At 45.6% G+C, this 1153433-nt stretch overlaps 2 protein-coding genes and 1 long non-coding RNA gene across 5 annotated transcripts in view; 2 read left to right on the forward strand and 1 right to left on the reverse strand.

Moving 5' to 3' along the window:
* The first annotated feature begins 87153 nt into the window (after positions 1–87153).
* Positions 87154–892143, forward strand: LOC147676778 (uncharacterized). Its single transcript, XM_086945211.1, has 8 exons — positions 87154–87354; positions 261526–261646; positions 270489–270599; positions 475120–475233; positions 636039–636149; positions 815378–815458; positions 833563–833658; positions 891077–892143. The coding sequence occupies exons 1-8, from the start codon at positions 87331–87333 to the stop codon at positions 891652–891654; spliced, it is 1236 nt and encodes a 411-aa protein (XP_086801337.1). The 5' UTR covers positions 87154–87330; the 3' UTR covers positions 891655–892143.
* Positions 639945–738254, reverse strand: LOC147676779 (uncharacterized). Its single transcript, XR_015302443.1, has 2 exons — positions 738083–738254; positions 639945–641459 (listed from the first exon to the last, which is right to left on the reverse strand). It is a non-coding gene; the product is annotated as an uncharacterized LOC147676779 (long non-coding RNA).
* Positions 892144–1055866: 163723 nt separating the features above from the next.
* The window catches only part of LOC147676780 (butyrophilin subfamily 2 member A1-like), a 1092512-nt gene continuing 994945 nt past the window's right edge, over positions 1055867–1153433 (forward strand). For 2 of the 3 annotated variants that reach the window (XM_086945213.1, XM_086945214.1), the window contains exons 1-2: positions 1055884–1056123; positions 1149468–1149594. In XM_086945213.1, coding sequence (XP_086801339.1) covers positions 1056070–1056123; positions 1149468–1149594 — 181 coding nt within the window. In that variant the 5' untranslated portion in view covers positions 1055884–1056069. Of the gene's footprint in view, positions 1056124–1149467; positions 1149595–1153433 lie in introns of all 3 variants that reach the window. The other variant, XM_086945212.1, reaches the window with a different exon arrangement.

The following is a 1153433-nucleotide window of genomic DNA, read 5'->3' on the forward strand; positions in this document are numbered from 1 at the left end:
TTTGAAAGTGATCTCTCTGGATTGTCTTATGCAGTGAACCACATCTTGTAAAGTGGTGTACAACTGCGAAATATCTCGGCAAGGGACTTTATGGATAAAGTCAATGTGCAAGACAGTATTTTGGATTCTCACCTGATTAATCTCATGGCTTGTCAGCGTGGTACTAATGAGTATTGGTACCGCCATCATGGTGACTTACAATGTATGCTGAGGAACTTAGGAACTCCCACATGGTTCCTCACTCTCAGCTGTGTTGAGTATGGCTGGGAAGACTTACTTGAATTTCTACGAGAGGCAAATGGAAACATTGAAAATATCGAATTCAAGACACCGGGAGAACTGTGCTCTTTGGATCCAGTGAATGTATGCAGATACTTCAATCATAGATTTGAAGCTATGATGTCTTTCATCATGAACAAGAAAAATCCACCTCTTGGAGAGGTGTTGGATTTCTTCTGGAGAAAGGAGTATCAAGCAAGAGGTGCTCCTCATATACATATGCTACTATGGATCAAAGATGCACCCAAATTTGGAACAGATCCGGATGACTTAGTGATGAGTTTCATAGAACAGTATGCTACATGTGCTGTTCCAAAGACAAACGAAGATAAAAGTCTAAGAGAACAAGTTTTACGGTTTCAAAGCCATCGTTGTGGAAAGTACTGTCGTCGTAAATTCAGAAACAAGGACAAGTACTACACCAAATGTCGTTTTGCATTTCCACGGTCGGTGATATCAAAAGGAAGAGTTAACAATTTGATGTCTTCGCTGCGACATAATGTGACGAGGAAATCACCCAAAAACACATACAATTTGAAAAGAAACGAAGAGTCCAAGTACATTAACGACTACAACCCAGTGATTTTGTCCATGTGGAATGCTAACATGGATATACAGTTTGTGGCTGACAACTGTATGGCTGTGGCTCGGTATGTGACGTCTTACATCACCAAAAAAGAAAAGACAGAACTGAAGGATATGTGGGAGGATATTTCCCATGAAAAGAGCCTCAGTAAGAAGTTGTACAGTTTCAGTCTGAAGATGTTGTCGCATCGAGAAATCGGAGCTTACGAATGTTCTGACCGGTTATCTTCAGCAAGTCTCTATGCCAAATCTAGGAGTATCATTTGGGCGAGTCTTGGTCTTGCTGCAACGCGTAATCGAGTTCTGAAACCTGAACGGGAAATTGAGTATTTGGCTGAGAAGGAGCCAAGCAGTACAGATATTTTGAAGACCAACATGTTGGATACATATTATCCAAATAGAAGCAGTCACCTGGAGAATGTTTGTCTGTATGATGTTCTACAAAATTACATTTTCAAGAGGAACATCAAAGAAGATATTGATAAAGGAGTGTATGCTGTAATTGGAAGTGAGGGATGTCTGGTCAAGCAAAGAAAATGTCATTTGGTAAATCATCGAAAATTGAATTGCGAATCTCCAGAAAGAAAAGAGTTTTTCTATTTAGCTCTTTTGCAACTTTTCAAGCCTTGGCGTGCAGAAGAGGAACTGCTTGGAGATTTCCTCTGTTATGAAGACTCTTTTAATGCAGCCAAGGAGTCCATAGAATGTCCTGTTTTTCCAAAATATCTAGAAATGTTGAATGCAGAAATCGAGCAGGAAGCAACAATTGCAGCTGCGATTGCTAGAGACAGTTCTCAGGACAGTCAGAGTTCTGTTTCATTGAGTCAGGATCCACTAGGAGAACCAGTTATCGAAAATGAAGCTGCCACTGCTATGATTGAAGTGGAAAGAGCCATGGCACATGCTCAGAAGGATGCGGTTAACGTAGAAGATTTGGAACGACAACTCAACGTTGAGCAGAGGAAAATATATGACGAAGTTACCAACCAAATTGAGCATGGATTAAGTCATGAGAAGAAAGAGTGCTCATGTACGTCGTTGAAGCCTGTCCGACTGTACGTGAGTGGAGAAGCAGGAACTGGAAAAAGTTTCCTCATTAAAGCAATTTCATGTTATCTGCAGAAAAGGACTGAGTCATCGCTGTCTTGTGTTGTCACTGCTCCAACTGGACTGGCAGCACATAACATTAAAGGGATTACTTTGCATCGGCTACTGATGCTGCCAGTGGAGCATGATAACAAATTACAATACCACAAGTTATCTGGGGATGCTTGTTGTGAAGTATCTAGAGTCTTGAAGAAGATGAAACTTCTTATCATTGACGAAGTAAGCATGGTTTCCAATGTCATGCTTGCCTTTGTGCATTTGAGAATGCAGGAAGTTCTAAAAACAGAGTATGATGTGTTATTCGGTGGCAAACACATCATTGTTTTCGGTGATCTTCTGCAGCTGACACCAGTGAAAGGACAACCAGTGTTTAAACTGCTTACGCATGAAGATACCAGGAAGTGCCTAGGGAACATTGGCAACGTTAACATATGGTTAAACTTCAATTATGCTGAGCTGCGTGAAAATATACGTCAGGCGAAGGACGAAGATTACAAGAATATTCTACAAGATGTTAGAATCGGGAAAGTGACTGAGCGTGGGAAAGAAGCTTTACATGCACGATTACTGTCAAATTTGTATCCAGAAGAAGACGTTCTGCCAGAGGATATTTTTCAGAAAATTACTGAGAAAACATCTGGAATATGTTTAATGCCAACTCTTGCAGAATGTTCCATCTTCAACAACAAAATGTTGAATAGAGAAAACCAAGAGATTGTGAAACTGGAAGCTATTGACAGAATAGAGCATATGGGTACAACAATTGTTTTGTCTGAGAATTTGAAATCTAAATTGGATTCATTAGAGAAGACTATATCTAAAACTGCAGGTTTTGAAAAGACTCTGAATGTGTGCTTAAATTGCCGTATCATTTTGAGAAGGAATTTACATGTTGAAAGAGGTCTGGTAAATGGATCAATGGGTAATGTTGTTGATTTTGAGAAATACAGAAGTAGAGATGGAATTGAATTTTTAAAAATTAAATTTGATGGCATTGAGGAAGTACAGCTAATTGGTCGTTGCACAGCTAGGTTTTTGCTTGTAAAAGACTTATATGTTCGCCGTAAGCAGTTTCCTTTTTGCTTGGCATATGCGGTGACAATTCATAAATCGCAAGGTTTAAGTGTAGACACTGCTTTAGTGAATATTGGCAGTTCTGTGTTCAAAGAGGGTATGGCTTATGTAGCATTGTCATGAGTTAGAACTTTATCGGGATTGTACTTGATTGACTGTGATGTCACAAACATTTGTGCGGATCTAGATTGTGTTAAGGAATACAATAGGTTAAGAAGAGAGTATGCGCCACATTTGCCTCAATATCCTTTGTTTGAGAAACGTGTGGTAGGCCGGAAACGAAGAAATATTAGTAATAGTAGGGAGGTTGAAGCAAATAGACCAAAAGTCGATGAACCAAAAATTGTAAGCAGGAATAAAATGAATTCTGTTGAAAATGTTGTTGGTTTTAAATTTGAAAATAGTTCTGGTGTCAACTGCTATGCTAATTTTTTTTTTTTAAGACCAATGGTCCCAAATTTTATTTAGTTTCACAGATAAGAAGGCAAGTATTCATACAATGACATAAAAAGGAAAAATTACTACAAACGGTACCCAGCAAGTAGCACATTTTGACATGTCAATTATACATGAGTGAAAATAAACAGTAGCCAGGGGAGATGCATTAGTCCGTAAGTGGCAGTGCCAGGAAATGTCTCGGGCCGTAGTGCTCGTGGCCCGCAGCGCCGCAGAAGGACCAAGGTGGTCATGTAATCCAGCAACCAATTGTCTTGGGTCGCGTACCCTGGTTGGCACATTAGCAGTCAAAGGCAGGATCATATCCCACATGGCCATACGGGTCGCTGGGTTTCAGTCTCTTGCTCCCGGCAGTGACCAACAGGCATTGTGTGTAAAGTAAACGGGGAGGGGAAATCTAGTATCATCTTGAGTACAGCAGAAACATTCTCTTTGCCACCCAAGAGACATAACTGGGAATTAAAAGAAGGGGGGGGGGAGGGAGAAACATTTCAACAACTGTTGGACTAGTGTATGCGTGTACAATAGTGTATCTGGGGTCCTAGCTGTGTATGACGCACCCTATGTGGGCCGTGTGGGAGTGTGGACGGCTGTGGATGTAGTGTCGCCGCGGCTGCAGGCCGGGGAGGGGGGGAAACAGGGGCGGGGGGGGGCAACAGGGGACACCTCCCGTTGGGCAAGACCCCGTCTGTCGGGGGAGGGGGAGGGGGTGGGGGCGGAGGAGAGGGGGAGCTCGCGCCACGCCTGGACAGTAGTCTACTGGGCCCCCACTATTCCGTGTCGGGGCGGTCACGCTATACCGGCCTTGGTGCACGCCCGGTGGAACGAGGTTAGGGTGGCGTCCCAGTCTTGGGCGATCGGGTACATCCGTAGGCCCGCGGTCTCCTCCCTGTGTAGAGACACACTCTCCGCGCAAGCCCAGTTGCCAAGAGAACGACGCCAGTCTGCAGGGCGTGGTGGGGTGGCACTCTTCCATCGTTTCGTGATGAGACGCTTGGCCGTAATGAGGCCTAAGTCCCAAAAACGCGCCCGTAGCTTGGTCTGTTTGGTCCTCTTGTAGAGTCCCAGCAGGCATGCTTCCCACGTCTTGGGGAGGGTGTCGCCTGTGGCCGCCGTCAATGTGTCTGTGACCGCCGACCAGTACATGGTGAGGTGGGCGCAACTCCAGAGTGCGTGTAGGAGGTCTGAATCCAGGAGACCACATCTGGGACACGCCGACGATGCAAGTCCAAAGTAGCGATTCAGCTTGTCTGGGGACAAATACGCGCTGGTCAACTGCTATGCTAATGTAGTTGTTAATGTTCTCTTTTCACTAGAAACTTTAAAAGAACAGATTGTGATCAATTCGGAACAAAGTTTATGCTGTTTGCTGAATTCTGTGTTAGAGAAATGTAGCGCTGATACAACAAGAGTAGAAAGTGTGTCTGAAATTCGTTATCTGTTAGACGAATGTTCAGGTCAAACACAATTCTCTGAAAATATTCAGCAGGATTGTCAGGAGTTTTTAATGTATATGCTTGATGTATTGCAAGATGAAGGTGTAGATGTAGATTATCTGTTTGGCCTTTCTTATCAATGGCAGCATGACTGCGAGAACTGTAGGCTATCAAGTACTACTAGTGTAGACTCAGAAAGATTTATATATTTAACTTTGCCTGACAGTAAATCAGTATCCTTCAATAAGCTAGTAAAGGCAGCTGATCAAAACATGGAGTGTAGCCAATGTAAGTCTGCAATGCTGGCCACGTTAATTATACGAAGTTATGGCCAGTATGTCATTTTAATGTTCCAACGATGTAGGCCTGATGGAACTAAATTGACAACTTTAATTAATAATTTTGTGGCTTCGCAGTTGTCAATATCAGGAAGGACTTTTGTAACTAAAGCAATTATATATCATGACGGTCCTTCAACTACTTCAGGACATTACACAGCTTATGTAAAATCTGGAAACGGCTGGTCATTCTGCAATGATTCTGTTTTAACTTTCAAAAAAAGATTGCCTTTCCACCTTCAAAATTCTTACCTGGTGTTCTTACAACCAACATTTTAGGAAAGGAATCTTGGGATTTGTTCTGAGGAATTTGAAGAGGTTCTAATGGCTCCTACTCTATATGGCCTTGTGGATAAGTGTAGTACAGAGCGAAAACTGTTTGTCTTTATAAGCTAATTCAAGCAGCAGATCAAAATAAGGAGTAGAGGAAATGTAAGTCTGCAATGCTGTCCATTTACAATTTCAACTTCATAAACTGGATGAAAATAAGTTGTTAAGTACAATTAAAAATGTTTTGGCTACACAGTCATCGATTTCAGGAAGAACATTTGCAACTGCAGCTCTTATATTTTAAGATGGTCCTTTGACAACATCAGGATATTACACAGCTTATTTGAAATAAAAAAAAGGCTAGTCTTTCAGCAAACATTACCAATTGAGTATGAAGCAATGTTGCCTTTTGACTTGTTTTCTGAAGTGAGAATTTAGGGTAGGTAACTGGACTATAATGATTCTAAGTGTTGCTGTAATTTAGTGTGCTGTTTTAAATTGCTTTGTATGTCTCATTTTTCTTAAATCGATGGAGTTTATCTTTCAGAAAGTGGCGGGCAGAAAATAGTAACAGCACAACAGAGTATAAGCTGTTCATAGGACATCCTTTGACGTCATAGAATGTAAGTTACTTTTGAGGAGTTCTGATTTCTGATTAGTTATATTATTTGGGTTTTTTAAACACAATCATTTTGATTGTGTTTTTTTTCCCCGCTGTTATATGATGAATACCTTCAACTCACTGTTTTCAGTGAAATTTGATATATTTTGAGAACAGCAAAAATAAACCATTAAATATGTATAATTAATTTTGTACTTTGAATTGTGATTTATAATATGTATTCATCTTGTCTCATGCTCACTCTTTTTTTACTACCTTCTATTAATTGAACATTTTTTGTTCTTTCTTACACAGATTAAAAGTATAAAAATGACAATTGACTACGTTTACGACAATTATAAGGTAAGTGTTTAGTACTCTTTACGTTACATCTCTATCAAATTTAACTTTTATTAGTTCCACTGCTTCATTTCTTTACCCTTCAGTTTCCTGCCTTTGCTACTACTCTCATTTTTTTTTCTATTACTTACTTATACTACTCTTTCCACTCCTTTTCTCAGTTCCTCTTTCAACAGTGTCTGTGTGTTACTCCCTCTATTTGTCTTTCTTTTAACATTACTCTCTGTTTACTTACTCTTGTTTTTAAAAAAAAAAATTTTTTAGTTCGCTTCCGGTTCGCGTACCGGTGAGCGAACCGGGAAGCGAATCAAAAGAAATAGAGGTTGCTAGAGTGCTAAACATTCTAGCAATTTTTCATAAAGGGAAGGTAGTTCTGAAAAGAACTTTTTTTTATTATTTTTGTTGTTTTTTATTTTTTTTATTTTTTTTCTGAACATTTTTATACTTTTTTTGTATTTTTTGAACGTTTTTTTTGTGTTTTTTTCAGGGGGAAGAACGAAAAACAGGCATTCGAAATGGCTCAACAGGAGCAACAAAAAAAAAATCACTTTCTGGGGCGTTTTGAGCACTTGTGATTTTCAAATGCTCTGTTCATTAATGTAAAGCTCATTTCGCCGTAACAAAGCAAACCCCCACAATAAATGCACACCAGCTTTATATGTTGAAAATTAGTTTGAATAGCGGAGACCATCTCCCTCGCCTCTGGTCCCGAAAGACTTTCATGGGATGAGGTGGTGGCCACAAGAGTTGGTGGATTTTCACGTAGGTTACGCACCTCCGCCATACTATAATTTATTGGATGCCACCTTTGCATGTGGCGATGCATTGTATAGTTTCCAAAGCTATACTTTTTATCCGTGCCTCGAGACAGAGGTTCTTTACATATCAGGCATGTAACATATGGTGCATTCACCTTTTTTTGGACTGCAGGAATTGAAAAAAACTGCCAAATAAAATTGGCCTTGCGGTGTGATTTCCGGGGCTCTTCAGGGAAAAATTTTATTTGATGTACATCTTGTTCTTCTTCTTCCTCCTCTTCTTCAGGGTTGGGAATAAACTGGGGAGGTGGTCCATCCTTCCTAGGAGGTTGTGGTGGTGGTGGGGGTCCACCAGCTGCAGCTACAATTGAAGCCATCTTCCAATAATGAAAATAGTTCTTCCTCTCACAAAGTTGAAAGTCAGAGTGAGAACAATAGGAGGGGGCTTTCATCATTTTGGAAAAAAAATGTTCTAAACCAATGAAAAGTGTACTTTTTAGGTCACATGACCTAGCTTTACATCATTCAGAAATAAAAAATGAAATCAACCAATAAAAAGTGTTATTTTCAAGTCACATGACCTGTTATGCTTACGTTACGCGTCCCGTAACGCGAACCGGATCGCTTCCGAGTAGCTGCGCTTCGCGCCTTGGTTCGCGTTTCAGAACATTTCCGGGTGCGCTAACGCGGCGCGTCATAAGACGTATTACGCGGTAACGCAATACGTCGCGCTTACGCGACGCGTCACGATGTCATTTTCTAACGCGGTTTGCGCTAATGGAACGTTTACCGGTTTGCGGACCGGGTTGCGGAACCTTATTAAACTAACAAATAAATATAAAAATAATATTACAAAAATATAAAATATATTTTTGAATTAGAATAAGAATACATTTTACAGCTTTTGATATTTGCTATTAAAAAACCATTGAAATTCACTGAAAAAACCATAGGTTATAGACCATATATAGTTAGGAATTAGCATTTACAAAACCTTGAAAATTCCCTGAAAAAACCATAGGTTATAGACCATATATAGTTAGGGATTAGCATTCACAAAACCTTATTTTACTCGCACAAAACCATTGAAATTCGCATATATAGTTAGTTGCACTAACTATATATCGCGCACCCGCCATCCACTGCTGATGATGTCACATATTACATCATTCATGACATGGTCAGTGACATCACTGATGACATCACTGATGACATCTCAAATGACATCACTGATGACAACACTGATGACATCTCAAATGACATCACTGATGACATCACTGATGACATCTCAAATGAATTCACTGATGACATCACTGATGACATCTCATTTGACATTACTGAACACATCAATGATGACATCATTCATGTGATAATACGATGAACCTCTTCAGACTCTAATATAACCTTAGATACAATCAGTGTAAACAGACACTCACAGACTGTCACTCATCCATGGAGTTACTCACACACCTAGTCATTCATGCAAAAAATTAATCACACGTCCATTTCCTCAACTATACAGTTATACACACCTTACTTATTCAAACATATACTAACACATATTTACTCTCTTATACAATCCCTGATACAAGTTTACAATGATCCATACAGACACTCACACATTCACTGGCTCTTATGCACAGTTATTTATATATGTCAACTCTCACATGTACTGTGTTTTACATATGTACTTACTTTGACATGTAGCACTGAGATATCCATTCACTCACAAATACACTCATGCACACAGTCAACCGCCCATACAGCTGATTCCACATGCACTTTTGAACCCATACAGCTAGTGAATCAACTGCTCACACATCTATGCACAGAGTTACACACCTCCCAGCCACCCACACACACACACTCAGTCTCCCATACAAATACTTGGGCAACCAATCAATAACCCATATAGTTACTCATATAGCTACTGATCAACACATGCAGCAGCTTACAGAACAACAGACATAATGATGCACAAATTAAGACAGTTTAGTCACTAACCCATGCACTCAGTGAGACACATTTAATCACTCACTCATACAGTCAGTCATGCACCTACTAAATCCTTCATCCAGACACTTATACATCCACTCATTCTTCAATATGTAAGACATATTTTAACTTTACAGAAACATACAGTCACCGGATGTTGTTATCAGTGATGTCATCAGTGATGTCACTGACCATGTCATGAATGATGTAATATGTGACATCATCAGCAGTGGATTGCGGGTGCGCGATATATAGTTAGTGCAACTAACTATATATGCGAATTTCAATGGTTTTGTGCGAGTAAAATAAGGTTTTGTGAATGCTAATCCCTAACTATATATGGTCTATAACCTATGGTTTTTTCAGTGAATATTGCATATATATAAAACTCCAACGACGTTCTCCGCATTTCCAGTCCGGCAATCAAAGACTCAAACCCAGTAATGTGAGGCAGATGTTATTTTATTGAAACCCTGAAGCCTGACGCGTTTCAGGTCAGTTTGCCTTTCGTTCACCAGTTTTTACATATGTTTGTGCTTTTTTGCTACTACCACATGATTAGTAGACATGAGAGAAAAACTGGCACCTCTTTTCTCTTGCAACAAAATAGTCTGTTTTTCAAACATGTTAGATCTGCACAATAGACCTGCCGTAAATTCTCTGGCAAAGATATATAATATAACGGCATTATGATTCATTTCAATTGAACCTCCCATTTAACTAAAAACTTCAATAATTAAGAAGTTAAATAATTACGAAGTTAAAAATGTAATTTAAACGTATATTTGTTTGGGCAAGGCTCATCACGGTTGAATAAATATTTCACGCTTAATATAAATATTCATAAATAGCAAAATTACATATATTTAAAATATTATAAAAAATATATATTAAACTGTGCAAAGATCGCATATTTTCTAAAAAACATCTTATAATACAGAGTTCTACTTATAAAGACACTTCTCATATTTCAACAAATATCTGCTTAAATGCGTCGAGGAGAGACTAAAGTGCCTAATACCAACAAGCAGACACTGCACTAAAAGTGCCAGGTGCCTTTTAAAGTGCCATTCTAATTTCAAAATTTACCAAAAATGTAAAGTGTAAGTGCAACTATATATATATATATATATATATATATATATATATATATATATATATATATATATATATATATATATATATATATATGTATATATGTATATATATATATATATATATATATATATATATATATATATATATATATATATATATATATCCAAAAGAAACCCTTACTCCACGTGGAAAGGAGCACAAAGAGCACACATTCGAAGAATGCAGGGTAAGGAGGCATTTATTGTCCCATAGGGTCTCTTCTGACCCGACAAATAAAAGACGCTTTTCGGCTGTTGCAGCAGACTTTTTCAATCTTTAAATTTTTTCATGTTTTATTAGAACATTGGAATGTTGGGAGCTCCATTAAAGACAAAGGACTGCTGCATTCTTTTACGGGCTGGTAAAGGCCCGCAAAGCAACATTCCAATGTTGTTTTCAAAGGCCTCTCGGAGCCTAAGGGAATTTAAACCCCTCAAACTCTGGGAGACCTTTGTTTTACTTGTTGGAACATTCTGCCCTCTAGTGGCAGAATGTTCTAATAGCCTTAATACCCTTCGTAGCTGGGCTATACCGTCTATGTTACATATTTTTATATAGCGCTCAGCTGCCCCAGCTAAGGGGCGTCCCGGCGCTTTTCAGACAGTAGGAAGAGAACTGCCTCTAGCACAGTGCGGCAGGCCCTAACATAACAGTGACAGGAGTTCTAGTCTAAGGGGAAAAGATGAGTCTTAATGGCTTTCCTGAAAGTCAGGAGATCATTTAGGCCACGCAGCTGGAACGGTAAGGCATTCCACAGCTTCGCAGCCAGATAGCAGAATGAGCGGCCGCCCATACGAGAGCGTTTTACCCGAGGGACCGCTACCAGGTGCTGGCCTTCCGAACGCAAGGATCGTCGGGGGACATATGGGGTCAGGAGAGAGCAGAGCATAGGTGGAGTCGCGCACTTCAGGATCTTAAATGAAAGACAAAGAACCTTGAATTGGATCCGTTTGGCCACAGGCAGCCAATGGAGTTTCGTCAGAGTGTCTGCAACCGGATGGAAGCGGGCGAGGCCGATCAGGGTTCTGGCTGACGCATTTTGCACCCGCTGCAATCTTCCAACCTCTGCCTGCTTGACCCCTAGAAGCAAGGAGCTTGCATAGTCCAAGCGAGAGAGGATGGTCGATTGCACCATGAGCTGGCGAGTAGAAGGGTCGAAAAATGTTAGGATAGGTTTGAGATTCCGTAGGATCCCAAAACTGGTGGCTGCCACTTTCTTGGTGTGATTAATAAAACTAAGGAAGGAATCTATCCAGACTCCAAGGCATTTTTACTTCAGGTTTTGGGTTGGGAAGGTATCCTAGAATCTCAGGCCACCATTTTTCTCCCCATGCAGAAGCTTTTTTTCCCACAAATAAGACCTCCGTCTTACTGGCATTAAGCTGTAGGTAATTTGAGGTCATCCAGTTAGCCACAGCCGTTAGGCCACTCTTAAACTTAGATGAGCTCAAAACGGAGTCGTCACTCAGAGCCACAACTAACTAAGTATCGTCCGCGTATGAGACCATTGAAAGCTCCCACCATTTGGCGACCTCAGCCAGTGGTTGGACGTAAAGATTAAATAACGTAGGGCTGAGTGCCGAGCTCTGGGGGACTCCTTGCTCAATAGGTCGTTCCTTAGACAGAAACGGGGGTGTGGAGACCCAAAAAGATCTTCCTGTTAGAAAAGCCCTGAACCATTCCAGCGCCAGTCCGCCAACACCGGCCGCCTCCAGTCGATGCAGCAAAACCGCATGTGAGACCGTGTCAAAGGCGGCACTCAGGTCCAGCAGGATCAGTGCTGCCGTCTGACCTGCGTCCAAGATGGTCAAGAGGTGTTCCGTCATGCTCAAAAGTGCTGTTTCGGTACTGTGACCTGCTCGGAAACCATGTTGTGAGGCATCCAGAATTTTATTAGAGCAGAGAAAGCTCGTCAGAGTATTATTGACGTGTGATTCTGCCACCTTGGCCGGCCAGGGGAGCAAGGAAATAGGCCTAAAGTTCTCAGGCTTGGCAGGGTCTAACACGGCTTTTTTGATAATGGGGTTGATACCCAAGACTGTTTCCATCTTGCCGGTATTACGGCTGATTCAAAGGAAGAATTAATTATCTGGTGGAGGGGGTTAAGTACAAGCGCGGATGCTTCTCTAAATTGGGCAGGTTTTAAGGGATCCGCAGGGGAGCCAGATTTGATTTCCCAACATAGCCTAAGAAATTCATCCTGGGATATTTCAGGAATTGTCGTAAGTGTGTTGATCGACTCAGGACTAGAAGGGGTGGAACAAGGTGCAGATAAAAAGTATCCATAGATCATCTGCACTTTATCTACAAAAAAGGAGGCCAATTTTTAACAGTGTGTTTCGGAGACAGTTACCGATTTTGATGCTTTTTTGGCACTGAGATCCTTCAGAATCTTAAAAATAGATTTCAAGGGATTCGGGCTAAGCCTGATCTCGTTGGCATAGTAAGCAGCTCGAGTCTTACATATTGTTCTGTGGTAGTTTTTTGTGCGGCAATGTATTGGCCCTTTATTTCTGGATCATACGATTTCCTCCATTTGTGTTAGATTTTTTTGCAAATTTTTCTTAGGGTAGTTAGAGACTCATTATACCATGGGTTAGATTTTTGGGAGCGGGCCTTGATCCAGCTGTCCGGGATCAAGAGTCCAGAGCCTGGGTTAGCCAGGTACAGAACAGCTCGTATCCCAGCTCTGTGTTGTCACAGACTTCAGGAGGATCTACTCTAAGCAGGGCATAGAAGTTGTCAAGGCGTAGTTTTTGCCAAGGACGTTTGTATACAGGTTGAGTATTGCTCATGCCTGACAGATCTTTTAAAGGCAAGGACATGATGACCAACATATGGTCGGACCAAGGGACCGGAATAGGTGCATCTACCACCGCCTCTTCCACATTAGAGAAGATGGGGTCTAATAGGTGTCCCCTTCTATGAGTGGGGCTCATGACCAGTTGACAAAATTGGAATGCTGCAAGGTCAGCTAACAGGCCGTTTATCTTTTTGTCCGAAGTAAGGTCAAAATGGAGATTCAGGTCTCCAAAAATGTTGAAATTAGCAGTCCCTACAGCCAATGAGCCTACTGTTTCCAAGAGAGCCTTAGTAAAGCTGCCATCTTGTCCGGGGGGCCTGTATATCAGAACGCTAGATAGGGTCAGATGAGGGTTAATCAGAATGCTAAAGTGGGCACATTCGCATCCTTCAATATCCACTTTAATGAAGAGGCAGGGATAGTGGGATTTGACCATCACAGCAATGCCTCCACCCCTATTTTGCCTATTTAAAGTGTCTATTGAATACCCAGGTGGTACAGCCATGTTAAGAACTGTAGTCATGTCGTCCTGTAGCCAGGTCTCAGTGAGAAACAAGACGTCCAGTAAATTGTCCTCAATGAGATTGTGTACTTCGACATAGTGTTTAGCTAAATATCTAATGTTTAGCTGAGCAATTAACAGACGTTGTTGAGGGCAGGTGGTTGTGGGGGGCGTGACTGCCGTTGGTTTTGGTAGGGAGAATCCACAAGCACACTGAAAAGGGCCCCTCAGATTGTGTAATGGGGTCCTAGTACAAGAGATTGCTGACGTGTTAAGGCCTAGGATGGTTTCCCTGGCATAGGTGTGACTGACCAGCTTGTCGCAACCAGGATTCCTGGCGAGAGGCGGCGTACTGGCGTGGACAGGCGCAGATGGGCTTGCCTTTGGCGCGTCTTCGGCGCACCGTCCCGTTCCCTTGTTAAAGTCCCTGGCCTTTGCCTTGGGCCTCTAACGCTAGAGCGGGCCTTTAATAGTCGGTATCGTCTGCTACGGCGGGCTATAAGGCTATATTATACAAGTCATAAAACATTAACGCCCCCACCCAAAGGAAAAGAAAACTTAACCCAAACACTATGTAAAACCTTACCTACACCTAACACTAAACTAAACCTACTCTAAAACTACACTTACTACATAATATTCTACAGTAACAAAAGAGATAACATTTAGCACCAAGGAAATGGGGGACTGTACAAAGGGGACTTCAAAATTAGTTTTGGCGCAGAAATGGACCTCCAGGGCACCCTTTATTTCCTGGGTCATCATTTCCAAAATGTCCCATGCCACAGATGCCATGCAAACATTAAGGTTCAAAAGTAGCCTTCTGTCCTCGTTGCTCTACCCGATTACCTATCTTGGTTGTGCCGGTGCTGCTGCAGGTGCAGCCGGTTGAGCTGCTGTGCTTGGCGGGGCAGGTTGTGATCGGGCAGCCGGTAGATGAGTCAATATTGTTTGGCAGGTGGGGCAGGTGCAGTATTTTGGGGAGCAGCAGACAGGAATGAAATGTGCCTCCACATCATACACTGGAAGGGCCTGGAATATTGTTATTGTCTCTCTGCTGCACTGAAGAGGCAGGCAGCACACCACTCTGGTTTCCACTTTTCTTGGCACCCTCCGGAATGGACTTCCACCGCCCGGCCACACTATCCTCACAGTACCTGCTCTCCATGGCATGGTACCCCTTAGCCACTCTGCGTATGTGCTTATAGCGGTCTTCCACAGACTGTCCACCCTGGTTGCCTCAGGTGACATGTTGTCTGTAATGAAATACACACATGATAAGATGTAAGAACCAAGACAAATAACAAGGTTCACCATGTATCTCTCAAACACAAGTGTACAAAAACATGTACTTTAACTGTTTGCTACTTCTATAATGACCTGACAAGTTCAGTGGGAAGAAACTCTTATCACAACCGCATAGTGATACTGACATGGTAATTTATAGCCTGGGACATATCAATGGCAAAGTGGAGGAACAACAGTGGACGATTAGCTAAGTTTAATGATGATGCTAATACAAACTCAGACTGAGTCTACCAGGAGAATTACCTCAAGGAGACAGCTTTACAGGCCAATCGTAGAGCCAGGCGATACCAAAGGGGATGATGTACGGAGCGTTTGAGCAAATCTAACACTCACCCCCAGTCAACTGATCTGGGTGTAACCCATCTTCATTCTTTAGCTCACGCCACCACCCCAGTTCAGACATGGCCATATGCAAATCAGTCTGACCCTGTGCCTCATGGGAACAGTCCAGCCCGAACTGCCAAGCCATGTCTTCCCTGGACTGGAAACAAGCATCCTGGGACCGTTTTTTTGGCTAATCAGCCAGGCTAGCTTGAATCCATTGGCAAAGTGAGCAAGGGACCCACTTCTGGGCATACCCTGCCAACATAGGGTGAACAAAGCAAACACAAAGAGATGATGGACTGGATACACCATCTCCATCTTATAGAGGAATTGCATTGTACCTCCCTATAGTCAAGAGGTACCCCTCAGCCAAACTTGGCTATCAGTACGCAGTGTCTGCACTTGTCATCTGTGGGAGCCCCTGAAATACTGCTTTTAGCACACTTCACAAAAGTAAACACAAGGAGATGATGGACGTAGCGCCAAAACTTTTCAGATACTCACCCCCAGGCACAGACCTGGGTTGGATCCATCATCGTTCTGTAGTTCACTGTGCCACTCCAGTTCAGACACAGCTATATGTAAATCAATCTTGACCCTGTGCCTCATGGGAACAATCCATACCAAACTGACAAGCCATGTCTTCCCTGGACCAGAAACAAGCATCCTGTGACCAGTTTTGGGGTAACAGCCCTCATCAGCCAGGCTAGCTTGAATCTAGTGGCAAAGTGAGCAAGGGACCCACGTCCGGGCATTTCCTGCCAACTTAAGGTGAACAAAGCAAACACAAGGAGATGATGGACGAAGAGTCAAAACTTTTCGGACACTCACCCCCAGTCACAGATCTGGGTTGAATCCATTATCGTTCTTTAGCTCACTTTGCCACCCCAGTTCAGACACAGCTAAATGCAAATCAGTCTTGACTTTGCGCCTCATGGGAACAGTCTAGACCGAACTGCCAAGCCATGTCTGCCCTGGTCCGGAAACACGCATCCTGGGACCGGTTTCAGGCTAACAGCCCTCATCAGCCAGGCTAGCTTGAATCCAGTGGCAAAGTGAGCAAGGGACCCACGTCTGAGCATACCCTGCCAACTTAGGGCGAAAAAAGCAAACACAAGGAGATGATGGACTGGCTACGCCATCTCCATCTTAAAGAGGAATTGCATTGTACCTCTCTATAGTCACAAGGTACCCCTCAGCCAAACTTGGCTATTAGTACGCTGTGTCCGCACTTGGCATCTGCGTAAGCCACTGAAATACTGCTTTGGGCACACTTCACAAAACCCTTTTTTCTAGCCAAAAACGAGGGTTGCATTCCCTTTCCCAACACAGTTTTAAACCTTAAAGCAGATTCAGCAATCTTACAAAAACTCTCAGTTTAGACGGTGAGGGTGTAGTCTGCCTTTTCTACTTAAAAATACAAAACAAAAGGAGGGGTGGGGGTATTCTCCGCATGCCTAAGCACAGTACAGTGGACCAGAGATTAGATTCAAACAGTCATGGGTAGGAAAACACATCACTTTTAAAGATCAAAACATAGCACAAGGCTGATGGTTACTACGTTCTCTCTCCTTTGTTCACTGAACTCTGTAGGGCACAGTGAGGCTGGGGCTACAAGATGTAGGTGGCTGGCTTGGGGTGCCCTGCATACACTTTAAGGGATACTGCAGGTGGGAGAGGGCTAAGGGTTGCTTGGGAGCTAGAGTGAATCAGGAAGGTCCTGGCTGATGGCCAGGGGACAGTGAACTGCTCCTGAAGAACATAATCTATTTGGATATATACAGGCTCAATCCACACTTTTCTTGTCATACTTATGTTCACTGATGTTCACAGCACAGTGTTGGAATAATTGTTTTGAACTTCTTGCACCAAAAGGGTGCCCAGAATTGTAATGCAAATTACATTACACTGCAGCTTTCTCCAGGGTAAGTGAAAGTGGAAAATTATTTATTGTATAGTTAGTTAAAACCATTACAATATTCCGAAACATAAAATACATTGCCTTTGCATACTAAAATCAGTTAGGTGTAAACTATTAGTATCACGTATTAAAAAACATTGTTTAAAACCAAGCGGAGTTTGCTGAAATGTGAATGTGGCCTATATTATCGTTTCAATGAGTTCTCAAAGTAGGTTACAAATTTGAATATTTGACAAATGAATTGTGGGTCAGCTTTGTCCATAGTTTTTAGTATTGCTGAGCGACAGGTGCGAATGCCATTTTCATTGAATTTCCGCCTCAGTAAATTCTGGCGTTGGCACTCTAGCACCGGGCAGATACATATCAAGTGCTTAAAGTCTTGAACTTGCTGAACCACACAATTTACAATCGTTTTGGCCCAGGGTCCTCCAGTCAGGTTGATCGTCATTTGTTGGCAATTGCCCCATACGAAGCTTCATGTACTTTGAATTTAAATTTTTAAGCGAGGCCTAAGTAAACTGCTGGTTTCAGCCTTGTATAGGATTGCAAAACCATTCAAGCGTGTGCGCGTCTTCGTAAAGTTGTTTTATCATCAATCAATGAGTGCAAGTTGCCCGCTTTTTTCACGATCTGCTTGAATGATGCTACTGGTAGTTTCTTTTGCCAAATATCTGTTAGCTTTGTAATTTTCAGAGAGGAATTGAAATACTTTGCATTAGGGTGAATTAGGGTCGTTTTGTATGGCTGACCAGAGTGCCGAATTAATTTCTAAATCACAGTTGAGCCATATGTTGTACCAGAATTTAATTGACTCATTCCTTTTGTGTTGAATGTGGTGCTGTAATCCAAACTCGAGAAGTACCTGAGCTGGAGAGGAGTCACCCGGTAGACAAAATACTTGCTTGTACACTCGCATTTGAATTTTGTCTAGTATTGGAGCACTTCTTCCATGATGGACCACACTTCCATAGGCTATCGTTGGAAGTAATTTGGCCTTGATAACTGCCAGTAGAGGGGTGAACAGAGGGCCTTTCAGATGTTTTGATATACTGCGAAATGCATGCAATAAAGCCGCCCCCTTCTTTTCAAGTGTTTCCGAGTGCCTGGTGAACGAAAACCTTTGATCCAGCTGTATCCCCAGATATTTGTAGTTATCAACTACTTCCAACTTAATGTCGTCAATTGTGAATTTCAGCTGTTTGGGGCGACAATGTGTTATATTCATGACCTTTGTTTTTTTAATATTTATTTCCAGAAGGCTCACCTTGGAGAAGTCAGCTAGCTCTCCAGAGTATTAAGCACTATGTAAATACAAGAGAGCCAAACAGCCACATCAGTGTTTCTCTTCTATAGCCATCACCAGTGATGCAGTATAGATGAGGATCTTTTGGTAGCAGCAATGTTGTAGCACCTGGCTCTAACCAATGCTGAATGTCCCATTAGCATGTGAGGATTGTAGAGGTTAGACAAGTTCGGCATGAGCATTAGGGAGTGTCTCTGTGTTCTGTGATCTAAAAGTGAGTTTATTCAGTGGTGTGGTTAATTTTTTGCACCTGAGACAAAGGCACAAAGACTAAGTTGTGAGAGAATGTCAGTCTGCTCTGCACTGCCTGTACTTCATTTAACAGATGAAAGACACGAAAACTGAAAGTGCACTTCGCACGTTAAGCACAGTGAAACATGAAACCGAGACAAGTGCAGTAAAACACTATAAAAACCTGCTTTGAATTGCAAGAAGAAGAAAACATACTGGCAAACTAATACTAATACATAGAAACGAGTTGAATTAATGAAAATTACCTATGAATATAATGTTCATTAACATATAATGAGGAAGATTTGTTAATAATAAAGTGGGCCAGTATTTCTATTGCTTTTTATTGAATGCACCATTTAGAAAAGTAGTTGCAAAAATGTGTAAAAACTAGATAAAAGCTTCAAAATTTCGCATAATAATACCAGAGATTCTATAGTTAATGAAAGGTGAAAAACCCATTGTATGGTGTGAATTTAGAAAAATTTATATTGATAATAATTTTGAGAAAAAGAGGGTTAGTAGGGTATTTCTAACGTTAACTAAATCCTTGTAATAATAGTTGGTGAAAGTGCTACATAAACCGTATTTGAATTGATTTTATTCACACTTTATTTGATGTTGATTTAAGAGTTTATTTCATTTAAAATGTGTAATGCAAATTTAAAGGCCTTTTCAACAAAAAAGATTCTATAATGCGGACCTTTCCCCCGACCTAATACACTGCTTCATTTGCACAAGTGAAATGTTGATTTATTTGTCCTGTACATGTACAATTCTTGACATTCCTGAATGTTCTTCAACGTTCACCGTGAAATGTTCTTGTGGGAACAGGATTTCAGCTGTTGCTTTAGATGGATACCTTGCCAATTTGTTTCACCAATGTTAGGCCTATGTGAACTTTCAAATCTCTTATTTCTCATGGCTAGCATGGGAAAGCATCTCACCCTAGTTAAAATATAGCTTTATTCGATTAAAACAATAAATCATAAAAGCACATGGTACAAATTTCTTCATAAGAACATGCTCTCTGCTGAAAAAACGGGACTTTTTCTATCTCCAATCCCTGTGACTCACAGCCTTACCTGCTGCCGCCTGCTCGGCTTGTTTCGTCGCCACCTCCTGCTACTTGTCTCCCCCCGCCGCCGCAGCCTCTGCCATCGCGGCGCGGCCGCTGAGAGGGGGCGACTACGACTCCCAGGGAGCTTTGCGGCAGGAAGCCGGTCCATCTGATTTCCGCGCCTGAAGGCGCTTAAAAGTGGAACACCAGCCTCGGGGGAGCGGGCTCTCTGCTCGAAAAACAGGACTTTTTCTATCTCCAATCCCTGTGACTCACAGCCTTACCTGCTGCCGCCTGCTCGGCTTTTTTCCTCGCCACCTCGTGCCACCTCCTGCTACTTGTCTCCCCCCGCCGCCGCAGCCACTGCCATCCCGGCGCGGCCGTTGAGAGGGGGAAGACTACGACTCCCAGGGAGCTTTGCGGCAGGAAGCCGCTCCATCCGATTTCCGCACCTGGAGGTTCTTAAAAGTGAACACCAGCCTCGGGGGAGCAGGCTCTCTGCTGAAAAAACTGGACTTTTTCTATCTCCAATCCCTGTGACTCACAGCCTTACCTGCTGCCGCCTGCTCGGCTTGTTTCGCTGCCACCTCCTGCTACTTGTCTCCCCCCGCCGCCGCAGCCTCTGCCATCCCGGCGCGGCTGCTGAGAGGGGGAGACTACGGCTCCCAGGGAGCTTTGCGGCAGGAAGCTGCTCCATCTGATTTCCGCGCCTGGAGGCGCTTAAAAGTGAACACCAGCCTCGGGGAGCGGGCTCTCTGCTGAAAAAAGGGGACTTTTTCTATCTCCAATCCCTGTGACTCACAGCCTTACCTGCTGCCGCCTGCTCGGCTTGTTTCGCCGCCACCTCCTGCCACCTCCAGCTACTTGTCTCCCCCAGCCGCCGCAGCCTCTGCCATCCCGGCGCGGCCGCTGGGGCGCGCGCGGGACCAGCCGGGCTAAGCCCCGGCAAAGGGCGGGCCGTCTGAGGCCGTCCGAGGATGATCGAGGCCGGGCTGGGCCAAGCCCCTTTTAAACATTGGTATTTGTGAATTGCCCTAATACTTAATATCTATCCTTGCAATTGGGTGGAAGCAAAGGACTATATTGTTGTGCCATACGTTACGTTTTTTTGTACAGGGAAATTTAATTGCTGTTTTTCTTAAGTGCTACCTGTTTATATATTAGCTGGTGCAACGAGTAGGGAAGGGAAACAACATTACCCTTTCGTCTAATGGCGGGTTAGTTACTGCGACCCTTGATAATTTTATCAGACGGGCATCAGTAATTCTGGAAAAAGAAATAGCCCTCACAGAGAAACGCTTGTCCTTAGACCTTATAACTGGGAAGCGTTCTTCTCTGGGTACTATTGGGACAGCGGCCACTCCGGAACAATGCAGAACTTCAAATCCTCTGATCGCTCCACGTGTGAGCCCTTGTGTACTATTGGAGGGGCCTGATGATGATTTGGCTGCTTGTTCCATTGTAAGCCTTACCTCAAATAGTATAGACTCAAGCACGACAAGTAGTATAGTTTCTAATTCTTTATTATCACAGAGATCCCCTCCAAAACCTCAAGACCAGGCATTAGGTCCAAGTAAAAAACCTGTACCAGTACTGATAAATATTAAAAGGAAAAGAGGGGGGGGTTCATCGGAAGGGTGGTTGTGCTAAAATATTAAAAACACAAAATGTGAATATAGCCCCACCTACTGCAGCTCAATCACCTAGCCTGACTAAGCTATCCCTTGCTGCCTCCACTCCATTACCAACGCAATATAGTGTAAATGAGGAGTTACTGGGTGAAGTAGGAAAACTCGTCAAGCCACTGATGTTACCCTTACTGGAAAGATCGAAAGCAATCTATTTAAAACTTGATCGACTGGAAAAGTTAGTAAGCGCAAATTCTTCTATGTTACACAAACATACGAAGGGCTTGGAAACAGAGGGCGCAAAAGCTCCGGTTTCTCAATCCCTATCCACCAGTAAACCCTCTAAATTAAGCAGGCCTGCCCATTCATCTACCACTGTAAGTTCTAAAAAATCAAATTCTCAACCATGTGCAGAGATAAAGCGGATAGAGAGTAATCCACCATGCACTAATAGTGATGCAGCGGTTGGCAGGACGGCTATTTTGCAGCCGGTACTGCTTGCAAAACCAGAGGGAAGACAGTTAAAGGGACGAGAACTATCGGGCAAGGATGATTTTGCACAACAGATGCCCTGTGTAAATCTCCCCCCTGAATGGTGTACCGGGTCTTAGGGAAAACCAACTAGAATCATATAGGGAGCTGAAAAATAAGGTCATTTTTTGGATGAATAAAAATAGAACGCTCCCTCCCCATTCTAACACAGAGATTTTAAATGATAGAAGAGTGAGCTGGTTGTGCTGTAATAAAAAGGTTCTTGAGGGTGATTGCGTTATAGTTAATTTTAGGGACCCCTGGGTAGTGGACTATATTTGCCAAGAACCAAGGTTTGGCAGAGTGGGTGATATCCAATCCTTTGGTCCAAGTTATTTTTATCCCTATGTAAATTATGGAACGTTCGGTGCAACATATAATCAGTACAGAGGCAGATCATACGGTGAGAACCGTTTTGATTGGGCAGCTCAGAACCTCCCTCTGAGAAAAAGTTTTGAGCCTCTTAGAGGCCTAGAGGGGGTGGACTGACTTGAAAATGGCCTTGACGGGGATATTGTGGTAAAGAAAGATGAGGAGGTTCCCTTGGGAAGCGTAACCATAATGCCAGTGGAAAGTCCAGCAGCTGTAGAAATGCATGTGAGTAGTGTCACGGATTTAAGTATGGAAAATATGTGTCCTGCTTCACCAAGCAATCGATTAGACGGGTGTACTTTCCGTCTAATCACATGGAACATAGCTGGCCTTTCTAGTAGGTTACAGGATGAGGCATGGTCCAAATATATAGCAAGTTTCGACATTATCTGCTTCCAAGAAACTTGGAGCATACATGATCGGGACCTGGATGGATACCAATCCTTTAATGTCCATGCTGAACCTTCACAGGCTGGTAGGGCAAGGGGTGGCTTAATGATTGCAATTTCCGTAAAATATAATACTATAAAAATTTTAAAACTAGTGGACTCTCCATTGTATCAGTTGCTTTTGATTACAAACCTGTTCCCAACTCCTTTGCTTCTGAGTAATTGGTATTTTAACATCTTTGACTCTAACTCAACATTTGTTATTGATATGTTACAAGAGGAGATAACTATGGTCACGAATAGCTTATCTTCGCTGTGCATCATGTGGGTAGGGGATTTTAACTGCTCTCTGTGCAAATTTAGTAGGACAAGGGCTTGTGGCTTGGCGGACATGAATGAGCAACCACTAGCGCATTTTAGGCATACGCCACAAGGAGAGGCATTGAATAACATTATTATTATAAACGATCTTTGTATTTTGGATATGCCAACCACTGGTGATCTATTGCCATTACCAACTTTTCAAGGGAGTGGGGGGGTCGAACGAGCATAATCGATTTTGCATTGGTTTCCAGCAAGTATACTCATTTTGTGAATGATTTTAAAATAGAAGTAAATCCTGCTAGCGACCATAACCCCCTCGTTTTGAATTTGTGCCCTGTGATTGAGAGAAGCAAGCCCATTGAGCAGCCAACTAAATATAGTTTAAATCAAGGCTTAACTTTGAAATGGGACAAGGTTGATGATAGAAAGCTAGAGGAAACTATTTTTAAGGCAAATAATTCAGAGATAGTTATCTGTTTAACGTCTACATCTGAACCAGAAACTATAATTCAGAATTTTGAAGCTCTATGCGAAAATGTGGCCACTCACCTTATTAAACCAATAGGAAAGGGAGTTTCAACGGAACATAAATGGTTTGATGCCGAGTGTTCAGCAGCACAAACATTTCTAAAAAGGGTGTTATCCCAGGTACCGCGGAACATGGAGTTGGTAAAAAACGCAAGGAAATCTTATAAGGACACCATCACGAAATGTAAATTGGAACTAAAAAAGAAGGCTTGGGATGATTTGGAGAAAGCCTCAGATTTAAGGGATAGTAGGCTATTTTGGGAAATAGTGAATCGCCCTCTCCTTAATGGTGATGAAAAAGGCAGTATGGTTACCCATTTACCAGGAGAAACTTGGGAAGTTCATTATACTAAAATTTTTAATCCAAAAGGTGTCTGTTTGGTTACTAATGGGGAGGGGATTATTGATTCTCATCATGAAACAGCGTTAGCACTTAGCCTCTCACTTTCTCTCCCTGAAGTCGAGGTGGCTTTAAGGAAAGGCATTTTATTTAAAGCCCCGGGCCCTGATGCAGTGCCGTTAGATTTATTTAAAAGTAACCCTGATGTGTGGGCTCCACTATTACTTAATGTTTTTAGGGCGGCTGTGGTCGGGCGTATTCCATCGTCATGGAAATAGGCGGTGTTTGTACCGATTTTTAAAAAAGGAGACAAACGCGACCCATGCTGTTACAGGCCAATATCATTAATTGACGCATCCTGTATGTTGATGGGGAGAGTTATATTAGCCCGTTTGGAGACATGGGCAGACTCTTCAGGGCCTTATTGTAGATTCCCAGTATAGGTTCAGGAGAGGCAAAGGGACAACAGAACAATGTCTTAATCTTGCCCTAGTGATGGGTAAGTACATGAAGGCCAGGGGTGTTTCTATACACCTGGCATTCATGGACTTATCCAGTGCCTTCGACACTGTATGTAGAGACAAGCTATGGCGGAGGATGGATGCTATGGGTTTGAGAAGCCTTTGGTTACCTTGCTTCATAGATTACACGCTGCCACCACTGTGTCGATTAGATATGGCCTGGGTGGGGAAAAGACAAAATCAATCCCATCGACTGAAGGTGTATGTCAGGGCTGTATTTTGGCCCCTTTTTTGTTTTTAGTATAAATATATTGTTTGGAAAAGTTTTTGTTAGAGAATTGTTCAGACTTTCCTAAAGTAAATGGTAGACAGTTACCATTGTTATCCTATGCTGACAACACTGTATTAATGACTCTAACTGCTAGTAGTATGCAACAGTGTTTGAATGCATTTAATGACTTTATGGAGGATTTAGACCTTAGGGTCAATTTCACGAAGTCTTTTTTTATGGTATGTGGACCTAGAGGGGTTAAAAACCCATAGGTTTGTCGTAGACAACCTGACTATTGATAAAGTTGTGAATTTTAATTATCTAGGCAATTTATTCAATAGAAACTTGAGCTGGGACCCACTAATAATGGCCCGTGTTCAAAAAGCCACACGATCTATAGAGGCTCTTTTTTGTTTCGCGAGCAAATTGGGCCAAAAAACAATTGCGGAATTAAAGACCTTATATAAAGCCAAATGTCTGCCTATCGCTACTTATGGGGCGAGAGTGTGGGGGACACATAAATCTACCCAAATACAAGAGATGGAGAACAATTTTTTTTTTTTTGTGAACCTTTATTAGTAATACAGGCATTTACAAGTATGGGCCTACAACCATCCCGGCCAGCAAGCAATACCAAAAGTTATAGCAGTTCGAAGTCCGGGGTCATAAAAATACTAAGACAGATCTTGTAAGCAGATGCACATACTGGAATCAGGATTTGAGAGGTTCATTTTCAAATAAGGAACTGAAAAAGGTGTTGCACAGTCACACACAGTCCTACAATACTGCGCGCGAATCAGGATATCGACAAACAGTACTGATACAAAGGAAATATCAGGGGTAAGATACACAAAGCAGGAGAAATGCAGGCACAACCCCGGCGAGTAGCGAATCTAAACCCCACCCCTCAAAACTAAACATATTGCAGAGACCATGAACGACAACGACACTAAAAAGAGAAGAAAGACTACAGGGCCATAGAAACAAATACCGAACGAACACCCACCCCCAAACCCCCCACCCTGCACACCCGCAGAAGGCCATGGCCTACCCCCCCCCCCCCCCCCCCCCGAAGCGTGCCTGTCGCCCTAATAGAGAGCCGAAATATAGAAAATAGAGAAAAGAGAGAGAAAAGGGGATAAGTGGAGGAGGGCCCTCGGTCCTGTCGCTCGACCCCGCCCTTCACGCCTACTCCCAGGAAAATCCCAGAAACGAAGTAGTACAGTAATGAAGAACAGCAAGTCCCGGCCACAACAGCGATGAAATCCCGGTCAAACATACCCACTGCACCGTCTGTCAACAATAAAGCCAATAAACTGTGAACCACATCACCCCTGACCCTGTCTGGCAATGTTACCGCCAGAAGTCCACTCGTCAATCGGTGTACAGAACAGCCCGGAAGGTCCAAACGATCTGGGCGGGTCAGGTCGGAGCGTAGCCATAGGAAAGTACAACAATCCAAACCCATCCAAGTATCGACAGCGGAGATCTGGTAATATCGACGTTGACCCCAGGTGCTGCCCAGAGTTCACACACAGTAGTACCATCCAGGAAAGAAGAGTCACACAGTCCGGCAAGCGCCACGACATAGCTGGGACAGTCCAATAAGGAAAATAGCGTTTCATCCGCCAGCCGCCATTTGAACATGCGTCCCAAAGAGACACCCACATGTAGAGCCATGTCGGCCCGATCGGTCACGGGAACCGGGCCTTTCAGCGGCTCTCGGTACCTAGGCGTAGCTGGGACTCCCTCCGTGGACATAGCTGCGGGTTCGTCGACAGTCCCTTGGGATCGGACCGTGGCCGCTAGAGACGGCGAGACAGCAATGGCGGCCATTCTTCTACCCAGGTCCCGAGCATGACAAATCAGGGTCTCGTGCAAAACCGTTAGGGCAGCCAATACATCCTTGGGTGTGGACTCCTGCATACGCTGCAAGCATCCCGGCCCCATCCGTGTGACAGCCGTCCGACATGGACATGGACCGTAGAGGAGGGCACCAGCCGCCATCTTAGTCAATTTGGCCCCGTCCCTCTTCACCTCACACAGGGACCAGGCCCCAATGCGGGGCGCCACCGGGTGCACCACCGGGGCTCAAAACAGTGAGGCGGGCTCCCCGGGGGAGAGTCACCAAAAGGCTAAAATCCCTGCCGCACCCCGGGAGTCGCCCGCCTATATCGGGGGCAATCCTTGGTTATGCGAGTTTGGGGAGGGGGCAGGAGTCATGCGCCCCCTCCGATCCTGTTTCGCCACATTGCCCCTCAAGGGTGACCGCCAAGTGGACGGGCCGTCACCGCTATCAGCGGCCCTTCAAGTCAACGGCACCCTCCGGCTGGCTCCTCACCGCTGCCAACGGCCGTTGTTGTTGCAGTCGCGGCCGGATGCACGTCCAGGTCAACGCCCCGGTCTCATCACCACGTAGGCCGCAGAGCAGTCGGGGACAGTTCTCAGGGCCCGCCGCATGCAGGAGCCTCAGGAGCAGACGGTAAGTGCTCGTTCTCCTTCTCCTATTAAAGCATGCCTTCTTGGCTCAGGGTAAACACCAGGATATACGTGTGGGGAGAAAGGGCTCACGGAGCCGAGCGACTATGCGGCCATTTCGAATGCCTGCTTGGCTCCTCCTCGAGAACAAATTTTTAAAGCGGCTTTTATCGCTTCCAACTAGTTCACCAAATGATTTCTCCCATATGGGGTTGGGTATTGATTTTGTGGGTGACACTATTCATCTCTCCCCCTTACTCCTGTGGGGGAAAATCTGGTTATCTGAGGACTTGCAGCTCACGAAAGACATTTTGAAAGATTGCCTAATGTTGGATCGCACTATGCGGATCCCTTGGTTGTCATATGTAAAGGAAACTTTTCATAAAATTGGCCTAGGTCATATTTATGAATTCCCAGAATCTATTCAGCAGGACACAAAGACTGTAATTAGGAATGCCTATTGTGATACTTTGGGTCACTTAAAACACAATGAACAACCACTATATCAAAAGGGTAAATTGCAGCACCAATTTTATCTATCTTTTACTATACATACGCAATGGCGTTTTTATCTGACACAAAACCGATTAAATATATTGCATTTTCTTTTTGCTTTTCTGAAACAAGGGGGTTGGTGTGAGAGGCTACCCCCTTGTCCATGCGATAATAAGGCGCAACAATGCACATTGCACTTTGTTCTCTTTTGCACTTTATATAAAAATCCAAGAAACCGGTTTATTAAACCAATATTAATCGATATTCGTCCTTGTAAATATAAAGAAGGCTATGAGTTTTTAAGATCGTTGCATACCGCTGCTATTTGTAGTGCTATGCTCAGCTTCATTAAATTGTAATTTTCCTTTAGGAACCGTTACTGAAATTATTGAAATGAGCAAACATTTTGATACTCTAGTAGGAACATTGAACAAATACCCGATGTAATGATTGCAAGAATAAGTAGATTGCACTTTAATATTGCATATTCGTGACTTGATATTTTTTATGATGTATTTAAAATTTTTAGGGACTGTAATTGTTTCTGGTGACCTGATGAAATATGGTTAAGAAATGTATTGTATATCAATAATTTTGATCTTGTAGACTAAAAAACCATTTGCAAAATTTGTATTATGAAAATGTATACTTTTATGATTCCTTGGTTGAATCGAAAATAAAGTTTTATGATGATGATGACATGTTTAAATACATTTCACAGGAGTAATAGCAAAATTCATCACTGTAGTAGGATAAAATTAGTACCACCCTCATTAAATCAATGTAAGATGGCTCTGAAGTGATGATCATGGCGGTGAAGGAATAACCAGCCTCCAGCTCAAACAGTCTGCTGACACCCAAGACTTCAGCCTTTGTGAGCCATCGATTGGGCCACCCTCCCCTTCTGCAGATCATTGCTGTGCCTTAGGGACATAAACAGGACAATTCCCACTCCAATCCAGAGTATTCTCCTAATCGTGACTCTCCCACCAAGCTGACTATCATTACCATCAGACTTCTCAAGGTCACCTGCGGGCTCCCCCACCAAGGCACCATACTCATAATCAGTCATATACACTTTACCCAATTTCTCAAGAGCCTCAGAATGAGGCAGTTTGTTTTTCCAGTTTTCATCTTGACTTTGTGCTTATCGATTCACAGTTTTTTGGTGAGCGAGTCTGGAGAGAGCCGGCAGGACAGAGCAGAGCAGTGCCGATCGGTACACCGGCGGCAGCAAGGAAGCAGCGAACTCCCTCTGAAAACTTGCCTGGTGCCTTCTGTACCTACTGGTACTAGAGTCCTTGTTGTTCCCGTAGTGCTCCTGGTGGGGTGGATTGCCTCGCTTTGACCTCTTTGAGAGCACCTTTATTGTGGTCCGCCTGCCGGCTCACCGCGTTTCCACTGCTTTGGGCCCCAGTTCGTTAGCTGCGTTTGGCTGCCCGGAACCACAGCGGGAGCCTCAAAGTAGCGTGCATTAGCCGGCGCCTGCCTAGCTGCACCGTTTATTCTTCTGCCTGCTGCTAGACTATAAGGGGGGGGGGCAGAGTTCATGCGTGCCTCGTAATCCCATGCCTGTGCAGTCTGAATTTTCTCTCCGTTTCTGTAATGCAACAGCAAGCAGTGAATTTAAGTTTCCCATGCAAGAGTCAGATAAGTGCTTGGAGCATGTGTTTGGTGCGCCTGATTCTAATTTAATTTACACTACGTATATTCTAGTACTTTTTGTTTGGGTTGTATACAATTTTGTGAAGGGGAGCTCACAAATTTGACAACTGACAGTATCCGCATCCGTTGAATGTGTGGAAAAGGCAGCTTTTTTGGAACAGGTGCGCATCACATATTAAATATGCCTGGGCAAAAAGCCTTCCAAAACTAAACCTCACTAAATACGTAAAATCCCTGGCCCCGCCCCGCCCCCTCCCCTAAATTTTTGTGACCCCGCTCCCACCCAACCAATACAACATTATCAACATTACAAAACATTACATCAACATCATCATATCAAACATTAAAACCTATCAAAGCAACCCCTCCGTTAACCAACTCCCATGCCTGCCCCGTAACATCTGTCAGTCCCCCAAAACATATAGCCTAACCAAAAATGACCATCCTTTAAAAAACCTTTATTCACTTACAATGTATTTTACACGGCGTGTTGCCTACAACCATGGGGCCGGCAGCAAGTGTTTGACATGTTATCTGCATAGTGCGGGTACATTGTAAACAGCCATTCAGCCGGCATCCCGGAGGCCCGGCAGCATTTAGTTATGATGTAAGGCGGGAGCCTCCAGTCTCACAGTCTGTACCAAGTAATTATATGAGTCGCGAGCACCCTAGACAAATGCGTACTTCCACACACATATAATTATCATGCCAGGCCCAGTAAGCCGTGTACAGGAAGCATTTCCTTATACAATACAATCCTAAAACCCTACCCCAACAACCCCCCCACCCACATCACGCCAGCCGATGCACTCCAAAGTTAAATACCTAGTAGTTGTCTATCAGCAACCCCTCCTTCAACCCACTAGGGAGAAAGGTTGTCCCATATCCGGGCTCTAATCTTTAGTGTCATGAATGTAGAGATGATCAGTACTCTCCTCCGTTAAATTCCCCCACCAATTTCGTAGGGAAGTTAAGTATTCCCAGCCTCTATCTCCCCCCCAATTGGCACTACATCCCTCCCAATACTACAGTACTCAGTACAGTCTCTTCGTTTGGTAGGGACCCCCGCTAATAATGCTCAGCTTGTTCCTCAAGAGTTTCAAGTGTATCTATCGCCTCAGTCTGTTCTGTCTCCTCCTCTTCCCCTGAGCGTACATATGTCTGATACAGACCCCAGAAATTTTCAGGCTGACTCTTGGATTGAAAGCAATTCACTATATATTTCCGACTGAGTGCAACAATATAACATGTCTTTAGCCCATCTCTTCTTGGTTGGCAATGGACCTCTCGTCCAACAAATAGCTACAACCCTCCTGGCCATTAGCAAAGCTATATCTGCAAATCGTCGTTGTGCAACCGGCAGTGGCTTGGAGTATCCCAGAAGAGCCAGTGCCGGGTCGGCTGGTATCTCTGAGTCCAGTATTAGACTAGGTTCCGAAAAAATCTCCTTCCAGAACAGGACAGTTCCATGCCATATGGATAAAATCTGCAACTTGTACATGACAACGTTCACACTTCGCTGATTGTCTAAGCCCGTACCTATGTAGTCTCTCTGGAGTATAGTAAACACGTTGCATAAATTTAAAATGAACTAATCTGTGCCTTCCATTGAGAGACAGTTTCCTAGTGCTAGTGCAGCAATATTTCCACATCTCGTCATTAATTTGTATTTGCAGATCACTCTGCCATTCTGTCCTAGCTTTGGAGTATTGGAACTGTTTATGTTGGGCTCCTAGTTTATTGAGATTGGTGACTAGTTTGCGAGATGACGTCGACTTAATCACATACGTAAATTCCGGAACATCCGGCGGCTGCGCCATGTCCGGGCCTAAGAGGTCTAGCATCGCACTTCGAACCCTGTGAAACTGGAGACGTAATAGGAGCGAAGCCTCTGTCTGCATGGGGGGAATCTGCTCCCAGGATTTAACCACCCCGTCTATGAATAGGTCTTCCATCTTTGTGATTCCCAGTTCATGCAATGCTCTTGTGACTCCTTTCTCCTTCAGCGGCGCCAGCCATACCGCCCAGTCTATCTGCATAAGTGGGGAATACAGTAGTTCACAGCCCTGCGCCTGTACCAACGCGTGCCAAGCGTGATTCGTAGCTTTGATTGAGTCTAGTTTACCAATGCTACGGTCAACTGGAAAGCAAACAGTGGCCGGTAAGGGGGAGGAGTCCGCGAACAATTGTTCAAGAATTACATGGGGGATATCATGGTCTCCATGAATCCATGTATGCAGGTGAGCTGCTTGCGCCACTCTGTAGTATCTTTCCATGTCCGGAGCACCCAGTCCTCCCATTTCATAGGGAAGCATTAAGACCTTCCACCGAACTCTGGGTTGTTTGCCTCCCCAGGCCAGCTTAATGAGCACCTGAGTCAGTTGTTTAAAGAAAGCCTTGGATAGTACCACGGGGATGTTATTAAACAGGAAGAGGAATCTTGGTAAGACCACCATCTTCATAATGGCAATCCTGCCCATTAGGGACAGTGGGAGCTTACACCACACTTCAACATCCTCCACTAGCTTTGTGTATGCGACCCCATCATTTTCGCTAACCAGTATATCTGGGTCCGTGTGGAGTTGTATCCCTAAGTACCTGACCGAGTCGGTAGACCACTGCAATGGGTATTCCATCTCAAACGGCAGGGTTACAGGTGTCAATGGGAATGCGACTGATTTGGTCCAATTCACTTTCAGCCCTGAGAGGGCCCCAAATCGGACTACTTCTCTTAAAACTGATGAGAGGTTAGTTTCCGGGTCACGAACATACAGCAGGGTGTCATCAGCATACGTAGAGATTCCAATTTTGTACGTTGGAAAGCTGATACCCTCCAGGCTATGGTATTCCCTGATCGCGCATACCAGAGGTTCCGCGACCAGTGCGTATAGGAGGGGTGAGAGGGGACACCCTTGTCTAGTTCCCCTACTTATTTCAAAGGCGTCCGTGACTCTATCCCCCATTCTTAGCCTCGCTGTGGGTTTGTAATACAAAGCCCCCAACATCTGTAGAAAAGGTTCTCCCAGTCCCAGCTTCCGTAAAACCCTGAGCATGAATGGCCACTCCACGGAGTCAAAGGCTTTCTCCATGTCAAGAAAAATTGCCAACGCTTTATTTTCTTGACGCATGTGTTGCATGGTACCTAGAACCGTACAAATATTGTACGTAAGGTTTCTATCGGGGACGAATCCGGCCTGCTCCGGTGCCACCAGCTCCGGCACTAGCAGTGCCAGGCGTGTAGCCAGCACCTTAGCATACAATTTGGCATCGACATTTAACAGGGAGAGTGGTCTAAAAGAACTACATGCATCAGGAGGTTTCCCCGGTTTTAAAATGGTAACAAGCAATGCTTCCCTCATAGAAGCAGGCATTCTGCCCTCCTCGCAGATGTCGTCAAAAAGAGTTATCAGGTGTGGGACCAGTTTGTCTTTAAATGTTTTATAGAAGCCCACAGTCAGCCCATCTGCCCCAGGGGCACTGCCAGATCGCATCCCCTCCAGCGCCTCTAAGATCTCATCTTCCTGTATGGGCGCCATCAAGAATTCCCTCTGTGAGTTGGGCAAGAAGGGCATTTTAATGTAGCTAAGGTAATCATCTATTTCCCCCTCTGGACTTGTAGAGACCAGCATAATACTTTTTAAACTCTTGGAGGATCTCCACCTTGTCAGTAAGCACCTCGCCTGCGGATGTTATCAGTTCGTCAATTACCAGAGGTCGTCTGTCGCTTCGCATCATTCTTGCCAACAGAGAGCCAAGGCTCTCCTCCTCTCCGTACGTGCGCGCCGTGGCATACTTGCCCATATGTTGCACTTCCCTGTCCGCCTCCTCATGATACTAGGCAAGTAACCTTTTGATTTGCGATGTAGTGTCAGCATCGGGGTTGCTCTGTAAGCGTCCCTCCAGGTCCGACAGTTGGGCCTCTAGCTGCCTCAATCTGCGTCATATAGTTTTAAGAACACTCGAATGTTTGGACATAGCCATTCCCCTAATATATGCCTTAAATGTGTCCCATGCTGTCTGAAAGCTATCAACAGACCCCAAATTCGTCTCAAAGAAAGTGGCTATGTCCTCAGCCAATTCTCCCCTGAACACATCATCTAATAGGGAATAAGGAGGGAACCGCCATGTAAACGGGGGGATTCTCTTTGCCGGCACCGTAAGCACCAGGAGTAGAGGGGAGTGGTCCGAGAGGGTGCGTGGTAGTATCGCACACCTCTTTATACTATTGAGCATTGCCTGAGATGCCAGCCAGTAGTCTATTCTATTGTGGACATCATGATAGGCCGAGTAATGTGTGTAACCGCCTTTTGTGGGGTGTTTACGTCTCCAGATGTCAACAAGGTAAAACCTAACCAATTCCGCCTGCATATGTAATGCCGAGGCCGCTGGTCGACGTGCCAGACCCGCCGATCTATTAAGGTCCGAGTCAAACACAAAATTGAAATCACCCCCCTCCCCCCACAACATCCTAGAGTGAACATGCGATCTGCAATTCGTTGCCAGGGCAGCATAAAACTCGGGGTTGTCATAGTTAGGCCCATAAACATTCACCACTATAAGATTGTGCCCTTTGCCAACACATCTGGCAATTAAGTAGCGGCCTTCCGGGTCAGCCATAAGCTGTGCTAACTTTAGTTTTGATTTAGGATTGACCCATGTGACCACTCCTCTGGAGTGTGTAGTGAACCCAGCCGCAACACTATTCCCCCCTAACCCCTTAGTTGTTAGCATTTTACTTGTAAGTGGAAGGTGGGTTTCTTGGAGAAGAGCGAGGTCAATGTGGTGCCTGTTTAGATAATTTAACACCTTCCTGAGCTTGCGATAATCGTTAAGCCCTCTCACATTCCACGACAGAGCATTCAAAATATCCGAGTCACATATTGTATTCACATCACTTATATCAACCATCCCAGAAGGGAGATTGATAGGCAACCGACGGAGTACCACCGGTTCTGCAAACTATTCTCTGTAGAGCCGTATCTATCAAGGGCCGTCTACAATAGGCAAAACTGGGCAACACAGTACTTGGCGTCCCCTTAAACATCCCTCTCCCAGAACCAGACCCCAACCACCCACCCCACTCCAAACCTTCCCTGAAATAGCCATCAGACGGAGTTCTCCCAGCTCTGCGCACTATCCGCAGCGGGGCCATAATTGTTGTTAGCAGTCTGCAACAGGTAAAATCGGGCAACACATTGCTTGGCGTCACTTTCAACTCCCTCTCCCCATATTCAAAAGTCTCCCACAACCATAACCCCCCACTCCCACAACTGACCACCCCCAACCTGGCCAGACAGCCCCACCCACAGCCGACCACCCCAACCTGGTCAGACAGTACCCAGTCCCTCCCCCCAACCTCCCTTCACAGTAAACTCTCTTAACAATCCCCAAACTGGCCCCCTTAGGGACCTTTTGAGCCAATAGCGCTAGGGCAGAGGTTACCAGAAAAAGCAAATAACCACAGATCAACATCCTGCATTACGAGCTTGCCCCCGTACCATTGTCCCCATAATGTCCGTCAGCGTGAGCCACTATCTTTGCTCTGCAGTTGTCCAATGGGCGACTCCCCACTTTGCTGTTATCCGCTCTGCACTCTCAAAGGTCAATTACTATTTGCCTTATAATACATTTGTGGAGACTACCACTACTTACGACCAACTCTACATGCTAGCAACTGATTCAAAAGTAAGGAGCAAAAAAAAGTCTCTCCCAGTGATACCCATATCAATAGCTAGATACAACATGAGCCAGCCATAGTGAATACTCTGCAATCATCAATGTAGCAAGAAAACCATTAATACTGTTGCTGCTTAACATATATATAACGGGAAGATCTCACCCAGTGGCATCTTCACAGTTTTCTCGTGGGGCCTTACAGTCCGCTGGTGTCGGCGAATCCCGACACTCCGGTACCATTGGAGAAGCATGTCCCACTCTAAGCCCTACAATCGTTCTCAGGCCCTGTAACAGTTAGGAGGGCCGGGCCTCCGCAGACCGACTATTCCTGCTCATCCAAATGTGTAGCATCGTCCAGATCTCCAGTTCGGCTTCTTGGGCTGTTTCTTTGTTCCTTGGACCATTCCTTCAAAGATTTCTGCAGTTCCCTTGGGTCGGTGAAGAAATGTGAGTGGCCCTGCCTGTTGATCCGGAGTTTCGCCGGGTACAGCATCGCGTAGTCCAGGCCTAGGTCACGAAGTTGCTTCTTGTATGGAGCGAAATGCCGTCTTTCCTCTTGAACTTTCGCAGTGAAGTCCGGGTATAGAGATATATCCATTCCTTCAAATTGCAGCTTCCCTTTTTCTCTTGCCACCCGCAGAGCCGTGACTCTGTCCCTGTAGTTCAATAGCTTTGCTATTATTGGCCTCGCGGGCTAACCCGGTTTTGGACGAGGCCCCAGTGTACAGTGAGCTCTTTCCACAATGAACATCGGAGGGTAAGTAAGAGTTTTTCTACAAATAGCTCCATCCTGCCGGTTTGCGTTGTCTCTGCCACACCCGTTATACGAATGTTCGAGCGCCTCGAGCGAGCTTTCAAGTCCTCTGACTTGTCCTGAATGACCTGTAGGAGTCTACTGAATTGTTTGCGGTCTTTATCCCACTCCGTTTGCGCTTCTTCAGCTTCCGTGAGTCTCCTCTCTGACATGTCAAGGCGCTCCGCATGCTTATCCACGCGTTCCGACATGCGATCCATGCGGTACGTGAGTGCGTCGATTTTGGTACCAATTGATGCCATACTGTCTTGCAGGCCTTTTTCCATGGACACCAGCATTTCTCTAATATCTGCGCACATTGAGCTCTCAGGTGTAGCACGACGCGGGGATGCTTCTGGTGCCTGAGTGTCAGGCCCCTTCGCTCTTCATTGATCGAATGTCAGTTTGGTCTGAGTCTTGTCGCCTTTACCCATGGCGGATCTGCTGGACATTAATTGCGCTAGTCTCACCGTAGCAGAGCCGTATCAGATTCCAATCGGACACTCCGACTGTCAGGCCTGTGATCTTCTGCTCGCTCGTACCAACGTGGGCTCCACTCTACTGTGCCCTCCTGATAGTTTTATTAGGAGGTTCAGTGTTACCCACTTTGCCGGGTATCATGTATCCTCGGCTTCCAGATAGCACACCGTTGCACAGACCAAGGGGGGAACGTTTTATTTGTTGCACCTGTCCGGTCAGCTACAGCTGCTTTTCATCCGATCCTCCACAAGTATGGTCGACGGCCAATCTACACGAGGCAAGGGCGCAGCCCACTCCTTCGATACCTGTCGCCCTGCAGATGCTGTCGGGGAGGCAGAGTCGCCGGGCCGATCTCCGTCTGATTCAGATCAGGGCCTTCGCCAGCAAGGTTGGTGCAAGTGTTGTGATGAACCAGGTATGTCCGCGTTGGAGCTCCGAACCGCCCCACTCGACAGTGCACCTGCCGCCCCCAGGGGGTATATTTATTATAATGTTCGCAGCGGTCTCGGACTCACCTAACGTCCCAGCCACCTCACTAAACGTGGCTGTGCCCTCTCGGGATCGTGCCGTACCTGGGTGCACCTCCTAACCCAGTACCAGGTCAGGGCTGTATCAGTCGCGATCCAAAAGGCTGCACCGCAGTCGAGCACGGAATGGCGGCTGGCCTACCGCCTAGATACTGTTCCTCAAGATGGCGGCAGTGGGGGGAGGGGCAGTTGCCAACCGAGAAGGCCCGGTCACCCCACTTTCACTCTGCTCCAGGATCTCACCACTGTGTCCTCTCAAGGGCTTGCCCCCACACCAGGCCTCTCACACCCGCACAGTCGTTAACTCAAGCTGTTGTGCAAGTGTATCGCAATCAGGCCCCTGCGGTGAAAAAGGCCCCCTCCACTGTGGACATTCGGCGTGTGACCAGTACTGTGCCCTAGGTTTCAGGGCAGGTCCCCAGCTCGACGCTCCCTGCTCGACTCTGCCTCCCCTTACAATGCCGGTTGCAGGTGGTCCGTGAGCCCCGGGCTGCCAGGTCAGTGGAGCAATGCATGTCCGGCCTATCTCGCCGTCCCTGCCAGGCCCTTAGTAATGCTGCCAACTTTTATGAGACCTACGGCGCTGTCTCTCCCTACCGCCTTACAGGACACAGATTGCGTCCGCCCCCCCCCCTTCCCCTCCCCCCCCCCCCGGGGGTTACCGGTGGCCGTACCTTGCCGTCGAGACCCTGCCTCAGTGTTGAGTCTGCATGGTCGGGCTGCCCTTAGTTGGTCTCGCCGCACGTAGAGCGACGCACCCTGGGGAGCGTCCCAGGATAGCCCGGGGATGTCGGCCTGGTCCGCTAGAGTTCCACTCCTCGCCGCTACTATGTTTGCGGTCCCCGTGTCGGACCGGAGGACTCTGCAAACGACACCGCCGGGTTCAGTAGGGGAACGCCCCTTCTGCTGTCTGTTAGGCTCCGCCGTGGAGGATTATATTCAGGATTTTAACGGGGCAATGGTGGAGAGCTCAGCTCCCAGACGTCTTCCATCGACGCCGGCAAGCTCCGCCCCCCACGAACGTCCTTCACCTTTTGTTTTGACAGCATAGTAGCCAGTAAATCCAACATTTTCAGTTTCTTGTCATCAGCCAAGCGAGCCCGCATTGCCCTGAATCAATCTCCACACCCAAAAAGGATAAAACTGTAGCAGGACCCATTGTTTTCTCAGGAGCCAAAGGCACCCCCAAATCTTCCGTAAGCTCATGAAAAGTGTCCAGAGCTGTCTGGCACTCCGCGGAGCCCGGAGAACCAACAAAGAAAAAGTCATCTAGATGTGTCACTAACACATATCCTGAGTGTTGCGTGAAATGCCACTGCAAAAAGGTGCTGAAACATTCAAATAAGGCACATGACATGGAACAACCCATTGGAAAGGCTTTGTCCACATACCAGTTACCCTCAAATTGAATGCCAAAAAGGTTCCAATCATCCTGATGCACTGGTAGCAGCCTGAATGCAGACTTAATATCACACTTAGCCCTCTCTGCAGTTGCGCCCGCGGTCACTAAAAGTGACATGGCCACGTCAACTGAGGAATATGATACCGAGACAGTCTCCTCATCAATAAAATCATTTACTGAAGACCCCTCAGGCCATGACAAGTGCTGAATTAATCTGTATTGCCCTTGCTCTTTTTTGGGCACCACTCCAATAGGTGATATGATCAGATTATGGATCGGCCAGTCTTCAAAAGGGCCTGCCATCCTTCCTTCTCGCATCTCTTTGCTCAGTTTTTCCCGTACAACTTCTCTGTGTTCAGACGCTGACTTCAAATTATCAGCCCACCGTCTTTGCCTAGGTCCCTGATAACTCAAATGAAAGCCCTGCTGAAAACTCTCCAAAAGTTTCTTTTTTAACCCCACATCCACATAACCTTGAAGAGCCTGTTCTAGTTTCTCCCATCTAACTGGCGTAGGAGCCCTTTGGCCCAGATCCTTGCGCCCCTCTACCTCCCCATCTCCCTTGAAACTGCTGCGTGCTGCCAGATGTACCTGCCCCTGAATGAACCCCCTGCTGACTACCTGGTGGCTTTGGCCCCCAACATTTAACAAGGGGGTGGCGCCTGCCGCAATTGGAGCATTTGTGTCTGTACTTGCAATACTCCCTAGTACATAGCTCCTTGTTAAAGTCCCAGCAAGCTCCGGTTCCTGCTTGTGTAGCCGATCCGCTTCCCACCCCACCCCGGGTGGGCTTACCCTGAAAGGGCCGATAAATTAACGGCAAACCACGGATGTATGTCATTACAACGCATACTTTTACAATGCATACCTTTACAACGCATTTTTTACACCGCAACATCCATTACAACGCATTCCATTACAACGCATGCCATTACAACGAATTCTTTGGAACTACCTTTACAACACATTCCACTACAACGCATACTACATTTACAACGCATACCATTACAACGCATACCATTACATTGCATGTATGGTAAGTATTGGATAGAGTAGGGGTAAAAATTACTATTCTAACTCCAGGGGGTGCAGCAGTAGGGTAAGTGTTGGATAGTGTAGGGGTAAAAATTACTATTCTAACTCTAGGGGGTGCAACAGTAGGGTAAGTATTGGATAGTGTAGGGGTAAAAATTACTATTCTAACTCCAGGGGGTGCAACAGTAGGGTAAGTGTTGGATAGTGTAGGTATGCGTTGTAATGGTATGCGAAGTAATGACTGCGTTGTAATGACATGTGTTGTAGTGGTATGCGTTGTAGTGACATGCGTTGTAATGGTTGCGTTGTAATGGTATGTGTTGTAATGGATGTTGCGTTGTAAAAGTTTTGTTGTAAAGGTAGTGCGTTGTAAAAGTTGCGTTGTAAGTGTTGTTTCCCGCAAACCACTAGCCGTAAAAATAGTTTTGCCGCCCGCAGCTGCTCCCATCGTATGCTGCCAAAGATCCGTATCTAACTCCCCCCAATTTGCTTCGGGATCACACGCCATCCGGGCCCTAAACTCTTCATCCTATTGGGCTCAATCATAACCTCCCCCCGTAAGCTGAGCTTTCCGAATTACATTTATATATTTAAATATAGATACGCTGCGCTCCGGAAACTTCTCGCAATAATCACTTGCATATATTAAAAACGCTGCCGTACAGTTTTCAATAGTCAATGGCACTTTAGGGCGCTTTGCCAACTCATACTCTTCCTCCTTAGAACCTTCTTTTGACCTAACTTCCCGATGAAGGAGCTTCAAAATCTCTGACTTCTCACCTGGCTCTAGAGAAACTGCTCTCGCAGACTCCGCCCTTGGAGCTGAAACATCCAACATAGGCTTTCCTCAAGGAGCCCTTACTGGTGGGCCGCGCTCTCGCCTCTCCCTTGACGGCCGTGCCACTGTAGAAACCTGTAAAATACTATGTGACAAATGAGAGGGCTCCCCCCCTCAACTTCTCGCAATTCCCCTTCTTCAGGGCTATCGTCATCATAATCCAACAACACTGGCTCCATCACCTGAAGCCCAGCAGTATCAAGCTCAACACCTCGGGTCTTACCCAACCCTTTAGTAGCAACACTACACTTGAACTGATTAGAATGTCCTCCTGGTGGGGGAGCCGACTGTACCCCCCGGTACACCCCCGAACGCTGACTCTGTAGCTCCATAGCCGACGGTAAAGTGGACCACCTAGACCTGCTATTCGTTGGGGCCAGCGAGGTCGGACCAGACCTTCGTGTGCTGACCTCGACGGGCTCCCTCGGTGGTACGGAAAGCGGCGCGCTAGGCTCTATCCTCACTTCACCTCGGCGAAATTGGGCTGAACCATGCTCTACCGAGTCTGGACCGCCGCGCCGCTCCGATGCCTGAAAAGAAAAAGTTTGGACTGGTGTGCTGGGGTCCCTACTACAAACACCCGCCCCAAACCCTGACCGCTGAGAAACAACTGGACCAGCGGACCGCCTTTGCAACCTATCCAGCGACAAAACCCTGCCTGAACTCCTCACGGGTGGACCCCTCACAGGTGAATCACCCACCACCTCCTCATCACCATTCCAATCCAACCTCGCTGCCGCCCCTGCCGAGGAAGAACGCCTAACCACAACCTTCTCTGCCCCCCCCCCCTCTCCTCTACCTCCCTTTGTACTCTACCCTCATTCATACACAAGCTCCCAAAGCGCTCCCAACCTGAAGGCCGAAAATCCAAACCTCAGCCCCTCACACCCTCTGACCAAGAGAAAACATTATCCGAAGTCCCCCCCACTTGAACACTACCTACATGCCCCAAATCCCTACCATACTGTGGAAAGCCAGAAGGAACAAAATGACCCACCCCACAATCAGGTACATTCAACCAAGCCTCAGCTGACAAACCTACAGCTGACCCTCCAGCCCCTGTCTGCGCATCAACCACCTCAGAAAAAAAACCCTTACTAACACCCCCCTCCCCCACCTGAGCCCACTCCCCTTCCCCCCTTGAACTTCCTAAAACAGACAAAACCTCTTCATGCTCAGAAGGTGGCCCAGAAAACAATAAAGGGCTACCTAAAAATCTTTCACCTCCATAAGTACCCTCCACTAACTCCATCTCAGCACCAACATAAGCATTTTGACCAACCGAGGATTCCGCCTCACAAAATCCTCTCGATTCCAAAATACCCTCGGAGATCACCCCCCCAACCAGATGCTCCGAAATCACTGGCCCGGGAGCTTCCCTCGAAAAGGAATGAACCTCCCCGCCCGCTTCCCAGTCACCCCTCCCCTCTCCCAATGCAATGGAGCCTCTACGCGACACACGCAGTGAGGCGCCTGCTCCCTGCCCCTCGTGACGCTCAAGCGCCGTGAGAGAATCGGTGCGCTTCTTGGTTTTCTTCCAACTTCCGCGACCCCCAGCGGCCGCAGGGGAATTTACAACACTGCCCAGATGCTCTAACAAACGGGCGCCTTTAGACGCCCGCCCGACCAACGGCGAAAGCACCGCTACCTCCGCCCCTACACACGGAGCGTCAGACAAAGCACCAGCCGTGTCACCCCCCCCTACACGCGCTTTATCAGACGGGGCTGGTTTCCGAGTACGTGAACGGCCCGCTCACTTACCCCTTGCGCTCGACGCTTCCGAGGGGGAAGAACAAGCCGCCACAGCCGCGGCAGCTCCCGCAGAGGCCTGGCGCGAAGGACATGCCGGCCCCCCACCGATCACAAGATCCATACTGCAGCCTCGACAAAAGACGTAGCGCCTCCAGTACACGATGATCCTCCATAACTACCGGTAATTGAAAGAAAGAAATACACCAACACTAGTATAGACTAGTACTAAATGTACTCACTAATATCTCCACAAAATAATTCTACCTAAGCTCCCAGCCACCAGGTCACCAAACCTAAAATGGTGGCTGAGAGCAGGAGCCCAAAGCATTTATTCTTGGGCTCCTTTTGGGCTACTACCAAAAGTAACCAAAAGTAAGCCCAAAACCTAAAATGGCGGTCCGCCTGCATTGACCCCCCCCCCCACTACCCCTCCCAAATCGCCCGGGGGGAGGGACCTCCCTTCGGTCGGCTGTCCCCCCCCCCAAGCCCCCCTGAGGCAGCGGTCCTGACGGCACAACAGACACTACGGACCACAGGCTGCGGATTAGAGGGCTGGTCTTTGTTATTCCTGACATCGCCTGAGCTTCACAGGCGGTAGGAGGTTTGGAATTAAGTTATTTTTTTTGGAAGAGCATTCCCGGCTAGCCCGGTGTCCGGGTTAGCCCAGCAGGGGTCCTCCGTATTACACCCAGAGTCTGCTTGATAAGAGTAAGCAGATGCCCTCCAGGAGCTTGCGTTCAGGGTGTTCAGGACAACGTACTGCTTCTTCCGGACTCCTGTAGGATCTTTAGGGGCTCAACAAGGCCCAGCTAGTCGCCCCTCTGGTTACAGTAGTCCCCTAAAGTTACTTAAGACCATCAGGCCAAGGAATATTTGCGGACATCTCTCTCACCTGAAATCTTACCCTTCTGTGATGTCGATGTTCACAAAGGGTGTGAGGAGTTCACTAAGGAGGAAAGCGGCAAATGGCAAGACCCTGGGAGACCCTCTGTCTCTTTGTATAGTTAGTGAAGACAAGGCGGGCGCTTCATTACCTCTGAAGTTTTCTCATCAGAACACTGGTGCAACTATAATCTCCCTGTTAACCCCGGTCGGCGATGGAAGTGCTCTCCTGGTAGTGGTGGTGGAAGATATTGAGATGGAGATGGTCATGCCTGTGGACATACCAGTGGAAAACAGTGAGGTCCAACTCCCTGGGAGTGGTTTGTCCTTGCCGGAAGAGTTGGTATCCTTGGATGGTAAACTTAACCTTTCGAGTAACACCGAGTGTTGCCTTGGTCATCTTTTCTCCAAAATGAAAATAACTCAGCAAAGGCCAAAGACTGTAGACTGTAGCCTTGAATTAGGGGACTTGGAACACTATACCTTGTCAGATATTGCCATCGTGTTAGAAAAAAACTTTTGGCTACCAAGTTGAAAACACCAGATTCCAGGGAGCAGGACCTGGGACTCCCATCAGTCACCCATACTAGTTGTTCCTGTATGCCAATCCTGTACAGTAGCAACCCCTTGAGCGTGTCTTGTGTGCATTCTCTAGATTTGTCTAATCTGGAGGCACCAGATGTGCCGCAAGATAGAGGGGTTCATGAAGCTATACATGAATTAAATGTGGCAGATAACGGTCGGGTGGGGAGGGGGTATCTTTAGATTTGTTATGGGCTAGAGAGGATTCTTTTGTTGATACTATCTTTGATGGAGAAAACCACTATGAACTCTGATCATATTCTGGATATCCTCTCACCAATCCTAAAAGGGGTCCAGAAGCTTAATTCTGTTGATTTTAGCTTAAGTAAGCTTGGAAAGGGCATGGAAGTAAAATCCCAGGCATGCCGGGCACACTTAGAGGTATCTAGCGTGGGAACTCAGACCAAGGTTCAGGGAGATTGGGGGGTTCCTGATGATCCACTGACTAGAGGTAGTCCTCCGCTATGTCCCCCAGTATGCAGGATTCCTGAAAAACAAAGTATAGTGGACCCGTTATTTACTAGTCTTGGAGATAGCGCAAATGTAACTGCACAGCACCTTTGAATCAATTACACTTGTACCCCATCTTCATAAAAAGGAAAACAAACATACCACTTACTTCTGAACCATTGACCGATTGTCCCCTCACTAATCTGCCCACTGATAGCTCAGTTGCTGTTCCCCCCGGGGAGGTCGCCCCTCCTAAAGAAGGTAACGGACCCAAAGGTCGGAGGGGAAGAAGAATAGGATTCAGCGTATTACAAAACAGAAGCTAAAAAGGTTGCGATTTCCCACGGCACTTGAGGAGCCAAGTATCTCAAACATGCCTCAAAGTGTCAAGGATACCAAGTTTCCAGCATTTAATGATGGCCAAAACCTGGGGTGTATAGATATAAATCCTCCCACCCCTTGCCCCACAGTAGTTGACCCCCACTGGAAGGAATTGGGGGTACAAGAAGGGCAGGAAGATAGAGGGACTCAAATCTAAAGTGGGGGAAGTAGAAAATGTATGGGAGAATTTCAAAATTCATACTGATTCGGACATGGTGTACCAAGGTACTGGGAAAGATTATAACTTAAGTAATGTTGGAAAAGGATAATTTACTATTCCAACTCCAGTCTGTGCGGACAATAGGTAAGGTGTTGGATTTTAAATCCAACACCTCCCCCCCCCCCTCCCTCCGCAAGTCGTTGTTCCGACTTGCGGAGTAATGGTATGCAGAATCACAACAAGGTCATTGTAACCACCTTGTTGTAATTCCCTGCGGGAAGAAAGATTCACGGTAAACGTTGTTTACCCTAGAGTCATATTCAGTTCAGGGATAACTGCAATGCTAGTATTGGCTAATGCTGACTACTTCAGGAAAAGAGGGATAGATGTGTTTCCTTTTGTAGACCCTCTGCTGTCCCAATTTGAATCTAATAGGACTAAACATCAGGAACAAGGTAGTAGGTTTCACAACACAAAGGGTGCCATGAATCCGAAAGACATCAAGATATTGGTGAATAGTACCTTAGGAAAAAGGGAGATTAATATTAAAGGACCAGAGGTTATAAGTGCCATTAAACTCATAGGAGATGATGATACGGTGCAGTGGAGCTGGGTTGCTGGCTCTCTGAATGTATGAAAGGAAAAGGCAAATTTGCCCATGCTGCGTAGGTAACTCACTCGGTAAAATCCTGTCCTGGAACATACCGGGTGTAGAAAATTCTAGTCTTAAGCTAAAGTCTCTATCAGCACATGACTCTCAAATAATTTGTCTCCAGGAAACATAGAGCTGCGTGGACTTCCACTTTGAAAACTTCTTTGTATTAGCGCAGCAAAGCCTTCAGTTAAAGGTCACGCTAGTGGTGGCTTAGCCATCTTACTAAATTGCATTGTAAACTGGTGTGTGTTTTCTTCCATCCCTCTAAGCTCTGTATGGGTGTAAATATCAGGTTAAGTAAAGGTATAAGAGGTCAGACCGTATCATTACTTTTGGCTAACGTATACATTCCTCCTGGGAGAGCTTCAGACTCACTGTTTGAAACAATCTTCTCCTTTGTGCACAAGAATAGTATTTCTGAAAAATGCACCTTTATTCTGATGGTGGGTGATTATAATGCTAGGATCTCGATCTTTTCAGCTATGGCTTTCCCCAATTCTGAGCTGGAGGATGTATGGTCTATCCCGGAATCCTTATTACCTAACCATATTAGGTCAGAAAGGCGGGGTCTGTCTCTACTGCATAATCTGAGAATGTGTGATCTTGTGCTGTTGAATGGTAGATTTTCAGATGATTCCCCTACATCTTTTACCTTTCGAGGTGCACAAGGACACTCATTGATCAATTATATGGTGGCCTCCTACCAATTGTTTGGGCATGCACGCAATTTAATGTATTGCCTACAAATCTGAGTGATCATGGAGTTCTATTAGTAGATGTTAACATGGAACTTGAGCCACTGGAACTCTGGAATCAAAGGGGTGATAGCATACTATATAATCGATCTAATGGGCGCACCTTTTGGTCGAATAAAAACCTCCCATGTTTTAGGAGAATTTGTGAAAGTGTGTACCTGGCTTTGGCCAGGAAGACCCCATTTCCATATTCGAGAGGTTATTGGGCCTAATTAGGTTGTTTGGAAGTAAAAAGCAACCCTGCAGCATTAAACCTTTAGTGCAGATACCCTGAGAGATCAAAAAAATGACCCGTGAGATTAATACCCTGATAAAGGAACAATTTAAGCAGTCGTTATTGGCTAGGCAAAGGGAAATCAGTAGACTAAACCAGGTAAGAAAAAGAAAACTGATATCTGTGCGAAGAGGGGTTGAAGATGCTAACTGGATAGAACTAGAACTAAGAGGTTGCACAGACAGGAGATACACGCAAGTATTGGGCATTAGTAACCAAGTTCTGTGATGGCAGAACTAAGGCAAACCCAATCTTGATATCAGATGAAGAATGGACTGTATATATCTCCCAGTTATATGCCAAAAACTCCTCGGTTGGGTGGAATTTAGACTTGGTCATTGACTCCTCGTGGGGAGCAAATATGGCGCCCCCTCATGCAAAGAACTGAGGGTTACAATAAAGGGGCAAGGCATTCAGGCGCGATGGGTCCTGACAATGTACCAATAGCCATAATTAAACAGGACAGTGCTGCATGGGCACAATTTTTGTGTCTGTTTTTTTCTTATTGTTATACTTATGGGACCATTCAACTGTCTTGGAAGTGGTAGCATAGTGGTCCCATTATATAAAAAGGGACAAAAAAAATTCCCAGCAAGTTTTAGGCAAATCGCATTGCTGGATGCGACCTGAAAATTGTTCGCTAAGAGCATACTCATCCATCTTCAAGATTGGGCTATTAGAAACGGTTTGTTCCAGTAGAGCAAGCTGGGTTCCACAAGCATAGCGGTATCCTTGACAATATTACAGCTCGGCAAACGTTAACCGCTTCCGTGTGGCGCAGATTCATCCCCGGTGCTGGACATTCCAGAACAGGGTGTGGTCATGACGGAACCATTCCGTCATCAGCACAGCTCAACCGTGACTGATGACGGAATGGTTCCGTCACCAGCATCGAAGGGGTTAATAGAAAAATATCATACGAAGAAGGGTATGTCCTTATTTGCGGCCTGCATAGATTTCTCCACGGCTTTCGACCGGGGGACGCAATGGAGAAAATCGACCATTATGGGAATACCAGTGAATCTCCTTAGATTCATTATCGCATTACATTCCTCTACTTGGACCCAGGTCCTAATGGGTGGAACTCAGGGGTTGTCAAGAAAAATAGAGACCCAGAATGGGCTAAAGCAAGGGTGCTTATTGCCCCCTCTCCTATTTTCCCTGTAGATCAAGGATTTGCCGAGCAGGGTAGGGTCTTGTAAAGGAGATCCCCCAAAACTAGGAACCATGAAGCTGAGTTGCCTGCTTTAGAGAAACGTTTATTAAAAATAAATATTTTAAAAAGTAAAATGATAGTTTATAGAGACCGGGGATGCCAAGTCAGGAATCAAATGCAGAGGTTTCTGGGGAAGGATAAACTAGCTGTGGTTAAGCTGTATCCATACTTGGGGAGAATTTTCTCAAGCATGTGTTCTAGTAGTGATCATGTTGATCAGTGCAGAAGCAAGGCAATTTCACAGGCCTCTGCAATCAGTAGACTTAATAAACAATGCGGGAAAAGACACTTTGTGCATGTTTTATCTGTTTACAAAATCAAAATACCTCCAGCGTTGAGTTATGCCTGTGAAACAATAGACAAACAGTCAAAAAGGATTGGTGGTAGTGTTCCCCTAGCGGAGGGAAAGCATCCGCACATACAGTATTATTCTTCTCAAAATAATTTTATAGGACGTATATGAAGAAAAGAAAAATGAAGATTCAATTGTATTGTTTGAAGAAGGGTGCTCTTGTGGCTTGATATACACCCACCACCAGGGATGTCAGCAAGACACAAATATCTCAATCACAAGAAAAGAAGATAGCAAGCCACTATAGCACTCCTATTTATATTAAGTTAGTATATGCCATAAAGATTCATCAGGCTATATTTAGGGTCCAAGATCTGTTATTTTCTATAAATCTATAAATTACATCCATAACCATAGTTGATACAATGTCCATATCTCTATTCATACAACTCCAAATTCCGAGATCCAAATCAAGGTGATTTCTTCCAAGAATTCTTTTATTTAACACCAATAGTTTATAACAACTTCACAGCTCACACCGCCGACACGTGTTTCGTCTCACAGAGACTTTTTCAAGGCTGGAAGCATCAAAATAAAAAACAATCAAATTTCAGTATACTATTTTGTTCCTAATATATACATTTAAAAAGAAAAACAGTATACGATTATCTCACTGAGACATGGAAAAACCACAAACATGTTATGTATTATATACAAGTTAAAAAATAACATACAAACATAAAATCATTTCATTGTTGAGTATCCTATATACATCCATATCAATTCATACACTCTAGGAGTCATGTGATGCAGAGCATTTCATAGATGGTATCTTATTTATTGCATCTCTGGCTTGCACTGTACCTAGAGTACCAAGTTTGTTATTATGCTTATGGTGCTGGGAAAAACACCATCTATTAAACTACAAGGCAATCAGATCATAACCCTTAATTGTAGTGCTAGCACAATTATTAAGCCAAATCAATGATTTAGCACTGGTACCTACCCAAGAAGAGTAATTACGCGGACACCTGCATGTAAACGATATTACCCGTTGATGTCTCCTTATATACAGTAGCTTTCCATCCTAAAGTCAACGGAATGGACAACGGTCACAACTATAAAATGACTACGTTTTAACACCCAAATTAGAGTCACATACAGATTTCAAGGAATGTCCCAGATGGTATCGCGGACTTTCATGGTCTAATTATTTCCAACCCTCGGACCTCATTTAATTCTCACCATTTTAGAAAAAAGGGGCGGTATGAACAATAAAAAAAAGTGGGAACTCACCTATCGGTGAGAATATGGCCGTTCATTACGTATTCATTGATGATGACAAACAGTACTGGGAAACCTTTGAGATGGTTGAGGGGCATACTTGGTGTCAAATATGTCATGTAAATCGTGCCGCACCTATAGCAGCGATTCGGCTTGATTTTGGGTTTCTCTCCACTTATGTGTTCTCAATGACTGCGTGCCTAAAATGGGCTAATACATTATTGAACAGTCTTGAGAACCCTCTACGGGGAGCAATGTGTGAAGAAATGTTTAATAACTTAAAGGGAAAGAGCGTCCTTTTTAGGAATTACCACAAAGCAGTAAAGTTATTTGATCTCGAAAGTGTCTGTTCAGGTGCTGTTCCCAAACAAGTCTTGAAAATCAGAATTAAGAACATAATCTATGGTGTATCCCAAAAAAGAGATTCAGCATTGTGTGCAGGGCATCCAAATAATGATCTCATACTGGGGAGAAGTATTTATAAACAACCACAACCTTACGTCTTTCGGAATCTTCAACACGGAGTACGTAGAGTAATTTTGTTACTCCGACTGAATTTACTCCCTTTAAGAATTGTACCATGCTCTTGGGAGGGTCTCCCAAGGCAGGAAAGACTTTTTCACTTATGCTGTATATGTGTACAGGACTTTTATTTATTTATTTATTTATTTATTTAATGAAATTTGATAAAGCGCGAACAATGGCCCGAAGGCGTCTCGGCGCTGTGAACAACTGCATCATATTCTCCCCTGGTTGTGCGTGAACTAGAGAATTACTGATTAAACAGCCAAGTTTTTAACTGTTTACGAAAGGCCCAAAGGGAAGTACAGGTCCGAATTGACTGAGGCAGGGTGTTCCACAGTTTCGGGGCTGACACCAGGAACCGCCGATCTCCCCAAGAGACAGTCCTAGTGCGAGGCTGTCCTGTATTACAACCATTACGACGTAGATATATGAGACCTTTTTTTCTAAAGTACAATATCGTCACAGATGAGGAGGCACGTAAATGTCTTTCGGCCCCTCCCTCTAAAATTGTTTGTTTTAAACAATTCTTGAATACATTTTAGAGAAGTGCTTGGTTATTCCGCTTATTTTCAATAGGCTGGATGGGCACCATTAGTATTGTACTTAATGGATTTTAAATGAATATTCTTGGGTAGTAATATTGGCAGGTTGTAACCACAAAAATTGTATAGTACTGTTTATGCTTGTTTCTATCTACGCTATAGTCGCATTCTAAGAAGGTCTTTTGATGCCGACGCTATAGCTCTGTATCTGAACCTTCCTCCCCTCAAATGCTGCTACGATTGCTATTTTTCACAACTCATTATGTATTACCCTAAGATGTTGATAATTGAGCATTTGCACTTTATTTGTTTGTTTTCTCTGTGTTAAGCAGGGTCTGCTGCTAGTTATTTGATATATATTATGGATTTCTAGAATTTTATAATAACCTGTATTGGTGCTTTTGCCTCCCCACATGCTGCTATGAATTCTGTTTGCACAACCGATCATTTACTATCCTAAGATACTTGAGCATTTGCACTTTACTCCTTTTCTTTATTGTTGCTAGTTATAACATATATACTACGTTTTTTAAAATGTATAGCAATCTCTTTATAATCGAATTTCAGCAAATGCACAGTTGAAGTCGTCTAAAAACCTAAGTGTTTAATTTGATCTGTTTAGCCCCGAAATCTTCGCATTTGAACAGATCTTGAAATTATTCTTTGTTCATACTGTTCCACTCTGTGTAATTATCATGTACTGTCGAACAGACCTTTATATGAAATTAGAATTTTCACCTTTTAAGTGATGGGTAAATTGATAAACTGGATAAACTGGACTTTGCGCTTAGTGGCCTCAGGATCCTTAAATTGAACAATGGGGTTTGTCACTGAAAGATCAATGGGCACGTGTTGTACATCATTTTTTTGCTGTCTGGTGAAGGGTCACAGTGCCACAGCTAGAGCTCCATTTACAGATTGTTGTACTGAATTATCTAATGCCTCCACCAGACCCTCCTCCATACAATATTCTGCATATTCACGTGTAGCCAAGGGCTCAGACTCCAGTATACTGGCACTACAATAAACATAAAGGGGTGATTTGTTATGGAGAAATGTACACAAGCACTTGAGAGAGGAGCAACCCCAAATACATCTATTGTTCAATGAATGAGGTCTATGACTCAAAGGCCTTACCTTCTCAGACAAGCCTGAATTCAATAATTCTTACTGCCTTAGGTCACCTATGTAAATAGTGCTGGGAGACATGTGTGCTCATATGACTATTGACCATGGTATAGCAGTTTCAAGGAAAGGCGTAATTTTATTAACGTAATGTATTTACCCCTATTATAAATATTCTGCTGAGAAGCTGCATCTATTTCAACATGGAGAATGTATTCCTCGATTTCAGGTAGTTATCTTCCTATCCTTTCCACACTGTGTATTCAGCATATAATTGATATTTTGTAAACAATGTTCTGAAACACAATATCATTCTCTCATGTATAATATGACACTTCGTTTTCAGACTTTGTTTTCATGCTGTGTTAGCATAGTGAATGATTTCCCAAGGCCTCACTTATTGGATACCACAATGGGATTCTCAAAAGAATTCGTACTAGCGATAAGGTGTGACAGGATCACCGGAGATAGGAACTACATTGTATTCATCTGTGGGACAATGCAGACAAATGTGATTTTAACTGCATCGTTATTTCTTTAACATTATTTGGTGGTATTTCTAAGACTTTGCTGCACATTCACACCAAATGTATGAACCCTATTGTAATTTACCCTAAAAAGTTTGTCTTAACCAGAGGTTGTTGGGATAACTCTTATGTGATCTTTAGAAACCCACACTCTATCAGTCTGAACTATGATTTATGACTTATTTATTTGAGCTGGATTATACTTTGTTTTGCTCTTTTAACAATTGCATTTTATTATGAGCTTTGTACTTTTATATAATAAAATGACCAAGTGACTCCTTGCCATTTATTTTGCTTTCTGTAATGGCCTTAGCTTTCAATAAACCTTCATAGTTTTCACTATAGTACCTGTCAGTCTTTATTTTGAAGTCTAATGTGCTTTACATTTAATTCTGAAACGTTATTTGATATTGAATGTATATGCTGACTATATCCAGATAGGAGCAACAAAATCCTAAGGGGACTCCTAGTTCATCAAAAGTGCTTTAGGTGACGAAGATGTGAGAAGTTGGCCTGATATGTGATGTCCACTATTCTAGTCCAAAGAACCCTTATGGTGATGGTTGTAAAGTCAACCTTATAGACCAGCTATCCTAGTGGTAGAATGGACAAAGCAGTCTTCGGATAATATGTCAGAGAGCATGTGAAGCCAATTGTTTTACCAATAATAACCCCTTGAATACCAAATGAAAGGACACCACACAAGGTATATATCAAATATATATGTATTTATTACAAACACAACCCCTCTGCACTCTTTAGGAGGTCAAAGTTCGAGATACAGCACAAGTGACTCAACAAGCATACTATAAGTTGCACAAATACAATTCTGCCCTAACCATATACTAAGTAAGTAATATAAGAACCACTTCAGAACAGGTGACTAGGCCTAGGACCTAGGGAATCGCTGGGGCTACACTGGACAACCAAAGTTTAGGAAGTCGGAGACCCACAGGAGGCGTGTGCAGTGTCTAAACACACACGCGAGTTACCATAGAGATATAATGGGAACGTAAAAGTTACAAACTAGTTGATTTGGGACACTTCCGGATGGACTAGGATAAAACCCCTTTAAACTAGGACACTTGGATAGTTAACACCCACAGGAGCACCAGAGTACTCGCGTTACCTCACCCAGGGAAGCTGGGTGCATAGGTGTCTTTTCATGTCGGGGTTCTGTGTTGAATCCTATGGAAAGCTGCAAAGAAATGCTGCAAGCGACCAGGAGGGAAGTGTCCGGTTGGATCCAAGGTTGGATCCAAGGGTGGATCGAGGATGAAGAGTACCTGAAAGCAGAGGGGACAGAGTCTGGGTCACTAGCCAGTGACCGGGAAGGAACCAGGCGATGTCGAGCTGCAAACAGGTGAAGAAGTGAAGCTTGTCTCTGCAGCCACGTGGACCAGGAGGCGTCGATGACGACCAGTAGCTGGATACGGACTGTCCCATGAAAGATCTCGCTGTTGGCGGTGTCGGCTTTCGGATTGGAGTCAACAAGCATTGGCAAAGGCAACCCACGCAGGAAGGGAAGATCGGCTTCTGTTCATACCAGCAAGGTCTGGGGAGCTTCCCCTTTACAGGAAAGCAGGAGCAAGCCCGGAGCAACCAGGCAAGCGGTGTTGTTTCATAAAGATGTCTTCAGGAGGGCCACTAGCCAGCGGGCTAGCAACCGCGAAGACGCATCAAGGAGAAATGCAAGAGCAGGCACTCGTGGAGTGTGGAGGGCTGCGCTTCGGTGCACTTACGGCTCGGGGTTGGGGCTTCTCAAGTTCCAATGCACAACTTCGAGGACCCCTCAGAAGCTGCACCGTTAGCAGAAATCAGGTACTGCAGGTAGTCCAGTCCCACGTCTCTCGTGTCCGCCACGGGTCTCAGCTTTGCTGTGGATGTGGGTTGGGGTCAGAGAAGTCTGGAAGTCCAGAGGCTGCATCGCTAAGTCTTCGGGCTCCGACGGGAGCATCAACAAAGCAAACCGGCAAGTCACTAATGGTGCCTGTTTGCACAGGGTGGTCACTCCTTGACCACAAGGGAGATTCTTCAGTCTTCTAGTTGCATTAGAATGTCGAAGGTCCAGAGTTTCGTTTCAGAGTTTCAGTTCAGGATAATCTAAAGTCTCTAGACTCAGCTCCTAGCTTTATACCAATCTGAGGGGCTGAATTACCTGCTAGGTCCCTCCTATGGGCGGTACCTGGGAAGGGGGTGGTTACACCCCTTTCCATTAGTCCAGTTTCGTGCCAGAACTGGGGCTGGAGTGCCCCAGCAACTGGTTTGAACCAGGCTATGCATGGAGCACCTTGTGTGCCCCAGGCAGTGTCTCATTTCATCCAACCCACCCTGCCCCAATACACTATAGCCTGTCTGGGGAGGTGCTAGCACCTCCCAAGGCTGGAATTCTATTGTCCATGCCTCCCTTGCTGGAAGGGCTCCAAACTGCAGGAGGTCAGACTTGTGTCTGTGGCAGCAGCATCCATTTTGTGATGCTGAGGCTCTGTTTAACTTTAACCGGGTAAAGCTACAACTACATTTATTCTCCCTCTAGAAGGGTGGAATGCTACCCCTGTCGCCAGAACTGGCGAGGGGGTAGTATTCCAAAGCGTATGACACCTTACACGACATGTTTCGATAAAGCCAAACCAAAGTTAGCATTAACCACAAGGATTATAATGCACTTAAGAGTATATGGTATGGCTATATCATAGAACAGCTATAAGGACATGGTTCCGAAAGCTGTAGACAGGCTCAGCTCATGCTAGAGCACCATCTCACATAATACCAAGCACTCTGCATTCAGGATTGTCAAGGCCTGCCATAGGAGTGACTAATAGGTATATATGTGTCTATATGCAATGGTAAATATAGGGATACTATACCTAAGCAAGGGGTGATTACACAACCTTGCCCCAGCTGAGTGATCAGCCAGTTGTGTCAGGTTTGTCAGCAGAGGAGCATACGACAAACTAAAATGTCTAGACAACGTAAAAACCATTGCAGGTGTATCCACTTTTCTGAGGGCGATCGTCAGATCTAAAAACACGATGTAATTTCTTTCGGATTTGGAACGGGCATAGCATGAACTACGAAAATCATTACCATGAATGTCCCCACGGACTTGTCGTAAAGCACTTGGTCTCCCCAGACCTTTTAGATTTTTTATCTTTTTATAATGTATTTCGTATTTTTTAAAACTGTCTTTTTAATGCACTCATTGACTATGTACTGGAATCAACTTTTAAACGTATTACTGTCTGTATGCTTTTATGATTTTGTTCTTCTACAAATCGAATAAAGCTTTTCAAAAGAAAAAAAATGTGTCAATTTGGATGGCCAGCCAGGGATGGCATAATACATGTGGCAGCCCCTGGTAGGCCTTGGATGCACCTATGCCCTGGGTACCTATGGTACACTGTACAGGTGCTCACAAGGGTGATCCAATATCCAATTAAGTATGTACCTAAAGTACATGGAGTCCATTTTACAATGAAAGCAGATAGCCTGGGTCCCTGAATAGCAGGATCCCAGGCCAACTAAGTCAAAAATGAGCTAAACACTAGGCAAAAAGATGGGGGTAACCATAGTCAGATATCCACCTTCCTACACAACCCCCCTCCCAAACAAAAGGAGATAAGGCTATCCTTGACCAGGTAAGCCTATATTGCCTAAGTGGCCATATAAGGAAGTACCTGCACTAGCATGGGTACCCCCTGTCTCATGGTCCACTAAGCAATACCACACCCTAAGGGTATCAGAGGGTCTCCACCATAGGGAATCTCTACATGTGGTGTGTTTTGGCAAAGTAAAAGGCTGGTGTTGGGATGGAGCACTGAAGTGAGGCTCCACTAATGTAAGGCTCAGCTTCCTCCAATCACTTTCCACCATGTATGCCTTCCTTTCCAGGACTGAGTTGCACTAGGCTCTCAGGGTCAACCTCTGGCTGCCTACAGCTGGAGGATGGGTCCCTTTTGTTGGACTACTGGAGGGACAGGTCAGGTTTGGGGCCACTGGGTCCCAGGTTTGCCTGTGCCCACCAGAGCTTATCTGGGGGAGTGTCCTTCCCAAGGGTAAGGGGGATCCCTCAGAGGGTTGAGGAATTTTCACCTGGCTAGGGCTGCTTGACTGGGTGCCCCTAATCTGCTGATGGGGGTGTTCCTTTTGACAGGGGGCCCTTTGGGGTCCACTGGTTTCCCTGATCTCTGCAGCCCTGGGCTGACAGAGGCAGGGTAGAGAGGGGCAGGTTGCCTGCTCCAGACTGGGTCTCACCTTGGAAGGATCCACTGACATCAGGTGCTCTGCCAGGCTAGGCCTGACTACCTCTGGGGCAGTGCCTTCACAAGGGGTAGAGTCAGTTCCCTGAGGAGGCTGACCCTCACCTACTGTCTGGGGGTAGGGAGACTTTTCTTCCTCCCTATTGCTCTCTGTCTGAGTGGAGGGATCCATAGTTTCAGTCTTCACAACACTAAAATCTGTTTGAGTTTAGCGGGCCCAAACTTAATCCCCTTGCTGGACATACTTTGTGCAAAACTGCTACCATCGATAACTAACGGCAGCGAATGCATGAGAGGGAGAGATGAGGGCATCTTAGACAACGTGGTCAGCAAAACACTGCGAATACTCTTCACACTCCCTCCGTACACCTCCCCAGCACAGCTAAGGCTGGAGTTCGGCTTACAAAAGCAGCAAATTGCACGTAAGGGCGCATACGCAAAATGCTGGCATAAAGTAAGGAACGCTGAAACAGACTCCCTAAATGCCCACCTTTGGAAAGAGCTGGAGACAAACAAGGGCTCGCCTACAATGGTCTACCTTCAAGCAGTTATAAAGTCCCTTGTGCTAAAAGATCTTTGGGACTCGAGCTGTTCACACAAATGCTTTAAGCGCCTTGTCAACAAATCTGTGAAAATAATTTCCCTGGAAGAAGACAAAGCAACACTAACCAGGAGGTCCCATGGGTGGTTCGTGATCCAAGGCGACACCAGCGCCTTACCACAGTCATACCTCAGCACCGGCTTCTCAAGGAAGACGAAGGAAGATTTTCTGCGGTTGAGGATGGGGGTAATTCCATCAAAAGAACATCTTCGCCCGTGGAAACGCCTGGAGTCCAACCCTAAGTGTAGGCTCTGTGACAACGTTCTGCACTTGTTATATAGCTGCAAAGCTTTAGATAGAGCCCAAAGGGGTCAACTAACACAGCTCTGGAACCAAAGTGGTGTGTGAACCCGCAGACAAGCTCTGCTGATTAGCTTTAAGGGAGAAGACGTCCAACTAGCCTGCAGACTAGTGCGCTTCATGAAAACAGTTAACACGACCTTAAACCCAGCGGCCAGTGATTGAACTTGATATATCAAGATCTGCTTTTGCACTTTAAAAAAAATTCTCTTTTGATAACTAAAGACTCAGTAAACCCTGAAAGGTTTTTTATACAAATGCACTGTACTGTATCAGTTTGCACGTTTTTTTCTCTTTCATTCTTAACTTTTGTACTGCTTTTACCCGTTTTTGCAAAACTCTTCATTATGTACTTCCTTCTTTCTTACAGAGTAATTGCAAAGATTTTTATTAATCGTGCAATAAAGTTCATTATTATTATTATTGAGTTTGGGCTGTGATCATCACAGCCCTGCCAACTGTTTCAGGGAAGAAATCTGCTTGAGCTGGGGCTGTGTCTACCACAGCCCCACTACCTTTTTTAGGAAGGCCTACCATTTTGGAATGGGTTTCTCTTTCTACCTCTTCCCAGGCTAAGATCTCTAGATTATTGCCCAGTAAGCAATCTACAGGCAAGTTTGTAGACACTGAAAATAACATAAAGGGAGAGAGAGAGTAATCGTCTGGATTCGTTTTCCCTAACTGGATGTAAATAAACAAAAAGAATCCACCTGTGGGTAAAGAGTGTTCCCTACAGTGGTGGGGAGTACACAGTGTTTTTAAAATACCCCTCACACACCAAAAAGACCCTTGGTGTCATGCTTCATCATTGGGGTCTTCGCACCCCTCTACGGGATGCGGCGTACTACTACCTACGACTACGTGGGAGCTCTGGTTTTAATGAGTATGCGTTGTGCGTGTGAGGGTTCTTGTAAATGTGAGTGAGTGGTGGGGTTATAAAGTGAGTGATAAATTAAAAAGTGCCTGGCTCGTGGGGTAGACTAAAAAAAAAAATTAAATGGGCCCCCGGGCTGGGCTGGTACTGTTAAAAAGGTGAGTTTTGAAGTGCTTATGTAATGCAATGTACATCACCTCCTGTGTGCGTCGACATGTTTCGGAGTAGAACTCCTTCTTCAGGGCGGTGTTGCACAAAATCCCCACCTTACTCACGTTTCTCTATTCAAAATCCGTAATTTTCCACAGAAAAGTGAAATGTGATGCAGGCTAAAATGTACCTACAGCAAAAGTTTCGAGGGTTTCTGCAAATTGCAAATTCTGAGGAAAAGAGGGGGAAAAATCAATGATATTGCATTCTGCTCCTTGTCTCTTTCATGGTACAGTGACCTAAGAAAAAAAAAATTATATATATATATATATATATAGTGAGGGCTGCGATCACTAGACAATTGCTGTCATTCTACTTTTGATGGTGCACCCTGTAATAAAAAGAACGAGGACAAGACATACAAACATCAAACATAAAGCACACGCTCCATTTGTTAGTACTTCTGTGACTTTGAGACATAATGTTGTGAGGAGGTTAATCAGAGTCGTTTAAACGCATACTTGTTTTCTCAATCTTATGAGCCTCCTAACGTTGGGGACTCTCGTGCCGTTCTGCTACCTGTAAGTAATGCACAGTTTCAGGGTCTTGTTTACTTACAGAGTTAAGGTTGATCTTCTGCTTGTCTGCTAACTTAATACTCACGATTCCTAGGAGAGGATTTTTCCTTTTTGTCCCATACACAGCTCCACTGTGAATGCGGGTTTGCATTGGGAGCTGCGGTATTTATATCCGTTTTTTTTGGTCAATTAGGTTTCAATTAGGATTTAATGACCTTTTAGACCGGATGGCGTTCCTTGCCCATGTTTGGGTATTCCGGCGCTTGTGGTGGTATTGGTTGCCGTCCTTCAGTTGTAGTGAGGCGTGATGTTACTGCGCATGAGCCCTCACTGTATGCGGAGTCATCCTTGCGCATGCGCTGTCGCGAGATGCTGGAGTCTCGCTTTTGCGCATGCGCATATGCAATGTTGCCGGGTGCGTCTCTTGCGCTTTTCAACAGACCGGGTACTCGTACTCGGACTCTCCACCTTGTGAAGTAATACATTAGAATTAACCTCGAAAAAACTGCAGAGTGCTAAACAAACACTCAAAATACACAAGTATGCTCAAGGTCTGTTTTATGTCCACTGTGTCTTATGTTTTTATTGGGAAACAACAAAGGTAAATGCTCCTTCTCAAGTAATGCCTTCATGGGTACGAGTATTGAACCCTTGAGGGGTTGTATTTATATTCATTCATATTTCTTGACTAATACCTAAGCCCCGGAGACTAGGGACTTGACAAGCATGTTATGCAAAGGTTGGACCTGCTCAGAGTGTTGAGTATGGTCGGGGCAAGACGCGTGTGGGGGGAAGGGAGATCTGTCACTCCTGTCTCTGTTAGTTCAATTGCCCCCACGGTATCTCATCATTTAGGCTGGTGATGTGGGTTCCTAGACGGAACACCCATCGTTGCTCCTTTTGAAACAGGCCGGTATCTGACTGTAGCTGTTCTATCACAGTCCATTTGAGGTGGTTTACACAGTGTTGTGCGTTCAAGAAATGGGTAGCCATCTTAGTAGTGCTTTTCTTGCAGCTCACATTAATTTTGTGCTCACTCATTTGTATTTTTACTGCTCTTGTCGTCATCCCGACGTACTCGAGGCCGCATGGACAGGTGATCATATAGACCACGTTTTTACTGTTACAGTTAGTCAGTTTCCTTTGGTCTCATGTCGTCCCGTTTCTGAATGTTAGCTGCTTGTTTTTTTTTGTGAGGTGACAACTGCTGCAGTTCCCACAGGAAAAATACCTTGTATGCCATGTAGTAATGGTGTGAGCTGTTGATTGTTTTTCGGATGGGTATGGGCTAGAATGTCCTTAAGGTTTTTCCCTGTCTATGTGCGAACAGAGGTTTCTCAAAATCTAGTTCTCCACACGTTAGAATTCGCCAGTGTTTATTGACGATCTTTGAGACCTCATTTGAGTGTGTACTATATGTGGTTACACAAATTGGTCTTTTTTGGTTTGTGTTTGTTTGGACCTTATCTTCCAGAAGAGCCTCTCTATTGTTGTTTCTAGCTCGTTTCATTGCCGAATTGATTATCAAGTATGGGTATTATCTCTGCTGTAATTTGGTTTTTAGGTAAATTGCCTGTGATTTGTATTTGTCAACATCTGTGCAATTCCCCCGTAGGCACAGGAACTGGCGATACGGAAGATTTTCCCGGAGGTGCCCGGGGTGGAAGCTATCAAATCTCAAAAGACAGTTCCTGGTGGTGGGCTTGAAGTGAGTAGTAATTTTTAGTGTTCCTACTTCTGGATAGATATTGAGGTCTAGGAAATCCAAGGATTCATTAGAGACCGAGCTCTTGAATTTCATGTAAGTCTTCTGGGTATTCAGCCATGCCATGAAATGTGTCACTGATTGCAGGTCTGCCTGCCAGATGACAAAAAATCATCTATGTACCTTTTCCAGATACAAATGTTGTTTCTAAAAGGATTGTCTGCATTAAGGATTTTGTTGGTTTCTAGGTGATGAACATACAGACCAGCTAGGCTCGGAGCAAATGTACTGCCCATGCTGGTCCCATGGCGTTGGAGATAGATGGTTGTGTTATACTCGAAGACGTTTTTGGTGAGTGCTGTTGAAATGAATTCTAACACCACACCTCTGGGTGTCTGATATTTCCATGGAGTGGTGAATAGTAGTTCCTCGATTATGGAGAGTGTCTCATCGTGGGGCAGGCTCTTGTACAGACTCTCCACATCGAGGCTGAACAGTAATTGAGATCCTGGGTCAAAAGGCAGCTCCTTTTGCAATTGAAGAACTGCCTTGGTGTCCTTGAGATACATGGCTGTAGCCTGTACAGGTGGACGGAGGAAAGCATCTGCAAACCTTGACAAAGGTTCGAGAATGGAACCGATCCCCGAGACACTGGGTCTCCCTGGTGGTTTCTCCAGATTTTTGTGTATCTTTGGGATACTGTAAAAATATGGAATCCTTGGTGTTTTCTGGATTAAGAATTCTGCTTCTTTTTTTGAAAGCCAATCATGGGCTACTGCCTCTTCCACCATACCCCCAATAGTGATCCATAGAGACTCAGTAGGGTCCTCTTGTTGGATTGTGTAATTTCTCCTGTCAGACAATAGTCTCAAACATTCCTGTTCATAGGCGGTTGTGGTTTGCACTACCTCTGTTGTTTCCCAATAAAAACATAAGACACAGTGGACATAAAACAGACCTTGAGCATACTTGTGTATTTTGAGCTTTTGTTTAGCACTCTGCAGTTTTTTCGAGGTTTATTCTAATGTATTCCTTCAAACTGTGGAGAGTCCGAGCACGAGTACCCGGTCTGTTGAAAAGCACAAGAGACGCACTCAGCAACATTGCATATGCGCATGCACAAAAGCGAGACTCCAGTATCTCGCGACTGCGCATGCGTAACGATGACTCAGCATACAGTGAGGGCGCATGCGCAGTAACATCACGCCTCACTCCAACTGAAGGACGCCAACCAATACCACCACAAGCGCCGGAATACCCAAACATGGGCAAGGAACGCCATCCGGTCTAAAAGGTCATTAATTCCTAATTGAAACCTAATTGACCAAAAAACCAGATATAAATAGCGCAGCTCCCAACGCAAACCCGCATTCACAGCGGAGCCGCGTATGGGGCAAGAAAGAGAAATCCTCTCCTAGGAATTGTGAGTATTCAGTTAGCAGACAAGCGGAAGATCAACCTTAACTCTGTAAGTAAACAAGACCCTGAAACTGTGCATTACTTACAGGTAGCAGAACGGCACGAGAGTCCCCAACGTTAGGAGGCTCATGAGGCTCATAAGATTGAGAAAACAAATATGCCTTTAAACGACTCTGATTAACCTCCTCACAACATTATGTCCCAAAGTCACAGAAGTACTAACAAATAGAGCGTGTACTTTATGTTTGATGTTTGTATGTCTTGTCCTCGTTCTTTTTATTACAGGGTGCACCATCAGAAGTAGAATGACAGCAATTGTCTAGTGATCGCAGCCCTCACTATATATATATATATATATATATATATAAATATTTATTTTTTCCTTAGGTCACTGTACCATGAAAAAGACAAGGAGCGGAATACAAAATAATTGATTTTTTCCCCCTTTTTTCCTCAGGTTTTACAATTTGCAGAAACCCTCGAAACTTTTGCTGTAGGTACATTTTAGCCTGCGTCACATTTCATTTTTCTGTAGAAAATTACGGATTTTGAATAGAGAAAAGTGAGTAAGGTGGGGATTTTGTGCAACCCCGTCCTGAAGAAGGAGTTCTACTCCGAAACATGTCGACGCACACAGGAGGTGATGTACATTGCATTACAAAAGCACCTTAAAACTCACCTTTTTAACAGTACCTGCCCGGGGGCCCATTAAATATTTTCTTTTAGTCTACCCCACGAGCCAGGCACTTTTTAATTTATCACTCACTTTATAACCCCACCACTCACTCACATTTACAAGAACCCTCACAGGCACCACGCATAGTCATTAAAACTAGTGCTCCCACGTAGTCGTAGGTAGTAGCACACTGCATCCCGTAGAGGGGTGCGAAGACCCCAATGATGAAGCATGACACCAACGGTCCTTTTGGTGTGTTAGGGGTATTTTAAAAACACTGTGTGCTCCCCACCACTGCAGGGAGCACTCTTTAGCCACAGGTGGATTCTTTTTGTTTATTTACAAGTTTGTAGACACTGCCACTCTCTATGGGCCAGTGACACCTCCTCAGCTGAGATTGACTACTGCCATGGAATGATCTTTCTGCACTCCATCAATATTGATCAACTGGTATGTGAACCCAGGTAAAAGCTGTCCTGAGGGGACTAGTCTTTCAGTCACCATAGTGATGCTAGCCCCTGTGTCTCTATAGGCTTCAGCTTTCTGACCATTGATGGGCTCCTGTCTATATTTGCCCAACATATTGGGACAATCAGTGAAGTTGGAAAACCCCACACCATCCTCATATACTAGAGTCTCTGTATTAGGGGACCTGATTAGGCTAGAGTCCACCTGAGTTCCCCAAGTAGATCCAGCCACAGTTTTGTGGGCACTCCCACCACCTGGGGGTTTACTACTAATAGTAACAGGAGGTTTGGGAGTATTACTTGGAGGAATGTTTTCCTTATTGGGGGCCTTGGGGCAACTGCTGTCAGGTTTCAGGTTCAAAAACTGTATTCGATTCAAACAAAGAATCATAAAAGTATACATTTTAAATTACAAAACAGGATTACAATTTTAAAATGAACCATCTATAATTACACATTAAGAAAATTAAAACATAAGTTGATACATTCCACAGATCATTTGTCAGGATAAAAACATACAGACAATAGGACCCATACTAATCCCCCTAAGTCAGCAAGTATTATTACACACAATAATTATAATTGAGTGGCCATCATACAGCAACAAGTAAATACAGGTTCCCACAACAATGTACAGGTCTAAGGCCAAGTTAGCCATACCGTTTCCTAATCTGGAGTGACACTCGTATAAAGTTTAACATGGCGCAACATACTCCAGAAGATGATAACGATAACAAGTAGTCATAACCTTCTTTATAATTACATGGTTGCCGCCCCTTCAGAATGGGCTTGATGAATCTGGTCCTTGGTTCCTGATATAAAGAACAAAAGAGGACAACATGTATGGTGCTCTGACTAACTCTGTTATTGCAGGGGCAAGGGGGCAGCCTCTCACACCAACCCCCTTGTTTAGGAAAGGCGAAAAGAAAATGAAGAATGTTTAGCCTGAACCTTGTGAGATAAAACCGACATTGCACATGGGTTGTAAAAGTTAAATAAAACTGGTGCTGTAGTTTATCCACACAACCTGTTGGCCTAACCAAACATAGTGTGTGTGAAGATTTCCGGTAACTTGTTTTAATTTGGGCTTTAATGTCTCCCTGGATATTTTCAGGATTGTCATAAACATGACCCAGACCTATTTTATGTAACATATCACTGACATATGACACCCAAGGGATCTGCTTTGCATTATCAAGACTCTTACAGTCTTGGAGAATATCTCTGGAAAGCTGGAGGTCCTCAGATAGCCATATTTTACCCCATAGTAATAAAGGCGAGAGACTAATGATATCAGTCACATAACTCATTCCCATTTCATCATGACAGAAACTATTTGATGAACCCGATGGAATTAATAATACGCGCTTTAAAAATTGTTTTCCATGACCTGTATCGTGGCAGGGCTTTCAATCCCCTGCCCCATAAGTGGCCACAGACAGACATTTAGATCTATACAGGGTTTTTAGGTGTGAAACCGGTTTTTGACCCAGCTTACCACAAAAGCGGAACAGGCCCTCTATGGAACGACTGGCACTCTGAACTCGAGCCTTCATTAATGGGGCCCAGCTCAGTTTGCTATTAAAAAGATTTCCCAGGTAATTAAAATTGTCTACCTTTTCAATGGTAAAATTGTTTACCATGAACTTCCTGGATTTTGCCCCTTTTGGACCACAGACCATTGCAAAAGATTTTGCAAAGTTTACCTTCAGATCCAGGTCCAGCATGAAGGTATTAAAAGCGTCAAGACAAATCTGCATACTATTTCCTGTAAGGGTCATTAGTAATGTGTCGTCGGCGTAAGAAAGCATGGGGATACTCCTACTATTTACCTTTGGAAAGTCCAGCAGTGATCCAACAAGTACTTCTCCAGGCCGTTTGTATATACTAGGAACAAGAAAGGCGCCAAAATGCAACCTTGTCGCACACCCTCGGTTGAGGGAATAGATTTTGTTTTTTCTCCCCCTGGTCCGAACCTTATAGCCACAGTTGTTGCTTCATGCAATCTGCGGAGCAATGTAACTAAGGGTTCCTCAAAACCCATATCATCCATCATTTGCCAGAGCTTGCTTCTACAAACAGTGTCAAAAGCACTTGACAGGTCCATGAAGGCAAGGTGGATGGAGAAATTCTTTGCCTTCGTGTACTTGCCTATAATTAGTGCCAAATTCAGACACTGTTCGACCGTCCCCTTTCCTCTTCTGAACCCATATTGGGAGTTCACGATAAGGCCCACCGAGTCTGCCCATGTTTCCAGTCTGGCCAGGATAACCCTTCCCAGCAATTTGCATGATGCATCGATTAATGATATAGGGCGATAGCATCGGGGATCACACCTATCACCCTTCTTAAAAATCGGCACCACCACTGCCTCCTTCCATGATGCAGGGATACGGCCAATAACAGCTGCCCTAAACACATTCAGTAACAATGGTGCCCATACATCAATATTATGCCTAAAAAAGTCCAGAGGCACAGCATCGGGACCATGAGCTTTTAATAGTATACCTTTCCTCAAGGCCTCCTCCACCTCTTGCAATGTAAGCGAGGAACTCAGAGACAAAGCTGTTGGTGAGGCCACCAAATCCCTAGTGTCATCCAGCAAGCCCAGAGGTGATATTACATTTGGGTTAAAGATTTTTCCAAAATGGGCTTCCCACGATTCACCAGTAATCTGCATCACTATATTATCTTTACCATCGCTCGTAAAAAGGGGGCAATTTACTACTTCCCAGAAAAGCCTACTATCTTTTAGCTCTGAGGCCTTCTCTAGACACATGGGGAGCATATAAAAAAAGGTGGAAAGGCATGGAATGGAGTAGAGGTATTCAGGGTAATGTGTAGCAGCAGGCTACGTTCACTAGCGGGAAAACGTTAGTTTATGAAACAGCTCAGTTTTGATATTTATGTCATTAGAACTTAAGATGCAATGTCACCGCATGTAACATAGAGTTAATTATGTATTTTGCATTTTTAGATAACCCCTGACGAAGGGCCAAATATAAAGGCCCAAAATGCATTGGGTATATGAATTTTATGGACATGAACAAAACTTACATGTGCTATCGTGGCGCAGAAGAAGGCTTGGATTAGCATTTCTGCCTCATTTAGAATAAAGCTAAACTGTAAGCGTTCCCGCTTGTGACAGAGCGAAAAGATGTAAAAGTAAGAAGAATGAAACAAGATGTGGATTATTGTGATTAAAATAAAGAAGAAGAAAACAAAAGACTTATTGTGTGGCATATTTTGTGATGCCTGGAACATTCAAAGCAGTGCACCCGGCGAGGAGTGGAATCACTCCTCCTTTCAGTGCGTTATATTCTAATAGCGTGGCTGGGCTGTCCGCGTTTTTCGGGGAAGCACGCAACAGAAGATAACAAAAATGATTAAAACGACAACATTGGAAACAAAGAAGGTGTGCACCGGGACACCCATACAGTGCAGTTCGACATTTTTCAGCCCAAAGACCTCGGAGCACCCATCGCAGATATTAGACAAAATTTGATGAAGGACTAAAAATGTCACAAGCAGGACGATGGTTTTACCAGGTGTTCATAACAGCTTCCATTTGGTTCATGAATTGAGCATGGTACACAGAGAACGTTATATGTTTCATCAGTGTTATTGCAATTAGAATTTGTAAAATTTGGGGGACGAATAACAAACACCTCACACATCAAGACGTAAACTAACGTTAGTTAACATCTACGGGAGGGCGGGGTAATTATGTTGAATACATTGTGAATTGGTAAACTTCGGAGTGTTGTAGTGAGGATTAAGGTATGCCGGACATTTAGTATGCAATACGAACTGCACCATGGGTCCTGTAGGCGGTAATCAAGAGGGGAGGGTGTAACAGCAGCGCGAGAGAAAGAAAAATAACGGACTAATCACGTACAGGTGTAACAGAGGGGCGGGGATAACTTTAGGCTCAAGAAGGCGGGTGCACATCATAGAGTGTAAGAGTTTAACGGAGGTATGACGAGACAGCAGACGCGAGCACGAGAACTCGGGCATTTTGTAAAAAGGTACGCATATGCAATGATGGTAAACAAGAACGGGGGAATGTGCATTAAGCAAGAATATATCAGTATGTGGTAAGAGGCGCATATAGGAAGGTGTAATTTGGAGGAGGGAGAAGGGTAGATAGATGGCGTGGAAGGTTTTGGGACACATGGGGAGCATATAAAAAAAGGTGGAAAGGCATGGAATGGAGTAGAGGTATTCAGGGTAATGTGTAGCAGCAGGCTACGTTCACTAGCGGGAAAACGTTAGTTTATGAAACAGCTCAGTTTTGATATTTATGTCATTAGAACTTAAGATGCAATGTCACCGCATGTAACATAGAGTTAATTATGTATTTTGCATTTTTAGATAACCCCTGACGAAGGGCCAAATATAAAGGCCCGAAATGCATTGGGTATATGAATTTTATGGACATGAACAAAACTTACATGTGCTATCGTGGCGCAGAAGAAGGCTTGGATTAGCATTTCTGCCTCATTTAGAATAAAGCTAAACTGTAAGCGTTCCCGCTTGTGACAGAGCGAAAAGATGTAAAAGTAAGAAGAATGAAACAAGATGTGGATTATTGTGATTAAAATAAAGAAGAAGAAAACAAAAGACTTATTGTGTGGCATATTTTGTGATGCCTGGAACATTCAAAGCAGTGCACCCGGCGAGGAGTGGAATCACTCCTCCTTTCAGTGCGTTATCTTCTCTAGATCTTCCCATGCAAGGTTTTTTAAGTCCTGCTTCCTTTTTCTAATAGCCTCTTTATAGGCCATTCTAGTCATTCTTACCAACTCTTTATTCCTTGGTTTTTGTTGTAGTGCCATTTTTAGGGATTTGTGCGATGCAGAGCACACGGCATCAAACCATCTAAAACCCTTTGTTTTGTTTTTCCCAATTGTTTTTTTAAGATGCTCGGCCACATGCCCACATAAAATTTAAAAATTCCTAATGACCTTTTCAGGATTAGCTGTTGGCGATAAACATGACTCAATTTCAGAGCTGTGAGCGTTTAAGATCTCTGCCTCTAGGCCCACAGCATCTATTTTCCCCCACTTCAAGATGACACCTTGGTTCCTGTTATATTTTATGGGTTGCTCCCAAACTGGATGTTTTACGGTAACATGAGAACACAAGGATAACATTAGGGGGTTGTGATCACTTGCAGCATTTGCAATTACCTCAAGCTTGTCAACATAATGGAAGTAGCTACTAGACACAATGGCAAAATCAATGACACTCATCGACCCTCTAGTTCCCTGAAAGGTTGGTATAGGTGATAAATTAGGGGCAACCCAGGGCTCCACTATGCATAGATCATTTAAAACAATGATGTTATTTAATGCATCCCCCTGGGTTGTATGCTTAAAATGTATCAGTTTTCCAATGGCCAGGCTGCTTACAGACATGGCAATAAGGTTTCTTAATTTCAGAGGAAAGAGTTTGGGACCCACCCCCCTCAGAGGATTTTTGGGGCTCTGTAGTGGGTTTGTCTTTAGATTTATCCCCACCCTTCTCTTGAGGCTTGGTAGAATATTTCTTCTGGTCACCACGCTGATTTCTAGGCCTAATCCTGGTTCTGACCCATTTGTCTGCCTTCTTACCCAATTCTTGGGGAGAGGTAGATCAGAGTCCACCAGGTGCTGGTGTAGAAGCTGGTTTTGACAATTACTAAGGATCTGCTCCCTCATAATCAAATTATACAATCCTGTATAGTCATGTACTTTGCTGCCCAATAACCAGTCCCCCAGAGCCTTAGTAGCACAATCTACAAAATCAGTTCAGTCCTGAGTCTGTGTCTTCTGGGTATCCCTGAACAGCAACCTATACTGCTCGGTGGTTAAGCCAAACCCATCAATCAGAGCACTCTTCAGGACAGTGTAGTTGTTAGCAACCTCATCATTAACTGTGAGGAGCTTATCTCTACCTTTTACTGAAAAGGAGAGCCGTAGTATAGCTGCCCACTGGCTCTGGGGGACCTGTTGTACTTTACAGGCCCTCTCTAAAGCAGTTATCCACTTGTTGATGTCATCCCTAACTTTATAGGGAGGGACAATTTTACTTAGGTTTTTATGGTCATGAGACCTTTCCCTATCTTTAGGGGTATTGCTGCCACCAGTGGACTCTAGTCCACATAATTTCTGCTCTCTTTCTCTTTGGCCAAGGCAAGTTCTTGCCTCTCAATCCTCAGATTAACTTCATTCATTCCGGCCTGATGTTCTTTCTTCTGAGGGGAAGTTATTCTCCTCTGGACAGAGGCATTAGAACCTATTGAGACATTAGAGTGGCGAGATTCCCTGGACAGGGATCTCCTCCTTCTGTGCTCAAGGTTAAGCCTGCTTGAGGGTGGCCTAGTTTAGGACACCCCCGCACCGCACGGCCACCAGCTGCTGCGTGTGCTTCCTGCCTGCCTCGCTGTCCCGGCCGCCTCCGTGTGACCACGCCCCCTTCCACCGAGCGGCGTGGCCTCGCTGTGCTCGCCTAACCTGCTGCCGTTGTTCTCTGTGTCCCCCCTGCTTGAAGTGGTATTTGGCCCTTTTGTATTGCTTTGACATTGTGTAATTGTCTATTTGTTTTACTGTTTTGCCGCCTGACTCTCGCTCCCCGCTTCCCGCCACCTCCGCTGACCACGCCCCTTTTTCTTCTGTACCCTCCCCGCTCCCGCCTCCCAGCTGCTCCGCCCTCCCTCGCACTTGGCCATATATGGCGACCGTGCGACGCAGGTGAGTGTGACCTAGTTTAGGACACCCCCGCGCCGCACGGCCACCAGCTTCTGCGTGTGCTTCCTGCCTGCCTGCCTCGCTGTCCCGGCCGCCTCCGTGTGACCACGCCCCCTTCCACCGAGCGGCGTGGCCTCACTGTGCTCGCCTAACCTGCTGCCGTTGTTCTCTGTGTCCCCCCTGCTTGAAGTGGTATTTGGCCCTTTTGTATTGCTTTGACATTGTGTAATTGTATATTTGTTTTACTGTTTTGCCGCCTGACTCTCGCTCCCCGCCACCTCCGCTGACCACGCCCCTTTTTCTTCTGTACCCTCCCTGCTCCCGCCTCCCAGCTGCCCCGCCCTCCCCCGCACTTCGCCATATATGGCGACCGTGCGAACGCGCAGCGGGCGCGCCGATTGTGCACCGAAGGCGCGCCAAAGGTAAGCCCGTCTGCGCCCGTCCGCGACTGGACCGCGCCCAGCGCCAGGACCCCTGGCCCCCACCGACGGAAGACGACCCGCCGGACCTACGACGCCGCAACACTCATCGCACTCAACACCGGTGGGATCCCTGAATGCTACCGAGCCACTCCGAAGCACACCCACGGACCCTTCAGCTGCCTCGCCTGCAAGTTCACCTGCATCCGGACCTGCCTCGCACCAGCACCCGCCAAGCCGAACACCAGCAGCAACCACCTCAAGTGCATCCTGCTCAACACCCGCTCCGTCCACAGACACGCCATCAAACTCTGGAACCTCCTCGACACCACAGCTCCTGACGTTGCCTTCCTCACGGAAACCTGGATGAACCACTCCTCAGCGCCCGACATCGCCATCGCCATCCCAGAGGGCTACAAGATCACCCGGAGGGACCGCACCGCCAACCAGATGGGAGGAGGCATCGCCATCATCCACAGGGACACCATCCACATCTCGACCAACACCGACGACACCCTGACAACCGCCGAACACCTGCACTTCCAGATCCACATCAACCCGAACACCACCCTCAGAGGCACCCTGATCTACCGACCCCCGGGACCACGCACACAATTCAGCGAGGACATCGCCGACTTCGTCAGCCCGCATGCCCTCCCCTCCGCTGACTACATCCTCCTGGGAGACCTCAACTTCCACCTGGAGAACAACAACGACCGCAACACCACCACCCTGCTCGACAACCTCGCCAACCTCGGACTCAAGCAGCTGGTGTCCACCCCCACCCACCTCGCAGGACACACACTCGACGCCGTCTTCTCGTCCAGCAAACACATCGCCTTCGGCCACGCCACTGGACTCCATTGGACGGACCACAGCTGCGTCCACTTCACCTTCAGAAAAACGACGATCCACCACCACCAGCAACAGGCTGCTGGAAGAAGCTGGAACAAGATCACAGCCGACCAGCTCACCGCTTCCCGGAGCCAGCTCCCTCCCGCCAGCTCAGCGAACCCCAGCCAGGCCGCCGACAACCTCACGAAGTGGATCAGCAGCTGCGTGGACGAACTCGCCCCACTAAGAACCCCGCCCAGCAGACCCGGCAGCAAGAAGGCCCCTTGGTTCACCGACAAACTCAAGAGCTCCAAGAACTGCCGAGCCCTCAAGAAAGCCTGGAGAAGGGAACCAACACCAGACAACATGACCACCCTCAAGCTTGCCACCCGGAAGCACCACCAACTGATCCGCGCCACCAAGAAAACTGCATTTAAGGACCGGCTGGACAACAACGCACACAACTGCAAGGAACTCTTCAACATCGTGAAAGAGCTCTCCAACCCCAACCCCAACGCCGGAAACAACGACATCACCCCATCGCAAGACCTCTGCAACTCCCTCGCCTCCTACTTCCACAACAAGATCGCGGACATACACAACAGCTTCAGCACGCAACCGACGCCAGCCACGACCGAACCACCGCCCCCCACCACCACCATCCGCGCCTGGACTCCGATCAGCACCGAAGACACCGTCCGCACGATGAACTCCATCCACTCCGGATCTCCAACCGTCCCCTGCCCTCGCCACGTCTTCAACAAGGCCGACGCTATCATCGCACCCCACCTCCGGGACATCATCAACACCTCCTTCGACACCGCTACCTTCCCGGAGAGCTGGAAGCACGCAGAACTCAGCGCCCTGCTAAAGAAACCTACAGCGGACCCCACCGAACTCAAGAATTACCGCCCCATCTCGCTCCTCCCGTTCCCAGCCAAAGTCATCGAGAAGACCGTCAACAAACAGCTGGCCGCCTTCCTCGAGACGAATGGATCCCTCGACCCCTCACAGTCTGGCTTCCGAGCCAACCACAGCACCGAGACCGCCCTCATCGCTGCCACCGATGACATCCGAGCCCTGATGGACAACGGAGAAACAGCGGCCCTCATCCTCCTAGACCTCTCCGCGGCATTCGACACTGTCTGCCACCGCAACCTAGTACAGCGCCTCAGCAACGTCGGAATCCAGGAGAAGGCTCTGAATGGATCATCTCCTTCCTCGCTGGAAGAACACAGAGAGTCCGCCTACCACCGTACAAGTCAGAGGCCACCGAAGTCATCTGCGGCGTCCCTCAAGGTTCGTCGCTGAGCCCCACCCTCTTCAACGTCTACATGAGCCCCCTCGCGGCCATCGCACGCCAACACAATGTTAATGTTAATGTTAATGTTAATGTTAGTTGGGATTTATTGAGCGCTCGTACGCCCGAAGGCTTCATGGCGCTATAGGAAGAACCAGGCAGGGCAGTCAAGAAACAGAGTGGTGCTGTCAGTAGTAAGCTTGAGAAAACAGCCAGGTTTTCAGAGATCGTCTAAAGCTGAGGATGTTATCATTCTGCTTTATATGAAGAGGAAAAGAATTCCAAAGAGCAGCAGCTTGATGGTCGAAGCAGCTGCCTCCGAGGCGTTTCCTTTTGATTGAAGGTACAGTCAGAAGTGATTTATAGGTGGATCGAAGGTGACGCGAGGGGCAGTATTTTTTTAATAGATCTCTGACAAAAGAAGGGCCAGAGTCATTCAGGGACCTGAACAGAATGCACCCAGCCTTAAAGGCCACACGTTGCTCAACTGGCAACCAGTGTAGCTGCTTGAGGCCAGGTCTGATTGATTGCCTCCTGGATATGTTCAGGAGGAGCCTAGCGGCTTGGTTCTGGACAAGCTGGAGACGTTTAAGCTCACCGATTTGGAGACCAAGGTAAAGGCTGTTAGAGAAGTCCAGCCTGGACAGAACCAAGGAGAGGACGATCTGAGTGAGCGCTGCTGAAGAAAAGAAACGAGCAATTTTTCTTATTTTCTTCAATTGAAAGATGCTGGAAGATACCACCGCTCCAACCTGTCTTTTTAGCGAGAGATCCTCGCTGATGAGAATGCCTAGGCTTTTAACCACGGGGGACTTAGTAGGAGGCGCTCCCATGTTGGTGGGCCAGAAGTTGGAATTCCAACTAAGTGGGCTCTGTCCAGGCAGGACCAGCTCAGTCTTGCCCGGGTTGAGCTTCAGATGATTGCAGCTCATCCAACTCAGTATGTGGGACATAGTTCTTTGGAATTCGCCCACTGAGTCCATGGTGTTGAGAGGGAAGATGAGCTGCAAATCATCCGCGTAGTTAAAGATGGTGACATTAGCGTTCCGCAGGGAGTGCAGGAGAGGGCGAAGGTAGACATTAAAGAGGAGGGGAGATAATGAGGAACCCTGTGGCACCCCGCAGGTGGTAGGTATAGTGGGAGCAGAAAATGAACCTAGTCTGACCGATTGTGTGCGGCCCGAGATGAAAGAGCGGATCCAGCTCAATGCGGGGCCCCTGAGACCTGCCTGCTCGACACGGTCGACCAAGATGGTGTGGTCGACCGTGTCGAACGCAGCAGAAAGGTCCAGTAGAACGAGCGCCTGATGGATTCCTGCATCTGCATTGCGCCTCAAAGTATTTAGCACCGAGAGGATAACCGCCTCGGTGGAATGGCAAGGACGGAACCCTGCTTGATTCGGTGCCAGATACTCAGATTTTTCCAGGAAGCTGGAGATAGTTTCACAGACATGTGACTCCAGCAGTTTGGCACAGTATGGCAACAGCGATATGGGTCTGTAGTTGATGGGATCTAGCGGGTTAGCTCCTGCCTTTTTTATAAGGGGAACGAGAAGAGCTTTTTTCAGGTTGCATGGGACTTTGCCCTGTACAAGTGATCCATTCAAAAAAGAAAGTAAGCATCCAGGAAGATTGGTGCCCACTTCTTTCAGGATGTGAGGGGGGCAAATGTCATCAGGGGAGCCAGTTTTAACTTTGGTTAATAATTTGAGTAGCTTGATATTATCTATGAGGGGGTAGGAATCTAAAGTGACAGGATTGTAACAAGTGTCAGCAAACAAAAGAGGGGGTTGAGTAGTGAGAATACTTTGTTTGATCTTACAAATTTTATCAAAGAAAAAAGAGTTAAGTGTGTTGCAGAGCTCTTGGGTAGGTACAATAGGAAGAGAAGTTCTGTCGCTAGAGCTGAGATTTTCCACAATGTTGAACAGCTCTTTTGACTTATTTTGAGCCTTGAGAATTTTATCAGAAAAATAATCAGTTTTGCTTGTAAGGAGGAGATTTTGGTATTCCCTGCGGGCTTTGCGAAAGTTGGCTCTGTCATGTTCTGAATAGGCTACGCGCCATTTGCGCTCCATTTGGCGGACTTTAAGTTTAAGGGCTTTTAGGTGAGGTGTAAACCACCTGTGAGCATCGTTGGGGCGAGAGCGGGAGAAGTTAACACAGGGGGCATGGACTTCAGCTGCCTGAAGTAACCATTCGGTGAAGACCTCTTCTGATTTCTCAATGTCTAGATCGAGTATAGGGCAAGTAGAGGTCAGCAGTTGGAGAAAGGCCGGAATGTCAACCTTCTTCCACATTCTTGCCTTCCCACCTAGTTGGGGCGAAGATTTGCTATTTTTTGCAATGGTCATGGAGAAATTAATCAATGAATGGTCCGACCAAATGCAAGGCAGAATAGAATTAACTACCAAAGAGATGTTTTGAGACCAAATTTGGTCAAGGCTATGACCTTTCTCATGTGTAGGAAGGTGAATGTGTTGGATGAGATTAAGATCAGAGAGAGCGTCCTTCAGTGTGGCTGCTTGAGAGTCAGATTCCACCGAGTCCAGCCAGAGATTGAAATCACCCAGCAGTACAATTTTGTCATGAGATATGATAAGGGGGGCAAGTTGTTCCGATAGGGATGCAGCGAATGTAGGCATATTTTGAGGGGGGCGATAGATGAGGATCACGAGAAAAGATCCAGTGTCCACATCCATTTTAAAAATCACATTATCTGATCCTGTCAGATCAAAAGAAGGCAGGAGAGAAACTTTAAGGTTTTTGCGAATAATTGCAGCGACCCCTCCGCCCCTCTTACCAACCTCAACATCATCTCCTACGCTGACGATACCCAGCTGATCCTCTCCCTGACCAACGACCCCGCCGCCGCCAGAGCCAACCTTCACGAAGGGAGGAAAGACGTAGCCGAGCGGATGACGACCAGCCGCCTGAAACTGAACTCAGACAAGACGGAAGTCCTCATCCTTGGTTCCTCGCCCTCCGCCTGGGACGACTCCTGGTGGCCCCCCGCCCTGGGCACCGCACCCAAACCGACAGACCACGCACACAACCTGGGCTTCATCCTGGACTCCTCCCTCTCCATGACCAGACAAGTCAACGCCGTCTCCTCGTCATGCTTCAACATCCTGCGCATGCTACGGAAGATCTTCCGGTGGATCCCCACCGAGACCAGGAAGACGGTCACCCAGGCCCTCGTCACCAGCCGACTGGACTACGGCAACGCCCTCTACGCCGGAACCACCGCGAAGCTCCAGAAGAGACTCCAGCGGATCCAGAACGCCTCAGCCAGACTCATCCTCGACATCCCACGACACAGCCACATCTCCGGACATCTGAGAGACCTGCATTGGCTCCCCGTCAACAAGAGAATCACCTTCCGTCTCCTCACCCACGCACACAAAGCCCTACACGATCAAGGCCCGAGCTACCTCAACAACCGCGTCAACTTCTACGCTCCCAAACGCCAACTCCGATCAGCCAGTCACGCCCTCGCCGCCGTCCCCCGCATCCAAAGAACGACAACAGGAGGAAGGTCCTTCTCCTACCTGGCCGCCAAGACCTGGAACTCCCTCCCTCCCGACCTGCGCCTGACCCAAGACCACCTCTCCTTCAGGAAGAAGCTCAAGACCTGGCTCTTCGAGCAGTAGCAGCACAACCCCCCCCCCCCCCCCCCCAAGCCTTGAGACCCTCCGGGTAAGTAGTGCGCTCTATAAATATCTCTGATTGATTGATTGATTGAATGGTACTAGGCCCTCTCCAGTCCCATGTAGGCTTAAGTTGGCCTGGCTAGGTACTCTCACTTGGACTTGGCTGTCAGCATCAAACTCAGAGTCCTCCTCTTCTACTTCATCTTCATCAATTAGATTCTGATCAGGGGAATCTTCTTCTGAGGGCTGTCCCTCTTCTGCGCTACCTGACAGACCTGTATTAGAGGCTTTCTGAGCATCATATTCTTCCATGAGCTCTATCAGGTGCTTGAGGATAGGGTTGGAACATTGTTTTAACTTTCTTGATGTGCACAAGTACCTCAAATCAAGGAAAGTTAGGGTATCATATCTGGAAGGTATCCTTAAAGGATCTACCTCCACTGGGAGAGAACTACTGAGTTCTGCTCTCAGAGATGTGATCTAGTGAGCTGTGGTGTGTGCACCTACCTACACTAAATGTTACCTACTAGAACCTCTCTTTGAGTTGTAGTCAGGGTGTGCTAGGCCCTTTGCTCTACAACAACTAAGTTCAGTAGAACTCAAGTAGTTTAAGATTTGTATGATATGTACCTCAAGGTACCTTAAGGTGATCTTTCAAATGATATCTCAAGATATTATGGTAAAACAATCAGCAAGCTCATATCCCAACCGCTGCACACCAATGTGAGAAGTTGACCTGATATGTGATGTCCACTATTCTAGTGGGCACCCTGTATCAGTCCAAACATCCCTTATGGTGATGGTTGTAGAGTCAACCTTATAGACCAACTATCCTAGTGGTAGCATAGACAAAGCAGTCTTAGGCTAATACTTCAGAGAGCATGTGAAGCCAATTGTTTTACCAATAATAACCCCTTGAATACCAAATGAAAGGACACCACACAAGGTATATATCAAATATATATGTACCCCTTCAAACTAGGATACTTGGATAGTTAACACCCACAGGAGCACCGGAGTACTTGCGATACCTCACCCAGGGAGGGCGGGTGCATAGGTGTCTTTTCGTGTCGGGTTTCTGTGTTGCATCCTATGGAAAGCTGCAAAGAAAGGCTGCAAGCGACCAGGAGAGAAATGTCCGGTTGGATCCAAGGGTGGATCGAGGATGAAGAGTACCTGAAAGCAGAGGGGACAGAGTCTGGGTCACTAGCCAGTGGCCGGGAAGGAACCAGGAAGGAACCAGGCGATGTCGAGCTGAAAACAGGTAAAGAAGTGAAGCTTGTCTCTGCAGCCCCGTGGACCAGGAGGCGTCGACGACGACCAGTAGCTGGATATGGACTGTCCCACGAAGAATCTCGCTGTTGGCGGTGTCGGCTTCCGGATTGGAGTCAACAAGCCTTGGCAAAATCAACCCACTAGTAGGAAGGGAAGATCGGCTTCTGTTCAGATCAGCAAGGTCTGGGGAGCTTCCCCTTTACAGGAAAGCAGGAGCAAGCCCGGAGCAACCAGGCAAGCAGTGTTGTTTCGTAAAGATGTCTTCAGGAGGGCCACTAGCCAGCGGGCTAGCAACCGGGAAGACGCGTCGAGGAGAAATGCAAGAGCAGGCGCCACGCGGCACTCGTGGAGTGTGGAGGGCTGAGCTTCAGTGCACTTACGGCTCGGGGTGGGGGCTTCTCAAGTCCTAATGCACAACTTCGAGGACGCCTCAGAAGCTGCACAGTTAGCAAAAAGCAGGTACTGCAGGTAGTCCGGTCCCACGTCTCTCGTGTCCGTCACAGGTCTCAGCTTTGCTGTGGATGTGAGTTGGGGTCAGAGAAGTCTGGAAGTCCAGAGGCTGCGTCGCTAAGTCTTCGGGCTCCGGCGGGAGCGTCGACAGAGCAAACCGGCAAGTTACTGATGGTGCCTGTTTGCACAGGGTGGTCACTCCTTGACCACAAGGGAGATTCTTCAGTCTTCTAGTTGCAGTAGAATGTCGAAGGTCCAGAGTTTCGTTTCAGAGTTTCAGTTCAGGATAATCTAAAGTCTCTAGACTCAGCTCTTAGCTTTATACCAATCTAAGGGGCTGTATTACCTGCTAGGTCCCTCCAATGGGTGGAACTTGGGAAGGGGGTGGTTATACCCCTTTCCCTTTGCCCATTTTTGCGCCGCCAGAGCTGGGGCCGGAGTGCCCCAGCAACTGGTTTGAACCGGGCTATGCATGGAGCACCTTGTGTGCCCCAGGCAGTGTCTCATTTCATTCAACCCACTGTTATATCCTGTTATTATTAAGTGCCTATATTATTTATGCTTGTACCTCTTTAACTGCATGAGCCATGCTGTGTTTCCTTTTAACTCTGCATTCTTAACAGAGCTTTGCTCATACAGCATTCTCCACTGTTAGTCAGTTGTAACCTGTGTCCTGCTGTGTCAGGACTGGATGCTGTGCTGCTCAATAAATCATCTTAACTACAACTGCTTCCTTGGATCTTTACAAAATTGGCGACGAGGACAACCTTACTCCAGCCATCTACAGCACAGGAGCGGAGTTTGAACCCATTTTTGGATATATTTACTTATTTTTACAAAATTCTACTGATCTGCCTGCTTTGAAAATACCCAAGACATCCTGCACTACCTACTGGCTTCTACCAACGTCTCTACCAACGTTTCCCTGCAATTTGGATGTTTTTGTGGCATTTATTTTCCTTTTCTGACCTTTAAATGTCTTTTGGCATCTTTCAAGCTGGTACTTTATAGCGCGATCGCTTCACGAGCGTTTCTGCTGCCTTGACAACGCGACTTCTTCACGAGTGTTCCTGCTGCCTTGACAACATTCACTCGTCATTGCCTCATTCCTTGACAACGCTTTGGTTGCCAGCGCACACGTCATCGCCTTGGTTAATTAGCGATGACGCTTTGAACATCGTCGGAGTCATTTCAGCTTTCTACGCGCTCCTTAGCAACCAGCTACAATTGGGCCGTAACTTCCAGCAACGCCTCCGCGTCATCACCCTGCGTTACCAGCCACGCTATCATTGGTCTGGATCTGCTAACAACGTCTTCGCGTCATCACGCACGCATTGTTTGGACGTCTACACGCACGCTACATCACGTGCCTCCATTTTGTTTCTTGGTTGCCTAGCAACTTCACACGGCGATCAACTTTCACGAAGGAACCTTTTCCAGTCATCGTTTTGCTTCGTTTCTTTTTGATTTTATCTAGTTTTTAGCCCTTTTTACTAGCGTTTCTCTTAATTACAGTTCACACTGTTTATTTACCTCGCCAAGCGCTCCACAACCATTATTAAAACCACAGCTTCGCCTCTTCTCCACTGACAAGCTACTGACCACGCTGACTTCAATTGGCATAAGTACTGTTACATTTTACCTTTTACCTTTTCTGCATATTTACATTTTGTGTTTTTTTTTTGTATTTTATCATTTTATTCGTTTGTTCAATTTATTATTCTATTTTACTATTAACAACATGCAGTTTGATCCTCCTGCAAAATTTTTACAAGTCAAGGGCGATCCACCGTTGCCTTGGTCAAGGTGGAAAGAGGAGTTTTTCAATTATATGAAAGCTATTGATGGAGAGCGTATGGGTTCAGAAAGAAAAAAAAGTATTTTGTTACATTGTTTAGGCTCTGAGGGTCAGGAAATCTTTAGGACCTTGCCTCCATTTGCTGCGCCTAGTGGTAGTGGTGACTCTATGAATGTTTACACTGAAGCTCTTGGTAGGTTGGAAAAACGCTTTAAGCCTACCGCTAACATTGCGTTGAATCGTTTTAAATTTTATACTAGAGCACAAAAACAAGAGGAATCCTTTGATGATTTTCTTACTTCTCTAAGAGCATTAACCTTACATTGCAATTTTGGTGCCATGGCAGATGAAATGATTCGCGATCAGATCATTGTCCATGTCAAAAACAAAAAAATTCAAGATAAGCTTTGGTGTATAGGTGATCCTAATCTGGAAGAAACTATAGCTATTGCTAAGTCTACAGAAATGTCAGAGAAATGGATGAATATTGTTGTGAAACAAACATCTAATTCTCACTCTGTTAAATCCAACACTGAAGAAGAAGTGTGTATTGTTAAATCCAAAGTTGATGAAAAAAATGTTGTTCCTTTCCAATCTAAATTTAAAAATACTGTGGGTATTGGTAATAGAAGATTTGATTCTAATAGTTCATCACTTTTATGCTACAGATGTGGGAGTAAATCACATATAGCCTCTTTTCAGGGCTGTCCTGCCATAAACAGAACTTGTAATATTTGTAACAAGGTAGGACATTTCAGCAACGTATGTAGAGAAAGGAGGTACAATTCTCAACCTCGTTCTGGACGATCTGTCACTCCCTCTTCCTCAAAGGTATCTTCTGTTGGGGTGGTTGAAGTACAACATGAAGTTGAATGTGGCTATGTTGTTTCTATTCTTGGATCAACCACTAAGAAATCTCCCAAATGTACTTTTCATGTCTCAGGTATTGCTATTGAACTTATGGTAGATTCAGGATCTCCATGGACAATTATTACCAAAGAATATTTTAACGAAAAGTTAACAAGTGTTTGCAATATTTCTGATTTACAACCTTCAGACATTTTAGCTGAAAGTTTCAATGGAAATACTATCGATATTGAAGGTTTCTTTGATGTTCTTTTATGTTTCAGAGGTAGATCAGCTCAAATCAAGCTTTATATAGCTATCAAAGGAGTCAATGTTCTGGGTTGGCATGATCAATGGGAACTTGGCATCACGTTGAATCCACGTGCCAAGGATCCCATCTCTCTTTGTAGTGAACAAGATATGATCAACTCTGTTTCTGATGTTAATGGAAAGGATGATGTAATTATTTCATGGTCTGAAAAGTTCAATAAAGTTTTCTGTGACCGTTTAGGAAGATTGGAAAATTTTGCACACAAAATTGTTCTCAAGGAGGGTGCTGTCCCAGTCAAACAAAAGCTTAGGGGAGTTCCTTTAAATGTTAGGGATGAGCTAAAAGAAATGTTGGATGACCTACTCAAGGACAGTATTATAGAGCCCATTGAATCTTCAGAGTGGGTTTCGCCCATCGTTTTGGTGCGCAAACCTGACCAGAAATTGAGGGTCTGCATTGATTTGAGGGCTTTAAACTCTAATATTGTTATAGACTGTCATCCACTCCCCAATATTAATGAGCTGGTTTCCTTGTTTGATGGTGCGCAGATCTTTTCCACCTTGGACCTTAGATCTGCGTATCATCAAATTGAGCTTACTGAAGATTCCAAGAAATATACAGCCTTCATTACCCCTATGGGACTATTTCAATATAGAAGGATGCCGTTTGGATTAGCATCCGCTGCCTCCGTTTTCCAACGTATTATGTTTCAAATCTTTAGGGACCTTGATAAATTCGTAAAATGCTTTCAGGATGACATCTTAATTTTCTCAAAAAATGAGGCCGAACATAGTTCACATTTGAGTATTGTATGCAAAAGATTAGAAAAATCTGGCCTTACCCTCAAAGCACACAAGTGCAAACTTTTTAGGAAGTCGGTGGAATACTTAGGTCACACCTTGTCGGGGGAAGGTCTTGTTCCTAAAAAATCTAATGTTGAGGCCATCCTCTGTGCTCCAGCCCCAAAGAATAAGGAACAACTTCTCTCTTTCTCCGGGATGTGTGAATACTATAGTAAATTTGTTGTGAATTTTGCCACCAAGATGGAACCTTTAAGAAAACTGTTAAGACAGTGCAACGATTTTGTATGGGAAACTGAACAGGAAAAAGCTTTTACAGATATCAAACATGATATTGTTAATTCCCCGACTTTGAAACCATTTAGAATTGGGAAAAAATGCATCATCACCACTGATGCAAGTTTGTACGGTCTTGGGTGTGTGCTATCTCAAACTGATGATGTTGCAGAATGGAACGTAGCTTTCTCCTCCAGAACTTTGAGTGAAACTGAACGCAGATATGCGGTTATTGAACGTGAGTTGCTTGCTTGTGTGTGGGCCATTGAACACTATAGGATTTACATTTGGGGCAGTGAGTTTATTCTAAGAACGGACCACAAACCTTTGGTGCATATCCTATCAGCCGGGGGTGGTTGGAATTCGACAGCTAGGATTGCACGTCTTTCATCCAAGCTACAGGAGTACAATTTTAAGGTTGAATATATTCCAGGGAAGAAAAATGTCACTGCTGACTGTTTGTCACGTCTTCCGTGTGAAAGTAAAGTAGACAATGTGAATAGTCTTTCTGAAGTTGATTTTGTGTTAGGATTGACAGATTTAGTATCTCCCCAGTATCAAGATATTTCTGAACAGTTTTGGTTAGAATGCCAGAATAAGGATGAGAAATTTGTTAAGCTGAAGAAATACCTTCTAGAAGGTTGGCCCAGCAAGAATAACGTTGAATATGATCTGCTACCATTTTACAACATAGCAGAAGAGTTATGGTGTGAAGGGGATTTGTTCTTCAAATCTGAAAAATGTATTCCACCAAGTGGGGTGCAAGAACTTATTCTCAAATTAGCACACAAGACCCATCCGGGAATCTCGGCCATGAAGCGTATTATAAGGTTACATTTCTGGTGGCCTGGAATGGATAGATTCATAGACCGTACTGTCAGAGAATGCAATGAGTGCTGTAACAGCGACAAGATGTTAAAATTACATGTTCCACCTCTTAAGACAGTGAAATGGCCAGAATTTCCGTGGAGCAAGATAGCATTTGATATTTCAGGACCCTTCCAAGTGTTGCCAGAAAGTTCACGTTTTGCATTGGTCATTGTGGATTACCACTCTAAGTGGCCAGAAGTGAAATTTGTAGCCAAAATCACTTCTGAAGTTGTCATTTCTTTTTTTAAAGAAGTTTTTGCTAGGGAAGGCTGTCCTTCGGTATTGGTTTCTGATAATGGGGTGCAGTTAGTCTCCGCTGAAATGAAATTGTTCTTACAATCCTGCAACATCAAACACATGTGTACATCTCTTTACGAGCCACATGAGAACGGGCAGGTTGAGCGTTTCAACCGTGTTTTAAAGGGTTTTGTCTCTGATGCCATCAAAGAGAAAGGGGATTGGTTAAACCGTATCAGACAGAAACTTTGGACTTATCGTATAACTCCCCATAGCACTACTGAGATTAGTCCGTTCAAACTACTCAAAGGTAGGGATCCTGCGTCAGACACGTGCCCTTGGTGGTTCAAGGAAAAATGTGAAGCTCTGGTACAAAATAATGTAGATGTCAAGGAAGTTGCAAAGAGAGTAAGTGGGAAACAAAGTAAATCTGAAGTTTGGTACAATAAGAAGTGGAAAACAAGAGAGCATGAATTGTGTGTTGGGGATTGGGTAAGAATCTTAAAACCTTTCTTAGTCACCAAAGGTACGAGTAAGTTTGGCAGACCTATTCAAATCAAAAGAGTTTTCAGTAACTCAGTTGTTACTCAGGATGGCAAGGTTTGGAACTCAAGCAGGGTTGCTAAATGTCCTACTCAAGATGTGTCTAAATTCCAACCTCACGCTGTTACTGATAGAGGTTACATTTCTGATGGTGGGTCTGATTCATTTTCTGATTCTGTAGCTTCAAGGATCAAAGACGATAGGCGAATCAGAAGAAGACCAGTTTCTTTGCAAGATTTTGTATAGCTGTTTTTTCTCTTTCCTTTGTTTGGTCTGTAGCCCTCCCAGCCTTACTCCTTTTATTTTCATTTAATGAGGGAGGTGTGTTATATCCTGTTATTATTAAGTGCCTATATTATTTATGCTTGTACCTCTTTAACTGCATGAGCCATGCTGTGTTTCCTTTTAACTCTGCATTCTTAACAGAGCTTTGCTCATACAGCATTCTCCACTGTTAGTCAGTTGTAACCTGTGTCCTGCTGTGTCAGGACTGGATGCTGTGCTGCTCAATAAATCATCTTAACTACAACTGCTTCCTTGGATCTTTACACCCACCCTGCCCCAATACACTATAGCCTGTCTGGGGAGGTGCTAGCACCTCCCAAGGCAGGAAATCTATTGTCCAGGCCTCCCTCGCTGGAAGGGCTCCCAGCTGCAGGAGGTCAGACTTGTGTCTGTGGCAGCAGCATCCATTTTGTGATGCTGAGGCTCTGTTTAACTTTAACCGGGTAAAGCTACAACTACATGTCTTCTCCCTCTAGAAGGGTGGAATGCTACCCCCTCGCCAGAACTGGCGAGGGGGTAGTATTCTAAAACATATGACACCTTACACGACATGTTTCGATAAAGCCAAACCAAAGTTAGCATTAACCACAAGGATTATAATGCACTTAAGAGTATATGGTATGGCTATATCATAGAACAGCTATAAGGACATGGTTCCGAAAGCTGCAGACAGGCTCAGCTCATGCTAGAGCACCATCTCACATAAAACCAAGCACTCTGCCTTCAGGATTGTCAAGGTCTACCATAGGAGTGACTTATAGGTATATATGTGTCTATATGTAATGGTAGGTATAGGGATACTATACCTAAGCAAGGGGTGATTACACGACCTCGCCCCAGCTGAGTGATCAGCCAGTTGTGTCAATGTGGATGGCCAGCCAGGGGTGGCATAATACATGCTGGTAGGCCTTGGATACACCTATGCCCTGGGTACCTATGGTACACTGTAAAGGGGCTCACAAGGGTGATCCAATATCCAATTAAGTGCGTACCTAAAGTACATGGAGTCCATTTTACAATGAGAGCAGATAGCCTGGCGCCCTGAATAGCAGGATCCCAGGCCAACTAAGTCAAAAACCAGCTAAACACTAGGCAAAAAGTTGGGGGTAACCATAGTCAGATATCCACCTTCCTACAGAAGAAATACAAAGAAAAGAAAAGAACCGAACCTAAAGAATAACCATTACTGTACCGACTCCCTAATGTAGCTGGAAGAGCAATAAAACAATTCATTTAATCAACAGTTAAGATTAGCCATATATCATACAGTAACAGTGACAATGGGAAGCGTGTATCTTGGCTGCAGCAAGCAAGAAAGAGGCAGTAAGATGGTACTAATGAACTTAAGAAATCCAAGAAGATCTGCCGCACCCTCGAGAAAGCCTGGAGAAAAAACCCAACCACTGAAAACCTAGCCACCTTCAAGAACGCCACCCGCAAACACCACCATCTGATCCGATCCACCAAGAATGCAACTTTCAAGGATCGACTCGACAACAACGCCCACAGCAGCAAGGAACTGTTCAACATCGTCAAAGAATTCACCAACCCCACAGCCGGCACCAACGACATCACTCCCTCCCAAGACCTCTGCGACTCCCTAGCCTCAATCTTCCACAACAAAATCGCTGACATACATAACAGCTTCGAAAACCAGTCCGGAGACCAGTGAACCCCACCCACCTCCGAACTAAACCCCCCCCAACAACCTCTGCGCCTGGAAACTAGTCACCACTGAAGACACCATCCGCCTGATGAACTCCATCCATTCAGGATCGCCAACCGACCCATGTCCCCACCACATTTTCAACAAAGCAGACTCCATTATCGCACCCCATCTTCGAGACGTCATCAACTGCTCCCTCAACTCCGCTACCTTCCCGGAAAGCTGGAAACACGCCGAACTCAGCGCCCTCTTGAAGAAACCCACAGCAGACCCCACTGTAATAAGAACTACCGCCCCATCTCGCTCCTCCCATTCCCTGCCAAAGTCATTGAGAAAGCCGTCAACAGTCAGCTCGCCGCCTTCCTCGAATCCAACAAATCCCTCGACCCATCACAATCCGGGTTCCGAGCCAAGCACAGCACAGAGACCGCCCTCATCGCAGCAACAGACAACATTCGAACACTACTAGACAACGGAGAAACAACTGCCCTCATCCTACTTTACCTCTCTGCAGCTTTCGACACAGTCTGTCATAGCACCCTTATACAACGCCTCAGCAACGCCGGAATACAAGGAAAAGCATTGGACTGGATCATCACGTTCCTCCCCGAAAGAACCCAAAGAGCCCGCCTCCCCCCTTTCAGATCAGAGTCCACCAAAGTCATCTGCGGCGTTCCACAAGGTTCATCACTCAGTCCCACCCTCTTCAACGTCTACATGAGTCCCCTCGCATCCATCGCGCGCCAACACAACATCAACATCATCTCCTACGCAGACGATACCCAGCTGATCCTCTCCCTCACCAAAGACCCAAACACCGCCAAAACCAACCTACACGAAGGGATGAAAGAAGTAGCCGAGTGGATGAAGAACAGCCGTCTAAAACTGAACTCAGACAAAACGGAAGTCCTCATCTTAGGATCATCCCCCTCCGCTTGGGATGACTCATGGTGGCCCCCGGCCCTGGGAAACGCTCCCACACCTACGGACCACGCACGTAACCTGGGCTTCATCCTGGACTCCTCCCTCTCGATGACCAGACAAGTCAACGCCGTCTCATCATCATTCTTCAACATCCTACGTATGCTCAAAAAAATCTTCCGTTGGATCCCCACCGAAACAAGAAAGACGGTCACCCACGCACTAGTCACAAGCGACTGGATTACGGAAACACCCTTTACGCCGGAACCACAGCCAAACTACAGAAAAAACTCCAACGCATCCAAAACGCCTCAGCCAGACTCATTCTAGACGTCCCCCGCCAAGCTCACATTTCCGGTCACCTGAAAGACCTCCACTGGCTCCCCGTCAACAAGAGAATAACGTTCCGTCTCCTCACCCACGCACACAAAGCCCTCTACGACCTAGGACCCGAATGCCTCAACACGCGCCTGTCCTTTTACACCCCCACCCGCCAACTTCGATCGTCCAATCAAGCCCTCGCCGCAATTCCACGCATCCACAGATCCACCATGGGGGGAAGATCCTTCTCCTACTTAGCGGCCAAAACCTGGAATTCTCTCCCCACCGACCTCCGCCTTACTCAGAACAACCTCTCCTTCAGAAAACAACTAAAAACCTGGATATTCGATGAGTAAGTACCCCCCTCCCTCAAGCGCCTTGAGCCCCTCTGGGTGAGTAGTGCGCTATATAAATGATGATGATGATGATGATGAGTTTGGACGGTGGAGTAAATGGTGATTGGGGGACTGGACAGTATATATGTTGTGTTATCATGGAAAATGTAATTTTTGTGTTGTTTAATATTTTAATTGGCTGCTGTGAAAGTTGCAGTAAGGAAAAGAGAGGCATATTCGGAGCCTTTGTCCTGACATAAAATTAGACTGACCTCATGTTTTCCCCTTTCTGCCCAGACCCAAAAATGTCTAGGGCCAACCCTGAACAGATTACAAAACGCGTACTACTAATGGTAAACGTATTAATATATAGAGGTAATCATCTGCTATAAAGTGTTTCTCAAACATAATTTTGGAAAGCCATTTCCTATATATCAGAATAATACACAGGTTTATTTCAGAGCTATCCGAATTCCAATCAGGAATGATTCATTAAGTTTAGAATCATTTGTCTTTGCATTCGGGTACATCGAATTCCGGAATTCAAGAACAACAGCCGACATTGGCGAGTTACTCACGTACGTATAATTGGGGAGATACATACATTCAAAAAATCTGCGTGCTTCTGGCTGTACAGGCAAAGGAGAGGATTATTGTTCCAACAGGCGCTGTGATTTTGCACAACCCAAAAGATACGACAATTTTCACGAAGCCACGATAAAGCTATGTGGCGTTTTCTTACGGTCTATATCCGCCCGAGTAGTATTTTTCTCTGTGGTTATATCCGGGTCAGTTAGTAGTGTCTCTGCTGTGTCTCCTTCTGAGCAAGCGTGGATGAGTAGTATCTTGTGTTCGAGGCCAGTGCAGTGGAACCTTTGGTGCTCCTGGAGGAAGCTTTGTTTCCATCACATATTTCTGCGGTCGTCGTTTATTACACAAAGCTGAACCATTTTTACATTGGAACGTTGCCTCAAATAAAAGGGAAACATGCACGGGCATGGTTCAGACGAGGTGAGTCATGCTTTCACCAAGCCACGCATTCTCCAAAGTCTGCTTTTTGTTAAAAAGGGGGGTGCTCCCAAACCCACCTATACACAGGACCACACAAATCTTGCCAGTAAGCATCGGACGCTCAGGATCTGCGGTTCGTCTGTTCCTTGACCTCAAAGCCCCATAATGTTATGGTTAATCTAGCAAACCGCTCTTGGTGGCATGAACTGCATGCCTGAATGGTACAACCTTATGCCGCCTAAAACTAATCCACGAGAACGCTTTACACCACCCTACACATCGCAGACATGTTCAACATGATGCTTCATACGCCCCGTTTAGGCACTCACACTGACCTGGCATTGGACCCGCGCACCCACCCACTGCAGAATGATTCGCCGTCACGATGCTGTTTTAACGATCGTGACAGACCCCCATTCCCTACGTAATGCACTGCAGCGATTCACTGTTACACACCATAGGAGTCTGCTCCTCCCACTCGACCAAGTGCACGTCATTCCAGCGTTCGAAGCGATCCTGAGCACAAATGGCCCGAATGTGCCCTATTTACAAGATATGGCGCATTTCCTCACCTGTGCCAAACAGCAGCCAGTGCGCCAGCGCAGACACCCTTGCGAAAAGTTGCAAGGGTGCCTGCATTACAAGGATGGTTGTTTTTGAACAGGGAAACCTTTCTGCACAAAAGCAATCATTGATGGCAATTTCATTTTTCTATACTGTAGTATGCATATAAAAACTAGGAGAAATAAAAGTTTTTCTCGTTGTTGCCCCACTCCTACGCTTTGGGGAGGCTTATCTGACGCATTCCCAGATTTACAAAACATTGTAAATATGGGAATGTATCAGGTTCCTTGGATGTTGCGTGGGACGCACACTGCAACACCCATAAAGCGCCCCTTTCACGCAGAGTAATGGTGGTGGTAGTATTTGTGGTGGTGGTATTGGTAGTGGTGGTGGTATTGGTGGAAGTTGTATTGGTGGTGGCGGTATTGGTGGTGGTGTTGGTGGTATTGGCAGATGTATTGGTGGTGGTGGCATTAGTGGTGGTATTGGTGGTGGTGTTGGTAGTGGTGCTTGGTCGTAGTGGTGGTATTAGTGGTTGTGGTGGTATTGGTAGTGGTATTTGTAGTGGTGGTATTGGCGGTGGTGTTGGTGGTATTAATGGTGGTGTTATTGGTGGTGGTGGTATTAGTGGTGGTGGTGTTGGTGGAATTGGTTTTGGCAGTGGTATTGGTGGTGGTATTGTCAGTTTTGGTATTGATGGTGGTGGTATTGGTGGTGGTGGTATGGGTGGAGGTGGTGCTATTGATGGTGGTGATATTTGTGGTGGTAGTGGTGTTGTTAATAAAACAGGCTTTTCAAAACAACCCGTCAGGTAGCTTTAATTCAGATGATATGTAACATATATATGCTGTTGTCTGCTTCAGCCCATTAGCACAATAAATAAGTGCTACCTGGAATTCGCATGAATTAATTTTTCTAATCATTTCAAAATCCATTTTACTTGGGAGGGGGGGATGTTTAAAACATACACAAGAAAATGCCAGGTTAAAGTGATTGAAAGCAGGCGCACCATCTTGGAATGGTTACAGGGAAACTGTCAAATGTGTTTACGAATATTCACTCCAAAGTAACTATACAAACAGTTGCTTAAGCTTATAATGTGAAACTTGCATAAAAAGAAGACCTGAATTCACAAAAGGCAACAAATCACTTAACGCTATAGTGATGACTATGCACCATCTTAGAGTCTGCTCAATTGGACTCAGTCAATCAACCATATGAGGTTGTATCATACAATACAGTTCAAACCAGAAGTGACTAAATCTGATTTGTTAGAATGAACAAGAACTCCAAAGTTGAGAATCCCAAGTATTAAACATACCCCAAGTAGATTTCTCTGTTTGTTAGAACCTTACTGACGATAGCGTACTGTGTCCACCCTCTTGGAATGGTTACGCTGAAAACATCAAATATGAGTATGAATATTCACTGTAGGGTAACCATTTAAACAGTTGTCCTAGCTTATATTGTGAATAAGACACACATAAAACTTACATAAAAGGAAGACCTGAGCACATAGAAAAACAACAGTAAATGATGATTATACGCTATTGGGGAGTCTGCCGTTTTGAACTACTTTGATCAACCATATGAAGACTGTATCAGTCAATGAATCAGTTTTGTTAAAGCACGACAAATCACCTGAGGGTCTCAAGATGCCAGAGTTGCTGTGAGAAGTTGGCCTGATATGTGATGTTTCCAATTCTGGAACCACCTTGTATCAGTCCAAACAATCCCTTATGGTGTCTGGTTGTAAGTCAACCTTATTAGACAAGCTATCCTAGTGGTAGCATGGACTAAGCAGCCTTAAAGGCTAAACTCAAGAGGTCTTGTTAAGCGAGCTGTTTTATCAATCACAATACTTCAATACCAAATGAAAGGACACCACACAAGTATATATTATAAAAATATATGTATTTATTCACTAAAATAATCCCCAGTACTCTTTATGAGCAAAGGGGCACAAGCGTTAAACAAAAGCACAGTTAAACATATAAAAGTTGCACAATTATGGATGAGGGCGGGTGGCCACTCAAACCATATATTAAGAAAGTGGTATAAGAGATACCAATCGAACAGTGGTTTGGCCTAGGGCCTAGGGAATCGCTGGGAGCAGTCTGGACAAGCAATGCTGAAGTCGGGAAAAGCCCGCGGGATTCGGGTGCAGCACTTAAAGCACAGGCATGCACCAATGCAAAGTCAATGGTGCGTAAAAGTTACACAAATAGAGTTTAAGGATACTTCCGCTGAACCTAGAAGGACAAAACTTTAGACACAGACCCTAGAGGTGTGTACCAGTGTGGGAACACCGGCGTTGCTGAGTTATCTCACCCACAGGAAGCGGGTGCATAGGGTCGAAGTGGCGTCGGGTTTCGTCACGCAGGTTGTTGGTGCATGAAGCTGAAGATGCTGCAGGCGATGTGAAGGAGAAGTGTCCGGTGTGATCCAAGGGTGGATCAGAGTTGTAGAGTACCTGAAAGCAGAGGGGACAGAGTCTGGGTCTCTCAGCAGTGACCAGGGTGGAACCAGGACGGAACCAGGCAATGTCGGGCGCAATCAGGTGGTTGTCGAGGAGCTTCTCTCCGCTGCCACGTGGGCTCTGGGGCATCTGCGACGTCCAGGAGCGGGTCACGAGCTGTCCCACGCAGGCTCTCACCGTCGGTGCTGTCGGCTTCAAGATCGGAGCAAACAACACTTGGCAAGAGCAATCCACGCAGGACTGGAAGATTGCTTCTCACTCGGACCAGGAGGGTCAGAGCGGGTGCTCCTTTTCAGAGGAGTGGGTGCAAGTCTGGAGCAACCAGAATCACAAGTCGTATTTCAAGTTTCGTCGGCACAGGGGCCACAAGCCAGCTGGCAAGTGACCGGGCCAACGCGTTGAGCCAAAGAAAGCAGAAGGGCCCCACGCAGCACCCGTCGAGTGTAGAGGGGTGAGCTTCAGTGCAAAAGTGGCTCAGGGCTGGGGCTTCTCAAACCCCGGTGTACAGCTTCGAGGGTCACTCGTGGGCTGCACGGTCAGCGTCTCGTGGTCTTTTCAAGATGGCGTGCCGCACGCTTCCGGTCGCCTCCACGGGTCTCAGCTCTGCAGGGACTGTGGATCGGGCTGTAAGAAGGCAGGCAAGCTTGATCTCGTCGATCTCTGTCGCTCGAGTTCCGGCGGGAACTGCAACAAAGCAGACGTCGAGGTGCTGGATGGTGCCTGTTTGCACAGGGTGGTCACTCCTTGACCACAAGGGAGATTCTTCAGTCTTCTACATCGAGTAGGATGTCGAAGGGTCCAGAGTTTCGTTTCAAATGTTTCATCAGGATAATCTGAGTGCGTTGGCACTGCTCCCATTCTTATACCAATCTAGGGGGCTGGATTACCTGCTAGGTCCCCTCCTATGGGTGGGACCCAGGAAGGGGGTGGATACACCCCTTTCCCTTTGATCCAGGCCGCGCTGGGACTGGGGCTGGTGTGCCCCAGAACCGGTTTGGCCAGATTATGCAAGGGGAAGCCTTGTGCTCCCCAGGCAGTGTCAGGTTTCTTTCAAACCTCCCTGCTACAATCCACTATCTCCTGTCTGGGGTGGTGTAACACCTCCCTGCAACAGGAAAGCCTTTGTCCAGGCCTCCTCGGCTGAGTTTCGGCGGCGTCCTCGAACAGAGCGAGGCTTGGCTGCATTACGTGGCTCGAAAAACCGGCAGAAAGAAATCTGATCCGAGGAATAGGCACCCCTACTATATGCATTGAAAAACACGCGCATATAAGCTACCTGATTGATCAACTGGAGCTATCTAGAATCTAATGAAAAAATCTCCAAGGTAATAACTTACCATGGTGCTTGCATGAAGCATTGTATCCCTACCAAGATGTGGTGAGGATGGAATCCACAAAATAAGGAATATTATAAGGAAAGTTGGAATTCAGGACCACTTCCTCTTGCTCTTGTACTATTGAAGGGGTTAATATTATCCCTTGGTTGCCTACGTTTTATTTCTCCAGTCCTGATGAAGACTCGCAATCCCCAGGTTTAAATCACCGGTCGGGCATAAGACGAGTCGAAACGTCGACGGTATTTTCTAATCACCCTTGGACCAACTAAAAAAGAACTTTATATAGTGCAAATTAGTTTCCAGATATATGTCTATTCAAAAAGTGTTCTGATTAAAAAACCAAAAAAGGTTGGCCAGGGTCTCAATACGGCTAAGCATAAGTCCGGTATTGTTCTGCAAATAATGTGAATAATAATTTCTCTATCCACTAATTTGTTTTCTTTTCCGTTCACTTGTTTTCACACCCTTGATCACCCGCTTTTTGCACAATTCCTCTCTTGGGCAACCTCTGTTTTTATTAATTTGGAAATGATATGTTGTGTATAAAATGAATTGTTAAAATACAAAAAAACAAAAAAGATAATGAATAAGTTAATAAATTAAAAGTAATCTCGTTTTGGTGGTTTAGGTTTATTTTGTGGTACAAAAGTTTTTTCAGTACAATAGAGCAGACGAATTGTGGTTGCTCTACTCACAAAATATTGCGGATATTATTGATTTAAGTCATTTTGTATAATTAATAGGTCTAGGACCATTGTTTTTTTGATACCGAGTTTCGGTCAGCAGCAGGAGGTCAGACTTGTGTCTGTGGCAGAAGCATCCATTTTGTGGATCTGCGGCTCTTTTAAAAATCAACCGCGTTTCAGTAAAGTAACATGTCTTCTCCCTCTAGAGGGGTGGAATGCTACCCCCTTTGGTACCGCTTTTGGCCGCCATAAGTGTGGCAGGGTATGCTCAGATGTGAGTCCCTTGCTCACTTTGCCACTGGATTCAAGCAAGCCGGGCTGAAGACGGCTGGAATGCCAGAAACCGGTCCTCGGAAGCTTGTTTCCGGTCCAGGGAAGACATGGCTTGGCAGTTCGGGCTGGACTGTTCCCATGAGGCACAGGGTCAGACTGATTTGCATACAGCCATGTCTGAACTGGGGTGGCAGAGTGGGCCAAAGAACGGTGATGGATTAAACCCAGATCCTTTGACTGGGTGTGAGTGCTTGATTGATTCAGATGCTCCGTCCATCACCACCCCCTTTTGTACCCCTTAAAAAAAATTGCAGCAATATTTTTTTCTTTTTTTTTTTGGAGTTCAAATCTGCTTTATTGTGTAATTGGAGACATGTCACACAGCTTGTTGTGCCCACAACCCGGAGGCCGGCAGCAAAAAGAAATGGAAATGAACACAGCCTTGTTGCCGGCATCCCGGAGGCCCGGCGGCAATGCATGGGGAAAAGAAGTGGGGTAGCGCCACTGATGTTGCACGGTAAGGGAGGATGAACAGCAGTAGAACAGCGTTTTCCATTGGAGAAAAAAGAAAGCTCTTCCCTCTCCATTTTTGGTGTCTAAAACAACTTAACAAAACAACCCAACAATGCAGTAACTAAGAGGCAAGTCATGACTACATGGTAAGTTAAGCGGCAGTGAGTTGGTGTGGCACACTATGTGAGGGGAGGTGTGCATAAGAATGTGTGCAAGTCATAGTCGTCCCAGCAAGAGGGCCGCTATAAGCCAGAAGCTAGGTCAGGTACGGAGCCCCAGAGAGACAGCCATCAGTGTGTGCTGTGACATATGCCAGGTAGGGCACAGATAGACTGCGTGCAAGTAAGAAAGGGTAGTGGTAATCTAAGGGAGTAGAGCCATGGTGCGGGTGTCGCATGGGGTCCGGGGGGGGGGGGAGGTCAGCGAGTGTACAGTGGTCGAAACTAGGGGGGGCCCGCCTAGATAGCACAAGGAGGAGGCATGCGCGCAGAAACAGGATCCCCAGCCAGGTCCAGTATTGGAGCAGTGTGCTAATCTATGATGGGTTGATCATCTGTCGGGTCTACATCATCTGAACGTGCGAGCAGATATCGCACCAGTGGATCCCAAATGTCGCCGGGGCGACTCGAAATGGGCAATAGTTCAGCAAATGTCGCATGTTGGTCTTGGCAGTAAGTTAAGTCACCCAGCCAGTCCTTAAATTTGGGCGCTCTGCCCCTCCCCACCGGCACGCCACGCGTCTCTTGGCCAGAAGAAGCGCAGTGTCAACGAATTTCCGGCAGGATCTGGGAAACAGTACAGAGTCCCCGAGTAGGGCCACCAGTGGGTCAAAGGGCACGGTCTCCTCAACCTTCTCCGCAAGGTCGTCCAACACTTGTTGCCAGTAGTTCGCCACCTGAGGGCATGCCCACGCCAAGTGAAGAAAGTCGGCACCAGCGACATGGCAACGTTCACAGCGATCATCGTCCGACAGGCCGAATCGCCGCTTCCTCACCGGCGTGTAATACACTCGCTGCAAGAATTTATAATGAATGATCTTCAGCCTGCTGCTGGCAGAGATGCGAGAGGTGAGCGCGCAGCAGCGATGCCACTGCTCATCTGATATGTCAATAGCGAGTTCGGTAGACCAGCGCAGCCGCGCATTGGATTCTGGTATCGGGGCAGCTCCCCTGAGTTGACGGTAAAGGCCAGAGACCAGATGGGACCCATCCTGTGAGCTCAATAAAAAGTGTAGCGGTGGTAGGGTGTCGGGCTCGCTGGGAAAGTCTGGCAGGATGTCTCTCATCCCCGCCCGCAGCCGCACATAGCAGAAGAGGTCAAGGGGAGTGCGGTCATGTTCAGCAAAGAACAGATCCGCTGACTTGAAGGTGCCATTGGAGAATAGGTCTCCCCAGCAAGAAACTCGTAGCCTTGCACAGAGGTTGCGGAAGCCCAGTTCCCCCAAAAGGGTAAGATTAGGGTGATGTATGAGCGGTAACTTGGGCGAGTAGAGAAGTTTACAAGCCAAGCTCTTGGTGATGCGGCGCCATGCGTCTAATGTGCAGGAGACCGACGTATTTGGTGTAGTAATGGCAGATTCAGGACAGTGAAGTAAGCCATTGAGCGGGAGACGATGTACGATCCAATCCTCCACTGCTACATGCGGCATAAAGGGAGTAGGAGCCATCCAGTGGTAAGCGAAATGCGCCTGTGCACACTGATAATAGGCCTCGAAATCAGAAACATCGAAACCTCCCTTTTCGTAGGAGAGGGTAAGCGTGGACCACTTGAGTCGGGGATTCCTGCCGCCCCAAAAGAGCCGTTGCAGCTCCAACCGCAGCGTTCGGAAGAAATTAGCGCCAGGGAAGTAAGGAATATTGAGAAAAAGGTAAAGAAAGCCGGGTAGCACCACCATTTTTATGAGCGACGCTCTCCCGGCCATGGATAGCTGCAGGGTGATCCAGCGGTCCACTGAAGCAATCAGTTTGGTTATCGCTACCCCGTAGTTGGACCGCAGCGTCTCGTCCCTGTCTCGCGAAATGCAGATCCCAAGATAGCGGAGATCAGACCGACACCACTCGAGTGGGTAATCGAGGGGGAAATCAGTCACCGCATCGGTCAGGGGGAAGAGTTGCGACTTGGACCAGTTGATATGGACACCAGACATCCCGCCAAACAGTACAAACTCTCTGAGTAACGGATTAAGATATATTTCGGGATGTTTGACATACAGTGTGATGTCATCCGCGTAGAGGGACACATCAATCTGGCGCTGCAAGCATTGCACTGCGCCGCCGCGATGTAGTGTGCGCAACCGACAGGCAAGAGGCTCGACAGCTATGGCGAACAATAGGGGGGAGAGAGGGCACCCCTGTCTTGTACCCCTGGTCAGTGCGATGGGCTGAGATAAGTGGCCATTGATCAGTACTCTTGCCATAGGGCGAGTATACAGCAGGTGGACCCAGGATATAAACAATTTGGGAAATCCCATACTAGCTAGCACCGAGAACAGGTATGGCCATTCGACAGAGTCGAATGCCTTGGCCGCGTCAAGGAATATGGCCGCCACGGGTGTGTCAGGGTGCACTGTGCGGAGCAGGGAGAAGAGCGTGCGAAGGTTGTGGGAGGTAGACCTACCCGCCACAAAGCCTGATTGGTCGGGCAGTACAAGTCTGGTCATTAACAGCGACAGCCGGGTGGCCAAGACCTTGGCAAGTATCTTGACGTCACAATTTAGGAGGGAGAGCGGGCGATAAGAGTTACAGGATTTGGGGTCTTTATCGGGTTTAAGGAGGGATGTAATCACCACTTCGCGCATGGAACAGGGGAGCACCCCATCGCACAGGGATTCCGAGAGAACCTCGCTGAGTACCGGGGCCATAATGTCGATGTAAGCTTTGTAGAATTCGGCTGGTATGCCATCGAGTCCTGGGGCTTTGCCATTCTTGAGGGACATAATGGCCTCACGCACCTCGTCTAGCTCAAACGGTGCCGCAAGGAACGCCCTATCGTCGTCACTAAGCCAACATAGTGCGACGTCGCTGAGGTAGTCAGTATAGGACACATCGGGCCCCACCGTGGAAGTGTAGAGTGAATGGTAATGCGCCACGAAAGTAGCGAGGATCGCATCTGAGTCCCTAATAGCAGTGCCAGAGGTGTCGGTGAGTTTTAATATAGTGTTATGAGCTCGCGGTGGTTGTGTAATCACAGCAAGTGCCTTCCCGGGTCTGTCCCCTTCGCAATATTTGCGGGCCGGCCAGTGTTTGCCCCTAAACTTTGCTTCTCGCGCAGCCGCCTCCTCATATCGTGACAGCTTCTCCCTAAATGTGGCCTGCAGGTCGGGGCTGTGGTTGGATACCATCCTTAGTTCTAAATCCCGCAATTCTTTCTCCAATGTGCTGATGGATGCGAGGATATCGCGTAGTACACCATGGCCTTTGGAAATGCAATACCCCCTGATCGTGACCTTGAATGCCACTCATATATGCTCAACAGAGTCTACCGACCCCTTATTCCTAGTGAAAAAATCTGCAATCTCTTCCCCTAGTTCAGTGTGAAACAGGTTATCGAGGAGGATATCAGGGCGAAGTCTCCATTGCGGTCAAGGGCTGTCCCAACCTGGTGTACAAAAGTGAAGCAAGACAGGGCTGTGATCAGAGTATGTCCGCGGTAGGTGACGAACCATCACAAGTTCCACAGCAACATCCCTTGTGATGAGAAAATAGTCTAAACGTGCCCAGGTCCCGGTATATGATGTAAAGTGTGTGCCCTCCCGTCCCAGGGGGTGCAAGCGCCGCCAGGCGTCCAACAGTCCGCCTTCTTCAACGATGCCCTCCAGCGCCTCCCGTGCCCTGGACTTGTAGGCACAGACCCCATCCGCTCTATCCAGCTGAGGCTGCATCGCCAGATTAAAGTCCCCCCCCCCAAACTACATGTCTTGATGCAATAGAGAGGATTTTGCCCCAAAGAGTAGTGAAAAAAGCTGGAGTGTCAACATTAGGCGCGTACATGGTTACAAATGTGAAGGTGTCGCGGCCTATCCTGCCTCATAGCAGCGCATATCTGCCTTCCCCGTCAAGTAGGTCCCCATACTTCTGAAATGGGATCTTGCGGGCAATGAGGATAGCGACTCCCCTCGAATAGGTGGAATAGGAGGAGAAAACACGTTCTCCGGCCCACCTACTCGCGAATGATGTCCCGCCCTGTGGTGACAGATGCGTTTCCTGCAACATAGCGACCTGCACGTGATGTCTATCAAGATAGGCAATGACATTACGACACTTTCTGGCATTATTCAACCCCCTTATATTCCAGGATAAACAAGTTAATTGTGTGTTAACTGCTGGAGTGGCCATGGACAGCACAACAAGAGCCATAACAGTGCCGGCATAGGCAGCATGAATAAACCACCTCCGCACCACCAGCATCGGTGCTCACACCAAGGTAGAGTCCAAGCATACAGTCCAAGAAATGATTGCCTCGAAAAACAGCCCTCCCCACCACCCACCCCAGCATCCCAATCATGCCAGCAGCCAAGCATTCCCACCCAGCAACCCACCCCCCTCCCCCCTTCCCCAACTTAAGCAACATGTACAGCTGAAACGCCAGCAAGTCAAAGGGGATCTCCCAGTGGGGGTAAGACATAGAGTACCCACAGCCACTTCCTAGACCCCAGCCCCGTATCTGTGCCGCCCTCGGTGGAGACTAGGGCCAGGAAAGTGGTCCTTGGTTTACATTACCACAGGGATGAAGAGTCCATGCAGGGTCACTGTCCATTCGGTCTCACGTGTCTGTGCGCCAATGCTCGGGAAAACCACAAACTGACGCAGGCAAGGTGCGCAGTGTAGCGGATGTCAGCAGTCAGTCTTCGTGTGGCGCCGGGGATAAGTCTGCATTGTCACGATCCTCCTCCGCGTCCCGGTCCTCCCTGCGCGCTCTCCGGAGCGATTTGAGAAAGTCTTCTACTTTCTGTGGATTGGTGAAGAACCGTTGCTTGCCCTGGTGGGTGATTCGCAGCTTCGCAGGGTATAGCAGCGCATAATCGATCTGATCCTCTCGTAGCTTTTTCTTCACCGGTAGGAACTTGCGCCGTTCCTCCTGCACCATTGGCGTGAAGTCTGGGTAGATGGAGAAGGTGACTCCATTATATTGCAGCGATCTTTGAGACCGGGCTGCTCGGAGTGCAGTGTCCCGGTCGCGGTAGTTCAGCAGCCGAGCAATTATGGGGCGCGGTGGTAGGCCAGGTTTGGGCATAGGTGCCAAGGAGCGGTGCGCCCTCTCGACGATGAACTGAGGCGAAAAAGCGTCCTCACCGATGGAACCCTTGAGCAGTTTCTCAACGTATAGCTCCATTCTGCCCGTATCTGTGGATTCCGGCACATTGGTGACCCGTATGTTGTTTCGGCGACTACGGGCTTCCAAATCCTCATTTTTTGCCGCTATGATCCGGAGGAGGTTGTCCATCCTGGACAGTTGAGTGGTGTGAGACGAGGCAACATCCGAGGTGTCGGAGATACGTTGCTCCGCAGCCGTGATGCGCTCCTCATGACGGTCTACCTTGTGTACCAGTGCGTCCAGCCGAGCGGTGACACCATCAACTTTCTCTACAACAGTGGCGAAGCCCTGTCTCATCTCCTGTATCAGGCTGGCCAGGTCGGCGTCCTTAGCTGAAGAGACGGTGGCCTTCGGGGACGACGTGCTAGGGTCCGGGTCCAGCTGCGTCGACTTCGCGCCTTTCCTCGCGGCATCGAAGCTGAGCTTGGTTTGGCGGTTCTCTGGTCGCACCATGATGGCGCCGGGGCACGACACCCTAGGATCGAGAGGTGCAGAAGCACCACGGGCCGTCAGGCAAGGACACTATCACCAGGATGCAGGGCCACAGCGGGAGCAAGGCAGGGCAGCGTCTTAACAGTACAGCAAGGATCCAGGTGTTGAAGGCGCGGGTCCTGGTGAGTCCGTGCAGGCCCTGCGCGGCCTGGCGGCTGGGAGGGGGGGGCTAAGCCCAAGTAGCGATGGTGGCGAGGCCCAGCCTTTTATCCCTGCTGTGTAGGGTGGTGGCGCGACAGGCCCAGACGAGTGTGAAAGGTAGGGCAGCCGAGCCTCAACAGGGGTGTGCCACGCAGGTGTGGTGGTCGACCTGGGGTAATCGCAGCAAATCCGCCCAGCACAGCATAGCCAGCAGAGAGAGGAGTAATGCCAGGTGAATGGGTGGGGCGCGAGGAGGGTCCTAGCCTTCTCCGCATGGAAGGTGCAGCCGTTCAGCAGCAAGGGACAGCGTCCCGATGTCAGGCACAATGTAGATGACCAGGGCCGGCCAAGGCTCGAAACAGTAGCGGCAGCAAGCTCGAGGGCCCAGGCCCGACAGTCAGCTCTCCCGCCGGGCAGTTCACCAACCCGCGCCGCCTCTCACCAAGCAGGCCCAGGCACCTCCCGGGGATCAAGCAGGCAGCGCGGCGTCCGCCCCCGGCAGCCCGCAACACAGGAGGATAGCAGTCAGCAGCAGTGCCACGAACGAGGGCAGCGAGGACAGGGGGGGGGCGGGGTTCCCCACACCACCGGGCAGGCCGCTTCTCACCTCCGCCGCGGGTCCGCCGGCGATGGCCTGTCCAGGGGTCCGCCAGCCCGTAGGGGAGAGGCCTAGTCCCTCGTGGCCATCCCCGGCCTGACGTAGCTCGTCACAGCCGGCCGCATGCACTCCTCCGCACCAAGTCAGTTGTCGGCAAAACTTCAATGAGGCACAGCTCCGGACCCGAGTCTCTCAGCGTCACCAAACTTGGACCGAGTGTAGGGACAGGTGCCCTGCTGCAAATCGCCAGGAATTCAGGCAGATATGAATCCTGTGGCAGAGGATACTGGAAGGATAATGTTCCAAGGAGCGGGAGCTGCGAGATTAAGCAGCCATTCCGCTTGTGCGCCCTCTAGCGCCCCCCAAAAAAATTGCAGCAATATTCGTGAATATTGCAGTGAATGCTTTTTCGCCCTGCTGGGGTCCCTTTGAGACCACAGAACCAAGGCTAGGGGGTTAGGGTATTCATTCCCGGACCCCCTTTTTCTTTGCACTTTTTTGTGGGACTCGGCTAAAGCGGAGTCTCAAATGGCTGCCAACACTTCCTGGTTGAAGTATTTCCAGCCAATCAGAGCTCTGCAGATCTCTGCACAAGCTCCTTATCATTCGCAAAGGCTTTGTGACCCTAGATATACAAATGTGGATTTACACCAAATAGCAAAGAGCGTAATCTGCGAATCAAAAGCTACCTTTCTGCCAAATTCAGTGTAATTCCATCCAGTGGTTCGAGCTGCAGGCGCATCTAAAGATTCTGAGAATTAACATGGGAAACACACTTTTTTCGACCTCCCTTTTTCTCAGTCCACGCTTGACGGATCACCCCAAAACTGTCCATGCACAACTAGAATCACCAGGGCACTTTTTGGGGAACATTTTGTGAAGATTCTTCCAACGGTGCCAAAGAGATAAGCAAGTCAATAAATGATTTAATATGGAAGCATGGTCCTAACTATAACTACCTACTGGCGACCAGTAGTAGTGTATGTATATATATATATATATTCACTGAAAAAACCATAGGTTTGACACCAGTTATAGTTAGCTGGAAATTTTACTGACATAAAACCAATGAAATTCCACGTTATAGTTAGTTGGACTCACTATAACTTGCGCGTGTAATGCACTGCTGATGACATCACATATTACATTACTCATGACATGGTCAGTGACGTCACTAATGAGATCACTGATGATACCATCCTTGTGACAGAGAGACTAACGTACTTGCACTCTAAAGTAACCCTTAAAACACATTTTGAAAAAAAAAACTAACATATAAAAAAAAGTGGACATACCTATACCAGTTACATCAACCAATTCAGTAATTCCAACATTTATATACACATCCAATAATTCACTAACAGTTCTATATAGTCACTCGTATATATACTCACTGATTATATATAGTGATACAGCTATACATCCTGTTATATACCGACAGACATCCAAAAGTAAATCACACACATATTCACACTTGCAAATAAACTAATAAACATCCATTTATTTACATAGACAGATATACACACACTAGCACCTTACTTCTAAGTAAACTTACACTTACTTACTCTTTTAAACAATCACTTATAGAAACACATACTTATTTAAACAGGAACTCTTTCAATCTCTCACTGTCACATATACTCAGTTATATATATCAATACTTACATAAACTAGATTAAAACATATGTCGTTACTGATAAACACACTAGTGAGGCAGGCATTCACTCACTAACACACACATATACACACTCAGCCATCCATACAGTCCTCCACATCCATTAAGACACTTATTTAAACATTTATTTTTCCATCGACCTCTACATATACATATATATAACATATTTATTTTTTAAAAAGACAGACATTCACTAGATGGTGTTATCAGTGATCTCATGAGTGATGTAATATGTGATGTCATCAGCAGTGCATTACACGCGCAAGTTATAGTGAGTCCAACTAACTATAACGTGGAATTTCATTGGTTTTATGTCAGTAAAATTTCCAGCTAACTATAACTGGTGTCAAACCTATGGTTTTTTCAGTGAATTTCATAGGTTTTTCAAATGCTATATTCTAACTATAACGTGTGTAAAACCTAGGGTTTTTTCAGTGAATTTCATAGGTTTTTCAAATGCTAGTTCCTAACTATAACGTGTGTAAAACCCTTGGTTTTTTCAGTGAATTTCATAGGTTTTTTGAATGCTAGTTCCTAACTTTGAAAGATATACCTGAAATAAATATCGACATAGCAAACTTACGTGCACAACCGAGTGCACGCACCCACCTATTTATTTCATGAAAGCTTTCCAATTTAAACCTAATGAATTTCTTCATAGACCAATGAAAGAACTTATAGTACGTTAAGACACTGAACCTAGGCTTTTTTTTTGTCATATAAACCTTTTAATTAAATGGAGCCGAATTTTTTTTAATCGTTCGGGCGTGACTGGTTGTACACACCTTAATATTTTTTTTGAAAAATATAACAGGTTTTATAATTTATTAATTGTATACTTAAATCGAGCTCTAAAAATATGTGAAATCCGTATGTGTTTGAATTCACTTCTTTTCACGTTTTTAAACTTCAGTAAAGAACATCGCTACTTCCAAATCACGTTCGTAACTAGATAATGTCACCGCCTACACGTCCTGAGAAGCGCATGTAAAGTCATGTGACTTGAAAACAAGACTTCCAATTGGTTCTTAGTAGTTTCTGTTCTGGAATTTACACGAAGCACTCCACCCACTTTCCTCACAATCTTTTCTACTCTCAAGAGACAACAACGTCGAGCATCTTCCGGAAAACTTTGCTGAAATGGCTGCCCTTCCGCATTCATCTTCCGAATCTGAAGGAAATGAGCGACCACCGTTAAGAAGAAAAAAGGAATCTTTCATTTGGCAATTTTTTACTTATCCTGAATGTTGGACTTGGCTCTTATGGCAGGTTCACCCCTAAACTTTTTGCTTTTAAAGGTGACCAGGTGATGGTGATTTTTGGGGTTCTGCGCACTTTCACTGTGTCCCAGTGGAAAGTGCGTGCGCACTCTGAGTGCATGTGATGAGATAGGCCTGCCCTCCCATAGGAATGCATGGGGAATGTATGTGTCCCTGGTAGTTCCTGATGCGTGGGGTGTACAGGTTCGAATCTGATATGTGCGAACTCGTGAGAGTGAATGCTTCGCAATGGTGTGTGTTGCATGAGTGTGTCATATGTAGAAGTGCCACTTCTAGGAGTTGGCATATTAATATAAAATGTGTCTGGCGTGTGATTGGCTGGAGCAGGCTGGTGAGCCTGGCTCCAGGAAGGCTGGATGGGTCTGCCCGGTGGTGAGTGGGAGATTAGCATGCTGATGGCTGGGGAGGAGTGTACCTGTGGCCTGAATGAGGCTGGGGTTTCCCCAGACAATGCTGGCTCCGCCCCCTGTGGTGTGACTGATGTCCCTAGCCCTGCCAGTGAAAGAAAGGGGTGGTTGGGCCATCAAGGATACTCAAGAACCAGCTGCGACTGGCTCCGCCCCCACCCTGCACCTTCAGACAAAGGAATGTACTGTATAAAAATGGGGCTGTGTCCCCACAGAAGTTGTTCTCTTCCAGGATCCTGAGGGGGCTGTTGCTGCTGTCGCTGGGCCAGAGGACCGCCACTTGGAAAGTCTCCCTGCCTGGAGACCCAGTGTGCTGGCTCTGGGCCCAGCCTTGCCCCCCTGCCTGCCTACAGGGACTTTGTTGCTGAACTGAGTGCCCTCTAGCGCTTGAGAGCGCTTTTCCTTTGCTTATAGCGCTGGGAGCGCTTTATTGAGGCCCCTGGCGCTTGGGAGCGTGTGGTCTGCTGGAGGCCGGTGCCCACCCGGCATTTGCCTGTTCATTTGTCGATCGCGCTTTCCCGCCCCGCATTTTGCGTGGGGAAAGCAGGGGCCGCCCTGCGTGTTGCCGCCGGTTCGCGGCTGCCCTCGCCGCACCTGTGGCTGTGGTTATTGCCTTTTTGGGCTGTGCCCCTTTATTTGAATCTACGAGTGCCCACCTCGTTTATTGTCACTTTAAAGGCACCGGTGCCCACCCGGCATTGCCCGCTAGATTGTCCCCGCTGTTGCCGCCCGGCCGCGACCAGGAAGTCAGGCAGGCCAGGGGCGGGACTGCGGGACATCACGTGACCTTCCCCGGGCCGCGCTCTGATTGGCTGCCGGCCCGGGACAGGAAGGAGGAAGCCGGAAGCTGCCGGGAGCCGACCCCGGGATCCGGTGCACGAAGAGGGAGAGCGGCGCCTGTCTACTCAGGGCTCCCGGGACCAAGGGAGAGCCCAAGAGCCGCTGCAGCACGACCGGGAGCAGAGTGGAGCACCCCGGTGTGGAGAGAGCCCCAGCACCTTCCTGCAGATAGCCGGTGAGTGGGACCGGGAGAGCAAGTGCAGGGAGCACACGAGCCTGAGAGAGGCTCTCGGGGGCATTCCTGTTTGTGAGCCTTGCGAGGCTCACCACCCATGAGTGATTTACGAGCCAGAAAAGCTCGTGGGGCCTTCCCCCTTGTCCCGAGTCCCCCGTGAGGGACTCCAACGAGTGCCAGTTGTCCTTCGAGCCCCTGAGAGGGGCTCACGGCGCCACAGTGGTTTGGATAGCCAGAGAGGCTCAGGCGCCCCAGTTGTTTGGAGCCCAGAGAGGCTCCGGGAGTGCCACCTTCATTTCAGAGCCCAGAGAGGTTCTTGCGCCCACAGCTGCTTTGCGAGCCCCGAGAGGCTCAGGGTGCCAGTTCGTTGTTTTAGAGCCCAGAGAGGCTCATCAGTGCCACAGTGGTGGTTCTTGAGCCAGAGAGGCTCCAACGTTGCCCTAACTTTCCCTGCACCAGTTGCCCAGCACTTTGTGGGCAACTGCTCCGTTTAGGCCCCCCTGACATTGGACACAGGGCGTCCTAGCCCCAACAAGGCCAGAGGGCCTAGGGACAGTCACAGGTGGTGACTTATCTAAGTTTTGCGCAACTGTGTTTTTCCTTACACCTCTGAATGAATGTTATGCATTGCATCATGTGTTATGTTCTTACACCCCTACAGGTAGTGTGATATGTAGGTGGTTGTTTCCTTCTTGCTAGTACACGTGGTGCTAGCAGAGCCCAGGTTCCCTAGTGTAATCTCCTAAGATAGTGAGGGTTGCATAGGTGGTGCTCACCTGGTACCAGTAGTGACTGGTTGTATGTTATTTTTGCGCTACAGTAATAATTCTATGATCTAAAAAGTGCTATTTCTGAAAGTGTTACTTCTGATTCCTGACAGTGGTCCAGGTGGCCCTGTCTTGTAAATATCCCCTGTAAAATCTGCCCGTGCCTCTGGCACATTGTAAAGTGTGTGTTTTATCTAATGTGTTTTGGTGTAATACAAAGGCTATTTTTAAATATAACCTTGTGTGGAGTTTCCTTTGTGGTGGGCCTTGGGTGTTGTTGCTGGGGTGCGTGCGCAAATACTTAACTCATATCGCCTCCAAGTTTAGCCTTGCTGCTCGCGCCACGTTACCTAGAGGGCGAGTAGGGGTTATCTTGGCGTGTAACTCCCTTGCCCTGACCTTAGGAATGGTGATCCCTGACTGACCTTGACGCGAGTCTTGGCCAGCCAGGGTCCCATTTCTAACATTGGACGCAGCGGTGAGGATGAGAATTTGTGTTTGCGTTGTACCACAGTGGCGACAGGCCACACTACAAAACTCTGCATTTTAGATGACCACATTTTAGGGGATTATTGTTTTTGAAGTTCCATTATTTTCTTCTCCAAAAGGTATCATTGTGCAATTGTGTCCAGTACATTTGTTCCCCTGCCCCGCGCCCAGAGTTTGGTACCTGTGTCACGTGTGGTCAGGTTGAGGAATCAGGGGTGGTAGAAACTGCCTTACCAGTCCGAGGGGGGGGGTTGTTTGTGAATGAATGGTGTGTGGCACTAGGCAAGTGAGTGTGAGTTCTCTGGGAGAGAGAGCTTGCTGAACCTTTGTGAATTGTGTACTCCTGTGTTAAGCTCAGACCCCTAGGTTCCCTGTGTAATCTCTTCTCTAGAATGTCCGCCAGAATGGAGCCTGCTTTTGATTTCTGTGATCTGTTTGGATACAGTATGGGAGAGTTGGTAAGGTTCTGTGGAGAGAGAGGCATAGGAGTGGATGAGTCAGATACTCAGTCTGAACTTAGGAGCAGCCTGATCCTATGGCAAAAGGGTCAGTGGGATCTTGCGCGCAGTGAGGAAAGGGCCCGGGTCTCACACCATGAGGGTGGTGGGTCTGTGGGAAGCCCTGAAGATTCAGAAGAGGAGGAAGAAAATGATAGCTCGGGGACGCCAGCAGATAGTGAGTACCCCACAGATAGGGAGTCCCTTGCTGGGTCCAGCATAGGAGGCAGCGCCTCATCCCTTTGCCTGTCCCCAGAGGAGTGGGTAGATAGGAGGGAAGAGAGGGAGCACCAGCTGGCTATGGAGAAGCTTAGGTTAGAGCATGCCAGAGAGATAGCGCAGCTGGGTGTTCAGGAGAGGATGGCGGAGGCTGAGAGGGCCTTTGCCAGAGAGAGATTAGCTCAGGAGGATAGATTGTCCCTTAAGGGCAGTTTTAATTGTCTGGATTCCCCAGGGAAGGTTGAGTCCAGTGGTGGCAGCTATCTAGACTTCAGTGCAGGAAGTCCCAGTCCACGTCCCCAACGTAAGGTACCTTGTTCCCAAGAGGAGGAGAACAGGTTGAAGTTCAGGAACCTTAGGAAACCACCCCACCAGGAGTGGAAGTATTTTGTGGATGACTTGTACTGTACAAAGGGGTTTTTAGAAAATTCGGACTCCGGGGGCGCGCTGCCTAGGTTTGAACGTTACAGTGTGTGAAAAAAACATGAAATATCGTTGTGTAGTGCGTGAAGAGCAGACGGCAAACACCCTTAACCGTCCAAACAAGTCAAAAGACAAAGCAAATGAACAAAGCTGAGCTCTCGCAACTACATGTGTGGTAACAAAACAGGGTACAATGACCAAATTAGAAAAAGAAGCGCAGAAGCAGGTTCTTTGGTGTATATCTTCTTGTCACAGCAAGATGTAGTTTTATTTCCTCCAGACTTGAGAAATGTAACATTCGCCGACACGTGTTTCGTCGTGTACGGTTGAGTCAACACGACTCCTCAGGGCTGGTGATACAAAATAACGTAAGCATGTCATTCTGCGTTCATGTTCATCTAAGAAAACTGCATATGGTGACAAGAGGTGCATCCAACATGCAGTAGTGACGTGCGTGTTCATTCGCACACGGTGGGTGAGATTGATGATGATGCTGGCATACTGGGGCAAGTGATTGGTCTATAGTGCTAATGTGCACGTAGTGAGTGAAATGAAAATTAAAAGACCTGTGTGTGGTCGTTATTCACTCGTACACAGTGGTCCTAAAATTAGAGGGTTTCTGTGGTGGTGGGGCGTATACAGTGAAATGTAAAGAATATTTGATAAAAAATATGTGGGTGAAAAGGTATCTATGTGGCCTCATAGCGTGGTAGAGATAAAGGTGCCTATTGAAGGTAAAGATCCAGACAGCACAGTCCATACATAAATCTATTATTCTGTGGATAAGTGGTATTACCTTCAACTCCATTTCCAATTGTAAGGTTGGAGTAAGTCTGGGTCTTGTAATCTCTGTTCTGGCTACGTAGGGTAAGGAAGAAAAAGGGGAAAAGAAACTCATAAGGAGGCTTCAAAAACAAGGGAAATGTACATAGGACCTTTGGTTACCCAAGGTAAGGATGCTGGGCAGAAAGTCAATATTTTTCTTACCACTAAGTAATCTGTATGACTAAGTTATAGTCAATACTATAGAGAATGAACCAGTAGGAATATAAGGGTGGTGAGTCTCTCGTTTGTTGGATGATCACTTCCCACTGGTGGTGATGAGTCTCGAGTTAGGCGCTACATAGAGATGAAAGAATCATAAGTTTTTGCGTCGATGCGCTATATTTTGTTTCTACAAACAGTATTGCAGTTGATGTGGTCCGTGAGATATAACTGCCCAGTCACGGGTTAAAAAGTTAAAAAGCAAGGAATTACCTGGGTCACGCTTTGGTGTCAAGCGGAAAGCCGGGAGGGGATTCTACTGATGTGCCACAAGACGGAAACGGGTGCGTCTCCTCTACGGCGGTATGCTGATGAGCCAAAAAAGATTCCAATTAGAAAGGTGTCCATCAGGACACGCGCCCAGAGCCCTGGGCACCCGACGCTTAATCTAGAGAACGCGGGCCTGTAGTCTAAGAAAAAGCGGTGGGAAAAGTAACACTCACCCGCTGTAGGCAATCCCTCCTCTGTTGGTTCCCGGCGGTCGTCTCTCGTGTACGAACACGTGACCCCGGGAGAGGAGGGATTATAACAGATTCGGTAGACATCGATGACGTCCTCCTATTGGTTGTGTTAACATGGGCGCCATTTCTAAGAGGGGAAATATAGATGAAGAAAGGCACGTTTGTGTCTTTCTTTCCCGCTATGTCTATAGTTCACCTTATTATAGTACGTTATCTAAGTTAGGAAAAGGAGCAAATGTAATTCAATATGATAAGAGTAGGTAGAATAATGGGACACTGCTCGGTAATTGAAAGTTATTACACAATTCCTGCGTGTGGTTGGGGAGTGGAGGATTCACAAGGGAATCAGTTATCTATTTCCTTTTAAATTTGTTAGAAATAATATGCAAAGTTCGAGAAAAATGTGAAGGTGTGACGTTGCGCATGCAAGGACGTGCCGAGTATGGCCGGATAATATGTGTATTAAGTTGAGGGGTGAAGAAAGGGGACACACCATACCCCCGATGATATAAGTGCTATATATCTATGAGTATATCTATATTAGCCCAGAGTCTCTATTTTCATAAGTGGGCAATAGGAGTGTATACATTTCAACAAAAACTCACGAATTATAAACATTTACATGTACCCGCTCACAATTATGATAGAGACATCTAGTTCCATTGCATAGTATATTATACATAATTTTTGTGGTGCAGTCTAAAAACAGACATTGATTACATTTAACTCCTAGAGATAGAAACTTTCTTATGTTATCGTTTACTTCTCATTATCTAAAAATTTAATGTCATTACAGAGAAACTCAGTCCTTGTGTGCACCAAGGATCCCCCCGGTGAGACTCTAATCGCCAAGGAAATATTGGAGCTCAGGATCGTAGTTAAGCCCATGTTCTACGCTCTGTAAGCGCATGATCCATGTGGCCTCCCTACGCCTGAGCGTCAATTCACGGTTGCCCCCTCTGATGTTGAGGGGAATCAGATCAATCCCAAAAACACGTACTTTGATGTCGTCCTCTAGGGGTTGACATTCCGCAATAGGAAGGGCTACCGGGTATCTGGGATCCCTCCTTTGTATGGCTCTCATGTGCTCAGCTATCCTCTCTTTGAGAGCCCTGATAGTACTCCCTACATAAATCTTGCCACAATGGCATTCAATTATATACACTACAAATTTGCTGAGGCAAGTAATGTTGTATTTAATCTGATAGACCATTCCATCATGTCCTTCAAAATTTCTGGTGCCGTGTTTACCCCATATACACATGGAACAGAAACCACATCTGTGGAATCCAAGGCCCCGTGTGGATAGCCAGTCCTGTGCTGTGGTGTTAGGGGGAACGGTAGGGCGTAGTTTGTTTCTCAAAGTGAAACCCTTCTTGTAAGTGATGGAAGGTCTCTCAGGAATGAATTCCTTAAGTGTAGGGTCATCTTTTAGAAGTTTCCAATGCCTATTCAAACTCTTTTTGGTGAAGTGGTTCAAAGCATTAAACTCAGTTATGAATCTGATGTGTTGATCAGGGGATTCCATCTCCGTACGTGTTCTCAGACAATCAGGTCTTGGAATGGCCCTAGTTTTCAATTCTGCTTTCTTGAGGGATGTTTTTGAATACCCTCTCTTCTGAAATCTATTTTTCATGTTGGCAATACAGTTATCAAGTTCACAAGCTTCACTACAGTTCCGTTTGGCCCTTAGAAATTCCCCATAGGGGATGGATCGTATCTGATGTTCAGGATGACAACTGGAAGCATGTAGTATGGAGTTGCACGAGGTGGGTTTTCTAAAAAGTTTTGAATGTAACTGATTGTTTTTCACATAGAATTCTAAGTCTAGAAACTCAATGCTGGTTAAGCTATGTTGCATGGTGAAGCTGATTTCCCATGTGTTAGTATTCAGGTATTCGAGAAAAGATAGAAGAAGTTCTTCAGATCCTGACCACAAGAGAAAGCAGTCATCTATGTATCGACCCCAAAAGACTATGGAGTCGGTGTATTGTGTCCCTTTGGTGCCCCAAATAAGGTCAGCCTCCAATGCCCCCATGAAGAGATTAGCAAAGGAGGGTGAAAATTTGGAGCCCATGGCTACTCCTTTCTTCTGGCGGTACCATTTCCGATCAAACATAAAGAAATTATTCTCCAGGATGATCTTCATCATGTGTATTAACATGTTTGTGTGTGCCCATAGTGAAGCCGGTCTGTTGGATAGAACTTTAGTAATGGCAGCAATTCCTAGGTCTAAGTTGATGCTGGTGTAAAGGGACACCACATCCATGGTTACTAGTATGGTGTCTTTCTGCCAATCAATATCTGCCATGATGTTTAGTATATGTTTGGAGTCTTGTATAAATGAAGGAAGGTTTTTCACTAAGGGTCCCAGAAAAAGGTCCACGTATTCAGCGATTCTTTCCTTGGGGCCCCCAATCCCCGACACTATAGGTCTGCCAGGTGGGAATGGTAAGTCCTTGTGGACTTTAGATAGGGTGTACAGCCATGGATGTGTGGGTCTGTGGACTTTGAGATATAGGTATTCATTATCATCTAAAAGACCTGATTGTTTCCAGTGTAACAATTGTTCATTCACTAGTTTTGTTAATGGACCCATGGGGTTATAATTGAGTAATTCGTAGCATGAGCCATCGCTCAATTGGCCTAGGATCTCATTGTTGTAGTCAATTAGATCCATGACCACTACATTACCCCCTTTGTCAGCCTCCCTAATGATGATATTGGGGTTCTTGCTGAGAGTCGAAAGTGCCGAGCGTTCTCCTCTAGTTAAATTGTCTTTATATTTAAACTTCATGTTTAGGTTCCTGATGTTAGTTCTGTTCAGATCTTCCAGAACATGTTTGTGAAAGTTATCAATAGTGTTACCACCTGATAGTGTAGGTGTCCATTTAGATTTGCATTTAAGACCACTCGTTATGCTATAGTCAGTTTCCACATCAAGTTCTTCAAGTAATTGTTCCATTTCTAGTGGACTATCTTCCCTGTCTGTCAAAGAAAGAAGCAGGTGTGTTGCTTGTACATCTTTAATAGTCAAAGGTGCATCGTCAAATACATTCGGAATAAGTGTAGGCTGTCTTTGTGTCTGTTGTGATCCCGCAAAATGTTTCTTAAGTTTCAGGTTACGTATAAACTTAAAAAGGTCAATTTTAGTCTGACATAGGTCACCCGTGGCATAGGGGTTGAAGTTAAGGCCTTTACTGAGTAGGGAAATCATTTCTGGTGTTAGTGAAATTGAAGAAAGATTGATGACTTGTACATTGTCCACTAGTGCGGTTAGTTCCTCTGTGTCCCTGACCTCAGTTTTCTGCGATATTCCTCGCTTGTTCCTGCGCATGCCCCTATGGGGTTTGGGTCTACAGCGACCTTTGGTGGCTGGGTTCTGTTGCCCTTCCTCACCCGTTCCACTTCTAAAAAAAAGTTCGAATTGTTAGGTTCTGCGTTGGCTAAGATTTCGTTCTCAATATCACTGAGTCCTGTGGAGCTCAGGGAGGTGGTGCTAGAGTGAGCGGAATTGGAAGTGGTGGGTCTCCCGGGTTGGGAATTAGCTTTAGGTTTGGGGATCAAAGAATCATATTTGCGATCAAAGGTGTAGACCCTACCATTCTTGTAGTCTGCCTCATCCCTCTTGATTTGGCGTGCCTTTCTATTTTTGATCTCTGTTTGATGTTTAAGCAGAATTTCATCCAGTAGGGTGTAATTCTTTACGGTGGCCTCGTGTTTGTTCAGATCTTTGATCTCTTGTTCTATAGTAGAGATTTCTGTCTGTAGTTTAGCGGTTTTGCGTGTCCTGATGGACACCTTTCTAATTGGAATCTTTTTTGGCTCATCAGCATACCGCCGTAGAGGAGACGCACCCGTTTCCGTCTTGTGGCACATCAGTAGAATCCCCTCTCGGCTTTCCGCTTGACACCAAAGCGTAACCCAGGTAATTCCTTGCTTTTTAACTTTTTAACCCGTGACTGGGCAGTTATATCTCACGGACCACATCAACTGCAATACTGTTTGTAGAAACAAATATGAGTTTCTTTTCCCCTTTTTCTTCCTTACCCTACGTAGCCAGAACAGAGATTACAAGACCCAGACTTACTCCAACCTTACAATTGGAAATGGAGTTGAAGGTAATACCACTTATCCATAGAATAATAGATTTATGCATGGACTGTGCTGTCTGGATCTTTACCTTCAATAGGCACCTTTATCTCTACCACGCTATGAGGCCACATAGATACCTTTTCACCCACATATTTTTTATCAAATATTCTTTACATTTCACTGTATACGCCCCACCACCACAGAAACCCTCTAATTTTAGGACCACTGTGTACGAGTGAATAACGACCACACACAGGTCTTTTAATTTTCATTTCACTCACTACGTGCACATTAGCACTATAGACCAATCACTTGCCCCAGTATGCCAGCATCATCATCAATCTCACCCACCGTGTGCGAATGAACACGCACGTCACTACTGCATGTTGGATGCACCTCTTGTCACCATATGCAGTTTTCTTAGATGAACCTGAACGCAGAATGACATGCTTACGTTATTTTGTATCACCAGCCCTGAGGAGTCGTGTTGACTCAACCGTACACGACGAAACACGTGTCGGCGAATGTTACATTTCTCAAGTCTGGAGGAAATAAAACTACATCTTGCTGTGACAAGAAGATATACACCAAAGAACCTGCTTCTGCGCTTCTTTTTCTAATTTGGTCATTGTACCCTGTTTTGTTACCACACATGTAGTTGAGAGAGCTCAGCTTTGTTTATTTTGTGGATGACTGTTCTGATGCAATGTGGGAGTGGCTGGAGGCTAGCTCGGATGAGGAGAGGGACGGAGTACTGAATATGTTCCTCAAAGAGCAGTTGCTCAGTGTTGTTTGTCCAGAGTTGCGCCAGCACCTGTTGAAGTCTGAGCACTTTAGTCCTTGGGCGCTTGCAGAGGAAGCAGCGCGCTGGGAAAGTGCTAAAGGACCTGTAGAGTCATTGGAGAGTGAGTCCAACAGTAGTGGTATAGGTATCTTCCAGCCCAGCGTGGTGGAAGAGGCTCAGTGTAGCCCAGCTAGGTCCCAGTATAGTGAGAGAGGTGGAGGGGCTGACTACCTGGCTCAGTGGAGCAGGAGTCAGTGGGAGGCTGAGAGTCCCAAGAGGCCCGAAGCCCTATCTCAGAACCTGGGTGGTTTCTTGAGGGAACACCAGGTTAGGGACCTAGGCTGTCCTGTTAGTACACTTGAGGAGGATCTCCTAGTGTCTAGGGAACCTGGAGCATCTGTAACTAGAGCTCCAGGGGTTCCAGTGTCCGGCAGTGCTACTCCAGGAGGGAGTGCACAGAAGTCCGAAGTGAGGAGTGATTGGGGGATGAGTTTCCCAGTGGATGCACCAGTGGACCAGAGACTAGCCAGTTGGGCTAGATCTTCTTGGGGGGACCCGGGTGGCGCTACTTCTGTGCTGGGGGATCTTTGCGCACTGTCAGGTGGACAGGAGGCGGGGGATCTGCGCCAGGCAGACAGTCACACGACACATGGGTCATGTGTCAGCCTCAGGGGGATTGCGTGTGAGTCCCCAGAAGTCCTGGAGTGCCAGGCAATTGTTCCACCAAAGGTTTTAGACCGGAGGTTGGGAGGCCAAGGTTCAGGTTCAGCCTGACCTGAAGGGTAGGACGACTGTAACCAGTGTCCTGACCGGTTCTTCTTCCAGAGGAACTTCTCCAGTTGGGAGAGGGCAGACCTCTGGAAGGGGGTGCAGAGGGTGGGAGAGCCCACCTCTGACCCCGGTGCAACCTGAGGGGTTAAACCCTGGGTTGGAATGGCGTGCTAGGTGTACCCCTCGCCGGAGGAGGAGGAACCCTAGGAGAAGAGGTAGGGGGAGGAGAGCCTTCCCAGAGACTCCTGGTCCGCCTGAGGTTGTAGACCAAAGGCTGGTGAACCAGTGGCAGTCTAGTCCTGTCTTGCAGACAGGGAGAGTGGAGAATGGCTACTATGTGCCAGGGGTTACTACCCCCCGCTCTGCGAATTGGCAAGGACCGGTGGCACCTGGGTGGCCCAGGGCCTGGTCCTGGCCGCGGACAGCTCGGGAGTACCAGTGGGGTAGCCCAGTTGGTCCAGACAGTGGTTTGAGAAGGAATCCCATGGGTTCACCGTGGCGTAGAACAGGAGGGTGTCCCTGCAGTTGCGGGCCCGCGTCCGTGTTCTATCGCCCCAAGCAGGGAAGTCCATCATGGTGGTGATTGATCTACCCTGCGTTTTGGCTGGAAGGGGGTTGTGTTGGACTTGGCCCTCATGGCAGGTTCACCCCTAAACTTTTTGCTTTTAAAGGTGACCGGGTGATGGTGATTTTTGGGGTTCTGCGCACTTTCACTGTGTCCCAGTGGAAAGTGCGTGCGCACTCTGAGTGCATGTGATGAGATAGGCCTGCCCTCCCATAGGACTGCATGGGGAATGTATGTGTCCCTGGTAGTTCCTGATGCGTGGGGTGTACAGGTTCGAATCTGATATGTGCGAACTTGTGAGAGTGAATGCTTCGCAATGGTGTGTGTTGCATGAGTGTGTCATATGTAGAAGTGCCACTTCTAGGAGTTGGCATATTAATATAAAATGTGTCTGGCATGTGATTGGCTGGAGCAGCTCCAGGAAGGCTGGATGGGTCTGCCCGGTGGTGAGTGGGAGATTAGCATGCTGATGGCTGGGGAGGAGTGTACCTGTGGCCTGAATGAGGCTGGGGTTTCCCCAGACAATGCTGGCTCCGCCCCCCTGTGGTGTGACTGATGTCCCTAGCCCTGCCAGTGAAAGAAAGGGGTGGTTGGGCCATCAAGGGTACTCAAGAACCAGCTGCGACTGGCTCCGCCCCCACCCTGCACCTTCAGACAAAGGAATGTACTGTATAAAAATGGGGCTGTGTCCCCACAGAAGTTGTTCTCTTCCAGGATCCTGAGGGGGCTGTTGCTGCTGTCGCTGGGCCAGAGGACTGCCACTTGGAGAGTCTCCCTGCCTGGAGACCCAGTGTGCTGGCTCTGGGCCCAGCATTGCCCCCCTGCCTGCCTACAGGGACTTTGTTGCTGAACTGAGTGCCCTCTAGCGCTTGAGAGCGCTTTTCCTTTGCTTATAGCGCTGGGAGCGCTTTATTGAGGCCCCTGGCGCTTGGGAGCGCGTGGTCTGCTGGAGGCCGGTGCCCACCCGGCATTTGCCTGTTCATTTGTCGATCGCGCTTCCCCGCCCCGCATTTTGCGTGGGGAAAGCAGGGGCCGCCCTGCGTGTTGCCGCCGGTTCGCGGCTGCCCTCGCCGCACCTGTGGCTGTGGTTATTGCCTTTTTGGGCTGTGCCCCTTTATTTGAATCTACGAGTGCCCACCTAGTTTATTGTCACTTTAAAGGCGCCGGTGCCCACCCGGCATTGCCCGCTAGATTGTCCCCGCTGTTGCCGCCCGGCCGCGACCAGGAAGTCAGGCAGGCCAGGGGCGGGACTGCGGGACATCACGTGACCTTCCCCGGGCCGCGCTCTGATTGGCTGCCGGCCCGGGACAGGAAGGAGGAAGCCGGAAGCTGCCGGGAGCCGACCCCGGGATCCGGTGCACGAAGAGGGAGAGCGGCGCCTGTCTACTCAGGGCTCCCGGGACCAAGGGAGAGCCCAAGAGCCGCTGCAGCACGACCGGGAGCAGAGTGGAGCTCTCCGGTGTGGAGAGAACCCCAGCACCTTCCTGCAGACAGCCGGTGAGTGGGACCGGGAGAGCAAGTGCAGGGAGCACACGAGCCTGAGAGAGGCTCTCGGGGGCATTCCTGTTTGTGAGCCTTGCGAGGCTCACCACCCACGAGTGATTTACGAGCCAGAAAAGCTCGTGGGGCCTTCCCCCTTGTCCCGAGTCCCCCGTGAGGGACTCCAACGAGTGCCAGTTGTCCTTCGAGCCCCTGAGAGGGGCTCACGGCACCACAGTGGTTTGGATAGCCAGAGAGGCTCAGGCGCCCCAGTTGTTTGGAGCCCAGAGAGGCTCCGGGAGTGCCACCTTCATTTCAGAGCCCAGAGAGGTTCTTGCGCCCACAGCTGCTTTGCGAGCCCCGAGAGGCTCAGGGTGCCAGTTCGTTGTTTTAGAGCCCAGAGAGGCTCATCAGTGCCACAGTGGTGGTTCTTGAGCCAGAGAGGCTCCAACGTTGCCCTAACTTTCCCTGCACCAGTTGCCCAGCACTTTGTGGGCAACTGCTCCGTTTAGGCCCCCCTGACATTGGACATAGGGCGTCCTAGCCCCAACAAGGCCAGAGGGCCTAGGGACAGTCACAGGTGGTGACTTATCTAAGTTTTGCGCAACTGGGTTTTTCCTTACACCTCTGAATGAATGTTATGCATTGCATCATGTGTTATGTTCTTACACCCCTACAGGTAGTGTGATATGTAGGTGGTTGTTTCCTTCTTGCTAGTACAGGTGGTGCTAGCAGAGCCCAGGTTCCCTAGTGTAATCTCCTAAGATAGTGAGGGTTGCATAGGTGGTGCTCACCTGGTACCAGTAGTGACTGGTTGTATGTTATTTTTGCGCTACAGTAATAATTCTATGATCTAAAAAGTGCTATTTCTGAAAGTGTTACTTCTGATTCCTGACAGTGGTCCAGGTGGCCCTGTCTTGTAAATATCCCCTGTAAAATCTGCCCGTGCCTCTGGCACATTGTAAAGTGTGTGTTTTATCTAATACAAAGGCTATTTTTATATATAACCTTGTGTGGAGTTTCCTTTGTGGTGGGCCTTGGGTGTTGTTGCTGGGGTGCGTGCGCAAATACTTAACTCATATCGCCTCCAAGTTTAGCCTTGCTGCTCGCGCCACGTTACCTAGAGGGCGAGTAGGGGTTATCTTGGCGTGTAACTCCCTTGCCCTGACCTTAGGAATGGTGATCCCTGACTGACCTTGACGCGAGTCTTGGCCAGCCAGGGTCCCATTTCTAACACTGAAAATCAAAAGAAAGTGAATGCGCCAAAAGTAACCTGCACAATATGCAATTCGGAGCCCTCAAGGGGAAATCCAAATAGAAAATATTCCTTTTCTATACACACCATGCTGCGGCATGTTAAACAAAGACACCCTGAGCATTATGCAAAAGCATCGACAAGAGCCCTGGCAACGCTATTACCATCAGAGGTGGCCAGCACATCTTCTGGTGGAGGACCTGTATCTCCATCGAGTGCTGAGATGGACTTGAGACCATATCTTGCGAAGGTGCACATGAAATGCAACGAGTGTGGAGACATTCTTTTGTATGGAGAGCAGAGCCTCGTTCTTATTAAACTCAAAATTGAAAGTCATAAATGCCCCAAGAAAAGATAAATTTCTTCACTTCATTTTCATAGTATTACATACTGAAAAATGTAGTAGCAAGAAATCGAAAGCATCATAACACTTGTTTTCAAAAAAAAAAAAAGTTATTTTCAGAACTAACTCTTTGTACCAAAACGAGCTCCAAGAGCATATTAGCTGATATTTTCTCGCCGCTTTCATTTAGTGCGCGACCGGGTACGCGCACCCACCTATCGCGTACAGGCGTCGAGACACGCATGTGCAGTCATGTGACTTAAAAACAACACTTCCAATTGGTTCTTACTAGTTTCTATTCTGCAATTTACACGGAACACTCCACCCACTTCCCTAGAAAACCAGTTTATCAAAAAACTTTTAAAGCCTCCCCTTATGAAACATTCGACATCGTTCACATAGCAGTGTAGTAAATAGCACTAGATACACTCCGTCCCTTAATTATAAGAGACTTATTGCTATGTGAGAAAAACTTTTGTTTTCACGTGATAATGTGAAATGCTGAGCCTGTTACAGAATTTTCTTTCACATATATGTTACTATTCTCCTTCGACCACTAACACCGTAGAAAATACCACCAATAGCGGTGATATTTTTTACACCGACAACGGGCGATTTGTATCGCTTAGAGCCCTTGCTACTATAAAGTTTTATTTCCTAAGTCTCTGATCTCCAACTGTGCAACGTGACTCCCCTGTGTGTCGTAATGAGGTGCTAAGAGCACCACGTACACTATACTGTGACTAAGCATCCATAAATTCCGCGGACATTTCTACCCTGCTATCTGCAATTATAAACATCAAAAGGAGCTACGCTGCGCCCCTTGGAGAGCCCTCACTCCCACTGCTACAAAGGCTTGGCAGTCGCCAAGATGCACAAAAACAGCGTCTCGGATCCATTGAACTTCTGTGACGGTCTCAATGAAAATAAGCACTAAACAATATTCAAGTATGTAGCAGTCCTTCTACTTGGTTAGAGACTAAACATTTACCGCAGCGCTGCAGCGATTTCTTCCACAAATAAACCTTGGTATTAATGAGGTTTAACGCAAATGAGGTAAAAATCGTTGCAAAGCATAAGTATCACAGAAAAATAAGTATTATTCATGCATAGCGACCTAATGCTATTAGCCATGTTATCCACCTCCCATTGGATAACATGGCTAAGAACTGCTCAGGGCAAGTGTTAGCTTTTAGAAATATTCCCGCTTAGCGCAAATATCTCCAAAAGCTAGTAATAAGAGATAGCGATGTTAAAGACTATTTTCAGTCGCTAACATCTTGGCACGCCCACTTTGCATCTCATTAGATATAAATGCAACTGACATGCAAAGTGCGGCCCAAAATGTTCACTATCTTCTACTAAGTGTTGCTAACTGGTGTTAGCAGCAGCTAGGTAATAGAGAGATAATTTTATCTCTGCTTTCTTGACGTTTAAAGCAAAAAAAACACAGATAAACACCCTTCATAATATACCTCTATATTCAAATTGAAGTAGGCGTAGGTCTTGACGCAGCAATCACATGCACAGTTTTGAAAGAATATGGCCCAGAAACTCACTGAGTAAAAACTCATAAATTACAGTCAACCACTTTCAATACGTATTACTTCAGAAGAACACTTCTTTATGATACAGGGCTCTAGAATGACACACATATCTCGTCTTTATAGAAACCCTTCAGCTGTTAAATGCTTCCATACTCATCACAAAGCTGCTCCATCATGAGCATTGCCTCATCTGTCCTCAGGACGGACAACATTTGTGATGAACTTGCCGCTGTGCATGCAGAACACTAACATTGTGCTTCCTTAACACGTTCTATTCACTAAGCAGAACCATGACGGAACCACTCTATCATAAACACACCTGAACCATGCCTCATAAAAGGAGTAGCTCAATCATGACCATACAAGTCCCACTAAGCCCCCCAGCCCCCTAATCTTGAGGCAGAATTGGAACTGCAACACAGGATTTAAAGTCCTGCAAAGAACACCATGTAACATTTAATATCATATACACCATTGTTTTCATATATCACTTTTGCTAAACTCACTCAGTGAAATGTCGCTCATTTTATTAAATAACTTTTAAAGCATACCTTCTAACAATGCACCCAATCCTATGTGGAAGTGTTCAATATAAAAGATGACATTGCTTTAAGAAGGATAGAGAAATAAATAACACAATGTTGTAAAAATTTCTTTATTATATATACTTACCTAATAAAAAGAAAAAAAAAAGTAAATTTCTTATTAAAACGTAGCAGCTGTGGAAAAAAATTAAAAATAAGATTATAAAGTATATTATTTAAAGAAAAAACAATAGGAAACAATAAGAGAGATGCAAAGAAAACTGTCAGATATTATTAATTAAACTTACCTTATACATATAATATCTGTGGAGGAGAGTAAAAAAAAATCTATTATAATACATATTTCTAAATGCAATGTAACAAAATAAGTAAACAACATATTAAATGATTTATTTTTGCTGTTCTCAGAATACATTGATTTTCACTATCAAGAGTGATTTCAATATTAATCATCATATAACAGCGGGGGAAAAAAAACACAATCAAAATGATTGTGTTTAAAAAACCCATACAAAATCTGCATACATATTATAAATACCTGAAAAAAACATGTCTTAAATGTTTTCCTCAAATTCGCAATTTCTTGAGTAAGCACACTACATCTTCCACAGTTACAACCTAATTAAAGTATACCACTTATTTTTCAAGATATCTCAACAAAGCCCCGTGCAGCAATCTCCTTTAAAAATATGTATTTGAAAGACACAGTTTCATCTCTCATACCTTTCCGCGTGGCCAAATTGTATAAGGTAACTCATTATCTTTTAAATACCTCTCCCAAACACTTGCGTCCATATAAGTTTCTAAATAATTCTCAAAAGTACTCATTTTCTTCTCTCATATTTTTCCACGTGGCCAAATACTATGAGTTAAGTAGTTTTTTTCTGAAATTTTTTAATCTTAGTCTTATCTATTGTTTTCTGTACTTTCACAATCAAAATTTGTACCATATTTTATACCATCAAACATTAAGTAAATTTGTACCTGATGTTATCACTATGCAAAACACAAATTTCATTTATAGATTTGTACACCCTCATTTACATAATATTTATAAACTAGTAAGTTTCAGATCTTTATAGTATACATATTCCTACAGCAAACCATTCTACTGAAATTTGGGTTCCAAAAATAACAAATAACAGTTACTTAAGGCAAGAGGCAAACGTTTTTTAAAAGTCAATTGGCTATCATTGCAAAGTGTCCAGCCACTAGCACACTTCAAATAAGCTGTATAATGTCCTGATGATGTAGAATGCCCTTCATGATAAATAATGGCTACAGTTACAAATGTTCTTCTAGAAATAGAAACTTGAGAAGCCACAACATTTTTAATTAAAGTGGATAATTTACTCCCATCAGCTCTGCATCGTTGAAACATTAAAATTACATATTGTCCGTATCTATGGATAAATAAAGTTGATAACATTTCAGACTTGCATGGAGAACAGACCATGTTTTGATGCGCATCTTTAACTAGTTTATGAAAAGGCACTTCTTTGCAGTCTGGTAATGTCAAATATAAAAATCTTTCACTGGGTATCTCAGTACTACTTAAAAATGAGCAATTATCACACTTATGTTCCCATTTATAAGAAAGCCCAAAAAGACTATCAATATCTACACCTTCATCTTCCAAAGCTGTAAACATATACATAATAAATTCCTGACAATCTTGCTGAATATTCTGAGAAAACTGATTTACTCCTGCACATATGTCTAAAACATTCCTTAATTCCGAAACACTTCCTACTTCACTATCACCACTACTACACGTTTCAAATATAGAATTTAAAGAATGACAAAAGGTATGCTCCTGATTTTCTATAATCTGTTCCTTAACATTTTTCAGAAAGAAAACAACATTAACTACTACATTTGCATAGCAGTTGACACCACACCTATTTTCCAACTTAAATCCAACAATCTCTTCAATACTAACAGTTTTGCTAGAGCTACCAACAACAGCTACATCTTTTTTTAGTAGTTTCTGGACTACTTCAGCACATTTGTCCTCATTTTTCTTTTTCTGACCAACTATACGCCTTTCAATTAAAGGATATTGAGGTAAACTTTGAGCATATTCTCTTCTTAACCTATTATACTCCTTCACACAATTTAAATCTGCACTAATCTTTGTCTCATCATAATCAATTAGATAAAGTCCACATAAAGTTCTAACACGCGATAGAGCAACATACGCCATGCCCTCTTTGAATACAGTGCTTCCAATATTTACCAAAGCACAATCTACACTTAAACCTTGAGATTTATGTATAGTCACTGCATATGCTAAACAAATTGGAAATTGCTTACGACGGAGATATAAGTCTTTCACAAGCAAAAAACGAGTTGAACATCGACTAATTTGTTGAACTTCCTCAATCCCATCAAATTTTATCCTCAAAAATTCAATCTCATCTCTATTGGTATAATTGACAAAACCAACAACATTACCCATTGCTCCATTTACCAATCCTCTTTCTACATGTAAATTTCTTCTTAAAATTATCCGACAATTTAAACATACATACAGATTTTTCTCTAAACCAGCAGTTTTAGATATAGTTTTTTGAAGAGAATCCAATTTCAATTTCAACTTTTCAGACAAAACAATAGTACTACCTTCATGCTCTATTCTATCTTTAGCTTCCAGTTTCTTAATTTCTTGATTTTCTAAATTCAACATTTTCTCATTAAAAACTGAACATTCTTTCAGAGTTGGCATCAAGCATATCACTGACTTATCTACTACCTCTTTACTATATATTCTCTCAGGAACATTATCTTCATTAGGAAACAGCTTGGAAAGTAATCGAGTTCGTAGAGTCTGTTTCGCATCTTCAGTTAATTTTCCAATCCTAATATCTTGAAGAATACTTCCATATTTAGTATCCTTTGCCTGTCGCATATTTTGAATCAGTTCAGTATATTTGAAATGTGACCATATATTTACATTTCCAATACTGCCCAGGCACTTTCTGGTCTCCTCATGTGTAACAGTTTCAAATACAGGTTGTCCTTTCACAGGAGTCAGCTGCAGTAGATCTCCAAAAACTATGACATGTTTACCTCCAAATAACACATCATACTCTGTCTTAAGTGTCTGTTGCATTCTTAAATGCACAAAAGCAAGCATTAAATTGGAGACCATGCTTACTTCATCAATAATATGAAGTTTCATTTTTTTAAGGACTCTAGAAACTTCAAAACAAGCTTCTCCAGATAGCTTCTGATATTATAATTTATTTTCATGTTCAACTGGCAGCATCAGCAAACGATGTAAAGTAACACCTTTTATATTATGTGCTGCCAATCCAGTTGGAGCAGTAACAACACATGACAGTGTTGACTGAGTTGTTTGCTGTAAATATGTAGTAATTCCTTTAATTAGGAAACTTTTACCAGTCCCAGCTTCTCCACTTACATATAATCGAATAGGCTCAAATGACATACATGAGCAATCTTTTCTCTCATGACGAAAGCCATGCTCAATGTGCTCTGTCACTTCATCATATATCTGTCTTTGCTCAACATTAAACATTTCTTTAATTCTTCTAAGTCGATTACTTCCTCTTGACCTTGCTGCATTGCGCTTTCCTCCTCATCCATGGCGGTGGCTGCTTCATTTTAAATAATTGGTTGTCCCAGTGGATCTTGACTTAATGATGCCGAACTTTGACTACCTTGTGAACTATCTCTAGCAATCTCTGCTGCAATTGTTGCTTCTTGCTCTATTTCTTCATTCAACATTTGGAGATAATTGCTGAAAACAGGACATTCAATACTACTTTTAGATGCGTTGAATGAATCTTCATAACTATCAAAGTCTCCAAGTAGTTCCTCTTCTCTACGCCATGGTTTAAAGAGTTGCAAAAGAGCAAAATAGTAAAATTCTCTTTTATCAGGTGTTTCGCAACTCAGTTTCCGATGATTTATCAAGTGTCCTTTTCTTTGTTTTACCAGACATCCTTCATGTCCAATTACAGCATGTACACCTTTATCAATATTCTCGGTAACATTTCTCTTAAAAGTATAATTTTGAAGTATTTCATACAGACAAATGTTTTCAAGCACAGTACTTCTATTTGGATAGTATGTATCCAACATATTTGTTTTCAAAATGTCTGTACTGTTTGGTTCTTTCTGGGCTAAGTACTCAATTTCTTGCACAGGTTTCAGAACACGGTTTCGTGTTTCTGCTAGGCCCAAACTCACCCAGAGAATAGTCCTTGACTTCGCATAAAGACTTGCTGATGATAATCTATCACAACATTCATATGCTCCAATTTCTCGATAAGACAGCATCTTCAAACTGTACGTATATAATTTCTTGCTCAGGCTCTTTTCATGAGAAATGTCTTCCCACATCTCCTTCAGTTCCGTCTTTTCAGATTTCGTGATGTAAGACGTTACATATCGAGCCACAGCAATAGAGTTGTCTGCAACATATTGTATGTCCATGTTAGCATTCCACATGGACAAAATGACTGGGTTATAGTCATTAATATATTTCGATTCTTCACCTCTTCTTAAATTGTACGTATTTTTAGGTGACCTCCTTCTGATATTATGTCGCAAACATGACATCAAATTGTTGACTCTTCCTTTTGAAAGTACCGGTCGTGCAAATCCAAAGCGACATTTGGTATAAAATTTGCTCTTTGATTTGAATTTTCGCCGACAATATTTTCCACAGCGATGACTTTGAAAACGTAACACTTTTCCTCTTAAGTCCTTATCAGTGGTACTATTAGGTATGTCACAAGTGGCATACTGTTCAATAAAAGACAGTACAGTCTCATCCGAGTCTATTCCAAATTTAGGAGCATCCTTGATCCATAGCAGCATATGAATATGAGGAGCACCTCTTGCTTGATATTCTTTTCTCCAAAAGAAATCCAGTACTTCACCAAGAGGCGGATTTTTCTTGTTAGTAATGAAAGACATCATAGCTTCAAATCTATGATTAAAATACCTGCAAACATTAACTGGATCTAATGAACACAGTTCTCCAGGTGTCTTGTAGTTTATATTTTCTATATTTGCATTCGCCTCCCGAAGAAATTCAATTAAATCTTCCCAAGCATACTCTGCACAGCTTAGAGTTAAAAACCATGTTGGTGCTCCTAAGTTTCTAAGCATGCACTTCAAATCTCCATGACGACGGTACCAATACTCATTAGTACCCCGCTGACAAGCCATTAAATTAATTAAATGAGAATACAAAACACTATCTTTCTGATGCACTCTATCCATAAATTCCTTTGCTGAAATATTTTGCAGATGTACACCACTTTTTAAGATATGATTTACTGCATAAGACAGACCAGATAAGTCACTCTCAAACAGAAGATGAAACAGATATGGACTGCATTGGTGAAACCTTGGATCTTCTGCATATAATCTAGTTGTCCGGTACTCAGATGCAGGAATCTGCATAGGTCGATCATCATATCGTGTACCTTCACCTGTAGGAAATAACTGTGGAAAACAACGACCTTCCAAACTTTCTTCCCAGACACTAATAGGATTTCCTTTCGCCTTTTTCATCTGAAATAATTCAATAGCATTCCCTATTGCTTCTTTGGAATGCAGTGGATGAACACTGTAATGTTCATAAATTTCTTCAGATATAGATACATCAACTTTTTCAATTTGTCCACTACACAAATCACTATCCTCTTCTTCACTTACATCTTCTTGTTCTACGTATACATCTTTGTAATACTTATTATTTTGCACTAAATACAACGTTGCCTTTTTCACTTTCCTAACATCCACTAAATCTTGCCAGATTTTCTTACTCTTTGTAGGTACACCATTCACTAGAATAACTAGAGGTTCCTCTTCTACATTTTCAACACCAATTGTTTCCATATTTTTTTTAAGATCAAGAGGCAAATACACAACTTTACCCTTTAATCCTCTTAGTAAGTCTGAAGGATTTAATTTACCAGTCTTAGGCTCCATTCGAACAATAGCCTGAAAAGGATGTACACATTGAATCAGAATCGTCTCATAAGTATTTAAATTCATCAATTCAGATGGAATATTTACCAACTCTAAATTATTGTGAACAGCTCTAGCAGGCATTTTATTTTCATCTAATTTATTATAACAATATTTACAAACACGTTGCTCAAAACCCAAATCAAAATAGTTTTCCACCAACAAATAAGTTGCAAAATCTTTCCATTGACCATTACTTTCATCTTCACTTTTTAAATATAAATCAACTAACCTCGTTTGACTTTTGTAATGAATTCGTCGGCAACAGACACAAGAAAAATTTGGTTTCTCACCTGCAATTACCTTAAACTTTATTATTTCTTGTTCAAAGTTTTCAATATTTACATTCCCAACATTTTCTAACACATTTCCTTCTATAATTATATCACCTTCTGCATTATCTTCCTCGGGACCAAAATAACTTACCTCAATTTCTGCACAAATCTTCTTAACATCTAATTCACATCCATACAAAAGAGCACTATTTAACTGTTTAAGTTTAAGTGCTGGACTTTTTGCATAGTACAACTTTCTCACTTATTTTCTCATTTTAGTGTGATGCACTGCTAACATCCGGAAGTGATGAAACACACTCTGGCATATTTTTTTAGAGAGACAAGCCAGAGAATGGCCTTGCAGACCTATTTTCTCGCGCACTCTGCATTCATCTAATTCTTGCAACATTTTAATTTTTTTCTTTAGACTTTCTTTAGTGTACTTACGTAAGAAATTGCGAAAGAAATCAATTGAATCCTGTCGTACACTACAAATGCTACTACAATTCCAACTGTAAACAGGAGCATTAGGACGTCCCTCTAAAGCTTCTCTAGCCATAACATCTTCTGCATTTCTAACCACAATTTTCTCTTTCTCAATAACACAACCATCCTTCATCTCATACGCTCGACCAGTGGTGTCAACTGCATGCAACAGATCGTTACTTTGAAAGTAACTCTCTTCATTAAAAAATGGCTCAGAAGTTGAAGTATGCATCGACTTCCCAGAAAACACTTTACAAAAATTACTCCTATTTATATGTCTCTTCCATTTACTTTTACTTTTGAAAACTTGAATCGCCTTATTTAAAATATTTATTCTATTAAGTATTAAAATAAATAACTTTCGTTTGGTCTCAAATGCGCGCTCAACAAAAGCCTCTATATATAGTTTTTTTTTAAGAAAAACAGATCTTTTTTTAGAAACTTTTTCCTTTTGTAATAAATTCGCAACGACTCTGTTGTAAAACATACGCTTCCTGATTTGGCTAAATTGATTGGTCCGGGTTTTACTGTACTGACTTTCATCTTTCCTAATTCCAGTAATAGTAGTTTGTTTAACTCCAGATCTCCTTTTAGATGATGAAATCGTTTTCTCCTTCTGAACTTCAATATTTACATTTTTCCTTCCCAAAATGCTTTTAAAAAACTTTTTAGTTTGCTTACCAGGAGTACTCTTCTTTGTATCCGTCCTCTCAGTCTTTGAAAATAATTCTGTACTTTTCTTCTTTAAACTGTACGTCCGTTTGTAGAGTTTCTTTTTTTCAATTCTGGTCGGCATCTTAATTTAAAATTTTGATGAGATTGTGAACCTGTAAGACACAAAAATAACAAATATTATAGTTCAGTACTACCATATACCGTACAAATTAAAACCACACATTCATTTTTTAATAAAATACACATAATAACAGAAAATCTCTGAACAAAGTAGTAAATCCTGTAGTGAATTTTCCTTGTAAATTTATCACACTGTATATTTCTTTAAACTTCATAGACAATTTTTTAAAAATGTTTTAAAAGCATACAAACAGTACACTTTTTTCAAAAACTATCGGTCATCATAAGTGTTTTAATCTTTTTCTCTACAATCTCTTTTGCACTTCATGAGAACATATCTTATCACTCTCATGAAGCACTTCATCGACGAATATATCAAGAAAACTATCATCACGAATGGTTTGCTATCACTTTTTTTTATTTATTTAAAAGTTCATAATTGAAAAGAACTTCTAACATCAGTTCATCAGAGACTTCCTCAAGTCCATTGTCCTCCTCTTCTATCAGCTCTAAATATGCTGAATCTAATGAAATGTCCATAAAATAGTCATTTTCATCTTCTTCCTCTCCAACAACCGCGTCTAATATTTCCTCCCATCAGTTCATTTATAATTTCAAAATGCACTTCATTTTCTTCCAAAAAAATTTCCATTGTATTTTTTTCTATAAATTCTTCTTTTTCCTTTTAAAAAAATATAAAGACTAAATTATATCTTTGTCCATAAGTGTATAATTGAAAACTACCTTTACTAATTTTTAAACTACAGATAATTTTATAATCTCTAACTTATTAACTCTATAATTTGTAAGATACCACATTCCTCTTGTTTTGAAAAAGAAATTGGCAATATAACTCTAAACATTGACACTGTGTTTTTTTTCAAATTAAATAATTACTGTTGATAAAAGACATTTCACTGTAAAATTTATTTTTAGATTTTCTACATATTTGAAATATTTATTACCTGTATAATAATTTTTAGAGACCCATTTCATTTATTTCATCACTACAAAGTGCAATATAAATATATGCAATCTAAAGAAAAGGATCACACTATACAAACCATTTAATTCACTTTACAGATTACTACTTCCCACAGAGACAGTTCCATTTATATTACAACAGTATACTCACCATGTCAATGTCTTAGCATATGCAAAATGTCATACTTACCATGAACAACCACCTCATAATAAAACTCTACATTAATATTTAAAAAAGTGCCTATACATAGTATATTCACAGATATGCAGGAAAATGAGCATTACATTTAGATCCATATCATAATACCTCTCTGTAATTAAAAATGGAACACTGCCAAACATAATACAACAAGATTTTAAAAATAATGAGCACTTCACAAGTATTATTAAAACAAACCTGAAAGAATTATACTCCAATCATTTCTAAATCTCAACTCCTTGCAAAAGATCACATATCACAAGCTCATTAAAACATAATTTGAACTGTCAATGGAGAACATCTCAAAAAACATATGTACTATAAGCAGATAGAACCACATCTGAAAAATTTGAGATAAAATCATGTTCAAAACATTTACAAATTATTCTTTATTATTTTCATCACCACCCACAGAAATTGCCAAAGCATAAAAAGAAACTCACCTGAAAAAAAGAATATATACTCTCAATATATAACTTTAACAGGTTAATCCGTTCAGGCACCAAACACTCTAAAAATGGAAAAAATAAAATTTTATTAACTTATAACAAACGTATTTCCTACACAATATACAATCATTATAGCATTGAACAAGCATAAGTAATAAGATTCCCAAAATACTCTCCATTAAAAATAAATACAAAATTTCTCATTTATAAAAGCATTGTGCCACAGATATGTCACTTTTCCCCATATTAAAATTCATGCACCTACAACAGTAGGCTTTCAAAAGTAAAAGGCCAAGTCACAAAACAAAAAAAGCCTTATTAATGAAACATTGCGCCGCCACTGCGTCACTTTTACCATGGGAAAAGTGACGCACAGGTGACGCAAAGCCGTCATAAATAAGGCCCCATGTCCATAGAGAAAAACTACAGGACCAGCTTTATACACATGCAAGCAGTACACTTGCACAGAACCACAAAACACCAAGAGCCACCATGTTAATATATATCCTTAATATAATAAACTTCTGAAAATGGATACATATTTCCGTGGCAAACTCCTTAGCAATATATAAGTGACTAGACTCCTAGAAAATTTATCAAGTCATTATGCTCCTCTCCACTGCATAGCCGGCGACCTAATTCTGTGGAGTTCCTATACGACCGGCAGTACTGCGCCGTTTCCTTTACCACCTTGGTAAATTCAAAATGGATGTCCCTCCTGCCTTCGCAAACGAGCCGGACCACATACAACTATTTCGACAGAGAATGCTTCTGTACTACGGCACCTTAACACTCTCAACTTTGAATACTTCATATCGATTATCATTTCGATATTCGTATTTCACTTGTGTGCAGCCTGTATTTCATTGCTTCAGCTGTGATTTCACGTGGGCCCTGGATTTATGTCTCTGCAATTTGGTTCCTCCTGAAGCGAATTACAATCACCTCATGAATCCGTTAATTGATCATGAACAGCTTTGTTCAGACGAAGAGATTATGGCCTTTGCAGCGATACAAGGAGTTCTGGGTCATTGGAATATATTCGCAGCGGCGCAATATTTCCTAACACAGAGCTACATCGAAAACCCACCGAGCTGCCCTATGATGGTAAAAGACGCTCCAATAATGACAGATCATGAATGCTCCTTTCATCTTCTCAATTGGATGGCTGACATGTTTTCAGATAATAAAAGTGATTTCTTGTTACAAGCACTTGCTGCCTATTTTGCCTACACAATGGACGGTTAACTCTTTCCTAACAGAGAACTACATCGAAAACCCACCGAGCTGCCCTCTGAAAATAAAAGAGGCTCCGATTTTAACAGATCATGAGTACTGCTTTACTCTTTTCCATTGGATAGCTGACATACTTTCAAATGATAAAAGTGATTTCCTGTTAGAAGCAGAAGCTACCTATTTTGCCTAAACAATGCTTCAATAACTCTTATATAAGCCATTGACGTCCTCATTTCCTTTTGCTTCCCTATATTCTTCACGTTCTTTTCCATATTTTCACTTGAAGAACAGACCTATTGGCTTTACTAACAGTGGACATTATGATTTCGTGCTGGCTAAATTTTGGTCTTTTATATGAACTACATTTGTTTCTTCAGCTACTCAATTTTCAACTTTATTTTTTTACAGTGTAATCTCAATAATTCTATTGCATATCTTATCTAAGGTTATTTCAAACATACTCGATGCAAAACTCGCTAATATATGCTACATGTGCCCTAATTAATGTGTACATTTTAAACAAGTTTTTTATAACTGTAAACGCCATTTCGCATCTCAACTGCTTATTTCCGCCTCACACGCCTCTGCTCCTTTAATTTTCTATAACATTATTAATTTAAAATACTTTACAGAAAAATATGTTCTTTCAACAATATTTCCATTGTTACTTGTACTGTATTTCAAATGCTGCAACCTTCAAAAGATATCTCAATACAGTAGTTCTCCTCAATAGTGATTTGTGCAGCATCCAACAGATTACATACATGCACCTCTCGCCATTTTGTCACTTTTGGCGCCTTTTTTTCCCCGTACACAGTAACATAACACAAACTTGATAGTGCTTCGCATGTAGACAGCTGATTGATAAAGTAATGATGTATAACCACTTGCATTTTCATATATCGTTCCTAAACTGAAAGGCCAGAGACCTTCTTCCATTTATTAAAATATAATATACTTCCTTATAAGAGTGTACAATGTTTTTTTCCAACTATATTCATTTTTCTTCAACTATAGCGTTTGTATTCCATGTACTACTGACAATACCAATTACTGTGTTTTTTGCAATTTCTGTACTCATATTACATAATGATTTGCCTTTAAAACAGTACATTTCTAAATAAGCATTTAAAATATTCACGGTTTCTCTTTTAATCCATAATCTCAACTGAAATGATTTCATATTGAAAAACTATTCATGGGTTCCACATAACCTTAACTGTAGACACTGAGGACCTTATTTATGAAGACCTTCCGCCGCCGGTGCCTCATTTTTTAAAATGAGAAAAAGTGACGCACCGGTGGCGCAAGGCCTTCATAAATAAAGTCCTGAATGTTTTCTTTTCTCGACCTCACTTACTGATACTTGAACCTGCAAGCCAATTACGGCCCGTGAACTCTTTCTTAGTAGGTCGCACACCGTACAGACAATAATACCACTGTTAAATTTTTTTTTTTACTGTTACCAAGCACCGCCACAGTTCCGCTTCACTCAGACTTAATCACTGCTCCCACGCTTCTACAGGCCAGACGCTATGTCGTATTTCTCTCCTTATCACCCTTTCATCTCTACAATAACAAACAGTTCTCCGCCAGCCACCAGAGAACAGACTCAGATGCAGAGGCACCAAAGAGTGAAATACGACATACCCTCTGCTCTGAGAAAGCAACCAAGTGGTAATTGTGAAAGAAAACATTCAGTAGCGCTTTAAAAATACAAATGCAATTATATAATTATTTTTTTGAAAACGTTCCAATCACTTTGATAGGACTATCTGTGTGTGCCTCCACAGCAAACTGCCTCAGCCCGGATTGAAGGCAAACACACAGACAATAAGATAACACAGGGCAACGGAGATGCAAAACAGAAGGGACATGAAGATGCAGTCAAACAGCAGAACTGAGAGAGATATTTTTATGCTCCGTTTCCAACCTCAATGTACGAACACATTTACTACACAAATCTCTATACAACCTCATGGTCAAAACTTTTCATTTTATTTCACTCGACCACCTCCCTCACCCCACCAGTGCAAACGACGACCAGAAACCGCACTATAATTTTGACGTCTAACAGAAACTTTGTGAATACCTTAATCATTACCACTTTAGCCCCCTTCCCCGTCCCTCTTGCCCCACCCCCACCAGTGCAGGCCACGGCCACCAACCAGCCTGAAATTTTGTCGACTGGCAAAAAGTTTACAAATTCATTAACCATTACCATTTTTTCACAACGGTATCACTAGTAATTTACCATTTCTCTCTCTTTCTGCATTATCTGTGTCTCTGCTAATATCATTTCTTCATTTCCTCAACAACTTCTCTCATTATATATAAACGCTTCAAAATTTCAAAAATAATTACTCTATATTAAAAATATTTTTTACTGCGTATTCAACATTTAAATGGAAGAAATTACTTTTAGAAATACAACACATTATGACAGCCATAAATTAGTTTTTACATGGAAAATCAATCATTGTTTCTGATTAAACTATATTATACGGTACATGACAAAACAAACAGTTACGCACTTACCTTTACCAATGCTTTGAACGATGTAGAACAGTGAAAGTCACAAAACAGATATTCGTTAGCGGAACTCTGAATATTGCTTCTATCACTGCAACCAAAATTCAATGGCACAGATATCCAGTCAATACACACTCATATAACTCTCTTCAACCAATCACATTTCCTCACGCAAAATTGTAAAATCAAAATTTACATTTCAATTGGTTGTCCTTCACAATATTTTCAGACTCACGTGAGAGACACCCATCACCAACTGCCATCTCCGGCTGTTTCCATGGTAACACCTCATTCTGCACCTTACTGAAGGCACAGGTCAAAAGTTCATGTCTCAACGTTCTACAGCAAACTAAGAAGACTGTTTTCCCTCCAGAAACACCTGCCAATCCACAACTCTGTTACATGTCTTTTTTTTCACACCCAATAGTACTTTTCGTTTAACATAAACATTAACATGCAACGTACTCTTCAATCTCCACTTATTATAATCAACCAATCATTTTTATTTTATTAACCACACCCAGCTTCTTCCTTTTTTTTAATTTAGAATTTCAACTTCTAACTACCATTCCACTTCCAGAACCGATCGGAGGACGACTACAAATCCCTTGAAAATGAAGGTCTGGCTAATAGGACACAGTTATATTCACTGGAGTGAAAAATATGCAGTAAGCAGACGAATTTGCAACCTTGGTTTACCAAATGTACACATAATGTGGATTGGGAAAGGAGGATTGAAATGTCACCAATTGATTCCATTGGTGAAAACTTTTATGCATCTCCCAGAACCAGACCTTATAATTGTGCACTGTGGTGGGAACGATCTAGGCACAATCACTGGGGTAGGTCTGGAAATGCTTCTAAAAGACACCTTTCGACAATTGATGACACTTTTTCCTCGAACTGCCTTGGTATATTCCAATATATGCCAAAGACAGAAATGGAATTGGTCCAATCAACATTGTGCACAAATTGAGAAAGCAAGGAGACATGTAAATAAATCTGTTTCTGCTTTCCTCAGAGATTATAGCATGGGTTCTATTTACCACAACAACTTGCGTTACCACATGCAAGACGTCTATATGAGAGACGGTGTTCATTTCACGAATGAGGGAAACAGAATCTTCCTCTGCAACATCAGGCTCTGCATCGGTACTTACTTATAAATGCAGAAAACACTCAATTAACACAAGGGCTCTTTTCAGAGCCACCTTATATCTAAGCACTCAAACTTCTGATTTATCTCCATTTTCACACTCTTGTAAATAGGTGTGCGCGACCGGGTGCGTGCACCCCGTATTTTTTTTCGGAAAAAAATTATATCTTTTTGCGTTTAAGGGCCTTACTGCACACCCCGAGAAAACCTACGCAGCAAGACAATCTCTACCTTCTCCCCTTTCCATGTTTCAACGCTTTGAAATGAACAATATATTTATTCGCAGTGACAAAATGGCGGACAAAACTTCCTGATTTCCTTCGAATCAAACTTTAACAGACGTCACGCAGCAAAAAAAATTCCGCTCACGCGCAGCCGCTTGGGTGCGCGCACATGTGCGCGCCTATAGATATATAATTGACTTTAACTTTAATTTTCTCAACAACTACTGAACGGATTTACACCATTCCAAAAAAAGCGTAATCTGCGAACAGGACTCTACAGTTTTGCCAAATTTCTTATAAATCCATTCAGCCGTTCGACCTGTAGCCGAGTCTAAAGGTCCTATGGAAAATAACATGGAGAAAACACGTTTTGGGACCCCCCTTATATCTCAGCCCCCACTTGACCAATCCCCCCCAAACTTTCAGGAAAGGAGCGCAGCGGACCGAGCCATCTTCTTTGAGAAATTCACAAAGATTCATCCACCAGGGCCAAAGTTATTCCAAATAGAATGTTGAGGATTTCCTATGGAAAACAATCCTAACTATAACTACCTACTGGCGACCGCCAGTAGGTAATATATATATATATATATATATATATATATATATATATTTTTTTTTTTTTTTTTTTTTTTTTTTTTTTTTTGCGGTCTTTGCCGAAGGTTCACAAAATGAAATGTGCCTACTTCCTTTAAAAACAAAGTAAGTCCGTTTTGATTCATGAACATAGTGAAAATACTGGGTTACACACAATAACACGTTTGCATTTCTTTAAAGCTGAAATCCATGGTTTTTGAAAACCACATAATTTGAAAAAGAACATCAATCCAAAATATAATATGTATACATATTACTGAGATCATCTCAATATTTAGAAATAAATAAGAGAAAGAGATACATTTGTGTTTCTGCATAATCGAAATTCGCAATCGGACAAATGAACAAACCTTACTCTAGGAGTGAACGTCCATCATCTGTCTGATAGTTCATGGGTAGATACATTATTGACAGTTAGATTTTTCTTACCCATCATTTATTCTTCTTTGCCTGTAGTGTATTTCTCCCATGTGATATGTTGTTTTTTCTTCCTGACTGACTCCTCCTCTTCTGGTTTTCCTTTCACATGGTCTCCTCCTCTTCTTCTTGACGGTTCGCTGCTTTGTCCCTGATTTGGCTGTAAAAACGGTATCCCTCTAGTGCGAAAAAAGGCAAGGCATTCTGATTATCAGAGAAATTATCCGAGCTGGATTCCAAGGTCGCCAACTCTTGTAGCTTCCATGCATTTGTGTGTCTGAACTCTTTTCTTGCCACATTAAATTTCCTCCCAAAGGTGAGGGGAAACAACCTTTACAACGCAACCATTACATCGCACTACACTTACAACGCAGGTATTACATCGCAACATCCTTTACAACGCATGACACTACAACGCAGGCATTACAACGCATACCATTACCATGCATGACACTACATCACATGTCACTACAACGCAGGCATTACAACACATACCATTACAACGCATACCATTAGAGTTAAAATAGTAATTTTGAACCACCACATTATCCAACACTTACCCTACTGTTGCACCCCCTGGAGTTAGAATAGTAATTTTTACCCCTATACTATCCGATACTTTCCTTAAAAGCAATGTAATGGTATGCGTTGTAATAGTATGCTTTGTAAAGGTAGTATGCGATGTAATGGAATGCGTTGTAGTGGATGTTGCGATGTAAAAACTGCGTTGTAAGTGCATGCGTTGTACCCTGCATGTGGCATAATCTATCTTGTACCTGAAGAACTTCCTTTTTTTCTTGACTTTGAGCTCTTCTTCATACTCACTTAACCTTAAATCCATTCCTTTGAAGGAGGTTTTAATTTTATCCTGGGAAGTATGTTTCTCCAAAACATCCTTAAGTTTTTTAACCCTACTTGTTCAAGCTCCATTGCTGCATATTTTGAAAAAAAGACCCAACATATTCTTAAAAGTGCCTGCCATCAAAAATGACCATTTCTCCAATAATTTGAGATGGGGATTTTGAAAAGTTGGAGTAATCAAAATGCGGAATTCACATGGTACTCTTCCAACCTCTACGTAGGAATCTAGCAAAATTACTTTCCAACTGGGGTTTCTTTCCTGCTGAGACGCTCATATTGCACCAGATTCCTTAAGTGTCTATATGTTACTCTGCAAAGGTCCAAACAACACCGATATATGAATTTGAGATTTGAATATTAGGCCCAGTGCATAATGCCACTTGGCTATTCTCTGCAATTATGGTCAGTTTTTTGACTACATGTGATTACTTAGTCACTTGACTGAATTTAGGATTTAAATTTTTAAATGTATGTTTTTATCTCTAAATATTGAGATGATCACAGTAATATGTGTATATATTGATTGATTGATTGATTGATTGAAGGCTTTATTTCGATATATAAAATATCATAAAAGCTTTGTACAGTAAATTTAAAATGCGACATTTAAAACAAGCACATTCTATTTACACAGATAAAACATTCCATTACAGTTAAAACAAGCATTAAATGGACAAAGAAAGCCTTTTTGAGCGAATTAGCCAAGACCATTTTAAAAACTTGGACACACCGCAAACGAACATAGTGCGTGTATCAGACATTAAAATACGTAGCGCCATTTTATGCTGCCGGGTGCCTAATAGTCTGCATAAAGGCTTGAGCCAGCGCCGCCCCGGCGCTAATTAAGCCGGGCATTCGAAGAAAATGTGGGCAACCGACTCTACTCGTGTTAGGCATATCGCACAAAAGGGAGAGGACTGATGGGAAGATTTCCAGCGAGCAGTCAGTTCGCTTATGGGTAAGATCCCTACTCTAAATTTAAAATACAAGGCCCGATCTATGGGGTTAGAAATAGTGTCAAGATACAATTCATAAGCCACCACATCATTAATCCTCACAAAGTCAGCAGTAGATTTACAATGTTTCGACTCTGTGGAGATTTTGCAAGAGATCCAGTTCCAATACATCTTCTTTAGGACAGCTTTAAGGGGGGCTGTCCTGGATTCCCATGCATCTCCAAGGCCTAGATCCCCTAACAGCCGTTTCACATCCCTCAACCACTTGATCTTAGACCAGCCCTCCATTAACATAACCTCTAGCAAAGCCTCTGCATATGAGGCCAGCTCGGGCACACGCCACAACGCGCCCAAAGTAGGAGGGGGCGGAGTTGGGCTTAATCCTTAATTGATCTACATCCCAAATCCATTAGCACAGGAACTGTTGGAGTGCTCTGAGGAAGAGCCATCAGGTCCTTCAGAAATTTGCTCTCTGATCTGGCTAGTACTTCAAGATTGCACGTGCCCCACAGCTCCGCCCAATACAAAGCAGCACTGACCCCTCTTGCTTTATAAATCTCTATGACTGGGGAAATAGGCTTAGTTGTGGAGGAGCGTTGCTCCTTGAGAAGGGCACCGCCCAACCTTTTATGACTAAGTAGCATCTTTTGGATGTGCGAGTTCCAGTGCATTGAGTACGTAAGACGAATGCCTAAGTAGTCAAATTCGGCCACCCTCTCCAGAGGGCACGGAGTTCAGCACCGAGGGACGGCCCAATTTTTTGGGCGGGTTCAGGACCAGATACTTAGTTTTATTGGTGTTAATTATCAAACCCCTATGTGAGCAGAACTCCTGAAATCTATTCAGGAGGCTCTGCAAACCCATGGGGGTCTTTGAAATAAGGAGGGTATCATCAGCGAAAAGCAATGTGGGGATGCGCTTGCCCGCCAGGGATGGTGCATCTGCAGGATTTGTTAGCAGATGCTCTACCACTCCATTCACATAGAGGGAGAACAGAGTGGGAGCGAGCACACATCCCTGGCGGATGCCCCTTTCCACTGGGATCCTCTCAGTTTTCTCACCATGCTTACCCCACCGGACCTGCGCAGAGTTGTCAGCATGGAGCCTCACTAGTAGGGACAAGATGTAAGGGGGCAACCCCATCTCAGACAAGACCTTCCACAGCCCCTCCCGAGGTACTAGGTCAAAGGCAGTCTTCAGATCTATAAAGGCCAGATAAAGACTGCCCTTGCCCAGCACCACCACCTTCCAATAAAGAAGGACCAATCTGAAAGCCTGTTCTATGGTCCCTGTTCCGGACCGAAAGCCAGCTTGGTAGTCGATAGAATGTAATTATCGCCTACCCACTGGAGCACCCTCCCTAGGATCACTTTCCCCGCCACCTTTTGAGTTGAATCAATAAGGCTTATGGGCCTGTAATTGGCGGGGTCGTCCCTACACCCCTTTTTAAATATCGGGACGACCTCCGCCCCTTTCCAGGATTCAGGGGCAGGTGCGCCATTGTTAAGAGCGTTTAACAGGGTTGAGACCAACTTCCCCCACTCTTTAGGGTTAGCCCGTAGCAGATCACCCGGTATCCCGTCAGGCCCAGCTGCTTTGAGGGGCACCAAGGATTTTATTACGCTTTCGGCTTCTCGAGGGGTAAAGGGATCACCCATTATGTACCCCAGGGATTCAAGTGGGAGAGGACTACTGTTGGGGAGTGTCTAAGTATACACCTCATTGGAGGTGTAGAGGGAGAAAAAGTGGTTGTACCAATTTTGGGCTGGGATGTTGCACGTAATTAAAGTGCTATCTGGTCTGTTCCTTGTCCTTATTAGATTCCAGAACCCTCTAGAGTCTCTGCCCGCACTTGCTTCCTTGAGGTCAGACCAATACCTGTCCTCCCACTCTTTCTTAGCTGCATTAATGGTCTGGGTGTACTCTTTCCTGGCAAGCCTGATCTCCACCGGGGATTTGCCTTTGATGGCGGTAATCAAGGCAGATTTTTTCACCCTGCATTTTTTAGTAAACCAACCTGGTTGGTTCTTAGATCTCTTGACTTTCCCCACCGGAGGGTCCCTACTTGGGAGAAGGTAGAGATTACCCAGAGCCTTGATTGTATTACAGAAGAAAGCTGTCACTTCGCTAATTATCTTGAAGGACGAGTCCAAATTGGACTGACCTTTGCTAAGAGGGCCCCTATAGCGGACTTTTTCCCCTCATCCATAGCGACCCTACACCACTTCAGACGCCTCCCACAATTGGAGGGGCGTATTGCCGAAGTTGAAACTGATTTTAGGGGCGTGGGCGCACCATGGACCCCGAGCCACAAGGGGAGCAAAGTCAAAGAGAGGGGGTTGTGATCGCTATCGACTGTGGGAAGAACCTCCATATCCCGCACAAAGCTCCAGATCCTGATGTCGAGGAGGATATAATCTATCCTCAACGTGTGGTTTGCCCTATTGTGGGTGTGAGCTCCCGATTGATCCGAAGTCGTCCTCCCATTTGCTGCTCTCAGACCAAATTCCAGGGTCAGAGAGTTGAGTTGTATATCCCGTTGGGACCACCTCCTAATAGGTGGGATGGTTAACTTGGTTATTCCTCTCCTAGCATCTTCGTCGGCAGTGCCCAGGATGTCCTCCGTCGCAATGGGCTCAAACGTGCAATTGAAGTCCCCTGCGACCAGGACATGTTATCTATCCGGGCACTGCCTAAGAAGATCCTCCAAGCCTGAGACTATGGGTGACGGAGAACCTCCTTTCGTGCCCCTAGCATAGATATTTATAATGTCCAGGGTGAACCCTCTCCGAGGCCCCTTTGAAGGTCAGGGTAACTAGTCATGTGCTGCACGATTTGGCACCCCAGCGAGACATCAACCCATATGAGGAGGCCTCCTGAGGGGCGACCCTTCCCTGAGGAGGGGGGGAACTGCTGGTACGAAAAACGATGAGTACCCCACCTTTTGGCAAGGCTCCCTGCTCCAGGTTCCTTGAAAGATGCAGATTGAATAAGCCTCCACTAGGGTATTCCAATCGGGTAGATCCAGCTTTCTTGAGATACCCGTTCCAGCTGAGAATCCTAAGGACTGGATCCGCCACAGCCGGCTCACTGCAGGACCTGGACCTAGATGGACCCACCCACCCAGAGACAGCTAGTGGTGAGCCCTCGCTCCCAGACCTCCCAATGTTGGTAACAGCAAGGCTAGGTACTAGGTCTAATTACTGCCTGGGGCTTGAAGAACTGGAGTTGGGGGGACTGCCAAGGTCGGGCTGTGGTGAGGGGTTGGCTCTGGATGATCCCAGAACATAGGTCGTGGGAACAGCTACTGTTCACAAGCACATGAATGAGTCCCAGGAGCAAGTATCATTTTAGTAGCCAAACGCCCACCTGTGGTTTCCTGACCGTACAATCGGTAGATGGGATAAAAAATTGTAATGATTCTCCGGGAAAAAGGAGTCTTGCCTCCCTCCCCACCCTTGGTGGCTGGCGTTTGATGTGCCTAATGGTCTAACATAGAAATATCTCAGGTCTACTACTCCAATTCCCACACCTCCGCAACCTGGCTGCTGGTTGCAAATGAATTGGGCAACCCTGGCAACCTTAAAGTTCACCACCACACAGTCCCCCTGGAATTACTTATGTCCGTTGCCTTCCCACCCTACTCTTCTAGCATTAAGTATCTGGCCATCCAACTCGCTAGGGAGAGGTCTATTCTCTCTTAACCAGTGCATAGATTTATTTTTAAGCACCTGGTAAGATTCATACTGGTCAGCCTTCAAGGACGGGACATTGGTAAGTACAACAACATAGGGCTGACAGTCCGGCGGAAGATTTAAGGGGGGGAGTCTGGGAGCCTCGTTGGGTGGCTGCAGGGCCTGCTGGGTGATAGGTACAGAATTAGGGCTGTTTCTACTAGGTTGGTCAGGAAGGCCTTTAGGGTCCTTCCTAGGATGTGGTGCTTTCGACCGCGTATTATTAGGGCCCTTTGGGAATGAAGCCTGGGAAACAGAGCTGGCTGGCTGTTGCTCCGTTACCTTCGGGGTACTGGTGCTGGGCGACAGCATACCAGTGGCAAAGCCAGCCGGTAATGCAGCCTGCTGCACAGACCCGGAAGTGCAAGCTGTTACAGGGGTAGGCTGAGCCCGTACAACATCAGGGGCGGAAGCTTCCCCGTGGGTTCTAACCTGCTCAAGGTGTTCTTAGCCTGTAGTTTCAACAAAGATTTGAGAGAAAAGAAGTTATCCAAAGTTGACTGCTCAAATCTGTCTATTCTCTCTGCAATGTCCTTAACCCTTTGTAACACAGGGAGGATCAGGGACCTTACCAACTCCTCGATCTGCTCTATTAGGGGAAAGGACGAGGGGAGACCAGTAGCAGGAGTGCGCGCTACTGGACCCTCCAGTTGTTGTTTGGCTGAATTGGTCTGATCAGGGGTTACGCTGTTTCCTACAAGTAGATTCGGCGGATGTTCCCTCCCCGACGCCACAGGTCCCTCACTACCACTGATGTATTTTGCTTTGAACTTTTTAGAGGGTTTGACATGTCCACCCCTTACTCTATTGGAAAGTCTTTTCCTTTTGAGGACGGGATTTCTGGGACCCCCACCACCCGATATCTTCCCATTTGAGTGGATGGTACTGACGGTATTAGGGTTATGGAGGTGGTTAGTAACAGCCGTGGAAACCACGAGCGGCACAGAGGGGAGAGGAGGCTCTGGTGACTCAGAGGGAACAGGAGACTCTAGCCTAGAGATAACTACCCCATTCAGCCTGTCCAGGCTGGCCCTGATGGCACCTATGCTATCGCGATCAGGGGCCGAGGGCGCTCCTACTCCATGCGCAGTGTTGTTTACTGGTGATGTTACTAGTGCTAGGGCCCCTAGAGAGGAACGCTTATGAAGGAGAGGTTCGAGTGACAGTCTGCGTTCTGTAGAAGCAATTTCCTTGTGGACTTGGGGAACGTACGGACCGGAATAACAGGCGGGGAGGCCGAATATAGTGAGCTATGTCTGTGGTATTTATTCAACAGATGAATGGAAATACAAAGTCACAATGCAGGTAGGGATGGTTGACTTGGCTGATGACCCGGCTCGGTGAGGTGGATTCTGGATCAAGGGCTGCTTCCCGCTTTCACCAGTAGTCTCCTCGGTATGGTACTGGGGCTCCACGGAGGCTTGAAGAAAGGGAGAGAAGCGTAAGGGCTTTAGTCCGAGCAACACAGTCGGAATGCTTCCACCTACACCCGGGTGTGAGAGGTTATGAAAGAGGATGGTGAGGGAGGGACGGTAAGGGGGTTGGAAGAGGCAAGGAAGAGGTGGGAGGGAAGAGAGGTGCCAGGTGCTGGGCAGTGATCGGGCTCTATACAGTGTGCGTGCAAAAAGGGGATTTAATATACAGTGTCTCGGTGCTCGTGAATCCTAGTATATTTACAACTCTATATCTACAACTCTATGTACAGGGGCACTGAGAAAGGGTGACGTGTACTCACGTGCCCCGCCGCAACTCTCGTCCGAGTTGCGGCCGCTCTCCAGCCTCCTCCTGAGGACGCCACCAGTCCTCCGTCCAGACGTCCTCGTCCTCTTCCTCGCTTCGGTCTAGCCGTGCTGCGCCGCTCTCTGTCGGGGGTTCGTCGCTCTCCGCTGCCTCCTGCCACGAGTCGGTTGCTCCGAACGTCTCTCCTTTCCCCTCGGGGCTTTTTCTATCTTCCGGCTTGTTGATAGCCCGACCACTTCCGGGGTCAGGGGCGGGTGCTTCCGGGTTGATAGAGGTCGTCCTGTTTCCGCTTCCGGGATGGCTGGCGAGTGTTTCCGGTTCTCCGCGTTCAGGGGTCGACACCTGCAGGGGACGAGAAAGAGAGGGTGTCCTGGGTGACCGGGACGTTAACTGACCGAGCGTGGGGGACAGGATCCCCGCGCTCGGACACCGCTGTAAAGAGGTAGGTGCAGCGTCCGTTCCACATTCCTTTTCTAGCACAGAGAAGGCTCGAGTTATAAAATTGTCCAGGGTCCCATTTACACTCCCCCCCCCCCGCCTTCCCACCCTTTCCAGATCTTGTTGCCATTGGCATGAGCAGAGAGACAACCTAAGTAAAACAACCACCCACCAACAGAAACAGTGGGCTAAGATAAAAATAGGCAGTACTTGCAAACCAAAAAGGAAGGTCAGGAAGTCAAAATGTTATGGGGGTGGCCCAGCCCGGCCTGCTCCGGCCTTGAACGGTCCCGCCCTTGTCCCGGACTTCTCCCGGGACGCTCCCACGCAGCGGTAGCCTATGTCCAATATGTAGAGCGTGCAGGGGCCAGTGGGCGGGGCTCGCAGGGAACGCAGGACCAGGTGTTGTTGATCAGGCAGGGACTCTTGGGAGATTGAGTCCCTGCTGCGTTGCTCTTCGCCCTTCCAAAGACTCGCAGGCGTTGTTACTGGCACCACAATCCACCCAATACCGCCGACCCTGGTAAGGCGATGATTTCGTTGTTTGAAAGGGGGCAGCGGCACCCGCGAAGCGGGTGCGGCAAGTTGTAGTGCTGATGCGCTAATCCAATCCTCACGGGCAGAAGGCTCCTCTTGGCAAAGCAGTTTCACAGAGTTTACCATTGACTGAGAGAAAGCAGGGGGATTTAATCCATGCAGGGGCCAGTGGGCGGGGCTCGCAGGGAACGCAGGACCAGGTGTTGTGGATCACGCAGGGACTCTTGGGAGATTGAGTCCCTGCTGCGTTGCTCTTCGCCCTTCCAAAGACTCGCAGGCGTGGTTACTGGCACCACAATCCACCCGATACCGCCGACCCCGGTAAGGCGATGATTCCGTTGTTTTAAAGGGCGCAGCGGCACCCGTGAAGCGGGTGCGGCAAGTTATAGCGCTGATGCCCTAATCCAATCCTCACGGGCAGAGGGCTCCTCTTGGCAAAGCAGTTTCACGGAGTTATGTGTATATATATCCAACAAAAGTTGCCTGCCAAATGAGAGGCCCACACAGGTAAGTCGATCCTGTACTTATTTAATGAAGATTTGCACAGGGAAACAGTTTCGTGCATCGCAACAATCAAATTGTCCTCCCCAACGCGTTTCATGCCCTGATAGCACTTCCTCATGGGGATCTGGACTTTCAGGCAGGTACACGGCAGTTTGGCGCCGGCACAACTTTAAAAGTTATAACACCCTGCCCGGATGGGCATGGTCACCCGCGTGGCCTATTGGTTTTTGTAGTGCCGCCGCTTTTACTTCAGTGAGTTGTCGTGACTTTCTTGAAACATTAACAATGAATAAATCCCATGTGGGTTTTGCGAATCACAGTTCGGCCATCATTAGGAAACTTTTCTTTATTATCAGCAGGACACGACAACTTACTTGAGTAAGAATATTAACACTACGACTACCAAGAGGCCACGCAGGTGGCCACGCCCCTTTGGGGTGGGGTGTCAGGATATTTGAAAAAGTTGTTGATTGAAACTGCCGCTGTTCTTACCTGAAAGCCCAAAAGCCCATGAGGAAGTGCTGCTGTCACAAAACGTGTCGGGCTGGACTTTTTAACGATGCGAAGCACCATGCTGTTTCCTGTGCTTTCCTTCAAAATGCTGGAATTGACGTACTCGTGTGGGCTCCCCTATCTGCAGGCAACATTTGTTGGGATATATATATATATACTAGCAGCCCGTCCCGACGTTGTCCGGGTATAAATTGCTGCCGGCCAGTTGTATATTGTTTTGTAGGCCTTTTTCAAACTGCTGACAACCAGAGACTTCGTTGCACCTGTGAGCCCCTGAAGAAATGCTCTTAGGCATGAAACGCGTCGGGCGGAACTACAGGACTGAATATCAGCGTGGCCCCTCAGCGCTTTGCTCCTCTGCAGAAAAGTTCATTAAATGGTGGTTTACGTGCACTCACCTGTGTGGGCTCTCTCATTCCCAGGCAACTCCAGTGTTGGATATATATATATATATATATATATATATATATATATATATATATTCAATCGAACCTCCTGCACAGCACAGCAACGTGAAGGAATCACAAGCCACTCCAGCCGGGTAGATTTTCAGGTATTTATTAATGGGCACAAAGAAGACGCGTTTCGAGCACACAGGCTCTTGGTCACATTAGAAGACACGTTTCGAGCACACAGGCTCTTGGTCACATATATATATATATATCCCGTCCCGACGTTGTCCGGGTATAAATTGCTGCCGGCCAGTTGTATATTGTTTTGTACGATTTAGTTTTGATAGCATTTCTTATCTGTGACAGGTCTGTGAAATGCTCCGATTCACAGTGCACTGCTGATGCACTTAAGAGTGCGCATTCAGTAGTGTGTGAACTCGAGTTTCCCTACTTTATTTTTCCTTGCAATATTATATAGCGCGAACTCGACAACATGGCATGAGCACAATTTACATTACAGAACACCACATTCATTTGTGGTAGGCCCGGGGAGGCAAAGCAATTTGCCTGGAATCACAGGATGTTGACCTGATGCCGAGATTCGAACGTAGCTCCCCAGCTCTAAAGTTCGCAATTCTAGAACTTTTGGCGGGAGGTGTGTCTAAAAGTGTATGTCGGTGTTGGCCATCAATGAGAGAGACCTGTGCATTTTTCAAATGGGTGGTGAAAGTATGTTGCTGGAGATGTGGGCCGCCGTGCCACCAATGTACTTACCGGAGGAGGGTAAACATCAATTATTCCGCAACTTTCTTTCCGCATACCATCACTCCGCATACTTTCATTACGAAAGTACCATGACTCCGCAATGCCATTATAACGCATGGCATTACACTTTATATGCTTTTACCACGCATACATTTACAACAAAATTTGTTGTAAATGCATGAATGGTAAAAGCATGTTTTTTTATGTTTGGGTAAGGTAAGTATGGGTATAGGGGTATATGTTTTGGGGTACTGAGGTATATGTTTTGGGGGGTTTAGGTATTTTAAGGGTTCAGATATAGTTTTGGGTTATGGGGTACAGGGGTAGTTTTAGGGTTTAGGGATAGGTATGGGTTTTGGGTTACAGGGGTATTTTTAGGGTTCAGGGCTAGGTTTGGGTTTTGGGATGTAGGGGTATTTTTAGGGTTCAGGGGTAGGTTTTGGTTTTGGGGTGCAGGGGTATTTTAAGGGTTTAGGGATAGGTTTGGGTTTTGGGGTACAGGGTATATTTGTAGGGTTAAGATGGGTTAGTGTTTAAGGGTGATGGGGTATTTTACGGAGTACGGGTGGGTTATGATTATGAGGTGCAGGGGTATTTAAAGGGAGCAGGGTGGGATTAGCACACGATATGAGACATGGCATAAAGGGCGGAACGTACCACACGCCCCCAGCGTTTGTCACGCCCCCAGCACAACGCAGACACGCCCACAAGGGACTACTTTGCTGGCACGGTTCTTTTACCTTTTAAATGTATATGGTGGGCGTCTGTATAGCCTATGTCCTTCTGCTGCAACTGCCCTTTCCAACGCTGTATTGGGTGTTGTGATTGGTGCTGTGGTTCCTGAGATTACCCGCCTCAAAGGTTTGGAATGGAAGAAGCCGCAAGGTAGGTATATTACTTCACCACATTTGTTGCTGGCAGCTGCATACAGGGAACAGCAGCGTAGTAGTCATCAAATCAATAGCCAACCAGACCGGTTTCGGGAGTCCGATCGCTCCCTTTCTCAATGGCATTCTGCTGACTCGAGACATTCTTCTTCGCGCACTTTGGTCTTCAAGATCCTCCCTGTGTGGGCGTGGCCGTACCAACGGCCTTCTGGGTCTTGTAGTGACACAAAATATTTATCTCCAGTGAGTCTATCTCGTAACTTCAGCAGTGAGTGAAAAGCATTTAAAAACCCATGTGGGCTGATGAACAGTCCCTCTGAAGGTGCCTGATGTCTCTCTCAGCTGCCAGCGTGAAACCTCCTCTCGTTTCACTAATGGCACCAAAGTGGCGTCACAACGAGTCTGCACTTCCGCAGTAGGCTTCTCCCGCGGCTGGGCTCAGCCGCGTATATCCAAAACTACAGGTTGCCCCAATGGAAGAAGCCGCAAGGTAGGTATATTACATATATATATATATATATATATATATATATATATATATATTGATCAACAAAAGTCCGCCAGTCTCCCAGCCACAAACGGCGGCGGGCTCGAGTGAGGAGGCGACCCTCGTACTATTCCCACACAACAACTTTACCTTCGGAAAGGAGTTGACTCAAGCCCAGATCCTTTTAGCGTGAAGTTTTATTCAGCACACAGAATGTCAAGCAACACCCGACGCGTTTCGGTGCAGCCGCACCTTGGTCACGGGTAACTGTGTTTTCTCCCATCACAAGTTTTAAAGTAAAGTTAAGTCAAAACAACATAAAGGTAGGACTACTCGTCCTCACACAAGTGTTTGTTTTACCACAATTTGGCAGCCATATTTGAATGTGTTTTTAAACACAAGTATCCTATACATCACGTATATACAAAAGTTCTATGAGCAACTCGACTCTTGAGAACTGCAAACATAATTTTGTAAATATAATTACAATTTAAAGAATTATTATGTTTTTACACCAAAACATTCATTCTGATTGCCCAAGTGTCTAATTATTCAGTTTTGCCCAAGTGGGCAAATATACCTGGCTCAGATATTTGTTTTTCACATTGCAGTTCAGCCCCAGTGGGCAAATCTTTTTCATGATGATATCTTTTGGTTAATTCACTACGGAACATGTAGCCCCAGTGGGCATATCAACTTCCAAATAGTTCTCTTATAGTGTCCTTAGACTCAAAGAATTTTTGTTTTCATAAGTAAAGTAGATGCATTTTCATGTGTTGATCCAATTAAATCAGCAGCAGCCAGTGGTTTCACATCCTCACTGTGCGGCGACATATATGTCTCCTACAAACATAAAAAAGTATCATCACTTTAAAGTATACACAAATATTTAAAAACAACTACAAAGACAGCTTCAAGTCAATGATTTATAAGGGATTCGTTTTTCGGAGTATCTCAACGAGGTGAATGTGTTAATTGGGCTCCTAGGCTAAGTGGACAGATAACTCCTCATCTTTATTCAACCCAAGAGGCTGTACAGTATTATATTTAATTATGAGCCTAGACTCAAGTTGTCGTAGTTGTCTGAGTCTGTCACCACCTCGTTCCGATAGTGGAATCCTGTCCAGAGCACAGAATTTTAATGAGCTTAGATTTTTCCCATGGAAGTCTTTAAAATGTTTTGCAATGGGATAATTTTTATCCTCATTTGTTATGGCCCTCATGTGTTCTAGTACACGTTTTTTGATGGATGTTTTGTGCTTCCTATATATGTCAAGGGGCATGGGCATTGCAGTGCATATACACAGTGATCAGATTTACAAGTCAGATGTTTTTGAATGCTGAAAGGTCTGTTATTTTTAGATAAGATGAGTTCTTTCCTATTGACACTGTTTTTGCAGGCTTTGCACGAGCGACAGGTAAAGAAACCCTTTAGTACTTTGGTATCTTTTTTGTCGTTTACCATGTTGCTGCAAAGCACATCTTTCAGAGCTGGACACTTCCTGAAGGTAATCATAGGTTGATTCCCTACAGCACTTTTTAATGTCTCGTCTAGTTGGAGTACATGCCAAAAATTTTTAAGACTTTTTTCTGACCTGCCAAGTCTGGTCAGAGTACGTGGTAATAAATCTAATTGGTCCTTCTTCACTGTCACCTGATGGTTTAGGGATGAGAAGATCATTCCTATTTATGTTTCTGACCTTGTTACAGGCTTGTTCGACCACTTTGGCCGGATAGCCCCTTTCCCTGAATCTCTCTTTCATTACACTCATTTCCTTGTCAAAGTCTGCATTCGTTACACAGTTCCTTTTTGCACACAACAATTCGCCAAACGATATACTGCAAATAAAGTTTTTCGGATGGCAGCTCGACGTATGTAGTAGGCTGTTGCCTGCCGTTGGCTTGCGATACAGTCTACTAATGAGTCGTCCTTTGTCCACTGACACCAAAACATCCAGAAATTCAATAGACTGTTTGTCTATAGTACTGGTAAATTGTAGATTGCACTCATTTTGGTTTAACTCAATGACAAATTGTATAGCTGCTTCTTTACTGCCTCTCCATAGACAAAACACGTCGTCTATGTACCTGGCCCAGAGGACTACGTTCTGGGTAAAGGCCAAGATGTTACTGGCCACCTGCTCCTCTCACCAGCCCAGGTACAAACCTGCGTAACTGGGGGCGAAGCAGGTTCCCATCGCAGTCCCCCTAGCCTGGCAATAGACAACATGGTTGAACAAGAAGTAATCACTTGAGAGACAGGCACGCATCATTTTCACAAGCATATTCGTATGCATGAGATACTTTACATCTCGTTTCTTCAGAAAGTGTTGGTTCGCCTCCACACCTAGATTATGGGGTATACATGTATAGAGGCTATTGACATCCAATGTCATGAGCCACATGTTATCCTCCCACTGTATGGGTTCGATAATTCTCAAAAAGTCTCGTGTATCTTGAAGATACGATGGTAGTTGTTCCACATAAGGTCTTAAAAAGTGGTCTATATATTTGGATGTATTTTCATATGTGCTGCCAATAGCGGAAACAATGGGTCTCCCCGGGGGTACTGTTGTGTTCTTATGTAACTTAGGTAAAAGGTATAGAACCGCAAGTTTCGGGTGGTCACATTTTAAAAATTTGTACTCATCATCTGATATTAAATTATCATGCTTCCACTCATGCAATTGTTTCTGATAATCTAGATTATTCTTCTCATAAGAAATTCTAGAGCTAATTGCATAGTTGTCCCTGTCATCAAGCTGTCTTTTGCCCTCTGCAAGGTACATCTCTGTAGGCCATACAACAACATTGCCGCCTTTATCAGACATTTTTATTACAATGTTGCTATTGTTTTTAAGTTCAGCCATGGCCCTTCTTTGTTGTCTTGTTAGGTTATCATGAACAGCTTTATGAGTTCTGTTTATCTTTTTAAACTCAGTAGTGACACCCTTTTCAAACACGTCAATAATGTCACAGCGAATTTGTGGTAAAAACCTCGACTTTGACTTAAATCCGCTGCCACTCGGACAGTCATAAGTTAATTCTTTGTCAGATAAGCATTCAAGAGTACTTGGAATCACATCAGTGTCAGAGCCTAGGCAGTTCATAGTTTTTAAAAGGCTAATGTAACCAATAGCAACTCCTGTGCTCTCACCAGAGGTGGCCCCTCCCGCAGATTTTTTGTTGTAAAACCACTTTTTTAATTTCAACTTTCGTACAAAATGAAATAAATCAATTCTTCCATCAGTATAGTTAAAATGACTGGAAGGGCAAAATGTCAATCCCAATGCTAGGACTTCAGTTTGGTCAAAGGTTAAAATCAAATTAGATAGATTTACCACTGTGTGGGTGGTCTTCATTTCTTGGCCATCTTGCCTCTTGTTGTTTTGTGGTAAAACAAACACTTGTGTGAGGACGAGTAGTACTACCTTTGTGTTGTTTTGACTTAACTTTACTTTAAAACTTGTGATGGGAGAAAACACTGTTACCCGTGACCAAGGTGCGGCTGCACCGAAACGCGTCGGGTGTTGCTTGACATTCTGTGTGCTGAATAAAACTTCACGCTAAAAGGATCTGGGCTCGAGTCAACTCCTTTCCGAAGGTAAAGTTGTTGTGTGGGAATATATATATATATATATATATATATATATATATATATATATATATATATATATATATATATATATATATATATATATATATATATATATATATATATATATATCCCCAATCAAACAGGTAAGCACATTAGGAGGAAACCACTCGAAGTATCTTGCACTTTGGTTTATTTCATGTTTTGCCAGCAGATAATGAAAAGCTTCAGTTCTCAGACAGTTTCTTATGGCCATACGCGTTTCAGGACAAACCAAATCCCTTCTTCAGTGGCCGGTGTATCGGAGTTTCTGAAAGCACTGTTTCCGTTGTGTGCTTCAATGCAGTTCTATATGATTTAGTGGGCGCGGTCTCACAAGGACACCTGGTCATTGTAGTTCAGCAACACATCTTTTTTCCCAAGTGGGCCGGCTTTGCATTTTCTCCATACCAAAAATAAATTTCAAGTGAATTCGAGGCGCTGTACTTTCCATTACGTGCCTCGCTTTGTAAACATGAAACAGTGCTTTCAGAAACTCCGATACACCGGCCACTGAAGAAGGGATTTGGTTTGTCCTGAAACGCGTATGGCCATAAGAAACTGTCTGAGAACTGAAGCTTTTCATTATCTGCTGGCAAAACATGAAATAAACCAAAGTGCAAGATACTTCGAGTGGTCTCCTCCTAATGTGCTTACCTGTTTGATTGGATATATATATATATATATAGATATATAGATATATAGATATATAGATATATAGATAGATATATAGATGCAGGAAAACCCTTCTTCACACGAAAGAAAGCAGAAGCCACAAGAGGGGAACACCAAGGAAACTGCTTTATTCACAAGCTGTGGCGAATGCATTTCGGCATATTGATGCCTTCTTCAGCGCCCAAACAGTCACAATCTAGTCCTTTGCGCATATGCACGTCCTGACATTTATTTAGGTAATCCCAACAAAGATGTTTGCACACCTGATGCGAGTCCGTGATCTTCTGTGGACTGCAGGACCCAGAATGCACGATGAGGCTCCCAGGTAAGATGTGGGTGGGGGAAATTATGCCTAATGGTGGCACTTGAGGCAGGACATAACGCAAAGTTGAAGAAAAAATGTTCCTGCTTGACATACCAGTGAAAACAGCATCCTCGGGTCCCCAACTGCTCCAACCTTGATGCTCGGGAATCTTTTTCAGTGGGGGCAGCCAGGCAATGCTCGCCGCCCAGCATGAGGTGGAATGCCTCAAAACCACCTGCTTCTACTCCCAGCACCCGGGCGTGCCCAGACTGTCCGATCACTCGGTGAACAAAGAACTGCCAAGAGCAGGATGCCAGTGATAGATACAGATATAGATAGATATATATATATATAGATATATCGAACTCCACAGTCCTGAGGCACAAGAGCACAGAAGCACACGCGAAAACAGGTACAGACCACAAACGAAGGATGGTGCAAATTAGAGTGCTTTTATTCCAAAAATGGGCAGCAGCATGACGCGTTTCGTTCGGGAAACCCGGACTTGATCACAATGCATGCCCAGAGAGACCGTGATTTAAATACTGTGAACATCCATTCTGCCCCCACCTTCTTTACGCCATAGACATAAAGGACATACTACATATCTTTACACAGTATTAGAGATAGGTGAAACAGTCAGACAATATTTACATAATCTATAGCAAAAGAAACAGTACACATAATATACAGTTTCAAATAGATTATTCTTATTAACTTTACTAACCTATTCTCCACCGTGAGAGAAAACATCAAGCTCCGAGATTTGTGTATTTAACAAAGGGGGACATGGTAAGTAAATCCAAGAATAATAAAGACAGCAACAATAAAGTGCCCTAATAAAAAAGTCTGGCTAAATTCATTCCTAATACACTCATCTCTAAAATTTGGTAAACGGCCACATAGGTATATAACACAGTACATAAGAACAATACATGAAAAAAGTGCAGAATAGTGCAATAATTAAAATCATGTAAATATGAAGAGAGCATAAACACCTGAGCAATACCAGGCATAAACAGCATGCGCTTTCAAATTAAATTAAAGTGCAAAAAAGTGCAAGAATGTGTCAAAACCGGATAAAGATATATATACAGATATATAATTATAATTGTGGCGGGGTCGAAGTAAGGGACCAGAAACCAGGTCGGGGTAAATAGGGTTTTATTTTTCTTAAAGGTTTTCTTATTCCGAGTGGTCAGTCTGTCCCGGTTATACACCGAAGGATCCGTTGTTGTAGGTGACCTCAGGGCGCTGTCTCTTCAACTTGGCTCCCCTCCTTCTGTGGTTTTGGTACCACTGCCGGGTTTCCTCACCGCGGGTTATATGTGTAGGGAGAGACACAGAGCTTCAGGTCAAATTTTCTTTCTATACGAATGCTCGTGGGACCAGGGAGTGTGGGAATCACCGCTGACTTGGTGTATAATACGACACCTTTCACTTGGGGGTGTGCGATAAGTATTGGTGAGGAGGGGGTGATCGAGGAGGAGGAAAGAGGGTGTGGAACGAGTATTTACAAAGGGGAGGTAGGGGCAGGATCGTAGGCTGAGGTACGCTAGTAGGACGAGTCTCACCGCCTCCCAACCCAGCCAGACAGTCTCTGCCGTACCTGCTGAAGCCACGCTCCTCCTGGAACATTGCTCGGCAATCGCTCCCTCGGTCGCTATTCTTTCTCGTCTCGGTCCTCTGCTTCACGTCCTCGCTCCTTGCCTCTAAACACCGTTCGACTTCGTCTCCACGCAAACAACTCCTCTTCGGTGACGTCAGTCACTGTAGTTTGTACTTCATCTATTTTATCCAACCCTGCCGCATGGACGTCAGATGGGGGCGTGTATTCTTCATACTCGAAAGCCCAGTTAAAGGAGCCTTCACCTTGTTCTTCCTCTTGAGTTGACCACAGCGGGTGTCTGTCACTGCTCCACTCGTTCTGAAGGGGAGGGAGAGAGGGTGACAATGTAGAATCAGCAGCCCACCATTCCCTGTTAGGGAAGCCCTGGTCATCCAGCCGAGTCTCTCGGTCACACACCACCCCCCCTGGTTCCTCCTGTTCGGGGAGGGGGAAGGAACAGGATAAGTAGTCTGCATTGCCATTCTCGCTACCCTTCCGGTGTTTTGCCTCGAATTTAAAAGGTTGCAGAAACAAAAACCAGTGGAGGACTCTGGGGTTCTGGGCCTTGTTTCTGTACATCCACAGGGGGGGGCGTGATCGGTATAAAGAACAAACGACTGACCTTCCAGGTAATACTTGAGCTTCTCAATGGCCCATCTAATAGCTAGGTATTCCCTCTCTATTGTGGGGTATTTACATTCCCTGGGGTGTAGTTTCCTACTGATAAACAAAATAGGATGTTCCAACCCATCGTCCCCTATTTGTGACAATACCGCGCCCAACCCAGTGTTGGAGACGTCTGTGGCTAACGAACATGTCCTAGTGAAATTCGGGGATACTAAGACTGGACTGGTGGTAATAGATGTCTTTAGTTTGTGGAAGGCCTGTTTTGCCTCTTCAGGAGGTGTGTGTAGTTGTGGGGTTCTGATGTTTTATTTTAGTAGTTTTGTGAAGGGATTGGCCATGTCAGCAAAATTCGGAACAAACCGTCTATAATATCCTATCAACCCCAAAAAAGGCCCGTAAGTCTCGTTTGGAGGAAGGGAAAGGTGTATCGACTATAACTTTGACTTTCTCAGCTTGAGGTGCAATCACTCAGTCTCCCAGAATGTAGCCCAGGTATTTGACTCGAGAGGAGGCTGCCCATGATTTTTTTGCATTAATATGCAACCCTGCTAGTTTCAAAGCCCGTAGGACCATCTGTAGATGTTCCAGGTGTTCCGCCCAGGTGGCGCTGAAGATGACTATATCGTCTAAGTATACCGAACAGTAGGAAGCGTATGGCTGGAGGATATGATTCATGAGGCGCTGGAACGTGGCGGGGGCTCCATTCAGGCCAAAAGGAAGGACATTGAATTCGAACAGTCCTTCATCTGTGGCGAATGCTGCCTTGCGCTTGTCTTCCTCCCGAAGGGGCACTTGCCAATAGCCCTTGGTTAAATCGAGCGTGGTGATGAATCAGGCTTCTCACATACACTCAATCAATTCATCCACTCGAGGAATAGGGTATGCATCACAGGAAGATATTGCGTTGAGGGCGCGAAAGTCCATGCAAAATCTTGTTGTCCCATCAGGCTTAGGGATCATCACAATAGGCGACGACCAGTTGCTTCTGGAAGGGCGTATCACGCCGAGTCGAAGCATGCCTTGTACCTCTCTTTTTACATCTTTTCTCCTCGCTGCCGATATACGGTAGGGTCTTTGTTTTATGTATTTCTCCTCCATGGTTTCAATACAATGCTCAGTGAGAGTTGTTCTTCCCGGTGCATCTGAAAATATCTCAGAGAATGGGAGCAGGGTCTCATGGAGCTCTCTCTTCATGTCCTGTGAGAGGTCTCCGTTCACGGGTAGTTGGTCTACTGTGGTGATATTCGTTGAGGTTGGTAGTCCGAATTGAGAGGTCTTTGGAAGCGGCCCGCCATTTTTTTTGTAAATTGATATGAAAGCATTGCCGTCTAGTGGAGATATTTGTACCCTGTATGTGGTTTGTCCGAGCGTTTCTATAACGGGGTAAGGCCCCAACCACTCACTCTGGAACTTCCGCGTGGATGATGGTAATAACACCAGTACCAAATCTCCTATGAACAGCTTCCTCCATCTCTTTCCCCGGTCGTACTGCTTCTTCTGTTTGGTCTTATTTTTTTCCAAATTTGAGTATGCCAAGTCTCTCAACTTCCCAAGTTTGGATTTTAACTGCTGGGTATATTCTAATAGAGACTTCTGTTCATTCTCGTCTTCCTTCTCCCAAGCTTCCCTGGTGATTTCGAGTAGGGATCTTGGCTGTCTTCCGTATAACAATTCAAACGCCGAGCAGCCGAGGCTACTTTGGACTTGAGTCCTTAGTACATACAGGGCCAGGGGGAGTAGGCGATCCCAGTTCTGTCCTCCACCGTTAACATCTACTTTAAGGTGGTTTTTAAGGTCCTGTTGTAGCGCTCTACCAGACCATCGGTGTGGGGATGGTAGGCCGATGTTCGTATGTGGTGTAAGTCAAGCATTCGACAGACCTCCCTCATGAGACAGGATACAAAGGGAGTCCCCTTGTCCGTTAGTATCTCCTTGGGGAACCCTACTCGCGAAAAGAGTTCAAGTAGTTTCTCTGCTATGGTCTTGGAAGTGGGGGCTCTGAGCGCGAAGGCCTCGGGGAAGCGGGTGGCATAGTCCACTATAACCAGTGCATATGCGTTTCCTCTTGATGTTCGGGGCAGAGGCCCTATGATGTCCATTCCTATCCTCTCGAAAGGATATCCTATAATTGGTAGAGGTTGCAGTGGTACTGCCAGTGGTTTTTGTGAGTTCCCTTTTTGGCAAATTTCGCATGTTTTACAATAGTCCTGGGACTCCTTGTAAAAGCCAGGCCAGAAAAAGTGTCTTACAATGTTTTGCGTCGTTTTCTCCGCCCTGGCGTGCCCTGCTGTCAATGAGTATGTGCGTAGAAGAGAATCTGTTCCCTAAAGACCTGAGGTACCAGCAATTGGCGTGGTTCATTGGGCCTTCCCTCCCGGTATAGCAACTTATTCTCGATTAGAAGCCGGGGATTTGTGTTGGTTGGGGATGTCAGGGAAATATGAGCCACCTCCCATGCATTAAAAAGGGTTGAATCATTGGCCTGGGCGAACCGGAAACTACGGCCCAACAGTCAGGGTTCTGTGGTAATCAGGGCGGGGCATGGGTCTTTTTGGATCAGTTTTACCCCCTTTAGTTCTGCCTGGAACATGGTCAAAAAGTCTGGGTTGTCTATCCCTATTATAAGGTCCTCAGGGAGTGATTCCACCGCCCCCACCCGCACTGTGCATGGTGACCTTCCATTTGGATGGATCGTTATCAAGGCCATGGGGTAGGATTTTACGTCCCTGTGTACACATCTTATGTGTACTAAGGTGTCAGGAATTATCTAATGGGGTTGTTCTAGGCCCTTTTGGATTACAGATTGCCTACACCCCGAGTCTAACAAATCTCTTATGGTCTTACTGTTAACCTGGACATGTACGTAAAAAGAGGGGCCCAACTCTGCAGTGTACATCACAGCTTTTGGGATGTACCCAACCTCCATCGGTTCCTCCACTGGTTTTCGTCTAAGGCACAACCTGGCAATGTGGCCCCATTCCCCACACTCAAAGCATTGTGGGCCTTTAAACGGAGGGAGTTCTGGTCTGAGGGGTTTTGTTTTCAAAAAGTCTACCCCAGTCTTGAGTTTTCTTTCCGGTTTGACCTGGGGTGTATTCTTGTTATTTTTATCATTGTCCCAAGGAAGAGTCTGAGTTTGAGCACTAGAATAATAAGCCGCCATTTCAATAGCTTGTGCGGTGGAGAGGCCTGAATGTTGCTTCAGCTATCAGTGGGTCCCATAAGGTAAAGCTTCCATAAACTGCTCCAAATATATTCTATTCATTATCTCTTCTTTGCTACTACTAGCGGGTCTCAGCCACTTATCTGTGGCCATTTTTAACCTAAAGAACAAAGTCTTAGGTTTCTCCCCGGGTATTCCCTTTTCTTTCCGGAACCTGACTCTATAGGCTTCTGCATCAAGCCCAAGGTGATCGAGGATTATATCCTTTATTTCTGGGTAGGGTGTTCCCTGTAGCGTTGGCAACCTGGTAGGTTTGTCTGTGCCTCTCCAGTCAAAAGTGGTGCCAGGAAGAAGGGCCATTTCTCCTCTGGCCATCCACATGCTTGGGCTGCCCTTTCAAAGTTAGTCAAAAAGGCATCTGGGTCATCCCCTGTAACGTATTTTTGTGGGGGGACCCCCGAGGGGTGGGGAAGTGGACCCCGTCTTTCTGCTATCGTGGGGGTTCCTGGATCATGGATGACTTTCTGGTGACTTTCAATTTGTGCTGAGATGGTATTCTTGAATACCTCGCGATCAGCTTGGGCCAACGTCATTTGCCTTTCTATGACCAATTCTAATTTTTTCTGTCCCTTGATGAGTTGTTGAATTACTTGGTCCATCACTGGTTGTTGGACGGAAGTGGAGGATCCCACTTCTGACACCCTTTGTGGCGGGGTCGAAGTAAGGGACTGGAGACCAGGTCGGGGGAAATAGGGTTTTATTTTCTTAAACATTTTCTTATTCCTAGTGGTCAGTCTGTCCCGATTATACACCGAAGGATCCGTTGTTGTAGGTGACCTCAGGGCGCTGTCTCTTCGGCTTGTCTCCTCTCCTTCCGTGGTCTTGGTACCACTGCCAGGTTTTCTCACCGTGTGTTATATGTGGAGGGAGAGACACAGAGCTTCAGGTCAAATGTTCTTTCTATACAAATGCCTGGAGGACCAGGGAGTGTGGAGATCACCGCTGACTTGGTGTATAATACAACACGTTTCACTCTGTGTGTGTGAGGTAAGTATTGGTGAGGAGGGGGTGATCAAGGAGGGGGGAAGAGGGTGTGGAACGAGTATTTACAAAGGGGAGGTAGGGGCAGGATTGTAGGCTGAGTTATGCTAGTAGGACGAGTCTCCCCACCTCCCAACCCAGCCCGACACTCTCTGCCGTACCTGCTGAAGCCACGCTCCTCCTGGAACGTGGCTCGGCGAATCGCTGGGTTGTTGGCTTCCAGGCTCTGCCGCGGCTCCCTCTGTCACTATTCTCCTCTCGGTCCTCTGCTTCACGTCCTCGCTCCTCGCCTCCAAACGCCGTTTGACTTCCTCTCAACGCAAACAACTCACCTCCCGTGACGTCACACACCGTAGTCTGTACTTCCTTTATTTTATCCAATCCTGCCGCGTGGACGTCAGATGGGGGTGTGTTTTCTTCGTACTCGAACGCCCACTTAAAGGAGCCTTCACCTTGTTCTTCCTCTTGAGTTGACCACAGCGGGTGTCTGTCGCTGCTCCACTCGTTCTGAAGGGGAGGGAGAGAGGGTGTCAATGTAGAATCAGCAGCCCACCATTCCCTGTTAGGGGAGTGTAGGAAGGTGGATATCTGACTATGTGGTTACCCCAACTTTTTGCCTAGTGTTTAGCTAGTTTTCGACTTAGCCTGGGGCCCTGAATAGCAGGATCACAGGCCAACTATCTGCTCTCACTGTAAAATGGACTCCATGTACTTTAGGTACATACCAGATTGGATATTGGGTCACCCTTGTGAGCCCCTGTATAGTGTACCATAGGTACCCAGGGCATAGGTGCATCCAAGGCCTACCAGGGGCTGCAGCATATATTATGCCACCCCTGGCTGGCCATCTAAACTGACACCACTGGCTGATCACTCAGCTGGGGTAAGGGGGTATAATCACTCCTTACTTAGATATAGTATATCTATATCTACCTTATATATAGACACATATTAACCTATAAGCCACTCCTATGGCAGGCCTTAACAATCCTGGAGGCAGAGTGCTTGGTTTTATGTGAGAGGGTGCTCTAGCATGAGCTGAACCCTTCTGCAGCTTTCGGAACCATGTCCTTATAGCTGTTCTATGATATAGCCATACCATATACTTTTAAGTGCATTATAATCCTCGCGGTTAATGCTAACTTTAGTTTGGCTTTATCAAAACATGTAAGGTGTCAAACACTTTGGAATACTACCCCCTCACCAGTTCTGGCGGCTGGGGTAGCATTCCACCCTTCTAGAGCGAGAAGACATGTAGTTACTGCTAATCCCGGTTAAAGTTAAACAGAACCTCAGCATCACAAAATGGATGCTGCTGCCACAGACACGAGTCTGACCTCCTGTTGCTGGGTGAAACTCCAGCAAGGGAACCCTGGACAATAGGTTTCCTGTCGAGGTAGGTGCTGGCACCTCCCCAGACAGCCTGTAGTGTATTGGGGCAGGGTGGGCTGAATGGAAAACTGCAATTCCAGACACTGCCTGGGGCACACAAGGTGCTCCATGCATAGCCCGGTTCAAACCAGTTCAAACCAGTTGCTGGGGCTGCTAGCCCGTTGACTAGTGAGCCCCCTGAAGGCGATCCTTTGAATTTACACGGGTGGCCTGGTTGCTCCAGGCTTGCCCCAGCTTCCCTGCACAGGAGCAGCTCCCCAGACCTTGCTGGTCTGACCCGAGGCCAATCTTCACTTCCTGCGTGGGTTGCGTTTGCCAAGGCTTGTTGGGTCCAATCCAGATACCGACACCGCAGTCAACTAGATCCTTCGTGGAACAGCTCGAATCCAGCTCTTGGTCGTCGTCGACGCCTCCTGGTCCTCGTGGCTGCAGAGACAAGCTTCCCATCTTCACCTGAAATCACTCGACATCGCCTGGTTCCTTCCGGGTTTCTTCCTGGTTCCTTCCTGGTCACTGGCTAGTGACCCAGACTCTGTCCCCTCTGCTTTCAGCGACTCCTCATCCTCGATCCACCCTTGGATCCAACCGGACTCTTCTCTCCTGGTCGCCTGCAGCATTTCTTTGCAGCTTCCCATAGGATACAGCGACGAAACCCGACACGAAAAGACACCTATGCACCCGGCTTCCCTGGGTGAGGTAATGCGAGTACTCCAGTGCCCCAGTGGGTATTGACTATCCAAGTGTCCTAGTTTAAAGGAGTTTTATCCTAGTCCATCTGGAAGTGTCCCAAATCAACTACTTTGTAACTTTTACGTTCCCATTATAACTCTATGCTAACTCGCGTGTGTGTTTAGACACTGCACACGCTTCCCATGGGCCTCCTACTTCCTAACCTTTGGTTGTTCAGTGTAGCCCCAGCGATTCCCTAGGCCCGAGGCCTATTCACTATTTCTGAAGTGGTTCTTATACCACTTACTTAGTATATGGTTTGTGAGGCCCCTAGGGCATTACTGTATTTTGTGCAACTTATAGTATGCTAATTGAATAACTTGTTATGTACTTCGACCTCTGACCTCATAAAGAGTCCAGAGGGGTTATGTTAGTAATAAATACATATATATTTTATATATACCTTGTGTGGTGTCCTTTCATTTGGTATTCAAGGGGTTACATGTGGTAAAACCGCTGGCTTCACATGCTCTCTGGTTAAAGCTTAAGACTGCTTTGTCCATGCTACCACTAGGATAGCTGGTCTATAAGGTTGACTTTACAACCATCACCATAAGGGTTGTTTGGACTGGTGCAAGGTGCCCACTAGAATAGTGCCAGTGCTGATATTAATGGATTTCGTGCAACAAATGACCAAAGCCGAACTTGAAGAAATCAAGCACGGGAGTAACTACTTAATAGTTTTTTTATTTTATTATTATTATAATAAAATATATATTTTATAATATAATTTTTATTATAATCAGGAGCGTTGCGTGAGGGAGACCAAAGGGTCACGTAAGACCAGACATAAGAAATATGTAAGGAATTCGGCAAGACATTTAGCGGAACACGTTGTCAACGCGTACAACGCGGAAGATGTACACAAAAATTAATTTTATACAAAAATGTAGGCAAGACATTTAAAGAGGAACGCTACCGGCGCGTTCAACATAGAGCCAACAACGAGGGGGCGAAACTTAACTCTTAGGACAGTCACTGCAAATCTGTCACTCAACTTGGTAAACTAACCTAGTAATCGCTACATATGTGTTATAACAGAAGGTTATAAAAACCTTTTGGGGCTCCTATCCGCCTGGTGTTTTGAATGTTTGTGATATGCCTGGAATATTGTATGATTGATGAACAACAATCACGTCCTTAAGTTTCATGTGTCCTTTTGTAAATATGTCCCCTTGTAAAAAATGAGAAAAAATATATAAGCTTTCTTTTTTCCAAATAATGCTAAAATAAAAAAAACTATTAAGTAGTTACTCCCGTGCTTGATTTCTTCAAGTTCTGCTTTAGTCATTTGTTGCACGAAATCCATTAATATCAGCACTGGCACCTTCTTTTGTTCATTGTTACTTTGGCTCAGCCTTGCTGATCAGAGCCATCCCGTAGTTGTTTTCCACCACACTAGAATAGTGGGCATCATATACCAGGCCAACTTCTCACAGGGAGCCCTTGTCGACCAGCCGAGTCTCTCGGTCACAATCATATTTTGGAAAGATATTCTTTTTCAAATTACGTGTTTTTCAAAAACCATGAATGTCAGCATTGTAGTACCTTGTATGTGCGACTCGGATCTCGAAGGGGGTGAGCAATCTGGTTGGTCCCTGTTTGTATTTTGAGAGAGCAGCAAATGCCAAAGTTGATAGTATTGTAGCCTGGATGAGTCTGGGACCTGAAAGGTTTTCTTAAATTGCTCAAAGGTTTTAAAGGCATCTCCCTCAAAGAGACCCTAATTCTGCGGCATTCTCCCTTGCCCCATGATGAGCGTGAGTGTGGCTGCAGGGCTGGAGGGAAGGTAGTGCAAATGTGTTACTGTTTTTGTGTTGGGTCTATTTATTGGAGTTTAGAAAAAAAGAATAAACAGTTGTCATCATACAGAGCATACGGTATTGAGGCGTTAAGGCTGTTAGGCCTCATACATTAGCAAGATATGAACGTTGAACACAACCGATGTAATTCAAGGCATACATGAATTGGAGACCCATTATCTTGAGGGGTATACAAGCTCATCAATAGCGATAAGAAGCGGTGAGCTCTCAATGGGGACCAAGTAACACAACTGGGGAAACAGAGTAGAAACGGAGGAGAAGACTTCGATAGATAAGCCCTGGATAGTGTTGGCTTAAACGGCATGTATGGACTGGGGGAGGTGGGGTTCCTTGCCGGACCTCCAGAGCATGGGCCTAGCCTGTGGAATCTCTCTGTCGTATTGCTTGATTTCGTCTTTGAAGAGTTAGAGAGCTTGTAATATAGGGGGAGTATAACGGGAGTGCTGTAGTATGGAGAAATGGTTAATTAGAGGATGCCAAGTGTGTGCACATTTGTTATCGGTGTGCATGATCCTAGCCAATAGCTCAAGTGCCATGATGTACCAGAGGCATAGGAACCATGCCGAGATGGGTGGGATGGAGGGCTTCTTCCAATGTAGGGCAATGGTCTGTTTATCTGCCCCAAGCATAAGTACAATGAGGCGCCAATCAGAGTGGGTCATGGTTGCAAGTTGGTGTGGTCAGATGCTCAAAAGGGCCACTGTGGGAGAGCTTGTTATCAAAAAACCCACAGTATCTCTAATGTGGCTCAAGACTTCCTTCCAAAACACTCTCAGTTCTGGGCAGGACCACCAGATCTGAATAAAGTGCCCCACCACCGTCTGGCATCATCAACAGAGGAGGGAGACGGCCACAAGCATTTTCTGTAGACGCACTGGGGTATAATGCCAACGCGTCATCAGTTTGTAGGCCGATTTGTTCTGGGGGATGCTCATGTAGAGTTTGGGTATGTCATGCCATAGTTGTTCCCAACTTTCTGGTGGGATCTCCTCCCCCAAGTCGGCTGGCTATTGTCTCTGGTATGTGCTTGTCGGTGGGTGGGAGGTGAGCATTGTAATACCTTGTATGTGCAACTCGGGTCTCGAAGGGGGTGAGCAATCTGATTGGTCCCTCTATGTATTTTGAGAGAGCAGCCAGTGCCGAAGTTGATAGTATTGTAGCCTGGGTGAATCTGTGACCTGAAAGGTTTTCTTACATTGTTCAAAGGTTTTAAAGGCATCTCCCTCAAAGAGACCCTAATTCTGCAGCATTCACCCTTGCCCCATAATGAGCGTAAGTGTGGCTGCAGGGCTGGAGGGAAGGTTGTATTAAGAGCCAATGTGGTGTTGGAGGAAGGAAAGGATGTGAGGCCACTGGGGATTGCTATTTTATCCCAGATGTCAAAGAGTGTTTACGTGGGGATGGATATATATGCGCTACAGGGTCGGGCGGTTCTGGGGAGCCAGGCCAAGTCCCAGAGAGGCCCACAGGCAACTGCACGCTAAATATGGAACCAGTGTTTTTCGCTTTCGCAGACAACCCATTCTGATATGTAGCAGAGGTGGGATGCCCAGTAGTATTCCAAAAGGTTGGGGCAGGATAGACCCCTGCATTCTCGGGGAAGCATAAGCAGTTTATTGGAAAAGCAAATTAAGCAGACCCCCCAGGATATAGCGGCATGGATTGGCAAATTTAGCGGCACAAAAATGAAAATTTAGCGGCACAAAAATGGAAATTTAGCGGCATTTAGCGGCATTTTATTTTGGGTTTTTTGCAACACCAAACAAAGATATCTTACTGTTTGAGTTATTTGACAACATGGAGCTATGTACATTTTGTTTATTTTCAAATTAATCAATGACTACTGCATACATATATATATTTTTAAACTAAAACACCCCAAGCCCTGCAGATATTTGAAGGCCATGAAGACAAAGTACTTGTGTAGCTTATTTAAATGCAACCCTTTGCATGGCAGGGTGAGCAAAAAAACACACCACCATAACGCATGTCTGGAGAGCAGAATGATTTTCGACAACCATCAAACGTTCCCTCCAAAACACACGTGCTGTATTCTCACATCTGAGTAATCTATGACTAAAAGTAGGATTATTACAGATTATTTGCCATCCTGCTGGCTGCTGCCCCACCCCCTGATTGACCTATAAAACCATAGTAAGACAGGGGGCTAGTAAACTACATAATGACAATGGTAGATGTCAACACTGATTGCTAAAATGAGCTTTACTGACAACGAATACAATTCTATCACTTCATATATTATTTTCTCAAAAATGTTTTCATGTTTTTGGGGAGATCAAAATGTCCAATGCAAACGCTTAATCGTTTGTATTTCCAACCTCTTATATGGCCCACAAGAACCTCAATGCCTTGGGAGAGTACCTCGGTAGTGGACCAGGCCACTTCCTAAATAAAGCGTCTCTTCAAGAAGAAACTGCAAAAGAAATAACAAACCCACTGCATTCCCTATGAAAAGGTGTGACTGCCAAAAAGGCATAAATCATTTTTTCGTACGTGTGGAAAATAATCTGCCAACCTCGGCACTCCTACTGACCTGCAGGCTGGAAAGGAGAACTGCCAGGCCCAGAAGAAGGAAGAACTGGCCCCACCTGTATCGGGAACAAGAAAGGACACCACCCAGCCCCCACTACCGCTTTACTCTCATGCCACCGCACACACCCAAAGCAAATTACAAGCACGGCGGAGAGCGTGAGAAAGTGCTGGGCACGTGCGAGACAAACTTGGGCACTTTTAAAAGATTCACATATCGACACCCCTAGGAGGGCAACAGGGAGTGGTGTCCCAAAATCTAGAACTATGCATGGGAGTGTTAGGAGAAACGTGCCAGGTAATTGACTAAAAAAGATAAGGGTAAAACGTAAACATGACCGGAATGAAAATGATTTACAGGCCCTCACCAGCGTGAAGGACAGACGTACCTCCTCTCCTGTCTGTGTTCGCCCGCCCGGCTGTTCTCCTGCTCCGAGTCCGCTTTCCTGGTCTCTGGAGAAGAGGAAGAGTCTTCGTGTGTGTCTTCGTGCTCTCTCCCCCTCTTGCGGTGCTGGTCTTCTCCCTCTCTCGCCCGTCGTGGTCTTCTCACTCTCTCGGCCGCCGTTCTCGAACTCCTCGCTCCTTCTCGCCGCAAAATCCTGGGGGGGGAATGGGAAAATGGGTGCGCACGGGGCTGGATTTAAGGAGGAAGCGGCGGAAACGGCAAATTTTGCTGGGTTTTGCCCAAATATCGCGGTATTTCCACAGATCGCCCGATTTCGCGATTTTTTTGCAAATCGCGAAATCGCGATAAGCTGGAGGGTCTGATTAAGGAATTTGTCGCATTAGAGCCTTTGGATGTCTGTTTGGAGGATAGGCGTAGGCAAGATTTGGAATAGATACATTAGTTTTAGTAGAATGGACATTTTAACTGTGTTGAAGCGGCCAAGCCACGAGATTGGAAGTTTTTTCCAGCACCAAAGGTCTTCCAGGACATCCTGCCTGCAGGATGGTCAGTTAGCCTGGGGCCACTAAGACAGAGAGGGAGTTTAGGCCAAATTATCTGATTGAGTGGGTGGCCCAATCCAGCAGGACAAGGGCTCGGAGGTGTTGCACCTCAGGAGGAGAGAGAGTTAGATCCTAGGACTTGGCCATGTTGATTTTGAAGTCCGAAGCCTTCTCAAAGGAATGGAGGAGAGAGGCCAGCACCAGTAGGGATGCGCTATGGGCGGTTAATGAGACTAGGAGATCATCTGCGAATAAGACTACTTTGTGCTCATCGCCTCCAAAGGGGATACCCGTGATTTCCGCAGACTGGCGTATCACAATGGCGAGTGATTCCACCTCCAAGGCAAAGAGCAGAGGAGGGAGTAGGCACTCCTGCCTGGTTCCCCTGTCCATAGGGATGGATGGAGAGAGATGAACGTTAAAGCAGATCTGCGCTGTGGGGAATACATAGGATGCCATGAGCCTAGAAATCATGACCGGGCCAAACCTATTTTTTGTAAGACTGCTCGCAGGAAGTGCCAATGGACGTGATCAAAGGCTTTCTCTGCGTCCAGGGATAACAAGCAGGCTGAGGTGTCCTGGCGCTGGGCCTTCTCGACAAGATGTGCCACCCTTCAGACGTTATCTGCACCCTGGCTGTGTCATATGAATCCAACCTGGTCCGGGTCTATCGACCCGAGGAGGTACACCTCAAGATGGTTCACCTCTATCTTGGTATAGACCTTGGCGTCCGTGTTCAGTAGGGCGATAGGTCAGTACGATGCGCATAGATGAGGATCTTTTCCCAGTTTGGGGATGCGGACCACCTCTGCCATCGTGGGGATAAGGCCCGAGGTTTTAGAGAATGTGTTAAAGAGGTGGAGGAGGTGGTCCTGAAGCTGGTGGAGCAAGATGAGAAAGAATGAGTTAGGGAGGCCGTCTGGCCCGGGAGCTTTTTCATAGGGTAGGTGTCTTAACGCCCTGTGTAGCTCATCTATCGTGATTGGGTCATTGGGGAGTTCGGCGTGGTGGCAGGCAATGGTGTCTCAGGGACATGCAGTGAGAAAGGTGGATATATCCTTCGCGGCGTGGAAGGTTTCAGTGTAGAGGTCTGCATAGAAGGTGCAAAATGCCTGTTCTTTGTCGTGGTCAGATATGGCCCAGGTGCCTTACGCTTTTTTTACCATAGAGATATTGGCCCTAGTTGCATGGGTGCAGCGTCGGTGAGTTAGGTATGTTCCCACTTTGTCTTCCTCTTGTAGAATTTCTGTTTTAGTGCAATAAGTGATCATTCTGATAGGCCTTACAGGATAGATAGTAAGTAAGTAAGTATTTTATTTTCACAATTAATTAAAATCGTTGCAATACATGTAAAACACAATTAAAACTCAGTCCATATTATGCTTTTTTTTTATTTTTTAAAGGTGGTAATGAGAGCAAGGTAGCTCATATCTAGTAGGGCAAGAGTTCTTAGTGAGCGTCTTCGGTTAGTAGGAGATTAATCTCAGTCATGAATTTTACAAAACGAGCGGCCATCTGAGCTGAGTCGGCCCTGATACACTCTTTTAAAGCTTCTTGGCTTGTTCGGACGTTCAGGGCCTGCCAAATTAGACGCAACAAAAAGGTTCGTAAAGGGAGTAGAGTCCTGCAGATTCACACGGCACTGTGTGGACACATCCTCCTTGAATCTCCGGCCATACTTATACGCCCTCAGCGGGATTAGGCCAAAACGTAATTTCATTAAATGTTGTTTCACTTGTGGTTTCATGGATGACGACAAGTAGTATGGTGGAGTTTTAGGGCCATATAGTTTTGAGGCCCAAGTGCCATGGGAGAGATTATTCACGTTTAGGGCTTCGTGTTTAAATGACAAGTTGTTTGCTTGTCCATATGTTTTGGACCTCTAGTGCATCCAAGCAGAGGTTCCAAAGAGTGCTGGGATTGTTTAATAGTGACCATATGCAGCTTTTTAGTGTAAGCTCACAAGCCTTTTTGGCTTTTAAGCAATAGGCAATGAATCTTGCTTTCATTACCCAGTGTTGAGATGACAAAGAGAACTCCATGCGAATTTGAGCATGAGAGGTCGAGTTGGGTAGGTGGTAGACTCTGGGAAAGCACATTGACTGGGCTCTGTCAAGCCAGGTAAGCATTTTGTCTTTGAAAGTTATGGCGCCAAATGCTATTGTCGGCAGAAATTTGGCGCCTATCACCCAAATTAGCGGTGAAAAATCTGGGGAGTGAAGGGCTTTCTTGGTTCTTACAAAAGCCCCCTCCAAACTGCGGGCAACTCCTTGCATTGCCAAAATATGTTGCGCTGGTCTCCCTTTGTGGTCTACCCAAATTCCCAGATACTTGTATTCGGTCACTATCTCTATTGGCTTCCCTGCAATGTACCAGGAGTGCTTTCCGGCTCGGGAGCGCAAAACTATCATTGTCTTAGTTTTGCTGATGTTGATCTCCAGAGCGTTAGTTTTACAATACTGTACCAGAGAATCGAAAAGTCTTTGAAGTCCCACTAGTGTTTGATCGAGGAGGATTGTGTCGTCAGCATATTGCATTGATTGAATTTTAGTAGAATCAATTTGTGGTGGGAATGCTCGGGAAAGGGCCAAACAATCGGACAGGTCTGCTAAATATAGATTGAAAAGTAAAGGTGCCAATATGCATCCCTGCTTTAATCCTTTATTATTCATAATTTTATTGGTGGTTGACCATCTTGAGGAAACTCTTATTTTTACCCAGGTGTCGGTATATAGGGCTATGAGAGCTTTCTGGAGGGGCTGCGGGATGCCCCATTTTGTTAACTTTTCCCAAAGTTTGGGGCAAACTACACTATCAACGGCTTTTTGGAAATCAATGAAACCCAGATATAACGATTTTCCTTTGGTAGCGAGTGTGCTTTCAATCATGTGAACTAGACAGATCAAATTGTCTTCAATGTGGCAGCCCTTTTGGAATCCGGTTTGTGTAAAAGGTATTAATTTATGATCTTCCACCCAGGTTGTCAGTTCTTGAAGTAGGACACTTGAGTATGCCTTTCCTTCCATGTCAAGAAGGGCTATTATCCGATAATTGTTGGAATCAGCCCGTGAGCCTTTTTTGTGGATGGGGACGAGAAGCGATCCTCGCCAAGAATCCGGAATGAGCCCACCCATTCTGGTTGCCTTGAATAGGGTGGCCAGCAGAGTGGCCCACTTTTGTGCGGATACTTTGTATATCTGTGTTGGTATGCCATTTGGGCCTGGTGCTCCTCCTGGGTGCATTTTCTTTATTATAAGTGGCACTTGGTTTGAGGTTATCTTAATGGTGGGTTCTGCTTCAAGATTGGAATTTGTGTGACTGAGACTAAGGGGGTTTGGCCATTTGGAACTTGCTGGTTCTACATAGAGTGCTTCAATGTAGGCCTCCCATTTAACAGGAGTTATATTAGTCACTGTGGGGGGGTTGGACAGAACTGACACCTTTGTTTACCCAGCTCCAGAATCGTCTTTGGTCCTTTGATTTTTATGATTTCGTAGGCTTTTGCCCAGTGACGTTCTTCTTTCATTCTCTGAGAAATGAACCTTGCTTTCCTATATTCCTTTCGAGTGATCGAAATTTTATTTCAGGAATTTGTAATCTGTGTCATTATAGGCACGCCTGCGCAGCAGGTTATTTAATATGCGCTTAATACTTGTTGTAAGTTGCTTATGTTCAGAGATACAAGGTGTGATTGGAGCGCCATTATTTGGTCTTTGGATTATTTTCGTGGATAGCTTTTCTCTGAGGTCCAACACTGCTGTTTCCCACGACAATGCGGTCAATTGATCACTATGCTCCTGATTCAATTTGACCAAAAAATCGTCCACCTTCTCTTCCATTGTTTCCTGATTGTCCACTGTCCACCGTAGCTTTCTTACAATCGCGAGATTGTCTTCTTTCCCGAGCAGATTATGTGTTGGGTGATGGTAGTGCCGGGACGAAAGTTTGCACATTAAAATGGCGTGATAGCTTTCCGTTGAGGGAATTACCTAAAATTCCTGGACAAGATGGAAGTGGGCAACTGAAATCCATATATAATCCAAAGTGGCCATTCTAGCGAAAGACACATGGGTGTATGCAGCGGGCAAGTCTGTATTGAGTCTTCCGTTTAGGATGCGGAGACCTAATTCGTTTAAGTGCGCGGCCTTTGTCCCTTGACTCTCCTTGGGTTGGTACTGAGACCTTATCTCCGGAATGGACCACAATTGATTGTCCATTGTGAACTGAAGGGAGAGATCTGAGCCTGCCTCCATTAAGTTGGCATTAAAATCACCCGTTATTAGCCATATATCGTTTGGATAATGGGAGGAGAGGTCTCTCATGGCTGGAAGCATTTTACTCTGTGTAGCCTCTCGCTTGATTTTAGAGGGATGCAGGTAGACACAACCAAGGATCATTATTCGTTGTCTCAATTTGTTCTTTTCCAAGCACTGGGTCAGAATTTTAACAAAGATATAATCTCCTTGCCCTTCACACAGTCGGGAGGATTTTACGACCAGCTTGTTCTGTACGGCGATCAACACTCCTCCCGAGGCATGGCCACTTATTAAAGATGGTGTTCCATGGGATTCAAACACGGTGAAGTCCTCCCAGGTGATTTCCTCCAGGGACCATGTTTCTTGCAAGGCAATGATATCCTGATTCTTCATAAAATGAGTGGTTGGGCGTTCTGTTTTTTCCTTTGTTAGCCCACGGATGTTCCAGGAACAAATTCTAAGATGGTGTGTGACATCCATGTTGGGCTTCTGTTCGACCGGGATGCTCTGTGTTTTACCCTAAGGCCTGGGATAGCCAGGACCAGTCTTGGGAGTTCTGTCGTTTGAGAGCGTATTGACGAGGACCACCCACTCTGGATGTCGTTAATTGCAACGGGTTCTCTTTCCAGGATGCTGTTAAGGTTCCTGCTAGGGAGCCACACAAAACTGAAACAGGTTGCTGAGTAATTATGTTGTTGTCGGACGAATTTTTATTGTTATGAGCCATTGAAGGATTGACTGCTATGTCCTTTAAGAAAGCTGGGTATTTGGGTTTGGTGACAAAGCTAATCTGGATGTCCTAGGCGTTCAATTGAGTTATGTTGTTCATTAATGCCAAGGCCATGTCTTTATTTTGTAAGGTCACAACTGTTGCTTCGTTCGTCTGGCCCTGTTCTGGGGCGACAAAAGCCACACTTTCGATGTCAGTGGTTTTTATATTTTATTATCCGGGGATGTTCTGACACAGCTTTAGAATGTTTCTTCTATTGAGGATGTCCCATTTCCCTTGAGATACATACTCTGAGTGAAGTAATAATTTAGTGCTTACTTGGGTCAACATGGTTACTTCTCCAGTGTTAAAGGAGATTTTATTCTGCCGTTGGTTAACATTTACCATTAGGGTTTCGCAGGGCATCTTTTCCTTGGGCGGTTGATTTAAACCTTCGGATCTATTTTCCTTGGGTGGTTGGTTTAAGCTTTCTAATTTATTTACTTTAGAGATGTGTAGGCGGGCATTAAAGGAAAGATCTTCCCCTCTTGCGCTGTCTTGTTCAGGCTACAGCCTATGTACGGTTGTCATGGGGGCGGACGAGGCCTTCCCGTTTTGACTTTTTTCCAAGTCGTCCCTCAGGTTGATTTGTTTTGCTCTCTCCTCTGGGTTTGTTTTTGGTTTAATACCTTCCTCCTTGGATTCGGGTGGTTGTACTAGGTCGTGATTACATGTGAGTTTGATCGTGGAACCCCGGCCCAAAGGCTTTTCTACACCTTTTTTAAGTAAAGGACAATTGCTGAAAGGTTTTATTGATTTATCTGGGGTGTTAAAAGATTTTCCACTGCGTTTTTTGGTTTCTGTTTTTTCCATTCGGTTTCTCAAGGATCTCCACCTGATCTTGCACTGTGAATTGGTCGATGTCGACCTTAATTTGGCCCTCACCTTGTGTTTCAATGGTATCTTCCTGAGAATAAATGGTTAGAGTTCCTTTTCCATGGATGTTGGCGCTAGGCACATTGGTTGAGTTGGCTGTTTCACTGTCTTCAGTTTTAAGCCAGCGTAATAACATGCTGCCCTTTTTCCTGGCTTTATTTAGCTTCTTTAATTTCTTCTTATTTTTCCTGGACAGGAGTTGTCCTTCTGTGGATGGTAAGCTGATCATATTTGTTGGCACTATGGAGTTCATCACGTCGCCTATGTCTTTTGTGGGATTAGATTGGATGGTGTTATCTAAGTCTCTTATTATTTGTGGTTTGTTAAAAGCCAATATGTGATCATGGTTAGCGGCACCTTTCGAGGTTTGGCTAAATGCTCTTGTGTAATGGTGGGCTACTGCTCGTGAGCATCAAAGAGTTTACAATCTTGCATCTGGTGGCTAGACCTATTATCGGTTGCGTTGTCTCTTGTGTGACTTTGAAATAATGGCGGAGAGATGGTTTCCGTCTTTGTGCCTCACTCTTCAGATCTTCGATTAATGAGGACATTACTTCCAGGAGTGTTTGCTAATTTTTTTAGTATCGGGTTACAGGTACATCCAGTGTTGCATTGGTTTTGACTTTGATTTCTGTTTGTTTCTACATTATTTTGGGCTCTGCGTATCAGTGCATTTAGTTGGTCAAGTTTTGTATCAATTCTGATTATTGATTCCTCTATCAGATGTAAAATGTTTATCTGAGCATCTAATTTATCTGCATGCATGTGAGCAGCACTGGCCATTGAGTTCAAGGCTTGATTAGTAGCTGAAAGCAGTGCCTCAACCTTGTACGTGGCTGAAGTGTCGAGTGGCTCCTTAGGTCAAGGTTCTGTTTTTGAGAGGTTGTTGTCCTGAGTCTGAGGATGTGATAGAGGTGAGATTGCATCTGAATGGTTGCTAATTGACAAGGATCGTTTCTTTTGAAGACTTTTGTTCAGGTCTTTTTGTGAGTTAGGAGCTTTATTGCTGGCATGGCTGTTGTCAGTGTCCGTCACAGGGGCATTAACTTTTGCCTCAAGCTGGTGTGGGTCCTTGAGACAAGTGTGGCTAAAGAACGTTTGAGGGGCGAGAAATGGAGTAGAGGCAAGCGAAGGAAAGTAAAATGTCAGCATTTGAGTATGAGACTCCAGTGCTCCTTTTAATTGATTTACTTCTGATTCAGTTGACAGCGGACTTCGTAGGTGCAATAGTTGCAGTGCTGGGCTCCCTGAACTAGCAGACGAGATCCATATTGTTCATTCTGGCAAATTGTGGCCGGAGTTCTGGGGTAGAACAGCGTCTTTGCCTTCCTTAGGATCCTTAGCTTTCAACCACTGTGGTGACTCTTGGTGGGCCTTGCCGGGCTTCACGCTACTGAAGTGGCTGGTTATGGCCTGGTTAGTATTTTTGTCCTGTAAAGCATCCGGGCTACTGCTTGGTGGTAATTCTTGGGAGGGAAATAGGGCTAATTGTGAGGAAGATGGTTCTGTAGTGGAAGGGTCCCTTCCAAGGATGATTATCTCAGGGTAAAGAGGAGCCGGTTGAGGTGTGCTTGTTGGATTTTCCTCGGTATCCTTAAGTTGGTTATGGTAGCTTAGACTCTTGTGGCTCATGGAGTGGACTACTTCCTCGTGCGTTTTTTGAGTTGGCCGATTAAGATAATCTCTGATGTCGCTACATTTCCTTTTGACTAACGACAGAGTGCAATCTGATTGGGGTTCCTCCTGAGCTTCTTGCCTACTTTTGACCGGGGGTGTCCGGCAACTACTTTGGCTGTCCAGTTCACTCCCCTTGTGCATTTCCAGGGTTCCTTCAGGATGACTACCCTTGATTCTGGGGGATATCTGACTCCCCCGCGTTCCCGGATATGGGTACAGCATCTTGGCCTTCTGTCGTTTAGCAGTCTTGTGAGGGCGATGGGAGCTTTGCAGCTGTGTGGAGTTCCTTGTTCGCATTTTGCTCTCTTGGTTGTGAGCAAGGGCGGTTTACTTTCTCTTTCGCAGCTGGTGCTTATATTTGTTTAGTTGATTTTAATTGTTTTTTTTATTAATTTTTAATTAATTCATTTTCCCTGCTCCACTTTCTTCCACCTTGTTCCTCTTTCACCCAATTAGGGGGATAGCTAAGTTCGGATTAGGTGCTTTTAGATAGGCGCACGATGAGCAAGGTCTCTGATGTTAATACAGGGGGGGCAGGAGGGGCAGAGGGTAGGAGGCAGAAGGGTAGGAGGCAGGAGGGCAGGAGGATGAAAGCTGAGTGCAAGTGCTCCAAGCTGTCCACAAATCCAAACAGGCTATGCCACATCAACCACTGCTTCTACCCCTGCGGGCTTCAGAGCGCAACGCAGCAGCCCTGGACTCACCGGGCTATCTCCATGTCTCAGGAATCCTGCTCCACGTCCCCCGCCAACAACAGTCCCAGCAACAGTCCCCCTGCGGCAAAGACAAAAAAGGAGTTATCTTTTTCCTTTGCGGCTCCTGACTCGCAGCAGCTGACTCGTGGCTCCTATGAGTCAGCTGTTTTCTCGGCAATTATCCTTCTCCAGCCGTGTTAGGCAAGGACAAGGACTTGCGGTGCCTGCCGCTCACAGGCAACCTGGCAGGCACCCGAATGAGAGCCAGCAAGCAAGGCAGGCCACCGCAGCCCACCGCGGGTCTCAGCGTTTTCACCCGATTTCGCCCCCGGATTCAAAAGCACGGGCGAGATTCGGTGCTGCGGCCGTCCGAGTTTCGCTCTGCTTCGCTGTTCCTGCGAGTTGCCTGCCTTCCTCCAGCCTCCAACCTCGTTCGCCTGACTTCCGTCACAGAGTAACAAGGGGGTAATACAGGATATACCAGGAGGGCTTCTTGGCCCCTCCAGAGCCAAGGGGACTTTATTCCCCAACTAGCATCGTACCAGAATGCACATTTACAGAGTGGTGAAGAAATTGGGCGATGGCCTCTGTTGACCAGGACACTCTTGGGGGCCAACTACCCCTCCTGTTACTTCCAGTAGGTCCCACACAGCAGGACTGCAGAGTGCTGATAACAGGCCAGGCCCCCTTTCACCACCCCTCTGCAAATGGGCCTTCTGGTTGGGGGATGAAGTCACCTTCACTGGTGAGGGCCCTTAGGGTCCAACAAGCCCACCTGTTACCTCCATTAAACCCCACACAGTGGGATTGCTGAGAGGTTATCAGAGGCCATGCCCCCTTTCTCCATCACTCGGCAAACGTGCCTTCTGGCACACTACTGTTTTGAGGATGAAGTCCCCTTGCGGGTCCCTGGGGGCCTACTAGCCCTCCTGTTACCTCCAGTAGGCCCCACACAGCTGGATTGCCAAGGGGTGGTCAGAGGCCACACACCCTTTATCTTCCACTCTGCAAACGTGCCTCCTGGCGTCCTGCTGCTTGGGGGATGAAGTCCACTTTAGTCCTAAGGCCTGCAGAGTGGTAGAAAAAGGGGCATGGTCTCTGACCACCTCTTAGCAATCCCACGTTGTGGGGTTTACTGGAGGTAACAGGTGGGCTAGTTGGCCACTAAGGGCCCTCAGGAGGGAATGGGACTTCCTCACCACACCACGAGCATGCCAGGAGACGCGTTTGCAGAGTAGTGGTGAAAGGGGGCGGGGCCTGTGGCAAATTGCAGCTTAATTTTGGTGTTGTTATTTTAGGAAGGGGTCTTTGTGGCCCCCCTTCCTTGACCCTTTTGGGCCCTTCGGCCCCATCCTCCAGGGCCTCACCCATTTTGGAGGGTTTCTGCGTGGCCCCCCATCCCGAGGCTGATACCTGCCCTAGTGACCCCATCCTTCAGGGCTGGGCGTTTGTATTTTTTAAATGGAAAGCTGCTCTTGTGTCCAAAAACCAAAGCAGAATTTCTTTTGCACAAGGATAGCTGCATGTCACCAGCTCCCCATGTGCAAAAGCAGGAGACCGGGAGCCGGCGGGACCTTGGGCATTAGGGCTCCGCCCACAGTCCTCAATGGTGAGTCCAGGCCCCGGGGGAAGGGGTCCCTGTGGTCAGAAGTGGCCAGTGGAGGGGGGGCCAAGTGGCCCCCTCCAAATAATTAATGACATTAAAAAAAAGACTGGCCATCCCCCGGAGGATGGGGTCCCCGGGGCCCGAATTGACCTCGGGAGGGGGGCCACGCAGTCTCCTTCCCGTTGAAATTTTTTTTTATAAAAAGGGGTCAGGCCCCGGGGATGGGGTTCCCGGTGCCCCAAAAATGTAAAAGAAGGGGGACCACACAGCCCCCCTTCAAATTTAAAAAAAAAAAAAACTAACATCTCACCAGAGGCCACGCCCCCTTTCTCCACCACTCTGCAAATGCGCCTCCTGGCGCGTTGTAATTTGGGGAGTTAATTTACCTTGAATACTGAGGGTCACTGGGGGCCAACTAACCCACCAGGTACCTCCAGTACAACCACCTTTGAATAACTGCTGCTACTGCTTTTTAATTGTGTTTTATAGAGTGTGAGCTTGACTGAACCACCGCACAGGCATGCTCACTACGCTGTTTCACATTGGTTTTAGTTCACTTGCGATTAGCGCTACACTTGGAATGTACAAGGTCACCCTGGTCAAGAGTTTCATACCTGTTGCACTGCTTTCTTTTTTCCCCATCCAGGTAGATGACGCGCAGCACAGGTATAGACATTGCACAACACTCAGTTTAATTGTTTAAATAGTCACGGAACAATAGATCCTAGAACAGATCTTACTAACGTAGACAGTAACTCCAAAAGAATATTTTTCTTGATATTCTGGGTCCTGAAGAATCGCCAGTCACTAGACATAGGCGAGAAACATGTTGACCAACCAGAGCACATACTAAACCTAGACTCGAGACAGGAAACATAATATTCCAGCGAGTACCGGTTAGTTATTCGTTTTTAATTAGAGCAGGGGACCCCCAGAATAAACCTGATCCTGGTACTCCTAGCCCTATTTTAAACTCACAGACCAAGTCTACGTTATTCTGGCCCCACACCCCCACTTCATCATACGGCAGTTGGACAAAAGATCTCTGCCAAAGTGCCACTCTTTGAGGTGTTGCCCGTTGGGTATTGCACCGCCGACTGAACGAGGAGCAGCCCAGATGATGAAGCATGACACCTGCAAGGGTGTGTGAGGGCATTACATCCAACACTATGGATGCTCAACTGTAGGTCCCATTGAGATTCTACAACATCCTCACTTGCCAGCACGACTAGTACATTCCTTTTGTTCTGAGGAACAGCTCAGCTATTTTTGGTATCACCTCCAGTAAGTGCCACAAAGCTGGATTGCAGAGAGGTGGTCCGAGGCCATGCCCCCTTTTACACCACTCTGCAAACGCACCTTTTGGCGCTCTGCTGGTGGGGTGATAAGGTTCTCTTGTGTCATGAGGACCTCAGGACACAAGTGGACTTCATCCTCCAAGCAGCAGTTTGCCAGGAGCCGCGTTTGCAGAGTGGTGTAAAAAGGGGCGTGGCCTCGGACCACCTCTCTGGCATCCAGCTCTGTGGCGCTTATTGGAGGTACCTGGTGGGCTAGCTGGCCCCCAGGGACCCTCAGTATTCAAGGGGAATAAATTCCCGAACTTAAAACGCGCCAGGGGGTGCGTTTGCTGAGTGGAGGAGAAAGGGGACATGGCCTGATATGAGAAGTTAGCAATCCTGCTGTGTGGGACTTACTGGAGGTAATAGGAGGGATAGTTGGCTCCCAAGGTTGATGTTTGGGGCTAACTACCCATCCTGTTACCTCCAGTAAATCCCACACAGTGGGATTGCTAAGAGGTGTTCGGAGGCCATTCTCACCTTTCTCCACCACTTTGCAAACGCGACTGCTATGTTGTAGTTAGAAATTAGCATTTTAAAAACCTTGGAAATTCACTGAAAAAAACATAGGTTTTAGGGATGTTATTGTTAGAAATTAGGATTTAAAAAACCTTAGAAATTCACTGAATAAAACCATAGGTTTCTGGGACGTTATAGTTAGAAATTACCATTTTAAAAACCTTAGAAATTCACTGAAAAATCATAGGATTCAGGGCCGTTTTAGTTAGTTGGACATTTCAGTTGTACAAAACCAGACAATTTGGCTATTATAGTTAGTAGAGCTAACTATAACTTGCGCCCCCACAAAGCACTGCTGATGACGTCACGCATTACATCACTCATTATATGCTCAGTGACATCACTGATGACATCTCAAATGACATTACTGATCATCCAAATAATCTGATGCACCTCCTCACACACTAATAAAACCTTTCATACACCCATTCTAAAATACAGACTACCAATATCTAAACCATAAACACCAATAGCAGTTAGTACATACCCACTCAGTGATTCATACGTCTACACACACATCCACCCACTAACCCATACAGTCACTCATACACGCAGTCATTCATCAATACAGCCACTGATATATCACTAATATTCCCATATAAACACTCACACACTGCCACTCACCCACAGAGTTACTCAAAAACCTAGTCAGTGACCCAAAGAATTAATTACACTGCCATTTACTCACCTGTACAGTTAGACACATACCACGTCACTTATTCATACAGATGCGTACTGTCTTAAACAATTACCGGCATAAGCACACACTTATCCATGCAGCCACTGTTATAATCACTCACTGTCACATATACTCACTTACATACTCCAACACTCACAAATACTGCCTTTCACATATGTGTAGACATATACCACTAACATATCCATTCACTCACCAACACAGCTATACGTACACTCACTCACCCATACACTCCCTAACACACACACACTCCTAAATGCATAAATCTAGTGAATCACCCACTAACACATCCATGCAGGGAGTCACCCCCCCCCCCCCTCACACAGATACTCAGGCACACACACAGGTTCTCAGATAACCAATCATTCTTAAATATACCTTGGCATATATAGATATAACATTCATGACATTTTTAGAAACACTCAGTCACTGGATGATGTCATCAGTGATGTCATTTGAGATGTCATCAGTGATGTCATCAGAGATGTCACTGAGCATGTCATGAGAGATGTAATATGTGACGTCATCAGCAGTGCACTGCAGGGGCACGAGTTATAGTTAGCTCTACTAACTATAACAGCCACATTTATCTGGTTTTATATGGCTGAAATGTCCATCTACCTATAACGTCCCTGAAACCTATGTTTTTTTAGTGAATTTATACGTTTTTTTATGCTAATTTCTAACTATAACGTCCCTGAAACCTATGTTTTTTTCAGTGAATATGTGTGTGTATATATATATTTATATATATTATAACCTACTGGCGGTCGCCAGTAGGTAGTTATACTTAGGACCTATTATCCATAGGAAAACCGCAACATTCTATTGGCAATAACTTTGGCGTCAATGGTGAATCTTCTTGAAATTTTCCAAACTTTTGGCCAGCTCAGTTCCGCTTCTTCCCTGAAAGTTTGGGGGCGATTGGTAAATGGGGTGCCGAGGAAAAAAGGGGGATCCCAAAACATGTTTTCCCCATGCAATTTCTCATAGGACCTTTAGCCACTGCTACAACCCGACCAGCTGTACAGAATTACACCAAATTTGGTAAAGAGGTAGTCCTCAGTTCTGACTTGTGCCTTTTGCTCATCTGGTGTCTATCCGGAGTAGTTCCTGAGAAAATTACGGTTAAAGTCATGTATATATCTATGGGTGCGGTGGATCCGCGGATTATGTGAGGATTGGCATCGTAGGATAAGTGCACCGTCCCGATCACGCGCTCAATGCTAATTGGTTGTCAAGCGGTTGTAAACATACGAAACCAGGAACTGTTGGCAGCCATTTTGTGCCTCAGTAGAAGTGAGGGTGAAGAAGTCTGTGAAATATGTGTGCAACCTCGAAAAGGGGGCAGGGTAGACACACCCTGACCCCCTTGCCTGCTCAGGGGGTCGCACAAGGACCTCTAGGGCAAAACATATATATTTTTTAAAAATCGCGGGATGCATGTAGGATCTGCGCATTTTGCCACCGAAAGAAAAAAACGAAGCGCGGTCTCCCGCGGCTTAAAGGGTAGTAGTCCCCGGGGCGGCCAAATCTCAGGGGCATTTAAAAAAAAATAGTGTGGGGGGTTCCAATCCCACACACACTGTCCCGGGGACCAACACCCCCCAGGGGCTCTAAGTTAATATATCCGGGGGGTTCACTGCCCCCCCCCCCCGGGGATTGCCACTCCCTGGGGCTTGTTGAAAAGGGTAGGGGGGGGTCTTAGGACCCACCCAGCCCCGGGGATCGCCACCCCCCAGGGCTTCTTTAATGTGTGGAGGGGGCCGCGTGGCACTTTGCAATGACAGGGTGGGAACAAATGGCAGTGTCCTGGGGTGGGCACCACAGGACACTTCATGAGCCGGCCGTCAGGCGTGGCGGTCTCCATGGCTCTTGAGGGCAGCAGGTGGGAGGCCACGCAGTCTGCCTCCCACAATACACAAATTTCCGGGGGTGGTGGTTCCCGGGGTTTGAGGGGGGTCGTTGAGGCCCACACATTTCTAATTTTGTAGGGGGGGCCTGGATGCAAAAGTGGTGCAAGGGGTTTGTAAATCTGGTACACAGTGTTTTGTTTTACTTTGCTTTCCTTTTTGTCTTGTGGAGAATTCAGGGTTAATATAATATAATGTTTTTTTTTTTGTACAGCCAGTACCTTTCAACCCTACCCCCAAACGGCTTTCTGCCTGTTACCAAAGTAACAGTTCATGGAACACTTAAATGAGCACAGAGGTTAGAAGTTCACCACACTATGTTGGTAATGTAAAAAAGTTAATGTGCTGGAGTTTTTAAACTTTTCCATAGGAACCGTTAGTCGTAGGTATAAACTCTGGTAAAGATCTGGTAAAGAGTTAGCCTCAGAATTTTACTTCAAATTATAAATATCATTTCTATTGGGGATCGCTACCCCCCCCCCCCCCCCCCCCCCCCAAAAGCTGTATATACTTTTTTTTAATTAACTTTTATTAAAAAAATATTTAAATGGAAACTTAACTTAAAGATAATACAATAAATAACTAGAAAGATAACTTTAACAAAACAATATAATAAACAAAACATTATATGGACTCCAATAGAAATACGGTAGGTAATCTGCAAAACAAAAAAGAAAATTAGTGTTTAAAATTAGATCGATGTGACTAAATGAGGTGAAGCATTACAAGTTAAATTAACACGAAGATATTTTCCTATTTTAACTTGTGCAGTGTGCCTGATACATTTCACTTGTCTTATAGGCTTGCGTTCAAACGGTGTCTGTATGAAAATGCCTACTGCGTCAGATTTACATTACTGATCAACAGGTCTTTAAAATGATTCAGACATGAGACAGAATTAGGTAAGAGATCAAGTTATTATACAGGACAATATTCTTTAGGGCTTATTTACAAGACTCTTCCGCCACGTTTGTGTTATTTTTCCTATGTTGAAAGTGACGTAAAAGTGGCGCAAGGGGCTTGTAAATAAGCACTTTTATTTCTAATGCATTTAATCGGAGGCATTGTATATCTAGGCCGCTCTGCTTACCTTGTGTAAACACTGTGACCAGCAGAGTTCACAACTTGAACTCAGCTTTGGTTCTACACGGTAGTGTGGACAGGAGCGTCCATTACTTTTAAAAGAGAAAGAGAAATGATGTGAGAGTGAGTGAGAGAGAGAGAATGAGAGAAAAACAATATTAAAACTGAGAGAGAGAAAGCTATAGATGGAGCATTTAATAGTGGACAAAATACTCGTAGCTCACCTTTTGCCTTGGTTGTGTGTCCAATCACGTGCTGGTTCATAGTGCACCCTCCAGTTTAGTGATCTGAAATATAGTAGATAGAGTTAGTCATAGTATAGTATATACAAAAGTGGCACAAGGGGCTTGTAGATTTACCTCTCAGACTGTTGTAATCTATCAATTGTCACTGCTCGGAGGTAATTGTACATTCCTACGCAGTGAAGCTGCTGTACCCTACCCACTCTCTCCTTTCACAGATTACTTGTCGTTGTTTCGGAAACCAGCTTTTTTGCTCACCTTGTGCCACTGGCATGATTCAAAGAGGGTGCACCATGTGTTGTAGCAGCCTTCTCAAACGTTGTTACGATGGCCACGTATTATCGCAGAATCCTCGAACGTTAAGTTTTAGAGGGGTTGGTGGGGGAACGCCAATTTGTGAAACACAACCTGTAAGATAAAAAGGAAATATCTTACTATACTATGTTCAAGTTAAGCTGTGCCTTTTTATAAAAAACATTCAAAGACAAAACAAAGTACCAAGTAATCCGAAGTTTATGACACCACTAGGGTATTATACATTTTCTATCATGAAATGTTAAAGTCAAACCTGATAACTCCATTAGGTCCATTGCAATTTTCGGCTGATAGCATATGGAGAGCAGTCAGTGGATCTGGTGTGTCAAGCTGTTGACCACCACCTGGGATAGTGCATGGGCAGGAATAAACAGCTTGTGGCGACCATTACGTCCCATGTTTGACACATCTGTATAATGAGCTAGAACAGGGGCAAATCAAATTTAACGTTATTAAAAAACATGGGGAGCGTGCTTGCGTGCTAAAATACAACAATGGCCAATCGATTACATGTGCAGTGCATGGGGAGGAAGCAACATGTGGCACACTACTTAAATAATGAAAGGCGCCGGGATGAACTGATTTGCCCAAAAACAAGGGCTATCAAGGCAAGTTATTCGACATAGAAGAGCTGGAAACCGTGCTAAAATCCACTATTAACGAAATCATTACTTTTGCAATGCATGGGGCACATGACGCACTACTTACATGATTAAAACGACATCACATTAACTTCAACAGAACGTAGCACACTGCTGCGGGAGTGGCCTCGTGGCGCGTGGCAAATTAAAGAAACGCAGCAGGATTAAGTGATTTTCACAAAACAAAGGATAGCAAATCAAGTTTAACGTTATTAAAAACATGGAGAGCATGCTAAAATACAACATTGGCCAATCGATTACATGTGTAATGCATGGGGAGGAAGCAACATGTGGCGCACTACTTAAATAGTGAAAGGCGGCAGGATTAACTGATTTGTCCAAAAATAACGGCTATCAAGGCAAGTTATTCGACATAAAAGAGCTGGAAAATGTGCTAAAATACACTATTGCCGAAAACATTACTTTTGCAATGCATGGGGCACGTGACGCACTACTTACACGAGAAAAACTACATCGCATTATCTTGAATAGCACTTACCACACTGCTGCGGGAGCGGCCACGTGACTCTTGGCAATTTAAACAAACGCAGCAGGATTAAGTGTTTTGCATAGAAACAAAGGTTACAAAGTCAACTTTAACGATATAAAAAAGCAGGAAAGCGTGCTTAAAAACAGCATTGCCAGATCAAAGAAACATTTGCATTTACTCAGTACTTAAAGATCGTTCAGATTAATTATCTTAATTACCTAAATGCTCACCTAGGAAGAAGTGGATACGAACACTATCAATGGCTGTGACTGCGGAATAGGAAAAGTCTGAGAAGGTTGGAAGGTTATAAATGCTTTGCAGAACGATGATTGGTTGAGCATGATGTCACTGGGTGTGAGAGCTGTGATTGGGCATGTTGTAATTGAGCATGCGCAAATAAAATGAAATACGTTAGGGGTACACGGCCAGATGGTGGGACGTATTGTGCGCATGCGCAACATTAACACGCATGCGCTACCACAAACACGCATGCGGAAAGTGTAGGCTACGCCTAGGGGGTAGACACACAGATGGGGTTCGGATATAATGTCTAAGTGTCAACTTTTAAAATACAATAATATTCCTTACAAATCACTACTGTAAGCAAAACGCTTTTACTCCACTGTTTACAGGAGATGTCCCAGGATGTCGCGTAATACGTACATCTTACGTATGCGCCAGAAGTCATGCGGAAGTCGCATAGCAACCACTTTGGAGTCGTATCCGTTGCACACCCTACGCGGATCCTAGACAGCGACCTTAAAATTAAAAATTAAAATAATAAAAATAAAAAATAATAATAATTTAAGTACATCATAAACAATATAAAACTAATAAAAATAATACATTTTTATGTAAAATATAACTTGCGCGCCCGCAATCCACTGCTGATGATGTCACATATTACATAATTCATGACATGGTCAGTGACATCACTGATGCCATCTCAAATGACATCACTGATGACATCACTGATGACATCATCCATGTGACAAACTGATATACCTCATCATACAGTAGCATAACCTTTTAACACTCATTATAAAGTATGGAGTATCATGTTTGAATCCATTGACACAGTAGTACAAGTTTCTAAAAAACTTACTTAGTAATTCCTACATTTACACACACATCTAAACACATATAGATTCAGTCATAAATGCTAACAAAGATCAATAGAATACTATTAAATATACTTATACACCTACATCAATATTACACACCTGCACACATCCTATTTACTTATGCAGACATTCTACTCAGTTATGCAAACAATTGATCATACTTATATTTACTAAGCTACACACTTACACAAACACCACTTTATTTATTCCTATAGATAGTAAGTTAAACTTGGTGTGTTATAAAATCAATATTACAAGTATACAGTTATCCATACGTCACTCATACAATCACTGAGTCTTATGTATACTTATTTATATACAACTGTCACATACACCCATAAATAGATTCACTCACCCAAACAACTGTTTCCACATACATTCTAAACCTCATATACCTACTAAATTAACTATTTACACATCTTTGGACAGTCACTCACCTCCCACCCAACCACACACATTCATTCACTATCCCATACAAATACTCCCTTGACTAATTAATAACTAATATAGACTTTCACATAGCTTGCAACCAACTTATGTAGTAGTTTACACAACAAGAGATAGAGTGATACAGGTATTCACACAGTTTAATCACTATCTCATATATTTAGTGAGACACTAGTAATTTAGACGGTCAATCCCAGTGCTACTAAATCCTCCATCCAGACACTTATTCATCCACAAATTCTTCAATGCAGATTAGTATATATAGAATACATGTTTAAATAACAATCCAAACCAAACCACATTCACTGGATGCTGTCATCAGTGACGTCATCGGTGATGTCACTGACCATGTCATGAATGATATAATATGTGACATTATCAGCAGTGGATTGCGGGCGCGCGAGTTATAGTTAGTACAACTAACTAAAACAGGGGAATTTCAATCTTTTTCTTCGAGTGAAATGTCCAACTAAGTATAACACCCCTGAAACCTATGTTTTTTCCAGTGAATATATATATCTCTCTATCTGTTGGAGACACCTTTATTCCAGCCAAGAAGAACCCTCGTATGTGGCGAATGCATTTTGGCGTCTGTGTCGCCTTCCTCAGCGCCAGGGGTATGCTCAGGACTCAGGCACCAATTGCAATTTAAATATCTTGCCTGATCCTGATGCTGGACAACAGGCTCTACCCCCAAGGTAATTGTCAATCAAATCCATTCCTGCTGGCTGCCTGTAGAGCGATGCCTGCAAGTCCCAGAATGCAATGTTCCTGGCAGGTTTGGTGTGGCGGGAGTGGGTCGGGTATCTGTATCTGTCGGGTATATGTAATATATATATTACAGTACGCTGTGTGTAACGTTCCACACAGAATGAAACTCACAATAGAGGGATTGTAGTCATCGGCAGAATTTAATCAAAGGCTGACGCTTTTTGACCTTCGCTGTCTTTTTCACAAGGCTAGTAAAAAAACGCGAAGGTCGAAACGCAAATCTTTTCATTGACTGGTGGGAGAAGCATGCGTCCTGGGCAGAAGGAAACACACAATGGGTGGAGAAAGTGGCCCTTTGGACCAGGTATATCAATTACCTTGTTATTGCCTGGCATGGTACTCAGTCACAAGCAGCGGATTACATCAGGATCTTGAATGAGAATGATCTCAATTTGAAATTCACGAGTAACATCAGTAAGACAGAGGTATCATTTTTAGACCTACTTGTGTTTGTTGCTGACAATAAATTGTGCACCAAACTGTATAGAAAACCAACGGCAGGGAACACAGTGTTACACGCACAGAGTCAACACCCATGTAATCTGATTACCAGTTTGCCTTTGGTGAGCTCTTGAGAACTAAACATAACTGCTCACGTTTCAAAGATTATTCTGATGCAGAAAGAGATTCCCTAAACAGGTTTAGTGAAAGGGGTTACACAATGAAAATGTTCAAAGGGGCAACTAATAAAGTGCATTAAACGGAGAGAGAAAAGTTGCTTGTTTGTAAACAGAGAAATTCAGAAGGAAAAGGAAATTCCAAAGTCAGGCTGCTACTCTGCTTTTCTGTCAAGCCTCAACTGATTCGGAAATGAATCCAAAGGAATTGGAGTATTCTCCAAACAGATGGTGAGGTGGGGAAAACTCTACCCAACAGACCTGATAACACATACAGAAAAAGTGCCTCTTTAAAATATGTTCTGGTCCAGAGTAATTTATAGATAGGCAATGAGTACGATGGAAATGACTAGCTTTTTTCGTTGCACAAAGTACAAAGCCTTTAAAAACAGCGCTAAAGTTAAAGACTACCAGAGTCCAGGTAGGAAGCAAAGAAGGAGCATAAACAAGCTATTGAATTGTCTCTCCAATTTTGCAATTTACTGCCTTATATACCCCTGCGGCCTCCATTATATAGGAAGCACAATACATCGGCTAAAAAAACATGTGCTTGCCCACACTTTAGCCATCACAAACCAAGACAGCACATATCTATTAGCCAGACATTTTGAAGATGCACATGAAAGCAGAAGCAACAAGCTATGTTTCTTTGGCATCAACCAGGTAACCAACAAGGAAAGAGATGGGGATCGAGTAAAATTCCTCAGACAATTGTTGTTACAATACATTGTGGTATTAAAAACCTGCACGCCATGGGGTCTGAGCAATGAGGATGGATAGTGGTCGCACATAGGATAGTGGGGGGTTCTATCTCATATAGGTCCATCACGGATCATAGTTATAATTTAGGTGTGTCAAACAGGGGAATCGCTATGCAAATTTAGTAGAATCGGCATCAATCATTGAACCAGGTATCATAGCTTGGAAGATTGTATTTAATAATCATGGCGGTCAATCAATTGTTATATATGAAAGAATGTATCTATTGATTGTGGGCCAATTTAGGGCATGATAAGAATTATCAATTTTGGTCGCCTGTATATTGTAATGTAATTGGATTAATTATTGTATCAATGCAGTCCAGGCTAAATATTGTTTTCATTTTAATGTTTTGTGTGAAATCGTATGCCCATACAGGGCGTTATTGAATATGATAAGTTTCAGGTACTAGCTTAGGGGCCAATTATGATGGCGGATGGATTGCCTCCGCAGGGCTGGCGGGGGCAATCCGTCCGCCATTCTCCCTGCAATGACCCCCCGCCACATTAGGATGGCTGGGGGGTCCGCGGCGGACGGCAAGACCGTCCGCCGCTTTTCCGCCGGTCGCCTTCGCGACCAGCGGAACAAGTATTTGCAATGCAATAGGTCTCGCATTAGGAAATTTTGAGCTATTGGTCTTGTAAATGACAATTATTTTATTTATGTGTTGGTTTTGAAAATAGCTAAATTATTAGCTTTGTCATTTACAATGCCAATAGTTATAACTTTCGCAAATGTGACACCTATAGCATTTGCAATGCAACATGTTTTGTATTTACGTGACTTAGATGTATTGATATTACAAATAACAATGGCTTTTAATTTTTTTAAATAATTAATACTTAAATAAAAGTGATTGTAATTTATAATGGCAATAGCTTAAACTTTTGTAAATAACTTTTGTGAAGATTATGTTCAGTGTATTTTATTGTGACGAAATCCAAGAACAAAAGTGAAATATTAACATTTTTTGTGACATTTGTAATAAAGCTTGAAACATTGAGAGAACATATTTGAACCAGTGATGCTGTGGTGGTGCTGAGTGATGCTGTGGTTGCACAGAGTGATGCTGTGGTTGCGCTGAGTGATGCTGTGGTTGCGCTGAGTGATGCTATGGTTGCGCTAAGTGGTGCTGTGGTGGTGCTTAGTGGTGCTGAGTGATGCTGTGGTGGTGCTGAGTGGTGCTGTGGTGGTGCTGAGTGGTGCTGTGGTGGTGCTGAGTGGTGCTGTGGTGGTGCTGAGTGGTGGTGCTGAGTGGTGCTAAGTGGTGCTGTGGTGGTGCTTAGTGGTGCTGTGGTGGTGCTGAGTGGTGCTGTGTGGTGCTGAGTGGTGCTGTGGTGGTGCTGAGAGGTGCTGTGGTTGTGCTGACGGATGTTGTGGTGGTGCTGAGTGGTGCTGTGGTGGTGGTGCTGTGGTGGTGCTGAGTGATAATGTGGTGGTGCTGAATGATAATGTGGTGGTGCCGAGTGGTGCTGTGGTGGTGCTGAGTGATGCTGGTGTAGCGCTGAGTGATGATGTGGTGATGCAGAGGGCAGAAGGGCACAAACACGAGTCTAACAGGGGGCAGAAAGGCACAAAAAAACAACTCTAACAGAGGGCAGAAGGGCACAAAAAACGAGTCTAACAAAAGGCAATAGGGCAGAAAAACATGGGAAAAACGAGTCTAAGAGGGCAGAAAGGCACAAAACAAGATCAGTTGTATGCCAGTCTAAACTAGTAAGCATAATGTGTAATATATGTAGTTAGCTTGGTCACATTTTATAGAGAACCAAGCATTCAAGCTGTACTGAACTATGGAGGGAGCAGTATGGATAACATTTCTCAAATTAAATGGGCCAAAAAGTTGCAGGATGCGGTGGTTGGCTAGGTAATGTAGGTTTGAAATATGTCAAAGGACCGGTCATACCCTATCTTCTAGTGAAAAGGATGCTAGAGGGTATTGTGGACTCACTGTAGCTATCTGTGCGCAGTCCCACTGGAGTGTAGATGGCATCAACCGAGAGGAAAAATGGGTATTGAGGGTCTCCCGTCAGATGTCGATAAGGATCTTGCTCAAGAAAGGCAAAAGAGGTGGAATTAATATATGGAATCAGAGAGCAAGGACGGACCTAATTCATTGTATAAGCGCTTTAATTACCTTGGTTAGAGAAATGTTATAGAGCGCTGGATTCGAAGTAATCGCAGTGTCTGTTTGTGGGAGGAGTGGACCTGCCTAAAGTTCCCGCGTCAGTGAATAGTGCGGTGAAGAGGCTGCAGAGGTGAGAAACACAACGGAATTAAACTTTAGTTATGACAAAAACAGGAGGCTTTAAAAAGGCAGATAAGCGGATGGACATTTTGCGAACCAAGAGGATGGAGAGGGTTTAGAAATTACCTTATTCAGGAGATACTGTGGTCTGTCAGGATCAAAATGTGCGCAGGCTCCGGTGGAGTGAAGAGAAAATGAACCTCATCCACTGACATCCATGGGTACTGCGACGGAATAACTACAAAGATGGAGAGCGAAATGGAAGGGGTTAGTAAAAGTGAAAGAGTCAGGAGACTTCAAGGGGGTAGTTTGAATGGGTATTGTCGCGCAGCTGGCGATGGACAGTTCGAATAATGTACTTACTGGGAGGAACTGTGAGTGGTACTCGGGAACAGCAGATGGGTCAGTCAATAGTTTCAACAAGGAATATACTCGGTGATTTATTAACAGGTGATGCAAGGCTACAGCAAACTTGTGCTGTAAAAATATAAGGGAAGCATGAACAGCGGGGTACAGTCTTTAAATATGCTAGTAGCTCGCAATGGATGAGCTAAGGCAATACGGGGCAAGGGATAACGAGACACGGCCGCTAGTAAATAATTAGGGGGGAGGTGAAATGCGAGACACGGCCTAGCGGCCGTGAAAAGTGTGAAGCAGGGGGCGGGGGAGCGGATCCCTTTGAAGTGAAGCTAAGCTTCACTTCAAAGGCAGGAGGCAGGCAGAAGGCTCGGGCAAGCTCGTGCACGAGCACATGCACTTCTGGAAATCCGCTTTTTTGAGAGCTTAGTTTAGCCCCTATAGTCTCGCCTATTAATCCCTGCAGGATATAATAGGCGAGCCCTAAAAAGTGCTCACATATGGTGGCGGTGTCTGCGAGACACCGCCAACCATATTATGATGCTGGCGGTCCAATGCCTTTCCACGGCGGCATTGCCGCGGGATATAATAGGCGAGCCCTAAAAAGTGCTCACATATGGTGGCGGTGTCTGCGAGACACCGCCAACCATATTATGATGCTGGCGGTCCAATGCCTTTCCACGGCGGCATTGCCGCCGTGGAAAGGCATACGGTCTTTTCTTTGGGGGCCCGTTGTGGGCCCCCAGGGTGAAGGGGGGGTGCACATGGGGGGTACCTATGGTATCCCCCTGCAGTTGCAAGCACAATGCGGCAGGCTCCCCGCTGTGCCTGCCGCTTTGTGCATGCAAATGCACAGCATGCATTTTTTTAACTTTGCGGTGGGTGCTGCTTAAAGAAGCACCCGCTGCAATGTTAAATATACGGGAGGTGACCGCCAGGTTGGCGGTCACATCCTAATTCCAACGAAGGGAACGCCGCTGCCCCTGCAGACGGTCCCTCCACCTCGGGGGTGGCGGACGGACGTAGGTCCGTCCGCCATCATAATCGACCCCTTAATCTGGCTAAATATCAGGGTTCAATGATTATAGGAATTCCAAATGTATTAGAATTGCATTTTCTTGAATATGCTGATTAACTTTTCTCTTTTGTATATAGTAATTTTCATGAGGCTCACGCATTGTAATTAGACATGGCAATGTTTTTCTAATGTTACAAAATGGCCACCAAGTTCAGCAAGAATTATCAGACTTGTTTCCATTAGTCTTTCTTTGATGTTTCAATCAATCAATCAATCAATTAGGAGTTTGTTAAAGCGCAACTACTCACCCGTAAGGGTCTCAAGGCGCTAGGGGTGGGGGGTGCAGGTTCCATTCCATCAAGGAGGGGGTCTGTCGAAGAGCCAGGTTTTGAGGTTTCTTGCGAAGATGGGGAGCGATGTTGTCTGTCTGAGGTGGAGCGGAAGGGTGTTCCATGCTTTGGCCGCGAGGAAGGAGAAGGAGCGGCCTCCCGATCTGGTCTTTCTGGTGCGGGGGACCTCGGCGTAGGAGAGCTGGGCTGATTGTAGGGTCCTTTGGGGGGTGTGGAATTTGAGCCGGCTGTTCAGGTATGCTGGTCCAGTGCCGTGGAGGGCCTTGTGTGCGTGGATGAGCGTCTTAAAGGTGATTCTCACCTCGACGGGGAGCCAGTGGAGTGTGCGCAGGTGCTGGGAGATGTGGCAGTGTTTTGGCAGGTTGAGGACCAGTCTTGCGGCGGCGTTCTGGATGTTGTGTAGCTTGCGGATGAGGTTTTTGTTTATTCCGGCATAGAGTGCGTTGCCATAGTCGAGTCTGCTGGTGACCAGGGCGTGAGTGACTGTCTTTCGGTGTTCGAGGGGGATCCATTTGAAGGTCTTACGAAGGAGGCGGAGGGTGTGGAAGCAGGAAGATGAGACAGAGTTGATCTGGCGGCCCATTTTGAGCTCAGAGTCCAGGATGATTCCCAGGTTGCGTGCGTGGTCTGTGGGGGTTGGCGGGTTTCCGAGGGCGGTGGGCCACCAGATGTCGCTCCAGGCGTCGGGGTTTGGGCCCATGATGAGTACTTCTGTTTTGTTGGTGTTTAGTTGTAGGCAGCTGTTTTTCATCCATTTGGCGACGGCTTCCATGCCTTCTCGAAAGTTGCGTCTGGAGGTGTTGGGCTCGTTGTATAGGGAGAGGATGAGCTGGGTGTAGTCTGCGTATGACACGATGTTGAGTCCAAAGGTTCTGACGATGGGGGCAAGTGGAGCCATGTAGACGTTGAAGAGCGTCGGGCTGAGGGAGGAGCCCTGGGGGACTCCGCAGGTGGTAGGTGTGGGGTCTGAGAGGAAAGGGGGGAGTCTGACCCGTTGCGTCCTGCCGGAGAGGAAGGAGCAGATCCAGTCGAGGGCCTTGTCCTGGATTCCTGCGTCGTAGAGTCTGCGTATTAGGGTGCGGTGGGAGACTGTGTCGAACGCCGCTGATAGGTCTAGGAGGATGAGGGCTACTGTTTCTCCTTTGTCCAGTAGGGTGCGGATGTTGTCTGTTGCGGCGAGGAGGGCGGTTTCCGTACTGTGTTTTTTTCTGAAGCCGGATTGGGAGGAGTCGAGGATGTTGTGTTCTTCAATGAATGTGGCGAGTTGGCTGTTGATGGCTTTCTCGATGTCTTTCGCTGGGAAAGGGAGCAGGGAGATGGGTGTGTAGTTTTTGAGGTTGGTGGGGTCCGCTGAGGGTTTCTTCAGGAGGGGGTTGACCTCGGTGTGTTTCCAGTCGTCGGGGAACGAGGCGGTCACCAGGGAGCGGTTGATGGTGTGGCAGAGCATGGGTGCAATGGTGTCAGCGGCTCTGTTGAAGATGTGGTGGGGGCAGGGGTCCGTGGGGGCCCCTGAGTGGATTGACTTCATTGTCTTCAGTGTGTCTTTGGTGGTGAGGGCTGTCCAGTCATCAATCGCTGGTTTCCTGGTGTCGGGGGTGGTTGGTGAGGGTTCAGTGTGTTGGTTGTCTTCGTCGAAGTTGTCGTAGATGCTCTTGATTTTGTGGTGGAAAAAGGTGCTGAGTTTGTCGCAGAGGTCTTGTGAGGGAGGAATGTCGGTAGACTCGCTGGTGGGTTGGGCGAACTCCTTGATGATGCTGAAGAGTTCCTTGCTGTTGTGTGCGTGGGTGGAGATTCTGTCTTCAATCGCTTTTTTCCTCGTTTCTCTGATGAGTTGATGGTGAGCGTTGGTGGCGGCTCTGAAGTTGTTGTGGGCTTCTGTGGATTTGGTGTTTCTCCAGGCCTTTTCGAGGCGGCAGCATGTGCGCCTGGACTCTCGAAGTTCGGTGGTAAACCATCTGGCTTTCTTGGCACGGGTATTGTTGTTTTTCTTGAGGGGAGCTATGGTGTTGGTGCTGTCCGAGATCCATCTATGCAGGGTTCGGGCTGCGGTGTTGGGGTCGTCGTTTTCCGCGATGGTTGGGGTGGAGTTGTTGAGTGAGGAGATGAGCTGGTCGTTGGTGATTTTGGTCCAGTTTCTTTGTGGAAGCAGGTGCTGGTGTCTGTGGATGGTGGGTGTTCTGAAGGTGAAGTGGACGCAACAATGGTCGGTCCATGGGAGTTCAGTGGTGTGGCTGAAGGTGATGGAGTTTCCTGTAGTGAAGAGGGGGTCGAGTGTGTGTCCTGCTGAGTGCGTGGGCTCGGTCACGATCTGGCAGAGTCCAATGTTGTGGAGGATGTCCAGGAGGCATGTGGTGTTGGGGTCCAGTTGATTGTCGAGGTGGAAGTTGAGGTCTCCCAGCAGGGTGTAGTTGGTGGATGGGATGGCCTGCGGGGAGATAATGTCCGTGATGGAGTTGGCGAAGGGTCCGCGGGGTCCAGGGGGTCGGTAGATGAGGGTTCCTCGGAGGGCGGCAGTGGGGCTGGCCAGTATCTCGAAGTGAAGGTGTTCCATCAGTTCTGTGGACTCGTCAGGGAGTGTGCTCAGGCAGAGGCTGGATTTGTGGACGATGGCGATTCCTCCTCCTGGGTGGGTGGGGCGGTCCTTCCAGTAGATCTTGTATCCTTGGGGGATGGCGATGGCGATGTCCGGTCCTGAGGTGGCGTTGGTCCAGGTTTTGTTGAAGAATGCTACGTCCGGGGTGGTGCTGTCGAGGAGGTCCCAGATTTCGGTGGCGTGTTTGTGGAGGGATCGGACGTTGAGGAGGATGCATTGCAGGGTCTTCGGTTCGGTTGTGTTCTTGTGGGCGGGTTGTGCTGGATCCGTGTTCTTGGCGGTGCTGCAGGTGTGCCGGCAGCGGTGACAGCTGAAGGGTCCATGGGTGTCGGCTGGTGATGCTAGCTTGCAGTTGTTGTTGCAGCCTGGGTTGAGTGCGTGGAGTGCTGCTGGGTCGTAGCGTTGGCGGGGCGGAGGTCCAGGGTTCCTGGTGCTGGTCGCGGACGGGTCGCGGACGGGTGCAGATGTGCTTGCCTTTGACGCGCCTTCGGTGCACCAGTGGCCGCCATTAGGTAGGGAACGGGGAGGGCTGGACAGCTGGGAGGCGGGAGCGGGGAGAGGAGCTGGATTGGGCCGGTCACGCTGGGGGGGGAGGGGCCGCGGGTGCAGCAGCAGCGGGGAAAGGTAAAGGGAGGAAAGAAGGGATCAAGAAAAAAGGGAAAATAAGCAGAAATAAGGCACAAAAGAGCAGAGATGCAGAAAAGTGCAGAAAGGTGAAAGATGGAAAGGGTAGAACAACGAGTGAAAACGAGTGAAGGAGCAGAGGGAGAGAAAGGGAAAATGGGCAGAAATAAGGCACAAAAGAGCAGAGGTGCAGAAAGGTGAAAGATAGAAAGGGTAGAAAAACGAGTGAAGGAGCAGAGGGAGAGAAAGGGAAAATGGGCAGAAATAAGGCACAAAAGAGCAGAGATGCAGAAAGGTGCAGGAAGGTGAAAGATAGAAAGGGTAGAAAAACGAGTGAAGGAGCAGAGTGAGAGAAAGGAGACAGAGGTCCACTGGACCACCAGGGATGAGGCGCAGGGAAACCTGCGGGTGGAAGAGGGCCTCAATCACTAACACTGAAGAGTGCAGGGGCAGGGGCACCTCACTTAATGGTGGAGCTGCGAGGGTGGGAGAGAAATTTCACTGACAATGAGTCAGTGGTCTTGCTCGCCTGTCCCCGCAGTGGCCGTCATTAAGTAGGGGTCGGGGAGGGCTGGACAGCTGGGAGGCGGGAGCGGGGAGAGGAGCTGGATTGGGCCGGTCGCGCTGGGTGGAGGGAGGGGACGCGGGGGCAGCAGCGGTGGGGAAAGGTGAAGGGAGGAAAGAAGGGATAAGGGAAAATAAGCAGAAATAAGGCACAAAAGAGCAGAGATGCAGAAAAGGGCAGAAAGGTGAAAGATGGAAAGGGTAGAACAACGAGTGAAAACGAGTGAAGGGGCAGAGAAAGGGAAAATGGGCAGAAATAAGGCACAAAGAGCAGAGATGCAGAAAGGTGAAAGATAGAAAGGGTAGAAAAACGAGTGAAGGAGCAGAGTGAGAGAAAGGAGACAGAGGTCCACTGGACCACCAGGGATGAGACGCAGGGAAACCTGCGGGTGGAGGAGGGCCTCGATCACTAACACTCAAGAGTGCAGGGGCAGGGGCACCTCACTTAATGGTGGAGCTGCAAGTGTGGGAGAGCAATTTCACTGACAATGAGTCAGTGGTCTTGCTGTTTCAGAAGACCTAGCTGCCTAATGAAATGTATTTTTCTTATAAGGTGTTTTTATACATGGGACAAACTGACATTGACAAAGGCCAGGAGGCCGAATCGTGTTTGTCAGTTAGATGTAGGTTGCATGAAAATAAAATTAAATAATTACTGAATTCAACAGCCATAGAGTGCACAGCATTAACTTTTGACATTTTTGGTATGTAAATGCAAGTCCACCCTTGCGAGCTCCAGCACCTCCTGCGTTGAGAGCGGCAGCCCTGGCAGAGAACGTTACAGAATATATATATATATATATATATATATATATATATATATATATATATATATATATATATATATATATATATATATATATATATATATATATATATATATATATATATATATATATATATATATATATATATATATATATATATATATATATATATATATATATATATATATATATATATATATATATATATATATATATATATATATATATATATATATATATATATATATATATATATATATATATATATATATATATATATATATATATATATATATATATATATATATATATATATATATATATATATATATATATATATATATATATATATATATATATATATACACACAGCCAAAACGATAGGCCTCGGACGGGAAAATATTCCAACAAAATACTCTCCCCGTGTAGAAAAGAAATCCGGGCCACTTTCAGTATGCAAAGCGTGTTTTATTTCACAACGGCTTTTCTCGACGAGGGCTGGAAAGACACGCATTGAAACACCACTCATTTCCGGTATTTATTTCATTTGCCTAATTGGCTTTTACTTCGTGCTTCATAACTGTTGCATTATGGATGTTAAAGTCCAATGAAAGGAGTGTCACTTTAACATTCCTGTAGTAGGCTCAATGTCCGATTAAAAGCTTGTATTTTACCTTGGTAGGTTTGACACATTCCAGGCAGGCACAATTGAATGCTGGAACACGGTGCTGCACAGAAACAAACATTGGGAGGGAGGGGTGAGGGGGGGTGAGCAGACACCAGACCAAATTGAGAGTGTGCAAAAGGCCGCTTTTATTGAAACAGGTGCATATTTACAACAATACAAACCTGGCAACCGCCTCACAAAACTAGTCCTCACTAAATAAGATGTTACCTTACAACCCCAAACGTCAGGCCCGCCCCTAACACGTCACAAACCCCGCCCCCACCCAGCACAACATAATTACAATTCAAACAATACCAAAACCTGATAATCATTTAAATATCATCCCAACCCACCGCATAACATCACATTCCAAAAATTACCCACCAACAACTTACATTACCCAAAACCTTGTAACCACCCCACGAAACAACTATTTAAACTTTTCCAGCCATAGCCCAACTTTAGCAAAAACCCAACAACCTTCATGTCCCTGATGACCAAGAACGCCCAATTTTCGCACGGCACCTGTTCCAAGCGACAATGAACAAAAGTTTGTTACCCCATATCCACCTGTTCCGACAAAAAGACCCGAAAATTATGGAAGCATAAACTAAATAAATAAATAAATGAATTTAAATAAATAAATAAAAGACCCGGGGAAAAAAGGAAACAGAGCTAACCGAGAATAGGGGGGGAGGGAGGGAAAATTTTCAAATTAATCTAATGAGCTCCTGGCCACCAGGTCATTCAGCCTAAAATGGTGGCCGGGAGGAGGAGCCAAAGGAATATATAACTGGGCTCCCTCAGTAGGAACCGAGGGAGCCCAAAACAAGCCCAAAAGCAGCCCAAGGCTGGCGCTCCGAGGACAACCCCCCCCCCCCACTAGCCCCTCCCAATCAGCCCGGGGGTGGGGACCTCCCTACGGTCGGCTTCCCCCCCCCCCCCCAAGCCCCCCTTGGGAGGGAGGGGTGAGGGGGGGTGAGCAGACACCAGACAAAATTGAGAGTGTGCAAAAGGCCGCTTTTATTGAAACAGGTGCATATTTACAACAATACAAACCTGGCAACCGCCTCACAAAACTAGTCCTCACTAAATAAGATGTTACCTTACAACCCCAAACGTCAGGCCCGCCCCTAACACGTCACAAACCCCGCCCCCACCCAGCACAACATAATTACAATTCAAACAATACCAAAACCTGATAATCATTTAAATATCATCCCAACCCACCGCATAACATCACATTCCAAAAATTACCCACCAACAACTTACATTACCCAAAACCTTGTAACCACCCCACGAAACAACTATTTAAACTTTTCCAGCCATAGCCCAACTTTAGCAAAAACCCAACAACCTTCATGTCCCTGATGACCAAGAACGCCCAATTTCCGCCACCCAGAAAAGAGGGGGAAAGGAATTACCCTCCTCTCTTTCTGCCCCCCAAAACTAACCAACCAAGGAACCAGAACACCTCAACCAAAAAAAATTTGAATCTTCAAGCACCTGGAGAGCACCTCCCGCAATTCTAATAAATATAGATCCATCCCTATACGAGACAAATGAACACCATCGCTGCGAAAAAACTCCATAGTGTCATAACGGATGTCCTTATGGGACACCCGCCCAAAACCCAGATCTCTACAAAAACGGGAAACCTCCAAATTCAACTTCCTTCGCGCCTTATCAACCGCCCTAGGCTTGATCGCACCCCTCCAGGTTCTTCTAGGGACCAACTCCGTCCATAAAACATGGCAGCCCGCCCATTGTTGACGAATAAGGGAAAGATCCTTCTTCATCGCTCTCAATAAAACCATCCCTTTCACCCCACAAAGGTCATTCTCACCAAGGTGCAAGAGCAATACATCAGGACAAATACCCCCCACCAACCAAGAATTCAAGGCCGGGATAAGCTCCCTCCAGATCATACCTCCCTTCCCCTTCCATACAACATTAAACAGACGAGAATTAAAACCAAGCGAGGGACCAAAATAGCTTCTTATAGCTTGATCTGCCGCGCGCCTAATGAAGGAATGTCCCACTATCCAGATCGTCATGACAGAAGAACGGGGGCCGGCCACAGAACCTGAAAAAGAAAAGCAGCATCAAACTCAAGAAAAATTATCATCCGCAGGCGCCAAAACAGGATCAGTACGCACATAGCGCCTAAAACAGTTGGAGGACCAACGCCCTAAAGACATAATGTCCTGCTGCGACCAACCCCTGTTATGAGCTTCTGTTGCTGCCCCAATCCTGAAAGAATGCGTACCATACTGTGTCTCATCCAATCCCATGAAGCGCAGCGCTTTACGCAAAACCATGCGCAGTTGATACTCAGTCACCCTGGAGCCATCCATATGTCTAAAAACAGGGCCCTCAAAGGCGGCCCCCGAACAGTCCCGCAAACGCCTGGCCCACCTCAAAGGACACGTCTCAGAAGGGGAAGAAGCTTCCAGCCAAATGCCCCTCCCCTTGCTGTGTTGATCAGTTTTTGCCCGAGCCAACCAGACGTGCAACCCTGTGTCCAAAAATCGAACATTCCCCCACCCCACCCTAAAAGTAACTTTCGACCCCAGTAACTCAGAAACTCTGAAAGCACCAAAAAACATCCAAACCATAAGAGTAGAAAACTGACAAACTTCAAACTCATTCAAACAAACTGAGGGCAAAACCTGCACAACTCGGGCCAATGTCTGCCAAGACAAAGGTTGGCGAACCATGTGTTCCCTACCCCTCTCCCTAGACCAACCTTCCAGCATGCGCTTACCCACCTCCCCTGCTGAAGGAGAATAGCCCCACAGTAATTTGCCCATGAACGCAATACCAGCCAATTTTCCAGCAATCGTCACACGTGTCAGACCCCTGTCCATTAAGTGAAGAATGAACTGTACCACATCTTCAGATCGTCTCCAGCCCGGAGCGCGCCAGCCGGCCCCAGATTCCAAAAACTCCTTCCAGGCCAATTCATACGCTGCCCTAGTGGAAACTGCGAGCGAACCTACCACCAACTGCAAAACCCTGTCTCGCCTACAGTCCACAGATGTTCTGGCATGCGGGTCGGCGTCCTGTCCGCCTCCGAGGCTAGCCCATGGAATCTCTCCCACTGTGAACGAGACAAAGCATCCGCAATGTCATTGTCCACCCCAGGAATGTGTAAGGCCTTAAAACTGATGTCATACGTCAAGCACCCCAACACAAAGACTCGCAAGAGCTTCAAGATGTGAGCATCCCTGGCCGACTGCCGATTGATAATGTCCACCACAGCCTTATTATCTATTCGAAACAGCACTTTTTTGTGAGCAAGCTCCTGACCCCACAAAGTCAACGCCACCACCACAGGGAAAAGCTCAAGGAAGGCAATACTCCTGCCTCCGTTCTTCCACGCAGCAGGCCACTGTTCAGCGCACCATCTGCCCTGCCAGTAAAGACCGAAACCATCACTGCCTGCAGCATCTGAAAAAATCTGGACGTCCCAAATCCAATTCTCTTCTCTGTACAGAGGAATGCCATTGAAAGAGTGTAAAAATGCTACCCACATCCGCAGATCCTCCTTAACACCTGCTGACAAGCGGACGTGATGGTGAGGTAAAAACTGACCAGACAGAGCTCTACCCAGACACCTGCAAAAAGTTCTACCTGCACCGACCACCCTACAAGCAAAATTAAGATGGCCCAGCAGCACCTGAACTTCCTTCACTGTCACCTTTGCCTTGTTCAACATAACATGTAAGAGGTCCAACATTTTTGCTTTTTTATCCACTGGTAAGCGTGCCTCCATAACATTAGAATCAATTTCGATCCCCAAAAAAGACATGGTCGCGCAGGGGCCCATTGTCTTTTCTGGTGCCAACGGCACACCTAAAAAGTCCATCAGAGTTTGGAATGTTCGCAAAGCATTCTGGCATGCTGAGGAATTGGGAGCGCCTACAAAAAAGAAATCATCCAGGTAGTGAGTCACAAGCTGGTGTCCTGACGTGTCGGTGAAAAACCATTGTAGAAATGTGCTAAAGGTCTCAAATAACGCACAGGATATGGAACAACCCATTGGTAGAGCCTTATCAACATACTACTTCCCTTGAAATTGAATCCCCAAAAGATCCCAATCCCCAGGATGTACTGGCAATAAACGGAATGCAGATTTGATGTCACATTTTGCCATTGACGCACCAGTGCCGGCAGAAACAACCAGGGCCATGGCCACATCCACTGAAGAATAAGACACTGAAGCAGCCTCACCATCAATGAAATCGTTAACTGATGAGCCCTCCGGCCATGACAAATGTTGAATCAAACGAAATTGCCCAGGCTCTTTTTTAGGTACCACACCAATTGGGGAGACATTAAGATTTTCCAAGGGCCAATCATCAAAAGGACCCGCCATCCTTCCCTCACGCACTTCCTTGTCCAATTTGTCTTGCACCACCTCTGGATGTTCATTGGCTGACAAAAGATTCTTTGACCACCGCCGCAACCGCGGCCCTGTGTAACCAATTCGAAAACCTTCCTGAAAACCATCCTACAATAACTTAGCAGCCTCGACATTCCCATAACCCCTCAGAGCCACCGCCAAGTGAAAAGGATTAACTGGCGTATGAGCCTTTGGGCCCAGTTCCAGAAGTGTTTTTCCCCCCCGTTAGGTTGAGGCTGCTGTGCAGGAGCAGGGGCATTGGCCGTCTGCTGTGACCACTGTCTGCCCCCTGTAACCCGAGGCCCCCAACACCTGGACAATGGGTGCGTTCTACCACATTGGGAGCATTCGTGTCTAAATTTGCAATACTCTCTCGGGCAATATCCTCTGTTAAAATCCCAACAGGTCCCATTGGCAGATTGGACTGACGCAGCTGCACCCACCCCTCCCCGAGTGGGCTTACCCTGAAAGGGCCGCGAAGGTAATGGATACCCACTAGCTGTGAAAATCATCTTACCACCCGCCGATGCTCCCATAGTGTGTTGCCACAAGTCATTATCCAACTCCCCCCATTTCGCTTCAGGATCCCAAGCCATCCGAGCCCGGAATTCCTCATTGTACTGTGACCAGGCATAACCACTGCCAGTAATCTGCGCCTTTCTGATCACATCCATATACTTAAAAAGGGCCACACAGCGCTCAGGGAATTTCTCACAGTACACGCTAGCATATATAAGAAATGCCGCTGTCCAATTTTCGATTGTCAAAGGAACCTTTGGGCGCTTGGCCAACTCGTACTCTTCCTCCTTAGACCCCTCCTTAGACCTCACTTCCCTATGTATGAGCTTCAATAATTCCACGTACTCCCCTTTCCAAATCCTTTCCTTAGTGGACAGCATTAAATGAGCGCCCAACGGTTTTGTGACGCCCATGTAAGGCAATTTCTTTATTTTAAGCTCCTTGCTGTGTGGGGGATCCTTACCTACCTCCATGGGCTCCGTAACAGTCCCAGAATCCACCTTAGAACCCACACCCCCGTCACCCGTACCCACTCCTTGATCCTTAACATAACGACCTTTGTGGAGCTTAAGATCCACACCCTCTGAAGGAGGATCCCCCCCCGTTCCAACAGAAACCATCAATGGCTTGTCCCGCGGCCCAGCAAGCTCACCTGGATTCAATAAAGGAAGTTGGGCCGGCCTCGCTCTCCATGCCATCTGTTCAACATCGTCGCCTGACCGAGGAACCCTCACTCCGGGGCCGCTCTCCTGAGTTGGTCTGGAAACTGTAGTTCTCGGACGCACCACCACCGGTGCCTGTAAAACATCATCAGAAGCGTGAAAAAGCCCCCCCCCCCTTGCACCCTCAGCACGTATCTCGCCCTCCTCAGGGCTCTCCTCATCGTAATCTAAAACCAAAGATTCCTCCAACCTAGGAGGGGCCAACACCTTTGACGGACTTCTGAAACCAACCTGGGCCTTACCAGCCCGTACTGACACCTGAGGCGGGGGAGCCGACTGGACCCGTCTGTACTCCCCCGAACGTTTACCAGTTTTGTACACCTTAACCAACGATGAATCCCTTTATTGATGAGAAGAAACATTTGGGGCCAGCGAGGACGCGCCGGTCCTGCTTCTGCCAACCCCGCCGATATCCAGAGAACCTGACAATGGGGCCAGCGAGGACGCGCCGGGTCCGCTTCTGCCAACCCCGCCGATACCTGTAGAAAGAGAAGTTGGGGCCAGCGAGGACGCGCCCGACCTGCTTCTGCTGACCGCGCCGAGATCCTGAAAGGAAGACGTTGGGGCCAACGAGGTCGCGCCTGACCTGCTTACGTTGACCGCGCCGGGGTCCCTCGCCGGTACGGGGTATGCCGCACCAGGCTCCACCCTCCCTTCTCCTCGGTGTAACTGGGCCGCACTCCACCCTACCAAGTCTGCCTCTCCACGACGCTCTCTGACCTGCAAAGAAAAAGGCTGAACTGATGTGCCGGGACCCTTACTACCAGAACGGCCAAAACTATCAACACCACTAGCCATACAAAAACTAGAATCCTTAAACTGCACTTGACCAACCTCCTGAGAAACAGACCCCTTAGATCGAACCGACAACCCCCGCCGAGGAGGGGAAGGCTCCACTTCCTCACCACCACTACTCCAGTTCAACAGCTCCTGAACAATCTTAGACGCAGGTCCCGATGCCAGTCCACCCTGCCCTTTCTGCTGGATATCAGAGCGGGGCTGCTCCATCCTCCCAAGCGATCTGCCCCCAACAGGCAAACCTGGAAAACTCAAAGTGCCCCCAAAACCACTCAGCATATCAGTGCCCTGGATGGGTGTAGCCCTGCCTGCATCACAAACCCCTTCTGCCCAGGAAGGAAAAACATCCAAACCCTCCCAAGATCTAGCACCCACCTGCCTATCGCCACTCTCCTGCAAAGGAAAATTGACAGCACCACCCACAGAAGGCTCAACGAACCCCTTGCCAGCCCCAGAAACATCCTGTGGATCACACAACAAAACACGACCAGACTGCTGACCCAGCAAACCTGCCCCTGCCCTCCTTTCCACCTGCGCCCACTCCCCCTCCCCCACAGAACCACTGAGCACAGAAAGTACCTCCCACCGGGTTGAGGCAGGGGGGGAAAACAACAGGGGGCTATATGGCACAAAAGCAGACTGTACTGCACCACCGGCAACATCACTAGCATGCAAAACCTCCCCAGAAAAACGGGCCGGCGTCGAAAAGCGATCACCACCAGCCCCTGCGCATACAAGCGGAGTTACAGCCTGTCCATTCCCTCGAGCCCCCAAATCCGTTAGATCCATAACTGTCTGTTAGGCCCAACAGCCGGCAACACACCCTCACCGCCAGCGCGAGGCCCGGGGATTCCAGCGCGCGCATGCGCACCAACCGCCAGCTCCTCACTCAATAGCTCTGCGTCATGCGACACGGAGGCAGAAGCCGAGCGCTTCCTGCCTCCGCGCTTACCGGCCCGCTTGCCTCTGGCAGCGGGAACCGAAAGCGACCGCACCGGCAGCCCCACGGACACAAGGGGAGCCGACGCCTCACCCTCCCACAACCCCGCCTCGCGCGGCGGAACCGTTTCCTCCTCCGCATGCGTCACTACCAGGGGCCGCTCTCCTAGAGCGCGGGCGGCCCCTTTCACTTACCGCCTCCCTACGCGACTTCTTCGGCGAACTACACGCCGCGACCACCGCCGCAACACGCGCCGAGGCCTGCCGCCGAGGACGCGACGTTCCAGGCACGTCACCCAAAACCAGGTCCAGGCGTCCCGCTTCGCTAAGAAGGCGGATCGCCTCAAGAACTCGGTAATCCTCGTGAGACATGTCGAATTAGAAAAATCACCACACAAAATTTTCAAATTAATCTAATGAGCTCCCGGCCACCAGGTCATTCAGCCTAAAATGGTGGCCGGGAGGAGGAGCCAAAGGAATATATAACTGGGCTCCCTCAGTAGGAACCGAGGGAGCCCAAAACAAGCCCAAAAGCAGCCCAAGGCTGGCGCTCCGAGGATAACCCCCCTCACTAGCCCCTCCCAATCAGCCCGGGGGTGGGGATCTCCCTACGGTCGGCTGCCCCCTCCAAGCCCCCCGTCTGTTCTTCAGCCTTTCACATTCATGAAATGGTGCTCAATTTCCACGACGAGCCGCCGTGTTGAAATGTTGAATTTCGAAGATGCTCTCAGCTTTGAAAGAGCACACGACCGTGCCCCCACCATCAGGCATTAGACACCTCGCTGCAGCCTGCCTTTCACATATCAAGGTTTCCTTCATGTCCCGACGCATTTCGAGACCAACGCCTCTTCATCATGGGCTGGAAAGACACGCATTGAAACACCACCCATTTCCGGTATTTATTTCATTTGCCTAATTGGCTTTTACTTCGTGCTTCATAACTGTTGCATTATGGATGTTAAAGTCCCGTGAAAGGAGTGTCACTTTAAAATTCCTGTAGTCGTGTCCGATTAAAAGCTTGTATTTTACCTTGGTAGTTTTGACACATTCCAGGCAGGTACAATTGAATGCTGGAACACGGCGAAAGGTTAAATAACGGATGAAATGCGACCTTCATACGAAAATAAATGGTGTTAACCTACCTGCTGTGAGAGCTTCTTCGTAGCAGAGCAATTTGTGGGGAAAAAATACACGACGGCATCGGTCGTGGACGGAGCACCGCCCGGTGAAGGATGAGGGAGCCGCTGGAGAAAGGGGGCCATCGAGGCAGGAATTTCTTGTCAAAATGACGGCGCAGCAGAGCGCTTTACTAATGAAGGTGAACTTTCATACCGGGGCACATTGGAGTGCTTAAATATCACAGTGAACTCACACTAATCACTGTGACCTTTTTAATAATATAATGCAAGTTTGCGGAACCCACTTTGGGTGAAAGTGTTGGCAGAATGAGACCACACGTCCCGCAATGCACTAATCAGAAAAGTTAGCTACTACTACGCAAGAACACCTGAAGTCATGCCTACTAAAGACACATGAGTAATGGGACAGTGTCAGCCGGAAAATACTGCAAACAACCATTAAGCCCTAGAAGAAAGAGCAGACAGCTCTGAAACGCGTTGGCGAAAGGTTAAATAACGGATGAAATGCGACCTTCGTACGAAAATAAATGGTGTTAACCTACCTGCTGTGAGTGCTTCTTCGTAGCAGAGCAATTTGTGGGGAAAAAAAATATATATATCGCCACACGTTACCTCTTGCCTCAGAGGTTTTGCGAAAAACACACTCACTCAGGACCTGTGATTAAAGGTGCTTTATTGCCTATAAGCAGCCGTAGCCATGCCCAACGTGTTTCGGTTTGCGCCTCGAACCTTGATCACGGGTAATTAATTATATGTACGCAGCTATCAACAGGCGGTCTGAGTTCGGGCTACTAGGGGGCCCAAATTTACATATCAAATCCTCCACTATTGGCAGAAAGTACTCGGAAACTCCGGCATGCTTAATAAAGTTTAATGACTTCGAACAACGAGTTTCGGCTTGCATATATATATATTCCACTAATTTGGCTTCACTCCTAGTGCACTTCACTAGGTAGCTGCTGCTGGTGTTTCGTGGTGGAACCGTGCCCCGCAATTATTGTCCGGCCAAAGATTTTTACACTACACTCCAGGAATTTAAATATGAGATGTTTATTCAGTGGCTATCCATTGCCACACAGTACACCATCACCACTGTGTTTCGACTAACAAGTCTTGATCATTGTTAAGTGAGTCCCTCTTTTGTTTCTCTATACATGATTCCCACTTGGCTCGTTATGGAGCATTGTGGGGTATATAGTTCCAGAGAAAATGAAAATTAAAAAACATATTTTACAGATTAAACAATGTATACAACTGTTTACACTTGCTTGATTTCCTGAATACAGATGGTGTGGAATGTCCTAAGACCCAATTTTCTATCAGTATTTCTTTCCCTCTCTTTCCTGATAAATATGTTACAGGTTATTTTAGACTATATGTCATCATGATCAGGTATCCAAGTAAATACCTTCTCCATAATGTCCTTTCTTTGCAGGGTATTTTTATCTCCATAATGTTCTTTCTTTCCAGTGTATTTGTTTTAACACAATTTGCTCCTTACTCGCTCATAAAAGGTTATGTGGTGGAATTGTGCTCATATTAGGCTAAGTGCCCTTATCCCTCTTTGCCACTACATTGTTGGAGGATTGTAGGATCTATAGAATCTATTTACTTTTCTGAATTTATATATCCTCTTCTTTATGGGTGCAGTGCCCCCATCCCATTCTTTCCTCCCTCATCCATGATTTCTTGTTGGAGCAGGTTCAAGTTATCTTACTCAAAAACATCCTCTTTATTTGTGTTAAACTTTTGTGAGGTTAGTTTTCTCCTTTTTCGATTTTCTTATGTGGTTATACAGTGTCATGTGTATAGGGGTGAGTGCCCCTTCCTATTCTACCATTGTTAACCTGAATCTTTAGGAGATCTCTCCATGTTCTCACAAACCTGTTAGTTATAACGGTTTGCACACCATCCATGTCTGGCTTATGTGTTTGCAGCAGCTCCTGTAAATTCCATTTCCTATTTACAAATAGAATTGCCCAAAGGCAGATTTTAGTTCCATCTTCTCTAGATTCATAGTTTTATATGTAATTCTCCATCCCCATTAAGTCCATATGGATGTTTAGTCCTGAATCTTACATTGAGATGAGATTCCAGTCATCTTAGTCTCAAAGTCCTGTATTCCCTCTTTCATTACTGGGGATTCTGGCTATTCCATAATATCCCCTTTGTTGCCAGTCATACCCAGGGTGTGTTTCCAGAGGTTTTGTCATTGCATAGTTCATGTCCTTCTTTTGCACCGCTCAAATGTGTTCCAGTATTCTCCTCTTTAAGGGGCATATAGTGTAATCTATGTACTTTAGTCCTCATTGGCATTCAATTATATAAACCATGTAGTTTGTTCTGAATGTAATCCTTTCATCAATGGTGAATATGTTTGCTTTGAAGCTAAGAATCTCCCAAGTGTTTATGCCTATGTGGCATTCTTTGCAACTCTCGCCTCCTGTAAAACCCATTTGATGTTTTTCTAACCAGGATTAAGGTTTTTTCATCTCAAAGTGGTTTCTTACTAGTTTATCTTTCAGTGATGGGGCTTTTTTGTAAGATATATCTGGTCTGTTTCCACGTTTTTCTTCAATGTCCTGATCCTTTTTGAGTATATTCCAATGTTTATTCAGTATGTGGCTACTTTGTTGGTTTTCTTTGCTATAACTCAATACCATTTATATGTTCTGATCTTCTTTTTCTTAGATGTTTCCTAATTTTTTTGTTTACGAAAGTCTGTGCCTATGTCAAGGACTCTGCCCTTTTCCTTCCTACTTTGATGCCAGGTGGTTTGATTCCCCTTTGTCCCCTTTGTCGGAATTTTTGTTCTGTTTCTTTTAATTTTACTTCCTGTTCATTCCTGTCTGAACCTTACTTTTCATTCTAATGAACTCTCCATACAGAATGCATTTTTTTAGGGAGTTCGGGTGGAAGCTGGACCCATTCAATATGCTATTTGTCGATGTTGGTTTCCGACAGACAGTTGTTTGTATTTTGATTTTCTTCAATGTAGATCTTCAGGTACAGGAATTGAACTGCTTTCATACTTGTGTTTCAAGTGAATGCCAGCCCTACATCATTCAGAGTTTATTTCTTTAAATATTCCATGAATTCTTTGTTTGTGCCATTCCAGGTATTAAATAATTCATCTATGAATCATAGCCATTGGGCTATTTTATCTGTATATTGGTCGTTTTCTTATCTCCATACTATGGTTTTCTCCCACCATCCCATGGTGAGATTCGCATAGCTTGTAGAGAAGGAAACTCCCATGGCTTTCCCACAGATATGAGAGTACATCTGGTAGTTGAACAAGAAGATGTTGTTTCAGAGGCATAGCTCTATCTTTTCCAGGATCATTTGTGAGTGCTTTAAGTTCTGAAATTTTCTTTGATGAAGAAAGTATTTCACTGATTTTAATCTCAATTCATGGCTGATAGATGTGTATAAAGACACAACATCAATTATAACCAGCAGAAGACCTACTTGCCATCCTGTGTCTGCAAGGATCCTCAAGACGTTCCCTGTATCTTTTATCTAAGAACTTAATTATGTCACCAATGGGGCTAGGAAGTGATCGCCATATGTGGATACATTTTCATAAAGGGATTCACAACTTAATATAATGGGTCTCCCTGGATGATTGTCCAATGTTTTGTGTACTTTTGGGAGGAAGTATATTGTTGGAATGATTGGACTATCATTCTTTAAGAATATTGCTTCATTTTCATTCAGCAAGTCCTCTGCTTTCCATTTTTTAGTTTGTCATTGAGGGTCATTGTGAGATCATTTATGGGGTTCTGTCTCAATCTCATATAGTTGGTGGCCGTATTCAGTTGTCTCATTGCCTCCTTCATGTATTGTTCTTTTTCCGTGATTACTATATTTTCCCCTTTTTCTGCTGGTTTAATTTCGATCATTTCTTTGTCCATTTGATCCTGCAGTGCTTTTTCTTTTTTGTTTTTATGGATGATGTTCCTTAGTATTTCTAAATCTGATACTACAAGGTCATGGTAGATGGTTTTAAATTTTGTGTACTTGTACTCAACTGTTTCCATTCCTAGTTCATCCAATATCTGTGTTTCCGTCATGACATCTTCCTCTAGATGAAGCATCAGATCATATGCAGTCTTCAAATCTGGTATTTGTTTAATATGTTGATTGGTGTTTGGAGTGGCTAAGTTTGAATACATCGTTGGAATTGCATTCTTTTTTGGGATAAACCACTAATTTCCGCTTACGTATAACTTTTTAAAAATCAATCCTGGGCTCTACATAATCATAATGTTTTTCAGGATGAAAGGTAAGATCCTTGTTCAGGAGATTGATTTGATTTTTATTCAGTATAAACCTGGAGAGGTTGACAATGAGGTTGCTTTCCATGTTGCTTTGGGATGAGTCTATTCCTTCTTTTGATGGTTGCGCCGGGGGACTTGTTTGTTCTTTCTAGATTCCCTCCTCCTTTTTCTCCTCTTGATCAACTTGGTTACCGTCCTCTTCCTCGTCCCTGCCCACGGTCTCTCCCCCTTCCTCTTCCTGCTCTTTTATCTATGTACAAGAATTTGATCGCCTAAAAAAGTTGTTCTATGAGATAAATTTGAGGTCTCTTCTCCCTCACATCAGATTTGCTATTGGTAGCATCAGATTCATTTGCAAATCTTTGCTGAGTAGGTAGCTGTTTGTCACATAAAATCTTTTAGCAAATGTGCAGATGGTTCCAATTTCATAATTTCTTTCATTGCATCTGAATTTTCTTTGTTTTTGTTCTTCTATCTCATTCTCGTGTTTCTTTAGCCTAGATTCCATTTCTTTTCTCAGTTGCTTAGCTTCTTCATCTTGCTTTAGTAATTTGATCTGGGTTCCAATTGCACATATGGGTTTTTGGATGTCCTCAACATCTTATTTTGCATTTTAATGATTATCAATATATATTTTACCACTGTGTGTTATTTCTACTCCAATCTTCCAACATTTCATGCCTTGTGTCAGGATGTTTGGGTAGTGTAAATATTCTCATCCCTATTGGAACTCTCCCAACCTCAACACATTTTTCCATCATGATTATCTCCCAACTTTTTGTTATTTCTTTCCTCAAGAGTCACTCTAGTTCTGTATACAGCTGCTTCATATTGTTTTACCTGGTGTTTTTGTTGATGCAATGTTTGTATTTTTTCGTGATTATCCTTCCTTTCCATTTGTAAATAGTGTTTATGCTTTCTCAAGCGTTTTGCCGCTCTTGCCTCCATTTTGTATGATTAAGTCCCAGTCTCCTCTGGGTCAACCTCAGAGGCCAATCAGGAGGCTATCCAGGCTTCCTGCCATCTACTAGCACAGAAGGTAGAGGAGGTCTCACAGAGAACGAATGCTCTTGAGGCTGAGATCCCTAAAATTAAGGAGGCTCTATGCTCTTCTTCTGTCACGATGAACAAGTTGGTCCAGCAAAATCAAGATTTGAAAGACGACATTGAGCGCCTGGAAAGCCACTCCAGGAAAAACTTGAAAATCTTAAATGTCCCGGAAGATCTGGAAGGGAGTGATATTAAGAACTTTGTCGTCTCTCTCTTGAAAGCAACTATTTTGAAAGATTCCCCCGGATGTGGATTTGGACTTGATTGCCAATATCCAAAGGGTCCACTGTGAGCCATTCAGAAGAACCCCCAGAAAGGAGCATCCTAGGAAAATTTTGGTGAATTTTCTCACTTATACCATCAAGGAGAGAATTCTATCTTCAGCCCTTAAGTGTAGCTCGTTCACCAGCCCATTCTCTTTTTCCATTCGTTCTGACGTTTCTCATATCACTGCTGTAAAGCAGTGGGAACTCGTCAAAAGGATGACAATTTTGAATACATTAGGAGCTAAGACCCAACTAAGATTCCCTGCATCCCTGCGGATCATGTGGAATAACCACATGTACAACTTGCGCCAACTAGATGAAGTTGACTCTTTAATAGATAAGATCAGAAATGGAGGCAGAGGTGGAAGTGGAGGTGTTAGTAAGGTGTAACCTCTAAGGGCGTGTATGATACTTAAATGAACGTAACTATAAAGGTTACAATAAAGTAATATCTTAATCGGAAAAAAAAGTAACAACAGGGCGGAATGAATAGAATAGAGATGTACCGTTGCCACTGGGCAAGGTCAGTCTATTAGCCTTAACTGTGTAATTATTACTTCGCAGCCACACATTGAGGGGGGTTTCTTACCAAGGCCGTATGCCCAGAAGAAAAGGTAGGGTTCCCCAGGGGTGCAGGGGGCTGATGAGGTCACGTGGGGAGGGGATGGGGGGTGGGAGAGAGGGTGCATGGGTGGGGTTGCAGTGGGAGAAAATATAAATAACGTCCTCTTTCTCCATTTTCTTTTGAAGACTAAGTTGTTTTTAGCAAGCCTGGCCAAGGTGAGGGAGGGAGGAAGACCTGGTAAAAAATCACGCCCATAAAGATAAAGTTTATTTCATGGAGTGTCAACGGGCTCCGTTGTACCCGAAGACAAAGGCTGATTAGGAAATTCTTGGAACAATCTTCAGCCCAGGTCTGTCTCTTACAAGAGACTCACTTAAGTCACCTCGAGTCTAGAACTGTTTTTGGTAAATATCGGTGGGTTGAACATTTCTGCTGTTCTGAGCAGACGGTACGCAACAAGGGGGTTGTGGTTTTGATTAGATCTGGTGTAGGTGGTACCATTAAGTCCATGTTAACTGATTAATCTGGCAGGTGGATCTTGGTACAGGTGGTCATAGGGGGGACCGAGCTCTCCATGGTATCTTACTACGGCCGCAATGTTGATGACCCTGCCTGCCTTTTTTAGAGTACAGACCAAACTTGTAGAAGTCACCGTTCCGATAATGATCGGGAATGACTTCAATGTTCTCCTTAATCATGGCCGACATGTGGCCGCACCTCGCACACGTCGGGCGATGATTAATATGATCCACGAGCTTGGGTTGGTAGACGCTTGGAGGGCTAAAAGGGACAAATAACCAGGTTTTACATTTTTTAGTAAAAAACATGGCCACTTCTCGAGAATAGATTATATTCTTACTGATAGACAGGGTTTGGAGAACCTAGTGGATATTCCCATCCTTCCAAGCATCTTATCAGATCATGCCCCTATAACCTTTTCATATTTCTGTAGTAAACCTAAACATCCCCCCAGGTGGACACTAAAAAGGGCTATGTTATCTAACCAGGAGATAATTAGTGTTATTAAAACATCAACCGTCGAGTATTTTACTGAAAATATAGGCTCAACATCTCTAGATTACGCATGGGACGCATTAAAGGCCCATATTCGTGGCGTGCTACGTAGCTTGATATGTTCTAAAAACAAGGAAGAGGCGTTAGAATTCCAAAAGGTGGAAAGTGAGCTATCCAGGCTGGAAAAAGCCAGGCCGAGTTTCAGAACCCCAGTACATGTCGCGACAACGACAGACTCTGAAGGAGCCTTAAGTACTATTAAATGCTCTTGGACTGTCCTCAATCGGAATTGGCGCACTAAGATGGCCGCCGATTCCGATCACTCTGATTAGTGGTCTAGTCCTGAAAAGCGCTGCTGTGGAATGTCCAGGTGAGGCGCGAGCGCTGAGTAAACTGCGCACTTCACCGAGACGTCGACCGGAGCAGCAGCCTTCGTTTTAGCTCACGAACCCAAAGTGTATATTTAGAAGGAAAATCTAATTTAAAGTTAATGCAGCAGTAAACGTTTCTTGGGTAACATTAATCATAGATTATAGAGCCCAGAGGTACGAAGGATTTAGAGAACTTACCGGCAGTCTTTGCAGACAAGGTCCTCGACGCTCATAGAAGAAGCCTTCTTCAGCCCGGTGTATCTGAGGAGAAAAAAGACATAAAAGAAGACCAAGCTAAGTGAAAATAAACTAACTGTTTGGTTAAAGAAATTAATTATAACAAAATTAAGACTATGACAGGAATACCTGAAATGCCAAAGCCCATCTAGTTGTAGAGAAGGTTAATCTGTAAGGAAGAGAAAAAAGGACATAGACCAAATAAGGATTTATCGGCAGTATTTCTAAATAGACACAATTCATGGCAGAAGAGAAGTCAATACAACGCAAGATAAATTACATAGAAGTAAGTAGGATAAAAAGAAAAGAGAATTCTACATAGGTAGTTAGGAATAGAGAAAGAAGAAACTAATAAATATTCTTGTGTCATAGAAACTAAAGAAATTCCAGAATTAGTGACAGAGAATCATCTAGTGAAAAAAGAATAGAAGCTAACTACGTCCTATAGTGAGTAAGTAGAGAAGTGTCATAGTGAATAGAGGAAAAAGACAGAAACAGCGAATCACAGAAAGACTAAGTGCACTGTAATTTTCACTTGCAGATACAACTAAGGACCTAGAGTAAATAATAGATGAGAACTAATTTCTGGGAAGAATAGAAGAGAAGCGAATTCCTGAAGTTAAAAGGGTATGTGAAAATAACTAGGAAGGGCTTCTTCGGAAGAGGAGGCCTAGGGCTGGTTAATTATTGTGCATTCCTTTCTAAGTTCCAATTCAATTGAAACTGGTCTCTACAGAGCAGAACAGGAACCGAAGGAACCAATCAGGATCTGTCTCATCTTGTTCTTTATTATTTTATCCGATTCCCCTTCCCCCAGGGTAGTGGCTTAGAGTTTCTTTTAAAAGTAGAACTCTGAATCATTGCATCGTGGGATTCGGAACCTAGCATCTCTGCTCCCGTGCAAGTCAAGAGGTAAGCCATATTGGTATAATAAAGTCTTAGAGTCTGACAGAGTGAAGTGCCCAAGTTGCACTTTGTACCCGAGCAGAGATGACAGAAGGAATAAATCTACAGAACTTAGGGGCTATTTTGGATACAATACAAAAAGAGTTAGTCGCTGTTAGAGAGGAAAATCAAAATCTTAGACAAGAAATGATAAACTCTAGGTGCCTTTTGGATTTTCCCTTCGCGTGTGAGGAGAGAGATAGACTTTCATTGCCTCCAGCCCTGCTAACTCTGCTACCTTTCGCGACACCCGCTTCGCGGGTGCCGCTCATCTGCCCTGTGACCCACTGCTCCCTGGTGTGAGCGGCTCCACAGTCGGTGGAGAGCTAACGCACTCCCAGGTCGAGTCACCTTACAAGTGCACAGTGCGTGGAGCCTACCGGGGGACTGCGAGGACCAGCAGCCCCAGCTCTTCACAGCTGCTGCCTCTTCCCCCGGCGGCCACGCCCCCAGCCTTCAGCCTTATCAACGCCTGGGTCTGTCTGCTGAGTGGGTGCCTTTTGGATTTTCCCTTTGCGTGTGAGGAGAGAGATAGACTTTCATTGCCTCCAGCCCTGCTAACTCTGCTACCTTTCGCGACACCCGCTTCGCGGGTGCCGCTCATCTGCCCTGTGACCCACTGCTCCCTGGTGTGAGCGGCTCCACAGCCGGTGGAGAGCTAACGCGCTCCCAGGTCGAGTCACCTTACAAGTGCACAGTGCGTGGAGCCTACCGGGGGACTGGGAGGACCAGCAGCCCCAGCTCTTCACAGCTGCTGCCTCTTCCCCCGGCGGCCACGCCCCCAGCCTTCAGCCTTATCAACGCCTGGGTCTGTCTGCTGAGTGGGTGCCTTTTGGATTTACCCTTCGCGTGTGAGGAGAGAGATAGACTTTCATTGCCTCCAGCCCTGCTAACTCTGCTACCTTTCGCGACACCCGCTTCGCGGGTGCCGCTCATCTGCCCTGTGACCCACTGCCCCCTGGTGTGAGCGGCTCCACAGCCGGTGGAGAGCTAACGCGCTCCCAGGTCGAGTCACCTTACAAGTGCACAGTGCGTGGAGCCTACCGGGGGACTGCGAGGACCAGCAGCCCCAGCTCTTCACAGCTGCTGCCTCTTCCCCCGGCGGCCACGCCCCTAATCTTCTCGTACTTTATCGGCCTCAGCTCCACCGCGACGCGGGACGCGCGCGGGACGGAGCACGGGGCGAAGACCGGGCAAAGAGCGGGCCGTTTGAGGCCGTTCGAGTACGTGAGAGTCCGGTCCGGGCTCCCCCTCTTTGCCTGTATACAAAGGTCTTTGATCCATTAGTAAAATGTGTACAAGGGAAACCAGGAGCAAAACTTCTTCACTAGCTGCAGCCGGGGCTGTTAAAGGCCCTATTGACACTTACTTTGCTGAAGCTGGCTCCCTTTTGATTGAGGAAATCGAGGTTCTGGAGCGCAGAATCTCACAAGAAATAGACTGGGTAAGGAGATCTTCAATGGGCCCTATGGCCCAAGCTAGAACCCCAGAAAACAGATCTGGTCTTCCAAACAGCCATAGCACAGACCAGGCAACATGTCCACTTCCAGTCACTAATCCCACCAACCCCGAGCTCACTATTGAGGTCCGGAGTGACTTTGAGGACATGAGCCTTATGGCCCTACCTAACACCCAAATTTCCCAGCCTATAACCACAGAGAACATTGAGACAGCCAAAGTTGTAGAAACCAACTTAGATAGCAATAGGGGTACTAGGGAAGGGGCTATTCCAAAAAAGAAGCAGGGGCCTCAAAACAATGAAGATCAGAGGACCAAAACTCCGAAATCCAAGCAAGTCAGAGGCAAAAGGGAGAAAGGTGCTTCCTCTGCCCTTATGGTGGATATACCAGGACCGCCATCTCCCCCTAGAATGATCAATTCAACCTCACTACTCAGCAGCAACGCTCCATTAGACACTACCTCAGACGACATCACTTTAGAGGATATAGGCACACTTTTTAGGTTTCTGCTGAGCCCCCTTGAGGCAAGACTTATCAAGATCGAAGCTAGACTAGTTAGCATCGAAAAGGCAACTGTGCAACTTGCCGACTCAAGGAAAATTGTTAACAGTGGGACCAAAATAACAAGAGAGGGACTAGGACCAAAACCCACCAAAGGCAATGGTCCTCCCACAACAATAATTAGTAAGCCCCCACAAACTAATCCCAAACCCTCGCAACCCGTACAAATCAACGCTCCTGAATCACTAGCTGTAAACAAGGCCCCTATCCCTACCCAACAAACGGCAACTGCTACCCCAAAACCAACCCTTCCACTGAAAGATAATATTCCGCCTCCGGCTAAAGCTAAGAGAGATCCTCCTATTACTGGAGAGAAACCCAATACTACTCCCAAACCTAAATCTATAAACCTCCCCCCAGAAGCAGCACCCTATACTCTAGTTCTGGCGGGGGTTCCTGAACTAAATTCCATCACATTTGAATCCACCACTTCACTCAAAAACAAAGTAATCAACTGGCTCTCCGTAAACAGACCGCTACCGAGAGGAACTACTAGCGATATATCCATGGCTAGGAGGGCAACGTGGGTGGGCTACACTAAGAAATCCATTAGAGGTGACTGTATCTTGGTCACCTTCAGAGATCCGAACACAGCCGCATATATCTGTACCTGTGCTGCTGATGAGGATTTTGCTAGCACCATCCAACCATTACCCCTCTCATTCTTTTACCCCTCAAATTTGTATAATCTTGAGGACCACAGGTGGAGGTACCACCAGGAGCTGCTGGAGGGTTGGGAAAACTGTCACAGGGAGAATAACAACTATCCGTCACACAGGGAAAGACCTACAGAGCAGTTCCCTACATATGATGAGACCGGCTGGGAAACTGTCACGAGAAGGAGGGGGGGGAGGTGGTGGGCACAGGAGGGGAATTTCAGGGCCACATAGAATACACTACCCCGCCTATTTATCTACCCAAAACCGATACAGCAGTCTCGAAATGGTAGACTGACATGCGGTTGATGAGGGGAGTGCTACCCAAATATCTCCCACAAACGAGCCCAAATCTGTCACAGCTGCTGATACTTATCTTGTAGCATCTGGCACAGTTGATCCCAGACAGGTCCCAAGCGTTACGCCTTCCTCTCCTTCCCCTGACAACAGACCCATGGGTACGTTCCTCGTCCCCACAAATCCACGGCTGCCCCACGAGTGTACTCCTACCAACTCTGTTTCTATGGGCACGGCCTCCACCAAACCACCAGAAATAATAGTGATTTCTTGGAATGTGGCAGGCCTTGCTAGCAAAATAGACTGCACAGAATGGGGTACATACATCAGATCTAAAAATATAATTCTTTTACAAGAAACTTGGGCGCGCGAGGAAATAGTATTCCCGGGTTTTGCCTCCTTCTTTAAAGCAGCCAAATGGGGGGGAAGGGGTAGGCCATCTGGGGGATTAACTACATGGGTAGCCACGGACTTAGGTTGTCAAGCTACCTACTTAGAGACCGCTTCTGATGATCTATTGGCTGTCTCACTTGAGTGGCCAGACTCATCGAAGTTGCTAGTAATTAATATCTACTCAAGGCCGGTTCCAATGCACAAAGAATCTGGCACAGTGGATGAGCTAGCTAAGCTCTTAGAAGGAATTCCAAGCGAACTTGCTTGCCTGGTAGGAGGCGATTTCAATGCTCACTACGAACCACTGCCTGGACTACGTGATGGTCCTTCCCTGGAGGAAGATTCATGTTGGCTTATACCTGAGACGGTGGCACCACCCCCACGGGCCTGGACTCCTTTAGCCCTACAGATAACTGCCCTCACCCTCAACCTTGGTTTAAGGGCATGCAATGGTCGTACCAAATCAGATACACCAAGTACCCATACTTTTAATAAACCCGGCAGCGAATCCAGATTGGATTATATTATGGTCAAACTGTTTATGTGGCCAGCAATAGTCGACTTTAAAGTCACCCCAAGATTAGACAGTGACCACAATTCCCTGGAACTGACTTATTCCCTGCCTGGGAAAGAGGCAAAAACTAATGGGTCGGACAAAGATAAAACGGGCCTCCTACTTGAAAACAATCGTAGGAAGGTCAAGTGGGAGAAACTGGCCAGCAACCCAGAAAGAATATCCCGGCTATATGAAAGGATAATCCCATTACTGGAGAATGCCTTTCAGCTAGGAACTAGGGTCTTAGAAGATGCTACTAGAGGAGAGCTTGCACAAATACATGCAGGCATCATCACCTCCCTAGAGCAGGACCTATTCTCATCTGCAAGGCAAAGGGATGGTCCTAAGCCGAAGACATCTTGGTACAATGCCGCTTGCAGGGAAGCCAAGGCCCACTTGCTACTTGCTATAAAGGAACACCATAACAAAGATGAAATCCGCGCCAGGAGAAGATCGTATAAAATCCTCCTGGAAAACGCAAGGGCAGAATGGGACCACGATTACTGGGAAAATCTCACTAACGCATTAACAACTAGAGATTCCCGTAAATTTTGGCGCATAGTGGCGAACGGCACGGAGGATTTATCCTCCGCAATAGAGCCCAATATAGCCCCTACGGTATGGCAGACCCACTTTGAGGCCCTGTACGCAGAGGGTGGGGGGGAACAGAACAGAGATGGTCCCACAATTTCATCCTGTCCCACTAGGGTTGTTTTCACTGAAAAAGAAGTGAAGGACGCCATTAAAGGCCTAGCTGCCGGAAAAGCCCCAGGACTCGATGGGGTGCCCGGGGACCTGTTTAAGCAGGAACCCGAGATATGGGCACCCTATCTTACATTAATATTCAATGCCATCGCGGGGGGACTGGAGGTGCCCGACACTTGGAGGGGAGCAGAGGTGGTCCCAATTTACAAAAAGGGATCCCCCCTGCTCCCTTCCAACTATCGTCCTATCAGTCTAATCGACATATCCCATAAATTGTTCGGTAGACTGATTCTGAACCGATTGCAGGCCTGGACCGAAGAAATGGAAATTTTGTCCCCTTACCAGGCAGGATTCAGGGAGGGTGTATCAACCATAGACCAAATCTTCAGGTTAAATCTCCTCTATTGGAGAACAGCTGTAATCGAGGGCGGCAGTCTATACACCATCTTTGTAGACCTATGTGCCGCCTTTGATTTGGTTCCCAGAGCGAGGCTATGGAGAGTCATGGAAGAGTTGAATGTCCCTACTGACATCCTGACAATCCTGATGAGACTCCACCACAACAACTACGCTCGCGTAAGGTGTGCCAAAGGTGGCAAACTAACCGAAAGGTTCCCCGTTCGCAGAGGTGTGAGACAGGGTTGCGTGCTCGCACCGACCCTGTTCTGCATCTTTGTGAACGGGGTTGTTGCCCACCTAAACAGGATCCCCAACTCCGATGCCCCAAAATTGACCGGCAGCAGGGTGCCTGCAATCATGTTTGCAGATGACACCCTGCTGCTGTCTAAATCCCCCATGGGGATTCAGCGCATTTTGGACGGTTTTCTAGACTTTTGTTCTGACCGGGGATTGGAAATCAACCCCCAAAAAACTAAGTTCATGATTCTGAATCCCAACCCCCAGAATCGAGCCCCACCCAGGCTAGGCACAACACAACTGGAACGCGTGCACAATATTGAATATTTGGGGATCACGTTAAATGAACATCTATCGTGGACGTCTCATCAGGCCAAAGTGACCATCAAACTGGCACAGTTGGCGGGTGGCACTATGCGCCTGGCGAACAAATCCTTTTATCGTCCACTAACCCCAATCATTCACATATATAAAACTCAAGCACGGGCGGGTGTCACATATGGGGGTGAGCTCTGGGGTCACACTCATCTCCCAAAGTTACAGTCTACCGAAAATAAATTCCTGAGACAGGTCACTGCCCTCCCCCAGAGCACTCCATTACTCCCCCTCAGATTAGATCTGGGGGTAAGACCAATAACAGAGGAGCTAGGTCTTAAACCCCTAACCTTTTGGAGGCGTTTGTGGTGCAGCCCCGATCTCTTAAATAACAGAGAGGAACTCCAGGAATTCTTGCAGCTGCGGAATGCCATGAGGATCCCGTGGCTGACCTATGTCAAGGGAAGGCTCGAGGATTTGGGCTACCCGGAATTATGGACGGATCCTACCAACTCCTGTACAAAGATTTCAAAGAAGGTACTCGCGAGAGCATACTACGAACTGATGCTCACAAGAGCTATCAACGACAGCCGTGAAGGATCCCTGACACACCTATTCTTGAAAGCGAAAGACTCTTACTGTCTCGAAAGTACTCTTGATGCGATCTCCCCTCTGCTAACGAGGAAACTATTCCTTCAATGGAGATACGGATGCCTCCCTCTAGCATTTTTTACAGCGTCTTTGTCTCCTTGCTCCACCGTAGCAACCTGCCCTGTCTGTGCTCATCCGAAGGAGGATGAAGTTCACGCTGTTTTCTTCTGCAAGGGCTACGAGAGGAGCAGGAAATGTTGGTTAGTCCCGTTACTCAGGAACTTGGGTTTCAGATCCTTCCAACCTGCATATAGAGTCTTAAAGACAGATCTTTCTCCTATTGTAGTCTTTGCACTTTCAAAATGTTTAACCTCCCTGTGGTTTACTTGTAGTCGCGCGCTGAAAAGACTTGTATAACAGACCCCCTGAAAGACTTTAGTACATCACACCGTACCCTCTGTTCTCCTTTTAACGTATTTTAATGTTTTAACGATTGGATCACATCATGTTTAATACGTTTTTAACTGTGTATATATTGTCATGTATCTTTTATGATCTGTGATCGAAATAAAGATTTTTGAAACGAAACGATAAACTCTAGAAAAGAGACGGCAGAGCTAGCACAGAGGTTGAGACAGCTGTTACCCTTGGGAAGAGAAAGTGCAGACTCACCCTTAGAGGTTACAAATAGAATGACCACACAAGTAATCCATTCTCTATCCCCAGTCGTTCCACTAGCTTCCCCAGAACGATTTAGTGGAGACCCACAAAAGACACAAGTATTCTTAACACAGTGCTCACTGCATTTCATGTGCCGTCCTTCGATCTTCCCTGATGCGCAATCCAGAGTGGCCTTTGTGTTGTCATATCTAAGTGGAGATGCGGCAGCCTGGTCAATGCCCATGGTGGCCAGAGATGACCCTCTACTGAGAAATTATGAAGAATTTAAACAAGAATTTCTTTGCATATTTGATCGACGGAGAATTTCACAGGCCGTCGACAACGAACTATTGGATTTACGGCAAGGAAACCGCGACTTAGTGTCTTATTTGGCTCAGTTTAACAAACTGGTAGTAGAAACAGATTGGCCAGAAAGTAAAAGGGCAGCAGTATTCTATCGCGGATTGAAGGACGAACTTAAAGATGTATTGGCTCAAATACAAAACAGACCAACAGAAGTTTCAGCCTTAGTGGACTTGGTGTTGGAAATAGATTTCCGTCAAAGTGAAAGAAGAGGCCAAAAGAAGAAAGATTTTAAAACACTCGTTCCGCGATTCGACAGAGTTCGATCGGAGGGTAATAGAAGTACAGAGACTCAACTAGGGGTTGAACCAATGCAAATAGGAACAATCAGAGGACCACTGTCGAAGGAAGAGAAGGAGAAGAGAAAGTCGAGTAACCGATGCATGTATTGTGGTTCTTGAGGGCATTTTGTCAGAAACTGTCCAAAGAGACCGAAAACAGTTTATAAGCCAAAGGAAAACGAATTGCTCCACCTGTGGGCGGAGTTGAACAGGTGGGTGCGAATCTACAGACAACTCCTGAAGCTCATCAAGTGGCTAATACTTTACAATCCTCAGCTCCACATCTAATCTTGTCCATGAAGATAACATTTCGACACATAATTGTAACCAAAGTTTCTGTAATGATAGATTCGGGAGCCACAGGGAATTTCTGCGATTTAAAATTTGCAGATGAGGTTGGAATTCAAGCCATAAAGAAATCAAAAAGTGAACACGTTCGGGCGGTAGATGGAACAAACCTCTCCTCCGGACCCATTGTGAGTCACACTGAGCTGATACAACTAATCTCAAAAGAGGGACGTCAAGAGGAGATTCAATTTAATTTAATTGACGCTCCTCAGTTTCAATTGATACTTGGTCTTCCATGGCTCACAGAACATAAACCTACCATCAATTGGAGTTCTAGAACCATAGTAATGGATTCAAACTATTGTCAAGAGAATTTCTTTGAAGAAAAAGAGAAGAATCAAAAATAGAATCCTGCACATCCCTTGTGTTCAACAGGAGCCTCAGCGTGTGTTATTGATGTACAAGAAATCCCTGAAGAGTACGGAGACTTCGAAGATGTGTTTAATGAAATCGAGGCTGAACAACTTCCTCCCCATCGTGTATACGATTGTAAAATCGAAATAGAACACTTACACCCAGAAAATTGCGGTGGTCCTTATACTTTGCCGATTATGATTTTGTGATCACGTATCGACCGGGGGCACAGAACGGAAAAGCTGATGCGCTATCAAGGATTGACATAGAAAATGTGAAGAGCCATATTGAGAAACAAACCATTATTCCGAGTTCAAAGATCATTGGAACTACTTCCTCAATCAATCTGGAAACGCAAATTTCTAAAGTTATGAGTCCAGAGGCTATGCAAGGTTGGGTTGAGGAAAAAGAAGATAGGGAAATTATCCATCAGCTACCCTATTACAAAGGAGCATTATATGTCCCTACGGAAGAGCTGCAGCGACAAGTTATGCGAGAATGTCACGATGATAAGTTGGCCGGGCAAAAAAAAGGCGAAGCGAAAACTGAAGAGCTCATCAAACGACATTATTGGTGGCCAAATATGACCAAGGATATTGAACAGTACGTGAAGGCTTGCGAGGTTTGCGCACAGGGAAAATCGGGGAGACAAGCTCCAAAAGGGTTACTTCAACCGTTACCCACTCCCCCTTATCCATGGCATACAGTCACACTAGACCTCATCACAGACTTACCTCTTAGCCAGGGGTTTAATACTATTCTAGTAGTAGTTGACTCCTTTACTAGGATGGCACATTTCACAGCCTTAAAAGGGGTTCCAGCAGCCAAACAACTAGCAACTCAGTTTAGCACACAAATAGTTAAAATCCATGGAATTCCTAAAATTATCATTTCGGACAGGGATCACAATTTATATCCCATTTTTGGAAGGTCTTTACGGGAGGATTAGGGACTGAAGTTAGATTCTCCACAAGCTACCGCCCAGAAACCGACGGGCAGACAGAGAGGGTGAACCAGGAACTAGAACAATATTTTCGATTATTCCTCCTAAAGCAGGAAGGAAATTGGTCAGAATATCTGTGGGCGGCAGAATTCGCCCATAACAATGCAAAAAATTTATCCACTGGATACTCCCCTTTCTATCTGAATTATGGTAGGCACCCAAATTCAACCATCAGGCAAACCGAAATAACAGTTCCCGCAGTCAAAGAAATTGTTTTGCACTTAGAACAAGTCCAACAGAGTGCTGCAGAAAACTTAGAGTTAGCCAAGAAAAGATATAAGAGCTATGTGGATAAAGGTAGACGGGAGGGTCCACCACTAGTACAGGGAGATTGTGTTTGGATCAGCACAAGGAATTTAAGATTAAAAGGGAATAGGAAGTTCCAACCCAGGTTCATTGGTCCTTATCAGATTGAAGAAAGAGTAAACCAAGTCACATACCGAATAAAGCTGCCCACTAAACTGAAAATCCATCCTGTTTTCCACATCTCTTTACTAAAAAAGGCCCCTGCTGGGTTGCGAATAAATGTACCTCCAAAACCCACCCAACTGGAGACAGGAATGGAATTTGAAGTCAAAGAAATTTTGGATTCTAAGAGATCGCAAGGGAAACTATACTATTTCATTGACTGGAAGGGATATGGTCCTGATGAAAGATCTTGGGAGCTGGAAGAGGATGTTCATGCTCCAAGGTTGATTAAGTCCTTCCATTAACGATTCCCCATGAAACCACGAGGGAAGGAATCTCCCTTGTTGGAGGGTACTGTCAGAACCCCAGTACAAGTCGCGACAACGACAGACTCTGAAAGAGCCTTAAGTACTATTAAATGCTCTAGGACTGTCCTCAATCGAAATTGGTGCACTACGATGGCCGCCGATTCCGATCACTCTGATTAGCGATCTAGTCTTGAAAAGCGCCGCTGTGGAATGGCCAGGTGAGGCGCGAGCGCTGAGTAAACTGCGCACTTCACCGCGACTTCGACCGGAGCAGCAGCCTTCGTTTTAGCTCACGAACTCGAAGTGTATATTTTGAAGGAAAATCTAATTTAAAGTTAATGCAGCAGTAAAAGTTTCTTGGGTAACATTAATCATAGATTATAGAGCACAGAGGTACGAAGGATTTAGGGAACTTACCGGCAGTCTTAGCAGACAAGGTCCTCGACGCTCATAGAAGAAGCCTTCTTCAGCCCGGTGTATCTGAGGAGAAAAAGGACATAAAAGAAGACCAAGTTAAGTGAAAATAAACTAACTGTTTGGTTAAAGAAATGAATTATAACAAAATTAAGACTATGACAGTAATACCTGAAACGCCAAAGCCCATCTAGTTGTAGAGAAGGTTAATCTGTAAGGAAGAGAAAAAAGGACATAGACCAAATAAGGATTTATCGGCAGTATTTCTAAATAGACGCAATTCAAGATAGAAGAGAAGTCAATACAATGCAAGATAAATTACATAGAAGTAAGTAGGATAAAAAGAAAAGAGAATTCTACATAGGTAGTTAGCAATAGAGAAAGAAGGAACTAATACATATTCTTGTGTCATAGAAACTAAAGAAATTCCAGAATTAGTGACGGATAATCATCTAGTGAAAAAAGAATAGAAGCTAACTACGTCCTATAGTGAGTAAGTAGAGAAGTGTCATAGTGTATAGAGGAAAAAGACAGAAACAGCGAATCACAGAAAGACTAAGTGCACTTTAATTTTCACTTGCAGATACAACTAAGGACCTAGAGTAAATAATAGATGAGAACTAATTTCTGGAAAGAATAGAAGAGAAGCGAATTCCTGAAGTTAAAAGGGTATGTGAAAATAACTAGGAAGGGTTTTTTTCGGAAGAGGAGGCCTAGGGCTGGTTAATTAATGTGCATTCCTTTCATTCCCAGTCATGCTGTACTACACTTCTTGAAACGCTTGCGCCCTACGTCTTATATGCGGATAACTTTTTCATAGTGGGGGACTTTAATTTCCATTTTGATGTTACCTCAAACTGGGACACTGAAGAACTTATTGCCACCATGGATATACTGGATCTATCACCCAGGATTTTTGAACCTACACATAGAGCAGGACATACCTTAGACAACATTTTCACGAATATGCCAAATTAAAAAACAGCCTCCCCCCAGGCAGTAACCTGGTCTGATCACATGATGCTAAGTTTTTCTTTCCAGGCACATGGAACGCCTGGGCAGGTTCAAGGACTTAAAGTCACCTGTAGACAATGGAGGAAAATAACTCCGGCCACTTTTATATCTATCTTTGTTCCTCTATCTTTTGAGGAGGACATGGACGTCAATGAAGCCGTCAATAGGTTTGAAACTGAATTGAATAGAACCTTTGACATCATTGCCCCCATGAAATTGACAACCATCTATAGGAGACCGTCCCCTGCACTGTGGTATTCTGACAGTTTAAAGTCAGAAAAAGCGGCATGTAGAGGTAAGGAACGTAAATGGCGGAAGACAAAATCTAAGGAAGACAGCCTGAATTATACCATCTCACATAGGACCTATCTCAAAAACTGTAATATAGCCAGGCGTTGTCATTTAGCCACTCAGATAGAGGGAGCCAAGGGCTCCTCGAAAGAACTTTTTAAAGTTCTAAAAGAATTTACCTCCCCTAGCGTGAGCATCACCACTTGTTCATCCTCGCAAGAGTTCTGTGAGGAACTTGCCCTACATTTTACCAGTGAAATAGACAAGAACTATAATTCCTTCTCCTTAAACGATGAATATGGAGCAGAAATATCTGCTCAAGGCAACCCTATATCATCTAAACTGGAGCACTTCTCTCCTGTAAAAAGTGAGCAAGTGCTATCACTCCTAAAACAAAGTAAGTCTGGCTCGCCAACTGATGTAGCACCCCCCCACATTATGTCTACTCTAGGGTCAGAAGTTGTAAACCCAATTACGGAAATTTGTAATCTATCCCTATCCTCTGCCTCTTTTCCTTTGAAATGGAAGAAGGCTTTTATTAAGCCTTTGCAAAAAAAACCCTCGGCTGATCATCAAGACATGCAAAATTATAGGCCAATTTCTCTCCTTCCTCTGTGTTCCAAAATCATTGAGTCCACGGCTAAGCATCAACTTTCAGATTATCTGGAACAGCACAACCTTCTTGACCCTTCACAATCAGGCTTCCGTGCTGGGTTCAGCATGGAGTCCGCACTAATGGAAGTGTCAGACACAATCAGATTCTAGATCTATCTGCGGCCTTTGACACCATCTCCCACAGGATCCTACTGGGAAAACTGCTGGAGATTGGTGTCATGGGGAAGGCCTTGGACTGGATGCAGAGTTTCCTCACAGAGAGATCTCAATGTGTTCAACTTGATACGTGGGTGTCTGGGGCAAAAATTGTGGACAAGGGAGTCCCGCAGGGCTCTGTATTAAGTCCCACATTATTTAATATTTACGTGTCGTCATTGGCTTCCCTGATTAAATCCTGCGGGTTTCAGACTATCTCATACGCCGATGACACGCAGATAATTGTCCCAATTGAGAAGGATCAAGAGGGGACGAGAGACAGATTTATGCTGTGCATGATAAGGATAGCAGCGTGGATGAAGTCACATTTCCTACAGTTGAACTCAACTAAAACCGAGATTATACTGTTTGGGAAAGCCGAACAGATATGGACCAATGAGTGGGGAACACCAGGAGCTTGCACAGCAGCGCAAGACGCCATCGGGCGGTGCCGTGAGGGGAACGGCTTGTCACACAGAGCAGACGGAGGTGGACCGGCAGACCAGCTTACCGGACCACACTCCCCAGCAGCCTCTGGGGCAGCGCGCCCGTGACGCGCCAGGAGCGCCAGGAGGCGCTTGAAAAAGGCTGACACCCCACTCGCCCCGCGAGTCGCGCGCGGGAGCGACCGGGAGAAGCCCGGGACAAGGGATGGGCCGTCTGTGGCCGTCAGGGGCCAGAAGAGGACGGGCCGGGCCACCCCCCTTGGCACGACAAATGGGTAAGCGAAAATTTCTGGGTCCTGAGGGACAGGGGGCTAAAGATGCTAAAGTTCCTCGTAAGGCGGATACTATTATTTCTTACCTCACATCGGCAGTAGGAGCCATTAATCAAAAAATCGCTAATGCTGAGAAAGAATTGGAATTGGGTAAAGTTTCTAACTCCACTGACACTGAACATTCTCAACATCCCACAGTGGTGATTCCATTGGCTGAGGAGTTGCCAGCCAACAATCCTAACACAATAAACTTATTAGAGCAACACACTGAGAATGGGGAGTTGGGTCGGTCAACGTCTCCTAACAGTCCTAACAGTCCTAGAAAGAAAGCTAAGAAAAATGGAAAGAAAGGTGCCCCAATTACCAACCACCAGGACCTTGTTAAAGACATTTGTTTAATAATGGGGGATAAACTGGAAGACTTGGTTACTGCTCGCCTTGAGCCAATATTGGAAGAAATTGGCAAAGACATTGTGGACTGCCTGAACAGTTGTCAGGCAGGACTGTTAAAAAGGTGTGAGAGAATTGACACATTTATAAATGACTTTCGGGCTAAAGAGCAGCTGTCAAAAGATATTACTAAGTCTAAGTCTTATGTTACCAACTCTGTGGAGCTAATGGAATGCACTACAACTAAAATTATTCCATCCAATACACAATCTCAACATATAGTGGACCCACCAACTCATTTGCCAACCACACTTAGTGTGCCTAGTTGTGGTGTTACCACTCAGTCTACCACACATGGAAACACTCTGACAGGCCATAATAGCTTGCCCAACCATAGTCCAACTAATACTGCTAGACTGCATCTACCTCCTCAAGCAGCTCCGTATGTAGCAGTGATATGCGGAGTTCCACCACTGCCCCATAAGGAGAGAGAGTCTACAATAGACCTCTTAGATAAATCTAAAGGATGGTGCAAGCAATATTCGAGTGGCGAACTAGACATTACCCCCTACATCATTATGGCCAGAAGGGTGGGATGGGTTGGCCACGGAAATAAGAATATTATGGGAGACTGTATAGTTGTTAACTTCTCAGATAAAGGAGTGGCTGATAAACTATTCTGGGATGGATCACCCACAATTAACAATGATATTAGACCGCTACCTCTGGGCTACTTTTATCCACCGAGGGGGGCCCAAAAAACTAATTTACCCACACAAAAGTTAGTCGGGGGAAAATATAGCTCAACCCTAGGACCATGTGATTTTGCAATGCAATCTAAGGCTAGGCCCCCAGCACCCATCAATCAGCATGTCTCTCGACCCATGACAGTGACATTGCAACTGAATAATGAACATATAGAAGGTGTCCCTCTGTCTAACCGTTATTCCCCACTTTTGCCAACGGAAAATCTGGTTTGACTAGAGAAGACAAATGTCACCAATCAGACTCGTAGTGTGCTTAACGGGAAGACCTGTAGGATCCTTAGCTGGAATATTGCAGGACTAAGATCCAAGGCTAAGGATGAAAATTGGCTGAGTTTTATCTCATCTTTTGATATCATTACACTACAGGAAACATGGGACACTGATAACAAATTTGAGCTAGATGGATTCATGCATTTTAATATTTTGGCTACGCCGAGTGTTTTGGGTAGAGCAAAAGGTGGCTTATCCACTTTTATTTCACTTAACTTGAAAGGGAAAGCCAAACAGTTACAGTCTTGCTCCCCACATTTCTTGGTTGTAGAGTTATCAATGTCAAATTCACTTACTATTTTGTTGATCAATTTTTATAATTCTCCTGAATTTGTTAGTAATAACCAAGTTTTGATGTTACTTGATGAATTTTTTGAAAACTACAAATTAAGTAAACATGGTTATGAGATTATTTTGTCGGGAGATTTCAATATTCACCCTTGCAGTATGAATTGTATGGTCAATGATAAGGATGGCCCATCCCATGCACTCCCAGCGCATTTTGAACACACAAAAGGAGGGGAGGGTTTGGAGAATTTCTTGGCCACCCATAATTTATATGAATCCACCTGTTGCCCGCTAGGACCAAGACCATCAACATACAAAGGGAAAGACACAGGCTTAATCATAGATTTTATTTTCATTTCGTCCTTTATTTTGCTTTTTATTTTAAGCTATAGAGTTGTGGACTCTATTTTTAGCGACCACAACCCCGTGGTATTAGAGGTTTCACAAGATGGACTGATCGATTTTAAAGACTGTAAAGAACCAGGTGTACAAACAGTGATACATTTAACGTCCACAGATAAGGGGAGAAGGTTAAAATGGTCTAATGTAACACCAATTAGCTTCTTACAAGAAGTTCTAATAAAAGTTGAAAAGGAAGTTGGTATTTGCCTAAACCCCCTCTCGATCAATACCACCATTGTACAGGCCTTTAATAGACTATGCCAACAAGTCAATAAGGATTTAACCCTGAAAACAAAAAGGGGGGGACAGAATGTTAGACGGTGGTTTGACTCTAACTGTTCAAGGGCTCATTCTGCCCTGTTAAATGCATTAAAAGAGTCACCAAGAAATAAACCCGTAATAATTCAACTAAGGAAGGAGTACAAACAGGCCATTTGGAAAAGGAAGAAGGACATTAAGGAACAAGCATGGCTGGACCTTCAATCACCAGAGGTCCTTCGGGATAGCTCCAAATTCTGGGAAGTCATTAATCACTCGTACTTCTCGGGAGCAGATAGCCACTCAGTAGAGTGTGTCATGCCCGATGACCTGTGGTTATCCCACTTTGGTAACATCTATAAACATACCCCAACTAATCAATCACAGGATAAGTCGGCCCATCTTAACGCTGATCTAATTGAGGCCTTTCAAACAGAGGAAATTGAAGATGCAATAAACAAGACATCTAAAAATAAGGCCCCGGGACCTGATGGGGTCCCGGCAGATTTGTACAAAGCAGCACCTACATTTTGGGCAAAGATCTTGACAAACGTGTTTAATGCCGCCAGAACAGGTACGATCCCACAGTCTTGGGCTACATCTATCATCATACCCATTTTTAAAAAAGGCCTAAAGAGTGACCCTGCCTGTTACAGACCTATCTCCCTAATTGACTCTGCTGTTAAAATCTTGGGCAGAGTCATTTTGGGGAGATTAACATCTTGGCTGGAGGGCAGGGGAATTCTATCTAATGCCCAATACGGTTTTAGGGCTAAAAGAAGTACATTGGATCAGTGTCTCAACTTATACCTGATAACTAGTAAATACACCGTAGTTAAAAAAGGGGCCTTATATATGGCTTTTATGGATCTCTCCTCAGCCTTTGACCTGGTCAACAGGTCAAGGCTGTGGGGGGGTCCTCTTGGACATAGGTATTGAAAAGTCATTAGTAGGCTTTTTGGCTGATTTGCATCTGGGTTTGGAGGCTTCAGTTAGAGTCACTAGGGATGGCAGATGCACCAAACCTTTTAGCTCCGAGAGAGGAGTGAGGCAAGGATGTATCCTTGCCCCTCTCCTCTTCACTCTGTACATAAACACACTGGAGCCGGTGCTCTCCGCCCTGGGGGCCGACGTTCCGCGTGCAGGAGAGACTAATATTCCGGTCCTCCTGTACGCGGACGATGCGGTACTCTTGGCGAGAACAGGTGTTGCCCTTAACAAACTTCTGGCCTCTTTTGGGGATTTCATGACCTCTCTAGATTTAAAAATAAATACGCAAAAATCTTGCGTCATGATCATGGGACTCAAAGGTAAAAGGAGGAAACCCATAACCCTGGTTTGCACGGGAAAGGAGGTACAGAGGGTCCCTTCTTTCACCTATTTGGGTGTCCTATTTGATGATAAAGGCACTTGGGGTGCCCAACATAAGGCCAAATCAAATGCAGTGAGTAGATCGGCAGGAGCCATCTTGAATTTTGCAAGAAAATTGGGGTCAAGACCGACGAGCGCGATCCTCAAAGTATACAATGCTAAGAGTATTGCGATCGCCAACTATGGGGCTTCAATCTGGGGATACACAAATCCTGTCCTTATTCAAAGGGCAGAGAACAGGTTTTTAAGATCATTACTTTCTGTTCCCCAGTCTACCCCCACTTTTACTATTCATTCAGAATTGGGGGTTGGGTATGTCTCAGACGTCATAAAATCCGCCCCTGTCATTTCCTGGTTAAAAACCTGGCTAAATGAAGAGATTTCTTTAAATCACAAAATTCTGGAAGATTGTTTAAATATGGATGGAGTACTTAAGATCCCATGGATGTTGTATGTGAAAAATATGCTAGCGCAGGTGGGACGTATCGACCTTTTCAATTCCCCCGAGAGCATACGGAAGGAGGATGTTAAAACAATCAAGGAATCACTGATGAACCTTTTTATAACAGAGCGAGAGGAAATTGAACTCAAGAAATTGACAGTGAGAAGGAACTTTACACTTAAAACTGTCCCAGGTCCAGAACCTTACCTGGTATTTGTAAATAATCCATTCCACCGCTTTCTTTTAATTAGATTTCGTTTGAATTTAATACATTTTTTATTGGGCACATACTATAGATGGGATACTCCTGATAATAACAAACCTTGTGATTGTGACAACTTCTCACCCCAGGACACTTTACATTTTATTATGTTCTGTGATCACTATGACAAAATCAGAAGAAAATATCTCTTCCCATCCTTAGAGAGGCCTGCTTTTTACAAGTTAGGCCTGTACTCTTATTCCTGCAACTTTTGCACAATGCACATGTCACTTTTCACGTTGCTAATTTTTTAGTAGCAGGAGTACGCATTAATAAGAAGCGCAGCAAAAGCAATAATGGATTGATTATAAACAAAATTTCTTAAGTGTAACCTCAATAGACTATAGATATATTGATGTTTTAAATGTTTTAACTGTATCTTTTTAACCTTTTTGATTGTATACATTAATTGTTTATGCACATGTCACTTTACATCACCCTGATGATATGGCTTATGAATTATTATGTATATATATTATGTAAATATTTCTTGCGATTATTTTACTTTTTGTGTGTAATCTTTGAAATGTATCCTGTGTCTTTTTATGATTTTTTAAAAATCGAATAAAAGTGATTGACTGACTGACTGAGTGGTGGCCAGAGGAATTGGGAGAAGCTCCAAACCCCAAAAATTGGGTAAGAAATATGGGTGTGCTAATCGATTCCAAATTATCCATGGATGAGCATGTGAAAATTCTAGCTGGAAAATGCTTTGGACTAATTCGCATGCTAAAAAAGATCTTCCCATGGATCCCTCTTTCCTCCAGAAAAGTTCTGTTACAGGCACTTGTGGTCAGTAGACTTGATTATGGAAATGCCTTGCTGGTAGGAATGAGGGAAGAACTATTCTCTAAACTGCAAGTCGTGCAAAACACGGCGGCCCGTCTTGCTCTTAAGAAACCACCACGCACACCTTCTCTTCCCTTATTGAATGAATTACATGGGTCACCAATAAGGAAAAGAGCGATCTTTAAGCTCCTCTGCTTAGTTTTCAAAGCCTTGTTTGGAAGGGGACCGGAATACTTAACGAAGAAATAATTCTGGTATACCCCGACTCGCCACCTACGATCGAGGGGACATAAGCTTTTCCAAATTCCTAGAATTAAGAAGTCCAGGATGGGGGGACGTGCGTTCTCCCATGTTGCCCCAAGACACTGGAATGCATTACCAGAAGAGGTCCGGAGTTGTTCCACATATACAGCCTTTAAAAAGAAGTTAAAAACCTGGCTGTCTGAGCACTCGGACTTAGTATATGGCAATCTGCATCCTTGGCGCCGAGAGATCCCTCTGGGGATGATTTGTGCGCCAGATACAAATAATAAATAATAATAGGTTCCAATTCAATTGAAACTGGACTCTGCAGAGCAGAACAGGAACGAAAGGAACCAATCAAGATCTGTCTCTTCTTCTTGTTTATTATTGTATCCAATTCCCCTTCCCCAGGGTAGTGGCTTAGAGTTTCTTTTAAAAGTAGAACTCTGAATCATTGCCTGGTGGGATTCGGAACCTAGCATCTCTGCTCCCGTGCAAGTCAAGAGGTAAGCCATATTGGTATAATAAAGTCTTAGAGTCTGACACTGAGTTGCCAATCTGACAATTTGTCACAAGTCCTTAGGGACTTTGAGCGCCTGCGTTCGGACTATAGAGGTAAACTAGACCAAAAAGTTAGCGCTCAATGGGCAGCCCATAAAATGGAAAATTATTAATATGGGGGGAAAAGCCCACTTTGGCATGGAAGGTAAAGGCTGACAGAGAAAACAATAATATTAACTAATTTAATTATAGACAAGACTGGTGCGACCTCATGCAATCAGGAGGATATGCAGAGGTGCCTTCTTTCCTTATTCTCTAGGCTTTACAAAGAGGAGACAGTGCCAAGTACTGACTCAATTCAAGAATGGTTAAAAACTAAAGCCCTACCAACATTGCCAAGAGATAGCCGGGACATGCTAGACGGCCCCATTTCAGAAGAAGAAATTAAGTTCCATATAAAAAGGATTAAGAATAACAAAGCTGCAGGGACAGATGCTCTCCCGGGTGAAGTTTATAAGACCCTGGAAGATGCGATAGTGCCTAGATTATGTGAGCTGTTTAATTAAATCTATAGCCCTGAAGGTATGATCCCCCCGTCATGGAAGGAAGCAACAATAGTGCTAATCCTGAAGCCCGGAAAGGACCCGCTTAAAGCGGACTCTTATAGACCAATCTCCCTACTGAATGCAGACTATAAGATCTTTACTAACATTTTGGCAGGGAGGTTGGTCAGGGTTGCCTCCCAGCTGATCAATGTAGATCAAAAGGGCTTCATTCCGGGAAGATCTATTCAAGAACCAACTTTACAACTAATTGGCTGCATCGATCTGGCAGTGGCACAGTCAGAACCCTTGGCGGTGGCTGCTTACGACGCCACCAAGGCATTCGATCGTGTCAATTAGATCTACCTCTGGGAGACTTTAAAAGCGATGGGTTTTGGTCCATCATTTGTAGAAACCCTTATCAGGTGTTACGAGGGGGCCTCTGCTGTCAGCCTCCTAAATGGCTCATTGACATCAAGTTTCAGTATACAAAGGGGAACACTACAAGGGTGTCCTATTTCACCCTTGTTGTTCAACATCTATATTGAACCTCTCGCTCAAGCCCTGAGACTCGATATACAAATGAATCCTTTCCAGGTCTCAGATTATAGCTCTAAGCTGGCCATATATGAAGATGATCTGCTGGTTTATACTAATAATCCTTGCGGAGGTGCTTCCCAGGGTAGAAAATACCCTGAAGGAATTTGGTCTGCACTCTGGGTACTCAGTCAACTAACCCTGGGCGAAGAACTACGCTCCGTTCGCGGAGTTTGCGGAGTTTCGGCAACTCCGCGCTCCGCGGAGAACGCGAAGTTGTCGAATACTCTGCAAACTGCTGCGTAGCGTAGTTCTCGCGCGCTCAATAGCATTTTCGTGTGCGCGAGGATGCTTGTCGGTAAGATAGAGTTGCCGAACACGCAGAAACTGCAATCTGGCACAGAATAACTCGCGAACACGTTAGTAGTGACCGGAAATAAGGGGACGCTAGCGGGCGGGACAAACCTCATGGGTAACTTCGCGCGCTACACATCCCGAGCATGCAGGCAATCAATCAATCAATCAATCAGGATATTTGTATAGCGCGCTACTCACCCAGAGGGTCTCAAGGCGTTTGGGGGGGGGGTCCGCTACTGCTCGAACAGCCATGTCTTGAGTTGCTTACTGAAGCAGAGGTGGTCTTGGGTCAGGCGGAGGTGGATGGGGAGGGAGTTCCAAGTCTTGGCTGCCAGGTAGGAGAAGGATCTTCCTCCCATAGTGGATCTTCGGATGCGTGGCACGCATGCGAGGTCGTGGCTGGTCGATCGTAGCTGGCGGGAAGGAGTGTAGAAGGTCAGGCGGTTGTTGAGGTACCTGGGGCCCAGGTCATTGAGGGCCTTGTGTGCGTGGTTGAGGAGTTGGAACGTGATTCTCTTGCTGACGGGGAGCCAGTGAAGGTCTCTCAGGTGTCCGGAGATGTGGCTGTGTCGGGGGATGTCCAAGATGAGTCGTGCGGAGGCGTTCTGGATGCGTTGGAGTCTTTTCTCGAGTTTGGCTGTGGTTCCGGTATAGAGGGTGTTCCGAAGTCCAGTAGGCTGGTAACGAGTGCCTGTGTGACCATCTTCCTTGGTTTCGGTGGGGAGCCATCGGAAGATCTTTCGGAGCATGCGTCGGATGTTGAAGCATGATGATGAGACGGCGTTGACTTGTCTGGTCATCGAAAGGGAGGAGACCAGGATGAAGCCCAGGTTGCGTGCGTGGTCCGTTGGTTTCGGTGCGCTGCCCAGGGCAGGGGGCCACCAGGAGTCGTCCCAGGCGGACGGTGATGATCCAAGGATGAGGACTTCCGTTCCGTCTTGTCTGAGTTCAGTTTCAGGCGGCTGTTCCTCATCCACTCGGCTACGTCTTTCATCCCTTCGTGTAGGTTGGTTCTGGCGGTGGCTGGGTCATTGGTGAGGGAGAGGATCAGCTGGGTGTGGTCGGCGTAGGAGATGATGTTGAGGTTGTGTTGGCGTACGATGGCTGCGAGGGGGCTCATGTCGACGTTGAAGAGGGTGGGGCTGAGTGATGATCCTTGTGGTACGCCGCAGATGACTTTGGTGGCCTTGGATCTGTACGGGGGAGACGGACTCCCTGGGTTCTTCCGGTGAGGAACGAGATGATCCACTCCAGTGCCTTCTCTTGGATTCCGATGTTGCTGAGGCGCTGCACTAGGGTGCGGTTGCAGACAGTATCGAATGCTGCGGAGAGGTCCAGGAGGATGAGGGCCGCTGTTTCCCCGTTGTCGAGCAGGGCTCGGATGTCGTCAGTGGCTGCTATGAGGGCAGTCTCGGTGCTGTGGTGGGCGCGGATGCTGGACTGCGAGTGGTCGAGGGATCCGTTCGTCTCGAGGAAGGCAGCAAGCTGTCTGTTGACGGTCTTCTCGATGACTTTGGCAGGAAAGGGGAGAAGCGAGATGGGGCGGTAGTTCTTGAGGTCGGCGGGGTCCGCTGATGGTTTCTTCAGGAGGGCGCTGAGTTCGGCATGCTTCCAGCTCTCCGGGAAGGTGGCGGTGCTGAAGGAGCAGTTGATGATGTCCCGGAGTCGGGGTGCGATGACGGAGTCGGCCTTGTTGAAGACGTGGTGGGGGCATGGGTCGGTTGGTGATCCGGAGTGGATGGTGTTCATCGTGTGGATGGTGTCTTCGGTGCTGACCGGGGTCCAGTCGCGGAGGGTGGTCGTGGGGGGTGCCGGTTCGGTGGTCTTGCGAGGGAGTGATGTCGTTGTTTCCGGCGCTGGGGTTGGAGAGCTCTTTGACGATGCTGAAGAGTTCCTTGCTGTTGTGTGCGTTGTTGTCGAGACGTTCCTTGAATGCTGTCTTCTTGGTGGTGTGGATCAGCTGGTGGTGTTAGCGGGTGGCGTGCTTGAGGGCGGTCATGTTGTCTGTAGTTAGGTTTTTTCGCCAGGCTTTCTCGAGGGTATGGCAGTTCTTGGAGTTCTTGAGGTCGTCATTGAACCAGGAGGCTTTCTTGCTGCCGGGCCTGCTGGAATGGTTATTCAGAAGTGCAAGGTCGTCAGCGCAGTTGGTGATCCACTGTGTGAGGTTGTTGGCTGTTTGGTTGGGGTCCGTTGAGCTGGCGGGAGGGTTCTGGCTCAGTGAAGTGGTGAGCTGGTCGGTGGTGATCTTGTTCCAGCTCCTGCTGGGAACCTGTTGCGGGTGGTGGTGAGTCGTGGTCTTTCTGAAGCTGAAGTGGACGCAGCTGTGGTCTGTCCAGTGGAGTCCGGTGGAGTGGCTGAAGGAGATGTACTTGCTGGAGGAGAAGACTGGGTCAAGCGTGTGTCCGACGTAGTGGGTGGGGGTGTTCCCCAGTTGCTTGAGTCCGTGGTTGGCGAGGTTGTCCAGCAGGGTGGTGCTGTTGTTGTCGTTGTTGTTCTCCAGGTGGAAGTTGAGGTCCCCTAGGAGGATGTAGTCAGCGGAGGCGAGGGCGTGCGGGCTGATGAAGTCTGCGATGTCTTCGCTGAATTGTGTACGAGGTCCTGGGGGTCTGTAGATGAGGGTGCCTCTGAGTGTGGTCTTGGGGTCAGTGTGTATCTGGAAGTGAAGATGTTCGGCGGCTGTGAGGGTGTCGTCTGAGTTGGTCGTGATGCGGATGGTGTTCTTGTGGACGATGGCGATGCCTCCTCCTGTCTGGTTGACGCGGTCTCTCCGGGTGATCTTGTATCCGTCCGGGATGGCGACGGCGATGTCGGGCGCTGAGGAGGCATTCATCCATGTTTCCATGAGGAAGGCGACGTCTGGAGATGTGGTGTCGAGCAGGTTCCAGAGTTCCACAGCGCTCCGGAAGACGAAAAACGGCTCGCGAATGGGTCAAGCAAGCTACTACGCATGTTCGCGGAGTTATGCGTAGTTCGCGGAGTGCAAGTGCATCTTCGCGTAGCTCCGCGGAGTGCGGCTACGCGAACTACGCCCAGGCTTATGGTCAACCCCTCCAAGACTGAGGTAATGCGCTGGGGCATCGATGGCTGGGCCGGGAGATGCTGTGGGGAGTTTAGGTATCTGGGGATCACCATAGCACCAGATCTAGCGGATATTCCCCTGATCAATTTTAGGAAAGTGTCTAAGGAAATCGACCACCTTTTCTTGAGATCGCAGAATGTACCCCTCACTATTTATGGCTGGGTAAACCTTGTCAAAATGGTTATCCTACCTAAATTGACGTACCTATTTGGTACCATCCCCCTAGGCTTCCCTGGTAAACTTTTGGGTAAAATCCAAAGCAAAATAGGGAGTTTCATCTGGGCCAACAAAAACTCTAGGTTATCCTGGAAGAAGCTAAAATGGCGATTACTAAAGGGATGTCTTGCTCTTCCAGATGTGTTTTGGTACTCCCTTGCCTTCCAGTTTAAAAATATTCACTGTTTACTCTCTAGTCCCGCTGAAACCAACTGGGGGAGGATCCTGAGTGTCATGGCCAACTTTGAGGTAGGGGGCACTGGATTCCTCTATAAGTTTGGGGCGCCTAGGTTTTTCAAGAAGGTCCGCCTAAAAGTAATAAGATCTGCATTCAATGTCTGGCATAATGTTAAAGCGAGATGGGGGATAAGATACTACTCCGGCTTTGCTCCAATCTGGGACTCCCCGGGTCTCCCTGCTTGTCTAAAAGATAACTTAGCCACCCCTATCAAGAGGGCGGGTATCTCGATCTGGTCCGATTTAATATCTTCGGATGGTGTCCACCCTTGGAGGGTTTTATGGGCTAAAATAGGAGACTCTTTTTCCCGATTTAAATATTTGCAATTATGCTCCTGGTTTTCAGCCGAGAAGGAACATACAGGCTGAGACTGTGAGGTCGAATATATATTCCAAAACGTAAATCCTAGAAAGAAGGAGGTTGGGCTTTGGTACAGGAGTCTACTTGACGCGGAGGACGCAGAGCTTCCTCCCTCCCATTTAGTATGGAATTCATCTGTCTTGGGAGATATATCTGTTAACCTTTACGTTCTGTCTCCCCAAAACCTAAAAAAGTTGTCAAGCCAGCTTCTTTAAAAAAGAACCATTTTTACGTTATTAATAGGCTGTATTACACGCCTATAAAAATAGCTACATTTGTTCAAAGTCCATCTCCCAAGTGTCCAAGATGTGGTTTGATGGAGGCGGATGATTTACACATGTTTTTTGAATGTGTCCATCTAAGAGTCTTTTGGCAGAATGTGGAGTGTGCACTGGAGGGAATCTTTAAACTGAAGTTGAACCTTAACCTCGTCCTAGTTATATTTGGTATGGATAATGACCTTACACGTTGACTCCCTACTATGCAAATGGGTTTATTTCTCTGTCTGTTTTTAATAGCCCGTAGGGAGATCAGTAAATTGTGGAAAAACCCCAGATACCCGCTTTATGAGAACTGGCTGGGTGCGACATTGGGCATGGCGAGATTGGACCATAATGAGGAAAACATCTGGTCACCATTAATGTCTTGGGGTACGGAAATGAGTCTGTTCTAAGGTCTCAATGGTTCAAGGATTACAACAAGCCTCGCACAAAAGAAGCTGGCCTGGTCGGCCTAAAGCGAATGCAAAAACATAGACCCAGGGCGCCCAGGTTGGAAGGGGTTTATATTGTGAAAATTGCAGATGCTTACGGTGAAATGAAGACTTAAAAAAAAGAAAAAAAAAGAAGCCATCGATTCAGCCCAGCCAAGACGTTTCAACCCAGTGAGACTGCAACTTGATCAATATCTCTATGTTGTCATCCACCCAGTTTTGGCTTCCGTTGTTATCTCATAAATCCTCATAGATACAATTTTGTACCATTACATTGCGTGTCATGCTTCCATCCTTTCTTCATCCTTTCTGTTTCCTGGTTCGAATGTCCTATGAGTTCACGCCAGCTTACCGCCTTTACCTCCCTGGAATTGTAAAGGTTAATGCACAGGTTGTGGGCTGGCGCAGGATGCCAGACTCCAGATTTCGGCTGATGCAGCCTGTCGAGGTGCTGTTTGTAGGTATTCCCCTACTCTAGAATAGAGATTCAGGTGATTGGATGCAATTAGAGGCTGTTTTGAGGCAGGTGGAGGCCCTTGTGGCCAGTGTGCTGCACCAGTGTACTGCAGAGACAAGATGGGCTGGCTGAGCTGCCAGTCAAAAGTGGGGTCGCAGACAAGACCCTCACGGCCCCCAGCCAGCCTTGCAGTGCACCCTGCCCCTGCACCATGCTGCAGCTGAGGATGGCTCAGAGTTGTGGAATGCGAGAGGGCAGAAGCACACTGCAAAAACCAGGCCACTGGCACTCAGGGCACTTGGCTCAGTGGCTCATTTTATTTTGCTGCACTCATTGCTTCCAAGGCCTCGGGGTGCGGTTGCGGGCCCTCCACGCGACCAAGCCACATCGAGCTAATGCCGGCCACCTCTGCACCCGCTCAGAGTGAGCCCACGCCTCTGAACCACACCTGCACCCTGCTCATCCCACAGCGTCCTGTCTCTTTGCTGAGTCTTGCCACTGCAGTCTTTTCGTGGTTGTGGCCCTTTGCGGGTCGCCACTACACGGGTCTCCAGCAGGGAAAGACCTTTCTGCTGAGATTGGATCTGACCGGGCACCGACGGCTTACACCTCATGGAGAGCTCAGACATATGGTGTGTGACGTCGGCGCTACGACCGAGCAAAGGATACTTCACTTTGAAAGTGAAGGAGGAAATATAAAGAAAATAACGAGAAACTGCCCCGTCCATTGATGTACTCACATGTCCATAAATTGATTCATGTAACCATCCATGCACCCAACCACTTACCATTTGTCATATTCAATCATCCATCTGTTCATCTACCCACCAACTCATTCTGACATTCACCTACTCACCAATCCCAGAAGCCGACATTCAAAGCCGACATTCAAAGCCACCAATCAACAAAAAATCACTTCTTTGTTTTATAAAAGCCAGGTCTGCAAGTTTTTAGGTCGAACCTAGACAGCGCACATGTGTTGTCTATCGACACATGCTGTATTCTCTCTTTGGCTTTAAGCCTGCCCATAGGCTTGCAATTCAGGTACCATTGTCACTCTCATAATCTTTCTTTCCATTTGTTTATGGCATGTATTTGTGATGACTCCTTTCGTGTTTATCCATCCCTGAGCGCAGTGATGAAGTGCAATATCCTTCCACTGGTTAGCATTTTGTGTGTTTTTTTTTAATTTTTTTATTTAAACAAATTTTATTGACAGATCGCACACAAGGCGCAGTACTCCGGAGACATCCGCAAATGAGATGCAATCCATACATTATATAAAACAGAAAATGTACCCCCCCCCCCACTGCCAACTAACCTCCTGCACAATTTCATTGTGTGTCTTTTTTCAACTTCTTGTTCTGTGTTTGCAAAGGGATCAGCACGGCATGCTGTGTTACATCTTTAAGCATGGTTCTATTAGGGGGATGAGAACTGGTATGGGAGAGCCTTTGAAAACCAGCAGCAAACACCACAAGCAGCACTTTCTCGCCACATCCTCCTATAGTCTATTGATTTTTCCCAGGATCCTTTCTCACCTCTGCTCCAAAACACTTCCCCTTGTTAGTGGATTGCTGTAAAATCTTGTCTTTAGGGGGAAAACATGCACAGTGTCCAGAAACCCTCACAAAGTGAGTGCCATCCCCACGCATATCGTTATTTAAAAAAAAAAAATCCAACCGCATTGCACAAATCATTGAGGAATATTGCTGCTCCCCCTCAACTTTACAGATGCATGCATGCTCATAAAATGCACAAAACAAACATTTGTACCCATCAAGTAGAACAATAACTGAAGCCGCCATTTCCTGTAAATAAAGATATTGGTGCAGGGAAAACCCCTTGGTTATTCTGCATAAAAACCACAAGGGCACAGGTTGGCGAGATTGCGTCTGGAAAGGAAAAAATGTACATTACTGTAAAGCACAAGCTTATAAGGCAAGAACTGGTGTATTTGCAGGGCCTCTTACCTCCGACCCTATATGCGTTAGCTGCCATGTTTGCTGTGCTGGGACCTTTATGGCCCTGACCCCCAAGCCTCCTTCCTCCTGCTCCAGGATTCCTGCTTCCTTCCTTCCCTATCCTTTCCTCTTTTTAGGGCTCGCCCCTTTCCTTTTCCGCAGGAATAGGAAAAGAGCCCTAATGCAGCTAAACCAAACTTCAGGCCAAGGGGATTTTGGACAGTTCACGTGAATCTCAATCACGTCACCTGCTCTCATGCACAAGCCTTCCCCCTGCTTCACGGCCATCTGTTCCCCAGCACCTCCCTTCTCGCTCCCCTAATTATTCGCTGCATGGCCGGCCGGCACATCAAAGGCTGCTGCTCCCCATGCGTCTCGTTTATTTTTTTTGTCCCCTTTTGTTTTTTGTTGACTCAATGTGCCGTCCACACCACCTCCTGCTGCGTTTTTTGCTAGTCGGCGCCCGTTGCAGCTCGTAATTATTTTCTAAAAATCACCAGGCAGTGTGTGTGCCATGTTTGAACTGCAAACTCCCAGTTCCGTCTGCCCCTGCTACGTCACCTCCCCCCCCTTTGCAGGCGATGCACCCCCTCCCCCGTTCGCTGCCTTTTGCTCTCTGTAATGGCCCAGGGTGGCCAGATGTGCCCCTTCCTCCATTGCTATAGGTATACCATTGAGCCGTGAAGACTTGTCTTCCCTTTTGTTTTCTGCATCCGTAGCCCTCCCTGCATGTCCCTTTAATCTGTTACTCCTCAGGTTGTCTCTCTACCTCTTTGTCCCACCCACTCCTTCAAATACACATTTTCCTCTCTCTTTCTCTCTCTCTCTCTCTCTCTCTCTCTCTCTCTCTCTCTCTTTCTCTCTCTCTCTCTCTCTTTCTCTCTCTCTCTCTCTCTCTCTCTCTCTCTCTCCCTCTCTCGCTCGCTCTCGCTCTCTCTCGCTCGCTCTCTCTCCTGCTCCTCACTGAGCGCCACTACTGTTCCCCTCTCGTTTGCTGCCACGCATTAGTGCTCCTCTGACCTATTTTTCAAGGTATTCAAGATGACATGCACACCCATTACACACATACATAGCACTAAACACATGACGTACCTTCCAGCAGCTGGTCATCTGCCAGGGGTGAGATGTAGTTAGGGGCAGGGCACCTAGATGATGTGAAGGTTTTGTTTGTTTTTTTAAAGTATAGATTCGAGGAGACTTTCAAGTCAAGTCTGATCTATGACAGTTTGTGCAACAATGAACTTGGGCTTTTATTTTAAACTAATTGTGCTTGTTAATATAGAACTATTGTGCAAGATAGGTTAGTTTATTAATGCATGCAAGCGCTTCGGCGCCTCGTCAGTCCGCTATAGTAAGCTTTATTTAAATGCAATTAAAATACAACAATGTGTTTCAGGCGCTTGTGCAGTCTCGATGTCCCGGGTTGTCTCCCAAGCAGGGCTGAGTTTGCTTTACAACATTCCAATGCCGGTAAAATGGTTACCTTTCAACTTATAAATAGCAGTGTAAGAGCGTGACGCCGTGGAGTATTCTGCACGCTAAAGCCAGCTGTGGTGCCGATAAAACGTTTTAAAAAGTCTATTTTCTTGCGGGTCAGAGGTCATGAGGTTTTATAAGCAGAAAAATGCCTTCCTTTCAAAGTTTTTTTCGTAGTTGTACTCCCTTGTGGTTTTACCTTCCTCCGACCTTGCTTCCCCCACTTTGGCTATGTGAAAACCAATGTTTATATTGGGCGTCCTGGTTTGTACATTCCCAAAATAGTCAAGCGCTGTTGCAGTAAACACTTGAAAAAAGCTTCGGTGTTGGCTCTTTCATAACAAAGCCCACCCTTTACTACATTTTACAGCACACCTGTGTGGTTTCTGTGAAAGAGTTAGTGATATTCCAACTTTGTCACCACCTGTCCCTATCAGTTGTAAATAAAATGTGTTGATCATATCGAAATAGGACTCGGTTTACCGACCTCAGAAATATGTTAGTTTGAGTTGGTCTTATCAGAATTTAAGCTTGTGATCTGCAGGTGGCATCTGAAAGTTTTTACCTAAGTGAGCCATTTGAGAGGAAAACAGTTAGTGTGTATTTATAAGGAAGACGTGCAGAGCTTAATTTGAGCCCGTGGTTTTCGAGCACTTAATTGTCAGCACCAATGGTTGTGACATTCGGCCCCCTTGCTCCTCCGCACCACCGTCCCCCAACCACTCTACCGCCCTCACTCTACAGCTCTCACTCTACCGCCCTCATCTACCAATCTACTGCCCCCACTCTACCGCCCTCACGCCTTCACTCTACCGCAGTCACTCTACCACTCTACCGCGCTCATTCTACCACCCTCACACCCTCACTCTACCGCACTCACTCTACCACCCTCACTCTACCACCCTCACAACCTCACTCTAACGCCCTCACTCTACCACTCTACTGCCCTCACGCTACCGCCCTCTCTCTACCTCTCTACCGCCCTCACACTACCACTCTACCGCCATCACGCCCTCACTCTACCGCCCTCACTCTACCACTCTACCGCTCTCACTCTACCGCTCTACTGCCCACACTCTACCACTCTACTGCCCTCACACCCTCCTTCTACCGCCCTCACGCTCCCCCTCTACCACCCTAACTCTACCGCCCTCACTCTACCACTCTACCGCACTCACTCACTCTATCGCCCTCCCTCTCCCTATCGCCCACCCTCCCTCTATTTATCGCCCTCCCTCACTCTATCTATCGCCCTCCCTCACTCTATCTATCGCCCTCCCTCACTCGGTTTTGGCTCTTTAATAACAAAGCCCACCCTTTACTACATTTTACAGCACACCTGTGTGGTTTCTGTGAAAGAGGTAGTGATATTCCAACTTTGTCACCACCTGTCCCTATCAGTTGTAAATAAAATGTGTTGATCATATCGAAATAGGACTCGGTTTACCGACCTCAGAAAAATGTTAGTTTGAGTTGGTCTTATCAGAATTTAAGCTTGTGACCTGCAGGTGGCATCTGAAAGTTTTTACCTAAGTGAGCCATTTGAGAGGAAAACAGTTAGTGTGTATTTATGAGGAAGACGTCCAGAGCTTAATTTGAGCCTGTGGTTTTCGAGCACTTAATTGTCAGCACCAATGGTTGTGACATTCGTCCCCCTTGCTCCTGCGCACCGCCGTCCCCCAACCACTCTACCGCCCTCACTCTACAGCTCTCACTCTATCGCCCTCATCTACCACTCTACTGCCCCCACTCTACCGCCCTCACTCTACCACTCTACTGCCCTCACACCCTCACTCTACTGCCCTCACGCCACCGCCCTCACTCTACCACTCTACCGCCCTCACGCCTTCACTCTACCGCACTCACTCTACCACTCTACCGCTCTCATTCTACCACCCTCACTCTACCGCACTCACTCTACCACCCTCACTCTACCACCCTCACAACCTCACTCTAACGCCCTAACTCTACCACTCTACAGCCCTCACGCTACCGCCCTCTCTCTACCTCTCTACCGCCCTCACTCTAGCACTCTACCGCCATCACGCCCTCACTCTACCGCCCTCACTCTACCACTCTACCGCTCTCACTCTACCACTCTACTGCCCACACTCTACTACTCTACTGCCCTCACACCCTCACTCTACCGCCCTCACGCTCCCCCTCTACCACCCTCACTCTACCGCCCTCACTCTACCACCCTCACTCTACCACCCTCACTCTACCACTCTACCACACTCACTCACTCTATCGCCCTCCCTCTCTCTATCGCCCACCCTCCCTCTATCTATTGCCCTCCCTCACTCTATCTATCGCCCTCCCTCACTCGGTTTTGGCTCTTTAATAACAAAGCCCACCCTTTACTACATTTTACAGCACACCTGTGTGGTTTCTGTGAAAGAGTTAGTGATATTCCAACTTTGTCACCACCTGTCCCTATCAGTTGTAAATAAACTGTGTTGATCATATGGAAATAGGACTCGGTTTACCAACCTCAGAAAAATGTTAGTTTGAGTTGGTCTTATCAGAATTTAAGCTTGTGATCTGCAGGTGGCATCTGAAAGTTTTTACCTAAGTGAGCCATTTGAGAGGAAAACAGTTAGTGTGTATTTATGAGGAAGACGTGCAGAGCTTAATTTGAGCCCGTGGTTTTCGAGCACTTAATTGTCAGCACCAATGGTTGTGACATTTGGCCCCCTTGCTCCTGCGCACCGCCGTCCCCCAACCACTCTACCGCCCTCACTCTACAGCTCTCACTCTACCGCCGTCATCTACCACTCTACAGCCCCCACTCTACCGCCCTCACTCTACTACTCTACTGCCCTCAAACTCTCACTCTACTTCCCTCACGCCCTCACTCTACCGCCCTCACTCTACCACTCTAACTCCCTCACTCTACCGCCCTCACGCCTTCACTCTACCGCACTCACTCTACCACTCTACCGCTCTCATTCTACCGCCCTCACACCCTCACTCTACCGCACTCACTCTACCACCCTCACTCTACCACCCTCACAACCTCACTCTAACGCCCTCACTCTACCACTCTACCGCCCTCACGCTACCGCCCTCTCTCTACCTCTCTACCGCCCACACTCTACCACTCTACTGCCCTCACACCCTCACTCTACCGCCCTCACGCTCCCCCTCTACCACCCTCACTCTACCACCCTCACTCTACCACTCTACCGCACTCACTCACTCTATCGCCCTCCCTCTCTCTATCGCCCACCCTCACTCTATCTATCGCCCTCTCTCACTCTTATCTATCTATCGCCCTCCCTCACTCTATCGCCCTCCCTCTATCTATCGCCCTCCCTCTATCTATCGCCCTCCCTCTGTCTATCTATGACCCTCCTTCTATCTATCGCCCTTCCTCTATCTATTGCCCTCCCTCTATCTATCGCCCTCACTAAATCGCCCTCCCTCTATCGATCACCCTCCCTCTCTTCCACCCACCTCAGTTTTCTAACTCCCTGTTCTCTTCTCTTCTCCAGTGCTGATCTGCTGCTCTCTTCCACCCCCCTCCTTTTTAACTCCCTGTTCTCTTCTCCTGTGCTGATCTGCTGCTCTGTTCCACCCCACCTCCTTCTTTAACTCCCTGCTCTCTTCTCCTATGCTGATCTGCTGCTCTCTTCCACCCACCTCCTTCTTTAACTCCATGTTCTCTTCTGCTGTGCTGTTATGCTGCTCTCTTCCACCCAGTTTCTTCTCCAACTCCCTTTTCTCCTATCTTCTCCCGAGCTGATCTGCTGCTCTCTTCCACCCGCCTTCTTCTCTAGCTCCCTGTTCTCTTCTCTTCTCCTGTGCTGATCTGCTGCTCTCTTCCACCCGCCTCCTTTTTTAACTCCCTGTTCTCTTTTGCTGTGCTGATCTGCTGCTCTCTTCCATGCCGCCTCTTTCAACTCCCTGTTCTCTTCTCCTGTGAGAATCTGCTGCTCTCTTCCACCCACCTCCTTCTTTAATTCCCTGGTCTCTTCTCCTGTGCTGATCTGCTGCTCTCATCCACCCCACCTCCTTCTTTAACTCCCTGGTCTCTTCTCTTCTCTTCTCTTCTCCTGTGCTGAACTGCTGTTCTCTTCCACCCGCCTCCTTCTTTAACTCCCTGTTATCTTCTCCTGTGCTGATCTGCTACTCTCGTCCACCCCAACTCCTTTAACTCTCTGTTCACTTCTCCTCTCCTGTGCTGATCTGCTGTCCTCTTTCACCCCGCCTCCTTCTCTAACTCCCTGTTCTATTCTCCTGTGCTAATATGTTGTTCTCTTCCACCCGCTTCCTTCATTAACTCCTGTTGGAAGGGGCAGTCCCAGAGGCCAGGTTATGTCTACCCGACTCCTCCATGACCCACCTCTCTCGCCAATAATGCCGAGCCTTAACGAGAGATCCCCACCGGGGGAGACCAAGTATTGAATCGTACACACGAGGACCACACCACACTTATGAACAGACACCACACCGTGGGATTTCGATATCAACTTCTTTATAATTACGAAAAAGAATGGCACTCTTATATACAACGATCAAAGGAATCGCAAAAGTCTTGAGGCTTCAGGAAGGGGGGTAGCGGGACAGTCTCAGTCTCATAGGCCAGTACGTAGCGTACCCTGCGCTCAGCTCTCAATCCTCGAGCTGGGAGTTACGGGAGATGGTCACCGCACTGGTAATCCTACTCAATTGAGGATGACTCACTCGTGGTGGTATTGTCGATAGTCCAGCCGGACTAGAGTACTCCTCGAGCCGCGACGAAGTCAGCAGGGCTCGATCCGGAGGGTAGTTCGTGAGGAGCCGCGACCACGTCAGCAGGGCTCGAGAGGTTCGGTGTAGATCTTCAGGGTTCAGGCTTGAGCCGCGACGAGGTCAGCAGGGCTCCGATGTTCCAGTTCCGAGGATGAGCCGCGACAGCTTCAGCAGGGCTCGAAGAGTTTACGAGGTTCAGTTCAGCCGCGATCAGATCAGCAGGGCTTCCTTGTCCAAGATACAACTGCCCGCTAGTTCAGGGGCGGGCCTTGATATAGTCCAGTGGCCCTTTGATGTCCGGACCCTCGCAGGCGGAGGTCCAGGGCTTTGGGGGCGGCCCGTGGGTGAGGTCCGGCGGTTGGTCCTTTGATCCCTTTGAGGATGCGTCCGGGAATTCCCAGACGCCCAGCAGGTCTGGAGCCAGTGCTCGGGGAGGCCAGAGGTGCCATCGAAACTGGCCCCCAGGGGGAGGCCAGAGGTGCCATCGAAACTCCTTGTCTTCTCTCACTAGGGTAGCCCTCACCCTCCCAACGGGGGCTGGCGCATCTGGAGTCTAAGCTGCGCTGGGGCTGGGGTCATGCTAGGCCCATGGAGTCAGGGACCACGGGAAGGGAAAATGGCTGCCGGTGGGCCTATGGGGCCTTGCGGGCTTGGGGCGCGCGGACTGGGAAGGTGGTCGGGAACAGGCCGATGCTGGCTGTGGGCATTTGGTCGGACATGGGCAGGGCAGCTAGGGGTTTCTAAGTATGGAGCTGGGCTAACGGGGGGGGGAACCACGCCACGAGGCCAGGTCCAACACGCGTCCCCCCCCAGCTGAAAGGCGGAGAGAACTACCCATCCCCTTGGGGGTTCTCTTCACTGAGGCGGAAGAATCGGGACAGGCCGTCAACACCCGGCCGGTGCTCAACAGTGAAATCCATCCCCTGGAGGGAGATGGACCATCGCAACAACTTAGGATTCTCCCCTCTCATTTGCATTAGCCACCGGAGGGGTCGGTGGTCGGTTTGGACCCGGAAGTGAGTCCGAATCAGCTTCTTCAGGGCCCAAACCACTGCGAAGGCTTCCCGCTCGATGGTGCTCCACCGTTGTTCTCGAGGGAGTAACCTCCGGCTAATGAAGGCCACTGGCTGATCCAGGCCTTTCTCGTTTAATTGGGACAGGACGGCCCGATGCCATGCTCCGAGGTGTCCGTTTGGACCACAAACTCTATGGAGTAGTCGGGGGCCTGTAACACAGGGGCAGTACACATAGCGTGTTTCAATGCTTCGAACGCCTCTTGGCAGGCGGGGGTCCAGCTAGCCTTCTTCGGCTGGTTTTTGGAGGTCAATTCCGTGAGGGGCACTACGATGCTGCCATACTCCTTTATGAATCTTCGGTAGTACCCCGTGAGCCCCAGGAACGCTCGCACCTCCGTTTGGGGGGAGGGGGCCTCCCAGGCCACGGTCGCATCGATCTTAGGTTGGAGAGGTGCTACGAGGCCGCTGCCGACCTGGTGCCCCAGATAGACCACGGACCCCTGTCCGATTTGACACTTGCTGGCCTTGATGGTGAGACCCGCCCTCTGTAGGGCTAACAAGACCTCCCGGAGGTGCAGGAGATGCTCGGTCCAGTGGGAGCTGAACACCGCAATATCGTCCAGATACGCAGCACTGAATTCTTCCAACCCGGCCAGTACCTGGTTCGCCAGTCTCTGGAAGGTGGCGGGGGCGTTTTTCATCCCGAAGGGCATCACCCAGAAATGGTAGTGACCATCCGGGGTGGAAAAGGCGGATCTCTCTCTGGCCCCTTCTTTCAGGGCGATCTGCCAGTATCCACTGGTCAGGTCGAAGGTGCTGAGGTAACGAGCAGACCCTAGGCGGTCAATGAGCTCGTCGGCTCGGGGAATGGGGTGGGCGTCGGTTCTGGTGACTGCGTTGAGCCCTCGGTAGTCCACACAGAACCTCAGCTCGGGGACAGCGCCAGGGGCGGCGGCCTTGGGAACCAGTACCACGGGGCTGGCCCATGGGCTGTCGGAGGCTTCGACCACTCCCAGGGCTAGCACCGTGGAGACTTCGGCCTTGATGCAGGCTCCCACTCGGTATGGAACGCCGTAGGCCCTGTGCCGTACCGGAGGAATGTCCCCGGTGTCCACATCGTGAACGGACCAACTGGTGACTCCGGGGACGAGGGAGAAAAGGTCAGAGAACTGTCCCAATAACTGCTCGGGGGTAAGGGAGGGAGCAAGACTCACTCCCTCGACGGAGCCCTCTTTTTCCTTCGTACACAAGAGATCGGGGAGCGGATCCGTCTCTTCTTCGGCTCCGTCGTCGGTGGCGAGGAGTAAACTCAACTCGGACCGCACAAAGTAGGGTTTGAGGCGCTTCACATGAAGAACCCGCAAGGGGTTCCTCGGAGACTGTACATCTATGAGGTAGGTAACCTGGCTCTTTCGTTCCACCACTTTGAAGGGACCTGTCCACTTGTCCTGCAGGGCACAGGGTTCCACAGGGGCCATCACCCAGACCTATTGTCCGGGCTGAAACTCGACCAGAGTGGCATTCTGGTCATACCACCTTTTCATTTCTTCTTGACTGGCCTCGAGGTTTGCCTCGGCCAGTTCTCGGAACTTCCGAGTCTGGTTTCTAAGAGCCAGAATGTATCGAAACACATCTGGGGGAGGTTCCAAGGATGTCGTCTCCCACCCTTCCTTGACCAGGCTGAGAGGTCCTCGGACGGGGTGCCCGTAGAGCAGCTCGAAGTGGCTAAACCCCAGGGACTTCTGGGGGACTTCGCGGTACGCGAACAGGAGGCATGGGAGGAGGACGTCCCACTTGCGCCTCAGGGATTCCTTGAGACCCATGATCATCCCTTTGAAGGTGCGGTTGAACCGCTCGACCAGGCCGTTACCTTGGGGGTGGTATGGGGTGGTGAACTTGTACGTCACCCCGCACTGTTGCCAGAGAGACTTCATATACTTCGAAATTAAGTTCGTTCCTCTGTCGCTTACTACTTCTCGCAGGAATCCCACCCGGGAGAAGATCCCCATGAGGGCCCGCCCCACCACGGGGGCCGTCACCGTTTGGAGGGGGATGGCCTCGGGATATCGGGTCGGGTGGCGTGGTCCACCAGGACTAGAATGAACCGGTGTTCTAAGGACGTTCGGGGGTCAAGTGGCCCCACGATATCGATTTCCACCCGCTCAAAGGGGGTACTGACCACGGGGAAGGGTTGGAGGGGGGCCTTGCGCCTTCCTCCGCTCTTTCGGCTGGCCTGACACGTGGGGCAGGATCTGCAGTGGGCCTCCACATCAGAGCACATGTGAGGCCAGTAGAAATGGGTGACCAAACGGTGGTACGTTTTGTCTTGACCCAAGTGTCCCGCCAAGAGCACATCGTGGGCCAGGTTCAGTAGAAAGCCGCGGAATCGTAGGGGTACCACCAGCACGCGGGCTGACCCTAGTTCGGCGGACTTTTGTTCACTATATAACAGGCCATTTTCCCAATAGACGTGGTGGGAGCCGGACTGGTCACCAGCGCCTGGGCGGTGGCCTGCTGCCGCGGCCCCACTAGAGAGGGACAGGAAGTCTGCTCCAGGTGGAACTCCTCTCGGGAGGGCCCCCCTTCCTGGTGCCACTGGGCCAACTTGGGGAGATCGTCCGTGCTCTGGGCTGGTTCACCAGCTGGGTCCAGGGGACCGGGGTCGGGGTCGCTGCTCTCGCCGGGAAAGAGGTCAAGGCCGTCTGTCTGCCCGTTGCCCTCCGGCTCGGCGGAGACGGGGCGAGGATTTTCGGGTATCACCTCCTCGGCGGGGGGGGGACACCCGGGCCGTCATGGATCGGGTGGTCACACAGGCCCACTCGGGTAGGCCCACCATCTCGAGGTGAGTCCTTCGCTCTACTTGCTTCCACGGGGAGCTCTCTAGATCGTTACCGAGAAGACAGTCCACGGGCATGTCAGTGCGGACTGCTACTCGTAACTCTCCGGTGACGCCCTCCCACTCGAATGGGACCTGAGCTATTCTACAGGTGCGGACGGAGTTGTCAGCGGAGATCACTCTGCAGGAGGCATGGGGGACTATCTGGTCCGGAGTGACTAGGTGCTCCTTCACAGCAGTGATACTGGCCCCGGTATCTCGGAGGGCCCCTATGCGGTGCCCGTTGACAGTCACCTGCTGTCGGTATTTCTCTGTGTTGTCTGGCAGGAAGGTTCCGGGGACCATTTCTCTATCCCCCAGGGAGACTAAGGTCATGGCTGCTGGTTCCCACCCCTCAGGGTCCTCTATCTCCTCTTCTTCTTCTAGGGCTACATTGGCGAGGTGGCGCGCAGGGGGACTTGCAGCAGGGGTTTTCTTGAGCAGGGGGCAGTTGGGGTCATTGGCATAGTGCCCTGTTTGATTACATCGGTAGCAGGCTGTGCTTATTCTGGGTCCTGTTCTAACGGGAGGGAATCCGACCTTTGCTTCTGGCGGGGGGGTCCCTGGTTGGTTCCTAGGGGGGCTGCGGGGAGGTCCTGCCTGGGAACCCGTCTGTCTACTCTGATTCCCTCCGCCTCTCTGACGTGGATATCCTTGTTCTTTTCGGCCATAGTCGCCCACGGGACCTCGTGGGACTCTTGTGTTTACCCATCGATCAGCCTCGACAGCCAACTTCCGGGGGTCGCCAACTTACTATCCAGAAGGGGCTGTCTCAGTTCCACAAAGCAATTGTTGGATAGGTGCTGATAGGCGATGAGGTCTATAAGTCCTTCGAAGGTGGTCACCTTGCTGCCCTTGATCCACCCTTCCAAGGCCCGGCTGTAGAAATTTACATATTTTACCCTTGTGGTTCCGGGGATCTTTTTGCAGTCTCTAAATCTCTGCCGGTACATCTCCGGGGTGAGCCCATATTGAGTCATGAGGGCATCCTTCATATGGAGTGGAGTGGAGGGGCTAACTGGTTGGAGGCGGCAGACCCGTAAGCAGAGAACAGCCGGGACCAGGGTTCAATCCCCGACACGGCAGGTCGTGGACCAGGGTCAAACGGACTTGATAATTCTCGCCTCGGTGCCTACTCTAACCAGGGAACACACTCGGCAACTCTGGGCATTAAGCTTGCTTTATCTCTACAACGGCCCCCCACAGACGCCGGGGATGCCTGGTTTCACCTTGGAGATACCCAGAAAGGGACCATCTCACAGGGAAAACCAGGACGGGTTCCCCAGCGGTCTTCAGCGCCAGGATACTCCTTGGAGTCACAGTGTGCTTTACAAGTACACCCACATTTACATTTACATTTACATATGGGTGTAGGAGTTCAGGTCAGAGGAGGGCAGATCCAGCAGGGTGTCTCGTCCCTCGCTGAGGAAGCGGCCCCATAATCCGGCCCCCCAATCCTTCTCAGGTACTCGGTGGGCGGTCATGGCGACCTCGTACGCTTTGAACCACTGCTGGATGTCGTCATTTTTATAATATTCTTTCACTACATCCTTGGGGATGTGTACTTTTGGTTCGACCGGGGGAGCAGGGTCTCTGTTCCCCAGGGGTCGGGCTTTATTCTCGAGTTCTTTCAATCTGCGCTCGTGTTCGAGTTGGAGCTTCTTCCCTTCGTGCTCCCGCTGGAGCTTCTTTTCTTCTAGCTCCCGCTGGAGCTTCTTTTCTTCCAGCTCCCGCTAGAGCTTCTTTTCTTCCAATTCTCCTTGCAGCTGTAATTGCTCTACGGCTAGTTTCTTTTCCGCCAGCTTTAGTTCTCCGTCGATTTTGAGTCGGGCCAGTTCCAGCTCGTGGTTTCGGTTGCTCTCTCGGTCTGCCATTTCTTCTATCGACAGACCTCTTTCCGTGCTGGCATTCCGTGATAGGGAGTCGGCTCCCTCTTCCCTCAGGTCGTGGTTTTCGGTCGGCGGCTCCTCCTCTCCACCATTTCTTTCTGTCGTTTGGAGGGGGGCCCCGGTTTCCACCCAGGCTGTCAGGGCTTTCTGGAAATCGTCTTTGGTGCTCAACCCAGTGGTAGCGATGTGGAAATCCTTACAGAATTGCTTTAATCCTTTGTGGGTATAATCTTCCAGGTTTTCTTTCTGAAATGTGGTCTTTTCGCTGGTTCCGGTGATACTCATGGTTGCCTTTGTTCGGGTGGTGTGTCAGTCGCTTTACTGTACGATTCTTAGACGTAGGCTCTTATCCCGTCGCTGGCCACCAATGTTGGAAGGGGCAGTCCCAGAGGCCAGGTTATGTCTACCCGACTCCTCCGTGACCCACCTCTCCCGCCAATAATGCCGAGCCTTAACGAGAGATCCCCACCGGGGGAGACCTCAAGTATTGAATCGTACACACGAGGACCACACCACACTTATGAACAGACACCACAACGTGGGATTTCGATATCAACTTCTTTATAATTACGAAAAGGAATGGCACTCTTATATACAACGATCAAAGGATCGCAAAAGTCTCGAGGCTTCAGGAAGGGGGGTAGCGGGACAGTCTCAGTCTCATAGGCCAGTACGTAGCGTACCCTGCTCACAGCTCTCAATCCTCGAGCTGGGGGGTTACGGGAGATGGTGACTGCACTGGTAATCCTACTCACTTGAGGATGACTCGTGGTGGTATTGTCGATAGTCCAGCCGGACTAGAGTACTCCTCGAGCTGCGACAAAGTCAGCAGGGCTCGATCCGGAGGGTAGTTCGTGAGGACCGCGACCACGTCAGCAGGGCTCAAGAGGTTCGGTGTAGATCTTCAGGGTTCAGGCTTGAGCCGCGACGAGGTCAGCAGGGCTCCGATGTTCCAGTTCCGAGGATGAGCCGTGACAGCGTCAGCAGGGCTCGAAGAGTTTACGAGGTTCAGTTCAGCCGCGATCAGATCAGCAGGGCTTCCTTGTCCAAGATACAACTGCCCGCTAGTTCAGGGGCGGGCCTTGATATAGTCCAGTGGCCCTTTGATGTCCGGACCCTCGCAGGCGGAGGTCCGGGGCTTTGGGGGCGGCTCGTGGGTGAGGTCCGGCGGTTGGTCCTTTGATCCCTTTGAGGATGCGTCCGGGAATTCCCAGACGCCCAGCAGGTCTGGAGCCAGTGCTCGGGGAGGCCAGAGGTGCAATCGAAACTGGCCCCCAGGGGAAGACCAGAGGTGTGATAGAAACCAGTCTCTCAGGGGAGGCCGGAGGTGTCATCGAAACTCCTTGTCTTGTCTCACTAGGGTAGCCCTCACCCTCCCAACGGGGGCTGGCGCGTCTGGAGTCTAAGCTGCGCTGGGGCTGGGGTCATGCTAGGCCCACGGAGTCAGGGAGCACGGGAAGGGAAAATGGCTGCCGGTGGGCCTATGGGGCCTTGCGGGCTTGGGGTGCGCGGACTGGGAAGGTGGCCGGGAACAGGCCGATGCAGGCTGTGGGCATTTGGTCGGACATGGGCAGGGCAGCTAGTGGTTTCTAAGTATGGAGCTGGGCTAACGGGGAGCTGTGTAGCGGGGGGAACCACGCCACGAGGCCAGGTCCAACACCTCCATGCTCTCTTCACCTGTGCTGATCTGCTGCCCTTTCCACCCGCCTCCTTCCTTACCTCCCTGTTCTCTTCTCCTGCGCTGATCTGCTGCTCTCTTCCACCCGCCTCCTTCTTTAACTCTATTTTTTTTCTCCTGTGCTGATCTGCTGTTCCCTTCCACCACCTCAGTCTCTAACTCCATGTTCTCTTCTCCCATGCTGATCTGCTGTTCTCTTCCTCCAGCCTCATTCTCTAACTCCCTGTTCTCTTCTCCTGTGATGATCTTTCTGCTATCTTCCATCTGCCTCCTTCTCTAACTCCCTGTTCTCTTCTCCCATGCTGATCTGCTGTTCTCTTACTCTCGCCTCATTCTCTAAATCCCAGTTCTCTTCTCCTGTGATGATCTTTCTGCTATCTTCCATCCGCCTCCTTCTCTAACTCCCTGTTCTCTTCTCCTGTGCTGATCTGCTGCTCTCTTCCACACCACCTCCTTCTTTAACTTCATGTTCTCCTCACCTGTGCTGATCTGCTGCTCTCTTCCACCACGCCTCCTTCTTTAACTCTGTTCTTTTCTCCTGTGCTGATCTGCTGTTCTCTTCTACCCACCTCCTTCTTTAACTCCCTGTTCTCTTCTCCTATGCTGATCTGCTCTTAGCTTCCACCCGCCTCATTCTCTAACTCCTTGTTGCCTTCTCCTGTGATGATCTTTTTGCTCACTTCCATCCGCCTCCTTCTCTAACTCCCTTTTCTCTTCTCCGGTGCTGCTCTGCTGTTCTCTTTCACCCCGCCTTCTTCTCTGACTCCCTGATCTCTTCTCCTGTACTGAGCTGCTGTTCTTTTCCACCACCTCCTTCTGTGACTGTCGGTTCTCTTCTCCTGTGCCGATATGCTGTTCTCTTCCACCCCGCCTCCTTCTTTAACTCCCTGTTCTCTTCTCATGTGCTGATCTGCTGTTCTCATCCACCCACCTCCTTCTTATACCACCTGTTCTCTTCTCTCATGCTGATCTGCTGTTCTCTTCCACCCAACCTCCTTCTCTACCTCCCTGTTCTCTTCTCCCGTGCTGTTCTGCTGCTCTTTTCCACCCCACCTCCTTCTTTAACTCCCTGTTCTCTTCTGCTGTGCTAATCTGCTGCTCTCTTCCACCTCACCTCCTTCTCTAACTTCCTGTTCTCTTCTCCTGTGATGATCTTTCTGCTATCTTCCATCTGCCTCCTTCTCTAACTCCCTGTTCTCTTCTCCCATGCTGATCTGCTGTTCTCTTACTCTCGCCTCATTCTCTAAATCCCAGTTCTCTTCTCCTGTGATGATCTTTCTGCTATCTTCCATCCGCCTCCTTCTCTAACTCCCTGTTCTCTTCTCCTGTGCTGATCTGCTGCTCTCTTCCACACCACCTCCTTCTTTAACTTCATGTTCTCTTCACCTGTGCTGATCTGCTGCTCTCTTCCACCACACCTCCTTCTTTAACTCTGTTCTTTTCTCCTGTGCTAATCTGCTGTTCTCTTCTACCCACCTCCTTCTTTAACTCCCTGTTCTCTTCTCCTGTGCTGATCTGCGCTTAGCTTCCACCCGCCTCATTCTCTAACTCCCTGTTCTCTTCTCCTGTGATGATCTTTCTGCTATCTTCCATCCGCCTCCTTCTCTAACTCCCTGTTCTCTTCTCCCATGCTGATCTGCTGTTCTCTTACTCTCGCCTCATTCTCTAAATCCCAGTTCTCTTCTCCTGTGATGATCTTTCTGCTATCTTCCATCCGCCTCCTTCTCTAACTCCCTGTTCTCTTATCCTGTGCTGATCTGCTCTTAGCTTCCACCCGCCTCATTCTCTAACTCCTTGTTGCCTTCTCCTGTGATGATCTTTTTGCTCACTTCCATCCGCCTCCTTCTCTAACTCCCTTTTCTCTTCTCCGGTGCTTCTCTGCTGTTCTCTTTCACCCCGCCTTCTTCTCTGACTCCCTGATCTCCTGTACTGATCTGCTGTTCTTTTCCACCACCTCCTTCTGTGACTGTCGGTTCTCTTCTCCTGTGCCGATATGCTGTTCTCTTCCACCCCGCCTCCTTCTTTAACTCCCTGTTCTCTTCTGCTGTGCTAATCTGCTGCTCTCTTCCACCTCACCTCCTTCTCTAACTTCCTGTTCTCTTCTCTTCTCCTGTGCTGATCTGTTGCTCTCTTCCACCCCGCCTCCTTCTTTAACTCCCTGTTAACTTCTGCTGATCTGCTGTTCTCTTCCACCCCACCTCCTTCTCTACCTGCCTGTTCTCTTCTCCCGTGCTGTTCTGCTGCTCTTTTCCACCCCACCTCCTTCTTTAACTCCCTGTTCTCTTCTGCTGTGCTGATCTGTTCCTCTCTTCCACCCACCTCCTTCTCTAACTCCCTGCCCTCACTCTATCTATCTATCTTCCTCACTCTATCTATCTGTCGCCCTCACTCTATCTATCTATCTATCTATCTATCTATCTATCTATCTATCTATCTATCTATCTATCTATCTATCTATCACCCTCACTCTCTATTTATCAATCTATCTATCTGCCTCACTCTATCTGTCTATCTATCTATCTATCTATCGCCCTCACTCTATCTATCTATCTATCTATCTATCTATCTATCTATCTATCTATCTATCTATCTATCTATCTATCGCCCTCACTCTATTTATCTATCTATCTATCTATCTATCTATCTATCTATCTATCTATCTATCTATCTATCTGTCTATCTATCTTTCGCCCTCACTCTATCTTTTGCCCTCCCTCTAGCTATCTATCGCCCTCAGTATGTCTGTCTATCGCACCACCACAGCATCACTCAGGGGGCACCACATCATCACTCAGGGGCACCACAACAGCAATCTGTACAACTATTCAACAACAACTGGTTCAAATATGTTCTCTCAATGTTTCAAGCTTTATTAGAAATATCACAAAAAGATGTTAATATTTCACTTCTGTTCTTGGATTTTCGCCACAATAAAACACACTGAACATAATCTTCACAAAAGTTATTTACTAAAGTTTAAGCTATTGCCATTATAAATTACAATAACTTTTATTTAAGTATTAATTACTTAAAAAAATGAAAAACCATTGTTGTTTGTAATATCAATACATCTAAGTCACGTAAATACAAAACATGTTGCATTACAAATGCTATAGGTTTCACATTTGCAAAACTTAAAAGTATTGGCTTTGTAAATGACAAAGCTATTAATTTCACTATTTTAAAAACCAACGCATAAATAAAAAATATGTAATTTACAAGACCAATACCTCAAACGTTCCTAATGCGAGACCTATTGCATTGCAAAGGCTTGTTGTAGCTTTTTTTTGTCCTCTAGGTTACACAAACAAGGTGGTGGGGGAGGGGGGGGGGGCACTCCGGGTCTTTTGATTTTGGGTTGAAATGAAATATTTTCAGTCGATAGCAAGGAGGAGGAGAAATGCATTTAAAGGTGCTGTGCCGCCTGCAGCGTGCTTTTTTTTGGAGGAAGATAAATATTAGGAGGGAGAAACAGCATGGAAATTGAAACAGAGGTGGGGACTGTAGGCAAAAAAAGAAAAGGAAGAAAGAGGGGAAAAGATCACCTTGGCATGGGCTCTCCCACACATCCCTGCCTCTTTCTTCCTCCTCCCCCTTGCCTCTTGAAATGAGCTGGGAAGGAAGGGACAGGGGAGGAGATGAGGGGTGACAAATAAGCAATCCAATAAACCTGATTTAGAGGAGCGGACTCTGCAGGGATGAGAAAATAACATTCTAATTAAATTCCTTCTTTCACTGAAATGAGAAGTAGTGACTTTTTTGGTACTATGTTTTATAGACGCTTGGTCAAGGTTAATAAGCACTATACATAATAAAAAGCAATTTCAATGCATTTATGCCTATATTTTGTAACCCAACTTTTCAAATAATGCAAATAAAGACTAGATTATTTTTGTTTCCTTATATGTGCCTATATTTGAAAGTACTGAATCAGCCGACACAAGGTTTTATATCCCTTAAAAGAAAACTAAGATTTTAGGTTTTGGTATTGTATTGTATTGGCTTTTACTTAGTGCCTACAAACGTTGAAGTGTTTTAAGACAAGTAACAATCTATTCTAGAAACCAGTGTTAGGGGTTAATTCAGTGGTATTGATTTTCAGGCAGAACCTACCAGACAATGCAAGGTGTCTGGTTGCAAAAGTCAGCTTAACAAGAATTTACCAGTGGGCCTAAAGCCTGCCCATTGCTTTCTATTGGTTGGATTTATTGTCACTCTCATTTGCTTGCTTCTTATTCAATGGCTTACCTTGTCCATCTAGTGTTTGTCTCTCACTGGAGCATATGCTCTTTATTTGTGTCCTTCACGTTCATTGAATTACTTTTTCTTTTTGCTTAAGCACTACATAGGAGTGCATGTGTTTTCCAGCTATCTCCCTTGTGTACTCTCACCTGTGCTCTCGCTCATCTGCTTCTCTCCCCCATGCACTCCATGTAACCCCCTCGTCCTCATACTTTTCTCCCCATCTAGCTCAGTGTGGCTCTCTCTTGCTCGTATGCTTCTCTCTCACTGCACTCCATATAGCTGTCTCCCTCATGTGCTTCTCCTCTGCACCAATTGATGCTCTCTTCTTCGAGCCCCGCCAAGCCCCATTGCTTTCCCCAACCCTCTCCTTCACTACTACCCCACCTCCTTTGTTCTTTTTTTAATTTCATTTTTTGGAGTGCCGGGCAGCAAATTGCTGCCGTCCCGCTGCAAAAGCACTTTGGCACACCTACAAATTCTTTTATTTTGTTAAAGAGTGCCCACTATCGTAGAACTGGTGGAGGCCGTCAATGGTGCTTGCGTCCTGTGTCTGTCATGACACCACCACAAGCCCCTGTTTCTCCTCAAACTGGCCTAGTTGACGGGCCACCCCTGTAAAAGAACCCAGCACCAAAAGGTACTTTAAACCCGCTCAGTTCCGGAAGGAAATGGTGGTTAAATCTGCATCTCATGCTTGGGGAAATCCGAGCTCTGGCTAAGGCACATAAGGAAGCCAAAAGTATGTTGGGTGCATACACATGAAGTAGGGGGCGTCTGTGGCAACCAGGGGAACACATAGGTTAGGTTGCTCAAAATAAATAAATGTTACAAAGATGATATCCATCATTAGGCTAGCTTCCGGAACCACAGGTGTCAGTGCTACAGGTTGACAAGAGGGATGCAAAATCCTGCTACAGGGAATAGAGTAAATCTGCAGTAGCCTGAGGCCGGTGGTGTAGCAAGGGTGCCATGTGTCCGAATGCGAGCAAGAAAAGAAACAGATGGGGTTTGGCGGTCACTGAAAACCCTGGGCTTTTGGGCCAGCGTCCTTGCAGTTAAGCATGCAGCTGCTGCTTTAGATAGGTCACAGTTCACCCGTTTCTTTATAGAGTTTAGCAGTCCATCCAATTAAAGTTGCAAGTTTACAGCCTATTTTTAGCAGGTATATTTTCCGTAGCATTCCGTAGCGGCGTTTAACCAAAACTGGAGTGGGTGAACCAGCAAACAGCAGTGATGGCGGAATGTGGGTAAAATATGTGACACTATAAAAGTCATTGATTAAATCGTATCACAAATTTATGCTCATTTAAATAATGGAAAATAACATGCAAAAACTGAAATGGCATAATCGGCTACATTTTCTTCTCTTCCATCCCACGCCAAACCTGCAGGTTTCTCGACTAACCAGGAAAACTTTGTAAAAGCAAGAAAACTAACTTCTGACTTGTTCGGTTAATTTACCCACTCGACAAGCACATTCAATGTTTAAGAGGTGCATGGTTACAAATAAAAAATAAAAACGACTTTATGTGAAGCCCATTGAAATGCAATCTAATTAGGAATGGTTACGTTAGACAATCATTGGTAGACTAGCTGCTCGTGAAGTAGAAATTCTGTGTAAAACAAACATGGGGATCCCGGGAGCTCCTCTGGCTCAGGGGATTAGTGCACAATGTAAATACTTTGGCTTCAGTGAATGATAGCAATGAGACGAGGCCGGCGAAGGATTACGTCAGTATGCACATTAACAGATTTAGCTGTCGGTAATCGAGAAAGTCCTGGTGTGGAAGGCCACAGCAGGCAAGACCTCAGGTGGGAGAGGCTGACGCTGAAGGGAGCTGGGAGACCTGCCCTAATGGAGCGGAAAGCCTAACGAGCAGAGGCTTGGAAGGTTTTCCCCGGGCTGAGCAAGCATCCATTTGTTCCACTCCCCGAGAAACGGCGGGCTATGCACCTCGAGAGATGCTTGCAGGGCGGTGCGGCGGCCAGCAGAGCTGGCAGCCTTCCTCCTCGGCCGGGCACTTGGTGCGGGGATGGGCTGTTCGCTAGAGTGTGCCAGTGACTAACACATGGCTGGAGAGCAGTCAATGGCTGTCGGGTGTGCTTAACCGACTCGAATTGTAAGTGTACTTGTTTGGTACAGTGTAAGATTAAGGGGCATTTAACAAACAAATGATTCGCTGTTCATGTCAGACAGCGTTTCCTGGTAATACCAATGCTAAACAAGCATTGGCGCCGCACGGCAATAAAAATAAAACGTGTGCGTGCCTTCAAGTGAAGCTGACATCACAGTAAATAAAAACAAGGCACGGCCTGCAGCCGTGAATAAGTGACGGCGGGGGGCGGGCCAGCTGAAGCCTTTGATGTGGCAAATGCTGCTGGCAGGGGAAAGCCTGTGGGGAAATGCGAGGCGCGGCCGTGAATAAGTGACGGCGGGGGGCGGGGCAGCTGAAGCCTTTGATGTGGCAAATGCTGCTGGCAGGGGGAAGCCTGTGGGGAAATGCAAGCTCGTGCACGAAGGAGCTGTGGTCACGTGATTTTACGTGAACTGTTGAGAATCCTCCTCATAAAAAGTCAGCTTTTGGATGGACAGCAATAGGTTCGAGTAAACTCGACCTAAAAAGCATTGATTTTTACCACTTCAGTGTCACCAAAAAGCATGAGCAAAGCCTGCCAGTCCAAAAGGAGACATCTATTGGCTTTCCAATGCTTGTTATAATGCTTGCTTGGTTTGTGACCATTGAGATACAAAAGGTTGCCAAAGGATTTGTGTTATTAGCCAGTCCAAGTATGATGCAGCAATGCTCTTTATACATTTACAATGCCAGGCGAGTCTGCCAGAGAATAAGTGAAAAAGTTCTGAGTTTAGATGTTAGGAATGCTACAGAAAGGTTAGCATGTGCTGGGATGAAAAATGAAAATAATGCAGATGAACTGTAAGTAATCCAACCAAAGCACTCACACCCCTGTTGGTTTTGGATCAGGTATTGAGATTTCTGTTCAAAATGTGAATGTGTGAATGAGCAAGGAATGTAATTGGCATAAGATATAATACTCGGGCCATTTAAGTTCAGTGGGGGCTCTCCCGCAATGGCGGAGTAGCAACGCCCCCTCCTTGCCAGCACCTTCAAAAACATGAAAAACAAAACAAAAATAACATGGGTTTAAAACTCATTTCCTTCTTGTTTATTTTTCTTCTGTGTGCAAAGTCTTAGAGGTGGGGCCTGGGGGTAACAGTACTGAAGAGAGAGTGGTGGGCACTGCGGTTTAGATACCGTCTTAGGCCGGCAAAACCGTCATGCCCACTGAAGCTTACCCCAACCCAAGCTGTGTTGCCGGGTTGGAGAGAGCAGGCACAGGCTCCCAGTCTGTTTGATAGTGCAAATTCACAGAGCTCAGTCCAATCCTGAAGCTGCTCTCATGCATAAGAGCAGCTTCAGGATTGGCTGCAGGGCAGTCTGGGAGCTTGTGCCTGCCTGCAGTAGAGCCAAAAGATCGCGACACTGGAGGGCGGCAGGTAAGTTATTTTTCTTTTTTTTCATTTTTCTCTGTCGCCCCTATCAAAAAACCCTGAACCCCCAGCCCGCCTCTTTTCCCTGATACAAGCCGCTCCTGTTTAAATTGCAACATTACTTATGTAAACTTTGCTGTTTGAATCACAGGTTGCATTCTTCGATGTTTCTACTTATTTCTCTGCTGATGATTGGAAGCTTTTGCAAGAATGGCAGCAGGATCTTTATCGGAATGTGATGAAAGAAATTCATCAAGCGTTAATCTCACTAGGTAATGTGGCACTTTCTACTTTTTTCTGTTCATTTTGTACTAAGAAATGTTACCTCACCGAAATAAGATTTTCACCTCCTAAAGACAGTTTTTTTTGTGGTTGGTGCCTGTTTTACACATTTTCATTATCACAATTTACTTTTGCGATTTTCATGCTATATTTTGCTATGTCTTAAATAGATGTGGAAAAATATCTTTTTTGTTTCGCAGAGCAATATCTGAGCCCAGTTGCATTCCAACCATTTTACATTATAGGGTAAATGCAGGCGCTCAACCTTAACTTTTTTGCAGAACCTTGGAGACGTGAGACAAGCACTGCGCTATTGCACTAGTCTTTCACAGATACTGGACATCTTTGAAGGCTCACTTTCTTGTTCTATGTATATGTAGTACATCACTGAAAGTGGTTTAACATGTCACCAGAAAAAAAATCTCTGCTGTCCTGGTCTTTGATGAGAGATGTATAACCTGCATGCTACTGACAGTGAAGTTGCTAAGAATTGTCTGGCCCATACCAACAATGTCACCATGCAAAGTCGATCCCCTTACATGGTCATGACCTTTCAGGATGAAAGATTGGATTCTTGCCTTTATATAAGACAAAAATCAACAACTTAGTCTTAGACCTATAGAAGCCGAAATGATAAGGGTTATTGAATTTGGCAATATTAACACACCTTCTTTACAGTTATTACATCCTAGCCAATTACCAACATATCTCTATGCTTTCTCTCCCCTCTGAAATCATTGAGAGCTCCATCGACTCTAAATTTAAACGTAAGATATTTGATTCTGCTCTAGGTTGGTTTCCAGCCCTGATCTAGCATACGTCTCTGATTACAGTTACCCTTGACAATACTAGACTGCCTCTTGATGAAGGGGACAGCAGTTTTAATCTTGTTGGATCTTTCCCTGCCTGTGAAAATGACTTTCATCCTATTATCTTCAACCACCTCCCTGGGATTTGTGTTAGGGGCAGTGCCATAGCTGGGCTGCCTTCTTTTTTGCCTTTTCCTCCCTTTCTAGTGGCAGTGCTGTATCCATTCCAGGTTGAACTAACTTGTCCATTGAGGAGCAGAAAAAATTAAATCAGGATTTTCGCCACAAGTAGCAGGACAAGTGGGAGCCCTCCTCCAAAAACGCTTCCCAACACGGAGTGTATGAAAGATGGTATAAGTCCAAAAAATCGTCTCAAAGAAACGAACCAGAACAGAGCTGATACACTTGAAAAAGTGCACTATTCCCTTTGTATCAGACATGTTAACAATACGGTGGACCAGCTCCCCAAAATGCAGCGGGAAGTTAGTGTGGAGTAGTGTCTGTATCTCAGACGAGGACCTTGCAACCTGGAGAACAAACATCTCTCTGGTTGAAGTTAAGGCCACATCCTTTTTTGGATTGGATCGGATTTAGTTTTTGTATAGCGCGATAGCTACCTGCAGGCGTCCTAGCGCTGAAGAGAAAACAAGTGCGTGTGGCAGGGGCTGAGTTATCTACTGAAGAGAAGGGTTTTTAGTTTTTTCCAGAAAAGCAGAATGTTAGGTTCTGATCGGAGAGAGATTGGAAGAGAGTTCCAGAGTTTTGCCGCATTTACTGAAAACATTCTGCCACCGCTCCTTTCTCTTTTGATCTTAGGATTGATGACTTGGAAGGTATGGGCCGACCTGAGCTGTCTGTTGGGATGGTAGGGGGTGATCAGGGTGTGATTCAGAATTGCTCCTTTCCTCCAGTAGGCACGGTGGGCAAAGCACATGCTTTTAAAATCGATTCTTTCCCTCACTGGCAACCAGTGGAGATCTTTTAGTTCAGATCTCACGGATTGGCGGCGGTGGATGCGCAAGAGAGTACGGGCAGCGCAATTTTGGATTACCTGGAATTATCTCCTAGATAGAGGGCATTCCCGAAGTCCAGCCGGGAGAGGATTAGGCCCTGGACCATGATCTGTCTGGCCTTGAATGGGAGGAGCGGAAGGATCTTCCGGATGAGTCTCAGAATGCCCATGCAGGTGGCAGATAGTTTGGTTGCCTGGTAGCTGAGTGTCAGTGTATTGTCCATCCAGATTCCTAGGCTCTTAATGGTGTCCTTGGCTAAGGGTGCCGGGCCCAGTGCTGGTGGCCACAAGGAGTCAATAGATTTCTGTGGGGGTTACCCAGTACCCTTAGCTCTGTCTATCTCCGTTTAGTTTTAGGTAAGACTGGGTCATCCAGGTGCATACTGCTTCCATACAGCCCCTTAGATCACTTGGATGAGAGGAGGGGTGATTCAGAGTTACCACCAGCTGGGTGTCATCCGCGCAAGACACAATTTGAACGCCAAAAGGGCGAATTATTTCAGCAAGGGGGCGCATGTATATGTTAAACAGTGTGGGGCTCAGGGAGGAGCCCTGAGGAACCCTGAGAAACCCCACAACTGAGTGGTTTACTGGGCGAGGTGACATTGCCCTCACATACTCGGAATGAGCGCTCTGATAGGAATGATTGGAGCAAGGCCGCTGCTTTAGAGGTGATTCCTAGTTCTGAGATTCTGTGCAGCAAGATATCATGATTTACGGTGTCGAACGCGGCACTGAGGTCCAATAAGATGATGGCCGCAGTGCCGCCCTGATCCACAATCATTCTAGCTCCTTCCATCACAGCAAGGAGCGCGGTTTCTGTTCCGTGCATGGGGTGGAACCAAGTCTGTGATGCATCCAGTAAGTTGTTCGGTTCCAGGAATTCTGTGAGGGAGTGGTTTACATGTTTTTCCGCAATTTTGCTTATCCATGGCAACAGGGAGATCGGGCGGTAGTTCCCCGGGTTCTTTTGATCAAGATTGGCCTTTTTCAGAAGAGCCCTAACTGTCGCCTGTTTCCACCTCAGTGGTACGCTTCCTGAGGATAGAGAGTTGTTGATCAGGTCTAGGATGGTGGGCAGAATAATGGGAGTAGTTGTCCTGAGAGACTGAGCTGGGGCTGGGTCACTGGGAGATCCAGATTTTACCTGGAGTATTATAGTTTCCAGGGTGGTAGGCTCCAGTGGTGGGAAGGTTTCCAGGGTGGCAGGAGGGGGCGGGCTTGTTTCCTTGTGACCTGTTTGGATGTGAGGGGATTGAGGGAAGGAAGAGTAGATCATGGCTATTTTATTGTGGAAATATTCGGCCTGCTCATTGCAGCGAGTCTGAGCACTCAGAGGATCTGGTAAATTGTCCGAAAGTTTGAGCAGGGTTTTTGCAATTTGATATATCTCCCTAGGTTTAGACGCTGCTTCGTTTATGTTGTTTTCGAAAAAAATGGTTTTGACATTTTTTATGCCATTTTTATAGTGTTTTATGGCAGTCCGGTATGCATCTTTGCTAGCTTGTGAGTAGTCAATGCACCATTTTCTATCTAGTTTTTTGCATTCCTTCTTCAAACTACGTAGGTCCTGGGAATACCACGGTGCGTTTCTTGGTCTTTGTTTAAGTTTAATGTCTTTGATTGGAATAATGCACTCTAAATAATTGGTGATCCATTTATTGAAGTTGTCATTACTGACAACCAGGTCGGGGTTGCTTTCTGGGACTGAGGCTTCCAAAGTGGATGCCCACTGGTTAGAATTAAGTTGTGACCAGTTGTGGTCTCTCCTGGGACTAGGGGGTGGTTTGGGGCGTGAACCTGACGGTGACCAGGTGAATAGGATCAGGGAGTGGTCGGACCATGGGAGAGGAATGGGTGAGCTAACTGTAAGGTGGATGCAGTTGCTGAAGATTGGATCCAAGAGGTGTCCCTTGGAGTGGGTGGGTTCCAGCACTCGCTGGGAGAGTTCTTGTGAATGTATGACATTGTTCTGCATTCTGTCCATCACCTGTGGTTTTTGCATAAGTCGACAAACACAGCAGATCCACAAGTCGGAACTTCATCCGCAAGTTCTTCATCCGTTCTTTCAAATGTGGGGACAACCTCAGATAGACCTCTTTGCCACCCACGAAAACGCAAAATGCCCAAGCTTTGCCGCCAGATACCCACACCCATTGTCCAAAGGCAATGCGATATGGCTGAACTAGTCAAAACTATTTGCGTACGCTTTTCCTCCTCTCCCACTACTTCCGCTAGTGGTACGCAAACTACAACAACATTCCCTGACGCTCATTCTAGTCGCTCCAACTTGGGCCAGACAATCGTGGTACACCACGCTGTTGCAGATGTCTGTAGTACCACACCCAAAACTAAACCTATCTCCACGCCTATTAACCCAGAACCATGGAGAGATCAGACACCCGGACCCAGCTCAGCTCAACCTAGCGATCTGGCTCCTGAGGTCATAGAGTTTGGTTACCTCAACCTTCCTCCAGAATGTATGAACATTATCAAAGAAGCTAGACGTCCCACTACTAGAGCATGTTATGCTTCTAAGTGGAAATGCTTTGTCATATACTGCCAAAACAACCACCTAAATCCCTTAGACGTGTCTATTCAACACATCATAGGATGTCTATTACACCTTCAAAAGTGTAATTTAGCCTATACGTCTATCAGACTACACCTTGCTGCCATTGCAGCATACTTACAAAATAGACAACATCTATCTCTTTTTAGAGTACCAGCTATAAAAGCTTTCATGGAAGGACTCAAAAGAATAATTCCTCCCAGAACGCCACCTGCACCAGTGTGGAACTTAAACTTTGTTCTTACAAGATTAATGGGTCCTCCCTTTGAACCATTACATAAATGTGAATTGCAATTCCTAACCTGGAAAGTAGCTTTCCTAGTAGCAATTACTTCTCTCAGAAGGGTTAGTGAACTACAAGCATTTACCAGTCAAGAACCTTTTCTGTAAATGCATCATAACAAAGTGGTTCTTCGTACTAATCCTAAATTCCTTCCTAAAGTCATTTCACCATTCCATCTAAATCAATCAGTTGAGCTGCCCGTATTTTTCTCGCAGCCTCAAACAGGCGCAGAAAGAGCTCTACACACCTTAGATGTCAAAAGAGCATTACTGTACTATATCGAAAGGACACAAACTTTTTGCAAAATAACTTTTTGTGTCTTTTTCAACGCCACATAAAGGCAACCCCATATCAAAATCAAGGATCGCTAGGTGGATTGTTAAATGCATACAAATGTTACCAGAAAGCCAAACGTATGTTAACAATTCCTCCAAAAGCCCATTCAACAAGGAAGATAGGGGTTTCAATGGCATTCTTGGGGAACATTCCCCTAGATGATATATGCAGAGCAGCTTCATGGCTTACACCGCACACATTCACAAAGCATTACTGTGTAGATGTGCAAACTAAACAACAAGCCATTGTGAGCCAGACTGTACTAAAAACACTGTTTCAAACAACTGCAACAGATACTGGTGGTCGCCGCTAGGTGTGGGTACTGCTATACATTCTATGCATAGTGTGTAATCTGCAGCTCATATGCCTCGAACGGAAAATGCTACTTACCAGTATGCATCTGTTCTTGGCATGTAGAGCTGCAGAGTTACACACGCCCACCCGTCTCCCCGGCTACCTTTATCTGTTCCTGTATTATCTTAATTAGATACTAATCACATGGACATCACGACCTCTTGTTCAGCTCCATCACTTCCCTAATGGCGAAAAACAATCTGGGGATGGAGCCGATGCCCATGCGCAGGAGGAGTCACCTATCCCGTGACTTCCAAAGACTTTTCTACAACAAAACAAACTGCAAACATCCGGGCCCAACACTAGGTGGCCATCTATGCATAGTGTGCAACTCTGCAGCTCTACATGCCAAGAACAGATGCATACTGGTAAGTAGCATTTTCCTTCAGAATTGGGGATCTGGTCAAAGTTCGTCTTGAAAGGAAAGTCAAGAAGGGAGAAAGCAGATTCACCGCCCCCCATTCGCATCAGCAAACTGTACACCAATGCTTCCCGACTCAGTGACGGCAAAGTATGGCATATGAACAGGTTGGCCAAATGTCATTCAATAGGAAAAGTGTTTAGGATTAGCCCACACTACTCTCATAATGAAGATATGTCTAGTCAGTGCCAGCCCAGTAGAGCCAATAATGATTTGAGGGTTGATTACGATGAACCTGTATGTGGTCACAGTTCCAGGGCTTCTAATACCAGAATGTATTCAAGAAATGTTGACGTTCAAGATAGTGGTCCTCCACCCACCGCTGAGTCCACTGATTGGCGCTCACCGGACAAGAATGATGAAGTTATTCCTCACGCTCCCATGCCTTATCGGAGCGATGAAGGAGATTCACTTTCTGATACTAAAGCCATGAACGACAATCGCGGTCTCAGGGAAAGGTTTGGTAGAACCATTAGCGATCCACATTCTGATACTGAGGTTATGTCCGACAATCTTGGTCTCAGGGGAAGGTTTGGTAGAACCATCAACAAACCAAAACGTTTTGATGACTTTGTTTGTGAATAACCATTTTGTTGTTAAACACTCAAGAGAGGAAGATGTGTTGTAATTACTGTTACGGTCACGCGCCAGGCTCTGAAGCGTGACAACATTTGTTTCATAGTTCTCCTGCGTGAGAGCACCCACTGTCACCCTGCCGTCCCATTGGTCCCCAACGTTCCACGTTCCCTTTCCCCTTCACTGGTCCTCCAACGGTTCCAACAGCAGTGGCGAGCTGATTCCTGAACCGCACCATTGGTAGGGGGCTGTTGTGGAATAAACGTACTTGAACCCCTACATTCGCCTCCGCCTCTTTTTTATAGTGCTTAAGTAGCACTACTTCCAAAGCTTGTATTTAAAATTTTTTTAATTAAAGGGGTGTGCACATCACCGCAATGCGCACAAAATGTAGAAACATGTTAATTTTCCAGGTGTCCGCATCACAGTGATGTGTGCAACGTACATGTTACGTCCAAAATGCAAGAAAATAGCGCTATTTTTAAAACATTTTCACTTAATGTAGAAGTGGAATGCAAGCAGTAAATAAAAACACTGCATTCAAGATGGTGGCACGTCGATGTCTCCCATAGTGGTACCACATAATGCTTAGAGGACTACTAGACTGATAGATAATTGATATTATCGCAAAATGGTGATACGTTGGCAATGACCGCTTTACATGTAACAACAAACGTATACTAGGCTGTAAACATCATAACTCGGGTGGAACAGCAACGATATTGTCAATATAACGTCATACGCCACAACAGCCTTTCCATCTGATGAATATTGAGAATGCACACTGGCCATTTCTATGACTCTCCTAATATTTTCTTGCGGGATACTTGCGAAAAGATTTGTTTTCAATTTCAGAAGATACACTCTCTGATGTGAGCACAATCAGGGTGGATGCTTCCATATCAGATCATAGTGCGGTAGACAGTGGTTGATGGCTTAAATCTGGGTTCTGCAGTCTCTTAACAGTTTGTCGCCGAATTAGTTGTAGTAATTACGCTGTTCAAGTACTAGAAGTACTAAAAGACCACGATTGTCGGGTCCTGGAAGCAGCAGGCAGGGCTTCGCACCAAAATTCTGCAGCAGGTTTTCTGTTCTCAGGTCTGCAGCTCTACCTTTGTCTGTATCTTCTTTGTGTCCATCGAATCTCAAGTTTAGGGTCAGGGATGCCACCTATATTCTAAATTCTGGGGGTGTTACAGTGGGAGACAGGTAGTAGCCAATGGGCTACCTACTTTTAGGGTGTCTACACCCTCTAAGTGACCACTTCTTGTTGGAAGGGGCACTACCCTAATCCTAATTGGCTAATTCCCTCTCAAACCAAGATAGAGGGAAATGGAAAGTGGGCTCCACATCACCTGCGTCACCTCCTAATTTAGCAAATGTTCCCTCCTGTCCTCCTGCAAAATGTGGAGCAGGACAGGGGGATAGACATCCTCCACTAGCTAGAGTGGCCTGGATCGCATTCCAAAGATGACATTGCCTTTGAAGCGTCCCTCCTTGGAAGGCCATCCTGACCCGGGGGAGGTGTTAAGCACCTCCGCCCAGAGCAGGCTTTCTTCCTAGCCTCTGAGAGCAGTGGCTCTTACCTCATGAGGTCAGAAACATGTCTGGTGGTGGCAGGCTGGCTAAGACTAGTCAGAGACCACAGCAGTGCTTGGTATGGTTTCAGGGACCCTCTAAGGTGTCTCCTGTGTGCATGTATTAATAATTCCAACACTGAAATTGGTGAGGCTTTATTAAGATGAGATGTTTGGTACCAAACATCTCAGGGTACGGTGACGCCAGTATCCAACCTATGTACTCTCTATGGCTTCCCTGTGCCCTAACAATATCCAAGAATGGACTAAGATATTATTGGGTCAAATCTTCTCATAAAGATATGTCCACACATGTGATCTAGTGCACCCTGCCTTATGGCTGGAAGGCCTGTAGTAGGGGTGACATACCTATACCTCATGCAGTAAATGGGGGCATGGCGACTCGTTGGTTTTCTCTGCACAAAGACACGCAGCCTGCAATAGCAGATTGCATGGTCTTGGCGAGGGGTCTCTGGAGTGGCACAATTTGGGATGCAGCCCCAGTGGTCCTTCTTCAGTCCCAATGCCCTAGGTACCAGGGGTTCCATTTACTAGAAAGGAGTTGCTGAAGGTGTGCCCACTGTTGTACAGTTTTAGGGAAAGAACACTGGTACTGGGAACCTGGTTAGTAGGGATTCAATACACCTCAGTCGAAGTTAAATAAAAAAACAGGTAAAAGTGGGGTCGGGGTATGCAACATGAACCCAGCTTCCCACATAGTGACTTTGTGAATTCAGACTATTGGTATACAATTATAGTTTAAGCATACACCTTCCATTTCTAGGCAGTTCTTCAGTTGAGTTGTCATTGTTTATTACACCATGTCTTGTTAAGAGGGTGTCGTTTCATTGCATCAAGAGTTGTTGCTAATTTATGTCTACTTTAATTTCAGGTCCTCTTATTGCCACCACTGTGTTTTCATTAAGAGCCAAAGAGCAGGCTGAGTCTACCAGAAAGGGTAACCAGGAGTCCAAGAGAAGACAAGGCATGGATTATTCTTTCAGTAAGTGTGATGTAGATATGATGTGAGAGGCTGCCTTCCACACAGTCACCATGCGATCAGCAGATACTCCATTTGGTACATCTGTAGCAGAAATACACATTCTTATACATACATTTTTTTTCTTCCTGCCTGATGAAGTCAGACACCAAGCAAGGAGGTTGCATTTTCTGCACATTTTAAGATATACAGGCTGCTTCTATTCTAATTTACTACATGATCCTATTAAAGAAGAGGGTTGTATCCAATTTCCATTCACCTGTCCAACTTCAAATATATCCGTGTCCTTAGTCATAGGAGAAGTAACTGTTGGAAACCTTTCCAGATTTTCTTGACCTTATAAATAGAGCAGCAGTCAGAGGAGTGTGACAAGCCTCTGGTTTAGCTTTCTGGCATCAGCCTCTGAAGTATTACTCAACATGCGCTTCACCCTTACAACTTCATTACAAGTATTAGACTTTTGACAAATTTGCTTTGGAGTTTTCCTCAGTTTGCTTTAACTCTGCACATGAGAATAAGGGCCTAATTTAGAGTTTGACGGATGTGGTTACTCCATCACAAATGTGACAGATATCCTGTCTTCCACATTTCAAGTTTCTTTAGGACATAATGGAATTGTAATACAGCGGATTGGATATCCTTCACATTTGTGATGGAGTAACTTGTCTTCCAAACTCTAAATCAGGCCTCTAGTCAAAGAATTTTCAGCATCAGACATTTTCTCTTTGCCACACTATAGGAAGAAGGATGGAGGAAGACATTAGTTAGCTGACTCCTTGTTACTGGAAAACACAAACTGGTAATACATACTGACTTCCTCAAGTTAAATGTAAGTAATTAAGAAAGTAATTTATTATTATGCAACGATTAATTAAAACTGTTGCATACATTAAATAATCAAGTTAAATGGGTTCCTGAATGTACATTTTCTTTAAAACAGTTACAATTTCCTTTAAGTCGTTGTTCAAAACTAAATGAGGATAGTAAAAACTGCCATAAAAGTGCATTGATGATTCTCATACATGATAAAATACAATTCAAATAAAATATAATTGATAAAAACCCTTCATAAACCAGCTCAGTAATACATCACATAAAATAAATAAACAACGATATGCACTATACAATTTCTTACACAATACATTTCCTGAAATAAATAGCTTTCGGAATAAAAAGGCAACATTAAAAAATACAAAATGATAATTTAGTGCAGGCAGAACCATCAGTACATTTTTATGATTTCTTATATTCTGTGCGATAAAAAGGGGTTTCAAATTTTGGCATCGCAATTCCTTATAGAACTTGCAAACTAAGAATAAAGTGATGTGTGCATTGTTTACTCGTCCCATCGCATTGGCAAGGAACCTTATCAAGGAGGCATTAATTCATTTTCCGAAATGCAACCAAATGGTTAGCTATCTCACATCTAAATCTAGATAGAAGAAACTAATATTGAAAGATATTGATATATATCAAATACTCCTGGCAGCTCTCCCTATCTATCAAAGACATGTAAAGGGAAACTGTCATTTTTCGCATCTCATCACATAAGCTATGTTCAGACCTATGTTGTAGAAAAGTGACCTTGATGAGATTCTTAGTTAGTGATAAGATCTGGGATAGCTCCACCCCTACTGGCAAATTAAATATAGAACTAAACATAGGGACTTTATGAGCCAACCATGGAATACGAGAAACATAATCCAATTTTAAACAATCAAGTATAATCAATTTTGTAAAGCTAATTTCTTCTTTCAACCATGTTGAGATCCAAAGAAACAATGGTTTCATTAAAAGAAGGTCCTTGGCATCAGGGAGCTGCTGAAATGCGCACTGCAGTGAGTGCGGACAATTAAACATAAACAAAACTAATGAATAACTACACAAAAGAAAGAAAGATGCGGACTAACGACGCCCAGAAACCAGGGGGTTAACAAAGAGACCCCAATGTGCGTGAGATTGTCTCCGACTCCAACAGCCCCACCCCCAACCACGGGTCCCAACCGTACCCGGCCGGCTTCACCACAGCCCCACCGGCCCTGTATAAAGTGGTCTAGCATGTCACTGATCCCTTCCCCGACTCTCTCCGCCCCAGCCCTACCTGCCTTTCACAAACAAGGTAGCTTATATGACTCCCCATAGCCCGACCGACCTAGCCTGTATACCACAGCTTTCCAAACTTTTCATGTTAGTGACACACTTTTTGGAGATGCATCATTTTGGGACACAGTAAGGCAGTGTAGACATTGTGGTTTGTGGCTGAGGGCCGCACCAGTGGGGGCGGGGTCAGTGGGGAAGGGGCAGGGCTAGAACATAAAAAACTGTAGCCATGAGGTTGAACACAGGCCCCTGCAGTGGATGCCTTCCTCCACTGAGCCACCAGACCAGGCATATACACTTCTTTCTCTGTCTCTCTCTCTCTCTCTCTCTCTCTCTCTTCTCTCTCTCTCTCTCTCTCTCTCTCTCTCTCTCTGTTCCTCCCTCTCTCTCTTTATCTCTCCCTTCCTCTCTCTGTCCCCCTCTCACTCTCTCCCCTCTCTTTCTCTCCCCTCTCCCTCTCTCTCCCCATCTCTCTCTCTCCTCTCCTCTCTCTCTCTCCCTCCCTCTCCCTCTCTCTCTCTCCCCCTCTGTCTTTCTCTCTCTCTGGCACCCACCCTCTCTTCCTCTCTCTCTCTACCTCCCTCCCCCTCCCTCCCTCTCTCTCCCTCCTTCTCTGTCACTGTCTCCCTCTCTCTGTCTCCCTCTCTCTCTTTATATCTCCCTTCCTCTCTGTCTCCCTCTCTCTCTTTATCTCTCCCTTCCTCTCTGCCCCTCTCCCTCTCTCTCTCCCTCTCCCTATCCCCCTCCCTATCTCCCTCTCCCTCCCTCCCCTATCTCTCTCCGTCCCTCCCTCCCCCTATCTCTCTCCCTCCCTCCCTCCCCCTATCTCTCTCCCTCCCTCCCCCTCCCTATCTCTCTCCCTCCCCCTCTCTCCCCCTCTCTCCCTCCCTCTCTCTCCCTATATCTCTCCCCCTCCCTATCTCTCTCCCTCCCTATCTCTCTCCCTCCCTATCTCTCACCCTCCCTCTCTCTCCTTCCCCCTCCCTCCCCCTCCCTATCTCTCTCCCTCCCCCTCCCTATCTCTCTCCCTCCCCCTCCCTATCTCTCTCCCTCTCTATCTCTCTCCCTATCTCTCTCCCTCCCTCTCTCTCTCCCTCCCTATCGCCCTCCCTATCCCTCTCTCCCCCCCTATCCCCTCTCCCTCCCTATCCCTCTCCCTCCCCATCCCTATCTCTCTCCCTCCCTATCTCTCTCCCTCCCTATCTCTATCCCTCCCCTCCCCCCCTCTCCCTCCCCCTCCCTCCCTAACTCTCTCCCTCCCCCTCCCTATCTCCCTCCCTATCTCTCTCCCTCCCTCTATCTCTCGCCCTCCCTCTCTCTCCCTCCCTCTCCCTATCTCTCCCTATCTCTCTCTCTCCCTCCCTCTCCCTCTCCCTCCCTCTCCCCATCTCTCTCTCTCCTTCTCTCGCTCCCTCCCTCTCTCTCTCCCTCTCTCTCTCCCTCCCTATCCCTCTACCTCCCTATCCCTATCTCTCTCTCCCTCCCTCTCCCTATCTCGCCCTTTCTCTGTCCGCTCATCAATGCAGTGAAAAGTGAAAGTCAACTGCAACCGAGCTGAGTGAAAAGAATTCAAAAACGCAGTTAAAAAACAGAGTGAGAACCTGGAGACTGCGACATAATTGTTGACAGAGTACCGAAAATACAGTGTCTATGTGCCGTGTCTTTCTAAATTCAAAGCCGACAGTGAGGCAGGTACTATGGTCAAAGATGTCTGGGCTCAAGGTGCTCTAAAGCGTCAATCAACCTTAAACAGCATGTGGTACCATCTCGATAAGAAACCAGTAAAGTAAAAAGTTAACCAAATGTCGGAAGGCGTTCATTAGCCTGCAGCAGCATGTGTGATTGTAAGTTGGCGAGGCCCTGTTATCTTGGTGCAGGGGGCAAAGGTAGTGTTATTCTAACAAATAGAAAGTGTATAATGTAGCTGTATAAACGCGTTGTTAGAACTGCCACAGAAAAGAAACAGAAGGCTGCGTAGGGGCCATATATGCGACTAGCGCCAATTATATGAAGCTCACAAATTAAAAGAAGCTCACATTGCTATGTAGACCTGCCACAATAAAGAAACCTAAAGCTCCGTGTGGGCCATGGCTCCAGCTAGTGCAACAAATTATTTAAAGCCGACTCAAGTTGCTCTATACTCTTGTTGGTAAAACTTCCACAACAGAGAAGAACCATAAAGCTGCCAGCCAGCGCACCTGATTAATCTTACAATTTCAAAGTGGCTTAAGTAGCTCTTAATTAGCAGCAGTTATGTGCTAAGAGCTGGTGTCATCCCGCGACACACCCACCACTTGCAGGCTACACAGTACTATGTCAGGACACACAGTTTGGAAAGCTCTGCTGTATACAGTAGCCTGGAGTGTAACTGATCCTAATTCTCGCACTGAGTCAGCCCCAGCCCTGCAGCCCATTCATTGAGAACTCACTGACATGGGACAGACTTCTGCCCAGCCCTACTGGCCTTAGCGAAAAGAGACAGAAAAAACGCCTGTCTCTTCCCCCGCCCGACCCCCTTTAAGAGGCAAGCTCACAGTGTGAGGTGTCCCTGAATTCATGATTCCTCCTTCATGGGCAATGGATGTGATTAAAGGAACTTTGCAAGGCCCGGCCTGAGACATTAACATTAGAGGCCAGGCCTGAGACATTAACATTAGAGGCCAGGCCTGAGACATTAATATTACAAGTCCTGCCTGTGACATTATCATTACAGGCCCGGCCTGAGACATTAACATTACAGGCCCGGCCTGAGACATTAGCGATAGAGGCCCGGCCTGAGACATGCTGTGGATGCGCTGGGATTCGAACAGAGACTTAGGAAAGGGCGCCCCCTGCTGGAGGAAACAGCAGCCGTGTTTAAATATTAAACTCTGCAGTGTACACATACTTCATGTCCTGCTGGAGATGTCAGTCAATACAAATCCAGGATTCTGTCTTGGATCGAGGCATCTGTGGCACCGCCCTTGCTGGTAGAACAGTTTGTGTACAATCTGTGCAATGACTGAGCATGCAAGCCCCGCCCCTTCTTGTAATAAAGAAATAATACTTGTGTCAGTTTCTTTCCGTGTTCGCACTTCTGTGTTCAGACGAGTCTTCGGGCCCAGTTTCATCCTGTGATCACACAATGGTGTCCCTCGAAGCCCCTCTTAGCGCCAAGAAGCCGCTCCAGTAACAGCTCTGCATGCGTCACAGGAGGAGCTTTAGGAATCATGACGCCAGACCTTATGTCCTCGCGCCATAAAATCTAGATATAATCAGACGCAGTGCAATTGCTTTCCTTCTACACTCTGACGCCTTGATTCACACGCACACAGACCAGCGGGGCTGGGGTTACTGCCCGAGCGCACGCCCTTCGCACATTAGTGTGAGGCGCAGAGGGGTCTGTGGTCCTGAAGTAGTCCCTCACTTAGACCCCTGCAAGCCCGCACAACCAGGACTCACTGTGTGATCTTTGACACTGACGGCATCAAAGTCAAGCACTTAAGGCTCACTGTGAGAGGTGAACCAGGACTGACTGTGTGATCTTTGACTCTGAGGAAGCAGCAGGAAAACATCTATTTCTTTCATGTTGGTTAATCACGGCACCTGCGCATTACTTTTAAAATGTTATAAGTAAAGCGCGGGTGCCGCGATTATACCAAAATGAAAGAAATAGATGTTTTCTATTTCTTTAATTTTAGTATAATCGCGGCACCCGCGCTTTACTTAATAACATTTTAAAAGTAATGCGCGGGTGCCGCGATCATACTAAAATAAAATACATTTCTCTTTTAGCCCCGTGCTTTTCAGACGGGCTCGGCAAAACTTACTGCTGTGGTAAAAGGTTCCTTATCTTCTTTATGGGGCGAAACAGATGCCCATAAAGAAGATAAGAAACCTTTTACCACAGCAGTAAGTCAAGGAGCTCAGTCTGAAAAGGACGGGGCTAAAAGAGAAAGAAGAAAGTCACTAGGACCTCTTCTCCAATGGCTCGCCACCGTTTAGCATGAACGGTGACACCAGCCAATGGAAAAGAGGGGCTGGGCTTAACCTCGCTATTGAAAAAATACCCTAGATCATTAAATCTCGCCAGCTCGACTGCACATGTGCGCAGTCTTTCGCAGGCCGAGACCTAAAAGTATAGGACAAAAGTTATCAAACATGTTGGTTAGGAATGGGATAAGTTCAACCACACCCTTCTTCTTACGAACATGGCATTGCCCTTGTATAACATGTGCAAGAATGGAAACCAAACTTTTAGCTTCCCTTCTGCTCTTCCTCCGTCCCAATGCTTCATCTTCTGACTCCTCAGCCTGTGGTCCTCAACTGCTTCTGAAGCACCAAGGGGAAACTTTCCAGGACGCAGCTGCACACTGATACCAGCTTGTGGTCCATGGGAAATCTGATAGGGAATCCTCCATGCCAACTGGGCACAAGGACCTTTCCAAGACATGCAGACTACACAAGAAAGACACTGCCTTCCACTGCGCTGGTGCAATATCAGACCATGCTGCCAAGGAACGAGAACTTGTTGTATCTTTACCTTTAATTGAGTACATTCCTTGCTGAGAATGTAGCTAGGTCATTATTAGAATGTAATGTATTAAGGTAGGGTTGCTGGTTCTAAGCTTGATCCTTTGTGGCTGTCTGTTAAGGATAGAGGCTGTGTGATCAAAGATTCTAGGTTGCAAAACTATCAAGATAAGTACAAGAGCAGGATTGACGTTCTAACGGGGGTGAAGAGTTCTTCTTGGAAAGTGGGTGATTTTGTATTTATTAAAAAAGCTGTTTGGTCCCCTAAGGGTGAGTCAAAGTATTTTGGGCCTAGACGCATTATAAAGGTCATGAAGAATGTGGTTATGCTTGCTGGGAGAGATGTTTGGAGTATGTTGCGGTTGTCAAGGTGTGTGGAGGGGGATGATGGTGTTGTGAAACCTGGTCCTGGTAAATGTGTTGTGGAACCTGCTTCTGAGAAATGCTCGAATCAACCACCTCAGAATGAGCATGTTTCTTCTCGCAGCACTATCATTAGAACTAGGAGACCTCCATTGTATCTTCAAGATTACTTTCCTGGGTGACTTATCTCTTTTGCTTGATCTTTGTTTTCCTGACTGTTCCTTTTTTTTTCTTGTTCTCTTTTTACCTTTTGCACTTTTATCCTTTCCCTCCCTCTTTTTCCTTTCCTGTTTTTATTTCTCTTTCGTTTTGTTATTATAATAAGGGAGATGTGTTGTATCTTTACCTTTAATTAAGTACATTCCTTGCTGAGAATGTAGCTAGGTCATTATTAGAATGTAATGTATTAAAGAGTGTCAGTTGTTACATGGTCTATGAAGAGAACGACTTGCCTCCCTGTTGGGCTTAATAAACTACGTTCTACACAATTTATGAAGAGCTCATCTTTACATTAGAACTGCCCTCTGGTGAGCTTGTTCAGCAGTAGTGACAGTGTGACACGTTGGTGCACAGTCTTCTAACTCAAATAGAGGGCAGCAAGGGAATGCTCCTTCCTTCACAAGTCAAATCATGGATGGGGTGAAAGCTTAGCTAACCCTGCCTAATCATCTTTACCCGCTGTGGAAATTTAAAGAGTGGTAGGTGCTCTCATGGGTGGGGGACCATTATTTGTGTCGTCACAGGTCCCAGATGAAGGAAGGGCTCTCCTTCATTTTTTGGTCTGCAGACTTTATTGCTCATGGGAAAAAAGAAGCATCTCGGTGAGGCAGAACCTTCAGAATTGGTGGTAGACATAACACCTTCTAGCCCTGCGTTGTGAAGATGCAGGTGTACATGCTGGGATGAACGCTACTTTAAACACACTTTTGATACTTAAGTGGAATATTCCATAGAGCTTTGAGGAATTGAACATAGACACTCCTTAAAACATTGAATTGGTATTGTGTAAAATTTATATTTTTTCAGAAAAGTCTGTACATGTTTCCAAGGAGCTGTAAAAGATGTTGCATTGGAAAAACAGCCGACACAAAAAACAAAGGAGGGCTTTAAAAATGTAAGGTGCAGAAAGAAAAAAAGCAGTGAAGCAAAACAATTAAGAAGGAAGGAGCTTAGATATGCAGTGAAAAAAGGTTGGATCAAGTAAGTGATAAAGGAAGAAGGATGTAAGAAAGGCAGAGAATAAATAATGCATGCAAATGGTTGAGAAAAGATTTGTACAGCCTGTGAGGAAATGCCCTTTTTGTAGGATATCCCCAACGTTTTGCTAGATGTAGTGCTGGTTTACAGACTCTGAAGTGCAATGAGTCCTGCTGATCAGGCCTGAGTGCACATGGCTTTTACCCCTCAATTTGATGTACAATTGGCTAATATCTGATTGACATATTTAACTTACCTGTAAGTCCCTATTATGTGGTACTCAGTGTACCTAGGGCTTGTAAGTTTAATGGGGAGAGGAGTTGGCCTAACGGCTAGGGCGTTCGACCTCGAGTCTGGAGACCTGGTTTCGAGTCTCGCAATGACGCCTAACATTCTCTGTTTCTGGGAAAATCACTTAATCTCCCCCTGCCTAACAAAAATGAATGGGTCCTCATGTAATGCAACTGGTGCAATGTAAAGCGCTCTGAAACCTGATTCGGGTCAATTTCGCGCTATGTAAACTCTGTTAAAAAAAAAAAAATTCACCCACCCCGTGTGCCACCACTGCTGCGACAGTGAACACATTGATCTAGGTGTGCCTCCTGCAGGCTTGTAGCTTTTAAAATACTAACTCCACATGGCAAAATAGCCCTTTATGCCAAGTCCAAACCTTCCTTTTTAGGTCTCGCCTAAGCCATTGCGTCAGCGATGCTTTGGCGAGATATTAAGTAAGGGGACTTTCAAAAGTGCTCCCAAAGTGCGGATCGGGTACAGTGCATTTGTGCCGGGCGCGCGCACCATTCGTTCGCCTGCTGATCACTTTCGCGGCCGCTTTGATGTTCTCAGTGAGCATCGCGGCCACTGAGAACATCAAAGCGGCCGCAAAAGTGATCACCATTTGCCATCCAAAGTCCTCACTTTACTGCTTTGCTTGTTTTTTTTAATTCAGCACTTCGTGGGAGACCATTTGTTTTCTTGCTCCCTCGTTTGTATACCGCTTCCCACTCATTTAACCGCTCTCCACTCTTGCGTTATGTACCGTTACCTTACACTGTCTACAACATTTCTTCTCAAAATATTATTGCAGCTCAACAAATATATAAATCTTTTGGATACCCCTCCTAATCGCTGCTTCGCACCACTCTTCTCTGCTGTGGATGCATATATGAGGGACTTAGTGTATCTGCCATATGACTACGCTAAAGGGGAGCTGTTATTTTCGGCCTCTGTTGCTGTACTGTAGTGCAGAATAACCTTGCCCATCCCTTTTTATTATCCCTGTGAGTGGTGCTGCTGCGCACTTTATCCCGTGCAGTAATTTCTGTCACGTACTTCTCATGGCTCTGGCAGTAACCTTTAACTATCAGTGTGCCAAGCATTCTTTTTTGCACCAAAATCGCCCCTTGTTGTGATGACCTTACCTCAGTGTACCAAAATAGCCTTCCTTTTAGGGAGCATTAATTTGCTTTTCCTTAGCAAAGTGAGCACGGCACAGATTACGTGGCTTTACAGCCGGGAACGAGTGGCACACATTCCTAAAAGCGGTAATATTGCCATGGGAAGTTTGTCTTTTATACAAAATCAGGGCGTAGCTTCCTTTGGTGAAGTGTCAAAGGGACCCAGAGATGTCGCAGGCCCATTCAACCCTGAATATCGCTTGCTTTTACAATTCAAACAGTGACTAGGGACGCTCTGCTCCTTCCTCACACTAGGGCCTATGATACATTGCTAAACTTTAAACATGCTCAAATATTCCATAAAGCAGCAGTAGCTACTATTAGGCCATACATGGCGGTGCACATGGTCACAATCAGGAGTCTAGGACTGTGCACCCCCCCCCCCATTTCAGGCCTCTATCACATATTAAATTAGATAGGGGCTGAATTAGAATCGTGCCCCATCTCAGCCAACCCCCAACTTCTCCTGTTCTTACTTGGACCATTCAATCTCCCCCCCCCCCCCCCCCCTCCATCTCAACTCATTACACCGGACTGCTCTCTGCTGGGAACATAGTGGGTGCAGTGCTCCCTAAGAAGAACCTTAAGACCCCCAGGTTTCCTTGAAGAGCAGCTTTGGTGTCGTAAATCCTGAAGGGCTCGTGTTCCACTGACAGTAGCTCTACTTCAGCAGCACCGGCAAAACCACATCGCCTCTCATCCTTCCAAGGCGTATAGTAGGAACACCGCTGTTTAAAAGCAACATCTATAATGAATACCAAATAAATATGTATAGTTATTGCTGATTTGTCACACTTATTTTATTTTTGCAGTTCTATGTAATGCGAACTCGGCCTAAGGGCATTGACGCGCTTTATATGAGCACATGTTACACTACACAAAGTGAGATTTGTTTTTTTGCTTTTAGCCCATCGGAAGATAAGGTGTTTTGTCAGAATCACAGGAAATTGAGTCGACCCCAGGACTCAGAGGCTCCACAGTTCTAAAGTTGGCAGCTCAAGCAGTAACGTCACATCCTCCCCAGGATACCTTATGGCTAGTTATTACTTTATGTACACGTGGAATGCCAGTGCATTCTGTCTGCTTTTTTTAAACAAGCATTTACAATGCAACGGTCTCGCCTTTGCAAAAGTTTGAGCTATTGGCATTGTAAATGCCAAAACTTTTATTTATGTGTTGGTTTTGAAAACCGATAAATAAATGGCATTGTCATTTACAATGCCAATAGCTTAATCTCTTGCAAATGCGAGACCTATTTACGCGAGTTTGAGCTATTGACATTAGTAATTGATTAGTAGATAGAGTGGATAGGACAGAGTAGTAGAGAGTGAGTAGAGCATAGTTGAGAGTAGTAGAGAGTGAGTAGTAGAGTAGTAGAAAGTAGTAGAGAGTGAGTAGTAAAGAGAATTAGAGTAGTAGAGAGTGAGTAAAGAGTATTGGAGAGTAGTAGAGAGTGAGTAGTAGAGAGTGAGTTGTAGAGTGAGTTGTAGAGAGTGAGTAGTAGAGAGAAGTAGAGAGTGAGTAGTAGAGAATGAGTAGTAGAGAGTAGTAGAGCGTGAGTAGTAGAGCGTGAGTAGTAGAGAGTGAGTAGTAGAGCGTGAGTAGTAGAGAGTGAATAGTAGAGTGAGTAGTAGAGAGTGACTAGAGAGTGAGTAGTAGAGAGTAGTATACACGTACGAGCTGCTGCAACTCGCGCCCCTGGAGGTCTGGTGGCTGTGGGGACTATTGCGTCCACTGCAGGGACCTGTGTGCCACATAATGGTCACATGTTCAAATCCCAACAGACCCTCTCAGCCTTTCATCCTTCTGGAGGTCGATAAAATGAGTACCACTGAGGGGGGGGAACAAACATCCATTATTTAGCACCCATGTGTGAATGTGCGCTTTACAAAGACTCGTTATGTTATCTCCGAGCGCTACACGGTCTGTAACCGACAGGTCTGTCATAAGGGTCCCTCTGCAGTATGGTGGTATGTAAGCTTCTCAAGGATATATATGTACATCACGTTTTACCCATTGGTAACCCCCTGACAGAGCAGATTTTGCGCACCAGACCGTTTAACCCTGCAGAAACTACAGGATTTATTAAAGACGGGGTGGGTGTGTTGAAATGAGAACGCGGCGGGGGCTGACCTTTTCATTTCCGTGCAGCACGCGGGTGTCCCGTGTTTTAATTCCCCGCTTTGGCGAAGAAGGAATGCAGGGCTGGTCTGTTCAATCTGGAACCCCGTTTGTGGGGGGTCCAACTCCTCTGGACCCCCCAAATCACACACCTCTGGAGAGACCCGGCTGCGGGATAGAAATCCACTATTCTAGCTTTTAATAAAGTCAGGTGTGGGGGAGGAGTACTTAATCACAGACACAGCTGGCGGCCCGCCACCCCCTTTCCGAACTGTGCCAGACCTCTCCGCTAGGGACCTCTAAAGAAATATATCGAAAGTTTACAATACGCATTTGTACTCTACTGTTCTTCCTTGATTTCAGCTTGATTTTCCGCCCTGTGAACTGAACCCAGCAGATCCAACACATCTTGCTTTTTCCGCAGCTCAAGCAGACCCCACACAGGAAGGTTCGCTCGATGATTGCTAGAAGTGGCCTGATCGACGGTTGGATATTTGACACTGGTATAAAACCATCGCTTCTGGATCCTGTTAATGGGAATGCTGAGTGTGGTTGGTGTCCACGCCTGGTACAAGAGTCTCACAAGTTCAGCAGCTCTGTTACCTTCCAATAGTTAATCATCATCTCAACAGGAGCTCTCTTTAATTATTATTATTATTATTGGGACATTTGTAGAGCGCTGCGTTACGCACACCGGCGTGTCCACGCGCCGGTGTGCGTAACGCGTCCAATTTGCCTTTAAACCAAATTCTTCAAGTTTGAGTAGAAATACCTATCTTGTCCCATCCTTTCACTGTGCCTAAATATATTACATTAAAACCTTTAAAAGCTAATGCTAGATATATAGTGGTATGTTATTTTTTTTTAAACATAACATATCATTTAATTGTTGTTTAAAGGTACAATCAAGCCTGCAATAAACTACTGTTAGGTATGTTATGTATTTAGCATAATATGCCAGACACGCTATTTGTAGAAACGTGAATGTTGCCTCCAGATTTCAGGTTCAAGTCTTGACGAAAACCACTTCGCCATTCATCCTTCCGAGGTCGGTAAAAGAGTACCGTTTACATGAGGCAGCAACTCTTGTTGAGACATTGCAAGGGAGTGCCAGTGACGCCATACATGAATGATTTACTTATTTACACATTCACCAGGCTCCCCGGTTTTGTCGAGATAAACTCAGGAAGTGTCAGTAAATTAAGCAGAAACTATGCTTTTTCGAGAGTGCCGACTGGACTCAAAAGGAGGCCAGTGTTTATGTGATCCATTGGAGGATTAGTTGGCATCCATCATCAGGAAGTCATTTAATTAACAAAGATGATTGTGTTTGGAATAGATTGTATTTTTTGGGCGGGGGTGGGGGAGAGTTTTATATAGCGCTAACTCGACCGTAGGTATCAGAGCGCTTTACATGAGCACCAGTTGGGTTACAGATGTGTTAGATTGAAAAGTTGTATTCAATTCAAATATTTCACAAAAATATTCACATGTTTCACCCAGACTCCGCCGCAGCCGCACGGACCCACCAAGCTACCTGCCACGCTGGTGCACGCGCTCGACTCTACTTGAAATGAATCGCATTTCCGCTCAGATCTGTGCTGGGGCCAGCTCTTGAACAGATTTCTGTTTTGAGTCTTGACGAAAACCACTTCGCCATTCATCCTTCCGAGGTCGGTAAAAGAGTACTCTTTACATGAGGCAGCAACTCTTGTTGAGACATTGCAAGAGAGTGCCAAGTGACGCCATACATGAATGATTTACTTATTTACACATTCACCAGGCGCCCTGGTTTGTCGCGACAAACTCAGGAAGTGTCAGTAAATTAAGCAGAAACTATGCTTTTTCGAGAGTGCCGACTGGACTCAAAAGGAGGCCAGTGTTTATGTGATCCATTGGAGGATTAGTTGGCATCCATTATCAGGAAGTCATTTAATTAACAAAGATGATTGTGTTTGGAATAGGGGCGAGCTGGGCGGAGGAGGCACCGACTTACCCAGGGGGGCAGCTCCGCTGTGGAGATGCAGAGCTTCACCGACTTCTCCTCATCCTCCAGGAAGGCCAGGGCCACGAGAGCCGGGAGCCCTTAGCCAGCTTGTTCTTCGGGCGCCATCTTCGGAGGAATGCCAAAAACCAGCCTTGTCAAAAAAAAAAAATAACACCCGCCCACCGCCGCAATGACGTTAACAAAGGGGCGGAGACCGAAAAAATCGCCGGAACGCCCACGTATCTGCTCCATCAATGACGGACAGATCTCTCTTCCAATGGCTAGCTTCCATTTATGGAGCTAGCCAATGGAAGAGAGAGGTGGGACAAAGCCACATACTGTTGAAACATAAGATTTCGCCTGCGCGAATGCTGCTGCCCAGCGGACGCCAGGCGAAACCTAAAAATAATGTCTTTTATTGTCCGGCAACATAAACAATGACTACTGTAATTATAAAATGTAGGTGTTTAATAGTGACGAGTGAATTGTTTACCATTAACCAGCATGCGTTATGACGTAGGTCATGTGTGAACTCTACACAGCTGGGCTCCCCTTGATAGAATGTTGATTTCATCTTTGTTTCATTTTATTTGGGAAGCTGCACCCTTTTCTTTGACCACAGGGCGCCTCCAAAACGGCTGTGATGCTTTATGTTCCAGTATGGCAGACGTGACTAACTTTCCGTTTACAAATACTGTGCACGCTTCCAGGGCGTGTTTTTCAAATGTTTATTTAAACGCTAATTGCTTTTCCCGTCAACTAGTGTTTAATACCACAACTGGCCCGTCATCAGGGTCTCACAAGATCACAGCAAGTGGATAAACAGGTAAATATATACATTCCTCTGTCATTTAAATAGTTCAAAGGGCCTGCTTTACACAAGAACTAGATAACGGTCATGGTTAGTATGCTTTAGAAAGTGTCTAATTATTAAAGAGTCCAGACTAATTGTTAAATGGAATAACATCTTTCCCCATTTGCACATCAAGCTCCAAAATTAGAGAACATTTAAACGGCGTGGTAACATGGAGAGAGGATGTGGCCTTAGGGCAGAGGTCTTCAAACTGTGGGGCGCGCCCCCCTGGGGGGGGGCGCCGATGGGTTCCCAGGGGGGCGCAGATGCCTCTGCAAGTATATGTAAATGAAGATGGCCTGGAAGTGCAGCGATGTTTATTTGGTGCATTTCCAGGCTATCTTCATTTACTTGGAGCCAAGAAGTGTGAATGGCGATCAGTGGCGTGGGGCGGGGGTCAGTGAGGGTGCTGGCAGGGTCAAGAGGTTGCTATAAAAAAAGCCCTATCTAGCCTCCAAGCTGTAGCAGTGTAGGCTATTTTTGTATTGATACGCTCTGAAAAAGGTAGAATGTTAGCTGCGTGCTTTATTTTTTTTCGATTGTAGTGTAATGTGGTAGTTAAAAGGGGTCTGAGATTCCAAGGTGTCAGAGGTGAAGTCTGTTTAGTGGGTGCAATCCAAACAAGCTATTTAGCGCCTAATAATCTTCATAGGTGCCCCTTAATGTGGTGCAGCTGTTTAGAGCAGATTCATACCCTGCATGTCGTGAGAGGAGCACTCACCAGGGAGTCCAAGGCCTCATCTGCATGTTCTGTCTCACTCCAGAGGGCCATCACTGGAGGGCGTGAGCAGGCCCACAGTCAGTGGTTGCATGTGAAAAACACATTTTGAACTTCTGGAAAACAGTGTGTTTCTTTCAGCAAATGAGTCTGGAACATTGTTATTCCATAAGAAGAATATTCTAGACACTGCGTTTTGTTTGGGACCTCATTGCCCTAATTTGTGAGCATTATTTTGGGCTCTTCAAAATGAAAGAAATATTTTCATTTTTGATTATTGGCAAAAATAATTAACTGTGTGCCAGAGGTTTTCCATTCGTGACAGAAAACATTTGACCCATGGAATAATTGGAGTGTGATTAAACTAACCATAAAATTACTGACTTGAGTAAACTGAGCTGCAATCACCATACGAATTTGCTGGTAGAAAACGAATATTACATATTTACCGGCTTTCTTCATACGCCAAAGCTTCCACCTTATTTATTTATTTATTTATAAAGTTTCATATAGCGCTTGCTGATTGTATCACCAGTGTCTGTACCATGTCAAATGTTTTCTTTTTTTTTGTTTGACCGAAACAGTAATATTATATTGAATGTTCTGTAAAATTAAATACCACCTTCTATAGGTGCTCTTCTACAACTGTAATCAACTCTAGGCCTTTTTCAGTGCTCCACATCTGAACTAAGCAAGTGTGAATTTTCCATGGTTTTACCACACTCAACTGGGTATGTCATTGGAAGTGGCAGAGTTGGCGCACATTGGGTGCACACCGGGGTAACTTCTGCTTGTTTCCTGCCACGAGGAAGCTAGCAAGGGGTGGGTGGGTGGGGGGGGGGGGTGACTGGGGAGCGGTGGATTGTGTGGGGAGAACCGGTGGATTTAGAAATATGTAAAATGCAAATTGCTCCCTCCGGAAAGCAATGCTGGGTCTGGTGGCTTGGTGGACTAGTGCGTTCTCTGCGAGGGCATGTGTTTGCCCTCTTCCCCCTCCACCTCCCTTTTACTCATACCTAGCCTCCTACTGCTATGAGCTCCAAAACAAAAAAACAAAAACAAAAAATTCAATCCTTCCATCTTCTATCCCTCCACTATCCTTTTCAATCCAAATAACAGAGTAACATGTCTACCACTCAAATTAATTTCATATTTCACTATACTAATTCACCAGTAATCCTTTATAGCTTGCAGGGTAATGTGCTACTGCCGAAAAAGCACTACAACACCTCATGAGGTGTAGCAAGCGCTATATAATTGCAAACCTTTTTCCCTCTTCTACCCCTTCGCTATCCTTCTCAATCCAAATCACTGACTAACAGCCCACCACTCAAATTACTTTCATATTTCATTATACTAATTCACCACTAATGCTGTATGGGTTCCAGAGTAGCGTACTAGTCGATGAAAAAAACACTTCAACACCCCACCAGGGGTAGCAAACGCTATGTAAATGCAATTACAATACAAAGGTTTTTATGTTTTCACAGTCATTTAAGTGAGCATAAAATAATGTAATAATAGCTTAATAATTATGTGGAAAACGCTACTGCTGCAGAAACCCATAGTTCCTGTTGCCCTGACTTTAAGGGACTTCATCAATTAATGGCTGGTAAGAAGGTTGGTTTCTTCATTAACTTTCTGCACTACCACCACACCTTTCACTTTCAGGCAGAGTCTCCTCAAAGTCAGCATCAACCATTCAGGGGCAGTTTTTTTGTGAAAGCGGAGTCCATGGGTGGCAGGTAGAAGGCCAGCAGGGTTGCATTCAGATGCAGAGCCATACTCTTCTCAATACGTGGGGCCTCACAGTAATGGTCTATGAGACAGAGGAAAGGATTGAGATACTAGATATTGTCAAAGAGAATGCCCAGAATAGGGCGCACTGTATGGGGGCTCATTTTTATGTTTCCAAATGGGCAGAGACAGCTTCTTCAGAGAGATACTCCAAAGAAGGGGACAATATAAGTGGTCTCTTTTTTTGTTTTAAAGGGCCATTCATTAGTGAAGCTGGAACTGCTGCCAGGTGTGTAAGTGGCCACTGCTGGTTATCATTAAAGAAGCAATTGAGGCCGGACTGGGGTCCAGAAGTTTCAGGGGCCCACTGCATCATAATTAAGACTGTGTACCTTTGAAAAAAAGGGCATGGTAGCTTATTTTCCTTTCTAGCATTAGGACCGAAGTGATGGTCCATCATGGTGGGGAAGAGGTAAAAGATTCAGAGGCTATTGCCTGCTACTCAGGACTGCATTTATGATTAGTGCAGCAGGTGTGGTTGCATTGGGGTTTCAAGAGAGTGAGGGGCTTATAACACCCCAATTATGGGGATAAGTATGTTTGGGATAAAACATGTTTTTGTTTGATGCATTTGCTTTTTATAAATCTCATAGTTAGTGCGGTTTATAAGCTATAGAAAAAGTACTCCTGAAAGTATGTCATAAGCCCCGACCCCTGCACGCAGCCATGACCCTCCTGGTACCCCAATCCTTGCCATAAATTGTGAGGGGGGCCCCGACCTCAAAATATTTAACTTAGGGGGGCTCTGAGCAAAAAAGTTTGAAGACCTCTGCCTTAGGGCCAGAGCGGTCGACTTTGAAGTTGGGGAAGCAGGTTTGAGCCTCGGCGTCGGGTCAGCTTCCTGTGATTCTGTGGAAATCACTTAATCTCCCTGTGCGTAGCAAAAATTAATGTTTCCTTGTGTGTAACGTAACTGGTGCTCATTTAAAGCGCTTCAATACCTTCGAGTCGAGTTTGCGTTATATACTTCTACAAGAAAACAAATAGGGCACGGGTTGCTTTAAGGTTTTTAGTTCAATTTAAAGTTGTAATATGAGCGCTCTCTCTTGACCATTGATCAAAATAATACGTTTAATATTGTTAACCAACATATTTGTAAAAATTCCAGTTTCCGTCGAACATTGTTCAATTATTTAAAAAATACAATAGACCCTTTAGAAAAATAGCTTTATTTGGTTTTTGAGACTCGACCAATAAATCCAGCATTCATTGCCTCCTGCCTTCATACCAAGTCGCAGTCAAACTGAAAGCAAATTATTCCTGTCACCATTTCTGTTCCTATGCGTATTTACTGTTTTTAAAGAAAATGTGTGAAACGCATCTCTTAGCGAGTTGTCATAGGAGAGTCGGGCTTCCTTATCGCTGGAATGACTGATTACAGAATACCACTTTCCTACGACGAGCCAACAGCGCGCTTAGGCCATCCAGGGCAAAGCATCTCTCACCCACACATCTACCCATCCTCTTACCCACTCATCTAACCACCCTCTTACTCACTCATATCACCATCCTCTCATCCATTTATCCATCCTTTCACCCACTTATTCAACCATCCTCTCACTCATTCATTATTCTATTCACCCAACCATCCATCTTTCACCCACCGACACATGTATCCTTCTAGCCACCAATTCATCTTTCACCCACTCAGTGTTCATCCTTTCACCCATTCATCCATCCATCTTTTCATCCACTCATACACCCATCCTCTCACAAATGTATCCATGATTTTATGCACCCACTCATCCATATATTCTTTTATCAACCCATTCTTTCACCAGCTCATCCATCCATTCTTTTTCCCCTTTTCTACTACTAGCCCATCTTTTTTCTTCTTTATTGCGTTAATGTTGCCCGTTTATCTGCCAAGTTGCAGACAGAAGAGGTACATATAGAGCCCCACCCCGCTCTAGCTGCTAAAGTGGGGGGTTCACAATGTCAACGCAATAGATCTATGATCTGTGGCTCGGAAGCTGGGTTGTGGCATTTGGGAATGCTGCCCACCGGTTATTCGCAGCTGTCTCTCCCGTCTCCTTGTAACCCTGCCCCTCCTTTCACCAGAGGCTCTCTGTTTCTAACCCGGTCACTTATTTCATCTCAACCTTTCAGTCAATCCTTGTCGTACTCCCCACCACCACTCTAGGCTGTCTCTGCGCTCTCCTAGTCACTTTTCCTTCACTAGAGTCGCTGTTTCTTACCGGTCTCCTCCATTCACTTCACTCCTTCAGTCTCTCCTAATTGCCCTCCCACGAGTTGTCTCTCCTCTCCGAGTCACTCCGTTCCTCCTTTCACCAGAAGCTCTCGGCTTCTTAGTGGACTCCTCCTGCCACTGTCTTCTAGTGGCACTGCCATCCTGTACTACACAGGCTATCTCTCCCCTCATCATTCTGTCCCTCCTTTCAGCAGAGGCTGTCCTTTTCTCAACCAGTCACTCATTTCATCTCAGTCTTTCAGTCTCTCATGGTGAGGATGGGGATGGAAGAAAGACTGGAGGGGACACCAGGGAGGAATAAAGTGATAACATTTGTGAACCTACATCATTCCAGTGCAGAGAAGCAAGGGGACTGGCCGCCTTTACCAGCTGGCATCTCATCGTGCCAGTGCAACGAGGCAGGGTGACTGGCTGCCTTCAGCAAATGGCATCTCATCGTGCCAGTGCAGTGAAGCAGAGTGACTAGCTGCCTTCAGCAGCTGGTGCAGGGTGGCTGACTGCCTCACACACACATACCCACACACACAACCACACACACACACAACCACAACCACACACACAACCACACACACACAACCACAAACGCAACACACACAACCACCACTACAAACACAACCACACACACACAAAACCCCAACCACACACACACACACACACACAACCACAAACAACCACACTCACCCACAAACAACCACACACACAACCACACACACGCAACCACACACATAACCAAACACACAACCGCACACACACACCCAACCACACACACACAACCACACACACACACACACAAACACACACAACCACACACACACACAACCACACACACAACCACATACACACACACATAACCACCCACACACACAACCACACACACAACCACACATACAACCACAACCACACACACAACCACACACACACACAACCACAAACACAACACCCACAACCACACACACAACCACACACACACAACCCCACTCACACAACCACACACACAATCACACTCACAACCACACACAACCACAAACACAACACACACAACCACAACCACACACACAACCACACACAACCACACACACACACAACCACACACACAACCCCACACAACCACAACCACACACAACCACACACACACAACCACACACACAACCACAAACGTTTGCTTTTGTAATTTGTTCTCATGTAATTTTCTCCTCATGTATCATTACTGTTCCTATTGTGAAGCGCTCTGACACATTCGGGTAAAGTCAGCACTATATAAAAATGCATAAAATAAATAAACACAGAACCACACACAGAACCACACACACCCACAACCACACACACAACTACAACACACACAACCAACCACACACACACAACCACACACACAACCACACACACAACCACACACACATAACCACGCACACAACCACACACACAACCACGCACACACACAACCACACACACAACCACACACACAACCACACACAGCCACACACACAACCACACACAGCCACACACACAACCACACACAACCAAACACACACAACCACACAACCACACACACAACCACACTTAATGATTGCTTTTGTAATTTGTTCTCATGTAATTTTCTCCTCATGTATCATTACTGTTCCTATTGTGAAGTGCTCTGACACCGTCGTGTAAAGTCAGAGCTATATAAAAGCGCATAAAATAAAATAAATAAATAAACACAGAGCCACACACACACAACCACAACCACACACAACCACAACACACACAACCAACCACACATACAGCCAACCACACACACACACAACCACCCACACACAACCACACACAAAACCACACACACACACAACCTCACACACAACTACACACACACAGCCACACACACCCACACACACTACCACACACACAACCACACACACACAACCACACACACACACAATCACACACAACCACACACACTCAACCTCACACAACCACAAGCACACACACACAACCACACACACACAACCCCACACACAACCACACACACCCACACACAACCACACACACCCACACACAACCACACACAAAACCACACACACACACAACCTCACACACAACTACACACACACAGCCACACACACCCACACACACTACCACACACACAACCACACACACAACCACACACAACCACACACACTCAACCTCACACAACCACAAGCACACACACAACCATACACACAACCACACACACACACACAACCACACACACAACCGCAAACACCACACACACAACCACAACCCCACACACACAATCACAACCAGACACAAAACTACAACCACACAACCAGACACTCAACCAAACACACAACCACACACACACTACCACAACCACACACACACACTACCACAACCACACACACACACAACACGCACACACATATAACCACAAACACAACCGCACACACACCCAACCACACCCAACCACACACAACCACACACACACAACCACACACACACACAACCACACACACGCACACAAACACACACACAACCACACACACACAAACACACACACGCAACCACATACACACACATAACCACCCACACACACAACCACACACACAACCACACATACAACCACACACACACAACCACAAACACAACACCCACAACCACACACACAACCACACCCCCCCACTCACACAACCACACACACAACCACACTCACAACCACACACACAACCACAAACACAACACACACAACCACACCACACACACAACCACACACAAGCACACACACACACAACCACACACACAACCCCACACAACCACAACCACACACACAACCACAACCACACACAACCACACACACAACCACACACACACAACCACACACACAACCACAAACGTTTGCTTTTGTAATTTGTTCTCATGTAATTTTCTCCTCATGTATCATTACTGTTCCTAATGTGAAGCGCTCTGACACATTCGGGTAAAGTCAGCACTATATAAAAACGCATAAAATAAAATAAAAAAAATAAATAACACAGAACCACACACACAACCACACACACAACTACAACACACACAACCAACCACACACACACAACCACACACACAACCACACACACACAACCACACACACACACACAACCACACACACACACAACAACGCACACACACAACCACACACAGCCACACACACAACCACACACACACAACCAAACACACACACAACCACACACACAACCACACTTAACGTTTGCTTTTGTAATTTGTTCTCATGTAATTTTCTCCTCATGTATCATTACTGTTCCGATTGTGAAGCGCTCTGACACCGTCGGGTAAAGTCAGAGCTATATAAAAGCGCATAAAATAAAATAAATAAATAAACTCAGAACCACACACACAACCACAACCACACACAACCACAACACACACAACCAACCACACACACACACAACCACACACAACCAACCACACACACACACAACCACCCACACACAACCAGCCACACAACCACACACACACACACAACCTCACACACAACTACACACACACAACCACACACAACCACACACACTACCATACACACAACCACACACACACACAACCACACACACACACAATCACACTCAACCACACACACACTCAACCACACACAAGCACACACACAACCACACACACAACCACACACACAACCACACACACAACTGCGAACACCACACACACAACCACAACCCCACACACACAATCACAAGCAGACACAAAACTACAACCACACAACCAGACACACAACCAGACACACAACCAGACACACAACCACACACACACTACCACAACCACACACACACTACCACAACCACACACACACAACCACACACGACACATACAACCACACACACACAACCACACAACCACACACACACACAACCACACACACAACAACCACACACACAACCACACACACACAACCACACACACAACCACACTTAACGTTTGCTTTTGTAATTTGTTCTCATGTAATTTTCTCCTCATGTATCATTACTGTTCCGATTGTGAAGCGCTCTGACACCGTCGGGTAAAGTCAGAGCTATATAAAAGCGCATAAAATAAAATAAATAAATAAACTCAGAACCACACACACAACCACAACCACACACAACCACAACACACACAACCAACCACACACACACACAACCACACACAACCAACCACACACACACACAACCACCCACACACAACCAGCCACACAACCACACACACACACAAAACCACACACACACACAACCTCACACACAACTACACACACACAACCACACACAACCACACACACTACCATACACACAACCACACACACACACAACCACACACACACACAATCACACTCAACCACACACACACTCAACCACACACAAGCACACACACAACCACACACACAACCACACACACAACCACACACACAACCACATACACAACCACACACACAACTGCGAACACCACACACACAACCACAACCCCACACACACAATCACAAGCAGACACAAAACTACAACCACACAACCAGACACACAACCAGACACACAACCACACACACACTACCACAACCACACACACACTACCACAACCACACACACACAACCACACACAACGACACATACAACCACACACACACAACCACACAACCACACAACCACACACACACACAACCACACACACAACAACCACAACCACACACACAACCACATATACAACCACACACACAACAACACACACAACCACACACACAACCACACCATCAGTGCACACTTTCACCAGGCACAGATACTATCAGTCATCAGTGAACGCTTTCAATGGGCACAAACACCACCAGCCGTCAGCGCACGCTTTCACCGGGCACAAACACCACCAGCCGTCAGTGCACACTTCCACCAGGCACACACCACCAGACGTCAGTGCACGTTTTCACCAGGCACACACACACCACCAGCCGTCCGTGCACGCTTTCACCAGGCACACACACACCACCAGCAGTCAGTGCACGCTTTCACCAGGCACACACACACACACTCACCACCAGCCATCAGTGCACGCTCTCACCAGGCACACACCACCAGCCATCTGTGCATGCTTTCCACCAGGCACGCACACCACCAGCCGTCAGTGCACGCTTCCACCAGGCACACACACCACCAGCCGGCAGTGCGCACTTCCATTAGGCACACACACCACCAGCCATCAGTGCACAATTTCTACAGGCACACACACCACCAGCCATCAGTGCATACATCAATTGTTAATGCATCCACAATTAACTATTGTAGCAATCACAGTATGACGCGCTTTACTTTTAAACATATTACTCTAAAGCGCAGCATGCCACCATTGCTAAAAAAATAAATACAAATTTTTTTGGGCCTACAATTTATAGACTTTTGTTGCAATTGGTGTTGCAATATTTAGCAACGCCAATAGCTCAAAATTATTTAATGCGAGACCTATTGCATTGCAAATGCTTGTTAATATTTATAAGCCACCCTTAGAGATGCCCATTAGGCAGGGTCCTAAATGTTAAAAAGAGGGACATGATTATTTTTTGTTTTACAACTCGCGATTGTCGTTTTCACTGTAGCAGGGCTAGTAGTCCAATGATTGGCTAACATGGGGTTACTATAGCCCAAATGATAAGAGCTGACTACATTTTGGGATGACGAAATATAGTACTTCGAAGTAACAAATTCATTGTTACATTGAACCTGACATAGTGCTGAAGTGGGATTTAAGGTAACTGCTAATGTATACATGAATTTAGAACGTCACCACTTTCTTGCCCCAAAGTTCTATGCAGTTATCACCTGAGACAGCCTGTTACTCTTCTGCCAGTAGGTGTGAACTTTTCCCAGGAGCAAAGAACAAAAGTCCCCTTGGTGGGAGGAGGTTTGACCTCCTCCTGACAGGATGTCCACAGGATTGTGGCCACAGATGACCTAGCTTCGAAGGGACAGCTACCTCTAATAAGCAAATGTGAGTCACACTGTAGACTGCTCTTTCTTTTGTTGTGGTAGACAGGCTAGCATCTCCCCCAGAAAAGGAAAACACATTACAAAATATGTTTTCCAGGAGTTGTTCATTAAACTGGACACACCTCAGGGGTGTTCCTACAACTCTGACCCAAGGTAGAAGGGTTCTTATTCTTGGATTTGGACAGAGAGATTCACTGTGGGATTGTTTATTGCCACTCCCACACTAATTGATGCAATAGCATCTAAAGTTGCCCATGGGATTTTTTTCCCCATTGGCTAGGGAGTCCTCCTCATCCACAAACTCAATATTGCCCCAAAAGTGGCACCCTTAGTTATCAGCCTCAGAACACTACTAGACTCAAAAAGGACAAAAGAAGGACTTCACATGCTGAACCTGTGAACTTCAATGGCCGATTTGGAGCTTTGCACCAATTTTAAGAAATCATATATTATGACTTGCGGCCCAAAAAAACATTACATTAATTTTTATAACTTCTGGTAGGGAATCCCTAACACGCACAAGGACTTTTCCCCACTTGGGCCTAGGTTTCTCAGAGACAGGATCCTGGCACGCTCATTTGGCCCATAGCAGAAGTAAATTCTCAAAATTGATCAATTCTATTTTGAGCTTCCGGCAGCCAAAACAAGCAGAGGTGGTCTTACCCATAACGAAGATTTACAAACTGCAATGTATTCCAACGGCCACATATGGAGCGGAAGTTTGGGGATTTACAAACTGCAGCGGGATCCAATTGGAAGAAAATAGATTTTGTAGAAAAAGTTTGGGGTTCTTCCCCAACTTACGTATGTCATAGGGAACTGAATTTGTGCTATGTAGAGGATTTCATCAGGTCCTGTCCAGCAATATTCTGGCAAAAAATATGGCAGAACCCTGCAGCAATTTTAACAAGAGAGATAATTGTAGATTGCCTTAAGTGCGACAAGGGCGGCGCCATACCTTGGCTTTCTGCGGTCAGGAAAAGCCTAGCTAGTGTGAAGCTGGAACACATTTTCTCACATCCCTTAGACCTAGAGGGTACAAGCAAAACATTACTCAGTGGGCACTGTATGATCTGTATAACAAAAAGAGATACGCTAAGGAATGCTTAAAACCATCGGTTGCTAGATACATGCCCCTTTTGGAGGCTCTGGGCATCCAACATCATATGCCATGCAAATACCTCTTGAAGAGTACTGGGCGATGGAAAAGGATTGTTCGAGGCATATGGGCTGCAGATGGTACATTATGAATAGGTCGCCATCTGGTGTTGGGCTTGGATGATTGCACTTGTTTTTCTCTTGGAGAAGTCTTTTGCCGTCACGAGACTGGTGACTCCTCCTTTGGGTGCTAGTGCGCATGGGCATCGGCTCCATCCTTAGATCGTTTTTTTCCGCCATCGGGTTTGGATGAGGATCGAAGCGCTTCAGATCGACTTTGAGAAAAAGTGATATTTCGGCGCGTATTCCCTTTCCAATACGACGGTATTGTTATCGAACGCGATTTCATTTCCATTTCGACGCGTTTCGACTCCAACAATAAACATTTTCTTCTACGTCGACGAGACCGGGAGGCCTTTCTCGACGTAGTCCAGCCCGGAGTCCATGGAAAGGACTCCATTTAAGAGATGGCCAACGTGTGGTGCTAAGTTCCCACACAAGGACCTACACGAGGTGTGCAATCTCTGCCTATCGCCTGAACACGAATCCAGGGACTGCGAAGCCTGCGCAGCGTTCTCCTCCAAGTCGACGATTAGAAACCGTCGAGCCCGAAGACACGAGGTTTCAAGAATGCAGTCGGAGGCAATCCCGGAGCTGTTCGAAGACCAGCACCTCGAAGAAGAAGAGGAACATGAAGACGAGTCGGGGTTGGAAGGGGACGAATCTGATGTCGAGGAAATCGACGTCCAACAAACCGTGAGTGAAGACGTCCCCTTACCAAAAAACCGACCCCGTGTGGTACCGACCCCGCCTTCGAGCCCGGTCAGACCACCGAAGAAAGTTTCCGACGCCCCGCCTTCGGGCCCGGCAACGAAACCGAAACAGAAACCGAAACTCTCGGCCTCCCACCATGTCGGATCCGAGAAACGGTCGACATCGACACCGACACCGAAGCTACATACAAAAGAAAGCTCGGCATCGAAACATTCCATGTCGAAACCGAAACATGCTTTGACGTCGAAGACTTACTCGACACCGAAGAAATCGGAATCGAGCAAATTCTCGGTGCCGAAAACACAGAACATTGACGGTCAGAAGCAAAGGCACCTTTCGGAACCAAAAACTTCGGTACCGACACAGAAGCAGCAAACAGATCCAAAACAAAAGACTTTGTTTATCGAACCGCAAACTGGCAAAGTGGTGACAAAATCACCGAAAAAGAGGAAGAATGAACTAGATGACAAAGCTCTTCCTCCTAAAAAGAGAACAATGGGGACAAATACAACTCCTCCCCGTTCTCCTTAGCCTAGAGACTCACCCTCTTCTCCTATTCCTCACAATAGGCCAACTATTCCTCCACCTTCTACACCAAGACCATCTACACCTCAAACAGATGTAGACAGTGATGCAGGGGAGGGAGAACCTCATGGAGATGACGACACTATCCCAGATGAGGAAGACCCATGGGAAAATTATGATGCAGGGTCAGACGATGATAACGACCCACAATTATACCCCTCAAAACCTTCACCACCTGATGATAATACAGGTTTTGTGCAGTTGATTAATAGGGCAGCTAAATACCATAAGGTAGATTTACATACAGAACCTCAAATAGAGGATTTCCTTTTAGAAACGCTACCTGCTGCACAAAGAACATCAGGCACACTGCCTATGCTAAAGGGTCTTCTCAATCACACAGCAGACATATTCAAAGACCCTGTGAGGGCTAGAGTATTAAATCCAAGAATTAATAAAAAATATAAGGCAGCCCCAAAGGACCCAATATTTATCAAAGGACAAGTACCTCTGGACTCGCTTGTAGTTACAAACACTCGTAAAAGAGCAAATTCATTATCTACAGGAGAAGCTCCTCCTCCTGATAAGGAGTCCAAGCTAATAGATGCATCAGGCAAAAGGGTAGCATCCCAAGCAGCAAACAGCTGGTGCATAGCTAATACACAAGCGCTACTGGCACGTTATGATAGAGCGCATTATGACGAGTTAGAAAAACTCATCACACATCTTCCCAAGGAACAGCAAAAAAGGGCAGACCAGTTTATACAGGAAGGAAAGATAATAACTAACACTTCCATTAAATGCGCTTTAGACGCAGCAGACACTGCAGCAAGATCCATCAACACTAGTATCATGCTAAGAAGACATGCATGGCTTAGGGTCTCAGGGTTCAAACAAGAAGTACAAACATCTTTATTGAACCAACCTTTTGACCAAAAAACACTTTTCGGCTCAGGAACAGATGAGACTTTAGAAAAGATGAAAAAAGACACAGAAACGGCTAAATCAATGGGAGCATTACAACAGCCAACTCAAAGAGGTTCCTTTAGTAGGTCCACCTATAGAGGGGGGTCAAAAAATACAGGCACAAGCCAGCAATCTACCTCTTTTACACCAACATCACCCAGAGGTAATTCAAGAGGCAGTTACAGAGGTAACAACAACAAGGGTAGAGGTCGCGGAAATAATAACAACCGCAACTCCCCAACCCCAAAACAGTGACTTAATACAACTCCCCCCAGACCATATAACACCGGTCGGGGAACGTCTATCACAGTTCCTACCTGTCTGGGAAAACATCACATCAGACAGGTGGGTGAGACAGATTATCCAACATGGTTATTGCCTGGAACTCACAGCTACCCCACCAAACATCCCCCCCAGACAGCGTCCAATGAGTCAAGATCATTTAACATTGTTAAAACAAGAAGTACTATCACTGGTACAAAAGCATGCTATAGAGAAGGTTCCAAAACATCAGCAAGGGACAGGAGTATACTCTCTATACTTCCTAATCCCCAAAAAAGACGGGTCTCTAAGACCAATCTTAGACCTCAGACCTCTCAATGCATACATAAACTCTGAACATTTCCACATGGTCACGCTCCAACAAGTACTTCCTTTACTGAAGAAAGGGGACTTTCTTTCTACACTGGATCTAAAAGACGCTTACTTTCACATCCCAATTCACAAAGCCCACAGAAAATACCTCAGGTTTGTAGTAGAAGGACAACATTATCAGTTCAAAGTCCTTCCATTTGGGGTCACAACAGCACCAAGGGTGTTCACAAAATGCCTAGCAGTAGTTGCAGCACACCTAAGAAGACCAGAAATACTTCCCTTACTTGGACGATTGGCTAATAAAAGCCAAGTCACAGGAAGAATGTCTTCAAAACACACAAAAGACCATTCAATTGCTGCACCAGCTAGGGTTTACGGTGAACTACACAAAGTCCCACCTACAACCAAACAAGATTCAACAATACCTAGGGGCTACTATAGACACAGAAAAAGCCAAAGTATACCCCAATCCAGTCAGGATCCAAACAATGGTCACGTTGATCCAAAAATTTCAACCACAACAATCACTAACAGTTCGAGTGTTCATGCAGCTGTTAGGGATGATGTCCTCCTGCATACTGCTCATACCATATGCCAGACTACAAATGCGTCCGCTGCAAGAATGTCTAGCAACACAGTGGAATCAGGCTCAAGGTCAGATTACAGATCTGGTGTTGGTAGACGACCGCACACATCACTCTCTGAAGTGGTGGAACACAACAAACATTTCCAAGGGACGGTCGTTCCTAGAACCGATTCCAAAAGTGATACTGACAGTGGATGCATCGCTCTCCGGATGGGGAGCGCATATGGAGAAATATACAGTACAAGGAAAATGGAGTGTTCAGCAAAAAAGACTGCACATCAATTATCTAGAACTACTAGCAGTGTTTCTAGCATTAAAAGCTTTCCAAATGCAAATCCTCAACAAAGCAGTCCTGATCAGAACAGACAACATGACTGCAATGTATTATATTAAAAAACAGGGGGGGATACACTCTCTCCAACTATCCAGACTAGCACAGAACATTTGGAGATGGGCCATTCCTCAGAAGATCTATCTGTTAGCCGAACACTTACCAGGAGTTCAAAATCAGATAGCAGACATCCTAAGCAGAGAGTCAGAACAAATACACAAATAGGAACTGCACAACCAAATACTGCAGCCATTCTTCCAAAGATGGGGACAACCAGAGATAGATCTCTTTGCCACTCATCAGAACGCAAAATGCCAAAACTTCGCAAGCAGATACCCACACCACCTGTCCCAGGGTAATGCGCTATGGATAAATTGGTCCAACAAATTTGCTTACAGCACCATTAGTGGTTCGGAAACTGCAACAACATTCAATGACAATGATACTAGTAGCACCTACGTGGGCAAGACATCCGTGGTTCACCAGCTATCGCAACTCTCACAGGTGCCACATCAAAAGCTGAGATTATTACCCATGCACCTTACACAGAACCATGGAGAAATAATGCACCCAGATCCCAAACAATTGAACCTAGCGATCTGGCTCCTGAGGTCATAGAATTTGGATACTTGAATTTACCTCCAGACTGTATGGAAATCATTAAGCAAGCAAGACGTCCTACCACCAGAGCATGCTATGCAGCAAAGTGGAAAAGGTTTGCTGTATACTGTAACAGTAACAACATCAATCCTCTGGACGCATCCACTAAACAGATTATTTGCTATTTACTGCATTTGCAGCAATGTAACCTTGCCTACACCTCTATTAGAGTACATCTTGCAGCTATTTCGGCGTACCTACAAAACAGACAACATCTTTACCTGTTTAAAGTACCAGCAATAAAAGCTTTCATGGAAGGCCTCAAAAGAGTCATTCCACCAAGACTACCGCCTGCCCCAGTCTGGAATCTCAACATAGTACTTACCAGACTAATGGGACCACCTTTCGAACCTATGCATAGGTGCGAAATACAATTCCTCACATGGAAGGTAGCCTTTCTTATAGCAATTACCTCACTCAGAAGAGTAAGTGAGTTGCAAACATTTACAATACAAGAACCATTTATGCAGCTACACCAAAATAAAGTGGTTCTTAGAACAAACCCAAAATTCTTGCCTAAAGTAATTTCAGCATTCCACATCAATCAGCCAGTGGAACTACCAGTCTTCTTTCCAAAACCACAGACGGTAGCAGAAAGAGCCCTACATACATTAGATGTCAGAAGGGCAATATTGTACTACATAGAAAGAACACAAACTTTCAGAAAGACAAAACAGCTATTTGTAGCGTTTTCTCCTACACATAAGGGCAATCCTATCTCTAAAGCAGGCATTGCCAGGTGGATTGTAAAATGTATACAAATATGCTACTTAAAAGCAAAGAGGACATTAACTGTTCCTCCTAGAGCTCACTCTACACGTAAACTAGGAGCATCTATGGCATTCTTAGGAAACATTCCCCTAGATGACATATGCAAAGCAGCTACCTGGGTTACACCGCATACCTTCACAAAACACTACTGTGTAGATGTGCAGACAACACAACAGGCTAGAGTGGGACAAGCTGTACTAAAGACTTTATTTCAGACTGTTGCAACAGACACTGGTGACCACCGCTAGGGAGATAACTGCTGTATAGTCTATTCATAATGTACCATCTGCAGCCCATATGCCTTGAACGGAATATGCTACTTACCAGTATGCATCTGTTCTTGGCATAGAGGGCTGCAGAGTGGTACATGCCCTCCCAGCCTCCCCGGAAACCTGTGTCTGTTCCAACACTATCGTATTTAGATACTCTTACATGGGCATTTCTATCTGTATTCTATCATACTACTCCATCTAACCCTACTATGGCAAAACAATCTAAGGATGGAGCCGATGCCCATGCGCACTAGCACCCAAAGGAGGAGTCACCAGTCTTGTGACGGCAAAAGACTTCTCCAAGAGAAAAACAAGTGCAATCATCCGAGCCCAACACCAGATGGCGATCTATTCATAATGTACCACTCTGCAGCCCTCTATGCCAAGAACAGATGCATACTGGTAAGTAGCATATTCCTTACTCTTCCGCCTTAGGGATGGCAGTATAAAATATTTACTTTGTTTCCCTTTGGGATTTAATGATAACCTTGAGCAGATGTGTTGCCTGTGCGGCATTGGTAGCAAACAAACAGTGATACACTTTTTACTCTTTGTAGGTTTTATGTAAAGTACACCAAACAGTACTTAATTCCGTATTTTAAAGCATCGGCCATTCTTGATTTTAAATCAGCACACCTTGAAATTTTGCAGCTTGGAAGTGATGACTTGATTTGCCGTGTAAGCACGTTCTTACAAGCAGCAGTACGCTCACGTGCCTCCATGAGCGACTTCTAAACGTGATAAATGCACTTAATAATGCTGAGTGAAACATATTTATTATCGCCTTTTGATGAACATGATCCAAGACATAACTTCTTCAGGTGTATGAGCTAGATATAATTAATTAAATTTGTGATATGCTCTGGTTACTGTTTACAACTTTTGACATCTTTACAAATTTTGACATGACTTTTGAGTGGGGAGGTGTGGCTCACTGGAGTGGGGAGGTGTGGCTCACTGGTTAGAGGCGGCAGACCCGAGAGCAGAGAACGGCCCAGGACCAGGGTTCGATTCCCGACGCGGCAGGGTCTTGGACCAGGATCAGCGGACTGATAATTCTCGCATCGGTGCCTACTCCGACCAGGGATCACACTCGGCAACTCTGGGCATTAGCTTGCCTCATCTCCACAACGGCCCCACACAAACGCCGGGGATGCCTGGTTTCACCTTGGAGACCCCCAGGAGGGACTATCTCACAGGGAAAGCCAGGACGGGTTCCCCAGCGGTCTATAGCGCTACGAGGCCTGCGGTGCGGGTAGCAGTGCGCTTTACAAGACACAATTTTTTTATTTTTACATCAAATTTCCACATGATGTTACTGTCAAAAGTCTGATTATTTTTTTCTTTTGTTTATTGTCTATAGGGATGACAGTTGACACATAAACTAATCCTACTTCCATGCTGCTAACACTGTCCATAAACAAAGCACTTTATTTAACTATGCTGCTGTTACTATTGGCATGCCCAGGAAAGGGCGGCTATAATCAACTATATTTGCACTTTGCTGTTAATGTTGCTACACTTATTGCACTTTATTTACAATACTTTGCTGATTCTGTATGCCCGTCTAATTGTTTTTTAAATGTCATTTTTTACCTCATTTGTGATACTGCCTATAAACAAAGCACTTTATTTCATTATGCTGCTGTTACCAATGACTTGGTCAGGAATGGGCGGCTATAATCAATTATATTTGCACTATGCTGATAATGCTGCTATATTTATTGCACTTTATTAACAATACGTTGCTGATTTTGCACGCCCGTTCAATTGTTTTTAAATGTTATTTTAGCTATTTTTTATTATTTTATTTGTAAACTTATTGCTGTAGCACAGTATTTGCATTGGATTTTAATGTGGCTTTATATGTTCTTTAATTCGTACTGTATTTTTCCTGTTGGTGGTGATGAATTGTGCTTTTATGGATACTTGTATCCGAATAAAGATTATTTGAATCTGAATTGTGAACCTCAAAAAGAAAGGCAGCACCCAAAAACACTACACTTGCTGAACCAAGACAGGACTATAGAGAGAGATGGGCTGCTCCTAATGTTGACCTTGTGGAGAGAGTGACCCCTAGGGCTTGACCTGCTCCCACTTGTACCAAGGACCAGTGGGTGGACTCTGTGAGAAGTTGGCCCGATAAGCAACGTTCGCTATTCTAGCGACCGCTATGTATCGTTCCAACGACCCTTATGGTGTTTGGTTGTAAGTCAACCTATAGACCAGCTATCCTAGTAGCGTGGATACGAGCAGTCTAAGGCTAAAGACTCGAGAGGGCGCGTTAAGCCAGCTGTTTACCACACATGTACCCCTTGAACACCCAGTGAAAGGACACCACACAAGTGTTATGAAAATAAACAGTATATTTATTAAGAATCACAACAGCCCTGTACTCTTTATGAGGACAGGGTACTAAGCACAAACCAAATCTCTTTAGCAAATACTTCAAGTGCACAATTAAAACAAGTGTCCGAGGACACGGAAAGATTAAGGTCTCGGGCGGACCCGATAAGGCAAGTCGGAAGCGAGGGACTCAGGACCCTAGAGTAAGGAGGCTATGCAGGCACCGAAATGCCGAGTTACCTAGCCACGAGGGCTGCGGCTGCACAAGTCTTACAGGCGTCGGGGTCTTCGCTGACGAGCCAGGAGCCGGAAGAAAAGGAGTTGCTGGCCGGCGACCAGTGCTGAATAGTTCGTAGAGATCCAAGCCTGGATCGGAGATTGATGAAACCTGAAAGCAGAGGGGACCAAGTTCGTACTACTAGCCAGTAGTCAGAGGGTACCAGGAAGGCACCGGTTGGCCGTCACCTCGACCAGGTGAGTGGGCGACGCTAGGCTCGGCAGTCTCACGGACCAGGAGGCGTTGTCGGCGACCACGGTGGAGGTGCGAGCTGTCCCACGAAGGATGATGCTGTCGGCGTCGCTGGGCCCAGGATGGGGCAAGAAGCCTTGGCAGATCTCAGGGCCACGTGGTGGGCCTAAGATGGCGTCTTGAGTGGACCCGGAGGGTCCGGGGTGCTTCTCGCAAAGATGGAAGCAAGGGCCAGTCTGGAGCAACCAGACCAGCAGTGATGATTCTCGGATGTCGTCACAGAAGGGCACAAGCCAGCGGCTAGTGACCAGACAACGTGCTGAGCAGCGAGCAGAAGGGCCCCACGCAGATCGTGGAGATGCTGGGAGACTGCACTTCGGTGCTGGAGCGGCTCAGGGTCGGGGCTTCTCGGACCCCAGAGCACTCACCAGAGAGTTACCTCGATGGTCGTGCTGGTTTTAAGAGCGTGCAGGTTCTGATGATGGCCGGTCCCTCGAGGTCTCGTCGCACCCACAGATCACAGCTGAGCTGATGACGTGGGTAGAGGTCAGAGGTGCCAGGGAAGCCGGTTCTCGTCGAGCTGGGCCGTCGGATTCCTTGAGGAAGGACTTACAGCAAACCGCAGAGTTCTTAGTTGGTGCCCGCTGATGCAGGGTGACTACTCCTTAGTCACAAGGGAGAAATCTTGAGAAGAGTCTTGAATGTCCTTTCGTAGAAAGTAGTTCTTGAATCAAAGATGATCTAATTTGGAAGGGTCCCCGCTCCGGTCTTTATTCTAAAGAAAGGGGTGGGTACATGACTAGGTCCTGCCCTAAGGGTGGGACCAGGAAGGGGGGTAGTTACACCCCTCTCCCCTGCCGGACTTTCCCCAGGCCAGGGCTGTCGCCCCTGGAACTGGTTCTAACCAGCAGATGCGTAGTGAGCACCGGGGTGCCACTCCGCAGTCACCTTCTCGCCAAAGCCCTACCTACCCAGAATACACAAACCCTGTCTGGGACGGTGCGAACACCGCCCTCGACAGGAAACCCTTTGTCCAAGTGCTCCTCGCTGGAAGGACTCCCAGCAGCAGGAGGCCAGACTCGTGTCTGTGGTGGCAGCATCCATTTTGTGGAGCTGAGGCTTCAGTTAACTTTAACCGGGGTTCACAGTTACGTACATGTCGTGTCCCTCTAGAAGGGTGGGATGCTAACCTCATCGCCAGAATTGGTGAGAGGGCAGCACCCCGATTCGTATGACACCTTACTCGACATGCCTTGATAACGCGACACCGGAGTTACCGATATGGTACGCGTTATCATGGAACAGCTATTGGGTCTTGATTCCGCAAGCTGCAACCGGGCTCGGCTCGGGCCTGAACCTAGCTCACACGAGCCCACGCACTCTGCCTTCAGGATCGTTAAGGCCTGCCATAGGAGTGACTGATAGGAACTCGGGTGTCCATTGTATGGTTAGATATAGAGCTACTATACCTAAAGCGAAGGGTGGTTACACGTCTTCGCCCCAGCTGTCGTGCAGCCAGTTGTGTCAAATTTAGGAGGCCAGCCAGGGGTGGCATAATACATGCTTCAGCCCCTGGCGGCCCTGGGTACACCTATGCCCTGCGTTACGGGGTCTGATAAGGTGGCCCAGTACCAATTGGTAAATGCACCTAGGGTACATATCGTAATTTAGAAAGAGAACAGCCAGGCTGTGGGTCTGATTAGCAGGCCCACAGCCAGAGAAAGTCGTAAACCAGTGAACCAAAAGCAAAAAATCTGGGTGATCATAGGATTGCAGACCCTACTCTCCTACAGACTCCAAGGTGGCTAGCCTTCTGTTAAGTTTCAGAGACAAAAAAGCTAATGAAATTCTGCACCTACAAAGTGCCCTGCTGACCAGTTTTCACTGGACTTGCCCTGGACTCCGCTGGTGTAGCTCATGAGATTGAGTCCTTGGACCTAAGATGTCCCCTCTAGATTCTAGACCATTGACTGGTGCCAGAGTGTACTCCTTTCCCCACAGACCTACAACTTGTGAGCCAAAAGCATGGTCTCAGAAGCTCATACACTACCACTACTTTACTGGCTCGTAGGTAGCCTTGAACAACTGTCAAGACCTATGGCTGTGCTGGACTTTGCCTGTCCATCGACGTTAAACCCAACACCAGACTCAACACCGGAGAAAGCTGGCAAAGGGAATGTAATTAGTTCCAGGAAAATTTACCAAGGTTTTTGTAGTTTGGTTGCCTGCTGGTATATAAGCTAGGATGCATTGTGTGAGTTTCAGAGTTACTCAGTTGAGAGCTGGTCTCTAAGAAGACAGGAGTAGCTGCTCATGGGCCCTTTTAGTCGAACAGCTATGCAGGGCTTTGAATGTCTGAAACTGCATGGACCCTCAGAGTCCCAAGCCTTCATCAGAAGGAAAGACTCAGTATTAGGCTTCTTTATTTGACCGAAGCCAGCAGTCCAGCCACAGAGCTGCAGAGAGATCAGAGTACGCAGGGACTTGGCCACCACCACTTATTTCGTAGGAAGTGGATGAAAAAAGAAAATTCATCTTTGGTCAACATGTACTTGCTTCCATTGTGCATCTATGTACCTCCATGTACTTGGATCTGTGTATGTTACTTTTCTCCTTGAAAAAGATATCCAATGTATTGCCCTATTTCTCATCCTGTACCTCTATCAATATCTTTAATCTACATATACTTACCTCCTTTAGGCATCTATTTACTTTCAATGTACTTATGGATCTATATATTTATCACTTTCTTCTAATTTGGCATTTCCACTGCACTACCCTATTTCTCAGCCTATACTTCTCTCAATGTATCTTCTAGCCCAACTTTCTGACTCATCTCAAACTTCTTTCTACTACTCTTTCCAATGCACTGCCCTATCTCTCACCCTATACATCTATCAATATATCCTAGACATCCACTCTCTCATTTATCCCAAACCCCATACCACTAAAACGATCCCCATAATAAGCCTTTCTAGACTCTCTCCTACTCTACTCCTCCTTGCATCATCTGACACTTCTTTTACTATGCTGATTCCTCAAAACAAACCTTTCTAAACTCTTCCCTCTGACTCTTCCCTCCAAAAACCCTTTTACTCATCCAAAAGCCTCCTCCTAGTGCCATGAACTAAAAAATAAATTTAAAAAAATTAGAAATCCATCACTTTTCTATCCCTCCACTATCCTTTTCAATCAAAATAACAGACTAACATGTTCACTTCTCAAATTCCATATTCCACTATACTAATTCACCACTAATCCTTTATGGGTTCTAGAGTAGCGTGCTACTCGCCAATGAAGCATTTCAACACCCCATCAGGGTTACAAGCACTAAATAAATGCAAACCTTTTTCCTTTTTCTATCCCTCCCCAACCCTTCTCAATCCAAATAACTGACTAACATATCCACCGCTCAAATTAATTTAATGTTTCACCATACTAATTCAACACTAATCCTTATGGGTTCCAGAGTAGCGTGCTACTCGGCAAAAATGCGCCTTAAAACCCCATCAGGGGTAGCAAGAGCTAAATAAATACAAACCTCTTTCCCTCTTCTATCCCGCCACCTACCCTTCTCTATCCAAATAACTAAATAACATATCCACCACTCAAATGATTTAATATTTCACTATACTAATTTTCAACACTAATCCTTTATGGGTTCCGTAGAAGGGTGCTACTCGCCAGAAAAGTGGTTCAATACCCATCAGGAGGAACAGGTGCTATATGAATGCAAACCTTTCTTCCCCTTCTATCTCTCCGCTATCCTTCTCACGCCAAATAACTGACTAATATCCATCACTGAAATTACTTTCATATTTCACCATACTAATTCGCCACTAATCCTTTATGGGTTTCCAGAGTAGCATGCTTCAACACCTCATCAGAGGTAACAAGTGCTATATAGATACAAACATTTTTTTCCTCTTCTATCCGTCTGCTAACCTTCCAAATCCAAATAACTGACTAACCTGTCCAGCACTTAAAATTTACTTGCATGTTTCACTATACTAATTCAACACTAATCCTCTATGGGTCCCGGAGTAGCGTGCTACTCGCCGAAAAAGTGCTTTGACGCCTTCTCAGGGGTAGTAAGCGCTATACAAATGCAATTACAATACAATTCAATGCATTGAGCCACCCTTAAGGAGATCCTACCTTGTAGTAAGTTCAGATCACTAGTGCCTAGTTCACCACAATGGAGGGTGGACAGGTCAATCTCTTTACTTTTGTCCACAGCCAGTTGCTCAGGGCTCTCACATTACAACCAGAAATTTAAGGCATAACTTATCACTTAGAGGGACCTGAAAGGCACTTGAGGGAATTCTCCTCATACCTGCTGGTATGCACCAGTTGACATCTTACCATTTATTGTTCTCCTACGTCAGAATAGCTGTTTGGACCTTATTAGTATAGCATACTAGGGAGGAATTAGTTCTTCGGCCCAAGATAGAAAAGAAAGGAAAGGATATTACACCAAAAATATGTGAGTCTCACAGTTTGGAGTGTCTCAATATGTTGTTGACCTGAATGACCACTGTAGGAAAGTGGAATATTATGCAGTAATACTAGATAGGCTTCACTGTGTAATATTTGTCCAGTGCCCAAATAAAGATCCTTTGGATTCACACTAAAAAATCCCAAGCTTGTTCCTGAGCAGTCCGGCTTTACTATAGGAATAAGTGTTAAGCATTTCAGTGTCCCAACATGGACAATAAGTAATTGATTCGACTTAAAAGAAATATGATATCAATTTACAAAAATAAGGAAGATTTTGCTATAAATTTAGACACCAAAATGAAGGCAATCTGATGAGTGTAACCAGAGGTATGGATTTTCGAAAGAAAAATAAATCAGTGCAATTCGATACTGAAGAATTTTAACATTGTGGTCAATGGTAAAAAGCACTAGTGACTGTCGGCCACTTGCAATTGAAGTTGCTTGGAACTAACTGGGGGGAGGGGGGTCAGGTGATGTGGGTCCCATGATCAGGCCACGACATTCAGTTGAATTTTACCTGGCTCATAGGGCCCGAGTGCAGAGTTGCTCTGGCTGTCGCTGGTGCTGAAGCAGGAGCTGAGGATTAGCTGATTTTACAGCTTAGACGGTGCTGGTGAAATTTGTTGGAGGGCCACCTGCCTTTGGGTGGTCCCTTGGAATGTCTGATTTTTTTGACTTCAGGAGCGAGCTTTTACCTATGGGCTGCAGGGGACTAGTGCCACTAGTCTAAGGGAGCCAGGAGTTATGTTTGGCTCTCAAAGATGGCCCCTCTGTCAGGGAGAACCAGTCTTTGGTATGGGATGAAATCACAGTTGTGTATTTTCAGGGTGGCTGCCACAAGTGCAGAGTATTGCGCCTTTGTTTTGTGCAGGTCCTGAAGTTGCAGACTCCGGTCTCTTCTTTTTTTTTTTTTTTGGAGTTCAAATCTGCTTTATTGGATAGGTTGAAACATGGTACACAGCTTATTGCGCCTACAACCCGGAGGCCGGCAGCGGAAAGTAGTTGAAATTGACACAGCCTCACAGCCGGCATCCCGGAGGCCCGGCGGCAATGCATGGAGGTAGGGAAGTAGGGTATCGCAACCGATGTTGCTAGGCAAGGTAGGATGAGCAGCAGTAGAACAGTGTTTTTTCTGAAAAAAAAGTTCGTTTTTCTCCTTTTTGGTGTCCAGAACAGTTGAACAAAAAACCCCAACAAGGCGGTAACTAAGAAGCAATCAATGACTACATGGCAGAATACGTGGTGGTGATCTGGTGTGGTATAGTATGGGAGCAGAGGCGTGCAGAACAATGTGTGCGTGTCATGGGCGTCCTAGCAAGAGGGTCGTAGTGAGCCAGAAGCAATGCCGGGAATGGAGCCCCGAAGTAATATCTATCAGAGGGTATTGTGACACATGTCGGGTAGAGCACGGGGTGAGAGCGTGAGAGTAAGGAGGATCAGCAGATTATCCAAGGGGGCAGAGCCACGACGCAGATGTTGCATGAATTTCGGGGGGGGTAAGTGGGAACACCGCGGTTGGCAGCAGGGAGAGCACCATCTGGATAGTACAATGAGGAGGTGTGCGCACAGAAGCAGGGTCTCCGGTCAGGCTCGGAATGGGAACAGTACACTAATCTATAATAGGTTGGTCGCCTTTCGGGTCCACGTCATTTGACCGTGCGAGCAGATATCGCACCAGTGGATCCCAGATGTCGCTGAGTCGACTCGAAACGGGAAGTAGCTCAGCAAAAGTCGCATGTTGATCTTGGCAGTGAGTTAGGTCAGCTAGCCAGTCCTTGAATTTGGGCGCTCTGCCCCTGCCCCACCGGCATGCCAAGCGTCTCTTGGCCAGTAGTAGTGCGGTATCAACGAATTTCCGGCAAGACCTAGGAAGCTGCATTGTGCCCCCGAGCAGGGTCACCAGTGGGTCCAAGGGTACACTCTCCTCGACCATCTCCGCGAGAGCATCCACCACTTGTTGCCAGTAGTATGCCACCTGGGGGCATGCCCACGCCAAGTGGAGAAAGTCGGCACCATCGGCGCGGCAACGTTCACAGCGATCATCTTCCGTCAGGCCAAATCGCCGCTTCCTCACCGGCGTGTAGTACACCCGCTGCAGGAATTTATAATGGATGATCTTCAATCTGCTGCTGGCAGAGATGCAGGAGGTAAGCGCACAACAATGGCGCCACTGCTCATCCGATATATCAACAGCAAGTTCAGCAGACCAGCGCAGCCTCGCACTGGATTCCGGCATCGGGGCGGCCCCCCTGAGTTGGCGGTAAAGGCCGGAGACCAAGTGGGTCCCATCCTGTGAACACAATAGGAAGTGTAACGGTGGCAGAGTGTCAGGCTCACTGGGAAATTCGGGCAGGATGTCTCTCATCCCTGCTCGTAGCCGCATATAGTAAAAGAGCTCGAGAGGAGTGCGTTCATGTTCAGCAAAGAATAGGTCCGCCGATTTAAAGGAACCATCGGAGAACAAGTCTCCCCAGCAGGAAACTCGTACCTTAGCACAGAGTTTGCGAAAACCCGGTTCTCCCAGGAGGGTGAGATCAGGGTGATGTGTAAGTGGCAATTTGGGCGAGTAGAGTAGTTTACAGTGCAAGCTCTTGGTCATGCGCCGCCACGCATCTAATCTGCAGGAGACCGACGTATTGGGTGTAGTGATGGAAGATTCAGGGCAGTGGAGCAAACCATTGAGCGGGAGAGGATGTACTATCCAATCCTCCACTGCTATATGCGGCATGTAGGGAGTAGGAGCCATCCAGTGGTAGGCAAAGTGTGCCTGTGCACACTGATAGTAGGCCTCAAAATCAGGGACATCAAAACCCCCCTTATCATAGGGGAGGGTGAGCGTGGACCACTTAAGCCAGGGACTCCTGCCTCCCCAAAAGAGCCGTCGCAACTCCGTCCGCAGGGTTCGGAAGAAGTGAGCTCCAGGGAAGTAAGGTATATTGAAAAAAAGTTAGAGGAATCGGGGGAGTACCACCATTTTTATGAGCGACGCTCTCCCAGCCATGAACAGCGGCAGAGTAATCCAGCGGTCCACTGAGGCGATCAGTTTGGTTACCGCTACCCCGTAATTGGATCGCAGTGTCTTGTCCCTGTCGCGTGAGATGCAGATCCCAAGATAGCGGAGGTCAGATCGACACCACTCTAGTGGGTAATCAAGAGGAAAAGTAGTCACCGCCTCGGTCAAAGGGAAAAGTTGCGACTTGGACCAGTTGATGTGAACACCGGAAATCCAGCCAAACAGTACACATTCTCTGAGTAGGGGATTAAGATATATTTCGGGGTGCTTGACATACAGCGTGATGTCATCCGCATAAAGGGACACATCAATCTGGCGCTGCAAACATTGCACTGCACCGCCACGATGTAGTTGACGCAATCGACAGGCAAGAGGCTCGACTGCTATGGCGAATAATAGGGGGGAGAGAGGGCACCCCTGACTCGTGCCCCTGGTTAGTGCGATAGGCTGTGATAAGTGGCCATTGATCAGTATTCTCGTCGTGGGGCGAGTGTAGAGCAGGTGGATCCAGGATATAAATAATTTGGGAAACCCCATACTGGCCAGCACCGAGAACAGGTATGGCTACTCGACGGAGTCGAAGGCCTTGGTCGCGTCAAGGAATATAGCCGCTACAGGCGTGTCGGGGTGCACCGTGCGAAGCAAGGAGAAGAGCGTGCGAAGGTTATGGGATGTAGATCTACCCGCCACAAAGCCTGATTGATCGGGCAGTACAAGTCTAGTCATCAATAGCGACAGCTGGTTGGCCAAGACTTTGGCAAGTATTTTAACGTCACAATTCAGGAGGGAAAGCGGGCGATAAGAGTTACAGGATTTGGGGTCTTTATCAGGTTTAAGGAGTGACGTGATCACCACTTCGCGCATGGAACAGGGGAGCACCCCATCGCATAGGGACTCGGAGAAGACCTCGCTGAGCACCGGGGCCATGATGTCGATGTAAGTTTTATAGAACTCGGCCGGTATGCCATCGAGTCCAGGGGCCTTGCCATTCTTGAGGGACATAATGGCCTCACGCATCTCATCCTGCTCAACCGGTGCCGCCAGGAATGCCCTATCCCCATCGCTAAGCCAGCATAGTGCCACATCATTGAGGTAGTCAGAATAGGACACATCGGGCCCCGCTGTGGAAGTATAGAGTGAGTGGTAATGCGCCACAAATGTAGCAAGGATCGTATCCGAGTCCCTGATAGCAGTGCCAGAGGTGTCTGTGATTTCTAATATGGTGTTATGTGCTCGAGGAGGTTGTGTGATCATAGCGAGCGCCTTCCCGGGCCTGTACCCCTCGCAGTATTTGCGGGCCTGCCAGTGCTTGCCCCTGAACTTGGCTTCCCGCGCAGCTTCCTCTTCATACCGTAACAGCGTCTCTCTAAAGGTGGCCTGTAGGTCGGGGCTACTGTCAGACACCATGCGAAGTTCTAAATCCCTCAGTTCCTTCTCCAATGTGCTGATGGATGTAAGGATAGTCGTAGTACACCGTGGCTTTTCGAGATGCAGTATCCCCTAATGGTAACCTTGAATGCTTCCCATATGTGCTCAACCGAGTCCACCGACCCCTTATTCCTAGTGAAAAAATCCGCTATCTCTTCCCCCAGTTAAGTGTGAAACAGGGCGTCAAGGAGAATATCAGGGCGAAGTCTCCACTGCGGTCGTGGACTGTCCCACCCCGGTGTGTGAAAGTGTAGCAAGACAGGACTGTGATCAGAGTATGTCCTCGGCAGGTGACGAGCCCCCACCAGTTCCACAGCCACATCTCTTGTAAGGAAGAAATAGTCTAGACGCGCCCAGGTCCCAGTATGTGATGTAAAGTGTGTGCCTTCTCTTCCAAGGGGGTGCAGGTGCCGCCAGGCGTCCAGCAGTCAGCCTTCTTCAATGATGCCCTCCAGCGCCTCACGTGCCCTGGGCTTGTAGGAGCAGACTCCATCCGCTCTATCCAACTGAGGCAGCAACGCCAGGTTGAAGTCCCCTCCCCAGACTATGTGTCATGATGCAACAGAAAGAATCTTGCCCCATAGAATAGTGAAAAAGGCGGGTGTGTCAACATTAGGTGCATATGTGGTTACAAACGTGTACGTGTCTCGGCCTATCCTGCCCCATAGCAACGCATATCTGCCTTCCTTGTCGAGCAGTTCCCCATACCTCTGAAACGGGATCTTGCGGGCAATGAGAATAGCGACTCCCCTCGAATAGGTGGAATATGAGGAGAAGGCACGTTCTCCGGCCCACCTACTCGCGAAAGAAGTCCTGCCCTGTGGTGATAGATGCGTTTCCTGCAGCATAGCTACCTGTACACGATGTCTATCAAGATAGGCAATAACATTGCAACACTTTTTGGCATCATTCAACCCTCTAATATTCCAGGACATACAGGTCAATTGGGTGTTCACTGCTGAAGCAGCCATTGACAGCACAACAAGTAACATATCAGTGCCAATATAGACAGCATGAAAAGACCACCTCCGCACCACCAGTACCGGTGCTTACACCAAGACAAAGTCCAAGCATAAAGTCCATTAGATGATTGCCTCATGAAACATCCCCCCCTCCACCCACCCCAGCATCCCAATCATGCCAGCAGCCAAGCAATCCCACCCAGCTTCCCAACCCCCTCCCCCCCCCAACTTAAGCAACCTCAACAGCTGAAACGTCAGCAAGTCATAGGGGATCACCCAGTAGGGGTAAGACATAGATCGCGTACAGCCACTTCTCGGACCCCAGCCTCGCTCCTGTGCCGCCCTCGGTGGAGACTAGGGCCAAGAGAGTGGTCCTTGGTTTACGTTACCACAGGGATGTAGAGTCCGTGCAGGGCCATCGTCCATTTGGTCCCCCACGCCTGTGCACCAAATTGTAGGACGACCATAATCCAACGTAGTCGATGTGTGCAGTGCAGCGCGTGTAAACATTTAGTCTTCGTGTGGCGCAGGGGATAAATCGGCATCGACACGGTCCTCCGCAGCGTCACGGTCGTCCCTGCGCGCTCTCCGGAGCGACTTGATGAAGTCTTCTACTTTCTGCAGATTGGTGAAGAACCGTTGCTTGCCCTGGTGGGTGACTCGCAGTTTCGCAGGGTATAATAGTGCATAGTCTATCTGAGCCTCTTGGAACTTTTTCTTTACCAGTAGGAATTTGCGCCGCTCCTCCTGAACCATTGGCGTAAAGTCTGGGTAGATGGAGAAGGTGACACCATTATATTGCAGCGACCTTTGAGTCCGGGCCGCCCGGAGTGCAGTGTCTCGGTCACGGTAGTTCAGCAGCCGGGCAATTATGGGACGAGGTGGTAAGCCAGGTTTGGGCATAGGTGCCAAGGAGCGATGAGCCCTTTCGACGATGAACTGAGGTGAGAACTCACCAATGGAGCCCTTGCGCAATTTCTCAATGTACAGTTCCATTCTGCCCGTGTCCGTGGATTCCGGCACATTGGTGACCCGTATGTTGTTTCGACGGCTACGGGCTTCCAAATCCTCATTTTTTGCCGCTATGATCCTGAGTAGGTTGTCCATCCTGGACAATTGAGTGGTGTGTGATGTGGCGACATCCGAGGTGTCAGAGATACGCTGCTCCGCAGCCGTAATGTGTTCTTCATGGCGGTCGACCTTGTGTACCAGTGCTTCGAGACGGGCAGTGACACCATCGACTTTCTCAACAACAGTGGCGAAGCACTGCCTCATCTCCTGTATCAGGCTAGTCAGGTCAGTGTCTTTAGCAGGAGAGGCGGTGGCCTTTGGGGACGACGTGCGAGGGTCCGGGTCCAGCTGCGTAGATTTCGCGCCCTTCCTCGCGGCGTCGAAACTGAGTTTGGTTTGGCGTTTTTCAGGTCGCACCATGGTGGCGATGGGGTTCAGCGTCCTAGAACCGCGGGAGGCAGCAGCCCCACAGGCCGTCGATCAGGGTCGTTACCGCCAGGGAGCAGGGCCACAGCAGGTGCCAGACAGGAGAGCACCCCAGCGGATCAGCAGGGGCCTCTGCGGAGGCTATGCGGGGTCCTGATGAGGCAGGGCAAGCCCCGTGTGGTCCGTTGGCAGGGGGGGCGGCCGTGCCCAAGTAGCGGTGGTGCCAGAGCCCAACTTCTTGTTCCCGCTATGCACGCTGGCGGCTCGACAGGCCCAGTCGTGAGGGGTGTAGGATTGGCCGAGCCTCTGTTGGGGATCACAACCCAGGTGTGGTGTTTGACCCGGGGGCGCGGTTTCAGGCCCTCCACACGCAGCGCAGCCAGCCAAAGGTAGGATCAATGCAGATCAACTTGAGGAGGAGTGGAGGGGGGGACTCAGATTTCGCAGCAGGCAGGATCCGGCAGTGCGGCAACATGCAATTGCGTCCTGACGGCAGAAGTAGTGTGAATGTCCAGGGCCGACCAAGGCCCGATGTGGCAGCTCCGGTAGCCTCAAGGGCTCAGGCCCGACATTTGGCCCCCCCGCGGGCAACACACAAAGCAACGCCGCCTCCTGAGGGCTCCAGGCAGGTACAGGCCCCTTCGGGGGTTCGGGGGACGCCGCGTCCGTCCCAAGGCGGTCTCCAACGCGGGAGCACAGCGGCCGCCCGCTGTGCAATCAGCAAGGATGGTAGCGGCAGGGGGGGAGCAAGGGGGGCCCCCGTGCCGGCAGGCAGGCCGCCTCTTACCTCCGCCGCAAGTGCGCCGATGGTGAGAGTCTGTCCAAGATTCCGCCAGCCGCGCTGCAGTGCGGCCTAACCCCTCGTGGTCATCCCCAGCCCAGCGTAGCCTGCTGTAGCCGGTCGCTTGCACACCTCCGTTCCAAGGCACCAGCCGGCAAATCTTCAAGTGGGCGCAGCTCCGGCTCCGAGCCCCACAGCGCCTCCAAACTCGGGTCGAGTGTGGGGATAGGTGTCCTGCAGCAAATCAGCGAGTAATTAATTGTCCATGTTTCCTGTGGCAGAGGATAAATGCTGGATTAGGATCCAAGGAGCGGGAGCTGCGAGCCTAGGCAGCCATTCCGCTTGCGCGCCCTCTAGCGCCCCATGACTCCGGTCTCTCTTTTGTTATTTGTTGCAAATCAAATCAAATCTGGGGTTCTGGTGCCAGGGTCCCCCTTAAATTCTAGATTTAGGGGTGTGGCTGTGTCGTGTAGTTCCTAGGAGTCCCCCAGAACCTACACGTTTTGGGTGACCTAAACTGAGTGCTTGGTGTCACAACTGCTTCTGGACACCCCCACTGGATATGTCAGCTTTTAGATCAGCTAGCTCTACAGTGCCACTACCACCTCCTGTATCCTACAGTGGTGTAGGTTGTCTCTGGCAACCACTGAACATGACAGCCCTAATTTCTCAGGGATCGTGGAAAACAGTACAGTACGTTTCGCTCAGACACTCGTAGTTGCTTTCTTTCAGAGAAGACACAGGATTGCAACTAGGACATTCCAATAAGAATGTATTGGTCCAGGGACAGCCTTGTGTAAAACAAATGTGCTGCAACAATCAGGAGACAGAAGCATACAAAAGAGATTGCTATTACCAATATAGTGAATAGTAGATATTCCTACCACAGTGCTAATAAGATGAACAGAAACAGTTCAGATAAAAACAGTAGCACTTGCATATTCCAAACATGCGCCAGGAGTAATTTGCTAAAATGTACCTAGCCTAACCTGGATGTGTAGGTGTATGTATGAGCAGCCAAGAACCCCCTAGGGATGAACCAGCCCCTCACCTGATGTTTTAGAACGAATGACCCCGTCTCTGCGTCGTGGATGACAGCCTGCAAGGGATGTCAGACCGCTGCATGACTGAGATTCGGCATGCAGGACCCCAGTCTCAGCTTCTAAGGAATTCTCCTCAAATTTTAGGGGGGTGTGAGGGTCGTTTTTTACTTAAGTGGTCACCAGGGTTTTCTCTAGAATCAATATGTTTTTAAAAACACCATGGATGTTTTGAAAACAATCATACATGTTTTGAAAACAATAACTAATGCTTTTCTAAACAAGTGTGATGATGCACAGCTGGCTGTTGGCCAAGGATGTAAAAAGTGGTGACCCTTATACAGAATAAAGCTGTCGTGTCTGGGGAAATGTTAATGTACGTCAGGTACTGGGATTCAGGTAGAAGATTGAGAGCCTGATGTCGAAGAGACAGGAGCAAGCTATTAAGTAAAATGTCACCTTTTTAGAATCGTTATAGTCATGTGGATGGGATGATGTAAGTAAAATGTATACATGGCAGGACTATCCTAAATGACATGACACCCACTCCTCATCAAAAGGTCAACAAGGTCAGCTATGTAAAGATACAGCTACGCCATAAAAAGGCATAAAATCATTTACAATAAAACATACTAAAAATCTCTTAAAAAGCCTGAAAGATGTCCATAATAGAAAAATTATTTTATCCTAAAAAAGCATTCAAAAAGGTCCTCTAAACGTAAACTATGTATTGTTGTTGTTGCACTGAGCACCTTGAAAGCCATGAAGCTCAGTTACAACCGAGAAAAAAATAAACAAAGTCAGTTTCGACCTTCAATTTTAGTAAATGTTTAAAAAGTAGCCAAATGATTCCCAGCACAGGAGAGGCCAGATTGTTTTAGGAATCCTGCACTGAAGACTCAACATTGCTGAATATCGTATCCGCAGATGGCAGTCCCTCAAGAACTTCCACTTTCATATCCAATGACCAAAGATGGTCATCTCTGGTTCCTATGGCAGCTGCCGGGGAAGAGTTAGATGCCTGCATTCCTGATGTCGATGCCTGTACTTCTGGGACAGAGCCGATTTCCCTTCAAATAGGAGAGGAAGCATCCCTTTGAGGATCTAGAAATGCTGTCATCAACATGGGAATACGCTGTGGATAACTCCACGTGTAGGCCTGCAAAGGTGCCATTAGCATTTCTATGTCCGGCGGTGTAACCAATGGAAATGTCAGACACAGGTCCGACACTCAGCCTAATCCGCAGAAGAGGCAACGGAACACAGGAAGGACACAGTCTAGCCAGACCAGTCTGAAAGACATGAACCAATGCTCACTCAGCTCTCGAAGCTGAGGCGTAGTCCGGTAGAACCCCATGCGCTCACAGCAACATTGTTCCAGCAGTGTTCTCTCCATTTTGTGAGGGATTGCGACGTCCATTGCGAAGCAAGAGTATTGCAATCAGGATGCCTGCTATCGAAAGCAGGACCGAAGGAAGCCCGCCAAAAACGCTTCCAAGTATGGAGTGTATGAAGGCTGTAATTACTCCGAAGATGGTCTGAAAGGTGTTCAAGAGACCTGATCCAAGTTCCTTAAATAAGTGTACGATCCCACTTGTATCAGACATGTTAAAGATACAATGAGCCATTTCTCTGAATGGAAATGGATCGGGAAGTTTGTACAGACCAGGGCCTGTATCTCTGATGAAGACCTTGGAACCTGGAGATCAAAAGTCTCTCGAACTGAAGCTAATGCCTTATTTTGTTGAAACAACATGACTTTCAGTCTGCTCAGCAAATCAAACTGTATACTGGAAACAGTCAATGAAGGCCAAAGTGGTGCCTCCCTAACATTGCGAGCCGGGGGAAACAATACTTGCTTACAGCAAACAACCCTGACAAGCCTTGATCATTCAGCACTAAATAACTTCCATTTGAAAGTAATTAAAAAACCGGATGAATCACAGCAGCTGGGGACCCCTTCAAGAAGAAAGATAAGTTTGCTTTGGATGCACTACACGTTCCATGAAGCAACACTTCTTTGCACACTAAAGACCCAATTAAAGCCTACCACAGTCTTTACCACTTAAGAAAACGTCAGTGTCCTTATTTCTGCATTTATATCTATATGGTAATTCCCAGGTTTCCTGTATGAACCCTTCGCCCAATGCTTCATATCTGCCTGCTTGGATGTAGCTAAGGCAGTATTGGAACTGAAATTTTGTGATTGGCAGTGTGATATAGCCATGATTTAACCAGTCCGTAGATGGTGACTCTGTTACAGTGAAAGGCAACTTCTCCAATTTCTCAATGAGCAGCATGGTGTACTTTGCATCTCTGCATGCCATAGTCAATTGTCTGTCGGTCAGATTGTAAGCCAAAAACAAACTTGTGCTGTTAATGTATTTCCGTGCCACGGGGCCTTAACGCAATGTTTCCAGCTACCAGCTTAAAGGCATACTGCAGCACAATTGAGATTGCCCATGTTGTAAATAGACACATCTTGTTGCATTATGTTGATTGCTGAGGACACAATGTTGCCCAATGAATAAATACGTGAGGAAAGTGTGGTCATACCATTGTCTACCACAACCAGGGCCTTTTCAACGTTAATTCTTTCAATTTCACATAATCTCTCAGCAGCATCCTGTTCGGAAACTTTCCATAGTTCATTGTAGATGGCATACAAGAAGTGTTACTTACACAGTTTCTTGGGACCTAACAATAAATCCCTAAGATCCATGTTGTCTGATAAATGGACAAGAGTTGTGTCACCTGTTGTAGTGCTGAGGATTTTAGCCATCCCAGGCACAACCTCCCAACACTATAAGAAGTAACTACTCCTGGGTCATCTGTCTGTACATAGCGTGGGTCAGTAGCGAGATTGATGGGACCCCCTCGAAACTAAAGCAGATCAGGGAATGAAGAAACACAAGAAAAACACATTTCCCTCAGAGACCACAATAATTTGGTAAAGACATACTTCTTATTTAGTGTTAAACATTCCTTAGATCATGGGTGATAAACACACAAAATTCCTATTACTTTTTTGTATAAAGTTTTATTCATTTTTTTCCACAAAGTATTCTCTTTTATTTCTTTTCATATATACTTTGTAAAAGTTTATACTAACTTGTCACTATGTTCATACACTGTACATAAATCTTGGACATAAAAATTCATTATAATTTCATACAAAAGATTAACATTTAAATATACGCATGATAAAAAACACCAATGTACCAAAATAACATGTAATAAACAATTTTACCCTTTTTATCACCACTCTACCACAAACTATCTCATACAGTCATACCCTCACTACATTCATTCCAACAAAATCTGTAAAAGGGCTGGATCTAGTTGGCAAAGAAAACTCTGCCAGTAGATAAATCTCAAACCACAGTATGAGATTTCGCACTAGGTCATAGCGTGGGTCAGGCCTAGGGATATTAAATCCTTTGGTGTTACGCTTGAATCTCGCTTGACACCCTTTCGTCGATGGGCCAAACCAACCATCCCTTCGAATTGGGAGCTGAAGAATTGTATATACCATTCAGTATCATTGCACCCAGCATTCCCTCACTTATCAGTGTGTCATTCGATATACCTGCAATTGGTATGCGTAAGGGGATGCATGGTGTTTTCAGGTCTTTAATTTTTGCAAACCCGTAGCAGATTGTTTGTTGCACTGTTCTGTTCAGGAATATTATCTGTACCAGTATGAGGCAAGCTCTAAATAAAGCCTCTTTTCCCTGAACCTGCCAATCTTTCGTACCCCAGATGGATTTTGTGTCTATTGTGTCCCTCCAATTGTCAAAACCTTGTATAGACAATTGGGAGATGAAAGGTGCAGAATATATGACTTTGCTATTTGTCAGCATCATTTTGTTTGCAGTTGCATTAGCCTATACTAACTTATAGTAGTATGACATTGGGTCTAATGTATTGAACCCTAAAAGTATGCAAATTTCTGTGCAAATGTGGCAGAACTACCTTTCGGTGGTGTTGGGCAATGTTCCCATTGATGGTAAGGGTTTACAGGGCGTGGAACGCTAGCTTTGTGCAAAAAGTGGTGACCATAATGCTGGTAACAAAACATGCTATCATAGTCAAGTGTATCTTCATACAAGTTCCTGCAAGAAAATGTAGCAGATTGTTCTAAATCTGAAAGCATAGAATTTACAGTCTCAATGTCCCAATCATTGGACAGTTTACTCGGGGTAATGAAGTCATTCATTGAAATTTTGAACACGTGGGGAATTTTAAATGTTCGGTGGGGCCAAATACATCAAATAAAACCCTATACCATCCGGTACTGGAACTGCTGAAATGTTCACTAGGGACAAGTCTCTTTGTTCACGGTGTGATGATGTATGTGGTTTCAAGACCCAGTTTGCAGGTTGTACTGCAGAGCATTGTGGGAGGTAATGTCCATTCAGTAGTTGGAAAAAAAGTTACTATACTAATCCAAATTAACAGAAAAAGGATCCTTAATGTTAACCAAAGATGCGACCAAGGGTACACTAAGTAAGTCTTTTTCAGCCAGTGATAGAAGTGTTGAAATTGTTCTTTCTTGGAAATGGGTGACGTTTGCTCAGGTTCACTTGGATCTGAAGAAAAGTAATCGAAGATGATAAAGTAGCCAGACACAGTTCGTTCTATCTTTGGGAGCTCAGCAGTGTTTGCAGTACATGCAGTTGGTTCTTGTGAAGACACGTCGATGTAAGGTTCGTTGTTGGGCCGGATCGCATATTGCGTTTCAGTAGTATTTTGGCGTGGTTCTGTTGCAACATGTGTAATTCGTATTCAGTTATTGGCTATTCCAATATCTTGTGCACAGGGGAGTCTTGAAACGTTATTAGTCTTTCCATCTGAACTTCCTGTATAGTAGCGAGAGGACATCTGCGGCTACTCAGGACTCCATGCAGCCTGTTGTTGAGAATCAGCCACATAGTGTGGTTTGATCTGATCAATGGAGACAAATCTTTTTTATTTTCAGCCAGCAAGAGGCTGAAGGAGAACTGTTCTTTTTCCTTGAACCGCCTGGACAGGTACAGTTGTTCTGTAAGATAACCCAAACTCCTCCTTGTCTACAATCTTTTCTCTGACCAGGTCCCCAACCTTTGGACCTAAATAGGTCTTGCCGGTACCGGTTTTGCTTCCCCAGTGGCGGTGCATTTCACTTGGACATTGCTTTGTAATGCACGGAATTCATTGAGTTCCTGTAAAACAGCCAAAGATCATTCAATTCAAATGGTTTTAAATCCACCACTGTGCTGACACAATCGAGGTCAGGTAACCATATTCTTGTCCCAAACAGGATCTCATAGGGGGTATGTCCTCCCAAGGATTTTCTTGGCATATTAATCAGTGCCCTTTGGACCACGTATAGGTGATTGACCCAACTACCCCCCCCCCACCTATACCCTTGCTTTTAAGGATTGCTTTACGTCCCAGTTTTTCCTCTCTACCACCGAATTTCCCTTTAGATGTTAGAGGGAGGAGTACTGCAAGGCCAGGCCCATACTTTCCATGGCTTCCTTATAAGCACGAGAGTTCAATGCAGGGCTACGTCCGAATGTCCGAAAGCCGTTTGGAATAGGAGAGCCGTTCTTTGAGGCTTTGACAGCTATCAGTATGTCTCTGTCTATCTTTGTGCTGGAACAAGTGATTGCAGCAACAGCAGCAGTTCTCACTGCCACCCTGGTGGCTTCATCGGCCAGTACATTCCCTTCAATGTGTATACCAACACGCTGGTGACTCAAGGTGTGAATACCTTGAGCCAGTGGCAGGCATGCTTTCAACTTTGCCACTTGTTCCCCTAACAATTTATGCTTAACTGTGCAACCCTTATACTCTCTAAACCCATTCTGGCCTCAGTAATGAAGATATTCATTGTAAGACTGCACAGAGTAAAACGAATTGCACACTATCTGTGTGGGAAATTCCCGATCCATTTGCTGTAGTGCCAATATCAGGGCTTTCAGCTCTGCCAAGTGTGCTGTACAATCTCTTAGAGATTGCGTAGTCTTATAACTGGGATGGAACTTGCCATCTGGCATACGTCCCTTCACTATAGCACATGCAGTGCTATATTGCTGTTTACTTCTTATGGCAGGCTGAGCAGATACATCAGTGTAAATGATGTATTCATATTTCTCTAGAGGCAAGATGTCATTCGGGAGAGGGTATTCTTGTACGTACTGCAGGAACGCTTGCGTTTTTAATGTAGAATCATATCTGTAATCTACATCTGTTGCAGTGAGAGAATTAGCCCATTGTATCCCTCGCAGATGTAGTGCTTTCACATTTGGAATGCTTGCTTTGGTAACAGCTTCTAAAGTTGGTACTGGCGTTACAACGATAATGTGTTTCCCCTGTGAAAGTGTTCTTCCTCTCATTACAGCAGCCTGTACTGCGGTCAATAATTTCTCTGTGGCAGCAAATCGCATTTCAGCGTTTGTGTATAAATATGATTTGTATGCAATTGGAACTGTCTCACCTTCATTGAAAGTGAGGTATGTATATCCTGATATTCCAGGGACGACCCAGATAACCAAGTTTGTAGAATTTACACATTTGTGCAAGTGTTGAGATGCTATCATGTTAGCCTGAACTGAACGAAGAGTATCTATGTTTCTGTTTCCACTGATGTGGTGTCAAATCAGGTTTGATTAAGTTGTAGAAAGGTTTTACTCTTTCTATGTAATCTAGAATGTATGTTCTGCCAAAATTTAGAAATCCTAAAATGGATTGTGCACCTTTTAGGTTTTTGGGCGGTTGGAGCTGCGAACATTGTTTTAAAAAAGTTGGCTGCCAGGCTCTTGCCTTCAATTTATAACTCATATTCCAAAAACAGGACAATGAGATGGGCAATTTTAGATTTCTTGAAATTAAATTTGTAGCCCAAATTGACGAATCACACAATTATCTTGTTCACCCTGCTCAAGTCTTCAAGTAATTCATCGTCTGTTAGATAGATAAAAGACACAGCCTCCTGATCGCAAGTTTGTAATATTTCTGGCACTGATGCCGAGAATATCCCCGGGCTGTTCTTATACCCTTGAGGCAAACAGAAAAAAATTGCTGAGTGCTGAGCTTGGAAAATGCTGTTAAATATCTGCTTACTGGAGCAATATTTTGGCAGAAGAATCCATTTGAGATACCAAATGTAATTTTGTATTTTTTCTGCAAAATGTTATTTCTTAATGCAGCACAGTGTGCATTTTGAACTCCAAATGTTCACGTGCATGTGTTTAAATGTCGGTAATCTAAAACTGGAGGATATGTATTGTCAGGTTTCATTACTGGAAACAAAGGATTTTTTCATCAGGGAGGTGCAAGTCTCAATCACACCTTGGTATTCAAGTTGGGCTAAGATTTCTTTGACCTGTCTTTTTGCATCATTTTTTATTGGGTACTGTCTTTGTGGATTTGGAGTAGACTTTAATGGGATTTCGTGTTGAGTAGACTTCACGCCCCACCCTACATGGTTGTAGTATAATGCCGGAGCTAGCGCTAGCGCCCACTCCTGCGCTTATGAATGTTTTAACCCCTTTGCTGCTAAGTCTTTTCCCCCCATGTGCTAAGCTTTTTTTTTGGCTATTTGGGGTATTTTGAGCTTAGGCCCCTGTAACGTTTTGACCACATAAGACATCCATGCCAAATTTGCATACTTTTATTCCATCATCATGGGGATTGTAAAGGTACCCAGTGTTTGTGGATTCCCCTTGAGGAGACCCAGAAATTAGCCAAAATATAGCTAATTTTTTTTCTTTAAAACTATGGGGAAAAGGGCTACAGATAAACATGTCTTTTTTTCCCTGCTAATGGTATCAACAAAGGGGATGTGGGGCTGAAATAACCATTTTCCAGGGACAAGCAGACCTTTGTCAGAAAACCAACATTTTGTACACAGCTTCTGCATTTTTCTGGGACATAGCCTAATTGTGTTATTTTTTGTGCTTTCAACCTCCTTCCAGTTAATGATAGAAATGGGTATGAAAGCAATAATGGGCCCTGGAAAGCTATACATTTCAGAAAAGTAGACAAAATTCTGAATTCAGCAAGGGGTCATTTGTGTAGATCCTTCAAGGTTTCTTTATAGAAACTAACAGTTGAATATAGGAAAAATTGAAAATTAATTGAAAAAAACAGCCATTTGTGTCAACGTTTTCACCTGTAACTTCTCCTAATTATTACAGATGTTTAAAAGCAATATACTGTTACATCTGCTGGACCTTTCTGGTTGAGGGGATATATAGCACTTGTAGGTTCACCAAGAACTCGCTGAACCCAGATCCAATAACTGAGCAGTGGTTTTTTGGTCTCGCGACTAGCCTTGCAGTATGGGATTCTGAAAGCTGACCACATGCTCTTACAGGGGTGTGGGATTTATTAAAATATCTACTTGTCCATGGGGCAGGTTGCTTTATAAATCTACTTGTCCTGTAACAAAGTCCACTTGTCTCTTAGGTGCCGTGTTGTGCGGCGACAAATTATGGCAGCAATCTCATTATAAAAGAGCTCTTATATAGCCTCTCTGATTATGCCAGGGCTCATACCATAGTAGTGTTTGAATACTAGTAATCCCTTTAAGTTGCTACGTTTCCGCAGATCTACATACTGGGACTGAAGGTAGGGGTAAACAATAGTTCCAGGGTTGGAATGTCCTTTTGAGTCTGTGCAAACCTACTAACTTGCATGTTTTAAGGGTTTTCAACAACTCTTCTCTAATCTTTTCCAATACTGAGAAATGTTGGAAATTTACTCCTGACAATGGTAGACGTAAACCTTCTTCGAGAGTTGGGAAAAAGAGGTTGGAGGGAAAATAAACTTGTAAACACTCAGGTTTTCGCATGAGCAAATCTACACATTCACATTTACTCATGCTAATATGCAGTTCACAAATATTTTCTAGGAGTACTATTTCTTGCCCTACTGCTGTAAATTCTTGTGAATTCACGAAAGCCAAATAGCTGCCCTTAATGCAAGGACATAAACCAAGTGTGCACTTTTGAGACTTTCTTTAATAATTTGGCCCCTTATTTGGTCTGGTGTTAACCATGACCTTTAGTGTTTATTAAAATTATCTCTCTGTATCGGCTGGCTTCACGTGAGTGACAGCATTCTGCTCTTTCATAAGGAGCATATCGGCACACAAAGTAGTTTGGTTCAGTGCCAGTAACTAACGTGGCAGTGTGTGCTTTTTTGAGACCAAATTTTTTTTTTGCTTTTGCCAATGTTTGTTATATTGGGGAGGGTCTGGCAGCTCTCACATCAATAAGGTATTACAAAAACCATGCCACAACAAGTCACGCATTGCCAAAACTAGAAAGCTGACCACCATTTCAGACCTACTGGCTTTGCCAAAGCTTGTTTATTTTTATATTTCCCAAAATCTTATTGAAACTGGTTACACTGATTTTCTAATATGAATATTTTGGGGAAATACTAGCATGCATCAACCCATTTACTAAATGATGCTGCAAAGAAATGGTACCTGAAATGTTACAGTAGTTTAGCAAAAAAAATGTTTTTTCTACTTTCATTTTTTAGGTACATTTTATATTGAAAGCAAAGAATCATTAATCTTGCATTAATATTTGCATCTAATCAGAGAGCATCCTGGGAGCATTATGCATAGACTCATATTGCTAAACTTTGAAACCCTGTGTCCATATTTTTATACTGGAACCACTGTCAGTAGTGCAGTCAGAACTTACATTTACTGAGAGCGCTCAGCCTTATAATAAAGGCTCTCAATTAATGAACCATAAATACAAGTTTGAACAGCATTAACATATGCACACAAATATTAACTTAACTGCAGGCAGTGCCCTTCCTTGATCCTTAATGTGGTACTGCAAACTGGCAGCCAAAGGGTCTGTGCTTTAGGGGGTTGGGCCTGCTTGAACGAAGGAGAAAATGCACATTAAAACTTGTTGCCCTTGACCCCAAACAATATGTCCTGGGCGTCGGGCTATAGGAATTCCACATCCCTGCTCGTACCTGTGGTTTTGCTTTCGCCGGCTGCCATTGGCAATTGGGCAAAGGCGGGAGCATGTCCTGCCTTTGCTCCTCCCAGGCCTGTTAGTGTCTGTTAAGCGCACCAGCGCGGCACAGACGACAGGCTCCACTGTGGTGCGCGCTCACCACTGGTTTAAAACATGTGTTTTGCCAATGCACTTATTTCTTTTATGGGAGTTGAAGTTTTTCTTTTGTTTGAACTCAAAATGGTACTCCAATCAGAGCAATGTGCTTAACATCAAATGTGCAGGAAAGCGAATGGGCTACTTTTCTTTCATCAAAATTCAAAGAAAATACATTAAATTCTTTAGGGGACCTACTTACTCCGCAACTTCATCATAATAGGATAAATGTGGTATCAGTTGCAAAGCTCAGAGCTTACACTGCGGAGGAGATAACAAAAGTAATTAAAAAGGGTAAAAGCAACGGGCCCCGGGACCAAATGGTATCCCGCAAGCTGTTTTCAAACACGCACCAGAATATTGGAGCATACCTCTTTTCAGATGTACAAACTTACAATCAAGTGCCATAAAGCTGGAAGGGCTCTATAATAATGCCTATATATAAAGGTGGCGATAGATCTAGTCCACTTAACTACCGACTAATTGCACTGCAGGACGTGGAAGCAAAATACTTTGCATCTCTGCTCTTAAAAGATCCAGTAATTTGGTCTGGAGAAAGAGAACTGATCCCAATCAACCAAACAGGGTTTAGAGAGTGGATCAGCATGATTTCAAATATTTGATCCATCACCATGATTGCTGAAAAATGTCAGCGCACAAAACAAGAGCTGAACTTATGCTTTATAGATTTGCAAGCCGCATTTGACAGTGTGGATCGGGACCTATTATGGGCAAAACTGAGAGCGTGGGCTACTCCGGTGAGCATATTGCGGGGCCTGCTACTCTTTTACTCAGATACATAGACACAGGTAAAATTAGGCGATGGTTCCCGTTTATCAAGGAAAGTGCTTACAAGATCTGGCTTAAAACAAGGCTGCGTCTTGGCTCCACGTCTATTCAACTTATTTCTCTCGGATCTTTCCGGCAAATTAAACATCTGTAACGCTCAACCACCAAAATTAGGCAATATGCAGCTTAGTCACCTTGCATATGCTGATGACATTGTCCTTATGAGCCTAACAAAAGTTGGTATGTCTAGATTGCTAACCGTACTCTCTGCTTTCCTGACCGTAAATAAATTGTCTCTGAATTTATCCAAGACCAAAACAATGCTAATCACCAATCGACGCTCAATCGATTGCAACATCTGTTTTGAACGAAAAAGGCTGGAAAGAGTATCAAATTATAAATATCTGGGATACTTCATTGATAAAAAAACTAGTGTTAAAAGACCAGAAAAACTATTTGACACATAGAGCCGGAGCCTTAATCTTTGCACTCCGCATCCTGTCAAAAAAATTGGAGGGTCCATCTTTTAAACCATTACTCTCCGTAATTGCCAGCAAAGCACTTCCCACTTTAGCTTATGCAAGTGTTGCAATGCATGGTAAGGATTCCGCTCTTTTAAACAATTTAATCACCAAAATTTACAAGAGGGTCTTCCAATTTCCTAATTCTGCTTCACCAGCGCAAGTGTGCTTAGAATTTGGTCTTATGAATGAGACAGTGGGTAGACTGTATACATGTATTAAGGTTTGGTACCGGATTAAGATGAATGCCATCGACAATAGTTTAAATACATTTCTATGGCAGGAATTTGAAATACAAAAAAAATCTGAAGCAAGTAAATTTGTGACCAGCGCATTGAAATTAACTTGTACTGCAGAGCTTTGGGATAAAAATGTGCCATTTACCTCATTCGAACATGCAATAAATAAAGCTGTCAAGTTCCATTCATTGATAACTGATAAGGAAATCTTTTCCCATCGCTCCCACGCTTGGGCCGTGATTAACAGTTATAAATCACTTACTCCGTCGTCTTATTTGGTTTCTACTTATTCAGTCTTTATTAAAAAAAGGTTGATGGCACTAAGATTTGGTAAATATCCAACGTTGGCAGACGAGAATGCCTGGAAACTATTACCATCCGTTGCCTGCCGGCTCTGCGGTCATTTCAAGGAAGACCTAATTCATATTACATGTCATTGTAAGAAGTTGAATCAAGAGCGAACGCACTTTTTAAAGAACTGCTTTCTGGTTAAGAGACTGCGTACATGCAGGTCAGCAGTCATTTGTTGTCTGGATTCAATGGACCCACAAATAAATTGCAAAATGATAAAGTTCCTGCTTGTCTTTGAAAAACGCCTGAAAGCAATTTAAGATTTTAAAATGTATTATGTTTCAGGTTTCTGTATTCTTCGACATCTAAAGTTTTATATTTTTCTGTTTTCTTTGGATTTTATTTTTGCTGCAATTTAATTTTTGAAAATTTCTTTTTTATGCAATCTTATTTTTAAACAGTGGTTGTAAAATGAATAGGAAACTTGTTATGGTTTTAATTAACTAAACAATAAAGATTAAATTCAAATGCACTTGACCCCGAGCAATCCTGAAGCGGAGGGGGGAGAATTGACCGATCTGACTTGCTGTGGGACTCGCACTCACTCACGTCATTACGGCTCTCTGGCGCCATCTCTTTAATAATAGGAGCACGCCTGCTTACTTGACCGCGGCGCTTACAACAGTGTATATATATTTTTATCGTTAACATGTAAACGACGAAGTAGACAATAGAACTGTTCTTCTCTCCATCTCATAATTGAAGCCCAGCCCTCATATCCAAACTAGACTAGCTTGGAAGGATAAACGAAGGACTGAGAGAGGCCAGCGCCTGAGAGAGAGACAGCGAGAGAAGAGGCAACAGGAGAAGAGACAGCAGATTCCACATCTGACATCAGTAGGAGGTAACTCGGTATTCTAGACAGTCGAGTAGGTCTTCCCTTAGAAACATCAGTATTCACTCATCTCACAACGTGACTCCGTTTAACTTAGTTGTACTGTAAAGAGCGCTGCTAGTTCGGCCCTCAGATTTGCCCTCGCTGTGTCCCTTTAAGCATCGAGACGCCCGCTCGATAAAGTCACCCAAGCTTGTCACCCCTGCCCCGCCCTGCAATCTGCAGGACCAAAAGCTGTTTACAAAACGCCACTTTTACTGGATTTTCAGAGGCGAGAATAATTATTCCAGTCAAAAGCACCTGCACAAGTTGGAATCCTGGCTTATAAACAGAGCCAGGCTGAGCAAACAGCGCCGGGGCCCTGGGCAGCTGGTGGAAACGCACCCTAGATACACACATTCTCTCGGCGTCCCCTCGGGATCTGTGCAGTCACGTTTCTTCTCTCTCAACCGATGACCTTGCACCAGGGGCGGATTGGCACTGCGGGCATTCGGGAATCGGCCGAAGGGCCGCTGTTTCAGTGCCCTCTGTGGGCCGTTTTTTTTCTCCCCTTTCCCAGTCCACAGAGAGTGCTCTCTGCTGTCTGCTCTCTGTCGACTGGGAAATGGGAGAAAAAAAACGGCCCACAGCAGGGAGACAGAGAAAGAAATGAAAGCGCTTCACTGTGCAGGCCATACAGCGATTATCAGCTGTGGCCTCTACTGCACCCCCTGCCCTGCAAAGCAATCATGCTGAGGGTGGCTGGAGAGGGGGTGATTGTTTACAAGAATCGGCCTCCCTGGGAGCCAGGTGTTTCTCAGGCCTTTTGAGCCATTTTCACCATGGCCCCCCTGGGGCCTACGGCGCTGGGGAAACAGTGATAGTCTTAACACCTCGCCCACGGCCCCTCACATTCAGGGCACAGTGGGCGAGGAAGAATGGGTCTGGCTGTGGGGGCCAGGTGATGTTTTGAAAGCGCACAATCTTCACCTTAGCGCCCCCCCCGTGCAACAAGTTTTTAAAACAAGCATTTGCAATGCAATGGTCTCGGCATCATTAAAGGTAGAGCTATTGGCATTGCTCATGACATTTTTTTTTCTTTAAATCAAAAATAAATGGCATTGTCATTAACATTGCCAATACACAGCACTCTGCACTCAACAGCACACAATGCTCTGCACACTCACTCTGCACTCACTGCTCTGCACACTCACTCTGCACTCACTGCTCTGCACACTCACTCTGCACTCACTGCTCTGCACACTCACTCTGCACTCACTACTCTGCACACTCTCTCTGCACTCACTACTCTGCACAATCTCTCTGCACTCACTACTCTGCACACTCACTACTCTGCACTCACTACTCTGCACTCACTACTCACTACTCTGCACTCACTACTCTGCACTCAGCACTCACTACTCACTACTCACTACTCTGCACTCACTACTCTGCACTCACTACTCTGCACTCAGCACTCTGCACTCAGCACTCTGCACTCACTACTCTGCACTCAGCACTCTGCACTCAGCACTCTGCACTCACTACTCTGCACTCACTACTCTGCACTCACTACTCTGCACTCACTACTCACTACTCTGCACTCACTACTCACTACTCTGCACTCACTACTCACTACTCTGCACTCACTACTCACTACTCTGCACTCACTACTCTGCACTCACCACTCTGCACTCACTACTCACTACTCTGCACTCACTACTCTGCACTCACTACTCTGCACTCACTACTCACTACTCTGCACTCACTACTCACTACTCTGCACTCACTACTCTGCACTCACTACTCTGCACTCACTACTCACTACTCTGCACTCACCACTCACTACTCTGCACTCACCACTCACTACTCTGCGCTCACTACTCACTACTCTGCACTCACTACTCTGCACTCACTACTCTGCCCTCACTACTCAGCACTCACTACTCTGCACTCACTACTCAGCACTCACTACTCTGCACTCACTACTCACTACTCTGCATTACTACTCTGCACTCACTATGCACTCACTACTCTGCACTCACTACTCTGCACTCACTACTCTGCACTCACTACTCTGCACTCACTACTCACTACTCTGCACTCACTACTCTGCACTCAGCACTCAGTACTCTGCACTCAGTACTCTGCACTCAGCACTCACTACTCACTACTCTGCATTACTAATCTGCACTCAGCACTCACTACTCTGCATTACTACTCTGCACTCACTACTCTGCACTCACTACTCTGCACTCACTACTCTGCACTCACTACTCACTACTCTGCATTACTACTCTGCACTCACTACTCTGCACTCACTACTCTGCACTCACTACTCTGCACTCACTACTCTGCACTCACTACTCTGCACTCAGCACTCTGCACTCAGCACTCTGCACTCAGCACTCTGCACTCTGCACAATATTGTGGGATACAAAAGCTCATTTAGTTCTTGGCTAATATACGTACTCAACAAACAAAATGTATTTCTTTGCACTAATTCCATCGACTGTTTATAAGGTGGATATGAGCTTGATTAAGGGTTTAAAGTGCATAGAGCGTAATAAAGGGCAGAAAGTCCATAAATGCATGACTCAGTATCACAGTTCGATTCGTGAATCATGTATCAGTGTATTCCTAACTTGATAAAAGGCAGCATTTGTATTCCTCAATCGATATAGAAACTATGCTGAACCAAGAAGCTGTTTATTAACAATTTTATCAGAAATAACAACTTCACTTGGATAATCATGAGATGCAATATACATATTTAAAAATAAGCATTCTTTGATAGTGTAGAACGCAAAGTTGAAAATAATTATAGGGAACCATTTGAATCAGTCATATCGTAAATTGCTTGGAAAACGAAATAACCAAAAGAGCACATCGGTTTTAAATCGATAGATTTAAAGACATTAGGCCCTCGAGGAAATTCGACGTGTAAAAACTAAAACAGTAATGCTCAAATTCCGCAATTCCGTGTTGGACGTTGTTTCAGTTTCGCTTCGTGTGATCTCTGTGGCAGGGCATCCATTAGGTCGAACGGGTCGAATGTCTTTCGCACTATGCAGGCGATGTCAAAACACATCACTTGCACTTTCAACACGTGAGATTGCAGCTAATAACGTGGGAAGGGTTGACAATGCCCCCGGAATCCCGCCGCGGCCGCCCCGGAAGTCAGGCACGGTCGCCTGTGACGGGGGCGGGGCCACGTCCAGACCGGAAGAGGAGGCAGGCGGAGTCAAATGCGTCTCGCGCCCGGGGCTCCTCTGAGCGGTGTGGAGCCCCGAGGCCGCGCCAGCAGGAGGTTGGGCGCCGCGTGCTGAGAGCAGAATCCCCTACATTGGCCAGGTAAGTTCCAAAAGGCTGGGGGGGCTTGGTGCACTTGTGTGTGTGCGTGTATGCTCGTGTGTGTATGTATGTGTGCGACGGCGGGGGAGGGAGGGAGGGAGGGGGGCCTCGGTGCACTTGTGTGTGTGCGCGTGTGTGTGTATGTGTCAGGTGGGGTGTCTCTGTATGTATGTATGTGCGTGCGTGCATGGGCGCTTGTGTGTGTGTATGCGCATGCGTGTGTGGTGCTTGAGCTTCCCAGGAGACAGCGCCTGGCCACAGCGCGCGTTCCCGTTTCAAATCGGCTCCAAGGATGCGCGCGGCCGGAACTGTCTCCTGGGAAGCACACTCGCTAACAATAGTTCTCGGCGAGACGCGCTTCCGCGCGTTTAGCCGAGACCTAAAAAGGGTTATAGTTCTTTCTCGGTGTCATCATTTTAGAACTGATGCATTTTCAATATTACATTCAAGGAAGTCATGGTTGCAGCTTTTCTATTTTATGCAACTAACAACCATTGACAAAACCTATAGTTCTGGCTTGTTGTAGGTGTAACATTGCTTGCTGTTTTATATATCTGAACGCAATGACAGAAGCAGCAAAATACCAGTCGGGCGGCACACTATGCTAAGCACAGATTTGTAGCTTAGGTGTTTTAAGCTACGCCCATAATTTTTGTCATCCCACTTAAAGCTCTGGAAACAACACCATGTCACAGACACCTCAGGGCCTGGCACTGTGCATCATGCATGACTCATGACTTCCAAGGTTTCAGATTGACTATGTGCAGGGGCATCTTGAACGCCTCCCTTTGCTTTAGGAACTACAGCGAGGGGTGAGTTCCTGATGAGTCTCTTCTGACTGCAACTCTGCGTACAAAGGCTCAGCTCACAATTATTGTGAAAAGGTGGGTGAGAGAGTAAGTGAAGGGATGGCTGGATGGATCAGTGAAAGGGTGAATGGATGAATGAAAGGGTGAATGGATGGATGATGAGAGAGAATGGGTGGATGGATCAGTGAAATGATGGATGGATTGATTAATTGATAAGTGAAAGTGTGAATGGATGAACAGATGTTTGAAAGGGTGGCCGTAAGGATGGATGAGTGAGTGAAAGGGAGGGTACATGGGCAAAAGATTGGATAGATGAGTGAAGGAGTGAAAGGATGGATGAGAGAAAAAATGGATGGATGATTGAAAGGATGGATGAGTGATAGGGTCAATGGATGGATGCATGAGTGGATGAGTAGATGGATAGTTGGGTGGATGGAAGGAAGGATGGATGGCTAAGTGAAAGGGTCGATGGAGAGAGAAAGGGAGAATGGATGGCTGAAAGGAGGAATAGGTGGAAGGATGAGTGACTGGGTGGATTGATAAGAAAGTGAAAGGATGGGTGAGAGGGCAAATGGCTAGATGGATGAGTGAAGAGATGGATTGGGTGAAAGGGTGGATGGAGAGAAAAAGTGAGGATGGATGTGTGGATGACTGAAAGGGAGAATGTGTTTAAGGGTGAGTGACTGGGTGGATGGATGGATGAGTAAGTGAAAGGGTGGCTGGATGGGTGAAAGGGTAAATGGATGGATGAGTGAATGGATGGATGGGTGGAAGAGGGGATGAATGAGTGGATAATGGGTGGATGAGTAAAAGGGTGGATGGAGGGATGGATGAGTGAAATGATGGATGGAAGAATATATGATGGATAGGTTTGCAAATGGTTGAATATGTTTGGATCTGGATTAGCGGCATCTTATGTTTGCCACTTTACATCTCACAATGACTATCCAAGCAGATCTTCCCAACCATTTTTCTCACCCTGCCTGCTCAGAATCATGAATTGTAAACAAAATATCAGACTGGACAACCCAGTGCTGTAACCATATATATAGATTATTATCATATGAAATATCACAAAAAGACCTGCACAGTTGATCAAAGCTGCGTGCATACTGAAAAACCGTGAAGTACGCGATTGGTTCAACCGGATATAAACTTATTTTGACTAGTGCTTAAATGGTTGTCTATTTACTTACTTACATAATAATGCGCAACCTCCTCTGATGGGTCTGTAAAACGTACCTTTTGTCCAGAAGGTTTGTTCTGAATTTTAACCCTTTGTCCTGAATTTTTACACTCCCCATCCTGAATTTGCACCCATGCCAGTTGGTCACCCTAGTCCTGACACTCCCATACAGAACTACAGAGTGTTCACCCTGCCTTTTCTATTTGGTTACTCTTGTAACCAGATGCACCACACTGCCAAGCTCTAAATCAAGAGGGGCCATCTAATCCCCTTGGCATCCCACTCTCCACAGGGCTGACCAAAGTAGGCTGAGTAAGCAGTACTCAAAAATACATCGAGTGTGCCTCAATTGTCATCCCACCGAATCCAGAAAATACTGCACTAGACTCAGTGCAGTAGGTCTTCCTCAAAGGTTTACTTGACTTGCCACATCCAGCACCCAGAAATGCAATGTGATGCTATCCGATCCCTTCCTCTGAAGCAAGAAGGAACCGGTAGGAACCATTTTGTTTACCATTTCTTTGCACAATTTACTGATTCATTTGTGTGCCAGTTAATAATGTAACTTTATTTTAAAGACCTCATCCAAAATGCAGACAAGGGGCATATTTCTCTATGTGCCAAACATATTAATTAGTAAGTTTTGGTTAGTTTTTGTTTGTAGTGTGTAGGTCTGACTGCACCTTATTTTAGGTCCTAGGCCAGAATGTGGCAACATGTTTGTGTGTTGATTTCAGGACATGTCTAAGACTTTGTATAATGTGATTTCTCAAAAGACAGCTGTTTAGACTCATTGTATGCTAGGCCTTGTTCGAGGCCTAAGCAAAATTTGCAAACTTGGCACTTCTTTCTCTGTACAGAAGAGTTAACTTTTTTAGCATGTTCAGGTTAGAATTCCTTTTTGCAGATTTTATATCATTTTCATGGTTAATTGAGTAATCCTCAGTCTCCTCATGGCCCAGACTTGAAGGCAGCAACTGATGTGAATAAAACTGTGTGTTTTGTATATAGACATCACTTGCTGGCTGTGAAATAAATGTATGACTAGATTGTACAGATAAATTTTTTCAGCATTCTTTACACCCCAGTCTGCCTTTTCCTCATATGTGAATTCTTACTTTTGTTATTACATGTTCTGTTCCCAGAGATTCCAGTCTTACTCTTTCTCCTTGACTTTGTACTAGATTTCTGATTTATGTGATGATTAGCTGGTTGGGAAAGAGTATCTAACAACCTTGTGCAGGGCGTTAAGACTGCATGTAAGTATTCAGTTATCAGACCTGCAGTGCTCCTAGTCTTTACCAATGTTACTTGCTCTGTAAGCTTTAAAAGGCTTAATTTACTAAATATTTCTCTACGAATTAGACCTCAAAGAGTAACCAAATAGTGTTTAATGAAAGGGCACGCCCCTTGAATGTGGGCCACGCCCCTTAAATGTATGCCACGCCCCTTGAACGTGGGCCACTTTTCTCGTCAGTGCCCGGGCCAAATTGTGATCCCAATCCGACCCTGCCTTGCACCAAGGCTTTTCACGTTTTCTGCCACTCTTCCCCCAGTGCCCGCCATTGCTATTCCTAAAAGGCACCTAAAAGGGAGAGGCTTGGGACTGACAGGACTCCAATCTTGCTGACGTCCCAGAGACATTAAACTGGAAAAAAGCACAAGGCCTGGTTCTCTTAACAATCCTGTAGTACAGGCTGGTACATTCCTCCCGAATCCATCTAGTACAGCATGCATGCGTGCTTACAAGTGACGTAACGATGAAAGGGGCGTGTGGCTATGCATTTGGGTGTGGGAAGGCACTGGTGGAATGGTCAGTCAAGTCGTGTAAAAAGGGACCCATATAAGCTGAGGGCTTCCCTTTATATGTGCTATATGATCAGTTTTTGTGGGTTATTTTTCATTAAAGCCGGATGCACAAAGCCCCTGTGTGCACAGGCATATTTGCGTTTGGCTCCAATTGCTCATTTTCAATGGTATCTCAGTTCCTATGGGCACGTTTACAGAAAGATAAATCTCTAGTTTGTTCTTATGTTAATGAAACACACCTCTCTTCAGCGCATACTCTCACCCCAGCTCTCAGGAGGACCCTCGTCGTAAGAACAGACTCGACAGGAGGCGGATGGAAATTGCCCAATCGTTGGCAAGTGCAAGGTGAAGCAGGCTTGTAGCTCTGATGGTCTCAGAAAACCGGCCTAACTGGTTGATGTTTGCTAAGAGAACGAAAATAACGCCATGCATCAGAGAGCTATTTGTTAGCTACACAGCTCGAATCAAAAACGATCCAGCGCTTTCCAATGAAAACGGAGATACCAGAACATACGCTTCATTGTTTGTTCCTTCAAGTTGTGTAAGTCGTGCTGGAGGACGCGTTATAACTCTTGCAGAGACCATGTTTGAATCTGTGCGTTCCCTTTACAAAAACAGAACGAATACCTTTCATAGCACAAGTGCTCTGTGGCATCAATGAAATAACACCGAATGTAAGTCTCCCCAGCTCAGCAGGATCAGCTTTAAATATATTTTGACACAAACTCACTTCCTCCAAACTAAAAAGTTTAATTGTCTGAGAAACACAATCTGTGTCACAAAGTACAGTTTTCATACAGATAAATACTTGCAATCTAATCAAGTACCCATATTTACTGCTCCCTCAATTAACACATTGTCTCCCACAAGCATAGGTATTATCATCAAATGCCAGAGGTGGCCACCGTAATGCCAAGGACACCACCATAGGTCAATAATGGATACCATTTAGGGAATGCTATCTTTGTGGTAGGTCTGGTTTTAATTATCCTGTAAGCGCGTTGGGTTTCACTTTCATCCCCGCTTGCACAGCGTCACCTGAGTGCGAGCATTGTGCGTTCGGTTTACTTTCACTGCTGCTAGCGCAGTTTACCTGCGTGCGAGCATTGAGTGAGCGGGTATCCGTGGGAGGATCCAGCTCTCCTGCCCCCCACCCCCAGGACTCTGCCTGGGCGAGCAGCTGAGACTGAAGTCCCCCTTATTCCTTTTCGCTTCACTAAATTGAACGTTACTTCTATAGGGTAGATGAGTATTTAAAGAACTTTTTCGTCCCTGCTGTTTCCGTCTTGTAAAATGACTTCAGCCTTCGTCCGATTGGTCCTGGCGTGATGATTGTAAGGTGAGCAAGAGGGGTGGGTCTGCGTGACTTCTGACGCCGGGGCATGTGTCTGCGTTATCGGGTCTGCCACCACGCGACTGGCATGGCTGGCATCTTTAGTTCAGGAAGCCGTACACATGCTCTGTGCTGTACACCGAAGCATTAAGTAAAGGCATCAAACAGCACTTTAAGAAGTGCAGTTAACGTCAATGCAGGCAGTGAGACTCCCAGCACTTTGAGGCATAATATGTAGAGGAAATATGTTTAGGAGCAGTGGGTCTCCGTTTAGCCCCGACTGGCAATCACTTTCTGGGCCCCAAAGGTGGCAAAAAATGCTCAGCTACACAGTGAATTAACTCTTTTTTTAAATAGATCTTTGGTGTAATTAATTTTTAGTGTAGCGTAAAACCCTTTGAGATTGGTCCCCCTGGTCAGTACAAGTAGTGGCGGCTCTCCGGAGCTCCATGGATCACAGTTTGGCCCGTCCTTTGATTTTCGCTCATCTTTGACTCTAGCAGTGTTTATACCCATATTTATTGCTGCATTTACATAGCACTTTAAAGCTCTATTCCGGGCACTGAAGCACATTTCCTGCCGCATGAGGGGTGCATGGTTGTCGCGCAAGTGTTGTGATCCTTGGCCATAAGTGCTTAGGTGTAGGGCCTGAATGACCAGAGAGTTGCTTTCATTTTGTCTTGGGGCAGGGCCTAGCAGTGTAATGGAAGAGGTGTGAGAGAGGCACATATTATACACAGGGACGCCTATTCATTGCCCGCCTATTACTTTTAATTTATAAGATTTTTTAATATTCAACCTATGGGTGTCCTAGAGGTGGGAGGATGCCCACAGGTTAAGAAGGAGAAAGAATTGGAGTGTATGAGTGACAATATAAAGTCCGATCTCAGCAACGTCTGGCAGCGTCTGCGAATGTGACATTACACAGTTTCATCCCCGATCTGTCAGTGCTCCGAGGCCACTCTAGTAGCCTATGCTGGGATTTACCAAACAAGAATTTGCAATGCAATAGGTCTCACATTTACGCGAGTTTAAGCTATTGGCATTGGAAATAACAATCCCTTTTATTTATTTGTTTTACAAACCAAAACATAAATAAAAGGCATTGTCATTTACAATGCCAATAGCTTAAACTCGCGTAAATGTGAGACCTATTGCATTGCAAATGCTTGTTTATTATGTACTGGGTATATGGCATTTAATTTGGGAAAATATATACATGGACAAATCAGTATGAAAGACACCTATGTAAGTCTGAAATTGGAACAAAATATAGAGTTTAGAAACAGTAGATATTTGCACATTTCCGAAATTGTGAGTACCCATACTAGCATGAGAATTATAGGTCATGTTTCAAAATGACTTCTTTTTTACACATTGTCTTTCATTTGGAAGGCAGAAATGCATCGAAGGTCAATAGGTAATAACAGTTGCTCTACAATTAAGTGTTACATAAGTCTCCCGATAAAAATGGTACCTCACTTGTGTGGGTAGGCCTCGTGCCCGCCACAGGAAACGGCTCAAAATGCAACGTGGACACACTTTATTTTTACAGTGAAAACTGACCCTTTTTTTGCAAAGTGCCTAGCTGTAGATTTTGAATCCCAGCTCTGCTGGCACCTAGGGACACCTAGCAAACCAATACAGTTTTGAGAACTAGACACCCAGGGAAATCCACGATGGGGTGACCTGACTGGCTCTCACCAGGTTCTGTTACCCGGAATCCCTTGCAAACCTAAAACTTTGTCCCAGAAAACACATTTTCCTCACATTTCTTTGGTGGAAAGTTCTGGAATCTGCGTGTATCCACAAAATTCCAACTATCCCGGGTTCCACAAAGTCTTCCGAGAAAAATGGTACCTCACTTGTGTGGGTAGGCCGTGCTCGCGACATGAAGCGTCCCAAAAAGCAACATGGACACACCACATTTTCACTGTGAAAACTGACCCTTTTTTTGCAAAGTGCCTAGCTGTGGATTTTGACCCCTAGCTCTGCTGGCACATAGGGAAACCAGGCAAACCTATACATTTTTGAAAACGAGACAACCAGGGGAATCCAGGATGGGGTGACTTGTCTGGCTCTCAACAGGTTCTGTTACCCAGAATTGTTGATAGAACCTGGTGAGAGACAGACAAATCACCCCATCCTGGATTCCCCTTGGTGTCTAGTTTTCAAAAATGTACAGGTTTGCTAGGTTTCTATATGTGCCAGCTGCGCTAGGGCCCAAAATCCACAGGTGGCCATATTGCTGAAAAAAGGCTGTGCCTAGTGGGCTTTCTGCCGCCCTAGGGGGTATCGGGAGGGTTTGCCCAGATATGCCCCTGGGGGGGGCAGAAAGACTGTGGCTATTTTTGTGGGGATGGGGGCATTGGTATACCCATTCTGGGAAGCTCCCACCCCACGCATAAAAGAAGTCAGCGTAATCGCTTGCGCCTAGTGGGTTTCCCCCCGCCCCCCCCCCCCCCACCGGGGGGTCTGAAAAACTGGAATTTCTATGGAGGTGGTGGGGGTATTGTCATGCCCATTTTGGGCAGCCCCCACCCCTACACAAATAAAAAAAATGATTAGGTGCTACTGCCCCCATATGCCCTCCAGGGGGGCAGAAAGGCTGTAATTTTTGTGGGGGTTGGGGGTATTCGTATGCCCGTTTTGGGCAGCCCCCGCCCCTAATTGGCCCAAAAAATCCCTGGTTTCTAGTGGGCTTTCTGCCCCCGGTGGGCAGATTGGGGGCTACAGCTCCCATCTGCCTCCCTGGGGGGCAGAAAGACTGTAATTTGTGGGGGGGCATTGGCATGCCTGTTTTGCCCACCCCCCACCCTAATTAAAATTACCCTAAAAAAATCCCTGTTTTCTAGTGGGGTTTCTGGCCCCCGGGAGGGCAGATTGGGGGCTACGGCCCTATCTACTCACCGGGGGGGGGGGGGGGCAGAAAGACTGTAATTGTTGCAGGGGCATTGGAATGCCCTTTTTGGGCACCCCCTACCCTAATTCAAATTGCCCCCCAAAAAATACCTAGCATCCAGTTGGCTTTTTCTCCCCCAGGGTGCTGATTGTGGGCTATAATTGTAGCAGGGAGGGGGCATTGTGCAGCCCCCACCCTAAAAGAAAATGACTTAAAAACAAATCCCTGGCGTCTAGTTGGCTTTCTGCCCCCCTCCCCAGAGCAGATTGGGGGCTACTGCCCCCCTCTGCTGCCCTGGGGGGGGGGGGCGAAAAACTGAATTTGGACATTTTTTTTGGGGGGGGGGGGAGCAAAGGCCCTTGCCCAAGGGGCCGCTCCCCCCTCCCTGGTGTCTAGTGGGTGGATCCGTGCTTAGGGATCGCCCTCGTGGGGCAATCCCCAAGCAGGGATTCATTGCAAAGGGGAAGATTCTCCCCTTTCCTATGACACCTGTCCCGTCTTTCTACATGGTCAGGGGGCTGAGATAGTCCCCTGAGCACTCTTCCCAACATGGCAGAGCCCGGCCTGACCAACACGGGGGACAATTACTATACCTTTACCTATCCTCCTAAGCTCTCCAAATACGCCTCTAAATCCCTTAAACACTCCATCCTAAAAAGACATCCTGAGACCTTGATATCTGACCATTGCCTCTGCATGAACCTGGGCACTGTCATAAAAGACCTCATCTTCTATTCTAGGAAAACGTCCCTCTGGCGCACTACCCGTTTGAGCCTCCTCAAAGTACAGAAAACCAGGAACATCCTGCATGGGAAAAAACTATCAATCACTCCATCGGCAATCTTACGTGCTGACCTTACCATCACATTATACAATAGCAGCATGATCCTAATTCAAGGGCCTCCCAAAAACCTCATCAAATTTGCTGACCTCTTCTCCCTCCTTAAAAAACATGTTCACAACCCGTCTCAGTCCACGCTCCCGCCGATCGAATTCTCTCGCCAATCCGCCTAGTATGCCTTGACATGCACTTAACACTCCTGCCAATGACCTCATCCTTGAACGTCCCGGCCCTGACACCATATCACCAACGCATGCCAACCACTACGCGCCCACTCCACCGAACCTAGACCTTCAAGGTCCGTTGGCCTCCAAAGCTCCTCCTAGGGACCTCCTCAGCACATACCCCCAGAAGCTTGTCTAAACCCTCAACCTGCTGTCCGCGGAATCTTCCTGCACTCAGGGCTACGCAAACTCCTATTAGGGCCCACCACTCTGGTATTGAAACACCCAATAGGGCACAGATGCTTGGTCGAGTTAGCCCCTTCACTAGGCCACACTCCCAGTCAGACAAAATCGCTGCCCCCTGCTCGGCCCCCTGCCCACCAGATTCTCCATCTCACAATGACACCAATAGACCTAGCCCCCCTCACTCAGTCCAAATAGCACGTTGGCAGCCGGCCCTCGGCCTGCCCAAACCCACCTCCAGGCTACCAGCACACTCTATCAGGACCTCCCCCAGCTACTGGCCCCCTGCCTGCCGGATCCTACCTCCTTTAGACACATTGATGACCTTCACCGCAGAGCAACAGAATTAACCCTGGATATCCACAAGTCCATTCTGGACCTAAAGCACCTTCTTCACATCACCGATTTCTCCTTCTCCAAGTTTTGGCTCTCACAGAACGTGACCCATATCCCCACCACAAAGCCCCTCCTTCACCCCCAACCTCTTTCCATCAGACACCTGCGCTCCCGCAAGCAACCCTGCCCCCTCTCGGAGGAGGAAATTCTTGCTCTTCTCCACTCCTACAATCCCACCCCTGACTTGCCTAATCCCTCAGAACTCTCGGAGGAAGAAGTGGCCGACACCCTCAGTGATAGCGACTCAGCCTTAACCACCCCCCATCCCCATCTGACCTGAGGGAAGTACTCCCTATCAACACAATTGTATCCAACCCTAATAGACCTGCTACCCTCTGTACCAGAGGGGTGGTAAAAAGTAACCTGGCCAGAGTTTCCGTCTCTGATCCTATCCCTGACACTCACTCCGGCCCGTCCCTAGCCTGCCTCCTAATAAATTGCCGGTCAGCTGTAAAACATGCATCTGATGTAGCCGACCTCATCTTGAGACGCAAATCGGACCTAGCAATCCTGACTGAATCTTGGCTCAAGGAATCCTCATCGCCATACCTAGACCTCTTTGTCCCACCCAATTATAACATCGTAAGGATGGACAGGCCCTCAAAGAAAAAAGGAGGTGACATTGCCTGCATCTACCACTCCAACCTCCTAGTTACGGAACTGCCGGTGGACCCTACAGACTCCTGCGAATACCTCGCACTCGCTATATCCAACAACACCTCACAGCTGTGTGAACTACACATCTTTTACCATCCACCAGGCAAGAATGACACCTTTACGGACCTCCTCATGGAAATCATCACATCCAAGATTTTCCCAAACTCCAATGACATCTTCCTTGGTGACTTCAACTTGCATTGGAACGACCCTAAGGATCCTCAGGCCATTGCCATTAGAGACTTCTTGGCTGATCAAGCTCTTATCCAAGCCTGCTCCCTCCCCACACATTCGAAAGGTGCCACCCTAGACTGGATCATTGCTAAAGAAGCAGCGATCAAACTTATCTCTATTGACCCTTGTGATTGGTCTGACCACCACGCCATTACCTTCCTCCTGCCCAGCACCCATAAGACTTGGACACCTCAACCTGTGATTCCTAAAAGATGGGTTAGAGACACCAAGAACCTTGATCTCGAGAAACTGGCAGCGCTTTGTGAGACTCTTCTACCATATCCAACATTCTTGACGACCTGGCACCACTAAAACTAAAAAGAACCCAGATCAAAGACCGAAAGCCATGGTTTAGCAGATTCCCTCAACAAGGAGAGGAGATCCCTTCGACAGACTTAACGTAACTGGAAACAATATCCTTCAGCAGCACATCTAAAACTTCTCCGCCAGGCCAGAAATACCTACAATAAGAAAATCCTCAACTCAAAATAAGAATTCTTCAGAACGGAACTGGAGAACGCCAAAAATAGACCTCGCAAGCTGTTCGACTTGGTCAAACACCAATTCAACAAACTAGCGAAAATCTCCAAAGAAATACCTAATCCCCTAAAAACAAATGAGGAATTCTCTTCCTTCTTCTGCGACAAAATCTCTGCTCTAGATATCGAACTCAAATCCGCAACTCAACGCCAAAATCAAAATCTGCCCACTCTACGACTTCTCCCCGTGTTGTCCTCCCAAACCTCACCTAAAAACTTAGAGCACTGGTCCAATTTTATAACCTATGACGAACACTCTATCTTGAAAATTCTTGCCACTTTAAACCCGAACAATCACTTCAACGATCCTCTTCCTTCTAACTGCCTAGCTGCAGCCTCTCAAGCCATCATCCCTTCCTGGACTGCAATAATCAACGCCTCCCTCCTCCAAGGCTCAATTCCGGACCCGCTCAAGGCTGGCCAAGTTGTCCCCATCCTAAAAAAACACTCTGGACCCTGCTTCCGCTGAGAACTATAGACCCATTTCTAACATCCCACTCCTAGCCAAAATTCTGGAAAAATGTGTACAACAGCAACTGAGCCTACACATCAACAAATATCACTTGTTAGATGACTTCCAATCCGGGTTCAGATCAGGCCACAGCACGGAAACCGCCCTCCTCCACATTGTAGATGACGCTCTCCAAGCCCTCGACCAAGGCAAAACCTGTCTCCTAATCCTCCTAGACCTTTCCTCTGCCTTCGACACGGTAAACCAACAATTTCTCCTGGAACGCCTCAAACTCAGGATGGAGTTGGAGGGCTCCTTCCTTGAATGGTTTAGATCAGGGGTCTCCAACAGGTCGATCGCGAGCTACAGGTAGCTCGCCGACCCTCTGAGAGTAGCTCGCGCTGCTATTTAATTATTAAGACGTCATTAACAATTTTATTTTGTATCCCGTCGTTTTCTTTCAGACCTATCAGCCCTTTTTCACAATTAATCCGTCCTTGCCCGCCCGTATACAAACCATCTGCTCTGATTGGCTGTAGTGAGCTTAGCTGGGGCGGGGCAGGCTGAAGAACGTGACGTTTTTCCTTCTAGTTACGCGCCACCTGCCTTTTCCAGGCTGGCATCACACCTCGCATCATCCTCCACTGACTTGGGCCTCCCGGAGCAGCTGTGAGGTAAGAGGGGCCCCTGACCCTGAATGAGCCGTGTTGCCGGCTAAAAAGCACTCAATGCTTGCAAGGCCTTTTGATTTTAGCGTCTGCCACTGCACTTTACATCTGCCTTCAATAATAATGCGCAGTAGAAACCAACGCTAAAATTAAAAGTCCCTTCAGGCACTGGGCCGATATCACGGTGGCAGTGAATAAATATTTAGCGTAGTGTAGTAATCAGTGAAAGCCTTTCACTGATTTCTACACTGCACTATATATTTGCCATTGCATGACTGTGAAAGCAGTTCAGAGCATGCAAGGATCTTGGATTCTAACGTTGCCTGCTACCGTGCTTTACATCCTCATTCAATAGTAAAGCGCGGTGGCAGCCGAGCTTAAAATCAAAGGGCCTCACATGCACTGGTCTCCAATTTTGTAATTAAAATGAGGTGCACTTTGAAAATGAAGGTCAAACTGGTGCCAACTAGAACAGTACTCGCACCTTCAGCATTACTGAAAGTACATGTTTTTGAAAAATGTAGGTCTGTGCCTCTTCCTTTGCAAATGTTTCATCTGCTACACATCTCAACAGGCAGAAGCAGGGCATTGTCACAATTCAAAGAAGGAAATGTCTTGATTTTGAAGCTATTAATTATAAGGTTTTGAAGCGTCTTCATGACACAAATCCAAAGTCATTACTTTCAGTGTTTCTAGACGGGAACTCTTAAGTATTTTGTTCAAACCACAGTATGGGCTCTGAAGAAATTAGGCTTAAAATCAATTAAATTGGGCGTGGGGGGGGGGTCTCCCGGAAAAATGTGCGAGTTGCTTGGCGTTTAGTAGCTCATGACGATTTTCACTGACCAGAAGTAGCTCTCACTACACAAAAGGTTGGAGACCCCTGGTTTAGATCCTTCCTCCAAAACCGCACACAGAGTCCTCATCAACAGTAATCTATCCACCCCATCTCCGGTCACAGTTGAGTTCCCCAAGGATCTACCCTCTCACCTACCCTCTTCAACCTTTACCTGGAACCTCTCACCGAGGTTCTACGTGCCGCTAGCATCTGCTACCATATGTATGCTGACGATACTCAAATCTACATAAAAATCTCTTCCCCTGAGGACATTTTCTCCCTGAATGAGGCCTTGAAGCTAACAGTCCACTGGCTCACCGCCAACCAGCTTAAACTCAACGCAAATAAAACTGAATTCCTCCTGATTTCTCCTCCCAAACCCAACCCAGACATCCAAGGTTGGATCGAGGCCATCTCAGCACTAAACTGCCTTCCTACCACTGTTAACTGGGCGAAATCCCTTGGAATAACCCTGGACGGCAGCCTGAACATGTGTGGCCATATAAACTCGATGGCCAAAACGGCTAGATTCCACCTGAACTACTTAAGAAACCTGAAACCCTTCCTCGATGTGTCCGACCTTAAAACAGCAGTACAGGCACTAGTCATCTCTAGATACGAATATGGATACTCTACCCTTGCAGGGCTACCCAAAATATCTCTGGCCCCATTGAAAGCCTGCCTCAACACCGCTGCCAGACTACTAACTGGCTCAAAGAAATTCAACCACATCTCTCCCCACCTTAAAGCGATGAACTGGCTTCCCCTAGAGGCCAGAATACAATTTAAACTAGTCTGCATTACTCACAAAGCTCTTTATAACAACTCCCCTCCATTCCTAGCACAAAAACTCGTGGTATCAAGTGGACCCAGAAACTCCAGCTCTGCCAAAGACTTATTGCTGCAACCTGCTCACTTCCGGATAAAGAAAACTAACAACCGGGTCGTCACTGGGGCTGCGCCTAGGATTTGGAACTCTCTCCCACCCGCCATCCGAAGACTTCCGTCCTTGGCAAATTTTAAGAAGGAGACAAAAACCTTCTTAATTGGTAAATACCTCGCCTAACGAACACGTGTCATGATTATCCTTCTACTGACATTGAGCAAGAGTTGAGACTAGGTACTTTCCTATACAACGTATCTATCTGTTGCAATTTCCTTCCCACCTGTAGGTGGTACGTTTGCTACTTGTTTCCCTGCATTATGTATCCCTTTTTTTACCCAATGTCCCTTCCCACATGTAGCTGGCACGTTGACTACTTGTTTACTTGCATTATGTATTCCCTCTTTTACCCAATGTTCCCTCCCCTCCCTGTGCTCTGGACACCTCCCTTAATACTATAAAGCGCTCTGATAGCCTCACGGGTCTGGTTCGCGCTCTATAAAACTTTAAATAAAATAAAATAAATAAAATACTTAGAAAGTGAAACTGAAATGAGCCTAAAGGCTAATTTCAGTTTTGATTTCTATGAAATGACGTCAGCGCGACATGCGCACTGATCTTCATTTCACAGAAACGGGGGTCCTCGGAAGCTCTTCCCAGCTCCTGAGGCTTTAGGGAAGAAAAAGAAATCCCTCTGGTGCCTGCACCGGAGGGATTTCCAGTGCCATGTGCCAACACAGCCGGGAGCCATCCTGTGCACATGAGCACTGTTGCGCACGACGGCTCCCGGCTGTTGTTCGCACAGAAGGGGTTAAAGATTCTGGAATGAGGTCGGAGAAAGCAAGAAAAATTGTGCTTTCCCCCTTTGGGCAATCCACCACAAACTCAGGCGGCCAATCACTTTCTGCTAGCAGTATGTCATATCTATATGTTAAGGTCTCCCAAAAGAGACATTTAACTCTTCTTGAGATGTGACCTTCTATGCAGGACAGTAACTCTCCTATCTGGTGTTTCCACTGTAATGTGTCTATTCAATACTGCTGTCACCAGAAAATCCTTCAGGTTCTGGCGAGCTAATGTTACTTGTGCCGCGCTGTCTAGCATCGTCAGAGCCCATTCCCCATTCAGAAGCTGAGTCCTTAGTAACCTGGGCATTTCTAATTTTTAAGCCAGCTACTTTCTTCTTTTTGAATTGAGGTTTTGCTTTATTTTGCTCTCCTTGTTTGATAATGTAATGTGAAGTGCGATGTGTTTCCTTATCTTTGGTCGATCTTCAGTCTTTTGTTCTGATTGCCCGTCTTTCTCCGAGTTTTTTGATAAACCCTGGAAAGAACTAAAAGAACGTGTATCACTGTCCCGATTCCTATCAGGTTTTCTAATGTAATCACAATTACTAAGGTTGTACCTCTTTTCAGAGGACTCCCGTCGGGGAGACCCACCACTTTGTTGTGAATTCTTTTCTGAATTGTTATTTTTATAATTTTTGTTTTCCCATTTCTTTTTAGAAGAATTGGTAGCTTGCTTTGTGTTGTCTTTGTCGGGACTACCCACCATTTGTGGCTTCCCTGCTTTGGTTCCCAAATTCGCTTCCTATTTCTAGGTGCTATTTCCCTTAGGCGGCTGTGTGTGGCCATCGCTGCTGCCTCCCCCTTTATATTGCTCAGCATGATTGTAGAAACTTGGGTAAAATTACCCATCAGTTTCATTTCAAAGTCCAGGACAGGTCCTGCCCCGAACTCATTCTGTATTTGTTTCAAAACTTCTGGAAGAACTGCTAAGGAAGGAGTACCGTGTATTCTGACGTAAACGGCACCAAAGATTGTTTGCCAAGTGATACAATCCTCGATCGAGAAAACCATCCCCATTGGCAAGCAAATGGTTAGCATTCTATGTTTTTCCTGCTGACCCTTATGGGGAAAAACTGCTTCCAGCTGTGCAATTTTTTGTGCTATCCAGAACGGAATTTGCTCCAGTTTGGAACGAATTGTCCCCAATACTCATTTCAATGTCTGTGAGTTAAATATAGACGTGGTCTGATGTGGACTGGCTGAGCATTTCTCGCAAGTTGGACTGTCAATGTTCGCATGACAGACTGGACAATGTGTCTGTATAGCCTCACTATGTCTTTGTATATTTTACGTACTTCATCCACTGGTAGTTTATCTATCTCGGAATATGGAGTGTATGTCGCTAAGACCGACCAGGTCAGCCCTTTTATGCTGAGCGGACTGAGTCTCACGACAGATGTTGTGTGTTGGAGGCTGCCTTTAAACCAACTTTTATTCTGCTGGTACGTTAACGGGACTTCAATGTCTTTGTATGGAATGTATTCATCTTGTGGTTCAACTACAATGTATGCGTAAAACAATTCAGGCACCGGATCGGCAGGCGTGAACTGAACCCAGGAACAGAATATCTCTGATCCCACACACCTTGAGTACCTCGATCATGAAGGTAACACATGCATCTGTTACAGGTACGCCGTGTTCTAACAATTTCATAGTAACTGCATGTCTGCAGTCATCTGTAATGTTAAAAGCGTTTGCAACTTCGTCTTCCCCAGCCCAAACCACTTGCGTTGTCAAGCATTCTAAAAGGGAGAAGAGTACGTTTTGAGTTAGGGTTTTGCACAATATGTGGAACCGTTTATCCTTTACAGCTTCACGCCTACAACCTGCGGCTGCAGGCTGGCAGCTACCAATTGGAGGGTCCTGGTAATGATTAGACGGTTAGGCATTAAAACATTTTTTGACACAGCATGCCGCCTACAACCCTGCTGGGCCGGCCGCGATGTAAAGTTGAAATAACCTGTTGAAGTGTGCATTATAATGCCAGTAAGGAAGCAACGTGTAAGCAAGCAGTATACATCTGAGGTTTCTTTTATCATTTTTTAACAAACTGCAAAAAACCAACAGAGACTATTCCCTCCCATGATATACCACCATACACAGTATGTGGATCAAAGGACCCTGAGGGGAGGAGCCATAGAGTGGTAACAAGTAGATAGAGAATCAACCTTCGTCGGGTTGAGTGTAGTTCCGCACCCGCTGAATACTTCTGGCTGACATGGGAGGGGGGGACAGGGGGGGCAGGAATGGGAGGCAGGGGGCGTTCCACAATCAAATCAGTGAGGGTAATATCGTGCAAAGGCCATGGATGTAGGGATACTTATAACATATATATGAATTGAATAAGCAGTCCGGTATTGGGTACACGTCACATATCAGTCATACTCTGGGCATCGTAAGCTGGCGAGATATATGGTCAAGTCTCCAACTGGTGCAGAGGGTAGGGCAATGTCTTGGGTGGATCGCCATAGGACACCGTATGTTGTCTAGCCTAAATATAGGATGACACCTGGGGGGGGGGGGGGGAGGGCAGAGACGCGACTGGCAGGGCATCAGGGCCAGGTTTGAGTAAGGGGGAGGGGTTGGTATAGGGCAGTCCAACTTAATTTCACGTTTCCGAAGGATCCTCACCCTGTTTACGAAGGAGATATGCAGTGAGGGGGCCCCAGAGTTCCTTGGGACGTGATTTGTGCGGTAAGAGTTCGGCATAATTATGGAGTTGATCTTGCCAAGTAGACATCGTGTTTAGCCGCATCTTAAATTTAGGCGCCCGGCCCCTACCCCATCTACATGCCACTTGGAGTTTAGCTAATAGGAGGCCCAGTGCGAAAAATTTCCTATGTCATTTCAGCGCTGGGGCCATATGGCCCAGCAACGCAACCTTAGGACAGGGAGCGATGTCCACCCCGACCATGTCGGACACAGCTCTAAATATCTCATGCCAATATTCCGCTACAGCAGGGCATGCCCATGCCAGGTGGAAGAAGTCAGCACCCTCGCCCTTGCATCTGAGGCATTTGTCGTTGTCACGTAGACCGAAACTGAACAATTTGGAAGGGGTATAGTAAAGTTGGTGCAAAAATTTGAAATGGATCAGTCTAAGACGGGCGTTACCGGTCACTGCATTGGTGTGCGAGCAGCTGTCCTCCCATTGTTCGTCCGATAGTGGGGCGTCTAGGTCGCTATCCCAGTCGCCGCGTGCTTTTAGCGGTGGGGACGACGGGTCAGGCTGTGCATGTTTGTATAGCATAGACACAACATGTTTTGGGGTGTCCGTTTGTAACAGGTTGTGTAGGGGCGCCAGGGTATCTGGCTCGTCAGGGAAGGCGGGAGTGACCGCTATAACGTTCTGCCGAAGCCAAACATAAAGGAACGTATCCATAACTGAGGGGGTGTACTCCCCAAAGAATTGAGCCGATGTACGAAATTGCCCTTGGAGGTACAGATCGCCCCACGTATGCATCGCCAATTTCGTGAGTAGTTTACAGCCGATCTCTTCACAGGAGACGCGCAATCTTGGGTCATGCGCTAGAGGCATACATGGAGAATATAGAAACTCGACCTCCATGTGGTCTGCCAGGCGCTTCCATGCCTGAACAGTGCAGTCCACTGTGGTCGGGTCCCGGTCTGTGATACGCGAAGTAGTGTATAAATAACCCGACGGTTGTACAGGCCTCATATATCCGTCTTCCACCGCAAGATGGGCCATGAAGGGAGGAGGGTGAAACCAGTACGTGGCGAAGTGGTCCTGGGCACAGTCGTAATAGCGTTGAAAGTTTGGGACATCAAATCCGCCTTGATGATATGGTAACATGAGGGTCTTTAGGCTAATCCTGGCTTGTTTGCCACCCCATATTAGTTGCGACAATTGGGAATTGAGGGCGCGGAAGAAGTGGGATCCAGGGCTGTATGGTATGTTAGTGAAGAGATATAGCAGCTTGGGAAGGACCACTATCTTGATCAGGGAGACCAACCCGCCATTGAAAGTGGGAGATGGATCCACTTAGTGATGGTATCGGTCAATTTATCCAGGACGGTGCCATAATTAGCCCTAATGAGAGCCTCTCGGTTTCTGGACACAATGATGCCGAGATATTTTATTTCCTCAGTTTCCCATATTAGGGGGTAGTCCAGGGGGAAATGCACGGTCTTATCCGTTACGGGGAATAGAGCAGACTTCGACCAATTAATTTGTATACCAGATATGGCACCAAATTTAGTGATTTCACGTAGTAGGGGATTGAGGTTTTCTCTCGGCTCGTGCACATACAAAGTCATGTCGTCAGCATACAGTGCGACGAGTAGCTGGCGCTCCGGGTATATTAGAGAGCGGTGATTATGATGTTGTCGGAGCTTAGCCGCCAACGGCTCAATCGCGATCGCAAAGAGGACAGGGGAAAGCGGGCACCCCGGTCTGGTACCTCTATGGATCTCAAAGGGATCCGACCTAGCGCCATTATGCAGGACTGAAGCTCTAGGGTTGCAATAGAGTAATTTTATCCAATCTAGAAAGCTATATGGGATCCCCATCCGTTCAAGAAGGGCCAGAAGGTAATCCCACTCAATGGAATTGAACGCTTTGGTAGCGTCTAGGAAAACTGCAGCAGCTTCACAGCGAGGATTAACATCCTGCAGTACGGCTTGAAGGGTGCGCAAATTATGTGACGTCGCCCTGTTGGGAACAAAACCTGCTTGGTCAGGCAAGACTAAACGTTCCATCAACAGGTTAAGACGTGACACGAGTACCTTTGCTAAGATTTTTACATCAGTGTTGAGCAAGGAGAGGGGCCTGTAGGAGTCACAGTGGTCCGGCGGCTTGCCTGGTTTCAAAAGGGACATTATAAGGGCTTCGCGCATAGTGGGTGGCAGAGTACCCTCTTCTAGGGCCGAATAGTAAACTTGCTGCAGTATTGGGGCTAGTATATGGATATAGGCCTTGTAAAAGTCAATCGGCAACCCGTCAGAACCAGGTGATTTGCCCGACTTCATGGACATGATAGCGTCTTTTATTTCATCCACCTCAAGAATATGGTGCAGGAATTTTTGCTGAGATGGGCCAAGCCACGCATTGGCTGTGTCCTCCAGATATGGATGCAGGTTGATAGGTGCCGATCTTTGAGAGGTATAGAGAGTGGAATAATGATTGGTGAGGATGCGGAGTTGTTCTGTGAGGTCTCGCTGTGGAAGTTGATGATCGTCCAGTAAGGTCGAGTAAGGTCGAGACATAGTTATTATATCTAGGGGCTCGGACAGCAGAGGCGAGTGCCCTACCGGGCCTGTCCCCCTCACCGAAGATGCGTGCGGTATACTGTTTTCCGAGGAACTTGCACTCCCTAGCAGCCGCTTCCGTGTACTCGTTCAGCTTGTCCCTGAGTAGGGCATTAGAAGTGTGTCCCTGAGCGTCGCGAGTTCTACTCTGTTCCAGTTCTCGAAGCTCGGATTCTAGCTTTCGCAGCTCATCGCGCAGTGATTTGAGGACGCCTCCCCCTTTAGCGATGCACCATCCCCGTACCGTGACCTTAAAGGCCTCCCTGACCGTCGTGAGATTCGACACCGACCCCATATTACGCTCGAAGAAGTCTTGTATGTCCTGTTCGAGTTCCGCCCTAAAGGCAGAATCCGTGAGATGTGCAGGGTTGAGGCGCCAGCTTAGGTAAGGGGAGGCCTCAGTGGGTATGCGTAGCGATATTAGGACCGGGGAATGGTCTGAGAAAGTCCTAGCGAGGTGTAGGGCGTTAACTAACCAGGGAGTGAGGCCTGCCGATAGGAGCACGTAGTCTAGACGTGCCCACGTGGAATGTACAGCAGAGTGGTGAGTGCCCTGTTTGAGGGACAGGTGTAGGTGTCTCCAGGCGTCGATGTAGTGGTGTTCAGCAACAATAGAGGACAACGTGCGTTGGGTGTGGGAGTAGTGTGAGGGCTGGGGTATAGATCTGTCAAGGCGTGGTTCCAAAGCGGTATTAAAGTCACCTCCCAATATGACATGGCCTATGCCCAATGTTTGAATCTTACCCCACATTGTGAGAAACGAGGTAGTGTCGTCGGTATTGGGGCCATAGTAGCAGGCGAAAAGGACAGTATGCGAGTGTAGTTTCCCCCAGACCATGCAGTATCTGCCGCATGAATCTACCTCCGTCCCAGCAGGTGTAAACCTCACCCCTCTTCTGACCAAGATCGTGACCCCCTGGCATAGTTGGAGTACGAAGAGAAAACCTTGCATGAGGCCCATCTGGACGCTAATAGGGGAGAGCTAACAGGCAGTAGATGTGTTTCCTGAAGCATGGCAATTGATACGCCCTGCCTATCAAGGTATCCCAGAATTTGTCTCTTTTTCCTGGGATTGTTCAGCCCTCGGATGTTCCAGGAGACCAGTTGAAACTGTTGTGACGGTTGTGTACCCTCTAAGTCACCCATTCAGACATATAACGAATCATGTAGCATGTAATCTCGTGATCCAAGACCAAAGCACAGTTGATGGTATAGAAATGACAGTTACCTCCCAAAATCCCCCCGCAGAGCCCACCCAAAAGAAACGTGACAAACATTACAATATCATCAGCATTAGTTCGGAGGTCCTTCCCACCCACACCGGCAACCCCAACTGGCCGGGTATACAACCCCCACCCACCTTCCCAGAAACAAAACGAAACAAAAACCATACAAGATACTACACATGCCCCTACCCTGAGGAGGGATGGGGTGTTTAGGGGCTCGCCCATTGGGGGACAGAGACTAGTGGCACCAAACCTGCCAACCACCTCCCTACTTGCACCCACAGGCTCCGGGCTTACCCCGGACGCCCAGCGTGGGACGGAGGTGGGTGACCGAGCACTCAATTATACTAAAGACCGGTGAGATTTGTACAGCTCAAGCATCTCAACTGAATTTATAAGAATCAGGCTCCGCATAGGCAAAGGGCAGAGACTGCTGTACTAATCGGTTCAATATCACAGTACGTCATTTCAGTCCTGTTGTGACATTGGTGATTGAGACCTGGATCGCCTGCAAGCCGCTTCTTCACTGTTCTGGTCTTTCATATGTGGTTTAAGAAAGTCTTCCACCTGTTGTGGGCTTTGAAAAAATTGATGCCTGCCTTGAAGTGAGATTTTCAATTTTGCTGGGCACAGCATGGCGTACAGGATCTTCTGCGCTTGGAGTTTCTTTTTTACCCCTGCAAATTTGTGTCTGGCCTCTTGGACTGAGGGTGTAAAGTCGGGGAAAAAAGAGAGAGTCGTGTTGCAATCGTTCACAGTCCCCAGTTCTCTCGAGCGTCTTAACACCGCATCGCGGTCTCTGTAATTTAGAAAACGCACGATGACGGGACAAGGTTGGGCTCCGGGAGGCGGGCGAGCTGCCAAGGACCTGTGGGCCCTCTCAACAATGAAGAGTGAGGAGAAAGATTCTTTCCCAAACAGTTCCGTGACAAGATTCTCTACTAAGGTCTCCATTTTACCTGTGTTGGTGGACTCCGCAAGGCCTAAAATACGGACATTGTTACGGCGGGACCTCGCTTCCAAATCTTCATTCTTGTCTGCTATTAGTTTGAGCAGCCTGTCCATTTGAGTGACCTGCCTGCTTGTCGAGGCGGCGCTATCTTCCAGAACCGAAATCCTGTCTTCTGACTCCTTGATGCGGGTGTCGTGTTGCTCCAGCTTGGTCACAACACTGTCCATGCGTGTGTTTATGGAATCAATTTTGGAGTCTATTGTGGAAAGGCTTTGCTTCATGCCCAGCAAAAGTGTTTTCCAGTCTTCCTCCTGCGGGGCCGAGGCAGTAGGACGGCCCTCCGTCTCCGGCGCCGTTTTGGACGTTTTTTTGGTTTTAAATGGGATTTTGGACTGACGTGCATTATTGCGGCCCATGTCTCGTCTGGGTGTCTGCAATGCTGTAGGAGGGGTGTACGCCAGATCGCAAGAGGGTCAAGGCAGAAAAGGGGGATGGACCACCCCTGGCTAGGCCTGTGGAGCGGATATTGGTAGAACGCAGCTGTAGCAGTAGGCTCCAGATGAGGGGGGTTCCAGGCAGGTTAGGCAGCATAAGGTGCAGTTCTAGGGAAGCGGCTGTATTGCGGACCGACGTCCCACGCAATGACCGCAGGTAGTTCAGGCCTCGTGCTGAGCAGTGTCGTCGCCTCCACACCAGGCTGGGTCAGCGGGAAGAGGATGATATATCGTATGGCCCCCCACACAGGGGGGGGAGGGGAAGCCCGTCTGCTCAGTCCGCCTCCGGAGGGATGGCAGGATATGGCGTGTCCGGTAGTTTGTGAAGGAGGCAGATAATGGCGGCGTGGTCTTGCTGTCGGTGTGGTTAAGAGGGTGCGTCGGGACCGCAAAGGCCCCGGAGGTGCTTCACAGTAGAGAGCAAGCAAGTAGCAGCGTCAATGTTACCGCAACGGCAAATGCGGCGGCAGCAGCAGGATCGGCCTAGGCACAGCAGGCCTCGAGTTTGCATGGGGTGCCAGCCATGAGGTCAGGGGTTGGGGGTGCCTCCGGGCGATGTGGCGAAGGGCAGGTAGCAGCGCCGGCAAGACAGGTGGCCACAACACCAGAGATGGTAGTGAAGGTGTTTAGTGCCGTAAGGCCAGGCACAAGGCGTTCCAGCCTCTGGGGAGTATGGCCTAAGATGGCGGATGGCGGCCAGGCCCATGAAATGGTAAACACGGTCAGGAGCGGTCACAGCGCCTTGGGGGAATGGCGGGGGATGGATGCAGGCTGCAAGCAGCGCTCACCTGGAATGACAGCTGGGGCCCCCGCGGGCATGGCGGCGTGCTCTGGGCGTCCAGTGCTCAGGCTCCTTCCAGCGGACAAGGTTCTTCCGGCAGCGCCGGGCAGGCCTCAAAGCCGTGGTCTTTCCTGGCGGGGTGGGCCGGCGCGCGCGAGCACTCCTCCCAGCGCAGCAGCCCGCTCAGGTTTCTCCGACCTCTGTCCACGCGCCGGATGGGATTTTCCGGGCAAGTGAGACACTGCTGTGATCCGCAAGGTGTGGCGGAGGCAAAGAGGCGATGCTTGACCCGATCCGCCTGGTCAGGATAACTTCAGAATCAAGAGAAGTGCTCGGTCCGGCGGGAGCCTCACGCCAGTGAGGCCATCTTGGTCTGGCACCACCTAGCGCCCCCCGTGGAACCGTTTATCCTTAAAAGCTTGCTAAACCTTCAGCCAAAACACAGAGTATATCTGCCTAGCTGAGGCGGATTTCCCTTTCCCATTTCAGACGTCTCTGAAAAGGTGTGAGTAGAGCTTTCTGAGAAAGCAAAACTGAATTACTTCGATTTTTACTGTTTATATAAGAATCAAACCAACATTGGTGGAGCCATGTCGTGTAGTTCCTAGGAATCCCCAGTACCTGCACTTTTTGGATAACCTAAACTGAGGGCTTGGTGTCCGAACTGCTTCTGGACACCTCCACAGAATATGTCAGCCGTTCGACCATCTAGCTCTACAGTGCCACTACCACCCCCCTGTATCCTACAGTGGTGTAGGTAGTCTCTGCCAACCACTGAACATGACAAGCCTGATTCCTCAGGGATCGTGGAAAACAATACAGTACGTTTCGCTCAAACATTCATGCTTGCATTCTCTCAGAGAACGCGCAGGATGGCAACTAGGACGTTTCAATAATAATTTATTGGTCCAGCAATAGCCTTGTGTAAAACAAATGTGCTGCAACAATCAGGAGACAAAAGCATACAAAAGAGATTGCTAGTACCAATGTGGTGAATAGTAGATACATTTCTGCCTTAGTGCTAATAGGATGAACCGAAACAGTTCAGATAAAAACAGTAGCACCCCGTCTCTGCGTCGAGGATGACAACCCACAAGGGATGTCAGACTGCTGCTTGTCGGAGATTCGGCATTCAGGACTCCAGTCTCAGCTTGGAATGAATTTTCATCTAATTTGTAGGGGGAAGTGAGGGTCTTTTATACTAAAGTGGTCACTCCAGGATTTTTTTTAGAATCAATATGTTTTTAAAACAACCATGGATGTTTTGAAAACAATCATAAATGTTTTGAAAACAATCACCAATGCTTTTCTAAACAAGTGTGATCATGCACAGCTGGCTGTTGGCCAAGGATGAAAAAAGTGGTGACCCTTATACAGAATAAATCTTTTGTGCCTGGGGACATGTTTATGTACGTCCGGTTCAGGGATTCAGATAGAAGATTGAGAGCCTGGTGTCGAACAGACAGGAGCAAGCCATTAAGTAAAAGGTCACCTGTTTAGAAGTGTTATAGTTGTGTGGATGGGATGATGTATGTAAAATGAAGTATACATGACAGGGCTATCCTAAAGGACATGAACACTGCAAGTAGCCAATGGGCTTCCAGCTCCAGCAACTAATCTGCCCCTGATGTGACCACATCCATGGATGTGTGCCACCTTTGCTACGCAGAACCCACTAGTCTGCCAGTGTTAAACATGGCAGAAACCTTCCTTGGCTGTAATGACCAGGTAGCCCACCCTAGGGGCGTGCTTCTAGAGGTGTTCCCCTCCTGACTACATTATGTTCCCACCTGGCCAGGTACCATGTGCCTGGAGGCAGAGGGGTTGCTGTTTCCTACTTTGGGAGGCAGCCTGGATGCATATCAGAGGCGGTGTAAGCTTTGAAGCTCACCGCCTTATTGGGCCACTTCACAAGCCATCCTGTCAGTGAGGGAATGTTACCTCCTTCCAGGCAGACTTTTGTTTCTGATTCCTGAGAGGGTTCATACCTCCTGGCAGGTGGTCAGTTCTGTCTTGGCAGTAGCTGCTGTAGACTGTCAGCCAGGTCAGAGGAAAGGCTGGGGCAACCAGGTGGGCAACCTCTAAGGTAGCCACCTAGGAACATGTCACATCAATCCTGACGTGGGTATAATGTCAGGGGCGATGAGACAAGTTGTTTGATACCAAACATGACTATTTTCAGTGGGACCATAATGGAGCTGGAAACCTCAGGGGTGCCTGGGTGCCAGCCAATGTTATCCTATGGCCCATGAATGCTTATAGTAACCCTTAATGGAAAGAGGCTACTACTGGGATATATAGGCTTGCACTTATATGTCAATACCTTTAATATAATGCGTGCTGCCTCCTGGCCTCAGGAGGCCTCCCTTAGAAGTTAATGGCATATTTTAAAAATAGTGCTTTGACCTTGCTACACATGGTGAAGACAAAGTTGAGTTTGATCAGTTTGCACTGCTCATGCAGTCTCCAATGGCAGGCTGCTGCCATCTGTTTACTTGTGTCACTAAGGATGGCATAATCAGTGCTTTAGGCCCTGATGACCCCTATAACTCCCATGCCATGGATACCTCAGTGAAAATTGAATTTAGTCCTTACATTCCTGATGTACAAGAGTTTTGAGCCTTTAGGCAGTTGTCCATTGCGGCTCCCCACTTTCAAGCTGGATTTGAAGCTTCTAGAGATCTGTTAAGATCTGTTACGACCTTTTCCCTCCTGAGGTGGAAGCCGGGAGGTCTCTCTCTTTCCTTGCAGTTTTTATATTGTGTGTTTGACTTTTAAACGCTGTGCTTGTTAAACGCTGTGCTTGTTGTGCTCTGCGCTTGATTAATAAGCGCCACAGCTTAGAGACTTCCTAGCGCTTCTTGGTGCTTCGCTGCTCCTTCACCCCTCCTCGACCTTCAGACCGCCCTCGGCCGAGCATTGACGCCGAAGGCTGGGATCTGACTCTGGCGGCCATATTGGGTGTAGGCCAGGCCGTTCACGCGCTCTAGCAGCGCTATAAAAAGGACGTACTCCTCTCCGCGCAGCGGACGCGCTCAGCGGACGCGCCGGACCTGCGCCGTCCCGGAGGCGTACGGTGTGGCTGATTGGCTCTTTCCCTACATACATTTGCCTTAGCGCTACTATGAGACGCTACTCGTCCCTGGAGCTGCGCTCATTCCAAAAGCCTTCTTGTGCCTGTCATGTGGTTTTCCCTTGCCGCTATAGGGGCAAGCACAAATGTCCCGGTTGTAGTTGGTATCTCGCCAGTGTCCCGCCTCCTATATCCAGCAGGGAGGTGGGGAACGTTAAGCATCTTTGCTTACTCCTCAACACCAGATCTGTTCACAGACATGCCCAGGAAATCTTTGATCTCCTGGCTACCGAAAAACCTGTATGCCTGATGCTGACAGAGACATGGTTAGGTGAGTCATCACATCCCGACATTGTTACTGCGATCCCCCCTGAATATAACATCTTCAGGCAAGACAGAGCGATAGGAAGAGGGGGGGGTGTGGCTCTCGTGGTGCAAAAATCCTTTACGTGCTCTATCATCCACACGGAGGCCATCACGGGCGCTGAATCCCTTGCTTTCTCCATATCCCTGTCATCCCAACAATCTTTAAAGGGGCTCGTAGTCTATAGACCTCCTGGCCCGGCAGGATCCTTTTTTGAGGAACTTCAGCCGTTAATTTTGACGTTAAGAGCGGAGCACTGTGTCCTGGCCGGAGATTTTAATTTCCATATGGAAGACAGCTCCGACCCGGATACTTCCAAAATGATCGATATCACGGCCTCTCTAGGCCTTTTCCCCCATCTTTCTGGACCAACCCACGATAAAGGCCACACTCTAGATCAGGTTTTCTCTACTTCCCCGGTAGAGGTGACAGCAGTGCTGCCGGTCTTATGGTCTGACCATCGGCTAGCCTATTTTTATATACTAGGCACAAAGAAACCAGCATCCACTGCCATGAGACATCAGGGAACAGCTTCAAGGGCGTATCATTGGGTGACCCCGGAGATGCTGGCCCAGGCCTTACAGGACCATCCCGTCTCCTTTACCGGTGATCTAGATAAAGATCTTGAAACCCTGCAGATGTGGTTTGTAGATAGGTTGAATGATCTAGCCCCTGTGACTCCCCCCCGTACCACCTTGAAACGGGTTTCGGCCCCTTGGTTCACCGAAGTGCTGGCGCACTCCCGTAGGCAGTGTAAAGTTGCCGAAAGGGTGTGGCGGTCTCAGTACTATGCCGAGGCTTACCTACAGGTCAATGATCAAAGCCTACCATAGGGAAGTTCTCCAGGAAAAAATATGCTATTTTGCTAGGAGAATCGAGGATGCTGCTAACTCTTGTAAGGAGATTTTCTCGATTGTTAGGGAATTTACGACCTTGCGCCCTGACTCAGCCCAGGCTGCCCCCTCTGAGACATGGGCGGCCACCCTGGCCAACTGTTTCACCACTAAAATCAGGTTGATACAGGACTCCTTTCCTACTAGGCCGGTTGATGGTTATTCGAGCCTCCTGGAGGGGTCAGTCCTTCCTATTACATCAGGCCCAGTCCTGGCAGTTTTCCCATCACTCTCGATACCCTCGTCCCTGACACTCATGACGAATCTTAAATCTGGCTCACCCCTTGATCCTTGCCCGGCCAAATTCCTAGCTAAAATGGCAGTTATTGTCAATCCTCTGGCCAACCCACTTTTGAACTTTTCCCTGAGTCAGGGGGTAATTCCGCAGACATGGAAGCAGGCTATGGTCATCCCCCTTCTCAATAAGCCGAGCCTTGTCCCAGAGGTCCCCGCCAATTACAGGCCCATCTCGCTTCTTCCTGCATTGGCTAAGATCCTTGAGAAGCATGTACATGGTGTGCTCTCCAATTTTTTGGAGTCTCACAAACTATTGCATGCCTCTAATTCTGGCTTCCGCCCCAATTTAAGCACCGAGACGGCGCTGTTGGAGGTATCGGAGGCCATCAAGGAGGCGCTGGATTCAGGAGGCAGGGCTATGCTGGTCATGCTTGATCTGTCGGCGGCCTTCGACACCGTCCCCCATGAGGGTCTCCTCGCAAGACTCCATGAAATCGGTCTGAGGGGGACGGTGTTCAGCTGGTTTCGTTCATTTCTAGCCGACTGCCGACAAACGGTCTGGGCCTCCCCTGGCTCCGCTGAGATGTCGCTACTGGGAGTCGGAGTTCCCCAGGGCTCCGTGTTGAGCCCGACCCTATTTAACATCTTCATGACCCCATTGGCGACACTGGTGGAGTCTTTCGGGGCCCAGATCGTATCCTATGCCGATGATACCCAGCTTCTCTTCACCTGCCGGAAGGTAGAAGACTTCGATGGAGAGAGGATCCGTGAGTGCCTTGGGGCTGTTTTTAAATGGTGGTTCCAGCTAAACAGCCTCAAGTGCAACTCAGATAAATCTGAGATACTCTTCTTCGGATGTCCATCTGATCCGGATTGGCACGGGTGGTGGCCTGCCGACATGTTCCCCCCAGCTCATTCGTCCCAGTCAGCCAAGAACTTGGGAATTAAAATCGATAACGGGCTGACGCTTAAATCCCAGGTCCTGGCCCTCACAGGAACGTGCTTTGGCATCCTCAGGATGCTCCGGAAGTTCTTCCCTTTACTCTTTGAGGAACATAGGAGGACGACAGTTCAGGCCTTAATCGGATCAAGATTGGATTACTCGAACATCCTATATCTTGGCCTGCCGGAGTACCTTTTACAACGCCTGCAGGTGGCCCAGAACGCGGCCGCACGAGCCATCTTCGGCCTCCACAGGCGGGCCTGTGCCTCTAGCCTATTGCAATCGCTACATTGGCTACCTATCCGGAAGCGGATAGCTTTCAAAGCCATGACATTGGCCCAAAAGGCTTTGCATGCTTCGGGAGCTCAATATTTGCAAAGGAGGCTTGCCTTTTACCATCCTGCACGATTCCTGAGATCGGAGTCCCTCTTCTTGGCTGTGGTGCCCCGAGTAAAAAAAGCCTGCATTGGAGGGCGCTCTTTCAGGCTGCTAGCTCCGCAGCTGTGGAACTCCCTACCTTTGACCCTGCGCTCGACATCTAATTTGCTCGCGTTTAGGAAGGGCCTAAAGACATGGCTCTTTGCCCGCTAGGGTTTTCTTGTTTTATTTCTGAACCTTGTGAGCCTTCCTTCTCAATCAATGCTGTTATGTTTGTCTGTTTCTTTCTAGGTTATGTAATATAAAGCGCCGGGACACTCCTTTGGAGTAGCCGTGCGCTATAAAAGACCTATCTAACATATCTAACATTTCTGTATTGGCATAGGCATAACATCAGAGCAGTGTGTGAATGAGCTGCAAGCTCTCTCTGTCAACCCACTATGTACTACATTTTAGTTGGGCAAGCTGGTCTTAAGGATGCAGGCTTCTTCTCTACAAAAACTTCTTATCTACAAAAAGTGGTGACTCCTTTTCATGCCGGCAAACGATTATGCACCCTGCATCCTTCGCCACTCCTCACACTTATAAGGAGGAAGAGAGACTATGTTGGCTTGATCCCAAAAGAGCCCTATGTTTCTACATTGATTGTATGGGAGTGCAGAAAGGGACCGTATGCCAATGGATTGTTCTCTGAATTAAAATGTGCTATGCCTTGGCTAAGTAGTAGCCCCCAGAAGGCTTGCAGACTCACTCCACTAGCTCCACCGCTGCTACTATTGCATTGGCACTGGGAGTGCCCCTTCTGGACATTTGCCATGCAGCTATGTACGTGTCAGGTAATTTGTTCTCAAAGCACTATTGCCTGCATAAACAGATCCATTAAAGCAGGCACGTTGCCAGCTTGACCCTGCAGGATTTGTATGAGTCAGTTCGCAGTCATGCAACCTGGATGGCACGCCATTGTTATCTATTGACAATTTGAGCAATCTGCGCTTAGAAGTATTCATCAGAAGAACAAGTTACTTACCTTTGGGAATGTTCTGTCTGGTGGACTGATTCCTCACTGACTCTCCCACAATCCTGTTCTGTGAACTGGACTTTTTTTCCCATTTTGAAAAGGACCCAAGTTTAGAGAGCTACATATTGGTCTACCCAATGTGCTGCTGTGTTCTAAGCCTGGGGACACAGATTGGTGCTTATATGTGGCTCTCCATGTCAGTTCCAGAGTAGAACAACATCATAATGGAGCCCTAGGATACCACCTATTGGTGAACAGAGGTACTGCTGAAAGGTTTCTGGATCCAGTCTGACGCCTGGAGAATATTCATAAAATGAGCAATCTATGGTTAGATAGAATATCCACCAGGAAGAGCTTCACCAAAGGTAAGTTACTTGTTCATTTTACCCACTAGAAGCAGATAAGATTTCAGTGAACTTTCCCATGTAGAACATAAAAGGCATATTGATTATTAGGTTTGTGGAAGTGGATTATTAATAATCCACTGGTGCAGGGTCACCCTTTAGTCCACTGATTCTTACCAAGTAAGGAGGAATCAACACTGGAGTGAAGTACAAACCATGGATCAGTTATTTAGCATTCATGAATGGGGGCACATCCCACAAGCACCATAGGGATACTCTGGGAGAAGCAAACCACACTGAACAATGGGTTACATGGGTTTTTATAGCAAACTATCACAAACAAGGGGCACCCAGAGGCAAATAGAGCTTTTGGAAAAACACACAAATGAGGTAACGGCAAGAATCGACAGTCTCGGGGTCTTGTGCAATTGTTACGCTCTAAGGCTGAACAACAAGATATGCTATCTGAGTAAACTTTACTTGAGGATTAACCATTGTCTGAAAACCCTTCGAGCAGACGCCAGCTGTTCTTTTGAGCTGACTCTGCATGTGTACACAGCCTACAATGCTCCAATCTAGATTCTTTACTCATGTTTATACAGATGCAGTGTCAAGGATAGAGCTGGGCTGGAAGCAGGGCAAGGGTGAAAAATGGATGAGACATAGCTTTATCAAAAAACGAGAGAATCAGATTTTACATTTTAACTGTCCTTCCTTTTCAGCCTATGCTGAATCCATTTTAAAAGTACATGTATTAATCTCTGATATCAATATTCACAAGTTCGTAAATTTCATTTTGCATCATCATTTCTCGATTTGATTCATGAACATTAATCGGGGGAGGTTTAATATTATTACAAGTAGCTATACAAGATGTACATATCATATGGGCACATTGAATGCAACAACAGCAGGTGAGAAAGATGATTCCTATGGTAGCTATTCCCATTAATAATTTCCAGCCCCATGTAGAAATAATTCCCCATAACTACTCAGACCAAGTCCATGTTCCTTGGTCTTGATGTACTTCCACAGCTATTTTTTGCAATTTAGAAATGGTGTAATAAACAGATGGGGAGTGGGCAGGGATGAATACACAGCAACTACTCCCGATAATGCGACATTCTCCACCAAGATCAGCTAATACTATGTCTAAGAACATTTTGTTTTGTAACGTCACATTTCTCGTCATTTGAAGCTCTTCCGTAATATTTCCAAGAGCCATTGCTGTTTGATTAGTTACTGCTTCTACCACCCGGGTCAGACGTCTAATCTTCCTACTATTTGGGACTGCCCCAACAAAGAAAAAGATTCCCAAGTTAAAATCAACGTACTGCTGTAATGCTGTATCAGTTTGATATACTTCATTATTCTTTAGAGTTCTTTTAAGTCTATTCAAAGAAATGTCATTAAACAGTCTCTGGTCTTTGTGATAAGATGCAGGTGCTAAGAATACAGGAGGAAGCAAAAAGGAGCCAAATAAGTGACCTCAGATTGACAATATTGCAACTTAGACATCTTATATCCCTTAGTAGCAAGATGATGCAATAGGGAAAGAGTGGCCTCTTTACATTGCTCAACTGTATCTGCTGCGAGCAAAATGTCACCAACATATTGCACAAGTGTAACTCCTGATGGCAAAAGAAGTTCATCCAACTGTCATTTAAGTGCCTGACTGTAAATACTAGGACTTTCTGTATAACCTTGTGGAGCTCTACAAAATCTGAATGAGCGGCCCCTTAATAAGAAGCCAAACAAGTATCTACTATCCTTATGTCTAGGAATAGAGAAAAAAGTGTTTTTGAGATCGATAACAGAAAATACAGTGGCTGTAGGTGGGATTAATGACAACAAGGTCGTAATATCAGAGACGACAGGATTTTGAGGAATCACTATTTTGTTTTCTTTTCTTAAATCAATCACAAATCGGTAAATCTTGTCCCCTGTTCTATCACCCCGTTTTAGGATGGGGAGTATGGGGCTATTACATACATTAGAGGAAACTTCCTCAACAACTCCTTTACAAATCATGTCGTCAATGATAAATATTAGCACAGCCTCACCCTTACAAACGTGTATAGGGAAATGTCAATTTTTCCCACATCTGTGTCAGCAGTAGCCCAAACACATGGAGGAACAGAATCATGATCCGAACATACAGAGAAATTATATTGTTTACGCAATGTCCTTTTCCCAAAAATGACATGTATTCCAGATGGGGAACAATGTATAGTAGCATTGAAATATTTCAGAAGATCAAGACCCATCAAATTATCAGGAGGGTGTGGAGGAAGTAAAAAGGGGGCTGAAGCAATAAAATTCTCAACCTGCCTAGGTAATTTTTGAGACACAGGGCTAGGAGTTGGTGTTCCATCAAACCCTATCGATGTGATCACTTGGCCAGACAAGAGTGTCCCAAGGACCAGTTTCTGAGATATTGCACTGCGTGTCGCCCTGTATCCACTAAACATTTCTGATCCTGCCCAAGTTTGGTGGCTGTTATATAGGGTCCTGACTGGTCTACAGGTATCTCAACTGGGCCTCCTTTTCCTACGGTGTCCTAGTCAAAATGCGTTCCCATTGTTTCTTCTGATTCCCAGTCCTCCATAGAATATTGATTATTCCGTTGATCAAAATAATTTTCTGACCTATTTTTCTCTGGAGCTTGTTGTAGCTGCTGTCGGGGAACTGGAGTCCCCCGGCTACCTTACAGTTGTCCCCTGCCTCTGCCACTCGCAGCTTAAATAGGACATTCGGAACGCCAATGTCCTTTCTCCTTACAATAAGCACATTGATCCGGCCCTAGTGGAGTTTGTCTACGTGGTGGCCCTACTGGAGGTGTCAGTCTAAAATTCTGACCATAGGTTTGACCGCAACCTCGACCTAGTGGTCCATAGACCTGGACAATCATTACCTTAGTTTTCAATTCTTTAGTTTTCCTTCTTTCCGTTCTTGCTCAGTGGTCACTCGATTCTGATAATACTGAGCCATATCTAATATAGCTTTCAGGGTTACCGAAGCCCATGTACTCTCAGAATTTTTTAAACGAACAGAGATCTCAGAAAGTAAATTTCCTACAAATCTATGTACAAACAGATGCGCACCCGTAGGTGTAGAAGTGTCTTGCCCACTAAAATCATGGAACAATTCCTCAAAGCAACTAAAGAAATCAGGGATGGCCTCTCCGTGTTTTTGTTTACAGTCAGTGAGAAGTGGCCAATCTATTTTCCTTGCAGGTACCATAACTTTTGTATAAGTAAGTTACCAGGCAGGACCAGTATGAGCTGACTAGGGGCCAGATGTAGGTAAATGTCATTTACCGATTTTTAAATACCGAATTTTACCGATTCGGTATTAAAAAATCGGTAAATGACATATAGGGAAAAATTCGGTATTTTTTACCGAATCTTACACCGAATCGGTAAGATTCGGTATTTACCGATTCGGTAAATACCGAATCGGTATTTGCTATTGAATCCAATGGGCCTTGAAGCCCATAGGATTCAATAGCAAATACCGAATTGCTAAGGGGGACAGGGTGTCACTTTGACACCCTGTTGCACCCCTGTAACTGGCTTTTGCGCCATGTGGCACACAGACATGCCCTTAGGGCATGTCTGTGTGCCACATGGCACAGGTGTACATGCACAGATGTGCATGTACACATGAATTCGTAATTTACCATGCAATTGTATTGCATGGTAAATACCGAATTCTTAATGCCCTGTAGCACTGTTAGACATGCTACCTACATCTCAAATTACATATTCAGTATTTTTACCGAATGGTAAATTTACCGAATCGGTAAAATTTACAGAATCGGTAAATTTACCGATTCTGTAATTTTACCGATTCGGTAAAAATACCGATTCGGTAAAATTGCCGAATATGTCCATTTTTGGTGCCCCTACATCTCCATAGCCCTTTACTGGTCGGAAACAGCCGAAAATTGGTATTTTCAGACGATTCCGATCGGTAAAGGGCTACCTACATCTGGCCCTAGGTTTCTGGCCAGGTTTCCTATCTGTGTTGGCTGCTATGATGGCAGCCCAATCTCCACCTAAATCAGCAGCATGATCCAGTTTCCGAGTAAGTCACCACATATGCGGTGGCACTATCATACCAAAAAACATATAATTATCAGGTCATAACACAGGAATCAATGGCTGCCTGTACATCATCATAAAATCCTCTAGGATTTCTCCGTATGTCTGGTAAGGAGGCTTTTAAAGTAAATACATCCATCCTTTTCCAGGGCATATATATCCAATTATACAAAAAAATGGGCTCTAGCATTGGGATAATTAGGGTCATCATTATCTGCATTTCCTCTTCCAGGAATGAACTGTGGCGTGGCTTCCCTCATAGGTCTTATTCAAGGAGAGGAAGAAAGTTCATTACGATATGCAATTATTGCTGCTATAGCATTATTAACTCTACTTACAGGGAAGGCTCCTATCTGACTCTGTCGATTAATAGCTCTAACTTCATTGGGACTGTTCTGTCCTATAGTCATCTCCCACTGAACTATAAGTTGATGAGAAAGCTTATTTATCAGACACATAATTTCGCCCTCTGAAAAACCCTGCATCTGATCTATCATTTCTTCTACTTCCATTTCTAAATCACTTAACCACTTCAATACTATCAACATTATTGCGTCCTGATGAAACTGAGGTACAGTAGAATGAAGAATTTGAAGAGTTGAGACAGATACAGGAATTACGTAATCATCAGTCATTTCAGGTGCAGGGGCCTGGGATGGGGGTGCAGTGGCCTGGGATGGGGGGGGGGGGGGTAAGGGATGTACCGGTACTGATTGGAAAATAGGGAGCTGAACAACTGTGGGTAAAGGTGGTGGTGCCGGAGGTACAGGGGGAACGACGTTTGGCGGTCCAGGGAGAAGAGGTGTCCAAGGTCCATATGGGGGTGGGGGTCATTCAATCAATAATCCGTCATGGTCTGAATCCACATCTTCTTGGTGGATTGGTGCTGCTACTGTCGGTCTGACAACATATTCCTTAGATATTAGTAATCTATGCTCTTGATCTAAACATTCCTTCTTCTCCTGAACTTCCTTATCCTTCAATTCCTTATACTTTCGATACTCTGTTTTCCTTTGTAATCTCTCCGCCTTGAGCTGCCGCTCCTTTACTTCCTTCCTTCACATACGCAAACTGTCAAACATAGCTGGCCTAACTTTCTTTAAAAACAATAGTTTCTCTAAATACTCAAGTTTGTGAGGGTCCATTGTCCCCTCTAATGGCCACTGTAACTGAGGATCCCCTTTTGTATATTTGTTCCACAATGCATTATACATGATGGGAAAAATACGATATTTGATGTAAATCTCAAAATTCGGCGTACCTTCTGGTGGCGCCGGTTGACTTGCTTCTAAAATGCTCTGCTTAACGCAGCAACAAAACTTCCAAAGTGTGCTAAATACAGGCATGTTATATAAGATAAAAAATAACGTATAAACAGAGAGAAATGAAAAAATATTCTCACATTACCTGTAAGAAAAAATGGTAATCAATACCAAATAGCAAGTTCCAAAGAAGGTTCAAAACAAATTCCAAACAGATTCCAAACAATTCCAAAAAAATTCCAAATGACCAAAAAAACTGGTTCAATGCAAATCTACCTTATTCGTAGTCCTCAACTACCACCTGTTGATCCTCCCTGATCCATAAGAATGACCATCCTAGAGCCCCAGTCAAGGCTAGCAGCCGCCAGGAAGATCAGAGTCAGAGAGCTGAAAAATCACCTTGGACACGAGAACTAGTCTTTTCAGGTGGTGCGCCCCTCAGCGAAGTTTGTCTTACCGATACGATCTCCCCCAGTCCGACAGCAAGCCTTTGATGGGGCCCTACGTTGGGCACCAATTTGTGACAGTGGATTATTAATAATCCACTGTTGCAGGGTCACCCTTTAGTCCACGGGCTCTTAACAAATAAGGAGGAATGGACTCTGGAGTGAAGTACAAACCATGGATAATTTATTTAGCATTTATGAATTGGGGCCCATCCCACAATCACCATAGAGATACTCTGGGAGAAGCACACTGAATGATGGGTTACATGGGTTTTTATAGCAAAAAATCACAAACAAGGGACGCCCAGAGGCAAATAGAGCTTTGGGAAAAACACACAAATGAGGTAACGACAAGAATCGACAGCCTTGGGGTCTTGTGAAATTGCTACGCCCTAAGGCTGAACAACAAGATATGCCTTCTGAGTAAACTTAACTTGAGGATTAACCATTGTCCGAAAACCCTCGAGCAGACGCCAGCTGTTCTTTTGCGCTGACTCTAGATTCTTTTCTCATGTTTATACAGATGCGGTGTCAAGGATAAAGCCATTCTTTACTCATGTTTATACAGATGCGGTGTCAAGGATAGCGCCGGGCTGGAAGCAGGGCAAGGGTGGAAAAGGGATGAGGCATAGTTTAAAAAACAAGAGAATCAGATTCTACATTTTAACAGGTTGACAAGGATAAAAGTCTTGAATTTTCAGATGGAAGTGATGATTTTTTCGGAGTCAAATCAAGAGGCTGTTAAGCTTTATAAAGATAAACCCCTGAAATGGCAAATGTAAAATTGGGAAGAAGCAACTGGAGACCTCATCCAAAACATAAGATACTGGTATACTGATGGTAATTGAGCATGGCATGCTGCATCTGTGAGTACAAGGATCATTTTGAAACATTTGAAGCAGGCTTTGTTATTCAAATAACATTTTGCTATGGTGATCCTTCGCTGGCTTATATACACATATTGATAAGCCTGGAAAGGTATATGATTCAAGAGCGGTGCTGGCCACAGTTATCTGTGGTATATAGGCTGTTATACTTTGTACAGTCATTAATATTGTCATTTTTGTATATATATATTTATTTCTCTGCTTTCAGTTACAGTCAATTGGTATTGGAAATCCTGCTTAGACTAGCAAGATATTGTAACACTAGATTGAAGCTTCAAAAGGCTGATACATCAGTGTGGAGTTTAACAGGAATCATTTGGTGTCTCCTTGGTTGAGTTTAAAGAACTGATGGCAGAGATGGGCTGACAGACATGTGGAGAGAACTTCACTCTGAAGAGATAGATTATACATTTTACTCCCATATGCTTTACACATTCTAAGGTAGACTGTGTTTCTCATCTCTGGAATGCTAAAATGGACTAGAGGTGGATCTAGATACTGTTTGTTTCTCTGACCACATACTGCTAATAATCACGGTTGCAGAATTATGGAGGACCTCCCTGATAGAAAGTGGAAATTGGGCAGATGCATGTTGCAGAATGACACCAACAGAGTAGCAATTTTAAAAGTTATGTCCTAATACCTTTAGCTTAATGATGTTCCCAAACTACTTTGAACAATACTGTGAAGTGCCCTTATGACCACCCTAAGGCGCTGAATATTAACAGTGGCAGCTGGAGGCTAATAGGGAGAGGGAACTAATACAAACTAAATTTGAAACGCAAATGAGGACTCCAGAGGACAAACATAAACTGACTTCATCAACAGAAGATTTGAGAGGGGTCACTTCTCCCATGGGAAGAGTCAGAAAGTTCACCTCTGCACTGGAAAGAATCCCGGCGAATATGCTGGTGCCCTACAGCAGCAACCTGGGACGCCATGCATATGCAGTTGAAGGAACTAGCTGAAGAGGTTCCCCCTTACTCACCATCCCAAATTTCACAACCCCTGCTCTCTTTCTCCCTCCGGGGGCCTATAATGACCCTGGCCTTCATCTCAGCACTGCCCTATACCTCCCTGATAGAAAGTGGAAATTGGGCAGATGCATGTTGCAGAATGACACCAACAGAGTAGCAATTTTAAAAGTTATGTCCTAATAACTTTAGCTTAATGATGTCCCCAAACTACTTTGAACAATACTGTGAAGTGCCCTCATGACCACCCTAAGGCGCTGAATATTAACAGTGACAGCTGGAGGCTAATAGGGAGAGGGAACTAATACAAACTGAATTTGAAACGCAAATGAGGACTCCAGAGGACAAACATAAACTGACTTCATCAACAGAAGATTTGAAAGGGGTCACTTCTCCCATGGGAAGAGTCAGAAAGTTCACCTCTGCACTGGAAAGAATCCCGGCGAATATGCTGGTGCCCTACAGCAGCAACCTGGGACACCATGCATATGCAGTTGAAGGAACTAGCTGAAGAGGTTCCCCCTTACTCACCATCCCAAATTTCACAACCCCTGCTCTCTTTCTCCCTCCGGGACCCTATAATGACCCTGGCCTTCATCTCAGCACTGCCCTATACCTTCTTGGGTGTTAACTCAACTTCCCCCCTAATGCCCTAACATTAACCTCTTCCCCCTGGTCACATTGAAACATAGCAGAAGTCGTACCTCCCTGGTGACTGTTCCCAGGCCTGGCACCCCCGCACCCGTGCGGAGCCCCTCCCCCCCCCCCCCCCCCCCCCCCCCGGCCCGCACACTCTCTAATTTTGTTTTGCTTGATTCTACCAACATAACTTGTTACACCCGTTACTCCTTCCTGATTCTTAAACCTATCTCTATTCTCAACCTTCTACACCATTTGACTGTCGCTCTATATGTTATCATTTATTGGGCCCCCTCATCCTACAAGAACATGCAGGGAAACATTAAGCTACAGCAACGCTTTATGCTCAGCAAGCAGCTGAAGGATTCTGACATTTACAAGCTATTACGAGCCAGTATATTCTTTTTTCAGCCTACAGACTGATGCACACGCTGAAATTGACATGCTTATGATACTTATTTCCCTTTCATATTGTCTGTACAGTTACCAACTCTTGTATTTTTGTGCTTCTTGTACAGCAATGGTAATGTATTTGATATATGTTGCCTGTTCCTATCCTTATACTGCTATATCTACTGATGTCAAAAAGCAGTAAAACACAATCGAAATTGCTTTTTTTAGGAAAAATTATAGATTTGAAAGAATCCCAAAGTGTTATGGCCAGTGTAGAATGATACAGATTAATAAACCTTTGCTCTTCTCTCACTCAAGCAAAGTGTATAAAACTGGGGGCAAGGTTTACCGAATCCTATCAGGACCGAAAGCAAGGTGAAAAGGGCCTTTCCACGAGATGAGAGACAAAAGGAGGAAGAGTTTTGGGGGAGAACAAACAGAGAAGCCACGCTCTTATGCAATTGCTATAAAGTATTGTATACAAAGAAGAAGAAAGGGTGAGCCAGCCTGAGTTTCTGGACGGTGTCTGACTCCCAAAACTCTTGCAAGCACAGCAGTAAGTGCTAGTGGCTCCGATGGAGACTGATGAGATATTAGAAGAAGCAATTAAAAGCATTAAGGGCCAGATGTAGGTAAATCATATTTACCGACTCTTAAATACCGAATTTTACCGATTCGGTATTTAAGAGTCGGTAAATATGAAGGGGGGAGATGTAGGTAATTCCAAATTGAGAATTACCGAATCGGTAGGATTCGGTATTTACTGATTCGGTAAATACCGAATCGGTATTGCCCATTGATTCCTATGGGCCATGAAGCCCATAGGAATCAATGGGCAATACCGATTCGGTATTTACCGAATCAGTAAATACCGAATCCTGCAAGGGTGCAGGGGGTGTCACTTTGACACCCTCTAGCACCCCAATTCCGGACTTGTGTGCCATGTGGCACACAGACATGCCCTAAGAGCATGTCTGTGTGTCACATTGCACAGTTGTGCAATGCCAACCACTGCCAATACCACCACCCCAATACCACCAATACCACCACCACCAATACCACAACCAATACCACCAGCACCAATACAAATACCACCAACATCACCACCAATACCAATACCACCAAAATCACCACCACCAATACCACCACCAATACACCCACCACAACCAAAACCACCACCACCAATACCCCCACATATACTGATACCACCACCATTACCACCACCAATACCACCACCACCAATTCCACTGCCACCTATACCACCACCACCAATATCACCACCAACAATACCAACACAAACACCACCACCACCAATACCACCGCCACCTATATCACCACCACCAATACCACCACCCCCAGTACCACCACCAATACCACCACTAATACAGCCACCACCACCAATAGCAATACCACCAACAGCACCACTACAATACCAACATCACCACGACCAATACCACCACCATCAATACTACCACGAATACCACAACCAATACCACTACCACCAATACCAATACCACCACCACCAATACCACCACCACCATTTACACCACCAATACCACCACCACCAATACAACTACCACCACCAATACTAACACCACCACAATACCAATACCACCTCAACCAATACCAGTACTACCAATACCACCACTACAACTAATCCCACCACCACCAATACCACCAGGACCAATACCACCAAAATCACCACCACCACCAATACACTCACCACCACCAATACCACCACATATACCAATACCACCACCACCACCAATGCCAGCACCCCACCACCAAATATACCACCAACAATACTACCACCAACAATACCAACACCAATAGCACAACCAAATCCACCAATACTAATACCACTACCACCAATTCCACCACCACCAATACTACCACCACCAATAGTACCAATACCACAACCAATACTGATACCACCACCACCAATACCACCACCAATAGAAATACCAACAAACCACCACCACAATACCAACACCACCACCAATACCACCAATACCAATATCACCATCACCAATATCAAAACCTCCAATACCACCACTACCAATACTACAATACCAACACCACCACAAGTACAACCACCACCAATACCAATACCTCCACCGCCAATGCCACCACCATGAACAGTACCACCAGTACCACCAATACCACCACCAGTACCTATACCACCACCAATACCACCAACAACAATATCACTACCAATACCTCCAATACCACCAATACCACCACCACCATCAATACCACCAACACCACCACCATCACCACCAATGCCACTACCACCAATACCACTACTACCATCAATACCACCACCACCACCAATACCCATACCACCACCAAAACTAATACCACCACCACCAAAACCAATACCACCACCAAAACCAATACCACCCCCCCTAATACCAACACCACCAATTCCACCACCACTAATATAACTGCCACCACCAATACCAATACCACAACAAATACTGATACCACCACCAATACCACCACCACTAGCAATACCACCAACACCACCACCACAATACCAACACCACTACCATCAATACCACCACCACCACCACGAATACCACAACACATACCACTACTACCACCAATACCACTACCACCAATACCAATACCACCACCAATACCACCATTACCAATACCACCATCGCCGATACCACCACCACCATTTACACCAACAATACCACCAAATCCACCACCACCAATACTAGCACTACCACCAATACCACCACCACAATACCAATACCACCTCAACCAATACCAATACTACCACCACCAATACTGCAGCCAATCCCACCATCACCAATATCACCACCACCAAAATCACCACCAGCAATACCAATATCACCACCACCAATACACCTACCACCACCAATATCACCAAACTACCACCACCGATACCAATACAAATACCACTGCCAATACCAAGACCACCACATATACCAATACCACCACCCCCAATACCACCACTACCACCAATAGCACCACCACCAATTCCACCACCACTAATGCCACCACCAATAGTACTAATGCCACAACCACTACTGTTACCACCAATACCACCACCAATAGCAATACCACCAACACCACCACAGCAATACCAACACCACCACCTCCAATACCACAACCAGTACCACCAATACCACCACCAATACCACATATCACCAATATCAATACCACATATCACCAATATCAAAACTACCCATACAACCACCAATACCACCACCACCATCAATAACACGACAGATACCACCAAAACCACCCCACCAATTCCCCCACCACCAATACCACCATACCACCACCATTACAACCACCACCAATACCAATACCTCCACCACCACCAACAATACCACTAGTACAACCACCACCACCAAAAATCCCACCACCAATCCCACCACCACCAATCTCACCACCAGCAATACGACCACCAATACCAAAACCACCACCAGTAAGTAAGTAAAAGTACGTTTATTAGACCATTGGTCTCTAAACAATATGCTACATATTACAATAAATAGTATAAAACATATACAAAACAACAACAAAATATACTTTAAAAAGGTGGTACCTTCACGGACAATTCCTTCCTACCTCCCTCCCACAGCTTAAAAATGTCATATAACAATACTCCTAAATTTGCAACAAGCAACAGTCACGCTAACATAAGGATAGTATTTCCACCTAAACGCAATTTACTTTGAGCGTGTCCCACTATATTTCCATGCCAATTTCTATCCAATCATATTTGGTTCCAACAGAGTCCTTTTCACCGCCTTCATATATTTTGCTATGGCAATTGCGATGTCAAGGTTTGGCTTGTCAGTAAGTAGCTTAATTGCTAGCGGGCGCTCAAATATACCATATTTTAGAAACATAGGTCGTAAAAACATTTTCCGCTGTGACACAAATTTTTGGCAGTCTAGTAAAATATGTAAATTGTCACACTTGGTACATAACCCAGAGCAACATTTACCGTCAGGCTGTACCAATTCTGCTTTTCTATTTCCATGAGATGCCCAATGGTTAACCACCCCTATTCTCCATCTGAGCACTTCAGCTCTTAATCCAGCATTCGGTAGTGTATCCAAATAGGGGTACCACATATCATTCTCCCAGCTATTCATCAAATAATTGAATGATACTTTCTTTCTCAGGTATATCATGTCATTTTGCCTGGATACTTCTCTTCCTGCTGTTCTAAGCACCACCAGTACCTATACCACCACCAATACCACCACCTCCAATACCACCACCACCACCACCACCATCAATACCACCACCACCATCAATACCACCACCACCACCAATACCACCCCCAATACCACCACTACCACCAATACCACCAACAATACAACCAATACCACCACCACCAATACCACCACTGCCGAAACCTATACAACCACCAATACCAATACCACCACCAATACCAATATCGCCACCAATACCACCAATGCCATCACCCGCCAATAACAGCACCACAATACCCCCACCACCAATACCACCACCACCAATGCCACCAATACCACCACCACTGTTAGACGGACCGGGAGGGTCGGCCGAGGATAAGGGGAGAGGTCTCCGGGGAGAGCCGTCTCCGACGATCGTACAGACAAGTAACTTCCCCCCCACAGACGGACACCACACAAGGGTAAAGTTCAACGATACTTTATAGGCAATTCTTTAAGTACGGTGAATGGTACAAGGAGGTCTGGACTCAGGGGTCCCCTCGGTTCTGGTCTCTGGTTTGGGAAAAGGGTAGCGGGACAGTCTTGTTACCAAAAAGATGGGAATAGCTCTCAATCCTCGAGCTCGGCGTTCTAGATGATCGGGCCGCGGCGGAGCCAGCCGGTCCCGAGGTGGACGAAGGAAGCGACGGTCCGCGGCGGAGCCAGCAGGTCCCGATGAAGATGGTAGTTACAAACGGTCCGCGGCCACGCCAGCAGGTCCCGACGACGATGAAGGTTTACGAAGGTTACGAAGGTTGCGGCAGCGCCAGCAGGCAGGACGATGATGCGCAAGGCAGAGCTACGGCAGCGCCAGTAGTCCGTCAAGGATGAGTTCTTCTCTGCGTCTCTCGACTCCAGGATACAACTGCTTTCCTGCTCTGGAGCTGCCCCAGTTATAGGGCTGGTGCCCTTTGATGTCCGGACCCTCGCACTTGGAGGTCGGGAGGTCCGGGATGAGAGAGTCCAGACACCCAGCAGGGGGGTGGAGCCAGCGCCCGGGGAGGCGATTGGCGAGCGGCACCTGGCGGGGGAGAGCCATCGACGCCTCTTTCTCCCATTGACTTGCCAAGTAGCCCGCTTACCTCCTGGGTGGATGGTGGTGCCGGGATGTCTGAGGCCTGGCTAGGCCCAGGGTTGAGGTCGATCGGGGGCCAGGCGGCCTCGTGGTGGAGTGTCCAAGATGGCGCCCAGGCTGGGCGCGCGGGCCAGTAGTGGGTCGGGCCCACGAGGTCGATATGTTCGGGGGCCGGGGTCCCGGAGGGGACGGGAGACGAGCAGTGGTGGTGTGTGGCACTTGTGTGACCGGGCTCGGGCCTGGTCGGGCCGAGGGGGGAGCGGCCCTTCATGTGGCCTGTCCAACATGCGTCCCCCCCAGCTGAAGGCGGGGAGAGTCACCCATCCTCTTGGGGACTCTCCTCGTCGAGGCGGAAGAACCGGGACAGGCCATCCGCGTTGGCGTGATCTGGCCCAGGCCGGTGCTCCACAGTGAAGTCCATCCCTTGGAGGGAGATGGACCAACGTAGTAGTTTCGGGTTTTCCCCCCGCATCTGCATCAGCCACTGCAGGGGTCGATGGTCGGTCTGCACCCGAAAGTGCGTGCCAAAGAGGTAGGGCCGGAGCTTTTTGAGGGCCCATACCACAGCGAAGGCCTCCCTCTCTATGGTGCTCCAGCGTTGTTCTCGGGGTAGGAGTCGCCTGCTGATGAAGGCCACTGGCTGATCAAGGCCTTCGGTGTTCACTTGAGACAGGACTGCCCCAATGCCATGGTCGGAGGCATCCGTCTGGACGACGAACTCCCGGCTGTAGTCGGGGGCCTGGAGCACAGGGGCGGAGCACATGGCGGCCTTCAATTGTTCGAAGGCTGTTTGACAATCCGGGGTCCAGTTGACTTTCTTGGGTTGATTTTTGGACGTGAGTTCTGTGAGGGGCCCCACTATGGTACCATAGTCTTTCACGAACCTTCGGTAATAGCCCGTGAGGCCCAGGAAGGCGCGTACCTCGGTCTGGGTGATGGGGGGCTGCCAGGACTGGATGGCGGCAATCTTGAGCTGCAGAGGGGCCACCAGACCGCTTCCCACCTGGTGTCCGAGGTAGGTTACGGACCCCTGACCAATTTGGCATTTACTGGCCTTAATCGTGAGGCCAGCCCGCTGGAGGGCCTGTAGCACCGCTTGGAGTTGGTGGAGGTGCTCGGGCCAATGGTGGCTGTATACAGCGATGTCGTCTAAGTAGGCGGCGCTGAATCCTTCGAGCCCTGCCAGGACCTGGTTGACGAGCCGCTGAAATGTTGCTGGAGCATTCTTCATGCCAAAGGGCATGACCTTGAAATGGTAATGGCCATCAGGGGTGGAAAAGGCAGAGCGTTCTTGGGCCCGGGGTGTGAGGCCGATCTGCCAGTAGCCCGCCGTCAGGTCGAAAATACTGAGGTAGCGGGCAGCTCCCATGCGGTCGATTAGTTCGTCTGCCCGGGGGATGGGATGTGCGTCTGTTCGGGTGACCGCATTCAAGCCCCGGTAGTCGACGCAGAACCGGAGTTCTGGTGTGGTGCCGGGAGCGGCTGCTTTGGGGACCAGGACTACAGGGCTGGCCCAGGGGCTGTCTGAGGGCTCGATGACCCCGAGCGTGAGCATTTTGGTTACTTCTTCCTGGATGCAGGCCCGTACCCGATCTGGCACGCGGTAGGCCCGGTGGCGGATAGGGGGGTTGTCCCCCGTGTCCACGTCGTGCACACACCAGGAAGTGACACCTGGGGTGAGGGAAAACAGGCTGGCGAACTGCAACAGAAGGTCTCGGCACTCCTGGCGTTGCTCCCGGGTGAGGGCCTCCGAGAGTCGGACCCCATCCACGGAGCCGTCTTTCTCCCGAGTCCGTAGGAGGTCAGGGAGGGGCTCGGAGTCTTCTTCGGCCCCATTGTCTGTGGCCATCAGGAGGCTGAGTTCTGAACGCACAAAGTGGGGTTTCAGTCTATTAGTGTGGAGGACCCGGAGGGGGTTCCGGGCAGATTCCATGTCGATGAGATAGGTGGCAGGGCCCTTGCGCTCGACTACTTTGAAGGGCCCCGTCCATTTGTCTTGCAGGGCGCAGGGTTCGGTGGGGGACATCACCCATACCTGTTGCCCAGGTTCAAATTCGATGGAGGAGGCATTCCGGTCATACCACTTTTTCATGTCCTCTTGACTGGCCTCTAGGTTGGCTTTTGCCAGCTCTCGGAACCGCCGGGTCTGGTTGCGGAGGGTTAGGAGGTATCGGAAAACATCTGGGGGGTTCTTTAGAGGGGGCATCTCCCAGCCTTCCTTGACTAGGCTGAGTGGTCCCCGTACTGGATGTCCATACAGCAGTTCAAACGGGCTGAAGCCGAGGGACTTCTGGGGGACCTCCCGATATGCGAAGAGGAGGCACGGCAGCAGCACATCCCACTGGCGACGGAGGGGCTCTTCCAACCCCCCAATCATCCCTTTGAGCGTGCGGTTGAACCGCTCAACGAGTCCGTTTCCTTGAGGGTGATAGGGGGTCGTGAATCGGTAGGTAACCCCACATTGTTGCCAGAGGGACTTCATATATTTGGAAATAAAGTTCGTGCCTCTGTCGCTGACGACTTCTCGGGGGAAGCCCACACGGGAGAAGATTCCCATCAGAGCCCGGCCGACTACCGGGGCTGTCACAGTCCGCAGGGGAACAGCCTCGGGGTAGCGGGTGGCGTGGTCCACTAGCACCAGGATGAACCGATGGCCTTGCTTTGTACGCGGGTCCAGGGGGCCCACAATGTCTATTCCGACCCTCTCGAACGGGGTGGTGACCACGGGAAAAGGTTGCAGGGGGGCTTTTAGTTTGCGGCCGCTCTTTCCACTGGCTTGGCACGTGGGGCAAGATCGGCAATGCTGGTGTACATCGTCCCTCATTTTGGGCCAGAAGAAGTGGGTCACCAGGCGGCTGTAGGTTTTATCTTGACCCAGGTGTCCAGCCAGGGGGACATCGTGGGCCAGGTTGAGCAGAAAGCCTCTAAAGCGGAGGGGCACCACTAGCACTCGGCTGGCCCCCAACTCCGCGATTCTTTGTTCACTGTATAGCAGTTCATTGTCCCAGTAGATCCAATGTGTTCCGGAGGTATCCCCTGCGCTTTGGGCGAGGGCTTGTTGGCGGAGTCCCTCGAGGGAGGGACAGGTCTTCTGTTCTTGGCGAAACTGTTCTTGCGTGGGCCCCCCCTCTTGAGGCCACTGGTCGAGGTTAGCGAGGTCTGGAGGTTGAGCTGGTTCTGGGGGGACGTCACGGTCGGTGGTTTCGGCTGGTGCGACCGGAGGCGGAGGCGCCGGCCATTCGGGTTCCTCGGGTCGGGGTTTGGCACGGGCGGCCATGGACCGGGTGGTGACGCATGCCCAGTCCGGGATGCCCAACATCCCCAGGTGTTCTCGTCGTTCTACGGCTGCCCACGGAGAGCTTTCAAGGTCATTCCCCAGGAGGCAGTCTACGGGGGCATCGTCTCGGACCGTTACTTTCAACATGCCGGAGACCCCTCCCCATTCGAAAGGGACGCAGGCCATCCGACACAGACTCTCTGAGTTATCGGCTGAACGGACAGGGCAGAGAATGTTTGGTAGGAACTGTTCTGGGGCCACCAGGTGACAGCGGACGGCTGTCACACTGGCCCCGGTGTCACGGAGGGCTTCGGCCCGGCGTCCATTGATGCTCACCCATTGGCTGTACTTCTGGGTGTTAGCGGGTAGGGGGACCCGCGGGACCATGTCTTTCCCCCCTAAGCAGGCTAGAGCCATGGCGGCTGGCTCCCATTCTTGATGCTCTTGCTCATATTCTTCTTGTTCCTCTGAGATCTGTTCTTCCCCCAGAGCAGCAGCGGCTACTTGGCGGGGTCTTGGGCTCTGATACTGGGGGCAGTTTGGGTCGTTTGCATAGTGGCCGACTCGTTGGCATCGATGGCACGTAACATTGGCTCGATATCCCGGTCGCGCCGGGGTGCTGCCCCGGTTGGCCGGGGGGGTGGTGCTGGTAGCGGGGGCGACCGGAGCGTTGTCTCTTCCACGTCCTTGGCCTCCTCCCCCTCCTCGGGGACGGTGCTGACCGTTGTTGTTCCGGCTCTGTTCATAGGACCCATTCCGGCCCACTCTGGTGATTTCCCACCGGTCAGCTTCGGCTGCGAGCTGCCGGGGATCGGTCAATTTGCTGTCGAGGAGGTGCTGGCGGAGCTCAATGAAGCAATTGTTCGACAGATGCTCCCATACCATGAGATTGAAGAGTTGTTCGTAAGTTGTGACCTTGCTTCCTTTGATCCAGCCCTCGAAGGCTCGGCTAAAATAGTTTACGTAGTCCACCCAAGTTGTACCCGGGATGCGGGTGCAGTCTCGGAAGCTCTGACGGTACATCTCGGGTGTGAGGCCATAGCGGGTGAGGAGTGCAGCTTTCATATGGTCATAGGAGGTCATCTGGTGGTCCGGGAGCTGTAGCAGGGCGTCGCGGCCCTCGTTGAGGAATCTCCCCCATAGACCGGCTCCCCAGTCGCTTCTATCGATCCGGTGGGCGGTCATGGCGATTTCGTAGGCCTTAAACCATTGCTGGATGTCGTCCTCTCGGAAGTACTCTCGAACGACATCCTTGGGGATGTGTACCTTTTTCTCTGTTGCCCCTGGGGTGTGGGGTTGCTCGGGCACCCCTACTTCTTTATTCTGCTTGCGTAGGTCGATCTCCGCTAATTTTCGCTCGTGTTCATATGCCAATTTCTTCTCCTCGAGCTCTCTTTGTCTCTGTTTTTCCTCTCTTTCTTCTCGGAGACGCAGGTGCTCTAAGTTTATTTTTTGTTCGGCCAACTTAAGTTCAACATCCATCCAATACCACCACCACCAATACCCTTACCACCAAAACCAATACCACCACCACCAATACAACCAATACCACCACCACCACCACTACCACCACCACCAATTCCACCGCTACCAATACCACCACTAATACAACTACCATCACCAATACCAATACCACAACCAATACTGACTGATACCACCATCACTAGCAATACCACCAACACCTCCACCACAATACCAACACCACCACCATCAATACCACCACCACGAAAACCACAACCAATACCACTACTACCACCAATATCACCAATACCACAACCACCAATACCACCATTACCACTACCACCAATACCACCACCACCATTTACACCAGCAATACCACCAAATCCACCACCACCAATACTAACACCACCACCAATACCACCTCTACCAATACTACCAATACCACCACCACCAATACCACAACCAATACCACCATCACCAATACCACCACCACCAAAATCACCACCACCAATACCAATATCACCATCACTGATACACCTACCACCTCCAATATCACCAAACCACCAGCACCAACACCACCACCAATACAAATACCACTGCTAATATCAAGACCACCACATATACCAATACCACCACCCCAATACCAATACCACCAATACCACCACCAGCAATACCAACACCAATACCACCACCAATAACACCACCACCAATTCCACCACCACCAATGCCACCACCACTAATAGCACCACCAATATTACGAATACCACAACCACTACTGATACCACCAATACCACCCCCAATAGCAATACCACCACCACCACAATACCAACACCACCACCACCACCAATACCACAACCAATACCAATACCAACCCAACCAATACCACCACCAATACCACCACATATCACCAATATCAATACCACATATCACCAATATCAAAACTACCCATACAACCACCAAAAACACCACAGATCCCACCAGAACCACCCCCACCAATACCACCACTAAAATACCACCACCAGTACAACCCCCACCAATACCAATATCTCCACCATCACCACAATACCACCACCAGTACAACCCCCACCAATACCTCCACCAAGAATACCACTAGTACAACCACCACCAAAAATCCCACCACCACCAATCTCACCACCAGCAATACGACCACCAATACCAAAACCACCACCTCCAATACCACCACCACTACCAATACCACCACCACCAATACCATCACCACCATCAATACCACCACCACCACCAATACCACCAATACCACTGCCACCACCACCACCAATACCACCACCAATGCAACCAATACCACCACCACTAATACAACCGAAACCTATACAACCACCAATACCAATACCACCACCACCAATACCAATATCACCACCAATACCTCCACCCATACCACCAATGCCATCACACCCGCCAATACCACCATCAATAACAGCACCACAATACCCCCACCACCAATACCACCACCACCAATGCCACCAATACCACCAACACACCACCAAAACCACCACAACCAATACTAATACCACCATGACCAGTACCACCAACTCAGCACCTCTCACTCACTAGTATTAGCAGAGGCACTGTACGAGGCTGGAGCTGCAGCCGAGACCCTCCCTCCCTGCCTCAATGCCTGCCATAAAGCACAGCCCACCCTGTACCAGGAGGTGAAGCCAGGGTCCTACTACAGCTGGAGTGTTTTTTTATTAGGCCAAAGTTAGCAATGACATTACACAATGCTACACTGCACACTCAAATCACGGAGAGGGCAGGAAATAGCGCTCCCCCCTCCCACTCTTCCTCCTGTGCTGTGACAGTGTAATCATAGGGCAAAAGGTGTTGGAGCTCTTTGTTAATGTTTATAGCTCAGATCATATGTAACTCTTTCTTCACACTTTGTGTCTGAGTAATTTACAACACTTACACATCTTCTTCATGGCATTATTTATCATTACTTTGAAGACTTCGTAGGTTTGTGTCTTCCTCTGATATTTACAATTTAACAAGTGGTAGAGAAGGCCCTTTATTGCGATGCAATAAGTCTTGCATTTGCGAATGTTTAAGCTATTAGTATTGTAAGTGACAATGCCTTTTATTTATGTTTTAAAACCCAAAACATAAATAAAAGACATTGTCATTTACAATGCCAATAGCTCAAACTCGTGTGAATGCAAGACCTATTGGGTTGAAAATGCTTGTTTAGGCCGAGCCTAGCAGCAGCGCGCACCCGCTGCTCCCTCTGCGAGACGGCTGTAGTAGAGAATATGAGAGAAGCTGTGCCCTCTCTTCACCCATATTTTTCATTGGCTTTGGATTTGTTAATAGGCTTGTTAGTCCCTCCTTAGTACAGCCTTGTCTTCATTTGTAACCTCCCATGGCTACTGGCCCTTTTACTTTGGTTGTTGCAGGGGACCTATTATTTAGTCTGTAAGCACTATTTACTTTATTGAGTTTCTCTTACTGCAGGCCTGACATGCGCGGCTTAAGCTGAACCTGCATGTTTTTTTTAAGCAGCACAGCAGCCCCGTAACACGGGAGCCCGCTTTCAATTACTTTAACCAGGCATTCTCTTGTGTCTTTTTCAACCCCACCAGTAAAATGGATATAGCAATGATTTGCGATTTAGGTCATGTGAATTCCAGGTAGCACATAATCCTGTGCTAATGGGCTGAAGTTGACAACAGCACATCTGTGTTACATGTCATCGGTACTAAAGCCACCTGAAGGGTTGTTTCCAAAAGCCTGTTTTATTACCACTACTACCATCGCCAATACCACCACCACTAATACCACAACCAACACCAATACCACCACCACTACCACAATACCACCACGACCAATACCATTACCGTCTCCGCCAATACCACCACCACCATCACTACCAATACTACCCTGCCAATACCAATACCAACACCACCACCAATCCCAATACCACCACCACCAATACTACCTGACGGGTTGTTTCCAAAAGCCTGTTTTATTAACATCACCACCAATACCACCAACACCACCAATATCACCACCACTAATCAGACCCCCCAGGATATAGCGGCATGGATTAGCAAATTTAGAGGCACAAAAATGGAAATTTAGCGGCACAAATATGGAAATTTAGCGGCAATTTTGCGGCATTTTATGTGGCCATTTTTCCTACAACAAACACAGATATCTTAGTTTTTTTAGTTATTTAACAACATGAAGCTATGTATATTTGGTTTCTTTACAATGTAGACACTTTGGGGCAGATTTACAAGCCCCTTGCGCTGCTTTTACGCCGCTGTTGCGTCACTTTTGTGACGCAGAGGCGGCGCAAAAGATGCACCATGGTGCGGGGTATTTACTACGTGACGCATCTCCCAGATGCGTCACGTTGCAAAGCCCTGCGCCAGAAGAGGCGTACCATTGCAGGTCAGTTTGTGTCTTGCAATAGCCTTGGAGCTTGGTGCCACTGTACCTGCTGCACTAATGATGGCTATACCTATCGCCCCTTTTATTAGTAAGCACGTTAAATAGTACAGTGTATTTTGAACACGACCTGATATCCCACCGGATGCCCGTTCGACAGACCTAATCACTAGAGAAAGAGCAGTCAAAACCCCCAAGTGGTCCCTTGTTAAACAGTAGCGAACTGCATGTTGGTACTTGTAGTTTCGTTGCAAAATGTCAGCCTGCAAATCGTCTCCGATTTAAAAGCGGGAACTGGTTGAAGTTGACACCCATGACATGGGGCCACTTGACGCCCATGTTAAATTTCTCGCCTCTAGGATTTTTCCCATGGCTCACTCCCAGGGGGAAATGGTCTGCAATAGGTGAGCTCAACCCTCTGACTTCATCCCTTGTCCAGCGCGTCTCTGCAGATACCCCGTCCCGTGTGCGCCTCAGCTCTCTCGGCTGAGTGGTTCTGTCTGTTTATCGTGAGGGACAGACATCTCTGCACGGCGCTCCGTCTCCAAGCCAGCCAATAGGGTGACCAACTGGCATTGGTGCAAATTCAGGACGGTGAGTGTAAAAATTCAGGACAAAGGGTCAAAATTCAGGACACAAATTCAGGACAGGAGCTCAAAATTCAGGACAAAACTTCAGGATAATAGGTACGTTTTACAGACAAATCAGAGGTCGCGCAATAGTATATAAGTAAGCCCAGCCATTTCCAAACATATTCAACCGTTTGCAAACCTATCCATCATGTATCCTTCCATCTATCATTTCACTCATCCATCCCTTCATCCATCCCCTCATCCATCCTTTCACTCATCTCCATTATCCATCCACCCTTTCACCCTATCCATCTGTACACTTATCCATTCACTCTTCATCCCATCCATCCATTCTCTCATCCATTCAGCCATTTACTATTTTACCAATCCAGCCATCCTTTCACTTACTAATCCTTCCACCCATCCACTATTTTAGTCATCCATCCATCCTCCCTTTCTCTCTCCATCGACCCTTTCACTTAGCCATCCTTCCTTCCATCCATCCATCCATCTGTCCTTCCCCTCATCATCCATCCTTCCCCTCATCACCCATCCATCCTTTTCGCTCATCATCCATCCATCCATCCATCCTTTTCCCTCATCATCCATCCATCCATCTACCCACCCACTCTTCATCCATCCATCCTTCCCCTCATCATCCATCCATCCTTTTCACCCGCCCCCTCATCATCCATCCATTCCCTCATCATCCATCCATCCACCCTTTCCCTCATCATCCATCCTTTCACCCACCCCCTCATCAACCATCCATCCATCCATCCCCTCATCATCCATCCATCCTTTCACCCACCCATCCATCCTTCCCCTCTATCCATCCCCTCATCCATCCATCCATCCTCTCATCCATCCTTCCCCTCATCCATCCATCCTTCCCCTCATCCATCCATCCTTCCCCTCATCCATCCTTCCTTCCCCTCATCCATCCTTCCTTTCATCCATCATCCATCCTTCCCCTCACCCATCCATCCATCCATCCTTCTCCTCATCCACCCATCCTTCCCCTCCATCCATCCATCCATCCCCTCATCCATCTATCCTTCCACTCCATCCATCCATCCATCTCCTCATCCATCATCCTTCCCCTCATCCATCTTTCCCCTCATCCATCATCCAGCTACCCTTCCACCCATACATCCAGCTATTTACATTTTTTTCTCTCCATCCTTCCCCTCTCATCAATCCATCCATCCTCTCTCATTATCCATTTATTCAATCTTTCATTCATCCATTCACCCTTTCACTAATTCATCCAGCCATTCACCCATCCCTTCACTTACTTACTCGCCGACCTTTCCATATTAATTTTGAGCTGAGCCCTTTTGAGAAGAGGCCCATCAAGAACTTCACCCTCGCTGCAGGGGCCGTTCCAGGACTGGGACAGAAGCCACCCAGGGCGGAGACAGGATCCACCACAGGGGGGGACAAGAGCCATCACAGGTGGAGGTGGACTGGAGCCACAACATGGGGGGATAGGAGCCATCACAGGCGGGGGGTGGACTGGAGCCGCCACATGGGGGGACAGGAGCCATCACTGAGGGGAGGGCAGGAGCCATCACAGGAGAGGTAACAGGATCCACCAGGGTGGGCACAGGGGTGGGCATGCAGTATTCTAGTATCATCTTGGGCTCCTCGCCCCCTCCTGCACAAGACAACGAGAAGACAGGCTCTCTGTCCAAAATGCCATCCCCCACTGTGATGTACAGTACTTACAGGAGATACTCTAAGAGAACTTATTGAACTGATTGTCCTCCATACTCTGTTAATCAGTGTGGGTGCGATTGTGCCATTTCTGTATTTTCTTAAATTATAGACTGCATGTTTGAAGAACCGAGGTTTGCTTACAATTTAGTGACAGTAATTACGCTCTGTGAAGAGAACCACGTGCTGCCTCGGTGTTATCAGGGGTGTAATCTGGCCGAGTCTCGGATGTTTGGGGCCCTGGGTAGAAATGGAATGTGTGAGCCCCCCCTCTAAATAGCAGAGACATGACACATTCAGGGCTGTTTGCATGTGAATAGATGTCGCAGCTCCTGAACCTGCAGCCCCTCCCTCTCAGTCACCTTCAAAGCACCTCTTAACAGTTCATCAAGGGCTGGAGGTGTGAGGTTTGCCATCCCGCTGTGACGCTTCAATGCTGCTGAGTATCTGAGGAGCTTTGGTGCAGCATCGGAGTGAAGAAGGGAGGTGGGTGCAAACAGTGCCGGCTTTAGGGTGGGGCAACCGGTGCCCTGTTAAAATGACGGACAAATGGCGTCCGTTAGCAAACACTTCCTTGTTCGAATGCTCCATGAATGGTGTGGGCAGACAAGCATGGCAGTGAAGGCTGGGCGTGGCGTAAAACTCAGCACTGGATGTCTTTGGCTGCTAGCCCAATTCACAGGCGATAGCCACATAAAGCAGACCCCCCCAGGATATAGCGTAAAATGCCGCGATTTCTACAAAAATGCCGATTTCGCGGGCATTTTTGTAAAAATCGCGGCATTTTTTAAAAAGTGCCGATTTCTCGGCAAATTGCGAAATCGCGATATCCTGGAGGGTCTGACTAATACACAACCACCACCAATACCAATACCACCGCCAATACCACCACCAATACCACCACCACCACCACTACCACAATGCCACCACCACCAATACCACTTACGCCAATACAACCGAATCACTGACAGAATATCGAGGAGCAAAATATCGACCTGCCAAAATATCGAGGAAAAAAGATAGAATGCCAGAATATCGAATTCCTATCTACAAACAGGTAAGTACAAAATATTGAATCCAAATTATTGTTGTCAAAAATATAGTCAAAATATCAAATTTTTTAAATGTCTTAAAAGTAATGTAAAATTAATGAAATAATAAATATAATTAGCTAAAACATACTTAAAATACTTAAATAACCTTAATATTAATAAATAATCAATGTAAGTAAAAAAAAATAAACATGCATTTTTATTTTTAATACATATATATATATTAACGTAATAGTAAAACAAAATGCTCAATATTTTTAGCGTAGGATTGCGGGAGGGTAAAATGTACTATTCCCACTACAGTGAGTGCAACAGTAGGGAAAGCGTTGGATCGCGGGAGGGGAGAAATTACTATTCTCACTCCAGTGAGTGCAACAGTAGGGAAAGCGTTGGATAGCGTAGGGGTAAAAATTACTATTCCCACTCCAGAGAGTGCAACAGTAGGGAAATCGTTGGATAGCGTAGGGGTAAAAATTACTATTCCCACTCCAGAGAGTGCAACAGTAGGGAAAGCGTTGGATAGCGTAGGGGTAAAAATTACTATTCCCACTCCAGTGAGTGCAACAGTAGGGAAAGTGCTGGATAGCAGGAGGGTAAACATTACTATTCCCACTCCAGAGAATGCAACAGTAGGGAAAGCAATGGATGGTGTAGGGTAAAAATTACTATTCCCAACCCAGTGAGTGCAACAGTAGGGAAAGTAATGATTTAATATAAAAAAAAGAATAATGATCAAGACCAACCAAAAATTTATTAAAATGTATTACCAATTACAACATATTTAATAATTAATTATTATAAATACCAATAAACAATATTTATTAAACATTAATTACCCATTAATAATTAACAACAAATTAATTTTCAATACCAAAAATGTATAAGTAATAAAAAATACCAATTAATAATTAACAGTAAATTAATCAATATACAAAAGTAATTAAAATAATTACTTAATTACAATAAAATTACTTCCCACCCTATTCCCCTATAAACCCACAACCCGCTATGAATAATAAACGAATACAATGAATCTAATTATCAATTGATCAATTAATAAACATAAATTACTAATTAATAAAAACATAATTACCAATTAATAAAATTAACAATTAATAACTAATTGACAATACATTAATTATCAAAACCAATAAATAAAAATAAATAATTACTTAAAAATGAAATTACTTCCAACCCTACTCCCCTATATTCACACAACCGGCTTCAGAAATGAAATGCAAAATTACATTAAAAATAATTAATTCCTGAAAAATAATATTTAATTTACTGTAATTAAATTGCTTCCCACCCTATTCCCCTATGAACCCACAACGGAATTAAATTACGCAAAAATTAAATGACATAAAATTCATTACTGGACCCACCACCACTGCATACACTTCACCTTCATGAAGCCCACCACCCACCAACGCACCCAACAGATGCCTCAACGCTGCTGTGGCAAGGTCACAGAAGACCAGCTAACAACCACCCTTGCCCAGAGCCCACCCAACGACCCCTGCGACCCCGACACCGCCGCCCACAACCTCATAGAATGGATCAACAACTGCGCCAACACCCTCGCCCGCTCCCTCCAACAGCCACACCAACAAGAAAGCCACCTGGTTCACCGAAGACCTCCAGGCCTCTAAATGAACATGCCGAAAACTGGAGAAGAACTGGCTCCGCGAACGAACTCCGGCCAGCTACACAGCCCACAAGAACACCACCCGAAGACCCCATCAACTCATCAGAACCACCAAGAGGGCCTCATTCAAAGACCCCCTGGAAAACAACACATACAACAGCAAAGAGCTCTTCAACATCGTGAAGGAACTCTCCAACCCCAACTCCAACACCAACGACATTCCACCTTCGCAAGACCTGTGCGTCCCACTGGCCACCTTCTTCCACCGAAAGATTGCTTTCATCACGACCGCTTCAACACCACGATCGACCCAACAACCATTGCCCCCACGACCACCACCTGCACCAACCGCCTGCTCTCATGGACCAGCATCAACGACGAGGACACCAGCGAGATCATGAACACCATCCACTCTGGATCATCGCTAGACCCATGCCCTCACCACATCTTCAACAAAGCCAGCACAGCCATGGCACCCCACCTCTGGAAAGTAATCAACGTCTCCTTTGAGACAGCAACCTTCCCAGAAAGCTGGAAGCACGCTGAGATCAAAGCCTTACTCAAGAAACCCAACTTCGGACCTATCTCCCTGCTCCCGTTCCTTGTGAAGGTCACCGAGAAAATCATCAACAAACAGCTGACCCACTTTCTCAAGGAGAACAGCATCCTGGACCCGTCTCAGTCCGGGTTCCACAGCAACCACAGAACCAAAACCGCCCTCCTCGCCGCCACCGATAACATCAGGACCCTGCTTGACAATGGAGAAACAGCGGCCCTTATCCTCCTGGACCCGTCAGCCGCCTACAACACGTTCTGCCACCGCACACTACGAACACGCCTACACTATGCCGGGAACCAAGAGAAGGCCCTGGACTGGACCACATCCTTCCTCTCCGGCAGAACTCAGAGCATCCGCCTCCCCCCTTCTGCTCCACTGCCACCGAAATCATCTGTGGCGTATCCCAGGGCTCCTCCCTCAGCCCAACGCTGTTTAACATCTACATGGCACCGCTCTCCCACGACGTCCAACATCACAACCTCAACATCACCTCCTACGCCGATGACACCCAGCTGATCCTCTCCCTTACCAAAGACCCTCACACTGCCAAAACCAACCTCCACGAAGGAATGAAGGACGTCGCCGAATGGATGAGGAACAGCCTTCTGAAGCTTAACTCAGACAAAATGGAGGTCCTCATCCTCGGCGCCACCCCCTCAGCCTGGGACAACTCCTGGTGGCCGACAACACTAGGAACAGCCCGACACCCACCGACTACACACGCAACCTGGGGGTCATCCTCGACTCCACCCTATCCATGACGAAGCAGGTCAACACCGTCTCCTCATCCTGCTTCAACACCCTCCGAAAGCTCTGCAGGATCTTCAAGTGGAGCCCCACCGAGACGAGAAGAACAGTCACCCAGGCCCTCGTCACCAGCAGGCTGGACTATGGAAACGCCCTCTACGCAGGAACGCCGGCCAAGCTCCTGAGACGATTGCAACGCATCCAGAATGCCTCGGCACGTCTGATCCTCGACATCCCCAGCCGCAGCCACATCACACCCCACCAGTGAGACCTGCACTGGCTCCCCGTCAACAAGAGGATGACCTTCAAACCCCCCCTTCCACACACTCAAGGCTCTCCACAGGACCGGCCCAGCATACCTCAACAGACGACTCAACTTCTACTCCCCCACCTGCCAGCTCTGCTCTGCCAGCCTCGCCACACTCCCCCGTATCAGAACAACGACCGCCGGCGGCAGATCCTTCTCCCACCTCGCCGCTAAGACCTGAAACACCATCCCCACCAACCTACGGCAGACCCAAGGCCTACCGGCCTTCAGAGGATCCTCAAGGCCTGGCTCTTCGATCACTAGCAGAACCCCCCTAGCGCCTTGAGACCCTCACGGGTATGTAGTGCGCTTTATAAATGGCATGATTGATTGATTGATTGGCATGATTGATTGATGGCATGGATTGATTTAAAAAAAATTCAACCATAAATTACAAAAATAATACATACTTTTAATACATATACTAACACTTAAAACACTATTAAAAAATCCGTATTTTTAACAACTATATTATGACTTTCGATATTGTACCTGTTGATAACTTTATTTCGGTCAACACAGACCATAAAAGTGCAGATAAAATAGGTACATAAAAGCACAAGATATAAAAAAAATAAATTACATATACAGTAAAACTTGAGCCTAAAATTAGATTAAACTTGATAGTTATCACACTATACAGTACAATTAATAGATGAAAACAGGTATTATAGAAAACTTCTCAGTCTGCGCCACATACCAAACAAAGACTGTGATACAGCAAAGATGATAGGAGGGTGGGTATCATATCTTAGAACCCTACAGGCTTGGGCACATTGGCTAAAACCTAAGTTCTTACAGAGTGGAATCAACCAACATTTCCTTATTGTCTGGTAGGCTGGCCAAAAAAACAGAACATGGCATACATCTTCTTGTAATTACATGCCGGTCATACACTATTCTCTGTGTTAGCCCATTTAGATGTAAATGCCCTGAGCGGAAGGCTGCCAATCCTAAGCTGCATGTAGAGATTCCTTGCAAGGGAAGGATACATTAAATCCAAAAAATCCTCCATTCTGGGTTCAATTTTTACTTGAAGGAAATCCACCGTCAATCTTCCCAGAGTGGTGCATCTCTGGAGAGATATTTAATTCTGGTTCCTAGCATAGCGCAGCAGCTCAGCTTTGGTAATCCCTGGGCAACTATCTACAGGGTTCTCCCACAACTCATGTAAACCAGTTTGCCCAAAGAGTTCCCTAATGTGTAGGAGCCACAGAATGTTCTTGGTTTTTAAAGCGGCCCACACCTCTGTGAATTCTTCTTTATAGGAAACTAATTCAGGCACGGACCAAGGCCTCTTCCAGTACATCAGCGGCCGTGCTGCTGCTACCTCCTCTATAGGTTCTAGCCCCAAGTCCATACGCAGGGTAATAAGTGGTGTGCTCGCTGGTAGGCCCAGTAAATTCCTCATAAAGGCATGTTCTACCCTCGTGAGGCTGGTTATACGTTTGTGTCCCCATAATTCTGCTCCGTACATACAAGCTGCTCTGGCCTGAAGTTTATAGATTTCTACGACTGGTGCTGCAGGCTAAAAATCTGAAGTTCTTTGCACTTTACTGATTCCCCCCACCACTTGGGATAGCCTAAGGGCCACCTTTGCTGTCTGAGGGCCCCAATCATAGTTTTCCATTAAGGTAATACCCAAGTACTCAAAAGTCCTTACTCTTTCCAAATACGTACCATTTAAAAGGGGATTAGGGCGAGTCTCTTTTGGGGGATTGAAGATCATAAACTTGGCCTTGTCCAAGTTTATCTCTAGCCCGCGCGGTGTGCAGAAAGCTGCGAAGCCGTCCAGGGTGCGCTGAATGCCCGTTGAGGTTTTAGACAACTACAGAGTGTCGTCTGCGAACATCAAAGCGGGCACCCGCCCGGTCACCAGCCTTGGGGCATCATTGTCTTTTACTCTCAGCAGATGGTCTACTAGCCCATTTATATAAAGACAGAATAAGGTTGGGGCCAGGACACACCCCTGGCGTACCCCCTTCTTCACAGGGAAACAAGCCAACAGTTCCCCGTGCCTCCCACACCTGACTTGAGCGTAGTTATTCGTGTGGAGTCTATTCAGAATGTCCAACTTATAGGTGGGTAGGCCCATACCTAGCAATACACCCCACAACTTTTCCCTAGGAATAAATCAAATGCCGCCCGCAGATCCACAAAGATGAGGTAGAGGCTGCCAGTCTCCACACACACCGTTTGCCAAAATAGTACCTGCAGCCTAAAAATGTGGTCTATTGTGGAAATGCCCGTCCTAAACCCAGCTTGGAATATAGTCAGAATCTTGTTTTCCTCTATCCACCCCTGAATTCTGTCTAAGATGATTCTGCCCATCAGCTTTTGTGTGGTGTCTATCAAGCTGATGGGCCTATAATTAGACAGGGTTAGCGAACAGCTTTTTTTATGGATAGGGACGATCTCTGCTCCGAGCCAGGTATCTGGCGGGTCATTCCCCTTGAGTATTGCGTTAAATAAAACAACCAAATATGGTGCCCAGATTTTAGGTTGTGCTCGGAACAAATCCCCAGGAAGCTTATCCAAGCCTGGGGCCTTGTTAGGTAGAAGTTTGGCTATTGCGGTCTCAACCTCCGTAATCTTAATGTCCAGGCGCCCACCCAAACAATACTCACACAGGGGGGCCACTATCCCCTCGCCCCGCTCAGTATCCAAGGGCCCCACCAATCAATGCTCATGGAGGGGTCCTGGGGTAAGGAGCGGGGAAACCTCTTCCACATCTCCCATCACAGGTACCGTCAGCCCCTCCAATCTACGTTCATGGGGGGGTCCAAGGGTAGGGGACAAGGATAACTCTTCAGCAGGGTTAGCATATAGTGCCCCAAAATGGGCTTCCCAAACTACAGGTGCTATATTCGCTATAGGAGGTGGTCCACCCCCACGCGTCCCGGTACTAACAATGGCCCAGAACGACTTGGAGTCTTTGCTCAGGAGTGCTAATCTTAGTTTTTCCCATCTATTCACCTCCCAGTTTTTCTTTTCCATGTTGACAACCTGCTTATACCTGAGCCGACACTGCTTTATACTAATTCTATCCTTATCTTTTATTGCGATTAAGAGGTCTTTCTTTGCTTTCCGACAGGATGCGTCATACCAGGGGTGAGTTTGGGCTGGAGTAACCTTCGTTCTTCCACAAGGGTAGAACACGTCCAATAGTTTAGCAATCAACTGCTTGTGGATTTCTACAGTCCTAATCTGAGCCTCTCAGTCAGGAACATTTTCTCCCACCTCCCCCATTTCTATCAGCTGCGGTAGTGCCAGCTGATATATTCCTGCAAGTTTAGTCAGAGAGTCCTGAAGTTTGGACCACTTAATTCACCGCCTATTGTTAGATAGCAGGAAAGGCGGTTGAGCAGAATTAGGCTCTGGGGCCGGGCTAGACAGACCAAAACTCCCGGGTTTCAATGTCAGAACCAGGGCATTATGGTCACTATCGCTCCGCGAGTGGACCTTAAAATTCAGGACCCTGTCCCAATGTCTGGCTTCAACCATTATGTAATCAATGATGGAGTTTTGCCCTAATCTGCTGAAGGTGGATAAGCCCGGTCTATCTGGTTCCACCACCCATTACATGCCCGCAGAGACGCTGTAAGGGATAATGATTTGATTTGAAGTACCAGGGGAGTCCAGGCTCTAACGGGGGCTATCCACGGCTCAGGGATGCGCCAGTACTGATACTCATCATCTAATTCACCCATGTCAAGACTGGCAAGAGGTTCGAACTGGCAGTTAAAATCTCCTCCAACTGTCGATATTACTAACTTCGATATTATGGAAATCAATATTTCTTATCTGAATTTCGATATTCTGTACCACTTTACCAATACCACTACCACCACCCTCAATACCACCACCCCCAATACCACCCCCACCCCCAACAATACCACCACCAATATCACCACCACCACCAATACCACCACCTCCACCAATACCACCACCATCACCAATACCACCACCACTAATACCACCACCACCAATACCACCACCACCAATACCACACAACAAATACCATCACCACACATACCACCACCACCAAAACCACCACCAATACCTATACCACCACCAAAACCACCACCAATACCAATACCAATACCACCACCACCAATACCTCAATACCACCACCACCAATATCAATACCTCCACCACCAATGCCACACCACCATCACCAATGCCACACCACCACCAATACCACCAATACCAGTACCACCACCAGTACTGATACTACTACCACCACCAATACCTCCACCAATACCACCACCACCAATACCACTACAACCAATGCCAATACCAATACCACCACCACCAGTACCACCACCAATACCACCACCAGTACCCTCACTACCAATTCCACCACCACCAATAGCACCACCACTACTAATACCACCAATATCAATACCCCCGCCACCACCACCAGTACCACCACCACCAATGCCACCACTACCAATGCCACCACAAATACCACCACCAATACCACCACAAATACCACCACCAATACCATCACAAATACCACCAATACTACCACCACCACTATGACCACTACCACTACCAATACCAATACCAATACCACCACCACCAATACCACCACCAGCAATACCACCTCCAGTAGTACCAATACCACCACTAATACCAATACCACCACCACCAATACCACCACCAATACTGCCACACAAATACCAATACCACCACCAATACCACCACCACCACCACCAATACCACCACCACTAATACCACCAATACCACCACCACTAATACTACCAATACCAATACCACCACCACCAATATCACCAATACCAATACCACCACCTCAGTGCCTCTTGCTCACTAGTAATAACACAGGCACTATACAAGGTTGGAGCTGCAGCCGAGACCATACCTCTCTCCCTCCATGCCTGCCATAAAGTACAGCCAACCATGTACCAGAAGTTGACGCCAGGGCCCTACTACTGCTTGAGTATTTTTTATCAGGTCAAAGATAGCAATGACATTGCGCAATGTCATTATGCACACACAAATCACGGAGAGAACAGGAAATAGCCCCTGCTCTTCCTCCTGAGCTGCAAAACTGTAATCATAGTGCAAAAGGTGTTGGAGCACTTTGTTAGTGTTTATATCTCGGATACTCTCACTTTACACTTTGGGGCCGATTCCGATCCTGGAAAAAAAACGTCTGTACGATTTGTATCCGGAGCCCTCTCCGTACGAATCGTACCCGTCCGTCCGAGTCGCGTAGTACGATCCGTAGTTCGTCAATCCGTCTGAATCGTCGCGATCCGTACGTATTGCAAGGCTAAAACCGTGAACCGTACGACTCGCACACATGCCGTACGACCCGACGAGTACGATCCGGACCGGGGTATGAGGACGCGATTCGTACGGTCCACGTCAGGTAAGGGAGATTCGTATGGAAAAGCACACAATTACATACACACCGTACGGTGGGTACACCCCATGATCGCAGTGGTACGGTGCGTACCCCTGCGATCATGGGGTGTACGCACCGTACCCCGCGATCGCAGGGTGTACGCACCGTTCACCCAGCGAACATGGGGTACGGTGCGTACACCTCATGATTGCGGGGTACGGTGCGTACACCCCATGATCGCAGGGATACACACCGTACCCCTGCGATCATGGGGTGTACGCACCGTACCCAGGGGGGGCGTTCCGTACCCGTTTCGAGGCGAACTCTGCTTCTCCGGATGTTTTCGGCTCCCGTAGAAAAAGCGTTGTACGGTGCGTACCCCACACGAAATGTACTTGCCGGGTCAGAAAAAGCAGCCGCAAACCATACGGATGTCGCGTACAGCGGGTTCCGAGGGAGATTCGTACGGGGATTTGATTCGTACGGTCTCTGTACGATTCGTACGGAGTCCAGCTCCTGGTACGAATTGGACTTCGTTGTACGTACGGGGGACGCTGAAGGGTACTATTCGTATGGGAAAAACGCTCCGTACAGCTATTTGGAGCGTTTTTTCCCGAATCAGAATCGGCCACTGTAGGAAGGTGGCTACCTGACTGTGGTTACCCCAGATTTTTTGCCTTGTGTTTAGCTGGTTTTCGACTTAGTTGGCCTGGTTCCCTGCTAATCAGGGCTCCAGGCTAGCTGCTCTCTCTGTAAAATGGATTCCATGTACCCTAGGTGCATAACTAGATTGGGTTGGGTCACCTTATCAGCCCCTGTACAGAGCACTATAGGTGCCCAGGGCATAGGTGCATCCAAGGCCTACCAGGGGCTGCAGCATAACTTTTGCCACCCCTGGCTGGCTATCTAAAATTGACACAACTGGCTGATCACTCAGCTGGGGCAAGGTGGTGTAATCACCCCTTGCTTATATATAGTATGCCTATATCTAAACCTATCTGGACACATATATACCTATCAGTCACTCCTATGGCAGGCCTTAACAATCCTGGAGGCAGAGTGCTTTGTTTTATGTGAGATGGTGCTCTAGCATGAACTGAGCCTGTCTGCAGCTGTCGGGACCAATTCCCTAAGCTGTTCCGGGATAATGCCATACCATATACTATTAAGTGCATTATAATCCTCGCGGTTATATGTCAACTTTGGTTTGGCTTTATCAAAACATGTCGTGTAAGGTGTCATACGATTTGGAATACTATCCCCTCGACAGTCCTGTCGACAGGGATAGCATTCCACCCCTCTAGAGGGAGACGACATGCTACTTTGCTAAAACACGGTTGATTTTAAAAGAGCCTCAGATCCACAAAATGGATGCTTCTGCCACAGACATGAGTCTGACCACCTGCTGCTGACCGAAACTCAGCCGAGGAGGCCTGGACAAAGGCTTTCCTGTCGCAGGGAGGTGTCACACCACCCCAGACAGGAGATAGTGGATTGTAGCAGGAAGGTTTGAAAGAAACCAGACACTGCCTGGGGAGCCAAGGCTTCCCCTTGCATAATCCGGCCATACCGATTCTGGGGCAGACCAGCCCCAGTCCCAGTGCGGCCTGGACAAAGGGAAAGGGGTGAATCCACCCCCTTCCTGGGTCCCACCCATAGGAGGGGGCCTAGCAGGTAATCAAACCCCCTAGATTGGTATAAGAATGGGAGCAGTGCCAACGCACTCAGATTATCCTGATGAAACATTTGAAATGAAACTCTGGACCCTTCGACATCCTACTCGACGTAGAAGAGTGAAGAATCTCCCGTGTGGTCAAGGAGTGACCACCCTGTGCAAACAGGCACCATCCAGCACCTCGACGTTTGCTTTGTTGCAGTTCCCGCCAGAACTCGAGCGACAGAGATCGACAAGATCAAGCTTGCCTGCCTTCTAACAGCCCGATCCACAGTCCCTGCAGAGCTGAGACCCGTGGAGGCGACCGGAAGCGTGGGGCCCGCCATCTTGGAAAGACCACGAGACGCTGACCGTGCAGCCCACGAGTGACCCTCGAAGCTGTACATCGGGGTTTGAGAAGCCCCAGCCCTGAACCACTTTGGCACCGAAGCTCACCCCTCTACACTCACCGAGTGCTGCGTAGGGCCCTTCTCTTCTTTTGGCTCAACGCGTTGGCCCGTTCACTTGCCCGCTGGCTTGTGGCCCCTGTGCCGGCGAACTACGAAATCTAACTTGTGATTCTGGTTTCACCAGACTTGCACCCGCTCCTCTGAAAAGGAGCACCCGCTCTGACCCTCCTGGTCCGAGTGAGAAGCAATCTTCCAGTCCTGCGTGGATTGCTCTTGCCAAGTGTTGTTTGCTCCAATCTTAAAGCAGACAGCGCCGACGGTGAGAGCCTTCGTGGGACAGCTCGTGACCCGCTCCTGGACGTCGCAGATGCCCCAGAGCCCACGTGGCAGCGGAGAGAAGCTCCTCGACAACCACCTGATTGCGCCCGACATTGCCTGGTTCCGTCCTGGTTCCACCCTGGTCACTGCTGAGTGACCCAGACTCTGTCCCCTCTGCTTTCAGGTACTCTACGACTCTGATCCACCCTTGGATCACACCGGACACTTCTCCTTCACATCGCCTGCAGCATCTTCAGCTTCAAGCACCAACAACCTGCATGACGAAACCCGACACAACTTCGACCCTATGCACCCGCTTCCTGTGGGTGAGGTAACTCAACAACGCTGGTGTTCCAACACTGGTACACACCTCTAGTGTATGTGTCTTAAGTTTCATCCTTCTAGGTAAAGCGGAAGTCTCCTTAAACAGTAACTTTATAACTTTTACGCACCATTGACTTTACATTGGTGCATGCATGTGCTCTAAGCGCTGCACCCGAATCCCGCAGGCTTTTCCCGACTTCAGCATTGCTAGTCCCGACTGCTCCCAGCGATTCCCTAGGCCCTAGGCCTAACCACTGTTCGATTGGTATCTCTTATACCACTTTCTTAATCTATGGTTTGAGTGGCCACCCGCCCTCATCCATAATTGTGCAACTTTCATATGTTTAACTGTGCTTTTGTTTTAACGCGTGTGCCCCTTTGCTCATAAAGAGTACTGGGGATTATTCTAGTAATAAATACATATATTTTTATAATATATACTTGTGTGGTGTCCTTTCATTTGATATTACAGGATTGTGATTGGTAAAACAGCTCGCTTAACACGACCTCTTGAGTTTAGCCTTTCAGGCTGCTTAGTCCATGCTACCCCTAGGATAGCTTGTCTATAAGGTTGACTTACAACCAGACACCATAAGGGATTGTTTGGACTGATACAAGGTGGTTCCAGAATTGGAAACATCATATATCAGGCCTACTTCTCACAGCCACAATAGATGCCTCTTGTTGCTAAGAAACAAATTATTGTATCATGATCACCATTTTTTCAAATCTATCCAAGTAATTTTTATTTTGTAATGCAAAAGGCAGGAGTTTATCCTTTGTCAGAAAGTGGTTTTATGAACTGTGTTACAAACATTTCCAAAAAGGGTGTTTGAACACTTGATGTTTCCGATGCTGATGATAAGGCAACCAACTGCAAACTTATGCAACACACACAGCTTCACTTATTTTAATAAACTGTCTGTTTTGTTTACTTTAGCTTTAAATAATTGGTTTATATCCTTGCAATATGATGACACCAACGGCAGAATAAAAAAAGAAACATCTCGAAAATTGAAAAATTAAGGCACATGAAAGAAATGGGCAGACTTACGTGATATTAAAACAAGGTATGTAACGGTGAGATCCGGACAATCACTGTTAACTGGCAGAGACACTCGGAGAAGAAACTAGTTGAAAACTATCTGCTTTTGTCGGAAAAAGTAGTAAGAGACCATTAAAGAAAGTGCCCCGAAGTTTTAGAATGCACAAAGGATGAATAATCGTAGAGCAAAGATACATTTTCATGTGATTAAGGAAAAGTAAACCCCAGATTAAAAACAACCATTAGCAAAGCTATTAGGTCTTGGCAATGCCCGAGCTATTGACCTTGTCAGTGTGAATGTGTTTGTATTTGCTTTACTGCATTGCTCAAAGTTATTAAAAATAGCGCTATGATGCAGCAGAGCATGCCAAATATGTGTGCTTTTTTCCTTGGAGGAGGATTCATCTGAAAAGTAATCATTTGGGAAAAGAATGAGGATATAATAGGTTGTTGGAAAGAAAATGAAGTTCTAAGAACATTTTCCTCTCCCTGAACTAGATTGCAATGTGAATGTAAACTAGCAAAACACTGTGTCATATTTACAGTGGCGGTGCACGAGTGTTCTGAACGTCATTATGGTACCCTGCCAGGATACCTGTATTATTTTCATTGTATTAGATATTCTGTTATCCTATTCGTTTTTTTATTTAAAATTGAGATTCTAGTTTAGATTATTTTTAAAACATCCTTTTTTAAAAAAAAACCTTTATTTCTGTATGCGCGATACACAGCGTCTGCCTACAACCCATCGGGCCGGCCGCTATGACAGTCAGTAATATAACAGTGCACATCGGTGTTTCCATCTTGTATGCAGGTCAACCAAGTCTCAGTATATCAGTGCGCGCAACGCAATATCAGAAAAAGGACGGAATAGGTTTCATTTTAAAATTTTGATGAATGAACATACAACAAACACATCACAACAAACACATGGCAAAGTACAATTGCAGGGACTCCAGAGGAGAGGGCAAGGGAACCAATTTTCATAGGATAATGAGACAAATGACGGGACAGAGGGTGGGGAGTAGCTCGAGATATACAGATTATGACAAACAAACGTCCGGAACGTCAGTTAAGGGGACAGCGAAACATCAATGGTGTAGTCCAGTGGGGGGGTGCAGAAATTCCCACGGTAAGCATTCCATTGGGACCAAACCCTGTCCCATTTCTTAGGTCGGCCCGAGCCACATAGACCGTCTTTTCCCTCAACATACACCAGTCCATGTTCTCCTTCCAAGCAGTTATAGTGGGTGGCCTATGGGAACCCCAGAGTTGAGCAATATCCCTCTTGGCAACCATGTTACCAAGAGTCGCCCAAAAAGTCTGAGCCGTGGTATAGTCCGTCGGTTCCCAGACATTTAGAAGGCATCGTCGGGCCTCAGGCAATAGAGAAACCCCGGTGACTCTTTCCATTGTCGTATGCACTCTAGACCAGAAGGCAGACACCTCAGGGCACTCCCAAATGATATGCATGAAGGTACCACTCATACCGCAACCGCGCTTGCACAATCCATCAAGGGAGTAACCCATTCTCACCAGACGCGTACTAGTCATATATACTCGATGGAGGATCTTCAACTGTACGAAACTGAGGCGAGCTGGTATGGCCACCTCCTTAGGGGAGGAGACGGCCATTTGCCAATCCTCGTCATCGAGTTCCAAGCCGTCTGCGGTCCACGAAGCCCTGAGTCGCACAAGGAGATCAACCCGGTTATTAATGAGTTTTTTATAGATCAGGGATATAGTACTGTCCGGCACGTGACCATCAAGGATACGATCCTCTAGCGGCGAGGACTGGGGAATCTCCGTCCCCGGGGGGAAAACGGAGTCAAGGCATGCCGCACCTGGAGGTACCTAAAGTGCTCCCTGTCACCAAGTTCCTATTCTATTTTAAGCGCCTCAAAAGACTTAACATTACCTTCGGACCAGAGATCCTCCACCTTGCTAATACCAATTGTATCCCATTTATCGAATCCTTTCATTCTCCACAAATTACCCAACCTATCAGAATCATACAACGGCGTCATTCGTGTCAACCTGTCGCTCCATCCCATAGCAGCATTCGCATCCCGCCACACTCGTACAGCACTTTTCGTAGGACCAGTCAGGGCGCGAAATGGCTCCTTAGAATACAGTGCCCTGTTAAAGTTCCCACCCGGCAGGAGAAGTTTGTCCATCGCAAAAGCGGGAGCAGGACCAGGGGAGTAGGTTACATGATTGACCGCACACAGCTGCGAGGCCCAGTAGTAGCGCATGATATCGGGGAGGGCAATGCCACCATCGTACCACGGCAAAGTGAGTTTGGGTAAGGAGATACGAGCCCGCCCGTCCCAAATCAATTGTCTCTCGACCTCACGGAAATACTCGGAGGGTATGGGATCGAAAAAATTTTGAAATGCATACAAGAACCTAGGGAGCGACATCATCTTAAAAAGAGTCGCGCGCCCCAATGGGGATAGGGGCAAGCGACATCATCGCAAAACATCGAGCTTAAGTCGCCGGAGAGGAGCATGCAGATTAAGGTCATAACGGACGGTGGGATCCAAGGAGACATGAACCCCCAGGTACTTAAAGCCAGTCTCGACCACTTGAATCGGGAATCTACGAGGCAACGGATGGAGATCCCCAGCCAGAACATAAACACAGGATTTGGTCCAGTTAATAACGAGACCCGAGTTCTTTCCGAAGGAGGTGAGGACATCAAAAAGTACATTAAGAGACTTCCGGGGTGAGGTGAGATAAAGAAGAATGTCATCAGCATACAGCGAGACACGATCTTCAAAATCTGGGGCCCACTGGATGCCCCTGATCGAGGGCTCCCAACGAAGCCACTCGGCCAACGGCTCCAGTGCTCGGGCAAAAAGCAATGGAGACAGCGGACAACCCTGTCAGGTGGCACGCCCAAGTGCGAACGAACCAGACACCCTGCCATTCATCACCACCTGGGCCAGTGGTTGTTCGTAAAGGAGTTTGACCCAGGCAATAAAATTAGAGCCGAAGCCGAACTTCGAGAGAGCTGCCCAGAGATAAGGTCATTCGATGGTATCAAAGCCATAGTGGCGTCAAGAGAAGCCAAAATGGCAGGTTCAGTCAGAGTTTCAGCTCTCGCGAGAACTCCATGAAGCCTCCGAAGGTTAAGGGAGGTGTTCCGATGCGGAATAAAACCGGATTGATCTGGATGGATCAGGTCGCCGATGACCGTAAGCAGACGAGTAGCAAGCAATTTGGCCAGTATCTTGGGTTCAGCGTTAAGCAAGGAAATGGGTTCATAGGAAGCACATCTGTCACGAGGTTTACCGTCCTTGTGGATGACAACGATAGTGGCCAAGCGCTGATCAAGAGGAAGGAGGCCAGTTTCGAAGGCCTCAGTAAACATATTACGCAAATACGCCGCCATTTTGTCAGGCCGCAACTTGTAAAGCTCGATGGGCAATCCATTGGGCCCCATAGCCTTACCGGATCGGAGGGCACGAATGGCACCAGCGACCTCGTCCACCGTTATGGGGGCATCCATAAAGGTTTAATCCTCATCAGAGAGGCAGGGTAGCGCAATATCACGCAGGAGCAAACGGGAATCGCACTCATCCCTATCACTCACCGATCGATATACCGTCTGAAAGTGGTCCACACAGCAGTCTACGATCCCAATCGGGTCAGACACACAATCCCCATTCAACTTTTCAATCACCGGTACAACTCGATTCGTTCTCTCAGACTTGTCCAGCCACGCAATGAGCTTGCTCGCCTTATCACCCACATCATAGAGTCTGCCCAGCTGGTTTCGATTCGCAACTTTGGCCACGTCAGTCACCAGGGCTCTATAGTCTGCCTGTTTCAAAGTCAGGGAATGTAAAATGGCAGGAGTATCATTACCACCCAATTCACTTTCAAGGACAGTTATTTCATCCTCGAGGTGCAATAATTCCTCCTGCTTAGCCTTCTTAGTAGCAGCAATCAATGACAATGCAGAACCACGTATAACAGTTTTAAAAGCCTCCCACAAGGAAACAGACCCCACATTTTCATCAAAATAGCAATCAATGGCCTTGATAAGCTCAGAGCGCGTCTTGGGATTTCGCAAGTGCCAAGGATTAATAGGGGCGACTCTGCCATCGCTACATAAACCCACCGTGACCCTGAGCAACAAGGCAGAGTGATCCGAAATGCCTCTAGGGAGGTGACGGACCTCCCGCACAGAAGGAGAGTGGGCAGACAGCATCAGGAAATAATCGATTCTAGAAAGGCTGCCATGGGCTCCAGAATGGAACGTATATTGCAAGTGCGAGGGGTATAGCAGCCTCCAAACATCCACCAGTCCAAAGGTCTCCAGCAATTCAGAGAGCCACAACTGGGTATTTGGTAAGACTCTGGGGGGGTATCGATCAAAGTCACCAGAGACCACAGAGTTAAAATCCCCTCCAAGAATAAGGAGACCATCGGGGAGCCCAAGCAAAATCCGTCCAATGTCATCATAGGTAGTAGCCTGGAGACCCGGGGGGACGTACAAATTAAGGATTAAGAGCACCTTTCCCTCCCACCTCCCCGAAATAACAGCATATCGACCCATATCATCAAGGATGACATCATCTATTTCAAGGGGCAGGGAGGATCTAATCAGTATGCCCACTCCTCTGGAACCAGATGTAAATCCAGCATGAGCGACTAGTCTATAACCACGTCTATCCAGGGCCCTGCACGCATTCCCTATCAGATGTGTCTCTTGTAACAAAACGATGTCAGGGGAGTGGCGTCGGAGAAACTGGAGAACTACGCCACGCTTCACCTTATCCCCCAGACCAGTGGTTCCCAAACTTTTTTGACCCGTGGCTCCCTTGACCTAATTGGCAGTTGGCCGTGGCTCCCCACAATTGTTTTTGCCGGTGGGAGGGAGGGGGGATCACGGGGGCGCGGTACACACTTTGGGAACCACTGGTCTATATCATCCCATATATACAAAGGCAACTCCTCTAATGATGTACTGAAGGATACGTCCTGTCAATCAACTGGCATGCCACTATGTTTATCATGTTTTGAGGTAATGTTCTAATTGAAGCTTTTTTTAATGGGCAGGTCCTGTCTGATACTGGCTACCTGCAATTCTTTGCTTTAGTAGGGAGATTTCTGGCACTTCTCAGCACCTTTGCAACAGTAGCATTTCATGATTTCCATGCACTGGTACATATCAGAAATGTCAGGAAATCATTTCTGCACATTTTGTACAAGAATAAGTGACTATTTGATTTTATGTTTTAGCACTTCCATCCTTCTGTGACTCGTTTCACTTTCCAAAATATGTTAGCTTTCGGAACTTTAAATACATCTGCACACCATGCCTGAGCTTCTCTGATATTAAAATATAGACCAGTGTTCCCTCTAATTATTTTTGTCTCTGTGTGGCAGTGACCTGTTTGTGTGCACACATTTCTTGTTTGTATGAGCAACTGAATGATATTAGCAAAATTGTCTAACAAGGATTGACAATGTCTGCACCCTACACTTATACAAGTATACCCCTCATCCTGCACACACAATACAGCTAAAAACGTACACTCAGGCAAATACTCACCCTGCACTCATACAGCACACTCCTCATCCTAGACTTCTGAAGACTCATCGCTTACCCTGCACTCACACAGACACATTGCTCCCCCTACATTCAGGCACTTTGCTTACCCAATTATCAGATACACTTATAAACGCACATAAATTCTGCATTCAAGCACATTATTCACTGTACACACACTGACATACTGCTTATTTCACCCTTACACAGACACGAGTCACAATATATTCACACAGACAAACCACTCAGTCTACACTCTGCAAGCAATCCTTTCACCTTGATCTTCCTATGCACATCACTCACTCTGCCCTCACATTACTCACTGCACTCATTTAGGCAAACAACTCATTGTATAGTCATAAAGCCACACCCAAACACTGCACTCACAATACACACTATTCAACCTGCACTCAAAACATGCTTTGCTCACCCTGCACAGAATGAACACTTCCTCATTCTCACACAGGCACACTGCTGACCCTACATTCACACAATTCACCTTGCACTTATCCAATCACTTCACTATGCACTTCTGATGACTCTCACTCCTTCCAGCGTGTACTATGCCCATTACTAACCCTGCTCTCACTGTAAATTCACAAAGTTGCATCCCTCCCCCTACACTGAAACTGGTACACTGCTCATCTTCCCCTCAAAATGCACACTGCTCAGTTGTACCAGATAGCCTAAAAATATAAGTAGGGAAATGTGTTTCCTAGAGGTGGAGAACAGCATGTATGAGAGGCAGATTATTTTATGGAAGTAATTTTCAACCGGCCTAATTTTTTTCCCAGCTTGGTATTTCTCTACATCCCTAATTAAAGGTTGAACATGACACTATTTTCTTGGAACGGCCGAGACTTTTTTTTAGCAGCAACATCTTTTAAATACAAGCATCAAGTAAAAGATTATGCTTTTATTATAAAAATGGTAGTACCCACACAAAAATGCTTGCAACATGTTTTAATCTTGTCTGCTATTGCCGTCTCAAAAACAGTTTGTCACTTGATTTTCTTCGGAGAATGGCGATGGTGGGGCAGGGGAGTCGCACCTTCAGGAGAAAAACATCACACTTACTAATTAGCAGGCCATCGAGAGCGCTTCTCCTGTCAGCAGGAGATTCCTTTGTTTTGTGCGCTCCTTAAGGCCCCCTGCGCGGTGATTATTACAGTGGCGGCTGCCCAGGTTAGAGGGAACATAGACTATGGCCTAATCAAGACACTCAGGGTGCACCGTCCACACTTCACAGGGGAAGAGATGTAACATTTCTTAGGCTGCAGTTTCCACATCCTGCGCGGCGGCGCCCCTGGCTTCTCATCACGGCGCACCGGGGCGCCGCGGCGCACACTTTGGGAACCACTGCCCCAGACCATTAACGTTCCAAGACAGCAATTTCAACTCACCACCCCCCATCCCGGTAAAGGACCGCAACCCTCCCACCCCGGAGCTCAACCACAGTAGGATAAAAGCAAAGCATACAGTGCCATGTGAAAAAAACAAATACAATAACAAAAACAAACCCTCCCCCCACCCCCCAACAGCGTCCCGTTACAACACCCCCCACCCTGCACCCCTGCGTACGACTAAAAAGCCACCCCAATTTGCAGTGTGCCTGTCGCCCTCTCGTAACTACACTACACAAAGAACCCCGGAGGAGGAAAAGAGTCAACCCACACCCGAACCACCCTCGGGCCCAACCCCGTCAAGAGGGAAGCAAGTGGCATAACTCAGCTGACAAATATTAACAAGAAACCAGGTGTCGAGAATCACAATGTCACTCCTGTGCCGATGCACCCCCTTCTGCTCCACCGGGGCTTCCGCTCAGATCGTCTCTTTTCGGCAGTGAATCAAGCCAGTCGTTGGCACAGTCTGGTCGATCAAAGAAAAAGGTCCGCTCCTGATATTCAATGCGCAGTCTAGCTGGAAACAACATCGCTGTAGCCGCGGGGCCAGGAAAGGGCAAGAGACGTGTCTTGGTTTTACTCTGCTTTATTTTCTCCAGTAAACTATCTGTACAGGTCTTTCTCGCCGCTCCTCTTCTTGGTGATCGACTGCGTTCTTGCCGGGTTTTCCGGAGTACTTCCTCCTCCCTTCTCCGGACGGGACTCCTCCTTCTGCTGGGCTCCGGAGGCTCCGTTATGTCCCACGCTCATCCGACACTGGGGGAAACAGAAGAGAGGCACTTATCAGTACACCAGTGTATGTTTTATCTGTATTCAGGGGGGTGGGGGGGAGTGAGGGAAACCACAAGTGCAAGACTGGGCAGGTCGTGAGGGGGGGGGGGTTGTGCAGGGATCCCGGGGCGATAAGGGTTATCACTCTTAGCTAGGTCAGGCGTCTGCCTTTCTTTCTAAACCAACCCAGGAAGCGTTTACGCACCTCGGATAGCCGTACCCCTCCTGGTGTACGGCTGGGCGGCTCGTGGTGTTGGCCTCCTGGCTTCTCCAACTCTTCGGCTTTCCTCCCGTCGTTTCCTCCCGACTGCTCCTCCATCCCAGCTGGTTCTCGGGAGATAGGGGCTTCACTCGGTTCCCGGGCCTCCGGCCGCTCCGTCTCGGCTACGCTCTCCTCGCTGATCCAACTCTCTCCTCTGCTCCACTCCTCCTCGCTGCTTCCCGCCTCTCCGCTCTGCTTCACTCTGTCCCCTCCTCCTGTGTAGTAACACCCCTGTGGGTTATCAACACCGCCTCTTATCTGATTACGTGGCTCCTCCTCCTCCATTGGACCTTCAGTCCATTTAAAGGGTCCGCACTCTTCCTCCTCATCGCAGCTATATCTCTCCTCTCCGGTCCATCCTGGAAGTTGCGGAGGCTGTGGAGATAAGAGGAGGGGGGTCACAAATGATCAGTTCGCGCCCTGCAACGGGGCGCTGCGGAGGGTCCTGGTTACAATCGCATACTTGAGTCCCAAGTCCCGCAAGCGCCTTTTCACTCCCTGAAACCCCATCCTTTGTCGCTGGACTTGAGGAGTAAAATCCGGGTAGATGGTAACAGAACTGTTTTCGAACTTCAATGGGCCATGACCACGAGAAGCCTGGAGGATAGCGCCCCGATCCCGAAAATGGAAAAGCCTAGTAATAATAGGCCTCGGGGGCCCCCGGTTTATTCTGCCCACCTGGGAAGCGATACGCACGCTCAACCGCAAAGAATTTGCTGAGTCCGGCGGGAGCAAGATGATTGAGGATCAGATCCTCCACAAGAAGGTCGACAGTGGTGGCATCGTGGTTTTCAGGAACTCCCACCAAGCAAATGTTGTTCCGCCAGGCCCTATTTTCATATTCGTCCAGTCGTCTGGCCATCATGTCATGTGCTGATCGCAAGTTACCGATCTCCGACTGTGCGTCCGCCATATCAGTGACGAGACTGGAGGCTTTCAAATCCAGAGCCTTGACCCTCTTGTTAGTCTTGGCCAGGTCCGCTCTAATAAGTGTGACATCAACAGCCACGGTATCAATCTTGGAGACAATAGCTTCATATTGTAGCCCCATATCAGCCTTCATCCCAGTGATGGCACTCATTAGGTCCTGAAGCGAATCCTCCGATGGCGTTGTAGAGTCCGTCCTGGGGTCCGCAAGAGTACGGCCGGTACCACCGGGGGAACCCTTCAGTTGCGTGTAACGATCCTTAACATTAGTCTGGATAGGTCCCCCACTGGTCGGCGTCTTCGTCTTGCGCCTCTCGAACTCAGGTTTGGAAGCCATATTGGAAGCCGCGCCCCGAAGGGGCCCTCTGGACCTGGTGAAAATAGCCGATGTTATTGAGATACCAATGTCATGTGCTTATCTAGGTTCCTGATCGATACTGTGACCTTATGCCCCTATTCGGCTATAAAGCCCCTTTTTCCCTATATTGGCATAACCGTTCAAGTACGATTTTCTGTAAAGTCATCTCTGGCCTCACACGAGCAGAGCCACAGAGCCACATTCCAGCATGACTCTCTGCTACTTCCTTTGCGACCAATTAGTGCAATGACAGAGCAGCAGTCACTATCTGATATTCCTAGATAACACTCCGAGTTCTTCAACAAGATAAAAACTTAGCAAACCTGGAAATCCCCGCTTGCTATGTTTTGATTAGTAATAGAACTCTAATGAGCAACTGATAGCTGCCACTTCCTAGTGACATCTTTAATTGACGTCTTATGTCCAGCAAACTTGCGTCAAACCCGGCACCTGTCAGGTATAAATATTACCAACGTTGCCTTAAGCAATGAGCGAACATGTTGCTGATGCCAGCTGCCTGCATGACCCCGTGTTGGTAACAACTAGCACTCTGTCGCTGCAGCCTGCTATCCTGTGGTGGTGAAGCTACTGATTACCATTATCGCCGCTACAGCGCGACCTATGGTGCAGTACGCTTGAGGAGCCGTGCAGCCGTCCTCTGCGAAGACATCCATCCCAGCTGCCCGCGGACGCTGTCACCCCTCCTTCCTCGACGCGCTGAGAGAAGCCGCTGCCTTTCTCGTGCAGAGAAATCCAGTCCCGGCGCTTCCAGTTTACCCTCGCAGGTGACTGGGATATCGAGAGAGACCCCTGAAGGAGATACCAATCCTCCATCATTCTATTCAGAGGTATGGTGTTGACTAAACCCTTAGAAGAGAATTCTTGAAACAAACCTTGGCAAAACCAACTTAACTTAAGCTACTTACTTACTCCCCCTTCTCACGTGTTAGGCCTAGGTCAGGCACACTGGGGTAGGCTTAGTTAGAAGCACCAGTTGAGTATGTTAGCCTAATGTATATATGACTGTATAAATGTTTTATTACTTTTAAACCATTGTATGGCTAAGAAACCATATCAATGCTTTTACAGTTCTATTTCGCTATTCTTATCTTACTGTACGTACTTTTCATAATAACAGTTATTGCAATTGTGGCAATACATTTCTCTTGTATGAGAAGAAAGACTGTTCAATAAATGTTAACCTTTATTGATACACGCCCGTCTCTCTATTCTCTACATACTGTGAAAGTAAACTGCACTAGACTGACTGAGTGAAATCTATGTCTATTGTTTCACACGACCCTAGAGATCGACTCTTGATCTGAGGAGCAAAGTTGTCATGTTGCACGGTTGTTGGAAAGCTGAATCCCTTCTTGTCTGTGCCAAGGAAGCTGATCACTTCCTATGCAGAGAAGAAAGTTTCCAGTGACCTCTGAGCTAGTTGGTAACACAACCCAATTAAGTTTAGCATAGTCAGTAGAGGCCTGGAATATAGCCAGTTCCACGTCGATACTACTGTTTATGTTATTCCAATGCGCAGGGCCTAGTGGGAAACTAGGAACTACACTACATGGCGCCCAACGTGGGGCAAGGCGATAAACTAACGCAAGACTTGTAGAGTAACTCAGTCGTGCATATTTCACACCCCTTTCTCCCTTAAATACTCCAATAGACGTCTGGAGTGGGTGAAAGGTTAAAATCCGCCCGACCTTAGTAGGAAGAGATTCCTATGTAAAGCTCTGGGTTATTCAACGTTGAAGGATACAGTGTTCCAAAATATTGTGCATCTAATCTTTGTCTCCTTGGAGACCTACTCTGCAAAAACTGCATTTATACAATGTCAGTAGAAAACAACGGCACCACTGGGGCCGCAGTAGATGCGACTCAGCAAGGTCCCGAATACACAGATCCGGATGCTATTATCATCCCGGTCCACTTAAGAAGATCTATAACTTTAAAACTTATAGAACACGGACTGACACCTCAAGGTGGTACAGTAATTTTCGTGATAGAGGCTCACGAGTATCGGCAGACAGAGGTATTCTATTCATGGATAAACTTTCCAGCGGTAAACGCTATAACACAAGAGTTTCACTATTACAAAATAGAGGAACCTCCGGATGAGTACGCCCCTTTCGAGGAGGTTGAAATTCCACTTAAATTTCAAGAGCACCTGCTCTGGTTTAATGGCGCCCTAAAACACAATGATCACATAACCAGGCTCGGTCCACTAGGTAGACCAGGAGCCACGTGGCCGGTTCTAGCCAGCTACACACCACATCCAGACATTGTAAAAATGTCTAGAGAAGAGCTGTTAGCACAGCTAAACACATTAATAAAAATACATAGGCAATTAGTCCAATATGTACTGCGGACTGCAACAGTCCAGCCAGCTGTTAATTCACACCAGCTGACCCCTCATCAGGGGAACACAAATAAAATTACACCACAGAACATACAGTCATGTCTTGGTAAAACACCCGTAAAACGGGAACAAATTCCTTTCTGGTTAGCCCAGAAAATCACTCAAATAGAGGCAGTATTTCCTGATACTACCCCTATTGAGAAACACAGAATCTTGACCATCTGCCTTCCTATGGGAATCGCACCACACGTGGAGGACTGCGACACTTGGGGTACAGTCTTTGCTTCCATTTACACAAAAACACACGGTGTTCCGTCTATGGCGGTAATACCAGACGTGCTAAAACAGATTCAAAATGAATTCGGTCCAGAGCCCGCTTTAAATCTAGGTATGAAATTACTGAAAGATTTCAAGCAGGTCACGGCTATATTATTAGCCAACGTAAAGGGAGAAGCAGCATCTGTGGCGATTCGCCAGAAGTTGAGGGAAACAGATATAAAAGATCCTGTTGAGCTTGCAAAAATCATAGAAAAATGCTATGAAGAATTAGGTAGAGACAGCTTGGGTGGAAAATAAGTTATGCCCCAGCTGCTCGAAAATCCTGAAAAATTATTTATTAAAAATAATTTAAACACTCCTAAAAAGAGCTGGGGTGGAAATAAACAATCCACTCCCAAGGAAAAAGTTTTCCAGTCCAGAGGAAGGTCTCCTCGACGGAGGGAAAGAACTCCGACTCGAGAACGCCAGTCTCCCCAACGGGAGCCCTCTGAGAAAAGATATAACCTTAGAAATAGGGATAATATAAAAAGACCTGATAGATATCAAAGTATTGATACACGTCCCTCTCGATCTTTTCCACAGAATTCGGAAAGAAGAGGACGGTCAGACCCAGGAGAGCACACCAAGTCCAAAGACAAGGAACATGCTCAAAATAAGAAATCTCAATTTCCTAAAAAGAAGGTAGCCAGTATTAGAGTAATCAACCATGCCAAGAATACTGAGGACACAGTTGAAAAACGGGGAGTGGGCATTGACAATGTTGGACAGTGCAGCAGAAATCAGTATAGCGCGCAAGAACTTGATGAGTCATCTGGAGACAGTGGACACGAATGAATACATTCAGGTTGAAACTGCCGACACCAGACTTAGCGAGCCCCATAAAATATACGAAATAACATTGCGTATAGAGGGTGATAAGACTAGGAAAATTAAGGGTCTATTTTGGGATAAGCTCTCAAAAGGCTATGATATTCTGTTAGCTGAAAAAGATTGGCCCCCGGAGTTTGTCAGGGAGTGCCCTCGTGGCGAAGAGGTAATTATGCCTGCCTTCTCGAATCACATTCCGATTCACAAAAAATACACATATGCAAGGAAATGGGCAGTAGCCCAGGCACCTGCATTGTATAAAAATCATGTAGGATGGGATGAGGATTCAACGCCTCACAAAATCCAACTAAAAAGTGAACCAACTGCCCAACGGCAGTATCCCATAAAGCAAGAAGCTAAAAAACAAGTCAGGGAGATCTTAGATCAACTTGAGTACCAGGGGGTGATTGAAACATGCACCTCTCAAATGAACAATCCTTTGTTTCCTGTCTCCAAGCCAGACAATTCATATCGTCTAGTTTTGGACTACAGACACCTTAATACATGTTGCAAAACTTTTGCAGTACAAAACTCGCATAGTGCAGCCCTAATGAATAACATAGTTAGGAAAAAATACAAAACGACATTAGACATTTCTAATGGTTTCTTTTGTCAAAACATTGCACCAGAAAGCAGATACTTGACCGCTTTCTCCGCATTTGGATCACAGAAAAAATTCTGTCGACTCCCACAGGGGTTCAAGAACAGCCCAGGACTATTCTCAGCTAGGGTAACAGAGTTACTACAAATCTATGATGATGAAGCATTATCTTACGTAGATGATATTTATCTCACAGACGACGACTTGGATACTCACTTGAAAAGAGTGAACACCATTATACTTGGGTTCGCAGCAGAGGGTTACAAATTCAACTTTAAAAAGTCCCGAATTGCCCATCTGACAGTACTGTTTTTAGGGTACGAATTATCAAGTGAAGGAAAAAGCCTAGCGGACAACTTCTTAGAGAAGTGCGCTGTACTCCAAGCTCCAAAAACGCTGAAGAATTTACAATCAATACTAGGTTTTCTGAATTTCGGAAGAACTTACATCCTAAATTACGCAGAGAGGGTGAAACCTCTCTACGAACTAATAAAACCTGATTTAAAACAAATCAATTGGACTCAAAAACACACAGAAATTTTGAGATCACTGCAAACAGACATGTTAGCAAAAACAAAATTAGATACACGTGACAACACGATCGATCTTGTAATCCGAGTCATCCCAGGAAGATGCGGATTCACGTACCTAACCTCTAATGAGGGAGAAAAGGTACCAATTTCAATTAAATCTCACTTGTACACACAAGCAGAAAAAACATTCAGTCGCACAGAAAGAACTGTGAACGCAGTGCAAATCGCATTAGCAAATGAAAGAGAACTAGCACACGGCAAACGGATTAATATCCTTACAGCGGAATCCGCCTTCGAGGCGCTATTCAGCCCAGTAAACCTGCCTACAGTGTCACTGGATCCAAAATGGATACAGTGCATAGATTCTCTAGGAGCGGAAGACGTGAAATACTATTTCGCCCCGCAATACAAAGAACTGAATGATTTAGAATATGAAGAAGAATATCCTCTGCCAATCGAAATCCTGCCTCTCCCACAATACGCATGTATAATCTATACAGATAGCTTTGTACAGCATTTCAACGTAGAGAGAAAATCCTACGATGCAGCATGTGCGATTATTAAAGGTCGTTGGCTGTGCGGTAAATTCAGACCGAAAGTAACAAAAACTGAATCTGTAAGAAACTGTTCGGTTCAGAGAACTGAAATCAGATCTTTAAAGATGGCGCTCGAAAATGCAGAACGCGAATTCCCCACACTTATCGTGTGCGATTCTCATTTTTGCGTCAACTCTTACAACAATAAACTGCAGAGTTGGATCGAAAACGACTACAAAGATGACACAGGTGCCACAATAAAGCATAAATTGCTTTGGGAACAAGTAGCTCTTTTACACAAAGAACTACAAAAGACTCACGTGATTCACGCACAGAGTCTTCGACGTGATGGCGTTCACGTTGCAGGGAATTCATTGGCTAATACAGCCACCACGGAAGCAACTAACCCGGCTTCCGTAGCCACAGAAAAGCGTACAGATAAGTATATAGACGGGGAAACCATGCTAGCAGTAAAAACAACCGTAAAAGGCGACTGTGCAGCACTACCCGTAAACTATCCACTCAATTATGCATACATAATCGATGCAAACTCCGTTCCTTTTGCTCGAATCCCTGGAGTGGGGGATAGAGTAATTCCAAACATGAACAGGAGAATATTTTCAATAGCAGACGCACACATGGGTTTGGGTCTTAGGCACAGAAAGATCAAGGAATCACTGACTGAATTACAATCAGTATTCTGGTGGCCGGGAATGAGTGTAGAACACCAAATATATGCAAACAACTGTGAAAACTGCAATAGGGATCGCAGTAGCGAACCTTGCTACCGGCTACCAATCAGAAAGAGCGTAACGCTGCCTACACCCCGTCCTGCGTCCTATTAATAGTTAAGACGAAATGCACTTAAAATAATGAGGCCACCAGCGCTCGGCTGACGCTAGAACGGTTATAAAAGATTTGCGAGTCCATATCGGCACATACGCAATTACCACGTTCCATTCTGACCAGTGTCCTGCTTTCAGCTCTCGAGCTTATGAGGAGGCCATGGCTAGCATGGGAATTGGGTTGCGGTATTCTTGTCCGTCGCACAAGTGTGGTAGAAAGAAAAAACCGGGACATAAAGCAATCTATAACAGCGAAGGTATTAGGTTCAGGCGCTGGGTGGGTCAAACATTTAATAAGTGTCCAGACTAGTCTTAACAACATGCCAAGAAATTCTCTGAAAGGTTTCAGCCCATACGAACTATTGTTCGGAATAAGAATGCGCGTTCAGGACCTCGATAGTCAGATGTCAGTGGTACAAGAAGAAACAAAGCAGTTTGAAGTAAAAGACCGTTTGGCTGTTTTACAGGAACTGAATGAAACAAGAAAATCATTAAGCAACATAAAGTTAAAGCAACAGCCAAGTACCACTGACGAGGCACCACCCGCAACAGCCCCAGCAAGGCCTGTCTGGATTCCAAAGATTGGGGATCTAGTCAGAGAAAAGATCGCGGTTAAGAAGGAATTTGGGCCTTCTTACAGAAAAGCAGTACCTGTCTTAGCAGTCACCGGAACAAGATCAGTTGTGCTACCGCCCCTTGCTGGTAAAAAGGAGAACAGAGTCGTGTCCATCGATCTGGTAAAACCACAAGCATGTGGCCTATAATCAACAGTAGGCCCAGTGGACTCCCAAGAAACAACAGAATACCCAAACTTGCAACAATCCAAGAGGTTCAAACTGAAAGACTCATCACATTCGATCAGCCTGCAGTGCACAATGAAGGACTATGCAATAATGTCATGGAACTCGTGCCTCTTGAAACACAGATTGAAACAGTTCGTCAAGAAACAACACCAGTCTACACTAATGTGGCATCAGAAAGTGCTACCGAAAGACAGATTGAAAGAACAATCCCATCAATTGACAGAACTGCCTCTGGTTATTTCATCAACTTCGACAACTTCTCTGAAGATTTAAACGACCCCGAAGTGATGCCAGAAACAAAAAAGTATTCTAAAGAAAATACAACAGGACTCCTTCAACAAATCAAAGAACTATATCTGGATTCACCGTTGATTGAGCATTGGATCATCTCAGGGGTATTCATACTCCTACTATGCCTAATTTTAGTTTTAATTTTAGGAAAGTTCATTACAATTGAATGGACACAGCAAGTCAGAACATCAACCTAGTCCTGAAACCACACAGATCATCCCACGTGAAGAAAAGAGAACTGTCAACAGTAAATGTCACAGCAATTCCAATACCTGGTGGGGTAGTATGGGAGAAAACAGACTATGAGATCTATGGTCCGGTCGAAATCCTGAAGTATCCTCATCAACTAAAGGTTTCCTTAAGTGACTTTGTGACACCAAGTACATTCTCTGATGATTGGGACTTTAACAGTATTAATGACATGATGTCTGATTTAGTAATGTCAGCTAGATTCACAGATCATGATTATTTACAAGGTTCATCTAGTTATGAGCAGTTATTCTGTTACACCCACTATGGGGATCATTACTTGCATAAATCTGCACAGCCTAGAAATGTTTTTATGTATAATCAATGGGAACATTGTTCTACACCACCTAAAAGCAGTTCTAAAGCATTTTTTGAGAAATTCAAATATTTTTCAGGGTTTAACACCAGTGATGCAGAAACGTTTTATTATAAACTGTTAGATAAAACAGGAATGAAAACAATGCTGACAAATTCTAAATTGATATATTCAGAAGCATTTTATGACAAAATGATTACATTTGGTTTTGATTATTGGAAAGATAATATTGAAACGAAAACAATTTGGGGTACAAAAGATTGGCAGGTGCAAGGCATAGAAGCACTATTTAGAACCTGCATGATACCAGAACAAATGTTATTTTTAAATGACACTGTACACCAAACATCTTGTCTTGGCCTAGCAAAAAACAAAGAAATGAAAACACCGTCTATACCAAAGCCAATAGCTGAGAATGCAACTGCAGATAATGAATTAGACGTGTCACACATTTTACATTTCAACAGAACACATCCTGATTGGAAAAAATGGTTAATCTGGCCTACAGACACAAATAGCTGTCAAGATAGGTTCCTGAACAAAACACAGGGTTTAAAAATGACCAGATTAGACTCAAGATATTCCCAGAGACAACATCCAGGAATTATAACCACATACAGTGTAGGCAAACTATGCCTAGAATGGCTAACTACATCCACACTGGCTGAAATTAAGCAACACTTGTCTTTGTTAAAAGATGGTGCTGATTTGCGCGATTTCATTCTTGGACCACGCAAACAGCGTCAAAAGCGTTTCATAGCGACCAGCATCTATGCTGCTTACAACGAGGCTTGGAAAGTAAAGCAAATTGAAACTGCTGAAAAAATACGAGAAATTGATCGTATTAATTTGGAAAAATCACTTTCTGTAGTAGACAATGGGTTAATGACTCTGTCTTCCAGAATATATTCTTTGGACAATATTGTATCCTCTGCCTTTGATGTGATAGACAGAGATTTGCTAATGTTACAACATGGCCAGTCTCAATTACGCTCTATTATAGAACTAGGCTGGACGCTGCAAAATCTTCGTTCAGGCTATGTGCCTTGGCGTCTGATAAACACAACGTCCTTATTTTCCATTTTTAACCTTACTGATAAACAGATCAGTTTGGCACAGAAAGGAGCAGACTATACAATCTTGAGCATCGAGAAACTCGAGAGATTACCATTGACAATGTCAGAGAGCCCTGTCATTGAATGGATAATACACGGAATTATCACAATTCCGATAACAACTTTCCGCTTTAAAAAGTGCCTTGAATACATACCTGCTGGCCAGTATGAACAATTGGGTAAGGGATATGTTAAATCCGAATGGAAATTACCATACACTCATTCTTGCTATAGTGACAGCGACAAAAATGTATTTCTTAGTGGTGACAACTGTAAACACTCACTAAGCGGTATACTTTTGTGTCAGGGTATTAATTTACACGGAGCATGTGATGGCAATTCAAACAACCTTTCATGCCACCAGCTAGTCACACCTGCAACTCAGATAGAGCCCTTCTTTATGCAACTCGCAAACGGGAGTTACATTCTAAGAACGGATCACAGGTGCTGTGGCCTCGCGCCCGGACTAAGTTATCTAGTAGAAGTTACGTCCATGGTCAAATGCTGTATGCAAGCATTGTTTCCGAGCGGGCCTCCAGACACAGTGACTCCCCTCTGGCCTCGTCTGAATCTCTATTCTATACGAATTGATACATTAAGCAAAATGAAATCTGTGCTTTTACAGACAACAGTGCCTATAACGTCATCTAAAGAGACGTATGATCTTCTAGTCGCAAGGACGGCTACTGAGGTCCATGACCTTTTATCAACAAATTGCCCCGTGCATTTCGTACAAATACTAGACCAACTCCTTAACATGTCTAGTGCTACAAGCATCCCAGGCATATTTAAGACAGTCTTTACGGGACTGCTAACACCCTTCCAGGCAATTTTGGGAATCTTTCCTAATTTTGTGCACTCCATCTTTGGTGGTATTCCACTATTTTTTGGACTCATCGCAGGGATTCTATTTTTGACCCTCCTGCTACGTTATGGCAAACCTCGGCTCAGACATAGCTCCCATGGGAATGGAAGAAACAATCCTAGCAATGCGCTACAGGGACAGGATAACTAACGTCCTCGGATTGGCCAGGCTGAGAGATCTAAACATGACCTGGTTCCTTTCATTCAGACCGATATGGCAAAATTGCATTTTACCTGTGCTACGGTGTATGCTTTGCGGCGAGGAATGCGTGTTGGACATCTGTCTTTCACTTCCATCAGCAGTACCAATGGACGTCGATACTTTGCTAAGTCCAATAACGGCTCACGCATTGTGTTGTCCCCAGCGGCTACCAATCCTGATGACGGCATTCGTGGAGACTCCTGTACTACAGCCAAGTGGTAACAGTGGAGCGAGTGACAAAAGCAACATCATCCAGGTACAACGTTCTGTGAGCATTGCTGATCCTGCCTTCGATGACAGCAATCATTCTCACACCTGCCAAGTTTCAGCGCTATCTAATTTGGTTGAACTATCACCTGATTTTGTAGACCAATTCTTTGCGAGCCTGTCTGATACGATGTTCTCACCCACAGAGAAACAATAACTTTTGAGAAGCTTTCCGACACACAGCGTTCCCATGAACTCTGAATTCGGCCTTCAGTTTTGATCAACAAAAAACTGCCAGGAGCTTTGGTAAACTGATTTTTCTTTGAATTGGACAATTTTTTAATATTGACCTTTCCTTTTTGGCACGAACAATTCTTTGCTTAACGTAAAAACTATTCTTAGAGAACAGAAGCTTCACACTTCTATTTCTAAACACTTCTAGAGACATAACAACATAACACCAGCCTCTAGCACACATATTATTACAATGCATTTTTATGTGATGATTTATCTCGCATTTCTTCTGTCAGAGATACTTCATGTGTAATTCTTTTTGCATAATCGTTCATTGATTTCATATGCAATACCTTTTGAATGATTACTATGCTTTAAAAAACGTACAGTACCTAAATTCCATGTATTACAAGTACGCCTATTTCGAATGCATTTATGTATTTTGGGGTGGGCTATGTTACACAATGTTACACATGCATCTAATTGCTTAGTTTTAGTAATTTTGATGGACATGAATTCGTGGAGTGGGTGTCATGTGCTTATCTAGGTTCCTGATCGATACTGTGACCTTATGCCCCTATTCGGCTATAAAGCCCCTTTTTCCCTATATTGGCATAACCGTTCAAGTACGATTTTCTGTAAAGTCATCTCTGGCCTCACACGAGCAGAGCCACAGAGCCACATTCCAGCATGACTCTCTGCTACTTCCTTTGCGACCAATTAGTGCAATGACAGAGCAGCAGTCACTATCTGATATTCCTAGATAACACTCCGAGTTCTTCAACAAGATAAAAACTTAGCAAACCTGGAAATCCCCGCTTGCTATGTTTTGATTAGTAATAGAACTCTAATGAGCAACTGATAGCTGCCACTTCCTAGTGACATCTTTAATTGACGTCTTATGTCCAGCAAACTTGCGTCAAACCCGGCACCTGTCAGGTATAAATATTACCAACGTTGCCTTAAGCAATGAGCGAACATGTTGCTGATGCCAGCTGCCTGCATGACCCCGTGTTGGTAACAACTAGCACTCTGTCGCTGCAGCCTGCTATCCTGTGGTGGTGAAGCTACTGATTACCATTATCGCCGCTACAGCGCGACCTATGGTGCAGTACGCTTGAGGAGCCGTGCAGCCGTCCTCTGCGAAGACATCCAGCCCAGCTGCCCGCGGACGCTGTCACCCCTCCTTCCTCGACGCGCTGAGAGAAGCCGCTGCCTTTCTCGTGCAGAGAAATCCAGTCCCGGCGCTTCCAGTTTACCCTCGCAGGTGACTGGGATATCGAGAGAGACCCCTGAAGGAGATACCAATCCTCCATCATTCTATTCAGAGGTATGGTGTTGACTAAACCCTTAGAAGAGAATTCTTGAAACAAACCTTGGCAAAACCAACTTAACTTAAGCTACTTACTTACTCCCCCTTCTCACGTGTTAGGCCTAGGTCAGGCACACTGGGGTAGGCTTAGTTAGAAGCACCAGTTGAGTATGTTAGCCTAATGTATATATGACTGTATAAATGTTTTATTACTTTTAAACCATTGTATGGCTAAGAAACCATATCAATGCTTTTACAGTTCTATTTCGCTATTCTTATCTTACTGTACGTACTTTTCATAATAACAGTTATTGCAATTGTGGCAATACATTTCTCTTGTATGAGAAGAAAGACTGTTCAATAAATGTTAACCTTTATTGATACACGCCCGTCTCTCTATTCTCTACATACTGTGAAAGTAAACTGCACTAGACTGACTGAGTGAAATCTATGTCTATTGTTTCACACGACCCTAGAGATCGACTCTTGATCTGAGGAGCAAAGTTGTCATGTTGCACGGTTGTTGGAAAGCTGAATCCCTTCTTGTCTGTGCCAAGGAAGCTGATCACTTCCTATGCAGAGAAGAAAGTTTCCAGTGACCTCTGAGCTAGTTGGTAACACAACCCAATTAAGTTTAGCATAGTCAGTAGAGGCCTGGAATATAGCCAGTTCCACGTCGATACTACTGTTTATGTTATTCCAATGCGCAGGGCCTAGTGGGAAACTAGGAACTACACTACACCAAAGCAGAATTTGTAGAATGCGAGACGAGGGATATGGCAGGACAGCACAGCGGGTCGAAGCCACACCAACTTGAGAGCCGAATCGCACTTAAAACAGTCAATCGAGGGGACGAGGAGAAATCGAAACTGAAAGCGACCATGCCGCCGGCTGGGAGGATGTCCCCAAAGCCGTTGTTGTTGACTTACTCCTCGGCCCACAAGAGCAGCAGAGTCCCCGGTCCCGATCGGGGGCAGGCCAGAACGTTGGAGTTGATGCAAAATCGGTTCCCGACATCCGATTGCAATTTTTGAAAGAACATTGAATTCAGCAAGAGTAGATCTTCATAAGCCCATAATAAAAACCGGGATATTTCAAGGATAGTTGCAGGAGGGCGGCGCGGGTCCCCGGAGCCCTCTGCTCATGCGACCATCTTGGATGCCCGCGTAGCTCCTCCCTTTTAAAACATCCTTAAATAAACTAATGAGAATAAACAACTTGGTAATGCATAGAAAAAATAAAGGAAAAAACCAAGAGAATACTACATTTTACAAACAAGTACACATTGACCCCTTCCATGCTGATGACGGCCGGGAGCCGTCATGGCACACAGTGCTTGTGTGCTGATGACGGCTCCCGGCCCACGATCGGAATGTGCCGCACAGGCCCAGAATCGCGGCCGCGCCCAAGGGGTTAATGGCCTTATTTGGATGTCGGTCGGAAAGATCAACAACCATGTTTTAAACTCCGACCACCTTTTTAAAAAGAAGGGGATCAGAGTTTAAATTGGCCGGTCAAACCGACTGGCTCCCAAGGGGCTCAAGGAGCCAGTCGGCCAGTTGTAAAACACACATAATCCCGGACAGATAGCGTTTCCGCCTTTGGGATTATGATGTTGGTTTCAGACAGGGTTTCCATGTCGGGCTTTCCAATATGCAAAGCCTTTCGGAAAGCAACTTTGGAAGGCCCTAGCAGGGTTCCCTTCCCTCTGCAGCCTCTGGTTGAGGTCCTTGGGTGCCCCCTGAAAATGCCTGCCACATGGTGCAGGGATTTACACAAAGTCCCCTTTGTCTGTGGGAGCTTGTGCGGCGTGTGGTTTCCGCCGGCACCACAAGCTCTATAGGGAAATGGGAGTTTACGACCCCACCATGTGGGGTCGCATCCTAATTGCGGTTTCGGACCGCTGACCAAAGGTCGGTCGCTTCTGAAACAGCATAGATGTCAGTCGGAGGAAACTCCGAACAACATCATATTCGGGCTTAGAATAACTATTACTCCTGTCTTAAAAGCTGAACCATGTTAGCTACTGTTTTTGATATTACAAGTACTATGAAGATTCTCTCTAATTAAAATTGCATGGCTGCAACAGTGCACGAATAGAAATAGCCAGCAGCATTCTGGAAATGATTATCATACTCGAGATGTTAGGTGTTGAATGTTCATAAAGGTTGTTGTGGTATTAGTCACGTCAATCGCACATTAAGTAACAGAAATACATTACCTTTGCTTAGTCCCATATTAGTTACTGGCTATATCTGAGCTGTCCTAATATTAATTGGGCAGATGGCATGTTATTTATGTGACATTAAAAAAAAACTGGTCAAGACAAAGGATAGACTCCATGGCCACACACTTTCTTGTTAGCATCCCTTGCACACTATTAGCCTATACAACAGTTGCAAGATGAGATGCACATCTTAAACTGGAACATTGTAATCCAAGTAGCATCTGCGCCAGACAGGTGACAAAAGGCAAGTGTTATCCCCCAAAAAAACGACTACTGATCCCAATGTCCTCTGCACTGTGGATCAAGGCTTATTCGCCCAGACCTACCACGCCTCGCAGTCATTGGTCAAAACATACTACATTAGCCACTCATCTAGCCTGTACATCCATCAATCACATCATTTTACTGCACCATTAAACAGGCGCTGAAGAATATTGTATAGTTTGCACCATGATGTATTGTTCTTAAGTGTTAAAACCTTTGTGATGACGTCCGGCATTTGCAAAACTGAAATATGTAGTCCTGAACCAAATCATACTGAAACACACATATGTGCAATGATGTCACAAGTGGAGAAAAAGGCTTCACTGGTTTCTGAAAACAACAATATGGCAGCCTATGCAGAGTGCAGCGAATGACATCTTTACATTATTGTCGATGTTATTACTGATCTGTGTACGTGTTCACCGAAACAAAGTGACTGCTCGTCAAGTCCGTGGTAATGGTTTGAGGGTGGGTGGCACCATTCGTTAAGTCAGATCTCTCAATTTATGCACTACCGCCACCAGATGCAAGGCTCACAGCACACCACCTGCTGCTTAAAAAAACACACACATTGCTTGCCGTACTGAAATCAGATAGTGAGAAGCAGACGCTTCCAGCCAACCCACCTTTGCAGCGCACACAAATTGGGGGAACAGCATCAGCCATATTTTTACAAAACCCCACATTCCTGCCCTCTCCTTAAGGTGAGGTGAGTTTTGGAGGCATTTCGCAACAATTTTTGAAATAAAAGTACCCCAAAAAGAGTACTCACGGGCGTCACTCACCCCAACTATCACCAGCACGGGCATAAGCAATGTGGCTTATTACATAGGAATTAAAAAAACATTTATAAGACAGTCGAAGCTCGGAAACACGAGCGCTTTCTAAGAGAATGGTTAAAGCCGGGTCGGAGGAGGGATTTAGCGTGGCAAGCAGCGACAGATGAGAGGTGGTGGTGGAGGGATGGCTAGGGGTGATTAAGGAAGATGCAATAACATGCAAGCAGCGAAGTGCAGAAGGTGGTCAGGGGATGGCAAGGGGAGATGTAGTGATTTACAGAATATGATTAAAAATAAATATTTCTGCAAGCAGGCAGAGGAGAAGGGTGACAATAATCTTGGAGGAGAAAATAACAAAGCCTCCAGCTCAAAAAGTGCTTGAACTCACTAGGAATAAGTAGTCCCTGAAACAGTTCCTGAAATGGGGACACATTTAAGGCTACAAGTGATAGGGAGGTGCTCGATGGGAGGGAACAAAACACGAAAAGGAGGGACATATAGGAAAGATTAACCACTGGCAAACAAGGCTTTTTAAAGGATACTCAAAGAAACAAATGAAAAGCAATGGGTGGGCTGTCTAACCGAGATCTATTAAATATAATTGGAATAAAGCTAAGCCTGTGCACCACCTTGTTCTTCAATGATTCAGAGGTTTCACTTACTCCCGGTTTCAGAGCAGGAACATTAACCAGGACAGTCACATAAGGGCAACAGTCTGGGGGCAGATTAATCATTACAGGATCCCTATGTGTCCTTTGGACATTAGAGCCAACATGGTTTGCTACTGAGCGCTGTGGCTGGGTACTGAAAGAAAGCAGTTCTTTGGATGGAAAAAACTGTGGAGGGTTTCAGCCCAGGAGACCCTAGGGCAGTCCCCTGCTCACACACTGTCAATTCAATTCAATTCTTACTTTATTCGGTTATTAAAACAAAACAACCATAAAAGTTCAGATAAAATCACAGTTAAGTAAGTAATTCTTTATTGTTTGGTTAATTAAAACCATTACAATGTATAGTATTTCACAATAGTTAAAACAAACTTTTAGTGCTACAATAAAAGAGAAGAAAGTATCAAATCTGTGTGACTGAGAGTCTGTCGTGAATTTCAGTAAACGTGTTCGGAGCACAAGATTGTCTTTAATAACTGAGTTCTTAAGTCAAGATGAAGGTCGGGCCTATGACAATAGGCCTCGTTTTTTCACAAAACTGTCCAGGAATTTAACTGATCTGCAAATCAGTTGTGGATCCGCTGTGCATAAGATTTGGACTATCGCAGTCCTGCAGGTGCGTACTCCTTGCTCATTGAGCTTGTCTTTTAACCAATACCGCCGACCTTGGTACATAGCTGGACAGATGCAAACTATATGAATAATGTCTTGTTTGCTGCACCACAAAGGTCGCATTCTGTTGTTTCTTGTGGTCTCCATTTTGCTTGGTCCAGTCTTGTAGGAAGATTGCCCAGCCTTAAGTGGAGAAATTTACGTTTAATGAAGAGCGAGAATGCAATGTCTAAATAAGCTGCTGGTGTGAGCTTTGTGTATGATTTGATAGTCATCCAAGCGTGGGTTCGGGCGCTGAAGGTTATTTTGTCGTTGAGGAATGAATGCTTCTTGGCGATTCTCTTAACCACCTGTTTAAATGAAGAAACCGGCAATTTTGTTTCCCACAATGATCCCAGCTCAGTTGTGTCTAGTGAGAGTTTTAGGTACTTTGCATACTCGGAGTTCGGGCTTGTGTCAATTGCTTCCCACAATGCCCCGTTTATTTTGTTCTCCTTATTCCTCCAAACGTTGTACCAGAATTTGATGCCCTCATATTTTTTCAATAGTACTTGAGATTGTAGCCCGAATTAAAGTCTTACTTGCGCTGGTGAAGAACTGTTCGGTAAGGAGAAAACCCATTTGTAGACTTTGGTTTGTATTTTGTCTATGAGAGTTGCCCTTTTCCCATGTTGTAGTACACTCCCATATGCTATTGTGGGTAATAGTTTTGCTTTCATTGCGGTTAGCAAAGGGGAGACAAGAGGACCTTTAGCTCAGTTGCCAAACTAGTAAAGGCATGCAGTAAAGTAGACCCCTTTTTTCCATGTCCTTAAAGTGCACTTGGAAGTTAAGGCGCTTGTCTAGATATACCCCCAAGTATTTATAGCTATATACCGTTTCCAACTGGTCATTGTTTATTCGGAAGGTTGGTGGAGTTTTGTGTCGTTGTGTTATGATCATTGTCTTTGTTTTCCTGATGTTTATTGTTAGCAAATTCTTTTTTGTATAACCGGTCATGTCGTGCAATAGGCGTTGAAGGCCAATTTTTATCTGGCTCAGCAGTACCACGTCGTCCGCATACGATAGATGCGTTACGCGGAGGATACCTAACCGAGGAGGATGTGCATTGACCTTGTCCAAGCTTTCTGCTAGATCACCCATAAATAGATTAAATAAGTGTGGGGCCAAAACACAGCCTTGCTTTAGACCGTCGGCAGTGTTGATCTTCCGGGTCAAGCGATGCCCATTATCGTTTTTTTTTTTTTTTTGTAAAATTTTTTATTTTGCAAAACACAGAAAGGAAAAAAAGAGTGAACAAAAGGTACCGCCTCGGGAGCACAGATGGTCCCACACAGTGGGAAAGCAATAAATCAAGACGAGGCAATAATGCAATGCGAAAGAAGTAACAAATAATAGGCTCCATCATCCGCAATGCGGCGTACTCGTAGCCCCAAGGCGGGGTACTCTGTTAGTTCAGCCAGCAGAAAGTCCAGTGTCACAGAGCCGTCGAACTAAGCCTCGCCCCAGCAGCACAGATGTCCCGATAGCAGTACCCAAACTCAACTTCCCGTATCCCACCCCCCCCCCCCCTCCCGTGACGGTGCCTCATTCATTCCCCACTCATCCTCACACATACTTAGAGCTGAAATAGATGTAAGGCCCTCAGAGATGCTGGGCACACTGCCGAGGGTAAACCAGTAGAGAGAAAGGACACCGGGGGGCCCCATATATGTTTAAAGTGTTTGTAGTTGCCTAGGAAGATGTCCGCCATTCTCTCAAGACTCAGGAGCCTCCACAGTCTAGCGTGCCAAAGTGAGATCGCCGGCGCCTCTTTCCGCTTCCAGGCTGACGCCAGCGTGAGCTTGGCAGCGCCTAGGCAGAGCCATAGAATCTTCTTGTCTGCGCGTGTCTGGTGCTCAAGACCAGGATCTCTCAAGCCCAAGAGCACGAACGCTAAAGAGTTATCGATAGGATATTGCAAGATATCTTTAATATGGGATAGGATCTCGTCCCAGAAGGGTTTGATGATCGGACAATCCCACCAAATGTGGCGGAAGTCCCCCAGTAGGCCACAACCCCTCCAACATCTGTCCGAGACAGCCGGGTAGATACGGTGAAGCCGGGCCGGGACCATATACCACTGTGTAAGAGTTTTTAAATGCGCCTCCCTCAGGAGGATTGAGTGGTTAAATTGCGTCATGTCCCTCCACAACGCCGACCATTCTCCATCAGTGATATCCCTCCCCACCATCTCCTCCCATTGCTCCATGTAGCGCGGTATAGGGGAAAGGGCAGATCGAAGCAGCAGTTGGTACAGAAAGGAGATGGCTCCCTTCATGGAAGACGTTTTTATCAGGAAGGCCTCAAATTCGGAGGGAGGCCTCGTGGCTGCCTCCCGCACTCCTGGAGATGTGGCCCAGTGAAGCAGTTGTAAATGTCTGTATTTTTCAGTCGGCTGCACCTGGTAGTCCTGCATGCAATTCTCAAATGTCAGGGGGTCAGTGCCGTGGAACAGATGGAGCAGCGCTCGACATCCTCCCTCTCTCCAGGTATCAAAGGGACCCTCGGCGAGTGCCGGCGGGAACGCCGGGTTGAAATGCAATGGGGTGAACGGAGACGGGAAAGTCGTCCATCGCTCATCCCCCGCCAAGGTATCCCATACTTTCAGTGTAGTCCCTGTGGGCGTACTGACGTACGCATTCCTCGGGCGGTCACGCTTTGGTTTCCAGGCTAGATCCCAGACGGACCGGCCAGCCACGCTCCGGTCCATATGCAACCAGTGTTTTTCGGAAAATTGCTGTGACCATTCCACCATGACTCTTAGTTGGGCAGCTTTATAATAGAGGTGTAGATCCGGGAGGCCGACCCCCCCCGTCAGCTCGTAACCGTCGCAGGAGTGCGAACGAAAGTCGTGCCCGACCTCCCTGCCAAACAAATTTTAGAATCAATGTTTTGAGCTGGCCAAAAAAGGAAGTGCTTAGTGGAATCGGTAAGGCCTGAAAAAGATATAAGTACTTGGGGAGAAGGACCATTTTAATGGCATGCACCCGACCTAGCCAGGACAGGAATTTGGGCTTTCACTTCTCCAGTTCGGCTCGTGTCTTGGCCAGTAGGGGCGGGAAGTTGGCTGCAAATAAGCCACCCACCGTAGGAGTGAGGTGGACTCCTAAGTAAAGTATCGAGCCTGAGGCCCAGGCTAGCGGTGTTGTCGCTCTCACCTGAGCGACTTCGGCCTGCGATAAGGTTAAATTCAGGACATAAGACTTGCCGTAATTAACCTTGAAGCCAGCTACTCCCTCGAAGTCCAGCAAGATATCCCGAACGCATGGGAGACAGTTAGCGGGATCGGCCACCGACAGCAGGACATCGTCCGCAAAGAGAGAAATTTTGTGCTGCTCTCCTGTGAATGGTATGCCCTTCACCCCCTCATGCTCCCGGATCGCCATCGCCAAGGGCTCAATGCTGAGCGCGAACAGCAAGGGAGAGAGGGGGCACCCTTGTCTGGTGCCTCGCGAGTGCTGGAAGAAGGCCGACAGGTGGCCGTTCACCGCCACCCTCGAGCGTGGGCTACAGAAGTTTGCCCTCACCATGGTGATGAATCTGTCGGAGAAACCAAACGCCTGCAACGTGTGGAATAGAAAGTTCCAGTCCACGCGATCGAAGGCCTTCTCCGCATCCAGGCCCACCAACACCGCTGGGATGCGGAATCTGTCCGCCTTCTCAATGAGATGAATAACCCTACGTGTATTGTCGTGTGTCTGGCGGCCTTTGATGAAGCCGGACTGATCCGGATGAACAATCGCCGGTAGCAGGTCCTGAAGGCGTCGCGCTAGTATCGCCGAGTACAGCTTCGCGTCAATATTGAGTAAGGCTATGGGACGGAATGAAGTACAGTGCTCCGGATCCTTCCCCGGCTTCGGCAGGACCGTAATCACCGCCTCCGCCAGGGTCCCGGTATTCACTCCGGACGTAGCCATGTCATTAAAGAGGGCGACCAGGAAGTCGCACACCTCAGTCGCGTAGGTCTGATAGAAGACTGCAGTGTACCCGTCCGGGCCGGGGGCTTTATGTAATTTCAAGGCTTTAATGGCGGAGAGGACTTCCTCCCTCGAGATCGAAGCCTCTAAAAGGTCGTTCCACGCACTAGAGACCTGCGGGAGGGGCAAGCGGTGCAGGAACACCCGCTGCGCTGCAGCATCCAGCTCCTCGCCCGTATATAAATCGGCATAGAAGCGGCCAAATATGTCCGCCTTCTCCCCGTCACTATGGTGGAGTACTCCTGCGGGGTCTCTGATCCCCCCTACGTATTCTCGTTCCCTCTTGTCCCGCAGTTGCCGGGCTAAATGTTTGCCAATCTTATTACCACTGGAGTATGATTGCCGCCCCAACCGCAGGAGAGTGAGCTCGGCCCTGTTTGCATAGTGTGCCTTCAGTTTGCCCCTAACCGCCGTCAGTGGACGCAGGGTGACCCTTGAGGGGTTGATCTTATGAGCCCTCTCGAGCTCAAGCACCTCGGCTTCCAGCGCATCCCGTTCCTTCCTACGCAGAGTGTTAAGTTGCGAATTGAGGCCCAAGCACGTCCCTCTGATCGTCGCCTTGAAGGCGTCCCACGTGGTGGTCAGAGAAGTGTCCGACGGGGGATTGCAATCGAAAAAATCACGGATGGCCAGGCGTAAGGCTCGGTCGGAGACTTCATCTCTAACCACCGACGGCAGGAAGTGCCACTTTCGGCTCGCGGTGTCGGGCGGCGACCAACGAAGAGTGAGCACCAAGAGGCTATGATCCGACACCGAGATAGGGAGAATGGCGGCATCTAGAATGTTCCCTCTGAGGGATTGACTAAGGAAGATGTGGTCCAAGCGAGAGTAGGAGTGGTGTACATGTGAAAAGAATGTGTAGTCTTTCACGGCAGGGTGAAAAAATCGCCATCCATCTACGAAACCCAACTCCCCCACCCCTTGCTGCGTGGAATCAGAAAAGACCCCTGTGTCCGCTCTGCGACCCCCCGAGCTGTCCAAATCCCTGTCCCACACCAAATTGAAATCGCCCAGCATAAACAAGAGCCCCACCGCAAATTCCCCCACCTTCACCAGCAATTCCTGTAGATACTTGTTCTGACCGGCATTGGGCAGATACACCACCACAAATGTACACAACCTACCCTGAATGTGCCCCTTAACCATCAGCCAGCGACCCTCCCTGTCGTTGCGGACCTCCACTGGTTGAAAATGCAACGTAGCCCTGAACATAATTGCCACCCCTCGGTGCTTCGTGACAGCAGAGGACCTGTAGATAATGGGGTATGCCTTATGGCGGAGCCTCAACTCATCCTTCCGTGCCAAGTGCGTCTCTTGCAAGCCAACTACATCAAGGTGATGATCCATCACATACTTCAGAACCCTCTGCCGCTTCTGAGGCGAATTCATGCCCTTAACATTCCACGTCCCTATGCTAAGCGGCATAGCAGATACAAACCCCAGAACCCGCTCTCCGCATGCCAAGTGTCATCCACCCCGTATCCAGCCCCTCCCCCAAGCAGTAGACAACTAGTTGCTTCCAGAACATCCATGGCACGACATCACCAACAGTAAAGTGCGCAGTCATCATCAGGCACACAACAAACATCCCCTTTGGCCCTCCGTCACGGGTCCCCCCCCACTGTCCCCAACAACCCCCATCCCAACCCCATCCCAAAAGATATGCAAACCAAACAAAGTGCAAAGTCCAAAACAAAAGTGCAAAAACAATACTCATCAAGACCAGTAGGCCGAAGTCCGTAGGAAGCCTCCCACTCAAGAAGCAGGCCGGGGGAACAAAGACACTATTCCCCATGGCCATAGTCGAGGGCGTCTCCTCCAAGAGTACTTTCAGCTCCCTCAACCAGATGGCCCGGGCCCTTCCGGCGCCGATCCGCCATTTCCCGGGGATCACGCCGCCCCAGAGCTATGCTGTGTGTCGGTCACCGTGACTGACGCCACCGAAGCGACTGCCGCATCCCGTTCTTGCAGGCTGGTAGAGAGATCCGGCCGTTGTCTGATGGGTGACCCCCCCACCCGTTGCCATGAAGACGAACGACGTCGCCTTCGGGACGGGGAAGCCGTCGCGGCTTGCGAAGGCGGTACATCCTCCAGGCCCAGAAGTTCTTTCGCTGCCTGAAGCGTGCAGACTTGAGCGAGGCGATTCTGCCACCTGAAAATGATCCTGAAAGGGTGCCCCCAGGAGTAGGCGATGCCCCTCTCTTTCACCCCGTCGCTTCTGCAGGGTAGACGCCGCCAGGTCTTGGTATAGCTGAGGCCGATGCTCCCGGAACTGTAGCGACTCGATGGCCCTGGCCTTGCGTAGTATCCGTTCCTTAAGCTGGAAATCGTGTACGCACACTAGGATGTCGGGGGGGGGCCCCCCCCCGCGCCGTGGCAGGCCTACCCTGTGTACTCTGTCCATCCGAATCTCCTTCGTGTCTTCCTCGTCCAGCACCTGGAGGAACAGCTCCTGGACATACCCCCGCAGGTCCCCAGCCTCACCGTCCCACGGCACCGCCCGTATTCTGATGTTATTTCTACGGGAGCGGTTTTCTAAGTCCTCCGTGTGCAATTGTAGGTCCAGATTTTGCTCGGTGAGGCGAATGATGTCTTGCTGCAGTAGGTGAACGTCGGTAGCTACGCTCAAGTCTCGGTCCTCCAGGGTCGCCACCCTCTCTCATATACCGTTCACATCTCTTCGCACCTCCCTCAGATCGGAGGCTAGCTGCGCCCTGAGTTCGGAGATGTCCTCCTTGATGGAGGCAAACAGCTCGGTCATAAAAGCTTTCGTCGCCGGGGCCTCATCGTCCGATTGTTTCGAGGACCCACTCGCTCCAGGGGAAGCCGGTTGCTGAGAAGATTTCGGGGCATTGTCTTTCCCTTGGCCCCGTTTGCGTGGCACAGTAGACATGGCGGCTCACAGTGCTCCGGCCCGGCGCCACGTGGCTCAGGATAGTGGCGGGCCCCTCAGGCAGTCCAAACGCACTACAAGGCGCGCTCTGTAGCTTCCAATGTGCCCAGCCCCACGCACACAGCAACTCGATCCGTGGGCCCCACCGGAGCCCAGGCAAGGCAAAGCCCAAGTGCCGGGCCCTGCTTTCCAACGCCCTCCGGGCCCTCGTGCGACGCAAGATGCGCCGGTAACCGCTGGCCAGCTCCGCGGCTTCACTCCACAGTAGACTCGGCGGCCCACAGTGCGCAGGTTCCGTGCCTCGTGGCCAAGTTCAACGGCGGGCCTCGCCGTTCAGTTCAAACGCTTGCCTTCACTTGCTCCGTAGACGCCGGCTGTGTCCAGCCTCACACGTGCGGTGGTGGGTGGTGCTGACCGCGGATGCCTCCGACCTCCATGCGCCTCAGTCGGAGCTGGAAACCGGTGCAGCAATACCCCAAGGGCAAGGGGGATCGAGCTGGGTCTGTCGCCAGGTCCACCTGTCGCCGGAATGCAGCTACTCTCCGCTTTCCGTCTGCTCCGACTTCCTCAGGGCAGCTCCAGGGCCCCGCCCATCAACCACGCCGGGCCTCGATGTCAGGAGAGCCCGGGGTCTCACAGGCCGTGGGGCGCGTTCGATCTCAGGAGCGAACTCGGGATCACACCGCCTCGGCGACCACACCAAGGCCAACCGCTCCGTCAGGCGGACTTCCCCGCCGCTTTTGGGGCGGGTGGGGTCCCACAGAGTCGTGCTATTAGAAGCTTTGTAGGATCAGCGCCGGAGCGGCACGAAAAGGCGTCCTACTCCGCCGCCATCTTGGCCACGCCCCCCCATTATCGATTTTTACCTGCATCCAGGTGTCAGTGTACAGGTCAATGATGGGCAAGAGAATTGATTCCGGTAGGCCCTGGTGTTTTAGTTTTGCCCATAGAATTTGCCTGTTGACACGGTCAAACGCCGCCTTAAAGTCCACAAAACAGGTGTAAAGCTCCTTGCGGTTCTGTAGACTTTTCTCTGCGATCAGGCATAGGGCCATTACATTCGTCATTGTTCCCATGCCACGGCGAAACCCAGACTGATTCAGTGGTATTTTGCTGTTCGCTTCTGACCATTGAGCCAGGTCTGCTAATATCATTGACGCATAGTATTTTGCTTCGGCGTCAATAAGGGCGGTCAGACGGCAGTTATTTGGATCTTTACGGTCTCCGCCTTTGTAAATTGGAGTTATGATCGCCCCCCTCCAGCTCTCTGGGATACCACCTGTGTTGCTTACTGTTCGAAACAGTAAATTGAATTTGCTGGCCCAGTACTGTGGGTCCTCCTTGTAGATGGCTTGCGGAACGCCGTTTGGACCAGGGGCGCTGTCTTGCGTACTTTTCTTTATTATTTTGAGTATGCTTTGTTCGTTGTCTTGTCTGGGGCTTGTTACCCTGCTTTCGCGGACTTTTGGTGGACTTGGGCGATATCTTCCCACTCTGATTTATCTGTTACTTTGCTTGCCAAAGTTGTAGTTGTCTTCAAATTGTTTTTAGAAAATAAGTCCATAATGTGTTGGGGCCATTCTGATTTGGTTATACAGGTCATACTTATTGGTTGAGATGTCCGATTTACGGAGTTATCTTGTAACCAGAAGGCCCTTGAATCTGCTCTCTTTATATTATGCAGTAGTTTAGACCAGAATTCATTTACAAGATTTTGCTTTTCAGTCCATATTAATTTCTTTTATTGTTTCATGGCCTTACGTACTGCTACCCAGACGCTGGGATTTTGGGTTTGACCATGTGCTCGATGCGTTAGTTTTTTCAAGTGCCTCCTTAATGCTCGAGCTGATCTGTCGAATCTGATGTTAAATTTGAGAGGAGTTCTTATTTTGCTATTTGAACTGGTCCTCAGGAGTTGTTTCAAATAGTCACTCCAAATTTCTGTGCTCAGAGCGTTCTCTATAAGGAGCGCTTGTAGTAAGTTCTTAGCATCGTTAGCTATTTGAGGGAGAGATTCGCTCGTCCACTTAAGCCGCTTCAGGTTAATGGTTGTGGTGTTGCCTGTTAACATGGGCGCTGATGCGTGTTTAGTTATGTCCATTCTAATCTCAAAGTGTTGCATCGAGTGGTCGGTGTCCAAAGAACAAATTATGTGGAAGTCTTGTACTTGGCTTAGCAGGGGTAATGTGACTAACGTGTAGTCTAAGATGGAGCTTGCCTTGGGGCCTGTATAGGTCATGGAGGGAGGGTTGTCTTGGTTAAGTCTCCCATTTAGTACCCTTAGGCCAAGATTTTCAAGATCCCACATAAATTGTTTGCCGTCCTTATCGTTCTTCCTAACCTGAGGAATCGCCTGCGGCAAGACATTCCAAATTTCGTTTGCTGCGTTGATGTTGACTTCATCTTCTGGTTCTTGTAGCAGATTAGAGTTAAAATCACCAGTGAGAATTATCTCCCAGTTAGGATGTTCCAAACGGATGTTTGAGACCACTATGATAATGCGCTGAAAGAGTGCTTTTTTGAGAGGTTTTTTTTTTTGGATTAGCATATGTATTTATTAAATTTAAAGTTCTGGTTATGGCCTTTATTGTGCTTTTCAATTTTAGAATTTGCATGTCCGCCGTCGTTGCAGCCAGCTGTGTAACTTTGATCTTTAAGGCTGTAGAAATATAGACGGATAGGCCCCCACTTGCTCGCCCGAAGCGCTGTAGGCGGGTCGCACTTACATGATAACATAAGCGGCCTGGTACACCAATTGGTTCGGTTAGCCACGTTTCCTGTAGGGCTATTATTGCGTATGGGTCCCAGGTGGCAGCTTTACCGTTTTTGTTTACAATGTCTTTTGCGCCTGCAGTATTCCAAGAGAGTATTTTTATGACATGTCTTTCAATGTTAGTTGACTTGCGGGAGGTTCAATTAGGGGATGACGATTACGGCCGTAGGTGCTCCTACTCAGCTGCTTCGGCTCCCCGAGCACCTTGAAGGACCGAGCACGTTGGTCGATTCATCCGAACTTGATTTGTACTCTTGTTGTTCCTTCTAAGGAGCGGGGACGGGTACGCTGCCTTAGCCACTTCCTTCAAAAGGATACCCCATTACTTAAATTTGGGCGTCTCAGAGAGAATGTGGGCCACTATTCCGGCCTCCCTCCATGTAGTAAGTGTGCATTCTTTTTTCGCCTCATTGTTCGCTGTTGTAAATTCAACCGACAGAAGTTCTGCTGAAGTAAGGTGGCCAAGGCTTGGGATTGCTGATGTTAAATGAAGTATATTCCCTCGATTTAGGTGGTCTTGCGAGCCTTGTAGCTCATATTCGGGGATAAAGAGAAGTTTCCCTGAGTTGGTGGTTTCCTCTTTTGCCATTTGTGAATTGTCACAAATTTTGACAATTTGACGTTGATTCATTTGCTTGCGACTTTCAATGTCTATTTTGTTAACGGTGTGGTAGTTTTCGAGTGGGTAATATGCACCATTCTGGAGTCGTTTTTGTGACATGGTTAATGTTTTTACTTCTTGTTCTATGCTTGTTGTGTACCTCATTTCTGCTAAGCTCTCATTTGCGTCAACCTGATTCTCAGAGCGATATCTTCCCCCTACCTTACTTACAGCGTTAACTACCTTTATGTCGGTTGGGAAGGTGACTTTGATGAGTTCAAGATTTTTTCTGTTCTCATTTGTTACCAGTTGCCTATCAGTTTCTGTGTCCGCACTTGAGGTGGTGATAAAAATTGGGGGTGCTATATCATTATTAGTTGTTTTTTTGGTGACCTGACTATAAGGCCTGTCTTTACCACACTTGCCATTGTTTGGGTCTTTCTCAATTATTATGAGCTGCCTTTTTGTGCTCTGCATAGAAGCAGGTTCAGGTTTTCCCGATTTGGGTTGGTAAATCGTTAGTGACATGCTGGACTGACCATCAAAACTGGCTCCTTGATCAATGGTAAAGTTTGACCCTGTAGAATCACATTGCCCTGTGGGTGGGAGGTTCCCTATACCCGTAACTTTTGGGGGGTTGGCTACTACTGCTTGTGGGAATCTGTTTGGCAAGTTTTCCTGTGCTTGTTTGTTAAGAGATTCAAACCTACAATCAGGAACTTCAATTATTGCGGTTGTCTTCTGGCCCTTGTATTTTCTGTCTTTCGCTATTGTCGACTGAGGTAAGTCATTTTTGATGACACTTCTACTTTTAGCTTTTGTTTTGGCTTGATCGAAAATGGGGAAGTTTGTTATCGTCTGCTTGTTTTCAGATTCACATCTAAGATGTTGATTTCTGTTTTTTTCTAGCCCTTTTTTTCTGACGTTTGGTAAGTCTTATCCCACTGTCAACTCTTGGAAATTGATCGCTTATGAGAGGTTTGATACTGCTCGGTTGATCGATCAAGGAAGTGTTGGGTTTTACATTTGACTTATCTGTTCTTTCATCTTTTGTTATACTTGAGTTGTTTTGTTTGTCATTTCCTTCTGCCAACTGTTGTAGGGGGGCCACTAAGTCGGCTGCCTCTATAAAATCACAGTTGTTAAAAGTAAAGAAAAAAAACCCAATACATATCAAATTCATCCAATGCACCAAAGTCGACTCATCACATTTCAGAATATAATAGATTTCCGAGATTTAAAAATTTTTTTTGAAACGAAGAAATCGATAGAACGGTTAAAATAATATCAAATTTCTGTACAGCTAAAAAGGCAGGGCGACAGCGATTTATTTACATGGTCTTCAATAAGGGAACAACCCATCTTCGTCTAGGAATTGAATAAAATTTACAGAAAAAAAGGATGTGTATAGCTGATTGTTCTGACAAATCATCGCATGGACATTTATTTAGATGTTTCGACCAATCATTCATGTTGGGGAAGCTGAGTGACCTGAATAACAAATTAAATCTAAAACGAGTTAATATGAACATCTCATAGTCACTCATTTGTAATTTAACATACGGCTGCATTTTACTAGTAATCACAATTTGCTCGTGCGCAATCACCGTTTTTTTCATCATTTCTGTGGTGGTCCTGCGCTCATACAGGTAACTCATGCACTTTTCCTTCAGGGCTTTCCTGGGGATATTACACAAAGAGGATGGTTCATCATAATAATTTGCCAAACCTAAGTCCGGGAGAAACTTCTTTACATAACATAGCCATCCGATCTTGCCACCATTATCCAAACTAGTCACGTTGTTCACAATGGAACAGTTTAATACACATTCCTCTGTGGTCCAGACCCTATGCCATAGCAGTACCGGGGCCACCTTTATGATGTCTTCTAAATACGGTTCCCCGAGTTCTGCATGGCAAACATATGTGGAAACACTTTCTGGAAAGGCTAGGAGGTATTTCATGAAGACGTTTTCCACCACCTGTAGTGATTTTACATTTGCATATCCCCACAGTCCTGCGCCATATGTAGCAATTGCTACACAAGTAGCTTTATACACTATTAGCATCTCCCCAATAGGTTTTCTGCCCATCTTTTTGCAAAAAAATTTTAAGGCCATTATTGATTTGCAGAACAATAGCTTTCTGGTCTTGATTGTATTATTCCATAGACCCGTATGGTCGAACAAGACTCTTAAATAAGAAAAAGTTGGGGTAAAATCAACTGGGCAAGAACCGATAAAAATTGCCTTTCTCTTTTTATGTGCTCCCGAGCCACAGGTCATGGTAAAGGTCTTTGAACAGTTTATCCTTAGGTCCAAACCTGTCATGAAATCTGCAAAGGAGGTGACTATACTTTGCATGCCCAATGGAGATCTGGCCATCAAGACTGCGTCGTCGGCATACAACAGTGCTGGGACTGATCTTTTCCCCACCATCGGCATATCCTTACACTCCCTTAACAATATAATCTCCACATCAATAATATAGAGCGTGAAGAGAAACGGAGCCAAGACGCAGCCTTGTCGTACACCCCTAGCAATACCAAATGATTCTGTGCATTCACCATTTTTCCCGTGTCTAACTCTGGCGGATGCACCTAGGTAAAGTTCCCGGAGAAAATTAATAATTGATGTTTCTACCCCTAATTGTTCCATAATCAGCCAAAGTTTGCTGTGTGTGACGCAATCAAAGGCAGACGATAAGTCTACAAAAGTTAAAAAAACATGCGACCATCCTTGGCTTTTGTATATTTTTCTATTAGGATATGCAAATTCAGACATTGGTCAATGGTACTGAGCCCTTTCCTAAAACCATATTGCAAATCACTGATTATTGTATTTGTCAGCCCACGTTTGAAGCCTGTTTAAAATCACTCGACCAAAAACCTTAATGGTGGAGTCCAGAAGCGATATTGGGCGATAGCAATGGCAGCTTGCTCTGTCCCCCTTTTTAAATATTGGTACTATGACCGATTCACACCAGGAGGATAGGAGGCCATTCCGAGATGTGGCATTAAAAAGTCGGGTGAGGATCGGGCCCCAGAGACCAACATTATTTTTGTATAAATCCACCGGGACCCCATCGGGACCGGGTGCCTTGCATTAATACTGGCATTTACCTCCGCTAGGGAGATACCCTGAACCAAAGTGTTCTTTGAGTGACAGTAATCTCCATTTATATTATCCTGTGCTGAGCAATCTTCCTCTTGACTCTCGACAGACTATAGTTCTGAATAATGCTTCACCCACTCTTTCTCGGTTATGGCTACTTCTATTCTGGCTGAGACATTATAATTTAAAAAAGGGGCATTAACAGCTTTCCAAAAAGCTGCAGAGTCTCGGCTTGAAGATGCTTCGCACAAAGTGTCCCATGCTTCTTTTTTTAAGATATCTTTTCTCTTTTTTAAAGTCTGCTTATAAACATTTCTAAGGACTTTAATTAAAGTGCTATCTTTAACGGCGGCATTTAGACCATGTTTAAGGTTCCAGTATGCCTTAGTACATGCCGTGTCAAACCAGCCTGTTTTGTTCTTTTTAACGCCTTTTATGCCAACCCTTAGGCACTTCTTAATTTGTGAGGCAATTAGTAGGACATTTTTCATAATATCAGTGTCTTCAGTATTCACATCCGTACAGGCATAGAATTGGGACTCACAACTCTTTACTAGTTTTTGAAGTAAATCTTCGCGCACAACATTAGTTCACTTTAACGAGTAACCATTTTTTCTGACCATAGAGATGTTATCTACTCGCGGTCTAAGAGTGTTGTTTCTGCGTTGTTCTTTAGGTCTACCCCGGATAACTAAACTAAGGGGAAAGTGATCACTCAGTGGATTATCCAGGGTGTTAAATGCCTGAATCATGCCCCCATGTCTAGCCGTCATAACTATGTAATCAATTGTTGAATTTACCCCTCTGCCATTAAAGGTGGGGGAAAAAGGGAATCTCAGGGCTAGCCAATCTATTCGCAAATCCCATATCATACCCAAAAATGGTTTCGTTTAGGTGGTCCCCACACTTGGTGTGCTCAAAATGGCTCAGACTTGTATCATTATCCAGCATGACACCACCGGTTCCTCTCTCTCCTCTCTCGCATAAAGAACAGTTAAAATCCCCTACCCATATAACGCAGACATCTTTGCGGCTTCCTTCCACCATAGGTATTATATTGTCGCCTAAAGACTTAAAAATATTGTCCACGTCCTCTGCCGGGACATTATTATAAAAGTTTACCAATACCAAGGAAAACACTTTATCTATGACAATTCTGATAATATGATAATGCATGTTATTAAAAACAATCTCTGCCTATGTGCATTGTAACATATTAGACACATATGTGCATAAACCCCCTATGGCCCTACCGTGCACGGAACTAATGGCTGGGGAGAAAAAAGTTTTAAAACCGCAGACATGATGAGGTGTCGTTGTCCAGGTTTCTTGAAGGCTCACAATATAATAGTTGTTCACTAGGTTAACCCAATTTTCATTACCCAGCTTTGCCCTTTACAAAAAGGGGGTGGTGATGAACAGAGTGTCTGAGTTAAACAGACCACTCTTACCCAGTCCAAAGATCAGGGCTTGATCCATCACCGTTATTTATCTCACTGCCCCATCCCAGCTCAGAACCTGGCTATATGCAAATCAGTCTGTCCCTGGCCCAGTGCATCATGGGAACAGGGCAGACTAAACTACCAAGCCAATTCTTCACCAGAAAGGAGACAAGCTACCGGGGACCGGTTTCTGGCATTTCAGCCTTCTTCGGCCCGGCTTGCTTGAATCCTGATGGAGCAGTGAGAAAGGGACTCATGTCTGAGTATACCCTGCCACACCTATAGTGGCCAAAAACGATTTACAAAAAGGGGGTGGTGATGGACAGAGTTTCTGAATTAAGCAGAATACTCTCACCCTTGCTCATTGCACCATCAGGATTCAAGCAAACCGGGCCGAAGACGGCTGTAATGCCAGAAACCGGTCCCCGGGAGCTTGTTTCATTCACTGCTTCAAAAAAGGTAAAGCTTCTCTTGGCCAAATAGGACTCAAAAGTTTGGATTCATTTGTTCTGTGTTGGTTCACCTAGGGTGCAATCTCCCGGATTTTCTCTTGGGTGGTTGTGTTGGGTTTGCTGGTCCTCTCCATTTCCCTTGGCATGGGACAGGAAATGTTTAAGAAATTAACTTTGTACTTTTTGCCCAACTGGCTAATTCTTTGGTTAACCTCTTGCTGTCCCTCAATAGATGGACTGGTCAGTCTTTCCAAACCTAAATTTCACAGGCAGAGATGCACTTCATATTGTCACCTGCCCGCAGACATGTCTTGAAGCAGCTAGACTGCCAAGAACTTTTCTTCTAGATCCCTGATTGTCATCGGCACCGAAAGTGACTCTTGTGGTAAAATAGTCTTTCCGTTTAAGTCTATTGAAAGGATATTTGCATACTTGACCACTCAACTGAATTCAGTTGACTGTATTCCTGATTTTTGTCAATACTAGTTTATGGCTGTGGTGTCTTTCTCAGACTTACAGCCGACTTTTGTGTAACATTTGAAATCAGCCAGATTGCTGACAACAGTTCCACCTGGGAGCATACCTTGACTGTTGCCGTCACATTGTGCGTGTACCCTTGGGACAGAGGGTCAAGTTAAGAGCCTGTGTGTTGATCACTAGTTTCTGTTCTCTGTGGCAATTGTCCCCTTTAATCTAGTGCTTGGTGCTTAACACCCCACTTGCAGAAAAGTGCTAAGCCTTTCTCATATCTGAGGAAGTTAGTTCTTTTACCACCATCTCATATTTTCATTTCTGTGACCCCTTTACCCCAAAGGCCAACTTCCGCAGGTGCATGACGAGCGTCACCGACTGGATGAAAGGTGTCTACCAAAATACAACACAGATTAAATGGGAGTGCTCATCTTCGGGGGCTCCTCCTCCCCGTGGAGCGCCGTTTGGTGGCCATCCGAACTAGAACCCTCACCCATTCCGACAGACCACGCCCCCAACCTTGTCATTCTCCTGGACCGCAAGCTCACCATGAAAACAATATCAATGCAATCTCCTCCACCTGTTTCCTCACTCTTCTCATGGTTTGTGCGATCGTCAAATGGCTCCACTTCAACACTAAATGAACTGTCACTCAAGCCCTAGTCACCAGTTAGCTGGACTACGGCAGCGCACTCTATGTAGGACTCACCTTGCACCTCCTGAAGAGACTGCAAACCATACAGAATTCAGCAGCCAGGCTCATCCTCCACCTCCCTAAGCGAACCCGCATCACCCCTGCCCCCACCTCAAGAAGCTCCACAGGATCCCCAATCAAAAGAGATGTCAATTCAAGATTCAGATCTGAGCTACAAAGCCCTCCACAACCAGTTCAACCACCGCCTGAACTTCCATCAACTCTCCAGAATATAGATGCATTTCATTATATGTTGGAGATTTCAAATCAAAATTTACCAGATTTGGGGCAAAGTAGTAGGTGGTGGGCCAGGCGGCCAGAAGGAGGGGCCCCACTCAGTGTGCTTTGCAGGGGGGCCCCCTCAAGTTTGGTTACGCCACTGATCGGAGACACGTGTCATGTACCTTTAGGTTTAAAGTATTTTATTGAAGCAGGGTGGGATAGGACACAGAGGGGTGAGAAACAGGTGACCCACAAGATCCGCGCACCAGTGCGCATCATACAGCCAATACAATAATACAGTTACAATTTTGCAAGAGGCTCCGTCCGACTCGGGAGCATAGCTTCAGCACCTGTGGGCACGGACAAACGACGAGGGGAGGGGAGGGGGGGGGGGGGAAGGGGAGGGGAGGGGAGGGATGAGGAGAGGAAAAAAAACAGGAGGGAAGGAACAAAAGAAAGAACGCATGGGGAAGCAAAAAAGAAAAAAAGGGGGGGGGGGTGAAGGGAGGAGAAACAACCCCGCTCCAAAAAACCTACCCAACCAAACTGAACCCCCAACTACCATACCCCGACCCACCCCCTGTACTGTGCCAGCATCTACAGTCCCCGCCTCTGTGAACTCTCCATGAATCACTACTATGCAACACCAACCCCACCCACTCAGGCAGGCGGGTCCGGCGGTGGCGTCAGCCTCAACAACCGCAGATATCTAGGGCAGGTAATCTCTCGAAACTCAGAACATAACAGGCTGTGAAAGGGCTCCCACAATTCCTCAAAGGTATCAGTATCCCCCAGGGCCACTAAGGACATCTTTTCCATTCCAAGAACATGCCACAATCTGTGCAGCCAACCAACTACAGAGGGAAGTGTTGTAGTGCGCCAGTGTATGAGAATATTCTGCACCGCTGACCCCAGCGCAATTGCGATCTGTCTACCCCTCTTGGACCTAAGGGGATACATCAACCCATTCGGCAACCCCAACAGGACATAGGCCGGGAACCTAGGCAGTTCTATCCCAAAGCATTTGTCAACCTCGCTCAGGACCTCTTCCCAGTACGGAGCCAGCAGGGGGCAATCCCACAGTATGTGTGTCAGTGTACCAGTGTTGCCACAGTTGCGCCAGCACGTCCCCGGTATCGCCCTATCCATCTCGTGCAGTTTCTCCGGAGTGCGGTACCAGTAGGTCGAGATTTTAGTAAAGGTCTCCGTAAGACCCGTGTGGTAGGCCGAGTGGCGCGCACGGTAGGAGATGTGGTCCCATTCTTTATGACTCAGCTCGCGCCCAAGCTCTCGCTCCCATCGTTCCCGACCAGGGTTGTGAATGTGAAATGAGGGGGGCTGCAGCATTCTATACAGGTCCGAGATCAGTTTGGCGTCCGACGTGCGAGTAATTAACCAACGCTCATACTCCGTGATTTCCCTGTGTGCCGCGTCGCGCACTTGGGGTTGTAATGCCCAGTGGCGCGCCTGCATGTATCGCATGCGTTCCGTCTCAGGGAGGCCATAGTCCCTCTGCAAGTCCTGGAAGGAGACAACTCCCTTGGGGGAGTACAAGTGGTACAGAGTGCAGCAGCGGGCCACCCGCCAGCGTTCATAGGCTCCCTGTTCCAGCCCCGGGCCGAAGTCCGGGTTGCCAATGAGCGGCGTGAAGGGAGAGGGGAAGGTAGTCAACTCGCATCTGGCAGCCACCGAGTCCCACGTCTGGAGCGGGACCCGCGTCACCAAAGACGCGTAAAGATTGGGGGGTCGATGGGCTCGCCTCAGGAATGGTACTTCCTGCAGCGTCCTACCCGCCACCGCCTGATCTTGGAACAACCAGTGTTTATCAGATTCCCACCGGCTCCATTCCACGAGGTATCGGAGCTGAGCGGCCTGAAAATATTTCCGTAAATCCGGTATCCCCAGCCCTCCGGATTCCGGCGAGAGCATAGCGATGCCCCTCTTGATCCTCGGCCTACGGCCCTGCCACACGAATCGCGAAATGGCAGTCTGAGTCTCCGCGAGCCACCCCGCAGGAGGGTGGAGCGGCAATGCTCTGAAGAGGTAAAGCACCTGAGGCAGAAGGGTCATCTTCACCGCGGCCACCCTACCCAGTAGCGACAGCGTGCCTTTATCCCACCGGCCCAATTCCTCCTTGATTTTAGTGCCTAGAGCTGCGTAATTGGCCTTAACCATCTCCGGGAGGGAGGGCGCCAGCAGGATCCCCAAATACGGGATCTGGTCCTTGGACCAGCTCAGAGGGTAAAGCCTCTGCAGTTCCACTCTAGTGGCAGCAGATAGCGAGATGTCCAGGGCGGCCGACTTACCCAGGTTCACCTTAAAGCCCGCCACATCAGCGAATAAGTTCAGTTCCTCCACACAGGCCGGTAGCGATCTCCGCGGGTCATCCAGCGTCAGAATGACATCGTCCGCGTACAGGCTAATCGCGTGGCGAAACCCGCCCATCTGGACACCGATAATGTCAGGGTTCTGCCTAACCCTCTGGGCAAATGGCTCCATGTACAAGGCAAAGAGCAAAGGGGAGAGCGGGCATCCCTGTCTCGTGCCCCGTTCAATGGGGAAGGGTCGAGAGCTGCCGCCGTTCACCCGGACCACCGCAGATGGGAACCGGTAGCAGTGAAAGATCAGGTGACGAAACTTCTCCCCTATCCCAAATTTGTTCAGGACTTTCTCAAGGTAGGGCCAGTGCACCCTGTCAAAAGCTTTCTCCGCGTCAATGGACAGGAGCATCCTCTCTCCAGGGATCCTAGAAGCCTTCTCGAGAATGTGCGTCACCCTCTTCGTATTATCTACCGTTTGCCTACCGGGCACGAAGCCCGCTTGGTCCGAGTCAACCATACCGGGGAGATGCAACGCCAAGCGTGCCGCTAAGATACTGGTGAACACCTTCAAATCGGTGTTCAGCAGCGAAATGGGACGATAGGACCCACAGGCGGTCCTGTCCTTGCCCGGGTTAGGGATCACTGAGACCGTGGCCTGGAGAAATTCGGAGGGGATGGCTCCCGGCTCTGCGAAGGAGTTAAAAAGGCGAGTCAGCAGAGGCGCCAGCTCCTGACAGAAGGTTTTGTAAAACAGCGGGATGAAGCCATCCGGACCCGGGGCCTTGCCCAGTTTGAGCCGGGATATCGCCGTAACCACCTCCTCAATGCGTATGTCACGCTCCAGATACTGAGCCTGATCCTGAGTCAGCGACGGAAGCGGAACCGAGTCCAGGTAGTCCCCCTCAGCCTGGGCCGAAGGTGGCTCCCCGGAGTAGAGGTCCGCATAAAAGCCGCGGAAGACATCCGCTATGTGTTCATCGGTCGTGACTCTGCCTCCGGCCGGGTCCAGCAGTTCCTTCACTCGGTGCTGCTGGTGCTGCACCCTGAGTTTGTTAGCCAGGAGCCGCCCACACCGATCGCCCCCTGTGTAATATTTGTGCTTCAGGCGGAGCACTGCGTACTCCGCCCGATCCGTGTCTAGGGCTGCCAGGAGCTTCCGCGCCGCCTTCAGCTGCCTCCACACCCTGGGGGCCCCTGTCCTGTGATGAACCTGTTCCAGCTCCCTCACCCGCTGGGTGAGCTCATCTCTCTTAAGTTGCCGGTCCCTATTCTCGGCAGCGGAAATCGCGATAAATTCGCCTCGGAGCACGGCCTTTAGGGCCGCCCACTGTGTCGCACGGGAAGTGTCCCCATTGTCGTTCACGGTCTGAAAAGCCAAAATGGCCGCCCTGATCTGATCCACCACCGACCGCCTATGCAAAAGCGTATCTCGGAGCCTCCAAACCCCCCTCGACCGAGCCACCGGCGGAAGAGTGAAAGTGCCCTCAACTGGGGCGTGATCGGAAAGAGAAAGGACCCCCATGTCTGCATTCGAAGCCAAAAGAAGCAGCGGGCCCGACACTAGGAGGTGGTCTAAGCGTGCATAAGATCTATGGGCGTGTGAGAAATAAGAGTATGCGCGGGTGGTGGGGTGGAGGCAGCGCCACATGTCATGCAGGTCCAGCTCCGCAAGTCGAGTTCGAATCGAGCCCGAAAGCTCACCCAACTGCTGGCGCCGCTGCACAGACCTATCCAGCGCCGCGTCAAAAACCAGATTCAAATCACCCCCCAACACTATGTGCCTATCAGAGGTGAATGCAACGTCGTCCAAGGCCCTGTGTAAGAATTGGTCCTGATGATCATTGGGGCAGTAAACGGAGCCTACAGTCAGTGCTAAGCCCCCCACCTTGATTCTATATACCAGGAGTCTTCCTTTCTGCTCCGCCACCTTGCTCACAACCTCGCCCCCGAACCTTCTAGAAAACAAAATGGCCACCCCTGCCGTCTTGGAAGTGCTAGAGGAAAATAGCTGTATGGGGAACTTGGGGGTTCGCATCCGCGAGCAGTCCTTAGCCAGCAAGTGGGTCTCCTGCAGCAGGCAGATATCCGCTTGTGAGTTTTCCAACAGGGATAACACTGCCCGCCGCTTAACCGGATTATTCAGCCCTTTCACATTGAGAGTAAGCACCTTAAGAGCCATCAAAGAGAGAGTTCAGGGAGCACATATCAAAAGGCAAAGCCCCGTCAGCAAACACAGAAGGCACCCTCCGAGACCTCAAAACAGAGCAACGTTGAATCAACCATTGGCACAGTACAGTGCCCGAACCCCAACACCCCACGACCAAAAACCCCCCCCCGCCCCTACACCAGCAAATCCACACCACCCCCCGCTACTGGCCCCCCCTCCAGGTCCCAAAATCAAAACAGCTGCCCGCCCGCCCCAACCCCTTCCCCCGCTTCTCAAACTTCTCAAAAAAGACATTGTCCCAGTCCGGCCCAAAACGGGCAAGGCCGTGGAAAGTCAACCTAGTGGACGTCCAGCCACCACCTTCAGCACTCGCCCTTCCTCCCGTGCCACCCCCCGAAACCCCGCACCTGCAATAAGAGTGTGCTAAAGTAGACTCCCCCCGGAGTGAGTTCAGGCCGTCAAGGCCACTTCGCCATTCGCCGCCACTCTGGAGGCCTCCTGGATGGCAGCCGCCATGTCAGCCCGGATTGCAGGCGAGCCCGGGCGCTCCGCCGGGGGAGAGGCCCCCCCCTCAGCTCGTTGCCAGCCGTTACGATTGCCGCGCCTCCGTCGCGGGGCCGGGGTATCCGTGTCTGTTGCAGTGAGGCCCAGCACCTCGCAAACATCTTGAAGGGACCGAAGTTGATGTAAGACACCGTTCCACCTGAAGATCAGGCGGAAGGGGTGCCCCCAGGAGTACTGCGTTTCATGCTCCCGAAGGAAGTCCGTAGCGATCTTGAAGGATTTCCTCTTCTGTAACGTGACTGTGGATAAGTCCTGAAACAGTGTCACAGGATGGTCCCGGAATCGAAAAGGCTGCTGCCCTCGTGCCTCACGGAGGATCCGCTCCTTCAAAGGAAAGTTCGGGAGGAAGGCCAAAATGTCCGGGGCGGGCGCCGTGGCCCTGCGGGGGCGACCCACCCGGTGCGCCCGGTCAATGCGAATCCGAAAGTCCTCCGGCTCTCCCAGGATCGCTCGGAAGAGGGCCACCAGATATGCCGTCACGTCTTCACCCTCCTCACCAGACGGCACTCCGCGGACCCGAATGTTGTTCCGCCTGGACCGATTTTCAAGGTCCTCGGCGTGGGCCTGTAGCTCAATCTGTTGCTCCCGGAGCCGCAGGACCTCCTGCTGCAGATGGGTGATCTCCTCATCCCTGGAGTGGCCCGCTTCCTCCACCGTGTTCACCCGATCCCCCAGGGAGTCCATCTCTCTCCTCACTTCGCGGACCTCCCCGGCCACTTCATTCTTGAGTGCTTGGAAGTCTTCCCTCAGGGAGCTAAACAGGGACTCGAGAAAGGACCTCGTCACCGGGGGCTCTCCACCTTCTGCCCCCCTGGCTGGTGCCGGGGAGGTCGCGGCCGGTTGAGCACCTCCGCTGCGTAGGGCGCCCCGTCCCAGCATCTCCGGCAAGGTCCGGTCGCTTCTTCGCTGTCCCCTGGCATTCGACATTGTAGAGCGAGAACGGACACTGAGGCTCGCTGAACAGCAGAGAAAGCGGCTATATGCCAGCCGGGAGTGGTCGCAAAGAGCGCCAGGAGGGATGAGCTGCCCGGCCGAACTCCACAAAATGGCCGCTCAGTAGTGTTGTGGGGACAACGCCCAAGATGGAGACCCTTTGTCCTTCTCCGACCCAAGAACCAGAAATCCGGCCAGGGGGCTAGGTCACAACGCAACAGCCACCGGGGTCCGCTGCTTCAGGGAGAGATCAGTCTCGGGAGACTCGGTCCCCAGTTCCGCACAGATAACCAGCCGAGGCGACCTCCTCCAGCAGGCCTCGTCAAGCCACGGGCTGGCGTAGCGAGGTGGCACCGACTCCGCTACCGCTCTGCACCTCCGCTCCGTACTGCCGCTGCTGGACAGCTCCCGGCTGCACGCGGAGCCGTCGCCGAATCCCACTCCAACAGCACATGCACCACAGCGGGCTTCACACCTCAGAGGCCGATCGCCCCGTCGCGCTCCGAGGGTCGGGAGACTCGCGGCTTCCAGCTCTCACTCGGGTCGTACAGCGGGGTCCGATCTGGGCTACACCGGCCAGAATCTCGTCCCCGACGGCGCCAACCAGGCTCAGCAGGCTCTCCACACCTCCACCGCAAGCACCAGGCTCGGTGGCCGCGTGATCCGGGGGGGAATCAGCGGTTCCGAGCGGTGCAGGAATTCAGGGGTCCGGGAGCCCTCGGCAAGTGCGACCGCTCAGCCCGCCATCTTGGCCACGCCCCCCGTCATGTACCTTTAACAGCAAGACCGTGGTTACAATCTCACTTACCAATAAAGAAAAATTCAGCGCTCGCAAGTGCCTCTGGGTCTGTCCTGGCGTAGAAAGGCCAGTTCTTGAAAAGTCCAGTCTCTGCTCCTCGGCTCTGAACCTCTCCACACTCACGCCTGATACTTCCGTGGGGATCTGGGCACGCACGTCATACTTGGGGATGTTTGTTTCCCCCCTCTTTCCCTTGAATGAACCACAGTCAGGCCGAGTGCTGAGGTTTCAAGTGGGCGCTGTGCGGGGAAATTCTGAAACTTGTGGAGCACAGCACTAGCCCACAGCAGAAACACTGCTAACTGCTCGCCACACCGGTGCTGTCGAAGCCAGCGCTGTCCATCTCCTGAGAGAACCAGGACGAGACAGCCAGCTGGAAAGAAAGGAATGTTTTCAACCTTAAGGGTAGCTGGCGCAGAAGTGGAGAACTGCGCGCCACAAACCATTTAATTTAAAAAGAGACCATGGCGAGGTGCAATGACGGGGACACGTAACGTAAGTTACGTAACCTATCACATCCAAGCAGAAGTGATGTGTTGTGCCTGCTGGCTTCAGAGGGGCCCCCTGGACAGAGGGGCCCCCTGGAGCGCATGGCCCCCCAGAACTGCGCGCCACAAACCATTTAATTTAAAAAGAGACCATGGCGAGGTGCAAAGACGGGGAAACGTAACGTAAGCTACGTAACCTATAACATACAAGCAGAAGTGATGTGTTGTGCTTGCTGGCTTCAGAGGGGCCCCCAGGAGCGCAGGGCCCCCCGCAACGCGGGGGCTGCGGGGGCCTCTGTTACGCCCCTGGGATGGGTTTTGTCCCTAAAACTAGTAGGGCTGGTGAGGGGGCTTAGGTTAACAACTAACGCCTTTCGGCTCTTCCTTTCACATTTAGCTACAGGAGAATGGGCTAAGGAGGAAGAAGCCATAATGGAGGCAACTACTCCAGTTACACAATGGAAATGCTGATTAGTAGAAACATCTAAACCTTATTAATGCTAGTACTATTTCTCTTTCCTACCTCCTGGTCCTTGTCCTTAACCAGTCTAGGTAAGTCACCAGCTGCCACGTGGACACTTTGCCCAGCCATAACGAGGGACAGATGTTGTTCCACCAAATCTATTTCTTTGATAGAACACCCACAGTGCATGTAAGGAATGAGTCAATAGTTGTCCGATTCGTGTCAGCTACTGGCTTAGTGGATCCAATCTTCCACTTACCCATATTGGCCGTTAAATCCAGTAAATCTGGTAAGCCTTTACAATAGGAGAATATAGGCCCCAACGACGGAGGCCCCCTGCTTTGCTACTATGCTGCAAAAAATGGAAATAGCAGCTAAGTACCACTTACTTCCAGTTCGAGAAAAGGTCCAAACAATTATAAGTAACATTGCGGGGAGGACCAGATGCCAAACTCAATAATTGCCAGCAGAAACTAAAAGCCAGGAAACCAAAGCTACGGGGACCGACCCAGCCAGCCTTGTCTGGGTGCGAACAGGTGCAGATGTGCCACCCCCTGGCCCAGGCTTTGCCCAGGCGTGGCCCTGGCACGCTGACATGTGTCCCATGCTGTGGGAGTGACTTGTCACTTTTCTGGCATTGGAACGCCTCACCTTCTGCATCGTAGGACATGCTATGGGACCAAGTCCCAGCAAAGCAACAGGAGACAGGGAGCCGGTGCAAGCCTCAGAGAGCCCAGTTTGATGTATCCTGCGCTGCAGGATTGATATGACGCTTTTCAGGCGGTATTCAGACAAAATAGCAAAATTAAAATATTGTCCTACCAAGATATCGTGTCCAAAATATTGTGATATGGAAATATCACCTGCAAGATTATCTTTGTCAAGAATATGGATTTTAAAGTAAGTAATATTGATTTTTAAAATATCAAAGTCATTAATATCGTTTACAAAAATATAGTTGTTTATAATATCGTTTTTCAATTATTCTTATGTATTTTAAAATGCATATTAGGTTCATTTTTTGTATAATGAGTGGTTGTTTTTTAATATGGTTGCTAAATTTCTAGTAGTTATTACATTTAATTTAATTAAGTTTTGTGATTTTTAGTGCCGTAGAGGGTTGTGGGTTTATAAGGGTACTGGATGGGAAGTAATTTAATTATAATAATTAATAATTCGTTTTTAAATAATAATATTTAGTTAATTGATAATTATTTTAACTGTACAATTAATTAATGTTATTAATTTAAAATGTAGGTGCAGGTTTTGAGGTTTATAGGGGTACAGGGTGAGAAGTAATTTAATTTCAATTAATTAATAAGTAGTTGTTAATTTATATTTATTTTAGTGATAATTATGTTAATTGTGTAAATAATTATTTTTTAATTGTAGGTGTGGTTTGTGGGGTTAATTATGTTAATTACGCAATTCCATTTTTAAGTCATATTTTAGGCCCAGGTAAAGGGCTTTGTGGCAGTATAGGGTGGGAAGAAAATGTATTTTAATTTAATAATAATTAATGTTGTAATTGATATTAAAAAAATATTAAGTTAAATGTGTAATTAATGCTTTGTTAAGTTACATTTTGAGAGCCTGTTGTGTGTTTTGTAGGGTATATTGTGGGAAGTAAATTCATTATAATTAAGTAATAATTCATTTGTAATTAATGAGAATTAGTTTATTGATAAATGTGTGTTAATAGTGTAAATGATGTTTTTTTAAAGTTTAATTTTAGGTATGGGTTGTGAGTCCTCTAGGGATATAGGATTGGGAGTAACTAAAATAAAATTGATTAATAAATATTGTTTTGATAATAGATAATTTTTAAATGAAATGTATTTAAAAGAAAAAACATTTTTGTATATTACTTATACTAATATTCGTTGTTATTCATGCTTTGTACTCAACATTGCAATATGTATTTTATTTTATTTTCAATATAACATCTATTTGTATTTCTTTTTTTTACATTTTTATATTTGTTTAGTATGTTTTTGAAACTATTTTATTGTGTTGAAGAGAATTTGTTTGTTTCTAATGTTGCACTGGCTGGAGTGAGAATAGTAACTTTTCCCCCTCCACACAATCTAACACTATCCCTACTGGTGCACAAATTGGAGAGGAACTTTTGTTGCTCTTGTTAGAGTTGGAATAGTAAATTTTACCCCTCTGAAATCCGACACTTTTGTTACTGTTGTACTTACTGGAGTGGGAATAGTAAATTTTACCCCTCCGCAAGCCAACACTTTCTCTACTGTTGCATTCATTGGAGTGGGAATAGTACATTTTACTCATCCGCAATCCAACTCTTTCATAATGTTGCACTGACTGGAGTTCAAATAGTAAATTCTACCACTGACTGGAGTGGGAATAGTACATTTTGCCCCTCCGCAATCTGACACTTTCCCTACTGTTACACTGACTGGAGTTGCAGTCTGATTCTTTAATGTAGGACTGACTGGAGTGGGAATAGTACATTTTACCCCTCCTCAATCCAACACTTTAACTACAATTGCACTGACTGAAGTGGAAATAGGAAATGTTACCCCTCCGCAATCCAACACTTTCCCTACTGCTCCACAGACTGGAGTGGGATAGTAAATTTTACCCCTCCGTAATCCAATATTTTCCCTACTGTTGAATTTATTGGAATTAGAACAGTAAATTGTATCCCTCTGCAATAAACACTTTCCCTTCTGTTGCACTGACTGGAGTAGAAATAGTACATTTTTCCCCGCCACAATCAAACACTTTCCCTACTGGTGCATTGATTGGAGTGGGAGTAGTACATTTTGCCCCTGTGTGATGTAACAGTTTTGCTACTGTTGCGTTGCCTGAAGTGGGGGTAGTACATTTTGTACATCCTTAGTACAACACTTTGCTCTCTATTATATGACCGCATTCGAACCCATTCCTTTTTTAAGAGGTGAGTCTCTTATAAGAGACATATGTTGCAGCGGGCGGTCTTGAGTTGGGACAGTAGTGCCATTCTCTTAGTTGATGAGTTCAGGCCCCTCACATTGAGGCTAATTATCTGCACCATATAGCAGTATAATGACTGACAGCTACCTGGATTTTGGTTAGAGCAGACAATGTCCCTTCCCCCTTCATGTGTGTTGAGATGAGACAGTGTGTCAGAATGTAGAGAATGGTGATGTATAACAACTGTGTGAACATTAAAACAAGACAAACAAGTACTGGCATTGCCAATAGGTCTCGCATTAGGAAAGTTAGAGCTATTACAATTGCAAATAACAATGCCTTTTATTTATTTTTTCATTTTAAAAACATAAAGGGCTTTATCATTTACAAAACCAATAGCTCCAACTTTCCTACTGCGAGACCTATTGGCAACGCCAGTGCTTGTTGTTAGCAGAGTGCCTTGCAATAAACGCCTCCTGGGAGTTTTCCTTGCAGTGCGCTCTGCCTGTCAGCCGGGCCACAAAGCTGTAGGTCGTGTTTGGGGCTGGGCCTGAAATGCGGGCCGCACCTCACGCAGTGAGGGAAGGTGGTTTCCAGGCGGGACTGTCAGTGTTTGCTGCCTGCAGTGTTCAGAGAGAAAAGATGCTGTTGCTAGGCAGGATCAGAGTTCATGTTTGCCTGCATTGTCGAAAAGTTTGCCCGCAATGCCAGTGAAATGGCACAGCTGTTGGGGTGGGGAATACTGCACAAATGTAACTTTGTACAGGGGATATAACATTTTTAAAGTGTCCGTTTGGAACCAGTGACTTCCTGAGGTTGTGTATGGCAAGTTCCAGAATAAATAACACGTTAGGCTGCAGGCTTCCTACAATGCCCTCGGCTTAACCCTCAGGCGCTGAAGTGCGTGATCAGACTGCTTCTAGGTATTATGAATGATTTCACCTGAACTCCGTGTCTTTCACCTAAAGAATGCAACGTATGGAGCAGAGACAGTGGGTGTCAGATGTATTGTACCCCTTTGATAAACACATTTGTTCTTCTTAAATCTATGTGTGTCTGTTATTTAGGTGGTATTAAAATAAGCACCCTGGGTTATAGGCAATAACTGTGGAATATGTCGCTATTAACCACAAGGAAGAGGGCAGTTCCAAATCTCCATGAGATAGCAGATGCATTTTCATAGGCGGACAGCCCTGCGCCAGTTCCAGATGCCAGTTTACAAATGGTTTCCATTTGTTGACTTGTTTGTATTTGGGCCTCTAATGCACGTTTACGAGTAAAAATGTAGTTGTCAGCGACAATTGTTTATTGTTGGCGTTTTATTGTGTTTGTTGGTTTCAGATGGTGTTTTCATCTGGCCTCTATGATTGATACCTCTTTGAGTCATTCCTCGACGTGGGACTTACCTCTGTGTGTCAGGCGTTTGTCTGTCGATAAATTGATTAGGCGTACAGGCCTGGATCAGAACTTCCTTGTGGGCATGCAGTGTGGTGTCCCCTTCTGTAGATATTTTGGCCCTTTACCTCCGTTGGGTCTATGCACAGTGACGTGGACTTTGAACGTGTTGATTACACCCACTGGAAGCCTTAAAGTGACTTTAGGGCCTGTTTGACGTGTTTCAAAGTCTGCGTGTTTTGGCTGCACTTGGGAAGTACACCAAAAATGAAGGGTTTCACGAAGTATGTGTCTGGCTGCACTAACGAGGGGCACGGGTGGTGCAGGGTTTTTATTCTGTGCCTGACTGCACTAAGCATGATGCATAGTATTGTCTTTACAGAATGCCTGTCTAACTCCGCAAGCGCACGACTAAAACAGTACAGTCTTTAGATGATGGGTACTGCGTGCAGTAAGCGCTTAAAGAACCTGATACATTCTCGCTTTAGTGAGCAGCCGAGCAACTATCGGGGGCCAGGTGCAAATGCAATGCACGAGGCGTCTTGTGACGGAAGCCGGATGGGGGCGGGAGAGCCTGGGGCGGGATTCCGAGTGAGGGGAGGCAGGCGGATTAGGAGGGAAGCTGTATGGGGGCGGGAGAGCCTGGTGGGGGGGCGTGAATAAACAAGCGTTGCCGGGAAACTGAAAGTACGGCCGGCCTGCGGCCGGCCATGATTCAATTAGGGGAGGAGAAGCCGCAGAGCGCACGCTGGGCGAAGCCCTTTGATGTGCTCTGCGGCCGTGAATGCGCGTGCTTGTTTGGTCACGTGATTCACTTGAACTCAATGAAAACCGCAGCGCAAGAAGCCCTTGGTTGCACGAGGATTTTCGAGACATGAATTCTCGCTCCGCTCAATGCGCTTGCGCGCATTGATAGGTTGCGAGACCTAAAAAGCACCAGTTGGTGATAAACTAGTAATAAAGTAGTAGGGGTCCATTTTGTTGGTCCTTTGTGACAGTTCTCGAGTACGTGGAAAGAATACAGGAGCCTCTGCCGCTGCCAGTGGTTTATCATCTAGTTGACGGCAGACCTGGGTAGCACTCCTCACCATTCCCGGCACCGGCCCCAGCCCTGTACACCTAGCCAGATGTAAAACTTGATTTAAGGCAGCCAATTTGTCTTGTGGAGAAAACACATAATCAGTCAATAATTTACAGATGTGTTGTAAGGGCTCTGTAATCCCAAAATGTACCCACAGAAAAGGCCAAGCATAGCCAATGGAACATAGTTCCTAAAAATACATTGGACACCGTGGAACTATATTCAAAATGGAGGACACTCACCTGCAAGTATCAGGCAGAGTACCCCAGCTGTCCTTAGCATGAATGCTTAAGGTGCATATGCCTCTCCAACCTATGTAGTGAAATTTGGGCCATTAATAATATCTAGGTATAAAAGGGTTTCCATATGCGAAACAAACAAGCATGATAAAAACCAGAGACCATATTGACTCCAATGTGTATAACATGGAAATACGGTTTGCATTGTTGTCATGGATGGAAGGGTATGCCTAGGTGTGAAAAGCTGGCCTGGTATATGATGTCCATTTATGTAAGTGGTCACCTTGCACCAGTCCAGACAACCCTTATGGTGACTTAAGAGGCCTTAGACAACCTTAGAAAACTCTCTAAGTGGTAACTGTGGAGAGCAGCCTACAGGCTGAGTCGAGCAGGAGTGTAAAGCAGTTTGTTTTTACCAGAATACAATCTTATAGCATAGATTAAGTGAAGAAGAACCACACAAGGTATTTATAAAAATATGTATTTATTATATAAAACTCTCTAACACATAGACATATCTCCTACCCGGAGATATGCACAATGCACACAATACTTTAGCAAAGAAACACAGTAAATAGCACGAAATACATAGTGGACCCCAGGGGGGACCAAACCATATAATAAGAAAGTGGTATAGAACCACAACTTGGATCAAGACAGGGTCGAGAGGACGTAGAAGTGATGGGGACCCAAGAAACCACCCAAGGTGAGTAGATAGGGACCCCAGGAAGAGTGTGTACAGTGTGTAAACAGGACTCCGTGCTTCGTACAACTCTACGTCTAAGTTGCGGTTGGATTTTTTTAAGGATTAAGGACCCTTCCCAGTGCACCCTGAAGAAACCCCATGGAAGACAGAAGGTTGGAGAGCCACCCAACATACGTGTGAAGTGTGTCGGAGACCGCTGTCGAACCCAATAGAGGACTTTGGCAAATTGCCACTGCTGACAAAGGAGAAAGTGACTGTGGAATCTGAAGGTGAATTCAAGATGAGAGGTACCTGCAATGAGAGGGGACAAAGTCTTTGTCACTTCGGAGTGACCAGGAGACTTGGAAGACGAATGCCATCCAATGTCGGGTGTTGCAGGATGGGTGACGATGACCTTGACTCTGTGGCTGTGAGGACCAGGTGATGCTGAGGAGGACTAGGAGCCATGCATCAGCTGTCCCACAAAGGATGTAGAGTGCTGAGGGTTTGATGTCTGGCAGAAGCACCAACAAGCCTTGGCAAATGCATTCAATGCAAGAAGTGAAGAAGGAGCAAGATCGGGACCAGCAAGGTCCAGGGGACTCACAACAAGCAGGGGAGTTGGGTAGGCCCAGAGGAATCGGGGGAGCCCAGAAGAAACAATGGTGACCCTCAAGTGGACCCACAGGCTGGAGGCACTGGAATCGCAGGAGGACCTCAAGCAGCTCACCAAAAGATGCAGGCCAAGATGCACAGGATATGGTGTGGCTGAAAATTCTGATCACTAGAGGTGCTCAAGGTTGGGGCTACTTGGAGTCCGAAGATCTTCTTGAAAAGAAGTCAACAAGCCTTTGCAACTGCAAGTTGACACAATGCACACAGGTTTGGTTATTTCAACCCCCACTGGCCTCAAGTATGGTGAGAGGTCAGGGCATGCCTCGGGAGCTGTGGAAAACTGCCATCTATGTTGCTGAGCCTTTGCAGTCCATAGGAGCTCCGGATCAGCAGACCGGTCGACTTAGTTGCGGTGGCTGCGAATGCAGGGGAGTGACTTCTTCACTCCAAGAAAGATTCCTTCAAGTGTCTTTGATGCTTCACAGGCCTTGGAAGGTCTCTATATGATGCACAGGCACAGATGATGCAGCAGACTGGAAGGGAGATGAAGTCAGGCCCAAACAAAGTCCAGCGAAGTCCAGAGTGCCCAGACAATAGAAGAAGAAGTGGTGTCTGATCTGAATCTTATCCCACAACAAATCTAGGGACATACACCTAGGTAAGCCCTAAGTACCCCTGGGAAATGGTTGGGTATATTCGGGGGCAGGGGGGAGGCTACTGCCATGTCCTTTGTCCAGTTTCTTGCCAGAGCAGGAGCCAATGGCTCCCAGGACTGGTTTGAACTGGACTATGCACCGGGACACCAGATGTGCCCCACTTGCAGACTATGAGGTGCTGCAAGTGCACCCACCCCATCCCAATACACTAAATCCTGTCTGGGAGGTGGTCACACCTCCCGGTGACAGGATGCCTATTGTTCTACCTTCCCCTGCTCGAGTTTGGCTCAGCAGCATGAGGGCAGAATTGTGTATCTGGTTGGCAGCAACCATTTTGTGCTGTCCAGGTCAAGAAGGCTGGTACCAGGAACACCTAGAGCCTAACAGTGGGCTCTTCCTGTACTTTGAATCATACCTCCAACACCGTTTATGGCCACCATATGTACCGCTTTTGGCCGCCATAAGTGTGGCAGGGTATGCTCAGACGTGAGTCCCTTGCTCACTTTGCCACTGGATTCAAGCAAGCTAAGCTGAAGACGGCTGGAATGCCAGAAACCCGTCCTCTGAAGCTTGTTTCCGGTCCAGGGAAGACCTGGCTTGGCAGTTCAGGCTGGACTGTTCCCATGAGGCACAGGGTCAGACTGATTTGCATATAGCCATGTCTGAACTGGGGTGGCAGAGTGGGCTAAAGAACGGTGATGGATTAAACCCAGATCTTTTGACTGGGTGTGAGTGTTTGATTGATTCACATGCTCCGTCCATCACCACCCCCTTTTGTACCACTTTTGGCCACCATAAGTGTGACAGGGTATGCTCAGACGTGAGTCCCTTGCTCACTGTGCCACTGGATTCAAGCAAGCCGGGCTGAAGACGCCTGGAATGCCAGAAACCGGTCTTCGGAAGCTTGTTTCCGGTCCAGGGAAGACATGGCTTGGCAGTTCGGGCTGGACTATTCCCATGAGGCACAGGGTCAGACTGATTTGCATATAGCCATGTCTGAACTGGGGTGGCAGAGTGGGCTAAAGAACGGTGATGGATTAAACCCAGATCTTTTGGCTGGGTGTGAGTGTTTGATTGATTCAGATGCTCCGTCCATCACCACCCCCTTTTGTACCTCTTTTGGCCGCCATAAGTGTGGCAGGGGATGCTCAGACATGAGTCCCTTGCTCACTTTGCCGCTGGATTCATGCAAGCCAGGCTGAAGACGGCTGGAATGCCAGAAACCGGTCCTCGGAAGCTTGTTTCCGGTCCAGGGAAGACATGGCTTGGCAGTTCGGGCTGGACTGTTCCCAAGAAGCACAGGGTCAGACTGATTAGCATATAGCCATGTCTGAACTGGGGTGGCAGAGTGGGCTAAAGAACGGTGATGGATTAAACCCAGATCTTTTGACTGGGTGTGAGTGTTTGATTGATTCAGATGCTCCGTCCATCACCACTCCCTTTTGTACCGCTAGATAAACATGCGGAGCGCCCTAGACATGGCGGCGCGACGGATCTCCGAGGCCGAAGACTCTCAGACGTAAGTTGAAACGAGGCAAACCAGGATGGAGAAACAACTGGTGATGATGGCATCTAAGACAGAGGATTTGGAGGCCAGGTCCAGGAGGAGTAACATCCGCCTGATGGGTGTTTCTGAGCCAACCAACACAGGCCCAATGGAACGCTATGTAGAGAACCTACTCCTCTCCATGCTTGGCCGGGACACCTTCTCAGAAGTGTTCATCGTAGAAAGGGCGCATAGGACATTGGCGCCAAACCCACCAACTGGATCTAGGCCGCGACCCATTATAGCTAAAATACTCAATTATAGAGGCCGTGATGCAGCGCTACTGAAAGCCAGAGAACTAGGTGCGCTCATCCATGAAGGAATGAACATTTCCATATATCCGGACTTCACCTCTGCGGTGCAGGAGACATGGAAGAAGTTCATGGACGCAAAGCAGTAACTTCGTGAGTTTCAAATACCCTACGCGATGTTATACCCTGCACGGCTCAAAATCACAATTGAGGGTAAAACGAGAATATTTAACTACGCAGAGGAGGTGCAGACATTCTTGAAGCAAAAGGAGAAGCAAAGTGTGAGGAGAAGATCACCAAGAAGCATACTTGGGGAACCCCCCGCACTGTCCGATGTGGAATAGTTTGTATTTGTGTTGCGTAGGGTCTGTGGGGTGGCGGTGGGCTGACGGCGTGACACAAGAGCCCGTAGAAACTGGACACTAGCACCAGCACAATGGGACTGCAGCGGCCAACGTATCCAGATAAGTGACTATTTACTATATCTTTCCTGTGCTGGGACTGCTGCATATAAAAATGGTGGGACTGAAGTAGGCACTGCTCTGCCATTCTATGCTGTTGCCCTGCGGCTTTTGATAAAATGTCCGGAAACAGTGGGGGAGGAGGAGTTGATACTGCGACGCAGGGGGCTCGGACTCATGTAACGTTGGTTACAGGAAATGGGTAGGCAGCTCTGACCCACGCACGTGTATGGCACAGTTTTTTTGATTTCTGTATTTTCTTGTTCTTTCCTATGAAGTTGGTTGTGGGACAAGATGAAGAACGTTTTGAGGGATGTCTCCACTGGTTTTGGGGCGGTGGAGTGGGAGGGGGTGGGGGGGGGGGGGGGGGGGGAACCAAAAACTCTGACTGGCAGATTGAAGGCTGACACATCTGAGACTAACATGCTCCGACGGCGAACACATGGAGAGTTTACACTATACTGGACTGCACAGGATGGGTGGCCCCTCTAAAGATCGCAGGCTTCTGAACCTCCTCACGTGGAACGTCCGGGGCCTGCATAACCCACAGAAAATACGCAGGTGATAGCATATTTAGACAGGCACAAAATAGATGTAGCCTGCCTGCAGGAAACGCACCTCACCGACACTCGGGAACAACATATCGGTAAATGGTGGACCTCGTTTAGACTGGCATCCTCGTATTCGTCTTATGCCAGGGGGGGTTCTCATATGGGTAAAACGCACTATCCCCTTCACTCACCTCATATCACTTCTGAACGATCAGGGGCGCTTTGTCATTTTACAGGGTAACTACGGGGGCTCTGTATTGACCATAGTGAATGTATATGGCTTGAACATAGACGACCCTGACTTTTATACTAAACTCTGGTCGACTTTGAGGGAGATGCAACCAGGCACCATAATCTGGGTGGGGACTTTAACACTTGTCTAGATCCAACACTAGAATGATCGACTGGCCTGGACAGATACGGCAAACGCTCGGCAAGAGTGCTGCGGAGGGGATGTCTGAATGGAATATGCTGGATGTGTGGAGGCAGAGGAATCTGGATAAACTAGAGGGAACATGTTTTTCGTCCACACACCTCACATGGTCCAGACTCGACTACTGGTTAGTAACTCAAGACGCTAGCACTTGGACTACAGAGGTGGCCCACATGCCTTAGACATTGTCAGATCACGCACCGGTCATACTCAAACTAGACCTACCAATGCACACACCAAGACAGTTCACCTGGAGTCTGAAACACACCGCACTACAGGATCAGGTGTTCAGAGAGGGGCTGAGACAGGCTATAATGAGCTTCTTCGAACACAACACGGGCTCTGTCCAGAGCGCGAAAACTCTGTGGGAAGCATTTAAGGTGACCATACAAGGCTATTGCATTAGCACCCATGTGGAGATATTGAGGGACATCCAGAACCAACTGGGAAAAATCGAAAGCGACATAAAGGTATTGGAGCGAAGGTTCGAGGAGAGTCCAGCAGACTCTATCCTAGCCGAGATAAGACAACACATTGATAGATACAACGAATTTGCTGCAGACAAAATAAAATGCCTCTCACGCAAGTACGTGGCGTGAAATTATGGTGAGGGAGGTAGGCCTGGAAGGGCCTTATCCTTCAAAATTAAGCCTTCACTAAACATGCCACACATCACAGAATTAAAAACTGCGCAGAATACACATGTATATGACACACCGTCTATATTGACTAGTTTCACTGAATTTTATGCACAGTTATACACGGCACGAGCAACATCCCCAACCTCGGACGTTTGTCAATACCTAGACAATATCGGGCTAGCCTGGCTGTCCGACAAACACAGAAAATATTTCTGTCTCCCGATATCCAAAGAGTGAATAATTGAGGCTTTCAACTCACTGCTCAATAACAAGGCCCCTGCCCTGGACGGACTCCCGGGCGAGTTTTATAAAGAATACCGGGACATACTGGTCCCGCACTTTGCAGAAATGCTCGAAGATGCGTACGATGAAGGCACATTACCGGACACTCTTATGGAAGCGCTACTAGTATCGCTTCCGAAACCGGGCAAAGACCACCTGATATGTGAATTCTATAGACCCCTATCCTTAATTAACATGGACGCAAAAATCCTGGCAAAAATAATAGCAAATAGAATACACCCACTCCTTTGTAACCTGATTTTGCTGGATCAGGCAGGCTTCATGCCAACGCGGTCCACGGCTCAAAATCTCCGTACGATTTTTTCCCTCTATCACCAGCTGGACCCGGAAGTGCCAGCGGCGGCGGCCCTCTTGGACGCCGCAAAGGCATTTGACTCCATGGAATAGAGTTTTATGTTCGTGACCCTGCGCAAAATGGGGTTTCCTGAACCTTTTCTGCAATGGATTTCCCTGCTGTACACGACACCAAAGGCACAAATACGTATTAATGGTCTAACTTAGGCTCCCATATCAATCACTAGAGGCACGAGGCAGGGATGCCCGCTGTCCCCCATGCTCTTTGCTCTGATACTTGAGCCACTGGCCTGCAAGATTCGCCAGAAGCACTCTGACACTGCTTTGCAATTCACTCTGCGACCGATTAGCATCTCATTGTATGCAGACGACCTAGTCCTTTACACCACACACCCGAACAGGAACATGAACCCGCTCATCAGAGAGTATGTCCAGTATGAACAAAACGCTGGCCTCAGTATCAACTGAGATAAGTCGGTGGTGATTCCACTCACCATCACCACTACGGAACCAGAGTTAGACTATCCCTTAAAATTGTGCACTGACCCGGTCAAGTACCTGGGGATATGGATCCACAGAGACCCAGATATAGTCATTAGGGAAAACTATGGAACGGCACTGACTAGATTAGGGGAGCAAGTGGATAGGTGGATTAAACTGCCCCTCTCCATGGCAGACAGAATAGCTCTTCAGCAGATGATTATCCTACCTAGATTCCTGTTTCTGTTCTGGAACGTCCCCATTTGGCTGTCGAACGCATTCTTTGATAAATTGTGCTCAGTGCTCCAAAAGCTGACATGGGCCGGACGACACGCCAGAGTGAGTTGGAAGGTCCTGACACAGCCATATCACCTGGGCGGATTTGAGGCACCTGACCTGAAACTATATTATATTTGCGCACAAGCTCAACACGCACACTATTGGACACAGCCCCATGCTTACATACCACACGTTGCAGTAGAACAGGACAGCGTCACCCCAGGATCGCTGTTGCCGTTACTGGCCGAGCCCATACGTTATGCCCCAAAAGACACGATACACACGGCGAAGAACACCTTGAGAGCGTGGCATGCACTGGCGCGAAGAGCGGATAAATTACCGATATACGCGCGGGCCCTCCCAACAGCACAACACCCTAAGCTAACAGTGACGCAAGAACCCAACATTTAGACACTATTAGAGGAAATGGACTTCCGAACCATGGGTCATGCGTTCCCACATAACACATTTCTAAATTGGTCAGACCCCGCCCTATGTGCACATCAGACTCCGCTGAAACATTTTGCATACCTGCGCTTTCGTGCGGCCATGAGAGCGCTATACAGCACATTCTCCGAGGAACCGGAGCAACTGGCGATTTTGCAGGCACTGCTTATAGCCCCATCACGAACTCACTTGGTAACGCAACTATATACCACGGCCCAACGAGGGCAGGCAGGGGAGATTACGGCACCGAAAGATAGATGGGAAAGACTGCTAGGCACGCCAATAGATGAACAAAACTGGCAATATAGCTGCACGCAGCTCACACTCCTAACGTCTAATTGGAATCTACGCTTAATACACTTTAAGGTCCTTCACCAGGCCTACTACACGCCTGCAAAACTACACCAATTGGGACTCAGGGACACTGACTCCTGCCGCCGCTGCGGCACAGCTGGTGCAGATTTTTTGCACGTGGCGTGGTCTTGCCGAAACCCACAAGCCTATTGGCACACTGTCACTGATGGGTTACAGACCATACTTGCGGAACATATCCCGAACACGCCTAAGACGTGCCTACTGGGACTTCAAAAGCTTAAACACGCTAGACGAAGAAAGTTCCTGGCAGTGGCGCTGCTGCTGGCGAAACGTAGAATAGCGATTAGATGGGGCAGTAAGAGGCCACCCAGATTCAAGGACTGGATCATAGATATGACATACTGCAAAACAACACTGGAGGTCTATGCAGAGGAGATACCACTGGCTTCCAGACCCAGAGACTTCTGGGAGCCATTGACGATATACTTACAAAACACACACGCAAACACGTAGTGGCTGACTTTTATCCGGCCATCCCGCTGATGCGGAACCTCCAATGTGAATAACTGATTGTATATTCCTGTGGCAGTTAAGAATATTTGGATACACAAGACGGTGGGAGGCAAGGACGGATGATCTGTGATAAATGCCTGTATAACCCTGTACAATGTTCGCAATGTCGGTTTATATGAATACTACAATGATTTCCTAATGTGTCAACTGGATAAAATGATAATTGTAATATGACAATGTATGATGTGTATCTGGTGGTCAGATTGAAAAAAATATATAAAAAATAAAAATAAAAAAATAAACATTTCTAAGTTATGATAACACAAGGTTGTCCTGAATCAGTGATTTAACAAACCCTGCTTCAATTTAACACCTAAGCTTGGCCAGCATCTAGCTACCTTTTATGTAGATCTTGAAGGAGCAGCCAGGATGCTGCATATTTTTCACAGAATAACAGCATGGGTCCGAGGTACTTTTTTAAATTTTTATTTATATTTTTTATTAACATTTTGTCAAGACTTACAATGTCCAAAAACATATTGTCAACATATATATTACAGTTTATCTTGGAACTGGCTATTTCTGGTTGGCTAAGGCTGACGCCAAAGCTAGGCAGAAACCACCATTCTAGTCAGGGCAAGGGAGTCACACGCCAAGATAACCCCTGCTCACCCCCTTGGTAGCTTGGCACGAGCAGACAGGCCTATCCCGGAGGCAATGTGTAAAACATTTGCGCCAGCACACAACAGCAACAACATCCTAGGCACACCACAAAAGGAACTCCACACAAGGTTATATAAAAATAACTTCTGTATTGTCAAAACACATCAGATAGAATCACACATGTACATTGTGCCAACTGGCACGGGCAATATTCACAAGGGATTATTTACACAGGACAGGGCCACGTGGGCGCCTGTCAGAATCAGCACTTAGTAGAAAATAGAATATAGGATATAAAATCACTGTAGCACAAATTAGCAAATATAAATCACAACCAGTAACTACTGGTAACAGGTAAGTACCACCTACGCAACCCTAAACACCTTAGGAGAATGTCACGCAGGGAACCAGGACCTCACTAGGACCACCTGTACTAAAAAGAGCAACCACCTAAGTATCACAATACAATTAGGGGTATAGGCATGAACACATTACACATGACGCATCACAACATTCAGAGGTGTAGGGAAGGAAAACACATGATGCATAAAACATACATTCAGCGGTGTCATAACAAGGCACATGATAAAACAAAAACACATTCAGAGGTGTAAAATCAAGGAAGACACATGATGCATAAAAACATTCAGAGGTGCAGAACATAACTCAATAGCTCGAAAACACATGATGCCTAAAAACATTCAGAGGTGTAAGATCAAGGTGCGTAATCATATTAAATGCATTACATTTCCTAGCACCACATCACATTGCGCAAAACTCACATTAGGCAATTACCATCACATAGATAATCACATTGCGCCTAAATAAAATCACATACCAGCCCCCATCTAATAAAGGGAGTAAAGAACCCTGTGTCCAGAAGGTCAGGGCGCGCTGCCAATGCAGCGCCAGTCAGGGGTGCGCCACCGGCGCAAAACCTAAACATTGCAGGTGCCCACTAATTGCTGGGCACCTGGGAACAATCACAAGACCTAAACGGTGCAGCTGCCCACTAATTGCTGGGCAGCTGGGAAAACTGCAACAGGGTCCTCACTGACCGTAGAACAGAACTGCGCCCAATCGTTTTAGCCACACAGGCTCTGACACAACACTGCGCAGAACGTTGGAGCCACACAGGCTCTGAAAACACTTGTGTCCCCACAGAGCCTCACTGGGCTCTAAACATCATGTGGGCGGTGAGCCCTTCTGGACTCCAAATATAAAATGCCCTCCAGAGCCTCACTGGGCTCCAAATAAAGTACATGCGGCCACGAGCCTCGCTGGGCACTAAAACTAGGTAATTGCGGCCACGAGCCTCTCAGGGCTCTGAACAAATGCGGCACCGCGAGCCTCTCTGGGCTACTAATTACAAATGCGGGCGGGGAGCCTCTCTGGCTCACAATCAAGAAAATGCCCCACTCGTTGGAGTCCTGCTCGGGGGACTCTAAATGTGGAAATGCCCAACTCGTGGGAGCGGCCCTCTTACAACCGGGGCCGCTCTAAGGACAAAGCAGAACTGTCCCGCACTCACCGGCTCTGCTGCGGGGAGGCTCCATCGTCGCGCCGTTTCTCGGCGGCGTCCCCCCCTGCTGCCGGCACTCCTCCGCACTCGGGCTGCGGGCCGGGGCTCTGCCCGCACACAGGGCTCTTCACTCGAGCTCCGGCCACGCTACCTCTCGGCTCTTCTTCTCTCGGGGCTCCCTCTCGGTCACGGGAGCCCCACAGCGGCCGCCGCCATCTTCTTCTCCGGTCCCTCTCTGGGCACGGGAGACCGGCAACACAGGCAATGGCTTCCCCCAGGCAGGGGGAAGCGGAAAATACGTCCTCCCGTCCCCGCCCACAACCAGGCAGCGGGCCGGACCTCTTCTTCCGGTGTTTCATCCGGGCTGCGGCGGTGATTCCGAGGGGCACAAAGAGGGGTGGGCACCCTCGGTTGCAAAAATAAAAGTAGAAACGGGGTGAGCACCCGTTAGACAATCAAATAAATGGGGTGGCACCCGTGATATAAAAATATATCGGAATTCGGGCTAAATGCAGGGTGGGCACCTGCGAGGCACAAAGAGCAGGACAGGGAGCAGCTCCATGCTGCAGAGCCCCAATAAAGCGCTCACATCGCGCTGGGGGCACGGACAGCCCCACAAGTCCTCAGAAGTAACCCCTGCATCAAGAAGGGTCACAGGCAGCTCAGGATTCAAGGACAAGGTCCTGGGCAGCCACTACTAGCAAGCAAAAAGGTCCCAGCAGTCCTGGAGGAGTAAAAGTGGAGCAAAACAGCTCCCTGCAAAGAAGAGTCCTCCAGCATCCAGGGGCTGGGCAGGGCCCAGGGAGGCAAACCTTTCCCCTGGGCCCCAGCAGCAGCACGCCCCTGGTCGTTTCAAGTCCAGAAACAAGAACATTTTGGAAGGGGACACAGCCCCTTTTTATACAGAGAAATCCTTTGTCTAGCAGGGTGCAGGCAGTGTGAGAACCAGCTAGAACTGGTTATAGGGAATTCCCTTCACTGGCCAGGCTAGGGACATCAGACGCACCCCAGGGGGTGGAGCCAGCATTGTGTGGGGAAAACCCAGCCTCACTCAGGACCCTCAAACCAGACAGTCAATCCAAAAGCAGGCCCAGGCTCACTCCTCCCCTCACATCAGCATGCTAAACACTCCATTCACCACCGGGGCAGACCCTCCCAGACTCTTGGAGCCAGGCTCACCAGCCAGCCTCAGCCAATCTCACGCCAGACACAAATTACACAAATATGCCAACTTCTAGAAGTGGCACTTCTAACTAGACACAATCATGCCGCATAACCATTGCGCATCATTCAATCTCACGAGTTTGCACATACCAAACTCGACCCTGCACTCCCCACACATCAGGAACTACCATGGGCATACATATTCCCCATTCATTCCTATGGGAGGGCAGGTCACTCACCACACATACACAGAGAGCTCACGCACGTTACACTGTACCACAGTGAAAAAGTGCGCAGACGCCTAAAATCACAACCACCAGGTTCCAGAAACAGGCTAGGAAAAAGCAAAAAGTCTCGGGGTGAACCTGCCAAAAGGGCCGGGTCCAACAGTATAGTTATGTTCATCATCCAGTATATTGCAGAACAATCAGTATCACCTTTGAACATGAAATTACATTTTACATCTCAATGCATATTTAGGCAGTTTGATTTACTTGTAGATAGGTAACCAGGTATATCCAATAATCTCTTGGTTTCGAACCCGTGGGCAGCTTCTCCTCATACGTCTGTAAAGTGTCTTTACAGTAGACCATATCTTTGAGCCATTGTTTGATTCTTGGGGCTTCCCAACTTCCCCAACACAGTGAAACCCTCTGCTTGGCCAGGAGTAATGCTATCATGCAAAATTTGCGCTTGGTAGCTCGTACATTGTTGATGAGACCCAGCAGGCAGGTGCGAATCATGCATCCAATCTGAACACCCACTATTTCACGTAGCATCCGCACAACCTCTCCCCAGTATCTACTAACCAACTCACATTCCCAGGCAAGATGTATAAAATTGGCATCCTCTGCCCTACAGTGTTTACACCGTGCGTCCGAACGGAGACCATATTTATAAAGTCTGGCAGGGCTATGATACGTTTGATGCAGGTATTTGTAGTGTAACATGCGCAGGTTGCCTGTAGGTGTGAGCATGCTGGTTATGGTGCCACAGATCGCCCATTCGTCCTCCGTTTGGTGGTTCTCAAGCGTGTTATTCCATCTCTCTAATGCTTTGTGTGTGTTGTTATTAATGTCTGCCTGTAATTTAATGTATAGTTTTGAAACCATTTGTGTATTTCGAGGTTCGTGAGTAGCAGTTGTAATATGGATAGTTGTGTTGTTTCATTAGGGTAAGAAGGGTAGATTTTCTTGAAGGTCCTCTGTAGTCTATAATATGTGAACTGGAAGAGTAAGGTCTGATTGTTGATATAGGACAGTTCTTTAGGTTCTACAAAAGTGCCATACAAATTCCCCATTGTATCGATACCTACTTGTCTCAACAGCCCTATTCCCACTTTTTCCTGAGTTACTGATAGTTCTAAATGATGTTGCAGTGGCAATGCAGGTGCATAGAGCGGCAATTTGCGTGCCAGTTTGCCCATCTTCCGCCATGCGGCATTAGTAGTGCCAACTGTATTAATGTCGTGAGAGTGAAGTGGGCCGATGATGTGGTAATATAGCATTTAGCGGAATGGGGTGCGCATCCCCTTCTTCAACCGCTACATGTGATAGGTAGGGAACATGGTGGTACCAATGATGCGCATACTGCGCTTGAGCACACAAAAAGTAGAGTAGAAAATCTGGGACCTTAAAACCTCCCCTGGAGAAAGGTAGTGTAAGTGCACGCAGCTCGATGCAGGCTTGTTTACCTGCCCATATTAGTTGAGTTACTATGGTGTTTATCCTTTTAAATACAGTTGTTGGTGGTGTGACGAGAATATTATTAAAAGGTATAATAATTTAGGTAAAATGCCCATCTTGACAAAGGCCAATCGATCCGTCAATGTTAATGGGAGATGGATCCAGTGCTCTATTTTATCCTCAATGTTACTGATTGCCCTCCCATAGTTTGTGCGAATTACTATGTCTGGATCACGATGATACCAGATCCCGAGATATTTGATGGGATCAGTTCGCCATTCAAGCGGGAATTCCGCTGGGTGAGGGTATGTGTCATCTGTTAATGGAAGGATGATAGATTTACACCAGTTAATTTGGAGTCCAGAGTGATGGCCAAATTTAATGTATTCTCTCAAAAGTGGAGACAGGTTTGTATCAGAGTCACAGACGTATAGCACCATATCATCTGCATAAAGCGAGATATATAATGGTCATTGTGGGAATTGGAGCGCAGCATATTTATGACCTTGTTGAATTTTGCGTGCCAGTGGTTCAAGGGCTATCACGAAGAGCAGGGGGGACAATGGGCACCCCTGCCTTGTGCCTCTTGCTATTGGTATAGCATCAGAGACATATTTGTTAACTCTAATTCGCGCCGTAGGTGGTTTATATAATACCCGTACCCATTGTATGTAGATTGGGGGGATTCCCATTTGTTGCTGTATAGTGTGGAGGTAGGGCCATTCGATTGAAGCAAAGGCTTTAGCTGCATCCAAAAGGACTGCAGCGACCTTTGTTTTTAGGGTAAGGTAATGTGATAGCACAAACAGTGTCCTGGTGTTTTGAGCGGTCGATCGCCCGGGTATAAACCCTGATCGATCCAGGATTACAAGATTAGCCATTAATGGCTGCAGTAGTTTTGCGAGGATCTTGGCCAAGATTTTAGTATCAGTATTTATTAAGTACAGCGGCCTATAGGATTCACACTGCTCAGGGTCCTTATTTGGTTTTAATAAAGCAATAATCATGGCTTCCTTTAATGTGGGTGGTAATATCTGTTGATCATGAGCGTCCCTATACATTTCCACAAGATGGGATGCTAGTTGTTCAATAAAAGCCTTATAAAATTCACTGGTGAAGCCGTCTGGGCCTGGTGCCTTACCATTCGGGAGTGATTTAACTACTTCAATAACTTATTCCACTGTTACCGGCAGTGAGAGCTATTCTCTTTGTGTATCCGACAACCATGCTATCGACACATCTTCCAGATAGGTCAATATTTCAGCCAGTTCTGGCGTATCACGTGACGTGTACAGGTCCCCATATGTTTCCATGAATGCACTCAATATGTGTTTCGTATCGTAGTGGGGCTTACCTTTATCGTCCCGTATGGAAAGGTTCGTTTGCAGCGTAAAGCCAGAGCATATTTTGTTCGCTAAAGTTTGACCTGGCCTACCCCCCTCATCGTAGGACCGTGCATTTTGGCGTTTCGTTAGATATTTAAGCTCGTCATCTGCAAATGTCTGATACTCCGATACAACCTTTCTAATAAACTCCAATGTAGCCGCATTTTGCGTTCTTTCGTATTCACGCTCCAGAGCACGTAATGTGGCATCCCGTGTTGTGAGTTGGTTACGAATGACCTTCAATATGCCAGCATTGGTGCTAATACAGATTCCCCATAGTAGTCTTTAAAAGCCTCCCATAGTAAACATGGGTCATCAGTAGATAATTGATTCAACACAAAGTAGTCCGCACTGGCCTGGCTAATGGTGTCAGTATATGTGGAGTCTAGTAGTGCTTTCGCATTAAATCTCCACATATATGATGGAGGTGTGTAATGGGTGAGGTCTAATGTTAATAGTACCGGGTTGTGATCCGAGAAGGTTTTGGGCAGGTGTCGTATATTTCCTGTCCAGGTGGCTATCTCTTCTGTCCCCAGCCAATAGTATATCCAAGACCAACTGTTATGGATCACAGAAGTATGTGTGGCCTCCATACTCTGGGGATTGCGCAGCCTCCAAAGATCAACTAAGTGACATTCGGTTAAGATAGCTCGCATCACCCCCACCACCCGTTTATGAGGTACCCTTGAAACGCCCGACCTGTCCAGTCTATCATGTAAGGAGAGATTCAAATCCCCACCCCACAGTAGAGTCATTTCAGTTAGTTCGATAATTTTACGCCTAATAAGTTTATAAAAGTCAGGGTCATCCACATTTGGACCTTAAGTGTTAACCAAGGCCAGTCGTTGTCTTCTAATATGTCCTGTTACAATCACATAACGACCTAGATCATCCGTAATGGTGCTATCAATATGAAATTGTGTCCCTTTCTTTACTAAGATTAACACGCCTCTTGAATAAGAAAGAGTATGAAGAGCTCAACACTGTCTCTGCCCATCTTTTGCCTATATTACTTTTATGTGTAGGGGCTAAATGGGATTCTTGGAGGAGGGCAATATCGACGTGTAGCCTATCTAGGTAAGCAAAACCTGGCGTATTTTGGGTCCGAGGTACTTAGTTGTGTTTACTGTATCACTAAATATTGCTGTAGTATACAGTCATTCTTAGGAATTTTATATTTTAAGCATTACATACCACAAATATATTGAAAGAGAAGATGTGTTGAATTAAATTGGAAATTAAAGACGGGGTACTAGACTGAAGGTAAATGCTAAATAATTTCATGCCATTCTGTGAATTGTGAATTTCTGTCTGCTTTTCCAACAGGTGATAGGATTGCTCATCCTGAAGTGCTGTCCAGGCTTAATAGAGAGGGACATCAATATCAAATGAATTCTCTGGACAGCCAAGAACGAGAAATAAATGACTGTTTTAACACAGGTAAGAAAGATTCATTTTATTAATAAGGTGTTGCCACAGTTAGGATTTCACCTTCAAGATAGACATGTCAGGGAGCTTGTTGACAAATGCAAGGTGTGGGTCCTATACCAATGAAAAGTGAGGATAGTCCCAGGTAAAGTCTGCTTACAGGCTATGGGTGTCTTATGATAGTTTTGTATTCTATAGGAGGTATATAGAGAAGGACTTGAAAAAGCATAACCAAGGAATTTAAAAAACGTGCTCCCAGAGCTCTCACTCTTTTTCACCTGTGCTCCTTTCCTTTTTAGGTCATGTGGCGATTACCGTGCGAAAGCGTGGTCTCGCCAGAGACCTATAGTCACCGGCTCAGCTTCCCAGGAGACAAGAGATGGCCACGCGCATGAATCGGATCGTAGCGGGCCACGCGAGCGTGTGCACATCTCCTGTCTCCTGGGAAGCTCCAACACACACAGCCACACCTCCCCCTGCTTTCGCACACGCATGCGCACACAGAAACACACACACACGAGCACACATGCACGCACACATGCAGACACACACACCACCACCCCGCCGCCGCACACACACGAGCGCACAGAAACACCCCCCGCGGCCCCCCTCCCCCTCCGAAGCTTCTTGTTTCTGTCAGTTGCGTTGCACTTCTTTTATTAGCTATAGAAGTGTTCTTGTTTGGTGACGCAGTAAATCACAGGCCTGTTCGTTGGCTGTGTGGCATACTCAGGATGAGCTTGTCATGGCAGCTGCGGAGAGGCACCCTGGCACAGCTAGGAGATCTGGGGCGGGGACACGCCCATCCCGTGTCCTACGGCGGTTCACTTTACACAAAGTGCACTATATAAACGTACCCTCTCGTCATGTGCCCACAACGGAATCAGGAGAGGCTGCCACAGCTGTCCCTGCCTGGCGGGTGCGAGGCATCACCTGTCTTAGGGAATGCTGCCCACGGCAAGTGCGCAAACAGTTCCAGGCCCGAAAAGGCCTTTCTGTTGATTCCAGACGGGGCATGCGGCTTTGCCGGCGCGGCTCGGGGGCGTGGGGTTCTTGTTGGCAGCATCAGTAACAAGTGGTGTTTATTTTTTTACCATTAAGGCTTGCTCGCACTTGCTTTTCAGGTTTCATCTGTTTAAACGTCTTTCAGTCTACTACCCCCGTGTATATAATTTAATACACAGCCTGTGATGTTGTGTATTAAAGCAAGGATAGCTGTAGGAGATGGTTCCTCAGGGTGCTGTTTAATGTTCTGGTGCTGGGCGAACATAAATGTGTTCTGGTGGGTTGCAGGCTTTCACGTGCTTTCCCTGGCTAAGATAAAATGTATTTCATTATAAGTCGTCTAATTGGCATACTGATAACATCTCTGGAATTTACATCAACCTTTCCCCCGATGACGACATAATCCGAAATTACGCTACGTGCAGTGGGCCCCAGATCAGAGAAAAGGCCCAATGGCCTCTGGCCTAAATGGCATCATGATAACAAAATGCAGTAACATAAATGCTCCATGTATATACTCAGTGCTTTAAATGGAAAAAAAATAAGTGCAGGTACTCACACATTTGTAAACCGGAGTTAGGGCCAGAGCTGACAACGTCTGTACTGGGGAACCAGGTGCCAATCTCCAAATTTTTGATTGGTCTTAAGGTCTGTCCAAGGTCGATGAAATAGGAATCAGCGAGTGTGGAAGTGGAATTGTGCAAGAAAGCAATTCAGATGCGTGGCGACTGTAAAAGCCTTCCCATACGTTCTTTTGTTATGTCCTGAATAGTGCCTCCCACCGCCACCCATTAGATTTTACAGCCCCACTGTGAAAGATCTTTGGATAAGCAAATGACTCAGCAGACACACCCCTGCTCTGATTTACAAAGCAGCTCACGCTGGGTCCTGGTGACGAGCTCCATTGATTGATTCTGTGCAGTGCTTGAAAGGTGCTGCCGAAGTATAACTTGAGGGATAAAGAGAGCGCGCTGCCTCGGTTAAAGTCAGATCCCCATGAGTACCGGTACTCTTTTTCTTCTAGAAAAAAGTGCCGGTACTCAAGGGGAGAAAATGAAGAAGTGCCGGTACTCAGTACCGGTGAGTACCGGCCCATTTAAAGCACTGTATATACTGTGTACAGAGGTGAGTGGGCAAGGCTCTGGCTCGCTGTTGGTACAATGAGACTGGCAAACCAAAACAGAGCCTAGCCAAGCATATCAGACAGTGACCGCTTTCCTCTAAAATAGTTTTGGAAGAAAAAGACAACAAACTGCTAACTATTTTTATGCTTCAACTTTTAATGTAATTAAACAACAGGGGGTGGTGATGGACAGAGTTTCTGAATTAAGCAGAATACTCTCACCCAGTCAAGAGATCAGGGCTTGATCCAACACCGTTTTTTAGCTCACTGCACCATCCCAGCTCAGAACCTGGCTATATGCAAATTAGTCTATCCCTGGCCCAGTGCATCATGGGAACAGGGCAGACCAAACTACCAAGCCAATTCTTTCACTGGGAAGGAAACAAGCTTCCGGGGACCGGTTTCTGGCATTACAGCCTTCTTCGGCCCGGCTTGCTTGAATTCTGATGGTGCAATGAGCAAGGGACTCACGTCTGAGTATACCCTTCCACTCTTATGGTGGACAAAATAATTAAACAACAGGGGGTGGTGATGGACAGAGTTTCTGAATTAAGCAGAATACTCTCACCCAGTCAAGAGATCAGGGCTTGATCCAACACTGTTTTTTAGCTCACTGAACCATCCCAGCTCAGAACCTGGCTATATGCAAATTAGTCTATCTTTGGCCCAGTGCATCATGGGAACAGGGCAGACCAAACTACCAAGCCAATTCTTTCACTGGGAAGGAAACAAGCTTCCGGGGACCGGTTTCTGGCGTAACAGCCTTCTTCGGCCCGGCTTGCTTGAATTCTGATGGTGCAATGAGCAAGGGACTCACGTCTGAGTATACCCTTCCACGCTTATGGTGGACAAAATAATTAAACAACAGGGGGTGGTGATGGACAGAGTTTCTGAATTAAGCAGAATACTCTCACCCAGTCAAGAGATCAGGGCTTGATCCAACACAGGGCTTGATCAACTTTTAATGTGTCACTCATTTAAGAAAAAAAAAGCTAATGTAATAAATTGAAACAAAAAGTTGAAAAACAACTTTAATTTGAAATTAAGACAGATACTGTAGAGTAGATTGTAGGTAGTTTATTCGCAAGAAGAGGCAGGTACAACCACCTCAGACCTCAGCCAGCATACAACTGACTCTAGTATAACATTCCAGAACCCAGTGGCATCTGATTACTTAGAGACAGGTAACCTAGATACCACATCCTCCTCCTTTAATAAACAAATAAATGAAAACAAAAGCAACTCGTAATAAAACATATGTAGTAAGAACATAGTAAAGCAAATAACAAGACTAAGCAGGAATACTACAATTATGGTTGGTTGGTTGATTGCTTTATTTCGATATGCATATACAATTATAAGAGACCACCATTTCCTCCTTAAGAAATGATAAAAACGACATACATCACAAAATCATTAAATTTCTTAGGCAGTGTCACTTGTCACTTCCTTGAAGAAGAAGCAATTTGTTGTAGATTAGAATCATTACTAACATTCAAAGAAGTCGTACCTTCCAGAGTTTTAGAATTTGTAACTATATCCCATAACCAATTGGTTGTAGAACCAATTGCAACTTCATCATGTTTGCTCCAGTTCAAGATCTCATTACACTTAGACATTCTGCTGAAATGCCAAATCTTTCCATCACTAAGTTTTGCAGATTTGTTATACACTTCCAGAACCTTAAGAGGTTTCGAAAATTTGCTGCAACCTTTTTTTGCTTTCTGTGCAAATTTTACTTTAACAAGATCACCTTTTTGTAAAGAAACATCTTTAGCACCATGAGCACGATCATAATAGGTCTTATAATTCTCTTGAAGTTTTTTGAGATTAGCCCTAACTACTGCAGGAGACCATTCACTACACATTTTCTTATGATTCCAAGTGACATTGTCCCTTGTAAAGGGTTTCCTGCCCCTCAGTATTCTAAACGGGCTATAACCAGTTCCCGTGGGAGTATTCCTGAATGCCCATATCGTTTAAACAATTCTTTCCTCCAGTCCTTGTTTATACTAATGGCACTCTGAATGCTCCCCATGACAACCCTGTTGAAACGTTCAGCTATACTATTCCCGGCAGGATGATATATAGGGGTATTCCTTCCTTTAATACCATTCCTGGTCAAGAAACTATTGAACTTCCCTGCACAAAACGGAGTACCATTGTCAGTTAGTATAACTCTCGGAATACCTTCCCTCAAAAATATGTTCTCCAAATTCAACAATGGTATTCCTTTCCGTGTTATCTATTAAGATTACTTCAGGCCATTTAGAGAAGCTATCAACAATGACAAGAAGAAACCAAGGCTTACCTTCCAAATCAGACACCGGACCCAGTAAATCCACACTTAACTCCTCCCAGGGACCATAAGGAATAGTCCTTTCTCCTAGAGAAGGTCTAAGTAACACTAGGGATTTGTCAGAATTTGAACAAGCGACACATGATTTAACTACACCTTCTATATCTTTGTCAATGTTAGGCCACCAATACCAAAGCTTTACTCTCTTCTTCAATTTCACAATACCAAGATGCCCACAATGGCATATCTCTAGAATTCTTTTCCTTAATAACTCCGGAACTACAGACTTCTCTCCTCTCTTAATATCCCACAACACCCACGACCGGCCTTTGTACACATCCTGTATGAATGCAGCGTGGTTTTCACTTCTATGCTCGTTCAGTGGTGTGATGTTGGCGGGTTGTGTGACTTGTGCTCCTTGGAAGTGTGTTTCATTTTGGCCATTGTTTGTCTACACTTGTGCTGTACTTAATTGTGCATGTGTGTCATTGTTCCCATATCTATCCCGTCCCCCCACTCCCTGCTTCTTCCTCTTCCTGGTGCTGTTGTGTCTATAATTTTATTGCTCCACACATAAATACATGAAATGAACAAATTAGATTTCAAAACTTCTCTCTTTTGGTTTCTTTATAATTTTCCATATAAACAGTTTTTTAAATATTCAAGGACACATAGCAGTCAGAAGTGCAACGTATCAGCACGCTTTCTAAAACATTCAACAACACTTGCAGGTTAAAAGTTCATCAATTATTTTAAACCTAACGATATTTTTTTGCAACATTTTCTTGAACATTTAACGGCACGTGCAGGTTAAAAGTTCAGGATTGTTTTAAGGTAGAACAGTGCCTTCCAAATGCAAATATCAGGTGTGGTTGAGTTGAACAGATTTTATCCTATATGTACGTTGAAACTGCTTTTTCTTAACCAATCACAAAGATGCTTTTCCACAAAACGAATGTGCACCCTACTTTTAGAAAACAATGCTTTTCATCTCATAATCAGGTAACGTTTTGTATGGCAAAAAAAAAGTAGTTCCCCATCTTTAAACATATCTCTTATTCTACGAAGGAACTGCATGAGCTACAGACATCTTTCCATACCTTCCAGCCAAACCTTCAAAATGCTAGTGTGGATCTTAGGACATAGCTATATTTTCTGCTGCAAGATGTCTGCAGAACACAGACGTATTGACTTAGACCTAGGTTTTCAAAATGTGGACATCTAATGGTTTGGACAGAGAGGATTGAAGTGTACCAAATTGCTACCTTTGGTTAAAACCTCTTTGCATCTTCCACACCCTGACCTCATGATTGTGCAATGTGGTGGAAATGACCTAGGCACATTGACTGGAATAGGTTTGGAAATGCTTATGAAGGACACCTTTGGACAATTGATGTTACTTTTGCCTCAAATTGTCTTTGTATATTCCAATATATGCCAAAGACAGAAGTGGAAATGGTCAAAACTATGTTGTCCTCAGATTGAAAAATCTAGGAAGAATGTCAACAAAGCTGTGTCTGCATACCTCAGAGACCATAGAATGGGGTCAATCTTCAACAACAACATACATTTGGATTTGGCTGATATCTACAGAAGTGATGGAGTACACTTCAATGATCAAGTAAACCAAGTTTTTCTGAATAACCTGAAGTTGTGCATCCGCACCTACATGTAGCTCCAACTAATGAACATAAGGGCTCTTTTTAGAGCCACCCTATAACTGACAACTTAGGGCTGCTATTTTAGGGCCAGGTAACGGCAACTCCCGGACCCTCGCCAAAATGTATTCTCCACACAGCTGTGGCGCAGCAGCCAGATACTCTAACTTTGCAGCACAGACCTCTCGCTTTGATCACCGGCTCTAGCGACAACTCAGGATACCACCATGTTACTCTGGGCAATAGCTCACTTAATTTCCACGCCGGCCCCAGTGCCTGCAGACCCGTACGAGTGAGTAGTTTGCAGTTTACAAATATCGGATTGATTTGAAACGGGAGAATTGAACTTCACACTCCCTCTGTAGCACCCACTAATCACCCTATAGACACGGTTTAAAGCAAAAGTTCCTCCTACTACGTATGTACACATGCTGACACTACTTGGACAGGTGTGCCGCAGCGGCCAGAAAACATGAGTTCAGAGCACAGGGCTCACAATTTAATCCCCTGCTCTGGGAGCACCTCAGCTCAGCACCATGTGACGCTGGGCAATAGCTCACTTAATAGCTCACATAATTTCCACGCCGGTCTCGAGGGCCTTCAGACCCATAGAGGTGCGTAGTATGCGTTTTACAATTACTGTATTGATTTACCTTCGCACTCCCTATATAACACCACCTAAGCACAATATACAAGTTGGACAGGTGTGGGACAGCAACCAGAACACATGACTTCACAGCATAGGACACACAGTTTGGGCTCACGGTTTCATCCCCGAGTCCAGCAGCAGCTCAATTTAGCAGCATGACACTCTAGGCAATACCTCACTTAATTTCCATACCCAGCACTTTCAGACCAGTAGGGGTCAGTAGTTCAGCGGCTTTGTCCCCTACTCTGGCAGCAGTGCCAGTTGATCAGATCCGTAGGAGTGAGTAGTTAGCACTTTACAAATACCGAATTGATGATACGCGTGAATTTACCTTTGCACTCCCTGTATAACGCCCCCTAAGCACCATACACAAGTTACAATTTTCGAAACAAAAGTTCCTCTGAGTAGGTATGACTACATGCTGACACTACTTGGACAGATGTGGCACAGCAGGAGGACATGACTTCACAGCATATGACACACAGTTTGGGCTCACGCTTTCATCCACGAGTCCAGCAGCAGCTCAGCTTAACAGCATGAGACACTAGACAATTCCTCACTACCTTTCCGTAGCCCAGCACTTTCAGACCGGTAGGTATGAGTAGTTTGCATTGCACCCCTTGTATAGCACACCCTAAACACCCCACTGAGGTTACAGTTCTCCTACCCTCCTCTTTCCTACTTTTTTTGCCCTTTTTTCCCCTTACTTTCTTCAATGGAATCACAAAATGGCTGCCAACACTTCCTAGTTGCAATGGCTTGCACCACTCGCAGCCAATAAGCAGCAAGCTTGTGCTCATAACGCCTCAGCCAATCAGATGGCAGAATTCCCAAATATCAATATCTGTAAATTTCGATATTTCTTTAAAACTACTGAACGGATTTGCACCAAATGAACAAAAGCGTGCTTTCTTGACTAAGACCCTTCTCCTTGCCAAATTTGGGGTAATTCCGTTCACCTTTTTGACCTGTAGCCTTGTCTAAAGTTTCCTGTGGAAATTGCATGGAGAAAACACATTTGGGACCCCCTTATTTCTCGGCCCCCCTTGATGAATCACCCCCAAACATTTAATATAGGAGCTGATATGAACAAAGAATTAGTTCTGAAAATGTCATGAAGATTCATCAAACGACGCCAGTTATAAGCAAAATAAAATATGCTCTTCCTATGGAAACTTGGTCCTGATCCTAACTACAACTACCTACTGGATATATATATATATATATATATATATATATATATATATATATATATATATATATATATATATATATATATATATATATATATATATATATATATATATATATATATATATATATATATATATATATATATTCACTGAAAAAAACATAGGTTATAAACCATATATAGTTAGGAATTAGCATTTACAAAACCTTGAAAATTCACTGAAAAAACCATAGGTTATAGACCATATATAGTTAGGGATATTAGCATTTACTAAACCTTATTTTACTCACACAAAACCATTGAAATTTGCATATATAGTTAGTTGCACTAACTATATATCGCGCACCCGCAATACACTGCTAATGATGTCACATATTACATCATTCATGACATGGTCAGTGACATCTCAAATGACATCACTGATGACATCACTGATGACAACACCCAGTGACTGTATGTTTCTGTAAAGTTAAAATATGTCTTACATATTGAAGAATGAGTGGATGTATAAGTGTCTGGATGAAGGATTTAGTAGGTGCATGACTGACTGTATGAGTGAGTGATTATATGTATCTCACTGAGTGCATGGGTTAGTGACTAAACTGTCTTAATTTGTGCATCATTATGTCTGTTGTTCTGTAAACTGCTGCATGTGTTGATCAGTAGCTATATGAGTAACTATATGGGTTATTGATTGGTTGCCCAGGTATTTGTATGGGAGACTGAGTGTGTGTGTGTGGGTGGCTGGGAGGTGTATGACTCTGTGCATTGATGTGTGAGCAGTTGATTCACTAGATGTATGGGTTCAAAAGTGCATGTGGAAACAGCTGTATGAGCGGTTGACTGTGTGCATGAGTGTATTGGTGAGTGAATGGATATCTCAGTGCTACATGTCAAAGTAAGTACATATGTAAAACACAGTACATGTGAGAGTTGACTTATATAAATAACTGTGCATAAGAGCCAGTGAATGTGTGAGTGGCTGTATGGATCATTGTGAACTTGTATCAGGGATTGTATAAGAGAGTAAATATGTGTTAGTATATGTTTGAATAAGTAAGGTGTGTATAACTGTATAGTTGAGGAAATGGAGGTGTGATTGATTCTTTGCATGACTGACTAGGTGTGTGAGTAACTCCATGGATGAGTGACAGTCTGTTTACACTGATTGTATCTAAGGTTATATTAGAGTCTGAAGAGGTTCATCGTATTATCACATGAATGATATCATCAGTGATGTGATCAGTAATGTCACATGAGATGTCATCAGTGATGTCATCAGTGATGTCATTTGAGATGTCATCAGTGATGTCATCCGTGATGTCATTTGAGATGTCATCAGTGATGTCATGTGAGATGTCATCAGTGATGTCATTTGAGATGTCATCAGTGATGTCATCAGTGATGTCACTGACCATGTCATGAATGATGTAATACGTGACATCATCAGCAGTGGATTGCGGGTGCGCGATATATAGTTAGTGCAACTAACTATATATGCGAATTTCAATGGTTTTGTGTGAGTAAAATAAGGTTTAGTAAATGCTAATCCCTAACTATATATGGTCTATAACCTATGGTTTTTTCAGTGAATTTTCAAGGTTTTGTAAATGCTAATTCCTAACTATATATGGTCTATAACCTATGGTTTTTTCAGTGAATTTCAATGGTTTTTTAATAGTAAATATAAAAAGCTGTAAAATGTATTCTTATTCTAATTCAAAAATATATTTTTTATATTTTTGTATTATATTTTTTTAATTTAAATTATTTTTTATTGTTTCGCTGCCGGTCCGCAAACCGGTAAACGTTCCGTTAGCGCAAGTACCGCGTTAGAAAGCAACATCGTGACGCGTCGCGTAATCGCAACGTATCGCGTTACTTCGTAATGCGTCTTATGACGCGCCGCGTTAGCGCACCCGGAAGCGCTCTGGAACGCCAACCAAGGCGCGAAACGCAGAGCCCCGGAAACGATCCGAGGCGCGGCGCGGAGCGCGTAACGTAAGCATAACAGGTCATGTGACTAGTTTATAAAACTTTTCATTGGTTCATTTTACTTTTAGTTTCCTAATGATGGAAGGCTTGGTCATATGACTTAAAATTAACACTTTTCATTGGTTTAGAACATTTTTTTTCCCAAATGATGAAAGTCCCACCTTTTTTCCTCACTCTGACTTTCATTTTTATGAGAGAAAGACCTGTTTCTGCTTGTTCAGTCATGGCATCTGTAGTAGCTGCAGCTGGTGGACCCCCAGCACCACCACCACCTCCAAGGAAGAGAGGACCACCTCCTCAGGTCATCCTCCAACAAGAGGAGGAAGAAGAGAAAGTGGAGCAAGGGACAAGGGTTTTTTTAAAAGAACAGCCAAGGAGGTTTTATTTGGCAATTTTTTTCATTTCCTCCACATCAAAAAAAGGTAAATGCCCGGTACGTTACCTGCCTCATCTGCCACAATGAACTGTCCAGAGGAACCGTAAAAAAATATAGTTATGGTAATTATACCATGCATCGCCATATGGAGAGGTGGCACCCGATAAATTACAGTGCTGCCCAAATACGTGATTTGGTGGATAACCCCCGACCTGCCAGTGCATCCACCAATGAAGTGGCAGTGACGGAATCAGAGGCAAGGGAAACGGTCCCAAATCTACAGAAGAACTTTGGCCAAATGAAATTAACATGTTTAACTTGCGGCAAATTAATTTCCTGTGGAGAGAGGAGTGTAACTCTAATCAATAGAGCTTATGAACATCATCAATGTACAAAACGTCCCAGAAACTAAATTTTCTTTTTTTTTTGTTGCTCCTGTTGAGCCCTTTCTAATGAATCATTTTTGTTTCCCCCCCCAAAAAAACACAACAAAAAATATAAAACAACAAAAATAATTAAAAAAAGTTCTTTTCAGAACTACCTACCCTTTATGAAAAATTGCTAGAATGTTTAGCACTCTAGCAACCTCTATTTCTTTTCTTTTCATTGTTCTCTTTACCAGCAAAGTAACAGAACTCAATTTCTTGACAAATATTCTTCACATCTACTTCAGAACCATGCAAAAGAGCACTGCTTAATTGTTTAAGCATAATTGCTGGACCCTTAGCATAATACAACATTCTAACTAATATCCTCACTTTATTATGATGCACTGCTAGCATCCTGAAATGATGAAAAACACTCTGGCATACTCTCCTGGAAAGACAAGCCAGTGAATGACCATGCAAACCTGTCACTTGTCTCACTCTACAAGGATCTAATTCTTGCAACAACTTTATTTTTTGTTTTAAACTTTTCTTATTAAATGTCCGTACAAAATCACAAAGCAAATTGATGGAATCCTGTCGCACACTGCAAATAGAACTACACTTCCAGATGTACACTGGTCCCTTAGGATGTCTCCCTAAAACCTCATCACTTAACACCTCTTCTGCATCTGCAGACACAAGTTTTTCTTTTTCAACCGGACGACCATCTTTTACCTCATATGCTCGACCATTGCTGTCAACTGCATGCACCAAATCATTGTCCTGAAAATAACTCTCCTCATTAAAAAATGCCTCACTATTTGAACTATGCATCCATTCTCCTGAGAAAACTTCACAAAAATTACTTTGATTAACTACTCTCTTCCATCTACTATTTGATTTGAAAACATAAATTACCTTGTTTAGTTTCCTAATTCTATTAATTACCAAAATAAATAACTTTCGCTTAATTTCGAAAGCCTGATCAATAATTTTCTCTACATTTTTCTTTTTCTTATAAAATGCCACTTTCTGTTGGCCTTTCTTAAATAGTTTTAGCAAATTGACAATTACCCTGTTGCGGAACATTCGCCTACGAATGTCCCTGAATGTATTTTCCCTTCTACTGCCATGCACAGAGTTATCTCCTGCTCTAGCAGAAACTTTTTTGACGGGCCTTTCCTTTCCATTTAAATTGGCTCTCTTTTTCTGGACTAAAACTTGTTCTGTAGTTATACTTTTGTTTCTACAAATGTTTCTAAGGAATGATTTTGTTCTCTTACCCGGAGCTTTCTTCGTGCGTTGACGTGATTTTAATGTAGAGGACTGCTGCAAGCATTTAGTAATCTGCTGTCTTTGACGTTTCGTAGCCTTTCGGATTCTATCCTTAGACGGCATTGTCTAATTTCTAAATAATCTGCAGTTGAATCTGTGGTAAAATATAATAAAAAATGTTATTAACCACTATTACCAAACAGTAAATCAATAACAGTAAGGATTTGATTCAGCAATGCCATAAAGATGATTCAGTGAAATCTTCGTAATTTTACTGTGATAGTTTTACAGGGCTTTCATGCAAATGACTGCTCACCCTGCAACAAAAAGCCCCCATGAAACTTGACGCACATTAAATTGTGTACTTACCTGCAATAATCCATATGCCAGTGTTTAGGTCCCTCCACCCTGCCCCTCCCTGCCTCCCTGCCCCACCGTAACTCCCTCCACGACCCGGGGCTGCTATGTGGCAACATGGTGCATCTTGAAAATCTCTCCTGCATTATAAAAGTGACGCAACAGCAGCACAAAATAGGCGCACAGCCATCATAAATCTGCCCCTAACACTTTAAATGATTGATTCAGGATGACGATAAGGTGTGGACTATCTAGAAGTTTGTTTGAGGTGAGACCTACTCAGGGTTGCAGATGAAATTTAGGCTTGTAGAAGAGTACAGAGGTGATAATACATGTGCAGGCCTACCAATGAAGTGAATCATGTCCACTGCACTCTTGAACAAAGGCCAGACCTCCTCTATCTCCCTGAACACGCCTAAACCCAGAGGCGCAACTAGAGCCACATTTCGGGGGGGCTAAGAAATTTTTTTTTGGGGGGGGGCTGAACTTTAATCAGTAGGCAGAGTGGAGCGCACATTTAACAATCACATCACCTGTATTTCTTCAGCTTAGTTATCTCATTGTGCAGATGTAGTCTACGTCCTATGTAGAAGCACACCCTATCAATACTTAAATTACCCAAGCACACATGGGAGCGTATTTACAAAGACCTTGCTCCAGGGGAAATGTCTTAAATTAAAATTGGAAAAATTACATCAAAGGGACTCAAAGGCCTTGTAAATATGCCCCAAACAACCTATGAAACACTAGCAGTACATATCAAGAAACCTAATTGATTTCAAAAAACGTTTTTAAACCTTTTATGTAAAACAATTATATACCTACATTCATGGGGAACTGACTTAAAATGCCCTAATACACATGAAAACGTTTTTTTAAGGTCCTTGCACCTTTTTTTCCATCACTTTTAACATGGCTATGTAACTCAAACAATCAAAATCAAAATTTGCCAAGCACACATGGGGGCGTATGTACAAGGACCTTGCACCACGGGGAAAGTGACTACAAATGACCAAACACACATGGGGACGTATTTACAAGGCCCTTGAACCAGGGGTAAGTGACTTGAAATGGCTAAGCACACATAGGGGTGTATTTACAAGGCCCTTGCACCACTTATGCATCACTTTTAACATGTACACTGTGGAGCACCATGGGGCAATAACAACACAGATGCATCATGCATCTGTTCCGCAAAAGCGACGCATTGCAGGAGTCACATCGCAAGTAAATAAATTCTCATAAATTTTAAAAGCATTCCTTTTCCTTAAAAACGATTTTCTGATCATAATTTGAAAACACAGCACAGCTCCTATGTACAACCACACCTTGTCAGTACTAATACTTTACATTATCTGCAATTACAATTGGTAAAAGAATGCAAAATCTTCTTTGAAAACATAATGCAAACACTTGACTCAACACATCATTTTAAATGCACAGCTGGCTTTCTTATTTTCTCAAAAAAGCATACTAGTCTCTATCTAAAATAAAGAAACGATAACTCACCTTAACAAATGCTTTTTGAATTTCAAAACAGTCTCAGAAACACACCAATTTTTCTTTAGCAGAACAAAAGGTATGCACTCCAGAGGCTGGAACCAACAAAGGCACTGAAATGCTGATATTCATCACACATATCTCTCATGTCAGCAATCAAAACTCTTCCCTCACTTTTTTCAAATCAACACCCTTCCCCCCTCTGCCCTTTCTGCCCTTTTTCCTTAGCAACTACCGCCTGCCAGACCTCTCATGTTTACAAGTTCACACAACAATGTTTCAAATGAACTCTGAACTCTCAGTACACCTGCTAATCCACTGCAATCTTTCATAACATCATTTTTTATTAACCATTCAAATTACATCTTTCAAAGAACACATCCATGCACCCTAACTTTCTGTTTTCAGCAATGGAAACCCACCAATCACTGCTAATGAATCATTAGCACTCAAACTCCATAGTTTTTTTTCTTTACAAACTCCACTGTTTCAACTGCCATTTCATTCCCACACTTCATCTGACTGCAGCAGAACCTCCTCTCGCCATGTTTTCTGTCTGGATTCTAGGACATAGCTACATCCACTGGGCTCACAGGTATGCTGATAACAGAAATTTACACAACCTCAATTTACAAAATGTGGAAATCAAATGGATTGGCCAAAGAGGATTGAAATGTCACCAATTGATACCATTGGTGAAAACCTTTTTACATTTGCCAAACCCTGACCTCATAATAGTGCACTGTGGAGGAAATGATTTGGGCACTTTGACTGATGTAGGTCTGGAAATGCTCTTAAAAGACACCTTTGAGCAATTGATGGCACTTTTTCCTCAAACTGCCTTGGTATATTCCAATATATGCCAAAGACAAAAATGGAGGTGGTCCAATCAATTTTGTCCACAAATTGAGAAATCGAGGAAGCATATAAATAAGTCTGTTTCAGCTTACATGAGAGACCATGGAATGGGCTGCATCTACAACAATAACTTGCGTTACTACATGCAAGATATCTACAGAGGAGATGGCGTGCACTTCTCAGATGAGGGGAACAGAGTTTTCATACAAGATTTAAGACTGTGTATTGGCACCTACTTATAAGTACCTAGAACTTACACAGAACCCAAAAGCTCTTTTCAGAGCTACCTTAACTTTAATTACTCTTTTGAAATTTCGAATGTACCTTTTTTCACTAATTTTCACTTATGTTCGCTTCCCGGTTCGCTACCCGGTTCGCGTACCGGCAGCTAACCGCACGAAAAATTCAAATTTTTTTTCCGACATATATGAGCCTCCTAAGCCACCCTCAGAAAACCTAGGGGGTCAGGATACGTCTACCGTGCCCCCTTCTACCCATTCTGAACATTATTTACCCTCCATCTTGTATCTCAATTCTACCGAAACACAAAATGGAGGACTCCCGTAACGCTGCAGGTTCGCGTACCGGGACACGCACTGACAAGCACTCGCTCAAAAAAGGTGGGAAAGTAATTTACAGAAAAACCACTGGAGACACTTTCACCAAATATACATTAGCTCATACTACATACCAATCCCTACCATTTTCACAAATTTGGTTGGAATTCCATTTAGCCATTTAGCATGTAGACCTCTCTAAATTCCCTGAGGTAAATTACTTCACAAAACACATATGAAGTGTTGGAATTGACAACCAATTAAAATGTTACTTTCATTTTCTACTATTATATCATGACATTTGATTGGTTATGTACCTGAATATATATAAAGAAAGAGAGAGAAACACAGCCATTTTGACTACTACTTCCTGAAGTACATTTGAAGAGCATTTTCACTGACAAATTAAACTTCTTTTTGAAAGGTAAGAAGTTATTTTTAAAATTTGAAATGAGAACTATGTTATGGTAATTTGTGAAAACGTTTTCAGATAGTTATATACTGTCCCTCTGTAAGAGTTAGAGATTGAGATAGGCTTCTCTGTTATAATTATGGATTGAGTTAGGCTTCTATGGTATAATTATGAATTTACTTAGTCTTCATCACAGGCACTTTGTAATAGTTCTACTTCCTGCCTGAATCCATACAGTGCCCAAAGATAACTTCACTGTTAAAAACTCACAAGTACCTGCCTGAACTTTAACCCAACAGTAACCTATCTCTACTGATATATTTTTATTTTTTATGCAATTTACAGCAAGAAAATGGAAGCACAACAGAAAGAAAATAATATTTCCTTTCAAATAAATATTGAAAACAATCCAAATGAAGAAAAGGATGAAAATGACTTTTTGGATGACACATTAGACGAAGAATTAATTGAATGTGTAGAAGAATATGAATCATGGAATGAAAAGAAGGACATACCTGATGAATTGATGTTACAAATTCTTTTAGATTTTGAAAAATCTGAACAATAATTTTAAATTTTAAAATTAAAAATTGTTTGAGACATTATTTTTTTTATATGTAAATTATGAAATTGTACCAAAATAGATATAATATAAAGTGAGACTTAAAATATACTGTACAACTTTTTTGTGTTACATAGTAAGTTTGCTCATAGTTACTTCCTTTCTCCAACTATATTATCTCCAATGTGTATGTAACGTCTCTTTATCATCTCCTGCCTCCATATTGTTTCGGCTTTCCAGACAGACTATGGTATGAATTCCATATATGAGGTAATTGAAATTTTTATGGTCAAGTAATGTCCCCTAACGTGTACCCCAACGTCTCCATGTATGTGCTTACAAGTACATGTAATTTCCCTCCATGACCGAATATGAAGACGCAAATACATTTACGTCCAACGTTAACATGTCCTCTTTCAGATCCACCATGAATGGATCGATAATTCAGTTCCTAACCATACCATGCCAACGTCTTTACATGGTACACTTTTACGTTTTTCCTGGCTCTGCCGAGCTAGGCCCTGATTTCTGTCTCCGAGCCCTTTCTGCCTCCTGCCTCTGAAAGCTGCAGCATGGACACGTATCCCTGACCTCTGCCTTACTTCCTGCCAAGCAAAGCGGTGCCTGGCTCAACTTGGCCTGCCTGCCAAGACAGTATTTTGCCTTCAAGTTATCTGTTCAGCCTCCTCGAAAATGCATTCCTGTCTAGTGATTTAGGTAAACATCTCCCCGGCTGCAGAGCAAAGAGCAAGCCTTCCTGTTTCCATGCAAGTAATTTACAGTTCCCGTTGCCATAGTAGGCCCATGGCCCTGCACGTAGACACGTAGACACATATGCACGCACTAGCATTCAGTATAGAAACCCTTCTGCCCGAGAGACCTTTTACTCCAGATAATACATCCTCCAAACATAAGATACTAGATATGTTATAGGTCCAGGTCGCTCTGACATCCCAGACTTCTGTCTCCTCTACTAGTGTTAAAGTTCTCCCCAGTTACACGTCTATGTCACGTCATGCTAGCTGCGCGCGCATCCGCACTTTCTGCTGATCCTGCAACTTTCTCTATGCATCCACCCACATGTGACGATTCTTGTGACGTTTCTCTGACGTGTACAGTGCACGCCTCCGTGTACGCCTATTACACGCCTTCTTTCACGCCTCCTCTTACGCACATGTGCTCTTATCTTCTCTTTTTCACCTGTTACGCCTACTGTATTGGATTCAATTATGTTACTTTACTATATATAATGTGTAATGTTAATAAAACGTTGACTGTCCCTTCCCGAACCCTAGTGGTGACGGAACATGATCTCCAACCTCGAGGTTTTCCATTAAAACCCGTATGACTCAGATACCACGGACTCTGCCTCTCATTTGAATGAGCTGTCTTGTAATGATAATTATATGGAAAAACTGACTAGGTAAATTTATTTACCACATAATTTGGCGCCCGAATAGGGACCCCTCCCCCACCCCACGCGCCGGCTATGCGTCGCAGGCCTTGCCCCCTGCCACAGCCGTGACGGACACCTATGCGCATCTGCAGGTTTTCCTGTATCTCCCTCAGGCCTACGGAGGTGACGGAGACTGCGGTCGACATCCAGACGAGGCGGTGAGGAGTGCGGAGGATCCCGACCAGAGCCCAGCCGAGAGTAGCAGTGTCCGAGGTATCCAGAGGCCCACCTATTCCGAAGTGTCGAGGCGCATGCGCAGTAGCAGTACCAGTAGAAGTCCAGTCCAGTCCGAGGCCTTCAAGTTCAAGTTCAAGTATTGCTCCCGGTGAGTACCGTTGCTAGGGACGCATCTAGACGGGTGCATTAGTTTGTGTCCGGTCAAGACAGGTCTGGGTACACAGTCCTGGTCCGTACGTGTTCACTTAGGTGAACGCGGTATGACGTGTCTCTTTATGGGACCGGTCTGTACTGTTTAGCAGTGCATCTAGTAATTCAGTAATTCAGTGATTCAGTATTCAAGTCTTCTAGCATTATTCTCACGTGATTCCAAGCATTGTGCTTTATGTACTAGACAGTATCTATTCGAAATGTTTTAATGTGTTTTATGTCGTGGTATGAATGACTGTTTGCTTTTCATTACTGTGTTTATTGTGTTCGAGTTAAAGTAAAAAATGCCACTGTTCCCGAAGTTACGTCAGTTAGGAACTAGGAAAGGGATACTCGAAGAAGCAGTTCCTGTCCCGCCTAGGGACACTCCAGGATATTTTATGTACCACAAGCATGGCTTAGACGCTGTGTTGTATTTAGATTTATGGGTGGACTATACTAAGAATCTGGAAGAGAAGTTTAGATGGCCTGTCTCAGGGACATGGGATGCCGAGTGCATCATGAGAGTAGAAGAAGCATTATGGAAAAAGAAAGCCAGACAATCTCAGGAAGACGCCATAGAATTGTGGCGTAAAGAATCGCATAGAAGAATAGAAAAAGAATTCAGGAAAGCAGAGAGAAGTAGAGAAGAATCCGAAAAAGCCAAAGAAAAAGAGTTACTAGAAGAAGGAGAACAGGTCAGATCAGAACAATTAGACCGCCAAAGAAATGCACTCATTACAGGCATGTATCCGGTTCTTGCCGAGGGCCTGCCTAAGGCCAACCCGGAAGTATCCAGTAACTTGCCACCACCATTGGTTCCGACTAAAGTACGTCACCATAAGACCGCAGCAGATATTTTCCTTTCTTCCTATTTAGATGATGTAGCTCCTGCATATACCAATGTACCCGTACATCCTGCTAATAATAATCTGCCACAGCATATTCCTGCTGATCAAGCTACGACCCCTCCACGTCCAGGATTACTTCCCGCACCTGTTGTCACTTCCCCTACTGGTCCCCCTACTTCTGGTCCTCTTAACCCTTTTGCTACAGATATGACTCAATCGTCCCCGTTAAATGTGTCTTTCCCACACGCAATGACGTCAAGTCATGCTCATGCTTCCGCTTCGGGAGGTGCCGTAGGAGGCTACCACCGAACCCCGCCACAATTACATCGAGTGACACTGAGAGAGTTAGCTACGCAGCGTACACCAAAAGCGAGCACATCTGAAAAACTTAAACAAGCACTTGGAGATTGTAGATATGATCCCGTACCTGGCAAGCAAGGAGACATGGTGTTAGCATCGTTACGTCTAAGACGTGTTACAGATTATTTGATGACATTACCAGAAATGCCAGACCATCTAGACAAAATATATCACTTTATTCGAACGGGGGAGGGTCCAGAATGTGTTCGTGAGGCCATGGCATATCAGAAAGTCGAGACTCAAGGGTTAATAATGCGATTTCTGATTAATTGTTTGATAAGGGAACAAGATCAGCCAGGTTTTGCGCAAGAAGAGATGGAGGGATTGGCAAAATGGAGTCAGAATATTGCAGATTGTAAACATGATAAACAGAATTGTATAGATGCCATGACCAGAAAGATCCGTAAAGAAATAGTAGCCATACATGCCCGACGCAAGGCTGATAGGACAGCCGAGTCAGACGAAAAAGACTCCTCAGAGGAGGAAGAGCCAGAGAATGCAGTAGCGACTCAAGACACGATAGCGTATGTAGGTAGAGCGAAACCTCCTAAACAGTATCCTTTAAATAGTCCTTTTGACAGACCCATTCGTCTAGAAAGCAAGAAACGATACCTTTCCCCGATACCAGAGCAATGTTCTCTTGAACATATATTCCAAGTTACTTATAAGATCCTGAAAGAAAGAATAGGTTATCATGAACTCACTACCTTACGTGATCAGGAACTAGCCCGGTCAGCAGTCCAGTGGGCCGGGGATGACAGTATATATAAAGATGATCTAGTAGTGCAAACGTTTTTAAGTCTTACTCCAGAAGAACAGCGATTAGCTGGTATATACATGACCCAACATCTCATTACACAGTATGAAAACCAACAATCTGATCCAGGTCCATTGTATAATCTATTGCAAGACTTACTCCTGAGAAGATGGAGAGGTCTAGGTACCGATTTAATTGACATCATTTTAGAACAACGTCATAAATATAGTACGTTCCTGACTCCACGTCTTGTTTCCGTTCCACCCCCAGTTAGACAGCCATATCACCTAGACAGACAGAATCCCTTACGAGAAGTACATCCAATCCGGAAGCCAGATGATCCGCTTGAACGAGTATTTGTATACACTCCTTTGACTAAAATGGAATTATTGGAAATTAAGAAAATTGTACCTTGTCACGATAAAGATCCTGCAGGTTTTCACCGTGAATTGAAAGATATGTTACTGATGGGTGATTACACGTATTCCGACATTCTTAAAATGTTAAAAGTATTATTGCCAGCAGGGATTTACGAGAAACTGAAAGAGAAGGATTGGGAGGTGGGAGATAAAAAGATTAATTGGACCGAATTAGAAGATGAAGAAAAGGGACGTACCCCAGGTTTAGGTCTTGGGGACAAAACTAAAGCGTTACCAGGATTGTTAGTACAAGTTTTGCCTAGATTATTGACAGTTAAAAAGGAAGATTGGGATGCAATTTCAGCCTGCAAACAGAAACCAGACGAAGACACTAGTGATTTTTATTCTAGATTCGAGAAATGTTTTATTATTAATAGTGGCTTGAAAACAAGTAGCGAGTCATTCCCACACCTTTTCGTGACCAAATTAGTTGAGAATTCCTTACCCCAGGTTAAGAACAGAGTATTGAAAGTCGAAAGTACATGGCAAGCTAATACGCCTTCCCAAATGTTACAAATGTTACAGTACCACCAGAATAGAATCCGAGAGGAACACGATCATGAACAGAGACGCATGAAAGACACTAAAATGAAAGTATTAGTTGCCCAGTCTGTTCCAGCAGATGGTCAGAAGAGGGGTAACATGCAGACTACACAGACTAGTCGTCCTACAGGTCCTGTTAAAGGAAATTGCAATTATTGCAAGCAGCCAGGTCACTTTATAAGTGATTGTGCCGTTCTGAAACACCATATTGCTACAGGCAAAACGAAAGAAAGACCACGTCAGCCTAGGCCAGAATATGTTCAACAGAATATTCAACAGAATCCGCAACCTGCTCCACAACATGCACAGCAACAGACCGTAGCGGTACCACAGCCCCAGCCCATTGCCGCAACACAACACGTCACACAGCAGATGTATCAGTATGCACAGTCAGAGTATCCCGATTACCAACAGTATTCATGAAACAGCCTAGAGAGGGAAGTAGGTTTGCCTCTCATCGAGATTCCTGTAGATCAAGAGGGTCCTTATGTACATAGTCAGGTATTAGGAAAAGACAGAAAATGTTTGATTGACACAGGGGCAAGCAGAACTACTATTAGTCATGACGAGGTTCCAGGGGCACCCCTCTCAGGCTCACAGAATGTTTCCCTTGGATTTTCAGGAAAACCTATTGTTAATGAAGTATCGAAACCAGTTCCCCTTGCAGTTGGTCCATTGTCCCGTACTACAGATTTATTGCTTACGAAGTCATGTCCAGAAAACCTGCTTGGTAGTAAAACGCTGAAAGCTCTAGGAGCTGTAATTTGTTGTTCTCCGGAAGGAGTGAGATTGTTTTTACGTGACTTCAAGGGTCACTATGTGTTGAGAGATTTTGATCCCCGATTACAGAATGTATCACAGCATTTATGGGCACAAGGTCCGACTGATGTAGGTTGTATGCATATCACTCCCTATCGTGTTACACTCAAGCAAGGTGTTGTTCTGCCCAGAATCCGACAATACAAATTGCCACCTGAGGCTGTAGCAGCCTTATTGAAAATCATTGACGAGCTTATTGCTCAAAGAGTAGTTGTAGAAACTGACTCCAATATTTGTAATTCTCCAATCATTCCGATTCTTAAACGTACTGATCCAAATGCACCTCCTGTATATCGTCTAGTGATTGACCTTAGCGAGCTTAACAAATGTATCATACCTCAGTTTCCAGTGGTCCCAGATATTTCATCCCTATTGACTGCAATTGATTCCGAAGTGGTGTTCTTTACTGTAATCGATCTCAAGAATGCCTTCTTTAGTGTTCCCATTGATCCGGAAAGCCAGTACCTTTTCGGATTCAGTTTAAATGGCCGAAGCTTTAAATTTGCACGTGCACCTCAAGGGTTCACGGAAAGTCCGAGTATCTATAGCCAAGCATTGAAAAGACAACTTGACAGTATCCACATGCCTGCTAACACTGCCCTGCTACAGTACGTCGATGATCTATTGATCACCGCCCGAAGTGAACAAGAATGTGAACAAGCATCTGACAGTCCTATATTTTCTGGCCGACAAGGGACACAAGGTGTCTCCTTCGAAGCTGCAATTCTGTGTTCAGCAAGTTGTGTACCTTGGTCACTTGCTGTCCAAGAGGGGGAGACAGCTTACACCTGACCGCATCCAGTTAATTGTACATATGCCACAGCCCAAGACACAAAAAGAAGTACGGGCCTTTATAGGCCTCACCTCTTACTGTAGACAATGGATCCCTCAGTACGCATATCTAGCCAAGCCCCTTATACAGTTGACAACCCAGGAGGCAGCGTCATCGACTGTCCTCCCGTGGACCCAGGAACATACACAAGCTTTTGACGACTTGAAGAAAGCCCTATGTCAAGCTCCAGTTTTAGCGACACCATGTTACAGCAAGCCTTTTACACTTTTTGTCACAGAACGCGAAGGCACTGCATTGTCAGTACTCACCCAAGATCAAGCTGGTTCCCACAAACCATGTGCTTATTTTTCCAGTACATTAGACCCAGTAGCCCAGGCTCTGCCTGCATGTTTGAAATCAGTTGCAGCAACAGCTCTAGCAATTAGACAAAGTGATTCCATAGTATTAGGACACAAATTGACAGTACAAGTTCCACATTCCGTGGAAGTTCTTTTAAAATGTACACAGACTCAGCACTTGACTATAGCACGATTGACAGGTTATGAATTGACATTATTCCAGCCACACATAGAAATCAGACGCTGCAACACACTGAATCCTGCTACACTTTTACCGTTAAGTACAACAGATCCTATGTCACATGACTGTGTGGAAGTCATTAACACTATGACGAAACCCAGACAAGACTTGACAGATATCGCATTACCAGATCCAGACCTGACACTTTATGTGGCTGGTTCATGTATGAGAACAAGTACAGGAGAGTTAGTGGCCGCGTATGCAGTGACCACTGAAACTGAAGTCATAGAAACACATCGTATTGACACCCTGTCTGCTCAAGCAGCAGAGCTCATTGCTCTGACACAAGCCTGTATTCGAGCCAAGAACCTGAAAGTTAACATATACACAGATTCCCGTTATGCATTCGGAGTTGTACACGACTTCGGAGTCCTTTGGCAAGAGAGAGGTTTTTTAACTTCCCACGGTGCCAAGATACAGCACGGTCCCCTCATTCAAGCTCTGTTAGAAGCAATACATTTGCCTACAGCCATAGCCATCATGAAGTGTAAAGCACATACGAAAGTCACAGATACCATTTCCCAGGGTAACGACCTGGCAGATCGAACAGCCAAGCATACAGCACAGACTCATACTTATACGACTGATATGACAAAGACAATAGTTCCGACACATTGTATGACAGTTAGGGATCCCGCACTAGATGTAATTGACATACAGACACATGCTACTCCAGACGAAATCAAGAAATGGACAGAACTAGGAGGGATCCAGACAGAACAGGGATGGATGACGAAGGGAAAAGCCACATGGTTTCTCCCCGACTCTATGGTTCAAGTTATCATTAACACAGCACATAGTCCTGCACATTTAGGAGAGAAAGCTATGTTAGACAGTATTCAAAACCTTTGGTTCAATAAGCATTTACGAGCAGCAGCAACACAGAAAGTGCGTACTTGCATGATCTGTTGTCAGTTCAACCCAGGTAAAGGCATTCCCGTAGAGCAAGGTGGATTTCATCCTCCTGATCACCCTTTTGAAGTCCTCCAGATGGATTATATCCAGATGGACCGTTGTCGAGGATTCAAGTACGTCCTCGTAGTTGTATGTGCACTTTCCCGATGGACAGAAGCATATCCAGTCCCAGATTACACTGCCGTGACCACTGCCAAGCAGTTGGTTCGCGAATTTTTCCCGAGGTTTGGTTTGCCTCGTGTCGTGTATTCAGATAACGGACAGCCATTCTCGTCCGAGCTCATGAAGCAAGTTTCCCTTTTGTTAGGTTACCAATGGAAGTTCCACTGTGTTCGGCATCCCGAAGCAGCTGGATTAGTAGAGAGACACAATCAGACTCTGAAAACTCGTCTTGCCAAGGTCTGTGCAGAAAAAGGAGTAGACTGGATAGTAGCCCTCCCAGTTGCTCTCTTCTATATGCGAATGGTAGCCCATTCTAGGACAGGGCTATCCCCGTATGAGGTGGTTTTTGGCCGGCCACCGAATATGTGGGGGACGCCTCTGCCCCGTAAATTAACCGATGTTGACAGTAATATGCTGACAGATTACCTTGCTTCCTTGATGTCTGCACTACAATCATGTCGTTCACAGGTCGCAGCAGCCTTTCCAGACAACACCGAGGTGAAGCCACACAAGATCGTCCCTGGTGATTACGTGTACGTCCATAATTTTGACCGGTCAAGCCCTCTGGAGCCCCGCTGGAAGGAACCTAAGATCGTTTCGATGACCACAAGGACTGCCGTGAAACTCGAAGGAAGAAAAAATTGGCTCCACTCGAGCCACGTCAAGAAATGCTATGGACTTCCGCCAAAGACTGTTTCCCAGGACTGCCGCATTCCAATCATTGATACTAAACTCCCCCTGGTAGAGAAAACTCCGTCCCAGGAGTACAGATTAAAGTTGAGGTCTAGTAAGTCAGACAGTTTAATTGTTTAAGTCCCCCCCTGGATGAAGCGGTTAGACAGGTTCCTGACATGTACAAGCTAGACCCACATAGTGAGAGAGATAGACAGGAGATCAAGAAACAGAAATATTGCAAGAATCTTCGAAGCAGGTGTATTGTTACCAAATTGTTAGGTTTTTTCTGAGTCTTACGATTATATGCCTACGCTATGTTTTACATGTATATTTTCCTATACAAGCACATTCTTCTTTCAATGACACTGCAGACCACACCTTTAGTGACCTGCCCCGCACAAACTTTCTTATCGACTTGCACTGCGCAACAATTCTTTCATCCGTATGTTACATCATTCTCACCAGACCAGCAATGCCACTAATTGCTGGGTATGTAAATGTAAATGTAAATGTATAGGCATTTATATAGCGCACTACTTACCCGATGGGTCCCAAGGCGCTTCGACCGCTGCGAAACCCTTCCTGGCTTCCCTGAGAGATGGTCCCTTAATGGGTATCTCCAGGGTGAGACCAGGCATCCCCGGCGGTCTGGTGGGGCCGTTAGTGAAGATGAGGCAAGCTAATGCCCAGAGTTGCCGAGTGTGATCGCTGATCAGAGTGGGCACCGAGGCGAGAGAATTATCGAGTCCGCTGACCCTGGTCCAGAAACCTGCTGCGCCGGGAATCGAACCCTGGTCCCGGGCCGTCCTCTGCTCTCGGGTCTGCCGCCTCTAACCAGTGAGCCACACTACTTGTGGCCGACTCCCTCCCTACCAGAAAATGACGGGAGCCTTGCCTCTTTTTCCTTACCCGTTTACACATAATGGTTCATGTGGTGCATGGTTTACATTAATGTCCTCGTTAGATAGTAAGTCCAAAGTTTCCCAAGGTAATTGGATTTGGGGAGACCTGAATACAGTTATGAATAAGGCATGTTTCCCTGACAAGGAGGGTCTTCCCCAAATGACAGGTACCGATCTAGAAAACAAAGTATATGGATTAGGTAATTTTACACTTAGCCTCATGATTTTGAATGTCCAGTCAGAAACTAGTTCGAACTTACCCTCAATATCAGTTTTACCAGTGAAGGGTGACCTATGCGTTAGAAAGAGTGGTTCAGTACATCTAGGACACAGCGATTGTAATACAGTTATTGAATTCAGTGATAAAGGCAAGTCTACATTCAAAGCTTCCCGACATTCCTATTTCATTTGTGGCCATACAGCTTATATACGTTTACCTCTAGACTGGGATGGTACTTGTTACATTGCATTCCTACTGCCACCTGTTTTTCTAGCCCCACCTGACTACCATAGAAATTCTCATCTCATTCATGTTAGACCCAAGAGAGATCTCCCGATTGTCGATTACACTGAAACAACATGGGAACAATACACAGATTTCAATAAAGGATTCTTTCCTTATTTAGGCACTGTCTCAAATAGTAAACTGATACGTAAATTGACCAGAACCCTTGAAGCAGTAGTAAATGAAACTACTTTTGCCCTAGGTAACTTAACAGAAGAGCAGTCTGCTATGAGACTTGTCGTTCTTCAAAATCGTCTCGTCCTTGACGTCATCCTGGCAGATAGGGGCGGGGCTTGTAGAGTCATCGGATCCAGTTGTTGTGTTTTCATTCCAAATAACGCACCGTCAGTATATAGAGCCATAACTCGGCTCCACAAGATTGCAAGTCAGATACACCAGAATCCAGGCACCTGGACTTGGTCCGGTTGGCTCTGGAGTGTGATATCAGCCTGGGGATGGAAAGTCCTATCATTCCTTGGAATAGCCCTACTCATAGTATTCAGTTGTTGCCTATGTCTACAATGTGGGCCAGCGATTTGCGGCTTGTGCGCCACATCATGTATTCCCCATCCAAGTCCACGTTCTCGTGCCCGAATGAAAAAAGATGAGCAAATGATGTTATATGAACAGATAGATGGACTCATGAAGATTGATATATCCTGAAGGGAACGTAGGGGACAAGGAGGGAATGAGGTAATTGAAATTTTTATGGTCAAGTAATGTCCCCTAACGTGTACCCCAACGTACAAGTACATGTAATTTCCCTCCATGACCGAATATGAAGACGCAAATACATTTGCGTCCAACGTTAACATGTCCTCTTTCAGATCCACCATGAATGGATCGATAATTCAGTTCCTAACCATACCATGCCAACGTCTTTACATAGTACACTTTTACGTTTTTCCTGGCTCTGCCGAGCTAGGCCCTGATTTCTGTCTCCGAGCCCTTTCTGCCTCCTGCCTCTGAAAGCTGCAGCATGGACACGTATCCCTGACCTCTGCCTTACTTCCTGCCAAGCGAAGCGGTGCCTGGCTCAACTTGGCCTGCCTGCCAAGACAGTATTTTGCCTTCAAGTTATCTGTTCAGCCTCCTCGAAAATGCATTCCTGTCTAGTGATTTAGGTAAACATCTCCCCGGCTGCAGAGCAAAGAGCAAGCCTTCCTGTTTCCATGCAAGTAATTTACAGTTCCCTTTGCCATAGTAGGCCCATGGCCCTGCACGTACACACGTAGACACATATGCACGCACTAGCATTCAGTATAGAATAGCCTCTGCCCGAGAGACCTTTTACTACAGATAATACATCCTCCAAACATAAGATACCAGATATGTTATAGGTCCAGGTCGCTCTGACATCCCAGACTTCTGTCTCCTCTACTAGTGTTAAAGTTCTCCCCAGTTACACGTCTATGTCACGTCATGCTAGCTGCGCGCGCATCCGCACTTTCTGCTGATCCTGCAACTTTCTCTATGCATCCACCCACATGTGACGATTCTTGTGACGTTTCTCTGACGTGTACAGTGCACGCCTCCGTGTACGCCTATTACACGCCTTCTTTCACGCCTCCTCTTACGCACATGTGTTCTTATCTTCTCTTTTTCACCTGTTACGCCTACTGTATTGGATTCAATTATGTTACTTTACTATATATAATGTGTAATGTTAATAAAACGTTGACTGTCCCTTCCCGAACCCTAGTGGTGACGGAACATGATCTCCAACCTCGAGGTTTTCCATTAAAACCCGTATGACTCAGATACCACGGACTCTGCCTCTCATTTGAATGAGCTGTCTTGTAATGATAATTATATGGAAAAACTGACTAGGTAAATTTATTTACCACATATACCACAATAACTTCTGAAACAACTTGCAAGATATCTACAAAGGAGACGGCGTTTATTTATTTTTAGACTCTGCATTGGTACCTACATGTTGCTACGTAATAAGAAAAAAACAAAAAAAACAACAAAACGAACAATCAATAAACATACAATATTTAAAAAGTCTATCATTCTTGTTTCCTTATAGTACGCTCCCTGGACCGCTTTCCGGTGCGCGTACCGGACGCACCCCACGCAAAAAAACGTGCCCTTTTAAAGCCTCCACATCAAACCTAGGGGGTCAGGGAGGAGCTACTATGCCCCCTTATGGTCATTTGCCCCTTCGTTTTGGCCTCCTCTTGTCTCTCGATCCTACCGAGAGACAAGATGGCGGCCGCTCCGGACTGTTTAGAATGTTGACAGACACCGGAGAGCCAATCAGCTTCGCTTCGCAAAGTTCTGTTACGCGAAAAGTACGCGAACCGGAGCGCTACCCGGGATGCTGTCACAGATATATCTGTTTTTTAAAACGTTAATTTCTCAAAATCCACTGGAGCACATATATTGGGACCCAGCAAAGGCACATCGGGCTAACAGTCCCTACAATTTTGCCAAGTTTCGTGCAAATCCATTCAGCCGTTCGAGCTAAAAGTGAGGCCAAACGCCCTATGGAAAAATGAATGGGAAAAACGCGTTTTGGGACCCCCCTTTTTTCTCGGCCCCCCCTTGACGAAACCCCCCCAAATTTTCAGGGGCTGCTCAGAAACAAAATGTGCCATTTTCCTGAAAATTTCAGCCGATTCCGTCCACAAACGCCAAAGTTATTAGACATAGAATTTTCAAAAGTCCCATAGAGAAAAAATCCTAACTATATATACCTACTGGCGACCGCCAGTAGGTAATATATATATATATATATATATATATATATATATATATATATATATATATATATATTCACTGAAAAAACCATAGGTTATAGACCATATATAGTTAGGAATTAGCATTTACAAAACCTTGAAAATTCACTGAAAAAACCATAGGTTATAGACCATATATAGTTAGGGATTAGCATTTACAAAACCTTAATTTACTCGCACAAAACCATTGAAATTCGCATATATAGTTAGTTGCACTAACTATATATCGCGCACCCGCAATCCACTGCTGATGATGTCACATATTACATCATTCATGACATGGTCAGTGACATCACTGATGACATCACTGATGACATCTCAAATGACATCACTGATGACATCACTGATGACATCTCAAATGACATCACTGATGACATCACTGATGACATCTCATTTGACATTACTGATCACATCACTGATGATATCATTCATGTGATAATACGATGAACCTCTTCCGACTCTAATATAACCTTAGATACAATCAGTGTAAACAGACACTCACAGACTGTCACTTATCCATGGAGTTACTCACACACCTAGTCAGTCATGCAAAGAATCAATCACACCTCCATTTCCTCATCTATACAGTTATACACACCTTACTTATTCAAACATATACTAAAACAAATGTTTTACTCTTATACAATCCCTGATACAAGTTCTCAATGATCCATACAGCCACTCACACATTCACTGGCTCTTATGCACAGTTATTTATATATGTCAACTCTCACATGTACTGTGTTTTACATATGTACTTACTTTGACATGTAGCACTGAGATATCCATTCACTCACCAATACACTCATGCAGACAGTCAACCGCCCATACAGCTGTTTCCACATGCACTTCTGAACCCATACATATAGTGAATCAACTACTCACACATCTATGCACAGAGTTACACACCTCCCAGCCACCCACACACACACTCAGTCTCCCATACAAATACTTGGGCAACTAATCAATAACCCATATAGTTACTCATATAGCTACTGATCAACACATGCAGCAGTTTACAGAACAACAGACATAATGATGCACAAATTAAGATAGTTTAGTCACTAACCCATGCACTCAGTGAGACACATTTAATCACTCACTCATACAGTCAGTCATGCACCTACTAAATCCTTCATCCAGACACTTATACATCCACTCATTCTTCAATATGTAAGACATATTTTAACTTTACAGAAACATACAGTCACTGGATGTTATCGGTGATGTCATCAGTGATGTCATTTGAGATGTCATCAGTGATGTCATCAGTGATGTCACTGACCATGTCATGAATGATGTAATATGTGACATCATCAGCAGTGGATTGTGGGTGCGCGATATATAGTTAGTGCAACTAACTATATATGCGAATTTTATGGTCTATAACCTATGGTTTTTTCAGTGAATTTCAATGGTTTTTTAATAGCAAATATCAAAAGCTGTAAAATGTCAAGTACGTGGTAGGTAAAAACATTTTCGTATTTATGCACGCTGATGTGCTTTGAACGCTGCCCCCCCCCCTCTTTTCTTTTAGGAGTATTCTCTCTTTGCAGATAGTGAAGGGTAGGTAACACAGGCCTTTGCCCCTGTTGTAATCCGTCGTGCCTGCTTCCCTCTCCATTTGATTGATTGTTATCCTAGCATTTATTGTTTTGGAATTGGTTCTCTTTGGTTCATTCTCTATTTACAAACAAGCACAGAGTCGCAATACTCTGTTTAGTCTTTGCAGATAGTGAAAAATCGTTAAAAAACAAAAGGAATCAAGCAAAATCAGTAGGCCACTAATGGGATCTCTTTTTGACCTCGCTAAAATAGAAACATTATGAACAACCCCTCATGACAAATACGAAACTAGTGAGAGGAACTGAGCTCAACACCATGATGGCTGCAAGACAGCTCGGCTCCGCCGCCCACCCCTCCCATAATAACGACAAACACTATGCAAATATTATAAATATATACAACACACCAGCAAAGTAGCAGGGTAAAACGTTTTATTAAATAACTATTTACATGGCAGCCTGCTGCAACATCGATCCAAAGAAGCCTTTGTATTTGGGACTCAAAAAAAACAATCAATAGTAAGATTTTCATAGGTGAGTGTAGGTTCATGGTTTTCCATCCACAGACTAAAAGCCTGGAGTGGGAGTGAGAGAACAATAAATAGGTAAGAAGGAAAGCAGGGGCTGTGGGAAGGACTCTGGATATGGTATGTTGCTTGGTCCCTGAGATGCTTCGATGTCACTGCCTTGCACAAATGGCATAAGTCCTGGATGTTGGGTGCCATAGTTGAGGGTTCGGAGCAGCGCTTGTAACACTGTCTGAAGCTTATTTGCACCTGCTGCAGCTTCACTAGTCTCAAAGTAAGTGGGGGCTGTTTGTGGACCTGACTGCATTGGAAAACAATGTGATGCGGTGCCTCCCTGAACCGCTTGACGGAGGCCCCCGAGATAATTGCGCCTGCTCCACACCTTGTCCCACAATCCGTTTGACCTGAAGACACGTCCTGCGGTGCCCTGGTCCGACCATCACATATACCTGCGCCAGGAGACGGCGTGGGGTGCAGTAGAAGGGAGAGGCGGCGAGAACGAGCCTCCCCCACCTCCCCAGGTGGAGGTTTCTCAGCTACACCCCAGCGCTTCACTCGACCAGCTGACTTGCGCCCGCTCTTGCGACACAGTGCCTCGCTCGGCCCGCTGAATTGCGCCTGTTCTTGCTATTACAACGTCTCACCCACCATCCAACGGAATTGCACCCAATCTTGCGGTACAGCGACAGGCGGCTGCTACGGAGCTCACGAAATGGCGGTCGACTCCACAGACTTGGACCTGGCCTGCAAAGATGGCTCTGGGCAACCGTGGAACTCGGACGCTTGACTGCTAGGGCATGGGCCCCATTCCCAAAAGAGTCCCCTCAGCCTTGAAGATTCTACAACAGTCACCGGGACCCCCGACTCCCGTAAACTTCCGGTGGGGAGCGACTGCCATGATTGCTCGCGGAATGGCCACAACATAGCCACGAGATGGTGGTGCTCTCATGCTGATGCCAGCTTCAGTCTGAAACATCCAGAAACACTGTAGACTACCAATTCGATCAGTTCCGGTGGAGCCCCAACGTGACCCGGTAGAGAAGAACTTGCCCTCCCCTCTTTGATTGATGGTTCTTGTTGCCTGTCCCTTCTCTTGTCATTTAACAGAACTTTTTGGACTGCTGAAAGGGGTTGTGTTCCGACCGCTGGTTGGTGGAGACATTTTGACTATATTCTGGACCTGCGTTGTCGCGTAATGCGTCATATGACGCGCCGCGTTAGCGCACCCGGAAGTGGTCCGGTGCGCGAGGCGCAGCTTCCCGGAAACGATCCAGAGTGCGGCGCGTAACGTAAGCATAATAGGTCATGTGACTTGTTAATAAAACTTTTCATTGGTTCATTTTACTTTTGTTATTCTAATGATGAAAGGATTGGACATATGACCTAAAAATAACTTTTCATTGCTTTCGAATATTTTTTTTTCCCAAATGATGAAAGCCCCACCTTTTTTTTTCTCACTCTGACTTGTAAAGCAAAGGACCCAGATGCATTTACAGTTTATCACTAACAATGTTCCAGGCTAATGTATTTTCCCGGGAAATTTACAACTGTCCTGCAAGTAAAATATTCCTATTTCGAGAAAAAGGGCGTTTCTTCGTCCCATGAGGGAGCCGTTGAACAAAAGAGGCTCGGCCTGCTGTCTTAGTCACTGATAGGCATGAATATCGGATTCTTATCGATCACTTTGTTGCAGGAGTGGAAAACACAACAGCCCTTGACCATTTATCCTTACTGCGTTCCTGCGTATTATACCTTTTAACCGTCATGTAATTGGACTGCTTTATTTCACTTGCCTTTTACTGATTCGAAAACAGTGGCTATTATTCAAAACTTTACCAATGTAGGTACTACTACCATGTTTTGTTTTAAAAACCTTTATTGTGAAAATGTCAGTGTACAAATACGGGCCTATAACCACGTGGGCCGGCCACGGAGCAAACTGGAATCGTATATGATGAGGGGACATTTACACTGTAGAAGAACGTAACGGGCGACCCATTAGGTTGCAAGTACTAAGGTGTCTAACATTTGCGGAATCGGTGAACGTACATTTTATAATTAAAGTACGACAGGGCCAGTTACAATAAAATTATCTAGATATACATTTGCGGGCAAGTACCATGGGTGACGTTAATTAGAACTTTCAATAGTACAGTAATCAATAACACATCAGAACTCAATATCAATAGGGATGTCCAAATGTTCAATCAATTCTCGTCCCCGCCCGCCATGTGCTTCAAAACTGCATACGTATCTCGTGATATCAAGGTTGGGCAACCAGTACACAACAAGGAGTTACGAGTCCCATTTATACCGGCGCCATTTTGGGCGAGGCCGGGCAGGTCCAAGATATAGTCAAAATGTCTCCACCAACCAGCGGTCGGACCAGAACCCCTTTCGGCAGTCCAAAAAGGTTCCGTTAAATGACAACAGAAGAAATAGGCAACAAGAACAATCAGTCAAAAGAGGGGACGCTTTCGTGAATGGGGCCCATGCCCTAGCAGGCAAGCGTCCGAGTTCCAAGGTGTCCCAGGGCCATTTTAGTGGACCAGGCCCAAATCCAAAGAGCTGGCCACCATTTTGAGAGTCCTGTTGCAGCCGGCTATCGCTGCACCACAAGAGTAGCCGCAATTCAGCTGGATGGCGGGTGAGTCACTGTACCCAAGAGCGGGCGGAACTCAGCTGGAAGGCGAGTGAAACGCTAAGAGGCGCCCCACTGCAGATGAGGTGCCTCCACCTGGGGAGGAGGGAGAGGCCCGTTTGCGCTGCCTCCCAACCCCCCCCCGGGCACCCCACACCGTCTTTCGGCACAGCATTGTAGGATGGCCACACCAGCGAAACTTGCTGGACACCACCTCGGAGCCATCCGGATCTCGGCGTGTTCGAGTCACTGTACCGCAAGAGCGGGAGAAACTCAGCTGGATGGCGGGCGAGACGCTGTACCGCAAGAGCGGGCGGAACTCAGCTGGATGGCGAGTGAAACGGTAAGGGGCGCCGCACTGCACATCAGGTGCCTCCATCTGGGGAGGCGAGAGAGGCCAGTTCGCGCCGCCTCCCCCAATGTCCGAGTTCAAATGTGTCCCAGGGCCATTTTAGTGGACCAGGCCCAAATCCGAAGAGCCGGCCGCCATTTTAAGAGTCCTGTGGCAGCCGCCTATCGCTGCACCGCAAGAGTGGGCGCAACTCAGCTGAATGGCGGATGAGGCACAGTGCCGCAAAAGCGGGCGCTAAACAACTGGATGGCGAGTGAAACGCCAAAGGGGCGCCCCACTGCAGCAGAGGAGCATCCACCTGGGGAGGCCCGTTCACACCGCCTCCCCCCCCACGGGGCGCCCCACGCCATTTTTTCGGCACAGCATTGTAGGATACCAAGACCAGTGCGGCAAGTAAAGGACATCACCTGGGTGCCGTCCAGATCTCAGCGCGTTGTGCTGCCTTCGGGCTATTCGCACAACAGACCGCTACTGACGAGGCACAGTGCAGCAAAAGCGGGCGGAAAACCGCTGAATGGCAAATGAAACGCTAAAGGAGCGTCCCACTGCAGCAGAGGAGCATCCACCTGGGGAGGCCCGTTCACGCCGCCTCCCCCCCCCCACGGGGCGCCCCACGCCGTTTTTCGGCGCAGCATTGTAGGATGCCAAGACCAGTGCGGCAAGTAAAGGACATCACCTGGGTGCCGTCCAGATCTCAGCGCGTTGTGCTGCCTTCGGACTATTCGCACAACAGACCGCTACTGACGCCAAAAACAGCAACCCATTGTTGCTTTGTTTAAAACATTTTTTTTTAACGTGTTTACTGTTTTTGGTGCGTTGTATATATTTATAAGTTATTAAAGTGTTATAATCCTACTACTTTGTTGGAGTGCTATATATTTTTAATGTGACACATAATTGTGAAGGCTTTGATGTACAAAAAGGCATCCCTGGAATCTTCCACTTCAGGCTCGGTCCCACACACCCTCACAGTGAGAATCCCCTCCCCAATCACAATACAGGATCGTTATCAGATAGTAGGAACGCGTGTGGTGTGACGGATCTCATGGGGTGGGGGCCTTGATCTACTGTAACTCCTTTGATGAGGGGTGATTCTTTACAGTTGAGGCCATAAACTACATCCGCAAGGCTAGGTGATAGCCTGGGACCAGCCTGGACAATCGGACACAGAGGAAGAAGAGTGTCAGAGGGTGCAGTAGTGAATAGGGTGAAAGGGAGGTGTCGGGCGGGCACGGGGTGTGATTCTCAGGGAAGAGCAGCGCAGATGGGGGAGGTTTATGGCCCATGCATGAGAGAGAGAGCGGGGGTGACCAGTGCGTGGGGGAGATGCTTGCGAGGGTGGGGAGCCATGCTTAGGATCGGCGGCGTGCAGAGAGTGGGTCTGGTCAAGGCATCTAAAATGGCTGCCGTGCACGACAAAAGTGTGGCATTGGAAAAAAAGCAAGATGGCGCAGACAATGTTTATCAATACGGATTAATTTATAACAATTATTTTTAACAATATATTTACTCGCAGTGTCAAAATGGCGGTCAATACTTCCTGATTTCCTTCGAATCGAACGTTAACAGACGTCACGCAGCAAAAAAAAAAAAAAACGCTCACGCGCAGCCACTGGAAGACAAGTATCAACATATATGGGCATCCTCAGCCACCCTCAGAAAACATAGGGGGTCAGGATACGTCTCCCGTACCCCCTTATACCCATTTCTCACATTGTTTTTCCTCCATCTTGTAATTTAATTAAAACGAAACACAAAATGGCGAATTCCCGTTTCGCGTCCCGGTTCGCGAACCGGAAAGCGCTTCTACCGCAAAAAATCAAATTTTTTTTATTTGCCCCACGGGACCCTTTAATAACCCCAACATCATTCCTAGGGGGTCAAGAAGGGTCTACCTTGCCCCCTTTCATTAAATACCCCCTTCGTTTTTCTCCTCCTCTTGTCTCTCGATCCTACCGAGAGACAAGATGGCGGCCGTTCCGGACTGTTTAGAATGTTGACAGACACCGGAGAGCCAATCAGCTTCGCTTCGCAAAGTTCCGTTACGCGAAAAGTTCGCGAACCGGAGCGCTACCCGGGACGCTGTCACAGATATATCTGTTTTTTAAAACGTTAATTTCTCAAAATCCACTGGAGCACATATCTTGAGACCTAGCAAAGGCACATCGGGCTAACAGTCCCTACAATTTTGCCAAGTTTCGTGCAAATCCATTCAGCCGTTCGAGCTAAAAGTGAGGCCAAACGCCCTATGGAAAAATGAATGGGAAAAACGCGTTTTGGGACCCCCCTTTTTTCTCGGCCCCCCCTTGACAAAACCCCCCAAATTTTCAGGGGCTGCTCAGAAACAAAATGTGCCATTTTCCTGAAAATTTCAGCCGATTCCGTCCACAAACGCCAAAGTTATTAGACATAGAATTTTCAAAAGTCCCATAGAGAAAAAATCCTAACTATATATACCTACTGGCTATCGCCAGTAGGTAATATATATATATATTTATATATATATATATTTGAGCTGTCAACAGGCGGTCCTGCGTAGCCACCAGCCGGCTAATATATTTGCTCCAACAATCTCCTCGGTAAAGAAGAACACAGGACACCCAGAGCTTCTGTTCAGGAATTTATTCTGGCAGATGAAAAAGTCTCCACGACGCGTTTCGCCAATAAGGCTTGGTCACGCTCGTCAAGTTTGTGCTGACAGCCATTTTTAAAACCACACAACACCCTCGTGCACAGATAGTAATACGAAAAGCGGCGGACATCTTGTAATAGACATATATTACTGGCATTGTATTAATGTACAACCATCGCGCAACATATTAGTGCACCCGATGTCTTAGTAACATGTTCTCTAATACTGTATTCTATTCGTCATTGTTGCGACGTATTTGGTATTATCGTTTCAAATATTAAAAAAGTTACACAATTAATGCCACAGAGTGTATCTAATGTATTACATGTCATAGCGGAACATACATTGTAAGCAAGACCATGTCATACTGCATTATATAAGGTTCACTGAAAAAACCATAGGTTTCACACCAGTTATCGTTAGCTGAACATTTTACTCATACAAAACCATTGAAATTCCCACGTTATAGTTAGTTGGACTCACTATAACTCGCGTGCCCGCAATCCACTGCTGATGATGTCACATATTACATCATTCATGACATGGTCAGTGACATCACTGATGACATCTCAAATGACATCACTGATGACATCATCCAGTGAATGTGTGTTTCTATAAAGTTAAAATATCTTTTACATATTGAAGAATGAGTGTATGTATGAGTGTGTGGATGAAGGATTTAGTAGGTGTGTGACTGACTGAGTGAGTGATTAAATGTGTCTTACTGAATGCATAGGTTAGTGACTAAACTGTCTGAATGTGTGCATCATTATGTCTGTTGTTGTGTAAGCTGCTGCATGTGTTGATTAGTAGCTATATGAGTGGTTATATGGGTTATTGATTGGTTGCCCAAGTATTTGTATATGAGGGTGAGTGTGTGTGGGGGTAGCTGGGAGGTGTGTGACTCTGTGGATAGATGTGTGAGCAGTTCATTCACTTGGTGTATGGGTTCAAGAGTGCCTGTGAAAACAGCTGTATGGGCGGTTGACTGTGTGCATGGGTGTGTTGGTGAGTGAATGGATATCTCAGTGCTACATGTCCAAGTAAGTACATATGTAAAACACAGTGCATGTGAGAGTTGGCATATATTAATTGTAGGAGAGTAGGGTCTGCAATCCTATGATCACCCAGATTTTTTGCTTTTGTTTCACTGGTTTACGACTTTCTCCGGCTGTGGGCCTGCCAATCAGACCCACAGCCCGGCTGTTCTCTTTCTAAATTACGAGATGTACCCTAGGTGCATTTACCAATTGGTACTGGGCCACCTTATCAGACCCTGTAACTCAGGGCATAGGTGTACCCAGGGCCACCAGGGGCTGCAGCATGTATTATGCCACCCCTGGCTGGCCTCCTAAATTTGACACAACTGGCTGCATGACAGCTGGGGCGAAGTCGTGTAATCACCCTTTGCTTTAGGTATAGTAGTTCTATATCTAACCCTACAATGGACACCCGAGTTCCTATCAGTCACTCCTATGGCAGGCCTTGACAATCCTGAAGGCAGAGTGCATGGGCTCGTGTGAACTGTGTTCTGGCACGAGCCGAGCCGGTTGCAGCTTGCGGAGAAAAGACCCAATGGCTGTTCCATGATAACGCGTACCACATCGGTAACTTCGGTGTCGCGTTATCAAGACATGTCGAGTAAGGTGTCATACGAATCGGGGTGCTGCCCTCTCACCAACCCTGGCGACGAGGTTAGCATTCCGCCCTTCTAGAGGGACACGACATGTACGTAACTGTGAACCCCGGTTAAAGTTAACGAAAGCCTCAGCTCCACAAAATGGATGCTGCCACCACAGACACGAGTCTGACCTCCTGCTGCTGGGAGTCCTTCCAGCGAGGAGCGCTTGGACAAAGGGTTTCCTGTCGAGGGCGGTGTTCGCACCGTCCCAGACAGGGTTTGTGTATTCTGGGTAGGTAGGGCTTTTGCGAGAAGGTGACTGCGGAGTGGCACCCCGGTGCTCACTACGCATCTGCCGGTTAGAACCAGTTCCAGGGGCGACAGCCCTGGCCTGGGGAAAGTCCGGCAGGGGAGAGGGGTGTAACTACCCCCCTTCCTGGTCCCACCCTTAGGGCAGGACCTAGTCATGTACCCACCCCTTTCTTTAGTATAAAGGCCGGAGCGGGGACCCTTCCAAATTAGATCCTCTTTGAATCAAGAATACTTTCTACGAAAGGACTTCAAGACTCTTCTCAAGATTTCTCCCTTGTGGCTAAGGAGTAGTCACCCTGCATCAGCGGGCACCATCTAAGAACTCTGCGGTTTGCTGTAAGTCCTTCCTCAAGGAATCCGACGGCCCAGCTCGACGAGAACCGGCTTCCCTGGCACCTCTGACCTCTACCCACGTCACCAGCTCAGCTGTGATCTGTGGGTGCGACGAGACCTCGAGGGACCGGCCATCATCAGAACCTGCACGCTCTTAAAACCAGCACGACCATCGAGGTAACTCTCTGGTGAGTGCTCTGGGGTCCGAGAAGCCCCGACCCTGAGCCGCTCCAGCACCGAAGTGCAGTCTCCCAGCATCTCCACGATCTGCGTGGGGCCCTTCTGCTCGCTGCTCAGCACGTTGTCCGGTCACTAGCCGCTGGCTTGTGTCCTTCTGTGACGACATCCGAGAATCATCACTGCCGGTCTGGTTGCTCCAGACTGGCCCTTGCTTCCATCGTTTCGAGAAGCACCCCGGACCCTCCTGGTCCACCCAAGACGCCGACAGCGCCATCCTTCGTGAGACAGCTCGCACCTCCACCGTGGTCGCCGACAACGCCTCCTGGTCCGTGAGACTGCAGAGCCTAGCGTCGCCCACTCACCTAGTCGAGGTGACGGCCAACCGGTGCCTTCCTGGTACCCTCTGACTACTGGCTAGTAGTACGAACTTGGTCCCCTCTGCTTTCAGGTTTCATCAATCTCCGATCCAGGCTTGGATCTCTACGAACTATTCATCACTGGTCGCCGGCCAGCAACTCCTTTTCTTCCGGCTCCTGGCTCGTCAGCGAAGACCCCGACGCCTGTAAGACTTGTGCAGCCGCAGCCCTCGTGGCTAGGTAACTCGGCATTTCGGTGCCTGCATAGCCTCCTTACTCTAGGGTCCCGAGTCCCTCGCTTCCGACTTGCCTTAACCTTTCCGTGTCCTTGGACACTTGTTTAAACGTGCACTTGAAGTATTTGCTAAAGAGATTTGGTTTGTGCTTAGTACCCTGTCCTCATAAAGAGTACAGGGCTGTTGTGATTCTTAATAAATACTGTTTATTTTCATAACACTTGTGTGGTGTCCTTTCACTGGGTGTTCAAGGGGTACATGTGTGGTAAACAGCTGGCTTAACGCGCCCTCTCGAGTCTTTAGCCTTAGACTGCTCGTATCCACGCTACTAGGATAGCTGGTCTATAGGTTGACTTACAACCAAACACCATAAGGGTCGTTGGAACGATACATAGCGGTCGCTAGAATAGCGAACGTTGCATATCGGGCCAACTTCTCACATTAATGACTATACATGAGAGCCTGTGATTGCGTAAGTGACTGTATAGATCAAAGTGTACTTGTATCAGAGATTGTAATAGAGAGTAAGTATGTGTTAGTATATGTTTGAATAAGTAAGGTTATGTGTGTATAACTGTATAGATGAGGAAATGGGAGTGTGATTGATTCTTTGCATGAGTGACTAGGTGTGTGAGTAACTCCATGGATGAGTGGCAATGTGTGAGTATCTCTATAGGTGTATGAGTGCATATGATAGTGTTGTATTGATGAGTGACTGTATGTATGAGTGATTGTATGGGTGAATGAGTGGATGTGTGTGTAGACTCAGGAATCAGTGAGTGTGTATGTAGTAACTGGTATTGGTGTGTCAATGGTTTCTGGAATGGTAGTCTGTATTTAACACTGGATATATCAAAAGTTAGATTAGCGTGTGAGGAGGTGCATCGTATTATCACATGAATGATGTCATCAGTGATGTCATCAGTGATGTCATTTGAGATGTCATCAGTGATGTCATTTGAGATGTCATCAGTGATGTCATCAGTGATGTCACAGACCATGTCATGAATGATGTAATATGTGACATCATCAGCAGTGGATTGCGGGCGCGCGAGTTATAGTGAGTCCAACTAACTATAACGTGGGAATTTCAGTGGTTTTGTATGAGTAAAATGTTCAGCTAACTATAACTGGTGTGAAACCTATGATTTTTTCAGTGAATTTCAAAGGTTTTTTAAATGCTAATTCCTAACTATAACAATTGTGAAACTTATGTTTTTTTCAGTGAATTTCAAAGGTTTTTTAAAAGCTAATTCCTTACTATATCGAGCTTGAGCTTACCCGAGTCCCGTGTGCGAGAAAAAAAAAGTTTGTATTTAAAGTAAAAATAATGCAAGACATTTAGTGGCATACTTATAAAAGTAGTATTTTTGATTTTAAATACCCATATTTTAACTTTAAACGCATTTCCGAAAAGCTAGCAAAACGTCATTTAGGCGCACCGCGTAAGCGCTTCCGGAAGCGCCTACGTTCGTGCCGCGTAAGCGCCTCCGGAAGCGCCTACGTTCATGCCGCGTAAGCGCCCCCGGAAGCTCTCCGGTGCGCGCAGCGTAAGCTCAAGTCATGTGATATTAATATAACACTTTTCATTGGTTCCTTACAGCTTTTTTTACAACTAATGAAAACCCCACCCACTTCCTTCACTACCTCTTTCACTTTGGAGAGAGCAAGACCTGTTCCCTGTTTCTCTTCATTGCTTCAGAAAGAATGGCTGCAAGACCACCTAGCAGCAGTGAGCACTCTGATGGGTTTATCCAGGAGGAAACTCCTCAGCCAAAGGTAAAGGAGCACTTTATCTGGAAATTTTTTACTATTCCACCAGGAGAGAAAAAGGTTAATGCTGCAAAAGTGGAGTGCAAAATTTGCCAAACTGTTCTTTCACGGGCTGACCCTAGAAGAAAATATAGTTTTGGCAACTCAACAATGATCAGGCATGTTCAAAGGAGGCACCCTCAGAACTATGCCCGGGAGAGTGTCAGGGACCTGGCACTTAATCCCCCGAGAGATCACCGGAGGACAAACATCATCGGGGAGAGGAAGATCAGTGGAGCTGATTCCCAACATTCAGCCTGTTTTCAGCGACATCAACATTCGTTGTAAGCAGTGTAATGAACTGCTTTGTGTTGGAGAGCAGAGTATCCTCCTGATTGTTCGCAAAAGGGAAGAACACCGCTGCCCTCCCCAGCCCTAATTTTTCCCCTTTTTTTTGCTCCTGTTGAGCAGTTTGGCATTCCCTATTTTTGTTTTTGTTCTGATAAAAATACCAAAAAAAATTAAAAACGTTCGTAAAAAGAAAAAAAAAACTAAAAAGGAAGAAAAAAACCTGTTCTTTTTAGAACTACCTCCAATTCTCCAAAAAGAGCTATATTCTTTATATATTGTAAAGGAGTGAGTGAAGTGGTGAGCTCAGGGTGCGCGTACCGGTGAGCGTACATGGGAACGCACCCAGCTCTTACCCCTTGAAAATTGCACAAAAAAAAAGGTATTTTACCCTTCTAGGCCCCCCTCAGAAAACCTAGGGGGTCAGAGGGTGTGTACCCTTCCCCCTTTTAAACATTTCCCCCTTTTTATTTTCTCCTCTTGTGTTTCAAATCTACCAAGACACAAGATGGCAGACTCTCCGGACTGTTTAGAATATTGACAGACATCCGACAGCCAATCAGCTTTCCGCTTGGGCGCTCCCGTAGCGCGCCGGGTGCGCTCCCCGGTACGCGTACCGCTGAGCGCTTGGAGCGCGCCTATAGATATATATGTGTTTTTGAAGTTAATTTTAAAAAAAAACACCGGAGCAAATTTCACCAAATATAGCAAAGGCACATCTCCGTACCAGTCCCTACAATTTTGCAAAGTTTGGCGTAATTCCGTTCAGCGGTTCGGGCTGTAGCCGTGTCAGAACGTCCTATGGAAAATTGCATGGGGAAAACAGGTTTTGGGACCCCCCTTTTTTCTCAGCCCCCACTTCACGAATCCCCCCGAAACTTTTCAGGGAAGGAGCGGAGCGGAGCTGGCCAAAATTTTGGAAAATTACACGCAAATTCCTCAACCGGCGCCAAAGTTATTCCCAATAGAATGTTGTGGATTTCCTAGGGTAGCTAGGTCCTAACTATAACTACCTACTGGCGACCGCCAGTAGGTAATATATATATATATATATATTTTTTTTTTTTTGTTGTTGTAACCGTGACCAAGATCTAGTGATCGAAACGCGTAGGTTGTTATGCTGTGTGCGCTGTGGTGGCACCATGATAAAATAAAACCTGCTAATCTAACATTCCTGGACGAGTGCGAGTATAATTGTTTGGAGGCGAATTAACTTCAGGGAAAGCCCGTCCCTGTGAACTCGCACCGGCTGTGCAACAGTGTGCCCTTGGTAACGGGATTACTTTGGTGTGCAATATATATATATATATATATATATATATATATATATATATATATATATATATATATATATATATATTACCTACTGGCGGTCGCCAGTAGGTATATATAGTTAGGATTTTTTTGAATAGGGATTTCTGAGAATTCTATGTTGAATAACTTTGGCGTTGAAGGACGGAATTGGCTGAAATTTTCAGGAAAATGGCACATTTTGTTTCTGAGCGTCCCCTGAAAGTTTGGAGGGGTTTCGTGAAGTGGGGGGTGAGAAAAAAGGGGGGTCCCACAACATGTTTTTAACATTGAGTTTTCCATAGGGCGGTTGGACTCACTTTTAGCTCGAACGGCTGAATGGATTTCTATGAAACTTGACAAAATTGTAGGGACTGGTAGCCCGATGTGCCTTTGCTAGGTCTCAAGATATGTGCTCCAGTGGATTTTGAGAAATTAACGTTCAAAAAAATATATATATCTGTGACTGCGTCCCGGTTAGCGCCCCGGTTCGCGTGCCTGACGCGTAACGGAACTTCGCGAGGAGAAGCGGATTGGCTCCCGGGTGACTGTGAATATTCTAAACAGTCCGGAGCGGCCGCCATCTTGTGTCTCGGTAGGATCGAGACACAAGAGGTGGCAAAAACAAAGGGGTAAATGAGCATAAGGGGGCAGAGTCCATCCTCCCTGACCCCCTAGGTTTGATGAGGGGGCTTTAAAAGGGCCCCGCGGGGCAAAATAAAATAATTTTTATTATCGTTTCTTTTGCGGGGGGAGCGCCCGGTACGCGCACCGGGAAGCGGTCCGGGAAGCGTAATATAGGGAAAAAAGAATAAAAGAATTTTCAAATATTGTATGTTTATTGATTCTTCTTTTTGTTATATTTTTTTTATTTTTTTTTATTTAAGTACCAACATGTAGGTACCAATGCAGAGTCTAAAAATAAATATACACCGTCTCCTTTGTAGATATCTTGCATGTTGTTTCAGAAGTTATTGTGGTATATGGAATTCATCGCATAGTCTGTCAGGAAAGCAGAAAGAACATGGAGACAGGAGATGATAAAGAGATGTCAAATACACATTGGAGATAATATAGTGGGAGAAAGGAAGTAACTATGAGCAAACTTACTATGTAACACAAAAAAGTTGCACAGTATATTTTAAGTCTCACTTTATATTTTATCTTTTTGGGTACTATTTCATAATTTTCATATTAAAAAGAATAATGTCTCAAACAATTTTAACTTTTAAAATTTTAATTTATTGTTCTGATTTTTCAAAATCTAAGAGAATTTGTAACATTAAATCATCAGGTATGTCCTCCTTTTCATTCCAAGAATCACATTCTTCAGCACATTTTATAAATTCTTGGTCTAGTGTTTCATCCATAAAGTCTACTTCTTCTATTTCATCGTTAGGATTGTTTTCAATCTTAATTTGAAATGAAATTGTATTTTCTTTTTGCTGTGCTTCCATTTTCTTGCTGTAAATTGCATACAAAATAAATATATCAGTGGAGATAGGGCACTGTTGGGTTTAAGTTCAGACAGGTACTTGTGAGTTTTTAACAGTGAAGTTATCTTTGGGCAGTGCATGGTTTCAGGCAGGAAGTAGAACTATTAACAAGTGCCTGTGATGAAGCCTAAGTAAATTCATAATTATACCACAGAAGCCTAACTCAATCAATAATTTAAATATTTAAGTCTTTCTCAATGACTAACTCTTATAGAGGGACAGTATGTAACTATCTGAAAACGTTTTCCTAAATTAATTTAAAGTGCATAACATAGTTCTCCTTTCAATTTTTTTAAATTGTATCTTACCTTTGAAAAAGAAGTTAAAGTTGTCAGTGAAAATGCTCTTGAAATGTACTTCAGGAAGTAGTAGTCAAAATGGCTGTGTTTCTCTCTCTTTCTTTATATATATTCAGGTACATAACCAATCAAATGTCTTGAAATAATAGTAGAAAATGAAAGTAACATTTTAATTGGTTGTCAATTCTAACACTTCATATGTGTTTTTGTCATGTAATTTACCTCAGGATATTTAGTGAGGCCTACAGCATAATTTTCTCAATGGAATTCCATCAAATTTGGGTAACTGGTAGGGACTGCTATGTAGTAGGGCCTATTCTATATTTGATGAAAGTGTCTCCAGTAGTTTTTCTGTAAATTACTTTCCCACCTTTTTATAGCGAGCGCTCACCGGTGCGCGCCCCGGTACGCGCACCGGCAGCGTTACGGGAGTCCTCCATTTTGTGTTTCGGTAGAATTGAGACACAAGATGGAGGGCAAACAATGTTCGGAATGGGTAGAAGGGGGCAGGGAAGACACTTCCTGACCCTCTAGGTTTTCTGAGGGGGGCTTAGGACGCTCATATAGGCAAAAAAAAAAAATGAAGAAAAAGAATTTGCGTGGGGAGCGCCCAGTACGCGCACCGGTAAGCGAACCGGGGAGCGTACTTTGGTGAAAAAAGTTAGAAAAAGAAAAACGTTTTGAATGATCAGAGGTAGGGTAGCTCTGAAAAGAGCTATTGGGTTCTGTGGCTAATTTAGGTACCTACAAGTAGGTTCCAATGCACAGTTTTAAATTCAGGAGGAATATTCTATTCCCCTCATCAGAGAAGTGCACACCATCTCCTCTGTAGATGTCTTGCATGTTGTAACGCAAGTTATTGTTGTATATTAAACCCATTCTAAAATCTCTCATGTAAGCAGAAACAGATTTATTCACATGTTTCCATGCTTTCTCAAATTGTGGACAAAATTGGTTGGACCAGTTCCATTTCTGTCTTTGGCATATATTGGAATATACCAAGGCAGTTTGGGGAAAAAGTGTCATCAATTGATGAAAGGTGTTCTTTAAAAGCATTTCCAGACCAACCCCAGTCAAAGTGCCCAAATCATTTCCACCACAGTGCACTATTAAGAGGTCAGGGTTTGGCAGATGCATAAAAAAATTATATTAAAAAGATATAAAATATATTTTTCCTTTAAAAGAAGAATACATTTTACAGCTTTTGATATTTGCTATTAAAAAACCATTGAAATTCACTGAAAAAACCATAGGTTATAGACCATATATAGTTAGGAATTAGCATTTAAAAAACCTTATTTTACTCACACAAAACCATTGAAATTCGCATATATAGTTAGTTGCACTAACTATATATCGCGCACCCGCAATCCACTGCTGATGATGTCAAATATTACATCATTCATGACATGGTCAGTGACATCACTGATGACATCACTGTTGACAACTCAAATGACATCACTGACAACATCACTGATGACATCATTCATGTGATAATACGATGAACCTCTTCAGACTCTAATATAACCTTAGATACACTCAGTGTAAACAGACACTCACAGATTGTCACTCATCCATGGAGTTACTCATACACCTAGTCAGTCATGCAAAGAATCAATCACACCTCCATTTCCTCAACTATACAGTTATACACACCTTACTAATTCAAACATATTCTAACATATATTTACTCTCTTATACAATCACTGATACAAATTTTCCATGATCCATGCAGCCACTCACATATTCACTGGCTCTTATACACAGTAATTTATATATGTCAACTCTCACATGTACTGTGTTTTACAAATATACTTACTTTGACATGTAGCACTGAGATATCCATTCACTCACCAATACACTCATGCACACAGTCAACCACCCATACAGCTGTTTCCACATGCAGTTTTGAACCAATACATCTAGTGAATCAACTGTTCACACATCTATGCAGAGTCACACACCTCCCAGCCACCCACACACACACACTCACTCTCCCATACAAATACTTGGGCAACCAATCAATAAGCCATATAGTTACTCATATAGCTACTGATCAACACATTTAGCAGTTTACAGAACAACAGATATAATGATGCACAAATTAAAACAGTTTAGTCAGTAACCCATGCACTTAGTGAAACACATTTAATCACTATCTCATACAGTCAGTCATGCACCTACTAAATCCTTCATCCACACACATATACATCCACTCATTGTTCAATATGTAAGACATATTTTAACTTTACAGAAACTTACAGTCACTGGATGATGCCATCAGTGATGTCATCAGTGATGTCACTGACCATGTCATGAATGATGTAATATGTGACATCATCAGCAGTGGATTGCGGGGGCGCGATATATAGTTAGTGCAACTAACTATATATGCGAATTTCAATGGTTTTGTGTGAGTAAAATAAGGTTTTGTAAATGCTAATCCCTAACTATATATGATCTATAACCTATGGTTTTTTCAGTGAATTTTCAAGGTTTTTTTAAATGCTACTTCCTAACTATATATGGTCTATAACCTATGGTTTTTTCAGTGAATATATATATATATATATATATATGTCCAAGAAAAGCTGCTTTCAAAAGCAAAAACACGCACTCGGAAAGGTGCAGCTAGAAAGGGTTTATTCACGAGGTAACGCTACGCGTTTCAGCACAAGGGTGCCTTGATCACACGATCTAACGTGTGATCAAGGCACCCTTGTGCTGAAACGCGTAGCGTTACCTCGTGAATAAACCCTTTCTAGCTGCACCTTTCCGAGTGCGTGTTTTTGCTTTTGAAAGCAGCTTTTCTTGGACATTGTCATTACTCGGCGGTGGGATTGGCCGAGTGCAACACCCCACCTGACTATGGGATATGGATCCCGGCAACTAATCCTCTGCTCAAGCAATTGGATATATATATATATATATATATATATATATATATATATATATATATATATATATATATATATATATATATATTCAATGAAAAAACCATTGGTTTTAGGCCATATATAGTTAGGAATTAGCATTTACAAAACCTTATTTTACTCGCATAAAACCATTGAAATTCCATATATAGTTAGAAGCGCTAACTATATATCGCGCACCCGCAATCCACTGCTGATGATGTCACATATTACATCATTCATGACATGGTCAGTGACATCACTGATGACATCACTGATGACATCTCAAATGACATCACTGATGACATCACTGATCACAACATCCAGTGATTGTATGTGTCTGTAAAGTTTAAATATGTTTCACATATTGAAGAATGAGTGGATGTATAAGTGTCTGGCTGAAGAATTTAGTAGGTGCATGACTGACTGTATGAGTGAGTGATTAAATGTGTCTCACTGAGTGCATGGGTTAGTGACTAAACTGTCTTAATTTGTGCATCAGTATGTTTGTTGTTGTGTAAGCTGCTGCATGTGTTGATCAGTAGCTATAAGAGTGGCCATATGGGTTATTGATTGGTTGCCCAAGTATTTGAATGGGAGGCTGAGTGTGTGTGTGGGTGGCTGGGAGGTGCGTGACTCTGTGCATAGATGTGTAAGCAGTTGATTCACTAGGAGTATGAGTTCAAGAGTGCATGTGGAAACAGCTATATGGGCGGTTGACTATGCATGGGTGTGTTGGTGAGTGAATGGATTTCTCATTGCTACATGTGCAAGTAAGTACGTATGTAAAACACAATACATGTGAGAGTTGAGATATATAAATAACTGAACATAAGAGCCAGTGAATGTGTGAGTGGCTGTATCGATCACTGTGAGCTTGTATCAGGGATTATATAAGAGAATAAATATGTGTTATTATATGTTTGAATAAGTAAGATGTGTATAACTTTATAGTTGAGGAAATGGAGGTGTGATTGATTCTTTGCATGACTGACTAGGTGTGTGAGTAACTCCATGGATGAGTGACAGTCTGTGAGTGTCTGTTTATACTGAGTGTATGTAAGGTTATATTAGAGTCTGAAGAGGTTCATTGTATTATCACATGAGTGATGTGATCAGTGATGACAAATGAGATGTCATCAGTGATGTCATTTGAGTTGTCATCAGTGATGTCATCAGTGATGTCATTTGAGATGTCATCAGTGATGTCATTTGAGTTGTCATCAGTGATGTCATTTGAGATGTCATCAGTGATGTCATCAGTGATGTCACTGACCATGTCATGAATGATGTAATATGTGACATCATCAGCAGTGGATTGCGGGTGCGCGATATATAGTTAGCGCTTCTAACTATATATGGAATTTCAATGGTTTTATGCGAGTAAAATAAGGTTTTGTAAATGCTAATTCCTAACTATATATGGCCTAAAACCAATGGTTTTTTCATTGAATTTTCAAGGTTTTGTAAATGCAAATTCCTAACTATATATCCACTATAACCTATGGTTTTTTCTGTGAATTTCATTGGTTTTTTAATAGCAAATATGAAAAGCTTTAAAATGTCAAGTACGTGATAGATAAAAACATTTTCGTATTTATGCACGCTGATGTGCTTTGAACGCTGCACCCCCCCCCTCCCCTCTTTTGTCTTAGTAGTACTCTCTCTTTGCAGATACTGAAGGGTAGTTAACGCAGGCCTTTACCCCCGTTGTAATCCGTCGTGCCTCCTTGTCTCTCCATTTGATTGATTGTTGTCCAAGCATTTACTGTTTTAGAATTGGTTCTCTTTGGATCATTCTCTATTTACAAACAAGCACAAAGTCGCAATACTCTGTTTAGTCTTTGCAGATAGTGAAAAATCGTGTAAAAAAATAAAAGTAATCGAGCAAAATCAGTAGACCACTAATTCGATCTCTTTTTAACCTCGGTAAAATACAAACATTAGGAATAACCCTTCATGAGAAATACGAAAATAGTGAGATGAACTGAGCTCCACACCATGAGGGCTGCAAGACAGCTCGGCTCCATCACCCATCCCGCACAAAATAACGACAAACCCTATGCAAATATTAAAAATATAGACAACACACCAGCAAAGAAACAGGGTAAAACATTTTATTAAAAAACTATTTACATAACGTTGGTTTATAAGATGATGTCAGTAGTGGACCGATGTGTGAATAGATCGAAAACAGCACAAGGCTCCAAGATCCGGATGGCAAGCTCCTGGATGTTGGGTGCCATAGTTTAGAGTTCTGAATTTCAGCCTTTTTCAATGCCTGTGCTTTGTTGAATCAAAATGGCGGCTTGACACAAAGCTGACTCAAGCGTTGCTACTGATGCTATGCAGACCAAAACTGGTTTTCAGTTTGTACATTTTTCTAGATTTTTCAATCCAAGTTTGGTTGACTTTGTAGAACGATGGCTTCAGATTTTCAACATACGGTGTGGTGGCGCTGACTGGGAGGGGGCGCTTCGCTCCTGCCCCCTCCCCAAGTAAGATTTTCATACGTGAAAGTACGTTAATGGTTTTGGTCCCTGAGATGCTTCGATGTCACTACCATTCTCAAATAGCATAAGTTCTGGATGTTGGGTGCCATAGTTAAGAGTTCTGAGCAGTGCTTGTAACACTGTCTGAAGCTTATTTCCACCTACTGCAGCTTCACTATTCTCAAAGTAAGTGAGTGTCGTTTGTGGACCTGACTGCATTAGAAAACAATGTGATATGTTACCTTCCTAAACAGCTTGACGGAGGCCCCTGAGGGGCGGTGTGATGGCCATGGACTCGGAGAAGACGCTTGGCTCCGACACCCTCCCCAAGTCTTATAGCACTGGTGTAGCCTGAGATCGCCCCCGACATAGGCGGCCGGCTCCCGGGGTCCGGCGGAACTTTTTGCCTTTTGATGACTCTTCAATTCTGGACCTTGTCCCACAATCCGTTTGACCTGAAGACAAGCTGTAGTGGGGCGCCCCTTTATCGTTTTAGTTGCCATTCCGCCCGCTTTAGCTACACTGTGCCTCTTCCGCCATTCAGCTGTTTACCGCCCGCTCTTGCGACTACAGCGTCTCGCTCACCATGTAGTTGAGATGCGCCCGCTCTTGCGGTGCAGCGATAGGCGGCTGCCACAGGACTCTCAAAATGGCGGCCGGCTCTTCGGTTTTGGGCCTGGTCCACTAAAATGGCCCTGGGACACCTTGGAACTCGGACGCTTGTCTGCTAGGGCTTGGGTCCCATTCTCGAAAAGCGTCCCCTCAGCCGTGAAGATTCTACAAAAGTCTTGGGGGCCTCCGACTCCCGCAGGCTTCTGGTGGGGAGCGGCTGCCATGATTGCTCGTGGAATGGCCACGACGGAGCTACGAGATGGTAGTGGTCTCATGCTGACGCCTGCTTTAGTCTGAAACATCCAGAAACACTATAGACTACCAATTCGATCAGTTCCGGTAGCGCCCCAACATGACCCGGAAGAGAAGAACTTGCCCTCCCCTCTTTGACTGATGGTTCTTGTTGCCTGTCCCCTCTGTTGTCATTTAACAGAACTTTTTGGACTGCTGAAAGGGGTTGTGTTCTGAACGCTGGTTGGTGGAGACATTTAGACTATATTCTTGACCTACGTTGTCGCGTAATGCGTTTTATGACACGCCGCGTTAGCGCACCCGGAAGTGATCCGAGGCGCGGCGCGCAGCGCGTAACGTAAGCATAACAGGTCATGTGACTTGTTAATAAAACTTTTCATTGGTTCATTTTACTTTTGTTAATTTAATGATGAAAAGCTTGGTCATATGACCTAAAAATTACGCTTTTTATTATTTTCGAACAATATTTTTTTTTCAAACATATGTTATAATATTCCAGGCTAATGTACTTTCCCGGAAAATTTACAACTGTCTTGCAAGTAAAATATATTCCTTTTTCGAGAAAAAGGGCGTTTCTTCCTTCCATGACGGAGCCGTTGAGTAAAAGAGATTCGGCCTGCTGTCTTAGTCGCCGATACGCCTGATTATCAGATTCTTATCGATCACTTTATGTTGCAGACATGAAAAACACAACTGCCCTTGACCATTTATCTTTACTGCGTTCCTACATATTATACCTTTTATCCGTCATGTAATTGGACTGCTTTATTTCACTTGCCTTTTACTGATTCGAAAACAGTCACTAAAAGTAAAAACTTTACAAATGTAAATACTACTACCGTGTTTTGTTTTAAAAACCTTTATTGTGAAAATGTCAGTATACAAATACGGGCCTATAACCACGTGGGCCGGCCACGGAGCAAACTGAAATCGTATATGATGAGGAGACATTTACACTGTAGAAGAACGTAACGAGCGGGCCATTAGGTGACAAGAACAAAGGTGTCTAACAGTTGCGGAATCGGTGGACGTACATTTTGTAATTAAAATACGACAGGGCCACTTACAATAACATTTTCTAGATATACATTTGCGGGCAAGGAGTTACGAGTCCCATTTATACCGGCGCCATTTTGGGCGAGGCCGGGCAGGTCCAAGATATAGTCAAAATGTCTCCACCAACCATCGGCCAGACCAGAACCCCTTTCGGCCCTTTATGCTACAAGATGGTGTCTTCCATTCAGAAAATATTGGTGGCAGCATTTTGAAAGGAAACAGAAACAGCCGTTCTCCTAGTGAGTTTCACATTGTTACATTTAGGAAGAATGTTGAAGAGTAGTATGTGGAAAATCTGAAGCCATTTTTCTACAAACTCTCAATCAGACTTGGATGGAAAAAAAAAACCTGAAGAATGTACAAACTGAAAACCAATTTTTGTCTGTATAGCACCAACAGTAACGCTTGAGTCAGCTTTGTGTCAAGCCGCCATTTTCATTCAATCAATAGCGTCCCCCTGCACACATTCAGGGACCTGGTCGTGTCTTCAGATGAAACGCATTGTAGGAAAAGAAGCAGAAAGGAAAAGGAAAAAAGTTCCGCCGGACCTAGTGAAGCTGCAGCAGGTGCAAATAAGCTTCAGACAGTCTTACAAGCACTGCTCAGAACTCTCAACTGAGGCACTCAACATCCAGGACTTGCCATTCGGATCTTGGTGCCTTGTGCTGGTTCCGACCTATTCACACATCGGTCCACTACTGACATCACCTCATAAGCCAACGGGGCACCCCACGCCGACTTTCGGCGCAGCATTGTAGGATGGCCACACCAGTGCGGCAACTTGCTGGACACAACATCGGGGCCATCCAGATCTCGGCGCGTTCGACTCACTGTACCGCAACAGTGACCGCAACTCAGCTGGACACGCCGTCTTTCGGCGCAGCATTGTAGGATGGCCACACCAGTGCGGCAATTTGCTGGACACCACCTCGGTGCCATCCGGATCTCGGCGCGTTCGAGTCACTGTACCGCAACAGTGACCGCAATTCAGCTGGACACGCCGTCTTTCGGCGCAGCATTGTAGGATGGCCACACCAGTGCGGCAATTTGCTGGACACCACCTCGGTGCCATCCGGATCTCGGCGCGTTCGAGTCACTGTACCGCAACAGTGACCGCAATTCAGCTGGACACGCCGTCTTTCGGCGCAGCATTGTAGGATGGCCACACCAGTGCGGCAATTTGCTGGACACCACCTCGGTGCCATCCGGATCTCGGCGCGTTCGAGTCACTGTACCGCAACAGTGACCGCAACTCAGCTGGACACGCCGTCTTTCGGCGCAGCATTGTAGGATGGCCACACCAGTGCGGCAATTTGCTGGACACCACCTCGGTACCATCCGGATCTCGGCCCGTTGTGCTGCCTTCGGCCTATTCGCACATCGGTCCGCTACTGACGCCACCTCACGTGCCAACGGATTTTCTACGCTTTTTGTAGCCCTATGCCGCATAACAGGTCATGTGACTTGTTTATAAAACTTTTCATTGGTTCATTTTACTTTTGGTTTCCTAAAGATGGAAGGCTTGGTCATATGACCTAAAAATAACACTTTTCATTGGTTTCGAACATTTTTTTTTCCCAAACGATGAAAGCCCCACCTTGTTTCTGGATCATTCAGACTGAAGCTGGCGTCAGCATGAGAGCACCACCATCTCGTGGCTCCGTCGTGGTCATTCCGCGAGCAATCATGGCAGCCGCTCCCCACCGGAAGCCTGCGGGAGTCGGGGGCCCCCAAGACTTTTATACAATCTTCACGGCTGAGGGGACGCTTTTCGAGAATGGAGCCCAAGCCCTAGCAGGCAAGCGTCCGAGTTCCAAAGTGTCCCAGGGCCATTTCAGTGGACCAGGCCTAAAACCGAGGAGCTGTCCGCCATTTTAAGAGCCATGTGGCAGCCGCCTATCGCTGCACTGCAAGAGTGGGAGCAACTCAACAACATGGTGAGCGAGACGCTGTGGCCGCAAGAGCGAGCGCAACTCAGCTAGATGGCCGCCACCTGGGGAGGCCCGTTCACGCCGGCTCCCCCACGCCCCCCCCCGGGCCGCCGCACGCCAATTTTCGGAGCAGCATTGTAGGATACCAAAACCAGTGCGGCAGTTTACTGGACATCACCTGGGTGCCTGTCGTACATGTTGTGTCAGCCATGTGACACTGGACACAGACCGCTACTGACGAGGCCTCCCCCCGCACCACCCGGGACGCCCCACGCTGTTTTTCTGTGCTGCATTGTAGGATCCCTAAACCAGTGCGGCACCCAGGCGACATCACCTGGGTGCCGTCCAGAACTCTGCACGTTGTGCTGCCTTGGGACTATTCGCACAACAGACCGCTACTGACGAGGCCTCCCCCCGCCCCACCCGGGACGCCCCACGCCAATTTTCGGAGCAGCATTGTAGGATCCCTAAATCAGTGCGGCACCCAGGCGACATCACCTGGGTGCCGTCCAGAACTCTGCACGTTGTGCTGCCTTGGGACTATTCGCACAAAAGACAGCTTCTAACCATTGTTGCTTTTTGTGTTGAGAAATGTTTAAATGTTTTTAGTTTTTGTTCCGTTCGTTAAAGTTAGTAGTTAATAAAGTTTTATAACCTTACTTTGTTGGAGTGTTATCTATTTTTTTTAAAACGGGTGAATGGGGCCTTGAATCGGGTTATTGTCATGTGTGGGCTTTGGAAGTGTGCTGCTGCAGGATCGGACATTTCAAACTCAAATGCACGTTCTTTTTCTTACCTTTCCGAAGCATGGAGCGCAATAGCAGGCAGAGAAAGGGTGATGCACGTGTTGAACACTACCTGACCTGGCAAGTTGCTGGCAGTGCCCCCCCGCCCGCTCCTGAAAGAGGGCACACACACACCGCCGCCCCGAGTACTTCACAAATCTTTAAAAGACCATGCGCTTGTTCATGAGGCTTAAATGGTTTATCACCTCTTCTAGAACCCCTGCATCGACCCTCTGACGTTTCATGGAAAAATTACCATGTAACACAATACCAAGCCCTGTCAGCTGAAACCCCCAAGGAATCGTGGGGCATATTATCAAGGGGGTTTATCTCCGCTTTTTTGGCTTTAAAAGCCATGAAAGCGGAGATAAAATTATTTCCCTATTACCAAGCTGTCGCTAACACCTGTTAGTGACAGCTAAAAGGAGATAGCGACCATCTTGGGCCCCGCTTTGCATGTCAGTGATACTTATCACTAATGACATGCAAAGTGGCGTGCCAAGATGTTAGCGACTGGAAACAGTCCCTAACATCGCTACCTTCTATTACCAACTTTTGGAGATATTCGCGCTAAGCGCGAATATCTCCAAAATCTAACACCTGCCCTGAGCAGTTCTTAGCCATGTTATCCAATGGGAGGTGGATAACATGGCTAAGAGCATTAGGTCGATAATACATGAATATCGCTGACTTTTCTGCGATAATAGCAAGGTTTATCTGCGATAAAAATCGCCGATGTGCGGCGATAATTTTTGTCTCTAAACAAGTTAGAGACAAAAATTATCGCTAGTTGTTCGTAATATGCCCCCGGGTTTTTGCTTGCAGAAATCGGGAGGCGGGAGACTAGCACTGAAATCAGTAGTCACACGCCTGAATCAGGAGGATTGGCATGTCTGAATTCTCTACAGCTGGGGCCATAAACTACATCCGCAGGGTTAGGTGATAGCCTGGGACCAGCCTGGCATCTAAAATGGCTGCCGTGCACGACAAAATTGTGGCATTCGAAAAAAGGCAAGATGGCGCAGCCGCTGGAAGAGATGTATCAACATATATCAGCCTCCTCAGCCACCCTCAGGAAACATAGGGGATTAGGATACGTCTCCCGCACCCCCTTATACCTAGTACTTTAATTAACGAAGCACAAAATGGCGAATTCCCGTTTCGCTACCAGTTTGCGGCCCAGTTCGCGGCCCGTGAAGCGCTTCTACCGTGAAAAATCATTTTTTTTTATTTTCCCCACGGGACCCTTTAATAACCCCAACAACATTCCTAGGGGGTCAAGAGGGGGATACCTTGCCCCCTTTCATTAAATTCCCCCTTAGTTTTTCACCTTTTCTTCTCTCTCGATCCTACCGAGAGACAAGATGGCGGCCGCTCCGGACTGTCACGCAGCAAAAAAAAAAAAAAGCTCACGCACAGCCGCTGGAAGAGATGTATCAACATATATCAGCCTCCTCAGCCACCCTCAGGAAACATAGGGGATTAGGATACGTCTCCCGCACCCACTTATAACTAGTAATTTAATTAACGAAGCACAAAATGGCGAATTCCCGTTTCGCTACCAGTTCGCGGCCGCGCTTCTACCGTGAAAAATCATTTTTTTTTTATTTTCCCCACGGGACCCTTTAATAACCCCAACAACATTCCTAGGGGGTCAAGAGGGGGATACCTTGCCCCCTTTCATTAAATTCCCCCTTCGTTTTCCACCTCTTCTTCTCTCTCGATCCTACCGAGAGACAAGATGGCGTCCGCTCCGGACTGTTTAGAATGTTGACAGACACCGGAGAGCCAATCAGCTTTCTGCGCGCAAAGTTCCGATAAGCGAAAAGTAAGCGGACCGGATCGCTGCCCAGAGCGCTGTTACAGATATATATCTTGGTTTGAACGTTAATTTCTCAAAAACTACTGGAGCACATATATTGAGACCTAGCAAAGGCACATCGGGCTAACAGTCCCTACAATTTTGCCAAGTTTCGTGCAAATCCATTCAGCCGTTCGAGCTAAAAGTGAGTCCAACCGCCCTATGGAAAAATGAATGGAAAAAACGCGTTTTGGGACCCCCCTTTTTTCTCAGCCCCCCCTTGACGAAACTCCACCAAATTTTCAGGGGCTGCTCAGAAACAAAATGTGCCATTTTCCTGAAAATTTCAGCCGATTCCGTCCACAAACGCCAAAGTTATTAGACATAGAATTTTCAAAAGTCCCATAGAGAAAAAATTCTAACTATATATACCTACTGGCTATCGCCAGTAGGTAATATATATATATATATATATCCAGTAGGTAGTTATAGTTAGGACCTACTTTCCATAGGAAATCCACAGCATTCTATTTGGAATAACTTTGGCGCCGGTGGACGAATCTTCGTGAATTTCTCCAAGAAAATGGCCTGCTCGGTTCCGATCCTTCCCTGGAAGTTTGGGGGTGATTTGGCAAGCGGGGGCCGAGAAAAAAGGGGGGTCCCAAAACGTGTTTTCCCCATGCTTGCTCAGTGGGTCGTACATGGATGTTTCGGCTCTATTTTTTATTTTTATTTTTTAAAGGAAAATCGAGGCGTACGCGTTTGGAAAGATGTACAATTACGAGCAAGAGCTGCATGCTGATTGGTTTTCAATACTCCAAAATAGGAAATGTTGGCGGCCATCTTGTTTGTCGCGAGAGCCGAGTCACAAAAAAACAGTAAAACAAAGTTGAGATATAAGGATAGGGGGCAGGGTAGAAACATTCTGACCCTATAGTCTTGGTCAGGGGGGTGGTACATGGATCTTTAGGCTCAATTTTTATTTTAAAAAAAATAAAAAATGGCGGGGTACTCGTGCAGTACTTGTACGCGGTGGAAAAGGTAAAAAAAAACTAGAAGTCTGTTTTGTTTATTAGGTCCTGGGGGGGAATTACGGGGGTAATTTTTAGAGCTATGTTTCTATGACAGTATGTAAAACTTTGCGTTTTTTTTTGCAGCATCAGTTGTACTGTCTACGCATGCGCAGCCTTGTTTGCAAGTGCACTTTTTTTCTTTTTCCTCAAGTTCGCCAAGCAAACCTTTCCTGATTTTAGGTATTACATTTGCCGCTTTGTTTTCCCGGGTCATGTGTGTTATCCGGTGCTATACTTTTGTAATATATTAATAAACATATTGTATGTATATTTATTTGAAATGTAGTGTCGAGGCACCAAACGTTGATTACATACTCCGTCCAACCGCCATTTTAGTAGTTTTCCTTCATTATTTTTATTATACCTGTTACTTTCATTTTACCCTGCGTATATTTTCTCTGTGATCGATGAGATTTGGTTCCACAGATACCACGGTGTTTGTCCTTGGCCTCTGATCTTATGAGAGTTGGTCACACGTATACCTAGAAACTAATTTGAAGGACGTAAGGCACAGGCATTACAACACGTGTTGGTCAACAAAAAACATTCTTAAGATTATGCATTTATCATGTGTGGTAAATGCATACTAGTTGTAAAAGCATGTGTGGAAAAGCGATATGCGTGCTAATGGTTTTGTGGTGACGATCACGCGTGCTTATGAACCGGGTTTGGGCATGGTGGAGTCTAGGGTACCAGGCGGAGGGGCACGCAGCTGGACTCATACAATATAGAGGTAATATAGGATTTTTAAAACTTACAAAAAAATTATTCCATAATTATCGTAGATTAAGTCTTCCTTTAGTATGTTCATTAACTACATGAATATATGTTTTAAAACAATTAAAAACATTCGCGTCTTTTTGTACGGGGCGCCATACATGACGTCACACGGAGGCTTTTCATGCGACGCGTAACCTCGAAGCGTATTCGTAGCGTATGCTGAGAATGATTAGCAGTACAAACTATGGTGTGAGCACTCTCTGTCAAATCAGAGCACAGGGCGCGCTATGAGAATGGTTAGAAGTGGTCAGTCATTGGAGATCCAATTCAGGTGTGTGGCTTATCCACAGTATAATAACGTTATTTTTTAACCTGGTTAAGTTTGAGGTTTGCATGAAATACTATGCTATAGGCAGATATGGATGATTTGGCAGCGCTTATGTCCATGAAGCTTGGTTATTACCATTTCCATATAGGTGTCTGAGGGAGGGAAAAGAAGTCTATGTGAATGGCGAGGATTGCGCAATAGTACCAAATCACTCCTTAATTTGCAGACACATACAATTGCATGGCTCTAGTATACAAGATGCGCCTGATTTGGACTGAGTTTTGAAAGGTAGTCCGACACCTGCTATCATAACAACGTTCCGTTTACTGGAAACGGGAGTTATTTACTTTGAAATAATGGAGATTGTTGTTCAATGTTAGCAGGCATCGCATACATGATTACGGTAACTGATCGTGAAAGTTGTGTTAACTCCTCTGCATGACTGATTGACTGAAATATTTTTTTAAAGCGCTCGATTGCCGAGGCGTCTTGGCGCTATAGAACAGAATAACAGGAAGAGCAAGTTAGGTCATGGAGAAGAGCAAAGTTTTTAGTGTCTTCCTAAAGCTCAGTTTAGACTTGTCAAACCGCAATGCAAGAGGCAGGGAGTTCCATAATTTCGAAGCTTGGTGAGAGAAGGACTTCCGCCCCACCGGGTTCTCCGTATTTTAGGCAGGCACACCAGATCTAGACTGGCTGATCTTAATGTGCGCTGCGGAGTATAGCGGCGGAAGAGTTCAACTAAATCTTCTGGTCCTTTCCCATACTGCGATTTATGGACTAGGCAAAGGGCCTTGATTTGGATTCTGCGTCTAACTGGGAGCCAGTGCAGTTTGCGTATGGCTTTGGGTGTGGGATGACGTTTTGGCAAATTCAACAAGACTCTGGCTGCCGCATTTTGAATTGCCTGCAGCTTAGTCAGTTGTCTTTCTCCAGTGCCCAAATTGAGTGAGTTGCAGTAGTCCACTCGAGACATTATGAGGGCTCCCATCACCGTCTTTCGTAAAGTGGGTGGAATGTACGGTAGAATATTTCTGAGCACCTTAATGGTGTAGAAGCAGGCCGACGTGACCTGGTTAATTTGTGCAGTACAGGAGAGGTCTTTGTCAAGCAGGAAACCAAGATTCCTGACCTTATCCGCTGGAACAGGACAGGAGCCAGCCTCCGGGGGCCACCAAAGCTGGCTCCAGACAGATGGCTTCTGACCGAACTCTATTACTTCGGTCTTCTCGGTGTTCAGTTTTAAAAAATTGTGGCTCATCCAGCATTTTATGTCTAGGAGGCAGTTCCTGAAACATTCTGCTGTAGCCTCTATCGATTGGGAGAGAGACACCACAATTTGTGTGTCGTCGGCGTACGACACTAGATGCAAGCCATGGGATTTTATTAGCGCAGCCAGTGGCGTGACATACAGATTGAACAACGTCAGTGTTAGGGCCGAGCCCTGAGGTACACCACCTGGGAGGGAAAATTTGTCAGATTGAAAGCCTCCCCAATGTACTTGTTGAATACGACCATCAAGAAAGGATGTTAATAGGGCTAGGGCAGTGTCTGTAATTCCTAGGGCTCTCAATCTGCTCAGTAGGACCCTATGGTTCACGGTATCGAACGCCGCGGTCAGATCTAGTAAGATCAAGGCCGTTCTTCCACCCTCATCCATTGTTTTGCGGATATCCTCCATTGCCATGATAAGAGCAGGTTCTGTCGAATGACCGGGCTGGAACCCATGTTGTGAGGGATCGAGTAATTGTTTTGATCTACATACTTCATTAGTTCTAGGTTCATAGCTTTTTCCAGAATCTTAGCCGGTAGCGGAAGGCAAGATATCGGCCGGTAGTGTTTCGGTTCCATCGGATCCAGGGTGTCTTTTTTTGAGGATCGGCCTGATGCAGGCTTTCTTCCATCTGCGTGGAAATTCACCCGATCTAATTACCTCGTTCAGCAGTGGAGTCAAAGCTGAGGTTATTGTCTCTGGAATCATATGCATTACATACGGAGGGCATGGGTCGAGGGGAGATCCTGATTTCATCTGGGTAAGTAGATTGCTAACCTGTGTCTCCTTTAAGAGTGGGAAGTGAGAGTAGTTGGTGGCCCCTGGGGTTGTGTGTTCAGAAAGGGCAGCAGAAGTGCCTGCTGCTAGGGTGTGAAGGTCGTCATAAACTGCCTGCACCTTTTGTTGAAAGAAGATGGCTATGTTCTCAACAAAGTTCTGATCCGGTACAAAGATGGTGTCACGAGGACTCTTTGCCAGGGAGGTGATTGTTTTAAAAAGTTCCCTAGGAGTATTGGGGGCTTCTTGAATTTGTTTGGTAAAAAACGCTGATTTAGCATAAGCTATCACTGTCTTGTATTCCTGTAGGGCTTTAGTGTATTCTAATCTGTTGTGCTGACTATAGTCCGTGCGCCAGATTCGCTAATAGCGCCGGCATTTAAGCTTTATTAGTTTCACATCTGCAGTGTACCATTGAGCAGTGGCTGAATGAATGAATGAATGAATGAATGAAATGTAATTTGTAAGGCGCAGTGCATATAGATACATTCATACAAAATAAAGAAGCTCAGGGTGTCCTGTGTTCTTCTTTACCGAGGAGATTGTTGGAGCGCATATATATTCACGGGAAAAAAACATAGGTTTCACACCAGTTATCGTTAGCTGAACATTTTACTCATACAAAACCATTGAAATTCCAACGTTATAGTTAGTTGGACTCACTATAACTCGCACGCCCGCAATCCACTGCTGATGATGTCACATATTACATCATTCATGACATGGTCCGTGACATCACTGATGACATCTCAAATGACATCACTGATGACATCATCCAGTGAATGTGTGTTTCTATAAAGTTAAAATATGTTTTAAATATTGAAGAATGAGTGTATGTATGAGTGTGTGGATGAAGGATTTAGTAGGTGTGTGACTGAGTGAGTGATTAGATGTGTCTTACTGAATGCATAGGTTAGTGACTAAACTGTCTGAACGTGTGCATCATTATGTCTGTTGTTGTGTAAGCTGCTGCATGTGTTGATTAGTAGCTATATGAGTGGCTATATGGGTTATTGATTGGTTGCCCAAGTATTTGTATATGAGGGTGAGTGTGTGTGGGGGTAGCTGGGAGGTGTGTGGCTCTGTGGATAGATGTGTGAGCAGTTCATTCACTTGGTGTATGGGTTCAAGAGTGCCTGTGGAAACAGCTGTATGGGCGGTTGACTGTGTGCATGGGTGTGTTGGTGAGTGAATGGATATCTCAGTGCTACATGTCCAAGTAAGTACATATGTAAAACACAGTGCATGTGAGAGTTGGCATATATTAATGACTATACATGAGAGCCTGTGATTGCGTAAGTGACTGTATAGATCAATGTGTACTTGTATCAGAGATTGTAAAAGAGAGTAAGTATGTGTTAGTATATGTTTGAATAAGTAAGGTTATGTGTGTATAACTGTATAGATGAGGAAATGGGAGTGTGATTGATTCTTTGCATGAGTGACTAGGTGTGTGAGTAACTCCATGGATGAGTGGCAGTGTGTGAGTATCGCTATAGGTGTATGAGTGCATATGATAGTGTTGTATTGATGAGTGACTGTATGTATGAGTGATTGTATGGGTGAATGAGTGGATGTGTGTGTAGACTCAGGAATCAGTGAGTGCGTATGTAGTAACTGGTATTGGTGTGTCAATGGTTTCTGGAATGGTAGTCTGTATTTAACACTGGATATATCAAAAGTTAGATTAGAGTGTGAGGAGGTGCATCGTATTATCACATGAATGATGTCATCAGTGATGTCATTTGAGATGTCATCAGTGAGGTTTTTTTTGTTGCAATTTTCGCAGGGTAAGCGCTGGGTGCGTTCCCATGTACGCTCACCGGTACGCGCACCCTGAGCTCACCACTTCACTCACTCCTTTACAATATATAAAGAATATAGCTCTTTTTGGAGAATTGGAGGTAGTTCTAAAAAGAACAGGTTTTTTTCTTCCTTTTTAGTTATTTTTTTTCTTTTTACAAACGTTTTTAAATTTTTTTGGTATTTTTATCAGAACAAAAACAAAAATAGGGAATGCCAAACTGCTCAACAGGAGCAAAAAAAAGGGGGAAAATTAGGGCTGGGGAGGGCAGCGGTGTTCTTCCCTTTTGCGAACAATCAGGAGGATACTCTGCTCTCCAACACAAAGCAGTTCATTACACTGCTTACAACGAATGTTGATGTCGCTGAAAACAGGCTGAATGTTGGGAATCAGCTCCACTGATCTTCCTCTCCCCAATGATGTTTGTCCTCCGGTGGAAGTTGAGGCGCCATCTCTCGGGGGATTACGTGCCAGGTCCCTGACACTCTCCCGGTCATAGTTCTGAGGGTGCCTCCTTTGAACATGGCTCATCATTGTTGAGTTGCCAAAACTATATTTTCTTCTATGGTCAGCCCGTGAAAGAACAGTTTGGCAAATTTTGCACTCCACTTTTGCAGCATTAACCTTTTTCTCTCCTGGTGGAATAGTAAAAAATTTCCAGATAAAGTGCTCCTTCACCTTTGGCTGAGGAGTTTCCTCCTGGATAAACCCATCATAGTCCTCACTGCTGCTAGGTGGTCTTGCAGCCATTCTTTCTAAAGCAATGAAGAGAAACAGGGAACAGGTCTTGCTCTCTCCAAAGTGAAAAAGGTAGTGAAGGAAATGGGTGGGGTTTTCATTAGTTGTAAAAAAAGCTGTAAAGAACCAATGAAAAGTGTTATATTAATATCACATGACTTGACGAGCTTACGCTGCGCGCACCGGAGCGCTTCCGGGGGCGCTTACGCGGCACGAACATAGGCGCTTCCGGAAGCGCTTACGCGGTGCGCCTAAATGACGTTTTGCTAGCTTTTCGGAAATGCGTTTAAAGTTAAAATACAGGTATTTAAAATCAAAAATACTACTTTTATAAGTATGCCACTAAATGTCTTGCATTATTTTTTTTCTCGCACACGGGACTCGGGTAAGCTCAAACTTGATATAGTAAGGAATTAGCTTTTAAAAAACCTTTGAAATTCACTGAAAAAAACATAGGTTTCACAATTGTTATAGTTAGGAATTAGCATTTAAAAAACCATTGAAATTCACTGAAAAAACCATAGGTTTCACACCAGTTATAGTTAGCTGAACATTTTACTCATACAAAACCACTGAAATTCCCACGTTATAGTTAGTTGGACTCACTATAACTCGCGCTCCCGCAATCCACTGCTGATGATGTCACATATTACATCATTCATGACATGGTCTGTGACATCACTGATGACATCACTGTTGACAACTCAAATGACATCACTGACAACATCACTGATGGCATCATTCATGTGATAATGCGATAAACCTCTTCAGACTCTAATATAACCTTAGATACACTCAGTGTAAACAGACACTCACAGATTGTCACTCATCCATGGAGTTACTCATACACCTAGTCAGTCATGCAAAGAATCAATCACACCTCCATTTCCTCAACTATACAGTTATACACACCTTACTAATTCAAACATATTCTAACATATATTTACTCTCTTATACAATCACTGATACAAGTTTTCAATGATCCATGCAGCCACTCACATATTCACTGGCTCTTATACACAGTAATTTATATATGTCAACTCTCACATGTACTGTGTTTTACAAATATACTTACTTTGACATGTAGCACTGAGATATCCATTCACTCACCAATACACTCATGCACACAGTCAACCACCCATACAGCTGTTTCCACATGCAGTTTTGAACCAATACATCTAGTGAATCAACTGTTCACACATCTATGCAGAGTCACACACCTCCCAGCCACCCACACACACACACTCACTCTCCCATACAAATACTTGGGCAACCAATCAATAACCCATATAGTTACTCATATAGCTACTGATCAACACATGCAGCAGTTTACAGAACAACAGATATAATGATGCACAAATTAAAACAGTTTAGTCACTAACCCATGCACTTAGTGAGACACATTTAATCACTCTCTCATACAGTCAGTCATGCACCTACTAAATCCTTCATCCACACACTTATACATCCACTCATTGTTCAATATGTAAGACATATTTTAACTTTACAGAAACTTACAGTCACTGGATGATGTCATCAGTGATGTCATCAGTGATGTCACTGACCATGTCATGAATGATGTAATATGTGACATCATCAGCAGTGGATTGCGGGTGCGCGATATATAGTTAGTGCAACTAACTATATATGCGAATTTCAATGGTTTTGTGTGAGTAAAATAAGGTTTTGTAAATGCTAATCCCTAACTATATATGGTCTATAACCTATTGTTTTTTCAGTGAATTTTCAAGGTTTTTTAAATGCTAATTCCTAACTATATATGGTCTATAACCTATGTTTTTTTCAGTGAATATATATATATATATATATATATATATATATCCAGTAGGTAGTTATAGTTAGGACCTACTTTCCATAGGAAATCCACAACATTCTATTTGGAATAACTTTGGCGCCGGTGGACGAATCTTCGTGAATTTCTCCAAGAAAATGGCCTGCTTGGTTCCGCTCCTTCCCTGGAAGTTTGGGGGTGATTTGGCAAGCGGGGGCCGAGAAACAAGGGGGGTCCCAAAACGTGTTTTCCCCATGCTTGCTCAGGGGGTCGTACATGGATATTTCGGCTCTATTTTTTATTTTTATTTTTTTAAAGGAAAATCGAGGCGTACGCGTTTGGAAAGATGTACAATTACGAGCAAGAGCTGCATGCTGATTGGTTGTCAATACTCCAAAATAGGAAATGTTGGCAGCCATCTTGTTTGTCGCGAGAGCCGAGTCACAAGAAAACAGTAAAACAAAGTTTGAGATATAAGGATAGGGGGCAGGGTCAGGGGGGTGGTACATGGATCTTTAGGCTCAATTTTTATTTAAAAAAAAATAATAAATGTCGGGGTACTCGTGCAGTACTTCTACGCGGTGGAAAAGGTAAAAAAAAACTAAAGTCTGTTTTGTTTATTAGGTCCTGGGGGGGAATTACAGGGGTAATTTTTAGAGCTATATTTCTATGACAGTATGTAAAACTTTGCGTTTTTTTTTTTTTTTGCAGCATCAGTTGTACTGTCTACGCATGCGCAGCCTTGTTTGCAAGTGCACTTTTTTCTTTTTCCTCAAGTTCGCCAAGCAAACCTTTCCTGATTTTAGGTATTACATTTGCCGCTTTGATTTCCCCGGTCATGTGTGTTATCCGGTGCTATACTTTTGTAATATATTAATAAACATATTGTATGTATATTTATTTGAAATGTAGTGTTGAGGCGCCAAACGTTGATTAAATACTCCGTCCAACCGCCATTTTAGTAGTTTTCCTTCATTATTTTTGTTATACCTGTTACTTTCATTTTACCCTGCGTATATTTTCTCTGTGATCAATGAGATTTGGTGCCACAGATACCACGGTGTTTGTCCTTGGCCTCTGATCTTATGAGAGTTGGTCACACGTATACCTAGAAACTAATTTGAAGGACGTAAGGCACAGGCATTACAACACGTGTTGGTCAACAAAAAACATTCTTAAGATTATGCATTTATCATGTGTGGTAAATGCATACTAGTTGTAAAAGCATGTGTGGAAAAGCGATATGCGTGCTAATGGTTTTGTGGTGACGATCACGCGTGCTTATGAACCGGGTTTGGGCATGGTGGAGTCTAGGGTACTAGGCGGAGGGGCACGCAGCTGGACTCATACAATATAGAGGTAATATAGGATTTTTAAAACTTACAAAAAAATGATTCCATAATTATCGTAGATTAAGTCTTCCTTTAGTATGTTCATTAACTACATGAATATATGTTTCAAAACAATTAAAAACATTCGCGTCTTTTTGTACGGGGCGCCGTACATGACGTCACACGGAGGCTTTTCATGCGACGCGTAACCTCGAAGCGTATTCGTAGCGTATGCTGAGAATGATTAGCAGTACAAACTATGGTGTGAGCACTCTCTGACTGTCAAATCAGAGCACAGGGCGCGCTATGAGAATGGTTAGAAGTGGTCAGTCATTGGAGATCGAATTCAGGTGTGTGGCTTATCCACAGTATACCTGGTTAAGTTTTAGGTTTGCATGAAATTCTATGCTATAGGCAAATATGGATGTTTTGGCAGCGCTTATGTCCATGAAGCTTGGTTATTACCATTTCCATATAGGTGTCTGAGGGAGGGAAAAGAAGTCTATGTGAATGGCGAGGATTGCACAATAGTACCAAATCACTCCTTAATTTGCAGGCGCATACAATTGTATGGCTCTTGTATACAAGATGTGCCTGGTTTGGACTGAGTTTTGAAAGGTAGTCCGACACCTGCTATCATAACAACGTTCCGTTTACTGGAAACTGGAGTTATTTACTTTGAAATAATGGAGATTGTTGTTCAATGTTAGCAGGCATCGCATACATGATTACGGTAACTGATCGTGAAAGTTGTGAAAACTCCTCTGCATGACTGAAATATTTTTTTAAAGCGCTTGATTGCCGAGGCGTCTTGGTGCTATAGAACAGAATAACAGGAAGAGCAAGTTAGGTCATGAAGAAGAGCAAAGTTTTTAGTGTCTTCCTAAAGCTCAGTTTAGACTTGTCAGACCGCAATGCAAGAGGCAGCGAGTTCCATAATTTCGAAGCTTGGTGAGAGAAGGACTTCCGCCCCACCCGGTTCTCCGTATTTTAGGCAGGCACACCAGATCTAGACTGGCTGATCTTAATGTGCGCTGCGGAGTATAGCGGCGGAAGAGTTCAGATAAATCTTCTGGTCCTTTCCCATACTGCGATTTATGGACTAGGCAAAGGGCCTTGATTTGGATTCTACGTCTAACTGGGAGCCAGTGCAGTTTGCGTATGGCTTTGGGTGTGGGATGACGTTTTGGCAAATTCAACAAGACTCTGGCTGCCGCATTTTGAATTGCCTGCAGCTTAGTCAGTTGTCTTTCTCCAGTGCCCAAATTGAGTGAGTTGCAGTAGTCCACTCGAGACATTATGAGGGCTCCCATCACCGTCTTTCGTAAAGTGGGTGGAATGTACAGTAGAATCTTTCTGAGCACCTTAATGGTGTAGAAGCAGGCCGACGTGACCTGGTTAATTTGTGCAGTACAGGAGAGGTCTTTGTCAAGCAGGAATCCAAGATTCCTGACCTTATCTGCTGGAACAGGACAGGAGCCAGCCTCCGGGGGCCACCAAAGCTGGCTCCAGACAGATGGCTTCTGACCGAACTCTATTACTTCGGTCTTCTCGGTGTTCAGTTTTAAAAAATTGTGGCTCATCCAGCATTTTATGTCTAGGAGGCAGTTCCTGAAACATTTTGCTGTAGCTTCTATCGATTGGGAGAGAGACACCACAATTTGTGTGTCGTCGCCGTACGACACTAGATGCAAGCCATGGGATTTTATTAGCGCAGCCAGTGGCGCTACATACAGATTGAACAACGTCAGTGTTAGGGCCGAGCCCTGAGGTACACCACCTGGGAGGGAAAATTTGTCAGATTGAAAGCCTCCCCAATGTACTTGTTGAATACGACCATCAAGAAAGGATGTTAATAGGGCTAGGGCAGTGTCTGTAATTCCTAGGGCTCTCAATCTGCTCAGTAGGACCCTATGGTTCACGGTATCGAACGCCGCGGTCAGATCTAATAAGATCAAGGCCGTTCTTCCACCCTCATCCATTGTTTTGCGGATATCCTCCGTTGCCATGATAAGAGCAGGTTCTGTCGAATGACCGGGCTGGAACCCATGTTGTGAGGGATCGAGTAAGTTGTTTTGATCTACATACTTCATTAGTTCTAGGTTCATAGCTTTTTCCAGAATCTTAGCCGGTAGCGGAAGGCAAGATATCGGCCGGTAGTGTTTCGGTTCCATCGGATCCAGGGTGTCTTTTTTTGAGGATCGGCCTGATGCAGGCTTTCTTCCATCTGCGTGGAAATTCACCCGATCTAATTACCTCGTTCAGCAGTGGAGTCAAAGCTGAGGTTATTGTCTCTGGAATCATATGCATTACATACGGAGGGCATGGGTCGAGGGGAGATCCTGATTTCATCTGGGTAAGTAGATTGCTAACCTGTGTCTCCTTTAAGAGTGGGAAGTGAGAGTAGTTGGTGGCCCCTGGGGTTGTGTGTTCAGAAAGGGCAGCAGAAGTGCCTGCTGCTAGGGTGTGAAGGTCGTCATAAACTGCCTGCACCTTTTGTTGAAAGAAGATGGCTATGTTCTCAACAAAGTTCTGATCCGGTACAAAGATGGTGTCACGAGGACTCTTTGCCAGGGAGGTGATTGTTTTAAAAAGTTCCCTAGGAGTATTGGGGGCTTCTTGAATTTTTTTGGTAAAAAAGGCTGATTTAGCATAAGCTATCACTGTCTTGTATTCCTGTAGGGCTTTAGTGTATTCTAATCTGTTGTGCTGACTATAGTCCGTGCGCCAGATTCGCTAATAGCGCCGGCATTTAAGCTTTATTAGTTTCACATCTGCAGTGTACCATTGAGCAGTGGCTGAATGAATGAATGAAATGTAATTTGTAATGCGCGAACTTAGCCCAACGGGCATCAAGGCGCAGTGCATATAGATACATTCATACAAAATAAAAATGAATTCAGTGATAGGCCTGAGAGAAAAGCCAAGTATTCAAAAGTTTAGGAAATGTAGCCAGAGAGGGCTGGCCAGAGAGTTCGGGAGGGAGGCTATTCCACAATTTGGGAGCCAGGACGGAAAAAGCTTGTCCACCCCATCTAGCCTTCTTGAATCTGGGAATAACAAGCAGATTTCGCGAGGATGACCGCAAAGATCTATTAGGGGAATAAGGACTAACATGAGTCCTTATACCTTCGGGGGCAGATCCAAACACAGCCCTGTGGATCAGACAGATAAGTTTGAAGGAAATCCTGGCATGCATTGGAAGCCAATGGAGATCCTTTCTGGCTTGTGTTGCCGATGAAAGCCTAGGCAGCATTAGGGCCATCCTAGCTGCAGAATTTTGGACCATCTGGAGACGATGTAGGGATTTCTTATTTATGCCCCCGTATAGCGCCTTACAGTAGTCAAGCCTGAAGGATACCAGGGCGACTGTAGCCTGCTTACGGCGTTAGATGACAAGAAGGGGGCAATTTTTTTCAGCATGCGGATGGTATTGCAGCAGGTGGATACAGTTTTGTTGACATGAAGGTCGAAGGAGAGGGCCGAGTCAATGAGGACACCCAGGTTTCTAGCCGAGTTGGAAGGTTTAGGGCAGTCACCTAGGGAAGGGGGCTACCAGTCTTTGGACCAGATGTCATGGTTATCTCCAAAGACTAGGACCTCCGTTTTCTCCCCATTGAGCTTTAGGTAGTTACGCACCATCCATTGCGACATTGCCTCCATACAAGATCGAAATTTGGAGGCAGCCGCTGAGGCCTGTGAGGTGGTGGAAATGATAATCTGGGTATCATCTGCATAAGACAGTATATGATATCCAAAAGATCTTATTACCTCGGCAAGTGGGGTTACATAGATGTTGAATAACAGGGGACTCAGGGAAGAGCCCTGAGGAACCCCACATTGCATGGCCTGGGAGGGGGAGAGAAAACTACCAAGCTGGACCCTCTGTTGTCTCTGAGAGAGAAAAGAAGACAGGAGGCTCAGAGCAGTTCCCTCTACTCCTATCCCCTTCAAACGATCAACCAAAATGGAAGGGGATAGCGTGTCAAATGCTGATGTGAGATCAAGTAGCACCAATAGTGCGGTCTGCCCTCTGTCCACTTCGGAGCGGATGTTGTTAGCTACGACAATGAGGGCAGACTCTGTGCTATGAGCAGCACGAAACCCGTGCTGGGAAATATCAAGAAGGCCCATCGTCTCCAGATGGGTGGTTAGATGGAAATTGAGGTGAGCCTCAAGTATCTTTGCTGGGGCCGGAAGCAAAGATATTGGCCGGAATTTTTTTAGGTTTTGAGGGTTTAAGGAGAGTTTCTTTAAAAGGGGCTTGACAACCGCTGATTTCCAAGGGGTAGGGAAGGACCCTTCATCTATAGCCATGTTCATAACTTGCAGAAGAGAAGGAAGAACCGTCTCTCTACATGACTTCATTATCGAGGAAATTTGGAAAAGTTAGACGGGGGATCAAAATCGGGGATTTCATTGTGTGAAGAAGGAGAGGGAAGAGGCAGGAGTGCACTATTAGCATCTAATTCAGTATTGAGAGAAGTTAAGGAGACATGGATATCAGAAATTATGGTGAGGAAGAAGCTTGCGATGTTGTTGCAAAGCTCCTGGGATTCGTTGACTGACTCAATGGCTTTAGGTACTGAGAGTAAATTAATGACTTTGAAAAGCTATCCAGATGATTTAAGTGAGGTGGTAACCTTGCTGTAGTAGGTCTTTTTTTCTTCAGCTATGGCCTTTTTATAGTCTCTCAGGGCAGATTTATGTAGACTTTTCCCTAGAGAGTCAGGACATGCACACCAGGCTCTCTCCATCTGTCTGCATTTCTGCCGTAGTGATCTGGCTGAGCGTCTTCTAGGTTTTTTATGTTCTACTGGGGCCAGCTCATCCACTGCATGGCTAATCCAGTTGTGGAACCTGGTCGCCCCCGTATCGCTATTATAGGTTTCGGGTAGTGGAGGATCCCTCGAAAGTGTATTGGCTAATTGATGAGGGTCCAACTTCTTCCAGGGGCGCGTTTTCTCAGGAAGTGAGAGGCCTCTTCGACAGCTAGTCAGAGGATTTAATTGCAGGTTGAAGAGGATGGCTGCATGATCGGACCAGGGAACAGGCAAAATAGATGTTACACTTATGTGGACATTATTTGTAAAAATCCCATCAAGAGTGTGTCCTGCAACATGTGTGGGTTTGGAAATTAGTTGATGCATCCCAAAGCTGAGGAAATTATCAATTAGCATAGTTGTTTCAGAGTCATTATTGTCTTCTAGGTGAAAATTGAAATCACCCAGTATTGTGTAGGTGGCTGAATCTGAGGTCGATTCCAAGTATGTGTGGAGTGCTTTAGAGAAAGGGGCTCTGGGCCCAGGAGACCTGTACACAAGCAGGCCAGAGAACACTAGTTGGTTTCTATCTTTAACGATAAAGCTCAAGGCCTCGGCCTCCAGGTCCAGTTGGGGAAGAGTAAATACTTTAAAATGGGATTTGTAAATTATCGCGATTCCACCTCCTATTGAGCCAGATCTATTAACATATGCTACAGAGTAGCCTTCGGGAACTGCTGTATTCCAGTCTGGGCTGGAGGTTTCGGATGCCCATGTCTCTGTGAGGAATACTAAATCAGCGGCATAGTCCGTGATAAGTGCTTCAATTTCGTATTTGTGTTTAACCATAGATCTAGTATTTATAAGAATGTTTTTTAGGGTTCTTTTCCTGCCTTGCGTGTGGTCAGCCGTACGTGTGTGGTTATTATTCGTGAAAGTGCAGTTATTTGAGGTATTGTGCTCACTCCCAGCTTCGCGCGAGTCCTGCAAGTTATGAGGAGAGGGAAGGGGATCTCTAAGCGCCCGATACCCAGAGGAGAGGCAGCTTGAGGACGTAACGGTGCCCTTGTCAAGTAGCATGTAGGATGTATACAGCTTATTGGGTTCAGACTAAGTAAATCCTCTCTAGAGTATTGTATGATGGAAAAATGGGCATAGGTTTGGGCGCTGAGCGCGGGCCCTGCGCAGACAGGCTTGCCTTAGGCGCGCCCGCTGCACTCGTCCGCTGCGCTTCCGGAAGAGCATAGGGCTATGTAGGCTCGGGTCCCGAAAGTCGCGCCTGCTAGAGCGCGTCCCTGCAGTCCCACCACCCCGAAGATGGCGGCTATGAGTGCTAATAGATTATGGACAGCCCGGTTCTCCTTCCGCTTCTAACAGGACTTCCCGCGGCGGATAGGGTGTCGGGTGAGCAGAGAAACAATTATTAGTCACTTTGCAGGTCGATTTCTAATAAGCAAGCGTGCTAAGCAAATACAATTTTTTAAATCAATTGTCTTTGAAACAAAATTTTAAATCAATTGTTCGAAGATGCAAGAATAAAAACAAAACCTTTCTTAAAAACGTAGTAATCACGATTAAAAGAAGCTGTTTGGTTCTGGTAACAGATTTGAGCGTATCTAAGTAAGCGCTAATCGCTCCGCTGTATTCTGTTCTAGTGCCAGGCCTCCGGCCGAGTCCAGTCTATGTAGGCTCGGGTCCCAGAAGTCGCGCCTGCTAGAGCGCGTCCCTGCAGTCCCACCACCCCTAAGATGGCAGCTATGGGTGCTAATAGATTATGGACAGCCCGGTTCTCCTTCCGCTTCTAACAGGACTTCCCGTGGCGGATAGGGTGTCGGGTGAGCAGAGAAACAATTATTAGTCACTTTGCAGGTCGATTTCTAATAAGCAAGCGTGCTAAGCAAATACAAAATTTTAAATCAATTGTTCGAAGATGCAAGAATAAAAACAAAACTTTTCTTAAAAACGTAGTAATCACGATTAAAAGAAGCTGTTTGGTTCTGGTAACAGATTTGAGCGTATCTAAGTAAGCGCTAACCGCTCCGCTGTATTCTGTTCTAGTGCCAGGCCTCCGGCCGAGTCCAGTCTATGTAGGCTCGGGTCCCGGAAGTCGCGCCTGCTAGAGCGCGTCCCTGCAGTCCCACCACCCCTAAGATGGCGGCTATGGGTGCTAATAGATTATGGAAAGCCCGGTTCTCCTTCCGCTTCTAACAGGACTTCCCGTGGCGGATAGGGTGTCGGGTGAGCAGAGAAACAATTATTAGTCACTTTGCAGGTCGATTTCTAATAAGCAAGCGTGCTAAGCAAATACAATTTTTTAAATCAATTGTCTTTGAAATTTTTTTTTAAATCAGTTGTTCGAAGATGCAAGAATAAAAACGAAACTTTTCTTAAAAACGTAGTAATCGTGATTAAAAGAAGCTGTTTGGGAAGCTGGATGTTTCCATCTGGCGGGATATTTCGACCTTGAAAGCAAAGTCAACCAAATGAGTCATATAAGAGCGCTATTGTCTCAAAAAGAGGTCGCTCTTATATCTGGTACAGAAACATTTGTCCTTTATGTAGCAAACACCCGCACAGAAGTGCATGATTTATTAAATACAGACGTGCTCTTGAATTTTGGGGAGTTAATTTAGAGTATCTTTAATGTGTCCTTGACTACGGGGTTACCTTACTTTTTTAAAGTTAGAAGCAGTGGCCTTGTGACTTCTGTAGAAAGTATATTTGGTGTCTTTTTGGGATTTTTTCATTCGATTTTTTTCCAGCATCTTTGGTGGATTGCGCTTAATACTCGCATCAGTTGCTGGTGTGCTTTTATTAATTTGTTTACATAAATATGGATGCACATCTGGCAGCGGACGATAATATGTCTCGCCTGTTGCTGCTCCGCAACCGAATGCTTAGTTACTATGGAGCGCTGCCTCTTGCAACGTTGAGTGCAGCTTATGGATTATCGTTTCGATTCTCCTTTTTCACATGCGTTCAACCTGTGTTCCATTGCCTGAGCTGCGATTTCGACTGGGCCCTGGATTTGCGTCTGCATTACGGTGTCTCCCAACGCGGATTATGACCAGTTGATGAGCCCCATATTGGTTGCTCTGTTCTGGCAGCAGGATTATGGCTTTAGCAGCGACACATGGAATAATGGGGCGTTGGAATGTTTTTGCAGCGGCGCTTGAGTTCTTGGCACGCAGTTACATTGAAGATGACCCGAGTTTTCCTCCGATAGCAATAGAGGCTCCGGTGGTTGAGGAACATGTATGTTCATTCCCACTATTGAATTGGATGGCTGAAATGTTTTCAGATGAGAACAATGACTTCCCGTTGGAGGCTGTTGCTACATACTGTGCTTACGCTGTTGGATTAAGACTCTTTGATTTTTATACGTATTCTTTATTATTTAGTTACTGCTTTCTATCAAAGAGCGAATAACTTTTTTTTGGAAATGTGAACTTGACTCTGCTTTTTAGGCTTGGACTCTGTGTTCCTAATTCGCCCACATTTATATCACGTGCTTTGATCAAGAAAGGGTGTCGTGGGGCTGAGCGATGCACTCACACCCTGTTAAGTTAGTATGGGTTTATTAGAAGCTTACACGCTATTTTTGCTTTCCTGCTCTGCTTTGCACACGACACGTACTTGTGATATTGTTTAGAGAAGGCTGAGTATTTTGCTTTATCTGAGAATAATTTGGTATGCTAGATTTGTAAACTGCCTCGCTAGTTTTGTGTGCATAGTGAGAGCACGGAACATCAAGGTTATCTTGAATACTGTGTCTGTTATTCAGAATGATCCTTGCACGTTCGAGCCATAATACATATGGAGCTGTGGCCACCTCTGATACTGGCGCGTTTCAGAATCCATTGTGGAGGCAAAGTTACACACAGTTGGAGAACATTTGTATCCTGACCGTTTGTGCAAAACTCAATGTGATCCAATACTGTTGAGTACCAGAGGTATGGGTCTGCCCATGTAATCCTATGAGACCTTCTGTAGTTATAAACTAATCTGCTAGGTAGGGAGGGTGAAATGTAGGTATATTTTAAATGTGTTTACCTTTAGCATTATAGGATGCTTTTCCCGTTTGTATTTCATAGAATAGTAACAATGCTGCCAAACTTGTTTCTGATAATATTTTAGGTGGTATTTTCTAAGGTACTGTGGATGAGAATATGGCGTTAGAAGTAAACATTTAAAAGTTGCATGTGTCTTTATTTACATCTTGTTTTTGACTGGTGTAAGAGTATATTGAAAGAGTGTTTTTTTTATCCACTTTACTTCATGTAATCTAAGTCGCATGTTCTGGGTTCACTGGTCATTGGTGTTTTTGCTCTAGGGCGAAGAACCAATGAGTCACTGATTGCTAGTTTGGTAGGGGGTTTTGGTACACCGTAATTGACTGAGGTCCTAAGTCTTTATGCACAGTTCTGTGTATGAGCAGAATTCCTGGAACAGTAGTTACAACAAAAATGCTCGATAAAGGGCTTGCACTTTGAATATGATTGTAAAATAGAAGAATAGTTGATAATCACAGCTAAGGAATGCAATAATTATATGTGTGGATGATGTGTAGATTGAGTGGAAGATAAAAAACGTGAAAAATAAGAAAGGTTGGAGAGATGCAAACTACCCACTACATTGTCAGTGAAGTGGATCTTTGGATTTCCAGGTCATTACACAGATAGGGTGTTTGATTCCGCAGTGGGAGCAAGAGAAACTAGTAAAACAACTAAGGAAGAAAGCTAGTGCATAAAGTACACACAGGTGGGCAGATTTACAAGGTTGTGGGAAAAAGTATGCAAAAGTGGCGCAAGGGGTTTGTAAACCTGCCGCAGTGTGTGGTAGAAAAGACACAAGAAAGGACAGAAGTGTGCAAATTACCCACTGCTATTCATGGGTAGTAGTTACCAAGAAGGCTGAATAAAGGGCCTGCACTTTGAATTTGAATTAAAGAAGAATAATTGATAAGCTTAGGCAAGAATGGTAGCACGTAGGTGCGTGTATTTGTGGTTGTTGTGTTGATTGTGTGGAAGATGACTAAGGTGAAAAATTAGAGAGGTTGCAGAGATGCAAACTTTCCATTTCTTTGTAAAGGAAATTCACTGAAAAAACCATAGGTCTCAGCCACGTTATAATTAGGAATTAGCATTTAAAAAACCTTATTTTTGAATGTGTGTATTAAAGGTTTTATTACGCTGAGAGGAGGTCTGCCACTCTTTCACAAGGATGATGTCATCAGTGATGTCATTTGAGATGTCATCAGTGATGTCATGAGTGATGTCATGAGTGATGCCACTGACCATGTCATGAGTGATGTAATATGTGACTTCATCAGCAGTGCATTGCGGGTGCGCGAGTTATAGTTAGCTGAACTAACTATAACAGGGGAATTTTCAATGGTTTTGTATGAGCGAAATGTCCAGCTAACTATAACATGGGTGAAACCTATGGTTTTTTCAGTGAATTTTTAAGGTTTTTTAAATGCTAATTCCTAACTATAACGTGGCTAAAACCTATGGTTTTTTCATTGAATATATATAATTATGGGACGCATTGTGGAAAATTCTTAAGCGGGAACAATTGCGATGGTGGGAGGCGGCTGCCCTCACGAAATATTTGGAATGTAACAGAATACCGCGTGGTTTAAGAATCTTTATCATACCAACTTTCCAAAACCCTGACTCTGAACTTATCAGTGATTGGATGGACAATAACCATACATGTTCTCTTAACAAGTTGAAAATGCTTATCAAAAATGCTGAGAGAGTGTGCACAACTAAATGCAGAGGGTGAAGCAATAATTACGAAACTAAAAATGAAGTATACTGAAAGCGAGTTTGCCACAGAGATGGGAAAGATTGACAAACGCCTAGATAAAATAGAGGAGGAAATAAAAGAGAAAAAACAAAGGAAATTTCATTGTGACGAAATTGACTATAGTAAAGGCCAAATCTTGACCTTTGCCAAAAGATTTGATGCCATTAGAGATGCAGCTAAGAAAGCTAAATCACATACAACACCGGGAATGAAAAAACATTTGCCCAATCAAAATGAAACAATTCAGGGTGAATCAGTAACCCTGGAGGAAGATAACGAATCAGTTGAAAGTGATATTTCAGAACCAACGGAACCTATTCCAGTAAAAGATTTAATTTTAAAGGAGGTAGCCCTGATCACCAAGGGACGCCAAACAGGTACCCCGTCAAAAGGGCGTGGAAGAGGCGGCAGAGGCGGACAAGGAAGAGGAAACAAATCATTCGAGGCAGTACCAAGTCCGGTGGGAGTCGTAACAAGAGGCAAGGCGGCAAAGAAGTAAACACCATGACTGTGGTAAATTTATCAAAACGTATTTTAACACCGCTACAACTTGAAGTGTTATCTAGAGGGCTATCATTCTGTCCAACATCTAAATTTAACTTTACCAATGCCCGCATTGATTTATTTTGTTTTACGCGCAAACTTAAATTAAAGAAATGGTTTGCAACAAAACCACGTTTGAAAAAAGACCTAACTGTTGATAAACCCAGTGCTCTAAATGTAAATGACGCTGAACTTTTGCAAGCAGTTCAACTATTAGCAGGTTGTGACAATGTCAGTGATAATCCACTACTTAACATGGTAGACACTGAGAATTCATTTGAAATGAGCAGCAACAGTGGTTTTAAACCCAAATCGGTTTTTGTACCGCAAATCACAAATAGCTATATTGATAGCTTTGAACAGGGCATGATTGACGAAATGAAAAGGATGGACAGAATGAAACCCAAACTGAACTGGAATTTAAACAAACAGTTTCTTGCATTGAAGGAGATGGAGAGTTGGGTTGATGTAGTCATTAAAAACATTGACAAGGGCGGGAATCTTGTAGTCTGGCCGCTTGATATGTATTTAAAGGAAGGTTTGATGCAATTGGCTGATGAGAGCAACTATGTAAAAGCTACCAATGAAGAGTACAATGTAATGAAACAGGCATATTGGAACAAATTGAGTGATTGGAAGGCAAGGGGGATAATAGAGGATGATGAGTACAATTACCTCCACATAAAATATCAAAAAATTCCTGCATTGTATTTATTGCCGAAATTGCACAAAGACCTCCAGACACCTCCTGGCAGGCCGATTGTCTCATCTGTGGGGAGTCTCTATGAGAACACCTCCAGATATATAGACTACTTCCTGCAACCCTTTGTCATTAGTTTGCCCTCATATGTGAGGGACTCATCAGATTTCCGGAGAATCATCAAAGACATCACATGGAGCTCGGAATATTGGTTGGTGAGCTTTGACGTCACCAGCCTATATACCAGTATTCCCCAAGATCTAGGCGTAGAGGCCTGTAAACACTATTTGAAGGAGAGATCGATTTCTCATTTATCACATACCAACATGCTTCTAGATATGATGTGGGAATGTCTGACCAACAATTTCTTCATCTTTGACAAACAAATGTTCAAACAAACCAGGGGGGTGGCGATGGGTACTTGCTTTGCCCCCAGCCTGGCCAGTCTCTATCTAGGCTGGTGGGAGGAGCTAGTGGTGAATAAGCTCTCCCACTTTAGTACCCACGTCATCCTCTGGAGAAGATATATTGACGACATCTTCTGTATTCGGAATGGCACCCTTGACCAAGTACAAGAATTTGAATCCATCCTGAACCAGAATTCCCTCAATTTGAAGTTTACCAGTGTCATTAACAAAGAACAGTTGGAGTTTTTGGATATAAGACTTGAGGTCAATCAGGGAACTTTGAATAGCTCCTTATTCCGTAAATCCACCGCAGGGAATAGTCTCCTCCATGCAGGTAGTTGCCATCCTCCGAGCCTAATACGCAGTATACCAGTAGGCGAGTTAATTAGAGCTAAAAGAACTGCAGTTCTGTTGAAAGTTTCTCCAGAGAGAGTAAGATAATGGTGGATCGATTCTCAGAGAGGGGCTACAGTCAGTAGGTGATCTGGCAGGCAGTAGCAAGAGTAGACACAATGGATCGAAATGCTCTGCTGATCCCTAAACAACGTGAAAAAGTTGACAGAATACGATTCATCACAAATTATGATTGCCATCATGGAGGTTGCGAAAAGGTTTGGGCAAATATTGGGATACATTAAGGTTGGACAAGGATCTAAAAGAATTCATTCATGATACTCCTTCATTGACCTTCAGGAAAGCCAAATCTCTAAAAGATGTATTGAGTCCTACACTGATAAAAGAGACCCACAAGTCCAACACTATACAAGGATGTTTTCCCTGTCGCAGGTGTAAGGCCTGTAGATACAGCAATAATTGCAAAACACTACAGTTGTCTAAAGACCGCAGTGCACATAAGATAACTAAACATCTCAGTTGCAATACTGAATATGTTATTTATGCACTGCAATGTCCGTGCAATAAATTCTATATAGGCTGCACCCCTAAGCAAGCAAAATTGAGAATTTTGGAACATCAAAGGGCTATCAGGAATGTGAATCAGCAATACCCTGTAGCCAGGCATTTTTCCGAAGAACATAACAAGAACCCCAATTTGATGAAATTCTATGTACTGGACAGTGTTGAGAACAGTGAGAGAGGAGGGAACAGGTGGTTGGAACTAAGGAAATTGGAATCAAAATACATTATAATGTACAACACAATGCAGCCCGTGGGACACAATCTGGGGGAGGAGTTAGCAATTCACCTCCAGAACTAAAATGAGTCATGTATGGTGTGTAGAGTAGCTGTTGCTTGCTATGTAACTGAATTCTAGAATTTTAAGATGTTTTTAATTGGAAACACGGATCTGTTAAGGAATAATTTTTATAAGTTGCAATGTCCTCCCTTTTTTTCAGGAATTGGAAGAAAGTCTTGATCTAGCCCACTGGGGCCGAATTTTGGAGTTACCGCTACGGCGTTATCAAGTTATGTAATACAAGCCCACTAGGGCGGTATTTGAAATCAAGGACTGTATAGAACTGCTGTGCGTGTGCCTCAACACTCATTAGCAATGCAAGCCCATGGGGCCTTATGAACTTTGTTGAATAAGCAGTCCCACTAGGACGGCATCGTGAAACTTTATTTTGTTGCAACGAGCACTTTTGAACATAATTATGCCTTGAGTTCATTTTCACTTTGCAAAATTGTTGCCATTGGAAATGTAACTTCCAGTTTATCTTTTCATTTCCTGTAAAATAACATGACACTAATGTTTAAAGGAAATTTCAATTGAATTTAACATCGCAAAGGACATTGCATTAACAGAATAACTTCTTTATGTCTATAGATCACGTGTGCAAATGTAAACACGGCATGTAACTTTAAAAGAATGAAGGTACTGGTAAGCTCCATCCGTGAGCAAGAGATAGGCTGATCTCGAAAAGCGTTGGGTTGTTATTTCTTGCCGAAAATAAATCTGCAGCACCGTTTACTACATTGGGGCTCCGACTCTGGTTTTTTCACGAAAGAGGAATGTAAACCAGGAGTGTGTTATATATATATATATATATATATATATATATATATATATATATATATATATATATATATATATATATATATATATATATATATATTACCTACTGGCGGTCGCCAGTAGGTAGTTATAGTTAGGATTTTTTTCAATGTTAAATCTCAAAATTCTATTTGGAATAACTTTGGCGCCGGTTGACGAATCTGCCTCACAATTTCATCAAAATGGCCTCGCGGCGTTCCAGTCCTTCCCTGAAAGTTTGGGGGGGATTCGTCAAGCGGGGGCCGAGATAAAAGGGGGTCCCAAAACGCGTTTTCCCCATGTTAATTTCCATAGGGCGGTCGATTTCACTTTTAGCCCGAGCGGCTGAATGGATTTCCACCAAACTTGGCAAAATTGTAGGGACTGGTAGCCCGATGTGCCTTTGCTATGTCTCAAGATATGTGCTCCAGTGGATTTTGAGTAATTAAGGTTCAAAAAAATATATATATCTATAGCCACGCTCTGGTACGTGCACCGGTACGCGCACCGGGCGCGCCACGCGAGGTGCGCACGGAAAGCTGATTGGCTCTCGGGTGTCTGTAAACATTCGAAACAGTCTGGAGCGGCCGCCATCTTGTGTCTCGGTAGGATCGAGACACGAGAGGTGGCCAAAACAAAGAGGGAAATGACCATAAGGGGGCAGAGTAGACCCCCCCTTGACCCCCTAGGTTTGATGTGGGGGCTATAAAAGGGCCCCGCGGGGCATTTAAAATATTTTTTTTTTCGTTTTGCGCGGGGGAAGCGCCCAGTACGCGCACCGGGGAGCGGCCCGGGGAGCGTACTATGAGGAAAAAAGATGACAGAATTTTTTTAAAATGAAGCCTTTATTTAGAAATTGGAGGTAGTTCTAAAAAGAACTTTTTTTTTCTTCTTTTTGTTTTATATTTTTTTGTGTTTTTTGAACATTTTGTACTTTTTTTGGCTTTTCAAAACAGTTTTATATTTTTTTTGTATTTTTTTAGGGGGAGAAACAAAAAAAGGGAATTGAAACTGGCTCAACTGGAGCAAAAAACAAAAAACCCAAAACATTACTTCTTTTTGGGGCACTTGTAATTATCACCTGCAAGGACGATGAGCTTTACGCTTTTTTCACCATAGGCGATAAGCTTGCCACATGCAGAACAAGTGATTTTAAAATCAGCAAATCTTGGCTGAATACAAGGCATCATCTCTGATGTTTCTGGTCCCGATGAAGTGGGTTGGTTTCTTTGGGAGGTGGTCCTTGACGACTGGGGGAGGTTACTGGCCAGTTCCCTGAGCTCTGCACGAGAGTAGTTGTTTGGGTGCTTTCGGGTCATATGACGAATCATGGTATAGTTACCAAATGAATATTTTTTGTTTGGGTTGCCCCGTGAGAGTTCTTCATTGCAGATTAGGCAAGTTACCTTGGCCGCATTCACTTTTTTCTTGCCCTCTGGGATTGAAAAAAACTCCCATACTATGTGTGGCTTGGGTTTGTATGGGGTATTTTCTTCAGGCAGCCATCTTCTCCTCCCCTCCTCCTCTTCCTCTTCCTCCTCCTCCTCTTCTTGACCACCAATATAATCTGGAGCTGGTCCTGTTGGTGGTGGTGGTGGTGGTGGTGGGGCAGATGCACCAGCTGCTGCTGCTACTGAAGCCATTATTAAGATCAAAAAGGTACAGAGATGTACAAACAGGTCTTCCTCAGTCAAAGGACAAAGTCAGAATAAGGAAAAAAGGTGGGGTCTTTCATCATTTGGAAAAAAAACTGTCCTGAACCAATGAGAAGTGTTATTTTCAGGTCACAAGACCAGGGGCTTCATCATTATGAAACTAAAACTGTTATGAACCAATGAAAAGTGTTATTTTCAGGTCACATGACCCGACGCGCTTACGCTACGCACCCCCGGGCGCGCCCGGGGGCGCGCTGCGGGTCGCGTAGCGTAAGCGCGTCGGATGTTTACGTTGCGCGATCGTATTCGCTCGAGTACTTCCGGGTGCACTTACGCCGTGCGTATCACGCGGACGCGGCTACGCGATACGTCACGATCATGTTTTCGTTCGCGATATTGGCGCTTACGGGACGCTCCCCGGAGCGCGCCCCGGGGCGCTTTATAAAAGTACGCTTTTCGGGGCGCTCCCCGGGGAGCGCACCGGCAGCGCTCCAAAGCAAAAAAAAAATTTTTTAAATTGGGAAAAATTGTAGGGACTGGTAGCCCTATTCTTAAGTGGTTTTTACGAAAATTAACTTTGAAAAAATATATATTGTGCTACATTGGGCTATATATATGCCAAAATGTAGCCCAAATGTAGCCCAATGTAGCCCAATGTAGCCCAAAGATGGCCACCAGAGACCAAAAAATCCAAATGTAGCCCAAATATCAGCTAGATGTAGCCCAACTGTAGCCCAATGACAGAATGTACCAGAGTGTTCTAAAGAACAACTAGAGTGCTAACAGTCTTATTTATAAAGTGAGACTTATAGTTAGGAATTAGAATTTAAAAAACGTTTGAAAATCACTGAAAAAAACATAGGTTTCACACCAGTTATAGTTAGGAATTAGCATCTAAAAAACCAATGAAATTCACTGAAAAAACCATAGGTTTCACACCAGTTATAGTTAGGAATTAGCATTTAAAAAACCTATTAAATTCACTAAAAAAACCATAGGTTTCACATCAGTTATAGTTAGCTGGAAATTTTACTGACATAAAACCAATGAAATTCCACGTTATAGTTAGTTGGACTCACTATAACTTGCTCGCCTGCAATGCACTGCTGATGACGTCACATATTACATCACTCGTGACATGGTCAGTGACATCACTCATGACATCACTGATGACACCATCCTTGTGACAGACTGATAGACCTCCTTTCAGTGTAATGTAACCATTGAAACACATATTCAAACAATAGAAACTAACATTTTCAAAAAAAATGGAGATACCCATACCAGTTACAATAACCAATTCAGTAATTCCACCATCTATATACACATCCACTCATACACCAACAGTTCTATATAGTCACTCATACATATTCTCACTCATCATATATAGTGATACACATATACATCCTGTTACACACCGACAGTCTTACAAAAGTTACTCACACACATACTCACACATGCAAATAAACTATTGAACATCCATTTATTTGCATATACAGCTATACATACATTAGCACATTACTTCTAAGGAAACTTACACATACTTACTCTCCTAAACAATCACTTATAGAAACACATACTTATTTAAACAGGAACTCTTTCAATCTCTCACTCTCACATATACTGACTTATATACATCAATGCTCATATATACAAGATTAAAACATATGTAGTTACTCATAAAGACACTAGTGAGACAGGCATTCACTCACTAACACACACATATACACACTCATCCACCCATACAGTCCTGCACATATGCTGTCTTCAAAACACATACAAACAGTGATTCAGTCACCAACCCATGCAGCCACTTATACACAAAGTGAAACACTGATACATATATTTAAATATTTAAAAATTACTCGTTAATATATGTATTCATTAAGATACACTTAATAAGGCAGTTAACCAATCAATTCTTTAAAAAAAAACATCCATTTACACACTTATTTAACCATTTATTCTTCCATCGTCCTTTACAAATACAAATATAAAACATATTTATTTTTCATAAAGACACACATTCACTGGATGGTGTCATCAGTGATGTCATGAGTGATGTCACTGACCATGTCATGAGTGATGTAATATGTGACGTCATCAGCAGTGCATTGCAGGCACGCAAGTTATAGTGAGTCCAACTAACTATAACGTGGAATTTCATTGGTTTTATGTCAGTAAAATTTCCAGCTAACTATAACTGATGTGAAACCTATGGTTTTTTTAGTGAATTTAATAGGTTTTTTAAATGCTAATTTCTAACTATAACTGGTGTGAAACCTATGGTTTTTTCAGTGAATATATATATATATGATGTGATCAAGGCTGCCGTGTTGCAGCCGAAACGCGTCATGCTGGGGACAGAAGAGCAATAAACCACCCTTGAACTAAAACTTATCGCAGTGTTTGTGGTCTGTACCTACGTCGAGGACTCTGCACTTTTGCCGAGAGTAGGAGTTGGAACAGATATATATATATATATATATATATATATGTACCACGTTACTCCTCTGAATCTCTCGGTGTTTCCAGCCCCAGCTCCAGCTTAGCACACCAGCAAACAGAAGGGAGACGGACCACAGATCTTCAGCAAAACGATTTATTCGGTATACAAAAAGCAGCTACGCGTTTCTGGCAAGTTCTGCCCTTGATCACGCTGAAAAGCGTTGGGTTGTTTTTTCTTGCCGAAAATAAATCTGCAGCGCCGTTTACTACATTGGGGCTCCGACTCTGTTTTTTTCACGAAAGAGGAATGTAAACCAGGAGTGTGTATATGTATATATATATATATGTATATATATATATATATATATATAATATGAAAAAAGCAGTCCTTGTTCCGTCTATGGACGGCGGAACCCAATAGGTCTGAACCTCCGAAGACTCTCAGTACAGCGAAAATACAGCCAAGAAACAGTAACTCCTCAAGTGAGTTTGCAGGAAGACGATTTATTCAATGAAGGATGACGCAATTCACTCCACTAGGGAGCTTGTTCACATATACATATATATTTCCTTGGGAGAGATGAGGCAGGCGTGCCCCCTGCAAGGAGTGTGATGATAGAGATGAGGGCAAGGTATACGTGGAGGGGAAAGAACGACGCTGAGAGCAGTCCCTTTCATGGCGGGGACATTCAATCCTTTGCGACAAGCCCAGGCCTCACCCTAGAAGTTCACCGTTATTTGGAGGTGGGCACCATGGAAGGCACTGGTCGAGCGAGGGGAACATGAGACCTTGGATTTTGGTATGGGGTTGAGCCATACTGGACACTGGAACTGAAGTTTACTTTAAGCAGTGCAGTTTCTGAGCTCACTCTGGTATGAAGCTTAATCATAGGACTCTGAGATCGGAGTCCGATTACAACAGGAACTAAAGGGCAGAGTGTGACAGGAGCACAGAGATGAGTATGATAAACTGCACCATTATGTTTTAATAATTTTAAGTCGTTCTGAGTGTTTGATAGATAATGGTTTAAGTATCTGCAACTTTGGTTTGCATTTTTTACGATCCATAGATTTCTAACCCCTTGGGCCTGGCCGGAATTTCGCCGCAGTGCGCCAAAATTTTGTGCGTGCACAGTGAGGACGGCTCTCAGCTGTCCAACACACACGCCCACAGCGGCATCGGACAGCCGCGGGCTGCCCGACGCATGCAAGGGGTTAAACAGCAGTACAGGATATATTCCAGTCCAGCATTTGATGCGTGCCAGCAAGATGCAGTATGGGATTCAGTGGCACTGGCTTTGATATTTGGTAGTAAACTCATTTTGAGTATAATTTTTGTGAATATTTACACTGAGTAGCCACATGTTTTAAAGTGTTAATAATATGAATGGCGAACTACGTTCACATTTTGACTACTTTCCTGCTGCTTGGAGAAACACAGTATTTTGTTTACGTCTGTTATCTTTAAACATTTAAATGGAGCACCCACAGAACGCGATTAAGATTGATAAACGCAGGTTAACTGCTGAAACGCGTCTCTCTTGTTTTTGGTGGCGGTAGCGCTGTTTTCAAAACAGCGCAACCGCCAGTGTCTAATATCCAAAATAATTTCCAAACTCCATTAAGAATGAAGAACCGACACTGAAAATCATGCGAAATTAAATCTGTTTACTGAGTTAGGATATCTAGATAGATAGATAGATAGATAGATAGATAGATAGATAGATAGATAGATAGATAGATATCAAAATTCGGTTTCCATTGTGGCAAAAGAGATAGACCCAGGGGAGGCCTAGGCCCAATTGTAGTGTAGATCCTATATTCCCAATAGGCTCTGCGCATTGGAATAATATATCCTATAGAATTGACGTAGGACTTAAGTCAGCTAGGTCTCTATCGAATATACTAAAATTAATAGTGAGTGCCAGCTAGCTCAGCGGTCACTAGAAACTTTCTTGTTTCCCCCGTTTTTTGTGACCTTTTCTGCCCTTTCTTGTGACCTTTGTGCCCTCAGTGCTACTCTTTTCCCCCCGTTTTTTGTGACCTTTTCTGCCCTGTCTTGGGACCTTTCTGCCTCTGTGCCACTCGTTTCCCCCCGTTTTTGTGACCTTTTCTGACGTTTCTTGGGACCTTTCTTCCTCTGTGCCACTCATTTCCCCCCGTTTTTTGTGACGTTTTCTGCTCTTTCTTGTAACCTTTGTGCCTCTGTGCCACTCACCCCCCGTTTTTTGTGACCTTTTCTGCCCTTTCTTGGGACCTTTCTGCCTCTGTACCACTCGTTTCCCCCCATTTGCTGCCCCCACCTCCCGTCTCCCAGCTACTCCTCTCTCCCACCTCCCTATACAGGCCGGCCACTGCGCGGTGAGGAGAGCCACCCTTGACCCTTCCAGGTAGGTCGCTCCCCCTCCGCACAGTACCGCTTGTGCCCGTTCTCTCCCTCGCTGCCCCCGTGTCTCTCTGCCCGGTTTCCCTTCTGCTCCCCTCGCTGCCCCGTGTCTCTCTGCCCGGTTTTTCCTTCTGCTCCCCTCGCGGCCCCCGTGTCTCTCTGACCGTTTTTGCCTTCTGTTGCTTAGCTTCCCTTGCATTTCTGTGACCTTTCTGCCTTCTGTGCCACTCATTTCCCCCCATTTTTGTGACCTTTCTGCCCTTTCTTGTGACCTTTTGCCCTCTGTGCCACTAATTTCCCCCGTTTTCTGACCTTTTGCCCTTCCTGTGACCTTTTTGCCTTCTGTGCCACTCGTTTCCCCCTGTATTCTTGTGACCTTTTTGCCCTTTTTGTGACCCTTCTGCCCTCTGTGCCACTCGTTTCCCCCTCAATTGTTGTGCCCTTTTGCCTTCTGTTTCCTTAGTTGCCCCTCACCGCCCCCGCAACTGCGTCCCCTGACTGCCCATTCGCTGCCCCGCCTCCCAGCTGCTCCTCACTCCCACCTCCCCACACATGCCGGCCGCTTCGCGGTCACGCCGCTGGCATGCGGCAAGCCCGTCTGCGCCCGCTTGCGCTTGGACTGCTCCCAGCACCAGAACGTATGGCCCCTGCACCCGCCACCACTACGACGCCAGCACTCTGCACGCTCTCAACCCTGGGCGGACCCATAATTGCTTCAAGGCCGCCCCGAAATGCAAAAACGGTCCCTTCACCTGCCGAAACTGCAGCTACACCAGCCACAGAGTCGACAAACCACCCGCCAAGAAAGACCTCAACCACCTCCGATGCATACTACTGAACACCCGCTCCGCACGCAAACACGCCGTCGAGCTCTGGGACCTGCTCAACATAACCTCCCCAGACGTCGCCTTCCTGACAGAGACCTAGTTGAACAACTCCTCTGCACCCGACATCGCCATAGCCATCCCAGACGGTTACAAGATCACCCGCAGAGACCTCAACAACTGAGTCGGAGGAGGAATCGCCCTCGTCCACAAACAGCATCAGGGTCTCGACTAGCACCAATGACGCGCTCAGCACCGCAGAACACTTGCATTTCCAGATCCACACAGACCCTAACTCTACCCTCAGAGGCACCCTCGTCTACCGACCCCCCGGACCCCGACCCCAGTTCAGCGACTCCATCGCCGACTTCATCAGCACACACGCCCTGACCTCCACCAACTACATCCTCTTTGAAGACCTGAACTTTCACCTTGAGAGCAACAACAACAACAACTCTACAACCCTGATCGATAACCTCGCCGACCTCGGACTGAGACAACTCATCAAAACGCCCACCCACTCCGCCGGCCACACGCTCGACCCGTCTTCTCCTCAAGCCTGCACGTCTCCGTCAGCCACACCACCGAACTCCTCTGGACCGACCACCGCTGCATCCACTTCAGCTTCCAGAAACCCACCACACACCACCGCACCCAACAGATCCCCCACAGCTGCTGGAGCAAAATCACCGAAGACCAACTACATGCAAACATTGCTCGCAGCCCACCCACCGAACCCTCCAACACCAACGTCGCTGCCTACACCCTCAGACGCTAGATCGTGGACTGCGCCAACACCCTTGCCCCGCTGAAGAAACCCCCCAAAGAGGCACCAGCAAGAGGGCCAGCTGGTTCACACAAGAACTCCTAGATTCCAAGCAAGCCTGCCGGAAACTAAAGAAGAAATGGCACAGTGAACAAACCCTGGACAGCCACGCAGCACACAAGGACGCCTTCCGCAACCACCACCACCTCATCAGGGCTGCCAAGAAGACCTCCTTCAAAGACCGCCTCGACAAAAACGCACACAACAAGGAGCTCTTCAACATCGTGAAGGAACTCTCGAACCCCAGCTCCAACACCAACGACATCCCACCGTCACAAGCCCTGTGCATCTTCCTCGCCACCTTCTTCCACCGCAAGATAGCAGACATCCACGACAGCTTCAACACCCATACAGCCCCAACAGACAGCAGCACAACAGAACCTCCGCACACCATCGACCACATCCCCTTGCTAGCTTGGACCAGCGTGAGCGTTGATGACACCATCAAGACCATGAGAACAATCCAATCCACTCCGGCTCACCGTCAGACCCATTCCCGCACCGTGTCTTCAACAAAGCAAGCAGCTCCATCGCACCCCACCTACGCAACGTCATCAATCTCTTCTTGAGACCGCGACCTTCCCAGAGAGCTGGAAACATGCCGAGATCAACCCCCTACTCAAAAAAACCAAGGCAGACCCAAGAAACCTGAATAACTTCCCACCCATCTCTCTGCTCCCCTTCCCGGCCAAGATCATCGAGAAAATTGTTAACAGACAGCTAACTCGATACCTCGAAGAATCCTGGACCCTTCCGCAGCAACCACAGCACTGAGACCGCCCTCATGGCCGCCACCGACGACATCAGGACCCTGCAAAACACCGGGGAGACTGAAGCACTCATCCTCCTAGACCTCTCCGCCTCCTTCGACACCGTCTCCCACCCCACACTACGTGCACACCTCCATGCCGCAGGGATCCGAGACAAGGCTCTGGAACGGACCACCTCCTTCCTCTCCGGCAGAACCCAGAGCGTCGGCCTCCCTCCGTTCCGTTCCGAAGCCTCCAAGATCATCTGAGGCATACCTTTAAGGATCCTCCATCAGCCCGACACTGTTCAGCATTTACATGGCCCTGCTCGCACACGTCGCCCGACAGCATGACCTCAACATAATCTACGCCGACGACACTCAACTGATCCTCTCCCTCACCAAGGATCCCATCACCGCCAAAGCCAACCTCCATGAAGGAATGAAGGCCGTTGCCGACTGGATGAAGATCGGCCGTCTGAAGCTGAACTCAGACAAAAAGGAGGTCCTCATCCTCGGCTCCAACCCGTCAGCCTGGGATGACTTCTGGTGGCCAACAGCACTGGGGGAAGCCCCGACCCCCATGGACCACGCACGCAACCTGGGAATCATCCTCGATTCAATGCTCTCAATGACCAAGCAAGTCAACACCGTCTCCTCCTCCTGCTTCAACACCCTCCGCATGCTCCACAAGATCTACAGATGGATCCCGACAGATACAAGAAAGACAGCCACCCAGGCCCTTGTCAGCAGCAGACTCGACTACGGAAACTCCCTTTATGCGGGAGCCCCGACCAAGCTCTTCAATCGACTACAACGCATCCAAAACTCCTCGGCATGACTGATCCTCGATGTACCACGACACAGCCACATCACCCCCCACCTGAGAAACCTACACTGGCTCCCCGTCAACAAGAGGATATCCTTCAAGCTCCTCATCCATGCACACAAGGCACTCCACAAGACCGGCCCAGCCTACCTCAACAGACGGCTCTCCTTCTACACCCCCAACCGCCAGCTACGCTCCGCCGACCTCTCACTCGCCACCGTCCCGGGCATCCGAAGAACAACCACTGGCGGGAGATCCTTCTCCCACCTCTCCGCCAAGACATGGAACACCCTCCCACTGAGCCTACGACAGACCCAAGACCTGCTGACCTTCAGGAGGATTCTAAAGACCTGGCTGTTCGATCAGTAGCGGCCCCCACCTCCCCCCGAGCGCCTTGAGACCCTCGTGGGTACGTAGTGCGCTTAACAAATGACTGATCAATTGATTGATTGATTAGTTTCTGACAACAGCATAAACATGACAACTTTGTTTCCCAAGAATAAAACGTATCTTCAGAGAGGTGGAAACAATAGATATATATTTAACTCAGTCAATCGTGCATGCTTCGTTTCACCAGAGGTGCAGAGAAATAGAGAGACGGGTGTTTTCAATAAAAGTATTTATTGAACAGTCTTCTTTCTCATGCAGAAGAAATTAACTACTACAATCGTAATACTGGCTGCAAAGTATAATACGTACAGCAAAAAGAGTATTATAAAGTAATACTGTAAAAGCATGGTATGGTTTCTAAGCCATAAAGTACATACATAAATAAATAAAGACTAAAAATTCTCAACTGGTGCTTCTAAAATACGCGTACCCCAATGTACCTAACCGAAGTCTAGTACGAGGGAAGAAGTAAGTATGGTGTAGCATAGGTATAGTATTCTTTGCCAAGAATCTATCCAAGATTTCTCTTAGGGTCTTATCAGCTCCGTACCTTGGTTTAGAATGAAGGAGGTCTGGTATCTCTGTCTCGGGACTCGATTTCCCAACACCCCGCAAGGGGAGCTTGGAAACACTAGAGCTGGATTTCTCGGCAAGAGAAAATACAGCGTCTCTCTCAGTGTGTCAGCTGGAGGGTCGGCTTCCTTCGGCACTTGCTGTAGCGAGCTGCATCGGGCAAGTAGATAGTCGAACTGCTACAAACCACTGTGTGTTTGCTAGGGCAAGTGTCGGCATATTTATAACTTGAAGGTGCCGAGTTTGACGTAAGGTTGGACATAATAACGCCATCAAAGAATGGCAGTTCTTTGAAAACTCCATGAGTTCTTGGACAAATCAATATTCAAGCAAGGGGAAGTCCCTGACTGCTGAAGCCAAGTTTTCCAAGAAATCGTTGTGACTTTTCGGAACTAGTGGAAGTGTTCATGCCTGTATTTGGACGGCATGGGCTATGTCTAAATATGGTTATGATTTCTATGCCTATATTAGGGCAAGGTGATTTGTACCTCTATTAGGGCATGAATCGGGAAAATTACCCTAGGGTCCTAAAATACTATACAACACCCACTCCACTTTATTATGTTCGACATTACTAAATTCTAAGCATTTAAAACATATCTAAAGCATGTGTTTACAATCCTACCCAAAATACAAAAAATGCATTCAAAATGGTTGTACACGAAAATGAGCATTTGTGCTGTATGTATAAAGCAATTGTTTCATTCAAAGCATATAGTATGACATTGGAAATGCTATCCGAATGAATCACAAAATTACATTTTTTGAAATGGCTCTTAATTACAGAATAAAAAGGACGAGACCATTCCATAGCAGAGTATATAAACTGTTTTGGTTGTGGACACGGTCAAAAATTGTCTCTAGGAAGTATTCAAAGAATTCTTGTTCTCTAAGAATAGCTCTACTTTAAGCAGATTACTTTGTGCCAAAAGAAAGTTCAATTTTGGAAAAAGTCAAATCAAATTGTAGAAAAATAGTCAGAAGTTTTTGTTTTGAAAAGCGAAGGTCGAATCCAAAGTTCATAGAACGCTGTGTGCTAATTTCAAAAGTTATTCTCGTTGTCAGGAGAAAACATTAAATCGTCTAAGCTTGCAAAGAAATCATCTACTACAGTAGGTGAAAGTTGGACTACTTCATTAAGTAGATCAATTGTACACAGATGAGATGCATCGCCGTCAGCGTCATCCACATTAGCATTGTTCGCAGTAGATGGTACCTATGGGCCTATCAGTCCACGTATCTCACCGTCAGCAGATTGCGTCTGTGAGACCTCAATGAATGCCGTCATCAGGATTGGTAGCCGCTGGGGACAACACAATGCATGAGCCATTACCGAACCAAGCAAAGTATCAACATTCGTTGGCAGTGCTGATGGAAGTATTAGACAGATATCCAACACGCATTCTTCTCCGCATAGCAGGCATCGTAGAACAGGTAAGATGCAATCTTGCCAGATTGGTCTGAATGATAGGAACCACGTGGTATTCAGATCTCTCAAACGAGCCAAGCCAAGAATCTGTGTCATGCGTTCACGACATTACATTGCCAGAAGAGTGTTCTCCATGGCAATCTGGGTGTCGCTGGTGACTGGAGTTGCCATATCGGAGCAGAAGGAATAAGAATAGTATTCCTGCTATGAGTCCCAAAATGAGAGGCAGGCCGCCCAACACAGAATGCACAAAGTTTGGAAAAATGCCTAGGACTGCTTCAAAGGGTACTAACAGTCCCGAAAAAATCGTCTTAAATATATGTACAATACCACTGACATCAGACATATTTAAGATATGACCTAACATTTCTACGAAATGTATGAGGCAGTTTGTTGATAATAGGGCATGTATCTCCGCAGAGGACCTTGCAACTTGCAGATCATACGTCTCTTTGGACAAGGTCAGTGGCACAGTTTTTTGTACAAGAATGGCTTTCATTCTGATTAAAGTATCAATCCGTATAAAGAGATGTTCAGTGAAGGCCATAACGGCGACTCCCCGCCTGTCTTAGTTTTAGGAAACAATACTTGCATACAACAAGTGACCCTGGCTGACACAGTTACGAGATAGGCTATTCCTGGCATCATTCCACAACAGCTGGGGTCATTCAATATTATGTAGCTTCCATTGGAAAGCTGCCTAAAAATTGGATCTATCACTGCTGCCGTAGAACCTTGCAGGTGGCAGGATAAGTTGTTCGAAGAACCATCGCAGGCTCCTTGTAAATTAATACCCTGACATAAAAGTGTACCGCTTAGTGCGCTTTTGCAAGTTTTACCACTAAGAAATACCTCCTTTCCCCCACTCCAACATTTGTGTGTGTATGGTAAATCCCAGGTCGACTTTATGTATTCTTTACCCAACCTTTCATACAGGCCCGTGTGTTAAGCAATACTGAAACTGGAAAATCGTCACAGGCAAGCGAATGGTGCATGTATTATCCATTCTATTGCTAGTTTCTCGGAAACGGTTAATGGTAATCTTTCCAGTTTTTCTATGCTCGGCACTGTATAGTCTGCTCCCGTCTGTGCCAAAGATATTTGTTTATCTGTAAGGTTAAATCCAGAGAACAATGACGTGGTGTTAATTAGACGCCAAGGCACGTAGCCTGAATGAAGATTTTGTAACGTCCAGCCTAGCAGCATTATAGAACCTAATTGAGACTGTTTATGCTGTAGCATTAGCAACTCCTGTTCCATTATGTCTATGGCAGAGGATACAATACTGTCCAAAGACTAAATTCTGGATGACAGAGTCGTTAACCCATTGTCAACTACAGAGAGAGCTTTCTCTAAATGAATACAATCAATTTCTCGTATTCGTTCTGCAGTTTCCATTTGCGTGATTTTCCATGCTTCATTATAAGCAGCGTATATACCGGCGTATATGAAACGTTTATGACGTGGTTTACGAGGCCCTTGTAAGAAGTCTCTCAAATCAACGCCATCTTTAAGTAAAGTTAAATGTTGTTTGATATCTTGAATTGTGGATTTCTGTAGCCACTCAAAGCATAGTTTTCCTACACTGTATGTTGTTACTATCCCTGGACATATCTTGGATCTGGCCTAGTTAATGTAAACCCTTGTGTCTTGTTCAGGAATCTATCTTGACAGTTATTCGTATCTGTGGGCCAGATTAACCATTTTTTCCAATCAGGATCAGTTCTGTTTTGTTGTGAAATATATTTTAAGTCTACCTCCTCATCTGTAGCGTCATCACTATCAGGTGTGGGTTTAGGTATGGACGGCTTGTTTAAATCTTTTATCTTAGCTAAGCCAAGACAAGATGTCTGTTGAACAGTGTCATTTAAAAACATTATTTGTTCTGGTATGATGCAGGCTCTGAATAAAGCTTCTAATCCCTGCACCTGCCAGTCTTTTGTGCCAGTTTTTGTCTCCATGTTGTCTTTCCAAAAGTCAAAACCTAATGTAGACAGCTGAGCATAAAAGGCCGCAGAATAAATGTGCTTAGTGTTAGTCAACATACTTTTCATTCCTGTGTTATTAACATTTTTAAAGTAAAATGTTTCTGGATTTGTGACATTAAAACCTGAAAAGTATGGAAGTTTTTCATAGAATGTTTTTGAGCTACCCTTTGGTGGCATTGGACAATGTTCTCATTGATTATAAGTATAAACATTTCTAGGGTTTGCAGATTTGTGCAAGTAATGTTTTTAAATTTTGCTGACATTTCCAAGTCTGCCATCATATTATTAACAGTCTCAAAGTCCCAATCATCAGAAAATGTGCTGGGTGAAACAAAGTCACTCAAGGAAACCTTAAATTGATGTGGAATCTTCAACAGCTATACAGGACCATTAATGTCATAATCAGTTCTGTCCCATTCTATACCACTAGGTATAGGAACAGCTGTGATGTTTACTGATGACAAGTCTCTCTGTTCACGATGAGATGATTTGTGTGACTTCAGCTGCAAGTTTATGTTCTTACTTGCTGTGTCCATTTTACTATATTTCCCATTTATCAGTGTTCCCAAACTTAATACAAGGATTAGCCAAAGTAGGAGAAAAAGTACGCCTAACACAATCCAAAGTTCAACCCATGGTGATACCAGATATGTATTTTCAAGCTGATGAAAAAGTTCTGTTACTTGCTCCTTGAAGGTTTTATTTGCTGGCGTTGTTTCGGGCTCACTAGGATCCTCAGAAAATATATCAAAGTTGATGAAATAGCCAGAGGCAGTTCTGTCAATTGTTGGTATTGCATCCGGATTACTTGAAATCGCTGGAGCTGCTTGATCCCTTGTCATAGTAGTATAGTCAGATGCTATATCATTGTAGACAGGATTGTCTTGACGAACTGTTATTTGGGTCTCAAGAAGCACAAGTTTCATGGCTTTATTACATAGTCCTTCTTTTCTCACTGCATGTTCTTCAAAGGTGATGAGTCTCTCAGTTTGAACCTCTTGGATAGTAGCAAGATTTGGTCGTCTGCTACATCTTTGGAGTCCACTGGGCCTACTACTTATTATCGGCCACATGATGTGGTTTTACCAGGTCGATAGATACGCACCGGTTCTCCTTTCTTCCAGCAAGGGGCGGCAGTATCACTGTTCTTGATTTGTGGATTGCTAGGACAGGTACTGGTTTTCTGTAAGAAGGCCCAAATTCCTTCTTGTCCGTGATCTATTCTCTGACTAGATCCCTAATCTTTGGAATCCTGACAGGCCTTGCTGTGACAGGTGGTTTTTCTTCAGTGGTCGTTGGCTTCTGTATTGTGTTGCTTAGACTTCTTGTTTCATTTAAGTACTGCAAAACAGCCAAACGGTCTTTGATATCAAAGGGTTTTTGTTCTACCACTGAAGTATGGCGATTGAGATCTTCGACAATCATTCTAGTACCAAAAAGGATTTCATATGGAGTAATTCCACCCAGAGATTTTCTTGGCAGATTATTTAAACTACGTTGGACACTTATTAGATGTTTGACCCACCCGTCACCCGAGCCTAATACCCTAGCTGTTATAGATTGCTTTATGTATCGTTTCTTTCTTTCCACTACAAAATTTCCCTCAGGATGGAATGGACTTGAGTACCGCAATGCAACGCCCAGACTGGCCATTGCCTCTTTGCTAGCTCGAGAGCTAAACGCAGGACCCTGGTCAGAATGTAGCGTGCCGATTGTTATGTGCCAATAAAGACTCGCAAATCTTTTATAACAGTTCGGGCATCAGCCGAGCGCTGAGGCCTCATCCAAATGAATCTTGAGCATGATTCCACTGAGACCATGATATATTTATAGTTGCCATCCCTTTGTAAGGGACCACAGTGATCCAGGTAAACGCACGCTAGTGGTTTATCGGAGATAAGAAGGGGTGTCTGCGCTGGACGTTTCACTGTTGAAACCTTTATTTTTTGGCAGATTTCACATTCTAGAACATAATTTCTAGTTTGTTTCCTCATGCGTTACCACCAGTATCTTTGTTTTAATAACGACACTGTGGCGGAAACACCTGCGTGAGCAGAGGCGAGTCCTTCATGTGCTGCTAAGATTAGTCCTAATCTATGTTCCTTGTTTGGAATTACCCTATCCCCCACTCCAGGGATTCGAGCAAAAGGAACATTATTTGCATCAGTTTTATAGGAGTACTTGAGTGGAAAGCCTTTTGGGAGTGTTTTACAACGGTCTTTTACTGAAGCAGTGACAGCTTACATTATTTCGCTATCTATTTTTGATTTTGAACGAGTGATTGCAGCTACGGAAGCCATTTGTACAGCTGCCTTCACGGCTTCATCAGCCAATGAATTCCCTGCAACTCGAACGCCATCACGCTGATGACTCAGTGTATGAATCACATGAGTCTTTTGTAGTTCTTGCTGTAATAGAACCACTTGTTCCCAAAGCAACTTATGCTTTATTGTGCCACCTTTTGCATCTTTAAAACCGTTTTGAACCCAGTTCTGCAAGTATTCATTGTAAGATTGAACGCAGTAATACAAATCGCACACTAGGAGTGTGGGGAATCCGCGATCGGTATTTTCAAGTGCCATCTTGAATGCTTGGAGTTCAGCTTGCTGAGCTGTACAATCTCCGAGAGATTGCGTTTTTGTGACCATAGGTCGGAATTTACCATCGCACCAGCGACCTTTAACAATCGCACACACAGCACTATAAGCTTGTTTGCCCCCAATTGCGAGCTGTGCTGATCCGTCTGTATAAATTATACACTCGTACTGTTCTAGAGGCAGAATCTCAGTGGGTAGAAATTCTTCTGTTTTCAAGTACGGGTCAAAAACGTATTCAACGTCTGTTGCAGCAAGAGAATTAACCCATTGTATCCATCTCGGATGCAAAGCCTTTGCATTTGGAATGCTTGCTTTTGTCACTGCCTCTAGGGCAGGTACAGGGTAATGACCATTATGCGTTTTCCCTGCGCAAGGGCTCTCTCTTTTGCTACTGCAGTTTGAACCGCTGTCAAACTTTTTTCTGTAGAAGTGAATTTCATATCCGCTTGTGTGTAACAAGTGTGATTTATAAGCTATTGGTACTTTTTCACCTTCATTAAAAGTTAAGTACGTAAATCCGCATCTTCCTGGAATGATTCGGATTACAAGGTTGCGTACGTTTACGCGAGTTTGTAAATGTGTTGTTGCTAACATGTCTGTTTGCACCAAACGCAAAATTTCTTTGTGTTTTTGAGCCCAATTAGTTGTTTTAAAATCAGGTTTGATTAGTTCGTAGAGAGATTTTACCCTTTCTGCAAAATTTAGAATGTCAGTTCTTCCAAAATTCAGGAAACCTTGACTGTAAGTTTTTCAGCGTTTTTGGAGGTTGGAGCAGCGCACCTTTTTCTAAAAAGATGGCTGCCAGGCTCTTGCCTTCACTTGAAAGTTCGTATCCTAAGAATAGGACATTGAGGTGGGCAATTCGTGATTTCTTAAAATTGAATTTGTACCCTTCAGATGCGAAGCCAAGTATTATGGTATTCACTCTGTTCAAGTGCCTGTCCAAGTCATGGTCTGTTAGATAGATGTCATCGACATAAGATAATGCCTCATCATCATACGTTTGTAGTAACTCTGTTACTCTGGCTGAAAATAACCCTGGACTGTTCTTGAATCCCTGGGGGAGACGACAAAAGTGACGCTGTGTCCCCATGATTGAGAAAGCGGTCAAGTACCTGCTTTCTGGTGCAATATTTTGACAGAGGAAACCATTGAATGTGTTTTTATATTTATTACGCACAATGTTATTCATTAGTGCTGCACTGTGTGCATTTTGTATTGCAAAAGTTTTGCAACAAGAGTTTAAATGTCTGTAGTCCAAAACTAGACGATATGTATTGTCTGGTTTGGAGACAGGAAACAAAGGATTGTTCATGGACTTCAATCACCCCTTGGTATTCAAGTTGATCTAAGATCTCCCTGACCTGTTTTTTAGCTTCTTGCTTAACTGGATATTGCCTCTGAGCAGTTGGTTGATTTTTAACTGGATTTTATGATGAGGAGAATCCTCATCCCATCCCACATGATTTTTATATAATGCTGGAGCTTGGGCTGCTGCCCATTTTCTGGCATAGGTGTATTTTTTATGAATTGGAATATGATTTGAGAAGGCTGGCATAATGATGTCTTCGCCATGTGGGCACTCCATGACAAATTCAGGTGGCCAGTCCTGTTCAGCTAGAAGAATGTCCTAACCCTTAGAGAGCTTCTCCCAAAAGAGTGCTCTTATTTTTCTAGTTATGTCCCCCTCCATCGAGATCGTTACTTCATATAACTTATGGGGTACACTGACCCTGGTATCTGCAGTTTCAACTTGAATGTATTCATTCAAGTCCACTGTCACCAGATGATCCTTCAGGATCTTGCGAGCTACGGTAACCTCTGCTGCGCTGTCCAGCATTGTCTGAGCCCTCTCCCCATTCTTGAGTTGTGTCCTCAAGATCCTCGGCATGTCTGATTTTTAGACCTGCTACCTTCTTCTTGGTGTATTGGGGTTTCTTATTCTTTGGAATGTGTTGATCGTCTTTGGACTAAACATGTTCTTCACTTTGTTCTGACCTTCCTCTTCTTTCCGATTTCTGTGAGGAAGTCTGAAAAGGTACGAAAGGAAGGTGTATCAGTATCTTGATATCTATCAGGTTTTCTCAAATTATCCCTATTCCTGAGGTTATACCTGTTTCTGGGTTCTCCTTTTGAGGAGACTTACCTCTGGACTGAGAACGCTTCTTTCTTGGAAGTGTCTGTTCAGTGTTTTCCCACTTCTTTTTAGGAGTAGTGAGAGTGTTTTTAACAAAACCTATTTCAGGGTTTTACTGGTTTCCCACCCAAACTATCTCTACCTAGTTCTTCACATGATTTTTCAATAATTCTAGCCAGTTCATATGGTTGCTCAGTTACATCAAGTTCTTTTAGTTTTTGCCGGATTGCGACAGATGCTGCTTCACCTTTATTATTAGCTAATATTATAGCTGAGACCTGTTTGAAATGTTTAAGCAATTTCATACCGAGATGTAAAGCAGGCTCTGCCCCGTATTCATTTTGAATCTGTTTCCGGACGTCTGGTATTACCGCCATACACGGAACACCATGTCTTTTTGTGTAGATTGCAGCAAAGACTGTACCCCAAGTGTCACAGTCCTCCAGGTGTGGTGTGATCCCCATTGGTAAACAGATTGTTAGAAATCTGTGTTTCTCATGAGGTGTACTATCAGGAAATACTGCCTCTATTTGAGTAATTTTTTGAGCTAACGAGAATGGAATTTGTTCCCTTTTTGTGGGTAATTTACCAATGACTGATTGTATAGTCTGTGGTGTAATTTTATTTGTGTTCCCCTGATGAGGGGTGTGCTGTGGAATCCTTATAGCAGGTTGGACTGTTAAAGTCTGCATGACATATTGAACCAATTGTCTATGTATTTTGATTAATTGTTTTAGTTGAACCAATAGTTCTCGACCGGTCATTCCTTCAATGGCAGGATGTGGTGTATAGCTGGCTAGTACCGGCCATGTTGCTCCTGGTCTACCTAGTGGACCGAGCCTAGTAATGTGATTTTGATGTTATAGGGCGCCTTTAAACCAGAGCGCATGCTCTTGGTATGTTAATGTAATTTCAACATCCTCAAAAGGAGTGTATTCCGCTGGAGGTTCCTCTACTTTGTAGAAGTGGAACTCATGTGTTACTGGATTTGTGTTTGCGGGAAGACAATCCATGAATAGAATACCTGTCTGCCGATATTTGTGTGCCTCTATAACAAAAATTACCCTACCACCTCTCGATGATACGCCATTTGTTCTAAGCTTTATAGTGATGGTTTTCCTTACATTTACCGGGTTGATTATGGCATCCGGGTCGGTTTCGTTAAAACCTGTAACGTCTAAACCTGGTTGGTCTGCTGCTGCAGCTCCACAGGTTGCATTATTTCTTGTCGGTCTACCGGACTCGTTATTGCTATCCAACATTTTGTTTACTGAAAGTTTGCAGAGCAAGTTTCAAGGAAACAAACATAAGGTGCGCAATATTTTGGAACACTGTATCCTTCAATGTTGAACTACCCCAAAAACTAATACATAGGATTTTTCATCCTACTCAGTTATGGCAGATATTTTCCTTTTACCCACTCCAGACGTCTATTGGAGTATTTTACAGGAAAAAGGGGTCTCTGTGAAAAGCACAGCTGAGTTACTCTAGTATCTAGCGTTAAATTAGTGCCTTACCAAGCGTTGGGCGCCATGTAGTGTAGTTCCTATATTCCCAGTAGGCTCTGCGCATTGGAATAATATATCCTATAGAATTGACGTAGGACTTAGGTCGACTAGGTCTCTATCGAATATACTAAACTTAATAGTGAGTGCCAGCTAGCTCAGAGGTCACTAGAAACTTTCTCGAATAAACAAGAAGGGATTCGTTTCTGACAGCCGCATAAACTTGACAACTTTGTTTCCTTAGGGTCTAATCAGCTCTGTACCTTGGTTTAGAATGAAGGAGGTCTGGTATCTCTGTCTCGGGACTCGATTTCCCAACACCCCGCAAGGGGAGCTTGGAAACACTGGAACTGGATTTCTCGGCTAGAGAAAAGACAGCGTCTCTATCAGTGAGTCAGCTGGAGGGTCGGCTTCCTTCGGCACTTGCTGTAGCGAGCTGCGTCGGGCAAGTAGATAGTCGAACTGCTCCAAACCACTGTGTGTTTGCTAGGGCAAGTGTGGGCATATTTATACCTTGAAGCTGCTGAGTTTGACGTAAGGTTGGACATAATAACGTCATCAAAGAATGGCAGTTCTTTGAAAACTACATGAGTTCTTGGACAAATCAATATTCAAGCAAGGGGAAGTCCCTGACTGCTGAAGCCAAGTTTTCCAAGAAATCGTTGTGAGTTTTCGGAACTTGTGGAAATGTTCATGCCTGTATTTGGACTGCATGGGCTATGTCTAAATATGGTTATGCTTTCTATGCCTATAATGGGGCAAGGTGATTAGTACCTATATAAGGGCATAAATCGGGAAAATTACACTAGGGTCCTAAAATGCAATACAACACAATAGTGGTCAAAATCAATTGGGCTCGAGCACTCATTTTGTTTACTTAAAGGCTCTTAAATCAATGATTTGGACATTGCTTCAGATTATGTCCCTCAGTACACGATGACTGAAAGTTTGTTTCAAGGACTAAAAAATCACTGGCTTCTTCATCAGCACACTGAATTTGTTCATTAGTCATATTTTTTTTTATTTATCTTTATTTATTTCGTTACGCATGGACAAATATTACTTTTAGGTGTGTAAAGTCGCTGTATCAATAATGCAGCTAATTTGAGGCAAACCTACTATTTTGTGACATGTTTATATTATTAGATACAAATTAAAATGATTAAGAAATGTGTAGATAGCAAAAACGACAACTGGTAAGGTGGCCTGCTACAGATTTGGAAGATCCTTTGGATGAGGCTGCACTAGCAGTATATTTTATGAAAGCATAAATCCTGGTAAGAGGACAATCATCAATAGTCATTAAGGAGGTTTGAGCTTGCCTACAATTTTTCTGGAACATTTCAAGGCTAAATCAAGAGAGATTAATTCAGTCTACTAAATCTAATAAAACAGTTGAGCATGCTACATAACCCTTTTGTTATATTTGGGGCTTCTCTACTATCAATATCATTGTATGGTAATGGAAGCATTTCTCAGCCCACTGATTCCCTCTCTGTACTGAACTGTTTCAGCCCACCCAACATCTGTGTTCGAGGCATGTGGGCTGCTGAATTCATATCTGTGCATACTGGTTTTCTGTAAGAAGGCCCAAATTCCTTCTTGTCCGTGATCTATTCTCTGACTAGATCCCTAATCTTTGGAATCCTGACAGGCCTTGCTGTGACAGGTGGTTTTTCTTCAGTGGTCGTTGGCTTCTGTATTGTGTTGCTTAGACTTCTTGTTTCATTTAAGTACTGCAAAACAGCCAAACGGTCTTTGATATCAAAGGGTTTTTGTTCTACCACTGAAGTATGGCGATTGAGATCTTCGACAATCATTCTAGTACCAAAAAGGATTTCATATGGAGTAATTCCACCCAGAGATTTTCTTGGCAGATTATTTAAACTACGTTGGACACTTATTAGATGTTTGACCCACCCGTCACCCGAGCCTAATACCCTAGCTGTTATAGATTGCTTTATGTATCGTTTCTTTCTTTCCACTACAAAATTTCCCTCAGGATGGAATGGACTTGAGTACCGCAATGCAACGCCCAGACTGGCCATTGCCTCTTTGCTAGCTCGAGAGCTAAACGCAGGACCCTGGTCAGAATGTAGCGTGCCGATTGTTATGTGCCAATAAAGACTCGCAAATCTTTTATAACAGTTCGGGCATCAGCCGAGCGCTGAGGCCTCATCCAAATGAATCTTGAGCATGATTCCACTGAGACCATGATATATTTATAGTTGCCATCCCTTTGTAAGGGACCACAGTGATCCAGGTAAACGCACGCTAGTGGTTTATCGGAGATAAGAAGGGGTGTCTGCGCTGGACGTTTCACTGTTGAAACCTTTATTTTTTGGCAGATTTCACATTCTAGAACATAATTTCTAGTTTGTTTCCTCATGCGTTGCCACCAGTATCTTTGTTTTAATAACGACACTGTGGCGGAAACACCTGCGTGAGCAGAGGCGAGTCCTTCATGTGCTGCTAAGATTAGTCCTAATCTATGTTCCTTGTTTGGAATTACCCTATCCCCCACTCCAGGGATTCGAGCAAAAGGAACATTATTTGCATCAGTTTTATAGGAGTACTTGAGTGGAAAGCCTTTTGGGAGTGTTTTACAACGGTCTTTTACTGAAGCAGTGACAGCTTACATTATTTCGCTATCTATTTTTGATTTTGAACGAGTGATTGCAGCTACGGAAGCCATTTGTACAGCTGCCTTCACGGCTTCATCAGCCAATGAATTCCCTGCAACTCGAACGCCATCACGCTGATGACTCAGTGTATGAATCACATGAGTCTTTTGTAGTTCTTGCTGTAATAGAACCACTTGTTCCCAAAGCAACTTATGCTTTATTGTGCCACCTTTTGCATCTTTAAAACCGTTTTGAACCCAGTTCTGCAAGTATTCATTGTAAGATTGAACGCAGTAATACAAATCGCACACTAGGAGTGTGGGGAATCCGCGATCGGTATTTTCAAGTGCCATCTTGAATGCTTGGAGTTCAGCTTGCTGAGCTGTACAATCTCCGAGAGATTGCGTTTTTGTGACCATAGGTCGGAATTTACCATCGCACCAGCGACCTTTAACAATCGCACACACAGCACTATAAGCTTGTTTGCCCCCAATTGCGAGCTGTGCTGATCCGTCTGTATAAATTATACACTCGTACTGTTCTAGAGGCAGAATCTCAGTGGGTAGAAATTCTTCTGTTTTCAAGTACGGGTCAAAAACGTATTCAACGTCTGTTGCAGCAAGAGAATTAACCCATTGTATCCATCTCGGATGCAAAGCCTTTGCATTTGGAATGCTTGCTTTTGTCACTGCCTCTAGGGCAGGTACAGGGTAATGACCATTATGCGTTTTCCCTGCGCAAGGGCTCTCTCTTTTGCTACTGCAGTTTGAACCGCTGTCAAACTTTTTTCTGTAGAAGTGAATTTCATATCCGCTTGTGTGTAACAAGTGTGATTTATAAGCTATTGGTACTTTTTCACCTTCATTAAAAGTTAAGTACGTAAATCCGCATCTTCCTGGAATGATTCGGATTACAAGGTTGCGTACGTTTACGCGAGTTTGTAAATGTGTTGTTGCTAACATGTCTGTTTGCACTAAACGCAAAATTTCTTTGTGTTTTTGAGCCCAATTAGTTGTTTTAAAATCAGGTTTGATTAGTTCGTAGAGAGATTTTACCCTTTCTGCAAAATTTAGAATGTCAGTTCTTCCAAAATTCAGGAAACCTTGACTGTAAGTTTTTCAGCGTTTTTGGAGGTTGGAGCAGCGCACCTTTTTCTAAAAAGATGGCTGCGAGGCTCTTGCCTTCACTTGAAAGTTCGTATCCTAAGAATAGGACATTGAGGTGGGCAATTCGTGATTTCTTAAAATTGAATTTGTACCCTTCAGATGCGAAGCCAAGTATTATGGTATTCACTCTGTTCAAGTGCCTGTCCAAGTCATCGTCTGTTAGATAGATGTCATCGACATAAGATAATGCCTCATCATCATACGTTTGTAGTAACTCTGTTACTCTGGCTGAAAATAACCCTGGACTGTTCTTGAATCCCTGGGGGAGACGACAAAAGTGACGCTGTGTCCCCATGATTGAGAAAGCGGTCAAGTACCTGCTTTCTGGTGCAATATTTTGACAGAGGAAACCATTGAATGTGTTTTTATATTTATTACGCACAATGTTATTCATTAGTGCTGCACTGTGTGCATTTTGTATTGCAAAAGTTTTGCAACAAGAGTTTAAATGTCTGTAGTCCAAAACTAGACGATATGTATTGTCTGGTTTGGAGACAGGAAACAAAGGATTGTTCTTGGACTTCAATCACCCCTTGGTATTCAAGTTGATCTAAGATCTCCCTGACCTGTTTTTTAGCTTCTTGCTTAACTGGATATTGCCTCTGAGCAGTTGGTTGATTTTTAACTGGATTTTATGATGAGGAGAATCCTCATCCCATCCCACATGATTTTTATATAATGCTGGAGCTTGGGCTGCTGCCCATTTTCTGGCATAGGTGTATTTTTTATGAATTGGAATATGATTTGAGAAGGCTGGCATAATGATGTCTTCGCCATGTGGGCACTCCATGACAAATTCAGGTGGCCAGTCCTGTTCAGCTAGAAGAATGTCCTAACCCTTAGAGAGCTTCTCCCAAAAGAGTGCTCTTATTTTTCTAGTTATGTCCCCCTCCATCGAGATTGTTACTTCATATAACTTATGGGGTACACTGACCCTGGTATCTGCAGTTTCAACTTGAATGTATTCATTCAAGTCCACTGTCACCAGATGATCCTTCAGGATCTTGCGAGCTACGGTAACCTCTGCTGCGCTGTCCAGCATTGTCTGAGCCCACTCCCCATTCTTGAGTTGTGTCCTCAAGATCCTCGGCATGTCTGATTTTTAGACCTGCTACCTTCTTCTTGGTGTATTGGGGTTTCTTATTCTTTGGAATGTGTTGATCGTCTTTGGACTAAACATGTTCTTCACTTTGTTCTGACCTTCCTCTTCTTTCCGATTTCTGTGAGGAAGTCTGAAAAGGTACGAAAGGAAGGTGTATCAGTATCTTGATATCTATCAGGTTTTCTCAAATTATCCCTATTCCTGAGGTTATACCTGTTTCTGGGTTCTCCTTTTGAGGAGACTTACCTCTGGACTGAGAACGCTTCTTTCTTGGAAGTGTCTGTTCAGTGTTTTCCCACTTCTTTTTAGGAGTAGTGAGAGTGTTTTTAACAAAACCTTTTTCAGGGTTTTACTGGTTTCCCACCCAAACTATCTCTACCTAGTTCTTCACATGATTTTTCAATAATTCTAGCCAGTTCATATGGTTGCTCAGTTACATCAAGTTCTTTTAGTTTTTGCCGGATTGCGACAGATGCTGCTTCACCTTTATTATTAGCTAATATTATAGCTGAGACCTGTTTGAAATGTTTAAGCAATTTCATACCGAGATGTAAAGCAGGCTCTGCCCCATATTCATTTTGAATCTGTTTCCGGACGTCTGGTATTACCGCCATACACGGAACACCATGTCTTTTTGTGTAGATTGCAGCAAAGACTGTACCCCAAGTGTCACAGTCCTCCAGGTGTGGTGTGATCCCCATTGGTAAACAGATTGTTAGAAATCTGTGTTTCTCATGAGGTGTACTATCAGGAAATACTGCCTCTATTTGAGTAATTTTTTGAGCTAACGAGAATGGAATTTGTTCCCTTTTTGTGGGTAATTTACCAATGACTGATTGTATAGTCTGTGGTGTAATTTTATTTGTGTTCCCCTGATGAGGGGTGTGCTGTGGAATCCTTATAGCAGGTTGGACTGTTAAAGTCTGCATGACATATTGAACCAATTGTCTATGTATTTTGATTAATTGTTTTAGTTGAACCAATAGTTCTCGACCGGTCATTCCTTCAATGGCAGGATGTGGTGTATAGCTGGCTAGTACCGGCCATGTTGCTCCTGGTCTACCTAGTGGACCGAGCCTAGTAATGTGATTTTGATGTTATAGGGCGCCTTTAAACCAGAGCGCATGCTCTTGGTATGTTAATGTAATTTCAACATCCTCAAAAGGAGTGTATTGCGCTGGAGGTTCCTCTACTTTGTAGAAGTGGAACTCATGTGTTACTGGATTTGTGTTTGCGGGAAGACAATCCATGAATAGAATACCTGTCTGCCGATATTTGTGTGCCTCTATAACGAAAATTACCCTACCACCTCTCGATGATACGCCATTTGTTCTAAGCTTTATAGTGATGGTTTTCCTTACATTTACCGGGTTGATTATGGCATCCGGGTCGGTTTCGTTAAAACCTGTAACGTCTAAACCTGGTTGGTCTGCTGCTGCAGCTCCACAGGTTGCATTATTTCTTGTCGGTCTACCGGACTCGTTATTGCTATCCAACATTTTGTTTACTGAAAGTTTGCAGAGCAAGTTTCAAGGAAACAAACATAAGGTGCGCAATATTTTGGAACACTGTATCCTTCAATGTTGAACTACCCCAAAAACTAATACATAGGATTTTTCATCCTACTCAGTTATGGCAGATATTTTCCTTTTACCCACTCCAGACGTCTATTGGAGTATTTTACAGGAAAAAGGGGTCTCTGTGAAAAGCACAGCTGAGTTACTCTAGTATCTAGCGTTAAATTAGTGCCTTACCAAGCGTTGGGCGCCATGTAGTGTAGTTCCTATATTCCCAGTAGGCTCTGCGCATTGGAATAATATATCCTATAGAATTGACGTAGGACTTAGGTCGACTAGGTCTCTATCGAATATACTAAACTTAATAGTGAGTGCCAGCTAGCTCAGAGGTCACTAGAAACTTTCTCGAATAAACAAGAAGGGATTCGTTTCTGACAGCCGCATAAACTTGACAACTTTGTTTCCTTAGGGTCTAATCAGCTCTGTACCTTGGTTTAGAATGAAGGAGGTCTGGTATCTCTGTCTCGGGACTCGATTTCCCAACACCCCGCAAGGGGAGCTTGGAAACACTGGAACTGGATTTCTCTGCTAGAGAAAAGACAGCGTCTCTATCAGTGAGTCAGCTGGAGGGTCGGCTTCCTTCGGCACTTGCTGTAGCGAGCTGCGTCGGGCAAGTAGATAGTCGAACTGCTCCAAACCACTGTGTGTTTGCTAGGGCAAGTGTGGGCATATTTATACCTTGAAGCTGCTGAGTTTGACGTAAGGTTGGACATAATAACGTCATCAAAGAATGGCAGTTCTTTGAAAACTACATGAGTTCTTGGACAAATCAATATTCAAGCAAGGGGAAGTCCCTGACTGCTGAAGCCAAGTTTTCCAAGAAATCGTTGTGAGTTTTCGGAACTTGTGGAAATGTTCATGCCTGTATTTGGACTGCATGGGCTATGTCTAAATATGGTTATGCTTTCTATGCCTATAATGGGGCAAGGTGATTAGTACCTATATAAGGGCATAAATCGGGAAAATTACACTAGGGTCCTAAAATGCAATACAACACAATAGTGGTCAAAATCGATGGGCTCGAGCACTCATTTTGTTTACTTAAAGGCTCTTAAATCAATGATTTGGACATTGCTTCAGATTATGTCCCTCAGTACACGATGACTGAAAGTTTGTTTCAAGGACTAAAAAATCACTGGCTTCTTCATCAGCACACTGAATTTGTTCATTAGTCATATTTTTTTTTATTTATCTTTATTTATTTCGTTACGCATGGACAAATATTACTTTTAGGTGTGTAAAGTCGCTGTATCAATAATGCAGCTAATTTGAGGCAAACCTACTATTTTGTGACATGTTTATATTATTAGATACAAATTAAAATGATTAAGAAATGTGTAGATAGCAAAAACGACAACTGGTAAGGTGGCCTGCTACAGATTTGGAAGATCCTTTGGATGAGGCTGCACTAGCAGTATATTTTATGAAAGCATAAATCCTGGTAAGAGGACAATCATCAATAGTCATTAAGGAGGTTTGAGCTTGCCTACAATTTTTCTGGAACATTTCAAGCCTAAATCAAGAGAGATTAATTCAGTCTACTAAATCTAATAAAACAGTTGAGCATGCTACATAACCCTTTTGTTATATTTGGGGCTTCTCTACTATCAATATCATTGTATGGTAATGGAAGCATTTCTCAGCCCACTGATTCCCTCTCTGTACTGAACTGTTTCAGCCCACCCAACATCTGTGTTCGAGGCATGTGGGCTGCTGAATTCATATCTGTGCATAGATCGCCACCTAGTGTTGGGTCCGGATGATTGCACATTGTTGTCCTGGAAGAGTCTTCGAAGTATCACGAGATAGGTGGCTCCTCCCCTGGACTACAGTGCGCATGGGCATCGCCTCCATCCCCAGATTGTTTTTTTCCGCCATTGGGTTCGGATGTGTTTCGGTTCCCTCTGTCGGAGCCGATAGTTGTTCAACTTCTATCGAGACCAAAAGGTCTCTAGGCTGGGCGTCGGTATAGTTGCGTGCGAGTTTCTTTTCTGACTCTCAGCTCCGATCTCTTGCTGCCCTTCCACGTGCTTTCGGCGCGGACGGGCCTACACCACACTTTTGCTATGGAGCGAACTCCGTTTAAGAAGTGCCCGGTGTGTAACTCCAAATATTCACACCTCGACGTGCACCCTGTGTGCAATACATGCTTGTCACCGGATCACCACGAAGACAGCTGCATGGCGTGTTCGAAATTCCGGTGCAAGAAGACTTTGAAGATTCGTCGGGCCCATAGGCTCCAGGCTAAGTTATCGACGGCGGCGCCCCCACCAGACGACATATTCCAGGAATCTGTCGAGGTAGAAGACGACGGGCAAGGTTCGGGCTCTAGTCCCGCGTCCGAGGGGGAGACCTACGACGCGGGTGAGGAGAACTTTGACGAAGTCACCGACGAGGTAGGGGACGACGATCAGGCTTTTGCCACTATGGGAGATAGCTCGGAGGAGGAGCATCCCCAACCAGACTCGGGGGTTATTCCCCTTCATACGGCCCAGGTCGAGGGATCGCCTTCGGGCCTTACCCAAGATCTAATTATGAGTCCTACGTCCCCGCCTCCGGGCCCGGTCACGGACATTTATGAGACGCCACTTACGTTGAAGAAAACAAAAGTGAAGGTAACTGGTCACGCACCCTCGGATGCGAAACCAAAAGTGAAAGTAGCGCTGGTGCAGAAGGTTCTGGAGGCGTCAACTTCCAAGAAAACCAAAATGGCCGACTCGAAGAGCCACGCCAAGATGGCCGACCCGAAGCCCTCGGGGTCGGGGCCGAAGACGAAATCGTCCGACGCGGCTGCGTCGGCTCCGAAAAAGGTTGTGGACCCGAAGACGGCTCCGAAGAAGCGTCAGGGCGACGACGCTCATGACCATGGGACGTCGGCCCCGAAGAAGGTGCCTGCGGGTGATCAGGCTCTCGATGCTGAGTCGCTCGAGCCGGTCAAGCCCTCTCAGGTCTGGACGAAGAAGGTGACGGAATCCCTGCAGCGGATTCGGAAGGTCAGTCTGGTTCCCGCTTCGGGCACTGTGACGCCTAAGCTCACGCCTAAGCCTGCAAAGGAGCAAACGCCTATCCGTTTCACCTTTCCTCCCAAGTCGGCACCGAAGGCCTTCGCGCCGAAACAGGGCGGACCCTCGAAGGAGGTATTGGCACCGAAAGCTGCCTTGGTGGTGTCGAAACTTCGGCTCCAACCGCTTGCTGAAGAGGAACGTCGTGAGGTAATCATCGACGCCAACACCGGGAAACTGTCTCTCCTCAAGAGGAAGATCACGACGGAGCCGGCGTTGGAACATTTTAAGATCCCTCTCAAAAACAAACGGGACTCTGCGGACTCTTCGGCGCTGGTGGAACCTGTGTCCCCACAAGCCCTAGGACACTCGCCAACGCATTCCGCCGCAGGCGATGCGGACGACGAAAACGCCGAGTACAACTATCCGGCGTACTCGGATCCGGAGGAGGAGCACGAACCTTGGTCAGCCGGAGGCGACCCAGAGGACCCGCAGTCGGGCCAGGACGCGCAACTTTTTGCGGCGAAAACGTCCCCGACTGAGGACTCAGCGGCCTTTAACGCTCTGATCGAGAGAGCTGCGGCTAACCACGACGTCGAGCTGCACTCGGACCCCGTGGATGTGGACTTCCTGTTCGACACTTTCTCTGTAGCTGAAAAGTCAGTCAAGACGCTGCCGATGCTTAAGGGGGTGCTTAAACATGCAACGGAGGTCTTCAAGGAGCCCACCCAGGCGCGTGTGGTCAACCCTCGCATCGACAGGAAATATAAGGCAGCGCCCACGGATCCTACATATATCAAGGGACACTTGCCATTGGACTCCTTGGTTGTTTCCAACGCTCGGAAGAGGGCGAACTCTCAAACTACTGGTGACGCTCCTCCCCCGGACAAAGAGTCCAAGATCTTTGAGGCCTCAGGCAAACGGATTGCTGCACAGGCAGCTAATATCTGGAGAATATCTAACACACAAGCCCTACTTGCACGTTATGATAGGGCCCATTATGACACCTTAGAGGCCATACTGCAACACTTGCCTGACCAATACAAAGAGGCAGGAGAGATGCTGATTCAGGAAGGAAAACTCATTACGAATGCATCCATCAAATGTGCACTGGATGTGGCAGAAACAGCCTCCAGGGCTATCAATACCAGTGTGTTGCTTAGACGCCATGCCTGGCTTAGAATTTCAGGGTTCAAACCCGACATCCAAACTACAATTCTGAATCAAACAGTGAATCCTGACCACTTGTTTGGCCCTGAGGTGGATGCCACCCTGGAGAAAATTAAAAAAGATACGGAAACTGCCAAGTCTATGGGCGCTTTACAAAGTCAGCAGTTTCGGAGTGGTTCCTTTCGCCGCTCAACTTCCAGAGGCACCTCGAGGGGACAGGCAGCACAGTCCACACAATATTACAAGAGTAACACCCAAACCTCGTACAACAACAAGGGTAGAGGTGGTTACAGAGGCAATAACGTCAAGGGCAGGGGACGTGGAAACAATAGCTCCAGGTCCACCACCACCAACAAACAGGGACGTCTTGTCACTGCCCCCCGACCATACAACACAGGTCGGGGGGAGACTCCAGCAGTTCCTGCCGGCGTGGAAGTCCATCACCACGGACAGGTGGGTGAGGTCTCTTATCCAGTACGGGTACTGTCTAGAGCTTACGTCCATTCCACCGGACATACCCCCAAGGAGCCGTCCTATGTCAGGCGAGCACTTGACCTTGTTGCAGCAAGAAGTTCTAGTCATGCTGCAAAAAGGGGCGATAGAGCTCGTTCCATTGCAAGAGCGGGGAACAGGGGTTTACTCCCTGTATTTTCTGATCCCCAAAAAGGACGGATCCCTCAGGCCAATCCTGGACCTCAGGCCCCTAAACTGGTACATCCTCTCGGAGCACTTCCATATGCTCACGTTGCAGCAGGTGCTTCCCCTGCTTCGGCAGGGGGACTTCCTGGCTACGCTGGATCTGAAAGATGCCTATTTTCATATCCCCCTGCATCCTTCCCACAGGAAGTATCTCAGATTCACGATTTTGGACCAGCATTACCAGTTCAGGGTTCTGCCGTTCGGGGTCACCACGGCACCAAGGGTATTTACAAAGTGCCTAGCGACTGTGGCGGTGCACCTCCGTCGCCAGAACGTCCACGTCTTTCCCTACCTGGACGACTGGCTCATTCAGGCAAGGACAGAACGCCAGTGCGTCGACCATGTGTTGCGCACCATTCATCTCCTGCACGATCTGGGATTCTCTCTGAACTATCCAAAGTCCCATCTCCAGCCCGCCCACGTGCGACAGTATCTGGGCGCGACAATAAACACTCTGGCAGCCACTGCGCAGCCAAATTCAGTGAGAATCGCCAGTATCCAGGCGCTGATCCAGCGGTTCAGACCCCAACACTCGCTTCCAGCGAAGGTGTTCATGCAGTTGATAGGCATGATGGCCTCCTGCATCTCCATTGTCCCGCACGCGAGACTACATATGCGTCCGCTTCAGGAGTGCCTTGCACGTCAGTGGACTCAGGCTCATGGGCAACTAACAGACCTAGTGTTGGTGAGCGGTCGGGCATTCAGCTCTCTGCATTGGTGGAACCCACACAACCTTCGCAAGGGCCGACCATTCCAAGAGCCTGTGCCACAGATTATCCTGACGACGGACGCCTCTCTCCAGGGTTGGGGAGCGCATGTACTCCAGTACACGGTGCAGGGACTCTGGACACTACAGCAAAGGAAGATGCACATCAATGTGTTGGAACTGATGGCGATCTTCATGGCCTTGAAGGCGTTCAAAGTACATCTGTGCAACAAGGTCGTGTTGATCCGGACGGACAACATGACAGCCATGTACTACATTCAGAAGCAGGGAGGCACACACTCTCCACAGCTGTCTCATCTGGCTCAGAGCATGTGGAAGTGGGCCATTCAGAGGAACATCTTCCTCATGGCAGAGCATCTCCCGGGCAAGGACAATCAAATGGCGGATCTGCTCAGCAGGCACAGCCATCAAATGCACGAGTGGGAGATACATCCATCAGTACTCCAACCGTACTTCCAAAGGTGGGGTCATCCAGAGATAGACCTGTTCGCCACAAAGGAGAACGCAAAATGCCAAAGCTTCGCCGCCAGGTTCCCACACCCGCAATCACAGGGCAATGCGATGTGGATGAACTGGTCAGGCAGATTTGCGTACGCTTTTCCCCCAGCACCTCTGATACCGCTGGTGGCACGCAAGCTCAGGCAGCACTCGATGACTCTCATCCTGGTTGCTCCAACGTGGGCTCGCCAACCATGGTACACCACGTTTCTAGAACTGTCCGTGGTGCCGCATCAAAGGCTTCATCTCACTCCCAGCCTTCTGACGCAGAGCCATGGCGACATTCAGCACCCAGATCCGCAACAGCTCAACCTGGCGATCTGGCTCCTGAAGTCCTAGAGTTTGGCTACCTCAATTTTCCTCCCGATTGCATGAACATCATTCGGGAGGCAAGGAAGCCCACTACTAGAGCTTGTTATGCGGCTAAATGGAAGAGGTTTGTCATCTACTGTGCTAACCACAATATTGACCCGCTAGATGCTTCCATTCAAAACATCATTTGTTACCTTTTCCATCTGTATCAATGCAATCTAGCGTACTCTTCCATCCGCATTCACCTGTCTGCTATGGCAGCATACCTCCAGAATAGGCAGCACCTGTCACTCTTTAAGATCCCTGCTATCAAGGCCTTTCTGGAAGGACTCAAAAGGGTCATTCCACCAAGGACCCCACCAGCTCCAGAATGGAACCTCAATGTGGTTCTTACAAGGCTGATGGGTCCTCCCTTTGAGCCACTGCACTCTTGTGAGCTTCAGTTCCTGACTTGGAAGGTTGCGTTCTTAGTAGCAATCACATCACTACGGAGGGTTAGCGAGCTGCAGGCGCTCACCATCCAAGAACCTTTCTTCCAGGTACATGCTAACAGGGTGGTGCTCCGCACTAACCCTAAATTCCTACCCAAAGTGGTATCACAATTCCACATAAACCAAACAATTGAATTGCCGGTGTTTTCCAAAACCCAGAGACGCTGGCGGAGCGCATGCTCCACACCCTTGATGTTAAGAGGGCCTTGATGTACTATGTAGACAGGACAAAAGATTTCCGCAAAACCAAGCAGCTTTTTGTTGCTTTTGCCACACAACACAAGGGAAACGCTATCTCCAAAGCGGGGATCGCTAGGTGGATAGTAAAGTGCATTCAGATCTGTTACGCTAAAGCTAAGCGCACCCTCACTATCCCACCGAGGGCCCACTCCACCAGGAAGTTGGGGGCCTCTATGGCTTTCCTAGGTAACATTCCCTTAGAAGATATCTGTAGAGCAGCCACATGGTCTACCACACATACTTTCACTAAGCACTACTGTGTAGACGTGCATTCCAAACAGCAGGCAGCTGTTGGTCAGGCTGTTCTAAAAACACTTTTTCAGACTGCTGCAGCTGGCACGGGCGGCCGCCGCTAATGGAGGGACTGCTATGTATTCTATGCACAGATATAAATTCAGCAGCCCACATGCCTCGAACTGCAAATGCTACTTACCAGTATGCATCTGTTCTTGGCATGTAGGGCTGCTGACATTCATATCGCCCACCCTCCTCCCCGGCGCCTGTAGCAGCTGCAGTAATCATTCATATATATACATATGCTCATAGCATGGTCATCACTCACATTCTTCACTCCATCTCTGCCAATGGCTAAAAACAATCTGGGGATGGAGGCGATGCCCATGCACACTGTAGTCCAGGGGAGGAGCCACCTATCTCGTGATACTTCGAAGACTCTTCCAGGACAACAATGTGCAATCATCCGGACCCAACACTAGGTGGCGATCTATGCACAGATATGAATGTCAGCAGCCCTACATGCCAAGAACAGATGCATACTGGTAAGTAGCATTTGCATTCCCCCACTTAGCCATCGAGAAGGGTGTAGTAGAGTTTTCAATCACCATAATAGCCCTCCGTACGAGGAGCAAGGTTAAAACCAAAAAATGTATCTTCTTTTGTGTGTTTTCAAGTGTCTAAAAAGTCCCAGGATACATCTCCCTATATTTTATAGGTCTTTCCTGCCAGTTCTAATTGTTATTGTGTTTGCAACTCCCAGTCAATATCCAGTAATCTCCGAACAGTCTCACTTCATATGATTTAATTCAGCTTGTATCTCATAACATCCCTCATCTATCAATTTTGCTTGGTATTAAGTAGATCCTATGTAGGAGATTAAATTAAATGAACTAAAATCTGGCATTGTAGAACACTTTATGCAGGTAGGATAGACCTTGCTCCTACTCCCAGTCATAGAATGCTCTCCCAGTTTCTGCCTCCCATTTTTCTCTCAGATAAGTCAGAGGTATTCCTGCATGGGCCAGTATTGCCTTACCTGACCAGCCTCCTACCATCTCCCATGGTGTGTAAAGCTTAGACTATATTAGGAGTCAGAGGTTTGCAGTCCTTGATTTCCCAATGTATTTGAAGGACCCTACCCAATCTGCAGTGGATGAGGAATTGTCCCCTGTGTACCTCATATTGTTCAACTAACATCTCAAAGGTGGCTAGCTGGGCCTTTTGGAACAAATCTCTTAACATCAAAATACTCCAGATGGCCAGTTCTCTCTTTGTGAAACAACTTTAATGTTTTGGAATACCTAATATTGGTATCACTGGGGCATACTGTGTAATGTGCCTTGTGATCGGTAAACACTGCTTGAAACAACCTATTGCTACCTGCTGCAGCCATGACACTCCACGACAAGCTTGTGTATGAGAGAGGAATAGCTTATTCAGCTATTCTTTGAGAATGTCAGGGTAGTTTCAAGTCGAGTACTCTGGGAACTGGGCTGCAAAATAATAAAGCTTCTTGGAGCTCTAGACTAAGTCAATCAACAGCATTTCCACTTCCTCAAAGGACTTTCTGGGCAGTTGCAATGGATGATTTGCACACAAAACAAAAACAGTGGGGGAGTATGACAATATGTCCATTGCAATTCTCTCTCTTACTGCTATTTTCTAAAATACTACCTGAGACCTCCGGGCACAAATAGCCTTTCTCATGTTTCTATCTAGATAAATCAGCTTGGAAGTGGTAAGGTGGCATACCTTCCCCCCAAATAACAAAAGATTGTTTGTTTCAATTCAGTTTCTCCACACCAGATCTACTACTGTCTGAACAGGCATATTGGTGTGGATGGGGAGCAATCACAGTTTTTACTATTTGACAGTTCTACTCTTTCCAGCCTAATCTGGCCACCATCGGCTCCATTGCTAAGGCGAACAGCAAAGGGCATACAGTGGGTACTCCTGCACATTTGATACAACGCGGAGCTATAAATGAAGTAAATTTGTAGAGTGCCAAAAGGTGTGCTAGAAAATATAAAAATTGGTAGAGGATTTACTCATACTTTTTCTGAGGTGCGTAGATGACTTTCAGGGCCAGATGTAGGTGGCTAAATACCGATCGGTAACGCTGAAATTCGGTAAATTTCAGCGTTACCGACCAGTATTTAGCTATTTCTAATGTAGGTAAGGAATCGGTAAATAAGGAATCGGTAAATACTGATTCCTTATTGCTCTTGCATTTAAGGAATCGGTAATACCGATTCCTTAAATGCAATGTAGGAAGCACATTAAAGAGTGCTTTTGAGCCTTAAGAAATTGGTAATTACCACCAACTTAAAGTTGGTGGTAATTACTGATTTCCTTTAAAAAATAACTTTTTTGTTAAGTGCCATGTGGTGCACATTCATGCCCTTAGGGCATGTATGTGCACCACATTGGCACACAGGCACATTTCAGAGGTGCAACAGGGTGTCCTTTTGACACCCTGGCACCCTTGAAAATGCTCCCGCTATTAGCAATTTGGTGATAGCGAATCGCTAATAGTGAATGTCTTCACATTCATTCCTATATGCCTCCAAGCTCATAAACATTAATGGGTAGGTATTCCTTATTACCGGATCTCAATTACTGATTCGGTAATAAGGAATATTAGGGATTCAGTATTTTTTACCGAATCTTTACCTACATAGGAAATACCGATTTCTTAATAGCGAATCGGTAAAATTCGCTATTAAGAAATCTGTATTTCAGATTTACCTACATCTGGCCCTCAGTTCTTAAAAAGAAAATGACAACAAATTCTACACAGAAGGACGTGGAAGAGAAAGTGCTCTTCCACCCAACCTTGCATTTTTGATGCACAGCACAACCATAATCAAGACCTTAGTAGATCTAAGAGAGTAGGAAGGTGTTTACCACATGAGTATAGATTGAAGAAATGTGGGACCCATGCGGTAAGGCTTGATGATAAAGACAGAGGGGCATATTTGCAAGCCACTATTGCCACAGGAACGTCACTTTTAAGGACGTTCCTGTGGCGATAGGAGCTTTGCCTTCATTTACAAGGCTGTGTTACGCCACATAGCGTGGCTTATTGCCCACCTTGCAAATAATAGTATACGGTAATGGTGCCCACAAGGGAGTTTTTTTCATTTACAAAGTTATTAGATAGTTTGAAACAAATTATGAGAGTCCTTGTTTTTGGCCTCTTGCAAATAAGGTACCCTTTCACCCTATACTTAGCATGAAAGGGGTTGGCAATGAGTGTTGCTGTGGTTATTTCGACGCAACACCCATTGATTTTGACGTTGCCCCCTATTTACAAGGGTGGGTTAAATAGGAGGCAGCACCAAAATTAAGACGAGAGAAAACCTGGTCTTAGCATAGCAAAACAAGAAGAAATAGTTTATTTCTGATCGTTTTTGCTGTTTCAATGTGTGCTGCATAGTTTAGGAAACACATAGAAAGAACAAAACGCCATGAATGATTTTTTTATGTGCAGGAAGGTGTCCTAAGCAATCATTAGAAAATGATGATTTGCAACTTCTATGTGCACGGCACAATGCAGCACACATAGAAGTTACAAATCACCATTTGTGATTGTTTATGTTAAGGAAGGGGCACCTTCATGCACATAAACAATCATTCCCTCAACACAGACACCCTTTCACTATGGTCGAAGGGTGCCTGCGTTGGAGCTAGGCTGCTTAATTTTGCGCCAGCGATAAGGAAGATGCTGGGAAGTGCGGTATCTTTGTAAATACGGCTCATCCCTGCATTTTCAGAATGGCGGAGCGTGGCGTTAGCATTTTATGCTTAGTGCCACGCTCCACTATTCCCTTCTACATATTCCCCAAAGTTCGTTGGATTGAATGCGTAAGTGAAAGTAACAAGTGCAAAAAAATAAGATAAAGAGGGATGGAGCAAAAAAAGAGGCATATTCAAATGGACTCTTTCAGCATTTTGAATCTGCTGCAGAAGTAAGATTGATTTTATTGGAAGGCCAACAAAGAGCACATCACAAACACACATTACACAGACAATCAACTTACTTGCTGATTCTAGAAGTAAGGAGAGTGGCTTACTCAGTAGACGCAAATAATGAAAGAAGACCTTATTGAATGAATGTGGCTCACTGACAAAGCAGCAAGATGTGACCAATATCACCCCCAGATTTTACCCACGTCCTTTGGGGATGGGGACGGGGCCTTAATCGCCATGCCGCCATTCGCTGAGCCAAAGCATTGAGTTGTCATCGAAAAGGTGCATTTAAGTCACCATTATGTTTAAGAGAGGAACTCTGAATTCAATAATCTCCAGTTCCAGATGTACAATTCAGAAGTTTAATCTTAGGAGCAACTTTGTTCGTGGTAAAGTAAATAGCAATCTGTGTTTTATTAGCGCAAGACCTAATTGCAAAGCCATTACTTCAGATCAGTTTAACAATGTGAGTTTAAGGCTTGGAACTTAATCTAAATAGCTTGAGATATACTGCCTGGGTTTGATTGCTCAGAATTTTTTTAGGTCCACTACGCCAACACTTCTAAGCTGATTGATGAGAATAGCATGAGAGATGGTATCAGAAACAGAGCTATGGTCCATCAATATAAGAGTAGCATTGCCCTGGGGAGTGGCCACACTGGTGACAAAGATGACTGCTCAGCAGTGAAGCTCCTGCCTCAATAGCCCTCCATTTTTGGTTACAGGTCTGAATCCTCATCCATACCCATTGGCATCACCAGAACCCATCTCCGTGCCCCCTACCCCCTGCGGCGTGCAATGATGCCACTTTTACCATGATGTGAGATCTGTAGATGGTATAACTGTGTGCGGACAAGATTGTCATGGCATATCCTCAGATGGCCCACCATGACAGGGGCGGCGGGTGAGCATGAGGACCAGACTACCAAGCCCTGCTGAGCCCCCTCAAGTCATTGGCTGCTCTCTGCCAACTGCAGACATCGGTGACCACTCCTGTGTCTGGGATCAGGCCACAGCCAGCTACAGCTGTGGAATAGGGGTGTAGCCCAGGCTGCTCGCTTATGCTGTGGGCTGAGCTGTGGTGCAGGCCTGAATCACTGCTACTCCAGTGAGGCCTGGGATGCCTCTCCACCTACCTTTAAGACGCCTCAAGAGGCACAGCATCTGCTGACTGTGAATCCCCCTGATGGCCCTGTGGTGGCTGCTCCAGCCTAGTGGCTCGATGGCTGGGATTGGATCACTGTGAGGTATTTCCTGCTTGTTCCTGCCTGTATGACATAGCCACAATCCTGATCTCCACTCTAATACAACTGCAATTTCAACCTCCATGTGGTTGAGAATACTCGGGCCTTGAGACCTGCGAAGTGTTGCGACACCCTGCGTCCTGCTGTGTTGTTCCCGTCTGGTTGTTGCCTTTCTTACTACATGATCCTGCATTCTTACACCTGTACCATGTTGGGGCCCATTTTTGGTCTGCTTCCTATACCTACCATCAGCTACCTCACCATCATGCTATTATCTTCCTGCCACTCGACTGCTGGGTGACTGCCCACTCATGTTCATACCTAAACAATGGCTTAAACTAGACCGCTGGCTGTGCTATACCGCGACCATCTCACACAGTGAGCCTAGCCCACAAAATACCCATAAACACAGCACCTGCAGACTTGTACGCCGCCATCGAGAGAGGAGATCCCAAACAACATAACTTCCCTTTTGAACGGGCTAAACAATCCAGGAGGCCTGACTCCATGTTGGACACAGAGGACAAGGGTTCCTATCCTGACCCAAAAAGAACAGCTGGACGGTGTGAGCGAAGGCATCACGGAGCTGAGGGCTGAATTCCACTCTATGAACGCGAGGTTTGACTCACTAATGAGTCACCTGGATCGAACGGGTGAAAGAATTGATCGCCAGGGCGTCAGACTGGATGGCGCAGAAGATGGCTTCTCAGCCTTGGAAAATGTCACTGCATCGCTTACCAAATGTTTGAAAAAATGGAACAACTCTTTAAGGCAGTCGCCATTAAAAATGAAGACCTTGAAGCAAGATCACACATGAATAATATATGCATCGTCTGGATTGCAGAAACCACAAATATGGGACCTCCAAACCCATTTGTAGAGCAGTTCCCTATGGATATCTTTGACCACCAAATCCTCACAGCCATGTTTATAGATGAATGAGCCCATAGATCTTTGGGACCCGTCTACCTCCTGGAACTGTTCCTTGTCCCATCATTGCATCTTTATTTTACTTTATTTAACTTCAGAGACGGGGAAACAACACTCTGACTGGCACTTTGCTGCACTGTGTGGAAGGGGGATGGAGGTAAACTGTTTGACTGGGGACTGTTATTGGGTTTTTTCATTTTTGCTCTTTCTCATGGTCAATCCCTTGGATAGGGTTGCAAATGTTTCTCAAATTGCCATGTATAACATACAATCCCTTTCATGTCTGAGACAATGAGTGGACAGGCACAGGTAGCAGAGGATACTTTTCACACTTGGAACATTCAAGGCTTAAATAACCCTCAAGAGTTCAGGCAAATGCTAGCATACTTCAGTAGACAAGGAGTAAAGGTTCTTTCTTGCAGGAAGCACCTCTTCTGCTTCAAGACTTTCCCAACTTTGCAAAAATGTGGGGCTCCCACAGATATTTTTCTAGCTACAGCACATATTCTCGAGGGGTATGTACATTTATTCACAAAAGTATCCCATTCCATCTTACAACTACTTTCTTCGATAAAGACGGCCGCTTTGTCTTCCTTGCAGTCCGACTGGTAGATCAGAAAGTACTACTTGTGAACATATATGCACTTAATGTTGACTCCTCTACTTTTTTCATGAGCGCTCCTCCCATATGGAATGTACTGACGCAAACACTCTTATACTCGGGGGAGATCTCTTTATGGTACAGAATCCAAAGGCTGACTCTACAGGTATCACCACTATAAGTAAACCACATGCTATGTGGATCTTCAAAGACATCAGTGACACATACTCCCTGATGGATGTATGGCCTCACAAACACAGTACCACACCTACATACACCTTTTTCTCTTCTCCCCATGGTATATGGAAATGCATTGACTACTGGCTCATGTCGGCCAATGCAGCTGTCTGGCTAACTGACACATGACACTTGCCGCATACATTGTCGGATCACTCTCCCGTGAGGATGGTACTATGCATTCCATATACTGACGGCCTAGAAAAGAAATGGCGCTTTCCTGGTACTGCCCTTTGGAGTAAGTGCTCCCACTGATCTCTGTGACGCCCTAGTGAAATATTTTGAGATAAAGGCTGGTTCTGTAACCTGCCAGGCTAATTTGTGAGACGCTTTTAAGGCATATATCTGGTTGTATTTCAAAACATGCTGGGGTCCTCAGAGATATTTGAAATAGCAACAAAAATCTAGAAGCAGAACTTAAAGACACAGACCGGTTTGACACACAACAGCAGAATGGGACCCAGCTGCACCGTCGTGCAATGTTTTTGGATGAGTTTCGCTCTCTCGGCGCATGGGAGGCTGCATACTAAAGCAAATATACATGCGTTCACCAGTACGGAGAGGATGAGTATCCTGGATGTACATTGGCCCGTCTCCTCCAGCCCAACCGTGGTCCGGATTTTATATCCAAGCTCCAACTGAGTACCAACATACAGGTCATTGATAACGCTGCCATTATTCAAGCACTCCTCCATTACTATGAACAGTTGTACTCAACCAGGCTAGAGGGGGTGATACCTCCCGGACGGAATACCTGGCTGAAATGACGATGGTGTGCATCAGTGATGCACAGTGTCAGTTCTTAAGTGAGCCAATATCCTTGGAGGAGATCACACAGGCCATTGATGCATTGGACGGTTGAAGAACACTTTCTTGTCCCTTATCTTTTGGATATGTATGCCAAAGCCCTACAGGAGGGAACATTGCCACCCTCTCTGAGTGAGGCAGTGATAACTCCATTGCTGAAATGCGGCAAGGATGCCCAACTCAGTAACTTCTACCAACCCCTTTCCTTACTAAATTTTGATCATAAAATCCTTGCCAAAGCCATTTCCACCAGAAACGTGCTGCTGATGAACCAGATCATCTCACCAGGCCAGACTGGGGTTGTACCCCATAGGTCTACCTCCCTCAACCTCTGCCCTGTGTTGTAATACTTAATAGGGTGTCGCCGGAGATTCCAGAGGCCCTTGCCCTACTTGATGCAGTGAAAGTATTTGATTCTTGGAAATGGCCCGTTCTCCCCCCAAAACTGCAAAAACGTGGACTTCCATGTGTCTTCACTACCCTGATTATCCTCTTTTACTTTCAACCAGTGGCACAGCTTCAGGTGAACTGCTACCTTACAGGTCAGTTTACAGTTGCTAGAGGAACGCTGCAAGGTCGCCCCCTATTGCCCCTTCATTTTATAATTAATATGGATCCCCTAGTTCTCAGCTACAAGAGAAACACATGCAGCATGGTCTATGTTTTTGCCCCGGCCCCCTGCTCATTTCCATGTATACAGATGACATTTTGCTGTTTATTTGCCAACCCTTGTAAAATCCTGCCCCATTGGTTCGTAAGATTATCCAATTTGGGAGGTTCCTGGGTTACATATTAATTGGGCGAAGTCAGAATTATTCCCCCTTACAGATGCCACTTCGCCACAGACCTGCACATATCCACTTAAATAGTATGATGACTCCACAAAATACTTGTGTATCATAGTCCATAAAGATAAGGAGCAGGTACTGCACTTGAACTGCGGCCCTGCTTTCAAAAGGCTAACCGTCCAAATTGAGATATGGCTTTGTCTCCCTCTCTCTATGGCTGGCTGCATAGCCATTGTCAAGATAGTGGCCCTGCCTCAATTTCTATTTTTTTTATACATCCCAATTCCCCTGACTAATTATTTCTTCCTCATCCTTCGAGACTTTTTGCTTCAACTCATTTAGGCTGGCCACAAGCCTAGAATTAGCTGGAATACACTACACGCTTCCCTAAGATAGAGGCGGGGTTGATGCTCTGATTTTCAGTTGTACTATCTAGTGGCATAGTGCCAGTTTGCTTTTCACTGGTCCATGCTGATGCACATCTTCCATGTGCTGTCCCGGAACATGAGCAAGTGGAAGACGCCCCACTTTCATCGATTCTACTGCATGGAATTAAGTTAGACCAAACTGATATTCAAACTCTATTGAATATGAGCTGAACATGAAAGAAGCATAGTCGCTTCTTGGGGGGGGGGGGGGGGGGGGTGTCCTCTGTACTCACTATAACTTCCACATGCAAGCAGAGGAGTTGGCCTAATGGCTAGGGTGCTCAACCTCGGACCTGGGGAACTGGGTTCGAGTCTCGGTAATGACGCTAAAACATCCTGTGATTCTGGGCAAATCACTTAATCTCCCCGTGCCTAACAAAAATGAATGTGTGTCCTCATGTAACATAACTGGTGCTAAGTAAAGAACTCTGATACCCGATTCGGGTCAAGTTTGCTCTATATAAAACTCTGCAAAAAAAAGCAACCTGTGGACACCCTCCCTCCCCCCCCCCCCCCTAGTCAGGAGAGAGCAGTGCAATGTACACCTACCAAATTCAAACTACATACAATGGGAGACATGTTTCCCAACGGCCATGCCATGCCCTTACACATGCTGATGATACCAGATTTACACATGCTACACCTATGGACCACTTCTTGCTGCATCGACTACATGATGCATTGCACACCTGCATTCTGTCATACCTCATTGCTCCTGATGATTACCCCTTGTTGACATTCCAAATCTCTGATACTGAAGGTGTGAGACTGATATCCAAGCTTTATAAGGCCAGTATAACCATGAATACCACACTTGATGGAAGAACCAGAGAGAAATGTGGGGCTGATTTGGGCTGAACCCTCTCAGATAAGGAGTGGGCTTACTGCAGCACACAGACTAAATTTGTGACCCCAAATCATCAACACAAACCGCTCTACTTTAAATTTCTACATAGGGCATATACAACCCCTACCTCATTGGCTGGAATAGATTCCTTCCGATTGCCCAACTGCACAAAATGTCACTCACCAACCACAGACTTTGTGCACCTGACCTGGACATGCCCCATTGTTAATTCATATTGGGGCAACATATTTGAGTGTCTCTCCCAGATGGTGGAGTCTGTGTTGATGCCAGACTCCCTTATGGTGTTCTTTGGCTAAGTGGCGGATTTCCCAGATTCCATCCATAGAATCACTGGAATTTCCTTGTTTTTTGACACGAGAGAACTAGCGTTACGATGGGGTAGCAATATTCACCCCACTGCTAAGACCTGATTAAAAATATGATTCATTGTGACACCACAAGCAAAATGAATGCAATGTTGCTACCACCCACCTCCGGGCTGAGGGATATCTGACAACCCCTCCAAGACTATCTATTAATATTAGATTCAGATACCCCTAATAAATTACCCCTGCACCCCCAAATATGTCTAGTAACCTTCAGATATGTAACCTTAACTGCTGAGATTGGCCTCACTACACAGTTACACACTACACACTACACATCTCCATTAGTCCTGTGAATTATTTGTCTGTATCTGCATGCACTGTATATGCTTATGACCTGTCCAGACCATTCATGTTTTTTTTGTAATAAGGTGTGGCCCAGCTTCGGGCCTGTTGTTTTTTGCTTTTTTTTTCCGGAAAATAATAAATAAAGTTATATTTAAAAAAAATAGAATAGCATTGCCCCTGCTGTCGGACTTCATATAGATATTATCTTTGATATGATTGCATGCTATCACTCTGGTCAATGATTTTGCACATAGCAGTTTTAACCACTGAATGAGATTTCTACCAAAGCCAAATAATTGGACTGACATTTTTTAAGTGTCAAAGGCCTTTTCACAGTCAAGCAATACGTGTGCCAAATAGGCCTGGTGGAGGGGTGCAACATCTAGTATTTACAATAAACTTCAGATGTTTAAAGAGTTGCTCCTTCTTGAGATATATCCATTTTGATCTGAGTGGTTCAGTTCTGGTGTTCCTGCTATAGGAAATTTTCCCCTTTTGCAGGATCACGCTGGATTTTTGCCTTTTGCTGTTCCCTATATTCTTGCTGGCTGTAAAACTCGCTGCACTTTACCTGTCGTAGTGATTGCATTTAGTCTTCATTTTAGCTTTCCTTTTTAACTTGGCATCTTTTTCTAATGGTGGTTTGAGCAAGTTTTTCCTAATTCGAGAGTGCCACACCCCAATTATTCCTGGTAAGCATTGTCACCTTTTAGTCTGCACAAATAGCTCCAGGGTCATACATAATAGAACGATATGCCCTTGTTTTATTCAGCTGATAGGAGACAACTCTTTCTTCACAAAAGATGTTGTTCTGTACCTCTGGTGCAGTACAATTAGCCTGTTGTGGATTATTGCATCCATGCTGAAGTCGGTGAGAGGTACTTTACACTGGAGTTATCATGGAAATTGCTGTGAGCTGTGACTGAGATGCAGCATTGGCCTTCCTGCTGAGACAATCCCTGACACAATGTACAAATGTATGGGGGTTAGATCATTCCAACAGGTCTGGCAGAAGGGTGCTCCCTCTGTGCTCTTGCCAGTATAGAGGTATTAGTGATAGATAGGAGTAATGTTAGGAACAATTAATATGGTTGAATTGGTTGTCTTTTTTCACTTTTCTAATAATGCTCATTACAATGATGCCATCTTCTTAATAATTGTAGCTCATTTTTTAAGTTCCAAGGATCAGATGTTTTTTGTGACACGTTGGGCATGCAAAAGTGACAACAGAAAGTGTTAGATATACTTTCATGAGTTCCTTGCGAATCCGAGTCGTCATGCTCGAGGATACTGACAACATTTATAACTCTGTAGAGCTAGAGATTTAAAAGCCGTACTGTGAGCTAGCCAAACCAACATATGCTCAGTCTTGTATTTTGAAGTTTTGTTGACCTCATTCACAGTCCTACTAAATTTGTAGGAACCATATAACAGCACCAACATTTTAGGTTTGGTACCTATTTCACGAGTCTCCTGAGTAGTTTTCTTGTGTGTGCCCAAGGCTCCTTTATTACCTTCATATGAAGATGTCCAAGTTGGTAAGAGTTTATCCTCCTCAGCTTTAATAGGAAGCACCTGTTTATTGTCTGTATGTTGAACAAGATTGCTCTTTTAAAACAATTACCCCCAAATTGTTTTCTTTTCTTTGAATACCATTAAATAAATATGGCGCAACCACTAATTATTGCTGTTAATTGTAGAGAAGCTGTCACTAATCATTTGTCTAGATATGGGCTTGCCAATAGTGGTAGAGAGGTTACCATTATGGCAGGGGCACATGAATAGTATAAATGTGAAGTTTTTTTATTCCAGAGTACATTTTCCAGCAGACCATGCCAATTGACACACATTTCACACATACACTGAGGCTGCAGTCCCAGATGCATATAGACCTTATGAATATTTAGAAATACCATTAAGTTACCAGGAACATCATAATTGGTTCCTAGGTACCCCCCACATACACTTCAAAATGTAAGACGGGCCATCTCAGTATTGAAGGGGCAACCTGGTCAGTCTTAGGCAGGTTAGGCGCATGCAAATGCATTAAACCAACCAGAAACACTTGCTCTCTTGAATCATTTGGTTAGGCTGTATCAACGTCTGATGCAGTATATTATGCGTACATTAAATATTGCCCCACCAAGGGTTCCTCAAGCTGGCCCGGCTCAGATAACTGTTCCTGCAGTTAGTTCAGTTTCCATTAATATCATTATGGATAAAATCCCTACTAAATTTGATGAAATTCTGTTTTGGATTACACAAATAACAAATCGCATTTATGTTGTGTTTCCCCTTATGGGACCCCATGATAAATTTAGAACGCTCACTATGTGTCTTCTACGTAGTATGGTTCCCCATATTCAGGAGTGTACTACCTAGGGTACTGTGTTTGATGCCATTTAAATAATTACTCATGGTACTCCTTCAATTGCTATTTTTCTTGAAGTCTTTAGGCAGATTCAGGCTGAAAACAGAACAGCCCCTACTCTAGATTTGTGGATGATACTTATTAGTAACTTTGCATTGTGCCCTCAATTTCTTTAAGTAATGTCATAGAGAGGCAGCTTCTTTGGAGATACGCCAATGGCTTGCTTTATTTAACCTTGAAGACCAGGAACGCTAGTTACCTAAAATCATTTTTTAAACCTATGCATCTATAGGTCATGATAGTTTGGGAACCAGACATAACAAGCCACAATTTAAAGGCAAATTTAATGCTGATACTGCAAAGACACCTGAGTCTTCTACAAAGCTCTGGGATAAAAATAAAGGCAGGGTTAAAACTAAAACACGGATTGGATCACCACAGCCATAGTTTTCCCAAAAACATGACAATCTACGTAAGCGTGATACACTTAAACAGCCTGATAGGTATCAGCATTCTGATACAAATTCTTCTCATTCTTTGCAGGCTTCTTCAGAAAAACGGTCAGACAGAGGGGAATGAGGCAACCGCCGACAGGAAAAGTTTATGAAACCAAAAAAGGACTCACAGTGCTCCTTTGCTGCCCTCATAAAAAAGGAAGAGAAACTTCCACAACAAAAAGCATGATTTAAAAAGAAGAAAGTGGGGGGCGTGGCTAGGACGGCGATGTGAGCGGGCGCATCTCGAGTGTGCTCCTTCGTCCCGCTGCCTAAATAAGCTTGCAAAAGCGAAATTCGGGGGGCTCTCTGGGGGGGCCCCAACCCCTGCCTGCGTTCCGGAAGAGACAGCGACCCTCGGAGCAACTGTTCCGGTGCGGGCGGCTATGCTGGGGGCGACCAGGGACCTGAAAGTGCTGGGGCCGGTTCGTCGCCGCCATTTCCTCGCCACGTCTGGCGGCCGGCGACTGGGCTTCGCCTACCCTGGGAGAGGCACACAGCGCTGAGGGGATGACCGACACTACGAGGGTGACCCCCGGCTGCGGACTGCGTGTTGCGGATCCGGCGACCAGAGTGGACGGAGCTACCGGCGCCGAGGCGGCCCCTAGACAGGAGTGTGGTGCATGCCCGGCTGCTGGCCCCGGGAGAGGACCCGGCTTCGGCGGGAACGCAGGGCCGCAATTGGCGCGGGGGTGCCGCCGGCTGGCCCCCTGTCTGAGGACCTTGCTGTGGGACCGGGGGCTGCCGCGGGGGCGCCCAACGAAATGCCCCTCATCGGAGCCCTTCCTCCCCCTGCCTACAGACTGGTGTGCCGCCGATGCCCGGAGCCGCTGGGCCGCGGCTGGGCCTACTGCATACACCATCCGCCATCTTGGCTCCTCTGGATCGGGTCCTGCCCGCCATCTTGGTCCCTCCGGCCGGCACCTCCGGGCGCGCCTGCTAACCCTGCCTGGACCCGCGCTGATCTTCGTCCGCTGCACCCCCCAGGCCGGACCTTGCAGAGGGGGGCGCTGCCCAGAAGGCTGCAGGGGTGGCTGGGGCGCCTCGCTCCGCGCTGGTGGAACGGGCTGGTCCTCCGTGCTTGACGGGCGCTACGGGGGGTGTGTGAACCAGCCACACCCACCTTGGGAAGACTTCGCCATTGACTGGCCGGGCGATCTGCAACACCAACTGACATCTGCTCCCCCGGGACCAGGCTAGCTGACCTGGAGCGAGGGGAAGGAGCTACGGCAGGCACGTGAGTACCCCTGCGTTGACTGTGGGGCCCCGGGGTGACCAGCGCCACTCTTGAGCAGCGACGCCATTTCCTGGGGGGCGAGCGGTGTGACACCCAGGGCTCGAGGAGGGGGCCGGCCTGCATAGCGGATCCTCCGCCCACTAGCGGCATCTAGAGGGCCCAGGCCTGAACCCCGTCCTGTGGACCGAGCGAGTTTGAGCGCAGGAAGGTGCTTGAGCGGGGAGTGGAAGACTGGTGGCGTTCCGCACTATCCCCACGCCCCGGCAACGCCATCGAGGAATCGTGCCCGCGGCGACGGGCACATACCAGGTGACTGACACCGCGCTCTAGGCTGACAATGACCCGAGGCAGAGGGGGGGGGGCCGGACGGACCCGGCGACGACGTCCAAGGGCACATCGGTGGTCGCCATGTGGGGCAAAGCAGGAGCGCCAGCGCCAACTGAAGAAGCGCCGCCGCCCATTACTGACTCCCCCCCCGGTGACCCAGGCCTTCATGTCCTCTTTCATGGCGGACTTGAAATCGGAGATAGGCTCCCTGCGGTCGGAGGTGCATACATGCGTCAAAGAGATGCGCAAAGAAGTCACAGAACTGGGAGACAGGGTCGATGGACTTGAGAAAATTGTCGACACGCGCACTGAAGATATTGAGCAGCTGTGGCAGAGGGTGGCGGCTCTGGAGGAGCAAAACATCGAGCTCCAGGTCAAGCAGGAGGACCTTGAAAATAGGGGGCGCCGCAACAACCTCCGTATCTGCGGCGTACCACTCGGGGAGGAAGGAACTGACATCATGGCGTATGCGGCCCAACTCCTGCATGAGGTGCGAGGCAGCGAAGGGGCCTCCCTGACGCTCCTGGACCGCGCACATCGAATCTTCAGCGCGGGAGGCAAGACGGGCCTTCTCCCGGACATAATAACCCGAGTGCACTATTTCACGGAGAAGGAGGCCATACTAAAAGCAGCAAGGGACAAGCAGGACCTACGATTCGGGGGGCACAAGATTCAAATCTTCCAAGATCTGGCACCCAACACGCTGCATAGAAGGAGAGTCTTTCGCCCTGTGACGGAAAAACTACGGGCTCTCGATGTCCCCTACCAGTGGGGGCACCCTTTTGCCCTCATCTTTCGCTGGGGTGACAAGCGCAGAGCCATCCACTCCTACAACGAGGCAGCGCAGTTGATTGGACTCTCGGAATCCCCTGAGCGCAGCCCATCCCGCTCCAAGCGCCAGGAGAGACCCCCGGCTCGACCGGACTGGACCACGGTGTCTCGACGTAGCCGAACCCCCCCAATGGATGACTGCTCCACATCTCAGGCCAAGCAAAACATCATAGACCACATTCGCTCTCTTGAGAATAATCGCGAGGAGCACCCCTCGGAACCCCATACTCCATGACCTGCAATTGACCAGCTCCCGACCTTAGGTGATCAACGGTTGGCGAGGGAAACGTCGCTGCAAACCCCGATGCAGGGATGGAAGCCTCCGCGGCCGTGCGCCCCCTGAAGGGTGATAAGACGACACCTACACTTCCGCAGCCCGCATGCATTCACGCACCCCGGCGAAGCGGGGGAAGCACACGCCTGGAACTGAGCCCGCCGCCTCCATGCAGGGGGGCAACTGAACAAAGGAGGCGGCCCAGTCGGGCCGATGGTTGAAGCCACTGCCCCTCAGGAGGTGATGGGGGCCGGTCCCGGCGGCCCTGCGGCTTAGGTGTGGACCCCACGCCGCTGGGACCCAGTTCCTCTGAGCCGGCGGTTACGACGCACCTATCTTTGAGATGAACTTGCACTACTTACCCCCCGAATCCGCCCCGGGCAGCGGGGCAGACGGGCCTCGAGATAATTGAGACCCACACCTCTTGCAATACGCCCCCCAACTTGTCCCAAAGGAAGTGACATTCCTGAGACCATCCAAACCCTAGGGTAGCGGATGCCCGGAACCTGGGACACTCTACTACGGCCCTGTTGGCCTGTTGTGGTTATTTACCTTCTGTGTACTTTCTGTTTTCCTACTTGTTCTATTCCTCTTCCTTCTCATCTGAGCTTTCCTCCCACTTGGCCCCTTCTCTCTTTGCGCAATGCGGTGACCCGGAAACTGCTACAGGTGCCTGCGCGACTGCGGTGGGTGGGGAAGGCCAATCCCTTTTGTCCCGCGGGGTGGAAGATACAGGGCATGGTACTAAGGGCTTACCCCCTTAGTACCATGGCGGCAAATGTCCCTGCACCCCTAAAGGTCCTGACACTTAATGTCAAAGGACTTAACTCCCCCAACAAGCGGAACCAGGTATGGCGCTATCTTCTTCACCATTCCCCTGACATCATCTTTCTTCAGGAGACACATCTCTTGCGGGGGGACACTAGACGTATGGCGCACCCCTGGTACCCCACACAATTCTGGGCATCGGCTGACACAAAAACCGCGGGGTGGCGATTTTGTGCAGAGCTGGCTTCAGGCGGGGATCCACAAAACCCTACAAGAGTGGATACGGACGCTTCCTTCGGGCCACGGTGCAGGTGGGAGGCATGCAGTTCACCACTGGCAATGTATATGCACCTAACCAGTCGCAAGATAAATATCTACAGTCGCTCCTACGGGAACATTTTCAGACCTGCGGACCGCTCACAATACTGGGAGGGGATTTCAATTTAGTATGGGACCCAGATGTAGACCGCGGGGATGGCGCGTTTAGCGGCACAGGCACGATGTCGGCCGCGTTAAGAGGGCAGATCACGGACCTGGGGCTCGTAGATGCATGGCGCTACCATAACCCGGGAATCCGAGACTACACTTTCTACTCACACTCCCACCGAACTTACTCGCGTATCGACCACCTCTTCACCTCTCTTGACCTGACCCGTGACACGCTGAAGGTTACCATATCGGACATCTCGCTATCGGACCACGCGCATGTGGAGATGCTACAGCAAGATCCGCTAGCGCACGCCCCTCGGGAACGGCGATGGACCCTCCCTCCGAGCATCCTTCGGGATCCGGAGGATGTTAATAGCATCCGGGAAACCATAGACTCGTACTTCACCATCAACGATATCCCGGAGACTCCATTCCCGACAGTATGGGATGCCTTCAAGGCCACCATACGAGGTCACATCACCTCGCTGGCGATAGCGAGACGACGGGCAGCTCACAAACTGGAGGCCGACTTGGCAGGAGAGATCAAGCAGGCGGAAGAACAGGATAGAGACCGGCCCTCCCTGGCGTCCAGGAGGAAGCTGGCGAACCTTAGGGGACAACTCCGCCTCCTACGCACTAACAAGGCGGAACACTCCCTGCTGGCACTAAAACAGAAATATTACGAGGGGGGGGACAAAGTGGGACGCCTTCTGGCAGGACGGCTGAGGGCGAGAACAGCCAGAGCCCATATCGCAAAGATACAACGCCAGGATGGCACTTACGCCGTCACAGAAAGAGCTAAGCTAGATACCTTTGCAGCCTATTATACCTCCCTATACGCGGAGGAACCTACGTCAGCGGAGGCTCGGCAGGCTGTCCTTGCTGACTATGAGGGGACTCCGCTACCACCAGCGTGCGCGCTGGAGCTGGAAGGGCCCATATTGGAGGACGAGATCTCTGCAGCTCTGAAGGACCTCCCCGCGGGGAAAACTCCAGGGCCAGATGGCTTACCACTGGCCTTCTACCGAATCTTCCAGACCCAACTCCGTCCCCACCTGTTGAGACTGTTCCAATCCTTCTCTGACACGTCCGGTCCGTCCCCAGATATGGGACTGGCGAAGGTTGCCTTGATACCGAAACCAGGGAAGGATCCAGCGCAATGTGCCTCTTACCACCCAATCGCCCTCCTGAACACTGACCTGAAGATCTATACCAAAATACTGGCTAAGCGACTCGACCCTCACATGCCAGGATTGGTGAACCCGGACCAGGTGGGGTTCATCCGCGGTCGACAGGGTGCTGACAATGTGCGCAGACTGGCACACCCGGTGGGTAAGGTGGGGCACTGGGACATCCCGGCCTGTCTTCTCTCACTAGATGCGGAGAAGGCCTTTGATCGGGTGGACTGGGTCTTCTTGAGGGAGGTCCTCCAGAAACTAGGTCTGGGCCCCAAAATGGTAGCGCGGATCATGGCCCCGTACCTGGGGCTGCAAGCCAGAATCAGGGTAAATGGCCAACTAACACCGCCGCTGACGATACACAGAGGCACGAGCCAGGGATGCCCGCTCTCGCCGCTCCTGTTCGCCCTCGCAGTAGAACCACTTGCGGCGCTGATAAGGCACGACCCAAGAATACAAGGCATACCACACGGGGGGAGGGATAACAGGGTGGCGCTGTTTGCGGATGACCTGATCCTCACCCTCACGCATCCTCGCGAATCCCTACCGGCGGTCCATGAGGTGCTCAGCTTATATGAGCAGGCCTCGGGCCTGAAAATAAATCACACTAAATCTTGGGTGCTTAACCTCACTGTACCTACCGAGGAACTCCCATCCCTGAAGAAGGCTGTGCCCTACCGATGGGCGGAGAACCACATTCGGTACTTGGGCCTTGACCTCACTCCCCACTTAGGCTCCTGGCCCTCGATAAACTGGACGGAGTGCCGGAAAGCGGTGTTGGAGGATCTTCGGAAGTGGAGACCCCTGATGGTCTCCTGGCTGGGACGCCTCAACGCGGTGAAGATGTCGATCCTCCCTAGAATCCTATATGTATTCCAATGCTAACCAACCCCTATCCCGCTTCACTGCATTCGGAGCCAATTGTTGGGAAATTGGATGCTAGAGGCAGCGGAGCCAGCGCTGACCCTGCACTCTGATTGACAACACTCCTCGCGCCACGAGCCGAGGCCACGCCCCTTTTGTAGGCCACGCCCCCTGCCGTCACCTACTTATGGATGCCGAGTTAAGGGCTCTAAGTAGAAGCTTGAGACACACTCCTGAGGCGGAAGCCGGGAGCGATTCACTTTTAAATATTCTTAAAACTGTCACAAATTTAACGTGTGTATTGTTGATTTAAAAACTTACTTGTTGGGAAATTGGATGCTAGAGGCAGCGGAGCCAGGCTTGACCCTGCACTCTGATTGATAACACTCCTCGCGCCACGAGCCGAGGCCACGCCCCTTTTTTAGGCCACGCCCCTACGGTCCCCACCCATCGAATCAGTATAAATAATGTGCATTTTCCGGTCGCGCAGCGGGCGCGACGTTTGCGCACCGAAGGCGCGCCTAAGGCAAGCCCGTCTGCGCCCGTCCGCGACCGGCCGGGGCCAGGGGCCACCCCCCTGCCCAACTATCATGCCAGACCATCACCTATCACCCGCAATCCCTTCATCAATTAAACCAGACAGTTGGGCCATCCTGTCTACACACATGGGATCCCTCTACCCAACACTCCGTCTGCAACCATTGTGGCTTTCACCTTTCTCATGGTATAAAGAATCCCACTTCATTCTCCATGTTGTTGCTTAACTGCCGTTCGCTCCCTAAACACTCCGCAGAAATCTCTCTACTATTAGAGGAAATAAGTCCTGACGTATTTTTCGCTACCGAGACCTGGTTACAGGAACATTCTGAACCTGACCTAGTACAAGCACTTCCCCCTGGCTATCAAATATTCCGCCTCGACCGGAAAAAAGGCATCGGCGGTGGTCTGGCTATAATTCACAAATCAAATTACACTGTCACCAGCACCCCCGTAGACTTCCCAGACTGCGAATGCCTCCCATTCTTCATAAAATTAAGTGCCACACATACCTTTTCGGGTATGCTTATATATCGTCCCCCTGGACCACAAAGGCAATTTCTTTCAGACCTCACCTCGATAGCGGCAAGTCTCGCAGTCAGCACTGCTAATTTCACAATTCTGGGTGGCCTTAACATCCACCTGGATGACCCAAACGACTCTATAGCAAGGGATCTGTCTTTGGGCCTAAGTGCCCTTGAATTGCACCAACGTGTCACCGGGCCTACTCATCAAAAGGGTCATCTCCTGGACCCCGTTTTCAGCAACTGTAATAGCCTCCAAATTGGAAATTCCTCTCCCCTCCCCTGGTCAGACCACTTCCTTATCCCGTTCACCTGGACCCTGCCCGATCACTCCCCCCCCCCAACCCCCGTTGGCGCAACGCTCACGTAACTGGTCTAAACTCCACCTAGCTGAGTGGAAGGAACTCCTACTAGGCACTAAACCCACCAATACATCTATCCCCACTCAAGACAATGACAACTTCAACCTGTGGATCACCAGTTCCCTGGATACAGTTTTGCCACTAAAAAATTCCCACCCTAAACGGGGCAATCCTACAGCCCCGTGGTACTCAAACGAGCTATGAGAGGCAAAACGTGTATGTAAGCGACTGGAGAGGAAATGGCGCCTCAGCTACCTCCCTTCAGATAAATCATGCTATAGAACAGCAATCAAAAACTACAAAACGGAAATTCACCAGGCCCAGGCTAAATACTTCGAACTCAAGATTGAAAACGCAGCGTCCAAACCCAAAGAAATCTATCGAATAGCCAAAACCCTTCTACAACTTCCGGAACCACCGAAGAACCACAACAATACTCAGGCCCATTGCAAGGAAATAGCTGAGTTTTTCCACCAGAAAATTGAAACGATCAACTCCTCTTTCCCCCTCCTCGTCACTCCACCCACAGATTTCGTCAACACAGGTAGCCCACCAGTCCCTCCCCAGGATCTGAACAGCTTTCCTCCTTTAGAACTTACTAATTTGGAGAGACTTATGGGACAGGTCAAATCTGGATCACCGCGGACCCTGCTCCCCCAGTACCCTCACACAGATCACACCTTTGATCCCGCCTATTATTCTAGACCTGCACAATTCCTCACTCCGTACTGGGATCGTCCCTTCCCTATGGAAAATAGCAATGGTCAAAGCCCTTCTAAAAAAAAACAATCTCGACCCATCTAACCCCGCCAACTACCGTCCCATCTCCCTCCTGCCATGGCTCAGTAAACTCCTCGAGAAGCATGTCAACTCCGTTCTCACGAACTTCTTAGAAGTCAATAACATCCTCGACTCTTCTCAGACCGGCTTTAGGCCCCGTCACGGAACGGAGACGGCATTGATTGCAGTGACGGAGGAGGCACGAAGGATCCTGGACGATGGCGGTTCTACGGCCATCGTCCTACTCGACCTAAGTGCCGCCTTCGACACTGTCAATCATAACATCCTACTCCATCGTCTCGGAGAAATAGGAGTGACCGGGACCGCCCTCAGTTGGATGAGTTCCTTTCTGACTGACAGATCCTTCAAGGTTTTTGAGAGAGACTTCTCCTCTGCCAGTAGACCACTTAATTGTGGAGTGCCTCAGGGCTCGTCCCTGAGTCCCACCCTTTTTAATGTCTACCTGCGCCCCCTAGCTGATGTCGTCCGCTCATTTGGCGTAAAGATCGTCTCCTATGCGGACGACACGCAGCTAGTGGTATCTCTGGACCCCCCCTAAACTCTCAACACAGCCTACACAAATGTCTGGAAGCAGTCGCCACCTGGATGTCCAGCTCTTGTCCTAGGCTTAATGGGGAAAAACTGAGATAATGCTCCTGGGTAATAACATCGCCAAAACCATCGACCCCATCTGGCCCTCCTGCTTAGGCAACCCCCCTCAACCCAAGGAGCACATCAAGAGCCTGGGCATCTGGCTTGACCACACTCTGTCCTTCAACCATCAGGCCACTAAGCTAGCTGCGACCTGTTTTGGCCTGATGAGACTGCTCCGCAAAATTCTCCCTTTGCTTCCATTCCACTCGAGACGAATCGTGGTTCAAGTACTGATCCTCTCCCGCCTCGACTGTGGAAATGCCTTATATCTTGGAGCACCCCAATCCACAATCAACAGACTCCAGGTTATTCAAAATTGCGCAGCAAGAATTCTTCTGGATATCCCCCGCCGAACGTCAGTAAGAGCCAGACTGTGAGATCTAGAATCGAGTTTAAGAGCATGTGCATTGCACACCGCTCTTACTGGGGAACAGGCCCCCCCATTAACTCTCCCCTTGTGAAAACCTACCAGCCCACTCGTTCTCTCAGATCTGCGACCTCCTACCTCGTCTCAGTACCACGCATCAGGAAGGCCAGATGTGGTGGTCGTTCGCTCTCCTACAACCTGGCCAAGATCTGGAACTCCCTCCCTCTCAATCTCAGATCCGAACCCAACCTCCTCACCTTCCGAAAAACTCTCAAAACCTGGTTATTCAGCAAAACCTCTGTTTAAAACCAAACCTAGCCTCCCTCTTCCTACCCCTCCGGATTAGCTCAAGTTCCCTACAGCGCTGGGACGCCCCTGGGTAGCCATCGCGCTCTACAAATCCTCATTCCATTCCATTCCATTCCAGCGCGAGATCACGTCCTTCATCTAGGGTGGGAAACGCCCCCGATTTTCGCAGAAGGTCCTTATGGAACCAAGGGATAGAGGCGGACTGGCATGTCCCAACCTGGTACATTACTACTGGGCAGCACACCTCCGCTTCGTGGTGGAATGGGGCTTGCGCGAAAGCGACAAGCACTGGTTCCAAATGGACCGGGCAGTCACTGGACGCACCATATGGGACTTGCCCTGGCTCCCGCGAACAGCACGCTCCAAAAGTGCGTACCTTGCGGTTCCCACAAAAACGGTCCTGGACATCTGGGATAGAGTAGCTGTGTCTAGGGGTCTTACCACGTTCCCATCCCCACACACCCCGATTGCCGGGAACCCACAGTTCCCCCCGGCCCATCGGACCCGGGCGTTCGACAAGTGGATACAAGGGGACTGCAGAGTGACTGGGGACCTCTTTATAGGGGGTTCACCCAAAACATGGAAGGACTGTAGGGAGGAATTTAGGGTACCGCCGACGGCTGCCTTACAGCACACCCAGCTACGCCATTGGACTGCGGGGGAGGACATGCATCGAGCGGCCACCCGGGCATACACGCCCTTTGAGAAGCTGGCACGCTCCCTAGGGGGCCTGAGGAGGCTGATTTCGCAAATATACCACATATTGCAGCACCCTGCGTTGACGCCTGCACATCCCTACCAACGACAATGGCAATTAGCGACAGGAACCAACATAGACCTCTCCCACTGGAACAGGTTGTGGAGGGACATACCCAAGATATATCGCAGTATCCCACAGAGGGAAAACGCCTACAAACTGCTCACCCAATGGTACTACACCCCTCTGCGCCTTAGTAAGATGTTCCCCAACACCTCGCCGAAGTGCTGGAGGTGTGACTCTGCGACTTGTGACTTCGTGCATATATGGTGGTCTTGCCCGACCCTGGCTGTTTTCTGGAAGGAGGTGCTCAGTCACATCAAAGGGGTGCTGGGTTTCCCTTTGCCTGAGGCAGTTAGCACAATTCTACTCGGTATCCGCCCTACCACACTCAAAGCACTCACCTGCAGCGACTGGATCCTCACACTTCAAATGCTGGGGGCAGCCAAACAACTCATAGCCCTATACTGGAAACGAACGGAGGCGCCGCCCGTAACTTCCTGGTTTGTACGCCTCTGGCAGGTCCTGGCGATGGAGCATCTCACGGCGAGGTTACAGGCGCGAGACACACGCTTCAAGGCGGTTTGAGAACCCTTAGTGAGACACCTCTGTTCAACAGAATATGCGCGCCATATGCCCACTAGACTCCGCGCTTTGCACCTCTTTGACGATGCGCTCGTCCCTGTGGACCCAACTAGGCTGTGTACCTGACCACCACGGGCACCACTGATGATCCTGCTCCTACACGCGCCCCTCTGCACTTTCCCTACCAGCACGCTGCGCGTATTCATCACCTCTTATTCTTCCCTCTGCCTTCTCTCTGGCCTCTCTGTCTTTCCTACTTTCTTTCTTCCCACTTGCCACTCTGGCCCTCGCCTCTCAGCGAGGCAGTTGCGCCCTGTTGCGCAGTTTGCCACAGTTGGGCTAGTTGCCCACCACACACCCTACCACAAAAATGGACACACGCCCGCGTGCAGTGAATCCCTGCACAACTCACACGTAAGCCACGCGGCCAGCCCCCTCCTGGAGGGTTGTAGGCATGGCACTGTGTTAAAACTTCTTCCCTATCCAAGCTGGCGCCGAACCAAAGAAATCGACTCATACGCGGCCGGCCTCGACACGAGGTTGTAGGCTTAACGCTGTGTCCACAATAAACAGATGTGAACAAAAAAAGAAGAAAGTGGTTAGGAAGTACCGCTAAATATGCTACAACAGCTCAGAACTCTTCTTTGGAAAAAGACGTGGGTGAGAACTCTATTTGATAGTGCAGAAGATAGCACAATAGTACACCAGACTCTTCAAGAGTTTCTTGTGGTAAGACCGAGTAATGGCTAGGTACAAGTTGAAACTCCAGATCAGCGGCTAAGCCCTCCTGATAGACTTAATGATTTGGACATAAAATGTGAGGGCCACATACTGCTTACTATTAAAGTAATATTCAGGCACAATTTGACTTATAATATGATATTCTCTTGGCTGAGGTAGATTGGCAGCCAGAGTTTGTTAAAAAAAAGTACCACTAGGGGAGGATATAATACTACCTTCATTTTCTGTTCTTGTTCCCATGGAAATTAAAGCAGCATATGCTGCAGAATGGGCTCTTGAGCGAGTCCCACATTATATTGCAATCAGGTGGGTTTGGCTAAAAAGTCCCTTTATCATATTGTACCTCTATTGTTCAGCACGTAGGTATACGCAAAATACCTTATGAAATATAAAGGTAAATGCTCTGTCAGGGAGATTCTATCACAATAAAAATATCAAAGTGTGGTTGAACCTTGTGTCTCTCCTATCAATAAAACATTATTTCCTGTGATTAAACCTGGCCATTCCTATTATATAGTCTTAAACTATAGACATTTAAATAGTCTCACACACAGTTTCGCTTTACAAAATTCCAACAGCACAGGCTTGATAAATAACATAGTTCATAAACAATGCAAAATTACCTTGGACATTTCCTATCGCTTTTTCTGCCAAAATATAGCACCTGAAAGCCACAATTTGACTGCATTTTCAGTGATAAGAGCTAAATGAAGATTCTGTAGGCTCCCACAAGGATATAAGAATAGTCAAGATCTGTTTGCTGCCCGAGTAACATAAATTTTACAAGAAATTGCCTCAGAAACATTGTCCTGTGTTGATGGCATTTACATCACAGCCAATGATTTAAACAATCATTTGACCAGAGTGGATCATATTATTCTGGGACTCTCTAACCATGGCTATATATTCAGTTTTCCAAACCCTAAAATTGCCTTTCTAAGTGTCCTATTTTAGGGATATGAATTATCAAATTAAGGTAGAGGTCCAGCATCATATTATTTGGCTAAATGTGCTCTCCTACAACCTGCAAATACCTTAAATAAGCTTTAATTGCTTTTGGGCTTTCTGAATTTGGGAGAACATGCATACCAGAGTATGCACAATGGTTTAAGCCGTTGTACGATTTAATTTGTCCAGATTTTTCCAAATAAACTTTGGCCTACTGAACATACTAATATTCTCAGAAACTTGCAAACAGACAATCTGGAGTATAAACCCTTAAATACAGGTGTTAACACTACTAAGTTAAGGACCGGCATAATTGCAGGTTCCATTGGTTACACCATCATCATCAGAAATCTTTATTCAGGAGGAGGAGCTACACGGGCATCCAAGATGGTCGCGTGATACACTTCTCAGGGCTGAGATCGGACTTCGGGAACCATTTCTACATCGTCATTTACTTTCTGGCCAAACCCCGGACGGGACCGGGGTCTCTGCTGCTCAGACTGGCCGAGACGTAATTCAACAACAGCGGTCGCCGGGCATCTGCTCCACCGGTTTCATTGTCAATTTCACTTTCGGTTTCCCTTCTACCTCCTAATTGACTGCTCTGGATGTACTTCTCATCTCGGACCACGGTAACCTGACCCGCTGTGCGTTCTGGCCACAACCCTGATCTCGCGGGCTACAATTTTGGGCAGAAGTGTTGATTTGGCGACCTACAGATCACTACCATTTACACCAGGTCCAGAAAGGCCCTTCGGGGCGCGGCTTCCAATATGGCGACTAAGACCGATCTTGAAAAGCGCAAGACAAAAGTGCCGACTCGTGGGGGTTCGGTTCAGTCCAATGTTATGGACCGCTACACACAACCGAAGGGTTCCCCCAGTGCTGCTGGCCGTAGTCTTGAGGACCGGAAGACGGACCTGGCAGCGACGTCGGAGGTGTCCCTCCATGATTTCATGACCGCCATCGCTGGGATCAAGACGGACATGGGGCATCAATATGAGGTTATCGTCTCGAAGATAGACACGGTGGCGGTTGATGTCACCCTCACAAGAGCGGACTTGGCTAAGACCAATGAGAGGGTCAAAACCTTGGATCTTAAGGCCTCCAGTCTTGTCACCGATATGGCGGACGCACAGTCGGAGATCGGCAACCTGCGGTCATCGCATGATTTGATGGCCAGACGTCTGGAGGAGTATGAAAATAGGGCCCGACAGAACAACATTCGCTTAGTCGGGGTACCTGAGAACAGTGGTGATACTACCGTGGATCTACTGGTGGAGGACCTAATTGTGACTCATCTTGCTCCTGCAGGCCTTAGTAAGTTTTTTGCGGTCGAGCGTGCGTACCGCTTCCCGGGTGGACAAACCAAGCCGGGGGCTCCCCCGAGGCCTATCATCGCTAGGCTATTCCACTTTCGGGATCGGGACGCTATCCTCCAGGCCTCTCGTAGACATGGTCCACTGAAATATGAGAACTGCTCCATTTCTATCTACCCTGATTTCACTCCTCAAGTGCAGCGGCAGCGGACAGGATTCCAGGGAGTGAAACGTCGATTGCGGGACTTGGGACTTAAGTATGAGATGCTGTTTCCAGCTCGACTTCGCATCGAGTACCGAGAACGCACTTTCTTTTTTGACCGACCGGACAGTGTCGGCGACTGGCTGGACTCGTTGCCTAAGGAGGACACTGGGAGTGGAGGCACCGGAGGTGCGGACGGAGGTGCATCGGCACAGGAGTGACATTTTGGTTCTAGATCTCCGGTTCTGGGTTGCATTTATCGGCAGAGTTTTGTTTTTATTTATTTCATTATTGCTTAGGCCCGGGGTGGGGCGGGGTGGGACTGTCCCTCTTTTCCTCCTCAGGGATTCTTTGTGTAGAGTTTTATGAAGGGGCGACAGGCACACTGCAGTTTGGGGTGGCTTCTTAGTCAGCAGGGGTGCAGGGTGGGGGGTGTTGCAACGGGTTGTTGGTTGGGGGTGGAGGGAGGGGTTGTTTTTGTTTTTGTGTATGTTTTTCTCACATGGTACAATCTCATTTGCTTTTCTCCTTTTGTTCTTGGGTTTCGAGAGGGGGAGGTTCGGGGGCTCTGCTGGGATGGGGGGGTGATTTGAAATTGTTGTCTTGGAACGTTAATGGTCTGGGTGACAGGATCAAACGTGGTGTTGTACTTCAATTCGTTAGACGTCATTCCCCTGATATAGTTCTGCTACAGGAGACCCATTTGATAAGGAACGCTTGTAAGGCTCTTGATAGACGAGGCTATCGGTTGGTAGCGCACGCCGGGTTCACATCGGGCTCTAGGGGGGTCGGCATAATGGTTAAATCCTCCCTACCCCTTGAAATCGATGAAGTCGCCCTCGATGATCGGGCCGATATGCTGCTGTCTCTGGGCGGTGGGAGGGGAAGCTGCTTACAATTTTTACTGTTAATATTCCCCCGGGACTCCAGGCTACCACCTACGCCGATCTTGGAAAGACTCTCCTAGGACTTCCGTATGGTATCCTTATACTGGGTGGAGATTTCAATTCGGTGGTTTCGGGTGAGTGTGACCGGCTACCCCCCAGGGTTCTGCCGGCGTCTCAGCTGTGGCTGCCTGAGTTGCTTGAGACTTTCGGGTTTGTGGATGTCTGGCGAATGTTGAACCCCACGCAAACTCAATACACTTTCTACTCTGGTGCACACGGCAGCCTCTCGAGGATTGATTACTTTCTGATGTTAACCGCTCATACCCCCTTGGTGCGTGGGGTTCGTCATCTTCCCTGGGGCATCTCTGATCATTCCCCCTTGATGCTTGAGGTTTCTGTGGGTTATGTTGGTGGGAGTAGGGTCCCCCCCCCCTCCATCCATGGCACTTCAGGAACCCCAGGCTCCGTTCGGAACTCATCAAGGCCATTGAATGTTATTTTGATGAGAACGAGGGGTCCGTCTCTTCCTCTATTTCCTTGTGGGAGGCCTTCAAGACTGTAATACGGGGCTCTGCACTGTCCTTCATTGCCGCTGACAAGAAGGCCAAGAGGGAAAACTTGTTAGCCCTTGAGGCCGAAATCACCTCGCTTGAAAGTGACTTGGGTGGTGGTGATGCCCCTGCAATCCTGCACTCCTTAGCGCTGAAACAGGCTGATTATAGGGCCCTGGTGACCGATGCTGCTAAGGTAATGCACAAGAATCAACTGGGCAGGCTCTATGATGTGGGAGATAAGGCTAGTAAGCTACTAGCATGGTTGGATAAGTCTGAGAGAATGAACCGTGTGGTGCCGGAGATCACCCGTGTGACTGGGGAGTGCGTGTCTGAGCCAGGGGAGATTGTTGAATGCTTTGTGGACCATTTCCAAACAGTATATAGATCGGTGAGTGATAGAGACAAATCTGATTCCTGCTTGCTTCTGCGTGATAATTGCGCTGCCCTGTGTGTCGGAGGAGGATAGGTCCGCTTTGGAAGCGCCCATCACGGTAGATGAGGTTGCAATCGCCATACGGTCCTTGTGTTCGGGTAAAGCTATGGGCCGAATGGGCTACCCATCGAGCTCTATAAGCTTCGGCCTGATAAGATGGCAACCCATCTGCGCAATATGTTCCTTGATGCCTTCGAGGCTGGTTCCCTTCCCCTTGATCAGTGTTTGGCCACTATAGTCGTCATCTACAAGGAAGGTAAACCTCGTGATCATTGCACTTCTTATCGCCCTATTTCGCTGCTCAACGCTGAGCCTAAGATCCTTGCTAAAGTCCTTGCGAATCGCTTGTTAACCGTCATCTGTGACTTGATCCATCCGGATCAGTCTGGTTTCATTCCTCATCGGAATATGGCACTCAATCTTCGCAGACTTTATGGTGTTCTCGCGAGAGCTGGGACGCTTACTGAACCCGCCATCTTGGCCTCACTGGATGCCACGATGGCCTTCGATACCATCGAGTGGCCTTATTTGTGGGCGGCCCTCTCGAAGTTTGGTTTTGGCCCTAACTTTATCGCGTGGGTACAGCTCCTGTATGAACGTCCGTTGGCTCAGGTTTTTGTTAATGGCAGAGTCTCTGGATCGTTCCCGCTGGGGCGCGGCACCCGACAGGGTTGCCCGCTCTCCCCCCTCCTCTTTGCTTTGGCATTGGAGCCGTTGGCAGCGTGGCTTCAGTGGGAGCCTTCGATTAAAGGGATCCGATGGACCCCGGACCTTGAGGATCGTATCTCTCTCTACGCGGATGATATTCTTCTTTATTTCACTTCCCCTCAGAAGTCCCTTAATGTGCTCTTTGACGTCCTCACCTCATTTGGGAAGAACTCGGGGCTTGTTATTAACTGGACTAAATCGTGTATATACGTTATAGCGGGGGTGCTGCCTCCGCTACCCCGTAGATTCCCGATTCAAGTGGCAGAGAATGGGATAAAGTATTTGGGAATTTTTATTTCCCTGGATACCTCTGTACGATACGATCGCAACCTATATGTTCCTCTTCGGCGCCTTAAACGGGACGTCCAACGGTGGCGCGGCTTGCCTCTGTCCCCACTGGGACGCGCGGCCCTTTTCAAAATGATGTCCCTCCCTAGATTTTTGTATGCCTTGCAGAATTTCTTTGACCCTGTTCCCTCTAGCTACTTTCGTGAGGTTGAGGGGCTTCAGAGGCAATTGATTTGGGGCGCGGTCAACCATGTGACGTATTCCCCGGGTCCCGCCCCTGCCTTTGCTATGGACAAATTACTGTTGCCGGGTGGCAATTTTAACAGGGCTTTGTATTCTAAGGAACCATTCCGACTTCTGACTGGACCTACAAAATGTGCTGTGCGTGCATGGAGAGATGCGACTGTGGCTACGGGCTGGGTTGGTAGGATGACACGGCTGACTCCATTGTATGACTCTGAGCGGTTGGGCAGCCTGTGGCGAACAAAAGGGTTTGACAGATGGGATATGATTGGTATTAGCAAGGTGGAGGATCTTTGGTCTAAAGGCACAGTTAAGTCCTTTGAGGCCCTTAAGGTGGAGTACCAGCTGGACGACAAGGAGTATTTTCGATACCTTCAGGTGCGTCATGCCCTGGTCTCAGTGTTCCCCCCTGGGACGTTGATCCCCCAGTCGTCGCCGCTCGAGAATCGTATTCTGGACGGCCATGTGCGGACAGTACGATTTCCTTGATTTATAAAAAGCTCATTAATACCAGAGCTGATCTTCTGGTGCAGCTTCGAGCCTCCTGGGTTGCGGACGGTCTCGAACTAGACGACGAGGATTGGCAGATAGCGATCGCTTCCCCTAAAGAGGTGGCCATTCCAGCTCGCCTCCGTTTTGTGCAATTGAAGATCCTCCATCGAGTTTACATGACTGGTACGCGTCTGGTCCGTATGGGATACTCGATTGACGGGATGTGTAAGCGTGGCTGTGGCATGAGTGGCACCTTTCTCCACATCATTTGGGAATGTCCGGAGATCTCCGCTTTCTGGTCCAGAGTGTATGATATCATGGGGCGGGTCACCGGGGTCTCTCTACTACCTGAGGCGCGTTGTTGCCTGCTTAACGTCTGGGAGCCTACGGATTGTACGGCCGCGCAGACTTTTTGGGTAACTCTCGGCAACATGGTTGCCAAGAGGGATATAGCGCAGCATTGGGGTTCTCACAGACCGCCTGGGATAACTGCCTGTAAGGAAAACATGGACTGGTGCATGTTTCGGGAAAAGACGGTCTATGAGGCTCGGGGCCGTCCCAAGAAGTGGGGCAGGATTTGGTCACAGTGGAATGAGTATTGTGGAGATATCTGCGCCCCTCCACTCGATTACACTGCTGATGTTCCCTTGTCCCCGTAATTGACGTTCCTACTGTCTACCAATAAAAAAATTTGTGATCCTTTTCACCAACCCCCCGCCCCTCGATAGTAGTCGCTATACTCGTAGATATTGCCTCCCTCCTCCTCTCCACCTCACACCCCAGATATTGCTCCTACCATGTGAGTGTTTGTGTTGTTTGTTCTTGTTTTTCATCAAAATTATAAAAATGAAACCTGATCGATCCTTTCTCTATGATGTTTGATGCCAGTGCATCAATATGTTGCGAGTTAGGGCTTTAACGCTATGGTGTGTTATCTGGTATCCAGACTTTTTGTCATAGCGGCCGGCCCTATTGGGTTGTAGGCAGACGCTGTGTACTGTGCAATCCGTAAATAAAGGTTTAAAAAAAATAGAAAAAAATAAAAAATCTTTATTCAGCTATATTCCAAGCCATATAAGAATGCAACATGCAAAACTACAAAAATTTCTGAATGAAGCCATCATAAAATTAATATAGACATAAAAACTCTTAAAATTCTTAAAATATGCATCACTAATCTACATGAAACAATATTTGAATTAATGATAATAGTGGAGGCAAAAGACAATCTTTGTACACTAGGCTTAAAGATGGCAATTTAAATGACATTATCGCCAGAAACATGACCTCATTTTCCAACAATGTTCCGGAGTCAAACTGCAGAGGAGATATATTTATAGACCATTGAACAAGTAAATTCATCCTATAAAAGCTAAAGGTGATACAATGCAGCCTGACATTTCCTTATATTTATGAATTTTAAAAGTGGGATTAAAAAGGCACGCCTAGGGTTAATATAAAGTTTGCAGAAGAACATAAAGTGCAACGTGCTATGCTTTGATTGCGAATCACATGGGCATACATCCAGGCTAACGTCAGAAAATGCAGTTCTTGGGTATGAGAACAATAAGTGTGAGATTCCAAACCTAAACTTTATGAAATAATATAATTTGGAATGACTACAATAAAAGGAGAGGTAAGGTTTAGTGCCTGGGGAAGAGACTAAAGACGAATGTTCAGTGACTCTTTTTTTCCCCTTGTCCTGCTTATCTCTTTTTGGATATGAAAATGACCAAAAATTCTTCTTCAGCTTTACCCTTGACATTTTAAGAATGTTTCCTGGATTGTGAAGACAATCTAATAATCCCAAATCCCTCAACTGGGCTCTAATATAAGCAATCCACAGGATTTTGTTTACCCATTCTAGCTTTAGACAGTCTGTGATAACAACACGATTCAGGACTGCTCCTCTTTTGCGGACACATAAAACAATTTTTCACTGCCTATAAAGCAAGTCTTCACAAGTGTTTGCCCACCACCATAACATGGGATTTAGCCATGTTGGTCTTGAAGCCAAGGTCATTCATAAAATTATTAAAACTTGTTAAATGTCGTTGCAATCCCACCCCTGTTCGAGACATTAAAACACAGTTGTCTGCATTTAATAGGCCGGTAACGGCCTTTGGCCAATCTGTGGAGCACCCACATGCCTGTTTCTAATAGCGGTTTATAAGTCATTTATATACAGACAAAATAGAAAAGGGGCAAGCACACAACCAGGGCGAACCCCACAGCCCTTTTTAATTTGTGTTGTGAGTTCCCCACCTGCTCCATAGCGGACCCTCCCGGTGACATCCCGATGCATAGCTGCTATGAAATGGACTATCGCTGAATCAATGCCCATCTTCAACATCTTCTTCCAGAGCTTTCCTCTCTGCACCCAGTGAAAGGCATACAGCAGGTGCATGAACCCTAGATATAGGGATCCCGGCCTGGCTAAAGTATATTTGCCTATGACTAGGTGTAGGTTTATGTACTGTTCTACAGTGCCCAACCCTCTCCTAAAGCCATATGAGATAACCGAGAACTTGCCGGTCTCTGTTACCCAGGCCTCCAACCTTTCTAAAATTACTCTGCCCATGATCTTACAAGTTCAGTCGATCAAGGATATAGGCCGATAACATTTAGGATCTGCCCTGTCTCCCTTTTTAAAAAAATGGGAATTATTATCACTGTTCTCCAGGAACCAGGAGGTCCTTGGGCTGTATAGCAGCTTAAAATGCTTGTTAAAAGCGGAAGCCACAGGGGTATATTGGCAAGGAATAAGTCCGCTGGGACGCCATCTGGGCCAGAGGTCTTGTTCCTCACGGTCTGATTTAGGGCCCTGTCTACCTCATCTAGTGTCGGCGGTGCCAAGGTAGTTGCCCCATAATTAATATTAAAACCAAATACAGGGTCCCTATCTGTTTGATAAAGACCCGAGAAGTGTTCGACCCAGGTCTCCGGCATAATGGCTGCGTCAATTTTACCATTTTTAGACTCGTTAAAATAATCCTGATTAACAATTTGCCAGAACAATTTGGAATCTCAGCTCTGACCGGCTATGTGCAGTTGTTCCCATGCTTCCTGCCTAATTTCAAGCTTGAGTTTCGGTAGCGCATGCCTGTATTTAGAGCGTAACTGTTTTACCTCTCTTAAATTTCGGCATTTTATTTTCAGTGCCTTAACTAGATGATTATGGCAAGAGGAGTAGTCATCATTAAACCACCCTTTGGCACTTGGGGCACTAGAACTTACATTTTTGTGTAATATGGGGTTAACAGTCTCTATTATTCCCTCAAAAGAGGTTACCATAGCTGAGGGGGTTTATGTTTTCTTACAAGCAATCTAAGGTTTGAATCAAATTAGTTCTTAGAATTTGATGTAAGACCCGGTCAGAATTTATTGTAGATCACTCCTTTATTTTTATCGTAAATTAGTGGGCCTGTAGTGACTGAGACCGGTTAGACATCAGTTTCTGTCACCATCTCTAAGGAAATAGGATAGTGATCGCTATAAAGAATTTTGTGCATGTTAAAAACCGGAGTGGGGTTTAAAATACTCTGAAAGAGCAATAAAAACAATTAAAGTTCCTTGGTCTCTCCCAGTGTATGTTACCATATCAGAACCTGCTAAATTGATAAGATCCACAGTGAGAAAAAGTGAGAATTTTGACAAAACTGAATGACAAATATTCCCACAGGGATTATGAATAAAATGACAACTGTCATCTCTATCTCCGGCTTTCAGAAGATAAGCACCCTGTCTTAGTGGTCATAATTTTTGGGGTAGTGAGCCCGTCCACTATGGAAGACATAGGTGAGGAAGGAACGACTTTAGGGCTCATATCATTTTGTGCCACAGGGGATTCCAACTTTCAATGTAGCGAAACGTTCCGTAGTGATGCAATACTCTCTGATAATATGTGTGAGGTGAAACTAACTAAGTTTGAACTCGCAGGGAAAGCAGAGTTATCTACACTGCATGCATGAGCATTATGCGTTGTGACATAAGTCCTAGGATTCGAGGGAGCTAAGTGGTCGGCACTGTTTAACATGGTCATATTCAATGATAATGACTTGACCTTCCCTTGATCCTTAGTATTTAACGAAATGTGGGATAACCCATAAGTAGCCCAACTGGAGCTCCTAGCTGGGGGATGCAGTCAATCTACATATTCTAAGGGAGAAAAATAATTAAAAGTTGGGATAGCAAAAACAGGAGGGATGTTAACAGCTGTTAATTGGGGACCTAGGCCTCTTTTTAAATCCGGTTTATAAAAATACCCAAGTGGGACTGCCGCAATGGAGCCACTTGTGTTGCCACCCCAGGAAAACCCATCTATGGGACAATGGGCTCGAAACCTATCCTTAAAATTGATAACAATACAATCCTCTAAATCTGTTTTGACTTGCGGACCTACCCATGACACCCGCTCAACATTGTTTATGTTATACTGCAATTCACTAGTACTTTGCCAGACCGTGGCTTTTGCCAACCAATGAACAGTCTTATTCTTAAGCTGTTTCCCGTCCTCCTCTTTGTCTGATGGCAAAGGTGGAACATTTTTAAGAATGATGACATAAGGTGTCACATCCGGGGGGAGATGAAGTGTTCTTTGGGCATTCTTCCAATTGCCACTTGAAAGAGCATTACAGTGTCCATCTATAGAGTTAGAGGGTCCAGGCATCCTACGCTTAGGTATTGGGCTTGGCCTGGCATAGTCCGGTATTTGCAAATCAGCCACCTGCGGACTCGCTAGATGCGAAACCTTCTGTGGGATGTTAATAGGACAGACTTTAGCTGGGGCTGCCGACCGAGGAGGTATTTCTTGTAATGTATTCTGATTCAGATTAGGTGGTAAGTCAAACACATTACCAGGAGTGGAAATTAACTTAGAGGCACTAAAACCAATTCATATTTTTAACAAAGTGTTGATACTGTTCAGCACCCCAATTAATGGTTGTAACAATAATTTAATAGAAGCCTCCAATGTGCTGAATGAGAGCTGTCAGTGGGACGGATCCCCCTGTAGGCTCAGTATTTTTAGTGGCTGGACCAGTATCTAGGATTTTTGCCCTTTCTCCTACCCTTGGGTTGAGCACCAAAGGTCTCTTTCTTGTTACGGGGGGAGTACGTCTTTCTTGACCTTTGCACATACCTTGGGTTTTTTGAATGGCGGCGGGCATAGAGTGTCTAATAAATCCCCCTGATGCATAGCACTATTATTTGCCATGGTCCTGGATGTGTCCAAGTCAGCTCTGACTGACCCCACCACAGCTTGTTCACTGTCCAATAAAATCTCATCAGCCGTGATTCAGTCCAAAGAGTGATCTTGTTCAGAGGCTATCTCAGACAGTTAATCGTCATTTAATGCTCTTTGTGTGACCCCTAGCCTCTCCTCCACAGACTCTATCTCGCTTGCAATCACACCCATAGCTATGGTCAGGAAGCTAGTAATTGTTGAATTAGTTGCACGATCCTTAGCAGATGCCATGACAGTTTTGCGTTTCCCCATTGCTCCTTACCTTGGGGTTAAATTGCTTCACCGATATAATGTCCCAATTCTTTTGTCTTTATAGGGCCAAGAGACCTGGCCTAGCCCAGGCGTGTCGAGCCGCGGACGGGCGCAGATTGGCCCGCCTTTGCACGCGCTTCGCACGGCACGCTTCCCGCGAGTGTTTTTGTACGCCTCTGGGCGCACACAGCAGCATTGGCGCCTCCTGGCGCATGAGGCAGGGCTTGCTGGGGGTTGGAGTCCCCTCTGAATACCGGCAGAAAAGTAACAAACGGCTCCCCACATATGTTTTATTTAATGAAGGAGAAACAGAGCTGATTGTTTATAAATCGCTTCTATATTCCAATGTGGAAATGCGTTTCGCTTCCACTGACATTTTGTGACTGCTTTACACCAGGAATGTGAATTGACTCAGGGGAAAATCATAATTGTGATGTCTCCTGTTCCTGCCTTAGAGGCTAGCCCCAAGGCTAATGTACCTAAAGCAAAAGCTGTATATCCAAGATGGATCCAGTGGGCAAGCATCCTAGGACCGGTTTCGGGGTTTCAACCCTCTTCAGCCAGGATAGCTTGATTCCAGTGGCACAGTGAGCTCAGGATTCAAGCTAGCCTGGCTGATGACGGCTGATTAGCTGGAAACTGATCCCGGGATGCTCGTTTCCAGTCCAGGGAAGGCATGGCTTGGTAGTTCGGGCTAGACTGTTCCCAAGAGGCACAGGGTCAGACTGATTTGCATATGGCCATGTCTGAACTGGGGTGGGGGAAAGCGCTAAAGAATGATGATGGATGAAACCCAGATCAGTTGACTGGGGGTGAGTGCTTGCAATGTTCAACACTCCGTCCATCATCACCTTTGGTTTTGATTTGTTAGCCCTAAGTTGGCAGGGTATGGCCAGACGTGGGTCCTTTGCTCACTTTGCCACTGGATTCAAGCTAGCCTGGCTGATTAGCCGGAAACCGGTCCCAGGATGCTTGTGTCCCATCCAGGGAAGACATGGCTTGGCAGTTCGGGCTGGACTGTTCCTATGAGGCACAGGGTCAGATTGATTTGCATATGGCCATGCCTGAACTGGGGTGGCAGAGTGAGCTAAAGAATGATGATGGGTTAAACCCAGTTCAGTTGACTGGGGGTGAGTGCTTGCTATGTTCAATACTCCGTCCATCATCCCCTTTGGTTTTGCAATGCCAGACAGGCACCCACAAGGGGACTCTTTACTGGAGAACTTTTTGGTACTCCCTTAGTTTTATAAGAAGCCTAGGTGTGAGGCTACAGAAGTGTAGATTGGTGTGAGTAATCAAAATGTGTATCAAGAAGGTGCAGGTTAAAAATAGGTCAGGAGGACGTGTCTGGTGTGTCATCTACTTAGTAATCGTAGCTCATGTTTTAGTTACAAGGATCAGATCCTTTCAAAAAAATATTTTAAAATGTCTTCTCGTATATTCTGCGTGGCATTCCTTGAATCATGGATTCCCATGATCACCAAATTGGACTTCCCACACGGCCTTGAATTGGATAGGGCGCACAGGATCCCCACCTTCGCTACCAAGAGCTCCAATGGCCCCAGACCACTGATCTGCAAACCGCTCAGATTTCAGCACGTTGAGATGATCCTCCAATTCGCAAGAAGAAACCACTCCATCTCATGGGAAGGCCATAGAATCATCTTCACACAAGACTATTAAAGAGATACGGTGGCAATCCGCAAAGGTTTCCTGGAGCTCAGAGACAAGCTAAGATCCAAAAGCATTCCTTTCTCCTTTGCTGGTCCAGCGAAATTCAGGGTTGTAATCAACGGCCACCCGAGACACTTCACAGACCCCAAAATCCTTGCTGATCTTCTGGAGGACCGTCGCGAACAAGAAATGGACCTAGCGTCCGGCCTCTCGAACAAGAGGAAGACATGATTTCACTCGCAATCTGGCTCATTCTCAAGTGTCACTGTCATTCTAGCTTCAATTCTACCTTTAATATCCTAATTCCATAATTGATGCCCTGCGCCTCAATGTTCGCCCTCCTGCGTAATATGCCTAGTTGTTCTTAGTAGTGGGCCATTGTTTCCTTTGCTGGACACTTCCTTGCGGATGCAGGTACCCACATCTGTACTGTGAGTAGGCCTTGAGCCCCAATATATTGATGTTCTTTCGTGTACTATTTACGCATGATGTATGCTCCACCATATATAGTCAATGTTTCTTTCCTTAAAGTTTGCCTATCTGCGGTGAGTGTAGCTGCAGCTTTAATGCAAATAGATCTGTGCCCTGATACAGCGTTGTAATATTGTTGTAATATTGTTGATCTTTATTGCTCTGTATTGCTCTTTATTGCTCGCCGACACAGATAGTTATATGTGCTATAGTTATATCCATTTCGCATTACTGCGTAATGCCTTTGCTCTCTAATCACCGCCCATGTTCACTGTTATATTTAATGGGTCTCTCCTTTCAACGTCACGGCAGTTTGTACTGGTTAAAATATGTAAAATTACCGAGGTTATTAATACCATTACCTTATCTTAGTCTAGGGGAGCTTTGAGTTACCATCTATGTATCCCTGATTTCCGCCTTGCACGGGACTGCCGTCGCACTCCCGATGTACGTATATGGGGGGAGGGGGGGTGGGACAGGGGGAGGGGGTTGCGGCAGGGGGGGGCAGGGAGGGGAGAAAATGGAGCTAAAAGAGTTTAAAGAGCCTTAGTCTTTCTTTATGTTCTGTACTGTTTTGTTCTTATGTTTACCTATTTCACATATGTCAGATGTATTTTGTTGCAGCCCACTGTACCTTCACACAATGGCCCTCACGTTGTCCGCGCTGAGCAGCTTGGGGAGCTACCCATTGTCTCCCTTAGATCACAGCGCACTTTCTCAGCGATGCTCCTCAACCCCAATGGCTAAGACAAATTCACTAGCCGATGATCTCACGATAGTCTCTCCTAATGTTAAGGGCCTCAACCATCCGGTAAAAAGGAGGAAAGTTCTCGAGTATATTACCAAATCCAAGGGGGACATTATTTTACTGCAAGAAACCAAACTGTCCGAGGATGATCTACGCTTCTTGAACATCCATTGGACGTCACACATCCTGTCTTCACCAGCATCTCACAAAAAAGGAGGGGTTATCACCCTCTTAGCGAAAAAAGCTAACCTTACTCTAGTCTCACACTCCCACGACGAAGTAGGCAGACTATCCATTACTAATCTTCTAAGGGAAGACGACCCCATTCATGTACTAAATATCTACGGCCCAAACGCAGACGACCCGGAATTCTGGGACTCTGTCTCCCGCTCATTAGAACCTATCCCTAGGGATGACCTGTTGATAGTGGGAGGTGACTTTAATCTCCCCCTTGACCCAATTCTCGATAGGCAATCCAAGTGTGCCTTCCACCCCTCCCGCTCGCATGACGCCCTCCTTCGCCTCTTTGACAGATACCACCTGAAAGACTCATGGCGCCTACAAAATCCAGACGGTAGGGATTACACATTTTACTCTGCACCACACAATTCCTATTCATGTATCAACTTCATTTTGGTCTCAAGCCCCTTCACACATCTTATAGAGGAGACAGAAATAGCCCCCAAATTAATCTCTGATCACGCCTGTATCCGCACCAAACTGGCTGGTTCCAGATCGATTCTCCCACCGAAGAGATGGCGCTTTAATGATGAGACACTTTCAGACCCCACGAACAAATTAATAATATCGAACGCCATTGAGGAATATCTTTCCATAAACGACACCCCCGACATTACACCTACTATCCTGTGGGATGCTCTGAAAGCCACAATTCGCTGGGTCATCATCACCATTAGGGCCAGGACAAACAAGGCGCTTAATAAAGAACTAGAGTCTCTGGAACACCAGATTGGCACACTGGAAGCCCAACACAAATCCAACCCGCTTGATTCTATAGTTTTAGATACGTTAACCAAGAAAAAATACGAATACAACACCATCACCAGCAAACGGGCGGGAGTATGGATTAATCGCTTCAAGGCCCTAAAACTATGCGAGGGCAACAGAGCTGGGAAACTGTTGGCCTCCTACCTCAAACATAAACAGAAACTGACTACCATATCGTCCATTAAAGATACCAGCAACGTCACACACACTAAACAGTCTAACATCCTTGACACTTTCAAAACATTCTACGAAGATCTTTACAAAAATGACAAAATATTAGACGAATCGGCCTGCGCGGACTACCTCAATTCACTCCACCTTCCAAAACTTTCTGAATCTGACAGATCTCATCTGGGCTCCCCAATCTCTAGTTCAGAAATCAAAGCAGCAATTAACACCCTGAAGAATAATAAGGCCCCAGGTCCAGACGGCTTCACTGCACCCTTCTATAAACCCTTTGCAGACCAAATGAGTCCCCCGCTCCTTAAGCTTTATAACTCTACTGCAGCCAGTGGCGGTGTTTCCCCTTCAATGAGTGAGGCCACGATTATAGTACTACCCAAAGAAGGGAAGGACCCACTACTCACTAAAAATTACCGTCCCATATCCTTGATAAATCTTGATTGCAAGATATATGCTAAAATCTTAGCGACCAGACTAAATTCCATCCTCCACAAATTAATTAGCCCCTCGCAGGTTGGCTTCCTAAAAAAACGGATGTCTAATGACAACACAAGACTATTATGTCATATTCTAGAAAAGGCAAAGTCCTCTCCCGTGCCAATGGTGGCGATAACCTTGGACGCGGAAAAGGCCTTTGACAAGGTCTCGTGGTCCTTTCTACGTCAGTGTATGCACTCTTTCAACCTTGGCGATCCTTTTACCAGGATGGTGATGGCCCTCTACTCTGCCCCTTCTGTCAGGATAGCTATAAACGGCACCCTCTCGGACCCTTTCCGCCTATACCAAGGAACCAGACAGGGTTGCCCTCTCTCACCAGCTCTCTTTCTACTAGCCCTTGAGCCCCTCCTTACAGATATCAAAAATAACGGGGACATTGCGGGTATTTCTTTTGGGGACACGCGAGTCAAGTTAGCAGTGTATGCAGACGTCATCCTGATCGCGACCGAAAACCCTGCTAACTCCATTGCTGCTCTAATGACCTCAATAGACAAATACTTCTCCCTTTCCGGCTACAAATTGAATAGAGATAAATCCGAAGTAAAACCTCTTAATGTCCACACTTCGAGAGAAGTGCTGGACGATTCCGGCCTATTCTGGCAAACAGGCGTGATTAAATATTTGGGGATTGAGTTCACAGATGAGCTATTGAGTACCGTTAAACATAATGAAAACAAAACCCTGGACAAAATCAAAAGTCTGTTAGACGGATGGTCACCCCGTTTCATCACCTGGTGGGGCCGTATTGAAACCATAAAAATGATGATATCCCCCCTGGTTAACTACCTCGTCACGATGCTCTCACTCTTCCTCTCCAAAGAATTCCATACCAAATTGGATAAAATCATCTCGGCATTTCTTTGGAAGGGCAAAAAAGCCAGAATCAGTTTAAAAAAACTTCGATTAGATAAAAAACTAGCAGGAGTCAACCTGACGGATTACAAAATTTACCAAATCGCCTTTTATGCAAAACAGGGGTCGCACTGGATATCCTCCCAGCCTGATTATAACCCAGTGTGGCTCTCTGTGGAAAAGTCAATACTGAAGGGTCTCAACCCCTGCGCCCTACTCAACGTCAAACCCCGTCCCAGCCTAGGTCCGGGCCCTATCTTCAAGAACAATAAATTGGCTCTTCTAAAAGTTAGTAATCAGTTCTTTGTTTCTCAAATTGCACTAGTACTGATCAGCTTGCACCGTTGTAGCACCTCTTATGACGCGGCCGGCCCAGTTGGGTTGTAGGCGGCTTGCTGTGTTAACAGATGATGTACCCGCTGGCCTCGTGATGGGTGTCAGAGGGGTCGCTGACTTAGGCCTCCCTGGAGTGGTGACGGCCCCTACAGATGTCTCAGAGGTGCATTTCCTTGCCTATGCTCAATAAAAGATTTAATACATAAAAGTTAGTAATTACCTGCCACAACAATTCCGACACTCGTATTGGGAGTCATTATGGCACAATGCCGCCATTACATACAAAGGGAAACCTCTAAACTACCCCTCCTGGATAGACAGTGGTATCATATTCCCCCACCAACTCGTCAAAAACTCGCTTCCACTAACCTTTAAGGAAATTCAGGATAAGTTCCGACTCCATAATGTTGAATTCTATAACTTCTTACACATTAAAGTAGCACTAGCGAAGGCTAACCTGAAGGCTGTCACTCCCTCCCTCCCAGGCTTAATCACCTCCCTTAACAAATTGGGGCACCAAGTCTCTAGACTGTACAAACTAATGCGGCCACAACCTAAATGCACCTCTCCAACGGTACTGGGATTCATTCTCCTCCACACCTAACTCAGACACAATCTGGGCCAGTACTTGGGAGTCCACCACTCGCCACAAAATTTGCCCTACACTATCACAGACCAAGTTCTGGCTTCTACACAAGGCCTTCTGGACACCTAGGAGGTTGTTTCTGCATAAAATCAAGTCCGACGACACGTGTTGGAATTGTACAGGTGAGGGAGGAGATCTGGAACACCTAATCTTCAAATGCCCCTGTGTTACCTCCTATTGGGACAGAATCTTTGGTTTTATAAATAAAGTCCTCCATATCACCCTACCAAGGAAATTTTCAACGCTTGTTCTAGGTTTTGCCAAAGCCGTCACACTCAATGATGATGACAAAGCCCTACTGGACCTGTTGCTGACGGCTGGGGTTAAAATCATACTTAATAACTGGAAAAGCACGAACAAAGCCTCTTTTCCCCACTGGTTGAACTGGGTCTCTCACTTAAGAGGTGCTGACAACATATCCTTAACTTCTACCCCATGGAGACCGCCACTCAGGAAAATTTGGTCCTCACTAGACGATCACTTTGACTCATACAAACCTCCTTGAAATTTGGTTACTTGGCACTCAGAGCGTTTCATACCGTAGGGTTCACTGCCTTTGCCCCTGTACGGCTGGCATTCTAAGCTTTGTACACTCATTGTCACAGTTTGATATTTCCATCTTTCCTATGTATTATAGGTTTGGTTTACGCAAATGTATAACTCATGATGCTTCTGCTCTTGTGTGGTGGTGCCAATTTCTCTCCAGGTCATGTTATACAAGCCGTCGTGTAACCTTGGACGCAACTCTCCTCTATCTGCCTGGTGGACATTATATGTGGAACCTTGTTTGTTTTACTGGACTCGATTTGTTTTGCTAGTACCAAATTTTATATTTCCTAATCTTATGATTTTCTTACTGTACTGTACTTAATTTTATTGAAATTGATTATTCTTGTACTGATGTATCTCTTTGTAGCTCCTAATAAAAATCTTTGAACACAAAAAAAAAAATATTTTAAAATGTCTTCTCGTATATTTTTCTATGTGGAACCTTGAGCATGCAAAAGTGACTAACGAAAGCGTTAGATCGGTTTCCTCAAATTCCTTAGGAATCGGATCGGTCATGTACAAGGTTAACAACAACATCTATAACTCTGTAAGGTTAGGGGTTTTGATGCGGTACTGTGAACTAGCCAAACCAACATTTACAGATGATTTTACCTAATATACAGTCTTACTAAATTAATAGGAACAGTGTAACATACCCCTGCTACCCAGTGATAAATTGCCTGTAAGCCCCCTTTCAGGATGGAGAATTTAATGTAAGTTAGATGTCACTAGTGGGCTGTAGCACCCATTGTGGCACGCACTACAGTGATAGTGCAAACATGACTGCAGGACTGATTTTTGCAGTTTTAAACTGCGAGTGGCAATGCGCAATTTAATGTATATATTTAATATTTATTGATGTTTTGATGATTGCTTTTATAGTATTTTATGGTTGCAAAAATTAATAAAGAATATTTGATGATGAAGCAGCAAATTAGCTTGTCAATATTACCCCGTTGGCCGGGTCAAAACTTTTCTTTTACATATTTATAAGTCACTCCTATGCAGGCCTTATTGCTCATAAAGACAGAGATTATGGCATTTAAAAGTAAGAATTTAATGACGGAATTCAATGTTAAACCTGTCCTTACAGTGACAAAGCCCTAACAGCTAGTCTCACTGAAGCAAGACATCACATTTCCCAATAAATTATGTTACACCTCAGTTCCGCAGAAATTCCCATAAATAGACATACAGCATTGGAGATGCCATGCAAATTCCCCAACCTAGGAAATACTGAAGTGTAATTGTTTTCTACTCCTATGCATCTATCTAATTATTTCTGCATATGGAGGAAAAGAGAATGCAGCATACCTTTTTATGAAGTTGTTTAAACCCAAATCCCCCACGTTACCCACATATGCCCACTGCACTTGGGTTATATCAAGAAGGAGAGTTGAGCACCAAGTTAAGACTCTTATTAGGTGGGTCACACTCACAATCTTTTCAACCAGAAAACCTCAGTAGAAACATATCTCTCAAGAACAAGCATTGACTGAGACAGTCGGTCTAGGTTTAAATGCTAGCACAGTTTTAAAAAAAAGGTATACACATGCATGGATATGTGCTTTCGGTAGCAATGAGTAGCTGATGGAGGAAGAGACAGGGAGAACTCAACTAGTCCATCATGCACTACAACATATGCACTCCATTGGAGGCAGATGCAACCATCCAGTAGCATTAAGTTAGAGACTAATACTCCTCTGGGCTGAGTCAGGATTTATTAAACAAAGTTGCAAGCCTGTTGTGGCTGACTAACTGAGACCTAACTAAAAAGATGGCAATACCTCAATTAGTGTATTGCCTTCATGCAACTAAAGTCAACATGCTGGTGAGTTACTGTCTTTGCTTGCCTTATAAAGGAGGATGAGTATTAAGGTAGCCAGGGGGTGCCACGGTTTTCATATAAACCTTTGTATATTATGTATTGTCAGACTCCATACCCCACGTGTATCAAAATTCTATTTTGGGTTCAAGGTTTTGTTTGTGGTGATGTGAACAACTTACATCAATTTTGAAACCTAAATCAAAACATTTTCCTGTTCGATTTACATATTAATTCTGCAATGACCTATCTAGGTATTCAGTGAGGGTTGCACTAATGCACATATGGCTGGTTTGGCAAAGATTTCTCGATAAATAGTTGGAAAGCTCATTTATATTAGTTGTAAAATGTTGAAAAACCATACTTTGAATCACAAGCACACCAACAGACACACGTGTGCTTACCCTATCAAACTCCTCTGTCACTCTCTCCATCTATTGTTTCAAGTAAATCTCATTTAACACAAAATATTTTGCTTGTTCTGTAGGATATACTTTTTTGGACATAGACATTTCTTCTGGAAAAGAAGAGCCAACCCCTATTCTCATTGATCATTTTGGTGTAGAAGTCCATGAAAGCAACACGGGTACTAACCTAGGTAAGTTTCAAATGTTCCTTTGCTTAGAATTGTATTTAAATAGCGATCACTTAACACTCAAATCCATTTTAGATTGACTTATTCTCTGTAGCATAATTTTTATTTCAAATCATTTTTATTGAGTTTCAAGAAATAAACAACTAATTAAACGAATGATAATAGTGACAAATTAGATCATAACAATACAAGTAAGAAGTATACACATTGCAGTAAAGTAAGGAAAGTTAAGCCACCACATTACTAAGGACGAATTTAGAGATGCAATAAATTCCCAACCCAACAACAAAGCACCCGGGGTGGACGGACTTCCAGGCGAATTTTATAAGACATACCAAGACCTCTTGCTGCCACACCTGGTGGCAATGTATGAGGAATCCTATTAGACGGGTAGACTCCCTACTTCACCCAGGGAAGCACTGTTAATAGCGCTCCCTAAACCTGATAAGGGCCCAGCGAATTGTGACTCTTACCGTCCCCTATCCCTAATTAATATAGATGTGAAAATTATGGCTAAAGTAATAGCTACTAGAATACAGCTCCTACAAGAAACATTGATACTACCTTACCAAGCAGGATTCGTCCCAAACAGATCCACTACTCAAAACATAAGGGCCATTTTTGCACTTTATCACCATTTGGAACCAGAGCTGCCGGCAGCGGCAGCACTGCTAGACGCTGCAAAGGCCTTTGACTCGGTGGAATGGGAATACATGTTTGTGGTGCTACGTAGGATGGGTTTCCCGGAGGGTTTTGTAAGATGGATAAACATCCTGTATACAGACCGGACTGCTAGGATTAGAGTCAATGGACAGACCTCTGACCCTATACGCATAGGTAGATGAACGAGACAAGGCTGCCCACTATCACCAATACTATTCACATTGATATTATAGCCCCTAGCCTGTAGGATTCACCAACACCATTCGGAAGCCGTCCTACAGCTGGGACTGCGACTTCTTAATATATCTCTGTACGCGGATGATATGGTACTGTTCATGCGCTATCCCAATACATAGTGACATGATCCGGGAATATATTCGCTTTGAACTTTATGCTGGTCTGCGTATAAACTGGGATAAATCGGTGTTAATTCCTCTAATGCTGAGCACCACACAACCAACACTGAACTATCCTTTAAAATGGCAAACTGACCCGGTCAAGTACCTGGGTGTTTGGATACACAGGGACCCAGACCAAGTACTGAAAGAAAAATATGGCAAGGCGCTAACAAAACTCGATGAGCAGATTACAAGATGGACTAAACTACCTCTGTCGCAAGCAGATAGGATTGCGCTGCAAAAGATGATCGTACTTCCTAAATTTCTATATCTCTTTAGTAATATCCCAATCTGGCTGACACAAGCTTTTTTCTCTACACTGCGATCTTTGTTACAACGACTCACATGGGTGGGAAAAAAGGCTAGAGTAAGCTGGAAAGTGTTAACAAAACCTTACCACCAGGGAGGGTTTGGCGCACCGGACATGCAATTGTACTTTTACTGCGCGCAGGCGCAGCATGCGCATTATTGGATAACACATCATGCGTACATTCCGCATGTGGCGGTAGAAACGGATAGCGTACATCCCACTCCACTAATGGCTTTTTTATCCAACCCTACATCTTATTTGCACACAGTCATGATCCATCCTGTGCGCTGTACCTCAAAAGCATGGCACACATTAGCGAGCAGAGCGGACAAACTACCTATTTACGCCCGGAATTACCCATAGTTAATCACCTGAGACTGTCAGTGACGCAAGAGAAACAAATGACATCACTATTAGAGGACATGAAGTTGAACACAATGAAAGATATTTTCCCACATTGTAGGTTCATACAACGAAATGACCCATCGCTAAGCATACACAACACCCCCAATGAAAATATTTGCTCACATGCGCCTACAAACAGCAATCAAGGACATGTACACTACTTACCCGGAGGAACCACAGGCACTACTCGCATTACAATCATTATTGAAAGCGCCTATACGACGGAAGTTAATAACACGCCTATACACGACCTCGCAATCAGAGGAAACAGAAACTAGCAACAAATCACTTATTAGATGGGAGTCATTGCTGGGTGAAACTATTGCGGAGCAGGATTGGGAATACAGTTGTACGCAACTACGGCTACTAACGTCAAACTGCAACTTGCGCATTATTCATTTAACATTTTTGCACCAATTTTATTATTCTCCTACTCAACTACATGGATATGGGCTCAAACCACATGACATATGTCAAAGATGCGACGCTGAACATGCCGATTTTTTGCACATAGCATGAGCATGCCTGCAGCTACACAAGTATTGGCAGGAAATAATCACTGCACTTTCAAAGATGCTAGCCAAACCAATACCGAATGCCCCCTTGGTATGCCTGCTAGGGATACATAAATTAAAGTCAGCAAAGAGAAGGAAGTTTCTTGCAGTGTCTCTGCTGCTAGCAAAAAGGAGAGTGGCTATTAGATGGGGCAGCAAGCGTCCCCCAAGATTTAAGGACTGGCTTGTTGACATGTCATTCTGTAGGGAAACTATGGAGGTATATGCAGAGGAGCTGCTGCAAGCATCGAGACCCAAAGAGTTTTGGGAACCGCTAAAACAATATCTCTTAAGCATAGAAAGTGAAGATTAATAAAAGGGTACAACAGGCAGTAGCGATTGGGGGGAGTTGACCGGGATGGGCGCGTTCAGTAAAATGAGCTGAATGTATATGTAACTACCATTTTTACCTATGTCTCTGTATGCATGCTAAATCTAAGTGGGTAACAGCAGGAATATGCAACGTATTGGACCCTAACGTACATTAATGATTGTTATAGTACAAATATTTGATCCTATATGCCCATCGAGAAGTTTCTAACGTACAATGTAAAACTCGAGATCCTATCTCTGTATCACATGATGTAAACCTTTCAAATGTCAATATGTAATAACATGTCACCGGACAAAATAAATACAATTTAAAGTAAAGGAAAGTAAAATAAAGTACTAGAAAAAAATAATAAATACATTTTACCACAAATGACTATTTTGTTTTCCGTTACTGTGGAGATCACTCAATCCTTTGGAATACAAGCTCTCTATGAACCTCCTATGTACCAGTGTCCAAAGTATCTGAGGTCTAATTGGGCTAGGATGCATTTGGTTGCTTAAAAAAATACTAAATTTTCTTTTATTCATTTCATTTAATCTTTATTTCGGCTCATTCGGCCATAAAAGATGCATATGCAACAACAATACATTTTGCACAGTGGATACAACATACCAATGGGAAGCAGAAAATATACAATTCAACAATTAATACAGTAAAATCATACAAATTAAGATAGGCATAATAGCTATAAAACGAATATTTTTACAAATACCATCATCAGCCTAAGTCAGGGCAACCTAACCTGCGTGTAATGTGCACACATTTAATGTCTACAGATCAAGAGCCAGGTTTTTACGGGTATAAATAACACTCAATAGGAATCTGCTGACACAAAACACTGTAAGGCGTCCAGTGTCTGTTTTGACAATCCTATATGCTTCCATGTATGATTGTATGCCTAAGGCTTTACACAGGGGTTTAATCCATCTTCTCCTGGCTAGGTCGTAGACAGTACAGAAGAACAATATGTGGCTGTCATCTTCTCTTAGATTTAATTGACAACATGTACAGTTTGCACTTTTTGATTGCCCTGTAGACTTATCCCATCTAGCTAGTACTGATTTAGTTTTAAGTATACCATATCTAAATTTTAAGTACAGGCTTTTTGCTAGGGGTGGTTGTATCTCAAACTTCTTTAGATAGCTCCCCAATTTTTTAGTAAGATCAACTTCACCAGATAGTTCTTCATCAGGTTGATGGTAAAATCAGTTTACAAGGCTGTTAAATAAAGCTAGATTTAGCTACATGAGAATTTGGTATCACAAATAAAATGGAGGCCTTACAGACATATAAAGATTATTACACAAAGCCTTTGGATGGAGAGAAGCAAAATAGAAAGAACATTTAAATCTTTGAGAATGTCTTAAATAAATACTTTTGTATTTGTTGTTGTGCCTCTGATCCAGCGCGGCTCTCTAACAACCTTTAATACCTGTTTTACTCGACTCCGATGCAACTACCATCTACTCATCGGTGGGGCCCATAACACTGCGAGTTACACACACTCACACACATACACATCACATCTGAATCAGTGACAACGAGGTAGAGCTGCTGGTTAGTGGGGTACCTAAGTTTAAATTTTATACATTATATACATTAGCTTTTATTTATTATATGCCAACATTTTACCTGGAAAACCCTACACCAAGATACTCCACTATTTGGTCAATAGATCATTTAGTAGAAGTTAGTTGATGGAGACTAAGACCAGCTTAATCATAGTAATCCAAATAAAACATTAACATTTATCTTGTCATGACTTTATTTAAATGAAACACAACTCGTGTTTACATTTTAAAAGAATTTTATCTCATAATATATGTATGTTTTCTATTTATAAATTTCAATAAAAAATTGAAACACAAAAAAAAAATTGTATCTATTCATTTAAGAAACAGAACTTTAGTTTATTCAAATGAATGAAGGTTTAGCCATTTATTTAATACATGTTAGAAGGAAAAATGAAATTAGAAATCATATTATCTAACTCTGTTGTAAGAGAATAACAGAGTTGCACAAGTCTCAATCTGCCTCTCTATTCTTCTTAACGCCTCAAAATAAAATCTCTGCATTCGGTCATCGTCATTGCTCCAAGAAAATTAAAGTCCAATAATATTTCAAAGTACCTAGCACCATGAAAATCAATCAAACCGACAGCATGTCGTGGTGCAAAAATAAAAATCAGGAGCAAGCTTTTTTACCCTTTTCAGACAAGATCGTTTATACCCTTTTCCACTAACTATCTGACTAAAATTGAAGTTTTTAGAGTCCATAGTTTATTCTGATTGGTCCAGCAATGGGGTGACAACGATCCTCTCATCCATCCTTGGCAGAACTGGTTTTCCAAAATGCACAGTCATTTCACTTTTTCCCATAGATGTCATCTCCGTATTTTATTTTGTCATTCAATTCAGTCGATACATTGGTCTTCCGTTCCCAGGTTTTCAGATGCACAACAATTCTTGGCACTCTCTTACACTCTTGGGTCAGACTGGCCTTGACATCGTTCGCTCAGTGTACCAGGCACATCGCTGATCCAACCATTTCTTCTGTGCGCATGCGTAAAGACTCTTTCTTTCAGGCCACTGTCAAGATTGCAGTTAGCAGCCATCTTTAGTGCCCAGGCCACGTAGACCTCAAAAAGACCTAGTGCAAAAACAAACACAAATAAATTATTAACTATTATTATTTTCACTGTTAACCTCCCACTTTTCTAATATTCCCATTAGTAAATAAGGCTTCATACAAACGCGGTTATTTTCTTTTAGCCAAGATAAGACACATGTTTACATAAGCAAAACACACATGCGGTTTGCGTATTATAGCACTACATAGTAGGACTCGTTCTCAATTGTTAATAAATTAGTTATTTTGCAAATAGCAGTTAGTACCCTCGTGTAATGTTGATGTCTAAATGCACTATTGTTGATTAATTATTCATGCTTCAAACGATTAGATTGATTATAGTTATGCAAGTGTAACTTCACAAGAGGGACACAAAAATGTTTGTCTCACCCCTGCTCCATCACCTCCTTCCTCCTTAACTTTTGGCATCTGTGACCCTGAATGGTTGAAGTCATCGTACACTGACAGAGCCTACTAAAGGTGCAGAAAAACAGATAATCTCTTTTGTGGAGCCATGATCTATACTTGTTTCAGTAGGTGACTCCTTGAATGCAGAAGTTAGAGTTAGAGACTTGTGACACAGTGATTGTCTAAAAATCACTTGTCTCTTGGCATGGCTATGAAAGATGGTGGTCGTTCTGTTTTGAGCTCCAGCTGCCCGGACCACATCCATCAGAATCCACAGTGATTTGTCATTCCAGTTGTTAGTGCTGCGGCCATCATGAGGGGACAGCAGCTGCCCTTTTTTGACCCTGGGCAGACCACGGGACAGCCCGCGAGGCAGGCACATGCTCCTGCACCCTTGCTGATGCTGGGTGTGGCCACTAGGGCATTGACTCGTCCCAGGGTTCAGTCTCTGTTCCCCTGTTAGCAGTGGCTGGTGGACTTGTCCCTTCTCTTGCCTTCTGGTGTCCGTGCTGTAGCTGCCGGGCAAGAGGGCGGTTGAGCTCAGTGAATCGCTGCTGGCATTGTTGTGCAGCTGGGCACTGATGTGGATCCTAGACCAATTGAGCCACAAAGTGTCCCAACTGCGGGGTAGAGGCCTGCACCTGGCATTGGTATCTGGATTGGTAAGTCCTTCTGCAGCCCCCTGTTTGCCTCAGGGTGTTCCCAAGCCTGCAGCATACACTCATGATGTCTTCCCCTCCCCCGGGTCTTCCCTTCATTTGGCCAGGAAACCGGAGCAGAGTCAGGCCGTGGGCCATGCTCTAGCTGAAGACCTGCAGGGGATGAGGCTCCTTTCTTGGTGGGCCGGTCTGCCCTAGCTGTGAGGCAGGAGATCCTGTCTACGTTTGCCGACTGCTTTGCCTTCCAGCCTGAGCTCAGCGGCTGTGCCGGGCCATGGGGCATGATCTGGGATGCTTTTCCAACCTCTCCTGTCCATGGGGGTCAATCAGTCATTGCTGATTGTGTCTGGTAACAAATGATGCCCTATTCTCTTGTGGGGGTCTCCCTCTAGAGCAGTAACGCTTCTGGGTCTTAGTTTGGGCCGGGTGCTGGTGTGTGCTCGGCAGCCATTTTTGGACCACCGCATGTTGGACATTTCCTGCTCACTTTTTGAACCCGTTTGGCTGCACGGGGGTTGGCTGTGCACCTTCCTTTCCCCCATGGTCTGCGGATCGCTGCCCAGTGTACACCGGCGGCTTGTGCCCTATTTGACAGAAACAGTGGATAGACTCTGAGGTGAAGGCCTTCAGCGGCACAGATTTTTCTATCTTTTTTATTACCCGGTCTTCATTGTGGGAGCACCCAGTGCCAGATGTAGGTCGGTCGGTAACGGCCGAAAATCGGTATTTTCGGCCGTTACTGACCGGTTTACAAGATTTGGCATGTAGGGGGCAATATTTTACCGAATCGGTAAAATTACCGAATCGGTAATTTTACCGATTCGGTAAAATAAAACATCGGTAAATTTACCGATTTGAAGCCACCCATATGTAGGTGGGACTCTTCAGAGTCCCAGGAGCCTTAACGAATCGGTATTTTACCATCAAAACCAATTTGATGGTAAAATACCGATTCCGGTGTGCATGCACATGTGTGCATGCACACCTATGTCATGTGACAGGCAGACCTGCCCTTAGGGCAGGTATGCCTGCCCCATGGCACCAGTGCCTGTTTTGGGGGTGCCAGAGGGTGTCAAAGTGACACCCCTTGCACCATTGTGAATTCATTAATTACCGATTCCGTAAATACCGAATCGGTAATGCCTAATCATTCCTATGGGCTTCAAAGCCCATAGGAATGAATGGGCATTACCGATTCGGTATTTACCGAATCGGTAATTAATGAATTGTTAAGGATTCGGTAACAAATCCAGATGTTGGGACCTACATCCCATTTACCGATTTTGAAATACCGAATCGGTAAAATTCGGTATTTCAAATTCGGTAAATGGGATTTACCTACATCAAGCCCCCAGGTACATTGCTGAGTGGTGGGTCTGTCGTAGCTGAAGGAGGCTCCCTAGCTTGTGTTGTACTTCCTTGACACTCCTGGGAGTGGAGCCACCCTCCTCCTATGTTCTTTTTGATCGAAAGGATAAGCTGCCCCAGCCCTCCTTACAGGGGAGGACTGACAAATATACAAATTTATGATCCCCCAGAGCCCTCGCCGGCCTCCATGTACGTTGAAGGAGCTGCCCCTCCAGCTTTGGAAGCCTCCCTCATCCTGCAAGCAATCCTGGAACTTCACACATCTGTCAAAGGAAGGAAAGATTGGGGAACTCCAATTTGATCTCTTTCTTATTCGCCAAGAATTACACAATACAGCAGACAAGGTTGCGGACCATGAAACTAGGTTATTTGTGGAGGAGTGTTCCCTGACAAATTGCCAACCCGAGGTGACAACTTTGCGGTGCCTTGTGGCTGTTCTAGAGGTGAGGGGAGGATGCGGAGGGGTGCTCCTGGTGGAACAGCATTCGAGTGGTGGGCAAAACATAGGGGGCGCAAGGTTCGAATACAACTGCTTTTGTTACTACTTGACTCCAGTCTCGGGTGCTGCCTGATGCTGTATCACAGTGTTTCATTGTGGGACGTGCCCACATATCTCTAGCAGACAAATCCCACCACAGCCCATAATATCCTGTGTGTTGGAGTACGCTGACTGTGATGCTATCTTGAAGTTCTCTCATACCCGAGAGTCGGTGCATTGTGACTCTGCCTAGGTGATGGTGTTCCCCGATTATACCCAGGCGTCCAGTAGCAGGGTTGCTCTTTCCAGGGGTTAAAACGAAAACTCAAGGCCCCGGGTGTTCAATGTCTACTGCTCTTTCCTATGCACCCAAAAGTGCTCTTTGAGGGTCAAGTCACTATTTTGACACTCCAGAGATGGCCTGGGAGTGGGCAGAGGAGAGACCTTTTCTGGACCGAGGAGCAATGTCACCAAGAGGCGGGGTTGGTCTGGTGCCGGGCACTACTTTAGAGGGACACAGACTGCCGCCCTACATCAGAGGCCTCAATGCTGGCGAGATTCCCATTGCTCTGAGATGGTGCCTTCTTCTGATCGCCAGGATGCCATTGAAGAGGAAGAACATCTTCCTTCAACCATTTACGTAGAACTTGAATTAGCCCTTCCTGCTGCGACAAACATACCCTCTGACGCAGCTTCTTCATGTTTATCTTCCTATTGTCATGTTGGTCACTGAGGCTTGCATTTTGTCTGATGTGATGTGCTTTGCTTTTTTCTTCTATGCTGCTTCCGTCATGATTCGTTCACTTTTCTGTTTTGTATTTATGTTTTTGCCACTGCACATGCTCTGTTACCCTTACAGTTCTGTATCCTGGGTGCGGGGGAGGGCATTGCCTCTGACCTATCTATTCATGTCTCCCGGTTTATGGGTGGGGTTTCAGTTGGGGTGAGTTTTGTATGACAGTCCGAGAGAGAGGCTTGCTCCCTAGCGCACCTGGTTGGCGCCACCCTGCTGTTCGTACTCCTACAGTTACTTCATGTTCTCAAACTATGGAAGTATGGAGGTAGTTGGGGTTGGTTTTTGTTTGTCTTATTTTTTATTTCATTTACATCACACTGCAGATATGCACACCACTGTTCCTGCTCTTTTACTGCATACCTTCTCCACACCCTAAGCTTGGCTTGGTGGCTGTCCTCCATGGCCGTTGACCTTTCTCTAGATGACAGGCCTTGATCCTTGTGGCTGCTTACATGGAATGTCAGTGGATTTCTGGACACGATCAAACGGGGCACGGTCTTGCAGGCTGCCCGTAGGTCGGTTGCGGATTTCCTGCCTTTACGGGAAACTCACTTAGTGGGGAACAAATGCTCTTTTTTGGACTGGACTGGGATTTGAACAGATGTTTCATTATGTGTTTCATAGAGGGTCAAGGGGTGTGGCTACACTCACTTGGCGCTTAACTCGTTCCATCGCATTCGAACTAGACACCATGTCCAGGACTGGTATGTTGCAATTTCTGGCCCGCTCTGGTGCACCCCCTTTTCTCTTCTCGATGTGTATGCACTCCTCCTTGTCAAGCGTTTTTGCACACCATTCATGCCATTGTTTTACAGTTTCCCATGGGGATCTGGCTGCTTGGTAGAGACATGAATTGTGTAGTTTCCACGCAGCTGGACTGGTCTTTTATAAGCCTGTGAGCTTCTTCACTGTAGATGCCCCTCGCCCAGTTCATTGATGCAATGGGATTGTCGGAAGCCTGGCACTTTTCTCATCCCTTGTATAGGGAGTATACCTTCTTCTTCAAGGGACTTCAGATAGGCATGGGTTCGTGATCTGGAACCCCTGGAGGATGAGGACTGGCTTCTCTTTGTGAGGCAGCCATCTGCTCCCAGTACCACCTTATTCAGCTGTGCGATTTACACAGAATCTCTTATACCAGGGAGAGGTTGTGGCAAAGAGGCCAACTTGCATCTGTCAATCCCTTGAGGTGTCAGACTGAAATGGGGGACTTTGTTCATACTGTCTGAGCCTGTGCTGTTCTGACTCCTTTCTGGAATGGAGGCTTACATTGTTTAGAGGATTTACTGGGCCTTTCCTTGCCCCACTCGCCACAGTGTGCATTACTGCGCATGTCGGATGATGTGGATGGTAGGAATATAGTCGTTTACATCGCATGTGTTTACAACACATGCAATTACAATGCCGTTGTTACAACAACCTTGTTGTTACATCGCATAGCCATTACAACGCAAGTCGTTACGACGACTTGCTCTAGGGGGCGCGCTGACTTAGGAATAGTATAATTAACTATACCAACTCCAGTGTGTGCAACAGTAGAGAAGGTGTTTGAATAGCAAATTATACTATTCCTCAGTGTAGAGCGCCCCTAGAGCAAGTTGTTTTAACAACTTGTGTTGTAATGGTACTGCGATGTAACAACGCGGTCGTCGTAACTATCCCGCGTTGTAATCGCATGCTTTGTAACCCATGCAATGTGATAGCTGTTTCCCAGGTAGTATATACCATCAGGCCCTATTGTGGTTGTGGCTCACTGTTGACAAACACGACATAGCGAAGTCTTGGAAGGGGGCTTTGGCTTCTTTGTTGGAGGTTTGAAGGTGTTATGTTAAAGTTAAGGGTATTTCTAAAGCGCAAACGGTTACCCAAGGGTGTCTTGGCGCTAATTGCTTTCCTCTGGACCTTGAGGTGGAGGCACAATTAAAGGTTAAAGAACCCGGTTTTAAGTTGTTTCCTGAATGTCAGGAGATTGGTGGAGTTTCTTAAGTGGAAGGGGAGATCATTCCAGGCCCTTGCGGCACCAGCAATGAAGCTTCTCCCACCCCATGAAACTCTTTTTATAGGCGTTACTGACACCAACTTAGCCCTCAATGAGCGAAGTATTGTTTTGGGCTGGTACCACTGCAGCTGCTGCTTGAGGTAGTCTGGGTCGGTACCCTGCAGTGACTTGTACACATTGCACAGAGCTTTAAAACATACCCTTTTCCTCACAGGCAGCCAGTGGAGCTTTTTGATTTCCTTAGCAATAGACTTAAATTTTGGTGTGTCGGTGACCAATCTAGCTGCTGCATTTTGCAACATTTAAAGCTTGTTCATAAAGCGTTCTTGAATGTTTAGGTAGAGACCATTACAGTAACAGACATAATAAGTGCCGTGACAACTTTCCACCTACTGTCTACCGGCAAGAAGTGTCGTATTTTCCTAATCATTTTGAGTGTATAGAAGGTGATTGACGCTACAGCATTTATCTGGTCACCAAAGTTGAGGTGGGAACTGAACTGTTGCTTAGAACTTGAGTATACTGTTTACATTGCATCGGGTTGTCCTCAGAAGTATTAAAAAATCTGGAAGTGCTGGCAAGTTAGCGCCCAAGGATTGTTAAAAATAGGGTATTAAGCCAAAAATCTCAGCTTATAGCTTGAACCCTCGAAACCCAATGGCACTTGAAAGGTCAGATGGACCTTTGCCACTGTGTTGCGAATTGAGAAAGGAAAATAAATACAAGTCATAAATAGCATCAACTGTCAGATTCTATATTTTCGATCAATGATGAGAAGGTGTAGAAGTTTTCAAAACCTTTATTATATCTTCAAAGGATTAGTGGATATATTCCAGTTAGTCCAGATTACAAAAATATCGAATAAAATATATATATTTTTTAATATAACAATTTTATCGAGTTAAAGCAATGCAGAGTCATCAATACAATAATACAATGGCATTCAAGGATCACAAAATACATATTGTTAATGCTAGCATATAATGGGTGTCAACCAGTCAGGGGGTCTACGAGCCGGGTTCTTTCCATTGCCATATCCTCTGTCGGGAACTACAGATTTCACCTCTTTTGGTGTTCCATCCTCCCCACATCTTGTCCCATTTCTTAGGGCAGTCTCTAAGTTTGTAGACCTCTTTCTCTGCAATAATGCATTTGTCCATTTCTACCACCCACCTAATTGTTAATGGTTTTATACAGGATACCCAATGCATCGCAATTGTCCGTTTCACCAGCAGGTATCCCAATGCTACCCATTGCTGCTCTATATCTGTTAAGTCTGTGGCCTCCCAAATGTTCAAGAACCCCAACCGAGGTGATAGTGAAATATGTTTACCCAGTGTATCCGTCATCTTTTTGGTTGCCCTATCCCATGGGGCAGAATATGTGGACAATCTCACAGGATGTAGTAAAAGGTACCTGTCTGGCCACATCCTCTCAGGCACAGTTCATCAGGACGTCTACCTAACTTTTCCAGGAGGATTCCAGACATGTAGGATCTATGTAATATTTTTAACTGTATCAGGCGAAAGCAGTGGTTTATCGCCGTCTCCCTGGGGGACATCAACACAGTGTGCCAGTCCTCATCTCCCAGCTGTCCTATGTCAGATTGCCAATGTTCTTGTAGGGCTTGAAAAGAGTCAGGCAGATTGTTGCACAATTTACGATATGTGCAAGATATGGCGTTCGTCAGGAGTGGCTCAGAGAGCAGTCTGTCCTCCAGGGCAGGTAAATCTGGGAGGGAAGAAAGGTCTGGCACTTGTGTAAAAATAGCATGTCTGATCTGTAAATAGCGAAAGATCTCACCCTGTGTGAGAGCATATTTCTGTTGTAGGTCTAAAAAGGTGAGAGGTTTCCCTGTGCTAACTAAATCCCCCAATGTAGTTATGCCAATGATGTCCCACTTGTCAAATCCCACGCTAAGCAAAGAGAACCCAACCTCTGTGAGGACCACAGCGGTGTGGCTTTTTTGAATTTGTCGGCCCACCCCAGACGTTTATTAGCTCTGTTCCATATGGCTACCGTCTGTGCCATTGGACCTAGGTAGCTGTTTTCCCGGGTCTTGCTGTAAAGTGCGCCCAAATACCCCTCTCGACCCGTCTGATAGTGCTCAAGGTGGAAGACCGGGTTGGTAGGGGATCCATAGAGCCATTGATTTGTGGCCACCAGCTGTGAGGCCCAGTAGTAGAGACGCAGACCTGGAAGGGCAATGCCCCCGTCATACCACCCTTTTGTGAGTTTTTGGAGAGCAATACGTGGTGCCTTCCCATCCCAGAGCAAGAGACGAAGTTCCCCTTCTAGGGTGTTAAAATAGGAGTATGCAATTGGGAAGGGGCAATTTTGGAGGACGTATAGGAATCTAGGAAGGGCTAGCATTTTAAATAAGGCCGCTCTGCCTAGGAGGGACAGGAGCAATGACCGCCAGTGCGTAACATCTTCTTGTGGTCTTTTAAGAGGCCCCAAAAGATTGTGTTCATAGAACAATTTAGGATCTGGTGTGATAAAGATGCCAAGGTATTTAAATCCGTCTGAGGCCAGTTTGATGGTGTAGCCACGGGGCAGGCGGGGTGGGGGACCATGTAACACATATAAGACCGATTTGGGCCAGTTAATAGAGTAGCCAGAATATTTACCAAAGTTAGTAATGACATTGAGCAAGCTGTTGATGGAGGCTCGAGGGGAAGCTGAATAAATAAGGATGTCGTCCGCATATAGCGAGATTTTGTCCTCCTTATCTTCGCTCCACTTTAATCCTCGAATTCAGGCGTCTCGGCGTATCCAGTGGGCCAATGGTTTCAAGGTCAGCGCAAACAATAATGGGGACAGGGGGCAGCCTTGCCTCGAATAAAATATTGATTAGTGACAGCATAAATCAAACAGAGTGTTCCTTAAAGAAGATTTTCACTAAACTAGCTAAAGAGCCTAACCTACCCTAAATAGGGAACCTATGAAGAGTTCTTTTTAGAAAAGAGCATGGTTCTTATAGCATAGATAAGGTCTTGAACTTCCTATAAAGAGGCATTTTCGAAACCCAGACGAATTCCCTACAGCTGCAGTAGCAACTGTTGAAATATCAGTGGCAGAGGATTGATAATTTCAGAAGCATTGATCAAGCAGAATCAGGGCGAAGGAAAGTATAGTCACTGTCAGCAGTAGCTTCTGGCATCTAGGAGCAAGGTGAGGACTAAGGACAGAACTTCAACTCTCTAACTAGTAACATTCAAATATAGTAAATAATCATACAATAATGTAATAAAAATTAGTAGCTACACAATGCTCTCATTCAATGAAAAACACTCATCCGATGGTGTCGTCAACATCCATTTCTTCTCCTTCCGATTTCCACGGTTAACATTCATGCCAGTACATAATTGAACAAATGTAGTGAATTTTGAAACATGAAGAAAAGTTCTCATGAGAATTTTCTTACCTAAGGTATTAGCAATTAGCTGCGTTCAATCTCCCGTTGTGAATACAAAGGGTAGTCAAATGCAATGAAACAAATATATCAAAAATATCCTGGTTAAGCATACATAAAATATCTAAATTATTATTCATTCTGACAGTCTATTAAGTTTGAATCCTCAGCAAGTTCATTGTTAATGAAGATGACCTAATATGTATGATGAAGCAAAAGAACATCATCTTGAAATCATTACATTCTTTACCAGGATGCTGGTGCTAGGCAAAACTCTGAATAAATGTCTATTGAGCTGTGAGCAACACTCAAAAGAAAGCATGGCTTGGGCCTAGTTACAGAGGCACGTTTAGAATGATTGCCTTCTACATTTTTTCCCACATTTTTTCCTATTCGTTTAAAGCAAGCACATTTTCTAAAGTGATTCTTCACACACTGAAAGTAGGCACATTTTCCCTATGTTTTTTTCCTATGCAAATTCATTCCTGCAAAGGTTTTAGCGCATTCCAAGATACAATTCTAATATGGTGTGCAGGTCAAAATTTGCTTCTTGACGTTGATTTCTTACAATGTTTTTTTAAATTGGCACACAAATTTGTTTCACATGCAAATTCAATTTAGAAAGTACTTTCATCCTCAAATGTGTTTAGTCTTTTTCTCTTTATTCCCCTACTAACTTTTAGTGACTTCATGTAGTCGTCATTCATAATGCCATAATTCCATGTCCCTTTGGGAAAAAACATTCCAAAACTTTTCCTGTCATTTGCGCATGAAACCTTTACAGCTCAGAAATAGGACATAAAGGAATATTAGACAAAGCCTTACTATTACTATCAGCATTAATATTGCTTTCAATATACCTTTCCCAGCTGTTGAAAACCAATTTCCAATGGTCCTTAGTCCTTTCCCAAAGTTCTTATACAAACGTGGTGTTTCCAATTCATGTAATTCGGGTTCTAACCCTGAAATGATCTTTGCATAACCTTCTATTTCCTTGCTTTCCTTTGGTATGTATACACAGCAGTGTGTTAATTACAGCATGTGGCAGACTCCTCCCATCTCTGCACATAATATGTCTGAAGCAAGACGGTCTTGCAAAACCATGGACCTTATTGCAATTAGTTCAGTTTTAATCAAAAGCTCCATAAGTGCTGGTTTCCATTTTGTCAACTACTGTTGCTAACTTTCTGATCTTTCCCTCATTCAAAATGACTCCTATAGGTGGTATCACTGATCCAAATATATCCCCCATTAAACTAAGTCCATTCCTTGTACTACATTTCTATCTGTGTGCTGGTGTTAAAGTCAATGCATCCAAGCTTTGTAACATGGTACATCTTCGGGATTAGTATGCCTAAATAGCAAGTTCCCTCCCAATCAGCAGGTAATAAGAAATAAGCTTTTTGTCCACAAATGTAATAAATCCCTGGAGTTGCATTTTCGTCTCTCTGCAGTATTTGCCATGTTCCCTCTGTCAGTCAAATGTGTGTTCGCAACTACTGACCCCTACATGTCTTGTTCTTTTTGGCATTCTTCTTTTGTAAAAAGAAACATTCCCTTTCTGTCAGCTGTCTAGTCTGAGTTTTGGATAAATCACCTTTCTTCTAAATTAATTTTCTTCCATCTTCCACACTTTCTTTAAAACGTCTCCCTTGCTGTCTGTAGCTGTTGTCATGTTCATGTATATTTTTGCGAAAGCCTTTATGTATGCCATTTCTACAGGTCACATTAAGCAAGTTAGATTGTTTTCGTAAGCTTTTACACTATCTACAGGTGTATGCGGGAATAAATAATACCAAGCTGTATCCATCATCTTTGCTTGCTGGTGTAAATTCATGCTTTTCATTAAAGGCACCCTATATAAAACTAAATCATAATTAAATAACAATATTCGAAATTTCCTCAACTATAAACTGGTGAAGGCAAAAGACTACAGGAAACTGCGTAAGACAAAGGTATGTGATAATATGTAACTTCCTCAGAGACGGAAGTGGGTAACTGTGCACAGACATAGCAATGTTTAGTATCCATAGCATTAGTGTATTCCTGAACAAGCCTAGAATATACATTAGTAGAATAATCATTTTTCTTGTAACTCACAAATGCTTTAGTGAACAAGTTATCCCTACTATTGTGTGTATGTGTATTAGTGCCAGTCATGCTTGGCGGCTCTGAGTCAGGCGTTAGATAAAATCCTATTAGTAGGGGGCGTGGCTACGGCGGCGATGTGAGCAGACGTGTCTCACTTGAGCTCCGCCGCCCCGCTGCTTAATTCGCCTGCTTCAGCATAGTCCTCAGGGGGGTGATCACTCCGGGGGACCCCCACTCATCAAGGTCCCTGCTGGTGCCCCTCGTAGACGGAGAGACGCGGCCGCGGAAGCCCCCGCAGCCACACCGCCAGCCGGCGGGACTTGCACCAACGGTCGCTGACCGCCATCTTGCCCTGGGGCTGCTGCTGTGGTGCCGGGACGAGCCCCTGGGGAGGGGACCGACACTGCGGCCCGGAGGGGACACCGGAGCACTCCTGGCCTCACCTGTGGCCGTGCGGGAGCAGCGGACCCAGCCTACCGCCGGCGGAGCCGCGCCGGAGCTGCTTGAGCCGGACTGCCGGGCTGCCACCAGCGAGAGGCGCAGCGGCGGCCCGGACGCCGCTCCTACCTGAGCCCCCGGTCTCGGCGGGAACACTAGGCCCGGACCAGTAGAACTGCCGGCGGCCCCCGAGTCTTGGTCGGGACTCCATCGCCCGTCCTGGGCCCAGACGGTGAGCTGAACGCGCTGCCCCCCCTACCTGCCATCTCCCGAGGGGGCCCGACGCTTGCTCTCCCCGCCACTCCCCACCTCTGACGGTGGGTTGACCTCCGCACACCGACGGACCCAGCCTGGCCCAGGCCTGTGGAACTGCCGGCGGCCCACGAGTCCTGGTCGGGACTCCATCGCCCGTCCTGGGCCCAGACGGTGAGCTGCACGCGCTGCCCCCCCTGCCTGCCATCCCCCGAGGGGGCCCGACGCTTACTCTCCCCGCCACTCCCCACCTCTGACGGTGGGTCGACCCCCACGCGCCGACGGACCCAGCCTGAGCGCCCCCAGCCGCCCTGGACACGTGGACTGCGACTGGCGCGCTGCTGACCACGGTGCATTAACGACCCTTGAGCCCTGGTGGGCCCCGGCCTTGCAGCAACCGACCCCTGGCCACCTTGCCGCCAAGACCCGACCCTACCGCGCCTGGCGGACCCCGGACTGGGTGACCCTGCTGCCGGCTGCGGTGGGACCGGCTGGGCACGACGCTGAGAGGAGGCCCTGACCAGGGCGGCGCCGGGGTACTGAGCCACACCACGAGACTGCGAGAGGCCGCCCGCCTGCGGACGCCGGCCCGGCCTGCTGTGGCCCTTCTACAGTCCTCACCTCTCCGCTACCTCTCCTGCCTCCGCGCTGCCCCACCTTCTCGGGTGCGCTGCCCACCCTAGCTCCGGCGGCCCCTCCAAGGCCTGGCCCTCCCCTACTTGAGTGCGGCCCACGTGGACCATGACCCGCGGCAAAGGGAATAAACCAGACCCCACACCCACGACGACCAGAGGGGCGTCGGTAGCCTCTATGTGGGGTAAGGCGGGCTCGCCATCACCCTCCGGTGGATCATCGACATCGTCAGGGGGGAAGCCCCCACCGCCACCCGACTCCCCACCGGTGACACAGGCCTTCATGACCTCCTTTATGGCCGATCTGAAGACTGAAATTGGGTCCCTCAGGACGGAGGTCCACACCTGCGTCAAAGAAATGCGCAAGGAAGTCACCGACCTTGGCGAACGCGTCGACGGTCTGGAAAGAACGGTCGACTCCCGCACGGAGGACCTAGAACAGATTTGGCGGAGAGTGGCGACCCTCGAGGAACAACATATCCAGCTCCAGATCAAGCAGGAAGATTTGGAAAACAGGGGACGCCGCAACAACCTCCGCATACGGGGTGTGCCACTCGGAGAAGAGGGGACTAATACCATGGCCTATGTGGCTCTACTCTTGCAAGCGGTGTGGGGCGAAGAGGATGCCCCCCCACCGCGCCTGGACCGCGCACACCGTGTCTTCGGAGCGGGGGGAAAAGCGGGTCTCCTGCCCGACATCGTCACCAGGCTCCACTACTTCACCGAGAAGGAGGCCATCTTGAAGGCGGCTAGGGATAACCCGGACCTGCGCTACGAGGGCCACAGGATTCAGATCTTCCAGGACCTGGCCCCCACCACACTCCACAGACGGCGAGTCTTCCGCCCGATCACAGAGAAGCTCCGGACCCTCAACATCTCTTACCAGTGGGGGCATCCCTTTGCACTCATCTTCAGGTGGGAAGGCAAGCGCAGATCACTTAGATCCTACCGAGAGGCGGCACAACTGCTGGACATGCCGGAGTCACCAGATCATAGCCCGACGCGTCCTCCCCCCTCGGAGAAGGCTCCTCCACGCTCTGAATGGTCCACTGTGCGCAGACGACGGCGTTCCCCCCCGGTGGACGCACTCTCTACCTCGCAAACTAAGCAGGACATCATTGCCCACATCCGCTCCCTCGAGGGCGACCGCGAGGAGCGAGCCTCCCAGCCCCCTGCTTCAGGATCTGAGGGTGGGGATCGCCCCTCGACTCCGGATGCCCACTGAGCGTTGCCACTGTGACTCCAGCTGCCCCGTACACACGCTCACCTTCTAGACACTTCAGCGTGTCTCCCTGCTCCATGAAGGCCTGTCCCCAATGTTCGTGGTGAAGGCGACGCCCTTTGCCTCCCTCAGGTCATGGACTTCACCGCAGAGCCCCTGCGCCCCACTGGCGCCTAAACGGACCGAGTGGCCCTGCAGCCTGACACACCCCCGGACTACCTCTGAGCAGCGGGGTGGACGGGCTCTGAGACGATTTAATTCCACTCTACTTGCCCAGATCTCCACTTCCTCCCCTTGTCCTGTAGGAAGTGACATTCCTGGATTCATCCAAACCCTCGGGTAGAGGATGTTCGGTACCTGGGACATTGTATGCTGGCCCTGTTGGCCTGTTTTGGTTCAACCTCTTTTTTGTGCCTTTCTTCTTTTTTCTCGCCTTTCTCTTCCTACTTCACTTTTATACTACCCCTTTCGCGCCTGCGGTGGGGTGGAGGGGTGGGTTCTGCGGGGGCTACCGCGCTGGGGGCGAGAAGCGGCTGCCGCTGTATTGTCGACGGGAGGGTCTGCTACACTGGGTTATGCGCGACTTCACTCCCCCTTAATGCTATGACAGCGAACATCCCTACACCCTTGAAAGTCCTATCTCTTAACGTCAAAGGGCTCAACTCCCCCAACAAGCGGCAGCAGGTATGGCGCTACCTCCTACATCACGCCCCTTACATTATCCTCCTTCAGGAGACGCATCTTCTCAGGGGAGACACCAAACGCATGGCCCACCCTAGATACCCTACACAATTCTGGGCATCCTCTGACACCAAGACAGCGGGGGTGGCAATCCTATGCAGGGCTGGCATTAGGCGGGGATCCGTGAAACCTTTCAAAAGTGCTGACGGGCGCTTCCTCCGAGCCACGGTGCAGCTGGGCCGTGCGCAGTTCACGCTTGGGTGTGTCTATGCTCCCAACCAGTCGCAGGACAAATACCTCCAGACACTCCTGCGGGAGCAGTTTCCGTCGGGCGATAGTAATGTGATCCTGGGCGGCGACTTCAATCTTGTTTGGGACCCCGAGCTAGATCGGGCGGGAGCCCCCTTTAATGGAGCGGGTGCAATGTCTTCCACTCTTAAATCACAGCTAAAGGACCTGGGACTTGTGGATGTGTGGCGCTACCACAATCCGGGGACCCGGGACTACTCCTTCTACTCGCACTCTCATAGGACATACTCCCGAATCGACTATCTCTTCGCCTCCCTTGAGGTGGCCCGAGACTCCTTGGCTTCTGCTATCTCCGACATCTCCCTGTCAGACCACGCTCACGTGGAGCTCCTACTGCAGGACCCCTTGTCCCAAGCCGTTCGTGAACGCCGTTGGACGCTCCCCCCGAGGATCCTTCGGGACCCGGACGACGTCGCCAGCATCCGTGACGCCATAGACTCGTATTTCGCCGTTAACGACACCCCCGAACTGCCGTTTCAGACGGTCTGGGACGCCTTCAAGGCCACCATTCGGGGTCACATCACCTCCCTGGCGGCGGCGCGGAGGAGGGCGGAGTCCAAGATGGAAACCGACCTGGCTAGCGAAATCAAGCTTGCGGAGGCCCGGGACCGGACTTCCCCCTCGCGGGCGTCGAAGAGAGCTCTAGCTAACCTACGGGGGCAACTCCGCACCCTGCGCACCAACAAGGCGGAACACTCCCTGCTAGCACTCAAGCAACGGTACTACGAGGGTGGGGACAAGGTTGGCCGCCTACCGGCCGGCAGGCTGCGGGCACGCACCGCTAGAGCCCACATCGCCAACGTCAAGCAGCAGGACGGCACTTGCGCCACCTCTGAGAAGGCCAAGCAGGCCGCCTTTGTTGCTTACTACTCCTCCCTATATGCCGAGGAACCCACCTCCCCGGAGGCCCGTGAGGCCGTCCTCGCAGACTACGGGGGGTCTACCCTGTCCCCGGCGTGTGCGGCCTCGCTGGAGAGCCCCTTACAGGAGGAGGAAATAACGGAGGCTGTTAAGGATCTCCCCGTGGGGAAAACCCCGGGGCCAGACGGCCTACCGTTGGCCTTCTATCGTCTGTTCTTGACCCAACTCCGCCCGCATCTGCTGCGACTATACAGCTCCTTTTCTGACACCGTCGGCCCCTCCCCTGACATGGGTCTGGCGGAAATAGCCCTGATCCCCAAACCTGGGAAAGACCCGGACCTGTGCGCCTCCTACCGCCCCATCGCCTTCCTTAACACTGATCTAAAGATTTATACCAAGGTTTTGGCCAAACGTCTTGACCCACACATGCCGGGCCTGGTGAACCCGGACCAGGTGGGATTTATCCGAGACCGCCAGGGAGCTGACAATGTCCGCAGGCTGGCGCACTTGGTGGGAAAGGTGCACCATTGGAAAATACCGGCCTGTCTCCTCTCGCTGGACGCAGAAAAAGCCTTCGACCGGATCGATTGGACCTTCCTCCGGGCGGTCCTCAAGAGACTAGGTCTTGGCCCTATTATGATCTCCAGGTGCATGGCCCCCTACCTGGGACCGCATGCCCGGATTCGGGTCAATGGCCAATTGACATCGCCACTTTCGGTCCACAGGGGTACGAGACAGGGGTGCCCACTGTCGCCGCTCTTGTTCGCCCTTGCGGTGGAGCCACTGGCGGAGCTGATTAGGCGTACCCCCGATATTCATGGTGTCCCCCATGGAGGGCGCATGAATAAGGTAGCGCTCTTCGCCGACGACCTGATTCTTACTCTTACGAACCCTCGGGTCTCCTTCCCAGCGGTGCACGAAGCCCTCTCCCTGTTTGAACAAGCGTCCGGCCTTAAAATCAATCATGCTAAGTCTTGGGCACTTAACCTTACCATCCCCGGCGAGGAGATCTCTTTCCTGCAGGGGGTCACGCCCTATCGCTGGGCAGACAGCCACATTCAATACCTGGGCCTGGATCTCGCGCCCCATCTTGACTCGTGGTCCTCGAGGAATTGGGCCTCTTGCCGCAAGGAAGTCCTGGCTAACCTGCGGAAATGGAAACCCTTGATGGTCTCCTGGCTGGGGCGGCTCAACGCTGTCAAGATGTCCGTCCTTCCCCGCATTCTGTATGTCTTCCAGTGCCTTCCCACCCCGATCCCGATCCACTGCATCAGAAACCTTCAACGCGACCTCACGTCCTTCATATGGGGGGGCAAAAAACCCCGGTTCTCGCAGAAAGTCCTGATGGAACCGAGAGACAGGGGCGGTCTTGCCTGCCCGAATCTCCTCCACTACTATTGGGCGTCACACCTCCGGTACGTGATCGAATGGGGTGCACGCGAAAGCGACAAGCACTGGTTCCACATGGACCGATCGGTCACGGGGCGCACCATATGGGACCTGCCTTGGCTCCCGCGAGTGGCGCGCTCTAGAAGTGCATATCTTGCGGTCCCCACGAGGACGGTTCTTGAGGTATGGGACAGGGTGGCAGTAGCCAAGGGTCTCACTACGTTTCCCTCTCCGCATACTCCCATTGCGGGTAACCCACACTTCCCCCCAGCCGCCCGGACCCGAGCTTTTGAGAGCTGGACGCAAGGCGACTGCAGAGTTGCGGGAGACCTTTTTCTTGGCGGATCGCCTAAAACATGGCTAGACTGCAGGGAGGAATTTAGGCTCCCCCCCACCGCCCACTTACAATACACACAGCTGCGCCACTGGACCTCGGGGGAGGACATGTACCAAGCTGCTACTAGGCCATATACCCCCTTTGAGAACCTGGCACGATCCCTCGGGGGGCTGAAACGGCTCATCTCCCAGATATACAACATCTTGCAACACCCCACCGCCCCACCTGCACACCCCTATCAGAAACAGTGGCAATCGGCGACGGGCGCTGACATCACGCCCTCTCAATGGACTCGGCTTTGGAACGACATCCCCAAAACCTACCGCAGCATCCCGCAAAGGGAAAACGCTTACAAAATGCTGACGCAATGGTACTACACCCCCCTGCGACTCAGCAAAATGTTCCCCGCTTCCTCGCCGTTGTGCTGGAGGTGTGGCACTGCGACTGGCGACTTCATACACATCTGGTGGTCCTGCCCTGCCCTCGCTGTCTTTTGGAAGGAAGTCCTCAGTCACATCAAGAAGGTCTTGGGTTTCCCCCTCCCTGAAGAGATTTGCACACTCCTACTGGGCATCCGACCCCCCACACTTAGGGCCCTCACGCGCAGCGACTGGATCCTCACCCTTCACATGTTAGGTGCTGCCAAACAGCTCATTGCCCTATACTGGAAGCGAGTAGAGGCGCCGCCGATAGCATCCTGGTTTGTGCGCCTCTGGCAGGTCCTGACTATGGAACTACTCACAGCGCGGATACAATTCAGGGGGGTGCGCTTCAAGGCAGTGTGGGAACCCCTGGTGCGCCTCTTGTGCTCGGTTAGCTATGCCCGCCACATGCCTCCCAGACTCCGCGCTCTGCAATTGTTCGAGGACGCCCTCATCCCTGCCGACCCCAGCAGACTAGACTTTTGACCGCTAGTCCCAGCGCCGCTTTGTGCTTTGCACTCCTTGTTTGTGACCACGGGTGCGCCCCCTTTACCTCCTCTTCATCTTGTCACTGCTAGCTCCTTTCCTGACTTTACTTCCTTCCTACTTGCCACTCTGGCTTCCACCCCTCTTTGGGGCAGTTAGGTCCCTGTTGGGCCTGTTGAAAATGTGACACCATTGCTGTTCCTCACATGCGTGCCTACCCCACGCAACGACGCATTGCCAGCTTATGTCCGCCTCTTGCTATGCTCCCCCCTAAGCCACGCGGCCGGCCCCCCCCCCCGGGGGTTGTAGGCAGGGCGCTGTGTTAATGACTCCATCTCCCCTGTCTAGTTCTACCTACTGGCTCTTCTATGCGCGGCCGGCTCCGGAAAGGGGTTGTAGGCTTATCGCTGTGTTCACAATAAAAACAGATTTGAACAAAATCCTATTAGTAGTATTTTGATCATTATAACTGTTATTATGAAAACCATGCCCATGATACATTTACACTTATTTCTAATTCAACACATTGTTCTGAGTCAGTATTTGACTAGCTTGCTGTAGAGGATTAGTAAATGATCTTCTTTTAAGTTGCTGGTAAGTTTTTATTTTTTTCATAGTTGCTGAGTTCCCTAATAGCCAATCCTTAACCCTACTCCGTTTTCTTTCAAAATGTCATCCCTATTATTCTGTAACTTTCTTCTCGGACCTACGTTGGTCTTCTGTAAAACAATTGACTAAAATAACAAACATCTAAAATGCACAATTCACAATATTTATTTGTTGAGCTTTGAGTTTGTTTTTATTTTCCAAAGTGATTTCTCCAGTTTAATGTCTCTTTACTTCAAGGGGGTGCTAACATTTCAGGACTCACGTTGTACAGATCTTCCAAAGTAACATTCAGAGCTGCACTTACATAATAAGACCATTCAGGTGCTTAATATCTTCTGCAAGGTGCTCGAGTCCTCTTGGATCTCCTTAGGACTTGGTGATTTGGATCAAGATCACCTTTGTCTTTTGTTTCACTTTCCTCATGCTATGTTTATGGAATTTGTGCTGTCAATGAGCTTCTCCTTTAGTCTCTCTTTTCTAAGACTTCTTGGCCACTGTGCTTGTCGGCAAACACTTATTGTTTCAGAGCTTGATCCTCCTCAGGGTCTTGTTTGTTTCCTTCCACTGTTTCACAGATGCTTTCAGCATGTAGTTCAGTCTCTGCCTGGTCATTGTCAGAGATGTCCATGCCACTTTGTGTTACTTCAGTCACTTGTACTTGTCCCTCAGTTTGCAAATCTTTACCCCTTTCTTCTCCTAGTTCCTTTCTCTGAAGGAACTAGGTGCTGCAGGTCTAGGTGGTCTCTTGTCTGGTGGTGCGACCACTAATGGTCTTCTTTGAGGTTAATAGACCAAATGCACACATTCTAGATTGCTCACCTTCTTGGTGTGTGAGGCATGTATCCAGTTCGGGATGACTGCACATTTTATAGCGGAGTTTGTAGTCAGTATGACTTATAAGGTGCCTTTCCATCTGGGTTCTAGACAAGTCTTGATCATGACCCAGTCACCAGGATTGAGGTTGGGGCACTGGTCTTTGGTGAGGTTCTTGTATAGCAGCCGGTACCTGATGAGAGACAGAACTACGCCAGCCATTGTCTTGCAGTAGTCCAATATCATATAATCTGTGATATTCACAAGCACTTGCAGGCACGGCAGGCAGTCTCATAGCCCTTCCCATCCCTTGGTCTTACCTTATCTGGTCCATGATCACTGTGAATGACTGTTAGTCACTTCACCGCTTATTGTCCGGATAGAGCGGATGAGATCACATGCCTCGGATAGTTCCAGGGAATTCCTTCATCTGGGTCTGCTGAGAACCAAGTCCAATCTGGCATGCATGCTCTAAACCAGCAGGAATTCACTGGTCCTTGACTGTGGTATCTTTTACCTGCTGGATCCTCTATCAGTCTATCCGAGTCACAGCACCATTTGTGAAAGCACAACTTATCCGCAAAGAAATAACCAGTCAATACACAGTCATGGAAATAACAAAGAGAAAAGTTTATTGCATAAGTTACAGCAGAAGCACACTTGCAGTGCCCAACTGCCAAGTATTCCGCCTTAACTGGGTAACATTGAGTGTTACACAGGTGAAGTCACTTATAGAAATACATGATAAGAGCTAAATCATCTACTTTCTGCAACTGCAAGGCCGCTCTTATTAAGAACTTAAAAGCATCAGTTTCAAAGACTAGCATTTTGGCAGTAAATATGTGGCCAGTAACTAAATATTTTCTTAGTTTCAAGACAAATGGCCCCCTAATTGTGCAAAGTGGAGCGAAGGCAGCTTTTACATGTCTGTCTGTAAATTCTTTCAATTTGTGAAAGGCAGTGGAAACATCTTTCAGTTAAGTGGGCATACCCTACGTCTTGCACCTGCACGCTAAAAATTGCGAGGAAAAATTGATAGCTCACAAGGTTCTGCCTAAGCAAACAAATTGGAAAAACAACCCCCAAGCAGCTGCGGACTATTTCCTCGTTGTTTCCCCAGAAGGGGAGAGGTTGTGCCTGGTTGTGGACTCTGCAGGGGGGGACTATACTTCTTATCACCCCCCTGCTCTGGAGAGCACTCTTAAGCATGACACCTACCCACAGCCTCCGTAGCTGCTGACAGTTTCCTCATTGTTTCCCCAGAAAGGGAGAGGTCGCGCCTGGTTGTGGACTCTGCAGGAGGGAACTGCACTTTTAGTCACCCTTCTGCGCCTGGAGAGCGCTCTTAAGCACAATGTCTGCCCGCAGCCTCTGTAGCTGCTGACAACGTCCTCATTGTTTCCCCAGGAGGTGCGAGGTCGCTCCTGGTTGTGTACTCTGCAGGGGGGACAATGCTTCCCAACCCCCTGCTCTTGGAGGCGCTCTTAAGTGCGACGCCAGCCCACAGCCTCTGTAGCTACTGACAACTTCCTCATTGTTTCCCTAGGAGGGAAGAGGTCACTCCTGGTTGTGGACTTTGCAGGGAGGACTACACTTCCCGTCAGCGCCTGGAGATAGTTTTCAAGGGCAGCCCCTGCCCGCAGCCTATATAGCTGCTAGCAACGTTCTAATTTTTTCCCCAGGAGGGGAGCGGTCACGCCTGATTGTGGACTCTTCAGGAGGGCACTTAGCTTCCCTTCACCCCCTGTGCTGGGAGAGAGCTCTTAAGCACAATACCTGCCTGCAGCCTCTGTAGCTGCTGACAGCTTTCTTGTTGTTTCCCCAGGAGGAGAGGTGTTGTGACGGGTTGTGGACTCATTCAGGGGGGCACTACGATTCCCATCACCCCCTGCACCTGGAGAGCGCTCTTAAGTGCAACACCTGCCCGCAGCATAGGTAGCTGCTGAAAACATCGTCATTGTTTCCCCAGGAGGGGAGAGGTCGTGCCTGGTTGTGGACTCTGCAGAGGGCTAAGCTTCCCATCAACCCCTGCCCCTGGAGAGCGTTCTTAAATATGACACCTGCCCGTGGCACGGACGCACTCGGGCCAAGGGCTGACCCGTCCATGCCCATTGGAGCACTGAGGAGGCTGGACTTGTCCCCGCCCTAATGTGGTCACCCCAATTGTTTAAAGCAACATGGGCAGGAAAAAGGCGATTCAAGTAACTACGGACGAGGTAATTACTACATCATTGTATACATTTCTGATCAAGGCAATCACAGCCCTGGAAAAGGAGATCGCCTTTACTGAAAGGAGTCAGTTGAAAAACACTTTATTGTTTGATAAAATTAAATCTTTACATTAGAAAAACACTTTAAGAAGAGTAAACAAAAATATTTTTAAAAGCCAATTATATGAAAGTTAAAATCTTTGACTTTACAATAGTGCAAAGGGTCAAAAATCCAAGATTTAAGTTTACGCAATTTTCCAATGACATGCGTTATCTATAAAAAGATGTATGCCGAGTGGTGCAGAAGCTTCCTTACTAAAAAGGGAACATTAAAACATAGTAAGAAAGACATACATGGCACAAGTCCCAAGGAGTCCAACTGTTCAATGGGGTCTCTGCAGTCACCAAGAAACTCAAAGCACTGCGATGAGGTGAGAATGCCAATAGACCACACAGTGCAAATAACGGGTTGAGTCGGGTTACTGGCACTCCCGCTGCGTTAAAGTTTTTACTGCTCTTGTGACTAACTTGGTGAACCGGATGTTAAGCATCAGGTTTTCCGTATTCATGGCCGCTATAATGGCTTGGCGGCAGGAGTGAACACCGTGATTTTTCCATTTGCCCCGTAGCAACATCCTTCGATTGTTAAGTAAGGTGGGACAAACACATCCCACATGCTCGATTGACTCCGAGGTGCACCCGCACCACACTGTATTGTCATTTCAATGGTGCCAATCTGGTAGGTGATGCAAGAAAAGCCATTCACCCATCCTGAGTGCCAAGAATCATTTTTACCATGCTGCTGCATAGGTGCATGATAGATATGGCACCCCAACACCGGCCTTGAAGCCTAATAAAACCGTCCAGGCATGTTGCTGTTTTGCCAGTTGCGCCCTGCCATACTGTAAAGACCAAGAACAGACTCTTTTTGAATGTACGTTTTTAGGGCCTGCTGGGGTGGGTTAATTCCCCAGTATTCAGTTGTATTGAGTATTTTCAATGAGTGTTCTAGATAACAGCGATGTTTTTATCCCACTTGGCTCGACGATATTTCTTGCCACAGCAGGGCCTCCAGGCTTCCTTCACTTGAGGAGCGCAATTTGTTACACAGCTAAATGAAGGCACCAGCCCCCACACCTCAATTGTCTAGGAGGCCGAACTCCAGTCTTAACTGAGCTGGAGATGAAGATTTCGGTTGATGCCATACTCCCTTGGAAATTCTTGTTATTGTCTTGTTCACAATATGGGAGTCTTTTCCCATCATAATCTCCTGGCCATACAATAAGTAATTGGATGTTTTGGCTTTCATATCAGTTAAGAGCGGAGTCAGACTTGGGCCTGATAGTTGCCTTGCGAGCTTCATTAATGCTGCCTCCATTGACAGAGCCTTGGCTCCGACCACTTCCTTCTGTTTGGAAATAGTGCCCCTTGAGTCCATGTCAACTCCCAAATATTTGTAAAAGGCTGTGTTTTTGATACTTTTGCCGTTAAATTGCCACCCCCCATTTAGTGGGTTCCTTTTCCCAAAAGGTAATTATCTTTGTCCTTGATAGGTTCAGTTCCAGCTCGTTGCTAATTGTATAGGGAAGGAGCTGATCAAGAAACCTCTTCAGGCCGACCTTTCTGTGGCAAATTGCTTACGCGGGTACCACTGAGTTTTGGAGAGTGGGAATTAACATTGTCAAATAGCTGTAATAAATCTGAGATAAAAAGGTTAAAAAGAAGGGGAGCCAGCATGCATCCTTGTTTTACACCACAGAATGTTTGTGTTTTTTGCTAGAGACGTAAGATCCATCCCCCAACTTTATGAGGATCCAGGTATTGGAATGAAGCTGGATTATGACCTTTAGGAGAGCAGGAGGGATTCCCCATTTCTGCAGTTCAAGCAATAGAAGGCCCCTGGGCACGCGGTCGAAGGTCACTTTGAAGTCGACAAAACAACAGTGGAGTGACATTCTTGAGGCTGATGCTTTCTCCATCAGTACAGATAGTGCAAACAGATTTGTTGTGGTTCCTGATTTTGCCACAAGACCAATCTGATTGAAGGGTAAGAGATAGTTATTGTGTGCACAAGACGACAGCTCTTCGAGCAACAGGCTTGCATAGTATTTGGAATCAACGTCCAGGAGGGCTATCATCCTATAGTTTTTGGGGTCAGCTTTCCTACCCCCTTTATAAATTGGATGGATGATGGCTCCATTCCAGGTCTCTGGTATGTGCTGACTGAACCAACAATAGGAGAATAGGAGTGCCAGGTGTTCAGACTTGATGTCTGCTTTATGCAAAGCCTGAGGAAAACCGTTTGGGCCAGGAGCCCAATCCGACTGGCCATTGCTTATAAATCATGCTATTTTGGATCTCAGTACTTCAGGTACCTTTGATGCCTGACACAGAGGCTCATCTTGCTGGTTTGAGATTTTGGTGATGTTTGCGACTTGTGTCTGGGTAGCCATACCTGTTAGTTGCTCTTGCCTTTAGGTACATTTTGTTCCCAGGGAGAGCTGCGAATAGTTGGAGATGAACGAGGAGGCAGATGATATGGGTTTAGCAGATCATCCCTCCTCAATTTTGGACGTTTTGAGGTGATCTGTTAAAAATGATACTCATTTGACTTCACCTATGTTACCACTGCTTTGCCCTCTAGAGCCTTGTCTCCTCCTGTTCACAAGAGACCAGAATAACTTTGGGTTAGGGTTTTTGCAAGCTTGTACTCATTTTAACTTGAATTAGTCAAAGCTTTTTTGTTTGTGTCAGTGTATTGCTTGCCTGAATGCTTTTTGGGCTTGCCTATAGATGCTGAATAACTGAGAATCCCCCGGGCACTTCCGGGCATGTCTTATAGCTGAATTACGTATGGTTTTTAATTTTTGGGTCTCTGCAGAAGTGAGTAGTAGATTTCCCGTTGAAGATTTTCGTAGAGTGGACAGGAATTTGCTGAACAATTGATTTGAGAAGGACTCCCATGCTGCAGTCGGTGCAGTGTCAACAGTGCTCCTTGCACCTAGAAGAACTCTACATTTTGTCATTATAGTGGTAATGGAAAAGTCTGACTATTTTAACCTTTTAAGGTTCTCTGTATAGATTCCATTTGTTGTATGACTTGTTGCCTCATGCTGGGCGACGCTGAAAGACAAACTGATTACTTAGGGGCGACAGTCGCTCTGTCCCTGTGATGTGATGGAGTAATTTTCTATCAAGGAGAGCATTTAATTGTTGCATAGTGTGTAATCTAAATAGGATTGAGTATGTCTGTTTGTTCTAGTCCAGTTTGAAGGTATGTCCTGGGGGCAACGGCCATTCAGTATTGTGTAACCCAAACTACTAAATTGTAGGACCGTATATTCTCCTAGTTAACAGGGCCAGGTACTGGTGGGCTTTATTTGATCCATAAGATGTTGAGTCTCCCCTAGGTACATATCATCAAGCTCTTCTGGGGTATTTTGGAAGAATGTTTTATTTAGATAGACTGAAATTAGACAGGGTGTACTCCTGTATTCAATTATTTGATAGCACATAGTCCAGATCAGGGGTTCCAGTTTAGCCTTTTTCTCTTTGGCATTTGGTGGAATATATACGCTGATCAAGAGCAATTGTTTGATGAAGTTAGGGCATCTGACGGTCTCCGTACATGTTCTGGGAACCAGCTGAACATCCTGAAGAATCAATGGACAACTGTAAATTGCATACATTGTTGTAGATAAAGTTGAAAATATGGGTGAGAAATAAAGCTTGGGACAACAAATTAATGGGCGGGAACTGAAAACAATGAATTAAAGAAAATTATTAAAACATTGCATGATTTCATGATCATCCCCTAAGCCTGTCCAAACAGAAATAGGAGTATAATTGAGGTAGTTAGTTAGAATAGTTAGGCAGTCGCATTAAGAAACGCTGAGAGACCGAGATGCTGTCCGAATGCTGATTGAATATTTGAAGAAGCAGATCTAGAATTCTAAAGCCAAACTTATTAGAAGAAGATCGCGGAAGAATCAAGGAGGTAAATTATTAGAAGAAGATCGGGGAAGAATCGAGGAGGAAGTTAATGTCAGAGAGGGGTGAGAAGCAGGCATCGAATCCAGAAGAGATCATCTATCTTATCCTGAAGTACCTGTCACCTGTTCTTTCCCAGAGGACCCATTAAACTCTTTGCCAGAGGGGTCTGTTTTTCACACTATCCTAGGTAAATATATCTTTGTGTATTGTGTCAATGTACTTCTCACTCTCTATCCTCTTTTTCCTGAGGTACTGTTGTTGTGATAATCTCATTGAAATAGAATATTACATTTTGGTAAAGATCTTACTTTCTCAGAAAGATGGAGTTAACACCTTAATTTTTTTGCGCATATGATATAATTAGATAAAACATTTAAACTTTCTTGAGTCTGTGGTTATTTAATAAATAGCAGGTAAATGAACCTATTTCATATCACCAATTACTATTCCAACTAAATAGGTCCATTGACTAAAGAAAGGCTTTATGATCAGTGAAAGATTAGAAAAAGTATAGGTAACTGATCTAAATGAAAGCAGTTATAAACATTGACCCTCAGTGGTGTTAACCAGCCTATATGAGTGAATGTGTATATGGGCCCAGATGAATGTATGGTGATAGATTTTCGCAGGTTAGTGGATCGCTGGATCAGTTTGCTGGTAGCAGAGATATGGTTTTTATTGATTAGTTTAGTGATTATTGGTTATCGATTTATGCTTTAACAAACATGTTTGCATATTGTTTTATGTAGTCTGGAAATTCCCAGGAAGTGTATAGCGGGTGGTGAATGGAAGCCACACTGCAGTGAAGTTACTCGTCTGTTTTTTTAAATAGTTTTGTGAATAAGTGAGAGTGATTATTGGCAAAGAGTTCGCTGGTGAAACTTTGGGGGTATATCACCTAGAAAGAGTAACACTAGTGGAGTTGCAGGTTCTTCTGAGCATGGGTGAAGAGTAAGCAGAAAGGTTTTACTCGCAGTGTATGAAGAGTAAGCGGAAGGTTTTACTCGTAGCAAAAGAAATCAACCATTCTTTAGTTTAATGAAACAGACAGAGTAGCAAATGTTTTTATGTTGTTATAAATGAAAAAAGGTTAAAAGAAAATACGTTTTCGTATTACCTTGTGAAGGGAGGGTCAGCTGTCGGAGTTGCGCTGATGTCACAGAGTGCCACGCTGAGATTGGTTGAAACAGCGGGTGTATGATTTACGGGGGTTTGTAAAGGAGGGGTCAGTAGTAAGGAGTGATACTGACGTCACAATAGAGCTGCGCTAGTATTGGCTGAGTAAATTTTGTAAATTTGAGCTACGTTGGTGTTGTAATGTAACGTGTCTTGTTCATCCTCCTTATGGTTTCCCCTGCTGCACTGCTTGGCCCTTGATGATGTCATTGGAATGTTGGGTGGCTTAAACAGTAAGGAGATGTCAGTTGGCGTAAAGGGCTGAGCAGTGGGACTGCTCCTGGTGGGGTCTCTTGATTGTCTCATGACTATCTCTACACTATCTCAAGATCTGAAGATGTAATAAAGTTATGATCCTAAATATACCTACAGACTATGGATCTTTCTTCATTGTAACACTGGCCACGTTTTAAAAGAACCTGCGTGCTACTTCTATGGATTTGGACTTTGTGCTTTCAAGAAACAAAAGGATTTGATTTGGATTTGTCTTTAAAGAAACCTGGCACCGCAAAGACCCCACCAGTGACCACGTCATCGGTCGCCCTATTCATGTAAGTGCCAGTTTCAATGTCTTTTGCAGTACTGGTTTGCTGTAACTTACTACCAACTGTTTGGAGAGAGAGTACTGTATTCAAGGCTGAGAGTTTGCTCCCTGCTGCTCAAGGAAAAAGGGAATGACTTGGAAATTTGAGCTCTTGTACTCTTTTAAAAAAAAAAGATGTGTGGTTTTCTTTTCTGGCCTGCCTCACTATTTTTGATCTGCAAGCTGTTATGTCTTACATTCAATGCCACAGCGAGGGGTGGCTGGTGAGATCGATTTTTTGTTTTGTTTTAAAATCTACGCAGAGACTTGGGGCCTGTGGTGTTTCTAACTGCTAAATGGATCTGGCAGACTTGTCAGCGGTTACATCGTTTTGAATGTAAGAATCAAGAGTGTATTTGCAGATCTGGTGTTTTCTGCCATCTACTGGTCTCTTGTGTGTATTATACAATCCAACAATTTGACTACGTGATTTTTGTGAACTTCATGCCCCGGAGTTTAAGTTTACACGAACATGTGTTTAATTTGGAAGAATTGCACCTCTGTCGACAGTTTTTATTTGACTCTATGGTGAGAGAGCAACACGCATTTAGCAGCAGGTAATATCGAATTAGATGATTACTTTGGAGTACGCTGCACTTCACCAACTCTAGTGGAAAAGTGTGACAAGTTAAGAAATACAATGGGAATTTGTTAATGTTTATTCTTTGCCTGATAACATTTACTTTTCTACGATGTAAGGCCTGATCTGTTTAACTGTCACATGCTGTTTAAAAATATGCACGAGCTTGGCAATGCGCGCGGAACTCACCGCCTGTCACTGCCATCATCAGATGTTCTGTGACGATGATGGAGGTTTTTGTTGCTGCTGCGTGACGTTTTACAGCAGAGGCGTGCTGTAAACCATCCGGCCCCACATCAATCAGCGTGCCACCATTTTTTTGGTTTGGATTCATGTGGAGATGCATTGGGGCTATGATACTCTCCGTGACATCTTCTTTATCTTAAATCTGTCGGTGGCATCTTATCAGCTGATTTATCATCGGAAATAGCGATCTTCAGCTTATTTTATGTATATTGGTTATAGCGAACTGCAGCACACTTCAAGAGAGGTACTTCAAGTGAACTTGTGTACTGTTTACTTTAAATACTCGACGTTTTGGTGAATGGCTCGGGAGCAAAGATCGAGCTCTGGTGTTTGTCTATTTAGGAGCCAAGGTGGTCAAGACTGGTGAAGGAAGAATGTTCATAATTTTAGAAAATGCTTAAATTATATTGTTATGTTGATCTTGTGATGAAACCAATCTTTTACAGTCTTTTAGATATTTTTCATGGGGGTGTAACGCTTCTCAATCGTTCCAATTTGTTGTGTGGTGATGACTGTGTATTTACTCTGGTTTGAGGGTACCTTTTGTATTGTTGTATTTTGCAAGAGGGCTAGCAGCACATGTTGCACTCATGGAGTTGGTGGTATGTTATGCTGTTATTGTTTGTGTATGAAAAAGGTAGTGTGTGAGAGTGGTATCAGTGGTGTATGCAGAAGTGGTAGTACACTGTTTTACTAGTCTAGTTTTTGTATGCTGTATGTGGTTGTGTGGTTAGCGTTGGACTGTGCGTGACGGGTACGCACAAGAGAAGTTGATTCTTTTTGTAGCTTCTCTTATTTGCTTCTGGTTTTACCCTTTGGATTTGGTTTCTACCTCCTATGAGGTGTGGTATTTAAGGTTTTGCTTGAGAGACTGGGAGTTTCTTGCTCTCATTTGGGTTGTGAGTAACTTAGTTGGTTACTCCATAGGCTATGTGCAGTTTTCTTGGTTGTGGGTCACATAAGTCTGTCTCCCCATTAGTATTTCTAGGTTTTTGGGAGGTGTTTTCCCCAATAGGGTGGTTATTTGCCCTATACTACTGATTTTTGTGTCTTTGGGAGGCGTTTTTCCCAATAGGGTGGTTATTTGCCCTATACTACTGGTTTTTGTGTCTTTGGGAGATGTTTTTCCCAATAGGGAGGTGATTTGCCCTTTATCTTATATTTCTGTGTTTTTGGGATGTATGTTTTCCGAATAGGGTGGTGATTTGCCCTTTACAGTATGTTTCTAGGTTTTGGGGAGGTGTTTCCCCTATTTTTTTTTGTATTTTCCTTTGGGAAGGAAGTGAAGTGAGGATGGTTTGCCTCCGTTGTTGTGTCTGTAAAATCTAGACCCTGTTTTTATTTAAATGTGTTTGGAGTGTTGGAAGATTTAGTGCTTTGTTGCTGAATCGCTGTGTTATTTGGCTCTTTGTTTCTTAATCTTCTTAACATTCTCTTTGTGCTTTTCATCTTTGCACTTTTACTTCTGTATGAATTATTTTGCATGTGTGCTTATAATTCATTTGTTGATTTTGATAAAAGGGGGATGTGTTGTAATGTAACATGTCTTGTTCATCCTCCTTATGCTTTCCCCTGCTGCACTGCTTGGCCCTTGATGATGTCATTGGAATGTTGGGTGGCTTAAACAGTAAGGAGATGGCAGTTGGCGTGAAGGGCTGAGCAGTGGGACTGCTCCTGGTGGGGTCTCTTGATTGTCTCATGACTATCTCTACACTATCTCAAGATCTGAAGATGTAATAAAGTTATGATCCTAAATATACCTACAGACTATGGATCTTTCTTCATTATAACAGTTGGATAAAAGAATAAAAGCTGCAACAGGATTGGAGAAACCTGAGTGTAAACAAAAGGACTAATTGGTTAATAAAATAGAAGCAGTAAAAATAATAGACAGTGGAATTTGTATGTGGAAACACGACCCAACATTAATAGGAAATCGCCCAGAAAGATAAACCCATCAAAACTAGAGAGGGCATTCTTATTTCCCCACTTAAGACTCCTGCCTCATTTATGATGATGGAAAGAGGCTATCATACCTGTGTGTGGATAGAAAATTGGATTGAGTATACTAAAAGTGACGGAATAATAGCTTTCCCAGAAAATGGCACGTTCAATGGGAGAATTCTTGAGAATTTAAGGACAACGGTGAATGAATTAGATGCCAGACCCAGGAAAACACAGTATGAAGCTCTAGAAAAATGGGAAACAGAGGCATTTGAACGAGACAGATCTAGAAGTACTAGGAGTTATAGAGGATTCCATCCTAAAAGAGTGTGTGAATCTCGTGAAGATCAAACAAAACAATGGAGACAGGCAATGGTTACAGAAGGACTGTATCCTGTATTAATGTTAGAGTAACAGTCGGGAGGCAAGTGTACCAGAAAAACTAAGCATTTAACAATGTCAGGCTGTGGGGAATCAGAAGCTGAGTTTATGGAAGATATCTTAACAAAGAATCATCCGCCATACCAGGAGGACCCGAGTAGAACAACTCCAAGTGCCCCCGCTTTAGAAACACCATTGGTTCCTCAGATTATGCATGACTCAATAAATGGAAGGATACTCCAGGAAAAAGAAAGAGAAGCAATAAACAAAAATAGAGAAGAATTAATACAAAAAATAACCTAATTAAGTGCACACCCTGAAGCTTTAACTATACCAGTGACTATAGGTCCCGTTGTTCCATTGTATGGAGCTAACGGATGTTGTCCAAAACCACCAGTTAGGGCCACTCTTATAATAGAACCTACAAAAGGAAAACATAAAAATTGAAGATCAAGTCAGTGAATGCGAATCAGTAATATCTCTAACGGATTTACCGATAAGAGAACACGCAAGTGAAACGCCAAAAAGAGTTGTTCCCAGTTGTTCAAAAGAAGTAATATTAGAAACATCTACCGGAACTAAACGTGCTACAATAGTATCACCAGAAGAATTAGAAAGGTGGGGACAGGAAATAGACAAACCGAATCAACAGAATATTGGTCATCTTTAAATTAAAAGTAGAACTGGAAGAGATGATAGCTGGAAATATTGCAATAGACAGGCTAAATACGTACAGTGAAGAAGAATTGTTCTTCATATGCAGGAGTATATCTGGAAATGTAAAATTATTTCATGAAAAATTGATGGAGCTTGCTTCTGAGATGGGAATTGAAATAGGGAGATCGAAGGTAATACAGAAAACATACATAGCAGATTTTACTGACAAAGACTTGGAAAATATTAATATGTCCGGAAAAAAAATTAAGATTAAGGAATTAATGATAATTTTACAGAAATGGGGAGAATTGGACAGGTGGAAAACTAGGTGGGCAAAGAAAAAGGAAGAATCACAGGCAAATAGGACTGCATCCGAATATTTGTTAAGAGAATCTAAAAAGACTGAAAGATTATGCCCAATGAGAGAGGTACCAGGAGGAGGATATGCACATGTCCCATGGACTCGACAAGATATTTTGTCATTTACTAATGACTTCCCGAAATTAAGAGAAAAGCCAGTTGAATGGTATAGACAGGTTGACAAGTTTGTGAAAGTTTCTAAGGTTTTGTTGAAGGATTTAGATGGTCTGTTTGATATAGTAGTGCCTACAGATTTGTGGACTGAATGTAAAATTACAGTCGATTGGCCTAGTGATGAATACCAAAGAGATGAGAAAACGGGAGCACCTTCTTAGGAGATAATGAAGAAATATCACCACGTGATCACTTTCTTGAAAGGGAACATTCCGCCAAAGGAAACAGATTGGATAAAAATAGACATAACAACTCAAGAAATAAATGAGACTGTACATGCCTATTATGAATGCCTGCTACAGGTGTTCAAGCAGTATAGTGGATTTGAGAATATCGGAAATAAAGGTATGGAACCTTTTGTGTATCGTTTTGTATCTGGACTGTGACCTGAAGTTTCACAGATGATTCAGCAGCACGTGTTGTGTTGGCAGGGAAAACCAATAGATGAAATACTTAAATATGCAAAGAATTGTGGAGATGACATTGAAAATAGATGCAAAAAGTTGGAAGAAAAAGTAATGTGGGCACAAGTAAAATTGGCAGAACAACAAGAGATTAAATTAAATAGTCAGACTAATGGTCAAGCAAAAGGATATGGACAAAATGAAAATAATGTGGGAAAACCAAAAGGGAAAATGAGTAGAGAGGAAGCAAAGAAGAAAGGTCCTTGTCATGGGTGTGGAAAATTTGGGCATTCGAAAAACGAGTGTAAAAATATTCAAAATAATAATGGTCCAAATCAAAATTTAAATCCACAGACGCAGAATGAGGTGATAATGAGTCAACCGCAACAGGTTGTTAGTCAACAGAGTCAGTTACCCCCTGCCCCTATGCTGAATTTTATGAACAGAGCAAAGTACAGTGCAGACGCCGGATTCCCAGGTGAAAGTGGTAAGATAAATTCTGTAACTTCATTATTTCTTTTGCAGAACAGTTGTTCTTTTAAAGATGATCAATGACGGTGCCTGAGGGGGAGGAAGAGGAGTGCGTACTTGGTGCTTCCTTACCTGTAGATCAATCAGGTCCATGTATTGATGGGAAGATAGAAGGAAAAGATATTACCTTTTTATTGGATACTGGTGCTACCCGCTCAACTGTGAGAACGGCAGACATCCCAAACCTACCCCTCTCGGGAGAAGCCATTGAAGTAGTAGGTGTTTCAAATAAACAGATTACTACTCCAATCGCAAAACCCATGGAGGTACGCATTGGTAATTTTAGAGAGATGCACAAATTTGTAGTGTGCAATTATAGTCCAGTAAATTTGCTAGGAAGAGACTTATTATGCAAGATGAATTGTACAATTTATTGCACATCGGATGGTGTTGCGATTGAGACCCCTGATGAAGATGGTATTTACAAAATAATGCTAGCAAAACAAGCTACAGAAGTAGATGAGATGTATTCAATGATGACAACAGATGACTTACCTGTTGAATTGAAATTTAAAAGTAAATCTAGAAGTGTGGGACTTCACTGGAAAAGAAGTAGGGTTAATGACGGATGTAGATCCAGTAAAAGTGACTGTAAAGGAAGGTGCTGTCTACCCAAACACGAGAAAATACAAAATGAGCACCTAAATGAAACCAGGTGTTGTGGCAGAAATAAAATGAATGATTGAACAGGGCATTTTAAAAGAAATAACGAGCATTCCTTGTAATTCACCTATAATTGGCATTAAGAAACCTAACGGGAAATATCAGATATTGCAAGATTCAAAAACAATTTTATAAAATTGTGATGCCTTGTTGTTCTGTAGTGCAGAACCCAGCAGTAATCCTGTATCAAATACCATGGAATGCAGGATGGTTTACTGTAATTGATTTATGTCATGCATTTTTCTCCATCCCATTACACCCAGACAGCCAGTAACTTTTTTCATTCAAATTTGAAAATCGTTTTTCTGTGTGGAATCGGGTTCCTCAAGAGTGCACAGACAGGCTTAGATATTAAATCCGATTTCGAAAAAGTGTTTAGAAACACTAGAAATGCCAAGGAATTCCGTTTTTGTGCAATATATTGACAATTTGCTCATTGCATCAAAGTCACCAGATGATTGTGTCATCGACTCCATTGCTTTATTAAATCATTTGGCTGATGGAGGACACAAGGTGTCACCAGAGAAATTACAATTTTGTCAGACTAGAGTTAAATATTTGGGACATCAATTAGAAAGAGGAGTAAGAAGAGTGACACCTGAAAGAATACAAATAATAAAACAAATGCAGTTACCACAAACCCAGAGAGAAATCAGAATGTTTCTTGGTGTGGTAGGGTATTGTAGACAATGGATTGTAGGTTTTTGTTTACTGGCCAAACCACTTATACAAATGACAAGAAAGCAAGCAAAGGACCCAATAGTCTGGGATGATAAAAGCATGGAGGCTTTCGTGAAATTACGAAATTGTTTATGTGAAGCTCCTGCCCTAGGTATGCCAGACTATACAAAAGAATTTGCATTATTTTGTTGTGAACGAGAAAATTGTGCTTTATCAGTATTAACTCAGCGACATGGTCTGATGCGGCGTCTGGTAGCATATTTCTCTGCTACTTTGGACCCTGAAGCTTCAGCATTACCTGGCTGCTTAAAAGCAGTAGCTGCTGCGTGCATGAGTCTTGAACAAAGTGAGCCCATTGTAATGGGACACCCCGTAAAGGTTTATGTCCCACATTCAGTGGAAATTCTTTTAACTAGAACACAAACTCAGTACCTTACTCCAAATCAAATGACTAAGTACGAAAGAACCATTTTGGGAGCAGAAAATGTGACAGTGATCAGGTAGACTATCAAAAACCCTGCTACTCTATTGCCTGATGTACATGGGGAAGAAGTGAGAGTTGACGTTGAGCATGATTGTCTAGATGTTACTAAATACTGTACCAAACATCAACGACACATACAGGAAGAGCCCCTGAAGGAATGCGAAAACGAGCTATTTGTAGATGGCTCGTGCATGAGGAATCAGGAAGGGGGATTAAGTGCTGCTTATGCTGTCTGTACATTGACTGGGATAGTTGAAGCATCCTATTTACCAGGAGTCAAGTCTGCACAAATAGCCGAATTAATAGCTTTGATTAAAGCATGTAAAATTGGGAAAAATTGGAGAGTAACCATTTATACTGATTGTCAGTATGGTTACGGGGTTGTGCACGACTTTGGCCAACTTTGGATGCAGACGGATTTCATGACTTCTTCAGGAACCCCTATCAAAATTGGGAATTTGCGAAAGGGCTTTTAGAGGCAATACAATTGCCAAAAGCAGTGGCCAAGTGTGCTGCACATCAGTCTGGAGATGACAATGTGACTGCTGGTAATCGATACGCTGACCAAGTTGCTCAGTACTGTGCCAAAACCAAAATGGCAGTAAACAAGAACATTTAAACAAATAGAATCAGATGCCAACTTGTGCTAATCTCAGCATTAGAAACATGGGATGAATTAAGACAGTTACAGGATGAGGTGGAAGTGAGTGAAAAGAAAGGTTGGATAAAAACGGGATGTCAAAGGAGAGCAGAAGATAATGTCTGGATTTATCCTGATGGTAAACCAGTTATGCCAGACTGCTTGCTCTCACAAATGATCAGAATGTACCATAGAGATACACATAAAGGGAGAGATGCCATGATCAGACTCTTTAGACAAAATTGGTACAATCTGAGGTTTAGAACTGTTGCAGAGAGTCTTTGCCAGAGATGTTTAATTTGTCAACAGAATAACCCAGGCAGGAAAACAGTGGTCAGTTGTGGAAACATTGGAAAGGGAGAGGGACCATTTGTGAGGTTGCAGATTGATTTTATTTAGTTACCACCATGTAGAGGATTGAAGTACATTCTTGTCATAGTATGTTTGTTCTCACGATGGGTGGAAGCATATCCTACTAGAAGAAATGACAGCAGTTGCCAAATTACTGTTAAGAGAACTGATTCCACGTTTCGGTTTTCCAGTAACTGTGGAATCAGATAAATGATCGCACTTTAATAATGAAATAAATAATTTCATCTGTGAAGCATTTAAAATTGATCACAAATTGCACTGTGCTTACCGTCCAGAGGCTTCTGGGGTGGTAGAACAATTGAATGGCACACTAAAATCAAGATTGGCAAAGGTGTGCACATCTACATCACTGTGTTGGCCAGATGCATTACTTCTTGTTCTGATGGGACTCAGAAACAATCCTGACAGAAACACAGGATTGAGTCCCCATGAAATACTCATGGGAAGAACAATGAGATTAGCCTTTATACCAGGACTTAAACTGTTAAGTATAACTGATGATCTGGTATTAGACTATTTTAAAAGATTGGCTGACCTGGTGCATTCTGTCTCTCATCAGGTTGGAGAAGGCGCAGTTGCCAGGCAGTTAGATCAAGCACTAAATCCTGGAGACTGGATGGTGGTGAAGAATCACACCCGAGAGATGTGCCTAGCACCCAGGTGGGATTCACCAAGACAGGCCATACTGGTTACAACAATAACAGTGAAATGTGCAGGTTTGCCTAACTGGATGCACACCAGTCATACCAAGATAGTACTAGCTCCTGAGGAAGAAAATTCACAACTGATATCAGCAGTTGAGGGTGCTGAAGGTTGTGCAACTGAAGAGTCTAGAATAACAGACTCTGAAGTAGCTGATCAAGTACAACAGAGCACAAGTCAGGAGGATTGGATACCAGGGGTTGACATACCTGATGTGAAAATCTAAACAAGAAATAGAACAAGATTAGAAAAGCAAGAAACTAGAGAGGACCAGACAGGTATAGAAGAACAAGCTCGGGAAATTGAATTTGAGATTGTTGGAGACCCTGAACAGCAACAGATAAGGAAAGAAAAATATACCCTGACAGAGGTAAAGGTGGCGGCTGATAATTGGGGGTGTTGGGCCATCTCGGAGCTTAAGATCGGGCATAACAGGTTTACCCTTTGCAATGTCTATGGGCCTAATGTGGATGATGCTGAACTTTTTAATTTCTTGAATTTAGAATTAGCGCAGTGGACAATGCCAGTATTGATGTGTGGAGATTGTAACATTAATATTGACGCAGGAGTGAATATTAGATCTAATCAGGCTTACATGGGGAGAAAGAGGCTCGTCTTCTCGGCTTTACGGGCTATAATCTTGGATCATGGTCTTTATGATTTATGGAATTCAAAATATTCAAATGATCCTGGTTTTACTTTTTTTTCTGCCCCTCACGTAAAGTTTGTACGATTGGATTACTTTTTTATCACTGCTGCATTCTTAGTTAAGGCCCAAATTAAGATTTATCCTAAGCTGGTGTCTGACCACAATCCGGTAGTATTAGAGCTGGGACACTTCCTCCGGAGGTAGCCGTTCGCGCTTTATAAGATTCAGTATTATTATTATTAGGCTCGGATGTAAAAACAGAGCCGCTACTGTGGTCGTTTGATAGGAAACTATTACTTGATGATGAGGAGTATTGCCAGCATATGACTAAAATAATTCAGGAATTTGTTTATATCAATAAAGGAACGGCCTCCCAGGAGATAGTTTGGGATACCTTTAAATTCGGTAGTACGGGGAGGGAAACACTCAGCTTTTCCAAATTCAAACGCAAGAAGATTTGGCTTAAACATCAGCAAGATTTTGATCAGGTCTTGACGGCTGAGTCAAATCTGGCAGAGAAAATTAGGCAGGGAGCAGAAGCTGAGGTAGTACGTGTAGCTCAAAGAGATCTTATTATTAAAAGGACTAGTGCATATGCGAACATTGCCGATCAAATAGCGGAAAAGTATGTGCAGCATAAAGAAGAGGCGTACGAGTTTGGGGAGAAAACGGGGAGAGTCTTGGCAAAAAGGGCAAGGAAGAAAGCGGTTTACAGCGATATTCCGAAAATTAAAGATCTACAGGGGGCCTGACAGGAGACTAAGGAAGGGGTCTTAACTGCATTTCAGGGGTTCTATCAATCTCTATATAGTGATGATATAGGAGACATAGGAGAAGTAGAAGTGGAAGAATATTTGACTGATTTGATCCCTGCAACATTATCAGAAAGTCATATAACTATATTGAAGGCTCCTCCCGATTGGGGAGAAATTGAATTAGCAATATTAGGTTTAACGCAGGGCAAGGCCATGGGTCCTGACTGCATTCCCTTGGAATTTTATCGGACTTCTAAGAACTTGATGATAAGGGAATTCATAGAAATTTGCTACCAAGCCTTTTTGGGGAAGGCCCGCTTTCATGGTCTGCTGCCACGATTGTAGTATTTAAAAAGAAGGGTAAAAATGACACAGAATTAGGGTCTTATAGGCCGATTTCTCTATTGAATTCGGACACTAAAATGTATTCTAAACTTTTGGCCAATAGATTAAATGACTTGATGTCTGGGTTAGTCTCTCCGAGACAACATGGTTTTATACAGCGTAGAAATACTACAGATCATATAAGGCGGATTATATCGCTGCTGGATTGGGCACAGGGGACACATTTGCCGGTAGGTGTGGCCCTGTTGGACGCTGAGAAAGCGTTCCACAGGGTCTCATGGGGATTTATGTGGTCTGTTATGGCGAGAAAGGGGTTCCCGGTGGAATTTATTAGGGCAATTCAGACTATGTACATTCATCCGTCTGCAGTTATCCGAATTTCTGGGAAAACCTCAGGAAAGGTGCTTATCGCAAGGAGGACTAGACAGGGTTGCCCCTGTTCCCCCTTGCTGTTCGACCCCTTTATCGTCTCCCTGGAGAAAAAATACTGCAATCAAACCTGTGCAGGTAAATAATAAGGATTTTAAAGTCTGCGCGTACGCAGATGATATTGTGGTTCTCACAGCGGATAGGCTACCGCTTTACCTAACGGCAATTGCAAAAACAACAAGTGATGGACTGAATGTGGATCAATGTCACACACTCCCCCAGTCAGAGATCTGGGCCCAAATCCATCGTTTTTTTGCACTCCACACCACCCTGGGTTAGACAATGGCGATATGCAAATCAGCTCTGACCCTGTTGCCCCATGGGAACAGTCCAGTCCGAACTACAAAAGCCATGTCCTTCCCAGAACGGAATCAAGCATCCGAGGACCGGACCGGTTTCGAGGTAACACCTCTCATCAGCCCGGCTAGCTTGACTCCAAGTGGTGTGGAGTGCCTGGGACCCACGTCTGGGCATCCCCAGCGCACTTAGGGCGGCAATTGCAAAAACAACAAGTGATGGACTGAATGTGGATCAATGTCACACACTCCCCCAGTCAGAGATCTGGGCCCAAATCCATCGTTTTTTTGCACTCCACACCACCCTGGGTTAGACAATGGCGATATGCAAATCAGCTCTGACCCTGTTGCCCCATGGGAACAGTCCAGTCCGAACTACAAAAGCCATGTCCTTCCCAGAACGGAATCAAGCATCCAAGGACCGGACCGGTTTCGAGGTAACACCTCTCATCAGCCCGGCTAGCTTGACTCCAAGTGGTGTGGAGTGCCTGGGACCCACGTCTGGGCATCCCCAGCGCACTTAGGGCGGCAATTGCAAAAACAACAAGTGATGGACTGAATGTGGATCAATGTCACACACTCCCCCAGTCAGAGATCTGGGCCCAAATCCATCATTTTTTTGCACTCCACATCACCCTGGGTTAGACAATGGCGATATGCAAATCAGCTCTGACTCTGTTGCCCCATGGGAACATTCCAGTCCGAACTACAAAAGCCATGTCCTTCCCAGAACGGAATCAAGCATCCGAGGACCGGACCGGTTTCGAGGTAACACCTCTCATCAGCCCGGCTAGCTTGACTCCAAGTGGTGTGGAGTGCCTGGGACCCACGTCTGGGCATCCCCAGCGCACTTAGGGGGGCAATTGCAAAAACAACAAGTGATGGACTGAATGTGGATCAATGTCACACACTCCCCCAGTCAGAGATCTGGGCCCAAATCCATCGTTTTTTTGCACTCCACACCACCCTGGGTTAGACAATGGCGATATGCAAATCAGCTCTGACCCTGTTGCCCCATGGGAACAGTCCAGTCTGAACTACAAAAGCCATGTCCTTCCCAGAACGGAATCAAGCATCCGAGGACCGGACCGGTTTCGAGGTAACACCTCTCATCAGCCCGGCTAGCTTGACTCCAAGTGGTGTGGAGTGCCTGGGACCCACGTCTGGGCATCCCCAGCGCACTTAGGGCGGCAATTGCAAAAACAACAAGTGATGGACTGAATGTGGATCAATGTCACACACTCCCCCAGTCAGAGATCTGGGCCCAAATCCATCGTTTTTTTGCACTCCACACCACCCTGGGTTAGACAATGGCGATATGCAAATCAGCTCTGACCCTGTTGCCCCATGGGAACAGTCCAGTCCGAACTACAAAAGCCATGTCCTTCCCAGAACGGAATCAAGCATCCGAGGACCGGACCGGTTTCGAGGTAACACCTCTCATCAGCCCGGCTAGCTTGACTCCAAGTGGTGTGGAGTGCCTGGTACCCACGTCTGGGCATCCCCAGCGCACTTAGGGCGGCAATTGCAAAAACAACAAGTGATGGACTGAATGTGGATCAATGTCACACACTCCCCCAGTCAGAGATCTGGGCCCAAATCCATCGTTTTTTTGCACTCCACACCACCCTGGGTTAGACAAAGGCAATATGCAAATCAGCTCTGACCCTGTTGCCCCATGGGAACAGTCCAGTCCGAACTACAAAAGCCATGTCCTTCCCAGAACGGAATCAAGCATCCGAGGACCGGACCGGTTTCGAGGTAACACCTCTCATCAGCCCGGCTAGCTTGACTCCAAGTGGTGTGGATTGCCTGGGACCCACGTCTGGGCATCCCCAGCGCACTTAGGGCGGCAATTGCAAAAACAACAAGTGATGGACTGAATGTGGATCAATGTCACACACTCCTCCAGTCAGAGATCTGGGCCCAAATCCATCGTTTTTTTGCACTCCACACCATCCTGGGTTAGACAATGATGATATGCAAATCAGCTCTGACCCTGTTGCCCCATGGGAACAGTCCAGTCCGAACTACAAAAGCCATGTCCTTCCTAGAACGGAATCAAGCATCCGAGGACCGGACCGGTTTCGAGGTAACACCTCTCATCAGCCCGGCTAGCTTGACTCCAAGTGGTGTAGAGTGCCTGGGACCCACGTCTGGGCATCCCCAGCGCACTTAGGGCGGCAATTGCAAAAACAACAAGTGATGGACTGAATGTGGATCAATGTCACACACTCCCCCAGTCAGAGATCTGGGCCCAAATACATCGTTTTTTTGCACTCCACACCACCCTGGGTTAGACAATGGCGATATGCAAATCAGCTCTGACTCTGTTGCCCCATGGCAACAGTCCAGTCCGAACTACAAAAGCCATGTCCTTCCCAGAACGGAATCAAGCATCCGAGGACCGGACCGGTTTCGAGGTAACACCTCTCATCAGCCCGGCTAGCTTGACTCCAAGTGGTGTGGAGTGCCTGGGACCCACGTCTGGGCATCCCCAGCGCACTTAGGGCGGCAATTGCAAAAACAACAAGTGATGGACTGAATGTGGATCAATGTCACACACTCCCCCAGTCAGAGATCTGGGCCCAAATCCATCGTTTTTTTGCACTCCACACCACCCTGGGTTAGACAATGGCGATATGCAAATCAGCTCCGACCCTGTTGCCCCATGGGAACAGTCCAGTCCGAACTACAAAAGCCATGTCCTTCCCAGAACGGAATCAAGCATCCGAGGACCGGACCGGTTTCGAGGTAACACCTCATCAGCCCGGCTAGCTTGACTCCAAGTGGTGTGGAGTGCCTGGGACCCACGTCTGGGCATCCCCAGCGCACTTAGGGCGGCAATTGCAAAAACAACAAGTGATGGACTGAATGTGGATCAATGTCACACACTCCCCCAGTCAGAGATCTGGGCCCAAATCCATCGTTTTTTTGCACTCCACACCACCCTGGGTTAGACAATGGCGATATGCAAATCAGCTCTGACCCTGTTGCCCAATGGGAACAGTCCAGTCCGAACTACAAAAGCCATGTCCTTCCCAGAACGGAATCAAGCATCCGAGGACCGGACCGGTTTCGAGGTAACACCTCTCATCAGCCCGGCTAGCTTGACTCCAAGTGGTGTGGAGTGCCTGGGACCCACGTCCGTGTGACATTGATCCACATTCAGTCCATCACTTGTTGTTTTTGCAATTGCCGCCCTAAGTGCGCTGGGGATGCCCAGACGTGGGTCCCAGGCACTCCACACCACTTGGAGTCAAGCTAGCCGGGCTGATGAGAGGTGTTACCTCGAAACCGGTCCGGTCCTCGGATGCTTGATTCCGTTCTGGGAAGGACATGGCTTTTGTAGTTCGGACTGGACTGTTCCCATGGGGCAACAGGGTCAGAGCTGATTTGCATATCGCCATTGTCTAACCCAGGGTGGTGTGGAGTGCAAAAAAACGATGGATTTGGGCCCAGATCTTTTGACTGGGGGAGTGTGTGACATTAATCCACATTCAGTCCATCACTTGTTGTTTTTGCAATTGCCGCCCTAAGTGCGCTGTGGATGCCCAGACGTGGGTCCCAGGCACTCCACACCACTTGGAGTCAAGCTAGCCGGGCAAATGAGAGGTGTTACCTCGAAACCGGTCCGGTCCTCGGATGCTTGATTCCGTTCTGGGAAGGACATGGCTTTTGTAGTTCGGACTGGACTGTTCCCATGGGGCAACAGGGTCAGAGCTGATTTGCATATCGCCATTGTCTAACCCAGGGTGGTGTGGAGTGCAAAAAAACGATGGATTTGGGCCCAGATCTTTTGACTGGGGGAGTGTGTGACATTGATCCACATTCAGTCCATCACTTGTTGTTTTTGCAATTGCCGCCCTAAGTGCGCTGGGGATGCCCAGACGTGGGTCCCAGGCACTCCACACCACTTGGAGTCAAGCTAGCCGGGCTGATGAGAGGTGTTACCTCGAAACCGGTCCGGTCTTCGGATGCTTGATTCCGTTCTGGGAAGGACATGGCTTTTGTAGTTCGGACTGGACTGTTCCCATGGGGCAACAGGGTCAGAGCTGATTTGCATATCGCCATTGTCTAACCCAGGGTGGTGTGGAGTGCAAAAAAACGATGGATTTGGGCCCAGATCTTTTGACTGGGGGAGTGTGTGACATTGATCCACATTCAGTCCATCACTTGTTGTTTTTGCAATTGCCGCCCTAAGTGCGCTGGGGATGCCCAGACGTGGGTCCCAGGCACTCCACACCACTTGGAGTCAAGCTAGCCGGGCTGATGAGAGGTGTTACCTCGAAACCGGTCCGGTCCTCTGATGCTTGATTCCGTTCTGGGAAGGACATGGCTTTTGTAGTTCGGACTGGACTGTTCCCATGGGGCAACAGGGTCAGAGCTGATTTGCATATCGCCATTGTCTAACCCAGGGTGGTGTGGAGTGCAAAAAAACGATGGATTTGGGCCCAGATCTTTTGACTGGGGGAGTGTGTGACATTGATCCACATTCAGTCCATCACTTGTTGTTTTTGCAATTGCCGCCCTAAGTGTGCTGGGGATGCCCAGACGTGGGTCCCAGGCACTCCACACCACTTGGAGTCAAGCTAGCTGTGCTGATGAGAGGTGTTACCTCGAAACCGGTCCGGTCCTCGGATGCTTGATTCCGTTCTGGGAAGGACATGGCTTTTGTAGTTCGGACTGGACTGTTCCCATGGGGCAACAGGGTCAGAGCTGATTTGCATATCGCCATTGTCTAACCCAGGGTGGTGTGGAGTGCAAAAAAACGATGGATTTGGGCCCAGATCTTTTGACTGGGGGAGTGTGTGACATTGATCCACATTCAGTCCATCACTTGTTGTTTTTGCAATTGCCGCCCTAAGTGCGCTGGGGATGCCCAGACGTGGGTCCCAGGCACTCCACACCACTTGGAGTCAAGCTAGCCGGGCTGATGAGAGGTGTTACCTCGAAACCGGTCCGGTCCTCGGATGCTTGATTCCGTTCTGGGAAGGACATGGCTTTTGTAGTTCGGACTGGACTGTTCCCATGGGGCAACAGGGTCAGAGCTGATTTGCATATCGCCATTGTCTAACCCAGGGTGGTGTGGAGTGCAAAAAAACGATGGATTTGGGCCCAGATCTTTTGACTGGGGGAGTGTGTGACATTGATCCACATTCAGTCCATCACTTGTTGTTTTTGCAACCGCTTTACCTAACATCATAGAGGGCGCTGAGGCTTTTGGCCGGCTGTCAGGGTATAAACTAAATGTGGGGAAAACACAGCTTGTCCATTCAGAGGCCGGTCGTCCGCAGCAAATTAAGTTTGAAAAGGAGGCAACATATTTAGGTCTTAAGATTACAGCTAAGGTAGAGGACATCATTTCTATCAACTTGGACCCAGTTATAGCATCTTCCAATAGGATATTAGAAAGATTAAATAATTTAAAGCTCTCACTATTTAGGCGTAGTAATTTTTTTAAAATGCTTATTTTTCCTAAGTTTTTGTATTTATTTCGGGCTATTCCTTTTGTTATACCTGCCCACTTCTATTCCCGTACAGATCGAATGTGCGCTAGATTTCTCTGGGGTTATCATCGAGCACGAAGGACACTCAAAAAGTGTACGTTGCCCAGAGAAAGAGGAGGGTGGGCTATTCCAAATTTTCAGGTTTATCACTGGATAGGTATTTTACAACATATGGGCGTTTTAATTCTACCGGAAGATCCAACCGAGGATTTTTCCGCTCCATCTATTTATGAGATGCTTGTGGGTATTGAGGCTAAGCAATGTTTGAATCGCATTGTGGAGCCAAGTTACTATAAGAAAACCAGATTTAAGACTGTCTATACCGCTTACGTTATTTGGAGGACAATAAAGAAGAGATTGGGAATTGGTCCTAATTTAAACTTATATACACCTCTTCAAAAATGATCTCTCCTTACAGAGATATTCAATGATCAGGTGATGCTGAGATGGCATAATTTGGGGATTTGTAAGCTTGGGGATTTGTTTTTGGGGAATCATTTTGTTTCTTTTGACTATTTAAGGGACAAATATAAGCTGCACCGTACCGATTTTTTTAAATACCTGCAGGTACGTAGTTTTTGTGAACAAAAAGTATCAAAGAATCTAATATTACTGTGGAAAATTGCGATTTTTGAAGCAATTAAAGATGGGTACAAAATGGGCCCTTTATATCAGATACTTCTGGATAAGGTAGAAGATGATTTAGAGTCTCGGGCAGCCATATGGCAAAATAAATTGAATATAGAAAGAGTCAACTTGGAGAGAAGTATAAATCTGGCTAATAATGTTTTGCTGAATGGCTCTCTGATTAGTCAACACTTCATGGCAGTTTTTGAATTATATTATACGCCAAGCAAATTGGCTAAATGGAATTCTCGGCGGGGGACTAACTGCAATAGGTGCGGCTTATATGCAGGAGATGCTGCTCACATGTGTGTTATGTGTATATACAAGTGAATAGAAACTAGATTATAATACAACTGCAAAATGGCATTCAATATTGAACATCCGCGGAGGATGCGAGGACTGCTCGTGGACTTATGGAAGTTCCATGTACCCCTCTTCCAGACCGGCTCATGGGGCACTGACTCCAATTTATTCCAGCCCACGACTCAGAAATACTGACAGGGCTATAACTGTTCAATATTGAATGCCATTTTGCAGTTGTATTATAATCTATTTTCTATTCACTTGTATATACACATAGCACACATTGTTGCCACTCATAGTGAGTGATAGAGGGATCTGACCCCGTCCTGATGAAGAGGCCGTCAGCCTCGGAACATGTTGACAACACCAGGAGAACCAGCCCATTGTTAAGCTAGATTGTCTCTGCCACACTATTTTTAACGGTACCAGCCTATGACTAATAAATAATTTTTTGCTTTCATAAGGCCAGGTATTCTTTTAAATCTCACTTTTCCATATCACTCCTGACCCTACTCACACTCACTCAATACACTTCACATAGCACTCACAATATCTAAGTGCTCCAGCGTAGTCGCTTGTCGTAGCACGCCCCGTCCCGCAGCGGGGCGGGAAGACCCAGATGATGAAGCATGACACCAAGGGCCCTTTTGGTGTGTGAGGGGTATTTTAACAAATACTGTGTATGCCCAATATACTCTGGCTCACAGAATACCTTCTAGAGGTGGACCTTGTTGTTTATTTATATCTCTAAAGACCTACACACATGCTAGGTACACTTAGGTACATTTAGTTAGGCATCATAGAGGTATAGGCTTTATCTTAATGCATTCTGTATTTCACTTATGTGTTTATTACTATTGCAAAATGGTATAACAATGCCTTTTTATTTAACTGCACTGCTGGCCATAATTCTCTGCTACTGTCCAACAGTTGTCGCAGCACATATAACCAGTACTAGAATAACAACTGTGCAATACATGTTATTGTAAACACACCCGACTGTTTCTTCTATGTACTTCTCTGAGATGAGTGACTGAATGAAAAGTAGTATATTGTTTCCATGATCCTGAGGGATCAGGGTTTTATGTTATGTGGTTGCCAGAGGCTATTCCCTTCAAGAAGTTTCTAGTGGCCTCTGAGCTAGCTGGTACACAGTAATTAAGTTCAATATACATACTAGGGGCATACTGACCTCAGTCCTATGCCAAGCCTATTGTGTATGTTATTCAAATGCACAGAACCTATAAGGGAAATAGGAACTACACTACATGGCGCCCAACCGTGATTGCGGCACTTATTTAACAGTAGAATCTGAGTAATTCAGTCATGCTTATTCTCAGAGAACCTACTCACAAAACGCCAGAGACGTCTGGAGTGGTTAGGCACAAAATTCCGCCACAGCTGAGTAGGCAAACATCCTATGTATTGGCTGTTGGTTAATCAAGCCTGAAGGAAAAAGTTCCTGAACAATTGTGCCTTTTTAAAACCTTATCTGAAAACCCTTTTTTAGGACATTTTGTTTTCACAACACAATGTCTGCCGAGGCAGCTGCTTCTGTCACTGGGACACAGGTCTCAAACGATGAAGAGGAAGCAAATGCAATACATTTTGCACCCAAAATCAGGCATGCACTCACGCAAAAACACCTCAGACATGGTTTAACAGACCGAGGAGGTACAGTGATAATTATAGAGGCACACAAAGATTATCAAACAGATGTGTTCTATTCTTGGGTTACATTCCCAGCAGTAAATGCAACAACTCAGACTTTTTATTCTTACATACATGAAAAAGTCCCAGCGGTCTACACTTCTTTTGAGGAGATTAAGATTCCGCTCACTAACCCGGATCACAATTTCTGGTTTAATGGCGCCCTACAAACAAATAAATAAAACAAGGCTCGGTCCACTAGGTAGACCAGGAGCTTCATGGCTGACATTAACCGGCTACACACCACATCTTGACATTGATATAATGCCACAAGATGCACTGCTCTTACAACACAAAGAGTTGGTAGAACTCTTAGAGACATGACACAACTCGTCATGAGGCACTCACGCAAAAACACCTCAGACATGGTTTAACAGACCGAGGAGGTACAGTGATAATTATAGAGGCACACAAAGATTATCAAACAGATGTGTTCTATTCTTGGGTTACATTCCCAGCAGTAAATGCAACAACTCAGACTTTTTATTCTTACATACATGAAAAAGTCCCAGCGGTCTACACTTCTTTTGAGGAGATTAAGATTCCGCTCACTAACCCGGATCACAATTTCTGGTTTAATGGCGCCCTACAAACAAATAAATAAAACAAGGCTCGGTCCACTAGGTAGACCAGGAGCTTCATGGCTGACATTAACCGGCTACACACCACATCTTGACATTGATATAATGCCACAAGATGCACTGCTCTTACAACACAAAGAGTTGGTAGAACTCTTAGAGACATGACACAACTCGTCATGAGGACACTTGGTGTCCAGCGCACGGTAGCTACAAATACAGCTCCTACACAGAGCACCGCTACTAAAATCACTTCACAAAACTTACACACAGTAATGGGTAAACTGCCCACGAAACGTGAACAGAATCCTTTCTGGGTAACTCCGAAAATCACCCAGTTAGAAGCAGTATTTCTAAATACCACACCATTTGAAAGCATATATTGCTAACACTCTGCTTTCCCATGGAGATCACACCACAGTTCGAGGACTGCACCAATTGGGGTACAGTCTTTGCTGCCATATATACCAGAACTCATGGTATTCCTTCCTTAGCAGTAATCCCAGATGTCTTACGACAGATACAGATCAAGTATGGTGCTGAACCATCTCTGAGCTTAGGTATGAAATTACTAGGTAATTATGACCAGGTATCAACAATACTTGCTAACATTAAAGGGGAAGCAGCTTCAGTGGCGATCCGCCAATACCTAAGAGAGGTCAGTCTTATAGACCCACCACAAGAACTTCCCAAAACAATTACAACGGCATATGCAGAATGTAAATGTAAATGTAAATGTGTAAATGTGTTGTATTTGTATAGCGCGAACAGTAACCCGTAAGCATCCCGGCGCTTGTATTCCTACCACAAGGGAACCCCTCCTGGCTTGTCCTTGTGAGGTGTCCACTCCTGGGCATCCCATGGTGAAACCAGGCATCCCTTGTGTATCGGGGGCCGTTAGGGAGACTAAGCAAGCTATTGCCCAGAGTTGCAGCGTGGGGCCCATGCTTAGATTCAGCACTGAGGCGAGAATATCCGGTCAGAGGAATTTAAGCCCGATCCCGCCGAGGGGGGAATCGAACCCTGGTCCCTGGCCAGCGCTCTGCATCAAGGTCTGCCGCTCTAACCATTGAGCCACACTTCTCCACTGGGAAGGGACGGTTTGGGTGGGAAAGCTTTTTAAAACAACAGCTATTGGGCAGTCCTGAGAAGGACACTTCTAAGCAGACACCTACTTCTTCTAAAAAGAAGTGGGAAAATAAACTTTTTCAGAAAAGATTCTCAGTCCCGAGGTAGGTCTCCTCAACAGGAGCCCTCTGCAAAGAGGTATAACCTTTGGAATAGGGATAATATTAGGAAACCTCTGTGCTTAATTTATAAAACACATAGTACCGGGGCTGTCAACAGGAGGACACTAGAGCTTGCACCATCCATTGCCCCTGGCAGCACTGCCAATGACAACACCAACACAGTACTAATCATCACACTCTTAAAAGTGTGACAAATCATACTATAACAGGCCCCCAAAGCTATAAGAATGGCTTTGGAGGCAAATACTACTAAATTGCAAATATAAATGTAAATATTGAACAGAAGTTGGTGAGCTCGTACCTAAATTGGCAGACATCACTACTGTGTGGCAGACAGTCATAATCCCCGGCACAAATTAAGCACTGGAAACATGACAGGTATCAGGATACTGATACACATTCCTCCCGATAAGAGAGAAGAAAAGTCAGCACACAAAGAAGAGCGCAAGCAGTCCAGGGACAAGCACGCTTACGACTCTTCTAAAACAGAAGACAAGTCACACCTCAATTTAAAAAATAAAAAAAATAAAAGAAGAAAGTTGCAGGTCTCAAAGTTAGACTTGCACAGAATCCTAAGTACTCAACTTCTGAACGGGGATTGGGCTCATACAATGCTAAGACAGAGGGGCAGAAGTAACAATAGTTCACCAGAACCTGAAGGAATTTCTGGACAGCAAAATTGAATGATTACATCACGATGGAAACACCAGACAAAAGGGTGAGTGTCCCACACAAGTTATATGAAATAATACTCCGCATGGAGGAGGATGAACACAGGAAAGTAAAAGGTCTCCTTGTGAAGAACCTATAGTCTGGTTTTGACATCCTGTTAGCAGAATAAGATTAGCCGCCAGCATTCGTCAGGGAGCGCCCAAAGGGAGAAAGTATATTGTTCCTGCATTTTCCAACCATGTTCCTGTTCACCTTATAATCACATATGCACAGGAGTGGGCAGTAGCCCAAGCTCCAGCATTGTATAAAAATCACGCTGGATGGGATGAGGACTCAACCCACCATGTCATCATGTTAATAGTTTCACCACATGCTCAAAGACAATATCGTATTAAGCAAGAAGCTAAAACACAGGTCACTTAGATCTTAGATCAACTTGATACCAGGAGATCATTTGAAATGTACTTCACAAATGAACAATACATTGCATCACTTATCAAAAACTGATAATACATTTAGTCTAGTTTTCATTTACAGACACTTGAACACTTGCACAAAGGCACATGCTGTCCAACATGCAGATAGTGCCGCATTAATGAATAACATTATGCGGGAGAAAATACAAATCAACACTTGTTATCTCAAATGGATGTTTCTGTTAAACTATAGCACCTGAAAACAGGTACCTAACAGCATTAAGTATATTAGAGTCCCAGCGACAATTCTTTGTAATCTCCCCCGTGGGTATAAGAACAGCTCAGGGGTATTTTCTGAAAGAATTACTGAATTGCTAAAACACTTTGATGAAGAAGTGTTGTCCTATATTCTGTGATATTTATCTAAACGGACAACCTTTTGGGGAAACACTTGACCAGGTTGAGCATCATTATTATGGGATTGCCCTCTGGGGGCTACAAATTTAATTTTGAGAAAATCAGAAATTGCCCACCTCAGTATTCTATTTTTTGGGATATGAGCTTTCAAGTGAAGGCAAAAGCCTGGCAGCCAACTTTTTAGAAAAATGTGCGCTGCTCCAGCCTCCAAATACATTAAACAACTTCCAATCAGTACTGGGATTCCTAGATTTTGGCAGAACATACATTTTTTCAGTCAAACACTGGACATAAGAACACACCAATATTCTTTGTTCACTCCAGGAAGATATTATTGCTTCCAAACACATGCACACACGTGTAAACTTGCACCACATGATACTCAGTATCATTTTGGGTCAATGTGGGTACACTTTTTTTCCATTAAATAAAGGTAAAACTGTACCAATCATATACGATTCTCATCTGTACACAAACACAGAAATGAGTTTTAATTCAACAGAAAAAAAAAATTCTGACAACCATTCAGGCTGTAGCAAAAGAAAGAGCACTGGCTCATGGGAAGAGACATTATTGTCGTCACCCCTGTACTGGGGCTAGCATTCCTAAATGCCAAAGCCTTACATCCAGAATGGATACAAATGGCTATCTCTTTTGCTGCATCAGACCTTGAATACAGATTTGATTCAAGTTAAAAAAACACAGGCATTCCTGCAATATGAAAAAGAACACCATCTACCAAATGAAATCTTGCCCCTAGATCAGTATGAATTTTAAAAAATCTACACTGATGGGTCTGCCCCACCGGCCACTTTTGTTAAAGATCAGATGCTTGATGGCAAGTTCCGTCCTCATTTCACCACAAAACTACCTCTAGGTAATAGCACGGCTTGGTTGGCAGCTTTAAAAGCCCTGATACTTGCACTTGGAGAAGTGTGAAGAAGTGTGGCTCAATGATTAGAGCGGCAGACCCCGATGCAGAGGTCTAGCCCGGGACCAGGGTTCAATTCCCCGCCTCGGCGGGTCTTGGGCTCAAAATTCCACGGACCTGATAATTCTCGCCTCGGTGCCTATTCCAATCATAGAGTCCCACTCTGCAACTCTGGGCAATAGCTTGCTTAATCTCCACAATGACCCCCCACAACGCTAAGGATGCCTGGCCTCCACCTTAGGGGTGCCCAGGAGTGGACACCTCACAGGGAAAGCCAGGATGGGGTCCACAGCGGTATTCGTACAAGCGCCTTGAGACCCTTGCGGGTGAGTAGTGCGCTATACAAGTATCCATTTACATTTACTTGTAAACACGGATCGAGAATTCCCAACACTCATTGTGTTTGATTCCTTTTACTGTGTGCAAGGCTATAATAAATATTTAAACTATTGGGAACAAAATGGGTTTAAGAATGAAACAAGATTGCATAATTAAAATACAAAATTATGGGAACAGGTAGTGAAGTTTAAAAACGACCTACCAAAAGCTCACATGATTAACACACTGAGTCATCAACGTGATGGCATGCACGTTGAAGGGAATTCATTGGCTGTTGAAGCCACATGGGGGGCTGTTCACACAGCTTCCATAGCTGCGCACACTCGTCCAACAACGAGAAAAGACGGTTAGAATATGGTGGCTGTAATTGCTTCATGCAAAAGCAGCACAGCAGTGGCTAAGAAATTTCCACTCAAATACTCCTACAAGTTAGATGCAAACAACATTCCATATGCTCAGATTCCTGGAGTGGGGGATAGAGTATTTCCAAATATGGATAGTAGGCAGGAATTAATCATTTAAAACACACAAGGGCTTGGGCCCCGCGCATTCAGGGGTAATAGCTACTATTTCTTCATTGCAACAGTGCTATTGGTGGCCTGGGATCAGAAGTCAGACTATTGGCTTTGTCTTGAACTGCAACATCTGCAAACGAATGCCAGGCTACATCATCACAAAACCCGCGCAGGTCCTATTGCTAGACAATTTTGAGGTGGCTTAAAAATATATCTTAGTTGCAGTGGGTCCTTGCTCAAGTTTCCTAAAAGTATGGCGTCAATGCTTGGCTGATGCTCAAAACTGTTATAAAAAGATTTGCGAGTCCACAACAGGAGATACGCAATCAATGCTACAACCGGACTGTGGCCCCACACTTGGCTCTCGAGCCTTCTGAGAGGCCATGGAAGGGATGGACGTAGTATTGCAGTACTTCTCTCCAACGCCATCCTGAGGGAATTAAGGTAGAGGAGAGGAAGGACTGGGGCATAGAGCAATCCTTAACAGCTAGGGTATTAGGCGGGCATTAGTGGGGGGGTTATATGGATTCAGGGGGCAATACACACTCAGCCAAGAAGCTCTCTAGGAGGTGTCACCCCATTTACAAATGTGGAAACCTGATCATACATGTGAAGGCACAGTGGCGGATGAAAACCATTCTGTATCTATGATCGTTTGGCTGTTTTACAGGAACTAAAGGAAACAAACAAACAAACAAAGATTCTGTCAAAGTGAAACAGGCCGCCACTGGGAAGTCGAGGTAATCACAGCAAGTCCTGTCTAAATCCAAAAGTCGTGGATCTGGGCTGAGAGAGAAAAAGATCGCGGACACAAAGGAATTTGGGCCCTCATACAGAAATACATGTGTCAGTCTTTAAAGTAAAAGGAACAAGAACTGTACTTTTGCCGCATCCTGCTGTGATAAAAGAACCAAGTGGCCAATACTGAGCAGTAGGCCTCGTGAATTCCACAATAGTAGACGTCCCTCTCACTACTATTCAAACTGAAAGGCTCATCGGGTTTCAGAAATCAAATCCATGGAGAGGGGACTATGCAACAATGCAATGAAACCAGTTCTCCTTGAACCAACCTTTCAAATTTAAAATAAAAGTCAAGACAACACTCAAGTTGCAATTTGGCCAAAAACAAATGTGTACACCAACGTTTTTTCAACAAAAGCATCTAATAATAAAAGCTTCTACGTTTTTTCAACAAAAACATCAAATAAAAAATGCTTCAACGTTTTTCAACAAAAGCATCAAATAATAAAAGCTTTGAAGTTTTTCAACAAAAACAGCAGAAATAACTTCAACTAAATACGATGCAATTTCAACAATTGATCTTACAGCTACTGGCTATTCCATTAACTGTGATAGGTTTTCCATGGCTCCACGTGAACAGGAAGCGACAGCCAGCCCAAAAACAAACATCCAAGTACAAACCTTTTGAACCTTTTCCTTTCCAAAAGATACAGACCTGGCTTCACCATGAGTAGAACTAGGAGGTATGTCTGGGTTCATCTTTTTCTGTTCTGGCTTTGCTTATAGCTTGCTTTTAGTATGACTCTTAGTGGACACTTTCTACAACACAGGATCAACATAAAACTGAAGCCACGTCCATTTTCAATTCAAATGCAAAAGAGACTTATAAATGTATTCGACCTAAAACCTTTATATTTTAAATGATGTACTTAATCATCCAGTTTTTAATTCTGATTAATGTATTTTGAACGTTCATTCATTTTCATTTATTTTTATCATGCATTCAGTGATGTCATTACCTTCAGTACATTTTTCTGAAAATTGGGTAACGGATACAGTGTATAATATGCTGTCTATTTTAGGAATAATTGCTACATTTTCAGATCATGAAATGTTAGAGATTTATTCATATTGCAACACTTTATACCTGTTACCTTCATTAAGGTTATCAACTCCTACCAAATTGAAATGCATCTAGAAATGTGGTTGTTTAAACACCAGTAGGAGCGTTGCCAAACACCACCAAACACCATTGCATGGGGTGGGATAGTGACACATCAGCAGAGGCAACATTAGATGCCATTTACAACACAGCAGGACAGACCCAGGTAGGAAAGTATGGGTGGTTTGGCTTTTTGACACAAATACCTGTCACAAAAATGATTCCTGAACGTCACCAAGGGACTCAGTATACATAGGCCAGACCTGCGTTATGTACAGAAAACATCCAGAGGTAGTGAAATCCTACAGTGTAGGGAAGCTGTGCCCTTTCTAAAAAAAAAAAAAAATCCCCAACACAGACAGTAGAGAAACAAAAGTTTCCTTTGTAAAATTCAAATGCTTAAGGCTATCTGAAAACCGTGCTTGTGCAGCACTTTTTTTTCATTTTACATCAGCTAAAGAAATATTTTTCTTTTCTGAAAAATAGCACTCTTAAATACAGACTGCCAGTCTTTTCTTTTTGAATTCCTCGAACAGGAACTATGCTTCTCATGGTTTCTAATATTTAAAAGACCAGTCTGAAAAGACTGCAACGTACCTGTTCTTTGATGCCTGTTTTTTGTAATGAAGAATGCGTGGTCATCATCTGTCTGACACTTCCAAAGGGAACGCCAGTGGCATTTAACAGCTGGGTCTGCTGAAGTCCCATGCTTGGTTGTGTCCCAAGCGTATTCCCATCAAACCAAAGCATTCCTTGTAAATCGTGGGTGCCTTTTGCTTCCTTTAAGAAGCACCAAGGTATGGATTACACACCGGCTGCCTCAGAATCAGCGAATGGCAGCACTATTCTTTCTGTGCTCCCACAACGATTATGCGAGGTATTAAAAAGGTCTGTTCACTGCAGCAGTTAGCAACGAGAATGTTGTGACTGCCAGCCAGCACTTTTTATCTCTTATTTATGCAAAACATGTCCTGAAACACATTTTTTCTCTTATTGTTTCAACTTTCACCGAGTGCTTGGAAGCTTTCCCTCTAAATTGACTTTTTTTTCTTTTTCTAAAGAAAGCATGGTCTTCAGGAAAAGCATATGAGAGATTTATTTTATAAACAGAAACTTTTATAAGTAACTACTGACTCTAAAAGAGTATATATATATATTTTTAATGACACTATAGATTTTTCCTGTCTCCACAGAGTTTATAGTAATTTTACATATTTTAACAGCTGCTATTTTTTCAGCTCATAAACCACTCTGATGCAACTACCTGCCAATTATATGCAAATGCCTATTTTAGTCACGTAGTTTGCTTTTAATGGGTTATTCACGATTGTCCATAGATTGGAGTGGGTGTTATAAACGAAATTGAGGCCTTAACATAGGTACTCTGTCTCAGAGGCACAAATCCTTCGTGTCACAGAGACAGGCAGGCCCTTTCACACAGGCAGGCCCTTTGACCTAGATTAGCCCTCCCTTCACAATAACGAGCCACAGAGAGGCTGTCCTTATCTGATCAGTGTGCTCTGTGCACAGAAGACGGTCCATCCTAAATACATAATCTCCATGTCCAACAGTGACTAACCTACGTCACAACAAATTCTTGGAAACAGGCCCTTTCTCCAAGAACACAAATTCTTGGAAACAGACCCTTTCTCCAAGAACTCATCTTCCTCTGACCAACCCTGCGTCAATCCAAGGCACCTATCCGGTATAAGTATACCTCCCTTTGCCCATTCAACAGGACGAAAATTCCTGGATGCAAATCCTACTGTGGTTCTTTTCCATCAGCATATTGCAAGAGAACAGCTCCCAGACCATACTCATACTCAGAGGCATCAACGATGATAATTGTTTGTTTTCCTTCTACAAATGCTTGCAGAGCGGGGGCTTGGACTATATGGTCCTTGATGGATTGGAAACCTTTTTGGCACTCCTCGGACCATACATAGGTTGCTCCTTTCTTTAGTAGCGCCCTGAAACACTCTGTGGTCTTGGCAAAGTCTTTCGTAAACTTTGAATAGAATTCACTGAGGCCAAGAAAGAACATGAGTGGTCCTTGGTTTGGTGAGGAGGTGCGTTAACTATGCTCTTTATAAGACCTGGTCTTGGATTTATACCGTGTTCAGAGATGACGTGGCCTAAGTACTCGATCTCCTTCACTTTGAAGGTACACTTGCTTTTTTGTAAGGGGACACCTCTGTTTGCTAGAACGTTGAATACTTGATCAATGACAGAATCCTGCTCGACTTAAGTTTTGGTGAAAACGAGAATGTTGTCTTGGAAAACAACAACATGGGGATTGTGATGGAAGAAGTCAGTCATTAATCTTTGGCATACGGCAGCAGCCCAGGTGAGACCTTAGGGGAGACGACAAAATTGAAATACACCATCCGGATTGACGAAAGCTGTGAGATGTCAGGACTGAGAATGTAGTTCAACTTGATGGTAGGCAGCCTTAAGATCGAGTTTAGTGTGCCATAAGGAGGAACCCACTTTGGCGATGAGATCTTCAATGCGCAGAAGGGCAAATCTGTCAACCCAAATGGCTTTGTTAAGGCTCCTCAAGTCGACACACATCCTCAGGTCCCCAGACCTCTTCTTGGCCAAAACAATGGGTGAAAGCTAGAGAGTGGACTCACCTTTTTTGATTATGGCTTGGTCACATAGTGATTGTAAATGCTTGGTAAGATCACCTCTAATGCTCAAAGGGACATTGCACAGTCTATGCTTGATGGGCACATGTTGATGTTCGAAGTTTGTGATCTTGCCTAGACGGTCTTCAAAAATGTTACTGTACTTGTGTTCCCAAGGAGTGGCCAATTGAGTGCTGAACAGAGAGCTAATGTCTTTAGTGGCGGTAAAGTGATTATGGTTGAATTGATGATCAATAAAAACTGGGTTGGGTAGGCCAGGTTTGATAGTGAGGCCAAACTCAGCCTGATGAATTAGACCGAGAACATTGATCCCATGTTTAGCCACATACACTTTACCATTCATAACTACTCCTAGAACACTTATTTTAGCCCAGAAATAGCCTAGCAAATTAATCCTACTGCTTTCAAAGGCTTCTGTTAGTACGTCGGTGTAGGAAACTTTTGGTAGACCAAAACTTCAGATACCTGTCTTGAGATACAATGGTGATGCGCGCTCCTGTGTCAACAAGGAGCTGAATGTGATCAGTCTCAATAATAACATTGATTTCGGGATCAGGAATATGTTGCGTAATGCATTTGTCTGAGCAATTTTCGACTACTACAACATACTCTTGATTAGTGACAAGCTGCTAGATGCATCAACGTTCGATTTTGCAAGTCCTTAATTGCGAAGTTTAAGGATTCGCATTTAGGGACTCGCAAAATCAGAAGCATGTAGGATTTGCTAAAATATTAGCAATTCCTAAATATTCCTTATCTGCGACTCGCAGAGTGCGATTCGCAAATAAGGAATGACATCTCATTGATTCCTATGGGCCAAGAGGCCCATAGGAATTAATGAGGTGGAATTCTCAATTTGCGATTAGCAATTAGCTAATCGCAATTTGAGAATGCAATCTCAAGGGTGACGGGTGTCCAAAGGACACCCTGTTGCACCCTTTAAATTGACCTGGACACTGGTATTGTGCACACACATGTCCCAAGGACATGTGTGTGTGTAACATACAACTATGAAAGATGCACTTTAGTGCATTTTTCACAGTTTTCGCTATTTACCATGAAGTTTGATTTCACGGTAAATAGCGACCCCTATCAGCGAAATCGCTAGCTATTTTACATTCATGCATTGCATTTAAGGAATCTCAATTTGAGATTCCTTAACTGCAATCGCAAATAGCGAATTATGCATTTGGGATGATGAATCCCAAATGCATTAATACCGGTCACAGAGGGGCAGATTCTGAGAATCTGCCCCTTTGCGAACGGTATTTCGCTTGATGCATCTAGCTGATTGTCATCAAATTGGTCATCAGAATCGTTGAGTACACATCTTACACTTCTTCTTCCCACCTGACAAACTTTTGCAAAATGACCCATTTTACCACATTGGTCACATTGTTGATTAATAGCAGGACAGTTTTTGAAAGAAGAAACATGCATAGATGACCCACACCTCTAAACTTATTGTGTAGTTAAACTGTCTGCTAGGTGTAAACGTTTTTCCACCTCTAATTAGTGTGAAGTTTCTTCCACCCCTAAATATGGTAGATCCTCTGGAGATATTTGGGAGAGAAGGGGAAGAAAAAGGAGGATTAGCAGTGATGGCACCGGAAATGGTAGAATTGGATAAAGCGGATTCAAGTTGCTTTGCACCATCCATGGATCCATGGAGCTTTCAATGCTCTTGGCAATGTCTACAGCTTCATCTAGGGTGGGGTCTTTGCAAGTAAATAATCTTTCTTGGACCTTTTTACAATAACATCTTGCAACAGGTTGATCCCTTACGAGTTGGGATGTAAAGTTCTCAAATTGGCATTTTGAAGCTAGTACTTTTAAAGCAGTAATGAAGGTGTTTGTACTTTCATTGGGTTTTTGTGTTCTTGTGAAAAATTTGTATCTGTGTACCACTATGTTTTTCGTACTTGTCCAATTGCATTACCGCTGTATCAAACTCATCGGAATCTTCACCTTCAGGTGGTTCACAGGAGGTAGGTAGGCGAAAACATTTTGACCCTCAACTCCTAAATGATCGTGCATAAGATTCTTCCTTTTCTCAGGTCTGTATCTTTGACCATCGATTGCACCTAAGTATGCTTTAAAGGATCTAATCCATAACTTCCATTCAAGTTGAGGTGCTCTGGGTTCCTGTAAAAAAGGTACAGGGGCTGTAACACACTGCATGTCAGTAAAGAATAAGAAGAATGTAGAAAGAGAACCAGGAAGAAGAGAAGAAGAAAAAGAAAAGGAAACAATAGAGCTAGTAAGAAGAATGGCAAAGAAGAAGGCAATTGAAAGGAATATGATGTAAAAAAAATACAAATCCACCAGTGGAGTGATATAAAAATGAATGAGTGTGTGTCACAGAAATAACACACTAAAGAAATGTACTGAATACTAATGGAACAATATAAATATGAGTGTGTGTGTCACAGAGGTAACACACTGAAGAAATTCCACGTGAAAGCTGGTTGTTTGCGCAAAATGTGAGCTTAAGTGCGAAATTGCAAAAAATTATAAGGTTTGAGAGCTTGGTCACAATGTAGCCACAAGATGGCAGTGTTGCGTTAAGGTTCAGTTGTGAGATGGGCAACTTGAAAGAGATCCACTAATGTTCTGGTATTAGATCGGTGAGGAAGTTATCGGAGACAACTGCTGTTGTCGTAACTGTGTGTGTCAGTGTAAGGGCATAAGTAATCTGACACACGTTGAGAAAGACAGCAATAAAAATGCAGGCTTTAACCCTGCTTGGATGCTGTGCGTGTCAGTGAGGTCTCAAACAATGGGTAAATTGGCACACAAAGGCTGAGCATGTCAGCCCAGAATGCCAGGCATCGGAACTGGAACAAGCATAAGCATTCTTCAAAGAGATGTGCGCATCAGCTTGCAAACGGAGGCAACAAAGCGCGTTGTCAAGGGAACAGAACAACTGCGCGTAGACGCTGCATCCCACGACGTGATTACAGGAGAGCCTGCGTGTCAGTGAGATGGCCGAGCAAGAAGTCACAGGAGCCAAGGTGGGGGGAATCGCGTTTGAAAGTGAACAAACGGCAGGTTTAGAATTACGCATGTTTAGAAATAGCTCACGTTTGAATGCTCCGGATTCTCCCAAAATCGTAAAGTAAGGCCCTTTAAACAGTCAATGTGGAATACATTCAGAGTAGGAAGCAACAAATGTCAATTAAACAAGTTCTTGAAATAAAGCAACTAGCGGTAAAAGAGACAGTAGCACAATGCGGGGCAGGCGCCGAAACAAGCAAGGGTACGGCTCTTGTGTACCTGTTGAAGCAGAGGTGCCTTGTGTGAAGCAGGGTTGCCTTGTGAAGCTTTAAAAAAAATTACTCACAGTTGAGCCGTAAGGCATAGGTAGGCAATACCTCTATACCTCTAAGACGATTCGTATCCCATCCTCTGTCACCACTGAAGAGAGGTATGATAGACACATAAAATATGTTTCCAGTTGAAGGTTTATTGAGGGAGTACAGAGACCCGTCCCAGCTGGTACAGCCAAGGCACTGTCGTATTCTTATCTAGGACCCTAATTCGATATTCACGAATTATGCCCTTGTGAGGTTATAATCAATAATGTCCTGACAAAGGCATAAGAATCAGATTCATATTCAGTAATAGCCCATGCAATCCAAAGCACAGCACGGCTACTCCTATTGACTCCTAGAAAGCACAACGCGTTCTTTAAACAAACCAAGCCTCCAGCAGCCCGGGAAAACCCCCCCTGCTTTTGTTTTGATTTGAACAAGAACTCCTGAAGTCCTGCAAGAACTGTTAGTTCTTGGTGACGTCTTATGTCCAACCTTACGTCAAACCCGGCACCTTTCAGGTATAAAATACCAACAGTTGCCTTAAGCAAAGACACAGTGGTTTGGAGCAGAGCGGCCAAGTACTTGCCCGAGAGCCCAGATGATGCGAGTGCCCGCGGAAGCCGCCCCTCCTGTTTGACGCACTGAGAGAGACGCTGTCTTTTTCTCCAGCCGAGAAAATCCAGCTCCGGTGTTTCCAGCCTACCCTTGCGGGTTGCTGGAATATCGAGTCCTGAGGAAAGAGATACCAGACCTCCCACATTCTATTTCCAAGGTACGGAGCTGACTAAACCCTTAGGAGAATTCTTGATGCAGATTCTTGGCAAAATTATCTTAACCAACTTAACTTAACATCGCTACTTACTTGTCCATTCCCACGTATTAGGCTTAGGTCAGGTGCACCGGGGTAGGCGTAGTTAGAAGCACCAGTTGAGCCTTTTAGTCAATGTATTTATGTATGTATATATTTTATCCATTTTAAAGTATCATATGGCTAAGAAACCGTATCAATGCTTTTACAGTATTATTTCATAATACTACTTTTACTGTACGCACTCTACTTTACTTTAAGTATTGCAATTGTGGCAATTCATTTCTCTTGCATGAGAAAGAAGACTGCTCAATAAATAACACCTTTTTATTGAAAACGCCCGTCTCTCTATTTCTCTGCACTCTGGTGAAACTAAGTATGCACTGCTGACTGAGTGAAATATCTGTCTATTGTTTTCACACGATTCTAGAGATATACTCTTATTCTGAGGAAGCAAAGTTGCCATGTTTATGCGGTTGTCGGAAACTGAATCCCTTCTTGTCTGAGCCAGGGAAGGTTATCCTTCCCTATTCATTCAAGAAAGTTTATAGTGACCTCTGAGCTAGTTGGCGCAAACCTAAATTAAGTTTAACATAGTCAGTAGAGACCTAGATGACCTCAGTCCTACGTCTACACTGCTGTTTGTTATTCCAATGCGCAGAGCCTATTGGGAAAATAGGAACTACACTACATGGCGCCCAACGTTTGGTAAGGCGATAATCTAACGCAAGACAATAGAGTAACTCAGTTGTGCTTTTTCACACAGAACCCTTTTCCAGTAAAAACTCCAATAGACGTCCGGAGTGAGTGAAAGGTTAATATCCGCCGGAACTTAGTAGGATGAGAATCCTATGTATTAGTTTCTGGTTTTGATCAACGTTGAAGGATACAGTGTTCCAGAATATTGTGCACCTAATCTTTGTTTCCTTAAAACTCGATCTGCAACAGAAAACTTTCAGTCAGTTAAATGGCAGAAAGTGACGAAGAGAGGGAGCGAGCAAGAATAGCAGCTCGACTCTTAGAGGAAGACACAAGTCTTCATGAAACCAAACCAAATGCTATACTCATTCCGGTCAATCTAAGAAGAACTATAACTCTAAAACTTATAGAAAATGGCCTGACACCGCGAGGTGGTACAGTCATATTCGTGATAGAGGCACACGAATATCGGCAGACAGAGGTATTCTATTCATGGATACACTTTCCGGCAGCACACGCTACGACAAAAGACTACCACTATTACAAAATAGAGGAACCTCCGGATGAATACACTCCTTTCGAGGAGATTGAAATTCCACTAAAATACCAAGAGCTCCTGCTCTGGTTTAAAGGCGCCCTAAAACATAATGATCATATCACCAGGCTCGGTCCACTAGGTAGACCAGGAGCAACGTGGCTGGTTCTAGCCAGCTACACACCACATCCAGACATTGATAAAATGTCAGTTCCTGAACTTTTAGCTCAGCTAAAACTCTTAATTAAAATACATAGACAATTAGTCCAATATGTCATGCGGATTTCAATAGTCCAACCGACATTTAACATTCCACAGCAGACCCCTCACCAGGGGAACATAAATAAAATCACACCACAGAACATAGAATCATGTCTTGGTAAAGTACCCATAAAACGGGAACAAATCCCATTCTGGTTAGCACAGAAAATTACTCAAATAGAGGCAGTATTCCCGGATACTACTCCTACTGAGAAACACAGAATTCTGACTATCTGCCTCCCGTTGGGGATCGCACCACATGTGGAGGATTGTGACACTTGGGGCACAGCCTTTGCTTCCATCTGCACAAAAACACACGGTGTTCCGTCTCTGGCGGTCATACCAGATGTATTAACCCCTTCCATGCTGATGACGGCCCCCATCCGTCATGCATTACAGTGCTCGTGTGCTCATGACGGCTGGGGGCCGTCATAAAGCCATTGATTCTTCAATAAGCCTAGCACACGAGAAAAATCGGCCCAGCATGGAAGGGGTTAAGACAGATTCAAAATGAATACGGTCCAGAACCAGCTTTAACTCTGGGTATGAAATTACTAAAAGACTTCAAGCTGGTCTCGGCTATATTATTAGCCAACATAAAAGGTGAAGCAGCATCTGTGGCGATCCGCCAGAAACTGAAGGAAACAGATATAGCAGCCCAACCATTGGAACTTGCCAGAATTATAGAAAAATCCTATGAAGAGCTAGGAAGAGATAGTTTGGGTGGGAAACCGATAAATCCCCAACTAACTGAAAATCCTGAAAAAACATTTATTAAAAATAATTTAAAAACTCCAAAAAAGAGTTGGGAAGGTAATAAACAAACCATTCCCAGGGAAAAACGTGAAGACAAGTCTCCCCAAAGGGAACCCTCAGAAAAAAGATACAACCTTAGAAATAGGGATAAAATAAGAAAACCAGACAGATATCAAGATGTTGATACACGTCCCTCTAGGTCATTCTCACTGAATCCTTCTCGATCTTCCTCACAGAAATCGGAAAGAAGAGGATGGTCAGAACACAGGGAAGAGCACGCCAAGTCCAAAGACAAGGAACCTGCTCATCAAAGTAAAAAATTACAATTTCCCAGAAAGAAGGCAGCAAGTATTAAGATTAAACATGCCGAGGATACTGAGGACACAGCTGAAAAACGGAGAGTGGGCACAGACAATGCTAGACAGCGGAGAAGAAGTGACCATAGCTCTCAAGACCCTGATGGATCTTTTGGAGACAGTGGACACGAATGAATACATTCAAGTGGAAACTGCAGACACACGAGTTAGTGTGCCCCATAAGCTATATGAAATAACATTACGTATAGAGGGAGATAAAACCAGGAAAATAAAAAGTCTCGTTTGGGAAAAACTTTCAAAAGGCTATCACATTCTGTTAGCTGAAAAAGACTGGCCACCAGAGTTTGTCAGGGAGTGCCCTCATGGCGAAGAAATGATTATGCCTGCCTTCTCAAATCATATTCCGATTCATAAAAAATATACTTATGCAAGAAAATGGGCAGTAGCCCAAGCTCCTGCTTTGTACAAAAATCATGTAGGATGGGATGAGGACTCACCTCACCACAAGATCCAGTTAAAAAATCAGCCCACTGCACAAAGGCAGTACCCAGTTAAACAAGAAGCTAAAAAACAAGTCAGGGAGATCTTAGATCAACTTGAATATCAAGGGGTGATCGAAACATGCACCTCTCAAATGAACAATCCTTTGTTTCCTGTCTCCAAGCCAGACGATTCATATTGTCTAGTTTTGGACTACAGACACCTTAACTCCTGTTGTAAAACATTTACAGTACAAAACTCACATAGTGCAGCATCTTTTGCAGACCTTCCTCAAACGCCGGGGGGTCATTGTTGCTGCCGCTACTGGTGCCGCTGGGTTCCTAACGCTGACAGCTCCTCCCGCCGCCGGTGCTCATTACCTGCACGGCCGCTGTGGGGAGGAACTGCAGCTCCCAGCAGGCAATGCGACGCCCAGACCAGCCGCTTCCCGTCACCACGCGCCTGGAGGCGCTGTAAAAGGAGGAGGCTCTCTCCGCATCGCGGACGCGCGCGGACGGCGCCGGGCGGAGCCCGGGCAGAGGGCGGGCCGTCTAAGGCGTCCAAGGACGATCAGGGACGGGCCACGTCCCTTTGACCATGGGTAAGCGAAAGTTACCAACGTCTGCGATGGGGGAAGTGAAAGCTAAAGTTCCAAAATATACTACCAGTATTATAACATTTATGACCACGAAAGTGGATGAACTCTCTTCTCAGATTGCGGTCACTGAGCGGGAGCTGGGCCTTGAAGGTACTCAAGAGGGCCTAGGCACAACTAATACTTCTCCCATCAACTGTATCCCGTTGGAACCGAGGGTCATTATTGAGACATGTAGACCAACCATGCCGCAGACCCCTACTGTACTTCCTATCCCGGAACTGCCAGAAACGGTGATACCTCCCACACCTACTGTTTCTGGTGTTAAGCAGAGTACATCAAGGAAAGCACTTACTAAACCATCTAAAAAATATGGAAAGGGGCCAGCCAAGTAACCCATTTTGCATGATACGTCTGGCCAGATTGGGGGTCATCCTGCCGCTTACATCACAGAGGAGGGCATTTCATCATTACTAGAAAAACTTTTTTCTGACAGACTGGAATCCGCTCTAATTGAGATTGCCAAAGACATAACTGAGACTTTGAAGGACTGTGTTAAGGGCCTTTTGGCAAAATGTGATCGTATAAATGACTTTTTAATTTCACAGGTCCCTATGCCCCCCATACAAACTGTGATGTGTACACCAACTTTACAGGTACCCGCACCTAAGGCTGGCGGTCCCTTGGCTAACACGGTCACTGGTAACCTTGCGCCTAATAAAGGAAAAGTTGATAAGGGTATACCCACACCTATTTTGCAAACTATGCCTAGTTCCACATCATCAGAAAGGGCCCAAGGCTTACAGGGGGGGGCGGTCGGGTACGGTACCCCCAGTTAATTTACCACCAGAGGCAACACCTTTTGTAGCAATACTGGTAAATGTGCCTAAGTTAGCTGACGGGGAGGTAGAATCACATGAAACCTTGCTTAGTAACATAAAAAAATGGTGTAATGCTAACTCTTCGGGCGAAGGTAATATTGCAGATAATATACTGACGGGCAGAAGGGTTAATTGGGTGGGTCATACAAAGAAATGTGTGATAGGCGACTTAGTAATAGTCAATTTTAAATCACGCAATACAACCAGCAGCCTCTTCTGGGATGCCTCCCCCCTAGACCCAGTAGGTAGGGGCGTTCGCGCCATGCCCCTGGGATTTTTTTATCCGCCTGTACACATGTTATTTGGTGCCGAGAAAACTAGGCTGTCTCATAATAAAAACTCATGGGAAGAAGGTAGGGCAAATCCCCCTCTACAAACTTATCAATGGGTTACCCAGCAATGTAGGGGTGGAGGCGGTATAGTTAATACTCCTAGGTTCATGCCCAGAGATGACTTAATTCTGTCTAATAGATTTGCGGCACTCGCTAATCAAGCAGACACGGACTGACTAGTGCATGCTAAAATGAGACAAAAAGTTCATGACCACGATAATGCTATTACTTTGTCACCTTCTAACATATCATCTATAGTTTGTGATGGCCCAACAGAAATTGTCCAGGAAAACGTTAAGCTATTGTCCTGGAATATTACGGGCTTACGTTCGAAGCAGGAAGACCCTATTTGGTTAAAAACGCTTAAAGAGTACGATATAGTGGCCTTACAAGAAACTTGGTCCAGGGACAATACTTTTTGGCTGGATGGCTACACATCATTCTTTGTTAAAGCCCAGAGTTCCCTGGTGGGAAGGGATAAAGGGGGTCTGTTGATCCTAGTGTCTGTAAATGTAGCTGGTAGTGTTAAGGAAATCCCCAGCTCTTCACACTATTTTCAATTGTTGGAAATCCTCCTACCAGATAAAAACAAGATGGTAATTATAAATTGTTATAACTCAATGCAGGGGGGTGCTCCAAATTTTGTTCTAGAAGGGTTATCTTCCTTTTTAATTGATTATGTGTCAAAGCAAACCACTTTTGTACAATTCATATTAATGGGAGATTTTAATGTTCATTTGTGTGGGTTAAATTGCCAGATTGAGGATGTTGATTGTCCTGATCACACGACTCTGCCACATTTTGAGCACAGTATAAAGGGTTCAGCTATGGAAGATTTGTTATCCTCCAATGATTTATACAAAGCAGGGTTTTCTGACCCAAGTGAGCGTGTGGTCACATATAATGCAAGGGGAAGTGAGTCCATCATTGATTTTATATTTATGTCCCCAGGTCTTCTTCATTATGTAAATTTTTACAGTGCCATATTAAGTGGGTTTGGTGATCATAACCCGGTGACGCTTGTTTTGGATGGGTCTCTTTGTCTCCTCAAGAGTCCCTTATTGGGCACTTTTGTGAAGGATGTTAAGAGCAAAGATCAAGGGAGGCGACTAAAATGGTGTAGAGTGTGCCCTGAGGACTTTCTAGGTTTGATTGAACAAGAATTGGCAGTAGAACTTGATACATGCAGGGATCCAGACATGGGGGGGGGGAGGTAGTTGCCGCCTTTGAGGCTATCTGTTCTAGAGTGGCTGACGAGCTTACAGTTAGCCCAAGGAGGGGACCGGCCCCAGTCCATGGTTGGTTTGATCATGCATGTTCCAAAGCTCATTCTGCATTGCTGAGAGCGCTCAAACACATTCCTAGAGACAAGTCACTGGTTGTCCAACTTAGGAAGAACTATGCTGAGGTGGTGAAATTACGGAAAAAGGTTATAAAAGAGGAAGCCTGGGACTCATTAATGGAATCTGCCACTCTCAAACAAAGTTCTAAATTCTGGTCAATAATTAATAACCCTTTATTTGCCCAAACACGAAATACAGATCTTGAAGTAAATATCCCTGAAGCAGACTGGCTTAAACACTTTTCTGTTATCTATGGGAGTAATGAGGTATTTGAGAAATGTCATATGCCTTGCCTCACTGACATGCTACCCAAAATAGAGTTTAGTGTATCTGAAGTTGAGATAGCGATAAATGGTTCTGCTGGGAATAAAGCCCTGGGTCCAGATGGGGTGCCACTGGATCTTTATAAATCAAATTCAAAGATGTGGGCAATAATACTTGTGAATGTTTTTAATTGTGTACTTGTATGGGGTTTCCCTAAAACCTGGCTATGCTCAATCATTGTGCCTATCTTTAAAAAAGGGCAAAGGTGTGACCCCAAATGCTACCGCCCTATATCCTTGTTGGATTCTTCTATGAAGGTCCTGGGCAAAGTGCTGCTTGCTAGAATTAATAAGTGGACGCTGGACAATGATATCTTGTCCAATGCCCAGTATGGGTTTCGATCAGGAAGAGGCACGGAGGATCAATGTTTAAATTTACACTTGATTATTTCGAAATATAGAAGGGCCTCAAAGGGGTCAATTTTTGTGGCCTTCATGGACCTATCTACAGCGTTTGACCTGGTTAACAGGTCTCGGCTATGGTCCATGCTGTTAAAATGGGGCCTTGACCCACCTCTTGTCCATTTTCTAGCTGAACTCCACAAAGATCTAAAGGCATCTATTAGAATGAATCAAGAAGGTAATCGAACAACATGGTTTAAATCTGGCAGGGGCGTGCGCCAAGGCTGCATCCTTGCCCCCATGCTGTTCACTTTATATATGTAAATTCTCTGGAGAAAAAACTTTTAACTGCATCCTTGGACATCCCGCGTACAGGAGATACTCCTATTCCTGTTCTCCTGTATGCGGACGACGCTGCATTAATAGCCCGGACACATTTAGGTCTCCAAAGACTATTAAACACATTGAGTGATTTTATGTCCTCACTTGACCTAGTGGTGAATAACTCAAAATCACACGTTATGACAATTGGGGCTGTTAAAAATAATACTAAACCCTTTTTTTGTAACGGTAAAGCAATCACTAACGTCAAAGTTTTTACATATCTTGGAGTAATATTTGATAACAAGGGGAGTTGGACTCCACAAATAATAGCCAAAACTAAAGCAGTGAGGAGCTCGGCAAATGCAAATTTAAGCTTTGCGAGGAGACTTGGAGGGAAAACGAGTTGTGCATTAATAGCCTTGTATAAGGCAAAAACACTTGCAATAGAAAGGTATGGAGCGGGCCTGTGGGGTTATGCTAAAAGTGATACCATACAAAGGGAGGAAAATAAGTTCCTCCGGTCTATGTTAGGGCTTCCTCAATCGACAGACACTTTTTCAGTCCATCAGGAGCTTGGATTGGGGTACATTACTGATATCCTGTCCATGGCACCTATTCTTTTATGGATTAGGGTTTGGATTAATAATAACCTAAGCCTGAACCATAAAATATTGATGGATTGTTTAAAACTTGATAAATTTAAAGATATCGACTGGCTGTCATATATTAACAAGTGCTCAATAGAACTAGGGCACCCTGATATATTTTCATGCCCCTCTGGACTAAAAAAAGTAGATCTAGATTGGGTCAAGCATAACTTCCCTAATCTGAAGGGTTTGGATCAGGAGTCAAACCAACTAATCAAGCCCTCGGTCAGAGCCCATTACATGACCATCACCTGTTTAGCTATTCAACCGTACCTTGCTGTAGTAAACATCCCTTTTCACAGGTGGCTCCTGGTTAAATTTTGATTTAACCAAATTTACACGGTCCTCTGGGATAGAAATGGTTGGTATAAGCCTGAGGATGCACCTGTGTGCAAATGTGATAATTTTTCATTACAAGACAATATGCACCTTACGTTGTTTTGTCCATTTTACAATTCTCCAAGAACGAAGTATTTGGTCCCTTTGCTTAAAGATAAAGCTTTTTTACAGGCAAAACCAGCTCTTTTGTATCTTCAAATGCTAGAATCTCCCTTGGTGATGTTTAGTGTGGCTAATTACTTTGTTGCAGCTGTCAGGATTAGGAGGAGGAGATTGAAAATGTAGCATTGGGATCTGTGTGGGCGATAAACTGTTTTTTAGATATGATTAATTCCTTTTATTAATATTTATATGTTTTTTAATCTTTATACAAATCATGACATTTTATTGTATAAATTTTTTATGTAACTGAAATGCCCTTTTTGATTGTAGCATGCTTTTATGATTTTAAAAAAAATCGAATAAAGTGTTTTTTTTTTGACTCACATAGTGCAGCACTAATGAATAACATTGTGCACAAAAAATATAAAACGACATTAGACATCTCTAATAGATTCTTCTGTCAAAACATTGCACCAGAAAGCAGGTATTTGACCGCTTTCTGAATATTTGGGTCGCAAAAACAATTTTGCCGACTCCCACAGGGATTCAAGAATAGCCCGGGATTATTCTCAGCAAGGATAACAGAGTTACTACAAATATATGATGATGAAGTATTATCATATGTCAATGACATCTATCTCACAGACGATGACTAGGAGACTCACTTAAAAAGGGTGAACACCATAATACTTGGACTCGCCTCAGAGGGTTACAAATTCAACTTTAAAAAGTCACGAATTGCCCATCTAACTGTCCTATTTTTAGGTTATGAATTATCGAGTGAAGGCAAAAGCCTGGCAAACAATTTCTTAGAGAAATGTGCTATACTCCAAGCTCCAAAAACGCTGAAAAATTTACAATCACTACTAGGTTTCCTGACTTTCGAAAGAGCATACATTCTAAATTATGCTGAGAGGGTTAAACCTCTCTATGAATTAATAAAACCAGATTTCAAACAAACCAATTGGACTCAGAAACACACAGAAATGTTGAGATCACTACAAACAGACATGTTAACTAAAACAAAATTACAAATACGTGAGAACACACGCAATCTTGTAATCCGAGTCATCCCAGGAAGATGCGGATTCACATAACTAACCTGTAATGAGGGAGAAACGGTACCTATAGCTTACAAATCACATTTGTACACTGAGGCTGAAATAAAATTCAGTTCTACAGAAAAAATTCTAACTGCGGTTCAAACTGCTGTAGCAAAAGAAAGATCCCTAGCCCAAGGCAGAAGAATAGCTGTTTTTTCAGCAGAATCAGCCCTTGAGGCATTGACAAGTCCTCGTAATCTGGTTAAAGGGGTATTAGATCCAAAATAGATAGAATGGGAAAATTAATTTGCTACAGAAGACGTGAAATACTATTTTGACCCAAAACTGAAAAAACTAGATGATCTAGTATATGAACGCGAATATCCTCTGCCAGCTGAAATTCTGCCTCTAGAAAAATATACCTGCGTAATCTATATGGACAGATTCGCACAACACTATGATGTTGAAAATAAATCCTATGATGCAGTGTGCGCAATTGTTAAAGGTCGCTTGCGCTCTGGTAAATTCAAACCAATGATTACCAAAACTGAATCACTCAGGAAGTGTTCAGCTCAGCGAGCTGAAATAAGAACTTTAAAGATGGCGCTTGAAAATGCTGATCGCGAATTCCCCACACTAATAGTGTGCGATTCGTATTTCTGCGTCAAATCCTATAACAGTGACATGCAGACATGGATCAAAAACGGTTACATAGATGACACAGGTGCTACAATAAAGCATAAAAGGCTTTGGGAACAAGTAGTTCTTTTACAGAAAGAACTACGAAAGACTCACATGATACACGCATTGAGTCATCGACGTGATGGTGTTCACGTTGCAGGGAATTCATTGGCTAACACAGCCATAGCGGAAGCGGCTCGCCCGGCTTCCGTAGCCACTGAAAAGCGTTCAGAAAAACATATAGATGGGGAAACCATGCTAGCGGTAATAACCTCATTAAAAGGCGATTATTCAGCATTACCTCTCAACTATCCACTCAGTAATACATACATAATTGATGCAAACTCCGTTCCGTTTGCTCGAATCCCTGGAGTGGAGGATAGGGTAATTCCAAACCCGAACCGGAGAATCTTCTTACTACAAGAAGCACATATGGGGTTGGGTCTGAGGCACCAAGAGATCCTGAAATCTCTGGTGGAACTACAATCGGAGTACTGGTGGCCATGGAATGAGCGTAGATATCTACTACTTTGCAAAGAATTACAAGGACTGCAACAGAGATCGCAGTTGTGAACCGGCCCAGCCTGTAGCCCAGATACCACTATTAGATAGCATCAGGCTATCTATATCGCAGAAATCCAGTCGGAGAAATGCGTCCCCATAATAATTAAGACTGAATTCACTTAAAAATGTAGACCCCAGCACTCGGCTGACGCCAGAACTGTTATAAAAGATTTGCCAGTCTTTATCGGCACATACGCAATTGGCATGCTACATTCTGATCAGGGTCCTGCGTTTAGCTCTCGAGCTTACAAAGAGGCCGTGAACAGTATGGGCATCGCATTGCGGTATTCTTCTCCCTTCCATCCTGAGGGAAATGCGGTTGTGGAAAGAAAAAAACGGGACATAAAGCAATCTATAACGGCGAGGGTATTAGGTTCAGGTGATGGGTGGGTCAAACATTTAACAAGTGTCCAACGTAGTCTTAATAATCTGCCAAGAAACTCTCAAAAGGTCTCACTCCATACAAACTATTGTTCGGAACTAGAATGCTTATTCGGGACATAGATAGTCACACTTCAGTGGTAGAATAAAAAAGCTTTGATATCAAAGACCGTTTGGCTGTTTTACAGGATCTAAATGAAAAAAGAAAAAACCAGAGTAACATGAAGTTGAAACAACAGTCGACATCCACTGAAGAAAAACCACCTGTCCCAGCAAGACCTGTCTGGATTCCAAAGATTGGGGATCTGGTCAGAGAAAAGATCACGGTAAAGAAGGAATTTGGGCCTTCATACAGAAAAGCAGTACCTGTCTTAGCTATCAACGGAACAATATCAGTAGTACTACCGCCCCTTGCTGGTAAAAAGGAGAACCGAGTTGTATCCATCGACCTGGTAAAACCACAATCATGTGGCCAATAATAAGTAGTAGTCCCAGTGGACTCCCAAGAAATAGCAGAATACCAAAGTTTGCTACAATCCAAGAGGCTCATGCTGAGAGACTAATCAAATTGGAGAAATCAGCAATGAATAAAAAAGGACTGTGCAATAATGCCATGGAACTGGTGCCTCTTGAAACCCAAATAATAACAGTTCGTCAAGAAACACCAATCTACAATGATGTAGCCTCAGACTATTCTAATGAAACAAAGAAAAATGCAAAGCAAATGAAAGTCCGGAAGCAATTCCAACAATTGACAGAACTGCATCAGGCTACTTCATCAACTTCGACAATTTCTCTGAAGACCCAAGCGAACATCAAGAAACACCTCCAACACAAAGTTTTAAAAACAAAGTAATTGAACTCTTCCAACAACTGAAAAAAACTTACCTAATTTCACCATGGATCGAATTTTGGATTATGTTAGGTGTACTTTTCCTCCTGCTTTGGCTCATCATGGTTATATGTTTGGGAAGATTCATTGAAGGAAAATATAGTACAATGGACACAGCAAGTCAGAACATCAACTTGGTCCTAAAGCCACACACATCTTCTCACATCGAGAAAAGAGAACTGTCATCAGTAAACATCACAGCCATTCCAATACCCGGTGGGGTAGCATGGGACAGAACTGATTATGACATTTTGGGCCCGGTCGAGCTTTTAAAGTATCCCCACCAGCTCAAGATTTCATTAAGTGATTTTGTAACACCTAGTACCTTCTCTGATGACTGGGACTTTGAAAACATTAATAATATGATGTCAGATTTAGTAATGTCAGCAAAAGTTACAGAACAAGATTACTTGCAGGGTTCGTCCAATTATGAAGATCTTTACTGCTACAACCATTATGGTGATCACTATTTGCATAAAAGTGCTCAGCCTAGAAATGTTTTATCTTTTAACCAGTGGGAACACTGTCCTACTCCACCAAAAGGCAGTTCAAAATAGTTTTCTGATAAATTCCAATACTTCTCAGGACTTAATAACAGTGACCCAAGAATGTTTTATTTTGAAATGTCAAATAGAACAGGAATAAAAACAATGTTGGCAAATACTAAATTGATTTATTCAGAAAAATGTTATGACAAAATGTTTACATTAGGTTTCGAAATTTGGAAAAACACCATGGAAACAAAAACAATCTGGTGTTCCAAAGATTGGCAAGTGCAAGGCCTAGAAGCACTGTTTAGGGCCTGCATGATCCCAGAACAAATTATTTTCTTGAATGACACAATTCAACAAACTACTTGTCTTGGCCTTGCTAAGATAAAAGACATGAACACACCGTCTATTCCAAAATCCATGCCTGATAGTGACAGCACTACTGATGTGGAGATAGACATTTCTAATATTTTATACCAAAACAGAGCACATACTGATTGGAAAAAGTGGTTGATCTGGCCAACAGACACGAATAACTGTCAAGATAGATTCCTGAACAAAACACAGGGGTTCAAAATGACCAGACCAGACCCTAGATATTCCCAGAGACAACATCCAGGGATAGTTACAACATACAGTGTAGGGAAACTATGCCTTGAGTGGCTACAGAAATCCACACTGGCTGAAATTAAGCAACACTTGACTTTACTTAAAGACAGTGCTGACATGCGTGATTTCTTAATGGGACCACGCAAACAGCGTCAAAAAACGTTTCATAGCGGCCGGTATATACGCTGCATACAACGAAGCATGGAAAGTAATGCAAATTGAGACAGCAGAAAAAAATACGAGAAATTGGGCGTATTAATTTGGAAAAATCACTTTCTGTTGTGGACAATGGGTTAACGACTCTGTCTTCCAGATTATATTCACTGGACAGTATTGTATCGTCTGCCTTTGATATAATAGAGCAGGACTTACTAATGCTACAACATGGTCAGTCTCAATTACGTTCTATTGTACAGCTTGGATGGACGTTGCAAAATCTGCGTTCAGGCTACGTACCATGGTGTTTAATCAACACAACGTCATTATTCGGTCTCTTTAACCTTACTGATAAACAAATCAGTTTGGCACAAAAAGGAGCAGATTATACAATCCTGAGCATTGAAAAACTCGAGAGATTACCATTGACAATGTCAGAAAGACCTGTCATTGAATGGATAATACATGGAACGATTACAGTTCCGATAACAACTTTCCAGTTTAACTACTGTCAAGAGTATATACCAGCAGGCCAGTATGAAAGGTTGGGTAAAGAATACATCAAATCAACCTGGGATATACCTTATACACACAGATGTTATATTGAAGGAAACAAAGAGGTATTTCTTAGTGGTAAAAATTGTAAAAAATCACTAAGCGGTACACTTCTGCGTCAAGGAATTAATTTGCATAGAGCCTGCGAAGGGTCTTCAAATAACCTTTCATGTCACCTGCATGGCAAGCCTGCAAAACAGATCGAGCCATTTTTTAGACCACTTTCTAATGGTAGTTACATTTTAATAAGTGACCACAGCTGTTGTGGCATGCTGCCAGGAAAAGCCTATCTAACAACTGTAACTTCCAGGGCCGTTTGCTGTATGCAAGTATTGTATCCACACAGCAATCCAGATATGGGGGCTGCGTTATGGCCTCGGTTGAATATCTCTTCTATTCGAATTGATACTTTAAGCAGAATGAAGTCTATTCTTTTACAAACAACTGTGCCTCTAACGTCATCAAAAGAAACATATGATCCGCAAGTTGCAAGGACAACAGCAGAGATACATACCCTTTTATCAACAAATTGCCCCGTACATTTCGTAAAAGTATTAAGCCAAATCTTAAACATGTCTGATACCAGTGGCATCGCACATGTATTTAAGCCAATTTGTTTGGGACTGTTAACGCCCTTTGAAACAGTTCTGGGCATCTTCCCGAATTTTGTCCATTCTGTCTTTGGCGGCCTACCCTTAATCTTGGGACTTGTGGCAGGAATTTTATTTTTGCTTCTTCTGCACCAATATGGCAAGCCAATCCACACGCAAGACTCCAGCAACGATGGACGAAACGATCCTAGCAATACGATACCGAGACCGTATGACTAAGGTCCTCGGATTGGCTAAGAGATCTAAGTACAACCTGGTTTCTTTCATTCAGACCGATCTGGCAAGATTGCATCATACCTGTGCTTCTATGTCTGCTATGCGGAGAAGAATGCGTGTTGGACATCTGTCTTACACTACAATCAGCAGTACCAATGGATATCGATACTTTGCTAGGTCCGATAACGACTCATTCATCGTGTTGTCCCCAGCGGCTACCAATTCTGATGACGGCATTCATTGATACTTCACCACTACGAGTATGTGGCGGTGAGGTATGAGAGGAAAGCAGCACCAAACAGGTACAGCCTTCTGTGAGCATTGCTGATCCAACCATCGATGATAGCACTCACGCAGAGAACTGCACAGTTGCAGCATTTTCATATTTGGTCGAACTTTCACCTGATGTGGTAGACCAATTTTTTGCGGGCATGTCTGGGATAATGTTCTCTCAAGTCAACGAGAATAACTCTTAATAAAAACAATGAGCACACAGCGTTCCCTGAACTCTGAATTTGGCCTTCAGTTTTTGATAAACAAAGCTACAGAAAATATTTGGAACTTTTCCCCTGAAAGCGAAATTATTTTTGCCCATATTTTCAAAATATTTACTTTTTTGGCACATGGTACTCTGCTTAAAGTAGAACTATTCTTAGAGAACAGAGCTTCTATTTTAGGATACTAGAGACAATATTTTACCTCAGCCTCTAGCACATATACAGAAATTTGTATAAATGTGATGAAATGGTCTCGACCTTCTTTTCTGTATTTAGAGCCTTTTCATGTGTAATTTTTGCAATTCGTTCAGCTGATATATATATGCATTTCTCTGAATGATAACACTGCTTGAAAAGCGTACAGTACAAATACTCATTTTCGTGTATTTACCGTATACCATTTCAAATGCAAAATATGTATTTTGGGGTGGGTCGGAAAAAAAACACATGCACCTTTGAATATTTATTATTGCTTAGTTTTATTAATGATGGACATCAATTCGTGGAGTGGGTGTCGTGTTCTTATCTAGGACCCTAATTCGATATTCCCGATTTATGTCCTTGTGAGGTTATAATCAATAATGTCCTGACAAAGGCATAAGAATCAGATTCATATTCAGTAATAGCCCATGCAATCCAAAGCACAGCACGGCTACTCCCATCGACTCCTAGAAAGCACAACGCGTTCATTAAACAAACCAAGCCTCAAGCAGCCCGGGAAAACCCCCCCCTGCTTTTGTTTTGATTTGAACAAGAACTCCTGAAGTCCTGCAAGAACTGTTAGTTCTTGGTGACGTCTTATGTCCAACCTTACGTCAAACCCGGCACCTTTCAGGTATAAAATACCAACAGTTGCCTTAAGCAAAGACACAGTGGTTTGGAGCAGAGCGGCCATCTACTTGCCCGAGAGCTCAGCTGATGCGAGTGCCCGCGGAAGCCGCCCCTCCTGTTTGACGCACTGAGAGAGACGCTGTCTTTTTCTCCATTCGAGAAAATCCAGCTCCGGTGTTTCCAGCCTACCCTTGCGGGTTGCTGTAATATCGAGTCTTGAGGAAAGAGATACCAGACCTCCCACATTCTATTACCAAGGTACGGAGCTGACTAAACCCTTAGGAGAATTCTTGATGCAGATTCTTGGCAAAATTATCTTAACAAACTTAACTTAACATCGCTACTTACTTGTCCCTTCCCACATATTAGGCTTAGGTCAGGTACACCGGGGTAGGCGTAGTTAGAAGCACCAGTTGAGCCTTTTAGTCAATGTATTTATTTATGTATATATTTTATTCATTTTAAAGTATCATATGGCTAAGAAACTGTATCAATGCTTTTACAGTATTATTTCATAATACTACTTTTACTGTACGCACTCTACTTTACTTTAAGTATTGCAATTGTGGCAATTCATTTCTCTTGCATGAGAAAGAAGACTGCTCAATAAATAACACCTTTTTATTGAAAACGCCCATCTCTCTATTTCTCTGCACTCTGGTGAAACTAGGTATGCACTGCTGACTGAGTGAAATATCTGTCTATTGTTTTCACACGACTCTAGAGATATACTCTTATTCTGAGGGAGCAAAGTTGTCATGGTTATGCAGTTGTCGGAAACTGAATCCCTTCTTGTCTGAGCCAGGGAAGGTTATCCATCCCTCTTCATTCAAGAAAGTTTCCAGTGACCTCTGAGCTAGCTGGCGCAAACCTAAATAAGGTTTAACATAGTCAGTAGAGACCTAGATGACCTCAGTCCCACGTCTACACTTCTGTTTATGTTATTCCAATGCGCAGAGCCTATTGGGAAAATAGGAACTACACTACAGCACAGACAGCAACTGCCACTGACAGAACATTCAGGGCAGGGTGTCTGCCAACACTCTAAATGACATCATGGAATACTCACAGGCCTGTAGCATCACATCACCACACAGTCGTATTGGGAAATGCTGAGAAACCGAGATGCTCTCCGAATGCTGATGGAATATTTGAAGAAGCAGATTTAGAAATCTAAAGCCAAATTTATTAGAAGATGATCACGGAAGAATCGAGGAGGTAAATTATTAGGAGAAGATCGCGTAAGAATCGAGGAGGAAGTTAGTGTCAGAGAGGGGTGAGACGCAGGCGTCAAATCCAGAAGATATCATCTATCCTGTCCTGAATCCTGTCCTGAAGTCCCTGTAACCTGTTCTTTCCCAGAGGACCCATTAAACTCTTTGCCAGTTTTCACACCATCCTAGGTAAATATATCTCAGTTTATTGTGTTAAAGTACTTCTCATTCTCTATCCTCTTTTTCCTGAGGTACTGTTGTTGTGATAATCTCATTGAAATAGAAAACTACATTTTGGTAAAGATCTTACTTCCTCGGAAAGATGGAGTTAACACTGTAATTTGTTTGCTCATATGATATAATTAGATAAAACATTTAAACTTTCTCGAGTCTTTGGTTGTTTAATAAATAGGAGGTAAATGAACCTATGTCATATCACTGATTACTATTCCAACTAAATAGGTCCATTGACTAAAGAAAGGCTTTATGATCAGTGAAAGATTAGAGAAATGATAGGTAACTGATCTAAATTAAAGCATTTATAAACATTGACCCCCAGCGGTGTTAACCAGCCTATATGAGTGAATGTGTATATGGGCCCAGATGAATGTATGGTGATAGATTTTTGCAGGTTGGTGGCTCGCTGGATCACCTTCTATTGTAATGCTTGCTTCCGACCATGTTTCCTGAAGGAATTTGATCGAAATGTTTTTTATAAACTTTAACGTGTCAGGAGATTGGGATTTCGCAATGAAACCGTTAATGTTCCAAGAGCATATTGTGAAGCTGCAATGGGAGCTATTTCAATCATGGGAACCCCCAGACAGGGCAGCTGACAGCCAAGTCCATTGTGGCATCGTAATAGCTGGATTCTTGGTTACCAGTTGATCATTTTCATTGAAGGCTTCACATTGAGCAAATTCTAGTTTTGAGAAAGGTAGATTACCAGAGTTATGAGGGGGAACCGGAGATTTTGCAATTACCGACGGGTCTTGTGGTCCAATTGATATAGATATCTTAATGCCCCAGCTATTGAATTGGTCGGCCTTTGATAGGACCAGTTCCTTTATTGCCTCTGATGCTAATGTAATTAATGTTATTTCTGTAATTTGATTGCCTTCACTGGGTATGAATTTAATATATATTATGTCATTGGATTCCATATTTCATAATTTCTGAATAAATGGAAAGAGTTTGAGGATATTCCCGCTGTTTAAAGTGTCATGCGGGCCTCAAGAGTTATACTCTGGAGTAAATAATAATTTAGAGTGGAGGCTTTTTATGGCCGGGACATGTCCTGTGGCGATAGGAATGCTCTTGGCCTTTTTTTGTGTTTGATCTAATCTCTGTTGCACGATGATTGGTCGTTGCAGGGATCCTACGGGTTTGCCATCAAGATAGGGGACCGCCTTGTTGAAGACAGTTTTACACAAGTTTGTTGAATCTTTGTTAGTGTTATCCGAAGTCTTTCCTTTCCTCCTGGATTTGAATTGTCAGTGAGTTGTTCGGTGACTACCATTCTCTGTTTTGACTTGGTCTTTCTTACTGGTATCAGGGGGGATGTTCAAACTTCGAGTCCTCATGCTAGGGGATTCTGGGCAGACACTTGTTTGAGATCTATGTATTGCACTGCAGGAGACTGATATTGTAAATTCTTTGGTACTGCTTCCTGTTTTTTCCCAGATGGTTGTCTGGGCTCGTTATGAGGATGTCTTACAGGGAGCAAGTTGCTTGTCGGGACAACTGCTGGTTTTGGAGATAGTTGTTGTAGCAGAGAGAGACTGCTGATGGTGCTTGGTGTACTTAACGAGCCAGATCGTTTACTCATTTTATGTTTTGAAAAATAATTGCTAATTATATTTTGAGTCTCTCCAGTGTGCTTGTTACACTTTTTTCGTAATCTTTTTGTCTCCCTTATGCTCAGCATATGCTCTTGTGGTGAGTTATTTGTTGTACCATTTTCTGGTCTGGTGCACACTGAGTCCCCATTGCCCAATGAAAATGTTAACTTTGGCATGGCCTGCTGGCCAATCCCTGATATCATCAGGTCCCCATTGACTAGTTTATCTTAATAATTAGAACTACTCTTCAATGTGGCAGATCGATTATCGGGCATTGGATTGTCTGCTGGAATAACTATTTGCGGGGCAGATGTAATTGCATCAGAATACATATTGCATATGTTAAGACCTTGTTTCACATTATGCTGTTTGGGGACTATCGGCGCTGCTGAGTCTGTTGAACAGGAGTGCTGTTGCTGAGTTCGGTCCTGTGGTCCTGTGTAGATGGTGGTAATTTCTGTTAGGGAAGTAGTAAGAAACTGAGAAAGAGAGCACAGACTGTCTATTATTGGGGAACAGCAACATACTGCTTGTACTAGTTTGGCATTGGATTGTGCTTTTGTGATCAGCTTGTTGAGGGCTTCCAGTTTATGAACAATCCCTGCAGTATACACGGCAAGTGTGTTTAGGTGGTCAACTTGTAGATATAGTTTGTCTAAGTGATAGTTTAGTGCAAATACTGTACATTGAAGAGTTTACAAAGGAACGGAAAGGAGTCTGTTGCTGGGGGAGAATCTTTCAATCCCATTTTGCCTCTGGGGGTGCACAATACATCTGATCGAACGTTTATAATTGAATATCCTCAACCCTATCCGATTCCCCTACAGACCCAATCTGCGACCTCTAGTGCTACAGGGGATCCATCATTGCCGGTGTAAACTGTGTTAAACGACAAAAAGAAAAGAGGACTTGTCAAGTCAACTACTGTTTGTCCCGCCAAAACAAACAAAAATACTTCTACCCCCCAGGGCCTATTATCCAGCATTAGATCTCCTTAGGATTCTGTATTGTTACCTACAAATTAGCTTGAATTCCAAGATAATTTTAAACAGTTATTGGAACCAATCTTGCCGCGTTTAGATGCCATTGATCATGCACTCGATGTGTTAATATCTAACAAAATATTGCAACATCCACTAGAGGATGTAAAGTGCAATTCAGATAATACCTCTCCTGTATCTCAACCAATTTATAATCCACCTCCTCCTTGTGTTTCTAATAAGTACAACACATGACAGAGTTGTAAAAGCACATCAGATGTAGTCTTGTCCCACAAAGGAATAACAAGTATACCAAACATTCAGAGTACATCAAATTCCACAAATCCACCAGTGACCATTCCAGTCGGTACCCCAGCCCCTGTATTAAAACGAAGCTCAATTCAGGTGCACAAGCCAGTCAATATAGGCAGGGAATGTACTCTCCCAAATAAGAACACATGTATCCCTTACCCTACCTCTTCCTTACTTGAAAATAACCATCAGTTTATGAAGTTACCTCCTGCAGCAAGTCCCTTTGTACTTATTTTGGTTAATGTTCTACCACTCATGGAAAACCAAAGAGAGTCAGTATCCCAGTTAATGGCTAAAGCCCGGCACTGGATTTTGCAAGCATCAAATGTAGGGCATCTTCTACAAAACCCTTTAATTATGGCTAGAAGAACACCTTGGATTGGGTTGGACTCTAATGCAATTGACAATGATTGTGTTGTTCTTCATTTTGATAACCAATGGTTGGTTAAAGATTTGCTAAGCAACTTACCACTTCACTCCTTCATTTCAGTCACAGATTTACACTGTTCCTCTATGTTTCTTTTATAAGCCACCAGTTTTGTACAGTTTAAATACACATGGTCTGAACCACCTGTTAGATAGAAATGTGGCCATTCCTTGTCAGCAATCTAACAGTTTTCTTCCTACATCTAATAAGTTTGCCTCTCTGGAGGACATGAACTCCTGGATTAACTTTCTATTTCTCCCATCTTTCCACAGGCTCTAATCAAGCGGGAGAAAAGAAGTTCAAACCCATTATACTTTGCAATTAACGCAGGGGTTTAGACTTAAGACCATGAATTGCAAGGTCTAGATAGCCTGCATAATCTCCCTAGTAAACTATCTGTAGGACATCAAGGGTAGTATTCCTCCTAGGGGAGTCATGAGGAGGTCAATTTTCTTTCATGGAACATAGCAGGTTTTGACAATAAGAAGGATAATCTGGAATAGCGTAAGGCGCTGCGGAATCCGGATATTATCTGTTTCCAGGAAACCTGGAAAAAGAATCCTATATTCGTAAATTGTTATTGTTTCTTTCTTACTCCAGCTCTGCCCTCAAAGTCAGGCAGCTAACGGGGGATTATTAACAGTCTTTGCAAATACCATCTCTTTTGAAAAGATCTCTTACCTGAATACCTCACCTTATTTTAATATTATTGTAGCTATTGGGCGTAGGAAGATAGACCTTTAGTTGATATATTTTTCCAATAATAATTTTGCTAACCACACATTAGGGGCTTAAGACCTGGGGAGAACCCTTGAGGATTTGTTATATCAACCCCCGAGACTGTTATTTATTGTTTGGGCTGGAGATTTCAATATATCCATATGTAGTAGAACTGACCAGCGAATATGTGGGTTAATCAACTCAAATGAGTCCCAGAACCGTCATTTTAATCATCAAAGTTATGGTAATGTTTTAAACAGCCTTTTGCTGACATGGGATTTAGTTATAATAAACCCACTAAACCCCTCCATGGGACATATGCTCCCAACTTTCCAGTGGGTGGGAACTACCTCAACTACTGATTTTATAATCATCCCTTCTAATTTTAAGAGTTTTTACAAGAATCTGATGGTGCAGTTGATCGAATATAGCACCACGCTTTAATTTTGTCATCTTTTTTATGGGCCTCCTCTAAGAAATGTAGTCATCATCGTGTCCCCAAACCATGTTAATCTAGAAAAAAATGCTATATTCTAAAGTAGGATAAAATTGATTCATATTCTTTATTGCCTAAAGTCATATCGCCATTGTTACAGGAGATTCATTTATATCTGGATCCACAAACCACCAGCACGCCAGATGCCTTGGCTTTTACCCAAATTTTTATTATCCATTAGTACTGAATTCTTTTGTCCAGTAACACAAAATAGGCCTACACCTACAAAGTGGTTTGAGAAAAACTGCCCTAAAGAGTCCAGTAGTCCACGGAAAGCCCTCAAAACGCATCCTAGAATCAAAATTCTCATAAAACATTTGAGGGCGATCTACAAATCAGCAATGGAGGAGAGGAAGAGACAGCTACGTGAGGAAGAGTGTGGAAATTTGAGATAAGCCTCACAGAGGAAAGATAGTAGGGCCTTCTGGAAAGCGGCTAATGCCCTCTTTCTTCAGGAGGAGGGTGGTCTATCTTTAGATCTCCATAAAGATTAGTCCACATGATTATCCCATTTCCAAAATATATTTCATAATGAGGTGGATTGTAGCGAATTGAATATGGAGCACTGTCTTCCCGCCTTACCGGCATTAGAGTTCTAGAGGAAGTAGTGCTTGCCTTCGCCCAATCACCGGCTCTGAAAGCAGCAGACCCGGATGGTCTCCTGCTGGACATATTTCTTGATAATAAACATTTGTGGGCTCAACTCCTGACTTTAGCCTTTAGTGCTATAGCCAAAGAGGGTTGTGTGCCATCGTGGAAACAATCCCTGATTATTCCAATTTGTAAGAAGGGAGACCCTTCGAACCCTGCTAATTATCGGCTAATCTCCCCGTTGGACAGTGCATATAAGCTAATTGGGAGATTGCTACGTGTATAGACTGGAGGAGTGGCTGCTGAGAATAATGTCTTGGTAGGAATTCAATATGGATTCAGAAAGGGCATGGGAACAGTAGACCAGTGTCTAAATCTATCCCTAATTGCAGCTAAATATGCTGCTGCTACAAAGGGCAGTTGTATATGGCCTTTATGGACCCAGATCTCTGTACTGGGGTGAATGTATGCCATTGTTCTGCATTCTGTCCATCAATTGTTGATTTATGCCCAGATCTCTGTACTGGAGTGAATGTATGACATTGTTCTGCATTCTGTCAATCAATTGTTGATTTAGGCCCAGATCTCTGTACTGGGGTGTATGTATGACATTGTTCTGCATTCTGTCCATCAATTGTTGATTTAGGCCCAGATCTCTGTACTGGGGTGTATGTATGACATTGTTCTGCATTCTGTCCATCAATTGTTGATTTAGGGCCAGATCTCTGTACTGGGATGTATTATATGACTTTGTTCTGCATTCTGTCAATCAATTGTTCTTTTTGCCTTTATGGACTTGTCAGCGGCCGTCGACTGTGTGTCACAGTAAATTGTGGGCCATTTTGGAATCGGCGGGTGTACACAACTCCATAATCCATTTTATTAGGGAACTTCATAGAGACTTAGGGACAGTAGTTCGGTATGGAAAAAGGACGAATCTCAACTCCATTTAGGAGTGAAACAACGCTGTATCCTTGCTCCACTCCTTTTCTCTTTACTCACCAACAAACTAAGTGAAGCCCTTAGTCTCAAATGTAAGGATGTCCCAGCCATTGGAGCATTATCCGGATGATGCGGTTTTAATGGCTTGAACCTCAATGGACCCACAGCGCTCCAAAGGCATATATTCGGACTATATTCTGTATTTTTGTAAATAAATCTAAGACATTCGTAATGGCGGTTGGCACCGGAAAGAGAAAATTCATGACCTTACATATAGAGGGTTGAATCTTTGAACGAGTGGCGAACTTAATGCATTTGGGGATTCTTTTTATGCCAAATTAAATTGGTCCACAATGATGTCCAATAAGACGAATCTTATGAGCATTGCAGCACTATAGACATTTGCCTCAAATCTAGGAAAGAAACTGAGCAATGACATGGCGGAAATATATTTTGGCTAAATCGGTATCTCTAGCAACCTATGGCACTGCAATCTGGGGTATAGCCCAAGTGGGCACTTTGCAAGTTATCAAAGATACGTTTTTAGAAAGATTACTGTCAATCCTAGCTCCTTGTCCGAATATTATTGATGATAAAAATGAGGTCTCCCCTATATAAGTTATACCATTAAAATGGCTCTGATCATATATGGTTAACACTTTGGAAAAATAATTCTGTTAAATTAAATCGAATGTTGCTTGAGGACATTGTCACTCTTGACTCTGTATTCCCTGGTTAGCATATGTGAAGCAGTCGCTCAATAATCTGGGCCTGTCATCTCAGTATGATTTTCCATCTCATTGTGTGACCTTTCCCAAATCTAGTTTAAATAAACTCTTCCTTGACTAGTGTGTTCATGATAGATGGCAGTAAAACATTTCTAAATCCTTAGTGCTAACTTATTAGGCACTGCCCCTGGTGGCATTTGGACATGCCTCACATTTACCTTTTGTATCTAATAATATCCACCGCTTTTTGCTTTTAATGTTCATGTTCAGATTGAATATTTTTCCCCTAAAGGTACCTGTCCCAAGTATATTCGCTTAACCAGCTGTCTTTATTCCCCTTGACAAGCGATCTGCTCAATCTATTTCTCATATTCTTTTTTTGTGCTCATTTTATAAAGATATGAGGAAAAAATGAATTATCCCACTTTTGAGAAGATTGAGTTTGCGCTTGCATTCACAAGCTCTTGTAGCAATTCAATCATTTGAAACTCATTTCTTATGCTTTATGACAGTGAGCTTCCTGCACTTAGTCATATTGATTATAAAGAGGTCTTCCTTGGCCAATGGATGTCTGTGCTTTGTAAGCCATAAGTGTTAGTGTTTGTCATTTTTTCTTTTATCTGTGAGCTTACACAACACAGATAGGTCATTGTAATCTTCCAATGAAATTTTAAAGCTATATATCTTTTTATATGGATAGTTATCTATATGTCGGCATTTTATCATGCTATATATCTTTTCTTGTCTTATGTACTTTTATGCATTTATCAAATGCAAATAATGTTAATTGATTTGAAACCCCCAAGCAGATAATGAATGAAGGGTCAGTCCTAAGAGTTCAAACAAATGATTCACTTATACTTTCAACACTCTTATCTTAGTCTCGAAGATCCTAGTAATGCAAAATCACAATTTCTAAGAAAAGCTGCAGATCTGAGCTGATCCCACACCTGGCACACATACAAGGCTCTACCAGGAGAGTATTTCTCAAAACATAGGCATATTGCAAAAACACTCTTCAAGCAGACAAAAAATTGAGAAATACCTGCAAGGTGGATGGACGATTCTTCATATATATTTTATGCTTGGACATCCTTTATTCCTCTAGTTTGTAACTACAAGAGAACTTTTGTTCTACTTGAAGGGCTACATACAGCATCTTCCTAAACTCATCCCTGCAATGGGTTCCACAATCTTACTCCAGAGAAACTGGTAGTCCGAACCTGGGAATCAATTCCCTCAACAACAGTTTGCCCACAGTGCGGTTATTATTTTTTGTAGTCTGATATGCTTCACCCCAATAAGAAAAGAGAAAGACTAGTACCAGGATAAAGCTGAGTCCAATGCAAATGAGCATTTTCATGAAGTCAAGCTGCATGCAATTGAAAAAGACCACCTGACCTTCCAATGTGACTCACTATTTAGAGTTTGGTGTACTGAATACTGCATCACAAATGTGAATTAATGCATCTGTGGGACAGGTTTACTGCAGTGAAAAAGAAGTGGAAGTTGAACCAATAGGTTTTGAAGAGATGAACTGCAGCATCTAGCCATGTATGAGTGGGATTCCAGAAATGCATTGTCATGTGTGAGAAGTCAGCCTGGTATATGCCTTCCACTAATTAAAGTGGGCACCATGTACCAGTCCAAACAACCCTTATGGTAATTTAAGAGGTCAAAGATAACCTTAGAAAGCTATCCAAGTGGTAGCTGTGGAGAGCAGCCTTCAGGCTTAGTCTTGAAGGAATGTTAAGCAGCTTGTTTCACCAGAATGCAACCTCATTGTATTGCCTAAATGAAAGGAGAAACACAAGTATTTATAAAAATATGTATTTATTGTTATAACACACTCTAAATACCTCACATTATCTGCTACATGCAGATAAACACAAAGCACACAATAGTGTAGCACAGAAACAATCGTAAGTAGCAATAATACACAGTTGGCTCCAGGGGGAGACCAAACCATAAACTAAAATAGTGGTATAAGAATCACGACTCGAGTCCAAACAGTGTCTAGAGGATGTAGAATCACTGGGACACCAAGAAACCACCCACGGTGATGAGCAAGTAGGGACCCCACAGAGGACGGGTGCAGTGTGGAAACATAACAGCGTGCGCCGTACAATTCTATGGGAGAGTCGCAGTTGTAGTTTTAAAGTTTAAGGACCCTTCCCAGTGGATTATGAGGAGGCACCTTGAATCATAGGAGTTTGAAGAGCCACCCCACCTGTGGATACCGTGTTATCAGAGTTACCTATCCCAAGGAAGCCGGGTGCATAGGGCTGAAATGGTGTCGAAAACCGCTGTCAATCTCAATGGAACACTTCAAGGAAATGCCACTGCCGGGAAGAAGAAAAGTGTCTGATGGAAACCAAGGGTGGATTCTAGATGAAGAGTACCTGAAAGGAGAGGGGACAGAGTCTGGGTCACTAAGGAGTGACCAGGGTCCAGGTAGATGAATGCCAATAGATGTTAGGTGCTTCAGGTACGTTGAGGGGGTTCTTGAATCTGCAGCCACCGGGACCAGGAGACATCAAGGATGACCAGGAGCTAGATACGAGCTGTCCCACAAAGGATGTCGAGTGCTGAGGGGGTCAGTGTCCGGCTGGAGCACTAAAAAAATAGCCATGGCAGCGGCAAAGCACAAAGATGGTCAAGAAAGGTTACAGTTCGGACCAGCAAGATCCAGGAAACTCACAAACACAGGGGAGTTGGGGCAAGCCTGGAGCAACCAGGGAAACCAAGAAAAGGAGTGTTGACCCTCAAGAGGACCCACAGGCCGGAGGTACAGGAGTTGCAAGGGGACCTCGAGCTTACAAAGCAACAGCCCACGGAGCACTCAGTGCGAAGAGGACAATGTTCTTTGGTGTAAATGATGCCAGAGGTTGGGGCTACTCAGAGCCCAGTGCACTTGTTTTGGGAACGTCAACAAGTATATGCACTTGCAAAAGTACGTGTCCAGAAGGGTACGGGAAATGCAGGACCCACAAGGGATTTTGACCTCAAACTTAGTGAGAGGGCTGCCAGACCTTGAGAGACTTGGAACCCACTGCCTGTGTTGCTGGAGCTTTCAGAGTCGGTAGGAGCTCAGGAGTAGCAGACGAGTCATTTGAGATCTGATGACTGTGGTTCCAGGGGAGTGACTCCTTCACTCCAAGGGACATATCTTTAGTTGTCCTTGATGCTCCACAGGTCCTGCACAGAGCCTGTATGGTGCAGGGGCACAGACGATGCTTCGGACTGAGGTTGAGACGAAGTCAGGCCCAAACGAAGTCCAGAGTGTCCAGACTGTCGAAGATCAGTGGTTTCTTGATCAGAATCTTGTCCACATTGAATCTAGGGTCCTACAGCCCATTAAGCCTGGACAGTGAAGATGTTACTTCAGTGTCCTTTGTCTAGTTGCACGCCAGAGCAGGAGCCAACGGCTCCCAGGACTGGTTTGAACGGGACTATGCACAGGGACACCAAATGTGCCCCTCATGCAGATTTTCAGTGGCTGGCAAGCACACCCACTTAGGCCTAATACACTAAATCCTTTCTGGAAGGTGGTCACACAAAGCTTGGTTCTGAGAGGTGGAATCATACCTACCACACCGATTACCGGTGTGGTGGTATGATTCCACAATTTTTGATATCAAACACAATAGGGTTACTTTCAGCCTTTTTAGAGTTGGTCCTCACGTGGGCGCATAATGCCACTCTATATGTCGTAACTGGCTGTAGCACTAACAACCCGGGAAAATGGACTCCATAGGCTGCAGGGGTGTCCTGCTCATGCAGTGGCACCCTTTCACTTAGAACCAAGCACCCTGCCTTCAGGATTGTCAAGGACTGCTATAGGGATGTCCTATAGGTTTTAAGTGTAGTGACCCTTAGATATAGTAAACCTATACCTTTAGTAAATGGTGCATGCACCAAATTACACAGGCAGCAATGGCAGGCCTTTAGATCCATTTTGCATAGCCTCTCATGGGTGGCATGATACATGCTTCAGCCCATGGGAGGCCTCGAGGGTACCTATGCCCTGGGTACATAGGTACCATATACTATGGACTGATAAGGGTACCTCAGTATCCAATCTGGAATGTACCTAAGCACATGACGTAATAGTTTAGGGAAAAAGCAGATACACTGGGGTCCTGATTAGCAGGATCCCAGTCCGGCTATTCAGAAACAGTGTAACATAAAGCAAAAAGTGGGGGTAACTATAAGAAGCAGATTCTACTTTCCTACACCATGGTAGATAACACAGTTTTGACAAAGACTGGTCTCCCATCTGTCGAAACCCAGATCTCATCCTAATTCTTTACACACCCTGCTCTAACCCACTTCTCATGCTCTCATTCTGGGGCTTCTTCTTGAATACTTTTTATTTCCTTCCAGGTATCAGCAACAGTCAATAACATGTTTGAAACAGCGTCACATGAATGGTCTCCATTGAATATACAGGACTTAAGAGCGCAGTATCTTGCCTTCTTGTCTGCGTAGTGGTTTCCAGCAGTTACAAAATCTCATCCACTCTTATGCGCGCAACATTTAACTACAGCTATTTCTGTAGACAATTACAATACATCAACCAAATCCATCATATTATTTCCAGTCCTAATTGGGAAACCCAAAGAATTCAGGAAACCATGGACCATGACAAACCCATACTGTCTGTCCGTATAGATGATAACTCTCAAATTGTTAGAGGCATAGCCTGCTCAAATAAGAGCAATCAGTTCAGCTACCCATGTGGATGTTACATTGCACAAATAGAACACTTCCATTACACCTTCTAAGGTGCGTACAGCATAAGGCACTCTCACAATTCCATGTCCAACTCTCAGGCATGACCTGTCCAAGAAAAAGGTAAAATTGGGCTCTTTCATAGGGATGTCTCGAATATCAGGCCTTGGTTTGATAAATAATTCTGTCACATTAACATAGTCAGGATCAACCCCATCATCATCGTTATCAGACACAGGCAAAGGCATAAGTGTGTCAACAACAGGAGGGGAACCATAAGCGGACGATATTTAATGGGGTCCAGTGTACGTGTCCGAAGGACTAGTAATAAAAAAGGAGTACAAAGTTCCCCAAAGTGGAAGGAAAAGGGAAAGTGTGAGTGGAGAGCGTAGTAGTAGGAATAAAAAAATTAAAAAAAGGGGGAAATTCCCTTTTTGGAACTAAAACCCTCACACACCTAGCAAGCTAGGTGGCATGCTTCATCATATGGGTTCTGCTCCTCGTCAGACTGGCGCTGCAATGTCTGACGGGCACCCGTGAAGGGGCTCTTTATCGGAGATCTTTTGTTCCAGCCATATGGTGCATGTGGGTAAGAGGGTCAGAAAAAAGTGTAGTCGTGAGGAAGTGGTGAGATAAAAAAGGTGGGTTAGTCCACAATGAGCTTTATTGGCGTGGCTGATGCCCTTGATTAGAAAGTGGGAGGGGAGATATATGCTAAGAATGTGCAGAGCAAGATACCTACAACCCCCTGGTCAGGTCAACATGGTACTTGCCTCAATGGCAATTCGTCAGGACTCAGGTGTTTAGTACTACACAGTGAAAAGAAAAAAGTGTATTTACAACCTTAATCCAAGAGGTTGTATAAGGGCAGGCTAACAGGTCCTGCCAATTTGAAGCGACCTAAAGGAAAATACATAACACGGAGATAAATTCAGTAATGTGTTTGTTAGAATGCAAAATATATACAAACTACGCTCAAAGGGACACTAGTGATTAAAACAAACAACCAACTGAAGGATAGACACATGTATATCTTCACTAGCAGCCAGCCCCAGCGTTGCCTGGAGCAGAAGGGGGCTGGGGGCAGCATTTCAGGCTTGCGTGCACTCCCGCCCCGGCCCCCGCCCGCCACGACATTGTCTGTGTCCCCGACAATGTCGTGGCGGCGGGGGCTGGGGCGGTAGTGCACGCAAGCCTGAAATGCTGCCCCCAGACCATGAGCCTTACCGCAGTTGCTTCGGCCCAACCTCCCGCACCGGCTCCCTCCCGTCCCGTGTCCCAGAGCCTTACCTGAGCTGCCGCTCCTCCCCGAGCTCCTCACTTCACCGCCGCTCCTCCTCGCAAGCCTAAAATGCTGCCCCCAGACCCTGAGCCTTACCGCAGTTGTTCCGGGCCAACCTTCCGCACCGGCTCTCTCCCGTCCCGTGTCCCAGAGCCTTACCTGAGCCGCCGCTCCTCCCCGAGCTCCTCACTTCACCGCCGCTCCTCCTCGTCATCACGTACATTGCGGCCAGCTCTACGTCGTGGCCGTCAGCGTCGTGGCCGGCGCTACTTTCAGGGCACTACTTTTTAAGTTATATTTTTAAATTTACGTTTTTTTTTTAAATTTTCTATAGCCTATGTCCATCTGCACACCCTGAGGATTACAACAATGTATTGGGTGTGTGGATTGGCGCTGTGGTTCCCGAGTTTACCTTGCCAAAAGGTTTGTGTTCTCTCTTTAGAATAGTAGTATAGATTAGGATATCAGCTGAGTGAGTTTAAAAAGATAAAAGATAAAGGACGCTGAGACTGAGGGAAATGAAGAGGATCAATGACGAGCACATGGTGTAAGACCTTACCCTAAGTGTGATCCTAAGGCGCCCGCAGTCTGCTCCAGTGGGACCTGCACGTATGGGTCAGGTACCTGAGAGAAGGATGAGAGCGTGGGGGTAGGTAATTGGCAAATACTCATGGGACTAGTATGAGAAGATTAAGTATCTTCATAGGTCATGGCTCATGAAAGGGAGGTTGCTCAGGGGGAGGCCGCAAGGGAGGACACGCATTTGAGCGCCCGTGTGGCCTCGTCGAACATGTACTCCTGCAGCAGCACGTATACCAAAATGAGACACCAGCTTAACGAACTAGCACGACCTATCCATGCATACCCAAGCGATGATCGCTGGGGAGTTAGGACCAGTCGAAGCCAAATCCGCAACTAGAAGCCATCACAGGGGCACTTTGGCTGCAACAACAGAGAATGTGCCCGTGTATGAAGACCGGCATAGACAACTGCGATCGGCAGATGGTGGCCAGCCCCATAGGTAAAACGTACCCAGCGTTGAGTAAGAGCCGACTAGGAGGAACAACGGAAGGTGCGACGGTCACCAAGAGAACTTACCCGATCGGAGTGCGGTCAGAGCCGCAAACACCTACCCCCACCATCTGGTCAGGACAGAGCAACTGGTAACGGACCCGGCATCTGTGTAAACTTTATGTAGCTCCTACCTCGCCAAGTTCGTGTGGGGGCCAGGCTTCTGCGGGACTCCGCTGCGCATGCGTCAGAGTGCTCCACTCGGTAAACTCAGCCGCACAGTTTCGTCAATGCATCCCGTGGCATATTGTAGTGGCCATCTTGGGTGTAGAGCGGGGACGTGGGGCAATAGTCAGCCGGTGGAAAGAACGTCAGAACATTGAAGTCCAAGTCCGGTAGGGACGGGTATACAATGAACCTGAACCGGCAGCAGAGGAAAGGGGCCTCAGTATATGAGCTACTGTTACCAAGGGCGGGAGAGAGGGAGGATGAGTTGGGGAGTTTAAATAGTGTGGGACACGTCAGTGGAAGTTTAAAGGAACATATCCACTTGTCAGGCTGGTGATTGCTGGAGCGCAAACGGCGTCTGTACTATTAGGGTGTTACTAGAGAGGGAAAGATAAACTAAATCAGAAGGCAGTGTAAAGGTGGGCACTGCATGGGACAGAGGAAGACCTTGTCCTGAGAGAGTATTTGTGGGAACAATTTGATCAATTTGACAATGATAACGGTAAGGAAAAGGAAACACCCGGGACAGTTCTAGCCTGAGTGTGTCGCCCATGGTACAGAGTAATTCAGGCTAGTAGTATCTAGTCGAAGGCGGTGAACCCATCTCTGTTCGATTCTGAACAAGGCATGTTGAGTAATGGTGGGATGGGATTCCAAAACCAACCAGCGTATGCTGTCTGCCTAATGCCCTTGCTGTGTGTAGTGGTCGTAGAGCCTGGTGTGTGTCTTAAGGCATCTAATGTTACTTTTGTGCTCCATGATACGGAGTTTCACTTGTCTCATGGTCATCCCAATGTAGTGTTTGTTACACGGACAGTTAAGCATATAGATGCACCTGGTACTGTTGCAGTTAGTATGCTTATGTAACTGCCAGGTGAAGGTGTCCGTGAGTGCAATCTCTTTGATCTGTTGAGTTTGAGGACAAACAACACAACCCCCACATGGAAAGTGACCTGTTACTGGTGGGAGACCCCACAAGGTACTTTGGCTGTTGGCATTGAGTTTCTTGGGTCGTGTATGAATGAGTGCGTCCTTTAGGTTGGCTGTCCGTTTGAAAGCAAAACGGGGCCGTGGGATATTAAGACCACCGGAATTAATGATGTTCCAATGTTTGTTTATGGTGTTCTTGATGTAAGCTGAGTTTTTAGTAAAGCAGCGGACACATGTGATTAAATCATCAGATTCTTTGGGGAGTGTCTCCAGTAGTGCTTCTCTAGGGTTGTTCAGTTCTCGTTTACATGAGTTATACACCAGTCTAGCCGGGTACCCTCTGTCCTGTAGTTTATGTTGGAGGATACTAGCTTCATGGTTGAAATCTGCCTTGTCTGTGCAGTTTCTGCGTACCCTGAGGAACTGTCTAAAGGGGAGATTATCCCTCAGGGCTCTCGGGTGGTAACTCCCATGGAGGAGAAGACTGTTTCTGTTGGTGTTTTTCCGGTAGAGTGTAGTCTTTAACCCATCCGGGTTAAGACTGATACTTAAATCTAGAAAGGGGATAGCCGTCTCTGAGATAGTGCCAGTGAACTTGAGGAAGGGATTTTGCAGATTTATCCATGTACAGAAGGACTCGCAGGTAGCCCGATCTCCTTTCCATAGCACGAGGATATCGTCTATGTACCTTCCCCAGAGTGTTAGGTTGTTGCTGAAGGGGTTGGTAGTGGCCCTAATAACATTTTCTTCAAAGGTAGACATGTAGATGCAGGCTAGACTGGGGGCAAAAGTAGAACCCATAGAAGTTCCCCTGATTTGATGGTATAGCTGGGTCCCATACTGGAAAAAATTCTCCGTGAGGGCTATGGTTGCACACACGAGTATAAATGAAATAGGGGTAGGTGAACACCATTCTTCCTGTAGAAGGGTTGTTTCGACAGCTTCTAGGGTTGCTTGTTGAGAGATGTTGGTGTTAAGTGCTTCAACGTCTAATGAAAGAAGGAGGTCCACATTCTCCCTCCCCTCGATGTTCTCTATCAGACGGAGCACATCCCTGGTGTCTTGTAAAAAGGAGGGTATTTTCCTAACCACTGGTTGTAAAAAAAAGTCGCAAAATTTGGAAAGCGGCTCAAGTAAAGAACCGATCCCTGAGACTATAGGCCTGCCAGGGACTGGGCTTTGCCCTTTATGGATCTTGGGGAGGGTGTAGAAGTAGGGGATCACCGGGTCGGTGGTCAGTAAGAAGGAAGCTTCATTTTTAGTGATCCACTCGTTTGTTTCCCCTTCCATAATTAGGCTAGTGATGGTGGTGGTAAGTCTTCTAGTAGGATCAGTAGTCAAAGGTCTGTAGTGGCTGGTATTCGCCAACTGGCGTTTGCATTCTGTATCATAGTCACTGCTGTTCTGAATCACAGTGGCACCCCCTTATCTGCCTGTTTGATGACGATACCTCATCAAACCCATACGTGCAGGTCCCACTGGAGCAGACTGCGGGGCGCCTTAGGATCACACTTAGGGTAAGCTCTTACACCATGTGCCCGTCATTGATCCTCTTCATTTCCCTCAGTCTCAGCATCCTTTATCTTTTATCTTTTTAAACTAACTCAGCTGATATCCTAATGAAGATATACATGTGTCTATCCTTCAGTTGGTTGTTTGTTTTAATCACTAGTGTCCCTTTGAGCGTAGTTTGTATATATTTTGCATTCTAACAAACACATTACTGAATTTATCTCCGTGCTATGTATTTTCCTTTAGGTCGCTTCAAATTGGCAGGACCTGTTAGCCTGCCCTTATACGACCTCTTGGATTAAGGTTGTAAATACACTTTTTCCTTTTCACTGTGTAGTACTAAACACCTGGGTCCTGACGAATTGCCATTGAGGCAAGAAACATGTTGACCTGACCAGGGGGTTGTAGGTATCTTGCTCTGCACATTCTTAGCATATATCTCCCCTCCCACTTTTTAATCAAGGGCGTCAGCCACGCCAATAAAGCTCATTGTGGACTGACCCACCTTTTTTATCTCACCACTTCCTCACGATTACACTTTTTTCTGACCCTCTTACCCACATGCACCATATGGCTGGAACAAAAGATCTCCGATAAAGAGCCCCTTCACGGGTGCCCGTCAGACATTGCAGCGCCAGTCTGACGAGGAGCAGAACCCATATGATGAAGCATGACACCTAGCTTGCTAGGTGTGTGAGGGTTTTAGTTCCAAAAAGGGAATTTCCCCCCATTTTTTTTTCCTACTACTACGCTCTCTACTCACACTTTCCCTTTTCCTTCCACTTTGGGGAACTTTGTACTCCTTTTGTATTAAAAGGCATAAGTGTAGCAGGGTTCAGGGTGTGGCACCTCCGCAGAGTGACATTCTCAGCTACTAGAATAACGTATCTATTGGGTCTGCTGTTTGTCGTGTGTTGTGTTTAAGTTAACAAACTATTGTCTGTGTATGGGACCATTAGAGTAAGTGAGTATCCCATCATGATTTCGTTACACTGCTGAATGCAGCCACCATCTTAAGACATCCAATGCTACGATTACCTGGTCAAGGGTAGCCGAGAAATAGGCAACTTGTCATTTAGCTTCATTGCGGGCCTCTGTCAACACAGACAAGGTGCATCATCTGTGTTGATAATCATAGCAGGCAAATATTTTTCATTCTTTGGCATTTCTAGAACCGGGGCACAGCAGAGACTTTCTCTCAGCTTATGGGAGTCGTCATGTATTTGGTGTCCCAGGGTAGTGGATCAGAAACATTGTTGAGTGCAAGACTCTTTAGGGGGGTTTGCCAATAGGAAAAAGTTGGGAACCAACTAATGGCAGTAGTCCACCATGTTCAGAAACATCCTGACTTCTCTCTGTATCATGGGGGGTCATTATCAGGGTTGTAAAGATTGTCTCTTGCGACACTTACCTATCTCCTTACTCAATATGATGTCATAGATACAGACCTCCCTCTGGCAGTACTGCGATTTTGTAGGTACACCTTGTGACCCCACTCCGCTAAATGGTTCAACATTGCAATGGTGTTGATATATTGCACCCAAGCAGATTTACGGAGGATGGGATAAAATAAAAGGATCTCAACACTCATCATCATTTTTTTTTCTCTTCATGAACTTTCTGAAGCTATCTGGACTCCTAAGGATTTCAAGGTACTGTTATTATTGCGTTTTTGAAAACAAGTAGTCACTGATTTCTTAAGGAGCTACCAGTACATTTTTGGGATTTCTCGTCTATTTAAACTCAATGCGAGATAACATTTGTTGAGAGGCATTGTTTTTTCATGGCATTTGGACTTTGGTGTATTTTGGAATTACTGAAGTAGAATGCTATTTGTGTAACAGAACAAGAGCTGTTTGCTTTTTCTTGAACTTTGATGCTGTAGAGTTACTTCTTTGTATTTTACTCTGTTTTGATGAAATTAGAGCGGACTGTCTAGTGTGAATGCACCTCTTTAACTGAATTGCCCCACTTATTTCTACATCCTGTGTACTTTTAACTGAGGGCGAATACTGAAGGGGCTTACCGTCTTCAATTTGTTGTATTGGAAAAGGCATTTTTTAAACCGGGTCGCACGGCTGGAGCTCGAGCGCTTCGTCCGCACTTGTTTTAATTAATAACAAGGAACGTCAGCGGATTCCGAAAGCGCATTCTCGGAGATCTTCGGAATAGTCTTGGAATCGGCTCCAGCAGTGTATGCACGTCACAGTGCCCAAAGGATTCTGGGTAATTCGACGTGACGCGCCATATTGGGTGTATTTCTTTCACATTGTTCGGCAGCATTGCGTGTGTTATCAGTGACACGCACACTCAAACGATAATATCATTTTACGAGGAACACTTTATTAGCGTGTCATGGCACACATCAGTGACATGCACACTCGAGGTGGCAAAGTTTCAAGCATTGATGATTAGCGTATCACAACGTACATCAGTGACGCGCACACTTGAGAAAACGAACGGGACTTCATTTTAAAGCACTTTTTCTTTGCGTGTTACAACAGTGACACGCACACTAGTAAGTACAATTATCCTGAAGGAATTGAGCTCTTTCTTTTCGTATCATTGCTGTGATACGCACAGTAAAAGTTTACAATTCCAAAAAAAGGAGGTAAACTGTGACAATGTTTTAACCTAAACTGTGACAATGTTTCAACCTATTTCTTTCTGTGTTTCAATCCTTATTTTAAAGCGCTTTCATTCTGCAATAAGGATCTAAGGTGTCAACTATCATTTCCAAATTTTTTTTTTCATAAGGAACCTAATTTTACTCATTGTACCTAAACTTTTTGAGAGTTTCAGTGTATAAAACTGTCATATAAAAAAAAGAAGAGGTGGTTGTGGTGTCGGGCCTAAGGCCCACATGACGCTGCAATGAGGGACACGGACACAGGTTCGTAGGTGAGTAAACTGGCCACGAGCACGTGCACCCGGGCCCTTTTTTTAGCGGGGTCACGTGACTCGTCGCACCCGTGATGGATGGGTGAGGGGGTGTAGTGTGCCCAGCCCTCGAGGGAGTGGCTGGCTTACAGGAAATGGAAAAACACTAGAACGTGTCCTGCAGGACACTACATTCCTCCCCAACTTTATTGAGGAACAAATAAATTGCTAGTCCAAACCTGTGGGAATAAAACAAAGTTAACTAGTTACCACAGGGTCCATCAGTCTCTAGAGTCAGGTGGCAGGACGACAGCAGACCTGGATTGGTGACTTGGTTTGCGGAGGAACCTTCTCGGCGGGCACCCATAGTTTAACCTGAGGGCCTCAGGACACGACTGCTGGCTGGGAGATGTCCTCTGCATGCTGACAGCTCGTTGATGGTGAAGTGCCTTGCTGCTTTGCCTGGTCTCCACTTGGCTGACGTCCGTGATGGTCCGTGGTGGTTTCTGACAGTTCATGGTAGGGAGCTGCGTCACAAAAATGGATGGAGTCCAACAGGAGAGTTCACAGAGGTGTGGCTGAGCCGACGGTCCTTGTTGAACGGCTGGGCTGTGACCGGATACCTGTCGGTGGGGCAAAGTCTCTGCTCGCTCTCCCGCCTGGGGAGGCCCGTTGTTGGGGTTGCTGCGGGACTGTGGGAGGGCTGCACTGAGGGCTGCTTGTGTGCCAGCTGGTGGCAGCTGCAGGAGCCGTTGCTTGGTCGACCGCCCAACGACCGCGGGTGCATGAGTCGTGGACTAGACTTGCCTTTGCTGCTTCGGTTCCGGCGTATGCCAGGTTCACAGGGGCCTCTGGTTTCTATTGTCTGTTGGTGTGGTGACTGTGCAGAACTCCAGGCGCCGATCTTCTGGGAGTGGTAATGTTTGACGCAGGTGATGACGGCTGGCGTGATGGCAGTTGCCAGCCATGTGGTGACTTGGGATGACAGGTGGTGGTGGTGACTTGCTGGGAGTGTTGGATGTCCAGGTGGACTTGGCAGCCGTGTGCCTCTGCCTTGCTGAGCTGGAGTGTCCATGGCGGCTTGACCCATAGGGTGAGGGGATCCTCCTTTGCCTGGCTTGGGCCACTGCCGACTCCATCTTGAGGCGGTGGGAGGACGGACACCCTGGGCTGATCTCCACCCTTGATACCGAAGGACAGGAGCATGGATGCTGGTCGACTCAGACTGCTGACGCTCGGGGATGGACGGTCACCTGGGAAAACGTTGGGACAAAACGTGGGCTGCGCTCGCTGCGGCTCATGCTTGGTCTATCCGTGGCGTTGCATCCTGGGACGTCGGTCTGCGGGGACGGACGGTCGCCTGGGAAACGTTGGGATGAGACGTGGGCTGCGCTCGCTGCGGCTCGTGCTTGGTCTATCCGTGGCGTTGTATCCTGGGACGTCGGTCTGCGGGGACGGACGTCGCCTGGGAAAACGTTGGGATGAGACGTGGGCTGCGTTCGCTGCGGCTCATGCTTGGTCTATCCGTGGCGTTGCATCCTGGGACGTCGGTCTGCGGGGACGGACGGTCGCCTGGGAAAACGTTGGGATGAGACGTGGGCTGCGCCCGCTGCGGCTTATGCTTGGTCTGTCCGTGGCGCTGCGTCCTGGGACATCGGTCTGCCTTGGTGGCTGTCTGGCGTGTCAGGGTGTGCTTCTTGGCTGGCTGTGAGTCCTCGGTCTTCTCCCTTTCGTGGTCCTGTGCAGCCCACCTGTGCTGGTCCGGTCTTCGGGTGACAGAGCTGTCACTCTTCTTCTTTTCCTTTTGTTTTTTTCGAGGGATTTGCGTGTGGACCTCGAGGCGGCGCAGTCGTGGCGCCGGCTTCCGCCTTTGCTCTGGCGCGCTTGTTTGGACTAGTCACTTGGTGACGTGTTTCTTGCTTGCTGGGCGACGTGACGTCCGGTCTTGTGTCGCTGTTTGTTGGAGCACTTGGTGCTGTGGCGGCCTGACACGTGGGGTGTGCGACTCCTCTCTTGCCTGTCGTGGGTCACTGCCGACTCCATCTGGAGGCAGTGCGAGGGAGGACACTGTTGGTGGTCTTCGGCCTGTTGTAGGGTTTCACTGTGGCAGTGGAGATGTGTGTGCTCTCCGGCCTGCGTTCAGCAGTGTTTCTGTGTGGAGAGGTTTCCTGGGTGCTGACTGTGCCGTCAGGTTCACAGGTGCGACCTCCTGCGTGCTTCTGGCATTGTAAGGTCCTTTGAGCGCCTCGTCTCGTTTGTGGACGTTCTCTTCTGGCCATGAGGTGCTTGCGTTGTAGCCTGTAGTTGTCCACCAGTAGGGTGGGTGACGGCGACCTCTTCACTGGTGGTGGCAGTGGGTGGCCACGTGTGGTGCGTGCTCTGCACCTGTCTTTCTTGCACTGTCGACTGGGACAGGTCCTTAGAGGGGATGCCGTTTATGGCTGGCCTTCTTCTTGTGAGGATGAGGTTTGTGTTGCAGCCTCCTCAGTATTGATGCTTCAGTTCCTTGCAGGGTTTATCTCTTTCTCCTGCGGGCTTTGCAGATGTGGCAGGCGGTGCTGTTGCCTACATGAGGCTGGTGTGGTTGGGGGCCCTTTGGGGCTCTTGGATGTGGCGGCTGCCTGTAGACTGCTGTCCTCGAGGGCGTCCTGGCTGTGGCTCGGAGCTTGACTGGTCGAGAGTCTATTACTTAGGTTGGACTTCACGGGGCTAGGCAGCTTAGGGCCCTTTCTGTGGAGTCATTGGTCTCTTCCCTTTGTCGTACAGTAGGGCTGTTCCAACGGAGACGTTGCAGCCTGTGATTTCCTTGGCTTTGCCCAGTGCAGCCGAGGCTTTCACGCTGTGTGAGTGTTCCTTCAGGGCTGACCTCTGAACTGTGGTTTCTTTTACCCTTTTGTTGTGTTTGCCTTGCTGTTACACTGAATGTTGCCAGTAGTAGGGAAGTGGCTCTGTAGTTACTGTGTAACCGTGTCAGGACAGGTCTCAGGTTGTTGGCCTTTCGCATTGGAAAGTGTTCTATTTCTCCCTAGTGCAATAGTTAGAGATGGCCACTAGGTGGCACTGTCGTGCAATTATGTGTTCCGATCATTTCAGGCGTCTTGACTGAGATTGAAAATTGTCCTTAAGTGGAGATGCAGGTGCGGGGTGCCTGCAGGGCTAGGGCGACTCCCATCGGCCCCCAGATGCTCCGCATGCTCAGGGCCGTCTCATAGTGCTGGCTGTTTCTCAGTCCCTACCGGCCATGACTACTTTATTAGGGGGCAGTGACCTACTGTCAGAGTTGTCTTTGCTGTGTCCTCGGGCCCTCGCAGTGCAGGGGCTGTGTAAAGTTCATCGGGCTGCCCTTGACTTCGGGAAAGCCCGGCTGTATGGAAGAGTGTTTTCTTCTTTGACTGAGGTGGCAGTCTCTCAGCTGGACCTGTGGTGCGGTGCTGCATTCGACCGCTAGATGGCGCGGCCGGAGCTTGTGCCGTGTACTGCAGCAGCTCCCCCCTTTGACGGTAGGCCACCCGGGCTGGAGCCGCTGGCCGGATCCACCAATGGGCCACTTTTGAAACTCACGGAGTTTGTCACGGCTCTCTCTTGCTGCTGGAGCCTGGGGCCGTCCGGTGGTGGCATTCGGCGCTGGGTCTAGGCGCTTGCTGGCAGGCCGGAACCTATGGCCGCGCGCCTACCTCTGGACCACTTTGAGGAAGGTAGGAGGGGCCCAGCAGGGATGGTGCACGTGGGCTGATTAGCTCGCTGGGGGTGACGGAGGTGCTTTAAGTGTGGGCCACGCAGCATGTGTACCTTTGCGTCCGGCTCACAGGAGTGTAGGCTTCGCATCGGGCAACAGCAGCCTTTATTTCATCCCTCACGGTCTGTACGTGCCTCAGACTGGCTTGAATGCGACTATGGGGGTTTCGCAGTATTGCTAGGTGGCACGGAGTTTGCTGGGCCCACGATCAACGTCAGCTCCGCTGCCCGTGTGTTGAGTTGCACTGGAGCGGGCGCAGAGAAGGGCTGAAGGCTTGGCAGGCATAGCTCCTCGCTCACTGTCCGTTGCAGGGTGGGCGTCCTGACAGCATGGGGTTGCGGCGGAGGTTGAGGGGTGGCCTCTCTTACCCTTGAGCGGCTGTCTGGCTCCCTTTAGACTGGGCTGTTGAGCGACAGTCCTCTCACCGGTTGCGGCGGTCCGTCTTGTATTCGCGGGCTTTGTGGTGTGCTGCGAGCTTGGCAGTGGATGCGTAGTTGGCATCGGGGGCACTCGCCTGTACTGGGGTCACATGTCCTCTCCTTCACCCTTAACGCTGGTGGGCGTGAGACATGCCAGACCTTCGGTCGTTACTTTCTGGACGTGGAGATTGCCTCAACCACCCTCAACCACTGTGGATGGCTCAGTGGAGGTGCCGCTTGCCGGGACGTATTTCCTCCCCCAGGAAGGATGACGATGCGCAGAGCAGCGGGCACGCGTGGCCGTCTATCCCACCTTCGTCGCCAATGTGGTGTCGGGCCTAAGGCCCACATGACGCTGCAATGAGGGACACGGACACAGGTTCGTAGGTGAGTAAACTGGCCACGAGCACGTGCACCCGGGCCCTTTTATTAGCGGGGTCACGTGACTCGTCACACCCGTGATGGATGGGTGAGGGGGTGTAGTGTGCCCAGCCCTCGAGGGAGTGGCTGGCTTACAGGAAATGGAAAAACACTAGAACGTGTCCTGCAGGACACTACAGTGGTATTCAAGATGCAAAATGTAACAGCACCTCCGTTTTTTTTGTCCTCCCTTGGGGATCCCCCCATCAGATGGCAAAAATGGCGCAAGGTCTTTGAGAGATATGCAAGGGTTTGCGGTTCTAGTGTAAGTGCGGAAAGGAAAACTGCGTTGCTGCTACACTGTTTGGGTTCAGAGGGTCAGGAAGGGTTCGGCCATCTTCCCGATCTAGATCATAGTACTCTTAATTTTTTTTTTTTTTTTTGTAAGACGTTTATTAGTATTCAATAGAGCAGTACATATAGCGAAGCCTACAACCCTGTGGGCCGGCTGCAACATCACGGTATATCGTGAGAGTAGAAACATATGGAGGAAGGTGTACATTTCCTCCGATTACAACCTTAGGTAATAAGTCTTTAATTGCATCCTTCGTACCATGCGTGCTCATTATTCAGTTATGCCTTCAAATGACGTCTTGTTTTATCTTTTTTTTATAAGTAAACATTTTAACTCTGCAAACAGAACAGATCTCATCGGTGTGTCCCAATCTTTGGCTGTGTCGTCGCGTATCGTTCCGGTATCCACAGTACTGAAACCCATAAGTTTTACTGTCAGATCTTGGAAACACGACAATGGGATAGGGGTCAGCAATGTACGTGTTCGGTCCGTCTTTGCCGTTGTGCACGCCAGCCGTTCAGAGCGGCAGGGCCCCACGGGCTGTCGGTGGAGTGTGTGATGCGTCATTCGGATAAATGTTATAGTCATCTTGTGTGTTGAGGAGACGCCACCTGCGTCTGGCCTCGTGGCCGGTCATGTGTCCAAGACGCTGAGACTGAGAGAAATGAAGAGGATCAATGACGAGCACATGGTGTAAGAGCTTACCCTAAGTGTGATCCTAAGGCGCCCGCAGTCTGCTCCAGTGGGACCTGCACGTATGGGTCAGGTACCTGAGAGAAGGATGAGACCGTGGGGGTAGGTAATTGGCAAATACTCATGGGACTAGTATGAGAAGATTAAGTATCTTCATAGGTCATGGCTCATGGAAGGGAGGTTGCTCAGGGGGAGGCCTCAAGTGAGGACACGCATTTGAGCGCCCGTGTGGCCTCGTCGAACATGTACTCCTGCAGCAGCACGTATACCAAGATGAGACTCCAGCTTAACGAACTAGCACAACCTATCTCTGCATACCCAAGCGATGATCGCTGGGGAGTTAGGACCAGTCGAAGCCAAATCCGCAACTAGAAGCCATCACAGGGGCACTTTGGCTGCAACAACAGAGACTGTGCCCGTGTATGAAGACCGGCATAGACAACTGCGATCGGCAGATGGTGGCCAGCCCTATAGGCAAAACGTACCCAGCGTTGAGTGAGAGCCGACTAGGAGGAACAACGGAAGGTGCGACGGTCACCAAGAGAACTTACCCGATCAGAGTGCGGTCAGAGCCGCAAACACCTACCCCCACCATCTGGTCAGGACAGAGCAACTGGTAACGGACCCAGCATCTGTGTAAACTTTATGTAGCTCCTGCCTCGCCAAGTTCGCGTGGGGGCCAGGCTTCTGCGGGACTCCGCTGCGCATGTGTCAGAGTGCTCCACTCGGTAAACTCAGCCGCACAGTTTCGTCAATACATCCCGTGGCATATTGTAGTGGCCATCTTGGGTGTAGAGCGGGGACGTGGGGCAATAGTCAGCCGGTGGAAAGAACGTCAGAACATTGAAGTCCAAGTCCGGTAGGGACGGGTATACAATGAACGTGAACCGGCAGCAGAGGAAAGGGGCCTCAGTATATGAGCTACTGTTACCAAGGGAGGGAGAGAGGGAGGATGAGTTGGGGAGTTTAAATAGTGTGGGACACGTCAGTGGAAGTTTAAAGGAACATATCCACTTGTCAGGCTGGTGATTGCAGGAGCGCAAACGGCGTCTGTACTATTAGGGTGTTTCTAGAGAGGGAAAGATAAACTAAATCAGAAGGCAGTGTAAAAGTGGTCACTGCATGGGACAGAGGAAGACCTTGTCCTGAGAGAGTATTTGTGGGAACAATTTGATCAATTTGACAATGATAAAGGTAAGGAAAAGGAAACACCAGGGACAGTTCTAGCCTGAGAGTGTCGCCCATGGTACAGAGTCATTCAGGCCAGTAGTATCTAATCGAAGGCGGTGAACCCATCTCTGTTCGATTCTGAACAAGGCATGTTGAGTAATGGTGGGATGGGATTCCAAAACCAACCAGCGTATGCTGTCTGCCTAATGCCCTTGCTGTCTGTAGTGGTCGTAGAGCCTGGTGTGTGTCTTAAGGCATCTAATGTTACTTTTGTGCTCCATGATACGGAGTTTCACTTGTCTCATGGTCATCCCAATGTAGTGTTTGTTACACGGACAGGTAAGCATATAGATGCACCTGGTACTGTTGCAGTTAGTATGCTTACGTAACTGCCAGGTGAAGGTGTCCTTGAGTGCAATCTCCTTGATCTGTTGAGTTTGAGGACAAACAAAACAACCCCCACATGGAAAGTGACCTGTTACTGGTGGGAGACCCCACAAGGTACTTTGGCTGTTGGCATTGAGTTTCTTGGGTCATGTATGAATGAGTGCGTCCTTTAGGTTGGCTGTCCGTTTGAAAGCAAAACGGGGCCGTGGGATATTCAGACCACCGGAATTAATGATGTTCCAATGTTTGTTTATGGTGTTCTTGATGTAAGCTGAGTTTTTAGTAAAGCAGCGGACACATGTGATTAAATCATCAGATTCTTTGGGAAGTGTCTCCAGTAGTGCTTCTCTAGGGTTGTTCAGTGCTCGTTTACATGAGTTATACACCAGTCTAGCCGGGTACCCTCTGTCCTGTAGTTTATGTTGGAGGATACTAGCTTCATGGTTGAAATCTGCCTTGTCTGTGCAGTTTCTGAGTACCCTGAGGAACTGTCTAAAGGGGTGATTATCCCTCAGGGATCTCGGGTGGTAACTCCCATAGAGGAGAAGACTGTTTCTGTCTGTGTTTTTCCGGTAGAGTGTAGTCTTTAACCCATCCGGGTTAAGACTGATACTTAAATCTAGAAAGGGGATAGCCGTCTCTGAGATAGTGCCAGTGAACTTGAGGAAGGGATTTTGCAGATTTATCCATGTACAGAAGGACTCACAGGTAGCCCGATCTCCTTTCCATAGCACGAGGATATCGTCTAAGTACCTTCGCCAGAGTGTTAGGTTGTTGCTGAAGGGGTTGGTAGTGGCCCTAATAACATTTTCTTCAAAGGTAGACATGTAGATGCAGGCTAGACTGGGGGCAAAAGTAGAACCCATAGAAGTTCCCCTGATTTGATGGTATAGCTGGGTCCCATACTGGAAAAAATTCTCCGTGAGGGCTATGGTTGCACACACAAGTATAAATGAAATAGGGGTAGGTGAACACCATTCTTCCTGTAGAAGGGTTGTTTCGACAGCTTCTAGGGTTGCTTGTTGAGAGATGTTGGTGTTAAGTGCTTCAACGTCTAATGAAAGAAGGAGGTCCACATTCTCCCTCCCCTCGATGTTATCTATCAGACGGAGCACATCCCTGGTGTCTTGTAAAAAGGAGGGTATTTTCCTAACCACTGGTTGTAAAAAAGAGTCGCAAAATTTGGAAAGCGGCTCAAGTAAAGAACCGATCCCTGAGACTATAGGCCTGCCAGGGACTGGGCTTTGCCCTTTATGGATCTTGGGGAGGGTGTAGAAGTGGGGGATCACCGGGTCGGTGGTCAGTAAGAAGGAAGCTTCATTTTTAGTGATCCACTCGTTTGTTTCCCCTTCCATAATTAGGCTAGTGATGGTGGTGGTAAGTCTTCTAGTAGGATCAGTAGTCAAAGGTCTGTAGTGGCTGGTATTCGCCAACTTGCGTTTGCATTCTGTATCATAGTCACTGCTGTTCTGAATCACAGTGGCACCCCCTTATCCGCCTGTTTGATGACGATACCTCATCAAACCCATACGTGCAGGTCCCACTGGAGCAGACTGCGGGGCGCCTTAGGATCACACTTAGGGTAAGCTCTTACACCATGTGCCCGTCATTGATCCTCTTCATTTCCCTCAGTCTCAGCGTCCTTTATCTTTTATCTTTTTAAACTCACTCAGCTGATATCCTAATGAAGATATACATGTGTCTATCCTTCAGTTGGTTGTTTGTTTTAATCACTAGTGTCCCTTCGAGCGTAGTTTGTATATATTTTGCATTCTAACAAACACATTACTGAATGTATCTCCGTGCTATGTATTTTCCTTTAGGTCGCTTCAAATTGGCAGGACCTGTTAGCCTGCCCTTATACGACCTCTTGGATTAAGGTTGTAAATACACTTTTTTCTTTTCACTGTGTAGTACTGAACACCTGGGTCCTGACGAATTGCCATTGAGGCAAGAAACATGTTGACATGACCAGGGGGTTGTAGGTATCTTGCTCTGCACATTCTTAGCATATATCTCCCCTCCCACTTTTTAATCAAGGGCGTCAGCCATGCCAATAAAGCTCATTGTGGACTGACCCACCTTTTTTATCTCACCACTTCCTCACGATTACACTTTTTTCTGACCCTCTTACCCACATGCACCATATGGCTGGAACAAAAGATCTCCGATAAAGAGCCCCTTCACGGGTGCCCGTCAGACATTGCAGCGCCAGTCTGACGAGGAGCAGAACCCATATGATGAAGCATGACACCTAGCTTGCTAGGTGTGTGAGGGTTTTAGTTCCAAAAAGGGAATTTCCCCCCATTTTTTTTTTTTCCTACTACTACGCTCTCTACTCACACTTTCCCTTTTCCTTCCACTTTGGGGAACTTTGTACTCCTTTTGTATTAAAAGGCATAAGTGTAGCAGGGTTCAGGGTGTGGCACCTCCGCAGAGTGACATTCTCAGCTACTAGAATAACGTATCTATTGGGTCTGCTGTTTGTCGTGTGTTGTGTTTAAGTTAACAAACTATTGTCTGTGTATGGGACCATTAGAGTAAGTGAGTATCCCATCACGATTTCGTTACACTGTTGAATGCAGCCACCATCTTAAGACATCCAATGCTACGATTACCTGGTCAAGGGTGGCCGAGAAATAGGCAACTTGTCATTTAGCTTCATTGCGGGCCTCTGTCAACACAGACAAGGTGCATCATCTGTGTTGATAATCATAGCAGGCAAATATTTTTCATTCTTTGGCATTTCTAGAACCGGGGCACAGCAGAGACTTTCTCTCAGCTTATGGGAGTCGTCATGTATTTGGTGTCCCAGGGTAGTGGGTCAGAAACATTGTTGAGTGCAAGACTCTTTAGGGGGGTTTGCCAATAGGAAAAAGTTGGGAACCAACTAATGGCAGTAGTCCACCATGTTCAGAAACATCCTGACTTCTCTCTGTGTCATGGGGGGTCATTATCAGGGTTGTAAAGATTGTCTCTTGCGACACTTACCTATCTCCTTACTCAATATGATGTCATAGATACAGACCTCCCTCTGACAGTACTGCGATTTTGTAGGTACACCTTGTGACCCCTCTCCGCTAAATGGTTCAACATTGCAATGGTGTTGATATATTGCACCCAAGCAGATTTACGGAGGATGGGATAAAAGAAAAGGATCTCAACACTCATCATAATTTTTTTTTTCTCTTCATGAACTTTCTGAAGCTATCTGGACTCCTAAGGATTTCAAGGTACTGTTATTATTGCGTTTTTGAAAACAAGTAGTCACTGATTTCTTAAGGAGCTACCAGTACATTTTTGGGATTTCTCGTCTATTTAAACTCAATGCGAGATAACGTTTGTTGAGAGGCATTGTTTTTTCATGGCATTTGGACTTTGGTGTATTTTGGAATTACTGAAGTAGAATGCTATTTGTGTAACAGAACAAGAACAGAACAAGAACAGAACAAGAGCTGTTTGCTTTTTCTTGAACTTTGATGCTGCAGAGTTACTTCTTTGTATTTTACTCTGTTTTGATGAAATTAGAGCGGACTGTCTAGTGTGAATGCACCTCTTTAACTGAATTGCCCCACTTATTTCTACATCCTGTGTACTTTGAACTGAGGGCGAATACTGAAGGGGCTTACCGTCTTCAATTTGTTGTATTGGAAAAGGCATTTTTTAAACCGGGTCGCACGGCTGGAGCTCGAGCGCTTCATCCGCACTTGTTTTAATTAATAACAAGGAACGTCAGCGGATTCCGAAAGCGCATTCTCGGAGATCTTCGGAGTAGTCTTGGAATCGGCTCCAGCAGCGTATGCCACGTCACAGTGCCCAAAGGATTCTGGGTAATTCGACGTGACGCACCATATTGGGTGTATTTCTTTCACATTGTTCGGCAGCATTGCGTGTGGTATCAGTGACACGCACACTCAAACGCTAATATCGTTTTATGAGGAACACTTTATTAGCGTGTCATGGCACACATCAGTGACATGCACACTCGAGGTGGCAAAGTTTCAAGCATTGATGATTAGCGTATCACAACGTACATCAGTGACGCGCACACTTGAGAAAACGAACGGGACTTCATTTTAAAGCACTTTTTCTTTGCGTGTTACAACAGTGACACGCACACTAGTAAGTACAATTATCCTGAAGGAATTGAGCTCTTTCTTTTCGTATCATTGCTGTGATACGCACAGTAAAAGTTTACAATTCCAAAAAAAGGAGGTAAACTGTGACAATGTTTTAACCTAAACTGTAACAATTTTTTAACCTATTTCTTTCTGTGTTTCAATCCTTAATTTAAAGCGCTTTCATTCTGAAATAAGGATCTAAGGTGTCAACTATCATTTCCAATTATTTTTTTTTCATAAGGAACCTAATTTTACTCATTGTACCTAAACGTTTTGAGAGTTTCAGTGTATAATTTTAAACTGTCATATAAAAAAAAAGAAGAGGTGGTATTCAAGATGCAAAATGTAACAGCACCTCTGTTTTTTTTGTCCTCCCCTGGGGATCCCCCCATCAGATGGCAAAAATGGCGCAAGGTCTTTGAGAGATATACAAGGGTTTGCGGTTCTAGTGTAAGTGCGGAAAGGAAAACTGCGTTGCTGCTACACTGTCTGAGTTCAGAGGGTCAGGAAGTGTTCGACCATCTTCCCGATCTAGATGATAGTACTCTTAATTTTTTTTTTTTTTTGTAAGACGTTTATTAGTATTCAATAGAGCAGTACATATAGCGAAGCCTACAACCCTGTGGGCCGGCTGCAACATCACGGTATATCGTGAGAGTAGAAACATATGGAGGAAGGTGTACATTTCCTCCGATTACAACCTTAGGTAATAAGTCTTTAATTTCATCCTTCGTACCATGCGTGCTCATTATTCAGTTATGCCTTCAAATGACGTCTTGTTTTATCTTCTTTTATAAGTAAACATTTTAACTCTGCAAACAGAACAGATCTCATCGGTGTGTCCCAATCTTTGGCTGTGTCGTCGCGTATCGTTCCGGTATCCACAGTACTGAAACCCATAAGTTTTACTGTCAGATCTTGGAAACGCGACAATGGGATAGGGGTCAGCAATGTACGTGTTCGGTCCGTCTTTGCCGTTGTGTACGCCAGCCGTTCAGAGCGGCAGGGCCCCAGGGGCTGTTGGTGGAGTGTGTGATGCGTCATGCGGATAAATGTTATAGTCATATTGTGTGTTGAGGAGACGTCACCTGCGTCTGGCCTCGTGGCCGGTCATGTGTCCAAGTACGCCTTCCGGGTGGGGCGTTTAAGGAAGAAAGGGCTATATGTGGGAGACAAGAGTCCGAGATAATGAACATGGGGGTGCGTGTGGGAGGGGGAGCGGGGGGGAGAGTGTACTTGCGGGAGCGACGCCATGAAAAGGGGCTAGGAGGATGTTTTAAGATGTCGTGGATTAGTGGTCCTTCGTGTGAGTGTCTGTCCTGGTCCACAGCCAGCGTGTCCGACGTATGGTACAGCCGCTGCTCAGGGCGTCTGGGGTAGAGGCAGGCTTCCTGCAGGCCACAAGCTCCATGTCTCCAGCGCTCCGAGTAGGCGAGTGTCTTGAGGGGAGGATGCAACCTGCGTCCTTGGCTTCGCCACAGTTACCCCAGCAGTGTTGCCCCATTTGCGGCGATCCCTATATGAACCCTCTGGCCGTGCCCTCCCCCTGGTGGGATCTCATGATGTCATCCCAGAGTTGTGCAATCAGGAATTGCCTTAAGCCCACTATCTCCTCCCTGTGTAGTGCCGTGCTCTCTGCTCTAGCCGAGTTGGTGAAGGATGCATACCAGTATTTGGGGATTGGCGGTTCTCTCCGTTTCCAGTGTTTGGTGAGCAGCCGCTTGGCTGTGATAAGGCCTAGATCCCAGAACCTAGCTTGTGTCTTATTGAGTTTGGTTCTTTTGTATAGTCCAAGAATCCAAGCCTCCCATGTGTGTGGCAGCCCCGGACCCGCACTACGCGTCAGGAGAGATGTCCCCTCCCCCCAATATGTGGCTAGAGAGGGGCAGTGCCAGAGCATGTGCAAAATGTCCGCGCCTAGCAGGTCGCATCTGGGACAGGTGGCGGTGTTGATCATGAAGTACCTGTTGATTCTGTCTGGTGAGAAATATGCCTGGTGTAGTATGTATAACTGAATGGTCCGGAAGCTGGAGTTGCGTGGGATATTCACTGGGCTAGCTAGAACCAGGTTCCATTCCTTATCCGTCCAATCCCTCCCTCGGTGGGCCGCTTGTTTGTCCCGAATCGATTGTGTGGATCTTTGTGTGTGCAGGAGGAGGGCCTGCGCCAGCCAGCGGATGATATGGGAGCCATTGCCCATGACGTGTAGGTATTGCATCAGGTGGTGTATCAGCGGCTCTTCCTGAATATCTCCCCAGGACTCCGTGTATGCCCGCAGTATAGACGCGTGGAGCAGGAATTGCCCCGCTGGTAGACCCGTGCCCTCCGTCAGTTCCTCAAATGGGAGCATGGCTCCATCAGCATAGAGGTCGCCCATAGTCTCCACCCCAGCCGCAGTCCAGCTCTCTAGAATGCGTGGTGTCACTGTTCCTCCCCTCCGGGGGGTGCCCATCGTGGGAGTGCAGGGGCATATGGCCTGACTTCCTGGGTCAATTTTAGGCTACGGATGAAGCATTTACGGGCCACGGCTACGTGTAGGGGTAGAGGGCGGGGTCCCTTAGTCAGGGGATGGAACAGAGTGCATATTTGCGTGTGGGTCCATTGGTAGGCAGCGGTAGCCGTGTCGTCTAGGTGCGAGCCGCTGAGTCAGTGTGTCACCCATTGTAGCTGTGCAGCCAAGCAATACAGCTCCATGTTAGGGACTGCCAGCCCTCCCTCAGCAGTCGGGGAGTAGAGTTTCGCCGGGGCCACGCGGGGGCGCCCGGTGTTCCAGATCAGTTTACGGATCATTGATTCCAGGTCACGGAATATTTTGGTGGGGCCATACAGTGGGATGTTTGCGAAATGATATAGTAGCCTGGGCAAAGCTATCATTTTGGATAGTGCAATCCTGCTGGGCACATTCAGTGGCAGAGTCTTCCAGAAGGCCATCTGGGCTCGCAACGAGGAGATGGCGCGCACCAGGTTACCCTCCAGTATGTTCTGCGTGTCTCTGTATATATGCATTCCGAGGTACTTAAAGGTGGTAGGATACCATGTGAGTCGAACACCTCCGAGGTTCACGTCACATTCCTGCAAATCCGGATGGAACGAATAAACTCCGGACTTTGTCCAGTTGACCTTAAGACCCGATACTTCTTCGAATGTCTGGAAGATTTCTGACAGTGCGCCCGGTACGGCGGTAAGGTCTCGTATATACAGCAGCAGGTCATCCGTGTAAAGCGAAACTATATGCACCCCGTCAGCTAGCGGGATCCCCCATCCTGCTCCCCTTTCCCGTAACAGCCCCGCCAGGGGCTCAATGGCCAAAGAGAAGAGAAGGGGTGACAGGGGGCAGCCCTGTCGGGTGCCTCTACGCACCTGCACCGCCTCCGAGAGCAGCCTGCCCGTCCGCACTCGCACACTGGGCCGCTGGTAAAGTAGTCCGACCATGTCCGCGTAGGCATCGCCCACGCCAAATCTGGCCAGCACCGCCCCCAGATAGGGCCACTCTACGGAGTCAAAGGCCTTCTCAAGGTCTAAGACTAGACACCCCGATCTCGGCCAATGCAACGTGGCGGCTTCCTGAACTCGGAAGAGGCGACGTATATTGCGCCTTGAGACCCTCCGGGTGAGTAGTGCGCTATACAATTGCGATGATTGATTGATTGATTGCGGGAAGTGCTCCTTGCTGGCATAAAACCATTCTGGTCATCATGGACTAGGTTTGAGACCTCCAAGGCTAAGCGTTGGGCCAATAAAGAGGTGAAAATGTTATAGTCAGTGTTCAACATGGCTAATGGCCTGTAGGACCCCATGCATGTTCCTTCCCTGCCGGGTTTCAAAAGCGAAACCAGGTTGGCTTCATTAAGCGTGTCCGGGAGCGCCGAGTCCTCGATTGCGGCGTTATAGACTTTGAGCAGCTCCGGGATCAGCGCATTCGAACATGCTTTAAAAAATTCGGCAGTTAAGCCATCCGGGCCAGGGGATTTGCCATTGGATAGGGCGAAAATGGCCTCGCGCATTTCCTCCTGCGTGAATGGTGCCCCTAGGTCCCCCTGCTGCGTGTCCGTAAGGGAAGGCAGTTGTACATTTGCAAGGTAATCTATTATGGACGCCGATGGGACCCTCAGCTGTGACCTGTATAGGGCCTGGTAGTGACGCACAAAGGCTTGGTGTATTTTACTCTGTGTGTACACTACCTCTCCCTCGGCCGTTCGGATGGCGGACACTGGCTCTGTGCGGTTCTCTTGTCTGACTAGCCAGGCCAGCAGCCTCCCGGGCTTGAAGCTGTGTTGGTGTACGCACGCCGAGTGAGCCGCATAATTGATGTGTCTCAGTCGTTCCAGTAATGTGGTGTGTTTCGCTCGGGCCTCGTTGAGTTGGTCGCCCGTCCCTGCCACCGCTTCCTGCTCCCAGCGGAGCAAGTCCGCCTCCACCCTGCGCAGGTCAGCTTCTAGTGTTTTCTGCATGTTCCCCTGCGTGCCCAGGCAGTGTCCCCGTATCACCACCTTGAAGGCGTCCCATTCGACCTGTGGGGAGGACGCTGTGCCTGAGTTGTCTGTGAAGTATTGTGCTACGCAAACCTGCAGGGAGTCTCGAAAGGGGGCATCTAGCAGTAGGGCCGGTTGTAAACGCCATGTGGGGATGGGCGGATGTGGGCGTTCCCAAGCCATTTGCAGCGTGTGTGGATTGTGATCCGAGTGTGTTCGGCCAAGGTATTGAGAATCTGTGATGTGTGGCAGCAGGTCCGGTGACACCATGTACCTGTCTAGGCGGACGTGTAACGCGTGCGCACCTGAGTAGTAAGAGTATATTTTGGTGTTAGGGTTGTGGGCGCGCCATGCATCTTGTAAATTCCACTGTGCCGCCCACTGTGTGAGTGCTCTCATGGCTCCCAGAGATGTTGCATCCGGCCTGGGTGGGGCCGAGCGGTCCAGCATGGGATCCAGCACTGTGTTGTAATCCCCCCCCAGTATCCAGGGGACACCATGCCAGGGCGCCAGCTTCTCTGAAATGCGCGCTAGGAAGCCCCCCCTGGTCTGTGTTCGGAGAGTAGAAGGACGCCAGAACTACAGGTTGCCCATCCATGCGGCCTTTCACCAACACATACCTCCCCTCCAGATCTGTGAGGACATCTGTCATTGTGAAGGGAGTACCCGGTTTCACCCACAGTAGCGCCCCACGGGCAAACGAGGAGTACTCTGTGGCATACAGTTGCCCCCTCCATCTACGACGCAGTGCGGCCACCTCCGCCCCGTTCAAGTGTGTTTCTTGCAGGAGTGCAATGTGTACCTGGTGCCTTTTCAAGTAGGAATATATTTAATAACGGCGCGCTGGTGTGTGCATGCCTCCAATATTCCAGGTGCATATTGTTATCGTAGACATTCTAGCAGTGTAAACTCCCCCCCACCATAGCCACGAACCGCAGCCCAACGCAGGCCCATTGCATCCCCCTTTCCAGCTCTCCCACGACCCTCCCCAGTACACTCAGCAATGTTCAGGAAGACATTAAGGAGGGGAAAAACAAAGAACAACAATAACCAACTGTGGGTGAACCCCACTAGAATACCAAAAGGGCAGTGGCGAAACGGGCCACCGTCCATACTCTCAATTGAGAGGGACAACCTTTCAAGTCTAGGGGGTATTGTGCGCTAAGCACAGTCCTGGCGGTTCAGATGATCAGTCAATGAAGGAGATCAAGATCCTTCCCCGAGCCATATCGGATAGGTAACTTGCAGCCAATGTCAGTGCTCCGGGATGTGGCAACATTCGTCCCGTGGGGGGCCCCGTTCCAGCCAGTCATAGCAAGGGAGGGAGAAAAGGGGGTGGGGTACATTTCCCGGGCCCCTGGCGAGAATGGCTCCCCATTGTTTGGGGCCTGCGGTCAGAGGGGGCGTAAGAGGAGCACGGGCCAAAAGACAACCCCACCACCACCATACTCTGCTTGCATCAGCACCATTGGTGCAGTACTCACTGTGCCAGTTATCCACCGTCCAGCTAGCAGGCAGGGGGGGGGAGAAGATTTCCCCGGTAGCATCGGGCATCGGCCGCGCCTCAGCGTCCAGTCAGCTCCCGCCGCCATCCCCCCGCCATGGCGGGTACCTCACAGATGACTCGTACGGTGTCAATGAAACAGGTCAGCTGTCTGCGGTGTGATGTCCGGTAGGTCCACCGAGATCTGAGCGTCTGGAATCCCATGTACAGCTTCATCATCATCGCTAGGGACTGTCTGTTGGCCAACATCCAGGACAGCTTCCGGGGATGGCGAGTTGCTCAATTGGGAGACTCCCCGGAGTGCGTCCTGTTGTTCCTGAAGCATTTGGTCCGTCGGCGGAGAGTGTCGTGACACTTCCTCCGGGCGTTGGGTCTGCTGTGCTCTGTTTCTGCGGCGGTGCCGCAGCCCGCGTGATCGCGGCCTCGCTTCACTGCCCTGTGCCTGTCTGGGTGCCGTGTCCGTGCCCCCGTCCAGCCACTCACTGACCTCCTCGGGAGTGTTGAAGAAGTAGGTCTTGTCTCGTACCACCACTCTCAGTTTTGCAGGAAAGAGTAGGGAATATTTAAGGCCTGCGGTGCGGAGTCGTCGCTTCACTTCCATGAAGTTGTGCCTTTGACGTTGCACTTGGACAGTGTAGTCCGGGAAGAACATTATTGTTACATTGTCTATTCGAATTTCGCCTAGGCGTCTGGTTTCTCGCAGCACCGTGTCCCGGTCCCTATAATTCAGTATCTTGAAGAGCAGCCGCCTCGGATTAGCGCCGGTAGTGTGAGGCCTCGTTGGCACTCGGTGTGCCCGTTCCACTACGAAGTAGGGCAAAAGCGTGCCTTCGGGTAACAGGTTCCAGAGCCAGTCTTCAACATGTTGGGCAGGTTGGTTCCCTTCCCATTTTTCCGGGACCCCCACGAGCCTGATGTTGTTGCGTCTCGCCCTCCCTTCCGCATCCTCAGCCCGGTCCTCCAGGAACTCCACTCTGTTCAGGAGATCCTGCACTTGCCTGTCCGCCTGGGTGACCTTGGGTTCGATCTCCTTCACAGCACCCTCCAGAGTCTTGGTCCGATCGGACAGTTTCCTGTGGTCGTCCCTTAGGTGGGTCAGATCTACGGCGAATCGGTCTATTTTGGACTCCAAGGAAGTTCTGGTCAGTTGGAGCGACTGTTCCATGCGCTCCATAGCTGCTAGCACGCTGTCCAGCCTCGCGGTCACTTGGTCGGCGGCCATTTTGATTAGCAACTTGTCTGTTTTTCCCTTCGGCGGGGCACCTCCAGTCCCGGTGCGGGTCCGCACCCCTCCGGACATGGGCGAGATCGCCCGGCCAGCAGCTCCCCCACCTGGGTCACGCCAGCAGCACCTCCGGGATCACACCACCGCCAGGCGGGAGGTCCGTCAGCCAGCAGCCGCTCCTTCGGACTGGGCCGTCGCGGCGGGGGAGGTCCGTCAAGCGGGTCCTCACCTCCTTCCAATGTAGATTCTCCATGCTGTCCCAGGTGCAGCGGGGGACCGGGGGGCCAAGGCGGAGCGCGGGCCCACAGGGTCCGAGTTCTGTGAGCAGGAAGGCAGGGCAAGTCCGGCCGCCAGGTCCGGGCAAAGGCCGCGGCCCCTCGCGTACCCCCCCGCCCATCGGGCGGCTACTATCCCCGCGGGGGGCCCGCAAGCGAGTCCAATGCAGAGCGTATTATCGTGGGCCTCTGCCTCAGGAAGGCGGCCAGGCCGCCGAAGACGGCGGTGTGGCGGTCAAGATGAGGAGCCGGGCAGCTTCTCCACCAGCAGAGATTGCACGACGCAAGTTCCAGGAGGCTTCTTTGCGTGGGTCCCGCTATGCAGGCAGGCGCGGGAGGGACTCACCGGGCGACTCCGGTCTCTCCGCAACATCCCGAAGAGGAGTCTCGTCGGCTGGTTCCGCTACCCCACCGGTGCCCCGCTGGTGATGTCCCCTGAGTCGTGCTCGCGCCGGGCGTACCGCCAAGCAGCCAGGCGGGCTCGCCCCACGCACGGAGCACCAGGTGCGCGGCGGCCACGATGTTAGGGCCGGGTGTCCGCTCCTCTCTCAGTCCGGGCCCCCCGCAGACGTCCAGCAGCAGGGTGAGGCGAAGTTAGGGCTGCCAGAGGGTGTTCACAGCTTGGCGGCAGCCGGCTGGGGGGTCGCATTCAGTGGAGCGGGATTCGCTAGTTGGGGCCTGGGCGCTGGGCCCGAGCCGCGTCCTCTCCTGGTTTCTCCGCCGGCCGGGAAGCAGCAGGCCCCACAGAAGGGTCGCAGGATAGGCCGGTGCCGACCGTGTCGGAGCTCCGACTTCAAAGTCGGCCAGAGTGCCGAAAAGTGTCCCAGGGAGGTCCGCCTGCAGTTTCGGGCGGCTGCGATGAATTTTGGCGGAGAATCGGCTCAGGGAAGGGGAGCTTAACACGGAGCTCTACCCTATTGCGACCTCCGCCATTGCGTGCTTAGCCACGCCCCCCATGATAGTTCTCTTAATGAGTATGAGATTTGCTTAACTAAATTTGACAAGCATTATCTCCCAAAGGTTAGCACCATATTAGAAAGGTATCATTTTGGTCGCAGAGCCCAATTAGAAGAAGAAAGCATTGGAAATTATATTACATCTCTACGGAAACCTGCTTCCACCTGCAAATTTGGTGCGTCTGTTGATGAACGTATAAGGGATCAGTTTATGCTTGGCTGTAACATTGAACGGGTCAGGGAAGAATTGTGGCAAAAAGATGAACCTTGTTTAGACAATGTTATCACTATTGCAAAGAAGATAGAGCACTCCATTAAATGTTTTGAGGTTATTAAGAAAAATGGGGAAAGTAAAGGAAAAGACTTAGGGGCCTATTAGGATGGCGGACGGACCTGCGTCCGTCCGCCACCCCAGAGGAGGAGGGACCGTCCGCAGGGGCTGCGATGGTCCCTCCATGCAAATTAGGATGTGACCGCCACCCTGGCGGTCACATCCTGTATGTTTAACATTGCGGCGGGTGCTGCTTTAAGCAGCACCCGTTGCAATGTTAAAAATGCAAGCAGTGCATTTGCATGCACAAAGCGGCAGGCATCCTAATCTGGCGGGGGGTCTTTTTTCAGTCCGCGGTTGATCCGCATCCTCCGGGTCGGCGGTGGCTTCCGCCGGCCCGGAGGATGCGGATTAACCACAATCATAATCGGCCCCTATATTCATTGTGTTAAGACAACACTTAAAGGTGAGAGTTCACAAAAGGGTGTTAAAGGTGAAACTCCATCTAACAGAGTTTTAAACAGAAAACTGCAAAGTAAATGTGAGAAGTTGGCCTGGTATATGATGCTCACTAGTTCTAGTGATCACCTTGTACCATGCCAAGCAACCCTTATGATGATTGGTTGTAAGTCAACCTTATAGACCAGCTATCCTAGTGGTAGCGTGGACAAAGCAGTCTTAGGCTAAACTCTGAAAGGCATGTGAAGCAAGCTGTTTTACCATATACAACCCCCTTGAATACCAAATGAAAGGACACCACACAGATATATTTTGAAAATATATATATATTTATTAACTACAAATACCCCCATACTCTTTATGAGCACAGAAGCACAAGCGTTAAAACAAAACACAGTTGAAATAAACAAAAGTTGCACAATATGGATTAGGGCGGGTGGCCACTCAAACCATATATTAAGAAAGTGGTATAAGAGATACCAATCGAAAAGGAAATAGGCCTAGGGCCTTGGGAATCGCTGGAGCTGATCGGGACTAGCAGTGACTAAGTCGGGAAAGGCCCGCGGGACTCGGGTGCAGTGTTTAAAGTGCACGCATTCACCAATGCATTGTCTATGGTGCGTAAAAGTTACAAAGTTAGTGTTTTAGGAACCTTCCGAGTGACCTATAAGGATGAAACTTTAGACACAGGCACTAGAGGTGTATACCAGTGTAGGAACACCGGCGTTGCTGAGTTACCTCACCCACAGGAAGCACGTGCACAGGTGCGAAGTAGTGTCGGGTTTTGTCACGCAGATCGATGGTGCTTGGAGCTGAAGATGCTGCAGGCGGCTCGATGTGAAGAGTTCCGGTGGATCCAAGGGTGGATCTGAAGTGGTGAAGACCTGAAAGCCGAGGGGACAATGTTCAAAGTCACTAGCCAGTGACTACCATGGAACCAGATTGGAACCAGGCGATGTCGGGTGCAAACAGGCGATGAGGTGTAGCTTCTCTCAGCAGCCACGTGGACACGAAGAGGTCGAGGACGTCCAGGAGTCGATCACGAGCTGTCCCACGAAGGCTCTAGCTGATGGCGGTGTCGGCAACTTGATCGGAGCAAACAGGCCTTGGCTAATGCAAGCCACGCAGGAATCGAAAAAGGCTTATCACTCGGACCAGCAAGGTCAGAGCGGGTGCTCCTTTTTACAGGAGCGAGGGCAAGTCTGGAGCAACCAGACCCGCAGTGTAGGTTGTAGGTTTCATCGCCAAGATGGTCGCTGACCACGTGGCAAGTGGCCGGGATGGCGCGTCGAGTGGCACGATGCAAAAAGGCCCCACGCAGATCGTGGAGATGCTGGGGGGCTGATCTTCGGTGCAAGGGCTGCTCGGTTGTAGGGCTTCTCAATCCCCAAAGCACAGCGTCGAGGATGCCTCGGGTGCTGCGCAGTCAGCTTCTCGGGGTCTTTCGAGATGTCCGGTCCCACGTCTCTCGGTGCCTCCACGGGTCCCTTCTTTGCAGGGACTGTGGATCGGGCTGTGAGAAGTCTGGGAGTCTGGGTCTCATCAGGCTCTGGGCTCGGCCTCCAGCAGGAGGCGGCAGCAAAGCAGACTTCGAGTTGCTGGATGGTGCCTGTGTTCACAGGGTGGCCACTCCTAGGCCACAAGGGAGATGCTCTTCAGTCTTCTGTGCAGCAGAATGTCGAAGTCCGGCGTCTTCTTAGTTTTAAGTTGATTTCAGGATGATCTGAGGTGCTATGGCACTGCTCCCACTCTTATTCCCAATCTGAGGGGTGGATCACCTGCTAGGTCCCTCCTCTGGGTGGGACCAGGAAGGGGGGCGGTTACACCCCCTTTCCTTTGTCCAGCTCCTCGCCAGGCCTGGGTCTGGAAAGTCCCAGGACCGGTTTGGACTGGCTTATGCACGGGGACACCTTGTGTGCCCCGGGTATGTCTGATTCTATTCAGCCCAGCAGCAGGAGGTCAGACTTGTGTCTGTGGTGGCAGCATCCATTTTGTGATGCTGAGGCTCTGGTTAACTTTAACCGGGGTTAAGGCTATGTACATGCCATGTCCCTCTAGAAGGGTGGAATGCTATCCCCGTCGACAGAACTTTCGAGGGGATAGTATTCCAAATCGTATGACACCTTACTCGACATGTTTTGATAAAGCCAAACCAAAGTTAGCATATAACCGCGAGGATTATAATGCACTTAAGAGTATATGGTATGGCAATATCCCGGACCAGCTAAGGGAGTTGTTCCCGACAGCTGCAGACAGGCTCAGCTCATGCCAGAGCACCATCTCACATGAAACCACACACTCTGCCCCCAGGATTGCAGGGTCCTTCCATAGGAATGGCTTATAGGTTAACATGTGTCCAGTTAAGGTTAGATATAGGGATACTATATCTAAGCAAGAGGTGATTACACCAACTTACCCCAGCTGAGTGATCAGCCAGTTGTGTCAAATATGGAGGCCAGGCCAGGGGTCCAAGGCCCCTGGTAGGCCTTGGATGCACCTATGCCCTGGGTACATATGGTACACTGGTACAGGGGCCTATAAGGTGAACCAGTATCCAATTCGTAATGCACCTAGAGTGCATTGGCATTAATTTAGAGAGAGAACAGCAGGCTGTGGGTCTTATTAGCAGGCCTACAGCCACATTAAGTCATAAACCAGTGAAGCAAAAAGCAAAAATTTGGGGTGACCATAGGATAGCAGACCCTACTCTCCTACAGTAAACTTGATTTTTCACAAGTCAAATGTTTTTGGTGCGGAAAGATGGGACATTTCGCTAATGATAGACAGTGTCCAGGTTGGAAAGCATCCTATAGTAAGTGTAAAAGAAAAGGACATTTTTCTCTTGCTTGTAAAGGTAAAAACTATAAGGGGAAGGTTAATGAAATATTCTATGAATTTGATGAGCAAACTGATAATGTTGATGAAGTGGATTGTGGTCAGATTTTAGTACAAGCTGTACACAATCAACAAAGTGGAAACTGTCCTTCTGATGAAATTCTAGTGGATGGTCATTCGACTAAGGTATTGTTTGATTCAGGTGCGAAAATTACCATTGTTGCAAAAGAGTTTTATCTTTAAAAATTAAAAGATAGAACTAAATTGTTTCGCCCTGATATCAGACCATTTGCTTATGGGGGTGAGCCCATCAAGCTACTGGGCTATTTTGTGGGGCTTAACAATTACAAAGAGAGATTGACCAGCACTAAAATGTATGTGTCACAAAAGGGGGACAGCATTATAAGCTGGTTTGCTCAAAGGGATCTAGGAGTTATGCTTGACCCAAATTCGTCTCCTCCCATCATCTTGAAAGAACCTTTTGTGTCTGAATATAAATCTGTTTCTACTGTACGTCAAGACTTTAGCAGTAGTTTGAAAATGACATTTCCAAAGGTCTTTTCTGAGAAGTTAGGATGTTTGAAAGATTACTGTCATCATATAAATTTGAAAGATGACGCGGTACCTGTTTGTTGCAAAGTACGGAACGTGCCTGTTGCTGTTAGAGACCAAGTAAAAAATGAGCTAGAAAAACTTGTTAAGGATGGAATTATAGAAGCAGTCGAAGGAACTGAGTGGGTCGCTCCGATTGTCGCAGCGAAGAAATTGGACGGTTCTCTTCGCCTCTGTGTTGATCTAAGAGAATTAAATAAAAGTGTAGTGGTGGACCGCTATCCTCTGCCCAAAATAGCAGACATGTTGATGTTGTTGAAGGGGGCCGGTGTTTTTAGCACGGTCGATTTAAGATCCGCTTACCACCAGATCAAGCTTGATAAAATTTCGAAGGATCTAAAATCTTTTGTAACGCCGTATGGCACTTTTCGTTTTGTGAGGCTACCATTTCGTTTGGTGTCAGCTGCTTCCGTTTTTCAAAGAGCTTTGGAAAATGTTCTGAAGCGTTTAGAAGGCATCAGAGTGTATCAAGATGACATTCTAATTTTTGGGTCTGATGATGAACAGCATGATAATAGACTGTCAGACGTCTTAAAACGATTAAGTGAGTCAGGACTAACAGTTAAAATTGAGAAGTGCAAGTTTAAGAAAGATTTCATTGATTACCTTGGTCACACTATTGCAAAAGGGGGAATCTTACCAAAGGAGAGTCTAATCACTACAATTTCAAGAATGTCTTCTCCAACTAACAAGGAGGAATTAATGAGTTTTTTGGGTATTGCCGAATACTATAGCAAGTTCATAAAGGGTTTTGCTTCCATGTGCGTGAATATGAGGTCTTTATTGAAGAAAGGATGTGAATTTATTTGGAATGACAAGTGCGAAGAAGAATTTTGTCTTGTTAAAGAGAAGTTGAATTGTGCCCCGAAATTAAACAGTTTTGATCCAAGCGAAAAGTCAATCTTAATAACTGACGCAAGTCTGAAAGGTTAAGGGGTGGTGCTTGTTCAAAAAGTTGGTGGTCGTGAAGAGGTAATCTTATTTTTGTCAAGGAGTTTAAGAGGCGCAGAGTCGCGCTACTCTGTGGTTGAAAGAGAAGCTCTGGCTGTGTATTGGTCGGTAAGGAAACTTAAAATTTGGTTGTGGGGTAGTACTTTTGAAATAAGGACTGATCATAAGCCACTCTGTGAGATTTTGAAAAAGAAAGGAATCAATGCGGTGTCAGGCAGAATCACAAGGTGGGTCGTAGGATTACAAGACTATAATTTTGAGGTGAAGTATCTCCCAGGAATTGAAAACAAGGTCGCTGACGCGTTGTCTTGTGCCGAATGATGAGTCTTGTATGGAGGATAATTTTGAGGAGGAGGATGAATTAGTTTGTGCCATAGAAGAGAATGTGGTTGACAGAGATAAATGGTGAAGGCATTAGAGGAAGGCTCAGTTCTTGTGGAAGTTTTGAGGCTCATAAATGCAGGATGGAAAATTAAACCTAAAAATATTGAGAATCTTGAAACATTTTGGCATGTTAAGGATCAACTTTCAGAACAAGATGGCTTACTTTTTGGAGGTACAAGATTGATTACACCCCTGTCTGTTAGAGATGAACTCATGTCATTGGCACAAATTGGTCACCTAGAAATTTCGAACACTAAGGAAAGTTTAAGGAGATCTTATTGATGGCCAAGCATGGATTTGGAAGTTGAGCGGAAAATTAGAGATTGCATGGATTGTGCTTTAAGTGAGAGAGTAGCAAAACTGAAAGTTCAACCAATGGTTAATAGCGATCGTCCAGATGGACCGTGGAAAGAAGTAGGTTTAGACATTTTAGGGCCGGTATTCTCTTCTGGTTGTGAGTGGTATGTTCTTGTTTTAGTGGACTTCTTTTCAAGATGGCCGGAGATTGCCATCACTCGTGGTATGAAGCAAAACATGTGATAGCGTTCCTGGAAAAACTTTTTGCTAGGGAAGGTTTTACTAATACAATTCTAATAGACAATGGTCGCCAACTAGTATCCAAACATGATGTGAGACATAAAAAGTCATCATTGTACCACCCAGAAACCATTGGCATGGTTGAGAGGTTCAACCGGGTACTTAAGGAGACCATTTGGATGGCAAAATGTTTAGGGTCTGATTGAAGAAGTGAGATCTTAAAAAAGGTTAAGGTTTATAGACTTTCTCTACATGCCATCACAAGCAAAACACCCTTTGAACTTTTTAGGTCAAGGAATGCCAATACCTTGGTTGCATCAGCTTGGGTTTATGATTTACAGCCTAGGTTGGATTCTGCCAATGAAGGTGGTGATTGGAGATTACGCGAATCTCTGAAAATTGAAAATAGGAAGAAATTTCATGATTTGAGAAAGAATGTAAAAAAAAGTGTGTAAAAGTGGGTGATTATGTACTTATAAAAAATCCGTGTAAGAAAAACAAAATGCTTTCTGCGATGTTTTTGAAGCCTATTAAGGTCTTCAATAACGCTATCAAGACAGCAGATCATCGGATTTGGATCATGAACAGAGTTGTGGTGGTCAGGGAAGACTTTGTATCTAAATCTCGGGATACTGATGATTCAGATTCCTCAAAGGTTTCTCCCCAAGGAATGCCATCATTTAATGTTCGGAAGTCATCGAGAGTTTCTCGTACACCTACTTATCTAAAAGACTATGTTAATTGAGACTTACACCTACTTATCCAAAAGACTTTGTTTATTGAGATTTACTTATTTGTTTTGTGTGTTTAGTAAGAAGGGAGATGTGTGGCATCCTGATGCCGTTGCTAGGAGCCTTAGAATGTTATGTGCGCCAGCTGGGAATGTTATGATTAGAAAGGATTCAGTTAAAGCCTGCTGGATGCACTGATGACAGCTTGCCTGTGGATGGGATCCTTTTAATTGGAATAAATTAATCTTATCTTTATTACCTTGTCCTGCACTTCTTTACATTAACCTTCCTTGACTTGGGAGAAATGGCGGCCCTGATTCTCCTCAACATTTCAGCAGCATTCAACACTGTATCCCACCACCCCTTATCAAGAGGCTTCATTACATTGGAATCTAAGGAAATGCCCTCAAATGGATTGCCTCCTTTTTCACCGAAAGTACCCAGAGACTTTGCCTACCACCATTTACCTTCAGACCAAAGAACATCTTCTATGGCATCCCTCAAGGCTCATCCCTCAGCCCTACACTGTTCACAACCTATATAGCCCCCTTGGCCGACATCGTCAGAACCCATGGAATAAGCATCATAAGCTTTGCAGACAATACCCAGCTCATCCTCTCGCTATCAGAAGACCCCTCCACCACAGGTACCAACTTCCACAGGTGCATGATTAGCGTTGCCTACTGGGTAAAAAATAACTGCCTTAAACTCAACACATATAAACTGGAAGTGCTGATCTTCAAGAACAATACCTCCCCATGGATGACTCCTGGTTGCCTCTTGTACTAGGACATCACCCACTCCGACAGACAATGGCCACAACCGGAACATTATCCTGGACAACGAGCTCATAGAATGCTGGAATAATGCAGTCTCTGTTGCCTGCTTCCTCACTCTCCGCATGGTTCGTAAAATCTTCCAATTATTCCCCGTCAGTACCAGACAATTTGACACTCAAGCCCTAGTCACCAGCCCACTGGACTACAGGTAACGCACTTAACATAGGAATCTCCACTCACCTCCTGAAGAGACTGCAGATTATACAGAACTCAGCATCCAGACTCATCCTCGACCTCCCCAAGCGGACCTATATCACCCCTTAGCCCCAGAAGCTCTCTTGGCTCCTCATTTACAAGGGATGTCAACTCAGGATGCTGACATACACCTGTTTTCCTGTCTCCCTCGTACACGCACCCCGGGTCTGCCGAAGCAATAGAGGAAGATGCTCCATTTCCTACCTCCCTGCAAAGCCCTGGAGCGACATACCCTTCACCTCCAGACCTCACTGTCTATTCTGGAATTGAGAAAGGGACTCAGGACTTGGCTGTTGAACTGATCCCTTCCTAAGCAGAAAGGTTACCAGTGACTGGCTACCCTTGCAGGTAATTGGCTGCACTTTATAAATCCTCTTTGAAAGATTGATTTGACACAGATGATTGTCCTTATCTTTCCAAGAACTGTGAAAGTGCCCAGTCATTTACGTATAGGCATCAACATAATAATACCTAATGCAACTTCAGTCTGGTGCCTTATCATCTCAATTTCAAGGTCAAACAAAGAACAATAGTCAAAATAGTGTAGTTTGAATTTTCATGCTTTTACCTTATATGTTTAAAGAAATGCGTCTTAGACTAGCATTTTGATGCTTAATGATCCAATCAAACATTCCTAAGGTGACATTGAAAATTCCATCTCAGGTAAGATACAGTAACTAAGGACTTCCTCTTGCCCACCTGTTAAGAGAGGTCCTTTGCCCAAGTTTGTCATGAGCAAGATACTGCCAGTCCAGAAGACGATCCTGCTTGCTAGAGAGGTGTCTGCCTTAGCACACTCTCTACTGAAAAATGATACTAAGCCCAAGACCAGGAGGTGTTGATGCTAAACGCGTGTTTGCTTTTCACAGGAGACCCAGCCTTCCTGATTCCTGATAATTGTAACGATTTGCTATAAGTAAGGTATGCAGTGCGCTCATCTTCCCTCTGAAAAGCTATTGGCAAATTATTCTACTTTCCATGCTCGCCTGGCCTAGTGCAAAGAAGTAGGTTTTAGGGTGTTAGGTTTTTAGATTACTTTGTAACCATGTCAGAAATGTTAATTTTATTCTCATTGCTCGCAACATGCATTTGTGCTGTTTTAATCGAATATACGATGTTACATCGCGGTGTTCACATCACGATACCTTTACAAAGCAGGCATTACAATGCAAGTCGTTACAACAACTTGCGCTGGAGAGAGCAGGACTTAAGAATAGTATGATTTACTATTCCAACTGCAGCATACGTTACAGTAGGGAAGGTGTTGGAATAGTAAATCATTATATTCCTTAGCTTAGAGCGCCATCCAGCGCAAGTCATTGTAATGACTTCCGTTGTAATGCCCGCGTTGTAAAGGTATTGTGGTGTGAACACTGCGATGTAACCAATGTTTCCCTTTTTAATCATATTCTGTGTGATTATTTAAGCTATGTTAAGCAACAAGGTAGGCAGCTTGTCTTGGAATGTAGATTGTTGCATGCAGGCAGGAGAATCCATTTACACAGCAAGGGGCTCCCCCCAGAAATTTAACAAGATCTGGGATCACTGGCGGAAATACAGGGCGATGGTATGAAGGCTCCCAAGGGTGTGAGAGTACGTAGAATCAGAAACTGGTGTCACTACGGAGAGGAGATCAAGAAGTATCAGAAACACATAATCTGCTGCCAGAAGAAGTCAGATTGCCCTTTTCTATACGTTTTCTGCTGTCAAAAGGAAGACTAAATTGCCCTTTCAAGCTTTTATAAATCCAGTTTTCTTTGTAATATGTGTACCCAGAGCAAGCCATATTGCATGGCTGGTTTAGTCAGCATATGCACTTATATGTTCTTGTTTGTACAAATAAAAAAGATTTATGTTAAAAAAAGCCTCTCTAGTGCGTTCGTTGAGCTGCCACAACTTCTTGATCCTACACATCAAGCTGCACTTGTAACTGCTGCAGCATTGTGTTCAATTTCACTTCTTAGATATCAAGTTACAGGGATAACAAGATAACTCAATCATCCCATGCGCTTCAGTCTCTTCAACATTGGATAGGCATTAAGAACTCTTTGTGATGGTTCGCATTAGCATCAGTGTCCCAGCATGTAACCCCACTACGCATGCTTCAGTCAATGGTTGGGAAGCTCATACAATCTTTTAGTGTAGGGCCTTTTGTCCCCTCTGGAGATCATGTACCATATACACATTTTGGACTTCAGAGCCAAAATGCCAGCTCATCCACTATTCCTTTGAGTGCTGCAAGGGTGGTGACACTGGTACACTCATAGACACACAGCCGTCAAGGACTGCACACTGTGAGGATCTATCAAGTCTCCCTTTTGACTGCCGGACTAAAGGATGTCTCTTCTCTGTAGCCTGGAGACTACCATGCCGTTAATAAACACCTGAAAAGTGTCAAGCATCTCTCTAAGAGAGTCCTTTTGAAGAGGAAAACGACACTAAGGAGAGAACTTGGTAGATCTTGATTCAAAACGATGAATTTATGTGGGTGTTGAAAAGCAAGGCTCCAAAACTACCCTTAACAACAGATGAGAAAGAACACAGAACAGATCTTTCATGACTAAAAGCAAGGCAGGAATCCATCTGCTAAGTAGAGCAAAATTGATAGCAAATAGGTGGTGAATGAGTTGAAGAAATAAGGGAAAAAATGTATTGCCTTCTCTCAACTGCAGCTCATTGCCTTGGGTAAGTTCCTGTCACAGATGTAACAACAAGGTTGTAATGTTTTATGTGGCAACGTTCAGGAAAGCCCAACAAGTTGGCTTTGGGTGATTCACCACAGCGTGCTACAAGATACCTTATTACAAATAGCCCTCCGGGTGTGTGATGGGCTTGCCTACCTGCTTTTTGCACCACCGGGGCACTATAGTATTACATAAAGGGCCGCAGACATTTGTGCAGACCCCTCTGTAACACTAATAGAGCTACGTTCAGAGGGTGTTCCCTCATTTGCATGAGGGTGTAGTATCATGCAAATGATTCAATTACTTTGCCCCTGTGCCATATTATGGGCACAAAGGTAAATAGGCCCTTAGGAGGTGCGCTGACAATGTGCCATAAAAATGTGGTGTAATGTCAGCCCACCCCCTGAGGGTCTTATGTACCCCCAGTAATTCCCCTGTGGCAGGTGCAGTCACCCACCGCACCTGCCTGGTACTTGATCTCTCTGCTAGGGCATTTCTCTCCCTCCTCGCTTTAAAGTGTAGGCGGCATGCCACCTGCAATTTGAAACATAAAGCGCTTGTAAACAGCTGCTCCATATCTCACCGAATGCGCTGCCCCCAAGGTAAGAGTATGTTCGTTGTTGCCCTGAGTACAGTGCTTTAACTGTTAAAAGTTCCTGTTTATGCCCGGCGCAGTCTGTTGAAGGTGCTCTGTGGTGCAAACAAGCACAGATCACTCTCTATGTAATGCGAGCCCAGGTATGTACCACCACCAGCGACTTCTCAAGAAAGCAGAAATGTCAATTGCTGCCAGTTGCTATTTATTTCCTCTTCTAAATTAATTTGCTGACGAAAAGAAAAAGAAATGTCATCTTTAATCATCCAGGCAACCAGGTCCTGGTGTTTGGGAAATGGGTTGTTTATATAATATTTCAGATCATGATATTAATGTATTTATTTAATCATGTTTTGCGCCTTGTAAGGCACTGCACACAACAAAAGCACCATCATGGGGTCAAGGGTAGAGAGTAGCAAGAGAATGAGCCATGAAAATGGTACAGTAATCAAAGTCTTTGAAAGAAAGCCAGGTATAATCCAAGGATGGATTCCAGAGATGACTTGAACATGAAAGCTATCTTGCAATAGTTCATTTGGTGTGAATGCTACATCATTAATGCTGAATTGTCTTCAGTGTCTGAACAATAAGGTAGAATAGAAAAAGGGATCTTTAACCTCTTTGACGTGGCGCAAATTTTGCTGTGGTGCGGTGGAATTTGACGCGTGCGCAGTTTGAATGGCCCCCGGCTGTCCGACGCACACGAGCACCGTGACGACGGACGGCCCGCATTGAAGAGGTTAACCATGACTTGAGCTTTTTGTAATCTGATGTGGATTAGGCTGGATTAAGGTAGTACAAAAGATTTAGGTTTTCAGGTTTTGAGATTTTTTCTAAATCTAAGGTTGTCCTCTTTGAGTGTACGTGAAGGTGCAGCGATCTAGAGGGTTAGATCCTGTACATACAATTTTTTTTCTATCAGATCTCTGGGCCTTATAGGAAATTTTATATGATTGGTGGATGCTAATTTCAGGCTCTTGTAAGGATGGTTGCCAGTACATGGGCTGGTGCTTTGGTCCAGGAAAGAAATGATTGCTGCAAGAATGAGTGCATTTCTTTGGGGTAAACATACCACAGACATGGCAGAAATTCAAATTTGGTAATGGCATTCACGTGGTGGGAGAAGGTACGGTCTGTATCAAAGAAGACTCATAAATTTCGGATGTTTATGGAAGGTCTAGGTAGGAACCCATGGATTGAAGCTAGACAAGAGAGAGCTAAAATGGATTAAGGTTACGCAGGAAAACTGGTTTCTGTGTTTTATTGTTGAAGCAGGACAATTCTGTAGCACTCAGGACTAGATGTGTTGGAGGCAGTATGCTTGTTGTGTAATGTTTTTATCTTCCAATTTGAGATAAATTTGGGAGTCATTGGCATGTATTTGGTATCCAGCACTGTTGGTGCGTAATAAATTAAATAAGTGCACCATATAAATACTAGAAAGTCTTGACCACAGAGTGGATATGTGTTGAACGCCACAAGGTATGGTCAGAAGGTTTAGTAAGAAAGTGCTCCATTTGCATGAGCCTTTTACAATATTTCATTGAGAAAGAGAGATGATTAGATCACATACTACTTTCTTAAATTATAAAACATTCAGGATTTTCACACTAACCCCATCCTTTACCTTATCACTTACTTCCAGCACACAATGACCCCTGTGGAAAGCACTCTCTTTAATTTGGAAGTGGGAATGGCAGTGGCATACTAAATTAATGGGATTTCATATAAAGTAGACTGGTTTTGATCTCTTGTGCTTATGGTAAGCCAGCCGTTAATAAGCCAATTTCTATGTGGATTGTGGGGTGCATTCAGCTATGTTTCAAGAAGGCATGATGTCTAATAGAGGAGTTCTGGAATGTGCATAAAAGCTTGCATTTCCAGAGGGAAGGAGCAATAGGTTCTCATTTTTTTTAATGGTCCTCTTTTTTTCTTCTCAGCAAATGAATGAATTAATGGATGACCTGTACTTATAGAGTGCACAGCTACTCCAACTGGAGTGTCCCGGCGCTAACAGTTCATATATGGCTGTCTTACTAGGAGGCATAGTTCTTAAAAAGCAATATTTTGAACTGTTTTTTGAAGTGGGAGAGAACTATTGATGCTCTCAAGCTGCCAACAGTTTGTTCCAAATGTGGGCTCCTAAGAAGCCGAAGGACCTACCACGTCTGCGCACCAGACATGTTTTGGGGATGCAGGCCAGATCGGCAGAGGTTGAGTGCCCTAGTAGGTGTGTATCGGCTAGCTCGTTTTCTATGGTAGGCGGTGCCCATGCCATAGAAGGTTTTAAAGAAAATAACCATGGCCTTGAATTGTATCTGTTCCCTTCCTGGGAGCCAGTGTAAGGACTTAAGATGGGTGGTCATATGCGACCAGGGTTTCAGTTTGAGAATCGCCCTGGCTGCTGAATTTTGCACTACCTGAAGGTGCTGGAGAAGATAGTCTGGTATTCCCAGACATAGGACATTGGCATAGTCTAATCTGGACGTGATCAACATCTGCACCACTGTCTTCTGAAATCCAGGGGGAGAAGCCGGAGGAATTTCTTCAGCATCCGTAGTAAGCCAAAACAGGGTCCTACTAGGGCCTGAACCTGGGACTGCATCGAGAGCTTATTATCAACGTAGATACCCAGGTATTTGACTGTAGATTGGGCAGTACTGAGAGGGCAGAGAACGGAGGGCCATCACTGGCTCCAATTGCTCACAGCGGGTTGGCCAAAGAAGACATTCTCAGTTTTGTCGGGATTGCACTTGCACTGGTTATCGTTCAGCCATCTAAAAACTTTAGGGAGGCAGGATCTAATTGCATCCCTATTGTAGTCGGTGCCTTTGTTGCATTTAAAAATCAGGTGTGTATCATCAACATGATGGCATTTTTGGCACCCTGTGCCTCTACCAATGATGCTAGGGGTGACTTGTATAGATTAAACAGAGTTGGACTTAATGAGAAACCCTGCAGGACTCCAAACTGAATTCTGGGCATAGAGACTGAAACGGGGGGCCAGATGAACTGTTCTCTGTCCACCAAAAAGGATGTAATCCAGGCTAATGCTTTTCCTTCAATGCCCATGTTCCTCAATATGTTAAGGAGCCTCCCATGGGGAACCGTGTGAAATGCCACCGACAGATCGAGTAAAATAAACATTGCTTTGCCCCCATGATCCAGCTTGTCTCTAAGATGTTCCGTCACTTCCAGCAGGGCTTACTCTGTGCTATAATTGGCCCTAAAGCCGGATTGCGTGGGCTACAGGAGAGTGCGATTCTCTGAATACCACATGAGTACTTTGTTAATATGTTTCTCCAATACTTTGGAGAAAGTCAGGAGGAGGGAGATGGGTCTGTAGTTTGTCGGAATGTTGGGGTCCGCATTCGTTTTTTTCAGGAGAGGCAACATTTTAGCCTGCTTCCAGAGTGGCGGCGCAATGTCAGTTTCAAGCGAAGAGTTGAGTTCATTGACAGGTGCATTTAACGTAGCTGCAAGAGCCGGTATCAGTTTAGCTGGGCACGCATCTGTTGATGAGCCTGACTTGAGGCCTGAGAGATAAGTGAGTGAGTCCTTAAGTTCGATGGCAGGGATCTGCACCAGAGGTGGCCATTGTGAAAGAGCCATGGGGGGGTTTGAGTGATGCTTCCCTCCTGGGTGTGAGGAGAGGAGCTATCCTCCTCGGCCTCCATGGAGAAGGACTTCTGGATCGTCATTATCTTTTCATGGAAGGAACGGGCCACCTGGTTCGTCCAATCTGCTGATAGCCGTGCTTCTTTGTTCACTGCCTTAGGGGCAGTAAATTATTTTTCGATATTGAAAATGTCCTTGCCCCTGTTGTTGGTTTTTGCAATCCTACTCTCCAGATAGTTTACTTTGGCAATTCTCGCCAATTTGCAGTGTGATTTGAGTGCTGCCTTATAAATATTTCTGTCCTCTGAAAGATATTGCCTACGCCATTTTCTTTCCAGGTCTTTGCATTTGCTTTTGCTGGCTCTCGGAGATTCATTGAATGAATGCGCTGAAAGGCCAGTCCCCCTGGAGTTGTGCGCGGTCTGGGTGGTGACTGCATCGATATTTGTTCTCAGCCATGCTTCTAGAGTGTGAGCGTCTGCTACGGGACTGCCCACAAAAAAGGGGGCTGAGGAGTCAAGAGCAGGCAGAGATACTTTATGGAGATCTCTGGATATGTCTTCTGCCTTTTCCTCCCCTGCTGGGATATGCTTCCTCATGACTGGTATCCGAAAGTTAACAAGGAAGTGGTTTGTCCATATTAGAGGTATTGGAGGATCCACCTCCACATGCAAATCGCAAAAAATTGGTCTGAAGTGTGTCCAAGCTTGTGTCTTTTTGAGCTCAGCAAAGAAGCATTCATTCAAAAATGAGTCAATATTTTTAATTCTCATGTTATGTTATGTTATGTTACATTAGTGAATTGTGATGTGTGGCTGTAGTCCTTTATGGTGCACTGGTGGTGAAAAGACATGCCACTTGAAGGAACTTACTGTTTTAGGAAGAGCAGAGTCTTTAAGGTTTTCCTAAAGCTCGGGTGGTTGGATTCCTGCCTAGGTGCGCTCCATGACTTGGATAGCATTGATATAGTTTGCTACACAATGATGAAAGGAGTGACATATGACTCACCCAGCTGTAAACAATATTCTTTTCTCAGTCGGTGGCAACTCAGCTGTGTCTGGAAAGAGGAATCGGGTATCAGGTACTTATCCAGTAAACCTAAATCACGCATATGTCCCAATTCTGAAGTTTCTGCATTTTGGATATCAGCTGTTTTAGAGAGTTACATAAAACTAATTTACAGCTATTAAACGGCACGAAAGGACAGCTTTTCTTGAGCATCTTTATTTAATAAAACAGTAGGATGTGACGTTGTTATTTTGGAATATAAAGGTCTATGAATTTTCAAGAATAACCACAGAATGAACCCATGGTTTCTGATTGATAGAATAGGAGTGCCTAGATCTAAGGCCCCCCAATCGTTTTGGGGACCACCAAGGATAAGGGCTATGGAAGAGAGACCGTTTTCTAATTGTTCTGTGTCATAGCTGGAAGGGTCATGTAAACGGTGATCAATTGTGTATCAGTCGCAAAGGTCATAAACTTAAAACCATAAGACTGAATCAAATGTCGATATTAAACAGAGTCGTACTTAATGAATTTCTGTTAAAAAGACAACATTCTCCCTGTTCAGATTCTGTCATTCTAGAAGAAGACAAAGCAGTTCAGGGTGTTGTTCTTCATCCCCATTTCACTAAACAGGATCGGCAAGCTATTGGAGGAGATGGCATTGAACATGATTGACCTATTTCATCGAATAGCCAAGGCAGCTCATCCACAACAGAGACAACGGTTAAATCTGTGAAATTTAGAGGTCTGAAACTCAATTGGGCTAGGTTATATGCTGTATTCTGATGCAAAGAAATTGCTTGTTGATACGTTTGTCTAGTATTTTGATGGGATCAGGAAGTAGTGAGGAAGTGGGATGATTGCCCCCCATGGCACTAGAATCTGTTGATTTTGTTTTCAGTATAGGAGTTACAACAGCTTGTTTGCTTGTGGCTAACACATAGGAAATAGAGATAGTTTCTTCACAGAGATTGGCTGTTATAACAGACTTATCCCGTCCCCAAGTGTAGAATCCCCGCTGGGGGTATTTCCCAGGAATACCCCGATCTAAAAAAAATAGGTCCACAGCTTTTGCAGTCTCTGGAGTAATACGATCAAATTTAATGGTCAACGAAAGTGTTAAATTTTTCCAATTGGTAAGTAGTGATGTATAACTGAAAAATGTCAGTGACGTAGAAGCTGGAATAGATCTTCGTTATTTTGTTCAGAAATAAATCAGTCGGGGACTTACATACATCACTGGCATTTAAAACGGGAATGTTAATGCTTGTGAAGTTCTGTTTTAAAACTTTCCTTTGAAGTATTAGATGAAGAGGAAATGCTTTGTACACAGAATTAACCTCAGGCATCTTTCAAGGATCTTTTCCATTTAAGAAAGAGTAGCCAGATAGACCTATCATAAAATCGTCTCCACCTCCTTTCATGTTTTCATACTGTCTCTCAGTGAGGAGTAAACTATGCCAAAGGTTGAGAACATAGAGGAGAAATCGACATGAACAACGCTATAGAATCCAGAGTTGTTTAACCAGTTCTCCATGCGTGAGTTCAAATGTAATACTTAATCTATTGACACCACAAAAGTTGAGTCCAATGCTTGGCATGGAGACTGTTGTGAAACATTGTGGCAGGTCCTGCGCTAAGCAAAGCTCTTCAATGATTTCTTCACCTGATGTCCCCCTGACTTCCAGTCGAATTGATCCCCATAGGTATTGGGGAATACCTCTGTGAGCTTGACATTGCTTAGGCAAGAGAAAATTAAGTTAAATATGCGATCCTTTTTCATGAGTCGTAGAGTTAAGAAATTGGACCAGTCCTAAAGATGGACAAGAATTAGTTGTATATGTCCAGGTGCTGTGGTCAGCGCAACTGCTAAAGTCACCCAAAATTAGAAGGTTAGTGTCCATCAACATGAGGGGATATAAAAGATCTAGAAGAATGGAAGGGAAACTCTAATGATATACTAGGTGGTAGTAAATTGAAATACAAATAAACATATTCCATGCTGATTGTTTGGATGTGGAAGTTAAAGTAGATGCTCAGGTTATTTAGAAATCTCTGTGCCACATCAAACCTTCCAATGCTATCTGCATACATTGATGTAAATCAACCTTAACCCCTTGCGTGCTGCGGACGGCCCCGTGGCCGTCTGACATCACATTAGGCGTGTGCGGAGGATGGCCGGGGGCCGTCCGAACCCCGCCCACTCTTTATTTCGCGCGCAGCGCGCAATGGGTTAACATTATCAATTTGGGGAGGGGCTTTCGAGTGATACAAATTTGCTCACCTAAATAATTGTTGTGAAGTGAAGGATATTCAAACCAGTATCTATATCAATATATTTGCTCAACTAAATCAATAGATCTCAAGTGAGGGCTATACATACTAATAACTCCTATTATAGGAGGTTTTACAGCATTACTGTTACTGAAAAGGAAGATTTAGGAAACGTGGCACAACACCTTAAGTCTCATAACTAAACTAATAAAAGAGATTGAATCCAAGAAGGTGTAACAGGTAGTGTTTACTTGTGATGAGACTTGGTTCAGCAAACATGTGTTTTGTTCCTACAGATTGACGAGAAGCTTTTTCAAGGCTCCAATGTCAATACTAACATGTAATAAATGTCCGAACTTTTGGTTAGTGTCACATAAATTGCTTCAGAAGGTCATAAAATGGGTAATCTCTTTGTAATATTGGCCACTATAGGTTATGTGCTATGCCATCTCACATTTCAGGTGCTGGTGTCTGCTAAAAAGGGAACTGAGGTAAGATGAAGTCCTGGGTGCTTATGTCTCTGTTCTGAAGTAAGCTCTTCTCACTGTACAAAAAAGTCTTAAAAAGAGAGCCACCAATTGTGGCCACAGTGGGTCTATTATTTTTGGGATTTCATATTTGAGATAGCTATTGAAATGAATAGAAGATATACAAATATGTTTTGTATTAGAAAATAGAAATAAAATATTTGTTTTTATTTCTATGATCCTGCCTGGAGGGAGGAATCCCAAAAATGCAACTTGGAATTTTAACTTCCCCTACAGTCCTTTACTCTTCGATGCAGAAATAAACAGCGGAATGGAAGTTAACAAAACCTTCCACACAGTTAGAACTTTACTCAAAGATTGTGTTTTGTTGGTTTGGTATAAATCCATTCAATTGTTTTCTAGAAGTTACAGTTTAAATAGGTGCTTGGTTCGTCATGAAGAGATATCTTGACAGTTTTGAAGCTGCATTTTTTATTTGCCTATTACATTAGTGCTGTTTGATGAATGTACATGACATTTTGCAGATGTTTAGCTTACTTTTTGGAACTTTTAAATTTGTGCAGATTCATTAAATAGACATTTTTAAAGGGGGATCATATAGCATGTTTAATCTTCTGTAAATGTGGCAGGCTTTGAGCGGTTCCATCGGCAGGGGGTAATGTTGAAAAGCAGGCAAACCAATCTTATTGTGCTTATAACTTTGGTGGTCTGAAATGAATCTGCATCAAACTTGACAGGCATTTAGCATGGTAACCCCATATCAACTTTTCATGCAAATACAAGAAGAGAAGATGTTTGACTTGGCCCTTTCTGCACTGTCATCCTCAAAATTCTTTCCTTCACCGTCCTGTTTTCTGAACCCGTTTTTGTTGGCATTTATGACCCTGCACACTTTACCACTGCTAACCAGTGCTAAAATACTTATGCTCTCTCCTTTAAACATGGTAGAATTGGCTTATAACTAATTTACGTATTTAATGTAACTGTAAATACCTGGTAAAGTACCACTACCTGTGCCCAGGGCCTGTTAATTAAATGCTACTGGTGGGCCTGGAACGCTGATTGTGCCACCCACGTAAGTTGCACTTTAAACATGGCTCAGGCTTGGCAGTGCAGCCTCTGTTTGCAGTTCTTAACTTCCATTTCGATCTGGCAAAATAAACCTTTGGTCAGGCCAAAACCATTTTTTAAAATATATATTAGTCACCCCTACGGTAGGCCCCAGACAGCCCAGCAGGCAGTGTGTAGTATATTTAAAAAATTGAACATAAATGTTTTCGTTTTACATGTCCTGATAGTGAAAAACTCTTACATGTTTGGGCGCCATGATTAGCGAGCGCTCTAGTGCGCAGAAGCTACTGTGGGATGCCTACTTAAGGCGAGCTGTGTCAGGGTTCGCCCTGACAAGGCATTACATCACTGCTTAGCGCTTCGCGCTCATCCTGCTGAATTGCTATTTTTTAAAAACAACCTGTTTACTATTTGCTTTTCTTTTATGTTATTATCCCTGGTTTTTAAAATTGCCCTCTCACCTGCACTATAATCGGAACGCACCGCTGCTTGAGCGGGTCCGGTTCCACTGGGTGGGCTCACTTTGTAGCCGCCATCTTGGAGTGGGGTAGTTGTTTGGGCGCCATCATTAGCGTGCGCTCTAGTGCGCAGAAGCTACTGTGGGACGCCTACTTAATGCTCCCTGCCTAGCGCAGCGGTATCGCGCAGCGGGCGCGCCTTCGCTTAGCCTGAGTCATGCCAGAGTCCTGCCCGTCTGCGCCCGTCCGCGTACGGCCGCGTTGGACGGGTTAGGACTCTGTCCGGTGGATCTGCATTGTATACGATCCCCGGCTATTCAAGGGACGCCCTTGTGTCCATCGGCCGGCGTTTGCTAACATGCAATATGTCTCGGGTGAGTCCGATGAGTGGCCCCACCAGTGTGCCTGTGGCAGGTGGTCGCTTGATGCCCCCGCCCTCCCGCGCTGTTTTGGTGAGGTCTCTGTTCCTGGCAGTAAACGTTCCCTGCAGGACCTTATTATCTGGAACCTGAATGTGAGGTCGTTGGTAAAACATCACCAGGACATAGCTGACCTTATTGAAAAGGAGCTACCTGATATTTTCTGTCTGACGGAGACCTGGCTTCAGGAAACAGACATGGCTATTCTTAATCTGGCCTTCCCGTCTGGGTATTCGGTCTATACGCTTAATCGCTCCTCTAGAGGAGGGGGTATAGCGCTTGCTGTCAAATCCTGTTACCCCTGTGATTGGAGAGGTCAAAAAATTGCTGGCTGCGAAAGTGCCTCGTTTAAGATCTCTATCACCCCCCATTTTACCTTCTCAGGTTTGCTAATATATCGCCCCCCGGGCAGCGATGTGGCATTTAGGGAGGCACTCCCTGATGCCAATAGCTCGCTGGCTGTAGGATGTGCCAATTTTTCTATTTTAGGGGATTTGAATCTCCATTTTGACACTTTGACTCTGCCTGCTGTGAGTAGTACCGTGGCTGATCTTGAGGCTTTTCAACTGTTCCAATTGGTCTCGCATCCCACCCATGTAGGTGGACATATTCTGGACCCCTTCTTTTCAAATCTAGCAGAGGTAAGGGTCTCTTCCCCTTCTCCTTTGGCCTGGACGGATCACTTCTTGGTGACAATCCAGTGTTCATTGTTTGAGTCTCCTTTTAAGTCCACGACGCGCGTTGTCCTCAGACGTCATTGAAATAAATTAAAACTGGAGGATTTCCATCGTCTTCTATCTGAGGACCCGTTGGGCCCGGTGGATAATGTGGAATCTGGTTACGACCGTTTCTGCTAATAGGTTACCAGAGCCCTTGATTCTCTTATTCCGATGACCTTTAGCAACTGTGGACTACGGGACCCTAGTCCTTGGTACGATGGATCTTTGCGTGCGTTGAAAAGCTCATGTAGACGTGCGGAGAGAGAATGGCGGAAAACTTAAGACATCAGTTAAAAAGCCATGTATTTGGCTACCGTCAAATCTTATCATCGCGCTGTTTGCAGAGCTCGGGCATTTTTAAAGCCCTTAAGGACCTTGTGGCTAAAAAGGCCTCTGCGAATGTCATTGGTTCCAATGCAAATTGTGAAACTCTGGCGGCTTTCTTTCTGGAAAAGGTCCAAACCATCTATAGAGCCTTTCCTACAGCCATGCCCTCTGGTGAAGGGTCTTATAGCCCTCCAAGGCAGGATGTTTTAGACTCTTTTCCCTGCCTTACACCGGAAAGTTTTAAGATACTGGCCCATCAAGTTAAGTCGGGGTCTCCGGCAGACCCGTTAAAGCCGGCGTTGTTTAGAGACTCGGCATCTTCCAACCTTTTGCCAGTCTGCTCTCTGATTAACATCTCGCTTACATCTGGTTTGGTTCCCCTCAAGTGGAAACAGGCAGTGGTTATGCCCATTTTGAAGAAGCCGTCTTTGGACATCAGCAAACCGGAGAATTATCGGCCGATATCGCTCCTTCCTTGGCCGGCTAAAGTCGCGGAGGCGCATGTCAATATTGCCCTCACAGACCATCTCACGCGCACTAACAGCCTGGATGCCACGCAGAATGGATTCCGAGCCGGGCACAGCACGGAGACAGCCCTCCTATTCATGGTGGAGCATCTGCGCGCTGTGCTTGATGCGGGTCAAACGGCGGCGCTTGTTTTATTAGATCTGAGCGCCGCCTTTGACACCGTCTCACACGGGATTCTTCTGCAGCGCCTGGAGGAAACGGGCATGGTCGGCTCCGCTCTTCAGTGGTTCCGTTCTTTTCTTGCTGACCGATCTTTCTGCGTGGCCGTTCTGCCCCATCAGTCCAAATCACATCCTCTGGACCTTGGGGTCCCTCAAGGATCCTCGCTGAGTCCCACGTTGTTCAATCTTTACGTGAGGCCGCTGGCTGAGGTCGTCAAGCAGTGGGGTATGACCATGGTGTCATACGCTGACGACACTCAGCTGGCGGTCACGATCAGCGGGGATTCAGGGCTGGAGGCCCCAAGATTCCAGGATGGACTACGGGCGGTTGCCAGCTGGATGACCTCCAACTGTCTCCAGTTGAACGCAAAAAAGACGGAAATTATGGTCTTCGGCAAACAAGCGGATGTCTGGGGCGATGTGTGGTGGCCCTCAGAGCTAGGACCCACTCCTACTCTGGTTTCGGAGATAAAAAACTTAGGGGTGTGGTTAGATCCTACCCTTAGCTTTGTCTGCCACACTAAACGTACTGCTGCCTGCTGCTTTGGCATCCTGCGCAGCATGAGACCTGTGCTTACATTTTTTGACGCCTCGACTAGGCAGCTCGTGGTACAGGCGACGGTGATTTCTCGGCTTGATTATGCCAGCTCCCTCTTGGTAGGGATAAATCAGGCCGAACTCACTCGCCTCCAACGCGTGCAAAATGCGGCCGCCAGAGCAGTCGTAGGCTTACCCAGGTTCTGTTCTGTCTCCAATACCTTGCGCTCTCTTCACTGGCTACCGATTAAGCAGAGGATCCAATTCAAAGTGCTTTGTATATCCCACAAGATCCTTAAGGGTTCCTCTGCTCAGATTCTTCAGAATCTTCTGTCTCCCTACGTTCCATGCCGCTCTCTACGCTCATCGGACCTTGAATTGGCAGTAGTTCCACGGTTCAAGCGTAGTCGGGCTGGTGGGCGTTTATTTCGTGTACGTGCTGCAGTCCTGTGGAATGCCCTCCCATAGGAAATACGTACCCTTGCTGATTTGCTCTCATTTCGCAGGGCTGTCAAGACTGTTTTGTTTCCTTAGATCTATCTTTCTCATCAGTCCACTCTTTTAAGCTTGTGTTATGTTGTTCCCTTGTCAGGCGCCGGGACGCTCCTTCGCTGGAGCAGCTGTGCACGTAATAAATGTTCATAACATAACATAACATAACATTAATTTTTCACTCTTGCAAGGCTTACCTCTCCCATAGGACGACAGTGGAGTCACTTATTACCTTTAAAAAAAATGCAATTTCCAAATGGGAGCAGGTAACCAGTTCATGTTTGATGTCTTTGGAATTGTAATGACAAATCCTTACTTATGGTGAAGACGAATTTTAAATGAAAATTTTAAAAATTCAGTTTTTTAATGAAATAGCTGTCTCTTTTAATAATAATTTGTAGTTTAATATAGCTATTTCTTCCAAATTAGCAAAAACTTTAATCCCCAGGTCGATAGCGGCTTTACATACTCCTTGTACCGGAGTCCGTGGTTTATAATTCATTACTACTTGAGTCTTATTTGTATTCAGTCTATAGCCGGAAACAGCTCCAAATCTCTCAGCCTCCATTATAATCCCTTTCATTGCTTCTACTACGTCGACTGAGTAAACCGCGATGTCGTCTGCATATACCGTTATTTTAAGAGTATTCAGACCTGAAGCAAATGGTATTATGCATGGCTGGGTTTGTAATACCACTAAAAAAGGTTCCATAGATAAGGCAAATACTAAAGGTGAAAGAGGCCACCCTTGACGGGTACCCCGAGATATAGAGAATTACATGGATTGCATCCCTGCATAGCAGACTTTAGCACAAGAGTTATCATACAAGGCCTGTATCCACTGTAAGTACTGGCCTTTAATCTCAAATATTTCCAATACAGCCCAGAGATAGTCCCACCCCACTCGGTCAAATGCATTCTCAGCATCTTATAGTATCATACCGAGTGGGGTTGACTTGACCCTGGCAACATCAAATGCTATGAAGGCCGTGTTTATGTGAGTTGTAGTATCCCTGCCCGGGATAAACCAGTGTTGTAATGGGGATACCAAGCCAGATATATTATCAGAGCTAGACGATTTGCCAATATTTTGGTGAATATTTTCGCATTGGTATTTATAAGAGAAATAGATCTATATGACCCACATTCATCCGCTGTTTTGTTTTTAAAAATAAAATATATAATCTGCGTAAGATTCCATGATTCAGGGGCTTTTCCTCCCAATCCAATATATCCAACTACCATGTTAAGTAGTGGGGCTAGTTCCTCAATACATTTTTTATACAGCTCGAGAGGAATTGAATCTTCCCCAGGCGCTTTGCCTGATGGTAGAGGAAAAACTGCCAGTCTGATTTCAGTCAATGTAACATCATTGTTCAGTGTACCTAATTGTTCATCCTCGATACAGCTCACAGAGTTAGTTTGTAGATATACATAAATGTCACTTAACACCAGTCTACTTTCAGGGGTGTATAGATCCTTATAGTAATTAGCAAATTGCTCGAGTATCTGCTGAGGATTATTATACGTTACAATATTAGGCCCTTTGACAGACTTGACTAGAGTTTTTGCTTTATCATCTGCCACTTTATATGCTAGTATTTTTCCTATTTTTCCCCGCCCTCATACTGAGATAGATGGTTTTTTATTCATTTTGATGAGGCTTTTTTCCCTCAGTATGTTCTTCAAAGCCAATTTAAGATCAACAAAAATATAGCCCAATGCTACTACTTCAGCTGAGCCCTGCAGGAGTGCTTCAGCCATCTGTCTTTCTGCTTAGAGTATTCTAGCAATAGTTTATTCGGTCCTTTTTTTACATTCATCATTTTGTCTGAATATATACTGTTGAGCGAAGCCCCTAATGCTGGCTTTACAGGAATCCCAAACCACATTAGCTGAGCCAATGTTAATTCCAAGAAATTCTTTTAGATGTGCTTAAAGTTTTAATATAAAATCCTCATTCAACAAAAGATGCCTAGGGAATGAAAAAGGCCCGGAACTCTGCTTCCTTGTCTTAATTTTAAAAGAGAGAAGGATGGGGTTATGGTCAGAAGTGACCTTTGGGCATATCTCCATGTTGCTTGTCTCCAAAATTCTATCAGACACCCAGGCCATGTCTATACGAGAGCACAATTTATGCGCAGCTGAGTAATAGGTGTAACCAGCAATATCAGGATGTAATACTCACCAAGCATCTTTTATATCATGTAATCGACCTATTTCTCTAATTGCAGCCCGTGTTTTACGCATCCTTTTAAATGCCCCCGTCTAGTAGTGTCTATATCATAGTTCATAATGCAGTTAAAATCTCCCATTACCACCCGCTCACCCTCCCAACCAAGCAACTCCATGTTAACCTTATCAATAACAGTAGGATCATCTGTATTTGAGCCATACACCACACAAAACGTATATTTACTGCCCTCAACAAAAAACTGAGCTATAGCACATCTACCATTTTTAACTGACTAAGTCTTAATAATCTCAGCTTTGAATTATTTATGCTGTAAAATTGCAGTGCCTCGAATTGAAGCATTTAATTCAGAACTGACAGCTACATCATAGTCTAGCTGTTTTAATAAATGGCTGTCTTTATAAGAGATATGTGTTTCCGAGAGTAGGACTATGTGTGGATTATACATCTTTAGCTCTTCGAAAACCAACCTTCGTTTGTTCCTGCTATTCAGTCCGGCGACATTCCAAGCTAAACTTCTTATTCTATCCATTTCAAATATTCCCCCCCCCCTTGCTCCCTGACCTTTCTTCTCCCTTGTGCATAAAAAAAATAAAAAAAGGAAAAGGATAACTAAACCAGGTCTTGCCACTTATTTTCTCTCTATACATTTCCCTCGTGTCGTTTTTACTGGTTTTTACCCCCCCATAAACCCCCTCACCTCAACCATCACCCCACACCCCCTTCCCACACACCACCCCTTCTCCATAGAGGAGGATCCCTCTGTTTTACCAGCTGCCGTTGGTTTAGGCAGCCAAAAGAGACACAGCCATGGTGGCCCCTCTCCTCCTAACTCTCATCCTATCAGTGCCTTAAATAACGCTATACATACAGGCATCTATATTATGATTCTACTATTTCTCTGTAGCTTCTCCACGCCATTTGACTAGCATCTTTTCAACTTCCTGATCATCCGTGAAGAAGTATGTATGACCATTCTTAAGTACTTTTTGCCGCGCTGGTTCTTGAAGAAATGCTTGCCCCCGAGAGCCTTGATTGGATTAATACACTGTCGCAACTTCCAAAGTTTCTCCATAGTAATTTTGCTAAGATCAGACCTGACAAAGAAAGTTACAGATTCTGTTGTGACTGGGTTATTAAGACGAGCCTTCAATGATACTGCCTGTCTTAGCAGAAAATTCCCCATATAAATCAGCAACGGCCAAGGATATTGGCTACCCTTATTTCGCTGTACTAATGGTAATCTGGGGACCCTTTACAGTTGTGAGTGCCAGTCCCAATCAGAGAGTTCCGGAAACGCTTTTTGAAAAAGTTGAACCATGTACGCTCTTGGGTCTCCCCTCTCAGCCCCTTCTGGAATGCCAAAAAGTCAAGGGTTTTGTCTTCGTTGTCGATTCTCCATATCCTCTACCTTTGCTTGTAGGCTTGCAATCTGGGCTTCATGTTTGTTCACACAGACCTCTGTGCGAGAGGATAGTTCTTCAGTATCAACCACCCTTTGTTGTAGCTCTGACATCTCTTGCGTCAGGCCTCCTAGTTTGCCTGCCAGCTCATTTAAGGAACGTTGCATTTTGTCATTATTTTTGCGTACCTGTAAATAGTGTTGCTGTGACTCATGTCTCTGCTCGCTGAGAAGCTGAACTATCAGGCGAGTGATACATCCTCTTTGCTGGTCCCATTCTCAGCCCTCGTTTGAGTGGCCGATTGACTCAGACTCCCATTCTGACTATCCATAATATGGGCCGTACCGTTGGCAGGAGATGTTGCTAGGGGTATAATTTGGTCTGGCAAGTCCATCTTGGGGCTATCAGATGCCATTGTTATTGCTGTATGAGATTTCGTGGAGCCCCCCTCCGATGGTCTGGTGCCTGACAGCCGAAGTGCCATTGTCTTTACGCCTCCTTTTGCTTGCACCCATTTCCGCAAAGGACTGTTATCTGCGATAGCTTTAGCTTATACAGCGGATTGCACATTGACTGGATTTTTGGTTTTATTCTTAAATTTCCCTCTGCCTTTCTTCCCTGCAGAGCCTTTTCCAGTGAGGTTCCTAGTTGCAGTGTCTTCCAACTCTTCAAATTCATCATTAGAGCCAGAGTCCACACATACACCTGTATTTTCAGTCATGCTGTCTATAGCAGCACACATCTTTGCGCCCAGCTCTATGATCGGGTCCCCACCTACATTAGGGGAGAGCATCCCGAGGTTTAAAGAGTCCAGCATGCTCGGTAATGTATCTGGCAGATCCAAGTTATTAGCTGCATCAACCACGCGGGAGGAGTCAACTGGGTTTATGTGCTCTTTACCCATGAGTTCTGCTGCCAATACCAGTGTATCCTTATCATAAATTGCCCTCGAGTCCTCGGTCAGCGTTTCATTTGTCTCTTCTATTCCCTCAGCTGGAGCTGGAACTGAAACCCCATTATGGCAGGAATCATTGTTGCCTTGTACTGAGACTATGTTGCCCAGCTGTGTTGCTATAATTTGTGTCATGGCAACAGTGTTACTATTAGTTGCCTTCTGCTCTTTCTCTTTTCCATGTTTACCACCAGTATTCTCAGACCCTCCCTTTAGGAGCTGTGGAGTACGAGTAGGAAGATTGTTAGAGGCCTGACCTGTTCTCTCATGCGTTGCACCTTCAGCTCCAATAGTATTAGTTTCACCGATAACAGTGATCTTGCCAGCACGCGTGGACCTTGCCGGGTTCTTAGGCGCCATCTCTCGTAGTAACAAAGCCTGGGTTCCAACCTCCGTCGGGCTCTGTAGTATGGCGGGAATAACAGAAACCAGCAGACGTGGCCAATCGAGCACCGGTTGGCCTGAGATTTTCACTGTAGGCATCCGTGCAGCTCGTAGCAGCCACCAAATGCGAACCCTGCTTGGCCGCCACAGCCACCTTTTCACCCGGTATGATTTACCACTTTCACCTTTTCACCCGGTCTGGGCCAAAATCTTTTTCAACCGATGTCCGCAGGTAAGAGAGCGCTTGCTTCTAACAGGATACAGCTCGTAGCAGCCAATAAGTGTGAGCACCGCTTGGCGGTCACATCCACCTTTTCACCCGTCTGACCCGAGATCTATTCATGCGCCGTTTCCTCCTCCTTTTCAGCCGCAACAACAGCTCTCACTCCTGCTAATGTTTTCGATGTCCGCAAGTAAAAGAGCACTTGTTTCTGACAGGATATAAACAAAACTAAAATTGCACTATCTTTCTTCAGCCATTTTCATGCTGGCGAGAGAGGGACCTCCACTGCTGTTCTCTGTGGCAGCTTCAGTCCGCCATCTTGCTCCTCTCCACAAGGCACAAGGTTCCTCTTAGTATAATTGGGCGGATACATTTAATTAAAATGAAGATTCTCCCTAAATGTATTTATTTATTCCGGTCGATTTCCTTATGTATGAATAACACTTTTTTTTAAACATCTAGAGGGTGTATTAAGTAGTTTTATTTGGAGTTATAAAAAAGTGTGTCACGCAATAGAGACACTGAAACTCTCATTTAGCCAAGGGGGCCTCGACTTCCCAGATTTCAAAGGGTGTTTTTTGGTTAGCTTTTCTAGGACGCATTCGCAGTTTAATAAATACCAGCAATAACCCCTTTTTCTATTATGTATTTGCGCTGTGAGCAGAATCTAAAATGTTTTTGTACCGCATCAATGACCCGAATTACTTTAAGCGGATCAAATTTAAGGCAGCAATGGACATAGCATTTATCTGGAGGGCTATCATCAATAAATATAAAATACTGATGTATCATCCCAAATTTCCCTTATGGGATAACCCAGCTCTTCCAGGTATTTTTCATGAGGGGGGTGGGAGACAGTGGGTTAATTTGGGTATAAAAAGCTTAGGGGATTTATATGACTCTACCTGTTTCTCAACGTTTGATAGACTGAAACTCCTTTATAGTGTTACAGAGAGCATGCAGTTAAAATATTATCAAATCCGAGACTATTTCATACGTAGCATGAAGCATGTAAAACTGTCAGATTCCGACATATGGGACTGTACATATGTAGCTAAAGATAGATCATTGATTAGTGTTGGATATAAAGGTTTTAACTCCCATAAAGAAGATGACTGTGGGAGATTAGCTGCACGGTGGAGTCAGAAAATGGGGTTTAGTATCAATGCTAACACTATTTCATATGCACTTAGCAGTATCTGTAAGTCAGTACCTTCCTCTAACTTGAGGCTACAATCATTAGAACTATTTGCTCACTGTATTACACCCCTGAACTATAGCGAAATGGTCACAAGGCAATTCTACTAGTGATAGGACTAGACGTCCAAAAATGCGCTCTAATTGCAGCTGACCTGCTACATATGTTCTTCCAATGCCGTCACTAAGAAAGTTCTGGCGAGGAGTCGAAACAACTAAATCTCATAAGCTTGGAAGATCTATCTCATTTTCAGTATCAGCGTCGTTACTGGGTTTACAGACAGGAGACTCTAGTCAGAGAGATCTTATAAACATCCTACTGGCTTGCGCTAGGCTATCTATAGCTCAGGCTTGGATTGCACGGTGCCCACCAGTGACGGTGGAATGGTGGGGTATTGTCAAAGATATATATAACATGGAGCTCGCGCTAGCTAAAACCAGTGGGACCAGGTTGTTGCATAAACTCGAAAAAATCTGGGGAGAATTTGTGTAAATGTAAAGATAAAATCTCAATCTCTTAAATACTCTTATGAATTTTTCATAACTCCTCTTATTCTTTCTGAGTTTGAAGGTAAATTGTATATATACCTACCTTTCTTTTCTACTTTGGGTAGTATGGAGTTATGAAAATATTTTCTTTATGATTTGTATATTGTTGTTTTGCTATTATGACCTCATGTTATCAATAAAAAGATTTTAAAAGAAAGAAAAAGAAAATTTTAAAAATGCCACTTTTAGAAAGTTGATTAATCAGCTGGTGTCCCAATGGTGCATCGGCTCAAGATGCACAGCCATAACAACATCGCTCCTATTTTCACATATTTCTCATTTTTATTGCACTTTATCATAGTCTTCATGTAAGTCCAATCAAAACAAAGCTTTCCAGATCTTCCGTATTTCATTCACAAATAGTAAAAGTCATACACACAGTCGCTTCAGGCTTATTTCTACAACGTGTGACGATATAAATGTCATTCATCATAGCATTGGCTCCAAGCATTTGGTAAGATTCCCTTCTTCAGTTCTTCAGGAGTAACTATGATACAAGATGTTAAAAGAAACCCTGTTGGCACCCAAAATGAGCAATGTTAATCTAACAAAAATTCATAATAACACAATCCTTATCCATTTGGTGCCGGCTGCCTGTCTCTGGGTCACATGACTTGGTGTAGTTGACAGTTAGGCTTTGTGTATTCCTCCTAGACAGCCACACACAATAGGAAGCTTAGGTGTGCCTGGGTGGTTCATCATTGGCAGGATGGGAGGGAGGAGCTGGGCACAGACCCTCTTACACTTGAATAGACTCTGTGTCCTCGCTCCACCCAATGGGATGCATACTCCCTGTAGTTAGGCTGGAGCCAGGGACAGAAAGGCAGGCAACTGTGTACTTCAAAGGATTGCCTCTAGAATCTTCTCCCCACTTCAAAGGCGCAACTGGGTATTAAATACAAGAGCTCGGACACCAACTTTTGACTACTCCTCTGTACCTGTAGATCATCTGCCTGGAAGAAGGACTGCTGTCCTGCTGAAAGGACTTGACCTGCATCTCTTGAACCCAAAAACCCAGAGTGACTCCATGGACTAGTTGGCTGGGCTCCTGATCTGAAGCCTCAGGGACATAACAGGCTTCCAATAACCTTGATCCTACACTTAGACACTCCCATCTGTGAGTATACCCTGCCAAGTGGTGCCACAATAGTACTGGACCCTTGGAAGTGGGCCTAAGGTGTTCTACTAACCGCTGCGGTGCCTGTGGAACAGGCACATATCCTCTGCGGCACATTCCAACCCCAAGCAGAACTGACACACCTGCGCTTCTGTGTAGTTTAGACCCTTCGCAAAGTTGCATCGCCCCTGCAGCTTGCACCCTCTTCAGAACCGCTGCTGCATGACGCATCCTTGACACAGACCCTTGCGCCCGAGCCGAGCGCGTCCACTCGGCGAAATCCCTTTTGAGAGGGAGTGGGCGAGACCGTGCAGCAGTGTGTGGAACAGTGACCCCGCGTTCCACACAGGAAGTGAGGACAGCCTTGGTGTTTCCAGATGGTGTATGGCCCCTCCGTGCAATCGGCACAAGCCGCGACGGACCAGGGGGACACCAGGACACGCAAGGTAAGTAGGAGGATAGTGATGTGCAAAGCAGCAGAAAACGATTTTTTTTAAACTGACCTCAATCGCAGTGATTTTAGAGCAGATACCTGTCTGACTTTCCAAAAACAAACTTTTAAAAACTGACCTCAATCGCAGTGATTAAAAACAAATACCTGTCTGACTTTACAAAATACGTTATTGTTAAAACACGGAGGACCTAAAAACGAGTCTTACCAGTTTCCTTTCACGCACTTACTAGCCTTCAAAGTCAAACCACTCTCTCTCAACTTTTCACAAACACAACGTAAATGTACAAGATGTTCTTCATTATTGCCAGAAAAAACACTTCACAAAGTGATCTACATCTCTAAAAATATTATACATGACTCTTTGAAATACTGAAGCAGCCGAAGCCAAGCCAAATGGCATCCTTGTGTACTGAAAAAGACCTTGAGGGGTAATAAAAGCTGTGAGGCATTTCGAATCATCAGTGAGGGTAATTTGGTGATAAGCCGATCTTAAATCTAAAGTGGAAAACACTTTTGCACCTTCTAGCATTGAAACAACCTCATTAATATTGGGCAGAAGATGACAATCCACAATTATATCACCATCTATAGCTTTCATGTAGTTGAAAAATTCTTCTTTCCACCGTGTCCAAGGAATTGGAGGATCCCCCTTGCTTTGTAAAAAAATTTCAGGTGGATCAAACTGCATGTCTTAACTTTAAAGCAGAAAATATGTCAAAATAGTCAGAATTCCCACAGTATTACTCTGTAGATTGTGAATATACACCTGTTAAAAAAAATTCCAGAACTCTGTAATAAAATGACTCAATGTATATGTTTTTAAAAAGAAATAAAAAATTGAGTTTTCCTTCCAGATAATGTACCAGTATTCAGTAAAGAAATACCTCCTTCTATGTTTCTTTTTTAGAAATACAATAAATAAGTACCTCTTTCAATGTTTTCCCTTCAGAAATGCTCAAAACTAATAGAGCATCGAAATCACCGATCCGCGGTGAAATGTTGCCATGGAAACCAAAACAAAACACACGAAATGGCCGCCACGCTATTTCAAATAGCGTAATTGCATCATTGCGCTGAGCGTGTTCGAGAGATCGTCACGCTGTTTCCTTCCGTGAGCGTGTTCGAGTGATCGTCACGCTGTTTCCCTTCGTGACGCTTGGATGGAACAGCAAGGAGGAGCAGAGTTCTTTACTTTTGTGACGTTTAGAAACAAAGCAATGACGGACGTCAGCCTCGCGTTGAATCTCGCGTCTTGATCACACTGCACAAGCCAGTATCCTTATTTCAAAGGTAAACACTTCGTAAAATATTAAGATTTACATGAAAATCGCTCATTCCATGTTGGCAGGAGTCTTCTGAACGGGAATTTCTTCTTCCATAAACAAATTTCTTCTTGAAAGCTTTAAAATTGTAGTAGAAAAGGTCCAATCTTCCAAAACTGAAACCTGGCTCCACGACTCATCCTCACCTGATATCTCAGTTGCTCTGCCGTTGGACTACAGGATATTCAGACTGGACTGAGCCGGGAAAAGAGGGGGGGGCATCGCAATTATCCATAGGATAATCTTCTCACTACATGTTATTGATACCTTCCTGGCTAGCTGGGGCGAACTATCTATCGTCGCCCTGGGGACAGGAAATAAGGAGCCATGGAAAGTCGCCCTTCTCTACAGGCCCCCTTGCTCCAAAACCAATTTTGTCAACAATCTCATGGAGACAATAGCCCCGCATATCCTAGCCTCTAGCAATTTTATCCTGGCAGGAGACATTAACTATCATGCGCATTAACTCTAGACCCCAACACCCGTGACCTTGTCTCCAGTATCAACTCTTTAGGCTTAAACTTGTTATCTAGTGGCCTCACTCACACGGCGGGCCACACTTTAGACCTTATATTCACAAACTCACCCAAAGTGGTGATTGACCAATCTTTCCCCGTCCTTTGGTCAGATCACTTTGTCATAAGGTTCCACATCTCCACAAAGGTATCACAGCTGGACAAGCCCTATGTGAAATGGAGCAGGCCATGGAATAAGATCAACTACGATTCTTTTACCGCTCATTTCTCTCCCCCACACATTTCAGAGTGTAGCGACCCTAAAGAGGTAGCATCGGCCCTTGAAAAAGCGATCACCTCCACGTTAGACGTAATCGCCCCAAAAAAAAAATATCTAGAGGCCCTAACAAACTCTCCCCCTGGTTCACCCCCAAACCTAGATATAACCAAACAGTTGGCTAGGACTGCCGAACGTAAATGGCGACATACGAAGGACCCATCTGACAGACATCTGCAAAGCTGCACATGGGCTGTATATGAATGAGATTGCTCTAGCGAAAAGAACCTATCTGGGGAACAGGATAATCTTGGCTACTAACTCACATAAAGAGTTATATAAAATAGTCAAAGAGTTCACAAACCCACAGCCATGTCAACCCCCTCATATTGAGTCCCAGGACTGGGTTAACACCCTCTCATCTTATTTCCAGGACAAAATCAATACTATTCATGTATCCTTCCCCAAACCAACCCAACACCACGACTCCTTGCTTATCTCCCAATCAGGCTGTCTTATCCCCTCACCCGCCTGTGGCAGTCCTTAGAGAATTCCTACCTTTTTCAGAATCCGAAGTAGCCCATTCATTGAATAAAATTAAATCCGGATCACCCACAGATCCAGTCTCCTCTCATATTCTCGCAAAAATTGCGCCTGCATTGATCCCCGCGCTCACTAAAACCCTTAACCTCTCACTATCCAATTCCTCTGTACCTTCCCACTGGAAACAGGCGATCATAAGACCGATCCTTAAAAAGCCCTCAGCTGACCCCAAACTACTCCCCAACTATCGCCCGATTTCCCTCCTACCGATATTTGGGAAAGTTATGGAATCTCTCATCACGAAGCAACTATGCAATCACCTAGAGGCTAACCAGCTGCTTGATCCGTCTCAGTCAGGCTTTAGGGCCCACCATGGCACGGAAACAGCTCTGCTAGAGATTGTAGATAACATCAGGCTGACACTCGACTCGGGACAATCTGCCATTCTGGTCCTGCTTGATCTGTCGGCGGCCTTCGACACCATCTCCCACAGCATTCTCCTGGAGCGTTTGCTGGAGATGGGTGTCGAGGGCCCTGCTCGACTCTGGATTAAGAGCTACCTAACCGAACGGCCATCCAAGGTGCAAATTGGGTCATTTACCTCTAACAGCCAAGATAAGGACAAAGGAGTATCTCAGGGATCAATTTTGAGCCCCACTCTATTTAATCTTTATGTTTCCCCCCTTGCACGAGTAATCAGGGCGCACAGCTTTCATACTGTGTCCTACGCTGACGACACGCAGCTACTGATCACCCTAGGCCCCGACCCTAATGACACCAAACTTAGATTCCAAAAATGCATGATCTCAATCAAGGATTGGATGACCAACAATTTCTTGTTACTTAACGCTGGTAAAACAGAGATCGTGTGTTACATTTCTCTTTTAGTGTTTTCATACTGTTCCTTTAAGACTTTGTTGTTTTTCATTAAGTGTTCTTTAGAACACTACTGGCTTCTCACATCAGGTCAGTTGCACTGTTCCTGTTGTCCACGAAGCTGCTCTCCCTGTTGCTGTGCTGCTCATTAAACCTACTTGAAACCTCAAGCTGTTCCAGTGAAGTTTATAACAAAATTTGGCGACGAGGGTGACCATCTTCATTTTGTAGCAGCACAGGTGTGGAGTCATTTTCAAAAATGTTCGATTTTTAGGGAAATGCTTTGATTTGGAAGATTGGACCTTTTCTACTACAATTTTAAAGCTTTCAAGAAGAAATTTGTTTATGGAAGAAGAAATTCCCGTTCAGAAGACTCCTGCCAACATGGAATGAGCGATTTTCATGTAAATCTTAATATTTTACGAAGTGTTTACCTTTGAAATAAGGATACTGGCTTGTGCAGTGTGATCAAGACGCGAGATTCAACGCGAGGCTGACGTCCGTCATTGCTTTGTTTCTAAACGTCACCAAAGTAAAGAACTCTGCTCCTCCTTGCTGTTCCATCCAAGCGTCACGAAGGGAAACAGCGAGACGATCACTCGAACACGCTCACGGAAGGAAACAGCGTGACGATCTCTCGAACACGCTCAGCGCAATGATGCAATTACGCTATTTGAAATAGCGTGGCGGCCATTTCGTGTGTTTTGTTTTGGTTTCCATGGCAACATTTCACCGCGGATCGGTGATTTCGATGCTCTATTAGTTTTGAGCATTTCTGAAGGGAAAACATTGAAAGAGGTACTTATTTATTGTATTTCTAAAAAAGAAACATAGAAGGAGGTATTTCTTTACTGAATACTGGTACATTATCTGGAAGGAAAACTCAATGTTTTATTTCTTTTTAAAAACATATACATTGAGTCATTTTATTACAGAGTTCTGGAATTTTTTTTAACAGGTGTATATTCACAATCTACAGAGTAATACTGTGGGAATTCTGACTATTTTGACATATTTTCTGCTTTAAAGTTAAGACATGCAGTTTGATCCACCTGAAATTTTTTTACAAAGCAAGGGGGATCCTTCAATTCCTTGGACACGGTGGAAAGAAGAATTTTTCAACTACATGAAAGCTATAGATGGTGATATTATTGTGGATTGTCATCCTCTGCCCAATATTAATGAGGTTGTTTCAATGCTAGAAGGTGCAAAAGTGTTTTCCACTTTAGATTTAAGATCGGCTTATCACCAAATTACCCTCACTGATGATTCGAAATGCCTCACAGCTTTTATTACCTCTCAAGGTCTTTTTCAGTACACAAGGATGCCATTTGGTTTGGCTTCGGCTGCTTCAGTATTTCAAAGAGTCATGTATAATATTTTTAGAGATGTAGGTCACTTTGTGAAGTGTTTTCAAGATGATATTTTAATTTTTTCTTGCAATAATGAAGAACATCTTGTACATTTACGTTGTGTTTGTGAAATGTTGAGAGAGAGTGGTTTGACTTTGAAGGCTAGTAAGTGCAAATTGTTTCAATCTTCAGTTGAATATCTAGGTCACACTTTATCAGGGGATGGTGTAGTACCTAAAAAATCTAATGTGGATGGCATTAGTAAAGCTCCTCCTCCTGTTAATAGAGACCAATTACTATCCTTTGCAGGTATGTGCGAATATTATAGCAAGTTTGTCAACAATTTTGCTACTAAGATGGAGCCCCTTAGGAAGCTTTTGAGACATCGCAATGCCTTTGTGTGGGATAAAGAGCAACAAGTAGCATTTGATCTAATCAAATCAGAAATTTTGCATGCACTCACCCTTAGACCACTTCTGCCGCCGGACTACAGGATATTCAGACTGGACCGAGCCGGGAAAAGAGGGGGGGCATCGCAATTATCCATAGGATAAACTTCTCACTACATGTTATTGATACCTTCCTGGCTAGCTGGGGCGAACTATCTATCGTCGCCCTGGGGACAGGAAATAAGGAGCAATGGAAAGTCGCCCTTCTCTACAGGCCCCCTTGCTCCAAAACCAATTTTGTCAACAATCTCATGGAGACAATAGCCCCGCATATTCTAGCCTCTAGCAATTTTATCCTGGCAGGAGACATTAACTATCATGCGGCATTAACTCTAGACCCCAACACCCGTGACCTTGTCTCCAGTATCAACTCTTTAGGCTTAAACTTGTTATCTAGTGGCCTCACTCACAAGGCGGGCCACACTTTAGACCTTATATTCACAAACTCACCCAAAGTGGTGATTGACCAATCTTTCCCCGTCCTTTGGTCAGATCACTTTGTCATAAGGTTCCACATCTCCACAAAGGTATCACAGCTGGACAAGCCCTATGTGAAATGGAGCAGGCCATGTAATAAGATCAACTACGATTCTTTTACCGCTCATTTCTCTCCCCAACACATTTCAGAGTGTAGCGACCCTAACGAGGTAGCTTGAAAAAGCGATCACCTCCACGTTAGACGTAATCGCCCCAAAAAAAAAATATCTAGAGGCCCTAACAAACTCTCCCCCTGGTTCACCCCCAAACCTAGATATAACCAAACAGTTGGCTAGGACTGCCGAACGTAAATGGCGACATACGAAGGACCCATCTGACAGACATCTGCAAAGCTGCACATGGGCTGTATATGAATGAGATTGCTCTAGCGAAAAGAACCTATCTGGGGAACAGGATAATCTTGGCTACTAACTCACATAAAGAGTTATATAAAATAGTCAAAGAGTTCTCAAACCCACAGCCATGTCAACCCCCTCCTATTGAGTCCCAGGACTGGGTTAACACCCTCTCATCTTATTTCCAGGACAAAATCAATACTATTCATGTATCCTTCCCCAAACCAACCAACACCACGACTCCTTGCTTGTCTCCCAATCAGGCTGTCTTTTCCCCTCACCCGCCTGTGGCAGTCCTTAGAGAATTCCTACCTTTTTCAGAATCCGAAGTAGCCCATTCATTGAATAAAATTAAATCCGGATCACCCACAGATCCAGCCTCCTCTCATATTCTCGCAAAAATTGCGCCTGCATTGATCCCCGCTCTCACTAAAACCCTTAACCTCTCACTATCCAATTCCTCTGTACCTTCCCACTGGAAACAGGCGATCATAAGACCGATCCTTAAAAAGCCCTCAGCTGACCCCAAACTACTCCCCAACTATCGCCCGATTTCCCTCCTACCGATATTTGGGAAAGTTATGGAATCTCTCATCACGAAGCAACTATGCAATCACCTAGAGGCTAACCAGCTGCTTGATCCGTCTCAGTCAGGCTTTAGGGCCCACCATGGCAAGGAAACAGCTCTGCTAGAGATTGTAGATAACATCAGGCTGACACTCGACGCGGGACAATCTGCCATTCTGGTCCTGCTTGATCTGTCGGCGGCCTTCAACACCATCTCCCACAGCATTCTCCTGGAGCGTTTGCTGGAGATGGGTGTCGAGGGCCCTGCTCGACTCTGGATTAAGAGCTACCTAACCGAACGGCGCTCCAAGGTGCAAATTGGGTCATTGGCGCGCATAAGGCAAGCTCGTCTGCGCTCGTCCGCGCCGAGGACGGGCCAACGGCCACTCCCCATGCAGGCTCAACAGCATGGCCACCCTCTGACACGATGAGATTGACCTATTCTGCTGTCAACCTACTAAAACTGAGGCACACAGCCAACCAACCCCACGTACCACCGATCCTAGCCTATTCTAATCACAGCTTCGGCCCACTTCGCTGTCCCACATGCAACAAACCTAGTGCAAACTTATCCACTAACTGCCCTCTATTGATCCAAGCAGCGCTTATAAACGCCAGATCTCTCCCCAAACATAAATTAGAAATAGCCGACTTTATTGACGCACACAAACTGGACCTCCTGTTCATTACCGAGACTTGGGGAGATGATGCCTCGGGACCCGACTTTACAGAAGCCACCCCCACCAACTACAATGTATGCAGACTAGATAGGCCAAAAAAAAGAGGCGGTGGCATTGCCATAATTTATAAAGACCTCTTTAAACTTACTACGAAAACATTTACCTGCCCAGAATACGAGTCCATGATTTTTACACTTGGCCTCTCGGCTAAATCTTCTTTTAAGGGCTTGCTGATCTACCGCCCTCTGGGGTCAAGAGCAAAGTTTTTAGCAAATATAGGCAGTCTAATTGAAGCGGCTGCAGACACCCCGCATTTTACCCTACTAGGTGACTTCAATTTTCATCTAGAGACTCTGAACAACAATGATACTATACAACTTCTCACAGACCTTTCAGCCGCAGGCCTAAAACAACTAATAACCTCCCCCACGCACCAGGCAGGTCATACATTAGACGGTATTTTCACCAACAGTCCCCTTGTAAATGTTACTCAAATAATCCCACTCATCTGGACTGACCACTCAGCCATCTGCTTCACAGTTCATACAAACCCTGTTAAACTAAACTCCACCTCACCACCTCCTTCATCTTACAGAGATTGGAAAAATATCAATCTAACCTTACTAGCCGAGATAATGCAGGATAACCATATTCCCAACGAGCAAGATCCTATCAAAGCATCCTCCAACTACCTGATAAACTTAGACATGGCATGCAATAAGCTAGCTCCGACTAAAAGTTCACACCGGAAAAGGAAAACACCTTCAGCCCCATGGTTCACTGAAGCCCTACGCATGCAAAAACAACACTGTAGGAACCTTGAAAGGCACTGGCGCCGCAATTATAGTACGGTAGACAAACTGAACTACAAAAATGCACTCTCTACCTATAAAAGACTGTTAACTACTGAGAAAAGTAACTATTTCACTACTCAAATCGATCAGGCAAAAAATTCAACAGGACAATTATTCCGGGTAGTTAATACTCTATCTAATCCCCCCACGCCTCGCATAGAAGGCACTCAGTTACTGGCAGATGCCTTGGCCAGTTTCTTCAAGGAAAAAGTCAGCTCCATTTTTGATACTTTTTCCCATTCCGCCCCCCCCTGCCACTCCACTGGCATTTCACATGGATATTCGGCCTACCTTATCATCTTTCACTCCTGTAGATCAAAATCTCATTCAACGCCTGGCAGCTAGTACTAAATCAGGATCCCCTCTTGATCCCTGCCCTCCCTCCGTTCTGAATCTCATCCCTGAAGCAATCTCCCCTGCACTGTCTACCATTTGCAATGCCATGTTCTCAACAGGCATATACCCTGCAGTTTGGAAAGAAGCCATAATTAAGCCCCTACTGAAAAAACCTACTCTGGACCCTCTCCTCCCTGCAAGCTATAGACCCATCGCCTGCCTTCCATTCCCAGCTAAGATTTTCGAGAAGTCTATGAATATCCAACTCTCGAAATTCATTAATGACAACAACTTGCTGGATGACACCCAGTTTGGTTTTAGACAAGGACATGGGACGGAAACAGCTCTTCTAAAAGCTGCAGACGAAATCAGAACAACTATGGACAAGGGAGGGGCAGCTGTTCTGATACTCCTAGATCTCTCTGCCGCATTTGACACGGTCGATCATGTCACTCTGATCGACCGTGTCTCGGCACTGGGCATAGGAGGCACAGCTTAAAGATCTAATTGCCTCATTCCTTGCCGACCGTCCGCAGACTGTCAGGGTAGGGAATTTCACTTCTCAGACCTTCTCTCTTCCCTGCGGTGTTCCTCAGGGCTCCTCGCTAAGTCCGACGCTTTTTAATATCTACGTATCGGACTTAGCGAGAGTAATAAAAACCTACGGAATAGCCCTTACCACGTACGCCGATGACACGCAACTAGTGCTATCGGTGCACAACAACGGAGCCAGTGTCGCATCCAACTTTCAGGAAGGAATGAAGGCGATAAGCTCCTGGATGTCATCAAATTGCCTCAAACTTAACTCCGATAAAACGGAGGTGATGACATTCGGGAGCTTGCAGCCAGCATGGTCCCCTCAGTGGTGGCCACCTGAGTTGGGCTCCCCTCCCCAACCAGTGGTAAAAGTCCGGAACCTGGGAGTCATCTTCGACAATAAGCTGACTTTTCACCATCATGCTAATGCTGTTGTATCTTCCGCCTTCTTTACCCTCAAAAAAATCGAAAAGCTTCTGCCATACCTACCTCAATCAGCCGGCAAAACCCTCATCAGCACACTAGTCTTTTCAAGAACAGACTACTGCAACTCACTCCTTCTGAATGCGCAGGAAGGGGTTCTCAACAAGTTGCAGACCATGCAAAACGCGGCGGCTAGAACATTACTTTCCATTCCTAAATTCACTCCTACTTCCAACCACATCAAAAGGCTCCACTGGCTTCCAATCAGGAGCAGAATCAAATTCAAGGCCCTATGTATAGCCTATAAAACCTTAAACCACTCAGGGCCCCAGTATCTAAAAGAAGCTCTTCGTCCAGTGGAGCAACGCAGGACGCTACGATCTTCCGCAGCCCTTTTGCTGAATGTACCTCGTACAAGAAAGGCCACCTGGGGAGATAGATGTTTCACCACAGCTACTGCTAAACTGTGGAACACTCTCCCACTTCATATCAAATCTGCCCCTACGCTTCTTAAATTTCGAAAAAGCATCAAAACATGGCTTTTCTCTACCTCCTAACCCTTCCGTCTTCAGTAGTGAGTTTTGAGTTCTTCAGCGCCGAGACACCCGTATGGGTATTTGTTGCGCTTTAAAAATTGCAAAATAAAATAAATTTACCTCTAACAGCCAAGATAACGACAAAGGAGTACCTCAGGGATCAATTTTGAGCCCCACTCTATTTAATCTTTATGTTTCCCCCCTTGCACGAGTAATCAGGGCGCACAGCTTTCATACTGTGTCCTACGCTGACGACACGCAGCTACTGATCACCCTAGGCCCGACCCTAATGACACCAAACTTAGATTCCAAAAATGCATGATCTCAATCAAGGATTGGATGACCAACAATTTCTTGTTACTTAACGCTGGTAAAACAGAGATCGTGTGTTACATTTCTCTTTTAGTGTTTTCATACTGTTCCTTTAAGACTTTGTTGTTTTTCATTAAGTGTTCTTTAGAACACTACTGGCTTCTCACATCAGGTCAGTTGCACTGTTCCTGTTGTCCACGAAGCTGCTCTCCCTGTTGCTGTGCTGCTCATTAAACCTACTTGAAACCTCAAGCTGTTCCAGTGAAGTTTATAACAAAATTTGGCGACGAGGGTGACCATCTTCATTTTGAAGCAGCACAGGTGTGGAGTCATTTTCAAAAATGTTCGATTTTTAGGGAAATGCTTTGATTTGGAAGATTGGACCTTTTCTACTACAATTTTAAAGCTTTCAAGAAGAAATTTGTTTATGGAAGAAGAAATTCCCGTTCAGAAGACTCCTGCCAACATGGAATGAGCGATTTTCATGTAAATCTTAATATTTTACGAAGTGTTTACCTTTGAAATAAGGATACTAGCTTGTGCAGTGTGATCAAGACGCGAGATTCAACGCGAGGCTGACGTCCGTCATTGCTTTGTTTCTAAACGTCACCAAAGTAAAGAACTCTGCTCCTCCTTGCTGTTCCATCCAAGCGTCACGAAGAGAAACAGCGTGACGATCACTCGAACACGCTCACGGAAGGAAACAGCGTGACGATCTCTCGAACACGCTCAGCGCAATGATGCAATTAGGCTATTTGAAATAGCGAGGCGGCCATTTCGTGTGTTTTGTTTTGGTTTCCATGGCAACATTTCACCGCGGATCCGTGATTTCGATGCTCTATTAGTTTTGAGCATTTCTGAAGGGAAAACATTGAAAGACGTACTTATTTATTGTATTTCTAAAAAAGAAACATAGAAGGAGGTATTTCTTTACTGAATACTGGTACATTATCTGGAAGGAAAACTCAATTTTTTATTTCTTTTTAAAAACATATACATTGAGTCATTTTATTACAGAGTTCTGGAATGTTTTTTTTAACAGGTGTATATTCACAATCTACAGAGTAATACTGTGGGAATTCTGACTATTTTGACATATTTTCTGCTTTAAAGTTAAGACATGCAGTTTGATCCACCTGAATTTTTTTTACAAAGCAAGGGGGATCCTCCAATTCCTTGGACACGGTGGAAAGAAGAATTTTTCAACTACATGAAAGCTATAGATGGTGATATAATTGTGGATTGTCATCCTCTGCCCAATATTAATGAGGTTGTTTCAATGCTAGAAGGTGCAAAAGTGTTTTCCACTTTAGATTTAAGATCGGCTTATCACCAAATTACCCTCACTGATGATTTGAAATGCCTCACAGCTTTTATTACCCCTCAAGGTCTTTTTCAGTACACAAGGATGCCATTTGGCTTGGCTTCGGCTGCTTCAGTATTTCAAAGAGTCATGTATAATATTTTTAGAGATGTAGATCACTTTGTGAAGTGTTTTCAAGATGATATTTTATTTTTTTCTGGCAATAATGAAGAACATCTTGTACATTTACGTTGTGTTTGTGAAAAGTTGAGAGAGAGTGGTTTGACTTTGAAGGCTAGTAAGTGCAAATTGTTTCAATCTTCAGTTGAATATCTAGGTCACACTTTATCAGGGGATGGTGTAGTACCTAAAAAATCTAATGTGGATGGCATTAGTAAAGCTCCTCCTCCTGTTAATAGAGACCAATTACTATCCTTTGCAGGTATGTGCGAATATTATAGCAATTTTGTCAACAATTTTGCTACTAAGATGGAGCCCCTTAGGAAGCTTTTGAGACATCGCAATGCCTTTGTGTGGGATAAAGAGCAACAAGTAGCATTTGATCTCATCAAATCAGAAATTTTGCATGCACCCACCCTTAGACCATTCTGTTTGAATAAGATGTGTATCATCAAGGTTGATGCCAGTATGTATGGTGTTGGTTCAGTGTTGTCCCAAAAGTCAGGCAAAGAAGAGTGGAATGTATGTTTTGCATCTCGCACACTGAATGAAACTGAGCGCAGATATGCTGTCATAGAGAAGGAGCTTATGGCTTGTGTTTGGGCGATTGAACACTTCAGGAATTTAATTTGGGGAAGTAAGTTTGTGTTGAGAACGGATCATAAGCTGTTAGTTAATATTCTTTCGCCTGGTGGTGGCTGGAATACCACGGCACGCATTTCCAGGTTAACTTCTAGACTTCAAGAATATTCTTTCACTCCAGAGTATGTTCCAGGAAAGAAAAATGTTGTTGCAGACTTTGTCTCGTCACCCATGTGTAATTTCAAATGACACTCATATGGGCGACACTGAAGTTGTTACTTGTTTACAGGATGTTTTGTCAACTTCTTTTGGTGAAATCTATGAGGAAATGTGGGAAACCTCTGATAACCAAGATCTTACTTTACAGTCTATCAAGAAGTATATTGTAGAAGGATGGCCTGAAAAGAAACTTTTAAAAGAGGATTTTATGCCATTTTTCAATGTTTCCAGTGATTTGGAAATAGAGAACAATTTAGTTTTCAAGTCTGGTAAGTGTGTACCACCCTTTACCATACAAAATTTGATTTTGGATGTTGCACATAAATCTCATCCAGGTATGTCAGCCATGAAAAGGCTGATAAGGAACTATTCCTGGTGGCCGGCTTTGGATCGCTTGGTTGAGCACAAAGTAAGAGAGTGTACTGTGTGCATGGGAAATGATAAAATGTTAAAGGTCAATGTTCCTCCTTTGAAGACAACCATTTGGCCTACTTCTCCTTGTAAAAAAATAGCTTTCGATATATCTGGTGCATTTATGTGTCTTCCATCTGATTCTCGTTATGCTTTTGTACTTGTAGACTACCATTCAAAATGGCCAGAGGTCAAGTTTGTTTCATCTGCCTCTACCAAGATGGTGGTAGAATTTTTCAAAGAAGTATTTTCCAGAGAAGGTTGTCCTTCCATCTTAGTCACTGATAATGGGGTTCAACTTACCTCATTAGAAATGGAAAATTTCCTTAAGTTACATTCCATTAAACATCATACTGTTTCCTTTTATGACCCACACGGAAATGGATTAGTCGAAAGCTTTAATAGGGTTTTGAAGGGGTTCATTGCTGATGTGTCCAAGTCTGGTTCTGACTGGAAAACCCTTTTGAGAGAAAAACTTTGGCTTTATAGAATTACTCCCCATTCAACTACAGAGGTTAGTCCGTTCCGTTTGCTCAAGGGACGTGATCCTGCTTCAACCATTTGTCCTTGGTGGTTCAGAGAGAGATGTTCTAATAAATCTTTTTCAAAGGAATTGGTTGAACAAGCTGCTCAGAAAGTTGAGAATAAGCAAGGCAAAACAAAGCTATGGTATGACAATAAGTGGAATGTCAAAACTCCTAATTTTGCTGTGGGAGATGTTGTTAGGATTAAAAGACCTGGGGCCAGATGTAGGAGCCCTAATACCGGTCGGAAACGGCCGATTTCGGCCGTTTCCGACCGGTATTAGGGTTTTCAGATGTAGGGGGCTGAAAAATACAGAATCGGTATATTTACCGATTCGGTAAAATTACTGATTCGGTAAATTACCGAATCGGTAAATATACCGATTCTGTAATTACAAATGTAGGCGGCACAGTTTACAGTGCCACAGGCCCTTAAGAGTCGGTATTTTACCACACAATCCTATTGTGTGGTAAAATACCGAATTCATGTGTGCATGCACATCTGTGCATGCACACCTGTGCAATGTGACACACAGACATGCCCTTAGGGCATGTATGTGTGCCACATTGCACACAAGCCTGCACTTGGGGTGCTAGAGGGTGTCAAAGTGACACCCCCTGCACCCTTGCAGGATTCGGTATTTACCGATTTTGTAAATACAGAATCGGTATTTCTCATTGATTCCTATGGGCTTCAAAGCCCATAGGAATCAATGGGAAATACCGATTCTGTATTTACAGAATCGGTAAATACCGAATTTTACAGATTCGGTAATTCAGATTTCAAAATTACCTACATCTACCCCCTTCCCATTTACAGACGCTTAAATACCGAATCGGTAAAATTCGGTATTTAAGAGTCTGTAAATGGGAATTACCTACATCTAGCCCCTGGTCTTGTTTCAAAATGTTCTGATAAGTTTGGTAAACCTATGAGAGTCGTGAAAGTGTTTAGTAATAGTGTTATCACACAAGATGGCAGGTTGTGGAACATGAAACATGTTGCTAAATGTCGCATTGTTCAGCAATCCTTATTTCCTTGTACTCAACAAGCAACAAATGGTTCTATTTCCTCAAGAGTCAAGTCTTCTGTTCGTCCAAGATTGTTTCCCAGGAAATTTGATGATTATGTTTCATAATCTATATTGTTCTTTCTTTTTTTTCTTTGAAGGGAGATGTTACATTTCTCTTTTAGTGTTTTCATACTGTTCCTTCAAGACTTTGGTGTTTTTCATTGTGTTCTTTAGAACACTACTGGCTTCTCACATCAGGTCAGTTGCACTGTTCCTGTTGTCCAAGAAGCTGCTTTCCCTGTTGCTGTGCTGCTCATTAAACCTACTTGAAACCTCAAGCTGTTCCAGTGAAGTTTATAACATCGTGCTTTTTGGAAATGCCCTCAAACCCTGGAATGACGAATGGTGGCCACCATCACTGAGGACCTGTCCCCCTCCCAAATCTGCGGTCCGAAACCTTTCGGTGACAAGTGACGACACGCTGTCCATGGCCAGCCATGTCAACAAGATAGTGCACACAAGTTTCGGGCTGATGCGCAACCTCAGGAAACATTTTTAATGGATTCCCCTCTCCTCGCGTACGCCCCCAGTCCAAGGCCTCATCATCAGCCGGATGGATTATGGCAACTCTCTATTTGCCTCCATCAACGAGAGCCTCCTGGCCTAACTCCAGGTCCTACAGATTACGGCAGCCAGGATGGTCCTTGATCTACCCCCCCCCCCGCTCCCCATCTATACCTAACCTTAGAACCCTCCACTGGCTTCCCATTAGGAAACGCATAAACTTCAAAGTGTGCTGTCTAGTCCATAAAACCATCAATGGACAAGGCCCCAAATATTTAGAGAAGAAGCTTGTCAACTACTGTCCGGTCAGAACTCTCCGGTCCGCCAACAAGTCCCTCCTAACCATTCCCAAAGTTCGTACTGTCAGGAATGGTGACAGATCCTTCTCTAAACTAGCCCCTGTTGCCTGGAATGCCCTTCCACTTAACATCAGAGCCGAACCCAACCATATGAGATTCCGCAGACTCCTAAAAACGTGGCTCTTCTAGCTATCAGACTTCCGGCAACTCTTTCATGCATGTGCTAGCACTCTGAGACCTTCGGGTGATTTATGCGCTATATAAATGTAATTACAATTGCATCCCTCATCACTGTCAGCCTAAAGAATGATGCCGGACTCCGCATCGCTGCCTCACAGCTCCTCTGAATTAACTCATCGCACCGACTGCGCAACACATGCATGATGCCAACTTTTCATCACAAGCCCTAATCAACAGGATCCTCGATAATTACGCAGGACCTTGCATCGCAGCCGGGCAACACCTTGGAACTGACTCATCGATTCGACTGTGTGATGCATGAATTCAATTCAATATTCTTTATTCGGATACAAATATCCATAAAAGCACAGTACAAACACCATCAACAGTAATACAATTCTTGTTGGAAAAGCACGGAGCATAGAAGCTTTAGTTAAAAGGAACTTTCGATAAAAAGATTCCAATTGTGTACAACATTAAAAAGGGCATAATATACGACAACTATATATTTTAAAATTTTCAAGTTGATAAGCAGATAACAGCGTTAAAATGTTAGCACATTAAAAGGGTTGGACAGACATGTAGCTGCAACATCATGTTGAAATAAAGTGCAATTGGTTATTAACAATATTAGCAGCGCAGGTGGTGAACGACTGGGTGTACACGGATAGGTCTGAGCCGGCCTATAGAGTGGATCGCTCAGTGATGCCTGGCGGAAATTGCGAGTCCCTGCTGTACACCAGGAAGAACGCACTGCTTGGCCCTTTCATACCGGCGTGGTGGTCCAATGTTGGAAAGAAGCGAATCGATTTCTAGGGTGGACGGGGACCCTGACGGGTCGGACTCCCTTGTGGATTGGGGAGCAGCTGATTGAGGTGGCCAGACTACAGGGCTTCCGGGGTTGGCGGCTCATTGGCATTGACTATTTGGGGGATGTGTGGAAAGGGGACGCCCCACGCTCGTTTGCATATTTACAGAAGGAATATGACTTGCGGGACTCGCAGCGCTATCATTAAATGCATCTCGTACGCGCGCTGCATTCCCATATTCGCGGGGGCGCCTCCATCCAGGAATATTTCCCCATAGAGGATCGATTACTGCTTGATCCCATTCTGGACAGGCCAATGTCCACGATTTACCGCAAGTTAATTAACAATATGCCAGACCCGTTGGTGTCATTAAGGGCGACCTGGGAGAGGGATTTGGGCCCCCTGGAAGATGACGATTGGCAGGACGCCCTGCAGAGCCCACGGGAAATCACTATCAGGGTCCGGTTCCGATTGGTGCAACTTAGAATTCTGCACCGGGTGTATTACCCCCGCACTTGTTTGTACACCTAGGGGAGATGCCAGTCCGCTCTGTGTGCACGGGGATGTGGAGGGGAAGGGTCCTTCTACCACATACTTTGGGAATGTCCGGAGATTGTCCCGTTTTGGACCAGGGTCACAGACATAATGACTGAGGTGGTGGGCCCCAAAAAATGGAAGAAGATCTGGGGGCCTTGGAGAAGGTACAGGGGAATGGGGGGAGGCCTAGGGTAATGAGTTATATTGTGATTGTCCTGTTGCTGGCTAAATGTGATTATTCTTCATGCTGTAGGCTGCCTGTTTATCTGATGCACTGTGACCAATGGATGGATATGTCAACCAGATTAAGCACTTAAAAGAGAGAATGCGGCCGACCAGAAGCCCAGCACCTCAGTTCCTTAAATCAACCAATTTTTATAATGTCCGTGCAAACACATCCGGAGTATGCCACACTTATACTCCACTGGAAGCCAGATAAACGTATTAAGAGAATGTAGACGGTTCACCAGGATGAAGTCAAAGGATTCCGTATTTATTCCAATATAAATTCTTTATTTAATTTCAAGTAAAAACATGGACATCAGCCAACGCGTTTCGTTCCAGACGGAAATTCGTCAGGGCATAGATAATCAGCACATTTGTAATCCCCGTTTTCAGATAAAGGTAGAGAATCCAAAGTGTCCTTCAAATAACTTTGATATCTATAATGCATATAATTACTATATGTAAAGATGAAATACAAGGGCCACAATCACAGCCAATGTTCCTCATGTATCTCAAATCGCGCGTTCTACACAGAGGTCCCTCATTCGGACTCCCTGCTAGGATTGAGCACTGTTAATAAAACGAGTTTAAAAATATATATATATATTAGCAGCATAGTATAAGTGCAATTACATTTTAGGCTTTTAAGATTTTTCGGCCTACAAATAGCGCTTTAATTGGTGTTCAACTAAGAAAATAGAAGTAACTGCGTGCAAAAGAACAATATTATGTGTTCGAGTGCCCTTAACACATTAAAGATTGCTCATAGAAATACGTGAGCGGACTGTCGCACTCAGATACGAGCTGACACAGAAAATCAGATCGTCACTTTCAAGTCTAAGAATCTCAAGGTGCGCTGTTCTGTAATCAATATTAGCAAATGCCTTAAAATACAGAATCAAGTATTGTTTTGTGTACTTTCCGTAAAAGTTACAGAAGAATAAACAAGCATTTACAATGCAACGGTCTCGCCTTTGCAAAAGTTAGAGCTATTGGCATTGTAAATGACAATATTTTTTATTTATGTGTTGGTTTTGAAAACAGATAAATAAATGGCATTGTCATTTACAAAGCCAATAGCTTAATCTGTCGCAAATGCGAGACCTATTGCATTTGCACCCACACACACACACAGAGCCCCCCGCCACACACAGCCCCACACACACACACACAGAGCCCCACACACACACACACACACACACACACACACACAGAGCCCCACACACACAGAGCCACACACACACACAGAGCCACACACACACACACACAGCCACACACACAGAGCCACACACACACACAGAGCCACACACACACACACAGAGCCACACACACACACACACAGAGCCACACACACAGAGCCACACACACACACAGAGCCACACACACACACACAGAGCCACACACACAGAGCCACACACACACACACACACACACACACTCGGAGCCACACACACAGAGCCACACACACTCACACAGAACCACACACACACACACACAGCCACACACACACACACAGAGCCACACACACAGAGCCACACACACACAGAGCCACACACACAGAACAACACACACAGAGCCACACATACACACACACACACACAGAGCCATGCACGCACACAGAGCCATACACACACACACACACACACCCACACACACACAGACACACACACAGCCACACACAGAGCCACACACTAGGCTCAACAGGGGCACCTCGGCCTAACACTACCACACCTACATAAACGTACACAGCACTCCAACGCAACATATGCTCTTCTGGTAGAGAGGAAGACCGAGAGGGACTGGTACTAACCGGTCTGCACTGCAAACAGAGACATCGATTACTTGGATCTGGAACAAGTTGAGAAGCTAACTGACGGAGGTGGCACCGTCACCGATACACACTGTAGGACAAGAGGAGGAGATGCACCGAGGGCCTGCGGGTCACAACAAACCACAGGAAGAGGGGTCGCAAGACTCAGGAGGCTCCCTCGCCAATATACACTGCAGGACAACCGAAATACAATCTATTGCGGAATTCTGTGGGGCGGGAGGCATCGCCGGGATCTTATAGGACAAAGAAGCCATTGATAACAGACCAGAGGATTAATCACAAGACCACGGTGAGAAACTTAAAGAACAAGCTGCTAACATATGCAAAGAGACTCCGCAAACGATCTACTAAGATCGCGGCCTAGGAGTCTCGCCAACACCATGAGAAGTTAAAGGAGAGGAAAAGCGGCACCACTGCTAACAAGCACTGAACTAAGAACTGAATATAGGGCCATGAACATGAGGTTTATTGCAGGACAAAGAGGCCATTGCTAAAACCACTCACCAGGAGCCCTTCATAAGTGAAAGCTTTTGGTGAACAAGGTTTCACTAACGCACCATAAACAAAGGAGCATCACCCCCACTACAGCCAAGGAGAGACTCGGAGCAGATGACACAATACAGTCTGCAGGGCTGGGAGTAGCCACAGTTTACACACTACAGAAGCCGGTGCCATTCCTACGACAGTGGTGCTGGAGAGGCCGACACACTGCAGGCAATTGTAAGGTGTAGTCCATATTGCAACCCTAGGAAGAAACCCAAGTCTTAAGCGCTTGCACAGCAAGCTCTTAAGCCCCATGACTGATCCATCACAACTGCAAGGTCACGGCAGAAGATGGATTTTAGCCAAATACTGCAGCAAAGTCGTGTGAAGATATGCACCCCAATCCGCAGCTCTGCGTCAAACACATGAACAAGCGCACTCAAGAATATGGACCGCGGTCGTAAGTAAAGCAAAACAGCTGCTTTAGAAAGAAAAAAAGTTACACCGCCTCCCCAAAAAAACCTGCCACTGGTAGAATGAAGGAGAAAAGAAATATAAAAAGATGTAGCCAAACTAACAAATGCTGCCACTTAGCTTGCGAGTCCTGATGGTTAAAAATTCAGACTCCGATGACAAAACCTGGGGTTGAATTGGCGCTAGCCCAGTTAGCCACCTTGTTTCAGCCTGGGTAAGCTAGTTTTAGATGATGACAATTGTTTAATTTTTAACTTGAGAGCAGTTGATGTGAGTGACAGGGGCCAGACAGTGAACTATAAGAAAATGTATATATTAGGTGGGCTCCCGTATGGAGTATTATAGACCATCGTCTGGCGCAAACCAAAAGTGTAATTAACAGCAGGTAACGGTAAAATTGTACAACTTTATAGCGTTACGCACAAGTGCTTATTGACAGCGCGCTCCGGGCCAGCATTCCCCCTTGACACCACTGGAGGGAAGGGGAATACATGCATGCCCGGGCCCAAGCTGCGGTGAGCCCTCACCACCCGAGTCGGGTATGCCCACATTAAAAAGAAGTGGTACGACGACAGGCGCGAGTTAACGAGACTTTGAACAGCCACTGTCGAGCAGCTGGGTTCTGGCGGTCGTGAGTGCAACAGAACATAAAGTGTCAACTTTTTCACATTTTATGGGGCCGTACAGGGGAAAGGACATCTTTCAGAATCACATTTATGATTCCTGCTTTGTGCCCCCTCCCTCATCGCTGCCAGGTTTATTCGCTGCGTCACCCCAGTGACAGGCAGGCCCCAGAGTACACACACTGATCGCCTCCCCTGCGCATCTCCGCCTCTTCCCCCGCCGCCCGCCATCATCCTTAAGACCGGGACCAAGCAGCAGCTGCTATGCACAGGGCGGCCACCATTTTGTTGAGGTCACCGAGGCAGCAGCAGCCGCCTTTGTGCCATCTGTTCGGATGCTGTTCCTTCTCCCTCCTCAGTGGGCAAACAAAGCCTGCGCGTGAGCATCTGGGCGCGTTCTTGATGTACCTCAAGGTTCATGTTTAGGATTCAGACATACGAGCATCCCATGCCACATGACTCATTCATGGCCCCTTAAATGCATTACACCACTTTGCCAAATAGGATGAAGTCAAATATTTGTATACTAAAGCGGGTCACTGATGGGTGTGCCTGGTTTAAAAATCTAGGCACGGCAGATCTTGCGGGGGGGCTCCAGGGTCGCGGTGCCACGCTCACCAGCGCTCAGCTGGCCCGCAGACCCCTCTGCTCACGGGGAACGGAGTCTGGTGGCCTCACGCCCGGCAACACAAAGGGGCATGTATTGGAGTCTGCAGGGCTCTCCCTACTCAGGGGAGCCCCTCCTCGCCAGGGCCCCATTTCACCCGGTCCCCCATCTCGGGACTGGGACTTAGTGTGGAGCCAGCGAGGCTCCCAGCTGCCATCTCCTGCACTTCCGGATGGATTTCAGGCCCCGCCCACGTCACGGGCAGGAGGTGCCTGACGTCCGGTTTGGACAAATTGGCCACGGCGGTGAGTCTCGAAGCAAACGAGGGGTAGGCTCCCTCTAATCTATACTACTATAATAAAGAGAGAACTGGGAACCTTTGAGGCGGGTAAACTCAGGAACCACAGCGCCAATCAAAACACCCAATACAGCGTTGGAAAGGGCAGGGTAAGCAGATGGACATAGGCTATATAGCAGCAAAAAATATACGTTAGAAGGGCAATCTACGTTCTTTGCCAAAGTAGTCCCATGGAAGTAGCGCCATCTCGGATGTGGGCGTGTGCGTTAAGGACGTACAATGCAGTAGGCGTGCTGACATCACTGGCCGGCTATTTTGGTAAAGCAAACAGGTCTGGCCGGCCAGGAGCGCGGAACCGACACCCTGCGGAGTCCGACATGCCCAACAAACGTCCAGGAGCGTGGAACCGACACCCTGCCAAGTCACACATGCCCAACAAACGCCAGACGCACAACTTAGGCGGCGCGGAGTGCCCGTGTCCAGGGTGTGCGATGCTGGTAAGTAAAGTTGGCGGCACGGTCCTCGGGCCCGCTCGCTCCCCCCGCCTCTCAGCCGCGCTACCTCCTCCGCCCCTTCAGTACGCTCCTTCCCCGGCTCTGCTGCTGCCGTGGCTGGCCGCTCTGCTGTGTGTCTCTGCACACAGTTTTGCCCTGGACAACGTCGAGGCGGGCTGCTAGTTCAAAATATAAAGTGGGGTGGGCACCCGTAATTAAAATAACAAAAATAGGCGGCCATAACGCGGGGTGGGCACCAGCTAGGAATTAAAAATATAAATGCGAAAATAAGAAAAATAGGCGGCAATTAAACAGCAGGTTTTACAGCGAGGTAGCAGGCACAGATGGAAGTTTCTCTTTTAGCCTCGTCACTTTCAGACTGGTGCCGCAACTTGCTGCTCGGGTAAAAGGTTCCTTATCTTCTTTATGGGGCCATTTGGACCCATAAAGAAGATAAGGAACCTTTCACTTCAGCAGTAAGTCAAGGAACCCAATCTGAAAAGGACGGGCTTAGGTAGAAATAAGAACGTCACTAGCACCTCTTCTCCAATGGCTGGCCACCGTTTAGGAGGCTAGCCAATGGAGAAGAGGAGCAGGGCTTAACCTTGCCAGTGATGTTCTCTCTATCTCATTAAATCTCGCCAGCGAGACTGCGCATGTGTGCAGCCTATGCTAGCCGAGACCTAAAAATGTACTACCGTTTGGTTGCTGCCGGTGCCACACGGGCAGGGCATTTGCTCAAGATTAATGTTAAATCCCAGAGGGAAGCAAAGTGAGTATTTTAAAGTGCAATCCCTAAGGCGAAAAAGCAGGCTCCTCCCCCCAACGTCCAATACTCTTCAGAAGGTATTTAGATGGAATATGCGTTTGAGGGCTATTTAACTCCAATAGGGACATATACCTAGCGAAGGAAGGTTTTAGACGCTCTGGGGCGTGTCTTTCGTTGTTATAAGATTCATACAATGCACCCACGAGGACTCTTTTATTCATACCCTCTAGTGCTAATGGTTTTAAGAAGATATGTTCAAGGTTCACGCTGGTTAGGTTTTTTCTAACAGCGAAAAGCCAGGGTATGGATCCTCCCTTGTCGCAGTTAAGGCAGTCTACAATGATCTCCCTTGTTAAAGTTGTTGCTGGGTTTAGCCAGATTTTTAGCCAAAATGTAGCTGGGCGTGACCTGATAAAATCTTCTATATAATACAATTTTAGTTCCTTATGACATACATAATTCGGGGAGGAAATGTGCGCCCCTAGAAGTTTCTGCAAAATCTATTCTCCTTTCTTTGGATCCCACTACAATTTATAAAGCCCTAGACTTCATCGCCAAATGTGGCGGTGGGGATACACTGCGATTTATAGATCTTCATTAAGGGTAAAACTACCTCTGCCTGTTTTGGTTAAGGGTAGACTTAGAATAGAGTTAGTTGCTTTTAAAAACGTACTTCTACTATGGGCAGCATGGGCTGCCCAAGATCCATTGTCAGAAAATACTAAACCCAAATAGGGAAAAGTGCGGGTGTCTAGTAGGCGTTCATGACCTGAGGTTATTGAATTGATACATATTTTTTTCATGGCCACAAGTCATTATAAAGGATTTCTTAAAATTGGTGCAGAGGTCTAGTTCTGCCTTAAAGGACACAAATCCCCCAACTAAAGTGCGTAGTGCATTCGGAGTGCGGCACATAAGGACCGCATCATCTGCATAAAAGAGCGCAGGAAGTACATTTCCATAAATTTTTGGTACGTCATTCGTGAGTTCTGACAGGGCATTATGTAATTTGTTTATGTAAAGAATGAATAGGAGAGGGGCCAGTACACATCCCTGTCAGACCCCTCTACCAATAACGATGTCTCCTGAGACCTCCCCATCATTACTGATCCTTACCCACTCCTTCAAGTTCCTGTGCAAATGTGCCAAAAAGTGAATTAAAGCCTTGTCCAACCCATAGTTTAAAAGGACCGACCACAAGCGTAACCTGTTGACAAAATTGAATGCCGAGGTAAGGTCCATGAAGGTCAAATAAATAGGTGACTTCTGTGCTATTGTCTACTTGGCAATAATAAGATTTAAATTAAGACACAGTTCGATTGTTCCCAGTTTGCTTCTAAAACCCAGCTGGCACCGATTTAAAATTTGTTTCTTTTCGGCCCATGTCCTAATTTTGTTAAACACGACCCTCCCTAGGATTTTTAAGTTGTTATCAATTAGAAAGATCAGTCTATAACAGCTCTGATTTGATCGATCTCCTTTTTTAAAAATAGGTACGATAATGCTGATAGACCAGGTGCTTGGAATAAAGGTGTTTATTTAGTTGTTAAAAACATTGCATAAAAGGGGTGCCCAGAAGTCCGGTTCGTGTTTATTAAGATCAATAGAAAGCCCATCCCGCCCTGGGGCTTTGTTGCCTTCGCTTTGGTGTATGGCATCCTCAACTTCTGACACCAATATAAAGACCCTAGTGACAGAAGGACTAATTGACGTGTTCATAGTCTCGGGTGGGGCTGTGTAAAAGGTGTTTGTTAAGTTGGTCTTGTTTTATTAATGAAAGCTCTATATTTCTAACTTGGTATATGATCCTTTTTGTGTGGTGTTTTCACTTCATTACTGTTCGAAGTGTTGTACAAATACTTTCCTCATTGCCTCCAAGTTAAGCCTGATGCTCTGAGGGGGTTGCTGGCAGGTTAATTTGGGGTTGGTTTGTGCCTCACCCTAACAGAGATTGTGTCTAAGCACATAAAAATACTTATGTTTTTTATGTGCAGAAACTCTGCACTCATTAAGATACTACTCGTAAATAAATCCATTGTGAATCGCAAATAATCGTAAACTTATAGGTAAGAGTAAGTTTACCTTTGTGAACCATGTCCTGAGACCCTTACGGACTACATAAGCTCTCTAAAACCACTTAACCTTAACGGATACATTACTGGAATATCACTTTTTAATGCATGCTAGATCAAAATAGGTGTATTGATATAACTTGAACCGTGAGTGCCTCTCCTCTTGAATTTTACCATTTTCTGCAGAAAAGCAATCTCTTGAAAAATGATTATTTCTTTATGTTGTGTCATAATGAACTTTCTTTTATTTCAGCCCGTATAAAAGAAGAGGAAGAAACCTTTTGCATCGACTCGAAGAACAATAGGAGAGTTGACCGTATCTGCGGCCCCAAAGGTGAATACTTAGCATTTATTTTATTTTTCGCAACCACACAGTGATCCACCACAAGTACCTTAGGTAGCTTGTGAACTGAAAAGTAATACGCTTATAAGTTTCCACTGCCATAAACATGATGCAGCAGTTTTGATGTGCTATATGTCATATAAACACATTCCAATCCAACCTGAGTTGCTGTTCGCATTATCATGTATTGTATAATAATCCATTTCTATTTTAGGTGCTCAATTGTCTGGAGGATTCCTTTAAAATGAACTAGGTGAATGACCTTTCAACAAACCAAAAACAAAATATCTAGAAATGCAATATCGGCCTTAGCCCTAAGGTTGTACGTCTTTGCGCAGGGCTACATGCTTGGCTACTTGTTATTCGTAAAGCATATATAATACCAGACGTCTTGCTTCAAGAGGCAGCAAACAAGAAGACTTGCAGATAAACTAACGAAGCCAGATCTGAGGGGATACTCGCACGGAATAGAATGTCGCAATCAACAGAGGGATGAATAAAGAAATCAGGCCTAATTTTAACCTTCTGCGACCTATGCACAGCACCAAGTATTGCTTGCAATGAACACTTGTCATTGTTTTCTTTATTGGTTCATTACCACAATGGTGTTTTTCTAGTCTTTGTACTTTAATTGTTATTGGTGGACTGTCACATGTTAGATTCTGCTGCAACAGAACATGGATAGCTCAATGATGCGGTGTTTCAAAGGGGCACGTACACAGTTTGTTACGATAGCCGAGTGTAGAAATAATATAAATTGTCCACTGTGATGTTGTACAAGAATTATGACACAAGTACAGTGGGTTAGTACGAAGTCCTGTTTTTTCTTTTGTTTGTGAAATTCCACCATCAACGATGCGAACTGCAATTCCAGGAACTGATACTCAATCTGGCAGTTCACAACCCATCATTTACCATGGTCTAGTCCTCCTCATACTCTGTTGTAGAATGGTCTCCGCTGGCTTTCTAGCCCCCCTCTCGTACATCCTGCCGTGAGTGTAGGGGCCCTGAGACTCATCATGTATTCTCCGCTCTGTTTCGAACCCTTGCCTGCTCTCTCATATTCCTGCTATCCTGCTTGTGCTAGGTACTTGGATTTGCCTTTTAAAAACGAAATAGGCCTACACACCACTTCTTGAAGCATTCTGCTGTTAAAGCAGTCTTGTGAGAGGCTGTGACTACAGGTCCCAACAGGCCGTTCGTGTAGTCTGACCTCGTTTGCCTGAACACTTTCGCCACATACCTTGTCATTTTTAAACAGATTAAGGTCCATTGAGGCGCATGTTGACTCTGCAAAAGCCCGGGAAGAGTCTTAGACTGTCTGTGATTGTCTATGAAATCTGCATGAGTACAAAACCAACTCCTTGCAGCTCCTGTCTAGTTTTCCACTTTGGAAAAAAATACTTCCCTCTGGATCCCCAACAGCACGAATGTTATCTTTCCAAGGGACATTTAATTCTTTTTAAACCTATTCCTTTAAGGCCTACTGGCGGGTAACTTCTTTAGTTGGCATATTCATTTTAAATTAGCCTCAACACAGCGAGCCTTGTTTCCATAAGCTGGATCTGGAGTGGCAGCGCTTTAGTGAAGAGAAAAGCACCAAATGTCTGCAAGAAAATTTGGCTCAAACTCCCTCCCCCATAATTTAAAGGCTCCCTTCCATGTTCAATTCTAGTCATTAAGGGTGGTATTGGTTGTCCATCTATAAAGCAATTAGTATGGAGACAAGTCTTGAGTATTGAGTTTATAGACAATGACATTGTAAATAGTCGAAATTGGTTGTCCAATTATCCAATTACTGGCTACTTTGGAATGTTTTGTTGGAAGATTTAAAGTGTATAATATTTATAAAAACCAGTGAACCAACAAATTATAATGGAGATAAGTACACCTATTCATTTTTAGGTCGAGTTTACTCGAACCTATTACTGCTAAACCAAAGTCTCTCAAACCAAACAGCCGGATTTCCGACAATTCCAGTTAATTGTTCATCCGTGACTTCTCGAGCGCACGCTTGGCCCGTTCCCTCCCACTCGCTGGCATCTCGCCCCCCCCCCACCAGGCTCACACTTCTCCAGTGGCCGAAAGCTTCACTTCAAAGGGATCCGCTCTCGCGTCCCCTTCTTCACACTTCACTCCTCTTTGTATATACTTGTCTGCTAATCGACAACATTTGCACTCTGAGGCTGGAATAGCAACTGCTGCGCCATTAACATCTACGTTCACCTCCATTTTGTTTGTGTTTTTTAACTGAATTATCTAAATCCCTATTGCAGCCCCAGAGATTTGCACCGAAAGGCTTTAATTTCGATAGGCCATGTCGCATTTCTCCTCCCCCCTCCCCACAGCAATGCCAATTCTCTCGTTTTCAGCCTCTCCCCCCCTCCCCACCTCCTTCCCCACCCCCTTCATCCTTCCTCTTTCAAACAAGCCTGCATTTTATTCCACAGCTACAAAGTACCCTACATTACTTGTGGAATACTTCGATCTGTACGGTAAACTCCAAGCTGGGACGTCTGTCTCATAGTCCCACTCACACCAACACTTTATTTTTGGGCAGCTGTTTATAGTCGGTACTCGGCACGAAGGTATTAGCGCGTTTTACATGAGCACCAGTTACACTATTCAATTGCCCAGAGTCACAGCATTTTGAGTTGACACTGAAACTCGAAAGCCGTTCCTCAGATCCAAAGGCAGGTGCTCTTGCGCCACACCCTCTCCCCTTCTCCAGGGTGCTACTTTTCCAATCCCCTCCCGCCCAGCATTTCTCCGTGTTGGGGTCCCCGTTTCCCCATCTTTCCACGTTTGTTTATCTGAGCAGTTCAATACCTCAAGCGTTCTGTTATGCCACATCGCTCAGCTTACAAATCCCTTTGCTCTTTCTTTTCCTCTCCACGTTTCTGCCTCTTTAACTCTCTCTTCCAACTCTCTCCCTCCCTCTACATTTACTTACACAAATCTTGCAGATACCCCGAGCAGCAGTACCCGCACTACAGAGCGTTCTGTTATGCCACATCTCTCAGCTTACAGATCCCTTCGCTCTCTTTTCCTCTCCACGTTTCTGCCTCTTTAACTTTCTCTTCCAACTCTCTCCCTCCCTCTAAAATTACTTACACAAATCTCGCCGATACCCGAACAGCAGTGCCCGCACTACCAAGCGTTCTGTTATGCCACATCTCTCAGCTTACAGATTTCTTCGCTCTTTCTTTTACTCTCCACATTTCTGCCTCTTTAACTCTCTCTTCCAACTCTCTCCCTCCCTCTCCAATTACTCACACAAATCTCGCCGATACCCCGAGCAGCAGTGCCCACAATACCGAGCGTTCTGTTATGCCACATCTCTCAGCTTACAGATACCTTCGCTCTTTCTTTTCCTCTCAACGTTTCTGCCTCTTTCACTCTCTCTTCCAACTCTCTCCCTCCCTCTCCATTTACTTACACAAATCTCGCCGATACCCCGAGCAGCAGTGCCCGCACTAGCGAGCGTTCTGTTATGCCACATCTCTCAACTTACAGATCCCTTCGCTCTTTCTTTTAGTATACACGTTTCTGCCTCTTTCACTCTCTCTTACAACTCTCTCCCTCCCGCTCCATTTACTTACACAAATCTCGCCGATACCCCGAGCAGCAGTGCCCACAATACTGAGCGTTCTATTATGCCACATCTCTCAGCTTACAGATACCTTCGCTCTTTCTTTTCCTCTCAACGTTTCTGCCTCTTTCACTCTCTCTCCCAACTCTCTCCCTCCCTCTCCATTTACTTACACAAATCTCGCATATACCCCGAGCAGCAGTGCCCACACTATGAAGCGTTCTGTTATGCCACATCTCTCAGCTTACAGATCCCTTCGCTCTTTCTTTTACTCTCCACGTTTCTGCCTCTTTCACTCTCTCTGCCAACTCTCTCCCTCCCTCTCCATTTACTTACACAAATCTCGGCGATACCCCGAGCAGCAGTGCTCGCACTACCGAGCGTTCTGTTATGCCACATCTCTCAGGTTACAGATCCCTTCGCTCTCTCTATTCCTCTCCACGTTTCTGCAAATTTCACTCTCTCTTCCAACTCTCTCCCTCCCTCTCCAATTACTTACACAAATCTCGCCGATACCCCGAGCAGCAGTGCCCACAATACCGAGCGTTCTGTTATGCCACATCTCTCAACTTAGAGAACCCTTCGCTCTTTCTTTTACTATACACGTTTCTGCCTCTTTCACTCTCTCTTCCAACTCTCTCCCTCCCTCTCCATTTACTTACACGAATCTCGGCGATACCCCGAGCAGCAGTGCCCGCACTACCGAGCGTTCTGTTATGCCACATCTCTCAGGTTACAGATCCCTTCGCTCTTTCTATTCCTCTCCACGTTTCTGCAAATTTCACTCTCTCTTCCAACTCTCTCCCTCCCTCTCAAATTACTTACACAAATCTCGCCGATACCCTGAGCAGCAGTGCCCGCACTAGCGAGCGTTCTGTTATGCCACATCTCTCAACTTACAGATCCCTTCGCTCTTTCTTTTACTCTCCACGTTTCTGCCTCTTTCACTCTCTCTTCCAACTCTCTCCCTCCCTCTCCAATTACTTTCACAAATCTCGCCGATACCCCGAGCAGCAGTGCCCGCAATACCGAGCGTTCTGTTATGCCACATCTCTCAGCTTACAGATACCTTCGCTCTTTCTTTTCCTCTTAACGTTTCTGCCTCTTTCACTCTCTCTTCCAACTCTCTCCCTCCATCTCCATTTACTTACACAAATCTCGGCGATACCCCAAGCAGCAGTGCCCGCAATACCGAGCGTTCTGCTATGCCACATCTCTCAACTTACAGATCCCTTCGCTCTTTCTTTTCCTCTCCACGTTTCTTCAAATTTCACTCGCTCTTCCAACTCTCTTCCTCCCTCTACATTTACTTACACAAAGCTCGCAGATACCCCAAGCAGCAGTGCCCGCAATACTGAGCGTTCTGCTCAGCTTACAGATCCCTTCGCACTTTCTTTTCATCTCCACGTTTCTGCCTCTTTCACTCTCTCTTCCAACTCTCTCCCTCCCTCTCCATTTACTTACACAAATCTCGCCGATACCCCGAGCAGCAGTGCCCGCACTAACAACACCACAGCACCAACACCGCATCGCTCTGCGCCACCACATTATCACTAGGCAGCAACACATTAACACTCAGCGCAACACCAGCAACACCACAGCACCACTCTACACCACTACAACACAAATCAGCACCACCACAGCAACACTCAAAGCAAAGACCAAAGCCATTGATATTTGTAATATCAATACATGTAAGTTAGGGGAAAACTAAACATGTAGCTTTACTAATGCTATAGGTGTAACATTAGCTAATTTTATAACTATTGGCATTTCAAAGAACAATATTAATAGTTTTAATATTTTAAAAACATAAAAAGGACTTAAGAAGGATTTATATTTACAATACCAATAGCTCCAACTTTTCTAATGCAAGACCTATTGCATTTCCAATGCTTGTTCCTACAGTGGACATGATTTCTTGTAACAGCCTGCAGGGCGGTGAATGGGGGTCTTGCCTGGAAGCTATTTTTAGATTCAGTAAAAAGCTAGGCTCACATCCTGTAAATGCAATAATAGAGATTTATAAAGCTCGCACATGCGCTGCCGCTTTATATGGCGCAGGAGTCTGGGGCTCCTGTAAGACTTTAGGTCTTCAGCGAGCGGAAAACTCGTTTTTGAAATGCCTACTGACCCTTCCACGGAGCACCCCTGCTACCATGTGCCATAGCGAACTTGGTGTGATCCCCCTATCCTTTCGAATGCAACTAGCACCGCTCTTATTGTGGCACAATATCTGGGCAAAAGAAGAAACAGTCCTGGATCGTGCCATCATTGTAGATTGTTTAAAACTAGAGTGGGTAAGCAAAATCCCTTGGCTCTCCTATGTCAAAGCCCAACTGAGGAAGCTGGGTTTGTCAGATTGTTTCGACAACCCAGCAAATACTGCTGAAATTCCAAGGGCCAAGCTAAAGAAAGAATACATGGCGTATCTGTACTTGGAAAGAGATATGCAGGAGATGGGCAAAAGAAGGGATCTGAAAGAAACAGGTTAGTGTTAGATTCCTTACCTTAGAATATCCTCATGCGTCAGGCTGGATCCGGCAAGTTTTCGTCAGCAGTACCCTTGCGAGTCGGGCGGCGTCGTCTGCGGCTCCGCGAGCATCATCAGCGCCGTGTTCGCCGGATCTGGGAAGAGCGTACTCTAGTCAATTTTTGACTACTTTTTTTAGCCTATTTTGGCTATTCTTTTCGAGTTGATATTGACTCCTGGTGCTGTTTGGGATGCCTGGATTCAAACTGTGCAACGCCCACCACCGGTGTCTCTACTGCCTCGGGCCGACCACGACGACAAGTCGTACCCCGACTGCCGGGCCTTAACGTCGAAGGCTAGGCGGGAACGCTCCCGCAAGCTCCGCGAGATCTGGCAGTCGGCTCCGCGCCGCTCAAGGTCCCGGTCGAGGAGGAAGTCGAGGGGCCGGTCGCAGAGCCGGAGCCCACACCATTCGTCGGGCTCTAAGTCCTCGCATTCAGGTAGGTCGAGGCACTCTAAAAAGAAGTCGAAAAAGCGACATCGCTCTTCTGACTCCCCTCGCCGGTCGCGCGACTCGGCCGAGGGTGCAGGTGACACTGCCAGCGAGGCTCCGCCGGAGCCGCAGGCATCGCATCCGGTCACAAACCCTCCGGTCCCTGGACTGCGTGCAAAGCCGGAGGAGATTTGTGATTTTCCTCATTGCCATGAGGACTCACTTCCCTCCGTTGATGCCTGCTGGCGCGCCTTCGGGTCCCGTAGACCCAACTGGGGGTCCTAGTGAGCCGGCGGCTTCGGCCCCGGCGCTGTCATCGACTTCGGTCCCGACGCCGCAGGCCCACTTCAGTCCCGACACCTGGATCCCGGTCGATGCCAGTTGACCTCACGACTCCTCTGCTGGCGCCGACCCCTCTGGTGTCGCTCCCGGTGCTGTATGTGGACAACGCCATATCCGGTTTCAGCCCCAGTCCGGCGTCGGAGCGGCGCCGCTCGGTGCTGTCTCCGGCGTCAGTGGGTGAGCAATTCACCTATGACTTGGCTATGTCATTTCTGCCTGTTTATCAAGACCTGGATGAAGGGGAGGACTGGGAAGGGTCTGAGGACCCTCTGGCACAACAGTGCCAGTTATCTCAGGACTGGGCAGATGAGCTGGGGGTGGGGCCAGTGGTCTTGACACATCGCCTGACACTGGCTTTATCTTTCTTCCTTCCGTGGCTATGGAGGAGGGTGCTACTTATGGTGTGGTGTTGCGCAGGGCAGCCAAGGCCTTGGCAGTTGAGCTCCCTGCTGCGGCCGTGAGGACTAATCTCCTCACCGAGGTGCTTCAGCCTCCAGTAAGCTCTTCGGAGCCTCTGCCGCCATTTAATAAGGCCCCCACGGACGTTCTGATGGGTACTTGGTGCAAGCCCTCCACAGTGCCCTCTGTGGATCGGAACGTGGCCCGACATCCGGGCAACCCCTGCTTTCTGTCTGTACACCCTACCCCGAGAGTCTGGTCATCCAGGCCTCTACGTCCCAGACCGCATTCCGGACTGCTCCTCCAGATCAGGAATCCAAAAGGTTTGACCAGTTTGGGAAGAAACTGTTCTCTTAAGAAGGTTAGTTTTTGTCATCTCCTGAGGCGGAAGCCGGGAGACCGTAGCTCGTTACTTTTAAAATAAAATTTTCGTGGTTTTTAAACTCTTTTGCACCCCTCCCTGCACGCAGTGCTCCGAACGGAATCCGTCCGACTTCCTAGACCAATTTAGGTGCTGGGGGGGGATCGGAGGGACACGCACGCGCCACTGACAAAAGCAGGAAGCCAGCTTTGGGGGACAGCGCGGTTAGCGCTCTAGTCTTCGCCCAAAAGGAGGGATATAAGAGGCCTGATTGGTGGGCGCTGTAAGAAGGTTAGTTTTTTGTCATCTCCTGAGGCGGAAGCCGGGAGACCGTAGCTCGTTACTTTTAAAATAAAATTTTCGTGGTTTTTAAACTCTTTTGCACCCCTACCTGCATGCACTGCTCCAGACAAAATCCGGACGACTTCCCAGCCGATTTAGGTGCTGGGGGGGATCGGAGGGACACGCACGCGCCACTGACAAAAGCAGGCAGCCAGCTTTGGGGAATAGCGCGGTTAGCGCTCTAGTCTTCACCCAAAAGGAGGGATATGAGATGAGGCCAATTAGGACGCGCAGCGGGCGCGCCCAACGGTGCGCCGAGGGCACGCCAAAGGCAAGCCCGTCTGCACCCGTCCGGGCCTGACCGGGGCCAGGGGCCAAGACCCCTGGCCCCGGCTCCGGTATGGCTCAGAAGATCTACGGAGTCTGGCCTATAACACTGTGCCTCTCAATGCTTCTACTGTTGATATACTCAGATCCCACAAATTATTCAAAGCCCAAAGGGGAACTATTGCACACAGGCCCAATGTTCGTCCTCCCAAGTCACCCTAAATTCCTGCACCATGGGGAACAAGGGTAGCCTCCCTCAACACCCGCTCTTTACAAAAACACAATCTTGAGGGTTTCTCCCTCCTGCAGGATAACACCTTGGACCTCCTTGGCATTACGGAAACCTGGCTTGAGGAGTCCTCTACTCCTGATATTGTTGCTTCCCTGCCTCCCAACTATGCTGTTGTCTATCACAACAGACCGGGCAGCACCAGGGGGGGAGGAGTAGCAATTTTATACAAAAAGGAGTTGAAGGCCGAAATAATTTGTGCTGAAAGCATTGAGGGGGCAGATGTGTTGGGGGCGAAATTCTGCTCTCCAACTTCCTGCCTAGCCATTCTTATAATATATCGACCCCCACATACACCCCCCAAGTTCGTGGAGGCTTTTATTGAACTTGTCTGTGATATTCGTACACGCTACCAATGTCTATTAATATTGGGAGACTTTAACTTCCACTGGGATCAGAGTCCCATGGATAGTCAGACCTTCCAACTCGACGAAGCACTGACCTCTCTGGAACTTAAGCAGGTGGTACATGTTCCCACACATTAAAACGGTCAAACCTTCGATTTAGTTTGGACTTCGCACCCGTTTGTTCATCCAATAGGCGTTAGTCCCTGTGCCTGGTCAGACCACTATCTAATTAGTGGCCAGCTACCATCTACTAAGCGTGTAGCTAACACTGCTCCCAAGTGGAAAGAACTGTGTAACTGGAAGAAAATCCAAACAGTTGATCTGGTTAACACCTTAAAAAATACAGCTCCTTCAAAGTTTAATGGTGGACATCCCGATGCTGCCAGCACTGCCCTGTCAACTAGGTCGAAGCAGGCCTTAGACTTAGTTGCCCCCATGCAGAGAGTCATAATTAGGGACAAAGGCAAAGGGGCTCCATGGTTCAATTATTCCCTAAGAGCCCTGAAGCAACGTCTCCGCCAACAGAAGAGAGCATGGCGGAAATCGTATAATGTAGATTCCCACAGGGAGTACCTGCTAGCGCTTGGAGCCTAAAAAAAAGCCATCCTCACTAGGAAAGCAGAATTTGATGAACATAGGATTACTTCAGCTCAGGATATTCAAAAATAAACTTTTCGGGTACTCTCTGAGTTAAGGCAAACAGAGACTATGAGGCTGGTGCATAGTCCAGAGGACTGCAACTTGTTGCAATCCTTTTTCCTTGACAAGGTCAAGGATTTACTAAATGTAATTACCACCACCTCTACTTACCCTGTGCTTTGGCACCTGTTCCCTTGGCACCTCTGATTGCGACACCGCTTACTGTCTTTCCGACTCTGACTGCTGACTCTCTGTTCCACCTAATAGGACGGGTTAAGTCTGGCTCTCCCGCAGACCCATGCCCACCTACTATTTTTAAGATGGCGCTACCCGGGATTGAGGATGAGATGCTTTCACTTCTTAACCAATCCCTGGCACATGGCACTGTTACAGCTAACTTTAAAGAAGCACGGGTCATCCCACTTCTGAAGAAGCCAGGAGCGGATGTGAAGAATTAAAACATTTTTAGACCTATTTCCCAACTCCCTTTCTTGGCAAAGGTGTTGGAGCAACCCATGCTGATATCTCTCTCTCACCATCTTGAAAGAAATAACCTTCTGCAGCACAACCAGGCAGGTTTCAGGGCACAATACTGAAATGGTTATGCTTGCAGTGCTGGATGATCTCAGGCTCCAAGTTGCCAAAAAAAGGCTGTGTGCCCTGGTCGTATGGGATCTGTCTGCGGCATTTGACACGGATAATCATAACCTTCTTTTGTCGCGGATACATGATCTTGGCATCCAAGACACAGCCCTTAAATGGTACACATCTTTTCTTGGCGGCCGGACACAGAGAGTACAGTTGTCATCTCATATGTCTGTTTCGGGTAGTCTCTCTTGTGGAGTCCCGCAGGGATCGGCTTTGTCCCCTCTTCTCTTTAATGCCTACCTGCAGCCCTTGATAGGCGCGTTAAACACCATGGATTGCCAGATCTATAATTATGCGGATGATACCCAACTTATCATCCAGATCGACAATTCCTCAGTCTCCCATGTTAAGACACGGAACATTCTTAAATTTATCACCAACTGGATGACAGCCAACTCTTTAAAAATCAATCCGGATAAGACGGAGGTTCTGTCCGTTACCACTGTCTCTAATCCGTGGAGTAACCTCTTCTGGCCTCAGGAACTGGGCGCTGACCCAGTCCCGGCTACGGTTGTGAAGAGCCTGGGAATTAAGGTAGATGTTGACCTGTCCATTACTCAAAAGGTGTCTGCAGTAGTGGGAGCCTGTGCCAGCCTGATGAGACAGCTTTGCAAGCTCTTTGAGCCTCTCTGATCTCAGACTGATTGTGTCGGCAATGATAATTTCTCGCCTTGACTATGGCAATGCCCTTTACATTGGCCTTCCAGAGAAGTTACTTGCCAGACTTCAGGTTACTATGAACTATGCTGCCAGGTTGATTTTCAAATTGACCAGAGGAGCCCATGCCACCCCTCTCCTCCAACACCTGCACTGGCTTCCAGTAAAACAGAGAGCCAAGTTCAAGTGCCTCTGCATTACGCACAAGGCCATTTATGGTCAAGCCCCCTTGTATGTTAAAAATCGCCTAGCACTTTACACTCCGAATCGGGCTCTTCAGTCCTCAGAGGCCTGTTTATTGAAGTGTCATCGTTTCAGGCTTGTCACCAAAGGGGGTAGAGCCTTTTCCATAGCCATCCCCCCTTTGTGGAATAAACTACCAGAGACAGTGCGTAAAGCGCACGCCCTTCTTCCTTTCAGGAAGAAGTTGAAAACGGTTCTTTGCAGAGAGGCCTGGGGTTCTTGTTCATATCTGCCCCTTTGTGCCTGTAGGCTAGTCCGTGTCTCTTTCTTTCTAATAGCGCTTAGAGTCCTGTTGGTGATAATTGCGCTCTATAAATGAAAATACAAATACTTAGTTTGGGGTTGCGGTCTATCAACACCGCTTGCCTTTTGGCCAGTTACACCCACTCCCTGTGGGGTACAGTTGCAGACGTGCTGACCCAGTGTCCGGAGGAGGCCCAGGCACGGCTCGCCCAAGCTCTTGCTGAGGGGCGGGATGCAGCATGTTATTCCATCTGATGTGGACTTGATACCACGGACTCACTGGGCAGAGCGATTTCCACGACGGTGGCGATCCATCCCCATGCCTGGCTGAGGTCCACCAAATTTTCGGGGGATGTCTAGTCCACGCTCATGGACATGCCCTTCGATGGCTGTCGCCTTTTTGGCTATAAAGCAGACCGTGCGCTTGAGCGTTTCAAGGACTCCAGGGCTACGGCCAAGTTCTTGGGCGTGTCGGGCCAGCGCTATCAGACCTCTGCTTTTCGCCCCTTTCTTGGCCAAGGAAGGGGCGCCTCCACACGTTTGTCCAGCCTCAGGCCGCAGAACCAACCTCAACGCGGTCGCGGACGTGGGAACCGCTGTGGCGGAGCAAGGGGGAAAAGGCCGGGTCAGTCCACATCCACTCCCGCAGCATCTGCCTCAAAGCCTTCCTAGTCCGAGCTTTCAGGCCCTTTCGACGCCAGTGTGGGGCAGGGTGTTCCATCACCTTCTCCACTGGCGCACCATCACTTCGGACAGGTGGGTGCTGCAAATCATCCGAAGGGGCTACTCCCTCCCCTTCGAGTCGACCCCTCCAGCCCTGCCACCGCAGTACCACCGTATGTTGGTGGATCAACTTCTGCAGGAGGAAGTTATGGCACTCTTGGCCACGGGGGCACAGAGCGCGTTCCTGGGCCAGAAGTAGGACGTGGTTGCTACTCCCACTACTTTCTGGTACCCAAGAAGGGCAAAGGAGGCCTACGTCCTATCTTGAACCTCGGGAGCGTCAACAGCTTCCTCCGGAAGGAGAAGTTCAAGATGCTGACTTTAGCTCAGGTCCTGGCTGCCCAAGACCCTGGAGTCTGGATGGTAGTGTTGGACTTGCAGGACGCATATTTCCATATCCCTGTCCTGCCGGCCCACCTCCGGTTCACCGTAGGCCTCAAGCACTTTCAGTTTACTGTGCTCCCCTTCGGCCTCACCAGTGCCTCTCGGGTGTTCATGAAAGTGATGGCGGTGGTCGCAGCTCATCTGCGCAGATCAGGGGTTCCAGTCTTCCCCTATCTCGACGACTGGTTGTTGAAGGCGGGCTCGCCACCGACAGTCGTCTCCCACCTCCATACTACGGCCAATCTCCTGCACTCGTTGGGGTTCTCCATCAACATGCCCCTCTCAGAAGCTCCTTTTCATCGGAGCGGTTCTGGACTCGGCGCAGTTTCGGGCTTATCCTCCCGAGCAGCGGGTTTGGGATATTCAGGCTCTGATTCCGATCTTTCAGCCCTTATCCTGAGTTTCGGTCAGGTTGACGTTGCGGCTCCTGGGGCTGATGGCCTCATGCATCCTATTGGTGCATCACCCCAGGTGGCGGATGCGGGCTCTGTAGTGGAACATGAAGTTCAGTGGGCACAGCATCAGAGCAACCTGTCAGACCACGTCCTGATCTCGGAGGGCACTGCGAGACAGTTGCATTGGTGGCTCCCTTCCCCAACCGGAGCACACAGTGGTGACGGATGCGTCCTTCCTGGGATGGGGGGGGCCACATGGGATAGGCAGAGATCAGAGGCCTCTGGTCTCCGGAGGAGTCCCGGCTCCATATCAACCTTCTGGAGCTGCAGGCGATCCGGCTTGCACTGAAGGCATTCCTTCCCTCTGTAAGGGGAAGTGTAGTGCAGGTGTTCACGGACAACACCACCGCCATGTGGTACTGCAACAAACGGGGTGGGGTCGTGGACCCTTTGTCAGGAGGCTCTGCGCCTCTGGACATGGCTGGAACACCAGGGCATCACCCTGGTGGTTCAACACCTGGCAGGTTCCCTGAACGCCAGTGCGGACAAACTCAGCTGCCCGTGCATGATGGATCACGAATGGCGTCTAAACTCAGACGGTGCGCAAGGTCTCTTTCAGCAGTGGGGAGAGCCTTGGTTAGATCTATTCGCCACCGAAGAGAACGCGCAATGTCATCAATTCTGCACGTTGGAATTTCCAAGGCGGCACTTGCTCAAAGAAGATCAGGCATGACCGGGCCCAAGCCATCCTTGTGGCTCCGGACGAGGCACAAAGATACTGGTATCCCGAGCTACTCAGCATGTCAGTCGATCTTCCGATTCGTCTGCCTCTTCAGGAGGACCTTCTGTCGCAGCAACAGTGGACGGTCCTCCACCCGAACCTGTCCAGTCTCCACCTACATGCGTGGAGATTGAGCGGCGACAGTTAAGGCCGGTTGACTTGCCTCCTGAAGTCTATGATGTGATTCTGGCAGCCAGGCGTCCCTCCACAAAAACAGTATACGCCCGCAGGTGGAACAAATTTGTGGCATGGTGCACAGCAAAGGCTGTGGATAAACTTTCTGCCCCCCTTTCAGAGGTTCTCCTCTTCCTTCTTTCTCTGCTCTGGGCACTATCAAAGGCGATCTCTCGGCCATTTCAGCCTTTTTCAGGCTTCCTGATCAGCCTTCTCTTTTCAAGTCCCCGGTTGGCAATAGATTCTTGAAGGGCATCACACACGTTTCCTCCTGTTCCCTTCGTGATGCCTCAGTGGGACTTGAACCTTGTACTAACTTATCTTATGTGCGCTCCCTTTGAGCCACTTCATAACTGTCCTCTTTGTCTTCTGACTCTTAAAACTGCATTCCTGGTTGCCATCAGCTATGCCAGGAGAGTGAGTGAGCTCCAGGCTCTGTCTTCTAAGCCTCTTTTCCTCTCTGTCCATCTGGACAAAGTTGTTCTGAGAACTCGTCCTTCTTTTCTGCCCAAGGTGGTTACGGCCTTTCACATCGGGCAGTCCATCACCTTGCCCACCTTCTTTCCGCCTCCGCGTCCCTCGAAAGAGGAAGAGAGGCTCCACCGTCTGGACCCAAAACTTGCGCTCTCCTTTTATCTAGACCGCACACGCCAGTTCCAGGTGGACGACCAGCTCTTTGTTGGTTACGTGGGCGCTAAGAAGGGACGGGCGGTGCACATGTGGACCATCTCTCGGTGGGTCATTTTGTGCATCAAGGTCTGTTATTACTTGGCGAAAAAGGAGCCTCCTGTGGGGTTTTGCGCCCATTCCACTTGGGCCACGGCGGCTACTACTGCCCTGGGTCGGGGAGTCCCTTTGCAGGACATCTGTCAGGCAGCTACGTAGGCCTCTCTGCACATGTTTGCTAAGCAGTACTGCCTGGACAGCCAAGTCCAGAGAGATGGCTTTGTCGGCCTTTCCGTTCTCCAGGACTTTCTGGTGTGATCTTGGTTCGCAGTCCCACCACCGGGGTTGGTATTGCTGGGGTATCTATTCTATGGTAAGGAATCTAACACTAACCTGTTTCTTTCAGATGCACAAGTTACTTACCTTCGGTAAAGATATATCTGTAAGAAACAATAGTTAGTGTTAGATTCCTTCCCGCCCCACCCATCCTCCCCGTTCTGCGAACCGATATCTAAGGTGAAGGTCATCCCTTTCAGGACCCTAGTTTTATGGCACCAGTGTCGGTTTCTATCATGGCTCAGCGTTCCTGGCGCAGAAAGCTATCTACAGAACTGACGTCAGCGCGCGAGGGCGGCGTCCAAGTACTCCGATGACGTCATCCCGGCAAACACACCGGACGTGGAGCCGCAGACGACGCCTACCGACGCGCAAGGGTACTGCTGACGAAAGCTTTCCGGATTCAGCCTGACGCCTGGGGGTATTCTAAGGTAAGGAATCTAACACTAACTACTGTTTCTTACAGATATATCGTTACCGAAGGTAAGTAACTTGTGCTTTTTGACCACTCACTTTTGGTTTTCTCAACAGGGACCGAGCCGTACCTTTCTTTTTACTTTAGTCATGACAAATTATATTATCTTATAAGGTTTAGGTTTGGAAGCTCACATCTATTGGTCTCATATCCACGAAATGCTTATACAGATGCTGGACTGAATGTCTGCCCATGTGATTCAAAATCGAAGCAGAGCACGTTGCACTTTGTTTTTTTGCAATCGTTATATTACTCCAAGGCGCTCTTTTTTAATACCACTTTTAAAACATTTGAAAATAAGAAGATGCCAGGCAGCTTTGCACTATCTCCAGCTTTTAAAGGATGAATGTATCTGTCTGATGGTTTATAGATATATCTCCTCTTCAGTCCAATTTTGCAATATTGTTGGGAAATGAGCTTATATTGTATTTTATCATTGTACTATATACATACTGATGCTTTAAAATGTTGCCATATGGCACTAGGAATGTAGATTCCTTTCTGTCTCAGTATAAATTATTCCTTTTAAAAAGGCTTTGAAAACCTATTTGTTTCCAAGAACCTGTTAAAGCTCTCTCTCTGTAATGACATGCAACTGCCTAAACTCTGTGATTGTGCCATCCAAGTCGAAGCGCCAGAATACCCGATGGGTGACAGTCATTGCGCTATATAAAAGCATCAATACATACATACATACATAATTATTGCTGTGTATAGGGCAGTGATATGAATTGTCTCTTTTTTCTTTTTAAGAAATATTGTTTATACTATCTATTTTTCTAAATCAGAAATCCTTTGTTTTTATGCATTCTTTTATGGCTTGGAATATAGCCGAATAAATATTTCCGAAATAAAAATAACAGCCTGCAGGGCGGTGAATGGGGCGTCTTGCCAATCATTTCCCAACTAGTATCACATACCGAAAAGGTGCAAGATGGCCTTATCGATGAAATATTCTTTGAGTGTGATCATTGGTAGTTACTAACTTACAAATAAAAATAAAAATGGAAAGGGAACTCAATACCCTTCTTTTATTGTGGAAGTTGCCTTGGTCCTCTGATTTCGAACAGTTAGTTGAGCTAAGTACCCAAAGCAGATCCGAGCCGCAAGGGATCAGAGGCATTTCTAAGCTCCTCGTGAGGTCGAGCCAACCAGACAGTGCACGCCGTCTGGTTGCAAAAGTCCTTTTGTGGCCTTACCAAGAACTTACAATGGATTTACATCCAGCCCACTGCTTACCATTCTCTAGCCTTTTTGTCACTATCATGTGCTTGCAGCTTATTCAATGGCTGCCCTTCTTCCAGTCTATTCTTTCTGTGTCTGTCCCTCTCCTAGGAACTCGTTTACCATCTCTGTGATCGACTGGATCCTATTCTTCTGCTGCTCACTTTTAGAGAACTATATTTTTCTTTTTGCCTAAGCACACCATGAGCGTGCATATGTTTTCCAGCTCTCTTCTGTATGTAATTGTAATTGTAATTGCATTTATATAGCACTTACTACCCTTGACGAGGCATTGAAGCACTTTTTCGGCAAGTAGCACGCTACTCTGGAACCCTTATAGGTTCTGACCTTCGAGGATCAACTTTGGAGAACGGTGCTCTACAGCATGGCCAAAGGGCATTGGCAAATCCAATAGGTCCCAAAGGCTTTGCCAATGCTTATTTTCCAAAAACAGTTTGTCCTGTACATTGGAATTCCACCCCCTGTAATAATGTTTGTCCAAAATTTACTACATTATCTGGGTAGGGGGTAGCATTTGTATTACCTGCACGATATCAAATATGGTGCTCAAATTGTGTTCTATCAGTAATTGAAAAACAAAAAAATAAACAAAGATGTTTAAAAGAAAAATTAATTATTTCTAGTGCAAATCACAATTTATTTCAATATAGTTCTATACCTACTGCTACCTTTCTCATGAAAAATGTTTTCAGAATCACCTTCAAAACGTATTTAGCATCTTTAATATATCAGCATATGTGTTTGTTTTTTAATACGGTTAATGTTCAATTTTAACTAACATACCAGGATTTACATACAACTAACTTCCTTGGTATTAAATAAAAGCCAGATGTATCACTATCATGCTGAAGATCTCTTTTAGTTCTATTTGATTCAGGAACTTTTTTAGAATTTTTTTTTACAAATCAATAAAATAAAAGTACCTGCAAGCCCTCCCAAAAGTCTATAGTTGATAATGCAACGGTAGTCTGTAGGCAGGTTTTTTTTAATGGTTGTTTGGTAGTGACAATACTCAAAAATAAAAGAGTTGTTAAATTCCCAAATTATAATAAATATTTGGTTGTGCAGGATCAGGTGGTATTCACAATTGAAGCTAAAGGGTGTGATAGCCTTCTCATTTAATTGGGCGGAAGCCCAAAGGCTTAAAGAAATACAGATAAAGATGGATGACCTTATTAAATTACAGGACACGCCTTACACATTCAGCGTGCACAACCATAACTGTATGGCTACCGCATTCCTACATAAAACTCTGCAGTCTAGCACTGCCAAGACTGAACAAAGAGTTGTAATTCAATCGCCTGATAGCTCAAAATACTTTGCGATGTTAAAAATTAACAGGCAAACTAATAAACCTTATAATTGTGTAATATACCTACGCTTTGATTTTACAGTATTGACTTTTGGATTGGTGCAATTCCAAATATCTGGACTATAATTGGTGTATATGCTAGAGATACTCTGTTAGTGTCCAGATTTTCTAGAATTTAAAAATGTAACTCATATTAATGTTTTATAACAATGCAACTAGTCTTTTACTTATTACTTCACACAATAATATGTGCTATTTCTTTTGTCCAGGTTCTCCTGTATTTGCATCTGTGTTTTCTCAAAGTATGAAACATGCGCAACAAACACACCCTCAGAAGGAGCTAAAGTCTGAAGACAAATGTGTTGGTGAGTGAAAACCATAACAATTGGGGTAAGAAATGGGATCTAGGTGAGAACTGGGTGGTGTTACACAGCTGAGGGAAATCATCTTCACCTTCCATAGTGCTTTAAGAGCTTGCGGCCCTTGAATGAAGGCTTGCTTGCAGCTGGATAGTTGGATGATCTAAAAATGGTACATTAGTCCCAGCTGCCTATTTTGTTACTACCTTAGAAACCAGTTTGACTTGATTGTGATACTGGGAACCGGGGGAATTTAAAGTAGCTTTACTCTTCGATACTTCATGAGTATAAAAGATGGAAACACTGCGATTAAAGTAAAATGACATAAGGTTTTTGGTCTTCTCAGAAGCAAAAGTTACCATGTGCAGAGAAAAAATTGCCTCACATACATCGCCTCTTGCATACTTTTCTTACCTGTCTTATGCAAGTGATTTGAAAACTGGTCTATCTTTAGCTTTTTAATCAGTGTGCCTTAGAAAACACTGTGACTGCATTAATGTTTGGGGATGGATATTTCAAACATGTGAACGTTGCTCCCATAGCACATTTCCTAAGTCAGCATTTACAAGTTCTAGCTTTATTATAAGGTAGTAAAAGGAATTCCAGTGGTTCACTCTCCAGAGATGATGTGGCGTTATGGCCAGAGCTGCCAACTTTGGTGCTGGGGAACCAGGTTTGAGTCTCAACATCAGTTCAACATCCTGTGATTCTGGGCAAATCACTTAATTTCCCTGTGGCTACCATGAATGAATGTGAATGTGTCCTGAACTGGTGCTCATTAAAAGCACTGGTGTTGATGATTAAGTGCCGGTGCTGAGCACCGGAAACCACAGGCTAAAATTAAGCACTGATTTAGAGTTCAGTGAACAGGTACTGTTTACCTTATTACAAGGGCTTTAGGATATAATCCAGTCATATTAAGGCAAACAGGATATCTGTCATGTTTGAGGGAGTACCTGTTTGCCACATTTTAAATCAGGCCCATAGTTCCCATTGTTGAAAGTACTAGTTTCCTCGGGTGTGTCAGAACTATGTTCAGAAGACCAGGGGAAAGCAGGTGCTACTGGGCCCAACAGTGGGGGATGAGGCATTTTACTCCTTATGTCCCGGGGCTTGACCTACTAAGGATTCTGAGCAACTGGGGCTTACTGCCCCATCAGTACTTGTCTCTCAGTGGTAGCGTGGGTCTGGCAGTCCAAGACTTTGTCTGGGGGGTGGGATACAGTTAATGAATACAGGTTTGCAGCTCAAAATATGTTCATTTCCAGCAATAAATGATTGTCCAGTAAAATGCATTTTATGACAAAAGTAGAATTTATATACAACCTGTGTAATACAGCATACACTCATAGTACACACAGCCATTAAGGGCAGGGTGCCAGTGTTGACTGGCAGTACATTGAGTCTCGCTTACCTCTCAATGGCAGTTGTGGTTATTCCCCATTCACTACTGACAACATCCAGGTCAGGCCCCACTAGCAGTTTGAGTTTCAGGAATCTCCCTCCGAATCTATTATAAAAGGCAAAAGTGTTCCAGCCCTGAAGCGATATTTGGCAGGCAAGGTCCCTTATAAAAGTCTCAGAGAGTGTCTCTCTCATGAGTCGGCGGTTGCAGTGGCTGTCATGGTGAGTATCACACACTTAGCTCTGCAGGGGCCAATACTGGTTGTTCTCAGTGCTCCTTAAATGTTACTGTAAGTTTCCTTTGGTCTTCCCCACAAGGAGGGATTGTTAGCTGTTCCTGGTTCTGATCCTCAGTCAGACTTCTCTTCACGATGAAGGCATCCACCAGTCTGTGCTCCTTGGCCTCCTCACGTTGCCCCATCTGGTATACAGTGTCGCCTACTCACACCTTACACTTGTGATGGCACAATAGGCACAGTAATCTTCACTGCAGCCCTCCTGTAGCTTACAGAGGTTGGCGGCTTAATCTGTACCCAGGCAACAACCACATAGGCAGCAATCTTCTCAAATATCGCAGCAGGAATCCAATTGCCAGGCTCCCCCACTTGATGTTGGTCCTTCCTTCTCTCCTCTTCCTCACAGAGCTCACTGTTCTTGGCAAGTAGGTAGACACTGGTGCTCCAGGGTCAAGTGATTTTGGATGTCCCTGGGTGATGTCCCCCCACCCAGCTGGGAGGCTGGCAGGCCACAGTCTCCAGCCCTGCTCACAGGCAGAAGTCCTGCAGAGATTTCCCTCCTCACACAGTACATCTGGCTGCTTGACAGTTGACCATTTCTAGGGCCTTGAGCTCTCCTTCTTATAATCTCTTTCCAGATATGATTTTGGTCTGAGTCTCTAAAGTTTATATTGGGGGTCTGCTTACTTTTGAAGTGTCCTGAAGTTACTCTGTCCTGCCCTTCCTATTGAAAGCAGTTTCTCACAGCAGCAGCAACTCCAAATATGATAGCACCCCAACACAGGCCCTGGGAGTGCCTAGAAATTCATACATGGATGTCCGCTACAGTAATATGTGCCTCAAAAGGTTACCCCAGGTCTGCTGGCCTACTATTTATCATTCTCTTTTCAACCCATCTCCTTCCTGAGATGTACCCAGGTCCCATTCCATTGACCTCTCTTTGAATCAGAGAGTACCCTTTGGTGTGTGCTAGAGAACCTGGGTCTCCTTCCTCTGGTGTGTCTCCAACCAGCTCACAAGAATGCAGCAATCCACAAGTCTGCCTGGTGGGATTCCTCTACCTCCTGTCAGCCCTGGGTCTTCCAAAATGTAACCCAGAATCTCACGTGTTGTCTACCATTCATAGGCACTCAGGCTTTGGGTGCCCCTCCAGGTCCACAAAGATCACAATCTGTGAGACAGGTTTATGTCATGGTGCACAGACATGATCTGTGTTCACTCCTGACAACAAACATCAGCACCAGGGATCCAGACCTCATTGTAGCTGGGGGCACTCCGGGCAGGGGTAGACCTCCATCACCATGTTAGGGACTTTTCAGACCAAACAGACACCCCTCCCAGGTCAGAACGCCCCAAACCCACTCCTAATCCGGAGAGTCTAGGTGATCAGATTGGTAAAACAGGGCAAGGAAGTCCATGAGCATTCCCGTGGCTCAATCATGCTCTGTGTTCCACTATAAAGTCTAACTCTTGCAAAGAAATAGACCATCTCACCAACTTGAGATTCTTTCCCTCCATAGCCATCAACAATTTCAGTGGGAGAAGGCAAGGAGAAGCCAGGAGCCAGGACTACGTGTGTCAGTGTTCCTGAGGTCTAGGAGGCAGCCCATACCTTCCTCTGCACCTTATTGATTGGGCTATAAAACTGCTGTGAAAGGTCCTGCAGCGTGGGAGAAAGTAAGGAGAAGCCAGCAGAGAGTACTTTAGGTCCCTGTGTTCATGGGGGCCAGATGGCGGCCCACTCCTTCATCTACACCTGACTGATTGTGCTATAAAGTGTTGTGAAAGGTCCTGCAGTGCAGGAGAAAGCAAGAAGCCAGCATCTGGGACTACATGTCCCAGTGTTCATGGGGGCCAGAAGGATGTCCACACCCTCATCTGCACCTGATTGATTGTGCAATCAAGTACTGTGAAAGGTCCTTCAGTGCTGTAGAAAGCAAGAAGAAACCAGCAGCCAGGACTATGTCTTCCAGCGTTCACTGGGGCCAGGAGGCTGCCCGCACCTGTTTGATTGTGCTATAAAGCGTAGTTAAAGGTCCTGCAGCATAGTATGTGTGCTGGCATTGTGTGGGCAATGACCATGCCAAGGGTGGGCCCATCAGTGACTGGAAGAGGCTGGGCTGGGCTGCCCCTGTTTCATTTGCCCTTCGAATACCAACTATGGGTAAGCAAAAGTCACCACCTCAAAGTCCCACACAAGCGTGCCTCTATTATCTCATACCTTACATCAGTGGTGGGGGCCTTAACTGCAGAAATATAAAGTGCAGAAGCAACACTGGGGCTTAGGGCAGACAAAGGTTTAGTTTGCACTGGTCTTCAAGAGAAGAATGGGTGTCCTGGGTTCAAGGAGGGGGGTGCCTTAATACTCCTGAGACTGGAGCAGAGTGACCCCCTCAGGGAGGCTCACTATAGTTGAAATTGACCACACTGGCGGACCCCATATGTATGATATGCCCCCGTAGGGGCACAAAGGAAAATGATGGGCCCGAAGACTAAGTATTACCAGTGTGATGCCTGCAGACCTGCATAAGGATAACAATGTAACCAATAATTTGATGGCAGCTTCTCTTAGTGTTAGTCCCACGGTTATAAATCTGTCTGATACTAAAAACTGTCTTGGAACCCTTGTTTAAGGCTATATATGACAATGTTATAAAGACATTTCCTAGCTTATTGGAGGGCTTGCAGACAAAGCTGGGTGCCATAGAATGCTCGGTAGATAATTTGAAATCCATGATAGCTGGGAATGGATGTGGGTAGTTAGTTATCCTTTGGTGTTCAGAGTGCTCTAGGGGCTTTTAAAACCTGCCCTAGTACAATACCTCATCCCTCATATTCCAGGACAACTGGCTCATTGTCGGTAGATGCTGGGCATGATTCTCGAGGGCCTAGGATTTCCTCTGTGGATTACTCCAGCATACGGATACAAACTTTAAGGGGGTCAGGGCAGAAGGACTTTCCTCTTACGTTATTCAGAGCCCTAAAGTCAATCCCGACAGGTTCACAGGGAACATCAAGAGGCCTGGAGAAGTGCCCAGGGAACAAGAAGAAGTCCTCTGGGAGCACCATTAGATTGCAACTCCTACCAGAATCCACCTGCTAGAAGCCATCTTGGTGGGCGCCCCTCCCTTATAAAAGATGCAATGGCAGAACCAACACCAGAGATAATGCGTAAAGCTGAACACTGGATGGGAAGCAGGGAGCCTTCAATTTAATATAGTCAAGAAGAGTGGGATGGCTGAGAAATGGAAAAAAAGGATGGGGGGATTGAGTAGTTTTAAATTTTAGGCACCCTGAATGATCCAGAAGGGTTTTACAACATAGGGTGCATGTTAGCAAGCTCACAACGGGTATTAGAGCACCACAATTGGGCATTTATTCTTCCCAGAATCCTTCCTAGTCCAAGGAGAAGGGTTACATGGCAATGTGTACACCAAGAGGCAGTGAGAGTGTAACAGACAATGCCTATCTGTTTGACTAATAGATGTCAGCCCCTGAGTGGCCTGGATAGTAATAATTGAATGAACCTTGCTCCTACAATTCCGATCCAGGCTGGGGAAAGCAGGGACTGTGACAGGACTTGTTCCTCGATGAGGATTACCACTAGGCCTGGGCTTGGTTTGAAAGTAATCACCTGGAGTATAGCAGGCATAACCAATGAAAGAGAAGATGAAGGTGGCTTAGTACTTTAACAGGTCATCATATAATTGACCCACAGAAAACCTGGGATAGTGGCAATTCATTCTGTATGGATGGGTTCCTGTCATTTTTTGAAGCTTCAATACCCTCAAATTGTGGAAGAGCTAACAGGGATTTACGTACTCGAGTTTTGTTGGAAATATCATGTACCCCCTTTTAATTGAGACAGGTTCTAGTAACCTGTTGGTGTCTCAGTTAGATTTTTTTTTAAGGGGGGCTCCTCTGTCATTTTTGATGACCAAATGGTGGACCCTGAAAATCTAATTAACCAATCGCTACAGTCCTTAATACTCATAATGGCCCTACAATGATACCCAGGCTATCCTCGTCCCCAAAGTTGTCCTTGCTTCACGACTCTGAGGAAGTAAATAGCGAAATTCAAGGACAAGAGGAGGAAGATGAGGAAGATGACCTGGATTTGAACGACTTGGTTCTGAATGGAAACTCGAAAGGACTTGATATGCACGAAGAACACACTTTAGGCTCCAAGGGTACTAAAGACGGTAATCAGTCTTTACAGACTAACCCGGAGTCCTCTACAAATCCGGCCACCTCAATGCTGGATCTGATATTAATATTGCAAAAAACTCTCCAGGGAATCCTTGAAGTGACAATGCTAAATCATGATACACTAAAATCACAGAATTCACACCTTTTAAAAATTCAGGGTGAATTACAGGGAATCAAGAGTCAAATGCCTTCAATGCTTAGACCAGTTCCTGACCCAGACTATATAACACCAGTCGAGAGGGAGGTTGGGAATAAAGAACCCCCAGCTGTAACTCCAATTGTGATGGAGGTTGGGAATACTGAACCCCCGGCTACAAATCATGAAGTGTACATGTAGGAGAGTAGGGTCTGCTATCCTATGGTCACCCCAATTTTTGCTTTTTGCTTCACTGGTTTTCGACTTAATGAGGCTGTGGGCCTGCTCATCAGACCCCCAGCCTGCTGTTCTCTCTCTAAATTCACATACATGTACTATAGGTACATAACCCAATTGGAACTGGACTCCTTGTCAGCCCCTGTACCATGCACTATCTTCAGCTTCAAGCACCAACAACCTGCGTGACGAAACCCGACACAACTTCGACCCTATGCACCCGCTTCCTGTGGGTTAGGTAACTCAACAACGCCAGTGTTCCCACACTGGTACACACCTCTAGTGTATGTGTCTTAGGTTTCATCCTTCTAGGTAAAGCGGAAGTCTCCTTAAACAGTAACTTTATAACTTTTACGCACCATTCACTTTACATTGGTGCATGCGTGTGCTTTAAGCGCTGCACCCGAATCCTGCGGGCTTTTCCCGACTTCAGCATTGCTAGTCCCGACTGCTCCCAGCGATTTCCTAGGCCCTAGGCCTAACCACTGTTCGATTGGTATCTCTTATACCACTTTCTTAGTATATAGTTTGAGTGGCCACCCCCCTCATCCATAATTGTGCAACTTTTATATGTTTAACTGTGCTTTTGTTTAAACGCTTGTGCCCCTTTGCCCATAAAGAGTACTGGGGATTATTTTAGTAATAAACACATATATTTTTATAATATATACTTGTGTGGTGTCCTTCCATTTGATATTACAGGATTATGATTGGTAAAACAGCTCGCTTAACACAACCTCTTGAGTTTAGCCTTTCAGGCTGCTTAGTCCATGCTACCCCTAGGATAGCTTGTGTATAAGGTTGGCGTACAACCAGACACCATAAGGGATTGTTTGGACTGATACAAGGTGGTTCCAGAATTGGAAACATCATATATCAGGCCAACTTCTCACATTGGTGTGCAGCGGTGCGGATTTGAGCTTGCTGTTGTTTTACCATTGCAATCTTTTTATCAAATTGAAAGATCACATAAAGTACCTTAGGTACATATAAACAAAAGCTTAGCATATTTAAGTTCTACTGAATTTAGTAGTTGTAGATCAAAGGGATTAGCACACCCTGCCTACAACTCACTAGCAAGGTACAGTAGGAAAATACTTAGTGTAGGTAAGTGCACCACTTGCACCTCACTAGCAGTCATGTCTGGCACAGGAGCAGCTTCAGGCTCTGCCCCTGTGACAGTTGACCGTATGTTATGGCTGGATTTTCTGAGTAGGTGGGATCAGCCCCCAGGGGCCCCTCCAACCCAGCCAGAACGTACTCACCTTCCCTCCCCAGGACCACCTATATCCAGGCACCTGGTACCTACCTGAGGATGGGGAACTCGCAATATACAAGCTCATATTATTAAGACCACCACTAAATCTATAGGGATACTAAGAATACTCACTGATTACTAGGGATATCCATACCCTACACCACACTTATTCACATCAGTTGGTCTCGCGGCCACCCTGACCCAGACCGTTCTACCCTAGGGCAGATATTGCGCACAATCCGGTGCGACTACACATGGGCCTGCAGAACCCAATGCTCCCTTTTCCAAACTGTTCGCAATCCTGCGAAACTACACACTAGTTCAACCTCCTAGTGTTCTCACTTATTCAAGCCACAATCCAGTGGGTATCCACACTGGTTCGACCCCCCCAGTGCTCTCATTAACGCCGCATATCAACGACGACCACATTCCTATGAACACCTATACATATATATATATATATATTAGGAAGTCTCTTCACTAAGGGTCTGCTACTACAATATTAGGAGTTAGCCAATTAATATTGTGTGCTCCCTATTCTTGGCATCAAAGGTCCACTCACTCCCTATTTATGTGATCACCACTTACCTGATTGGGATTACTCATCCATTCACGTAGCAAACACCTAGGAGCTTTGTTCACCTGGATTGAACAAGAATACAAGGGGACACGTGCCAGTTTTCTACAAACTGGGGGTTGTTTTATTACAGCAATATAAACATTTATACAGATCTAACAAAGACTATAGGTAGAACACACCGCTTGAAAGAGAAGGATTACACATAACAGGAACACTCCGCTGAAAGGGAAAAGATTAGACATAAAGTGTAAGTGTAGCTAATGTGATGAAAACAATATCACCTGATTAGTGTGAAGTCTTGTTCTAGCTGTCATCTGGGTTCCTCTCTCGTCTGTGGCTTGGCTCATCTCAGGCTCTCTCTCTCTCCTGCACTCTTGGGTACACCTCTGCGCTGATCACTCTGTCTCTGGACTCCTCTCCCCCACACGAACTATCTCCACCTTCCGTCTTCAATCTTAATGGTTCCTGCCGCTCTGATCACCGTTCATTCCACTAGCTTATTCACTCTGTCTCTGCGCCAATGTCCAATTAACTCCATCTGCTCCCATAGGTTAGTCCACGATCTCTCCTCTATCTCTTCTAAAAGGCATTACTTCAGACTCCAGCTATTCACACCTCCTCCTGATAAGCAACTGCTTCTGACTGCTTCCTTCAGTTCCAGCTCACTATTCAACGCAGCTCTTCTCCAGCTTGAACCCTCTCTCTCTCTCTGCCAACTCCACTCCACTGCTCGACTCTCTGCTGGACTGACCCTCTGCTTGACTCTCTCCTCGACTGACTGACTCCGCCTCTGCACTTCACTGATATAGAATGCTGTTTCCTCATGGAAAGTTCCAGCCAGCAGCTTCCTCCCACCAATCCCATGCACCAGGCTCCTTGCGCTAGACGCTCCCACAGTGACCAGTCTGCTTGTTTCGTCTAGAGACCTGAGCCCGGGAACAATTCCTGATTAGATTCAGCTCTGGCCGGTTCTCTCCGGTCCGCTTAGGGCGGACAACAGTTATAACTATAAACATTGCCTTTGCCCTGAAAAGTCTCCCAGCTTCATCAAAATGGAGTCCCTCTAGCTCTAGGCCTGTAGGCCTGAAAGGGGTGAAATGCTCCTTAGCTCTGTCAGAATACCTACATAAACCATACCAATGTGTCTAATATGTCAAAGCCAATAGGCAATAGACAGGTTAAAGTCAAGAATAAAGGCATATTAAGCAGCTATCCTCTTCCAGATCTGGAAAAAGGGCTTAAAAGGGCCAACACAGGCTAAGAATACCTATACTAGATGCGAGCAAGACTAATGATCTATATCACTGCTAAATAAAGCCAAAAACTCTGCCATTACATTGCACCCTAGATCCTTATCTTGCGAGCATCAGTAAACAACAACAACCATCTAAACAAACATCAACATAATCTATCCAACATAGGCTAAAAATACCTATCCTAGATGTGAGCAAGATTAAGATCTATATCACTGCTAAATAAAGCCCAAAAAACTCTGCCATCCACCCTTAGATCCTTATCTTGCGAACATCTTATAAACAATAACATCTAGATAAACAAACATCAACACAATCTATCAACAAATCAAAACCTAAAAAACTCCCTAAAAACAATGACAACTTAAGAAAATTCCACCTAAAACTCAATTGTAGGGAATAGAAACCTAAAAACAAATCAAAGCACCCTTGACTTGAATGCTGAAACATATCTGATAACAACAGGAACTAACCAAAGCATCCTCAAACTAAATGTGCCTCAACTTCTAATGATAACTGGTGAAATCTAGTGATGTAGGGACTTATGTGTTGAATAAAAACAGCAAGGGGCCTAAATGGGCCTACTTCGGACAACCTAAGACTAAATGAGGCCTACCTACTATTGTCAACTTAAGAACTAAATGTGTTTCAACTCCTAATGAGAAAATAAGAAAGGGCCTAAATGAGCCCTACGTACTATAGGCAACTTAAGCTAATGATGACTCATGAAACTATTGGTGTAGGGGCTAATATGTGAGATGAAAATAACAATAGGCCTAAATGAGGCCTACCTGCTGACATTTGTCAATTTAAAGTGAAATCTGCAAGGTTCGGGCAAACATTAATACATAATCATACTAAAAGACACACCACCCAGAACAATCCAAATTTTAAGGTAACCACCCTTTGATCAATCAAGGTGAAAATGTAAGAACAGTAAAAACTATAACCCCATTTCTACAAGATAGCTGGTGTAACATTAAAAACACATGTGGGCACCACCATTCAAAAAAAAAGTCCTTCATTGAAATCACGCAAAAACTGTTTTGAAGAAAACAGAAAAACTATAATAGGTGACATATTTTTTGCTTTAAAAGTGGGGCCTGCTTGTCCAAGGGATTATTCATGAAATCCTTTTAAAATTCTGTAACAAATAAAACATGTTGGAGTGTTATTGTTTTTTAAGTGGGGCCTGCTCGTAGTGATTGCAAAGAAAAACATGGGAATAATGCAGGCCAAGGAATTACATAACGTAGTCCAAAAGTCTTCAGTGTAGGCCACCACCCTGCATCCTCGGTATCCGGACACTTCCTCCAATGCGGCCATCCATTACCCGGTCTGGTCTGGTCTGGTCTGGTTCCATCATCCAAAAATAATAAACTAAAATAAAAACATGAAAGTAAAAAGCTAAAACAATAAAGGGAGTGGGAGGGGGGTGGGCCGACGCACCAACACCACAACCCAGCAACCTAGGAACAAGAGAACAAGTATCATTATTCTTGTAAAATAAAATTTTCCATTTAAAAAGCACCCTGGGTGCCTTTCATTATTGAAAAGAAAATATCCTAATTAATTAAAAACATTCAAAATTTAACTTTTAATAAATTTTTGCAGGGCCTAACATACCCTAATCCTTACTAAACCAGCCCCTCCCTTCAGGGCAGGAGCCATGCTACAGTGGGAAGCTACTTTAAACACTGCAATATGATGAGCCTCTCTAAACCAGCCCCTCCCTTACATAAAGAAGCCATCCGCGGAAGAAAATTGGATTGTAGCCAATCATAACGAACTGGGACGTGATCGAAACTTGCAGAATGAAGGCACAAACCAGCTGGTCTGCCAAGGTCGAAAAACAAATTTCTCATGCCTTATTTTCTAACTAACGGAAGCTAGAATTTAACAAAAAACAATTCTGTTACAGTGTACTGCCAATTAAAAAAGCTCCAGTTTTTAAAAAGACTTTAGTCCAACTAATTCAGCTAAAGGCAAGACACTTAAAATATGGGCACTTATTTAGAAAGGGGCAACTATCTTTAGCACACAAGATTATACATTCTGCATTTGAGAAAAAAAACGAAGTAACATGGTCCATTTGTCAAAGAGAAATAATTTGTAAAACAACATAAAATGCAGATACATTTCAACATTGTATTTAATTTAATGTTTTGCTAACACATTTATAAAAGCATACATTTTAATTCACATTTGGGAAAATAATAATGTTACATTTTAACATTTTTTTTCTTTCAAAGGTACATGGTTGCCTTTCACTAATTAAAAGAACATGTCACCATGCACAGTCGGGCAAGATTTATTATTCTCAAACCAGCACATTCCTGTCTAGATGGAAACCCCTCACAGAAATAATTAATGAAAACAGCCCGTAGCGTGCACTCTAACGGGCCATCTTTTTAACATTTCACTCATTTTAAAAGAACACAGCTTTCTCCATAATCAGACTGGTTGATTTATAACCACATCAGTTCCAAGGCAAACCCACACAAAAATTCGTAGACGCATTTCAAAAGGAATGTGAAATGAACAGAACCCTTCTCAAAACACAAGATGTTACCTTTCCGTCAAGAAACTGACAAAGCACATAGGCAGACCAAGGAATCAAAAAAAGTCAAAATCAAACCATCAAATAATCCACTGACTTTTATAGTCAGGTCAGATAACCATGCATGTTGACAGCATGTAAAAAATAAAGACTGCCATCTCAACTCAAGATATTAACCCTTTGGCAGCTCAAGCAGAATCATTTCCCAACGTCCATTTATACATGGGAAAATCATTAGCACATTTCTTCACGTTTACAGATGACACGTACACATATTTTCAAAAACGTTATCCCCAAGCACCCGAGAGAGATCCAGCTCTCTCCTGCCAAACGTAATGATAACATGCCCTGTCTAAGCCATGACCACATGGCGCTATTCACAAGCCATATTTACAAGACAAGCTTTTCACAAACAATGTATCCAAGGCGCAATGCACAAGGAACACAATAGATCAACATGAGAACCTGCACCTCACAAGCCACAATAATATGGCGCTATTCACAAGTCATATTTACAAGGAGCTATATTCAAAGAACTCCACAGATCATAGAACAATGAACACATTTCACATTGCACAGCATAAGCAGATGCAGCAAGCAATTGAATGGGCAATTTAAGAGCATTTTTTACACACATTTATACAATTGGACCATCACAAAGATGTAACTGGCTCCCTCATGTAATGCCATCCTTCAACCCTGACAGTTTAAACACCAAGATGAAAACCATTCCTTCCACCCTGAATAAGCCAAATGCCATGATATAATGCACTCTCCTCACGCTGCAACTGTTCAAGCCCATAGGTCTAACAGGCTACATAAACTGCAACATTACGCCAGATGGAACCAGCGTTCAGGGCACTCCCTCAGAACACATGGGAAACAATCTAAGCACATGGCCAGGCACACAGGCTTCGTAAGATGACGACTACGCCAGATGTAATGTCTGGCGCTCAGGGCACTCCCACACAACACATGGGAAACAATCTAAGCACATGGCCAGGCACACAGGCTTCGTAAGATGACGACTACGCCAGATGTAATGTCTGGATTTCCTGAGTAGGTGGGATCAGCCCCCAGGGGCCCCTCCAACCCAGCAAGAACATACTCACCTTCCCTCCCCAGGACCACCTATATCCCGGCACCTGGTACCTACCTGAGGATGGGGAACTCGCAATATACAAGCTCATATTATTAAGAACACCACTAAATCTATAGGGATACTAAGAATACTCACTGATTACTAGGGATATCCATACCCTACACCACACTTATTCACATCAGTTGGTCTCGCGGCCACCCTGCCCCAGACCGTTCTACCCTAGGGCAGATATTGCGCACAATCCGGTGCGACTACACATGGGCCTGCAGAACCCAATGCTCCCTTTTCCAAACTGTTCGCAATCCTGCGAAACTACACACTAGTTCAACCTCCTAGTGTTCTCACTTATTCAAGCCACAATCCAGTGGGTATCCACACTGGTTCGACCCCCCAGTGCTCTCATTAACGCCGCATATCAACGACGACCACATTCCTATGAACACCTATACATATATATATATATATATATATATATATATATAGGAAGTCTCTTCACTAAGGGTCTGCTACTACAATATTAGGAGTTAGCCAATTAATATCGTGTGCTCCCTATTCTTGGCATCAAAGGTCCACTCACTCCCTATTTATGTGATCACCACTTACCTGATTGGGATTACTCATCCATTCACGTAGCAAACACCTAGGAGCTTTGTTCACCTGGATTGAACAAGAATACAAGGGGACACGTGCCAGTTTTCTACAAACTGGGGGTTGTTTTATTACAGCAATATAAACATTTATACAGATCTAACAAAGACTATAGGTAGAACACACCGCTTGAAAGAGAAGGATTACACATAACAGGAACACTCCGCTGAAAGGGAAAAGATTAGACATAAAGTGTAAGTGTAGCTAATGTGATGAAAACAATATCACCTGATTAGTGTGAAGTCTTGTTCTAGCTGTCATCTGGGTTCCTCTCTCGTCTGTGCCTTGGCTCATCTCAGGCTCTCTCTCTCTCCTGCACTCTTGGGTACACCTCTGCGCTGATCACTCTGTCTCTGGACTCCTCTCCCCCACACGAACTATCTCCACCTTCCGTCTTCAATCTTAATGGTTCCTGCCGCTCTGATCACCGTTCATTCCACTAGCTTATTCACTCTGTCTCTGCGCCAATGTCCAATTAACTCCATCTGCTCCCATAGGTTAGTCCACGATCTCTCCTCTATCTCTTCTAAAAGGCATTACTTCAGACTCCAGCTATTCACACCTCCTCCTGATAAGCAACTGCTTCTGACTGCTTCCTTCAGTTCCAGCTCACTATTCAACGCAGCTCTTCTCCAGCTTGAACCCTCTCTCTCTCTCTGCCAACTCCACTCCACTGCTCGACTCTCTGCTGGACTGACCCTCTGCTTGACTCTCTCCTCGACTGACTGACTCCGCCTCTGCACTTCACTGATATAGAATGCTGTTTCCTCATGGAAAGTTCCAGCCAGCAGCTTCCTCCCACCAATCCCATGCACCAGGCTCCTTGCGCTAGACGCTCCCACAGTGACCAGTCTGCTTGTTTCGTCTAGAGACCTGAGCCCGGGAACAATTCCTGATTAGATTCAGCTCTGGCCGGTTCTCTCCGGTCCGCTTAGGGCGGACAACAGTTATAACTATAAACATTGCCTTTGCCCTGAAAAGTCTCCCAGCTTCATCAAAATGGAGTCCCTCTAGCTCTAGGCCTGTAGGCCTGAAAGGGGTGAAATGCTCCTTAGCTCTGTCAGAATACCTACATAAACCATACCAATGTGTCTAATATGTCAAAGCCAATAGGCAATAGACAGGTTAAAGTCAAGAATAAAGGCATATTAAGCAGCTATCCTCTTCTAGATCTGGAAAAAGGGCTTAAAAGGGCCAACACAGGCTAAGAATACCTATACTAGATGCGAGCAAGACTAATGATCTATATCACTGCTAAATAAAGCCAAAAACTCTGCCATTACACCGTACCAAGGCAACTTCCAGCTATGACAAACTTAGCCATAAAGACTTGAGTGCCTTATGCATTGCAAGAGGGCTAAAAAGGGGTCACAACCCCACCATTCCTTCCCTGATAGCCATCCTGGAAAAGGATGACTTAGATAAGGTGAGTGCAGTTCACTTAGACACAGGAGATGGGGTGAACACCCCTGAGAATGAGAACACTCCAGAGGAGGAAGAAGAAGAGGAAGAGGAGGAGGGAGGCTCAGAAGTAGATGAGCCTGATCAGGATCAGAGGGGTAACCAGGCTGTAGTTGCCAGGCTAACCAGGCCAACTTAGACCTACATGGGAATGGAGAGGGCCAGCACCTCCCCAGATCCTATAACATAGTACCTTCAGGCTATAGGAGGATGAGATCTCCCTCAGGGGACTCTCATATTTCTAGTGTCTCCAGGGAATCTCAAAGGGGAAGGACTACCCCCCAGAGAAAAGAGCATAGGGCCAGAATGAGGGCTGTCCAACTCCAGATAGAGAGGGAAGAGATAGCCTTGGCTCAAGCTAAACTTGCTTTAGCAAGAGAACAACAGTTGTGTGGCTTAGATGCCACTGGTGGCAGCATAATTCCTAGAGAGAAAGACAGGGGCTATGACAATAGAAACCTGACAAAAATTGTGCCCCCTACAAGTAAGGGGATGACATCCACAAATGGATGACTGCTCTTGAGAGAGCCTGCATGGTACAGCAGGTTCCTCAGGATCAGTGGGCTGCAATTTTATGGTACTCCTTTTCTGAGAAAGGGAGGGATAGGCTCCTCACAGTTAGACCTGAGGATGCCAAAAACTACTCTGTCCTGAAGAGTGCTCTTATTGAGGGGTTTGGCCTAACCACTGAGCAATACAGGTTTTTGTTCAGAGACACCCAGAAAGCACAGACTCAGGACTGGACTGATTTTGTTGATTGTGCCACTAAGGCTCTGGAGGGTTGGCTGCAGGGAAGTAAAGTCTCAGACTGTACAGGATTGTACAATCTTATAATGAGAGAGCAGATCCTTAATAACTGTCAGAACCAGCTGTTGCAACAATACCTTATTGACTCTGATCTGACCTCTCCCCAAGAATTGGGAAAGAAGGCGGACAAATGGGTCAGAACAAGGATTAAGCAGAAACCCCAGAACCATGGTGGTGACCAGAAGAAAACAGACCAGAAGGGTGGGGATAAGAAAGATAAAGAAAAAGACCAGAAGTCTTCTTCAGGCCCACAAAATTCTAATAACGCGGGTGGTTCCCAAAATGGTAACAAAAAGAAGAAGAATGATGGCCCAAAGAAACCTTGGTGTAATACCTGCAAATCAGTTTCACACTGGGGCAGTGAATGCACCAAGAAAAATCCAGTCCCTACCACTGCAGCTCCTAAAGCACCTGCACCCCCTAGTACAGTCAGCAGTGGTAGTACACAGCCAAAGGGTTTAGTAGGGTTGACCCTGGGTACTGAGATGGAATCTGGCCTAGTCAGAGTCCCTACTCAGGCAGTTCTGCTTTATGATGTGGACTTATCTTTGTCCACTACTGTGAGCCCCAGTAACCTGGGCAAGTATAGGCAGACGCCTTTGATAAATGAGAAACTGGCTCAGGCCTTCAGGGACACTTGTGCCAGTGTCACTATGGTGACACCTGACTTTGTGGACCCTGGACAGATTGTACTAGGTGAGAATTACCTAGTGACCAATGCAAGCAACTCCACTACTACACATAGTGTGGCTGTTGTGAACTTCTCCTGGGGAGGGGTAAGTGGCCTAAAGAAAGTTGTTGTGAGTGCAGACCTCCCAGTAGACTGTCTGTTAGGCAATGATCGTGAAAGCTCAGTTTGGTCAGACGTGGAGTACAGGACTCATGCAGAAATGCTAGGGATTTCAGCACGTCCTTGCAGTGACAAGGACTCAGGCTAAGAAGTGCCTTCCTGAACCAGTGGTGGATCTTGGAACAATAGACCAACCACAACCCAAGAGAAAGAGCAAGAGGGTTAAGGCTGTGCCTTCCCACTTGCCCCAGGTTGAGGATCAGCCTCCACAGGGAGCTGATTCTGCAGTCCAAGAGGAGACTGTCTCTGAAGAATTTGAACCTGATCAGGTTGAGTTTCTGGGGACAGGGGGACCCTCAAGGGCAGACCTGGGGCAGGCCCAATTAGATTGCCCTTCTCTTGAACCCCTCAGACAGCAAGCTGCTGCTGAGGCTGCAGGGAATGCTCAAGGTACCCATAAAGTGTATTGGGATGATGGGCTCCTTTATTCAGAGGCTAGAGACCCCAAGCCTGGTGCCACCAGGAGGTTGGTCATACCTTTGAAATATAGGGGCTTCCTTCTTACCTTGGCCCATGATATTCCCCTTGCAGGACACTTAGGCCAGAACAAGACTTGGGACAGGCTTGTCCCTCACTTTTACTGGCATCATATGTCAGAAAATGTCAAGGAGCTTTGTCGCTCCTGTGTCACTTGCCAAGCCAGTGGTGAGTCAGGTGGCACAACAAAGGCCCCCCTGATACCACTACCTGTGGTGGGGGTACCCTTTGAAAGAGTTGGAATAGACATTGTGGGTCCCATGGATCCTCAAACAGCATCTGGGCACAGATTTATACTGGTGGTAGTGGATCATGCCACCAGGTACCCAGAGTCAATTCCCCTGAGGGCCACAACAGCACCTGTTGTGGCAAAAGCCCTCATTGCAGTTTTCTCAAGAGTGGGCTTTCCAAAGAGGTTCTTTCAGACAGAGGTACCAACTTCATGTCTGGATACTTAAAGGCAATGTGGAAGGAGTGTGGAGTAAACTATAAGTTTACCACACCCTATCACCCACAGTGCAATGGGCTTGTGGAGAGATTCAACAAGACCCTCAATGGAATGATAAAAGGATTACCAGAGAAGCTTAGGCGGAAATGGGACACCCTTTTACCCTGCTTGTTCTTTGCTTACAGAGAGGTCCCACCGAAGGGGGTTGGCTACAGCCCTTTTGAACTTTTGTTTGGCCACCCTGTGAGGGGTCCACTATGTTTGGTGAAGGAACGATGGGAGTTACCTCTCAAAAAGCCTAAGCTAGATGTTGTGGACTATGTACTTGGTCTCCGCTCCAGGATGGCTGAGTATATGGAAAGAGCATCCAAAAACCTGGAGGCCAGTCAAGAATTACAGAAAGCTTGGCATGACCAAAAGGCTGTTCTGGTTGAGTTCCAGCCAGGGCAGAAGGTGTGGGTGTTGGAGTCAGTGGCCCCACTAGCACTCCAGGACAAATGGACTGGACCCTACCCTATTGTTGAGAAAAAGGGAGAAGTCACCTATGTGGTTGACTTTGGAACCCCTAGGAGCCCCCACAGGGTGCTCCATGTGAATAGTTTGAAAGCATTTGTGGACAGGGAGGAAATGAGCTTGCTCATGGCCACAGATGGGGAACAGAAGGAAGAGAGTGACCCTCTCCCAGACCTGCTTTCCCAGAACCCTGATGATTGTTCAGTTGATGGAGTAGCCTTGGCAGGCAGCCTCACTGAGCAGCAACAGGTGGACTGCAGACAGGTGTTGCAGGCCCACAGACACATGTTTTCACTCACACCCAGTCAAACTAACTGGTGCACCCATGAGGTAGACACTGGTGACAGTCTGCCTGTGAAGAATAAAATCTACAGGCAACCTGACCATGTCAGGGATTGTATAAAGGCTGAGGTGCAAAAGATGTTAGAGCTTGGAGTGATTGAGCCATCAGAGAGCCCATGGGCCAGCCCAGTAGTCCTGGTGCCAAAACCTCACACCAAAGATGGAAAGAGAGAAATGAGGTTTTGTGTGGACTACAGAGGTGTCAATGCTGTCACTAGGACAGATGCATATCCCATTCCAAGAGCAGATGAGCCCCTAGATAAATTGGCTTCTGCCAAGTTTCTGAGCACATTTGATTTGACAGCTGGCTACTGGCAGATCAGACTAGCTGAAGAGTCAAAAGCCAAAACAGCATCCTCTACCCCTAGTGGACATTTGTGTACATGCCCTTTGGTTTGAAGAATGCACCTGCCACCTTCCAAAGGTTGGTGAATCAAGTTCTTGCTGGGTTCGATGACTTTTGTGCAGCATATCTAGATGATATTGCTGTCTTTAGCTCCACCTGGGAGGATCACCTGATCCACCTGAAGAAGGTTCTGGAGGCCCTGCAAAAGGCAGGCTTGACTATCAAGGCTACCAAGTGCGAGATAGGGCAGAGCAAGGTTGTGTACTTGGGCCACCTAGTAGGTGGGGTTCAAGTTCAACCACTGGAGAGCAAGATCCAGACCATACAGGACTGGGCTCCTCCAACTACCCAGACACAAGTCAGAGCCTTCTTGGGCCTGACTGGGTATTACAGAAAGTTTGTGAAGAACTATGGGTCCATTGTGACACCATTAAATGACTTAACATCCAAGAAGATGCCAAAAAAGGTTCAGTGGACAGTTAACTGTCAAAAGGCATTTGATGACCTGAAGAAGGCCATGTGCTCTGCACCTATCCTGAAGAGTCCTGACTACTCCAAACAGTTCATTGTACAGACAGATGCTTCTGAGTTGGAGGTGGGAGCTGTGCTTTCACAACTGAATACAGATGGTCATGACCAGCCCATTGCTTTTATTAGCAGAAGACTGACCCCCAGGGAGAAACGTTGGTCAGCTATTGAGAGGGAGGCCTTTGCTGTGGTTTGGGCCCTGAAGAAGTTGAAGCCATACTTGTTTGGAACTCACTTCCTAATTCAGACAGACCATAAGCCCCTCTTGTGGCTAAATCAGATGAAGGGTGAAAACCCCAAACTACTCAGCTGGTCCATTTCCCTACAGGGGATGGACTTTACAGTGGAGCACCGCCCAAGGACTGACCATGGTAATGCAGATGGTCTCTCCAGGTACTTCCACTTAGAACATGAAGACTTATCTGGTCACGGTTAAGTTTAATGTCCCTGCGTTTGGCGGGGGGGTTGTGTAGGAGAGTAGGGTCTGCTATCCTATGGTCACCCCAATTTTTGCTTTTTGCTTCACTGGTTTTCGACTTAATGAGGCTGTGGGCCTGCTAATCAGACCCCCAGCCTGCTGTTCTCTCTCTAAATTCACATACATGTACTATAGGTACATAACCCAATTGGAACTGGACTCCTTGTCAGCCCCTGTACCATGCACTATAGGTGCTCAGGGCATAGGTGCCACCAAGGCCTACCAGGGGCTGCCGCATATCTTTTGCCACCCCTGGCTGGTTCTTAAATTGATACAATTGGCTGATTGGTCAGCTGGGGCAAGTTGGTGTTCTCACCCCTTGCTTAGATATAGTATGCCTATATCTAAACCTATATCTGGACACATATAAACCTGTGAGTCACTCCTATGGAAGGCCTTATCAATCCTGAAGGCAGAGTGTGTGGTTTAACGTGAGATGGAGCTCTAGCATAAGCTGAGCCTGTCTGCAGCTGTCGGGAACACCTCCCTAACCTGTTCCGGCATAATGCCATACCATATACTATTAAGTGCATTATAATCCTCGCGGTTATATGTTAACTTTGGTTTGGCTTTATCAAAACATGTCGTGTAAGGTGTCATACGATTTGGAATACTATCCCCTCAACAGTCCTGTCGACGGGGATAGCATTCCACCCCTCTAGAGGGAGAAGACATGTTACTTTACTGAAACGGGGTTGATTTTTAAAAGAGCCTCAGATCCACAAAATGGATGCTTCTGCCACAGACACGAGTCTGACCTCCTGCTGCTGACCGAAACTGAGCAGAGGAGGCCTGGACAAAGGCTTTCCTGTTGCAGGGAGGTGTCACACCACCCCAGACAGGAGATAGTGGATTGTAGCAGGGAGGTTTGAAAGAAACCAGACACTGCCTGGGGAGCACAAGGCTTCCCCTTGCATAATCCGGCCAAACCAGTTCTGGGGCAGACCAGCCCCAGTCCCAGCGCGGCCTGGACAAAGGGAAAGGGGTGTATCCACCCCCTTCCTGGGTCCCACCCATAGGAGGGGACCTAGCAGGTAATCCAGCCCCCTAGATTGGTATAAGAATGGGAGCAGTGCCCACGCACTCAGATTATCCTGATGAAACATATGAAATGAAACTCTGGACCCTTTGACATCCTACTCGACGTAGAAGACTGAAGAATCTCCCTTGTGGTCAAGGAGTGACCACCCTGTGCAAACAGGCACCATCCAGCACCTCGACGTCTGCTTTGTTGCAGTTCCTGCCGAAACTCGAGCGACAGAGATCGACGAGCTCAAGCTTGCCTGCCTTCTAACTGCCCAATCCACAGTCCCTGCAAAGCTGAGACCCGTGGAGGCGACCGGAAGCGTGGGGCCTGCCATCTTTAAAAGACCACGAGACGCTGACCGTGCAGCCCACGAGTGACCCTCGAAGCTGTACAACTGGGTTTGAGATGCCCCAGCCCTGAGCCACTTTGGCACCGAAGCTCACCCCTCTACACTCACCGAGTGCTGCGTGGGGCACTTCTGCTTCTTTTGGCTCAACGCGTTGGCCCGGTCACTTGCCCGTTGGCTTGTGGCCCCTGTGCCGGCGAACTAAGAAATCTGGCTTGTGATTCTGGTTGCTCCAGACTTGCACCCGCTCCTCTGAAAAGGAGCACCCGCTCTGACCCTCCTGGTCCGAGTGAGAAGCAATCTTCCAGTCCTGCGTGGATTGCTCTTGCCAAGTGTTGTTTGCTCCAATCTTGAAGCCGACTGCGCCGACGGTGAGAGCCTTCGTGGGACAGCTCGTGACCCGCTCCTGGACGTCGCAGATGCCCCGGAGCCCACGTGGCAGCGGAGAGAAGCTCCTCAACAACCACCTGATTGCGCCCGACATTGCCTGGTTCCGTCCTGGTTCCACCCTGGTCTCTGCTGAGTGACCCAGACTCTGTCCCCTCTGCTTTCAGGTACTTTAAGACTCTGATCCACCCTTGGATCACACCGGACACTTCTCCTTCACATCGCCTGCAGCATCTTCAGCTTCAAGCACCAACAACCTGCGTGACGGAACCCGACACAACTTCGACCCTATGCACCCGCTTCCTGTCGGTTAGGTGACTCAACAACGCCGGTGTTCCCACACTGGTACACACCTCTAGTGTATGTGCCTTAAGTTTCATCCTTCTAGGTAAAGCGGAAGTCTCCTTAAACAGTAACTTTATAACTTTTACGCACCATTGACTTTACATTGGTGCATGCATGTGCTCTAAGCGCTGCACCCGAATCCCGCAGGCTTTTCCCGACTTCAGCATTGCTAGTCCCGACTGCTCCCAGCGATTCCCTAGGCCCTAGGCCTAACCACTGTTCAATTGGTATCTCTTATACCACTTTCTTAGTATATGGTTTGAGTGGCCACCCGCCCTCATCCATAATTGTGCAACTTCTATATGTTTAACTGTTCTTTTGTTTAAACGCTTGTGCCTCTTTGCTCATAAAGAGTACTGGGTATTATTTTAGTAACAAACACATATATTTTTATAATATATACTTGTGTGGTGTCCTTTCATTTGATATTACAGGATTGTGATTGGTAAAACAGCTCGCTTAACACGACCTCTTGAGTTTAGCCTTTCAGGCTGCTTAGTCCATGCTACCCCTAGGATAGCTTGCCTATAAGGTTGACTTACAACCAGACACCATAAGGGATTGTTTGGACTGATACAAGGTGGTTCCAGAATTGGAAACATCATATATCAGGCCAACTTCTCACAGTACATCTCAAAATGGCCTATGCTGATAAAAAGGAGGGGTGTATATAAGAGTCATACTTCATTAAGACAGGGGAGACCTGTTAGTAGAGTCATACAAAGAAAGAGCAAAGGTAGAGTAGTGAGAAAAAGGTCCGAGGTGGAGGAATCATTAGATCTAATGGAACAAGAGTCAAAACGTAAGCCTCCAAAAAGTAAGAGAGTGAGAGTAAGCAATACAAGAATGGGAAACACAGAGAAGCCAGCAATGAATCGAGTAATAAATGATAATGGCAGTAAGAAACAAAATAATACGGGGATGCAAATTAATGAGAAAGCCTATGAGGTTAAAACTAAAATACAACAACCACATAGGGGGTCAAAAACAAATGGTATGGAGCCTAAAGGAAATCAATGGCTGTACTTTGAGCAAGTAAAAATGGGAAGGGGAGGGAAAAAAACGAAGAAGCGCCCGTACTTAAATAGAGAACTTCTTCTTAATTCTTTCGCCCATTGCCCTAACTTGAAAGGAATCTGTACAAAAGATCTCCGACAGGTGGGCTTTCAAACACACTTTGATGGAAAAGAGCTTACTAAGGTACAAGTTTATTCTGAGCTGGTAAAAATAGCCATTGAACGAGCTGGTAGTGAGATATTAAAAGCAGGGATTCGGTTAGTACCTAATGAAGAAGTTGGGGCTGAAGAAAGTGTCCAGCAAGGAAAAGAGTTCTTAAAGTACCATGCAGGACTTGGTAAAAGGCAAGTAAGATTTATAGAAAGAGGCTTAGGGCAAGGCCCGGGAAACTAATATTATAATAAATAATTCTGTTTCGGAAGACTCATGGAAGAATTGGAGTCTTAATACTAGCCTCCCAGGTCCTTCACAGAGGTACTTAGAGGAATCCAATAGGTTTGGGCCCCTCAGTGATGTGGAATAGGTAAAGGGGCAGCCACATGGCTTAAAAATGGTCTCCTGGAATATAAATGGGCTAGGAAACCAAATAAAACTTGAACGGCTAAAAGATCTGGCGAAAAATAATGCGATCATCTGTATCCAAGAGACCTGGCTATGTGGCGAGCCCCCTGTAGTGGATGGGTTCTGTCAAGCCTATAGACCGGCAGTAAAATCTAGATCAGGACGCCCGGCAGGGGGTTTATTGACTTTACTATCTACAAATTTGGTGAAAAACTTCTCCCGGCTCACTGTAACATGTAAATGGCTGCTCTGCTGTAGAATAACTTTAATTACAGTCTGTAATAAGAAAGAAAATGTGCTGATTTTAAATGTATATATGCAATGTGGGGCCAAGGAGGAGTATGGAGTTGAAATGGGTCACTTTAAAAATTATTTAGATTTATTGTGTGAAAAGTACGTTTCAGATTTGATTTTGTTGGTAGGAGATTTTAACCATAAACTTAATCCTAAGCGGCAGGATCTCATGTATCAGGATTTTTTTTAATCTTATGGTTCGAGGCATGTGGGCTGCTGAATTCATATCTGTGCATAGATCGCCGCCTAGTGTTGGGTACGGATGATTGCACATTGTTGTCCTGGAAGAGTCTTCGAAGTATCACGAGATAGGTGGCTCCTCCCCTGGACTACAGTGCGCATGGGCATCGACTCCATCCCCAGATTGTTTTTTTCCGCCATTGGGTTCGGATGTGTTCGGTTCCCTCCTGTCGGAATCGATAGTTCTTAATTTCACTTTGCTTGAGACCAAAAGGTCTTTAGGACTTGCGTCGGTATTGTCTTTCGTTCGGGTTCGTAACTTCTCGGCTCCGAACCGACATTGTTCTTCCGTGTGCTTTCGGCGCGAAGGGGCCTAGTCGACGCTCCAGACTCTTCATCCATCATGGAACGAAGTCCATTCAAACGTTGTCCGGTGTGTGCCTGGAAGTACCCACATATCTATGTACACCCGGTGTGCAACAAGTGCTTGTCACCGGACCACGACAAGGCCAAGTGTATGGCCTGTTCAAGGTTCCGGTCCAAGAAAACACTCAAGCTCCGTCGAGCTGCGCGCCTGGAGGCCCAGCAATCTGCACCACAGCCTACGGACATCTTCGATGCTGGGGATGTCGAGGACGACGATATCCAGGAGATCACGGAATCTAACCCCGCGTCGGAGGTCGAGGACGACTACGACGCAGAGGCCGAGGATTTCGATGAAGTCGTCGAGAAGGTAGGGGACGACGACGGGGCCCTTGCCACCGTAGAGGATAGCTCGGATGAGGAGCTTCCTCAGACTGACTCCGGGGCCGTCCAAATTCATAAGGCCCAGGTCGAGGGATCGCCTTCGGGCCTTACCCAAGACCTTGATGTACGTTCCACGGCTCTGCCTTCCGGCCCGACCATGGACATTAATACCGAATCACTCCCGGTACCTCCAAAACCGAAAGTGAAACCTACGGTCTCGACGCCAGAGATATCGAAAACGAAAGTGCGCATCGCGCTGGTCGGGTCGAAGACTTCGGAGGCCTCGGCACCGAAGAAATCGAAAATGGCCGTCGAGCCAAAAAGCCACACCAAAATGGCCGACCCGAAGGCTACTACTTCGAAGCCAAAGGTTAAGGGGTCCGATGCTGCCGCATCGGCGCCGAAGACGGTCGACGCCGGCAAGGGTCGACTCGATGGCAAGAAAACGGTCGACGACCCCAAGAAGTCCACTCTCCAGCCGAAGAAGCGGCAGGACGACCCGAAGTCCCTCTCTGCCTCGCCAAGTGCGTCGACTCCGAAGGGTGCATCGTCGGTCTCCGCTCCAAAACCAGCCGCTAAAGACTCTGTCGAACCGGCGCGACCATCCGCCTCGTTCACTAAGAAGGTTACGGAGTCCCTACAACGAATCAGGGAAGGGGCCGCAGCAGTCGAGCCGAAGGACCCTGTGCCGCCCAAGCCTCTGGAGAAACCGGCGAAGGCGCCTACGCCGATCCTTTTCACCTTGCCTCCTAAGACGGCGCCGAAGGCTTTCGCGGCTAAACCGGGGGCCGGCGTGCCCGAGAAGGTGTATTCGGCGCCGAAATAGTCGTTGGTGGTCCCCGGCCCACTGCAACGACCACTTGCAGAGGAGGATCGTCAGGAGCATTTTATCGACGCCAACACGGGCAGACTTTCCCTCCTGAAGAGAAAAATCACCCCTGAACCACAATTGGAGTCGTACAAGATTCCACTTAAAAGGAAAATGGACTCTGCTGGTACTTCTGCCTTGATAGAGCCCATTTCGCCACAGGCTCACGAACTCTCGCCCACTCATTCCAATGTCGAGGCAGGTGAAGGCGACGACGAGGATGAGTACAGCTATCCCATCTACACTGACCCAGAGGATGTGACTGAACCATGGTCTGCTGGTGGCGATCCTGGGGACCCGCATTCTGGACAGGAGCCTCAGCTTTTCTCAGCCAAAACTTCCCCCACTGAGGACTCTGCGGCTTTCAATGCCCTCATTGAGAGGGCAGCAGCCAATCACAACGTCGAGCTCCATGCTGACCCAGTGGACGTCGACTTCCTCTTTGACACCTTTTCGGTCTCTGAAAAGACTGTAAAGACTCTGCCAATGCTGAAGGGTGTTTTGAAGCACGCGGCTGAGGTGTTCAAAGTGCCCACCCGGGCGAGGGTCATCAACCCAAGAATCGACAAGAAGTACAAGGCGGCGCCCACTGATCCAACTTATATTAAGGGACAGTTGCCTCTGGATTCCCTGGTTGTCTCCAATGCCCGCAAAAGAGCCAAATCACAGATTACGGGTGATGCTCCTCCCCCAGACAAGGAGTCAAAAGTCTTTGAGGCTTCAGGGAAGAGGGTGGCAGCGCAGGCAGCCAATATGTGGCGCATATCCAACACGCAGGCGCTACTAGCACGTTATGACAGGGCACACTATGATACCCTAGAGACCCTTTTACAGCATTTTCCCGATCAATATAAGGAAGCAGCAGAAATGTTAATACAGGAGGGGAAGCTTATCTCCAATGCTTCCATAAAGTGTGCACTAGACGTGGCTGACACCGCCGCACGCGCTATTAACACTAGCGTTATGCTTCGTAGACATGCATGGCTAAGAATATCTGGGTTCAAGCCGGACATTCAAACTACCATCTTGAACCAAACGGTCAACCCAGATCACCTGTTTGGCCCTGAGGTTGATACCACCCTTGAAAAGATGAAGAAGGACACCGACACCGCAAAATCTATGGGTGCCTTGCAATCCCGGCAGTTTCGGAGTGGGTCCTTTCGTCGCTCCAATACTAGGGGCACCTCAAGGGGTCAACTCTCGCAGTCAGCGCAGTTCTACAAAAGCAACACCCAAACTTCTTATACCAACAAGGGTCGAGGTGGTTACCGCAGCAACAACATCAAGGGCAGAGGACGTGGCAACAACAGCTCCAGGTCCTCCACCGCCAACAAACAGTGACGCCTTGTCACTGCCCCCGACCACGCAACACCGGTCGGGGGGAGACTCCAGCAGTTCCTGCCCAAGTGGAAGTCCATCACCACGGACAGGTGGGTCAGGACACTTGTCCAATTCGGTTATTGTCTGGAGCTCACATCCACTCCACCCAACATACCCCCAAGGCACCGTCCTATGTCCGGCGAGCACTTGCACTTATTGCAGCAGGAGGTCACAGTCATGCTGCAAAAAGGGGCAATAGAGCTCGTGCCCTTGCAAGAAAGAGGTACAGGAGTTTACTCCCTGTACTTTCTTATTCCAAAGAAGGACGGATCCCTCAGGCCCATCCTGGATCTCAGGCCCCTCAACTTTTATCAGAGCATTTCCACATGCTCACACTGCAGCAGGTTCTCCCACTGCTTCAACAGGGGGACTTCCTGGCAACTCTGGACCTGAAGGATGCGTACTTCCACATTCCACTACATCCTTCACACAGAAAATACCTCAGGTTCACCATACAAGACCAGCACTACCAGTTCAAGGTTTTGCCTTTTGGGCCACCACGGCACCCAGGGTTTTCACAAAGTGCCTGGCGACGGTGGCGGCACATCTCAGACTTCAAAACATTCACGTCTACCCCTATCTGGACGACTGGCTCATTCAGGCGAAGTCGGCCCAGCAGTGTGCCGACCACGTGTCCCACACCATTCACCTTCTGCACGATCTGGGTTTCTCACTGAATTATCCAAAGTCCCATCTCCAGCCCGCCCACATACGGCAGTATCTGGGTGAGACTATAAACACTCTGGCGGCCACAGCACAGCCGAATTCAGTGAGAGTCAACAGCATTCAATCGCTGATCCAAAGATTCAGACCTCAACACTCGCTTCCAGCGAGAGTGTTCATGCAGTTGATAGGCATGATGGCCTCCTGCATCTCCATTGTCCCGCACACGAGACTACATATGCGTCCGCTTCAGGAGTGCTTGGCACGTCAGTGGACTCAGGCTCACAACCAGTTGAAAGACCTAGTGTTGGTGAGCGGTCGGGCGTACAACTCTCTGCATTGGTGGAATCCACGAAACCTTTGCAAGGGCCGACCGTTTCAGGAGCCTGTGCCACAGATTATCCTGACAACGACGCTTCTCTCCAGGGATGGGGAGCGCATGTACTCCAATGCACTGTGCAGGGACTATGGACGCAGCAACAGGGGAAGATGCACATCAATGTTCTGGAACTGATGGCAATCTTCATGGCACTAAAGGCCTTCAAAGTACATCTATGCAACAAGGTCGTGTTGATCCGGACGGACAACATGACAGCGATGTACTACATTCAGAAGCAGGGAGGCACACACTCTCCGCAGCTGTCTCATCTGGCTCAGAGCATGTGGAAGTGGGCCATTCAGAGGAACATCTTCCTCATGGCGGAGCATCTCCCAGGCAAAGACAATCAGATGGCGGACCTGCTCAGCAGGCACAGCCACCAAATGCACGAGTGGGAGATACATCCATCAGTACTCCAGCTGTACTTCCAAAGGTGGGGTCATCCAGAGATCGATCTGTTCGCCACTCAGGAGAACGCAAAATGCCAAAGCTTCGCCGCCAGATTCCCACACCCACTGTCGCAGGGCAATGCGATATGGATGAACTGGTCAGGCAAATTTGCGTACGCTTTTCCCCCGGCACCACTGATACCGCTGGTGGCACGCAAACTCAGGCAACACTCGATGACTCTCATCCTGGTTGCTCCAACATGGGCTCGTCAACCGTGGTACACCACGTTTCTGGAACTGTCCGTGGTACCGCATCAGAGGCTACGTCTCACACCCAGCCTTCTGACGCAGAGCCATGGCGACATTCAGCACCCAGATCCGCAACAGCTCAACCTGGCGATCTGGCTCCTGAAGTCCTAGAGTTCGGCTACCTAAACTTACCTCCCAATTGCATGGACATCATTCGGGAGGCAAGGAAGCCTACTACTAGAGCCTGCTACGCGGCAAAATGGAAGCGGTTTGCAATTTATTGTGCAAACCACAACATTAACCCGCTTGATGCTTCCATTCAAGACATCATCTGTTACCTGTTCCATCTGTACAAGTGTAATCTGGCCTATACTTCCATTCGCATTCATCTGTCTGCAGTGGCCGCGTATCTCCAAAATAGACAACACCTTTCGCTCTTCAAGGTGCCTGCCATCAAAGCTTTTTAGGAAGGCCTCAAACGAGCCATTCCGTCACGGACTCCACCAGCTCCTGAGTGGAACCTCAATGTGGTTCTTACCAGACTGATGGGTCCTCCCTTTGAACCACTGCATTCCTGCGCGATTCAGTTCTTGACGTGGAAAGTGGCTTTCCTTGTAGCAATTACATCGCTACGGAGGGTCAGTGAATTGCAAGCCCTCACAATCCAAGAGCCATTTATCCAAATTCATTCCAACAGGGTGGTGCTCCGCACTAACCCTAAGTTCCTGCCCAAGGTTGTGTCTCAGTTCCACATCAACCAAACAATCGAATTAGCTGTTTTCTTTCAAAATCCTGAGTCACTGGCGGAGCGGATGCTCCACACCCTTGACGTTAAGCGGGCCCTATTGTATTACATTGATAGGACCAAAGATTTTAGAAAGACTAAACAACTCTTTGTCGCCTTTGCGCCACACCACAAAGGTAACCCTATTTCCAAGGCTGGTATTGCTAGGTGGATCGTTAAATGTATCCAGATCTGCTATGCAAAAGCAAAACGCACTCTTACCATTCCACCGAGAGCCCACTCCACCAGGAAGTTGGGGGCCTCTATGGCTTTCCTTGGAAACATTCCCTTAGAGGACATATGTAGAGCAGCAACATGGTCTACCACACACACATTTACTAAGCATTACTGTGTTGATGTGCACTCCAAACAGCAGGCAGCTGTAGGGCAGGCTGTTCTCAAGACACTTTTCCAAACTGCTGCAGCTGGCACGGGCGGCCGCCGTTAATGGAGGGACTGCTATGTATTCTATGCACAGATATGAATTCAGCAGCCCACATGCCTCGAACCGAATATGCTACTTACTAGTATGCATTTGTTCTTGGCATGTAGGGCTGCTGACATTCATATCGCCCGCCTTCCTCCCCGGCGCCTGTAGCAGCTGCAGTATTCACAAATATACTCATAGCATGGTCATCATTCACTGAGTTTCACTCCATCTTGGCCACAATGGCTAAAATCAATCTGGGGATGGAGTCGATGCCCATGCGCACTGTAGTCCAGGGGAGGAGCCACCTATCTCGTGATACTTCGAAGACTCTTCCAGGACAACAATGTGCAATCATCCGGACCCAACACTAGGCGGCGATCTATGCACAGATATGAATGTCAGCAGCCCTACATGCCAAGAACAGATGCATACTAGTAAGTAGCATATTCGTTCTCCACCTAGCGTGGGAATTCCCACTTGTCAAGGGTTATTGGATGCAAGTACATGAGGCCCTATAGACTATGGTGGGTGGGACCCTGGACGCCAACCCTGTGCTCATGTTGTTGGGATACACGATGCAAGTGCCTAAAACATACTGGAAGTTTCTGGACGTTACTCTCTTGCTAGCAACGAGAAGAGTGGCGTGCAGATGGGGTCGGGGGAGAGCCCCAAAATTTAAGGAATGGCTTGAGGATGTAATTTATTGTCAGGAACAGAATGCTGTCTTTGCTGCCACACAGCCACTGTCTAGTAGGCCTAAAGACATATGGGGGCCTGTAACCTTATGAGTGTACAAGGAGAGAAGGAGCCATTACTGAGGTATAGAACAGCAAGGTTTATTAGGTTTCCTTTACAATGCAGTTCAGACTTTTCCCAGGGAATTCGGTTGTCTTCCTGCTTTTGTCTTCGGTATTCTTCTCAGCCCGGTCTCACGGTCTCGCCCGGTTGGAAGAAGAGAAAGTAAAACGTGGCAGTTAGTTCCCGGCTCAATTATAGCAGACTGTAAATGGGGCAGGGAGTGAGGGTAACATTCGTGAGGAGGAGGTAAAACACCCGTCACCATCAGCGACCTCGAAAGAACACTAGTCCAAAGTGTTGAGTGAAAAGTGCTCTAAGAAACTGGTGCCCTGTAACGATGGTCCCTCCCGCTCCCTTCGTTACCCAGTCCCCCCTTTTAAACCGTAGGAGTTCTTTAAAGCGCCCCCGTACCTGGCTGAGCCACTCATCTTCCTGCGCGTGGCTGGGCGATGCGTGGGGACGGTGGCCTCCTGGCTTCTCCCTCGTCGGTTCTTCTGGGTCTTCCTCTTGCTACGAAGTTCCGTTGTCGACTCGCTTCGTCCCGGGTTCTCTAGAACTTCCCACCAAATCCACGTCTTAAGTCCCTTTCTCCTCCAGTCGGTTTCTTCTCCTCGGCTCGATGTCGCCTCGGTTGACCAACGACTCCGCGTCTTCCGGGTCCGCCTTTTCTTCTGTTGCGGCCAATGAGGACAGGCCGACGACGTCTGACGTCAGGGGGTTGGGTTCAAAGTCTGGGAAGTCCAGGCTTCCCTTATATGTTTGACATTTTCTGGGAAAAATTCAACAATAAAGTCTTTAAAAAAAAAAAGGAAGGAATCTGTTAGTAGTTTCAAGTCTGTTTTCCCCTACCTACCCCCCATTTAGATCTCCTGGTCTTGAGGAAGGTATTAGAACATTGGGAGAATTGTCCAAAAGAGAGAGGCCGTCCCTGACTCTTCATCTATTAACCAGTCTTGCCTTTGCTGACTCCAGTACTAATCTACGCAAATCACTTTGACCTGGGTACCCACTATATGAGGATAAAAAAACCAAGAGGCAAAGGCTTCTAATATCCTCTGGGCCCTGGTTTAGGTCTCCCTGAAACAACTTCCTTGCCATATCTGTCTGGTCAAAATTTATAATAATGCCGACTTCATCTCCCTGTTTTTCCCTCCTGCCTACCCAACTCACTTGTCTAGCCATAATGATATGGTCGGAGGCTAGGGCCCCGTTTCCTGACAGTTGTTTACACCCAAATTTTGTTTTACACATGAGCTCTTCAGTAGATTCAATAGTTTTGTCTATAAGCGGGGATACTCCTAGTAACACTGCTACCAAAGGGGTGGCTTCAGGGGGTAGGTGTAGCCTACAGCTATTAGCAATCGTAATTGCATTCCTACTTTTAGGTATTTTACCCTGCCCAGCATGAAGTTGGTTTTCTGAGGGAAGGTGTTCGCCTATACACTTGAGATTCGTGTCTACCACTTTGGCACCTAAATTATCGCCAGACTTCACCTTATCATAGTTGGCTGGGCCTCAATGTGAGGTGCTTTGGCCTTCCTGACTCAGTGACACCCCTCCTTTTCATCTATAAGCAGTATTTGACAAAATGTTGGCATCAAGCATATTTTTAATCGCACTCTTAGTTTTCAAATCCACTAGTTGAGTCTCAATTTGTGCCATTCTCCCCGTCAGCCCTTCCACCAATGTCTTCACGAGTTTGGAAATATCCTCTAGGAGTGTTGAAAAAAGTGGTTCCAAACATGACTGAAAAAGACCTCCCACAGATTGTCTCTCTGCTGGGTGTAATAAGTAATCAGAGTCCAGGCCCCCTCCCCGGTCCTGGCACAACAGAGGTTCAGCCGTGCCTGTGCCGGATTTTGTGCCTTTCTTCTTCTTTTTCTTTTTTACTGAGACCATAATCAAGTGAGGTGGAGATGGGACAGCCCCACCCAGATTTCTCCCTTCCTCTGTCAGAGACCCCGTGATAGATCCTGCAGTCCTGCATTAAAACAATCTGCTCCATGGTAGTGAGAGGTGCCTCACATGGTGCTGTGATCAATGAAGCAACAACTGATAATGTACTCGACATTAAGTGCTCATCCCCCAGACCAGGCTGCTCCTCCTCATTTTGGATCTACTCTGATAGGTCTCCCACAGCCTTAGTTAAATACGAAATATAAGGGGCACAGTTTAGTGGAACTTTAGCTTTAGTCTTGCCCAAATCAGAGCGACAAGGTTGTTTACGCTGACCCATGATGGCTTCTGTAGGGTGGACGAAAGAGGGGGCCCCAGCCCAGCCTCTGCTAGTCACTGACGAGTGCAGATGGGCCCCCCCTTGGCCCGGGCTTCACCTGGGTGCACCTGCATGCGTCCTGTGCTGCAGAAGCCCCACAAAGCCTTTAAGCGCCTCCTCGCATAAGTCACAAACATTGGCGGTGCCTGCGGGGAAAGCCAGGTGGGGGTTGGAGACCCCAGGAAAAGTGCTCAGTAAGATGACGGGCACTCGCACTGTGTGAGCCGTTAGCAGCCTTTAAGCGCCTCCTGGCGTGAGTCACAAACGGTGGCGATGCCTGCCGCAAAGCCAGGTGGAGGTTGGTGTCCCCAGGAAAAGTGCTGAGTGCGATGACGGGCTCCCACTCCAACTAGTGCAACAGTAGGAAAAGTGTTGGATCGCAAAGGGGTAAAATGTACTAGTCCCACACCAGTTAGTGCAACAGTAGGGAACATGTTGGATTGCGGAGAGGTTACATTTTTCAATTTCCACTCCAATCAGTACAACAGTAGGGAAAGTATTGGATTGCAGAAGAATAAAAATTACTATTCCCACTCCCGTCAGCGCAACAGTAGGGAAGAGGTTGGACTGTGGAGGGGTTACATTTACCATTCCCACTCCAATCAGTGCAATAGAAGAGAAAATGTTAAATTGCTGAGGAGTAACATTTACTATTACCACTCCAGTCACTAATAATTACAACAGTACTTACACAGTAGTTTAAGTAGAAAAAATGTTTATCCATTTTCAAAAAAAAATATTCAAATTAATTATTTATTAGAATCTTTATTACATATTATACATCAATACAAATATTGTAATTTAATTAAATTCAATAAAAAAACGTTATTTCAATCACTCTAGATCAAAAAATTATTACACAGAACAAAGCAGTTACAAACACAAATGATTCAACATAAAACTTTTGAATACTCTTTTGTCGGTCCATTACAGTAGCAGCAGAGAAGAGACATTTTAATTTTAAAAGACCACAGAGATTTACCATAAAAATACTTTTCTTTTAAAAACAAGATGTAAAATACAATAAATATCTTCTATAAATGCTAAAAGACTTCACGTTGCTAGAGTTTATCCAAGCAGCACAATACAGTATGAAGGGACCCTACAGAGGGTGGCAACCTCAGGACTACCAAGAGAACACTTGGCACGCCCCACATCTACAGGATCCTTATTCGTGGTCAGAATTTTTGTGCCACTGTGCTATTCAAATTGTAACTTTTGTTGTTGAAAGTAACATTTTTAGCACCTTTCTTAATTGGCATTTTTCAGCAATAAACACAAATATTTTTCATTAAGGTGCTCACAGTGCACCATGTATTGTCAACTGAGGATTTCTAGTCCTCAAAACAAGAAAGGGCCCGATTATGATGTCTGTCGGAGTTGCCTCTGACCAATATCGTGGTGGAATAGGGACTGACCGAACTCCGGTCGGCTGACCCTACCGCCGAATTATGATGCGACTGCACATGATGCGGTTGCATACTGACATTTCCCTACGGGACTTGTGCTACTGCCATAAACAGGCCATAGCACAAGCTCCAATAGGGAACTGGGAGCTAGTGTTCATCCCTGCACCGCATTGCAGGCTCCTCAGGGTGCCTACCACATGATGCAGGGATCAACAGGGTGGCACCATAGGTACCCCCTCGGTCCCCAACCGGAGGCCGCAAAGAGAAGGGGGCCCTCACTGGGAGCCCCCAAACTCGCTTTCCAACAGGTTTTCCACATCAGAAAGCCCAGCATGGAAAGCCTGTCGAAAACCGAGCATCGGAATCCCAATGGTGGTGACACTGTCCATTGGGATTATGGGCTCCTTGAGCCCATTGGAATCCAGCCGAAATGACCGGCGAGTTTCAATTCTGACCGCCTATATTGTTATTAGGTGGTCGGAATTGAAACCCAAGATCTCTGTCGAAAAACCCCGGACCTAAGGTCGGAGGCTTTCCGACCAAGAACGTAATAGGCCCCAAAGTGTCTCAGTGCTTAACATTCGTTTAGCAGAGTTAGAGTTTCTGGCATTCAGTTAAACATATTATAGCTGATAAAACACCACCACAAAGCATGTTCACATTATAGTAGAAAGCAGAAAACATTGGGTTTTACTGCTTTTACTTTCCTTCACATATACTGCACTTTTACTGTTTTAGCACCCTCTGGTTTCAAACATTTTAGGCACAGCCCCTACCTCTAAGCTCTTTTCTGTGATGGATGAGTCTGCTCAGGTTATATACCCTTGTGTCAAACGTCAATGTCCCTGGATCCCCAGGACCTGCTACATTCCTGTTTCATGAGCCTGAAAAATTTCATGACACTCCAGCTCAAATGTTTCTGTCTAGTGGCCTATATGTTAGCAGCTAAACTCCAAGGCAAACAGTGCCTTATTATGTCATCCTCCTTCACTGAGAGAACAATGGAGGATTGTTGTAACAAAGATCATAGTGCATACAGTTGCATACCCAATCCAATCCAAACAAGCTTTTTTGACATATTAGTCATAAAAGCACGATACATTAATATTCCATAAAACACATTATAAAGGTATGGTTTAAAGCCTGTTTGAGGAAATTAAATTATGTCATCATAAATAACAAAGTGGCTCTAGCCTCCCATAGCCATTTGAGTCACAGGGAACTATCAGCCTTTATTACATCTTTAAAGCCTGCAGCATATGTTGCCAATTCAGGTGTACTCCAAATTAAATTCTAGGCCAGTATAGTAGGGGGTGTAATTTAGCTGTATCTGCCAAGGTCGTAAAGTAGGGGACACACTGGAGTGCTTTGTGGGAGGTTAGTGATCTTGCGTAGGAACCTGTTTTCTACTACGTTAAGCTTAGACAGATTCTCACATCCCCATAGCTCTGCCCTGTAAAGGGCTGAGCTGACCATTTTCATAGTGTATATCTGAAGCACCGGACTGACTGGTTTTGTGAGTGAGGCGTTATACTCGAGTTGAAGCACTCCTGATAGTTGCTGTTGCTATAATGTTGCCAGATTAATCTGTTGATTCCATTTCAAGTCATTCTGTATATTAACCCCCAGGTATGTAAAGGGGTTGACTTGTTCCAAGGGGCGGTTGTCCATTAGGATGCCACTTTTGAATTCTCTGTGTGGATTAAAAGACATAAATTTAGTTTTTGACACATTAACTTCCAAGCCTCGCGCAAAGCAAAACTTCTCAAGAATTGACAGGGCTCGTTGAAGACCACTCGGAGTCTTTGAAATAATTAATGCTTCATCTGCAAACATTAAAATAGGGAATTTTACACCTGCTAATATTGGAGAGTCAGTAGGAGTACATTCCATACAATTCACTATTCCGTTGATAAACAAGGAGAATAGTGTGGGTGCCATGACTCAGCCCTGGCCCACACCTCTCTCAATTGGAAAGGGCCTGGTAACATTACCCTGTGACCCACATCGAATTTGTGCATAATTATCCTCATGTAGTCTGATAATGAGGGTTAGTAGTTCAAGAGGCAGTCCCATTTCTTGCAGAACCACCCAAAGTTTGATAAGGGGGACAAGATCAAATGCTGATAGTGCATAAAAATGCATTCAGAATCAATGGTCTCTGATAAACATACTGCACCCAGCACGCCTTTTCCTAGTTTTACTTCATGATAGTCTGAAAAGTGATTCCTATATTAGTCCCAGCCCCTTGTACAGAAGGACCAGAGGCCGTATCTTGAAAATCACCAGTGCTCAACCACTGTGACTGCATTTACTGGAAACATATCGAACTGAGATTATTCTTGCTCCCAAGATGGAAGATGCACTAGAACAGTAAAAGCTGCACAGACCACTAAGGTAAAGTACCTTCTGCAGTTCTCACAGATGCCTGGCAGGAACACAATCCAGTACTAGTTTCCAATTAACAAAGGATATCAAGATTGGTAAAAATCAGTACTAAGCTGTCCTTTTAGCTGGCTTTCAAATAAACACAAAATCTAATAGACATAGTAAAAGAATGTAATATAAACTTCATTTTAGCTGCACAGGCAAACGATACTGCAGATAGTAGCATTTCTTTACAACCGCTGCTACGTCTACATTCAGGAGCATAGTTTGCTGCCATCAATGTCCACAGCTAACACAGAAGTGCTTATTAATTCCAAAGCAGTCTTCTCCCTACAACCAGGCAGAGCAGAAAGAGCAGACAGTAATGATACGTTTATTAGCTCAGTTCTTGCATGGTATATCGAGACAGGGCAGTGTGACACTGGCTTGTAATAGCAGATTACTGAGCACCCCATAATACATGTCTCTTATTGTAAAGAGAAAATGTTAATTGAGCTGATCTTTTCCCTTTGTCTAAAAAATAGAGCAGCAGGAAAGTATGTTAAATGCCTATAATTCACCTTTTATCTACTACAATGAAATATTAAAATGAGGAAAAATGTCTCCATCCTTGTACATGTTTGACATTAGTTGTGATGTTTTCAGAATTTACTTGCATCAAAATGAAGGAAACAGTGTCTGTACTACTTAGCACTCAATAAGGTGGGTATACGTTTCTAAGGTGGCCCCTCACCCGCATAACTTAGGTTGAACAACAATGGTGTAGTCCTGTATTGAGAAGATCATTGTCCCTCTTTGTCGCTGCAGTTAGAGTTGTTGAGTCCTCAGCAATCTTGCAAGACACAGTTGGCTCCAAAAAGCCTGCCTGTGACCTTCATGAAAGATGTTCACAGCTTCTGCTTGCACAAAATCAAGCCTCCCAGGAAATCAAAGTTTTTTTCTCTCTGCCTACTGCTTGTCTCATCTTGAATACATTTTTCAATTATTTTGAAAAGAGCAGGCCTCTCAATGAAAGGTGACTAATGCAAGTAGTAACATATTGATCTCAATGCAAATCCACTTATTTCTATAAAAATTATAAAACATATTTTTTTTTCAAATAAAACATATTTTTACATATATATGAATAATCGATGCACTATCAAATAATTATGAAGCCAATAATACTAACATACTAAATGCAGTACTCGTTTATATATGGGCAATGTACACTTGTATGAATATTTGAGATCTATGAAATTCAATAGGGGAGTACATAAGCAGAAAACCCAAATATTATATCATCTGGACTGCTGGAAAGAGGGGTTTGAGTAACAAGATATTAAACATTCAATGGAACGAAATAATGAAAATATACTTAAAAGATCAAATTCAATGGAAGGGAGTTAGGACCAAGAAACAAGTGAGAAATAATTGACTGTGCAAATGAAAAGTGAAGGGAGTTGATAAGAGCAAATTTCTGTACAAGCAATAGAAAAATACCATGCCTGTAATTTTGTAAGGAATGAAAAAGCAAAAACAGCGATGACCATTGATCTTTATACTTTTTGAATACATTGGAAAATACTGCAAAAACCTATTAGGATCAGCAACTAATAGAAATTGAAGTCAGGAAAGCCTTGTTATGGTTCAATCTCATTTATAGACTCTCCACGTTAATAATTCAGCTTTCTCATCATAATGTCATAATTTAATTTCCTTTATTCCATCCTCTAAGTCACTTCTTGTCACTTCGTCCAAACTGTCAAAAATTTCTTTAGGTAACTTCTGTGGCTGTGTAGAATATTTTTAATAACCATGAAGTGGTCTATTCCCAGTTCCCAACTTACTATTCAGAGTTTATGAGAGGTCCTCATCCTGGGCTCTTCACCCTCCGCCTGGGACGACTCCTGGTGGCCTCCCGCCCTGGGCACCGCACCCAAACCGACAGACCATGCACGCAACCTGGGCTTCATCCTGGACTCCTCCCTCTCCATGACCAGGCAAGTCAACAACGTCTCCTCGGCGTGCTTCAACATCCTACGCATGCTACGGAAGATCTTCTGGTGGATCCCCACCGAGACCAGGAAGACCGTCACCCAGGCCCTCGTCACTAGCCGACTGGACTACGGCAACACCCTCTACGCCGGTACCACCGCCAAGCTCCAGAAGAGACTCCAGCGGATCCAGAACGCCTCTGCCAGACTCATCCTCGACATCCCACGAACCAGCCACATCTCCGGACATCTGAGAGACCTACACTGGCTCCCCGTCAACAAAAGAATCACCTTCCGCCTCCTCACCCACGCACACAAAGCCCTACACGACCAAGGCCCGAGCTACCTCAACAACCGAATCAACTTCTACGCTCCCAAACGCCACCTCCGATCAGCCAACCACTCCCTCGCCGCCGTCCCCCGCATCCGAAGAGCGACTACAGGAGGAAGGTCCTTCTCCTACCTAGCCGCCAAGACCTGGAACTCCCTCCCGACCGACCTGCGCCTGACCCAAGACCACCTCTCCTTCAGGAAGAAGCTGAAGACCTGGCTGTTCGAGCAGTAGCGGCACCCCCCTACCCCCAGCGCCTTGAGACCCTACGGGTATGTAGTGCGCTCTATAAATGTCTTTGATTGATTGATTGATTGATTGATTGATTGTATCTCCTGCTACCAAAAGCAGCACAGCTAATAGGTGTCCTTGATTTAACCAGCAACCTTTCCTCTTTTGTGATTTCCAGCAAACAGCAAAACAGGCGGAGGGCTGGACTCACAACAGTGTGAATACTTGCAATTTTAAATGATTTTTAAATTATTCTTACTGTAATTCATGCGTATTTTGCACAGGCCGATTCTGAATGTATTTCTCTACTGCAAAGATTTTAATTAATCATGCAAGTTCAAGTTCAAGTTCAGGAATTTGTATAGCGCACTACTCACCCAGAGGGTCTCAAGGCGCTTGAGGGAGGGTGGGTGCGTTATTTATCGAATAGCCAGGTTTTTAGTTGCTTTCTGAAGGAGAGGTGGTTCTGTGTAAGTCGGAGGTGAGTGGGGAGAGAGTTCCAGGTTTTGGCCGCTAAGTAGGAGATGGATCTTCCTCCCATGGTGGGTCTGTGGATGCGCGGAATTGCGGCGAGGGCTTGATTGAATGATCGTAGTTGGCGGGTGGGTGTGTAGAAGGACAGTCGTGTGTTGAGGCATTCGGGTCCTAGGTCGTAGAGGGCCTTGTGTGCGTGGGTGAGGAGACGGAATGTTATTCTCTTGTTGACGGGGAGCCAGTGGAGATCCTTCAGGTGACCGGAAATGTGAGCATGACGGGGAATGTCCAGTATGAGTCTGGCTGAGGCGTTTTGGATGCGTTGGAGTTTTTTCTGTAGTTTGGCTGTGGTCCCGGCGGAAAGGGTATTTCCATAATCCAGTCGGCTGGTGACCAGTGCGTGGGTGATTGTCTTTCTTGATTCGGTGGGGATCCAGCGGAAGATTTTTTTGAGCATGCGTAGGATGTTGAAGCATGAAGATGAGACGGCGTTGACTTGTCTGGTCATCGAGAGGGAGGAGTCTAGTATGAAGCCCAGGTTACGTGCGTGATCTGTAGGTATGGGTGCTGTACCCAGGGCCGGTGGCCACCATGAGTCGTCCCAGGCAGAGGGGGATGATCCTAAGATGAGGACTTCCGTTTTGTCCGAGTTTAGTTTTAAACGACTGTTCTTCATCTATTCAGCTACTTCTTTCATTCCTTCGTGTAGATTGGTTTTGGCGGTGTTTGGGTCTTTGGTGAGGGAGAGGATCAGCTGGGTGTCGTCTGCGTAGGAGATGATGTTGAGGTTGTGTTGGCGCGCGATGGATGCTAGGGGACTCATGTATACGTTGAAGAGGGTGGGGCTGAGTGAAGATCCTTGTGGTACACCACAGATGACTTCGGTGGCTTCTGATTTGAATGGGGGGAGGCGGACTCTCTGGGTTCTTCCGGCGAGGACCGAGATGATCCAGTCCAAAGCTTTTCCTTGTAATCCGACGTTGTTGAGGCGTTGTATGAGGGTGTTATGACATACTGTGTCGAAGGCGGCGGAGAGGTCGAGTAGGATGAGGGCAACTGTTTCTCCGTTGTCCAGCAGCGTTCGGATGTCGTCTGTAGCTGCGATGAGGGCGGTTTCGGTGCTGTGTTTGGCTCGGAAGCCGGACTGTGAAGGGTCGAGGGAATTGTTGGATTCAAGGAAGGCGGCGAGCTGACTATTGACGGCTTTCTCAATGACTTTGGCAGGGAATGGGAGGAGTGAAATGGGGCGGTAATTCTTAAGTTCAGAGGGGTCTGCTGTGGGTTTCTTTAGAAGGGCGCTGAGTTCGGCATGTTTCCAGCTTTCCGGGAAGGTAGAGGAGTTGAAGGAACAGTTGATAACATCGTGGAGATGGGGTGCGATGATGGAGTCTGCTTTGTTGAAGATGTGGTGGGGACATGGGTCGGTTGGCGATCCTGAGTGAATGGAGTTCATCAGGCGGATGTTGTCTTCCGTGGTGATTGGGTTCCAGGCGAAAAGGTTGTGAGAGTGCTGTTTTGGTTCGGAGGCGGGTGGAGTGGGCTGTGCATCGGACTGGTTTTCAAAGCTGTTATGTATGTCGGCAATTTTGTTGTGGAAGAAAGAGGATAAAGAGTCACAGAGGTCTTGAGAGGGAGTGATGTCGTTGGTGCCGGCGGTGGGGTTGGTGAATTCTTTGACGATGTTGAATGATTGAATGGACTCAATCTTTAATCCTATTCTCTTGAGTGCGGCATTCTCCTTTGGCATTAAGTGCTGATGATTATCTCTGTTGGGCTTGGAGAACTCTTTGCTGAAGGTCTTACTCCTCAGATGGTACCTGACTTGTACTTATTCAGTAGTCATGTTGACCCCTATCTGATATATTAATCCATATGTATTCCTTTCTCTTTCCAGTGGATCATACCCTTAGGTTTGGCATTTGTTTCCACAACTGCTTTTATTAAAAGTTTAGGCATAGCATATGTACAGTTCTCCACAAGCAGGAGGACGCTGTCAACTGCATACATGTAACAGGATGTAGATACAGCCTAAACTCTTAAATTGCCCCCTCCCACATCCCCATGCCCCGCTAAATACCCCAACAGATAAACTCCCCCCGCTTCCCACTCCTAATCCCACCCTAACCCAGTGCACGTGTTCACTTACCACCACAATATACAGGTAAAGCACAGTAGGCATCAAGTACCCTCCAAGGCCCCGAGGTCTCCATCAGCCGATTGTACATCTTCTAAGTCAACTGGGGGCTCCAAGGTCAATCCCCTGTAGTCCGCCCATCGCTTCCAGATCTTGTAGTGTTTCCGGGGGCATCCCCTGGCCTCAAACACAGGCAATTCTAGCCCCATAAGAAAGTCTAAACCCGCTTTCAAAGGCACTAAGTGGGGGGGCACGGTCGCTTTTCCAGGCTCTCGCCAGATCTCGTTTGGCCACGACCAGGCCCAGCAGCAGAAGGTGGCGCTTGTAGATGTTCCCACCTACATTCTTTAGGACATGAAGGAGACCCAGCCTGGGTGTGCGGGGAAGGTCCCACCCCAGTACGTCTGACAAACAATCCCACACCCCATTCCAGAATCTGGTCAGACCCACACAGGACCGCACAGTATGCAAAAGCGTGCCTCTCTCAGTATCACAGCGCAGGCATTCCGGGGCAGCAATGAGGCCAGCTCTCCACAGTCTCTCCCTAGTGTAGTAAGCCCTATGCAGGTACTTGAACTGTATGAACCGGAGTCGCACAGCTATGGCAGCCCCACGAGGGGACTCTAGGGCCTCCCTCCAGTCATCCTCATCCAGCGGGCCAATGTCTGTCTCCCAGGAGGCCTTCAACGACAGGAGAGAAGAGGAGCAGTGAGTGACAAGCGTTTGATATATTTTGGAGACTTTCTTATCCCCCAAATCTCCCATGAAAAGCTTGGCCTCCACTGGGCTAAATTCGGGAAGTTGGTCCAGCCCTACCAGACTCGGTGCGAGTGCATGACGGAATTGCAGATATTTAAAGAATTGGGACTTGGACATGTTAAATTCGGAACTGAGGTCCTGAAAGGATTTAAGGGTAGTCCCCGCAAGAACATGGCCAAGCGAGGAGATCCCGATGGCGTCCCAGCCACCAAACCCCGACAAAGAAGCAAGTGCGGGAAGCTGTCCGTTATTCCAAAGTGGAGTCTCCGCCGTCAGCCTACCCCACCAGCCCATGCGGCGCAGCGCCTGTCTCCAGATTACAAAGACCACCTGAGTGACCCGCGGCAATTTCTTCCGCTGCCTAGCCGAGTATAACAGGGTATGTATCGTGGCATCCCCCATCAAGAAGTGTTCCAGTGCGTATGCCGGGTCATTGTGGTCGCCGTACCACCACTCATTCAGAACCAGCAGATGGGAGGCCTGATAGTAGGACAGGAGGTCTGAAGTAGCCAGACCTCCACAGTACGTGGATAAAAAGCAAGTCTGCAGCGCTACCCTAGAAGCGCTCCCTGCCCACAGAAAGCGGCCCAGTACTGAATTTACGCGACGGAACCATTGTGGGTCAACCCTATATGGATGGTTCTGCAATTGGTACAGGAGCCGCGGGAGGGCGACCATTTTGAAAATTGCAGACCTGCCATATATATTAAGGGGCATGCGAGTTCAGGTTTTGACATCCGATTGGACTCTGTCCCACACCGACAGTATATTGCGCTCCCATGCAATTGTGGCAGACTCGGACAGGAAGACTCCCAGATATTTTAGACCACCAACCGCTACCCGCAGGGCCGAGGCCCAGGGGTACGTCTCCAACTCTCCACCCAGCACCCACAGGGTCGATTTGCGCAGGTTCACCAAAGACCTGCATTATCTCCAGTATTCGGGGGCCAGAGCGGTGAAGGTCAGTCATAAAGAAAAGGACATCGTCTGCGTATAGCGCGATTCTGTCCGAGAGGTCCGCCCCCCACACAAAACCACGATACTGTGCATCGATGCATACCCACGCGGCCAGCGGTTCCATGGCCAGTGCGAAGAGGTAAGGGGATAGGGGGCATCCCTGTCGGGTCCCTCTGGCAATCGGGAACTTCTCCGAAATCGCCCCGGATACGCGCACCGAGGCGGTGATGTCTGTGTATAGCAGCCTAATATAGGAGACGAACACCGGGCCCAAGTTGAGACGTGGCAAGAGGGCAAAGAGGTAAGTCCAGCTGACCGAATCGAACGCCCTGTCGATATCTGCCAGCAACAACGCTGCCCGCTCCCCGGTCGCCCCCACAGCGTCCACCGCCGCCTGTGCACGCCTGATGTTGTGGCGCGTCGCCCGATGTGGCATGAAACCGGCCTGATCCGGGTGGACCAGGTCCGTGATATATGGGAGAAGACGGTTCGCCAGCGCTTTGGCCAACAATTTGGCTTCGAAGTTGAGCAGGGATATGGGGCGATATGACTCGTGCCGATCGGGGGGCCTACCTGGCTTCTGGAAGACCACAATTTCTGCCTGACGCCAGTCCGACGGCAAGCTACCCCTTTCCCGCGCAACCTCTATAGTGCGGCCCAAGCTGTAGGTGGAATTTCTTGTAGAATTCACTGGGGAACCCACTCGGCCCCGGCGCTTTACCTACGTTGAGTTGGCCCAGCGCATCTCCCAGTTCCTCCGCCGTCAAGGGGAGGTCCAAGGCTAACCTGGCCTCGTCTGATATCGCACGGGGGGGAAGTCAGTAAGGAACTGATCAATTGCATCCGGTGGGAGACCGTCCCGAGGAGCATACTGCTCCGCATAGTAGGTAGCAAAGCTCGCCGCAAGAGTCGCAGGGTCCGTTATGGCTGTTCCCTCCCCGTCAGTGAGGCCTGGTAGCGTAAGCGGTTGCAGCGTTTGTTGACACAGCCTATGGAGCATAGTGCAGGACTTGTCCCCCCACTGGTAGACCCTGCTCCGAGTAGCCAGCCACGCTTGTCTGGCCTCGTCCATTAAGACCGAGGCATGGGATTCTTGCGCTTGCAGGAGCAGTCGTAGCGCCAACTCGTCCCCTACCTCCGAACACCGTCTCTCCAACACTTCCACCCGCTCCGCGGCTGCGACAATGGCCTCCCGTCGAGAACGACGGGCGGCAGCACACCATGCAATGTCAACGCTTCTCAGAGTGGGCTTCATGGCCTCTCAGACTGTCACCCCGTCAACCCCTTCCGCTAGATTCTCATGCCAATAGTGGGCAATCGCGCTACGCATATGCTGTGTGTAGTCTGCCCGCTGGAAATGCCACGAGGACATCCGCCACCGAAACGGCCGGCGCATCTTGTGCAGTGCAATCTGCACAGCGACAGGGGAGTGGTCAGACAGCCCCCGAGGCTGAATTGCAGCTCGTTTCACCCTGTCGAGGAAGGCCCCCGGTACAAACACACAGTCCAGTCGCGAGAAGGAGCCATGCACAGCAGACACATACGTGTACTCACGCGCCCTGGCATGCAAGTGTCTCCAGGCATCCACCCAGCCCAGCCCATCGATCATTGCCCTCAGCCGTGTAGGGGAGGCCGCAGCTGCGACCCCCTGCAACCTATCACGGCAAAGGCGTCCGGGATTTCGGCCCACAATTCAAACAGTCTCTCTGCCAAGGACCATTGTAAAGGGGGGTGCATACACACTGCCAAATACCACCGGCTCAGCACCAATCGTGCCTTTCACAAATACATACCGACCCTGGGGATCAATCCAGTGACGTTCGTGGGTACACGACAGCCTACGGTGGATAAGAATGGCCACCCCTCTCGAGCCCCTGGAAAACCCTGCATGAAATCCTTGGTGGAAACCAAATCGCTGCAAACTCAGTGCCTTTGTACCCAACATATGAGCTTCTTTGAGTAACATCACATCGGCTGAATCCCTCTTACCCCAGCGCAAGACTGCCCCACGCTTAATTTTGTCCAACATCCCCTTGACACTCCAACTCAATATCCGCATAGCATCACCAGCTAGATCTCGCCCCGATAAATCAACCATTGTCTCGATGGAAAAGTCTCTGAGGCCCCCAGGACCCGGCCCCGACACCCAACACCATACATAACAATGCAGCAGGAATCACGTGCACCCCCCTCAACATACCCCCTACCCCCCCACATCAACCCACCAACCCCACCCCCCCAACAATTCAACTCCAATTCCCTGCCCCCCACCCGTATACCTCATGAAACACTGAAGTACCTGTCGCGGCATGGGGAGCTTCAGGCCCAAAACGGAGCGCCCAAAGCCCACCATACCAATGGATCCCAACTACTCCCCCCAACTAACAAGACCTTCTCCCAGGGCCACCCCCCATCCGTGGGAGGACTGGGCCGCCCTACAGGTCAGTACCCCGAACCCCATTGTACCACAGTTTGTAGAACACGAGTAGATCAGGGCAGTCAGACACCACCGGCGTCAGTTCCCTTGAGCCAAGCCAATGTTCAGGTCACACTGCGGCTGACGCTATCCACTCGATCGATGGAACAGCCACATCGGGCCCCCTGTAGATCCCAACAAAGGACGAGGGTTAAGTATCGAAGGCTGAACTCCCATGTTGCTCAGTTTTCTTTCTCTGACTGATCGGTGTCAGGCTGGGTCCCATCCGGGAGGCCACCCTGGGACAGGGAGCGTCGTCGTGATCGAGACTTCCTGTGCCGTTTACCCCTGACGGCAGTGTCGCTCCTCTCCTGTGACGACCCACGCGACGGCCCGGAGCCCAGGCCCGGTTGGGCATTCGGCCGGAGCCTGACCGTCTCATCCGTCCACCTGAACACAGCCTCCGGGGTATCAAAGAAGTGGGTCTTGGATTGGAAGACAACCCGAAGGTAGGTTGGATATAGCAATGAATATTGAATCTTCAAGCCCCGCAGCTTAGCCTTCGCCGCCAGGAAGGAGTGGCGCTGCTGCTGTTGTAATCAAAATCCTGCTTCTCAGGGGTGTCACTGATACGTAATCCATAAAAGCAGTAAGAGACTGACACAGAACTCTGAAATATCAAAGGACAGTTTATTACACTCATATGAGGTGAGGCTGCGTCGCCCAAAAGCCATGGCAAATGAATGAGACAGTCTGAGGAATTCAAAAAGCTGGCGCCTTAAATACATTTCAGACTTACACAGTAAGCATAAAAAAAGGGGCAGTCCTGGCTCCTGTGAGCACACAAAAAATACCTAATATGGACATACAAGTTATCTTTGTTCAACCAAGTGGGAGGAGCTAACAGTTTCAGAACTTAGTGAACACATTCCTATTTGAAACTAATCAGTAACAGCTGCAGATCCTACCGGGCATTTCTGAGCATGCGTTAAAGTGGAGGAGGCTAAATATATGCTGTTACTAGGCAGACTTCAGGCGCAGCTAAAAGGAAAGTAGGACAATGCACATGGTGAGCACATGGCAGCAAGATGGCTGCTAGGAAGACAAAATGGCTTCTAAACAGCAGATAAGATAACTTCTAAATGCAAGATGGCTTCTGCTAACGCTAACCCATTTCTGCCAATTTACAACAGTCGCCCGTTTTAGCGTTTGCTGAAGACATTCGTATGATCCAGTAGGAACTCATTAATTTGCACATAATTTCATCAATTTCCTAATTCATTGCTAGATAAGCATTTCCATTCTAAACATTTCAGCAAGGGTATGACCAAGAATACTAAAGAAGAGGACATTAAGTCATAAACATACATACAAACAGTAGGAGAAAGTAATGACCACTATTACAGAGAAAATTAGCATTTTCACAACCCTAAGCAATAGCAAATCCTAAAATCTTTCAGAAAACACTATATACTCATGTGAAACAGTGGCAATGCAATCCTTCAATGCTCTCAAGTAAGCATGGGCGAATTTTGCGGATCTCGCGTTCGCGAATTTTGCGGATTTGCGGATTCGCAATCCGCGAATTCCCGCGAATTTGCGGATTTTTTTTTTTTGTGTTCGCCCGTGTTTCTGCCAGTTCGCGAGGGTTTTTACAATTTCGCAATTTGCGAACTTACCTGTCGGGTCGCAAGTTTTGCGAACTTGTTGTTTCTACGTGTCCAGCCTGTTTGGGACACTCTTCTTCATCACTGCCACTCTCTGTCACCACTGCCACTCTCTGACTACTCATGCCACCCTCTGGCCCACCCATGCCACCCTCTGTTTCATCACCACACCCTCTGGTTGTCCAGTGTACATTATTTTCGGCAAAGCAAAGCACACCTTCCCTGCCTCAAGTGACCTGAATTAATTTGGGGCTGATTAATGTGTCACAGAATATTTTTTTAGCTGGCACCTGCTTCCTTAGTGCGCCCTGATTAGTGATCTTTTGCACTTGCTAAGTGCTTTCATTGTTGCAAAATTAGTTACAACACCTGCCCTGCCCCAACTGACAATAATGAATTAGGGGCTGATTAATGGATTTTAACTTCCAGCCTGGCTCCTGCTTGTCTCCCTTAGCTGTAATTCAGGACCTTTGTGGCATATGTGTAACTATTCTGAGGTTCAGAGCAGGGTCACATAATAGTTTCAACTGGCAACTGAACTCTGGAGGGGCCCCTCAGGAAGCACTACAGGAAATGGCTACTAATGATGAGCCTGAACTTTTGAACCTGGTAAGTAGTTACTTTCAGTTTTGCTAAGATCGTATTTCTGCAATTTTGCACTTATTCGCGGGGCGCGAACTCACGCGAACAGTGCGAGCAGTGCGAGCAAAATCTGCTGCTCGCGGATTTGCGGATTTTGCGGGAAATTCGCAAATCTCGCGGATTGCGGATTTCCCGAAAATCCGCAAAATCCGCGAGCGGAACGGATTTTCCGCCCATGCCTACTCTCAAGTTGAATAGGGATATTCTTCCACAGAGAATGAACTTTTATTCTACCTGTACTAAACAGAGTACTACTCTAAAATACTGTAAGCAAGACAAAATTCCACAACACCCAGTATCTTAACTGTTCAGGAATCGCTTATATTATCACAACTTATGCCCAGAGTCCATCCCAAGTCCCTCTGGCGGACTATTTTTGTTCATCGAATCTCCTCTTCCATCACTGCATGGGCCTCTTCATTTCAGGCCTTCCATGGAAATGTGTCTCAGCATCGTTGGAGTGCCCTTTTGGCAAACACTCACAGTTCAGTCGAAAGTCTCAATGTCTCAAGGCAATGCAACAGTGTCTCTCATCCGCGGCAGACACTACAGATATTATGCTCTTCTTTGATCATGAGCACAGGTCATCTCGTGCCAACCAGAACTACATTCTCCAACTCCAACACTCCTTATTTAGTGTCAGAGGACGCTCAAGCTGCTCTTTCATGGGCACCGTAAGATAGTGCCTCTTGCCAATCTTGAATTCTCCATTGCACTGCTCTTCCGTTAGGCAAAAGGGGAACAAGGGAACGATGTGGCCAAAACTCAGGCAAAGACTCAGGCCAAGACTCAGGCCAAAACTCAGGGGCTGCACACTGTCAGAGGTTGCCAGTACATAACAGGTAGCTTTTGCCCTTTTTCCAATTCAAATTCTGTTGCAAAACCAAATCCTCTTTTCTCTCTGTCGTGCAGCGCTGGCCAATGAAGCAAACAAAGAACTTGGAAATACCATTGATGGCGTGCAGATTCCTTACTGGGTGCTGGGACTATAGACCAAAACTTCCTGCTTTCATCTATGGCTGTCAAGGATAGGAGTTAGAATTCGTCTTGGTCATTCGTTCTGCAGGGTGTCACTCTCCCTTTGACTCTGGAAGATCCTGTAGAACCTAGTGATGTAGGAAATGTGACACAATTGTTAATTTCCTTCAATTTAGCACAAAAAACAATTCAATATTTAACAAGGGGACTGCAAACAGTTGGCCTGTAATCTTCAAGAGAGTTGTCATACGCCATGGGACTATCATGATCTAAAATACACTATCATTAAATTCTATCTGAATGGGTATCCTTACACATAGTGGCATCATCTAATGGGGTGAACATTTTCCTCAATGAGTAAATCTAAGTGTTCCTAAATCCCTCATCTAGAACACCTCAAAAGCGAAATCACATAAAACAGATGATCAGGGACATTCAGACAAAGGCTAATTTATCAAGAATGTGAAAACAGAAAAAAAACACGAGCTAGAAACTCCTAGTGTTTCCAAAAACACATGTGGTCTATAAAATATTAAAACAGCAGAAAAAAGAACTGAGAACCTAATTAGAATGGGCATTACATTTTTCACATTCAAGAATGAACATACAGTGTCTCCCATTGAGATGGAAAACTTTTCTTACTATACTATTAAATCAGTTAACCAGTCTATCACTAAGCTGACAGTCAGACTGGAAAGCATCAAAAATATAGGCCTAAAGAAAAGTCTTAAGAGAAAGAAACAGTCTGGTCAGGTCATACAAACGGGTATTATGCATAATGTGGTGATTCCTATCACACCTCTGCAGCCTAGAAGTGTGAACCTGAACAATACATTAATCATTAAAAAAATGAGTTGACTGGTAAAAGAAATATGGACTCAAGTGATAGTCAAGTTTGTGACATAATACCAAGAGTATGGGCAGCACACAAAAGGTCACAGTAGTGCAGAAATGTGAACTCTACTGCTGGCCGCTACACCATATATGGTAATCTCAGCTAATGGTCCAGTTCCTTCTTCAAGGGAAAAAAAATGAAGAGTGTAGATCACCTTTAACAAGAGCCACAAATCTATAATTTTATCCTTAGGTCCAATCAAGGATATGTATATAATTCTAGGCCTGCCTGTTCCTTAAGGGAGAAGGGCAGTATTGTGGCTTCCTGTATATCTCTTTTATTTTACTTCAATACTATTATGGCCAAATTTTAACATTCACTGGTGAGGTGATGTATTTTCATGTCCACAGTATGCAAACATTATGTCTGTGAAATTTAGTATCAACGCAAATATTAACCACGTGGTGTTTCAGCGACACATACCGTCATACATGTCCCTTCACAACACAGGCAAATTTGTAATAATATAAAAAAAAACAGCAACATTGAACAAAATAACATATCAAGCCATCAGATATACATGTAGTATAGTAAGCACAAAAAGCATAGACAAAGCACAATGGCACATGTAACCAAGCAGTTCATGCAACCCAAAACCCCAAATCTAGGCCTGCTTAATTTGTCAGGATCAAAATCAAAATCAAAATTACACCAAAATTACGCTTTCATTTACTCACACCCCGCTTTTGACAGGTGATCACCAGTTGCTGGTTATCAACTTGGCAAATAAAACTTACAGTGTCGCTTGTGACACACAAGGGTCAGCAGGAACCATTCATAAGGGAAAAAATGCAAAATCTTGAAAAAAAAAACACACAAACATTTCATTTCAAAGAAGTCATAATAAAAACCCATCTCTTTTCAACATACTACTAACACAGCGCATAACAGAGTAAATCTCAACTGTTAACCAACCATCCTTCTTTTAAAACATGCTAACCCACTTTAATATTGACTGTCCAAAAATAAAGTACTTTCACAGACGCACTGCGTCCCGTGCACCGGCCCATCCTTGAGACCCTTTGAGACCCTTGGCCCTCGAGGCCCTGGGGGGCATTGAGGCCCTGCTTTTGTTTCCTCTCTCCAAGGCTGGTCAGGAATGCACTTCTCGGAGACAAAGCCCTAATGTAATGAGCTGCAGATGTGGACGTAAAAGCCTCGCGCAAGCCATCTAATGTGCAAGCTTGAGTTTCTGCTAGTCAGAGAAGCTTTCACCAAGCAGTCATTGCTCCATCTGTCTTCACTTACTGCTAAACCCCCATCTCACTGACCTTAAGGTCAAACTCTGCCAGGCGAACCGTGGGCTCCTCCACACCCCACTTCCTATTTCCTCACTCGAACTAACAAAGGCAGAAAACCTTCCCCACTCTTTCTAAGCTACAAAAATCAACCCTGTTGAAAAACACATGTTATATAAATGACTTCTTTTAGGGATAAAATTCATTTAGTCTTATATTATAAAACATTTACTGTGAACAATTTGCAGAACATAATAACATAGCATACCAGCATTAAATGAAATGTTTGCTACCACCCTATGCAATGGTACTCATTTATCAACCCTACAAAGATGAAAGACAAAATGGGCCCTGCCAAAGGTAGAACCTTCAACCCTGATATTAAACATAAACCTCTGCACCCGGCACAGTGGTTCACTGAGCTATGAAGAACAACCTCAAATAATAACAACCCACAAGTTTGTAATATACACAAATATGCATTTTCTGAAAGCCAGAAACACTGCAAAGCTATGGTAAATGACAAGAATGCTGTGTTAAAAAGTCCATTTTTACTCAATTTCGACTTTTGACTTTGGGGCACTTGAAAATGAAAATCCTACAATTGTATTACATATTAATCATCCTCAGAATGTGCTTTACATGTTGCAAAGAGCGAACATGAGGCATAGCGCATGTAATGCCTTAGAAAAATGAGCTGTTACGCCTGCGCCAAGTGAAAACCCAACATGCAAATGTCCTAATTATGCAGTCACACATTACTTAAATCAAATTTTAATTTTAGGAGGTCATAGTATGAGTATTAAGCTTTGTGAATATCTAAAAACGATTTTAAAAAACACTTATTTTTTTTCAAATAATTTTTCCATTATTAATAATTTTTTGTGTCTAAACCCAATCTGAAATACGAAATCCCCATATAAAAACAAACTGCATCCTTTGCCAATCTTTTTAGACGCAGTCATGTATGAGCCTATGCACAAAAGCCTAACTGAAAACAAGACAGATTTTCGCGCCAAAATTTAAAAGGACATTGAGCAACAAAACCAGGAATATACCCCCTTTTTTTTTTACTGTGTTTAAAAAGAGAGGAAAACCACAATTGAAATGTCTTCCTGTGATACAAAATAATGAACCTTACTTTTGTAACCCTCTAAAACACTTATTCTGAAATGCTAAATTCAGACCGTGATGAACTAACGGCTAAGCTCTGGCTGAATAAACATTCCGATGTTATTTATGGCCTTTCAAAAACAACATCTGCCATTCTCAAGGCAGGAAAGGGCCTGCACAAAGCTGCAACCCAGAACTTTGAGTCTTACTGAAAACGGACATTTTCAGAAATGCGTGTGCCACAAGATGCATTTAAACGTAGCAAAAATTCACTTTAGCTGAAGTTTTAGCATTTTACATGTATGAAAATGCATGTAAGTAAAAAATGCTACAAATTCGTTTTCCTACAGAACACACAATTTATTTTTGAGGCCTTTCATATTCCTAGGGAATGTGAATATCTAACTTTATCTAGTTTAAGCATTTAACATTTTTGCACATATGTGCCTTTGCTTAGTCTATAAATTAAAAAGCAACATACAGCGATTTTAGCAGGTAACATGGCAAATTACTGCATTCTTATTTAATTTCCACCTAATATCAATTAATCCAACATTTTTCTTAACAGACTGAAAACATCAAGAAATCCACAATCACGCATTGAGCTCCTTTCACACAGAAACAGAAATATTTCAAACATGCAGGACACACAATACAGCGCTTAAGGCATGTGTTTCATAAATTCGCACCAACGCTATTCACAAACAGAAGTTACACTAACAGGAAAAATAAACACATTTAAACACACATTGAACCCACAGATCAACACATAGGACTGAAACAAAAGACAGCCCACAAACGGAACTTAAACCAAACCAATTGTAAATGCTAGTTGTACGTACAGAACAAAGGATCCTTATATGTATTATGTCCATATTTTAATTCCCTGGGGATACAAAATCACCAAGGAAGAAATATGTTTTCACACCTAAACCTATTTAGGTATCCCTTCTAAGGGAAGCCGGCTCATTTACTTCACATCACATTATGGTACCGTTCACAAAAGCAACACATTTAAACATGTGAGCTTAACCAAAGACAACAACAGGCATGCCAAAAATAGTGCAAAATATACACTACTATCAACAGTGGAGGAAATATCCTCGCATGACCTGCCTATATGAGTTGCAACACATACATATCAAATCAAATCATATCAAATCATATTCATATCATATTCATCAAAGGTCAAACAAAATCCAAAGTAGACAAGTCTATCTCAAATACAAATATGCCACAGTAAGCGTTCCTAAGACTACCTTACCATACAAAGGCATCCAAAACCTAGAACAGGCGCCGCAAAATTACTCCTACCAAACATAAGCTGTCCAAATTCTAACTGCCAAGTTTTAAATGACCTAACGGTCTATCTTTTTATGTTACATTTTAATACTCACGCCAAAAGTGTTCTCAGTCAGAGGTGACATCATGTGGAGGATCAAAAATCAGGAAGGACAGAAACACACCGAGCTGCAGGCACAAGTAATCACCAGAAGCGCCGTGCACAGCATACCTTCTTTGCAGAAACTAGTCCCATGCTGCTCAGTAGTTTTCTGTCTCCTGACAAGGTGATCACTCCTCCAGATAGCCACCTCTCTGATGAGTCCCATCTGTGGTGCCAACTGTTGTAATCAAAATCCTGCTTCTCAGGGGTGTCACTGATACGTAATCCATCAAAGCAGTAAGAGACTGACACAGTATTCTGAAATATCAAAGGACAGTTTGTTACACTCATATGAGGTGAGGCTGCGTCGCCCAAAAGCCATGGCAAATGAATGAGACAGTCTGAGGAATTCAAAAAGCTGGCGCCTTAAATACATTTCAGACTTACATAGTAAGCATAAATGAAAGGGGCAGTCCTGGCTCCTGTGAGCACACAAAAAATACCTAATATGGACATACAAGTTCTCTTTGTTCAACCAAGTGGGAGGAGCTAACAGTTTCAGAACGTAGTGAACACATTCCTATTTGAAACTAATCAGTAACAGCTGCAGATCCTACCGGGCATTTCTGAGCATGCGTTAAAGTGGAGGAGGCTAAATATATGCTGTTACTAGGCAGACTTCAGGCACAGCTAAAAGGAAAGTAGGACAAAGCACATGGTGAGCACATGGCAGCAAGATGGCTGCTAGGAAGACAAAATGGCTTCTAAACAGCAGATAAGATAACTTCTAAATGCAAGATGGCTTCTGCTAACGCTAACCCATTTCTGCCAATTTACAACACTGCTGTACCTGTTTGGTATAGTCTGGGAAGATCATTATCTTGTGATTGTCAAACAGCAGAGTCTCTTTGGCCCTCACTTCCCGGAGTATGGTGTCTCGATCATGAAAGTTCAGGATTTTAGCAATGACCGGCCGAGGCCGTTCCCCCACTGGTAGTTTCTGCGTTAGGGCTCTATGTGCACGTTCCACTACGAAACAGCGCGACAGGACATCCGGGGGAAGCCAACTCTCAAGCCACCGTGTCAAGAATGCATCCATGGGCCCTTTCTCGCAGTCCTCTGGAAATCCTACGAAGCGTAGGTTATTTCTCCGCGCACGTCCTTCTGCATCCTCGACACGCAGTACCAGCCCCTTCTGGATTTTGTCCATCTCCGCCACTTTCTGTGTCAATGCGCCAACAGCCCCCTCCACTCCCGTGATCCTGGTTTCAGTTTCCGTTATGCGGGCGACGGCGTTGCGGAGATCTTGTCGTAGCAACATGACATCAGCTCCCACTGCGCCGATCTTAGCGTCCAACATGTCCCGTGACTGTGTAATGGCTGCCATCAGGGCCGCGTTGTCTGGGCCCGCGCTCTGGCTGCCCCCAGTAGCCCCAGATCCCCCACTGGGTCCAGTAAATTTATCAATTGGCCCTTGCTTGGCGGAACCATTGCCACCCCCGCCTCGGGTCATGGTCAGGAAATGCAGGCGGGCTGCTACGTGCCCGTGGCCGACCCTCCACATTCCGCAGATCAAAGGCAAGGTCCACCCAGAGGGTCCAGATCTGCCGACACCAAGGCCAGGAGGTCCGCAGGGCACTTCGCCGCCCCGGATCACCACTACCAATCGCCTCCACTGACCAGGCACTCAGGGTGCAAGTGTCACCAACGTTCCTCGGACCAGGACCACAGCAAAGCCCCTGACCCCGGGCCACATGCAGGGCTCACCCGCCCTACCAGGAATCTCTGTATGTAGTCCGGCTCCTCACCTCCATGCGTCCACGATACTGCTGGTCCCGACCCACCGGCTCCACTCCGGCCGCCGCCGCTGCACCGGCTCCAGGCACCTGCCCGTATCTGAGGGTCAGGACGGGCACAGCAGGGCAACCGGGCTCAGGACGATCAGGCAGTGCCGCTTCACTGGGCCACCCCGGCACCCACACAGAGGAAGCGGCGTCTGCTCCTGGGCTCCTCACACCGCCTCACATGTAAGCCCAGCTGATAGGCGCCCTCCAGGACAATTCAGGCACCACACCGCCCCCGGGGCCACAGGACTCACCGCACCCGGGGGCCAAATTACAGGAGTCCACACACAACTGGGCCACCAGGCTGAGCACGTCCCTTCGCGCGCCGACACTCCGCCCCCAGTCCCGAGGCAAGTATGGCCGCCGGCAGCCCAGGGGGACCGGACCAGTCCTCCGATCCGAGGGCTCACCTCCGACACCGCCCCCTCGCAATCCTCGGCCGTTTCAGCGTTCTGTAGGTGGCAGGGGGCTCCGCTGTTCTTTCCCCGGCCCCCCGTCCGCCGTCCGTTGCAGTAACACAGTGTCCGCCGGCGCGCAAGTCGGCCGATGTCTGGAGCCTCCGGCCGGGATCGGCATGAAATCGAGGCCCCGGCTCTCCACGCGGTCTGTAGGCCCAGGGGGCGGCGCCGCCACCAAGCACGCAAACCAGGGACCAGGGACCCCAAATGCGGCACCGGAGGGTGCACTCCGTCTACCACCTCCTCTGCTATCAATGCGTGGCCAAAGGCAGGTTCGGGGTCAGGATAAATTGAAGGATTATTAGCGGGCCGGCGGGAGCTCTAAGAAGCTGCGTCCGCCATTGTCGCCCTCGTGGCCACGCCCCAGGTTTGGCATTTGTTAATAGGTAGGCTCTGCTCTTAACCCGTAAAGGAATGCCTAAATGTATTTCTCTGTTCCTAACATTGCAGCCATTCCTGATACAATAGTTTGCAGTAGACGAAAGAATACTCAATCAGATCGGCTTACAGTACCTCCTCTCTATAAGCCCTTTTCTAAGCATGCAAGTGGATCCCCACTAGGTTCATGCAGTCATTCATTATCTACCTGCAAAAGGGATTTCCAATAATCTTCTGATGGTAATGTGATCCTTATCCTCCATCCTGTGACACTTTACCTCAACAGTGAACATTTTAGTGCAACAGCTTAACCTTGTCTTTGTAGAGAAAAAATAACAAAACCCCTGCCACTTTGTTTTGAAAGAGCTGTGCAGGCCAAATTCTTGAATTATATCTGGTACTTCTTGGCTTCAGAGTCGGGAATGGGAACTTCAAAATGAACTTAACCATCAAGTGATGAAATATTAACTGAATTTCTGTGAAAAACAATCATAAAATTGCATGATTTTAAGCCTTGAGAAAGTTCCTAAAGCCGAACAGTTACATTTTGAGAAGAAAGAGTTTCATTTGTTATCAATACAATAAAATAATTACTAATTAATCATGGAGATCAGGTGCCTATAAATACATGTGTGTGTAACCTGCTGACCTGTGAACATGAATTGAATTTGATGTACTTCATCCATAATGCAGACTGACACAAGATACATTTATTCACACATATATGTCTGATTACTTGAATTTTGTTTTAATCCAACAGGTGGAGGAAGAAAATGCAGGAAAAGGAGAACAGACTTTGTTGTGGAATACACTAATAAAACAACAGCAGTCAACAAAGGGCATGAGCAAACAAAAGAGGAGGTGGAAGTACTCCAGAGCTCTGACATGAGAACGAAGTTCGATAGCCAATTGTGGTCAGATCATAATATAGAACTTGGAGAAGGAACTTCATCGTCTCATGAAATTACCTTCACTAATCCTGAACATTCGGATGGCAGTCGCAGAACTTCCACAGTAAAACAAACTTACATGGATGATGAGCTTGCTGGCAACTTGTGGAATGCAAAGCTTCTTAAGGGTCATTCAAATGTACAGCCACATTTGAGGCCATATGCATGTACTGAATGTGAAAAGAGTTTCAAAATGAAGCATCATCTCACCCGACACAAGCGAACTCATACCGGAGAGAGACCCTTTAACTGTATAGAGTGTGGAAAAAACTTTAGTTTAAAACACCATCTTATTGGACACCAAAGAACGCATAATGTAATGAATGTGAAAAAAGCTTCTTTTAGGGGAAACACAACATTTCACTCAAGAGAACCCAAATGGGAGTAGAGACAGATAAAAGGCTATGTGTTGGTACAAGGTGGTTGCTGTACTGAAGCATCATTGGTGTAAATTCTTCAGATTTCCTGCTTTAGTGTTAGTTCCACATGGACGTTATTCATTGTCCCATCACAGATCTGAGAGAAGAGAAGTCCACAACGCACATGCCGGCCAAAAAGGGAGAAGTCTGTTATATAATAGCTGAATGCTAAAAGAACGTGTGACCTGCTTCTTCCTTTTTAATCCATCAAAAAAAAAAAGTAGCCTAGGTCTTGCAAAAAAAAACTTCCAACCTCCTATAAACAAAACAGGGCACAATGCAAAACTGACAATATAAAACAAAGTGGTCTTTGGTATATGTAAGGGCTAATTGTATTTAAATTTAAGTTAAGATCCTTATTGCCAACAGTTTAAAAATCACATTTAAGTAAGCCCGTTGTCTATTCAAAAATCTATCTTGTGGTCATATATCATGCATTAATAAATCCTCCTATGAGCAATACATTTTTTTAAGGAGGCCCTATTTGCTGATAAATCATACATAATTAGCCCCATCAATCCTTCTAACATAATTATATTTCCCATAGTCATAGCCTTGAAACACCTTAGCGTTCAGGGAGGATGCTGTAAGATCAGGCACATACTAAGCTCTCTGACATTAAAAGTCACTGTATTTTTAAAGTCTCAGATAAGTTGCAAACAGTTAACAGCCATAATACTTGGCTGCATTACAACCCATTTCACTTCAGATTTCACACTGGTCTTCAGAGTATCTCTAAACACAAGGTCTTCTTTGTAGATTTTTGTTATCCTTGCGTTTCCCTGTTTTAGTCTTCGGGGTGTTGTCTTTCGGTCTGCATTTTTAATAGGGACTGGATGCTAAGCCGTGCAGGAGGATCTTTTTTCCCACAGAACATTTCTAGCTCTTTTCATGTTTTTGAGGCCATGGGTCCATAGATGAAAATTGTGCATGCTTTGGAGACTCAATGGTATCTTTGGATATGCACGAGAAAAACCTCATTACTTGAGGCATGTTTCCTGCTTGCTACTTTAGTTCTCCTAAATACATCTGCCATATTTGTTACAGCTTGGCTTTTTTATTACATCCAGTCCAACACAGAATTCCTCAAATTCCAGAGATACCTGTCATTGGGCCAAGTGAGTGTTGAGATAACCTGACAGATGGTCAGCTTGACAAAAATCTTGTACTCCAAGCAGTAATGTCAAAGGGTTATCCAGAAATATGCTATAGGTTTGGGCCATGGCCATCGGACATCATTTATAGACTTCACTAGGGAATATTGCTGATCCACGTAGAATCAACAGTGTACTTGGTCCCTCTCCAGACATTTGATTGCAATGGGACCCACTAGACTGCATCTCCTCCTTCAGTTGCTTTACCCAGCAGGATGTGCCTACATCACATATCCCATCCAGATCGGCTGTCATCTGATCTGAATGTGAGCTGCAAGTCCTTGCCAAGTAATACTTTACCATTCCATGCTTTTGTGACGGAGCCACCACATATAGTCTGTCCTTGAAGGGATACTTGCTTCATATAAGGTATACCTTTTCTTAGATTTAGATTCTTTCAACACTATCTTGACAGTGGAGTTGTCTGAGAAAAATGCTGAATCAAGGCCTCCTGGATACCCTCCACATGGATAGCATTCATAGACATGATGTCTTCTGTAGCATGCTGGCAATCCTTCTGCATACCCCCACATAAACAGCATCCATAGACATGATGCCGTATGTAGCATGCTGGCAATCGCCTCCTTTATTGCTCTGATCTTAGCTAATGGAGGCTGCTGCTACAAATATTGTGAACCAGAAGAAATCTAGTCTCTGTTTTGACATCGGATCTGACGACATTGTTTATGATGAAACTCAGTCAGTTCAAAAGGACCCTTTATACCTGTGTATCAAGCCTGCCCTATGACCTTAAGATCGGTTCCCACACATAAATTATGATCCAGACAGGATTCACCCAGAGAGACTCCGCCTCTGGCTTGAGTGGCTTAGTGAAACAAAATGGGTCTGAGGATGGTCCGAAGAGTAAACGGAAGAACCTCAAAATCTGTGTGTTAAATTCAGTAAAATAATGATGGGTCCTTGTTGTAATGTACATGTAGTATATTTATTCTTGAGATTAGATAGAAGGTACAGCATTCAGGTAGGAATGTAAAATGGTAAGAAACCCCACCGGGAGCAGATAGCTTCCTGCTCAGCCTCCAGGTAACTGATAAATCCCTTGAACAGCAACAGGTAGAATCCTGGATGACATCACAGAGACATGACATAGACAAGCAGACACTAACACTAAGAAGGGACGAAGAGAGAGGAAGAGCAGGATATAACACACCTCCCTCCTTTAATTGAAAAAATGAATAAGATGAAACTAGAGAAGGCAGAAGCAGAAAGGCAGAAGAAAGAAAGAACATAAATGCACCAGAAATAAACACCCTCTTCAACATGATGGAAAGAAGAGGTAATATCAAAGGGGTGCAGGTACAAAGGTTGTACAAGCACCGTAAGCTAACAAAAGAATGTAAGCTTAAATGAAATGAAAACTGAACATCTCAATACAAATAAGCAAAGGTACAGTATGGCTCAGTACCGTGGATAGAAAATGAAATATCAACTCCTCAAATTCGAATATTTTCTATTCCTCTAAAATAAAGCACAATAAAAATGAGCTCAACTTCTCAAAGTAAATACATGAACTCCTCTAAACATAGAGCACAGTAAAAGTGGTTCATGACAAAACGGCTCTTCACAGAAAATGCACAACTTCTCTATCAATAGAATAAAACTGAGCCCATGCAGCTCCTCACAGTAAGTAACAGAAAATCACCAATAAAACTGAGCCCTGCGGCTCCTGACAGTAAATAGATGAACTCCTCTAACCATAGAGCACTATAAGTGGTTCATCTGAAATGACAATAAAATGGAGGCCCTATGGCTTCTAATAGCAAGCACATGAACACCTCTAACAATAGAGCACTATAAAGTGGTTCATAACAGAAATAAACATCAAAATTGAGCATCACTCTAGCTCATCATCACTAAGAATGAAAACAAATTGGAGCACCTCAACATAGTTGAGCACATAAATGACCCCAATAAGCATAACGCCTACAAATCATCACCAAAATGAAAGCAAATGAGCACCTCAACAAAGGTTGAGCACAGACGTGGCTCCAGTAAAGTAGGCAATAATAGAATAAATTATTTCAAAATGTATCACTTGCAAATCCACACAGAAAAGAACATGTAACAGCATACAAACATAACCTAGAAACAGAGTTCTAAGCATTGAGCATATAAATAGATATTTAGCACACCACAGTACTTAGAAGAAATGCACTCAAGGGTAAATTACAGCGCAAACTACACATTACATAAATTAGGAAATATGCAAAATTGTTCACAACATCTTAAACATAACAAATCAAAATAATAAAAGTAGTCACCGTTGTCATTTGAATGAAGGGAGACACAAACAGCTCTGTAGAAATGTCCATGGGAAAATGTAAAGAAAATCAAACAGTACCTTGTTGGAGAACACAATTTTTTTTTTAAGGGAAATAAATAAATAAATAAATCATGAAACAGCAAACACCGGTGAGCGATCTCTCACCCAGTTACAGATCCAAACGTAGTGTAATGTCAGAAATTAATGGTGTGCAGATCAATTCCAATTCTCGAAGTCAGGCATGTAGACAGACTCCTAAATGGTGTAGAGCCAAGCGCTGGCATGTGAATTCCAGCACAGTTTGCAGAGTATGCTCAGGACGTGATTGGCAGAAATAGGCATCAGGTCTCAGCGTAGGCCACACGGCAAGCCAAATAACAAAGTAGAATAGCCGTCTCTTCACTCAAACTGCTAGTGCACAACCTCCAAGGTACCGAAACATGGAGTTCACACAGATTGATGCAGGCAGACTTTAATTTTAATTGCAGGTTGTAACGGTCCCAGTTAGTAGCGCTTTTGTAAACAGGAGACCTTTAAACAGCAGATTGGCACAAGTTGCGCAGGCAATAAACTGAAGTCACAAAGTGAGCTGATAATCTTTTAAAGAGCAGATTTCAGAAATACTACAGGCACACTTTCATTTAAACAGGAGTTTGCAGAAGTAGCACAGGCACACCTAGGACAGACAGCAGCAGCCACGTTACTCACGTAAAACGCTGACTCACTAGATGAAAATAGGGAGTCCTTTAAGTTTGCTCTAGTGCCAGATGATTCAGTAGTAGTATTACTTCAGCAAAGGTTATTCCAATGCTCTGGGTTGAGGCTGTCTGTTGGATTCAGACACCGGTGGGGTACCCAGAAGCAGGAAAGTAACTTTAAACGTTTCTCTTCTTTTCTTTGGTTGCAATGATGTCCTTTTTAAATTCAATGAAGTCCTTTTTCTTTTAAATGGGTCCTTTTTTTACCTCGTCGCCAGTGTTAAATTCAGTAAAATAATGATGGGTCCTTGTTGTAATGTACATGTAGTATATTTATTCTTGAGATTAGATAGAAGGTACAGCATTCAGGTAGGAATGTAAAATGGTAAGAAACCCCACCGGGAGCAGATAGCTTCCTGCTCAGCCTCCAGGTAACTGATAAATCCCTTGAACAGCAACAGGTAGAATCCTGGATGACATCACAGAGACATGACATAGACAAGCAGACACTAACACTAAGAAGGGACGAAGAGAGAGGAAGAGCAGGATATAACACAAACACTCAGAACACTCCCTGACAGTGCGGTCCACATATCTGTCCATGCCTGGCCACCAGAAGTACAGTCTAATTAAACGCTTCATAGCTGATATACCTGGATGGGTTTTGTGTGCTAATTTCAGAATCAATTCTTGTACCCCACTAGGTGGAACACACTTACCGGCTTTGAAAATCAGATCACCTTCACATCCTAACTCATCCATGACTTTATAAAAAGGAAGTAACTCATCTTTGACACAGTGTTTATCAGGCCAACCTTCAAGAATGAATTTTTTTAGCAAAACAAATTTTTCATCCTCCACCTGACTCTTCAACCAAAACTCCTCTGAAATATCCTGATAGTGAGGAGAAACAACATCAGAAAGACTTAACATACAATCAGCCTCAACAAGGCTATTTACATTTTCCTGGCTATCAACACAGGGAAGACGTGAAAGACAATCTGCAGTGACGTTTTTTTTTCCAGGAATGTATTCCACTGTGAAATTGTATTCCTGTAGCCTAGATGCGAGGCGTGCAATTCTTGCTGTGGAGTTCCAACCACCTCCAGCAGAAAGAATACTCAACAGGGGTTTGTGATCTGTGCGAAGAATAAATTTACTGCCCCAAATGTAAATTCTGTAGTGCTCAATCGCCCAAACACATGAAAGCAATTCACGCTCAATGACTGCGTATCTGCGCTCAGTCTCATTGAGTGTTCTAGAGGAAAAGGCAACATTCCATTCAAGTTTACCATCTGTTTGTGACAACACACAACCCAAGCCATACAGGCTTGCATCCGTGGTGATGATACATGTTCTGCCCATTCTAAAAGGCTTTAAGGTTGGAGAATCTACAATGTCTTTTTTAATAGCCATGAAAGCCTTCTCCTGTTCATCCTCCCATTTAAATACATTACTTTGCCTTAGTAATCTCCTCAATGGTTCCATTTTGGTGGCAAAATTTACAACAAATTTGCTGTAATACTCGCACATTCCTGAAAAGGAAAGGAGTTGGTCTTTATTAACTGGAGATGGGGCATTAAGGATGGCCTCAACATTTGATTTTTTTGGAATAAGGCCCTCTCCAGACAATGTATGGCCTAAATATTCTACAGATTTCTGAAATAATTTGCACTTATGCCCCTTAAGTGTAAGACCATGTTGTTCAAGTCTCTTAAAAACTGTATCTAAATGTGCAAAATGATCATTGTCATTTTTGGAGAATATCAAAATGTCGTCTTGAAAACATTTGACGAACGAATCAAGGTCTCTGAAAATTTGGAACATTACACGTTGGAATACTGAAGCAGCAGAAGCTAATCCAAACGGCATCCTTCTGCACTGAAATAAACCCATGGGAGTGATGAACGCTGTATATTTTTTGGATTCTTCTGCAAGTTCAATTTGATGATACGCAGACCTAAGGTCTAAAGTAGAAAAAATCTGCGCACCATCAAAGAGAGAGACAAGTTCATTAATGTTGGGTAAAGGATGGCAGTCAATAATGATATTGGCATTTAAAGCTCTCAGATCAATGCAGACCCTCAATTTTTGATCTGGTTTGCGCACGAGAACAATGGGGGAAACCCATTCTGAAGATTCAATAGCTTCAATGATGTTCTCACTCAACAACTCATTCAACATTTCTTTCAATTCATTCCTAACATTAAGAGGAACACCTCTTAATCTCTGTTTAACTGGAAGTGCTCCATCCTTAAGTACAATCCTATGTGTAAAATTCTTCAATTTGCCTAATTGATCACAGAACACCTTGTTGAATTTTTTACTCCAAAAGGACATGTTTTTCTTCTCTTCAAAACCAGGAGAAATGAAATTAATCATCTCTTGTTCACTATTTAGCATATCTTGGTCACTGCATAATGACACAGGATCTCTGGCCCGTGGATTTAATGTGATCCCAAGCTCCCACTGATCATGCCATCCAAGAACATTTACACCTTTTGCAGCAATATACAATTTGATATGAGCCATTCTACCTCTGAAAGTTAAAGGTACTTTAAAATAACCTTCTACATCAATTTTAGCACCATTAAAATCATCAGCAAGTATATCAGGTACTTCTATATTATCAATATTACACACACTCAGTAATTTTTCTTTGAAATATTCCATGGTAATAATGGTCCAGGGCGAACCTGAATCCACCATGAGTTCTACTTGAACTGTAAAGATATTAAAATTGCATTTGGGTGATTTCTTACAAGTAAACAGTACACGAGCTGAGTGCACAATAGAAACAACATAACCTCTATCTAAAACTTGTATATCTTCTTCAGTATTTGTGATGGAAGAGACTTTTGCAGGGGTAAAATTACTAGAAGAGGGTCGTGATTGTAACATCCGAGATTGATTGTTAAAACGTTTTTCCCTACAAACAGTACCAAAATGTCCAATCTTACCACAGACATTACACTCCTTATTTAAAGCAGGACAGCCTTGGAATGAAGCAATATGAGATTTGCTCCCACACCTGTAACAGACTAAATTATTATTAAATTCTGTTTTCCTATTGCTTCCCATGTAGGAGTTTTTATTTGGTTTCTGGGAAGAAGAAAAATTTTTATAGTCTCCTTTCGGTTTGACAATGCAAACCTCTTCTTCCGTTGTGGCTTTATTGGATGAGGAACTTTGTTTAACAACAATATCCATCCACTTCTCAGATAACTCCGTGGATTTAGCAATGGCAATTGTTTCTTCTAAATTGGGATCACCCAAACACCATAGTTTGTCTTGAGTCTTTTTGTTTTTGACATGCACAATTATTTGGTCTCGGATCATTTCATCAGTCATTGCCCCAAAATTACAATGTATGGACAATGCTCTTAATGCAGTCAAAAAATCATCAAAAGATTCATCCTGTTTTTGTGCCTTGGTATAGAATTTAAAACGATTTAGGGCAATATTAGCAGTCGGTTTGAATCTTTTTTCTAGTCTATTTAAAGCCTCAACATAGACATTTAAAGTGTCTCCACTTCCCGTAGGAACAGTTATTTGTGGTAAATTCCTGAAAATTTCTTGTCCTTCAGAGCCAATGCAATGTAAAAGAATACTTTTCTTTCTCTCAGAACCCATGCGTTCTCCATCAATGGCACGCATGTAATTAAAGAATTCTTCTTTCCATCTAGACCAAGGTATGGGTGGATCACCTTTGGTTTGGAGAAATTTAGATGGAGGGTCAAATTGCATTATGAAGGGACAGTGGTAAAATAATTAAATAAAATAAGTGAAATAAATGGAAATACAATATTAATGTAAATAAATACTTGCAAACGTTCTGTAATCGTAGCTGTGAATTTCTTAGTGAAACGCTTTGTAACACTCCGCTTCCGTAGTTTTTTTCAATGAAATAATGCCGCTTTTCTTGTTGTTGTTAAACGCTGCTTCGGTGATTGAGCAGCGCGTAATGGCGCTTGTGATTTTTGTTGCTAGGAAACGAAGAGCGCGCTTACGTGGAGACGTGGCGCTAGTAAACAAAGACGCGCTTACATGGATTGCGCTTCGTTGTCAAGGAAACGAAGACGCGCATGCGTGGTTCCTTGTTCAGGACGGAGGCTCTACGTTGTCAGGGAAACGAAGATACGCATGCGTAGGTTCTTGAAGAGAACGGAAGCTCTGTCAACACACGCCAAGATGGATTAATGACGTGCCAGTGTTCGTGGCTCCGCAGCTCCGTAGAAGAGAATTCGAAACAGCGCGGCTTCGTGAAGGTAGAAGAAGGTTTTGAAAGATGCACTGTAGTAAAATGAAAAATGTATGGCGAAAATTGTAGAAAATCCAGGATTTGATGAAGTAGAACTCGTAACAAAGTGGTGGTAGCGATTCCAATGTAGTAAAATTCACAGGTAGTATGCAAATCCAAAAAGTTCGAAAAAACCAGAAAATAGCATAAAATGGGTCCAAAACTCCGCTCCTCTGCTGATGATGGCAGGAGTGAATAACGCTCGTCGCCAAAAATTGTAATAGTTCCAGTAGAAAGATGAGTAATCCAAAGAGGTTTATTTCTCAGCAGAGCATATAGTCCAAGCACAACAGCATCAGGATACAACTGACAAATCAGAGCAGAATGCTACATGAGGAAAACTCTGTTTAGAACATGGAATACATTGTGAAACATAACCAGTCACATGCACTTAAAGGGGAAATGTAAAAGGGAAGAAATATTGGAATGTAACACATCTCCCTTATACAAGAAGAGAAACTAGCAGGAACAAAATTAAACAAAGTCTTGCAAAGAAGTAGGTTTCCTTCTAATGCGCACATCATCTTTGACCCTAGATGCCACAGTGTCAGAACCTTGTTTAGGATCAATGCTAACATTTGAATTGTCATTTTGACATTGGTTATTTCTTAACTGAGCATCTTGAAAAGAAGGACATTTGGCTACTTTACTCACATTCCAAGTTTTGCCATCCTGGGTAACAACAGAATTATAAAAAACTTTAACAATCTTAATGGGCCTTCCATATTTACTCATTCCCTTGCTTACCATAACAGGTTTCACAATCCTGACCCAATCGCCAATCTCAAATTCATGCACCCTTGTTTTCCATTTGTTGTTGTACCAAGTGGCAGATTTGTTCTGCTTGTCACAAATCTTATTGGCAACGCTCTGAATGTCAACTCTATTATCAGACAAAACACCACACTTCTCCTTAAACCACCATGGACAAATCGAAGAAGCTGGATCTCTACCTTTGAGCAATCTAAAAGGACTAATTTCAGTAGTGGTGTGCGGTGTGATACGATAACACCAAAGCTTTTCCCTGAGAACATTTAACCAATTGCCTTTATCCTTTATGGAATCAGCAACAAAACCTTTAAGCACCCTATTGAACCTTTCTACTTGGCCATTCTCATGTGGCTCATAGAGGGAGGTTTGAATGTGCCTGATGTTGCAATTCTTCAAAAAGGACTTCATGTCTGATGAAACTAGCTGTACACCATTATCGGAAATCAAGACAGATGGGCATCCTTCTCTAGAAAAAACTTCCTTGAAGAATGTAATAACGGCCTCAGAGGTAGCTTTTGCCACAAACTTAACCTCTGGCCACTTAGAGTGATAGTCTATGATAACCAAAGCAAAACGTGAAGATTCCGGAAGAATGTGGAATGGACCTGAAATGTCGAATGCAATTTTATTCCAAGGCAATTCAGGCCATTTCACAGCTCTAAGGGGGGGAACATGTACTCTAAGCATTTTATCATTGGAGCAACACTCAGAACACTCCCTGACAGTGCGGTCCACATATCTGTCCATGCCTGGCCACCAGAAGTACAGTCTAATTAAACGCTTCATAGCTGATATACCTGGATGGGTTTTGTGTGCTAATTTCAGAATCAATTCTTGTACCCCACTAGGTGGAACACACTTACCGGCTTTGAAAATCAGATCACCTTCACATCCTAACTCATCCATGACTTTATAAAAAGGAAGTAACTCATCTTTGACACAGTGTTTATCAGGCCAACCTTCAAGAATGAATTTTTTTAGCAAAACAAATTTTTCATCCTCCACCTGACTCTTCAACCAAAACTCCTCTGAAATATCCTGATAGTGAGGAGAAACAACATCAGAAAGACTTAACATACAATCAGCCTCAACAAGGCTATTTACATTTTCCTGGCTATCAACACAGGGAAGACGTGAAAGACAATCTGCAGTGACGTTTTTTTTTCCAGGAATGTATTCCACTGTGAAATTGTATTCCTGTAGCCTAGATGCGAGGCGTGCAATTCTTGCTGTGGAGTTCCAACCACCTCCAGCAGAAAGAATACTCAACAGGGGTTTGTGATCTGTGCGAAGAATAAATTTACTGCCCCAAATGTAAATTCTGTAGTGCTCAATCGCCCAAACACATGAAAGCAATTCACGCTCAATGACTGCGTATCTGCGCTCAGTCTCATTGAGTGTTCTAGAGGAAAAGGCAACATTCCATTCAAGTTTACCATCTGTTTGTGACAACACACAACCCAAGCCATACAGGCTTGCATCCGTGGTGATGATACATGTTCTGCCCATTCTAAAAGGCTTTAAGGTTGGAGAATCTACAATGTCTTTTTTAATAGCCATGAAAGCCTTCTCCTGTTCATCCTCCCATTTAAATACATTACTTTGCCTTAGTAATCTCCTCAATGGTTCCATTTTGGTGGCAAAATTTACAACAAATTTGCTGTAATACTCGCACATTCCTGAAAAGGAAAGGAGTTGGTCTTTATTAACTGGAGATGGGGCATTAAGGATGGCCTCAACATTTGATTTTTTTGGAATAAGGCCCTCTCCAGACAATGTATGGCCTAAATATTCTACAGATTTCTGAAATAATTTGCACTTATGCCCCTTAAGTGTAAGACCATGTTGTTCAAGTCTCTTAAAAACTGTATCTAAATGTGCAAAATGATCATTGTCATTTTTGGAGAATATCAAAATGTCGTCTTGAAAACATTTGACGAACGAATCAAGGTCTCTGAAAATTTGGAACATTACACGTTGGAATACTGAAGCAGCAGAAGCTAATCCAAACGGCATCCTTCTGCACTGAAATAAACCCATGGGAGTGATGAACGCTGTATATTTTTTGGATTCTTCTACAAGTTCAATTTGATGATACGCAGACCTAAGGTCTAAAGTAGAAAAAATCTGCGCACCATCAAAGAGAGAGACAAGTTCATTAATGTTGGGTAAAGGATGGCAGTCAATAATGATATTGGCATTTAAAGCTCTCAGATCAATGCAGACCCTCAATTTTTGATCTGGTTTGCGCACGAGAACAATGGGGGAAACCCATTCTGAAGATTCAATAGCTTCAATGATGTTCTCACTCAACAACTCATTCAACATTTCTTTCAATTCATTCCTAACATTAAGAGGAACACCTCTTAATCTCTGTTTAACTGGAAGTGCTCCATCCTTAAGTACAATCCTATGTGTAAAATTCTTCAATTTGCCTAATTGATCACAGAACACCTTGTTGAATTTTTTACTCCAAAAGGACATGTTTTTCTTCTCTTCAAAACCAGGAGAAATGAAATTAATCATCTCTTGTTCACTATTTAGCATATCTTGGTCACTGCATAATGACACAGGATCTCTGGCCCGTGGATTTAATGTGATCCCAAGCTCCCACTGATCATGCCATCCAAGAACATTTACACCTTTTGCAGCAATATACAATTTGATATGAGCCATTCTACCTCTGAAAGTTAAAGGTACTTTAAAATAACCTTCTACATCAATTTTAGCACCATTAAAATCATCAGCAAGTATATCAGGTACTTCTATATTATCAATATTACACACACTCAGTAATTTTTCTTTGAAATATTCCATGGTAATAATGGTCCAGGGCGAACCTGAATCCACCATGAGTTCTACTTGAACTGTAAAGATATTAAAATTGCATTTGGGTGATTTCTTACAAGTAAACAGTACACGAGCTGAGTGCACAATAGAAACAACATAACCTCTATCTAAAACTTGTATATCTTCTTCAGTATTTGTGATGGAAGAGACTTTTGCAGGGGTAAAATTACTAGAAGAGGGTCGTGATTGTAACATCCGAGATTGATTGTTAAAACGTTTTTCCCTACAAACAGTACCAAAATGTCCAATCTTACCACAGACATTACACTCCTTATTTAAAGCAGGACAGCCTTGGAATGAAGCAATATGAGATTTGCTCCCACACCTGTAACAGACTAAATTATTATTAAATTCTGTTTTCCTATTGCTTCCCATGTAGGAGTTTTTATTTGGTTTCTGGGAAGAAGAAAAATTTTTATAGTCTCCTTTCGGTTTGACAATGCAAACCTCTTCTTCCGTTGTGGCTTTATTGGATGAGGAACTTTGTTTAACAACAATATCCATCCACTTCTCAGATAACTCCGTGGATTTAGCAATGGCAATTGTTTCTTCTAAATTGGGATCACCCAAACACCATAGTTTGTCTTGAGTCTTTTTGTTTTTGACATGCACAATTATTTGGTCTCGGATCATTTCATCAGTCATTGCCCCAAAATTACAATGTATGGACAATGCTCTTAATGCAGTCAAAAAATCATCAAAAGATTCATCCTGTTTTTGTGCCTTGGTATAGAATTTAAAACGATTTAGGGCAATATTAGCAGTCGGTTTGAATCTTTTTTCTAGTCTATTTAAAGCCTCAACATAGACATTTAAAGTGTCTCCACTTCCCGTAGGAACAGTTATTTGTGGTAAATTCCTGAAAATTTCTTGTCCTTCAGAGCCAATGCAATGTAAAAGAATACTTTTCTTTCTCTCAGAACCCATGCGTTCTCCATCAATGGCACGCATGTAATTAAAGAATTCTTCTTTCCATCTAGACCAAGGTATGGGTGGATCACCTTTGGTTTGGAGAAATTTAGATGGAGGGTCAAATTGCATTATGAAGGGACAGTGGTAAAATAATTAAATAAAATAAGTGAAATAAATGGAAATACAATATTAATGTAAATAAATACTTGCAAACGTTCTGTAATCGTAGCTGTGAATTTCTTAGTGAAACGCTTTGTAACACTCCGCTTCCGTAGTTTTTTTCAATGAAATAATGCCGCTTTTCTTGTTGTTGTTAAACGCTGCTTCGGTGATTGAGCAGCGCGTAATGGCGCTTGTGATTTTTGTTGCTAGGAAACGAAGAGCGTGCTTACGTGGAGACGTGGCGCTAGTAAACAAAGACGCGCTTACATGGATTGCGCTTCGTTGTCAAGGAAACGAAGACGCGCATGCGTGGTTCCTTGTTCAGGACGGAGGCTCTACGTTGTCAGGGAAACGAAGATACGCATGCGTAGGTTCTTGAAGAGAACGGAAGCTCTGTCAACACACGCCAAGATGGATTAATGACGTGCCAGTGTTCGTGGCTCCGCAGCTCCGTAGAAGAGAATTCGAAACAGCGCGGCTTCGTGAAGGTAGAAGAAGGTTTTGAAAGATGCACTGTAGTAAAATGAAAAATGTATGGCGAAAATTGTAGAAAATCCAGGATTTGATGAAGTAGAACTCGTAACAAAGTGGTGGTAGCGATTCCAATGTAGTAAAATTCACAGGTAGTATGCAAATCCAAAAAGTTCGAAAAAACCAGAAAATAGCATAAAATGGGTCCAAAACTCCGCTCCTCTGCTGATGATGGCAGGAGTGAATAACGCTCGTCGCCAAAAATTGTAATAATTCCAGTAGAAAGATGAGTAATCCAAAGAGGTTTATTTCTCAGCAGAGCATATAGTCCAAGCTCCCACTGGTTTCCTTCTAATGCGCACATCATCTTTGACCCTAGATGCCACAGTGTCAGAACCTTGTTTAGGATCAATGCTAACATTTGAATTGTCATTTTGACATTGGTTATTTCTTAACTGAGCATCTTGAAAAGAAGGACATTTGGCTACTTTACTCACATTCCAAGTTTTGCCATCCTGGGTAACAACAGAATTATAAAAAACTTTAACAATCTTAATGGGCCTTCCATATTTACTCATTCCCTTGCTTACCATAACAGGTTTCACAATCCTGACCCAATCGCCAATCTCAAATTCATGCACCCTTGTTTTCCATTTGTTGTTGTACCAAGTGGCAGATTTGTTCTGCTTGTCACAAATCTTATTGGCAACGCTCTGAATGTCAACTCTATTATCAGACAAAACACCACACTTCTCCTTAAACCACCATGGACAAATCGAAGAAGCTGGATCTCTACCTTTGAGCAATCTAAAAGGACTAATTTCAGTAGTGGTGTGCGGTGTGATACGATAACACCAAAGCTTTTCCCTGAGAACATTTAACCAATTGCCTTTATCCTTTATGGAATCAGCAACAAAACCTTTAAGCACCCTATTGAACCTTTCTACTTGGCCATTCTCATGTGGCTCATAGAGGGAGGTTTGAATGTGCCTGATGTTGCAATTCTTCAAAAAGGACTTCATGTCTGATGAAACTAGCTGTACACCATTATCGGAAATCAAGACAGATGGGCATCCTTCTCTAGAAAAAACTTCCTTGAAGAATGTAATAACGGCCTCAGAGGTAGCTTTTGCCACAAACTTAACCTCTGGCCACTTAGAGTGATAGTGTTTTCATTCTTAGTGATGATGAGCTAGAGTGATGCTCAATTTTGATGTTTATTTCTGTTATGAACCACTTTATAGTGCTCTATTGTTAGAGGTGTTCATGTGCTTGCTATTAGAAGCCACAGGGGCTCAATTTTATTGTCATTTCAGATGAACCACTTATAGTGCTCTATGGTTAGAGGAGTTCATCTATTTACTGTCAGGAGCCGCAGGGCTCAGTTTTATTGGTGATTTTCTGTTACTTACTGTGAGGAGCTGCATGGGCTCAGTTTTATTCTATTGATAGAGAAGTCGTGCATTTTCTGTGAAGAGCCGTTTTGTCATGAACCACTTTTACTGTGCTCTATGTTTAGAGGAGTTCATGTGTTTACTTTGAGGAGTTGGGCTCATTTTTATTGTGCTTTATTTTAGAGGAATAGAAAATATTCGAATTTGAGGAGTTGATATTTCATTTTCTATCCACGGTACTGAGCCATACTGAACCTTTGCTCATTTGTATTGAGATGTTCAGTTTTCATTTCATTTAAGCTTACATTCTTTTGTTAGCTTACGGTGCTTGTACAACCTGTGTACCTGCTCCCCTTTGATATTACCTCTTCTTTCCATTACGTTGAAGAGGGTGTTTATTTCTGGTGCATTTATGTTCTTTCTTTCTTCTGCCTTTCTGCTTCTGCCATCTTCTGTTTCATTTTATTCATTTTTTTAATTGAAGGGGGGAGGTGTGTTATATCCTGCTCTTCCTCTCTCTTTGTCCCTCCTTAGTGTTAGTGTCTGCTTGTCTATGTCATGTCTCTGTGATGTCATCCATGATTCCACCTGTTGCTATTCAAGGGATTTATCAGTTACCTGGAGGCTGAGCAGGAAGCTATCTGCTCCTGGTGGGGTTTCTTACCATATTACATTCCTACCTGAATGCTGTACCTTCTATCTAATCTCAAGAATAAATATACTACATGAACATTACAACAAGGACCCTTCATCTTATTTTACTGAATTCAACACTGGGACAAAAGGTTCAATAGGGTGCTTAAAGGTTTTGTTGCTGATTCCATAAAGGATAAAGGCAATTGGTTAAATGTTCTCAGGGAAAAGCTTTGGTGTTATCGTATCACACCGCACACCACTACTGAAATTAGTCCTTTTAGATTGCTCAAAGGTAGAGATCCAGCTTCTTCGATTTGTCCATGGTGGTTTAAGGAGAAGTGTGGTGTTTTGTCTGATAATAGAGTTGACATTCAGAGCGTTGCCAATAAGATTTGTGACAAGCAGAACAAATCTGCCACTTGGTACAACAACAAATGGAAAACAAGGGTGCATGAATTTGAGATTGGCGATTGGGTCAGGATTGTGAAACCTGTTATGGTAAGCAAGGGAATGAGTAAATATGGAAGGCCCATTAAGATTGTTAAAGTTTTTTATAATTCTGTTGTTACCCAGGATGGCAAAACTTGGAATGTGAGTAAAGTAGCCAAATGTCCTTCTTTTCAAGATGCTCAGTTAAGAAATAACCAATGTCAAAATGACAATTCAAATGTTAGCATTGATCCTAAACAAGGTTCTGACACTGTGGCATCTAGGGTCAAAGATGATGTGCGCATTAGAAGGAAACCTACTTCTTTGCAAGACTTTGTTTAATTTTGTTCCTGCTAGTTTCTTTTCTTGTATAAGGGAGATGTGTTACATTCCAATATTTCTTCCCTTTTACATTTCCCCTTTAAGTGCATGTGACTGGTTATGTTTCACAATGTATTCGCATCCGTGGTGATGATACATGTTCTGCCCATTCTAAAAGGCTTTAAGGTTGGAGAATCTACAATGTCTTTTTTAATAGCCATGAAAGCCTTCTCCTGTTCATCCTCCCATTTAAATACATTACTTTGCCTTAGTAATCTCCTCAATGGTTCCATTTTGGTGGCAAAATTTACAACAAATTTGCTGTAATACTCGCACATTCCTGAAAAGGAAAGGAGTTGGTCTTTATTAACTGGAGATGGGGCATTAAGGATGGCCTCAACATTTGATTTTTTTGGAATAAGGCCCTCTCCAGACAATGTATGGCCTAAATATTCTACAGATTTCTGAAATAATTTGCACTTATGCCCCTTAAGTGTAAGACCATGTTGTTCAAGTCTCTTAAAAACTGTATCTAAATGTGCAAAATGATCATTGTCATTTTTGGAGAATATCAAAATGTCGTCTTGAAAACATTTGACGAACGAATCAAGGTCTCTGAAAATTTGGAACATTACACGTTGGAATACTGAAGCAGCAGAAGCTAATCCAAACGGCATCCTTCTGCACTGAAATAAACCCATGGGAGTGATGAACGCTGTATATTTTTTGGATTCTTCTGCAAGTTCAATTTGATGATACGCAGACCTAAGGTCTAAAGTAGAAAAAATCTGCGCACCATCAAAGAGAGAGACAAGTTCATTAATGTTGGGTAAAGGATGGCAGTCAATAATGATATTGGCATTTAAAGCTCTCAGATCAATGCAGACCCTCAATTTTTGATCTGGTTTGCGCACGAGAACAATGGGGGAAACCCATTCTGAAGATTCAATAGCTTCAATGATGTTCTCACTCAACAACTCATTCAACATTTCTTTCAATTCATTCCTAACATTAAGAGGAACACCTCTTAATCTCTGTTTAACTGGAAGTGCTCCATCCTTAAGTACAATCCTATGTGTAAAATTCTTCAATTTGCCTAATTGATCACAGAACACCTTGTTGAATTTTTTACTCCAAAAGGACATGTTTTTCTTCTCTTCAAAACCAGGAGAAATGAAATTAATCATCTCTTGTTCACTATTTAGCATATCTTGGTCACTGCATAATGACACAGGATCTCTGGCCCGTGGATTTAATGTGATCCCAAGCTCCCACTGATCATGCCATCCAAGAACATTTACACCTTTTGCAGCAATATACAATTTGATATGAGCCATTCTACCTCTGAAAGTTAAAGGTACTTTAAAATAACCTTCTACATCAATTTTAGCACCATTAAAATCATCAGCAAGTATATCAGGTACTTCTATATTATCAATATTACACACACTCAGTAATTTTTCTTTGAAATATTCCATGGTAATAATGGTCCAGGGCGAACCCGAATCCACCATGAGTTCTACTTGAACTGTAAAGATATTAAAATTGCATTTGGGTGATTTCTTACAAGTAAACAGTACACGAGCTGAGTGCACAATAGAAACAACGTAACCTCTATCTAAAACTTGTATATCTTCTTCAGTATTTGTGATGGAAGAGACTTTTGCAGGGGTAAAATTACTAGAAGAGGGTCGTGATTGTAACATCCGAGATTGATTGTTAAAACGTTTTTCCCTACAAACAGTACCAAAATGTCCAATCTTACCACAGACATTACACTCCTTATTTAAAGCAGGACAGCCTTGGAATGAAGCAATATGAGATTTGCTCCCACACCTGTAACAGACTAAATTATTATTAAATTCTGTTTTCCTATTGCTTCCCATGTAGGAGTTTTTATTTGGTTTCTGGGAAGAAGAAAAATTTTTATAGTCTCCTTTCGGTTTGACAATGCAAACCTCTTCTTCCGTTGTGGCTTTATTGGATGAGGAACTTTGTTTAACAACAATATCCATCCACTTCTCAGATAACTCCGTGGATTTAGCAATGGCAATTGTTTCTTCTAAATTGGGATCACCCAAACACCATAGTTTGTCTTGAGTCTTTTTGTTTTTGACATGCACAATTATTTGGTCTCGGATCATTTCATCAGTCATTGCCCCAAAATTACAATGTATGGACAATGCTCTTAATGCAGTCAAAAAATCATCAAAAGATTCATCCTGTTTTTGTGCCTTGGTATAGAATTTAAAACGATTTAGGGCAATATTAGCAGTCGGTTTGAATCTTTTTTCTAGTCTATTTAAAGCCTCAACATAGACATTTAAAGTGTCTCCACTTCCCGTAGGAACAGTTATTTGTGGTAAATTCCTGAAAATTTCTTGTCCTTCAGAGCCAATGCAATGTAAAAGAATACTTTTCTTTCTCTCAGAACCCATGCGTTCTCCATCAATGGCACGCATGTAATTAAAGAATTCTTCTTTCCATCTAGACCAAGGTATGGGTGGATCACCTTTGGTTTGGAGAAATTTAGATGGAGGGTCAAATTGCATTATGAAGGGACAGTGGTAAAATAATTAAATAAAATAAGTGAAATAAATGGAAATACAATATTAATGTAAATAAATACTTGCAAACGTTCTGTAATCGTAGCTGTGAATTTCTTAGTGAAACGCTTTGTAACACTCCGCTTCCGTAGTTTTTTCCAATGAAATAATGCCGCTTTTCTTGTTGTTGTTAAACGCTGCTTCGGTGATTGAGCAGCGCGTAATGGCGCTTGTGATTTTTGTTGCTAGGAAACGAAGAGCGCGCTTACGTGGAGACGTGGCGCTAGTAAACAAAGACGCGCTTACATGGATTGCGCTTCGTTGTCAAGGAAACGAAGACGCGCATGCGTGGTTCCTTGTTCAGGAATTACTTGGCGATTACTTGGCAAATACTGAGGCGATTACTGGACAATTACTTGGGCATTAATTGGAACTGAACATCTTCTTGTACTTATGAATAAACATACTTGTGCACCTACAAGACCCTGACCACGCACCATCTTTCATTACAATACTGGCGACGAGTTGAAGAACCTACGTGGAGAACCTAAGCTATCTAAATGGTATGGGCTTGTACATATGGAACTAAAGAAGCACAAGGAAAAAGAAGCTGAAACTCCTGAAACTGAAGTAGCTTAAGAAAAAGAAGAAGCGCATGAAGTAAAAGCAAACTGGCTGTCCACATGCCCCACCAGTGACCAAAGACCGGTCGGCCCCAACGTGGATGTGCCAGTGCTTGTTGTACTTGGGTGAGTGCTAAATCTGTATGACTTTACTTATTGACTTTGCTGGACTGGGCTTACTGTTTCCCCAATGTGATCAGACAACAACCTGCTAACTTTAATGTGAGGAAAGCTGATCTTCAAAGCTGACTGTGAAAGCACTACATCGTTTTTTTTTAAAAAGGGTTAACTGCAGCTAATGTTTACCGCTTTGGAAATAACACGCAGCGTTCGTGTTAAAGCAGCGCTATTTTTTTTCGATGTGTACAACATCAGCTAATTCCTTACATTTTCGGACTGATTTCAGTGTTGTTGCTGCCATCTACTGGCAAAATAATATATGCTTAAGGAATTAATTTACTTGTGTTCGGTGCTCGAGCTAAGCATCTGCGTGTTCGTGAAGTTTGCCTAATTTAAACAAAAGACTTTAGACTTCTGTTGTGCAGCGCGTCCTGGCAGTAATATAAACGTTACTTTATCTTTATAAAATCTATTGCCGGTGGACAGATTGGACTCTGCGCTCACAGCGTGTTTCACAGTGGAAGATACCTTTTATTTTAAAGTTGAGCCTGCGCTTCATTAATGTTTGCCAACTCACCGTTTGTCAAGCGGTGACGGTTGGTCTTAGGAGCTCCTTCCACTTCGCCTGCATGTTTGCTCTGATGACGTCTCTGGAATTCTCTGTGGTATTGGTGGAAGTCTCCTTTGACCTTTGTGTCAGCGTCTGGTCCAACGTCCTTATGAGGTCTATTTTCCATAGAAAGCGACGCCGAACGACGCTGTGGCGGCCATTTTGGGACATTGGGATGAATCCCTTTGCTATCCTCAGTTTTACGACGTTCCACATCCAAGTTTGTCTTGCAGATACATCGCAAGCGAGTGATGTTTATTTTTGCCAACATCTCATTTACATGAAGGCTAACTCTATTACAGTTGTGGCAAACCTGTTTTACATGCGCAAATCTGGATTTACATGCGCTAATGAGGATTTCTTGGTGATTCTACGCTCAACCATGAGGGGAGTTCTCGTGCTGATGATGCTGCTTCTGGCGCAATTCTCTACCTATGCTGGATTTTACCTGCAACATTTGGATTTTGGATAAATGAATATTGAATTAGACTTCCATGGATTTGACTTACTGTTTTGCTGACTGGATTTTCGGGTGAGGTATCGCTCATCTTAGACTACGGTGACCACGTTTATTGTTTTAGTTTGTTTTGTTAATATTACCTTGTTTTATACTTGCACATTCACAACTTTGTATTGGGGGCATGCTACTGTCATTGATTTGTGTGTAACTTTTAAGTGTGTTTTGTCTGAATAATGTTGTTTTGCGGAAGACGTCGCGAATCTTCCTGTATTTACAACATTCTTTACTTGAGACAGCTCACCGGAGCTTGAGACATTTTTATCATTGCTGGTCATTTGTATTTTTGTCTCTTGTTCTCTGGGGTGGAGTTGATAAGTATGTGTGCTGCCTCTTTTGACTCTGGTGGAGTGTGCCCCTTCCAGTTGTATGTGTGTGTCATGGGTTTTAAGGTTAGTTTGTCGTGGGTTTCTTGTAATCCACATTCCTGTTTTCCTTGGATTTAGTTTTTTAGGAATCTGTTTGCTCTAGGTCTACCTATCTGATGTTGCCATGGGAATGGCGTTTTCCATTATTTTGTCTGTTTGCTCTAGGTCTACCTTTCTGATGTTGCCATGGGAATGGCGTTTTCCATTATTTTGTCTGTTTGATCTAGGTCTAAAGGAACCTATCTGATGTTTGCCCCAAAATTTTGACTAACTTGGGATTGTTTCTTTTCCCTTATTTTGTTGTTGTCCTTCGGGTGAAGGAGTGCCCAGGTTGGGTTGCCTTTGGGCTGTTGTAGCTCAGTTGTTTTTTTTTCATTTGCAGTTGGCGTGGCATGTTTGCTTCGTTTTAGGGTGACCTATGTCACGTTTGCCTTGTGTTTTAGGTACTCGTAGTTTAACAGTTTTTGTTTTACTGCTACCCATAGTTTTATATGTTTTTGTAGTGCATCCTCTTTTCTTCCTTGTGCGTTGTACCATCTCTTTGCAATCTTGAGTAAGGGGGTAGGATGTGTGGTATGTGCGTTATCTAGGGGGTAGGATGAGTTGTATGGCATATTTTGTTTCATGGCATATTTTGTTTCATGCACCTTTCTTTCCCTCCTTGTTGTTCCGCTACACCATTTTGTTCCCCTACACTATTTCCTACCTTTGACTGTTATTCTTTCCTTTGCTTAACGTGTGTCCAACAGTTCCACACTCTCTCTTTGTTTTCCATTATTATAATGGGGGAGATGTGTTGTGGTCTTGCTCTACTGGTTGCACTCTCCCTATGGTGTCCCTCTGCTTTGCTGCTCAGCGTCTGATGAGGTCATGCGGAATGTTGGTGTGTGTTTGAGGTGGTGAGAGTCAGTTGGTCTGGAAGGGCTGAGCAGCCTCGAGCTACATCTTTATTTTTAATTTTTGAAATAAAGATGTAGCTCGAGCTCCAGGGCACACTCATCTTACTTCTAGCGTCGCCTGGAGGCAGAGTGCTTCTGTTATGTCTTTCTCTCCTCGTTCCTCCATGACGCCTGTTCAGCTGCCTATCGACGCCTGCATGTTTCTGCGTGCCTTGAGCCACCCAGCTTGGCGTCAAGAAACGTACCGCCATGCTGTGGTTGGTACCGTCATTGCAGTTTGCCTTCTTGCCAACCATGTCCTTCGCATACTCTGCAGCAGTACTGCGTGTACTTCTGGTGTGTACTTTTGTCAATTTCTCTGTCATGCAGCACTACGGCGTTACTTCTTTAACTTCCAGTCTTCGATATTTGTGCTCTGTCGTCTGGAATTCACATGCCAGAGCTTGGCTTTACATCATTTGGGAGTCTGTCTACATTCCTGGCTTCGAGTACTTGATTTGCACACCATTTCACTACTTTTGGATCTACAACCCGGGTGAGAGATCGCTCACCGGTGTTTGCTGTTTCATGAATTATTTATTTATTTATTTATTTATGTTCCTTAAACAAAAGGGTGTTCTCCAACAAGGTACTGTTTGATTTTCTTTACATTTTCCCATGGAGATTTCTACAGAGCTGTTTGTGTCTCCCTTCATTCAAATGACAACGGTGACTACTTTTATTATTATGATTTGTTATGTTTAAGATGTTGTGTACAATTTTGCATTTTTCCTAATTTATGCAATGTGTAGTTTGCGCTGTAATTTACCATTGAGTGCATTTCTTCTCAGTACTGTGGTGTGCTAAATATCGATTTATATGCTCAATGCTTAAAATTCTGTTTCTAGGTTATGTATGTATGCTGTTACATGTTCTTTTCTGTGTGGATTTGCAAGTGATGCATTTTGAAATAATGTATTCTATTATTGCCTACTTTACTGGAGCCACGTTTGTGCTCAACCTTTGTTGAGGTGCTCATTTGCTTTCATTTTGGTGATGATTTGTAGGCGTTATGCTTATTGGGGTCATTTATGTGCTCTACTATGTTGAGGGGCCCCTTTGTGAATGTCCGTGGATTCCTATTGACAGACTGAAAGTCTGAAGCTCATCGATGTTGGAGCCTGCTGAGTCATCCCCACACTCCCATGTCGAGTGAAAAACTCCACTTAATGTGTTTGCCTGCTGATGTGGAAGCCTGCAGTGTTTATTCCCGATTTTCGGCTGTCTATTGAAAAGCCTGCAGTATTTCATTTTACATTTTTGTCTCTTCGAACCTCCTGCCATGAATAATGATTTAACTGCTTCACCTGCTTTCAAACTTGTTTTCCTGAGCTTTTCCGACAGTGCCATTGACTTTTACTCTCAACGGTCGGCATCAGCGTTTCATGATGTTACTAACTGTCTGCCTCAGAGGAAAACATTATTTATATTTACTTTTACCTTACTGTGGATATGCTTCAATTTTACTTATTATTCTTCCAACTGTCGTCTTTCACAATTTGAAAAGTAAAGTTCAGCTCGCGCTGTCTTACCTGTGTCTTAGCTCGAGCCTGCCTTTGTTGCTTCGTGACGTCTTCTTATGCAACCTGCTGTGGACGCTTTCGTGTACGTTTGCACCGCAAACCATCCGGTGCTCTGTCAAGATTGCGCGCCATTTTGACATTGGCATGTCACTTCACAATTTCGTATCCGCATGGGAACCCTCCACAAATTGTCACAAGTCCTGTTTCTGCACTTTTCCTTCGTTGTCATTGTGAAGCATCTGGTACTGCTGCGAGGAGCTGTTTTTATTTTCACCTTCTTCTCGATGTTATTTGGACTTAGCAGGCAAGAGACCCGTTTATTAAACTTTACCTTTTTGTCATTCTTTTCACCACAAACTATTCAAGATCTACGGAGACTTTATTTATTTTAGTTTGTTGTTTTAAATTAGTGATTACATTCTAGCCATCGTGCTTTCTACACTTATTGAAGCAAGTATATTTTAGTATTATACCCTGTGTTTAATGTTGATGATGTATATGTATACCTTTTATAATTTTAATGCGATTTCATTTTAGGTTGCAGCAGGTATAATTATAAATTAATTACATGAATTTTCACCGTTTAACTTATCACTTTAAAATGATTTGTTCTGTCATTGTTACATTTATGCATATTTGATGAGTGGACACTATTTGTCTACAGCTACAAGTTTTAAGGATGATATTTACGCTATTATTCTAGTATGTTTATTATGATTTAAAGTTTAAGTATATTTTCATGCTTATTTCGACGCTGATTTTATCCTGTTATTATAGTTTAATGCTGTTTATTCTTCTTATGATTAGCTATCATTTACAGCATTACTTTGTGATCTAGGGATAAATACTACCAATTCTGTTGCTACGTTGGCGAATTTTATGTTACATGATGCAGTTATAAGTGATAATTTAGAGTTATGCATGCTTACAGTACTGTTTTCTCATAGAGCTCTATTGATCTATTGATTTTATTCTCTACCTTGTGCACGAAGGTTTTATTCTTCCTGAATTTTTCTTGTGCGTAGACGTACGTTACAGGTATTTCAGTTTTCAATTGTGATACATAAGTTTAAATGCTGTTCATGTATTACTTTTGATTGATTATTTTTGCCAGATTTTATTCGCCTTTAAGGTTTAATTCATGATTGTTCATTCTGGCAATGTTGTTCTTTCTCCTTGCTCCTGATTTCCACGTTCTTCTTATTTCGCTGGAATTTCTGATTGTTTCTCAGGTGGAGCTTATATTTATATATATTTGTTTTGATTCTATTTTATGTATTCTTTATGTGTTTCTACCTGTCACTCATCCGTTTTTGGTTCACAATTTCTCCAATATGGCCAGTTGTTGAATTTTGTGCTCCTTAACGTTGGTGTTGGTTTCCACTATCGCTTTTTATTTTTCCTCTTTATTCCTTTAGGGAGGAGATGTGTCTTGTGTTCTCTTTCTTATTTTCATTCTTCTCGTCTTCCGTTTCTCGTATTTCTTCTCCTGATTGTACTCTTTTGTCACAATTCTTTCTTTTATTCACCTCTACCTTTTTACTGCTCGTGATTCCTTTCTGTTTAAAATCTTTCTTAGATTATCTCTTCGCATGTTCTATTGTTCTTTTCTTATGTCCTTCTGTTCTTAAATTCTATATACTTCTAACCTTTTCTTTTCATTCCATTATATTCTTCATACAAGAAATATTGGAATGTAACACATCTCCCTTATACAAGAAAAGAAACTAGCAGGAACAAAATTAAACAAAGTCTTGCAAAGAAGTAGGTTTCCTTCTAATGCGCACATCATCTTTGACCCTAGATGCCACAGTGTCAGAACCTTGTTTAGGATCAATGCTAACATTTGAATTGTCATTTTGACATTGGTTATTTCTTAACTGAGCATCTTGAAAAGAAGGACATTTGGCTACTTTACTCACATTCCAAGTTTTGCCATCCTGGGTAACAACAGAATTATAAAAAACTTTAACAATCTTAATGGGCCTTCCATATTTACTCATTCCCTTGCTTACCATAACAGGTTTCACAATCCTGACCCAATCGCCAATCTCAAATTCATGCACCCTTGTTTTCCATTTGTTGTTGTACCAAGTGGCAGATTTGTTCTGCTTGTCACAAATCTTATTGGCAACGCTCTGAATGTCAACTCTATTATCAGACAAAACACCACACTTCTCCTTAAACCACCATGGACAAATCGAAGAAGCTGGATCTCTACCTTTGAGCAATCTAAAAGGACTAATTTCAGTAGTGGTGTGCGGTGTGATACGATAACACCAAAGCTTTTCCCTGAGAACATTTAACCAATTGCCTTTATCCTTTATGGAATCAGCAACAAAACCTTTAAGCACCCTATTGAACCTTTCTACTTGGCCATTCTCATGTGGCTCATAGAGGGAGGTTTGAATGTGCCTGATGTTGCAATTCTTCAAAAAGGACTTCATGTCTGATGAAACTAGCTGTACACCATTATCGGAAATCAAGACAGATGGGCATCCTTCTCTAGAAAAAACTTCCTTGAAGAATGTAATAACGGCCTCAGAGGTAGCTTTTGCCACAAACTTAACCTCTGGCCACTTAGAGTGATAGTCTATGATAACCAAAGCAAAACGTGAAGATTCCGGAAGAATGTGGAATGGACCTGAAATGTCGAATGCAATTTTATTCCAAGGCAATTCAGGCCATTTCACAGCTCTAAGGGGGGGAACATGTACTCTAAGCATTTTATCATTGGAGCAACACTCAGGACAAATCAGAGCAGAATGCTACATGAGGAAAACTCTGTTTAGAACATGGAATACATTGTGAAACATAACCAGTCACATGCACTTAAAGGGGAAATGTAAAAGGGAAGAAATATTGGAATGTAACACATCTCCCTTATACAAGAAGAGAAACTAGCAGGAACAAAATTAAACAAAGTCTTGCAAAGAAGTAGGTTTCCTTCTAATGCGCACATCATCTTTGACCCTAGATGCCACAGTGTCAGAACCTTGTTTAGGATCAATGCTAACATTTGAATTGTCATTTTGACATTGGTTATTTCTTAACTGAGCATCTTGAAAAGAAGGACATTTGGCTACTTTACTCACATTCCAAGTTTTGCCATCCTGGGTAACAACAGAATTATAAAAAACTTTAACAATCTTAATGGGCCTTCCATATTTACTCATTCCCTTGCTTACCATAACAGGTTTCACAATCCTGACCCAATCGCCAATCTCAAATTCATGCACCCTTGTTTTCCATTTGTTGTTGTACCAAGTGGCAGATTTGTTCTGCTTGTCACAAATCTTATTGGCAACGCTCTGAATGTCAACTCTATTATCAGACAAAACACCACACTTCTCCTTAAACCACCATGGACAAATCGAAGAAGCTGGATCTCTACCTTTGAGCAATCTAAAAGGACTAATTTCAGTAGTGGTGTGCGGTGTGATACGATAACACCAAAGCTTTTCCCTGAGAACATTTAACCAATTGCCTTTATCCTTTATGGAATCAGCAACAAAACCTTTAAGCACCCTATTGAACCTTTCTACTTGGCCATTCTCATGTGGCTCATAGAGGGAGGTTTGAATGTGCCTGATGTTGCAATTCTTCAAAAAGGACTTCATGTCTGATGAAACTAGCTGTACACCATTATCGGAAATCAAGACAGATGGGCATCCTTCTCTAGAAAAAACTTCCTTGAAGAATGTAATAACGGCCTCAGAGGTAGCTTTTGCCACAAACTTAACCTCTGGCCACTTAGAGTGATAGTCTATGATAACCAAAGCAAAACGTGAAGATTCCGGAAGAATGTGGAATGGACCTGAAATGTCGAATGCAATTTTATTCCAAGGCAATTCAGGCCATTTCACAGCTCTAAGGGGGGGAACATGTACTCTAAGCATTTTATCATTGGAGCAACACTCAGAACACTCCCTGACAGTGCGGTCCACATATCTGTCCATGCCTGGCCACCAGAAGTACAGTCTAATTAAACGCTTCATAGCTGATATACCTGGATGGGTTTTGTGTGCTAATTTCAGAATCAATTCTTGTACCCCACTAGGTGGAACACACTTACCGGCTTTGAAAATCAGATCACCTTCACATCCTAACTCATCCATGACTTTATAAAAAGGAAGTAACTCATCTTTGACACAGTGTTTATCAGGCCAACCTTCAAGAATGAATTTTTTTAGCAAAACAAATTTTTCATCCTCCACCTGACTCTTCAACCAAAACTCCTCTGAAATATCCTGATAGTGAGGAGAAACAACATCAGAAAGACTTAACATACAATCAGCCTCAACAAGGCTATTTACATTTTCCTGGCTATCAACACAGGGAAGACGTGAAAGACAATCTGCAGTGACGTTTTTTTTTCCAGGAATGTATTCCACTGTGAAATTGTATTCCTGTAGCCTAGATGCGAGGCGTGCAATTCTTGCTGTGGAGTTCCAACCACCTCCAGCAGAAAGAATACTCAACAGGGGTTTGTGATCTGTGCGAAGAATAAATTTACTGCCCCAAATGTAAATTCTGTAGTGCTCAATCGCCCAAACACATGAAAGCAATTCACGCTCAATGACTGCGTATCTGCGCTCAGTCTCATTGAGTGTTCTAGAGGAAAAGGCAAGTGGGGTTCTCTATTTAACTTTGAGGGAGAATGTTTAGAATTTCATAGGTGCCGTGTGTTTTAAAATTTGGGAGTTTGTTTTAAATTTTAAAAGAGACATTTGAAGGAGGAAGGTTTATCTTAAAATTGGTTGTCTCTAAGATGTTTAATAATCATCCAATGATTATATAGTCACACCTATTTATTAAGCTATGTTTTTATATGTGCCGTGTGGGTACCTCCCATGCCTTTCTCTCCATCTTGCTATGCGGGAGAATGATTACGTTTCATGTTGTACCTCCACATCTTGCACGCATCTCTTGCTTCTTTATGTGTTATGTCCACATTCTGCGTGCATGCATCCCTTCCTTCCTTTATGTGGTAGGTACATTTTGCGTGCATGCGTCTTTTGCTTCCTTTATGTGATATGTCCACATTTTGCATGCATGTTTTTATTTCTTTTATATGGTATTTGTCATCTATATTCTGCACTTGTTATTCTTTTTCTATATTCAGCCTACCTTCACTCTGGTCTGGCCAATCAGTGTGCCCTGGTGGCTTTTGCTTTTTCCACTCCTTGTCTCCTCTATTTCTTTACTTATCTTCTACATCTTACTCACTTAGCTCAGCTATTGTTTCTGTAAAAGGGAGAAGAGGGGTTTGTGTTGCCTTTTCGTTTTAGTGTGTTACTCCAGTGTTTCTCTTTCTTAGCTCATGCTTTGCTTTCACGCTTCTACACTCTTCTTTGTGTTTTCTGAAAATAGTTTTATCAATTTCAATCCACCTCTTCATATGTTTTTGCAATACATTTATTATATAAATGTTCTTAATTATATTTATATTTAGCATAATACTTTGTATGGTAACTTATCGTTATGATTTTATGAAGCCTTCTTTTCATTGTTAAGAAGGGAGAAGTTGTAGAGTACTGCTCAGCCTGTGCACGTGAGTATAAACTCTGTTTAGAACATGGAATACATTGTGAAACATAACCAGTCACATGCACTTAAAGGGGAAATGTAAAAGGGAAGAAATATTGGAATGTAACACATCTCCCTTATACAAGAAAAGAAACTAGCAGGAACAAAATTAAACAAAGTCTTGCAAAGAAGTAGGTTTCCTTCTAATGCGCACATCATCTTTGACCCTAGATGCCACAGTGTCAGAACCTTGTTTAGGATCAATGCTAACATTTGAATTGTCATTTTGACATTGGTTATTTCTTAACTGAGCATCTTGAAAAGAAGGACATTTGGCTACTTTACTCACATTCCACCTTTCTTTCCCTCCTTGTTGTTCCGCTACACCATTTTGTTCCCCTACACTATTTCCTACCTTTGACTGTTATTCTTTCCTTTGCTTAACGTGTGTCCAACAGTTCCACACTCTCTCTTTGTTTTCCATTATTATAATGGGGGAGATGTGTTGTGGTCTTAATCCAGACTTTTTCAGCTTTTGGCTCTTCCTATGCTGTGCCTTCACGTGAGGGTAAGCATTTACCTATCTGGAAAGATTTGTGACTGTTCTTTGCCATGAGGAGGCATTTCAATTACTGAACTTGGAGTTTTCTTTCGAGTACACAATGGATTTTTGTCGTTTCACTCGTTTGCCACCATCATTTCCTAATGCTTATTTTTTTGTGAGGAGTTTTCTTTTAAAAAAACAAACATTATTTCTTCTATTTTTGGGCGAAAATGTGAGTTACTGAAATTCCACTGTTCAACTGTCATTTTCGTCATTTAAAATGCAGCCTTCTCCTGTTCATCCTCCCATTTAAATACATTACTTTGCCTTAGTAATCTCCTCAATGGTTCCATTTTGGTGGCAAAATTTACAACAACAAATGGAAAACAAGGGTGCATGAATTTGGAATAAGGGGCATAAGTGCAAATTATTTCAGAAATCTGTAGAATATTTAGGCCATACATTGTCTGGAGAGGGCCTTATTCCAAAAAAATCAAATGTTGAGGCCATCCTTAATGCCCCATCTCCAGTTAATAAAGACCAACTCCTTTCCTTTTCAGGAATGTGCGAGTATTACAGCAAATTTGTTGTAAATTTTGCCACCAAAATGGAACCATTGAGGAGATTACTAAGGCAAAGTAATGTATTTAAATGGGAGGATGAACAGGAGAAGGCTTTCATGGCTATTAAAAAAGACATTGTAGATTCTCCAACCTTAAAGCCTTTTAGAATGGGCAGAACATGTATCATCACCACGGATGCAAGCCTGTATGGCTTGGGTTGTGTGTTGTGTGATGACAAATACCATATAAAAGAAATAAAACATGCATGCAAAATGTGGACGTACCACATAAAGGAAGCAAAAGACGCATGCACACAAAATGTACCTACCACATAAAGGAAGGAAGGGATGCATGCACGCAGAATGTGGACATAACACATAAAGAAGCAAGAGATGCGTGCAAGATGTGGAGGTACAACATGAAACTTAATCATTCTCTCGCATAGCAAGATGGAGAGAAAGGCGCCTCCCAGATAAACAGATAAACCTTCCTGTGGGATGTAAAACTTTCCACCAAAAGCTAGGTTAATGTAAGTATAGCTTTGTTTCAAGTATATCTTCAAAAGTATATCAGAATGCATGTCGTCCACACTGAAGTTCCTGTAATCCAGGCAGCAAGTCAACTCTTTGGGATTCATCACAGGATGAAAGCCTTCTCATTTGTTCTACACATCACTTCCCCTAATGTAGGACTCAACTTTATCGGCAAAATATGTTGCCTTTATGTTGATATGAGCCAGTAAGCATTCCCTAAAATACACATCTCCCTCTCTGTCTTTCACTTTCAGGTCTACAAAAACCCCTCCCTTATCCTCGCTGTTAAAGCTTATTGTGAGTGGTCTTGGGAAGTGTAATATTTCCTCCGGGATGCTCCTAAGTAGTGAGCTTAAATTTCCTGTGTTGTGGTACTTCTCATGTTTATTTCCTACGTGTGACCAGGTTAGTGGTCTCTGTCATTTTACTTTCCACAGGTAGTCTGGTGATACTACCCACCTCAAATGATTGCACACCTGTTTGTCATGGTTTTTATGGTTCTTAGTTGTGCCTTTATAAGTGCACCACCAGCACACTTACATTCATTCCTTTCTTTCAGCATCATCGACACAGATCCAGAGAGCTACCATCGTCATTTCTGACCAACATTTTTGACCCTTTTGTTGACCATTTGGGATCAATTTCTCCCAGTGTGTTAGATATATGTCCCCTAGCAAACTTGCAGGTTTCAAACCTAGTGGTGAATGTCACAGACAGATGCCTGTGCCTAATCCCCACTTGGTATGTCTATGGTGCCTAGGGTCGGACCATGACCCCGGATCCAGCGCTGACTGCTGGTCAATGTACCTGAAGGTGATTGGGGTGTGAGCAATGAAGCTCCTTACAGCACAACGTAAGAAGGCTCCCCTCCTGGTTCTGGGGGAGACCTCGAGCCCGGTCATGGAGCCAGTCTCACAGATGGTCATCTTCAATTTCCAAGTCTTTGTCACTTATGGGCCCTGCTCCCACACTCCGCCGGGGGAGATGGCAGCTTTGTCTGCTAAGCACCTTTCTGAATTGCCCGAGAGGCCCAGCGACCCCCTTCTCAACCTAAGACATTTCACATATTCGTGCATTCTATCATTGGGCCACCGACTCTCTCGGGCCCTATGGAACTGAGAGGTGCCCCAGGTGGGTTAGTGCTGTAGGGTCAACCCCTGACACCAGAAGGATCTTCTGGATCTGTTACCAGATCAGGACCTGCTCTAATAAAGCTAATTCACTGTTGCCACATGGTGATGCAGAACCCATCGCACATCACATGTTTTACTCTGACTCTGCACTTCCACATGCCCTTCGATGTCAACACCTGCACTGACCAGACTATGCTACCCCTCTGGTTCAGACTCACGGCCTCTGTCCTTTGAGATTCTCAGCTTTGTGGAGGGTGATGATGGCAACAAATATGAGTTTTCAGACCAGCCGACAGACCAGCCGACAAACTGGCCCAGTTCTACCAAGACAAATGGTATGAGAATGTTAGAAGATGCCAGCAGACTGGACATGTTTCCAGAATCTGGTTTGGTCTTTCCTTGGACTTGCCAAAGAGGAAGGTGCATCCTTCATCATAGTGGTGAGGAAAGCAACGGAGGTCCTCGATCTGCAGCTTCCCTCTATCGAATTCAAGTCGACTGAGGTGCATCAATCTGAGCTAAGATCGGTGGCACCTCTACTCCCTTTTAATTAATCCCTCATGGATATTCCTCATGTGGCCTGGGCCAAACCTTGCACAGGAGCGCTTGTGCACAAGACCATTCTCTAACCTGCACGGGGGGACCCAGCTTTCCTCACCCAACACCCCACCCCTGAGAGCCTGGTAGTGCAGGCCTCAGCCACCAAAGTCAACCCTAGTACATTCCATACCACCCCACTAGACAGGTAATCCAAAAACCTGGACAATTTAGGAAAGAGGATTTTTTCTTCAATCAGACTTGCAATGTAGTCGGTGAACAACCCATGCCTCTAGGGCCTGTACAACCATACTATGTGGGACTTGGTTGTGCAAGTGTTGCCTATGGCCCTGGAAGAGGCCCGAGCCATACTGAACCAGGCAATGATGGATGGCTCAGGCACAGCAAAGTTCACCATAAACCACTGACTCTCTAGGCAGGGCCATTCCCTCAAAGGTGGTACTCAGTCGTCACTCCTAGCTCCGATCAACTGACTTCTCAGGGTGTGTCCAGTCTGTTCTGATAGACATGTCACTTGCTATCTCCTGACTGTTCAGCGACAAGGCCAATACAGCGCTCAAGCGCTTCAAGGAGAGTCGGTTCACCACCAGATCTTTGGGCCTTTCCTTGGCTCCACTCTTTCCACCCTTCCATTGCTACAGTAGGGACTCCTAGCTGCGTCCGCAATACCATAAATACCCCCAGGCCACAAGTCTTTCCAGCCTTTTCATGGCCATGGACTCGGCTCCCACAAAGACTGTGGGTCCCAGAGCCAGCAAATTGTCCAGTTGTTCACTGCCTTTCTGGCTGCTGCAGCTTCAAAACCTTTTGAATATGCCCTCAACACAGCACACTCACTTTGTTGGCAGCAGGCAGGATCAGGCACCATCTGTCCCAATGGCAAGCGATAACCTCTGACAAGTGGGTGCTGCAAATCGTCTAGTGGGCTTATGCCCTCTGTTCCTGGAAACCCCATCGCCCTTGCCCCCGTCTTCAGTTCATCTAACAGAGGTCCACCTCTACTTGCTACATAATGAAGTGCTGTCTCTTTTTAGGTTTAAAGTACTTTAGTGAAGGAGTACACAGATAGAAAATCATTCAAGCAGTGAAATCCGTGCTATAAACTCGGGAGCCCCTCTTAAAGCAGTGTCAAAACACCCCGCAATTGTTATAGAAACCATGTGAGTTCCTCACCCATATGCATAACATCACACAACACCCTGAGGCAGAAAAAGGCTCTCCGTACACTCCCCGTTGTCTAGCAACTGTTCCCCCCAACTCCCCCCCACCCCACCCCACCCCCCTCCCTATCCCCCCCTGTCTAGTGCCCTGCTCAACCAACTAAATTAACTCCTCCCTCGACCCTCCCCACTCACTCCCCCAGGTGTAAAGACTGCTATGTAGTGTAGTCGATCTCGGACAGGTCAATTCCCTGAACTCTGAGGCTAATAGTGCATGGAAGGGCTGCCAGAGTTCTTCAAATTGTTCCACATCCCTGGCCATCATAAGTGACAGTTTCTCCATGCCCAGGACATGCCATAATCGGTGCAGCCAACCTGTAATGGACGGGACAGTGGTAGTGCGCCAGTGTATGAGAATATTTTGAATCGCTGAGCCTAATGCTATGGCAATTTGTCTGCCCTTACGTGATTTCAGTGGGTACATCAACCCATTAGGCAATCCCAAAAGGACATATGCCGGGAAGCGGGGCAACTCAACCTCAAAATGGACATCGACCTCATCAAGCACCTCCTTCCAGTAAGGAAGCAATAGCGGGCAGTCCCACAAAACGTGTGTCAGAGTGCCAAGTTGTCCACACTCCCGCCAACAGGCGTTTTCAACATGCCTATTCGTCTCGTGCAGCCGTTCCGGGGTGTAGTACCTATAGGTAGACACCTTGGTGAAAGTTTCAGTCAGCCCTACATGATAAGCGGAGTGGCGTGCACGATACGAGACCTGTTCCCATTCCTTGTGGCTCAATGTCCTACCTAGCTCCCTATTCCAGCGTTCCCTACCAGGATTGTGAAAGTGGGTAGGGGGGTGTTGCAACATCTTGTAAAGATCCGTAATTAGTTTAGCATCCGAGGTGCGGGTCGCTAACCATTTCTCATACGGCAAGAGCTTCCTGTCAGCCAAGTCACGTACCTGCGGCTGTAAGGCCCAGTGTCGCACCTGCCAGTAGCGCATCCTGTCCGTCTCCAATAACCGAAATTCCTCCTTGAGCTGTTGAAAAGGGAGGACCCCTTCCGGCCCATCAGATGGAAGAGAGCCCTGCATCCAGCCGCCCGCCAGTGTGTGAAAGCACCCGGCTCAGTCCCCGGCGTGAAGTCAGGGTTGTCCGCAATAGGCGTAAACGGGGAGGGAAACGTGGTGAGTTCATATGTCTGGTTGGTAGCATCCCACACTCTCAGTGGGACCCGCGTAACATAAGACGCATAGAGGTTCCGGGGACGATGCGTTCTGCGCAGGAAGGGCACCTCCTGCAAGGGATGGCCCGCCACCGCCTGGTCCCGGAAGAGCCAGTGCTTATCTGACTCCCACCGACTCCATTCCACCAGGTATCTCAACTGCGCCGCCTGAAAGTATTTGCGTAAGTCTGGGATTCCCAGTCCCCCCGACTCCGGCGCCAACAAGGAGAGAGCCCTCTTCATCCGGGGTCTGCGGCCCTGCCATACAAAGTGGGATAAGGCCGACTGCGTCTGCTGGATCCAGCCTTTGGGCGGTTGCAGCGGCAGCGCCCGGAATAAATACAAGATCTGGGGGAGGACCGTCATTTTTACCGCCGCCACTCTCCCCAGCCAGGATATCATGCTTTTACTCCATCTCCCCAGTTCCTCCTTAATCTTCCTACCCAGAGTGGTGTTATCCACCGTCTGCCTCCCGGGCACGAAGCCGGCCTGATCTGATTCCACCAGGCCCGGCAGATAAAGCTCCAAGCGGGCCGCCAAAATTCCGGTGTACAATTTGAGGTCAACATTCAAAAGGGAGATCGGACGGTACGAGCTGCACTGGGCCCTGTCCTTCCCTGGTTTGGGAAAAACCGACACCGTGGCTTGTAAAAGATCCGGCGGGATCGCCCCCGGCTCGGAAAAGGAGTTAAATAGGTTCGTCAGAATAGGCGCCAGTCTGGCACTAAACGTCTTGTAAAAGAGCGCTGTATAACCATCTGGGCCAGGGGCCTTTCCGTGTTTAAGCTTGGAAATGGCGGTAATTACCTCCTCCATCCGGATCTCCCTTTCCAGATACTCCGTTTGGGACGGCGCTATGGACGGGAGGGTAACGGAGTCCAGGTAGTCCTCCGCCTCCTGTGCCACCAGGGCTTCCCCTGTATACAAGTCGGCATAGAAACCGCGAAAGGTTTCTGCTATCTGTGCGTCGTCCGAGACCATCCTGCCGTCCCCCATCGCAATCTCCTTCACCCGTTGGCGTTCGTGGATCACCCTAAGTTTGCTAGCCAGAAGGCGACCGCACCTGTCTCCCCCGTATAATAAGCATGTTTAATCCGCAGCGCCGCATATTCCGCCCTATCCATATCAAGAGAGGACAGGAGTTTCCTCGCTGCCTTCAGCTGCTTCCAGACCCTGGGGGCCCCTGTGCGACGATGCACTTCTTCAAGTTCTTTGACATTTTGCGTAAGTTCGTCCCGTTTCTGCCTCCGCTCCTTATTCTCCGCCGAGGAGATCGCAATAAAGTCCCCTCTGATCACCGCCTTAAGGGCTGCCCACTGAGTGGCCACTGACGTGTCCGCGTTGTCATTGTGTGTTTGGAAGTCTCTGATCGTTTCCGTTACACGCTGCACCACAGTTTTCCTATGCATAGAGCGTCTCTAAGGCGCCAGATCCCGCGAGGAGCCCGAACGGCCGGTAAAGAGAAAGATCCCGAGACCGGCGCATGGTCCGATAATGAAAGGACCCCCATCTCCGACGTCGTGGCCAAAGCATAGACCGGGCCAGTGACCAGCAGGTGGTCCAGTCTGGCGTACGTCTTATGCGCATGAGAGTAGAAAGAGTAGTCCCGGTCTGCAGGGTGCAAGCTGCGCCAAAGGTCATGAAAATCCAGGTCTTCTAGCTGGGACTTCGTTAGCTGTGAGAGTTCCCCCGACTGCGGGGACCGTTGGGCAGACCTATCTATCGCGGAGTCAAATACCATATTTAAGTCACCACCCAAAATAATGTGTCTATCTGGAGATGCTGTCATGTCTACCAGTGCTGAGCGCATGAAGCTATCCTGTTGTTCATTCGGAAAATATATCGTTCCGATGGTAAATGTCAGGGACCCCAGTTTAAACCTGTGCGCCAAGAGTCGCCCCTTCTGTTCTGCAAATTTGTGTAATACCTCCCCCCGAAATGAAGCAGACACTAAAATCGCTACCCCAGCTGTTTTGGTAGTGTTTGAAGAGAAAAACTGCGTGAGGAATTTGCGTTATCGTAATCTATGGCAATCCCGTGTGAGTAAATGGGTCTCTTGGAGTAGACAAATGTCAGCCTGGGTGTTCTCTAACAAAGACAAAACTGCCCTCCTCTTAACCGGGTTGTTAAGCCCCTTGACATTGAGGGTCACGACCTTAAGGGCTGCCATGAGAAACCAGAACTAAGTGACATACGCTGCAAATCCACATTAGGGAGGGTCGGAGTGTGAGTCTACGCAGCGACATGACCCCCCCGGGTCTCCGAAGAAACAACAAGAGCACTGAACGGACTGAACCCCCCCCACCCCTCATCCAACGCCCTACCCCCCTGTGCCCCAACTCCACAACTCCCCTTCCTCCCGCACCCCTCCCGGGCCCCCAACTGCCCCAAACTCCCTCCCCTACCAGAACCCCCAACACCTTCTGAAGAATTGTCCCAGCCATGTCCCTGCGGACAAGTCCGTGGTAAAGTATCGAAGTGGACGTCCAGCCACACCCTGGGTGAAAATTGCAAAAAACACAGTTGATGGACAGAATGTAGAACAATGTCATACATTCACCCCAGTACAAGGATCTGGGCCTAAATCCATCGTCCAGCCACACCCTCCCACCCTCCTCTCCCTCCCCGCCCTACAGAAACCTGGCCTGCTACAGCTGAAATGCTATGTCGTTCTCCCCCCGGAGCAATCTCACGCTGTCAGCTCAACAACATCATCCATTGTAGTGTCTCCAGTAGCCGCTTGGATGGCGCTCGCCCTTTCGGCCCTGATAGTAGGCGAGCTGGGACGCTGAGGCGCCGCCAATGTTCTTCGTCTCGAGAGGTGCGTCGTCTGCGCGGCGTAGCGGACTCCTCCGCGGTAATCCCCAACACCTCACACGTGTCCTGCAGGGACCTCAGCTGATGTACCTCACCGTTCCACCTAAAGATTAGGCGGAAAGGGTGACCCCAGGAATAAGGCGTCTCGTGCTGCTTTAGGAAGTCTGTCGCTATCTTAAACGCTTTCCGCTTCTGTAGGGTGATCACAGACAAGTCCTAGTACAAGGCCACCGGGTGCCCTCGGAAAGCCAGTGAAGGAGTTTTCCGGGCCTCCGCCATGATCCTTTCTTTCAGTGGGAAATCAGGAAGAAAGGCTAAAATATTCTGGGGAGGGGCATTCGCATGTCTCCCGGGTCCCACTCTATGAGCCCTTCCAATCCTTATCGGGAAATCAGCCGCTTCGCCCAGTATGTCTCTAAAGAGTTCCCGCAGGTATCCTACCACATCCGAACCCTCTTCCGCTGATGGAATTCCCCGGACCCTTATGTTATTCCGCCGGGAGCGGTTTTCCAAATCCTCATTATGGGACTGGAGGTCCAGCTGTTGGTCCCTCAGGCGCAGCACTTCTTGCTGTAGCTGTGTGATTTCCTCGTCCTGCCGTTGCGTGGAGGATTCTGTCGTGGCCACTCTCTCTCCCAGGCCATCCACCTCTCGCCGGATTTCACGGACCTCCCCTGCAACTTCCTGCTTTAACGTTTGAAAGTCATCGCGCAGTGTGCCGAAGAGCGATTCCAGAAAGGATCTGGTGACCGGTGGTTCAGCACCTCCTGCCGATTGCGAGCCACTCGCTGCATGCGGTGACGGCTGATTCCTGTCCCCTCTATTCTGGGACCTACCAAGCAGTTCCGGGAGCGTGCGCTCATTCTTCTTACTACCTTTCTGGCTCGCCATGTCTTCTGCCAGGCAGCACCGTCACCCACCGCCTCTGCCGCCACCCAGGCCTCCGATCTGTGACCTCACTGGGCTCCGCTTAATGTAGTCGCAGGGGTTAGCCCGTCCTCCGTCCGAGTGTGTCACCCCAGAAGGCCCACGCCAGAATCCGCTCTTCAGGCTGCGCCAGCGACCGCCACACCGCAGTCCATCCGCTCCCCCGAGGCCCAAGGGAATCTCTCTGATCTGGTCCTCATTTCAAAGGAGCCTGCAAATCATCTGCAGTGGGGGTTGCTGAACTGCAGGTCGGTCATTGGTAGTCTGCTCTCCCTGTCCCACCCGGATATGACATTGGTGACCAATACATTACTTCTAGGATGGGGTGGCCACCTGGGAGAGGGGAGATCAGAGGACTCTGGTCTGTGGAAGAGACACTGCTCCACAGCAACTTTCTGGAGCTGAGGGCAATCTACTTGGCATTGAAAGTCTTCCTCCTATCCATCTAGGGATGCTGGTCCAAGTGTTCAAAAGCAAAACCACTTCTACGTGGTCCCTGTGTCAGCCTCTGGACATGGCTGGAATATCAGGACATCATAAGGGTCTTACAATCTGGGGTGAAACTTGGATCAATCTGTTGAGAACGTGAAATGTCAGCACTACTGCGCTGTGGAGTTTACAAAGTGGCTCTCACTCTGAGACGTGTTCTGTATCGAATGGAATTCATGACTCCTGTACACATTTCTGCTGATATTTCTCTAGCCTGAATTTTCAAGGAGAGCAGAACTAACCGAACCAAAGTAATCCTTGTGGCTCCAGATTGAGTAGGGAGAATGTGGTATCCTTTGGTCAGGCTGCTTCTTCTGGAAAATCTCCTGTCACAGCAACAGTGGTCTTGCACCCAATTTTGTGCACTCTCCACCTTCATGCTTGGAGAGTGAGTGGCGACAGTTGAGTGTCTTTAATCTTCATTCCAAGATCTGCAATGTCATTCTGGCAGCCAGGCACCCCTCAACAAAACAGTAATTGCCTTCAATTTGGACAAGTTTGTGTCTTGGTGCTCCTCATGACAAGTTGAACCACTCTATACCTCTCGGTTAGAGGTGCTGTTGTTTGTGTTGTCGTTAGCCCAGCAAGGCCTTGCTCTGGGTACTGTTAAAGGCTGCCTTTCTGTCATTTTGGCTTTTTTTGCGGTTGCCGAATTACCCCTCTCTGTTCAAGTCACCAATTGTGACATGCTTCCTCAAAGGTTTACATTTTTTCTCTTCTATACCCCTTTCTTTTGCCCCAATGGGATCTTAATTTAGTTTTGATGCATTTTAGGTGTACTCTATTTGAACTCTTGCACAGCTTTCCTGTAAGACTTCTGACTATTAAGACAGTCTTCTTAGTGGCCAGTATATGAGCTAGGAGGGTCAACAAGCTTCAAGTTTGTTCAGTTAACACTCCGTACACAAGCTTTCACCCAGACAAACTGTTTCTTTGAACTTGGGCCTCCATTCTGCCCAAGGTAGTGACTCCCTTCCTTGTTGGGCAAAACAACATGTGCCGGCACCCAAAGAAGAGCATAGACTCCATTGCCTGAATCTAAAAAAACGGTGTCCTTGTTTATCGAGCACACAACGTCACGGTGGCAGGGTATATGATGCAGCGCCACTACCAGTGTTATACAAAATATATTCAGAAAAAAACCTAGTTATGGCTTCCTGAAGAGTCTCTAGCAAAGTGCCCACCTCTAAAGATCATCCACCATTAATGGTCTTAAATACAGCATATAAACACAAAGGTAAGAGAGGCACATATGCAAGGACAACTGAAGAACAATCCTTGGATTAAATTCCTAAAACAAGAAAGAATCACGATGACAGGAACAGCTTTCATAATTCCATTAAATGCTTTACTTTGTGCAACACAGCCAACGCGTTTCACCCTTGCTGGCTTCTTCAGGGCAATATACGGTCCAATAAGCAAAACATTCAAAAGGCTCGGCAGGGTATTCACCCAGGTGAGAAGGTGAAGCTTGGTACAAAGTCCTAATACACTTCTGAATTAAATACTAAATTTGATGCACGCTTGATCTCACAACGTACGAAAACATAGGAGGTTCACGCTAAGTAAAGTCGAGAACCAAAGCGCATCAAGTGTCGCAGTATACTGCGGGGCTATTAGCGGCCGACGAGAAGACTTGTAACGCATCTGTTTCAAAGTCTTTCTATATCGATCACATCAGAGAACACCTGAAGGACAATTAGCTCTATTTGGGTACCCTTGCGCAAAACAAGACCAGCCAGTGCTGAAGCAGTCCATCTCCAGATGGATTGTACTCTGCATTAAAATCTGCTACACATTAGGTAACACGCAGTTCCCTGAGGGCTTGCAGGCCAATTCCCATGGAGTCAAGGCCACTACTACTGTATTAGCATGTGGAGTGCCTTGTCTGGATATCTGCCAGCTATGTGGGTGTCACCCCACACAGTCACCAAACTACTGCCTGGATAGATAGATCTGTTGAGACAGGCTTTTCACCAGTTCAGTCCTCCCAGAGTGTTTGGGTTGAGAATGTTTGCAGCCCCATCTCTGGGGAGGTATTGCTTTGGTATCTAATCTAAGGTGAATAATCTGTGGTTAAGAATCTCCATAAGAACAAGTTACTTTCAATCAGCAACACTTATTCTGGTAGACAAACTATCTAACCACAAGTTCCTCAAAGACCTTTCCTATCTTCCCCATTCTGCAAACTGGGCTCAATTAAGAGATCCCTCTAGATCAGCATTTCCCAAACTGTAGTTCATGACCACTAGTGAGTCGCAAGCGTGTTTTTAGTGGGTCGCAAAAGTCATAGCAACAAATAAAGATGCCTTTAAATTCTATGTGTAACTTGTTGTGTTTGCCAGTGATTCAAAGACAGAGGTCAGATGTCTGGCTGCTTTATTATTTTAACATGGGGATTGGTGTTTACATTTTTTCTGTCTGCAAAGTGAGAGGAGTTTTTAAAGTGAATTATGTGACAATGTAGGATGTTGGTTTCTGCAATCCATAACAAATTGTGAACACCTGTAAATAAAGTGTATGCATCCAGCAGTTAGGAAGCAAAAATGAAGCAATTGTGTTGTAATTCTGAAGTGTGCTGGAAACAGATTTTAATAGGATCAGAAAATCAAGAGACTTACTTGGTGATGCACAAATGGTAAATAGTCACAGAAACCTTATTTCCACACATTATCATTTGTGTGCTATATAGCTTTATCAGTAAAACTGTCTGTGAACATTTAGTGGCCATTTCAATGGAAATTGTGCTAGCTTTGAAGGCTCTGGCCATGTTTCTTTTGTTTGTTCAGTGACACAGCCATGGGGACCCCATAAGGATGTTTAGAGGAAATAGCAGACAAAGTAAATCTGTTGTTTGAAGAAACTGCTGTGAGGCCTATGGGCGTGAATATAAGAGCCAAATTGGTGTTCCATGCAGACAGAAAACATATGAACTGACCAAGCCAGGAGGATAGTAGTGTTTGTGCTTTTAGCACCCTTGCATTACAGAACGTCTGTTGGTTAGCAGTCCAGCATAGACATGGAATATTGTCTAGAAAGTAGGTCTTGGTCGGTCAGTTGCTTGATTTGAAATCTCACACTTACTATAAAGATATGAATTTTCTGCATGTATGTGGTAGGTTACATTCAGAGAAAATATTCAAAATGTGGTCTTATTTTGAAAGTTAGTTGAGTGGTCTGAGTGCAGAGTTTTGCAAATTAGTTATAGTATGGGCACACATGATTTAATGCAGTGGTATATTATTCCACAGCAGTATGAATCTAAAGGAGGATAGGAGTTTGTGTTTACATGAAATATTGGTCCAAATCTTTAAATAAGTCCCAAGAATATTCATCGAGACCTAAAATATATTTGGATTTTGCATTTAAAGAGAGACATCAAAATACGAGTTGTTTCATTTTAATCTGCAAAAAGAAAGGTGTTACCATCTCAAGAATGTAGATCATTAAAGTTCGCCTGCTTTTGCTATCATTAAATAAAGGTGGAACTCTCATAGAGTTCAGTCCCACTGTATAATGGTGAAACATTTGAAGTGGATCAATTCTTTATAAGCTGAAAAACAGCATGCAGTTGAGTACAACGTTTGAAGACATTAGTAGGCTTATGGACAATTAATACACAAACGAGACCCCAAATAGTGTGTGCAGACTCATCATTTTGATGACATTACATAGTCCTCCTAGTGGCAAAAAAGTATGCAGTTTCTTGAAAGTACAAGAAAAACTCGGTTTCCATTAAACTGTTATAGTCTGCAGCCATCTTTAACCCTATGTCTTTAAGTTTCTTTAACATTAATAGTGATTCTAAATTAGGTAAAAATTATGATACTAGCTTTGTACGTGTGTAAGTGGTTACCCAATTATGTCATTAATGTATATGCAAGAAGTTCTGAAATCACTAAGTTATATGCAAGAAATTCTAATCTGTGTGACACTCATTCTGGGTATACTGTACATGTTACAACATTTTGTTGATCTACACTACGTTTTCAGTCAGATTTGTAATTAACAGGAAAGATTTTCGATTTCTAAAGAACCACACAAAATAGAGGCTTCTTTACCAATCCAAAGGGTAATGGAGAAGTTGGGCACCTTTAAGGGGTGACAGGTCCAATTTTAATATTATTATCTAATGTTGCTTTTGATCCTGGAACTTTAGACAACACATTTACATAGGCAGTAAGTTCAAAGCTAAAACCCATAATATCTATCTCTCCCCGTAAAAGGTGCCGCAAACTGCAAATAATTTTTCTTTGTTCTTTAGGTAGCGTTGTTCCCATTGGAAGCTCTTCTGTGTATGGTGTGACCAAGAATATTTCAGCAGTGTTGAAATGTTTTCTTGTGGTTCATCGCAGAACTAATTCAGGTTTGCTAAAGTAGGACTTCATAATATGTTTACAAGATACTTCGCATCCTGCTTATAAACAGTCGAACAATTAGCCCCAACCTTGTAGCTAACCTTCCCAATCAAAACCATTAAAGGGCGTATCTGCAGTACGGAGGGGTCTTTCCAAACAACAGATCAAGGGAGCATGTACGTTCGAGGCATGTGGGCTGCTGAATTCATATCTGTGCATAGATCGCCGCCTAGTGTTGGGTCCGGATGATTGCACATTGTTGTCCTGGAAGAGTCTTCGAAGTATCACGAGATAGGTGGCTCCTCCCCTGGACTACAGTGCGCATGGGCATCCTCTCCATCCACAGATTGTTTTTTTCCGCCATTGGGTTCGGATGTTACTATCTTAGCTCAAGTTAGGAAAACTTTCTATAAAGCCAAAAGGCTTTCGATAGCGTCGGTATCGTTTCGATCAGTATTGGTGCCTTTGCATAGTGGACATCGAGGACTCAACAGGTTTTTTCTTTCCACACTCTACCCGATCTTAGATCTGAAATGGAAAGAAGTCCATTCAAGCGGTGCCCCCTTTGCAATGCAAAATACCTGCACATCAATGTCCACCCGGTGTGCAACAAGTGCCTGTCCCCAGACCATAACGAAGCCAACTGTATGGCCTGTGCCCGGTTCAGGTCGAAGAAAACCCTCAAGATTCGACGCGCGGCTCAACTGGAGTCGAAGAAGTCAGCGCCTGTTCCCGTGAACATCTTCGGGACCGAAGACGAGGAGGTCGTTGATCTGGAGGATCAGGAACACTGCTCCGATCCGGCTTCGGGCCATGACTCCGAGTATGACGTCAAAGACGAGGAGGTACAAGACGAAGATGAGAACGTCGTCAATAAGGTAGGAGATGACTTGGAGGCCCTTGGGGCCGTAGAAGATAGCTCAGGCGAAGAGCTAGGCCAACCCGGCCGCACAGAGGCCGAAGATGACGCACTCAGTAAGGCTCAGGTCGAGGGATCGCCACTAGGCCTTACCCAAGATCCACAATCTCGTTCTACAGCCCCGCATAACGGCCCGGCTTCGAACATTTCTAAAGAGCCTGCGGTTTCGAAACCGCCATAGGTCGATACAAAGAAATCGAAACCGACAGCATCTTTGCAGAAACCGAAAGTGCTTGTGCCTCTCGTCGGCTCCAAGGCCTCAAACCCCTCGGAGCCGAAGAAAACTAAAATGGCCGTCGATGCTGGAAAACTCAAGAAGGTCGTCGAGCTAATGGTTGGGGCGCCGAAGACCAAGGTCACGGCCGTCGAGCCATCGAAGCCGACGCCGAAGGGTGTCGATTCGCACAAAAGGCCCACACCGAAAGACTGGATCGATCCTCGGTCGAGGCCTACGGACAAGTCGAAGACTAGCTCCAAGGACCCTGTCGAATCGACAAAACCCAGTCGGTTCATAGCCAAAGAAGTGTCGGAGTCGCTCCAACGCATCAAGGAGAAGGGTACATCGGTCGGACCGAAGAAGGCCCCGATGCCGAAGCTTGTCGGACAAGTACAGACCGCATCGACACCTATCAAGTTTGGGTTACCACCCTCGGTGCGTCCGAAGATGTTCGAGCCGAAAAAATCTATCGGCGCCGCAACACACGTGTCGACGGAAATGGAGGCTACGGAAGAGCCTGAAGACCAAGAGCCGAGACAATTCATCGACTCGGACACTGGGAGACTGTCCATATACAAACGAAAGTTAATGCCAGAGACTTCCATGGAATCATATAAGATTCCCTTGAAGAAAAAAAGACTTTCTACAACTTCTCCAGCTCTTGTGGAACCACTCCATCACTATGAACAGGAACCTCAAACTTTTTCCCCAACATACTCAGATGTTGAGACAGGGGATAATTACCATGAGGATGACCTCTATCATGTGGACACTGATCCTGATGATCAAGACCAACAATGGACGGACTCTGCTGACTCAAGGGATCCGCAGACTGGCCCGGACACTCATGTGTACAGTGTGAAAACGTCTCCTACTGAGGACACAACTGCTTTTAACGCCCTTATTGAGAGGGCAGCCAGTAATCATGACGTCGAGCTACATGCTGACCCTGTAGACGAAGACTTTCTGGTTGACACTTTTTCAACTTTAGAAAGGGCAGTCAAAACCCTACCCATGCTCAAAGGGGTCCTCAAGCATGCTGCTGACATTTTTAAAGATACCACTAGGGCCAGGGTGTTAAACCCAAGGATTGAGAAGAAATATCGGCCGGCCCCTGTGGACCCTCCTTATATAAAGGGACAGTTGCCATTGGATTCATTGGTTGTTTCTAATGCACGTAAGAGAGCGAACTCCCAGACTACAGGTGATGCTCCTCCTCCGGACAAAGAGTCGAAGGTTATCGAAACGTCAGGGAAAAGAGTAGCTGCGCAGGCGTCTAACATCTGGCGCATTGCTAACACTCAGGCTCTCTTGGCCAGATATGACGGGGCACATTATGATACCCTTGAGACACTATTACAACACCTACCTGATCAGTACAAGGAGGGGGCAGACCTACTCATACAGGAGGGGAAACTCATAACCAATGCTTCCATCAAGTGTGCTCTGGACGCAGCTGACACTGCAGCCAGGCCCATCAACACTAGTGTTATGCTAAGACGACACGCCTGGTTGAGGATTTCAGGATTCAAACCTGAAATTCAAACTTCTATCCTCAATCAGCCAGTTAACCCAGACTTCTTCTTCGGACCTGAGGTTGACACCACCCTTGAGAGACTTAAAAAGGACACAGAGACTGCAAAGACTATGGGGGCTCTGCAGTCACAGCAGTTTCGGGGTGGCTCCTTTCGTCGCTCCAGTACTAGAGGCCCCTCAAGAGGCCAGTCAACGCAACAAACACAATACAATAAGGGAGGTACACAATCCACCTACAATAAGAACAACCGTGCTGGATATCGGGGAAACAACATCAAGGGCAGAGGCAGAGGAAGAGGAAACAACAGTTCCAGGTCCTCTGGCAATACCAAACAGTGACGCCCTGTCACTGCCCCCAACCACATAACACCTGTCGGGGGGAGACTACAACAGTTCCTGCCGGTCTGGAAATCCATCACCACAGACAGGTGGGTGAGAGACATTGTACAGTACGGGTATTGTCTGGAATTAACGTCCACTCCACCCAACATCCCACCAAGACACCGTCCTATGTCCGCAGAGCACTTACACTTATTGCAGCAGGAAGTCGTCAGCATGCTGCAAAAAGGGGCCATAGAGCTCGTGCCTGTAGAAGAACAAGGGTCAGGGGTGTACTCTCTCTACTTTCTAATACCCAAAAAGGACGGGTCGCTCAGACCTATACTAGACATCAGGCCTCTAAACAGTTACATTCTGTCAGAGCATTTTCATATGCTCACCCTGCAACAGGTTCTGCCGTTACTCAGTCAGGGAGACTTCCTCGCAACGCTGGATCTAAAAGATGCGTATTTCCATATACCCATACACCCGTCACACAGACAGTATCTCAGGTTCACTATTCAACATCAACATTATCAGTTCAAAGTCCTCCCTTTCGGAGTAACGACGGCACCCAGGGTGTTCACAAAGTGCATGGCAACAGTAGCAGCACACCTCAGGAGACAGCACATACATATCTACCCTTATCTGGACGACTGGCTTATTCAAGCAAAGTCAGCCCAGCAGTGTGCCAGCCACATGTCCCACACCATTCATCTTCTTCACAGTCTGGGATTCTCACTGAATTACCCGAAGTCACACCTTCAGCCCGCCCACGTGCGACAGTACCTGGGTGGGACGATAGACACTCTGACAGCCAAATTCAGTGAGAATAAACAGCATGCAATTGCTGATACAGAAATTCAGACCTCAACACTCACTTCCAGCGAAAGTGTTCATGCAGTTGATAGGCATGATGGCCTCCTGCATTTTCATAGTCCCGCACACGAGACTACATATGCGTCCGCTTCAGGTGTGCTTAGCACGTCAGTGGAATCAGGCTCAAGGACAGTTAAAGGACCTAGTGTTGGTGAGCGGTCGGGCATTCAACTCTCTGCATTGGTGGAACCCACGAAAACTTTGCTGCAAACACAGAAGATCCCCTACGCAATGCTGTACCCAGCAGTTACGCAGCAGGTGGAAGACTACCTTAAACGTCACCGGGGGGATACATCGACAGGTTCGAGTGCACAGGATCCCTCTTGACCTCCCTCCCCTCTATCAGAACAGGATTGAAAAGTCTACTAACTATATACAATTCGTAGGCCTCCGGGTCGGTCCACAGCTGGTATCCTGAACTGCAAGGGTGATGTATGAAAACTGATTACTACATAATTTGCCTATGATTCTGCCCGGCAATCTGCCCCCGTCCCGATGGTGTGGCTGTTGGACATAGTTTAAGACGCGGGTGAGAGTAAGGGAGGCACAGGGCGGGTTGTGTGCCCCTGGTGTTCCCCCTAAGTGGGCATTCCCCATTTTAAAATGTTAACATGGGGACGTACGAGCGATGTTGGGAGGGCTTCATGGTTGGGTGGGATTTGTTATTCCTGGCAAGTTGGGGGTGCCGGTGTGGGAGGGGGGAGACAATTCCTTCGATGTCACATGACCATTGTTACTTGCACTGATAGCAGCAATAGCACAATTGAATGTAGGTTGTATGCACAGACGCGATGGCTGAAAACTTAAGTGATAGGCAAAATGTTACAATTTTGTCATGGAATGTGCGCGGTCTGAACAATCCGAGGAAAAAGAAACAGGTGCTCGGATACTTCGACCGCCATCATGTCTCAGTTGCCATGTTACAGGAAACACACCTATGCCCTGAAACCACATCCCAGTTTGTATCGAGATGGGCATCCTATTGCTCCTTTGCATCCTACTCGTCTTATGCTAGAGGGGTCACAATCTTAGTTAAAAAGGGAGTGTCATTTGTACTGGGCGGGACAGACGCTGATACGGGCTGGCGCTATTGCCTCCTGTGGGGACGACTGAATGCATATGACTTGACCTTTGCCAACTATTACGGCCCCAAATTTGATGAACCCCACACACTCCTCCAATTGTGGAACAAGATTCAAGAAATAGGCACGACATATGTTGTGTGGCGGGGACTTTAACATGGTGATCCAGCCTCAGCTAGACAGGTCTCATGCTACCCATGCCCACTACACTAATACAAGCCAGACGCTGCGAGAACTAATGATGGATAACTACCTTATAGATTCCTGGAGGCATATGCACCCTAATGGTAAAGAAGGTACCCATTTTCTCAGTGTTTCATTCCTCTTGGGCCAGACTTGATTATATATTTTTATCGGCAGGAATGGTGCACTGGGTGGGGCATGTGTCGCATTTAGCCTGCACATACTCTGACCACTCACCTGTCTTGGTAGACCTACAGACCCCGACGCAGCACTTCCCTATCAGGAGCTGGCGCCTAAATCCCCTACACTTGCAAGATACAGCCTTTAAGACGGAACTAGAACAGGATATCCAAGTTTTTTTTAACGTAACCTTAATTCGCTCGCTAGTATCACTGTAGTGTGGGAGGCCTTCAAGGTCACAACCCGGGGGTGGTGCAGCTCTAAAAGTGGGGGGGTCCTAAAGACGTTACTTAATGACCTTAACAAACTGGAGAGGACACTCAAACAGTTTCAAACTGACATTGCCGCGAACCCCGATGGACACACGCTTAGGGCCAAAATGCGCGAAACGCTTTCAGAGTACGAAGAACTGGCTGATAGAGAGAGCAAGTTCCGGGGTAAACCGCACATGGCAAGGGTGTATGGGGAAGGTGACCGGCCCGGGAAAGCCCTGGCGACCACAATTAAGCCCCCCAAATTTTCCAGCTATGTAACGACCATACAGGATGCGCAGGGCAACCTCTACAGAAATCTTCCAGACCTGCTCAATATATTCAAAGACTTTTACAGTACACTCTACTCCTCCCAGAGAGGAGACCCATTGAACCTTGCAGCCTACTTAGATGATACTGCCTTGGCATGGCTGGGTGATTCCCAACGTAAATTTCTAGACCATAATCTTGAATTGGATGAAAGAATGCAGCTATAATGCAAATGAAATCGGGGCAGGCCCCGGGATCGGACGGGTTACCGATTGCATTCTATAAAGTGTATGCCCCCATACTGGCCCCTATCCTCAGGGAAGTTTTCTATGCAGCACGGAGGAGGGGAGCCTGCTGGAGTCCATGCGTGAAGCAATACTTATTTCTTTACTTAAACCGGGAAAACCCCCAATAAGCTGCGACTCCTACTGGCCCCTATCCTTATTAAATTGCAATGTGAAAATACTTGCAAAAGTAATAGCGAATAGGCTCAACTTGCTAATGCAAAGGCTAGTGCTACCCGACCAAGCGGGATTCATACCGAATCGTGCCACAGCACATAACCTCAGAACCTTGGCCTCAGTGCTGCAAGATATAGACCCCAAGAGCGCTACAGCAGCAGTTTTTCTCGACGCTATCAAAGCGTTCGATTCTATGGAATGTTATGTTATGTTATGTTATTGGTATTTATTGTGCGCACAGCTGCTCCAGCAAAGGAGCGTCCTGGCGCCCTAACAAGGTATGGGATTATCTGATGGGCATAATGAGCCGTATGGGTATGCCCGTCTCTTTTCTCCAGTGGATACAGCTAATATATCACCGTCCACTGGCATCGGTACTGTTAAATAGCACCAGATCCTCCACCTTCACCATTTCCAGAGGAACGCGCCAGGGCTGCCCCCTGTCCCCCATCCTATTTGCCCTGGCCATAGAACCTCTTGCTGCAAAGCTACGGCAGAACCATAATGACTAGGAATTGATCTACCTGGCCAGGCAGCTGCTCATCTCCCTATATGTGGATGATATAACCTTATATATCCACAAGCCCCAGGAAAATTTGAACGCCATCCTTAGGGAGATTACTAAATTCAGAGTCATATCCGGAATTCAAATAAACTGTTCCAAATCTGCAATCTTTCCCCTAACAGAGGCCACCCAACCACACCAGCTAGACTACCCATTGGTCTGGGAATCGGAAGAACTCAAATACTTAGGAACCCACATCACTAGGGATAGGGACGCATTGATGAGGGTTAATTACGGTACCACGATGGTTAAAATCACCAATACCATTACTAAATGGCTATGCCTGCCCCTCTCCATGGCAGGGAGAATCTCATTGATCAAAATGGTGCTGCTGCCTAAACTGCTATACCTTTTTATTAACATACCGTACCACCCAGGCAGCTTTTTTTTTAGAACACTCAAGACGCAGCTCAGGAGACTTATATGGGGTGGGAAACAGCCGCGTCTCAGCCTAAACACTATGATGTTACCTTATCATCAGGGAGGCTTTGATGTTCCCAACTTTGAATACTAATACTATTGTGCGCAGGCCCATTTTGCGATGTATTGGTTCCATCCGCCACCCTATATGCCCACCTTGCGGTGGAGGACGGTTATATGGCGCCAACACCTCCATCGACCTACCTCTTTACGTCGGTGAGTGACCATGGACTGCACGGTGGTGGCGTGGCAGAAAATAGCCCATAAATTAGAATCCCCGATGCTATACTCTCCCAACTTGACACTGGACCGAAATCCCCTGCTAGCCATCACTGGAGAAGGGATCTGCTGAAGAATGCTGGAGACCCTCCAGTACTCCACATGGGGGGATCTATACCTTGGGGGGCAATTTCGCACCATAGAACAATTCTTTGCCCCGCACACACCTACAGTAATGGACACGTTCCTATATGCTCGGCTTCGCCAGAGTGTAAAGGCGGCAACCCCTGCATTTCCTGAGGAGCCGACTACATTCGAACCCCTGCTTGCGTTCTTACAGAAAGATCCTCCCAGGCACGCAGTATCAATCCTTTATAAGCACATTCAGTCTGCAAGACCACCTCACGAGATTTGGGCCAGACATGAATGGGATAAGGACCTAGAGAACCCCCTGACTGACGAGCAATGGGAACGAACCTGTACACACACTGAAGCGGTCACCGGGAATAGCAGATTGCGCCTTATCCATTTCAAGTTTTTACACAGATTGTATCACACCCCTGCCAGGCTTTATAGATTTCATCTAAGGGAAAATGATAGATGCACTAGGTGTGTCAGGGAAGGAGCAGACTTTCTCCATCTTGCAACCAAAATCTGGCAACATTTTGGACACAAACATTTGAGAGTTTATCAACTATGCTAGGGATTAGGTTAGACCCCTGCCCACTGGTGGGCCTTCTAGGCCTTTCCCAAGAGGTTAATACCCCGCACAAAAAATTCCTCGCTACGAGTTTGCTCTTGGCGAAACAGCATGTAGCTTGCCGCTCGGGGAGAGGGAGGGCTCCCAAATTTAAATGTTGGATCCACACCATGACTACATGGCTGGAAAACCAGGGTTTCTATGCAGAAATGCTACCTGTGAAGTCTAGACCGAAAGATATTTGGGGCCCACTGACTACTTATTTGTTAGCACAGGATGACACTACTGATGCAGGGCAGGAAGAAATAGTCACTGGAATAGAAAATAAGTTTGGGTTTATGCGTGACCCCCTAGACGCTACAGGGGACCTAGGCAAATTGTACTTAGAGGAGAGGTGTTCCTAGATGGGGAGTGGAGACTTTTTGGAGTGCCATGAAACAATTTATATGTGAACAGCTGGCAAGTTCACGAGAGGGAGTCCGTGGGGGGGGGGGGGTGCTATGAAGAGGTATGCCATCTAATGTCAAAAGATAAGGGCAATTGTACTTATCTATGTTATGTAATATTGCCTACTCTGGAATATATATATATATATATATATATGTTTGTGCTGGAAGGAAATAAGTCGACATCGAAAGTATTAAGGGGGGTGGGGTTACTAATAAAATGTTGTAGTTACGGGAAGGTGGTTAATACTGATATTTAATGCAACTTTGGATTCGCCGAAATGTGTATTGCACTGATGTACCGTACAATAATTCAATAAAGGTTTTTGAAATCTCAACAAAAAAAAAATAGATCAGGCCCAATTCAGAGAATAACTACAATGTTTCCTCAAAACCTGACCCACTCCTTTAGTCTGAATCAGCTACAAAATGCATGATTCTGATTATGCTTGCTTCCGTTTTTCCTTACTACACGTCTTCCCTCTGTCTATGCAATATTAGCTCTCTCAAATATCCCCTTGTCTACTTAGTATTAAAGGCCCTCTTTAGAATACAAGGCCATGTGGTGGTGTGGCGTAATTTTACGATAAGCTCTTAACAGTTTGAAATACAATTATGTCTAATTACTTCCAATTCTAATGAATTTCCAAAAGATAATGTTTAAACAACCTGTGAGGATAAAGACTAGAGGCAACAAGAACTGAGCTGTTGTCTGTGTCCTTGCAGTGATCTTTAGATGTGAGAAATCAGTAGACTGCTTATCAGTGGTTTATAGGAAAGTAATTCAGAGTAGTTATTATTGAGAAAGTATACTTACTGAAGTGTTCTATCTCCTAAGATGCACATTTTACAAATTGATTGGATTAGGAACCAACTCCTATGTGGGCCCCATTCCTGTTCTTCTGATCCATTTGTAAATACTATGAATCACTCCCTCATTTTGGTTTATTTTTCAAAAATGTTTGCAACTGGGCCTTCATTTAAATATCTTTGTAGTAGCCAATCTCAGATTAAGTTGTTTTTTTATATTTCTGCTATCAATTAATCCTTGCCTTTTTGGTTTTGATTTAGGCAAATTATTAATGGTAGACTGAATCTTATCAAGTACATTACATTTTAGATTGTTGATTGGTAAGTTAGGTGTGAACCAAAACATTTAAGGTGTTCGAAGTTTTGTGTAGCGGTGCAGAGTCACTGTTTGCATATGGCTTTGAATATGCTTTAAAGACATCTACAATGAGGCAAGATGGCGGCCGCTAGTGTGGCTGTGTGAGGTGCTTCATCCATAAGCCCCGTGTGACTCCCCTCTACCCCCGGCAGTTAGCATTTCTCCCCGGTGCATTTCTCCCTGGTGCAGCTGTGATGTCAGTACTGGTGTGAGCAGAGCAGAATTGAATGGTTCTGGCACTTCGAGCAGTGGAGGCTCACCGGTCTGCTTCCTTGGCGTCTCGGCGTTTGAGAGGCGGGCACCCTTGACCTGCGTTGTTGGCTGTGGAGTCGTCCTACGCGCTCATACTGTTGGAAGGCCCAGCGCTGAGTCGAAGCTTCGGAAGGTTCCAGGCGGCTCGGACGTCTGGCAGCTGAAGGCACTTTGGCAAGGAGGTGGCTAGCGGTGAGCTGAGTGGACTGGGCTCAGCACAGCAAGTTATTTTCCTGCGGCTTTTCCTCTCGGTTTGGGATTGCTCTGCGGCTCGCCTCCGAGTGTTGAGCCTAGCTTTTGAAGCTTTGAAGCTCTTGGAGGCTCGCCTAGACTGGCAGCATTTAGTTGCAGGGCTGCCGTATCTGGGACGAGGTGCGACTTACAATATTGGCAGGCAATGGCGAGGGGGAGAGGAGGCTCGAAGAAACAAGGGGGAGTGCCCCCAGCTGAGGTAGCCGACTCTAAGGTGTCGGTCATTGCACTAGCTGTGGGAGACAGCGATACATTGTCTAGTAATGTGATTACTGTTGTGAGAGTGATTAAGGGCAATACTGTATCAAGTACTCGTGGAGCAGGTACGAGCAAAACCAGCCAAGTAAACAGCCAAGCAAGGGATAATTCTAGCAGTAACGTGAATGGCTCTGCTCTGGGTTCTGAAGCCAGCAATATTCAGCATGGGCTGGCAGCGGTTGCAAAGACACAGGGTGGTCCCCAGGGCCAAACAGCGCATTTGAATCAGGATATTCCTGCTAAGCCACGAACTGTTCATGCAATATTCAATAAAATGCAAGGAGCAATGGCAAAATCGATTGTGGAGTCTGAGGGCATGATGGATACTGCCTGTCTACTTCCCAGTGTGCAGCATGAGCTCCGGGTGGCAGGGGCAAGCACCAGTGCCTCTATTGGAGCTTCACCAATCCTGCTACCAGCTATTGCAGCAAAGAGTGGCAATGTACTGACAGCAATTGCTACAGCAGATACCAGCTTAGTGCCCGGGCCAGGTCCAATCACAGGTCCAATCACTGATACTATTACTGGAATGACGGATAAGGGCAGTGAGTCCGAGTACGCAGGATCGGACGGTAAATTTTACTCCATGTCTGACCTAACGGTAGCGTCAGATAAAGAGCATGATGAAGATGAAGATAGCTCTAGCAACCCTGGTGAGTGGGGGAACTTACCGGATGATGAGGAAGGAGAGCAGTTTGAGCAATCTTGCCCCCCATAAAACAGTAAGAAAGGTGGTGTGCGAAGGATCAGAGCATAATCAAAGCCTTCCTTTAGCTCAGTTTAATTTGGAGGAGGATTTGGAAGAGAATTTGAATACTCTTGGTTTGATCTACAAGAGTATAATGGCACACCGTAGTGAGACTAAGGCTGAAGGGTTACGCACACAAGGGGCTGTTAGGAATCTCCAGAAGACGGTGCGGCGCTTGGTCAAGACGTGTGCTGAAGTCACTACTCGGGTGGTAGAGCTAGAGGAGAGAGTCTCCTCAGTAGAGGACTGTTTGGCTAAGCAACAATCGGCCATCAAGACTTTGCAAAAATCCAAATTAGACGTGGATTGGAAGCTTACGGACTTACAGAACCGTGCACGCCGCAAGAATCGAGACAAAGGAAGGCTCAGATCCACATAAATGTATTATTCAGCTCTTCAAGGAAGCCTTCCCAGAACTCAACACCTGGGATTGGGAAACGGAAGTGATCCGGGCACATAGGTTCCCTTTTGTGTTACGGCAGCGCGGAAAGGAGAGACAAGCTGATTCGAATTCATATCCCAGGGCAATTCTAATCTGTTTGAATAACTATTTACTTCGGGAAGCGTTATATGATCTGGCACGCCCTGAGAAAAAAACGGAGTGGTATGGGGTGTGAGTTTTTCGTGCATCCTGATTTCTGCCCTGCAACAGTGCATGAACGCTGGCAACTCAGGAAACTAATTGCTCCCCTCCAGGCTAAGGGGGATCAAGTTTTTTTGCTCAACCCCTCTGAATTAAAGATTATTTTCAGAGGCCAAACCAGATACTTTACGTCCGGGGGGGGCTGCACAGGATTACATGAAGGAAATGGAAAAGAGTCCGAAACTCTAAATGATAATATTATAATAAAATCGGCTAATAATTTTCATGTGGTGACACTAGAGTGTTTAATGGGTGCATCTTAGGGCGAAATGTGTAACTATGGTTTTTTTCCGTTTTAGGTTACAGGGGTTTTCTCTCTCCCACTTATAGTCATTTTCTGACAGACTTTGTGTTTTTGTCTCTCCAGCTTATGTTGATTTATTCCTATGTATCCCCTTACATTAGAGGCTAATATTTATATGCTTCATTAGGAATTCGGGGGGAAATTTGAAATTGAGATCTTAGAGCAATGGGGCATATATTGGAAGACAAGTTGTCTTTAGCTGGAGATTTTTCAAGGGATACCTTAGCCAATATTTAAGCTATGTGATACTTGGAATAGGAACAAAACTGGAAAGTGGGGGGGGGGGGGGTATCTCCTGTGTTTGCTTTCTTTTTTTTTTTTTTTTCTTTTTGGTCTGACCTTAGGTTTTATGATTTAGTAAGGAGAGAGAGAAATAATGGCTGGGGTCAGGGGAGTCAATTGGGGGGGCACGGTACAAAGCACTTCCGCATCGCTGAGAACATGGTCCTTAAGCCTCATTTTGGGTGGTGGGGGGATGGGATGGAAGGGGGTACGGGGTGGGGCCGGGGGGATGGTGAAAAACAGAAAACAATACATGAGTATAATATGGAAATTAGTCTTTTGGGGCAGATTTTGTTCTTTTGCAGTCAGTTTGTGGAGCTAGTCAACCACGTTTTGCTATAAGTAAATGGCGGGTAGGGGTATTAGGATAGGTACATTGAATGTGAGGAGGCTGAATTCACTGAATAAAAGACGGCAGGTGGCGCTAGAGCTACGAGCTCTGTATTGTGATATAATTTGTCTCCAGGAGACTCATATGGTTTGGTCGGAGCATCACCTGCTTGAAGAGCTGGGATTCAATCTCTTAGCCTGTACTAAATGTTCAGGGACGGCTAGAAGAGTTGCAATTTTGGGTAAAAAACATATAGGCAACGCAGGTAGAATTTTAACTGATGGACTGGGCAGGTGGGTAATTCTAGAATGTATTGTTGGCCCCTTCAATGTTCACGGTCTGCTCAGTTTATGGGGCAAATTTAGATGAGGCAGATACTTTAGAGTTTTTAAATGTGGAGTTAGCATCTTGACCCACACCACTGATCCTGTGCGGGGATTTAAATATAAATTTGACACCTAATATTATATGTAATGAAAAGGCGAGATACATTGGTAGGAAACCACGTGTCTTTAAGGCACTACAGGCATTATTGATTGCTCATGGGTTGGTGGATGTGTGGGCTTATTTAAGAGGATTGGCTCCTGGATATACTTTTTTTTCTTTTGCCCATCGTAAGTTAGTTCAGCTTGATTATTTTTTTGCTGCAAAGTCACTACTAAACCAGGCTGTAATTCAGGTATACCCAAGAATTACATCTGATCATGGGCCGGTAGTTCTGTCAATAACTGGCATAGCAGCATTTACAATGTCAAGAGGATTCTCCTTTGACCGTAAACTTTTATTGGAGCAGCAATTTATTGAAAACATGCAACAATGGATCACTACTTTCTTTAATATAAATCGCGGGACTAGTAGTGTGGGATGTGTCTGGGATAGCTTTAAGGCTGCGTTTAGAGGAGAAGCTTTGAGTTTTGATTTATATAATCAAAAAAAACAGGCAGTTAAGTTCCAAGAGCTATACCAAGGACTGATGAAGGCTGAGGAGTCACTCGTGCAGGGAATTCAGACTGGTGTGGACATAACTGAATCGATCACGTTAGTGGCTCGGTGTAAAGCAAGATTAAATCTCCACTGGTCTAAGGAAACAGCAAATAAATCTTTTTCAAACAGCAAATTCATTATGAGTATGGCGAGGCAAGTGGCAGATGCCTCGCCCAAAAATTAAGAGTGAGGGAAGCAACCCAACGGATAGATAATATTTTGGATTCTAATGGCAATTCTGTTGAAAATGAAAGTGATATTTTGGAGGTGTTTAGACAATTCTATGAGAAACTATACTCCAGGGACGATTGTGATAATGATGAGGCCGCTACTCTTATCAATCAGTATTACATGGCAGATCTTCCAATAGAGGAGGCAGAAGCTCTAGAAGCTCCTATTTCATTAGTGGAGTTGGAATTAGCAGTAAATGGGCTGGCAAGGGGTAAGGCGGCAGGGCCCGACAAACTTCCAGTGGAAATTTATAAAACTTTTTTCTCTGTCTTAAAGGCAGATCTTCTCTTAACAATGCATATGGCCCAGAAAGGGGCTCCCCCTATGAGTTGGAGTGAAGCTTGTATAGTATTGTTCCATAAAAAAGGCAAGCCGGCAAATTTGCCTGGCTCTTTCCGCCCCATTTCGCTTTGAAATGCGAATGGGAAGATCTATTCTAAAATCCTAGCCAACAGGCTGTCATCTGTTATTACTCCGTTAGTTTCTACAATATAACATGGGTTTATCCCGCACCGAGGAACGGTGAATCATGTTCGTCGTGTGATAACTTTGTTTGATTATGTTAATGTAACCCGGGAGCCATTATGTTTAATTTTGTTAGATGCAGAGAAGGCTTTCGACCGGGTCGCATGGTGCTTTTTGTGGGATGTCATGAGGCGCTGGGGTTTTGGGCGAGAGTTTATAACATCTTTGCAGACACTGTATTGTCAACCTGTAGCACGCATTAGCACCATGGGACTCGTGTCGGAGGTGGTTCAAATACAAAGGGGTACCAGGCAAGGTTGCCCTTGTTCCCCCCTCTTATTTTCATTATATCGAGCCGTTTTTAGGTCTCGCGACCTATCAATGCGCGCAAGCGCATTGAGCGGAGCGAGAATTCATGTCGGCAAAATCCTCTTCAAACCAAGGGCTTTCAGCCCAGCGGTTTTCTTGCAGTTCACATGAATCACGTGAGCAAACATGCACGCGCATTCACGGCCAGGGCTTCTCCTTCCCTAGCAGCACTCCTCCCACACCAGCACCTCCCGTCTCCCACACCAGCACCTCCCCTCTCTCTCCCCGCAAACACAGCCTTGCCGTAGCAGCACTCCTCCCACACCAGCACCTCCCCCCTCCCACACCAGCACCTTCCCTCTCTCTCCCCGCAAACACAGCCTTGCCGTAGCAGCACTCCTCCCACACCAGCACCTCCCCCCTCCCACACCAGCACCTCCCCTCTCTCTCCCCGCAAACACAGCCTTGCCGTAGCAGCACTCCTCCCACACCAGCACCTCCCCTCTCTCTACATGACTTTCTATGTCAATCACCCTCCCACAGGCTTCCCCAGCGCTGCCCCGCCCCCTGCTTCACGGCCAGGCCATCTGTTCCCTGCCAGACACGCGCATCGGCAGCATTTCTACAGCACAAGGGGCTCAAAAATAAAATACCTTTCACGGCAGCAAAGGCTTCACGCCTCCCCAAAGACTGCAGTCTCATGAAAGAGCTAGAAATATCACAATGGCGCTAACTGAAAATAATTGAAGGTTTTGTGAGCATTTAATGCAACAGCACGAGCAAAACGAAGCCTTACATAACTGAAAAGGGACAGCAAACCAATGAACTAATAAAAACGAAGAAGTCCAAATTTCGCATGCATCACTGAGAAAATTATTTTCTTTAGTGGCTCTGAAATGTATACTAGCATGAACACGAGTGAGGAACGTAACAATACCTTACTACCAACAACAATGTAACAATATCGCATTAGTGAAATATTTAGAGATCATGCAACACAACTCACCCACACAACGCCACTCACACGCAACGCCACTCACACGCAACGCCACTCACACGCAACGCCACTCACACGCAACGCCACTCACACGCAAAGCCACTCACACGCACAACGCCACTCACACATGCAACGCCACTCACACATGCAACGCCACTCACACATGCAACACCACTCACACATGCAACACCACTCACACACGCAACACCACTCATCCACTCATCCACGCAACGCCACTCATCCACGCAACCCCACTCGCACACGCAACGCCACTCGCACACACAACGCCACTCGCACACGCAACGCCACTCATCCACGCAACCCCACTCATCCACGCAACGCCACTCGCACACGCAACGCCACTCACACATGCAACGCCACTCACACATGCAACGCCACTCACACATGCAACGCCACTCACACATGCAACGCCACTCACACATGCAACGCCACTCACACATGCAACGCCACTCACTCACGCAAATCCACTCACACCCACGCAGTGCCACTTTTACCCACACGATTCAGAAAAGGGGGTGGTGATGAACAGAGTGTCTGAATTAAGCAGACCACTCTTACCCAGTCCAAAGATCAGGGCTTGATCCATCACCGTTTTTTAGGTCACTGCACCATCCCAGCTCAGAACTTGGCTATATGCAAATTAGTCTGACCTTGGCCCAGTGCATCATGGGAACAGGGCAGACCAAACTACCAAGCCAATTCTTATACTGGGAAGGAAACAAGCTACCGGGGACCGGTTTCTGGCATTTCAGCCGTCTTCGGCCCGGCTTGCTTGAATCCTGATGGTGCAATGAGCTAGGGACTCACATCTGAGTATACCCTTCCACGCTTATGGTGGACAAAAATGATTCAGAAAAGGGGGTGAGATGAAGAGAGTGTCTGAATTAAGCAGACCACTCTTACCCAGTCCAAAGATCAGGGCTTGATCCATCACCGTTTTTTAGCTCACTGCACCATCCCAGCTCAGAACTTGGCTATATGCAAATTAGTCTGACCTTGGCCCAGTGCATCATGGGAACAGTGCAGACCAAACTACCAAGCCAATTCTTATACTGGGAAGGAAACAAGCTACCGGGGACCGGTTTCTGGCATTTCAGCCGTCTTCGGCCCGGCTTGCTTGAATCCTGATGGTGCAATGAGCTAGGGACTCACATCTGAGTATACCCTTCCACGCTTATGGTGGACAAAAATGATTCAGAAAAGGGGGGTGTGGCAGGGTATACTCAGACATGAGTCCCTTTCTCACTGCACCATCAGGATTCAAGCAAGCCGGGCCGAAGACGGCTGAAATGCCAGAAACCGGTCCCCGGTAGCTTGTCTCCTTTCTGGTAAAGAATTGGCTTGGTAGTTTAGTCTGCCCTGTTCCCATGATGCACTGGGCCAGGGACAGACTGATTTGCATATAGCCAGGTTCTGAGCTGGGATGGTGCAGTGAGATAAATGACGGTCATGGATCAAGCCCTGATCTTTGGACTGGGTAAGAGTGGTCTGCTTAATTCAGACACTCTGTTCATCACCACCCCCTTTTCTGAATCGTTTTTGGCCACTATAGGTGTGGCAGGGTATACTCAGACATGAGTCCCTTTCTCACTGCACCATCAGGATTCAAGCAAGCCGGGCCGAAGACGGCTGAAATGCCAGAAACCGGTCCCCGGTAGCTTGTCTCCTTTCTGGTAAAGAATTGGCTTGGTAGTTTAGTCTGCCCTGTTCCCATGATGCACTGGGCCTTGGACAGACTGATTTGCATCTAGCCAGGTTCTGAGCTGGGATGGTGCAGTGAGATAAATAACGGTCATGGATCAAGCCCTGATCTTTGGACTGGGTAAGAGTGGTCTGCTTACTTCAGACACTCTGTTCATCACCACCCCCTTTTCTGAATCACTTTTACCCACACAGCACCACTTTCAGACACACAACCCCACTCACACCCACGCAAGCCCACTATCACACACGCAACGCCACACTCACCCATGCAATGCCACTCACACACGCAACGCAACTCACACACGCAACGCCACTCACCCACGTAACGCCACTCACCCACGCAACGCCACTCACCCACGCAACAACACTCACACATGCAACGCCACTCACCCACGCAACGCCACTCACTCAAAGCCACACACACCCACGCAGTGCCACTTTCACCCACACTGTGCAGTGCACAATAGGTCTCGCAGTAGGAAAGTTGGAGCTATTGGTTTTGTAAATGACAAAGACCTTTATGTTTTTAAAATGAAAACAAAAATAAAAGGCATTGTTATTTGCAATTGTAATAGCTCCAACTTTCCTACTGCGAGACCTATTGGCAACGCCAGTGCTTGTTAAGAATGTTGGCAGTTAGCACTAGGATACAACCTGTGGCGATACAAACATATCAGTTTAAAGTCCTCGCCTATGCGGACGATGTTGCCGTCATTACACCGTGTCCAATTAAAGCGATGCAGGAGATTGAACATCTAGCCTCAAAATTTGGCCTGGTCTCTGGCTATAAGTTGAATGCTGCCAAGACCCAGCTGTTATGCGCCAATATGCCGAAGTATTCTGACCCAAGTGTATGCCAGGAGGTTACCTATTTGGGGATTAAGTTAAGGGTCTTTACAACCGCCCTGGTCAAATCAAACTGGGAGGGCCTTCTTTCGGGAGTAAAGAAACGACTAGATCAGGTGGAATGTTTGCATCTCTCCCTAGTGGGGAGATGCAGTTTATTAAAAATGATGATACTCCCGAAAATACTTTATTTTTTTAGATGTGTTCCTCTAGAAATTCCTAAGGCAAGCCTGACACAGCTCCAAATTATCTGTATGCGCTTTATGTGGTCTGGTGGCAAGGCCCGTAGGGCTGTACGATACATGATTTTACCAAGAAAATTAGGTGGCTGGTCGGTACCAGACTTTGCGCTGTATTATTATGCTTGTATGTTACAAGGTATGAAAGTTTTGTTAACAGGTGCTCCCCCCTTGGATATTGCGGAATGTCCATCTATATATCAGATGCTTTTGGGGGTGAAAGCGAGAAATTGCTTGTTTCTGTACCTCGAGTGGAGCTATTATAAGCGCACGAGATTTAAGACTTTGGTGGCAGCATATAAAGTTTGGCGGGTTGTAAGGAATATGTTTTGCTTTGGGAAAATCTCTAAGTATACTCCTTTGGTATCCTCAATATTTTTGCCAGTGGATTTATGGGATCGGGTGGTTTATCAGTGGAGGGGGAAAGGTATAAGGATGGTGAGGGATTTGTATAGCGTAGGGTGTCTGAAATCTTTTGAACAATTGAGGCAACAGTACCAGCTCCCTAGGGAGCATTTTGCTAAGTATTTACAAATTAGGAATCATTTGGTGAATAGTGGAGGTTTTTTCCAGGCTAATTATTTGATAGAAGATATCATGAAAACTGCAAGGATTGGTGTGTTCTATGGTCATATGTTAAGTACGAAGGCTAACGATGTTGAACAAAAAAATGCTAAATGGGGGACCAAATTAGGTAGGCATGATATACAGGTTGAAATTTCTCTGGAAATGGCTAAAAATGTGTTCCTCTAGGCAAAATTATCTGCGCATTATTTCAAGTCACTCTTTAATTTATATTATACACCAGACAAGGTTTCAAAATGGTCGGAGGATGTAATTGGTAAATGTTTCTGCTGTGGATATCCATCTGCAGATGATTTTCATGTTTTCTTTGGCTATTCATTGTTGGCACGGTTATTAACGCAGGTGGAGAAATGTTTATCAGACATTGTTGGGACCCCACTCTAATTAACAGCCACGCAGATTCTTTTAGGGGTAGAAATGGGATCAGCGGAGGCCGGCATACCAAGACAACATGTGATTTTAATATTTTTAGCCACTGCTGTATATAGGCTTAGCATTGCATCCTTCTGGTTGCAGCAGGAACCACCCTCTTTTGAAATATGGAGGGCACGTTTTTTCACAGTATATAATATGGAGTACAGTTTATATGCCCTGAAGGGTCATCGTAAGAGAAAGCTTGGTGAACAAATATGGGGGGGGGGGTGTGAGGCGGTACTTAGAGCCTGAAATGTAAATCCCGCTCATGTTTATTTATCTATCCAAATTGCTCGTATTTCTCGTGTCTTTTCCTTGGTTTTCTCATGTTTCACTTTTTTTGCTCCACATTGTAATTGTAATTAACACATTTTTTTTCTGCCCAGTCAGGTCATGCAGCATGCAGCATGTTCTCTGTATTATGTAGGTCCTGTTATTCTTAATTTGGTCTGATGGTCCAAGATATTGATTGCGGATACTGAATTGAATGGCTGCAATTATACATTTTTTCATGTTTAAGTGATTCATTCCGATTGTCTCATGTATTATGCAAAAATAAATTAAAAGAAAAAAAGACATCTACAATCTTCACACGCTCATGCAGCACCAGTTCAGCTTCATTTTCAATCACCTGCATCTCGTTGTGGCTGTGTTTTCTTTTGGAAAGTGGTGTTATAGAAATGTATTATTACATAGAACATCATTGCCAAGTGTATCACAGCTCTGTGCATATGTGCATATCGCCTATACATTAGGTAAGAATATTGGGCACTATCATTAGGAAACAAATGTAAGATTCTTGGCCAGCTGTATCAAAGGTTTTACCCATTCTGTGCCTATGGGAAAATGGGTCCATACATATGGCCCTCTCACATTATAGATGACATGCTCCCCTCTGCTTTGCATTCTGGAGGTTTCTTGTGTTTGAAACATTTTACATGGTATACATTTTATACTTTCAATGGCAGTGACATGTGGTGCTGCAACTACAAGGTAGGAGACCAGCTCATCTGTCAAAGACTTTCGGCCTTGTTCAAGCATTGGTTCCTTGCATTGCAGTGGTTACTGCTCACTTGCACACAAAGAATATTCAAGTTTGCCCTGTCAGGAAAATTAACTTTATTTACCTGTGTTATTCGCTGGTGGACTATGGACTATCAGTTGTGGGTTTCTCATAATACGCTTCATTCTATTACTTTGGCCGTATGTATATCTTTGCCAATAGGTAACCTGTGCATGCCATATGTTATGCAATATTGTGTTATTCCCAGTTGTATTGTGAGGAGAAAGTCATGCTCAACACTGACACAAAATGTCGAAGAAATGTATTTAAATGTTATTCAAAAACATCACATGATATTACCAAAACTACATTCCCAACAAGTAGGTTCATACTATACAGTGAATGTTAAAAAAACAAAAGAAATGAATATAAATATTTAAACAACGCATTAAGAAAGCCTAGTGTCCATGAGCTCAACAGATCAACTAAAGAGAACAATTAGACCTAGAAACTCAACTTTGCTTTCTCCACCACCCAATCATTTATAAATCATAACTTTCACAAACTGACTTTCCCAGCAACAATTGGGATATTAAAACACAAAGTTCAATTCAATCACAATCCACATTGCTCTTTATAGTCTTATCTCTGTCTTTGTGCTCCCTCTTTCTATGCGTGACAGATTCCATTCCAGGCACCCATCCTAGTTTTGCTTGGATGTTACATTCCATGCCATTAATAGACATAATCACCAAATGTTCTATAGTCTGAAGGCATATATAGACCCAAATTATCAATTGAAATCTCATTTAAGAATTTACTTGTAGCATTGAGAATAAGCAGTGGCAATGTTATTATCAAACATTAGCCACCTACCAAATACGAAGTTTAGATAGTATATCCTAAAAACTTTAGCTATGCGGGTGGGAATAACCAAGTACGAAAGAACAGCTCGCCTTTTGATGGGATTATTGAGCCTTTTTACATTTAGGGTTATAACTTTCAAAGTGGCCCCGGTAATTCTGTTTGCGTGCCTGAGAATAGCATATTCCAAGAGGGTTAACCCCTGCGTGGCATTGCGTCAAGGCCCTCCATCCCCACGGCACACCGCTTTCCTACCCCCACCCGCCTCTCCCAGATTCCTCCGAACCCCCCTCCCAGGTGCCTCTCCCTAACCCCAACTTTTACCACACTCCTGACCCTTACCCCTCCTCCCCCCACCCTAACCCCAACTGGAGTTCCCCAACTAGTTACGATAGTCCCAAGCCTGTGCACTCGTTTCGCAGGCCTGTGGTGAAGTTACCTGATTGAGTGTGCTGCCCCGGCAGCTCGGCCCTGCTCCCCCTTTTGCCAGCTGTAGATCAGTGCGAGTGTTTCCCCATCATGCTAGCAAGTTATACAGTAGGAGAGGTGTCTCGTGTCACCGCGATGAGGGCCGAGGCCCGTTCCTGTGACATGGTGCTTGAGCTGGTTTCAGTTCTGCAATAGGTGGACGTCTGCGGCCAACACATTGCCACCCGTCTCTTGAGGGTTTCTGGGAGCTGTCTGGGGAGTTGTCCATCTCGTTGTGCTCGAGACCCAGCAGGGCGCAGGTCTCTTGAAGGGATCTCAACTGTTGCAGCGCACCATTCTATTTGAAAATCAGGCGGAAGGGGTGACCCCAGGAGTAGGGTATCCCCTAGTTCCTCATAAACGAAGTGACATGTCTGAACGCTTTCCGTTTCTGAAGCTCGATAGCCGACAAGTGTTGGAATAGCGCCACTGAGTGTCCTTGATGCTGAAGAGGCTGCTTCAATCGCGCTTCTCAGAGGATCCTCTCCTTCAATGGAAAGTCCGTCAGGAAGGCCAGGATGTCCGGGGGAGGAGCAGGTGTGCGTAACGTCAGGCCTACTATGTGTGCTCGGCCGATACGAATTTAAAAGTCAGAATGTTCGCCTAGTATCTCCCGAAAGAGGCCCTGCAAGTGCTGGGTGATGCCCGCTCCCTCTGCTTTTGATGGAACACCTTGGGCCTATATGTTGTTGCGTCTTAACCTATTCTCTAAGTCCCCGCGTGTGCTTGTAGGTCCACCTGCTGGTCTTTAAAGCAGAGAAGTTCCTGTTGGAGGTGTTCAACTTCTTCGCTTCTGGTGTGGTCGGTGTCCTCGAGAGACACCACCCACTCGCCTAATCAATCCACTTCACAACGTATTTCCCTCACTTCCCCTGCTTGAGCGTGTGGAAGTCCTTATGAAGGGAGTTAAATAGGGTTTCCAAGAACAACCGGGTAATTGGCACTTCCCCATTCCCATGTTCTGTCTGCTGCTTTGGTGCGGTAAGGGAGGGAGGCCCTCTGTCTCCCTTGTTGGGGCTCTTAAAGAGCATGTCTATAAGCGTGCGTTCCCCCTTCTTTCTTGTTGTGGCCATGGTGTGGTAGCGCCCAGTGAGTCTCCACTCCCTCTATTTGCTGCAGCCGCAAGGAGACCCTCTCCTGGGGCCCTTGTTGATGAAGGCGGGTGTGCAGTTCTTTGAGCCCTCTGCGTGGGTGATAGTGTTTCCCTGTTGCTGCCTGGTGCATGTGCTCCCATGGGGGTCGGGGGCGGTGGCCGCCACTGGTCCGCCGAGGTCTGGTCCTTTCCCGCCGTCCTTCTTCCGAGTGCACTATGTCTCAATCCTGGAGACCCCCCTAGATGGTGCCGGTAGTATTGGAATCCGGGCGGACCTGGCCTTGATGCACTCGCCTTTGGTTGAGATCTTGCGGGTGCCCCTTGGGGTCCCACCGCTTGCACCGGCCTCCCCTCCGCAGCACCCCTGGCAGCAACGCCTGGTGGCCTACCGTGAGTCTCTGTGGTGGTCTGCGGGGTCTGGTGGGTTATTGTCGTGGTGTGCAGTTTTTGTAGCCCCTTAAATGGGAGCGCTGTATGCCTGCGGTGTATGGCCCCCTGCCGCTGCTGCTCTCTCACGTGGCAGGTAAATCGCCCTTACTGCACACCACACCGCTGGAAGGGTACCTGCTCTGTCCCTCGGTCAGGCTGCTACGATCGTTGGGGCCCCCGTGCAAATGCTGGTGATGGGTGTGCGCTCTGCAGATCTCCTGGGTGAGTTCTACAAAACGTGTCTTTCTCTTGGGGTTTTCTACAGAGCTGGGGGTCCCACTGTGGCCCCCCTTGTGCCGGCCAGGTGTCCCTGACAGCGCCCCCGTTGCCGCACTTGTTGGTAATAGGGTCCTTCCACCCCCACAGATCCTCAGGCGAGCGTCCATGGGGCCCCCGTTCCGTACTCTTGTAGGCCCAGGGACCCATGCCGGGGCCTGTGCGCTGGGGTCTACTGGTGCCCCCTATGCCTCACCTCATCTCGTAGGTGACTGGAAGGCTCTCTGGAGCGTGTCTGCCCTCCGCTAGTAGAAGTGCCGATGCTCAGTGCAGGGGCCTCGCGGCGAGCAGCATCTGTTTGGGTGGCCGGGGCCTACCCGCCCGAGCTCGATTTTCGTACCTCTGCGCGTGCTTTGTCTCTCCTGCCGCTCACCGCCGGCGGAGCGCCACCTGAGCCTTTGCCGTGATGCTGTGCCGCTGCCTTCACACCACTGCTGGGGCTGGCTGTATGCTGTCTCAGGGTTGTCGCTGGAGCTCTGGAGTCCCCACCGCTAGGTGAGATCTCGCTCATCTCGGGCTCGCTCGCCTAGGGCGCCAGTTCATGATCACTAGCTGCCGGACAGTACAGGGTCTCCCTGAGCCTCCCGGTCGCCAAAACTTCTCGCAGTGTGGGCTCTGTATGTTCCCTCAGCTCCCGGCACGTTTTGGTGCAGAGATGGGGGTAATTATATCAATTTTGGCCAGAGAAAAGGGCTTGGACTGGGGAGCCTCCGGGTCTTGCGTCCTTCTAGGTCTCCTTCTTGGCCTCGTCCCAACATGGCATTTTTAAAGGCCAAAAATCAGCGTCACACATGACGTAACTTTTTAATAAACATAAAGGAAAAGTTCTACAAACAATGGGTCTGCTTGAGTCAAACAGAAAACAAGACAATACATTTGTGTGTTGGAAAACCTCAAATTATTTTAACAAATGAAACAATTGGATATCATAGATTACATTCCATTTATACAGTACTGTGTGAACTCATGCAACATAGATTCACAATTTGGGAATTGACAATAAAAAAAACAGTTTACAAATATATTGATAAAGTTGTGGTTTTAAACAAACATTGCGTAATTATACGTGTAGTGAAGGGTCCAATAATGTTGTTAGATCCAGTTAATGTTTGCTTAAATCCTCCTTCTCTATCAAAGCATATATTTGATTCAAAACATTAATCTCTTTTAATTTGCGACATGTGCATGAAGGACTCACAAAAAATACTGTTTAAGTACCCTGCTAGCTGAGTCCTATGTAGAACAATATCATTGCTGGGTATTACTGCAAAAAAAACATTAATAGATAACTTGTCGGAGACTTAGGCTTTAGTAGCTAAATGGAATCCTTTTGTGCTCTCAAATACCAATGACGAGCTGACGTATCCCCTGCAGAATATAGTGGCTAAGAAGCAGTGGCTGTTCCCTGAAACATCTCTCCACTCCAGTGCAAATAAACGTTACGTTGGTGAATGTGATTCATTCAATTAACACTTGTCACACAGTACCTGTGAGAGAGGGATAAAGAGTTTTCTCAAGGATTACTATAAACAAACAGATTTCACAGCATTCTCAATGTATCTGTAAATTTACTAAGATTGGTGCCAATGAATCAGCTGTCACCTAAAGATTACATGTTGTTGTTTTGACTGGCATGTGCTTTCTCCTACTGGCAGTCACCAGTAGGTAGTTATAGTTAGGAATACTTCCCTTAGACCGAGCATTTTTGGTTTTGCTAATAACTTTGGCACCATGTTACAAATAGTCACTACATTTTCAAAACTATTTTGCCACTCACTTCAGATGCTGTCTGAAAAGTTTTGGTGGAGAATCTATCAAGCAGGGGCTGAGAAAAAGGGGGTCCCAAAATGTGTTTTCCCCATGTCATTTCCCGTAAAGATTTTAGACATGACTACTGTCCGAACCGCTGAACGAAATTACACCAAATTTGGCAAAAAGCTAGATCTTCATCCAAAAAAGAGTAATTTGGTGTAAATCTGTTCAGTAGTTTTAGGGTTATTAAAGAGAAAGAATTGTGAATATATCTAGAGACACGGATCCATAGCAGATCTACTGCGGTGTATCCACGAATCCACCCTCAATAGAATATAAGGGGTCAGTATGGAGGTATCCTCACCCATTGAACTGAGGGAAGGGTCTATGAAGGACCCCTCATTGGGCAAGAAGTTGCCCAAAATGTTCTTTCTTTTTTGTGCGCAAGGATCTGCGGATCTACCATGGTGCTCGGTGAGGATCCCATGTGAATCTGTGACAGATCTGTGGATCCAGCCCAGTGAGAGATATCGATATTAAAGAGAAGAAACTGTTTGATCACGTGCATTCCAATATGAAAACAGATGACTGGTCGGCACTTGCAGACCTAAGAAGTGACAAGAATATTATCATCAAATCATCTGATAAAGGTGTACCCATTGTTGTAATGGATTGTCAAAAATATCATCAAGAGGTTAGGAGACAATTGAGTGACTCTACCAATTATGAAAAGCTGAAGGACAATCCCACTAATCAAATCATGTTGACATTCCATGCTAAATTACAGACGTGGCATGTACAAGGTCTATTAGATGATGAAGAACTACAATATCTTAAGGTCACTCATCCTACTGTTCCAACGCTTTATGTACTTCCAAAAGTGCATAAAAGTCTTGAAAATCCCCCAGGTCGCCCTATTGTTAGTTCATGTAGCTCTCTATAAGAGAACACTTCTAGGTTTGTGGACATCTTTTCATTACCATAAGCATCAATCTACCATCCTACGTACGGGATTCAATGGAATTCCTGAACCGTATCAAGGGAATTCCTTGGAAATCAGATTATGTGATGGCCACAGTGGACTTGGTTTCACTTTACACTTCAAGTGTCCACAAAGATGGCCTTACAGCACATTTTTTGAGTTTACTCACTCACACACAAATGCTTTTAGAGATGATGTCTTTTTGTTTGACCGAAAATGTTTTTATTTTTTATGGCAAATTTTACAAACAAAAGCAGGGAAAAGCAATGGGTACTTCATTCACCCTGACCTATGTGAACTTAACAATGCGATTCTGGGAGGCAGAATGTATGTGATCAGAAGAAAATATAGCTAATATGGAAAAAGTGATACTGTGGGTCTGTTACATTGATGACCTTTTTTTGACATCTGGATTAATAATCTGCTTTTAGGGAATGCTCATTTTATGTTTCTGCTTTTATACATGTTTTAATTGTAATCTTTATCTTTTATGACTGAAAAACGTTGAAATAAAGATCAATTGATGATGATATGGGAAGGCGAAGAGGATGAGTTGAAAGAGTTTATACTTTCATTGAATCAGAACTGATTAAATTTACAATTTACCCATGGGATCAAGAAGAACTCAATTGATTATTTGAATATTAGACTCTATATTGAAAATGGGGAGATGTGTACCACCTTTTTCTGCAAACCCACTGCTTGCAGTAGTATCCTGGCTGCAATCAGTGCCCATCTTAGAGCTCTCAAATGGAGAATACCATACGGAGAATCTTTAAGGCTTGAAGAAATTGCTCTGAAGACACAGAATCTGAGACATAAGTGAATGAAACGTATAAGAGGTTTAGACAATGTGGATATCCAGTAACTGTGCTAGATGATTCAAGGATAAGAGTGACTTAACAAAAGAAAGGTGTGCTGGTGCCCAAAACATCCCACAATGATATAGAATCAAGCAGGGAGGTAACCAGATGTGTTAATAATTTCAATATATCAAATAATTCCATTAAAAAAAGCTGTAGGAAATAATTGGAAGACACTTAGAAAAGATGAAGAACTCAAATATTTAACATATGAACATGTAAACATCACATACAGGAAGGTACCTTCACTGAGAGATTTATTGACTCAAGGTTACTTCACAAAAGGAGGGAAAAATAAGATTAAAGAAAGGATTGTAAAGGAAACTACACATGTAGTATATATTTTGGAATGTGTATGTGGAAAACAATACATTGGCAGTACAGTCAATAAGCTTAAGCTACATATATTGCAACATCTGAGAACAATAGCAAATAAAGATTTTACATATGTGATCGCTAAACACATTTGGAAAGACCATGAAGGAAACCTGGATAAAAACCTTTCCTTTTCTGGCATAGAACATATTCCAATCAATATCAGATGAGGTGATCGAGAAGCAATTTTGAGAAGGGCAGAGTCTAAATGGATTCTTACAATAGGAACTGAAATTCCATTGGTTCCCAATGCAGATGCTGAGTTATATACATATTTATGATGTTCTTTAATGATATGCTAATTAGGGATGAAAGATCATTCCAGTAACGGTTGCCAGGGTCAGGCACTATGAGTAATATAGAGATTAAATGTTTAATAAATGCATACTTTAATAGTGGTATATTTATATAAAAGGTCTTATGTCTTATATGGACATGAAATATTGGAATTTTAAGAATGTTCGATTTAGAAATAGTCAGCGACAAAGATAGAAAGATATTACGGAGGGCGTATTTCTACAATAAGCACTTTGCATGTTAACATTTTTGAAAGGAATGTGATTGTGTACTGTATCTTGTGGGAAAATGTGCAAATCTGAGGGTAAGTGCAATTACTTTAGTTATAATGTGTGTGTGTATGTACATATATATATATATATATTCACTGAAAAAACCATAGGTTTCACACCAGTTATAGTTAGGAATTAGCATTTAAAAAACCTAAGAAATTCACTGAAAAACCATAGGTTTCACACCAGTTATAGTTAACTGGAAATTTTACTGTCATAAAACCAATGAAATTCCACGTTATAGTTAGTTGGACTCACTATAACCTGCGCGTGCAATGCACTGCTGATGACGTCACATATTACATCACTCATGACATGGTCAGTGACATCACTCATGACATCACTGATGACACCATCCTTGTGACAGAGTGACAGACCTCCTTTCAGTGTAATGTAACCCTTAAAACACATATTCAAAAATAGAAACTAACATTTTCAAAAAAAATGGAGATACCGATACCAGTTACAACAACCAATTCAGAAATTACACCATCTATATACACATCCACTCATTCACCAACAGTTCTATATAGTCACTCATACATATACTCACTCATCATATGTAGTGATACACCTATACATCCTGTTACACACCGACAGTCATCCAAAAGTTACTCACACATGCAAATACTCTGTCACAAGGATGATGTGAAACCTATGGTTTTTTCAGTGAATTTCATAGGTTTTTTAAATGCTAATTCCTTACTATTAGTCTCACTTTATAAGTAAGACTGTTAGCGCTCTAGTAGTTCTTTAGAACACTCTGGTACATTCTGTCATTGGGCTATAGTTGGGGTACATCTGGCTGATATTTGGGCTACATTAGTTTTTTTTGTCTCTGGTGGCCATCTTTGGGCTACATTGGGCTACATTTGGGCTACATTTGGGCTCTAACATATATATAGCCCAATGTAGCCCAATATATATATCTTCAAAGTAAATTTTCTTAAAAACCACTTGAGCATATATCTTGAGACATAGCAAAGGCACATCGGGCTACCAGTCCCTACAATTTTGCCTTTTTTTTTTTTTTTTTTGCTTTGGAGCGCTCCCGGAGTGCCCCGAAAAGCGTACTTTTATAAAGTGCCCCGGGGCGCGCACCGGGGAGCGTCCCGTAAGCGCCAATATCGCAAACGAAAACATGATCGTGACGTATCGCGTAGCCGCGTCCGCGTGATACGCACCGCATAAGCGCACCCAGAAGCACTCGAGCGAATAAGATCGCGCAACGTAGGCGTCCGACCCGCTCACGCGACGCGCCCCCGGGCGCGTAGCGTAAGAGCGTCGGGTCATGTGACCTGAAAATAACACTTTTCATTGGTTCATAACAGTTTTGGTTTTACTAATGATGAAGCCCCTGGTCATGTGACCTAAAAATAACACTTTTCATTGGTTCAATACATTTTTTTTTCTCAAAAGGATGAAAGACCCCACCTTTTTTCCTTATTCTGACTTTGTCCTTTGACTTAGGAAGACCTGTTTGTAGCTCTCTCTACCTTTTTGCTCAATATAATGGCTTCAGTAGTAGCAGCAGCTGGTGCATATGCACCACCACCACCACCACAACCACCAAGAGGACCACCTCAAGATATCATTGGTGGTCAACAAGAAGAGGGAGAGGAGGAGGAGGGGAGTTCAAGATGGCTGGAAGAACACAATATCCCATACCAGCCAAGACCACACATTATTTGGGAGTTTTTTTCTATCCCAGAGGGGAAGAAAAAAGTAAATGCAGCCAAGGTGAGCTGCAAAATCTGTGGCATGGAACTTTCCAGGGGAAACCCAAATAAAAAATATTCATTTGGGAACAACACGATGATACACCACATGCAGCGCAAGCATCCAATAAATTATTCTGCTGCAGAGATGAGAGAACTGGCCAGTAACCCTCCCCAAACCACAAGGACCACCTCAAAAAGGAAGCAACCCACTCCGTCTGCACCAGAGGAAAGTGAGACGATGCCGTGCATTCAGCCACGATTTGCAGATTTCACAATTATCTGTAAATATTGTGGGAAGACCATCTCCTACGGAGAACAAAGCGTAAAGCTCATCGTCCTTGCTGGGGACAACCATAAATGCCCCAATCAACCCTAATTTTTTCTTTTCTTTTTTTTTTGCTCCAGTTGAGCCATTTTCAATTCCCTGTTTTTTCGTTTCTCCCCATGAAAAATACAAAAAAAATATAAAACTGTTCAGAAAACCCAAAAAAGTACAAAATGTTCAAAAAAACAATAAAAAAAATATAAAACAACAAAAAGAAGAAAAAAACCAGTTCTTTTTAGAACTACCTCCAATTTCTAAAAAAAGGCTACATCTTTTAAAAACTCTATTATTCATTTTTCCCCATGGGACGCTCCCCGGTCCGCTCCCCGGTGCGCGTACCGGGCGCTTCCCCCGCGCAAATCAGAATTTTTTTTTTGTTTTGCCCCGCTGGGCCCTTTTATGGCCCCCACATCAAACCTACGGGGTCAGGGGGGTCTATCCCTGCTCCCTTATGGTCATTTCCCCCTTTGATTTTTCCACCTCTTATGTCTCGATTTTACCGAGACACAAGATGGCGGCCGCTCCGGACTGTTTCGAATGTTTACAGACACCCGAGAGCCAATCAGCTTTCCGTGCGTAAGTCGCGTGGCGCGCCTATAGCGCTCCCCGGAGCGCGTACAGGGGCGCTCCCATAGATATATATATTTTTTTGAACCTACATTACTCAAAATCCACTGGAGCACATATCTTGAGACATAGCACAGGCACATCGGGCTACCAGTCCCTACAAATTTGCCAAGTTTGGTGTAAATCCATTCAGCCGTTCGGGCTAAAAGTGAGGTCGACCGCCCTATGGAAATTAACATGGGGAAAACGCGTTTTGGGACCCCCCTTTTATCTCGGCCCCCGCTTGACAAATCACCCCCAAACTTTCAGAGAAGGACCGGGGCGCCGCGAGGCCCTTTTGAGGAAATTTTCAGGCAGATTCGTCTATCGGCCCCAAAGTTATTCCAAATAGAATTTTGAGATTTAACATTGAAAAAAATCCTAACTATAACTACCTACTGGCGACTGCCAGTAGGTAATATATATATAAATATAAATATATATATATATATATATATATATATACAGAAACTTCCTCCAAAAGAACAAAGCAGGAGCCCGAGGGGAACAGGTAAGACAGGCTTTATTAGTTAAAAGACAGTCCCAGTGGCGGCAGATGCATTTCGACGTGATGCCTTCCTCAGCGCCCAACACCGGAAGCCTTCATCTGTGTTAGTTCATTCCTGCTGTTTCTAATAAGTTGCTGGCGAGGTCCGCCCCTCCCCCTGGCAATTCAGCATACCTGTCGTAGTCCGTTTGAGTCTCAGTACTGCGACTCCCAGGATGCCTCATGTTCGTAGCAACTCGGGTCGGTGAATTGGGGAGGGTGTAAAGATAATCCTCATAGCGGTCACATAGCAGGGTACGATGAAAAACCCTCCACTGCCCCAAAACCAACATGCCTGTCCTCGAGTCCCCTCAAGACGCCACAACCCCAGAATCAGCGAGTTCAATAGGCAGGGATCAATATGCGGGGAGCACAATGCCCAAACGAGGTGAAATACCTCACTGCTCTGGGCCACCCGAAGATGAGGCGGGTTCCGGACTACCCATCCCTGGAGAACATAGATGCAGTGAAGCAAAGCCAGTTATTGTCCTGACCCTGAGTGTGGCGGGCGTTCCTGTACTGTTCTGCTGGCAAGCACAGAAAACATGAACAGAAACTTCCTCCAAATGAACGAAGCAGGAGCCCGAGGGGAACAGGTAAGACAGGCTTTATTGGTTAAAAGACAGTCCCAGTGGCGGCAGATGCATTTCGGGGTGATGCTTTCCTCAGCGCCCAACACCGGAAGCCTTTATCTGTGTTAGTTCTTTCCTGCTGTTTCTAATAAGTTGCTGGCATGGTCCGCTCCTCCCCATGGCAATTCAGCACACCTGTGTAGTCCGTTTGAGTCTCAGAACTGCGACTCCCAGGATGCCTCATGTTCGCAGCAACTCGGGTCGGTGAATTGGGGAGGGTGTAAAGATAATCCTCACTGCGGTCACATAGCAGGGTACAATGAAAAACCCTCCACTGCCCCAAAACCAATGTGCCTGTCCTCAAGTCCCCTCAAGATGCCACAACCCCAGAATCAGCAAGTCCAATAAGCAGGGATCAATATGCGGGGAGCACAATGCCCAAACAAGGTAAAATACCTCACTGCTCTGGACCCCCTGAAGGTGAGTTGGGTTCCGGACTATCCATCCCTGGAGAACATAGATGCCGTGAAGCAAAGCCAGTTATTGTCCAGACCCTGAGTGTGGCGGGCGCTCCTGTACTGTGCTGCTGGCGAGCACAGAAAACAGAACAAAGCAGGAGCCCGAGGGGAACAGGTAAGACAGGCTTTATTGGTTAAAAGACAGTCCCAGTGGCGGCAGATGCATTTCGGCGTGATGCCTTCCTCAGCGCCCAACACCGGAAGCCTTCATCTGTGTTAGTTCAATCCTGCTGTTTCTAATAAGTTGCTGGCGTGGTCCGCTCCTCCCCCTGGCAATTCAGCACACCTGTCGTAGTTCGTTTGAGTCTAAGAACTGCGACTCCCAGGATGCCTCATGTTCGCAGCAACTAGGGTCGGTGAATTGGGGAGGGTGTAAAGATAATCCTCACAGCGGTCACATAGCAGGGTACGATGAAAAACCCTCCACTGCCCCAAAACCAATGTGCCTGTCCTCGAGTCCCCTCAAGACGCCACAACCCCAGAATCAGCGAGTCCAATAGGCAGGGATCAATATGCGGGCAGCATATATATATATATATACACATATACAATCCAGAAAGATACTGCCTTTTCCCCAATGTCATCCACTGGAAACAGTACAACACGAACAACGACTTGCATGAAAAAGTAGTCTTGTAATTTGCAAAATCCATAGGCAAAATCCACTTGACGCGTTTCAGGCAAGATTTCCTTGCTTGGTTTTGCGGACAAACATATATATAGTTAATGTGATGCATAATACACTTTCAGTATTTTTCCCGGGCGTAATAAACAACCAATTGCTTATCATTTCAAAAATGCTGATATTTCTCAACATAAATTCATTTTTATGTGATCACCAGATTCGGCTGTCTGGGTTTTGCGCTGCTCGCGCATTGTTCACCCGTGTTCAAATCTTTCTAACTTTATTAGCCAAACTGTGTCACTCCGAATAGTACAATTCAGCCCTAGTGGGCATGAAACTTAAGACAGCAAATCAATGAATCAATGAATATACATAATTAATTTGATGCATAATACACTTTTCAATATTTTAAACACAGGCATGAAAAAAAGCCAATTGCTTATTATTTCAAAATTTGCCGATATTGTTCAACCTAAATTCGATGTCATGTAATCAACAGATTGGACTGTCTGGGTTTTGCGCTGAATTATGTATATTCATTGATTCATATATATATATATATATATTCACTGAAAAAACCATAGGTTATAGACCATATATAGTTAGGAATTAGCATTTACAAAACCATGAAAATTCAATGAAAAAACCATGGGTTATAGAACATATATAGTTAGGGATTAGCATTTACAAAACCTTATTTTACTCACACAAAACCAATGAAATTCCATATATAGTTAGTTGCACTAACTATATATCGCGCACCCGCAATCCACTGCTGATGATGTCACATATTACATCATTCATGACATGGTCAGTGACATCACTGATGACATCACTGATGACATCTCAAATGACATCACTGATGACATCACTGATGACATCTCAAATGACATCACTGATGACATCACTGATGACATCTCAAATGACATCACTGATGACATCTCATTTGACATTACTGATCACATCACTGATGATATCATTCATGTGATAATACGATGAACCTCTTCAGACTCTAATATAACCTTAGATACAATCAGTGTAAACAGACACTCACAGACTGTCACTCATCCATGGAGTTACTCACACACTTAGTCAGTCATGCAAAGAATCAATCACACCTCCATTTCCTCAACTATACAGTTATACACACCTTACTTATTCAAACATATACTAACACATATTTACTCTCTTATACAATCCCTGATACAAGTTCACAATGATCCATACAGCCACTCACACATTCACTGGCTCTTATGCACAGTTATTTATATATGTCAACTCTCACATGTACTGTGTTTTACATATGTACTTACTTTGACATGTAGCACTGAGATATCCATTCACTCGCCAATACACTCATGCACACAGTCAACCACCCATACAGCTGTTTCCACATGCACTTTTGAACCCATACATCTAGTGAATCAACTGCTCACACATCTATGCACAGAGTCATACACCTCCCAGCCACCCACACACACACTCAGTCTCCCATACAAATACTTGGGCAACCAATCAATAACCCATATAGTTACTCATATAGCTACTGATCAACACATGCAGCAGTTTACAGAACAACAGACATAATGATGCACAAATTAAGACAGTTTAGTCACTAACCCATGCACTCAGTGAGACACATTTAATCACTCACTCATACAGTCAGTCATGCACCTACTAAATCCTTCATCTAGACACTTATACATCCACTCATTCTTCAATATGTAAGACATATTTTAACTTTACAGAAACATACAGTCACTTGAGATGTCATTTGAGATGTCATCAGTGATGTCACTGACCATGTCATGAATGATGTAATATGTGACATCATCAGCAGTGGATTGCGGGTGCGCGATATATAGTTAGTGCAACTAACTATATATGGAATTTCATTGGTTTTGTGTGAGTAAAATAAGGTTTTGTAAATGCTAATCCCTAACTATATATGTTCTATAACCCATGGTTTTTTCATTGAATTTTCATGGTTTTGTAAATGCTAATTCCTAACTATATATGGTCTATAACCTATGGTTTTTTCAGTGAATTTCATTGGTTTTTTAAAAGCTAATATCTGTAGCTGTAAAACGTATTCTTCTTTAAATCTTAAAATATATTTTACATGTTTTTGATTCAATTTTTTAAAAAAAAATTTTTGTTTCGCTCCCAGTTCGCAAACCGGTTAGCTTCCCGTTAGCTCAATTCGGAGCCGCGTCTCGGTCCGCGAACCAGTAAACGTTCTGTTTGCGTAACTGTTACGTTAGCATGACGTTTTGCGTTGTCGCGTAATACGTCATTTGACGCACCAAGTTAGCGGACCCGGAAGCGGACCGGAAAGCGGCTCAAAGCGCGAAACGTAAACACAGCAGGTCATGTGACTCAGTAATAACACTTTTCATTGGTTCATTTCACTTTTGGTTTCCTAATGATGTAATACTAGGTCATGTGATCTAAAATTAACACTTTTCATTGGTTTAGAACTTTTGCTTTTCCCAAATGATGAAAACCCCTCCTTCTTTCCTCACTCTGACTTTCATCTTGGTGAGAGAAAGACCCTTTATTAACATTGAGATATGGCTTCATTGGTAGCTTCAGCTGGTTCTAACCCACCACCTCCACCAGATCCAAGGAAGAAAGGACCACCTGCTGAAGTAATTATACAACAAGAAGAGGAAGAACAGGAAGAGGAGGAAGAGCAGCAAGAGACACTGTTTTTGCCAGAGGAGCCCAGGAGGTGTAATCGGAAGGAGAACTACATTTGGCAATTTTTTTAATTTCCTGCGGGGCAAAAAAAAGTAAATGCACGCTACGTGTTTTGCCGTATATGCGATGATAGACTGTCAAGGGGGACTGATAAAAAATACAGTTTCGGCAACTACACTATGCATCGGCATATGAGTAGGTGGCATCCAAACAACTATAGTGCTGCCCAGCTACGTGATGAGCAACAAAATCCCCCTGCGATGGCCAGAAGATCGGTTGTTCAAGAAGTGTCGGGACCAGAGGCGAGGGAGATGGTCCCAAACATTCAAATGAAGTTTGGGGAAGTGAAGCAAGTGTGCGTGCGCTGTAATCAACTCATTTGCTACAGAGAAAGTAGCATTACTCTAATTATCAAAGCAATTGATAATCATGTTTGCCCGAAACACCCCAAACAATAAATTCTTCTTTTTTTTGTTGCTCCTGTTGAGCCCTTTTCAATGAATCGTTTTTGTTTCCCCCCTCCCCCCAAAAAACAAAAAAATATCAAAATGTTCAGAAAATACAAAAAAAATAAAAAAAATGTTCTGAAAAATAATAAAAAAAATGTAAAACAACAAAAACAAAAAAAAAGTTCTTTTCAGAACTACCTCCCCATTATAAAAAAATTGGTAGAATTTTTGAAACTCTGCCAACCTCTATTTCTTTTAGTTCGCTTCCCGGTTCGCACTCCGGTACGCGAACCGGGAGCGAATCAAAACATTTTTTTTTAAAAAAGAACAGTAAGTATAAGGGAAGGAAACAGACAGTTATGTTAAAAGAAAGACAGCTATAGGGAGTAAACGAAAGATACTGTTACCCGCAATCCACTGATCATGTCACATATTACATCATTCTTGACATGGTCAATGACATCATCAGCAGTGGATTGCGAGTAACAGTATCTTTTGTTTACTTCCTATAGCTGTCTTTCTTGTAACATAACTGTCTGTTTCCTTCCCTTATACTTACTGTTCTTGTTTTAAAAATTTTTTTGAGATCAATCAGAAACAGTAACATTAATAGAGACAGAATGAGTGAACAAGAATGAAGAAGTATGAGAAGAGAGGGACTGAGAAAAATAGTGGAAGGAGTAGAATAATTAAGTAATAGAGAAAGGAATGAGGGAAGTAGCAAACGCAGGAAAGTAAGGATTAAAGAAATGAAGCAGTAGAACTAATAGAAGTTAAATGTGATAGATTAAATGATTGATTCAGGATGACGATAAGGTGTGGCCTCTCCAAAAGTTTGTTTAAGGTGAGGCCTACTCAGGGTTGCATATCAAATTTATGCTTGTTGAAGGATACAGAGGAGATAATACATGTGAAGGCCTACCATTGAAGTAAAACATGTCCACTTCACTCTTAAACAACGGCCAGACCTCTTCTGTGTCCATATACAGACCTAAACTTCATCTGCATAATGTCATTCGTAAACTTAGAAAACACAAGTAATGTAATTGAAAAACGTGGAGTTTCTTTTGCTCATTCCACAATCACATCACCTGTGTTGCCTTTGCTTAGGTATCTCATAGTGCAGATGTAGTCCAGCATAAAAAAACAGTACCCAGAAGTGCAGCAGTGTATGCATTAACTTTGATATTTACAGAAGCCTCAGTTTCTCCATGTCTACCTCACATTTCTAAATGTATATCATAAGTACAAAAAATAGAACATTAATTATACATGTTAAATGGTTTATTTTTGCTGTTCTCAGAATGTATCAAATTTCACTTAAATCAGTGACTTGAAGGTATTCATCATGTAACAGCGGGGAAAAAAAAACACAATCAAAATGATTGTGTTTAAAAAACCCATACAACATAAGAAATCTGAATTCAAAACTCCTTAAAATTAACTTACTTTCCATAACGTCGAAGGATGTCCTATGAACAGCGTACACTCTGTTGTGCTATTAATAATTTCAGCCCGCCACTTTCTGAAAGAAAACCTCCATCGTTTTGAAAAATATGTTACATACAATAAAAGACTTCTCACATTCTACCACATGTTTCCACATGGCCAAATCATGTTGCAGCGATTTACAACTCTTGTAATTCTTGTAATCAAATCCCGTCATTTTCTATTTTCGCAACTTTCAAAAAGAAAACATTTAAGATTACTTTCACAATGCTGGACTACTAATATCTTACCCTTCTTGCTCACTCATGTTCTACTTTTCCTATGACACTGATACTGCTTACTATGAAGCAGACTTACTTGCATCAGGTTTATATAGTTGGATTTTTAAAATGACATTATAATTAAAAGTTTTGGACCAATAATCTAGACAGCATTGCAGACTTACATTCCCTCTACTTCATGAACCTTTTGCAATTCCTCAGAGCAAATCCCGAGATTCTTTCCTTAAAATTTTGGTTTTAAAAACACCAGTTAAGAATTTTTAAGGTCAAACGGCAATTTTTTTTTTTAAAGTTACAACAGAATCGTTGCAGAATGACCAGCCGTTTCTAGACTTTAAATAAGCTGTGTAATGTCCTGATGTTGTTGAAGGACCATTGTGATAGATAATTGCTACAGTTACAAAAGTCCTTCCTGATATTGACAGCTGCGAAGCAACAATTTTTTTTATTAAAGTTGACAATTTTGATCCATCAGGCCTACATCGTTGGATCATTAAAATGACATACTGGCCATATCTTCGTATAAATAATGTTGACATCATTTCAGATTTACATTGGCTACACTCCATGTTGTGATCAGCTGCTTTTACTAGCTTATTAAAGGAGACTGATTTTCTGTCTGGCAAAGTTAAATATATAAATCTTTCTGAGTCTACACTAGTAGTACTTGATAATGTACAGTTCTCGCAGTCATGCTGCCATTGATAAGAAAGCCCAAACAGGTGATCTACATCTACACCCTCATCTTGCAATACATCAAGCATATACATTAAAAACTCCTGACAATCCTGCTGATTATTTTCAGAGAAGTCTGTTTGACCTGAACATTCATCTAACAGATAACGAACTTCAGACACACTTTCTACTTTTGTTCGATCAGTGCTACATTTCTCTAACACAGAATTCAACAAACAGCATAAACTTTGTTCCGAATTGAACACAATCTGTTCTTTTAAAGTCTCTAGTGAAAAGAGAACATTAACCACTACATTTGCATAGCAGTTGACATCAGAACTGTTTTCAAATTGAAAACCGACAACATCTTCAACAGAATCCGTTTTCTTTCTGCTTACAATTTTCGGTTCATCGACTTTTGGGCTTTTTGCTACAACCTCCCTACTATTACTGATATTTCTTCGTTTACGGCCTACCACACGTTTCTCAAACAAAGGATATTGAGGCAAATGTGGCGCATACTCTCTTCTTAACCTATTGTATTCCTTAACACAATCTAGATCCGCACAAATGTTTGTGACATCACAATCAATCAAGTACAATCCCGATAAAGTTCTAACTCGTGACAATGCCACATATGCCATACCCTCCTTGAACACAGAACTGCCACTATTCACCAATGCACTATCTACACTTAAACCTTGCGATTTATGGATTGTCACCGCATATGCCAAGCAAACAGGAAACTGTTTACGGCGAACATATAAGTCTTTAACAAGCAAACACCTAGCAGAACAACGACCAATTAGCTGTACTTCCTCAATGCCATCAAATTTAATTTTTAAAAATTCAATACCATCTCTACTTCTGTATTTCTCAAAATCAACAACATTACCCATTGATCCATTTACCAGACCTCTTTCAACATGTAAATTCCTTCTCAAAATGATTCGGCAATTTAAACACACATTCAAAGTCTTTTCAAAACCCGCTGTTTTAGATATAGTCTTCTCTAATGAATCCAATTTTGATTTCAAATTCTCAGACAAAATAATTGTTGATCCCATATGCTCTATTCTGTCAATAGCTTCAACTTTCACAATCTCTTGCTTTTCTAAATTCAACATTTTGTTGTTGAAGATGGCACATTCTGCAAGAGTTGGCATCAAACATATTCCGGATTTCTTCTCAGTAATTTTCTGAAAAATATTCTCAGGCACGACGTCTTGTTCTAGATATAAATTTGACAGTAATCGTGCATTTAAAGCTTCTTTCCCATGCTCGGTCGCTTTTCTAATTCTAATATCTTGTAGAATATTCTTGTAATCTTCATCCTTTCCCTGACGCATATTTTCATGCAGTTCAGCATAATTGAAGTTTAACCATATATTGACGTTGCCAATGCTCCCTAGGCACTTCCTGGTATCTTCATGCGTGAGTATTTTGAACACAGGTTGTCCTTTTACTGGTGTCAGCTGCAGAAGATCTCCGAAAACAATGATGTGTTTGCCACCAAATAACACATCATACTCAGTTTTAAGAACTTCTTGCATTCTCAAATGCACAAAGGCAAGCATGACATTGGAAACCATGCTTACTTCGTCAATGATAAGAAGTTTCATTTTCCTCAAGACTCTTGAAACTTCACAACAAGCATCCCCAGATAACTTGTAGTATTGTAATTTGTTGTCATGCTCCACTGGCAGCATCAGTAGACGATGCAAAGTAATACCTTTAATGTTATGTGCTGCCAGTCCAGTAGGAGCGGTAACAACACAAGACAGCGATGACTCAGTCCTTTCCTGCAAATAACAAGAAATTGCTTTAATAAGGAAACTTTTTCCAGTTCCCGCTTCTCCACTCACGTACAGTCGGACAGGCTTCAACGACGTACATGAGCACTCTTTCTTCTCATGACTTAATCCATGATCAATTTGCTAGGTAACTTCGTCATATATTTTCCTCTGCTCAACGTTGAGTTGTTTTTCCAAGTCTTCTAAGTTAACCGCATCCTCCTAAGCATGTGCCATGGCTCTTTCCACTTCATTCATAGCAGTGGCAGCTTCACTTTCGATAATAGGTCCTCCTAGTGGATCCTGACTCAATGAAACAGAACTCTGACTGTCCTGAGAACTGTCTCTGGCAATCTCGGCTGCAATCGTTGCTTCCTGCTCAATTTCCAAAGTCAACATTTCTTGATATTTGGGGAAAGCAGGACATTCTATGGTCTCCTTAGCGGCAGTGAAAGAGTCTTCGTAACAGAGGAAATCTCCAAGCAGTTCCTCTTCTGCACGCCAAGGCTTGAAAAGTTGCAAAAGTGCTAAATAGAAAAACTCCTTTTTTTCTGGAGATTCGCCACTCAATTTTCGATGGTTTACTATTTGGCATTTTCTTTGCTTGACCAGACATCCCTCACTTCCAATTACAGCATACACTCCTTTCTCAATATCTTCTTTGATGTTCCTCTTGAATATGTAATTTTGTAGAACCTCATAAAGACAAATATTCTCAAGGTGACTGCTTCGATTTGGATAATATGTATCCAACATGTTGGTCTTCAAAATGTCGGTACTGTTTGGCTCCTTTTCCGCCAAATACTCAATTTCCCGGACAGGTTTTAGAACTCGATTTCGCGTTGCAGCAAGACCAAGACTCGCCCAAACGATACTCCTGGATTTGGCATAGAGACTTGCTGAAGACAACCGGTCAGAACATTCGTAAGCTCCGATTTCTCGATGCGACAACATCTTCAAACTGAAACTGTACAACTTCTTGCTGAGGCTTTTTTCATGGGAAATATCCTCCCACATATCCTTCAATTCCGTTTTTTCTTTTTTGGTGATGTAAGATGTCACATACCGAGCCACAGCCATACAGTTGTCAGCCACAAACTGTATATCCATGTTAGCATTCCACATGGACAAAATCACTGGGTTGTAGTCGTTGATGTACTTGGACTCTTCGTTCCTTTTCAAATTGTATGTATTTTTGGGTGATTTCCTCGTCACATTATGTCGTAGAGAAGACATCAAACTGTTCACTCTTCCTTTAGAAATCACCGGTTGTGGAAAGTTGAAACGACATTTGGTGTAGAACTTGTCCTTGTTTCTGAATTTACGACAACAGTACTTTCCACAACGATGGCTTTGGAAACGTAGAACTTGTTCTCTTAGGCTTTCCTTCTCCGTTGCGTTTGGAACAGCACACGTAGAATACTGTTCTATGAAAATCATCACTAAGTCATCCGGATCTGTTCCAAATTTAGGTGCATCCTTGATCCACTGCAACATATGTATATGAGGAGTACCTCTTGCTTGGTACTCCTTTCTCCAGAAGAAATCCAACACCTCTCCAAGAGGTGGATTCTTCTTATTTGTGATGAAAGACATCATAGCTTCAAATCTATGATTGAAGTACCTGCATACATTCACTGGATCCAAAGAACACAGTTCTCCGGGTGTCTTGAATTCAATGTTTTCAATATTTCCATTTGCCTCTCGTAAAAATTCAAGTAAGTCTTCCCAGCCATACTCGGCACAGCTCAGAGTGAGGAACCATGTTGGAGTTCCTAAGTTCCTCAGCATACATTTTAAATCACTATGACGACGGTACCAGTACTCATTAGTACCACGCTGACACGCCATGAGATTAATTAGGTGAGAATCCAAAATACTGTCTTGGACATTGACTTTATGCATAAAGTCACTTGCCGAGATGTTTCGCATCTGTATACCACTTTTTAAGATGTGGTTCACTGCATATGACAGTCCAGACAGATCGCTTTCAAACAGGAGATGAAACAAATAGGGAATGCATTGACGAAACCTAGGATCTTCTGCATACAATCGTAAAGTCCGGTATTCAGACGCAGGAATTTGATGAGGTCGCTCATCATATCTTCCTCCTTGACCTGTTGGAAATAGCTGTGGGAAACACCGAGCTTCCAAACTTTCCTCCCAAACACTAATGGGACTCCCTTTGGCTTGTTTCATTTGAAACAACTCAATAGCATTCCCCATGACTTCCTTGGAATGCAAAGGATGAACACTATAATGTTCATATATTTCTTCACTTTTAGAGGCCTCTACTTTCTCAATTTGGCCAGCACACAAATCGCTATCCTCTTCATCACTTACTTCCTCTTCTGCAACATATACATTCTTATAGTACTTATTATTTTTCTTCAAATACAATGTTGCCTTTTTGACTTTCCTAACATCCATTAAATCTTGCCATATTTTCTTATTCTTTGTCGGAACCCCATTAACCAAGATAACCAGAGGTTCCTCTTCCACTTTTTCTACTCCAATTGTGTTAATGTTTTTGTTCAAATCTAGAGGCAAATAAACAACTCTTCCCTTTAATCCTCTCTGTAAATCTGATGGAGGCAACTTCCCTGTCTTTGGCTCCATTCTTACAATAGCCTGAAAGGGATGGATACTTTGAATCAAAATAGATTCATAAGTATTTAAATCCTTCAATTCAGAAGGAATCTTCACCAATTCCAGATTATTATGAACCGCCCTAGCAGGCATCTGGTTTTGGTTTAATTTGTTACAACAATAAGTACACACACGTTGATCCGATCCCAAATCAAAATAATTTTCAACCATCAAGTATGTGGCAAAATCCTTCCATTCACTATTATTTTCCCTTGCACTTTTTGCATATAAATCCACTAACTTAATCTGATTCTTGTAATAAGTGCGTCGACAACACACACAAGTGAAATTAGGCCTCTCACTTGATTTCACCTGAAACGTGGCAATTTCCTTCTGAAAATTATCTGTACTGGAAACCTGTACATTATCTTCAACATTACCCTCTACTTCTGGGTCAATTTGAACATTCTCATCTTTACTTCCAAAGTAACAAAACTCAATTTCTTCACAAATATTCTTGACATCTATTTCAGAACCATGCAAAAGAGCAGCACATAATTGTTTAAGCATAATTGCTGGACTCTTAGCATGATACAACATTCTCACTAATTTCCTCACTTTATTATGATGCACTGCTAGCATCCTGAAATGATGAAAAACACTCTGGCATACTCTCCTGGAAAGACAAGCCAGTGAATGACCACGCAAACCTGTCATTTGTCTCACTCTGCAAGGATCTAATTCTTGCAACAACTTCATTTTCTGCTTCAAACTTTTCTTATTAAATGTCCGTACAAAATCACAAAGCAAATTGATGGAATCCTGTCGCACACTGCAAATAGAACTACACTTCCAAATGTACACAGGACCTGTAGGACGTCTTTCTAAAACCTCATTACCTAACACCTCTTCTATCTCTGTTGTCACAAGTTTTTCTTTTTCAACTGGACAACCATCCTTCACTTCATAAGCTCGACCACTGGTGTCAACTGCAAGCACCAAATCATTATCCTGAAAATAACTCTCCTCATTAAAAAATGCCTCACAACTTGAACTATGCATCCATTCTCCGGAAAAAACTTCACAAAAGTTACTACGATTAACTACTCTCTTCCATCTACTATTTGATTTGAAATCAGAAATTACCTTGCTTAGTGTCCTAATTCTATTGATTACCAAAATAAACAACTTTCGCTTAATTTCGAAAGCATGATCAATAATTTTCTCTACATTTTTCTTTTTCTTATAAAATGCCACTTTCTGTTTGCCTTTCTTAATATTTTTTAATAAATTAACTATTATCCTGTTGCGGAACATTCGTTTTCGAATGTCCCTAAACTGTTGTTTCCTTCTACTATCATGCACAGAGTTATCTCTTGCTCTAGCAGTAACATTTTTGATTGGTTTTTCCTTTCCATTTAAATTGCTTCTCTTTTTCTGGACTGAAAATTTTTTTGTTGAAATACTTTTTTTACTACAAATATTTCTTATGAATGATTTCGTGCTCTTACCCGGAGCTTTCTTGGTGATTTCACAAGTTTTTTTGGGAGAGGACTGCTGCAATAATAGATGATCCTGCTGTCTTTGACGTTTTCTAGCCTTTCTAATTCGATTCTTAGTTGGCATTTTTCAAATTTTGAAATGATCTGCAGTTGAATCTGTGGAAAAATATAATAAAAAATGTTATTAACCACTATTACCAAACAGTAAATGAATAATAGTCATTAAAAACTTAACACCCTACTTATTATTTAACATAGCAAATCTTTTGCACCACCACTGCGTCACAAAAGTGACGCACAGTGGTTCAAAACAGGCATACACCTATCATAAATCTCTCCCTAACATTTTAAATGATTGATTCAGGATGACGATAAGGTGTGGCCTATCTAGAGGTTTGTTTGGGCCCAGATCTTTGGACTGGGGTGAATGTGTGACATTGATCCACATTCGGTCCATCACCTCTTTTGTTTGTTTGAGGTGAGGCCAACACACGGTTGCAGATGAGATTTTCGCTTGTTGAAGAAAACAAAGGAAATAATACATGTGAAGGCCTACCAATGAAGTAAGTCATGTCCACTTCACTCTTGAACAAAGGGCAGACCTCTTTTGAATCTGTGGTCAGACCTAAACTTCATCTGCACAATGTCATTCATAAACTTAGGAAACACTAGTGATGTAATTGAAAAATGTGGAGTTTCTTTTCCTCATTTCAGAATTACATCACCTGTGTTTCCTCATTGACTTAAAATGTCCTTAAGACACATGAAAGCGTTTTTTTGATTGCCCTTGCACCATTTTTGGATCATTTTTAACATGGCTATGTAACTCCCATAATCAAAATCTAAATTTGCCAAGCACAGGTGGGAGCATATTTACAAGAAACTTGCCCCATGGAGAACGCTTTCCATTTAAAAAGGGGAAAATAACATCATAGACACTCAAATGCCTTATAAATATGGCCCAAACAACCTATGAAGCTCTAGCAGTACATATCCAGAAATGTAATTGAATTCAAAAACTCATTTTTAAACACAACATATAAACCAATTGCATACCTACATTCAGTCGGAAATGACTGAAAATGTCCTTCAGACACATGAAAGCGTTTTTTTGAATGCCCTTGCACCATTTTTGGGACATTTTTAACATGGCTAAGTAACTCCCATAATCAAAATCTAAATTTGCCAAGCACAGGTGGGAGCGTATTTACAAGAAACTTGCCCCATGAAGAACGCTTTCCATTTAAAAAGGGAAAAATAACATCATAGACACTCAAATGCCTTATAAATATGGCCCAAACAACCTATGAAGCTCTAGCAGTACATATCCAGAAATGTAATTGATTTCAAAAAATCGTTTTTAAACACAGCATATAAATCAATTGTATACCTACATTCAGTCGGAAATGACTGAAAATGTCCTTAAGACACATGAAAACGTTTTTTTGAATGCCCTTGCACCATTTTTGGGACATTTTTAACATGGCTATGTAACTCCCATAATCAAAATCTAAATTTACCAAGCACAGGTGGGAGCGTATTTACAATAAACTTGCCCCATGGAGAAAGCTCTTCAATTAAAATGGGAACAATAACATCAGAGACACTCAAATGCCTTATAAATATGGCCTAAACAACCTATAAAGCTCTAGCAGAACATTTCCAGAAATGTAATTGTTTTCAAAAATCGTTTTTAAACACAACATATCTGTTTCAGCTTACATGAGAGACCATGGAGTGGGCTCCATGTACAACAATAACTTGTGTTACTGCATGTCAGATTTCTACACAGAATATGCAATTACAATTTCTCAAAGAAACAAAATCTATTTGTATATCACTTGAGACAAAGCCATATTTTAAAAACACAGCTTTCTTCATCATTTTCTCCTTAAATCATACTATTCTCTATCTAAATTAAATAAATCTTTTCTCACCTTAGCAAATACTTTTTGAGTTTCAAAACAGTCTCAAAAATACACCAAATTGTCTTCAGCAGAACAAAGAGGATGCACTTCAGAGGCTGCAGCTATAGAAAGCACAGAAATGCTGATATTCATTACACATAACTCTCATATTAGCCAATCATAACTCTTCCCTCACTTTTTTCAAATCAAAACCCTTCCCCTCTCTGCCCTCTCTGCCTTTTTTGCTTAGCAACCACCTCCTGAAAGACCTCTCATGTGTGCAAGTTCACACAACAATGTTTCAATTGAACTCTGAACTCTCAGTGCACCTGCGTATCCAGTGCAATCTTTCATTAAATGTTTTTTCCTTGACCATTCAAATTACATCTTTCAAAGAACACATCCATGCACCCTAACTTTCTGTTTTCAGAAATGGAAATGCACCAATCACTGCTAATGAATCATTAGCACTGGAAATCCACAGTTTCTTTTCTTTACAAACTCCTACTGTTTCAACTGCCCTTTCATTACCACACTTCATCTGACTGCAGCACAACCTTCTCCCACCATGTTTAATGTCTGGATTGTTGGGCATAGTTACATCTACTGGGCTCAAAGGTATGCTGAGAACAGAAATTTACCTAACCTCAATTTACAAGATGTGGAAATTAAGTGGTTGGGCCAAAGAGGATTAAAATGTCACCAATTGATACCATTGGTGAAAACCTTTATGCATTTGCCAAAACCTGACCTGTTAATTGTGCACTGTGGAGGTAATGATTTGGGCACTTTGACTGGGGTAGGTCTGGAAATGCTTTTAAAGGACACCTTTGAGCAATTAATGGCACTTTTGCCTCAAACTGCCTTGGTATATTCCAATATATGCCAAAGACAGAAATGGAGGTGGTCCAACCAATTTTGTCCACAAATTGAGAAGTCGAGGAAGCATGTAAACAAATCTGTTTCAGCTTACATGAGAGACCATGGAATGGGCTCCTTGTACAACAATAACTTGCGTTACTACATGCAAGATATCTACAGAGGAGATGGAGTTCACTTCTCAGATGAGGGCAACAGAATTTTCATTTTGAATTTAAGACTGTGCATTGGTACCTACTTATAAGTACCAAAATGTACCATAAACCCAAAAGCTCTTCTCAGAGCTACCCTACATCTGATCACTCACAATTATTATTTTTCTCTAACTTTTTTCTCTAATTTTCATCAAACTACGCTCAAAGAGCGCTACCCGGTACGCGAACTGGAAGCTAACCGCGCAAAATTTAAAAAAAAAATGTTTTTTTCCCCGCACATATGGTCCTCCTCAGCCACCCTCAGAAAACCTAGGGGGTCAAGATACATCTACCGTGCCCCCTTCTACCCATTCTGAACATTATTTGCCCTCCATCTTGTATCTTGATTCGACCGAAAACACAAAATGGTGGACTCCCGTTACGCTGCTGGTTCGCGGACCGGAACGCATACCGGGAAGCGGTCCAATAAAAAAGGTGGGAAAGTAATTCACAGAAAAACGACTGGAGACACTCTCACCAAATATACATTAGCTCATACTACATAACAATCCCTTTCATTTTCACAAATTTGATTGAAATTCCATTTAGCCATTAAGCCTGTAGACCTCTCTAAATACCGTGAGGTAAATTACTTCACAAAACACATCTAAAGTGTTGGAATTGACAACCAATGAAAATGTTACTTTCATTTTCTACTTTTATTACCTGACATTTGATTGGTTATATACCTGAATATATATAAAGGAAGAGAAGGAAACACAGCCATTTTGACTGCTACTTCTTGTTGTACATTACATTTGAATTATCACTAAACACTTCAACTTGTTTGTGAAGGTAAGTTGTTATTTTTAAAACTGAAGTATATTGTGCACTATAAGTTAATATGGTAAACTTTTTCTGATAGTTATATACTATCCCTCTGTAGTAGTTATAGATTTAGATAGACTTCTCTGTTATAGTTATGGATGGAGTTAGGCTTCTCTTGGTTAAATCACATACATTTTTTTATAGTCCTACTTCCACTCTGATACTATACACTACCAAAAGATAAATTCACTGATAAAAACTGCCTATCTAAAATTAATCCCAACAGTGCCCTATCTCTACTAATATATATTTTTTTATCCAAATTTCAGGCAATATGGAAGGCGAACAGAAAGTTGTATTTAAAATTGTACTGGAAGAGAGCAGCCAAGAAAATGAATTTATGGATGAAAGTAGGGACCAGGAACTACTGCAATGTGTGGAAGCAGTGGATAACCTCCTTAAAAATGAGGACATTTTACACCCTCAAAGACTACAAAGTATATTCAATGAGAATGATGAAATTTCTGACAGTGAAATGTTAGAAAGTTTAATAAATTATGAAACACAAAAACAATAAAAAAAATAAAGAAAATAAAAAATAATCAACAAAAACAACAAACAATTAACATACAGTATTTGAAAAGTCTATCATTCTTTTTTCCTTATAGTACGCTGCCCAGAACGCTTTCCGGTTCGCGGACTAGGCGCTTCCCACGGAAAAAAAAAAAAAAAAAATTTTTTTTTTGCCCTGCTGGGCCCTTTTAAAACCTCCACATAAAACCTAGGGGGTCAACGAGGATCTACTATGCCCCCTTATGGTAATTTCCCCCTTTGTTTTGGCCTCCTCTTGTCTCTCGATCCTACCGAGAGACAAGATGGCGGCCGCTCCGGACTGTTTAGAATGTTGACAGACACCAGAGAGCCAATCAGCTTCGCATCGCAAAGTTCCGTTACGCGAAAAGTACGCGAACCGGAACGCTACCCGGAGCGCTGTTACAGATATATATCTTTTTTTGAACGTTAATTTCTCAAAATCCACTGAAGCACATATATTGAGACCTAGCAAAGGCACATCAGGCTAACAGTCCCTACAATTTTGCCAAGTTTCGTGCAAATCCATTCAGCCATTCGAGCTAAAAGTGAGGCCAACCGCCCTATGGAAAAATGAATGGGAAAAACGTGTTTTGGGACCCCCCTTTTTTCTCAGCCCCCCCTTGACGACCACCCCCCCAAATTTTCAGGGGCTGCTCAGAAACAAAATGTGCCATTTTCCTGAAAATTTCAGCCAATTCCGTCCACAAACGCCAAAGTTATTAGACATAGAATTTTCAGAAATCCCATAGGGAAAAAATCCTAACTATATATACCTACTGGCGACCGCCAGTAGGTAATATATATATATATATATATATATATATATATATATATATATATATATATATATATATATATATATATATATATATTACCTACTGGCGGTCGCCAGTAGGTAGTTATAGTTAGGATTTTTTTCAATGTTAAATCTCAAAATTCTATTTGGGATAACTTTGGCACCAGTTGACGAATCTGCCTGAAAATTTCCTGAAAATGGCCTCGTCGAGCTCCGGTCCTTCCTTGAAAGTTTGGGGGGGATACGTCAAGCGGGGGCCGAGATAAAAGGGGGGTCCCAAAACGCGTTTTCCCCATGTTAATTTCCATAGGGCGGTCGATTTCACTTTTAGCCCGAACGGCTGAATGGATTTCCACCAAACTTGGCAAAATTGTAGGGACTGGTAGCCCGATGTGCCTTTGCTATGTCTCAAGATGTGTGCTGCAGTGGATTTTGAGTAATTTAGGTTCAAAAAAATATATATATCTATAGGCGCTCTCCGGTGTGCGCACCGGAGTGCGCTCCTGGCGCGACACGCGACTTGTGCGCAGAAAGCTGATTGGCTCTTGGGTGTCTGTAAACATTCTAAACAGTCTGGAGCGGCCGCCATCTTGTGTCTCGGTAAAATCGAGACACAAGGGGTTTGAAAAAAAAAGGGGCAAATGACCATAAGGGGGAAGAGTAGACCCCCTCTGACCCCCTAGGTTTGATGTGGGGGCTAAAATAGGGTCCTGCGGGGCATTACATTTTTTATTTTTTTTCTCGTTTTGCGCGGGGGAAGCGCATGGTACGCGCACCGGGAAGCGAAGCACGGGGAAAATCCAGGACCATATTTATGAAGGCCTTGCGCTGCCAGTTTTGCGCCGCCTGTGCGTCAATTTTTGTGACGCACCAGCGGTGTAAAAAAATGCGCATTGTTACGCTATATTTAAAAAGTGACGCATCTATCTAGATGCGTCACTTTTTAAATATAGTGCAACGAGGCACATTTTTTTACACTGCTGGTGCGATGCGTCACTTTTCTGTGCGCACTCCTTATGACATTCCAGATGTGTCATATTTAATGTATGACGAATCATGTTGCAAGGAGTTACAGATACGTCAGTATTTCTGACATATCTGTAAACATGAAAGTGACGCGAGGCAGGCGCAAGATTTTGACGCAACAGCATCCTAAAAGTGACGCAGAGAAATCTCATAGATTTCAGTACGTCGTTATTACCAAGCTTTTTGCGGGGGATTGCCCCCTCTGCATACATTATACCTGACGCAGATATAATGTGGCGCAGAGTTTTAAAAAGTGACCCATGTACCTAGATGCGTCACTTTTAAAAAATAGCGTCAGGTATAATGCATGCAGAGGGGGTGTTCCCCCGCAAAAAGCTTGGTAATAACGACGCAGTGAAATCTTTGAGATTTCACTGCGTCACTTTTAGGATGCTGTTGCGTCAAAATCTTGCGCCTGCTTCACAGCAGACCTTTCACATGGTGCTTTTTCCATGTGAAAGGACACATTACTGGAGTTGCGTCACTTTTGTGACGCACTCCAGCAATGCGTTACTTGGAATGTCATAAGGAGTGCGCACAGAAAAGTGACGCATCGCACCAGTGGTGTAAAAAAATGCGCCTCGTTGCGCTATATTTAAAAAGTGACGTATCTAGGTAGATGGGTCACTTTTTAAAATCAAGCGCCACATTATATCTGCGTCAGGTATAATGCATGCAGAGGGGGTGTTCCCCCGCAAAAAGCTTTGTAATAGCGACGCAGTGAAATCTTTGAGATTTCACTGCGTCACTTTTAGGATGCTGTTGCGTCAAAATCTTGCGCCTGCTTCACAGCAGACCTTTCACATGGTGCTTTTTCCATGTGAAAGGACACATTACTGGAGTTGCGTCACTTTTGTGACGCACTCCAGCAATGCGTTACTTTAGTGTTTACAGATACGTCAGAAATACTGACATATCTGTAACTCCTTGACACATGATTCCTCATACATTAAATATGACATATCTGGAATGTCATAAGGAGTGCGCACAGAAAAGTGACGCATTGTACCAGTGGTGTAAAAAAATGCGCCTCGTTGCGCTATATTTAAAAAGTGACGCATCTAGGTAGATGGGTCACTTTTTAAAATCAAGCGCCACATTATATCTGCGTCAGGTATAATGCATGCAGAGGGGGTGTTCCCCCGCAAAAAGCTTTGTAATAGCGAAGCAGTGAAATCTTTGAGATTTCAGTGCGTCACTTTTAGGATGCTGTTGCGTCCAAATCTTGCGCCTGCTTCACAGCAGACCTTTCATATGGTGCTTTTTCCATGTGAAAGGACATATTACTGGAGTTGCGTCACTTTTGTGACGCACTCCAGCAATGCGTTACTTTTGTGTTTACAGATACGTCAGAAATACTGACATATCTGTAACTCCTTGCGAATTGATTAGTCATATATTAAATATGACATATCTGGAATGTCATAAGGAGTGCGTCCAGAAAAGTGACGCATCGCTGTTTTCACGTAGCGATGCGTCACTTTTCAGAAATGAGGCCTCCAGTTTATTCACTGTGTCACCTCTACGACCCTTTCTTGCGTCAATACGTCCCTTTTGCATACATTACACCTGAGGTAGGAATAATGTGGCACAGGGGTTTACAAAGTGATGTATTTACCAAGAAACGCCACTTTGTAAATATGAATAAATAAGGTGCATTTTTTATTGGAATGTTGTGTCACAAAAAGTGATGCTTTGGTGGCGTTAAAGTGACGCATGGCTTCATAAATGAAGCTTTCTACCTTCAACTCCAGCAATGCATCTTTTCTTATCCTTCAACACTCCTGTTCTTTTTCAACATTTTCATTGAATATCAACATTCCCCATATTCACTCTTCTTCTCATAACTTTCTTTTCTAACACTCACCTTCTTTCATTCCTCCTACTTCACTTCTTTTTTCCTCTCATACCTTTCTGTTCTTTCTTACTCATTCTCCTTTCAATTATCAATGCACTATATTTCACTTACTCTTCATTTTTTTAAGAATATAGCTCTTTGATGAGAATTGGAGGTAGTTCTGAAAAGAACTTTTGGTTTTCTTCTTTTAACTGAACAGGAACAAAAACAGGGAATGGAAACTGCTCAACAGGAGCAAAAAGAAAACAAAAAAAATTAGGGGTGGGAAGGGCAGCGATGGTTCTCCAATGCTCGAACCATGAGCTGGACACTTTGCTCCCCATAGGTGAGGAGTTGATTGCAGTATCTGCATCTGAGGACACCATGGTTAAAAGCAGGTTGTATGTTTGGCACCTGATCCTGCGATTGCCCTCTCCCAGAAGAAGTTGCTCCTCCGGTTGATGTAGAGGCCCCATCTCTGGGAACCTCTTGTGCCAGAGCCCTGACACTTTCCCGGGCAAAATTCTGGGGGTGCCTCCTCTCCACATGTCGGATCATCGTAAAGTTCCCAAAAGAGTACTTTTTTGGGGGGTCACCCCGTGACAGGACCTGTTTGCAGATCCTGCACTCCACTTTTGGTGCATTCACCTTCTTCTGGTCAGCTGGAATCTTAAAAAATTTCCATATGAAATGTTCCTTCACCTTTGGGGTAGGAGGCTCTTCATTGATGAACTCAGGTTCATCCTCACTGCTGGATTCTCTGGCAGCCATGGTAAATCACAAAAGATCCAGGTGCAAAAAACAGGTCTTTCAGTCACAAAAGTGAAAGAAGAAGTGAAGGAAATGGGTGGGGATTTCATTCATTGTAAAAAAAACTGTTAGCAACCAATGAAAAGTGTTATTTTAGGGTCACATGACCCGACGCGTTTACGCTGCGCGCTCCGGTGCACTTCCGGGTGCGTTTACGCAGCGCAATCGTAGGCGCTTCCGGGGCGCAAACTTGGCGCGATCGAAGGCGCTTCTGGGTGCTTTTACGCGGCGCGAACGTAGGCGCTTCCGAGGGCACTTACGTTGCGCGCCGAAGTGACGTCATCAAACTTTTACAGAAATGCATAATCATTTTCCTTATAAAAAAAAACTGATTTTATTTGTATGGTACGAAATGTTTTGCATTATTATTAACTTTTCATTCATATTTTTTTTCACGAACGACAGTAGCGCTCTGGGTGCGCTTTCAGGAGAGCTCACCGGAAAGCTTACCGGAGAGCTTAGCTGAAAGCTTCCCTGAGCGCGCACCCAGAGCGCAAAAAAAAAAAAATATATAAAAAAAATGAATACTTACAAAAAAACAGCAAATTGTAAAAAAAAAAATGGTTAGAAACTCGATATAGAAAGGAATTAGCATTTAAAAAACCTATGAAATTCACTGAAAAAAACATAGATTTCACACCAGTTATAGTTAGGAAATAGCATTTAAAAAACCTATTAAATTCACTGAAAAAACCATAGGTTTCACACCAGTTATAGTTAGCTGGAAATTTTACTGATATAAAACCATTGAAATTCCCACGTTATAGTTAGTCGGACTCACTATAACTTGCGCGTGCAATGCACTGCTGATGACATCACATATTACATCACTCATGACATGGTCAGTGACATCACTCATGACATCACTGATGACACCATCCTTGTGACACAGTGACAGACCTCCTCTCACTGTAAAGTAACCTTTGAAACACATATTGAAAAATAGAAACTAACATTTTCAAAAAATTGCATATACCCATACCAGTTACAACAACCAATTCAGTAATTTCACCATCTATATACAAATTCACACATTCACCAACAGTTTTATGTATTCACTCATACATATACTCATTCATCATATGTAGTGATACCCCTATTCATTCTGTTACACACCGACAGTCATCAAAAACTTACTCATACATATACTCACACATGCAAATAAACGAATAAACATCCATTTATTTGCATATACAACTATACACACATTAGCACATTACTTCTAAGGAAACTTACACATACTTACTCTCTTAAACAATGACTTACAGAAACACATACTTATTTAAACAGGAACTCTTTCAATCTCTCACTCTCACATATACTTACTTATATACATCAATGCTCATATATACAAGATTAAAACATATGTAGTTACTCATAAAGACACTAGTGAGAGAGGCATTCACTCACTAACACACACATATACACACTCATCCACCCATACAGTCCTGCACATATGCTGTCTTCAAAACACATATAAATAATGAGTTTTGCATTCATGCATCTATGTGGTAAGTAACACCCCACCAAACCATACAGACACTCATACTGATACTAAAAAAACATCTAATAACCCATATACACACACATGTAGCTACTCACCAACCCATGCAGCCACTTATACACAAAGTAAAACACTGATACATATATTTAAATATTTAAACATTACTCGCTAATATATGTATTCACTAAGATACACTTAATAAGCCAGTTAACCAATCAATTTTTTTTTAAAAAAACATCCATTTAGACACTTATTTAAACATTTATTCTTCCATCGACCTTAACATATACATATATAAATATATTTATTTTTCAGAAAGACACACATTCACTGGACGATGTCATCAGTGATGTCATGAGTGATATCATGAGTGATGTCACTGACCATGTCATGAGTGATGTAATATGTGATGTCATCAGCAGTGCATTGCACGCGCAAGTTATAGTGAGTCCGACTAACTATAACGTGGGAATTTCAATGGTTTTATATCAGTAAAATTTCCAGCTAACTATAACTGGTGTGAAACCTATGGTTTTTTCAGTGAATATATATATATATATATCCCTAGATCAGCACCTTGCACTTTTTGATGTTGTAATTATAGTCATTTGCTGAAGAAAAAGGAAAAGGAGAAAAAAACAAGACAATGGGTAATTTAGACATACGCTCCACTGACCAAGCTTGCCGACTTAAATGGTGTTGGATGGTTGCTAATGAGTTTCATGACAACTTGGTAGTCCATGTCGGTCCCGAAATGTCTATCTGTATGACAGAGGGCGTGAGGGACGAGGAGGTCATGATGACTTTTACTAAAATCTGTACCCAAATTGATGGGGACCTTAAATCGTCAGGTGAAGATCGCGAAAAGTTTGGGAGAGATGGTTCGACCATCGGAAGTTACTGGTCGCACTGAAATCCATCCCACTGGATAAACCAGCTATAGCCAGTTTAAGGAAAACATATAAAGCGGCCTTAAATACCCGGAAGAAGGAAATTAGGGAGGAGGCCAGGAATGAGCTGCTATCTATTGACGTGATTAAAAATAGCGCCAACGTTTGGGCTGTGATAAATAGGCCCTTTTTCCAGGATTCTCACAATAGTGAGCTTGACTGTGGCATTCAGGAACAGGTCTGGTACAACCATTTTAAACAAGTTTATGATGGGGAAGATTCCCGTACTAACCTGGACTTTCATATTGACGAATATGCCCTATCCTTCACGGAGGCTGAAATAACTAAGGCTATACTGTTAATGACGAGCAATAAGGCCCCGGGGCCGGACGGAGTGCCGGCTGACCTCTTCAAATCTGAGATTAAGATATGGTAAAGGATTCTGTACAATTTCTTTGTCAATGCCTGCCATCTGGGTCTGCCTAATACTTGGGCAAAACCTGTTATAGTACCTATTTTTAAAAAAGGTAATAGAGGGGATCCCAGTTGTTACCGCCCAATATCCCTTATCGATTCCTCAGTCAAGGTCTTGGGAAGGGTGGTATTAAGTAAATTAACTGATTGGTTGGAGGAGACGGGTACACTCTCAGCCCTGCAGTACAGTTTTAGAAAGGGGATGGGCACAATAGACCAATGTTTAAATCTCCAACTATTAATTGGGAAATACACAGTTGCCAAGAAGGGTGTGCTCTACTTGGCTTTTATGGACCTGTCCTCGGCCTTTGACCGAGTGAACCGGTCCAAACTGTGGCCCATGCTTACCCTAGGAATTGACAAAAATATTGTCCACTTCCTAGCTGATTTACGTAGGGATTTATCTGCCACCATGAGGTACGATCAGGGGGGCAACTGTACTGAAGGAATTCCTGTTGTAAATGGAGTTAGGCAGGGGTGCATTTTGGCACCTCTGCTTTTTACCTTATACATTAACAATTTGGACTCCACTTTATGTGCCTCATGTAAAGACATTCCCCGTGCTGGTGAACAACTGCACTCCTCTATGCGGATGATGCCGCTTTGCTAGACAGAACCGCTGTTGGACTCCAACTACTCTTAAACTCCTTCGCGGCCTTTATGAGATTATTGGACCTCACTGTAAGTTTTTCTAAATCTCATGTAACGGCGATTGGATATGGAACTACTAGGATAAAAACTCTTCATTGCGAGGGTAATACATTAACCAGGGTATCCACCTTCCCATATTTGGGGGTCCTATTTGATGATCAAGGTTCCTGGGGAGCCCAAATTTTAGCAAAAAAAAAGTTTCTGATAAGAGACACAGCGGGCGTTTTAGGTTTCGCTCGCAAACTTGGAGCCAGACCAATAAAGGCCCTTTTTCAGATCTACAGAGCCAAATATGTATCTCTTGCAATGTATGGGGCTGATCTGTGGGACATTAGGAATGTGAAGTCCATCCAGATGGTCGAAGACAAGCTCCTTAAGAAAGCCCAATCTGTCCCGCAATCAACAGCCAGTTACATCGCCCATCAAGAATGCGGCATAGATTTTTCCGGTCTGTCACTCTGTCACAAGGATGGTGTCATCAGTGATGTCATGAGTGATGTCACTGACCATGTCATGAGTGATGTAATATGTGACGTCATCAGCAGTGCATTGCACGCGCAAGTTATAGTGAGTCCAACTAACTATAACGTGGGAATTTCAATGGTTTTATGCAAGTAAAACTTCCTGCTAACTATAACTGGTGTGAAACCTATGGTTTTTTCAGTGAATTTAATAGGTTTTTTAAATGCTAATTTCTAATTATAACTGGTGTGAAACCTATGTTTTTTTCAGTGAATTTCATAGGTTTTTTAAAAACTAATTGCTAACTATATATAGGGCGTCAAACCTATGAAATGTAATATTTTTTATAATAAATCCTATATTGTATATTTATATAATATTTTTTTTTGCCCTGGTGCGCTCCCGGGGCGCGCCCCGGTGAGCGCCTGGAAAGCGCATTTTTTCGAAGCGCCCCGGGTCGCGCACCGGTGAGCGTCCCGTTAGCGCTATTGCCACGAAGAAAAACATCATGACGTATCGTGTAGCCGCGTCCGCGTGATACGCACGGCGTAAGTGCACCCGGAAATACTCGAGCGAATACGATCGCGCAACGTAATCATCTGACGCGCTTACGCGGCGCGCCCGGGGGCGCGGCGCGTAAGCGCGTCGGGTTATGTGACCTAAAAATAACACTTTTCATTGGTGCAGAACAGTTTTGGTTTCTAAATGATGAAAGCCCGGGTCATGTGACCTGAAAATAACACTTTTCATTGGTTCAGGACAGTTTTATTTCCAAATGATGAAAGACCCCACCTTTTTTCCTTATTCTGACTTTGTCCTTTGACTGAGAAAGACCTGTTTGAACATCTTTGAGAAAAATGTTGTACTTTAAAATGGCTACAGTAGCAGCAGCAGCTGAAGCATCTGCACCACCACCACCACCACGCACCACCATCAAGAGGACCACCACAACATTACATTGGTGGTCAAGAAGAGGAGGAGGAGGAAGAAGGGAGAAGGTGGCTGCCAGAAGACAATACCCCATACAAGCCAAGGCAGCACATCGTATGGGAGTTTTTTTCAATCCCAGAGGGCAAGAAAAAAGTCAATGCGCCCAAGGTGACTTGCCTAATCTGTAACATGGGACTTTCAAGGGGGAACCCTAACAAAAAATATTCTTTTGGTAATAATACCATGATTAGGCACATGCAGCGCAAGCATCCTAACAACTATTCTGCTGCAGAGGTGAGAGAACTGGCCAGTAACCCTCCCCAATCTACAACCACCACCTCCAAAAGAAAGCAACCCACTCCATCGGGACCAGAGACAAGGGAGACGATCCCTTGCATACAACCACGGTTTGGGGAATTCCGAATTACATGTATTTTTTGTGGTAAGACCATCTCCTATGGTGAACAGAGCATAAAGCTCATCCTCCTTGATGGCGACAACCACAATTGCCCCAAAAAACCCTAATTTTTTCCTGATTTTTTTTTTTGCTCCAGTTGAGCCATTTTCAATTCCCTATTTTTTGTTTCTCCACATAAAAATAACAAAAAAATATAAAATAGTTCATAAAAGCCAAAAAAAGTACAAAATGTTCAAAAAACATTAAAAAAATATAAAACAACAAAAAGAAGACAAAAAACAGCTCTTTTCAGAACTACCTCCAAATTATAAAAAAGGCTACATTTTTAAAAAACTCTATCATTCTTTTTTCCCATGGATCGCTTCCCGGTATGCTCCGCGGTGCGCGTACCAGGCGCTCCCCCCGCGCAAATCCCCCCCAAAAAAATGTTTTTTTGCCCCGCGGGGCCCTTTTATAGCACATTAAACCTAGGGGGTCAGGAGGGGTCTACTCTGCCCCCTATGGTCAATTCCCCCTTTGGTTTTGCCACCTCTTGTGTCTCGATCCTACCGAGACACAAGATGGCGGCCTCTCCGGAATGTTTGGAATGTTTACAGACACCCGAGAGCCAATCAGGTTTCCGCGCGCAAACTCGCGTAGCGCGCTGGTTAGCGCCCTGGTGTGCGTACCGGGGCGCGGCCATAGATATATACATTTTTTTGAAACTAAATTACTCAAAATTCACTGGAGCACATATCTTGAGACAAAGCAAAGGCACATCGGGCTACCAGTCCCTACAATTTTGCCAAGTTTGGTGGAAATCCATTCAGCCGTTCGGGCTAAAAGTGAGGTCGACCGCCCTATGGAAATTAACATGGGGAAAACACGTTTTGGGACACCCCTTTAATCTCGGCCCCCGCTTGACAAATCCCTCCCAAACTTTCAGGGAAGGACCGGGGCGTCGCGAGGCAAATTTGAGGAAATTTTCAGGCAGATTCCTCAACCGGCGCCAAAGTTATTCACAATAGAATGTTGAGATTTTGCATTGAAAATAATCCTAACTATAACTACCTACTGGCGACCGCCAGTAGGTAATATATATATATATATATTTCTTCACTACTTTCCACATTGCTTCACCCCAATCGGAAAGACACACCTCAATAAACACAACACATGAGAGAACAGTAACATGATCAAAATTTTGGGGTTGTGCTTGCCGATACACGGCTAAATGTCTCACTGTAATTGAAAAACTAAAAAGTAACTTTGTTCGTTGCATATGTTCAATTGTGAGCATTTGTTACCAATCTAGACACTCTAAGATGGCGCTACCTAAATGTGATTGCGAGAAGTCCGTCTTTCATGTTTGTGACCAATTATGGGTTTTTTAAAAAATGGCGCCGCGTTCCTCATGGTTGAACCACTGACGAAGGGACGCTGTCCCGAAACGCATTTGCTTGAATAAAACTTGCTGCTTTACTTGAGCCCGTGAGTGCTGTGTCTTCGTTCCCAGCCCAGCTGGGTATGGGTGAGGAGGACTGGAGCTATAGTATATATATACCCGCCCAGGTATGAAGGTTTCTGGGAGTTGTAGTCTTCAACGACGCTACAGCTTGGTGAACGATCACATGGTTGGGGGAGGCGTCTGCTTCTTACTCGATAGCAGAGCAGAACTATATAAACTGGGCAAAACTCACCTGCAGTTCGACAGCGGCATCCGAAGAAGGCGCACCAAGCCGAAATGCATCATGCCACAACTGCTGAATCAATAAAGAAACCTCATTCGAATTCCCTGCCTGTGGCCTCTTCCTTCTGCGTGCTGGAGGTTTTCTTGGATAAATTTGTGTCAACCAGAGACACACAAAGGGGTCCCGTTCTACAAATTGGCTGCCATCGTTACTGGTTCCTGCGCAAGCAGCTTTTCTTTTTGTCAAGGTATTGACACGAGGCAGCCTACCTTCTGAGGGTGAGAAAAGCCAGGCACGCTGCCAAGCGGCGGTCTGTGACTTCACAGAGGATACTGACTCACTGCATTCAGCCCAATACCCGGCGGACTTGCTCTCACCAGGTTGGAACGGTGTGCGGGGACTCGAGAGGTTTCCTGATTGCACAAAACTGTTTAAGGTGTGTCCAGCACTGCAAAGCCTGCAAAATTTCAGAAAGATTTAACTTTTGTTCCCCCACGGCCCACCCGCCCAGGTATGAAGGTTTCTGGGAGTTGTAGTCTTCAACGACGCTACAGCTTGGTGAACGATCACATGGTTGGGGGAGGCATCTGCTTCTTACTCGATAGCAGAGCAGAACTATATAAACTGGGCAAAACTCACCTGCAGTTCGACAGCGGCATCCGAAGAAGGCGCACCAAGCCGAAATGCATCATGCCACAACTCCTGAATCAATAAAGAAACCTCATTCGAATTCCCTGCCTGTGGCCTCTTCCTTCTGCGTGCTGGAGGTTTTCTTGGATATATATGTGTATATATATATATATATATATATATTCACTGAAAAAACCATAGGTTATAGACCATATATAGTTAGGAATTCGCATTTACAAAACCTTATTTTACTCACACAAAACCATTGAAATTCCATATATAGTTAGTTGCACTAACTATATATCGCGCACCCGCAATCCACTGCTGATGATGTCACATATTACATCATTCATGACATGGTCAGTGACATCACTGATGACATCACTGATGACATCTCAAATGACATCACTGATGACATCACTGATGACATCTCATTTGACATTACTGATCACATCACTGATGATATCATTCATGTGATAATACGATGAACCTCTTCAGACTCTAATATAACCTTAGATACAATCAGTGTAAACAGACACTCACAGACTGTCACTCATCCATGGAGTTACTCACACACCTAGTCAGTCATGCAAAGAATCAATCACACCTCCATTTCCTCAACTATACAGTTATACAAACTTTACTTATTCAAACATATACTAACACATATTTACTCTCTTATACAATCCCTGATACAAGTTCACAATGATCCATACAGCCACTCACACATTCACTGGCTCTTATGCACAGTTATTTATATATGTCAACTCTCACATGTACTGTGTTTTACATATGTACTTACTTTGACATGTAGCACTGAGATATCCATTCACTCACCAATACACTCATGCACACAGTCAACCGCCCATACAGCTGTTTCCACATGCACTTTTGAAACCATACATCTAGTGAATCAACTGCTCACACATCTATGCACAGAGTCATACACCTCCCAGCCACCCACACACACACTCAGTCTCCCATACAAATACTTGGGCAACCAATCAATAACCCATATAGTTACTCATATAGCTACTTATCAACACATGCAACAGTTTACAGAACAACAGACATAATGATGCACAAATTAAGACAGTTTAGTCACTAACCCATGCACTCAGTGAGACACATTTAATCACTCACTCATACAGTCAGTCATGCACCTACTAAATCCTTCATCCAGACACTTATACATCCACTCATTCTTCAATATGTAAGACATATTTTAACTTTACAGAAACATACAGTCACTGGATGTTGTCATCAGTGATGTCATCAGTGATGTCATTTGAGATGTCATCAGTGATGTCATCAGTGATGTCACTGACCATGTCATGAATGATGTAATATGTGACATCATCAGCAGTGGATTGCGGGTGCACGATATATAGTTAGGGCAACTAACTATATATGGAATTTCAATGGTTTTGTGTGAGTAAAATAAGGTTTTGTAAATGCGAATTCCTATCTATATATGGTCTATAACCTATGGTTTTTTCAGTGAATTTTCAAGGTTTTGTAAATGCTAATTCCTAACTATATATGGTCTATAACCTATGGTTTTTTCAGTGAATTTTCAAGGTTTTGTAAATGCTAATTCCTAACTATATATGGTCTATAACCTATGGTTTTTTCAGTGAATATATATATATACATACATATATAAACATATATCATCTGTATATCTATATAAATACAAACATAAATGCATGCATACATATACTTATATGCATACAGATGCATGTTATTTACATGAAAGTTGAAAAAACACGAATAAAAGCAAAGCTAAAAAGCCACCTCATTACAAACAGAATGGCTTTAACTTAAACGAGGGCGAGATCTATTGCATTTTCAATGCTTGTTTACTTTGGTTCCATCAAGAAGGCATTCAGATGTGTCACACATTTGCCATAAATTCTGAATGTTAGCACTCTAGTTGCACATTAGATCACTGTAGTAAAGCTACTGCTCACCAGGGACGTCTGCTGCTGGTATTCAAAGTGCATGTTTCAGTCTGCATGTCAGAATTTTTTTAATGAAATAGAAGAGGATTTGAGAAGTCACTCAAAATGATCCCTAATTTTTCTTTCTGAAGCTCTAATCATACTTTCTATGGCAAAATTAACCCCCTCATGTTGTTCCTTTTTAAATTGAGTGTTTTCAGACTTACCACTTCATTCCAATCAAGATGGCTTCTGGTGTGCCATACTTTTGTCATAAGTAAGACTGTTAGCGCTCTAGTTGTTCTTTAGAACACTCTGGGACATTCTGTCATTGGGCTATACTTGGGGCACATCTGGGTGATATTTGGGCTACATTTAGGCTCTTTTGTCTCTGGTGGCCATCTTGGGAGACTGTATGTCAGAATTTTTTAATGAAATTGAAGAGGGTTTGAGAAGTCACTCAAAATGTGCCCTAATTTTTCTTTCTGCAGCACTAATCATAATTCATATGGCAAAATATACCCCCTCATTTTGTTCCTTTTTAAATTAAATGTTTTAAGAGTTACCACTTTATTCCAATCAAGATGGCTTCAGGTGTGCCATACCTTTGTAATAAGTAGGACTGTTAGCGCTCTAGTTGTTCTTTAGAACACTCTGGGACATTCTGTCATTGGGCTATACTTGGGCTACATCTGGGTGATATTTGGGCTACATTTGGGCTCTTTTGTCTCTGGTGGCCATTTTGGGAGACTGCATGTCAGAATGTTTTAATGAAATAGAAGAGGATTTGAGAAGTCACTCAAAATGTGCCCTAATTTTTCTTTCTGCAGCACTAATAATACCTTCTATTGCATAATATACCCCCTCATTTTGTTCCTTTTTAAATTAAATGTTTTAAGAGTTACCACTTTATTCCCATCACGATGGCTCCAGGTGTGCTATACCTTTGTAATAAGTAGGACTGTTAGCGCTCTAGTTGTTCTTTAGAACACTCTGGGACATTCTGTCATTGGGCTATACTTGGGCTACATCTGGGTGATATTTGGGCTACATTTGGGCTCTTTTGTCTCTGGTGGCCATTTTGGGAGACTGCATGTCAGAATGTTTTAATGAAATAGAAAAGGATTTGAGAAGTCACTCAAAATGTGCCCTAATTTTTCATTCTGCAGCACTAATCATACTTTCTATGGCAAAATATACCCCCTCATGTTGTTTCTTTTTAAATTAAATGTTTTAAGAGTTACCACTTTATTCCAATCAAGATGGCTTCAGGTGTGCCATATCTTTGTAATAAGTAGGACTGTTAGCGCTCTAGTTGTTCTTTAGAACACTCTGGGACATTCTGTCATTGGGCTATACTTGGGCTACATCTGGGTGATATTTGGGCTACATTTGGGCTCTTTTGTCTCTGGTGGCCATTTTGGGAGACTGCATGTCAGAATGTTTTAATGAAATAGAAAAGGATTTGAGAAGTCACTCAAAATGTGCCCTAATTTTTCATTCTGCAGCACTAATCATACTTTCTATGGCAAAATATACCCCCTCATGTTGTTTCTTTTTAAATTAAATGTTTTAAGAGTTACCACTTTATTCCAATCAAGATGGCTTCAGGTGTGCCATACCTTTGTAATAAGTAGGACTGTTAGCGCTCTAGTTGTTCTTTAGAACACTCTAGGAGGCTGCAGTAGAACACAAAGGAATCAACTGACAGTCTCTGTCCTTGTTGGATGTACATGTTTTACTGAGAATGTCAGACTTCATTTTCACATGACTGAGAAAGATAATGTGAATTTACAGAAAATATGCTTTCAGTTTAGCTTATAGATCCCCTTCCAAACCACTGTGGGAAAATCATGAGATATTAGTTTTCTTTCAAACAATATTCATGATATCACAGCAGAAGGTTTTTTCACATGGTAAAATCACCTTAGAACCCACCACAATTCCTAAAACGAGTATGGTACCATCAACAAATGATTTATAATGTAACTAAAGTCCTAAAACCCTCTATTAACTACAATGCTTTTTAATGAGGTGCTATCATGTATATTGGTCCCAAGATGGCTGCCAACACTTCTTGGATGAAGTGCTGACAGCCAATCAGATCAGATGTGTGGTTAGGCTCCGCCCAGATATATATCTTTTTTTGAACCTAAATTACTCAAAATCCACTGGAGCACATATATTGAGACCTAGCAAAGGCACATCGGGCTAACAGTCCCTACAATTTTGCCAAGTTTCGTGCAAATCCATTCAGCCGTTCGAGCTAAAAGTGAGGCCAACCGCCCTATGGAAATTAACATGGGAAAACCGCGTTTTGGGACCCCCCTTTTTTCTCGGCCCCCCCTTGATGAAACCCCCCCAAATTGTCAGGGGCTGCTCAGAAACAAAATGTTCCATTTTCCTGAAAATTTCAGCCAATTCCGTCCACAAACGCCAAAGTTATTAGACATAGAATTTTCAAAAATCCCATAGAGAAAAAATCCTAACTATATATACCTACTGGCGACCGCCAGTAGGTAATATATATATATATATATATATATATATATATATATATATATATATATATATATATATTTCCTACGAGTTTCCAGAGTTCAAAAAGCAATCCAAAGGAGCCAACTCGGAAAAGAAGAATAAAGCCACCAGATAAGCGCGTTTTTCCAAATTCAGTGCAGTTTATTGTGAGTATGCAGCCCACCAGTCGTCATGACGCGTTTCGCCTCAGCCGAGGCTTGATCACATGTCATGCAAGGAAAATAGGAGGTGACATATATAGTTAGAGTGGTCATGTGACCAGTGCAAAATCAAACTTTCTTAAAGTCACAGTAGCAATACACGAGGTAATGTTGGGCATAGTGCCCTAATTATATACAATCAAATTAATCCCTGTTTCTCACACTCAATATTAGTGTGAAAATCTGATTAATGTGCAAAAATACGCAAATACATAAACATGGTATAATCTGTGTCTAGAAAAAGTCGTTTTTCTTAAAAGACATAAATACGTATACATACGTCATAAATATGAAGTTAATATATATACACATATAGCATAAATATTTTTCCTAAAAAATATTAAAAAGGGAAAATTACTATAAAAACCATTTCATTTACAACAATAAAATTATATTGTCTAAAAGTCAGTATGGGATTTATAAATACGTTTGTATTGCACATAGGTCAGGGAAAATCTGAATGTAAACATTATATTCTAAATTGTTATCTTGCCCATAGTGAGCGAAATGATATTAGTTGACCATCCATAATAAGAAGTATGAATAATGCACAATATGAGACCTCCTAAAGGGTTGTGATAGAAAATAATATGTAAAGTGCTAGTGACAAAAATCAACAAAGTCTTAATAGAAAAAATATTGGTTTCTCAGGTATAAGAATCAGTATTCATGATGTGCATAAAAGTCTCACAGCTAATAGTGGGCTCTAGATGTTGTTTCATAAGCAAGTATAGAGATCCTCACTACTGTTGAGCCCTCCTGGCTGCTTGCTATTAAGTTCTAATATATAGCGTGTTTCCAGGAGGCGCAACTTGCCATCTCTGTCTCCTCCTCGTTTGAGAGGTAGGATTGAGTCTATCAGGTAATACTGTAAAAGGTCTGGATTGCTGTTGTGTAAACTTTCAAAGTGTCTTGCAACAGGATAGGATTGGTCTTTCCCCGTGATGGCTCTTAGGTGTTGCAGGATGCGTTTGTGTGCTGGCAGCCGAGTGCTGCCAACATATTGTAGACCACATGGACATACCAAAACGTAGACTACGAATTCCGTTTTACATCCTAGCTTTTGTTTTATCGCAGTTGGTTTTTCCTGAAAAGGACTTTGGTAGTGAGTTTTATTTATTGCATGTTTACAGGCCTTACAAGTTTGACATTTCTTAAAGCCTGTAATTTTCTCCCACCATTTCTTTGGGACCTCAAGGGTGTTACTGACCAGGGCACTACCTAGTGAAGGTGATCTTCTAAAGGTAATTTCAGGTTTCCCCTTTACCAACCCGCCTATAACAGGATCCCCCTGTATTAAATTCCAATTTCTTGTGAATATTCTGCGGATTTCGGCATGTTGTTGGCTGTAGGTGATAATGGCCCTGCATTGTGTCTCTTCTTGCTCTGTGGTGGAGATAGTATGGTGCTCCAGAGTCTGCTGTCTAGTGAGTTTCGCAGTTTTTTTGATTGCCTCATCAATAATGTTTTTTCCATATCCCCTCTCTAGGAATCGTTTCTTGCTTAGGGTCTGAGCAAGAATGCATTCTTTTTCAGTGCTGCAGATTCTTTTGAGGCGCAGCATTTCCCCATAGGGGATGCTGCGGATAAGGTGACAGGGGTGGTTACTGGAGGCATGCAGCACGGTGTTACCTGCTGTGATTTTTCTATGTAGTTTAGTTTGAATACTACCCTGCTCAACATACACCTCAACATCAAGGAAGTTTACAGAAACATCACTAATGGATGAAGTAAATTGTAGGTTTAAATCATTCACATTTAGACTCTCAATAAAAGCCATTGCACTCTCTTGAGATCCCTTCCATACAAGGAAGAGATCGTCAATGTATCTCAGATAGAGAACAATGTGTTGCTCGGCCACATTTCTGTGTTGCCCCATGAGAATCTGCTCCTCCCACAGCCCCATGTGTAGACATGCGAAGCTGGGGGAGAAGCAGGATCCCATGGCCACACCCCTTAGTTGCTGGTAAATCTGACCATCAAATGTGAAGAAGTTCTGCTCTAGGCAGGTGATCAGCATCCCTATGAGCATTTTAGAGTGATTTGCATGTTGCAGGGGACGTTTGTCTAGATAAAATTGTACAGCTTTCAACCCATCAGAATGTCTAATAGAAGTGTACAGGGAGCAAATGTCTAATGTCACCAACAGGTACTCACTTTGCCATTCCAATTGAGACAATTTACAAATAAAATCAGTTGTATCCCTGATATACGAGTCCAAACTCTTTACCCATTCCTGCAAGAAGAAATCTATATACCGTGATACATTCTCTGTTGCACTGCCAATCGCAGATATTATGGGTCTTCCAGGGGGGTTAATCGGGTCCTTGTGGACTTTTGGTAGCAGATAAAATGTTGGAATTATTGGGAAATCTGTTTGAGGAACTTAAATTCATCCATAGATAATAGTCCACTGCTTCGCCAGGCCATAAGTTTCTCATTCATGTCTTTCCAGGCCAATTTGATAGTCACAATGTTAGATCTGCGATAGCAGGCTTTATCTCCCAATTGTTTTTCTGCTTCAGTAATATATTGTTCACGTCTCCATAGGACAATGTTCCCACCCTTGTCCGCTTGTTTCACTATTAAGTTTTCATCTGATTTGAGTTTTTTGATCAGGATATTGTATTGTTGGTTTTGGCGCGCAATCACTTGACTTTTTTTATTTGTCTTGGTGTATAGTTTTTTAAGATCTTCCACAATTAATTCCTGATATATGTCCAAGTTGTCGTGAAGCGAGAGAGGGTTAAAGGTGGATTTGGGTTTGAACGGGGTCATCCTAGTTGGACCAACCAAATCATTATCATCAAGGACTTGTCCTTCATTCTGTAGTTCCCAAATCTCCTCAAAGGAGGGTGTTAAGAGGGAGGGGCTTGCCAAGATGGGTTCAACATCCTTCCGACAAGGCTGTAGGCGAAAATGCTTTGTCAATTTTAATTTTCTAACAAAGCGGTAGGTGTCCATCCGAGTGCCCACATAGTCAAAATTCCTTGGTGGGCAGAACGAGAGGCCTAGGCTCAGTATCTTTGTTTCATTTGCAGTTAATGGGGTATCCGTTAAGTTGATCACAGAGGGAGCCCCTATTGTTGTCCCCGTTTTTTGTTCCATTTTTTCGGTTTGGTTTTGTTTGAGCCAGTTGATTTTGTGGCAGCGGCGCCGTTCACGGCGTTTCCGATTTGCATGTTGTTTGCTTGTGCAAATTTGACTCTTGGCCTCAATGTGTCTCGTCGATCCTCGCACAGGCGGCTTACTTCCTGGGCTGGCGTGAGCGCTGTAAACCCCAATGGAGTATTGCTTTGATCCTGATCACTGCCTTCTGCCGAGCTCAGGCTGATGGATGAAGCCGAACTAGCACCTCCTTGCATAGTTGAAGGGGTTTCATTTGCAGTTTTCTGTTGGTTTTTATTTTTCTCGAACCTCCGTGCAAATGTAAAAATATGTCCGTTTAAATAGTCAAGCCTGTCCCTCTCAAACTTAAAAGCCTTACGTTTCTTTATAATTTCCTCCTCTTTGTTTAATCTTGTTTCCATTTCCTCTCTCATTCTTTTAATTATAGCTTCATCTTCACCCAGTGTTAATACATCGGCTTCAGCACTTTCTATCTCTGCCTGAATTTTTATTCTGTCACTTTCCGCATACTTAATTAAAATGGCCATTAGCTTAGCTGACGATTCCAGGTTAGTTCTGGCCCATTCTTCCAGCATGCGGGGATCAGGCGTTTCGTAGCTGGGTGCAAGGGTGATCCGGAGGCCGCGTGGAACTCGTCCCACCTCCAGGTACATGGAAAGGGATTTGTTTTCCCACCACTTGGACATCTCTTTTTTAGATAATTTTTCAATTTTGCGGAAGAGCTCTCTTGCATTAGGGTTAGTATTAACCATATTGGCAGTTGCAGATGTTGATGCCGTTGCCCCCCCAGCCGGGGTGACAAATACTGACTCTGCTGCCTGTTCCCTGTTCCTTATCACGGCAGCCGACATGGTGAATTAGGCCAATTAATCCGCACTGAAAGGACTGTAACGCTCTCAAACGGAAAGTTCCTGAAAGCGATACTACGCGCACTCCCCACTGCGATAATCACAAGCAGCCCTACCTTGACTCGGCTGCCGGCGTGTCCCAGTTTCGTTTAGACACTCGGCTCCTCAATCAACTCGGGCGTGTGCAGACTCGCAGGGGCTTCTCGCGGCTTCCTCCACACCGGAGTACGATGTCCGGTCCCGGATAACAGAACCTTCAGCTTCCTGCCGCTTCTCGCCACTTTAGGAGGAGGGGCTCTATTCGTGCCTTGGAGGCCACCAGGCACAAAGTATTTCCTACGAGTTTCCAGAGTTCAAAAAGCAATCCAAAGGAGCCAACTCGGAAAAGAAGAATAAAGCCACCAGATAAGCGCGTTTTTCCAAATTCAGTGCAGTTTATTGTGAGTATGCAGCCCACCAGTCGTCATGACGCGTTTCGCCTCAGCCGAGGCTTGATCACATGTCATGCAAGGAAAATAGGAGGTGACATATATAGTTAGAGTGGTCATGTGACCAGTGCAAAATCAAACTTTCTTAAAGTCACAGTAGCAATACACGAGGTAATGTTGGGCATAGTGCCCTAATTATATACAATCAAATTAATCCCTGTTTCTCACACTCAATATTAGTGTGAAAATCTGATTAATGTGCAAAAATACGCAAATACATAAACATGGTATAATCTGTGTCTAGAAAAAGTCGTTTTTCTTAAAAGACATAAATACGTATACATACGTCATAAATATGAAGTTAATATATATACACATATAGCATAAATATTTTTCCTAAAAAATATTAAAAAGGGAAAATTACTATAAAAACCATTTCATTTACAACAATAAAATTATATTGTCTAAAAGTCAGTATGGGATTTATAAATACGTTTGTATTGCACATAGGTCAGGGAAAATCTGAATGTAAACATTATATTCTAAATTGTTATCTTGCCCATATATATATATAAATATCTATACTACTATTATAAAGACAGAACTTGCACTTTTTGGCCAGGTAAACTCAAGAACCACAGCGCCAATCTACACACCCGATACATCTATGAAAATGTCAGGGTGTGTAGATAGACATAGGCTATATAAATTAAATAAAAAAAGTAAATTAAAAAAATTAAGTTCTAAAACAAAGTAGTCCCTTGAAAGTAGCGCCGGCCGGTACCTAGCGCTGGCCGCGACGCAACGTGCGTGATGACCGTGACGTGCGTGATGACGATGAGGAGGAGCGGCTGACATGGAGCTGCGGTGAGGTGAGGAGCGCGGGCGCGTCATGGCGAAGAGGAGCGGAGCGGCAGCTCAGGTAAAGTAAAGCTTGAAATCAGGGCGGGAGGGAGTCAGGGTGGGAGGGAGTCGGGGTGGGAGGGGAGCGGGTGTGCACAGAGGGACAGGCGGGAGGGAGTCGGGACGGGAGGGGATCGGGACGGGAGGTGGTCGGGCGGGAGCGGGTGTACTGCCCCCAGCCCCTTTCTGCCCCAGGCAACGCTGGGGCGGGCTGCTAGTATATATATATATATATATATATATATATATATATATATATATATATCCCTATATCCCTAGATCAGCACCTTGCACTTTTTGATGTTGTAATTATAGTCCTTTGATGAAGTGACAAAGATCAGGGTGACAGATTTTTTAGGATTAGTAGTACAATAGTTTCATGTGTCTATCTCGATTTCCATATGAATATTATATATAATGTTGTTGCACTTTAAATTGAAGTTAACTCACCACCAATAAACAGAGATCCACAAGCCACACCGATCAGCAATATTGAAGGTATTTATTCAGGCAGAAGAACTACTTGTTTCGACCATAGCGATGATTAAATGATCATGGCACACGATCATGGCGTTTTTACAGGCCAAAAATCAGCATCACACACAACGCAACTTTTTAATGAAGAGAAAATTCTACATAACCAGGGGTCTGCTTCAGTCAAACATAAAACAAGACAATGCATTTGTGGGTTGGAAAACCTGACATTATTTTAACAAATGAAAAAATTGGAAATCATAGATTACATTCGATTTGTACAGTACTGTGTGAACTCATGCAACATAGATTCACAATTTGTGAATTGGCAATAAAATAACTGTGTACAAATGTATTGATAAAGTTATGGTATTAAACAAACATTGCGTAATTATAAGTGTAGTGAAACTGTCCAACAATGTTGTTAGACCCAGTTAATGTTTACATAAATCCTCCCTATCAAAACATATATTAGATTCAAAACATTAATCTCTTATAATTTACAAATTTACGACTGGCGCATGAAGGACTATCAAAAAAAATACTGGTATAGTACCCTGCCAGTTGAATCCTATGCAGAACGATATCATTGCTGGGTATTACTGCAAAAAATAAAACATTAATAGATAACTTGTTAGAGACTTATGCTTTACTAGCTAAATGAAATCCTTTTGTGCTCTCAAGTACCGATGATGAACTGACATACTCCCCGAAGACTATAGTGGCTAAGGAGCGGTGGCTGTTGCCTGGAACATCTCTCCACTACAGTGCAAATAAACGTTATGTTGGTGCATGTGATTAATTCAATTAACACTTGTCACACAGTTCCTGTAAGAGAGTGATAAAAAGAGAAAGTTAATATGTTTTTTCTGGGATTACTATAAACAAACAGATTACACAACATTTGCAATGTAACTGTAAAGTACTAAGATTGGTGGTAATAAACTCAGCTATCACCTAAAGTTTTTGTTTGGATGTGGATCTTCGAATTCCTTGATTTCCTTCCATCTTCAAGCCCCCTTTCCCCACTTCCCCCACCTTCCTTTTTAAGAGATATACTCTGTGCGTTTGGTATTGATGATGGTTGTGAACTTTATATATTCTATATAGTTTATATTTAGGTTTGTGACATATTATCATGTTGTACCCTCTCACATACTCACACACCCATATAGCTACTTATGCACTTACTAACAAAAACACACCTACCCACACAACCACTTACAAACCCACTGACACATCCCACTTTCATACCAATACTGTAACTCACACACCCACTCATAGACCCACGAAACCACTCACATACCCATTCACAAACCCACATAGCCACTTACACACCTACTCACACACTCACTTATATTCCCATACAAACACTCACATATCCATTGACAGCCCCACTAAACTACTCACTTATCCAAAGACCCACATAGTCACTCACATACCCAAACAACTAATCATACACCCACTCACACATTTACATACCTACTCACACAAACATATAGTCATTCACACATACTCACACTCACACAGCCACTCAGGTACCCACTCACATATCTATGTGCCCATTCACATACCCATTCAGTCATTCACACACCGATTCATATACCTACTTACATACTCACAGAGCCATTCATACACCCACTCACACAACCCCTCACATACCTACTCACACCCCCACTCACATACCCACCCACACCCCCACTCAGACATCCATACACCTACTCACATACCCAGTCACTCAAATACCCACTGACAGTACCACAAGACTACTCACAACCCATTCACACACCCATACATATACTCACACACCCACACAACCACTAAAACACATATGCAGCCACTAAAGTACACCCACTGACAGATCTATACAACCAATCACACACCCATACAACCAATCACACACCAAATCATACATCCATACACACTCTCACATACCTACTCACGCACCCATATAGCCACTCATACACTAACTCACTGACATACCCACTCACACATCTACCCACACAACTACTTACAAACCCACTGGCACACCCACTTGCATACCAATACTGTAACTCACACACCCACTCATAGACCCACAAAACCACTCACACACCTATTCACACAGCCACTTGCACACCTACTCACACACCCACTTATATACCCATACAAATACTCCCACACCCACTGACAGCCCCAAAAAACTACTCACATATCCACAGACCCACATATCCACTCACACACCTACACAACAACTCATACACCCACTCACACATTTACATACCTACCCATACAAACATAAAGTCATTCACACATAGCCACTTAGGTACCCACTCACATATCCATGCACCTACTCACATACCCATACAGGTATTCACACACCCACTCACAAACCCACTCACATACCCACTTGCAGACTCACAGAGCCATTCACACACACTCACACAACCACTGCCATACCTACACAACCACTCACATAGCCATACTACCACTCACATACCTACTCACACATTCATATACCCACTTATACACACCCACTCACAGACCCATTAAACCACTCACATACCCACTCATAGACCCACACAACCACTCACACCTATACAACCACTCACACACCCATGTAGCCACTCACACCCCTAATCGCAGAACCACAAAGCCACTCACACAGCCATTTACACATCCAGTCACACACCCACTTATATACTTATACAAATACGCATGCACTCACTGACAGCCCCACAAAACTACTCGCATATCCACAGACCCACATAGTCACTCACACAACCACTCATACACCCACTCACACATTTATATCCCCACTCATACATACAGTCATTCACATACACAGACCCACACAGCTACTCATGTACCCACTCACATATCCATACACCCACTCACGTACCCATAGGCAATCACACATCCACTCACAGACCCACAAACTCATTCACACACCCACACCCACTCTTACACCTACTCATATATCTATACACCTACTCACATACCCATAAAGTCACTCAAACACCCAGTCACAGACCTATAAAACCACTAACATACCCATACTCCTACTCACACACCTCTTCACACATTCATATACCCCCTCACACACACACCCTCACAGACACATTAAACCGCTCACATACCCACTAACACACCTACACAACCACTCACACACCCATACAACCACTCACACCCCCACTCGCAGACTCATGAAACTCATCGGACATCCACTCTTATACCTACTCACATATCCATACACCTACTCACATACCCATACAATCACTCATACACCCAATCACTGCTGTTGCTCGCATTTTAATCCGTGCGAATTCATTTATTATTGGAGCGCTCGCATTGCCTGATTTTTAAATTACCAATTATTGCCTGATTGTGCCGGTGCCACTGCCCATAGCGACATCCAACTTTCTGCCCCCAATCTCGTCCTGTTTCGGTTTTGCTTTCGCTGCCATTTTGTTGTTGTGCCTCGTAGCCAGCCTCTCCACCCCGCTCCCGCCTCCCAGCTGCTCCTCCCTCCCACTGACTGATAAGGCTCGTCCCGGTGGCAGTAGCGCTGTGACCGTTCTGTCTCTCTTAGAAGCGGTCGCTCCCTGCCTGGATATCGAAGCGCTTTGCTTGCACTGCCTGCTAAGAATTGGTGCCTGGGTATCGTAGCGCTTTGTTCGCTTTACTTGTCAAGAATTGCTGCCTGCTATTGCTCACTGCTGCTGCTCGCATTTTAATCTGTGCAAATTCATTTATTATTGGAGCGCTCGCATTGCCTGATTTTTAAATTACCAATTATTGCCTGATTGTGCCGGTGCCACTGCCCATAGCGACATCCAACTTTCTGCCGCCAATCTCGTCCTGTTTCCGTTTTGCTTTTGCTGCCATTTTGTTGTTGTGCCTCGTAGCCAGCCTCTCCACCCCGCTCCCGCCTCCCAGCTGCTCCTCCCTCGCTCCGCCCCCCTCCACTATCTACATATGTCAATGCAACAGACGCGCAGCGGATGCGCCCCATGCGCGCCGAAGGTGCGCCAAAGGTAAGCCCGTCTACGCCCGTCCGCGCCTGGACCGCGCCCAGCGCCAGACCCCCTGGCCCCCACAAAATCCATTCCTCCCGCATAACGTACAACGCTGCAACCCTCTCAGCCCTTAACCCCGGTCGACCACCAAACTGCCACCAAGCCGCCCCAGGACACACCCATGGACCCTTCACCTGCCACTCCTGCAAGTTCGACTGCATCAAGACCCACACCAAATCCACAAACTCCAAACGGAGCTCCGACACTAACTACCTCAAGTGCATCCTGCTCAACACCCGCTCGGTCCACAGACACGCCATTGAACTTTGGAACCTACTCGACACCACATTGCCGGACGTCGCCTTTCTTACAGAAACCTGGATGAATGCCTCATCAGCACCCGACATCGCCATAGCCATCCCGGACGGCTACAAGATAATCCGAAAGGACCGCACCAACCAAACAGGAGGAGGGATTGCCATCGTCCATAAGAACACCATCCGCATCACGACCAGTTCCGACGTTAACCTCGCTACCGCTGAACACCTTCCCTTCCAGATCCACACCGACCCCAAGACCACACTCAGAGGCACCTCATCTACAGGCCACCAGGACCCCGCACACAATTCAGCGAAGTCATCACCGACTTCATCAGCCCACACGCCCTCCCCTCCGAGGACTACATTCGACTGGGAGACCTCAACTTCCACCTGGAAAAAAACAACGACAGCAACACCACCACCCTTCTGGACAACCTCGCCAATCTCGGACTCAAACAACTTGTTAACACCCCCACCCACTATGCCGGGCACACGCTCGACCCAATCTTCACCTCCAGCAAGCACATCTCCTTCAATCACACCACAGCTCTCCATCGGACGGACCACAGTTGCGTTCACTTCAACTACAAAAAGACTATGACCCACAACCACCCACAACAAATTACCCGCCGAAACTGGAACAAAATTACCACCGACCAACTCCTCACATCGCTTCACCAAAAACCTCCTGCACTATCATCGGACCCAAACCTTGCAGCCACCAACCTCACACAATGGATCACCCACAGCGCTGACGAATTAGCACCCTTGAAGAAACATCAAATCAAGCAAGTTAGCAAAAAAGCCCCCTGGTTCAACGATGACCTTAAGAAATCCAAGAAGTTCTGTCGCACCCTCGAGAAAGCCTGGAGAAAAAACCCAACCACTGACAACCTGGCCACCTTCAAGAACGCCACCCGCAAACACCACCAACTGATCCGATCCACCAAGAAATCAGCATTCAAGGATCGACTTGACAACAACGCCCACAACAGCAAGGAACTATTCAACATCGTCAAAGAATTTACCAACCCCACCGCCGGCACCAACGACATCACTCCCTCCCAAGACCTCTGTGACTCCCTAGCCTCATTCTTCCACAACAAAATCGCTGACATACATAACAGCTTTGAAAACCAGTCCGGAGACCAGTCCACTCCACCCACCTCCGAACTAAAACCCACCTCTCACAACCTTTGCGACTGGAACCCAATCACCACTGAAGACACCATCTGCCTGATGAACTCCATCCACTCAGGATCGCCAACCGACCCATGTCCCCACCACATTTTCAACAAAGCAGACTCCATTATCGCTCCCCATCTCCAAGACGTCATCAACTGCTCCCTCAACTCCGCTACCTTCCCGGAAAGCTGGAAACATGCCGAACTCAGCGCCCTTCTGAAGAAACCCACAGCAGACCCCACTGAACTTAAGAACTACCGCCCCATCTCGCTCCTCCCATTCCCTGCCAAAGTCATTGAGAAAGCCATCAACAATCAGCTCGCCGCCTTCCTCGAATCCAACAAATCCCTCGACCCCTCACAGTCCGGCTTCCGAACCAAACACAGCACCGAGACTGCCCTCATCGCAGCAACAGACGACATTCGAACACTACTGGACAACGGAGAAACAGTTGCCCTCATCCTACTTGACCTCTCCGCAGCCTTCGACACAGTCTGTCATAGCACCCCTATACAACGCCTCAAAAACGTCGGAATACAAGGAAAAGCGTTGGACTGGATCATCTCCTTCCTCGCCGGAAGAACCCAGAGAGTCCACCTCCCCCCTTTTAGATCCGAGACCACCGAAGTCATCTGCGGCATACCACAAGGATCATCTCTCAGTCCCACCCTCTTCAACGTGTACATGAGTCCCCTCGCATCCATCGCGCGCCAACACAACCTCAACATCATCTCCTACGCAGAAGACACCCAGCTGATCCTCTCCCTCACCAAAGACCCAAACACCGCCAAAACCAACTTACACGAAGGAATGAAAGATGTAGCCGAGTGGATGAAGAACAGCCGTTTAAAACTGAACTAGGACAAAACGGAAGTCCTCATCTTAGGTTCATCCCCCTCTGCCTGGGACGACTCATGGTGGCCACCGGCCCTGGGAACAGCACCCATACCTACGGACCACGCACGTAACCTGGGCTTCATCCTGGACTCCTCCCTCTCGATGACCAGACAAGTCAACGCCGTCTCATCATCATGCTTCAACATCCTAAGCATGCTCAAAAAAAAATCTTCTGTTGGATCCCCACCGAAACAAGAAAGACGGTCACCCACGCACTGGTCACAAGCCAACTGGACTACGGAAACACCCTTTACGCCGGAACCACAGCCAAACTACAGAAAAAACTCCAACGCATCCAAAACGCCTCAGCCAGACTCATACTAGACATCCCCCGCCAAGCTCACATTTCCGGTCACCTGAAAGACCTCCACTGGCTCCCCGTCAACAAGAGAATAACGTTCCGTCTCCTCACCCACGCACACAAAGCCCTCTACGACCTAGGACCCGAATGCCTCAACATGCGCCTGCCCTTTTACACCCCCACCCGCCAACTACGATCGTCCAATCAAGCCCTCGCCGCAATTCCGCGCATCCATAGATCCACCATGGGGGAAGATCCTTCTCCTACTTAGCGGCCAAAACCTGGAATTCTCTCCCCACCCACCTCCACCTTACACAGAACCACCTCTCCTTCAGAAAACAACTAAAAACTTGGATATTCGATAAGTAAAGTACCCACCTCCCTCCAGCGCCTTGAGACCCTCTGGGTGAGTAGTGCGCTATACAAATGTTAAACTTGAAACTTGAAGGCACTGCAAATATTTTAAAACTCATTATAAAACTGCTGTACTTAGAAATGTATGAGACCGGACTTCCTTATGTATTTTACCCTTCAGAGGCACATTCTTAAGCTGCCTGGAGCTCCCGCTGTATGGGAAGCCGGAACACAAAGGGGATCAGAGGGGCAGGGCTACAAGCCCCAGTACTATTTGTGGCAGCCGCTGCTCACCAATCCAGCACACCGTGGGAAGCCCAAACACAGAGGGGAGCGGAGGGCAGGACTACAAGCCCCAGTATTGTTTGTGTTAGCCTGGAGGCACATTCTTATGCTGCCTGGGGCTCACACTGTGCGGACAATACCCAGATGAACACCGGCCCAAGAGCGGACCCATCTGCGCCCATCAACAGCCAACAGAGTCTGGGCTGGGCCCCCTCTCTTTCATCTGGTGTAGCAGCGCACCTCAATGGCAGTACCTCTACACAAGGTGAAACCCCCCCTGTTAACTAAGCAATCATGGGAAAGCAAACTAGCCCTCCACCCACGCGCCCCTGTCACTCTTGATAGTATGCTAGAAAGGGTGGTCAGTATTGTTTCAAACAAAATTGAGCAGACTGAACGCAGATTGACATTGGGCCATGAGATGGGAGGGGCCTTACCCGGTCTCATATTCCCCACCATTTCTGCTAGCCGTGACTTTTCCCATGCAGTGAATGACGTAAACTCTGAGTTTATAAGGGTGAGTGCTAACTCTGGACATAATTCTGAGCATGATCGGCCCATGACTCAACTGGCCACCCATGTGGCCATGGTAGTAAAAAGCAAAAGAGTGACAGGAAAGCCTGTTTGCATCATAAGGAAACAGCCCCCACGCTCCTGTATACCACAGAATGATTTAAACACTTGGATGCAATTGACAACCAGCCCTCATACTCCAGTTAAGTCTTCGATCTCTAAGGCAAGTCATTGCTCTTATACCCAGATTGAAGCCAAACTTGATCTGTCTGATATAGAACAACCTATTGTTAATACATGATGTTACCGGATTGGTGCCCTGATAGATATGAAACGTAACCCTTTGATGAACCGTTTGAATCATCTAGAGACTCGGATGGACAGAATTTGTAATTGGGAACTGACTTCCAATATCAACAGTGATACCTCTGCTGGAACTGCTAATGCTTTGCCTAATGTCCCAACTGTAAATAGTTCACCTTATGGTGCTCAGCGGTGTCAGAGGGCAACTTACCTGTTCCCCCAGCAAGCCTTGTACACAATTGATCAATAGACAGTCCTCCATCATCAGGGATGTAAGAGCTTTACACTTTCTCCTACCCAATGTTTGTCTGCAAACTACAGTTGGAGTGGGTTTACTTACTCCCCCCAACTCTACTATCATATCAAGGCCCAACTCTATACCTAACTGCCACTTAGCCAAGCCTTGCCCATCCAGTGGTGCTATCCCCCATTTTTTTTGAGTGTGCCTAGTTATAAACCTGATGCAGATGTGTTGGGCTTGCCACCGGTAGCCTGTCCTATGTTTTGGTGCTTGCCGAAGTACCCCGCATTAAGGAAGAGCAAACCGAAACCTGGGGTCAATTAGGTAATAAATGTGTGGATCAGCTGTCTAAGTATAATCAGTTTAATGTTTTAAACACAAATGAGATTATTTTGACATGGAGGGTTGGTTGGGATGGCGGTTCAGCTAAAAATACAGAGGGGGATTGTGTTGTACTTAATTTTCGTAGACCTTCAAAGGTAAAGGCGCTCCCATGATATCAGGAAATCCTTACTACTAGACAGACTAAAATCTGGTAGTTACACCATGGCTTCTTTTATAAGCCACCCCTAAGAGGCTCATTGCAAGGCTCATTGCAAGAACTGCCCCCTAAAGCCGAACAGAACAAGTTTGCAGTGTTAACTGATTTTGATGCCAAGGATTGACTAACGCAAGTAGATGGAGTTGATCTTTCATACACATGCTCACCACCTACACCTAAGATGCATGCTCACACTGCCACAATGGGTTGGAAAGCTTACAATCAAAGATAGTTTAAGCCGACTGGTTGGAGCTAGTTAGACAATATGTATTTTAATGTTTCAAGAAAACTGGGCCACTAAAGATAGACATTTTGAAGGGTTTGAGTGTCATAATACTCTGGCCCAACTTCCCAAATCCGGATGAGCGTCTGGGGATTTAGCTACATGGGTGAGCATTGTGGCAGGGGCCTCTGTTAAGGTTTTACCATCCCACAATGATAAATTCCAGGTTTTAAAATGTAAAAGGGGTACATCTTTGTATTTGATTAATTTCTATAACAATTACTTTTATAGTACACTCAATAAACATTTTATTAATCTTTGTGACTATATCACTACCCTTGGGAGATTGAAGGATTTTGATAACATAGCAGGTATTTGTTTGGGAGGTGATTGTAATGCTAAATTATCTTACCCAGATTCTCCAGTCACAGGTTACCATAGTAGAGCACACCTTTGTAACAGGGGTGCAGAGTTGATGGAACATTTGACATCTCATAATTCAAGTAATGTTATGGATGTCACTGCTCTCAATAATAATAAGGACCACCTTGAAAACACACTTAGAGGTAGAGGCTGCACTACTACGATTGAGTATATTTTTATTTCCCCTAGCCTAGAGGACTTTTTAATGTACACCAAAGTTGCATCCACATACCATGGCGATCACAATCAGATTGAAGCAGTTTTTAAACAGTCCCTTAGGCCTGAGTATACAATTGAGTCTGGAGCAAGGAACCTGGCACCCTCAACAGATAAATTACGTTTGGTATGGCGAGGAATTCATTCTACAGAATTGTTTTATAAGGTGGTCTTGGAAAACCCAGCACTTTTTGAGATCTGTTTGACAGCACATGAATCTAATCCTGGGGTAATCATTGCATTTATTGAACTCTGTTCAACCATTAAAACTGAATTAATGAAACCTGCCGGCTTTAGATCCTATGCTCCCAAATGGTTCAATCATGACTGTTCAGCAGTAAATCAACAGTTACGTAAGGCTCTCTAAACAAAACATAGGTGTCACCAAACAGTGCAGTTGTTAGGGAAAAAATATAAATTGGTTACCTCTTTGGGGAAATGAGCGTCAAAGGAAGGGTTTTTTGTAACGGTCAAGAGAAAGGGCGCACAGCTAAATATTGACGCAAAGTTATTAGGTGTGTCAAACAAGTGTTGTGAGGTGCAAAACAGGTTGAGGGGATGAGCCCTGTAACCCCTCGAAATAGTGTCCGCAAGCGCTTAAGCTATGTATGAATGAAAGACAAAAACCTATGCACACTCTAATCGTAAAACAATGTTGTCATGGTGGGCATAAATAGAGAAAATTGACACAAAGCGTTGTATTCATCAACAAAACACAGATTTCTTGTAGTCAATTAATGGATGGTGTGTCTTTAATGTTCATCAGAACCAGCCGACATGTGTTTCGTCGCGTGTGGGACAGTCTTCCCGCGACTCTTTAGGGCTGGGGAAGATACAAAGGGAAGTGATGGGGTACATGATGCTCACATACATTTGTCAAATGGTGTGTGACATAACACCATACATTGGAAAATTACCAAAGGAATTCACTGCACATGTGATAACAAAACGGCGATATGAAGGTGGTTAAGAGATAGAAAGAAATTGATGGTGACATGAAACAGAAGTGTCATGCAAGTAATCGAACAGAGAAATGTATTTTAGGGATGAAAAGTGAGATCCGTTTCCTGTTGTTCCGGACATTACTGCTTTGCTGACTGTCATCCCTGCTTCAGCTGCCTGGTTTTCGGTTATAGATCTGAAGAATGCTTTCTTCAGTATTCCAATTGCCGAGGAGAGTAGAGATGTTTTTGGCTTCTCTTTAGGAGGCCGAAGCTTCCAGTTTAAGCGCGCTCCTCAAGTTTATTGTGAAAGTCCCTCCATCTATAGTCAGGCTTTGAAAACAAAGCTTGATGCGATTGTCTTCCCTGCTGGTGCTGCTCTTATTCAGTATGTGGATGACCTGTTAGTTGCTGCTGATGATGAGGAAACTTGTAAAGAAGCTACTATTTCTTTGTTGCGACATTTGTCTGACCTTCATCATAAAGTGTCACCTTCGAAGTTGCAGTTTTGTCGACATGAAGTGACCTACTTAGGTCATCTCTTATCGAAGGAGGGAAGAAGGTTGACCCCAGAACGAATTCAAGCGATTGCGCAAATGACTGTGCCAACCACACAGAGAGAAGTGCGTGCTTTCTTGGATATCACCTCGTACTGTAGGATGTAGCTTTCAGGGCAGAGCTGTAGTGGGCGTAAGTGGGTCCAGGATAGTTTCTGGGATCACATGAGAGGTTGGCAGGAGAGTCTCTGGTACCAGTCTCTCTTCTGGAATCTTTGACACAGTTGGCAGGGGAGGGTCGTCAGAGTCCAAAGACTTCACACACAGGGCCCTATCGTCCCCCACTGAAATCCGCTGTTGCGCCGCTTGGGCATTACCATCAACACGATTCTTGCGCCTTCTCCCACAGTTTCCCGGAGGTCTGGACCCCCAAGCACTCCGGGGATCCCTGCCGCTCGTGCGGGTGGAAGGCCTCCCCCCTGATTTCGAGCCATTCCCATACCTCCTCAGGTGCGTCGAAAAATGGGCCTTCCTTGGGATATCACCTTAAGTTTCGCTGGATACAGCAGCATGTACTGTAGGTGAAGTTCGCGTAGCTTCTGCTTGACACCAAGAAAGGATTTCCTCTGCTCCTGCACCTGACGGATATAGTCTGGATAGATGGAGACAGTGGCATTATCAAAGGTGAGGTCTGACGCTTCTCTCGACGCTTTCAAAATACAGTCCCTGTCCCTATAGTATAGGATTTTTTCTATGAGGGACCTAGGGGGGTCCCGGCGGAGGGGCCAACGCCCTGTGGGCTCTCTCCACCACGTAGACCTCCGATAGGCCCATGGGGCAAAGCGTAGTCCGTATCCAGGTCTCAAGGAACTGCTCTGCATTGCCCTGCTCCGAGCACTTCGGAATACCCAGGACCCTAATGTTGCTTTGACGGGCCCTCCCTTCTGCCTCTTCTGCTCGGCGTTCCAGTGCACCAATAGAATGGGTGAGCTGTGATACTTGTTGCTTCAGGGAAGCTACTTCTCCCTTGAGCTGAACGATGTCCCCCTCTGCCGTGGAGACCTTGTCTGCCACCTTCCGCAAGTTCGCCCGTAGTAGGTTAACGTCAATGGAGACTGTCTCTATTTGTTTTTCCAGAGCGGTGCGGGACCCCTGTATCGCTTCCAAGAGTGCAGCCCGGGATGGCTCGTCAGAGGTGTCGCCCCCACCATCTAGGCCCGTCTGGCGAGTGATCCGCTGGGTGGAGAGGCGCTGCGTGGTGTACTGTGTGATGGTGTTGGGGTTGGAGGCACGAGAACGTCAGTCCTTACCCATTATGCAGGCAGTCTCAAGGCACAGGGAGACCCCAAAAGGGTGCGAGCTCCAAGCTCCGGTTGTAGGGCATCAGACGCACATCCCATTCACAGATGTCACCAGCAACGTGGGTGACCAGGTCGAGGGCCAAAGGGCAGTCAATTACACCCGACACATCCGGGGGGCCCCAGGGCCGTAGCGTCCCAGGACCGGGCCGAGCAAACAGTCCAGCAGGAATCCCAAAATCTCTCACCTCGATCCTGCCGCCAGTGTGATGCGGACCTCTCACTCGTCAGTCAGGGGGTCCGCAGTGCACCTGAACCCCAGCGTCCACTCCATGACCCTCCCCTAACAGGGAGGCTCTCCGAGGGTCCCCCGTGAGCAAACACCCCCACTTTCACCAAGCAGACCAGGCAAAGATTACAGGGGCCCGGGGCAGGAGTAGTCCCCTCGTGGCAAGGCTGCCACTTCTCAGGAGAGCAAGCAGTAATTACTTGTCCCTCAATACCCCATGGGGGCAGGGCGCCACCGGGCCCCAACAGGATGACTCGGGGAGGACTCACCAATGAGGCCCACCTAAGGAAGTGAGATCAGTCTGGTCCAATGTAGCCGATCGCTCCCCCGTGCCTCCACAGGCTTCCCAGCGCAACAGGGGGGAGATCGCATCTGCTCAATAGCTCCGGGCGTCCGCCACTGATCACGGCCTCCCCACTCGGGACCGCTCCGGAGCCCGGGCCGTGGTCTGCAAGCTGCCACATGTCCGGCAGAGTGGCGCAGGATCACCACTTACTCCCCGCACCTCCCAACTGCAACAGACATCTTCTCGGCGAGCACCAGGTCCTCGGGGCAGCCACAGGCAGGCCCAGCCCCAGTCGCTCTCCAGGCCCAATGCAGAGGCCCCACGGCGTCCCTTGGGGATCTTCCCTCACATCCAGGCACAATGACGCAGGCCGGAGTGGGAGTACGTCGGGAGGCTCCCAAGGACAGACGGAGCCCCCGCAGCAGCCGCCGGGTCCATGGAACAAGCAGAGAGGGAGTGGAACGCCCCGGAGTCCGTGCACACTTCAGGCATGCACAGGCCGCATCCCCGGTCTCACGTGAATATGGCCGACCGGGTCAAGAAGGACGGGGATGTTTTGGCTGGTTTCAGGCCGTCGCTCCGACCCACCGCTCTGCAGTGCACTCCCGCAACAGATTCCCAGTCGCTCAAGGGAGACTTTCGCGGGTGTCACTGGGCAGGATAATGAAGGATTTCAGCAGCTGGCCGGTCGGGAGCTGAAGGAGCTCACGTCCTGTCAGCTATGCTGCTTGATATATCACAACAAATAATACCTGGGGGTCAAAAGAAAAAAGGAAAGTTTGACAGTAAGAGCCACTACACCCAATGCACACAGAACAGTATCAGTGAGAAGTGATAGTAGGTAGATGGTCAAGTCGAGACTCAAGAGTACAAGGAGAAAAATATATTGTTCCCATCAGAAGCCACACTGTACCGCCCTTGTTGTCATCATGTGGGATCTCCTTACCCAGGAGACAAGACGGCCGGTAAGCATTACCGTGACCGAAATGTAATAGGAGAGCAGGACAGTAGAATGTAGTGGTGGCTACTGAAAAAAGCAGTGTATAGTGTTTGGAGTGAAAAAGTGAGGGGTATTAAAATTAGGTGAATGGGTGGAAAAAGAAATTTTAATGATATCCCCCAAACCCTAAGGTTAAAAGGCAGGTGTGGGTGCAGGTTTTAAAAAATAACCGCACTTGTTAGTGGTCGACATGTTTCAGCATATCATAAGATTTTCTTAATGCATTCTTCAGGACCTATATATAATACACTACTGCTTTTAGAAAAATAAATAAATTATGAAGATATCACCTGGACATCCAGGCGTGCTCAACCGAATACTGTCAGTGCAATGGTAGTGGATCCAACATGTAAAACAAATGAACAAACACACATGTAGAACACATCAAGTTATTCACATCGTTAATGTTTGTATTCATAGTGGCATTGCAATATGTTCAATCATACCTCAGAATGTGGGTATGCACTCACCCTTACGTGTAGGTTGAGGAGCTTCACCCCACCTGGCTGCAGCGCAGGTAAAAGGAGCACCGCTCTGTGAGAAATCACATAATTTTTACAGAGTTGCTAGTGATATGACACTAACCGAATTCATGAAATTAATTAGAAATAATGAAAGTATACTTCGAAAAAAGAGGTTTGTCTGAGCCTCTTATAACCAGGTTGGGCTGAACGCCGCAATCCGTCATGGCTCAGAAACGATGACACCTTAAAAGGGGCGCTTAATGCATGAAAGTTATATTGAAATAACTGCGTGGCCTCAATCAGCGTGTCAGCGCAAAAAGGCACACAAAATATGCTGCGGGCAATTTTGGATGGTGGCAAGATAACTTCTAGCAGCTGTTAGTGCAGAAATCGGAGAAGCGCCTTTGTTTACAAGATAACATGCTTCGTTTATAGAATAACGCGCTGGCCTCTAGCGGCGTGTATGTACAGAAAACGGGGAAGCGCCTTTGTTTACAAGATAACACGCTTCGTTTATAGAGTAGCGCGCTGATCTCCAGCGGCGTGTATGTGCAAAGTAAGGCAGAGTGAGACCACACAAAGACACGCATAACGCGTGCACTCACCTAACCGTCGGCGTCTCCAGGCAGTCTTCAGTACTGCTCGGGGGGGCGCCGGCTGCCGAATGAGGCAGTGTTTTGTATGCCTTGCAAGTCAGCGATCACGTGCCGGCAAAGACTTATGGGAATTGTAGTTTTCTCCCCAGTGTGCCTAAAAAAAGGAGGTTTCAGAAAATTTTTAGAAAATTTTGATACACTGTCCAATGGAGCGGGGGCTTGGTTGTGTGATGTGTTACTCAAACATAATACCGAAGGCCCCAAATGTATAGTGTATATAAAAAGGAGGTTTCAGAAAATTTTTTTGGTACACTGTCCAGTGGATCGGGGGCTTGGTTGTGTGATGTGTTGCTCAAACATAAGTCATTAAACAGCATACCGAAGGTTCCAAATGTATAGTGTATACTAACTAGTATGTGGTGACTAACCAGTAAGTGTTGATTTTATATCATATAGGCAATGCAAAGGGAATGGACATAATGTTCCCGACACCTCAGAGGGACATCCAGGGTATGGGCTCGTTGAGGCCTTCCTTGTCGCTGTTAAGGCGGTATACCCATTTCTGTTCTATCTTGAACAAGAAGCGGCTTGTATCTGCACATGAGTCAGGAATATGCGGCTGTTCGAGGACTGTCCAATAGAAATCTTCTGGACCGTGGCCCTTCTCCAAGAAGTGTGCAGTCAGTCTGGTGGCTTGCTTACGGCACCGCACTGTGCTCTTATGTTCCTGGATACGTGTGCGGACCTTTCTGGTTGTCATACCGACATACCGTAGTGCGCACGGACATTTGATCATATATATCAAGTTACTACTGTTGCAATTCGTAAACTTGTTTTGTGTCCATGGACGATTGGTGCCAATGTCAACTTCAGTAGATTTGTTAGTCTGGGGACAGACGGTGCAATTTCCACATGGGTGGTGTCCGACCACAGCTGGTAGATCCCACAGGGTACCTACTTGTCTCCCTTCTTTACTGAGCGGGCGTGTGTGAACCAGTTGGTCCTTCAGGTTCGGTCCTCTTTTATATGCGAACAGGGGCGGTGGGATGTCATCACCTCCGGTCTTAAGGATAGACCAGTGTTTCTTTATAATTTTCTGTAGCTGGTTGGATCGGCTGTTGAAGGTGTTAACAAATGCAATCCGATCTGTTTTTTCTTTCGGAGGGTGAATTGCAAGTAGGGCATCCCTGTGGTTGTTTGAGGCCCTCTTTTTAGATCTACGAATGATTTTCTTAGGGTATTGTTTCTCCTTCAGTTGTTCTTCCAAGTTTTTGGAGTGTGCTTCAAAAGATTCCTTCTTTGAACAGTTTCTTTGCACCCTGAGGAACTGGCCAAAAGGTAGATTGTCCCTCAGGGCCCGTGGATGGCAACTGTCGTATCGCAACAATGCGTTCCTGGCCATGGGTTTGCGATATAGCTCAGACTCGATGCCTGTAGGAGTCGCGTGCAGCTGCAAGTCGAGGAAGGCCAAAGATGTTCTACTATGCTCAATGGTGAACTTTAAGTATTGGTTCCTACTGTTCAACCAGCTATGAAATGATGTTAGTTCTTCTTCAGTGCCACGCCATACCACCAAAATGTCATCAATATAGCGTTTCCACATATATATTGATGATAGGTATGGGTTAGTGATGGTTAGTACGCTCTGTTGTTCAAAGTGGTGAACGTAAAGGTTCGCCAGGCTCGGCGCGAAAACACTGCCCATGCTGGTCCCGGACGTTTGCAGGTACAGTGTGTCTTCAAAGCGGAAGTAATTCTCCTTCATGGCCATTTCCGCTAATTGCATTATGAAGGGTATTGGTGTGATAGATTGGTGGTTACTCTGCTCCAAAAGTGCCCCCACTACTTCCAGGGTCTCAGTTTGTGGGATCGATGTGTATAGAGATTCAACATCGAACGATACTAGGATGTCAGTTTCGATGTTGTACTGTATCGTGGGAAGGAGTCTTAGGACATCTTTGGTGTCTTGGAGAAAAGTGGGCATTGCTTTAACCATTGGGTTAAGGAAGTGGTCCACAAAAGTTGAAAGGGGTTCTAATACTGACCCAATGCCAGAAATGATAGGCCTACCGGGTGGAGGCCTTGTTGGCTTGTGGACTTTGGGCAAGCAGTAAAAGTATGGGACTGTAGGGTGTTTTGTGACCAAGTATTGTCCTTCCTGAGAGGTTATCCATCCTTCACTCGTGGCTTCTTCTACTAAGGCATTGATTCTGGTTTGTAGACCTTCAGTAGGATCCGATCTCAGCGGTAGATAGGAGTTGCGATCACTGAGTTGCCGCAGACATTCATTTCTGTACGTTGTGGTATCCAAAATCACGGTTGCTCCGCCTTTGTCGGCCGGCTTGATGGTGATGTTTTCATTGGAAGTGAGTGAGCGCAGGGCTTGCTGTTCATCTCTAGAGAGATTCATAAATGGTTTAACATCTCTTTTGTATAGGTCTGTGACATCTTTTTCAACAGCCGTTTCAAAGGTCAGCACTTTGGGCGGTAATGTGGCACTAGGTGGATTGAAAGAAGAAGGTTTCTTCAAACCTGTATTGTTATCAATGGTTATGGTTTCCAAAGCAGTGGGTTTCGCAAAAAAATAATGTAACCTTATCTTCCTAAATAGTTTGGAAAGTTCAATTTGTGCCAGAAAAGGATCACCTTTCTGAGTGGCCACGAATCCTAAACCTTTGTTTAGGAGGAGTTCCTCATTGTTAGACAAAGTGTGTGAACTCAGGTTAATCACGATGCCGGCTGGTTGCTTGTTCCCGCAGCGTCTTGGGGGACTTTCTTCCCGCTGCGTAGATCCATCCTCGATTGTTGCGGGATGTTCGTGTCCGTGTTCCAATGCACCTGTTGTTGCACTGCTCCTTGTCTCCTCCTGCCTCGGCCTCGTCTCTGGCCAAAACCTAAAAAAGGAAACGATCCTGGGCCTTGTTGCATCTGTGGTGGGTAGAAGGACGGGCCCATTTGTGGAGGGCAGTTCGGGCCCATCATCCATGGGTTGATGGGCCACCATGGTTGGTGATTGCCAAAGTTTTGTGGCTGATTTCTCCAATTTCTCTTATTGCCACGACCTCGCGGTGCTTGGTTCGATGATCCGGTCTGTGATGCATCTGAGTCACTGGATGTCCCATCTGAGCTGGAAGTGCCATAAGTTGAACCTCCCCTTTTGCCACTGCGATTAACTGTAGGTGCTGTGTAAGTGTCGCTACTATAGGGATATATTGTCTCCATTGAGAACTTTGCCAGATCCTTCTTAAACTTGTCTAATTTTATGGATAAGATAGATTCTTTAAAATCTTTGTTGGTCTTATCCGTATCGTCCTGTCCCTTTTTAAATTGTCCACTTTTTAAAGAGGTTTTTATCTGGCCTTCAAGGATCTGAATCTCAATCAAGAAGGTATCCGCAATCCTCTTCGCGGTTTTTATAATCAGGACTAGCCAGTCCCTCGTACATCTCCAGGCTGGAGATCAGCGCGCTACTCTATAAACGAAGCGTGTTATCTTGTAAACAAAGGCGCTTCCCCGTTTTCTGTACATACACGCCGCTAGAGGCCAGCGCGTTATTCTATAAACGAAGCATGTTATCTTGTAAACAAAGGCGCTTCTCCGATTTCTGCACTAACAGCTGCTAGAAGTTATCTTGCCACCATCCAAAATTGCCCGCAGCATATTTTGTGTGCCTTTTTGCGCTGACACGCTGATTGAGGCCACGCAGTTATTTCAATATAACTTTCATGCATTAAGCGCCCCTTTTAAGGTGTCATCGTTTCTGAGCCATGACGGATTGCGGCGTTCAGCCCAACCTGGTTATAAGAGGCTCAGACAAACCTCTTTTTTCGAAGTATACTTTCATTATTTCTAATTAATTTCATGAATTCGGTTAGTGTCATATCACTAGCAACTCTGTAAAAATTATGTGATTTCTCACAGAGCGGTGCTCCTTTTACCTGCGCTGCAGCCAGGTGGGGTGAAGCTCCTCAACCTACACGTAAGGGTGAGTGCATACCCACATTCTGAGGTATGATTGAACATATTGCAATGCCACTATGAATACAAACATTAACGATGTGAATAACTTGATGTGTTCTACATGTGTGTTTGTTCGTTTGTTTTACATGTTGGATCCACTACCATTGCACTGACAGTATTCGGTTGAGCACGCCTGGATGTCCAGGTGATATCTTCATAATTTATTTATTTTTCTAAAAGCAGTAGTGTATTATATATAGGTCCTGAAGAATGCATTAAGAAAATCTTATGATATGCTGAAACATGTCGACCACTAACAAGTGCGGTTATTTTTTAAAACCTGCACCCACACCTGCCTTTTAACCTTAGGGTTTGGGGGATATCATTAAAATTTCTTTTTCCACCCATTCACCTAATTTTAATACCCCTCACTTTTTCACTCCAAACACTATACACTGCTTTTTTCAGTAGCCACCACTACATTCTACTGTCCTGCTCTCCTATTACATTTCGGTCACGGTAATGCTTACCGGCCGTCTTGTCTCCTGGGTAAGGAGATCCCACATGATGACAACAAGGGCGGTACAGTGTGGCTTCTGATGGGAACAATATATTTTTCTCCTTGTACTCTTGAGTCTCGACTTGACCATCTACCTACTATCACTTCTCACTGATACTGTTCTGTGTGCATTGGGTGTAGTGGCTCTTACTGTCAAACTTTCCTTTTTTCTTTTGACCCCCAGGTATTATTTGTTGTGATATATTGAGTTAAGGGGCTTATACCTGGTTGGTCGGTAAACTTGCCCTCAGACCCTCCCCACTTGTTGTTGAACGAGCTATGCTGCTTGGCCACGCGGCCGTTCTAGAGTTATTGAGTGTTCTAATTCTAGTGTTTGAAGCTGCTGTGTTTGAGGAGCAATAAAGGTGATATGCACATTAGCCTCCGTGCCTTTAATAAAATCATGATTTTCTACCAAATTAAACTGTGGAAAATCTGCATTTTCTCCTGTTTAGCAATTTTGCACAGCTTTAGGTTAATTTATGGTATTGCCAAAGAGAATAGGTTCCACAGGCGAGACCATAGACTTTGCCACTGCTTCTTTCTTGTAGCTCGTGAAAGTGAGGAGTGATGTATGGTTTTCTTACAACCCCCTCCTCCCTTTTCTTTCTTGGTACTTTTCTCCTTAGAACCCTAAGCTGGGATGGATGTGTCAGTCGACAGAGTCTGATGGAGCAAGGTTTCATATGTAAAGAAACTTGCTTGTATTCAGTCCTCTCGAAATAAAACGTAACTTATTAACCAACATGTTTAGTATTTACTAATAACTGCATTTCACAAAATTTTTAGTATGAAGGGAAGCTTACCTATGTGCTTTTACTAACAGTAATCCGAGTGTCCTATTATGGCCACTGAAAACTCAGGAACCTTTCTGCGCATGCGTCCACTGCATCTAAGTAGTATGACATCTTTCGCTTTTGGTGGGAATTTCTTGCAGCTGCGTTGTAGTGCCAAAGATGGCCGCTTCAAAGTTCACATGCTAAAGCATATCCTTTGCTTGAAACTAAACCTTGTGTGTTCTGCTTAACCATTAATACTATAGTAAAATAAAAGTAACAGGGTTAGAGTATAAATAAGTGGTGTACAGTGCATTCAGTTATTTTTGTATTCTAAAGTGTCTTTCTTTAACTTTGCTGATAGCTCGTATTTGGGCCTGAAGGGTGCCGCAAATCTCCATCTTGAATTCCGTACACATTTAAACGCTGAAAACCTTGAAGCTGACATTGACAATCAGCCAAGTCCTGTCTTACCCGCGATGCGCCTGGGAACCTCACCCCATGATCCGAAGAGAGGAAGACAACTTGCAAAATTGTTGAACATTGTATACTAAATTAAATAAAAAGTGCTGGGTGGAATAAAATTCATGGGAAAGTAAATTATGGGCGGGAACATTGATCAATTACAACAAATGGAAATGACTTCATACTGGTATGGTGTGATAACCTCTCCTCGTCTTTCTGACCTATCAAATGAAGGGAACACATAGAATTTGCAACATTAAGGGGGTGGTACATTCACTAAAATGGTATAACTAAGGTAGGCTTAGTCCGTTAGATTGTCCGACTTGTCACAGACCTGTCACTGACCCAACGTATGCTGAAGGAAAATCGAGAGCAGGGTGCTGGTCGAGCACTTTGACAGAAGAATCAGGAGTTTCCTGAGGGAGAAGAATCGATCCATCCAGTCGTGGTCCGAGAGTAGCCATGGAGAGGGGTGTAACGCTGGCGTTGCACTTAGCCAAGGTTACCTGTCCTGTTCTGCACCTGTCCTGACCTGTTGGCACCTGATTAGTCGGGAGCCCTTTCTTGTACCAGCCCGTGGCTAGGGTTGGTCCTCGCACCATTCTAGGTAAATATAATCTGTGTGGTATGTCCTTGTATCGTTTCCCTTTTTCACCCTTCCCAGGTACCCATGCTTAAAACAATTTCTTGAAGTCTCATAAGATTTTTGCTTTAATAATTATTTTCTTACTTGAAAAGTCCCTGACTGCATTGCTTTGGTTCTTGACTCATAAAATATTGCATAGATAAAGTGTTTAAAACTGTTCCAGAGTCTGTGGTTATTTCATGAAAGTAAATGTTATTATCTACCTATTATTCTAACGCCCTTGATCCTTAGATTTAGGACTTAGAGCACAAGTGACAAGGATTTGTTAAGTCAGGTATAAGTCCTAAGGTGACTAAAACTTTGATAGGCAGGAAGTCAAGCTTGGATTACCGGTTCAAAGTGTGAATGTTTGTGGGCCCTGGTGGGTATGATAAACTGAGCCGGTAATCCAGCGCTATTAGTATTTCTTTGGAAGCTGATAGATGGTTAGGGTTTAGTTAAGATAGGTAGTTAGTCGTGTATTGAATTTATATTGATTTATGTTATTAACCAAAACCTGTTCGTATTTGTTATTTGTTGTCTGGAAATTCCTGGGAATATTAAATAGCGGGAGGTAAATGGAAGCCACACTGCAGTGAGGTTACTGGCCTGATGAAGTAAGTGCAGATAGTTCGGTACAACTTGAAGCACTGGTTAGGGATTATTTTCTTGTGTAAAAATGAGAGTAATTGATAACAAAGGAGATCGCTGGTGAAACTTTGGTCTTATATCACCTAGAAAGGGTAAGTCTGAAGGAGTAGCAGGTTCTTTTTGCTTGCGTGAAGAGTAAGCGGAAGAGGTTTTACTCGTAGCGCGAGAAGGGTAAACAGAAGGGTTTTACTCGCTGTGAGAGAAATTGTCTTTCCTTTGAATGTAGTCAATCAGGCACAGTAGCGAATGTTTCTATGTTGTTAATTAATTAAATGCGCATTTAAAATTAAAAGAAATTGAGTTGTCGTATTACCTTGCAAAGGAGGAGTCAGTCGCGGATGCTGCTCTGACGTCACTGAGAGCCGCGCTGGGATAGGTTGAAACAGCGGGTGTGTAGCTGAGGTAATGTTGTAAAGGAGGGGTGAGGCCGCGCAAGCATTGGTTAGCCGGTTTTCTAAAACAAATGTTGATTGGTCATTAAAATATAAGACACACTGTTATTGGAAAGGGCATTCTGAAGAGTAAACAATTGAGTAAATTGTGAAAATAGAATTTACAGTATAATAGACAGCAGTGATTATATGTGGCATCTAGATCCAGCATTTATAGGAAACCATCCTGATGGAAAATACCTAGGATTTGCCCAAGAACAAAGTATTAGAGGAAAACCATATATCATGTACGAAGAAAAGAGAAAAATGTCATTCTTGCAGAAAATTAAGAATTATTTTAAAACAGATAAGCCCGTAAAAACAAGAGAAGTTATAATTATTCCACCACTGAAAACTCCTAATCATATATGATGATAGAAAGAGGCTACCACACTTGTGTATGGTTAGATTACACCAAAGATGATGGTATATTAGCATTTCCAGAGTATGGTACATTTAATGCAAGGATTCTGTACAATTTATGAACTCGCGTGAATGAACTAGATCCTAGACCGAGATTAGCACAGTATGAGGCATTAAAAGATTGGGAGACTGAGGCTTTTGATCGAGACAGGCCCCGATGTAACCAAAGTTTTAGTACATTTTATCCCAGATTTCCCCGAGAGACAAGAGATAAGCAGATGAAACAATGGAGACAGTCAATGTTAGTGGAAGGATTAAATCCTGTATTTACTTCAGAAGAACAAGCAGGAAATAAATGTACAGAGAAAACAAAACATTTAACAGCTAGTAGTGGAGACTCAGAAGACGATTATTTTGAGGATTTATTAATGAAAATCCCCCACCTTATCAGGAAGAAACAAATAGTTACCCCTAGTGTTCAGTTCTTATAACCACCCTTGGTTCCACAGATTTTACATGAGACTACTACAGAAAAGGTACTACAAGAGAAAGAAAGGGAAGCAATAAATAAACAGAGTAACAAATTAATTCAGAAAATAACCCAACTGAATACAAGTCCTGAAGCTCTAACGATACCAGTAACTATCCCCTTCGATGATTCTGTCGGCCAACGGCCGTCGCGAGCACTACCTACGTAGTGCTGCGAACGTCTGTTGGCCGCCGCGGCCCCGCCCACTCCGCTCAAACGCCGCACTGCGGCGGCAATAAGCGGCTATGGGTCCCTTTGTTCCCTTATATGGAGATAAGCAACCTAGTCCAAAAACTCCTGTTTTGACTAAACCCATAGTAAAACCCAGAAAAGAAAACATAATAGTTGATGACCAGGCAAGTGAGTGCGAATCAGTAATTTCTTTAATGGATTTGCCTATAAGAGAACCAATAAGTGATTCATTCAGAAAAGTTACCCCTGTATGCTCTAGAGAAGTACAGCTTGAAACGTCTACTGGAACAAAAAGTGCTACTGTAGTAACCTCAGAAGAAATAAAGAGATGGATCCGAGATATAGAGAAGCCGAAATCCCAGCCAAAGATATTGGATATTTTCAAATTAAGGGTGGAACTAGAAGAAATGATGGCTGGAAATGTGGGATTAGAGAGATTAAATTCATTCAGTGAAAATAATTGTTATTCATATGTAGAAGCATCAATCGAAATACAAAATTATTTCATGAAAAATTAATGAATTTGGCTTCAGAGATGGGAATTGACACAGGCAAGTCTAAAGTATTACAGAAGCCATATAGAGCAGTATTTTCTGACAAAGATTTAGAAAACATGAATGTGTCCGGACGAAAATTGCAAATAAAAGAATTATTATCACTATTACAGTAATGGGAAGATTTGGATAGATGGAAAGCCAGGTGGACAAAGAAAAAGGAGGAAGCACAGGTTAATCAAACAATCTGAATACTTAATGAAAGAAACAGAAAAGGTTGAAAGGTATGTGTCCAATGTGAGAAGTTCCAGGAGGAGGTTATGTACATGTCCCATGGTCTCGACAGGATATTTTATCATTTACAAATGATTTTCCCAAACTCAAAGAGAAACCTGTAGAATGGTACAGGCAAGTTGAAAGGTTTGTAAAAGTTTCAAAAGTACTGTTAAAGGATTTAGATGGTTTCTTTGATATAGTTGTTCCTACAGACTTATGGATAGAATGTAAAATTTTAGTTGATTGGCCATATGATGAGTATCCTTGATATGCAAAAACAGAAGCTCCGTCCGATGACGTAATGAAAAAATATCATCAGGTAATAACTTACTTAAAGGGAAAGGTGCCCTCAAAAGAGACTGATTGGGAAAAAATAGAACAACCCAGGAAAAAGATGAAACTGTACATGCATATTATGAGCGTCTTTTGCAGGTATTCAACCAGTATAGTGGATTAGAAAACATTGATAATAAGGACATGACACATTTTATATATCGTTTTGTGTCTGGACTAAGACCAGAGATATCGCAAGTGATAAAAGAGCATAAATTATGTTGGCAGGCAAAGCCTATTGACGAAATTCTCAAATATGCAAAATACTGTGGGGATGAAATTGATAATAGGCGAAAGAAATTAGAAGAAAAGGTAATGTGGGCTCAAGATAAATTAGCAGAGCAGCAGGAACTTCAGTTAAGTCAACAGGCAAATAACCAAGGAAGAGGGGAAGATCAAGGTGAAAATAGTGGGAGCAAGCCTAGAGGGAAAATGAGTGAAGAAGAGGCAAAGAAAAGGTTTTCCTGTCACGGGTGTGGAAAATTGGGACATTGGAAAAATGAGTGCAAATTAATACAGAATAATAATGTCCAAAATTCTAATTTAAATCTGCAGACGCAGAATGAGGTGTTAATGAGGCAACCGCAACAGGTAATACAGAATCAGTTACCACCTGCCCCTATGTCAGATTTTGTGAGTCGAGCCAAATACAGTGTGGACACCGGATTTCAGGAGGGAAGTGGTAAGAAAAATATGGTAACACCACAACTTCTTTTGCAGGACACATTTTTTTAAAACAAGTCATGTGCCTGAGAGGGAGGGGAAGAGGAATGCATACTTGGCGCATCCTTACCGGTAGATCAGTCAGGTCCTTACATAGATGGTAAAGTTGAGGGAAATGACATCACCTTCTTGTTGGACACTGGTGCTACCCGTTCTTCTGTGAGAACAGCAGACATCCAAAACATACCCCTCTAAGAAGAAGCGATCCAAGTAGTGGGCGATTCTAATAAACAAATTAGGACCCCTATCACAGAACCAATGGAGGTGCGTATTGGCAATTTTAAAGAGATGCACAAATTTGTTGTGTGTGACTCTAGTCCTATAAACGTCCTATAAACTTGCTAGGAAGGGATTTACTGTGCAAGATGAACTGTACAATTTTTGGCACACGAAATGGAGTTGAAATTCAGACTCCTGATGAAGATGGAATATATATAAAATCATGTTAGCCAAACAGGAAACTGAAATTAAAAAGATGTCCCTGAAAGATTTACCAGAAGAACTTCAAAATACCATAAATCCTGATGTGTGGGATTTTACCGGAAAAGCAGAAGGATTAATGGCAAATGTTGATCCAGTAAAAGTGACAGTGAAGGAAGGTGCAGTCTTCCCAAATACCCGACAGTACAAGATGAGTCTAGAAATAAAAGCTGGTGTTGCAGTCGACATTGAGCGTTTGGTTGAGCAAGGCATTTTAAAATAAATAATGAGCAGTCTGTGTAATTGACCTATAACTGGCATAAAGAAACCAAGCGGAAAATATAGAGTGGTTCAAGACCCGGAGAAAAATAATTAGAATTGTTGTCCCATGTTGCCCAGTAGGACCGAATCCAGCAGTGATTCTGTATCAGATACCATGGAGTGCAGGACGGTTCACTGTAATTGATTTATGTCATGCCTTTTTCTCCATTCCATCCAGACAGCAAATTTTTATTTTCGTTTAAATTTGACAAACATGTTTATGTGCGGAATCGAATTCCTCAAGGCTACACAGAAAGTCCATTAATCTTTAACCCCTTCGACGCTCATGACGGAGCGGTTCCGTCATGAGCGCCGGTTCTTAAGAACGTTCAGCACAGTGCGAAAATTCGCGCGGCGCTGATGTGGTTAATCAGATTTTGAAAAAACTTCTTGAATCTCTGGTGCGGCCCAGACAGTCTGTCTTGGTGCAGTATATCGACAACTTGTTAGTCGCGTCTAAAACTCGAAATTACTGCATTGTTGATACAATTGCATTACTGAATCATTTGGCTGAAGGAGGACATAAAGTGTTACCTGGAAAATTGTAATTTTGCACCACATCAGTCAGGTATCTGGGACAACAGATAGAAAGAAGGGTCAGTGACTTCAGAAAGAATCAAAATAATTAGAAACATGAAATTACCTCAGACACAGAAAGAAATCACGATGTTTCTCGGAGTTGTAGGATACTGTAAGCAGTGGATTGTGGGATTTGCAGTACTAGCTAAACCATTGATTCAGCTAACAAAGAAACGAGCAAAAGATCCAGTGGAATGGGATGACGAAAGCATGACTGCTTTTGTAAAATTACGCAACTGCCTGTGCGACGCTCCAGCATTGGGAATGCCTGATTATTCAAAGGAATTTGCACTGTTCTGTGATGCAAGAGACAATTGTGCTCTTTCAGTCCTAACACAGACACATGGCCTAATGCGACGCCCTGTGGCATATTTCTCTGCCACTTTGGACCCAGTGGCGTCCGCATTACCAGGGTGCTTAAAGTCTGTAGCCGCAACTTGCATGAGTCTTGAACAAAGTGAATCCATTGTAATGGGACACCCTGTAACAGTGTATGTCCCACATGCAGTCGTGATCTTACTGACGCGAACTCGCACGTAGTACCTCACTCCTAGTCGGCTAAGTATGAGAGAATTATTCTAGGTGCAGAAAACGTGACAATAGTCAGATGTGCTGTTCTGAATCCGGCAACACTGTTACCCAATTTACATTTTGAAGAGGTAAAGGAGAAAGTCGACCATGATTGTATCGACCTCACTGAATACAGTACTAAACCACGCCCAGACATAAGGGCAAACCCACTAAAAGATACACAACATGAGCTATTTGTTGATGGCTCATGATTGCATCATGAGGAAGGAGGTTTGAGTGCTGCTTATGCTGTGTACACATTGGCTGGTATAGTTGGAAGCATCCTATTTACCAGGAGTCAAGTCTGCACAAGTAGCCAAATTGATTGCTTTAATAAAAGTGTGCAAAATTGGCAAAAATTGGAAAGTAACCATTTGCACTGATAGTCAGTATGTTTACGGGGTTGTGCATGACTTTGGCCAGCTCTGGATGCAAAGGGAGTTCATGACTTCTTCAGGAACCCCTATTAAAATGGACATTTTGTAAAAGAATTACTTGAAGCAATTCAATTAACAAAAAAGTGGTTGTGGTCAAGTGTGCTGCTTACCAATCTGGAAATGACAAAGTGACAGCTGGTAATCGTTATGCTGACCGGGTGGCCCAACATTGTGCCAAGTATAAATTGGCAGTAAACAAGAAAATCGATGGAAGTGGAATCGGCTACCAACTTATGCTGCTAGTGGGTGTAGGAACATGGGAGGAAGTGAGAGATCTACAAAATTAAGCAGAACCCAAAGAAAAGGAAGAATGGAAGAAAATAGGTTGTCAGAGAAGAACTGAAGCTGGTGTGATAATTTACTTAGATGGGAGACCAGTGTTACCTGATTGTATGCTTGCACCCATGGCCAGGATGTATCATGGAGACACACACCTAGGCAGAGACGCCATGATAAGATTGTTTAGACAGGATTCGTTTAATGCAAGGTTCAGAAATGTAGCAGAGAGTCTTTGCCAGAGATGCTTAATTTGTCAACAAATTAACCCTGGTAGGAAAACTGTGGTTTGCCCTTGGAAAATTGGAAAGGCAGAAGGTTCATTCATAAGACTTCAAATTAACTTCATCCAGTTACCCGCTTGTCGAGGATTAAAATATGTCCTTGTCATTGTGTTTATTCTCCAAATGGGTGGCGGTTTACCCGACCAGGAGGAATGATAGTCTAACTGTAGTCAAACTCCTTTTGAGACAGCTCATTCCTAGGTTCAATTTTCCAGTAACAATTAAATCAGACGGAGGGTCTCATTTTAATAACAAAATTAATTTGTGAAGCATTCAAAATTGAGCAAAAACTGCACTTTGCACATCGCCCAGAGGCTTCTGGAGTGGTAGAACAACTGAATGGCGCAATAAAATCAAGACTGGGAAAAATGTGTCAATTGTGAATTCACTGCAATGAAGGGGCCTGATGCCTTATCTCTTGTTCTGATGGGACTCAGAAGCATTCCAGACAAAAATACAGGCTTGAGTCCCCATGAAATTCTCATGGGAAGAGCAATGAGGCAAACATGTGTGCCAGGACACAAGCTGTTAAATATATATATATTTAATTTCTTTATTGAATTTTCATCATCAGCAAAACATCATCTGCCTCGTAGGGCAGTGCAATCTAAACAAAGGAACATCAAAAAGAAAATCAAGGTTAATTGTAACTTCAGTGATTAGACCAGTTGTAGCAAGGTTTATCTAGGTCTCAACATACACTTGGCATTGTACACTTAACAGAAAATTTCCGCTTGACAGTATAAGAGATCGCTCAGATGATGTGTCATCCATTTGGGCTTTTGTCAACAAGTAATGCCTCAGTGGCTCCCAGATGTCTTTGGATCTCGATGCTGATGGTAATTCCTCTGCAAATAATTCCAAGTTATCGCGGCAATACACCAGATCTGTAACCCACCCGTCAGGCTGTGGACTACGTTTGCTCTCCCATGTGAACATGACTCTTCGCTTGGCAATCAGGAGGGCCACTCTGGTGAACCTGCCCTTAGACAAGCAGTTAAATATAACTGATGATTTGGTATTGGAGTACTGCAAAGAGTTGGCTAACCAAGTGTGTTCTATCTCTCACCAGGTTGGGGAAGATGCTGTGGCCAGACAATCGACTCCAGCTCATGACCTGAATCCAGGTGATTGGGTAGTGATAAAAGATCGTACCCAAGAATCTTGTCTAGCACTGAGGTGGGGAAAGTCACATCAAGTCATACTGGTTACCCCCACAGCTGTAAAATGTGAAAGAATACCAAACTGGATTCATGCAAGCCACACCAAGAGAGTAACTGAACGTGAGGAAGTAGAGGCTGAAGGTTATACAGCGGAAGGATCTCAAGAACCCGATCCTGAAGTAGCTGATGAGGTACGACCGAGCACCAGTCAGGCCGAGTGGATACCTGTAGTCAACATACCAGAAATAACAGTGAGCACAAGAAGTCAAACATATTTAGATAGCCAGAGTGATAGTGAATAGAAGAACACACTCAGATTACAGAGAAAACAAAGTCAATATAAAATCTGAGGAGGACCAGATAAGGAGAGAGCAATGTACTCAGACAGAAGAAAACAGAAATAAAACTCCTGAGTCTGAGGAGGGACTAATAGGTACTAGAGAAAACGCTCAGGCAGAAGACAATCAAGAAATATCAAGACCTGAGCAGGACCAGATAGGTGTGGAAAAACGAGTTCAGGAAGAAGAAAGAGAACAAAGGCAAAGTCAAATCCAACAAACACCTGAACAGGGTCAGATTAGTGTCAGATTAGTGTAGAAGAATCCATCCTGGCAGAAATGGCAGAGGTAATAAGCCCTGGACAAGGTCAGATAGAGAGAATAACTGAAGACGAAAATAAACAAAGTGTGCCACAAAAAAACGAAAACAAAAGAACGTTTGAAGAAAACAAAAGCACAGTGCCAGTCAAAAGACTCAGAAGAGGTGATACTTGGCCTAGTGTTATCGAGAGACTGAGATATTGCCTTAAGACAAATAAATAAGGAACCAGACCAAGTAGACGAAATAACAAGTCAGTTTGGACCATCCACAGAGAAACCGAGAAGGAGAAGTCCACACTTGAAAAGACTGAATAATAAGTTCAAGGGTCCTGAATGGACTTATGTGATTCTCGAGGATTTTGAGAATCTGGAAATCAGTGATGAAAGTGATGAAGAATTAATTATTGATCAGATTGACAAAGAAGTGAGACCAACTTGAAAATGTTGGTTCACAGTCTATATATTGTGAAATATTTTCAAAGAGGGGATCAATTTTCCTTGGTTAGAAATGGCTGATTCTAGAGTTACTGGAAACTCGAAAAGAAATTGTATAAAGTCATGTTGTAGGATATGCATATGTAGCAAACTGATAGTTCTCATAGTATGGCTAGGACTGACAATAGCGATACCTTATTTGATGGCCCCAAATATACAGAATTATACTAGTACACATGGAAAGATAGCTAACCTTAAGCAAGATAGAGTAGAATTAGAAGCACCAGTTGAGACAGTTTTACATCATAGTATAAATAGAAATGAGACAGATTTAAATGTTTTCGCTAATCTATTAGAACATTATGAAGAGACAATGGAAGTTAGTGATTGCTACGTCTGTATGAAATTACTGACATCAGTAGCAGAAGGAGTGACATATCATCATTTACCCCTGCCATATGGCATTTCATGTAGTATTCTAGCTAGCTTATTTTTTAGAATTGGAAAGTTACAATATTATTATTCTAACTTAGATGTGATTTTTTCTGAAATGCCTTTACGCAGAAATATGAATCCTGTCCTTAGTAGTAAAGACTCACAGTTTATGGGTGAATTTTTCTTAACAATGTAAACAATAGATATAGCTGAAGCACATAGAGATAATTTAACATTTAGGTTACATGAAGAAGAGAAAATATTTTTTATATTTAGTAGAAAAGAGGAGACAGAATTTCCACAGAAAGGCAACTGAACCGAAACCCCAGATACCCAAATGGGCAGAAAGGGAGGAATTTATTGCAACTGGCAAAACTCATGCTGCTATCTCTTTGGACCTCGAAAAGAAGCGGAAAATGTGTCTCCATAGATTAAAAACAGCGTATAACAATGTATTCATTGGTTCCAGTAAATATGAACACAACTTCTTGATAATTGGGGGTTGGGGACAAAAAGGGGGAACTGATCCAGGGTTTTCTGGAATCTATTATATTTGTGGGAACAAAGCTTACTTTAAGCTGCCTGATCATTGGTACGGGAGTTGCTATTCCCAAAGGTATATCATGTAAAAAGAATCACTGGAAGCAATGAAGAAAATAAAGGACTAACACAACAACAAAGAGCTAGCTTTTCAGAAATTTTCGGTGATATATTTAGTGAATTGATACCTTCAGTGGGAGTAATTCTGAATACACAAAAAAAATGTAAATTGTCTACAGTGGTTGATCGCCAATTAACTGACACTGCAAGAGGATTTTCTATTGATTAATACTGAATTAGTTGCGATAAGATCTCTAGTTTTGCAAAATCGACTTGCTCTTGATATATTATTGGCAAAAGAGGGCGGAGTCTGTAGAATGTTGAAGACGCAACATTGTTGCACCTATATACCTGACAAAAGTACTGAAACTGGAAGGTATATCAGGAATATTACGAACTTGGAAGAAGAATTGAGACCAGTGGAGGTTGATTGTGCATGGAAAAGGCTAACTAATGGTCTCTCCTCTTTAGGTAGTTGGTTTTCTAATATAGGGAAAAGTATTGTTGGTCGAATACTGATGCAAATCATGGGAATAGTCCTACTGATTTTAGTAATGATTTGGTGCAAATGTTGCAGAAACAGAAAGTGTTATGCAGTAAACGAAAAACGAAAGAAGCGAAAATGTAATGAAATGCAACTTGAAGAAATGAAAGGGGATATTTACAAAAGAATGAAAGGTTTTTAAGGGGAAAGAGGAAATTCTAAAGGAATAGAAGAAATTGGATTGGGAAACTGCTAAAGTTGGCATCTGATTTCAGTAATTAGTGATGGTATAGAATACCATCAAATAGGGGATTTATGGAGCAAGGTTTTGTTGTATCTTCTCCTTTAAGGGTGAGCATTCCTTGCTAGGAATGTGACATGTCAGGGAAAGAATGTTGTTTGTCAAATGAAGTTCTGTTGGAGCCTGGACTTTGCTGAGACTACTTGCCTCCCTGGTGGGTGTTAATAAAGTTACTAAGAACCCCCTCTACGTGTGAAGGATCGTTTCATTACTGGCAACGGAGGAACCCACCAGGAAATAAAGAACCCAGCGTGCGTGAGACTTGATTTTGAAGGTATTTTGTGTTTCGGTAATGTTTTAACTGATTGATTGAAGACGGGAAAGACTTGCGCACTGCTCGGAAAATTTGTGTGAACAGGTGCTACGGGAAAGACTGGCGCACCGCTTAAAGGATTTGTGATTAGGAAGTGCTTTTAGACTATTTTGAACGAACTTGACCTACTTGTCGTCATGGCGTGATTTGAAAGTCTGGAGAGGGCTGTGCACAAACTCACTGGCATTCTGTTTCAGTGCTTGCGCGACAGAAGTAAACAGAGTGTTCTCTTCCGAAGGTGTATTTATGATGTCACCATGCGACGCAGCATGACACGCATAAACGCTGAAGTGCGCTCTGTTGTCAGGGAAGTGCGCTCTGTTGTCGGATGAAGACGGAGCTGAGAAAAGCAGAGCGTGAGGAGTAAAAGCATTTTAGTGAAAAAGTGTGGTACAAATTTGGAAATATTTTGTGAGGAGCGAGGCAAGTCAAGTCTGGAAAAAGAAATATATGGAGCAAATAAAAAAAAGAGTATTTTACCACGCTAAAAGAAGTGAGAGAAGGAAACTAATAGTTGGATTTTGTTAAGTTCAGTTTTATTATTTTGTTTCCATTTGGTTTAAAGAAGCCATATTGTTATTTCTACATCTCTGAGTTAGATTGTTGTTTTTCCATTATTATTTTAAATTATTATTTTAGATTGTTATATTAGCTTGTTTAGTTGATTTTTTTTCAGTATGTCATCATCAGCAAGTGGGATGAATCAACCACCTCAATTTTTGAGTGAGTAGGGTGAACCAATTTTATCCTGGAAAAAATGCAAAACAATTTTTGACTCGTATTTGCTTGCTATTGGAGGTGAAAAGTTTTCTGCGATCATGAAACAGGCAGTTTTGTTGATCAATCTGGGAATTGAGGGAAGGAACATCTACGACAGTTTAGATCCTATACCCATTGGCAGGGGCGCTGGTGAACCTAGTGATGTGTATGAAATGAGTATTCTTTTAAAGAATCATTTTGGAGCACGCATTTATGTAGTCATGGAGAGACATAAGTTTTTCATGCGTACACAAGGGAAGAGTGAGAGAGTTGAAAATTATTTAGCTGCACTTAAATCTCTTGCGCAGACCTGCGAATTCGAACAGCTTATCATTCGTGATCAACTTGTACGTTGCACAAATGATCAGAAGATTCAGGAAAAATTACTATCAAAGAATCCAAGTTTGAAAGAGGCTATACTCATAGTTGAAAGTGTTGAGCATACTTCTACTTGGGTGAAAGAAATAAGGAAAGGCCCTAGCCAATCAGATCCTGTTTCTAGTATTAACTATGAGAACCGAGAAATTTTTGAACCGGAAGTAAGTGTTGCTGCAGTAAGTAAAATTCCTATAAAACAAGAGAAGATTTCTTTAAGATCTGAGAGACCAAAACAAAATTTCAGTTATAATAAAGACAGTAAGTTTAGATGTCCCAGATGTGGAAGTGAAAAACACGGACCGAATTATCCGAACTGTTTTGCTAAGAGTACCGTTTGCAGGAATTGTGGTAAGAAGGGTCATTACGCTAGAATGTGTAAAAACAACAAGGTGAATTTTGTAGACGAGGAAGAGGAATGGATTCAACACGCCGTTCATTGCATCACGGACTCACCAGTTGAAGTTGTAAATGATGTAAAACCGATAGATACTGATGTTGTGACTATGCCCACTTGTGACATTTATGTTGCAGATAAGGTTGTTCCTGTACTAGCTGAATCAGGTTCACTGTTTACGCTTATTAGTGACATATTTAGGCTCTCGAATTTTGGGACTGACAAGATCAAGCTTTTGGCTCCTGATATCAATCCAGTTGGGTATGGGTGACAAAAGATTGATTTGGTTGGATATTCTATTCAGACCATTTTGTTTAAGGGAAGAGAAACTGTGGGCAAGGTTTATGTTGTTAAAAGGGGGGATAATCTTCTTGGCTGGCGTCATCAAAGGGACCTTGGGATCATTTTGAATCCAAATGCTCCAGGACAAATTATGTTGGTCTCTCAACAAAGTGATATCCTAGATATATTTGAGAAATTTCCGTAAGTTTTCAGCGAAAAGTTAGGTATTTTGAATGGTTTTAAACATAAAAAAATGTTTAAAAATTTTTTGCAAAAGCTGTAGTGTATAAGGTAAGAAAGGTACCTAATCTTATGTTGAAACCACTCCAGGATGAAATTGATAGGTTATTGAAACTTGGGGTGATTGAAGAAATAGAATCCTCAGAATGGCTCGCGCCCATTGATTTGGCTCCAAAGGACAAGGGTAGCAAAATTAGGATGTGTGTGGACCTGAGGAGTCTAAATAGTTCGATTTGGGTTGACAGGCAGTCTTTGCCGAATATAAATGAAATCTTGACGAAGGTGGGTGGGGCCACTGTGTTTAGCGTAATGGATTTATCAGCGGCATATCATCGGATTATGCTCCATGAGGAATCAAGACATCTGACATCTTTTGTAACTCCGGTTGGTGCTTACAGATTTATTAGAATGCCCTTCTGTCTAGCAAGTGAGGCTGCTTGTTTCCAGAGGGTAATGAAAAATGTTTTGTCTGGAATCAAATTCCGTACTGTTCTTTCAGGACGACATCTTAGTGTACGGGAGTGATGTAGGCAAACACGATGACATTTTATTTGGAGTTTTGTCTAGACTGAAGGAATTTGGGTTAACTTTGAAATGTGAAAAATGCAAATTTAGAGTAAATTCCGTTTCCTATCTGGGACACTCCATTTCGGGGGAGGGTATTAGTCATAAAATTGATTTGTCAGCGGCTATTTTACAAGCTCAGCCTCCTTCAAATAAGGACCGAGTTAAATCCTTCAATGGATTGTCTGAGTATTACTCAAAATGTATTCACAATTTTGCAAGTATGATGCAACCCATCAGACTACTTTTAAAGAAAGGTACTGTTTTTAATTGGGACAGGGAATGTACTGAAGCTTTTGAAACTGTGAAATCTGAAATTGCGAAAATGCCAACTTTGGGGCATTTTGATGTGCACAAGAAAACAATTTTGACTACTGATGCAAACATACATGGTTTGGGGGCTGTGCTTTCGCAAATGGTTGATGGCACTGAGAGGGTCATTGGCTTTGCTTCTCGCTCACTGAAAGGTGCTGCGGAGCGTTATTCAGTGATCGAGCGTGAGGCTCTGGCCTGCCATTGGGCCATCAAACATTTCAGATTTTATTTATGGGGCATACCTTTTATTGTCAGGTCGGACCACAAACCTCTTGTACAGTTGTTTTCTTGTAGAAATGTTGAATGCACGACTCCTAGGATCAAGAGGTGGGTTGAAGGACTCATGGAGTACAATTTCTGTATAGAATATTTACCTGGTATGAAGAATATACCTGCTGATTTTCTTTCAAGATCGCCATTGGAGAAGTTTGTGGTGTGCGATTCTGAGGTTCAAAGTGTCTCCTGGGTGAAAGAGTCAGCTTTGAATGAGGTGGAGTGGAAAGATTGTTTTTCAAGTGATCCAGCTAGAGCTGTTGTTATGGAATTTACAGTAAATGGTTGGCAAGCTTTGAAAGATGTTCCAGATTCAGTTAAGGGTTATTGGAATGTGAGAGATGAGATAAACATTGTACAGGGTGAGTTATTTCGGGGTGACAGGTTGATTCCTCCTTTGATGATGAGAGAGAAAATAATACATTTGGCACATGAGGGACATCTTGGGCGTAGCCTTACGAAAGCGAGGGTTAGGGAGTCCTATTGGTGGCCTGAATTGGACCGTGAAGTTGAGTCTGTTGTTAGAAATTGCACCATTTGTGCTGATAATGATAAGTCAAGGAAAGTGAGGACCACCCCTCTCTCACCTGTTGCCATTCCGGAGCGTCCATGGCCTAACTGGCTGTGGATATAGTTGGTCCTTTTGAGAATTTAGCTCCCGCTGAGAGGTTTGTTGTTGTCCTGGTGGACTATACGTCAAAGTGGTTATCTGCTTCTTGTATGGGTTCGGTGTTGAGCAGAAACATTATTGAGTTTCTGAAGGATAACTTCACTTGTGAAGGATTCCATGATATCATTGTCTCTGATAATGGGGTGCAATTCACTTCACAAGAAATGGTTGACTTTTTGAGAGATTTATCCATCACCCATCAAAGAACTGCTCTTTATGCTCCCCAGGCAAATGGTTTGGTGGAGAGCATGAATAGGTTAATTAGAGCTTGTGCACAGACTGCTTTAGAAATGAGGGTTCCACTAAAGCGTATTCTCAGGGAAAAATTGTGGGTGCACAGGAACACTCCTAATAGTGTGACTGGTTTGTCACCCTTTAAAAAGTTGAAAGGGGGGGGGGTGTGGCCAAGATGGCGACGGAGTGAGACGTGGTTTTGTGTCCCTCCGGCGCCTCGAATTGCCCAGCATTGAGTAGCTATCTCCTGGGGCGGATTTCGGGCTCGAACCTGTGCCTGCCGTTGCCCGTTACCTGGGGGGAGCGAGCATTGTCGCTTTCCTGCTGCCGGAGCGGATAGAGCGGAAATCCACGGAGGTGCGGACGGGGCTTGGCTCTGCGGCCTTCGCTGCTCCTGCCGGATCGAACTGCGGCTGGCACCCGCACCTGCCTTGACCGGGGCGGCTTACCCGAGCTACCGGAGACTGCGCGCAGAAGGCTTGGAGCCCTGCGGTGAGGCTGCCTTGAGCTTCGTCCAGAACCGGGTTTCACAGACCCCTGGAGTGGTGCCGCGTCTGGAGATCGGGAGGCTCGCCGGGGCGGGCACCCACTAATTGAGGCCGGTGCTTTGGGCCTGTCCGGGCCGGACGCCCTGCTGTGCTTCTGGGTCCCCCCGTGCCTCCGGACCGGTGCGGGGAGCGGCGGAGTCGGTGTTGCGGAGGCCTGAGACAGGAGCTGCCTGGAGGGCTGCGTGAGACCCCCATTTGGAGCGCAGGGCCTTGGCGCAGGTGAGACCACGGCTCCACGTGGTGTGGGGGCCGTCCGTTGGTGCAGTGGAGGTGGACTGAGAGCTGGGGGTGACCCCGCGGATTGGCGACTGACCAAAGGCAGAGCGGTCAGTAGAGGACCGGAGCAGAGCTTCCTCCGCCTAGGGTGGTGTGGCCTGGGCACTGAGGCCTGGACTGTTTCTGTGGGTCCCTGATCCCTCCCGGTCTGGCCGAGGGGAGGAGAGGCGGCTGCAGCCGGGGCCGTCCACCTGTGGTCACGCTGTGGGGCCCTTGCCCGGGATTGCCACTCATACCTGGCAGTGAGGTTGGAGGAGCGGGCGGTACTGACCGGGCCCGCAGCGCGGCGGTCCTACGCCTTGTGGAGCCTATTGGTGGCGGTGCCTATAGATTTCGAACTCCGGTGGTACGGACAACTGAGTGAGTCACCGCCAGGAGACCCAGGCTGCTGATCTAGGGGGACACAAGTGGAGTTGCATAGCCTCGGTAGGGGACACCTGCATTGCTCTCCGTGTTGTGTGGTCGGGCCAGCCCTCCTGTACTCGAGTGGCCCTTTGGATTGGCAATATGACGACCAGACCCCGTAAGGACAAGCCCGGTAAGGATGGAGTGCCGAAGGGCCCACTACCTGCATCATCCCCGGGGACCAGCAAGTCGCCCCCACGCGGGGACGGCGACGCACCTGCCACCAAGGCCTTTATGGTAGAACTCTTTACGTCTATCAAGGATGACATCTCAGAGCTCCGCTCCCAGCTCGCTTCGGACCTGCGTGAGGTGGGAAGGGATGTGGACGGCATTGGTGAGCGGGTGGCAACCCTAGAAGAGCATGATCTGGGACTAGCGGGCGATATGCACCAGCTCCAGCAGGATGTGCTTCGTCTGACGGAGCAAAATTTGGACCTCCAGGCCCATGCCGAGGATTTAGAGAACAGGTCGCGCCGGAATAATATCAGGATCCGAGCGGTGCCCTCGGAAGGAGAGGGGGGGGGCCTGCGAGGCTATGTGGAAGCCCTCTTCCTGCAAATCCTGGTGGAAGACGACCTCAAGGAAATTCGGATGGACAGGGTCCACCGGGTGGGCTTGCCTCGGGCCAGAGATCACCACCCCCTGATATATTGGTCTGTGTCCATGATTTTCAACTGAAGGAGCGCATCCTTCGGAAGGCCCGAGGTATTAACCCCCTACAGTTTCGTGACCACCGCCGTCAGCTCTTTCAGGATCTGGCTGCTTCGACGCTGCAGAAGCGGAGGGACTTCCGCCCTGTCACCACGTTCCTCAGAGATCGGAATGTGTCGTATTCCTGGGGCCACCCCTTTCGCCTCATCTTTCGTTGGCAAAACAGGCTTGTCCGGGTCAGATCTTTGTCGGCAGCCAAGGAGCTCCTTGGTCTGGAGGACACCACCGCTTCTCCTGGTGAGGAGGGCTCCCCATCGAGGCGTCGATCACGCTCCCCGGCCTGGCGGAGTGTGGGGCGCTCTGCTGTGTGTGTCAAAGCGATGTGTCTGTTGAGCGCTTGGATTTCATAGCGCTGTGCTGCAGGCGCGCCGTGTGGCCGAAAAAAGGCACTGATTGCCTGTAAGCGCTGCGGGAGCCTACCCCGCCTGTTGCTGCCAGTCAACATCCCTTTCCGCGGGTGCCTACATCGCGTAATTGCAGCCTAACACTCACCGCTGTGGCCCGGGGATCTCTAGAAGCGCCGGAGTGGAGGAGAAGTCCGCCGTCCAGTCTGAGGAAGTCGGGAGCTTACCTCGCCTCCCCTTGAGCGCCACGGATAGGAATCACCGCCACGGCCCGGCGCTGTATTAAGAGGAGTGCCGCTGCTGTTTGCGGCCCCCGACGCGGTCCCCGGTGTGAGGAGAGGGATGAGTGTGTGGGCAGTGTCTGAGTGAATGGTTGAGTGCAAGAGTAGTGCCTAGTGATTGCATGAGCGCATGGGTACTGCCTGGGTGTTGGACTTGGCCCCTTTCCCCCAAAATGTTTCACTTTTTGCCCCCCTAATTCCTCTATGGTAAAGGTGACTGTATATGCCATGTGAGGTATGAGATGCCCTGTGTAATGTGATATTGTCATGCAATGGTGTGTACACTTATTTTCCCCCATGGTGTAAAATGTACCCTGGTGAAGTGCTATTTTTAAAAGGGATGTCATGGCTGTGCGTTGTGCCACCTGACTGCAGTAGGTTAGCAGTCTAGATGTTTGGTACCCAGCCACCCCTGCATTTGGAGGGAAAGCCTGGCACCCAGGGTGCTCTACTCCTCCCCTGAGCCAGTTTAAACCAGTTCGCGAGAGAATTCCAGAAGCTGCTGGCACTGTCTGGGAGGTGGGGTGAGGAGGGTATAAATAAGGGGGATGTGCCACCATGTGCAGAGACAGAGCTGGGACAGGAACTTGAGGGGACCTGCTGCCAGGGGATACCGCCACTTGGGCCTGTGTGCTGGACCCTGCGGTGGCGGGGGGCCGGACCTGTCGGCTCGTCTGCATTAGAGGGACACGGCGGTGGCCTCGGTTGCACTGGTGACGGAGGCACGAATTGACAGCTCATCAGCGGCATGATGCCCCAGGTCAGAACCGCGTGAGAGCCGGAGGGACACCTTCCTATCAGGTACCACGAATTACCTCTTACTCTCTGGTGCGTCACCCAAGACCTATGGGTGGGGTGGACACTGTCTGGTCATGCCACCCCGACCTCAAAGGTCTTTGTTGAAGGGACCCCTTGCGGTGCCTCTTGTTGTTCTCTCTTGCACTGCTTTCTTGGTCCTGTTTTTGTTTAAAGTTTGGGGGGGAGAAGGAGGGGGGGAGAGGGTTGGGAGGGTAGTGGTGGTAGCATAAGGGCGTGTGTGCGTGATCCGTGGTGGTTGACGGGCATCGAATGTGCTGAGTTGGGGGGCCTCAAGGGGGGGAGGGTGTTATGGGTTGTTCCTAGCATGATGTGGTGTGATATTGGGCGTCAACTGTCGTTCCCTGCTTGCCCCTGCGATTGGGAGAGGGTCGAGAGGCTCTGGTCCTGGCTGGGGAGGGGGGGTCTGATAGCATGCTACTGATTGCAGAGCGGGGAGGGGCGCTAACTTCGTGATGCTTCTCACATTAGGTACTTGGAATGTGAAAGGGTTGAACTCCCCCCAGAAACGCCAGAAGGTCTGGAAGTATATCCTTGATCATCAGTTAGACGTGGTGGGCCTACAGGAAACTCACCTGGCACAGAAGGATGAAACCCGCCTTAAGCATAAGCAATTCCCCATCGTTTATAGGTCCTCAGCCCCCACGAAGCATAGGGGAGTGGCCCTTTTTTTCCACTCGTCCTTACACTTCCAACCTATGGGAGTGCGTAGCGACAGAGAGGGCCGCTGGCTAATGGTTAAGGGGATGCTCCTCGGTACGTTGTGCACTATTTTGGTCTGGTACACTCCCAATGTAGGTCAGAATGGGTTTATACAGGGCCTGCTGAGGATTGTGGAGGACTTCGTTGAGGGTGCCTTGATAGTGATGGGGGATTTTAGCCTGGTATGGCATAAAGACATGGACAGCTCTCATCACCAGAGATCCGACACCGGCCTTTTCTCCACAGAAACTCAGAGGAGGATGGGGGACTTGGGTCTTATCGAAAGTTGGCGCTTTCTCCACCCCCTGTCTATAGACTTTACTTTCTTCTCCCATGTTCATCACTCTTACTCTCGCTTAGACCACATTTTTTGAGCCAATCCCTGCGGGGGAATCTGCGCGGAGCCCACATTTTTCCCCTATCTGTCTCTGATCATAGTCTACTCACGGTTTGCTTACACTGGGCAGCGGGAGACAACATTCATCATAAGTGGTACTTTCCGGCCTCCCTTGCCCGGGATGACACATCCTGTAAAGAGGTGCGGAAGGCTATTCGCGATTTTTTTTACCTTAATCACGAGTCTGATACTTCGATTTTCGTTAGGTGGGACGCCTTCAAGTTATCGATAAGGGGCAGCTGTTTATCACTTAATGCCGCCCTTAACAAGCTGAGACGGACGGAACAGGAGTAGCTGGAGAGGGAACTCTCCTCCCTTGAATGGACACACAAACAAAACCCCTCCAGACAGACGCTGAGCCACTGACGGCTGTCAGGGGCAAACTCAGGGCCCACTACAATAACAGAGCGGAATTTACCTTGCTGAAACTGCGACGCCTCTCCTACTCCCAGGGGAATAAGGTGGGGAAACACCTGGCCCGCCAACTTAGGGACAAGAGGGAGAGGGAATATGTGGGGGGGGGATCCGAGATGCAGCAGGGACTTTAACTCATAGTGATGAGGCCAAGGCTGGCATCTTCGGGGATTTTTACGCAGCGCTGTACTCGGGAGAAGCCCTTGACCCAGGGAGACAAAGAGATTACCTAGATGCACTCCCGCTCCCCCGGGTATCCGCGGAGTGGAACAAACTGCTCACTGCTCCCTTTACCAGGGAGGAGGTCTTGGATGCCACTAAAGCACTGAAGCCCCAAAAAGCCCCAGGAGCGGATGGGTTTACGGCTCTTTTCTATCAAACCTATGCCTCTGAATTGACTGAGTTTTTGGTGCAACTTTTTAATACCATGGCTGAGACAGGCACGACTTCGGGCTCCATGGTGGAGGCAATTATTTCAATCATCCCTAAACCAGGGAAAGACCCGTCTAAGTGTTCCTCATATAGACAAATAGCCCTCCTTAATGTGGATGCCAAGTTATATTCTTCCATCATCGCTCACAGACTCCAGGATTTGAAGCCGGTGCTTATCCACCCAGACCAATCGGGGTTCATTAAAGGACGCCAAACTCATGATATCACCAGAAGAGTATAGATAGAGAAGGCCAACAGATTCAAGATTCCGGCAGTCCACATAGGCCTTGACGCCGAGAAGGCCTTCGACCGGGTGGATTGGAGCTTCTTATTCCACACTTTGACGGCGTTTGGCTTCTCGGACAAATTCTTGGCGATGCTCAAGGCAAACTACAGTACCCCCGGTCTAGGGTGACGGTTAATGGCCATCTGTCGGCCTTCTTTCCGCATTCGCGTGGTACTAAGCAGGGCTGCCCCCTCTCCCCCCTGCTTTTTGCTTTGAGCATCGAACCCCTGGCACTCGCTGTGAGGGAGAACCCGGACATTCGGGGACTGCCCTTCACAGGGGAACAACACAAGATCACCCTGTTCGCCGATGACGTCCTGCTTTCCCTTTCGGACCCCGCTCGCTCCCTTCCCCACGTTCAGGACGCCTTGTCGCGCTTTGAGGAAGTGGCGGGCTTTAAGATTAACCACGATAAATCCTATATCCTCAACCTCACGCTCTCTTCAGCGGAGGTGGACCGTCTTCGGCCACTTACGCCTCTGCCTTGAACACTCTCATCCATATTGTACCTGGGGATTCATCTGACTCCCACGATTGGGAAACTGTATTCTGCCAACTTTCTTACCCTATTAGAGAGGTTACAGAGATACCTGGCCCGTTGGCGACTACTATACATCTCTTGGCTGGGGCGGATCTACGCGCTAAAAATGACCCTGCTTCCCAAACTCTTATACCTCTTCCAGGCTCTACCTATTGTTCTTGAGAGGGACTTCTTCCGCCGTATCAAAATACTGATGCTCCGCTTTATCTGGCAGGGGGGGTCGCGCACGCTTTTCCTTTAACATTCTTAGACGCCCGCGGAAGGAGGGAGGAGTGGGCCTTCCCGATATGCAATTATACTACAAGGCGACACAATTGCGGGTATTGTTGGAGTGGTCCCAGCCTACCTCGGAGAAGCATTGGTTGAACATGGACAGGAGTGTAGCGGGGAGAACAATATGGGATTTGATTTGGAAACCTAAATGTGATAGGCCCCTGAATGCTTAGTACCCCCACCAGCACTACTTTGAAGGTATGGGACTCGGACTCTGGTGATGAACGTTGGACGACATTCCCTTCCCCTTTCACACCTATACACTTTAATCCTGCCTTTCCACCTGCTCCACGCGAGGGTCCCTTTGATGCCTGGAGGGAGGGGGCTGCCTAGCTTTCACACATTTGTTCCACGGATACGCCCCACTCACTTTTGACAACTGTAGACGGGATTACGAGGTCTACCAGTCGGAGCGGTTCCACCATGTCCAATTACTCCACTGGGCGCTGTCCCCTTCGGTCAGAGACGCGGCCTCCAGGCCGCCTACCCCCTTCGAAACCTTCCTTTCTAAGACTTCCACCATGCGGGGGGTCATTTCCTTCCTTTACGTCCTCCTGCTTTCTACGACTATCTCCCCCAGACCACGATACATGTCCCTTTGGGAAGAACTTCTTGGACGTAATATCTCAGATGAGGAGTGGTCCCACCTATGGCATGATATAGCTAATCACAACCACTCGGTGGAGCTTAGAGAGGCCCATCTTAAAACGATGATGGACTGGTACCTCTATCCTGCTAAGTTGAGCCAAATTTTTCCGGGCTCCTCAGACAGATGTTGGCGGGGCAGTGGCCTGTTGGGAGACTTCAAGCACATCTGGTGGGACTGCCCTGTCATCCGTCCCTACTGGGAGGAGATCCTATCCCATATTAAGGAGATTCTGGGCTACCCGCTTTCGGACTCTATGGCCCACATTTTGCTGGGTCTTCGAGATCCGAATCTTGAACACCAAACCAGGGCTGATAAAAAGATACTTTGGCTGTGTATTGGTGCGGCCAAACTGACCCTGGCGGCGGCATGGAAGAAGAAGGACGCTCCGGCGCTCTCAATGTGGCATGCGTGATTATGGAAGTTATTAAGCATGGAAAGCATGGCTGAGGTCTTCCTGGGCAACTTTCGGAACTTCACGTTTCGCTGGGGCCCCCTGGTTCGCTTTCTCTCTAAAGGCTTGCCGTCTGCGGTGTGCCCACCCACGGTGCGTGCCCTGCATTTATTCCAAGTGTAAATGTTGTCCACCCAAGTGTCTGTGTATGAATGAATATAGCTACCACCACTGGGGAGGGGGGAGGGAATAAGGGTGGTGTAGGTTTTTTTTTTTCTCTTTCGTTCAGGTTTTGGCAAAGCCCCGACCTACGGCTGAGGCGGTGGGATGGTCGGAGTGGAGGGAAACCCTGGCCTCTTTCACTATTTTGACTATGCACTAGCACCTACTCCAGCTGATGGCCCTCACTTTGTGCTATTCCATCCTGGTAATGAGCTGGGATTCCTGTCTTCCTGGACTCGTGGCCTTCCGAACTTGGTTGTACATGCTCCTTTGGTCCGTGCCATCTCTACCGCCTGAATTTACGTTTCCATATGCCCCCTGTGTGGGAAGTTGTGCGGGATAGTCGCATATTTCTTTTTTTTTTCCCTTCTTTCTGCTCTTCAACTATTAACAAAAACACCTTTGACAAAAAAAAAAGTTGAAAGGGAGAGTGGCTGGTTCTAAGTTGAATCCTTTGTGGTTATGTGTAAGAGACAGAGGTTCTGTGGTCAATAATTGGAGGTTGAAGAATTACCAGAAAAACTACAAGCGAAGGTTTGATATAAAAAAAGGGCAAAGAAGATCTCTTGGAAAGTAGGTGACTTTGTTTTCATTAAGAAGGCAGTATGGTCACCAAAAGGTGAATCTAAGTACTTTGGGCCTAGGCGCATTGTGAAGGTTATGAAAAATGTTGTTATGCTTGCAGGGGGAGATGTATGGAGTATGTCTCGGTTATCAAAGTGTGCAGAGGAGGATGGTATTGGGGAACGTTCTGATCGTTTTGTAAAACCAAGTTCTGATGGTTTTGTAAAATCAAAATGTTTCAATCATTTGTCGCAGAATGTTCCTTTCCGCAGCGCTAGAACTAGAAGACCTTCTTTGTATTTACAAGATTATTATTCCAAGTGACTTATTATCTTTTTATCCTGTATCATTTCTTGTTATCATTGTTTGTTTTTGGTTCATCTTTCTTTTTTATCATCTTTACATTTTTGTTTATCTTTATTATATTTTTGTATTGTAATGAAGGAGATGTGTTGTATCTTCTCCTTTAACGGTGAGCATTCCTTGCTAGGAATGTGACATGTCAAGGAAAGAATGTTGTTGGTCAAATGAAGTTCAGTTGGAGCCTGGACTTTGCTGAGACTACTTGCCTCCCTGGTGGTATTAATAAAGTTACTAAGAACCCCTTCTATGTGTGAAGGATCGTTTCATTAGGTTTCATATGTAAAGAAACGTGCTTGTATTCAGTCCTCTCGAAATAACATGTAACTTATTAACCAACATGTTTTGTATTCACTAATAACTGCATTTCACAACATTTTTAGTATGAAGGGGAAGTTTACCTATGTGCTTTTACTAACAGTAACCCAAGTGTCCTAATATGGGTGCCGAAAACGCAGGAACATTTCTGCGCATGCGTCTACTGCATCTATGTAGTATGACGTCTTTCGCTTTTGGTGGGAAGTTCTTGCAGCTGCGCAGTAGTTCCAAAGATGGCCGCATCAAATTTCACATGCTAAAGCATATGCTTTGCTTGAAACTAAACCTTGTGTGTTCCGCTTAACCATTAATGCTACAGTAAAATAAAAGTAATGGGGTTAGAATAGAAATAAGTGGTATTCAGGTATTTTTGTATTCTAATGTGTCTTTCTTTAACTTTGCTGATAGCTCGTATTTGGGCCTAAAGGGTGCCGCAAATCTCCATCTTGAGTTTTGTGCGCGTGCGCATTTAAGCGCCGAAAACCTTGAAGCTGACATTGACAAGCAGCCAAGCCTCGTCTTACCAGTGATGCGCCTGGGAACCTCACCTCATGACCCGAAGAGAGGAAGACAACTTGCAAAGTTGTTGAACATTGTATACTACACGAAATAAAAAGTGCTGGGTGGAATAAAATTCATGGGAAAGTAAATTATGGGCGGGAACATTGATCAATTACATCTAATGGAAATGCCTTCATACTGGTATGGTGTGATGACCTCTCCTCGTCTTTCTGACCAATCAAATGTAGGGAACGCATAGAATTTGCAACATTAAGGGGGTGGGACATTCACTGAAATGGTATAACTAAGGTAGGCTTAGTCAGTTAGATTGTCCGACTTGTCACAGACCTGTCACTGACCCAACGTATGCTGAAGGAAAATCGAGTTATGTAACAAAACGAGAACCAATGCTGAGAAGTTCAATTTGCCAACAAACAATTCACATAAGTAGCTGTTTTGAATCAAGCAAAAACAACTTGCTTAAAGTATAACAACATATGAAATTTAATCTTTTTTTGATTTCTTCACTTGTTATAACACTATTTTTTAGTGCATGGAAATACAAACAATTGTATATACAATATATACATTAATAACGTAAATAACAACAAAACATTTGCACACTTCATACATACTTGGCCATTCAGTCATACAAAACACATTCACACAAAATGACCTAAACAAAAAGGACAATGGGTCCACGTATCGGTTGTAAATGAATGGAAACAATCCTTTTGTGATTTTCAATTTTTTAGAGTCTTGACAGATCGCAACTCAAAAAGAGTGTCCACATCTCTTGTTGATGGTTAAAGGACCATTGTGAAACACTAAATATGAGCCAGATACGGGACTGGGCTGGTCGACGCGTTTCGAACCCCTATTAGTGGCGGGGTTCTCCTCAGGACCAAAAAGGGTTCTGTAACAATGACAAAAAACACTGCTTAAGGATGGTGATCTAGTGAGATCTAGAGACTAAACCCCTGCATAAGACAACTGCCGCACCCTACCTCAAACCACTTGGCCAATGATCCAAACGTGAAAGGGTAGAATTCCAAGCACGAAGAAGCAAGGTATTTCCAACCATGAAGTGCACGCGGGGGCTGCAGAAGGGAAAAACAAAGAAGCGTGCTGCATTTAGTCACAAACACTTTCAGTCTATCACTCTGACTAACCCGGTTTAGGGGGTGGAACTTACCCGCTGGAGCAATGGCTTCTAACTCGCCAAGGATTCCATATCTCTCCTTGTTGCTGGGGAGCGGCTGATCCACCGCTGAAATATAACGGAAAAGAGTCGTGAGTCTGTCGGTACCGTGGGACAGGTTGTCAAAACGTGGCGGATATAAAGTTGGCAGAAAAACGCACCGGTGGAGAAAAGACTTCCGTACTTCACTCGGGCGTGTGGGATGATTCACCTTCGCTTGCTGTGTGACCGCGGCTGGGACTTCCTGGTTAAAAAACGTCCCGGGCGGTTCTGGGACTTGTGGTTTGATGCACGAGCTGGCTGGTTGTTGGCAAAAAGAAAGCAGTGGGGTGGAATGGTACAATTAAGCAGTGGGGTGGAATGGTACAATCAACTGGATGTATGTAAAATGTCAGATGCTGTAACCACACTGTCAGGGAGCAGTGATCGAGAGGATTCAGATGCTAGGCTTGTAAATTTCAGAGATTTCATTTAAGGAAAATCGAGAGCAGAGTGCTGGTCGATCACTTTGACAGAAGAATCGGGAGTTTGCTGAGGGAGAAGAATCAACATATCCAGTCAGGGTCCGAGAGTAGCCGTAGAAAGGGGTGTAACGCTGGCGTTGCACTTAGCGGAGGTCACCTGTCCTGTTCTGCACCTGTCCTGACCTATTGGCACCTGATTAGTCTGGAGCCCTTACTTGTCCTAGCCTGTGGCCAGGGTTGGTCCTCGCACCGTTCTAGGTAAATATATCCTTGTACCGTTTCCCTTTTTCACCCTTCCCCGTTACCCATGCTTAAAACTAATATCTTGAAGTCTCGTAAGATTTTTGCTTTAATAATTATTTTCTTACTTGAAAAGTCATTGTCTGCATTGCTTTGGTTCTTGACTCATAAAATATTGCATAAAGTGTTTAAAACTGTTCCCGAGTCTGTGGTTATTTCATGAAAGTAAATGTTATTATCTACCTATTATTTATTCTAACTCCCTTGATCCTTAGATTTAGGATTTAGAGCCCAAGTGACAAGGATTTGGTAAGTCAAGGTGTAGGTAAAAGTCCTAAGGTGAATAAAACTCTGATAGGCAGGAAGTCAAGCTTGGATTACCGGTTCAAAGTGTGAATGTTTGTGGTTCCAGGTGAGTTTGATAAACTGAGCCGGTAATCCCGCGCCATCAAGTCTAGAACCATGCCATCAGTTGATTTAATATGCCTACATATCTTTACGAATACAATCGAAGTTTCCACTTTATTTGAAGCTGTTTTTCATAATTATACAACACCTCCGCCTTACTTAATCAATTGCAAATCGATTTTGCGGTTCATTTAATTTCCCCCGATTTTTTTCGCACACGACTAACCTAGATGTTCTGAAATGTTGGCATGGCTAGGCACTAGGTCCTGGAGGGCATCCGGCTCCGCCGCACTTCCTTTGGACTAGTGGGTGCTGGAGGAGAGCCCAGTCTATCGCTATTAAGAGAGGAGGCAACTCAGACCGGCCCCAAAGAACAGTGGTATCTAGGGGCACCAACACCCAAGATCCCGTGGAGCCCTGCAGTCCTCCTTAAATTGTGCATAGTCGGGATGCTGGAGAAAAACACAGGAAGCGACGCGCTCGTGACGCAGGAATCAGATCAGACCGGGTGGCTCTCATCGGCGCTGAGTACACACCAGAGTAAGCAGTGCACGGGGAGGAATGCGAAAGAGGACAACAAGAATAGAAGTGGTCCGTGACGCAGCATACAGGCCGGGGGACTCTAGTCGGCAGAAGTTTATTCATCAATAACAGCAGTAGTGTTGACGGGGGACATCCAACTGCCTCATGTCTGGACACCGCTCTCTGAGAGAAACGGACGGAAGGCGGGACGCGCCGCAGGTATTTTCCATGCCAACTGGACCGCTGTCTGTGAAAGGGAGCGAAGCAAACTTTCAGGGCACATACAAAAACACACACGTTATTATCCCCATTCCCCAACCATACATGTCAACATTTTAGGACAGGGACGTGGGAGGTTTAAAATAAAAAATCGTGAGAATGAAAATTCCACATTGACTTCTATTGTTGAAAATGGAATTTCAGGCGGAGACAGCTAAAATAAAGCCATGTATGGCTCGAAAAATCGGCAGTCTCCCGCCTGAATCGGGTATATTCGCACATGCCAAACTCCTACTCCAGGACTGTGTGACAACCCCCACCCCCTAATTCAGGGAGACCTGCTGTGATAGACCAGAGTGTGGAGAGCCTGCTTCTTCCCCCTTGTGTAAAAGCATCTCCAGGTTGGTGCCACGGCCCGGCCACATACCCAAAACAGTGTAATAAGGAACATATATCTCTTGCTGTTCAACATTGTACATGGGTATGCTACTAGTGGGTCGATCAGAGAGGATGGTTTTCAGGGCACATGATTCCGATCACAATCTCCGGCAGCCAACATCATCAGCACTGTGGTGGGCTGCTTTTCATTCAAAGGAAAGAAAGGAGTAATGTGCGTTAGTGAACAGAGGCACATTGAAATTATTTGGCCAAGATCAATTTGTTAAACTAGTAGCCCCGAAACTGCAGGTCACTACTAATTTCCTTTACTCCCATATTGCATTTTGGTGAATACATCATAAGATTAGCCACTTCTCCCCATACCACCTCACCTCCAGATACTATTCAGTTCATTTTTCACCACATGCTTACTAGCAGCTTTTACATTCATTCCAACTACTCCCAATCAAAGGAATTAGATGAATACATTCAAAAAGTTATTACCTAAGAGCACACAATGTGAATGGGAGGCTGGATTAAAAAATATGTCTCCAGGGTTCACGTTTCCTACAAGTCCACTAGAGCACTACTGGAGGGCAATGATTCTGATGGCAAAGTCATGGCGATGCCCAGCTGAGGGAAATTTTGCGGTGTTGTGCGCCCTGCCCACCTTTAGTATACAGTGTTTAATCCGGTATATTTCAGTGAAGAGCAAAAGCCGAGATTAGATGCCAAGTAACCTAGTTCTGTGGCTTAAGCATGGTCCATTGGACCAGATCCTATGGCGTTAAGTGGTTATTGGGCCGTATGCATTTTACATCCTGATATTTGCCATTGGTGTTTCACAGCTTTTGACTATTTTCGTCTATTTGGATGCTGTAGTTTCTTCCCCAGCACAGGAGCATGCAAATGAATATGCCACATAGGAGATCTGTAACAGACGTCTTTATTCCTCAGCATACAATCACACACTGCACTCTCATTACATCATAACTAACCTCACCTTAATACCTCCAAGCAAGTTCTGAAATTCCTCTGTTGAGTTCGCCCAGAACCATCAGTGTCCTAGCACACTGTCTCGCAACACTGCATCTTCCCCTTTGTTAAATACAAAGTACAAACAACAGTCGGATTACATTTCCTCAATAAGTCGTCAAGTCACTCACAGTAGTCGGCCAGATCGAGGGGCATGAGATGGTTGACATATGTTTTGTGCACCGATGGTAAAGGTTCTGGTGCTTGATCTGGAATGTTAGGCAGGGTCGCTGCGTTCATGATTGTATGAGCTGATGAACTTTGAGGTAGGTGCTTAAGTGTGACGAGTCCCATATGATGAACTTTCCAGGACGGTGTGCCATTACTATGTGTCCTTTGCACGTCGTAATCCTGATAGGATCGTCCGCAAACGGAGTGTCTGTTTGCCGCTTTTGTTTGTGCTTGAACAGGACCCAATCATCTTCAACGAAGACTGTTTCCTGAGCTCGTCTACGCCGATTGGCATATGTTTTCGTCTTGTACTTTTGAGAAGTGCCTGTCACACATTTCTTATCAGCACTCGAAGATGGGTCTACTGTCCACTGTGGCAGTTTAGTTCTAATGGCTCTCCCAAATCTCAAGGTGGCAGGAATATCACCAGTTGTGGAGTGAGGAGTTAAACCATATGTGTGGAGGGCTTTACATAGGCCCTGGTTTAACTCGATTCCCTTCATCGACGCTCATTGAATTACCCCATCTAAGATATCCACAAATCATAACTACATTGACTTGGGGCCACAGAGGTGTACTCTTTTGATGCTTGACATTTAGCCTGACTAGAGACTTCTTAAATTCTTTGCTATTGAATGGCGGACCATTGTCAGATTTGAGAATGGTGGGGATACAGCACGCTGGAAAGCTGTCATCAAGCTGCTCGATGACCTTGTCATGGGTTGGTGATGATAACTTCTCTACTAAAGGAAAACATGAATACTCATAACTACCATTGAGATGATATCTGTTTCCTAAAGGCCCAGAAATCAACTGCAACTCTTTCCCAAGTATGTGCTGAAAATTTAGACATTGTCAGTGGAGGCTGTGTCACTTTGGGGGAAAGACAGTTGCAAAGATGGTACTCTTAGTTCGTGCTCCACCCGCTCATCTAGACACAGGAACAGCAGTCTGTCTCTTAGGGCTCTTTTGGTGGTGGCTACAATGCCACAATGTCCTTCATGGGCTAGTTCAATGACTTGCTGTCTTAGGCTTTCAGATATGGCAAATCTTGAGCCTCAAAATACACAACCTTCCCTGATAACGGACATTTTATCCTGTACATTTTTGAATTTTTAAATTCATCGTTGTCAGCAAAAGGTCGAGCATTCTTTCACGATTGAGCTGAAATTATGTCTTTGAGGATAAGTATGTACTTATCCGTATTAGTAGCAGCAATAATCTGTTCAATGGATAGGGCTACTGGTGTGCTAGATCTCACAGTTTAGTTAATGTATTCCTCAGCTGTCAGAATGTCGAACTGTGACTGTGTAGCGGTACTTGTGAAAAGTAATCCGCAGGATTCTGATCTTTACCTGGCTTGTGTACAGTTGCATAGTTGTACTGTTGTAGTCGCAACCCCCTCCTCTCAGTGCAAGTGGACATCTTGGCGTTCAGGTTTCCAGCAATGGGGATCAGTGCTTGATGTCTGTAATGATAGTGGAACATTTTCTGTAATAAAAACACATGCAACTTTTGCATGCCACACTACAGCCAGACTCTCCTTCTCCGGTTGAGAATAGGCATGTTCTGGGTCAGACAGCCTCTGACTAGTATAGGCCATAGTGTGTCTCTGAACATTTAGATGGTCATTATGTTGAGCAAGAATTGTCCCAGCCCCACTGGGCCCGCATTTACTGTGATCTCATTATATAACGTGGGGTCAAAATATGCTGTCTTGGTTTGGTCTTGGCTGCATTCTTAATCGTATGTTGTATTTTTTTGTAGCTTTGATCACATTCAGCAGACCACTTCAAATGGACATTTCTCATTGTCCAGTCTCTCAATGGGGCACTCACAGTAGCAAAGTGTACCTTGAGCAATAACTGGCCGTGCTTAAAAAGTATCGCAGCATGGTAACATCATGTGGGAGGCAGGTAGCTGACATCACTTTCACTTTATCTTGGTCAGGAGCCATTCCCCCATTAAAGAATATGTGCCCAAATAATTTGAGTTTGTTCTTGTGAAACTCACTTTGCTGCATTCAGAGTGAGACCTGCATCAGCAAGTAATTGACATAGTTGTGTAAGAGCCTTCTGCTGCTCCTTTTGCGTTTCTGCAAATACCAGTATGTCATCACTGTCATTAAATGCATGTGTGATAGGTCTTACCATTTGTTTAGGTGATAGTATAGCCTGTCTTGGAGCGGTCAAGGGCTGTCTCAGAAATTATCAATTTGTCTAGAATAGGAAATATTTGTGAAGCAAGAAATTAGTTCTGAGGTGGTGGTGGTGGTGAAATACAAAAAATGTCCCATCGACAACCCCAGAGTTTAGGGGTGCCCCTTCTAATGATTAAGGGGAAGAAAATGGATCTTTTTAAATATACTTTACTGAAGAATTGACACTTAATAGAGCAGTTCCATCACAACTGGGTAAAGTTGTTTGGAAAATATATTCAGTTAAATGACGAGTTGAAGATTTTTGCTCCTTATGCTATTAGCCGTTTCTTATTTTTATTTATAAAATGTTGTTTATATTTAAATGTGATAACCGTGCTAAACACACCTTCTTCTGTGGCGTAGCACTGTACCTCCACAATGCCATCGCAGAGAAGTGGATCATCTTATTCCTCAAATTATACAGCTTCCTCTGACCCCGATGTAATCTTGTTACATGCATCAAATACACCTTATCTACAGACCTACCAACTTTTCTTTGTAAAACATTGTTTTCTTTTATTTTCATACTCTGACACACAGGTCCAATTGAAAATCCATGACATTCACCCTGTTCTCTTTTAGGGTTCGTCACCTAGCTCTTTTTTGTCACCTCTTTATTCTTCAAGAGCACTATTTGCTGGTCTATAAGATTGAATCAACCTTTGGTTGCACAAGGCTTACGCTGTATCTATCGATAGATATGCTCAGCCAGGAATGTCCACTAACAGCTCACTGTGTCGAGCTCTACAATCCTACCAGTGATCAAACCTGCAGGAAGTTTCTTCACCGCCAGACAACTGGGCTAAGCTAATTTCCTGTCACATTTTAGTTAATCTCTTAATTGTACAATTTCATCTTTCAACACGTTTTGCAGGTTGCAAATTGCGTTTTTAAAATGTTTTGTTTTGTTTATTGCAACTCGCATATTGGAATGTACAAATTTGTCTCAGACACATTTAGCGATTCCCAATGGGGTTGCAAATGACGCGCCTCATCACTATTCATGAGGGAGGTCGCAATTTGCAAACCATTGGTAATGGGCAATAACACAGGGATGATCGCCTGCTGGGGACAGTACACCACCATGTCTGTGTTTGCTTTTTAAATATAGCATTTTCTTTCCCCAAATGTTTTTCTCTGCCAAGCACAAAGAGGAAGGGGTCCTCTGGGGACCCTTTTCCATTTGTGACTGGCTTACCACCAATTTGAAGTTGGTGGTAGCTGTCATTTTTTTTCGACTGCATTTGCGGCTGCATTATTATTATTATTTTTATTATTATTATTAATATTATTATTATTGGGGATTTGTAGAACGCATAGCTGTCATGAGGCTTCTCAGCGCTATGCCGTTAGTAACTGATTAGGTGCCGGTAACTTTTAGAGGTATTGCTTGAACATCCAGGTCTTGATTTGCTTTCTAAATTGTAGTTCATTGTCTATTCTTCTACAATCCACCGGGATGGAGTTCCAGAGTTTAGGAGACAGATTGAAAAAAGCTCTTTAACTCCATCTTTCCCTCCTGGCCTTTGTTTGTGTTAAGCGGTCTTCTGTGTTGGACCGTAGCCGTCTGTTTGGAGTATAGAGGGATATTAACTTCCTGATTTTTCCCGGACCATTATTGTGGCGTGCTCTGTGCGTAATAATCAGGACCTTGAATTTTATTCTTGCTTCTATCAGTAACCAATGGAGGTCCAATAGATGCTTTTTTACTGATTCTCGAGTGGGTACATTACAGAGCAGCCTGGCAGCTGCATTCTGCACGATCTGCAGTCTGCGCGTCACGTATTTAGGTGACCCCATGAACAGTGAGTTACCATAATCTAGTCGGGAGGTGACCAGAGAATGGATCACCGTCTTCCTGAGGTGTGTTAGCACCCTTTCCAGGATTTTCCGTAGGCTTCTCAATATTCCAAAACAAGTTGCGGCTACCTTCCTGGCCTGTGTCGCCATACATAGGTCAGATTCCAGCCAGAAACCTAGGCTTTTTATAATGTCTGTAGGTATCAGTACCTTACCTAAGCAAGCTGGCCAGTCTAAAATGGGCCTTGGTATCGATTTATTTCCAAGAAATAATATCTGTTTTCTCCCCATTCAGCTTTAGGCAGCTTTGCGTCATCCACTCTTTAACTTTTATCAGACAGGAGGACATTTTTTTTCCCCATCTCTATTGTTTTTCGGGTCCAGTGAGATCACCAACTGAGTATCGTCGGCGCACGAGGTCATGGATATGTCAAATTCTTGCAAAATCTTGGCCAGGGGCTCCATGTATACGTTAAATTTTCTTGTACTTGGAAGGTTCTTTTATTCAGAAATGAGGCTAGCCATTTGAGTGCCCTGCCCTGTATCCCCATACCTGCGAGCCTTCTGCCAAGTATTTGATGGTCCACCATATCGAATACAGCGCTCAAATTCAACAGTAGGAAAACTGGTGATTTCCCCTGGTCTAGACATTGTCTCAGATCTTCTACCACTACCAGCAGGGCAGATTCCGTACTGTGTTGTGCTCTAAAACCCATCCGAGTTGGGTGGAGGCACTGGTGGTTCTCAACAAAATCTGACCGGTTTCTGTTTACATGTTTTTCTAACAATTTGCCAGCAAATGGTAGCTGAGAGATCGGACTAAAGTTCCCCAGTCGCCCTCTAACTGCATTGGCTTTTTTTTACAGGGGCTTTATCACTGCATGTTTCCAGGCCCCTGGGACTTCGCCTAGCTCTAGAGATTGATTCAAGACCCTCATTCAATTTGATATGATGATGGGTGCTACTGTTCTGAGCATATGTGGGGGGGCTGGGTCCAGAGGTGAGCCAGACTTCACCTTCTCCATCAGAACTTCTATCTCGTGCTGTTCAATAGGTGGAAAATTGGTCATCACATTCTGGGGAAGGGCTGTTTCTGACACTTCTTCCATCTCTGGATCAGGGTCTCCCTTATTGTTAAAGCTACTGTATATGTCTGTTACTTTGGAGAGAAAGTATGTGGCTAGGTCATTACATCTCTCCTTCGACGTTTCAGTAGGACCTGTGTCCGAGCTTGGATTAGTTACCACTTGGAACAGTTCCTTTGAGGAGTTCTGAGCCCTGTTTATTTTTTCCTCAAAGAACTTAGCTTGGCTCACTTTGATATTATCATGATAATTATTAATCGCTTTTGTATAGTCAAGTTTCATTAAGGGATCATAGGTTTTTCTCCACTCCCTTTCAAGTCTTTTACATTGCTTCTTTATTTCTAGAAGCGGGGGGTTAAACCAACCTTCCCCTCTAGTTCTGGTTTTAGGCTTTAGTGCAGTTTTTGGGGCCACAATGTCCAGGGATTGATTAATCCATGATTCCCATCTTGAGTACCCCTCTTCGGCTGATCCTAACTCTCCTGTGCCTAGATTTGGCAAATTGGTTAAAACTTCCCCCCCATTCTAGCTGATTTATCTTTCTTGTTATTGTCATGGCGGAGGCTTCCCTGCTCTCCCTTCCTAGCTTCCTCAACTCAATCGGAATGAAGTAGTGGTCCGACCAGGGAACCGGTATTGGCATGTCCACTTTCATATCTGGATTATTTGTGATTACCACATCTAAAGTATGTCCCTTGTTATGCGTGGCCGTTGTTACTAGTTGGGTCAGATGTAGGCTTTCCAAATCCGATAGGAGACTTTTTGTACCGGGGAGACTTTTATTTTCTAAATGCAAATTAGGTCCCCCAATACAGTGATGTAGCTTTTTTTAAATAACAGACTGGTCAGCACTTCGGGCAGTTCTTCTTGGAATTCCCCATGAGGACCTGGTGGACGGTGAATTAAAAGGCCTGATAAGGTGAAATTAGAAGAAAGGAAGATCGAGAAGGAGAGACATTCGCATCCTTTCAGGTCCAGTGGCTCTCTGGTGCATTTGTATCCCTTTTTTAAGAGAATGGCAACACTCCCCTACCTGGCATGTCCTGTCTAGCCTATGTATCTCATATTCTGGTGGAAATGCCATGACTAAGTCTGGTGAGGACTCCTTTAGAGCCAACTTTCTGTTATGTATAGAGCATCTGGTTTGGTGTCCTCTAACAGAATTCGGATTCCAGTTGTATGTTTAGGCAATGATGAGCTATTGATCAGACCTAATTTCCATTCCAGCTCGATATTGGAACTGTATATTGTATTCTTGTGTTTTTTCTCTATTTTGTAAGTGGTTTGAAGATTTTGTGTACTGTGTTATTACTGCAGCGTTTGTATTTGCCCCAATCTTCTTACAATTGCTTCCCACTTCCTTGTTATAGCTGTATAATTCTTCTCTGGAATATGTAATTTGGGAATTTTGTGCAGGGGTTCTGGCTCCTGGTCCCAGATGGGCGCTGCCGGGCTTGCCTTAGGCGCGCCTTCTGCGCACCAGCAGCGCGCCCGCTGCGCACGTCCGGCTGAGCATAGAACTAAATGTGCTCTCCCCAGAAGTTGCGTTCAGCTTGAGTGCCACACCTCTAATCCCAATAACAATCGGACATCCCCCTGCGACTCGCCATTAGGAAGGGACGCTCTTGGCACTTGCCTTCCTGATAGTGACTCGCAAACCCTGTTTTGCGAGTCGCTAATAGGTTACTGACTGGCAAAATAGGGTTTGTACGTGCTACAAACCTTTTTCACCATTCTCTTACCAGAGGTTCAGAATGAAACCCCGGTATTGTACACTCTGCGGCAACAGATAGCTATGCGCTGCCTGCTTTTTTAAACTTACTGTGATTTCACTGATTTTAAAGTATTTGGGAAGCAAAGAGTGATTTTGATTGCATTTTTAAAAACATTTTAGTATGTGAACTGTCATTACCCGTGTGGGGGAAGTGAAGGTAGCTAGGGCAACTCTCCGGGCCACCGCGTTTACAAACGGCCGTTTGAGTGGAGAGAGGCTGCCTAACTTTGGTGGCCATTTGGTAGAGGTTAGCTGTCTTGCTACTACCTCTGGGGGCATAAATTTCAGCGCATGCTCGGACGCGCGCTGCTGCGCCGAAGGTGCGCCTAAGGCAAGCATGTCTGCGCCCGTCTGCGCCTGGTTGCTGCCGGCTGCCAGGAAACTCTGCTAGTCTGAACAGGTAGAAGATAACGGCCTTAATGTATTCTAAGAAGAAGTTGCTGGATCTAAGGGAGAACACGCTGGGCAGGGGTTGTGTGGAGAAGCTCTCAGGAGAAATAGGGACACAAGGCAGGAGGTGTTGTCAATGTGGTTGGTTGATGTTGGACCTAGGGATCCCCACGTCACATAGGGTAGCTTGGCACTAAGTGGGAAGGCCTACCTCCAAGGAACATGTGCTAAGTTTGCGTCACACCCATCAGTAACATCACCTCCATCCACTCAAAAAGGACACTACACCAAACTTTTGTAGGAAAATACGTGTCTTTTTATAAAACTTACTTTGTTTTCCTTTTTACTTCATCACATTACTTTGATCATCACATTACTTTGAATCACAAGATCTTTTCATTGGTCTTTGTTACATACATACAAGAAGGTTTTAACATTTCATTGACTTGTGGTTGATACTAGAGGTTCTCCCTCCAATGACTAGCTCTCAGAACTCTCATACAGTGCCAAGGTTCCTAAAATGACAGCCTGTAATACTCTATAACATTCTCTACCCTTCTTCTGCTTTGTGTACCATGGTTAATGCCTTGACTGAATCGGTCAGTCCCCTCACAAGCCCTTGTCTTTAGCTCAGGTACAAGAGGAGATCTAGTCAGTGTGGGTTCTAGGTACTCCTAGAGGGACCCAAAGAGGAGCTGGACACGGCCAGGTCTTATAAGCAGGTTTCACTCAGTCCTCCGATCCCTGGTTACCAGGTCCATATCCTACTTGGACCGTCCCCTGTTGCTAGGTGGGGTTCCTGTGATTTTCCCCTGAACCCCCGTCACTTCTTACCTTAGAGTTGGCAGTTGGTTCGTTAGTGGGCACCCTGCCGGACTATCCCTCCAGAACCCCCACTTCCCCGAATTACTTGAGAGAGGGCGCGAGCATGAACACCCTCTTCCTGCCGCCGGGAGCCTCCGATCACTTCACAGCCTCCCGGGGGAGGGGGGGGGAAAGGCAGGCCGTTTACCCGCTCTCCGCAGCAGCGCCACCTCCGCTAAGGTTCCGTTATGCCAGGGGGGAACAGAGCCTCTCTTCGCTCGTCAGGAAACCTTTGGCCCCAACGTGGTGCACGACGAGTGAAGACCAGTCGTCACTCTCACTCGATCCGCGCCGCTGAGGAGACGCTACCTTTCGGCTTCACTTCACGGAGCATGTGCGAAAGTAGGTCCGCTTCAGTGCTGCACCGCCCACCGCCAGAGGAGAACTCCTCACCAGCTTCCTGGCCTGCGCACTCGGCGGGACACTTCTCCGGCAACACTCTCTACACCAGCAAGCCTCAGAGGAATACCGGAACTCTCCGAATCGGATGGGGCCACAGTTCCTCCAGAGAGGGCAAATGCTCCTGGGCTCAGCAACGGGGTGAGCTCCCTGCCTTCATAGGAACCCAAAAACGTTGGTAAGTGAAGGAGGGTTGACCCCGCACAGCGCTCTTGGCAATCCAGACGTCGTGGGTGAGCAAGGGAGGGGAAATACCTCAGCCCCCTTTCCTCCTCCTACACCACCAGGCCAAGTCCACAGAATGCGCTCACTGCTGTCGTTTTCCCTGGTGCTCCAACTAGGCAAACTACCACAGGGAAGTCTCACTCAGCTGGGCCAGATCGGCTGTAAGAGAGGTAGATTCTCAGCTCGGGCAGCAGACCAAAATGGGCTATTAACCCTGACAGGATCTCCCTTCCCTTATCCACAGTAGTCTGCGCTCCAACCAGACCTCAGGGTTTCCTTACTACCAAGCACCTTCTAAAATGGCTGCCCAGCATTCCGCCTTATATAGGCTGACCCTCAAAGGTCCAGAAGGGACCAGAAGGTTCTGGAATGCTCCTATTCTATCCTATGGGTCAAGTCTCAGCAGTGGCAGTTATGGCAGTTGTTGACCACCATTTTGTGAGCCTGGATAGTTTTTAGTCAGGAAGGACACCTGGGCCCAGAGATAAAAGACCATGAGGGCAAAGAACACCTAACCCCTAGGACAACACCGCAAAAATTCAGTGGACATAAAAAGATAAAGAGGATATGGGGGACAAAAAAAAATAATTAATAGGAGGGGCTACGCAAAAGGCCAGACAGGTCTAACAGTTGGCAACACTGGTCAGGCAAATAGCCGACACCCCTCCTCTCACAGACCCAAAGCAAGCAAGCTAATAAAACCAATAATCTGCTAAGTACGGGGAACAATACCCAGGGTAAGGTAAAACAGGAGCCCTTTCGGGCCCTATATATTAATGCTAGATCTATTCCAAAAACACTTTGCGGAACTATGGTATTTGTTGCAGGATCTGAAGCCAGACATATGTCTCATTCCGGAGACCTGACTGCGAAGTCACTCCACTCCAGTACTGGCCTCCACGTTCCCTGACGAGTACACCGTCATAAGACTAGTTAGGGGGAACAAAAGGGGGGGCCCTGGCTATAGCCTTACGGGCCCCACGGCTGCAGTCTTGGAAAGGGGCCAGCGGGATGGGGGCAGTAGTATATCATCCACCAGGAGAAAGTAATAAAATGTTCTGCACCTCACTATTGGAGTCCCTCGCTTCGTATATCCTGCAATCTGAGTTCTTTTTTTTTGGTTGGTGACTTTAATCACCATTTAGATGATCCCTCCAACTCAGATGCGAAATGTTTGCTGTCAGCCATGGAGTCACTAGGTCTCTTTCCAAAAATTACCTACTCGCATTGCAGGGCATACTTTGGACAACATCTTTGCAAACATAGGTTTTTCAGTAGAATCTCCGTGGCCATTAAACTGGACCTATCACATCGCTCTCAAATTTACAATTAGCAGGTAGGATAAATGAAGCCAGCCCCAACGTAGAGTGAGTCCTCGTAGAGCTTGGAGGAAAGTCATCCCTGGGGCATTTAGTTAGGTCTTCAGAACCCCCTCCTTTGATAAAGGAGAGGGAAGTGATAATGCCTTATTAAAATGGGAGGCCTCTATTGGAGACACTCTAAATATCATTGCGCCACTTAGGGTAGTACGAACGCAGGAAAGGGCTGCCTCAGTCCCCTGGTGTGAGAAGTTGGCCCGATATGCAACGTTCGCTATTCTAGCGACCGCTATGTATCGTTCCAACGACCCTTATGGTGTTTGGTTGTAAGTCAACCTATAGACCAGCTATCCTAGTAGCGTGGATACGAGCAGTCTAAGGCTAAAGACTCGAGAGGGCGTGTTAAGCCAGCTGTTTACCACACATGTACCCCTTGAACACCCAGTGAAAGGACACCACACAAGTGTTATGAAAATAAACAGTATATTTATTAAGAATCACAACAGCCCTGTACTCTTTATGAGGACAGGGTACTAAGCACAAACCAAATCTCTTTAGCAAATACTTCAAGTGCACAATTAAAACAAGTGTCCGAGGACACGGAAAGATTAAGGTCTCGGGCGGACCCGATAAGGCAAGTCGGAAGCGAGGGACTCAGGACCCTAGAGTAAGGAGGCTATGCAGGCACCGAAATGCCGAGTTACCTAGCCACGAGGGCTGCGGCTGCACAAGTCTTACAGGCGTCGGGGTCTTCGCTGACGAGCCAGGAGCCGGAAGAAAAGGAGTTGCTGGCCGGCGACCAGTGCTGAATAGTTCGTAGAGATCCAAGCCTGGATCGGAGATTGATGAAACCTGAAAGCAGAGGGGACCAAGTTCGTACTACTAGCCAGTAGTCAGAGGGTACCAGGAAGGCACCGGTTGGCCGTCACCTCGACCAGGTGAGTGGGCGACGCTAGGCTCTGCAGTCTCACGGACCAGGAGGCGTTGTCGGCGACCACGGCGGAGGTGCGAGCTGTCCCACGAAGGATGATGCTGTCGGCGTCGCTGGGCCCAGGATGGGGCAACAAGCCTTGGCAGATCTCAGGGCCACGTGGTGGGCCTAAGATGGCGTCTTGAGTGGACCAGGAGGGTCCGGGGTGCTTCTCGCAAAGATGGAAGCAAGGGCCAGTCTGGAGCAACCAGACCAGCAGTGATGATTCTCGGATGTCGTCACAGAAGGGCACAAGCCAGCGGCTAGTGACCAGACAACGTGCTGAGCAGCGAGCAGAAGGGCCCCACGCAGATCGTGGAGATGCTGGGAGACTGCACTTCGGTGCTGGAGCGGCTCAGGGTCGGGGCTTCTCGGACCCCAGAGCACTCACCAGAGAGTTACCTCGATGGTCGTGCTGGCGTTAAGAGCGTGCAGGTTCTGATGATGGCCGGTCCCTCGAGGTCTCGTCGCACCCACAGATCACAGCTGAGCTGATGACGTGGGTAGAGGTCAGAGGTACCAGGGAAGCCGGTTCTCGTCGAGCTGGGCCGTCGGATTCCTTGAGGAAGGACTTACAGCAAACCGCAGAGTTCTTAGTTGGTGCCCGCTGATGCAGGGTGACTACTCCTTAGTCACAAGGGAGAAATCTTGAGAAGAGTCTTGAATGTCCTTTCGTAGAAAGTAGTTCTTGAATCAAAGATGATCTAATTTGGAAGGGTCCCCGCTCCGGTCTTTATTCTAAAGAAAGGGGTGGGTACATGACTAGGTCCTGCCCTAAGGGTGGGACCAGGAAGGGGGGTAGTTACGCCCCTCTCCCCTGCCGGACTTTCCCCAGGCCAGGGCTGTCGCCCCTGGAACTGGTTCTAACCGGCAGATGCGTAGTGAGCACCGGGGTGCCACTCCGCAGTCACCTTCTCGCCAAAGCCCTACCTACCCAGAATACACAAACCCTGTCTGGGACGGTGCGAACACCGCCCTCGACGGGAAACCCTTTGTCCAAGTGCTCCTCGCTGGAAGGACTCCCAGCAGCAGGAGGTCAGACTCGTGTCTGTGGTGGCAGCATCCATTTTGTGTAGCTGAGGCTTTAGTTAACTTTAACCGGGGTTCACAGTTACGTACATGTCGTGTCCCTCTAGAAGGGCGGAATGCTAACCTCGTCGCCAGAGTTGGTGAGAGGGCAGCATCCCGATTCGTATGACACCTTACTCGACATGTCTTGATAACGCGACACCGAAGTTACCGATGTGGTACGCGTTATCATGGAACAGCCATTGGGTCTTGATTCCGCAAGCTGCAACCGGGCTCGGCTCGGGCCAGAACCTAGTTCACACGAGCCCATGCACTCTGCCTTCAGGATTGTCAAGGCCTGCCATAGGAGTGACTGATAGGAACTCGAGTGTCCATTGTATGGTTAGATATAGGGCTACTATATCTAAAGCAAAGTGTGATTACACGACTTCGCCCCAGCTGTCATGCAGCCAGTTGTGTCAAATTTAGGAGGCCAGCCAGGGGTGGCATAATACATGCTGCAGCCCCTGACGGCCCTGGGTACACCTATGCCCTGCGTTACGGGGTCTGATAAGGTGGCCCAGTACCAATTGGAAATGCACCTAAGGTACATGGAATCCATTTTAAAGAGAGAGCAGTAGGCCTGGGGTCCTGATTGGCAGGATCCCAGGTCGACTATGTCAAAAACCAGCTAAAACACAGGGCAAAAAGTTGGGGCAACCATAGTCAGGATGTACCTTCCTACACAACCCCCCCCCAAACGAAAGGAGATAAGGCTATCCTTGTCCAGGTAAGCCTCTATTACCTAAGTGGCCATATAAGGAAGGACCAGCTCTGGCTTGGTTTCCCCCTGTGTCATGGTCCACTAGGCAACCCCTCACCCTAAGGGTATCGGAGGGTCTCCACCATAGGGAATCTCTGTCTCTGGTGTGTCTTTGGAAAGAAGAAGGCTGATGCTGGGATGGAGTACTGAAGTGAGGCTCCTCTACCTTTGGGCTCAACTTCCTCCAATCACCATTCATCATGTGTGCCTTTCTTTCTTTAGCTGAGATGCACTGAGCTCTCAGGGTCAGCCTCTGGCTACCTAAAGCTGGAGGCTGAGTCCCTCTGTTTGGCTTACTGGAGGGACAGGTCCGGTCTGGGGTTTTTAGGCCCCATGTTTGGCTGTGCCCAACAGTGTCCAGCTGTGGGAGTTCCCTAACTACTTTTAAGGGGGACCCCTCAGGAGTCTGTTCTATTTTCACTTGGCTAGGTTTACCAGCTTCAGTGATCCTAATCTGCTGATTAAGGGGTTCTTTTGGACAGGGGGCCCTTTTGGGTCCACCACTGGCCTCCCTAATCTCTTCAGCCCTGGGCTGACTGAGACAGGGTAGAGAGGTGCAGGTTACCTGCTCCAGACTGGGTCCCACCTGGGAAGGGTCCACTGTCATCAGGGGCTCTGCCAGGCTAGGCCTGACTACCTCTGGGGCAGTTCCTTCAACAGGGGTAGAGTCAGTTCCCTGAGGAGGCTGGCTCTCACCTAGTGTCTGGGAGGGGGAAGACTCTTCTTCCTCCTCAATGCTCTCTGTTTGAGTGGAGTGATCCATTGTTTCAGGCTTCACAACCTCACTATCTGTTTGAGTAGAGGCTGAGACCATTTCAACCTTGCCAACCTTTTCAGGAGGGCACTCAGTCTGTGTTTGGGCTGTGACTGTCACAGCCCTCCTATCCTGTTCTGGAAAGTCTGTCTGAGCCTGGACAGTGGCTACCACTGCCCTTCCAACCTTTTCAGGGAGGAATGGTGCTTGGACTGGGGCTGTAGCTATTACTGCCCCACTAACCTGTCTGGATAGGCCTATCATTCTGGAATGATTTTCTTGCTTCACCTCAGCCCATGCTGAGAGTTCCAGGTCATTCCCCAGTAAGCAATCTACAGGTAGGTTATCTGTCACTGCCACTCTCATGGGCCCTGTGACATTACCCCAGCTGAGCTTGACTACTGCCATGGGATGCCTTCTCTTCATTCCATGAATGTCCGTCACCTGATAAGTAAAACCAGGGGTCAGTTGAGCAGAGGGGACCAGATGGTCACTCACCATGGTGAGGCTGGCCCCTGTGTCTCTGAATGCCTCAACTTTCTGACCATTCACTAAAACTTCTTGCCTATACTTTCCCAAAATGTGGGGTCCAGTAGTGAAGTTGGCAAACCCCATGCCAGTCTCACAGACAAGAGTGTGGTCAGGGAACCTGGCTAAGCCATAGTCCTCCTGATTGCCCAAAGTAATGCCCACCACATTCTTGGGGGCACTCCCACCACCTGGGGGATTACCACTAGTGGTAACAGGAGGTTTAGGAGTATTACTTGGGGGTATGTTTTCCTTATTGCTATTTTTAGGGCACTTGGCATCACTTTTGTAATGGCCCACCTGTTTACAGGTATGGCAATAAGGTTTCTTCTGTTCTGAAGGAGTGTTCTGGGACCCACCACCCTTGTTGGAGTTTTGGGGCCCTTGGGAAGTCTTCTCTGTGGATTTATCCCCACCCTTCTCTTGAGGCTTGGTCGATTCCTTTTTCTGGTCACCACCCTGGTTTTTAGGCCTAACCCTGGTTCTGACCCATTTGTCTGCCCTCTTACCCAATTCCTGTGGAGAGGTCAGATCAGAGTCTACCAGGTGCTGGTGTAATAACTGGTTCTGACAATTATTTAAGATTTGCTCCCTTATAATTAGATTATACAATCCTTTAAAATCAGTAACCTTACTACCCAGTAGCCAGCCTTCAAAAGCCTTAGTGGCACAATCAACAAAGTCAGTCCAATCTTGAGACTGAGTTTTCGGGGTATCCCTGAACAGCACCCTGTACTGCTCAGTGGTTAGGCCAAACCCTTCAACCAGTGTATTCTTCAAGACTTGGTAATCGTTCGCATCCTCCACCCTTGTGGTGAGGAGCTTGTCTCTTCCTTTACCTTCAAAGGAGAGCCACAAGATAGCTGCCCACTGACTCTGGGGAACACCTTGCACCGTGCAGGCCCTCTCCAAAGCAGTAATCCATTTGTGGATGTCGTCCCCTTGTTTAAAGGGGGGCACTATCTTACCAAGGTGTTTCGTATCGAAACTCTTTTCCCTATTACTAGGTACATTGCTGCCACCAGTGGGGACTGCCCCACTTAACTGTTGCTCTCTAGCAAAGGCAAGCCTTTCTTTGGCCAGGGCAAGTTCTTCCCTTTCAATCCTTAGATTGGCTGCCCTTTCCTTAGCTTCGTACACTCTCCTCTGAGGGGACGTCATCCCTCTCTGAGAAGAGTTGTGAGAGCCATTGGTTCGAATGGATCCGCCAGAGTCTCTTGACAGAGATCGGGCTCGTCCATTCCCAATGTTAAGCTGACCTGATAGTGGCCCCAGGGGTCCCCCAGTACCGCTATCATGTTTGCTTAAGTTGGACCTGCTTAGTCTGACGACTTCTACCTGTCCCTTATCTGCCTCATCCCCAGAGAGATCCTCATCCTCATCTTCCTCCACATCTTCGTTCTCAGTTGCGAGGTGGATGAGGTCAGGATCGTCTCGGGTTCCCTCGAGGGGAGGCATGTCTCCTTCTGGATTAGAAGAGCTACGAAGTTTCTCAGCTCTCCTGGCATCATAAGTCTCCAAGAGACCAATCAGAAAGGACGTTGTGGGGTTAGACCCCTGCTGAATCTTCCTGGAGTGACACAGTCGTCTTAACTCCTTGAAGCTCAGCACAGTAAATCCTAATGGGATGACCTGTGGAGGGTCAACTCACACAAGGGGAGACCCAGAGTTTCCTCCTTTGTCCGACATACTGGTTCTAGTGTGGTGTAAGTGATGCACCTACCTACACTACGTGTTTACCTACTGTACCCTCGCTAAGAGTTGTAGCCAAGGTGTGCTAAGCCTTGAGGAGCTACAACAGCTGGTTCAGTAGAACTCAGAGTATTCTAAGCTTTTAGTTATATGTACTAACAGTACTTGTGCGATCTTTCAACAAGATATTCTTAGGATACGTGTGGTAAAACAACAGCAAGCTCAAATCCCAACCGCTGCTCACCAATGTGAGAAGTTGGCCCGATATGCAACATTCGCTATTCTAGCGACCGCTATGTATCGTTCCAACGACCCTTATGGTGTTTGGTTGTAAGTCAACCTATAGACCAGCTATCCTAGTAGCGTGGATACGAGCAGTCTAAGGCTAAAGACTCGAGAGGGCGTGTTAAGCCAGCTGTTTACCACACATGTACCCCTTGAACACCCAGTGAAAGGACACCACACAAGTGTTATGAAAATAAACAGTATATTTATTAAGAATCACAACAGCCCTGTACTCTTTATGAGGACAGGGTACTAAGCACAAACCAAATCTCTTTAGCAAATACTTCAAGTGCACAATTAAAACAAGTGTCCGAGGACACGGAAAGATTAAGGTCTCGGGCGGACCCGATAAGGCAAGTCGGAAGCGAGGGACTCAGGACCCTAGAGTAAGGAGGCTATGCAGGCACCGAAATGCCGAGTTACCTAGCCACGAGGGCTGCGGCTGCACAAGTCTTACAGGCGTCGGGGTCTTCGCTGACGAGCCAGGAGCCGGAAGAAAAGGAGTTGCTGGCCGGCGACCAGTGCTGAATAGTTCGTAGAGATCCAAGCCTGGATCGGAGATTGATGAAACCTGAAAGCAGAGGGGACCAAGTTCGTACTACTAGCCAGTAGTCAGAGGGTACCAGGAAGGCACCGGTTGGCCGTCACCTCGACCAGGTGAGTGGGCGACGCTAGGCTCTGCAGTCTCACGGACCAGGAGGCGTTGTCGGCGACCACGGCGGAGGTGCGAGCTGTCCCACGAAGGATGATGCTGTCGGCGTCGCTGGGCCCAGGATGGGGCAACAAGCCTTGGCAGATCTCAGGGCCACGTGGTGGGCCTAAGATGGCGTCTTGAGTGGACCAGGAGGGTCCGGGGTGCTTCTCACAAAGATGGAAGCAAGGGCCAGTCTGGAGCAACCAGACCAGCAGTGATGATTCTCGGATGTCGTCACAGAAGGGCACAAGCCAGCGGCTAGTGACCAGACAACGTGCTGAGCAGCGAGCAGAAGGGCCCCACGCAGATCGTGGAGATGCTGGGAGACTGCACTTCGGTGCTGGAGCGGCTCAGGGTCGGGGCTTCTCGGACCCCAGAGCACTCACCAGAGAGTTACCTCGATGGTCGTGCTGGCGTTAAGAGCGTGCAGGTTCTGATGATGGCCGGTCCCTCGAGGTCTCGTCGCACCCACAGATCACAGCTGAGCTGATGACGTGGGTAGAGGTCAGAGGTACCAGGGAAGCCGGTTCTCGTCGAGCTGGGCCGTCGGATTCCTTGAGGAAGGACTTACAGCAAACTGCAGAGTTCTTAGTTGGTGCCCGCTGATGCAGGGTGACTACTCCTTAGTCACAAGGGAGAAATCTTGAGAAGAGTCTTGAATGTCCTTTCGTAGAAAGTAGTTCTTGAATCAAAGATGATCTAATTTGGAAGGGTCCCCGCTCCGGTCTTTATTCTAAAGAAAGGGGTGGGTACATGACTAGGTCCTGCCCTAAGGGTGGGACCAGGAAGGGGGGTAGTTACGCCCCTCTCCCCTGCCGGACTTTCCCCAGGCCAGGGCTGTCGCCCCTGGAACTGGTTCTAACCGGCAGATGCGTAGTGAGCACCGGGGTGCCACTCCGCAGTCACCTTCTCGCCAAAGCCCTACCTACCCAGAATACACAAACCCTGTCTGGGACGGTGCGAACACCGCCCTCGACGGGAAACCCTTTGTCCAAGTGCTCCTCGCTGGAAGGACTCCCAGCAGCAGGAGGTCAGACTCGTGTCTGTGGTGGCAGCATCCATTTTGTGGAGCTGAGGCTTTAGTTAACTTTAACCGGGGTTCACAGTTACGTACATGTCGTGTCCCTCTAGAAGGGCGGAATGCTAACCTCGTCGCCAGAGTTGGTGAGAGGGCAGCATCCCGATTCGTATGACACCTTACTCGACATGTCTTGATAACGCGACACCGAAGTTACCGATGTGGTACGCGTTATCATGGAACAGCCATTGGGTCTTGATTCTGCAAGCTGCAACCGGGCTCGGCTCGGGCCAGAACCTAGTTCACACGAGCCCATGCACTCTGCCTTCAGGATTGTCAAGGCCTGCCATAGGAGTGACTGATAGGAACTCGAGTGTCCATTGTATGGTTAGATATAGGGCTACTATATCTAAAGCAAAGTGTGATTACACGACTTCGCCCCAGCTGTCATGCAGCCAGTTGTGTCAAATTTAGGAGGCCAGCCAGGGGTGGCATAATACATGCTGCAGCCCCTGACGGCCCTGGGTACACCTATGCCCTGCGTTACGGGGTCTGATAAGGTGGCCCAGTACCAATTGGAAATGCACCTAAGGTACATGGAATCCATTTTAAAGAGAGAGCAGTAGGCCTGGGGTCCTGATTGGCAGGATCCCAGGTCGACTATGTCAAAAACCAGCTAAAACACAGGGCAAAAAGTTGGGGCAACCATAGTCAGGATGTACCTTCCTACACCTGGTACTCTGAAAGTCTTAAGAAGGAAAAGGCCCGGTGTAGAGGCAGAGAAAGAAAACGGAGGAAAACCAAGCGGCCAGAGGACAGACTTGCCTTTTCAGTAGCACACAAAGCCTACTTAAAAACTGTAATTGAGCGAGAAGAGACCACTTAGGCTCGCAAATACGGGAGGCAAAGAACTCTTCTAAGGAACTCTTTAAAATACTCAAAGAGTTCACAAACCCTAAAGCTAATACTCCCTCTATCCTCCCAACACAAACGCTATGTGATGATATAGCAAACCATTTTAAGGACAAGGTTGACAAGAGCTACAGCTCTCTGGCTGCAGGAGAAGCACCAAAGGGGTTGGCCCCTCTGGGGAGAGATCGTCCACTACTTACACTTAACGCCTTCACAGCTATTACCACAGAGCAAGTGGAAGCTGTGCTGGCACAGACGAAATCAGGTGCCCCCTCTGACCCTGCGGTGCCATTCATAATGGGCGAACTTGCTCCAATTTTAGCTCCCTCTCTAGATGAGGTTTGCAACATTTCCTTGGCTACGGCCGCATTTCCTAGGAAATGGAAAAAAGCACATAAAAAACCTCTGCTGCAGAAGGGACAGGCAGACCCTGTGGATCTGCAAAACTATAGACCAATTTCCCTCCTCCCATGCAGCTTGAAGGTCATGGAGACACTGTTAAATAAACAACTTTATAGATATCTGGAGCAGCATAGTTTATTGGACCCCTCGCAATCAGGTTTCTGTGCAACCCACAGCACGGAGGCGGCATTGGTGGAGGTCATGGATACCATCAGGATGTCACTGGACAGACGGACGTCCACCATGCTGGTGCTCCTGGACTTAACGACAGCCTTTGACACTATCTCATCGTGTCCTGTTGGACAGGTTACGGGAGATTGATGTCGACGGCTCGGCCTGGACATTGCTGCAGAGCTTTCTTAACAATAGAGCACAATTTGTCCAATTAGACACATTTGTCTCTCAGACCACGGCAATAGACAAGGGGTAGAGCAGGGCTCCATCTTAAGCCCCACATTATTTAACATCTATGTGACACCGCTGGCCACCATTATTAGATCTTGTGGTTTTGAGACAATCTTGTATGCGGATGACACGCAGTTGATAATCCCCATTCAGACAGACCCAGCGGAAACCAGTGCAAAGATTAAGTCCTGTATGCTGCAAATTGCCACTTGGATGAGCGAGAATGTTCTACAGCTAATTTCCAATAAGACAGAGATCCTTCTGTTTGGAAAGGCGACGGAATTATGGTCTTCGGACTGGTGGCCGGTGGAATTGGGGGAGGCACCTAATCCAACCACTCCGGCACGGAACTTGGGTATCCTGTTTGTTAACAAGCTTTAGATGGAGGAACACGTGAAATCAGTATCGGGCACCTGCTTTGGCACCATGCGGATGCTGAGGAAGATTTTTCCTTGGATCCCTTTGGAGGCCAGAAAGACCTTAGTACAGGCAATACTAGCTAGTAGACTGGACTATGGGAACTCACTACTAGTGGGAATTTGGGAGGACCTTGCATCTAGGCTACAAGAAGTGCAAAACACAGCGGCGTGACTGGTCCTCAACAAACCAGTATGTACCCCCTCCCGACCTCTCTTGCAACAGCTACACTGGCTGCACATGAGGAAGAGAGCAGTGTTTAACCTCCTGACGTCGGTGTTTAAAGCACAGCAGGGGATTGGCCCGGCTTATCTAAGGAAGAAGTTAATTCCCTATAAACTTGCCCGTTTACTGAGATCTAGCAATCGTAATCTGCTCCGTCTCTGTAAAATCAGGAAAGCTAAAATGGGAGGGTGCGCATTCCTATATCTAGCCCCGCTCCATTGGAACCGTCTGCCTGATGAGCTACGCGCCTGCACACGTTTGGGGCAGTTTAAGAAGCAGTTAAAAACCTGGCTGTTCTAAATCTGCAACTTTGTCCTAGCCTTCAGCACTGTGTAGCCAAAAGCGCCTAGAGATCCCTGTGGGGATGATTCACTGTGCGATACAAATCCTAATAATAAAACCCTGTAGCTACCAGGGGATTCCTTGGTAATGGAAAAGATTTTTCGAGGAGAGGGTTCAATGCTGCCAACTTCAGATTCCATTGTAGGAACAAAGATGGTGAAACCAGGGAGGACTCGCTTTTATATCTATTATGACTTTTGAGCATTGATGACGCATTTAGGTTTTGATGTAAGATAGAGTTTAAGGTTATTCCTCAACTTTCAAGTAAAAGACGCAATCTGTACACTGAGAACCTAAACAGCAACTTAAGGCTAGGGCTTATTTTATTTTTAACTTTTTATGTTTTTCGGGTTAGTGTAGACCAATTGGTCAAGGTTGATTGAACTACCCCTTTCAAATTCACAGTTAGCTTAGACACTTTAGGCACCTTTGTTCCAGCGACCATGAGTCTCCACCAACAGTTTTTATGTGTGGGTTCGCAAGTACCACAGTTTTTGCAGACAAACATAGGTTGAGCCTATATGTATATTTATAATTGATGAGATTGTATTTTTTTTTGTTTGTATTTTGACGGTTTGGTATAGCACGAACAAGACCCTTGCGGGTATCAGAGAGCTTTACAGGGTAAATACAGGTGAATGACATGCATATAAATACAATGAATTATGCGAATACATTACTGGTAACTATTAGAGACTAGCACATATCTTCAAGAGTGTGTAGAAAGTTCAGGTAAATTTGGACAAGGGAATCGATTTAACTTCTTTTTCGAAGAAATCAGCAGACTGATTAAGTCTCTTTTCTGGGGGCAAGGCGTTCTAAATCCTGGGGGCCATTCCTTAGAAGGTAAAATTGTATATTTGTTTTTTGGAGAAACGTTGTGGTTTAAGTAGAAGATTATCAGAACTCCTAGTAGATCTATTACCACCCAGTAGGACTAATTTCTCCGCAAGGTATCTGGGTTTTGTGGTGCAATGCCTTATGTGTCATACAGGTGATTTTCAAATGGATTCTGGCTTCAAAAGGTATCCAGTTGAGGGAACGAAGGTCAGGGGAGATGTGGCAGTTTCTTTTGGAGCCTGTGATGAGTCTAGCAGCTGTATTGATTGAGGCTATTAGCGGAGCGGTTGTTGATCTGGGAAGGCTGCAGAGAGCGACACTCCTATAGTCCACTCTGGGAATTACTAGAGTTTGAACTGCCTGTTTAAAGTCATTTGCGGGTATGAATGGTTTGAGTTTTCTCAGGGTGTTCATCTGAAAATTAGCTCCTTTAGTTGCAGCGCTGATGTGTTTCTGCATATTTAGCTTTTTGTCCAGTTATTCCTAGAGATTTAGTGGAATCAATGATGAGAGGTTGACCGTCGAGTGCAGTTAGATGCTTTATCCATTCGCGGATGATGGTTGTTTGGTTTGGGGGAGCGATTAGGAGAAATTCTGTTTTTAGTGTGTTTAGTTTTAAATGGTTCTTTGCCAGCCAGTATTTGTAGCGCGTCATCTATTATGTGGATCATGGTTGATTCGGTACTGTGTCCTGATCGAAAGCCAGATTGGAATTGTTCAAGTAGGTTGAAGTGGTCAATGTGGTTACTAAGCTGCATGTGGACACATTGTTTGAGTAGTTTGGCCAGGGTCGAAATGTTGGCTATTGGGCGATAGTTATTCAGGTCTGACTGGTCTGCTGATACTTTCTTTAGGATGGGGATACCTGACCAGCTTTGAGGATGTCTGGGATGATTCCTTGCAGAAAAGCGGAATTTATAATTCTGGTCCATAAGGGCACTAGCAGTGGAATGAAGGTCTTTAAGTGGGTTGCTGGGAGAGGGTCTGTGAAATGATTGGAGGGATTCAAAGCCGTGAGCGTGTTTAAGATAGTTTCTTCGCTGTAGAGGTTGAAGGTGGTCCAGGAGACGTTGTTCTTGAGGTCAAGCTTTGCAGAGCAGTAAGCGGGGTCACTGGTGTGGTCAGCGAGGAGTTCATGTGTGGGTAGGTATGGGATAATAGGTTGTTAAGTAGGTCTGTCTTTAAGTTTTCAGTCTTTGTTGCGAAAAAGGAGGCAAGTTCCTCACAATTGGGTAGTGTTTCCGGATTAGCTTGGGGGAGTGGGAGACACCCGTCAGATTGAGCTTTGATTATTTCGAATAGTTTTTTGGGGCGATTTTTAGCTAAGAAGTCAGCTTTTGAATGTCTAATCTTTCTATAATAGGAGTTTCTGGTGCTTCTTAGTAATTTGAGGTGGGCAGCGGATGGACCGTCTTTCCATTGTCTTTCAATTGCTCTCAGTGATCTTCTGTCTTCATTTAGCCTACCATCATACCAGGGGTTTGAGTCTTTTGTGGTGACGATTTCCAATTGTAGGGTAGCTAGGTTGTCAAGTCCCCTGTTCATAGAGTGGAAGTAGTGATTGGTCAGATCATGTACATCCTTTAATCCATCCGGTGGGGGCGTGAGGATGTGGCTAGTGGTTGCGAGTGTGGCAGGATTGAGGTTTTCTAGGTTCCTCTTCCAGATTTTCGTTCTCGTAAATTGGACAGAGAGTAGTTACTACTTCCTTGATAAGGAGAGTGATTATGTGATGGTCTGACCAGTCACAAGGGTGAATCGATTCCAGCTGGGTAGAGTCTGCTTCGGAAATTACTAGATCGGGATTGGGAATTGGGAAGTGATTGAAATGATCCTATCTCTTGTGCCTGGAACAGTTTTCCTCATGAATGTTCTAGTACCACAACTTGGGGCCAGATTACGATACGGTTAGGAATGGCTCCCACTCTCGGTCGGAGCCATCCTAACCGCATCGGACCTGCCCATGCGGTTTCCTTTCTGACCGAGCCATTCCTCTGGGCTCAGTCAGAAAGGAATCTAACTCTGTTTTCCGGATGGCTTCAGAGGGAAACCCACCAGTACTCCCCCGTCCGAATCTGTGCGGCAGAGGGAGTATGATGGCAGTCTCCCACTGCCTTTCTTTGCCAGCCTTTCCGACACAGAAAGGCAGTGGGAAAATGTCTTTGGTGGCCCCCAGCAGGGCCCCTATGGTTGCGAGGCCACCTAATGGCACCCTGTTGATCCCTGCACCCGGTGGCAGGCACCTTGGGGTTGCAGGAATGAACTGCACCTCCTCACTTAACGATGCGAGCATGCATTCCGTGCGGAATGCATGCTCCCATGGGCAAGTATAGAATTGCGACCAAACAGGGTCTGAATCTGACAAGAGGTCGTTCGGGTCCAATTCCTGACCGATGTCGGACGGACTCCGGTCTATTCGACATCGGAATCGGCCCCTTGGAGAGAAATAAAGCATCTTTGTAGCCTTAAACAAAATGATTAGTTGGCAAGAGACCAGGGGCTAGATGTAGGTCGGTCGGTAACGGCCAAAAATCGGTATTTTCGGCCGTTACCGACCGGTATTACAGAAATGGTATGTAGGGGCATTATTTTACAGAATCGGTAAATTTACCGATTCTGTAAATTTACCGATTCTGTAAAATACCGAATCGGTATTTTTACGGATTCGGAAAATCTCAGATGTAGGTGGGACTCTTCTGAGTCCCAAAGGCCCTACAAATTCGGTATTTTAACACCCAATCCAATTGGGTGTTAAAATACCGAATTCAGGTGTGCATGCACACCTAGCCATGTGACAGACAGACATGCCCTTAGGGCATGTCTGTGTGCCACATGGCGCACATGCCTATTTTTGGGGTGCCAGAGGGTGTCAAAGTGACACCCCCTGCACCCTTGCAAAAGTCGGTATTTACTGATTCGGTAATTACCGAATCGGTATTTCCCATTCATTCCTATGGGCTTCACAGCACATAGGAATCAACAGGGAATACCGATTCGGTAATTACCGAATCAGTAAATACCGAATTCAAACGATTCGGTATTTCCACATCTGGAAATACCTACATCTCCCCCCTTCATATTTACCGACTATGAAATACCGAATCGGTAAAATTCGGTATTTCAGAGTCGGTAAATATGATTTACCTACATATGGCCCAAGGTCACTTGTCTGGTACTAACTGGCACCAGACAGTGTTCAGAGAACCACTATACCCCTTGTTCAAGCCTTGATCCGCAATGCCTTCCAAGCAGGTAAGGCTGTAGACTAAGATGAAAAGAAGGCACCCCTGTGTGAAGGCGCAGTCCAGTCAAGAGCCTTTCTCCTCTGGCCTCCCACTTACCAGTGATGTCGCTCTGGCCGTCAGGCATGAGCAGCCAGAGTTGTGAGGTCCCTATTGCATGCAGCCGGACATCCATGATTTCAAAGTATGGACTGTAGCAGGAATGGGAGTATTTCTTGCACAAATGGCTGTTGGTTCAGGCGATGCCTCAGACAGTAACTTTAATTATTAAATTCCCTGTTATATCTTTCACATATTAGACCTGCATGACAAGACTGAGATGAAGGTATAATTATTAAATAATAAAAGTAGCATAAAGTAGTATAAGAGGAAATAAACTGTATAACTTATTAGACAAGTTAGAACCACTTGTGGGAATTGTTGGGCCTTTCCCTAGAGATAATGATCTTGATAACGGTAGGTGTTGTTAGTCAAGATTTGGTACAATTATGTATATTTTTGACTAATGTCTGTATTTCCCGACTATTTTGCCTGTCGGGCTGCTGATGGCATTAGTTATTGGCCATCTTATTTGAAAACTGAATAGATGAAAACGTTTTAAATAAAATACTCTCATAGTATGCATGTAATATTACATTAGACATATCTGGGGAGGTGAAATTGCAAATAAATTCACCAGATACTGTGGGTTTAATCGGACAAAAATAAGTCTTTTTCTGTCAAAAATAAAAAAAATAAGAAAATCCCATCAGACCTAGCATAAAGCAGGAACATGCCTGTTATGACCTGGTCAGGACGGAACATAGACCACAAAGACAGTAAAAGTCTTCTGTCTGGCGTTCAGTTCATCTTTAGGCTACCATATAGTTATGAGACAGCATGATGCTGGACTGGTCGACACATTTTGAATACCCACACCTGGCTCCCATGGTTCAAAGGGCCCTTTAATAGTTTGATTTTCCAGGGTTTGTGGTTAGGCTGATGATCACACCCTGGCCACTGCTGACTGTTATCTACTGACATCCTGCAGCTAATCTAGGGGAAGATTATTGGGCTCCCTCACAGAAAAGACCTATATAAGGCAGGCCATAAGTCTCCATCCTTTGTCATAATTTTCTTCTTGAGTGCCTGGCTTTTAAGGAACTGGTCTTCTTATATTGATGACCTGTTTGCTACTGGTTCAACCACCACCCAGTCTCCATCTAAAGCAAGTAGCTGAGGTGTTGCTCCAATGCTGTACCCAGTGGTTTGAATACTCTGACCTGTTCAGTTAATGATGATGCTTTGACAATTTGAGGACATCTTGGTAGTCACTTGTGCACATGCATACACCCCTTTCTTATAAGCCATCATTAAAAAATAGTCAGATAATAGCCATGGTGTCCATGAAAAATAACACCCTAATCCTCAGAGGCTGCATTCGATCATCTTTATATCAAGTGCTGGTGCCAGTTGGGAAGTTAACCACATTTAATAGTACTTGATGTGGAAAACCCTAGAACCAATTGCTTCTTGAAGCTAGCTACAAGAGCCACCAGTTTGTTCCAATCCAAGATATTGAGAGTGGCTACTTGGTTCATACCAAAGTCATTATAACTGTTCTACACTTCTCATATCGTATCTTGAGGTGATAAAAAGTTCAACCAAGTCTTAATTTAGTCTGCTTTAACCATTGACTTTACAGGTTTGCATATTTTCATCTTCCCTTTCTTCTATTCACTTTCTGTGGATTCTCTCCACAAGGGTTGTTAACTTTGCTGTGGCCATTATTGTGATATTGTAACACTTAGACCTTATACTCCATTCGTGTTGCTGCTCCTTTTCGGTCATTTCCCTTTAACATCTCTGAAATTGTACAGATGAGGGAGGTGGATCAAGGTGTTACTGACCAGGACTGACTCTGCCCACATAAGCCTCACCTGACTGTCTGGTATCAGTCACTTATTGCTGGAGAGCAGTAACTTCTGCCATTTTATATTTACTTGTACTGAGTTTGGATGTGCCTGGCTCCTGCAGGAGAGGCTTTCTTTTATCTTCAGAGGTTTGCTTGTAAACATTTATTTTAGGATTAAATATTTTTATTGAGCATGTCGAGACAGGATGGATACAAAACAGCCATATAGATCCCACAATGCGGTACAGCATTCTTCTCAGTTACCTGGGACAGTTATACACAGCAAGCCGCCTACAACCCAAATCGGGCCGGCCGCGTTGAAAAACAGTGTGATTAGCAGACTCGTCTGGGCATTGCAACCTGCTCCCCCGGGTGGAAAAACAAGGGTAAGAACCTGCGATTCAAAGCATTCCATGCCCCAAACCGAGTCGCCACCTCCCACTTCTAAAGGCTCCTTAGTCCGCCAGGTGTCTGCGCATCCATGTCTATGACATACAATTGAACCACCCACCCCGCCCGGGACCCCAACAGCCACTCCTACGTGAAAACCCAACCCCCCCCCCCCCCCCTTCCCCCCGCTCACCAACCCCAGAACAGCCCCAACAAATCCCCCACCTCCCCCTCCCTCCCACCCATCCCATAGGTGGTCCATGGTCCGTTCATCCAACCTTCTCCTGCACCTCTGCTACTTTTGGGTGGGTCTTCCCTGTTCCCCTGCCTGGTCTGTGTCAGTTAACCGCAACAGTCTCAAATACCTCGGGCATGTGACTTCCACAAATTCGGACGACAGGAGAGACAAGAATGGTTTCCAAAGCTCCGTGTACCTAGCTCCTTCACCCGCCTTAACTAAGGAGAGCCTCTCCATGCCCAGCACTGTCCAGAGGCGGTGGAGCCAACCTAGGCGCGTGGGTATCTGCGCCGACCGCCAATGTGCTAAGATATTCTGTATCGCTGACCCCAGTGCGATGGCTATCAAGCGGCCCCTTCTAGACTTCAGTGGATAAGTCAAGGCGTTAGGCAGCCCCAGAATGACATACGCCGGGAAGCGGGGAATGTCCGTCTCAAAGTGGGCATCTACATCGCTCAAGACCTGACGCCAGTAGTCCTGCAACAACTCCCAATCCCAAAGAATGTGCGTTAGTGTCCCCAGCTGACCACAGCCCCGCCAGCATAGTGGATCCTTACCGCTATCCATCTCATAGAGGCGCTCCGGGGTGTAGTACCAATAGGTCGCCACTTTCGTGAGCGTGTCCGTGAGCCCCATATGGTAGGCCGAGTGTCGCGCTCTGTGATATTTCCCCTCCCATTCCTTGTGTGAGAGAGTTCTCCCCAATTCTCGCTCCCAACGCACCCTACTCGCGCTGTATGTGTACTTGTGTTTGTGCATGAGTGTTTTATCGGCGACCGATCCCAGCATTGTTATATGCTGACGATGCTGTGATCCTGGCACGAACTCCGATCCAGTTACAAAAAGCATTAAACAACTACTGCACTTTCATGGCAAGCCTCAATCTAAAAGTCAATATAAAAAAAACTTTTGTGATGCACGCTGGTACTAAAAGGAAAAAAGTAAAGTCAATATTTGTGGATAAAATCCCACTTGAAAGAACTAAAACTTACTCATACCTCGGCATCACTATTGACGAAGAGTTTAACTGGAAACAAGCAATTACATCACGTAAGCTGTCTCTCTCAAGAACCATTGGTGCTTTAAAAGCGTTCTCCCTTCGCCTAGGAAAAAGACCTTTAACAGAGATGCTAAAAATTTATAGCGCAAAATGCATTAGCACTGCTATTTTTGGTGCAGGAGTTTGGGGAACAGCCAACGCTGAACAAATACAGAAAATTGAAAACCTCTTTTTAAAATTCTTAATAGCAGTTCCTAAATCCACAACTACTTTCGGTTGCCACTTGGAACTTGGATTGGATCATATTGCAGACCTCATTAAGATTCAGCCCATTATGCTGTGGCGCAGAATATGGGCCACAGATGAATGTCATCTGACAAGAGCAATTATCGACGACTGCATGAAACTAGATTCTATGAACAAGATTAAGTGGCTAAGATACGTAAAGTCGTTTTTTGCGGATATTGGTCTTTCGAGGTTCTTTGAAGAACCTCAGTCAGTAACAGACGTATCAAAGAAAGACTTAAAAAAGCTTTGCCTGTCCCATCTAACTCAACTGCGACTGATGTCCGAAATAGGAAAGCCATCTGTCCAACACTGCCTTATGATACAACTGACTCCATCTATCCAACCGTATCTGCAGTATGACCTGACGCAATTTGAAAAGTTCCTTCTCACCCGCTTCAGGTTTAATCTCTTTCACATCATGGTTTCATTCCCGTCACAGAACATTTGGACACCTAATACGATACTGTGCCCCTGTGACTCTGTTTCATTTCAGTCCACGATACACGTTCTTTTCTTTTGTAGATTTTATACGCCACTTCGCAAAAGGTGGATTACACCAATTTTAAAAGTTATGAAGATCCGCAGATGCCGCCCAGCATACCTGGCGCTGCAGTTTCTGGAAAACATCTTAGCAACGAAATCTGTCGTACACTACCTAAAACTGTGCCTCAGGCATCGCATGAACTTATGAAAAATAAATAGCTGCATCAAACACGGACTTTAGAGACAGTATAGTGCTCTCTGTGAGAGATTAATCTTTTATATTAATCTTTTATATTTTTGAATCTAATGATGTCAATAACTTTCTTGGTATTTTTTATTGTGTATATTTGTACTTTTATGGCTTTCATCACGAAAACCGAATAAAGTTCTTTTTGATTTGATTTGATTTGAGTGTTTTATATAGGTCTGAAATCAGTTGCTTGTCAGACTTCCAGGAAATCAGCCAGCGCTCAGAGTCGGTCATCTTCCTGTCCGCTGTGGATCTGATCGTGGGGTTTAGGGCCCAGTGTCTGACCTGGAGGTATCTGAGCCTTTCCGACTCTGGGAGACCATACTCCTGACGAAGCTGTAGGAATGGGACAATCCCCTCCGGTCCATACATATGGCAGAGCGCCCTGCAGCCCGCCTGCTTCCAACGCTCGAAGGCCTTCTTATCCATCCCCGGTTGGAAGTCAGGGTTGTCAAGGATGGGCGTAAGTGGTGAGGGCAAAGTGGTAAGACCAAGAGCGGCTCCCACCCGGTCCCGTATCTCAAGCGGGACACGCGTGATGAATGATGCGTAGAGATTGGGGGGCCTGTGTGTACGGTGCATGAACGGGATCTCTTGTAGGGTCCTCCCGGCCACCGCCTGATCCTGAAACAACCAGTGCTTCCCAGACTCCCAGCAGACCCATTCCGCCAAAAAGCGTAACTGTGATGCCTGGAAGTATGTCGCCTGTTCCGGGATGCCTATCCCGCCCTGTTCCGGGGCAAGTATCGCTATCTGAGCATTCATGTGGGGTTTCCTCCCGTTCCAAATAAATTGTGAAAGCTCTGACTGTGTTTGCTTGATCCATCCTTTGGGAGGGGTGAGGGGTATGGTGCGGAACGTATACAGAATTTGGGGGAGCACCGTCATCTTGATCGCCGCCACTCGGACGAGCCACGACAGCGGATAGTGTTTCCACTGCCTGAGTTCCCGTCTTATCGTCTGCCTCAAGTGGGAGTAGTTTATGTCTACCGTGGTCTAGAGAGATGGAGCCAAACGAATCCCGAGGTACGGGACTGCCTCTCCGGCCCATTGTAAGGGAAACCTGTCTTGCAATGCTGCACGGGTGCCCGGGTCCAAGGAAATGTCCAACGCTTCCGACTTCGTCATGTTGACCTTGAAGCCCGATACTTGACCAAACTTGCGCAGGACCTCAAGACAAGCCGGCAGGGAGCTACGGGGTTCCGCGAGTGATAGGAGAACATCATCAGCATACAGACTGATCTTGTGCAGATCTCCTCCGAATTTGATCCCCTTAACCTCCGGATCCAAGCGGATCATCCGCGCCAATGGCTCCATATAGAGCGCGAACAACAGGGGGGATAATGGGCACCCCTGCTGAGTGCCCTGTTCGATCTTAAAACGCGACGAGGAGCAGCCGTTCACTCTTACCGTGGCCGATGGAAGCTTATAACAGTTCAATACCCTAGTCCTAAATTTCGGGCCCATACCTGCCCCAGCCAGGACCTTCTCTAAATAGGGCCAATGCACACGGTCGAATGCCTTCTCGGCGTCTATGGCCAGCATCATGTATTCCCCCTGTGTTCTGGACGCCTTTTCCAGTAAGTGGAGGGCCCTCTTGGTGTTATCAGAAGTTTGGCGCTCCGGTATAAATCCGGACTGATCCGGGTCGATCAGTCCCCCCATGTACGGGGCCAACCTAGCAGCAAGTATCCCTGTGTAGAGCTTGAGGTCCACATTTAAAAGGGAAATGGGTTGGTATGCTCCACAGTCCCCGTGGTCTTTACCTGGCTTAGGTATAACCGCGATGGAGGCTTCAAGAAGATCTCCCGAAATTGACCCCTCCTCCGCAAAGGAGGTAAAGAGCCTAGCAATCAGTGGAGCAAGCTGTGCGCAGAAGGTCTTATAGAAACTCGCCGGGAACCCATCCGGGCCAGGCGCCTTGCCAAGCTTGAGCCGAGAGTTAGCCGAAATAACCTCCTCCGTTCGGATGTCCGTCTCCAGATTGTCAATTTGGTCCTGAGTCAGCGCCGGTAGAGGGATCGACGCCAGGAAGTCCAGCTCCGCCTCTGAATCAGTCGGATCGGCGCCATAGAGCTCCGTGTAGTAGTCACTAAAGGCCTTGGCTATCGCTGGATCCTCCGTGACCAGTACACCGTCCCTTCCCCGCAGCTCCCTGACCTCCCGGTTCTGCGTGACTGTGCGCAGCTTATGTGCCAGAAGACGCCCACAACTGTCGCCACCGGTATAGTAGAGATGTTTGAGTCTCAGCGCCGCATACTCTGCCCTGTCTAAGTCTAAAGCTGCCAGTTGTTGACGAGCAGCCTTCAACTGTCGCCATATCCGAGGCGCCCCTGTCCGTCTGTGGATCAGTTCTAACTCCCTAGTTTTCTGGGTGAGCTCGTCCCTTTTAAGTTGGCGTTCCTTATTCTCTGCTGCTGAGAGGGAAATAAATTCTCCCCGCAACACCGCCTTCATTGCCGCCCACTGCGTGGCCAAAGCCGTGTCCCCAGCGTTATTGTGCGAGAGATAGTCTTGAATCGCCTTTTGGATCGCGGCAACCGTATCCGCCCTGTGAAGCAGCGAGTCTCGGAGCCTCCACACTCTATCAGTCTGCTGTGTCGGCGGTCCAGTAAGAGTGATGGTGACTGGTGCGTGGTCAGAGAGGGATGCCGTGCCAATGTCAACATCCGTGACAAGAGACTGTGTGGGCAGTGAGACAAGCAAGTATCCAGGCGGGCGTACGTTTTGTGTGCTGCTGAAAAGTGTGTGTAGTCCCGTGTCCCTGGGTGGAGCGCGCGCCAAGCATCCACTAGCCCTAGCTCCTTCAGACGGAGCAACCCTGCCGGCGAAAGCGCCCCTACCTGACTAGCGCGCTGGCAAGATCTATCTAACTGTTTATCAAAGACTAGATTGAGATCACCCCCCGGCAGGAAATGACGATCTGTCGAATCAGTGGCTTCGGCCAGGGCCTTATGTAAGAATTTCTCTTGCCCCTCGTTGGGACCATAAATAGAGCCAATCGTGTAGTGGCTGCTGCCAAGTGCAAATCTGTAGACTAACAATCTACCTTTGAGTTCCGCTATCTTGCCCAAAACCTTGCCCTTGAACTTGCGCGCAACTAGAATAGCCACTCCTGCTCTCTTGTCCGGGCAAGAGGAGTAAAACTGGTGATGAAATTTATTAGATTGAAGGCGGTGGCAATCCCTTGCCAGCAGATGCGTTTCCTGGAGGAGGCATATGTCCGCCCGGGACTGTTCAAGACACATTAGGACTGCTTTTCGCTTTACCGGATTGTTCAGCCCCCTCACGTTTAACGTGAGTACCGTCAAGTCACCCATCCCCCATCTACCGGACAGGGAGCCCCCTTCTGCCATAATATCGGACCCAGCCCGCCAACCCGTAGTGCTCAGCAACAGAACCTCCACCGGAGCAGCATGCCCACCTTAACCACAGACCTTTCCATTCCTGTCTACCATGGACCAACAACAGACCCCGCAACTCCCCCCATCCCCCCCGCCCCTCCCTCTCCCCCAACCCCAACACCCACCACCCCCTACCTCTCCACTAACTACGGAACTTAGAAATCGTACTTGTCCACAATCACCCAAGGGTGCCTCCGCCAGTGGACGCCCTTTGGAGCCCTGTCCCTCGCCAGCCCCAACTCCCCCCCCTCCCCCCTCCCCCCCCCCAACAACTGCCAAAAGTCATTGTCTCTCATCCAAGAAGGAAAAGTAGAAGAAATAGAGGAAAATGTAAGGTAGTCTTACTAGTCTGGTCGGGAGTGCCTTCCCACCAACGGCCATGCGGCCAGGACGAACCTTCAAGACATGAGCCTGCGGCACTTCTTTCATCCCGTGGGACCGGCATTGCTGTCCGTGGCCACTGTATCTACCGCAGCGCGCTGACCTGCTTCGATTTCGGTTGTTGGAGGCTTCTTGATTCGTCTCCGCCGTCTCTGATGACTCCACTGCGACTTTCTTCCGTCCGTACCCGGTGTTGATCACTGAGCTTCGGCCTCGTCTTCCGGCCTCTCAATTCCCAGCAGTGTGCAGGCCTCCGTTACCGAACGCAATTGGTATTGTTTATTCTCTAATTTGAAAACTAGACGGAATGGGTGGCCCCAGCTGTATGGAATGCTGTTCTGTTGTAGGTAGGTCGTGACGGGCTTGAAGAGTCGTCGCTTGTGGAGCGTGAGTGCAGATAAGTCTTGAAACAACTGCGGGGATGTGCCTTGGAAAGTTATTGGGTGAGTCTGGCGCGCTTTCTGTAGAATTTCTTCTTTGGTGCGGTAGTCCTGAACACACACTAAGATGTCTGGGGGAGGCGCAGTCCCCGCACGCGGCGGACCGGTCCGGTGTACTCTGTCCAGCCGCAAAGGAGACTCCAGCGGTCGCCCCAGCACGTGATTGAACAGTTCCCTTGCGTAGCGAAACACATCGCTGGTGGCGTCGGACGTGGCAACATTGCGAATGCGGATATTATGGCGCCTAGAACGGTTTTCAAGGTATTCCAGGTGGAGTTGTAAGTCCACGTGCTGGTCGTGTAGCCTGATAATCTCCTGCTGTTGGGCCGCCAGGTCCATGTCCCTGTCGTCGCTCTTGGTCTCCAGGTCCGCCACCCGCTCCCCTATGCGGTCCATCTCGCGTCTCACCTCCCGGATTTCACTTGTAAATTCTGATTTGAAGGTCTGTATGTCGTCCCGTAGGGATGCAAAGAGAGACTCTAGAAAGGCCTTCGTGATGGGTTCTGTCCCTCTTCTTTGGCGCCGGAGGTCCTACGTCCTTATGCGGGGGGGGGGTCAGTGTCTTCGCGAATAGGTCTTTCACAGTTTTACCCCTGGGAGGCCTGTTTGACGACATCCCGCCGTTCCAGAGTCGTTGCCGCTGATGTGGGGGTCTCCTTCACGTCCCCTCTGTGTGCAGAGCTGCCCGCGACGGTAGATGGGTTCTGGGTCGCCGCCGTCCGGCGCGGTCCCGCCCGCAACCCTCGTAAGGGTGTCCTCGGTGCAAATGGGCCTGTGCTGGCCCGTCCCGTGCTCGTGGTTAAGAGTCAGTCACCACCTCCTGTGACCCCAGGGCCTCCGCTTGTGCTACGGCGCCCCCACTCCTCACGTCTGGGGACCCTCCTGCCGGGATGCCGAGATGGGCGCCTTACCGCGCTCGGAAGCGTATCTGACCCGGCAGAGCCCAAGTCCGTAGCCCCACCCGTCGCCGCTCGTCAAGGCCCTTCAATGGTGGCGTCCGTCAGGAGGAACGCAATCCGCCAGGCCCATCACATAGGTGTTCCGGGGAGCACGCCGCTGCCGGGCCGATATGCCCGTCGATGGGGTTCTCCTCTGCAGACCGCAGCTCACTCCCCCACTCAGGACCCACCGCTCAATCGTCTGATCAATCGTCTGATGGTCTCTGGGCCAGGACCCCCTGCCGAGCCCCGCACATTGACCGGGCTGCGGGAGTCGGAGCTTCCAAGTATGGATACGTCTGAATCAGTGAGGGCCAACTCACCGTGCACTGCCCGTCACCGATTACTTGCTCCGGACAGGCGGGCTCCGGGTGTACCCGTCGCCAGGTGATTGCGTGGGCCACTCGGCGGGGACCGCGTAGCGCGGCAAGACTCTGCAGCCCCCTCTACAGTCCTCTTCAGCCTTCGAGGGCCGGAGGAGGCACGGTGGCCTCAGATGTGGTCCCTTTGTGTCCAGGCGGCTTCCACTGTCGTCCCCCAGCAGACGCCACTTAATATGCAGGGATGGAGGCAAGCCCGGGCCTCCCCAGTGCAGCGGCCACTCGAGACGCTATCTGGCAGGTTTCTCCAGACACAGTCACAGTCTCAGTTAGGGGGGGGCAGCCCCTCCCTCCGGTTCTCGGGCTCGGGCCAGGCAACTAAGAGAGGTGAACATGTAGGTCTCCGACTGACAGACACCTGGCCGACACGCCCGCCGGGAGGTCAGCCGCCGCAGTCCCCCAAACGCCGCCCAGGACCAGTCACAGCGCTGCCCGTGGAGCCCGGGATCCGCTCTCACCTCCTTGTTCCCGCTGTTGTCGGGCTCCGTCGGCGTCTGCGCCTCGCGGCGTCTTCACTTTGCTCTTCTGCCTGTCGGGTCGACTATCGGCCCCCGCCACACTCAAGGCGTCCGCTGCTGATGTCGTGGGTCCGGGGGCAGCCTCCTGATGATCGTGGGCGGGTCCCGCTTCAGGCCTCCCAGAGACGTCGCCTCGGGGTCGCGTCGCCCGGCCGCGCCCCCTGCACCACGCCGGCCTCGCTCTCAGGCTGGAAGGGGGAGGGGCACCTCGCGCCTCCGGGCCGCGGTAGTCTGCAACTGCCTTTTGCGGTGCCGTCCGCCGCTATCACTGGGTCCGCTCTGGTGCTTGGACGGTTCCGACAGCACTGGGTACCAAGTGCCGATGGGAAAGGTGTCGGAACCGGTGCTAAAATCGGGCCGTTGGCAGGAGCTGTGGCGAGACACGTCCGCTCACTCTGCCATCTTGGCCACGCCCTCGTAAACATTTATTTTAACTTGTTTTATGTTCCATGGTAGTGTCTGGGGCAAGAGAGCTTGCACTCAGATGTGGAACTTTCTCCACTTTGAATTTTAGTTACTAAAACTGATGTCAGTCATTTCGATAGCTGTGCTGCCCAAGCCCTTCACATTCTAGTTCCTGGCTGACCACACTTCTATAATCATGGAGGCCTACAAATGTGGCTGTACTGCAGGTCAGCCTCTGTGCACAAAGGTAACCTTTTCTGAATCCAACGGCACTCTATTTCACCCCCTCCTAATCCCTCTAACCCAGAGGCTTGATTATCCTACACCTCAGAAGATATTCAAGCTGTGCACGCAGCCAGTGTGCACTAGGTGGTTAAGAAAACTTCTTCCATTCAAGGGAAGATGTCCTGCATTTGCTGCCGTGCCATGATCTCACCCCAGCCCAACAAGTGCTTTGTTTCCAAAAGGAATACAAATAGACCGTGCTCCCTTACACTCATTTTTATACTGTCATATTCCAAGGAAGCTTCAATGAGTACTAACCCAAACTCAATAAATGAAAACAAAATAAAGCAGCGGTGAATTATACTTATCGTGTATGGAGGAAACAATACGTGATCAGTATATATGTTCAACATAAATGTTCAGCACAGGGGCTCATGGTGATGGCGGAGTACTGAGAGAGTGTGCACAAACAGTTACATACATAGATCCAGAAGTCATAAAGACTGATCAAGAGTCTTGACCAACATTTGTTCAGGAATCGAATGCCGACTTTAAATGAGTGACCCAGTGGTAGATTACATAATTTCCCTTAGAATGACTTAAAGAGGACTTTTCAGGACAGGGTACAGGTATCAACCTATGGTTTAAAGATAACAATTGAATGTCTAGTTCAGGGGTCTCCAAACCGGTCCTGGAGGGCCGGATCCATTCCAGATTTTTAAAATAACTACATGTATCTCAATGGCGATATCCCAAAAATCTGGCATGGATCCGGCCCTCCAGGACAGATTTGGAGACCCCTGGTCTAGTTGGTCATTGTGTGTACACTTGCACACTTTTCATTGCCCGGAATAAAACAACATTGCAGTACAACCTACTTTGGTGTGGCTCACGTTCTTCTTCACTAAAGTTTGGGAGAAGAAATGTGGAATTATATATATATATCGGGAACAAGGCAGCATGAGACCGCTGAAACGCGTAGATGTTTTAAACTTTGTCAAAAATAAAGTAGACCGAGTGTCATAAAAATCTACTTTGGAGTGCCGGATGATTATTTCTGGGAACGCTGGATAATCCAATATTCGATATATATATATATATATATTACCTACTGGCGGTCGCCAGTAGGTATATATAGTTAGGATTTTTTCCCTATGGGATTTCTGAAAATTCTATGTCTAATAACTTTGGCGTTTGTGGACGGAATCGGCTGAAATTTTCAGGAAAATGGCACATTTTGTTTCTGAGCAGCTCCTGTAAATTTGGGGGGGGTTTCGTCAAGGGGGGGCTGAGAAAAAAGGGGGGTCCCAAAACGCGTTTTTAACATTGAGTTTTCCATAGGGCGGTTGGACTCACTTTTAGCTCGAACGGCTGAATGGATTTGCACGAAACTTGGCAAAATTGTAGGGACTGTTAGCCCGATGTGCCTTTGCTAGGTCTCAATATATGTGCTTCAGTGGATTTTGAGAAATTAACGTTTAAATCAAGATATATATCTGTAACAGCGCTCCGGGCAGCGATCCGGTTCGCGTACTTTTCGCTTATCGGAACTTTGCGAAGCGAAGCTGATTGGCTCTCCGGTGTCTGTCAACATTCTAAACAGTCCGGTGCGGCCGCCATCTTGTCTCTCGGTAGGATCGAGAGACAAGAGGAGGCCAAAACAAAGGAGGAAATGAAGGAAAGGGGGCAAGGTAGACCCCTTCTGACCCCCTAGGATTGATGAGGGGATATTATAGAGCCACGCTGGGCCCAAAAAAAAAAAAAAAAAAATCCGTTTTTTTCGCTGTAGAGACGCGTCTTGGTACGCGAACCGGGCAGCTAACCGGGAAGCTAACCGGCAGTGTAACGGGAGTCTGACGAGTAGCTGATTGGCTGTCAACATTGTAAACAGTTCGGAGCGGCCGCCATCTTGTCTCTTGGTAGGATCGAGAGACAAGAGGAGGCCAAAACAAAGGGGGAAATGAAGGAAAGGGGCAAGGTAGACCCCTTCTGACCCCCTAGGATTGATGAGGGGATATTATAGAGCCACGCTGGGCCCAAAAAAAAAAAATCCGATTTTTTTCGCCGTAGAGACGCGTCTTGGTACGCGAACCGGGCAGCTAACCGGCAGTGTAACGGGAGTCTGAGGAGAAGCTGATTGGCTGTTATAATTGTAAACAGTCTGGAGCGGCCGCCATCTTGTCTCTCTGTGGGATCGAGAGACAAGAGGTGGAAAAAAGGTGTAAATGAATGAAAGGGGTAAGGCAGACCCCTCCTGAACCCCTAGGATTGATGAGGGGGCTATTAAAGTTCCCTGGGGGGTGAAAAAAAAAATGTGATTTTTCGCGGTAAAGGTGCTTCCTGGTACGTTAACCGGGCAGCTAACCGGCAGCGTAACGGGAGTCCGACATATTGTGTTTTTTGAACGTTTGTGATATGTGCACGTGTGGATTTTGTCTAATTAAGGTTAAAAAAATATATATATAACTTTAAGAGTGTTTTGGCGCGCTTACGTTTTGGGTTTGGTTTGCGCTGCAGAGACGATACGTCACGGTTATGCGATGCATCATGAGGCGTCTCACGGGCTACGTGATACGTCACTTAATAAAGAATATATTTTACAGCTATAGATATTAGCTTTTAAAAAACCAATGAAATTCACAGAAAAAACCATAGGTTATAGACCATATATAGTTAGGAATTTGCATTTACAAAACCTTGAAAATTCACTGAAAAAACCATAGGTTATAGACCATATATAGTTAGGGATTAGCATTTAAAAAACCTTATTTTATTTGCACAAAACCATTGAAATTCCATATATAGTTAGTTGCACTAACTATATATCGCGGACCCGCAATCCACTGCTAATGATGTCACATATTACATCATTCATGACATGGTCAGTGACATCACTGATGACATCACTGATGACATCTCAAATGACATCACTGATGACATCACTGACATCTCATTTGACATTACTGATTACATCACTGATGATATCATTTATGTGATAATACATCTTCAGACTCTAATATAACCTTAGATACACTCAGTGTAAACAGGCACTCACAGACTGTCACACATCCATGGAGTTACTCACACACCTAGTCAGTCATGCAAAGAATCAATCACACCTCCATTTCCTCAACTATACAGTTATACACACCTTACTTATTCAAACATATACTAACACATATTTACTCTCTTATACAATCCTTGATACAAGTTCACAATGATTCATACAGCCACTCTCACATTCACTGGGTCTTATGTTCAGTTATTTATATATGTCAACTCTCACATGGAGTGTGTTTTACATATGTACTTACTTTGACATGTAGAACTGAGATATCCATTCACTAACCAATATACTCATGCACACAGTCAACTGTCCATACAGCTGTTTCTACATGCACTTTTGAAGCCATACACCTAGGGAATCAACTGCTCACACATCTATGCACAGAGTTATACACCTCCCAGCCACCCACACACATACTCAGTCTCCCATACAAATACTTGGGCAACCATTCAATAACCCATATAGTTACTGATATAGCTACTGATTTAAACATGCAGCAGTTTACAGAAGAACATAAATAATGATTGCCAAATTAAGACACTTTAATCACTAACCCATGCACTCAGTGAGACACATTTAATCATTCTCTCATACAGTCAGTCATGCACCTACTAAATCCTTCATCCAGACACTTATACATCCACTCATTCTTCAATATGTAAGACATATTTTAACTTTACAGAAACATACAGTCACTGGGTGTTGTCATCAGTGATGTCATCAGTGATGTCATTTGAGATGTCATCAGTGATGTCATCAGTGATGTCACTGACCATGTCATGAATGATGTAATATGTGACATCATTAGCAGTGGATTGCGGGTCCGCGATATATAGTTAGTGCAACTAACTATATATGGAATTTCAATGGTTTTGTGCAAATAAAATAAGGTTTTTTAAATGCTAATCCCTAACTATATATGGTCTATAACCTATGGTTTTTTCAGTGAATATATATATATATATATATATATATATATATATATATATATATATATATAATATTTATATCACATCACGTTACACAACCTTGTTTTTGAAGTTCCCTGGATGCACGGAACGAAAACAGGAACGGTCTCAACTTTCTTGGTGCAAGTTTTTTTTTTCCCAAAGTTAAGCTTTGCAGCCATGACGCGTTTCGGCCTTCACAGGCCTAGATCACATGACGCGTCTAAGAACCCTCCTCAAATTTAAAGTGCCAAGTGCATATTCAAGATGGAAGGCAGACTGACGTCCTGTCTTCACGTCACCATGCAAAATAGCTGAAAGTTTTACATTTTTTAAATCTGGACAGAAAAAATGTGCTTAATAAATACATTACTATCTGGATAAATACAAAGATATAGCACACATTTAAGAACATATAAAAGCCCCTAAAAACCAATCGGATCACAGTGGCAGTTTAAAACATGCATGTTTGCCATCCTGTCATATCATGGTTCCTATGCTATATTTCCGTTGTTAATATGTACAATACATACAAACTAGACTTAAAACTTGCCTTTTAAATACTGCCCATGTGGGCTGGTTTACTCTGCGAACATTGTAAAGTGCAAGATTGCTAAAGTGGTAAAGTGCTAAACACCTACTCCAGGTGTAACTCTAAGGGGCAAAAATTCACGAAAGAAAGTGCCAATGTGCAAAGTGCTAGTTAATAGGAGACATACTTCTATAAATGGCACAAGGGATAGTATGTACAGGGATTATGAAGTTCAGCAATTTCATAAAAATGTGCAGATATGTGAATATGTTGTTGCCGGATGGATAAACTTAATCTAAACTCATATTAACAAACTATTACAGCCAAGTATACAGGTCCTCAGTTGTGTTCAGACCGTGTGGGCTTTTACTGTCTAGCTCCAGAATGGACAGAGTCTCGAGCCTTATGAGAGTCGCCTCTATTGCCACCTCGTCTCAACTGTGGGACCGATTCTACAACAAAGTATTTTAGCTGATCTAAGTCATTGCTGTGGACTTCCCTTAAGTGACGGGCCGCAGGGTATGTTGAATTTCTGTTTGTGATGGCCCTCAAGTGCAGGAGGAATCTCTGGTGGACCTGCAGTTTCGTGCTGCCCGCGTATCGCAGTCCACAAGAGCACTCCAGCACATAGATGGCAAATTCAGTTTTACAAGTAAAAAGCTTTTGGATTGCTGTGGGCTTATCTTTAAATTGCGTGGAATAGGACGGTTTGCTAATACCAAACTTACACGCCCGGCATGAGGAGCATCTGATAAACTATTTCCTTTTTGAAAGATAGCTAGAGCCTGAGCTTATTTATGGGCTACTGCTCGCCAGAAAGTCTCTTGTGGATTGGGCCTTCCTGAAGGTTATTTTAGGCCTTTGTGGAAGTGTGCCCCCTACCACAGGGTCATTCAACACCAAGGGCAGTTTTCCCTGATAATCCTGCATAAGCTATTCCATTTATTTCAGCCCCCGGATTGGCCTGGTCCTGGGGGAAAATGTATTTATTTAGTGGAGGGAGGCAGTATGGGGCATTACTTGGCCATACTCCTTGCATTTTGACAGAGGAGACTGCAATGTTTTGTGGTCGACAGTGCTCGCATATGCAGCAAGACTACTGTACATACTGTTGGGACAGAAAATCAAGCACCTGGTACTGGTGTACAAATGCCCTTTCTATTGAAGTGGGTTGAGCCGACGCGCACAAAAGCATCTGAAACTATTAAGCATGAAGGGGAAATCCCGCCTAACCCGCTCTACTTTGTTGATCTAATGTTGACCTGTTAAATGGAAACTGTTTGGCCTCTCTGCACGCAGAGACTGGGCTAGATCTTTACTGCTTTTATTGTGACTTGCCAGTGGCTCTGGGATCTCAGGGTGAAGTACAGCAGTGAGGATATGCCACTGTACTGTGACAAGTGTTCATTGTTCACAAGAACTGGCCAGTGGCTATACTGAGAGTGCGTGCATACTGCTGATGTTAGGCGGATGACTTGATTTGCCCAAGATCACACAAATTCACATTAGAATTAGAGTGCAGGGTTTCTAGGCTTGCAGCTCAATTACTGACTAGACTTCCTTGGTCGTGGTAAGGCATCTTTGCGTTTCTTGCCCAGTGTGGCTATTGTATGTGTTGTATGCATATTGGTATATTGTAGGACTGTTTTGCCTGCCAGAGCCCAGTTTATGGTTGTGTGCTGATACCCATCTTTCATCAAAAAGTTCAAAACGGGGGCGGGACCAAGGAGGCAATGGAATGAGACATGTCTCCCTTGCTTGCCCTCGGCCCGGGCCCCACCGTACTGCTGTTTGCTGCAATGGAGTGTCTGCGGCCGCTCCTGGGTGCTCCTGGGCGGCATCGGAGCCAGGTAGGTGAGCGATCACGCGGATATTGGCCCGATAAATGAGGGCAGGCGCCACAGGAGTACCGAGACTGGAGGCTACGATCCGCGGCCACCATCTTGTCAGCGGAGGCCGCCACTCGCCCACCACTCCCCTTGGTGCGGGGTAAAAAAGTGACCATCCATCCTATTGCGGTACACGCAGCCCCCCTGGAGCCACCCGCTGCTGAGGTTGATTGCGGCTGGTCCTTGTCCTGCGGTAACCGCTTGCAGCCGAGCGAGGCAGTGGCTGTGCTGTTTTGACTAGTGGCCCAGAACTGGGCTCTGACGCTCGGGTCTCCTGCCTGCTGCTGCCAGCCACGTCCCTTGCCCACACACAGCTGGACAGAGCAGGCCGGATGGATTGTGGATACCCCGATGCAAGTTGGCCTGAAGGGGGTGTCTCGGCCCTCCGGCGACGCAGAGGTCCGGCCTGGTGGCGAGGCGCTGTCACCTGGACCTGCAGAGCGAGGCGTGCCAGTATCCCCTGGGGAAACGCACACAGTGCAACTGAGCCGGTAAGCAGGGGCCACTACCTGGGGGCAAGCATTGCCCCTGGTACAGGAATCCGCGTGGGCCAGTCGGGCCCTGACTCCGTCCTGCATGACCCCCGTGCTCTGTGTGGACACTGCCTGGGGGAACTCCAGTGCAATACGGTTTCTAGTGGGTGCAAAAGGCATGAGTTTAAGGCCACCGGAACTGAATGGGGTCCCGGAGGCTGTTGGGGGACCTAGCAAAATTGGCTGGCAGTGGGCACCTATTGGGGCTAGTGGACTGGAGGATCGTGCTACCTTGTAAGTGAAGGCCCCCCACAAGAAACTCTTGCCTGACCTGGGAAGCCTACAGCACTGGCCCAGAGAGTTTGGGACCAGGACACTGAACCAATCGCGTGGCCTCCGGCGAGCCAGAGGGCAGGTGACGTGGTCATCACCAGTGGCACCCTTTCGGCCCCAGCCCCGGGTGCTGGCGAGGCCCTCACTCCCACAGCGTTCGGCCTGCCCGTTGACGTGGGGATTTGGAGCTGTGCGCCCCTGCTAGAAACATCAGAGCCTTACTTCTGCGCTGGTAGCCTTGTTGGAGCCAGCCGGTGCGGGCCTCCACGCTGGCGAATTGAGTGGAGAACTCATGTCCCACGGTGGATCCGGCAGCCCTCCTCCTACCATGCCTCGCTCAAAGTGACCAAAGACACATCCAGGGGTGTGGAATTTATTAAAATATCTACTTGTCCATGGGGCAGGTTGCTTCATAAATCTACTTGTCCTGTAACAAAATCCACTAGTCCCTTTGGTGCCATGTAGTTCGGTGACAAATTATGGCAGCAATCTCATTATATATGAGCTCTTATATAGCCTCTTGAATTATGCCAGGGCTCATACCATAGTAGGGTTTGAATACTACCAATCCCTTTATGTTGCTACGTTTCGGCAGATCTACATACTGGGACTGAAGGTGGTGGTAAGCAATCGTTCCAGGGTTGGAATGCCCTTTTGAGTCTGTGCAAACCTACTAACTTGCATGTTTTAAGGGTGTTCAGTAACTCTTCTCCAATATTTCCCCATACTGAGAAATGTCGGAAATTTACTCCTGATAATGGCGAGCGTAAACCTTCTTCCAGAGTTGGGGAAACAGTGGTTGGCGGGAAAATGAACTTGCAAACAATCAGGTTTTCGCATGAGCAAATGTACACATGCATATTAGCTCATGCTAAAATTCAGTTTACAAATATTTTCTAGGAGTACAATTTCTTGCCCTACTACTGTAAATTCTTGTGAATTTACGAAAGCCATATAGCTGCACTTATTTCAAGGACATATAACAAGGGTGCACTTTTGAGACTTTAATAATTGGACCACTAATTTAGTCTGGCGTTAACCATGACCTTTTGTGTTTATTAAAATTGTCTCTCTCTCTCTGTATCGGCTGGCTTCACCGTGAGTGACCGCATTCTGCACCTTTCACAAGGAGCATATCGGCACACAAAGTAGTTTTGTTCAGCGCCAATAACTAATGTGGCAGTGCGTGCTTTTTTTCGACCAAAAACAATTTTTGCTTTTACAATGTTTGTTATAATGGTGAGGGCCCGGCAGATCTCACATCAATAAGGTTTTACAAAAACCATGCCAAAACAAGTCACGCATTGCCAAAACTAAAAAGCTGACCACCAATTTCAGACCTACTGGCTTTGGCAATGCTTGTTTATTTTTATGTTTCCCATAATCTTATTGAAACTGGTTACACTGATTTTCCGAAATGAATATTTTTGGTAAATACTAGCATGCATCAACACATTTTACTAAATGATGCGGCAAAGAAATGGTACCTGAAAATGTACAGTAGTTTAGAAAAACGTTTTTTTCCCCTACTTTCATTTTTTTAGAAACATTTTATATTGAAAGCAAAGGATCATTAATCTTGCTTCCAAGCTTCTGCAAATATTTGCATCTAATCAGAGAGCATTCTGCCAGCATTATGCATAGCCTCAAATTGCTAAACTTTGAAACCATGTGTGCACACTTCTATACTGGAACCACTGTCAGTATTGCAGTCAGAATTTACATTTACTTACAGCGCTCACCCTAATAATAAAGGGTTTAAATTAATGAACCATAAATACAAGTTTGAACAGCATTAAAAAATACACACACAAATTAAATTAACTGCAGGCATTGCCCTTCCCTTACCCTTAATGTGGCACTACAAACTGGCAGCCAAAGGGTTTGTGCTGCAGGGGTTGGGCCTACTTGTCCCAAGGACAAAATACACATTAAAACTTGTTGCCCTTGACCCCAAACAATATGTCCTGGGCGTCGGGCTATAGGAATTCCACATCCCTGCACATCGGTAATATCTCTCTGGAGCAAGACTTAGCAGCAGGAGGTTACGCCGCATCCTTCAACACCTCTGAGCACAGTGGTGGCCTGCGAGCACTCGGCCCAATCACCCAGGGCTACATGGAATGCTTCTTGCAGGAAATACGAGTTGACTCCTCGCTCAAAGAAGACTTCAAAGTGGGCCTCTGGAAGGAGGTGTCAGAAAGCGTAGACAGGGTGGACGATCAGGAGCGGCGGTTGACGCGCGAGCCAAAGACCAGTAGATGCGGTGACAGGCATTAACGCTGTGGAAGACCACATCGAGCTGCAAACTAAACAGGAGGACCTAGAAAATAGGAGCCGTCGTAACAACATACGCATACAGGGAGTGCCGCAAGGGGCGGAGGGCACAGACATTATGACATTTATGGCAGAGCTCCTGCAGGCGGCCAGGGAAGATGAAGACGCGTCTCCTCCTGCCCTTGATCAGGCCCACTGAGTTGTCCTAGGAGGAGGAGAGCCGACAGCGGTCCACATATCTTAACCAGTGCACTTTTTCACTGAAAAGGAGGATCATGCCAGCAGCTAGGGACAATACAAAACTTACTTTCCAAGGCCATACAATAGAACTAAGATCTCCCCCGGCTACTCTCTGCAAACGCCGCAACTTCAAGCCAGTCACGATATACTGCACGCCCAGGTAATCTCCTACCAGTGAGGCCACCCCTTTGCATGCTGGCACAAAGGCGGACTCAAATTCAATGCTTTGTCACGGCCTTCTCACACTATTCTACCACTGATGGAGGGGGGCCCCGGGGGTGCCCGGGAGCCCTGGGGGTCAGATCCCGTTGTTCCTTTTGAATTGCTGATGGCCACCCCTCACAGATTTCCTCTTCCTGTGGGTAAGTCCTCTAACGGGATTTGAGCGCCTCTGTGCCGGTCACCACATGCAGAAGAAGTCCCAGTTAGACCCGGTTGGTCTATTGTTGCTATCTGTTATATTTTGTTTTTTCATTACAGGTTGGACATTCTGTAATGCAGGTCAACGGCGAAGGTTGACTTATTGCTTCATGTGGCGTGGGAGGAATGCTGTGGAATATAACAGGCGGCCCATGGACTGGGGGGGGGGCGCGGGTATTGGGGGCATACATGAGCGGGGTACCCACATGGGGAAGGGCCTAATGGGGTCTGGAGATGCGTTAGACAAGGATGGCCACTCTTCCCTGGAGCAACATGAGCGCCCCAGTCCCGCTGCCAGTTTATCCACACAACTCTCCTGATGAGCCCATCCACTCCCCTCCCACCACACTCACCCTGGGTGATCTTAAGCTTCTCTCTATAAACGTTTGGGCCTGAACTCCCCGAACAAACGCAAACAAATCTGGTGGTACGTGTTGCAACAGGACCCAGATGTCTCAATTCTTCAAGAGTCTCACCTGGTAAAGGCTGATCTTCACTGCATGACACACGCAAACTACCCCAGGCGATATTGGGCTTACTCCTCCTCCAAAACCCTTGGAGTTGACATCTTATGCAATGCCACCTTTTATACCTCTGTAGTTAAAGCGACATGGGATAAGGAGGGCAGCTTCCTATCTCTTCAACTACTCTGGGGACAGCGGTCGCTAACACTGCTTACTATATACGCCTCAAAACCTCCCAAGACACATTTAAAAGATGCATATTACAAGAACAACTGGGTGGGGGGGGGGGTAGAAGGAGACGTCATAGTCTGTGGGGATTTCAACCTGGTCTGGGACCCCTCTTTAGATAGGAGCTAGCACAACATACCAGAGTATAGGTGCAATGTCTGTAAATCTTAAAAAGGATATTGAAGGATACGGGTTGACTGATGCGTCATGATATAGGCACCCCCGCGTGAGTGAATATTCTTTTTGTCTGTCACATCTTCCATCCTGCGCTGCCTTCACATATAGGAGCTCTCAGATATCTCTATATCCAATCACGTGCACTTAGCTCTCACCTGGGAGGCCACTACCCTCGTGAAGACACCCTGTCGTGAAGACCTGCCCATGCACCTGCGGCGCAACCCAGTGGACGTAGCAGAGATACACAAGGGCATTGAAGAATACTTTGTTTTAACGACCTCCCCGAAATCTCTTTACACTCACTTTGGGACAGCTTTAAAGCTGCTATCGGGGCACAATCACTACAGTAGCAATAGCCTGAGGGCTGGAAGTGCAGTTGGTAGAAACTAAACTTACTGCGGAGATCAAGCAGCTGGAACGCTTGGATAAAGCGGATTCCACCCGAATATCCAAGAGACAGCTGCCCATACTATGCGGCCAACTGCATGCCCAGCGCGCCGGCGGGGCTGAGCGCGCCCTCCTGTCCCTACATCAAAGATACTATGGTGGGGTGACAAAACGGGGAAACTATTGGCGCGTAAACTACGCCACTAACGCGCTGAGTCCCATATCGCTAAACTGCAAGTAGGCAACACGGGATGGGTGACGGCGAAAGAGGCAAACAAGAGGCCTTTCAAGTCTATTATCAACAATTGTATTCTCGTGAGGACCCCTCCCTACGTAGCTTCACAAATAACTTACAGACTGCGACTGGGAGCCCTTACCCCCACACCACACAGCCCTCCTGGTCAACCCTATCACTGCAGACGAACTGGGCAAAGCACTCCAAGCCCTTCTCCTTGGCAAGGCCCCTGGGCCCGATGGGCTACCTGTACTATTCTACCGCCTATCCCTTTCCCAGCTTCAGGAACACCTCCTTCATTTATTCAACTCCTTCTCACAGAACACTGGATTCACCCCCACAGTGGCAATGGCGGAGATCTCACTCATCCCCAAGGTAGAGAAAGACCCCGTACAATGCTCCTTATACCCCCTAAAGCCCTTCTGAACACGTATGCCAAACCTTTCACCAAAATCCTTGCAACACATCTTGACACGTATCTACCCCGCCTCATCAATCACGACCAAGTAGGGTTTATCGGCCAGTGAAAGGGGGGGGGGGCGATAGCATACTGCGCATTGCCCATTTAACCTCTTAAGTGCTGCGTCGGGGCGTTGGCCGACGGCAGCACTACCTCCCCAGTGCTGCGCACGACCATTGGACGTCCATTCAGCACTAGTTCCAATGGACAGCGCAGCACTGGGGAGGGATATTTGCGCAGCATCTAAGGTGTTATTAGAGAAAGTCTGCAGACTTGACATACCCGCTTGCCTTCTTTCGCTGGATGCAGAAGAGGTATTTGACAGGGTGGACTGGACTTACCTCCGAGCAGTGCTCCACAAGATTGGTCTGGGGCAGGCCATTAGCTCCATATTCATGGCTTCATATGTCGCTCCGACCTAGTGAACGGGAGGACCATGAGCCTGATCTCCCCCCCGCCAATAGCAGCATGCAGTAGGGTTGCCCGCTCTCACCCTTGCTCTTTGTCTTGGTGGTAGAGATGCTGGCTATTCGCATCCGGGCCTCAGAAGGAATCAATGGCATCTCCTTTGGTGGTGCAGGAGCGTAAGATTAATCTATTTGCAGACAATCTCCTCCTTACCCATGCTCAGCCTGCTGTCTAACTCCCCAATGTCATAGAAAACTTGCAGACCTTTGCAGCTATAACTGGCTTCAAGACCAATATGACTAAGGGCTAGATCTAGGTAGCTAAACACCGGTCGGTAACTGCCAAAAATCGGTAAATTTCCTGTTACCGACCGGTATTTAGCACTTTGCAATGTAGGAGGCTGGATTTATGGATTTGGTAATTTACCGATTTGTTATTTTAAGGAATCGGTAAAATACTGATTCCTTAATTTATGGAATCGGTAAATTACCGAATCCTTAAATCCTATGGAGGGAGCACTCAAGTGAGTGCATTTTTGCTTTAAGGATTCGTTATTTACCACCAACTACAAGATGGTAGTAAATATCGAATACCTTTTAAAAAGCAATTTTGTGCTTTTTTAAAAGGGCCATGTGACAGACATACATGCCCTTAGGGCATGTATGTGCGCCACATGAGCACACATGCACGATTCAGGGGTGCAACAGGGTGTCAATGTGACACCCTGCCACCCTTAAATATGCTCCCCCTATTACCGATTCGGTATTTACCAAATCTGTAATAAGGAATACCTTCCCATTCATTCCTATGGGCCTAGGCCATAGGAATAAGGATTAAGGTATTCCTTATTACAGATTTGGTAAATACCGAACCGGTAATAACAAATATTTTTTTTTTAACCTACATTCTATTTACGATTCATAAATACAGTAAAATTCGTTATTTAGTAATCGGTAAATAGAGATTACCTACATCTAGCCCTTTCGTCCTCAATCTTACCCTTCCGATCACTGAGGCAAAGGAGCTACAGGGTGTCACCCCCTTCCAGTGGTCTTCAGACACCATCAAGTACTTGGTTCTTCATATCACCCCTACTCTCTCAACGTGGTCCCGAGCTAATTGGTCACTCCTTCGCCACTTGATTTTGGCAGACCTGCAGAGGTGGAAACCCCATCATATCTCCTGGCTGGGGTGTATCAGCACTATCAGTTCAGTTCAATTCTTTTATTCGATTAACCATTTTGTCAATCATAAAAAGTACATCGTAATAAAACAATACATTATAAAATCACAGTTGTTATTAAAACATTTTAGGAATACAATTTATGTTCATTTACAGCATTAGTACTGATAATCAAGCAAAGTTCATTTCCAGGGTTTTACGGATGGCTATACAAGTTTTCAGAAACACAGCTAAATTTTTTGCCACATATTGCGAGTCAAGCTGTTGCAAGGCTAAAAACGCCGGGCGACAGGTCCTCAACCCCATTTGTCGTAACAAAGGTAAGACCCAGCGCCTGCGTGGTACTGCGTAGTAGTGGCAAAACAGTACTACGTGCATTGTTGTTTGGGGGGAGACCTTGTCGCATGGACATTTATCCAAATCGTGTGACCAGGTTGACATTTTAGGAAACGTAACTAAACGGAAAAACAAATTAAACCGAAACCTCGTTAATAGGTACTTTTCATGGTTGGATATGTGATATGATAAATATGGTTGGGCGCCTGGGAACGTCTGAACCATCAGAATGTGGGCATTGGATTGTTTCGATACTTCACTGGACATTCGAAGTTCCCTTAGATGAGTGAGACAGTGTTCCTTCAGGGTTTTTCTACTCATCTCAGTAATGGTTGAAGGCTCGATGATGTACTGAGTAAAGTCAAGGTCTTTCAGAAAATTGACCACGAAAGACAGCCATGGGATGTTTTTCCAGGCCGACATTTCGAGACAATCTGAGATCAGTGCACGTGTAAGATGACACTGGGGCTTTGTCCATATGCGGTGCCATAGTAGCATTGGTTGACACCTAACCTAGTCTGTTAGATAGTCTATCCCAAGCTCTATATGGCATCCAAAAGAGGGGGCGCTCCGCGGGAGAGCCAGGAGATATTTTACAAAGCCATTTTGTATTTTTTGTAGTTCCTTGGTGTTTACGTAGCCCCAGATCCCAGCTCCGTATGTGGCAATGCTCAGGCATTTTGCTTGATGGATTTTAAGCAATACTGAGGGAGATGGTTTGCCCATTTTTCTAGAAAAGGAAACGAGGGCAGAAGTTGCACGTTGGTAGAGCAATCTTCTATTTACCATCGCCCTTTTCCATGATAATTTATCGTCTACGAGGATACCCAAGTAGGGGTACTCCGTGACGCGTTCCAGTTTTGATTGGTCTATGCAGAGATGTTTCGAGCTTTTTACCTTGGGGCCTGATTGCATGACAAAGGTCTTGGTCTTATTGACCTTTAGCCCAAGTGAGAGCATGAAAGTGCAATATTTGTCTAGCTGTTTCTGAAGTTGCACTAGGGTCCTAGCAAATATTACGGAGTCGTCTGCGTAGAGGAGTGCTGGTATCGGGCGCTTATTGATGGTGGGTAGATCCCGGCTCCCCTCCAGCATGGCCGCTTCCAGGCCATTGGTATATAAATTAAATAAAAAGGGGGCGAGGACGCAGCCTTGTCTTACTCCACGGTTTATTGGAAAAGATGGGGTCAACTCACCGCCTGTACCAAATCTTACGCGAGCCGATGCACCAGTATAGAGCTCCCGCAGAAATTTGAGAAGAGGTGGGTCAACACCCAACTTGTCCAAGATGGACCAGAGCTTGGCATGAATTACACAATCAAACGCCGCACTGAGGTCGACGTAGACCATGAAAAGGTTTCCCCGTTTAACTCCAGCATATTTCCCTATTAGAAGTGTTAGATTTAGTGCTTGCTCAACAGTGCCCAGTCCCTCCCGGAAACCGTACTGGAGGTCTGTTAAGATGTTTTTTTCTGTCGCCCAGTCCTGGAGGCGGTCCAAGATTAAGCGGCCCGCGACTTTACCCAGTGAATCCAGGAGGGATATGGGCCTGTAGCACGTAGGGTTATTTCTCTCGCCTTTTTTAAAGATTGGGAGCAATATGGAGGAAGACCAAGAAGCCAAAAGTCCTTCTTTTAGTACAGCAGCGATTAGCTGGGTGATTATAGGCGACCACAACTCGATGTTAAAAAGAAATATATCTAGTGGTGCACCATCAGGGCCAGGAGCTTTTCCGTCTTTTGAAGAAGATAGAGCGCTTATAACTTCATCAAGAGAGAAGTTGAGGTCAATAGGATATTCCCCCTTCTCGATGGGCTTGGGTACAAGATTTGGTTGAGCGACACTTTCTGCGATGGGGTCGCTAAAGATTTTTGAAAAATGGGACACCCACTCGTCCGCAGACACAGCTACATCCAAATATTGGTGAGAACTTCCCTCGCTCAGGAAGGGAGATTTTACCGTTTGCCAGAATAGAATGCTGTCTTTTCTGTTACAGCTCTCGTGTAGTTGGGCCCATAAATCGTTCTTATGGTCTCTCCTACAGTTATGCTGAGCCTGCTTATATTCCTGTCTTAGTTTAGCTATTTTTACTTGGTCCCTAACTGGATTATGTAGTTCTTTTTTTAAGGCGTTTAAAGCTTTTCTGCAAGCCGTGTTGAACCAGCCTGGCTCCTTGCAACGGCCCTGCTTGCGGGTTCGAAAGAGGGCCTTCTGGATTACTTTCAAAATTTCCCCAAAACTGGTGATAATTTGCGCTGGGGAGGATGTCTCATTTAAGCATGTGTTAATCCAAGGGAGTGCGTTTGAAATCACAGTGGTTGATGTTTCAGCTGGTTCGGTTCTTGACCATTTCACACAGTACCCATTGTTTTTGGCCATGGACAATGTTTCTTGGGCCAAAAGGCTTTTCTTGAAAGGTTGAGGCGCACTCAGGATTAGAGATAGTACTAGTGTGTTGGGGAGGTGGTCACCTGAGACTTCAGATCCTGTACTAAACTGTGAAACAGTACCCTTTAATGAATAAGAACATAATATAAAATCTATGGTGCTAAAACAGCCCCTTCCGTGGAAAGTGGGATTAAATTCCACAGGGGGGTCAGTAAGTTCATTGGCAAAAGTCAATTCCAATGACATTAAACTACCATTAAAAGAATCTCCTACAGAGGAGTGAGTGAAATGTGTCATAGGGCAATCGTTTTCATCTAGGAGGCCACAGTCAGAATTCATATAGTGGGAACACAATTGTGCGTTAAAATCCCCTCCCCAGATTACATTACATGTGGTTGATGCAAACCTTGCACGTAGATCGCCTACATAGAGTGAAATTTCGGAAACAATTTTAACACATTCTACAGGTAAAAGATTGTTATAAAAATTAATAAAGCAGTATGAAATACCATTTTTAAAAGTAATCAAAAGAATCTGGTAGTACAAAGAAGTACACTGCAGGGAAATTTTCTTAACTTCAAGCTTATTGGATACATATACCGCAAGACCCCCCTTTGGTCTGCCGTGTGTTGAAGGACTAGCGGGAGAGTGGAATGTTACGTAACCTTGAATGTGCAGTGGATCAATTATCCATGTCTCTTGAAAGCACATTATCGTGTGGGAGGTAGCAAAGGCCAACCATGATGCCGATAGCGTCCTGGGTCGCAGACCAGCTACGTTCCAGAATAGTATCGGCAGTGAGGTGGTCGCTGGTGGTCCGTTGGCAGTTGCTACCAATCCATCATGGGGTTGTTTGCCTTGTGTTGAAGTCGTCACAATGCTGACAGATCGGGGCAGGCTTTCATGATGGTTAACACACTGGTTGTTGGGATGAAGATAAGGCTGGGAACCAGCATGTTGGGGGGTACAAACATCCTCTAAAACAGTTAACTTGGCTGGTGATGGTGGGGACGTAAGTATGGGCGACAGTTTTTGGATGACAGAGGGAAGTACTGGCGTCAAGAGTAGGGGCTCTAAAGTGGAGGGGTTACCGTCGGCCAGGACTTTGGCTGTTGGTGGTCAGTCCACCATCTCCAAACAGTCAAACCTGTTAGACGTAGGGACTCCTCTCCAATCCAAAGAAGGCATGATGTTTCTGCCACTTTGTCCCTGCCAGTTTACCCAGTCCGTGTTTCTATGCCGGTTCCCTACCTGAGTCCAGTTCCACTCAGGGGCCGGAGGAATGAGGTTGGCTGGGGGGTAGAAGAAAGCTAGCCTTTTTGTGCCAATTCCTTCCGCGGAGATTTGGGCGCCCCATGGGCAGATATATTCTATGATTTGGGGGTCTTCAAAAGTTATTATGATGCAATCACCTGGGATGGTTTTTTTCTCCTTCCCTACCCAGGGAACTCTACGAACTGAGACAATGCCGTTGTTGATAAATGGGGGAAGTGGTCGATTCAGCGACAACCAATGGAGAACCTTATTTTTTAAGGACCATCCGGGTTCTTCGGAGTTGACATGCAACGCTGGAACCCCGGTCATGATAGCTACATACGGTGTGGCTTCTGGAGGGAGATGAGCTGAGCGAGGGACATTGCGCCTTGTATTATAGGCCGCATTTTTGTTGACTGATGTTTTAGCTACGGGGCGTGCAGGTGGTAGACAAGAAGAAGTGGCCTTTTGTACAGGAGGGTCGGGCACAGAGGGAATAACTGTTTGTTTTGTGACTAAATTTAATGAGGTTTGCTGTGGATTGAGACTGGTTATTGGGGCAGATTTCTGGTGGACCACCGCTGTGGTGGTCACCACTTTGGGAGGATGTACAGTTTGTTTGGGGAGGGTGGCCCCTGATTTTGCCGGTTTTGAAATGGGTATTGGTTTAGGTTGCCGGGTCACTGGAGCTGCAGGCTTGGTGGTCGTGCTGTTAGTTTTTGGTTCAGTTGTCAATATAGCTAAAGATTTCTCGATCTTAGATAGAACCAATTTAATGGGGTTGAGATGAAATTTAATTAGAGCCTCTATGGAGGCTAAGGTAGGCATATCTTGTGGCAAAGAAGATCGTTCATTGCCTGTAGTACCTTCCGGAGCGATGCTGCGGTTGTCAGATGAAAGATCAATTATTTCTGGCAGTATTAAGATGTTAGGCTGGTTTAAAATTTCCGGTTGTGGTAAAGGATGAGTTGATAAATGTGAATCTTCATTAAATTGGGGCAGAAGAACCTGTTGCAAGTCAGTGGGGTTCTGGGTAGGGTGGTTATCTTTTTTTTTCTTTCTGTTTTTCGGGATTGCACCTTCCCGTTGGCCCCTGGTGTTCGGGGATAGAGAATTCTCCTCCAAGTTGGAAAAAAGAACAGGAGTTCTCTCAAGTGATCTTGAGGGGTGAGGTGCAGAGAGCTGGGATGTTTGTGTTACAGAAAGGTCAATAGATACTGATAAATCTACCGTCCCTGGTACAGACGGAGTTTCATATTGAGAGTCAGGTACCAAGGGACGTTGTGGTGTTATAGCAGAGGCCAGTAAGCCCAATGAAGAGCGCCTGGCCATAGCGAGGTCTTGTGAAACCCTTCTCTCTAATAATAGCACACCTTGGTTAATAGCATCATGAGCTTTTGCAATAAATTGATCTATAGGACCTATGATCTGGGCGGCGTGCGCTGCTTTACTGTTTCGGGTGATTCTGGGAGACATGCTTAAACAGTGCAATAAAGACGGATGTACAACCAGAAGAAGATAGAGTGTGATTCAAAAGACCTGGATGTACAGTAACAGATGTGGAACAATATTAGTGGGGTGGCCCAGTCCAGTCTTACCCGGTCTAGAACGGGCTAAAACGGGCCCGCCCTTGGCCCGGGCTTCGCCCGGCGTCCCGCTCGCGTCCCGCGAGACGGGGGTGACGCGCTATTTCTGCGCCTCCTGGCGCGCTGGTGATGCGGAGTGCGCCGCTCGGGATGCTGGGGGTTGTGGTTTTCGTTCCCCCCGTCCCACTCTCTACTCAGCTGCGGGGACTCCTGGATGGCAGAGGAGTCAGGCAGCGGGAGGCGGGAGTGCACTCAACCGAGGGTGCTGGTGGCAAGGTAAGAAGGTAGTCGTCTGGGCACAGTGGCGGTGAGATGCTTGCTGAGTTCCAAAGATTCACTATCAAAATGAACATACTCCCACGGGTTCTATACCTCTTCCAAACATTGGATAAATCGTTCCCACAGGAGGACATTCAACGCATCCAGAAAGATCTATTTTCACTTTCCACTTTTATATGGAATTGGAAGCCTCCCCGCATAGATCACTCGTTACTAATGCGGCCGCGTGATGAGGGGACTGGCATGCCCGATCCTGTTGGAATACTACTGGGTGGCGCACCTGAGGTACTTCTCTGAGTGGGTGCTGGGCGAAAGTGAGAGGTACAAAAGGGGGTGGTGATGGACGGAGCATCTGAATCAATTGATGGATTAAACCCAGATCTTTTGACTGGGTTTGAGTGTTTGATTGATTCAGATGCTCCGTCCATCACCACCCCCTTTTGTAGGGCGAAAGTGAGAAGCACTGGTTCCACATGGACCGGCCAGTGTCGTGCTGGCCCCTGTGGTACCTTGCCTGGCTGCCCAAACGAGCCCGCCCGCCCAGTACCTATGTGGCAGCTCTGACCTGGACGGTATTAGATAGCTTCGATAGAATTGCCTTGAAGAGGGGACTCCCCTCATTCCCATCCCCCAATACTCCCCTTACACGTAACCCGGCCTTCCCCCTGGGCCAGCTGAGGCTCGCTTTATGCCATCGGGCGGAGTGGTACTGCCGGACTCTCAGCGATCTGTTTTTGGGAGGCACCAAGAAGTCCTTTGAGGACTGAAGGGCAGAATTCCCCCTCCCGACCACTGCTCGACACCAATAACTCAGTTGCCACATTGGGCAACGCATCCTAGGATATACGCGGGTGGCAATGCACCCCACCACCCCTTTCGAGAAGCTAGTACGTGCCTTCGATGGCACCAAAGGGTTGCTCTCCAGAACTTATCAGGTGCTCCAACATTCAACCCCAGATCCCACGCACAATTACCTGACTGCATGGCACAACGCTACCCCTGACGGGATAAACACTAAGCATTGGGAAACACTACAGCGTGATATCCCTAAAACGTATTGCCGTCTTACAGCGCATAAAACTGCATATAAACTGATGTTCCGATGGTACCACATACCCGCCCGTCTGGCAACCATTTACTGCACGGTCCCTAACATATGCTGTCGCTGCGGACAGGTGGGAGGCACCCTCTGCCAAATCTGGTGGTCCTGCAAGATGATTACAACTTTTTAGAAAGAGGTTTTAGGCCACATCAAGAGCATCTTGGCCTTCCGATCCCACCCCTGCCCCACACAATCGTCTTAGGCATACACCTCGACATCCCTGCTATGAAACAACCTGATTGGACACTGGCGAGTCACGCTGCTGGCCGTGCGGCAACTCATAGACTGTGCTTGGAAGCAAGCATCTCTTCCCTCGGTGGCACAGTGGTTCGCTAGGTCATGGCACTTTCTGGTGATCGAACGGCTGTTGCACAGCTTAGCCAATACAGATAAGAAGTTCCAACAGGTATTGCAGCCACTAACACGCTGTTTTACACGCATAGAATTCACATGCTTCAACCCCCCAAAACGTAGGGCGCTTCAGCTCTTTGGTCCTAAGTGACGTGCGACCCTCCTCAGCTGGCCTGAGAGCCCCCAAGCGCCGCTGGAACCTAGGCATCGCCCTCCCTGCACACTGTGCAAATTTGCACATTACCACCATCTCGTAGATAGGACGCTCACCGACCTGTGGGAAGTTAGTTTGTTAGATGTTTTTAGTTTATTGAGCATTACCCTGCCCTAGATGCCTTCACATACCAGGCCATCAAATTACCATTAGCGCAACACCAATTGCACTCCCTTGATTGGGTGGCAGGCTGCTAAACAGCTCTTGGGACCTACTGCATTGACTCGACCGACCCTCACCACTATAAGCACAGGGGAAATTATGCTCCTGTCATGCACTTGAGATCTGTTAAAGCGAAGGAGCATTGAATATACCATGTGTCCCGACTTTTCCTAGTAGATCGCTTTCAAGGCTGTATCCAACATAACAAAGCGGCCTGCCCAACGTGTTTGTAGGCCTCTTGCTGTGTATCACCTGTACTGTTATCTTTGTTCTATTAACCATGGCTATGCAGCTGGCCTGACCAGGGTTGTAGGCGATGCAATGTGTTTCAGAATGCTGATCTTTATGATAACAATAAAATCTTTTTTTTTTTTTAAGGTTCATACCAATATGAATAGATGTGGAAAACAGATTTGCCAACAGTAAAGCCTGCCGTGCCATTCATTCTTTGTCTCGTCTAGTCCCAGTTGTCACTCTCTCCTGTATGGTACAGCCACTCGCACACCAACTCACAGATCCATTCAGTCAGTCACTCACTCACACAGCCACACACTAACCTACACAGCCACTCATACATCCACTCTCAAAGGTTACTGGTTACAGTTATGAAATAAAATGTAAACAAAACTTCGAAATTCACTTTAAAAACCCCCAAAGGTTATGTGGACGTTATAGTTAGGAAATAACATAAAAAAATGGTTGAATTCACTGAAAAAAAACAAAGGCTACAGAGACTTTATAGCTAAGCTCATATTTCACACACACAAAACCATAGAAATTCAGCACTTATATTACCTGAGCTAACTATACCTTATGCCCCACAATACATTGTTTATGACCTTACATTACATCACTCATGATCTGGACAGTGACGTCACTGATGAACTGAAAGGACATCACTGATGACATTGCTATAACCTCTGGTTTTTTTCAGTAAATGTATACTAAAATATATATATATTCACTGAAAAAAACTAAAGGTTACAGGTACGTTGTAGGTAGACTGTCATTTCACTCCTACATAACCAGAGACCGTCAACAGTTCTAGTTGGCTGATCTAACTATAACTGGCACCCCTTTAATGCTCTGCTTATGACCTCACATATTATATCACTCATGACATCACTGATGACATCTCTAATGAGATCACTGATTACATCATCGAGTGACTGAGTGTTTTAAAAAAACGTGTAAGTGTTAGATATATATTTTAAGGTGTATTTGTGAATCAGTGGGTGTATGAGTGCCTGTATGGATAATTCAGTGGGTGTGTGACTCACAGTATAAGTGAGTGATTAGGTGTCTCAGTGAATGTATAGGTGAGTGACTGGTTGTGTGAATGTCTGTATCCGTCTGTCAGTTGGTGTCTAAGTGGCTGTATGGGTGTGTGAGTGGGTACGTGATGGGCTATATGAATGAGTGATTAGTTGCCTGAGTACCTGTATGGGTGTCTGTGTGGGTGGATTAGGGTGTGTGTGACTGCCTGTATGGATGAGTGAGTGGATGAGTCAGTGTTATATGTGTGAGTAACTGGGTATGTAAAAGGCAGTAATGGTGAGTGATGGGGTGTATGAGTGACTGAGCGAGTGAATGTGAGAGTGGCTGTGTGGGTGAGTGAGCTTGTGTCAATGACTGTATAGGTGAGTGAGTACGTCTTAGTATCAGTATGAGTTAGTAAGTGGGTGGGTGTCACTGTATGGGTGAGTAAATGGCTGTGTGATTGACTATGAATGAGTGAGTAGGTGTGTGAGTAGCTGTATGGGTAACTGCATCAGTGTATGAGTAGCTGAATGGATGTCTGAGTTGATACATCAGTGGCTGTCTTAGTGAGTGAGTGGGTTTATGAGTGGCAGTATTGATGAGTGAGTGAATGTCTGAAGATCTATGAATCAGTGAGTGGGCATGTAAGTACTGGTATGGGTCTGTGAATGGTTGAGTAGGAGTGGGTATATGAAGGGTTCTATAAGGGTGTGATTGGATGCGTTAATAATTTTGTAGATGATGTCATCAGTGATGTCATTTGAGATGTCATCATTGAGTCATTGACCATGTCATGAGTGATTTAATATGTGAGGTTATAAGCGGGGGCACGAGTCATAACTACAGCTGCTGAATTTCTCTGGTTTGTACTAGAGTAGAGTGCCTTGCAGTGGAGACTCGGCGCCCGGATACAACGAGAATAAGACTTATCAAGGTCTTCAAGAATCTTTCACTCAACAAGATAGGATTTATCTCCACGCAGCGAGTCGCACCCCCATAACAAGACAAATCCAAATCACTTTTTCGTCCAATGCTCCACGAGGGACAAAACAAGATTAAAATTACCTAGAGGGAACCTACTTTCTGAATAGCTCGCTGTGACCAAGACATCCAATAGGTTTCGCATAAAACGCTTCATACCCATGTCTTTTTGAACTATAAACCTCTCCGATGCCAGAGCAGCACGAGACCAGAGCAGCATAAGACCAGAACAAGATAGCCTTGAAAAAGCCCTGGAGAGGGCGAAACACGTGTCGGCAGTGTAAAGCTGGGAATTTTTTAACCTATTTGAATAATAAAGAACTTGAAGCACAAGATTTGGTTTTGGATCCATATTTTTGAATTGACATCGAATCATTGAATAATGTTGGTGCAAGAACCTTGGAAATAACTACATTCATGTTCATAGATTAATGGACTGTTAAGAGGGTGCTTGTGTAATTTGGTTTTCTCTCTTGATTTGTGGTATTTGCATTCAGTTGCATTGCTCTAACACCCCTGGTGGTGGGTGTCTTATCAAGTTCCCAGTGCACCTCTATTTTTTGATACCTCACGCATTACGTACCCGGGGAGAATAACGAATAACAGTAGGTGCGGACGTTTTCTCTGATGAGAAACACTACCGCCATTTTGTCTATATGCAAATCAGTCTGTCCCTGGCCCAGTGCATCATGGGAACAGGGCAGACTAAACTACCAAGCCAATTCTTCACCAGAAAGGAGACAAGCTACCGGGGACCGGTTTCTGGCATTTCAGCCTTCTTCGGCCCGGCTTGCTTGAATCCTGATGGAGCAGTGAGAAAGGGACTCATGTCTGAGTATACCCTGCCACACCTATAGTGGCCAAAAACGATTTAGAAAAGGGGGTGGTGATGAACAGAGTGTCTGAGTTAAACAGACCACTCTTACCCAGTCCAAAGATCAGGGCTTGATCCATCACCGTTATTTATCTCACTGCCCCATCCCAGCTCAGAACCTGGCTATATGCAAATCAGTCTGTCCCTGGCCCAGTGCATCATGGGAACAGGGCAGACTAAACTACTAAGCCAATTCTTCACCAGAAAGGAGACAAGCTACCGGGGACCGGTTTCTGGCATTTCAGCCTTCTTCGGCCCGGCTTGCTTGAATCCTGATGGAGCAGTGAGAAAGGGACTCATGTCTGAGTATACCCTGCCACACCTATAGTGGCCAAAAACGATTTACAAAAAGGGGGTGGTGATGAACAGAGTGTCTGAGTTAAACAGACCACTCTTACCCAGTCCAAAGATCAGGGCTTGATCCATCACCGTTATTTATCTCACTGCCCCATCCCAGCTCAGAACCTGGCTATATGCAAATCAGTCTGTCCCTGGCCCAGTGCATCATGGGAACAGGGCAGACTAAACTACTAAGCCAATTCTTCACCAGAAAGGAGACAAGCTACCGGGGACCGGTTTCTGGCATTTCAGCCTTCTTCGGCCCGGCTTGCTTGAATCCTGATGGAGCAGTGAGAAAGGGACTCATGTCTGAGTATACCCTGCCACACCTATAGTGGCCAAAAACGATTTACAAAAAGGGGGTGGTGATGAACAGAGTGTCTGAGTTAAACAGACCACTCTTACCCAGTCCAAAGATCAGGGCTTGATCCATCACCGTTATTTATCTCACTGCCCCATCCCAGCTCAGAACCTGGCTATATGCAAATCAGTCTGTCCCTGGCCCAGTCATTTGAGATGTCATCATTGAGTCATTGACCATGTCATGAGTGATTTAATATGTGAGGTTATAAGCGGGGGCACGAGTCATAACTACCGCTGCTGAATTTCTCTGGTTTGTACTAGTAAAATGTCAGTCTTACTATAACTTCCCTGTAACCTTTTGTTATTTTCAGTGAATTTCTAAGGTTTTTCAATTCTATTTCCTAACTATACCGTCCCTATACCCTCTCTTTTTTCAGTGAATTTCCCTGTTTTTTAACTTGTGGTCACGTTTGTAGAGTGGTAGAGAGGGGGTGGGGCATCTGACTAGCTCTCACGAATCCCGCTTAGTCACACTTATCAGAGGGAACAAGAGGGCTTCTTGGCCCCTAAGGACCTGCAACTTTCAAGAGGATTTCATTCCCCAAGCAGTAGTGTGCCAGCAGGTGTGTTTGGAAAGTGGTGGCAAAATGGGGCATGGCCTCTGAACACCTCCCAACAACCCTTCTGTGCGGAACTTACTGGAGGTAACAGGAGATCTTGTTGACCCCAAGGACCTTCTGGAGCCGAATGGACTTAATTTCCCAAACAGCACTGCGTCTGGAGGCACGTTTACAGTGTGGTTTAGAAAGGGGGCATGGCCTCCTAGTCCTCCTAGCAGTCCCACTGTCTGGGACTTACTTACTGGGGATAACAGAAGGGGTTTCTGGACCCTAAGGAACCTCAGCATCCAAGGGGACTTCATCCCCCCAACCAGTACTGCTGCAGCAGGCGCGTTTGCAGAGTAGTGGAAAAAAGGGGCAGAGCCTCTGGCAGCTTGCCGGTCCCTCATTTGTTTTTGTTTTTTTAATGAGAAAGGAGGGCCTTTAATAATCAGTCTTCACTTTTCAAGCGCTGCACTCGTGCTTGTGGCGGCATCCACATTGCGGGAGCGAGCAGCTGCACGGCCACGTTAATTACAAACATATGGCCACTGCTCGCTCCTGCAAGGTGGATGCCGCCATAAGCACGAGTGCAGTGCTTGAAAAGTGAAGACTGCCGATCCCGATGCTGCTTGCGTGTGGCATCACTTGCCTGAATGCTGAACCGCCATTGAATCATCAAGTGTGATTGGGGCCGCTGAGTAAAAAACAAAAGTGACATTGACCCCTCCTCCCCCATCCATACCCTTCCTGTTGCTTGTTTCTTGCTATCATTGGGGCCCATGACACCATTGGTACGTCACTGACCACTGCTTTAGCAAGCCGAAATGCTGCATTTTTAATGTTAAAACAGCAGAAATTGTTAAATGTGGAGTGATCCCCTTTCCACAGATGTAACACTACTTTTATAAAAATTCGACTGAACTAAATGAGGACTTAGTCAGAGGACCCTTGCCCCCTCCTCCCCCCCCCCAACCCAGAGATCGGCACCCTGCTCCGACACCCATTCCTAAACTGCATGTGCCTGCACCAGGACCCCCATAGAAGCAGCCGTTTCCCGCCCCAGAGATTTGAACCAATGCATTTGTCATCTTCGGAATAAAAGGGCTGCGACAATCCCAGTGCGGGCCTGCCTGTCCACCCCCACGGCTGCCCCGCACCATTCATCCTCCCCCTCTGAGGGCACTGACAGAGGAGTCCAGGGCTTCCTCTGCTGCGTCACAGCCATCGCTGGGGCATCCGTCTCATCTCTCTCCTGGAGAATCAATAGTAAGTCCATGCTAAACCAATTACATTTGCTCAGAGCTTATGACACTCAGTCATGCTGCCATCTAGCATGCCCCCTTGCTGCGCATGCCATTCCTTCCAGCCTCGGGAGAGGGGCGGCGCGGAGCCATTATTTCCATTCATTATGAACGGCCTGCCCCGGCTTTGCAGGTCATTAAGAAGGTATACCGATAAATAATGTATCACCAGTCAGCCCATTAGCTGTCCTTGTTTACTGGAGTTTTTTGGGAGTAAATAGATTGCGCACTTAAGTGCCCCCACCATGCTCCCCAGTCTGAGGTGACAGACTAACTCAGGAGGCAGGGTCCATGGTTTTGCTCCTGGGCATTCTTGAAAGTGCAGATTCACAAAACGTTGTAAGTGAAGGAACAACTAACAAAAAAAGTGGTAATTGTAATTTATGTACACAATAAAGTACTTATAGTTTGCAAAACTTGATCAGTGGAACAAGTATTCGGGGGATGTCTTTGGAGAAAAGCCTCTTCAGGGTGCCAGGCCTGCACCTAGTGTGATGCCCCCTGCCAGCTGCAGGAAGAGGCCCACACAGCTCCAGACTTTCAGAGTTGGAGCAGTGCATGTGTGACTGGGCAAATGCCATCCTGACATAATGCAGCCGTTCTAGATATTATGGCGGCCACCTTGGCATATTGGTTGTCAGGGCCTAATGCTGGTCATCATTCGAGTAATGATGGCCATGCCAAGCATGCAGCTGACCATTTGTGGCTTATTGTGTTCATCCCTGGCATAATGGCGTCCATCCTTGGCATCTCATGTGCATCCATGGCATAATGGCGTCCATCCTTGGCATCTCATGGTCATACCTAGCATAACGGCGTCCATCCTTGGCATCGCTGGAAAAACTGTAGCTACTCCTCGTCCCTTAGCATGTGATGATGATGATGGTGCATAGGGACGTGTTACATTCTCTCATTTATGTAAACAGCTTCAGCTGTATCATTTCTCTTATCTAACCCTGTTTCCTTAAGGCATGCGACATGTATTTTCCATGTTAGTTCCATGCTCTGAATGGAACTTTCTTAATTTACAGTTCCACTATGAGAGTTCAGTTGCATCTGGACTTTGACTAGATCGGATGTCTTATGCTGTGCTGCAAATAAACCTATATCTAATTTTAATATTCAGTATCCAGACTTTTATATTTTAATATTTGGCGACGAAGACCTCAAGATTTTACTCCTGCCTTTCTCCAGAACGGGAGCGAAGTATTCTACAACCCACGGTGATTTGTTTCAAATTTGTCTCGCATTTTAAATGTTCCGGAGGCCTTTATTGAACGCTTCAGAAGTGTTTGCGGTGGTGCCTGCAGTACTGGAAAGCTACAGAAATTTATTTTAAGGGTAACATTGGTGTTTGCCACCTTTTTAACCTACAGCGGACTGCCTCCCATCTTACAAAAAAGCAAACCGTAAGTTTGCCCTTACCTCACTACGAACTCCAACATCCTGGAATTCTTCATCTTGCCCTGTCTTCTCACCCGAACCTTTGGTGAAGTTGATTCTTGGAACACGTCGTAGCTGATAGCGCTCACTTCATCGCGCTGAACGCTATATGCAATGCTCTGGTGGCCATTTTAGTTACCTAGCAACCAGAATTGTCTCACGGAGCTTGTTATCGGGCACAACGAAATTTTATCGCACAAGTGAAGTGCGCTTAGATTTGTAATTTAAAAAAAAAAATCTGTCTTGCTAAATATACAAATAACGCTTTACATTCTCTACAACGTTTGTGCCGGTTTCATTCCTGAATTCGACGGGGCTGGTCTTCAAAAGGTGAGTGCTCATTTACATTTATTTATTTTGTAGTTCTACTAGTTCCATCAATCCTCAGACATTATAGTATATTTATTCTTCAAAGTGTGTAAATCAACAACTAATTACAAATATATATTTATTATACAAATGACAGTACTATAGTTTTGGAAGTATCATAATTTAATATCTGGACACAAAATGCAATTTGAGGCTCCTGCAAAATTTCTTCAGAACAAAGGTGATCCACCCATACCATGGTCCAGATGGAAAGAAGAGTTCATCACTTATATGAAGGCCATAGTTTGGGAACGCATGAGTGCTGAAAGAAAAAAAAAGCATTCTACTTCATTGTCTTGGCTCGGAGGGCCAAGTGGTGTTCAGAACTCTACCCCAGATTTCTCCACAATCTGGTGAAGGTGATAATATAAATGTTTATGTGGAAGCATTAACTAGACTTGAAAAAAGATTTTAACCTACATCCAATATTGCTTTAAACAGATTTGAATTTTACACCAGAGCACAGAAGGATGATGAATCTTTTGATGACTTTTTAACAGCATTAAGATATTTGAGTTTATATTGTAATTTTGGCAATATTACCGACGAAATGATTTGTGACCAAATTATAGTGCATGGAAAAAATAAGAAGATTCAAGAAAAATTGTGGGTCATGGATGACCCTAAGCTTGAAGAAGCAATTGCTATAGCTAAATCTACAGAATTGTCAGAGAAGTGGATGGACGTGGTCAAACAAAATTCTAACAAATCCACCCCAGAGGAAGAGATTTGTGTGGTCAAGTCAAAAAGGGAAGTTAAAAATCTCAACGTTACTCAAGGGAAATCCAAATACAATTACAATAGTTTTACTGGTAAAAGACAAGAACATCCAAACAACTATATTTCTTGCTACAGATGTGGAAGCAGATCACATATAGCTTCTTTTTAAGGATGCCCAGCAATGAATAGAGAATGCAAAGCCTGTGGCAGAATTGGCCATTTCAGCAATGTCTGTAGAGACGGACGTTTCAATAACCAACCACGCAACATTTCCAGTAATGTTGACACCAACAAAGGGGCGCTAGGTGGCGCACGACCAAGATGGCCGTGCACCTGTGAGGCTCCAGCCCAGCTGGGCAGACAATCATCCTTTAATCCTATCCTTTGATATGTAGGAGGAAATCTACCCTCACCTTTTGCTGCCTGAGTGCCTGCAGATTCCGTGGGTGTCCCTTTTGTGCGCTTGGACGGCCGGATTGCAGCTCAGAATACCGCTATTTCTGGGAGCGGTCAGAGGCGAGTCGGTGCGGAGACACAAACGCGGCTACATCTGCTGGGACAGCCCAAGGCCAGCACTGCAGTAGGGGGTGGAGCGCTGTGCGGCGGATGGCGACGAGCGTGATCTTCTGCTCTCGTAGACCTCAGACAGCGGAGCATGGAGTGAAGAGCTGCGCTTGTGGACGCCGCGCCCCCCCCCCCTCCTCTGGAATTGGAAATAATCGCAGGCGGTGGCCCGTAACCCTAGAGACACTTTGGCGGTGGCCCGGAGAAACGTGGAGACCCGGGTTGAGCTGCCGCCGAGCAACACCGTGGCGGAAGGAAGGCACAAGTGGCAGGAGCAATATCGGCGGAGCCCTGAAGCACCCGATCGTGCCCTGTGGGCCCTACAACGGTGAGCTGGGCCAGAAGACCTCCCCCCCCCACCCCCCTTCTGCCTGGAGCTTGTTGTTGGTCCCTGTGGCGGCCCAGGAGAGGTGCGACCGCCATTTTGAATCGGAGCAGTGCCAAGGAAGGAGTACGCCATTTTAGCATCTTTGCAAGAGCGGGGGCCTGCCTGAAATATCTTCTGCCTGTGGTCCTGAGTGTGGCCCCAACGCTCACACAACGGGACTTGCTGGCCAGTGCCCCATAATTCAGTGGGCTGTGAGAGGTGGCTGGATACTACCGGATGTGGATGATGAGAGGCCCAGAGGAGAACGAAGTGCAGCGTAGCGGGGCTCTGAAAGCCCCCCCCCGCCCTTGAGCCGCGTGGGAACTTGACCCCAACAGGTTAGTGGTCTGGCCTATTGTCCTGTGGTGCCCTTGCACCCCGCTGTAACATTCAGACCCGTAGGTGCGAGTCTATGCTGCTAGCTCTTACACAGTCACAGCCGGTAGCCACCTACGGCTGACGCCTGCTCCTGGCCCTGTGGACCATAATTCTGCTCAAGCCCCGGGCAAGACGGAGGCCTTCCTGGGGACGATTACTTCTATTGCCGTAGCCAGTCCAGCACCTGCATACTGTAACTTAGCTAGTACTTGATCACGTAGCTGAGCCCCTCGATCGCTGCTGCGCCCTGCGCTCCTTTCCCTTGGGGGCCCGCTCCCTATTGCAACATAACCAGAAATCTGTCAAGATGGGACAAACTGACACTAAACAATCGAATATCCCATTTGAAACGCGCAAAGCGCCCAAATCGCAATCCGTAGAGCGTGCGGACTCGGGCACCGAGGGGGAGATGGAAGAAGACTGGAAGATGCTCCTGTTGGGCATGAAACAAAGCCTCACGTCCATAGACACCAAGATGGACACAATGAACTCGCGAATGGAAGCAGTGGTTAACAAATTAGACCAGCATGAACACTGCATCAAGGAAGTCGAAACCAGGGTGTCGGACCTGGAGGATGGCGCCACCACCAGTAAAAGTCAACTCACATGGATAAGCTGCTCCGAATCATAGCTGAGAATAATGAGGATTTGGAGGCGCACTCCAGAAGGAACAACGTTCGTATCCTAGGCCTGGCGGAATCCACCAATATGGGCCGTATGGAGGACTTTGTCGAGAAATTGGTGGCGGATCTGTTTGGTAGGGAATCCTTCTCTGCTCACCTGGTTGTGGAGCGGGCACATAGACCCCTTGCGGCTAGCTTCACGGCCAGTGATAGCCCGATTTCTGAACCATTGAGATAGGGATACGATTCTACGCCTGGCCCGCGAAAGAAAGCAAGTACACTATGAGAACACATTGGCAATCTTTCCTGATGTCACTCAGTCAGTCCAGGAGGCCAGGCGTAAGTTTTCCGCAGTTAAGAAGAAACTTCAAATGCAGGAGATCCCCTACGCTATGCTGTACCCAGCAAAATTGCAGATTACTCATCTTGGGAAGGAACATTTTTTTCAGAACCCGCAACAGGTGGAGGACTATCTCAAACGTCACCGCAAGCCTGCATCGGCAGGATCTGGAGCACGGGATCGCTCCAGGTCTCATTCTCCCCTATCGGACCCAGACTGGTGATTTTACTAACTCTATACATTTTGCAGGCCTCCTGGACACTCTGCTTTTGAAGTTCTGATCTGCAAGGGTGATGTAGGAAACTGTTTACTACATATTTTCTATAATCTGCCCGGCAATCTGCCCCCGTCCCGTCGGGTCTGTCTGTTGTAAGACGGTGCAGGAGGCTGGTGAAAGTATGGAAGGCAGAGGGCGGGTCGTGTACCCCTGGTGTTTCCCTATGTGGGCGTTCCCCATGCTGACATGTTAAAATGGGGAAGTAAGAGTTGTGTTATTCTTGTTCAAAGGGTGGGTGGGGTTTGAGTACCTGGCAAGTTGGGGGAGCCGGTGTGGAAGGGAGGGGAGAATACCTTAATCGTTTATTAATAGCAACGACCGCACAGTTGACTATATGTCAATTCCAATATGGTAATGGTGGATAGTGCACGAGACACACATATTATTAAAATATTGTCGTGGAATGTGCGGAGGCTGAACAACCTGAGGAAGAAGAGGCAGGTGCTGGGATACGTAGATCGCCACCATATCGCGGTTGCCATGTTACAGGAAACACATTTGTGCCCCAAGACTATGCCCCTGTTTGCTTCAAAGTGGGCTTCATATCGCTCCTTTGCATCCTATTCGACTTACGCCCGAGGGGTTACGATCTTAGTTAGAAAGAGGGTGGCATGTGTACCAGGAGGGACAGAGACCAATACAGACGGGCGCTGCTGTCTAAACTAAACTCATATGACGTGACTTTTGCCAACTACTACGGCCCAAACATTGACGAGCCTCACACACTCCTCCAATTATGGAACAAGATTCAGGAGATAGGTACTACCTATGTGGTATGGGGCGGGGATTTTAACACGACGGTACATCCTCGACTGGACAGATCCAATGCCTCCCCAGCCCACTAATTCAAGCAGGACACTACCGGAACTCATAGTTCACAACTGTCTATTAGATTCTTGGAGGCACATACATCCCACTGGGAGAGAGGGCACCCATTACTCGTCGGTTCATAAATCCTGGGCTAGACTAGATTACATATTTCTATCTGCGGGAATGGCACACCGGGTGGGGCACGTGACACATTTAGCTCGTACATACTCCGACCACTCGCCTGTCTTGGTGAACCTACAGACCCCGCTACAACACTCCCCCTATAGGAGTTGGCGCCTCAATCCTTTACACTTGCAGGATGCAGTTTTTAAGGCAGAACTAGAACAGGATATTCAGGACTTTTTTTAACGTAACATGGATTCTGACTCTAGTGTTACCACAGTGTGGGAAGCCTTCAAGGTCACAGCTCGGGGGTGGTGCATTTCCAAAGGGGGTGGTATCCTCAAGACACTACACAACGACCTTAGCAAACTGGAAAAGACACTTAAACAGTTGGATGCACGACACATTGACAGAATATGAAGAACTGGCTGACAGAGAGAGCAGGTTCCGAGGCAAGCCATACATAGCGAGAGTATATGGTGAACGCTATCGGCCGGGAAAGGCTCTGGCGGCCGCAATTAGGGCCCCTAGGTTTTCCAACTATGTTACAGCCATACAGGATGCGCAGGGCAACCTACACAGAAACCTCCCTGACCAGCTCAATACATTTTAGAGATTTCTATAGCACCCTATATTCTTCCCAGAGAGGGGACCCACTAGACCTGGCGGCCTACCTAGACGACACGGCCTTGGCACGGTTAGGAGACACTCAACGTAAGTTCCTGGACCTCAATCTGGAACTGGACGAAATTACAGAAGCAATCATGCAAATGAGGTCGGGCGGGCCCCGGGTTCGGATGGGCTACCGATCGAATTTTATAAAGTATATGCCCCTATTCTCAGTGAAGTCTTTTATGCTGCGCGCGAGGAGGGATGCCTACCGGAGACTATGCGCGAAGCCTTGCTCACCTCATTACTTAAACCAGATCAGCCCCCAATATGCTGTGACTCATATCGGGCCCCTGTCTTTACTAAACTGCGATATGATACTCGCGAAAATTCTGGCGACAGACTCCACTTGCTGATGCAGAGACTTGTGTTAACTGACCAGGCGGGGTTCATCCCGAGTCGGGCCACTGCGCACAACCTTAGAACCCTGGCCGCAGTACTGCAGGATATAGACCCCAAATGTGATGCAATGGCGGTTTTCCTCGACGCTACCAAAGCGTTTGACTCCCTAGAGTGGGATTATCTGCTGGGCGTATTGTGCCGCATGGGAATGCCTACCTCCTTCCTCCAATGGATACAATTACTTAATTGCCGTCCGGTGGCGTCAGTGCTTTTAAATGGCGCCAGATCCTCCCCCTTTCTCATTTCCAGAGGAACGCGCCTGGGTTGCCCCCTATCTCCCATCTTATTTGCTCTGGCCATTGAACCTCTAGCTGCTAAATTGCGCCAGCACCACAATAACAAAGCGCTAATCTACCCGGCCAGGCAGTAGCTTATTTCCCTATATGCGAATGACATGACCTTATACGTCCGCAAACCCCAGGAAAATCTGAACCCCATCCTCAGGGAAATCACCAAATTTGGGGTCATATCTGGTATACAAATCAACTGGTCTAAGTCTGCAGTTTTCCCCCTGACAGATAACCGCCAACCACACCAGCTAGACTACCCGCTGGACTGGGAATCGGAACAACTCCAATATTTGGGCATATACATTACTAGGGACATAGACGCTTTGAGGAGAGCTAATTACGGCACAGCCATGGATAAAATCACTGACTCCGTCACTAAGTGGCTGCGCTTGCCCCTGCAGGGAGAATTTCACTGATCAAGATGGTATTGCTGCCCAAATTGTTGTACCTCTTTATTAATATACCATACTACCCAGGGAGCTTGTTTTTCAAAACAATCAAGACGCAACTCACGAGGCATAAATGGGGGGAAACAGGCGCGCCTCAACCTGCACACTATGATGCTGCCCTATCATCAGGGAGGATATGACGTACCTAACTTCGAATTTTATTACTATTGTGCACAGGCCCCCTTCGCGCTGTATTGGTTCCACCCACCACCCTATATGCCCCACCTGGCGGTCGAGGATGGCTACATGGCACCGACGCCCCCATCGGCCTACATCTTCACGTCGGTGAGTGAACACGGGCGCGATCCCTCCACTGTAGATTGCACAGTAGTGGCGTGGCAGCAAATAGCCCGTAAATTAGAGTCCCCGATGCTATACTCTCCTAAGATGACCCTGATCCGAAACTCCCTGCTTGCTGCCACAGGCGAGGGAATCTGCTGTAGGATGCTTAAGAGACTTAATTACTCCACTTGGGGAAATCTCTATATTGGAGGGAAATTTCGTACCAAAGAACAATTCTTCACTACACATACACCAACAATAATGGACACATTCCTTTATACTCTGCTTCGTCAGAGTGTGAAGACTGCAACCCCTCCATTTCCTGATGAGCCGACCACATTCAACCCCTTGCATGCGTTTCTGCAAGTGGACCCTCCTAGGCACGCTGTGTCTCTTCTATATAAGGCCATCTCACACAATTAGAGCCAGACAATAATGGGACAAAGATCTGGAAGTCCCATTGTCTGATGATCAATGGTAACGTTGCTGTACACACACAGAAGCCATCACCGGGAATAGCAGATTACGTCTCATACATATTACGTTTTTGCATAGATTATATCACACCCCGACCAGACTGCACAGATTTCAACTCCGGGAGGACGACAGGTGCATCAGAAGCGGTGGGGAGGGGAGCGGACTTTCTGCATCTGCCATGGAGTTGCCCCCATGTAACAACCTTTTGGACACAAACATTTGAGGGACTCTTAACTATGCTAGGGATCCAACTAGATCCTTGCCCACTTGTGGGCCTCCTGGGACTATCCCAGGACATCAACACACCGCACAAAAAAATTCTAGCTACGGGACTGCTTCTAGCGAAACTGCATGTGGCGTGCCGCTGGGGGAGAGGGCGCACACCCAAATTTAAATGCGGGGTCCACACCATGACCACATGGCAAAACTATCTAGGTTTTTATGCAGAAATGTTACCCAATCAGTCACTCCTGAGGGATATCTGGGGCCTGCTTACCACTTATCTGTTATCGCAAGGCAGTGCTGCTGATGGAGGGTTGGAGGGACCCCCCACGGAGGCGGATTAATACAGAGCCTGAGGGAGACCCCCTGAACTCTCAAGAAAGAATGGCTATGTAAAGGTTTGAAATATGCTAATGTCGGGGGGATGCGGGAACCGTTTGAGGCCACGGCGGAATCTCATATGTGTACAGAGGGGAGTGTTGGTACTGGAGGGAGGAACGGTCGTGGAGGGTTCAGCTCTTGTGTACTATATCATCTAACTACACTTGCATGGAGCATTGTGGTTACCTGCAACGCATGGTGCTATTTTCTTCTGATTAAGAAATTCTCTGTGCTGAAAGGACATAGTGTTGACATCGAGGATACTAATGTGGAGGGGGGGGGAGTTACTGTTAAGACAGCATTGTTACGGGAAGGTGGCAAATGTTGATATACAATGCCGAGTGTGTATTGCACTGATGTACCGTAAAATGATTCAATAACTGTTTTTGAAACTTAAAAAAAAAAAAAAGGTTGGAGCTAGATTGCGCACAATACTCTAGTCTCCACCTCAAATACTCCTTTTATGTAGGGGGAACAAATGTGGGAGATTATTCATGAATAAACTCGGAGCCGAAAAAAACCACACAAAAAAATGTTGACACCAGCAAAGTCACCAGTGTCAATGAGTGTCAGGATCCCAACAAAGGTTTTGTTGTATCTATTACACAATCGGGTTCTGGAAAAGAAAACTGTATGAAATCTCCTAAATGTTCTTTTGAAATTTTAGTTATTGAGTTAGATCTCATGGTAGATTCTGGCTCACCATGGACAATTATTAGCATGCTTTATTTTAATGGAAAATTACAGGAGGTTTGTAATATAAATGACTTACAACAATCTGACATTAATGCAGAAAGCTTTGATGGGTCAAAAATTGACATTGAAGGTTTTTTAAGAGTGCCTTAGGATTTTAAAGGAAGATCTGCTCACATTAAATTGAATATTGCTATTAAAGGTGTCCATGTCTTAGGCTGGCGGTATCAGTAGGAATTGGGAATTATCCTCAATCCTCAATCCACAATCTCAGAATCCCGTTCCGCTTTGCGATGAACATCATATGCAATTGGTTACCATAGTCAGCCATAGTGAAGATTATAAAAAAGATATGTCTTATTTGATACATAAATATAACAAATTCTGTGATAAATTGGGGAGAATAAAACATTTCTCTCACAGAATTGTTTTGAAAGAAAAAGCCATTCCCATTAAACAAAAGTTGAGAGGGGTGCCTATCAATATTAGGGATGAATTTAAAGAAATGCTACAAGAATTACTTAAGGATAACATTATTGAACCAATTGAATCTTCCGAATGGGTTTCACCCATCGTTTGGTACGCATGCCTGATCAAAAATTGCGTGTGTGTGTTGATTTGAGGGCACTAAATTCCAACATCATAATAGATTGTCACTCTCTCCCCAATATCAATGAGATTGTTTCATTGTTTGATGGTGCGCAAATTTTCTCTACACTACACCTAAGATCTGCGTATCAGCAGATTGAGCTTACAGAAGAGTCAAAGAAGTATACTGTTTTTTTCACCGCATTAGGGCTTGTTCAATACACCAGAATGCCTTTTGGGCTGGCATCGGCAGCCTCTGTATTCCAGCGAGTAATGTTCCAAATTTTTAAGGATTTTGACACTTATGTCAAATGTTTCCAAGACAATATTTTGTTTTTTTTAAAAAATTAAACCGAACATGTATTACATCTTGATGAAGTTTGCAAAAGGCTTGAAGTGTGGTCTTACTCTTTAAGCACACAAATGTAGACTGTTTAAGCATTCTGTTGAATACTTGGGACATACTCTTTCTGGGGATGGTCTAGTTCCCAAGAAATCTAATGTTGAAGCCATTTTAAATGCTCCAGCTCCAATTAACAAAGAGCAATTACTGTCATTCTCTGGTATGTGTGAATACTATAGTAAATTTGTTGAAAAATTTGCCACCAAGATGGAGCCTTTAAGAAAATTATTAAGACAAAAGGTCACATTTGTTTGGAGTGATGAACAATGTAAAGCGTTCACTGATATAAAAAAAGATATCATTAATGTGTCCACATTAAAAACCTTTTAGAATGAAGAAAGAATGTATTATAACGGTTGATTCCAGTTTATATGGTCTTGGTAGTGTTTTGTCTCAAAGAGATGGTAAAAAATAATGGAACGTAGCCTTTTCTTCCAGGACTCTCAATGAAACCGAGCGTAAGTATGCAGTAATTGAACGAAAATTACTTGCATGTTTTTGGGCAGTTAAACATTACAGGATTTATGTGTGGGGCAGTAAATTTGTTCTCAGAACAGATCACAAACCATTCGTGCATATTTTGTCAGCCGGTGGAGGTTGGAATTCCACAGTCAGAATTGCCCGTTTGGCTTCAAGACTATAAGAATATAATTTCACAGTTGAGTATATACAAGGAAAAAAAATGTAACTGCTGATTGTTTGTCACGTCTTCTTGTGGTGATGGTAATGATAAGGTTAATTTTGTCAAACATTTAGATTTTGTTTTAGGACTTTTTGATATTATTCCTTTACAATATCAGGAGATCACTGAACAACTTTGGAAAGAGAGTCAAGAGATTGATGACAAGTGGGTTTACAGCAGGAAGTTCGTTATAGAAGGTTGGCCAAGGAAGAAAGATATAAGGTCAGACTTATTGCCTTTTTTCAATGTGGCAGATGAATTGTTTTGTGAGGGAGAGTATGTTTTTAAAGCTGGTAAGTGCATTTCCCCAAAAAGGATTCAGGATTTAATATTTAAGTTAGCACACAGGACACATCCTGGCATATCTGCAATGAAAAGATTGATAAGATCTTATTTCTGGTGGCCAGGGATGGATAGGTTTATTGACAGTTAGAGAGTGTAATGATTGTTGTTCTAGTGACAAAATGTTAAAAGTACACATTCCTCCCCTTAAAACTGTTAAATGGCCGGAAGAGCCATGGAAGAAAGTTGCATTCGATATATCAGGTTCATTTAACATGTTACCTGAAAGTTCACGTTTTGCTTTAGTTATGATTGATTACGACTCTAAATGGCCTGAAGTAAAGTTTGTGTCAAAGGCTACTACTAATGCGGTTATATGTTTTTTGAAGGACGTTTTTTGCACGGGAGGGATGTCCTTCTACTCTTGTTTCTGATAAAGGAGTACAACTGGTTTCATTTGAGATGGAAGACTTTTTCAAAAATTGTCACATTAGGCACATTTGCACCTCACTTAATGAACCTCATGAAAACAGTCAAGTGGAGCGCTTTAACTGAGTGCTTAAGAATTTTGTGATTGATTCTTTAAAACAAAAAGGAAATTGGTTGAGCGCACTTAGAGAAAAGTTATGGGTTTTAACGCATTACACCACATTCTACTACAGAGATTAGTCCCTTTAAGTTGCTAAAAGGAAGAGATCCTGCTTCGGATGTGTGTCCCTGATGGTGATTTGTTAGAGTTTCATAGAGTTTAAGGAGAATATACAAGAAACCGCCACTAGGGTTAAACACAAACAAGTTAAAACCAGTTTGTGGTACGACAACAAATGGAGGACGAAAGAACATGATTTGAATGTGGGTGATTGGGTTCGGATTTTAAAACCTGGACTGGTTAATAAAGGTGAAAGTAAGTATGGCAAACCTATACAAATAAAAAAAAGTTTTTAAGAACAGTGTAATTACCCAAGATGGAAAGGTTTGGAACTCTAGGAGAATTGCTAAATGTCCTGCTCTTAGAACTTTTTTACTTCTGTATATGAAATAAGTTTACTTGTGATTGTTTCATTAATTAATTCTTGACTTATTACATGCAAAGTGCATTTACATGCTTTTAAGACTTCCGAATGTGACTCACAAAGGGAAGCAAGGTGAAATGGTGCTGGGAGTCTTTTTTCTATCTTCTTGATTACTTTGACTGTCCCTAGATGGCCGCCGTTATCGGACCCTTCTGACTTTTCAAACCTATTACTATACATGTTTCTATATTCAATACCTATTAGATTTTTTATTTTCCTCATCCCCCGGGTTTTGTGTCCATTGAGTCAAATTGAATTGCCACGTAAGGATTTTTCTCGAACGTTTTCTCTCGGAAGTTCAGTCCTCTTTCTATTAGTATGGCAGGGTGGGCTTAAAAGCCATCCGTGAGACCGGCGTTTCAATGCTGGCGTATTTGGTGAAACACTCGATCTTTGGACTGATACCTGTAAAGTAAGTGTAGTGACCAAGTTTTTGGATGGTTAGAGCTGGCCGTGGCACTAATTTTAGACCAAGGGCAGCCTTTTGGTACTATGGCACTTATAAATCTATTGATTTCGTGGATGGCGAACTACATGTTAGTCTTGATTGGGGTCGGGCCGCTTAGAATTTTTTTACTTGGGAGGCTCGCTGGTCGAGGTCTCCAAAATTTAAGTTTAAGTGCAGTCGTGGCTATTGCGGCACTCTGGTATTTACCGATATCACTGAGGGTGAATCAGGTTTCTCTTGATTGAGGCCGGGGTCCATGATATTTATCTCACACGGAGGCTCCCGTGTTGGGTTTCCCTAAATTTATGCCCGTAGGGCGTCTTGTGAGTAAATACTGATAAAGGGCTGTGGATATATTATGCATTACACCAACATGAGCCCCCATGTTGTCTTTCAATTTATGAGCTCACTAGTATTGCGTTTTTTAATTTTTCATTTAACATAGTAACTAGCCCCATGTATAATTTTACTTGTTGTCCAGCTTTAGGGCTGTTATTTGAATCTAAGTTCTGAGACAATAAGTAGGTTTAATTCGCCTTTTTTGGCTAAGAGTCAATTTCTACCATGTGTATGTTATTTTTGAACTATAAGTACCATGATGAGTTTCTATGAGTGAGGAGAATGCTGTCGATAGGGCTAATTTTCTAAAGAATTCTAAAATCTTAGTTGGTTTACTATTCATTTTTTCTTTGCAGTTTATGAAATTATGTGGAATTTTCTGCACCCGGGTGTTGTCCATGCAATTTATTGGTGATCGTGTTCGACATTCTCTTGTAAATTCTTATTTGGAGGTCTGCCAATTTATGGCAATTCTGTATCCCGTCCGGTATGGGTACCTAATAAAAAATTATCTTGGGTATTAAATAGCTACAACAGTAGCCGACTATAGGAGATTTAATTAATTCCTATCTGAATGTCAGTCCACTAATTAGTGGTTTCTGAAACTTAGCACACTGCACCTTATTAATTTTTATAGGTTTCCCTGTTTGAATATATTTGGTACAACAGGTGAAGAAATCCCCTACGTTTAGAAAGACCGTCAAGGTTTCTATTTATTCAATCCTTTTTTCTCTGATTCACATTTATCTTGTTTGCACATTGGATTCTGCTCTTTATGGAATGTTGCTCTATTCTTTGTTCTAATATTGTGTGATCTTCTGACACATTTTTTCCTAAATCTTTTTCTGCACTCATTCGGTGTAAAGCCTACTTATGTCAACTGTTGTGTCACCACAAATGTAATTTTTGCAAACCAACATATACGTTATTATTTTTTGTAGAAAGTCTATCAAGTGGTCGCTTTCGCTCCTGAAGCTAATTTGTCCTGATGATGACCCTTAAAGGAGTTTTTGGATGAAACGCCGTCGACGCTTTGTACATGGCATAAATCAGAGACCACATTATCTTTCCATTGTGTATTTTGTATATTGTGATTTGATTATTAGTCTCTGCCACTGTTTTTTTTACTTTATATGTTTGTCTTTTGAATGTAGTAATCATGAGTGTAATTATTTGAGCGCATTTGTGTTTTCATTTCAATAAATGCTTTTGAGTACTTATTTATGTGTCTGTTTTTTTGTGACATTGTGGAACTCATAGACTTTTCTCCCTTTACTTGGTGGGTGGGTTTGTTTCCCTTTTTTTAGTTAAGTATGAAAATATTGCTCAAGAACCATTGTTTGGAGAATATGGCAGATTATAATAAGGCAGGTCTAACTTGCACAAAACCCCTCCCCTTGAAATAGGACTTAAAAACTTTCTCCTCGTGGGGCTAAAATGCCCACAAAATATTATAAAATGTATGGTATCCTGTGTTGAAAATGTTTCACATTTACAGGGACCTAAATCATTTACCCTACTCTATCCCTGTACATCTGCTAAAAGACAATGAATGAGATTGAAATGGAACCTGGTTAGAAGAAATCGATGAAAAGGTTTTGTGACAATTGTCAGGTATGGTTCCATTCATGGGACTGTCTTTAACAGGAAATGGGCTTTCACGGTAGGTTTCACAATCTCCAGCGGCTATCTCTCTGCAGACAGCATGTTTAAAAATTGTACTTTAACCCGTGCCAGGTTCTCTTTCACTATCTTTTCTGGGGTGGCAAAAAGTTCCAGTAGTCCCATTTTACCTAGCGTTGACTTGACATATTGTATCCATTGGATTTTACTTACATTATCCAGCACTACACAGTCCCTGACAATTTCTCTATTCAGTGCCAGTTCTGTATTAATCCATGCTTTTAGCCAACATACCACAGGACCTAGCCCAATTTGTTCCTCAACAAAACCACTACCTAACTCTTGGTGTATAGCGAAAGTATGGGTAGATTGGGGAACCGCCAGGAGATATCTCATAAATGTATTTTCAACTTGCTGAAGTTCTACTACAGGTTTGTATCCCCAAATCACGGACCCATACCTTGCTATAGCAATACTTTTAGATCTGTACATTTTGAGCAAAGCTTCAAGAGGCTTTGCTCTTAGTCGGAATACAAAACCTCATATAGCAGCTATTGACCTAGATAGCGCAGGTTTTTACACACTTAACTGGGCAGTCCAGGAGCCTCTCTCATCGAATAATACTCTCAAATAGGAGAAAGCGGAATCCCTTGACAACTCAACCCCTTCACAATAAAACAATTTAGATTTGTTTGGCTTCTGCCCCATTGTCATCGTGTGCGATATGGTTTTTATTAACAATAAGGTCCAAGGATTGCATGAAGGACCCAAATGAACCTAAAAGTCTCTGCAGGCCAACTGCAGAGCGGGCCAAAAGAACCGCATCGCCAGCGTATAGGGGAGCACGAATAACCCTGTCTCCTATACTATCCAGTGCTACGGGAGGTGTTTCAATTATTTATATAAAGTGTAAAACGCAAAGTGGCTAAAATACAGCCCTGTCGTACCCCTTTGTCAATTTTATAAAGTGCTTAGTGCATTTGCCATCTTGGCTGACTCTAACCCTGGCATAAAGATCCTTATGAACATCTGGTAGGAAATAGACTAAGCTGCGGTCCATTCCCATACCTATCAATATTGTCAATAACTTTGATCTATTTACTAGATCACAGGCGGAGGAGAAGTCCATGAAGGCCAGCTGTAACGTACCTTGCTTTGCCATTGTATATTTCTCAGCCAAAAGGTGCAAATTTAGACACTGATCTATAGTGCTTCTGCCTTTTCTAAAACCATATTGACAGTCTGTTAAAATTCCAGTGTCGTCCAACCATTCAGAAAGTTTATCTAAAATAACTCTACCTAAAACCTTAACCACTGAATCAATCAGTGAGATAGGTCTATAACAATGTGCATCACTTCTCTGCCCCTTTTTAGGTTTTGCCTGGCGAAAAGATGCGCTCTGCGCATCTTTTTCGCGCAGGCGAAAACCTCTTGAGATGTATACGGGAGACAGGAACGGCCTCCGTCTTTCATTGGCTAGCTCCATAAATGGAGGCTAGCCATTGGAAGACGGGCCTGTCCGTCAATGCCAGACCAGATTTGGGGGCGTTCCCGAGAATTTTTGGCTTTTGGCTACGTCACGCGACGTCAGTCAAAAGCCGGGAACGCCCCGAATCTGGTCCGGCATTGCCGGCACCTGCCTTCCTGCTCATTGGTGGAATTTTGATCCTGCCGGCACGTTCCCGCCTCCCTCCCGCCGTCCGTGTCCTCTCCCGCCCCCTCCCGCCGTTCGTGTCCTCTCCCGCCCCCCTCCCGCCGTTCGTGTCCTCTCCCGCCCCCCTCCCCCTGTCCGTGTCCTCTCCCGCCCCCCCGTGTCCTCGTAGGTGCTTGTTTGAGTTTCTTGGAGCGCTAAGACCCTGCAGAATCCCCTGCTCATCTTCCCTCCCACCTTTTACCAAATTTGGGAAAAGGGAAAAAAAGTTCCAGATGTTCCCTGAAAACTTTTTTTTCACGACTTTCAATGAACGGAATTTTTGAGCCGGGTGCTACGTGCAGGGTATAGCGTGTGCTCGAGACAGGGGGCAAGAGAGGGAAGACAGGGGGCAGGACAGGGCGCAGCAGAAGGGCGGCAGCAGGGGATCGGGGGCAGCAGCAGCAGCACGAGAAGTGGCAGCAGGGGCAGTACAGCTGCACCGAGGAAGACGCAGGAGGGGGGCAGGGGCACCCAGGGCATGATGAGTGACAGCAAGCTCCGCATCAGGGCAGAACAAGCAGGGCGTCTGGGGCATCAAAAGTGACAGAAGGGGCAGAAGGCAGCAGGGCCGAGGCAACAGGCTCCGGGGTCAGAAGGAGCAGAGGAAGTGACTGGGGGTAAGAGGAGCACCAGGGGGTCTGGAGTTAGGGGCCAGCTTCAGGGGGCAGTGGGCGGGCCCTAGGGGCAGCTGCTGTCCGAGCCCCTGGGGGCTGCACATGGCACCCTAGGTTCATGAGGCCGCTGCCCCCACCGCGAGCTGCCATGGACCCCCACAGCCGGCTCCATTCCTCCCGCAGAGCCTGCCTAGCCAATGCCATGCTCTGGGGTCTCCTGCTCCTGCTGGCGCCCCCCTGCTCCCGGGCTCAGTACGAGAAGTACAGCTTCCGGGGCTTCCCCCGGGCGGACCTGGCGCCCCTGACGGCCACCTACAGCCTGGCGCTGGAGCACTACGAGGGCGAGAGCTGGCGCGAGGCGGTGCGGCTCCTGGAGCACAGCCTGCGCCTGCACCGCCTCCTGCGGGACAGCGAGGCCGCCTGCGGCCGGGAGTGCGGCCTGCAGGGGCCGGCGGGCACCCCCGAGGAGAGTGCCCGCTGGCGCTGGGAGACCACCGAGCCCCTGGAGGGCTGGCACCGGGAGCTACTGCTCTTCCGCCGCTTGCTGCACACCGCCGTCTGCCTGAGGAAGTGCAAGAAGGGCCTGCCCGCCTTCCAGGTGCCCTACCCCGGCCGGGACACGCTGCGGGACTTCCAGCGGAGGGAGCCCTACCAGTACTTGCACTATGCGCTCTTCAAGGTGAGTTCGCGGGATTCTAGGCGCTACGAAGGTACTTCTAAGCGCTATTGGAGTAGCACACATTATATGTAGCTCTTTTGAGCACTACTCGCTAAAACGCACCATGTTCCTCATAGGACGTTTCTAAATTTTACCTGGGCTCCTAAGTGCCAAGGGACTCTGGAAATTATGCATTGGCACCTTGATGTATATGCATTATTTGTTGGTGCTGTGTAGACTTTCTAAGTGTTGGGAGCTTTGTATGTTCTTTTATGGGCTGTATAAACTCGATGTGAACTTCCCTTAAATACTTTAGAAACAAATGAATACCATTTGGAGTGCCACGCATTTCTGTATCCTTTAGTTAGCACTCCATTTTGCCATGCAAATGTATCAAAGTCCCAGTATAGGAGCCTTAAGTTAACATGTGCTTTGTAAGCATTATAAAGCTATCTCATTAGTATACGACACGTGCTTCAAATGTGTTTTTAAGGCTTACTAAAGACAGCTTTAGTTGCCTACAACACCTGTTGTTAAGAATACTTTATTGTATATATAGAATGGTTTAAACTCTGCCCCAAAATTAGTGGAGCTCCATCACCTCATACTATTGGCTGTTTGGATCTTCCATCTTTACATTGCAGTGCATGAAGAACTATTTCGCATCAAGGTACACTTAATCGGCATACATGCATTTCATTATCCTGTATGTGCAGATTATGAAGACACACTTTATTATTTTTACTGCAACACATTAATTGCCTTTGTCAGTGCCTAAGTGTTAGCCTGATCCGAACATGGCCAGCAAATTTCTCTTACATTAGGGTGGACTGACACCAAGATGGCTTCCCAAATGCAAGACTTTTGTCTTTTATCTACTTTTCAGCATCTCAGCTGCTCTCTCTCTCAACATGCCCCTGGGATGATGCTGCTTTTGGTCATGTCTGGCTGCTCCTTTTCATCCTGCTGGGAGGCTGCGGATTGATATCTTGTCTTCAAGAAGCCCATGCTTCAAGCCCTGGATCTCTCGGAACCTGAAATCCCCATCTATCTTTAGATGTACCTGTTGGATCCATCCCTTCCTGCCGCTAGGACCGTGCTGAATATACTTTTGCCTTTCATTTGGGCCGTACAGATGATGGCAATTTATTCTACCATAGTTAACATATATCATTTGGTCTGATGAGAATAAAGACGATAACAACTCTGGGTCCTGTCTCATCAGGATGCAACTTGAACCCAGATCATACGCCCTGACTTCTCATGCTTGTTGAAGTGGCCTGAGAGATTACCAATTTTAAGAACTATTTCTTTCAAAGTCTGGAAATGAGGAGGTAAGTCAGACTTATTGTTGATACAGTCTGCATATTTCACAGAACTTCTTTGCAGCTACCTTAAGTCAGTCCTTTTGACCCTGTTGTAACCTTTGGTGACTTTGATGATATCGACCACCTGATGTAACCAAGCTGTAAAAGTGGGGTTGGTGGCAGCAATCCTGGCATGGCTTTGGTATCTGTTTGGAATGACACACTTTTTATTTATCTAGAACAGTGCAAGGTAAAAAAAATGTTTAACACATGTTCTAATATCTTGGTCTTTGACTTGTGTTCGGATTGGTCTACGTGCCATATAGTTCATGGGATTTCTGAGTTGCTGTTATTAAGGGGATGGAAGCTTCTGACCATTTATGGTTGTCCCCGTCCTTATGTTCCCATTTTTGGTTTATAACTTCTTGAACTACAGTAACTCATTATTCCTCTAATAACTAGTATATCTTTTCCGGAAAACCAACTGGCTTTGCAGATTTTCCTTTATTTATTCCAGTATTTTCTAAAGTGTTAATTTAGGGAATTGGATATCCTTAAACAAAGTAGCTTAACTTCCTAGTTGAAATATTCTCTCTATAGGTCAGAACTATGATCTTGAAACTCCAAATATATTTCCCTTACATTTTCTATTGTTGTTGAAATATTATTTCTACTTTTTTTTGCCTTGGTCTTCTACAATAGAATGACATTCCTAGCATACAATTCTCCAAAAGCAACCCCACCTCAGCTTACTCAAATTATGATTCAGAATGCCTTACGCCTAAGAGCTGTTTACGTGCCTCTGTTGCCTGCAATGTGTGGGGGATCGCAGTGTGTGTGGGGGCTCGCAGTGTGTGTGGGGGGGGCTCGCAGTGTGTGGGGGGGCTCTGTGTGGCTGTGTGTGTGGGGGGGCTCTGTGTGGCTGTGTGTGTGGGGGGGCTCTGTGTGGGTGTGTGTGTGGGGAGCTCTGTGTGGGTGTGTGTGTGGGGGGGGGCTCTGTGTGTGGCCTTATTACTAGTCATTTGAGTGATAGCCGTCTCCACTTCAGTTTCTGTAAAATGTAATGATGTGTTGCCTCAATCTTGGTCAGGAAGAACTGGAGAGCCCCTCCAGAACTGGGATACACCATAAATAGTATTAAAATGGAGTACCACTGATCCTCCATAATTTTACATTGTAAGGGCTTATTATTTAGTCCTGTAAAAAAGGGTTTACTAACTATAGCCCAGATTCTAGCACTATCCCTATGAACCTCGACCGAAAGCAGGTAATTCCAAGCCTCATCTTTGATTTCTTGTTTTCGGTAATTAATCGTAAATTTATAGGACTGCTTCAATTGGGCTATAAAAGCACGATCTCTTGGGAGCTGCTTCAAAGCAGAAATAAGCTTTTGGTGAGCTTTCGGGCAATCTTTGTCAAACCATTTCTCACCCAAATAAGCTTTTGGTGAGCTTTCGGGCAATCCTTGTCAAACCATTTCTCACCCACATTCATTTGACTTCTACCAGGCAGTGTTAAACCAGATGCCACCTGCACACACATCTCTTCAAATGCCAATAAGACCTCTGCTCCCTCATTTGCAGGACTAAGACATATATTAAAACTCTTTTCAGCTTTGTGCATTAAATCTGGAAGGAAAAGCTCAGGAATTACACTGGTCCACTTTAGCTTACTTCCCTGGTCTGTGGTCTGTACACTTATACAAGTGGTAGCTATTCCCTGACTCTATTTAAGGTCAATTGCCCTACTTAACTCGAGTGTAACAGTATTATGGTCGCTGTAATCCCACCATAGGGCACCATAATCGATCACTTGAGGAAGTAATACCCGGGAAATAAAAATATAATCAATTATAGAATCCTGCCCTCTTGCCTTGAAAGTAAGGATCCTCCTCTCCACAATGTTTGTGTTAGGCTGGCATAAATCAACTACAGCCAGGAGATCCTCCAGGCATTCTCCTTGCGGGCTGTGCTCAAAATGACAGTTAAGGGAATAATCTGGGCCAAGATACCCTACATAATGGCAAGCCTTCATACACAAATGAACATTAAAATCTCCCAAAATAATAATAGAATAAGAGGTGGTTTGCTTGAGTCTGTGACCATTTAAAAAACCTTCTAAAATACATAAATGCTCATTTAGAGATCTCATCTCAGGTGAATTATAGAAATGTAAAATTAGCAGTTTCATAGAATTGACATTGTTAATTTCTACAGCTAAATAATTAGTGGAGCCTGTGTTCACAGTGCAATGTTTACCCATCAACTTTAATGATATTAAAATTAAAAGTCACCCCTTTGCTTTCCCTGAGGCCGCGGGCCATGCTGGCTTAAAATATGATTTATAACCATCCAGCCAGAAATTATCTTCTCTATCCCACGTCTCTTGTAGTCCCACTATATCATAGGTTTTAAGAAAATTAATCCATCTGGGTTCCGCGCTTTTTGTTCTAAGTCCTGCTACATTCCAACTTAAGATTTTACAATTCAGGTTCTCCTCCTCCATTTCCTTGGAGACTCCTCCTCCTCCGTCCTCTCCTGATAGTACAAGGGGCTTCAGTCATTCATTTTATTCCAATCTGCTTAATGAGAAAAACCTGTTAGAACCCACTAAACCCCTCTCCATTGCCCCCTCCCCGGGGGGTTTAATCAATGGCCGGGTCTGGTGGCCCCCTCCCCCGGGGGGTTTAATCAATGGCCGGGTCTGGTGGCTCAGTGGACTAATGCGTCCACTGCAGGGGCCTGTGTTCGACCTCATGGTCACAGGTTCGAATCCCGGCGTGTCCACTCAGCCTTTCATCCATCTGAGGTCGATAAAATGAGTACCATTGAGTTGGGTAACAACAAACATCTGTTATTCAGCGCCAAGATACCCGTAGTGGTGAACGTGCGCTTTACAAATACACATGTTATGTTATGTTAATGGTTTGGGGGAAATGGGTCTGTATTTTGAGTCAGATTATCAAACTGGGCCTTCCCATGGCCTAACCCCAGTGATCCATAAAGCCACTTGCATCTGCTCACTGATTCACAAAACCACTCATACACCCACTCACCCTAAAAACTACTCACACACCCACTCATACACCCATGCAGACACTCACACACCCACTCACAGACCCATATAGCCAATCGCACACCCAGTCACCTAACCATATAGCTACTCGCACACCCATTCACAGACCCATAGAAACACTCATATAGACACTCGCAGATCCATACAGCCACTCACCAACCCATACAGCTACTCACACTCCCATAAAACCACTCATACACCCACTCACACACCCATATGGCCACTTATACACCCACTCACCAACCTGTACAGCCACTCACATACCCACTCTTAAAGGCTACAGGTTACAGTTAGGAAAAAATAAAAAACTTAAAAATTCACAAAAAGAGGAGGAGCCAAGATGGCGACCGGAGCGGACGCGTAAGCTCCCGGCTCCGCCAGCCCTTGAGCCCCGTCTTACTATCCTGCCTGCCATCCTGCCCGACTCACCGGCTGCTCCAGCGGGGGCGACGCGCTGATATCGCCATGTTCTTCCGGACTCTCAGCTCGTCCGGAATGTCGAGATAACCTGGTGCCCGTCCCGACGCCATTGCCCCGAAGTTACTCGCCGCTGGATGCCGGACCTCGGCGGAGTGGAGACGGGCAACCTGCCTGCAGGGCGCTCACAACCTGAGAGAGGCTGCTTTCCCTGGATCGCGGATCACAGCGCTTCGGATGCCGTGGAGTGCTGAACATCGCGATTGTCACGCGATTGAAGGGAAGATCGCACTGCACTCCGGCTCCTTTGTTCCGTGCTGGGAGAGGGCGACTCGACTCCATTACGGGACTCGCCCGGACTTGGCTGACCGCCCGTTCGCCCTGACTGCCTGTTTTTGCCGGCGGGGGCTCCTCACTGGCGACGCTACACTACGACTCATGGCGGTGGGAGAAGGGGCAACTGCGGGTCCATGTCGCACCTCCCCATGTTCCTGTGACTGCCTTGTGGGCGCTATGGATGTTCCCGCTGAACCGCGGGACGGAGATGGACGTCCGCCCTTGCCCTGTACCTGTGGCGCCGTGGCCGTGCCGAGGATTACTTTGCCTGCATCTACCTGGGTCGTAGGCGGGGGGGGGCACACTGCCTACCCTGTCCTATGGAGATGTCCTGCTTGCCCTCTGTGAACTGCGGGCGACGCTATTGCAAGACTCCCAGGGGCTAAGTGACAAATTCGACGACATTGCCTTCGACCTGGCGCAGATTCGGAAGGACTGCTCTCAGCAACAACTGATCGCTCCCCTGATGGTTCCTGCTACTGCTACTGTGTTGCCAAGTGTTTCTAGCGGGGCTGAGTTTCGTGATGCCAGGACTGGTGCTTGCAGACGATCGCTCACCGACTCTGCCTGTGATACATTGTTCCCACATTCGGCTATTGCTCCGTTATATTCGCTGCCACTACCGGAGGTGGGACTGCCGGCTAGGCGACTCATGGCCCCCCTGAAAACTCTTTCATCAGAGCCTCCGCTTTTTCCCCTGTTGTATCTGGTTTCTCAGGGCAATTTTGTGACTCTTTTGACTGTGACCGATGCATTATTGGGTATGTTGCGCCGTCCATTTTATACTTGTGAGCCTTCCCCTTCTTCTTTGCTTCCATCTTGTTCCTTTGTTGTAGAGGGGGTCGACACTCGTAGAGGGTGGTGTATTGAAGGGCGTCCGAGATCGGGCCAGGGTTAGGCAGTTTCTCTGCTGTATTGCTCCCTTACCTGATGGGGGTTGGGTTCAGAACGCTATGTGGAGGGAATGTATGGATCACACGCAGAATGCAACTTGGTTTTTTCAGCTGGTTTGCTGTTATTAGATATTGCTTAGCTCTCGCTCTCAAAGCATCCTTTGTGACATTGCAATCTTGTTTACGGCATAGTCGGCGCTACAACTGGCTATCCTGGTACCTAGTGAGCCGTCGGCTCTGTTGTATTCTCTTGGGTGCCTGACTTGCCAACAACGTTCATTGGGACAGGGGGGTTGCTTGTGAAGGGTGGCATCCATTTTACTCTTCTTTGTCCTTGCATTCCCTGGGGCGGCCATCTTAGTCTTTGTTCCAACTGGGGCGGGCTCCGGGCGGGTACCATGGTGTAGTGGTCACTTGCGACTTACATAGAGCTAAGGGGCTCCGGGTGTCAACCTGTACTGGCCTATTTGATGGGGTCTAGAATTGCGGCGCCTTTTTGGCGCGTATCTACGCTACAGCTCCTCACATTTATTTTGCTCTTTTTGTCTATCCTGGCACCTCCGACTGTGAGATGGAGCTGCTCATATCCTGTTGTCTATTTTACACATGGGGTGGCGACTCATGGGTTCATTCCACGTCCTGGGTGTACCTGTTTTTGTACCCCCTTTGATTTTATGGCCTTTGACTTTTTTGATTCCAATGGCGTAGGAACTGCTAATGGCTGGGTGTCCGGGAGATCTGTTATTGTATTGGCTCCTCCCCACCTTCTCTAGTGGGAGATCTGGGACAGTTTCTTTCCTTGCTCCCTATATCACTGGTGAATGTTTTTCTTTGCCTCTTCTTTTCTTTCTCTCTCTCTCTACTTTCTTTTCTTCCTAAATTTCGGGTTTTTGGGGCGACAGACACTCTGCTGGGGGGGGGGGGGGCAGGCCGTAGCCTCTGCATGTGTGTAGGGTGGGGGGTTACATTTCATTTTTGTTAGTTTCTATGGTGCCTATGTATGATCTCTTTTATAATTTTCTCTTTTTCTGTTCTGGGTCTGTGACAGGGGTTTAGTAGGGAGTGGGTAGCGCTGTGGGTGGTACGTAAATGCGAACTGTTTCCTCTGTTGATTCGTGCAATACTACCTAATTGACGGGGTGGTCTTCACTACTGTTGGTTTTTCTTGATGCTGCCTGCCCATGTTGTGAAGTTAATGTACGGACTCAGTTCTCCTTGATTCTATTCTTCACTGATTTATCTTTAGACTAAAAAAATTTAAAAATTTTAACCTTCAATGCTCCTTTTCCCTGGCGACATGAGTCTGTTCAGTGTAACTGCTGTTAATTGTAGCTGTATTGCCTGATGGCGCTGGGGAACCGTAATGCCTGCTCCTGTGCTTAAAAGTGTCGTGGCCGGCCTGACGGTTGTAGGCCCGTATTTGTCTCATTTTTCATGCACAATAAAGGTTTTCAAAAATTAAAAAAAAAAAAAAAAAAAAATTTCACAACAAAAACAAATGCTACAGGGGACATTATAGGTAGGAAATAACATTAAAAAAGTAGAAATTCACTGGGAAAAAAACAAAGGCAACAGCAACATAATAGTTAGAAAATAGCACTAAAAAAGCTTAGAAATTCGCTGAAAAAATGAAAGGCTAAAAGGATGTAATAGGCTCAGATTTTGCACACACAAAACCATAGAAATTCTGCAGTTTTAGTTACCTAAGCTAAAGGTAACTTACACCCTGCAATGCACTACTTATGACCTCACATATTACATCACTGATGACACCAAAGTAAACTTCATTAAACAGGACTATAAACTTAAAGACCGTTCTCAGCGGATAGTCCTCTCTCCTCTGAACCACTTCCTAAAACACTAATGACCAAAGTTATAGGTCTAACTGTATTGGGTAGTCTAATCTTCAACACAACACCACCATTGGTGAATTTGGAAAGAAGTTTTACTGCAAATGTCAGATTTACACAAACCACTACAACATGCAACCAATGGAGAGGTCTTAGCGGACAGGCCACTGTATGCAAATTATTCTTCATTCCGGACAAAGGTGTGAGCATTGAGGTGAGTCTGTTGTAAATATCTGTACACTGAGCCATCACCCTAGATAAAGGTCTTAGTGAATAGATGAATTCATTGCAATCTACTACAACAGTCATTCATCACAAGGAGAAAGTTCTAAACTGGTCAGTACGTCATAAAACAGAACTATACTCAGCCATTACTGTGGAGTGAAGTCTCAGTGAACAGCCTAGACTGTCGCAAAGTACTACTGTACACATACATCAGCAGGGGATATGTGCCAGCGTAGTGGCTAGTTTATAATTTTGGAAAAAACATACACCAGATCGCTGATAATTTCCCAGTCCCCTTCTTTTTTTCGTGTGCAACATCTGAACCTAACTATAACATCCCTTTAACCTTTTGTTTTTCAGTGAATATTTCAGTTTTTTTAATGCTATTTCCTAAGTATAATGTCCCTGTTACCTTTGGTTTATAATCAAACATGGTGGCAAAAGTATTCCCTCAATGTTCCCTGTACAAAGTTTACATCACATTAACAAAATTGCTTTGGAATACGTTTGCAGATTAAAAGATATCAATTATCGACAAAGAATCTCTTATGAAACAAACACAAAGAAAGATTGAAATGATCTCTCGTGTGTTTTGGATAGAGTTGAGGAAACAGAAATTTAAGCCTCAACCTGAGTTAGAACAATAGCACTGGCAATATTCTTATTTTTCTTGATCGGTTGGCTTAAGGAATTTTGTTTATCTGGAACATTGCATATCACCAGTCAAAATTCTATAGCATCAGTCACAGGTCTCCCAAACAGCATTCACTAAACAGGAGCAAAGTCCCTCTAAAGTGTGCAGACAGAACACAGGTACTGTTGTTTTAAAAAAGTCCAAGCAAAGGTAAATGGTGAAAGTGAAAATTAACTCCCAACTAAAATCTCAGCAGCTGTCATCTTTCAGTCCCCTCATATCCTGGAGAGTGGGCATAAGCTACCCTGTTCTATGAGTGAAGGTGAGGATCTGTGTTTGTGAGAACACATCATGTTTTCATCTCAAGGTTTTTTCATACTGGCTCAGTAAAAGCTGACTCAGTTTAATGAAAAAATGGGATTATTGCAATGTATGCCTTAGAGCTGTCTCTTCTGGGAAGATCCATTGTGTACAATACCCATACTTAATGTGGGCTTCAGGTCATTCCATTCTCATAATTGGTTGGCTTTGTTGTCCATCCGATTTGCTTGCTTATTATTGCTTAGATTTCCTTCTTCTGTCTTTGTCTCTTCTTTGGAGTATAATTTTCGACGGAATGAGCTGTATCATTCATCCTTCAACTTCTTATTTATTTTTATTTTTTCCCATCACTCCTTTAGAGTGCATATTTTCAAGCTCTCTACTCTATGTACTGCATCCCCACCCATGCACTCTTTCTGGTAATCCTTGTCACATCTTGTACGCTGCTTTCCCACCACTCTCCATTCTACTCATTTTTTGTTTTCAATTTTATACCCACTTCCTCCCCAGCCACTCTGTTGGTCTGTTGCCCTCCCTGCGCTGTGCTGCTCGGCACCCTCTACCCAGTTTCTGCCTGTCCCTTTTGACATGTTTTTCAGGGGTCCTAGTAGCTACTCCTTTCTTTGTAATGTACTTTAGCAGCTGCACACATATTTTTTTATGTAGCACTCCATGATGGATGTTGGCCATCTTGCAACAGTAAATTAAGAGTATAAAAAAATAAAAAATAAAATAAAAAGGCAACAGATATGTCATGAGGCGGATATGTGCCTGCATAAACATCATCACTATGCAGCCAGACGCCAGCCTTTTAACTTTTTTTTGTGCCCCTGCTGTTTAGCATCAGCAACAAGCATTGGTAAAGCCAACATATTGGCTAACACATTTGAAAGCTGAGACCAGTTGGCTTTGCCAATGCTTGCTGGGTCTGGTGGCTTAGTGGACTAATGCATCCACTGCAGGGGCTTGTGTTCGACCTCATGGTCAAAGGTTCAAATCCTGTGACAGGTTTACTCAACCTTTCATCCATTTGAGGTCGATAAAATGTGTACCATTGAGTTGGGTAACAATAAACATCTGTTATTCGGTACAAAGATACCCCGCCAGGGGTGAACGTGGGCTTTACAAATACACATGTTATGATATGTTATGTTTATGTTATGTTATGTTGTTCATGACTTGGTTGGTGGAAAAGTGAGTTGACTGTGAGCTAAAGGGCATAAGAGGAAAGATGTCCAATTTCTCTGTTTTACAAAATTTACAAGAACCTCTTTACTTTTAAATAGATAAGGCAAATTATTTGATTTTCAGGCCTGTTGCCTTTGAAACATTGAAAACAATCTTCTGGTCTTCCCTTATAGAAGTACAGTATTTTCCTGTCATGCAAACATGTGCAACTGTAGCCATCGTAGGTGCTTTAATTAAATGTATTTGTCTTAGATTGCTACTTCTAAAATGTTATCGTTTTGTACAATAATCTACCAAATTATTTTGCTGATAGTGTACAATTTGCTTTTCCAGACACCCGTCACTTTCCAAGATGTTGCTGCCTGTTTTTCTCAAGAGGAGTGGAAGCTTTTACATGAGTGGCAGAAGGACCTTTACAGGAATGTGATGAAGGAAATTCACAAGGCCTTAATTTCACTGGGTAAAATTAATCTTCCTGTTTTTTTTAAGTTCAATAGAAGTTTATTAATCATAATATAAAAGGTATCAATAGAGAATACAATAAATAGTACAATAAAAGAATTATGGGGAAAAACGGGGAGGAAAGGGAAAGCAGGGGAAGAAAAATCAGAATGCACTTTATAATTGAGGAAATAACAGCAAACATATCATGAGCATTAATAAATAAAAAGGAGGAACAATGATTATACAACAAAGCAAATACAAATGGAAGTATGCAAGTAAACAATGTTGGAAAGGAAATGACAAGGGCATCATGGAGGTTTGGAAACCTCCTGCTGAGCAGGTCGTGGACAAAATGAACGAGTAGTACAAGTATCCAAATATACCATAACAGGAAGCCATAGGTCTGCACATTTGGCTACCATCTGGGCAGGAAAGACAAAAGCAGTATCAAGCCTATGATTATGACATACATTATTCCACCATGCTTTGAAGAAATGGTAGAGGCAGTCTTCCAAATAAGAGTAATCTGTTGAAATGCAACAGCCAGTAACAAATTAACAATACGAACATTGAGATCAGTGCCGTCCCAACAAGGGGAAAGACTCCCCAGAAAAAGATGAGTGGTAGATAAGGGAATACAGGTACGGAAAATGACATTAATTTGAGCCCAGACCTGTAACCAAAAAGCATGTACACGCTGGCAGAGAAACAACATATGAAACAGGGTGGCATTAGGCAAGGAGCAAGACCAACAAACATCCGGAGTGGTAGAGAATCGCTTGTTAAGGGTAGAAGGAGTGTGGAGCATTCGGTTGTAGATGAAAAACATGGATTGCGTCAAAGACGCCGCCCTGGATGTTTTACGAACCGTTGTCAAATTTTGTCCCAAAAGGGAACCGGCCATGATATAGAAAGGTCATGTTCCCACTGCTCCTCCACTCTAGACTTGGGCCGGGGATGTGTGTGTGCATGAAGGTGTTTGTATAGAGTAGAGGCTTTAGGAGTAGCTCGTAAGGTAGAATGAAGTTGAAGAGTAAGGTCAGGAGAAAGAGGGGAAAGTGGAGATGATGCCTGCGCGAGTGTTGTGTACACCTCCATGACCGCTTCCTTAAGTAAGAGAGATTTGGGAGCAAAGGATAGGGGTAAAGCAAAGGCGGAGCGTGGGATATGAAAAGGTAAAAAGGTGGAGTGTGAGAAGAGTTGCGAAATCCAGAGCAATCCTTTGGACCTTCAAGATTTCCAGTAAAAGGGTTTACCACGAATTAAAAGGTACTTGTTATGCCAAATAGTGGATGAGAGAAAATCAGCAACAGTCGTAGGAGGGGGAGTGTTAGAGGATAAAAGGAGTTTGACAGTAAATTTATGAATGAGAGTAGGAATCGAGGAGGGTTTGCGTGAGAAAGAGATATATTCAGCGAAGGAGAAAGGGGAAAGGAAGAGGCGCTCAACCTTAGTCCACAAAGGGCAGATTGAAGCAGGGTCTAGTAACCAAAAGGAGGCTTGACGTAGCAAAAAGGCTTTCTGGTAGGCTGGGAAATCCGGAAAGTTAACTCCACCTTCAGAAGCGGGGCGAATGAGCCTAGCAAGGGACATTCTGGGCCTTTTGTTTTGCCAGAGAAAGGAGGAAAGGACCAAATTGACTTTCTTATAAAATTTGGCTGGGATAGGGACAGGGATATTAGAAATTGTGTATAGAATGATGGGGGATAACATCATCTTAATGGTGTCTAAACGACCCCACCAAGAGAGGTATAGAGGGTGCCACCTAGCTGTAATATCAGATATTTTCTGAATACATTTAGACAAGCACAGGGAGACGGTGTCAGGGATGGAAGGGGTGATGTGCAAACCTAAATATTTAATGTGGGAGGGACTCCAGGCAAAGGTGGTGGCGTTGAAATCAGGCTTAAAGGTGAACTTTGTCAAGGGCTAGAATTTCACATTTATCACTGTTGAGCTTATAGCCAGAAATTAAAGAATAGTTCCGCACCTCCTCCAAGAAAGCAGGGATGGAGGTAGTGGGATTCGAAATAAAGAACAAAATATCATCGGCGTAGGCAGCAAGTTTAACGGAAGACTCCGCAATCTGAAATACGTGAATGTCGGGATTCTGGCGGAGCTTGGACAGGAAAGGTTATAAGGCGAGATTGAAAAGGAAAGGGGAGAGGGGGCAGCCTTGGCGCACTCCTCTACCAAGGTCAAAGTAAGGGGAGATTTGACCCATTTGCATAAACTGCGGCTCGAGGGTGAGAGTACAGCAGTGAGACTAGGGAAACAAATTTAGGATCAAAACCAAACCAACCGAGAGTATGAAAGAGATAAGGCCACTCGACCCTATCAAACGCCTTGTCTGCATCCAGGGCTATCGCTGCAAGGGAATGATTGAAATGGGATGATTTAGACAAGATGTTAAATAAAAGTCTGGTGTTGTCATTGATAGATCGACCTTTAACAAAACCAGATTGCTCCTCGTCCAAGAGATCAGGAAGCAAATGGTCTAGCCTGATCGCCAAAGACTTAGCGAAGAGTTTATAGTCAATGTTGACAAGGGAAATGGGCCTGTAATTCTTGCAGTACTGCATATCTTTCCCGGGTTTAGGTATTAAACAGATGTGTGCATCTGAAAAGGTCCCGTAAGAGGCACCTGATGCAACAAAAGTATGAAGAAGGGAGTGCAATTTGGGAATCAACAGCTTGGAGAAGTGAAGATAGAACTCAACAGTGAAACCGTCTGGTCCGGGGGCTTTATTGAGTATGAGACGGTGGAGCGCATTAAGCAATTCTTTCTGTGAGATTTCAGTCTCTAAAGAAGAAAGATCAAGAGGAAAGAGTGCAGGCTTTTGGATAGTCGAGAAAAAATGTGTGAGAGAGTGGAGGGAGGGTTGGGTGTCGGAGGTATATAAAGTTTCATAGAAGTGAGAGAATGTAGCAAGGATATCAGCATCTTTATGCTGTAAGCAAGCACTGGTGTCAAAAACAGATTCAATATTCATCTTATTGTGCTTGACCTTTAAATAATTGGCAAGGAGTTTTCCAGCTATATTCCTACCACCATAAAACTTAGCACTTGATTTAAGCAAATATAAGGAAGCATCTTCTGTAGACTTTTCATTATATTTAATCTTAGCTGCGACCAAAGCTGTCAGACTATCTTGAGGATGGGAAGTGAAATAGGCGTGTTCCAATCTCTTAATGTCATGAAGGAGATTTTTAGTGAATTGGCGGGCAGTCCTGCGTTTTTTTGCGACATAACCAATAATGAAATCGCGTTCAGCTGCTTTGAAAGCGTCCCAAACAGTATGTTCCGAAATTGGCGGGACGTCATTAAACAAGAAAAATTCATCAAAAAAGGCAGTAAAGGAAGAGGAAAATGTGGGATCCAAGAGGAGAGCATTGTTAAAACGCCATCTCCTAGGCCCTTCAACCTTAGGGATCACGTCAAGGCTGACTACAACAGGGGCATGATCCGAGAATAAGATTGGACCAATTTCGGCCGTAGTAAGCGTTTGTGCAAGGTTATGGGAAACAAATATGTAGTCAATCCGCGATTGGGATCTGTCGAACGGAGAATAGAAGGTAAACTCCCTCAAGGATGGATTACAAAGTCTCCAAGAGTCAACAAGTTTATGCTGGGATATTGCTTGGGTAAAAAGTTTGTGCGATTTAGTGGGGACATACGTGGCATCAGATTTTCTATCTAAAAACGGATCTAGGGGTTGGTTACAATCCCCAGCGAGGATAACATTTTCATCCATGAATTGGGCGATACGCGAAGAGAATTCAGCCCAAAAAGGGGGTTCGCCATTGGTGGGTCCATATACATTAAGCAGAGAGATTGGAACACCTCTAAGCGAT

The sequence above is a fragment of the Lissotriton vulgaris genome, chromosome 12 (genome assembly GCF_964263255.1).
Source record: "Lissotriton vulgaris chromosome 12, aLisVul1.2, whole genome shotgun sequence".
Classification (NCBI taxonomy): Eukaryota; Metazoa; Chordata; class Amphibia; order Caudata; family Salamandridae; genus Lissotriton; species Lissotriton vulgaris.

What these genes read in the sequence shown, in the direction of transcription:
- LOC147676778 (XM_086945211.1), top strand. Translation starts at nt 87,331, where the DNA reads ATGCACGGGCATGGTTCAGACGAG. An exon ending in ACGGGCATGGTTCAGACGAG is followed by an intron (nt 87,355 to 261,525) that starts GTGAGTCATGCT and finishes TTTGAATCACAG; the next exon opens with GTTGCATTCTTCGATGTTTC. An exon ending in GTCTGAAGACAAATGTGTTG is followed by an intron (nt 833,659 to 891,076) that starts GTGAGTGAAAAC and finishes TTAATCCAACAG; the next exon opens with GTGGAGGAAGAAAATGCAGG.